The following is a 1153433-nucleotide window of genomic DNA, read 5'->3' on the forward strand; positions in this document are numbered from 1 at the left end:
CTTCTCACATGATTCCCACTCTCAGGCCTCCATGCAGGAAACACCCTGAACAGATCGCTTGATGACTCAAATGCCTGCTAAAAAAATTATTCTTTGCCTGACTTTTTTGATCATGTCAATAAAACATGCGCTTCTCTTCCCATTTTCCAGTGGATCCCAAAATAGCTCCATCACTAGACATGCAAAACAGAATAACAGCACGTTCCGGAGATCGAGTAGCGCTGTACTAGCAGCTACATGTCACGTTACTGTGCATTGAGCAAGGACAGATGACCCTCACGACGTGGGGAATGTGCTGTATGGAAACATGTCATAACTGCATCGCTGGTTCCTGAAGTGAAATTCGTTTTGTTCAAGGGCTCGTTAAGAGCGAGAAAATCTCTGTTCCCTGACCGGGAATCGAACCCGGGCCGCGGCGGTGAGAGCGCCGAATCCTAACCACTAGACCACCAGGGACTGCGATAACATCGTATATGATTTGTTCTAATCACACTGTGAATATGTGATAAATGATGCCCATCAATAAGATAAATAGGCGTGTATTTCAAAGTAAAGAGTTTTCATAACATTCCTGGTGACCTAGTTGTGAAAATCCTACCTAATATAAATATAATGACCGTTTAATCTTAAGTAATAATGATATGGATACTAAAAGACACACAAGTTACAAGTAAACATGAAAATATAATATAAGTAATGAAATTCATATTTGACTTTCAGTAAGTATTTGATTTGTGTTAGCCATTATTGTAAGTTTATTATAATTGTCACTAAAGCCAAAAGGCCTATGTACATGTTGAACAGCATTTAACGATGGATACAAAAGGCACACATAAGCCATGTGTGAGAGGAATGAATATCAGACACACACAGGGCGGAGGACAGGTAAACCCACACACACCTCCCAGCGGGAGGCCGTCATCTACACAGCTATTTTGTGCATCGTGTGCAAAAGTTATGAGAGGTCAGTGCTGGCCAGGAAATAGACCCGCCATTTTCCTCCAAAACCTTCGGTCCATTTAAACGATGATTTAAACCCAGCAGGGGGAGGCGCTGTAAAAAAACACTGGACGGAGTTCAGCGTGGGAACCAAAGAAAGCGAGAACGAGAGCCGCATCAAGATACCCACACTTAACCACAAAAATCCCGGAACTGACATATTGGACTCCAAAACAAAGGCTTGGATTTAATCATTAATGACATTAGCACACAATAGATATCTTCCTGAGTTGTTTGTATGTTTAAATGATTGACTGTTAGTTTCAGCAGGCATATATTTGTAGGCATGCACTATTTGCAGCTGCAACAACCCATTTTTGTCCATAGCTTCATTTGCAGGGAAGCGTTATTAGGGACTGAATTCTCAATACCCGGCAGTATCTTAATAAAGTATATTTTATCCTTTGTAGTGGTTGCTCCCCTTTATCTCAATCTAAAGTCGATGTTTACCTGCATTTAATTGAATGAAAATCCACTCCGATAATAACAATCGTACATCATGCGTCTCAGCACGGCTCACTAAGTATAGCTTTTATCGTGAAAACTCCTGTCCGGAAGTAGCTTCTATTTTTATTCTGTCTGTCTGCTCCGGTATGTGAGAAAGACTTGTAGGGGAAGAGGTGAGCAGACCGTAGACGTGTGGGATCGATTAAAAGACTGGGTTCGTATCCTACAGTCATAAACTATGTATAGTATTTACTGCAGTTTAATTGTCTTTAACTAAAGTCATGTGGGTGAATATATCTCATAAGTTAGCTCGCTAGCTAGCCTACAAGCGAAATATAACGCCTGCCGTCGTCTCATTATTCGTCTCTGTCTCTCTCTCTCTCTCTCTCTCTCTCTCTCTCTCTCTCTCTCTCTCTCTCTTGTCTCCACTGTTGTCAGGTGGCACAGAGCTTTTGAAGACCGACACCGTACACAAAAGCCAGGCTATTCCGCTGGATTTGGAAACGTTTCTGTAACGGTGACCGTTTATTTGAGCTGATAGAGGATGTCTGGACAGAGCATTACAGACAGGATAACCGCCGCTCAGCACAGTGTCACCGGGTCGGCGATTTCCAAAACTGTGTGCAAGGCGACCACACATGAAATAATGGGCCCAAAAAAGAAACATTTGGATTGTGAGTATCTTGATTTATTGGTTATTGACATGGCTGTATATCTCAATTCGCTCTCTTTTGAGTTAACGTCGGAATCTGAATGCTGTGTGTGGTTCTGAGGCCTGTAGAAGTGTAACGTTAGCCATACTGTGGTAGTCTATTATTGAATACAGATATACGACTTTCTACAGGCATTCATGTATATATATACGTATATATATAATTCATTAATCTCATCCTAGATAGTAAGGTAGTATGGGTAACATTAACCGTTTTGATATGACAAGCTGTTTGCTAATGAAATATATTCAGTGTTAGCAGCTTGGACCCTTGTTAATGCTAAATCGTTGTAACGCGAAGGCTTTAACTTTTTCTCTTTGAAATGATTAACCACATCCTCCAGACAGCCACTGTATGAACTTGAGCATTACTCATACCTAAATAGTTTTATCCAGGAAGGAAACAGAAATAAGTGAACTTGCGTAGTTGAAAAGGCTACCTTTTATAGTGCACGAAATAATACTCTAAGTCTGAATTGTTATGAGTCAACTCGACATTTAACTAACAAGGCACACTTTCCTACATAGAATGGCCTTTAAGTCCCACTATCATACAGTGCAACAGGTAAATGTACATTGAATTAGAAACAGTTGCTGCTTGATGCACGATGTAACTTTACCTTAATTGAGTTGACTATTATTGACTCCTAACATAAGACTTGAAGTTAAGTGTAACAACAGAAGCACTTCCAATGAGCTGAGTATTGTTAGACTTTGCTTTGTATTCCAGGATTGACATCAGCTGAATCTCAGAAGCATACAGTGTGTATGTGCCTGTTGAGTCCACTCCTGTTTGAGGAAGTGGTTTTAGGGTTGTGGACCTGATCATACAGATTTATCAAGAGCACACACGCAAATGAATGTTCAGCAGTGTCATGACCGGATCCCTTATGACTTTGTTTCAGAATAAGGTTATTTTAGTTGTTGAGCTGTTGTTAATAGGGAGATCCATCCAGCTTTCAGATGGATCATATTCCTATAGTGCCTTTGAAGAGGTTTGACTATGTTAACTATCCAGCTGACACAGCCTTTGCACTTTCTGACCTTTGGGTCATGTTTGAGTCTTAATCTTTTCCCAGACATCCATGCTGCTATCAGGGGCTTCCAAGTCAAACAGATCATATGTTGGCCTTTCCTTGTGTAGCCAAAACCAGCACAAATCTTTTTTTTTCCCTGTTTGAATATCTACTAACATTTATGATCTGACATCTTGTGTTTTATCTGTGATCTTAATCATTGTCTCAGGTAGTATATTAATTAACGTACACATTTTCCCTGAAGATAGACTTGTAAATGAGAGGTCTGTTGTTTTGCCTGGCTAGAAGTTGTAAAGACAAACAAAGTACAGCCTATTTGATATATTTGAGCTTTAACACCAAAAGAAATAAGTACTTTCAGTGCAGTGCAGGAAAAGAGTATGTAGCCAGACCACACAACAATAACTTGATATCTGTATACTCAATGCAACTTCCTTTTGGCTTGGGTGAATATGTTGAGGAAAGGACACTGTGTGCATTGACTGACTTTTTTTGCATAGATATAAAAGTAGTATGACAGGACAACACTCTCTCTCTCTCCTCTCACTAATCATGGTAAAGTTCTTTAAAATTAATATATGGTTTGAAAATGAAAGCACATTGACCAAAAGTAGCTTCAGCTGTATGCAGCTACATAGTTATGGTAATGGTTCAGTTGTGTTGTAGATAACTACAACGGATGGTCATCACTGCTAAGTTAACCCTGTGTCCAACGTAAAAATGTGTTCTTTCAGAGAACTGGACTAGTCAATATGCTGCTCTCTCCATGTGATAGAAACAAATGAAAAGTAGTCCACACCTACATGATGTTTTCAAATTGAGGCCATATGTTGACACTTAAGGTCTCAATGTCTTTAGTTGTGACAATTTTTAGCCCTGCAGGTATTTGCTAACTGTGTGTATTACTCATCTTTCAAACAAGTTTTTTTTGTTTCCATTCAGCTGTTTTTTTTCCCCCTTCAGGGACAGACTATATCAGATTTTGGCCTACTTCTATATGTCTTGCAAATGAAAAAAGCGCACCAGGCACCAGAACCTAGCAGCACTTTGGTCCACAGAGAGCAAACATGCAGTGCACCTACTATGCAAATTGGTCATTGCAGCTGAATTTGAATAGAAGTCATCAGTAAGCTTGTCAGGTACATGCTATGAGGTTCTCAATGACATGCCTGTCAGACACAAAGAAATATTTATATTCAAGTATTCTTATGGCAGTTGGCTGTAGTTTGAATGGTGGTATGATCAGTAAGCGTAAACAGTTATTATTGTGAGAAACTGAAAAATGGATCAGATGTGTTGCATCACACTTGTCTGTTCTGTTGTATTATTTGGCTCAGCTACAAGCAGTTTATTGCTTAGTGCAGAAAGCCCCTTGGCACGGTGTGGAATCCACTTCCGTTTACCTCCTATTTTTAGGATTGGCTTGAGCATGGAGCTCCATGTTTGATGTTGAAACACATGGGTTTACTTTGAATAACCTCAGCTTACAGCTGATGGAGTATGAAATGATGACGCCTTGTCCCAGTGACCTTCCGGATTCCAGACAACCAGGTAATATGTGTCTTCTCAGTGGAGCCGTTGAACTGAAGCTTCTCCTTACGGTAATCTAAAGACTGACTGACAAGCAGGAATCTCACTTAGGTTTGAGGTATTTAAAGAGGGCTGGAGGGTGCACTTGTGTTTGGAGTTTCCTGACTTAGCCTGATATAGCTCTGATGTGTCTAGCTACCATCCGTGTGTTCCCACTGTCTGGATTGCAGGTGAGATATGACCCTGTGCACAGTCTCCATGGAGTTTGCATTGGACCACAGTTCACATTCTTTAGCACTGGTACGCTAGATAAACTCAGTCACATAACTTTAAAGAGACTGCAGTTACCAGACAGAGAGACGTAAAGGCTGAACCAATCACCCTCTGCTGCCAGCGTCAGCTTATTTACTCGCATGTTTGTTTCAAGTAAGTGCAAAATGACTTTTGGGAAAATTTGCACTAAGTTGGTTTGAGTGCAGTTTACACTCCGGCAGTGTGTATGAGACCACTGACTTTTGGACATGTAGTCTTTCAAGCTCCACAGTTATGTAATGTACGGCATTTCCTCCGCTGAGAGTTGCTGTTGAAAATTGGGCAGCTCAAGTGCATGGCAGCATTTGTCCAGGTTAATTGCCATTATGTAAAGTCCATTGCACGCTGCTGTTTAACAGCTCAAAGGTCTGTCATGAGGTAATGAATATATGAAGTCAGCAGTGGCGGTGGACCTTTGCTTCTGACATAAACATCTTGAGAACGATGAAATTCTAGGAAGATTTTTTTTTTGGGTCTACATGAATGTGCTCTGTTATGTCATTTGGTGCAAGGTGCATAACTTAGAAGCTGCAGGTACCAGGTGTGTGTTGGCGTCACATGGTCTTCAATCTGGCATAAAGTCTTGGTGGATGCAGAGTCCACTGGATATTAAGAGTAGACATCCTGTATAGTTAATCATTTGATAGTGTTATTACTTTGCATCAGAGAAGTGGGTGAAACAGTGTTGTACGCAGCTCAACATGAACTTCTCATTTTGGGGAATTTTTGCAGGCAGATGTGAAATACAACGGGATATACCACTTCCTTTTGAATATTGTGATTAGTTGACACACAGAGGGAATGTGTTACAGCAGTAAGAGTGTTCTTGAGCTGTCCTGCTTATTCTGATAATGTGATGACTTTGTTTTACTCAAGAGACACAGCTCATACAGACACGATGCTTACCCAGGAGATTCTTCTCTGGGATTTTTGTCAAAGGCTGCATGTGTAGAAGCAGTTGGTGATTAGAGGTTTATCAGAGGTTAAACACCTCCAGCAAGACATTTACACCACTTCCTGTTACAGGGTGCAGAGGGCTAGCATACAATGTGCTCTGCTGATATGATGTGTGTATTTGATATGCTCATTGTTTATTTCCATTACTATGTCATGGCTCATTAATGATTGAGACTGTTATCAATCATCCAAACCCAAACAGGTGGCAATGTGTGCAACCTAATATGATCTGTTTTTGTGTAAAAACATCTCTATACTTTGACTGGCTAAACAGAGATCATGTCAAAGGCAAACAATGTTGAGAAAGTCTCCTCTCATCCATCTCTGGTTGACCCATTTGTTCACTGGTTGCTACAGTTTGTAGCCCATGAGGTTACTGGGTTCCAGTGACAGTCTTACACACACCTCTGGTCCACATGCATATCTATATGGAATGAAACTGTGAAGCTTTGAAAGTTCTCATTCATGTCTCACTTGTTTTGAGTTGGATGGCTGGATGGTGGTTTTGGTTTTTATCTGGTTCTCTGACACCATTTAACTGTTGACCAGTGGGATTGTGTGTGAGGCTGACTGTGGTTGGACTTCTTTGTCCTGTAAAACTGTTTATTATAAGACCCTGAGTTTATTGATGTGCATAAACTGTGGATGTTAAGTAGGTTTCTAAAAGAGATTCAGTGAAATGTGTTAATGAAAGGTGAAATGTTTAGAGCAGAGGATATAAAGGTCTTAGGAAACTGTATTTTAAAAATGTGTTACTCCATTAGTTAGTATTTACTGAAACAGGATTTTACGGTGAGACATATTCAGGCATCATGGTGATATGAGTGCTTTGCGATGAAGATGTTTCACCTGCTTGCGTATCTCTGGTCCTATAATATGTTGGGTGCTGCTTGTTGTCCATTCCCTGGAAGCTCAGCCGTGTCTGTCTGTACATCTGAGCTATAACAGCAGGCACACTCATGTACCTGTACATCTGCACCTTTGCACCCTCCCAGAGGCCCTGCCTTATAGCTTCACCCCCCCCCCCCCCCCTCCATGCAGAGTGCAGTGCCGCACAAGGAGCATGTGACTGCAGTGGCATCAAGTGACGGCCCTTAAAAAGCGCCCTGTCCACCAGCTGAGCTGAATGGAGCCCACTGTGGCTCTGAAAGGCCTGTGAGATTCAGTGGCACGTTCTGTAGTGGAAAAGTCTTTGTCAACAAGTGACACCTGTCTCTCAACTGATTCTTGGAAACTGCTGGTTAATCAGATCCGTGTTCAGCTTTTTCTCAGTTTTGTACATTATTTCTAAGGACACAAAATGTTTCATGACAGAAATATGACAAGAAGGGGTTCAGCACAGACCCTTACCCCATCATACACACCTCTAGCCTGTCTCCTGCAAGCTCTCCAATGAAACCTCAGGAAGCATCTGTGAGGTTTGCACTGGTGTTGGTGTACTTTCAGGGGTTCCATGCGTGCTTTAACCCTCATCATGTTCAGAGTAACTGGATTTTAAGGGGATAGACATTTCCTGAAGCAGGAAGTATTCCTGTAGCTCCTAAGGCAAGCCTTGGATTGCCAAGGGTAAACGGCTAACAGGAAGTCATTACATAACCCAACCCCTTCCCAGAGTACAAGGGAGCTGAGCTGATCAGATGTGAGATTGGCGGGGATACTTCTGATGCATTTCCTGGCAATTATACTGCTGATTACAAGTATACATGATCCCAGCAGCCACACTGGAATGCCCTCGACATCTCAGACATGTCATCATCATGTTGTCTTAAGATTCTGAGATTCATCTAACTGAGAATTGTTTGGGCGTTATCCAGACAAGGAAGTACACACATTTAGCAAAGCTGCCATAGTAAAAGCTTAAATTAAAGTGGGCACTACTATGTCATAAAGCAGCAATTTGCACCACAGATCACTAATTAAAAGTCAGTGAGTGCTTGTATAGTCTCTCCTCCCTGGTGGTCTGTATGTTTTGTCGCTCGGTATCTAGCGATCTTTTTGAACCAACTTTATTTGATGTGTTGTGGGCTCTGTTTCATGAAGCTTCTTATTTAGCAGATGCACTTGAATCACAAAACCTCTTAAACCTGACTCTTAACGCATTTATTGGGATTTGACTAATTCATTCAATAACTGTTTATTTGATTTAAAATGAAGGTATAACATCTGTTGTTTCACTTTGCCGTTAGAGATCAAGATCACAAGAGAATGATATTGGTTTTTACAACACTCAGATCAAAGATGCAGCTATTCCTTAAGATATAAAGCACCTCTTGAAGCCAGAAAAGCAAACTTATATTTAAATTTATTCATTCTCCTCACACTCACTCTCAAAGTTAGCCTGTTTGACCCTAGTGGCCATTAGGAGTCATGTTACATCACATTAGACGTTTTCTTTGTCGTGTTATTTCTGAAAGTGTTAATATATACTATAGTAATAACTATAATCTTCTAGGCTAGCAGCTTAAACACAAAGACTGCATGTCTACATTTGACAGCAAACTTGAGGTAATTGTGTGGTGCATTTTCCTTTATGGTTTTGCTAATAATTCATGTCAGACAGCTGTGTCATCCTTCATCATGGTGCTTTATACAAAATCAGATTTATTATTGAGACCTCTGCCCTAACACTTCAGCCACATATCCATTAAGGCATGTCATATGCGGTAAGGCAGAACAATACGTCTTTTTTCCAGTGTTAACTTAGACCACAATTACTGTGAATCCATTGCATAACAGCACTGCATACCTCATACTTCCTCTTTGCAAAATAGTTTACTCATCATTTCCTCTCTCATGTTCTCAGTTGACAGTCAGTCAGTTCCATCTGATAATGCAGCCGTCCTCGCTGAGCTACTTAAATCCTCCACCCTGTCATGTTACTCCACTTGGAAATCCTCCATGGACACAAGTCTTTCCAAAACCAGAGAATCTGGTGCTGCATCGTACAAATAAGCTCTTACCAGCTGCCTCGCTTTACTTCTGACTTCCTGTTGTACATCACGTTTTCTAGACCTTTCACATTTTGTGGTGACATAGCTGCCAAATAGCTGTTAAACGCTGAAAATGTTCACCAAGATGCAGACTATCCGATGAGCTTTCCTGCCATAAGGTGCTATATTAAATGTGTCGGCATCCTCTCTGCTCAGGGCTTTATTATCAGGTCCCTAATAAATGTTATCATGCTCCCCCTCTGCACTTTTCACTCTAGTTGAACTTGAAGAAAAGTCCCCACTTGTATCACTCTACCTCATAAGTCTCCAATATGCCTGTGTACCATATGAGTGAAATAATAGACTGATGTTAATTCACCATCATTTAGTAGCAAACCATTTATAAAACAGAAACACAACCCTAACCCTCTAACCTTAAGTTTATTTAGGACATTTTTAAATTCATTCCTTATTTATCTTCCTTTCCTCAGCATGATAGTGTAAATTATCCCAGACAAACAGGGGTGTGTGTGTGTGTGTGTGTGTGTGTGTGTGTGTGAGAGAGAGAGAGAGAGAGAGAAAGTGAGAGAGAGAGAGAAGACTTGCATCAGTTTAAATCTGGGTCACAAGTGAAAGTTGACATAAAAAAACCATGGAGTTGTGGGTTAATGCTTGTCTGCAGTTGTCCCATGCTCAGCACTGCCGTGTGTTTGATTTGTAATGCAGGCCTGTTGTGGTGAGGACTGCTGGCAGGCCTTAAAAAATGTACAGCTTAAATGAGCTTGCTGGCCAGCTAAAATGTATTCAGGCCATTCCAGCCCACAGATTGTGTGTGGGTTCATAAGCTTCTTGTTACAGTGCATTTAGTGACATTTTAATGTGTGCTTCTAGTGGCCTAGCCAACATCTGAAAGAGAGCAGGAAATAATGTCTTTTTGTCTTATCTGGCGTACTGTGTCTCAGGAATTTTGCTGACAGAAAACTTTAGAGGGAATTTCACCAAGAGCTGTGTTAATGTTTTCTTTGGAAATTATTGGGTAAGGGTGTTAATTTTTAGAATAGCTGCCTTCAAAGAAAAGACATCTTGCTGTAGCTTTTAACTATTTCAGTTCTGTTTCACAGCAGATTTTAAGGAACTGAGTAGGTTTCGAATACACACGTTTCACAAACAGTAAGTGTGACACGTTCTCTGGATACCACAAGGTAGCCCAACCCAGTCAGCAGCATTTAGCAGCAGAGACAGGGGAGGTAGAGGAAACAAGCAACAGGTCTCTGACCATGAGCAGCAATCCAAAGTGGAGCTCTTCATGTTCACCAGAACAAACAGAAACTTTTCATTCATATCATGTAATTCATGCACATGCATGCAGCAGATTTCATTCCTGATGAACCGGAGTCATGACTAGTTTGTTGTGTTATGTTTCACACACATTAGAGATTGTTGTGTTTCAGTTAGTAAGTCAAAGCAGTCGTCAGTAGAAATGACCAAACTCATGTCCAGACTTCTTCTTAGTTGAACTGATGACAATACATTGTTTTCTGTTCAGTCATGCTGTTTATTTGGATGCTGCTTTTTACCTGATGTCTTTTTTCACCACTTGGGTCATATTTTTGTGTGTCTTGAAAGAGGTTTATCCTTCATCTGAACCTTTTACAAACATACTGGTTACATGTCATTAGAGACCATTCCCACTCTTAACAACAGACTTGCCATAAACTATCTTACAGCAACTTCACCAGCCACTTGCTGTCAATCACTTCTTTCTTTTTCATGCATGAAACTTAATAATTTTAAAATGCACTGCAGCCTGTCTGTTCACTCATTTATTTTTATCATTATTAAAATACAAAGCATATGTTGTGCGTAATCTTAAACCTCCTGACCTCTAAACCCAGCAAATATAGCCACACTAGCAAATTTCTGAGGCAACCACAGAGAACAACATGGAATAATGAATGACACCTTCAAAGCCATTATATGGCCTGAGTGAGGGCAGCACTAGAGGAGAGGTCATATCTATCCAATCAAAAGGGCTTGTTTTCTGTACATGGGCCATTCAAGGACATCTCAGACTCAGCTTGTCAGGTTCAGCTCTACATTGTCAGGATGGACTCAACTGATCAGTCTAATACCACTTTCAGGCAACAGACTCTCTCTTCTCTCTCTCTCTCCCCCTTTTTTTCGGGAATTTGGTTAGATGACATGTAAAAGTCGGTATCATTGAATTTATTTCCATTCCTGGTAGCAACGCCAGGTCAGTTGAGTAGCTTCCAACCCGCATCCAACCCTGGTCATGAGGAGGGTGGGCTGATACACGTTGGCCCATACATATAGACCCCTAACCCACATCACTGTGTCCATCTGATGGGATATAAGCTGTACTGTGTGAGCCACAGTAGTGCTTTGAGCTAAATGCTAACATTAGTATACTGACGTGCTATACAGGCCATGATATATGCAAACATGGAATGAGAATCAGCCCACATGATACAGATTTTAACTGAACACCAATAACTGAAGGACACTTGCAGGAATTTTTGATAGATTCCATATCTTTACTTTCCTATTTGAACCTCTCATGTCAGTATCTGTGTGTGATGATGAGTTCAGTGGCTTCAGTCTAATATATATTAGAGTATTATAACTGGTCTATCCCCAGAGCGAGAGCTGCAGATTGTTATGATCCGTCTTTCAGCAACAGTGGAGAAAGTTGGTGGCGAGTCGCTACTCCCCACAGCCATTTCAGTCACGTCTGAAAAGGCTTTTGTTGTCACATGGGTGGCCTATTGTGTATGTCAAAAGCAAAAAGCCTTTTGTGTGGCTTTCAACAAACACTGAGGAAGATTCATAGACCACCCATGTAAACAGGCCTCAATGCTTTGCACCGCTGCCTCCTACACAACAGTTAATGTTAACTATTAACTTAAACATGATACTGATGTGGTTTGGAGAGTGAGACAGTTAGCAAGATGTTTGCTCAAGATCTGACAGTTATTCAGTTTATAGTATGTTACTTAAAAACCATACTGTTACTCTTAACACATTTTGGTCCTTTTTTCAATTGAATTTAATCCACAGTAGTCCCTCAGTCAATAAAAGGCATGTATGGAATGGGGATGTAAAATAAAAGGTTCATTTCACATCTCAAAGGATCAGTAAGGCCAGGAGAGGATCATTCATCACCCTTCAAATCTAAAATTCACTTAAATATTTATTTATATTGTCTGCCAAGCCTCTTTGGCATCTGATGGATATGAATATTGGATAACTGGGATCATTCTCAACATTTAGTCAGTCACATGATTTTCTGGAAGAGGACAAAATGAAGACATTCCTTGACACCTCATCAAAATATGATAATATGATCATATCTGATGGGTCAGTAGAATTCAGATGACATTGTTCAGTATTTGTCAGTTTACTGTTTAGGATTGAATTTGGCTTCATGTCAGAAGGATATGTCTCATTTTGTTTCTTGTTTGCCATTTCTGTCGTCTGTTTCCATTCTCACTTCAACATTCATTTGTGTCATTTTCATCACATCAAGGCTTCAAAAACTCAAATTCTGAGAAGATTGGCTCAATCTAGAATATCAAACATGATATAAAACGACCAGATTTCTACATAGTAGATTTTTTTAAATTAGGGTTTTCTCTTACCACTAAGTACAAAAGGTCACCATTGGTTACTATCAAGTGCAAGATGTGCAATGAATAATGGGCACACAGCAGTGAGAGTGTGTGTGTGTGTGTGAAGATATATGGGCGGTCTGATGAGGTCTGGCATCATTGATCAGTCCCATGGCCTTGATGGAAAGAGGAACCAGGAGGCATTTGCTTTCACTTCAGGCCAGATGGTCGTGGCGCGGTGCCATGGCAGCCACACTGAGGATGTATGCCCCGTCAGTCCTCATATCAGAGGCATGCCCTCTTGCGTGTGTGTGTGAATATTAATGAAATTTTACTTTTTGAAGTAAAGCTACACACCTCAGTGCCAAAAGACTTTTGTCACCCGCATCTCTAAATTTCTTACGTGTAATTAATCTCACCGGTATTTTCTGATCTGCTGAATTTGGTGTTATCTTTTTTAAAAGGCGAACACTGATCAGAGGTCAAAACGATGATAAGAACATCCGCAAAGTTTGTCACGTATTCCTGTACCGCCCCTTTCTAGAACTGTTTGTTTGTGCCAAAAGTCTCTGTTTACCTGAACTCTGAATCACCAGCAATCCATTGCCCTCCAGTATTTCATCAGTTGGGTCAACATGTTGTTATGAACAGATAAAAAAAAAAAATGAGGAAGCTGCATGGAGAAAATCTCTGCTACTGCTGAGTAGGAAACTTGTGTGCTTCCTCTGAGGTGCTGCGCATTGATTTCTTCAGTACTACATTGGCTCATCGATCCACCCCCCCCCCTCCTTCTCTCTCTCCTTCTCCCTCAGACTTGATTCAGTGCACAAATGAGATGAATGTGAACATCCCTCAGCTGGCTGACACACTGTTTGAGAGGACCACCAACACCAGCTGGGTGGTTGTCTTCAAGTCCCTCACCGCCACACACCATCTGATGGTCTACGGCAATGAGGTCAGGACTCAAATAACAGCTGCTCTCCACTTTGAGCTATAAATCCTGGAGATTGGATGGGAATAACATAAAGGATTAAGGAGATATTTGTTTAATTACCTAATAATAATCTGATAAAGTTTTCACCCCTTTCCATGCACGTTATAATACATACAACACACAGTATGTTGCATGAGATAGTTTGGTGTAGTAGTACACTAAATGTTACATGCTCACAAGTGAAGCTCTTCGTTGCACAACAGTTAGCTGGTTAGAAGCCTGACATGTGGTAAACACCACTTGTTGTGCAAGCATACATATGTCCTCATACACTGTTTCTCTTGCAGAGATTTATACAGTATCTGGCTTCAAGGAACACACTATTCAACCTCAGCAATTTTTTGGATAAAAGTGGCCTACAAGGTATATCGCCTACACTGTACACATGCAACTAATCCTCAAATAATATAAAAGTGTCATGACATTTACATGACCCCTCACTTCTTTTTTTTTTCAATGTAGGCTATGACATGTCAACGTTCATCAGGAGGTATAGCCGCTACCTGAATGAGAAGGCTGTGTCCTACAGACAAGTTGCTTTTGATTTCACTAAAGTGAAAAGAGGGTAAGGAGATTTCTTTTTTTTTTTTTTTTTTACTTGGAATTCCTTTTAACTGACTGGATATTAGTGTTGACTTGTACCTGAGCCACAAAGCTTGATGTTCTTTGCAGAAACTTGGTCTTGTTTGATACACATGCTCAGTGTCAACCACAGGAGTGAGTCATACTGGAAGGTAGCATTGCAATAGTTTGATTTCCTGCAAAATACATTGACTGTTTTGTTAAAAGTTGCGTAAGTTCAACAGATATATGCAATATTTAACTACCATTAGGAAAGAAAAGGTTCCTGTTTTTTTCTCACTTCATTTGACTTCACTTCACATCATCACTTCATCTTTTTTTAAAGACAAAATACTCCCAACATTTTTTTTGGGGGGGGGGGGGCGTTTCAGTTAAAATCTAGTTTTTGATGGATATTTTCATTCTCATTGTCATTTTAAAGTGGTGTACCTGGACATAGTGGGCCTAATCTGATAATAATAATTAGCATTTGGACATTATGCATTGCAGTGTTCATGTTGAAACAAAACATTGTGAAACTACTACTACATCTACTGCAAGATGTCTTACTGATACATACAGCACAAGTCAAAAGTTCAAAAGTTCAGACGCACTTTCTCATTCAAGTGAAAGGGAAAGTGTGTCTTTTGACTTGTACTGCATGTATATGGTGTTAACCACCAACCACGCCTGTTTAGAGTACAAAATCTTCAAATTGACAAATAAACAAGACTAGAAAGCCAATTTTCATTGGTGTCAGTATGCTCAAAGACATCTATGAAGTATATGGTGAATTAGTTAAAGCATTCTCTTTTCTTTCTACAGGTCTGATGGAGTGATGAGAACCATGAACACAGAGAAGCTCCTGAAGACCATCCCTATCATCCAAAATCAGATGGATGTGTTACTTGATTTCAATGTGAGTGTTCAGTATTAGCTGAGCTGGTTGGCATTTGAATCTATTGTTAGTCTCTGACTAATGGACTGTCCTCAACACCTCCACCTCTCTTCCAGGTCAATGCCAACGAACTGACAAACGGTGTGATCAACGCAGCCTTCATGCTTCTGTTCAAAGATGCCATCCGACTGTTCGCAGCCTACAATGAGGGCATCATCAACCTCCTGGGTAAAAACAAGCTTTTGTCTTGGTATAGCCTTGAAAATTCACTATTTGGGCTGTAGAGCTCCTTTCAGACACGCACCCCTTTATCTTAATCTGATGTCAGATTAATAGAAAGATTAACACAGCAGCACAACCAGCACTCTTAACCAGTATTTTCAATTTTCATTCCAAGTGCATGGATGAATAAATGAATATCCAGCAAAACACTTTACATACAGTATGTCAGCTAATAAGAATTAAACCAGAGTTCCAACATAACGTCCTGTCATTCAATTCAACAGTAAAAGAAGATGTAACATCTATCAGTGATGCAGCCTGTGAAAGAGCAACAAAAACTCTTCTTCCTGTTGATCATAACATCTTTAACTCACAGCTCTCTATCTCTCTTTCTCTCTCCGTTCCCTCTCACGCACCAGCAATTCAAGCATTGTGTCTCTTTCCATAAATATCATGTCTGAATGAAGCAATAAGGAACTTTACATCACTTTAACAGATAGATGAAGCGTGCAGTGTTATGTATTCCATGTCTTAAAGGGGCCTAGGATTATATCTTACTGTTCTGTGCATTATGATTGAAAAGGTCTTTGCAGATGGTGAGGGACGTTGACCAGGGGTGAAAGACTGAATGAATTACTGCAGGAATCCTTGCAATTATTTAATACTTTGTATTCAGTTTTGAAAGTAAGGATGTGCTTAGAGGATGTTCATTAGCATTCCTATCACTGCACAATTGATGTAAGCCATTAATTAACAGAAAAATGCAGACCTCTAACAAGCTTATTTCAAAGAAAGTTTACAGGGGACTGTCACAAACTATTTCTCCTGCAGACCTCATGAATTCTTTCCTGACCCTCACCTAAAATTAATATGCACCAAGCTTTGCTTTCTCCTGTTTTAGCATGATGAGCATGTATTGCTCCGCTTCTACAGGGCAAAGCTAACCAACTTGGTTTCACCTTCTCGTGACAAAAGATGATGTTCAGTAAGCCTTGTTTGAATGCTGTGAAACAGGAGAGACTGCAGGGATTGGGCAGATCTTAGTTAGCAGCAGTAGTAGTTGTAATCAGAACTGTATCTGTGCAAGAGACCCCAATACTCATGATCATATGATGGGAATTGGCCTTGAACTCTACATGCACATAGCAATGTCTGAGACTGTAAATTGTGTTTTAAAAAATATAAAATGAAGAGCTTCAAATTAACAGACAAAACCGAAAGACCTGAAAGGAGCATTCAGGTCCATGACAGTTTTGTAACCAAGAAGAAATTAATGATAATATTTGTCAGAATGTTTTAGTTGTGCTAATTTTTTTTTTTTTACATTTACAGAGAAATACTTTGACATGAAGAAAGTCCAGTGCAAAGAGGGCCTTGACATCTACAAGAAATTCCTTACACGAATGACAAGAATCTCAGAGTTCCTCAAAGTTGCAGAGGTAAGTCATGACCTCAGAGCAGCCAGTCCAGGATTACTTTCAGACAGCAGTGTTTGCTCAATGCACGTCGGACCCATTCATGAGACAGCTGTCACCCTGTAGACTGTAGAGACAGTAGTTCATACACATCACTGATAAAACTGAGGATTACACTGAATTACATCCAGTGATTACCAGATAAAAGTTCCATTTCAGTTCCACCTCTCTCTGCCTCTCTCTCAGTTTTTTCAGCAGGTTGGGTGAAAGACAATTAAAAGTTGGTATCATTAATTTTTTTTCCATTCCTTGTAGCAATGTCAGGTCCTCAAAACCAGGCAGCCTCTGACCCGTCAGAAGGAAGGTTGGCTGACCTGTACAGATAGACCCCCAGTATAAGAGGTCTGGGATCATTTTGTACTCTCCAAATTCTGATCATTCTGATGGTCTTTCTCTCTCTACAGCAAGTGGGAATTGATCGAGGGGACATCCCAGATCTGTCTCAGGTAAGCATTTCCTTTGTGCCTATATGCAAAATCTAAGATAACCATTTGGCAGTTTTGCAGTTATTTTAAATAACTTGCCTTAATTTCACACCTCTCACCTTTTTGCTGGCTTTGCTTTACTAAAAAGTGGAAAATGGCCAAATTTTGCAGGACTAATAATATATTTAACATTTCATACTTAATGTGGTTATATTTCAAGAATACAGTGCAACCTACATTAGCCTAGAAGAGCAGAGAAACTTAACATGACACTTTGATTCTCATTTGAGTGAACAGTAAATATCTACTGCCTTCCCACCATGTTATATGCTAGTATTAGTGTAATACTGTAGTTATGGCAATGGGTCAATTCACCAAATCACAGTTTGGCATTTAATCCCTCTGGTATATACTCATGCAGATAGTTTGTGTTTTATGTGCTGAGGTTTAAAGACAAAGGTTTCCAACCCTGGGCCTCGGAACATTTATTCCAAAAGTTAATTAGAGGATAAAACCCTTGAGATGCACCATCTTGTTTTCAAGGAGGTCCTCCACTTGCTACAGGGGTGGGAGGAAACTATATACTATACTGGTCTCTCTGTTCTATTATGTCTCTTATTTCCTATATTATCATTCCCTTATATTATCATTTATTTTCACCGTGTGCTGCTATTTTGCACAGAGGCACTATATAAAAATAAAGATTGATTGACATGATTTGGCAAAAAGCTGAATAATAGCTATATCACTGGCTGTGATGGGCTAGTTTTGCAGTAATTACTCTGAACTTGGCGCAGTCTGTGCTGCATTCTTCTTCATCACTCTGTGTCACGCCTCCAACAACAAGCTGACTTCTAATTAAAGTCAGCGAGGCAACCAGTCCATCATCACCGCCTTTTGTTTAGAGAAATAATGTGACAAAACAAAGAGTGTGTTGTGGCCACTATCTGATGCTGAGCCCGTCTGTATTTTTAACAATGATGTATCGATTACAATTGCGATGACATAGTGACTATAATAATATCTGCCGAGCACAACGTGTTGGGAACCTCTGTTTATAATATCTGCCACAGAGAATTCTTTTCCAACTCCCAACTCATAAGAATGCAATTTTATTTGTGCTGCATTTGTTGTAGAAAGATTATTGCTGTTGAGTTTATACACCACAAACAAAATTCCACTCACCTCCATTGTATTGGATGGCAGCAGCAGTCTCAACGAGGCAAATATCTCAAAACCTTTAGACTTCAAACTATCTGTATTCAAATCTGTGAGTTGGGTGAAACGACCCTTTTAAAGGTATGCAGAACTCAACAACTTCTTTTTTGTCACGTAACACAAATCTGTGTGGGCTTCACCGGGTAACTGAACAGTCCAGATGACCTAATGATTTCTTGGCCCAGTACTTAGATTTCTAAACCACTTATTGTAAGCAGTTAAGTAGAGTGGTGGTGAAATGTGTGGTTATTTTATTACGTGTGTTATTCTATCTGGCGTCACTACTAGGCCCACTGTTGGATGCATGTGTCCGTCAAGTGAGTCTCATTTCTGGAGAGATGTCACAGAAATGACAACAGAATTCTGCATTATTGTACAAACTCTTAGTAACTTAGTAAGATATAACTTGTGGTACTTTTTAACAATATACTGTAATGTTGTCACACTGTAATATCTCTAGGCATATTAGCAAGCTTTCAGTGCATATGCTGTGGGCCATGATCTGTGTTCTAATTGGTTTAGTGACCTCCATAATATGAACTTCCAAAATTTGGCTATTACTGTCCTTTCACAGGCTGCTAACCCCCTGTAGCTTTAGGCCTAACAAGTTTTAACACCAAGTGCTGTGCACGCTAGGCAGGCAATGCATGTGCCCACTAATGCACTTAGAAACACCTTCCAACTCACACTCACTCCTGACCTTGCACGTCGTACAGCAAATAAAGGTGTGAATCAAGAGTTTTAGTGTGGGATATGACAGGCCCATCTTCTATAGACCAGGGACCTGCTGAAGTGGTTCATTATATACAAAATAGACTTCTTTGGAGGTTCTGCTGTCCAGTGCGCCTTTAGAAGAACTTGGTAGCTGTATTAAATAAACCAGAAATAGACAGCTTTCTCCTAAAGGTTTTCTCAATGAAATCCTCACCATTACCACCTTTATTTTCTGTATTTTTCCCTTCCTTCTATCTCTCCATTTTCAGTTTACGGTTTGTGTAAGTATCTGAACCTTTTCTCTCTGTCTGTCTCTGTATTTGAGAGTACCTCTGTTTGTGGACTCTTGGCAATAACTTGGCATGCTTCAGTGTCTTTTTCTTTTCTTCAGAAGACCTCTTGTATTAGGCTTTCCTCAGCATTTGAAACTTAATGTGTGTCAATGACATTCACACTAGGCCCCCAGCAGCCTGCTGGATGCCCTGGAGCAGCACTTGGCCTCTTTAGAGGGAAAGAAAGTCAAAGACTCAACAGCGGCCAGCAGGTAGGCTTGCTCCATCCCTGTTCACTGGATCTGGCTGCCTGCCATCCAGGCTCAGAGTAGAGGCTCATGTTTGTTTCAGCAACTCATAGCATTGGACTAATTTGACTGTTTTTTCAGCATAGAAGATGCTAAAAATGAACCTAGTTTTACAAAGCAGTCAAAGGAATGCCTTTAATGTTGCATTCAGTATTAGAAAAATATCTGAGTAAAGCTGCCAGTCGACTTTGACACTACACTGTAGTAAAGCAATAAATATAACAAAGTCCAGTTGTAAAGTATGTAGTAATAAATTGCTGATATTTAACAGAGGTTTTCCGTAGCGCTGAAATGCTTGTTGGTTTGTCACCATTTTCTGTGTGTCCCTTTAGGGCTAGCACCCTCTCCAATGCTGTTTCCTCCCTGGCCAACACCGGCATATCTTTCACCAAAGTGGACGAGAGGGAAAAACAAGCAGCCCTGGAGGAAGAGCAGAGTCGCCTAAAAGCACTAAAAGTACATTTTCCTTACTCACCTACATTCCTTTCAGCTTAGTGCTCTTCAGGCCAGAGGGGCAATGTCCAGCAGCACATACTGCACAGCTCTTAAATGACGTTTATTCTGCTGCGGTATGAAGGGTGGGAGAAACTGGCTTTTGGGGAAGTCTGAAGAAGCCTTTTGTTGGAGTTTTCCCCAAACTGGCAACAGTGCTATCCTTTTGTGTCCTAGTATTCACTCCCAATCATGTTTTGCATGTGTTCTTCTGCATTCTGAAATGTTTCATTAGGGTGCTGATGTGGCCTTTAGGTCTAGACTCAATCCCAAATCCCAAATCCCCCCCCCCCCCCCCCCCAAAAAAAAAATCTTCAAAAGATAATATGCTGAGTAGTATTATACTGAGTAGTTGAACACAGCTTGGCTTCTGTGTTGCTAACTCTGACTTCTTAATTATTGTAGGAGCAGCGTCTGAAAGAGCTTCAGAAGAACCCTGCTGCAGCAACCACAGACTCCTCCCCCATCTCTACAATTGGGGGGACCATCAACTCGGCCCCTGCCATTGACCTCTTCTCCACCCCCAGCTCCACTAACAGGTGAGGTCACAGGACTTGCATCCAGTAATCACCATTCATGGCGTTTCATGGCTTCCTTAGATGTCTTGAAAGGGATGCCAGTGGGAGTTAATGCTGCTTATACATTCAGATGCAGACGAACATTCATTTAGATCAAACACTTTTTGGCAAATCTTTAATTCATTAGATCTTAGACTCTTTTGCAGATGTTTAAGAGTTTGAGATTAAAGCTGAAAGGAAAGCCATAATTTTATGTATTAAACAGAATAATTTGTAAAATAAACTTTGCAGTCCAAAAACAGATGTTTTATATCAGCTGCTTTTACAGCTAAAAGGTTTGTAGATTATTGAGTGAAGTGATTTGGAAGTACATCAATGGGTGGACTTTAGTAAATCTTGATCTCAGAGTATCCATTTTACAGTTAATTAATGTGGATATTGTTTCCCTAAATCAGACTCATGTTCAAGGGGAAAATGTCATTGAGTTGGAGGTGTATGTATGGTTTGGTTTAAAGGAAAATAGGAAAACGCAGATTAATGAAAGCATTACAGCGTCACAGGGAGTAGGGCTGTTAGTAAGGTCTTGTTTATTATAGTATAAGACTAAAATTACTGAAAAAGTTGATGGCATTATAGGCCTTTCATTTCAACATAAGATGTCTGGATATTGTTTTGTATTTCCAAGCTTCTTTACCTCTCTTGCCAAATTTTCGGGGATTTAAATGCTAGAATTGGAAATATGAAAGATTCTATCCCTTGGAGAGTTGCAATTGATGATTTTCATAATAAACATAGAGAAATCTTTCTTGAGTTTTTAAGAGATTCTTGAATGTGTGTAATTATTGGTAGGATCAATCCTTTATGTGATAATTTTACATACCAGCTGTGGTCCATTACATTGTAGCTCCATTTGAATATCTAGAAAACTGCTTAGAATTTAAGTTATTGCTTGTCTCACCGGTGGTAGACGATAGAGCTTTATTCAATTTGACCAGAGATCATTGTAGATTACTAGATCACTCATTGCTGTGGCTAAAGTTTAATGCTGGTTATAAAATGCCCCAGTCTCAAGAAGTATTTGCTACAGCTAAACAGATTTAAAAAGTGGGTGAAAGGAACTGTGCCAGATACTTTTTTAAACCCAGATATGGGACGTACAGCTATGTTTAAATCTTTTTTTTAAATGTGAAGATCATAGATTAAGAAAGCAGTGTAAAATAATTCACAAGCATAAACGGTATACTCTTGATAAAAAACTAAGGCTCTAAAAACAAAGATATCAGAGAGGACAAGTAATACATTTAGAGCAAATACCAGCAAAGAATCCCGAACATTTTTGGAGTGAGATAAATAATCTGAGCCCTAAATGCTTTAAAAAGATTGCTGTGCAGGTTTGGTGTGAAGGAGAAATATCATCGGATTTGGTTAAGGTATTAAATGAATGGGAGGGAACTTTCTCTGGTCTCTTCTCAAGACAGTATGAAAACTTTGACAAATTTTATGAATGTGTATGTTGTTTGAAGAGGGAACCTGTAAGGCACTACTCTCACAGTTATGAATTTTTAAACAGACATATAGGTAGAAGAAGTCCAAAAAGCTTTTTTGTTATAGGTGAGTTGCCTAATGAAGTGTTGAATCCCCCAAAATGATTCATTGTATTGTTTGCTGAAAACATGTTTTGATCATAGTATTGTACCCTTTATTTGGTTTCAGATCAATTATAACTCCTATTTCAAAATCCCCAAAAGATGACCCAAAGGTGCCATTAAATCATCGTGGCATTAGTCTGAGCACTGTATATAAATTGTATTCCTCCATCTTAAATAATTGATTAGTACAGTTTTTAGAGCAAAACAGTCTAGAAGAGGAGCAAAATGGTTTTCGATGGGGAAGAGCCTGTATAGATCATATTTATACAGTATCTATAGTGGTTAGAAACAGATTAAGATACATAAGCCCACATTTTCTTGTTTTATTGATTTTCAAAAGGCATTTGATTTTGTTGATCATGATCTCCTGAAATATAAGTGTTACAAAATAGGGGTTAATGGAAAATTCTATCAAGCTGTTAACTCCTTATATAGGGCACCCATTGCCTCTACAAAGGTGAGTGAATATTTTACAGAATGGTTCTCCACGCCCTCTGGTGTTAAGCAAAGTGATGTTCCATCACCAACATTATTTGCTGTTTTCATTAATGATTTGGCAAGAGAGGTAAAGCAGCTGGGGAAAGGGGTATGATGTGGCCATGTACTTGTAAACATTCTTCTCTATGCTGATGATATTATCTTGTTGTCGGTAAATTAGGAAGATTTCTAAGCAATGCTGACATGTGTTGCTAAATGTTGTGGAGGAAAAAAAGTGGAGACTAGAAGAGTGTGGACTTGAAGAAAATTATCTCTAAAAGGCAAATGTGGAGGTGGAGGAGTTTAAATACCAAGTCTGGGCTAAATGCACGCAATCATAGGCAGAAGAAATCTGGCAGAAGCTAAAATTGAGAACTTACTGTCTATTTAAGAAAGATTACAAATGTGAAAATGGTGGTATATTTCCTCTGCATATTGAAACTGGAAGATACAGAGGTGTGATTGAAGATGAAAGAATCTGAATACTGTGAGCTAAATGAGGTGGAGAACAAAATTCATTTCAGTCTATACTGTCCTTTATATCATGATTTATGACAAATATTGTTTGAAAAAGTTCATGTCCCTGATTTAGATCTGATAGGTATTGAGAATGGAGCTTTAATTGAATACTTTTTTGATAATGTTTTGCATAATTGATGTCTTGAATGCCTTTTCTAAAGCATAGCATAGGAGGAGAAAAACAACATATGATAGTTAAATTCCTCAGACTCTAATCTGTATGGACTGCAGATTATTGGTTTATGTATTGGATCCTGGAGCATTATTTATGGGTGGTTTATGTTTATATTTGAATGTAATGATAGCTTATAAATGAAGCTAAACTTGGTTAATCTCTTTGCTGTATTGTTGGATACACGAGGCTTACTTAATTTATGTAAGGGGCACGCTGTCAGTTTGTTTTTGTTGAAATAGTTTATAGGCTTATCCTTAAGAAACGTATGGTTGTGTGGTTACCCTTGCTATTAGAAAATCTGATGTGATGTAGTTGCATGTTGAATGCTGCAGATGTTCTGTGAGTATTGTAGTCACCACAGCTCCAGGTTTGTTGCTTTGATGCAACAGTTGTGTTATATTGTTATTGGGGAAATCACTGCAGCATTAAATGAAGAAATAATGTAGCTTACCTCTGCCACATTATTTCTTGAAACTATCATATGTTGCTGAGCAACAGTAAACAAAACCAATAGCCTGCTGTTGTTACAATGAATGGTAAGCAAATACTAATGACATCTTAAAACAAGTAAACAACTGTTCTTGTACACCGTATATCCCACAGACACACCTAAATGAATATTTCTGGCTGTGCTGCTGGCATGAAGGCTATATGTGATTTATAAAACATTTCAGAATAGATTCTTAGTTCTTTAAGATGAAACTTTGATCCTTGTGTAGAAACTAGAATGCTGCAGCAGCAGTACTGATAAGATTAGATGCAGCACAAGAAAATGCAACATAAGTGAAAATACTTATGCAAATGAGGGCAACGTAACGCATAAACACAACACTGTCCACTGTTTTATCACAAGAATGCATGCAGACAAACACGAATGAAGAAAGCAGTTTTCTAATGTACTTTTTTAAAAAGGTATAAATATCCAATGGTGCTATTGTAACATATTACCACTATCAGAAAATCTATTCAGGTTAATCTACTTTCCTGAGGACAAAACTGCAGCCATACTTTCCTCTTTTAGTCACAACCCTGGAACTGAGGAAGGTGATTAATGTTTTGTGAATGAGTGACTGATTTCTCCTCCGTGCCCTTGTTTTCCTGCTCCCTCTCCACAGCACCTCTAAGGCAGCCAACGACCTGCTGGACCTGCAGCCAGCTTTCCAGCAGCCACTGCCTCTCTCCACCACCAACACATGGGGAGGTGAGAGCTCTGTTCTTCTTGGCAACACTTCAGTCCATACTGCGATTTACAGACACACATCCACGTCACATACTCAATAGCACACACACACATCCCTGAAACTCTCACACATTCAGCTGTATGATTCCTGGGAATTTGTGTACCTCTGTAAAAAGGAAAGATTGAGGATTACAGTATGATTATTCAAATGAAATATATATATGCACACAGAATTAAAGAAAAACTGAGAACATAAAACATTAGTGTTACTGATGGGAACTATTTAAAACCCATTAATGCAACCTACTTAAAGGGAAACTGCAGATTTTCAACCTGCATTGTATCATCACAATGTGGACAGTATGAACAATGTTGAACCTCCCTCCATGCTGCCTGCACCCAGAGCTCCCTGCTCATTTGCCGGCACTACGTTTCCCTCCTTACTTTTCCTTTAAAGTAATTGATGTCTTTTTTATGAGTTGTTTGCCATAATGTTTTATTGTAGATTTACTGTTAAACATCAGCTAATGATGGCCCTACAACCACAGTTGTCTCCCTTACACATGCAAATGACAGCAGCTGTGATTTCTGTGTGAGGTGGACAGAAATTTCACAAACCCTGGCTACATCATTATTTATCAAGCTCCATAAATCATGAAAGGCAGTGCTATAAATCATGTCCCTGATCAATCTTCTCTGGTCATGTATATGTGAATGGGTTTTAAGTAGCATGGTACATGTTACAAGTGTTGCTGAGGCAACAATTTGCATGATTGGATTTGCATTTGATTTTTATTAGAATATTAAACACAAAAATAATTTTGGGTGACATGTTATTTACAATAATTTCTAAGGAAATAACCAATATGTAACTGTAAATTCAAAGGAAGGTTCCTGAAAAGAACTGCATCATTAGTAAGTTGGTAATAATAGGGGGAAAAGGAGAATGTATTCAGTCATTACACTTTCAGTTTATTTCTTCCAGTTGATACCTAGATTAACATATGTGCACAGCAGGTCTGAAGTTTATTTACAGGCAAGCACAAAGCTGATCATATATGAAGAATATGAAGGAAAGGAATAACTGTTTGAGTAGTAATAATATGATATAATTGGCATGAGTTTAAATGGAATGGTTCCTCCAGGGAAATTACTGCTTATCAACCCAACATAACTGTCTCTATAAGAAGTATCAGGTAACATAGTTCTTTCTAGGAAACTTTTGCTGTAGCTGTAAATTAAAGTGTTAGAATTTTGTTGTCACACATTAAACGTTCAGTGCCTGCAAAACACCTGCTTAACACTGTATACAATGTGTACAGTATTACTTGATGCATGCTTTGAATATGAAACTAACGGACGCTGCATTTGTTTTCTTATAAAGACATTAGAAGTATAATATGCATGATAAATAGTTGCAGTTGCAACCTTATCTCATATCTCTTTATAATTTTGTGTGCTTTTCACTTCAGTCTCATATCAAAAGGTATGTAAATAATGTGGTAGACACAGATACCAGCCGTGTTTGCCTGTAATCTAAGTTATTAGACGGCACACTTCAAGTATAGTTTTAGATTAGGCCACATAGTCTGTACTCATTCATATTTATTGTCGGAGGAAAGCTACAGTACCTGTAAGTCTAAGTGTTAAAGTTCACTGAACATGTTTGCACTCAGTGTATTTTGTCACACACAGGTTACGCAAGATTCCCCAAACTGACCCACATTCTGAACACAAACACCATACACAGTTGTTTTATTGTGAGCACAGATGTCTTTGGATGTCAGCTCCTGTGCTGGACTCTAACCCTTCTGATAATGGAGACTCTTAACCTCTGGACTGCTTGAAGCGCTAGTGATAAAGCTGCTAGCCTGGCCTAGAATTTGGGCCAATCAGAGCAGTGTAGCAGAGCGCACGGTATCAGCCTGTTGTTGTTTCTCTAACACTGTTTTAATCCTTCTCACCTACATTTCTGACATTTCCCCCCCTTCTACGTCATCTTGCATGCACTTTTTTAACTTCTCTTTTTAACTTTTCTCACCTTCCTCTCCACCATAATCTCTCTGTTCCCTCTCTCCTTTGTTTCTTGTCCTCCTCTTCTCCTCCCTCTGCCCACTCAGATCCTTTCACCTCTGCTGCAGAAGTTGTGGAGGATTCCATTCCAAACTCAAACCCTTTCCTCACACTACCTGTTGTCGATGCTGTCCACCTGCCCGCCGCGTCCTCTGACGCTGGCAGTCTGTCCTCTAGGACACCTAGCCATGAAGTGTTCGGTGGGATTGTTTTGCTGCATCCTCTCTTTTCTTTTACTGTCTACATTTCTTTTTGTTTCCACACAACATTTGAACGTGTCATACTGATGTCTCATAACTTCATCCTGGCTGATAGGATTTACTGTAGGTGATTTTTTTTTTTTTTTTTTTAGAGCAGTAGGGAAAGAAGTGGAGGAAATGCCTGAACTGGTTTAGGGTCACTGGGTAGAACATACTGTTTCTTGACACTTTTCTCACATTCATCAAAGATCTGGCATGCTGCCCTACTCTAAATATTTGTTTCCCTCCACAATCAGGCTAAGTTTCCTTGTGTTTATTTTCTCAGCTCTTAACATTCTTTGATTTAGGCTGTTTAATCTTTTATTTGCTTTCTGACTTTGTTTGTATTTCAAAGGCCAAAACTCTTTTGTTGCATGAATGTCCATCTTTTTCAGCAACATTTTTGTTTTTCTCCAGATCATTACAATCCATTTTTTGATTCAAGTTCTTCCCTGGCATCTGATCTTGATGCTACTGCACAGATAGAGACATTTATCACAGGTACTATGGTGTCTGGCTGATAGATTGCTGACATGAGTGAGATGCTGTGTAATATATGTGAACTGGATTTACACACTGTGTTCCCACTGAACATGCTGCCTTCCTCCTTCCTTGCTTCCTACAAGCTTATGGGTGTGAACCTGCATTGTTTTGTGGTTAGCCACTAGTTTTGCATTGCCCTTAATTTTGCCCTGTATTTAGTTTAGCCATGTAATGAGTGCCGGCTTCCTCCGCTTTTGTCCTGCAAATCCTGATTTTTGTTTCCCGCTTTGTTAAAAAGCCCTGCCCACAGCTGCTTGGCTTCCCCCTACTAGCTCTTTCACTGCTGTATTTTTTTTTTTTGGTCTCCTATCTTCATAATCTTCTCCCCTCTTCCTCCCTCCTTTCTCTCCATCTGGTTCTTTGCCTGTCTGCTGCTGTTGCTGCTGTGTGTCAGACTCCTTCTGTGGGCCAAGCCCTTACACCACCACTGCTCTCTTCCAATCTGAGCCCCCTGCTGTAGCTGGTCTATTCAGAGGTAGGTGCATCCGGCTGTATCGAGACGTTACATGTCCACACATAACCTAATACACCTGATGTGTAGAGGAAAGAGCACCTTCTAGACTCAACAATCTTCAACAAATATACACTGACCAATTCATTCTAGAGGAGACAGAGATGTGCTGTTCCCTCAGCGGACAGTAGTCTCAGTAGACCAAGCATTACAACCCCCACTAAAATAGATCTATCTGTGTAAAATGCAACAGTCACCAGTTGTGTAGCCCTGCATCATTCGTCACATGTATAGACAGGAGAAGTAGTTGGCTACAGTAGCTGGGATGTAGCAGTCTAGCTATGATGAAGCATTGATGGGTGCGGACGCTGGGAAATAGGACGATATCCTGACGCATCAACCTGTATCAAGACCCGTGCATCATATGCCTCCAGTGTTTGTTGCCTGCAAGAAATGATATTTTCCTTGAAAGACAGAGGTTACTGTATATGTGATACTCTCAGTCTTAACCTGTGGTGTTAGCCTTCAAAGTTCACAGGATCTTTATTTTGCCTTACAGGGAAATTGGTTTGCAGCCAGGATATACAAAAACACACAAATCATACAAAAATACACAATACACCAAAACACTGATGGACACCAACAAACAACAGGACGCAGTGGGCAGAGTGATACACCACACTGGTCAGGATAGTTGCCTCATGGTTGCGTTTTATTGCACATTTTTACAAACAAGTTTAGAATTGTAGACGGTTTATATCTACAAGGGTAAGAAGTTCTAAAAGCATGATGCTGCTCTCTGGTTTGACTGGTTTGTCATTATTGTAGATGTAAAAGTGTACTTAGGCATGAAGAAGATGGAGAAGTAGACGGTATAACATGGCATCATATGACCTCTTTATACAAAAACATCATTGTGTGTAAGGTAGAACAGCCTTTCTGGGGCAGCGGGGTTTAGAAGTATGTCACAGGTTGTACCGCTGCTTGTTGTGGTGTTTGGAGGAACAGAGGTATAGTTGTGTCAGATCTGGTTCCTGATTGTTGGTTATCTGTTTGTTTCAGCAGGGTTTACAGCCTCCCCAACGCCCCAGCAGCCACAGAACTCTCGAAGCCTTAACGTCGACTTTGACTCAGTGTTTGGCAACAACACCAATGCCAACAACCTGGATCCTACAGGTAAGTGTTGCATCTCCACAGACAGACATGCACGTCCATCATGTCAAGGCTATATAATCAAAGTGCTGGACTTTGATTTGTTTGTCAGTGTGTGTGGTTTATGTGGACTATGAATTCTTTGAGCAGTCATGCTTCAGCAGATTATGAAAGTGGCTTTCCTAAATATGACAAAAGGCAAATCTTTTTAGGAAAAGGAAATCATTTTTTTGGTTCCAGTGGCTCTTTTTATGAAGCGTTTGTCATGTGGACACACAAATAAAACATTCTTAACCACATTCTTAATTCTTAAACACAACAGTGCCAGAGCTCTGAATGCTGACAGGTTTCATTGGTACAGTTATACTTAACTAGCCAACTTTTTCTGTTTTGAACTTTGAAATCATCAAATCTATTTGACAATGTATGGAGACTATCCTAATTCAGATTTTATGGGCAACCATGCACTCTTATTTTGGCTGATCAGTGACATGATTGGCCAATCTTTGTGCTCAGAATAAAGTGGACTCTTGTAGATATTTTCACTACACTGTAAGCTGTCGTCAGCATCTTCATGCGGTTTGCACACTGTAATAATTGTAGCCCTGACTGATTAACCAAGATGGCATTTTACCCACTAAGATAGTTCAGTGAGAGCTTCCTTCATTTCAAAAGAGACATCTTCTGAAACATGAAATAGATTTTCGACCGTGCTCAGTGCATAACCATAAGCCAGTGACAGAGGTGGGAGAAATATCCTGCCGAGCACATCGTGAATAGCTGCTGTCGGTACTTCTCATCTTTGGATATCTACTCATGTGTCATGTGCTTCTGCCATCTCATCAGAATGTTTATTTTTAGCATGCACAGGTGCAGAAGATGACATTGTGTGTTGTGTGTGTTTTCTGTGGCCGTGGAAATCATTTCAGCCTGGAGGGACTCGCATAAAGACTATTTATATATATATATATATATGTATATATATACAAAAATCCCTACATATGATTATATTTATTATGCACTTAAGATTTGTTTTTTTCACCTGTGATTGAAATAAGTTCAAGGTTTTGCAGATATTATCAGTTGTATGTAGTGTTTTAAAATCCAAATCTCATTATTAATAGTGGTAGGTGTAATTACTAACAAATGAGCTCATTACTGGAAACATAAACATGTCTGACACTGAGACAGATTTGAGAGAAAAAACACAAAAATTGTGATTAATGGGAAATTGTTATTTTGATAAACACTGTCACTAACAGTGCCACTGGAGTGTGATTGAGGATAACAATGATTTCACACATTGCCTCATTAGTGTATGGTAATTATACCAACATATCATAATTAATTTGGCAAGAATAAATGAATGTTTGTAAAATGTAGCAACTTGAAGCTCTAACACACTCACTGTCTGTACACCCTCACTGGGTTCTAGGCTGCTCACGATCTCAACATTTTTTTTTTTCTCTTTTCCCTCGTCCTGGGGTTAAACACACTCCCTGGGGTCTTGGCTTTTTGCATGGCATATGCATGACTGGGTGAGTTGACTCGACACACATTCCTCTCACACAGTCTTGGCTTGATGAGTTTTTTTCTGTGATCACTGCTTTCTGCCTCATCCACGCTGAACATCCTCTCTTTGTCCATGTGTGTGCATTGTGTGTATTTGTCTTATGTGTGTGTGGATTTGTCGTCTTGTGTATCTGTTGTATATTGTGTCTTCACCTGTTCTGGGACCCCCAAACCTCTCACCCTCCCCTCCCTCCCCTTCCTGTCCCTTTGTCCTGCCCCCTTTGATTAAGATGTTTTAGGTGACATCCTCAAACCTACAGTGGCATCCTCACCCAATCAGAGCATGACTCCCAACGGCCAACAGTCTCACAAACTGGTGTCCAGCGACCTGGACTCCTCACTGGCCAACCTTGTTGGCAGTAAGTGCACTTAAAGATACTGTGACCATAACAGTTAATAAAAAGTACTAAGTAAAAAACTTAAAAGTAAAAACTTAAAAGTACTGTTTTAGAAGCAGATTATTATACAAGGTGATAATTGTGCCAAACAGTAGCAGCAAAGGAAAATATATATAGTATAGTTTACTAAATTAAAGCATGTAAATAAGAAAAAAAATACAAACATCAAATGTGTAAAATCTGAGAAGATAAAATATAGAGTAAATGAAAAAAACTGACTTTGTGTTACTTTGCTTCTGTCCATTCTAGATCTGGGCATTGGCAACGGCACAGCAAAGAAGTAAGTGCACTCAGCTAATATTTAACTCAACGTCTCTGATACAGCATACTAAACACAGCTAACATGTTTACTGGATCTCTGCAGTGATCTTCACTGGAGTCAGCCAGGTGAGAAGAAGCTGACAGGTGGAAACAACTGGCAACCCAAGACCACTCCTTCCACCACCTGGAACCCTGCCACCATGGTAGGACCTGTTTGCTGCTCTTATCCCCCCCAACCAGTTAAAACAGCCAGAAAACAGATCAGCTGGACGTGACTGCACTAGCACTGCTTCTCCTCCAGATGTTCACACATCCTCAGAATATGAGGGCTTCAGAATCTGTTGCTAACTGTTATTTATGTCACAGTTGTCAATAAATGTCTATAAAATGACAATAACTACAACAGCCAGTGACCTGTAACCTAAAGTTAAACCAACCAATTAGACAAATGTCCAGTATCTTTAACAAATTCTGCTGTAATTACAACATGATAATGGGAACACATGCACTGAGAGATTTTAGGTTATATATCTTCCAGCCTTTGATTTCCATCCAATTTCAACTTGACCAGCTGATTTTTACATTCAGCAAGGGAGAGCAGCAAGACTGTCAGTAAAGAGCTAGAATATATTACCTTGAGCCAACTGATGATAGAGCTTAAAGTTCCCCTCCACTCAAAGTGTGTTGGTCTCTGTGCTCACATGAAATCTGAGCTGAAGACATGTACTTCTGAGCATGATTTATGACATCACAACTAGTCTGGAGACAGTCATGGTCCGATATGCAACTAACACAAGTGTAAAATGAAAGATATTTGCTTATTTATTTAAAGCAGAATATTTTTAATATATCGTCAAACATGTCTGGAGGGGATCTTAAAGCTCAGCAGTATACTATACTACTATTCTATGTGTCTTATGTCTTGTCTGTTAATGTTAACATACCAATGTTTGCTCCAAATGATTCTTCTAATGTCTGTGTCTGTTACAATGTGTAATTGTTCTCCGGGGCCAAACATACAGAACGGCATGCATTTCCCACAATACGTAAGTCCATCCCTACTGTACATATGGTTTAATATCTCCCCCGCTCTCTGACCAACGCTGGCATGCACTGGTTGATATTAACTCTGCACCACTCTGTCCAGAGGCCATGCCACAGCTAACAGCCACAGCACACTGTCAGGACTCTTTAACACTGCAGCCACAGCATACAGCAGCCTGGGCTCAGCCCCATTATCAGCCCTGCTCCTGTGTGGACAGCCTAGACATGAGCAGAGGGGCTCAGTACTGGCTTGTTTGGAACTACTTTATTACAGCTTTTTAACCAATATCAAGTTACTGTTATTTAAAAATGAGTCTGTTTTCTGTCTGCCAAGAAATGTCCAGTCAAGCCTTCCCTGCCAGGTCTGCTCTGGCTGACTCACCAGTGTAAGGTATTGACTGACTGTGGGACTAAAGGCTTTTCTGGATGACTTTCAGGTTTTCCTGAATTGTGTATTTACTGTTCCTGATTGTCCTTTACTCTCTTCAACTGGTGTGCTACCAGTCACAGGCTCTTGTGTCTGTCTATGTTGTCCTATTGAACAGTTGTTGGGAGGACAGTTGTAGTGTTTCCTTCATTACCTGACTGTTACAGGACTGCAGACTGCATTCTCAGGGCTCGTACACTAGTTGATCAGTCTCCTGTAGTAGTTGTTTCTGTCAGTAATCCAGAGTACAATCACTGGTTTAGTGTACTGATGATTCAACCAGGATTGTTAATGGAGGAGAATGAAAAGGACTTACGTGACACCTTTTACCAACCAATGTGGAGCTGTAAAAACTCTTTAGAGCTCAACATGTGTAGCCATTGTTTGTCTGGTTTGTCTTGTCTGGCCGTGTTGGGTTATAGTATTGTAATGCAGGTTTGGATTAGTTTAAGGGTGAAATAAGAAGGGTCAGGTCATCTGATTCTTACTTAGAACCTTTTCTCATGTTACTCTCTGTACCTTCCATGCATCTGATTTGTGTTTTTGTGATTTTTGGATTCAATGTTTTGGTTTCAAATATCCAATCTGTCGTCTGACTTTGGTAAAAATGTTCATAACAAGCCTCTGACAATACTTGAATAGTCTAAGCTCCTACTAAACACTCAGTGCTTGTGATTATGTTGAAAGCCAAGAAGACACCAAGAAGCTTCACACAGCTCTCACCACTCCTTATTGAAGGATGATCAATAACATGATGCAAAAAAAACAAGTCTTATCATGTAATAATTGACGATCTAAGAGACGCTGAGTGAGGTGTCCCTGACACAAACCAAACATTGTAAGCGAGGAGGAATTCTGAAGGAGAGATCTCGGTGCAATGAAACAAGCACAGTCTGTGATGAAAGAACCAATTTTGGCAGCAGCGTCACGTCTGACTCACTTGCGCCTCCCTCGCCAACGACTGAATAGTTAATGAAACGTATCCTTCCCGAGAGGGCTGGGCATTAGACAAATCTGGGTTTGTTATCACTGCAGGGGCTGTTGGAGAAGCAAGGAGCGCTCAGAGAAACAGACTCTCTCTAATCTCTTTCCACAAGGAGCTCTGCACCTGCCAGTAACCAGCTTCTACTTCCAGGACTCCACACACTCTTCTTTTTTTTGCTTTCCTTTACCTCTGTCTGTCAATGGCATGTTTGAAAAAATCCATCTCTGATAAGATACAAAGTTTTGAAAGCAACATTTCACGCATTGATTCTCTGTGGAAGGTTTCACTATCTGGTGGCCTAAATGCTGTTTTTCAGCCACTTTCACAACTAGTCATTAACACTGAATATCAGCTGTTAGTAACCTTCAAATATCTTCATATTGTCTGAATCCTGCAGTCATTTTCTCACAGTCTGCGGTGTCCTGCAATCTTCACGCTTCCATTCAAGCTGCATTCTTGATTTACTATGAAAACTGTGCAGACACACAGTGCGCTGAGGTTTGAATGAAGCAGAGAAAAGCACCAGTGAGCTTAGCAAGTCAGAACAAGGTCAGCTTTATCATGTGACAGCTCTCTTAAGAGAAGACATTCTCCTGCTAAACACCCTTTTGAGTGTCGACAGAGTTGAATTTGAAATTAATTCAAATTGGTGTCAACTGAATTCTGTCTTCTTTCTTCATATAATAGGATTCTAAAGGTTCATTTTACTTCATGCAGTAAATACTGGAGTCTAACTTCAAGTTTCATGAATTGAATAAACAGTTTAGTGTTTGTAGAGTTGGGTAACACTGTGCCCTGATTCTGTAGAAGTGATCATCTTGTTTTTTTGTGTCACCTCAGGCACCATCTGTCATGGCCTTCCCTGCAACCACACCAACAGGCATGATGGCATATGCAATGGTAAGTCAGCTGGGACTGCCTTTCCAGCAGGGTTTCACTTCCTGTCACACACTCAGATTCTGCATGCATGCGAGGAGAGAGTCTTCTTATTTTATTTAGTTCAGAGTGCAGTAACCTCCTTTAGACTACAGATGGTATTCATCAACGTAAGAGGAATTATTTTATCATCTCACTGAAGATGAGCTCATCATTTTTCATGTGTTCAGTGGTTTACAGCCAGTCTTGTGATTATTATTTGCATCTAGAGTAAATAAATCAGTTTCTCAAATAGAAAAGGAGTCTGTTCCAAGAACTGGAGGTCAGTAAATGTGTCACCTTCAGTCAGCATGAATGTTTGGCCCTGGTTTCTTTTCTGCACCCACTCCAACCAGCTGAATCGAGTCCTTTGAAGACGACAGCGGCATGGTCATATTTGGGTGTTGAGTGACGATGCTCAGTCGTTTCACACTTCTCTCATTGGACAGGCTGGTTTTCCCTCTACTGCCACAGAGCTCTTTTTAGAGCACATGGAAACGGCTCAACACACATGACTTTGTAGCCAACTAACCCCAGAACCTCATTTTGAGAGATGTATGTTTAGTTTAGGCAGTATTATTATTCATCTATTGCCTGCTGTTTCTCTCTCCCATCAGCCCCCTAACATGGGCTCCATGATGATGACACAGCCCACTATGATGTACACCCAACCGGTGATGAGACCACCCAACCCCTTCGGCCCCAATCCAGGCGCACAGGTAACAGATGTCTACATCTACAGCATCCCACTCCTTCCATGTCTGTGTGTAATAACCTGTCAGCCTGAAACAGATAGACTTTGTGTTCAATTCTTCCAAAATACTGAGTCAGGAAATGTCTTTCCCGTACAGTTCTAACTTGTTTCACTGGCTGATGGTTCTCAGTTGTTTCTCTCCACAGCCAGTCGAGCGTTTCCCACAGGTTGTTAATGTATTTGTGGTGGTGAAAACTCTCAAATCCGACTCTGGAAGCAGCTGAAAAACATTACATTCACAAGCCAAGATCTAATTAGTGAATTCTTATTTCCAGTCTTTGTATATAGATTTCATAATGTACTTTCTTTCTCTTTAATCATCTATGAATGCGTTGCTGTGTTGCTAAATCTGCTTCTACCTCTCAGTCACTGTAAATCACACTCTAATATGAAGGCTTTGATGCTGTTTTCTGACATGCTATCATTATGTGCATTGCTGAAAATAGTGATGTCTACGTTTTATTTTCACTTGTAGCCTAGCCCTTCTTATGGAGTTTCCTTTCTTATCATTGGCTCTCTATTTCTTCTTCTATTTCTCTCCTGGTCTGTTTTCATCCTCTGTGACTCAGTCACCCACAACTTGTAGTCCCTCCAGTCTCAGCCCCCTCAGAGCACCAGGGAAGGACCCCTTTGCACAGCTCTTTCTGCAGAATTTCTTATAAAGCATCTTTAGGTACCGCTCGTCTTCTGTGTGTGCTTAATTACAACTAAGGATCCCGATTGAGTCAACAAACTGCATGTTTAACTCTCCTTTGTTTGAGCGCAGTTGGCCGTTAAATGACTGATTCTGGTGCCAGTCACAACACTCCCCTGTGAGATGCCACTGCGCTCCACTCCCCAGCTGGCTGCTTTGCACACTTTGCACTCTGCACACACACGTCTTGCCTCTTGTTGAATAAGGATTGATTTAGTCGAGGTTTCTTTGCTCTGCAGGAGACTGAAACCCCTATTTGCACAGGACTAGTCTCATGCTGATAATTAAACTTGTAGTTTCACACGGGCCTGAATTTTGACCCGTCCATGTAGGTTAAAGTAGTTCTAACATGCCTTGTTGAAATCAATACATAGCAATTGGACAAAATCTGAATATCTGATTCATTGTCTTAAACAAAAAAAAGGCATTGATGTGACTCATCAGATGAGATCACAGAATAATTGAATTTAAATGAGCAATGATACTGGTCTCTTGTGAATAGGACCTCAGCTCTTATTGTGCGATGCCAGCTTCACACACCTCTTTATTTTGCCTTGTTGCGAATGTATTTATGTACATAGTTAGAATGGAGAGACATCAGAAGTCTGGATACTGGGGTTGCAAAACTGCATCTACAACTTGTTCCCTTGTTCCAAAAATAAAGCACTGACTCCATTGTTCTTCATGTTCCCAGATGCAGTTTATGTAACCTGAGGGGGAGCATTGTTTCCCGTCTGAAGATGATACACGACAAAGTCAAATATCCAAGCAAACCTGCAGTTTGCTTCTAATGAACTCACCTCTCTCTGAGAATGAAAGGCCCAAATAAAGACTTGTTGAATAAAATCACGGTGACTCAGAGCGGCTCCGGCCATCTCAGAGAGGCATCACAGTGGACATTGTGCCCATCTAGTCATGTCTAAGTCATGGAAGGAGAAGAAGAGTACGTGCTGCCATTCAAAACCATGTGGACAGGGATCACTCAGCCCCTACTGTATCCTGGACGAAGAGAGAAACAGAACACCCAAAGGGAGAACTTTTTCACATCACTGTTTATGAACCTGGAAAAAAAAAAAACGAGAGTTGGGTTGTTGTCTCACATGCACACTGCTTGAGTTGTCTTTTTTTGTTCCTCTTTGTCCAGGTGAGGCTGGGAGTCACTTCTTTTGATTATCAATCATGATTACCTTCTTAAAGCATCCTCAGATTAGGAAACAGATTTCAAACTCCAACTGTTTATACCACACATTTTTTGTTTTCTTTCTTTTTTTATGTATTGTTTGCAGTAGACATTCCTTGTGTATTGTTTGTATTTATTTATGATTACCTAAAGAGAGGATGACATTTAAAAAAACAAAAAAAACAAAAAAAAAAGGAAATGTAACTAGTCATTGACCTTCTCCTTGTGGAAGGTCTTCAGGTTTATACATAGGTATGATTGATTGTAGAATTGGATTTTGAGTGATTGAGATGATTTTTAAAAAAAAAAGAAGTTAATATAAAGTTTAAAGAGATGACACATTTTGCTGTTGGGGCACTAAATATTCTCTGTACTCGCATGATGCCTTGTACAGTTATCTGTGACTCGAGGGGTCACACTAAGGGTGTGTATGGACGTCAAAATTCATTAACGCCGTCAATTCAGTGGGGTCGATTTCTATGAATTTGGCGAGGGAACATTTTTCACATCAGCAAAAGCACTACATTTTGTGATCGAGGCAGCATTGCATTGGAAAGGAATCTGCATTTATGCTTTTGATGCTTTTGGCATGCCGTTTATTCTTACATTTAACAAAGCTCCTGGCTGCCCTTTTTCAACCTGAATGTGCAGGGTCTCTTTCATGCTCAGATCATGTTTCCATAGGCGAGCACTGGAGCGTTTAGGACAATGTGGGGGCATGGTGAGGCATCGGGTGTAGGTTTGGGTCAAACTGGTAACAGAGGGGTGGGGTGGGTGTGGGGTGGGGGGCAGGAGCAGAGAGGTCCAGTTGTGCAGGAGAATAGAGCGCTGTTGATCGGTGCTTTGTGTATATAAAACTGATCCTGCCAGTCACAGGAATGGACGGGTGCAGGTATGAAAGATGACCTGAACATGAAAGTGGCCCTTAAATCCATTAACTGAGCATATTTGCTGCATTGTCCCTGCAGATTATATTTTTGTTTGTTTGATTTTTCCAATAAAGTGCAAGCTTCCACAGTTCTTTGGCTCTGTATTTATTCATCAAAACCAAATGTTCTGTGCACTGACTTTATGTCAGTGGTTGTGTAATGAGATCAGAGAAAGATTCCACCGATGTAGAGCATCTTAATTAAAGATTAAAGGACGGTTTAACTATTTTTCAAGTCTGTCTTTAAAACAACAGTCAGGAGCCCAAATGAACATTGGAACATGTTTTTCTTGTTGTAATCATTCCTCCTGTTCATACTGACCATTAGAAGATCCCTTCAAATCAAGTAGATATCTTTCAATGTTACCGTCTTTTTAGTGCCAAAGTCCCTCTTTTTGTTACTGTACTTCCACCACAGCTCAACAGGGAAACACTGTCTGAGGAAACACAAAGAGTGAATTTGATGCTAAAAAGACTGTAAATGTGTCAGATATCCACTTGATATGACTAACTCAGACTGCTGAAGACTCATATAAGCTTCACATCAACTTTTAAATGCATTTTTGTGGACACGCTGTGGATTTTGGCCACTGTGGATGCACTCATCACTTCCACTGAAACCACATTTGAAGGAGATCTTGCCGTTTTAAGACACACTTCAAAAATTGTGAACCTGTCCTTTAATCTAGCACAACACTGAAAAGCAGCACTGAAAGTTTAAAGTCTGTTGCACCTGTAACTACAGCCAATAGTGATGTCATGGGGTCTTGGACTACACGTGTACATTACTTCAGCAAGGTGAGAAGTTACACCACTGGAGATCAGCCAAGACTTGATTTTCAGGGGGGCGTTAAGTCACTCTGTAAGTGCAGGCCTGTGATCTCAGGAGATAGGACAGGATCCTAAGAAACTGGTGGTGGAGCAAAGCCAGCAGGTGGTTGATGGAAACTAATATGAATCACTCTGGAGGTCATGGTGATGATTGGATCTATATATATATATCTGTATCTATATATAAGTAGGAATGTAGACTGCCACTTTAGAGTAAAACCAAACCTAGTCTCTGCTATAGTGAAACAACTGATACATGTCAAGAGCATCAGATCTTTATTTGGAGACAGAATAATTTAACTTCTGTGTTTACTTTGCACTACATTACCATACATACTGTTATCTGTAATATAATGTGATCTTTACTCTGTGTTTTTTTAAAAAGGGTTATTCCAGTGATTTAGTGTTGCAATTCCATAAAGTTGGAGGACTTATAAGAGGCACAGAAAAAACAACAGTCAAAATTAAAGTAGCAGAGGCTGAGATATCCTGACTTTCAGTCCCCACTATGGGCCAAGTTCTAGAAATGCTTTCCCATAATGCAACTAATCACACCACACTCTAACTGCCTGGTAAATGTCTTTCGAACTTGACACCCCTAGTTTGCAACATACTTTCTCTTTTAAGTTTCTACTCTGCAAGCCCAAGCTGAGATCATGCTGATGACATCACTATGACATCATCCATTTGTTTTTTCACAGACTTGACAAAGCTCTTTTAGTGCCACAGAAGACATTATGCAACAGTTATTTAAGGAGTAGCTGTAGAGCACTACTACCCATGATGAGTACACGGACCTGTATGTGTAAAGTTGGAGGAGTTTCAGTTTACTGACAACATTCAGGACACACTGCTGATGATTTTTTGAAAACTGAGTCTCCCTGGGTTATCCAGGGTTCTTAGCCCCTGGGGAGGCTGGAGTCCCACCATCATCATTATGGAGTCTTCTGGTGCTGAACCTGCAGGTGCAGCAGCTCATCCACGTGCAACACACACACTAACACACACAGAGGGCCCTTGATATAAAAGCTACATCCTGCTTGGCAAAGCTGCTCCAACAGCAATAGGAAGATTCTTTGTTGTGCTGCCACTTCCCCTCAGTTTAGACGCAGAAGTAGAAAGATGCAAGTGTGTGTTTGTGTGAGACACTGACTTTCATGATAGAATTAATTGGCGAGTTAATAAAAGCCTTACTGTTGAAGTGAGGCCTTCCCTTTCACTGTGGTCTCTGGACAGTTAACCTTGTTTGACGATTCCTTCCCTTCCATAAATGAGTTGGATGGGAAAAAACAGCATTTCAGTCATTAGCAGAAATAGTCTCAGACTTCAACATAAGATATTTGCACTGTAAATCCAGACCAGGTGTAGAGGCATTCAACAATCTGAACATGCTAAACGTTCTATGTTTATAATGAAAAAATGAAAGCAATACATTTACAGTTTTTAAATTGTGAAGGAAATCTCTTTATTCTGCTGAACAGGAGGTGGATTAATATGCTGTGCAGTTCTTCCTTCCCTTATGGCCGACCCTGACTTGTGTTAAGCAGTGCTCAAAGGTCCTGAGGTACAGAGATATATTTTCAGTCTGGTTCAGCCCACTCCAGATGCTCTCTGTCACTGTGAACCATGGACACTACATGGAAAATGATTCCTGAAGATGAAGGTGTTGGAGAGTTTGCTTTGGTGTCATTTATAAAACCCTAACACAGTCACCACCTGAGGGAAGAATGTACGTCATCATGGTGCAGCCTGAGGCCAGACCAACTGTTCTGGCTTTCATCAGGAGGTAGTTAGACACTGGATACAGTCATGGTGGGATGGCGCTAACCACTTTGTTAAAAAAGGAAGCTGTGACTGAGTTCACTTCCTGTGCCCAAGTCTGTCAACACCACACTTGTTGGAAAACAAGGAACTTGACACAGAGTTGATTGCAAAATGATATTGAGAAATTATGTCTTTCTTAAAAAATGTTAACACAGCACAAACAGATGTGTCTTTAACATATGTGTTAATGTGCCTGCTGCAGTGTCAGTAAAACATCTTGAGATATGTTAACATGAGGTCTTTGTCTAACGTATGATTCTTTGTCTCTATCTGTGTGAACGTATGTATGTATTCAGTATATATAGAGAGTATTTTTGGATATAGGTTGATGGATTGCTTATGTTTATGTGAAATTCTTGAAATTACAATATATATGAACCAAAATGAATAACTGAGTTTCAGAAATCTGTGCTGGCTGGATTTGGCCAGTTTGCAGAATGGAGTTCTACTGCCACCTTCTGGTATAAAGGTGCAGCTGACGGAAGTGCTGCTTCTTAGCCCATTTTTCAGAGGAAATTGTTAGAAGCATATTCTTTTGGCTGATCTGAGTTTTGACTCTTAAGATACCTGCATTCTGAGTCCCTCGATACAGAACCCAGCAGAGGACAAACTACCTGTCAGAAGTAACTGTGCTTCAGTGGACCTCATTGAGCCTCTACTACACTTCTAATACAGTGACTTCTTAAAATGAATTCTTCACTGAACAACCTTTCCCAGCCAGCTGTATAAAGAAGATTCATCTTGCCGTTCTCATCTTACTGACTCTCTGATTGGCAGGATTTGCTTTTTTGATACAAGAAACATTTTCCTTTCCTTTGAAGATAATACAAAACATTTAGGACTTTTTGCTTCTATATTTAATTTATCAAAATGTCTTATTCACAAAATATAAGTTTACTGATAAAAAGAACATTTTTTGTCATGTATCTGAAGTAAATGGAACATTATATATTGCCACTATATATCACACCTTTACAGTCACACTCATTTTTCACCTTTTTAAATGTATTTATTACTGTATTTGTTATGTTTTCTTTGAATTCAATTATATTAGTTTATTTCACTTATGTATTCCTCCTTGGTCTTGAGTCTTAATTTATGGTTTTTAGTAAGTATTGCACTTTTCTTACACTGTCATGTGATGGCACTGTTGTCTAGTTTTCCTCATCAATTCCTTTTAACCACAACTGACCAGGTCTTTTTTCAATAACCTCACCATTATTATCTTATAGACTCACCCTATGTGGACTTCTGTTCAGTTATTTTAAACTATATTGTCATTTGGTCATTCAGCCTTTGATCTTTGAGAATTTGAGTGTGATAAAACTGGATTTAGTCTTATTATGTACATACATATGTGTATAGTCCATAGACTGTATAAAAGCTATAGTCAGAAAGTCATGGTGAAATTATTATCCATGGGAAATTGGGAGTCATAATTTCATTATACACATTGTATTTATGTTTAACCCAGCAACCCTGCATGTCCACTTCTTGGGGGGCATGGTAACAATAGTGTAGGTCCACAGTGGGCATACTGTGGGTGTGCTCTGGACACACATTGGACATTGTCCCCAGTGGGCAATGTTCTAGAGCCGATGTGGGCACAGAGTGGAGTGCACACTGTGCTCTACAGTTTCCCAGTGGGCCCTTAAGTTTAATACAAGTGATGCTGTGGGTCCAGTGATGGTCTATAACAAAATTAGTTTGGTCCTACTTTGTACCTGCAGTATAAACTTGCCAAAACTGAACTCACATAATTACAATTATTACACGTGCAATGGAGATAAATAAATAAAAAGCAGTAATAAACTGGTAAAAATAAGAGTCATGTTTTTCAATATTCACATTTACTGATGGATATGAAGAATTGAATGAAGATAATTTATTGAGAATATTACATTACATAGGAAAATCCAGTCCATCAACATACATGAGGGGAGCAAAATATTAGCAACATACATACACACACACACACACACACACACACACACACACACACACACACACACACATATATATATATATATATATATATATATTAGGGATGCACGATATTGGATTTTTTGCCAATATCCGATATGCCAATATTTCCAACTCATCGTGGCCGATTACCAATGCCGATACCGATATATGCACATGCAGAAGGTGGCGGTAATGCACCTAATACGCTTGTTGCCAGTCATTCTAAACCAAAAAGAAGAAGTCCCCCCCCCCCCCCCCCCCCCCAAACAGAGTGGTACATCCTGTCAGCCGACGTGTTTCCTATCTGTGCAACCGAACACAGCAGCTCCCCGACAGACTGTTTCCACTTCACTCAACTGCCCGTCAGACCCACTGCTTCTTCCCGCTCTAACCTGGATAACAAACCGGGGCTCGGCGCACCGGTTGGATTCTGCGGAGGAAGCACCGGGACCGTCGGGGTGAAACAGTCTGTCGAGGGAAGCACAGTCAGGCGGCGGAGGAGAAGGCGACATAACGGCCTCTCATAATCGGCAGAATTTGCCGATGCCGATATTTCATTTTAAAGCTTTTATCGGCCGATACCGATGACATGCTGATAATATCGTGCATCCCTAATTTTATTTTAGTGGTTGTTAGTAGTTGCCTGACATGGTGGAAATGTGGTGAAAGAGGCCTGCAGTGGTTGTGTTCAGGTGTTTGATTCAGTGATTCAATAGCTGACCATTTTCATGCCTTTCAGTGTTTTCTCTGGTTGCAGTTTGTTTTAATGAAACAATATTTTATCATGAGGTATCTACTGGCCATTTTACTAGACTGATGCTAGGGACTTTATTTATTTTAGTCTTGATTGTCCATCTAATGTAATATCTGATGATGAGGATAATGGAATAACGTTTTTCATTTTCAGTGCAGTTTCTTGTAGAGTTTCAGGAACTGTATTCAAGCAGAAAACTGCCTAAAACGCATCAAAATAAAACACAAGGCCTGTAAGACAGAGAAGGTCAAATGACAGCACAGTGTAACAGTGTATTCAACAAGTCTCAATAAAGCAGAGAGGTCATGGACTACTACAGTTATGTTATGCTGTGGGATTTTTTTTCCAGACTGCCGTAATATTCAGTAGAGCAGGCTGGTTATATAGACAGGTGTGCTCCTTTCCAATAAAGACGGTAGAAAAAAAGAGTAAGCAGGCTGGAAGCAGACCTCCCAGGTCTGAGCTGTGCTGCTGCCTCCTGCTGCCTGTGTGTCTGCAGCTCCTCCCACCTGCAGCAGCTCAAGATCCAGTTGTAAATCAGTTTTCATTCCAGAAGGAGCAACAGTGAGAGGTGAGCTGACTGCTTTTTGACTTTACACTACAATACTGACTTTTCTGTGAATGATATACACCACTTTCCTCTGTGTGTTGTTGTAATGATCTAAGATGTCATCGTAGTTGTTTGAAAGTGACACTCAGTAAAAGTTACAGCAAAAGGAGACACCATTACTCTCTGATCCAAATGTGCAGTGATTGTGATCAGAGCAGCCAAATGTTTCAGTTTACTACAAAACTATAAGTTCATGTTATTTTCATATTATACAGATACTATAGCAGATTCCAGGTAGGTCACAAGCTATAAATTCAGTTACCAAAGTCACATTAAAACCTTCTATGGGAAAATTGATGTGGATTTTAAACAGGAAGTTGTGTAGTCTCTGATCCATCTACTCCAACAGTTGGAACATACTCTGTAACCCCCAGTTTTCTATTTTCTGCGTAAGAATTCAAATAATTACTTAACAACTAATTATCAAATCCAAATCCATGTTATCCATTTTAATCCTGTTTAACTCTGATCCCCAGCCAGCCTCGCTGGGCTGCACTCGACTGCTTGGATAGAAACATGCTGTTTGATGTTTTGGCTCTACTAGTATCTAAACATGTAGATAGTCAGGTGTTGAGTATATAATACAACAAAATCATTTTTCTACTGTAGAAAAAACCCTTTAAGAGACATTACTTCTAAAAGTCTTCAGTGGAAAAATACGAACCAGACACCGTTATTTACTGTTATTTTCAACAATTCTTTACATTAAAATCATGCATATTCATACTTAACAAATGCACAGTAAAATAACAATCTCACAGTCCTCTTCAGAGACCACAGAGCAGCTCTGCTGAAGCTGCTGGAGATTAACTGGTTTGTTTAGAAGTGGTTAAGGTTTGGTAGAGTGTTTCAAACAAGTAATCTTGTGGTCACTTCTCTAATCTTTAGGTCACTGTTACTGTTTGCTTTTTAATACTTAATTTCCACTTAGTATTCAGTCAGTGTGAAGGATCTGTGTTATCACTCCAGCTTTGAATCTTTAAACTCTCAGAGCTTTAAGTCTTTCTATTCTATTTTAAAAAGATGTTCGAAGTCTGACAGTGATGAGGAAATGAGTCAAGTCACAGCTACCACAACAAGGAAATACGTTATATATCCTTCAGGTAGACTTTATAGAAAACAGGACATGCAACATTCTTCTTTGTAAAGAAAGTGAGTACTTTATTGTTTCCACAAACCTGGCAGACATAACACAAACAATATTACTCTGATTCTTACAGCTCTAGTTTTAATGCAGCCTTGTATTATAGTGTAAGAGGTGGTTATATCTTTGCTGACTTGTATAATGAATTAGCAATGGGAGCCAACAACAGGACAAGCATAAGTACCAGTCTACTGATTGTCTCCATGGCAATCTGGATGGCATTTCCTGTGTCTCATGTGTGCTCTCAATGAAGCACTTTTTGAAACTGAACATAAAAAATTGCGAGTCAAATTTCCACAGTACTCTTTGATGTAGACGGACATGGACTATTGTTGGAACATGCAGACATTCCTCAGAAAGATTTTGACTTCTCTTAAAGGGAAAGCGGCAGCTTGGCAGAGATAAAAACCTGAAGCTGTAATGTCTATTGCATGTCCATTTGTGCATCATGCATTCTTTCATTTTTCTTGTTCCACTGAAGGACTGACTGTAGTCTATACTTTCAAACTGCAGCTGTTGATCTGTGTCCACAGCCTTACTGCCTTCTCTAAGGTTTATCACGTAGACATGTATCATAACCATGCCATCTTTTTCCCACACTGGTTGTGGTCGTGTGGCAGACAGAAGAATGACTAGCAGATGTAGTCAGGGGGAGGAGTGTTTTTTTGTGAGAATAGTCAGCAATGCGTCAGCATAACATGTCAAGGCAAAGGAGTGTTCATGTTCTATCAAGCTGCTGTGGTGGCTTGAATATCGAGCCATAAACTGTTACTCTGAACTCTAATGAGATGCGCCTTCACATTCAGGTTTTTACTTTGAATGTGAACAGGACAATGTGATTTTTAAGGAATGTGAATGAAAATAAATTCCCCCCTGAATGTGAGCACAACAACTGTACCAATGACTATCAAGATGTATGTAAGGATTGACAAAGTGGTGGAGGAAGTGCATATGCAGCCAGGAATAATCTGAACCTGTTGTGTATGGATTATTTGCTCTCTTTACCAGAGAAAACAAAATGGTTCAGGCTTGGTGAGGTTCTGAAAAACTAAATTCAAAACTTCTTTTACAAGTGGCTTTTAAACAGGAAGTTCCTCATGTCAACCCAAGTTACATTATCAATAATGCAATACAAATTACTACATAAATAATTCTGGATTATAAATCTATTGCACTCACCCACTTCCTGTTAGACAGTCTGGACCTTTAACCTAGAGGTAACATGGAGGTGGAGCACTTGCAACATTTGGTAACAACCAGAAATCATTAAACTGCACTCTACTATTCACTATGTTAACATAACTTAGCCTCAGAGGCTTAGGTCGCACAATGCAATGGTCATGGCTTAACCAAACAACTAGAACAACAAACTCTTTTTTGCCAGTTTGATGGAGTAGAATTATAGAACTGGAGATACTGGTGTGTTGTGGCCAATGTGCAACCTACTCTGCAGAGGGCACGAGTTAGCACTGTGACAATACAACATTAAGATAATATGTTAACTTGGGAGAATTGCTACATCTGTGAATGCTGTCAACCTTGCATTATCATCTTCTAATGTCTGATAATGAAAGGCATATAGTTGTAGGTTATGTTTTTTCCAGGTTTACAGCAACCATCAAGTGCTGCAATTAAATATTTTTCATTACCAATTATTTTCCTAATTAATTGTTTTGTCTATAATATGTCAGCCCAAAGTGAAAAATGACCTTAACATTGTCCCCAGGTGACATGTTCAAATACCTTTTTTTTGTCCAGCCAACAGTCAAAAAGAAAGTTATTACATTTGCTATCATAGAAGACCAACAAATATTCACATTGGAGAAGATGGAACCAGTGAACTTTAGGGCATTTTTGCTTAAAAAAAAAAACTTTTAACAGAATTCACCCTCAATTTGTGCTATTTTCTTTCAGGTTCAAAGTTGTCTACAAAGGGTCAAACATGGCTGCAGAAAACATCGTCAGCTGAAGGAAAATATATCTAAAACCAGCAAAGCTCCAGGGGAGTAAATGAGAGAAAGCGCCTTAATCACAGTCTCAACATGATCATTTGGTGTGGATAAAGCACAGATCACCCAGCTTGCGTAAACCACTGACAGAACAAAACAAGACCTTTGGGAGCTTCAAGAAGAACCATATGAACTAGTGATGTTCTACCACTAGACACATATTCAAAGAGGCAGGAAGCAGCAGTAGTCACCATGATTGACCTGAGTTTCCTAACCGAGGAGGAGCAGGAGACCATCCGGGCTGTGCTAAGAAGAGATGCTGAGCTGAAGAAGTCTGAGGAGCAGCGTGTCCAGTGAGTTCCTGCTGCCATGTTAAAACAGAGAATTTAGAAATTAATGTTCTGAATAGTGAAGTAGTGTCTATACATCTTCCTCTGATGTGTGCATGCAGGAACCTACAGAGGACAGTGAGTGATAGGGGCCAGCTGAGGTACCTGACTGGAGAATGGTTCTACGAGACCAAGCAGCTTCGCCATCAGGATCGCATCCATGGCTCCGACATCATCAGGGCCTCCATGAAGCACACATATAAACCGCTGACTATATGTGAGTCCACTGTGTCTTGCATTATTTCTCTCTTTCATGAGCACTTTTCAAATGAACATAATGTCTTTAAAAGGAAGCTGTCTTTGAGAGAACTGTGTTTCCCAAAATTATTTTTTCTCCCTTTTAATTTTAATTTTAATTAGTTAATAACATGGGCTTTTAACTTTACATTTTTAGCCCACTAATCATAAGGAGGAACAGTAAGAACACCAAAGTTGTGTCTCCATTTTCCATCCATCCTGCTTTTCTGGTGTGTAATGAACATTATAGGCTGACAAAGTGGATACCGCAGCTTTAGATGTAGTCTCGTCTCTGTGTTCCTATATTGTGCTCACTTCAGTAAATGTAACAGAAACCAGTGTTTACATTGGTCAGTCATATGCTTTGGATTACTATTGGGAAACTTTCAAGTGAGTGGGCTCTTTAGTATCCTAGTAGAGATAGCTCTATTGTACAGTGATGCTGTGGGTCAGCTGTCATGACTTTTCATATCACTGGCTCTTTAAAACCCAGGATCCTCCATGTGATTTTCCTTTACTCACAGGTGGAACTCATCCCACTATGGCTAGCTTTTTAAACAGCTTTTTTTTAAAAAAAAAAAAATCACATCATAGTTCTTGTCTCATGTGACCCCAAAAGACCCTCTTCTTTTTAACACAACAAAACGTGTCAAACTGAGTGGAATCCTTGAAATCTCTTTTTTTCTCAAGTCACTGGGGTTCATGAGGCTGTGATAATCCTCAAGATCAACACAGGGCATTTTAAACAAAAGGTCGGAGCAAAGAAAAAATGGCGTTACAAAGACTTCTTAAATCATTACACATGAATGAACCTAGGCTCTGCAAAGGTTTGGCAGTCAAACATGTACTTTGTAATAAAAAAAAAATCATATGCACTGTGGAACTGAAATGACAAAATAGCATCTTTTTGCCGTATTTGTTGCATGATGAAATATTACAGTGATAGAAGCAAGTAAGCACCTATTTCAACCATACATTGAAAACATGTTTTTTCTCTAATGCTATCAGCAGATCAGCAGAGAACTAACTAGCTAGCTAGCAAACAAACTCCTGAGTTGTCTATTATAGTGGTTCCCTGGACAAATCCTGCTGCTCTGATCCTATTTTAAATCAGTTGTGGATTTCCACTCAAGAGACTGACTATTTGCACCAATATATTTGGATCAACACTATCAACATGCCATGTGAAGATTGCCAGCTCCTCCAGAGAGCCAACAGGGATATCACCAACGTCAAGGAAGATATCCATTGACACTCCAAAGAACTGCAAGAGAAGGGCTCTCTGTTGTCCAGCTTTATTGACATCACAGGTACACAGGCTAGAAAGATCACAGTCATGAATTTGGCTGTCTCGGACACTGTCCTCTAGGATCCGGTGTTGTGTCTGTGGCAGTCCTCCTGCTCAACTGCTAGACTATCATACTTTCTATCACATAGACTAAGAAACTCCCTGAGGAGACTGACACACAACACCAAGAGCTGCCATACAGAAGCGCTAAGTCTTGATGAGGCGTCTATTTACAAAAACTCTCGGTTCAAGTCAGGGCACTGTGTGCTCACATACTCAACTATACATGTCCTAGTCAGAAAGAGAACCAATATGCATTTTTCAGAGAACACTGGTGACGTTTTTAATTCAATGGGAAACTTTGTTATCTTTCAACCTGGACCCTATTTTCTCATCTTTTTCTGTCTAAGTGACTAATGAGGACAACAATTTTTGAAATTGGTCCAGTATTGAGCGAGAGCGCTTCAGCCTGCAGCCATGAAACGGGCTGCAATGTAATCCCTTGGGGCAATTGTGCACCGTCAATGACTTCTGTGCTAATCACAGCACTGACACAGTTCTCATTAAGGTTTTAAATGACATACGCCTTAATACCGATACACACAAAACATCAGCCCCAGTGTTATTGGGCCTTAGTGCAGCCTTTGAAGCTGTTGATCATAACATAATAATACACAGACTGGAACATTGGGTTGGATTTTCAGTTACGGTTATCAAGTGGCTAGATCATACTTACAAAACAGGAACTTTTTTGTTTCCATTGGAAACTATGCCTCAACACCAACATCTTTGACCAGTGGTGTCCCCCAGGGGTTGATCATAGGGCCTTTATTATTCAACCTTTATATGCGCCTGCTTGGACAAATCATTAAAGACAATAAGATTTCTTATCATAGCTACGCTGATGACACCCAAATTTACTTAGCCCTCTCACCTAACGACTTTGGTCTCTTTGCTTAACAGCTGGATGTCTCAAAGAATCTTATTTGGGAAAAATAAGGAGAAGCTCATTGTCACTCATCTTGACACAAAAGAACTTAAAGCGAGTTCCACTTCCACTTTTCATGTCGCACCACCGTGTTTCTTCTGTAATACAGAATGGACAAACCAAACACTGGCTCTAGAGAGGACCTTTCATGTTTTTCACAAGTTTTGTGGCCACCGTAGGTTCTCCTACACGTTTGGAAGGGGAGGGGGAGGGGGAGGGATATTCACCTTGTTCCAATCTGCAACCTCACCGCTTGATGCCACTAAATTCTACACACTGGACCTTTAATTGATTACAATCTCAGTTTTAAAAAGCATGTGAAAGCAATAACTAAATCAGCTTTTACCACCTCAAAAGCATAGCCAAACTTAGAGGCCTTATGTCAACACATGATTTAGAAAAACTCATTCATGCTTTTATGTCCAGTAGGGTTGACCACTGCAATGGTCTTTTCACAGGCCTTCCTATAAATTCAAAAAGCTTGTACAAAATGCAGCTGCGAGAGTTCTTACAAAAACCAAAAGAACCAACAACATTACTCTGATACTTAAGTCCTTACTATTGCTTCTGGTAAGTCGCAGAATTGACTTTAAAGCATTGCTGCTTGTTTATAAATCACTTAATGGAGCAGGACCAAAATATCTTTCAGATATGTTTTAGCAGTACATTCCTGCTAGACTTCTCAGATCACTGGATAGAGGTGAAGAGATCGAATGCACTCTTCCTTTTTAATCTTTCATGTGTTCTTTTAACAGTTTTAATGCACTTCACCTTTTTTTCTTTTATCTGCTCATTTGTAAAGCACTTTGAATTACCAATATGTATGATTTGTGCTTTGTAAATAAACTTGCCTTGCCTTGCCTACCTGTACAGTAACATGTGTTCTCTCTGTGAGCACCCCCCGCAAGTAGCTTAATTTACTCATGCAGGATAAATGAAGTGATGTGAAGATAAGGCTTAGAATCTTATTTCCTCACATTGAGTGACTCACTCAAACAGGCAAAAACATGTTGAAAATTGTTCTAAAGCTTCTCCTTTGGAAGAGCCTTTAGTGAGCGGTTGCATGGTGTCGGTACACAAACTTAAACAGAAAATTAGATCACACAAACTCATAGTGTTTATGCACCTCTGTAACCTCCATGTTAGCTGTATATGTCTACAAGTCAGGAGGATGATGATGTATAATTACTGAGTTGTGTTTACATGAATCTGTAAGGTAATTCTTAAGTTATGTCTTAATGGGTAGAGATAGTATGTGTTACAATGAATGGTGGACTTTCTTTAAAAGTAGTTGTGTGTTGTGTACTGCAGTGGAGCTCTCCCAGATACTGCCTGAGAAGCCCAGTTTTGTCAGCAGTGAAAATAAGGAGGTGTTCGTCCCACCTGTTCTCTGTGGACTCCTTCAGGAGCCTCACATGCAGCTGGGCCATGAAAGGTGAGTATAGAGAACCAAAGCAGGAAGTCATTCAAGTCTGCAGATTTTTCAGCCATGAATTCTGCAAGAAAACACTTTACACATATTAGGAGTGTTTATGAGTTTTGATGTTTTAATTTAATGTCCCCCCCCAATAGTATTAATTCTGCTGAAGTCAGGTTTCACTGTGTCTTTCACTATTAAGCATCACTCATCTTTACTTTGTCCATGTGTAGTGATTAATCCACAGAGAATTATCACCAATTCTGCAGTTTCCCTCAGCCAGATGGAGCTTTTAGTGTCTTTCAGCTCATCGTTTTAGTGTCTCACTCATCATGTTGTTTTAAAGGATAAGGCTGATGATATTCTATATTGTTGTTATTGTCAACAAATCACATGTGCAGACCCAAAGCCACAATCTCTTAATGCTGTGTGAATCACAAATGTATAATTTCTGTCTCCTTCATAAATGGCTCAGTAATTTCCTGAGATGATGAACAGATGGTCACTGTACTTTTGACACTGTACGTTTGAACAATAGGAAGTAGTGTGTCTGTTGGCGACTATTTTCAGTGGTGGATGAATCCACATTTGGTTCTCTCGTCAGTATTTCTGACAGCAGGAAGGTGTGTGTGGGACTGAGAGAAAAGAAACGACAGTGTAATGAAGGAACATGTCACACAGTGACAGCTCTGTGGCACACAGGAATAAGATATATCAGGCTTTTGATAGCCACACAATACTTGTTAGATCAGTTCATTGTTGGTTTGGCTCTGCACATGGAATGTGTTGATAATAAGAAAAATATAGAATATCAACAGACTTATGCTTTAAAAAGAAAAGTGCAATAACAGAGGAATTTTAAGAGGAAAGGAGATTTTACACAATATATGCTTTACAAACAATGCCTTTTATTGTAGCACTTCAGCATTGTTAGCAATTGAGATGGCTTCATTTTTGTGCATTATTTTTTTAAATTCTCCTGCTTGCTGTAGTTTTAAATAACCCCCAAAATAGAAATGTGAAAGCATGTACACATCTAGACCTCAAAACGTCCACACAGCATAAACAAAACATATGATCTGTGTTGTCTGTTATGAGCGGCATCACATGCTGAGCTAGTAGTGTCGAGTATTTGGGTGTGATCGCTGGCGAGTGGAGCCGTGCACACAGTAAATAGATACTTAGTAATTGGCCCCCGTAGTTCTCAGTAATCTTCTTATAAGGTCAGGTCTCACATGTTCATGTTTTCCACTGCTTCTGAGCAGCACTCATATTTATAAATATTATATACATTCTGTACTGTCTTTAGTTTCAAACTCCATGTTAGATTATGTGAGGACCTGCCTCATCTTATGTTTGTCTGTTTGCCTGTTACACGTTTACTGAAAGGTTTTGCTGCAGCTTGCGTAGGCATTTGCAGTGAAAATAACCAGACCACAGGAATTGTGTAGGTAATGAGATTATAATTCCACTGACCATTGACCAAAACGTGTCCGTTATATAGAAAGGAGTGTAATACACCTAAAATGAGCATGCAGATTTTCCAAATCAAGATTGAATTAATCAATGAAATCATGAAATACTCAGAAAGTTTGAGATTGCACATCCTATCTTCAGAAACTGTCAACACATAGTAGTGAAATATCTGTTTGTTCTACCAGGAATCAGAACCAGAACCCTTATGAAACGCCTCAAGAGACACCTAAACCAGTTTTACTGTCGCCCACAAAGGTAGGAGCCTGTCTAGAGAAACCAAAACATTGAAAAAATGTCCATGCCTCAGTGTGTTGCAGGTATTAAATGTTTCAATCTTCCTCTTTTATTGAAGCAGCGAAAAAATCCATTCAACAGTGAACTTGTTACACCTCACAATTTTGAAGAAAAGGACAATCAGTTATTGGACGGAGCAGTGGATCAAACCCAGACACCAAATGAGGGTGAGTATATGATATAATATAAACATTAGTTTGTGCTATTTCATACATATGGGTATGAGTGGATTACTTCATCCATTGTGTTCTAATGACAAATCCTGTGTTATGTTTTGAATTGAGTGGCCTGTTCGATGGACAAATCATGAAACCAATGTAAGTGTGGTTCTAGTGATCCAGGTGTGTGGGTTCTCTGCGCTTCACCTGTTTCAAACTTTCCTGTAAACAGCATGTTGGCATGAGCAGGTGTTGCATGGCAGTCAAAAGCATGTACTGGCTTATCATTTCTAACAATTTGATCATCAGAATTAATTTCATCCTGTTTTTGCTGCATTATTTTGAAAAGGCAGGAAAAACAAAAATACAAATAGCTCAAGAACCACAGCCAGGGAGTATATATTACAGTGATGACTCACTGAAGTCTTTATATTTCTTCCAATATTTGTCAGTGTGTTTTCTCACAATTACTGTGAAATGAGCCAGTGATCCGGGTCCAGAGATTTTCCCAAGGGTTGTCAAAGTGAAGGCAAGTCCAAATACACGAGGCTGCCAGACTAGCCAGGGGATTACACAGAAATACATTCCAAGGCTTTAATCTGCACTGCATGACTTGTGGCTGCTGGAAATATTTCACAGGAACTATGAAAACAATGTTTATGAGAGTGATATTATACCATAACAAGGAAAAAGCAGACACAAACTATGGCAGTTAAGACAAGGCAAAATAAATCAACTGGTTAGCTAACACCTATCTATACTGAAAAGTGTACCACTGTATTCATGTATGCACATGCATCTATGTGCCTGCTGTACACAATGAGATCTTGCAATACTGGGTAAACTTAAAGCTGCTATGATCATGATTCATATTAAGGCTATAATATGTAACTATTCTGCATTGAAAACAACTAGACCTATGTTATATATTTTGTTGAGTTGTGTACTTACATTATCTCAAATGTTTGCAACAATTTTCAAACACAGAGAAATCAGTAATTTTAATCTATAACAGTCTGTTTCATTTGGTCACCTGTCAATGGCGTCATACCCCCTCTACCAAAGAGTATATGTGCGCAAGTTGTATGCATCAGCGTTGTGGTTTTCCACAGAGTACACCAAAGAGTATACACATACGAGATCATATGTTGCCATTGTGGTTGCCCGCCAGAAACTGTCATAAATTGACTTTTATTAATTTTTAAGCCACATTTTTGTAATAAACGTTTTAGATCTTGGTCGTTTTTAACTGTATCTTTCAATCAGATGAAGGATTTTAGTCGTCGGACGTCTAGATCTTAAGTTATCAGAGAAACAAGCTGGACAACTCCCATGATCCTACGCTGCTTCACAACATCCCACTCCATCTTTTGTTATTGTTTTGATTGAGAGACCCTTAGTGGCAGAAATTGCACATTGTGTGTTTAACAATGGATGAAATGATATAAGTGATGTGAAAGGTATCACTGGTAGAGACGAACCCACAAACAATTATTACCACCTTTGCAGTTCCCCTCAGCTTTATGGAGGATTTTATTGTCTTTCAGCCCCTTGTTTTGTTTTTTTCTTCAACTTAATTGTCTTGATTAACTCTCAGTATTCTTATCAGTGTTATTTTCAGCAGCAGGCAGCTGTTTTCAGTAAAAAGCTCAGATAAACCTGTCAGCACCATTACTACTACCACTACTACCAGCACCAAAAGCTGACAGACACATGTAGCAACTAGCTGGTGAACATAGTATATGAACATAGCATTTAGCAGCTAAAGAGCCAGATATTTCCCTCAGGAGTTGGCAGAGACCAAATCAGAACTAGGTAGAGTGACTATTGTGCACCAGGTGGACACAAACACAACTCTAAATGAAAGCTAATGTATCTGCTGGATGTTACAGACAGCTGTTTGCTAACAGTTCCCCATGTAAACTTACAAGTTGATCAGTCAGTGTTGTGTTGTCAGCTTGCCACCACTGCCCCCTAATGGCCAAAAAACATCAATTAATGTAAGTTTGATATTTGCATAACTGGGGCAGATTTTGTTCCTCGATCATTGATGCAAGACATTCCAATCAGCACAGTAGACTGTTTCTGGAAATTGTGTAGCAATAATTTGACAGCTTGATTTTCAAATAAACAGTAATGAGATTTATAGGTAAAGTATATCCCAAAACACTCAACTCTTTAGGCATGAGGTGGTGCATGAATAAGGAGAGACTTGGATGGTTTTGAAGATGATTCTGTGTTTGATGTTTGATGTGAACTGGTGGTGTCGCTGAAGGACAGCAGTGATCAAATTGTCAGTATTTTTTAAAAACACTTATCCTCAAGAGAATAACAAAAAACACACAGCTGAAGTGCTGTTGGTTAATATAGTGTTCATTCTGTTTTCGTTTCTTTCAGAGCCTTTACCATCATCTGACAGCTGCGTTTCTCATGCAACTAACCTAAAACCAGACCCTAATGATAGCCCTGACACCCAGAATGCATCTGTTTCCATGCCAATGCCTGAAAACCAAGCAGTCTGTACCAGTTCTCAGGACTGTTTCCTTGAGGTAGATAGGTCAGCGGGCAGACAGATTATATCTGCTGCTCCACGGGGCATCCTCAAGCGCTTGTCCACCTCTAGCTCCACAGACTCCCTGCTCTCTCGCCTGGATCTGCAGAGTCCAGTTAGTCTGGATTCTCCCACTGAGACCTGGATAGACAGGAAGCAGGTGAGGTTCAGCTCCACAGTGAGTCGGAGTGGAGTGGAGTGGCAGGATGGGAAGGAGCTAGGTGAGCATAGTTTGCTGGACGTCGACTTGATCGTTTCTTCTGAGACGGAAAACAACAGTAACCTTGAGAATGATGGCAGAACTACTACTACTGGCACACATAGGCCTTTACTCACACAGAGTCAAGCGGATTTACAGGAAGGTGAGCTCAGTTGCAAAAACCTCCAAAAGCAAGATCCTGGCCAACACCAGGTCTTTGGTGGTAAGAGTTTTATTTAAAACCAGTATTTGAACTAAACTGCTAATCAATATGTCAAGTCAAACTAACAACCAATTACTTCATAGACATCAGACAAGCATATGCAAAAAAATATTTTCACATTCATCCTGCTTATGCATATTCTTGCATGCAGTAAAATTTTGTGTAATTATATATGACTGCTTATGGAGCTTGGTGGACAGCTAGGAAACATCTATTTTTATTTGGCTTTACTGCACCTTGCTTTGGCATTATAAGTAATATTATTTATATTATTTATGTCAACATTTATCTACAATTTTTCCATTAATATCTCATGTAATGTGTTGGACTTTTTTTTGCCTCAGTATATTACTGTGAAACTAAGTGTGACATTGCTGATCCCTGAGATATGAGAGAGGCCAAAGTGTTGCTTTAATAATCTACTAATTGAATTTGATCCACAATTGGAGTTCATTGGTTATTTCAGTATCATATGTTATACATTGTTATACTCATATTACAGTATAATGCAACCTCTGACATTGTTAAATTGTACATTTAGGTCAAGGGGGAATTCTTGAAGCCACTATGTGTAGATTTTCTGTGTTTGTACAGCATGTGTAAATTTATTCTGAAGGCATATAGATTTGCAATACAACTGGAAAACTAGTTTAGTATTGCTTTCTGCCACAGTGTGTTTTATACCACTGTACTAGTAGGGCCCACCAAAGTGGCACATTTTCAAATCTTTTGCATAATGGCCTTTGAAATGCTCTCAGAAATAACATATGGCATGTAATTATGATACTGAATGTCCCACTTCATTTGACACTGATATACCAAGACATACTGTACATGTAACCTTAATGACACTGTGTGGTGTTTAGCAGATGTAATATCCATGAATGCTCCAACGGGTGGTTGCTGTCTTTGCAGATCTCTCTGAGCACCTTGAGCTTACAGAGCTCCTGAGCCCTCCAGTGTCCAGCCTTGTTTCAGCTGAGCAGGAGTCAGGTAAGCCTGTTCACCTGGATACACAGCCTGAAGAAGACCGTCACTCTCAGGCTGAGGTTACAGACTGGCCCACTGGACACAGCATTCATCAACAAAAGCTGCCTGAACAAAGCACTGACATTTCTGCCGGGGCCACTTCAGAGACCAAGCCGTCAACTAATGGCAGCTCAAAGAGTTCATCTCATGCTGTTTCACCAAAGCCTAAACAAAGACTGCTTGGAATTTTTAGAAGAGAGAAAGAGAAAACTGCTCAAGTACAGGGTCCACAGAAGGAACAGGTGAACATATTTAAGAAGAAAGAACCAGAAAATCTCTCCAAAGATGCTGCAGATATGACCATGGACAAACTTGCAAGTGTCAAACAAGAAGATAAACCTCCTGAGATGACAGAGGTCAGAACACTACAACTTACAGCGCTGCAGAATACTCCATTTAAAGAAATAATGACTTCAGTAGATTCAGACACTCAGCAGGAGACACAAGAGGATAAAGTTGTTAAGTTTCCAGAAGGACTATCCAATTTGAAAGCATTCTGGGAGAGAGAAAACAGCAGTCCCAAAATAATATTTACCAGAGAGCAGGTGAGACATGAAGACATCACCAAAACAGGAATAGAAGCTTCACATGGCCCTCAAAATGTTCAGACTAACTCTGATGTTCAGACTGAATGTAGCATGTTAGTAGATTTATCAAAAGAAGACGGTACATACAGGGCCAATCCTGTCCTCATCTATGAGGAGACAGATGATTCTTTAACGGGTTCAATAACAGAGTCACCAATTCTTGAACCACAGGAAAACGTCACCACTCCTGTACCTTCTCTAGCTTGCAACAGTCAAAAGCAAGAGAGGGACATACCAGTTCCCCTTCACAGGCAGTCAATGTCCAGTCCTCAAGAGGAAGGGCCAGCCAACATCAGTGAGCTTAAGAATTTTTGGGAGAAGGAGTATACAGGACCCAGGATAATTGCTGCAAGAGTCAAGGAAACCTCAAGTAGTACAATACATAATAACAAAGTGGCTCCCCCTCAGTCTGACCTGTCCTTAGATAGCAGAGAGAAGTCTGAGGAAGATGCACAAACTTCTCCATACACAACCAAGTCCAATGTCTCTAAATCACTGAAAGTGACCGACAAGGGCTTTGTCAGTCAGAGTCCAGATAGATCACAGCTGAGGAGTTCTGTTACTGCTGGGGATGTACAGTCAACATGTCACCCACATCAAGTCATGGCTGAGTCTCAAGAAAGGCCCCTCAGTCCTAGCAAATCCCAAACTCCAAGATCCAAGGAGCAAGAGGATGAAGTCAGGAGGAGTCCGTCTAAAACCTGCCACCCGAGGGTCCTACCAAGAGAATCCTCAAGTCCCAAGAGATCCAGGCTGGAAAGCTCTCCCTTGAAAACTTTTCCAATAGACATTAACCCCCAAACCAAGGAAATTGAGGAACAACTAGGAAAGCCAACTCCAGCGCCAAGACAGAGGAAGAGTCCCTCACATGAAGCGAAGCAGACAGACACTAAACCTAACACAGAGCTCACCTCTCATCCTCTACCTTTAGATCGAGAATGCAAAGAAGTTTATTTTGGTAACTTTAAAACACAAGAAAGTAGTTTAGGCTCCTCCATGGCTTCACAATCCAGAAAAGCTTCAGAGAAGAAGTTGGGAACCTTTACACGTCTTGCTAGATCTTTCATCCCTCAAGATTTTCAGCACTACCTTGGGCCTCACGAGAAAGCCCACGTCCCTTCTTTTCACCAAGACAAAGCTGCTCAAGAGTCTCATGTAAACCCTTCAACTGCTGAGAGTGATGGAGTGCACAGACCACAGAGCGCTCTCAAAGACTATGTGGGAAACCAGAGCGACATTCCCACAGAGGGGAATTTGTCTAGAACCAGTTCTTGGATTGTGCAAAATAAAGACGGAAACTTCAGCCAAGACACAACAACTGGGGCCTGGTCTTTGTCTCGGGCAAGTTCAGGCAGTGAGCTTTTGAATTCTCTCTCTACTTACATTTCTTCAAGATGATGATTGAAAAATGGAATCCACAGTGATTTGTTTCTGAACAAATCATGTGAAATTATCACATTAACATTGCATTACAAATCATGTCAAATTAACACATTAACATTACAGTGAGTCTGATTTAATTGAGAATTTGTACTTGGAAATGCTCACCCTGACAAATCCTTCAAATTTCAAACTCTTTGCCATTCTTTTTCCTCTTCAAGTGTATCTTTAGCTGTCTTTTTAACCAGAGTAAATAACTCCACCTTTTGTGATTGACAAGCTGCTGATGCAGTAGTTTGTTTCAAACTGGTCGTAGTTGTCATCAGTATTCCTCTTAATTCACCACTCACAATAAAATAAAAACTCTGTAAAATCATGTTCCTATAGTGTGTACTCTGATGTTCTTTTCCATCTTTTCAACATCCTAAGCTGATTTACTGGGCATGATGCTTCTCTTAAGTGTCTGACCAAAAATACAAAAGCAATATTATACTTGGTTTCTACTTACTGAAGCAATATAGTTTCTACTACATATGCTTAGTAAATCAGAAACTCTGTGTTGAGAGTATTTTCCAGAGTTGATTTTGTCTCGTTTGTGGCAGGTTATGATGATAATTCTAGCCCTGCTATGTCAGCTCTGAAACGATTATCTTCAAGGACCACATCCTCATCCAAAAGTCTGGAAAACCTCATTTCACAAACAAGTAACAGAGCTTTTCTTCTTCAGATACTGCACCTTCAGACAGCTGATAAAACTCTGGTGTATTAGCAGTACATTATTTCTGCAAAAATCTGGATTTTTTTTTTAATACTTTACATGGTATATAACTTTTTATGGGAGTAGTATGTATAAAAACAGTCTCCTGGCTTTATTTCTTCTTAGGAGAAGAGAGGAACAACAATGCCTCCAGAGAACAAATGAATCTAAGTGTGGATGATGGTAAATATGTGGTCCTCTCTATATACACATACAGTATATCAGGACATACACAGGCTGAGTACAGATATAAACATGCAATGAGTACACTTCTGAGATACAGAAAAAGTTAATATATGTCACTGGAGGAGATTTAAAGTCATATCTTTCTTCCATTTTCTTCACATCCACCCTCAGCCTCTTCACTCTTCAACTCAAAGCAGATGAAAAGCAGCGTGTCGGTTCCTGTTCTTCAGCAGGATGAGGTAATAATTAACTGTTCAGTTGGTGAACTGATACATTAATCCTTTTTACTTCATACAAAAGAGCTAAATGTTCTTATGAACTTTTTATAATCTTTCTGTGACTAATTTTTTATGTTTCCGTTTGTCTTTTATCTGTTTCTCTCTGATATTATCAGACGGACAGTGACAGCACTTTTGAGAATACCTCAGGCTGGAGAAGAAACACAGGCAGCTCCACATCTAACATAAGTCTCTCCTCTGGGATGGCCTCCATGTCGTCTGTACGTACACATGCAGTTCATTAGATAATACATGTTTCTGATAAATATGCACAGGCACATTGCAGCTTGTGAGCCCCATCAGGGTAAAGATGTTAACTTCAAGATTGTTTTTTTATCTTTTTAGTTTGGTAAATTTAATCTCAGTCTTTAATTGATTTTTATGGATTTTCTCTACCTTTATGTATCTATTTTATATATTTGTATATCAGTGATTATATTGATTATTGTTCAAATTTTTAACAAGATTTATTTTTTAACTTAGCTCTTTTAGCATTTTCACTTTTCAAACATCAGTAGGCAAAACATTTTTCCTCTCCTTCGATTATAGAAAATAGTTGTAAAAAGTAGTAGAGCAAAATGTGACATAGTCATTGTAGTTATCGATGGGTGCTGTAAAGTTTGCTTAAGCAAGAAAAAGATGGTCAAGGTTTTTTTTTTTGCTACATGTCATCATGTTCACTTTTCATAAACAGTGAGTTCAAACCAAAGAGGATGGTGTTTTCTCTCTTCTGTTGTGTTGTGAATGAGCAGGTCAGCGGCAGCATCAGCAGCATTTACCCTGTTGACTTTGGTGACATTGAAGTCCAGGGAAGCATCCAGTTTGCTGTGAACTACATCCAGAAGCTTGGAGAGTTTCACATCTTTGTGGTGCACTGCAGGGATCTGGCTGTAGCCGACACCAAGAAGAACCGCTCTGACCCGTAAGTGCTTGCAACGTACTGTTTTATTATCAAAAAGGCAAAGGTGGAACAACTGTCACATCATTATCCAGTGATATTTGTACTTCAGAGGTTAGACTACAAATATCTATCTGTTATTTGAAGTTTCTAATATTTTACTCTGTGTTCTAGTCTGGAATAGGAACATAGCTATGCTTTTTTTGCAGGTATGTGAAATGTTACCTTCTTCCTGACAAAACAAAGCTAGGAAAGAGAAAAACCACCGTGAGAAAGAAGTCTTTAAACCCCAATTACAATGAAATCCTCAGGGTAAGAATGACATATTTAGTCTTTTACTAATTTCTTACCACTTGTATTACATATTTTACAAACATTTTTGTTGCCTATTTGTCTTTTCATAGTTTAAAATCATAATGGAGGTGTTGAAAACTCAGAGTTTGAACATTTCTGTGTGGCACAACGACACTTTTGGACGAAACAGCTTCCTGGGTGAGGTGGACCTGGATCTGTCAGAATGGGACTTCAGCAACACACAGATAAATGAATTTGCATTAAAACCCAGGGTAAATGATTCTTTTCTGTATGTAGTCTGTGTGTATTTTAGAAGTGATTTGATTGGACAGTTCCTTACCTCAGCTCGATCCTTTAGGTGTCAGCACAGATTTCAACACCTTCTCCTTCCTGTCTGATGGACAGCAGAGGACAGATGAGAGTAGCCCTGAGATTCCTGCCACAGACGTCTCACAGTAAGCTAATGACTCTGTTTTTATAAATTCTTTCCTTTCAGTTTCATCATTATGATCACTTATTGTGGTCTGACTGCATCCACAGGCAAGACAACATCTAGGATGGAGACTGGTGAGGTGCAGATTTGGGTGAAAGACTGCAAGAATCTTTCACCAGTCAGAGGAGTGATCATTGATCCATTTGTGAAATGGTAGGATGTCCTGTAAACTTTCAGCCACATTTAAATAAATAAATCAAACAATATGAAATAAATAATTATATGAAAAAATAGTGTGAGAAAAAGCAGGATGAAATGGCATTTCATAATAATGACCTGAGTTTTTTTTTTTTTTTAAATAAATTCAGACTTTTATGGTTATTATTTATTCATATGATTACTTATAGGGCTGCAACTAATGATTATTTTTATTAGCGACTCATCTGACAATAATTTTCCCTGTATTTTTAAATTAATAAATGATCTTTATTTCCTTCCCTCCACCGCAGTGGCGTACTTCCTGACACGAGCCGGAAAAGCCGACAAAAGACCCGGGTGGTGAAGAGGACGGCCAACCCCATGTTCAACCACACCATGGTGTATGATGGCTTCCGGCCGGAGGACCTCAGAGAGGCCTGTGTAGAGATCACAGTGTGGGATCACGACCGACTGAACAACCGTTACATCGGTGGTCTTAGACTTGGGCTAGGGACAGGTGAGATTCCACTTCACTGTCACTTCAACATGTTTACACCTGCAGTCTGGATGCTGTAGATATATGAGAAGTAATTTACAGCAGGTTTTAATGTGGGAATTTGGTTATACTAATTACAATCAGTGATGGCATAAGTGGCATACATTCATTCAGTCACTGGAACTGTGGTATAATATGAGATCTGGATGTGGATATGCTGTCCAGATAAAGAACAAACCTGTCATCTTCTCACATTAACACCACTGTTTACGCACTTGTGTCCTCTGGAGATTAACATTCTCATCACAGTGAGGGTTGTTTGCATTTATGCCTTGATTTTATACAGTATATATAACAGCTGCATAAGACATGCAAAACTCAGACAGCATCTAATGCCACATGACGTGCAAATGGAGTCTTTATTTCTGCCTTACATTCAAATATATGAGTTTCTAATGTTACCTTCATATCAATAAAATGACTTCTGTGCTTTCTGTGCAGGGAGGAGTTATGGGGTGGAAGTGGCTTGGATGGATTCGACGACAGATGAAGCAAATTTATGGCAGAGGATGTTGCAGTCTGATGGTGAATGGGTGGAGGATGTCTTACCTCTGAGAATGTTGGTGATGGCAAAAAGCATGTCAAAGTGAGAGTGTATAAAATGTACTGATAAACATTATGAGAACAAGCTGATTGGATCAACATACTATACACTACAATATCAATGCCTTAATGAGCAATGTGTATGTATAATTGATAATCATTGTGTAAGTTACTCACTCAAACTACTTTAGTGTGTATAGTCCAGACTACATCAAAAAAAGTTAATTATTTATGAATATGAAACAAACTAGGACAGAAGATCAAATCTAAGTTATAAAACATACAAATTGTTTTGATCTGAAAATAAGTTTGATCTGAGCACTGATGATTTGTATATAGTCCTGTTGTTCTATAATGTAATTACTGCAATAAGCAATTTTGTCTCAATAAACAGGATATTAATGCCACTTGTTTTTTGTTTGTTTGTTTGTTTTGGCAAAAATAATGGCGTCATTAGAGGTTCAGATTCATATTAGAAAAGTCAACACTTAGAGGTATTACTAGAGACAGTATAGTTGAGTTATAGATGGGGGCATATTAGCAGCAGATATGATAATAACTATCATCAATTGTTATTATATCTACCACATTCACCCATGAAGCAGCAGTCATCTTATCAGGTTTCCGGTAGTTTTCCAAGACATTCAGAGTTGTGTACAGAAGCTACAGAGTCAGATTATTACTTTACTACAGCAGGCTTTGATATGAGATTTTAAATTTTAAACAAGCCTACAGTTCTGCTGTGAAGTCTTCTACAGTCATCCTGCCTGGACATGTTCATTTGGGATTCTCTTCAGCAATAACTGCAAATTATAAGCATTATTCATCAAGAGGCCGTAGTGGCTCGTAAGTTCTTAACACAAACTTTCAGGCTTGTGGAAAGACAACAGTCAGTGGGAGAAACCGACCACGGCTGCAAGAGCCAGGAAGCACAGTGAATGCAGTATACAAGGCTGGCTCAGCGTGTTTTTATTTCTTTATGCTGTGTTTTATTATTTATTCTAAAATGTATTTATCTAAGTTCTGTTATATTCACTTTTTAAGTTATGGTCTTCTCCAGCAGCTGCTGCACTGACGGAAGATGCACTATGTCTGTTGACCGCCAGAGACCGCTGTTGAGTCATAAATGACAACAACTCTTGAGAGAAATATTTCTACACATTGCTGCGACTCTGCCATTTACTACCAGTTACAACCGTACAGGGTTGAGACTCATCACTGTCTTGCCCTATTTTAAAGGAAAATATGGCTCTCACTCTGTTCAACTTTTCTGAGAAGTCTTAGTAAAATCTGAAAATCTAACTTCAATAGAACAGGATAAAACGTGCAAACTATATTTATATTTGAAATTTTAATCTTCATTAGATGGTTTTCAGGTTTGTTGTTACTTGTTTCAGCAATAATAATAATGATAATGATAATGATAATGACAATAATATACATTTAATGCAGCAATATTTCAACACTTACCTTCGCACAGGTCTAAAGCATTTTTATTGGTTGATCCGCCCTGATGCGACAAGAAATCCCACTATATGATTGGTTGTCGTGACCTATCAATCGAGCCTGGAACCAGCTAACCAGCGAGCAGCCTCTGCGTTGCTAAGGTAAGTTAAACAGCTGCGTCAAGCTCAAAGCATCTGAGCCTGAAATCAGGCCTCATTGCCTTCAAAACAGAAGTGTAGATGCGGCGGTGTTATTCCCTGGTCAGAAGTCATATGCTGAACCATGTTAATTAAAGGAAAGCTTTTTTCACAGGTAATTGGAAGTCAGCATCCTGGAGGATTTGACTGCGCTTTGGGTTTTATTTGTACAATTAGGCTATTAAAATTACATTCCCGAACATTTGACTTTTTTGTTTGACTTTTTTAAATTTGTTTTGACTGTCCTATATCTTAAAAGATTTATTGTGTTAGTGATGACTGGTCCAGAAAACAGAACCAGTCTTAAGGAAAATGAAATGTGCACAAAGAGAGTTATAAACATAAAGAGCCGTCTACCTGGATGTCCTGTGGATAGGATTTTTTTAGGTTGTTTAAAAATGTTGGATTTACTGGCGATTAAACCACTTCCATAATTAACCTTACCTGTTAATACTTTACCAATTTGTTTCTTCATTGTGTTAAATTGCCTATAATAGAAACAAGTGTTCAGGGCTGCACTTCTGTTCGACAGAAGTTACATTAAAGTATTGCCAGTGAGCGTATTATATTGAAAGCTAGAGACGGAAGTGGCGCCGTGTGTTGCAGCTAGCTTGCTGCTGGCTCTATAGCTGCTGCTGATGCTGTCACTTCATATGGCTCACACTGCTGCACAGCACCTGCTTAAAGCATAAAGAGATGTGGCAGCTCGAGGATTCACGACAGTGCTGCTTTTTATCAGGAGGCATTTCTGACGAATGCACAGTCACCATGTTACGGAATATGACAATAGATGGAGTCATTTGAAAGCCATGCGTTTTCTCCCACTGTTGGCAGGCAGGTATTTTCCTACAGCCAGGCGTCGTACTGGGAAAGCATCATTTCATTTGGCACTGCCGCTGGCTGCTGATTTAGCATGAATGCTAGCTAACTAATAGACAACATGCATGTTTATTTTTATGCGTTGAAGCAACGTTAACCGGCAACGTTTGAGGGTTTTTTTTAATGTCATGAATTGTCATTACCCGCCTCATGGGGGGCACACACACATCCCTGCATAAGTCACAACCTCCAGACAGAAACTCTGAAGTGATTGTTTCTTGTTAGCTTACATTTCCTAAACCGTTGTGGAAAGAAGCCGCGAGGACAGCTGACATTCTGAGAAACTACAAATTCATTTGGCGTCTTTGAAGTGTGGTGCAGGTTTTGTCCCGCGTTTTGGCTTGTAGGCAGGTAAAAGAAACTTCAGGTATGGACTGTCAGGTAGGATAAATAATGTGGAGCAGCTCTTCAGGACTGCCACAGCACACCGGCTTCGTGTTAACCCAGGCCAGTCCTCAGACCTGTCCGCTGCTCTCCACCACGGGGCATTAAAGCAGCCTCCACACACCCTTCCTCTGACTATGAGGACTTCGCTGTCCACCTTTTTGTCTCCAGCTGTGTAGTGTAAGCCGCCTGTCTGTCTGTCTGTTGAGGCTTTTTGAAGCAGCAGTGAAGCAGTCATGACAAGGCAGTTCTCCGGTCTGCCAGCCTTTCAGACAGAGGATGGACACAGACAGAAGTAACGCACAGTCCCATGTGCAGGATGTGTTAAAACCAGGGGTTCCCACACGTTTTCACACCAATAACCCCTGAATTACTCTACACACTCAGCAGACAGGATTTGATGAGACATTGCAACAGGGGACCTCATCTGAGCTTCTTGTGGATTACTGTCGGTGCTGTCATCTGGGACAGAGACACCTGTGATCACATTGTTCAACTGTACTAAAATCTAGTCAGTGAAATCAATCATTTACACATTTTTCTGGTCACAGATCCCCCTGGACCCCCCCTCCCCACCTCTCCACCCTCCCCCTCCCCGGACTCCACCTTGGGAGCCACAAGTTAAAGTTCTCTTCTTAGAGTTCTTGAAGCAAAGCAAAGTTGATTAAAACCCTTCCTGTTTTCCTCTAAGAAAGAACTTTTCGACCATGCACTGAAGACTGAACCAGAAGCCTTAGTGAGAGTCAAGTTTACATGGACTCAGCCATGCCTGTCAGAAAAAAAGGTGAGTGACTGTATGTGCCATACGTAACGAGAATTCCTCCAGCTTTCAAAGCATGTGAATACTTCATGTGCATGATAAGGATGCTGTAACATCACCAACAATTTGTGTGTCTACTGTTCATAACAGTTTAAACTCAAGGCTTGGCTGTAAAGCCTTTGGGTTTCCTTCAGCCTCAGAATATATACATTCACTATATGGTCAAAAGTTGTATATAAAAGTTATCATAAGTGATAGTGTACTTTTGGTCTGGTGAGGTTATTCATAGTGCTAGGCCCCTCAGTTCCACTGAATAGAAAAAAAATCAATAATGGTCCTCCAACTTTGTGGCAACTGTTTGTGTTTGTTACCTTTACCTGTTTCAACATGACAATGCCTTGTGCACAAAGCCAGCTCCATAAAGAAATAGTTTTCCCAGTTTGTTGTGGAAGAACTTGACTGACCCACACACACACTCCATCCAACACCTTTGGGATGAACTGGAACACAGACTGTGAGCCAGACCTTATCACCCAACATCAGCGTTGGAGCCAGGTTCCTACACCTAAAACCAGGTGTGGTGTTATGGAAGCAGATTAATGCCCATGGTTTTGAGATGTGATGTTCAACAATATGAGTGTAATGCTTTGGTGTCTGCATATTTTGTCTTGGCCATATTTTGTATATTATCCTGCCCTTCCTGATAAGCTGTGAGCGGGCACAGCTGTAGAGGAGCTACTCATTTTACTCATGTCTATAGTTACATACTTGTATGTTCTTAGGGCTGATGCACTTTTTGTTACACATCATAGTGAATATTGTCAAATAGATACAGAACCAATCAAAAGTTTGGACACACTTTCTCATGCAAGTGAATGAAAATAACATTTGACTGGTACTGTTTGTGAGGCATACATATATTATGATATGAAAAAATAACCAAGGAAACACCAAAGCCTGTCTTATCTGCCCCCTCCTCTGCAGACACAGCTCGAGCCTTGGGGCTTTTGGAGGAGTACTGCACTAAACTGAGGACACCAGAGGAGCAGCAGCTCAAGACTGCCATTCAGAGAGTGATGGGGATTTTCAAAAGCAACCTGTTTGAAGCTCTTCTTGGTGAGTCTGTGAAGCACAATAATCCATCAAGCAATTGGTATTTTCTGTCAAGTTTGTGGTTTTTAGAAGAAAAAAAAAAATTCAAAGCTGAGTCAGTTGCATTTTTACTGTCAATGAACAGACTCACCCATATCCACAGTTTCTCCCTCTATGGTGCTGAATCCAGTATGCTTCCACATAGTGCTTTTCCAGTGATTTGGTGTCATGATGATCCAGTTAGCAAGACTCACTAGTGTCCTTTGTTTTACATGAATGAAGTGAACAACAGTAGGGTAACAGAGCAATTGTGCATTTTGCGCCCCCTGCTGCAGGTTATGGTAGGTTGTGTGTGCCCCACAAATGCCCAGCCCAATCAGAGTTTGTTTCTTCAAGTTTTGTTGTTTGTGTTTGGTCCAAAAAGGAAACAAATCGGGAGGTAGATGGCTTAACAGTTAGCAGCAGCAGTGCTGCTTAAAAAAAGAAAGAGAAGGAAATTGATAATGTGAGCCTCATCGCATGAGCCTACTGTACTGTAACTCTCTACATTTTTATGATCCTACATTAGAAACAGTATGTATAGGCTGCACAAAAGCATTCTGGATGTTAGTCCATAATGTGCTATATTGCAGGCCTGACTGTAGAGTGCACTTGTGTAGCAGACAGCGGTCAAGCTTTAGGCTTCTGTTCAAGCGCTGTGGGTCGACCTCATGACCTCCATGCCACTTAAAGGCTTTGACCACCTTCCTCTGCGAGGGTCTGGAATCGTCATTTCCGAAACCTAAACCAACAACCAGGCCACGGACAGATCCCATCATGTGCACTGGTGACAGAGATTAAAGGGAAGTCATAAAATAGTCCAACCTGGTATCAAAGCATGTAGACAAACCATACATTACTGTACATCAGATCTTTGCAAGGCTACTGTAGTCAAGCTGCTTCAAGTTGAAATAATTTTAATATACAGCCAAGCTTGGATTACACTACGGAAACACTGTGTCCATTGACCTTGTCCCTGTGCTAAAGAAGGTTTTCAGATTCATTCTGTGTGGAAGAAAGCAGTTAGAATGACTGAAAGTCCAATTTAAAAATGTTTGACTCCTATTTTAAAAGGCTACTAAAACTGTTGTAAACATTGGCCAGATATGAGTTGGTCTCTGGGTTCTGTCTCGACACACAAACCATTTGTTTATCAGCCTTTCAAATGAGAAATAAAGTAACATGCAAATCTGCATCTGCCCTGGTTTTTCCACCAGTTTGCAGGACAAAATGAGACTACTGTCCATTGTTCAACAGCATCAGTTCTCCACAACAACTACAACATTGAAGACCCACTTTGTACTCCACCCTTCAGTATGTTTGTCTGAAGCAATCCCTACATTGTCTGTCAGGAACCACAATCAGCATTACTATCAGTCAAACAGCAGTTGCATGGATCTGTATGTCTGAGGCACTGTCACGTTATCAGAGGCTGACCACTCAGCCTAAGAGTGATTTTAGGATTGACACACTGCAGCAAATATTGCAGCTGGGACTGAAGTAGCAGCTGAAATATTTGGCAGGAGTGAGACGTACAGTACAGTCCAGCAGTGGTCTGTCTGTGTAACCTAAGATGTAGACTGTGTCACTGTTTCAGTACTGTTTCAGTGAGGAAGTCTCTTTGTTCTCTGCTGGACTGTGCGCTGTGGTTAGACTGAGGATGACTGGAGATGATGAGGTTGTAACATGCACCAAATAGTGACAAGCAACATTCTAATTTACTTGTCAAAAAGACTGTGAACTCAGACAAGTCGTGAATTATAAATGAGCCATACTGGCCACACCAGCTGCCACATCTGGCACATCTGGCACATCTGTCACAGGGCGCTGCAAGGATCATTCAGATAGCTGAGCTCCACCCTGACTGGGTGACTCTACACTGTGGAGAGGCTGATGTTCCTCTACCATAGTCCTGGGCTCACCTCAGTAACAGTTCTCCATAGCCTTGCCCTTACATAACCCACAGCTTTCTATCATTTATATTACTCTAACTGCATTGTTTGTTTTATCATTACATAATCATATATGGCACGTGTTGTTTGATTTTGAAAAATTCTTGTTCACTTTGACTTGATTTTCATATGACTATAATATTGCCACTGGCTCTATTAAGGGCTGCTCTGTAGTGCAGAAAAACACAGATGAAGTGTGGAGTTGTTTTCCACTAGTTAAATGCAGCGAGACTTGCTGTGAGACAATAAACCTTATTTAGATCTTGTCATGCTGGTCCATATAGCATTATGTTGCAGAGTGACATCATTTCCTGTGACTTCAAGTTCACGTATTATGGTGTATGTGATGAAGCAGTGTGAGCTATGAATTGACTACAAAGTAAATGCAGGGAGGCAATCATTTTCTGCTTTTGGTTTAGACCAGGGAAACTAACCATACACTGTAAGAGCGAAAGCAGTCAGCCAGTACACCAGAGTAGATACTGTTATGTATCTATGAGTAGGAATTATTCCTTATAATTCTGTTCTGCTGTAGCACTAGGTCGGTGTCACAAAATACTATTGATAACAGTAAATGTAAAGGATAGGAACTGTCTGCTCGAATTGTTTCATGTCTTTAATAATTAAGTTTGCATGATGTTTTTGTCTTGCATGTAAGTACCACCAATGTATGTCAGCCCACAGGCAGAAACCTCCAGTTAGCTGTATGTTTTTCACTTGTTTCGTCTGTTTTACTGGTTGATGCACTGTGCAGAGTATATTTCTGGACTTAGCAGCAGTTAAGAACAAACCACTCTTGTGCCCTGCTTTCAGCAGACCTGGAGAATTTTCTCCACATGGGATTACAAAATGATTTCTAATTAAGACAGAAGTTGAAGTTGAACCTCTCAGCTGCGTTTGGCTTTAAACCATCTGTTTATCTTTGGCATCCTTGCACACTGTTGCATATCTGTGAGAAACCATTTGCATGAGTCTCTCCCTTCCCTGTAATGCTTTCTCAATTTGTGTGATTTGTGACAGTCAACTAACTGCCTTCTGAAGCAGCCATGTTGAACTATACTTGATCTATCTCTGTAGAAATTGCAGACCTTCATGGTTCTGGGCTAAGACTAGACCAGTACCTCCATGCTTGCTGGCTTTCCTGCATTCTCAAACAAATCCTTAGACCCTAATAACTCATTCAGAAGCCGACAGCCCAACTCTTCTGCAACCTCTTTAAATTCTTTCATGTAACTCATTACTTCTGCTCTCCACTAGCTTACCAGGCTGGTCAAATAAAATTCAAAACACTAGTGCTGAACAGACCATGATCCAATACTGGAATCTGGTTCCTGTATTTATAATTTTCCTGCAACAACCAGACTCTAGTTCAGCCTGACTCCCCTCCCTTCTGGTGTCCCAGTGGTGAAATGATCCTCACACCTCAGTCAGAACTGCTGGCTATGCTTGTTTTCTGAAAAACCGTGTCCTGACTCTGCCTGTACCCCCTGATTTCTCTTGACCCAACCCTAATGTGAATAAAAACTGAATCCTGCACTTCAAACCTCTGAATTGATCTCTTTTACATAACCAGGGTTTGTGTATCCTTAACACCTGCACTAGTCATCTCCTGATGGGAGGGACATTTTTAGTTTTCGTTTCTACACTTATTGCTTTTTTTAGCACTCCCAGTTATCTGACTGCTTACCACGTTGATGCTTGAGAAGTATTTTTAGTTTCATTTATTTTTTCACCATCTTACACTCAGCATAATGCACACTTCAGTGGATTTCAGGTGAGGGAAAATATGATTGTGCTTTTGCACACTATTAATTTGAACTCAGTCACCAGCTGTAAAGCTGTGCAGTAGCACACTAACAAAATGATCTACAATAACAGAAGTTGGCATCTTGGGTTTTTTGCATTGATTTTGTTTTTATTTCAGGATATTTTGAACATTTGTGCAGGCTTTGATATGCACTGTGCTGTATAGGACCTTTTCTTTACCTCAGCTCATCTATGTTGGTCAAATGTTCTGTAATATGTAATGCAACACTTGGGTGGCAATTATCAGTAGATGTAATATTTTATTTTGTATGTTGATTTGTTTTGCATTAAGTTGTTCTGTTTTAGTTCTACAGTTGTTTTAGCTTAACAGTGTAATTGTATTCTTGTATAAGTTGTTCCCCACCATGCATTCCTCTTTGATCTGTTTTTATCTGATAGGCTGTATCATCTCTGATGGGAAACTTATATATCTGCACAAGGAAAGATATTGGCACACAGCTTACATTAACACTAATCAAACCCCAAATAAACAAGGACCTGCATATATTAACAAATTGTTTCAAATTAGGTAATAATCCAAAATAAACATTTTCTCGATAGTAAATATTAACCATGTGGACAAACTCCATTAGGACATGTTTTTAATTTAATGTGTGGATTGCATTGTAATGTCTAATCTTTCTCTACGTGCACTTTGAATGCTTACATAATATCCTGCAACAGATGTTCTCCCTGAACACGCTCATATGTTGCACTCATAAAGCTATAGAGCACAAGCTGTCATTAGTAAAGTAATATTGATCAGTTTTCATGTCTGACCAAAACAGAGTGAGCAATTTGGTTAACTAGTTGTCAGTCAGTTAGAGTGTTGTTAAACATTACAAAGCTTTAGTGAGAATGGAGTGTTATACACACTCGTTGCCACTCACTAGGCAAAGATGGACACTGAACGTCTTACCAGTTCCTTTGGCAGTGATGAGGAACAATAGGTCTATGCAATGTAATCAAACACAGTTACAACTCTGCGATGGAATAAATGCCTCCTGAAATAGATGTAATCATCTTACAAAGCATTAGGTGCTGTCTAATCTGGCCAGTGGCATGGGCGCCCCAGCTAAACCCCATCACTGCAGAGTGGATCCATGTGTGGATTAACCCATTCATCATCCCCACTACTCCTCAGTCGCTCATCTGCACAGTTGAAGGACTTACTGATCTGCTTCCAGCTTCATACCTCCTCTGATTCAGAGGGAAATAACTGTTACTACAGCTGAGCCATACATTTCATCAGAATACTTTCAAATGTATTTTTTTATAAGAGAAGACCTGCAGACCTAATGACATTCCCAACAGCTTCAGCTGCACTTTCTGTTTAGTTCTAATCAGCTGTTAGCATGCTAACATGCTAAACTAAGATGATGAACATAGTAAACATTATAGTTAGTTAGTTAGTTAGTTAGTTATTGTGTCATGCACATACAAGTCCCCAGTACATGCTAAACATCAGCATGTCAGCATTGTCATTGTGAGCATGTTGGCGTGCTGATGTTAGCAGTTAGCGCAAAGCAATACATGAACTGAATTACAGCCACATATTGAATGAGATGTCATGATGGTTGTAACATTTGTCTGGGATGTATTGTGCTTTTCTAGCATTCATACTTGAGCTTAGTACAGTATATCTGCTCTAGTGCTTTCTTCTGGTAGCTTAATTCTTGATTCCAATAAGGATTTTTTAAAGCATCATTTTGCTATTATTTTGCAATTAAGAAATGTCATAAGTTCATGTGATGTTTATATCATGGACAGTTAACACTGACTCAATTAAAATGACAGAACAGTGATGTATGGAGAAAACAGTGGAAAGTAAATAAAGTCTTAGTTTGGGAATAGAAAGCTATGCTTGAGCATTGCTCAATAGTGAGATTAAAATACAAACAAATTCATCATACATTGATCTGCTTTGATTGGATTTAATCCCTGTTGATTGTTGCAGATACATTTGACAGTGCTAGTGTAATATGTGATGTAAAAAGATTGCATCTGTTGGAGGTACTATGGAGTTTTAGGGGTTAAGCAAAGGACTGGGATAGCAATACAGAGCATTCAAGAACATACTGCAGTCATGAAACTTTATTATTGTTCTTCCACGGTTTGATTCATCATGAGATGGAGCATTGTAGAGACCTTAATTCTTTCACAGTTGACTGTGCTACTTCTCAACTCATATTGATGTAGATGCTGTCCTTAAAGGTCAGAATCAAACTTTTGGCAGCTTTAACTAGATAATGTTATACTGAATCCATTCTTTTCTGTTTCTTGCAAGGAGTCAGGACACCTGCTTGACAGCTGATTTACAGTCCCTCAGAACTGGTTCTTACAACATGCTGTCTGAGCACATCGGAAATCAAATGTGGTTATAGTTGTCATGAATGGCTTCACTCAAAGGTGAACGTCACAGAGAGGGGAGGAGATGAGACATATAATCACTGAAGAAAGAGATGAGGTATTGTTTAAATATGCAGATAACAGCACATATTTTAACAATAATGACAGCAGCAACACTACACGACCATGGGATACCAGGGTAATCAGGGTAACTTGGCTAAGATGGCTAGCATACATCCATGAGCAGTCTACACTTAAGTGGTGCACTGTCAAAATGTTCCGGGTGGAACTCAAGCGCTAGAGTTATTGTTCCAAACATTAGTGTAAGTCAGTTATTCAACTATTTTGGCAGTAATTGTTTGGGTCACAGAGCATACATAACCAAAGAAAGTCGCGTACTGGACCGAACATCCTGAACCAAGCGGTTTTGGACGAAATACATGAACTGTTACACCCCTATCAAGTCCTATACTTATACACAATTTTGAGGTACTTGCACTTTACTTGAGTATTTCTATTTGATGCTACTTTATACTTCCACTCCACTACATTTCAGAGGGAAATATTGTACTTTCTACTCCACTACATTTCTTTGACAGCTTTATTAGAATATTAGAAACACCATTTCTATTTCTAAACTATTTATTTAGTTTACATTGCATTTTAATTAGTCTCATATACTCTCAAGGTAAAAAGCTAGAAATCTAAATTCTGTTAGCTTTCTAGATAGCATTAGTCAAGTTCTTGCCAACTACTAAAATGTAAACTAGGCTGCATGTTACATGATATCATGTATCTTTGCTAACTAACTTTTTGGCTTACCATTCGCTATCATCAATCATTATTTATCATCATTCATCATTGTCTGCTCCACTTACCGCTGACCTGCTTTCTTTTCTATTCCTCCCCTTCCTTTCTCTTTCTTTTTTCACTCCCAGACGGATAATTCCTTTCTATTTTGGATAGTCAATGCAAACAAACTTGAGCATCTGTGACCAGCTCCATGACTCACAGAGACACCAATGAGATGGGGCCCCTAGGGGAGTGGTGGTGGTGGTGGTGGTGGTGGGGGGTTCCTAGCACTGATTGTCACTGTAATGGTACCGCAGTTAAGGGGGATTCCCACATTTTGAGACAGTGGGAGTCAGCCCTCGGGGGGCCCAGTAGCTGGGGGCCCTACACAGGCGCTTAGTTTGCTTACGCTTTGGGCTTGCTCTGATTAAAACAGTGTTTTTTTGGCTTTGACGTCTTACAAAAAGCAGTGTTTAGTCAGGGTCACATTTCAGATGTCTATGAGTTGTTAACAGCTCCACCAAAAAGTGATTTTTCCCTCTAAACTTCTCACATGGTTTCATTTCAATAAATGTTCAAATGATCCAATATTTCACCAACAATCAAAGATTAGAAAAAAACTGAAAACAGATTCGTGTATCAGAACTTTGTTTTTTCTTCTTTTCTTTGATTTATCTGGTGACCCTTTGGAGGGGCCCGACCCCTAGATTGGGAACCACTGGACTAAACTAGCTAACTGTATATAAAGTAGTTCAAACTAGCTCCACCTCCAGCAGCTTCAATAGTAACATGCTGCTCTAACACTAATGCTTAGTATTGATAATTTAATGATATATATATATATATATGTATATTCAGTCAGAGGGACCAAACCACTACTTTTACTGCAATACTAACTGACTAACTACATCAAGCTGATAATACTTATGTTTTTTTATTGTAGGAGGATTTTTCATTTACTTTTACTTGTAATGGAGTATTTTTACATTGCTGTATTGGAACTTGTACTTAAATAAGGATCTGAGTACTTCGTCTACCACTGGACATCAATGCTTATACCTGTAGCTGTTATTATTTATTTTATTCACATTTTACTGGGCTGCTATGGAGAAATTCCTTTTTCTCTTCTTTTGCATGCACAGAAAATTGGCTGTGCTTATTTTGGCAGTAAATATTTAGCAGTATATTGACCTCACAGTGAAGCATATGTTCTCAAAGCTGTGCTGAAAGCTGTGTTTAATGATGAACACTCTGTGTGCAACCTGGTCTGCTTTTGTATAATTTTGCAATACATTTTTAGGAAATTATATATTTTATAATATGGTTGCTTTGCATTTGTTCACACTGTGGCCCGCATGTCTGAATTACTTCCCCTTGGCGTTGCATTGTTGGGAATTATGTGTGAAACAATGTTGTTACTTGCTGTGTCCCTCAAAAGATCTCCATCCCATGCATATAGTAATTTCAAACATATTTTTTACTGTAACATTCTGACAATTGCTATGTACTTAAGCAGAATGACTATATTTTGTCTGAACTGCACTAAGTTTGTTATTTTCCTGCAGTATAAATTAATATCTAATCTGCATCATAGTCAACCTGTAACACACTCCAATGGCATGTGCTCACCTGAATTGAAGGCTCAGGTGGGACTGAGAGGGTACTGATCTCAGAACTGTTGTCTGTCAATATGCCCCACAAAGATTTTTAATGAGCTCTCTCTGTCATTGTCTGATGAGCAAGGCTGGCCCGTCCTTTTAATAGGACATGATTCTCTCTCTGCTGTCTTAGAGGGAACCTTCCTAGGAGGCTTCATTTTCTTTAATCTACTCTCAGTGTTAATTGAATCTTTCCCAGGCAGACTGATAATACTAGTGGGAGTTTACATCGGGCTACAGTAATGCGTCTGAAAAAATGACAGTGTGTGCTTGTGTGTAGCCCTTAAGTTTGGTGTCTCCTGGTATATACTGTATTTACATAGTCTATATATGTTAGGTCCAAAAGTCTGAGTCTGCTAGTCAAGATACTTCTAATTTGCATTTGTTTCGAATGTAATGCTATTTTTTTCATTACAGATGACAATATCATTCATCATTTTTGATTTCCCAGGGGTGTTATTAACAGTCACTGACCAAAATGCCTCCGGACGCAATTGGATAGACCTATAACTAATCAGAGCAATGAAACATGTGACGTAGCGCTGAACAACAGAAAAATGGAAACAGACTTTCACTAAATCCTATTGAAACTTACTGTGTGTATTTTTACAGTAACTAACTGGCAGCAATTGACAAGTAACTTATTTTACAGTAACTTTTATTTTACAGTAACTTACTATAATTTATTTTACAGTAAGTTACTTGTCAATTCCTGCCCGTTAGTTACTGTAAAATATAAATAAAGTAAACTTTCTGTAAAATACATTACAGTAAGTTTACTGTGTTAATATTTACAGTAGCAATATTGTAACTGTCAAATGAAACACAGTGATTTAATGATACTGTTATTAAAAATCACAGTAAGGAAATTGTAACTGTAAAATGAAACACAGCAATATAATGATACTACAGAAGTGTAATGCATTCACTTGAAAAAAAGGCCTGCTCTGAGGCCTCACCTCTTGCATTGACATCAAAACATGACTTTGATCCACTTAGCTCCATTTTCCATTTGTGAATGATCAGAAATCAAGCAAAATCCATCCACACGCAGGTACCATAATTAGTTCACACAGCCTTTTTAACAGCATCACTTGACAAGAAAAATTGTGTTCACTTCAACAAGTTTAATAAAAATGATCAACCAACAGGCAAATAGGTCAAATTTATTCCCTCTAAACTACCTATGGAAAACTAAACTATCCAACTTACCCTGGTCTTCTTTGTATACTAGTGGTGGGTACTTATGTACCTGTATACCGTTAGTCTTGAACCAGACAGTTTGTCTTAAAACAAGAATTACAGCAGTACTCTTGAGCCAATGGCTCCACCCACTTGATGACAGGAAAACAACAAATAGCTTAAAACAAAAAATACAACCACCAAACATGAATATACTGCTAAAGCCTAACAGGGGAATAGATCAATTCAAAAAAAGACCTGTTATGTGTGTAGCCAACCTCAGTTCCAGTGGCTGTTATGAATGAACCATAGTTGCAAGCTGGGAATGAATGAATGTCATAGACTGGCGATGAATGAACTGTTGCACCCCAACAGTGTCAATCTGCGTGCTCCAATTTCCTTGTTTGAAGCATTTCAAAATGATCCCAGGAATCCAGCATCAATTAAACTTTTCTGTGGATCAACACTTCTGATACTTTTCTGTTGACGAATTGTTGGGGCTGACTGGCAAACAAAAAAAACCAAATAAGCTGCAGGAGGCTAAAAACGGATAAATGACGCACACACCAAAAGATTCAGTTCCACTTCTGAGGCTCTGTTTACCACTCTTTTATTTTCTATATTTCTATTCTACATTCTGTACACCATATTTATATCAGTTGAACACTGGCTGCAAGTTTAGTTACTTGAACAAGCCTCTGATGAGTAGATCAAACCCACCTGAGTATCATCTGAACGCATGCTTCAATGGAAGGGATACAACTTAAGGAAATCTGACATTTTGAACAAAGGAGTTAAGCTGGTCAATGCCACAAATTTGCTTAAATGTGATTGCTGACCTAGAAATAGTGCAGAATCTTGTGTTTTTAAATGTTTCTGAATCCTCCAACTTTCTGATTATTTCCAGGTTTATGTGATATAATATATATATATATATATATATATATATATATATATATATGTTTTTTTTTTCTTCATCCACTTACACCCCTTTATTGCACCAGTTTGTGTTGACTTCCTCAACTCCCAGCTCACAGTTTTGCCAACTGTGACCATTATGTAACAAGATTAGTAACAGTCTGGACATACAGTTTTTACAGTTCTACAGTCTCTAGGAATGATAATATCAGTCTGACGGTGAGTCCACCACTTTGGTCTAGACTGAAATATCTCAACAACTGTTTGATGGATATCTTTGAGGAAATTTTACATATATCCAGCTGTTTGAAGTTTTTGGCCTTTAGTTAAACATCTCACCAATATTGGATGGATTGCCATGAAATGTAGTACACATATCCATGGTTCCACTTTCACTTTGTCCATTACTTTTGTTTATGACTAAATAGAAGCAAAACTACAAACATTCTCATCAGCCTCAGCTGTACTTTGTGTTTATTGCCAGTTGGCAAATGTTAACATGCTAAACTAAGATGGTGAACATGGTAAATATTATCCCTTCCCTCAGCATATTAGCACTATCGTTGTGAACATATTTGCATGCTGACATTCATCTCAAAGCATCAGTATGCCTAAGTACAGAGCAGATAGCATTGCTGTAGACTCTAACTCCTCTTTAATTATGAGCCTAGCAAATGGCTGAGATGGCCATTTACAGCAACAGTGCACGTTCACTGTGCATAGATTTGTCTACATTAAATCTCTTTTATGGACAAAACCAGTGTGTAAAATTAGTAAAAAAACATTTTTCTTATAACATAATTATTATACATTTGTTATCAGTTTTGTCTGTGGTGGTGCAATGCTATACACAAAACCTCCTGTGGTATGAACCATTGTATTGACTTGTATTTAACTGCAAGAAAACTTAGTATTTCCTCCACAATTGGACACACGCTTTGAGCAGACGTTACATGGTTGTAAGTGATGAATGACTGCAACTGTTATTGGTATCAGCCAAGATTTACATAGTCACCATATTGTCATTATTGTCCTAATAATGTCTAAAGAATGTCCAAATCAATAAATCCTATATCGTACTGATAAAATAATTTCAACAAATACACACTATAATAACATTAGATTTATCTCTTTTTTGTATAAATATTTTTGTTAAATTTCATGCCTTATAGCACTGGGTTTTGCTTACAATCTCTTACTAACCAAAACAATTTCATATTACTATCATATATAGATAATATATACATATCATAGCTTGATGTCAGGCTAACATGAACATTACATACATTCACATACATAAAACATAAATGTACATTCACACTTACAAGTATCAATATCAGTATCACATTCTTAATCTTTCTTTTGTATTTCTATAACACTGACATATTCAAATACAGTTCAAGATTTGGAAGTTTAAGACCTCCTTCTGTACCAAACTGTGACCAACAGTTACCTATAGTAAATAGTGTAACTGGATACGCTGAGGCTACCAATCCTCCAGTCATACCTTATAATCATAATGAGGTGAACTCTGCTATGGCTGCTTAATTGGCACATTTTATGTATGATTTAGTGTGACTCTTACTGTTCTATGCCATGTCAAAGGTTACAAGAATCACTGGTAGGTTTTAAGGGTTTCATGTGTACTTAACGGATTACAGGACTTCTCTGGAGCTTTAGATCAGATAGATCATCTGTTTGAGATGAGTCAGGGCACATAAAAATAATTTACTTCAGTTTATATTTATTCCCTCATTCTATCAATGCAGGCTTCTGTGTTAGTGTCATTTTTAACAAGATCACTTTTATATTGCCTGTACTAATGTTATCCAGTATAAATATATTTTAAACATACAGAATAACCCTTTTTAATATGGCTCAGTTGGATTTTTACTTGAGCATTTGTGTTATATCAACAATTCTCGATTTTCCTGTAGCAGCTGTGTTGTTCAGTTACTCAGTGGCCATGAATGAAACAGAGGTTGTTACTGATACATAGAGAAATACATTGAGATACATAGATACACAAAGAAATATCCTTGCTCTGTCAAGAATTGATGTAGAAAAGTCTGCCATCTAGTGGAGGGAGAGAGACTTTGACTGAATTATGTTAATGCATCTAGTATTTATGTCCTACCACCAGTGAACATGGCTAACTGTACAGTGAATGAAACATTTTGTATTTCATCCTGTTCATACACTGATAGTAGAAAGGCTTTTATGTACGTTTAGAACACATTCGCTTTGAAATCTTAACAACAAGCATCTCAACACCCGAACACTACATAAATCATTGCAGGTGTCATAAATCATCACAATTCTAACACTATTCAGAATTTAATCAAGCATTCTGGAGCATATTAATGTTAAAATCTCCACTGAAGATTTACCAATGTGAAACAATTAAAAATGACGTAAAGACACACATTTTAAGATTTCGATGTTGGATGCTGTCACCAAAATTTCAAGTATTTTCCCACCTTGCGAGAATCAATTAACTTTGTGTTGATTAAATAATACGCAGGATAATTGTTGGGGTACACATACAAGGACTGGGTCATACTTCAATATTACTATTTATAGACTTGTAGTGGAATTTGTTGACTTTATGAAGCTTTTGTGTTACATGTGTGTTCCATTGAACAGCAGTTTGACTATTTTATATGTGATTCTGTGCATATTTGTGCAATGTTGCGATGTCTCAGTTACATGTATTTTTCAATACTGAGTTAACTCCTCACACAATGATTACAACAGCATTCAATATGGATCAAACTATGGATAACCTTTAATTGCTTTGCCACAAAATGCATTCAATTACCACATCTTTCAAATTACCTGAATTGTTTTCTCACTCACACTTATCCGTCACTAAAACTCTGTTTCTGTGTATTTACAGTCCATTTTGCGTGTTTACATACTGTTTTAAAAACTATTACATTTATGTTCAAAAAGTTACTGTAAATGGACTGCACTTTGCTCCAACACAACACTGAGTGTCTCATTTCTCTCCTGGATGACCTCTGTGAAAGACTTGTGCAGGGTGAGGAAAGAGAGTGAGAGAGGACATATGAAGGACATAATGTGTAAATGTGGATGAGAACTCATGGCCAAATGCAGAAGACAGGGTTGACTAGTGCTACATATCTATATCTGTAGCCAACACATGCAGTAAAGAGATGCCATTCTTTTTGTTGTGATGGCATTGTGGTTTATGCAAAAAAAGACAAGAGTGATACATATTGTAATGCTGTAGGTTGTCAGTGTTTTTAGGTCATTGTATTATGACTGACAAATTTTTTTGTTGGGAGTTTAATGGTGTCAGTGTTCTGGTACAGGAGTTGATCCTGAGATGTGTATGAAATGTTTTATCGATGGAGCATTTTGGATGTGAGTTAACTGTTGTGACATGTGTAACTCAATGTAATATCACAGTATTGCTTTGAACCATACCACTCAGCTCTAAAAGCTTAGAGCTTATGTGTACAACAATAATGTCACCCTGCCATCAAAGAAATGTTGCATCTATTCATTAAATGTGGCAGAATTGCCATGGTGACTACTGTATGAGGTCATATATTGCTGCAGAAACAAGTAACGTGCTAATGATGAAGACAGGTGTTGAAATGTCAAGCATTCCTACTTGTGCCCACACAACTCAATATCTCAGTGAAGTTTCAGGCTGCAGACAGATTTAAACACTAATCTACTATAAAACATCTGCACCTGAGTTTTATGTGCAGCCCTAAGGTAAGGTGGTGTCGGAGCTCCAGTAGAGGGAGCCAAAAGACTGGGTTTACTGTTGTTTACCTCCAGCTTCATTGCTTAGTCTTTTTTCCTTTTGTCAGGAGTAGTGACAAGTACCACCACGTAAAGACAGTTTTTGAATTGTTTTAGCTTTGAGCAGTGTCCAGATTAAACCTCAGTGAACTCCACAGCAGTTTTAATCATGATAGTGCAAGGCATAAATGTGATTTACCTGTGTAGCTGAATAATGTGTTACATAATACTGACTGGTGTGCATCTGGTGCACTGCATGATCGTCATAGCAAGAACTGATGCAGATCTCAGTACTTTATTATAGCACACTGTCAGCTAAGTTATTCCTCCCACACTTGTGAGGTCATTAACACACCCACACACTTAGCGGACCCTGCTGCAATGGACTGTGCCTTTCCTCAGCCTTGTGGCTGACCTCACAGGAAATTGCAGCAGCACACGCGTAAGAGCTGTATGTTACTGTTTTCAGACTCCCATCATGCTTGGGGCGGTGTGTAGGCATGGAATTAACATGAAGCTGTGGGTTACAATTAATCAATTACCGTATTCTCCTAATTTAATTTTGTACCAAATTATGCCATGATGTTTGGGGTTGTTTCTCAGTCAGGGATATCTGTGTGTAACTGCAGTGCATTTGTCATTACTAGATGTATGCAAGTAACATCAAAGTCAGTGCATGATAGAAATAAGGTTGTGAAGAACTAAACATGGACTAGATATGGGGTAGACCCATAAATTATCAGATTGCTGAAGATATTGGTACTGGTGCATATGTTGGAAAATAAATAAAAATAGATTGCATAACAGAAATGGCAAAGATATGTTTTTTGGAACAGTGTCACTGTATGTCTACCAGAGTACTGACAAGCTTATTTTTCACCTGTGAAATGTTCGGCTCAGAGCATTGGTCACAAATCTTTCTGTATTTTATGTGACACAAGTTTTTAAAACTCAAATATAGTATTTACCTCAAAAATCCATTATTGTTTAGGCTATAGGGTGGAGTGGTATCAAATGTTCTTGGTCAATCATCACTTTGATGAAAATGATATCTGTAATCAATATATTACAGCATATGGCAAACTTAATCTTACATCATAGAGTTTTGAAACATAGTAAAAATATCTGCAACACAGTTGCTGCAGTGACATCTAAAAGAGTACACCACTGATTTAACACTCAGCATGAAGGATCAAAGTTGATGCAGCAGAACCAGAAATACAGTTTTTTAAAAAGGTTCCATATATTCTTCCTCCTTGTCAGAACCCGGTGCCTACATTACCCACCAAGCAGCATGACTGTGGACAGTTGGGTTGGAGATTCAGGTGCATCTTAGTAGTCGCTAATGTAGCTGGCAGCTGCTAGCCTCCAGCAGAGATGAGGAGCAGGCTACAGATGCAGAAGCTCCTCAGAGCTTCTGCATCTGTAGCTCCTACAGAAACCTCTCTTCTTTCTAACTCCACATCCCGAGACTTTTTTCAATCTCAAACCTGTAGTCTTCAGCCCCAACCAATGCTGACTCAGGTGACATCGCTTGGGACAATTTATCAGATATCACACAGCTCCCTCTGCATCCACAAAAGGTGAAGGGGGTTAGCTCCAAAGTTAGAGACAATGGGTTAGCCTAACCTGCAGATGCTAAACAGAGAAATAGAGAATGGAAAAATGTGTGATTCACTCTGTCCCAGATCATCCAACAATTCAGATTTTGTGAACAGTTTTCTAACAATACCGCATCACATTGCAAGGAGGTGATACAGGCCAAAAGAAATTAATAATTATGCTAATTAGAAATTTGGACTCAGTACTGGAAGTCATTATTCTCCATTTTTATTAATCACACTGTGTTAATAATGGTGTATTCATACAGTACCAGGATTTTCAAGAAAGGCACAATGATCCCAGTAATTTATAACACAGTTGGTGACAGTTATATTTCATCTGTTGTTCTCATGAAATAATGTCATGTCAGCTTTTGTGTTTTGCCTGTATTGTCAGCCACTCCGTATTCCTATTACATTCCCTCTTTTTTTGTATTAATGTCACTCAGCTTTAAGTGGATTCTGTTTTTTTTTGTCTTGGTATTTAATATGCTAGTCTCAGATCAGTGGCCTTCAGATGCAGATGTCACTGGGTGTCTTTTGGGTCTGGGGAGCACTGGGAAGTGTTGCATGATACTAGTACCAGATTGCAGGAAGACTAACATGCTGTTGAAGGGTATTTTTTTATTACAACTTGGATCTTATTTTTTTTTAGTTTTGGCAATCATCCCTATCAGAAATTACAACATTGTACTCATAAAGTTAATAGTTGAGATCTGGGGATGTGGCAGTATCATTAAAAAGACATCAGACAGGACAAACACATGCGCAGTGGAAGCCCTGGTTTTATCACAGACATTATTTGTGTGCTCATGCTTTATAAATAAAGTGTTTCAGATAATCCGGAGAAACTATTGGCTTGTTTACAGCTGTTACCACTGGTTTCTTGCCCTGTAGCAATGTTGCTGTGTTCCCAAATTTCACTTTCTATGTCAGGGGTGCTGGGCAAATCAGTGTGTATGTATGTCCTGGACATGAGGCGGCTCTCTAATTAGGTGCTTCAGATTTCCCCACAGCTGTCTGCGCCCTGGACACTCCCATTTTTATTGGTAGCATATAACCTAGACAGAGTTTCCAAGCAATGTCAGTGAGATGAGTGTGCAGGTGGGGGTGGCAGAAAGCTAAGCACCATGACTGAGAATTTATGAGAAGATCAGCATGTTAAGTTGTTTTGTGCCTTCAACTGAACAAATTGCTGAAGGAATGGATGGAATACATTCATTATCTCAAGAAAGAAACCTCCCAGTTATTTCACCAGCCACATTTTTATGCCTCTGCACTGGCAACAGTTGTGGCCAGCAGCTTTATGTTTTTGGGTTGTCTGTCCGTCCGTCCATCCTATTCTCATTAACGTGATATCTCACAAATGCCTTGAGGGATTTTCCTCAAATTTGGCACAAATGTCCACTTGGACTCAAGGATGGACTGATTAGATTTTGGTGGTCAAAGGTCACTGTGACCTCATGTCTGTCCCATTCTCGTGAATGTAATATCTCAGGAACACCTGGAAAGAAATTCATTACATCTGGCACAAACGTCTACTTAGACTCAAAGATGAACTGATTAGAATTTACTGTGACCTCACAAAACACGTTTTTGGCCATAACTCAAGAATCCATGCGCTAATTATGAGATAGTTTCGCACAAATGTCTAATAGGATAAAATGATGAAGTGATGACATTTTATATCCAAAAGGTCAAGGGTAAACTTCACTGTGACATCATAATGTTCTGCAAAAACACTTTTCTGACCATTTTTCAACACCATAACTCAGGAACAGAAGGGGAGATTGTGACCATATTTCACATTTGGTCAGATACTGAATTGGTGACACTAATCTTGGTTCCCACCTTGAAACTGTGGTGATTGTATAGATATTCTGTGCTGCCGGGTTTAAGATGTGTGTGAAGCATCCATGTTTTAGAATTTGTAGCTTCTTCGCAGCAACTTCCGTATCTGAAGCATCGTCTACTGTCATGGCTACAACTTGTTCCTCTGTCAGAATCAGCTTTCTTGGCCAAGCATATGAACACATACAAGGAAAATACACTCAAAACCTTTTATTAAATTCCTTCAAAGTCTTGACAATGAATATTATATGAGTCAGGACAGACACATTTGTAAACTGCAACTTGACTGGTTGGTGGAGGCATTCAGCAGCAAGGCTGTGTTTCTTGTTTCAGCTGTCTTTCTGTGCTCCCCATCTTCTGTGACACCAGCAATTCTTGGCTGCTTGACCGATGATTCAGTCTGAAGCACATTGAGTTTACACCTGTCGTATGAAATGTGCTGTATAAATAATTTGACTTGACTTGACTTGGCGTCAGTGTGTTTTTGGGGTTGACGTTGGGAGATGCTTTCGACTTGATAAAGCCCCCAGAGCCACCAGAAAGTCCCGTAGGTGGAACTGGGCTTCCTTAACAGTTCTAGGGCTGAATCACTCTGAAAGACATGCAATAAACAGGCTTGAAGAAACTCAGTGCTACATACAAGGCTACAAACAACCCATAATGCATCACTCTGTAAGAGACACTCCATTTAAAAAGAAAGCATATCTGATGCTGTGAATAATACCTTATTCTCTAGTTCTCAAATATAATACAAACCCTGCTTTTTCAAACGTAATTTCAAGAAATTACATTTTAAGCTGAAATCTTAAGGTCTGTGTTATTCTGCATTGTCAGGAGAGAAGTGGATTTCAGTGTCGTCTCACTCCTGCGATGTGTCAGCGTCCAGAGTCTCACACTGTTATCTCAAAGTTTACATGTTAAAAAAAAACTCCACTGCACTTGTTTCCATGGAGATGCCATGAGTAAGGTACCTGAATGTGACTTAGAAAAAGTTCAGACATATTCACCCAAAATGTTTGTGACTCCACCCAAACTGACTTTCACAGAAATCATAGCTGGGTTATGTTTTAAAATAAAATGAAGAAAAAAGGGTGAATCAGAACTCAAATTAATACAGTCATTCATTTTAATCCTCCTCTCACTGTTCGCTCAGTTTGGTGGTAAACCTAAGTGGAGTTAACCACCCACTCTGCACTGTTCCTCTGCTAAATTCAGAAACTCCTTCCTTTTCAACATTCACATTTTTGTCTCCAGTGGTGATGCTGCTGCTCTGCAAGTGAAGCAAAGAGGACATGAACTCTACGCTTGATGGTTTGTGAAATAAAGGACACATAGGTTAGTGGGAGGTGGAACCCAACCACCACATTACTCACATCTCCAACAACATCCAGTAGACAGGAGCGCTCTACAGTTATTTGTCAAATATCTTAAACTGCTGCTTTGAGTTGCCTAAACCATCTTAAAATGTACACTGCAGTACTATAGTTATATAGATGTTATATGGAATATAATACATTTTATAAAATGTCATAATACTTAACTCACATACTCACATACTTACATACCACAGCATGTGCACAGACATGGTCTAACTTTCTTTCTGGCAGTATAAAACAGTGGAGAAATTTCCTGTACAGGTGGGAAGAATAGATTTTAAAATGACTATTTTGCTATTACCTCTTGCTGCCATGTCTGTCACCGCTAACTGTAAACTCTTCCTGAGCCAGGAAACATTAACAATCATTATTGATACAGTCTGAGTCTATGGGTGCATAATTCATTTCTATTTTCATTATCTAAAATTTGTCATTTTTTAAAATTAATGAATTAATCATTGTAGTTAGAAAATGCCAAAAGCAATCACAAATTGCTGTCACTAGTCACTGTAGGTTAATGTAATGTCTCGTTGTATGACTTAAAATGAAGAAAACAGTCAACACCTCACATCTGAGGAGCTCTAATCAGCTGATGTTTGGGGTTTTTACTGGGTAAATGATGATTTGATTCACCGTGGTAGCTGAATGGTTACTGCACATGTCACATATCCGTCCCTGGTTCAAGTCTGGCAAACGAAACTCTCTCCCCTTGTTTCCTGTTGGACTTTTCTCCAATGACTGACCAATAAAGGCAGAAAGGTGCCAAAAAAATGAGCTAGACTTGAATATTAGAAAACTGCATTCCTGCATGAATTCTTCCCATTTTAGCACTGCCAGTCTGACTATGTTATTTTGTTGAGGGAGGTGAGAGCCAGAGGAGTGAGCAGTTATGTATTACCAATAATTGGTAGCCTGTGTGTGTTGGGAGATAGAATGATTGATTGATGATAGAATGAGCACCTTAGTCACTGTGGAGGAGGCCTCACTGACGGGAGGGGATGCAGCTGGAATAAACGCTCCCCAACGAAGCACAGCTATACAGGAGCCATCACTGCAAGCCCCAGCCCACTCCACCCACCCGTTATGTAAGCATGAAGAAAGCAGATCTGCATTGTGACAGTGTATGTGTGTGTGTGTTCACTGTAAAAATGCTTTGTGTAAGTGGGATTTCATGCTCATTATAGGGAGCTACCAGGAAAGTCGCATGTGGAACATACAGTATGTGTCAATGAGGATGCAAATCTTCTCAGATCCACTGCAGGGTTGCCTAGGAAACCCAAAAGTGGTGAGAGCAGCATGCAAACAGTCACTGCACTTGAAAACCAAAAGAATGGATGTGACCAGAGAAAATAAAAGTACCTTAAAATGATAATGGCAGGAAATTTGCTATGCGGTGCACGATGAAGGTCCTCAGAAGAGGTGTTGTATATTGAGCTTTATCGCCAAACTCCTGAAACTGATTAAGATAGCTGTACTAATAAAGAAAAAATGACTTGATGTTCTGGTGTTACAGACAGTAGTGGAAAGTATACAACTAAGAATGCAGCAGTACTAGAAAAGTTGTTTGTAGTATAGTAACACCACCTTGACCAGCTACTTGATGCCTTTCTACATGACTATTTTTACTTTTGATACATATTTACTTTTTGCTGCTACTTCTTGGGTACTTTTCCTAAAGTATTATTTTTGTTTGTTTACAAGAAAACTCCACATGGTACCTTTAAGTAAAAGATTTGAATAAATCTTTCAACAATTTTAACAATATATGCAACAATACTGAAGTAATTACTGAGAAAATCACCTTTTATTTTCCCACTGACAAAAACTTAACCCACTCTAACAACGACAGCTCATACCACTGCCTCAGATTCTGCCAAACTGTCTGCAGTGACTCATGATAAATTAATTTGCAGTTCAGTTCTCATTTTTGTATGACATTTGTATGTCTTTATAGCTTAGCAAGCAGGCTACATGCTTTTAGCTGTTTGGCATGATTTTTAGGAAATCATATATGTGTCACATGTTTGACTGTTTTCGTGCTACTTTATGTTTAGGTTGTTTCTAAATAGGATTTAGTCTTAAAAAATCTTTTTCACTTGTTTAAACTCCATGTCACCCTGATTTTCCACCTGTCATTGAATTTAATCCTGGTACAGCTGTCAGATGCACAAATAGTAATAACTCTGTTCTGCAGCTGAGCACTAGTGCATGTCTGAGAGCAGAATTCATGTCATCACAATACATGTGGCCCTGCTAAAAAAAAAAATACTCACCAGATTGGGATTTTGTCATTGTTTTTTTTCTGATAAAGCCTATGGATTAACAGTTAATGCCAAGGGTTTAATATATAACTGTTAAAGTATAATTACATGATTAAAAATTTTAGCACAATTTATCCTGTTATATAAGCTGTTGGATTTCCTGTCTATACATCCATCAGTGGGATCCAGTGATTGGTTGCATTTTGACTTGTGTTTGAATTTTACCTGCTGGAAAAAACAAAACAAAAAAAAAACATGTCTGTAGCATCTGTGAACATTTGAACCAAAAGTTTGGAGGAATATACTTACATGCCAGTGTGTACCTGACAAAGCCTAACATTGCACATAGAGAAATTAGAATGTGAGCAGTGTTAACTATTGACTTCACTTGATGGCTATTGGCAAAACTGGATGCTGAGTGTTTGTTGTAGCTCAGTTATAATGCTGTCTTTGTGGTGGAAGATAGTCTCAGTAAGAGGACAGCAATCTTATGTGCACAGGCATCAACTGTCACTTACAGTATTACATCTTATCTACAAAAGTTGAATTTCCTTATTTGTATCTCAATCACCACTGAAACTAGCCAGGATAAAAAATATATACATATATATTGGAGATAAAATAATGTTTGTTTTTTTTCATTTTTCCTCATGGTTGTCTCAGAGTCTTGGGAAAAACAATGTCCCATTGTGGTTGGGCTAGAATTTTCCAATTCCTGCCTTGATTTCCTTTCATTTTACAGTGGGAGTCAAATGTCATATTTTCTGCAAAACACAAATCTAAACAGCTGTTTAGTCACTCAGTACGAATCAAGACACACAGAATGTTTTTTTTTTCTTTTCTTTATTTATCATATTAATAATTAGATTAATGTTGCTGTCTTGTTGATGTTGATGAATAGTGGTAAAACAATTAATTGATTAATCGATTAGTGGGAGAAATTTGCTGATTCGCTTTGTTTTTATTAATTGTGAATTTAATATTTTGGGATTTTTGAGGAAATCACTGGGGATTGTGGGTGTTCACTATTTTGTTTACGTTTTATAGACAAAACAATTAATCAGAGAATTTAAAAAAATCCACAGATGAAATAGATAATGAAAATAATTGTTAGTTGCAGTCCTGTTGATGGCCTTCTCATGTTCGCTACAATGTGAATACAGCATACAGCACATGTTGCACTAGATTTACAGTTAAAGTTCTTCTCTGCTGGGCTCGTGATAGCTTTCACACGCAAGCATGTGTCTTAAATACAGTACCAGCTGCCATCTTTAAAGCAGCTCAGCGGCACAAAGAGTGAATGACAAGGAGACCAGAATGGGCCATTCCAGTGCTGCTAGTTACTATCTTTATGTCGCTCTTAATGCCTGACACTAAACATGTACAACATGATGAAAACACTTCTCCGGTGTAAGAGAAAGGCTATGTAGATATTAAATTGCAGAGGGTGCAGAATTGGATATGTGGTTGTTGATGAGTTGTTGAAGCACTTCATCTGTTTTGAATTGGGGTTTTGCTCATTAAGGGGAGAGTTGGAAAGGACTGCTGGCGGTTTTAAGCACATTACCCAAGGGAGAGCTGAATTAGAAATCAGCTATGTGGGGTGTAAGGTCATTGTCTGCATTGAAGGGAACAGGCGGCCTCTATGTCTGAGGATTAGGCTCGCTGTTAGCTTGCCACTGGGCATCTGGTCCTCTCACAGCACACTGTTTCACAGGATATCAGCGCTGCAACATGACCGGAGAGAGCAGGGAGGTTTTACTGCACTGTGAGTTATGCATGACAACTATCTGACATTATGTTAGAGAAACTGAAACTTTTTTTCCATAGAACTCTGTTTATGAATAGCTATTGTTAGTTATGGTGGCTTTGGAGTGTAATGCAGTGAGGAGGTGGGGGTGTGGAGTGGTTTATTTCAGAGGAACTGAAATAGGGACAAGCTTAATTGCAAAGCATTAACATCATGTGCTGTACACAAAGTTTATGTATAATTCTACTGCATAACTTCATCCTGTCTTAATAATCAAATGAGTGACAACCGACAACAACTTGTTTTGTATCATGTAGAGTCTTACACATATACTCACCCTGTTATACACCAGCCATTCAAGAGCTTTTGGGGATTTGCATACATTTTGCTGCATTCATTTGCATCCCCAAATAGCCTGTTTTAATTTGAATTACAAAAAGATAGAATTGTGACTGGTTTTTGGTGTTTGTTTTATAAAAAACGACATCAATAAATCTTGCACCAAAGTTTACTCACTGTTTCTAAAAACAGAAACGTATGGGATCATTGGTGTACGATGGGGACAGAAACATGACCCTGTGTCTGGTGGTGAATGTTAATAGCTTGTTTTTATTGAGATCCATTTAAATGTAAATGTGTCTTTTATGTGCAGAGCCAAGGCATTGGACTGGCGTGGCAGATCACTTGTTATGAGTCTGGTTCTTTGGTAAAACATGGCTAGCCTTTCAAAAAATGTGTCTGCATTTCAAAAACAATAGCACTTGTATTGAATGCCAAACAAAAAGCTCACTTGAGTCAAACAATGCAGATGCTTTGTGGTAGATGTTGTAATGATGCATCAACAGATGTTGGGTCCATCGCTCCAGAAGATTCTAATGCAATGAGGCTGATGTCTCAGACTGACATTCAGTCAAACAGACTATCTAGAAATGTTTGCACCAACACAGTCACTAGTCTTGGCTGATTTAAAGATAGTCATTTTCAGTCTGTTTAACCAGTTTTGTACTGATGTTACAAACATTTGGATATGATGCATTGAGCATGCTTCTTACCCAGTCATGATGATGTGCTGTGAAGCTTCAGTCATGGTAGTGTCTAAGTATCTGTTTTGGTGTGTGCGCAGATGCATATGTGTGACTACAGTATGAATAATACATAATATGAACATCATTATGAAACTCTGTATAGAATACATTTTCAGATTTTTGCATAATTATGAGAATAAATTATGTTATGACTCTTTTGAATGACTAATCACTGTGTTCAATACCTTATTTTTCCTACATTATTTTATTCTTTTATTCACTGGTTATCCATTTGTTCTGTGTCAGCATACTGGTAATGCATTAATGTCTGCCTCAGCACCTGAAATAACTTCATATTTACATCATACAGTATATAGTCAACACAGGTCCCATTATACATCTTATGTTATAAAATTATAATGCAATATTCAATTAATTCATTTTTGATACAGTAACTAAAAATGTCAATTTTAACCAGCTTTTTCAAATTTCGACCCAGTTCCCTCTACCTGCTGAGGCAGAGGTAATTCAGTCTTTTGTTATAGTATGTAACAAGAAGGTGTGTCAGTGCAATATTAAGTTTGAAGTTTGTTTTCACTTCAAGAATTAAGAAAACAGAAAATGTACTTGGGGTGTGACTAATAATTGGAGCACAACAATCCCAACTTGTTATTTACTAGAAATTCCTTCAACATGTCATGGATATTTTTCTTCATTATTTTGAAACACTGTGAGCCAGCAGGCTTATCGTTGCTATGCTACATGAGCAATTAGTTAATCTAGTTAGTGCTCACTGAATGATTGTTAATATAACCATTGACCTGCCAATTACTTTGTCAATTTCAAGATTTCCCCGAACAATGTGACATCATATGATGTCATGGAATGCATGAGTGGAGGGTTTCTAATTAAATGCAGCACAAGACCTTTTATTGGTGTGGGACTGTCAGTGTTTCCTGTCTTTCTATTTGTGTGGCATTGTTTCTGCACACTAGATCCAAAAAGCTTGCCAAAAATAAAAGACATTTTTCAACAAAATATAAGAGAGACACTGACAGAAGATCCCCTAGTATCAGTCAACTATTTGTGTAATATTTCTCTTCTTAAAATTTGATGCATGTTTGTCCTCAAGGGTCATCATCACCATGACAAGGATTGGGTAAGCTGGACAGTGATGGAGAAAATATTGTTAGTGTATGCTTTTGAGACCTTTATTACAGCTGGATGGACATGACTGGTTAGTTGTCTAGTCAAAAATGCTTACCCTTTAAAAGTGACTATTAACCCAAGTCTTGAAAACATCACTGCTGCCTCACAGCAAGAATAGTGGGTGCGTCCCAACACCCACACTTGCAGTCTTAAACATTTAAGTGCACGTTCATGCACTGCCAGGTAGTAGGCAAGTGTGTCCCACATCCAAAATATACCAACACACAGACACTTAACTCACACTTCATGCACACTTCTCCTAATACCACTTCCAAGAGATATTCAGAGCCAAGTGTATCCCACAATTCACCACAGTATTGCACAACACCAGTCCAGTTGTAGGCGGTAGTGCGCGTATTGGCTGGTTTTAAGACTGACAATAAAGAAAGTTCAGTTTCTATATCATTATTAATATCCAAACACTAACTTATGGCAGTGTCAGAACCTTCTTATATGGTTATCACGTAACAATTAATCTGTTCTTCTTCATGTGACTGATATGAATAATATCACATATCTGTCACTGTCAAGATGAATAATATCATATTCATTATCAAAGATTTTGAGAAATAATAGCCCATTGAGCTCTGATGAACTTCCACACACTCTACTGGAAGTATGTCAAGTCAAGTCAAGTCAAATTTATTTATATAGCACAGTTCATACAGAAAGCAACACAATGTGCTTCACAAAGGCAAGAGTAATACAATTATAAAGACATTTAAAAAAGCATACATTTCACCATTTAAAAGCAAGTAAACATATGCTTGCATAAATGGATATGCATAATAATGCATAATATTTGAGTTAAAACCGGAGCAGACAGTGTATATAAATTATTCAGCTAAAAATGAAATAGGAGTGAACAGTTGTTCAACCTATTTCAACACAAGAGTACACAGAAATGTTTGAAGTCTACTTTTAAAGGAGCCAAGTGTTGGGGCATCTCTAATATCACTTGGAAGGGCATTCCATCTGTATGGACAGCTTCTCCTGCCTTAGAGCGCACACGGGAGACAACAAGGAGACCACTGGCTGATGATCTGAGGCTTCTTGTTGGTTCATAAGGCACAAGCAGTTCCTTAATATAACTTGGAGCAGGGCCATTCAGTGCCTTGTAGACGAGTAAGAGACTGTAAAATCAATTCTAGCATTTACTGGAAGCCAATGCAAGGATTTAAGAACAGGCTTGATGTGTTCATTTTTCTTAGTCCTGGTTAAAAAAACAATTGCATAACAGCATCACCAGTTGTAACACCAGGTGTAACATAACTTCTAAAAATAACCCTGATGTTTTTTGTTTAAAATAGCAGTATATTTGTATTATGTGTATGTAAGAACCTCAACCACATATTCAAGTTTGCTTTATTGTGATAAGCAGACTTGAATATGCACATTTTTTATGGTATGTGAACTGATGAATGCAAATAAAGAATTTAACCTTGGGCAGTGATAGTGGTACTGAACAGTGAGAATCAGTTTCACTGTTTCTAAAGGACATTGTAATTGCTGCAGCACAGATTTAGGTTAAACTGGTATCCACATCACTTGTTTCACTCAGACTCTTCAGTCTGTGGAGAAGTTAACCTGAGTCATGTAATATCTATATTTCCACAGATATCCAGGAGTTCTATGAAGTGACACTGCTTAACACACAAAAGAGCTGCGAGCAAAAGCTGGAGGAGGTCAACCACATGGCAGACAAGTGGGAGAAGAGTGTTTCTGTACCAAACTCTGAGCTTGCACACTCTGCCTGTCCAGTGGAGGAGGTGAGTCTCTGACACAGTCTATCAGCCCAGCAAAAACTGGACTCTCTATATGACTAGGCTGTCTGCTGAAGCCATTCAAAAAGTGCAGACGCAAAGCAGGTGGAGACATTTCATACAGACAGCAGACAGGTTGAGGGTCAAAGTCTTTAAATAGACCACCACATCACTGCATGGAGATGTGCTGGTTTACAGTTTACATTTAGTTTACGACATGTATTAACAAGTGTTACACTTTCTAATGAAGTGACAGAAGTAAAGTTCCATCAGTCAGGAAGATACATGAAGATGTGCATTAGCATATTAATAAGTCAAACTAATTCTGAAACTATTGTAGCTCTTCATTACTTTAAAGAGGCACTCCACTGATGTTGCACATGAAATTCAATTTACACAACCAAAACTACAGCCTGTGAAAATAGTTGTATAACGTCATGAGGGTGGATTGGGCTTGAAACTTTTCAACAGGAAGTTGAGGTTACAAACTGAAGGTGTGGGCTTTAAAAGAAGTAGGTATTTAGGAGGCAAGGAGGGTCAAATAGAGATGTGAAGTAGGGGCTGCTGCTTCCGGAAGTGTTCTGTATTCCAATATTTCTTTTATTCATATTGTTTAAAGAAGTCAATATTACTTAACATAGGAAGATAGAACTCTCCTGCATAATATTGCAGTCCTTCAGGTTTATGTTCTGACTACCAGTTTCAATTATTTCAACTTCATATCTAAGAAATCATACTACTACAATAAGGCACAAATCAGAGCAGTAGTGAATTCAAAAGCTTTGTTCTTGCAGTTGTAAACAAAAAGCGGTGCCATAGTTGCTGAATTTATTCAAAAGTTCACATATTTTAACAGATTTAATCTTCAGATTATAAAATCTGTTTTCTTAACAGTGTAATCTTCAGCTGGTGGCGCACGTGACCAAATTTTCTTCTACCGTGAAGTTCATATATGCACAGTCTTGTACCTTTTGGGATTGTGATTTATACTTTTGGAACCAGTGGCACCTGAAATAGCTCCTTCCACTTTGCAATTCTATAGAAGACATCATTGAGTTGCATTATGGGAAATGTAGGAGCCAGTGTTTTTTGAGCTTAGCCCATATTAGAGACTAAAAATACCTCTGTCTGTGCCATTCTTATTGTTTAATTGACCTGTGTGCTAACTGGTATTTGAATTGTCTTAAATTACCTTTGGTTTGATGTGATAATACTTATTGATGTTTGTTTTACTGTATATCATTAATACTATTAAATTGTACATTATATATTATTAATACATAAATAATATGTTTATGCATACATAGAGGGATTTTACCATTTCATTAGGAAATCTCAAACACCACGGTTACTTAATCTAACATAACATTTAAACCCAAGTAAGTATTGCTCGATCCTGTGTCAGCTTAGTACAGTGAAGAACTTCAAAAGTCTACTAGTTGTGCTTGGAAACATTTGTTTCAAAGGGTGCAGTTTTAGTTGAGAAGCAATAATTGGCTCCCTATAGGGCCAAAGCCTGTAAACAAACCAGCCTCATCTCTTCCAGGTTGATGAAAAACCCACTGAGGTTTGTTGAATCATGGTACAAGAGTTCTAAGAAAGCCAAACTGAAGTCATGAACAAGGATTTGATAAATAGGGTGTTATCAAGAAAGTGTTTCCGTATGATACTCACCCTCACACAATATTGTGGCCATATTGCCAATAGGAGATTTCTAGGCATTATAAGCCATTTCTAATAAGAGAAATAAGTGCACCTGCTATCTTGTTTCTTTCCCCCTCAGATCTCGATCTAATCGATATTGATTGATATTGATTATCTGCTCATACCAAGTCTGAATAATTATATTTTTTCACAGCAGTTTACGCTTTGCCTTAAAATGGGCCTACATTAAAAATAATAAAGCAGTTAAGATATGTTTGACAAGTGAATAGAGCTTTTCTTTAATAGTTTACTATATATAGTGTAATATATCTATGGGGAGAGGAGTAGTGCGGATCTGTTGTGGCCAGAAGATTAGCTTTATCTTCAGGATAAACAAAATCCTGAGGTAAAATTCAGTCCAAGAGCAGCAGTTTAGAGGTGAAGTTGACCTGCAAAGTATTACAAAAATAGAAATAAAACAGGTGTTCTTTTACCAAAACTGGCTTTGCTCTTATCACTCGCTGACATTTACAGTCCATGTTGTTTATTTGTTTGTGCCCTTTTGCAGTTCACTCATTTGCTGTGTGTTAGGGAATGGCTCTGGTGTATTTTAAGGGAGCCCAGTGAGGGGTTTGTGACACCTGACATACACAGAGCACAGTGGGTTAGATCAAACAAAGGAGGGTGGGTTGGCTCATATGATGTCGTTATCTACACAGATCATGGTTGGCATAGGACATTCTCAGTGTTCATTTGACTCTTTAAACATTACACCCCAAAAGCCTTCATCAACTAAATATAAACATGAGAGATCCCAAATTCACATGGCTTTCATCATATTTGCAGTTGTAATGCAGGGTAGACCAGGAGGGAGGACTGTGAATAACTGTGCAGGTCCTGTCATGTATCAGCTCAATGTATTTACAGTTGGAAAGAACAAAGGTGCTTTTTGTTTAAGTGGCTAAATTGAGAGAGACAGCATGTGTGTGTGTTTGTGTGTGTGTGTGTGTGTGTGTGTGTGTTTGTGTGAGTGAGAGAGGGAGAGACTTGATGTATGCGAACATGCTCACACTGTGACATTCTAATTAAGGGGAATGAATAGAGGGTGCTGAATGGTTGAGGGCCATGAAGGACTAAAAAAGCATGAAGTTGAATCAAAATGTACAGTAGCTTTGGCTACTTTACCAAGAAAAAATGACCAAGAATTACCAAGAAAAACTTTGCTCTGTCTATAATGTAGTTCTTTATGCCTCTTACAATATGATGATGAATTGGTCTTTATTTTGGTCTTGAAGTTAAAATAAATTGTTAGTATCATACTAGGGGTGCAATGGATCGTAGTTGATCCATGATCTGTATGGATCGCAAGTGAACCGCGGATTAATTACAAAATGTAATGTCTCATTTAAGACAAAGTAAACAAATACAACTGCTACAAATACAAGTCATGGACAGACAGCACATCGCTAACAGGGACCAAACCAGCATCTAACAGGTCCGTAGTGATATCTGCAGGTATGTTTACATGCTGTTTAATGTGCTGCAGCTGAGCAGCTAATTAACTATCTAGCTGCTAACTGATGCTAGCGGTGCACTTTTCCCATGTGAATGTTTGTTTTGTAGCTAAACTGCTAAACTAAACTGCAGGACAAAACGTGTGTTCATGTTTGTAAGTTATCATCAAGTTTTGATGATGTGGACAGAGGCTGTTGTTCCATTCACTACCATGTTTAAAGGAAGAAGGTATCGTGCTTCATATTGCAATTTCATTTAACAATTGAGCCTTAACAATTGAGGTTTTATTTAAACATTGGACATCTTGAATGTTGTTTTCATTTAAGACCATGGGCAAAAGTTCCATGCTGTAAGTGTTTTACAGAATAAATGGAAAACAAAGTTTTATTTGTCTCCCTCTTTTTTTTCGGCTGATCCGAACAATGATCCGATCATGATATGATCCGAACCGTGAGTTTTGTGATCCGTTGCACCTCTATATCATACACTACAGTAAGCTATTGGCATTAAGGATGATAGTCGGTTAGTGTTGCTGTTACTTATTGTTTGTAGTTTCTGAAGTAAAAATCAACAGATCACCATTTTAGAAATATTCTTCATCTTTCTGAGCAAGTCATGCTTTGGTGTCAGTCCCTACAAAATGAGAAAGCACTAAAATAGCCAAAATAAAATACAAGAACAAATAGATATGGTTGACTGATGGCTGTCAGCCACCTCATATTTTTCCCACTCTATTGCAGTAATTTTTCTGTGCCTGTGTGATCTCCTCAAGGGGTCAACCCTTCAAAATATCCATCAGCAAAAAGATGAAAGGTGTAGAAGTGTCCTCAATATGACAACCATCAAATTTACAGCATGTCGAATATGTTTCTCTCTATCTGTTTGGCATGTGCCTTTTCATCATACTAAACTAAATTTTGTTACAGACTCTGGTTAGGGTGAAGGCTGTGTCTGATTATTCTAACACACCAATCACTGCAACAGTAGGTGAAAGAGAAAAATCATGACATAAAAACATGTCAGTTGAAATGTAGGTCGGTACCTTGTGAGGTCTGCAGTTGTAATAAGATGTAATTCCTTGTATGATACAGTGTTTGTTTTTGCTTGTTGGATGAAGGAAACCCTCGGTCAGTGTGAGTATAGACCTGTGGGTCTGTGTACACCAGGCGTGTTGCTAATAGCATGTTTGACTTGGAATTGAACCAACCAGTTTGGTAATCCACTTGTAATCCTATTTGTCTACGCAGTCAAACCTTGTGCGTCATACCTGCCCCTTTCTGCAGTAACAGTAAAGAATTGATTATAAGGGACATGAATATGTATTTCCTAACATATAATGTGTACAAGGTCTTAAAAGCTTTCCAAATAACCCTTCTGTAACAGCAGGAGCTGCTAAACCACTTTGCTGAGGTCATCCAGTAGTACCAGGATAGGGATAAGTGAAGGGGATTAGAAGAGTCCTCAGAGACTGAAGACCCCGCCATGAGGTCATCAGTACACTGCTGTTATATCCCCTGTTGTCTTACCACAATCAGTCCTCTGAAGATTAGGCAAATGTCCTGTCAAATAATGAGATGGCAGATGCCCCCATCAAAATTAATTCACAGGGACGTGTTGGCAGTTTGAAGGGTTTTTGGTTGATTTTTCACTGGTCCACAACAGCAAAGCCAGCCCTACAAACTTGAATGTCTGTCCGTCACTGACTAACTGAGTGATGAAGTTACATCATTGACTGGCCAAAGGTGGCCGAAGCTATATATCCCAGAATGCGTTTCACACCAATTCAGAGGGAGTACAAAGAGTAGTAGTACAAAGAGATGTGGCTACGCAAACAGATACCTGACTTAAATGTGACTATCCCCGGATTCCACACGGTTTGTGTGGATAGAGACACCACCACGAGCTGTAAGAAGAAAGGAGGGGGACTTGTCGTGCTTTTTAACTCCAGATGGTGCAATCCGGGACATACTGTATCTCTCATTTCAGCAGCTAGCAGCCCAGGAGTTGGGCTGCTAGCGAGTGGATAGTGTCACGATTACCTATCGAAGGAGACTATCGTGTGACATTAACGTGAAAAAATCATACACATAAAACACACTGTATTGGGGTCATTTACACTTAGCTTTAATGATTAACTTGATATTAACTGCATTAAAAGGATTTGAGAGTTGTGGTAGGTAAGTGAAAAATATATAAAACATACCAAAAGTATCCTTAATCTTAACTCACCTCTTACAACAGCACCACATAGTCTGGAAGACCCCACACAGTGCGGGACAACAAAATACTGTGGGTGAGTTGCCTGTTGTAGTTGTCTGATGCGATTGCGGGCTGTATAGCTCCGGATGTTTGTCAACCTCAACAACTAATCTCTCCTAATCCATTTTTCTACACACACGAGAGACTGACAGCAAGAGGTGAGGAGAGGAAGTCGAGCTGCTACGGGAACAAAGAAGAAGAAGAGATGCTACGGGAGCCGTGATATACAAGCAGGGGGCCGAGTGGAGTTCTTTCTTTCTTTCTTTCTTTCTTTCTGTCTTTCTTTCTTTCTTTCTTTATTGTTTGCCTTTCACAAATGAAACAAATGAAAGGCACAAATGAAATAGTTAAATGCACAATATGTAATTTCTGCTGCTAGGGGTCTCTCAGTCAAAACAATAACAAAGGATGGAGTGTGATGACATTGTGAAGTAGCGTGGGATCATGGGAGTTTTTGTCTTCATTGTTAAACAACCAGCTTCTCTGGGATAGGATTACTTCAGTGGTCATCGTTCAGGATGTTTTTACCAGGAGCTGAATTATCTGTCTCCCCCTCCCAAAACAATCAGATCTGGTGATTTAAAACAGGTAAAAACACTGAATAAAGCAGTTTCACGTAAAAATTCAGTGTTTCTCCAACGTCGTCCGGTGGACACAGGACGTTTGGTAGGGGTTGCGAGCCGAGCTGCTGTAAACGTTTGCTCAGCTTGTTTCCCTGACAACTTAAGATACAGATGCTCAGCAGGTCTTTACCAGAAGCTGAATTATCCGCAGAGGTCTCCTCCTCTCCAAAACAAAGGCACACAGGGATTAAAACCAGTGAAAACACTAAATAAAGCAGTTTCACTTAAAAAATCAGTGTTTCTCCAACACTGTTTGGCAGAAAGAGGATGTCTGGGAGGAGCTGTTAGCTGAGCTGCTGCTAAAGTTTGCTCAGCTTGTTTCTTTGGTAACTTAAGATCCAGACATCCAATGACTAAAATCCTTCATCGCCTTCATTCAGGCGATGTACATGGAGATGACATGTGTATCACATGGTTTCAAACTGACATATCAAGTTCAAACGTACTTAGTAGACGTATTTTTATACAGCAAATTATGATATACGCGGCTGTCACGTCACCACCAGTAAACGTTCTTTCCACGCACTCACCTTAACGTTGCTGCCAGTCTCTCGTCTGCAGTTCCAATCAATCTTATTCAAAACTTCACACAGTCTGGCGGCGACAGAAGGTTAGACTGTTCCTTCTCCTTCTCCTATCAATCCTTAAAGTGGCACTATTCATCCGCTGTACTCCTGAGATGATCGGCCGGTCAGCGTCCGTCATCATCCCAGGAAGAACATGATCCGATGAACTGATCTGAAGCTCTTTAGTGATTCACTGTTGGCTCTAATATCTCATTGTAGCATTTTTATATATGATATAATTCCTTTTGGAAGATAATTGTTGGTCTCACAGATGAAATCTAGCTGCCGCATTAGTTTGTCTGAATGTAAAGTGAAGCTTCATGTTATTACTGGACAGAACAACAGCGCTGCCTCTGGGGCTCTCTATGTACAGATATCACATTTCAATTAATATAAATGTATTACAATAAACAAATCCGTTTATATTAAATTTTGTCTTATTTTATTAAGCTAACAGTTTGGAATTTTATTATAGCTACATTACAGACTGAACCACATAATTTACTGCATCTCTCTGTCAGTAAGGTTATTTTTTTGTGAGAAAAGTGTTAGTGGAGCTTTTAGTTGAGATTATTTTGTCACAGTACATTCAGGTAGTTGTGCTGAAGCTGAGCTGCTGCTGTTCTAGTTGCAGAATGATCATACTCTGTCCTCAGAAGTTTGTACTCCTGAGTCGAAATTTGAACTAGCACATATACAAGTCCAAACTAACCATACATGGTATTGAAAAGGCCCTATGTCAAATTGTCTTCAGTCAAAGCCAGGCACACTTCCTGGGGGCTTGGTCATAATGTGTCGCCACTTCCTGTATCCATCGTTTCAAAGTTTTCTAGTGTTTCATATGCGGTTCAGCCACATACTAGGTTGTGACCTAGTCTTGTTATACATGAAAGGTGAAAACAAAAGCACTGAAGTAATCAAATTAGCTGCGTTCAGTAAAGAAAAATTACATGAATATTGTCAGGACTTTGCAGAGACATGAAGTTTGATAGCTTTTGTTAAAGGACCAGTATGTAAGATTTAGTGGCATCTAGCAGTGAGTAGGGATGCCACGGTGAGAAAATTTTCCCTCCGATTAATAAACTCATGACAACACCGGTGTTACTGGTTACACTGGACATTTTACAAGATGAGATATTCGTCGATGATGCTCAATAATTGTAGAGCGCTTACTTTGATCTTTAACATTAGCTCTTTAGATCTTCCCCTTACTTATAAGTAAGTGCCGGCGGGCTTCAGGCTGCTGCCAGTGGGTCCTCCTCCATATACAGCCTATCTGTGGTGCACATAGATGTGGGGACAAGCCAGAGGATGACCTATGCTTAGAACAAAAAACACAGCAACCCACCTGCCATCCGGATAATGACACATTGCGAGCAGGCTGAGCAGACAGAGAGCGGGAGGGTTTCTGCCGAAACAAGGACCGAGACTCGCAGAGACATGACAGCAGCTGCTTGCTAACAGCTACGTGTGTTTACAGCAGAGAGCAGGAAGGACAGACATCTCACTCCGTTACACTATGCTGTAACCCTGCTGCTGCTGCCGTCACGGAGTAGACACTTTCAGTTTATACATGTAGTGTCTGTCGTCCGACTAAGTATTGATAAGATGCTTAGTATTTTACAAATTAAAGTTTTTTCTTCTGTGGAAGAGGACCCACCCCCTGTGTAGATATAAAGGGCTCATTCTAAGATAACGAAAACACAACATTTCTAGATTCTATTCAATTCTATTAGACACTACTTGAAATATGGAATATCATATTCCATTTCTGCCAAGTCCGTTCTGCTAGATACCACTAAATTCTACACACTGTACCTTTAACCAGTGCAATAATTATTTTACCCTTTCCGCTACGATTGACAGTCATTGCATAAGCATGTACAGTAATATACTGTAACACATAATAAGATCATAGATAATATAATTGTAAGTTAAAGTCAGTTCCTAAATATATTCTATGTTACAGTGACAAACAGCATGTGCTTCACAGGTGCTTGTAACACAGTATTTTATAGTAAGTAGTGTTACTGTTGTATAAAACAGCAGGTGATGAGGTGAGGTTATTTAATAAGATAAGTTTAAAGATAATTAGATTAGATGATTAGTACCTTATATATAAAAAAAAAGACAACAAATAATCTGAATTACGTGCTATCTCATTCTGTGAAATCTGCAGATTATGATGATTTTACTTGTCGTACTTGTGAATCAGCAGTACATTTAATTTAAAACACTACAATATTTCACGAACTGTAAAAATGTATACCTTTGCATGGCATTATTCCTCTTTTCTCCTCTAAAATCTTATTTATAATAGTAAATTCGCCCAACTTTTTCAGTAGTATCATACACGTGAGGCGCTGTGCGCTGAGGAAGCAACAGCATGATCTGAGGTGAACATGTTTGTGGACACTATTATGCCTTCTAATGGCCACGTGGGGGCAGATAGGCTAGCCATTAATGAACTGGAGGGGGTGCCCCGTGGCTTAGGGGTTCACTATCACTCCACAATCACTATATAAGAGAGGCAGTAAATGAGTGTGTAAAACTGAATGGGTGAATAAATGTGAAGGAGTTATTCTCTGGATTTGTGTAGTGCTTTTTATCTAAAAATGTAGTTTTATGTAATGTTAAGGTGTATATTAGATATTCTACCAGTTTAGTTTGGCTTTTTTATCTTGTCAGCAGATCATGGCAGTGTTTTAGGTTTATCAGCACTTAAACAGCAGTAGACATGTTAGAACACATTAATGGCTACAACACACACAGTATACAATATGAACAAGATTGATGCACATCATGTCATTATTTCGCTCCAGGCATGCACTAGGGCCTAGTTTTTATCTTAATATTATAAATTCTATATTTCTTGAATGGATTAAATCAACATAAAATAGTATTTTAAGTCAGAAGGGCTTGCTGTAAATGGAAGGAGGGATAAAGCAAGCCTGCGTGTACTAAGGGTTTGTAATATGTCTTAGTGTGCCAGGGATTTATTTTTGTTGCCACCGGCACATGTAGGCTTACGATACCGAGCTTCTAATTAAAGACTTACCAAAGCAACAGACAGACTGACCAGCCAATGATGACTCTATGTGTTATTGCCAGGTCTTGCATAACCCTTACAATTGCGTCCTGTTACTGCATTTAAAATAAATGTTACATACATTTTTATTTGCTGGTTAAAATTTAAAATTCCAAAAGTAACATTAGATTTATTTAACCAACGTACAATCAGAGCCTTTGACATGTCAGAGAATAGTGTCTTTTTGTATTTAATGTGGGCATTTGTAAGAATGCCCACATTAAAATGCTCACTGTCCCAACTCAAAATGAAGTGTTAAACCTCTCATACAGTACGCCAACTTTAGCTGGATGGTCTGGCATTCAAACTATAAGCTGGTTGTATCTGCAGGTACCTTGAGGTCCTTGTGTTACATTTTTAGTGTGGTTGTGTTGAGTAACTTGTGCACCTGTCTGTTGTTCCCAGCAGAGGGAGCAGAGCAGCTCAGAGCCCAGTGGGATGGAACAGGGAGAGAGCAGTGCCAAGACCTCTGAGGTGAGTTCTCTCTGGAAGCTCTACACTCTGTGTGTGTGTGTGGTGGTGTGTGCACAGTTGTATTAGGTTTTTGGGATATTTCTCCTAATTTGGGGCAATAAGTCACACCAAGCCACCCATTGTGTTTTCATCATCATTTTTGGTCCACTTCATTCTACAATCTGTTCTTTTCATCATCAGTCATGGCAGGATAGAACACTGCAGTGTAAGTCAGCCCAACACATCTTTTCCCAGTGTTATACTGTAACACCTCAAAGAAGCAACTTTTATATCCATAATCCCAACAACTATGAACCCACAAAAGTAAATAATATTATGTTCAAGCAAGGATCTTTGATTTTAGGGCTTGGGACTAGAATAAATATTGTAGTACCAATAATATCTCTGCCCTGTGGCCATCATTGATATGACATAAGCTAAACAATTTCTGTCAGTTCAAGTGCTTGAGAGCAGGGAATGACCAGTCTCAGTAAAGACGACAGTTTAATCTTTGCTCCTATTTGCTTGGGAGCAGTAAAGGATATAAAGTATTTAGGAACTGCAGAACTACTTTATTTAACATGTAAATTAAATATTTTCTGTGCAAATTAGGTTTGCTGACATTGGGAATCTTACGTGAATTGATTGCAAAGTAACATGAGCCAGAATGTGTTTTCTTAGTGTAGTTTCTTTTTTCTATACATTTGAAAATGTGCAAACTTCAAAAATGCATTCAGTTTTTTTTACAGAATTTGAAAAATGTATTTGAGTTCTGGGAATAAAGTCAGAATTCTGACTTTATATTCTGAGATTAAAGTCAGAAAACTCAGAACTCAAATTTTTCACGTGGACCTAATCCTCTTCATAGTTTTTTTTGTTAGAAAACAGATATTTATAAACCCTCACCTGTATTTTCTGTTAATAATACGCAGAATTTTCATTGATTCACTGATTTATTCACGATGAGATTTACAAGTACTTAACATTCCTGTCAGTCAATATGTTCATGTAATTAGCGTATGTATGTTTCCTGTTGGTCTGTGTGCGGTTCAGAAAAGCAGAGAGTGAGTGATGGATCTGTTGAAAAGATGACGATCTGTTGCATTTTTTATTATCCAAGTAAACAAACAACATAGCATTAAAATGTAAAGGAGCCAGTACAAACAGATGGCTGGAGTGAAATCAGATCTGATGATTTTTGGTCTCATTGTGAAAAAATAACAGAGGAGTGTGTTGGGGTCAGGTACAGGTCAGCCTCAAGGTGAAAGATTACACCAGGCTCTTGAGTAAATCCCCCCAGCAGGCTGTCTGAAATCTGCACCGTTGTTCATATATACAGGCGAATCCAAATTTGTCACACCTAGTCTGTAAATATGAGCAGCTGCTCTTACAAAGGAAGTTAAAGCATTCCTTCTCTCTAATGCAATAAGTCGAAGCTGCCTGAGCCGCATCACCTGAAAAGATTAGCTCTGTTGCTCTGGCAGGAGGAGTGTGAGAGAGTGAATGTGTTCAGTAAGAACGACGGGAGATTGGGAGTGTAGGGGCGCTGCTTCGTCCACAAATGAAAGCGGTTATCAAGGTCAAGTTCTGCAACACACCTCTTCACCAGGATTGCCGCAGCAAACAGGTACGAGAATGGTTTAAGCGGGGGAAATATGCTGAAGTTCAGAGGCTTATAGTCTCCAGAGGCACAAGGTTTTAACTTTGAAGTGGCTAACGTTACCTGGAAGTTGGAATCTCACTGGCTGACCTGACAGGTTATTGAATCTTAATATACTGCACTAATAGACTGAGCCAGACCTTTTCAAAATGCTTGTCATGCTGTATGCTGTATCTACTGTATTTACTTAAGCACATAAATGTAGTCTCACACTATACTATGTGTGCAGGATGGATACATGGTTGTTAAAATGCATCTAGGTGGCTACAAAAAGAAATCTGTTGGTTGTTTTGTAAGGTAATATAAGGACAGACATTAGTAAAGACATGAGACATTAGACTGTGTTAAATGCATCTGTGCTTTTACACTGCTCATTAATGACAAACTTAACAAAATATGCGGCTTGATTTCTAATGGATAGTAAAACTAGGCCTTGAAGGTTAGATTTTACTAATTTGAGTGGATATGTGAGTGGATATGTGAAACTGCTGTACTGTTTAATTAACCCTCACTTTTGAAAGGGCTTCTAATAAGTTACAATCAGTTTTGTTATCAAGTCGCTTTTTTTCAACTCAGAAAGGAAGAAATAAATTGCCAGATTAGTCCTACTCAGCTGTATATAAATGTTTTGATGTCTAATTAAAGGCTCTGCACATCCACACAGGTGTTTGAAATTGCTCTGATTTGATTAGACCTTGAATCAGGTTTAATTTTTGTGGAACTGTGTTGGGAATACACCCTTTTCACATTCTTATAATTTATAATTTATTATTACTTATAATATTGCAAATGTTGGATCATCTTTTAACAGCGCAGATCATTTCTCCTGCTTTGAAATAATCATTCTTGCTACTGTTATCATGTGTCTGTGAGCATTACTCTAGATTGTGCTGCATTTGTTTTTGGAGACTTCTGACACCAATTCCATGTGGTGTTTATGTGGTATTTTGCTGTTATATTCTAGTGTCTCATAAAATGATTGGTAATGAAAGCGGTGAGCAAGTCTTGTGGACTTGAAGTAGTTCTGTCACTGTGTGATGACAATAAACATCTGGAGGCAAGTAGTTGAAGCTGTGGCTTTGGACAGGAGTGAAATCCGCAGCTCTCACAGGTTGCTGCCAGGGTTACACAGCACTGATGTGTTGTGTCTTTTTTGGTGAACTGCACTTTCAAGTAATACACTTGTGGCCAAAGCTAAAAATTGTCAGATCATATCCAGTTATCCATCAATTGTCAAATTACAGCAAGCTTAAAGGCTCATTGAAATAGTACACTTTATATGCACTCACACGTGTCCAACCAACTGTTCAAAATGTTTGACACCTTTATTTTGTTTGAAGTTCTGAACCAAAATTAACTTTGCTGTCATTGTTGTTCATTTGCAACAATCACTATCACCACAGCGGCCTTTCACTGTTTTATAAGTAGCTGTTAAGAAAATATTAGTGTATATCTGACTCATATTTGATGCATCAATTTGATAAGAGGGGTATGATGATGCAGCATTGTTAAAAAGAGCCACTAGTAGAGTGATGGCACAGTCAGACCAGATCTCACTTCCCATTCATGTCTATGTGGAATGGAGTGAATTGACCCATACTGCTTCATACAGAATTCAATCTGATTGAACTTTGACATGAGTGATTGCAGGGCTTTCCAGCTGGTTTGAGGGAGGGGGTGGGATTGACCGCTCAACCAGGAAATGTTGTTTGTTGTTTATATTCTTGATTTATAACTGCACAGGCAAATACCAGTAGCAGAGAAGAAGAGATGCAATTTGACTGCAGTGAGTGCAAGAACAATTTTTATCAAACACTTGGTCAAGTTTGACCTCAGTGGTCACCGTTGCTCATTTTTCCAAAATTGAATGAACCTTTATGTAGACAGGGTTGGACTAATTGTACATGAGTGTTTATCATAAAAGTTTATCTAAATAAAGCTGCAGAATAAAGCAGAATATCAACATATAAACACTGTTTACTTGTGAAATGTATGCTTTTTTTGCTCCACCGTAAAACTGGTCATTATTGGAATCCATTATTAATTAATGCTTTCCTTTGAGAAAAAAACAAACTGCTAACTATTTACAGCCACCTTTAAGTCTAAAGATTTATGGCAAGTATTATAGTAACTTTAATTTTGGCAGCACAACAGAATGCTAAATATTAGAAAATGACTGTAAGAAGAGACTTTCTGTAAGTGTCCTTTTGTCCCTGTATGTTATTAATTTAATTGGAAGAAAACTTTGCCCTCTTGACTTTCTGCTCATGTAATAGTAACATTGTGCACTGCAAAATTCATCCATTCTGTAGTCTCACATGCAGCCCTTCAGGCATTTCTAGATATCTACCCCGGGGACATGCATTAGTATGGGCTTATCATTCTCCATTAAACCAGTAGGTATTTACTGGAAGCTAATGCTAGCTAAATGGTAAAGGGTAAGTGGACTGCACTTATATAGCGCCTTTCTAGTCTTCTGACCACTCAAAGTGCTTTTTACACCACATCGATGGCAGCAAGCTACCACACAGGGTGCTGGCGCAGCCATCGGGAGCAATTTTGGGTTCAGTGTCTTGCCCAAGGATACTTCGACATGCGGACCGGAGGAGCCGGGAATCGAACCGCTGATCTTCCGATCAGTGGACGACCCGCTCTACCTCCTGAGCCTCAGCCACTAGCAAACAGTAATTAGCATAGCTGTCAACACCAAGAATTCTGCTACGAAGATCCGTCTCGGTTCAGTTCAGTCTTTATTCCACATGGGAAACTTGGCTTGGAGCACGGCAAAAAGGGACACACTAGATCAGACTAATCCATCAGTAAAACATGAGAACCCATAGAACAGATAATAAGAACAAGTTTAAGCCACAGCAAACTTTTGTAATGTGAAAGGCTGTGTGTCATGGCTGCCATCAGTGACGATAAGCCTTGCCCATTGTTACACCCCCAAGCTGTGATTGGACAGTTGATTGTGGCATGGACTAGGTGGCTCCATCTCAAAAAAGAAAAAGAGCCATCCACCTCCTCGTAAAAACTGAATGTTATGACTATAACTTCTGTTCCCTGAAGGAGAAGAATGAGGTACAACACATATAGTATGGGATATCACGTCCCTGCATGACCTGACTGAAGACGCCTCTGTTCATGCCTTTAAGGCAGATGATCGGTGGTGATGTATGTGAGGCCCTGCCTGCACATATATACATCCGTCATGTATTCACACCCCACAGAGCAGCCACCGAACCAGAGTCAAACCTCCAGCACTCTAGTGCATCATAAACCCAGCAGAAAGGACAGGGTGAGCCACTGAAGGGGCTGTTACATCCAGACTATAAAACCGAACAAAAGTGTGTGGTGATGATCAATTGGCTACAGCACAGATATCACTCGCAGATACCCCTTTAAACAAAGCCCCTGGTCGAATGTGCCCTCACACCATGAGGCAAAGGAAGACCTTTGCTGTTGTAAGTTAAGGAGATAGCCTCCACAATCCAGTGAGAAAACCACTGTTTAGCCAGGCCCTTGCCCTTGGCCGGATTAGCAAAACAGACAAACAGTTGGTTACATAAATGCACACCCTGGGTGCGGTCTATGTAGGCACGTAACACATGCACAGAACACAGGGGATGCAACCTACTCTGCTCCTTGGATGCAAAAGGAGGGTGACAAAAGCTCGAGAGCTCAAAAGCTCTCATAGAGCTATAGGCTGTAGGGATACTCCTAGGTAAATAGACCGCATTCGGCCATAATGTAACCTTGGAACCATCTGAAGTGAAGTGGGTACAAGTGAGATTCACAGACAAAGCATGCTTTGTGAAGGTCAAATCAAGAAGCAGTGCAATTTTGTATGAAAGAAATTTAACATATCTGCAGAGTCAATGGTCTCAAATGGAGGCCCACAAAGAGCCTCAAGCAATAAAGCCAAATCCCATGAGGAGACGCTGGATTTAACCGCAGGCCTCAGCCAGCGGACTCCTCTTAAGAAACGCATGGCATGAGGATGAACACCTGGTGTTACTCCATCAAAGCCAATGTGCCAACAGACAGATATAGTTGCCAAATAGACCTTAATTGTGGAAAAAGAGAGACCCTTATCTAGTAGCTCCAGAAGGAATGTCGAAACATCCACAACACAGAGCACTGAAGTGGGAGTAAATTTCGGCCCTGACACCACTGCTCAAACACCTGCCATTTATAGGCATATAGGCTTCTAGTAGATGATGCCCTTGCACGTTGGATTGTTACCACCACACTCGAGGACAGATATTAAGTTGGACAACTCAACAGGTAGGCATGCAGACACCACAGTTCTGGGCACGGATGAATCACCTCTCTTCCTGCTTGGGAGAGGAGGTCCCCGTGGAGAGGAAGCTGACAGGGCCTTGCCGCCAGCAGACTGATTATCTCAAGCATACCACAGCTTCTCCAGCCACTGAGGGGTCACCGGGATCAGGGACAGACCCTGCTGGCGCACCCTCTCCAGAACAGGCAATATCATTTCCACTGGGGGAAATGCATAGAGGAGAATGTTGGGCCATGGGTGCGCTAGTGCATCCATTTCCAGAGGCTCATTGTGGTCCATAATGGAAAAGAACAGGAGGCAGTGGGTATTTGGTCTGGAGGCAAACAGGTCCACTTCCACCCTGCTGAAACAAATCCATATTTGATCCACCACCAATGGGTGCAACCTCCTCTCTCTCACAAGAGGTCCCCCTCATGTAACAGGAGCATGGGACATGCTCTGGGACATGGGGAGGTCCCCCCCCCTTGGGCTCAGTCAACGTTCTCCAGGCATGGACAATACCCAGACAGATGGGACATTCCTTGTGCTGTCTTTTTTGTGCAAAGAGAAGCCACACCCCTGAGGACAGGGGCGGACAGAAGACTTTGTCTTCACCTGTTTAGGCTTGGTGCTCATACCAGATAGCCAGTGACTAACATCAACATGGGCTGTTAAGCTAACTTCAAGCTGGCAGTAGCCTACTAAAGAAACTAACTAGCTGTAGCTAGCTTGCCTGACTCGGCAGAGGTGTTCTTAGCGAGGCGAAGAGTGTAAGAACTGATGGATTACTGTGGTGACAGATGTATATACAGTAGGGTCCAAAACTTTTTGACCCCACAGATTTTTTGGCCCCACATGTATGTGCAGGTGGGGCCTCACATACGTCACCACAGATCATCTGTCTTAAAGGCGTGAATAGAGGTGTCTTCAGTCAGGTCACGTGGGGGCGTGATATCCCATACTATATGTGTTGTACCAAGTGCATCGACTGAAAGGGAACTAACATGCTAAAGTGCTTTGTATTTCGATTGGCTGGTCTCAGCTGCCCTCTATAAAAAAATATAATTATAATAGTTAATGCATACATAAATATGTATGTTTCTTTCTTTCTTTCTTTCTTTCGTTCGTTCGTTCGTTCGTTCGTTCGTTCGTTCGTTCGTTCGTTCGTTCGTTCGTTCGTTCGTTCGTTCGTTCATTTTATTGTATTTAGCCATTTTGAACCTTCCATATGGCTGTTTGTGGTGAATAAACATGGACTGCACAAATGGTCCAGCTGTCAAACAGTCCACTTCTTGCTCGTTACTGTGTTTGTCAGTGCTTGCAAGCTAGCAAGTACCCTGATTGTTTGCAAACAAGTGCAAAAAGCAACCTAGAAGATTGTCCAGAAATGTATGTGGCTTTGTGCCAAGCAGCACTTTGTTTTTGATTGTATCTGTAATGTAGATGTGAGGGACTTATAAAAGAGGGATCTCTAGCTGGTCAGTCCTGTGTTGCCTGGAATTCCACAACACCTTTCAAAGCAAATTGCTCGCTTCTCATTGAAACTGAATAGGAGTGAACTTCAGTGGGTCATTACTGTTAGAGAGCTCAGGCAATATTGGCCTTTTATTCAGAAAATAATTTGGCCAATAGGTAGTTCAGCAGTTCATTTATGCAGTTCATTTATGCTAGAGATGTTTATTCATTTGAAAATGATGTTGTTATGGGGACAACATAATCACTGTTGTTGTTTGGAATCTAAAAAACGTTCTGCATCCTTGAATTGCCATACTGGTCAAACCTCACACACACACACACACACACACACATTCACACACACGCACACACAGAGGGCAGTGCCACCACTGCTCTGCAGATGAAATTAAAGCCAGTGTGTTATTATTAAGTTCCAGCAGTCTGCCACAGCGACTAATAGCCAGCGAGACAGAGAGCATGAGAATCTAATTCATTCCACCGAGCTGACGCGCTCGTCCTTCACTCTCTTCCCTCGCTCTCTCTCTCTCTCTCTCTCTCTCTCTCTCTCTCATCCCATAACGCTGCTTAGTCGCTCAGCCCGGAGACAGGAGAGAGAGAAAAGGAGAGGAGGAGATGATGAACAAGAAAACAAGAGACAGAAGATGAATGAAAGGGAGAAAAGCTAAGGATTGATTTCGGGTTGTTGGAGGAAGCCAGGCCAGCTGCTTAGCATCTTCAGTGTGTATGTGTGTTGGGTGATGACGTGCGCTCCGCTCTGAGATGGCGTTAGGAATCCTGATTGCCTTCAGTGCTGTGGAGGAGGCTTCCCAGTCTTCACAAGGGGCCCACATGCAGTAACGTCTGTCCGCCGTGGCTTCTCTCCCTCGCCAGCGTGTGTGAGTGTGTGTGAGTGTGTGTGTGTGTGCGCGTGCATGCGTGCGTGCGTGTTCTCTTCCTCTTCTCCTCCCCCTCTTTTTCTTCTTCTTCTTCTTCAGCAAACCCTACCTTTTTTAATCTTTCCTCTTGGCTTCTTCACACTGGTATCTTTTTCTCCATCTTTCTGCTTTTTTTTTACTCCAGTGGTGATATTAGTGGTGATGAATTTGAGCATAGGCTGAGAGCTCCTTTTTTGTCTGGCCAGCATGGATTGTCTTTGCATTGTCACCACCAAGGTAAGAGACACAGCACGAATGAATGATTCACTGGACCAGAGAGGGGATGACATGGACTGAGACAGAGAGAGTGAGCACTGTGGGAGAATGAGGCATGCAGTGAATCAGGAGGAAAGAAGCTCTGTCTACGTGTTGGTTATTTCTGAATGTTTCCATGTGCATGCATGTTTTTGACTTCATCATCACCTTGTTGCTTTGAGCTTTGAAGTAAAGAGTGGAATAGATATTTTTTTCCCTGTTGCCATAGGATGCTTTCACTTTATATATACTCTAGGTTATTATCTTCTGACAGAGTGACTTGTCATGTTTGGTCTGAGTGTGTTTGTGTGACAGTATGATTCACTTCTTGATGGTCAGCATCACTAGAAAGATCCCACCTGCCTGTCTGTTGAGATATGGCAGCAGAAGTTGGGTTAAACTTCTGTCAGCCGGCTCGCAGTTTTGCTGCAGCACTCGCTCACACAGCAAACCAGTACTTCTAAAAGCTGTGGAGTCCACGTGGCAGAGGCTTATTAGTGCATTATTATAATACAACACACAAATCCGGATGCTCAACTGCATTGTTTCATATGAGAAAATTACAGTAGAGTCACTCAGCTTACTATATGCTCTTCACTGTGCAAAATCAACATAGCATCACTGGGGAGAGGAGTCGTTCTGTAAAAACATCTCTCATGGCAATTCTTTACCCGAGGTAACAAGTATGTTCTTGTACAGGGACACTATCTTTCTCCACTTAACTAATATGAAAAAATAACATATGGTTTTTGTTCATGAGAATATGATGTTTTAATATTTTGTCTTAAATGATTATGGTTCCTTTTATACATATTATACTTTAATTTCTTACATTATTCTATATAATGTAGGATTATATATGGTAGTTAGGCTATTACATATAATATATATGCTATGAGCTTTGCATAAGCATTTTTTATTTGTACATCATCCACATTTAACTATACCAGCAAGCAACATGATGCATCCATTGTACTTAAGTGCAGTAGTAGTGTTGTTGGAAGCTGATTATGTTTTAGTTGTGATAGTTTTCCTTTAGGTATTTCAGTGGCAACTTTCCTTTGAACACTTATTAAAGCGCTAGTTACTGGCCCATACAGCGATATGACATAACATATAGCAAATGGCCAGTTGCACCAAACTAACTGTAGTTTCGGTGTAATTTTTTAAATCTCAGCTGGGTGTGCCATGCTAGTCTTTTGGCTCTTTACCTCTGGGTCTGTTGGTCACTCAGATGGTCCACCACTTTGGTGGAGACTGAAATATCTCAGCCTTATTGATGGATTGCTATGAAATCTGGTACAGATATCAATGGTGCCCAGAGGATAAATTTGTAATTGCTATCTAGCGCCATCATCAGTTCAAAATCTGTTCACTTTATGACCACATACCTCCATAACTAATGACATTCCCACCAGCCACAGCTGTACTTAACACTAACACTAATTAGTGTTAATTAGCAAATAATTAGCTAAACTGAGATGGTGAACATGGTAAACATTATTGGAGGAGGTTGCGCTTCAACAGTGGGATTCTCGGTGGAGTGCTAAACCTGAAATCCAGTGAGCATGTTCCAAAAATATCTCACACATCTCAAATTTAACAAGTAAACATTATACCTGCTGAACATCAGCATGTTAGCATGCTGATGTTAGTCATAATAACAGCTTTATCAAATATTTTTGCTGTCAGAATGCAGGTAGCAACAGTGAAAGCAACGGTGACCTGGTTGCTCGTTAAGAAACAACTTTCCTACCACTTACATCACAGAAAGGTCACAGTCTGACTCTTGCAGTCTACATCCAACAAGACATTTACAGCCCGTCCTGGCTGGAAATGCTAAAGATGGACCATCTACCTCTCTCTTCCTTGCATGTTGTAGAGCACACGTGGAAGGAGCAGAGACTTCTGTCGTCAATTAGGATGCCGATTCCCTGAAAGCCGTGGTGAAATATTCACGCTTGCTTTTGCATGAAAGCCATTATGGAGTCAGCCTTAGTGTGCTGCCCTTCACTCAGAGTGCTTCATACGGAGTGATCCCCTTCTCTGGGAAGAAAGTGTAACATGAAATGCATTTTGTTGATGGAGGTCGTGATTTTCTTTTTCAAAAATAGTAGCTGTGGGAACTAAACAAAATGGCGAGAAGTTGCAGTTTGTTTGGACAATCATTACTTTTTCAGTGCAGGATGAATGGATGACTGTTTGTGTTATGGCAGCAGTTATGTCTGCATGTGTGTGAGTTTGTCTGTCTTAGATGGACAGCAGGGGTTGGACAGGGGTTGTTTTGCTCTACATCACTACAACATAAGATACAAGCCTTCATGGCTGCCAATGTTTTTCTGGTTTATCTGACAGCTTTCAACACATTTTGTGGTCAACTGTGGCATACATGCACATACAAAAAGAGATGAGAAGGCAGTTGCTGTTAACTCTCCAGAAACATTCACAGTAGCTTGATGAGTAGCTCTGTGCTGACTTCTGACAGTAGGCTCTTTCACAGGAAGGTAACTTGGCAGCTAACTTTGAAAGCAATTAGAATAAATAAAGCTTTTGAACATTACTATGCTTTCAAAGAGAACTACGGAGTTTTGAATAGCTGTAATCAACATGTTGCTTACACAGTCAGGTGGAGCTAGTGTTCATGAAAGAAAAATCACAGGAATAGCTAAACAAGAGCATCCACATGACTTTCAATCAAATTAATAATCAATCTTTTAACAACATTTCCAACTAACATTGGTGAACACATCAGCTGAGTTTCCCTGGATGGTTCAGTCTGTAGTGTTTGAGTGGGTCAGGTGTCCAGTGTCTCCATTGTGCAGCTCAGTTAGATATTAAGAAACGGCCTGGAAGTCTAAATAATAATTGTCTACCTGCCAGCATGGCTGATAAAGTAAGCCTTTATTAGTCCCTCCAAGAGGTTTTTTTGTGATAATTGTGATCAAATATGCTTGATTTTGCAATGCAAGGTTAGTTCATTTGTATAGTATATTTCAACAACAAGGCAATTCAAAGTGCTTTACATAGAGCATAAAAGGCGTGTGTGTGTGTGTGTTGTTTTTTTTCTGGTAAAATTGCAAGTCGAGGAAAAAAAAAGTGTTTTGTTTTTTTTTAAAGCTCATGATAAGAACACATTTCTCATAAACCCTGTCACTTCCTGTTTTGCAGTTTTTTTGCTGTCTGATTGATCATGATTTCCCTGAGGGACTACTTTATCCAAACAACCCAATTTTACCACTCTGAGTGTTAGTATTATTGAACATTGGTTACAGTTTAGTAAATGTTATTCTGAGTTCTTTTTGCCTTGTATTGTCATCCTGTGAGTGTGGTATCCTTTGAGGTCCTGAAGGAAATGGTAGCTCATCCCTGCTTGTATCATTTGTCTTGAGGATATTGACCTACAGATAGATATTCCACAACAAACTGGAAAACAGGACATTTCACTGGTTTCACATCCATCCATTTGTTTTCTATACTGGTTGTTCCGTGTGAGTCACAAGGTGCTAAAGCCTTTCCTAACATGCAGTGGGGAGAGGCAGAGTACAGGTTACTGGTCTGCCGCAGGGCTGACACATAAGAACTGTGTCCCAGTCCATATACTGGATCTGGAAGGACATGGCCCCTGTAGGTGGGTCCTTATGTGGATCTAAGGGCCAGGCTAAAATCATGCTTCCTCCTCATAGAGACCAAAACTGATGTATTCTTGATCTCGTGCAGTGATACAGTGCATGTGACTGACACTTGGATCAAATATCTAATAAATAAATTGCGGTCATATAATATGTTGAGACAATGAGATGTCAAGGATGCAGATATAGTGGAAATACACATTAAAAACACTGCACATTATAGTAGCAGTCATTCATTTTGGGAATGACAATATTTTCTTTAATTCACTTAATTTCTGACCTTCTGATGGTTTTGAGGGGGACTATAGTGCCATGTGAAAGTTGCTACTGTACCTGCAAAAAGAAAAATCAAATGCAAAAAGTTCATCCATCAAAAAATAATGATGTGGTCTGATTTGTGCCAACTGAGATACATCACATTTTACTAAGCAGCTTCTCCAAACTGTGATTGGTTCATATTGCATATTGTACTGTGGGGTGGACCAGGAGGTGTGTATGAATGCACTGTTAGCATGATTTATGTAAGGTTTACATTATTATCAGCCCACACAATGCTAAACCGAAGATTAGATTTCCTCCTGTCTTTGAAACATCCACTCCTTATTGATACAGGTATCATGGGACAGGACTGCTGTGTGTCACACAGAAAAGCAGATCTGTAAAGGACTGTTGTGAGTGTTTGCCATAATGACCTGACAGTGTTGATATCAGCTCTGCTGTATATACTGTGGCCAGTTATGCTCTCTGTAAGTACCTTGATTCATAATGAAAACACTGTACAGCAGTCATACTGAACTCTTAAAAAGCCCCCCCCCCCCCTTTATTGCTCATGTCATGAGATCCCGTATGACACTATGAATATTATATTCAGCTCTACTACCTCAAGTATTCAGCTCTCTATAATGAATGTGCACAGCATAATGATATGCAGTTTTCACTCCATAGCCATGTTATGTAATGCTTCGGGGGCATGATGAGTACTGTGCTGCAGTTCAGCATGAGAGGAAAATAGAGGGGCGAAAAAAAAAACCACAGGAAGAAACCACTCCTACATGAGTGTGTTGATACTCTGCCATTGTTGCTGTTTTTAGTTCTCTCATCTGGATTCTGACACCCTTTTGGTGAGGTAATGCAGCAGAGGCTTCTCTTTCATGCTTTTGTTGAAAACTAACACACAGTAGACAGGTTCAGTATATGTGACAGACCACTGCATGGGTTAATGGTTGATGTGGTAGAAGCAAGAGCTTGTTATTTGTTATATCAATTAATCATTTGAGTCTTTTTTTTAAGAAAAAAAGAGTCAAAATTTTCTGATTTCAACTTCTCAAATGTAAAAAAATTCTGGTTTATTTAGTCTTCTATGATAGTAAACTGAATATCTTTGAGTTGTGGACTGTTGGTTGGGACAAAAGAAGACGTTTGAGGTTGTATCTTGGGCTTTCGGAAACAGTGATCGATATTTTTCAATTTTCTGACATTTTATAGACCAAACAACTAATTGATTAATCAAGGAAATAATCGTTCGATCAATAATGAAAATAACTTAATAAAAAGTTGTCCCAGTAGCCTTAGTATAATGGGAAGTGTAGGAGTACCTTTGTGAATTTGTTGGTAAATGGTAATGGGCTGCATTTATATAGTGCCTTTCTGTATAACCACCGACCACTCAAAACGCTCTACACTACATGTCACATCGACTCATTCACACTCACACTCATGGCAGAGACAGCCATACAAGGTGCCAACCTGCTCATTAGGAGGAGTTTTAATCATTCACACACACACTCACGCACGTATGGCACAGCACACACACTCACACACATATGGCACAGCCTTTGGGAGCACTTTGGGGTTCAGTATCTTGCCCAAGGACACTTCGACATGTGGACTGGAGGAGTCGGGAATCGAACCAGCGATCATCTGATTAGTGGACGACCCGCTCTACCTCCTGAGCCACAGTCACGGCTGATTTATAATTGAACGTATTCCATCTTACTGATGTTTGGAGCTTGGCAACTATCAAATTATGCCATTTTAAACGTAGCAGTATATATATAAACACCGCTGACATGCTGTACATCTCCATTAAATTTAGTCAGATCAGCACAAGTGTAGTTTGGCTGTGTGAAATGCCCTTGACCTCACCAGAGTCCTCTGTTAGCACTCACTTTTAGCCTTCACCCATTTAATCAGCCCCTAGAAACCTGATGAGTGGACTTTGTGGCGAGTCAATAACATTGATTCACCAATTACAACTCAGGAAACAGACAGAATGAGTGAACTAAGGTTGGAACAAGAAGTCTTTGTTGTCCTTTATGTACTCATGGATGCATGAATAACAGGTATGCACACATTTCTTTCTATACTAACAACTTGACAATAAATAACCTCACAATGAAGGTCTAAAATTGGAGTGGGCTTACAAAGGTATTTTAGTCAGGAGCCACACAGGAGATTCCACGTTACATGAGGAGTAGTTATCAGGAGAAGTGGAGAGTCTTGTGCTTCAGCCCATTGGCTCAGTCTGCCTGCTCTCCACTTTCTTCACCTTTTCTATTTTTTCTTGCATTCTTTGCTATTGCAGATAGTTGACTGTCAGTAAGCCCCTCTGGGTGTGAACAACACATTTTATTTACACCCCACAAGCTTGAAAAACACATTCCCGACTGTTTCTCGGTTTACTGTTTAAAAATATCACAGTTTGGGTTTAATCCTCAAGACTTCAAGTTGTTTTGAAGTGCTATGCTGATCTAAACCTCCTCACACTATGTAGGACACTGGACCGGTCAGCGGTGTGACCTCTGTTGAAAACACTGACCGCTAGCACCCTATAGAGAACAAAGCATCCCACTGTTGCCTCCCCTTTATCTCAAAATAGACATTGTCTTTCAAGGCAAATGGCTAAAATTGTGATCTTATTTTTGAAGCAGCTAGTAAAGTAATTCATTTCACCATTTAATGGAACAACATTGTCAGAATTTTTGTCAATTAATAGACTGATAAATAGACTTGGAAAACATTGTTGTATATTGCAGATTATGGTTATATAATGTATATGTTAGTAGAATAGAATAGTATACAGTGATGTAAGACTTGGGTGGTATCTATTTTTTCATACCTTTATACCCTCCTGACATTTCACCAGGGTACACGGCTGTATTTGTGTTTAAAAAAGAAAAGAAAAACGTAAAAGCTGAACTGCTGGTCAAAGTCATTGTAGCCTACAATGCTGTGTGTCTAATATGCAGTTAGCCCACTTAGACAAGTCTTGCTGGGTTTGAATACTTATGGCCCATAGCATAATGAATAGATAGGAAATAAGAGCCCTTCTTCCATAGATTCTTGCTGGAGGACTTGATGACACTTGTTGCTGTGGCAGATAGCGACACATCAGTGGGCTGGATGGAGATGATGTGTGGGTGGTGGTGGCAGACTGGCAATTGAATTAAAATCATGTAGCTAATAAACTGCTTTTGTAGTTGGAAGTAGTCATCTCAAGATGAATTTATATGTGGCAATATTTTAATGATTCCATATAGGGCTGTCACGGTGAGGGAATTCCTCCTGCGGTGATGTAGAGTGGCCCAACAGCACGGTATGTGGTGTTAGCGCCTTTTTTTTTTAGTGAAAATCAAAGTATGTTAGTCTGATTATGTGTCAGCCGAATGGAGCCGACACATTCCACACATTCTATGGAATAATGTTTTAAAGTGTGATAACACTTTAAAACGTGTTGTGTCAGGAAACAATGTTGGCCTACAGCCGAGTCCCCTTAAACCTGGGTGTTACGAATGAAGTCTGGCAGGATGCACCTTTAGATTGTATGATTGGTAGAAAACTACTTCACCTTGCAGGTTAAATGACAGCCCTCTTGTGGCTGTAGTATGACGGGAGCAAAGGAGGAAGCAGTGCGATGTTATTATAGAGCAACAAAGTCCATGTAGGGAGCAGGTAGGGGTAGATGGATGGGTCAATGAAACATCAGAATTTAACTCTGCAGATTGATGTTCATTTCTCATTTCCAACTGTGAGTCAACACTGATTTTTTAAAACCATGACCATGGTTATTATTGTAACCATGAGGACAAATAACCTAGAAGGAGTAATTTTAACCCAAACCACAGTGTTCTCCTAATCTTAACAAATCACCTATTTAAACACAACACATGATATTTCCCTAAACCTAATCAAACCTTAATCATAACGTTCATAAAACTGATTTATTTATTTTTATTTATCAGGAACTAAAATGTGTGCCAATAAGAACAGTGGGGACTCGTTTCTATGGATCTGTAAGGTGATATTGTTTATACAGTCTGTATTGTCATTCAGCCACACCTTTCAGTTGGATAAAATACAACCCATTAGTGCAAGGATCAGAAATAAGGTTCAACCATGGGCCAGTTTTTTCAGGATTTTTTGTTGGAGGGCCATTAACCAGTGCAGAGGAAACACGGGACGATATGTTCTGTTCATTTATTTTTATTTTTCCCATTAGTAAGTGAGGGCTTACTTTAATACTCATTTGGCTAAAAGTGGCCCTTATGTGAATATATGTTCTATGTTGCACTTGGAGACTAGAGACGCACATTATTGGTTATCCACACACAATAAACAGCAGCCTGCTTCTGTGGATGATTTTTAAAAAATGGCATCAACACACAACAACATTTCTGTTCAACTGCTACCTGTTTGTGTTTGTGAAGAAACAAACATTTGGGGGTTGTTGGATAATATGGAACAGAATGAACTCAGCAGCCACACATTTCTCTGTTCTGTATTTCTCTGTTTAGTGTCTGCAGGTTAGGCTAACCCATTGTTGCTAACTTTGGAGCTAAGCCCCTTCACTTTTCCAGCATTTGGGGAAACAACAGACATGATTTTTCTTGGTCTTGAGAAGTTTTTCATTTTTCTGCTGCTCGCTCTCTCACTCAACCACTCACTTGCTACGCACACACAGTATGAACTGCCCTATTCCTTAAAAGGAGCTATGCTACCAAGAGTTTGCCAGGCAACGACACAGAGGTTAACTCACGTTAAACGTACAGCACTGCACAGACTCCCAAACGCTATTCATTTCCGAATGAATGGGTATTTGGTAAAAGTAATTAATGCTTTTTTTCTCTGTCGCTGTACAGCCTTATGTTAGGATAAGTTTAATTTTGGTCAAAGTAAAAAACTGGCATGCCAAATTGTTCATAATTAATATAGTTACACATTTTATAAAAATGGCTACATTTCATATCGACCCAAAGGCTATTCTACTGTCAACAAACAAACAAACAAACAGATGGAGGAAGTCCTTATCTTTTTCATGGATTGCAAAGTTTGAAAGGCAAAACAGCCTTTGTGTTTCACTCCAAGCCATTTCCCTCACATCTTTCTGCATTCTGTTCCATATAACAGCCTCCTGATGTATCTAGAGGTCCGACTTCTCCGTTATGACCTGCAAATTAACTTTTACAGCCTCTGTAGTCAGGGACACAAGAAATAGCAAGTGAAGCTCTGACAGACTGCTCAACCTAACGCTTCTTTTCAACAACAGAGGAGCACGTCCTCCCAGAACATTTGGAAACACCACTGATCTCTGGCACCTTCACTATCTTTATTTTTTACCACACTTGACAGACCATCTCTGTGTTGTATGGACATTGTATTTCTACCCTCAAAGATATGTTGAAGCCTGCAAGGGCTGATTTAAAGAAATTGTTGATACAATTTGAAATTATTATAACGTTAAAGACCGTTTTTATACACGCACACACCAGATTCATGTACTAGTTTCTCAGAATTACCCAGAAAATATAGAGATGCATCACTCTATTAGTGTGTCTATCTCTGTCTATCTGTCTGCCTGTGAATTACACAGTTTAAGCTAATGATTTGTGTTAGAAACTGGCCATGATAGAAACCAAATCCCCTGCAACAATGATAAAACTTTCCTCCCACTACAGGGCAGCCTGCTGGGTAGATTTGTGATCGGTTGTGTTGCCTGGAAACAGCACTGCTTCTCTATAGGGGTGAGGAGGACTGACTTTCTCGAAAGGGCAAATACTCAGATGTCTAATGATTCTGTTTGCACCCAGTTCAGTGTCTTTAGTTACAAGTCAGATCATTGTCATGAGTGAGATCAATGAAGTGGATAAGTTGTCAGATGGTTAATTATTCAGACTCATTAGGAATTGTACAAACACTGATGTGAAATTAGGAAGAAGCACCATGCTCTTGACATTATAAGTGCTCTGAGAAGTGCTTTTTGCTCTCCCCCCATTGTCAGGCTTATGTTAAGGAAGATTATGTTAGTAGCGTGTGTACTGGGGGATCTTTTCGTCTCAGTCCCAGAGGTCAGTCTGCCAAGATCTTCAACCAGCCATTCCTCCTGCATCACTAGAGGATAAACAGAGTCTGCCATGTCTGCATGTGGATGGGAAGCTTAGATTACTGTAGCACTGAGAGTGAGGACTCTGAGTTTAATACATGTGGTAAATTACAAAGAGATGTAGAAATGAGAAATATGCCCCGAGTAAAACTTCCTTACATTAAGTGCTATCTATGTAATAATTCTCCATAAGCAAAGAAAGGAATATACAGTATGACAAATGGTGATAAAATTATGCCTACCACATGCAGGAAAACCCTTGAAAATGAAAAGAATAATCACATGCACACAAAAGACTGCAATCTGTCTGAACAAATGTCAGTGGCTTATGAAGGGAAACATGGAGGTCTATAAATTTTCTATAGATGGAAGACTAAGATTAGATGCAGTAGGTCAAAGTCTACATCGTGTTGTATAACAGAAAAGAATTACACTTCCCAGGATTATATTTCAGCAATTTATTGAGGAACCTTCCTGCAACTGCAGAGAAATAAACTCTTCACAGGGTTTCTCTTGTATACATGCTCACTGTGCCTCTGCAACACCACAAATAAAAGTCAAAAAATGCTCCACTGTCGCAGACATGGTCACAATCATTCTCTCTAGCATTTCAAGCTACATGGCAGCCCTGCTACAGCCTTGCCTCGAGAAACCTCTTATCTTATAAACAGAATAATGCATGATAATAAATAAAACTTAATTGAAAATAACAATACATTAATGTTATACTTGTTTAAAGTAACTGAACATAACATAATAGCAAAGATACTGAAAATAAATGGAGCAAAGCAAGTGCATGCCCTCCATGGGGAAAAGCCCTTAACAAAAAGAGGAAGTAAAACATTAAGTACAGTTTGAAAAGTAAAACTATTAAAATGCAGACTATTCCCCTTTATAGTGTACAAATTATACAGATACACATATTTACCCCATAAAGAATTGTTAGCAACATTTGAGAATTAAAAATTGAAATATAGAAAGAAAGTTTTAATCTGTAACCTTCAAAATCAAAGCTTCCCCTTAGTAACAAACATCATTTTACAGGAATGTATGATGTCCTGTTCATAATTCAGTCCAACAACATGCACACTACTACACATGAACTACAGACAGGTGACAAAATAAAGGAAATACTGGTCCAGGTCTGAATGCTTGACCCCTATAGTGAGGGGATCTGGGGGCTCTGTTATGCTGTGGGGGGCATTTTGCTGGCATGGTTTGGGTCCACTTGTCCCCTTAGAGGGAAGGATCACTGCAAATCAATACAAAGTTGTTCTGAGTCATCACCTTTATCCTATGATGAAACATTTCTATCCTGATGGGAGTGGCCTCTTCCAGGATGACAACGCCCCCATCCATAGGCAATGAGGGATCACTGAATGGTTTAATGAGTATGAAAATGATGTGAATCATATGCTACGGCCTTCACAGTCACCAGATCTCAACCCAATTGAACACCTATAGGAGACTTTGGACCAACATGTTAGACAGCGTTCTCCACCAACATCATCAAAACACCAATGAGGGAATATCTTTTGGAAGGATGGTGTTCATCCTTCCAGTAGAGTTCAGAGACTTGTAGAATCAACTCATTAGTACATTAAAGCTGTTCTGGCAGCACACGGTGGCCCAACACCTTACTAAGACACTTAATGTTGGTTTTTCCTTTAATTTGTCACCCGTGACACACCTGTATGTGTTATGTATATGACAACAATATCAGTCGACCAATATCAGGTTGTATAGTTTGCTGTTCAACGAATATACAATATGAATGTGGATAAGTGTTTTATCTGACAAAGAATAAAACGTTGTTATGTGATGATCAAAAAAAAACATTATATGGAGTTTTGTGTACCTCGTCTCTACTTCAGCCTGTCAGTTGAGGTCAGTAAAGTGACCCAGTGCTCTGCTGTATCCAACTCCAGCTGCTACATGATATTCACAAGCTGTGTGGTTTGAAAAACAAACCACGAAGACAACCTGACAGAAAAATCATGTTTTTCCCCTGTCTCGAACTACAAGGTTTACTGAGATTGAATTTAAATATCTGCATCAAGTTTTAAAAGGATTGATACTCAATAATGATAGAGTTGGAAAAAAATATAGTACTTGATGTGAAACTTTGAGTCAGAATCATTGTAGTTCGCCCCAAATGGATGAAAACAGAGTGTGCAGAGTGGTGGATCTGAGCTCACTCTGAGAGGTTTTGACTTGTAGTTTCACAGCCATCCGTATGACCCAGCTTGGATATTTTGCTGTGGAGTAGTTCAAAGATGATAGTCAGTGATAGTTAACTTAATATCTGACTCCTGTACTGTCTCTTCAGTAGCACCTCTTGCTGCCCTCTGCCTTTCCTACCTGTTTAGAGGTGTGAAATATGGGAGGGGGGAATTAAGATTTATACAAGTAGCTGTTGCACCTGATTTATCATTGTGGACTGACCACTGCAGAAGAGGACACTGTGTCTGAAATTGAACATCTGGGAAAGCAGGTGTAAAATCTGTGGCAAGCAATGGAGAGAAACATAAGACAAGAAAGCAGCAGTGCAATCTTGTTATTCTTCACACAGTGCTACATCTCCGTTTCCCACAGTGGCTTCCTTCTTACTTTTCTTGACATTTAATTGCGCATAGCAGCTCCAGTCCAGTGCCATATGATTGACACAGCCAGTAACACTTATAAAGCTGTTATATTATATTGTTATCACTGTTGTTTTTATTATTATTATTATTATTATTATTATTATTATTATTATTATTATTATTATTACTATTGCTTAAAGAAATGAGCTGATAACATCAGGCTATTTCATATTTCCTCACATAGGCCTATAGCTTTTCCTTTGCTGGATGAATATGCACTTGCAGTTCCAAAAGTGCCTCTTCAACTCATATTCCAAGTTCAGCAGCAGAAAACACTTTCTTTTGTGCTCCATTGCTTTCCAGACACATGCAACACGTCAAAATAGTCCAGCCTCAGATCTTCATTACCAGCACTTCATGCAAATCAAATGAACTGTTCTGTTTCTGCTCTCATCTACATCTGTAGTCTTATAAAAACACTAATTTGAAAAAATGAGGTGCAGCAAAATTTTGCGCACTTGATGGTAATTTACAACAAGCTTAGTAAATATCTTCCTCAGTCTTTTGTCTGAGATGCACAGATGAGTCTTTATTCCAGGTGTCAAAAGGGAATTTTATTCCAAATGTATTATGTGGGAAAGCAGAGCAAATTATGGTGGAGTGCATGCTGAAAATGTAGAATCATTTTAGAGTTTTTTCCATAAGTCTACTTGTCTTATTTATGATGGTGCAGACAGCAGTACAAACCTGCTCTGTTGTTGATCTGTTTTGTTGAAACATGCACAGAATATTTAATGTACAAATTTCAGAATACATGTAAAAAATGGATAATAGGATAATGACTGACTTTCAGTGATAAAGGAATAATGATAGCCTCATAGGGATCATTCTATAGTATTATGTAAATCATCTGAAGAGTACCGCTGGAGCTCTGAGGGATTTAGTGGCTTTGATCAATAGTTCTAGTGAGTTGTCCCTCCATACATCAGAAGGTCTGACATCTTATCAAATACAGCGTGTTGCCAGGTATCTCATACATTCAGCAGTGCCAAGTTACTGGCTGTATTCAGGATGCCAACTTCAGTCATTTCTGAATAGTTTTATCTTCATTTCAACTCATCCACCCCCAGATTTCCTCCTCCACCTTTCTTCCTCACTCCTTATTCGAACCCCCACTCTCCTCCTCTTCCTCCCTCAGCTCAACTTCACTCTCTCTGAGGAAGAAATAAATAAATAAGGAGTGTAGGGGGCGGGGGATCCATTTGCTTCTCCGTTCAGTAATGCTGCTGAATCGATGGACAGTTACCACGGTAACAGGAAGGCTTGCACCAAAAATATTCTATACAACATCTTTAATACCTCCCCCTACATTCAGCTTGCTGACTGGTGCATCTTCCCACATACACCACTATTAAACTCACTTCCCAAAGCAGGTGGCATGTTGGTGCTGTCTGCTGTAAACCCTGTGACTGCTAACGAGAAATTAAAAAATAAAAAGAAAGAAAAAAATAACTAAAAACACTACACTTTGTCTAAATGTGTAAAACCTGAATCTTATATATAGTATGAGCAGGAACATTATTCAGGAGTGTCTTGTTCACTCCTGCTGTAACAAAAAGCTCTTTTCTCATGACTTTGATCAGGTTGTTACTGTTGCTTGTACTGAACCTTTTTTGCGCAGTTTCTTTAAACATACAGTACACAGTATAGCCAACTGACTTTGTTGCCTAAAGGTATCTGAGGTAACCTCAGGTGTGAACTAGCTGCAAAGCTAATGCAGCATCGTGCCGCAGCTGCTACATGATACTGTAATAATTGGATATCTAGATCTACACTACTCACACTGGGACAAAATGCATATTAACTTAATAATAATAAACTTTATTTACATAGCACCTTTCCAAACCATCAAAATCAAAATGTTACATAGGTAAAAGAAAATTAAAACAATTCATCAGTACAACTGAATTAAATCCGACAAATAAAAGACATAGAATGAAATACAAGAAAATACCCCAAATACAATAAAAGAAGATAAAAACAGTGAAATCCACAGAATAAGTGAAACATATTGGAACTGGAAAAATCAAACTCTGAGCTAACATTCATAAAAGGCTGTTTTTAAAAACCGATTTTGAGAAGTGAATTAAAAGTTTGTACAAGCCTCATATCCTCAGGCAGAGTTCCAGAGCTGAGGAACTCTGACTGTATCTGGTCAACTTTAGCAGGAATTCAGACTGAAAACAGCTGTGCACTAAAAACAGTGCGGGCGGCTGCATTGTTGGGGGCGTGTTTTTTAAACTGAATCCATGTGATCAGTGAAATTTTCAGAGTAGCTGCTGATCCCAGTCTTTCCTGTTCTTCATGCCATTTAGTGCCTGTATTCGTGCACATATTGAGCATATTAAATTCTCTACACTATTGTTTCTGGCTGCAGGTTTGACATTTGCAGACAGAGAGCTAAGACTGTTCTATAAAGAGGTGATTACCAAATTATTTTCATTCAGCCGGAGAAAGTTGTGGGACATCCAGCACTTGATTTTTGAGAAACAAGATATTAGGTGATGTAAGTTGGCTTCTACATTAGTTTTGAATGTAACACAAATCTGAGGACCATCCACATCTCAGTGGGATTGGAGGATGTATTTGTGGATAATATGACCTACTGGACAACAGAGGACAAAACCAGTCAAAGGCAGTATTCCTGATGCCAGTCCATCTTTCAAGGACATAGCTCCTGTTAGTGTGTGTCAGCTCAGTATTGCATAAAGTTTTAGCATATAATTAATACTTTGTGTATTTTTCCAAATGGAGCAACAATACAGTATGTAGATAAACAAGATGTTTCTGTTTCTCTTCTTTCATGCACAGTCTTATCTTTCAGTTCAGAGTTTTGAGTTTTATGTTTTCTAGTTGTTGTAAGAAGCACTCTCCCTCTGTTGAAACCTTCACTGGTGAACTGGTGAGGTGCTGCTCTTTTGATTGTTCTTTTTTTTCTTCAGAGCACACTGTGGACAGTGTGGAGTACCGCTTGTTAAGTAATGCTGTGTGTGTGTTAGTGAGAAAGAGACGTTGAGTATGTATACGGTGAGAGAAGAAACATTTTATCCAAGATGGTGTGCAACATGCTGGAAATAAAAATAGTACTTAAAGTGCACATTTCTCTCGCTCTCTCTCTCTCTCTCTCTCTCTCTCTCTCTCTCTGTCTGTCTCTCTTGCTCACACTCATACACACACACACACACACTTCTACTGATACAGAATGCCAAGCGTCATTCAATTCACATTTGCACATCTTTGTGTATACACGCTACACGTTTGTCCTATTTTTTTCTGATCTTTTAATTCCCAGCGACTCCTGCACATGTTGATCTCATTCAGCCAGCACACTCTCCTCTGTTTGCTTTCTTCTTCGTATGAGATAGACATTTTCACGCCCCCCCCCAACCCCCCCCCCTTGACAGTTCAGTCCCGCCTGCTTGCCTGTGAGCTGCGATGGAGCTTTGCTCCAAGTGAAGGGTCTTTGGTGTTTTAAATTTCACCACAGAAAAAGTGGTCTTGCTGGCTCAGTGTGGTACAATCAGAGGAGTATTTCTCTCACTCAGGGATGCTACTGTACCACCTCCATCTCATCTGATGCCACAGCTCTTTTCTTTGCTTTTTGTTTCTAATCCTTGAAGAAGATTTTAGCAACTATCCTCCAGCTCCTCATGGTATTACAACACTGCCATGTTTTTTGCATGCTACTGTGCTCTGAGATCAGACATGCAGGTAAGGGACTTCCATGAGTGTGTGTTTGTAAGTGTGTATGAAGCAGGGTAGTGTAGTAGGGAGCATGTAATTCCAGGTGAAGCCCAATGAGGGAGCTCAATGTGGGGCTGTGGCACAGGTGTACAGGTGGTGTTTTATCTATTTGTTTATTTCTTTGTGCTTTTATCAGCTCTCTTGTCATATAATTATTTCTATATATGAAGGCTGTGTGAGTACAAATACCTAACAGCAGAGCTTGTACAATGACTATCCAAGTCATTTTTAATCATCTCTCCAAACTGCTGTGTTTACTACCAATGTTAATGTGATCATTTTTATTCAAGTTACAACAGTCATTCTTCAAAGCCATCAGCACAAAGCTCTGTCCTGTGGTCACCTCCACCTTCAACCTTGGCTGATACAGGAGTTAATGCAGCCTGCTAAGTAGGCTCAGTGTACGCTTTGATCACTCACCACTGCAAAAGCTCAATGGAATTAGCTGCAAGCCTAACAACGGCTAATGCATTACATTATACCATGGTAGCGGTGCACAGTTGCTGTCATAAAACAAATACTTCTTCATCAGAGTGAAATGAGTGAATGTAGTCAGAAATGCATTGAATAAGAGTGCATAGTAGTACACAGCATGTTATATATATTTGCATTCATGGTGTATTTCATATCAGCACTGGCATGACTCATATCTCTGCTTATCCAGCCCTCAAGACACCATCACAATTAATCAGATTTTTATCCTCTGGCACTGCACACTGATTAACCAAGGACTACTTTATGGAAAATGAACAAACAGACTTTATGTCATAAATTATATGGATGATATTTCCTGATTTTGTATTCTGAATCAAAACATCTGCACATGTTACAGTGGGAAAATAATCCTCTTCTGACTTTAATGCTCAGAGTTTAATGACACTTAGAGGGTGTGAACAAACACAGACCAACTTGTAATATATACTAAAAACCAAGTGTAAATAACCACATGAAGAAAGTAAAATTATAGCATCACATAAACATGATCTGAAATTGCCCACCTCTCCCACAGTCTTTACATATATGCCAATATGTAGCTTTACATGTTGTGAGCGGGTATTTATCAAACGTCTCAGAATTACACTGAAAATTAACCTTGAATTGATTAGAATTAGGTTTTCTGACAGCTGCAGTTTGGAGTTTTATACAAGGGTAAATATGCGGAAAATAGCACTGTCAATAGAAAAACAACATAGGTAACAAATTGAACCCATATACTTGCAAAAATATGATTCATAGCTTAAATCTCATAATAATTTCCAATTTTCCATTTGCATAGTAGGCAGTAAGTAAACACTGGCAAGCACTCATATGGCTTAAAAAAAAAATGTATATACAAATTGAAATGGTAGGTCCTTAAACTCAGTTGTGCAAAATAATAGTCAGTCCTTTCCAATCACATTGCTGTATAATACCTACAATGATGCCAAATTTTGCATAGAAAGAAATGATGTTGCACCGTGACACACCTCTCCATGGACAACTTGTCTTCTACAGTTAAATTCCCCTTTCATCTACACTGTTTACATACAGTATGTGCCCTTACAATCAGTCATCAGTGTTGGGAAGTACGGCATTTGACCTGGGAAGAGGGGTCATCAGCCATGGCTTTGCAGATATCCTTCATTACCATGAAATAGGTGACATCAGGGGGGATGTGACTGTGTTTAGTATACTCGTTGAGGATGCACAGGCCATGAGTATTAGTGAAACTGGATTTAATACTGTAGAAACTGTTACATGTCAGTTATGTCTTTTTTGTTACAATATCTTGTAAGAATATCTTTTAATAAGCTCATTGTCATCACGCCTTCCAAATGATATGCCCTCCTAGCAATTGGTTCTGCCTGAACACCTTTTCTTGACAGCTCCTGACACCTCTGGAGCTCTCCTAAATATAGAGGTAGATATAGAGATAAGAGCAATTTAAGAAAGTTGAGGAAACACTTTTACTCCTTGTCCTAAAAGTAGGACTAAATAACTTGTTAATATATTTGTTGGGCAGTGCATTCTTGTATTGAATACATATTGAAAATCATAATAAAATAAAACATAATTACCAAAAAAAAGTAGGACCAAATATACATCAGTCAGTAAAGACTGATTTCCTACTTGCAAGAGATGCTTGATAAACACAGGACATGGTGTGGTGTTTGAGTGCTGTTGTGTAGTTTTATGATTTGTAGCAAGGTACATATGCATTTGAAATAGGATGTTGGATAAGTGTAGCAGCCTGACTTTATGACTGAAAGAAGTTATTATATACAGTACTTAAATATATGATATTTTTTTTAAAAATGACAACCTGTAGAGAAGCGGTAATGACATTTATATAGGGATAGTTTCCAATAGCTGCTCTCTATTTTAGATTTGGTTCCAACCTACCTACCTAGATTCATTAAGCTTGGATGCTAATGGATGTATTATCAAACCTTTCAGCTCCACCCATTCTTTTTATTAGCAAAGAGCAATGTACAAAATATTCAGTAAGCAGTGTCCTCATTTTTAGCTGGCTCTGACCATCACTGTTAAAATGACATGCGGCAGCAGATTAGGTAATTAAAGCTAATTGTGTAACGGCTAAAATAGAAAGGTAAATGTAATAAAATTCGATAAGGAATTTCAAAGGATTTGAATTTGATACATAAATTTGATACTGCATTTGAATTTGATAAAATGCTATCAAACCTCATCCCCACATTTATATGGTGTACTTGTGTTATGTGAAGCAGACTGGTTTGGTTGTGGTGTGCAGACAGGAAATAGCTACCTTCCTGGCAGCCCGGCAAGACCTGACAAATGCAAGTATCAGTGTAGACCTTGAACCTAATTTGGTTTAATGCTGCAATGGTGGGTGATGAATCATCACATTTAACAAGTTCTCCCTTCCTTTTCCTTTGTTGTCTCCCTCCCTTCACAGCAGAGGGGCTAGACTCAGCAATGTTCCCATTCCTATTCCCTGCCTCCCTCTTCAGCTCCTAAACTGTCCCTCCATGAGCGTTCTCTGTGATCAATAATTGATTGATCCTTTGGCACTGTTTTGCAGCGATATATGCTCAGAACCACATAAAACAGTAATGTCATTCAAGATACAGATGTGATTCATTTGCTGGGCTAGTTATCTTACTATAATTCTGTTTTTTCCTCTCAGTTGAATGTGGTATCTGACCTGCGGCTAAAGGCCCTATCAGTCACGTTAACAGAGCTTTATTCAGAGACCCTAACATCTGATACATGTCTAAAGTAAACACTGTAGTATTTGTATATTAAAAACATTTCACATCCATACATAAAAAAAGGAAATTGAGTGCCCGGATGCATTAAGGTTAAGGTATCACTAGCTAGCATGCAGTCCCATAAAACATTTACTACTTGCTCTGTGCTGAAATAAAATCAGGTTACTGATTTCACAATAAACCATGGCAAAATTCCTGATGGTTAATATTACTGTTTCAAATTTTAATTATCATCAAAACCGTGTTTGATTACCACTAGGGATGTCAGTTTCGGTTAATTTTGCTTTTGATATCACCCATTAACCTGTAACTAACCGGTTAATTTTTAAGAAAAGTTGTGATGTAGCTTTGGTTTGTGAGAGCTGTCCAGCAGTAGGTGGTCAGAGCTAGCTTGTCTACCCTGGTTAGCATGGTTAGCTCATCCTTCTTCTCCTCAAAGTGTTTTTCAGTGCATTAATCACAGTAGCTCTTGATGGCATAACATACTCGAGTTTGAGATACCGAACTAGCTCTTTCAATCCCTCACCCTTTACCACACGCTTTTACACCAATACTTTATCTATTCAAAAAGAATATCTGATGTTATGGACACATAATTGCCTAGCCGTTAGCGGAGTGTGTATGCAAATTAGCCTATAAACTGGCATGTGTAAGCGGTCAAAAATATTCTTGGTGGTTAACTGATTAATGATTAACTGTCAACATCCCTAATTACTGCTCTTTGAAAAACTGATGGTAAATACTTTCCGGCATCAACCAAAGTTAACAACAGTCTCCCAGACACAGGCACGCAGGTGCAGCATGCAAAGTGGGTTTGTTTTGCATCAGTGAAAACATGGAGGAAGGCAGTGACAGCGCTCCAGAGATTTTTCAGCCTAGGAGGAGTAAAGGTCAATTCATGCTTTCTGCGTTCCGCATCTGTGGACAGCTGAGGTCTTGCGGATGCGCACATTCATACTTTTTTTCAGAGTGCCATGTTCCACATGTGCCCACTAGTTAACAGGGTTGCAGCGTGGTAACTTTCCAGAGTCTTAAAATCCACTCTGTGAGTCTTACAAATCGCAGTGTCAACCTTTAAATGCAATATTCTGTTATTCCAACCAGACTTGCTGGATTGTATTTTATTGTCTCACTGGTACTTTAGACAACACAACCACACCAACGCAGCCCCTTGTATTGTTTTACACAGGGCTGTTTTCAGTCTGAATACAGCTGAGGAGTTCCTGTATGTTGCATAACAACAAGAAAAAGTCAAAAAAAGAAAAGCAACAGCTTAATGAGAATAGGAATACAGTACATACATACAGTAGATGAGACAGGTGTTCCTGTTTGCTGCAGTGCAAAGTGCAGTTACTTCTAATGGCCACATGGTGCCATATTTAATGTAAATGCACATTTGATATGGTTTTCATATGTTTACATAAGGTGTTGGCTATGTTATTATTTTAATGTTTATGCAAACAAAAATTGCATAGTGCTGCTAGTCTTATTTTTGATTTTTAATATAAAACGGTTATAATTTTGTCACTATAATTGTGATATGAAATTTTCACACCATTTCATCTCTTATAGTAGCAATGTTTCTTTAAGTCCACTTCAAACATTACTTAGCACTTGACAGAGTTTCAACCACCAAAGAATCTAATTCTTACTCTTTAGAGAGATTTAGTGCAGAGGGATTGCTGCACAGCTGGATGGATCAGCGGTACATGTATTTCAACTCTTCTATGGCCAGACTGCAGGGCTCAGAGTCAACATAGTGATGCAAATACCCTAGTCAAGTAATGCATAAGTAGCAAAACGCAGCTCCATACCTAACATCACAGTAATCTTTAGGAGGAATTATTCCTCACTATAATACACATGTCAGAGTCATTGCAGGCAGGAGTACTTTGATCTAGCATATAAATACTGTATGTCACCAGTTTCACCAGTCTGCTTTTCATTCCATTTTAATAGATAAAAAATAAACACTGCAGCATTCATATTCAAACCGTGCCACAAATAAAAGACTGAACCAACACAATCTGAATATTCAGTAAATGAATATATAGCTAAATGTATTTGAAGGGAAACATAATACTGCTCAGGTTACATTAAGTGTATCTGAGTGATGTTCTTTAAAGATAAGTTGATGCTAAACATGTTTTCAAAAAGTTCAATGCCAACTCAGTGTTTTGTTTTCTATACAGTAGGGAAACTCTCTACTTGTGGAAACTGAATCACAATTAAGATACTCATGGTTATGTTCAGGTAATATGCAGCACTGTGTTGAGGTTAGGAATCATTATGAACATTGTACAGTAGTATTAAGGTATGGTTCAGCCAAAGCAACAGAACTTTGTTCGCTGAATCTGTGACACAGGATTGTTGAGTTGAAATATGTAATAGCAACACCCTCTCAGTTAACAGAGGCCTAAATTCTTTTCTATTCTCTTGATAAGAACTCATTCTAAATGGTGTTTTACATTTAATTGTATTGCTTTTAATTGTTAGTTGCTACTTGATAGGTTTGACTGGCTTGGCAGCAGTTTGATCCCGCAGCATTACTGTACGAAAGTAGGAAAAGGCCTTTTAATAAATGTCCAGGTTTAAGAATCACAATCCATATATGCAAACATGTGTTTCACTATTTGTTGGTTTTCACCAAACCTTTTCACCCACACTCTTATCTTGCCACAGCAGACCTGAGAAGGAGTGTGGTTTCTCAGGCTGTGGCAGGACAGTAACTCCATCTCTCTGAGGATCTGTGTCCTCTGTTGTTAAAAGAGGCAGAGAGAAGAGAAACACAAGCTGCTGTCTTGGAAAGTCTACCATTGTGGGGTTTTCCTCACAATATGAGGTTCATTAGGAAGTGACTAACTGTTACTGTTACTCTGCTAGGGATTCCCATGGTTTTGTTTTATGCCAGGGACCCCAAAATGCTACAACACCCTGCCGAGGCCCCCTTCTGACAAAGCTAAGGCTGTGATTTACCCATATACACAATCTGATTTGGCCAACATTTAATAAGCAAAGTATAATCTCATTTCCTTTTATCGTGTTCATTTGAGTATTCCATTCTTGTCCTGTATTCAACATTCTCAACATAGCTCAGACAGAAGAGTATTCAGATATTATTGATTTACTTACTTTCATTCCAGTCTAGTTCTTTTTTTTTCCAGATATGCAGTGTATGAAATCATCTTTGTAATATAATGTAATAGAACTAAAAGGAATTCTACTTTTTCAGCTAAGTGTATACTCCCCCACCCCCACCCCGTCCACCGAGTCCGCCACCCCAAACCAGTCAACCTAGGGGAAACACTGGCTATTACTATCTCCACCTCCATAAATGTCTCTAGCTGTCAGTAAACATGGCTGTTCAGTAGCATCTACAGTAGTGACAGCAGCAGGAAACTACACAGCAATGGAAAACACTCCTAAATGTTTTATTTTATATTGTGATAAATTCCAGGCTTATCAACTGTTAGGTAGTTCTTCACAGTTAAAACACAAGACTTCACACGTCTGTACAGACATGTGGTGCTATTGTAAAACCAAAGTTGATTTTTAGATTAAAGAATTGTCCACAATCTCTGGAAAAAAAATGTATTACAGTTCATTTAGCAGATGCTTTTATTCAAAGCAAATGATAATTCATAATTAAATTATTAAAGGTCACCTTTACTCTTTGAAAAAATACTTTTCATACAGTATCCGGAGAATGTGGATTGATGATGAATGTGGTGGACAATGTTATGGTCCTCTGCAGTTGCGGAACTCTTATTGTTATTTGCTGATCTTTTTCCTGTGAGAGATGTCTTTTAATTTGACATCGATGTACAAAAAACGAAAATATGATATGAACATGACAGTATGGGGAGCCTTCTGAAAAAAATTATATGTATTATTTTTTATGTTTTGACATATTATGGAAGGCCTAATTTTCATGTTGGACTATAATTTACCTACCTTTGATATCATCTCTTATATTGGATGTGAATTTATTTTACTTACATTCTCTCAGTGTTGGGTGTTTTTTGAAGATAGTAATAGAGATATTGCTGTAAAAAGTTAGCATGCCTCACATCTCCACTGTGTTTTTTATTCCTGAACTTACCACACTGCTGCACAAACACTGCACTGGTGTTAGTGCACTGTGGGTAGTTTAGGGGCCTGGGAGTTTAGAGCACTCCCAGCAAATACACAAAGGCTCTTCATGTTCAGAAAGCTCTGTGTATCTTTAGCCCTTGAGGTAAAACAGGAGTTACTGTTGTTATGGTTATTTTGTGAAAAGAGCCTAGAAAATACTACTGATCGTGTTATTTTACTCGACATTCACTGTATTTACTGTTTTCAACCAAATATCAATTTGAGTTGTGTGTGCATGTATGTGTATGTGCACACAGTTTGTATCTTTCTTACAAAGTGCTGCTCAGTTGTGCAGCTTTGGCAGTGTTTGTGCTTTCTTGCAGTGTGAAATGTGGTCTGGCTCTCACCTGCTTCAAAAGTTAAAACAACATGTCCTTGGCCGTTTTCCTCTATACTTACTGCGTTGTCAAAAACTGTGTGTTTGCTGAAGAATGTTGCCTACGGTATGGTAGATGTTCTCTGCATGAACAATGTGATACAAAGTTAAAAAGAACAGAGAAATATTTCGGGCTCAGCTGGAACAGAATGTTCACTTGCTGCTTGAATATATTGAGTTGATGTTTCGCCATTCTCACTTTTGTAGAATTCTCTTTGTGATGGCTTCAAATACTCATTTGAGATGCTGAACAATAATCTTGTGTTGTAAGACCAGTGTTCTGTTTGCATGCCTGTTTTACCTATTTATTAATTGTTTAATACTTTGAAATTGCTGAAATTGTTGTAATGTACTAGAGACCCTAGAAATTAAAATACATCATTAATAGTAATTATAATACCTTTATTTGTATAGCAACAAAATGCTTCACAGGATCAAAAATAAGAAAACAGTTTTCTTAAAATAAAAAAAATGACAATAAACTCATGACATCAATGCAGAGATAAAACATACTTCAAATAGCAAAGGGAAGAAAGGAAAAGGATGGGTGTCTAGATTTTTGCAGCAGGAAAAAAGAAGAATCACCTTCTGTTCTTTGAGTATAAAGTTTGTCTTCACTGCACAGAAATGCAAAAGGTAAGAAATTTCAACTTTTGCTGTCAGGTTTCATCTGCAAGCAGCACAGCTGGGATTTATATGACAGTTGACAGAGTTTACCATTCTCCCACTGAAAACAGTGAACATCATTTAAACAATGAACAACAATTTTTACCAGACTGATGCCATTAAGCAGACAATACAGCAACTGCACCGACATGACTTTGTATAAGATTTACCTTGGCCAGTTGGCAAGTTGTTACTCCTGCTTCCATTCAGAAACACAACATATGCATGCTTTGTTCCCATAGAAAAACATAGCTCTCCAAACTTATGCTCACAGTCCCTGATTTAATTGGTCAAAATACTTCTTTCAAGTTGTGGTCAAACGTGTGCTCTGGTGTGTGTGTGTGTGTCACCTCTTTCAGTGTCCGTGCTGCAGCAAAGCCTGTCCAGCCTATGGTTCCCTCTTGGCTGAGCTCCCTACAGTGGGGCGGGGTGTGGGAGGGAACTTGTTTGCCGCAGTTGCCGATGCAGCGATGGGGAAGCAATTCATTGCTGTCCCACAACACTGACAGCACTGGCACACACACACACACACACACACACACACACACATACCGGCACAATGAGCAGCCGGTCTGAGTGCTGCCAGAGAGCAGGCATTAGTTTGAAGAGAGCACTTCCCAGCTAGGGAGATAGCAGGTTGAATCTCCAAACACACACACAAATATACAGTCACATACACACAGGCATGCAGGAGGAGAAGGAAAAGAGCGAGGAGGTAAGAAAGACTTTAAGGACATTCACAGTTCACAGTAGAATTTACAGGTGATACGTAAGTGAGAGGGAGAAACTCTAGCTGTGTATATGTGTGTGTGTGTGTGTGTGTGTGTGCATTTGCTGCCGACTCACCCTGCAGTCTGGGGTGGTAAGGAGCCTGAACTCTATAGCAGAAAATTGCAGCAAAGTCTCTTTTTCTTCCAGTTCCTTCTTAACCTCAGCAGCCTCCCTCTCTGCTGTAGTTTCCTGCTCTCTCTCACTGACGTCTTACCACAGTGAGGTTCAACTATACAGGCCATGAAATCACTCATATATGTAAATCTTAGTGGTGAGGTACTGTAGGTTTGTTTGTGTGCTAAAATGTGCATTTTATTGATGCAGCTCAGTAGAAGCAGGAGATTGTCATCCTCTGAACACACAAAAAACAGCTGATGTTGATATTGAGATTGTGCTGACATCGTGATAAGAAGTGTTGTGCAGAAACAATTCATTCCTTAGTTGATTGACAGAAAATTAATCAATGACCAAAACAGAAAAAATAAATAAAAATTAGGTGGCTTCTCAAATATGAGTATATGTTTGCTTTCCTTCGTTTCATACCATTGTAAATCCAATAGAGTACTATAGTGTATAGGCGTCACATAGTATATGCTTTAGTAATTAGAAATGTTTGTATTTTTGAGAAGACAAATGATCAAGTGATTAATTTTTTAAATATATTTTATTTATGATTGTTTATGATGAACCTTTTCAACCTTTTTACAAACAAAAAATGAACAAATAGACATGACAAAGAATGATCAAGTGATTATTTGAGCCAATAATAGGTTGTTAATCAATTATGAAAATAATCATTAGTTGCTGCTCTGTGGTAATGTTCTATGTTTTTGGTGGGAGACTTTCTGTCAGATGAAGTAATGGCTGCAGTTTCTATATTGTTGTCACATGTGATTACTTTGATGGAGAGAAATTTTCCAACTCATACTGAATGGAGTTGTATGGCAGGTCCACACCTAAAAGTAAAGCATGACAGGCCAGCTCTAAAAGGAATCTTTTGGTTTATTACCAAGTTTATAGCTGATATCTTGAACATGGTGACATCACTAAAAAGAAGTCAGACAGGTCAACAAACAGACAGGCGATTAGACAAGTTGGTTAGCCAGAGGAGAAAATAAAGGTGAATGGTAAAATTATTACCCAAACTGTCCATTGTGAACACCTATCAGAGTTTACAGAATAACTGCCTGCTTCAGCTTTGACCTAATGTGCTTGCTGTATTTGTGCGCACACTATTTTCCTGTACAAGTGAGTCATTTTTGGCTCGCTTACTTTCAGTATTATCTCCCAGTAAAGAGAAGGTTTAGATCATCCGGTTAATCTGTTGGCTTGTTTACAACCTGTCTGATCGTCTAACTGCTCATGTGTCTTTCACCATCAGGCTTTGTTGGAGCGATGTTGCCAGATCACAGCAATTATTTTGAAGTGCACTGTGTTATCAGATGGAAATGATGGCCAAAACTACTTTATGAAGATAAGTTGGAGGCAAGCTGGTGAATTTAATGGTGAAGTTGGATTTTATTTTTGCATGGTAGTTGTAATTTATTATTTCATGCTTTTCTTTGCTTGTGTGTAATGTCTAGATATGTTGATGATGTGTGTAGTTATATATATGGTATAAAACATTATAAAGTTCTCTTTTCCTGAAAAGCACTGAGGCAATCCCTCATTAGTGTTTGATGTTGATGAGCAGCATCCTGCACTTTTGTTCTTGCTCAGATTTTACATCACTGCATAAAATCTCAGCTCAGCAGAATAACACACATTTTTGTTCATCATAAATCCTCCACTGAAGCCTTTGACAGCCTCATGAGCTGTCACTCAAAGGAAGATTAGGATGTGCTGTGTGGGGTCAGTCTCCACACGGACAGGTGTGTGTTTTATCCTGCTGGTAGTCTCCTTGTCCAGTGGCTTTATTTACATTGTTGTGTAACAGCAGAAGCTTTTTTGTTGTTTTTTTTCTATTCCTTTAGACTTGGTCCATTATGAATGCTATCCTGCCTTTTACTGTATATGCACTCTTCACTGAAACACCATCAATAAGCAGTCATTGTAGTTATATAACAAAACACTGGCTAGAGACATGTTTTTATCAGAATCAGAATCATTTAGTCTGTTTACATGTTATCTGGACCTGTCTAGTTTGTGCTCGGGAACTGTTTGTGATAATAAGTGAAAAGTATGTTGACTCCACTTGTTTTTGTCCCACAGCCTCCCTTTGTGAGAGCCAATAAAGTGGCCTCTACACCATTCATGCTCTCTCTCACTGTCCTCCTCTCTGGCTGCCTCTCTGTCTTCCCTCTCTCTCTCTCTCTCTCTCTCCACTCTGTCCTTTTTGTCAGAATGCAGGTATTGTTCAGAGGGGAAAGCCCCCTTGTTTTTTTGGACTGGACCTAGGGGAATATAAGAAGTGGAACTGTAAGAGAGGAGAAAGATAAGACAGTTCCAAATTGAAGGGAAGGAGAAAGAAACCATTCCTCAACCTTTTAACCGGCTCACTCAGTTAACATAAGGAGGAATCAAGTGTAGATGGAATCAATGTGGCTTTATACCCTTTGGATTAACTAACTAATCTTTAGTTGGTATTTAAAGAGACCCAAGCCTTTTTTCCTCATATTGATTTTAGTAATTGGAGTTCATTTTATAATATTGTGTGTAGTTTTGTTATATTGCAAACATAATGAATCCCACCATATTTTCACACCTCCCACATCTCCCATCCAGCACAGTGACATAAGAGAGAACAATATATAGCCTTTTTAAAAAGCAAATGTATGTTTCTTCAGTATTCATGAATGGTTTGGGGGCTGATTGCCACAGACAGGGTAGGTGAATACTGAGAGACAGACTAACAAATCATTTTTACTGACATTAGTTGACAATAAGAAAAACAGACTTTACCATTGCTATGTTGATGATACTCCGCTTTATCTTTCCTTCCTGCTACTGTCTCAGCACAGATCTCGGCCTACCTCATTTAATTCAATTTGCTCCAAAATAAAAGCCTTAGAAGGTATTAAAAGTAATTTACAAAAGTCTCAAATATTTTGTCTTGCTTGCTCTTCCTTAAACAAAGTCTGCAAAAAAATCTGGGCATCATGATCGATGACCAACTAACTTTCAGTGAGAATATTAGTAGCCTCTGCCACTGGGTCATATCAGGTCTCACCTGAGTATGCCACTCAGCTCCTTGTACAGGCACCGGTCATGTCATACCTTGAGTACTATAATGCCCCTCTGGCAGGGCTGCAAACATGAACAGTAAAACCTCTGAAAATCCTATTTAGGTTAGCAACCTTATTTTCAAGGGTCACTCTGCTTTTCATTACTCTCCACTGGCTTCCCATCACTGTTCGCATTAAGTTCAAGTCACTAGCCACTAGCACAGCGCCCACCTCACCCTCATTCAGATATTCTCATTCACTACAATCAGCCAATGAACTATGACTCGTCCTGCCATCACTGTGCTGCAGGAAAACTCTTCTCCTGAGTTACCTATCTCAAATCATTCAACAGAATCCCTCTCTGTCTTCAGAAATGACTAATGTAGCTCTTCAGAAAGCATCTACTCACTCATCTAACTCTCTCTTTCTCTCTCTGAATGTTCCTTCTCATTTCCTACTTATGTCTTACTTCATGCACCTGCAATTTGTGTGTTTGTTGCTTCAGATAGAATTTCAAATTTGATCTACTGAGGCTTGAGTTGTGTATCTCTTTAGTATCTGCTAAATAGATCAATGTAAATGTTACATTGTCCTTTAATCTTAACTTTTTGTGATCATTCATTCAAGATACAGGCAAATTAATTGTTGCAGATATTGCAGGTGTTTTTTTTTCACACAGTTAGTTTATCTATTTATATCCTTCAAATTTGCTCCAACTTATTACTATATTTAAATGTTGTAACACAGTCTTACAATGTGTAATTTCTATGGATTTACGTGCAGAGGACTAAAGAAATAGAGTGGTTTTAAGAGTATGATTCTGACAATGACCATGACTATACAGTAATGGCAATACTAATACTATTGGGTCATGGTTAAAAGTGTGACACCAGTTAATATGCAGTGATAATTTTGAGGGTTCCCAGAAATTGCTGCATTCTGCCTGTTCTTAAATACTGCTGTTGAAATGACACTATTAAGCAGTGTGTGCCTTCATATCAGACAGACAACAGGTCCTACATACTGTATATGTATTAAGTTTAACAAACTCTTGCAAGTAATTGTAACGGTGGACAACAAAAGCTGAACACATTCCTGATGTGTTCTGATTTACAACAAAAACAAAGCAGTGAGCATTGCCTTGTGTATGTTATCATGTTGACTTGTAATTGGTGTTTACATTAACATCCAAGTTGTAATTACAACTGGAAAACTCATATTTTTCTGAAAGCTTGGTTGTATCCGACTTGGCACTTAATAATACAGAAGGACCTGATAATCAAGCAAACATGGGCGCCTAACTTAAGCCAAAGTCCATTGTTCAGTCTACAACTAATTAAACCCATATTTAGTGGATATAATATCATTTTGTCAATGCATTGTATTTTAAACCTTCGCACAACCAACCCAGTTATCATACAACCTTCTTGAGCTGTCAGGTGATGTGAAAGCTGGCAAGTTGTAAACATGGGATTCTGTCTCATCCATCCCATGTGAACCTGCGATCATTACAGTCAATCCACTTGAATTTAATTGTTGTGATTTCATAGCATGTTCAGTGTAGAGGCTCAACTTTTCTTTCCTGACCTTTGCAACATTCATTCATTGTGTTTTAAAATGTAAAATGTAAAATATTCTGCATAACAACCATGGAGTGTAGAGAGTAAATCAACTTAGGTAACAACTGACTAATAGCCTAACTAATTGGCTTTGTAATGCTGTTATAATGTAAATTATTAGGATTTGTTATACATTAGGATTGCCTTGATTCCCTTTGTATCGTATGTATAGGCACATATTTCATCAACGTGACGCACAGTGTGACAGAACATGGCTGCCTTCTGTTGCAGTGTAAGCACAGCCACTTATGAGACAGTGTTTATATTCCTCTTGAATGGACATATTTATAATTGGATCATTAACCTAGTGTGGGGGAAGTGCTGTGTGTAAACATCATCCATCAGCTTCAGTGTGGGTTCAGTGTACTGTTTGGATTGCACATGCTATTTGTCACTGAGTCATGGGCTCTGTGGTGATGGTGGTTTCATCTGGAAATTTGCATCCAAGATTCTTTTCAATATGAAAATGTAAAATGTGATAGAGTTCTTGATATTCAAATAGGGACGAATAAATAAAAAATGTTTTATGTTAAATACTATGCATATACATTTGTGATCTAGACACATCATGCTGGCTTTGGACCTTCTTTTGCTAGTGTGTTATGTTTGTGCAGAAACATCACTGCTGTAGTGGTGAATGTGTAGCTGATGGCTGAAGCAGCTCAGTGACAGTCTAATCATTGCAGTGTGGGCATTAAAGCTCTCTGTTCCCAGGACACACAGGTGTATTATAAGGTGTATAGTGGCCAAATTAGTGATAAGAATCTTAGTGTCCTGGGTAATCAGATCTTCTAAAGTCTTACTTTCACATTGCTTGAGATACAGCCAAGACATCAACCTGCAAATCAGCTCAGCGGCAAACATGTGAAGAAGAGTTGCAGATTAAAATGCTTACCTTCAGCAAAAAGCCACAGAGTCATCAGTCACACTGTGTGGAGGAAAGTGCAGACAGAGAGACCTGAATTGGAGTTGACAGCCTTAAGGATGGAGAATGAAATTTGCTCTGCTTTTGTCCCTGTGAGGGGAGACCTTCTCTCAAGAAGTGCCCAGTTGCTGATTCCTTCATGGGGTTTTTTCCAAGTCTTGTAACTTTACCCAAGAAATGGGTGAAATCTCATTGCCTGCGGTCATGCTGGCGATGAGGTAGCCAGCATAGTTGCCCCAGTTCCACATGTGAATGACTGTGTGTAAAAAAGAACAAAGCAATCTTCTCAAAGCTTCTCACAAATTTTGATGAAATGTGTGGAATAGTTTCCCAGAGGCTCCCTGATTAATTAATTCTCATTGACCTCAGTCTCTGTTTATAAGAGTGGGCTGAAATGGAGTTTTTAGTTACTGTTGGCTTTTCCTGTTCCAGACTTGAACTGATACTTTAGCAGTGGAGCATTGTATTATCCTCAGTGTTACAGTTCCATCTAGTGGTTCAGTTGAAATAACACTGTACTGTACACTGTAGATGTATCCTGGTGAATCAGGATGCATCATTCACACAGTGCCTGCCAAGGTGTTTGTAAAGGACTTGATGCAACTACTGCAGCCGTGTCAGTCCTAATCTACTGCACAAGGACTCAACAACTCACAAAACTTTTAATGATCTCATCTTCTGCACTCCCCTGCAGACTGAAGACTAATGAATAGTCATGTGAGACAGGCAGTGAAAAGAAAAGACAGGGGTAGAAACTGCTTACATTTTGTTTTATGTATTGAGCCAACATGAGACACAGTAGGTCTGTATAGCACTGTACCTTGGCTGCAGAGAAAATGGGAAATTCAGTCAAGGCTCATGCAGCAGACAGTAGAGCAGAAGCCAAACAGCAGTATCAACTATCACATGTTTTAAGCTGCAGGCCCACAAATCTACATTTTTGTGGCAAGTGGGAATACATGATTTGTAGCTGATGGGCTGAAACATTAAAAACCACTGATATGTTACTGACACTGTAAGTATGGAAACACAGAGGTTCCACAGTCAGATTTGCTAGTTTGGACAAACTTTGTATGGGACACAGATTTCACTGTTACACTGAAATTTTATTTGCACAGATGATCATGTCAGTCTATTTTTTGTATTGGGAGTGAATATTTCCCTTCCCAGACTTTTAAAGAAAGTATTTTCTAAATAATTTTCATCAGAGAAGGTTGGTCAGAATTGAAAAATAACAGTTTTTAGTTGCCAAGTATTCCGTATGCTTAAATCACACACATGCAAACATAGAGGTCACTGTGTAATAATCATATAGCTTTATATTTTGACAGAGAGATGAGGTTAGCCCCTGCAGGGTGTGACTGTTGAAGATATTAACCTACTGGGGTGTTGTAATTTTCACCTGGTATGCACACATCAGCGCTTCATCCAGGGCTCTCATCTCTTATCTGGGCGCAGTGCCAGATGACGACGTGTGCAGTGTTCACCTCCGCACACTGTTTTGGGTTTGTCAGAGAGGCTCCCAGGCTAGTTTTGCCAGTGAGGGGGTGCATATGATAATCATCATTAGTTCATCATTAGCTATGATTAAAAGGTTTAATTGTATTGTACTGTGTGGAAGAAAACAAGTCATTTTAGTTTATAGAAGTTAGACAAGCAAGTTATAACATGGATATCCTACATATAGAGATTATACAATAATAAAAAGTTTATTTCATAAGAGCAGTGTTAAAGAAACAAACTGAAATAGTAGAATGACTCTTTCTTAAATGACATCATTACGCTATATTTGAACAAAATACAACTTCCAGGAGGAGATTGCATGATTGAAATATATATACAATAATCCTTTCCAAATCAGCCATGGCAGTAATTTAATTGGCTGTGTACCCCAGTGAAGATTTCAGCATCTTTTACCTCAGAGTAAATGCCTGCTAAAAATAACCTCAGGTTATAGCAGTCCCACATGAACTGAAGTCCTTGTTAAACTCTGGCCTTTTCCTCTTGGTATTGACCAGTGTTTCCTCTGTTTTTGTCCAGTGCATAAATAGTACTTACTTATTACTTATTAACACCAAAGTGTTAATTCTAGAGCACTACATGGCTATAGCCTGCAAACAGTACATGAAGCTTACAACTAACATTTGGACATTATGTGTATGTTGTTAGAACTGTTCAGTGTGGCAACACTATGAATCAAACAGCTATAGTTGTGAGGATAATAAAGAGACATTTATTTGTATGAATGGCTCATTAACACCACAGTTGTGGTATGGTTAGTTGGAGCGATGAAGCATCACAAATGCTGGTTAGGTTAATTTATGGTGTTAATTTATGTGTCTTATTGTCAACAAATCCCATGTAAACACCAAAACCATCAATGTGTTAGTCCATCCCTGTCTGTGGTGCTCAGCACCAAGTCCATTGCTTCCTACTGAAGACGTACATCTGTAGCAATTTTTAAAAAAGGTTCAGTCATTTGCTAGAACAGCAAGTCACGGTAGTTTTTATTGTACTGTATTTATTTATCAGGACAGTGTACAGATTTTAACATAAATGATGTACTGTACCAGATTTAGCTTCAAGCTAATTTTCATCTGCAGTCCCTTCCAATTAAAACATATAAAGAAAACGTCATTCAAACATGAGGAAATAGTGCATTTGTTGGGAACTATATTCTGCAGCGGATTAATACCTATTTGGTTCTCACATGAGTATTTCCGGCAGCAGGATGGTGTGTGTGGGGTTGAGTGAAAAAATAAACAACAGTGTGTGTGTGTGTTTATGGTAATGAAGGCTCACTGATGTGTTTTTAATAGCTTTTGGACTATAATGGAGCTCAAATGAATAAGATATATCAGAGTTTGAATACAAACACAGTGCTTGTCAGATCAGTTCATCATTGGTTTGGGTCTGTACATGAGATTTGTCCACATATGAAAAATATAAAATGTCACCAGACATATCCTTTAAGGAAATCCAATGAACTGTTTCCTTGAAAAGAATGTTCCATTCATGATTTGATTTCTGGTTAGACTATTGATACAATCACACATGCAGAAAGTGACACTTCACACACATGCATTTGAACACATGAAATAACAATACCTAAATACAAAAATCAAATAAGATCTTTCTGCGTGGTGATAAATCTGTTTAGATGAACCACTCAAATACATTCTGTAGGGGAAACGAAATGTGGCACTGTAGTTTGAATTTGACCAGCTGCCAGATGACTCTTTGGCCAGCTGGGGGCACCATAAAACATCCTGACTTAAAGAGGCTGCTTGGTTGACTGGCTGCTACATATATATAGTATAGTATACAGTATATTCAACTAAATCACTGACAATAATTTTTTTTTCCAAGCTCAATTTTGCAGCAGTTAAGGGCAAATGTTAAGGCAGATTATTCTGCTAATGAGTTAATCCTTCCTCAGTAATGAGGCTAATAGGAGGAGGAGGAGGATGGTTAAGATGGAAGGTAGAGTGGTAAGAGAGGGAAAGAGAGATAGAGACAGTGGACATTGGTGGCAGAGAGAGAGAGAGAGAGAGAGAGAGGGAACAAGAGTAAATGGTGGAGACACAGTAGTGTGTGTGTGTGTGTGCGCGTGTGTGTATGTGTGTGTGAGCAAGAGCCCGTATGCAAAACCTCGCTCTCATGAAGCGTGAACCCTCTTTCTAGCTTTCTAGTTTGGTCCTACTGTAGCTTATCTCCTCTCGTCTCTCTGCCTCGCAGCCCGTTGCTACAGCAGAGTGTGTCCCAGCAGCTTTCTTCTAGGAATGTCTCCCATTGTCAAAAGCCCAGATTGCACCCCGGTGCTGTGCCACTGCAAAGTTGCCTGCACCAACAACACTTTGTCGTTGATGTTTGGATGCAAGGTAGGTTACAGACCACTCTCTTTGCTTCAGAGGTACGGGGGGTGAGGGGGTGATGTTGACAGTGATAGTAGAGATCTTTCTATCAGTGGCTGACTTCAGAGTATTGTCCTGTATTGTTGTGTGATATACCTGATGGAAGTCTAGTACAGATCAGTGTGTTGGTTAACTCTTCTATAAACAGATTAGTGAGAAAACTCTTTTTTTTCCCGACAAGCAGTGCTAGCACAGTTTTTCCATCTGCAGTCCTTGAAGCTGTATTAATGCTTAGTGGTGCTTAATGAGGGCATATTTACAGCTACTATAATATTTTTGCATTCTTGTACTGTCACCCTTCATTTAGCGTAGTGACAAGTCAGAATTACTCCTTTGCTCTTAATGTGCTGTAAATGCAAGTTAAACGCTCCTTTCTTCTCTTCTGTCTTTTCTTTCGCTCTGATTTTTAATTCCATTTTTCTGAGTAACATTTTCTGGATTTTACCTTTTATTCTACTTAAATTTCAGGTCTTTCCTCACACAGGGAAGTATCTTTCCCAGTGTCAGTGATGAAGGTGTTGGTTGTAAAATGATTCAGATTTATCAGAAAGTGAATTATTTATCTAGCCCTTTCAGAGAAGCCAGTTTAGATTCAGAAACTGTCCGGACAACTCACAGGTTAAGAGGCAAATGCAAATCTACCTGAATTTTCTGTTCTTTGTTTATTTGTTGTGGTGAGTGAACATTGGTGCATTAATCTACTGCTGATGTTACGCCACTTCCTGCATGTGCTTCACAATGATGTGTAGGCACTTGTAGACCTGAATTGTGAAACTGGAAGCATCAGTGACTGGTTCATCAGTCATTTAGATGATGTTACCAAAAATGTATAAGTCCAGTATATTTAGACACATTCTGCAAAAAAAATGCATGAAACATTGCATGGACAAAATATATTTCATCACATTTAATGAAACTTTATAAGGAAGAATGGCTCAGAAAATGTGGACTGATGCACAGTTATTAAAGATGAACTTTTAGCAGCTGGAGTTAAAAACACTACTGAAGAAGTCAGGTTGTTTAGCAGCTCAGTTTTGGTTTGAGAAAAATTATAGAGGCATGCACAGGCGAGGGATGCCTTTTCTTTGACCTGTCAGGTCTGTATCTATACACAACAGCAGTAAACCTATAGCTGGAACTGTGTGTGTGTGTGTGTGTGTGTGTGTGTGTGTGTGTGTATTAGAATTGAAGTGGTGTTTGTCTGTCATTATGAGACTGATACATGAACAATGCAATTATCATAAACCTTCTAAACAATATAAATAAAATTTGCACAAGCCTAAAGATGATGTTGATGTCTGTGTATAACCGTCCTCACTTATAGTGTACAACTGATGTGTAGTTATACAAGAAATAATCAGTTCCACACAGTTTCTTTTCTTTTAATATGTTTTTGTGCAGCGATCTTGCATGATCATGTATTTAAGAGAGATATTTAGCTTTGCTTTAAAATCCTCAGCTTTTAGGTTTTCAGACAAACAACAGGTGATATTTAACAATAATTAGATAAATGACTACATGTAGTTCCTGTTAGAGCTTCATTTACTTTTACAATTACCTGCATATTCCTTAGACTCACTTGAAATGTGTGTGCATGTTCCTCTGACTGTAAAACAGCTTAAACAGTCAAATTGTTCACTGAGGTCACTCTGACCTCAACTATGTCCTCATCCCTCATCTTCTCTGTCACTGGAGAATTACTTAGCAGTGTCAAAATAAAATGCAAGGCTAAGAGGATCTATGTATCATCAGCATCGTCCCCCCAACTTCCCTCTTCTGGTTTTAAAATTAATGAATGGACGTGTTTTTCTGCATCACCCAGTTTGAGGGAGGTGATCGGAAGGTTTTTGTGTCATTGTTTCTGTTTTTGGTTCTGATGTGGATCTGTGCTGGGATTGGTTTTTGGGTCATTTCTCTCTCATTTACTTCTCTAAGCTCTTCACCACATGCAGACACTTATGGAATGTACATACACACACATTCTCTTTTGGACAGTGTCCAATAAAATTAGATATTAATTTGGAACACGCTAAATGCAACCAGTGGAAGCTGTTATCTTGCTTTCTCAACAGAATGACTGATGTACGGCACATAACTGTACATCACTGATGTTAACAGTCTGTTGGTAAATGTGTGTGTGAGTGAAAAAACAGAGAACGCCCTCAACTGTTCCTCAGTTTGTAGGTGTATATTCACTTTGATTTTTGGTACCATAAGATTATTCTATAAAATCCCACAAATAAGACTGAAACATATTCAACAGTGGCTGGATGAACACCCAGACAGTGTGGGTCCAAAATCTTTTGCTCACCTAAAAGAAGCATGACACAGTGAACCTAAAAATAACCCCTGAAAAACTAGATGACAGCAGAAAAGTGTATGTTTGACTGTAAAAGCAAGAAAAGCAGAGGGCAGGTGCTCTTTCTTTTTCCCATAGCTCAGCTCTCCCTCCTACTGTCTGTAGGAATTAGGGCTGTAGCAGATAACGGGGGAAGAGAGTCTAACTGTAGGTATATAAAGCCGTAGAAAGAGGTCAGTGCACACAACCGCTAGGAGATTCCACACTAAATCTGCACAGAGGCTCTGAATCTGCCCTCGGCCATGCCACCCCACATTTCCATCTCATCTTGATTCTGCTGGATAGGGCTGTAGTGAACGTCAGAGAGGAGGGATCCTCTCAGTGGAGCATGACAACACCACACGTGAGCGGTTACGCTTTGCACACAGCTCAGCCAGCCAGCCTGACAGCCACAGCATATTATAAACCCTCACGTTGAGGGTGCTGCTGCAGGAGGAGAATGTGCAGTGAAGTACAAAAATAGCAATGTTTAATTGAACACTCATCATTGCAACTCGATGCAGAAAACATGATGAATATTTCTTGAATGTAAATCAGCTTTTTTTCCCAAAAGAACAAAAGCAAACTCTGTGAACAGTGACTAATGTCAGATTTCCTCAAGCAGTATTTTCAAGTGTTCAGTTCAGCTTGGCACAGAACCGAACAGCTTGGTGTGGTCCAACTGTGTGAAATATGAATAATAGTCTCTATTTTACAACAGAGCATTGTTTGGAGTGGTTGCAAATGAATAAACACATAAGCGGCCTCAGAGATGAAGTCAATGAGAAGAGGAACGCCTGATAGACACTATGATGACAGGTGTGGTTAACCCATCTAACCAGCCCAGGATCATAAACACCTCAAAAACATTAATAATTCAATAAGTACCCAACAAAAACTCAATCAAAAGCACATCAATCCCAAAGAGCAGGCATACAGAGACAATAATACATCAAATATATCAAGTATACCATAAATATCCCAAAATGGTCTAAGTTAGATGAAAGGAAACATTAGACAAAAAACAGAAAATCTCCATGTAATATTTTTCCCTTAACATACAGTAACATAAATATGATATCATACAGCTATGGACCACTGTCCCCAAGAAGACGTGTAGTATATTTTAGCTTCTTGATGTACTTTTGATTGAGTTTTCGTCGTTTACTTTTTCAATTTTTAATGTTTTATGATGTTACTCATTGGTATTTATATGGGTGTTGTGACCATTTTAAAAGTTTTAACCTGATGAAGATGCGACTGGGAGCGAAATGTTTGGAGTCAGTATGGAGGTGTTACTCTTGTCATTGATAGCCTCGCTACATGCATGATGCATATATATAACTACACTCCCTCTGAGTTGGTAGCTGATTCATGCAACTGGCAGCCATGATAACTGAGTGATAAAGTTTGTAGTTTGACCCAAGGATTGATTTCTACTGCTGTATGAGATAGTTTGAATGTTTAAAACTAACCTAAACTTGTTCGGTGGAACTGGAAATAAATGGAAGTCTCTGCATGTCTGTGCATTGCTCTGATAAGTCTCATTGTTGCACCCGCCCTGCTTCTGCTTAGTTTCACATGCACATTTTCTAAGCCTTCATCCAGTGGTCAGATGCCCTCCTCCTCCATCTCTCCCTGTAGCATTAGTCACTCATCGTTAAAGTATACATCAGTTCTCGAAGCTGTGCTCCACTACATTCACATGGGATTCATCATGCCTCAGTGCCATGACTTAGTTTTACTGCTGTATACAACAAACTGTGAAAGTAGCTTGGGGGAGGCAGTGTGATGCACTCTTGTTTTGCACTGTCAGTTACACTTGTTTATACAGTAATTCTAGCTTTAGAAAGAGGATAAAAATGCTAAAATTTGCATTTGACATTTGCTGTCAGTTTGCTAACTGTGGTGAACACGCGGTGTTGGGACTCTGGTGGCATCCAAACTGAAATCCAGACCAATAAAAGTGTTTTTGTATGCAGAGTAACTGATCTTACTTCAGCTACACAGGTCAGGATCTATCAAAACAGGGTTCCAGAATCATATATATATACGTATATGTATATACTATTTACCAACTTCAATAGAAGAATCATGGACGTGAGGGAAATTTGATAAAATAACAAATGAGGTTGAAAGTTTTGAGTGCTAAAACAACTTATCTCAAAGTTGGTGCTTTCCCCTTGACTTGGCATTCCTTTTAACGCTAATTCTACTAAGGAGCTAATGTACGTTAGTCTAACCCAGTAATTCTGCTTACTGCCTCATTTAGCCTGCGTTTATGACAATGCTACCAGTTTAACCAGTTATGTTTGTACTGGAAGTTGTTTATGCTCCAGTTATTATGCTCTCTCTATAGTTTCCATGACTCCTCTTGTCATATAGATTATCCCCCTGATCTCACTTCTATCCAGTAAATGTCAGTAAATAATGTTATTTAAGTAACACAAATAGTTCACAGTGACCGTAGTAACTGCTGGTGAAAAGAAAATCCTTTCATTTTTTATTTCAGGCTTCATACACACCAAACAATGCTCTAGTGGTGCTCTACACTCATCTAATATGGTTGTGTAAGCACAGCATGAGTGATTTCACCCAGCACAGTAGTGCTTCTCATATATTGTAGGTCACTGGGCTTCTCTCAGGCTTCAGGTCAAATGGCCTTGGACTGGTACAGTAGATACGCTCTTTGACTTGGAGCCTCGCTGTATCCACCTGCTTAGCACAAACCTTTTACCTCATTATAGCAACTCCACTGCTGGCTGCTTATTGGTTTAGTTTGGTCTAATATGCCGTAAGCGTATTATTACCAGTACGCCACAGCTTCATTTTTGATGTTTATCATTACATCTTGAGACAACTTTGACACCTAAAATGTGATTGAGAAAGTTTATTCATGAAGAAAAAGGATAACAGGAAATTCATACAAAGCATCAAATAAAACGCACTAAAAAAAGAAAGCACTGCATCATACCACTGATTAAAAACTCTGGGCTTTGATTAAACTTCACAGGTTTTCAAAGCCATGAGGTAAGAACTGGTAACTGTATGTGCTCATGTGTGTATCCTCTCTGGCAGTCGTTGCTAGGTTACGGGTATAAAAGGTAAATAGTCAGACGGACCCTCTTATTAATCCACAGTGCAGTGTTGGGGGATAATGCTTCTCGTTAGATGCCAATGCAGACAGCCAATCACAATGCATGGACTAAAGTAATTCAGCTAACTATAGTATACAGTCTGTGGGAACATATACAGTATATGGTGTAATGAGGAGAGTAATGACAGGATGAGTCATATTTCTTGGACTTGTGACTATGTAAGAAGACTATCATTTCAGCCATGGTGTGCTTGTAGTTTCTATATTTAGATCCTCTACTCTCTCACATTAATTTTGCTATGGTAAGCCAAACAGCAGTAGTAGCTGTGGACACCTGCCTCCTTCCCCCTCTAGCAACCCCGCAGTGGAAACAGCATCTGTGTTTGGGAACTGCCTATACAGCCCTAAAGCAGACAGATATCGCTGCTGGTCTCCTCATGTCCTCGTCTGAGAGGGCGGCTCAGAACAAGTGAGTTCGCAATGTACTGTCTGAGTGTGTGGTTGTAGGTATGTTTGACTCATAGATGTTCAGACTTGAGACATTTTTCTTTTTTGAGACGTTCTTTCTTAGTTTGCTGCATCTCACATTGTGAGATGTTGCTTTAGAATTATGTTGCAGATGAAGGTTGGAATCAGGATTAGTTTAGCCTAAAGTTAAGCATGGAGCAGTGAGACTGGGCAGTAGTGTAGTGGCTACTGAACTCTTGTTATTGAATAGAAAGGTCAAACTACCAAATTTGTAGTTTGTATTGTGCAATATATGTATGCATGTTTGCATAAAAAGTGATATGCCTTAGACCTGCAACAATTAGTCAATCGACAGAAAATTGCCAACTGTCTTGATAAGTGATTAATTGTTTTGAGTAACTTTTTAAGAAAAAATGCCCAAATTCTCTGATTCTAGCTTCTTAAATATGAATATTTTCCAGTTTCTTTAGCCTTCTGTGATAGTAACATAAATATCTTTGGGTTGTGGACTGTTGGTCGGGACAGAAGACATTTTAGGTTGCATCTTGGGCTGTAGGTAAAGTGATCAAATGAATAATCGAGAAAATATTCAACAGATTAATCAATAATGAAAATAATCCTTAGTTGCAGCCCTAATGTGTTTATAGATGTAAGTCATAAGAGGAGAGCAGCATTGCAAACTTCCCTTCTACATCATAAAAAAATAACCATGGTAATACTAATCTGAAGTACATCACTGCAACATGAAACCACAGGAAACATACTACTTGAAATGAGGTGTTTCTAAACAAACTCATACTGTACATACTGGTAGTCAGAAGGTAACAGCTGAAGGAGATGGAGATGGATTTATTGATAAAAGAAAAGGGAACTCATCTTTCCTGCTGCATCCAATACAACCTTACATTGTCAGGCTGAAACACCGTGCAACACTCCATCTCTTGCTTTCTACTGATGAATGCTTTGGGAAAGCAGTAATTACAGAGTGCATTGAATAACTTGAGCTTGAATGAAACTCCTACCTTTAGCTTATTAGACCCCCAAAATAGCAGCAGCACAAAGACATTGAGTGCATGTGTACTGCACACACACAACGACACATGTGTCAGTTTCATCCATTCATCTTGACAAACACTGAATGGAGGTGTCAACACTAGAAGCAGAGTGTTCATTCTTTCTTTTTCTTTATTTTTGCATATTTAACAATGTTTGAATGAGCACTCTTGTGTTTTCACATGTTAGTCAATTTAATGCATTTGACTTGAAAGGTTTGTCTGTATGTGAGGTACTATGCTTTGACATCTGAGATGTGACAGTTGCCCTCCAAACAACCAAATCTATCAACATTTTCACACTGTATATGTTTGATGTTTTATAGGCAGGTTTTTGTGGGTGATGTCATCACGAGATGTGTGTACACACAGGTTTTAGAAAGCAAACCAGCATAAATGACATCTAATGAGGAAAGCATCACAAGGTGTTATTTTTGTACCATAAACTGCATAAATCACAAGGTGAGAGTACAGAAATAGCTGTTAGCATCAGAGCCCTTCATTTTGATTGATTGATTTTCATCACAGAAACTGGTGAGGAACAGCTCCCACTGTTACTGTGTGTTTATCGATGTTTAATGGAGAAATTTTTCAAAATCTCTGATCAATGTTGTGGTGATCAGTTTCATATGTGTTTAAAGAAAGATTAAAAAATAAACACCTGTTGCTGATATGTAATTGGCTACTTATTCAATCATAAATTGATGCAGTTTGTTGTGAATGAAGTTTTGCCTCTCTAGGCATCTGTTTTGTGTTTCTGCATGACCGTAAAACCACTGACATTTACGTAGTGCCTAGTATATTTTGATGGTAAGCAGCAGGAAATGCATACAGTACATGCTAACATTACTTGTGTGCTGCCTGTTGATGGTTTGGGACACAGTTAATTTCTTGTATAGTCTAGATTAGCGTTGTTACTGCTACCAGCTGCCATGTCTCCTGGGAATTTCATGTATCATGTTAGCTAGTTAGAGTGAAAAGATGTCTTGAGATGAGGTGTGAGATGCCAAAAAGTGCCACATACAAATTAACCTCTAAAAAGTCAGTTGCTCTATTTCTAACCAGTGAAAATGTGTAAATGACATTGTGGCAACGTGTTTTCAATCCCCCATTTGTGCACTCATCCTTGATTGTTTGTAAATGGGAAATCTGTTTATTATTTGTCTTCTGGGTTTGATATTTTGACAGCATACTGTAACTCAGTACTCTGTTAAACAGCTGATTGTGAAGTCTTGGATGGCAGAGCTACCCATCAGCACTTGAACACACCACAAGTGTCAGCCACACAGCTGCCTGGAGGAGGTTTTATTTCATGTCCATACCTGCTTGTTCTGTGCAGGGTCTCATTTCATTTAGAATGTTTACTTGTTGTGTTTGAAATAAAAAAGTAATATATTGACCAAATGATGACAACTTTCTCCTGAGAATCTAGCGCTTTTGTCATCTCACTGTTTTATTCCCCTCACATCTACAGGATTATACATGAGGAAAGTCATGCATGAGAATAGAGCTCAGGCAAAATTACAGAGTGCACTTCTATTTTTAGTTGCCCTGATAGGTGATATATCACTGGCCCAGAGCTGTGTCCTCAAAACATTAGAATGCATCTCTTTACATTGCTGCCTTCAGGCATGATCAAAAATAACTGTGATCACTGGAGCGTTGCAATTGGTTTGCTTCTCAGCGATGTTATGCAGCTAGCTCACTTCTGTTTGTGTAAGCCTTGTTCTCTGAGTCTGTTGTATCTACTAATTACTGTTCCATCATTTTCAGTGTAGAGAGATTGACCTCTTTTGTTTGATGTTTTGGTCGAATGTAGCTTTGACACCAGGGTCCATCTACAAATGAACATGCAAGTTAATGAACTAGCAAGTTAAGGCTGTGAGTGCTGCCTTCATGGTCAAATTGTAAATGCAGATATGACTATTTCTCCGTTGTCTTCCTATAGAGAAATAATAGATCCATTTCCTTTTTTACTAAGAATCATGTGATGCTTCAGTTCACTCTATATTGCAGGTTTATTAGCCAACAGTTCTATTTGTCTTAGGTGTTTAACCATGCCATGAAATCACATGATGATAGTTTCTCTTTCTGTCCTCATCTCTATCCATCTGTTACTACTGCTGTGTTTGTGTGTGTTTCAGTTTGTAGTCACCACCACTGCATGTCCCGACATCTGTGTTAATACAGAATAATATAGACACACACAGAATGTAGCAGTACCTGTGAATGAGCTTCTCAGCCTCCTGCTGTGTTTTGCTTCTGTATGGATGTGCTGGTTGTGTGCTTGTGATCTTGGACAGGACTGATTGTTTATGGACTTTCATTTCTGAGTCACACCTGCTCTGTTTGCTCTTGGTGGTTACATATGGTCCTGTTGTTCTCTCCAGAACAGGCCACCAGCAGTACAGGGGTCACCCCACAACGGCCAGCCCCCATCCTGCATGACCCCTGCCTTGATGAACGCTCCCTGGGTGAGAGAGGGGAGGAGGGGGCTCGTTTTTTTGTTTTTTTTTCACCCCATCCCAGTTGCAGAATCATCCTGTCGATCAACCACATGACAACATTCTCAAAGCTCATTGTATTTATGTCACCACAGTATTAATGACATGAAAGGTGAAGTTGTGATTCATTTCTCAGTTTTCACCACTCATGCAGTTAGAAGATAAAAGAAGAATTCACCATTGTGATACACTGTAATGAGGAATTTGACTTCTGATTCACCCTGTTTTGACTCCATCCTGTTTCAGCAGGTTACAACAGTGTTTAGAGCCATTACTGACCATCTCTACCACTATACTTATATTGTTCTCTGAAGATCATTATCAATAAAATAGTACCATTTTTACATAATCCATGTCAACAGTGGGTTTACTTGCCAAAAATAATTTGTTGTTAACTGTGAAGTTGGGCATTGGCAGGAATTTCACTGCACATATTCAAGAAAACTTACAATCTCATTGTTACTATGATTAAATTGTCAGTTTCTTGTACTGGAGAAATTAGTTGGGATAGTTATAAGGTACAACTCAGCAGGAAGCACTTAATCATCTGTTTGAATTAAAAGTGTCCCTCAAACCCAAACTGAGCAACAATGTCCTGTAACATCTGTCAAATGTAGAAGTCAGGTTTGATCTTCTATTATCAAGTGAAATTTCCTCTTTATATGAACTTTTGAATGACAGTTCATAATGGGTAATACATATTTTTTCATATGTACTGTACTGCTTGTGCATATTATATTAAATGTAAATTTACCAACCCAGTGTGCAGGGATAGACACAACATTAGAGACTACTTACAATCTGATTTAAACATAAAAGTTTATCATTGAAGACTTTGTTGATACTGTGTCAGTGTTCCTTCAGGCCACAGTTTGTGATGTTACATTACATTTGACCCAACCAGCAAACAAACAAAACAATAAACCCCATTTCCTTTAAAGTCTGAAATGCTGATTTAAAATGAAAGCAATAAAAACTAAGCTAGTAGAAATTTTAGTATTTATTGTCATGTAGAAAATACAGGCCAGCATCTTGTTACAAATACAGTATCTTTCAAAGAACCGAGTTGGTGTCTACCAAAGGTAATATAAAGGTATATACTTACTTGTTTTTTGTTTTTTTTTTACTTGATCTCATCTCTTCTGTCAATCTCTTCCCTTTTCTCTTTGTCCCTCTCTGTTTCTCTCTCCACTCTCAGCAGTACCACTACCAAGAGGATGACTCGCCACCTCTTGACCAGGGATTCCCGCGTCTCACCAACGAGGTGCGTGCCCCCGAGCTGGTGCACGTATCTGAGAAGAACCTGTCTGAGATCGAGAATGTGCACGGCTATGTGTCCCATTCCCACATCTCTCCTCTCAAGGTCAGCACCACAACCTCTCTCCCTCATTCCTAGTGTGGCATAGAAACCATGATCTTCATCCCAATTCAGCACCATCAATGACTGCCATCATGGCCTCCTCTCAGCCCGTCTCCCTTCTTTGTTTGTCTTTGTAGCTCAAATCTGATCGCAGACATTACTACTCAGTCTTATAGTACATTTTATGATAGATATTAGGAAAGTACTACAGTGACTTGTAGTGGTTGGAACATGATTGATGATTGGGTAATACAGAGAACCAGAAGCAACACCCAGACAATATATCATTCACTCTGTGTATGTAACACAAACAGGTAGGCAGTAGATTCAGGTTGAATTCAGACTTTCTTGATACAACAACATGTGAATTCTGCTGCTGTTAGATCTGAATTATACAAAGCAGTTTCCTCCTTTTCTACTTTGTTTCCCCTCATGTGATTTACTCTAATGTGCTGAACCACAGAAGCACAAATTGGTGGCAATAATTGGCTGTCACTTTGTACTTGTGTGTGATTAGAGAAGGAAATGTTTTAATACCTTCTTCACATCCCTCCCTCTCTCTGCCTTTACCATTCCTTACACACATTTCCCCCCCTGCATCGTCCTGATTCATGCAGTGCCAGTGTGTTTCCTGACCTGGACTAAAGCCTCTAACATCTCAGTGCCTTCTCTCTGCCCACTAAAGAACATGCCTCCATGTAGACTGCAAACTTTGAGAACAACACATTTTATCTGTGCTAAGAGGTCTCGGGTACATAGTACAGGCTACTTGGAATTCATTTTCACATGGTGAAATAACCCAAGTCAAAAATACATTCGCGTGAAAGCTCAGACGGCGTTTCAGCTGGCAGATCAAGTTGGTTGTAAAGCGAGTGTTTTCAGGTTTGAGCCAGCAGAGGGCAGTGTTGGAGATGAAGAGAAACTTTAGTGTAACAGCAGTTTACTTCAGGCAGTGTTTAAGAGCCTTGGCAAACCACTCGCTGTCTAACTGAACAGAGCATTTAAAGAATGATTTCAGTCTCAGTATTGTTGGTCATAGTTATTGTAGGTATGTGCTGTTCCATTAATTAATGCAAGTTTTATTAATCCAGTAAACCTTTTTAGTTTGACATTTTTTGCACTCATGACATTATTTGATATCAAATTCAGTGATGAGTTTAAAAAGTAAAGGTATATCATATTTAAGATATATATTCTGGAATACCATAAGATATTGTAGAGAGGAACTAACTTAAGGGTTTAATGCACCTGTTATGGTTGAAACTCTTTCTCCTTAAATAAAGAAAATGGAGAAATGATCTCAGTAACACTTTACTCAAAGTCCCCCTATTGAACATTTTTAAGCAATATATAAACAGTTAATAAATGGTTTATAACACACCGTAGCTGTAAGCAGATATATGTGTTTCATTAATGTGTTTGTCAACAACTATAACTATAAATAAATGACATTATAAACAACACAGCAAAAACACAGTTGTAATAATATAAAACATAAGAGAAGTCATAAATGTTGACAAGTACTGTACATTAATAAACACTAAAAAATGTCCTTAAATCTGCTTGCAATGCCATTATAGAGTGTTATAACTGCTAATATACTGCTTATAAATGCTAAATAGGGAGACTCACCATTATCTCAGAACCCTCATTAAAGGGTTATTTTCTCTATGGCTTTAGGCTAGATATTGGAAAAAAATCTTTTTACTTTTATTGGCTTTAATCTATGGCTGCAAGGCATCTAAAAATCATCTCTAAATACTACATGTGATATCAAATGAAGTTGTTGTATGGTAAATGACAGGTGATTTAGTGAGGACATTTGGCATGGCCTGCTGCATATGAACAGCACAATCCCAATATGAACCAATGTGATTGGACACAGTATTTCCCTTAATGTTGTAGTGCTGTTGTGTGATGATGATGTTCATTTTTTTAGATATGTCTTCTGAATATAAGTTCACACTGTTTCCTTTTGATATGTTGGATATTATATATTCACTCTCTACTGTCAGGAGCTGTTTACTCTGCTGCTCTTTCTGTTTTGTGTCATAAAGCGATACAGTATCTGTTGGCACCATGACGTAATCCTCCAGACTGTCCATGACATGTGACCCACTGTCACACATAATAAAATGGAGGTAATAAACCAGCAGAGGCATGCCAAACGTCTCACTGATGTCCTCCTTTGTGTATGATCTTCATACTAACATCTCAAAGTTAATGTGCTTATTATTTATGTAAATGTAACACACAGCAGAGATATGGCTCAAACAACCTCCAACCAACCTTTGGGTCAGTTGTGTTGCACTGTAGTTTTTCATCTTTAGGTTCCAGTGAGAAAAATGGGAACGAGCAGGTGGGGACAGATATGCTGTCTCTGCACCTGTATGACTGTTGATTGTCAGCAGGGATATTTTCAAGTAAGATTGCAAAGTTGCTGGAGTGTTGACAGTCGGGACTGATTCAGCAAATGTTGCTGTCACTTTATTGACAAGCTGTGAACACAAATAAAACTGTCGTTTCAAATGTTCTATTTTCTTCTTCCTTTCGCTGTACAAATCAGTGTGAGTCTCTGATTAGTGCACGTAAATGGTTTTGATTTTGCACATGTACAGCCGGTCTGTGATGGGAATAGCTCCCACTGGGTAAGAGGCTCTTCCTCATTGAAAGAATTAATGCAGGAAGCCAGAGTGATCCACTCCCCCCTCATCCTCATCCAATCTTTACTCCTTTGAACATTTTTTCCCTCCTCTCTCCACTCAACACATGACTGGGTAAACCATTACTAATGCTTTTTTTATCCTGATGCATTAGGCTCCCTTTCTCCCTCTCTCTCTCTCTCTCTCTTTCTCTCTCTCTCTCTCTTTCTCTCTCTCTCTCTCTCTCTCTCTCTCTCTCTCTCTCTATCTCTCTCTCTCTTTCTCTCTCTTTACTCAAGTATACTGGCTAGTGATCTTGTCTTTCGTTTCTTACCTGCAGCCTGCACTGGTTACCCGTTTTGATCTTGCATACCCGGGTGTGACCACAGCAAACTACATGGCAAGTTTTATTTTCTTTTATTTTGATTTTACCTCTGGGGGGGAAACTTAATCCCCTGTATTTTTGGTCTGATTTTTAAACTCTCCCCTAATTTCTGAGTCCTTGTACCTAGAAGATTGATGTCCCCTCGGTGCTGCATGGACTTTGTTTTGGTGTTGTCTTCAATCCATTGCCTGAAGAAGCAGTCTTTCTGTTTCTTGTTGGTCGCTGCCCTTTTTTTGTCATACCTGCACTTTGTTTAGAGTAACCCCATGTGTGTTTGTGACCCATTTGCTTGCCAGCGAATCCCATGTGCTTGTTGTGGTGTTACTGTGATCTGGTGTTAATCTGTCTCTGTTAATAATCATATATTTATTTGTTGAAGGGTTTACTGTACCCAGGTCATGTGATTAGTATCCCCTCATCTGATATAAGCTACACTGGAATAATGAAACATATAAGATTATATTCAGAAGAAAAGGTTCCTGTTACCAACATCATGCTCTTCTGTGTACTGTCTTCTCTGATGGTATGTTTTGATTGACTAAATGTGGTTTTTAATAATAAATCAGAAAAATGTTTAATTAAATATAGTGTAGGTGTAAAATGTCATTTTTTAAAGGAGAGCATGATGAATCTGGTGCTTTTATTTTGTCAAGGAATCTCAAGGTCGGTCACTAACTGTCAGCTTTTGGCTCTGAAAGAAAAGTGAGGCCCATCAGTTATTGGATTTAAAGAATTGCAAAAGCACAGACTGTGTTGAGTAAAGGACTGAAGTCATCACTGTAATAGTAAGGTGGAGAAATTGGCCAAAAACCTACATGAGATAGAAGATGCACTGACTGATTGTCTTTTCCTACTGTGGTTTAAGTAATAATGATGACACTTAAGTGTGTGTGTCTGATCCCTGTCCCTCTTGCAAAAACCAAAGGAAACTGTCCATCAGAAACACTCACACTGTGCAAAGTGAAATATCTGATCACTTGGTTATATTTAATGAAGAAGAGATCATTTTATTCCCCAGAACATAAACACTTAATTCAATGCTCCATAACCCATATTTATTCAGTTGATAATGCTCGGACATGCTCAGATTTTTTGATCAGTTTTAAAAGAACTTTACAGGAAAACCTTTGAAGAGGAGCCTTTAGAGGACAAATGTGTGAGCCAGACAGGACTGCAGTTTAGTTTTATAAATGAGGCTCATTGTTTCCAAAAGTCACCTGGATTTGTTTAAGATAAAAATTATCCATTTAAAACCGGGCAGATTATCCTGATTTTAAACCCAAAATGGTTGGTAATGACTAGTTTTAGGATCTGGGTGAATTTCTGCTCAATCAGTCGTCGTTTGAGCTCATGACACCTGATTAATCACCTGATGGATCAACAATCTAGCTGTCAGACGGTCGTTTGGATTTCTCGCAGGTCAGAAATTTTGGTCAGGTGTCTGCAGTTCAAGCAATTCCACGGTCCAATTTTCCACTTGGCTGCTGTCAAAAGATCCATTTAAAGTGTAGTGAGCTTGATTTAATATTATTGGAGTATATCTGACATGTTGTGGTTAAAACTGTAGTCTGACTGAGACCTGCTGTCATATAAACCTGAACTTCACAGCAGAGCAGACAGATGATATTTTCTGCATCTTCCAGCCGTCTGTAGTTCCAGATTTTTCTTTCTGTTCACAGTAGAACTGCATAAAGTAACGCTGCCTGCTCTCTCTTTTGTCAATATTGTTGAGGATGCAGTTGTCTCGTCTGAATAAACTTAACTGGAATTGTCACTGGACAAATGGATGGGGATTTAGTTATTATGTTCAGTGTAAGCTCCATGTTGTGGCTGGTCAGCTAATTCCAACAGTGTGAGAATAAAAGTTGCAGGTTCTGGTTGTGTGGAAAGGAAGATTAAAACATATAGAGCTAAAACAATGTACAAGATTCATAAAAATGCACTCTTTGGCTTTTGGTTTTAGTAATTTTAACAAATCAGTTTGTGCTCTTTTAACTTTTGATACACATTTGTTGTTATGCTTAACATCAGCTGAATAATGAAATGATAAATCACTTATGAAAATAAATGTAAAATACATCATTTTCACTTCTTCTCTGCGGTTTTACATCAACATTGTCACACCTTAACATCTGCTTAGATAACTCTAAACTCTCTCTGGGTGTAATTCCCTGATGGGTTGGTTCTCTGGTGGTGTAGAGGAGGACCTGACTCAACCCTTAATGTGAGTGTGGGAGAGGCAGAGTGAGAGGGACCAGTGTGTACAGGAGTCGTGAACAGGACTGTGAATTCTGTGCTCAGCCTATTTGTTTCCTCTCAGCCTTGGGACTTTTGAATGAAAAATTGCTTTAATACAGCCAGTGTAATTGTAAAGGCAGCAGGGAGGTAAGAGTTATGGTTTGTCTATGAGCAGAGGAAGTGTAACCCCTCCCTTGCTGGCCAAATCAAGCACCACAGATTGGAAAGTGACTCAGGGAAGACATTATTGATTCTAACTGCTGCGTTGTTTATCGATCGCCACTCTCTTTCCATGGTAATATCAGCTTGTAAAAACACATGCATTTTTTGGCAGCAATTACTTCTCTCAGGCAGGGTGAAGTTTGTGAGTAATAAACAGCAGTTTAATGAAAGTTGCAGCAGCAGTCATTGGTTTATGCTCGGCGAGGGGGATAGGGGAGGATCAACGATGCACTTTCTTAGTGCAAACTTTTATCCCATGGGGAAAAGATGGCTTCCTGTGATCCACTCCCTGTTGTCATAATTCCTTCTCTCTCTTCTCATCCACTCAATGGGAGGCCCTGATTGCCTGGTGAAAACTCTCAGATTGGCTTTTCAAGCCACTGTGTGTTGGTGCAGCTGTGTAAAACAACAGTGCCACCAACAGTGTAATAAAGAGGATGGGAGAATCATTTCCAGGCAAACCCTGCACAAATGCACCTCATGATGGGATTCTGTGGAGTTGTTTAAACTAAAGACTTTAAATTGAGAATCACATCCACTTTTTGGGACTGTTTTTTTTCTGCACTCAAGGCACGTTTATATGTATGTGTATACCTTTAAAACACAGAAGACATTCAAAGTGCTTCATCATATACTAGAGTAAGAGTTAGTAGTTCATTACTAGTATTATTAATAGTGCAGCACTTTACTGAATCACAAAGAGCTCACAAAGAAATAACTGATTATGAGCATTGTTTGTCACAACTGTTACTAGACCTCATTTTATATAGTGACGAGTCTTTTCTATTAGATGTCTTAGGAGTGGAGGTGCTCACTATGTTTCCCTCGTTTTTCAATGAGGATCTACCAAAATACACAGAGTAGGGCACAAGCACAACACACCTGTGTTTAAACTCTTCACTTTCTGATGGATCAGGAACAATCCCCTGTAACATACATGTTACCATGGTTACCAAATTATTTGCACACTTCAGGACCAGCAGATGTAATAGTAGTCTTGAATTCATCACATATCTACTATCATGCTGTGGTCTGTTTGTTTTCACTCCACAAAGCACCAGAGTTCAGTCAAACTCTGCTTGTTTAGTCCATACTGGAGTTTGATTGACAGCTTTCACACCAGTCCAAAGTAACTGCACTACACAGGCAAACACACCAAACAGGTCAGGAGCACCCTGAAACAGTGAAACTATTAGTACAAACTTTATAAATGATGTAAGGCTACACTGAAACAAAATATATGTGCATCTATCATTCTGTATTGTGGACTGTAATTTAAACGCAGTAAACGGATGTCAAATTTAAAGTTATACTACACTAATTCACCTGGACTTTTTTTTTGGAATAAAGCATATGGAGGTTCAGCAGATTTTGATGGCAGGACACTTTATTTTGTCAGAATGACAAGACATGTATTTCCTCCCAGTTGAAAATCATATCAGAGTGAAAAAGAAGGTGTCTAGGTGGTGAATGTTTTTGTTGGGCTGCATGGGGAAAACAAATTGATAAGTGACAGTGTCCTTGAAACTGGCTGATTATTATGAGGACAGAATGATGTGACAATAAAGCAACAGTTCCATCACTCTGAATCTATTCTCAGAAGGATTCCAGCTCTAGGAATATATGGAAGACATTTTCTATATGAGGGGGATAGATAGTGTTTTATCTTCCTGCTTCTTTATGGATTTATTTCTTGTTTGTTGACATTGAAACAGTGTTCCTGGCACTAAGTCAATAAAAGACGCTGCACTGCAGGTTGGCTTTTTGGGAGATGCCTTTGTTATTTTGTTTTTTTCTTCTTCTTCTTCCCAAAAATCAGGTTTAGTATCTGTACCTGTATAAAAGACAGCACTGCATGGCACAGGCAGATGTTAATTCAAATATTTGCCCTGAGCTCACTGCTACTCTGAGTCCAGACCCAGGGGAGCACACAGTGCAGTATAACAGCACTCTAACAACAGTGAACATACAAGCTGTCAGCTCAGACATGATTTGCAGCTTTATTGTTTATGATACACCCTCACCTTTTGTCTGATTCAGTCATCTGAGAAGAGATTTTACTAGTTTTGGGTAGATTTACTGTATTTCCAGGTTTGCTGAAGTAACTCTTTTGAAAGATTATATACAGTATACCATATACTATTTACAAATACTGTATATTGCCTGCGTTGATATTGATCTGTAATTGATTTGTTTTATGATGTGTGAGCAGCTGCATCTCAAAGGCAAAACAAAGTTTACACAGAAGTATGTTATGTAATTATTTCCCCATGGGTGGAATGAAGTAAGGACACACAGTCTGCCTCAAGATGATGTGTAATTTTCAGTGACAGACTACACTACAAAATGTGTTCTGGATTATATCTTCTTGGATTTTAACATTTAACCGTATGATGACTTAGTGTAAGATCTAATAGCAAAAACTACATTTCCTCTAATCCAAAATATCTGGATGACAAGATGACTACTCTTGCTCACTTTACAGGTGACTAAAGTCTTAACCTTGAAAGAACTTTTTGCCTTGTTGTCCAATTTGTGTGGGGCTGCTCAACAGAAATAATTACTGTATGTTGAAGTGAGGGTTGAAATGCAAACATCAGGGTCTTTTTTCAAGTAGCAATGGTAACTTTGTTGCAGAACCATAACATAGTCCACATCCTGCCTCCTATCAGTAGTCAACATTTTGCTTCTTAAAACCTAATTCTGCAGAATTGACCTTTGATGAAAATGCAACTAGCCGTTGCACGGAGCTACCAGTTAAACAGTACAGCTTATTTTAAACTGAGCTAGCATTAAGTCCTTTGCTTTCAATTATCAGTTCTTCAGATTACCTTGCATTAGCTGAGCTGAGATCATATTTTTTAAGTCTCATAATAAAATTTTCTTTTGGCCCTACCAGTTTCATTTATAGTGCTGTAATATTAAGGGGCAAGGCACTTTCCATTAGACAAACTTGCTCAGGGTTTTACAGACCCAAACATGGCTGACATGGGCAAGATTTGGATGAAAAAGCTTCACTCAGGCTACATTATAATCTATAGGTTACACAGAAAATTCCATTCACCATAGCAAATGCATGAATATTTATTACACAGTTGATAAAACAGCACTTTTCTGTCTCTTTAATTGGGTGGAAGGAACCGTCTAGACTTGTAGTCATCAAAGAGATTCTTTAAAATGTCTTCTCTTCTTCTGTGGATAGACTGTTATCAAAGTGCCCATCTGCTTCAGTCACATTTGGACAATTCTTGAAAATCTGCCTGGGCTTGTTGTCTCTTTGTCTTTTATTGGACAGAGGGGATAAAGGTTGAAACTTGAGTTTCTTCTTTATAATATTACTATCAAATACTAACAAATGCCTTCAGAACCATTTCATAGTCTTGTCTACCACAGATTTCTCTCTCAGTGGCAACCTGGGATGGGCAATGAAAGGTTTTGGGGGGACTAAATAATGTGATGCTGGAACCATATAGTTGTATGCAGTACAAGGCTTGGTAAGGCTTTATTTCTGTTGGATGAGGTTTTTCATACACACTTGACACGGTGTCTCGGCTTCTTCTGTGTTCATTCACAGATGGCCTATGTAATTGCGTGTGTGCGCTTCATGACCCTCTGTGAGTACTTCAGATGCCTTTCTCTTATCTCTTTATGCTGTCGGAGTAAAGATCATTTCAAGACAGCAAACTAACAAGTAAGAAAAGAAAGGGAGAGAGGAAACACAAGGAGTCAAAATGTCACAATAAGTGCGACTGACCTCTTCTGCTGATGGTCTGTTCACAAGGAGTTACTATCAGACCTAGATTGAACATAATGATGCACTGCAAATAACCCCAAAACCCATCTCGCCATCTCTGTGAAAGATTCGGTGCTTGTTGTCTACACTCAGACACACTGTGGAATCCTCCAAAATTGATTTGCTCTTAGTGGTTTTCTGTAAGAGGTCAATTTTGTGCACTTTAGCCATTTTATCTTAAAATCATTTTATTTTTTTTCCTTTGCTGATAGAAAAAGCATCGGTGAACATGAATTAAAGGTGGTGACAACACCCGAAGAATAAGAAGTAGGATATATTGAACAGTTCGTTTAATATTGTCATAAGAGAACATCTTAAAAAAAAAAAAAATAGGGCAGCATTTAAAAGAGGTCAGCTCTTAAACAGAGGAAACGGGAAATGGAAAGCCATTAAACAGAAACAGCCATTAGAATTTACAGAGTGCTGTTGTAGCTTCTCAAATCATGAGATGGAGCCTGACTGTAGCTGAAGGCTGGTTCTTAGCATCATGTGGGACATGCTGGATGTGTGCAGACCTATTTTATTCATTCAGACTTTCAAAGAAGACAATTTTTTGTGTAAGCAGTTGCATTTTACAAATCTGACATCCAGGTATGGCCTCAAAATAATCAACAATGACCTCCATGAATATTTAATTCCCTTAACAGTTGCATTTTTCACATTTGTATTGAAAATGAAAATGTAGATGTTTTTATTTTCACCAAGAAACATCAGCCAGATAACAGTTGCTCCTTTTGACTGCGACAGCTTGAATACATGGCTGCTCTAATTTTAATGTTGAACTGTCAAAATTCAGCCTGTGTTTTCACTGGTTAAAGCATCTTATGCAAATTTCAGGAATATATTTTGTGAAAGCGTTACAGGGCTGCTCATTAGATTTGAGGAGTGCTTGTTTCAGCTGAATTCCACATTGTCAGATTTGGAATTAAAATCACTGCAAATAAAAGCACTTAATGGTAAATGCTTGTACATCCAACATGTTGTTGCTGTACGTACAAAGTTGAATAAGATGTCTTTAAATCATACGTAATGTTAATGGAGTCAAAGCAAACACACACATTTTATCTGATAACTGTTCCAAATATTGAGATGTTTAACATCTGGAAAGAAACACCTTGCACAACAATATCTTTGATAGCTCATCCCAATTTTTTGCAAGAATTAAAATTTCAGTCTAGTAACACTTAAATTATCTTTAACTAATTATCATCCTAATTAAATTAGAGGATACAGTCATAACAGATCACATATGATTGTGATGAAAACTGTGCAGAGAGGCTGGCCAAATGTGCCACCCTATTTACTATGAAGCACTTGTGGTGACACGTGAAATCGGCTACTCCACCAATTTAATATCCAAGTCCATTTACTACACAGCCTGTGAATATAGTTTCATAATGTCCTCTGTGGCTCAGTTAGTCATATGACATCACTTCAGAGTAATAGCTCGGGCGTAGAGGGCTGTGTTACAAACGGTGGGTGTTTACCAGGCAGGGAGAGTCTCATGAAAGATGCTATTGAGTGGCGTAGTGGGAAGTGTAGGACCTACGGTTATTGGATCATCTATACTAGTAATAGGGACCTCTGGTCAGGATATCTCAGCCTGTGCTACATTGTGTCTCACAAGTAGTCCCAACATTATGAAAGTGCAAAACTGAGTGCCTGTGGAGTGGGTTACACCACTCTTATCTATGTAATAACCAAGTCAATTTCATGATTCATTTGGCAGTATATAAATATATCATGTCATAGATATATAAGAATAGGTATAGGGATACAGGCATATTTGGTAAACAAAGAAATGGTTGGATTAAAGGACTGTGACAGCTCTATTTCTGGAAAGGCATTGTGTTATATACAATAACTTGAAAGGCTGCATTGCTCGTGCTTTGCTTTACATCACAGCTGAGGGTGCTGCAGATAAAAGAGGTGACTATTAAGAAGCTGCCCCATAATTACCCCCCTCTGAAAACCCTCTGACCCTATACATCATCAAACAGCCCCATCAGACACGATCCACTCCACATCACAGATACACACTAAAGATTCAGGATAGCATTTATAGTATGCAAATTGGTATGCAGGTGTATCTATAAACCACTGTGTGTCACTACACAAACTCCAAATAAAAATGATATACCACATGTATCATATCTACATGCAGAAGCAGTCTCTCAGGGTGTGTCATGATCTAGTGTTCAGCTGCTTTGTTTATGATTTATGCATGGCTGTAAGAAGGGCTGATCTTTAATGAACGCTTTCTATGGAATAAGTATCTGGAACATTATGCAAACAAGGAATGTGCTGATATGAAAATGTAAATACATTGATCTTGACTAAAAGTACAATCAAAATATGAAAATCCTTTTCTTAAACATACATTAATGACTGAGAAATCTTCACTATATAAATGTAGATATGCTACTGTTTTTGACATTTTGCTGCCACTCTTGAAAGGTTTTCCTTTGATTACTTTTTGGAAATGATTGATACTGTAATCTAGAACTGTACTGCATAGTACCAAAGAATATGTATTTGGTAGTTATTGATCTGTGTGTGTGTGTGTGTTTTAATGTGCACTGGCCTATGGCGCATCATCATCCAGCCAGTCAAGGTCAATGGCCCGGTTCAACGGTTCAATATGTCAGTGTCAGGCAGCTCTGATAGTTCAACATTGTATGTGTATTTAATTAAGCGTTTGTCTGTTTGGAATCACATTTTGGGAGAATTAGACATGCAGCATACAGTATATCAAATGTTTTTGATTGAAATACTTGATAAATCTTTCTATTTACATGTTGTTATGACTAGACAGTGGCTATTTGAAAGGTAGTTTGTTGGTGTAAAAATAGATTTCGGACAACTTTTTGCATTCTGTCTCACTTTGCTTAGTTCTATTGTTTTTCTTTGTCTTTGTTACTATTATATCTGCCTCTCTCGTACAAAAAATCTGTGTTTTTGTCCCCCTCCTCACCATTTTGTCCTATTATAGCCACACAATGGGAAAAGTAAGAATAAGCCACTCATGAATATAAATATACCCACTCGTACCTGCTTTGAACAATGGAGTTATTTGTCACTTTGAATAGTTCAGCTGTAACATTTCCATAAGTTACATTAGAAGAGTAACTATATTGCAAGTCTTTTTAGGATCTGATTATGGTGACTGTCAATCTTATCCTCACTATAATTGTAAAGGCATGCATATATTGGAGGATATCCTTTTCTGAAGAATGTGAAAAGATAGTTTTTAAATTTACCTTTGTCAAAATAATGTTTTGGTACAGATGCAAATACTGTTTTTGTGTGCAACTTTCTATCAGCATTGATTTATTTCGCTCCTTTGCTGCTCTTTTGCAAACATTCATGATATCTAAAATCCAGATAATGCTGTGTATAAAATATGAAATGACAATTCTCAGTTTTCTACTAACCTACATAACCAATCCCTTGCCATAATATTCCCCATTAGTCCCTGGAAATTTCAACCTTTTGCAAGTGTTTTTAGAGAATAAGAGAATGCAAATGCAGGCGGCTGACCTCCTTTACAAGGCCAAGGATGGCTTGACGAGATCTGCCTCATCCCTGCTGAGTTCCCCTCCCCACCAAACAGACCTCTCACACACACATACACACCAGGCAGAAAGTTGTGTATCCTCCTGCACATGCACATAACTTGAGTGCGACCCTGGGGACATCAGGACCCTTCGCTCCAGATGGCCAAGGCCTCCTCCAGCCCTGCCTGACAGCCTATCACAATCAGCTGCACTTAGTGTGGATCCAGCCACCCTGGACTAACCAACCTTGACATGCCAAGCTCTCAGTAGCAGACACATAAAAATACAACACTATACCAAACCAAATATAAAAGAATACAAAAGTTCCTTCTGTGATTCCACCATATCATTGCATGTGTTTCCTATAGTGCAACAAAGGCTGGTACTATCATTAGTATGTATTTGTAGACTCACAAATATTGTTTCTTTAAATCAGCTAAAATCAGTGTTTTTATAATAACGATGTATGTGACTACAGTGTGTAATGTGTTGGGCGTGGCTCGTAGTGATGAACCTACAGAATTGTCAGTGATAATATCAGCTAAACTGAGATTTATAGCAAGTTTCAGCTCATTGTTCAACTATTCGGTTGCCACTTGATTTGCTGATCTACTTACAATATTTGTGTATGTATCCAAAGCCTGATATATCTTATACCTCTGTGCCATACCTCCATTGTTGTCCAAAAACTATTAAAAACATGTCAATGAGCCACACCGCTGCACTGGGTGACATGTTTCATCTCAGCAAAGAGTTTGGTCACATTAGCTTGTTTAGAAACAGCTCCAAAGACTAATGACAGCGATCACATTTTCAGTCTCCGGAGAGTAGTTCTGTGTAAGGCAGACGCCACTTAGAGGGAACACAGCTCCGTTTACAGAGCTTTACTAGCTTGTTGTGCCACATGTAACAACCTCTTGACTTTGTACTACATTGTTAATTTCTCAAAGAACTTCAGTACTACTTGTGAGATGTATCAGGTTTTGGATACACACACATTAAGTAGAATGTTGTTGGTTTGGCTCTGCACATGAGATTTGTTGACAATAAGAAGAATATAATAAATTGCCAGCCTCATTTTAATATTTTACTTAAGACGACTAAGAGAGAATATTACCGTTGGAACCCATGGCAAGAAATGTCGATTCAGCAGACATCAGCAAAATGTTTCTGCCCTCCTAGGCCAGCTGTCTATGGTTGGTGGACTTTACCAACATCATGTATAACTGAGTGTCATCTGTGAAGCTATGAAAAAACACGCGGTGGTGGTTTTGAGTGTGGCCGATAAGAAGTGTGGCCTCAGACTGAGGTTTGACACACATCATAAATAATCAATGAAGCAGAGGAAATGTAATCACTAATGCCACCTAAAATGTTCCGCTTTGCTGCGTAAATGTCAAATATAACAGCCTTTCCTCAGCACGTTCTAAAGCTATCAGTCCCATTTTACATTTCAATAATCAGCACAATCTTCTGATTGGAAATCTGCCCTTATATCAGGCAACATATATGCTGAAGTCTGAAATTACCATTCATCATAAGATAATTTGCGGTATTTATTTCCTTTACCACCAGGTGTTGCATGAATGCCATTTTTCAGGGAGCATGTTGATTCTCATTAAACAGTCTGGAAGATAGTGGAGACAGTAACAGTGATCAATGGATGTCCCCATGGCAACTTTGAGGATTTTGCTGTTAGTAATATCAAGGGGACTGACGGACATTAATATGCTGTGATATCCAGAGAGGCACAGTATTAGTAAGAGGCATAATTGTTGATCTAATACTGTTTGTCCTTGCAATTACAAAAGGTTTGGATTTTCTCACAACAACCACCAGTTTAATGTATCACAAACTGAGAATTGCAATATAATTGAATCTAGGCCTTGGCTTTGTGATATTTCTGTCCTGGTGAACCCCACCCTTATTTGTAGGGAGAAACAATAACTCGGTTCTGTGTGTGTATTCTGTTGCAGGTAGAAAAAGCTGAGACAAGTGCTGATTGAGCACTTTCTCTCTACCCATTTTATTTAAATTTTCAATTAAATACAATATAGTATGCAGACCAAAAAGTTAACTCATACTGTGAGATTCAGACAGAAGAAGATATGCAAAAGATGTGTGTATTGTAAAATGTTATCGATCACACCCATCTGCAGTGGTTACAAAGAGAAATCTCTGTTTTAGGACAAAGCAGGACAAGACGAGCCAGGCTGAGGCTCTTGAAACAGAGAAAAACACAGCCACGTCATCCTCCCCACCCTGTAGTTTATCATTGTTCAGCTGTGTGGTGTCATCTTTCCTGGCAATTAGCCTGCAGCGCTCCTACTCTTTAGTGATAGAAGGGCAGATGTGTTATTATGGGAGGTTGATCCAGAATACGCTGTCAAAACACACATCCTGATGTGGGAGGAACAGACCTCTTTGTGGTCTTCCTCGAGTTTCTTTTGCAGAATTATTTGAATGCAAAGCAAGTCGACCAATTGATTTGAGAGGTATGAATTGCAGCCCAGAGGTAAAATGCAGAATTGCGTGGGATCAGAATTGATAGATGGGAGGGAGGAAGAGGAAGTTGATGCATGGGACAGCAGTGTTAATATGGCTCATTTATGAGGTGTGATGTCAGTGCCTGGCACATTAATGAAACACATCTTTAACTCCTGATATTGGCAACTGACTAATGCTCAGATCCTCTCTCTCTGTTGTATTGTATTACTATAAGACTACAGCAATTTGTTCGCTGTCTTTTACTCATATCACTTACACTTTAAATGCCTTAAATGGCCTCTAGGAAGTATTACAGTTTCTACATCTTTAGTTTTATTCCAATTCATTCGAAATGCAACAGATGAGCAACTGGTCTATCAGTTTAGAGTGTAGCCAAACAAACAATGGCCTAAGAAATCATCACGTCATGTTTTAGAAGACATTTTACATACATGCATTTGATCCCAAGCAAGACAGGTGAATTATATGCCAGTGAGAACTACTGGCATACTACTACCCACAGAAATGTAACTGCATTTTCTTTATCTGCTACAGCATACATATGTGCTCTGTAAATCACTTTTCTAGTGGTCTCCTTTGAGAAAAAATCTGAAACCAATTTTATATTTTTTGGTTTCATGATGGTGCCACCTAGTTTTGTATTAATGTCATGGAATACCACTACATAGATGTTTTGATACAGCCAATCAGATCTTTGCATAAAGCAGTATTGTCAGTGTTCTGTTATCAGCAGATCAGACGGTCACACTGAGCCTGATAGCATCCTGCTACACAACACAAGAGCCACAGACTCTGAACAACAACCCACATTAGTTTTCCTGCTGTAGTCTCCTTCTTATCCAACTTACAAACATGAACACACATCTTGTCCTGCAGCTTAGCTTGTTGTACGAGCCACCAAACAAACATTCACCAGGGAAAAGGGCACCGCTAACGTCAGTTTGCATGCTAGATAGCTACAGTAATTAGCTGCTCAGCTACAGCACATTAAATAGCAAGTAAACATACCTGCAAATGTCACTTTGGTGCTGTCAGATGCTGGCGTGGTTCTTACTCCTCAATACCTCTACTAACAACACACAGTCTGCACATTACATGTAGCACAAGTTTGTTTACTTTGTCTCTTTTTCCCTTCGGTGTACCAGCATGCTGCAAACCTGCCAGCTGCTCTCAATCAAACACACACGCCTGAGACAAAACAGAGCATTTCTGATATTTCCCCAAATATTTTTTTTCTTCCTTTTAATAATAAAAACTATTAAAAAATACATTTAAACATGTTGACATTTTTTACTGTAAAAAGGGATGAGTAAAAGGGATTTCAGTTGGATTTTGAAAAAAGATATTTTCACTAGTGAAACACATCATTTAGCCCGCTAAACATGTGATGTTGCATTTAGTGTTTCTTGTTTGCTGTTTATGATTGGCTTTAGAATGATGAGTGGTGTTGGTATAGTGAGAGCAGAGCATCACCCACATCCTCCTCCCCCCTCCACCTCTGGAAAGAGGGAGCTGCTGACAGCCTCTCAGCAGGTTTCAATTGGTGCTGAAGATGCTGTTTCCACGTGGAAAGCAGTGGTCCCTCCTCCCTTTCTCTCCCTTAGCCTCTCTCTCCCTCCGTCTCTCTCTTTCTCCCTCCCTCCCCTTGCTTTTGTGGCTGACGGAGACCTGACTTTGCTGTGCAGACACTCTCCCTCTCTCAGCATCATCCCGTCTTTTCTCCCTCCCTCTCTTTTTTGCTCTCGCTTTGCACTACAGTCTGCTGAAAAGGAGCACTCAGTCCAGATGGGCAGCAGCTAGAGCCGTTTGGGCTGTCACCGCAGACCACAGAACATTATTATTTCACCTGTCGCTATGTTTGCCTCTATTTGGTATGCCAAGAAGCTAGGGAGACGACTTGTACAGAACAGCCGGAAAGCTAAAATGCTGAAAGACAAGGTAGGTCCACTGCTGTGCATGCTTTACTGATTCACTTTGGGTTGACAAAACAGGTAGAGAATACAGTTTCATGACAGATCTGTGTGAAAGACACTACTGCTGAACTCAAACACCAACACAGCCTTTGATAGTTTTTACATGGGAGGTGTTGCTCTATACAGCCAAAATGAACAGTTTAGGTAGTGCTGCAGCAAGAAGTGGTACTTCAATTCACCTGTTGATTAATAGTGCTGTTGACGTATGTCTTAGTGATTTGACTTTAGGTAAATTTGTTGACTTTGCTCGATTGCATCTTTTCTGCCTCATTTGGAAGGGAGAATGAGCAGGGAGGGATGCAGACCCTGCTGCCTAGAAAGCCAAATCTTGCATTTTGACCCTGCCCACGCACAGGGGAACTCAGAAGCTCACTCTATCTCAACTCATTAAGCAACAGCAGACTCGCCTATCTCAGTCATTCTGTCCCAGAACACTGGTTTTCTTCACTGACATCTTTTAAGTCATCTGCCTTCAGCACAGCCAAGTTTTGACACTGCAGACACTGCTCTCACAAGCAGATTCTCCCGCTGGAGTCATCTGATAGATGAGCCTGACTGCGAATATACTATACTGACAGGACAGAGAGCTTTCCTCCATTGCCTATGGATACTCATTTTTCCCACAATGTTGCTGTTTGGACTCATCTTCAAGAGAGTGAGATGTGTATTGCCTGGGGGGTACAAATACAGATGTGGCTGAATATAGGACTGAAAAATGAATCCACTTAATCAGACTTTTGCCCTGCTAGTGGCAGGGCCTCAGGCTGCTGCTGATGGCCCTGGACAAATTTTCTTGAAATTGAATGCAGATATTTAGCCGACTCCTTGACCTCCCATTTAGCACCACCATCAGATCAGAATTTCACACTGAAATAAACTTCTGGTGTGATTACCATGAAATCTGCTGTGGATATTCAATGGGAATAATCCTAATGTTTTTGGTGACCCACTGACTTTTTCCTTATGTGCCACCATGGGGCCAAAATGTCCACTAGTCTGCAAGGAATATTCAAACCTAATGGACAGACTGTCATGAAATTTACTGAAAACATTCAGGCTCCCCAAAGGATAAAGTCTTTTCATTTTGGACACCCCATGCTTTCCTCAGGGCTATGAGTATGTCAGCTTTGCACTGTAGCATCCCATAATATAAAGTGCAAATTGCCATGAAATTTTCTATGCACATGCATACTCCTTAGTGTATGAAACCTCTGGATTTTACTGAACCCATGCCCTTTCCTCTAGCACCACCCTCAGAACAAACTTTGAAAATTGGACTCGGTTTCTAGTCAGGCTGTAAGATTTCAGTATGTAGTTTGTTGGGTCCAACACTTTTGCGTTATGGATCATTTTGAGCTGTACAGCCTCTAGAGGTTGCTAGCGGGTCTTTAGACTATTTCTCTGCTCTCCAGATGTGGAAGAGCAACATTACACCATTAGTAAGACCATGATTTTAAATAGAGAGAGCAGCTGCACTCTCCTCTGATTTTCTGCCAGGTTTTGGCGCCAAAGTGCAACTATACTGAACTTTGAACTCCAAATATTCTGACTTCAACAACACGTATTCAAAGGCCTTCAGGCATTAACGTATAACATAACATTAACATATGAGAGCTGCCCAAGCAAGTACAGTCATCTGCTTTTGGTCCCTCGAGACTCCTGGATTGGCTGCTTTCTTCTATTGTCAGCCAGCAGCTGAACAGCACAACTTTAACTATTATCTAGTGCCTCTATCCTTGCTGAAAGGCACCACGATAGTAGCTCGTGAGTGGACAAAGTTTCTTGCTCTTGCTTCTTGCTCTTCCAGCTTTTGTGTTTTAACTAAATGAGAAACACTTCTGGCCACAAGCCCATTTTTTGACCTTTAAACCATCTGTGGGCCTCGGGTTCCTTCCGTTTGTCTTTTGTCACACTTTGACGCACTTCCCCCCCCACTATTTGTCATCACACTTGTGATACTTACAACTTCCACTGTCAACTGGCTCACCAATAATTGCAGCATCAGTCCTACTGATTATACTCTAGCTACGTACGTAATCTGTGATCCCTGCAGTGTGTGTGCCAAGGCCACATTCACATGAACAAAAAGCAGTGTGCTGCTTAGCAACGAATGTTTGTGTGTGTGTGTGTGTGTGTGTGTGTGTGTGTGTGTGTGTGTGTGTGTGTGTGTGTGTGGGGGGATGTGGAGGCTGATAGAACGCTGAAGTAGAGTGCTTGTATTTTACCTAAAGGGGTGAAGGGTGGAAGGGGCCAGTAATGGATATAATGCATTGAGATGATGCATTTGCCTATAGCACAAAAATAATATATAACTGCTGTGTATATCTAATGGTGAACCTGATAGAGGATCCATGTATAAAAGATCCAGAGTAGCCTATTCTGTTAAACTAAAGCTTGTGAGGTAACTAACAGAGAGTGTTGATACATTTCCATCCTTGTATGATGTTCTCAACACAACAATATTCTGTTTATGAGCAAAAACATACTCTTTTATGTGTGTGTGTATGAGTTACTATTCATTTGAGATAAATAGGTTTTGGAAATGTGAGATTTTTTGAATGTACTTGTGGAAAAAAGAGGTTCAGAATATGTATTTCCAGCACCGCTTGCAGTCCTTAGTAAGTGACCTGCTGGTTGGACTGTGGTGGCACAAGGTGATGGAGCTGTGTGGGTATGTGCATGTGAGTGTGTAAATACAGTACATGCACTGTATGTGTGTATGTGTAGCCATGCGTAAAGCACCGACAGAGGCACATGAGAGTCGACTTTCCTCCACACAGCTGGGAAGCAACTAATTGGAGCTCTGTGTCGCTTGTGATATTTTAAACCGACACATTTCTTTTTTCATTGGCAAGCTGCAGGATTTCACATTGGATGTTTGTTGAATTGACCATGTATAGAATATTTGAAAGTTTCACAGTTTTGAAGAATTCAGTTAGTCGAGTCTTAGTTTGAGAGTAATGAAATTGATTTGTTGTCTTGGCAATGGCTTTCCAAGAACTGCTCAGTAAAATGTTCCTCCCTTTCAAAAAGACAGAAATGTTCTTTTTTTTCCCAGCACTTCAGTGAAGGAAAACAATATTGACCTAAATCTTGCTATTGAATCTCAAGTTGATACAATTGAATGACACAGAAGTTAAAACTAAAACTCATGTTCAGTATCAGTAGTGTTGGATGTTGTATATCAGTCTTTTTCCTTTCTTTTTCTTTCCTTTCTCAGGATGAATGATTTTCTCCTCACTACTTATTATTCCGTTTCGATTAAAACAGACCTTACCTGTAGCAGAACAAGTCCGTGCAGCAGTGCTTTGAAATCAAATTGGAAAAGAACTCTTTTCAATTATTGGATCTGCACTATCCACACCGCATCTAAATTTACCCATGTGTCAAGTCCTCACAGAAAATTTCCTTTCTATAAATGATTTAAAGATTCTTATTTCCACTGTAGACCATTACTTTGGTATTGCTTTTGCTACAATAAAGGCACCCACAGAAAGGTATTCATTTTAAAGTTTCTCTCAAAAATGTTCTTTAAAATAATGTAATACTGTAGAGAAGCTTCATTAGTAGAACAGGCTTGATATGTGATTTTCTATCTTGTAATATATTTGTGATCTACTGTTTCACAACAATTCGCTGTATATTTATTATGTAGTGCTAGTATTTTGTTTACAAAAAGGCAACACAATGGCAAAAAAATGAGAATTGAAGGACCATGTCTAAAATTGGACCACAGATATCAGGTTATATTACAGTCAGTGAGATGAGCAAACCAGTGCTAGTGAGGTAAGGGTGAGTCACCAGCTGACATGAAAGGATAGGTTTTGCCTGACATGAAATGATTTTGATCAGGTTATATGATTTGGGCCATTTTTGTATCCTGGTTAAAATCATATTACAGGTACTGTCTGTGTTGCTGTTTCAGGATCAGAACTGGAGAGGAGCTGAGGAATAAATAGACATAACCGGAGAATAGCCAAATAATGTGACTCAGGGTAATTTGATATTGTTAATGATGTAATGAGTCATTATAACTGCCAGATGTTAGAATAGATATTTTCTGTACTCTTTATATTATTGTGATGCTTTCTTGTTATAAAATGATTTTACCACAGGAGCAAACATGATGTACATTAGGGAAGGTGTGTTTCTTTTATCTTATCATGTGCAACATTAAACTATCACATAACTAATCAGATTATAACATTATCGCTCATCTGAACTCATCATCAAATACTTTTTATAATAGTAATAATAACACCCTCCCAACCCCTTTAAATAAATATTGTTCTGTCTTTTGAGCTGCATATTCTAGAGTCAATGGAGGGTGTATTTCTCTATCAAAAATCTCTACAGTCCTTGAGGCCTGGTGGTTGAGATGCATACCATATGACCTCAACATGGCCTGTCTGATTCCAGTCTGGGACCTTTGTTGCATGCCCTCTCTCATCATCCTGAAGAGATATACAACAAACAAAACCTTTAACAGTTGAGTTGCTGAATTGTTGTATGGCACCCAGTCCCAGCAGAGCTGTAAATACTATATCTTTGTACTGTATGTGGTCGTGATGAGCACAACAGTCTCTCCCTTTCTCTCTGTCATTTTATCGCAGGGCAAGTGAGAGTCATTGAGGGCTACCTGGCTCTCCACTTCAAACGGTAGCTTGCTCTCCAAACACCTCAAATTAATCTGTCTCCACAGCTGTCCACAGCAAACTCTGCTTTATTTCAAAGGACTTAGCCTGGATCACAGAAACCCCCACAGCTGTTGAATCGCTGTCTGGGTTCAGAGATATCGTAATTACAAATTGAGCCCACATAAATAAGCCAACGATGTAGTACACAAATATGACAGGGGAGGGTTTTGTATAATACTGAAGTTGCAGAGATGTAACACTTGCAACATTTTTCAAATTAATTACTTAGAAATGTTTTTTACAGAAGTCCTTGAATGTCCCAAAAGTGAAAACTGAGGACTTCCAAAAAATCACAAGTCATAATTTATGATGAGCACTTGAAGGCAGCATATGCTGCATCATTAGCTGAGTAGAGAGAGGGGAGATTTAAAGACAGCAGAGAGCTGTTGTATACATACACTCATACAGTATGGTTGTTCTTTGAGTGAATCTGTAGTTAATCTGCTGTGAAAGGCTCTTGGTGTAAACAAACTGCTGATATTACCTGTGCAGCATGGCAAAATCTCATCTATGAACATGAATTGGAAATGCTGGTAGCCTTGGTTTAACTGTGGCGGTCTGAGTTTGATTTGAAGCAGCGATGTCTCACAGTAAATGGGTACGGGTCATGTTTGTACAGTGTTAACTGCCAGAATTACCTGAATGACATCTGTTTGCTAGAGCTTCTTCAAACACACTCTCACCTCTCATCACCATGAACCATCCTCACCCTTTCTGCTCTTTGTCAGCGTCCAGCAGCTGAACACTGATTGTTGCCTCCATCATTTCAGACTGGATTCACAGAAACCAGACAGTATTTCTTTTCTTTTTGCTTGCTTTTCATTGTCATTGTACATAAATATCTACCAATCACATGTTTGTATTAAGAGATTATCAAATAGGTGATAGGTGAATACTGAAATAATAAATTGATTGAGGAAAATTATTTTAATTTAAATATTTTTTTTAAATCTTCAAAATTATTGATCAGTTAAAATATTAACATTTACTAGTTGTTGCTTCACAAATGCTACTTATTAGCTTGCTTTTCTCTGTTTCAGATAAATATCAGACAAACTTTTGAGCACTAGTAACTGAATTTTGTCATTTTAGAGACTAGAATTGTAATTTATGTTTATTATTAGCCATTTATCTCTTTACTCTCTCTACTTCCTTTCTCATGGATTAACTCGCTCTATTCCAAATCAGTCTCTGCCTGTTTTTTATTCCCCTGTGGTTGTTCCTCTCATGATGTCCCAATGGCAAAGCAGCCATTTGCTGCGTGGGAACCAGCTTCTTTCGATAATGGATGTGCACTCCAGTAGTATGATAGGCGAGTGGGTTTTTTAGAGGGCCAATGTCAAGCATCTGGAGAAGCAAGTGACAGAGAAACATGGCAGTGTGATGAGGTTTTCTTTTTGGCTCGTTCTTATATTTTTTTAAGCCCGTCAAGCCTGCTGTGAGCAGAGTACAGTTTTCACATTCTGCTTTCCCTCTACCTTGTTCTATGTGTACCTGCAAGTTGTTATCAGTGTCACGCCAGGCGAGTCTAATCCTGTGGTCATCCAGCACTGAAGCGGAGAGCAGCGCAGCTTCCAGGCAGTCCGGGCCTGAGGCCTGAGTTGTTCCAACATCCACACATCCTCCTGCAGCCTGATCCACCGGAAGACAGGCAGGGAGAAAATGAGGAAGACACATGAGACTCCAGTGTGTGGGAGGGAGATGGTCGTGGGTTGCTAGAGAGAGAAGAGGTCATTGACAAACGAGCAAATGAAAAAGACAGAGAACACAAAGTGAGAGAAGGAAGAATAGGAGGAGACAGACAAGTAGATGAAACCGCTCATCTCTCTCCTTTCTGGCTGAACCTCTTCGCTCTGATTGCTCCAATCACAAAAGAGCGAGACAAAAGGTTAAAGCAGCTCTATTCTGAGAATTTTCAATTAGCCCCAAGCCAGCGTTCAGCATTGTATTTGATTTACCTACCACTGCAGTGACTAGGTTGTTGTTTCCATTTGTTTTTTTGCTCATTATGGTGTGTTTGTGTTTGGATGGGTGTATATTTGTCTGTGGCATGGGCCACTGATGCTCCACCTCTTTTCCTGACGTGCTCCATTGATCTGTCTCTAATCTAGTTTTGGCTTCCTGACAGAGCTGACTTCCCTCAGGCATTAATTATGCCTCCATGTGATTTATATCAGTGGGCTCCAGCACCCAGCACTCTTCCCTGCCTAATCCAATCGGATCCACATCTGTGGCCCAGCCGCTGCAGCTCTCACCCAATCAGATATATTGAGTATGTGTCGCAAGTGTTTCCCCTGGCTTACACCCCCCTAGAGCGATATCAACCATCTGTCCTCCACAGCTCCACTGCACCCATTGTTCTAAAGTCCCTCTATGCAAAGAATGCACCGTGTCACTCCAAAACACAGCTGTAAAGAGGACAGGTGTGTGCACTTCAACCTCTAATCCACCCAAACTCCTGCTCATGGATGAGAAGTTGATTTTAAATACAGTATAAGCTGGTATCTAGAGGTACAGCTGATCCATGGATTATTTTACTTGTGAAGATGTGGGAAATTACTGAGCTTTCTTTCTTCACTGGGATATATTTTACTAAAATAAACAGGATGCCTGGTTGTTTGTAGAAGCTGTCTGACCTGCTTGGTGATCTCTGCCAGTCAGAGCACATCTGGATGGACAAAACCAGGTTCAAGATGAGCTTTATGGGGAAGCGACAGTGGGACAGCATGATGAACAACTCATCCCTGGGCTACACTCTCCATGGAGGAAGTGTCCCCAACCTCCTGTCCCCTCCACGCTCCGAGGGCCTCGGCACCCTCAAGAAGAGACTGTCCATGGAAGTCCTGCGGGGCTGGGCTCCGGACCTGGGAAGCCTGAATAGGGGGCTCAATCTTAATTTGAGCCCAGGAAAATGGCCCTCGCTAGTTACTGTGTGCAAGTGGAAACAGACCCTGACAGAGAAGCTGAAGAAGAAACACTGTGACTCCGAAGAGGAATTACAGGTTAGAAAGGGTGCACCTGCCGGGAGACTGACTGACATCCCTGTGTGAAGGTCTTAATTATATATTTTTAGAATGGTCCAGACTTTTAGTGCACCTTTCTTTTAAGCACTTCAGCTAATCTATATGACAGATTTGTCATGCCTTGTATACAGCAGTGCACTGCAGCAGATATCGGCATACAAGTTGTACTTATTGAATTTCTATTTAATTGTTCGAATCCCTCTGAGATTAATACTCCTCTTCAAAGGCAACCTGGCCAGGAAAGCAGCATGGAGATAAACAGAAGACTCAGACAAACAACAAGTACAAAATAAAGTCACATAAAAAGAACAAAAGGCAGCAGTGCAATATCAAATCAGCAGGCTCACAGAGCAACACTATTTTAATCTTGACTAAACAAAGATAGCTCCTTAATGAGTCTGCCACAAATCCTTCATTGTAACTTTTAGATATAGAGAGTTTTAGAGATATTTAACAAGGATTTCTGCTCTTTTTTATGCGCTCACAGTCAAATTGTGTTTATTCTTTTTGACTAAAGGGCTGTTCTGAGGTTTTACACTGGTAAAATTTGTTTGGTCTGCATTTGGTCACAGCATCTGAAATTTAACATGTGAGAAAAGCAGGTGTAAAATCTGCAGGACTGTTTTATCAGACACATGAAGAGAGAGAGAGAGAGTACAGGCAGGTGGAAACAGTGAGTAAGAGAGAATTAATAGATGGATTAAGAAGTAGTGAATTTATAGTAGTAGCTTGTAACACAACACAAGTGAGCAGCAATGTAACAACTTATTATTTTTTCACACTGTTACTCCTCTGTTTCATGCAGTGGTCTCTTGCTTATTTTTCTTGACTTGCTTTGGGTCAGTGCCATATGATTGAAGCAGCCAGTAATAGCTACTGAGCTATTGTACATTTTTCATCCATTTGATGATCAAATCAAAGGAGTTTTAAAGTTTTACCAAAATTCATTCAATCACTGATCTTTTAGTTGAGTTGACATCCGGCTATTTATTTTCTCACATAGAGCTTTCCTCTTGAAGGATGAATCCATGCTTGTAGTTCCAAAAGTGTCTTCTCTTCAACAAATATTTCAAGTTCAGCAGCACAAAAATACTCTAGAAATATGCAATGTGCTTATGTAACAGCACTTTGTGCAAATGTGATTAACTGCAGCAGTGTACATCTGCAGTCTTAGTAAACACTCAGCTGAAACTGAACATTTGTGCAGATGCAAAATGTTGCAGCCCTGATGGTTATTTACAACAGACTCAGTAGATATCCCCCACTGACAGAGCAGCTACATACAGTATGCAACAATAATGAAACCATCCACTGCTGCTCTGATGTTACAGCCTTACCATTTCTTATATTCTTTGTAATTAGAAATATAGCTTTCCATCCAACAGGTTCTTTTAATGTATTGAATTAATTAAATGGAAGATATTTCCTATTAGACTTTCCTCGTAGTTAATGGAGTAGCTGGCTGGTGATCTGTCACATCAACAACCATTAGCCTTTTTTCAGGTTTTCCACTCAGTTTATTCCCACTGCTCTCTAGGTTGTGTCATTAATAGCATAATAAAAATGCATAAAATTGAATGTGTTCAGCATTTTCCACCTTACAGTGGAGCCCTGGGTTTAAAGTTGGGTTCATCTAGTTGCATAGAGGACTGCAGGGGAGAATAAGGAAATATTTCAAATATTTTCTTTTCAGTTTTTAATTGACTCTTTACTGTGCAGTTCATTATGGATGGAGATGTTTGGTTGTTTGGGTGGTTGAAACCATTGGTGTGACTGTTAATGGGGCATTTAGACTCTTGGTATTTAGTGTGTAGAATTTAGTGGCATCTAGTGGAACAGACTTGGCAGAAATGGAATATAATATTCATAAGTATGTTTTCATTAGTGTATAATCACCTGAAAATAAGAATCGTTGTGTTTTTGTTACCTTAGAATGAGCCCTTTATATCTACACAGGGAGTGGGTCCTCTTCCATGGAGCCATGTTGTACCGCCATATTTCTACAGTAGCCCAGAACAGACAAACTAAATACTGGCTCTAGATAGGGCCTTTTGCATTTTTCGCAGGTTTGACGGACTGCGTAGCTTCTCAGTCCGGAAGGAGAGCGATATTCAGTTAGATGCAATCTGCAACCTCAGCGCTAGATGCCACTAAATCCTACACACTAGTACTTTAATCTCTGTTTATAAGTCACCATGGTGATTGTTGTTTATGGCAGCACTCCTAAAAGCTTATATTCATACAGCAACATAAAGTAAGAAATTGTTGGATGTAGTAGTTGTTGTGGTTGTATTGTTTTGAAGGATTATTTTAAATCCATGATGTTAATTATGTATATCCTTACTATAGTAATGACATTGAATGAATGAATCCAGTACTAGGAATATGGAATGTTTTAACATGCCCACACTTAGATTTTTATGACCCATAACCTTTAACTAAGATGAGCTTTCCATTCAGACCATCTTAGTTTTAAATGTCTCTAAATATACATGTAAATCAGAAAACATAAAGGTCATGTCTCCACATGACTCAGGTTTACCTGTCAGCTGGAAGGTTTTTGATAAATGATTAATGTCACTGACAAGGCAGATGATGGCTTATGAATCTCATTCATTCAGTGTGACATGTTCCAAAAAGGTGATTAAAAGGATAATGATAATAATACATTTTATTTATAGAGCACTTTTCGAGATACTTATTTACGCCTTACATGACAAATTAAAATAATGTAAACTAAAACACATTACAGGTGCTAAGTAGCACAGGATATGAAATTAATATTAAAAGCAGTTTTAAAAGCTTTGAGTAACAAGCAAGATTGTAGCAGTCATGGATGTGTTTGGGAAGGGAGTTCTAGGGGGAAGGGGCAGCTATGGACAAGGTCCTGGAATTTTGGGAAAGGAGATTTGCATCAGAGGAGCAGAGGCTGCAAAAAGGAGTGTGGTGGTGGAGGAGGTAGGTGAGGAAGGAGAGTCTGGTTATAAAGGGCTTTAAGAGCAAGGAGAAGTTTGAAGTGAATTCAGTGTGGGACAGGAGCCATCGGAGGTGTTTCAGAATAAGAGTGATGTGGTCACAGGAGGAGCAGGCGAGTGCCAGAGTTGTGGATGTAGTTTATTAAGGACTTTGGAAGATGATATTACCATCTGTTGTAGTAGTGATGCCCAGCCTTTCACATATTTACCATGAAAAAGCTGCATTTCATACTGTACATGCTGTGTATTAATTACTGTGAACCCTGCATCTGTGGTGAAAACAGTCTGAGGAGCAGTCGGACGCTCTCTCAATATACAGTGCTGTTTGCAAGCATTTACAGCAGCACATGTTCTCGTGATATGGCTTCAGTGCATTGGCTGTGAAATGAAACAGTGTCTATGGGGTTAAAGTACTGACTTTCAGCTTTAATTAGAGGGTGTTTACATACATATTGTGGGGACACTAGAATTGGGTTGACCTTATACAAAGGGTGATCATTCTTGCGCAGTTCAGCCAATATGGATGGGAACACCCTCCAACATCCTTAAAGATGAAAGCCAGCTCTTTAACCTGAACCTCTGGAGTCATTGTTGCTTTTCAGATCCAATGTACTGGAGCACAGAGCCAGAACAATGAAAATGTATCACAGTCCAAATCCTTACACACAGCCCTGTAACACCATTGAATGGATGGTAGATAGATAAACTACTGGCCGCTGGTGTTTCCTTCATTCATGGCAGATTCTTTACTGCCTCTGAAACCAATATCACATAGGTGAGGTGTAAACAAGTTGCCTTGGTCTTATTTTTGGCTGGACCGCAGGGGCCAGCCCTATAAACACGAAAGTCCGTGACTGACTGACTGTTTCAAATTAAAAGCCCTTTAGCGTTTCATACACAGTCCAGCCATATATAAGGTTTTGACATAGTCTTGTTTGTTATTTGTGTGGTGTTGTTACCAGCTCAGCCTAGATGTTCAGAGTTGTGAGTGCATACATGTTAAACTGTGATGGGATATTTTAATCATATTTGCAATCATATTTGTCACCATACTTGAAACAGCACTAAGCTAGGGTCCAAATAGTTGCAATTAGCTCTCTACTCTTTTACATACATAATATTCAATATTGTACAAAAGTTCTTTTCGAATCATTCAAGTAGGATGGGTTAGTTTGAGAAATTGTACCAATGTTCAGGAATATTAATATAATAATAAAAACAATAATAATAATCTATCTTGCTCCTCCACAGGTGAAATAAAAGAAGCATATCTAAGCAGAGGATTCGATTTTAGTTTGAAGTGTACAACAGAAAAACATGGCTACATGAAACATGCCTTTTCTGCAGAATTTTCATGTGTCTAAATGTTGATTTAGTTCAGCTTCTAAGCTTGATTAAAACCTAACTGACATAAGCTACCATTAGTGGCTAAACAGCAACTGCAGCTTCACAGTAGCATTCTTTCTGTCTTTGCTGCCAGGCTTTTATTGTGAAGCAGCTGGAGGAGTTGTTCAGTTTGCATCATGCAAATATTGGATACATGTGTTGTTCAGCAGCAGTATTTATTAGGTCATTAAGCAAAGTTATGGCAGTGTCCTAGCTCTGTCTGATTGACTGCACTGCTGATCATTCTAATTCAAGATACTTTTTTTCTATTAGTAATAGTTCTATAGAGCTATGTGTGACAGGAGTTTGAAAGACTGATGACAGATGAGACAAAGAAATAAAATCGAGAAAAGAAGAGCAGAACATCCCAGAAGTGACAGTGTGTATCACAATCATCACTAGTGCTGCACTAGTGACTATCTTATTCAGCATTGCATTATCAATAAAAATGAGTTAAAGGGTTAAACGTCAGAACATGACAGTTTTGTGGCATTTTTGAGCTAACAGATCAAAGAGTTTCTGTCTTTGCCTTTGGGATCCCCTGTTCCAAATTCTGACTTGTGAGACACTGTTGTGTCAGTTCCAGCTTCACATCCTGGCACAAACTATCATCCATCATTCTTTCTCATATCTCATTTGGATGTAAAAATTTAAATAAGGTGTGTGTGTGTGTGTGTGTGTATCAGACTATGCAGCACAACTCAGCTGATGTTTGTTACTGTTATGTCACACATCTCACATAAACATACATGCTCTTGATCATTGAACATTTGGGAAATATGAATTATTATTTTGTGATTATATTTTTATATTAAAATTATTACATTTATCATATATTATTTATGTATTATTTTTATGTAGGGGAGGGGCAGATCATAGAGATCTTGGGAAAGAGATCATAGCACAGTAACATATCTGCCCTGATCTATGCTGAATGCAGCATAATGTCAGTTGAAGTTGACTCACTTACTGTTAATGTCCAATACAGTCATTGTCACATCGCCAAATCAAAGGCGGAATCTACCAAAGTAGAGCTGGATGGGGGATGAAGGATAGATACATTTATAACTCAGCCACACACACACACACACACACACACACACACGCAGGCGCGCGCGCTTGCTTGGAGTCAGCCGGCCAGTTTGATGCAGGATCCCAGAACATAGGGCAGTTTTCTGCCTTTTTATATCAGTGTCTCTCTCTCTGACAGACAGGTCGACTGGCCCACTGGGACAACTCTCAGTACTCCAGATGTCCCATCCATCCTTGAGTCAGATTTGACTTTGCTGAAATGTTTTGTTCTGAATGTCTTCAGAATTATAATTTGATTTGTTTGAATCTTTCTTAAAGCTGCAGATACACACTAGTCAAAGTGCAGTGACTGAGTGGAACATGCCTGCTCTGAGAACAAACACGGATCTATAAAAATGGAAAGGAAAACAATATTGACAAATATTTTAAGTTTGGATTAGGCCAGTAAGAAACCAGTAAGAAAACACTTCTGAATTTCTAAAACTATATATTGTCCTGCCACCTCTCTGAAAATACATTACTGTGTGACTTGTTTATGAATAGCAGCAAATATTCCTCAAGAATACTAGTTAAATGCTGCTAGTTAGTCAGGCCTACTGCTTGAAGCAGAACGGCCTGAGCTGAAGTGCCCCCATGTGGCAATTTAGATGCATTACATAAATTGCCCTGCATGAAAATTACATAGACAAGGTTTTAATTCATCTTCAGTTCACAGTTTCATTCTTTGTCAGATTCAAAGTGTACTTCAAGTTACAATTATTCATTGTGTTAACATTTTGTTGTTAATGTGGCCAAATACACTTGACTTTCTGACCAGAAACATTGTTTTGATTATTGTCTTTAAATGAGTGCTTTTACACTGGATATTCTATTATATTCTTTGTGATTTATCACACACATTCATACATGTCAGATAGAAAGGGGGTGTCTGTACTATGTGCCATCATTCTTCCAATAAATCAATGCCTCTGGCACCACTGCATGCACTTGCAATGTTGAGTTATACAATAAAGCATAACCATGCACATTGTGATTGAAAATGTCCTGTAGAAAATAATTTGCCAGGAGTGAGGCCCTAAGTGGTTAATTGTGCTTTGTAAATAGTAAATCAACATTTATATAGCACCTTTCTAGTCTTCCAACCAATCAAAGCACTTTTACACTACAAGCTACATTCACTTGTTTACACACACATTCATACACTGAATGGTACCTCCTAATCATTCACACAGTGTCAGTGTCTTGCCCAAGGACACTCTGACATGCGGACTGGAGGAGTCGGGAATCGAATCACCGATCTTCTGATTATCCCCTGAGCCACAAACACCCCATAGTCTTACTCCATGAATGAAAGCAGGCCACATGGTGATGGCAGGGGAGGGAAACTGGCCCATTAAAGCAACTCAACTTTCTTACCACGAGTTCTCCTCCTTGGTGCAGAGAAGATTGTGTTCCTCAGTGACAGAGGCCTGAGTGGGTGAGAGCTGTTCAATCAAGTGGCACCAACAGACTAAATGACCTGTCAGATTTTGATTGGCTCATCCCAAGTTTGTGTCAAGGGTCAAATGATCTCTGAGTGGAGTGACAATGAAAGACAAAAGCACAAAACAACACACACATTTGCTTGAGACTGCATGCATGCACACACACACACACACACACACACACACACACACATAACATAACATAGTTGATTGAACTGTGTAGCATAACATATTGGAGAAAGTATTACATGGTAAATCACAGAGAGCACATGTAATATTATGTAAATATATATGTATGTATGTATGTATGTATATATATATATTATATATAATGTATGCAACTTCACTGAGGTGATCATTTACAGAAGGTTGCTATTAGACTAAAAATGATCAGTTACTGGGAGAAATCTAGAACTCAGATATGAGTGATGAGGCCACATTTAACATTTCATCATTGTCTGATAGTAAATGCAATTACTCCAGTGTGTCTGATCTTACATTAAACTCTCGGAGGTATCCACTCCGACATTTACTGCACATGTGCCTACAGAATACCGTTTGTTCTGTTTGGCTGTTTGGTTGCTTGGTTTGTTTGGGTTATTCAGTGTAGACATCACAAGTTACATTGTTGTTGAAGATTGACACATTTTTTTGCCCCAGTGTTGTGCTGACTGAAAATAGTGATACATTATTAGGTACTCAGGAGGACCTGAGGAGAGCTCAGCTCTCAGTGATGGCCTCAAGACTGTATGCATAGGATTACCTACACTTCCACATAAAGGGGGATATTTACTAAGGATTTGTGGCCCATTTGTAGGTGCTAAACAGTGAAATTGCATTTGTCCTTATTAATAAAGGACTACACCAAGGTTTTGTGCAGGTTGTGCATGGAAAAAAATAACTGCGTGTTTTGTCTGCAATATGTGTTTTAAGGTTTTCCTGTTTAGAGGCAAAAAATCTGGGAGGAGGGAATGAAGATTTATATAAGTAGCTGTTGCACCTGATTTATCAACGCAGACTGACCACTGCAGCCAAAGACACTGTGTCTGAAATTTAACGTCTAGAAAATGCAGATGTACAATCTGCAGCACTGTTTTTTTTAATCACCAATGGTCCCTGACCTAGCCTAAGCTCTCCCAAGAAGTAAAAACACATTTAAGCACATTTAAACAGAGGAGTGGCTTCTCACAGAGCTGTGTCAGAGTTTATCACCCAGCTGGTGAATGTTTTAGTACTATCTTTGCTTGTACTAATTATATAAGGTTGAAATGTAATAAGTGACTGTACAAGTGATCATAGGTGTTAGAGGATTCTACACTGGCAGTACTTGCTTGCACACACAAACTGGATCTACAAGATGACACCTGTGAGATGACTTAATATACCGAACCAAACCTACAGAGTCAATAAGAGCAGGAAGATTAAGTGAAGGGATTTAACATCAAGATGGAAATTAGGTGGAAATCAGAGATTATTGTGTCAGTTTAAAGGGCTCTACATTAAGGGGAGGCATGGATTAAAATATGACAACATCATTGTAACCACTTGGTGTAGTTTTCCTTTAACAGGGTAACAGATTTCTGCATGACCGAAACACTGAAAATGTGCTTTAATCTACACTGGTATGTGTAGATACTGTGGACTTACATGGAAGCAAATAAGTTGATATACTTATGAATTTGTTTTATAGACTATAAATAGAAACACTCCATAACACATAGGGACTAACAAAAGCCTTCAGCCAAACATCCATCTGCTAATTATCTTTTCAGCCTACAACACCTAGCTGTGTTTCTTAGGAATAACTTTAATTGTAATAATGTCAGTTTGATATTTTAACCTGATTTGTTAGTGTATATGACAAAAGCAGGTAGTGTACTTGTTTCACATATCATGACTGCATTATATGCATTATTGCACCTGGTTTACATTTATTGTTGCAAACTGTAAATTGAAGTGGCAGTGAGGTAGATTTTACTCCCCTATCACACATCACAAACATACATCACAAAATTACCAAAAAGTACTATGGATTAACAGTAATGACTCAAATATTATTTTGACCAGTTTCTGAGACTCTGAAATACATTTCTTGCTGGGGGGTGGGGAGGAACATGATGATGTGTTTTCAGGTTTGAACATTGTTTCAGGGTGTACATGTTCATGATAAATGTCAATAAAGGTCATGGATCACACAGTGCCTCTAAACCCCAAATACCGTATGTTCCTTTAAAACCAAAAGGTCATGTTGTATCTTCTTGACAGTTGCTTGTGACTAATGATGACCATCCTCCATCTTTAAATGGGTATGTGATCAAGAGCACAGCAATGCAGGAAAGCATCAGCATCCCATCATAATGAGATTAAGCACGTGGGCAAACCTGAAAACACATGGAACAGTGAAGCAAGGGTGTCAGAGATGGCAACTGAACTGGGAGGTCTGTGTTTGTTGATTTGTGCATTTGTTTCTAACTGACCAACCATCCATCCAACCATGCCCCCATCCTGCCCACACACTCCTCATCACATACACACACATACACACACTCAGGCTGCCCACTGATGCTCTCTCTCCCACGGGGGCATGCTGTTTGCTGCCTCAGTCAGCTCTGACGAGGTATTATTCTCCATCACTGACTGTTGTGTGGCTGTCGCCTCTGGTAGATGGAATGGGTAATAATAACGCCCACACACATACTAAAGCATCACATAACACACCATGTGATGGCAGTATGGTGTGGCGTAGAAAAACTCTCCATTGCAAAAGCTTTTTTATATCACAGCGTGGAAAGCTGTCATGGTGACATCATCTGCACATGAGAATTCACAATCTATACTCTTATGTGTACGTTGTTGTGTTTCAGACACCGTGAGGCATATGGCTTTTCTTTCACATCACAGATGATGTTGATGCTAAAGCAGCCGGATGTTTTAGCATCATTTGCTTGCAACTAAAAGCCCTGTGACCCTGATTCCATGTGACTGAAGAAATGAGGGAGGTGGGAGTTCAGAAATGCGGTTTCTGATCACATTGAATTAGTATGCTTCCAGTAACGTTAATGCCTAAAAACACACGCTTCCTGTTCACCGTGCTCTTCAGCTGTGAGATTGGGTTTGGAAAGCTTGGATCAATGTGAGGATCAGTGGTCTGTGGGATTGATTGCATTTTTGTCTTCTACTTGTGTGGTTCTCTGAATCCTTGAAGAAATAGAAGATTTTAAAAAGAAAGAAAGAAAGAAAGAAAGAAAGGAAATAGTGTATCCACTGTGGCATGAAGTCTCGGCAGTCGTGTATGTAACGTAAAAAAGTATTTATTGGAGGTGGCTGACATTAAAAATATTTTCATCTATCAACCCATTCATTATTATGGTTCTTTAGGAACCCTTTCTCACACCCTGAAGAAGGCACAGGACCATACATGACGGTGTATTAATGTGTTAGCCCAACTCACTTAGTGGTTGTCTTTTTTGTTTTTTGGTGTCTTTATTACTCACTACTCACTCACTGCTTTTTCTTTTGTATATATAAAGCAATCCCAGATACTCTTCATTTCGAATCAAAGATTTATTTTTGATTTACCACTTGTCAATTATACTGTAATATATAGCTATTTTAAAGCTGCATTTACTCAATTTTTGGGAGCAGAAGAATTACAATATATATTATGTTATTGTCCTGCAAAGTTGTTATGTCAAATATATTAGCAACTTGTTCCTATTTTCACATCCAGATGGCACAGAGCAACAGTATCACTCATGAATATAAGTCTAATATTTACTCTGGTTTAGCTCTGCTTTGGTTTCCACCAACTCCTGATGAACATATCTGGCTTCTTTAGTTGCTAAATGCTCTGCTATGTTCACCAGCTAGTCTCTAACTTTGTGTCTGATGTTTGGTGCTGGGCATGTAATGTCCACTGGGTTGATCAGAGCTGATGAGAGTGGAGTTTGCAGGGCACAAAATTGAAAATTGTGAGCGAAAAAGCTCAGTGGAGCTGAGGGTTTTGGCATTATGAGCGACTCCTTTCTCATTACATAGAAGAAGATGTTTGTGATCCTTTGTTAATATAAAACATAAAGATTAGAGCAGCATTAGGTACAGAACTTAGACCTCTTAGATGCAGCCACTCCCACAATAGCAGTCAAGGGATTTGTAGTTCAAACCTCCATTGCCTCCGATTCCCAGCAGCACCGATCATCAATTGTTTCTGCCTGGAGGTGCGGATGCTGTCAAGCAGCTCTGCTAGTTGACTCGTTTATTGACAGAGGGCTGGCAGCCAACACACAGACAACTCTCTCTCTCTATCTCCTGCTGTTCTTATCTGTCTCTCTCCATCCCATCATTCTCTCTTATTTATCTCTCTCTCTCTCTCTCTCCCCCTTCTCTCACCCCCATTCCTTTCTCACTCAGCTCTCCCCCCTCCCAGTCAGTTTCACTCTCATCCAGTATCTCGCCCTATCCCTCTCTATCTCTCTCCCCTCTTCCTCCCTCCCCTTTCTCTCTCTCTCATTTATCGTTCTCCCACTCCAGAAGCTCTGACACACACACGGTCACACACACGCACACCCTCTCTAGCCCGTACAGTTAGCGCAGCCAGCCAGTCGGTTCATTCATCATTCATTTTGCCAGAGCGAGCAACTTATAGAACAGGCAGGACCGTGTCTCGTGTTTGATGACTGTACCAGTGAGCCTACAGAAGAGGAACAAAAAGAAGCAAAAGACAAATTGTTGAAGTAAGCAGAGGTTAGTGTTTTGTGGCAGCAGCATGACTGCTTACCTGAGCAAACAGCAGAGTTGCTTTGCAGACCTGGATGGAAGGGGGGACTGTGGGGAGGTGCCATGTTCCTTCAGCTGGCATCATCAGCACCCCAACAGTCACCACCACCATCACCCATCCCAGCGGTACCATTATGGATCTGTCCCTGGCGGTGCCACCCTCCCCCGAAGGGGGGCTCGGACGGCAGCCTGGCATTTGGACAGCACATCCTCTAGGAGCCCCAGCCGCTTGGCGGCAGTAAGAACCAAGGGGGGGAGCTGTGACCTGTGGCCCGCTGACTGTGGCTGCATCCAGAGCTGGCAGGAGCCCTATCAGGTAAACCCTGCTGCTATCAGAGAACATTAGCAGCTGTTTCATGAGGAGCAGCAAGCTGTTGGACAGATTTGCCTGTTTGTGACTTCTGTGGTTACTGTAGAATCAGGATACATTATAATTGAGGAGATTTTGTTGTTGTGCTTTTTGATGTAGAGAGCTAATGTTTGGCTGGTACATCACTTTGTCAATGGCAGTATTAACTTCTATCATTGAGATTCTTTCTTTTCTCACTCAGCAGCTTGAGAGGTGTCTATGTGTAATCCTCATGTAAGGAGCTGCTAACCAACCTAAACAAATTTCATTAGTTTCAGTGAAGAGTGTCACAAACTGCAGTTTCTAAGTTTCTTCCATCAACATATTATATATTTGTGCATCATTGCAGTTTAATGCCTCAAACCTTAGTCCAACCCTAGAGGAGAAATGCAGGCAGTGTAGTTTGGTTTTCTGTCAGGGAGGATCTGGAAGATGCCAGACCTTCCTGTTCAGGCTTGTTAAGATGCTACAGATCAGTTTTATTGATTTGATAACCCTGGTGATGGTCTCATCTTTTTCACCTTTAGCATCCAAGCAAGGCATCTATATGCTGTATGTCATATCATATCCAGAAATAAATTGTGAGAGCATTGTGTGTGGGGACTAGAAAGCACTTTTTGTGTTGTCTCTCAGTACTGTGACTTAAAGGATGGTATCAGTATTTGTGAGTCAGGTCAGAATTGCCTCATTTTATCTGTGAGGTTTGCTTTTGTGAAAGATGCCTCAAATTGTGCCTTTTATCATTAACTGACATTTTTGTTACCATGTGAAAAATGTAGCCAAGTCATATTTCCAACACAGACAGCTGTATCGAATGTGGTTAGCGACACATGTTAGTTTGAAGTGGTCAGGGACTGTCATGGGTGCATCAATCCCAAAACCTGCAATATTAAAGCTTGCAACGTGAACAATCTTAGCAACCAGACTACTCTGTGTGTGCCAAGCATGAAAAACTATAAGGCTTAATAGGGAAGTCAAAGCACAAGGACAAAAGGTGGCCTCCCCCTTTTTCAGCACTTGACACTCTTATTTTAGTTGTTTTTGTTTATTTTGGTCACAACCAGTAGTTTCCAAATAAAATAGGAAGAAAAATCGATGGCTCAGAAGAAATTGATTCTAAGGGTGACTGAATCAACCGTGTCTGCCATGAGTTAATCTAATCACAAATCAGAGTGATGAACCAGGCTGGTAATCTGCATCTGATTGCCAGAGCAGAATTATTTCTTGAGAAGACAGAGACGTTCGACTCTGAAGTACTGAGAAAAATGTGGGTGTGGCAAGACATTCACAAGCTGCCATTTAATGATTTGCTCAATGGGCTATCATTGGCCAGGTTTTCCTCTTGAAAACTATTATTTAAGGAACAAGCTTACTAAATGAGCAGTTGAGAAATACAGGTCTGTTTTGCTATGCTGCTTTGACGATAACAGTGACTGAATTTGTTATGAAAGCTTCATGAAATCTTTTACAGCCATGGTTTGAGGCATCTGTGGCCACTGTTTTCACTTCAAAAAGTATTCTGCCACAAAGGACTTATTCTAGATTACTTGGAATAAATGAAAGTAGAATTTGGTTATTAGCAAAAGCAGCAATGCATTTAAAATGAAAGAGAACTAGCATTGATCTCTTGGATGTGCAGTACAAAATTCATCATCATTGAATAATTCTATCCAGTCGCCTCTTCGTCAGCTCCGCAAATTTATGCTCTTTACCTTTATTTTTACAATATTAGTCGTACTTTTTGTGAATAATATTAGACAATGATAACATATGACTACGAGTCACTCATCAGGATAGGGAAAGAAATGGTCAACTCACAACTTTGTAAACTCTCCTCCTGCCAACTCTGTTGCCTGGCTGGTCAAGGTTTTCAAATGTTAACATCAGAATAAACATCAAGGAAAAAGTGGGGGGAGGATAAACACCAGCTACGATCCCAACCACATAGTCAAGCAAGACCATCTGCTGCAAACATGGACAAGTATAAAGCAGCAGCCTACAACGTAAGAAGACCAGTAAAGGAGGCAAAAAGGGACTACTGGAAGAAAGTGGAACTACAATGCCAGGATGGCAATCCCAGAGATATGTGGCAAGGTCTAACAACTATGACAGATTACAAACCCAGCTCAGTGGTGAGAAAGGCAAGGCAGAGAATGTTTAACCTCAGGTGATTGAGGAAATTCTGGGTATCCCCTCAAATATTGAGGAATTCCTACTCCTGCACCATCCAGAGTGTCCTGACAGGGAACATCACTGCCTGGTACGGAAACAGCACTGAACAAGACCAGGCCCTGCAAAGAGTGGTTAGTAAGACTGAACATACTATAGGTGGTGCTTTACCCTGCCTTAAAAATATTTACACCAGACCTGTGAGAATAAGGCTAGGAGAATCATTAAGGATCCAAATCACCTGGATAACTGTCTTTTTTCTCTGCTGCTATCAGGAAGGAAGTACCAGATACACCAGGCCAGCACTGAGAGGCTCAGAAAGAGTTTCCACCCTCAGGCCACTAGGATCTGAAATGAAAATTGAAGGAGCTGGCAGGATTACATTTCACTGTGATTGTACCTTATATGATTACATGTGACAATTAAACTTGATTGACTGATTGATTGATTGATTGATTGATTGGCATGGAGACACTTTCAGTTACACTTGATGCATGTGTGCCCTACATGTATGGATACATTTGAAGAAAAAAAATTATCATGTAGAAATGTTGCCCACAAAACAAATAAAAAATGATAAAGGACATAACATAAATGTCATATTGCCCTCTCAAATATTTTTTTGATTTTCTAAAGATTCGTCTGTATGCATAGGAGTGGGCAGCTCTAATGGTGATGCAGTGTTCCTCTCTACAATAACTGTGTGGATGCTTGGTATTAAATATTCTCTGTGACAGGCTCAATGAGCAGTCTGGAGGACTCACTTCATTACTGACATTATATGTTTTATGTTGTTGTATTGAGGACGCTGCTTTACTCTTTATTATCTTCATTATCTTTTAAGAACTTATCATGTAAGGTAGTTGTAAATGTGTAAAACTGTCTCTAAGCAGTGAAACATCTGTTCCCATTGAGGCTACTTTTTATTAGCAGAGCAAAATGGATCTGTATTTTCAGAGGAAATGACATTTGAAAATTAACAAGGGCTTAATGAGTGGTCAGCATGTGCTGTCCTTTAGAATTACACATATACAAAAGTGATGTGCTGCGAAAGCAAATCATTTGCAGTTGTGATTGTGGATTTAATTGTTGGGATGTGTGGTGTTTGTGCAACCATAGCACGAGTGAAATTACCTCAGCCAAGGCCAGTGGGAGGTAATGGGAGGCCATCCATCATGTAGCTGAGGGAGAGGGAAGGGTGCCAGGGGGAGGGGCGGCAGTCAGCAGTACCTGTTCTATAGCTATTGCACTGCCTTTGAAATATGGCAAGCTGGACAATAGTATAAGCTGGAACACAGGGATCCTGATAGAGGGAAATGCATTCATGCTGTGTTGCCTGTGAAAGCAGACATATGTCAGACAGATTGTAGTAGTGAGAGGCTATAAAGGCAGATTTTAATGGAAATGTCAAATTTGAAAGTTTTATTGTCAGAATCTCTTTACAATATTGAACCTGTTTTCATTCATTTTGTTCATTTATGTCACAACATTTTACTTTCCGTTGAAGAGATAAATGATGAGTCATTATTTGAAGATAAATTACCAGTATCCAATTAGACCCTGCGGAATCCATCAGTATTATCCCTGCTGACCAGGAGTATGCACAGATGACCCTCCTGTTTAAACTAGGGCATTCACAACTCTGCATCTTAAGGTCATCAGCTACTCACAAAAAGTAGTCGAGATTTGATTAATTGCAGAAGCTATATCATAGTTTTTTTCACCCAATAACAATGATCAACTCCCATCAAAAAGCTCTCAAATACAACCAGTAAAGGGTTAACTACTGTATGCGGGACTAACCTGGGGGTAGGTGAAATAGCAAAGTCCTTGATTGGCTCTGAGAGGCTGTTTAAGAATGAACTGCAATCTGATTGGACTAAACTCCCAGCAAGCTTGTCTGAGTAGGAGATACTGTTTGACTACAGTAACAACACAACTGCTTTCTTGCAGGGATATTGGGAGTCTTTCCTTCTCTAAATACCTTAAATTCTGTTTATTTAACTTGGCATAATGAAGAAAATTATTCTGCTAACAAATCTATGTTCAAAACAACCAAAGTTATGTCCAACTTCGGTCGTTAGATGGCCATCTCAAAAGCTCTGAATAGCCTATTTTGCATTATGATTACATGCTCAAACCGTTTGAAATACAAGATCAACTTTGGATTTAACTTTGTTGCAATCTCACCAATAAACACGTATGTCCACAGGTTGCGATAAGTTTACAAATGTAATGGTTGAGCTGTCAGATTATGAACATACATTTTACCCAAATGACTAGTGTAAAGAGAAAATACAATTGGCTAGTTAGGGTAGCCTCACGTACGTATATTGCAGCTGCTCTGGTAAAGTATTTCCACACTGTTGATTGTAGTCAAGCACTGGGATGTACAGCCATGTTTCTTTCTGCCTCTGGCTCTTGCTACATGTCTTCTGTTTTAGCACCCCACACTGTACAGTGTTAAAGCCACACATGACAACTATAACTACTCACAGCGCCCCCAACTACATATCTGCTCTAGATGCATTGCCACCATGCTAAAACCACAGATGAACCATTAGTCTAAAATAATGCACAATGTTGACTAGTGGTTTTGATAGTCGACTTGTCAACTACTCTGTGAAACCTCTAGTTTGAACATAGTTGCACTCTCTTTGTAGGCGTCTGTTGTCCTGTAGTTGAGCTTATCTGTCCATTTCCATGGCACTCCTCCATCCTCCTTCCCCTTCACTCTAACCATACTTCTAAAGCATCCACATCTCATATTGTGTTGTTGACTATTTTTACATGAGATGTCAGTGAATTATTGATACGCTCCCCTGTTTTCATGAGCCACTATACATAGTGTTGCCCCTGAATTATTGAGCAAAACTCAACAAGAGCTCAAGAGATTCAACTGAAGAGGTAAAAGCAACTCACTCTGTAACATCTGAAGCATCTGATGCTGCAGCGTTGCTCTCTGCAGCTCAATGACTATTTTCACAATAGGACACAGGGTTCTACACCCTCCTCATCATCCAGTTAGAGCTTTGTTATGTTCCAGTGGAAAATTTCTGTTCTCTCTAGCACAGAGTGAAAGTGTCTAGAAACTTAGAAGAGAAAACACAATATAAAACATTGTGACAACTTGTACTCATTAGATTCCAGTAAAACACAGTCCACATGTTTCAGTTGAGTGTTTGTTGAATGATATGCATGAGAAAGTAGGCATGTGGTAGGGCGAAGAAGAGCTCCTGGCCTGAACCCATCAGAAAGCTGCCCTCATTAATACAACACCATGCTCCAGCTTTTAGTTTGACTGTATGCCATTGAACTGTGCTGGCAGAATTCAGATTAATAATTCAATATTATTACACTATATTATATATACACTGTATACACAATATTATCCCTTCAGCTTCATGGAAGCCTCTTAACATATCATGCACAGTGTTGCCATGCTGCTGGACCGCTGGCTTAATGTGCTGTGCTTTTTGAGGCGTTTGATCACGTGGTGATGTTAGGAAGCATGAAGAAGAAGAGAAATGAGCCTAAGTGCAGTTAAGCATGCCATTTATGTGCTCAGTTGAGTGGCCATTACCTCTCGGGGGTCTGTGTGTGCATACATGTGTGTGTATTCATAGTGGCAGTGGTATCCATGTTATTTGCTACTGGGTAATGCAGGGCATAATAGTTCATAGAATTGAAAATGTGTGAAGTCTCTACGTTCTTATTGTAGTCTTTTGTGTTTGTGTGAGTCTTTTTGGCTTTTTTCAGCTTGCTGTGACTTTCCAAAGCTATGCTGTAGAATATTAAAGGCCACCTTTCTTCACTGCAGTGCAGGTCACAGTGCTTCCATGCATTTGCTGCTGGCGAACTGACAGGCACAGGTCAGCAGAAAGCATCCAGTGATAGGAATAAAATGAATGACAGATCCTTTTGATCTACAATTGGATTATTTTAGATTCCTGCTCTCTGGCATAATAGAAGGAGATTTGCTGTACAAGAGCCGATTTGTTTCTTTCCCTGTTTCTGTCCTCCTGTAATAGCTCCAGAGACCAGTGAGGCGACATCCTTCCTGGACACTACCTGCATTGCAGAGGAGTGTCTATGTGTTCTGTACTTTATGTGTATATGTATGTTATCTGCCTGTGTTTGAACAGACATGTACGGTACATAAATGAATGAATATTTCTGACAGTTAAAGACTGTTGTGGGCTGCACATGGTGTTGTTTTAAGTCAGAGTTGAGTTCACTGTTAATGTCCTCTCTCTCTCTCTCTCTCTCTCTCCCTCTCTCTCTCTAAGAGCGTCTGTGAATTCATTCATATGATTAGTGTCCGTGCACGGCAAGCAGAAGCATCTTAATCCTCCTCATCATTCCTCTCACAAACACCCTTTTCCTTCAATCAGTGATGGCTTCAAAATCCTGTGCAGCCAGCCAACTGTAATCTTTCTCTTTTTGTTAAATTCACTGACTCAGTCATTCTGTCTCTGTGATGCTCACACTAACACACAATTAAGACTCACATATTTGAATGAGCCACATTAAACTAATCATTCACATGAATGTAAATGCTTCAGGGTTAAGCCGGGGGACGCAGTGCATTAATGGGAAACATTGGTGTTAAATGTAGAATCTATAAGTCCTGTACAATTACTGCATCATATATATATGATGATGCTCAATAGAAAGTCATTTTCCAAGAAGGTAAATTGTCTTTAAATTGCTGTGGTGGAGAGAAATAACGGCGTCATTATTCAATTTAGGATAAGCCAGCTCCAATACTGTAATTGGATTTTCTGTTCTTATCTGTTCTAGGAGTAGAGGATATAGCAGAAAGTTACAGGACTACAGCAGACCTTAAACAAACCAGGATTAAAGATCACCAGGGAAATGTTAAGACCAAAGAGTTCACTCTGTCATCTCTCTCTTCCAATAAACAGTGATTTCTACTGTAAAATATCTGCTTTAAATCTCATTTGGATCCACTAATCTGCAAAAATGCTGATTAATTGATTTGAGCTCACTTGGACAGCAGAATCAGACCAAGCGTGAAAATATGTTGATGGAATAATTTTAGCGATCGGCACACTGCATCATTCATTCAACTTGAAAGTGATCATTTGTGCTAATTAACCTTCTGAGTGTGTGAGTAATTCTTGCTGGAGACACGGGTAAAGTCTTCCTCTGTTATCATTGTAACATTTTGCGTATTCAGTTTGGCTTTACTTGATGTAGCAGTCTGTGGGTTTCTTATGTGTTTTGTTTGTTCTTTCAGTTTTGGGGGTTCTGTCTACACCTACTGAGGTAAATGCTCATTACTGAGGTGTATCTGAACTACACGTCTCACAGTCAGCAGTCAGTCAAACAGCAGCTCCTCTCAGAGTTTTTTTGCCGGATTAATGTTGACAATACTGATGAACTAACCAGTTCTTCTTTATCAAAGCATACAGTTCATACAGTTTATATGGCCTGACGTTCAGCTCTGATTCAGCCTAGCCTTTACAGACACTGCACATAAATGCAATCGCTCAACAGCCTATTATTTACACAGTTATCAGATTATGGTTGTTTCTGAACAGTAGCTTTTGTGGCCTTTTAATAAGCTTTAACAAGGAGGTAACGTACTGTGAATCACAGCTGAGCTGACAACAGCGCTCAGTCACAGTGAGACACTACTAAAAGCTACTGATTCTGTCAGTGACAATGATGATTCAGTATAGCCACTTCACTGTGAAGATTTGTTCGTACATGTACTGAACACCTATAAATCTATCAGTTATGCTTACATGGTGACAGACTTGGTTTGTGTGTCTGTAATTTAGGACTTGTGTGTGTTGGTCAGGAGTGGTTCTGTGTGTGTGTGAACATTCTCAATCACAAGAAGAAATTGATAACAGGATTCTAAGTGTTAAAAAGTGCATATGTATGGCTGATGACTGATGCCCCAGAAAAGTAAATAAAATCACTTCCTGTTTACCCCGAGGAAATTCCACTATCCACTAATTGCAGCAAATCTAAAAGCTTTCATCCTCCTGCATTAATTCCATTTTATTTAGGTTGTATTAGCATAGTGTTAATCTACCAGTAATATAGAGGAGAATCTAGTCCTGCACAGAATGTTACCCACACTGCCTGGTCATGAAACCAGTTATCTAAGCTGTATGAAAGCTTTGATGGAGACATGAGTGGACAGCTGATGACATGTGCTGTTGCTGGACTGATGACCGAGCATACCGTCTCGTCTTTCACAGCATCATGTCAGTCAGGTTCACAGCAGGTACATGGACTGTAAGGTACTCTTACATTACACAGTAGCAGTGACATAAATCTGTGTGTGTGTGTGTGTAGAACATACAGTGTGGTAATCCTTTTAGTTCATGATATCGCCACATGTGAAATATGTTTACAGACTATGGCTTATAACAGGATTAGGTACAAAGATCTGCCATTATAGTGCTGCTCTCAGCTTTTACACACAATATGATATACTAATTGATATGCATTACATTCTTGTTTATTCTAATTATTCACGGGAGAATGATTAGCCCTTTCTTTTGTTATTGCCCTTGTTTGTTTGAGTTCTATTCATCTTGTGGGGACACAATCAAAGGCCGAATTTCAAAGGAATCTCAAAATGCATCCTTGAGCATCATCTTTTGAAGTGAGTCTCATACATCGGGCTTGTTGTTTAGGTACTGTAAACTGATGTACGCTCACCGCTCTTGTGTTGTGGCCAAAACACAGAGAGTTCCTCTCTCGGGAGTCCTGCCTTTAACCATCTGCTCAATTTCTACACGCAATCAGGAGAAAGCATTTTGTGTGCACTGTGTGACATTGGTTTCATTTCATTCTGCACAATTTATGACTGCAATATTATTACCCAACTGGAGGTCAGAATTCCAATATAGGATATAGACCAAAGAGCTGTGCAACAGAGCCATAACATGTGCAGAGGAAAGACATCTGGAACCTAGAAGCTGTTAGTTTAATACGTTTTAACAGTCTCACCATCGGTGTCTGTAAAATCTGACATTAACAAACATCCAGGCATTGATGGTGCATTTTAACAGAAGCCGGGGTCCTGTATGAATCACAATATTTGAGTGTCTTTGGTGTCAGTAAGGTGTTAGAATTGCGTAGGAGATGCATGATAAAAACATACTACATCCACTTGTTTAAGAGCCGTGTTCTCATCCCTCTCTCTTGTTAAAGTCATTCAGCTATAATAGCTGTATCAGAGTGTTGTGTACGAGAGAAGGATGTTTATAGTGCCATCCAGCAAATGGAAGTCTGTTAAATTGTTGATGATACAGAGATCCACAAGCCTGTCCCCTGGATACATTCATGGAAAGTAGGACAGTGGTGGGCCTTGGCATCTCTCTATTACTCAAGTCTCACCCTTTTCTTCCCCTTCTCTCTTTGTCTCTCCTACAGGCCAGCCCTGCCCCGATAATCGTCAACACAGACACTTTGGATTCAGTTCCTTATGTGAGTTTGAATTTTTGTGTCTTTTTTTAATGCACCTATTAGTCTTTTTCAGTAGAAGATCAATACTTCCAGCAGATTAAAGCACAGTTGAGTGGAAGCACATTAAAAGTAAGAATGGTTCTCTTCCTCTCTGCCCTGCTACTGAGTCTGAGGTGAGATAGCATGTGTGCTGTATTAGTACAGTTTGATGCCGTAACTTATCTTAGTAAAACAAATGAGGTCGCACTGCTGAATTATTGATGTTTGTCATGAATAAAAGACCAGCACAAGACTTTCTGAAGACCTTCATCTCAAGCACTTTTCACAGTATTTTACATCAAAACAAATAAATGAAGCTGCAGTGCAGAGCGGAAGCTGAATGAATAACAGAACCTGAATAGAGACCAGGCTGTTTTTCATGATAGAACTGTCACAGTTGGTGAACAGTTGGCAGTTATATTAACAGTTACAAACATTTTCAGATTTCTAAAGAAATGAGGACAGGAGAACATCTGCCGCAGCCAGTGACTAGTCATTTCTCCTGCCAGACAACATTACTCACTGTGTTCATGTTATTGAGATTGTCCATAAGCTGAAGAGTCCAGATGTGATTATGCACTGCAGTAACATCATATTTTACTCTCTGGCTGTTTCACTGCTGTTGCTAATTTAGTCTTCAGGTCTTGCTTGTTTCAACAATCATATGGAGTTCTTATAATAATATCTAATGTTACTCAAAAATGATGCCCCACTGGGAATATGATATGCAGCGTCTCATATACTTGTGTGCTATTCCTGTATGAATGTGTAATGACGGAAGCGCTCGCTGCTAATTAATCATCTCAGCGAGATACAGGATGAGACTGACTCCTCTGTAGCAAACCTCCATGTTGCAGAAATAGGTAATGTTGATTAACCATCGCCCTAAATTGTTTCCCTTGGGGTGGGGCCCATTTAGCACAGAAGGCACGAGTGGCCCGGGAAAACACCTGTCACCTCAGATTTAAGGATGTGGAGTTGGTGTAGAGCCAACACTTTGCATCATCCTCTGGCTCCATATATAATTATTCAGCAGCAGTACAAGCTACTGCTGAAAAACTAAAAAATGGAGGAGATGTCTTGGCTCACTCTTCTTGTTTCTTGTGTTTTCAGGTCAACGGCACAGAAATTGAATATGAGTTTGAGGAAATCACTCTAGAGCGGGTAGGTATCTCAGATCTCACAGCTTTAACCACAAAAAATCTATGAGAAGATTTCAGTATGGTGAAACGGTCTCCTGAAGGCTTTAAAATAGGACGCAAAGCTGTAATAGAGAGAAGTTAAGATGATCTCTACTCGGTGTGGGGGTCAGCAACTTATGTATATATCATGAACTAACACCCAAAATGGATGTGTGTGTGCCCAAACTAGAATTTAGCTATTCCCCCCCCCCCCTTACCAAGACAATAACAAGCATGAAACTGCATACATGTACTACCAGAAGTGACCAGAAATAGTTTATTGTATGTATAAACATAAAAGAATCTCCATGATCACAACACCTTGATTTAGCATGACTTATAAATAGTTCCAGAGTCTAATGTTGACTTCCTCACCTGATTTTATTTATGAGGTGAATGTAATGTTTTCGATATAAAGGCAGGCAGCATGAAGTTTATGCGTTACAACCCTATAAAACAATTTGTGTGCTGAAGCAGATGTGGCTCAGTTGGCATAATGAATCTCCAAGACACTGAGATGGAAATATCAGCAAAGTGGATACTAACTGGTGCAGAGAGGAAGCAGTTTTGACTTCTCTGATAGGATCAGGAGCAGAAGCAAAGCGAGACCAACAGCAAAGGTGAACGCCACCGAGGACAGAAGTGATTCAGGACAAGAGAGCCTGTACTGTGGCCTCAGAGAGATAAGATTTAATACAGACAGTAGTCAGCCTCCAGCCATACTCCAGAACCTCCACATTTATCATCATGGCCAAACTATCTTGTGTATTCTGACCACAGACAGGCCTGTGTCTAGTCCTCAAGCTGTTGCCCTGGAGAGCTGAACAATGTTTTTGATTTACCGTTCCAGGCAGCGAGACCCCACAGGGACGCTCACTGGGTTTTTTTGTAATCAAGAGAAGCTGCTATTCCCATCAGCTAACAACTTAATCAAAGCTTGACTTTCATTTTGTGAGTGGGCATGCAGGGGATTTTATTTACAGAGGCACCAAAGTGCAGCCCCTGCTGTGAAAGACATGGCCTTCAAGAGGTTTGATCCTGCTGCCTTATAAAAACAATATTTCATAGTAAAGTGCTGTTAATAATATAGAGCCACGGTTAAATTATCAGAAAAGCTGTGACCTGGTATTACAGCATGATGCCAGAACCATTTTGTAATGGCAAACTGAAGACCTCTGAGCACTTTATAATCATTCTAAGAGCAGTGACAATAAAAAGCCGTGCTGTTAGATCATGCATCAATATCATGATTGTCTTTTAAAGAAATTGTTACTTGTGCTTTTCAATAGAATTAAAGTTTAAGACTTAGAAAAGGATCAAATATAAAAGTGTACACTAAATGCATACTTTCAAGGCAAACTTGATAGTACACATGATGTAAACAGAGAACAAGCAGAAGAACTGGAGAGGCAGGAGCACTTTGACAGTTTTAGACTTTAGTCCATGAGCTGATGTTTTGGCACAAGCATGCCTTCTTCAGAGCTTAAAGACTAAATCAAATCACATCATATATATAAAGCTTCCAGGGCACCCAGATATACATGCCAGTCTGTGCAAAAAGGACAGTTACAATGAATACAGCAAACTGCGTTATATTGAAAAGTGTTCCTAATATTTTATCCACCCCATTAACTTACATAAGAGAGGCAAAATATTAGGAACACTTTTCAATACAATGCACTCCAGTAGACCACTGCCACCCACTATGACCTCAATAATAAACATAAAGTAGAATTATCATCTTTCTGAAAATGTCAACAAAAACTGAAAATGTAGAAGCTTGGTTGTGTTGGCATTATGGCACACTGCACACAGTGTACTGACTGTTTTCCATGACCGCAGGGTAACTCAGGATTGGGTTTTAGCATTGCTGGAGGGACAGATAACCCACACATCGGTGATGACCCTGGCATCTTCATCACCAAGATCATCCCTGGAGGTGCTGCAGCAGAGGATGGACGCCTGAGGTCAGTCATTTACACGTACCCTCACTGTTTGTTTTTTTATAAGAGCTAACTAGAAAAAGTTTTCAGACCTGACAGAAAAAAAAACTTTTGACAAACTTGCCTTAAAAAAGCGTCAGAAAAGAACTCTCCTTTAAGAGGATGACTTTCAGATAATCTCTCACCACTCACTGGAGGCCGCATATATCACTGCTCACTCCTCCACTCCTGTGCTGGATAATCTACCCACAGATATCTTTCATAGAAAACATATTTGAGAGATTATACAACAGTTTCATTTTTCTGTTGGTGTCTCATGCATTTTGAAGTGTATTAAGGACTAAATCCTGTGGCCTCTCCAGTACTTTTATAATAGTTCTCAGGGGAGCCATGTAGAAGCTCTTCTTGTCAGTTCATCTGCTGATGCCTCATATTTCTATAACTCCTGCAAACTCATTTGATCTATTTAAACAGGAAATAATTTCTTTTTCAACAAGTTTATCAAATAGTATATACATTATAGTCATTATAATCAGATATTACACAAATTAAACAGTTCATTTAATCTCAGGATTAACTAACCATGTGACATTTCTGCAGTTCTACTTGAGTCTTTTTTCTTTCCAATTAAAACCACAAGTGAACCTTCAGTACTCTGCAGCATCAGCACTTACTGAGCTCTGATAGTCCACACTGGAAAGCAATTGTCTATGTTGTTTAAGGGCGACCTGCCGTCTATAACAGCCTTACTAAATGAACAAAGGGAGTGTGGATACAGTCCATAAGATCTTTTGCTACAGTAGTTTATCACGGAAGCAAGGACACAACCTGAACTTGTTCATAAGTCAGCTGGAGTGAGAGAAACACTGTCCACACTGTACTCGACACCCGGGATCTCGGCTAGTTTAGTTATAAACATGAACACCTTAAGAATAAAAGTAGAGAGCCACAGCTTAAAGTAGTGACATAACTGAAGGACAGCATTGATTGGCCTCTTAGAATATTTGTTGGAGCTTTTTGGTTGTGGTACAATATTGAATGAGCCAGTAAATGTACTCTATTGCTTGTGTTAACAGGTCTCCCTGCTGTTGTCTATCAGAATGTGCCCCTGTTAATACAACTGTGAGAAATGAATCACTGAAACCTGTTGTTGATATTTTTTCCTGTGCATGCATCAGAATATATGCTAAATCATTGACTTTGTTATTACTAGACAAGACATTTAGAGTTCATATATTGAAATAATACATATGCTATTCACTGGATATCTACCTCTCTGTCAACTCCACCACAGTGGTCTATTGAGCTTTGTAATTCCCTAATAAGCTCAGTAATTGGAGGGTATGTACTTGTATTTGTTGTATGATTTGTCTAAAAAGAATGAGATAGTAGTTATTCTCTCTAAATGTTGTCTTAACACTATTGTCAGTATCATACAGTATCATAAGTACTGTGGGCCCCCCCTCTGCCTTTTAAAGTAGCAGTGATAGATAATGCTGGTTTTGGTTGCAGGCCAACCCCTGTTTTCCTTCCAAGCTGCAGCTCTGGAGCATTACTGTCAGATCACAGATGCTAGAGGCGAGCGTAATGCATGCACAGCGTCAATCTCCGGCAGATTGCAGAAGAAGTAGACTGGGCATAAATCACACTTAGCCTAATTGATGGTCACCCCACTCCAAGGTGGGCAGCAAGACTAATGCATTATGGATGGAGGGGAAGTCTAATCTCTGTGAGGAAGGAGGCATGATGGGGATTTGGTTTTCTATAACATTATAGAAACCAGACACACTTCCTGTTGCTGCTCTGGGACACTGTAGCAGAGCACTAAGCATACTTAATGCACCGACTCGGCTTAAGGGACTGCTTGGAGCATTTTAATTGTTTCTCATGGAGACTGTTGTTTCGTAGTGGTAAAAGCATAGATGCAGTCAAGACTAAACATTATAACTGAAAGATTTCTATAAACCTGTATGATACAAATTCACAATTTATAATTTTATTCTATGTCAGTACATCTTTACTCAGAAAGTAGAGCTTTTTATTATTATTGGTTGTTTTTCGATTGGTGATAACCAACAAAGCATCTTAGTTTACCTACTTAAACAACATTAACCACATAGCATAGGTATACTATACTACCTTAATGTATTGGTACTGTCTGATACTGGTTCTAATGAGAATTCTAATTTATCTGTATGCTTTTTACTTTTCAAACAGAGGAAAAATAAGTTTTAAAGATTAAATAACACTTTTGTTGATGTCAGAAGACATGATGTGTAAGTATTCAGATTTATTTGCTCTGCTTCCCGCTGTTGGAAGTGGGTGTGTATGTATGCGTTGGGTTTTGTGTGTGTGTGTGTGTGTGTGTGCGTGTGTGTGTTGGGTCCCAGCTGGTCCCTATGAGCACCCTAAGGAGAGTTGTGTCCTTGAGTGCCAGGGCATGGATGTTTTGGTCGACACCTCAGGGGGATTCAAACTGAGCTGCTCGCTGACTCTAATTTTTACACAGTTGTATGCTCGCCCCCACATTCTAACACATGCGTAGTCTAATCCTCACTGTCACACATCACACTGATACATATACATGAGTAAGTGTATAGGCACAACCTTGCCTGTAATTTAAACCTCATGTACAAACACGTGTCACCACTGTAAGTAAACATCAACTACCTGTACTGTACTGTACTAAAATCACACACAGTGCATGCGTGTGTCTACAGCCAGATGCCAAAAATAAAAGAAAAAAACTGTCACAACACATGTTGTGTGTATTCACAGAAGTCAACACGTATCCCATTTAACCTAATAAATGTGTATTTTGATGGAGCAAGTTGTTTTTTTATAAGTATAAAATTGTTCTTGTCAAACTGCTTAACACAATCTCATCCTAATTATAACAGCTCAGTTAAAATAGTAATAATAGGAATCATGTGATCCTTAAAAGCTGAAGTTTTCTCAACTTCATATAGAGCTTGACTCTTTAAAAAGGTGGCTGCTGTGCATCTGCCTTGCAAATGCTCCACACAGACTAAAACATGACAGCAGTTTGTGAAGAATAGAACAGCATGAGTGCATCATTATCATCACCCTCCATCAACATTGATTGGCGTTCTTTCTCTTCCAGAGTAAATGACTGCATCCTACGAGTCAACGATGCAGACGTGTCTGAGGTTTCCCACAGCAAGGCAGTAGAGGCCCTGAAGGTTGCAGGTTCTATTGTCCGGCTGTATGTGCGGCGCCGCAGGCCAATGTTAGAAACCATCATTGAGATTAAACTCATCAAAGGACCAAAAGGTGGGCTCACACACACACACACACACACACAAATCAAGACATACAGAGTCACATACAGACTGATTGTGACTAACAGTTGATTATATTCACTTCTATCCTGCAGTTGATACTCATGTAATTACGTCATCATAGGTACTGGTAATCAGATTAATTTATTTGGAAGGAACACAAACTGGTCACTGTAACTGCAGTGTTCTGTGTATGGCAAGATCTAATTAGATTAGATTCAACTGCTTGGACCATGCATCCCAGTTTAGCTGAACAGATTTCAAACAGTGTGTTCTCTGGCGGTTTATAAAGTTGAGAGGGGAACACAGTTACTACAGATGAAAAGGTGTTGCTTTCCTCTGTTATGTGTGTAGGAGATTAATGATTTACTCAAAATGCAACAAACACTCCAGTTTACTGTAAAACTGATCCAAAAAAGTGTCAGAACACAACTTCCAAATGTAGATTTAGATGAACTTCTCATCTTGGTCAAATCGTAACTAATCTTTCTTAGTCACTAGACTCACCATTTACAGCTTATTCAAGTTCTTTTAAGAAAGTACTAGAAAGTGTTGAGCATATCAGTGTGAAAACATTCTAGTTTTGTTTTTTTTTTAAATATTGGTTTATACTGTATATACTGCATATATATCATGATACACATCATCATATTGTGTCTCTAGTGTTGGCTAATATAAATCTGTCACACAACCCAAACCCCAAATTAACCAGCTTCTTACACACACACACACACACACACACACACACAGGGCTTGGCTTCAGTATTGCAGGTGGAGTTGGAAACCAGCACATCCCTGGTGACAACAGCATATACGTCACTAAAATTATTGACGGCGGGGCAGCACAGAAGGATGGCCGACTACAAGTGGGAGACAGGTTGTTAATGGTGAGTATTGCTGGCTCCCACCAAGGTCACAAATGAGTTGCAACACAAATGTTTTCTATCACTCCAGCTGATTAAACCCAAGATTAATTTAAATTTGGGTGGATTATGGGAATTATGTTATGTCAACAAACTTTATGCACTAGAATAATGATAACAATGTTAGTTTGCCTGCTCTAAAAAGTGCAACTAAAACATCAGGAGAGTGAGAGAGATGTGTTCACCCGCACAGTGCTGAGAAAAGGTCTAGACAGGCAACACAGGTGAAAACACCAGTGTGAGAATTGTGGGGGTGTTTAGGGCTTTGATGAACTTCAGTGGAAACATTGAGGTTCATTAAAGACATTGAGCGACTAGAAAGATAAACCTCTCTCCATTGTAATGCAATCCAGTACAACAGTCCTGTAATAACCACAAGGTCTGAGAAGCTCACAAGTGTTGCTGACACTGTGTCTGAGAGGAGTCTGACATGGTATATCTGATATTTAGCTCCTCTCTATGAACATGTGTACTCTACATCAGCTAGGACAGAACATTAGAAACAGCTTTTGATTGAATGTAATCTAAAACAACACCACCAGCACAAGATACAGCCTCCAAACAAGCTGAACCACAGAACTGAGTCACCACAAAAACAGCTTCGTCATTCAGGTTTCTATTTCTACTGATCCCTTACCGTAGATGAAAACATACAATATGAAATAAACTAACTGGTGCATTATCACTCTAACTGTATTCTCAGTGGTAACAAGATGACAAGTAGATAGAATAGATTTAGACTTACATGGGGTACAGTATGTATGGTGTACTTACAGCATTATCTTTAAAGAATATTTATATGTTGCTTTAAATATCATATTTTCACATAACATATTGCTTTTGATGTGCTTACTAATGATCACAATGGAATGGTAAATTTCAACCAGTAAGTAGTCAGACTCATTTAGCCCTATGACATCTCACTAATCCTGCTGGTGAGTTTTATGAATAACCTGTATAACATCTTCATCATGTTACAATTGTTGCTATTATACAGACAGACGTCCAAGAGACTAATGGTGATTCCATGAATCAGGTTACACTGTGTACAGTACATTAACCAGGCAATGTGCTTGCACATGACAACATTCTTCCTGCATCTTCAGTCTAAATGATAATGAAATGAGTCTCTGGACTACATTGTGAAAGCAACAAAGCAGCAGCCTACTGGCTCAGTGGTGTAACAGCAGCTTTCTATTGAAGAGGGAATCCCTCTTGCTTAACCAGCACTTAATTTAATTACCTCCCTACTGTCGTGTTCTCACCCGATGACCATCTGTCATAATCCAGTCTCCTGGAGGCAGGGAACACACTGGACTCATCTGAACCGAGCAGTAAGAAAACACAAGGCAGCTTCTAAAACTCCTCATTTGTGCACTGCAACTGTCTCTTTGTCTGGACAGGTGAACAACTACAGTCTGGAGGAAGTGTCTCATGAGGAAGCTGTGGCCATTCTGAAGAACACGTCGGACGTGGTCTACCTAAAGGTGGGGAAGCCCACCAATGTCTACCTATCAGATCCCTATGGGCCTCCTGATATCACACACTGTAAGTCCTCACCTCTTGTATTTGAAATGATTACTCATCTGTCTTTAGAAAAGTTTAACCAGACAGAAGATAGCATTATGTAGTAAATTTAAAAGATGAGTCTACAAGTTATTACACATGGAATTTGTGTGCCCTGAAGCCATATATGAGTGATGAATATGAATCTACTTCAATACATAAGCCTTCTACAAGTTAAAGCTGCATTAATCGATTTTTGGCCCCTTGAAGACTGAAAAACTTCAAAACAAGCTGTCAGACTCACAGCCCTGACATGCATCAACTTATAGTAATATATTAAGTTTTTATGCTTCACATATTAGCAGATAACGCCCTACTTTCAATGTGCATCTAGCAGACACGATGCAACATTAGCATTCATTTGGAGACATTTTCTGGCCAGATGATGAATCTGAGTCTCTCCTTTTATCTCTGTTTGTGGTCTCCACCAACTCCTGACGGAAATATGTGGCTTTTTAACTGCTATTTGGTGGGCAGGAAGCAGGCATAGGGTTTATCACTGCAAACACTTGCCTGCTGCTAAAAATGGGTTTGGTGATACCAGTGAGACTGAACAATACAGTGAATGTGTTGTTAAACCAAAACAATGAGCTAAAAGTGCCTAAAAGGCTTGGGTGATACTAATACTCTACACGCAACCTCCTTAATTCACCCTCTTGACTTGTTTTCCTGTGAACATATCAAATTCAAAAGTTATTTAATTTGCAACTTGAACTAATAGATACTCTTTCTTTTGTTTAAAAATTATATATTTATATAAGAGAAAACTTCTACTTTTATATTTAACATTTGAACCCCAAATCCACTCTGTTTTTACTCTCACTCTCACTCTTCCTCCGCAGCTTTCTCTCCAGCCATGGAAAATCATATCTCTTCCCCCATCAACAGTGGCACTCTGGAGTACAAGTCTGGTCTCACCCCCATCTCCCCTGGGAGTTATTCCCCCCTCCCTAAGCATTTAGTGGGGGAAGAGGATATAAACAGGTTGGATGGTTTTTCCTTCTTACGGTAATTACCTCCTTTTCTACCAGACTACTAGAACTACAGGTAGAAGATGTGTTCACCCCGCTCCTCCTGTCTGCCCCTTGTCTGGACTGTTTGTGTGGCAATCCAAAAAGCAATCAAAACTCCATGCTGAGTTATGATGCCATTTGAAAAGATCAGTTTCTCTGTGTTTGGATCATCAGGCTTTTTTTTTTGTTTGTGTGTTTGTTTGTTTGTTTTTTGTAAAACCCCATGGATCCTAAAGTCAGCTTCTAGTTTTCCCTGCAGTGTTTTTTCTAATATGGCCTCAAAAAAGGAGCTCTGGGACCTTAAAGAAGGGTCTTTTTAGCCCTGAGGGGATGCAACATAACATTCTGATCAAATTTACAAAAACACATATTTATAAAATAGAGGCCATTTGAAAACCACTGGTCTACTGTTGTCCTGTATCTCTGTTGTGTTGTGTAGTGTTGTGTCGTGTTGTGCTGTGTCGTGTTGTCTGGTGTTGTGTTGCTGAATGTCTCTTTTTATGATTTGTTTCTGGATAATATGTCATTTAGTGTGATTATGACGCACACCCGCAAACCACTGAAGCATCAAGTAATCAAACACAGCAGGGCCATAGTACTTTCATTGTGTTTTGCTGTTGCTGTTGGTACAAGCTGTTGTCTCAAAAGTCTTTGGTAATGTTGCTTATCATGGGAAATTATGTTGTTATAGCAAAGGTTACTTAAGGCCCAGCCGCAGTACCATGACAGTAAAATACATTTGCAGAATGACGAGGCTGAATTGTGACGTTCAGAGAAAGAGTGTATCCGTCTGTCTTGGCTGTTTCTGTGGTATAGATGTGGCATCAGCAGCAGAGACGGATGTTGTCATCCTGTTTCACTGGTGATTTGTTATTTATTTCTCTGGCATCTGTTAAGTTTTTGGGTTGTTAGAAACCAACCATAAAAAAACAGGATATGATTGTAGCTGACATATGGCACATACCCACTGTTGGAACTTAGCATGTCCAGGAGCTGATATTACACCTGACAAATCATTTGTCACGTCTCCATGTAAAGGCGATGTTCACTGCTACAACCATTATTTTTGTAAAGCAGTGCTGGAAAGTGACAGAAACTGCATGTTGAGCAAACCCAGAGGTTTATGTGTGTAGGTAGAAACTGTATTAACCAAAGGCATAAATTAAACAACGCCAGAAGGTTTCACAGCATTTGGGAGAGTTGTGCCCAGTAGTGCTGCAAAAACTTTTTGAATACTTTTTCATTTCGAGTGTTTTTTATTGACACATTCCCTCTCCTTTTTGGTTCTCTATTCTAGTCAATTGTTGTGTTTTCTCTCTGTCTTATTCCCTTTCCTCATATACATCTACCTGTTTGATTTTCAGTCACATCTCACTGAAAACTGCTCCCAGTCCAAACAGCAGAAAGCTTAAGATGTCTTACTGGAATGAGTCACAGCCAAACATTAGTAGTTCCCCACCTCAGCTGCCCTAACACGTAATCCCAGAGCAAGCTGCCAGAAGGCTCAGGACCAAGTGGGCCAAATTTCCTATCTAGTCAAATCTATAAAGCTTTTGTCTTCCTGCTCACCAAATGGTGAGCCCGAATGTAGATGTTCCCCCTGCTGCTCATCAAACAGGTTAGGTCTGAGTGGCAGTCTCACCTACAGTAGTCTTATTTATTGGTTATATGTCACAGTGTTTGAAGAATGACTGACCAAAGCAGATTTCTAGGCAGCACAACAACAAAAGTGTTATATATCACAGTGAAGAAATGAATTTATACACTCTATGACGCTTCTGTGTTAGATTAGATCATTGTTGCGTGCTGTAGCAAGAATTATTTTGTGTTGCCATATTGCATTTGCTGGTGGAGGAATATTGCAGTAGAGTGATAACAAAAGCTCATTTCAGAGGATAACTGAAGGACCCCTATGTTAAGCTTTGTTGAGTGAAGGATTAGTCCTCCATTCTCTTTGGAGTTAAGAGGTTTACTATTTGCTCTTGGCCAAGGTGCATCCCTAATAGCCTTTGAGATTACCATGCTGACTGTAAGTTTAGCACTGTGACAGTAACTCATGTCACTCTTGTTCATAGTGTTCTATACATACAGTCAGAAGACACAGTGTGGATACTAACAATCCTCATGGATCTCAGCCTTCTGTAATAACAGATAATGCATCTCCAGTAAGCTTCATATGTATGAAGATAACGTGTCATTTGTGGGTTTAGCTTCATTCATTTGATCACTTTACATGTGAAAAGTTGTTCTCACTTATGCTGTGTTTACCACTACTGCTTCTCATAGTCATTTGAAGCCAAGCATGTCATGTACGGAATGAAGTCCTCTACTACAAGGAAGACAAATAAACTAGATAGGAAGTAAAGAGTGGTAATGTGTATGGTTTGCAGATTTTCAGTAATGCTGACAATTAAAATACTCTTATGGCATACACCAGTTATCATTTATTTACTGGAACCTACTGAGCAAAAATTAGTTCTATCACTGATATAGTGTGAAGTTCAAATATTAGGTAGTGTATGGCTGTCCAGGTTCTTATGAGGTTCATTACATTGTTTTCAGTTATTTTCACCTTATTGCCTGACTTTTGAAACTTCCTCTTTTAATGGAAAAGCTGTGTCATCTGATGACGTTGAAAATCAGAAGTGTTTATGACTGTTTGAATGGCACATGAAAGCTACTGTAGTTTCAAACGTTTGAACGCATAAACTTGACTGAGTTATAGGCTAATAAATAAAAGAAAAAGAGTGATGAACCTTGCCCCCACAGGCCAGCTGTGCAGTCCTCTTCCAGACTCCAAATGGCACCTATGGGTCCTTACAAGGTCACTGAATTTTGGTCTGATCTGGACTGACTGGTTGCCTCAGCTCAGCTCACTGCAATATGAATGATTCAGCAAGAGAAACAAAGCCAAATGTCCAGACTCTCTGCCTTCTGCATCTCACCAGTTGACCATTATTGAGAGTACAAGCACACAGTCAGGAATCCAAAGTGAAATAACAGCTGGTACAAAAACGGTGGCATGTATTTGACCACATGCTCCAGTAAAATATGACATCATTGAAATTTCTCATCTCTGACCTTTAACATGCCTTAAGCTTCAACCCTGCAGCCTTCTCAGTCATCGCTTTCATGCTGTCTGAAGAAAACACTGTGCAAGCAGATGAAGTGACCTCATTTTGTTTAGTGTCCTAAGACATTCACACTCATTCTTTCTTTGATAGTACTGTCATGTTGATCAGTCATGTGGAAATATGATTAGTGAAACACCCTTGCCTGAAGGGCAGCTCATATCACCAGATGCAGTGGAGGGTAAACCCGCCCAAACTCTATTTAGCTCCTTCTTTCAGGCTTTATAAGTGCCATTTATTTCTTCAGATGGATAACAGTGTGGCTGTTATGATGATGATAGCAGATAGCTTTAGGTCTACATTTCCTTCCTCAGTGACAGTCAGCTGGTAGGGATGGAGCTGCTTGGTGAAGATGTTTTTATGTTTGCATCCTGTTCAAACAGTCGGTCAGAGAGATGGAAAGTAAAAGGAGGATGGAGAGGAGAGACTTGTAGGGGTGATGTTGTGCTGCAGTATGCTAAAGGCAGGCCAAACAGTGACATCACAAGTCTAGTACATCCAACACTGTGTATGTGCGTGACTATGAATGAGCTAGTGTATAGGCAAGACCTAGAGTACAGTATATCCATCTACTCCAATCTTGTCTGCAAAAGTATGATTACTAGCTTCACATCAGCACACACACACACACACACACTCACACACACACACAGATCAGTGTCACAAATACACACTTACGCATAAATAATTCCTTTCTAAACTCACATACTGTACTGCATGCTCCAGTTAACACACTTGAATTCAGCTCAGTTCACATGCACACACTCAAGAGTTCACTGAATATTTATCCAACAATATGAATTTGAGTGTTTGCAGCAGATGAGCACTTCCTCTCCATGCAGGCTGATCGTGTGTGAGCTTACACACTGATGTGTCGTGATCATGTTGTTGATGACTCTATAAATCCCTGACATGGGCAATTCACTTCAGTACTTTCAAGGACGTGGTTTGTCTGTTTTCAGTTGTTTTGTTCTCTGTAGCATGCCTCAACGTGATTCTTTGATCAGTGTTTTCATGTATAAATGTGAATTTAAATAGCAAAATTACAGCGTTTTATTTTATTACACAATGATGGTCATCAGAGGTTGGTTATCAAAGGTTTACTTTTTCCATCCCATTAGAAATCCCTCGCTAGATGATGGGGAGGGTCACAGATTTGAGTCCCAGCACTTCCAGTTGAGGTGAGAGATTTAGTGTCACCCACAGCACTGCATGCTTTTGCATGTCCGTCACCCCATATCGCATAGTTTGTGTCACAAGGAAATCACTGGACATAGAAATGAATCCATGACACTTTTTATTGCATGAGCCTCTTTATTTTGTTTTGGATGCCTGACCGAGAGTTATGAAGAATGTTTGTTCGTTGAATGTTTTGTGCCTATGTTGCCTTGTAAACCTTCTCCGCACAGATAATAATAAGTTCTCCATGATTGTGTTCAATACAGATTATTTCATGTTCACATAAGCTGATCACCAGATTTTTTAAAGTTTGTTCTTAAAGGAGTGTCTCCAATAGAGTGTGCTAACATGCTAACATACAGATAATCACAGTATATACTGAGTCATTATGGGCTCTTAACATTATCCATAGTATGGAGATAAATCTCCTTTTCTAACCTAAATGCTGTATCAACACTTACACTTATCTTATATGTACATTTATATTATTCAGTGGCACAATATTCCCTTAACCTGTGAAAGTACATGACTTTAAGAGCTATTGCAGTATCGAGCTGCATAAATGTTCATATCAGAAATTACATTACTTAAAAATCATCAAAGCTTTAGATGTGAATAAATGTTAATACCACTACCTCATGTGAAATGAGTTTAATGATGACCATGTGCTGAAACAATTACAGTATTCCAATAATCGCTTAATCAAAACCAAAACATGTATTGTCAACTATTTTTATAATGAATTAGTCATTGAAGTAATTTATCAAGCAACATTCTCTGGTTTCAGTTTCTCAGATGTGAAGGTTTGCTGCTTGTCTCATGGTAAAGGGATGATCTTCAGGTTTTAGACAATTAGTTAGTTGATTGATTTAGACAATCAATTAGTTGATCAAGAAAACAAAACAAACTGTTTTTTTAATATATTGATATATCATATTGACAATGAAAACAATTTAAGTGTCTTTTCTTTTTAAGATGTAAAGCATGCCAACCCTCTGACTTCTGTGTGTGTTTTGACCAGCGAGAACCATATATCATAGTAGCTCCTCCTGCTCTTTATACCATATCTCATACTGCTTTATCCCTATAATTCTTTCCTTCTTTCATCTGTGTGCCTCCATCATCTTTTTATTCCTTTCCCTTCATCTCTCCCCCCACCCCCCCTCTCTGGACACTAACCTCTCTGCTCTTGTCTCTCACTCCACTGTAGGCCTCCTGAGCCAGTTTACAGCACTGTGAACAAACTATGTGACAAAGCACCCTCCCCCCGACACTATTCCCCAGTGGAGTGCGACAAAAGCCTCCTCCACTCCATCCCCCTCCCAAACTATCACTTAGGCCTGTTCCCTGACTCGGACATCACCAGGTACTTTCCACCACCACCATCACTACGTCTCTGCACTCCACCACTGTGCCCCATCCCACCATATAAGTAGCTTGCTATGTTACCGTCTCGTCCTTAATTACCACCTGGCTTTCTCTCATGCATTCAGTCGCTTGCTTCCTCCTTTGAGCCCCCGGCAACCACGTCTTGGTCTTGATTTCTCAAACCAGCATGCCTTTCTTCCCTCTTTCCTCACTCTCTTCAGGGCTCTGAATTAGCAAGAGCATCCTTGCCTTATCTCCCACCAACACATTGACGGTTTTATCAAAGATTGGCTCACAATATAGACAGAGAAACTCACAAAAGACAAATGTGTTGGAATAAGGTGGGGCATGTAAGAATTAGAAACAACCTGAAACAAATTCAGCACTATACATTTTTAGCCACTGTGCTATATATCTGGCTGTAGGTCTAAATTAGGTCTACATCCTATCTACAGAAGGTAATCCACAGTACTTGAATTCTGGTATGTGGATAATGTGCTTCCTTGCAGGGAAAGTCTTTAGGTGCTTTCCATTCCGCTAATTATGCTACTTGCTTCTCCGTCTGCCAGCCTGTGACGGGAAATTCTTGATGATGGCTGATCGAGTACTACCATCATCAAGCATGTTCCAATCAATTAAATGTATCAAAGCTGAGAGAAGTCTTCCAGAGGAGCACAGAGGGAGGAGCCACAGGTGTTCCCTATGAGAACATTTTCTATCAGATGACAACACCCCTACAATCAGAAAGTTTAGTGATTGGTCAGCTGATCTAATGGGCCAATAAAGGAATGGCTAGGCTGCTGTGGAAAAAGAAGCTTTTCTGTAATGTTAATATTATTGCATGATTGCAATACTGTAGCTTGAGGAAACTACTTGTGGAAACAGGAATAACATTATTCATGTTTATGCATAAAGTAATTATCATCTTCTACTTTTCTTAGTTTCCGTTCCAAGAGTAACTTTGCTCTTTCAGGAAAAAATGAGAACCGAATATTTGTCCCCTACAGCTGCACAGTTGTGGTTATTATAAGTCCTATAACATCAGCTGGAGCCTGAAAAGAACAGATTTACTGTACCTGCAGCCTTTCACAGACACATTATAGATTTTTCATTTATAGCTGTTTTTATTGCTGCAGTAGATCTCTAATCAGTGTTAGAGCAGCAGTCATTAGGCTTCAGGTGTTTGTCTTTAACACTGTAACTTAATCATTTCTTAAGATTTTTGGATTTTTTCCTTTTTTATTTGATAGTTAGAACACTGAAAAATACAGGAAGCAGGGGGAGAGAGAGGAGTATGACATGCAATGAAGGTTGGTGGCTAGAATGGAATCATGGACGTTGTTGTTATGTGGTGTTAGGCTTAACCAGTAGGCTAGTGGGGCACTCCAACTTTATTTCTACATCATTTCTACACATTGTAGGACAGATGAGAAGCATCATGGGTGATGACGCTGGAGTGAGCAAGGATGTCCCATTTGGTGAATACAGTCCCTCCATCCTCACGAGTCTTCCTCACATCTCTCTCTCAACCCCTCATTGGTGGAGCTAAACATGAGAGGGAGGCAGGAAGCCATGTTAGTCAAATGGAAAGCACCCAAAATGATGGATTAATTTGGTCATAAGTTGAGGCTGTTGCATGCTGCCAGGGTGACATGTGACCTCTTCTGTTGTAGTTAGTTGCTTTTACTAACCCCATAATGTAACCTTTAACCAGTGCCTGACCCCAACAACCTCTCTGTATATATAAAAATGCCGTTATATATTTTATAAAATATAATGTAAAATATTAAATAGGGGAATTTGTGTGCCGGGGCTTGTTGCTGTCTGTCATTGTTCAAACAGACTTTTTTATTGCTCTGTTTGTGCTGAAAGAAACAAAAATACGTTTTACTGTTTAACCTTTGCTCAGCTGATAGGTTTCCTGGTTTGAATGCTGTTACCATGGTAGCGCAGTTCATTCACTGGTTCATTTTAGTCTCGAGTGAATAGGAGTAAGAATGAGTTATAAGTGCATATTCCCAAAGATTGATCCAGTATGCAGTGAATCATATCTCTGGGACTGTGGGCAACCAAAGGTGCACTGAAGGGTCGTGAAACAAGGAGCCTGTATTTACAACTTTAAAATTGAGTCATTCAGTAGCTGAGCTGATCTCTGAGTAAAGCCTAGTTGAGTTTACAATGAACTGTGGCGGTGAATTAGATGAGCAACCACCTTGTAAAGGTCTTCTTTTGTTAAAAGTGTTTTGCCATGGAGGCTAATTTTAGAAATAATGTATTCTTCTCTTTATCTCATCAATACTTGAAACTGATAGGATTATTATTAATGTATTGTAAATGTAATGTGACATGTAGAGCTGACGTCCTTAGCTCTAGTTTGATTTCATTCTGATTATTTTATATAACAACAGAATATTTTATGCAGGACTTTGGACCTCCCACGTTCACAAGTCTAAATCTGTTATCAAAGATTGACACATGGCAAACACACAGACCTGCTGATATCTGACATACTGTAGTTTTACTGCAGTGTGTTGGGAGGTGCATGTGTAGATGGTGAAATAAGTCATTCAGTAGTAGTAGAAATAATAGTAGTGTGCACAATTTTGGTTTTCATGAAAGATCAGTTTGATAGCAATGTAAAAAAGATGTTTTGGTGTACTTTTAAAACAAGAATTGATAGATTTCTAATGCTGTGGCTACATACAACCCCCTCAATCAATGATAGATGCTTGTTGTCTTTCTGAGTTTTTCCTTATTTGAATCGGTCCAGTGTTGTACAGATTGTAAACCTCTCTGAGGGAATTTTCTTTGTGATTTTAGACTATATAAATAAAACTGACTTAACCTCTCTTCTCTCACCTCAAACTGATTAAAACAAACAGTGAGAGTTTTGAGTGAGTGACTGGTTTTTCTATGTTGTGATGTGTGTGTTCATAGAGCAGCACACAGCTTATGTATTATTGTTCATATCTGGACTGGTTATATGAGCTGGAGATAGTTGAGCAGTTGTTACAGTTCTTTATGGCTTTGCCTGAGTATCTCTCACTGCGACAGTGCTGGAATTAGAGGATAATTATCCAAGTTGTGGATCAGAAGGTTTTAGTACCATGCTATTGTTCCAGAGTCTCACATCCTGGCTGCCTGGCTGTGTTTTAGTGGGGATGTAGTGTAGATATAAACAAGAAAAGTTAGTAGTTTTAAACATCAATTCACAAGAGTTCTTAAATTCTCAGATGACTTTGCTTCAACAAGCTGTAGAATATCATATCAGCCAGATTGTAATGGAACTCATCTGAGAGGTTGATTATGGGGAGACTGTGGCCTCATCGTAGACATGATGTCTCTATTCATTGAATTTCTATTATAAAACCACTTGGAACCCAATTTCCCCCCAGGGATCAATAACGTATTTCTAATTCCGATTCTGATTCTGTACTCCAAACACCAAACTCCTCAGAAGACACACTTTCAAACACACAGGATCAGGTTTTCTTTTTTCAGCAAAACAAATCCATTTAATCCAAAACAGCACAATACACAATCATCATCCAGTTGAAGCTAATGCTACAGTAACTCTGTACCTTAGATGTACAACTTCACCTGCACACATTAAGTCTCTCTGCAAATGCAATACACAGATTATTTTCCAGACTTTAAAAATGTCTGTAACATAATGAAGCTGTATAACTTTAAGTCTTGTTTTTCAATGATTTATGTTTCTAATGTTCCATGATTAATCATGCGTTTACAGCAGGGGGCTGATTGTGTGTCTTATGTGAACCATGCCACTATAATAAACAGTCCTTATAATCACAACAGCAGCAAACCAGTCTCAGAAGACTGGTTTTCAATTGAATCAGATCACAGACAATGTGTTAGACATGACATACATACGAACAAGAAACAATTCTCTCCACATTAAGTCTCTTCTTCTCTTTCATGAGAGATGTATTCTGCCCCACAGCAGCTTTCTACAAACTCTTATCTATTTATAACTTTGACAAAATGTCAATTCATTCTGCAGGGCATCCAAACAGCATTGCTGCGTGATCAGAAGATGTTATTTGTCAAAAACTTACATGGTTGCAAGGATGGTTGAAAATGACAGAGGGAAGATTGGAATCAGGGTGTCTCTGCTCTGTTAGAAATGCCTAAATGTATGCAAATCAGCAGTCAGCCTGGTGTTGGAGGCTGCTTTTATTATGCCTAACGTCAAGGTTAGAGTCCATAGAGAGGTTGCTGTCACTGACTACAAAATATATTACAGTTTAGCATAAAACATCATGTGTTTATACATAACACCAGCTTGTTTAGTCAACAATAACAATACAGTTAAATTAAGTCTGTGATGTGTCTTTAATGGACAGTGAACAGGAGGCTTACTCTGCTCACATTGTATGGTGTACTGACACCAGTAGTGTAGTTTTCCTGTGCCATATTTGAAAGATTTTAATCTTCATGTGTTTAACTTTGAAATAGGCAATAGATGGTCTACAGAGAACACACATCTGTACCTCTAAAACACCTCAATTAAAAAGACCTTTGGTGCCTAATGATATGCTTTGCTGCCTTATGAACTTGTAATTTATATATTGACCAGCAGGTGGCAGCATGCTGCTAACGTTCATGATGACATTAATGTGCTTGGTCATCCTCAGGAAGGATAATGTGTTGGTGCTCTTAGATATGTCACTAAATAGCAAATATTTTTGTGCAGAACTGCAAAATAGTTTAAATTCAGTGTTTAATTAACTAGATATTCCTTCTGTTGGACAGCGACAAAGAGTGACTACCGTCATCATACAGTAGGTTTCACCCATACCATTGCCTCTCCATGCACACTGTAAGTAGTTCTGACATTCAGCACCACACAACAAAAATGTGTTAATATTGAGGTGCCAGGAACACAAAATACTATAACCCTGTAGGGAGCTGGTGTCCTTTTGTTTATGTTTGTGCACATCGTATACATGTATCTGTGTGTGTGTGTGTGTGTGTGTGTGAGAGAGAGAGAGAGAGAGAGAGAAAGCAAACCAGTGTGTGTGTGTGTGTGTGTGTGTGTGTGTGTGTGTGTAAGCATGTGACGAGATTCCTTTTCCGTCAGAACTGAATTGGGGACAAGTGATCCTAAGTAGAGCACCATCCCCCTGTGGAGCTCCAGCAGTCTTTGAGCTCTGTTGCCTGAGCAAAAGCATCACTGAGGCTTTTGTCGAAGTACTGCGCGATTGTTGTCCACCTCTCTGTCCTCCACTATCCTGAGCTGAGGATGCTGAGACCCACTGACTCCCCCGAGCTGATGTACTATCTGAACTGTCTGTACAGGGAACCCAGGAAGGTCGTGCTCCACAAAGGCTCCACAGGCCTGGGTTTCAACATCGTAGGCGGTGAAGATGGCGAGGGCATCTTTGTCTCCTTCATCCTGGCTGGAGGGCCCGCTGATCTGAGTGGAGAGCTGCGGCGAGGCGACCAGATCTTATCGGTGAGTGCACGAGAGAAAGATGCAAGAAACACACCCATGTTGGAAACATGTAAAAGAGTTGTGAGATTAGAAATCATGATGTGTAAATTTGCATGTCATCATCTGGATTTTGAGTTTTTTCCTTGTGTGTTATAGAAATGTGTGGCCTAGAGATTTAATGCGTATTAATAGACTATAATAACTCCAAATACTTCAGCTTATTTTTGAATGTCTTCTTACCTGTTACATACTGCAAATCTTTATATCAAAAGTGATTTGAAAAAAGAAAGATGGAAACTAATTAAAGGAGGGCTATGCAGCCTCACTGCAGCTACAGATCTGATTTCAAAATGGTTGTCTTGTGTTAAACCTGTGTGTTCTCAGCATATTAATAGAGAGTGTAATAGTCCTACTGGCCTAGATTCATGTTCAGAGACAGATAGTAACAACCTGGTTGTGGTTTTTTCTGTTTTGGTTTTGGTTTTTGTTCTAGTAAAACATAACCGCTGCAGTATTTCTATAAATATACCTGCAGAGAGGTATGGTGTGTCTGTGGTAGTTAAGAGTGAGTTAACTTAACGCAGGTCTTGTTAAATGATAAGGTTTTCAGATCCAGTTTCTCACTGCATGCCATTAACTTTTAACATCACTGTACTTATGTATGAATTACAGATGACCTGTAGAGGAGATTTTTACACCTGCACATTCAGGTCCAGTATCTATATTAATAAAGTCGCCTGTGATATGTGTATCATAATGCTACATGTCCCTTCTATAAAGGGCCTGAAAATCCAGGTAAGATTTCCTCAAAGATTCTGACTGATGGCCAGACTCTGGTGGTCATCCAGTCTGTAAAGAGTATGGGTGTGATGTCAGCATGTGCAGATGTTGTTACACTCTCTTCCCTCTGAGTGGCAAACAGTCTGCATTTGCATTGTGTTTTCAAAGAGCAAAACAAATGGAAGATATATTAACTATGCTCCCCCAGGTCTCACAACACTGCAGAATGCTCCTACTAGATTTTTTAAAATTACATCTAGAAAAAAAAACACAACTTTTCAAGCCTGGATTGGCCCTTCATCAGATACAATGGTGTCAAAAATACCTCTGTGTGTTGTACTTTGCACAATTTTTGGACTCAGCACCTGAACAAGGTGTATGTTAACTAATCAGAGTTTTCTGACTTTTCATAAAGCACCCTCATAGTGAGTGTAGTTTTTCATCATGTAAAATGTAATTTAGAATTACTTAAAGTGATCACCTGACTCTCTATTCCTAGAATAATTGCAACATTAAGATAAATCCATATTACATATTACATATACATATATGTTCATTTTGATTGTTCAATTCAAATTTGATTGAAAGATTTCCAAAGGTTTCCAGTCTCCATCAGAGATGATTTTCTTTCTGATGTCTTTTTCCTCTGATTTATGCAGTTTGGGCATTCCACGCCACATTTAAGCTTCTTAAAAATGTTAGATTGGAAGATGATACCTAGTTGTGAATAAGTTTTGCATAAGTCCAGCCTCTTTAAAAACATATTCCATCTTGAGAAAAACTGCTCCCCTTGTTTAATGAACAAAGCAGCATTAACAAACAGGGAGGCTGTCACACCAATAAATAATAAATATCAACGTATGTATGATGATTGACTGAGATAATGAACAGATTACACAGTGGGAAGTAGCTGGGAGGAAGTCAAGTGTTCTGCCTCATTATAGCTAATTGTAATAGGTTGCCTCCCACACTAATACCACACTGTGCAACAGATTACACTGTCTCATTTAATTGTGGTGTTATGGTATTGTATAGCCTGCAGATTGTTGCAGTAAATCAACATGGCACTGTCTGCCACTTAATTTGTGTCCAATCAGCACATCAGTCTACCTTGATGAAAGCAGACAGTTAACATTCAAACAGTGGCCTGGTTTTAAGTCTAACAATAACTTCCTCTGTCTCTCCCCTCCTATTGAGTATATCTGCTCATATCCAGCATGGCTCTTTTTACACTCACACCTCGGGCTGTTTGGTCTGTTGCCATTGTTCAGGTTCCTGACACTGAAACAGCACACCAAATGTTAAGGAAGAGGTGTTTAAGAACTGAGCTGGAAAACTGTGTTTATCCTCTTTAGTGAAAAAACCTTCTTTTGATAATGTGAGAAGTTGGAACACTTGTATACTATTTTAATTTAAGTTGAAGAGGCAGAGAAAAATATTTGTAGTCAATGTCCTGAAAACATGAGAATTGAATTCATCGATGGAATCTTAACTGTGTCACAGGAAGCTCATGGTGTAACTGTCCTGCTCATAGACAGTTGCTTATTTATGAGAGTACTAAATTTGAGATGTTTTAAGATGTGAAAGATGTTCTTGCATATTTCTGGAAGCTAATGTTTGTGGTTGGCAACTTGTCTCAGCAAGAACATGGGAGACAGAGTGAGAGAGAGAGAGCTACAGTATTGATTTGCATGGAACATCATGTGAGGTAGTGATTTTTTTTTCAGTTAATCCCTAATCAGTCATTCTGACAAGAGGCCTCAGTGAAAATCCTTTATTTACATTGTCCTCAACCTCATTGTACTTTGTTCAGTACAACAGAAAAATAATCCTTTGTATTGCCTTGTTGTTCACACAGGTGAATGGCATTGACCTACGAGGAGCCACACATGAACAAGCAGCAGCAGCACTGAAAGGAGCAGGACAGGTGGTCACCATCATCGCCCAGTACAGACCAGAAGGTGAGTCAGCACAAACAAGCTACTGTACAAACACAAGAAGCTCATGGTGTAAACATCCTGTTCAACAGCTGGAACATTCACAGGACAGTGCTTAAGCAGGTCTTCTCTACCCACTGAGCAATTCCACTTTATGTTTCTTTTCATTAACTTTATTCACACATCACTATCAAACACGTGTTTAAGTTCTGTTGGAGAGTTACAATAAAAGCATCCCCACAGAAGTCTCCATTTGCATTCTGTATGGTGATAACTCAGAAGAGGAGAAAGCAAAACAGTCAGTTCTGTGGGCAGAACACAGAAAAAACAACAAACCTACAAATGAGTGACAGCTTCACCAGCCTGCCAGCCTCAGCAGTGGAGGTGGGGTTTCTATGTAGACTGAGAAGAGAGCAAGACAGGTCCTCACTTCACTGGTCGTCAAGTTAGATGATAGCTGGACAATTGTACCAACTCATAGTTGAGACAGGAAGATAATGCAAGCTCCCTTCTCATTTCATGTTTGGTTTGTCATTTTTAAATCCCAAGGCTTGTTTTTGTCCCTTCACCCCACCTGACTGCAAGAATTTAGACTCAGAGGATTCTAGCACTAAATTGACTGTTACACGATTCTCTTTTGATTGAGAAAAGTGCCTTTTGGAGTTTTTGACCACTAGTAGTGCTATAGAGTCATGTTTTTACATATGGAGCCCTGTTTTGTTAAATTGGGATGTATATGTATGTGCATGCAGGTGATGCAATACTCATCCCTGACAATAGTTTCACACTATTCCACTGATCTTCAGGTGGCGGTAATGCACCACAGCAATGCACCAACAAAGTGAGGAAGAAGACTGCTGGCTAGTAAACATGGATGTAAACAATGCAGGTTTCAAACATTTAAGAAAAATCCACTGTGCATATGTTTTATGGAGAATGCAATGCATTAGACACCTTTTAGACCTAAAGAATACACACAATTCATTTTGGTGATTAACACTGAATGTAAGCTCCACCAGGCACCTTTAGGGTCAAGGTGACACTTAAACTGAGCTTACAGTCGCAGCTGTTTTTCACATGGTTATACACAGAAAGTGTTCCCCTCAGCACAAAAAATCATCATGAATCATCAGTTATCTGCAAAAATTGTTTTGGTTCAGGCTGCCTCTTGGAATCTCCCCTGTTTACTTAATGGATGCTAATGTGGAACCGTTTTCCCAGACATCGATTCTAGCTTGAGAATGATAACTGTGAGAATTGTGAATGTTGAATAACTGGAAGTTTAATCTACTGACACAAAGTCTGATGCATAGTAATTGGTATTATCTGATTAAACAAACAACATTCTGCTTGTAAATGAGTGGTTTCTTTGTCCTGTTGCATCAGCCTGTACATTGTAACAACCCCCCATCAACCAAAGACTGTCTGACATGTTTCTGTCATTAACATGTAATGCATCAGACAGCTTTGACTGGTAACATGCCTCCTCTGATTAAGGTCAACAGCAGCGGTATCTACTTGAGGGCTGTGGAGGCAGTGACTCAGCCAAAGACCTCTCAATGTCTCAGAGGTGCCAAACTCACAAACTGTCCAGCCCCTTATACCAAGAGCTGTTTGTCACACAAGTATCTACATCATGGTTATTTTCTCTCAGATCTTCATCCAAACATTAAAGAAGGCAAAAGCTTTCTCTTTTGAGTCAAAGTTCTATTATACATGTCTTGATTTATGCTGAATAGTTGGCAACAAGTGACTCCAGAGACTGGTCACTTGAAAATTGGTGTTAGATTGCTTTTGCCTCTCAAACATGACCAGTTTTAAGAAATTTTAAGAGCTGATGCTGAAAGCAAAGTTTTCTATGCAGAGGTTTGGACTGACTTAGCTCTGTCTCACAAGAGACTGTTCAGTAGTGCAGCATAGATCAATAAAGAAGCAAATCAACTTGTCATCAAGTTCAATCTGAAGACCTCTTCAGAGTCTTCTAACTCATCTTTTCCACTTCATCTCCTTGTACCAGTCTGAGATGACATCTTACAGCGGTCTAACTGGACTCTAAACCCCTCTGAGACTAACTACTTTCTTTTCTTACCCATCAGAACTTGCTCTATGCTCACCGCGACGGGCTCCTTCTCCAGCACCAGGTTTGTGCCAATGGCACCTGTGGCTGCTCTGAGCATTAGCATCATTCACTGAGAGTCACTGAGTGAATGCGATCACAGACAGTCTCTTCACTCCTATTCACCAAGCATTTGACCCACTGAAGCACACCTGATCCTTACCTCTCCCAACCTGTTTGACTCTCAGTCCTCAACTGCACATGCACTGTTTCAACCCTCCTGACTTTGCCTTTTGTTCCTGTGCTCCCAGGTCGTGACCCTTCAAACACTGTCCTTTCTCCTTCCCCTTTGAGAATCTATTTGAAATGATGCTTTCTTTTTTTACATCTGGTGTGTTTTCCATCCCATAGTTAGCCATCACTCACTATTGTAGTGCAGCTCATTTAGTTTCAGTTTTGTGCATAATGTTTAGTTCAGCTGTCAACAGTTTTCATCGCAAGCTGTTCCAACAAAAGTAGATAAAACTAAAGTATCTTTGGATTATCCAGAGTAAGCAGGATGTTGTTTCTTGAAGAGGCATTGCTGTTGATTTTTGAAGTGAAATTTGTCATCGATGTGGACAAATGAAATCTCGTTCACCTCCACTGTACTGGTGTGGTGACAAAAATGTCATCAGTAAATATCTCAAAACCTCAAAATCTGTGAATTTTAAGAGTTTTATGTGCACTATGTTTAACTCTCTCAAGCATAGCATCACATGTAAATGTCAGCTGGCTACTGAATGTTAGTGAGTTTTAAAAAGTAGGCTACTTAAAGGCCCAATATGTAACTTTATGTGTTAAAATGTCTAATAACTACTAGACCTATGTTATATATTTTGTTGAGTTGTATACTTACATTATACATAATACATACACATACATAAATTGTTTTTTTATCCAGTTTTAAGCCACATTTTTCCAATACACTTTTAGATCTTAGTCGTTTTTAACTATATCTTTTAACCAGATGAAGAATTTTAGTCATTGGACATCTGGATCTTAAGTTATCAAGAAACAAGCTGAGCAAATATTTGTGGCAGCTCGGCTCACAGCCCCTCCTGATGTTCTTTTGATTTGAGGATTTTTAACGTGAAACTGCTTTATTCAGTGTTTTTAATCACCGGGTCTGTTTGTTTTGGAAAGGAGGAGACCTCTGCAGATAATTTGGGTCCCGGTAAAAACTTCCTGAACAATGAACACTTAAAGAATCCTAACCGTGAGCAGCTGGTTGTTTCACAATGAAGACAACAACTCTGGCAGAAAATGATATATTGTGTGTTTAAGGTATCTGAGTAAGAGATTTCTGTTTTCAGAAATACAGGAAGGGTCAGGCAGAGGCTTCTGTGGTGCCGTGATGCTTATGTCATATACATAGTGCTCCATGAACTTTGCAAATTCACATGCACAAATGCTTAGGAGGAATCAAGACATCTTTATTGATTTGTCATATTGCATAACAATAGAGGTCAACATTGAATCACAAAAGATTACTAAGTTACCTTTGTGGTTGATGCGTAGACAGGTTAACTGTATGTGGGATGGTGTACACAGTGAGTATTACAGCCCAAACAGGAGCTTTGTCTGTGTGAAGGTCAGGCAGAAATACCTTAGGCCAAACAAACAAATTAAAGAATACCTGTAAAAGCCAGTCGTCATCTAATGCCTGAAAATAACTGCAAAACTACAAGTTTTCTCTCTGAAGTGTTTCATAGCTCCAGATTTATAATGCAGTGGTCTATGATCAGACGTACTGTATGTGACAGGGAGAGGAGTTGTCTGGTATATCATTTACTGATAAAGCAATGCTTTATCAGTCTGGAGCAGTTATTCTGTTTGGCGCTTGTCTCCGCCCCTGTGCTGCTTATGAGCAGTCACAGGAGAGAGAGAGGTGTTTCCCTTTCTCTACTTAGTGCTGCTCTCAGCAGAGTCACAGTATTGGACTGTGTGTAGAGAACACAGGGCAGGAGCACTAGGGGAACACAATATAAGAAAGAGACGACAGCAGCAGAAGATACAGCATCAGAGTGAACATGCAGACAGGTATGTGAGAGCTAAGATGGGCAGCAAAAAGGAGAGGAAGATAAGTGAGAGAGTGAGTGTTTCTGTGATTTTTCCTTTTGTTGTAAAGATGATTACGGAGAATGAGAAGTTTCTTTTGCTCACATTTGAAAACTCAGTTTAATTATTTCTTTAATAGCCTATCTCATGGCGCGATGAAGAAGAGCATCAGTGTCAGAGAAAGCAAGGATGAGTTGGATGCCTGTTTGACAGCCTGTAGAAAATTACATCTAGTAGAAAACAGGCTTTCTCGGATAAAATTGAAGAAAAAACATTTTAAAATTACAACTCATTCATTCTTCTCAGGTATATCTACAGTATATTTGTCTTATTTTTCTTGCTCTTTCTTTTTCATTTCCACAGTGCAGTCAGTGGTCGGTTATGTCATGGCACAACATGTCATGTCCCCTTACTGCTTGATCTTCTGCGAGTGACAGATTAGTCAGCCATGCCTCAAGTTATCAGCTTTTTCATCCTCATAGTAACTGCACTGTCAGGAAAAGCATACTTGTCAACGGTGTGACTGGTTTTCACATCCTGACATCCTCTTTTGCTTTGCCAACAGCGATTCAGTTCATGGCTTCAGACGTCACTGACTGGAAATCCTAGTGGGTCATGCAAAGTGCATCTTTGTAAACAAAAGAAATCAATGATGTGTTTCTGTGTGTTTTCTGTGTAAAGCCAGCAACACAAAGAGTGACCCCCGGAATTTAAATAGCTCATTCAAATTACAAATTAGATAGCTCATATCTCTTTCCTCTACATGATTTAAATGGGTGCATTTTTATGTTAATTATAGAATTTTGCTTTGAATCTTAATGGATCAATTTAGTCACGAATGTCTGCTGCAAGAGGTTTAGCTTTTTGCATGGCTAAAAATGACCACAAATGACAGAAATATAGGAGATGTCAGCTGGAATTAATTTAGTCTAACTACAGTATAGTTACTGTAGTAGAGTATTGGTGACAAATTGGTAGCAAATGACATGTCACCAATTAAGAACACAGTATTTTAGAAGGTGTAAATGTAAAGAAAACCTCCTGTATATGTGTCCATTTACTTTAATAATGTACATGCAGTGCACTGCGTTAAGCTCACAATGAAAATAATATACAGTAGCATATGTCAAGTGCAAATTTCCCTTGAGCACACACCCTGACTTTGTCATCACCTCCTTTAATTTCACTTTAGTGAGAATAATCTCTTAAGAATTCAAGCAGATAGAGTTTAGCAGCATCGTTAGGTTGAATTCCTCTTTCCCAGGATGTACAGCACTGGAGTCTCAATGCAGACCTGGCTGTCAGTCTTCATCCATTCTAATCTTGTCTTGCAGAGTACGGGCGTTTTGAGGCCAAAATCCATGACCTGCGGGAACAGATGATGAACCACAGCATGAGCTCTGGGTCGGGATCTCTGCGAACCAATCAAAAGAGATCGCTCTATGTGAGGTTGGTCTGTTTTGGATTTTACCCTAGTTTTGGATGTTCAAGCTAAATTCAGAGAATTCAGAAAATCAAACATGTTCTCCATTTGATACAGTCTTTAAAAAGGCTTGTTTTATTTCCTTGTCATACAAATGAGTGAGAAACTCATGATGTTTCATTATGTAACATGGAGTGTACGCTGTTCATGTTAAGATTGCACTCATACATGTAAAAAACGGGTTTGAGATCTGTGACTGGAACAGGGTGTCAGAAGAACATTTCTTATTATAGCAACCCCCATGGAACAACAGTCACCATTCTCTGTGACCTGGTAAAGCTGTGCTTCAAGTTGCTCTATCAAATCAGGAAAGACCTCACATGGAGGAGTGGCAGTGACAAAATAGGAATTCGAAGTATTTGCAGTAATAATCCTGGTACGCATGATATCTTCCGCTGAACAGGGCACTGTTTGACTATGAGAAGTCAAAGGACAGCGGCCTCCCCAGCCAAGGACTCAGCTTCAGGTACGGGGACATCCTCCACGTCATCAACGCCTCAGATGATGAGTGGTGGCAGGCCCGCCGTGTGACCCCACATGGAGACAGTGAGGAAATGGGTGTCATCCCCAGCAAGAGACGGTGAGCGGTGCATAGAAATCTGTTTCTGGTTGTGAAAACTCTTGAAGCCAGTCAAAGATTTATCGATAAATATATTATATATTACTAAATATATCCTAAAAAAGAAGCAATCATTGCCTCTGTGACTAGTGACACACAGACAGCAACTTATTGATATTCTTCAATTTCCCTCATAGTTAATGACGAAAAGTGCTTCTGCTGTCCCCTACACCCACTGCTGCTCTTGGAAGGGAAACTAAATCATTTAAAAAAATGACAATATATGCTCTTATCCATGGGAAGGGTGTGGCATAAAGAATCTTAGTCCAGGAGCTCAGTGGATGGTTAAAAATGAAAAGCCTTTAGTGTACATACAATCTCTATAGTTAGCAGCAATGACTGAGGAAAATATAGATTTTAAGAAACTTAAAGTACAAATGTTTGAGACTTGTCCTCACCTCAAAGTTCCCAAAACTTTCTGTAGTTCAGCGTAGTGTCAGCGTGAGTCATTTCATTTCATCTCGAAGGTTAATGACTGAAATGGCTGTTTGCTTGGCAGGGTGGAAAGGAAAGAGCGGGCACGTCTGAAGACTGTGAAATTCAATGCCAAGCCAGGGTCATTTGACTCAAAAGGGGTAAGTGCCTTTATGAGAGCTGCAAAGTGACCATTTATATCACCACGATAATAATTTGATGAGTCATAGTGTGAAATCTTTCAATCTTTACGTGACTGTATGGCTTCCTGTGTAGCCACATTTAAATGCCTCATCATTTACATTGTCAGATGTTGGTTCTGCAGCTTTGTTATACTTCCTGCACTTTAATTTCCATTAACAATTAAAAACTTTCTTAGAATTCATTGATTCAGTAGAACACATTAGCCAGTTTCACTGTGTGTGTTTGTGTGTGTGTGTGTGTGTGTGTGTGTGTGTGTGTGTGTGTGTGTGTGTGTGTGTGTGTGTGTGCGTACGTGCGTGTTTGTTCATTTACATCAAAGACATCACAACTATGAGCCACAGCCCAAGTCATGTAATGACAAGAAATTAGCCAACTTCCTTTTAGTCTTGTCCTTAGTGGTAATATAGACTGATTTATGACAAGTGAGTCAGTTCTTTCATTGATTTTTGGTCAAACATTTTTTAACTACGCTTTTTACTTTGCACACATATATTTCATTTATACAGCTGTATCAAAAAGGTAATTACATTTTACCAAGTAAAACCATACTAGAAAGCAGGTGTAAATGTCCACCGTCTAACAGATCAATAACAAGGATAAACATGAACGTTTGGAAGAAATGACCATCTGACAATTTGGCTTTAAATACACTTGAGCATGACTCTGTACACACATCACACATCAGCAGCATCATTTTCTTTCTAAATCATGATACGGACACACTATTCATTATTTGAAGTCTCATCCTCTTGAGTTCCACCTTTTGTTTCAATCACTGCATGTGTTTTGTGTGTGCTTATCACAATCTTTTCTATGACTAAACCCTGGTTATCTTACTTTTTCTCATAGCATGATCTCTCTGACTCTTTCTCACCTTGCTTTTACTTTAAATGCCTCTGATGCAACTGTGGCACGTCAACAAGAAATGGACAGTTTTATTCCCCCAGATGGACAGAACCAGACTTCTACTGTTGTACTGAACTGTTTCTGATTCATCCACTTTGTAACTCTTAATCTGAAGCTTTCATAAGCTTCTTTATTAGCCATTTTCACAGCTGACATTTTGACACGTTAAAGCAGGAAAAGCACAGGTGGAATTAATAACATGAATGGTGGCTGAATCCTGGTATAGTGCTAATGGTTTACCTCTGTGGCTTCCTTGGACACTTTAATTGAATGGAACTATTGTTAACATTATCAGTTCCACGTGCGCTTTTCCTGCTCTGTCAAGTCCTATCAGTTCCTCATAATGAGCTCAATGACAACACACAACCTCCTGGTTTCAAATGATGAGTATGAACTCTCAAATAGAATTTACACATCTCCAGTGGCTTGGATATGCACTGAATACACAAGCGTCTGTAGCCAAGCTTGAGAAAATGTATCTCTTCAGCAATAAGAGATATGGACATAGAATGTAAAGTAGATGTAAGTCATTTTGTTTCATCAGCCACCAGTATTTTAGCAAATAAAATCTCAGCATGAAAAGATTTTCTCTTTCTTTCTTTTACCAGAATTTTTTTAAATGGTTTAAATGGAAGTTGAATACAATATTATTTAAATGAGCATCCAACTGTTCACAGTGACATGATGGGTAGATGTACGGATATTTTCACTGTATACACTTCTTGACGTCCCACTTTCTGCAAGCAGTTGTTTTGTCTGCATGATCGTGACAGATATACCTGTTTGCCCCATGCTCTCTCTCCCTTCACAGTCATTCAATGACAAACGTAAAAAGAATTTCATCTTCACACGAAAGTTCCCATTCTACAAGAACAAAGAGGGTGAGCAGGATGGCAGTGATTCAGACCGTAAGTAAGCTCACAGACACACATGTCCTTTACATGCAGGGTCAGTGTAGGTCTCATGGGCTGGTAGAGGTTTCACAGGTTTATATCAAGGGTAGGGGCTTCATGGAGGCTGTTCCTGCTCCCTCTCTTGATCATTGCCTCTTGTCTTTGTGTTCTTTCTTTCTTTTGGATCACAGTCAGAGATATGCTGGCTCAGATACTGATCAGTCAGGAGAGGAGCCAAGTCAATGTTGTTCATTTGCTATGATGTGTCCCCATATGGTGATATTGTACGACCCAGTTTCCCTACAGAGATCATTCAGGTTCAATCTCAACTAGCCTACTTGTCAACATGTAGTATTTCACTCCCCCTGCTGGCTGCTCAGTGTCTGGACAGAGACAGATGGGTTTTGATCCAGCCTGCAGGCCCACAGCTCCCTCCTTTCACTGCCTCTTACCTTCTGCTTATGTTGCGGCTCTCCTCCTTCTTCTCTTTCTCCTATTCCGGCTCTCTTTGGACGGCCAATAGGACATCCTGGGGATAGGTGATGATGGGTATGGGACAAAGACATTCAGTAAGTTGGTTCAGGAATGAGTCCTCATCTTTGTTTTCCCACAACAACAATAACGTCCTCGTTGCGTTTCCTGTCCAAATGTGTTTCTCTCGCTTGCACGGTTGCATGATCTGTTTGTTTGATGTGTCTTGCTTCTCAGTTTACAGTTTGTTAACCTCTGTCACACGGGGTGAAGCAGCTTCACTAAACTCCTGGTTCAGAGCGCGTTTAGGGATTCTCCATTTGGTCTATTTTATGGTAAAAAAAGTGCCACTGCCAATTGAGAGCAGCTTGTTATGAATCATAAGGGTTGACATGAATTCTTGCAAATATTGTTTTATATTTAATAGTAATTAATATGTAGTCAGAGCTTTGTAGACAATGAGATGTTGTTTTTTATATTAGCTTAGAAGGGGCTGATTCAGGTTAGCATATCCCAGCTCTGTTCAGTTGATCGGTTTTTGTTATTTTCAGTGGTGTCTGATAAAGGTTTCTGAATAATGTTGATTTATATTATTGCTGCTAGTGGGAGCTCAGGCCTGTAAAGATGACAGTGTCACCTGGTTCAAACCATTTTGGTCTGCTGGCTGCCAGCAGGGTTTACACACTCTTGTTAAGTTGAGTTATATTAGCAAACTTCTATCAACAGTCTTTTTACACTGTTTTAATTCCACCCCTGCCTGACATCTGTCTTCAGATGTTGATTATGGTTAATGCATGTTTGCATGACGCTGGCATTAAAACCTGAAATGTTTTGTCTTTGCTTGTGAGCATGTCAGTTTAAAATAGAATTTTTACATCTGTTTGTTTGTAAGTTATGTTGTAATGTGTGGTTTACTGTTGGAGTAAATGTTTCAGTCTATGGGATACAGGCATATACAGATGTCTTTATTTAAGTGAAAAACTGATTTGAAACCAAATGCCCATAACTACTAATCAGGGTCATTCAGGATTTTCTTGTGCAGATGGACTTCAGGGATTCCTTTTTTTTACGTGTACTAAGAAAAGTGTTTTTCAAATCTAAAACCAACATTTATCACTCAACCTTGTAGCACCAGATGCACTTAAAGGGATAGTTCACATTTTTTGAAATGTGGTTGTTTGAGGTACTTTTCCATAGTCATTGTATTACCTGCAGTAGATGGCGGTCTGCACTCCTCCTAGTTTGGACAAGCAGGCAGAAGTACTGGCACAGAAGCTAAGCTGCTGTGGACAGGGCCAGCAGCAAAATGTATTTTAGCTTCCTAAAAAAGGCCCACCTAAAAAAATCAAGATCAGTTTAAGTCTACGCTATATTTAGAATATTTTCACCACTTTACCTTGACATCAGACAGCCCTTTCCTTTGGCACTACATTTTTTTCAACCATAGATCTTCTGTACTCATATGCATGCACAATGCATTACACTGCAGATCAGCTCTTTGGGTCAGAAAGAGCTGTTACAGGTAATACAGTGCGTGCCCACAGCAGTACATTACTTAGCTTCCATGCCAGGACTTCTGCCTGCTTCTCTGAACTGAGGGAGTGCAGACATCTACTGCAGATAATACAATAACTATGGATAAGTACTTCATACAACCCCACTTCAAAAAACTGCAAACCATCCCTTTAATGACATCATGAGCTAAGACAGAACATCAAAGCATGTCCGACAAAATTCAAATTATTTGCTACATTTCTGTACAGTGAAGTTATAAAAACATCACATAACCATTTTAAGTGATGTGATGGTTTATCTTTTTCTGCCATGTAACTTTAAATCACATATGGAATTTTATGCCATATTGTATGAAGTTTCCTGATGTTCAGAATTAATTCTCTGGAAAAGCAGAAGATACTGAGCTCAAGGTCAAAATATCACTACATGATTACAGCTGAATAAAAGTTTGGTTAATTCTTTGGTTTGCCATACATCATTCTGATTGGACCAGGGAAGTTTTGTGTAGAACATGAGCACAAACTATTTGCTGCTGGAGTATTTATGATGGACCAAGAAACATGACATGCTGCCATGCATGTGGCCTTTAGCTAAATATGGCATGTTGTTTATGTCAGTAATGAGTATTTGTCCCAATAGCATAATAAGATTTTTCACCATGTATCCCACCAGGGAGTCAAGAGGACGTGATTCTCTCATATGAACCTGTGATGCGACAGGAAAGTAAGTCAACACTTCCCAGTGTATGAAAATGTGTCATCAACACTGTATCACAGTGTACTAATGATGCTCACATGTCCATTTGGATATTTCAAACATAAAGTATCAGTGTAATTGATGAAAGTTAAGTGGAGTCTTGGGCTCACTTATTCCTGGCAGGAAAAAAATCTAGCTGAACAAAGAACTACAGTGAAAGAAAATGAGAACATTTCAATCAACACAAGTAACTCTTCTAATGACAGAGACAGAACAAGTACATCGGAGCATTCCAATATTGATAATATATATATTATAAATGTAGTATTTATGCCATATTTTATTTGATTTGTATTCTATTTATATTCCATATACTCCATTAAATAAAAAAAACATTTTAGATCAGTAATTAAGTCTTTTTATACAGGCTATGCTTGTCATTTTGAAAGTAGCTGTGTCACTTTGTTAGACAAATGTAGAGTTTGGGTTCCAGCAGCTACTTTGGTTATTCAAACCTAAAACTTACTGTCTCTAGTTGTGTCTGCTCCCTCATATGTCACATCATTGTTTCATGGTAGGAACTCAAACGTCCCTCACTTTTCATGCTCAGAGCACATACTTTGTTTTTCCTTCCAGTTAATTATGCCAGACCCATCATCATCCTCGGACCGATGAAAGACAGAATCAATGATGATCTGATATCAGAGTTCCCAGACAAGTTTGGTTCTTGTGTTCCACGTAAGTACTTCATGGAAATGGAGCAGGAGTTTATTTTGATTTATCCAACAGTGAAACAAAAATGATCTGAAATGACAGGCAGTATTCATGGTGTTCAACAAGTGTTGTGTGGTTGCAAACTGTCAAGTATTACATGATAGTTTATAGCATGACATGATGTGATACTGACAAGGAGTAGACATGGTGACATCACTGCCTATGTTCATTGATCAGTGATGACCATGATCATATCATATCTACTGTACAGTCAAGTGTCATTCACACCAACATCACCCCCTCAGCCCACCAGTGTTCCCAAATGCAGTGATGGCTGTTTGCTATTGTTGCACCTACCATTCATCCAAGAATAAAACACATGTAAACTACAAAAGTGTTGAGAGATACAGGTCTTTAGTTTGACAGTGATGAACTGGCAGTAACACATGATAATGCTGTATGAATATTCCAGAGTTTTGACTTGTGCAGTAGCACCTGTGACAGACACCTGACGGTCAAATCTCTCCTCTGGTATCTGAGAGAACGCACAGTTACTATAATATTATACTGATATCATGTGAGAAAAATATCATAAGCTCAGGAACATTTCAGAAATATTATATTGATGTTAGAAATGACATACAAAAATATGAAGTACATCATACATTCAGCTTCATGTAATGCTTCTATAGTGACATAAATGGCAAGAACACTATCAGCTTAAGTTACTGTTCATCTGTTTGTGTTCTTCTGGTGTGTGTGTGTGTGTGTGTGTGTGTGTGTGTGTGTGTGTGTGTGTGTGTGTGTGTGTGTGTGTGTGTGTGTGTGTGTGTGTGTGTGCGTATGAGCACAGCACCTACTGTGACCCCATTTTGACTCATTCCTCTGTGCATTGTGTCCTTCATCAGCCAAAGCATGTTTTTATTTTGCATGTTTTTATTTACTCATCTCTTTTATTTCAATTTACCCTTAAACCATAAAAAGCTGCTAACAGTTCAGGGCATCAGGGTAAGTGAGCTGATAAGCTGAGTTGATTCTTTCATCCCTTTTATTAGAAAAATGTGTCTTGTAGTAGTTTGTCCCCGTACGTTTTCTCCTTTTATGTTTTATAACTAATAGTTTGTGTAGAATCTGACAGAATTAAAAAGCAAACATAAGTAAATGCAAGTATCTACTAGTCTTGTTATAAGTCTGGTCTTAAGTTATAAAGATTATATTCTCCTCTTTGCACCAAAGATACCACTCGGCCAAAGAGGGACTACGAGGTGGACGGACGAGACTACCACTTTGTGATGTCCAGGGAGCAGATGGAGAAAGACATCCAAGAGCACAAGTTCATTGAGGCGGGACAGTACAATGATAATCTGTATGGAACGAGTGTCCAGTCTGTGAAATATGTGGCTGAAAGGGTGAGACTCTTTACCTGTTAAAAGCTGCATGTTTGCTGCACCACATGGAAGCAAAAATTTGAAGTACTATTAGTTCTTGAAGTGTTGATCAGCCCGGCTGCTCTGGGATTTCTCTCTGGACGGAGCTTTTACTTGCTGTGGTTTAGAACATAGTTTAGATTTCAGGCTCCACTCTGTGATTTCAGTTTATTTTTAGATTTTATTGTGCAGCTTTAATATTATGACCTGAGAGATTAGACTTTGTGTAGTTCATTGTGGTACATCTTTTCTAAATTCCTGCGTGCCTCTGTCTCAGGGTAAACACTGCATTCTAGATGTGTCTGGAAATGCCATCAAACGACTACAAGTAGCACAACTCTATCCCATCGCCATCTTCATAAAACCTAAGTCTATTGATTCATTAATGTGAGTATTCATTTTGTCTTTTATTACAAACCACTTCTACCAGATTCCCTTCAATATTAACTCACATCTATAGACCACATGTTACATTTTGTTTCATGTTACTGAAGGACTTACTGGAATTGTGTTCAGTCGTCATTAAGAAATGAAATATGTTGAAATAAAACTGTTTTGTGTGCAGGGATATGAATAAGAGACTGACAGAGGAACAAGCCAAGAAGACGTTTGACAGGGCTATGAAGCTGGAGCAGGAGTTTGGTGAATTCTTCACAGGTATGATATTAATAAAAACAAAAATACAAAAGAAGACATCTATACACAGTATGTGAACACACAACTGCTGATTTAAAGGCTCTCCTTCCATCTTAAGACAGAACAGAAGGAGTGTGAGTGTTGTGTTCACGTGACCACATGCAGACACCGGAAATTTCAAGATTATTATAGAGAGATTTTCTCTGAACCCCATGCAGACTGGATATGTCTGCTGATGTTTAAGCTAACTTCTGCAGTTATGAAGGGTTGGTGTGAGATAATCAATAGTAGTGCATGGGAGGGTTTGAATTTGAAGTCATTCTAATCAGACATTTTGTTCAGAATCCAATGTGCATAAAAATGTTTATTATTAATGTGTCGCAGTAATGGTGATCCTCCATTTCTCCACTTTAACTTTAAATGTATATTAATGGTACTTAGTATTCCCTTTTGTCATCTTAAACTTAAACACTTAAAATCAAAATGTAGAACCATTTTATGTCAGAGTATAAGCAGAAGTTAAAGTGTCAAATTTTAATGTGATATTAACTACTTTCACATTTTTCTGATGGCATGGAGCTGGTCCACAGTGTCTTTTTTTATTCTACCACCACAACAATCCTACTAATAGGGTCTCTAAACATTTGACAGCCTCATGAGTGAAAGGGTGCATGTGTAACTGTAAGAAATGTAATGTACCTGTTCCATACACGTGTCCAGCATACATAAAAAGTTCCCTTTGCTTTGCAGCCCTGGTTCAAGGAGACACCTTAGAGGACATTTATAACCACTGCAAACAGGTCATAGAGGAACATTCAGGACCCTATATCTGGATCCCCTCAAAGGAGAAACTATAATAACTCATCACCCTGGAAGGGAGTCTGGACTGCTAGAAACTAGTAATAAGTTGTAACATATGATAACTGTATGGCGATGAATAGTCTTCATAAATACTTATTGTGAATATGTTTTGTTTTTGTTTTTTTTTATTTTCTCTTTTGTTTGGTTATTGCTTCATTTTTCACTCAACATGAATGTTCCTGAATGTATACCACAAAGTGTTAGAAAATTTTAGGTCTTGAAACATGAACCGTTTGTATATTTGTTGATTTTTATTTGGACAAAAAGGAAAAGACATGTAATGAAAAGTAAATAAATGTGGGGTATGTGTCCACATCAGCACTGTGTGGAATTTTAAACAGGAAATTGGAGGTGGTATATACAGTGCAGATGTCTTTGCTTTGCCAACATAGGAGGAAAAGTAGGTACTCCGACTCAGACACCCTCACCCTCCCCTCACACTGCAACAACTAGCAAATAATCATATGAAGTTCAATGTTTTGTCTGGATTTAGCATCTGTGCATCCCCTGAACACAGCTTTGCTTTTTGTTTGTTTACATCATCATTTCTTCTTTGAATTATTGTATTTATTTCTCTGACATGATGTTGAGGATGTGTGAGGAAAATGTTTTATTCACTGTATAATTTTCATGTTTTGTTTTGTTTTGTTTTTTTTACTTAAAAGCAGACATTACTCATCCAGCTGTTGCATTGACAATGATAAGTAAAGGGAGAAAGCTGCTATAGGCAACGGAGATGTAACACTATATTTTGCTACTTAAATTTCAAGAGGGCACAAAAGCACATAATTATTTATTACTGAAAATATAACTTTGATTAAAACGTCATTTACAGAGCATATTTTATTTGAGTGATGTATGTTGTTATTGTGTTAGGATGGGTGGGAACATAATGGTGAAAGATGCATTCGATGTTCACAGTATTTTGTAGATTTGCAGTAGAGAGGGTGCTCAAAGTAGATTCAATGTAATACTGAAACACATTTTTGTCTTTTACACTAATAGGACAGTGAAGTATAGGAATAACAATAAAAGACAGATACTTTTTGACCATAGAAAATATCTGACAGAAAAAAAAGCAAAGAAGGCAGAAGATGAAAGTGAAAGCATAAATTGGAGACGAAGTTAAGTATCAAATACTAATATTCTGTAGCAACATTACGGAGTCATTACAGACTTGAAAGACTAAAGAAGGTGAGTTTAACTGAAGATGATACTGATTCAGATGGCTTGTTCTCTTTTTGCAGTGTTCCACAGTCCTAATGATTTATAATCCACAGTCTGACCAGCGACCTGAGGCTGCTCTCCAGTTCACATACCATTCAAAATAACATGAAGCATTAAAACCAGTCAGAGCAAAGTTAAAAACCAATTGTAAAAACTCAAATGAGTTTTACAATGAGTTCTCCTCAGCCACAGCTGCACAAAAATAATCTGGAAAATGTCCAGTGACATTTGATTCAGCATGTTTATTTATTCTCTCAACTGTTGAGTAAAGCAGTTATTTATTCCAGAGTTCATGGTTCAGCCTGTGATGATCTGAATGCTGTTTCAGAGGCTTTTTCCACCCTGACATGAATCACTGAGGATTAGATTGTCTGGTATAAAAATGTAAACATCTAAAAAATACTAATTATGGACACAAAGTATTAGCCATTGGTGACTTCAGCCTAAAACATTGACCCTCAGATGGTTTATCAGTGATCCTTAGTGATTACATCTCCTACCTCTGGTTCAAACAGAAAGCTGTATCAGTAGCTACAAGGCCGACTTTCTCTCATGAGACAGTCTTACTTATAAGATGTTTCTGAGCTGGAGAAATCATGACTAAACATCCCTTTTAACTCATTCCCAAGTCAGATCTGGTTTGAAAACCACCTTTAAATTTCCAGCAGAACACCTGACAGAGTAAGAAGTACTATCCTGAATCCACTAAAGAGAGCAAGGAAAGATGAATAAAGCTGTTTCAGATTTATTGTTTGGTTGAGAAGTGGAGTCCTGATGTCCTGAGCAGACCCTTAATTGAGCCAGCACGATACAATATATTCACAATATAGTTTACTCAACAGTGCTTGCCTTGTTTGAAAGGGCATACGATATAGTACCTCGCTTTGTTGAAATTAAAGATAGAAATCCATTATCTACTTAAAGCACTTGGCATGACTAACGTATCTACCAGTGTGATAACCTTCCTGTTCAGTTGAACTGCAACACCATTGGCTGTTAATTCCCATAACAACAATTTGTGAGTGATATATATTCTAGTATTCCTGCTCTTTGATTTAGACAGCATGTTTCACCCAACCTGTTATCAAGTAAATATAGTAGTTCCATTAATTACAGGTGTGTTTCTAATCAATGGGACATTTCAAAAGTGCACTTATTCATTATTTTTAGTAAATCAAATAGACACTATGATAACGGTAATGATTACAACTTTTAAAGCAAATATAAATTAAATTGATTATTGTGTGAGATTGCACAGTGGAACCTGAGAAGACTGAATCCTGACCTGCTTGTATGGACCACATACTGTATCTGTAGAAGACTGATAAGAAGCACTTAAAACACGCCGCCATTTCTGAAACGAGTGTTTAACTTTGAAGATGAAAAAGATGTTTTTATGTACAGATAGGATCATTTTTCTCTTGTCCCTTGTTATAAATTGGTTGAGATTTGTGTCTGATAGTAAAACACGCATCAAAAATACTTTTCAGCGTTGATATTTGTAGATCAACACTAGTGTATCCTTTTATTTTTTGCAATATGTTTCTGGAAATCTGTCATCATTCTTTTGCAAATTTTCCATAACTTGTTGGTCACCACTTGCCTTAACAGAGTAGGTTTACGGTATATCAGAGATGAAAGCTTATAAATGTACTTTTCCTTTGAGAATAGAACATTTTATTTAATCCTCCTTCACATCTATACTCTAGTGAAAGAAGGCTGAATCAATTATATATACATCATTATGCTGAGGCTGTTGGAGCCTTGTTCTGATAAAGTTAAAGGCTGAAGAGATATTTTATATTTTGTAATTTTATCTTAAAGACAAGCATTTCTGTGGCAACAAGAAAAACATTTTAAAATGCAAATGGTGAATGATGAGACACCTTAATATTTTGACCCTTGTTTTTCAAAAGTGTTATTGGCCAGCAATATGACCACGTGTCAGAAAATATATCTTCATATACTGGCTTGATAATAATGCTAAACCTGATATAGTACTTCCAAAGTCATTGTGAACAGTGTAACACATGATATTTTACAGGCCAGTGGGGATTTTTGTGTGGAAATGTAAAGGATGTCTGACCTATGCATGTTGCAACAGTCTTCTGTTTCCTGTGGATGTGCAATATTCAACACAACTGAAGCGTTGAGGTACTTGATGTGTTTTGAGACATGATCAAACTGCAGATTTGAATCATTCAATCAGACTTGTGTCTATTTTAAACCCAAATAAAAAAACACTGTTGTAAGAGGGGGTGTCCAAGCAATATGTTTTGGTTAGCTTTTTAGTGTATTTCCTTTGCAGTAGTAAATCATGATTCACAATTTAGAATTCACAATTATAATTTTTGACCCTATAAAAATATGCATTTAACCAAAAGTATCAACTACATATTTAGCTTGCCAGTGTTCTGTACCCAAGTTAATATGCACTGACACTGCATCCATATTCAGAAACTGCATCTTTGGAAAGAAACAGACTATGAACGTGTGTCCTACAGAGGACTTTAAGGCTCAGATGAACCTGTATCTTCACTGATACACAAAGTTTGACATCAAACCGCAAACCAGTTCCATGATAACCTAGTTTACAGGATGACCTGAGACATTTCATTTCAACACAGTGCACTTGATGCTAAATTGGAATCCATTATTTTCACATTGCAGTCGCTTTTCATTGGTCCACTTCAAGTGATGTATTTACCAATGACTGATGGCCACCTAAATGCAAATAGCTGGTGAATACTGTATGAGGTCACATGATGTTTTCTGCTTCATGAGTTGGGCAAGATCACTAAACATTCCACTTAACAGCTGACCTGCATCAAGTAATGACATTTAGTTGAGTTTGCATAGGATACAGAGATTGTGTTGTCCAAATGCAGGGAAATAAAGCTGCATTTCTCAGCCACATGGGGAGGAGAAATAGGACCGGCCTTGTTGACTTTGACCTGTGTTTGTTTCAGAGATGCAGACTTTAAAGTAGGCAATTCTAGAGTTTGGACACAGCTAACATTTGAATTCTATGTTTCTGCAGGAGCGCTTTGTGCAGACATGAAGTCATGTCGGTGATGGTGTGGATGACAATGGGGTTTGCACTTCAAAATATGTACCAGGCAGTCATTGAATACTGAATACTGAATACTTTCAAGTATATTTGCTGTAATTATTTCTAAAAAAAAAAAAAAAAAAAAGATTTACAAAGGATATGTTTACAAATGATCAACAACAAAAACACAAGTTTTCATGTCTTCAATTTTCATTCTTCTTTGAAAGTTGACAGCACATAAGGATGAGCTGCTCTACATACATGTAAATCTTTTGTTCAGCGTTGTGTGTAAACCTTCATGTCTGTTCAATATCAAGATACCATGCACTTAACATTCAGCACATTTGCCATATCTGATTTACACTCTGATTGTAGGTGTTTTTTTGTTCACTGGAGGGACGGACATGCAGGATACACACTTACAGTATTTCTTGCAGAAACTGTACATGTACTTGTCAACAGTGTTGCTTCTTTTTTTTAATATTTAGATTTTTTTCAGACATTTTGCATTTATTTAAGCTTATGAACACAGAGAACATGGATGTTTTGTTTGCATTATGTTACTGTATGCACATCTGGTTGCTTAAATGAACTACTTAAAAAGTATTGCTGTACATACACGGTTGCTGTTGTCATTATATATATATATTATATATATATATATATATATATATAATAATATATATATATATGACAACAGCAGACATCTTTTCAAAAGGGAAATTAAAAATGATGATACTTTTAAAAATGACCCTGGATGTGTTTCTTGTGATGTGTTGTGCGTAACTTGTTTGATAAGTAAAGACACCACACATTTGGACAACACATTATCATCAGAGCCATGGTGCAGTGTTGATATGTGGGAATTTACTGTGTAGACTAGATAGAGTAATATCACCTAGGACAATGACTTACTTGTGTGTCAAAGGTCACAACAGCATGTAGGAGGAGCTGGAGGATTTAATCAAATATCACAAGTGTGGCAATCCAACTACTCCTTACATTAACAGTCATCCACAAATTGCAAAATGTAACAGTTTGCAACTTAAACAGCCTTTTCAGACTGACAGTTATGCATTTTTTTCAGTGACTTTATACTTTAAATGTGCTTCTTTGGTTTTAAATAAGTGAAAACTGTAAGTCATTCTCAGTTGTGCATTAGTTACCTCACAAAACTTATTGCAAGGTAACGCAAAAGTAGTTCAGAAAGAAAATCCCACCGTGACTTTTCAGGGCTTGTAGTGTTGGAACTGTAGTGTTGCTTTCCTCTGACCAATAGCTCTGTGTCACTGTCGACTCCAGTTCCCCCATGCTTTACTGGGCACCTTGATCCAATGGGATGCTTCCCATTGAAAAGCTTAGGGAAGCAGCTGTGCACTGCACTTGATTAGAGGTGATGAAGTTAACATTTGTGTGAACAATAAGCCATGCAAAGGAAAGATTTATGTCTTATCAGAAGTGTTTAGAGAGTTGTTGGTTTCAGTTTTCTAAGAGGGGAAGAGGCTTCAAAGATGAGGACTAGTTGTTGGTTTGGCAAATGTCCATGTTGTTACTGTAACTTCCCTACCTCTGGTAGCAGCCACTTCCCTAAACTTTGTCTCATACAGTTCCAAATAGGTTTAGGTGTCTGTCAGACGGTTGTGCCACTGTGTCGGTCTGAATGGGCTACTACAATATCAGCAGGGCAATAACGTAATGCACAGAATATTATTCACTTTGTGGTTTTTGTTTGTTCCATTTCTGGTTTTGTCTCCTACCTTAAGTTATTTCTAGCTACAGTAAATAACAAGTAAAAAGTTGCAGCTCTGGATAGTTCACACATCCTCATCTTCAGTACAGTTGCCATTGTTACAGGCACATTCATTTGGATCAGCAAACACCTCACCTGTGTGCTCCGCTGTGACCCATCAAATCAGAAGAGCCCTTGGATGATGTTCAAGGACTCTAGGTCAAATCTTTTGGGTCACTCCCTTCAGGTAGTTATGCCTTGAAAGCCTCAAGAACTTATTTAGATATCTAGTTAATTATATTCCTACAAATGAGTTATGATTTCTGTTGCCTCTGCAACAGAATCTGATTTCAATATGGTCCACTGTACAGCCATATGTTTCCAGGAACAGCTAGACCAGTGGACCAAGTGTCTCCGTTGTGATCAGTGGAAGAGCCTGATCTGAGCCATCATTTGGATTACTTGTCTACTTATGTTGTCCATAGTATTGGCTGTTTGTATGTCAGCTGCTGTACATGTCTCCTATGAAGGTCCATAGGCATAGATTTGGGTATGTCTCTACCAATGTCAGGGCTCTAGTGAATTGTCCCCACCAATATAACTCCTTAGTGTTACCAGTAAGGTTTAAGCAGAGTATATACCTGGTATATACTGTACATGTGTCGTATATATGTAGCAGGGCTATTCCCATATCTCTCCCACTTCTACCTGCCTATCCCCTGTCCAGTCACTTTTACTTGACTGGTCACTGCCACATTACGTCACTTCATCCCTTCCACTTAGCTTTTGCTTTCTATGCAAGGAAAACACCAACACTGCAACAACACAGTCTGTTCAACTGTCATATCTGGGCACATTTTAAATACCCTGCCGAACATACACAGGTAGAGCTGTCCTTGCCCAATTTTCCTGCTTCCAACATATAAACTTCAAGAACTGACTGTTCACCACTTGCTGCTTATATATCCCACCCCTTGACAGGTGTCATTGTAACAAGATAATCAGTTATTCACTCCGTTTGTCAGTGGTTTTAATGTTGTGGCTGATTGGTGTATTCTATAACAGCTCACATGGTAAAATTAGTTCAATCAGGAAAGACACAAGTTGACATGAATGCAGAAGCTTTACTTAATAAGACTTTGGCATTGATACCGTCGATTAGATGGAAGTGTAGGGATAGAGGCCTATAAATAGCAACCAATCAGAGATCCCCCTAGGCAACATGACATAGGGTCTTGACACTAGTGGCAGAGGGGTGGTGGAGGCAAGCCCCCAGGAACAGCACTGGGCTTTGAAGCCAATTTGACATAGTGGCCAAACCATGGAATTATGACTTCTGAGGCCCAAAAAGCATTTTTCCCGCACACAATCATGAGAAAAGGAGCGGCTGTAAAATGGTGGATACATTTTTTTGAGTGTCACAACCCCCGCGAAATGATTAATTTCACTATCAGAATTTGATCCATTTGGTCCCATCAAATTTCGAAAGTCTAGAAGAGCCACACAATTGAATTGTTTTATCCCCATACAAGTCAGCTGGAGGGCTAAACCAGAAGTTAGCTGTCTCAGCTGGCAGAAGTCTCTAGTGAGCATGCTCTATGGGCGCATGGGGCCCATAGTTGTGCCTATCCATTCTGTAGATCTTAAGATATATTACAGGATAAGTGACCTATCCTGCTGGTGGTGCTAGAGGAAATGTCAGAGGATCACCAAAGTCAGTAGGATTTATCCTCTGGGCATCATGAATGTCTGTACAAAATTTCACAGTAATCTGTCTTGGAGTTGTTTAAAAATTTCAGTCTGGACCAATGTGGTGGACCGACCAACAGACTGACATTTTCATCCATACGGCCATGGCTATTTTAGAGTAAGATTTTGTAAGACTGAAGTAAGAATAAGATTTTTCACAACAGACATGATAAATTATCATAGCAGAACAGCACAGCTGTTATTACTAACATCAGTGATGACTGTTAGATTTAAGTGTTCTTATAAGTCATAATCATGAGCAGACATATATATCCATCCATCCATTTTCTATACCGCTTATAACAATGAAATTGGGTGAGAGGCAAGGTACATGCTGGGCAGGTTGCCAGTTAATCACAGGGCTAACATGTAGAGACAGACAACCATTCACACTCACAGTTTAGATTCACCAATTAATCTAAACTGCATGTTTGAGAACATACACAGGCAGGGGGAGAACATGCAAACTCCACACAGAAAGGCAGGGTGGGCCCAGAACCCTCTTGCTGTGAGACAACAGTGCTAACCACTGCACCACCGTGTGCTGTGACTTATACACAATACCATTATTAATGCTATGAAATATCTGCTATGAAAGGCTTATTCTAGTTGCTGACATTAGCTTGATAACTGTTAGCTGTAGTTTTTTTTTTTTTTTTTGGATTCATGACTCTGTACAGGCGGGCTGGCATTTTCCTACTGAGGTAGATATCTTGGTGACTCACTCTACTGCCAATCCAGCACTGTCTGCCACCAGCCAGCTCAGAGCAGGACAACTGCTGAGTGCACTTGTGTCCCATAATATTTTGGTCACTTTATTTGCTGAAGTCACACAGAACCCTTCATTCATGCTTTGCTGGTCTTTTCACTTTCATTCTGTTCTTTAACCAGTTGACATGTGATCCCACAGAAAAAATACAGTATTCCAATAATGGCCGCAAAACAGACTAAAGATTGAATGAGTCAAACAAAAAAATTTGTTTAGTGGTCCTCTCAGGCTAAATTATTGTCTCTAAAAAGATAGAACCATGCAACTGACCTGAGTCAGTCAGTCATCATGAATCATTTTAAAACCAAAGTTTAAAATGTGGTGCAGACAATGCTCTTCAAAGCATTTTAACATAAAATGTTTTTCTCTTCACTTCACAGTCTCAGTTCTCAGCTTTGCAGGTATACCCAGCACAGGGCTGTGCTTATTGCTCTGTTCTCTGTTTTAAATTGGTTTCAGTGGATTCAATGGGTTATCCATTTAAATGCCTCAATAGCAAGACTGAGAGTGACACAGACACCCATTCACACATTTGGACCTCCAATCCAAATAGGAACTGCCTATATATATTTCCTCATATATCGTAAATGAGGAGATGGATGTATGGATGTATGGTGATGGAGAAATTAGAAGTTAAAATGTGATACATAGAAACATATAGGAGGGGACACTTTTCATCCTTTCTACCTAAGTGTAAGGAAAGGAGACAGGATATCACACAATCATTGTGGGCATCACTATTTATATGTGTGATCATGGTTCCATGTTTGCTTGGGGTTTGCAAAAGGTTTCTTTGTTTGAGCAGCATTCTTCTAAGGGAGACTTCAAAAAAAGTAATGGTAAGCTGCTGCATTTTACCTTTCCTTATTGATAGAAGGAATCATTTTTATAGTTGACTGTTTGGCTGGTTTGGCTGACCCAGCAATGAGTTTTAATGTTATGAAATAAAGCATGTTTCACAGCTTACTTCAATTTACCTACAAATGAAGCTAACATGGGTAACATCTGCAAACTGGTTCATGCAACTCTCAGCTGTGTTGTTCTGGTATATTTTCTAATCATAGATCTCTAGCTTTGTAGACTGATAATGAGACTCTAAAAGCTAGGTTGTGGATGGCTCTTGGTTAGAGTCTGTGATTACTAGGTGAATGTTTCACAGAATTGAATCAGTGTTTTCTTGTCTGCAACCCAGATCTAAAAGAAAATGACTCCAAGTCAAAGATGGCACCACTTCAGAATCTCACCTTAGTGGATTTGACCCCTCCTGAGGAGACTGGATGGTTTTACCTGACTGCACAGCTGCTTTGATGGAAGCAAAGACAGCAGGTTAGTTAATACCTGTAAAACAAAATATTTCTCAAAACATTTTACCCACATGATATTTTATATTTGTATGATTTTAAGATTTCCTCTGATGTGTAGGTGAAGCATTTTGGATGAACTTGGATGGATGATATGTTTGTGATGCTGTTGGATGGATGGAGTGATGCTCATGATCAGAAGCTGCCTTCAGAGTTCCAAATAAGGGGGGGTGTATTTTATATTTTGACATAAAAAACAATGCATACATAATTTTCTTTTGTCTGGTTAAATGTCAACAATTATTTGATATTTTTTTCTTTTTCTCGCTCCTGAAGCTAAATAAAATAATTAGGAAAAGTAAAAAGAGAATTCCTAAGGACAGTGCAGAGTTGGGAATTTATATTCCTTCAATATGACAGATCAGCATGATTTTGTCACTGTTATAGTTGATATTTAATCCCCTATAAATTCAGTCACAGAATGCAGATATGATCTCACTTTCCTCCTATTTAAATTTGGGTGAAAGCTTTGCTTCTGGAAATGTGAGCATTTTAATACAAATTATGAATATTTGATCATGAGAATCACACCATACAAACTCAATAACAGTGTATACTGTGTCATCATCAATCCACAAGAGGGCATAAATGTACCACTAGTGAAAAGTGCAGGCTTCCTTAACAAGAGCACTGAACATGTTTCATACCTTGTATCTTTTTATTCAAAGCCTTTATCTTTCATCTTTAATTAAATACTTATTCAAGCAAAAATGATCCATTCAAATATATCATGTCATGGTTTCTCTTTTTAATGCTTTTTTAAAAAACTTGCTTTTCCATTACAGAAAGATCACATACACACAAAAACACAAGAAAAAGAACCAACCAACCAACAACAACAACAAAAAAGGAGGGGGGTCTCCACAAAACCTTTTTATTCATGTGACATGTTCAATAATTAATTCACTTATCCTGTCGTTGATATGTAAACATCGTCCATTTCTCCCATAGGTATATCTTAGCCCAGAATTTTGATAATAGCCATATGAACATTTTCTCAAAGCTGTACAATTTCAGGACAAAACCAAAATACATATGAATGATCTACACTAATTGTAACCTGCCGCACAGGATGGTTTGTTACACAGAACCATCTGAGAAGTCGAAACTGTTTTGAAAAGGGCAGGCACTTTCAAAAAATACTTGGAAGGTGATTGGATAAACCTGTCTATCACTGTCTATCACCATCTTACCTTGCGAGGCAGCTTAATTCACAAGATCACGCGAGAATCCTCATAGGACGCTGACATAGGACACGAGCCTAACTTGAAGCCTGACGAGATGGATTCTCGCATGATCTCATGATGTCATGATCTCCTAAATCCAGCTGCCTCACAAGATAACATTTATTGCCCCACATTGTCTCCAACATGGTTGTGCTACAGACAAGCATTTGCGCTTAAGTTTGGCTGTAATAAAGCATCTAATTACATTCTCACAACAATGTTCTCTCCAAGTACGTGAGGACGTTGCAGACTGTTGTATTCTCTAAATATGCAACCAATCATCTTCTGCAATATTCACACCTAGTTCTTTTTCCCTTTTCAGCTTTACATAAAGTTGTGTTTCCTCTTCTTTCCATTAGTTGCTCATATAATATAGATATTATTCTATATTTCTTTGAATTGTAAACTCTAATTATGATTCTAGTTATTCCATTTTCATCTAACTATACATTGTGCTTTATTTCTCTGTCATATAAATCCCTTAATTGCAGATATCTGAAGAAGTAGTTTTGTTTCAGCTCCTGGAAACTCTTGACATTCCCATCATTTATTACTGTGCATAATGCTCTTATACCATTTGGAATCCATTGTTTGAACCTCTGATCAAGAGTGCCTAGGATAAATTGTCTGTCATGGGCTATCAATTGAAATAGTCTGAGCTCTATCTCTAATCTATATTTTTGTACTAGATTAACCACAATTCTAAGGTAAATTGAGTGAGAGTATCTAGCTGTTCAAGTAAATCCTTTGCTACCTCTCTGTCTCCAATGAGGCTTTGAATTTCCCTTCATTGTATATATCACTCTAGAGTTTTCCATTTTGCATGTCAAGGTTTCTTAAATACATTTTGTCTTATTCTGCTGGTGCTAGCAAGTGAAATCTGCTCATTTGTTAACAGTAACATTCTAAAGTGTGAGTTGTTTCAATATGATAAACAGTCTTATGAAGCTGATGATCAATTATCTTTGTATTCTTGAATTAAAATAGCCTTCAGTTTGTATACAGCCTGAAAAAAGTGGTTGCTTGTAGAGTAGAACATCTTCATATTTTCACCCCATGATACTGTCAGTTAATAAATCTGCTCATACCAATATATATATAATACCTATTTGCAGTCAAACTTAGTTGGTGCTTGCAAAGTTATGAGCATTAAAACTACACAATTTGTTTGGAATAGTATACCACCTTATCAGCCTTTTGTGTCTTTCATATTTATGTGTTAACTCCAGCCCTGAACTCCTCAATCCACTGCATCCAGATTGGTGCCCTTGCAAAGTTCAGCCTGATTGACCTATTGATTCACACAATGTGGTGAACCCATCACATGGAGTAAAGGAGGCAGCTGGTAAGGCAGGAAAAGTGAGACTGTGAGAATTCTACAGCATTTTTCTGAATTAGATCACAGATTTTGGTAAAGAAACTTGCTTCCGTTTGTATGTTTGTAACAATGTGGGCATAGACACACATTTGAAATGAGCAATCATTAGATCTTATCTAATGTTATATACAGGGAATGATGTAACAAGTGCACCATATACTATAATACAATATGACAACACCACGGCAGCCTGGAGAATGACTGCAGAGTTCATTCAAAACATCTGTGGCACAATGTCAACAATTACTGAACATTAGATACTTGAAAAAGGTCAAATGTATTGCAAGCACCATCATTATCTTCTTCAATCTGAAAGCAAGATTGTGTGTGCACACCTTGAAAGACACGCACATGAAACACTGGGTAGTTGTATCAGACCATATCAAGCAAAGTAGTATGACTCACATATTGTTAGTTCAATGGCTTAGTTTCCAGAGAATGAGTTAGTAGCTCACTTGCTGTCTTGGACTGAACAAAGGTAGCCTCTAACTGGCATGAACTTGAGCTTCATCAACTGAGTTTTCTTGCCATATTGCTTAATTAAAACTATTTATGCAAAATCCAAAATTATAATTCATAGATATTTTTGAAATAACAATTATAGTGTATTCAATGACATCTGATCTGACATACTGGAATAAATTTGCATGATTTACAGTTAAAAACTCCTTATTTATTCTTTTTTTTTTTTTTTGATGATGATCTTTTTGGCAATTTTTGCCTTTATTAGACGGTTACTGGTGAAGATGATGACAGGAAACCAGGGGTGAGAGAGATGGTATGGCATGCAACAAAGGTCTACTGCCAAATTAAAACCAAGGATATTGCGGATATAAGGCATGTGTAGTAACCATTCAGCTGCTCCAACACAGGCCCTTTACACAGCCCCTCTGTTTGGCCTTTGTCTGAAACAGGCTGTTTTGGCTCCTTTCTCTTTAAGGCCCGCCTCCCGATAAGCCCACTCTGTTCTGATTGGCCAGCCTCCGGAAGCTTCCCCTTGGCAGACTTACCTATGTAAATCATGGATGTTTTATAAGGTTTTATTATACATTCATGACGTAAACATATTGTAAGGTAGGATTTCACTTCTTTTTCCAATTTTTTACACAAAAGAGAAACTACCATCTGATGTCATCATGAGGAGGAAGTAGAGGTAACATTGCAAACGAAGTGTTACGAGCAGGATGAAGCCCTGGCTTTTGTCTTGCAGGAAGCAATTTCACATACGTTAACCTCAGGTTTTGGAACTTTGACCATGTTTTTTGACCATATTTAACATAGACATCCGACTTCATAGCAGTATGATAACATGCAGTATGTTAATATGATATGGTGGAAAACAAGACAAATGACCTTTGGGATGGATCATGTCGGGGGCCCTCCTGTGCTGTGAAATTACTCAATTCCCTGTCAAAACGTCGGCCAAGAGCTCTTTTCCTGGCACAAAAACTCTGTTGAATTTCGTCAACCCGATGAGGAGTCTCTGGCATCTTAGTGGTGTCCTCAACAGATCTTTGGAGTTACCAGCGGCTTGTGGTCTGTTATCAATTTGCAGGATGTCCACACAGGTAATTGTAGAAATACTCAGATGACCAAACACCTGTCAAGCTTTTCTTTTTGATCTGTGTGTTTTACTTTTCAGCAGCAGTCAACCTCCTTGAACAAAAGGCCACTAGCTTCAGCGATCCATCATGGTCTTGGAGCAATATTCCACCTAGGCCATAGTTGCTGACCAGGGAAGTGCAGAGGATGTTAAGAGGGGCAGGGACCCAAATTCATAAAAGGTGATTTTTGCAAATAATTAAATAAATATATGCCTGGAATGACAATTTTTGCAACATTGTTAAAGAGATATTAAAATGAATGTATTTAAAACAAACCCATAACTGAGGTTGGTTCAGACACTGCTACATGACAGTTAATTAATGACACATGCAAGGAAATGAAGTTTATTTCAGTAATTCTCCTCACATGTTAACCAGCCCAACTCTTACCTACTGTTGCCCTCTGACTGACACTCACTTGCAGAAGCTCAGCTCAATACTCCTGACAAAGACACACTTCCTGTGGTTGCATGGCTGCCTTCCTCGCCTCTCGCCTCCATATTCATCTCTTACCACTTCTCCTTAGCAAGCATAATTGCTTCAGTAATAATGGGCAATAAGAAGATGCTGATATTGTATGGCTAATATACTATTAATATATGCCAACAAATTAGTTTAATATAAGTCACATATCATATAATACTGAGGCTTGGAAGACATCATGCAGACAAAATGGTATCATCACTGCCTGGTTTCACGCTAAAGTCTCTCCACTGCCCCTGACTGTCAGTATGTAACACACACACACACACACACACACACACACACACACACACACACACACTATAACTATTAACTATAGAAAATGAGCTGATGGTGGCAAGGAATAAGATACACTGTTTTTTCATAACTATGTACCTGTTATGCCTTCCTGTCACAGTAGAGGGAGGTCAGGCTGTTTATAGGCTGTCATTGATGAAGATGATGAAGATGATGTGGTGCGATGGGACCGTCCTTTTACGTTCAGTGGATGGGAAACAGGAACTCGACCATATTCCATTGATTCCACATTACTTGCCAACAACACTAACAATAGCTAGTTGGCACATTTTGAGCTACTATATAGCTCAAGCATAGATAGACCCTACCTGCCAAATAGTGTCAAGCAATTCTTAAAGCGCATCAATATCAATATAAAATGAAAAGTATATTTATACTTTGTTTGGCCACATACCTGATGCTGCTTGAAGTAACTCATCACACTGAATCATGCATTCAATTCTGCATGCATGTGTTCTTTCACCATAGAAAGGCTTGGTGCTTTGTGGCCACACAGTGCTCGCCACTGCAGCAGGAAAGCAGGAGGGAGGTAGAGTAGAGGGCATCACCCAGAAGCACCAATCTCCCAACCTGATATTTTAATTCAGTCGATATATCTGTTTGGCAGGGCAGGCTATGCGCAAACAGGAATTTATTTATTTAAAAAAAAAAAAAAAAAAACAGAAAAAGGGCACTTTCTCTAGGAAGCCCAGCAGCAGGTGCTCAAGCCCCCTTTGAGGTCTATCTATGCATGTGCCTGCTGCTGACATCTGCACTGAAGACTGTTGGCTGCTTTGGATCCAAGTATCCAAGCACAGGATCAGAAGAGATCATCACCAGATCCATTCTCTATATGATAAAAGCTCATTCAAGGGCTGCTGGATGGTGGAGAGGTTTGGTAGGTATATCAGATAGTTGACCATTCCAAGCAGACATTTCAGCACTGTCATGCTAGTTGGTAGTTCAACATTGGTGATGGCTGCAACTCTAGTTGGAGTTGGAGATACACCTTCCTTACTTACATAGTGGAGCATTTAGCAGCTGACGAGCCAGATATTTTTCTCAGGAGTTGGCAGACACCAAACCAGAGCTAAGGATAGTGAGGACTTGCGCTCATCAGGTGGACAGAAGAATAACTCCAAATGAATGCTAATGTTGCTTTGTGTCTGCATGATGTGTAAAATAAGCAATTGTTTGGCATATCAACTCAAATGATAATAATGTCAGTGTTGTGTTTACAGCTATTACCTCTACTCCCATGTGGCAAAAAACTGCAAGTGTAATTACCAATAAACTTAATGTCATAACATTTTTCTGAGAAATACTAGCCCTTTCAATAATTGTATATTTATATTTATATAATATTTCAAGTCTCATCTACAAAATGTCTTTCTGTATTTGATAAAAAACTGAGATGGAAAAACCCCCAAACAATCTTAACAAATCCTTTGGTGTTATTAATAAAATAAATATCTTCATAGCTCATCACAAATGTTTGTTAACTCTTTATTAGTTATTTTACTCATCTCACATAATATAATGTTGTTTGGACTGCCACTGTGCTAAAATTAGTAGTCGGATCAAACACTCTTATGTGAAATCACTCTTGTGATTTAAATGTTATGTTATGTATATCTAACTTGCATTTTTATCTACAATGCATCAGCCTGATTTGAAATGTGTATAGCTCAATAGATTAATCAGACAAATTCAGTAATCCACACATATAACACTCGAGGTGACAATCACCTGAATCTTCAAAGATTTAAAATATTTCTCTGTCAGTTCACTGGTGGAATATGTACCATCATATTGAAACATAATCTTCCTCTCTCACAAATTTACGATTAATTTAATGAGCCAAACTACTGGATTTTTGTATACAGTACAGTCGTCCTTTTTCAGGCAGTTGTATGCCATGCTTGTTGGCAGCAATTTAAATATGTAGGCTATATATCTATGTTAATTTTATATTTGGCACTTAATTATTGGTTATTTTTTAGTCTATTTTCTTCTGTTTGTTGTGCTGTCTTTACAAATACATCTAGTTATTCTTTTTTACATTTATCTCACTCACACAATTCTTTAAGAACGTTTTAATTATATTGTTATATAAAATAATAATTTCATGTATAATGTGTTTTGTTGTGTGTTTCTGGACTACTGCATACTTTCCCCAGCAAGCAAACTTCACTTCTTCTGACCATTCTCGTCTTCATTGTGATCCTCTTTATCCATAGAGAGAATGTCCTTTCACAGAGTGAAAATGTGATTATTCTTCAGCTCTACGTTATGGACACCAACCAAATGCACATGGATGCCATGCAAAACTTTCTCCATTTACCAATGTAACAAAGGAGAAGGGTAAAAAAAACAATGTCACAATGTAACACATTGGTTTCAGCCAAATGTTGAACCAAGATATCACTCTGATCTCTATTGTAGAACCATACCCATCAGCCATACCACTTCTGAACCATAGCAGCGTTTTGTCTACTGTTTGCCAGTGTGATCGCCACCTCAAAGCAACTACAGCAAGAAAGGGCACTGCATCAGCATTTTCCACAGGAATTACAATTCATGCTTTTTATTTGGTTTGATATTGCAACAGTGTGATATTGTGAGATTTTCATTTCATGATCCTGAGATGCCAGCAAAAGCACTAAAACACGAGTCACATAGTATGGTATGGTTTCAGGACCACAATGCTGGAATAAAAAATCTAACCTGGCCTACCATTGAACACCAAGAAGCAAGCACAGAGTGTTCAGGCATTTTCTCCTTTTCATGAAACCTTAGAGGTGGAGAGAATAAGTCATCTGGGATGTACCCTTGTCCAGAAATTGGAGAAACTAAACTGTTCAGCATACAGTATGTTGGAGACATATAATACACATAAGTGGTTTCTACACTTACCACTGTTAGCAATGTTTATGGGTGGTGTAACCAAGCATGTATTGAGAACACAGAGGCCTGTGGACACAGTAGAGGCCTCTCATCCCTAATAATGGTAAATGCAAATGACTGTATCTTCTATCACCACCAGCCAACACAGGCGATGTCTAATTGCTTGCACACATTATCAGTTGACTGCATTCTATATGATACAGTTCCACTTGGACATGTATTATGTATTAGCTGAAGGGGGACAGTAATGATAATATGTTTGTCCCTTAAAAATCCTGAAAAAATGCTGCATGTTTTATTCAAAACCAGTGGTGGAAGAAGTGCTCATATCCTTTATTTAAGTAAAAGCACCAATATAACAAAGTAAAAATACTCCATTACAAGTGAAAGTTTTTCATTTAAAATTCTACTTAAGTAGAAGTACAGAAGTATTATCAACAAAATGTGCTTGTGACTGATATATTATTATATGTAACATCATTAGATTATTAATAATGAAGCATCAGTGTTAGAGCAGTATGTTACTGTTGTAGCTGCTGGAGGTGGAGCGAGTTGAACTGTTTGCAGTTTGGTAGTTTAGCCCAGTGGTTCCCTGCCAACGGCCACAAGATAAAACTGAGGGAAAGTGAGATGATTTATGTTAGGGTTGGAAGGAAGAAAAAAAACAAACTTGAAAAATTACCACTCTTCTTCACTTTTTGTGACTAGCCTAAAACACCTAATGCAATATGAATTTTTGAAGGCACTGGTTAAGAAAAAAGTCACAGATAACTTGACCTGTACATGAAAAGTTATTAAAAAAATCACATTTATAGTCCCTCACACACAAATAAATCAGTCACCACTGTGGCAAGCAAGGAGCTCCAGGTATGCCACCTTTTAAACCAGGCCAAACCACCAAGCTCAGGTTAGGGGAGGTGATAGACAGCAGATACTATGAAGGACATATGCTGCAGCCATTCAGCAACTTTACTGCAACACACCTGCACTCAATCGGGTAATCATCAGACCAAGTTAAATCACCCCGCTGCTCCTCTTAGGTTCGGCAGTAACCATGGTAAGGACATTATTGAACTGTGATCCCGCCATGTTGCTTTTAATATAGTTCAAAGTCTTAAATATGTTGGTTTATGTCTCTTTCTCTCCACCTAAGAGAGATTTTGAACAAACATCACTGAGGATAAGCCATGTCCTAAGAGACACATTTAAAGCTTTATGCTGTCTCTGCTTTTAACCAACAGGAGGATACAACCATGGCCTCTGAAAAATGTGAGAGCCTGTAGACTGACTTATGTGCTGTTGCAGCATTTCCTCTTTTCCAATAGCATATTAATGCAACTGCATATTTGTCAGTTGCCTATAGACAGTTCATATCTTTAACCATCTGTTGGTGATTATGAGCAAAGTCATCGGCAACATCTTGTAGCTATAATGTCAGAATGCATGTTGAATGCAAACCCCCTGAACTATCAATACCAAGCGTAAAATGTGTATCCTCCAGGTGAAAACTCTGATTCAGAAACAAATCAAATAGACTTTTTTCACAACAGACATTTTCACGTCATAGTAGGAAAAACACAGGTGTAATCAATAACACGAATAACAACTGCATTCCATTTAGATAAGACAGCTCCAGGGCCTTGCAATCGTAAATGCCGGTTCACTGGAACGGCTTACTTGGACACTCAAGCCCCATTTACACTTGATATTAATATGTGATCTGTATCTGAATAATGAATAATGACTGCATGAATGAATCCAATCCATGGGTCATTTACATCTGGTATTAAAATATGCTCTTATTTTCTCAGTTGCGCCTGCATTGAGATCAGATCTCAATATGCAAATTAGCTAGGTGGAACCAGCGGACTTGTCCACAAACATATTGCATCCATCCCAGATCAAGGAAACTACTGCAACAAATGAATGTCATTCATTTCTAAATCACACCTCTAGCTCCTGCTGCTACTTGTAGCTTTTATGGGACTTGCTTTAGCTGGCAGAAAGAGGTGGAGCTAGGTGACCTTTCAACTTACTGGGTAAAAATTTTTTTGAATGTGGTCATGCTGTACAGATTGCATTTACACCTGGCTGAGATCCAGTTACAATGAGTTCTGAGTGCATTTACACCTACATTAACTTGTTTTTCCTTATCCCGTTAACGTATCCACAAATACAGATTGCATTTTAATGCCAGGTGTAAATGGAGTATTGATGGAACAGAGTATCATTAGTTCCACCTATCCTTTTCCTGCTATGACAAGTCAAAATGTCTGCTGTGAAAAAGATACATATAGGACCCTGAAAATGAAGCAGCTAAATGAAATTCAACCATCATTCAATTAGATTTTATAATGTACACCTGTGCTTTTCATATGTCAGAATGTCTTTTGTGAAAAAGTGCCACCATGCAAACTGTTGCAATCATCAGATTATGCTAGCATAAACAAAGAGCCATATTCAGCCAATAGATCACCCTGAATTGAAAATGTGATAATGGATGTTTAAATCCACCCAAAAACATATAAAATACATCAACCTAAAAAATTGTAGAACCTTGAAAAACCATTAAACCTGTCTGTATCATTTTTCTACAACCAAAACACCATTTATTACATTCATGACTGCTTAATTTAGTGCTGAAGATACGTATATTACTATTGCAAGGAGAAGAGCAGAGTAACTGCCTTTCTCTTAATAATACAACATGAGTCCAGGCAAACCTCGCAGCATAGCAGCACAATTATAGTGTCAAGTTAGTGTTTGAGGTAAAATCATCCAAAAAGCTGTTCCTCAGATGTTCATGTTTTTTTTGTTTGGTTTTTGTTGTTTTTGCCAGGGAGCTGAAGACAACAGTAATGCACTGAAAAAAATGACGCTTGCATATTATTACCTCAGGTAACTAAGTAATTGAATGAATTGAATGTCATATGCCAACCAATGCCAGTGCTGTTACTGTTTATTTTATATATGTTCTGTATTTACAGCACTGGCAAACACAGTAGATTCTGTATTAAATGAAGTTCCTAAACCTATAGCCCAGGTGAATAGTCAATGCATATCATCTGATTGTGACTATCTAGTCCTTTTCAGTGTAAGGTAGTGTACTAGTCCCCTCCTCCTGATTGACTGATTCCATCAATCAACGAACAAAAAGACACTTTTACAAGATGTATCAAAGTTAGCTATCACACCTGGAAGTACAGCTGCAGTGAACATGTCCCCTTTACTTTCTCTTCTTTAGAAAACGCAGTGCTCATATGATTGGATTAGACATGCAGTCAGCATGCTTTAGGAGATTGAAAATACATGTACTTCCGCTGCTGAATACTACACACACACACACACACTGCGTTTATATTAGCCTTATGTTGTATTGTGTAGGCTAAATATACCACACGTGTCCTGAACAGTAAATTTGAGGACGTTACACTAATCTCAAAACACGGTAATATAACGCCGCTTTTCATTGGCTTAATCTCAGTGTCCATCAACACCAGCATCCACTCACACACAGCATTACATGACGGGGTGGATATTTTCAATGTGTACAGTATGCTGCAAAACTGTTGATAATTTTACGGCTAAAGCTTTAAAGCAGATTTATACAACAAAGTTAGCTAACGTCACTTGTTTACTTCGTTGCTACAGACAGGTATGTACTGTTGAGCTGCCGTTATACATTTCAGTAACATTTTTCTAACGTTACCAGTTATCACGCACACGAACACCCAGGAAGCTTATAACAAGTAGTCACCCAACTGAGATAAGCAGCGTTTAACGAGTCGTTATCGGGGTTTTCTGGTGCAGTCCGCAGGTTTTCACTGACCTTTGTCAAGCGGACAGTCCTAAAAGATAAAGTTAAGTCAGGGATGGTGTTAGCAAGGACAGGCCAGTGTGGGTTAGAGCACTTTGCAGACCGGGGGAGGGGAGGGATGTAGCTGAGAGGAGAATTTTCTCCCACCTCGAGGAAAACGAAAGTGATTTCTATTACATTATATGACTGAACAAGTTTGTATTTCTGTCAGAATTAACGCGTTTTGGTGTTATTTTTGTGGGTTGAGGTCGTTTTATGTCTCGCCTTCGCCGACGGTAACATTCATCATGTAGTGAAGTGCTGCGTTTCTCTGCTCTGTCAAGCACACACAATATTAACGACGACTTCCGGTGTAAATTATGAACACAAAAGTTTTGACGAACGTGTTTTTAGCTTTTTTTAAACTTAAACGAATTGTCCACTAAGTTCTAAATGATTAATGCAATTGATTTAGGCAAATCCATGAGTTTAAAGGGATGAAAAAAATCTCCAAAGTGTTATTATAATATTAGAACCACATCCAGTAATTAAAGTTTCAGTCACATTCAACACTTACTGGAACACCTGTAAGGACATTCATGTATTTTTTTGAATTGATACTGGATGCAGACAGTATTTCATGCAAATGTTTTATGCCTGTGTTTAATATATTCCTAAAATGTATTTTATTATATTATAGCTGTGGTTGGAATTTACCAATTACCAATAGTTACAAATTTGTTTCACTTCAGTACAATATCAATCAAGGCAGGCCAGATGGTACTCCAGCACAGTGGTACTAGTCCATGGTTTTTAGTTATATAATTAAGTTATGTATAATCTTGAACAGAGGTGTCTGGAGGGCCCTTACAGGTTTATTTGGCCATAATGACATTGTCATATTTTGTTATAGTTGCTACATGCTTTCTTGATACCATTAATGATCACAACACCTGGCTTACTTCCAACAATATTTGCTTTTGTTACACTACTGTAGTGCAGTGACAAAACTACCGTTTGGGATGTAATACAAATGCTGCATTAAAATAGCTTTTAGTTGACAGCTCCTGAGATAAGGTATTATGTCAAGTTCCACACACATCATTTAAGATTCAATATGTTTATTGTCACTCCGGTTTTACGAGTACAATTGTGTCAAACCATATATGTGTATATATATATATATATATATATACACACACACACACACACACACACACACATTAAGACAGAACACAGACAGATCTTTTAGTAAATGTATACTAATCCTCACATGAGAGCTGAGGGACACTTGTTTATGTGAAAGCTCATGTTTAATCTGAAGTGTAGGCTACTCGTTTTCTATTTTGGTGAAAAAATCGCTGCTTCCGGTTTATACTGGTCTTGTTATGTGTTAACTTGACGCAGCTGTGTTGAGTACAGCCAGTGCTGAACTGTTATGATGTGTCAATAAGTTAAAAAGGTGGACGGCACCAATGATGAGAGGCCCCCCTCGGTACTTGAGCAGGATATCAGAGGTATGTTGAGACATCAAGGAGACGTTCATGACAGAGGACTTGTGGTTTCATTGATTTTCCGTTAAAACCCAGTCGCTATTTTCTGAACCTCTCAGTCAGTCACTCTGAAAAATTGTTATTATCGCTGCCTTGGACATGATGTCCGCCTGCTGGCTTTCCCCCTTTGAATTGTTTCCCGTCGACATTTCATTGTAAACCAGTGTTGTCGACCATACATTCTTGTCACTGTGACTGTGTTGCTTAAATATTTCTTCACTCCTATTTGAAATCGCCGTGTAAAATAAATGTTTCTCAGTGAGGTGGTATGACTTGCCCCCCCTCTCTCTTCCTATCCGCATCAAACACAAACCTGCGTTGTATGTAAACGAACAGTTGCAAAGGCACAAACAAGTATTTTGACCACAGTTTAGTCAGTGAGTTATGCCTGTGGCTGTTCAATAAGCGTGTACCGTTTTGGAAACCATTGCATGTTAAAACCGTGACACGTCCAGTTAGCAGGCTGTAGAGCTAGCAAGCTAACTAGCTACTTTTATTCCTAGTAACACTGCTAGGAAATGGAGCTACTGCTCAGCAAAACATTGCCCATAGATGCATGTGCCTCGGCAGAAAATCCCCAGTTTAATTAATCATTGCGGATGTTTTTTCCTCGGAGTGGGAGACATTTCGACGACACTGTCGTCGGAGAGTTTGACAGGAGTGAAATATCCCCACTACTGTACTGTACTTGGGTTTTCTCCTCCAAACCAAAGCAAGATGGACTCTCATTCGGCTTGTCTGTCTTGTCAGAGCCCAGATCGACATTTTGCACGGAGATGAAAATGTGTACTTAGATGTTGGAGCACATTAGGTAGGCAAACAGATCGTTTATTCGCATACATGACAAATTTAGTGCTGTTATTGTGCGAGAAAAGCTCGATGCAGTAGCTCAAGACTTCACTCACAAGACAGACAGTCCGATCGGGCATCAGCAGTTTTACCTGAGCACACAGCTAAACCTCTGCGCAGCAAAATACTCACTGCAACTGTAACGTTACCTGCTTAATTCAGGCTGTATGATGTTGTATGAAATGCATCCAGTGGTCGCAGGGTTTTGGCCTACATGTTTTGATTTTGGCCACAAGGGCGGATCGACTTCGCGATTGAAGTGATCAGTAATCAGATCAGACAAAATGTCCCACCGTAGTTTGAAGCTGATGAGGTTTTGTGCTATGCAGTGTCACTCACTAATGCTCTATTAAAGTTGCTTTGCGCACATTTTTTCCTGCAGCCCAGCTCATGTTGTTGTAAAATTGTTGCAGAGATGACAGTGTAACGCATGACTGAGAGCAGTGTCTTGTATTTTATAGGTCATCGTCATTGCATGACAAAGGCTGTGGCAGATTCATCTTCATCACTCATACAGCATTTCCATAGTTTATTCTTCAGTAAGTATCCCTGTTTTACACTCAACACCATAAATACAAACACTGGCATCTAGTCTGGATGCTGTCCAGACGAAGACGGTCATTAAATCATTCATTCATTGATTGCTAATTTCATTTGTGTCATGTTTCTTAGACAATAACAAGTGCAAAAACACGTTGAGAGAATAAAAAAAATAATAAAAGGAAATATACATATGGATAATTATTAATGTTTGTAATGTAATTAAACTGATGTGTGGACACAATTTCTGTGTTCTGGTAGAGAGACCTTAAATTAAATGTTGTGCATCAAAGTGAGAAGAGGTTAGGTGCAATCTTACTATTCTTAACTTATTAGTGGTGTGACAATGTAATGCAGAATGACTTAGAATAAGCTTGAATCCATTACAAGAAACTTAAGAGTGCAAGGGTCAAAGATACAGCAAATCCACTTGTTGTGTTGTGGTGTCCCTGCATATTTACAAAGAAGATGTCAATTCTCCCAAAACTTAATGTAACCCTTTCCTTTCAAATCTGGTAACATGACAGGATGAAGGAAATATTTTACATATTATTCACTTTGCATAACTACAGAATTGATTGTCTGCAGCGGGTCTTGAGTTCTGGGGCTAACTGACCACTTTCTGTTGTGACTTTGTTCCTCTTATCTACCTCACAAAGACAGCTGGCCGAGGAAAGCTACAAGAAAGCACACAGTCCATTAATGATCTTGTGCAGCTCTATTTGGACCTGTTTGTGCTGGTGATGATGTACTTTGCTTTAAATTCAAGTAATGCAACAAGGAAGGAACTAATGATTTTCTTACTAACAGAACAAGGTGAACAAAGTTGTGGGATATGTCTGACATGACTATATAGTGCAGTGAGTATCTAATTCTGAGTGTGAAATTTCTCTACTATATTGTGCCCTCAAATATTCCCACAATGCAATGAAAGAAGTTGTGTCATTGTGAGGTACACTACTACTTTTTTGCTAGTGGTTCCACTGTGGTCTTTGGAAATTCTCATAGACATGGAAATTCCAACCACCATACCTGTCGGTGATGAGGCAAAATAAGTGTTTTGCAGTATAAGTGTTTGAAAACTCAGTTTCACTCTTTGTCACTCAGTGATGTCATATGGAAACCACCAGCTCCAAATACAGTAGGCCTCTCTCAGTCTGGGTTGTTGTCTGTACTGTCTGTGCTCTTTCCGATTTGTGAAACTTCATCAGTTACAGCCCAAGTACTGTTCCAATTCAAAGTCCACGGCTGTGTCCAGAATCACTCCCCCATTCACTCTTTCACTACTCAGACACTAACATCAACTCGTGTCGATGGAGGAGAATTTGAACCAGCCTCTCAACTGTTAGAATTTTCGTCCTACAGCTATTATCGTGTGACTAAATAAAGTTTTGATATTTTTTTCAGATGATGGAGTAACCCTTTAGATATCAAATATGTGGTTGAGTTATTAAAAATAATGACTATTTGAAAATGTGTTTTAAACAGGAAATATAATTCCATTCATAATATAAATTTTGGTCTCAGAGTTGAAATCTAATATTTGTTTCCGCCAATTTGCTTTGTCTGAAATTAAGCTGCAGTTTTTATCAGACTGTTTACACTTAGGATAATATGTACAGATACCACCACATTTCAATAAAGGCTGTAAGTATTAGAGTGAAGATAATGGTCGACTGCATCTCACAGGCAATATTTTTTTGCTTGTTAGTGTCAATTTGCATGGAGTTGTTTTGTCACAGCATAGTTGTACAGTTGTGTTGAAGTGTAGCCTAACCACCTAAATTCCTAAGTTTGGACTCTGGAGTTTAACTTGCTCAGTTCAAAACACCCAAGAGGTCCATTCTTGATGTAGTGGTATTGAGAAAGGCCTCATCTTGTTCTACTTTATAACAGTGTTTAAACATACATCTGTGGATGAATTTAAAGGTCAGTTTTTCCTGAAAATTCTGATTATAGTTCCATCAGGTGATGTCCTCAGTTGTTATTGATATGTTTATGATAATGTTAGCCAAAATCTTATGTGAAACATTGCAGTTTTAGGTTTTTGATTTGAAATAGCTTTAGTCTTATCAGCCTAACTGCAGAATGTCTTTCATTTAGATCTTTGTTTTGTTTTTTTTATATCAGCTGAGTTTAAAATCCAGTGACAAGCGTTTCAGAACTTTTCATCTAGTAGGGCCGTACTAGAATACAAGAACTAATGTTTATATACATGTTTGCTTGCACTTTGGGTGCTTTGCTGCTGCTTCAGTGTTTTATTTTGGTAAAACATTTTTGATTTGGTTCCAACATGATCAACACTTAAAAAATGATATTATCACAGTCCTTTCCGCTGGAAACATAGCCAAACTTAGCTCAAAAACAGTTGTTTCTCTTCATTACAAGTCAAATGAGAAGGATAGAATTACTGAAGGAAGAAAACCTCCAACACCAGAATTATCTTTGAAAAGAGTTTTCAACTGATGAAGCATCCTGTAGCATTGTCAGACTCACGATGGACAGTTTTTAAAAAAGAATCAAAATCAATGCAGCAGAAGCACAAATATCATCTTTTTTATTATTACTATCTTCTTCCTTTTCAAAACCCGAAGCCTATAATACCCACAATGCAGCTGGGCCACTGACAGTTTGATCAGAGAGTGGGGTGTATAATGCTAGTATGTAAATGTAGCCTCCAGTAGAGATGAGCAGTGGGCTATAGAGGTCTGGTAACCTCACTTCTTTTTAACTGCAACCCCCCCCCAGATTTTTTTCATTTTCAAACTTGTTCAGCCCCAAGTGACGCTGACTCAAGTGACATCACTTGAGGCGATTTAACAGATTTCACACAGCTTCCTCTGGAGACACAAAATCCTTAGCACAACTTTTTCCCCCCCACATATGCAGTAGTGTCTACACCTTTGAGAGTTTTAAGTTTTTAAAATGTTTGTTTGTGTGCCTTCATCAGGTCAAATAAATAGAGCAGCTATCATAGTAGGAGGTGCTTATTTGTGTAAATAAGGCCATAGTAGGAATGGTACAAGGCCTATAGCCATGGTCACATTACCATCGGTGCAAGCAGCTGTCTTACAGTAGGTGTTGATTCAACTTCAGTTCATCGTTCATGAACTATAAAGGAGGAATGCTTTTCAGCAATCAAAATATTCTTCAAATATCACAACTATGTGGAGAAATCTCTGGACAGTAGACACAATCCAAACCCACAGTGGAATTTCAAAAATTAGGTCACACAGACAAAGTTAATTTGCTGTCAAATTGTGATCGCTAATATTTCTATTAATTTCCATACCTGTGTTTCAACACTGCTTTGAGTCATTATATGTTCTGGCCAGGTCATGCATGCTTTCAGTAATTATTAGTATACATATACTTACAAACATATAACTAATGATACATGTTAGGATGCGTGTTTTCACTGTGCATCCTTTGTTTTGTATCAACATCTTATGGTGTACCTAATCTGTTTTTTAGGTGCGGTAGTACCATGAAAGGTGGAGGAAGGGGTAAGGAACCGTCTGTTGCAGGGGAGGTCACTGGCAAGCGCCCCAAACGCAAATGCCTGCAGTGGCACCCACTTCTCTCCAAAAAGGCTCTGGATTTCTCTGAGGAAGAAGAAGAGGAGGATGAAGAGGAGCTGGAGAAGGTGAGTTTGTCTGATGGTGAAAGGTCATCAAATCAACTCTGCCCATGAACTGAAAAACATGTCAGTTTATGAGACAAAACTCATGCTATAGCATTGCATCTGAGGATGTATGAATTTGTTATTAGCAGCCAGTGCTGTGTGACCGGGACCAGGGGTCGCAGGTGCAGTGTGGAAGCACAACAGAAGAAGTGGAGGAGGACTCCAACGAACAGCGGGCTCGACGGCCAATGAATGCCTTCCTCCTCTTCTGCAAACGCCACCGCTCCCTGGTGCGGCAGGAGCACCCTCGTCTGGACAACCGTGGGGCCACTAAGATCCTGGCTGACTGGTGGGCTGTGTTGGAGCCCAAGGAGAAGCAGAAATACACTGACATGGCTAAGGAGGTGAGCACTGCTTGCTGATTAACACTTGCACCTGTATTAACGTTATTTCCAGTTGTCTCTTACACTGGTCACAAAAGAGCTTGTAACTTTGCTACACTTTGGTTCACTATTTTTAAGTCTGGTGCAACTTGGTAGGTATCGTTCCTTCACTGTGATGTTTGTATGTGCAGAGGTTGTTTTCACATTCATCAGCTGAAGGAGGGAAGCTTCTCTGTGCTCTCTTTAACATGTAAATGTATGAGCATGACTTGTGACATCACAACTAGTTTGGAGTCAGTATGCAATTTACACAAGTGTGATGTGAAAGCTGGAGGCTTAGAGAATAACTAGATGTCATTTTAATGAGGTAATTGTACTTTTTAAAATGGAAAAAAAACATTAGACACAAATGATCATTCAAAGTAGATTTTTTTTATATTTCTAAAAACATGTCTGGAGGGATCTTTAAAAACTTTACTAGTATTCAAAGTCAAACGTTTCTTAAAGAGCTATTCCAGCTTGATATCATGTAAGTAGCAATTAAAAGGCAAAGCAAAAGGGAAATGGAGTCCTAATTTGTTGAGTCAGATGGAGATTTATAAACGAAGGTCTATTTTCTTGTTTACTTACTATAGGAAAAATAGATTTGATCGACCTACTGCAATATTTAGTTGCTTAGCGAGCATCTGATGAGGTACATGAGGTACAAATGTCAAAACAGCTTAGTTTTTCATGTGTCCCTAACCAGAACAAAGGTTCCTTCTGAGTGATGTATGATGAAATGTGTGTAAATTAGGTTTGACAGCATAGCAGACATCCTTAACATACAGATAAATGTGTTCTGCCTATTTTCTTTGGTATTATGCCTTTTGTTTTTTCTGCCATTATTTATGATAAAGAAACAGCTTTTAACAGTTCTTCCATGTGGATAGAGGCAATGTTGTATCAGAGATCCTTAAACAACAGTTATAGAGGCCTTTGAGACCTATTTTCCCATCAGCCTCTTACTATGAGTGTGGAGGTCCAATTTGGAAAAGTTATTTCACATTTTCTAAATGGTTTGAAGTGGGCGGGGCTCAGTTTGGAAAATGTGACATCACAAACATCCATGCACCAATCAGGAATTAGATAAAATCTCAATCAGAGGCTGCTTCCAAAATCTGACTGTCTTTTAATTAACTGTTGAAATTCTGAGTGCAACATTATAGCTGTAAGTGATGATAATTAGTAAGAGTCAGCAATCTCTATTTACTGCTCACTATAGAGTAAACTATAGTGGGGGTTGAGTGAGTGAACGAGTGAGTGATTTCAGACACTGCTAAAAATGTGATGACAGTTGTTTGCTTATTTTTTCAGGCCACTTACCTTCCAATCAGTTTAAACCCCACCCACACAGTCCTTATGAAGCATTAATAGATAATACCTAAGCATACATAACTTGAGTTGTTGCTTAGCCATTAATATTTAATGTAGATTTGAGACCATGTTAATGCTTTGCTTGTAACCAAATCAATTGTGGTTGTTTCTTCAGTACAAGGACGCCTTTATGAAGGCTAACCCGGGCTACAAGTGGTGTCCCACCACCAGCAAACCAGTGAAGAGCCCTTCATGTCAGCCAGTTGGCAACCCCCGCAAAAAAGTTTGGTCCTTCTCTTCCAACTCATCCAAGGACTCGACCACTGCCAAAAAAGTGCCCAAAACTGACAGCATGCCACAGTTAAACTTTGCCATGGCAGGTAAGTATGAAACAGTTACAGACTGTTAGTTCTCTGTGGAATACAGGATTGTTTTTGTAACTACTGTCATACATTGTCAGATCCTACAAAGATGGGAGGCCTTAGCATGCTGCTGTTAGCCGGGGAACATGCCCTCACAAATAGAGAGGTAGGTCACGGCAGGAAGCCACTCATGGGTGCATCCTTGTAATGCACCAGCTCTCCAATAGGTGGCCTCAAAGACTACTTACTGATATTAGTTTCATCTGTAGCACAAAATATTTGTGGTTTTTACATTTTTTGGGTGATTTTTATTTTTCAGATTAAACAGGTCAACTAACCCCAGTGTTTATTACCTCTCTAGATCCCTTCCAGCACTAAACCTAGTTTACCAGATACAGCCAGCGAAGGGAACTCCTTTCCAGAAGATAAGGAAGAGGTATGTTTTGAGACCTTACACTTACTTTATACTTTAGATCAGAGGGGTATTTCATGAAGGTGGCTCAGAAAAGCAGGGCTCATTGTGACAGCCTGCCTTGAATGAACTTAACAAACTGAAACAGGATTAATCTGTGTCACTAATGTGAGCAGACTAAGTCATGTCTGGTTTATTTCTAGACTGAAATACAGACATCAAGCACTAAAGAAAACTGACATTTAAAGACAAAGCTGTGAGGTTCATAACCTCACAGATGCACAATAAACAGAATATGAAGAGTGAAATATTAAAGCAAAAACAAACTACACCACTGCAAATAACTGAGACAAGAGAACTTTTGGTAGCATGTTGTAGATCTGCTGTGAGCTCAGGCTCTGACACAAGTTGATGTGTACTGGTCCTCTGTTAGCTAAGCTTGTTGCTCTGTTTGTAATGACGTACGTTGTTATGGGTTCAAGTCCTGTTAGAGTGATAGTAAGATGCAACTAACCATTAAACAACTGTCACGTGTCAAATAACACCCCAGACAATTTGGCAAATTTATGTTATAGCAAGAACAGAAAATAATGATCAGTTTTAGAAACCTTTCCTATCAGTTGGATTATGTAACAAGTGACATCACAGCCTCCATTTGGTGAAAATGCTGTTTAAATAACTTTCTGGGCATCTGTTTCTTTAACTTTATTTAAGAGCATTTAAAGAGAACAAATGATGAAAATACTTCTCACTACGAGGCTATAGGTATAGGGAAGTTGTTTATTAACTTGTTTAATTGCTGTGTGTTTAAAATAAGATATGTTGACTGGAATACTGTGCAGATAAAAATGCAATACATTTTTGCAAGTTGACTTGATAGACCGCAAACTGACTCATGTTCACAATGCAGTGGTAAAGAGGAACCTTCAACAAGGAACTTGGGGGGAAACCCTGTGTTTTAGCCTGACAGATTTATTGTAACACTGCTTAAGCCTGAGGTGGAGCTAAGCCTGAAAACTAGCCTAAACAGGACCAGACCGGTCTGGAGGAATAAATGTCTATGGTAACTTAGGATAGACTTATTTAAACCTCCTTTATGAAGCAGACTTTCCTGAAGATAAGCCAGACTTTCTGAAATAAGCCTGGTTGAAGTGTTCATCTTGTTTTATGAAACTCCCCCCTGATACTTGAGGTTGTGTTTCACTCATGTGGTCTGACCACAGACTGTATGAAATATATGGACGTAGCCACCGTGACGTCACCCATTGGTTTCTGAATAGCAGTTTTGAAGCTCAAAGTGGGCGGCTACGGCTGTCACCATCTTGACAGTGCCTGACTCTGCCTAACCCCCGGCTAATCCAAAATGGGCAAAGAGGTGGAGCTGAGGCGGGCTGAATGAAACCTGGTTGCTGAAACAAGCCATCTAGCAGCTAGCGACCTGTCACTCAAAGTGGCCATGTCCTTCATGATGCATAACTTTACAGCTTAATAAAATTTAAACGGGTCAAATATAAAAACAATTCACCCCTAGTACAGTTGTCATGAAAGGGGAAATTAGCTATAGAGAACCAGGCTGTAAAACATGTTTATTTAAGCTGTAAAGTTGGGCATTTTAACATGGAGGTCCATGGGGAATGACAGTCTCAAGTGACCATTTGAGGAACTGCAGTTTTTGGCACTTCCACATTGGCTTCATTTTTCAGCCCTGGAGGTTGCTGCTTGGGTCTGACTAGATGGGGATTCGTGCAAAGTTCAACAAAATCTAACAACATACAAAATGTTTTGTTTTCAAAAATTTTACTCTTGTGTGCTTTCATCAGTTTTCCCAAGATTGGTGGTTTGAATGTTGATTGTCTGACCCCACTTAGCACTGATTTGTTATTTAATAACTTACAGCAGAACTGAGTAGTTTTTGTTCACCCTTTTTCAATCTACAGATGTTGTCTGGGACAATACTGAACAGAGTGCCTGACATCACTGAAAGCAGGGTCACGTCTGCCCTTTCCCCATTGGCAGAGGTACGACTGAATTAAAATTCATGAATTATATACCAGTTGTCATAACTGAGTTGTTTATATTTCAAGATTATATGTACAACCTTTCTTGTTTACTTTGGTTCATGACAGAATTGTTAATATGCATATTGGACAAGTTAAAAACAGTTGCTGACATACAGACAAAGCTGCTCTTTTTGCTGAGATATTCAACACGAGTTCCTCCAGTCAAGTTTTACACAAGACTTTTTTTATTTTTCAGTCTTTTTTTGCACTCATTTTTATAGCAGCAGTAACCATTCTGAAACTGTGCATCAGTGTACCATCACAGATAGAAGTGTTGAACAAGCTTTTTTAATTTGTGTCTGCATGTAGTGGACGGTGGTACATTTTAACAATAACAACTGGGAGGGAGCGAAACACAGTCAAACTGTTTGTTAAACCATTATTATGATATGTTGCCCTATATCTATATATAAAAAAACTATTACAACTGTCATGTGCAATAAATAATCTGGATAACCATTGGGAGCGCCATCCTCAATACCAGCGTTCTCTTTATCCCAAATTTAAACTGTGTAAACCTTACTGTATAGATTTTTTTTTTTGCAAGGCAACATTAGACTAGAGATTTCTGTGGCACTAACAAATGAACTGGCACTGAGAGAGAGTGCAAACACTGAATTCTTATAACGACATTGACAAAGGAACATAATTTGATGTGAGTGGCTGATATTGATCAATGCCAATACCAACCCAGAGAAATGCATCAGTGCACTGCGACATACAATAAAAACAAACATGGTGACATTTTTTTTGTAGAAAGTAAATGTTATTGACTTTGCAGAAAGCAGCATCTGCAGAAAGCCAAGCAGTGGGATCTCATGAAAATCAAATGGTGACAAAGCATGTTATTGTATGTTCACAGTCATCTCTATCTGTGGCACCTGAAGGAAAACCATGCAGACAGTCTGCTCTCTTCCAGCTGGCTGAGGTGAGTCTGCACAGACTGCTCCTGATGTAAAATAACTGATTTATACAATTCACATTCAGCTAATAACTGGTGAGAAATGTCCATTTTACCTGACTGGACATTAACATCAGTTATCTGTAAAGTAATGAAACATTGTAATAATGTGACATAGCTCACACAAAGTTGCTGTGTGTGTGTGTGTGTGTGTGTGTGTGTGTGTGTGCGTGTTCATTGCAAGAAAGAGCTTAAACTAGGACAGTGTATGTTAGCTTAAAGGACTTAAAGGAAACATAAATGTTTTGTTACTACCAACTTTAAAGGACCAGATTGTAGGATTTAGTGGCATCTAGTGGTGAGGTTGCAGATTGCAACCACCTGAATACCCTTCCCCTTCCCCTCCCCTTCCAAGCATGTAGGAGAACCTATGGTGGCTGCAAAACTCACAAAAAACATAAAAAACCCTCTCTAGAGCCAGTGTTTGGTTTGTCCTTTCTGGGATTCTGTAGAAATATGGCTGGATCCATGGAAGAGGACCCGCATTCTATGTAGATATAAAGGGCTCATTCTCACGTAACAAAAATACAACGATTTTTATTTTCAGGTGATTTTACATTAATTAAAACATACTTATGAATATTATATTAATTTTCTGTCAAGTCTGTTCCACTAGATGCCACTAAATTCTACACACCGCACCTTTAAATGATGATTTTTATCTTCATGTATACTCAACAGTACATTTTATAGGTCAAAAAGTCAGGTGTGTACAGACCCTCACTGTGCTAAAATTTCTTCTAGGCCTGCAACGATATGTCGATTAATTGATTAGTTGCCAACTCTTAAATTAATCGCCAACTATTTTGATCATTGATTAACTGTTAAATTGTTCAATTCTCTGATTCCAGCTTCTCAAATATGAATATTTTCTGGTTTATTTAGTCCTCTATGATTGTAAACTAAATATCTTTGGGTTGTGGACTGTTGTTCAGGACAAAACAAAAGACATTTAAGGATGTCATCTTGGGCTTTGGGAAACAGTGATCGACATTTTTCACCATTATCTGACATTTTATGGACCAAACAAATAATTGAGAAGATAATCAACAGATTTATCGAGAATGAAAATAATCGTTAGTTGCAGCCTGAATTTCCTCTATAGTGTGTATTTAATTTATTTTGCACAGTCAAAAGTCTGTAGATCTGCATCTTTTAACTGTTGGCATAAACTGGTGCTATATCGCATAACTGTTATTAATGCATCTAAAAGGAAAGATACATGAGATGTGTGTTGTTTGTCTTTGATTCCGAGTGTAAAAGTTTTTGTGTTGTTTTTGAAGATGTGTTTAGCGTCTGAAGCTGGAAAGATGGACACAGTCGTATCTCAGCCAGAGGACAGCTCTTCTTCAGCCTCTCTCCAGCAAACTACAGTCAAGCCTGAGATCAAGGAGGAGAAAACAGAAACAGACAACTGTCCTCCCTCCTCTCACACTTCAGCCCTTTTACCTTCGCTCCCCTCTGTCACTTCTACCTCCACTGATGCCATTCCCCCACAACTCAGCAGCCAAAATGCACGTGTCAAAAAGAAGTGCAAGAAAAAAGAGGTGACCAAGTCAATTGATAATGATGAGATCCCTTGTTCAGCAAAGAAGATCATCAAGAAGTGTGACCATGCTGAATCAAATGTGGACAGTACAATTGAGGCGGTGGCCAAAGGGGTCTGGAAGGACCCAGAGGAGAAGCTCAAGAAGAAGATCCAGAGCAGTCCCAGTGGTGGAAACTCTGGTTTGCCTAAAAAGAAGAGCAAACCCAAAATCAAGACCTTTGTCAAAGAAAAAGAGGAGGAGATGGATGATGACAGTGGGCAGTGTGGGCAGTACAGCTCCTCTGAGGTGGAGATGAAGGAAGAGATAACTGATGTTAGTCCCAAGACAGAAGCAGAAGAAACAAGTATAGAAAGCACAGAACTTCAGGGCAGCATGGCAGAACCCCAAAACTCCCCCGGCAGCCCTTCACCTGCTAAGCTCAAAGAGGAGGAGAAGGGGAAGGAGAGGTCGAGTGAAGCAGAGTGCAACCCAGAGAGCCGCGGCTCCAGGAAGTCAGAGAGGAGCTGCAAAGGGGCCTTGTATAAGACCCTCGTCTCTGAGGGAATGCTGACATCACTGAGAGCCAATATCGACAGAGGTATCTGTCTTGAATCAAGGGCAAATTGAGAAATAAATGTCCAGTCTGTGAATGTTATGCAGTTGATTAATGTTTTTGAATGATGTCTCTGAAGGTAAAAGAGGTGCTCTCCGTGCTTCTGATCATGATGCAAACTGGAGTGATGACAGCTGGACAGTTTCTCAGATGGGACCTAATAACCCCAAGAAGCTGAAAAAGTCAAAGTCCAAAGATGAATCTTCACAGGGGTGAGTCATGACTCCTATTATTACTGTGTTGTACTTTTCTGTATAGCATAGAGTACCAACATTTTCCAGAGTAATGACAGAATGGATCATTTTTAGTTTAGCTTCTTTTTCTTCATGTTATTCTATATACTAGGGGTGTAACTTTACGTGTATTCGTCCCGAACCGTCACAGTACAGACATTATGACATTATGCATGCGGTCGTATGAAGTATACGCTCCGTGACCCAAACAATAATAATCCACTCACACAGACGTGCGGAACAATAATTCTAGAGTGCGAGTTTCACCCGGAACGTTTTGGCAGCGCATCACTTAGCTGTAGCATGGCTGCATCTGGATATACTTGTGCTCACGGATGTATGCTAGGTGGCTTAGCCAAGGTGTCCTGGTTACTCTGTAGTGTTGCTGCCATCAGAATGACACACGAGAGACCCATAACGCAGTGAAATGATATCATGTCTCCCCGTTCCTCTCCCCTCTCTGTGGCAGTCGGCTTTTCACTCCACCTTTGAGTGAAGCCGTTCAGGAAAAAGTTAAAAACATTTGGTTTCTGAAGTGGTCAGACAGCACGTCATAAGAATCAGTTCTGAGAGGAAAAAATCTAGTTAAAAAGTATGAAAGTAAAAGACTGATATTTGTTATTTAACTTTTATTTAACCAGGAAGTCCCTTGAGATTAAAATCTCTTTTCCGAGGGAGACCTGGCCAAGACAACACAGTTAGTTTAAGTAGAAATAAAACACAACAGATAAGACAGAGAATACAAACATCTAACACACAATGGAGATACTACATCCAACTCAAATAAGGCAGTTGCCATTCTTAGTTACATGGACTATTATTGGATTATATATATGTTATTATCATAAGATTATTAATGCCGAAGCATCAGTGTGTAAGCAGCATGTTGTAGCTGCTGGAGCTAGTTTCAGCTACTTCATATACAGTGAGACCATAAATCAGCATAAACCAGCTGTCAGCAGGTGTCCTGACTCCTTGTAAGAAACAGAAAGGTTGTTTTCCTTTTACACTACAGCAACTATACTGTATCAGTAATAGTTTCCCAATAATCACATTTCTTGGATTGATTTACACCGTTGTTCACATCATGTAAATGGTTATCATCATTTAGTTTGCCATGATTAAGTCCCAGGTCCAGGTCTTCATATAATTGTGGCTATTCAGACTATGGGTCATAATAACTTTGCACTCATCAGCTCCATTGTAGAGATTTGAGAACTGTAACTTTGGAAAAACAACATACCATACTGAACAGTTTTAGGCACTGAGGAGTGAGGATGCTTTTAAAAAATAATGTCATGAATAGTTTTTATTTATCTATGAACTTCATACAAAGTTGAGTAAACAGCAGAAACCTAAATGGAATCAATATTTGCTGTGAGCAGCTTTGCCTTTAAAACAGCAGCAGTTCTCCTCAATACACCTGCACACTCTTTTTCAAAGTACTGGACAGGCAGGTTGTTCCTGCATCTTGGAGAAGTTGCCACACTTCTGTGGATTTAGGCATCTCAGCTGCTTCTGTCTCTTCATGTAATCCCAGACTGACTCCATGATGTTGAGATCAGGGCTCTGTGGGGGCCAAACCATCTGTTGCTGGACTTGTTGTCTGGTTGTTGACATGCTGCAGAATAAATTTTGGTCCGATCAGACGCCTCCCTGATGGTGTTGCATTATAGATAAGAATCTAAACACCTAAAGGGCCTAAAACCTTCGCACAGTACTGCATATCAGTGCAAGCGGTGCAAGCCTACTGCAGCTTTTTAAATACACTTCAGTATTACAGAAATCATTTCTGTAATCATTTCTTTTAGTCCAAACAAAAGTAAACACACAGTGTAGCCCCCAGGACTACCTATTGGAGCTGACTGTGTAGGGATCTGCTGGAGAAAACAGCTGGATAACCAAACTCCCCGCCTATTCATCTGGCACAGTAAAACTGTTTATTTCTTTTTGTTTTATATATAGCAGGATCTGGCCCTGTTGTTTGTTTGTTGTTGCCGGAATCATGTTACCAGATGTTGTTTACACAAAGTTACTATAGCCAATAGTCAGAATGGCCAAAGTTCTAACAATAAGACTCAGGCTGAAAAGTATCAGAAATTCCTTTTTTAATATCACATGTGCTGGTCAGTGATTTTAATCCCATCTGCAGCACACATGTTTATACACATTCAAATATAATTACAGCCCAATAACCATCTTGTTTTCAGCTCACTCACTGGTCCTCCTGCAGTTGAAGACCCGTCTGGAGAGACACTTTGTATTTGAAGTGTTACTCTGACTCTTAATGTATAGAGCTGACTTTCCTCAGCTCAACTGAGGAAGTAAAAGATTTTGATAACCTGATGCAAGCTGAAGGATTTACAGTAACACTGTCACCTTGCAGACACCTGTTAATTTCTTACTGTAAAAGCATTACAGGTATTCAGAAAGGGCTGTTTGACTAGTTTGAAACTGACTGTGAAAATAAATCAATTACCAGTAAATATCCCTGTATACAGAATCAGCTCCAGTAGTTGACCAGTGGCTAACATGCTGTTTGGAAGGATGGATTTAATTACTGAGGAACATCTGTAATATCAGTCCTGTCTGAATTGCACTTTAAGCTGCTGTTGTCCAAATTTTTAATCATTACTGTTTGGAAAATCAGGTCAAATGACAAACAGACAAGTGAAATAGAAACTATGCTGCACACATTCAGTAATATTCTAACAGTAATAATGTCTGTCTCACTTTAGTTTGTGTTTAGTGAGGAGGAGGAAGATAGTTTTGGTTCCCTGCAGGACCGGACCATGTTACTTTACTGATGGATGTAGGGAAATGTCCAACTTCAGGGTTCAAGGTTAAGGGGGGTTTTTTCACTTGTCTGGTCAGGTGACTGGGTCAGGAATCTACTTGCCCCTATACAATTGTTTTATTTATTAGTGGTTATCATATAACAACAAATACTAAAGTTAATTGTCATGTTTAGTCTTTATTTAAGTCAATGAAGCAGAACAAGGACACAGTGTCATAGATGTGAAGCAACAAACATTCCTACATAATGGTAATGGTATGACTCATCCCCTATATTTCACTGAGCACTAAATTCTTTTGAGTCCAGTTTCTTTCATATAGGCTGATGGAATAGATTCCCTAACCCCATGGCAAATACATTTCAGAGTGATTTCTTCCACTCCAAGCTTCCTGATTTCCCTCTTTAATGTGTCTCATTCTCAAGAGTATTTATTGCTCACATAATCCTGAGGGATGTTTGTTTCATGCATCACACCACTAGCCTACTCAATTCTTGATTGGCCAACGGTGCGTGCCAATATTCAACCATGCGTTCAAGGTGAGGGGTCTATGCTGTATGCCAGAGAAAGAGGACATCATGTATGATTGAGACATTTTTTATTTTATTAATTTTTTATTTTTTAATTTTTTGTTACTTACACTGGGCAATCGGGCAAGTCTTATTGTTGAACAACGAACTTAGAGAATTATCTGCTTTGTTTTTTAAGGTTAGATGAATGTATGCTCAGTTCTATAAACTCTGAACTTCACTTATCAGCCTAGGGAAACTGGAGGAAGAGTTTGAAAAGAAGTTTAACAGCCTGCCACAGTATAGCCCAATGACATTTGATAAGAAGGGGACTGCTGTTGCAAAGAAGAAGAAGACGGACAGCTCCTCTGTTCAAGAGGAAGCCTCCAAAACCTGCAAAGGTGAGAACAAAACATAATGAGGATTTTTTCAGTGAATGAACACAATGACTGTTCTTTAATATCCTCTCATCTCATCCATGGCCCACTCTGCACCTGTTTGTAGAGGCATGTTGGCACTTTTGTTGTTCAGAATCAGTTTTCTCTTGTTAAAACAAAAAACATTTGGACTCCATAACATAGCATTTCCATGCTCTTTTTTTCTTTGTTTTTTTGCTATATCAGGGCCATCTCCATCTCAGAAAAAGACTTCATTCCACAAGATTGTTAGGAAGCACAAACACAAAAAGGAGAAACCAGGTGCAGTGGAAAAAGGTGAACTAGACTGTTGATGTTTCTGCATTATTTAGCAGGGATGCAAACATTTTCACATTACTATTAACACAACTATGTAACACATTCCTTCTAACTGGTACTGATTACACTGAGTGCTCTCAAGACCAACAAAATGTTGCAGTGAGAAATCTAAACAAATGAGATGAAAATGTTCACTTCAGGCACATTCTCTATAAGAGGCATTCACTCATTTTCAATTACAAAATTTACCTTCAACACATTACATTTTTAATGCCATTATTTATAATAAACATGGCTGAGCCACACAAAAGAACAGTCTTTATTGAAATAGTGAAAGTCTAATATATGGACTACACCCACATGTACACATCCAAAGGAAATGATTTATGCATAAGAAACATTCATTAACAATTAACTGTTCATGCCCATGTGCATATAATACACTTTCATCTGGTTAAATCATACATTAATACTAAACAAATGAATTAAGAACTGATGTTGTGCCATTAGTTTTCATTTCTGCCTTTGTGCTAAGCTCAAATCCACAACATATAGTTTACTCAACAGTGACTTGCCTTGTTTGAAATATCTTCTGATGAACCTTTTCTCCACAGCAGTGGGACAGAGTGATTCCACCATGCTGGACTCAGCTTCAAAAGCCAAATCATGTGCCCCCATTGCCATAATGTGCCCAGATGTCCAGGGCACCACTAGTATGGAGATGCTAGTTGGTAGCCAGAAGAGGAAGGCTAGGAAGACCAAGATCACACACTTGGTGCGCACAGCTGATGGCAGTGTGTCTCCAGCTGAGGGTGAGTGTAGCGGATTGTTGTATTTTATGAATGTTCATGTATTAAGGAAACTGGAACTGAGAGGTCACCAACCAGCAAACTGTCCAACAGCCCAGAGAGGAATTACCTGATCATAGAGAGTGACCTTTTCAAAATAAAAGCCATAGGTTCTGTTAATGTTACAAGACATTAGAATTTTGTTTAGAAAGTTGTTAATAAATGTGTAAACGTAAAAGGAGGAAAAAAAAGTAAAGTAACTCGTTACTTTGAAGAATAACTTCTTCCAGCATGACAGACATTGATGTTGTGTTGTTTTCAGTGAAATTAACATTTTAAGTTCACTTTTCATTGATCTGAAAAATAAAGGCAAATGAAATGCTCTATCAGAATTCTAATAATGTTGCTGTGACTTTTTTTATTTTTTTATTTTTTATTTTTACAGAGGACAAAATGAGGGACCTGAACCAGGAACAGGAGAAGAAGCCATTACCCCAACAGAATTTATGCAATGAAAAAGGGTGCTACAGTAATCCCAGACCCGAGGAGGCAGAGAGGAGCACCGTACCGCAAGAGCTACCTGCTTTCTTCAGCCTGGCAGCCCTCGCTGAGGTAGCAGCCATGGAAAACGCTCATAGGTAGAGACACAGTGTGACTTCTATACAACCTTTTAAATTGATTATACTATTATATTATAGTAAATATAATGTGCTATGATGTACTTTTCATTAATGGCATTAATGTGCCAATTTGCTATAATAATAGGTGGCTTGTAAGCAATAAATAGCTGGCTGATCATGGCTGTACATGTCATATTTTTCAAACTGTAATTATGAGCAGCTGAGTGGGAAAAGTTGTTCACATCAATTCAGAGTTGGAGATATCTGGAATTTTTCACAGCTATGATATCTGCCACTTGGCAGAAACACTAGAGAATCGTCAGCAAAACAGATGTCAAAATGGCTCCAAAACCACAAGTTAAACCTGATATTACACACAGATAATGGTTTTGATAGTGTGTTCACACCTGCTTGAAATATGGCAACACTGTCATTTCAACTGACAGTTCACACTTTGGGCAACACAAACCCCCAACTGTCAGCCAACTATCTGTAACTACACAATTTACACACTTATATGCTTGAATGCGTGAGAGTCATAAACATGGGAATCTTTCCCATCTTTCCCATATGAACATGGCATTAGATCTCCTATCAGGTCTTTGTGGGTTTGTACCAGGTGTATTTGATTGACATGTCCCTGACCTCATTCTTTTAGTCTTTTTGCTCCTGTAAGGTTGGGACAAATTACATCATTCTGATTAGGTCAAGAAGTTCAGTGAGCTCATGGACGTCCCTGAAAAGTTTTGCCCAACTTCAACCTGAGAAGAGGTCTAATCACCTCCACAGGTTTTTTCATCTATTCAGGCCTTTAAGTAAACACTCTGCACCTCAACTCTGACAAAACACACCAAGCACAGTCCCTCAAAACAAAGCCTTGTGCTGATCTCTTACATGCTTTGATTTGAGAAAGACACTGGCTGTTTGAAAAGAGCGAATGAACACAGTCTAAGTCTTATTTAATGTCCTGTTTCAGAGGGCAGAGAGGCCTGGCTGAGAGTCAGAAGAAAGAGCTTGCCCAGACTCCAGTCCTCATCTCCTGCGCTGATCAGTGAAACTCTGCTGCTGTTATGAGAAGCCACAACATGGACACTGGCAGTGGAGCTTTACTTTCCTCAGTGGGGACCCCACTCTGAAGGGAGACTTGATCAGGAAGCTTTGGACAGACTCCACCTTCCCCCTGTGTGGTGAATTATTTGCTTGAGCTCGGGTTCATGGTGGGGGAAAGAGACCCTCTCTCCTCCTCCTCCTCCTCCTCCCTGCTCTTTGCTATCTCAGTGTTTCCCCAGAAGCCTTCCTTTGGTTAGAGGGAGGATGCCTTTCTGAATTCCTCTCACCCCCCCTTAGATGCTCGGTTAGGGCCTGTGGAAGAACCACACTGTCCCCCAGTGCATGGGTTCCCTTGTAGAGATGATTGTCATGGGTTTCTCGTACACCATTCTGTCAAATAGAGGCCATTTTTAAGGTCAAGTCTTGCAACTTAAAAAATAGCATTTTAGGTAGGGAAGAACCCCAACACTGCATTCGTTTTCTAGACGAACACAGCTTTCTGTCACCTTTTTACCTCACACACACACCTACTGAAGAGTTCCCTCCACCTCTGGTAGAATACCTCTGTATTTGAATAGCTCTTATCCCTTCCACTCCTTCCAGCTTCAACCCAAAATGACTTTAACCAGGGTAAATGATCATGATGGATACTTCCATTACCAACTTATTGCTTAGTGTTTCCCTGTGGTACACTAATGTGGTGTACTCAGACTATGAAGAAACCATGGTTGAGTATTTGATATGTACGTTAAGATGATGCTACTGTTAAACAGTATGTGGTAGCTACAAATAATCATGTTAGATTGAATGTGTAAGAGTAGACCTGTGCATACCTTGCATCTGAACTAGAGTTGACTATAGCTGAGGGTGTTTGTCTGTCCTGTTCATCCTTTATTAGTAGGTTCAGAGTGTCCCTGTCAGGTTTATGAGACAGTAGGTCAGCTTAAAAACTGCTTCCTGTGATGGGGAGGTTGCGTGAAATTGATTCATATATAGCCTTAACCCTCCCACCCAGACCCTCTTTGCCACCACCAGCTTCTTGCTCAATGCCATCACAGTCCTGAAGTCAGTAAACATTTTTGAATAGTGAAATGCAGTTTTTGTCAATACTTGATCTTATTGCAGTTTGCGTAGCAATTAGGTTAATTCCTTGTGTGCAAATTATTTTATTGAATAGGTGTTTTTTTTAAATTTGTTTATTGCGTAAACACTGCACTAATTCATAGCTAAAGTGTGAGTTGCTCTTAGGAGAGTAAGGAAATGCCTCGTCTCCATCGGTCACAGTGTTTGTACACCATAGCTTGTCTCGATAGTGTCTTCAATGTCCTCAGGACCTGGCTAAAGTCAGCCACCAGCTCCAACATAAAGGATCAGGAGTTTGTCAGTCTAAATGGATTATTTGTTTTATGAAATGGCTTTATATATGTCTCATAAAATGAGAATTTGAAAAAAGAAAAGATCTTGATGAAATTAAATTTACTATTTTATCTGATTTCATACAGGAACAAAATGTTTGATTGAATGTGTCCAAATCAGAGCACGCGATGCTATGGTTCCTCTCAGAGCTAATGGAGACAAGGCATTTAATTATATTTTCCCCATTTATTCCTATCGGCCTTTTGAGATTTTATTGCCAAGTAATGGTCTACTCAGAGGTCACATGTAATCAATGTTTTGATTTTTTAGAAGTATTTATATTTAGTATTCTTTTTTTTTTTTATTTTGTTTTGTTGATGTTTGGTCAGAATCATTCCATTTCCATGCCTCTGTATCGGCCATACTTTTGTTTACAGTTAATCAGCTGTAGTAGTGAGGAAAAATAAGGAAGGATGCAGTTGAGCTGATTTGTTGTCTTCCCAAGAGTTGTTAGAACCTGGAAGAGCTGCCACAGGCTAATGGAGGTTAATTGAGAGCTACAGACTCCCCAGCAATACCCCCCACCTCTTTACCTACCAGCCTTTTGTTCCTCTGTGTAGACCAATACTTAATTTATCACATTTTCCATTCAGTCACGTCTATAACTTTTATAACTCTTTGTTTTCTATTTGATTGTTTTTTCTGTTAAAGTGTGTGTGTTTATGATGCTCTTTTAACTAAGTCCTCATTATGAACTTCAGTGGTTTTTCTTGAGGTCAAGTTTTCTGGATTAAGACTGTTGTCAAAAAAAGATCAAGCTCATAGACGATGAATGCATCTATGCTTACCTGCTAAGCAAACAAGCACTGAGGTAAAATGCACCGTCTGTAGATAATGAGCTTGTCTTTTCACCTCTGGAGGTGTGTGTGTCACTATTTCTTGGATATGTGGTAAGATGTGTTAAGAGTGCTTTCAGACACACAGGACAGAAAAATAAGAAATGAATGGGTCTTAAAGAACTCATGCGTCTTGAAATAGAGTATTTTTCCTAAATCACGGCATTGTTACATGGTAATAGTGTTTTGCTAATGGAGGCCCTTTGTGTGCAAAAAGTGCAGTACATGCAACAAATCTATGATTCCTCTAAATTGGTCCTTAAAATCTAACAAACTAACTGCAAACATTTCCCAGTTAAGCTTAAGGGAACCACAGTATGCTTTACGATAATCCTGATAATAAACGGTATTTATATATTTTTTCAGATATGAGAGAAAGTTACATAAAGGATGATATCATCCGAGCAGTAAACTGTATAGTTCTTCCACTGGTGGACATCAGTATAGTTCTTTGCAAAGACAAAGAAATTGTCTTCCCCCAAAATAGAGATATATTTGCTTATAGCAAGTGAGTTTATTGACATTTGCCAAAGAAAAGGGAAAGGTATATTCAAATGGAAATCCTGTTCAAAAAAAGAAAAAAAGAAGGCTAGCATAACAGTTGCACTGCATTTTTTAGGTGTGTAAATCTTCAGGTAACAATATCAGCACAATTCATCCTGTGTATCTAATGGGATTTCCTTGGTGTTTGAACCCAGAGTTGGAATGATGTGCAACAAAAGGGCACCACTCAATGCCTCTTTTAATATACAGTATTTGCACCTTATGACCCAAACCAAAATTATCATGGTCTTTGAAGAAAATATATAATTTTTACCCACTCTATGGAAATTATGCATTTTAACTATTATATATGCGAGAATCCAGTCAATAACAAATCCACACATCTATAAAACAGCCATAATACCGTCATTTCCCCATCCCCTCACTTTTTCTATCTAGAAAATGCTTCTATAAAGTTGAAATTCCTATATTAGTTACCTAAATGACTATAATACCCTTTTGTGCTAGTACTGTCTTCTTGAATGTAATCATTTTGTACCTGTATTTTTCTAATTCAGTCTTGATTGTACTGTATGTATGCTATGATGGTATACTGTTCCTTAGGTGCATAGTTCGTTAACAACCAACAGTTCTCATAACAAGATAGCTGCTGAGCTGCGAACTCAATGGAAATATATGTGGAGGTTTTAAGTCCAAAGGACTTGCTGTACCATATGAGCATCCATTAGACTGATAGCTGAGAGATTCTTGCATTCTGAGTGGTGGGACAATAGCTAACCCTGCTATTTCTTTTTCCTTTGCAGTAAAAGTGAAAGTCTGTTCAGGACAGTTTATAAAACAGGGACGCTCCTGCAATCAGATAGAACAATTGAATGCTTGAGTTTCAACTTATTTATTACCGTTCCTTTTTATAGGTTTAGTCAAATAAAAAACTGAATATACAACTGAATATGCATCCATTTATACATGAACATGTATAAGAATATCTACCCTTTACTGGAATGTAGATCATGGCTTCCTTTTGGGTTTTTTTGTGAAGAAGAGGTTATGCCAGATCTTTTAAGTCTCTTTCCTCTGATAGTTTGTACAACATGTGCTTAATCTAATTTATGTTAATGATGATCATCATGACAGATATGTTTTTGATTATTACAGCCCAGTTGTTAAAATGCAGCCTTGCCTTACTGGAACCCCTGCTTAGTGAGGGATCCCTCAGCCACCCCACCCTCCCCGCCCCATCCCTCCCACAACTCCTATGTCATAACACTGTTTGCTGATGCAACTATTATTCCTTTTACACTTTCTGCTGACGCAACTATTACTTCTTGAACACCTATTAAAATAACATCTATTACATCTGTGCATTTGTGTGAAAAGATTTTGTTGTTGATTTGTTAAACAGTGCTCCTATCATTGAACAGTTGTATGCACCTGCAGTTATACTCTACATGGGTTATTATTGCTAGAGATGCACCAATCAGACTTTTTCAGTGCCAATACCAATACCCAGGCTTTGGGTATTGGCTGATACCGAGTATCAATCCGATACCAGTGTTTAATTAATAAGCTGTATGCCTCACTGTGTGGAAGAGACTGGCATCATTCTTTCATGTGTAAGTAAACATCAGGCTTAACATAAGCATTGCTTTCCTAGCTTCATCAAACAAAATGTAACAAATAAATACACACGATACCTGAAACAGCTATTTGAGTCAGTATCAGACTGATATCAGTATCGTTATTGGTGCATCTCCAATTATTTCCTAGTTTTAGGTTGAACCCTCAAATGATATGACAAGCTCCCACAATAGACAGTCTTATGTAACATAAACAGTAAGTTATATTTTCATAATTTATATTACTGACACACAATACATAAATATATATTGAATAAGCTGTTGAAATAACCCAAACTCTCAGCTCATACCACTAGATCTCATCATTATGAAACAAATCTATCTCCATAGTATATGTACATTATTACATCTGGCTCTGATTTAACATTCATAGGTAGAATCAGAGTGAAAACTAATAAGAGGTCACCAAACAGTTAAAAAGAAATAATAAGTCTGTCAAAATAACTTAAATTAAATGTGATGGTATAACTATACAATATAATGTAATGTAATAAGCTTCCGGTTTGCTCACGTGACTTTAATGTCACATGACACCGACCTAGCTACTTGCTAGCGCTAATACAATGGCAGCGTTCCTACAGTGGAGGAAATTTGTCTTCTTTGATAAAGACACGGTGAAGGATCCTGTGGATAATGGGAAAAACTTTGCTCTTCCAAGCGGGATATCGGCTTGTGACTCCGGGCGGGGTCATATTGTTCTTGGAGATATCCTTTAACAGCATGGATGAGCTAGCTCGGCTATTGACAGCTGATGCTAGCCCCGACTCAGCAAAAGTGAAAACAAACGGTAAACCGGTTGAAAATACGTTTTTTTGTGGCCTGTCTTTGGAATGAATAGGTTTCATCTCAACAGTAAATGGGCAGCCAGAGCCAGGCTCTGCTCTGTTCTTTGGGATTGGAAAGACTGTTCAGAGATCTGCCACTTTACTGTGACTTGCTGGTGCAAGAAATGAGAGAAATGGCCTAACGTTAGACTTCTCGAGTCGTTAGTAGCAACCATTTGGGGCCACATTCAATAAACTGAACACCAGTTAGTTTAATGACTACCATTAATAACCCTACAGCCCCTCTCCTCCTTAATAACGCTAATCTAGAAAACGTGATGCTTCGCAGGCAGCGGGGCATCAGGTGACTTTTTATTGAAATAATATGCTGTCCTTTGGATCGTCTTTATGCTGAGACTTCCTGTGGATTATTTAAAAAAACCAAACAGCGGGTTTAAGTAATGTTGTGGGCGGTGTGCTTGACAAGTAAGCCATCATTAAACTAGCAAATATGTGATTAGAGTTTGTTTCAGCACCCCATCCAAAACAAACAGTTGAGAGTGATGTAGCACTGACTTGTTTGCATGCTTTTGTCATATCATAACTGTTTTTGAATTTTTCAATTAATACTTAGCATGGAGATTTATATTCACTGTAAGTTCCAATTTATCTACAGACAAACCTATTTCAGATTGGGACATGTTCTACTAAACTACTAATGGAATGACCACTCTTGAATTACCGCACATGGCGTAAATGTCCAGTTTACAGCATCTCTTACTCCCACTGTATATAACTGTCCTTAACTCCCATAATGTTACATATGGATGGCAAGATCTGGCTTTTGACACGCTCCCTGCAGTTGACATCTTTTCAGGCCTACAAGTTGCGGGTAACACACCTCTACCAGCTGAAGCAGCACAGCATCCTTGTATCAGTGGGGCAGGATGAACATGGAATAAACCCTCTAGTAAGTGCACAGTCCTCCAGAGAAACCTAAAACACAGAGCAATTGTGTCACCCCCACTAAACTGAATCTGTCTTTGTTATACAGGTGAAGGTCTGGAACTTGGACAAGAGAGACAGTGGAAATCCTCTCTGCACTAGGATTTTTCCAGCAATTCCTGGCAACAAACCGACTGAAGTGTCTTGCCTCAGTGTACATGAGAACCTCAACTTCATGGCCATTGGTAAGACACAAGGAAAGATGTGCTTTCTGCCTGTTGCTCCAGTGATCACTGTTATAATGGATGCTGTGTATCTTGACAGGCTTCACAGATGGCAGTGTGGTTTTGACCAAAGGTGACATCACCAGAGATCGTCACAGTAAAACTTTGACTCTGCACGAGGGGACCATCCCTGTCACAGGCCTCGCCTTCCGCCAAGTGGCAAAGGTCACACATCTGTTTGTTGCCACTCTGGAGAAAGTCCATGTAAGTCTGGAAGCTCCCAAAACACATGTGGTGCATGGAGAAGATGAGATCTTTCAACTATTCAGCAGCCTTACATTCAGCTTATCCAACATGTCAGTTTATTCAGCAATTTTTAAAGAGAGTGTAATGGTGGTATTGATCACCATACAGCACTACGACTGAAGTTCTGAGGTTTTTATGACTCCATTCTAGTGGCTGCAGTTTTCTGACCTTGCATCTATTGCCATGGTTCTCTCCTTGCTCAGTGCTACACCCTGTCCATCAAGGAGTATCCCAAAGTAGAGCTGGATACACACGGCTGTGCGCTGCGCTGCTCCTCCCTCGCAGATCCCTCCCAAGATTCCCAGTTCATTGTGGCTGGAGATGAATGTGTGTACCTGTACCAGCCTGATGAACGAGGGCCCTGCTTCGCCTTTGATGGAACAAAGCTTTTGGCCCACTGGCATCGCGGTTATCTGTTCTTACTGATTAATGATGCAAAGTCACCCAACAAGTAAGGACAACGCTGAATAAATTAGATGAAGGTGCAGCGATCATTGTAGGGATGACATGATGGCTGTGACAGATGTATGTTGACAGTGTTCATTTTCTGCTCAGGACAGCGTTTGGTAGCAGGGAGAGCTCTCCATCAGACAAACAGCTTCTGACCATCTATGACCTGGACAACAAGTTCATCGCCTACAGTGCCTCTTTTGATGATGTCATTGATGTGGTGGCAGAGTGGGGTTCCTTCTACATCCTGACCAGAGATGGGAAAATGTTTGTTCTTCAGGAGAAAGACACGCAGACCAAACTGGAGGTGAGTCCAGAGTGTTCCACCTTTGTATCTTAAAGGACAGGTTCACAATTGTTTAAGTCTGTCTTCAAACAACAGTCAGGTGACCGTATGAACAGTGAAAGAGTGTAATCATTCCTCCTGTTCATACTGGTTATTAAAAGATCCCCTTAAATGTGCTTTCAATGCAAATGATGGGGGACAAAATCCACAGTGTACACACAGTCATTTAAAAGTTGATGTGAAGCTTATATGAGTCTTCAGCAGTCTGAGTTAGTCATATCAAGTGGATATCTGACACATTTACAGTCTTTTTAGCATCAAATTCCCTCTTTGTGTTTCCTCAGTGTTTCCCTGTTGAGCTGTGGTGAAGTATAGTAACAAAAAGAGGGACTTTGTCACTAAAAAGACTGTAACGTTGAAAGATATCTACTTGATTTGACTCATCTTGGACGCTGAAGCTTCATATAAGCTTCAGATAAACTTTTACATATATTTTTGCACAGAAGCAGTACTTTGGATTTTGTCTCCTATCACTTACATTGTAAAGGCCAATTCATACATTCCACGTTGTAGTATGTATGGAACTGTGTCTGCAGTCTGTATGCAAGTCCCCGCGCACACTGTTCCATACATAATTCAATTGGGGATCCACAGACACAGACGCGCTTCACATGTGTGCGGATTCCAGCGTGATAACCTTCCAGAGTTGTAAAATCCACTCTATGAGTATTGCAAACCATTGTGCAGGTTTTTCTGATCAGCCTTTAAACGCAATAATCTGTTATTCAAACTGGATTTGCTGGATCGTATTTCATTGTCTCACTGGCACTTTAAACAACATGCGCACACCAGCACAGCTCATTGTATTGTTTGACACAGGGCTGTTTTCAGTCTGAATGCAGTGAGGAGTTCCTGTATGTTGCATAACAACATGAAAAAATGGAATTAGAAAAGCGACAGCCTAATGAGAATAGGAATACAGTACATGTATAAAGTAGATGAGCACATGCACAGTTGGCGCACTTACTATGTGTACAGTACACACCGGCACAAATTTTGGGCTGCATGTGAATGTCCATAGAGTGGTCCATGTGGACCCTTGCAAACATGGGTGGTTGATGACATTTACGTCACTAGGACCAACGTGGCCACACGGACACGGAAAGCATGATACGGCCTTAAGTGCATTATGAAGGAATTTTCTAATGGTCAGCGTGAACAATAGGAATGACCTGTTTCAATTCATTCATCTATTTCATTTGGGCAACTGACTTGTTTGAAGACAGACTTGAAGAATTGAGAACCCGTCATTTAGAATTATTATCAATCCAGATTGACTTGTGGTTACCTGTGGTTACTGGTGGTATCAGCAAGTGCAGTGTAATACTACAGGTCCCAGAATTTTGGGAACAGCACAGACTTTTTCAGCAGTATTTTATCAGAAATAAAACAAAAGAGCAACTAGTGTGTGGTGTATCTGTTTCTTTTGATAAAGAAGTCAGTCTATAATCAGTCTTTTTCCATCATTCCACATCTGAATTCATGCTGCACATGTGAGTAGTTTTCCTCACAACAGCAGGGCACAGTTAAGAGTTGGTAACCTTGCTGAGGAGTCAGAGGTGAGCAGCTTGTCACCTGCAGCTCTTCATCTATAATAACTTCTGACTGTTCCATTACTCCCTTGTAAAAATGAAGACTGAGTGGCTGATGAAAAAATGCAGAAAATGACTGTTTTCTTGTGTTGTAGACTCAAAAACAGGGTTTGATTTCATGAAACTCATAAGAATTTTGATGATGCATAACTTGACGATTAACCGTAATGAAGAGTTGGAGCCCTTCTAAATCAGCTTGGTGGCTGTTATTATTCTTGTGGGTCAAGTAACAGAGGTGTCGCCTCCTTGTTTGTCTTTTAAGATGCTGTTTAAGAAGAACCTGTTTGTGATGGCCATAAACCTGGCTAAGAGCCAGCACCTGGACAGTGACGGACTGTCGGAGATCTTCAGACAGTACGGTGATCACCTCTACCTTAAGGGAGACCATGACGGTGCCATCCAACAGTACATTCGGTAATTGCATCACTAGAAATTTGCCAGGGTTGAGATATGTGCAGTGTGTGACTCATCTTTGAGCATTTTATTTGTTTAAAGTATGCCAGAGGAAAGGGGCTGTGTTGATTCTGTGTTGGTTTTCAATGTAACACTTAAACCTAGTGCTTTCTAATTGCCCAGCAATTATTATTAATTCCAGAGACTGGACTGCTGACCAGTCTCCTATCAATGAACCAGTCTGAAAATGTAACATTATTGTCCCACAGCACCATTGGGAAACTGGAGCCATCTTACGTCATCAGGAAGTTTCTGGATGCGCAGAGGATCCACAACCTGACAGCGTATCTGCAAGCCCTGCACAGGCAGTCGCTGGCCAACGCAGACCACACCACACTGCTGCTGAACTGTTACACCAAGCTGAAGGACAGCTCCAAGCTGGAAGAGTTCATTAAGGTGACTGGTGAAAATGAGCGCTTAGGATATAGGTTTTGGTGGTAAATACACCTAAAAAAGTGAATTGACTCATACTGTAAAATCTCTGTTATGATGACAGTTATACAAAATACCAAGTGGGTTCCATCAGAGAACTGCTGGACCTAATTTAAAGCCTGCGTTCTTAATGAACAGATCACTAATGGCTGCCATACACTATTATAAGACCGTATAATGTTCTATATTTTCAACAGAGCAGTGAAAGTGAGGTCCACTTTGATGTTGAGATTGCCATCAAGGTTCTTCGGCAGGCAAGCTACCACAGCCACGCTGTCTTCCTGGCTGAGAAGCACATGCACCATGAGTGGTACCTGAAGATCCAACTGGAAGACCTCAAGGTAAAAACCATGCAAGCAGATGTACAAACCTATGTTGGGGAAATATATGTAGATCATCTGCTGGAGCTCTCCTAAGAATTCACCTGTCTGTGCTTGGATGCTTCTGTCCACACTGTGACAAGCTGAAATTACCTATGGTCACCTTTTTTTGGTGAGAAGTAAATCTTAACTATGTCTGATCCAGTGATGCTGAAGCTCTTGCGTGTTCCTCAGTGTGCTTTTTTTTTCCATTACCCTAAAAAAGAAATCATTATGAATACATTACTTCGGTATGAAGAGAAAATGTGCTTTGATCAGATACAACACCATCCAAATTTTTGTAGTAATATGTTTCTTCCTGTCACAGTTTGCCAGCACGCCACTTATTCTCAGTCAAATCAAATCACACAGACACTGCTACACTCAACAGTGTTCACTCTTTACAGTGTCGACAGGGTGTCTGATGCCCATCAGCCATGAATCCATTTAGAAATCATAGAAAAAAGGTGCTCGTTATAACTTTAGGGGCCGTATTTATCAAGTTTCTCAGAGTAGGAAATCACTCTTAGCTGGCCAGAAATTCTCAGTGACGCATTTTTGGTCCTACTTTTAGAACTAGGAGTAAAAGCATTTATCAACTTTATGAACTTAGGAAATCACTCTTTTCTCGGTGGATATTTAGGAGAGTTGTGGAGGTGTCCTGCCCTGTTAGGACTTTCCAGGAGACATCATTCAGGCACAGATCTATTGCGAGAGGAGAGATGTTTAATGAAAGCTTGATGAGAATAAATATATTGACAGATTGTTTTTTACAAAAAATTTGAGAGAAGGATTGAAGAGAAGATGCCATATAGTGGTGCACCACAGTGCGCAGTTTGCGACAATTGCCTGCGCAATTAATTTTAGGTTCAATATTCATATATTCAGCAATCTGATTATTGGGGGGGGGGGCATTCATGATGCCCAGAAGATGAATCCTACTGACTTTGTTGATCCTCTGACTTTTCCTCTAGTGCCACCATGAGGTTGACAGTTTTGGTTGCCATGACATTTGGTTCTCACATTCATGTCCCCTTCAGAATGAACTGTAATCTCTTTGGTGATCCCTTAGCTTTTCATCTAGCACCATAATCAGGTCAAGATTTAAAATTCTCCAATACTTTGGTTTATGTCAGCCCCGCTACACTTTACCGCCAGCACCTACAGCAGCATGTGATATGCACAGTAACTCACTTGTCTTACTGTTTCCCTCTAAAACTCAGAACTACCAGGAAGGGCTGCGTTACATTGGACGTCTGCCTTTTGAACAAGCTGAGAGCAACATGAAACGTTACGGCAAGACCCTGATGCACCACGTTCCTGAAGGTACCACACTGCTGCTGAAGGGCTTATGCACCAACTACCAACCCAGTGGAGACTCTGCTGAAAAAGACAGCCAGGAGAGGAGTCGGGTCAATAAGGTCTGTGTGCAGTAATGTTGTTCTCTGTCATTTTCACATGATGCTGTAATGGCCCTGTGGTCCTGAAATGACCATCCTAGAGTGATTATATACTCTATATAAGACATATATCTGAAACAGTTTTCTTTAAAGACTGTCAATAATTATTTTGTTTTCAGGCCAACTCTGAGGAATTCATCCCAATTTTTGCCAACAACCCTCGGGAGCTGAAAGCCTTCTTGGAGCACATGATCGAGGTAGACCCCCGTTCTCCACAGGGTGTTTATGACACACTACTGGAGCTCCGACTGCAAGACTGGGCACACGAACAGGACCCTGAGGTCAGTGCAACACACACAAACTAGTCGTGAGAAGCGAAAAGTTGCAGAAATGTTGTTTTACAGATGAGAGAAATCATTTAAACTTTTAAACGTAATTCAGTTGTTAATGGTCTCATTTTTTCTAATTTATGTTTGGCAGAGAAAAAAGATCCTGCAGGGGGAAGCTGTGTCGCTGTTGAGGAGTGACAACACTGTGTTTGATAAGGCCCTGGTCCTCTGCCAGATGCACAATTTCAAAGAAGGTGTTCTCTATCTTTATGAGAAGGGCAAACTGTAAGTACGGGAGACAGACCATCAACTGAATATATATGAACTGAAGCCCATTAATGTGATAGTCACTGCTTCCATGTGCCTAAAGGTGTGCCAGTAACAACACAAGCCAGTTTACAGCATAATGTCATATTTATTTATATATAACACGTGTTTGTTAGGTGTTTCCCTACCTGTTAAGCTAGGAGACTTGATCCAACATATGTATAACATTATTGATGACAAATTGGACCTAATTTGCATTCATGTGCAGGTACCAGCAGATTATGCACTACCACATGCAGAATGAGGAATACGGAAAAGTGGTAGAAGCCTGCAAGCGCTATGGGGATCAAGAGGGTTGCCTTTGGGAGCAGGCGCTGGGATACTTTGCCAGAAAAGAAGAAGACTGCAAGGCCTACATCAGTGAGGTCCTACATCACATTGACCAAAACAACCTGATGCCTCCATTACTTGGTGAGCTGATGGAAATTAGATTTCATATTTCATGCACACTCGTTTGTATTGTGATCAAAATGCCATATTAGATTCAGTTCAGGTTAAGATTAACAGCACTGATGTTCCTTCCTTTTGAAGACTCTTTGCATTAGGGCTGCAACTAACGATTTCATTATCGATTAATCTGTTAATTATTTTCTCAATTAATCGATCAGGTGTTTGGTCCATAAAACGTCAGAGAATTGTGAAAAATGTTGATCACTGTTTCCCAAAGCAAAAGATGACATTCTCAGATGTCTTGTTCTGTCTTATCCAACAGTCCACAACCCAAAGATAATTTGGTTTACTGTCATAGAGGACAAAAGATGGAATCAGAGAATTAAGAATTTTTGCTCTTAAAAATGACTCGAGCGATTAATTGATCATCAGAATAGTTGGAGATTAATTAAACGATTGGCAACTAATCGATCTTTGTACAGTCGAATTAGTGAAAAGAAGGTGTTTGCACAACATTAAATGCAAGATTTCTGTGCGCTGTAGTGGTGCAGACACTGGCACACAACTCGACGGCCACTCTCTCCGTCATCAAGGACTACCTCATCAACAAGTTGCAGAGGGAGAGCCAGCAGATCGAGGATGATGAACGCAAAATCCGCCAGTACCGCGAAGAAACCGCTCACCTCCGGTCCGAGATCCAAGAGCTTAAAACGAGGTGGGTCACACGAGGAATGGGATTTCCAGGAATATTTATCATCTATTCAAGTCTGTGATAAACGACACCATTTCTACCAGTTTCCTACTGAGCACTTCTGTTATCCTCACTGTAGTGACTGTACTGTTGTCAGTTACAGCCACTGTAGCTCAAGGGGGTGCTAGTGGTGGCAGGTGAGGGCTGCCAAACAACTTGTGCTGATGTCATCCACAAATGTCATGGATTGCCTAATACACCTGTAAATCTTAACCCCACTATTTCCACACAGTGCCAAGATATTCCAGAAGACCAAATGTAACATGTGCAACAGCCCCCTGGAGCTGCCATCTGTTCATTTCCTGTGCAGCCACTCCTTCCACCAACACTGCTTCGAAAGCTACGCTGAGAGTGAGGCTGAGTGCCCAACTTGCACTCCAGAGAACCGCAAAGTCATGGACATGTTGCGTGCGCAGGACCAGAAACGTGATCTGCATGACCACTTCAACAGACAGGTAACAATACTTGAGCTTTGACATGAACCATGAACCACAGACGTGTTCAGTCATTCTCCCCATTTCATTCATCGTGATTTTCTATCATCAGTTTTGGGCTGTATTTTTAGCAAACACATTCATCCGCAGGGGGAAATTAGTTTAGACGTTAATTATATTTTAGCTGTTGACTATATTGCAGTGTGCTTGTTGTCAAATTCAATGACCAAATGCAAGTTCTTGTTTCTTTTCTATGATTTTCAGTTACGGAGCTCTAATGATGGTTTCTCAGTTGTGGCCGACTATTTTGGTCGAGGAGTGTTTAACAAACTAACTCTGGTCACCGACCCACCTGGCAGCAAAACTGTTGGGAGTCTAGAAGTCAACCTGCAAAGAGACCTTCTCATCCACACCAAGAGGAACTGCTAGAAACGCCAGCTTGTGATTATGGTCTGAATCCTATGTGACAGGGCACTTTGTGTCCACTTTCACATCAGTGACCACATGCTTTGCTGCACGGGATGCCACTTTATTTAGCAGCCATCGCTGCTGCCCGCTTTTAGTACCTGTGATGGACTTATTTACATAAGTGCGTTCCTAGTCTGAGTCGTGATTTATTGAGGATGTGTAAGAAAAAAAAAAAAAAAAAAAAGTACTTTAGGTTAAAACATGTAATACTATGTCTTAACACCTTTCTGAATCACACCTTGGAGAGTTTTGCTTTGGTGTGTTTGCTTGTATTCTGTTGTAACCTTGCAAACAACATTCAAAAATGGTTCAGTTATGTCACTAATGAAATTATTTAATGTCTGTCAATCTAAATTGAGGAATAAAATTGTGAACAGTATCATCCTTTTGTGTATTTTCTTGATACAGCCTTGTCTCTAGGCTGGGCTTATGCGTTTTTCAGTTTGTGCCATCTGCCTCGAAAACACACATTTGTCATGATGACATCATTCAGTATATGACATCCATTATATGATTATCATATATCAGATCACATGACATGACACTACATTTATTTGTCATATGTGACATACAGTATACAATACTGTAGGGGACAGCTGTGGCTCAGGAGGTAGAGCGGGTCGTCCACTAATCGGATTGGCGTTTCAATTCTCAGCTCCTCCAGTCCGCATGTTGATGTGTCCTTGGGCAAGATACTTAACCCCAAATTGCTCCTGATGGCTGTGCCATCGGTGTGTGAATGATTAGATTTCCTCTGATGGGCAGGTTGGGACCTTGCATGGTAGCCCCTGTACCCATTCAGCGTATGAATGTGTGTGAATGGAAGAATGTGATTCGTAGTGTAAAAGAGCTTTGAGTGGTTGGAGGACCAGAAAGGCGCTATACAAGTACAGTCCATTTACCATTTGTATTTTAACTGAGTGTTATTGGCACCACTGATAGATAGGCATGGCATGCACAAACCACCTGATTAAACTCTGCTCTGTGATGCTCTGCTTCTGAATCACACTGGGTCCTCAGGTTCCCACTTGCATTGGATGCTTGGATCATGGGAAACCTGCCTGCAGGTCGAGTTAGCCCATTATCAGTCATATCCAAAAGGGCTTTTCATTGGAGGCTTTTCATGAGCTTCTCTCCATCAAATTTGATTCACAACTTGTCCTTTCATTCCCTTTTAAATATTATGGAAAGTCATAACTGTTACCTTATTGCTGCAAATAAGCTGTATTTTACTTTTTAAAGTGGATTTTTACAACTGTAAATTTACATAAACATACAGCTTTAACAAAGAGAATATGTGTCTGTCTGTTAATGCAGTTCTTTTTCTACATGTGTTGGAGAAAGATGAGATCAGATGATCAACCTTCTGCTCTGCTGCACCACACTTGTGCCTTCCTAACCATCTGAGGGCAGCACAGACCCTAGACTTAAAAACCTTTCTATTCAGGGAGGCTTTTTCATCTTAACCCTTCTTAGTATTTGTGTTTATGTTGTGGGTTCTATGTTATTAATACTGTAGCACTTTGAGTTTAACTATGAATGAAAAGTGTGGTACAAATTATTATTATTATTATTATTATTATTATTATTATTATTATCATCATTATTATTATTATTAATAATAATAATAATAATAATAATACCCATGTACAGGCCAGGTGTTTTCCTGAACAAGGCATTTTTATAATATTATTGTATAATTGTTAGTATAACAGTAAACGAGATACAGCATTTATTCAAGTTACCTTAAGTTCACTTAAAATAATGTTATAAAATAAACATTTAACTAAATCAGTTACTTATAAATAGGCATGTGGTTTCTTCAGCCTTATCTGGAAATGTCGTCATTCGGTTTACGCCTACCATCTGGACGTGGACCAATTGGATGCAGCCAAAAATCATTTCACGAAGTCACTCACCTCACGTGGACCAATCACGAGGCAGTGCGTGGAGCGTTGTGGGCGGGCTTTGTGTTTGACGGTCATTGCTAGTTGTTGCACGATTGACGGGCTTAGCTACCGGATGCAGGGGGTATTTCTTTCAAAACAAAATCGCTTAAATTGTCATCGCCAAAACAAGTAATCAAATGCTCAAATAACAAGTGTACTGTAATTATGAAATTACATTATTTTTAAATCTAAGACACTTGGTAGTTACTTACAACCCTGTGTTGAACATGTTTAACTGATTTAGCTGCTTTGTGTGTCTGTTCCAGATGCAAGATGTTTATTATCACTCTGGTTATACAAGTACAACTGTGTGAAATACTTTGGCTGCCAGGCTCCATTACAGTAAAAACAGTAAATAAATATAGAAGATGTATAAAATATAACAACAAAATATAAAAATATACATATATTAATTTGAAAAGTATATATGTATATATATAAATACTATCTAGTCTTAGTCATACTATGACTAAGACTATAAAAGCTCATTGGGCTGCAATATGATATATATATATATATATATATTGATATTTATAATCATTCCCTATTCACATTCTTATTAATTTCCAGCAGGGAATCCTTTGTTCCTCAAAGTAAATCTTAGTCGAAAACACCTACATGTTCACAGTGCATGTGTTCTGAAATGCTAACCGGAAACAGTATGTTGTATTGTGTTGACCTTGACGTCAGTTTTTGTCCCAGCAGCGGCTTCAGTGGATCCAATGAGGTGACGCCGCGTTCCGGGCCCGACTGCCGAGAGCAAGCCGGTGATAAGGGGAACTAAAAACTACCAAGTGTGACAACAAAGAGGCTCAGAATCAGCTCCAAAAGAGCGAAACTAATCTCAGAAGCCGCCCGGAGGAGTACACCCTGTTGGTAGCCCCTTCACAGTTTCATTTGTCCCGGCGGAGTGAAGGTAAGTTACTCCCACAGCATAGTGTGTCAATCATGCTTTCTTATTGATGGTGTCAGACATGCAGCTAGCTAACAGTAGCTGTCAATTTCTTCTTTGAGCTAATTTCCTCCTGCTTAACAGTGTTGGCTTTGTGTTTGCAAAGGTCCAGTGCTGGTCCACAGTATCCAGCTGCCTTTGAATTGAAAGGTTAATGGCTAATGGTGTAACGCTAAACAGTAATTGTTGTGTTTACCTGTATAATACACATCAGTAAGTTATCCTGTAGTTAACCTGTACATCCACTGGTTTCCAGAAACCAACACACTGCTCCTGGTGTTTTTTAATAATGAGGATTTGACTTATGCATCCATTTTGCATTCGTGCGTCACAGCCTCACCGGGGGCTAGAAGTTTCTGTGCAGATCGCCTGTTGTTCTCTCCTCAAAACACAAACACCAATTCAGTTTTTTGATGTACTCAACCCTAATGTTAAGCTCTGGCTATAGTATGTTTCTGCACCCTTGAAAACGAAGCACACACTCTCCTGTAAGTGCAGAGATTCTGTGGCTCCTTGTAGATATTAAAGCTTTAGCCAACATCAAAGCCTGACAATGGCATTAATGCCACGTGTTTTCAAATTGTCTACACCTCTGTGGGTGGGGTCAGGTTCATTGGATCCTTTGCATATCCTTGGGCAAAAGGCCATGGCACTACCTGGCAGTGGCACACTTGAAGTTAGCACCTGTGAGGAAACATAAACGGTGATTGGACATTGATCAGAGTAATGAGTGTGATGCAACTAGCCCTGTTTGTACTTGTGAAGAAACCAAGCTTGCATGTAAAAGCAGAAACAGGGAGAGCAGGTTTGGCTTTTCAAAATGAAGATCATCTTTTTACCACCAACTCACGGGACTGTAACTGCTCGCACATTATGAATGGAGCGACAGAGCTGGAGAGAAAGCGTCTCCACAGTGCAGGTGGATGGACAGAGAGAAGCAGGAGATGAAAGGTGTTTGGCTTTGATGGTGGTGTGTGATGAGGTTTCAGAGCTGAGGCTTTAGCACAATGGGCAAATATGGACAAGTAAGGATCTGCGGAAATCACCTGATTATATTGTTTTCACATTTGTTCATCTTCACAGCTCATCATGGGGGGGAGGAAGCTGGCATTGGTTGCTCTCTTCTGCCTTGTTCTGGCAATGTTGCCTTCTCACACAGGTAATATGATCCATCAACATACACTGACATGTTTCTCTAACATGAAGCACTGTTGGTAGATTTAACAGCTAAAAACATACCAGGCTGACTGTTTAGCTACAGCACAGTTTTACAAGATTGGCACACCAGTGAATATTTAAAGCTTTTATTTATTAGTGTTTGGAAATAGATAAGCTGAATCAATACTGCAACTCTGAACTCTGAGGATGTCTTACACATGTATTTGTCTTTGCAGCGACTGTAGCTGTCATGTCAGTTGACCTGGGCAGTGAGTGGATGAAAATGGCGATAGTGAAACCCGGTGTGCCGATGGAGATTGTTCTTAACAAGTGAGTATAACTGTGTGCTGCTTCACGTTGTTCAGCTGTCTTCATCACGGTACAGTGAGTTTGCACAAGTGGCTTAGTTGTTAGAGGAAATGTAACTGAAGGAAATGCCCTCACCGCATTTTCAATTTCCTTTTGAAATGCAAGTTAAATATGAAAAAATTAATGCGCAGACAAAGTACAAGAGTAAGTCAAATTAATACAGCAAAATTACATGTCAGGGTTGAACCATATGTCTGTTGTGTTTTTCTTCAGGGAGTCGAGGAGGAAAACACCCACTGCTGTGTGTCTGAAAGAAAATGAAAGACTTTTTGGAGACAGTGCATTAGGAGTGGTATGACATGTTCTCAAATTTCCCAACTTGTGTTGGAAAAAATATCCGGAAATATTATTTGTTCAGTCAAGTTCAAACACTCACCTCAAAATAATATCGATCTTCTTCTTGTATGCTATTAATTGTTGCGTGTGGCATGCATTTCAGTCTGTGAAGAACCCCAAAACTGTCTATAGACACCTGCAAAGCCTCCTGGGCAAGAAGCACGACAACCTCCAGGTGGCGCGCTACCAGAAACACTTCCCTGAGCACCAGCTGCAGGAGGACCCAGTCAGAGACACCGTTTACTTTAAAAACTCACAGTAAGTCTTATTATCTGTCTCCTGCTTTACCATCATACAATAAATGTATGAGGTGATGATGAACTTTTTCTCTATTCATAATGTTGAGTCTTAAAATCAGTTTGCATGAGATTCCCCTGACCTCACAACTCATGAGTGGTTTGTTTATCATGTCCATATTTGTAATGATTTCACCTCTGAAAACACTTTGACCATCACAGATGTTTTTAATAACATGACCGATCAGGGGGTACTGGTCAGAAGTTGTCATGGAAACATCAGTACCAAAGTTACTACCTGCAAAACAGTTATCCACACGTTATAGAAAGAAATATAGTCTTTCTGCTTTTTTCTTTCTTTCAGAGAACAGCAGTACACACCTGAGGAGCTCCTTGGGATGATGCTTAATTATTCTTGTGGATTGGCTCAGGACTTTGCAGGTCAGTTTGCTCATGGAGCAAGATGCATCATTGTATGAAATGATGTCAAGCATATTAATTTGTCTTTTTTCCCCCACTCCTCCTGACTCAAACTCACAGAGCAACCAATCAAAGATGCAGTAATCACCGTCCCAGCCTTCTTCAACCAGGCAGAGCGCAGGGCAGTCCTGCAGGCTGCACAGATGGCAGGTCTAAAGGTCCTTCAGCTCATCAACGACAACACAGCCGTGGCCTTGAACTATGGGGTCTTCAGGAGGAAAGATATCGACAACACAGTCAAGGTGCACATTCAGCGTTACGTCCAAATACACACTTTAGAGGATGAGTCTGGTCATATTCGGTATTTCTCTTAATGTCAACAAATCTCATGAAAAGACCAAAACCAGCAATGAACTGATCTATAAACAGGTATCGCTGTTATAGGAAATGATTAACTATACACTCACTGTGCAATCTAATGGAATACAACAGCTCTGCCATATATTCTACTTTTACGAAGCTTATACATTTTCAGTTTTTGCCCAATCCATTAACATACATGAGAGGGGCAAAATATTAGGAACACTTTTCAATATAATGCACTCCAGTGCACCACCACCACCCACTACCACCTCAAAAACCACCAGCAACCTCTTTTTCATCTAACTCTTAAAAGTAAAGTACAATTAAATGCACTATTATTATCATATATTATTATCACTTTTCTGACAATGTCAACAAAAAGTTAAAATGTATAAACTTCTTAAAAGTAGAAATTATGGCACAGCTGTTGTATTGGATTGCAGAGGTGTTCCTAATAAAGTGCATGGTGAATGTATACAGTACCAGTCAAAAATTGGACACACTTTGTCATTGAAGTGAATGGGAAGGGGTGTTTAAACTTTTGACTGGTACTGTACAGTGTATGTGAACAGTTTTATAAAATGTACATCTTCAGTAGGAACCAATGGGCTTGAGGCTGAGTGCCACAGACAGAGTAGAACACTTAGAAAGTATTGAAAGATGGACTAACACGTTGTTGGTTTTGGTCTTTTTGAAGGGATTTGATAACAAAATACCAAATTATAGAATCTCACAGGCTTTATCATTTACAAGATGACACTTGTATACTACTCAATAAGAATCTCGTAGGCTGTTCAAAGCAGCTTTATCATGAGGTCATGTTGACATGAATGTATCTGTCTTTAACTTTGTGGGAAATCAAGCTCCACTGAGAAGCGACAACAAATCGCTGACACTCTGATCTTGTTTCATTTCAGAATGTGATGTTTTATGATATGGGCTCAGGCAGCACAACTGCCACCATCGTCACATATCAGACAGTCAAAACCAAGGAGTTTGGCACCCAGCCCCAGCTGCAGATCCGAGGTGTCGGGTGAGTCCAGTGATCCGAGGAGTGGCATTACCACTGAGAACACTAATATAAGCAAAGTGCTGATTCTATCTAATGGACAGAGACCTGTCTCTCACTATCAGCCCTGTTGTTTGAAAGAGGTTTTGAAATATGGTGTGGTGATGTGGGCAGTTTTATATGTGCACATTGATATTTATTTAAAATCTTGCTTTGTCTTCTAGAGGGTTTGGCATCCTTTTTAAGCCAGGAGTACAGTTTTGTGTGAACATGGAGCACCGAAATGTTCAATATTAAATAAATAAATGTTCTTTCACAAATCTCGTGATACCAAACGTAGCTAGCTCCTGTTAGCTACATCAACAACAATGCAGAAGTAATTCGACCAACTTGAGGTTGCCTCAGATAAACACAGTACAGACATAACTAGCATCTGCTTTTATTTAGCTTAAAGATGCAGTGTGTAGAATTTAGTGGCAGCTAGCAGAACAGACTTGGCAGAAATGGAATATAATATTGATAAGTATGTTTTCATTAGTGTATAATCATCTGAAAATAAGAATCATTGTGTTTTTGTTGCCTTAGAATGAGCCCTTTATATCTACATAGGGAGTGGGTCCTCTTCCACGGAGCCCGCCATGTTGCACCGCCATGTTTCTATAGTAGCCTAGAACGGACAAACTAAACACTGGCTCTAGAGAGGGCCTTTTATGTTTTTCACAAGTTTCTCAGCCACTGTAGGTTTTCCTACATGCTTGGAAGTTGAGGGGGATGGGTATCCATTTGGTTGCAATGCCACTAAATGCTACACATGCTACTTACTGAGCCAGCTAGCTAGCTAGCTCAGTTTGCTTATAAACTTGGATTACAACTCAACATTTAAAGCAAAGAGCTGGTGTGAGCAGCATAAGCTAGCTGGTTAATTCAGAATTATTTAAGTAGCATTTTGATTCTAAAGATGTTGCTCAGAGAAGACACACAACACTGAGAAGCAAAACCATTTTCTCTGTGGTTGTCGGCGCTAACAGGAGCTAGTTGGAGCTAGACTGGGGCATGTGATTGGCTAAGAGATGAGGGGGTGGTGACTGGGGACGCCACTGTCATGAAAAGTGATTATGAAATTGTGTTTTTTAGGAAAAATGCCATGAATGAAAAGGGAAATATTACAATAAAATGCTTGTAATGAAATAAAAAGGAAGTATAATATAAGTCAGTTATTATGAAATTAGGAGGGTGAAAAACCATCTTATAATTATTTAAACTCAATTTCATGAAATGTTATACCATTATGATGAAATAACATTTCATAACAATGAACTGAGTTTTACTGAGTATGATTTTATCCTAATTTATTGGTTCTTACTTATATTGTATATTTTACTTTATTTATTCATGTGATTACTATATCCTATTATTATATTGAACACTTTGGGGCTCCATATGTGAAGATATGAAAAAACATTTTGGTGAATAGAGGGAGAGTAGAAGGAAAAGTAAAAAGGGGAAAAATGCAGTCAGTACTCCATCTCTACTGACATGACTTATAAACATGGAAAAACCTTTCATCAAAATGAGTCTAATTGTCAACATCAGTACAGAATGTTTTATGCATCTGTAACACAAACAGATCCACAATTTTTAACGTGTAAATTTCAACCCATTGTAAATTCTTAATCTACACAACTGCAGCGTGTGAGTTAGGAACTCATTTATTCTGGCTTTTGGAGACACTAACACACACTTCAAATCTGAGAACATTCTGTATTAAGTCTTTAAGATTTTAGTCTGAGCCATGTACATATTAGAAGATTCTCTGAAGACTGGCAACACTGCATCACACAGTATAATAACACTACAGGATGATTTTGAAGATTTTACTATCTCGGCTCTCTCTGTCCTTTCTGAAACTTAAAAAAACAGGAAGACACATCCAGATAACCGACCACAGACATGACATGCAGAGATATTGATCTCCAGCTGAAGTGTAGCTATAGAAAACACAGCAGATGTCCTCCAGGTGTAATACTGGCATCAACACGCTACAAGCCTTGTCTGTACTGTAGACAGCTCCGACTGAGTCTCACATTAGTTGGTGCTGCCTTACTGGGCCAGTTTGGTTGGATTTTTTTCTACACACCAGATGTTAACATGTGGTTTGTGGCAAACATGAAAATAAATGTGCCTTTTTTTTTTTAAAGGTTAAGACAGGAAGAACTTACAAGTGGTTCCAGATAAGAGGAAGGAGTACAAATCTGTTGTGCTGATGAAACCGCAGCTAGCCTGTTCTAGCCGAGTTCGGCTCTCTTTAGCTTACCTGCTTCACTGAGCTTGACATTGGTGATCCTGGATTATCAGTATAACGAAGCTGCTTATCAACCTGGCTCTATTAACTCTGGGTTTTCCAATCAGCTAGGTGCATGTTAATGTGGAAAAGGCAGAGTTCTTAATTACAACCAAGAACTCATCAGAACCGTGAGAGGAATACTTAACATGACGTGATTAAACAGTGATACCTGTGGGTTTAAAATCTCACATATAGTACGTGCTACACTTAAATACAGTTCAAAATTTGACTTCTCCTTCTCCAAAGTGGAGAGTAAATGTACAGTAAAGGTAAATTTAGTATACATGGTAAATTCATTTTGGGTACACTGAACATCTACCAGGAGCTGTGTGTGGTGTGGTAATATAAATCACTTGTAAAGGTGATTCAGTGCTTTGTTTGTGATTTCTTTATTTCCTGATACATGCCTGTCTGAGCCATTAAAGCTCTTAATATCTACAGATATGGGATTATTAGAGATGCTTCATGTGGGTGTTTGGTTATTCTGGAGCTTCTTCAAATATAAAGATTGCAAATGTTTCTCGCTTTTGATTATCTAACAATTTAAAACCTCCCAAACTACATTTCAAAATGGCAATTCAGTTCTCATAATAACTTCATAAGCATCCATGCAGACTTAAGTGTTCTCTTGTTCTGGCCCTAGGTTTGACCGTGGGTTGGGGGGCTTTGAGATGGACCTGAGACTCCGGGACCACTTGGCCAAACTGTTCAACGAGCAGAAGAAGAGTAAGAAGGATGTGAGGGAGAACCACCGGGCCATGGCCAAGCTCCTAAAAGAGGCTCAAAGGCTCAAGACAGTGCTAAGTGCAAATGTGGACTTCATGGGCCAGGTGAGTCCAGCAATGTGAGCTCTCCACCCTCAGTGTATCTTAATGGTTGTGCATCCCATCGTCATGTTGTCTGCAGCCCTGGAAAATGATTTAGACTACAGTTCTTAAAGTCACATTTAAGACTTGCATACATGTTAAGATTTTAAATCTGAAAATCACTTTTTGAAGAGCTGAAACATCACAGATTCTTAATGCACGCAGACTTACAACATCACCACTGACTAGATCATCTGAGCATTGTGATGCAGATCCATTGCAGTGAAAAAATAAATGTGTTTTCAGGTGGAAGGTTTGATGGATGACATTGACTTCAAAGCTAAAGTGACCAGAGCTGAGTTTGAAGCGCTGTGTGCTGATCTGTTTGAAAGAGTGCCTCGGCCGGTGCAGGACGCCCTGACTGCTGCAGAAATGAAGCTGGTCAGTATTCTCATTGCATGCAGGACAGTCTGTCTCTAACAGGTCGTCCCACATGGCAGGATAAGATGAAACTTTAATGATCCCTGCAGGGAGAACCGACTGTTGGTCTTTGCAGACACAAGATACAGAAAAGCTAGACGGAAAATATCAACATATAAACCCCTATATACTGTACATATGGAATGGTCCTGTGGTCCCACACTTATGACTTTTATTATAACAGTCTTGGGCAAATCTATCACAAAAGAATGATTGTCAGCCATTGGAAGCCCCCTCATTCCATTTCCTAACAAAATTAGGCTCAAGCATTTTAAAGATCAGCTCCAGGCATGTTTTAAGACTAATACTAATTAATAAAACTCCATACAACAAAAAACAGTTCATGGAAAAGTCCATTCTCAGTGTATGTGCACTGGAGTTTCCACATCACACTGGTGTAAGTTGCATACTGGACCACCACTGGCTCCAAACTAGTTATGTCCACATGTTAAAGTCAGATTTAGGGTGAACACATAACAAGCTGACAATAAGAAGAACACATAATGAGAAGGGGGGCTTTAAGAGAATCACTGTAACAGACATCACACTATTAAGAAAGTGCTATTTTTTATGTTGTTGGGGGGTATTTGGGTTTGGAGAGGGGGCAGCTATTTTGCCTACTCGTTTATGTTTATTTATTTATTTCAGAATTGAAATAGAGGATAAGCCCCTCCAGATGAACCATCTCATTTTCGAGGGGTCCTCAGAAAATAAGTTACAACATTTAAATAAAACAAACAACATTAGTGATAATAATGATAATAAATTAAACAATACAATAACATAAAACAGTCAACACATACAGATCAACATGGACATATACATAAGGGCTCTCCAGCCATCCAAACCCCACCTACTACATCTGTTACACAAATCATCTGTACAAAGAATGAACAGGAAATAAAATAACATGATGTCAAAGTCTACAGTCTACTTATGAACAAAAATGAAGGTACATAAAATTAAAAACAAGAACAAGTAGATTTAAGGTTTATTGACAACTCATATATTAAAGTACAACATATCAGACTTTATCAGGATAGAACGATAAAGTCCTGGATTTATTTCCATCATTGGTCCTGATGTTTTCATGAAAACATCCATTTGTCAATTTTTTATTTCTTTTATCTTGACTATATAATGCTCAGGGGCTTTAATGATGTACACTGTAATATACAGTTGTTACCTGTCTGGTGAGGATGGAATGTGCTGTCTGCTACTTTATTTCTATTATTAATTCTCCATTGGGCCTCTACTCTCATTGCTTGTTTTTGCTAACTTGTTATTTTTTCTTTGTTTAATTTAAATACTGGTCATGAAAAAAATCCTTTTACTTTTTGAAATAGTGAGTGAGCTTCAAGTAAAGGATGTAAAGTAATGTGAGCTCCTCTTTGTGCCAACAGGATGAAATTGAGCAGGTGATTTTAGTTGGTGGCTCCACTCGTGTCCCCAAAGTTCAGGAAGTGCTGCTTAAAGCTGTGGGGAAGTAAGTGTCAACCACAGAGGTGTTGCTCTCATTTGAGTAACTTACATTTTAAACCATGTCAATAAAGATTTCCATTCCTCCACATTGCTGTAGTTGTAATGGTTGGGTGTTTTTCCATGCAGAGAGGAGCTGGGGAAGAACATCAATGCAGATGAAGCAGCAGCCATGGGCGCCGTGTACCAGGCTGCTGCCCTCAGCAAGGCCTTCAAGGTCAAACCTTTCCTGGTCCGAGACGCAGCTGTCTTCCCCATTCAGGTCAGTGCAGGTTCACTGGTTCGTGATGAATTTGGTCATCATCAACATCATTTTAGAAAAATGTATTAGTCCCTGGTGGGTTAACTGGTGATCATCTGTATGTTAACAACACTCAGTGAGGAAGGTGACCACATCCGTTTTGGGACCATTAGTCTTTTTTTTTTTTAAGCAGGACAAAAATGAAAGTTCACTGTTGCAAAATTGGGTGTAAAAATACATCCTGAATGTTTTTTAATTCCATCAGGTGGAGTTCACCCGTGAGACGGAGGAAGAGGGGACCAAAACCGTAAAACACAACAAACGTATCCTCTTCCAGAGGATGGCGCCGTACCCCCAGCGCAAGGTCATTACATTCAACCGCTACACTGATGACTTTGCTTTCGACATCAACTATGGCGACCTCAGCTTCCTGTCACAGGAAGACCTCAGGTTGGATAGCTGCTTGCTTAAGCACTTTTTGCTTCCTGAATAAAAATCCTGCACAGAAATTGGATCATTTCAACCGTTTTCATGACATTTTGGACTAGAAAAGAAATAAAAAGCCAACTAGGAGAGTCCAAAGTTTACAGAAAACCTTGATCCATCAAGTCACACCTGTCACTTTTTTCCCTCCTGATTTGAATATATTTGATTGTTAGCCCCCTTGTTATCATGTGTTGCAGTGCATTTGGCTCTCTGAACCTGACCACAGTCAAGCTGTCTGGAGTGGGCACCAGCTTTCACAAGCACACAGATGCTGAGTCTAAAGGCATCAAAGCCCATTTCAACATGGATGAAAGTGGAGTACTCCTGCTGGACCGGGTCAGTTAGACTTTTTGATCAAATCAGCTTGTTGAACATTCACACAATCAAATTAGCCTTTTGAAAAATAGTCTGAGAGAAACAGTTGCAACATGCTCCACAGGAAAAAAAACATCAGCACATATAATCTGTAAAACAAGTATCACCTGCTACAGATATGAAAGGAACAACATTGTATGTGGATAATGGATTGAACTCCTTTTTGTTTAAGGACAGTGTCTGTACTCGCTCTTATGTCAGACGTATCGGCTTAGACTTGGACAGTGTCCAAGTCTCTCCTGGTTGCCATGGCGTTTGTGAGGCTTATCAAAGCCAAAAACACTTGACTCCAAGAAATGCGCTTAACGCTCAAAGGAGATTTAATAAAGAAAAAAACCAAACATTAGAGGATTTATTCGTACATAATCACATAATGCAACAAGGGAATAAACACAGGCAAACATGTACATGTCATGTACTATAAAGCCAGGCTTTGTCAGGATCTTCAGATACACACAGCAGAAAAAAATGACATCATCTTGTGGGCTGTAACATAAAAGGAGTTACTTCACAGAATCCAAACATTTTGAGTTTTACCAATCAGTCAAGTACTATTTTCATTGTTGTGATTTTCATCCACAGGTGGAGTCTGTCTTTGAAACTATTGTGGAGGAGAAAGAAGAGGAATCTACATTAACTAGTAGGTTTTGTAAAGTAATATCTGTAACCTCAGCTGTCCAAAATGATAATCAGTGTTAGAGAAGGGACGTGTCAGGCCCTATTTTCATGGCAGCACGACGACCAGCGCAAGCATTGCTCTGACAGTTGACTCCTGACTTTGAAACTCGCTTTGCCCGTCTGTGGCTAAAGCAGAGACCTCAGTAAATCAGTCTGTATTATCTATGAATGAATATGGTTGATTCTTACATTATCTTCACCTTCAGTTTATTAAATCTCTGCAGCATCTGAAGGCAGCAGGACAGATATGTTGATGAATCTGCACCCTTCTGCATTCTAACACAGTACCATTACACACAGCTGTCCACTCTGTTTGCCCTGATTAAATCTTATTCCAGTGACACCAGGCTGCTACAGAATAGCACACACACTTCTGCACACATCAGAGCAGTCAGTTATAATTTGCTTTTCTGCCTGGTTTTGTGGGAGATGTCAGAGTGCAGGCCTTCATTACTCCTGTGTCTCGTTGCTTCCTTTCCAACTTTTTAGCTAAAGTAGTGTTTCATGTGTTCTTGAAATGCATTACAGTGCTGCTGTGTCACTGATATGATTATGTAAACAGCTTCACCAAACTATTATCATTCCATTATTTAGTTTGAGTATCATTATACCATCTGCACTCAGCTGAACCATCAATTGAATGCAGTTCAGAACAGCCATTACATTACATTATTATATAGAGAACAGCTGTTGATCCACTGTGATGCATCAACAGTGTTCTTCTGTTACTCTCTATTAGTGAAGATACAGGAGCAGCAGTTAGATGATCAGCTGACTGACACATTGCACCAGTGTTTACAACAAGGTTCATCAGTAAAGCTGTGAAAGTACTGCATGTTTATCCTGTACTGATTTTAGCAGTACTACATCCTGTAGTACTGTGTGTGAGTCTTCATTCAGTAACCGAGCCAACACTTTGCTGTCTTTCAGAACTGGGAAACACCATCTCTACCTTGTTTGGAGGAGGATCCTCCGAACCCGCCTCGAATGGAACCGAACCTGTCCAGGTAACTGCTGCTCTGTAAATGACACAACACTGTTTTCTTAACAGCTTAACAGTGTCGGGCTGCATTGCTCCCGCCTGGCCTGAGATTGTAGCCAACATCTCTCCCTGATCATGTCCAGGATGAGGAGGAAGTGCCTCCAGAGTCTGGAAATGACGGCAAGGATGAAGACAGTAAGGACGAGGGCCAGAAGGACGAGGCTGCCAAGGAGAAGCAGGATGAACCGGAGAAAAGTGCAGGAGAGGAGAAAAGCCAGGAGAAGACAGAGGATGCAGGCAGCAAGACTGAAAACAAGGTAAGATCCTGTCACATGGAATCTCTCTGAGAAACACTGTACTATACACTGCAGGGTGTTAAGCTGTACCCTGATCAGGACTGTTATTAGGTCATACTTATATTTAAGAAAGAAAGACTTGGTATTGAAAGTAACCATTTATCTGGTCTGGTGAAGGAGGAAAAGGAAGGAGAGAAAGCAGAAACTGCCGAGGCAGAGAAGGAGGTGGAGAAGAAGGCAAAGCCTCAGAAGAAAAGCAAGATCTCTGAAGACATCACAGTGGAGCTCATCATCAATGACGTCCTTAACCCCTCTGCTGATGATCTCGCTTCCTCCAAAAAGAAGTAAAGCAGCTATTTTCATTTATTTACAGTTCTTGTCTCTTTTAGGTCTCTGTTTTATCAGCTGTAAACAAATCTTGGTATCTTTTCAGGCTGCAGGATTTGACAGACAGAGACTTGGCCAAACAGGAAAGAGAAAAGACACTCAACAGTCTGGAAGCTTTTATCTTTGAGACGCAGGTGAGCAACCAAAGCTATCTGAAACTTGTAGCTTTTCTGTTTGATCTCTGAATATTTTTCTGTTCTGTTTTGGAAGGAAGTTGCAGTGAAGCTTAAAGGGAATAGAAGGCATCATAAATCCTAGATATTAAAGACATGATATGATATGCAAGACAGAAGAGAACATGTGATACAATAGTGACATATCACCTCATCAAAGCCTCCTCCCAAAAACACACAATAACTCTTTTCTCCAGGACAAACTGTACCAGGATGAATACCAGCTGGTGGTGTCAGAGGAGGAGAAGGAGCAGATCTCCGCCAAGCTGAGTGAAGCATCGGCGTGGATGGATGAGGATGGCTATGCAGCCACCACCAAGCAGCTGAGAGAGAGGCTGTCTCAGCTGAAGAGCCTGTGCAAGGACATGTTTTTCAGGGTGGAGGAGCGACGCAAGTGGCCGGACCGCCTGGCCGCTCTGGACAGCATGCTTAACACCTCCAGCTTCTTCCTGAGGTGAGCAGGAGGTGTGAGGAAGGTGGACATATGGTGGAGGTTCAGTAGTTTTCTGTGGACTGATTTTTTTAATTTTTTTTTTCCTTTCTTTTTTCTTTCTAAGGAGTGCTAAACTGATTCCAGAGGATGACCAAATCTTCACAGAAGTTGAGCTGAATATGTTAGAAAAAGTGATCAATGAGACAACGGTAGGTGGTGAATACATTAATGTTTACATGCTGTCATCACACTACTGAGTCCAGCTGTGGATGATTCTTATTCATTCAGCATTTTTAAAGGGGTACTCCGGCAATTTTAGTATCTCTCTTACATGAAGTTGCATCACATGGTGACAGATTTTAAGCAGAAGCTGAGATATGCCACCTTTTAATATTTAAGATGGGTCAAGCTCCAAAAACACTGGATCCTACATTTCCCATAATGAAACTCAAAAGCGTCTTTCTTTACACCCTTTCTACCTGGTTAAAGACCTCCAGGTGACCTTGCAGGTTGTCTGTTGCAGATGACATCACTATGGCATCATCTGGGTTATTTGCTTAGTTTGGAAAGCTGCTCCAGAACCCCAGAAGATATCTTATGACAGACTGGGCAGTACTCCTTGTAACTGACCTGTAAAATTGGTAGAGTGCCCCTTTAAAACTATAAATGAATCCACACACTCCCTCACACACTCTGTCTGCTCCAGACATGGAAGAACGAGACCGTAGCCGAGCAGGAGAAACGCTCTCCAAAGGAGCGGCCAGTCCTGCTGTCCAAAGACATCGAGTCCAAGCTGGCTCTGCTGGATCGAGAGGTCAACTACTTGCTCAACAAGGCCAAGTTCGCCAAGCCGAAGGCTAAAGGGAAAGCCAAGAACAGCACCAGCTCTGATAAAAGCAGCAAGGCCAACAACACAGCCGAGGAGAAAGTCATCCCTCCCACAGAGGAGAGCACAGACAAAAAGAGTGGTGGGTCATCATGTGTGCCATTGAAAAGTTATTCTTCTCTTATGAATATGAAGAGTTAGAAGTGTAATAAGGCATAAAATCCCTTCTAATATATTCATTCAAATACAGAAAGTCCAGAGGAGGTGCAGCCGGGCGAAGCCCCACCCACTGAGGAGAGCACCACACACACAGACTCAGACAGCCAATCACAGCCCACAGAAGAAACAACAACTACAGGTCGGTCTGCCAAACCAGTAGCTGATGATGCTGGAGAACTTTAGGGTATGGACAAAATAATTGAAACACCTTAAATGTGACGCAATATTAAACTAAAGGCTCAGAACTCACAGAAATGAATGAACTCAACTGTTCCAGCAATAATGTAAAGACACAAATCAGTGAATAGCTATAAGCTTATTAACCCTCCAGGGTGCCAACTCATAAAGAATGTGGTTATTATAATAAACTACAGCTGCTACATTAAGCTTTAAAAGACTTTTGTCTGTTTGTTGAGGAAGATGTAATGTGTTGTTCGCTCACAGATTTAGTTAAAGTTATGTAGGAATACATAAATATGTTGATCTGTACACTTACTCTGGTAATTTGCACATGAAAATTGTTGATTTTCTCAAAGAAGGAACATAAAATTGTAATACACAAGTTACAATTTGTAATCAGAGTAGAAAGTGAAATTTGATGACTTCTGGATGATGAGCAGTAAAAAGAAAAACCAAAACATCATGGTATTAGAAGATTGTGATAGATTGTGTTTCTGTTGTTAAGCCTGTTCAAAAGTAATAAATAATGCACCGTAATATAATAGTATTGCATTACATTCACATCTGATCTAAAGGAGAGTTTTTAATTTTACATTTTGACAAGTTATTACATCAGTAGCCTACGGTGGGTAAATTCAGTCCCAGTAACAGAAGACAGCAGTCTTTGGTGCAGAAACTGATGAACACAAAGCTGAAGCCCATTTTTCTTCCACTGTCAGGACAGATGTGGAATGAGGTGCCCAGCCATGGCTTCACAGTAGAATTAATTTACTAGGTTACATTTCAAATATGATGCTAATGCCCTTGAAAGTATTTGTCACAGTCACAATGAGGCGTGACATGAAATGAGTGTTCTAACGTCAGCAAAGCAGGTAAGGCCTTTTACAAATGTCACACCGGTTCAGCCTCAGCTAACAGGCTTTACCATAGCAACAGCTTCTTGTATCGGCCTTATTAAATCAGTAAACATGGGCTTGAGTTACTCAGCAGAGCTTCTGCTTTTCTGTACTAATGAGCTGAGTTGATGTAATCTCACATCATATGAACACAATATTCATTTTTTTCCTTTCCTGTCCTCACTCCAGGACCAACGGAGAAGGCCCAACCTGAGAACCACATAGAGGATGAATTATAACAGCTGGAACTGAGAAAAAATCACTATATTTATTGACAGTGTATAAATGTTCAAGTTCCCCCTCGCTCTTTTTTCAGTTTTTTTTTTTTTTTTTTTAAATTTTGTTTTGTTTTTCTTTCATTTTTTTCTTTTTTGTCTTTATGTCCCTGTTTGTTGAACTGCTGGAAGCTGATTGGATAAGGATTGGAGACCACTCATCTTTTCCCCCCTTCACCTCCTGTGCTGTTCATCTCCTCTGTCTTTAATGGACTCTTATACACCGCAAAGAAGCAGTTTAACAAATAGAAATCCCAAGACTACATCTGTGCCATGACAGATGCTGGGTCAAGACAAAATAACTTTCCACGTACAACAAATGATGACATCGATGCTGATACAGAGAGGTGTAACCGTGTTTGGCCACTGAAATAACTAAATGAACATTTGACAAAGATGAGTGCTGTTATACTCTGATATGTCATTCATGAATGATTCATGTGTCTGTATCCTCAACCATGATGTGTTGTTTTGAGGTTAGTATTTGTCCTAACACCCGCATCCTTTACTGACTTCATAGCCGCTGAGTAAGTGCACAACTTGTTGGTGTTGATCACAACAGAGGATTAGGTGGCTTTGCAGCTGGTTTAGGGCCCTTTGGAGGATTCTCCCATAATAGATTTTTTTTTTTTCAATTGTGAATGAATTTGGCCTATAAATTGTAGACTAGTAGTGGTAGAAAACATGACAAACACACACATGTGGAATATTTAACACAAAAACAGAAATATTTGAATGGAAAGCATCTTTAATCTGGTAAATCATGGCATTCACTATAAATCTGTCTTCATCGTAACTGTTGATGGTGTGGCATGGCACAAGTGGGCTTTACTGAGTGGGCTTTTAGAAGCAGTAACTCAACAGTGGCTGTCAAATTAGAAAGACTAAAATCTACTAATACATGTCATTTATGGAGAATACATCTTATGTAACAGTATGAACGTGGAACTACCTATTTTGTAAGTGTAACTACTGAAGGTGTGTCCCTCAGTCAGAAGCCACTTTCACTTCATTTTCTGGTATGCTTACTTGATGACACTGATGAAGCCCCGACATTACAATCTTGCTGAAGTATATATAAACCACACCACCAGCATGTAGAGTTTTTTTTAATTTTATTATTGAATGAATAGAAGCAGAAGCATTGTTACTGCTCCTTACAGAGCTGCATCATGCAGCAGGTAGTGTTGGAGATGGACAGCTCAGGTGCTCCTGTATGTGTGGACTAGTTATAAAACCGAGCTGCCAAATAGGGATATTTAAACACTTAAACCATTGTCCACATTGCTACTTTCATCACTCTTCTGACCCAGCTGGATGAACTAGTATGACTTAGTTTTTCTACTGATGCCAATTCAATCTTTGAAAAGTGCTTGAATGTGTTCCGGTGACAGCGGACAAACTCCATGTTTTCAAAGTCTCATAAGCTGCTAAACGTCGTAGAAGAGGTGGTGTATTAGTGTTGTCACTGTTCTTTACCTCGACATACCCTGTGGTGCACATTCTTGCTCAGATGTTGGGGCTGTTTTTCCAACTGGGTTGGGAGGGAGGGGCTGGGGGGGATTTGAATCAGGACTTTGCGTCAGCTGTGTGCTTATATGTGTGCAGCACTCTGGATCATTTGGAGGGGGGAACTGAAGAAAACAAAAAGTCAGGAATGAGAGATGCAAACAATGTTGTGTTTCTAAACTGTTAATAAAAAACCTTTTTCGTTTTTAATTTGATGTATTAACATGATTACCTGATCGTTGTTGAATTGTCCTTGAGGAAAGTGCAGCTGTTCCTTAGACATACCTGACGCCTGACCTCGCTGTCACCAAGGCAACAGAGTGGTTAAATGAACTTGTCAGCTGCTCATCTTCATATGTATCATTTGAAATTTGTGGCTTCTCGATGGTTCACTTGAGAAATGACATTAGATATATTAGAGAGATTAGAGATGTCAGATAGACATTAGATAGATACAGTATATTTCACACACTTCAAAATATTCCTCAATTGCTATCCTAATATATGTTCTATCATAATTTATCCTTGGTTTTCACTAACATTTGTAAGATATGTTAACAGGAGGTTTGTGCCACCTTGTCAACACAAACTCTCACATGGAACATTCTGGTGGGGGCATACGTGGTGCTAAGTTTTGTACTATTATTTTGGTAAATCAATGTCTTATCTGTAGTTTTTACAAGGAGTTTTACTTTTTCATACATTATTTGTATCATCAAATCTTAAGTATGGGCAAGTTCTGTGTGTGAAAGTTTCTGGGTTTAAGTAATCATTTTGTAATTCACTGATTCATACCACTAATTTAAAATTCTGAGAAAAGTTGTTGTGAGCTTGACTGCGATTTGTTAGCTGGCTGGATGGAAAGTGTTTCTGTGATTCTCAACCATAGACTGTATATACATACAGTCTGTGTTCTCAATGGTAAAGTCAGTTTATGGATTTTATTCCCCCTATCGGGAGGTTATTACCTTACAATCTCTATTCCTTTGACAGCTATATTGTCCCAGTTTATGTTCATGTATCTTCCAGTATGTAAGAATTAGCCAGTAAGTGATGAATGTTCTGCTACTAGCATCAGAAGCTGAGAAGTGTGTCCTGAAACAAACAACAGAAAGTCTTCACAAAAGCTGAATAAATCTAGTTACACTGCCTTAGTTTCCAGTAGAGGCACACAAATGACATATTTTTCCCAGGAGAGTTCATGGCAAATTTCTTAAAAATAAAGTGAAGTCAAATGACTAAAAGGCTCTGTTAGGAAGATATTGGTAACAGTTTGAGCCTATTACATTCCTTTGCACCCAAATGACAAGCTAGGATTCAATTAATTCTAAAACTTTTAAAGAGACTGTGCAGGCAGTTGCAGTGGTAGAAGTATTCAAATCCTTTACTTAAGTAAAAGTACCAATAACCCAATGCAGAAATACTCCATTACAAGTATTGTTTTTAAAATTCTACTTAAGGAAAAGAACAGTATTATCAGCCAAATGTAGTAGGTATCAAAGTAAAAGTACTCGTTCTGCAGTAAAATGTCCCCTGCAGCTGATATATTATTATTATTATTTGTCACATTATTAGATTGTTAATTTAACTTTTCTAGTTAAATTGTCTAATTTAACTGAAAGAGTGAGCTCAATAAAGCACAGATCTCCGCCAGGTGTGTACAGTCAAGATGATGGTGAAGATAACAAACAGGGACATTAGTTAGTAGACACTGCTTTTTGAAAGAGGTCTGGGAACAGGAAAACTAGGAGAGGGTTGGGGACATCTGGTTTATTTTATGAATTGATCATGTTTTTTAAATGTAAAATCTTAATTTGGTAAGTTACCAGATACTACAGCAGCCATTACTTGTAGTGGAGTATATGTATTAAGCTGAAAAATGTAAATACTCAATTAAAGTACAAGGACCTCAATATTGTGCTTAGGTAAACTTATAGAAATGTACTTTCCACCAAGCCAGCTACCTGCAGCCCTGCCAGAAAATGAGGCTTGCCCTCATGCCTTGTCCAACAGTATGTACATAGTGCTCACTATGCCATGTACAAGCAGTAGAGGCTCAGAGGCCAGTAGTTCACAACCTGTGAATCATGGATTTGTAAACACATCCACTTCCAGATTTGGACTTCATGTGTGCTTTAGAGAGCTTAAGCACCTTGTACAGCAGGTTCTCTGCACTGAAGGACTGAAAAACTCTCCCAGATCATTATGTCAAATGCAACTGCAAGCATGAGATCCATTAATGCCTTCAAAAAAGTACGCTGACAAAATAATATACTTTTATTAAAAATAGCAATATAAAAGTACAGTATTGAAGGATTGTAAAAAACACACCCTGAAAATTCACCATTCATGTTAAAAGTTATTTTATTAGAAATAAAAGCAAAAACTTCTTTTTTTTTTTGAACTTTTAATAGATATAAAAGTATATAAAAAACTGGATGTGAGATACAATACATACCTATCTGCTCTAACAATACAAATAATCACAGCCCTTAATTCCAATACCCAATATTAGATTATAAAAATGAATCCAAATGCCTGGAGCAGTGTGCAAGGGCTAAATTATACAGTGCTGTTGTTTCTGTCTGACTGACCACTGGAGCGTGCCCACAACACTAAATATATTACTTCTGTTCTTCCTCCAGGCTAAATGAAAGCTTTATTGGAAACCAAAGATTTGAAGATACAACTTGCTGGTATATTTGTCTCCCTCTCTTATGTTTGTTTCAAGGAAACTGAATTATATATAACAACTGCAAAAATGAATGCTCTCTTTCATTTATCACAATGCTTCCATGGTATCATAAACCAGACTATGAGTGAATGAAACAGGACAGAATCCTTTGCAAGCTGTCTTGACCTTCTGTCACTCTTGTGTGTACAGACTTGTCTTGTTGGAACTGATATTGGAGTTGCGCATGTAAACAATGAAAGCCACCAGAGAAAAGCAGAGAGCTCCGACAATGGCTGCCACGACTGAAACAGCCAGCACAGTACTGTTCATGTTAGTCTGCTGAGCACCTGGAAAGAAAAAGAACATTAATTATTAGATCATGTAAACTAGAATTTATTATTTATTTATTTATTATTAGAATTTATAATTTTTGATGAGTAGAATGGAAATATTTATGTACAACATCTATGTTTTTAACTGTCAAGCCAACTGGATCTCTGGATCTCGACTGCTCAACATCAAGACCTCAGGAACAGCGCTGGGCTTTGCAGTTTGCAGCCAATTTGACATAGCAGCCAAACCGTGTAATTACAACATCACGTGATGCTATTGCTCCCAAAAAAAAACAAAAACTTGGCCCCTAGGCTTTAATGAAGCTGATGACGTTACAGATTTTTAAATCACTTTTCTCAGCTCGAGAAAAATTTTACAAATATAAAATCTCCATGGATCAAAAATTCATAATAGAAAGAGTCATAATTGACCTTGTTTGCAGTGTGAGGTGTCCTGTCAACAGTTTTATAGACATCTCAGCACCATCTCAACAATGGTGGTCTATGGGAAAATGCCTTTTGGGCCGCAGGTGGATTTTTCTTCTGCAATACCACAAGTGGCCACTGGGAAAAATTGGCTGCAAGGCTGAGCGACAGCACCCTATCCAGCTCCGCGAGGGCTTAGAGCTGTCCCACTGTCAGATCACCAAATGCATGAGGGCTTTACATGGCCATAACCAAAGAAATGGAGAGACATGTAATCATGCTGTGAATTTCTAGCAGCAAGGTTAGTGAAATCACCCTTTTTTTGTGTTTTCACAAATAGAATAAAGGTTTCACAAATCTGAAATGATGTTTTAATGACTCTCTGGAGTCTCCTTGGTAATCTAGTCCAGGTTTGACAGGTCTAAGTATAGTGGTTTTTGATTTAGACCTGGTCTAATGTGGTCCGGATGGAAAAATATCAGTGAAATTGCTCTTTTTTCTGTTTTCAAAAGCAAATTGAAGGTTTCACAAATCTGAAAGCGGGTTTAAACAATGTTAAGGCTTTTGCTATGATGTCTAACACTTTTTCATAAGTGTAAGTGGTAAAAAATGGAGAATCAGCTGCTAAATATCATTATTTATGTTTCAGTGATCAAACCAAACAACCAATCAAAGGCCATGGTCAGTATTCAATGTGACCAATCAAAGGAGCGGACTGTCAATGTCTCAAAAGTCGATTTGATGAGCGAGCGAGTGTTGAACAGTTGTGAGCACATAGGGAGGGACGAGCTTGGGCTCATCACAGCCCTGTGCTCATGGAACCACATTTTTGCATGCGGAGCAGAAATGTTCTCTTGCAAGGATGCTTTTCAACTCGTGGCTACTGTTCTGTGTGCTCGTATCACGTACATGTGCCTGGTTTTTATGTGCATGGGTTTTGAACCTAATTAAACGCCACAGATATATTTTCTGAACATGTAGTGAGTCATCTAGCCCACACAAGCGAATCCTTGGTCAGCTCCCATCTACTCATTGGCGCTAGCTGGGATTTACCATTGTCAGCACCTGAGGTCTTGGAGGGAGCACACCTGAGGATGGTTACTAATTAGCCAGCCAGGGGTGATTGTCTCCCTTAAAAAGGGCCAGTACTGAACAGACAGGGAGAAGGCTGGGTAGTGTGTTCTGGGTTGCAAGTGGTAAGTGACTGCTAGTTTTGAGGATACTGTGGTGCTGAAAAAACAGGAGGGAGTGGATTTGTTGCTGCCCCTCACACCTCCCCTTTCTATATGCCTGCAGGGAAGCATCATCCCTAAGACTATACTCAGGTTCAGCAGAAATTTCAGTTCTTTAAACCCCCCTTCATCACCTCCCCAGTAGTCAATAAAGTTCGTCAAAGTTAGTCAAAATTCCTGTGTCTGAGTAGTGACTCATTTGGTTTAAAGTCCCAGAATTACCACAACATCTTAAGGCAAAATATTTACAGCTGTTCAGAATGGACACCCTCAAAGGTGGGGTGAAAACCCTGGCCAATCACTGTGTAAAGTCAGCGTGCATGTCACATTGATGGTTTCACATCAATCCGACATGTCTGCAAGTGTGCTACGTCACTCCTTTCCATAACAGCAGGGTTTGAGTGTGGCCATTCAGAACAGGTATTAACAATTTTTTAGTAAGATGTGTTTGGACAACATTTAGTTGTGTTAAGAATGACAGAATGATTCACAGCTAAATTGGGAGTTTGGCCTTTGTGCTTAAGATCCTCTCTACCACAAAAGCCTGTATTTGTGTAGCCGCTATACAAATCCATCTTTTGACCTTGGGCTCCAGTGTACCTTCCCTTTGGGACAAGAACAATAACCAAACAAAGCCAGCCTGAACACATCAGTGGCAGAAAGCAGTGATGCAATCCTGGACAACAAACCGGACATTCTCGAATAATTGAAAGCACCAGGAAATCCTATCCACTAAATCACAAGCCTAAAAGCTGAAAAAGCTTAACCTTACCAAGCCCACTAAGAATGATGATCTTCTCAGTCCTCTTGCATGAAAGCTGGCCCACAAGGTTCTCACCTGTTACTTCCCTTCACAGGACAGGCTGCAGGAAAGGGTCCCAGTTTCTCTTTACCAGGTGAGGACTTTTTATCTGGCCCTTCATTTTGGACAAATTCACTACTACTACATGTATTCCCTGGAAACCTCAGTAACTCGTCTTTCTACATGTTCTACTTGTGTCTACAGTATATGATCAGAGAAATCAGCTGGCGTTATTGTCCAATGTTCTTGTCATCTGTTTTGCTTGATAAAAATACAGGAAAACAAGAAATGAACTCATGTTGTCATTATTATATGCTTACCTCCAGATGCCACCAGATACCCTGCGAGAGAACAAGAGAGACCCTTGGTTCAATCTTGACCAAAAGAAAGCTCCAGAAATCTCATGCCTGACTGATATGTGACAGGTATGATTTAGTAAATGTGAAACTGTGCCTTTGTTATTCTAATGCTGTGCCACCACTGAACGCTTGAGCATCTCTGAATGCTGGTTTTCTCACCATTGTGTAGCCGGATAGTGATGGGACCTGAGGTGACGGTGGCCATGTCACTCACTGTGGTGTCCTGGTCGTCTTTGACACTGCGGCGCCTCCTTGTTTTACTGTCGGCGGTGCAGTTCTGCAGGTGAATCAGATGATTGTCATTTTGGTTAGAGCAGTTTTCAAGCAGAAATACAGTAACCTAAACTGTTATGGTGTGATAGAGTATTTCAGAGATAGTTCTAGAGATGAAGAACACTTCTGATTGCCACTTTCCATGAAAATACACCAACTACTGTACATCAAAACTTTATATCTACATCCATAGCATGATGTTGTTTGTGCAACAGAGCATCCCTAAGAATTATGTCCACATTGGATGATTCCACACCTCACATTTACAGCTAACACCACTGCATGGAAGGAGGTAGTGTGCCCTATATGCGGGGAGTGTTTTAGTTGCCAAACCCTAACCATACCTTCACTATTGTTTATTGCCATGATCACAATCTCTCCCTAACTTTGACCATGCTGTAGCTGCCATGCCCAGATTTTGTAGTTAGTGAGAATTTTTAAAATGTTGTCATTGAACAGGGTTTTACAGAATTGTTCACTATCAGAGTTCTTTTCTGGCAAAAGAGCCGCATTTGTAATGTGTGGTGTTGCACCTGGAGGTGGAGTCTGACCTGAATGAGGCTGGGGCAGTAGGACTTCACACAGAGCCTGGTGGCACAGTGTACATAGTAGGTGGAGAGAGTTGAATCCATGTGGTGGACAAAGCGGAAAGCTTCGAAGGAGAAGCGAGCTTCCTGCTGCTCTCCGTTGATTCCCATTACTGTCTGGCCATCCCGGTTACACCTTGAAGAGAACAGATGATATTTTTTCCCCATTTTCTTCAGAAGTTTTGACCAGATTTCAGTCAAACACTAATTCAGAGATTCTGATCAACAGACAGGATACCCTTTGATTCAGAATAGGCCTGGTTCACAGATTAATAATGTGACTTTTAAAGGTTTTTATGAATAATCTAATTTACTCTGGGGAACTTCATCTGTACATTTACGATGAGAAAACTAAGAAGAGGACCAAAATATCAAGTGTTGATGGATGCAGAATACAGCTCTGGACCAATCACGCCTGGAAGAGCTTTATTTCTAAACATTATTCTGTGTGTCAAAAGTCTTTGTAGATTATAAAAGTATAGAAGTTGTCTCACTTTTCATGTCTGTAAGCTGATAACTCACCCAACAAAGAGATCATGAAATGTTGTGTTGGCGTGGAAAGGCGAGGTTGTAGCGTAACATCGGTCCAGGACCACATTGAATCTGCAAAGAGGAGTTTTGGCATCAGAGAGCCAATCCTATTTTCCCGTTTTCAGGTGAGATTTGATTTGTTGGGACTAAAGGATTTTTACTTTCAAATACTGTAATATTCAAGCAGGGATAAAAGACATTTAATATGTAAAATAAATAAAGATTATACAAGCAATATACTTCAACCTCAGTTGTTATAAGTGTGAAGTACCTGTTGGTGAGATTAGATGCCTTCACTTCCACAAAGATCCTGGTCTTTAGCTCCAGGCCTCCTGGAGGAATCTGCAGCATGGAGGAGTATCCATGATCCTTGAGGCAAAATAACAGAAGAGAGGAGAAGATGTTGCTTAAAGATGACACACTGCACCTGTATGTGTACTGTACATCAGAGGCCAGCAGGATATATGCAGACAAGGGAAGGCTACAGGAGGGGTCATGCTAAAATTGTTATCAGCAGAACCAAGCATTTCTGTATAATATCAGGGTCATCATTAGTCAGTTTCAAAAGAGACATAGGAGATAGAATATAACATGCATTGTCGTAAAGGTCCAAGTTTGAATCCGGCAAGTCAACATTCAAGGACTGTAGCTTTCAGACCTTCTCAGAATTTAGTCCAAAACACTGAATGTAGTTGAGATACAATGAAAAGTTTTACGTTTGTTTAGACCAAAATAACTTATCTTAGGCTTAAAGATAATGAAAATTAGTGCTAAGTCTTCTAAACTGCAAAATGTATTCTGAACAAAATCCTCTAAAGATGCCATTTTGACAGAAATAGTCATTAGGTATCAAGTATTACAACTTGTTTGTCTTTGTGTCATGCAGTCCAGATGACAATGTTTCATCGTCATACATTCATTATTTCATGTGGATTAACTGAAAGTGTCTCAGACTACCTTTGCAGGGTCAAGTTAACTCATGTCCAACAGACTAGAGCCAGTGTTGCTGACTTGTACTTGCTGTGGTTCAGTACCAGTGGGTAGCTGTTCCTTTAGATGAAATAATGTAAGTGACCTTTACACATGATAAGTAACCAGAGATATCTTATAGATGGTGATATGGGTACTTTTGTGGTGGTTTGTTGGTAAAGTAGTATGATATCACATAGTCACTGACTCCTTCATCTTTACTCTCTTCTTTACATCAAGGACCGCAATGGAAATAAGACTTGGATGGTCATATCCTTCTCCTGCTAATGTTAAACAAACTAAATGTGGTTCTGAGCTGAAATGGCAACAGTTTTATTTGTCTTTGAAAATGCTGTACCTGATTCAAAGAAATATGTTAAAACATCTGAGAGGTGAGATGGTGCCAGTTTGATCCTAAATACCACTGATCTTGTGCTGTGTACTTCCTTTCCTTTTCTTGACAATCAACACAAAATCAGCGTTCTCTTCTTACCGAGTAGAGGTGCATGCTCAGTGTGCTTATGAAACTGCCGTTATTATCTCTGACTGCCAGATTGACCCCAGACCTGTTGGGGAAAAAAATCAGCAGCAGCTGGAGATCATTACGGGAAAAACCCAAATCGTCAACAACCAGGTCATCATTCATTTGATACACCAGGGAACAACACACCAAGGTGAGATTCAAACCCTGCTGAAACTAGATACATCTGAGGACAATGACTGCACCATGAAGCATAACCAAATATGGTAACTTGATCCTTTCTTACATATAGTCAAGCTGAGGTTCATTCATCTACAGTTAACTGCTCAAAGTGCTTCACACAAACATGTTTCAATATGAGAAATCAAATCAGAAGCATGATGTAACCCACACTATCCAAAGCTGATTACATTTCAAATCTATTTCTGTTGATTTAATTTGTCACAAAGCTTTGTTTCATCATCATATTATGATTAGTTTAATTCATTTTTGAAATTTAGAATTCAAGCTGTCATCAGTGATTTGCAAACAGATTGTCCAGTGTAATAGGACTCCCATAAAGTTCCTGTTCCTCTTCAACTTTATTGTCCTCAAGGTGACATTTGTCTTGCAGTCAGGTGAAACACAGAACACACACAGACTTGTACATAAAACATAATAAAACACATAAAAAAATGTAATTAAAAAGAAATTAAACATATGCTAAAACCCACCATACCAGCTTAAAAAATCAAGTGACAGCATACCATAAAACCTAGTACATCCAACACATCATCATTAATGGTTAAATCAATATCTCCATACCATTACCCTTCAGCTTTACATGAAATACTGATTGTCAGCTGACTCATCCTGAGCATTTAACAGTTCGATGGGATCGGACTTGGCCTTTGGTAACCTGAATCTCCATCCAGAGTTGAAAAGTTTAAACTTGCTGTAGAGAGCATGAAGAGGACTCTAAAATGAATCGAGCCTTTGAAATAACAACAGACAGTATGTCACCAATGAATTTACTGGCTACTTTAACCATGAGACGCATCCTGCTCTTGGCACCTGTTGAGAGGTATGAATTCAAGGGGATTATTGAAAAGATAGTGATATAACCACAGTGGTTACCATTGTTCAAACTCTATTTATTCTAAAACTGGAAAGGTAAATAACATCACCCTCTATTTGACAGAATGTTTTGGCAGGAAAATCTGGCAGATTTAGAGCAGCATCAAAGAAGACTTATGCACAAACTCTCTAACTCTTGCCTTTTGTGTAATTGGAAGTAATATGGGAAAAAAGACAGATGGGGAAAAAATCTGTTTTTACTAATGACAACCACAGCACCAAAACATAAATAATCTTTGACTAGCATTGTGAGAGCACAGTGTAGAAGCATAACATTAGCAAACAACGAGTAGAAAAGTAGAATTTTTTTGCCTTGCATTTGCTGACAACAGCAACTGAAATTTTAAATGTACTTCTTGTGTGCACTTTTTATCTGTAAGGGCCACTTACACGCTCATCTCAGTATTGTTGATGAGGTACTGCAGTGGGTAGTTGCAGGAGAACCTGTACATCACCTCTTGGTGATAGGTGATGGCTCCTGTGCTGGGGTCCTCTGAGCAGATCATGCCTGAGATGTTGATGTACTGGACGTTGGAGAAGTCTGCAAACAGTCCAGTTCCCACCTCCTGAGTGACCTTTGAGGAAAAACAGATCAATTGCATCTTCAAATAAAGAGGTTAAGTGTGTTAAGTAAAGATCAATAGATTCCATTAGGAGAAATTTGACTCTGATTTCAGGTGAACCCCTCGTGTGAGTGACATCTACTGTGGGTGTGTCAGGCTTCAATAACTTACTGTCATCTTGCTGGAGCAGGCAGTGATGGCCTCCTCTGTGATGGAGAAGTTGAATTTGACAACAGGCGGGTTTGCTGTCCAGTCAGGAGTCCCTTTACATTGGTGTTTGGAGTGCTGTGAGTTGAGAGACAGCAGTGACTCGTTGTATCCATTGAAATAAATGGGACACAGGAGGATCTGCAGTTCCACCCTCTGAGAACCACAGAGGACTTCAATGTCTGAGTTTGCTGCAAAGCCAGGATGAGACAAGAATTAGGATTCTGAGCATGACTTCATTTGTTGCTGAGGAGCAGATTGCTCCGGTTCTGACTTGTTAAAGGGGCACAGATTTGAAACATATTCAGTTTATTTTCCATGAGATTAGAAATTAGACACATATCTCAGATTTTCCTTGAGACTTAATAGAAAGTCTGTGTTACAAACTGGAGATGTGGGGTTTAAAAAAACAAGTGGCCATTAAAGAGGCAGGAAGAGTCGAGTGAAAGACTATCACGTTGCATTGCAGGAAATGTTGGATCCGGCATTTTTGCAGCTTGACTCACACTAGTTACTACAAGTCAGGATATCTTGGCCTCTGCTGCTTCAGCTGGACCATTCTGTTTTATAATCTGTCTGATGTCAGTTCCCCAACTTAACAGACATGGAGGCGGAGTTCCTCATTAATGACATTTGTACTGTTATTTTTTAAAAGTCATTTCATGTGTACTTTAGATGTGAATATGTACTTGAATATTAGGCACTTATATTTGTATTCAGCTAATTATGTCACGATGTCAAACTTGTCAAAACATTTTTAAAGGAAAGGCTCATGATGAAGTCTTAAAACAATAGTCAAGTACGAACATTTAAACAGGTTTTATAATTATAATAATTAATGATAACAATGTTACAAAATGTTTTACAAACAATAGGAACAAATATAAAGGAATAAAATCAAAATGCAGAAACCAATAAAACCAGTGTTACAAAGTACTTTACATAAAGCAAATACAGCAAGAGAAGCCAGTGAACCTGGCAGTTTTGCTTCCTTTAATCATTCCTCCTGTTCATACTGGCCCTTCAAAGATCTCTTCCTAATGTGCTCCCAATGTAAGTGATGGAGGACAAAATCCACAGTCCTCACTCTGTGCAAAAATGTACTTCAAAATTTATCGGAAACTAAAATTAAATTTCAACAGTCTGAGTTAGTTTCTCTGGACAGTGTTTTCGTGCTGAGATGCATTGGACAGGGTGCAAATGAAAGACAGAATTTCATATGAAAAACAATAACATTTCCCCCGACAGCTGAATACTCATATTAGGAGTCAGTAGGCAGATGAAAAGGATGCAAGTGTGAGCACAGCTGGTTTCACTGACCTGGACTTCTGAATGTGGACTGTCCAATGCAGGCATTCTGAGCTTGGGCGAGAAGGAGCAAGGCAAGTTGATGCGTAAGAAGGGCCAGCCACATTGTCCTCAAACTGCTTGTGAAAAAAAGAAATGCAGAAAGGCATATGATCTCTTCTCTACGGCACACAATATCATGTTAAAGAGCGCAAAAAGACGAAGAAATTTGACCTCAAGCTCCATTATTGATAATGTCAGAATTGTAAAAATTGATTACAAACATGAGCAAGTCAAACTGATGTGCAGGAAATGTATACATTAACATTAAATTGTGAACATTTGCATATATCCTAAATCCAGTCCTCAGACACAGGATACTGAGGAGAGGCTCAGTCTGATGAGTAAATATAGCAGCTGCAATTATACCTGAATGACTCTCACAAGTGATTTAAAATTACCCAAATGTCTCAAAAGCCTGGAGCTTCCAATTTCTAAAGCGCACTCACATTCCTCAGCTGTAGATTATAATTAGCGATGATTTTCCCTCAGTCTGTACCATCATGAAGTGTAGCATACTGTACAGACTGGGACTAATCAATTCATTGCTCTGAAAGTGAGACACTAAACCAAACTGAAGGACATCCTGGTCTTCAGTGAAATCAATATTCTTTGTAGGTTCATTTCTGGTTAGAAGCCTTGCTCTAAGATGAGAAATTTAAGAAGGAAATAAAACCGGAATGTAGTGGTAGTAGTCGGCAGCAGGGCAGACTTTAGTGACATGGCTGTGCAATCCATCAAATTCCAATTACAGTTAGAGCTGGCAAACAAAACAAAACAATCATTTTATCTTGTAAACAATAAAAAAAAAACAATCTCGCACACTGTGAAATATCTCTTTGAGCCACAAGTTTAGAAAAGTTTTTACCTTGTGTAGATGGCCACAGAGTGTTGTGCCACCTCTCTCCCTCAGTGTGTCTTTTCTGCCTTTGCTCTTACCTTCATGACGAGTCAGCCATTTATACTGACCTCCTTTCCAGCTAAATAGGGTTCACAGGAAGCCCACTGAGAAGAAAGGGAAAGGTAAGGTCTGCTTTAAAGCCTGCAACCGGATCATCTGACAGACACGGAACAATAGGTGAACTTATATGGAGCATCCTTAGTGTGGTGGAACATTATGTCAAGTAGCTATAAATTTAACTTGTCATTTTAGCAATGACCTCAACTGACATCTTTTTTTTTTTTTTTTTTTTTAAAGTAAGTGTTCTGATGTGCACTCAATCACATCTCTACAGATGGATTCAACATCAAGAAAAACAGTTGAGTTTACACAGAATCATAATTTTTAAATTGCTCTTCTTTTATTTCTTCTTTTGGAATGATTATTACTTTACATTGATCAATAAAACAGAAAGAAGAGCATTATTTGTAGATTTTTTCCTGAACTGAATTGCTGAAAGGCAATAAAATATCATCATGTACAACATACAAAGCAGAACAAAAACCCCAAAACATAACCTACAAGCCAACCTCTCCTGAAGACGTTACATAACTAAAATATAAATACCTGCTGCATTGTTTCAGCCATATTTACGCAAGAGTATGTAAAAGGCTGCATTATGAATTCTGCTCCACTGAAGTGATGTTTTTGTTACATCCCCCCACTTCTGCCGAGGGCTAACACTCTTTGTCAAGAAATTGGGTCTCCGGCGCACTATGTCTGATTTGGAGAATGAGGCACACCCTGCCAAACAAAACCTCCTACAACTGTCACCTGAACCATGACTCCCCCCCAGATCCCCTCCAGGAACCCTGAGACCACAATAGACTGAAGATGAGCTTACATGGAGCTTAGCATTAAGTAGGTGTCCTGTCTGCCCTTTTTCCCATTCAGCCGCCATAAGTGTATCTGAGTGGGTTATTAGCCACAGGTAACCTCTTAGATCTACTTTTTCTTAATCCTGGCCGCTAAAGCTTAAGGGGAGGAAATCATGGTGAGGTATGGATGTTTCTATGTCACGTGAAATTCCTCACTCATGAATCATGTTTGGCTCATTCAAAACTGGAGCAGCTGCTGTATTCATATCTAATATCACCCTCAATATATGTGGTTTTTAGTGTGAAACAATCCAGGTTTTTGTGTTGCAACATTTTATCCATTTTTGAAAAGTGACAGTATTGTAATGTAGAAAAGAGCTCACAGCAGATTTCTTCAGCATACTGAACCTGCTTCAGTATGTGTTTTTCATTGACTGTATGGATGGAAGAAGTTAAAGTTATATTCCTCGCCCAACATCCTTTCTTTTTGGTGTCTTTTTCCATCACCTGAGGGCACAACAACCTTAATATTCAGTTAATTCCTGATTGAAGCTGCTCATTTCATTGTACACTACAGTAACAAGACCTGCATGATATCGCAAAGATCCTGCTCTGCTTTTGTTGAATATTAGCCACCAATATATGCCACCCATGTCCTTAATCACATGGCCTGCTCTATTAACAATACTTGGAATAAAATCCCATCACTGTCTGTGAACCTCAGATCATACCACAGGGTCTGATGTGGCTACAGCATTGGGTTTAAAGTACTGAGCTCATAAGTCCAAGTCCTCCATCAAGCCTCATCTCTAAAATTTACAATTATATGGATTTTTCATTTATTCAATTAGTTGTGTGCAAATTTCCTTTGGAAATGAATAACTACTTATAACTAACTAAGCTCTAAATGAAATAATGGTCTCAGAACTTTGTTGGACCTGTAAATAAAGCATCACCATTTTCTAAATACTAGTTTAATAGCCTGAATACTATTTCGAAGCCTGGCCTACACGGGAATTACGTTTTGAATAAGAAATACAGAATCTGTTATTTATTTATTGTGTTGGCCTAACTGCTGAATTTAAATATAGCCTAAAAAAGATTTTAACTGTAGAATGTAAACCAAGTTGCTAAAACCCACAGATTCCCATAAAAACTACAGAGGACATGACCTCAGTGTTGACACCATGTAAAAAACAAAACAAAAAATAGAATCTGCTTATGATTTTGGATTTATTGGCTACTTAACTGAATTGCATCATTGTTAAGGTGTTCCTGTTTTTGTGTCCACCCCTTTGACAATGACACATTCAGTATAGCAATGGCTATGTCATATGGGCAATTATTGTTTGGTTTGCCGTGTCATTAGTTTCAAGTGTGCTGTAACGTGTTGTTACTGACAGCTTAGTTTGTGACATCATCAACCTAATTGATGGAACTGAGCAATCAGCTGGCACACCTGGTATTTATTACCTGATGATGGTTTTAAAGTCAAACTGCCTCCATGCCTTTGTTCTTTTATGGAGTAATTTCACTCTTCTGTGTGCCTAATATCAGTGGATTTCCTGGTTTCTGTATTGATTTATTCTCTTTTTTGATGATATGTTGTATTTATGGAGCTTCCTGTGTATCTGGACCTTGGACTAACATCTGCAGATCCTTCTTGTTCATGCTTGATGTTTTAGAACTTCTTGGTGTTGTGTTGTGAGTTCAATGATATTCATAATTTGTATACATACAAAACTTAAAGTCATATTATGCAGGAGTTGTGGGTTGTTGTTTGTAAATACACCATTCAAAGTTGGCCCCTCCTCCTCGGCTCAATGACACCAGAGCGAGCTGAGAGAGCAGCGGTTGAGCGAGCTAGAGAGTGAATGAAGAGAGCAAGCAGTGCTGTTTAGAACAAAGCTGTGAGTCAGATAAATAAACATTATTTCCTGATTGTTTCATGGAGGTTACGTTCTAAAGCACAAATAAACACACCCACAGCTCTGCACAACTCTGTGGGAAGGTGCCGCATCGCCAGATTCGTTGTGAATTCAGAGCTTCATCCTGTTCGCTGTGGCCTCTCTGCTCTGCGTGTGTGTAGCTCAGCCCTGCCCTCGTTCAAACAGACACACAGCCCTGCAGCTCTTTATACATCCATGACACAGAGACAGAGAGCAGAGTGGAGCAGAGGAGAGAGACGGAGACAGTGATGTAACCTGGTTGCTACGCTACGAGTCCCAACCTCACACCCTGCATGCTGTTATTGGCTGGGGGCTACACACCCACTGCCCAAAGGTTGACACCCATAAGTGTCCCGAACACAGCAAAATAATAAGAAACTAAGCAAATACAGGCAGAAGGCAGGGTCTCTGCAGATACATATACCACCACACACTTCTAATGTGTCATACGTGATGATTTAGAGGCATTATTTTTGTATGAGTCTATACATTGTTTTTTTAGGAAAATCCTGCATAGTATACCTTTAACACACCTCCTCACCAGTCAATCACTGAATCTTAAAAGTATCACAGTTCTTTATTACACACAAGATTATAACAAAAGCAGCTTTGTTATAGCTACATAGCTACTTAGCCAGTACTTTGATTTCTCACTGAGACAATTAGACTTTTGTCATGGCAGACATTTTGACTTGTTAAAGTAGGAAAAGCACAGAGACCATTGACATTAAGGGTGCTTCTGTTCTGTTCAAGTGTCCCAGTCAACCATGCCAGTGAGCCAGCATGCTTATTAATTCCACACCTGTGCTTTTCCTGCTGTGACGTGTCAAAATATCTGCTGTGCAGTGGTGGAATGTAACTAAATGAATTTACTCTAGTATTTTTTTTTTTATAAGGGACTGTACTTGAATACTATTTAATTCTTTTATTTTATCAGAGGGAAATATTATAGGTAACACTTTACAATACCTAATTCCCAATTGAAGAAAACCCTGATTAGTTACTATAGAACAGACTGGGAGATACTATATTAGTAAATCAGGTCATGTAATAGTAATAATTAGTTCATAATTATCCGTAAATCGGTCATACTCCCCACTTTCTTCATGTCCTTCCTGATTAACTCTGATCCAGACACTGAGTGACACAAAACAGTACCTATTTACACTACTCATTAATTACTCATTACTTAAACATTAGTATTTTTATGCACCTTCAATTAATCATACATCATACCAGTAGTAGTTACTAAGTAGCCCCTCTACTTCATGATTACATCACCATTATCTCCCCTTACCACCATTACCTACTGTTTGTGTCCCTGTGATGTAGTCTGTAAATTCCAGAGAGCAAGTTGTTATGCTTAATGAAAGGCACCAGATCAAGAGTGTTCCCACTGACTTACTGCGCAAAGTTAAAAGTCAAATTAATAAAAACGTTGGCAAGAGGAGAAGAAGTGGGACAGAAAACATGGATATTAAAATCACCGAAGATTAAAACTCTGTCATATCTGGATACAATTAGAGATAAAGGTTATGAACATCCTTTAATAACATCTGGATTCAATTTAGGAGGTCAAAGAGGTCAGAATCTTAAAAGTGATACAATTGACAAGAAATAATGCTGAAATTCTGTATACTCAAGACGCTGTTTAGAATTTTTTTTCACATATATCAGAAGATATACAAATCTTTTTGAAGTAGTCTAATGTTTCCTCCCCTCCTAGCCTGTGGTTTGGTCACAAAGCAGCACACTGTAGCTGTCAGGAGTCATGAGATCTGCAGGAATTACAGCACATTAACTTGTACTATGTTAGTCAGTGACTCATGGTGTGTGAATGAACATGATGACCATGACCAACATAACATCAGTGCTTTTTCAATCCAACATGAACTGAATAATGATCAGTGTCACCCTGATTCAATGAGCACATTGCATGTACAATGTAAAAGATGTTGCGATGTAAAATAAAATTCCTAAAAAATGTTTTCACTTTGCTCATTTTCAGATTGTGAGCAAAAATGTCCAAAAATGTCCTGTTCTATAAAATTCAATGAATCCAACTCCTACCTCCTGTTTGATGATGTCTTCATCTTATGTTGCCTTAGCTCACAATAAGTGAATCTGATTGCAATACAACAGAGAATGTACTATACTGAACAGAAACATTAACAATATCCACCCTTCATCCTCATTTTGGCCTGGACTGGTCAGAGATGATGGAGGAGGTGAGACAGCAGCAGAATCTGGTTCTAGGCGATGAGCTGGCTGCTCTGCTGGTTCATCCTGGCTGATGATAAAACACTCCTGGACAGCAGTGATGACAGGAGGTTCATCAGCAGGGGTATACAGGGGTGAATCATATGCTATGGCCTTTGCAGTCACCAGATCTCAACCCAATTGAACATCTATGGGAGATTTGGACTGATGTGTTACACAGCGTTCTCCACCACCAGCATCAAAACACCAAATGAGGGAATATCTTTTTGAAGATTAACTTACTCCCTGACATTAAATAACTACTCAGTATGATGTACCACTTAACTTGGGGTGCACAAAAACAGTAACTAATGTTTAATTAATTAGTAATGAATGAGTAGTTACTGGTTTTGTGCTGCTCAGCAGCTGGTTCAAAGTTAATCAGGAACGACCCATGAAGAAAGTGGTCAGTATGATGATTCACAGATATTCATAAACATATCATGACCTAATGATTCATTAATATAGGATCTCCCAGTCTGTTCTCTAGTAACTCATCTTCTACTATATAGTTCTCCATTAGGAATTATTAGGGAAGTACTCATTAATGATTCATCAATTACCAGGTCGTTCCTGATTCGTTCCTCACTTGTTCCTTAGTAACTACACACATTTTTGTGTACATTATTGTAAAGTATTAAGCTAACGTATTTTATAATATAAATATTTAATACATATCACTTTTCCCTCTGCTTTATTTATGTGACAGCTATAGTAACTTTGCGTATTTAGATTTTAAGAACAAAACATATGATCAAGTTCTAAAATAAAATGCATTGAACAGTAATAATATTCAAATTACATTTTTACATACAGTTTTTACATTTAGATTTGTATGTGTAACCCAGTAAAGGTCAGTATGTTGGAACAGGCATTAAACTCCACAACTCATTCAGTTAATTGTCACTTTTATTCCTAGTGTTTAGTTTGAAAGATATTTGAAGAAAATAGCAGAACCTTCAGCTCCCATTCAACAGGAGTCTGTTGAGGCTATCTGAGTCCACACCAGATCGACTGCTGGGATTTGAGTTTAATTGGCAGAGTACTAGCTCTGCACTAGCGGAGTGAACGCCTGCACTCTAACCATCAACTGGACTCTCCAACTACCGTTTGGTGTCGCCCTATTCCAGTTCTTCCAAACATGTTTTCCACCTACTGTCACTAATTGATGAAAAAATGATCCATCATCAGACCACAGGTAAAAACAAACTACTCACTGATAGTAAGTCACAGCTTTAATCTCACAATGTTGGCTTCGACTGTGCCATTACATACAATAGGTTCTTTTGTTGATATTTTTAAGGTGCATGTATACAAATCTGTATTAAAAATGGTGCAAAGCAAAGCACACGTCCACAGTTTAAGAACACCGACTTACATTCGTTCTGAATTTATTAAATTATTTTTTTTAAAAACGTCACACAGCTGAGAAATAACGAAACACTGAGTTAAAACAAAATGGCAGGCTACAGTTCCAATGAATCTCGAGACATTCAACATAAGTCCTGGGTTAAATTGGCATTCACTCTCCTCGAAAACCGGCAATGGTGCAAAAACACAAACAGCCGACACAGTGGAGGGGGTTTAAGAATCGGCTTGGTGGTGATTTGGTGACTGTTGTTCCCCTGTGTCGAGCCTCTGTCCGCCTCTATTTGGAGCTGGTGTACTTGGTGACGGCCTTGGTGCCCTCGGACACGGCGTGCTTGGCCAGCTCGCCAGGCAGCAGAAGGCGGACAGCGGTCTGGATCTCCCTGGAGGTGATGGTGGAGCGTTTGTTGTAGTGCGCCAGGCGCGACGCTTCTCCTGCGATGCGCTCGAAGATGTCGTTGACAAACGAGTTCATGATGCCCATGGCCTTGGAGGAGATCCCCGTGTCTGGGTGCACCTGCTTCAGCACCTTGTACACATAAATGGCGTAGCTCTCTTTCCTGGTCTTGCGACGCTTTTTGTCTCCTTTCTTCTGGGTTTTGGTCACGGCCTTTTTGGAGCCCTTCTTAGGCGCAGGGGCTGATTTCGCAGGATCAGGCATTTTCGCTTTCGTGCAAACGTCAGGAGGAGAGCAACAAGACACACAGCTCAGGATACCGCCCCATCACCAGTCCCGTACTTATAACGTGGCTGTGTAAATGAGAGTGTGCCATTCCTTCTCTGCGATTGGAGCATCCTTCCCCAGAGGACAGGCATTACCGGAGGACGCGCTGCGCCATTGGCTCGTGCGTTTCAGTTTCACCCGACCAATCGGAGAAGCCTGTGTGGTTTATATTCCTTCATGCACACATACATTACGTAAAGGTCCAAGCTCGTACGTCCGCCGTGTCTGCACCGTTCCCTCTCGATCACAAACAATTTTTTAACGATCATGTCTGGCAGAGGGAAAACCGGAGGCAAAGCCCGAGCTAAGGCCAAGTCCCGCTCCTCCCGGGCCGGACTCCAGTTCCCGGTGGGTCGAGTCCACAGGCTACTGCGCAAGGGCAACTATGCGGAGCGCGTCGGCGCCGGGGCCCCGGTGTATCTGGCGGCCGTGCTGGAGTATCTGACCGCTGAGATCCTGGAGCTGGCAGGCAACGCGGCCAGAGACAACAAGAAGACCAGGATCATCCCCCGGCACCTCCAGCTGGCTGTGCGCAACGACGAGGAGCTGAACAAGCTGTTGGGAGGTGTAACCATCGCGCAGGGAGGAGTGCTGCCCAACATCCAGGCTGTCCTCCTCCCCAAGAAGACGGAGAAACCGGCCAAGAGCAAGTAAAAAGACTGCAGGCCCGGAAACAGCCGGGACAAGAGGCTTACCTCAGAGCCAGCCACTTTTTCATATCAGTATTCGTTTTTGGATAAACAAATAGGGGACCGTGTTTGGTGTTGCTGTTTCTACAATGAAAACATACACTCGCTTCTCATCGGGACTATTCATAGACTGCTCCGTCGCCAGTGTTGTGTTCTTGGCTCTGGAAAATGGAGGCGCTTTCTGAAGGCTCGGGATGATGAAGGCTATGGGAAAAGAGCAGTTCTTAATATGGACCAATTCTGAAGGGAGGGGAGGGGGTGTTTTATTTTCGCAGTGCTGCTACAAAACGTGCAAAATTTGTGTATTGTTTATGTCATGTTTCAATAAATGTGCTGTTGCCTTTTGGCACAGGGCGAATACATTCAGTCTGTATTTCTGTTGTTGACATCCGGGGACTTTGCAGTGGGTCTTTGTCAGAGCACTAATGGCACAGAGGCGCATAACGGCCTGCAGCCTGTCTGGGATTTGGAGTGGTGCTGTTTAGCATTTGAATAAGAAATATTCTTATTCTTGCACTTTATACCTAAGGTTCAGTTAATGTGCTTCAGGAAGGTTTACTCTCACAGTTCCTTCTTTCATAATGTGTTAGGAATTAATGTTTAGCTCAAGATTTAGGTCCATAATGGTAGTTAAAATTCAGTTTTACTGCTACAGCAGATGTTAGGAGCCCTTTGGAGGTTGTTAGAGCTAGTTTTGAAAATATATTTCCACCACATTTCATCTAATTGGTGGATAATTATTCTGTAGTTGATAGAGGGTATTTATTTTTATTTTACCTCATTGAAATGTGAGGTCAAACATGACTTGGAATGTCAATCCAAACAAGCCATTGATTCTGTCTGGATGTTGGATTGCTCTCCAATGAAATTAGTGAACATTTTATTGTCTTGGAACAATTATTCTTTAGCTCCTCTCTGTCTGAGGATGATGATTTGGGTTTAATGGTCTCAATGCTGTTATTTTCTACATATTCATGCACCTTTTAACTTTGTTTTACCTTTTTAAATTTTGAGATGAACCAAAATCTCTAGACAAGGAGATGAAAATGCTAAGACTAAGAGCTTTTCAGTGGGTACTGTATAAATGATAATAGTGTGATACTGAAAGGAAAACACAAGAAATATTCACACTTCACAGCTCAGAGAGCACAGCCCTCAGAGTTGATGGGAAACTCAATGCTGGAAAACACTTTTCACCTTTGTTGCAGCAAAATTCCTCTTTGCTGACCTCTGCAGTGAAGAAAACTCATCCACATATCTACTAATTTATCAAGATATTAACCTCAATTTCAAATTATATCATAGAAAAGAAGAAATACATTTAAGTTATTAGGAGATACACTGGCTATAGACAGAGATGCAGTAATGGTAATGTTATGGTTAATTATGTAATTTATTTATTAATAGGTTATTTGCTAATATGTTGTTGCTAAAAACCTCAAAGTCATGTGATACTGCAGCAAAATTTAAACTTCATTTTCATTGCAGGAGGGCTCATTGATACTAAAGTAAAAATATTCCCATTTCTAGATCCAAATTCACAACATTTATCTCCTCAAAATGTTCCTTACTGGTGCAAAGATGTTCACAGTGAATTCAAATCCACCTGACAAATATGTGTGTTATACAAGCAAGCAATAAGCAAGATACAAGGTACATGGCTTAGGCATCATTTATTATTCTGGGTTCAAAAGTGACTTAAAATGCACAGACAGTATTTATATTAAATGTTAGGTCTCTGGGAATGTTCATGCTGGGTTATTATTCAGGGATATGAAGGGGACACAGACAAAGTGATTAATCAACTTCCTCAATGGTTGGTCCGGAGGATCCTCCGCCGGTAGGAGCTCCACCAGCTCCGGGGAAGCTGCCTGGCATCCCACCAGGCATCCCACCTGGCACGCCACCAGCACTCTGGTACAGCTTGGTGATGATGGGGTTGCACACCTTCTCCAGCTCCTGTTGCTGATGCTCATATTCATCCTTCTCTGCAGTCTAGTACAAGGAAATGAAATCATGTTTTTTCATATTCTGTAGGAATTACTTGACAGTTTAAATGTTAAATAAATTCATTTTTAACTCGGTTAGTGTTGCAACACTGGTGACGATAATACAGCCTGACGAAACACTAGTGTACTTCTCAGCATGACATCACCATTCTGTGATGACATGAATGAAATATCTATGTTGTTAGTCCCGGACCCACTCATATTTGGAGTTACAAATCAATCTGTATCTAATGTAAATAAGGAAAGGTATTTATGTGTAGTGTGATAACACACACCTTTGCATTGCAGTCTGAATGTGATCACATCTGCTGGATCATCTCTGGATGTGGTCTTACTTGTACTGTGATCAGATCTCAAGTCACAGACAGCCAGATACAATCTGTCTGCTTACGTCCTACTAAATTATCCACTCACAACTTCAGAATAGCAGAGTTAACCCTTGATTGATCCTTGATTGAAGAAATTAAGTTAAGTATTAAAGCAAATATTGTGTATATGTGGCAACAAATCAACAAAATCTTTTTTCACAAAAACGTATTAATTTATGGACCATTAATATGTATAATAACAGGAAAGTGGAGAGGAAAAACATGTTAATCATGTTGTTTTCCATAAATGAATTGCTTTCATAGGTCAACATCAATTCTTACCTGGTTCTTGTCAAGCCAGCTGATAACCTCGTTGCACTTGTCCAGAATCTTCTGCTTGTCGTCGTCACTGATTTTGCCAGCAAGCTTCTCATCCTCCACTGTGGACTTCATGTTGAAAGCATAAGACTCCAGGCCGTTCTTAGCAGACACCTTGTCACGCTGGACGTCATCCTCTGCCTTGTACTTCTCAGCTTCCTGAACCATGCGTTCAATATCCTCCTTGCTGAGACGACCTATCGTAAAACAGACAAGATAAGCATTTAATCATCCATTGTTTGAATAACACTATTGCTGTATTTGAGTTGAGCAGTGTTTTTATTCGTTTTTATACCCTTGTCATTGGTGATGGTGATCTTGTTCTCCTTGCCAGTGCTCTTATCCACTGCAGAGACATTGAGGATTCCATTGGCGTCAATATCAAACGTCACCTCGATCTGGGGAACACCACGAGGAGCAGGAGGGATGCCTGTCAGCTCAAACTTGCCCAGAAGGTTGTTGTCCTTCGTCATGGCACGCTCACCTTCATAAACCTGTGGGGTATTAAGTATGCAATGTCACTTCAGCTACTCAAACATCCCAGAAATGCACTGGATAATGACGTGACCTCTGCTAGAACAGTGAATTGCACAAAAATTGAATCATATCCTCTAGTGTCCTCACCTGGATAAGCACACCAGGCTGGTTGTCAGAGTAGGTGGTGAAGGTCTGGGTCTGCTTGGTAGGAATGGTGGTGTTACGCTTGATCAGAACAGTCATGACACCTCCAGCTGTCTCAATACCCAGTGACAGAGGGGTGACATCCAGAAGCAGCAAGTCCTGGACATTCTCAGACTTGTCACCGCACAGAATGGCAGCCTGCACAGCTGTAAATACAATACTAGTCAAAAGTCTGGACACACTTTCTCATTCAAGTGAATAGGAAGGTGTGTCCAAACTTCTGACTGGTACTGGAAGTGTGACTTTGAGTGTTAGACTTTGAATGGGACAGGCAGTGCACATTTTTCATTTTAGCCATTGGACAAAAAAACATTCTCAGTCAAAAATTATATCTAGTAGGTGGATATGCTTGGTTGAGAAGCTAGACACCTACCAGCTCCATAGGCAACAGCTTCATCGGGGTTGATGCTCTTGTTAAGCTCCTTGCCATTGAAGAAATCCTGCAGCAGCTTTTGGATCTTTGGGATACGGGTGGAGCCGCCGACCAAGACGATGTCATGGATCTGCCCTTTGTCCATCTTGGCATCACGGAGTGACTTCTCCACAGGGTCCAGGGTGCCACGGAAGAGGTCAGCGTTGAGCTCCTCAAAGCGAGCCCTGGTGATGGAGGTGTAGAAGTCAACTCCCTCATACAGAGAGTCGATTTCGATGCTGGCCTGGGTGCTGGAAGACAGGGTACGCTTTGCCCTTTCACAGGCGGTACGGAGACGACGGACAGCTCTCTTGTTGTCGCTGATGTCCTTCTTGTACTTGCGCTTGAACTCTGCGATGAAGTGGTTGACCATGCGGTTGTCGAAGTCTTCCCCACCAAGATGAGTATCACCAGCAGTTGACTTGACCTCGAAGATACCATCCTCAATGGTCAAAATGGACACATCGAAGGTGCCACCACCGAGATCAAAGATGAGTACGTTCCTCTCAGACCCAACCTGGAAACAAGAAAAGTTTGAGCACAGTTTTACTGGTGGATTTAAAACATGATACAACCACAACTGACTTAAATCTTACCTTCTTGTCCAAGCCATAAGCAATAGCTGCTGCAGTGGGCTCATTAATGATTCTCAACACATTTAGACCAGAGATCGTTCCAGCATCCTTGGTTGCTTGACGTTGCGAGTCATTGAAGTATGCAGGTACAGTGATAACGGCATTTGACACAGACTAAAAAACATGAAAAGAGGAGTTTTAAGTACATTGTATTGTATATAATGTAGTTATATTATGTGAACTTACCTTCCCGAGGTAGGCTTCAGCAATCTCCTTCATCTTCGTCAGCACCATAGAGGAGATCTCCTCTGGGTAGAAGGTTTTGGTTTCGCCTTTGTATTCGACCTCCACTTTGGGGCGTCCACTATCACTGATTACATTGAATGGCCAGTGCTTCATATCAGACTGAACTACTGTGTCTTCAAATCGTCTGCCAATCAAACGTTTAGCATCTGCAATCCCCAGGAAAGAATAAAAAAAATATTTGTATCTGCTGCTTGTTCAGATCCGAGTTCATTTTCCCATCATATTGCAGTGTTGTGCGGTCACTGCCAGTGTTCTAGCAGTGACAGCACAACACTGCACACTGCACAAGACCATGTGGATAAATTAATATTTCATGACACATATCACTTCACTTTGCTGTAACCTTACCAAAGACTGTGTTGGTGGGGTTCATGGCAACCTGGTTCTTGGCTGCATCTCCGATCAGCCTCTCAGAATCTGTGAAGGCCACATAGCTGGGTGTGGTCCTGTTGCCCTGGTCGTTGGCAATAATTTCAACTTTGCCATGCTGGAACACACCAACACAGGAGTAGGTGGTCCCAAGATCGATACCAACTGCTGCCCCTTTGGACATGATTTCTCTGAGAAAGTAAAACTATTCTGTAAAAGTAAAACAATTAATAGTTAATGTTATTCCAGCAGGGGGCAATGACACCAAAATAAACAAGCCTGTAAAGTCTGCATATGTTAATCAACTAGTTTTAGGTTTAATCATATCTTACAATATGTCAAATTTTTAATGAGATATCCTCTCCTTCTAAAAAAAAAATCAATTCAAATAAATTTCAGTTTGAACAGAATTATTATTGTAGGAATGTCATTGTTTAAAACTTTGTACTTTATTATTTTAGAGAGCACAACATCTGCCTGAATTTTCTTCACATCTAATTGTGATGGCTCGTGTCATCTTTCAGGTGTAGACTGTCACAGGATTAACACACTGCCACAGATCAGATGTCAGTGGACAGCAGCCAAGTTAAGCTGTACAAACACTCTATAGTCTGAACAGAAAAAGTATAGAGTGGGTCTAGGCAACTGTTTAAAAAGTCCATTTGTAAAAGTCTTAAGTCACATAGATCATTCAGTCTCCCTGCATTACATATTCTACATTTGTTCGCTTAATACTTTGAATAAAATGTGTTTGTTGTGCAGTGCAGGATTGCGCAGCCTGCAGGATCCAGCACCACACCACGTTCTGCAGCATCAGGCTGAAAAGTGCTATTCAAGCTGCTGATCTCAGGACCATCTGGGTGAGACAGGCGCTCACACCTCCCTCCCCCCACCGCCTGTGACTGACAGACATATATGCGCAAAGTTACATGCTTTGGTAAGACTGACACCCTGAGCCAAGTATTCTCAAAAGTAACATCACTGCAGCTGTGAATATCTACAAAAGATCTACTTTTTAATTCAGTATTTTCTGTGATAAGAGTATGAAGATAAACATATAGCCTACATAAGAAATACCAAGAAATATAGACCAAATGAATACTGTAGTGATATGATAGAAATAAAAACATTACTAGTGTCACCATCAATTTATTATTTGGTACCACATACCACCCATAGAACAGAAAACGTGTTGTCAGTGATAGGGTATTTGGCACATAGAAGGGTTAACTGGCAACAATGCATAAGCCGTGTGAGAGATATCCTCGTCCTACCTGGTGATGATGCTGTGACCTATGGGGCTGCTGCAGGCTGACTCTCTCCTCCAACAATTACATACAGGCAGAAGATGCCGGCCGCACTGTTTCTGTACAAGCCTGTCAACGACATATGAGCCAATCAGCTTGCAGAACAGCAGTGAGCTTCCAGCACATTCTGGATCAGTATGCGCGTGCCCTTAAAGCTCCTCTGATTGGCTAAAACTTGACAACTGTTTAAAAAAAAATCTCTTAGAATAAAAGAGATCAGAGTCGGACATAGCTGGAGAAAGTTCTAGGGCTTTACACAATGTATAGGTGGGGCTTGGATAAGTGGAGGCAACTCTTTCACAGAGCAAATAATTCTCATTGTTTCTTGAATAATTCATTAGAGATGAAAACATGGTTGCTTTTTTTTTTTTTTTTTTTTTTTTAATCAAATTGACTGTAAGAGAGTGATGCAGCCTACCAGGACTGGTAAACTCAATATGAGCATTATCATTTTAGCAGTGTTGGATAACGCTACTTTTTAAAGTAACTCGTTACATTACAACATTATTGCCATTGAAAAGTAACTCGTTACGTTGCAGCGTTACCTACTCTTAAAAGTAACTCGTTAGACTACTTTTGAATTACTTGAATTTACCAACAATGAAAACCCCTTTGCGTTTCCTTGCGTATTAATGCAAATACTTCCACATACAGGTTGTCCTCTCTGTCATCTCGCTAGTTGAGACGCACACGCGCACTGATACAACTGCAGGACACCTTCCACTAGCTCGCAGTTTACCCGCCAACCAGCAGGATTAGGTGCAGAAACAGAAAAGAAACAGTGCGCATGCGTCAGAGATTTTCTCCTTTTTTTTGACATGCAGCGACAATAGAAAGGAAATATGTTAAGCGTGTTGAGGCGATGTGTTTATGGACATATATCTAAGTTGTGTTCTTCACATAGTTTACAGTTTACTGTTGTGAAATAATGCATTTTGTACCATGACTGAGGTTCTGTGTATGGTTAGTAGATTCCCTCCAGTGCAGGGGCTAGAGGGCGCTGTAGTGGTGGTAACATACTTTTGTCTATCCCTTTGTACAAACTTTATTTAGTAAACATTAAAATACACAAAACAGTACGACATTTACTCAACGTAATGGTGCACAAAGAAAAAAGAATATAAAATGAAATAAAGTGAATAAATGAATAACTAAATATACTTTAAGAAGAAGCTGGGATAAATACACTTGTCATCACATACATTCACATACAAATCCAGTAAAATTGGGGGAAACCTTTTGTTTTTCATTTATGTATGTGACATTTACCATGTAGAATCAATAAGTTTACTATGAATTCAATGTTACATTTATCATGTTCAAAATGTGTAATGACATTTCACATTCAATTTTAATATTATGATTAGTTTTACACATTATATAATCTTCCATTCAAGACCAAACAGTAACTGAATGTATACTGAATGTAAGATAAAAGATTCTGGTTCATTGTTGTAAAAATTATATTTGTTTTCAGTATCTAAAAAATTGTAGAAATATAGATTTGTTTATATATATTGTGTAAAATGCTGACGTGTACTTCTTTAATCGTATTGTTAATCCAGAATTTATATAGTAATAATAGCCATGCTCTCTGCCACTCAGTACCCATAAAAATGTTGTTCCAAAAAAGCTTTTCCTCTGGGAGTAATTTTCCTTCTTTCATAGAATGTGCTACACATATGTTCATTGTTGCATCCAGTATTCATAATTTCAATACCATTTATCATCAAAGGGTTTCTATCCTCAGTGTTTCTTGATATTGAACATGACTTTTCATTAGATGTAATAGACCATTAGGAATCACTTTCATTACATAATTAAATTCTCTTCTTGTTACAGGAAAGGTTTTAATAAGAGGGCATCACTCATAACTGAACAATAAACCGCTGGTATCAAAGAGATCACTTACATAAATAGTAGCTTTATCAACCCAATTTTGCTTAAAGATAGATTTTTTTCATCAGTAATGTCTCCACTATTCCATATGATAGTTTTGTGAGGGGAAAAGTTATGTATGTAACATAAATTCCAAGCTAGGAGGGCCTGTTGATAAAGTTTAGATATTTTAAAGGCAATTTGGTGATATATCAAATAAAGACTACCCAGTTTTCTAAAGATATTGTTTGGAATAAGATACAAAATAGAATTTGGGGCCCTTTAATCCATCCAAATCCACCTTCTTTTCAAATACCTGCCATGAAATGCCTGTTTCTCGTGACATCATCTTTCTGCTTGAGTTCCAGCCACAGTGAACATCAAGCAATACGGTAAGGTAACAGATTGCTTATTTGAAAATGTAACCAAATAACTGATTACTTGAATTGCAAAACTAGTGTGTTATGTTACTCATTACAGAAAAAAAGTAATCCGAGTGCTCTAATGCATCACCCCCAACACTGATCATTGGCATAGTTTGACCAATATAGACAAACATCAATCATATAGTCAAAAACTCATTATTGACCATGTGCTTTTAAAGTTGATATCATGTGATATAATGATAACATTAGCATAAAAGTGGTCAAAGTAAAGAGGTGGTAGACTGAATTTAGAAGATTCCATTGCATCGCTGCTCATGTAGGAAAATACAGTTACACTACATCTACAGCATTGCAGTGAAACCACTACAGTATTTTGCTACAAGGTTTATTTACACGTCATTTGATAATTCTGGTAAAGTCTTTTACCACAAGAGCTTTTTAGCCACTGTCAGTCAGGTTACTGTATGCTCTTTTCATGAGTGTGAGTCATTTAACCTGCCTCCACCTTCACAAGTGAAACTACACCTGCACAGTGCTGCTGCATTATTATCTTTGCATGATATGTCGCAGTCTTTTTCAAACATATATCACAAACATATTATTTGATCTGATGACAAAACACTGAATTTAAACTGACAGAGAAAGAGAGATGTTTAGAGGGTCATATTTTATTTAGCATAAAATTGAACGCCTACATTGGTTTAAGAAACCTTAATATGCAATATGATAATACCAAAGTTCATACAAAAAATGTTGTTTTCAAGGTTTTCTTCTGTTATTTTGCCAACCAAAATACAACCTAAATCTAACACTTGTACAGAAAAATCAAAGAGAGCTAGCGATAGAGCCTGCTGTTCAGCTTAAAGAAGTACAGACTGCGTTAAGTATGTACACTACTAATGATTTAATCATGTGAATATAATGATTTGTGTTTTTGATATCTGTCTGAATATCTGTCTCTGTTCCAATGTTGAGATAAAAAAGCATGTTTCATTTACTTTAAGTTAAAGAGTCAACACACATTTGTATAAGTTAGGATACACTTTGATATGTTTGAGGAAATTGTATTTTTAGTCACCTTCAAGTCATGGTACAAAATGCATTATTTCACAACAGTAAACTGTAAACTGGGTTTGAACTCTGGCTGTCCCAGGTCCTGTCCAGGTCTGCCAGGTGCTCCGGTGTCTTCCCACCATCAAAGAGATGCGTGTTAGGGTCGATACTTCCATCTCAGTACTTCTCCTTCTCCCTCTTTCATTATAGGAACCACTCAGGGATGATGAAGCTCATTGAGACGTGTCTCCACCCTGAATCTCGACCCCCCCCCCCCCCTTTCATCCCTCCCCTCATTCCCTATCATCCCATCGTACCTGACCTTGACCAGCCTTCGGTTCCTGTTTGTCCCCTGGCGGTTGACCCTCTTTGTCCCTCTCCTCTACCCCAATCATCCCATCGCAATTGACACTTATTTAATTCTTCCCAAATCTTCTTGCCAATCCCAATAAACTATTCTTTTAAATACTGCACAAATGGCGTGGTCTTTGTTGAGGAAATGCTATTTAGCATCACCATTATTCTGTTTTTTGTTGTTTTATGTTCTCCAGTTTGATTGTGTGTTCTGCTGTTGGTGTGTGTGTGTGTGTGTGTGTGTGTGTGTTTTACTGTTCCGGGTCTAGTGTGTTTCGATGCTTATGTCTTTATAAAAACACGGGTCTTGATGGAACATTAGAAATGGCAATTGTATTTGTTTTTGATACAAATGTATAATTCCGCAAAACCCAATAAAAAGGTTTTAAAAAAATAGACAAGAAAAAAGAATTTTGTCTTGTCACAGTGTAAAACAAAACAAAACAAAACAAAAAACCCTGCTAAATAGATAAATCAAAATATTGGCAAGATTGACATTTTGATCTGATGGTAATGAAATTTCAGAGGATTATTAAAATCAGTATGATTCGTCCTGTGGGGAACATGAATGTGTGTACCAAATTTCACAACAATCCATCCAATAGTTGTTGAAAGATTTCACTAAAAAACAGAAATGTCAACCTGATGGTGACACCAGAGGTAAAGCCAAGAGGTAAAGCCAGGGGATCACCAAAGTCATTAGGATTCATGCTCTGGGGACCATGAATGTCTGCAAAATGTCATGACAACATCCAATAGGCTATTTGTTGAGATAACAAATAGCCTATATTCATAACCGAAGTGATGGCACTGACTTCGTCATCCCTACCAGAAGGTTGAATCTTTGTCCACTCTCCCTTTTCTAGCTCACCTTTTTATCCCTTATTCAGTGTGTGCACATGACACATTATATCATCCTGCTCAGCTATTTGTGTGAATGTGAATGAATTACCCCACCTCTCACCCCACCTCCCCCAATGGGATAGGCTCCAGTCCCCCTCTAAAGGATAAACGTCCATAACTGATGGATGGATGGAAAATCTGGAAGAGCTCCAATTTATTTTTGAGTCATTACTGTCTGAAAGAGGTCTGTCCCTTTTCATTTCTGCCTTCACAACTCTCTGCTTTCACAAGACTTTCTAGCTCACACAGGTGGTGTTTTGCTGAACAGATCTCCCCTCAGGAAACTTGAGACCTGTGTAAAGTAGTTCATCTCGGTGATGGTGGTTTGGTGGTTAGAATTGCAGGCCTCCAACCTGAAGTTCAAGAAATCAAACCCCACTCTGACAAACTTATAGTACCAGCTGGTTGACTAAGTTTCTCAACTGACCTGTACCATAAACTCTTTAAACAGTTGGAGTTGATTTAATTGACACCTTTAGTCTCCCTGATATGCAATGAAGCATTGTCTTTTTTTTTCTTCTTTTTTTTTTTTACTATATCACTTATGAGACCTTTCTCGCAAAAAACATTTTGATGAAAAAGCACAGATGTAACTAAAGATAATGATGACTTTGCTCTCTATAAAGTTACATTTTAGGGGAATTACAGTCTTGTATATGTGTTTTTGGGGATTTTTTTCTTGAAAATCGTTAAGCTGTTTTTATTAAATCACTAGAAATTATTGTTGGGTAGTAATTAGTGACACAAAATACTTTCATTTCAGAAACAGGAGCCAATAATTATAAATCCTGAACTATTAATCTTGTACTTTTAGAGTGTCACATGATAACTCGAATCAAAAAGTCTATGGAAACCACAGAGCTGTGATGTCATGGAAGGTCCCTCAGCAGTGTACAAATAGATCTGACAATGAGGAAATGCAGCAGAGACGAAGTGCTGTGTGACTGTTAGTGAGAGACAAAGATGGAACTGAAGCTGCAGCTCGGTATCTTCATGTTATTCATACAAGGTGAGTACATACCTTCAATACTTGTTGACTGACATACTTTGTTATGACAAGTAGATGATGCTGAGATGGTAAACTGAATGAAACTTATGAAAAACACAGATATTCCTACTGGTAGTGATGACTTTGATTATGAATTCTTAACATATGACACTGTTACCATGTTGGTCTTCGTATGGCAGTGTGTGATGTTTTGAAATCTGATGCTTTATTTGAGAAATTGAATGGAAATTACAAACCCAGATGCTTCTGACAAATCAGATGAGTTTATACTTTTTTTAGGCATTAGATTGTGGTAGGTGAGATTAGGTGTGTATGTGTAAAGCTTTTGATTTAGCCATGATGAACTGTGTCCCCATTTGGATTCTTATATTTTATTTCATTTTATGATATTTTATTCAATAATTTTGCTTAAACGCTAATATCATTTAATGCACACGGATACAGTATGTTCCCTTTACGCTGTGCATTTGATTACATTTGATTTCTTTGTGGCTGTTTTTTCATTACAAGTTTAATTAGATATACTGTACATTATGTACAAAATGTATGTGTGTACAATAGTATGTAGGCTTATAAATTCATATTTACTGTATTTACATTGACTTTGCTTTTGTTTGATGCATATTCTACATTGCATATAGAATTTTCTGTGGATTGAAATGTGCTTAATAAGTCATAATTTAAAAATAAAAAATGTCTCAAACCCTATTGTTAACGTCTAGAGAAAACTGCCAGGCTCAAAAGCATGTTGCCATACAGTAAAAAGTTATTTTCTGTCATTTACATTTGTTCTGAAGTTAAATATAAGTAATGTCATATTGAACACACAACCCACGCGTGTGAAAAAGGCTTGTTGACCTCTGTTCCTTCAAGCCCACTGCCCTCACTGCTTGCGACAATATGCCCCCACAAATGTGTTTTCCAAACACCTCATCATTCTCACCCCATAGGAAAGAAAAAGCCCCCAATGCCCCCATATGCAACCCACCACAAATGTATATTTTCTCTTACTTTCTCTTTCACCATGAAAGGACTGACCACATCCTGTCAGATCAGAAATGCATTAGATGTGTACCAGGGGGGTGCTTTTGTAGCTGCAGTACAGTGAAGAACTGTTTTTTTCCCTCTCACAACACCTCCACGCACACACACACAGTCTCAAAACAGAAGCACTGACAAGAACAGATGAGACTGTGAGAAACAGGCTTTCACCTTTGGACACCTCTGTATACGAGGGAGGGAGACATACTTTCAGTGCACTTGACCTTTTATACCAATACATGGTTGCTCATATGTTTGTGAAGAGTAGTGAGGGTGTATTTTTATGAAAAATACATGTATTATCAAAATGTATAGCATGGGAATGACATTGTGTTCTCAGTGTGAATTTCCAAGGAAAACAATGTTCCTATTTATGTGATTGCAGTTTCACTTGCGGTGTGGCAGCGTAAGACTGTGATGAAAGGTCAGACACTCGAGTTACACTGCCCCATTACAGACGCTCATAAGACCAATGTGGAATGGAAGAACCCTGATGGACATTTAATGTTCTTCAATCATGATAAAGGTGAAGGTGAATGACATATCTTGCGTTTTAATCACACAAACAAATGTATAAGCAGCAACACAGTCTCTCAGACCTTCAAATCAGGGATATTTAACATCATTGTTTTATTTGTCCTCACTCATTTCCAGTTTTGAAGGACAAGCGCTACAGCATCATCAAACTGTCGGAGTCAGAATTCAACATCGCTATTTCCGATGTCACCTTCAAAGATGGAGGCAACTACACATGCACTCAGTATGACACCCACGCAAAAGAGAAGAAGGTGGAGGTGACAGTGTTAGGTGAGTATAATTAAACTAGCAACTATTTTTGCATTGCATTGGGTCAAACAATGGTAGTCTACAGATTATAAAACATGACTTTGACAATGATTTAGTAATTTAACAGCATGACTGGCCATGATCATGACATTGCTGTTTGGATGATTATGTCATAATACTATAATAACATTTGCTCTGGTGTTGATTCTTTTAAAGGTCGTCCCATAATGACAGAAACAGAGGATGCAGGGAAGTGTGTCGTAAAATGCACTGCTGAGGGGAACCACTATCTTCCCCAGATATCCTGGAAATTGGATAACGGGCCTGAATTTCTTACTCATGGTGAGTTAGTTATGAATGCAGAAGTTAGTACTTAGAATAAATAGCAAACTACATTCTAATTAAGAAGTGAACCAAAGTGAGCCATAAATGATAACATAACATGAATTTGAGTAACAAAGGCACATCACCTTTAGCTGCATATTTGTGGTGATGCATCCACTGCTATTCTGAACCTCAAAATGGCAAAAATCTTCCCACTTACAGAAGCTGGAATGCACTTTGCTCTTTATTTGGTGATAGCTTTTTGTCATGTAGCACTGTGACTGGCATCGCTGTTTAGAGAGATGAAATAAGCAGTGTGACCCTGCAAATTATATTTCATTTCACCCAATTGTTTGTGCCAAGTATGATGCACATCTATGAACAGAATAGCAGTTACGCTTGGACACTCGTCATTTCTTTGGAATATCCAGCACTTTGAACAGTATTATTGCAATTGCTCCTTTGTCGGTGAGTCAAAATTAGATTCAGAGACCACTGAGTGGGCTCATCTCTTGATGACAGTACATGCCACAGTTACGTTAATCTTAACCCACATTTGGTGGGTTTACTGACAGCCATAACCTTTAAAATTCCATGTTCCATTAAAGAAAGTGCTCATCATTTCTACAAACATGTCAACCTACTCAACTCAGATAAGCTCATACTCATACTAACTCATAGATTAGTAGTTGGTAGCTGGTACACCTGATTATAAATAGAAACTGATGATATCTGTCCCCTTCCACAGGTTCCCAAATCCTACTTGAAGATAGAAAATATGTCTCCTCAGATACGTTATATTTTCTCTCAGTGGACACCAGAGTCACCGTGAAATGCCTTGTTCGGCATCCATCTTGGGACTCACAACCTCTGATGAACTTTGTCAAAATTGGACGAGACTGTGAGTATAATTCATTTCATCTGAAGTTTGTACTCACAGTATACCTGCTTATATTTTAGTGAGTATAATATAAACACTGCCTACAAAACATTCAGCAGCAGAGAAAATAAGTAAAAAATTATCTTTATATTTACCAGAACGTGTTTCCTTTAAAGTACTTCTGCTTAAAGGGTGATGTTTGAGGAACAGTGAAAGCGTACTTGTGTCGTCACAAAACAGGGAAAGCACTGGAAAGGGTTTTTTCTCATGAGTTGCTCCATGACACTGTTCACAGGACCACTGTGAAACTTGACCAGCCAAACAGCACGATGTCATTTCCTCTTTTTGTATGTTGTAAATAGTCTGGTTTCCTGTATTCTAGTTGGAAAAAAACAGATGTGAGATTTGCAGATTTTTCAAATGTCAGCATGAATTTTCACTTCGATTGTCCATAAATTGAAGGCAGTTTCCGTCTATAAATAATGTAAAACCCCTCTCTGTCACAGCAACAAAGTCCACAACCATGATTAGTCCACCCACATCTCAGCCTCAAGGGTCAACAGAGGTGCTGAAGACAACAACCCGCTGGTTCAGACATGGAAACACAACAGGGTACTTCACCACCAGAGATGTGCCTGGGCCTTCACCAGAGAGCTTCTCAGGCTCACATCTCAGCACTAGTGGTGAGTGACAACTTTTTCCTTTGTAAGATATTCAGGGTGCACAGGCTTTAAATGAATGATTAATGTCACATGGCAGTATAAATGTCACATTAGTTCAAATACTAAATTATGACATCTCAAAGACTCAACATTTAGACCACATCCTGCATATAACAATGTTTACAATTAATTTAAAAAGATGTACAGTATCTTAAATGGGAGAGTTAACTTTGTAATATATCACACAAACTGTCAGCCTGTGGGATGGAAACAAGAGACATCTCACCTTTCACAACACATTTATAACACTCGCATTGTTTAACCACCACTATAGTGTGATACCACTAGATCTGTTTCCTGTGACGGAAATCCCACAGCATAGTGTGAAAGTCAACTAAGTGAGATGTATTCATAAATTCTGAGGATGGCACTGTGATGCTCCATGTGGGTGAAGAGCAGTTCTGAGATAAAGAGCATCATCAAAGATCTTCTATTCCAGCTTGAAAAACTGCTGTGTAGTTTTTGAACCCAAAGGTTTTAACTTTAAACGCCAAAGAAGAGTTTGTCAAAGAAAATCAATATATGGATAAATCAATTTTGACATTTAAAGTCATGCTGTTTTCTATTTTCTTATTGATCACAATGTCTTTATTTTTTGTAGAGGCCCCAAGAACCTCTGTGATATCAGACTCAACCAGGACTTGGAATGAAAGCATCAGTTATGCAACAAGCACAACAGGTACTGAATCAGGACATACGCAAAACTATTCTTTTCTGTTTGATGCCATCTAGTGGTGATTTTGAACAACTACAATTGAGTTTTTCCATTTAGACTGGAGCTGCAGTAGCTTATCTGTCTATAAGTCTTTTAATTATTGTATCTTCCTTCTCCATAATTCCTCAAAGACTGGACATCTGTCTCTGAAACAACAAATGAGACCACATTCTATAACCATACGGAGGGAAACAGAACAGGTAAATTCACACTTTTAACAGCACTTGTGTCTGCATGGTTCAGACTCCAAAAATGATACTTTGAAAATGATGATGAGATAAATGTTTTGTCTCTGAAAGTGATTGAGATTTTGCTGAACTAACCAACAGCATTCTGTCCATTCCCAGTGAGCTCTAATGACCAAGAGATGCGGATAGCAAAGAGAGGAAGTTCCTCATTACTGGTCTTCCTGGTGACATGCCTGATCTTTGCTCTTCTGGTAGTGGTCCTTTTTTTTGCCATCAAGCTAAGAAGAGCACACATCACCTGGAAGAAAGGTAAGCAATCCACATTCCCATTTCCTGCATGGCATCTAATAGCATCAAGGCTGCAGCTGTTGTTAGTTTGAACTTCAGTCAGGGCCATAAATTTATGAAGCAACTCCTTTGTGCTAGTTTTGTTCTGACTTCTGCTTGATGAGTGTCCAGAAATATCATCCCGCTTATGTCTGCTTCAAAGCTGGAAAATGCTGCAATGAGACAAATACATAGCATACCTAATTGTGGGCTTGCGGTTTAAAAAAAGTCAAGTACTTTCTTTTTGATAAATAAATTTAAAAACAAAATATATGACAGTTTTTATTGTTACAGAAAATGAAGACTCTGATCCGTCAGAGGAGAGCAGTAAATCAAAATCAAGCCAGGAAGAGAAAAACGCCCAAGGACAAAGGCGAAGAGGTATGTAGATGATTCAGCACTCCTTTCATGGCTTCTACCCAAAAGAAATGTGGAAATGCATTGAAATTACTTGTGCCAGCAGAGACTGTTTTCCAACTGCAGAGACTTGATTTGCTCCTGCTTTCATGACATGCTTCGTTAATTAAAACAAGAATCATTTACAAATTCACATGTATATTTTTCAGGAACAACTTGAAATGTTGTGCCATGGTTTGAAATTTAATGTGATTCTTGTTGAATGTAACTTTTAGCTTCAGGAAGTGAATGAAGCTCAGTAACACATAAGTGGATAGTGTTCACTGACTGATGGCATCGCTGGGAATCAGGGAAAAAAATTGTCAGAAATTATTTTTAATTTTTAGTTTAATTCAACACTTGCAGTAATTGAGTAATTGCCTAAATAATATTTAAAAGGTTCAAACTTTTAATTATATTTAAAAAAAATGAATTTGGGGCCTAATTAATTCCATTTCTGTATCAGTTTCTTCAACAAATTTCCTCTTTTATTTCATTGCAACATCAACATGACAAATTGAATTGTATGCAGTTCATCACAGACTCTGGTGCCACACCTCTTATTCCACAGAAACAGAACTAATGTGTCATTACTGATTGCCAAATGTTCTCTCTCACACAGGACTCTTCAACACGGCATTCACACAGTACGTTGTTGAAGAACCAACAGGGATAACTTCAGTTATAAACACAGGTGCGACGACAGCAACACAGAGTACAAATAAAGAGCAGACTTCTCAACCTCAAACCCAGGCACAAACTTCAGCCAAACATGACATAAAGGAGACAGAACTGTAACAGTCACATACAGAATCTCTAATGTCAGCAACACAATCAGCACCATGTTCTCAGAATATGCTGATTAGCTGTTTTATTGGACTTGTTACATAGAGTGTATGTTTAGACAGAAAAGAATGTGGTAACACATTGGTTATAACTGTAGTACTGTACTGTATAAATACTGTATAAATTGTGTTTAAATGTGAGAATAAAGTATATTTTGCTATAACATGATGGCATACTTTATTTGAATGTGATGCAAGATGATTTAAGGGAAGTAAAAGTGATGTTTTTGCATTATCTGTATCTTTTGTGACTTTTTTAATAATTGCACCATGTCAACATCATATGTAATATCACATTTCAAGTATCATCCTCATATGGTAGCCCACAACAGTGATTCCAAACCAGGGGCACTTGTGCCCCAAGGGGAAGTTATGCAGGGGATATGTGGAAAGACTGTGGCGTAGTTTAACTAATTGAAAAAATATAAATGATTAATTCATTTAAAAAATGACTCATTCACAATTTTTCAAGTCTGTTGTAACACAGCAGACAGGAACCCAAATGAACATTGAAACTTGTTTTTCTTGCTGTAATCATTTCTCCTGTTCATACTGACCATTAGAAGATCCCTTCATAATGCACTTACAATGGAAGTGATGGAGGCCAAAATCCACAGTCCTCCTTCTGTGCTAAAATGTATTTAAAAGTTTATCTGAAACTAATATGAAGCTTCAGTGTCCAAATGAGTCAAATCAAGTAGATATCTTTCAACGTTACAGTCTTTTTAGTGCCAAAGTCCCTCTTTTTGTTACTATACTTCCACCACAGCTCAACAGGGAAACACTGTCCGAGGAAACACAAAGAGGGAATTTGGTGCTAAAAAGACGGTAAATGTGGCAGATATCCACTTGATATGACTAACTCAGACTGCTGAAGACTCATATTCATTTAGTTTCAATAAAACCTTTAAATGCTTTTTTGCACAAAATGACTGTGTGGACACACTGTGGATTTTGGTCACCATCACCTACATTGAAAGCACATTTGAAGGAGATCTTTTAATAGCCAATATGAACAAGAATATATATAAATATATATAATAATTACAGCGAGGAAAACCTCTTTCACTGTTCATATGATTCAGAAAAATTGTGAACCTATCCTTTAAGGCAAAAGCAACCATCCAAATGGGATTACAAATTGATGTGATGCAGATGGTTAGTAAATTTATTGTCACAATAACCAGGAAGCTACCAGCTACAACAGGCTGACTGTACAGTACACACACGGATGTATTATAAGATCTTATTATACATCCATGAGTACACACCTCCAACCATCAGGGAATATCTATTTAAAATGACTGGCCAACAGTAATGGATACACATTCATATAATGAACTGTAACATAATCGCCAGATGTATCCGTACAACACTAGGCTATAACCTTTTGGTTACTAATATTATCGTTTTGACAATCATCAACAAGACGAAACTACTTGACCCAGACTGGGAACAAAAGCGTTGAAAACTACAGTATAGAACAGGAGGAACAAGGAAATTGTGCTTCGGACTTTGTGACCACTGCACATTGTGTTCATTAATTCAGTAGCATAGCTCTGTTAGCTCCTTTTTATCCTCGCCGGGGCCATACTATAACTTCCTTGCTTTCGAAGGTCAGTATAATAAGAGTATAAGCTCATTCTACTGTCTAATTATACGACTCGATGTTTCGTATACATACAGTGTGCATCTTGTATCTCCAGACAAGGTTAACGTCTGAAGCCATGCGGTCATTCAAAGGAATTATGAAATACAGATAATAGAACAGGAAGTTGGCTTGACCGTTGTTAGCGTCATCAGAGATACTAACCGTCATTGGCGGACCGTTAAGGAAACGTCAAAGACTCGAGGCCTGATTGGCTGCTTTGCCGGTTATATATAAGGTTCCGTTGTCGAATCGCCTTCCTTTCCCTTCTCACACCGGCAAGGACAAGCCTGCCCTACATCCAAAGTCATCCTCGGTTCAACAATTCGGTAAGTTATTCTTGTTGAAGTCACACATAAACACATTTTTAAAAAAAATATAAAACTCTCTACATCCCTTGTAGTTTGCTACAATGGCGGGAATAGCCTCCAGTATTTTGCTCACTCATGGTCGTGATTCGCAAACGATAACAATGTATTCTTGGTTTTACAGTGTTTGTGCTGAATGTAAACGATGATTTATTTGTATGGTTGTAATTGTGCTGCAATCGCGAACCCAGTGGACGCATTGGCTAACGTTAGCCATCGAGCTAGCAGAGTGGAGCGGGTGGGGGATGGGAGCCCGAGAATGTTCGAGAATGTTCTCAGCTCTTATTCTGAACAGACTTCCTGTTTCAGAATAAAAGCTTTCTTGTCGCCATGCGCTGTCGTGTACACTGCTGCTGTCTGACGTTCGTGTTACCTTCGGTATGATCGAGCGCTTCAGGGTAGTCTTTTAATGAGTATAGCGCTTTTATGGTTTAAAAAAAAAAAGTTGCCTTTGTCAGTTTCCGGTCTTATTTCTGTATCGCGGTAAACTTGCAGTCTCATAGTCACATGCTTCTAACAAAGAAGTCAATTTTATTTTTAAAGCTCAATGTCACAAATCACGTATTTTTCTTAGGGGGCTTTACAGTACAGCAATACAACATCCTGTGTTCTGAGACCCTTGATTTGAGTAAGGAAAAACTCCCCAAAAATCCTAACGGGACAAAATATAAGAAAGCCCAGGAAGAGCAACAGAGGAGGATCCCTCTCCTAGGACAGATAGATAGATGTATGTACAGAATAGAACAAGAGACAAATCACAGAAATGTAACATGGAACAAGGTGACAAATTATAATGGATTCATATTTTATGAATGACTCATGGTTCTTCCATAAATTACTAGGGAGTCAAGATTATTGCCAAGGTTTTTGCTGACATTCTCCAAATCATTTTGGCTGATAGCCACATTTTCCACCTAAATGCAGAGAATATTAAGTCTCATTATTATTATTATTATTATTATTATTATTATTATTATTATTATTATTATTATTATTATTATTATTATTATTCCTCCTACTCTTATTGTGGTGGCCCACTGGCAGATGCAGACATAAAATACAATACTCTTCAAAATGTACACATTCAGTGGGCAAAACAAGAACTACTTCAAGTTAGGTTACATATAAAACGTGTCTTTTTTTTAATTTTTTTTTTTTTTTTTTAATGAAACGTTTCCATACAAAATGAAGATTAATCCTGCTTTCACAGGCTTGGATGATGCTCTCCTTGAGACAGTCCTAACAATGGCCACAACCAGGGCAAATTTGACTTATTTCACAAGTTGCAAAACAAGTAAATGTAATCTGTCTGCAGGATTAATGTGACAGTGCATTGTACAACTGTAAAGCAATTAAAGCAAAGTGAAAGCACATAAAATGGACATGGTGTTCTTTAATGATGTCATATAAATAAATTCATTAATTAAAAAATCAGAGGGACCAAAACACTACTTCTACTTTCATTACATCAAGCTCATCAATACTTATGTACTTTTATGTACTTTTTCTTGAATACTTTTACTTCAATAAAGGATCCAACTACTTCCTTCTACACTAAAGTTGGATAAGATCCAGAGACAGTCAGTGATGCAGCTCCTCCACACTGCACCAGTTTGTGGTGCTGCCTTCTCTTTCTAGCAGAGGATAACTAAAGCTGCTTATATTGACAAACCATGACAAAATAAATTAATTTGGCATCTATACTGTTTATTATTATTATTATTATTATTATTATTATTATTATTATTATTATTATTATTATTATTATTATTATTATTATTATTATTTTTCAACTTTCATGGTGGTTATAATAAAGCTAGCTACTGAAGCTATTACTACTACAATAACACTGAGCATGGAGTTAGTACCGAACTAACACAAACATCATTCTCGGGACGTTATGCATGGACGAATGTAAGCCTTAAAGGTTAATCTTGCAGTTAACTTAATCCATTAAACCTTTTTCCTCTTCACCTTGCAGCTGCATCACCAAACATGTGTCAAGCAGCATGAAGCTAGCCAGCTAAACAGAACAGCACTACTACAGCACTGGTTATGCACACAAACAAGACGGGAGTGAAAATCCTCCGGGTGCCTTCATTTCACTGCTTTTTAAATACCTGACATGGTATAACATCACCATGTTGGGTATTTAAAAAGCATTGTTGCATGAAGCCTGTTAACCAGACAAACAGTTAAACAATTTGAACATTTAGGCAATGTGTCACATGCACATAATTAAAGCGTCACCTTATTGGCCTGTCATATTGGCAGAAATGTTCATTTTGCTCAACTTTATTGGCTGATACGATAACATGCCAATATCATGCATCCCTAATTAATTAGTGCAACAACTCGCTTGCTATTGAAGTGTGGTTGTCAAAATGACATAATTCTGTGTATCACATTTATCATAAGTGACTTAAAATCAAAGTTCAGAAGAATTGTGTCCCCTATGTAAATTAGAGTTTTTTATTTGATCAATTTATATTGCTGAACTATGGCTCTGCTGTCACCTCTTTCAACTTTTAATGGTTCCTTTACTAAGAATATAGATAAAATTGCTATGGCTGGCACAAGCTTTAGACTTAAATGAAGTCGCACTTAACAAAAAAAGAGTAGCACTCATTTCTCCCCCTTTTTACTTCTCCAGGAAACATGTCAAAGGGACCAGCAGTTGGTATCGATCTTGGGACCACCTACTCCTGTGTTGGTGTGTTCCAGCATGGCAAAGTTGAAATTATTGCCAACGACCAGGGCAACAGGACCACACCCAGCTATGTGGCCTTCACAGATTCTGAGAGGCTGATCGGAGATGCAGCCAAGAACCAGGTTGCCATGAACCCCACCAACACAGTCTTTGGTAAGAATTGACTTTTCAGCTTGGAACAATAGTGATACTATGGTCATGTCATTCTTGTCACACTAATTGCTGAAAATCAGCAACATGTTTATTTACTAAGATTTTATCACAATTAAGCACCTCAAAGTGCAACTAAACCATACCGGTTTTCTAAATTGACTGGCACCACTGTCAATAAACATTAAGGTCTGTCTTTAAATCTCCATTTGAACTTGCAGCAAGAATGACGTTAGACTGACACAATATTAAATGGTCCTAAGTGACCCTTTGAAAGCTCACTGTGATGACGATTTTCCTGCCATTCGTAGTTTCCACCAGAGGTCGAAAGACCAAAGATGGTCCAAATCCTTCCTTGGATGTCTGAGTGATTTTTTTTTTAAAATTTTTTTTATTTTATTTTTTTTTTCTTAATGGAAACCCACAATGGAGTAGGTTTCGGTTGGCTAAAAAACAAATGTCTCTTGCAGATGCCAAGCGATTGATTGGCCGCAGGTTTGACGACACAGTTGTGCAGTCGGATATGAAGCACTGGCCATTTAATGTCATCAACGACAACACTCGCCCCAAGGTTCAAGTTGAGTACAAGGGTGAGTCCAAGTCCTTCTACCCAGAAGAGGTCTCTTCCATGGTGCTGACAAAGATGAAGGAGATTGCTGAAGCCTACCTCGGAAAAGTAAGGTTTTCCATCACAAAGCTCTAGACATAAAAGGCAGCTTTTGAGATGAATTGATGCTAATGTTTGGCTCGTTCTTCCTTACAGACTGTCAACAATGCTGTAATTACGGTACCCGCCTACTTCAACGACTCCCAGCGCCAGGCCACTAAGGATGCTGGCACCATCTCGGGCCTCAATGTTCTGCGTATCATCAATGAACCAACCGCCGCTGCCATCGCATATGGGTTGGACAAGAAGGCAAGTAAAATTTGGAACAATTCTAATTATACTTGTATGATGTCCAAAGGGTTGTAAGTGTGTGCTTAGACTGACTAAAATTAGATAGTGAATTATACTTCAGTAGTGTTGAAAATGTCTAACAGAAATTTCATTTCAGGTTGGGTCTGAGAGGAACGTACTTATCTTTGATCTTGGTGGTGGCACCTTCGATGTGTCCATTTTGACCATTGAGGATGGTATCTTCGAGGTCAAGTCAACTGCTGGTGATACTCATCTTGGTGGGGAAGACTTCGACAACCGCATGGTCAACCACTTCATCGCAGAGTTCAAGCGCAAGTACAAGAAGGACATCAGCGACAACAAGAGAGCTGTCCGTCGTCTCCGTACTGCCTGTGAGAGGGCAAAGCGTACCCTGTCTTCCAGCACCCAGGCCAGCATCGAAATCGACTCTCTGTATGAGGGAGTTGACTTCTACACCTCCATCACCAGGGCTCGCTTTGAGGAGCTCAACGCTGACCTCTTCCGTGGCACCCTGGACCCTGTGGAGAAGTCACTCCGTGATGCCAAGATGGACAAAGGGCAGATCCATGACATCGTCTTGGTCGGCGGCTCCACTCGTATCCCAAAGATCCAGAAGCTGCTGCAGGATTTCTTCAATGGCAAGGAGCTTAACAAGAGCATCAACCCCGATGAAGCTGTTGCCTATGGAGCTGGTAGGTGTCTTCACAAGATGTACAGATCAGTTCATTTCTTTGTCCTCTTAATTGTTTGCATAGTAAAGGAAGTCAAAGTCTAATCAGTTGCTCATATTTACAGCTGTGCAGGCTGCTATCCTCTCTGGTGACAAGTCTGAGAATGTCCAGGACCTGCTGCTTCTGGATGTCACCCCTCTGTCACTGGGTATTGAGACAGCTGGAGGTGTCATGACTGTTCTGATCAAGCGTAACACCACCATTCCTACCAAGCAGACCCAGACCTTCACCACCTACTCTGACAACCAGCCTGGTGTGCTTATCCAGGTAAGCACGACATCATTATACCTAGCTCTGTGTTTCGCAGTGATGACGTTTATTCCTGCCATTCGTAGTTTCCACCAGAGGTCGCAAGACCAAAGATGGCCCTGACCTTCCTTGGATGTCTGAGCGAAATAAAGTTTACAGACCTGTAGATGCATTGTGTAAAAATGGTCTAATTGTGCGTACTTCCAACAGGTTTACGAAGGTGAGCGTGCTATGACCAGGGACAACAACCTGCTGGGCAAGTTTGAGCTGACAGGCATCCCTCCTGCTCCTCGTGGTGTTCCCCAGATTGAGGTGACATTTGACATTGATGCCAACGGCATCATGAATGTCTCTGCAGTCGATAAGAGCACTGGCAAGGAGAACAAGATCACCATTACCAACGACAAGGGTGAGTTCAGTAGAATTTGAACACCTTCTCAGATGCAGTTATGATACAGTTTCTGACAGTGCAATGTGCTGGCAGGTCGTCTCAGCAAGGAGGATATTGAACGCATGGTTCAGGAAGCTGAGAAGTACAAGGCAGAGGATGACGTCCAGCGTGACAAGGTGTCTGCTAAGAACGGCCTGGAGTCTTATGCTTTCAACATGAAGTCCACAGTGGAGGATGAGAAGCTTGCTGGCAAAATCAGTGACGACGACAAGCAGAAGATTCTGGACAAGTGCAACGAGGTTATCAGCTGGCTTGACAAGAACCAGGTAAATATATTCTAGATTCTTTGTGTGTCTCATTGACATGAATTTGCCAGAACACTAAAATTTTCTTGTTATGCAGACTGCCGAGAAGGATGAGTATGAACATCAACAGAAAGAGCTTGAGAAGGTGTGCAACCCCATCATCACAAAGCTGTACCAGAGTGCTGGTGGCATGCCAGGTGGTATGCCAGAGGGCATGCCTGGTGGTTTCCCTGGAGCTGGTGGTGCTGCTCCCGGTGGTGGATCCTCCGGCCCAACCATCGAGGAGGTCGACTAAACATTCCATCTTCTCAGCCACTACCTCCAAGAGATGTTTTCAAAGAAAGAAACCCTCTTATAGCACAAGTAACAACAAGCTAAAGAGTGTAATTTAAAATAAAAACTGGGTTCAGGGATCACCTCTATTGTATTGTTTGCGACAACTGGGAACAACTTGGTAGTTGGCACAACTGAGCTGTCAGTTATGTTAAAGTATTTTGTATACTGAGATGTCACATCCTTGACAATAAAAAATCTTGTGACCCTCTGATTGTCAGTAGTTTGAGTGTTTTTTTTTTTTTTTTTTTTTTTTTTGTTGTTTGTTTTTTTTGTTTTTTTTCCCTCTGCAGAACTCTTTGACTTTAGCTGAAAATGGTTCACTTGGTTGCTGTGGAATTGGATAAAGTTATTTAGGTTGCTATTGTTGCTTATTGGCTTTTAGTAACGTTGTATTGTATGTATTGGGACAATGTACAGTTTTAAACAAACGTTAGCATTTGATGCACTGCACCAGAGTTGGCTTGAAGCTAATTTTCATCTGCAGTCACAGTACAAAGCAAAAAACACACAGGACACATACAAAATACAAAGCTATACATGATAGTGTGTCACATACACCCACAATGTCAACTAGAAATTAATAATGTAAGCATGTCAAATTAAAAGTTAGATTATTTGAGAAGACCATCAGATTAAAATTAGATTCAGTGATCACAGAGCTGAACTTGAATATTGTGTTCATGAACTCTTTTGAATACTTCAGATAAAGGAACTGAATCGGAAAGAGAAGCCTTGTACAAGTCTGATTTACAGAAAGGGGATTAAAATAAGTGACAGGAGTTAACATGGAATGTGTGATTTTTAAGACAGTCCTGCAATGCAAGTACAACAACTGGGGGACATGAACTGCCAAGTGTGTCTTTACCATGGATATATAATAAGAGCTCTTATAACTCATCCATGGTCTTTACTAGTATTTTCGAATATGAGGCAATAGTATTGTGTGGCGTGGTGAAGGTGACTTAAGATTATGGCCGGGATATTCAAACACAAAACATTCAGCATCAACAAATATCACACGAATGCACTTTTAGCAGGAAAAGCATAACACAAATGGTGGCCTTATCCCATTTGGGTGCTCATTTCCAGAGCCTTGCTTCTGGTATTGAGTGTGTGCTTGCTGGAACAATTCCGCGGAGCCATTATTGTTAGTTTCACCTACAGTACCAACTTTTGACTGCTACTGTATGTCTTTATATAAGATAAAATGTCTGCCGCGACCTCAATAGTTGAAAGTCGGAGCTTTTGTGAGGAACAGTGAAGGCAGCATGTGTGCGTCGCGGTTTCCATGGTTGCAGTGCAGAACATTACTGACAGGAAAACAGGTGAGTATCTGACCGAGTTCACTTAGCGGTATCATACTATCTGATGAATCTACACGACAGAGGCATATGTTTTATCGTCACTGTAAATACAAGACATGCAGTAGATATTTCCATGTGGTTTGAATAGTGTTTATCTTTACCTCTTGGCAAACGTCGTTTGGCTGAAAACATGATAGCTGCAAAGCTAGCTGACAGCTTTTAAACTAACGTTACCGGTAATTAAGCGATAGGAAAATATACAAGACACAACTATTTACCGGTATAAAACTGCTTTTCTGAAGTTTTCTTCAATTTGGAAATCTTAACTTGATTAAAAATGCAACTATATTTGTCTATTTGATTTGGCTGCCAGGCCAGTGGAGTGTTTTGCAAATGGATTAACGCTTTCATTTCCCTTAAATTTAGTCCACTAGAAATTAATCTATAATAATTACGTTCATAATCAGTTTTACTCACTGTTATCCCCCAACATCCAATTCGTGTATATAATTTATTTCTACAAGTATGTGATGGAATGAAAGAAAAGTACTGTAATATGTATTTCTTGAGAACATCTTGTTTTTATTAAAGGGAAATACGTTTCCTCAAACGTCTTTTAGCTAATAGACCTTGTGAAATGCAGGTGCAACTAATAACATTAATGATGGCTGCAGTCCATTGAGGTGTGTCATTCAGTTACCTGGCTGCATGCTGCCTCGCTGGTCTGACATTAGCCTAAATGAAAGTCAGCCATCATTGTTATTGGTTCCACCTGTGTACATGTCCACATGTCTGCTGTGATAAAAGGTCTCTTCATGCCTCCACTCATTCACTCACTGAGTTTCTCCAACTGGGTTGCTAAATTTGAATTGGCCAAGCAAGCGTTTGCATCATCCAAGCATTTCCTCTGTGATCTTCCAGTCTCATTATAGAATAATTTGTCAGAATGCCAACTAACATTTAGAGGCCAGGGTAAGAGGTGACTATAGGACCAATACTTCATACTTCATAATTCTGACACAGCTGCAGAAATTAAGCTGAATCTGAGGCAGGTTAAACGACTAACCTGGACATTATACTGTGTATAGTGGATAAATCTATAGGACTGATGGTATTCTTCAACTTTTTTTACTTTTCAGAAGCACCTTTTTAGGGGTCTAGGATTTAAAGCATATCAAAGTATGTAAAGTAGCAGATTTGATGCTCCTTGTCTTTGTCTACTCATTGACCACACAGATATATGTAGTTCAAAATGATACATGAATCTTAAATTGTATTTACTTTTACATCCTGCTGTCTATCTTGTACTATAAAGCAATCCTTTTCTGTTTGTTGATTAGTATTTGTAAATTACCACCCTGCTGTAACCCTCTCCTCTTATTATTCAACACCCGCATAGATGGTCAGATCTTTGTGAAGCAGACTGTCCACCTACAACATAAACATGGATAAAGAACTCAAACATGCAAAAATGTATCGAGTGTTGAAGATTGAGCAAGAGAAGCCTCCTTTTCAGAGACGAGCAGTCATGGCACCCCAGTGGGACGCTGTGGAGTCCGACACGGAGAGCTTGGCCCAGGAGAGAGCCTACCAACAGCAGCTACAAATACGTGTTGGCCGTCAGGATCTAAACAAATACATACTCCCTCACAGGAAGAATACTGACATCTTACAGCAGGGAGATGGGGAGGATGAAGATGTAAGTGATGATGAAACTGAGGATTGTTTAGTTTATGATAGCTTGGAAGTAGCAGCACACCCCCACATCGAGAGAAACGCTACCCTTTTACAGACTGAATATCTGGATACACAAAGAGATGAAAGAGAGGGGATGAGGTAAGTAGCACAATTTCAATTTTATAGCAATTTATTGTTGAAATTGAGTAATGTTGTCCAGAGGAACATCAGGGCCAACCTGTAAAATCATTGCAGATATTGTACACATTCAGCCTCAGTTAGCTGTGGTCAGAGATGTGTTCTGTTGCACACTAAAGTACAACTAACAGTGATTTCAGGCTGTAATGAACACACCCTGAGTACACTTCTATATAATGTGGCAAAGTTAAAACTTCATTATTAAAGGGGTGCAATTATATGCACATTGCAAGGCTATTAAAAACAGCACCAATAGGAAAGGAGTAACCTCTATACACTTACTCCAAAGCCACAATCTTAGTTCAAATAGACAATGTTTCGATTCAAATCGTCAGGTCAAAAATGTTAAACAGTTAAAAACTTCAACCAGACCAGCAAAACAAGGATCTGGGCTAGTGTTAAAAGATAAAGCTGGTCATATTATGTATATTTCTCAAGCCCACTGGTCCCTTCGAGATGTAAATCCTTAAAAACGGCTTACAAATATATACTTTCAGTTTTGAAAAAGGCTCAGTACTTTACTAAAACAGCTGGATACTGTGGTTTCAGCAGCAGATTTGGTCAACTCGTTGTTGGTTTGGTTCATTGTTTGGCTTTTTATGGGATTTGTATTTGTTGTTAATAAGAGAAATAGAATATCGCCAAACTTATACTTTAACTGACTCTAGAGTACATTTGACTAGAAGATCTTTCTCACTGAAGACATAATATTATACATGCTGGCTCACTGTCACACTGTCATGGCTTACTGGGACACTTGAACAGAGCGGTCTTTACTGTTCTTAGTAACACCTGTGCTTTTTCTCGTGTGATAAATCAAAATGACTGCTGGGAAATAGGACCATTCTGATCTAGAGTTATGCAGTCTGGCCAGTAGATGGCAGTCATTGATGATTGCTAATGACTGTTAAAACTGAACCTGCAGGCTTTAGGTCATAGTAAAAATAGTATTACAAACAACTATTTGTTACATTTTGATAAAAACAAAATTTAACATTGGGTGTTTATAGAGATATATAATGGTATAGATGTATCATTGGTATCATTGGTTATGTAGCCTTGTGTATCACAATAATTCTACTAACGTGCCATTATATAAGCTTTTGAGATTTGTTCCTGACCTTGTTCAATTTGCCTATTGAACTGAACTGTCACTTTAACAGTCTGTGAAAAATTAATTAAAATTAAGCAGATAATAGTACTGATTAGATAGAATCTAACAGGGAGAATTGCAGCAACAATCAAACCTTTTACTTTTAAACAGCACATTGATGATAAAAGATAAATAGCCTTCATTCATCACTCAACAATGAAACAGTGTCAGTTATTTAATGAGATGCAGGCATTGATGGTACATTGCAGCAAGAATGGCCTAATTCAGGTGCTTCCAGAATAACAGCTTTCATTTGAGGGAAATTAGATTTTTGTTTTGTTTGGGTGGATCACAATAAGTGGTCACTCGTGGTCCATTAACAAGGATCATTGTTGCTGTAAAGGAGATCTCTCTTTCTGTCCTTTGAGCGAGCAGAGGTAGGCGTCTATGGTGAGGACAACACCACATCTGTTTTTGCACTCTTGTCGACTCATACTGTTGTTTCCTTCAGACACTGCCTGATAGTAATTTCCCTCCAAAATAGAAAGGAGGCATTGTTCATTTTCCTGTCATTAACCTGTGGAGATTGATGCCCACCAAGTGTGGGTCCGCTTCCAAAGTACATTGTTTCAGAGGAAAATGACCATGACATATTCTCACAAAAGGCTCTATTTCATAGAGCTGAGGCAGTGGACACAGTCCCAATTCCCATCATCATGTTCTCATAGTCCTCTCCACTGCCTCCTCAAAGTAGGTAAGCCTTTTCACACAATGCCATTGCATAGTTTACAAACCCAATGAGCATTCCTCATTCAAGCAAAAGATTCCTATTTAGGCAACTCCATTCATCCCCCTGCACTATATTTTATACCTATCTCACTCGAAATATTGCCAAAGCGTATTTGAGTACAGTCCGTATGTCCAGTTTTTTCATTTTCCCAGTTAGTGTTTGTCACAGTATTTCACTGGCTTTTGTATTTAGGGGTCTGTATCTCGGGCAGGAAATAATAGGCTGTGGTGTTTTGCCAGTGTTGGAGGCATCACGCCCAGCTGCATGTTGTCTATAATGCATTCTCTAACTTGTTTGAGTCTGAGTCATTAGAGAGACATCCCTTACCCTTTTGGCCTCATTGAAGTGAAGGGCCCTACACCTAGGCAACCCTCCCCCCGGACGCACAACATCACGGCAGGAGAATTAGGCTCCCCTCGTCCTCCCAGTAAGCACAACAAAGAGGCACTCTGCTATTTATTTTAATGAGATCTTTTCATCACCATCAGAAAGAGCATTTTAGCCTGCAATTTTCAAGCCATTTCATAAGCTGAAAATTGCCGTTTGTGAACCATTCCCCCGCTAGTAGCTCTCAAATACACTCTCATTAGTGAGCCTGGAGGTGAAAATATGAAAATTATCTGTAAATACAGGCTCATAATCCCCCTCATCTGTTTCAATTTCAAAAGTCTCTGATAAGGCCTAGCTGTCTTTGTTTGAGGACATCATCATTCTAATAACAGTGTAATGCCTCTTGTTCCTTTGACCTCTCAGCACAGGCCCATGTGGTGTCTGTAAGACTTTGAATATATAAATATCATTTAAAAAGTTGCTTACCAACAATTACATCTAATTTGACTAATAATATAATTAAAAACATATGTTTCTTATCTGAACAATAAAGCTATAATTTATTGATGCAAATATTAGTATCAGGCTAGTTGTACTTAACATATGAGATTAATTGCTGTTGTCTGTCTTTAACCTCACAGCCAGCTGCTCTCTGATGACGCCTATTCAGACCTGCGCTATGACCCTAACTGGAGGACCAATCTGAAGGGAGCTGACTGCTTTAATGAGAGTCCACGGAGCTCTGTCAAGGAATATTACCAAATCCCTAAAGACAACCAAAGCCAGTTAAGTGGTGACAGACAGGAACTGGTCATAAGAGGAGGATACAGATACATCTCCGACACAAGTCCAGATGTTTTGGTGACTCCTCAAACGGCTGGCAATGAGTGTGACCAGCTGTACCGCCTACACCCACAAGACGGTCAGAATAGCCATCACAACCATGCTGTACAGCTTAAATCACCAGAAGCTGACCTTTTAGGGCCATCCAGCATTTTTACTAAAAATGAAAACCAAAACACTTTACAGGGGGGATTCAAAGAGAAGCATCAAAATAGCTGTGACGAAGCTGGCGAAGATATTAGCAGATCTGTTGAGCTGACAGAGCACTTAGAGAATGTACATACAATGTACATCCAAGAATTTCAGACCTACTACGAGCATGAACTGAGACGCACACAAGGAGGACCCATTCAAACACAGCAAATGAGCACATCCACACTGAAGAGTCCTAAGATTTTATCGAACAAAAAGCCAGAAAGACTGAAAGAGGACATAGTGGAACGCAACAAATTAACCCTGGGGCGCCACACATCCAAACGTGGCTCCTATGTGAGGGTGCATGCACTTAAACAGGAGATGCCTCAGAATTTGAATAAGGTGTGTATAGCAACCTATAACTTCTGCTTATGATGAACATCAGCTCTGTACACTCAGGCAAGCCCTCTCTTTAAAAGAAACAGGCTGCAGTTACAGAAACAGACACCAGGAGCTGCACTAGCACTGATTATGACTCTTGGGCTGCTCAGCTATTGTTACACACTGTTTTGGATTGGCATTATATGGCATGATCTACAAAAATTTCAGATTAGGTTATGTAGGTTTGACTGGGCCAGACAAGTGTGAATATTAAAATAAAACATAGGATATAATTTTTTAAAATTCCAGTTTAAACTTTGTCAGTTTACTTTTTTTGTGAATCGTTTGGTAACACCCTGTGGCCTTACTTACATTGTTTGGTGATGGACAGATTTTCTATATCAACTGAATCCACTGGCCTCTATGAATGATCCCTTATTGTATAGTTGAGGTTATTTATTTTGAAAATTGAACAAAGTGGTGTAGATTCTGGTTGTAGTTATGATTGAGAGGTATTACTGAGCAGCTACTTGCAGCTTATTGGTGTTATGTATTTAGGTATGTAAGTATAGCTTTTGTAGTATTAGTATGTGATAATAATAGTAATGGCAGTGCTGTGGTATGTTTTGCAATGGCTGAATTGAGTGAACCTTGAATATATTCACTAACAGTATTAAGATGTTTCAAACACAGGTCAGTTCTGGGGCACAACATGTGATACTCTTGTTTGTTTATATTTTTAAGAGATCTGTATTTGCTGTGCACTCAGGTGACAAGAAAAGTAGCCAAGTGTCAGTATATTTACTTTTGAAGGCTTAGTCTAATCTTGGAGTGACTATTAATGTGCAGTAGCTTGAATGCAGCTTTTCTCATGAGGCCAAGATTATTTGTGTCTTTTTTCCCCTCTGCATCAGCCAAGCTTATGCTCATTTAGTAGTATTATTGGTATCTATATGCCTCTTATTGTCATCTCAGACAACTACCAAGAGAATATCCTATGATGCTTGCTCTGACCCAGTCTGGGAAATTAATTTGGCAGAGGAGCATAGCTGTTTTCATCTGCCTTCTCCTCCATCATATGAAAAGAGCCATGTCTGGCTATGCAGTGCTTATTATGACTTGATGTGTACAACAAGAACATCAGAGACGCATGGTTACCAATAGGCTCTTAGACATCCCTGCACCTGGCACAGTGGCATAATTGGTCGGGATGGCCCGCATTCCCCATTTGTTGGGCCACAAGACTGTTTGCTGGCTATAATACCCCCAACCTTGTTCACCCATCTGAGCCCCAGCCCTCTACAATGTCTCATATCATCACCATTTACATAGTCAAGAGCCGTTAGCTTTGTGCAATGGTAAACAGAGCCAGAGCCTTTCCCTCTCCTGAACCCTTGTGTTTTGTCATTTTCCCTCTGAATTCGCTTATTAGTTTTCCATTGCCCTGTCTCCCCAAAGACGTGTCTTACTTAATGGGGGACATAGGGCATAAAAGAAGGGGGCACCAATTTGCATGTAGTCTATTTCCTGTCTCATCATAGGATTAATCTATGAATTGGGTGTGTTATGGAAACATTATAACATATCAAAAAAAGCCATTCAGAGACAAGCTTAAAGCAAAGTCATTTTAAACCAAATTTTAGAAATAGGTTCAATGTAAATTGTAAACTGTAGTTCATTGCAGCATTGTTATCAACATGCTTACACACTAAAACAGAATGAACATATGAAATTTGTACAAAGTGGGATGGTTCATTCTTCATTTGCTGACATGTGAACATGAGCAGCGTTCTCAGAAACAAAAGATCCAGGACTCTTTAGAAGCCATCTCCACAACATCTAATGTTTGACTTGCATCATTGAATAATTATTGAATAAGAGACTGAGTTAAGTGATTCTGTGGCAAATGCTCTAAGTAAATTTTATTTAATCATTAAATGCACATTGAAATCAAATGCACAAACTGGGTCTACAGAGTCTCAGTTTGTAGTTATGTTAAGACAACATCCTCTGGTTATGTTCCCTACCCAGACCGGAGTTTTGTTCTGTGACCTCTTGTTTTGGAATAGAGTTCTTTATTTTCACAAACACTAAATGAAATATTGAAGATGAAAGAAGTAACATATGAGAATTTTGTTAACTTCTACCTTCAGTATTAGATTTTTGCAAAACGTAATATTGAAGGTCACAGAGAGAGGCATCTTAAAAAGCCAAAAGCAACTTTTCATAATTAGAATGACCACACATCTTTTATCACATAGCTTGCTCTGCTCCTTCCCACGCCTCCTGATCCGTAGCTCCTTGAAGAAGATAGCAACACTCCTTGTACAAAACGCATCAGTTTCACCAATCAATATGAACCCAGACAAGCCAGTTGTTACAGGGCTCTTTTAAAAGACCCTATTTGGTCTTTTGAAGAAAACGGCCATCTGAAGGCAACTTGTCATAATTAGACGTGTTATTAAATGTACACAATTTCCTAATGCAGCAAATGTTTAGCCCGGCCAAGTGGCAGAGTGGCGGTAGCAATGATTGGCTTCATTGGGCTTTGGGCCTCCTTTGATAAAGACAGAAGTAGCAGATCAATCTTCTGCTATTGCACTCAGCCCTCAGAGTCCCTTCTCCTCTTGCAGGCCCTCACTTCAAAGCCAGGGGAACATAATGTACAATCTTTTAATAGCTTTAGACCAAAGCTCTGGGGAGCTCTCTGCCACTGTATACCCTGCCTCAGTCTAAACACCTAATCAAGATTACCTGGGCTGGCCACAATAGCAGCTAAATGCAATTCAAGATCCACAGCCCCTTTGAAGTCTTCATTGCGAAAAGCAGATGTTTCCCGGGTACAGGAGGTAATACAGCTAGCTGCAATTGCCAGACTTTGTTGTGACATCGTCTTGCAGAGAAGCAATTACGGGCCTCCCAATTTAGTAGAAAAGATATTACACAGCTTACCATGCTCAAAATGCAATACAGGCTTGATCATTTGCTCCAACTGATTGGGATTTTTATAATGGGTGACAAAAGGCAGGGGGAATGGGTAAAGGTGAGAGGCGCAAAGCGTTTGTGTGTGTGTGTGAGTGAGTGTGTATACTGCCAGACAGTAGTCACTCACACCTGCTCCTGATCTTCAAACAACTGCTGTGGCAGCGCTGTCCTCGTTGATCATCTGTAACAGCACCCAAATGTCTAAAAGTCTCTGTCGTTTCAAAACGATTCCCCTAATCGGTTCCTGAGTTCATGTAGGTGTTGGTTCAGTTAATTACCAAAAGTATAAAAATCAGCTTGAGACAAGCTTTCACATGGTAAGAGCATAAGATCTGGGACAGTGTTCTCTCAGCATCACGGCAGCTTCTCAGCCTATTAGATGCAATCACAAACACACTTATTGATGGATATGTTACAACTGGATCCACTCATTCCTTGTGACCTTCACCTATTCAAGCCCACAGAATTAGTGGCATTCAGCAAACAAGTCTTCAGCCTGTCAATACCATCGATCCACTCAGATGGTCCTCTGCCGCTGAGGGGAGTCCTGAAGTTAACCAAATGATTTTCATTACAGCATTAACAGAACATAGTTCCATGCCACAAATGGGTGCATTAGGAACAACTGAAACAGTAAATTCATGTAATATGACATGGTCAAAGAAGACAGACATTGATAGTAACGGATGCAGTATTGATATACTTGAGTAGGTGTACGTGTGTTGGTTTTAATGAGCTTTAGTAAAGATGTAAAGGCAGAAAAACTATAAAGGACCTTTGTTTCAACAATCTTCTGCTTTCTCATGCTCATTCTAAAGGTGCATGAAACTCTTGAGGAGACAGCTACTGCGGAGGGTCAAGAGGACAGTTCAGACCCAGAGCTGAGGTGGCTCCAGAAAACACAACAGCTGAGGGTAGGACCCCCCTATTCTTTTCACTTGGTTGACTCTGTCAGCCCAAACAATAGATTGTAAATATCCAGTAAAATCTAGTTTGTTTTGTAGTACTATATGTACGGAAGCTCCATTTCCCAAATTCCTGCAAGGGCCACCTATCAGCTGCACAGTAAGGACACTATCACCCTGGCTTTTAATAGTCTGTTGGGAATGTGGACACAATCACTGATGGCGTTGTTGCAGCAGCGCTCACCAGAGAGTGAGTGTTGGAGTGAAAAAAGGACAGGATTGGAGAAGCATTATTATTTTGAGCACTTGAGCGACCACCTTAACGCTGCCAAGCAGGGGAGTATAAATATTTTCCCAGTGGAATGAGCAAAGCTGGTGTATTCTAAATCAGCGGCATTAGATGCATGAGACACATGCTCATAGGCCTCCCGCTAAATAATTCGGTCAGATCATACAAAGAAGAGCGCCAGCCCTTCTTACACTTGGGAAAGAATTGTGTCTCTTATTCAGAGCTCATGTTCATCTGTTGTTTTTGTGGAGTAAATGGGAATATTTAGAGGTGATGCTTTGTGCTCCATACCACCATCAGATATAGGCCAAGCTATAATTTGCAAGTTAGAATATCTCACAGTAATACAGAGTTAAAAATATAAACATGCACAGAAGCAGTCTTTGAATATGATAGTGGAAAAAAAATCAGTGGTGGAAGAAATACCCAGATCATTTACTTAAGTAAAAATACCAATACAGCAATGTAGAAATACTCCATTACAAGTAAAAGTCCTGCATGAAAAATCCCTCTAGGGAAAGTATGCAAGTATAAGCAGTAAAATGTAGCTAAAGTATTGCAGTAAAAGTAGTGATTTGGTCCCTCTGAGTGATATATTATTATATATGACATCATTAGATTATTAATAGTGAAGCATCAGTGTTAGAGCAGCATGTTACTGTTGTAGATGCTGGAGATGTTTGAACTACTTTATATACAGTTAGCTAGTTCAGTCCAGTGGTTCCCAATCTAGGGGTCGGGCCCCTCCAAAGTGACAGCAGATAAATCTCCCATGAATGGTGAAAAGAAAGAAGAAAAAACAAAGTTCTGATACACAAATCTGTTTTCAGTTTTTCTCTAATCTTTGATTTTTGGTGCAATATTGGCTCATTTGAGCTTAAATTAAACCAATGAAATGAAATTAAACCACATGAGAAGTTTAGAGGGAAAAATCACTATTTGGTGGAGCTGTTAACAACTCATAGACATGTGAAATGTGACCCCGACTACACACTGCTTTTTGTAAGACGTCAAAATCCAAAAAGGTTGGAAACCACTGGTTTCATCTTTAACAATGTGTTGTATTTTAAAAGCTTGTTATATTATCCATTGTGTCAAATCTTCATCTGAAAAGTAACTAAAGCTGTCAAATAAATGTAGTGGAGTAGAAAGTACAATATTTCCCTCTGAAATGTAGTGAAAGTATAAAGTAGCATCAAATGGAAATACTCAAGTAAAGTGCAAGTACCTCAAAATTGTACTTCAGTACATTGCTTGAGTAAATGTACTTAGTTACTTTTCATTTAGACCCATATTTAGAGGTTGTTTGCTGGCATTAAAACACAGTATTTCATTTGAGTATGATTCTGACCAATTATAAGGCCTTGTCAGTCAACTGTACTTTGTGTGTACTTTGCACCTGGTGTTTTTTTTTTAGGTATGGAGGTTTTTGTGGAAAATGATTTTATATGCTCAGATTTTGCTGCATGTTTGGATTTTGTGAATTAACACTCCTGCACACTGAGTAGATTTCCTTTAAATCGACCCTGTCTATATCAGTACCCCTTATTGCTTTGACATCCCTCATCAGTGAAAAAATGTTATCCTCAAACTGTTAATCCGACTGTCACCCCAGGTCACCCAGATCAGTAAAGGAAAGAAAGCCCAGCGGAAGGAAAACCCCAGCCCCTCTCAACAGCAGTGGCCCCATGCCCCAGGGGTTAAAGCTGAGAGGAGAGACTGTCTGAGCTCCCCATTAGCAAGACCAGCCGCTGTAACACAGCCAAAACCTCAGAAGACAACCTCATCACAGCCTTTGCCTCCCACTATCCACCTCAACATCAACCTGAACACTTTATCCCAGCTCCGTCCATTACTCCAACAGAAGGCCCATGATGCCATCATGAATTTAGCATCTCTTCATGGGCGTCCCCATTGGAGCCCCGGATCTGAAGTTCAGTTTGGCACCCACATGTGCCAGGAAGGACTACATACAGAACTTTACCACAGAAACCAGGAGAATAGCCCTGAACAATGGCAAAGGTGAACCATTTATCCAGTTTTTTTACTGACCAAAGAGGAGAAAGATATTACATTTTAAGGATCTCATTGCAAAAATTGGATCACTGCAGCAGTATTATAATAATACTAGCAGTCAGAAAGAAAAAAATAGAGCAAATAGAATTAGAGAAAAACAAAATACTGGACACTCTAGAGCAATCGAACACAACAGCGAAATAATATGACTGCATATTTTTGGTCTGTGTAAAATGATAGCAGTAGGATAAGAGACAAAAAAACTGTCTGATACAGAATATAAATATTAATGAACATATAGTCATATGTAATATGTAAAAAAAATAATATGATTTTTTTCTTTTAATCTATCATCATGGACCCTCTCATTATTTATCCACCAATAATTCTGTGTTTCAGTACAACTGCATTAAAGTGGCCATTATCCTGTGAAGGAGAGGACCAGAAGTGGAGCTCAAATAAGCCATTTCCACAAAACCTCCCCAGGGCACCCACCAGCACTTGGTCACAGGGTTCAGGCTCCTACACAGTGCTGCCCCCCATAGGAAAGCAAGTAATGGAAAAAGAGCATGAGATGTGCCCTGATCAGAGTGCGAACACAACCTATCCCATCCATACAAGCAGCTCTGATGGCTACCTGGTGCAGATGGAGAAACAGAAGCAGCTGAGGGCGAGAGTCACATACAAGGTTGGTGGGCCTGTAAGCTTAATGTGTGTCCCTGAAAGGAGGGATACTGAGTGTTGACATGGTTTTGTTCTGCTGTAGTACAATTACATTTGTGCTTCATCAGCGTAGTATTGTATTTCTGAAAAAATGTATATGTCTGCAGTGCCATCTAATCTAGGATGCCACACAGATAAAAAAACTCCACTCAGTATTTGTTTGGAATAATATACACTGTGAGCACACCTGGTGTCATTCATGCATTAGATGTGCTCACAATTATTGTACATGTCATACAATGTCTATAGAGTGGCTGGCACTGATCTTAATGAAAAGATGTGGTCCCAAATCACCATTAAAACATGTTCTGTATTTCATCTAATAGTGGCCGGTTGTCAATTAAAAGCCAGGTCTCTGATAATGGCCAGGGGTGTGGTTGACACAAACAAATAAAAGCTGGCCCCATAAAACAGGCTGGGTAAACAATAATAAGTCATTGTTGGATGTTTACATTTTTCAAAATAAAGGACCAAAGTATTATTTTTTACCTTTCTTTTTTTCTGCTCTACCTAAAATGTACCAAACTGTGACCCCAAAGCCGAACTGTGAATTTTGTGTACTGTTACACCTAATAGAAGCCTGCTTATAATGAAAGCCTGGTATTCAGTTGAGGTAAAGAAAGGCCCTGGCCATTATTTGAGGAAATACAGTACTCCCATCATGAACAAATACTGCCATTATGCAGCCCCTCTTGGTGGTTGTAGCCCTAAATGGTGACAGATATTTTAATGTCACGTCATGATATATTAATGTCATGTCACACAGAAAAGTTCAATAATTTCGTTTTGCATGATAACCATGTATACATAAAAACTTCAACTGTTTAAACAGGGTTCAAGGGTCACAAAACTCACTTAACACATACTAAAGGATCACTTTCAAGTTAGTAAAATAAGAACACATTATGCAGTTTCACCCAACAAAAGTGACACATGAATTCTTAAATTGAGTGGCATTCCCCTTTAATCCCCACGTACACGAGAGGTTACACAAATAAATGCCCCTTTGAAGTCCTAAATAATCCCCTCAGCTGTCTCCATGCAGGGCCTGCTTAATCCAGCAGGAGTGTTCTGGTGACTAAGGGCACAAAACATCAGGTTAATTGTCTAGCTCCGCTAAGATACACTTAATTGCTATAAGATGATGACTATATAAATCACAGAGCTGCAGGCTCTGAAAAGCCATTTGAAGATGTGTTAGAGGATAAGGTGATTAGATGGGAGAGAGTCTGTGAAGCGCAGGGCCACTAAAGATGCATTTGCATTTAATGATTTGGCTGTTGTTTCTTTCTCCCTCTCCTTAGCTGTGCAGGTGGGTCCTGAGTAGAAAGTGACTCAACCAACAAGTTTAAATGGAGTACAAACAAACTTAAAAATATTGATATTTTTAACATAGCATTTTTGTGGCCTTGCTATATGATGTGATGTCTGTGTGTTGAGACTCCTAGCCTCACCTGATAGTAACAACTCTGCACACAGCAGCAAATGATGCACTGCACACCTAAAACATCACCAACATCATTAGGAAACCAACTGTAGGCGAACAGGGAAATTCAGGCATGAACACAGATTGATTAAATGTATAATATATCCTATTTATTGTTACATCAATGTGAAAAATAAAAACAGTACAGTACACTTTTAATACCAACTAACAATTGAGTTAGGTGGACCCAAGAAAGGCTAGAAAGTATGATTAAGTGCTTAGGGTTGTACTCATATGGGAGCCCTCACATAGTCCTCCTGTGGTGCCCACCATTCCTCACCCCTTGACCTCACATCTTTCCCACCATGTTAGCCATCATGTCTGACGAGATTACAGGCTCAATTTGTAAAGCAGTCTGGCTGCAGTGCCTGGGCATGAAAGCAGATGAGTGTGACTTCGGGGTTGGGGAGAGAAGGCTTGAAAAGAAAAGTACCCTGTTGTGTTCATGCGTGATGGCTAAAGCAAACTGAAATCCTCCTTCCAAAAAGCAGCCAGTACAATCTGGAATGATTAGCTCCCTTTTGTCTGAGGCATCTTGTGGATTGTATGCACCCATGTACACATGGTCTCACACACGCGCACACGCATACACACACACACATACACACACACACAGGTTTACCTAAGTCACTTTTGGGGTATTTACATAGACTTGCATCAATTTCCTGGAGACTTACCCAAACCATAACCATTAATTGTCTAACCATAACCCTAACCTTAACCACTGACCCAAAAATCAGTGACTCAGCCTGTCCCTACACACACACACACACACCATCATCATCATAGTCATCATCATCATCACCAGCATCTGCGAAGGAACAGGTATACATCTCTCTCTGTCTTTGCCCGTATCACTTGTGTCACTTCAACTTCAGCTCACCATCAATGTCCCTATGAAGAGCACTTAATAAGGAAACTATGTATGTCATGCACTATATGGTGCCAGCTTACATACTGTTTGTACTGTATATACAGTTACTGTCGTGTTACTGAATCTTCCTAGGAAAAAATGTACGCACAAAGTATGCACAAACTAATGTAAAGTAGTATAAAGTTTCTGGTTCATTTGGAATAACCTGGGTAATTAGCATGACCATTGACAGCCACTATGGCATAGCAGACAAAAAGAGCACCACACCACAGAGACACACATTTATCAAAATCTACAAGGAAAAATGTCATCATACTGAACATGTTTGACAGAGAGATGATCTATGAAACTGCAGTGCACAACTAAGGATCATGCATATTATCACTACAGCCATGCTATGTCTCTGTGGGCACTGTGGTGCTTTGAGTTAAATAACCAACATGCTCATAGTGACAATGTTAACATGCAGTTTAGCAGGTTTACTGTGTTCACCATCTTAGTTTAGCCTATTAGCATTAAGATTAGCTAATTAGCACCAAATAGTACAGCTGATTGTCCAACATTGCCACACTGCTAGCATGGCTAAAAACATGAACAGTCACCGAGTGTGTCTTTGTGTGTCTCTGAGCATGAAAAAGAATCAAGTTTTATCATGTCAAGAACTCTCAAGTAGATGCACATTAGGTCACTGTGCCCAGTATGATCTATGTATTTTTTCCCAAATGAATGCCATCCAAGACTTTTAATTTTGTTAGATATTATCCCATACACAGTTACATACACAGTATGTCCTAACATATCAGCAAATCTTTGAATTGTTTAGCACTTTCTGCTACCTTCTTAGTGCAGTGGCGTCCACTAAATATGTTTCATTTATGAGTTTTTGTATGTTTCTGCAAACTAGTGAGAGGGCCAAACAAGAAGGAAAGAGTGTTACAAAAAGTTTGTATCTCTCAACAGATGTACTGTGTGTTATGCATGATTTGAATGCAATTTAATGAGAGACAAAATGGATCAAAATTGCAGTTTGGAATTTATTGTTTTGCCATTGTGCTATTTCAACATCCATCAAAACAGATTGAGTTCAGTTTAACAGAAGTCCATTTCAAATTAAGTAATCAAAAGTGTCACTTGATGTTTGAATGCACAAATAGGATCCAGCTATTGCAACTTTCAAAATATCAACCCCCCCCCCCTCTCCCTCTCCCTCTCAGGCATACAGTGTAAAAGACTACAAGCAGCTGATGCCAGTCGTGACTCTGCAAGGCCTGGGTCCCGACTACACAGCCCTTGAAAAGACAGTAAGTATCAACCTACTGACCCTTAGATCTACACCACCAGTTATTTATCCAGAAACTAGATGGATTCACTTGTTGGATAACGCACCAGCAGGCCAGTCATTTTCTTCTTTACTGAGCTAACCAATACGGCTGTGAATTGTGAATGTTTTTCAAGATCAAATATATTTATTACTTTATTTTTCCCCAAATTTGTTTTGGACTCCATACTGTAGTTCCACAATAGATTAACAAATATATTGTACTGGTGAATACAACTCGGTTATACTGCTCTTGGAGGATGATACCATATCCTTCAGTGTAATTACTGATAGCTCAGACTTGTTGTGTTTTCCCTCAAATTGTATTCTTGTTGTTCACCTCACACTGGGATCCTAAATATCCAGTACAAACTCAAAGGGGACCATAATGACCAGTTGATCAGATATGTGGAATATGATCAGACAGCAATATTATCCCAGGGTTTCCCATAGTTGTCAAGTGTATAAATAATTGCATTCAATAAATATAGATCCAATTAAACTGCAACATCTTGAAGATGGATGATGCTGAGTGGCTTTTTATCATAAAAAGGTCAATATTGGGCCAATATGTTGACAAACTGAAAAATCATGTAATTAACCCTTTTCCTAAGTGATAAACAGAGATTAAAAATGGTAAATTGGTAATGCTAAGCCACATCGACATGTACACACACAAATAGACACATAGCCAGTATTGCATTTTGCTCTAATGGGTATTTGGGTATTTCTTCACTTGGCAGCCCATCTTATACTTTCCAAACTCTCCTCTTATTCCTAACGTGTAGAAAGGTGTAGATCAATTTTCCCCTCAGAAATGTTTCTCTTGACAAACATTAAATAAGATCAAAACAGAATGCTCAAACAAACTGTAGTATTGATTAAGAGGGAGAGCGAGATAGAACAAAGTGGAGTCACTCTCCATTCCCACTGAGCAGAGAGAAGCTAACAAGGCACACATCTGCGCCTGTAGCTTCCATGTCGGCTGTCTGCTGATTTTCCATGCATTTATCTTATGATGAATTACAGAGCTTTTTACCAATATGAGGCAGAAATCAATCTGTCGACTACAGTATGTAGCATCCCGATTTTTCTGCTTTCTATATTTGAGAGCCTCCCTGGCCTTTAATTTTTTTTCCAGCAAAAAGAGAGATGATGATTTAGAACGCAATACAAAAGCTGCCCTATATACCAGGATGTTATATTAATTTGCTGATGGGCAATAACAGTTATAAGGAGTGACTCATACAGGCAAAGAATGTCATTATTATTAGTTTTGGCAAACATTATTAGCTGTCTTTCAGTCGGTCTCCTGTGCCTAAATCCTGATGTCCACTAGTGTCATTGCATATCCACTGACCCTTTTCCAGTTGTCCAAGTTCAAAGGCTCCCATGCTGTTCCACAGATAAAATTACATTTACAAAGCAAATGAAAGTACCCCTAAGAAGTTAAGTGCTCTTTGTACTTTGATATATCTTTTGTTAATCTCCCCGTTGTAAAAAGTGAGCATGTTTGGCCAATTTACCCTAGATTGAGCCCTGTGCATCTCCAAGGCCAAGCCTATTAGTGAATGATATGTGTAAATGTTGATAGGCCCGCTGAATGGCTCGCTGTGTTTGGTTTTGTTGGGCTGCGTGGAGAGGCTCGGCCGAGGGGATACACAAAGAGAAGGGCCTTAAGGGAGAAATGGCTCAGTTAATTAAACCCCCTTTTATAATCTGCCTCTGTTTCTCTCTCTCTCTCTCTCTCCTTCTCTTCTCTCTCACTCCCTCTTTCACTCTTTCACCATCATCATGCTGAGAAAATGAAACAACAGAAGCTGTATTCAAATGTGATCCGCGAGCAGAACAAAAAGATAAGTAGGATTCCCTTTCTACCGGCCAAGGACCCGGAAGGCAATGACAAGAAAGTTCCCAGGATGAAGGTGTGTGTGTGTGTGTGTGTCCTTTGTGTGTGTGTGTACATGTGTGAACCCTAACACATGTCTCTTTTAGAACAGCCATTTGTGATTGTGGTTGTTTGACAGAGACAAGTTGTGACCAAACAAACTGACAAAGAAAGAGTATGAGATTAGGGAGACTACATGGTTCCAGCCTGGTACCTGTGACACACTGTCTTTACAAGGGCAGTCTGTTTGTGAGTCATCTGCATTCACTAAGCAGAACATTGTTGATCCTGGATAACTGGTTTCACACGGCTGGTAAGAAAAACATGATATTTAATTGGGGTAAAATATGTGGACAAAGCAAAAATATTATTGCCAACATTTTTTAACTGCTAGCTTAGATTATTAGATTGTTAATGGCAAGAAAAGGTATAATTTAACAATTATGCTCTTGCTGTATGTGTATTTTATAATAAACTAGTATTATGGATTAATTTGAGCAACGTAAAGCATTACAACAATTTGAAGTAAGTAATCTGTTTATTCTGCAGAGACAGAAAGGAGTACTGCAGAAAAAGTGCTGTGCCTAATAAACCTAAACGTCCAAAAACCTAAAGCCTTGAAGAAAATAGTGCTCGATAAAAATCTATGTGACTGAAACAGAATATTCTTTTTTTTTTTACTTATCATTTTTCATCAATAGGACACCGAGTGCATATTTTTATTTATACAGTCATTTTTTATTCATAAGGTCGCCTCATGCTTTGATTGAATTCAGTAGCAATACACTTAACAGTCACTGTCAGGAATACAATGAAATAATTTCACCAACATTAAAATGAAACATAATTTTCATTACCAATAACTATATCAGCCGTGGTCAGCTGCGGTCAACTTGCCACCTGCTACTTGTTAGAATTTTATTTTATGTTCATGTCAGGATCATGTGGAAGTGATGTCATCTTTCAAGACAGTTGATTGGTTAGAAGGTCGACTGTTTACACATTTGATTCAATCTTCTGAACTTCAGCAGCTTCAGTGCAGGTTCAGCCAGGCAGTGTAGGTTACCATGGTGACCTACCTTATTTTAAACAGAGCCAGTGTTCTGAGACCAAAAAGCTATGAATCCTGTTCCTTTGGTAGTCCACTAATCTCACTTTGTGAGACAGCACCAGTGTTTCAAGTCATGTTTTTAAATGTATCACAAAATGAAAGTTATGCTGTCAGCAATTTATTCTTTATTGTTTTTGAATGCAGCTTGTACACAGTAATTAGTAAGTACATCAACATACATTGATCTCTCTCGCTCTCCTTCAATTTTAGGCCTTGGAATATGCCAAGACTATAGCCAAACCGCCTCAACCAAAGCTGAGACAGAAACACCAGTCTGAAGGCTTCACTGAGCACACTCCTTGCTTGGAGGGCTTGGACGTGGCCCAGCTGGCCAGGCTGGAACTCCTTGGAAAACGGCATGAAGAAGAAAAGCAGGCTGTGGCACTCTTCAGAAAAATGCACGCTGTCTGAGGCAAGATGCAATTCACAGAAGCAGTCCATGTAACCCATGATGTTCTAGATATCTGTTCTCCAAGATGTGGGACACAACATGCTGCCTCATTAAATTTGCTATGCTTATTATCACATCAAAAAATCCTTATGATATACGAGAAGATTGGCGTTCTCAAACAGTGACTGCTTTGCTTTTTGTGTGTCATCGGGTATGATTTCATAAGAAATTAATTTGATTCCTTTTCTGATGCTCACTGCTACTGTTCACTCAGCACATACAGAACTAAAACTTGCAAACCTTCTGGACTTGGCACATGGTGGAAAGAGTGAAAGCCTTTTTTCCAAAAACACAAAGGTATACTCTATAACAGGAAGTTATAGTAACATTGTTTAAAGGAAATTTGGTTTTAGCTTTGAACACCAGCAGTAACTCTGCTGCTGAGTTGAGATAGGGACCACTAATCACTCTGGATTTATGTGGTGGTTAGGGTAACTGTATCAAGACAATATTAACATTTGATATAATATATTTTGATCTTAAAAAACTATACAAATGCCACTTATTGCAAAATATAAACTGTAATTATACACACTGTTTCCTTGTATGGGGGTTAGAGATATTAGCTTGTGAGCACTTCTGTAAATCAAAGAAAACATTCTGGCTGCCTCTTTTATGCTGGTCAGGGTATTTTCAGTGCCTAAGCATAATATGGTAAGCCAAGTGCATATCTGATGTTGCACTGTAACAAAACTCAGGTTAGCCACTGGACAATGATTCCTTGTTTCTGTAAATGTTTGGTTTGGACCACATGAGTGTTTTTTTATCCACAGATGTCTGATAGAAATCAGTGTACCCTCTGTGATGTCACCAGTAGGTTTACAAGGGTCTTTTGATGCTTGGATTTGGGATTGGTGTTCACTGAAATCTTGGCAGCTACTGGACCTTCGTTTGAGGCTTCCCTCAAATCAAAATCTGGATTTTGGTTTGGAATTTTGGAATGGAACTAAGTCTAAAAAAAAAAAGTAAGACTTCTTGGAACCAGCATCTATTGACTGTTAAAGGACTGCATCACAGGGCACTTATTCATTGGTTTCACCACTCAGCTGTAGTTTAGAGCTCAATAGAGCTATAGATAATTGTAGCAGCATGGTATCACTAACAGATATGCTATGCATGATCAAATCAAAGTCAAGTCAAGTCACATTTATTTATATAGCACATTTCATTCATACATCAGGCGTAAACTCAGACAGTGTTGCGCTTTTACTCCGTAAGTAATCATGTTGACATTCTCTCACTCACTGTGAGTCTTAGTGAAACCCTCATCTCTGTGGATGTTGTCCGGCCTCGTCTATTACATCCAACTTATCATTTTTAACAAAAAACAACATGAATGTTGACGTGAAGCTCTAAATTGCAGGTCAGTCTTAATTGTTGTAATGATATATTTAGCCCATGGTAATCTTTTTTTTTTTTTTTTTTAAATATATATTTTCATTGTGTTGAGCACACACTCTTTGCTGCTGGTTTCATTTTTTTCATTCCTCCGTTTCTCTGGTTTACAGTGTAGAAAATCCTGCTCGGATACAGGATGACACTTTGAAGCTCACCTGATCTGGTCCCAGTCCTACTTTTTGTAGTCATGTTCTAAATAGTAACTCCTCCCTAACACGAAACACTCTCAAGCAGCTCATTTTACTAATTGAACCCTCAGATCATTATCAAAGCACTATTTACCTCTGTGCAATATTTTAATTAGATTATAGTCTCTATTTAACCCATCATGGACTCTTTGAAGCTCTGTGTTTTTAGTGTTAAGTCCTCAGATGCGCGGCTGGAAACAAATGACGGAGCCCTTTTTAATTTAATGAGAAACGCTGCCTATCCACACTGAGTCTCTTTGCATCTTTTTTTTGGTCCCACCTACTCGTTTTTTGCCATTGAAATCCAGTTAATTGAAGGAGTCTTTCACCGCTATACATGAAGGGGGCCAAATTAGCATCCCTTTCTGCCCATTGGGAAGCTAAGGCAGACGTGGATGCTTTGATGTGAGAAGCACGCTTTCAGTAGGCGGCAGGCTTCCTGCAAATGAGCTGATGGCCCTGCTATTAGGCCCAAATGCAGATGCGTCCATGTGTTGCAAAACGCTTAATCTTTTAATTGATCACCTTCTGCATGGCCTATTCTCCACATAGTTTTTTTCCCTGCTGCCTGTTAATCAGAATCACATTTTGAAGATGACATGAATTGCTTTTTAAAAGGCAGGATAGCATGAAGGACAAGAGAGGATTGCATGTTCTTTTGCAAATACACACTGAGAGATGCTGCTTGTGGTAAAAAAAAAAATAAAAAATGATAATTAGACAACAAATAGTTTACTAACCTATCACCATATTGTTGTTCTGTATTAGAAAATAAATAATTACTATGTAAATAAATAATAATTATTACTATGAATCTGCTTCCTACAGTCTTTACATGGCAACTTTGTCTGCAGACCAGAGGACATACACTGAAGTATGGCAAAGTGTAGTTTATGTTAGTTGTGAGACACTGTATGCTGCAGCATGGACTATAATATTAAAATACACTTCATCAGTGAAACAATGAAATGACACTTAAATATCACAAAGGGTTTTTTTTTAATGTTTTTTTACACTCATCATATTGATTAAGAAACAAGTAATACTGCTGCTGTAAACTCCAGCTCCAAGTGATAAACTTGTCAAATTATACAAACATGTACAGGAAAAACCCCTGGAGAAAGAGATGATTGGCTAAATTCAATCAAGTGTTCGTTGAGGATGAAAATGCCAAAATGTGCTGTAAAAATCATGTTGAATCTTTTTCCTGAATTGATTTTTGTGTGTGTGTTTTGCTCCTTGCTTTCCCACAACAATGCTCAAAAAGCTGTCTCTTAACAGTAGCAGAATCAATGTGTAATAAATATGTGCTCATTCCTGCAACACCAAATTGAGACTACTGCCGATTTTGTTTTAAATACTCAATATTTCCATGGTGATACTCTGCCCTGAGCACAGTGGATATAATAATGTTGGCACATAAGAGTCTAAAATACATTTGATTTTATTTCTTGGCATGTTAAATTCTCATGATTTTTGATGAAAATAATATTTTAGGTTAAATAGATATGATCATATAAATTCATTCACAGTGGTATTCACCATACTGACTCAAAACAAATGATGACACATTTTCACGATTGAGATGGAATCAGAGTTATCGTTCTCATGTCAGTGTGAGCCTGCAGGACCAAAATGTTTTACACACTTGGAGTCATTCTCTGAATTTTCAGACAATTTAGTGGCAGAAACACATGACTACCATGAGCAGAGGTGTGCCATTTAGAATTCTGCTTTAGTCGATTTATTCTGAAACATTCCTTTTTTTTTTTTTATGGTCAGAACATACTGTAGATATTTTCATCTGTTGTCATGAGCAGTTTATCCATCAAGCCTTTTACCACAGTGAAGAATTGCTCTATTAATTCATGAGCCATAAATAGGATTCATTGTGCCACACTCTTATTCACACATATTCTTAGCAATGCACTGACACAAACATATGCAACAAAATGTATTCACCTTTCCTCTGTCTTCATGCTCTGCATAGAATTCATTTGCTCCAGATACAATCTGCATTTTTTGTAATGAATCATCGTCATTTAAAAAATGAGTTTGGAAATGAACATAGACCATTGAAGCTACGTGACTTTTGGAGGTTAATATTTAGAGGAGAATACATAAAATACTTTTCTGACATGAGTAAGCATTTGTACTCTGAGGAGCTGCTGACTCTTTGTAATTTCTTGCTGTCAGTCTTTTGCGTTTCTGTTTGTTGGCTTAAAGCACAGCAGGCTGCAGGCCACCATGCGGGAAGCCCAGTAAAGAACAAGCTGCCCCCCCCCCCCCCGCCCTCATTCAAAACTGAGCTCCATGCTGTGGAGACTGGTTCCTAATACAAGCGCATACAACAGCACAGGAGAGAGCCGTTTGAACTCACTTGAACACCTGACCACATACGCATGTGCAGCTTAAATAATAATACTACATTAACGTCCATGTATGTGGTTATTTTATTCTCTAAATCATTGCTGCTCAGCTGGAAACGTCAACGACAAAATCAAACTGGCGTTTCGGTAGGAATAAAATATAAAAGGTGAAACAGAATAAACGGAGCCGAGTTCCGATTCATTATTTATATAACATATATATATATTCACAGACAAAAAAAAAACAAATGCCAGCCACTGAAGAACAGTGTATTAGACCAAAAAAAAAAAGATTTATAAAACTTCCAACAACATGGACAAACTGCAGATAAAATATCAAAAGTAGGCAAATTGAAAAAAAGATAAAAAAGAGTAGCATGGAAAATTTCGATTGAGATAAAAGTGCAAAAGGATGGGGTAGCATGCGTCTATAATACATATGCTTATTAATCATCATCTGTACTGTACAGGCTGTCCGTCAGGAAAGACAAGACATAAGAGGAACATTTCAAAATAAACTAATGTCTTGACTTTTTAAAGCAATAATGATAATAATAGCAATATTAGACTAATAATAATAATAATAATAATAATAATAATAATAATAATAATAATAGTGTGATATATGTTTCGTCTGACACGAAAATGTTCATAGATGATAAGGGGCAATTGTAAAAAAAAAAAAAAACAACCCAATAGGCCCACTTTGCATGTTTGAATAAATATCAACATTGTATTTTTTAAAACAGTAACTTATATATCTGTAATGGAAGGAGAGAAAGTGTTATCTACAGTACATTTACAGTGCGTAAGTCGCTGCTTATAAAACAGCTCTGCAGCCTACTATAGTAGATGATCCGGGGAGCAAATGTCATCCTCGATATCCACGTCGTCGTCGTTTTCCTCCAGCAGGTACGAGTCAGGCTGCAGCGCGTGTTTCAGCTCCTCCGCGCTCTTGTCGTTCAGTTCGCTCTCGCTCGAGTTGTCCGCGGATCTCTCCAACTCCCCGGGTGTCTTCCGCTCGTCCTGCGCTTTCCTCAGCTGCTTCTTATGCTTCATCCGCCGGTTCTGAAACCACGTTTTCACCTGCACAGTGGTGCATGAGGCAAGGTAAGAAAGATGTGGATTACAAAGAGGCCTGCAATCTAAAGGAATCACTTAATCTATACATGTAAAGCCAAAAAAATATATGTTTTAAATTATTTTGGCCATTTATATATGGTGCAGTAAGAGTTTAGATTTATTATAGATTTAGTACTCTACAAGAACGATTTGTATATTTTGAAATGCAAATTATTCCCTTAAAGTTTATTTTGAATTAAAGAAGGCTTTCAGCTCAGAGTAAGGCTACACATAAATTCTTCAGTTGTGAATTACATATAGACTATACACTTATTGGATTGCGCGATAATTGGGAGATTTATTTATTTTTGTGAATGGGTTTGTTTGTTTCCGATGTTTAATCACCAGTCTGTAGATGATAAATAAATACACCACCTCCAGGCCCTTGAGCAGACTGCCTTGCACTCCTACAGTTCCTGCTCTAACTGTAGTGTGTGTGTGTGTGTGTGTGTGTGTGTGTGTGTGTGTGTGTGTGTGTGTGTGTGTGTACCTGCGTCTCGGACAGGCTGAGCGCTGTAGCCAGCTCCACTCTCTCCGGCGTGGAGAGGTACCTCTGGATTTCAAACCTCTTTTCCAGGCCGGATAATTGCGAGTCAGAGAAAACAGTCCGGGCCTTCCTGCGTCTGCAGTGCTTCCCCGGTAACTCTGCGTGGTGCTGGAACAAGGCCGGCATCTGCATCCCTACAGGTGAGAGGAAACCGTCAAAAATCTCCAAATACAAGTTCAACCAAGTGATGATTTCTATTTTGATAAGTTGTAATTAACATGATGCTTATGTAAAAAAAAAAGGACTCATTTTTACAGGATAATCCAAAAAATATTGCTTTTCTTTTTTCTTTTTTTTTTTTAAGGCGGACAAATAATATAATGATAGATAATAAAAATGTAATGAAGTAAAAGATAAATTGATACAGTCCTGAAAAAATAAGCCCATAAATAAATAACAACTATAACTTGTTATGATTTCCTGAGATGCTCAACACATTTTCATTACGCATTTTGTATGTAATAAGATTTATTTCAACCCGTCCGCTACTGTAAATGACTATATGTCCCCAAACTCATGAACATAAATCCATAGATACTAAGTATTGACAATGGTCTTTCAATTTAAATAGCCTGAGCGTGTATTTTTCAAATAAAGCGCTTACAGCTTCTGACATAATGCCTGACTGTATGAAGGCTCCAGCATCATCATCAGATACATTATTTCTGTCCAGTTATCAGCTCTGACAGAAGTTTCCTTGACAATGAAGGCCTCCTCCTCCTCTGCCTCACTGGTTCTCTTGTGCTTACCAGATGTGAAGAAGTACTGGTGATGCTCTGGCTTGTGGAGAGGATGGTGCGGATGTGGCGCCAGTATTGGCGTTGGCATCAGTGGGTATCCATACTCCAGGATGGGCATCCGGGAGGCCAGCGAGCTGCAGAACGGCGATGGAATGACCTCTCTCAGCGGCTTAGGTTTGTGCAATAAGATGTCCTCAATAAAAAACGACGTCGACCTCTGCGTGGGAGCCGCAGACGCGTAGTTGTTCATACTCATGATGTTAGTTAGTTTGGGTGTTATTTTCCTGCCTTAAACCTGCACCAGCATCTGCTCCTTCCCACAAGTCTCCCAGGCTTAAATGCAGCCCCTGTGTGTGATCCGTGAATGGCACTACGTCGAGCATCACATTCATGTCAGTGGGAGGGCAGATTCCCAACAAGTATTTATTCGGACAGAGTAGCGGATTGGGGAAATTGATTTGCGCATCAGCCAATTAGAGCGCTGGCTGGGCGGGGGGGAGATGTGAGGGGCCAGTTATCCATTCTGATTGGCTTAGACGCGTTCGAAGCTGGTGAAAAAAGCAGATTCCAGATAAGCAGCGCACCTGCGACCGCATCACGGTTCATTAGAATAGCAACCCAAAACCCAACCGAGTATCATCATAGAGGTGCTTATGTGGTCGCCTAGCAACCACGCAGCTTTAGCCAGGTTCACGAGCACTAAGGCCTCGTGGAGAATTGTTCTTTATTTAGTCTAAATATGACTATAGTTTGTAAAACAAAACAAACAAAAAAGTTTTCTAAATGTAAAATGTTAAATGTAATGAATTGGGATTACAGAGGATATGCTATGCTATGATGGAATCTATGGTCCTATCAAGTATTTAGAGTGAGATCCGTTAGTATCTAGTAGTCAGTGGTCAGGTGGTGCAGGCGGGCGCTCGCCATGGTGCTGAAAAATTCTGCTTCAATCTCTGTGGTATTTTTTCTGTTTACTTTATTGGAAGGGACATCTAAGATGTATGCGCACTGGTAACTTAAACACAATATTTGAAAATTGATATTAATGCCAGAGGATTTATAGTATCCCCATCTGAAACATTGAAATATTTCTACAGTAGTTTATAGGTCGTCTTTACCCTATTACAACCCTGTCTCCTAGAAATGATCTTTATATACTACTAAACTCTTTTCCCTATTACGTTGTGCTGGCAAACGTAAAACGCTGCCTTGGTTACCTGTTCAGTAGTGAGATAAAAGTGACTTTGTCCTACAGAAAAATATATCTTTTATATGTGTCGGTGGGGAAATGAACTGTGAGTTGCTGGTAGAACACATATGTGCACATATGTATGTCATACATGGTTTATAGCCTAAAACTATGCTTTATTTCTTTTGGCATGACTGTGATATTTCTATAATAATTTGATGCATGAAATTCAGTGATTGTATGATTATTTCTGTGATAATTGGTATGTTTCTATAATGACTTTCAATAAGTCATCCGTGCCGATAAGAGACTTTGATACCTAGAACTTTAGATTGGCTTGGCATGGAACTTGAACATGCGACCACATTCACTGTTTTTAATTGTTCGGGAAATTCACTTGAATAACTTCTGCACTTCCTTCATGTTAGTAGTTTTTGAATCAAGTGATGTAGCCTGTGTCACAGGAGGATTAGGCTGCTACAGGTCTGTCAAGTAATTCCGCCCAAATTGGCTGTAATTGTCGGTATTAAAATCTGGGAGAGTACAAGTGCCGCTCCTGTGCCCATTTGCGAAAGAAAGCGGTGCGCTATAATTTGTTGATATGGTGTTGTCATCACATTTCCAATCAGGCCGGTTAATGTGAAAGTGTCTTAATGTAGGCAGAATTCACGCTGCAATGCTATTAGGCAATTAAGGGAGATGTTAGAGCGGAAGTTGTAATCCTTGGGCTGGAGGACAGGATTTCCATTTGATCACATGGAGAAAGAACAAATTAATTACTGGGAATCAGTTACGCTGGAAAAGCGCCGTTCTGCTACATTAGTTTGCATAGGTTTTTTTTTTTTGCTAAATGGACCTGTGTGCTGAAAATGTAAATTAGCATAGTTGGATTGTTACAAATCATAAGACATATGATAAGTCATCATAATATGTCTCAATAATAACTTCCATCCATGTCTGAAGCTGCTGCAAAAAGTGCTCCTAATAAGTCATTACATATACATGTTCTGTCTGTCATTTTCCACCAAGTATTCATCGGAAAAGCAATTGTGGAACCAAATGAAATTATTTTTCTGGAAAGTTATTAAGAAAAACAAGATTCCAGTAGTCGACACAACACTGAAAAACTCTCGGACGTTATTTAAAAAAAATATATAAGGTGAAGTTAAAGAATAGCAGCAGAAAAGAAAAGAGCCTTTAAAGACATGGCCAAAGCAGATGGAGGTAACCCTGCTGCACCTGGCTCTGCGTCAATCCCTTTTATGGAGCGCTCCAGGATAACAAGTTGCTTTTAGGGGAAAATTAGAAAGTAAATGAAACAAATGGTGATGAAATCGCCTTTAGAGTCCGTTCTTAAGGCGCGGTTAAGCAGCTTTCTGTGGCCATTTCATTAAGTAAAAATTTTGAGCAGGCAGTGCGTCACTCCGTTAAGTGGCACGTTTGGATAAGAGGTTTGCAGCAGGGTAGTACATGGCTTATAGTCAAAGCAGTCGCGCTGGTGATCAACAGAGCGAAGGAATAAAGGGATGTAGAGAAGGAAAACTCATCTAAATGTATTTGCAGAAAAAAAGTGTATCAACATTTTTTGGGTTACATAAATAATAATGTAAATCCATGGTACATATATACCTACCACATCATAGGTCTTTTGTAGTCCTGTTTAGTATTTCTATAATATCATAGAAATTCTAGATAGATAGAAGATAGAAATACTGTCTTTGTTGGGGTTAAAGCTTGCCTATGGTACTTAAAATTAATTGCTTTTTAGTAACATAATCATTATGGTATTTTTTATTTATAATATACATTTTTTTCAATAAAATGTATCCATATCAATTTTAAACACATCTTTTTCAATAGACTCTCGAATGGCGAGAAAAAACATTTTACAATGTGTAATAATAGGTGATTATTGTTTTCAAGTAAGCATATTGCATATGTCTTCTGCTTTGTGCCCAAAACCTTGCATTTGTTTGTATTTTTCCACACAGATTGGATTTACAAGCCTTCATGAGTTATTATCTTGTAATCTGAACTTTTCTATGCAGACAGGTCTCAGTTTAATTTTGTAGGATATATTGATAACTCTCTACAGCTATGGACAGACACTATGCTTTCTAATGACAGTGTCATAAAGCTAAGGAGGAGGCTGACTATCACTCAGCTGATACACTGTATGGGTCACCCATCTATAGTGACAGAAAAACAGCTGTACACAACTGCAATTGAGCACAATAACTGCAATAAATAACTTTATTAAATCAAGCAACCTTAAAGAAACAAAAAAATTGAGAAAAATATGTTTGTGGATGAAAACAAAGAGTCACATTTTCCCCAATCTTTTTATTGAAATCATTTCAACTTTGATCCTCATGTTCCAGAGGTAAACTCTAAGTCCATGTTGGTGGTGAAAATCTACACACAGCTCTTATGATCATAATCCATGGCTTATTTATTGAAGTCTTCTAATGAGAGTTAGTGCTCCTGGGGCATTCATGCATCCGATAGGCACACAGATAGAATATACCTGAAAAGACAGAGAAGTTATGTTTGTTATCATATTTGTTATTCATTATTATAATGATCATACATCATAAAATTAATTATTTACATTTGTAAATATTTGAAAACTTGTATGCTTATGTTTAAACTCACAATATGTGCAGTTTTACATTTGTTGTTTATAATGTGACTTGACACAGTATACACTCTATGTGTGATTTGTGTCATTTAATTCAACAGCTTTAAATGAAAATGATAATGAATTGCTATTTTGGGGTCTTTTTGTTCCCCTCCGATGTCCAGTGAGGATTACTAATATTTTTCATGCATAAGCAAGAAAATCAAATTGGGGAACTGACTTATTTGAGACATTAAAAAATTGCGTTGAATTGAGTTCTTAATATTCTTTGCATGTGAGACTACGGAGCATCCGCTTTCTATTTGTCTCAGTCCAGTGCAGCTCTGTTTTCAAGCCACCACATTTACTGACACATATGTGAGGTCCTCTGCCATGTCAAAAAATGTTTTTATACTAATCCATACAATACTTACTTCACATAATACTTATGTATCCCATTAACGTAGGCAAATTATGAAAAATACCTTTGAAATGAATGTGTATCATGTTAATGTTGTTTTTCCATCTCTCTACTTTGTAATCTTCAGTTTTAGTAAACAGTTCAACATCATGGTATTTTCAGCATATGGATGCTTTTTCCCATGAAACCATTTTCATATTCAGTATAGTGAAAAGCCTGCTGATCAGCAGGTACTGCACAGCATGGTGGAGGATTCAGAGATGAGCACTTACTAAAAGCATCACTTACTGATAATGTCACATTATTGATTCAGCGGCTTGACTATGGGTTGACCCATGTATGGTTTGACTGTTTTCTGCAAAGGGAAGTGAGTCTTTGCATTGTGTAATATTACATATGCTCTGTAGTTTTTGTTTTTTTAGTACATGCAGTATAAATAACATTAGCTAGGCATGCATTTGACAATATGTGCAGGTGAATACAATTTTACTTGTTATACAACATTTTCAAAAGGTGTTACATGATAAATTGTTAATGTAATCATAAATATAAGAAGTACTTTGAGCCTTTTGTTAGCCATGACATCTCCAAGCAGAGATTAATGTACACTTCACTGAGTGCATCATAATGTGGCTGATCCATGTACTCGCTCCCAGTGTTGTAGCATGAAAATGAGTCCGCATTTAGCAGAAAATGATCACAGCCAAATGTCACAGAATTTCAAACTGAGCATACTTAAGCTTTTTGAGTTACAGAATTTCCTGTTAGGGTTGGGTTTGTTTGGTTGCATGATTACCTGAAAAGAAGGTGAGCACCACTGAAACCCAGCCAATGATATAGGACCAGGAGAACCTCCAGTTTCCAAAGCGTTTCCCATAGTAGTTGATGGTCACACCGGTGTACACCGCCATTGCTAGAAACACTAAAAAGCCTGGATAGAAGAAAAGGAAAAGGAACATGTAGGAAAGTGTTTATGAAAGACTGTACAAATGGCCAGCATTACTACTGGCTGCTCATGGGAGCTGTCAGTTACAAGAGAAATGAGGTTGTGCTTTTTTAGGCATTTCATTTGTGACCATGGATTCACTTTTTGTTACAGAATAACACCTAATTATCTCACTTCACTGAATAAAGGCCACTACAAATTATGCAAAACAAAGCATTTAAAACAGGAGAATAATAAACCCTCTCTGTCATGAAAGAGGCCTTTTATAGAAATAACAAGCAGCTGGGCTTTGTTGTGAAATTGTGCTGATAATGGAATAATTAAAAAGTCATTAGTTCATGATGAGTACATTATTATTATTATATGTTAAAAACCTGCCTTGAGTCTAAATCTTTAGTGGTTACAATCAATTAAGGTCAAAACAAATGCAAATTCACTAGTACAAAACAATAGAGTTGAACTTACATGAGATGAAAAACAGTATGCCTGCAGCAAAGGTCTTGTCAAACCTGTCGAAGGAGGAGTAATGGATGAAGGCCATAATGCCGATGATGATGCCAATGAAACAAGCCAAAAGAGAGAGGATCATGAGGGCACGGGTGGCGTCTAAGTGGGCTGTGGACAAGATCAAAGGTCAATAGAAGTCACTGGTGGGGTCAGTGCAAGTCAGCAGAGGTGAATGATCTGAGACGTGACCCTGTGCAGGCCATGTTAACAAGCCAGTATGATGAAGGATAGTAAATAGAAAGTATGTTTGAGAAAAGGAAAAAAAAAACTAAATAGCTAATGTCATCAAACAGATCAAAATCCTAAATCTAGCAACCAAAGCTGTCGAACACATAACACACTCTCATACAGATTAAAGTTAACATGTGCTGTTCAGGAGGCAGAGACAATCCCAAAGGTTGAGTTAAAACTCAATCAGAGGAGCCAAAAAACATTTTCTGTACCTAAGTAAGTCTTCAAGAAATGTATAAATAAGTTGTCTTTCTTCTAATAGGGATGAAAAGGATGCTACTGCATCTTGTAATACTACTCATACTGCCTGCAGTTCTTCCTAACTATATGGATAGCAAGTTAGTTCAGCTGCCCTTCCAAGTTCAGACTAGCCATAAAAACATACATTGAATTACCATATGTAAATATGGTTTAATTATTTGCAATCCAAATTTTATTGTTAGTTTAAACTGCTTGTTGAGTCTTTTACCTCAACCAATGAAATCATTTCTGCATCTGAGATAGCTCCGCCTGTTTGTAGAACTAACAAAAAAATAAGCAAGTAAATGCGTTCAAATCCCGTTCATCTACATGAACTCTCATTGGCTGGTTTCACTTACCAATGCTGACGTTGTGTGGGAAGCATTTCCCCGGCATACAGTAGCGCCACAGGCCCTGGTGCATGTAGTTGCCGGACTGCCGATACTGCATCCAGTAATCGGTTGCTGTGGAAACGATCAAGAGGATGTTCCCCACGCCTGCACAGAACAGCCCTCCACCCATAAAGCTGTACATCCTGCACCTGCAGACACACACACACACACACATAGAGGAACATAAGGTCACTTAGCATCAGTGGTCAGTGGCCCCCCTCCTTTCCACCTCACACACACACACACACTTCAGGCAGAGAGGGTCTAAGTGTCAGTAATTGCGTTGTAATGAACATATTATTTCCACTGGATTGAGCTGCGGGGTCGCCTGTGTGTATATGAACCACTTTGTTCTCTAGGAGATCAGTCCCTGAAGATGGGCTTTGCATATACCCCCCTCCACCCCCAACACACACACACACACACACATACACCCAGCCTCTGTTGAGTCCAGCGATGCTTTGATACTTGATACATCTATTGCTCATTGTTCCACCTGGATGCAATATCCTGCAGCCACCCTCTCTTTCTCATGGAGAGTTTTCAGGGTTTTTTAGGGGGAAAGGATGCTAGATAGATATATCTTGTTATGTCTGAAACCTCAACGGGATGCTCATTGAAGAGCTCTGTATATTCATTGAAGAGCTCTGTATTTCCGCTGAATCACATTTCCGCCTGAGCATCCTCTCTGGCAAGTTCCAGCAGCTGTTTCAATCAAAACCAAAACACTTTTTAAATCCATTTGATGCCCAGTATGTAAAACAAATGAAAGCTTTCTCAGAATGTCAGCGTTATGTGCCACATAGAAAATTGTAATAATCTTATTTCAGATGGATTTAATATTTTTCTATTTAGTCATTTTCTTCCAAGCCAGGATAGAAACCCCTGAAACAATCAGTTAAGTTCATTTTCTTTTCCTCCAGACAGGCCTTGGTTGAGGCTCGCACTGACCTTGGGGCTGAGTGTTTCCTCTCCATCACACAATCACATCACTCAACGTTTTTTCCCAGAAATTCTTCAACTCTCAAAGAAATACTGTGTATATTTGCTGTCAATTATTTAATCAATGACACAAATCCTTGTCCCTTGTACTACAGAACATCTGTGGTGATCAGTTTAGAATTAGGCTTACAGCCCTCCATCTCTATCTTTCATTCTTTGTTAGGCAGAGGGAGGAAACCTCTAGAGGAGAGGAGATTTTATCTCTTTTTATTCACTGCACTGCAGTGACATTGACACATACTCATATCTGTACATTTGTACCTAACTGGCTACAGAGTAAAAACGTTTGTCCCTCTTGAAATGAATAAGACAGCTATATACGAAGATTTTCTAAAAGACAATAAACTGAGGTAAAAGCATGTGTGTACATTTTCTGATAAATTGAGGGCTAATATTTGCAAAATTCCCTGCAGAGCTGTGACTCTACATGGGGGAAAAAATCACAAAGAAATAAAAAACAAATCAAAACCCAAATAACTAAATGAACACCAACAGTTATTGCACAAAATTCAATATTATCTTACCTTAATCAACCCCTTTTTTGAAGTCGTTTATGAAGACAGGCTTGCCTGACAAAATACAACAAGATCCTATAATGCCAAGACAGGCAGATTTCCAGCAGGCTAATAGCACTAGCGTTTGACGGGGTGAATAGGGGGAAACTGGGGCTACAACAAACACAGCACTGAGACAATAGGCCAGGCCGACTGCCGGCCAATCAGCACCCACCAGTTTTGTGGTTTGGGAATCTGCTGAAAAAACAGAAATGGCGAAAGCTTGGCAAGCTGAAGTAATAGTGATGACTGCATGGTTTTGATTGAAAGTAGAGGGCTGAACTGGCTTTAGTGAAGGGCAAGCCAGGCATTAAATCAGAGTCTTTAGCTGCACCGCTTCTGATTTTTGTCTCATTTTAAAAGCAAACATTGTCACACTGTTTTAAAATTCTTATATACTTATTTAGTTTCACATTTTGCAAATTTATTTCAGTGGATTTACATTATATTTGCAGTAAATATGAAATGATATCACCTCATACACTGTGTGCACAAATGTTTAGGTACACTGACTGAGGTGAAAGCTATAAACTTATGGGGCTGGAACAGTGACAGTTAAAATTTGGCATTGAAAATAAAATTTGGCATTGAAAACAAAACCTGAACTGAAAAAGGAAACACTGTCATTAAAACACTTCAAATAAAATTTGATATAGACTGATCTGTTCATTTTAATATATTTATATCTATTGGAATGTGGTGATATCTGTTCATATAGAGCCCAGAGGCATTGTTGTTGTTTTGTCCAGTAATAACATTCAGACAAACTAATGTGGCAGCTACAATTGTTAGATTTCAACTGTGAGACCAACATTTATCTTCCAAAAGGAATTATATCATATATCAAAACACTACAATGAGACATTAGAGCCAACGGTGAATTACTAAAGAGCTGCAGATCAGTTCATAGGATCATTTTCTCCTCAGGATGAGATAAACTGTTGGGATAAATTGACCCCATATTGGGAATCTACATGATCACTTTCCTGCCTGATAAAATATTAACTAGTCACTTCATTACCTTTTAGCAGTCCTAGAGTGGAAATTACAACAGTCTGGCTCAAAATCTCCACCATAATACCATCGTCCTTGAATATCTTCGTCAGACATTAGGGCATACTGGGTAATGTAGGCCCAGCAAGGGCCCTCTTCTCCACGCCAAAACGCTGACAGAAAGTTGAAACTGGAAAAACAGAAAGTTGAAACTGAAAACCAGTGACATTGAAAAAAAACTGACAGTCTAAAAAAAGAGTCACTGAAAAAAGACATGAAGAAAAAAAGAAGATTGACATTGAAAAACACATCATAATGCAAAAATATCAAAATAAAATAAGATAATAAGATTGTAAGATCATTTTTTTAATGCCCGTGTTTTATTTTTCAGTGGAACTTGTTTCAGTGCCAATACAACTTTTTCCAATACAAATGTTATAATGCCAGTGTTTCCTTTTTCTGTTCAGGTTTTGTTTTCAATGCCAAATTTTATTTTCGATGCCAAAATTGAACTGTCTCTGTTTCAGCCCCATAAAAACTTCAATTTATACTAATCACAAAGGAGGAGATACAGATAAAGAAAATTAAACAAGTTGGAGAAGCAATTTTAAACTCTGTGTGTCATGTATCAGCAAGATGTCACTGATATTTAATATAATCTGCACAGTGGAAATTCAAGTGTTTTGACCAGAGTCTACTAGTGAGGTGTATACATGTGCAAGATGATTTATACTGAGAACAACTACAGGCTCTAGTCACAGTTTTTCTTGTGACTATTTGCTGTAATTTTTATTTTTAACAAACATCTCCTGCTTTCCTGCTTTGAATTGAACACTTTTTTTCTCTTGACATCTAAATAGTCTGCATTTATCACAATTGTAACATGGCAGTAGATCTTGAGTCTTAAAATTGGGAAAGATTGTGTTACTGTGCAGGTGCAGGAGTTATATCTGCATTTCCTAAACTATCATTTACTTGTCTTATTTTCTCTGCATGTATGCATACCATAAAGTACTGTATGTTTAAGAGTCTGTATAGTGAGTTTGTGCTTTCAGTCAGTGGAAAGGTGTGGAACAAGTATTAAGACACTGACTAAAGGTAAATATAATTCATTTAGGTTCATATAAACTGTGATGATGGGGTAATCATGTTCAATATTTGGTGATCAATTAGTGGCTGCAGTCTAAGAACCACAGACATCACCAGACGTCAGGTATCTTCCCTGGGGATGCTTTGCCAGGTCTGTGTCGGGGCTTTTTGACTTTTTCAGCAAGTTAAACACATACTCAGTTGGATTTAGGTCATGTGACTGACTAGACCAGTCAAGAACATTAAAAAAACAGCATTGTTTAGGATCATCATCATCTGGTGAACATAGTGGAGCATTTAGCAGCTAAAGAGACTCAGATATTTCCCTCAGGAGTTTATGGAAACCAAAACAGAGCTATGAGAGAGAATATTGGACTTACATTCATCAGGTGGCCAGAATTACTCCAAATGAATGAAATGTTGCTCCCTAACTGCTGGATGTGTAGCACATTTGCCATAAAAACAAGTCAAATGTAATGTGTGGTGTAGTTTTGTGTGCTTTTATGTAGGACGTATGCCATGTCTGCTGCTGGTTGTTTCTCTTTGTTTCATCGTGTGTTTTTATTGTGCATAGTGTTCGTGGCAGTTCTTTGTTTTGGTGAGGACAAGAGAAATTCTATTTCATTATGTATACTAGGGACATATAACTATTAAAGCTTCTTTTTTTTGTTGCTCAGATTGAATGTTCATAAGCACTGCAGGATGGTGTTTATGAATATTCAATGTGAGCAATGTGTGGTGTAGTTTTATGTACTTTTATGTAGGACGTATGCCATGTGTGGTTTATGTTTTGACTGCTGCTGGTTGTTTCTCTTTGTTTCATAGTGTGTTTTTATTGTGCATGTTAAATTTTGTGCACACACTGCAAACCAGATTCCCTCTGGAGTAATAATAAAATGACTCTAACTAGACAGAATCTGGATATAGGATGCCTGTCAGGTGTAAAGGATGATTCTTTTTCAGTGATAACTACTTAAATATAGACCATTCATCCTCATTCATTTGTTACAATGCTGTGTATACAACAACATTCTCCTGAAAATCCACTTTCAGAATGGGTGGTGCTGAAGGTAAATGGAGTGGGCAGATGTTTGAAGGAGCAGCTCACACCAGTACAGATCCCTTCACTGTGCTCTGACTTGATGTTTCCTTCATTCTGACCATCATCTGGCTATATTTCCTCCTGTTGTGTCTCTTTCCCATATCCAGCCAGGCCTCCCTTTGCTTTGACACACACACACACACGCACAAACCCCGAAGATGAAAGGAGAAGAGTAGCTCCATTACCTGCATTACAGCAAGTTGCTCAGACCAATTGACAACAACAAAATGCCCAGAAAAAGCATTTTTTCTCCCCGAGATTTGAGTGCTGTACTTACATCTAACTTCATTTTTATAGACCACAGCCTATTTTCTTCCATCTGGAGTGTGGCAGCCAGGAGGGCATTTGATATCCTCCCATGCACCATCAAAGTGGACAATATGCCTCTGTGACAGAAGAGCAAATCCATGTTTTCTTGAATTCATCCAGCTTTGTAGAGATTAATTTTGTTATGGAAAGTCTACATTTATGTGGTATCATCGGTGGGTAAGGAGCTCATGCAGCACTTGTTAAGGTAATGTGACAAGAGTAATTACAAAGAGTGTGTGGCCAGAGTGCTTTCATTGTTGTGGTAAAGTCACTAAGCTTAGGCATGTCTGAAATCCTCCTGCACATGGTCTTGCTCATGTACACCTGCTTTCCAAGCAAGATGATCCACACACTGTTATGCCACGTTTTGTGTTCATATAGCAAGCTGATTTTATAGTTACATGATTACAGGCTTTATTGGTTAAGGAAAAACAACCGTTGGGTTTATAAAAGCCTTTCAGAAAAAAATGAATAAACTCAGAAATTAATGTTGATTGAGCAAAAATGATTGTTTAGTTCAATTTTATTGGTATAAATATATCTGTTTTCTGTGTTCACTGATTTTATTGACTTTTCATAGATGTTGGGGTCATTCTGGGCCGTAATGCAGTTGCTGTGAATGTGGTTGGATGCAGACTGTTTGTGGTTACTGAACTCTTGCATGAATTCATAGCAACAGGAACAACAAGGGATGCAAGCTGAAAGGAAGAAAGCACAGTGAAGCTGCAGAGACATAGATGCAAGGACATGATGCTTCTTATTTTTTAATTGCAGATTGAAGGAGACAAATGGTACACCGCAGCTTTAAAGCTGATATAGGTTTCATAGGGAAAGATTTGACTAAATATCACAATAACTACCATTTCACTGAGAGTGAATTGAGTATAATTGTAACGCTTTCATGAATTGGCTGCAGGTTGATTGAATGTTGTTCTATCAGCAAGTGAGAGATTAGCAAAATGTGTGTTCATGAAGAGTCATGTTCCAACATTAACTGGCTTATCAAGTCATAGTCATCGCTGCAAACACAACGTTATTAGGATTTGTGACTGTAATGATTTGGTAAATACTATCTATTGTGTTTTTCTTTTTTCATTCCAAGATGTTTTCAGTATTTCCAAATTTCCTATATCATTATATAATTTTCTATATTATCTATTTTCAAAATGTGTGTTGAGTTTATCAAATTCACAACTGAAACAACCTAAAAATGTCCTTACATTTACAGTCATAGTAAATGAAAAACCTGCATTGAGAGCTCATTATCAGATGTTTTGTTTATCGTGTAGCCAGATTTTTTGAGTTCAATCCTCAAGTCCTTGAATTTTTCTTGAACATCTATTCTTATTTTTTATTTATTTTACTCTCTACATTCACTAAATTCAATGCTGCACTCCATTTCTCCTCATATACGGCTCCTGTCAAATATACCCCACTAACAGATCCTATCACATCAGAAGCTTCGATCCATCTCCGTGCTAATGGAACAAGTGACTGGGCATCAGATGACCTTTCATTACAGGCAGAATGTCCAAATGACAACAACAACAACAAAGCTTTGAAGGAAAACAGCCTATACATCATGTAAAAATAAAGGTGTGAAGGTGACGGAAACGAGCCAAAAAGTGAGAAATGCTGATATTTTCCAGCTGTGCCGTTCACAAGGCACAAGGCCACAAAAACCTATAATGGCCCCTAAAAGTTATTGACATTAGTGGGCAAAATGCTTCTAAATCTTTACGTTCCAGCCACGCTTTGCCTAAATGCTTAAATCAACTCCTCGGAATTGAATTTTCAAGCCTTCAAATGGCTAATTTGTGCAGCAAGTGCTTTCAGCGTTTTCTCAGCAAATGAACGGCGGCTCTAATCATAAGAGCATGTGGATGGCGCTGCCTCTCCACACCCACCCATGAGACAGCCGCGTGGACGGGGAGAGAAACCTTTCCACTTAACCACTTAAATGAATATATCAAGAAACTAATTTGCCATTTTAATTGCGTGATTTAGGAAGACGCTACTTCACTTGCCCCTCTTCCATCTTGGTTGATTTCCAATGTGAGCGCACATTAGATTGATCTATGAAAGACTGCAGAAATCACAACACTTAAGTCTTTTCATTTTCCCTCCCTAATTAAATAATTGAAATTCCTGTCAGTGTCTGCACTTAAGCCACAGACAAACATTGCAGGCATGCTATGTGGCTGAATGAATTGTGAAAGGCTTGTTTTTACCTTTTCTTGTTTGTAGCTTGTTTTTTTCTTCGCCTGCTACCTTTTTTTCTTTTTTGTCTTCCAAGAGCCACAGATTCATTCCATCTGTAAAGCCCAGAAATAGATCAGTACATCCATTTTGTTGAGATTTGCCCGTCCCATTAAGTGATTGCTTGCAGAAATGGCAGGGGACATTTCTTCTGATACGTTCCCTGAAACAGCGCTGGCAGACATTAAGGACACATTATTGAGTCCCATTTTCTCCCAGCCACAAGGATATCCATTAGAGTGGCACACAGCCCTAAATTTTTCCATTTTCTCCCTCACCAAACTTGACTTTACACATTATTCCTGCCTCTGTTTTGTAATTTGCAGCCACAAATTATATCAGGGAAAAGCCATCTCGTAGCATGTGGCTCCTCTTCCTAGGGCTATTTGCCAAGACTTTATTCTGAAGTGTCAAAATGGGCCCATCGTTATGGCTAATCATGACTGACAGCAGGGTGCTTTAAAGTCCATACAAGTTGGCCCAACTGGAAACTTTTTCCTGTGTATGTGTGTGCGTGTGACACCTGCAGATTTTTTTTTTTTATTCCTGTGGACAAAGCCTGTCATGTGTGTCTTATACACACTGATGCTGTCTTTGTGTCTGTATTTTCTGAAGCACAATCCTGCTGTTTCACCTAAATACGGATCCAAATAATAGTCGAGAAGATGGTCAAATTTATCCTCTATTCCTTATAAACTGAATATAAAGATTAAAGATCTAAAGAAAGATAAAAACTAACAAAAACATTTGTCTTGATTTGTGCTAGCTAGACTCCAGTCAGGGAACATGTAAATGAAAATGTTATCTAATCAATGAAGTAAGCAATAGCAAAGCCAGTAATTGAGGCAATATCCAGTGGGGCTACAAGTGGGGCTGTGCTGTGTCTAGTGTTTGAAGATTAGATTATTTGAATTTTCCCAAATCATCCTACCGTTAGCTTTAAATTACTGTGGTATTGTTAATACAGTCTGTATTAAATGTCTCTGCCTTCTCAACATTTTGAATCTCTTAGAACATACAATCTTTGAATAATCTGACATCTACAGATACATCACACATCTTAAACTACTGTCAAATCAGTCTCCTTATTATTTGGATGCTGCACCACTACTGATTTTCCAGTATATTTGTGAAGGTGTGTTTTAGAAAAGAGTGCACATTGGCTTTGTTGTTGCTGTCTGATTTAGTTGAACCCTTCACATGGTGTCAGTGTGTGCAACTTGGAAAAGCATTTTCAGCTCTTTGTTAGGTTATCGCCTCATTGTTTGAGGAAATTGACACTCAACTGGAGTTTCTACAATGTTCAGACTTTTTTTTTTAGGTTTGACTTTTTTTTAGAGCCTATGTCTTCATTCATGTCTTGAATTGTATGCCATTGTCTGACAGTTGTGTATGTATGCGTTAGCGAAATGATGTCCACTTGATTGTGACCTCATTGCGTTGCTCACTCATTCAGAGACAACTCCAGGGTATTGCACATTGATAAGCATAATAGCATGTAAAAAATGCATTTAAGACCAGATCCACCAACAAACAGGTCGAGCCTTTTCACAGTGTTGTGGGGAGCACAATCACAGAGGTGTCAGAAGGCAGCTCAAAGGCCACAGTAGCCCCCTGCTGAGCTGACATTCTCATCGTGCCTTGGCCATTAATTCTGTCATTGTTGCTGCCCTGGCCTCCTGGAGTCCTATCAAAGACTCAATAACCACTGCTTAACCAAAGTCCATTGCCAATTCCCCCCATCTCTCTCTCTCTCACTCCTCTCTCTCTCTCTGCTATAAACCATCTGACAGCATGCGGGTGCGTGGAGCAACTGCCTTTCACTTCGACGTGGCCGGGTTGAAAAGACCATTATTACCCTGTAATTGTGGGAGTCAAACCCAATTAAGCAAATCTGTATGGGGGCAGATGCCGCCCCCCCCCCCCCCCCCCCCCCCCCCCCTCCCCACTTCGTTTACCCTTTTCTCTTTCTTGCTGTCACTTCACTCAGGCTGGCTTGATCTCTGATGCGGGCTGAACAAGTGGTGGCTCGGACCCCCAACTGGAAGGGACATGTTGCTAATTGAGTTCTTGCTGGTCATTTGCTCCTTCCAAGTGAGCAAGAAGAAAAACAGAAAACTGCTGCCTCATCTGCTGAGGCCATGGGAAGAAGAAGTAAAATGCCACTCCTGTTGGCAGCAAGCAAAGGAAAAAGAGGCGAACGAAAGCCATTTAATCCACAGGGAAGGAAGCGAGAAAAGAGCGGCTTAGGCCTGCTCGGCTGCTTCAGCAGGGATCCACGCAGCAGCGAGGGACTCTCACTCCGAGAGCAAACGCTCCCATTCAAGCAGCACGCCACCCCCTGAGTCTTACACTTCCGGTCTCTTGGAGGGTTGGCTCTGAAATTAGGGGAGTAGAACTAAGGCAATGTTCACGCTTACATGGGTAAATCTGAAAATGCATCTTGTTCTCTGTGCTTTTTTTTTTTTTTTTTTGCCTCTCTGCTCACTCAGCAGGAGCTTTTCACAACTGACCCTGTACCATTTTCAAAAGAATTCGCAAAGTGGATGAAAACAGCTTTGTCTAGTTGTAGGGAAATAGCCTGATAATCATATTGAATTGCCTCTTCACTTTGCATTATTCTATGTATAGCATAATATAAATGATTTATAATTATTATTGTGTAACTTTATGTTATGAATCACTGGACAAATCTGAGGTATGGGCAGTGATTCAGAGGTCTAGCACCAGGCTGATCTTTTTTAAGAATCTTGACTTGTTGGTGTGCTTTGTTCTCTTAAAAAGAAACAATTCTTCAAAAATGGCAGAAAGACACTTAGAGACATGGTGTAAAGATGATCAAGTGACCCCAGTTTGCCCAATAAATGTTTTGGTGTTTCAGTATGGATGACAAATGAAACGGGGGGGGCAACAGCAAAGGCAGATTTAAGCTTATCACTAAAAGTACACTTAGACACACTGGTAATTAATATCCTCATTCTAGCCATTAAAAGAACAATAACACAATGTGTTATTTAAAATTCTTCTTTTTTATAGTATTAAAATGTCAGATTTGAGGAAAAATGCAAGTCAGATAAAATGCAATAAAACCATGGATCTTGTGAGTGTTTTCCTGCAGCTAAAGGAAAAATGAAGTCATAGTCATGTGTAATAACTACAAGATATTGTATTAATTGTTTTAACACACAGGGCAAAACTATACTAAATGAAGTCCTGCAGTCAACTTACATCTCCATCCCTTAAATCTGTTCATATTTGTACCTCCTCTACAATAACCAAAAGATACAAAATGCTAAATTATAGTGGACGGTGGACAGTTTGAAGGTTGGGACTGTCACACTGATCTAGTAATCGATTAGTCAGTTGTTGCAGTCTAGACAACAACTGGTATTGAGCTAATTATACAGTGAGACTGTGCCTGTTGTAAAAACAATGATTTAATTTAATGACTGGTGTGGCCGTTACTGCAGCCACTTCAGCTTGTCCTGGACTAATATGGAGCCAGTGAACAAGCAGGACATTGTCAGCGTTCACCCCAGTGGGTATCGCATGAATAAGAGCACTCATCCAGTTGATTTAAATGTGTGTGATCTCACGCCTCTTTCACACCCACCTTTGTTGCCTTCAGAAAGGACAGGTCATAACGGGTCAGTGGACACACACACCCGTTTAACAGGCTGCGTATGTGTGTGTGTTGTTCACTGGTAGCACTGGATTGAATGGGGTGTGGTGGTGGGGATGGGGGGTGGGGGGGGGGGGGGGGGGGGTGGTTGGCTGTTTTTGAGTTCCACCCCTGTGGAGTGTACACATGGTCTTTTGCCTGGACCTGGACTCCGGACGTGTAGGGACTTATGTGGTTCTGAATAACCCTGGCACCCCTCTACATCTCAAACACACACACACACACACACACACACACACACACACACTAACCTGGGAGTGGTTCCCCTCCTTGACTCTCACATGTTTTAACCCCTTTAACCCTCTGACAAGTCTTACTACTTGTTTTCCATCCTTCCTGGGTATTAAGCAAATGATCAGCAAGACAATTGTGTGTGTGTGTGTGTGTATGTGTATGTGTGTGTGCTAAGTACCTTTGATTCTGCCATTTTAATTGTCAAGAGTCAAAGTCAAAAAAAGTCACAAAAAAAACCCCAATGAATATTAGTTTCTTATGTGACACATTGAAACGTGAGACAATAAAAATAAGAAGTATGCCAGACGATATGCTACACAGCAGTCATACTAACTAAATGATTGTAATTTTGCATGCGTACAGTGTCTTAATGCATCCATCCCTGCATTTAAATGCAAATAGTCATTTTGTGTAAAACACAATATCATATCTATCTAAACAGCTGTAGCATGGAATGCCTCACCTTTTGGACACTGACTGTCTGCACAACATATTTATGCTGCAAAGCTTACTCACTGCAGCCTGACCTCTCCTCGTCAGACATATTAATCACTGGTCACAGTAATTGCCAGCCTGGTTTCCATGTATAAATAGCTAATTAATATACCCTCAGATGTCTTGATTCACTCCCTTGGTTGCCACCTCTGTCAATCAGGGCATAATGGCAACTAGGGAACAAATGCAGCACTTGGAGGGACAATTGAGGAGGCCAACAGTCAGTAATTAAGCAGTTCATAAGGCAATCTCATTAATTATCCCCTTCGCTGGTTGCTACATTCTCTGGACATCCTGATTACATGCTTATTGACTCTGAATCCTATGACGAAATGTTCCTCTCTCCACGTCCAAATGGAGTCTAAAAGAGGAGTCATTTACAAATGGCTTTATTAGGCAGAGTGCCCACATGGACCTTTAAAATGTTACTTGAAAATGCAATTTCACCTGTCGTTTGCAGGAGGCTTTCATGCACTTAAGCAGAGGTCATACAAATAGCAATGTAATTAGTGGTCTCCCTTTTACAGAGTCTGCTTGATTTGAAAAGCGTTACACACCTTTTCTCCTCCATTCAGCATTAATCATTCGTTTTCAGGGGGAAATTGCCAGGCTTATAAAAGACAGAATGTCATTCTGACTGGCCGCTGCATGAGGCTCCTTCTTGAAGCGGATTTGTTTGACATATTGTACACGGGGAGGGTTGAAAAGCTTTGTGTCATGTGTTAACCTACTGTAGGAGAGGGCAGACTTTTTATTTTCTGAATTGAGGGGGGTCAAGCAACACTTTAAAAGTCACAGTTGTCATTTATGTTATTTAGGTTTGAACTTGATGTACACAGAACTTTCACCTGTTGAAACCTCATTCTGTGGTTTACAGCATAGGCAGAGAAAAAGGAACAAAATTTAAAAGGTAATATCTGTCTTTTTCCTTTGTCCAATCAAGAACCACAGCATCACCTATAAGCATACATACAAAAAAGCAAACAAAGTATTAGGAAATCTCTAGTACCATGGAAGAACCACTTAAATGCATGGAAATACTGAAATTTGCCAAACCTTCTCAAAGCCCATCCCAGCTCACGTCGAGCCTCTCAGTGCTAAATGCAGATAACGAAGAAATGGAAAATGGAGGCCAAATTGACCCTTTCACAGCGTGTTAAGTCAGTTTGTATGGGTACCTGGAGTGGCTGTCCCCCTCCCATCAATAAAATAATTTAAAAACACATTATACTCCTTTAAAAGGGCCCATTTGTCAGACCAGGTGACTCTTAAAAGACCCTGCGGATTAGAGACACCCTGCATCAGGTACTTTTAATTCAGCCATAATCGATATGACTTAGGCTGCCGTTGTGTTGGGAGTGAATATTAAAAAAGGGTATTTCAGTTAAAATGTCTCTTGTGCATAAAGTCAATAAAAATGGATGGGGGGTAGACACAGAACACACTGTGCTTCACTTACACATGTCATTTGCAGAATCTGCATGGGTTTTCTTGAAAATAGTCATAATAATCATAATGGTGTGGTATGAATAATGACAGCCATGGAACAAAAGGAAAACTGTTTCCATGATATACTGTCAACGTGCTGGGACATGACTCCCCTCGACCCCCACAACCTTTTCTGCTTTCAAAAACACACTGATTTGATGATTCATGCAGAAAAAGCAGAATCACTAAATTTACCACATAACATTTAAAATGTAGTAATGACTGTGACAGATCTACCGCACCAGTGCTCTATTTTACTGTACGTTATTGACTTGGTATTAACTAGGTGAATAAGAGGTCATTATTAGAAGTAGTATCATTAAATATAGGATATTTAAATTATATAATAATAAATGATACTAAAGGAATGTGTTTACCTTTTTATACACACAAATACTATATAATCATCCAGTACATAAAGTATTTACAAGTAAATACAGTGAATTATTACTGCACCTATTAATTGTTTCCTGTCAGTCATTAAATGTAATAATGTTACTGTGCTGTTTCATGGCAGTCACTGCAGGTAATTCAATGTCCTATACAAATGTGTACATTGTAATTATGAGCACATTTAATATTTAAATGTATGTACAGTGATGACATTGTTCTCTGCTGCAACAACAATCCATATAAATAAAATAAATAAAAACCCATTATATTGTATATTTCTTGTAACTTACTAAAGGTATGTCTTGCACCAAAAAAATACCAGTACTACCTTACTGTATTCTGACTACCTCAGATATACTTAGTAAATAGCATGTAATATCTCTAAAAATACATTTCTACAAATATAGAGATCTCACTGGACAGTATGCATTAAAACTTTATGAGACCTAGTTGAACAAAATGTAATCATGTTTACTGTCTCATCCTCACAGTAATGAATCTACTGATGTACTCAGCAAATTGCAAAAGACAGAACATTGTTTTAGTGATACTAATAGTAATAGATAGTGATAGTAATAATTCAGAATCATTACATAATTATATTCATGTTAATGGTGTATTGTCATTTCTGTTGCTGAAGGCATCATCAGTTATGTAGTAATACAAGGCATAAGACTAGATAACGCAAAAGAACTTAACTTCTCTGCTCTGCTGTTTAGTGACATCAGTATTCTAAACCCTGTTGCAATTCTCTTAAATGGGACCAAAGTGCATAAAGCATAGGATCAGTATACTGTAATGTTGACTTATGTGAGTATTCATGAATCAAAACTAGAGGAGCAGATAAACTAACTAAATCTGGCCAACAGTGGTTGTTAGTGGATGTATAACACAGAGTATATGCAGTTTATAATAATGAAGTATATTGTGTCAAACTATGAGTCTGGCACAGCTCCACTCTGGATAGTGGTCATGGCACATGTGGACTGGACACCTGTCAATTACACAAAATCATTTCCATTTTTCAGAAAACTATCTTACATTTAACTTGCATCAGTTTGATAGTTTAGGTGGGTTTTTACTGCGTGACATCCCTGAGTGCCAAGTTTTCAGAAAAGAAGTAGTTCATCCTTTTTCATAAAGACTCAAACCAGACATTATCCTGACAGATAAAAGGCACAGCTGTTAGATTCTGTATGACAATGTCTTAATATGTTGTTTTGCTTTCAAATGAGTTCACTGCCAATTATATCCCAAATGTATCTGTTTTTTGTCCTCTTCCAGACATTTGGTCTGGAACAAAACAACTTCATTTTGCTTTCTGCATTTAAGTAAACACATTTGTCACCCACACTGCTGTCTATCTACCTTGGCGTTGCCGTTTTCTCCGTCTGTTTGTCAGTGAGTGGAGGTTCGCAGTGGCCGAGCGAAACAGTGATTTGGCATGTTAGTGAGTGTGTTGGGGCTAATCAGACAGAGGGGCCACTGTAATGGACAGAATCTGGGCAGAATCACAGCTAGACCTGCCGCGATAGGGAGCGAGTAATACAACTAATTTCTCCACTGTCTCAGCCACCGCACAGACGGAAATGGGGTCAACAAAGGTGCAGGCGGCTTCAAATGAACAGCTGTTGCCTTTCTCAGTGCTGAGCAGCCAAAGAGGAGGATCTTAGCAAAGCCCAACCCGCAGCCCCCCACTTCCTTTTTGTGTAAATGTAGAAGAATGTATGTACAAATTAAGGGCAGGACCTGTGCATATTACTTTCATTCTTCATCTCTGAAGCCTGCCTATCAGTGACGGTATACTGTGGGAACACTCAGAGCAGGTGCGTGATGAAATGTGCATAGGGTTACTCATAGATTCCTTTATTGGCTGAGGTTTGTGTGTTTGTTGTGATGGAGAAACAATTGGCTATTATAAAGACGCCTCTCGTAGGGAAATAAGGTGCTACTGTTTACATTGAAAAGGCTGGAGGTAGCTGTATGAAGTGTGGGTCTTTGTGATAAGAAGCTGTGTATGTATTAATGCAGATATTAAGGTCCAATCGCTGGATTCTCTGAGAGTTTGTTGTCCCATTTCTCTGTGATTGGACTTGTCCAATTCTAATCACAAAGAACAGATGTACGATACTTCATTTCATCAGGATGTTGGCAGCTATGTAAAGTATTTTGAACCATGAGAGCTGAAGAATACAGACCCCAGTACTCAGTAAACTCAGATCATATTCTATCATATAGTACAAAGCCAGCTCTATGAATGTGCCTTCATTTGTTTTTTTTTTCTACTCTAGCAGGCAATTGTTTTTGTTGTTTTGACTGCTTTTGTTCTCAGCTTGCTTTGTGTTTGAAGTATGAAGTATGTATATGTTCCGTATGAGAAGATGTCCATGACTTCTTATCTGCACAAGACAAATATATAAAACCTTACAACATGTGATGCAACATACCAAGATCCAGGACATGCTGGTGTGAGAAAGGCATGAAAAAAAACCCCTCAAAACCCTTACTAAAGTAAAAGTAGCGATACCACAATGTAAAAATGAATTCACAATTATTATTTAAATTCAATTAAACAAGTATTAGCAATAAGTTAGCAGTAAAATGTATTAAAGAATATGTAAAGAATGATTCATGACAGAGTGCTAAATCATTGATGTATTAACATTATGCTAAATTTGAAGATACTGCTTACTCTAGTTTTGGGGATATCACTGTCTTCAAATAAATTGAAGGATTACATGTAAGTTGAGAAAACTAGTAACAACAGCTGTCACATAAATGTAGTGGACTAAAAGCATAAAGACTCCCATAATGTAATACTTATGTAAATACTAATTCTTGTAACTTTCCCAAACGTACCAAAGACACATTTAACCATTAAAACAGATTACAAAATTAATGCTGATGCCAGTATAATAAATTCCCAGATAATGTATTGCAATATGCATTAATTGAGTTGATCACATTTTCAACGCATTTAAAGGATTCATTTTGTTCCTTTTTGACAAATATTACAATGTCTGGCTGTCAGACTTTATTCTGCATTTTTTAGATGTTGAACAGTGAGAAGACCTAAACCAACATTCTGTCTCTCAATACCCTCTGACCTCCAAACCCTGTGTGGCTCTCAGCTCTGAGCCCATTGATTCCTGCTGAAGACGTACATCTTGAAAACATGTCACAAATATGTAGTTCAATTTTCCTAAAACAGCTGATGAAATACTTGCTAGATGAATCCTTTCATTGTTGGTTTTGGTCTTTTCATGGCAATTGTTGAAAATCTAGAATATCACCAGACTTATCCTGTAAGTAAGTAAGTAGCAAGTAGATCATGTGTTTTGTATGTAAAATCTTAATCTGCAAAGTAACAAGGAACTATAGCTGTAAAATAAATGTAGTGGAGTAGAGTATAATATTTCCCTCTGAACTGTATTAAAGTAGATGTATGTCATAGTGGTATGTGTTTGGGCCAGAGGCAGACTACAACATTGACTTGAGACAAGGACAATAGCTTGTGTGTCTTACTGTGGAAAAATGTGTACACGTGTATCCATGCACCAATGTGTATCTGCTTTGTGATGACCCAGCTGGGAGGTGAATACACTGAGCAGACAGATGGCAGCTGCTCCAGCAGTTATGATAAAAACACCATTGAGGGTGTTTGGGTGGCTGGCAGATAAGGAGCCTTTGGAGAGGTATGAATCACTTAAAATGATATACTGCCCACACAACAAAACACAGCCACCAAATGCATAGTGTATCCTGGAGCTGAAAAGATCCTGGCCTGAGTCAGTCTTGGTGAGATATAAGACATCTCTTTTCATAGATCTAGTTATTATTTACACTGTATAAGGAGAAGCTCAGCTCTTGAGTGGATTGTTGTAGACCAACAGGGCCAGACTGGGACAAAAGTTCAGTTTTGGAATTTCACACTTACCCAGGCAACCTCATACACCAAGGGTACTCAATAGGCAGACTCTGGTCCGGATCTGGATCCAAACACAAATGAATCCGGACTGAGACATAAATCTACATAATTATTATTTATCTCACATATGTAAGATACTTTTTAAATAAGCACACACATTTAAGTTTCTGCACAGCCAAATCTTCAAAGCATCACAAATGTGCTCTTATTTCATCTCCCAGTCACAGCAGTGTAACAACACAACTACAAAATGAAACTGACTGAAATCATCATATTAAGCTACAAGCAGAATAATAGTCAGCAACACAGCAAGAGCAGGCAGAAAAAATGTTATGTTATTACAATATTTAATTTTAAAAAATCAAAAATAAATATAAAAAATAAGATGAAGGAAAAAAAAAAAAAAAATAAAATATATTTTATGGCACACTGTGCGCCTGACACCCATAGTCAGAGTGAAGCCACTAACCAGCTGTAGGGATGGGTATGGTTAGAATTTATCTTTATCTTATCAATACTCTTATCAGACCAGTTCTTTATCAATACTCTTATTACTTCTTTTTCATTACTAAAGAACTGCATTTTTTCAATTATCATTTTAGAAAAAGAATATATTCAGAACAGGATGTAGAGTTTACAAGAATGTGCCAAATTTTAATATAACGCTATGTTACAACCTAAGCTAAACAGTTAGGCTACATACAGACAGCTTTTGTTTTAGCTTTTTCGTAACAATTCGCTGTTAGCCTGACCAGCACACTGTGGTATAAAACATCCTGGCAGTTGATGGGACATTGAGGGCAAAGCAGTTGAAAATATCACTTTTCTACATGTTTATACTTGTTGAACAGGTGCTTTGATAAATTACTTATTGGCTTTTTACTCATGAAGGTTTTATTGCGCTTACAGCAATGAGTGTAGTTGTCATCAACTCAAGTAAAATGTCATCTTTACTTCACCTGATTCACTCTCCCCACCGGTCTCTCTGCTGTCCACTCTGTGCCACTCTGTTTGTGTGTGTGTGTGTGTGTGTGTGTGTGAGCCCCGCCCTTGTTCAAACACAGAGAGCAGAGGAGAGGACAGAGAAGCTAGCATGACTATAAATGACACCAAAACATAGTCATGAACTCTCAGCATGGCTTTTGTCTGTAAAAAAAAAACATATATTATAATGGTAGGGACCACCCTGCATCACTGTGTCTTGTGCACAGACTGGGAGATTTCCAGGCGATGATGTTGTTGATGCAGGGGGCTATGTGCATTGGACCAATCAGGTGTCACGATAGGCATGGACTTACCATCAGGTCAAAAGCAACGAAAGGGAGGGGGGTCTGAATAGATGTGGCTGTCCTGTGTTGTTTTAGCCTTAATAATTTATAATAATAATGTTTTGACACTGGCCTGACACCCCAGGCCAATCAACAGACAAATCAGGCAGGCCACCAGGAATTGTCTTGGTGTTCCTGATGTTCAGTCCGGGCCTGTAGACCAAAAGGGAGAACAATGCGTTGTTTGTCAGAACATTGTACAAGTGGTAAACACTGTGTGGAACACTGCAGCCAATATGGAAGTGTTCCTCTAATGGCCTCCAAAACCTCAAAATCCATACATTTTTCCTGCAAGTCAAAGACATAGTTTTTCATTTCACATCTCTTCTTATGTGTGTTTAGGTGGCAATTTGTAAGTCCAACTGAAATTAAATTGTTTCTGTTACAGCATATCTGCTCTGTAAATGATTTGTCTTGTGTTCTTTGAGAAAAAATCAGAGACCAAAAGGGAGAAATATATATATTTTTATATATTTTATCTTGGTTTCATGATGGTTTTCATGATTGAGAACTTGTTTCCATACATCCAATCAGCAGCAACATGTTGTTCTATAATGAGCAGAGCAGACAGTCAACCGGGCCTGATAGCATCCTGCTACACAAACAAGACTCTGAACAACCCACATTAGCTTTCCTGCTAAAGTTTCCTTCTTATCTAACTTACAAACACGAACACACGTCTTGTCTTACATTTCTGATATTTCCCCAAAGATCCTTTTTTTTCCTTTTTAATAAATAAAAAACAATACATTTAAAATACACACTATTTTTGACTGCTAGAAGGGATGAAGAAATTTCTTCAGTTTAACTTTCAATAAGTTCAATAAGTATTTACTGTATTAAATTTCAGGCTTAGAGAAACATATTTGAGGATATTTCTACCTTGGTTAGCATTATAGTTCAGCCACTTAATTCACACTGAAGGTCACACTGTTGCATAAATATGTATTTTCTGGCTGCAGTATCTAAAAGATATCAGCTCAGTGATAAACCTCAGTATTGGCTTAAAATGTCACTTCAGAAACACAATTATCAGAGTTTAGTAAGATGATGTCCTTGAGACATGAGAGCCAGCTATCATTCTAATATATTGCACCAGATCAATACTATTATCACTGGTATTGACTGATTTATTGGCAATGTTGATCCAATTTGGGCCAAGAACAGGTAGCAAATCTGTGGGTTTAGTTATGAGGATGAAACATATCTATCAATTTGATCTTTCTTGTATGGAGATTACATTTGCTGATTTTTTTTTAGTAAACCTGGCAAAGGTTTAATTGCAGTTTCATTAGATATATTTTAAACAGCCCCAGCTATATTTAGATGTTATCTTTGATCAGGATATGTCCTTTAACTCCCACATAAATCAAATTTCAAGGACTGCCTTTTTTCACTTACATAATATTGCAAAAATCAGGCTCATCCTGTCTCAAAAAGATGCAGAAAAACTAGTCCACGCATTTGTCACTTCTAGGCTGGATTATTGCAATTCCTTATTATCAGGCTGCTCTAACAAGTCTCTAAAGACTCTTCAGCTGGTCCAGAATGTAGTTGCATGTGTACTGAATAAAACTAGAAAAAGAGATCATATTTCTCCCATTTTAGCTTTGTTGCATTGGCTTCCTGTATAATCTAGAATAGAAATTAAAATCCTTCTCCTAATTTACAAAGCCCCTAATGGTCAGGCACCATCATATCTTAAAGATCTCATAGTACCCTATTACCTCACTAGAACACTGCCCTTCCAGAATGCAGGCTTACTGGTGGTTCCTACAGTCTTTAAAAGTAGAATGGGAGGCAGAGCCTTCAGCTATCAGGCTCCTCTCCTGTGGAACCATCTTCCAGATTCGATCCGGGGTGCAGACTCTATATTTAAGAAGCCAGGCTCACCTTGGATCAGCCTTTAGTTATGCTGCTATAGGCCTGGACTGCCGGGGGACTTCCCATGATGCACTGAGCTCCTCTCTCCTCCTCCTCCTCTCCATCTGTGTGCATTCATGTAACATCAATGCATGTCACTAACTTGGCTTCTTCCCCGGAGTTTTTTGTGCTTCCTCATCTCGCAGGAAACCCTGGGTTGCAGGCCGAGCCTTTGCGGTCCTTCGCAGTCCTGTTGGTGTCCTTCCCCGGCTATTGCTGCTGTTATGTTACTCTGTCCCCCCCTCCACTGTTCCTGAAGTTGCCTTGTACCTACATTAATCTTGTTTAGGTTTTTCTAATCTACGGAAATGCTTTTGAGTAAGACTTAAGTGTTTTCCAGTATAGTACATCTTCAATATGTTCATCCAGCCCTGTTAGAGATTTCTAAACTTCTCCAAGAAAGGCAAATGAACAAGACAAGAATGAATTAAGATCATTTAGCCTGGATACTACACATCAAACCCCACACTCTCATAGTAACTGACAGCTCAGCCAGAGAGGGAGAAAGCAAGAGAAAGAGAGACTGAAATGCACATGCCATCTACGGCTGAGATGCATTAAACCTTCCCCATCAGGAGAAGTAATGGATTAAAGGCCGCTGTGGCTCTGCAGTTTGCCAGTCAATGTTCTTTCACTCTCCTCCAACCTGAGCCCCCCGCCCTCCTCTGTTCCTTTCCCGCTGGAAGAAGTTGATTTGCCATCAATTGCCATCTTGGCTGGCGCCATTAATGCACGCCCACAAAAGGATGACACATCGCATTATCACCTCACTCCCTTTCAAATTAGAGCTGAGCGATGCCTCGGCGCAGCTTGTGACTGGTTAACACTATCAGCTATTTGTAGGGATTGTTCCCTAATACGCAGCGTCTAAAGATTTCATCAGGCATTTGATGACGGAAATAAACCACTGCCCACAGGGAAATTGGACTGATTAATGGAATTATGCGTTGGAGGGGAGTCGATACAGGCAGCAGACACTCACATGGGGATGAGCAGAGCTGTCTGTCATGGACCAGACTGGAGTAGCTGACCAAGACGCATCGACTGGCAAACACACTCACCTCAAGCAGGGCCTGTGTTATATGTGTGTCCACTGGAAAAGCCAGGGATTAAGACCTGTGCTGCTAACTGTGGCTGTATGCAGCCTGCCTCCACTCTACATACCCACGACCATATGGGTCCTGTTGGATGCAGATCACTGTATGTCCTCCTCCTCACAGAAAAAGCACTATAAATCTTACCATGTAGGATACAAACAGCACTGAAACGCCACTTCTTCTGCTTTTGTGCTCTTATTCTGAGACAGTTTTGCACCCTCACTTAGACTGGCCCCCCTCAGCATTGTTAAGTGCTCTCTTAGTCCACCCTAATGCACCTTTACGCTGCCACCGAAACTGTAGACGACCCCCTTCCACCACCATACAGCAGCCCAGTCTGCCTCTCCTTCATATCACAGCCACCTTTTGCATGAATATTTGGCTCTTAAGGAGGATGAAGATAGGTTTCAGTCCTTTGACGATCAGCCATACAATTGGGAAGTAAGCAGTGGGCCAATTGAAACCTTCACTCTCTCTTAGAGTATGTAAAAACTACTTGAGTGAAAATACAGTTTTTACATACACTTGGTCATCAGCCACTTTACATGAGCAATAACAATAATGGGGTTCTCTTTTATTGCTCCACAGCTTACCAATCCAACTAAGGCTAGTAAAAAAGAGGTGTTGTATACATGTTTACGCACTTTCTAGGTTTTTTGTCATTTAGAAGTTTGAACTGAAATCAGACCCAATTGTCATCAGTGATGGTGGAGCTGCTGAAAAAGGTGGTTAACTTATGATCATCATTCTCCAGTGGACTAATAACATATCTGATATATTTTTGATTTTTGAATAACACCCATTTGTGTGCTGCTGTTTTAAAGAACTGTTTTAGGTTTAATATTAAACATCTACAGTGATGCATATCTCAGAATTGTATTTATTTATTGGGACAGTGTGCAGTTGTTAACATGAAAGATGCACTACACCGGAGTTAGCTCAAAGCTAATTTACATCCGCAGTCCCCCACAATCAAAACATACAACAGCACAACAACAAACAGTACAAAGCAAGAAACACTCAAAACACACCATACAAAATACAAAACTACGCACATATCAGTTCACACACATAGAGCCTTGATTTGTTTTAACCTCAAGGCTTGAGTGAATTAAACTTTATGTAACAACTACCAATATTTCATATTTCTGAACTGATTAGAACTAATGGTTTTATAAAGAGTCCCTACTCTCAGTGTACAGAACTGTCTGAGGTAATTCTGTTGCTACTGCATTGTTACTGACTTAGCAATTGTAGTGTTAGCTATCCTCATCTGTTTAATTTTCATCTGTCCTTTCTGCCAAAACTCCAGACAAAAATGTAAATAAGTAAAATTACTTTCTTTTTTTAACAGCTCATAACAAAATATTTAAAGTCAGATGCAAAGTTAGATTAAATTTAATTTAAGAAACTAAGCAACAATTATCAAAATGCCCCCTAGTTAAAGAGCTGGGATAGAAATACTTTTTTAAAATTAGTATTATGAGATATTTGATTTTTTTAGATGATGCCCCCTGCACACAGGATGAAACTAACTTACACTCCATCTGCTGTGAATTTTTAGCACATACAACACTTTTAACATTATAGTCCTGGTCAGCCTCTTGAGTCACACCAGACAAATCAGATGAACTTGAGATAATTGGATTTATTTGTTGACCAGTGATACCAAAATAATGCTTTTTCCCTCACATGACCTGTCAGTCTGGCCTCTGGATCACTTTCTTACCAAATGATGAGCTTGGACCAAGATTTGTCTGTGCAAGGCTGACAGAACTGATGGATAAAGATTTGAGACAGGGAAGGACGTAAATAAGTTATTTTATGAAAGGTTCAAGAATGACAATGCAAACACAAAGTAAATTTTGTTTAAAATCTTAGAAGAAAGTTCTAAAATTAAATTTAAATAGAACTGATTTTAAATATAATTTCAGGACTCTTCTGAACCTCCACTATGTAAGAAAAAGATACACAGTAGTACTCTTCCATTACATTTTATATATAACATTATATTATATTGTTATTTAGCATATGAGTGAATTGTAATGCATCAATGTAAAACATCCTAAAGATGCTTTACCAGAGCCTGCTGGTCCTCTCTTGCCTCCATCATATGTTGTTGAGCCCTTCGTCAAAAGGATGTTGACTATAACCAGCTGTTATTATCAGTTTCTTAGGAGTAATTCAATAAATGAATATTTTTGCTCATATAAATGGGGACGATTTAATGTTAAGTCCAGTCTATCTTTATTTTTAATTAATATTTTGAAAATCAGGTTTTTGCATCTGTCAAATAGATAACATATGTTTGATAAAGGCTTGCTCTTATACAAACTGACATACATGCACCTTCCAGTCCAAACCTCATATCTCATCTCATCTAACTTGTGCTTATAGTAGCGAAGGAAATGACAAGTGTGAACATTGTATTCCAGATGCTGTGTGGGTGGATCCAGTGGAGAAAATACTCGCTGTCTTTAAGACAACAATAAGGTGAGTAGCATGATCTCTTCACTGTTGTGACTTCTGGATGTAGCATATGCGTGTATGCTCAGGTCTTCTATTCCAAATTAAAAGACTTCTGAAGTCATGTTTTTTTTAAAATCTCAAATCAATTCTTTATCTCTCTAATAGTAATATGTCCATGCTGGCCATAATGATGATATGACAGGAAGTGTGAGACTATCAAGGCTTTAAAGAGCTCACTGTCAGTTTTAACTTTCACATTACCAAAGGAGAAAAAAAGAATAAAAAGGTTCATGGCTCAATAACACTTTCTCTGTTACCTCAATAACTCAAATGTCTAATGATTTCTATGGCCATTCATCACTTCACCTGTCAGGTAAAAGGCACATGTGGCTTGAGGGCTGGACAGGGTGTTTTGTCTGATAATGTTTGATTAGTTTTGTTATTCTGTCTTGAAAAAAGCATATATGTGTAAAAGAATGCGGATCAAACATGAGTACTTTTATAGAGAACACACAGAATGATCTGGTCACATGAAATGAAACCAAGAGTTAAGCAGCAAAGTGTAAACTTGATCTAGCCATCTTCAAAGCTTTAGCAGGAGTGCCCTCTAGTGTACAAATAGTCAAACTGCAGCAAGTCAAATCCACAGTCACTGGAAAGCTGAGATGGAAAAATATAAATTGTCCTCAGTTTAAACATTCCTAAGACATATATATATATATATATATATATATATATAAAAATAAAAAATCATAATAATGTCAAGCCTAACTTAAATATTTAACCCTCTTACATATTTCCAGAAGTTTTTCATCCTGAAGGTTTTGTAAAGCCCGGAATAAAAACAAAGGTAGTATAGGTGAGGTACCAGTGATCTTTCAATACATACACAGTACATGACATCTTTTGAATTACATACAATTTATTTCATTAAACATTATGAATACCTACCGAAAGCATGTTAAACTTTATTTACTCTTAAAAATCATAAAAAACAACAACTACATCTCATTGCCCTGATGAATGATAATGATGAATATTAAAAGTATACTTTTAGATAATATCATTTAGACAATATTTCTCATATACGACTGCTGATCCATCAGCAAAGATGACCTAATAAAGATGGAAATGGTTCGGGATGTCCGGCATTTTTCTGGACCAGATGTAACATTGTTTAAAGTTGCTTTCAGTTGCATTATTCTGTCAGACCGTCTTGTACTGACAGTAGAACTGCAAATGGAATAAATCTATGATTTTTTTAAACCTTCTTTTTTAGGAAGTCCAGTTTTTTTCTAAATGCTTTCTTCTGGTAGCCTCACATGACATATGCACATTAAAACATAACTAATGCAAAACTAATGCAATTCCAAAGTAAGGAATTAGGGACAAAATCCTTGTTCTAAACATCAGCCAAAGCTAATATGAGGCTAAGTCTGAAAAAGTGAAAATCTTCCAAAGTCACAGTCTTGTTGTGTTTCCACATAAAGTGTTTCCTTGCTGAACTGCAGTGGAAACGGTAACACGATGAGGGAGTTTTGTACTAAAAACGCAGAAACTTAAGTGGGAGATACAAAATCAATTTGTTTAGCTCACACTGCTGAAGCCAAGTGAACTGCAGCTGAACTTTGGACTGAATGTTTGCACAGACGCTGTGGATTTTGTCCCCAATCTCTTACACTGGTATCATGTCAGAAAGGGCTCTCTAAACTGCCACTATGGAGAGGAGGAACAATAACAGTGAACAAAAACAGTTTCAATGTACAGTACATATAGGTATATGAATATTGTCTTAAGACAAACTTGAAAAAATGTGAATCTATCCTTTAAAGTGCAGATGCCATTTTAATGTCAAAAAAGTGCATATAGAGGGTTTGCCCTTCATATTCATATAAAGTTCTCAAAACATCATAAAGATGTTTTATGACTGTGCTGCTGCAGTGAAGCAATTTCTACAGATGCCATGTCATGAAAAATGTCTTTTACGTCAGACTAGAGTGTGAAGAATGAATGAGGAATCTTTAAAGGCGTCATTAAAGGCAGCAGTGCAGATTGCAGAGGAGCTATTTCTCTGTACAGTTTATTGTTATCAACAGCTGGTAATTATCTTTTTTCTTGGTAACAAAATCATTCATAACCCACCGGTGGGTCATGACCCAGATGACAACATATAATTCACGAACATAAAAGTTTAACCTCTGTAGTTTCAAGTTTCTTTGAAATACTGTAGAAAATGTATTTTTATTCAGAGTGTGTTCTTGAAAATGTAATTTAACATTGTAACAGTGACTATTAGATGTCCTTGTGGAATAAAGACCAAGAACACAAGAAGAATACTTCTGTAATAACTCTATTAAAGTGCATTCATTCAGACACTCACGTCTGGAAATACCATTCAGAGTGGTCTTTTATTTTTTTGATTTCATCTTAAATGCTAAGCACCTGTCAGTCAAAGACCACTGTGGTATCTGCTTCTACTGATTTTCTTTCTTGTTCTGTCTGGCCACTATCACTGCTCATACTGTATATCCACTTCTTCTGCTGGGAGTTTCTTCATCAAAGTGCAACCAGCTATTTAACCACTGATTATATCCTACATTCCTATGACCCGATCTGAGAAAATGTTGTTACTTCCAAAAAAATAGTTCACATTTAAACAAACTCTAACAACATGGCAAATCCACAAATGCATGTTTGAAAACACAGACAGGCCAATTAGGCATCCAGTTTTAAAGCAGAGGGATAAGATATCCATGAAGTGCTTCTTTCAAATCCCCTTAGTCAAGGCTTCTCTGCAATGATCTGCTTTGCTGCAGATCCGGCTGAGACTGGAGTCTAACGCTCACGTCTGGAAACAACCAGACCTTTCACCCATTAACCCCTAACTATCCAGCGTACACACATTTAAACACACACACACACTCTCTCTCTCTATCTGAACTTTCAGTTTATCTTGTACCCACAACTAACCTGCCCATGATGTGGTGGAAGGGCTTATGTGGAGGGATGTGTGTCATTTCATTCCCCTAATGTGAAATGAATACTAAAAACCATTGAGGAGAGCAGACAGCAGCATTATGAGAGTTGTTGGCAGCTTCTCCGCATCGACTGGAAGGGAATAAAGTGTCTGGGAGTTAATCACTTCATATTTTTTTCCTCCAGGTTTCATCCTTCTCCCTGTGATGACTTGCTGCTGGCAGCCGCAGAGGTATCAGATCTGAAGGTGATGGGAGTCAAACAGACTTTGCTTTTGGCTTGAAATAGTTTAGCAAAACAATGCAAAAAAAACAGACATCACCCTGAACCCCCGGAGACAGTGTTTTTAAGCTTCTGGTGGTTTGTTCCTCAAATACATTAAATAAATCCCTTTTCCACTGGTAAGTTCGATAATGAGATTACACTCAGGGGCTGTGTGGAAAGTGGGCCGAGGAGAACAACAGGGCTGAGTCAGGCTGGAGAGATGAGAGATGGAGGATGGTATAAATGAAGAGAGGGTAGAGGAAGGGGCAGAATGCAGAAATAAACTGAAAAGTTTACATAATCCTGCCTTGGTACAGTGAAAGATGAGCTTTTTGATGAGATGAAGATGAGACATTTTTTACTTGTCAAATGCAGGTATATGACTAATAACATCATTAATTGCTTCATTGATTTGCAATAAAAACGGTGGCTCCTTTCCAAAGCCATCATTAATGTTATTAGTTCCACCTGTGAGAAGTCAAAATGTCTGCTGTGAATCTGATTCATGTGTAAAACGATAAAGAAGCAAGATTGCTCTGGTGCTAGCACAGTTATCAGAATTCAGCTTAGAGTTCAGAAAGCAAAATGAAATGTAAAGTACAAGATAAGACAGATTTTGATATCACTGTTCTATGAGATAAAACCCCCTCAGCTCTGGGACTCGGTTGCAGATCTTAGTAATGCAAAGTCTGTTTTTTCTTTAAAAGCCCTCCTTAAAATGATTGTTCATGCAAAAACCTTAATATGACTTTTATTAGTCTGCTAATTGTATTTAAAGAAACATTTGTCATTTTAGGAAATAAGCTTACATTATTTGCTTTCTTGCCAAGAGTTACAAGAGAAAATCAATAACACTCTAATTTTTCATTTTTGCTTAATATGGGGTTAGAGCCAGCAGCTGGTCAGCTTAGCTTAGCATAGACTCTGGGAACAGGGAGAAAGTGGAAAGCCTCGCTCTGTCCAAAGCTAAAATAAAAAACAGTCTACATTTTATTATATAGCGCTTTATATCTTGTTTGTCTAATCAGTTCATAAACAGAAATGCTGATTATCAGGCAAACTCATGTTGATGACAAGACTCCTGGAAGTCACTGTGGCTCGACAGAATTTTTTTTCCGGAATGTAACTCCCCCGAAAACCACTATTGTTGTTTTGTACATTTTCTGTTTGTGTACAGATTAAACAAACACAATGTTACATGTTAATGTGATGTTAATTAGTGAGCCTTAGAGGTGCTGTAGGTGGATTTTTAATTTGTTGTGTTGGAGTGTTTTCCCCTGTTCCCAGTCTTTATGATGAGATAAGCTAACTGCTTGCTGACCTATTTAGTGTACTGACGTAAAAGTGGTATCAGTCTTCTAAGCTAACTCTCTGCAGGAAAGTGAATATTTCTCAAAATGTCAAAATATTCCTTTAACAAACTGTATGTGTTATTCCTTTATTTTTTCACTAGATTTTTATTGTTTTATTGGCTCTTATTGCTCTCTTTGCTCTTACCCTTCACACATTTTGTGTTGTTTGTTCTAGTGTCTTATGTTTGTTGGTTGTAAAAGGTTGTAAAACAACAACTGCATGCTGTGATTTTCTTACTATTCTCATTCCTTTTTTTACTTCTACCCCTCCCTCTTATCAGTATTATTCATGGACTTCGCCTATTTTTTGAGAAGCTGGTATTCAATAGCAGAAGTACTTTCCTAGCCTTCATTTGCACCAAAAGTATATTTCACCAGAACTGCTTCACATGTATGTATGCATGTTCACGAGAGCAGTTTAGAGATAACTTGAATTTGTTCGCATACTTTCTCTGCAACTGTGTATTTTATTAAATGCTTATTTTTTTCTATTTTTTGTCTAAGTTTGGTTACACACTATGTGTACAGTTCATAGTTCTCTAAATGTTTTATAATTGGCCTGGAACCTTTGTGGGTTGTCACATCCATCTATCTCCTGCCTGTTCAGTATTTTATTTTTCCTCTGTGAAGTGTTAATAAAAGAGAAAGGCCATAAAAATGATCTTTTAAAGGGCACTTCACCAGAAATGCCAGGAGCATTATGATTCATAGGAGAAAAGTTTTCAAATTGTTTTTAAAAATGGATTTTTGGAGAGGTTTTACCCAGTTACATGTCCAATCATCTCATGGGAGAGAATGTAATATCTTTGCACTGCTGAGCCCAACTCAAGAGCAAGTCACCCATTCCAGTTGTGGAAGAAGTATTGAGATGTGTTACTTAAGTAGAAGAGATTGTAACAAAGTATAAAAAAAATACTCCATTACAAGTAAAAGTCCTGCATTCAAAATTTTACTTAAAAAAGTACAAAAGTATTACAGGACAATGTTACAATGTTATTATAATATCAAAAGTTGAAGTACTCATTATGTAAAATGGCATTATATAGAGTTTTATATTTATCATTTAAACATTATTTGACTATTTTTACTAATGTGTGTAAACATTATTTAATGTTGTCAAGGAGGAGCAAATTTGAACAGCTTATATATACTGTTGAGTACTTTAATCATTTTATGCCTCTGCACTGGTGACAGCCATGGCCAGAGGCATTATGTTTCCAGGTTGTCCATCCGTCCCATTCTCTTGTGATGTCTGGAGTGAATTTCATTACATCTGGCATTAACATCCATTTGGAGTGAAAGATGAATTTAGAATTTGGTGGTCAAAGGTCAAGGTCACTGTGACCTCACAAAACATGTTTTTGGCCATAACTCAAGAATTCATATGCTAATGATGGCCAAGTTTTACAGTCTCCATAACTTCCATTTCACCAAAAAATACACTCAATACCTTTCACAAAATTCCTTCAAAGTCTTAACTGCAAATATTATATGAGTCTGGACAGACATGAATGTAAACTGCAACTTGACTGGTTGCTGGAGGCTGTATTTATAGTTTATTTATTAAACTTAATTTAACGAGAAAGTTTCTTGCAATACATTATGTTTCTTACAAGGGAAATCTCACCAAAATGGCAGCATAAAATAGATATCAGAACATATCATCACAACACAGTAAGGACATATATCTAGTTTACAGCAGATCACATTCCTCACAAAACATTTTTTGACTCTCTCTGACATGTGATGCTTGAATGTCTGATGGCAATGAAGGCAACTTTTCTAGATGAACTTTATCTTGTAAAATTGTAAAAATCTACTCTTACAACCCCTGGCGACTGGTCATTAGGGGCAGGTGGCACAGCCCCACCTGTTGTCACCAGAAAGAACTGTTCAAACAAATGATGTTATTATCAATTTTCAAATTTTAATCTGCTATAATTTATTATCTATGAATATAACATCTTATGAATTGCATTATATAATTTGTGTTAGGATTTTAGTTCATTTTTAATTGTTCCCTGCCTTGCTGCTTCAGACTGCGTTTTCCTAATTCATGTCCGCAGCGGGCCTACGGTGGCCGGCGTGAATGTGGGGCTATCCCATGGATGTATAATAAGAGCTGGAGAGGGTGCCGCTGCTCTGCCTTGCAGCCAATTTTTCTCAGTGGCCACTCGCGGTATTGCAGCAAAGACCACCATTGTAAAAGAGACGCCTGTAAAACTGTTGACAGGACGCCTCGAACGGCAAACAATGTCAATTATGACTCTTTCTATTATGAACTTTTGATCCATGGAGGTTTTATGTTTGTAAAACTTTCCTCGAGCCGAGAAAAGCGATTTGAAAATCCGTGACGTCATCACTATGTAAAGTCTATGGGTCGAGCGGGAGCTCGCGGGCGGGGCCAGCGGGGGAAACACTACTGCGCGTATTCAGTGGGCCGCACAACGAGGAAGCAAACTCGGAAGCTAGAAACTAGCGTATGCGCCAGGCGAGCAATTCCTATAGGACTGAATGGGCGCCATTTTTAGTCCGGTATCCAGCTCTCATAATACATCCATGGGCTAGTGTCTTTCTCATAATGCAATGTGTATTGTACGTGGGGAAAATCCGAATACGCATGCTCAGAGTGTTGGTGTATTCAATGTAGATCACACGAAATTAATGACAAGTGGGACAGACAGCCCGTAGCCCCACTAAAGCGTCATTTTATATTTCACAGTTGATTGGCTATCTGTTAGACAGAGAGGTTTCAAATGACGCTGCAGTGCGGCTACAGCGCGAGTTTGGTACAGTCGGCAAAAAAGAGGGGAGACTTTCTTAGCTAACGCCAGCTAACTTGAAGAAAATAAATTGGATTTCATACTCGAGCACAGGGTATAAACCCTTTATTTGGAAGAGAAATTGGAGAAGCAGAAGCAGACACCTCGGAGCCCACCAGCCACAGAATACTGTCATCAGTCAAACTGCTGGTAAAATGAACCGCGGGTTTAACGTGTTGAAGTTTGCCGGGAGGAAAAACCGCCATGCTGCCCTTTCCTGAGCCGTCAGCAGGTCAGTGAACGCATATTTTATCATCCTTCCTTTGTTGTTCTGGTCCGTGCATTGACCATATTGTTGTGCTTGATCGATTGCTATAGATGGTGACGAGTGTCAGTGTGTCCATGCTTATCTATTGAGGTTGTTGTCATAAAGTTGTCACAGAATGGGTTAGTATCCCTAAAAAGTTGTCTTTGCGCTTCGTTGTGGTGTTGAGCTCTTTGCTGTTCGCTTATTTATGGCCATCTAGGCTCATTTGTTCTGAGCTTGGTTGTGTCGACTTTACAAAGAGGATGTGCTTCAGTGATGCGGTCAAGCGCCTCGTTCCTGACCGCATCACTGTCGTGAGTCAACCAGCCAACTTGTAACATTAATGCTTTCTAGAGATCGTGGCATTTCCCAAACTGAATAAATACCACACATATAAACACAAAACTGCTTTGCTAGCTCAATCTTGTTGTAACTAAGATATCTATTGAATTTTTTTTCCATGGACAGATTTAGCTACTACGTCCGCAAACTTCACATATATTTTTAAGCTAGTAGCGCTGTGTCACCAGCACAGCTGATGGAGGATGCCGGTGTTACAAATCAACTGGTTTTCCTGTTAACTGGTTACCTTTGTTTATAAACGTCGGGAGTTTCTCATGGCAACAGCAGATGTTAAAATCACGGAGAGGAAACGTAGCTGACCTTGCAAATGCCTGATTATGATTTTATATCACTCACAATTTCATAGACTAGACTATCCATCTGATTCATTCAGCTTATGGTTTATGGTGTTCAATCAAACTTTGGGATCAAAAATATTCTTAACCATATTTTGATGTATTTTCTTCTTTGTGCTGCTTCCATATCGCTGTGTACTTGAGGGACACATTTCTGGACAATAATGTTCCTGCATCTGTTTGATGTATTTTCTTCTAAATAAAAACTCGCCACCAGGGTTTCGACACCAGGTATTGAATCTAAAGGAAAACTTACGGTACATTGTGCTACATTACTGAGCGATGAGCCCCCCCCCCCCCCCCCCCCCCACACACACACACACACACAGTGCATATAATAAAGCCAACAGAAACGTCAGTTAGGTCGGACCACCGTGTTTAACTATAAATCTTTAAACGTTACAGTTACGGCTGAAAATGACAACAGAAAAAAAAAACAAGTTTGCCAAGTTCACATATCTCCGCAGTTCAAATCAACCACCTAAATGTCTAGTTGACCAATCAGATTGCTTGGTCGGAATTACGTGTTGACAGTGGTAATGTCAATTGTGTAATTTCTCTCTCTCTCTCACTCACTCACTCTCTCACTCCCTGACACACACTCTCTCTCTCTCTCTCTCTCTCTCTCTCTCTCTCTCTCTCTCTCTGTCTGACCCACTCACTCTCTCTCTGACTCACTCCCTCTCTCTGACTCTCTCACTCACTCACTGTCTGACTCACTCACACACACTCTCACTCACTCTCTCTCTCTCTCTTCCTCTGTATATGTGTAGCAGACCTGCTAGAAGCAGCCACTTTGTTGTTAAAAGTGTTTTGTGGAGCCATAACATGTTAAAAATCCATCAGTAGCAGAGCAAGTACTGTAGTTTTCCTGGTATGCAGCTTATCTATTGAAGTAGTTGAAGTAGTGCTCCACCAATTTTTTACATCTAAAAACACCACTGCTGTCAGCAATGCATCATAGTTTTTAAGATCATGGAAAATCTTAATCTGAAAAGCAACTAAATCTCCTGAATAAATGTGGCGGAGAAGAAAGTAGTAGAAGTAAAAAGTAGCATACAATACATGCAAATACTCAAGTAAAGCACAAATACCTCAAAACTGCACTCAAGCACAGTACTTCAGTTAGTTTCAATGTGAAACTAACAGGAAATCATGTTTTGAAGTGCATCAGATCAGACAGCACCGATGTTTAGTTTCCTTGTTTGTTTAGAAAATAGTTAACTAATATTTCTAGATAATATTACTTGCTTTATCCAAATAACCGCACACTTATATTCAGTAGTTACATTTCCATTTTCATCTACAGCTTGCCCAAAATATTGCCCATACTCATACACATTTACTATTTATGGTGTGAAGTAAACTCTCCCTCTCTCCCTCTCTCTCTACAGACTAGCTGTCTCTCATATTTTGACAGTTTTTAAATCTAAAAAAGCTGCAGATGTTCTGCCTTCATAGATTAGAAAAGTGTTTCATGACTTTATGGTGCAGATGAAAACATTCATGTAGCTTTAAAAGCTGACTGCAGACCAGTGTGAGTTGTTTATGTCGCCTGTATACAGTAAAATGACTGAAAAAACCCCAACAAAAACCTGTTTTTATTGCTGTTAGCTGCTCGGATGATCAGTGCAACATCCTTGCTGGTGTTGTATGAAAAGGACAAAAGGGCGCCTTTTTCTTTTGACAATTAGTCTGACTTCCCTCTGCTCCGCCTGCACATTCCTGCTCAGTTTTCCCTTCACGTGACCCACACACACTCCTACTATATACTAGATGTCTTTGTATCTGAGCTGTTGAATGCTCCGGCTTTGTGCTGCTTCCATATCTCTGTGTACTTGAGGGACACATTTCTGGACAATAATGTTCCTGCATCTGTATGTGGGTGATAATGTGATAACTGCTACCACCGCATTCCCTCCCATCCTCTACAGCTTACAACATTGACTGTGATGATGGATAACCTTAATATCTAATAAGTATGTTTGCTTCATGTAATTATTGTTTTAATCTTTCTCAGTAGTTTTGTGCTTTTCTTATTCTTACCAATTCTTTGCTGCTTTAGTCATTTTTTTCCTCTAGGTAGTCATTAAAGTTACATTCATTCATTTACTCTAATCCCTCCCTTTCTCCTATAGTTTATCCTAATATTGGCTGGAGGGTTGAAAAGAAGAGAGCGATGAGATGGTGAAGAAATCATTTTTTAAAATGGGGAAGCATCTGATTTCTTCAGAGTAGAGTTAAGTCTACAGAAACCTCTGAATAAGTTTGTCAGTGAGGATCAGGACTGCATATGTGTAAAAAGCAAAACCACCTGACAGAATGAGAAATATTCCTCTTTACAGATTTAAAAAAAAAACTTTTTTCATTTCATATTTACTTTTTCCCCTTTTTAACAGAGAAGCTAGTGTAAACTGCCAACCACAGCCAAAACATACAAACAAACACATAAGTTCAGCTGGAGTTTGGAGGACATTTCACTGGTAATTTCCTCTGGGAATCAGAGAGCATTATTCTGTTGTTACAAAGGTTTTACCTCATCTCCTCATGTCACCCTGTCTCCTTTTATTTGATATACTGTTTACCATTTCAGCCCATTTGCAAGTCATTATTCTAGATAATGCCTGCCTCACAGCCCCCATTAACTCCAAGCTGCTCCTAAAGTGCATGAAAAATACCCAGGAGAGAGTCTGACTAATGTATGCACGGCTATTCCACCTTCACAACCACTTGCTGCTGTTGTTAAATATCTTTCACATCAGATTTGAACAGGAGTGGCATCAGAGGAAAGGTTAGCAGCAGTGAAGATCAGCCTGCACAGATCATGTGACATGACAAAACTCCATTTTAAGTGCAAATATTGACACAGGATTCACCAGCAGATTTGACAATTTAGCAGCATGCACAACATGCACATTACAAGCAAATCAGTGGAACCATTATGCTGAATCGGTGGGGTGGGTGGGGGGGGCGGAGGGCAATTGATTCCTGCCAGTTGAAACAGACACAGGTGTGTTTTCTGTCTCCTAATCCCATAGCTGCACACAGACTCATTTTGATTTGGCTGCTGATGGATGAGGATGATCATATTTATAGAGAGGTTGTTGTTATTTCAGGAGGAAGCAGCAGAGGGCGCACAGCTCCAATATTTGAAAATGTTGCCGTGTGTGTGCTGTCTCCCTCCTCTGAATAAAATGGGTGACAACAGCTTCAGCAAAAGAACTACTTCTTCTTTTACGGTTTTATAGAAATTCTTTCCTCTCAGCTGTGAAATTCCACATGAGTGTAACAGAGACAAATAAAGATACAGCAGAGAAGCAAAAATAGTGTAAAAACACATGATCTAATTCAAATATAGCTGCAACAGTAATGATCATTACATCATCAGAGTTAACATCAACCTTATTGTTTCATGTAAATATGCTTTAAATGACTGAGAGAGCTGATATGTTCCTATAAAACTAATCCTGCACAGACCTTCACATACTCAAACCTGTGAGATTTAAAGAGGCTATAGGTAAGAACTGTGAAGTCATTTACATGCATTCATCATTTTTTTTATTGCCAATGAGTGAATGGGTTGTAACATAACTTACAAAAATGAGACCTTCCTTGACTTTCTCAGTTGCTTATATCTGTTTTCTATGTGAAAGACTCGGGCTGTTTTTCCAGTGAAAATCCAATGGATGTGACATTTTTGGGTGCTCCTGATTGCCTTGCCTCTCACCTGCCAACATCAACAAACGACAGGCACCCACCACAACAAAAACTGTGATAACTTATCTGACAAAAAACACCCTGCAGATATGAACTCTCTAGCTCTGTTACCCACCAGCTGCCTAACCATGCCAGCTATCACCGTTTCTGGCTACAGTCCTTTGTTTTTTGGGGGGTTGAGATGATTCGCTGCCTCCGTCGACCACCACACATTTCACAACAGAACCGCAGCATATTGCTCCCCGGCCACAGCTGGCTGAGCCTGCAGGCGTTTAATAAACACGGTTTGCGGGTCGGGTTGGGTCCGGACGGTTTATTAATGCATATTTTTGCGGGTTGAGCGGCACAGATTGGCTCTCATAATGGGTCGAGTGGGTGTGGGTATTAAAGAACCCTTACCCGAGCATCACTACCGGCCAGTGGTGTCTGGGTCTATGTGTTTGTGTATTTGTGTGTGAACGTGCACACGTACAGCAGGGGAGGGGTCTGACTGAGTGGGAGTGAGAGATGCTTTGCTGAAACATGATGCAAAACACAACATTAGTGATCCTTTATGTTATTATAAAAAGTGGAAGTGAGGAAAAACACATTACCTGCAATACTCGCACTGACAGTGCAAGCAGGTGCACGAGCACAAGCAACAGGATGCTGACTGCGGCTCACTTAATGGCCATCGGTGTCACTAATGAGAGAGAATTTCTGATTCTTACATGTAGAACCTTTAAATAAAGAAATACATAAACACATATACTGGGCTTGTTGTGCTAATGGAAGAGAAAAGATTAAATTTGCAGTCAGAAGATCACATTCCACTCCTTCCAGACACAGAGAGTTAAATGAGGCATCTCATTAGGCTCTTTAAATGTGTTTCAAACATTACAAGACAACAACCTTGGCAGTGCTTCAGCAGAACACAACAGAAATCTAGAGTGAGAAAAACGAGTAGAGAGAAATGTACCTCTTGTTTACCAACAGCCCCCCCCCCATGCATACCTTGTTGCATGAAAATAGATTTATCAATAATAGAACAAGACAAAAGAGAGTAAACACCTATAGCAGAGAAAGACCCATCATCTCCAGCCAAACAGGTCTGGAGATGAATGCAGTCACAGCAGCCTCACCTTGCAGTGGATGTTCACATCCAGGAAAGTGGATGAAATGTATAACACAGGGATGCCAGTTGTGAACAATGTTCTGTACCGTAGGGTTGTTTGTATTGCTCTTTCAGGCTAGTAAATGTATCCATTAATTTACCTGCTTCTTGTTTCTTTTATGCAGAGAACACTTTGGACTGTCCACTACAGCGAGAATACCAACAAGTCCTACTGATGAGTTATGATGTGACAACACTGTGGTTAAGGTCTGCTTAGGTTTAGGCACAAAAACCATCTGGTTAGTTTTAGAGAAAGATGTGGTTTGTGGTGAGATTATAGAAAATGTGGTGGTGGGTTCAAGTTACTACTTCCTTAAAGTTAGGCCACCTTCATCATTATGGCTACAATAATAACCACAGGATTAAGTTTAGGGGATGATCGTAGTTACAGTTTTTACACTGTCTCCTGTGGCAAAGTCCACTGTTGGGCTAATGCCTCCATCCACCCCTCCTCTTCTGAATGATACCACATCTGAACGGGTCATAATTACTACTGCTGCTCAAATGTAACTGTATGTTGTTTTTGAGAAAGTGACATTACAATCTGTTGTGTAGTTTTTCTTGGGAGGACAGTCTCAAGAACACACATAGACACCCATGTGGTGGTTGGTTTTCCTCTTTACTAAGATTTGTTTGAGCAGATCTGAACACAGCAATCATACTTGGGTGATGACCAAAACAGCTGTACAGAGACCCTTTAGAGTGAGTGGTCTCTGTCTGGTCCCAAACTTATTCTGGACGGTTTCTTTGTGGTGGGAACATGTTCTGACCTTTTATCTGACTGACTACAAGGCTGCAAGTTTGGGGGGCTATGGGGGCTGTTTAGCCCAGAGTTGCTAGCAGCTAGTCGGAGAATGAATCGAGGTCCAACCTAGACTAACAACAAAGTATTTTGGCTTCTTCAGGACCTTCTTCCTGTGTTTATGTTGTCTCCCGCCTCAGACACATCTGACCAATGAGAGGAGAGAATGTTCTCTCTTGTGTCGAAGTGTCCTTGTCCAAATTGCTCCCGATGGAGTGTGTGTGTGTGTATGAATGAGTGGCAAACTGTAAAGTACTTTGGATAAATCATCATATAAATGCAGAAATTTATGCATTTATATGATATTATGCATTTTGGTTGGCTTGAATTTTTTTTCTGTGTAAAAATACACCAAGTTTACCAACTCATCCACTGATTCAAACCAAAACGAACCAACTATAGGTTTGAAAATGCCCTCACCTGACCTGCATGTCTCAGTACTCTGGAACAAATTGTATGAACATATATATATATATATATATATATATATATATATTAAGACTCCGCTGTAGAAACGACTGAAGCTGGAGATCAAATCCAGGATCAGTCACAGATGAAGCAGTTTAGTCCCAAGCTGCTTCACATAACTGTGAGCTCACGTACATCATGGATATGTGTGCGCCCCAAGACCGCCCCCCCCCCCCCGCCTGTGCCACCTTATACATCAATGCCTGTATCACCTGCCAGCTGTCCATCAAACTACAAGTTTGTGGATAATAGCGCCCTGGAGGTCTCGTCGCCAAAGATGATAAGCTCATGTAGAAGACAGGCTGCAGCTGGAGATCAATATATAACCAAACTGTGGTGTGTGGGGCTGTCTACTGCACAAACTCATTTGCTCATCCTCCCATAGAGCTTAGATCTGATTAAATATGGACTAGATTTTTTTTGAAAGTTGAATACACTTCTCTTGTCAGTCTAAATTTACAAGGTAGGGTTTCAACAGTTTTCCCAAGTCTACTAAATGAGTTGCCAGATTTGCTATCCTTGCCCAAATTACATTTTAGAGTTGAATGATGTTCTCCAGCCACAGGGGACAAAGAATGAAAATTTAAAAGCAAAAAAAAATAATTTTCTCATCAGCAGCACTGTGAGAGCTTTCCTCACATATGATTTTTGAGTTTTTAAGTCTGTGGAAAGGTGCTTTGTACAGCTGAAATTGCTCAGCTGTGATTTTAGCAGAGTCATCCAGTTTTTAACACTTACAACATCGCCAACACCCTTAAATGAGAACATCATCTGTTTAATCAAGAAAATCCAATAAAGGATTTCTTCCTGCGGCAATCAAGTAAACTCAATGACTCACAGCTGATCTGGATCCAATTCTACCTCACGTCTTCCTTACATCATCCATCTTTAAGTCGAGTTCTTCTTTAGCTCCTCCCACCCCAAGGCAAAGCTGCGGCTTATTTTCTACAGTGGTGGAAAGGTCACTGAAAGCTCCTACATTTCATGAAGGAGAAGAAGTAAGTAAGTTGAAGCTAGTCTATGCAGTTCATTGAAAAATGAAGCCAATGCAGAAGTGCCAAAAACTGCAGTTCATCAAATGGTCACTTGAGGCTCCAAAAGCGAGTCAATCTCCATAGACCTCCATGTTAAAATGCCCAACTTTACAGCTCAAATAAACATGTTTGAAGCCTGAAACAAAAACTGACCGCTAGTGACGCAGCACTGAGGAGCGCCATGCAGCATGCTGTTTTGAGCTGAACTTTTGTCAGACGTCCTGTTTCTATGTACTTTCTGTCGCTCATGTTGAAAGCGTATCATGGACAAGGAACAGCTGATTCATTTAGTTGAAATGAGGAGTTATCTCTATGATACCTCCTCATTTCACTACAGAAACCTAAATAAGGTAGCAGCTGGCTGGAGGGAGTTGCTGTTGGATATATTGCATGTCATTTCCAGTAAAGAAACATGTAAATATCACAATATAAAATGAATGTTTCCTGTTTAAAAAGTACAAACATAGAATAGCAAGTACTCACCCATCTTGTACCTGAGTGGTTACATCTCCAGCCTGATCTGAGTGCACAGCTGATAGATACCTGGTTTGTTTACATGATGTAACAAGTGCATATTTAATTCATTGTGGACAGAGAGCGTCTGGTGTTACACGATGCAGCCTGATAGTCAGACGTTGGCTTGCTGTTAGGACACGGTGTAACATGTATTTAAAAATGCTTGAGTAAACGAATCCAAAAAGATTCTTGAGAAATGGAAATGGTTGTATCTATTGTTGTCATTATGATAACACTAGAGCAGCAAAAAACCAAAAACACTGCACCAGACTGCTACAGTTCATTGGTTCACTTTAAGCATCAAATGTAAGAACAGAGCAAAACCAAGAATTGAAAGGTTTCTGATCTCCTTGAAATTTGGACACGCAGCGCAATTAATATTAATAAACTGAAACTGTGAATAAACAAGCTATCAGCTGATTCGCTCTGCAGCAGTGGGGCGGGGCTTCTGGACTCTGCCTGCATGTCATGATCAGAGCTTTACAGCCCTGCCATGAGAGAGACGAGGGGATGATAATGTTAAAAGTTAGGCTTTGTTGTGGGTTTCCTGACTCCTCTTAAAAAAGACAAGACAAAAAGAGAGAGAGAGAGAGGGCGAGTGAGCTGGGAGCACGAGCAAGCGACAGAGAGACAGGCTTGAAAGTTTTCTCTGAGAGAGAGAAAGCATGTGATGTTATTGTCATTTAATGTTATTTTCTGATTGTTTCACAGTGGTTAGGTTCAAAATCACAAATAAACAAACATCAAACACTCAACAAGTGATTTACTGTGGAGACAGACGCTCTTTTGGTGCAATTTGGACATGTGACACATAAACAGCTCTGTGTCTGAGTGCAGCAGGGGCTGTTTGATATAAACATGGTCACATCACAGCGGGGTGGGGCTTCTGGGCTCTGACTTACTGAGTGGGACAAAGGCACGCACCCTGCTCAGAGAGAGAAGAACAAGCACACGCGGGAGAAAACAACAGAGTTAGAGGCAGTAAAACTAGCAGTCACCTTTGATTGACAGCAAAATCAACCAATGGAAAGCCGTGAACTGCTTCTACGGTTCAACCTCAGTTTGGTCTCACTGGTGAATTCTCTGTCTGGATGTAAACCATTTAATTGTAAACCATTTAAGTTTTAATTGATACATATATATGTGGTTCTTGAGAAAAGGATCTAGGGATGGCTATGTCGGTCAATCGAGCCCCCTCTGTTGTCAAGAAATAGCTCAACAGCTACACCGAGAGTTGCCATGCCTCATGGTGCCAAGTGGATGAATACCGATGACTTCTAGTGACACCAGCAGGTAACAGTTTTGACTTATAAAGTGAAATATCTCAACATTTGTCAGACAAATTGGCAAAGAATTTGGTTCAGATATGAATTGTTAGCAGATGTAGGGAAGCCTAACCAGAGTGTCTAGGAAGGTGTTAGGAGTCAGCCACAAATTGACATTGTCAAAGACTAAAATATTATTACTACAATTACTACAAATTAAAAAAGCAACAATGAAATAATTACTTGGCTTAAATGGCAACAACTCATATTACAACTCTAAGCAACATCACATGCAAACAACTACAAGGACATCCTTTCTTTCGGCTGACAAAACACAATTCCCTTAAATCGGCCCTTCACTCTACCGACCAATCAGCTCAGGCAGGAACCATACTTAATCAGATCAGATGTCTCGGTCCCTCTCTCACCTCAAGTGTCACAGGTTGGCATTTGTCATTTCAAGATCTGAGCTGGACTGAGGGCAGAGGCCAAGAGAGAACGCTAGAGTGGAGATATGGACGCAAGCGTGCCAGAGCTTTTCTTTGAGACTGTGAATAATGAATGATAAGACTCATCCCTGAAGTATTTAGGTTAAGTTTCTGTTTTTGTCTGTTTGTTAACCTAAATGAACTGAAACCAATACTGAGCTCTGTGCCTAGTTGCTGAGATGTGAAGAGGACCGGAGTGTGCTGGCCCATCACACAGTCTCATGTACGACACTGCAGGGAACAGGTGGGGCAACAGCAGGAAGCTATAGTCAAGCTCACCAGGGCACAGGTAAGGCCTGCTTCCTTTTCTTGTTGATTGCCAACCAAAGTTTATGTTGTGGCCTGCTAGTGGCTGGTACAGCCAGAGGGCTCAGTAGTAATTATATCCCCTAGACCTAAAACAAATAATTGTATCAATACTACCTGTGCAATCACTGCAATACTTAAATATTCCTCACCATATTACAAAGAAAACGTCACATCTTCACTTAAAACACAAATACAAATCAACACAACAATTTCACCCCAATTCAACTCCCTACACATGGTACAACCCGTGACATCATTAATGACATTAGAAAAAACATAAAACAGGAAGTGTCCTCTCAAGAAAAATGACAAAATGGGTCGTAATGTCAGTCGCCATCTAGTGGCCATAGTAATCATGACTCGGAGAAGTGGCGCAGTCCAGATGACATACAGTACATACAAGGTGACAAATTGCCATATTCAGACATGGTAGTTTGGGTGGCTGGTTAGACTTGCAAAAAGTGGACTTAGTGGACTTTTCTGCAGGAGACTGCTGTTCACTTCCTGCTTCCTAATGCGTGTCACATTTCCAATCACAAGTTTTTTGAAAACCTAACTAGGAAGTAGTATCTTTAACCCACACCACATTTCAAATGATCATTTAAACCCAAACCATGATCTTTCCCTAAACCTGCATAAATTATGACAACCTCAGTCAGGATTTTTTTCCTGAGTGTTTTTATTCTCCTTTAGCCATGATAAAAAATATTTGAACTTCACTTTCTTGTAAACAAGCATTTTCAAGTGTCTTTCTTATATCCACTCAGGTGAACAGCATGCGTTTGACTTTTCAACTGTAGAAATATGTATTTAACAAACCAATTAATAAAATGATATATTATGTGAAAACTATAAAATAATATATTTTTGTAAAGCTGTCAAACTGATGTTTTCACCTATTTTAACATATTCTAAACTGTTCAATGCAATGCAAATCGTTGAACCTTGCTCCTGACTCCTCAGCCTCTCCCCTCTCTCTCTCACTGCATTTATTAGAACATGAGCTACAGATGCCTTGAAATGCAGAAGATGCTTCTTTTCTAATCCAGACATTCTGAAGAGGTTCCAGGCATCCCTCAGCATCCTCAGCACCCTCACCTCTCTCAGCATCCTCGGCTTCCTCGCCTCTCTCAGCATCCTCAGCTCCCTCACCTCTCTCAGCATCCTCAGCTCCCTCACCTCTCTCAGCATCCTCAGCTCTCTCACCTCTCTCAGCATCCTCAGCTCTCTCACCTCTCTCAGCATCCTCAGCTCTCTCAGCATCCTCAGCTCTCTCAGCATCCTCAGCTCTCTCAGCATCCTCAGCTCCCTCAGCATCCTCAGCTCCCTCAGCATCCTCAGCTCTCTCAGCATCCTCAGCTCTCTCAGCATCCTCAGCTCCCTCACCTCTCTCAGCGTCCTCAGCTCTCTCAGCATCCTCAGCTCTCTCAGCATCCTCAGCTCTCTCAGCATCCTCGACTCTCTCAGCATCCTCAGCTCTCTCAGCATCCTCAGCTCTCTCAGCATCCTCAGCTCTCTCAGCATCCTCACCTCTCTCAGCATCCTCAGCTCTCTCAGCATCCTCGACTCTCTCAGCATCCTCGACTCTCTCAGCATCCTCAGCTCTCTCAGCATCCTCAGCTCTCTCAGCATCCTCAGCTCTCTCAGCATCCTCAGCTCTCTCAGCATCCTCAGCTCTCTCAGCATCCTCAGCTCTCTCAGCATCCTCAGCTCTCTCAGCATCCTCAGCTCTCTCAGCATCCTCAGCTCTCTCACCTCTCTCAGCATCCTCAGCTCTCTCACCTCTCTCAGCATCCTCAGCTCTCTCAGCATCCTCAGCTCCCTCACCTCTCTCAGCATCCTCAGCTCCCTCACCTCTCTCAGCATCCTCAGCTCTCTCAGCATCCTCAGCTCTCTCAGCATCCCCGACTCTCTCAGCATCCTCAGCTCTCTCAGCATCCACGGCTCCCTTAGCATCCTCAGCTCCACTGGCATTTGCTAATCCTTCTTTTTCTGGCAGCCATTCATCATTACTACCACTAGCATCATCTTCACTTGACTCAGATGGTATTTGCTCCACTATCCTGTAGGTTTTTCTATCATGCAATGTGCTTGAGCTCTACAAAATATAAAGATACTAACTGTTACTCACCTAATGGAACTAATCTGCACAAAATATTGTTTTTGTTACAAAAAACAAGTTACATTCTAATAACATAAATCACATTTTTGATTTAAAGCCAAAAAAGTTACTGCAGATGAAATATATAGCCAGCAATGCATGATGTCCAATTTATTGGACAGATGATTAATTGTCAATTTTAACAACTGTATTACTCCTTAGTTGTTACTTGATGTTACTAAAATTTTATTGACCTGCAAGGGCCTCCTACTGTAGAAGGATTGGCAAGATATTCCTGAGCTGCTGAGCATTCCTGGCCGTCTGTCAGCCACCTTGGTTTTGAGAAACTTGTCTTGCACTTACAATGGCTGGCCAATGGATGGCAGTGTACGGGATAATAGCTGTCCACTTTAATAACCACTATGCATGATTGTCACATTATAAGACATTGTTATTTTTAACAGATGTGTAATGGTTTTGGAAAGCACAGACAATGATGTTGCTCTGCCAATTACTGCTGATAAAGGTGCCTGATTAGAAAATGCTTCTATGAGTCGTTCTGGTGTGCATGGTGAAACGACCTATTTGGTTGTTTAATTTGGGGAACTTGTTGTGTATTAGGCTGCATTCAGACCAAAATCAGCCCTGTGTTAAAACAATGCAAGGGGCTGCATTGGTGGGGCCGTGTTGTTTAAGGTCCGAGTGAGATAATGAAATACAATCCAAGAAGTCATGATGGACATATTGAAGGCTTATCAGATGCCAAACTTTAGTAATACTCACAGACAGGATTTCACAACTCTGGAAAGTTATCACAGCGGCAACTATTTCATCTTATCTTTAACAATCAAATATAGTGTGCAGGAATGTGTGCTTGTGTGTATGTGTTTATGCAGCAACTTGCCGGGCAACCCTAAGTTGTTTTGCCAGAGCTCTCTGCGTTCGCACCCCTGCTGCATCAACACACTGCCTGCATTCAAATGAATGAGAGGGTTGCATTTTTTCACACAAAGCTAATGTCTGTCTGAACACCACCTTAGAACAAGTAAACCTAATACTTAACTCAAGAGAACTAAATATTAAATCAATAAACATTGAAAATAAAGATGGTATTCTGGAAAACAAATAAATGACCAGTACGGTTAGAAACACATCTCACCCTCTTTGTCACACCAGACTTATTGTAATAATTTTGAAGATATCCTGAATTTTTCTCTGGCGCCACCATCAGGTCAAATTTTCCATTTGTTCATACTTGGGATGGAAGCTCCAGTCATCATAGTGGCTAAGAAGAATAGGCACATGGCCCAATACATGAGCAGGGCCCAGAAAGGAATTGGTAGTAATACCAGGGGAGCCAAGCAGCCAATCACCCAAGACTGCAAGACCAGACAGACCAACCTGTGCACCGCTTGGATTGACAACAAGAAAGCCTATGACTCAATGCCACACACATGAATACTGGAATGCTTTGAAATGTGCATCAACGGGATACTAAGAGCCTTTATCAAGAGCTCAATGGGGCTGTGGAAAACAACTCTGGAGGCCAACTCAAAGCCGATTGCACAAGTTACCATCAAGTGCGGAATATACCAAAGTGATGCACTATTCCCGTTGCTGTTCTGCATAGGCCTGAACCCCCTCAGCCAGATCATCAAAAAGAGTGGCTACGGATACCGGTTCCGAAGTGGAACAACCATCAGTCACCTCCTCTACATGGATGTCATCAAGCTGTATGCCAGGAATGAGTGAGACATCGACTCACTGATCCACATCATCAGGATCTACAGCAACAATATCAGAATGTCATTCGGACAAGATAAGTGTGGTTGGATGGTATCAAAGAGCTATTCAAGACAGCTACAAATACCCTGGGATCCTGCAGGCAAATGGGAACCATGAGGAGGCCGCGAGGAAGTCAGCCGCAGCCAAATACCTACACAGAGTAAGGTAGGTCCTCAAAAGTCAGCTAAACAAGATATGAGCTCAACACATACGCCCTGCCAGTCATCAGATATCCCGCTGGTATAATAAGCTGGCCAAAGGAGGAGATAGAGGCCACTGATATCAAGACAAGGAAGCTCCTCACAATGTATGGAGGGTTTCCCCCAAGTCCAGCACCCTGAGACTGTACACTAAGCGGAACGAGGGAGGCCGAGGACTGGTGAGTGTCAGAGCCACTATTCAGGATGAAACAACCAAGATCCAGGAATACATCAGGAAGATGGCCCCCAAAGATGAGCTGCTGAGTGAATACCTCAGGCTGTCGAAACCCGATGATGCAGAGGAGGAGGAACCATCATGGAGGGTCAAGCCCCTACAAGGCATGTACCACCAACAGATAGAGGTGGCTGATATCAAGAAATCCTACCAGTGGCTGGAAAAGGCTGGAGTGAAAGACAGGCACTTAGTACAAGATCTATATATATATATATATATATATATATATATATATATATATATATATATATATATATATATATATATATATATATACACACATTCCCATTCCCTCAGCTGTACATGTATGTGTTACCATTGTCATCTGAAAATTAAAATAAATAAAATCTTAAAAATAGCCTCTACGTTGTCTTTCTTGGAATAACAAAAGCTGTTGAGCTCATTCAGGGCAGTTTTCTGTGTGAAATCCTACTTGACACCTTGGTTTATAGAGATAAACAGCCCCCCTCCCAATGTGGTGTGGCTCATCAGTAGTCAAATAAGGAGAGATTATCACCGCAGGTCCTTCTCTTAAATTATTTTCACAAATGGCTTGGCACAGAAAAGACAGATTACCACAATGCTCTCTCTGCATTGTCTCATTCAGCGGGCTAAATTGGAAATTATCTCAGTCCTCCGGATGGCCAAGTCACCACTGTTATACTAAATGCTCTGTTGGCTGTTGTATAGTCTATTCTCACTCTGTGGCATGCAGCATTCAGACATGAAACACTGCTCAATTTTATGGTAGTTATGTTACAGATAAATAAAAATGGCAGCCATTTAGTTTTATGACAGGAGAATAGGATTCAGTAAAGAGGGCTTTACATTATTTTATAACTCTGAGCACTGCTTTATGGGATTACAAACTGTAAACAGACTGCAAAAGGTTGACAGAGAACATTTTTAATATCCTTTTTCATAATCAGCAAAAATTAAACAGGAGGGATTCTGACATTATCGGTCACATCTCCTGAGGAGGAGAAGGAAGAGGAGGAGGAGGAGGAAGAGCAGGGAACACTTGGTTCATGTATTCAATATGAAAGCCAAACATTGAGGATTGAGCTTTCTGCTTGGTCAGGATGACTTCTGTGGCTTCTGTCACAGTAAGTGCACTGCTTACTTTTTCCTCAACAATGGATACAATGGAAACTAGCTGCTGTGGGAAAAGAGAACCCCACTTACACATTTTCCTCACCCACATTCTTCCAGCTTGTCTGTTTGAACCAAATTCTGGTCATTTACATTACTCTGTGCTGCAGAGAGCTGCCCCATTAGCCCACACACATGTTAATAACCTTCTTAAAGCTATAATATGTAACTATTCTGCATTCAAATGTCTAAAACAACTAGACCTATGTTATATATTTTGTTGAGTTGTGTACTTACATTATCCCAAATGTTTCCAACAATTTTCAAACCCAGAGAGATCCGTAATTTTAATTTTACCAAAGAGTATGTGCGCACAAGATGTATGCGTCGTAACTTTTTTAGATCTTGGACGTTTTTAACTGTATCTTTCAACGAAGGATTGGAGGGATGAAGGATTTCAGTCACTGGATGTCTGGATCTTGGGTTATCAGAGAAACAAGCTGAGCAAATATTAGCAGTGCGGCAAACAGCCCCTCCCAGACATCCCCTTTCCGCCAAACAGTGTCAGAGAAACACTGATTTTTTTAAGTGAAACTGCTTTATTTAGTGTTTTTACTGCTTTTAATCCCTGTGTGCATTTGTTTTGGAGAGGAAGCGACCTCTGCAGATAATTCGGCTCCTGGTAAAAACATGTTGACCGTCTGTGTCTTAAGTTAGAGAAACAAGTTGAGCAAATGTTAGCAGCAGTTTGGCTAACAGCCCCTCCTTACGTCCTGTGACCACACAGGGGTCAGATGATTGGGTGGTCAGTTTTGGTTACACATATTTTTTGGAGGCAGAGCTGCTGTGATTATCACACCAAGCCAAAGAACAGAGTTTCAATAACAAATCAGAAAAATGAAAGAATAAAAATAAATTCTGATAATTATTTTTCCATCAAAGCCCTTTTAATATAACTTCTCTCTGCCTTAGAGTGCCTGAAGAATTTTTTCTTTTCTGTGACAAAACACATATGTTGTTTGTGTATCACCCTGCTACATTTTGTTCACATATTGTTTTGACATGTATTTCAGTTAACAAATGTACAGTATATCTCGCAATATGGGCTGGCTCAATGATCTTTGTTGTTTATAACTTCTGTTTTGGTTTAATATGGAGAAATTAATAGTTTTGTGAGCAACTAAAATATCCTCTGTTTTGAGTAGTTTTTGAACCAGCAGGGATCAAAAATACCAGGGAAGTAACACACTAGAAAAAAGGCTGGAACGCTAGTCACGGAGAGAGAGGTGAACACAGACTAAATACACTAGGTAGGGAGAGATGATGTGGAACAACTAATCAGGGCAGAGTAGGCAATCACACAAGGGCAGGAAGTGAAGTATCTGAAACGAGAGGAGAGGTGAGTATTTCAAAATAAAACAGGAAATGATGAATGAATGACAAAAAGTCATAAAAATATAACCTAGGAAGCGGGTGGAGGCATAACAACCAGGCCTCTCTGCACCCTAGTCAGTCATATGCTCAAAATGTGTTAGTGACTGTTGACACAACCTAATTGTAAAATTTAATAGACCCACACCAATTCACCTCCCATGCAAAGGTGTTATCAGATGTTAAGAGGTATGTCAAAAGCAGGGCCGTCACAGGGAGGGTGCGACGCCCTGTGCGAGGTCCTGCTTATTGACATGCATGCGCATGAATCACAGTCACACGCACATAGCTATTCTAGTTCTACTGCACACAAAATCTCAGTGCAATACATTTCTAACAAGCAGAAGAATACAGCATCATCATGCACACAGTCTCAGCTATGACTTCTTATTATTATAGTCTCAAAAAGGAAAAAAAATCATCCACATCATCATCGAGTCAGCTCAGCTGTCAATTTATTTTGGCATGTTGAAGTATGACAGTATGTTAAAATTCAATATTTCAGGTCTGTATTCTACATTTCATTCAGATTTTAGATCATTTTTCAGACCAGTTATTTTGGTCAGACCTCGCTCTTCTAGATCTATTGCAGGCTGTATAATACGGGAATATATAGGCAATACATTTTGAACAAGTAGGCTAGAATAATACAGCATCATGTGCACATTGTCTAAGCTCATCACTTGTTGCTATAGTCTTTCAAAGGAAAAAAATCAACACCCACTGATGACAGTCATCTCATCTGTCCCTATTTTGACATGACATTAAAGCTGAAATGTTTCAATTCAGTATTTCAGGTCCATACATTTCATTATGGTGTAGGATTATTTTTTCATACTGGTCAGGTCATACATGGCCTAGCCTACTGTAGTGTGCACTGTACTGTAACTCAAACAAATGAGATGGACTCAGTCCAACTCACCATACACATAAATGGATTAAGTGAAAGTCACTTTCCTTGACTTCTTGGCTGCAAACTCAACGATAAAATCCTTGTAGTCCAACTTGGATGGAACATCCTTTTCAACTGATAGAAGGGCGAGCCTACATAGTCTGTCCTGCAACATGGAGGAGCGCAAATAGTTTTTGATTAGTTTCAACTTTAAAAAGCTTCGCTCACCCAATGCCACTGTTACTGGGATAGTCAACAGGATCCTGAGTGCAATCTTACAGTTGGAAGATTCCTTTTAATCCTTTTGAGAAAGCAAAGTGTTTGATGTGCTGTAGTTGTTCACTTTGGAAGTATCTCTCCAAGTATCCTCAACTCATGGTAGAGGTCAGGTGCGTTTATGTCCTGAGATTCAGACGTGCTCAGAGCATCATTCAGTCTTGTGTCTTTGCAGGCCAGTCTCCTCCATTTCACACAGTTTGGTCAGATCAAAAAGAAATCCAAACATGTTGCCAAACTCCTGCATTTTTTAAAATGGGTACAGAGAACAGTGAGAGCCTGGTCCATTATCACAATAAAGTAGTCTGTTATATATGCTTGCTCTGTGTCTGGGGTATATTCATTTTGATTTTCATCCCATTTGTGTTTCATCATGTTGCTTTGATTACAGGTTCAGTGTCCATATCAGAGGCAGTCTCTGTTGCAGGGGATTTTGCAGACACAGATCTGTTGTCTCTGTATTTTCGCATGAAGTCAATTAGTCCATTTAGCTGAGACAAGGCCACATCCAGCTGCATGTCCCTGGACTGGAGTGTCTTACTGACAGTGTTCACGGCAAATAGAATATCATACCATATGACCATAGACATAATGAATTCAAAGCTTTGCTTTTCATTTTGGGGTTGCTACAGTCCTCTGCCTCTTCAAGCAGAGCATCCCTAATATCACTTGTTTGATAGTGTGTTGCTTTTGCACTCTCTAGCCAACATTCCCACCTTGTTCAGATAGTTAGGGACAGCATTGCCTGCTCACTCTCTGAATCATAGGGCCCTATTTTTTCTTGACCTTGACCTGACCTTGAAACTGGCTTTGCCCGTCTCTGTGGTCAGGGACATCATAGACATCATAGAAATACTCAGTGATGATGGGATTTGAAAAATATGCACTTACCTAAAACTTTATTTAAAGGGAAAGTCCATACCGTGGATGCAGTCATATAAACATCTGACCATTTTATTTATTTCTTTTTTAATTTATGTCGTTATTGTTGTATTATTGTATTGCTTAGTATTGTTGTAGTATTGCTTTTAATTTGCTGAGCTGTTGTTATCATGTTTAACTGTTATCATGCTATGAGAGCAGTGATGTGACTGGCTGAGAGAGTGTTTAATAATCACTACACCCACTGATCTATATCCGCCTTCACCCAGCCCTTTTGTGCTTTGTGCTGCTGCACATACATGAACTAATATAGCAGGTGTACACGGAGACGCCCACACAGTCTGTTTGCCAAAGACTCTTGTCGCTGCACTCGCACAGCTAAAACCGGGTCCACAGATGTTAACATCAAAGTCAAGTTGTCTTTCTTCATGTTGTTAAGTCTAAAATCAAAATCAACATTTTTTTTAAAAATACAAATTTGACTTGAGTGCAAGTCATGTGACCGGAGCCCACACACCTCTGCCTCCTCCTCTTGACCCTTCCCACCCTTTCAACTAATGCTCCTCAGTCAGAATCACCTGGCATTTTAGCTGTGCTGACTGCACTTGATCTCACACTGTGAGATTATTTCTTGTTCCAGAGCAGATTTTCCTCTGAGAAATGTTTTTGAACTTCAAAAAAGGAGAAAAAAGATGAACCTCTCCTCTCTTCTTGATTGTTTGGAAACTCTTTTTGCCCACTACATTATTGCTTAGTCAGAAATTGTAGTTATCCATGCAGGAATAGCCACAAACATTCATGCCCTCGAATTGAAAACAGCGTCAAGAGTCTCCTCTCCTGTGCTGAGAAAGCAGACTCACTCAGATGATCTTATTGTTGCAATTGATTGAGTTTGTTTATGAAGCTCAGTGGATTCGTCTGCAGGCTCTATCCATATGATGGAGGTCTAGGCTCATCCTTCACCCTCATCAGACAGTTTTCTAATCAGCTCCATCGACTGCTGCTGTGGGCGTATGGCAGCAAACATGTTATAGAGGGATCAGAGAACAGCATTGAACTGGATTTTGTCTTGGTGGAAACACTGGCACATCCTCTGACACTCTAATTTAATAAAAGTGGCTCTGAAGTGGATTTCTTTGTACACCAGATACAGTACACAGACCTGCTTAGTGTTAAGGAAGAAAAGCAATTCATCATGTGTGGTGTGTGTCTTTAATGACATTGCAACTGGCAATGATGAACAAGAAAACATTTAAATGGGAACTTAATCAGAAAGTAATACAGTAGTGCAGTAGCAGGTTGGAGTTGGAGTTTATATTATAGCACTCTTAGCTTTTAATCAGTGAAAAATGACAACTCAGATATTTGCCACACAGAAAATGTTCCCAACATAAGCAGAGATTTAAGCCAGGAAACTGTTTTTGTTCTTGTGGGGAATATTAGTTTGGTTCTAAAATCATTCCCAGTTTTGGCCATAGCTTGGCTCCACTTGTTGCTTAGCTTGTTGGTAAAAGCTGTTATAGACAGAGCAGGAACATGGCTACAGGTTAACTTCAAATATGACAAAGGAAAATTTGTAGCAGCACCATTAGCTTCTGGTTCCTTGTACTGAATGTTCAGTTTGAAACACAACCACTGCTTGCATTATCCTTCTTATGGAGGAGGGTTTTCTTACGTCATGCCCATCTTTCATTTGATGCATGTAGATCTGAGTTGTTCCTGCATTAGGATTCAGCAGGACCATTATGCACACCGTAATACTCTGCTCTGAATAGAAAAGCCTTTGTTAATGGCCCTATTGAGTGGTACAGTATGTGACTTGCAGGGACAGCTTAATCATTGATTACAAAGAAGTACAGTATAACTGTGGGCAAAATTTAATAAGTATGAATACCGCCAAGCTTATATGGAATTTGGGCACAACTTTTATTTGACCCGATGCTCCAGAGTGGCTGTGAACTCACCATGGTTAGTTAAATGGTCCTGGAATAGATCCACCCAGCCATTACATGTGCATCAGATCCATCAATGTTTCATTTGATCCCCAACTGACCATTTCTTCTTCCCAGTCAAAACACTTCCTTAGCCAACATTTAATCTTATCCATGCTCCTATAAATAATCATCTATATGCTTCTCATTTCCATCCAATTTTCAGATTCTTCGTTCTGCCCAGATTTTCTTCCTACCATCAGTTCACTGACAGTGACCACACTATTTTTAATCTTTCTCAGCTTGAGCTCACTGTGACTGATGTAAAGGCTCGGCTCTAACTGTAACTTTGTTCTCAGTTTATAAATGACTGCTTCTTCAGACAAGCTATAGCTGTCGTTTCATTAGCTTGATCACACATAGGTATATTAGCATGGAAAATACAGAGATAACCAAAAAAAGCGTTCCCACTGTATTGTCTTGCATTGCATGTGTGACACTTTGTAACTTCTTCTTATTAAAAGTGAGGCAGGGGTAGATAATAATAGAAATATGAATCATAGTCTGTCATTGTTCAGTCACCCAAACCCCTCACAACCTAACTAAGCTGAAAATCATGTACAGTATGCTGCCTGCTGGGAATTCTGTTAAATGTTAGCAATTTTTGTAATTGACATCTCAAAGGATTAAACATCTCTTCCAGACATGTTTTAAGGCAAATAAAAAAATACTCTGCGTTGAATAATAATTTGGGTTTGATGTGTTCTTTTCATAAAATAGTTCAATTACCTGTTAGAACTCAGATTTAAGTTGAACATGGAGAAACTTTCCTCCTTTAGCAAATGAATGTGGAAAAAAAACTGTGCAGTGAAGCTCAAGTATTTAAGTGAAGTTTCAATAAGCAAAATACATTTTTGAGTGGAAGTGGACTTTTAGAATATTACTGAATACAGAAGATAAGATTGTTATCAGTATGTCCAACCCTGACATACTGATATTTAGAAAACTGTCAATTTCAGACACACATTGTATGGACTGATTCACACGTTTTAGTGCTTCCTCTCTCTTTGTGCAAAGTTCTATTAGTACTAATAATCTACTTCTAATTGTTCTAATCTATCTTCTAATCACAGGGTAGCCTGATGGTGATGCTGTTAAGCATGACACATGTTATGAGGTTCCATTAGTCTTGCAAGAAAAAAAGTAAGGTTTCATCCAATAAAACATGATGAAAATCAAAAGAGGGAACAGCAGATGTGTCCTTGTCTCCCTGCCTTTGTATGAATGTACTGTATCCATCAGTCTGTCGAGAGGAGGCTCAGGTCCTACCTGTTTTGGTGGCAACTGGAATTTGCTCAACATCTTCCTAAAATATATTCTTCATATTTCTTTATAAGAGCTACCTAATGTTGTTAGTCTGTTCTCCATTCTGTACCATTTGTTATTTCTGTTGTATATGTCATCTGTTGCATGTCTGTCCTTCCTGGAAGAGGAATCCCTCCTCTGTTGCTCTTACTGAGATTTATTCCTTTTTTCTTTGTTAAAGGGGTTTAATGGGGATTTTTTTCATTTCTGAGTCGAGGGTATAAGGATAGAGGGTGTCATATGCTATACAGATTGTAAAGTCTTTTAAGGAAATTAAACTGAACAAGAGTTTCAGTTAAAGGGACAAAACTGAAGTTATTGTAAACTCCATCATCTATCTTCGTTTACTGTCACTCTGTTCATCCTCATTTCTTGTCTGCAACCCCTTTAGAATGGAGCAGTAAATGATTATAAATGATCATTATTATATTTTTAAACTTTCAAGTAGGATGTGGATTGGCCTGAATCTATACTACTTCTCTTTTTAGCTGCTTTTGAAAAGAATAAAGGTTTCTCGCCCTGGGCTCTACAAGCAAAGCTCTAGTTTGAAGATCCATTTGATTGTCTATTAGTCATTTGTGCACTGAACCTCTCAGGCAAGCTGATGCCTGAGGACATAAGAGAGGCAACATTTATAGCCTCTTTTAAGCACATTATTATTACCTTTTCATTTATGAGTTTGAGCTGTCCTCAGTACAACAAAATGACTAACACATCTACTAAGTCATCAGAATGAGTTCCACTGACCGTCGTCCCTTACTCCCTGTGTTGATCTGCTCAGATGAACAAAGCCAGTGTTGTTGAGTAATCTCTTGCTTGTGCTTACTAAAAGTTGAACATTCTGTTGAGCTGTCTGTGACCTTACCATCAGCGCTTGAAATCCCATTATTTACCAGCTAATTGGACATGAAGCTGAAGCTTTGAGCAGAACACGATTGAGCACAATGATAGATGAAATCCCTCCTAACTTGACCTCGCTGTTAGTGAGGTCTGATTTGATAGCTAGCCTATCAGATGGCCAGTGGTGATTATCATGCCAAACAGCAACACAAATAAATGTCAGAAAAAGTCAGGCCTTTCATCCATCTCTCTCGGGTGGAAGCGTCATGTACCATGAAAAAGATTAACTATGACTGGAGAACGTTCAAGCACATGGACGCAGCAGCCGTCAACTCATCAAACGGAATTCAGGGTTTCATTATCAGGCAGAGAGCCTTCCTCTGCTCTGCTCTGCAGCACTAACACAGCCTCCTTCCCAATGCCATCCCATATCTCCATCCCCACCTTCCATCTCAGGTGCATCGTACATCCTAAACTGTACAATTTACACATTGCTATCCAACTCCACGTTGTGGGATTTCCCTTTTTTTTTAAGCTTCAGCGCACACACAGACACATTTTTACAGTTCCCTACCTTCACATCTGCCATTCTCTTCTTGGAGTCATTGCAAATCCCTGCGCAGTCCCTATGAAAGAGAACTGACACTGAAATTTACATGTGGATTAATATGACTGGGGGGTCGCTTTTGTATGCAATACAAGAGATGCTGGTGGTGAATAAAAATGCATGAAAATGCTGGCATTAAATATGCCATCCTCTTCCCCGTGGTCCCTGGAGTTGGAGCCCCTGGCATATTCTTCTTTCTCTCTCTTTCTCACTGCTCAAAATAAAAAACGAGTCTGTTGAAAATCATCCAGCTAGATTTCAGTAGTTACCAAAATGCTGAAATATTGTAACAATTGTTCTTTCTCTAGCAATGCTACTGGAAGAATTGCTAGAATAGATAGCTGGTTGCTATTTTCTGGCATACAAGCAAATAATTTGACACAGTGCAATTTACTCTCTGGGAGGCCCACAGCATGAATCATAAGAAGTGCTGGAGCGACTTTATTTTTCAGTTTTCAATGCTGCTGCGTGAAATATCTGCCTCTGTCTGTTATGTGACTGTCATGGCAGATGAGCTTGAATTACTGTTAGGAATGCAGCATCATTGAAGACAGCTGAAATACTTTGCATGTCAGCGTAGTAGTCCAGCGGATCTTCACACAGAGGGGGCAAACGAGCAGAGTTAAAAATGAAAACGATGGTTCACTGAGCAGAGAGGTCGACTCTTGAGGCCCCAACCTCACACCTTTCACTTCGCTTCTGGAGCTAACGATCACATTCAACCTACTCGGCCTCTACTCCACATCTCATCGGTTACCTCCTGGAGTGCAGGGAGCAGCAACACTGATGGTGTTAAGGGTCTTGTAAGCAAGACAACAGCAAAAACCTGTTTGAGTTTCAAACCAGGGACTATAAATTTTGCATGTGTGCAACATTGGGTGACTTCTGTTATAGCCAGTACATATAAATCAACAAGTCTTCTAAATTAAATTGGATTTTCCTCCAGACTGACACATATAACCATTTTTTGATTTGTGCCTTCCAAAACTGTTATGTAAAAGCAGAATAAGTCAAATACCTAGTTTTAACATGAATTCAATTTTGTCACAGAGAGGCCTCTTGTTATTCTTTTAGGAGCCCTTGGGAGCTATTTTGTCTCGTGCCCAAAAAAGGTAACATGTTGGATTTTAGCTATATTTGGGGCCTATGTTTTAAGAATGTAAAATTCCATATATGTGACATGCATGAGATGAATACGTGATCATACATGTAGCATCTCATGGCCTTATGTCAATTGATTGAATATATGTAACCTTAGAATGTTATCAAATCAGATGTTGTCTCATTGTCTTTGGAAAACTATATAAGGTGTATTTCATTTTCCTTTCTTTGAGACCGCCTGCTGTTTTCTTCCTTTGACTTCTGTGTTGAGGTTCGTCTCCTTACAGCTGTGTTTTGTGTATTTTTTCATATGTGTGTTTAGACAATTTCCATCACAGTTGCACATCACTGTTGTAAAAATCAAACCATGTTCTGATTGGACATTCCTTTGGCTAAGGGAACTTGGTTAGGGTTAGAGAGAGACATCAGATTGGTTCAAATACCTACAGTACTTGGTTTAAGAATAACTGTGGCTAAAATGAAAGGAAATTGTTCAAACTGTTTTGAATGTGCTCTGTGTGTTTGAGATGCTGATAGGAGGATGATATTGTGGATTAAACTGGTTGTTGGTGATTAATTCCACATGTCAAGATCAGATTGTTGGCCACCAGTCATCCAGTGCAGCTGTTTTTATGTGCTGTGCTAGACATAACTGTTACTGATCCTTAGCCTGGCCAGCACACTATTTGTGTGAGTGATTGTCCATGAGTGTAATGATAATCCATAAGACTTGGCTTGACGTGTGGAGTTAAGCAGGATTGTCAAATAATCAATTTCGCCCCAGTGACTTACTTTTTGCCAAACAGCCGTGCTGTTCCTATTGGGATTTGTCTCTGATTTCTTCAATTGATCCAGGGGATTTTATAGACACATGGGCTTGACTGCTGTTGCACTTCGCTGAACTTTGTGGCAGTTAAGCTTGGCCAGGCTGCTTAATGATTTCTTTCGTTGCATATTTATCTACTGCGATGGCTGTGTTTTTCAAAGCAGAGTGGTACTAATAGTACATCAATAATGTATCTGGTGGCCTCACAAATGAACTGTTTGATAGACACCAGCACACAGTGAGTGGGAGAGTGTGGAGGGAATGCAAGGGCCCAATTAAAACTAATAATTCATAATATTTTCATATAAATAAACATCTGTTTTGCTACTATTATCAATTTATGTGAATCTGTCTATACTGTATTCATTTAAAGCTTTTACATTCGACGTTCTAATGGTGTCTGACAATTTCACATATGATAATGTGTCATTCACTCATATGATGATCTTGTTTATTCATTTATTAAAATCCAGATGAAAGAATCACTCTAGTTATCAAGGCAGAAAGGCCTCTGCTGCTATCCAACAACTTAAAGTAACATGCTGGTGGTTCCCCATGTTTCAGTCAGCAATTTGTTTAAAAACGCTTAATACTTTGTCGATGTCATGTTATCGTCATGTGTTGCTGCACTCGCAAGCAAGCAACCAAAACTTTTACTCCATGATGCATTCATGGACACTGACATCCTTAAACTGACTATTAGCTACCACAAAGCAATGCAACGATGAGCCATAGTATGTTGTGAAGTCATCCAACAAATGTGAATATTCTGAAAAGGCGAACGTTAATCTGATTGTTTCTTGCATTTCAGAGATTATTATTCAGCAGCCCTCTCTCCAATCTCAGATGTCTAAGTGTGCATGAGAGCACCAACAGGAAGACGTTTCAAAAGAGCACCTGCCTGCAACACTATGTGACAACAAGGTAACTTTGACAAAACACAAAGGATGTGAAATGTTCACTGTGATTGATTTACAAACACAAGGAAGTTTAAAGCAACACAATGTAACTTATAAATGTAGGAGAAGTAATTTTTTTCTCTAAACAATAAAAAAATGTAGCCGCTGCTACTCTGCCTCTGATTGGCTCTGACTCTGATATTTTACCCAAACCATCTCACTCCTCATGCCTAAACCTAACCAACCTAAGCAACGAGGGCAACGACTACTAGCCAATCAGAGGTGGAGTAGGGTGGGTCTTTGCGACATGTGGCACGTATCCTCACTCATGGCTCCTCAGAGATCCCTCCTTGCTTCTCAGAGCAGAAATAAGTGCTTTGGGACGGCCTTCATGATGGTGGAATGGAACAATTTCCAATTCAAGTGAAAAGTGAGGAACAATCAAATTAGGGACTTGAGATGTACCTTAAGAGAACAACTGGCTGAGAGTGCCATCATAGCTGTGTCCCCAAGCAACAAGGTGTGAACAAAGGTTCCTACGTAAAAGCAAAGACACCAATGACACACTCCATGGCAATTGGAAATTGCTATATTAAACAAAATTTAATATAGACCCGATCTGTTCATTTTAATACATTTCTGTTTATTGAAATGTGGTGATATCTGTTCATGTAGAGCCCCAGAGGCAGCGCTGTTGTTCTGTCCAGTAAAAACATGAAGCTTCACTTTACATATCATATATCAAAATGCTGCAAAGACATTAACACCAGCATGAAATCACTAAAGAGCTGCAGATCAGTTCATAGGATCATGTTCTTCCTGGGATGATGACACAGGACTGGACTGCTGCTGTGAGATGACCAGCTTGTCTCACTCAGCCAGTGGGTCCAAGAACATTGCAGCAGATTTACAAACAGGTGTTATTCTGATAATTTGATAAAGTGACATATTAACAGTCCTAGAGCAAAAATTACAAATGTCTGGCTCAAAATGTCCACCATAATGCCACCGCCCTTGGATATCTTTGTCAGACCGCAAGGCATACTGGGTAATGTATGCCCAGCAAGGGCCTCCTCTCTACACCAAAACAGTGACAGAAAGTTTAAATTGAAAAACCAGTGATACTGAAAACAAACTGACAGCATAAAAGAAAACTGTCACTAAAAAAGACATGACGAAAAACTCTGAAGATTGACATTGAAAAACACATCATGATGCAAAAATATCAAAATAAAGTAAGATTGTAATTTTTAAATTTTATTTCTCAGTGGAACTTGCTTTAGCACCAATACAACTTTTCCAATAGGCTACAAGTGTTTCAACGCCAATGTTTCCTTTTTCAGTTTAGGTTTTGTTTTCAATGCCAGATTTTATTTTCACTGCCAAAATGTAACTGTCACTGCTCTGAAACCATATGCAACCACACCATTTGTCCCTGTTACACATACTTGTCAGTTGTTTGTTTAGCCAGTTTAACATCGATATTTGTAGCGTTGTTTTTGCATACTATCTTGGGATTTGTTTGTGTTTAGCATTGTTTTGTTATATTTACATTTGCATTTATGGTTTAATGAAGACAGTATTTAAGTATTTAAGTTCAGACAGCTGCTCTGATGACTTCCATCTGTCATGTGCATGATTATGATGTTGTTAAAGGTGTCTTAAAAGTAGCCAAATCTAGCGAGAAAGTTGCTAAGTTAGCAACACTGGGTATTTATACACCAGATGACATAATCAGTGTTGTCAAGGGTTAGACCAAGTATGGGTGGGGGGATTTATTGTATTTGGTTAAATGTTTGATTTTGAATTTATGGTATTTGTACTTATTTAGGCTTGTGATGAAGACTATGTTGTGGATGGTGTATGTAAACAATGTTAACTGATGCAAGTGATATTTTGGTACTCCAGCTGTATAAGGAAAGGAACACCCCTGTGAGAAATATGGTTCTGCCTAGATGGATGGAAGGGCCTATATAAAGGGAGAGTTAAACCAGGAGCCTGTACTACGAAGTAGGATTTGGGGTTGGCATTGTAACTTGAGGTTTAAGTCTGGGTTTCCCGGATTACAACAGTGGTTCACATCTCACCAAGGTACATCACCATGGTAACTTATTCTGAACAGCTAATCTGCTCCGGAGCAGGTTAACTTCACAGGATCAAATCACAACCTGTCAACACCCCGACCACTGACTAATCAGATCACTGGAGGAAAATGAGTCATTATTCCCACAGGATCCTAACACGGACAAAACACCTGACAATAAACACATAACGATGATTTTAGCTGCACTTTATTTGTTTAAGTTGATTTTCTCACAAGAGTGACAGCTGACAGTGTGGATGATTTTACACTCCATTCCATCACTGCAGCTCACAATAACATGAGACAACTGTGTGATGATAACTGGAAATAAAAACGAAAGATTGTCTTTTTTAGAAAAATAATCCACTCTGTTAATTGGCCTCCATGATTATAAATGCAACATTTGATACATTTGCAAAACATATCCTGGGTATGTTGATCTTGGTTTGGAGTACTGGCTCCTGATTAAGCCTGTCAAGTCATTCGTTTGTTTTTTTGTGTTTGTTTTTTCTTTTCATTTTTTGAGACACTTGTTTTTTGGTTACACAGGTAACTGTGTGAATAAATGACTTTTTTTTAGTCATTCAACAAGTCTCTGAGTCTGAGTCACCTTTCTTGACACTCTGGCGTAGCTCCCTCACGCTGTTTGTGCCATTGCATTTCACTCAGATATTGAGGTATTTAGCAACATTTTTGTGCATGGTTGTTTGGCCATTTGTTTTCTAAGGAAGAGGAACTTCACATTAAACATGATCATTAAAGGTAAGACAACATACCAGCCTGTGTGTTTGTTGGTTATTTTCTACAGTAACTGTCATCCTTAACCTGTTTTATTTCAGCAGTTATGGGTAAAGTGCCTCAGCCACAACCATAATGCAGTGGTTACACAGAAGAGAATGCCAGACTTCTGTGTGCTGTTTGGATGTTATCACTTTGGAAGATGAGTTTGATCTTGGTGAATATATTGTGGAATCTCTCTCTATGTTTAAGAGTAGGCGTACAACTTTCCTTTTTGATTAAGCTTATAGTTGGGGCTGACCAAGTTCACCTTCGACCAGCCCTTAGTTATGCTGCTATAGGCCTAGACTGCCAGGGGACTTCCCTTGATGCACTGAGCTCCTCTCTCCTCCTCCTCCTCTCCATCTGTATTCATATACCATTACTGCATGTTACTAACTTGACTTCTTCCCCAGAGTTCTTTGTGCTTTCTCATCTGCAGGAAACCCTAGTGAACAGGCTCTGGCCCGTGGCCGTGGGGATGTCCTTCTCCTGCTGCTACTGCTGTTTGTTGTTGCTAGTCATGTATGTTGTTGTTGTTCTATTTCTCTGTCCCCCCTCTCTTCTCTTTCTCTTTCAACCCAACCGGTCAAAGCAAATGGCCGCCCACTGAGAGCCGGGCTCTTCTTGAGGTTTCTACCTATTAAAGTGGAGTTTTTTGTTGCCAAGTGCTTGCTCATGGGAGAATTGTTGTGTCTCTGTAAGTTAAAGAGTATGGTCTAGACCTGCTCTATGTGAAAAGTGCCCTGAGATGACTTTTGTTGTGATTTGGCGCTATATAAATAAAATTGAATTGAATTGAACTCAAATGAATCTCAGGATGGCTTTAACAACCATCACTTCAGCCTCATATGTTTGATTGTGAGACAACACCACACTGCAAAAATCCAAACTCTACAGCTGTAGAGTGGTAGTTTAAGAAAACAGATCTATAATGTTCTAGGGTTAGTAATATATGTGGTAGACTTTCCTATCATTTGTGAGTAAAGTAATCTTGTAGCTTCCATAATGACAGCAAACTTGGATACAACTATATGCAGACATAGGAACCAACAGAGACAAGCACCTACCTGATCATCTCCCTCTAATACTCAAAGAATAAACAATTTTTACATCTCTCTCATACACAAACATGCAGCCCACAACTTCATTTTACATTTTATACATAATGTGAGAAACGTCAGTGTATGAAAATATGAAAGAAACTGGATTGTGAAGCATGTCCATTATAATATATTGACACATCGATATAATCATAACCAGCGAGATTCAGTCTCTATTTTTTCCATGTGATGCGTGTGGTTCTCAGCAAAAATAGACAGTGAAAATCTGTTGATAGTCATATTGACATCATACCAGCGACATTACACCTTTCACTATAGTTTTGCATGCATGTTGAGTTTTGCCAAGTGGTAATGCAGTTAGTTATGCAGGATTTGGAAGCAAAGGCTACATTAATTGGCACTGAATTCATTAACTAGATCATTTTAACTACAAGATCATGGATACACATTGATTTGATTGATTTATTTTAATGTGCAATGTAAAAAAAACACAAGGTTGTACTACTGTGTTTCATTGCCTCTGGTACAATGAGGTATTTAATTTAATCATTTTTAAATGGATTGTACTTGTTTTTCATGCAGTTCTATGTAGTTTTTGCCTGTTGGAGGGCTGCGTAGCTGCACGTAGAGAAAAAAAAAATTGACCAGCCGTGTAAAAATACAGATGAGCAGCGTGCCTTCGTCAGTGTAGCAGCTTCAGTTGATTATAATGGACGCACATGCGACTTGTTTGTACAAACAAGTATGTAGTTGGTGTCTTAGATTATCTTCTCGACAGTTTTCGCCAGGATACTGATTGTACAGACGAACAGATGAAGACATTTCTACTCAAAGTGTGTTGTTCAGTTGTTCATATCTATATATTGGCTCATTAGCCAATGTGTGTATATTAGCTCATTAGTCAACTGAGGGGCAAATTCACTAAGAATGGATTGCAGCTGATGATGGCACCATGAATTGGCCATCATTTGCAAGAACAATCTGCCCAATCTCAAGGACCTATTCACAAAAGATTTTGTGCTAATGATATGCCGGTGCAAACACGCCCATAAAGTTTTACAGCTGAGTGCAATTTGCCTTTGTTTTGTGTCTGATTGAGAGAGCGGAGTGGTTTCCAGTGTTGCTGGCTTTTCTCCAAATTTCAGCGCAGATTGGTCCATAATGAAAACTGCAGAGAACACAAAAGCCTCAAATTGCATGTCTTTAATTAGCAGAGATGCACACACACAGAGCTCTCCACAATCACAAACCAACTTTCATGTATTTTGCTTCTTTTACTTCTCTAGTATTTGACATCTGTAACATAATCTACTGAAATGTCAAATGTCAAAATGCAGCTATTAATGTGAGATTAATGTCTGAATCTTACAATAATGTCGTTCAGGTGTCACTAAATGTATCTGAAATTTCGCAGAAACATCAGTACTGATGTTCTGTTTGTTGCCCACAGCTGGCTGTGTGTCACAGCTGGCTAAAACATCACACAGCAGCTGAAACGATGAGTGCGTCTCCATACTGATGAAGAGGCTGTGCACATTTACGCGCACGGCACAGCAGCAGTAACTTCATTAACACCAGATCGGTCAGGATCTGATGGTAATTAATGTTCTGTGTTCTGCTACACATCTACACAGGTCAGCTGTTACACATAGATTCAGGTTTATATGGTGGAATTGTCATAATATAATTGTAATAAAGCAGACCTTATGGATGAATCCAGAGCTCATCAGACCTGTCAGGACATTTAAGTAGCTGAAAGTCCGTGTGTGTGAGAGAGAGAGAGAGAGAGAGAGAGAGAGAGAGTGTGTGTGTGTGTGTGTGCTTGATGAGTGTGGGCCCACTGACTTTTATTGTGAATTTAAATGTGACGTAATCTGAATTTCATTTTGTTTGTACTGTTTCCAGTTGAAGAGAATTATTGCTGTAACCCACAAGTTATTGAAAGGAAAGAAAAGTGAAATTTCAAGGAGACTAAATTCTATTTCATTTGTTTGTTTTGATAAATTTTACAAAGGTAAATAATAGAAATTCATTCATTCTAAAACTAGAGGTTTTACCTTGTTCAAGGACAAAACCAGAAGGCATTGTCAGTGTATGGCAGTGGTGATACACTGACTCTTCTCCTCTCCTCTCTACGCCTGGTCAGACCAGAGAAAAAGTCCTGACCAGGCAAGGAGAGAGGAAGAGTGAAGACTTAAGACTGGAAGCTGCAGTATTATTCATACAGGCTTTAGAGTTTACTTCTTTTTTTTTTACCAGCATCATCTTTTGTGGGTTACTGTCTCTTTCATGCAAGGACTAAACAAAAAAAAGCACTGTCTGTGTGTTGTTAATACACCGTGTTGTGTGGCTGAGTAGGTGTTCATTAAGCAAAACTAATCCCTGTGTATAAATTAGGGGTTTCCTCTCACTAGCATGTTTCTCATTAAGTTTACACTGTCAGAATGTAAATGAGACATTTAATGTGTATTTTGTTTCAAGATGTAGCTTTGAATATTGTGTGTTTATGGATGGATTTTTGGAGTGGAAATAAATAATTCTATTCCATCATGCTTTTTGCCCAACACACTGTTCTGCTGCAAATTAATTTGAATTGTATGACTAATGACTAATTACTGAGGTTACACTTTACAAGTGACATTGATTAATTATGATTTTTTTTTCCAGTTTTTGTTGTCGAGGACAGCATATTGAAGCATTGTGTTTGTTATTTGTTAACTGGTTGGGGTGGAGGCTCCTGTCAAAGGGTTGAGTGCTCATTTTTCTATAATGCTAGACACGTCCCTGTTTAGAAATAAATACAAGGGGCAATAATAACTACATTCAAGAAAAAAAGATATTGTAGCACTGGACACACTGAGATTGACAGATCTCTAAGAATTAGAGTGCAAAGCAAATAAAAATGAATATTGCTAAAATAAAAACAAATGCAGGATCTCACAGAATAGATAAAGCAGAGTCATTTTAACAGTAAGATAAGATATAAAACAAAAAAAAGAAATAATTCTATTTTTTAACTTGATGGGTGTGGTGTCAACACTAAAGACTTGATAACTGACAGATTTTTCAGAAACCCCGCTGCCTTCCGTTGAACAAGTAGGGAACAGTTATGCATGTAAATTACAAAACCGCTCGGAGGTTTCAGGGCTGACAGTGATACCCACTGTTATTCAAATTAACACCGCAGATTACAAAAGTAAAAGTGGCAGGCACAGAGCAAATCAGAGTATGAGAACCGGTTTAAAATTAATGAAAAATTGGTATTAATGAAAAAAAAAAAATTCTACTGCTTTCAAGATTATTTGCTACACTGGAGTAGTTGTGTATGCATTTTTAATAATTTATTAATGTGTATTTACTGAATTGCAGGTTATTGCATCCACTTTAGGTGCTGAAGCTTCTCTACATACTAATTTTGTCACTGAATTCCGTGGGGAAGTTTGCAGGCGATAAACCATCAAAGTTCTGCATATCAATCTCTAAGCTCCTTCGCATTAGGCCTGACATTTTAAAACTTGATTAGTATCCTACATTCATGCAGAGTGCAGCAGTAGGTATTTTACCAGCACAGAGGAGACTGAAGAAAGACTCAGACTACTTTCAGTTTTGTAAGTGGATCTCTTTGTTTGATTTTGAACTTACAGCTTTCTGTGACTTATTAAAGGTAAATGTTTGGGCAGTTGGTCTTCTGTTCATTGTAGCCACAAGGTATTTGGAAAATCTCTGCTGTTGACTCTTATAACCCTCCTTCTACAGACTGAACCAAACACAAGCAATCAGATCAATGGTGTCTGTATAAAAATGCAGTAAAAGCGCTGGTCTTCTGAACAGGGTACCTGAACTTGAAGGACACATTCATAATTTCTACAAGATTCAGGAAAGTGAGCATTTTATTGACTCTTTCCTGCAGCTCCAGTAATTGAAGCAAGTGATAGCAGGGGAGGTTGCCATCCATAACATATTGAGGAGCCCTTCGGTATCTCTACCAGGGCATTTTACCGTCTCATCAAAAGGCGCTTGGAAGCTATTTATCAACGGCAAGATCACCGAGGAGGCGCTTCAACTTGAGCGATCGAGAGTTGCAGACATCCAAGGCAAATAGAGGGAGGAGATCGAACAAAATGAAATCTTTTATTGGTCTGAGTCTTCTTGTGAGGAGCGAGTAAAAACTTTGAAACGGTGGCTCCTGAACAAATTAATGTTCTTCCACAATCCAGTGTGTACAGCCTCCATGGCCATTGAGAGCCATGACAAATCTACCATCCAAGAGGACAGGAAACATTTGGGAGAGAGAGTTATTATATGGCAGCATCCTCCTCTTTTTTTTTTTTGGTGGGAGCTCTTTCTTTTCAAGGACCAGCATAATTCATCTCCTGGAGAAGGCCAGTTGGGATGCAATGGATTTGATTTCTTGCATACATCTGAGCATCATAATTCTTCACAGTTGAAAGACTTTTTCCTGGCTCTGTACTATCATAAGGAGGAACATGCATCTTCACCCAAGTTTAGACCAGTAGTCTGTGTGATACTGTTCATCAAAGTTCCTAAATTTTCCTGCAGTGAGAGATCAACTGAAGGACTGGTTCATGTGAGAATGTGACCAGTGCTTATAACAGATGCTTAAGACTCTTTTGTAAGAGCTCTGGGACCAAAGCAGACAAGTATACAAATGAAAGCTGTTTGTGAAGGAGCTGACTTAAGAGCTGGAAAGTCATGGTTGGTCATGTTACCAATGCATGGATGTGATGTCAGTATGTGGAACACTGGAGTAGGATGTTCTTCAAACAGCTGATGGGTGGTATGATATCTGACCAGGCTGTAGAGCGTTGTAATACCCAAGCAGTTATCTAACAGTTTTTAAGCACCAATATCTGTCCTAGGGTGCTCCCTGGACACCTTTGAGGTAGTGAGTGGGATGAGGATGATGGCTAAACTCTGGGCCATCTTGGACAACGCCTCCCACCCCCTGTATGAGTACCTGTGTGCCCTGGGCAGCTCCCTCAGCAACAGACTGCTCCACCCACGCTGCTCTAAGGAGCGGTTCTGCAGATCTTTTCTCCCTGAAGCAATCACACTCTACAACAGCAGTCATCACTGCTCACAGCGGTCACAGCAGTATCATTAGTATTAGTAGTAGTAGTAGTGTTGTATAATTAGTATTACCACTGATATGTGTCATATCTCCTCACAATGAACCACCCAATCCCAGGGTCTGTGCTGACATATCCTTGCATTTGTCATCTATACAGTTTCTTGCACTTGTCACTTTGAAGCAGTTACATCTCAGGTCTTACACTTTTGGCTGCTATTTGCTTGTTGTTTGTGTACATTGTGTGTATAGACATTCATATGTTGTGCTCTTGTCCGATTCTTGTGGCTTGCTGCTGTAACACCTAAAGTTCCCTTCGTGGGATCAATAAAGCTTTATCTTATCCTATCTCTTATATTATAAGAATACTTTTTTTGTATGAGAGTTCAGTATAGACTGATGATGGAAATATGCACAACCCTAATTACAACAATGACTCAGTGTGTGATTCATAGAATTTTAATGTGCAGGTGGGAATCATGTAATAAACAGAATAATCAACAATACTCAGCAGAAATGAGCATGTAAATGTTGGCACAGAAGTAGCTAATGACTACACATTGAATTAATAAAAGGATTGTCAGCTACTCTCTGGATTTCATCTTGCAGAGATTGGCTTGGCCTCCGTTTTATTTTACAGGCAGGACATTCTGTGCAGGGAAGCACACAGAAAAGCATTCATCATCTTGATGGATTCAGTTTTAATGTTAATTTGACAAACACAGGGCAGGTGCAGAACCAGAAAATGGACCCATACAGTACTGTACATTCAGGTTGGGTTTATTTGCATTTACGTTTTGTAATCTTTAAAAATTCCTGTTGACTCTTGGATAGAAATCCCTATACATTCAGGAAACATGTGACAACCTTGGCTCGATTGACATTTATATATATATAAATTGCTCTCTTGTCATTTATTTATCTCTATTTCTATCAAAAACATAGCTAATGTCATGAAAACAATTATCTCTGATCACGTTTAAATCATTCAGTCATTACTGGGTTTACTTTCACCAGGGGAGATGGCTTTAAATGATATTTTGAGCCTGCTGAATCTATGGAAACTCGTAACTTTCAATACTGAATGTCCTGCACTGCTAAGTTAACATTACAACAAGGGGGTTTTGCACCAGCTCAGAGCTAATTTGTTTGAACAGTGGGTATGCCAGCCTCTTAATCCCCCTCAAAATGCCCTGGATTTACTCCATGCCCCAGTTTTATCAGTGGAGTGCAGTCCATACAACCATCTTCCTCCTTTGTAGTATTACAGTGTATGGAGGAAAGGGGCTACCTTTCATGGACTACTATGTTAGCTATGTTCCGGATGTGGAATGAACTGGGATCAAGTGTGGCTGGTGTTAAGATGAAGTTCAGCATTTTGTTTTGAGTAAAATTATTTGTGGCAGTAAAAAGTGGAAATCAAAAAGTAATCATCAAAGGAGCACTAAGTAAGGATTTTACTGCCTCAAGCGTGACCATAATGTATCTGCCAGAGGTTAATGGGATTGTTTAGCAGTGTCTGTGACTCAATGGTTACTCTGTGAGGTGCAGCCACTTCGGGACTTGTATGTGGAACAAACCTTACCTGAACACTGGCATTTAAAGACAATACGAGTCGACACTCTCCTCACAAGAAAAACAACAGAATCGGTAGTCGTTCAGACTGAAACCAGCCATGCGTTAAATGCAAGGAGCTGTGTTGGTGGACACAAGTACAGGTGAGACAAAGAAATATGGTGAAGGAAGTCCAGTTTGAGTAACATATCCAAAGCCAAAACACTGCACAGAGATTTATGATATTAAGAGACAGGGTTTTACAACTATTTTGTTGAAAGGTAAATAGAAATATGGCATTCATGTCATAAAGTAATCTTACAGGAATGCAGCACCTTCCCGGATGATGATGCATTGCGCTGTGGCAAAAGTAAATCTAGGTTCAGCATTTTTGCCAGAGCCCTTTGTGTTAGCACCACCACTGCATTAACGGAGGAGACTGTCCTCCCAAGAAGATTGACACAATCAGTCGTAATGTCAGTCGCTCATCAACGACTTACATTGAGTGACAGATGCCATCTAGCGATTCTAGTAATTATGACCAGGAGCAGTGGTGCAGTTTAGATGACTTTATAAAAGTTTACAATTTTCCACTTTCAGAAGAGAAGAGGTGGATGAGGACATTAACCCAAAAGTGGACTTTGCCACAGGAAATGAGTCGGGACAGTTTTTAAAGAAATGTAACTACAATCGTCCCCTAACCTTAACCCCATGGTTATTATTGTTGCCATGGCGACAAAGGTGGCGTAACTTTAAGGAAGCAGTAACTTTAACCCACACACACCATGTTCCTCTAATCTTAACAGAGTGATCATTTAAACCTAACCAAGTGGTTTTTGTGCCTAAACCTAGTGAACAATGACTTGTAAGGGTTTTGGAAATGATGATGTCCTGCTGATTACTGTTGATATGCTCCAATGTGTCCTTCTGGAGTCACATGGTCAAACAACTTATTTGGTTGTTTAATTTGGAGAACAAATTAATTAATCTGACCACAACTTTAGTCATTTATTCAAATGTCTAAAACAACCATTTGTTTGTTTATGTTTACCCGACACAGACCTCTCACGGCCATTTGAATTAGTAAGACTCTTTATCTGCAGCAAAGGCAATGAGCCTCATGCAAAAACCATTCGGATGAACAGAGTTGTTCGTAAGATGCACGTAGGAGTGATTTAAGAACATTTGTGGCATTCATCAATTTTCTCATACTTAGAATTTAGTGGTCCAGACCTGATGTTCAAGTCATGAACAGTCTGCCGTTCTTCACAGGGAAGAAACACTTGTTTGATTTATAATTATAATGCCCTAATCTGGAGTTTAAATCACAAAATCCCATCATGGAGCGCTGTGCTTTAGAGAGATGTTTTTTAGCATCTAACTTCACAACAAAGCATTATCTCTTTATTTCTGTCACAGTGCAAAGCTGTTGTGATGATACGTGGTTGGCAGCTGGATTCATATTTTCATATTGGGTCTCCTACTGACACTCCTAAATTTGTGTTTGTCTTCTGATTTCTGAAAGCAGGACTTGAAGCTGCGCAATGTTTTTACTCTTTGGTAACTTCTTGTGAATGAAACTCGCCCACAAACAGAGCGGAACATAGAGCCTAATATGACAGTTTCAGGGGCGTGGGTTACGCTAATGAACATTCATCAGGCTGAAATAAGCAATCTATGACAAGTTCAGGCAGTTAGGAGAATTTGTTGAATTTGTTGAATCTGACTTGGAACACTTGTATGAACAAACCTCAGAGAAAAGTCAGAGCTCCAGAATACTAATAAGAAAATGTTCTTGCATGAGGCCCATTGTTGTATGGGTGAAGCGTGTCTCACATCTTGATTCCTACCAACAATCAATATTGTTTTCTTTTAAACAACCTCTCCCTAACCTTAACCAGGTCCTGTAGTTTTTGTGCCTAAACCTTAACAATAGAGGTGGCGGCTAAGGAAATGGTCATATGAATTACATTTGTAACAGTCACTTGTAACAGTTTGGGATGTCACTGGCAAACAATGTCATACTGCTGATAGTGGTGTCAGAAATTACTTGTGTTGTTTTGGAAGGCAGTAACAATGATGTATTTTGTAATTAAAGATTCCAGACATGTTTAAGATAGTATATGAAAACACCCTACTGAATAATAATTTTCTCTATGTTGGTTTTGCTGCTGGATGAAACATGTCTCCTTTTCAAAACATTTCTATTCCCTTGCCCAATTATGGGAGAAGGTGCAATGAATGGATCAGACATTTAAGCTAGGAATAGTAAAAACATACAATTTTGAAAACCAAAAAGCAAAAGGTTTGTCCTTTATTGTCTGTGGAAAGAAAACTAAAAAAAAAGATACGGTAGCCCTGAAAGCTCAATGCACTGCATCTTCAAAAAACACAATAAAAAGACAAAACAAAAGTAAATTATCAATGAAGAAGACATATGCAAAGCAAAGTAAGAAAACAAACACAAATACGGAAACTTCCTGCAAACAGAAAACAACCAAGAAGAGCAAACACATCCAAATACACAAAACACACAGCAAATACAGAAGAAAAAACAGTCAAATACACACATTCTGTATTTGCAGCATGTTTGTATATTTGGTTGTGTTTTCCTCACATGCACATGTTATCAGATTGATGAAGATTTTTTTCTTTGTTTACTTGTGTTTGTTTCTTTGCATGTGTTTTCTTAAGGTTCCGTGTGTTGAGCTTTCAGAGCCACTGTAGGTTAGTGAAATTATAATTCTTTTGTGTTATTCACCCTCTGGTTGCTCCTGTAAAACTCACATGTTCATTTCTCACACCCCATTGTCACTAAGGTAGCCATGTTCCTTTTTTCCAAGTTCAAAAGTAATGCAAAAACAACCCCATGCATAAGATGTTAACCTAAGACTCATGATGTAGTACCAGGGCTTTTCAACTGATTGTCACCCAGAGACCACCATTCTGACTAAGAAGCAACCTGGGGACCACTGTTGTGGGGTGTGAGGACATGGGTTGAGATTAGGTTTTTTTCTTACCTGTTAGTGTGATTTCTTGGTGTGGTGAATTGCACACAGTCTGTCTATTCTTGGCAATATAGTAGTGGATCATATCATTCTCTGGCTCCAACTTTGCCCTGCACTTATTCTCCAGGTATGCCTGTGTGGAAAAAACACTCACACAGAGATATGTAGTTGCAAAAGCACTTTACTGTTTTTGCTGTGAGCTCTGGAAATTCTGCCTGAGAACTTATCCAGAACTTCACAAGGGGTTGTGTATCATACATGTGCCTCTCGACAGAGCATGTGGACAATGAGCTGATCCTCTACTGCTTGACCCTGCTGCTGCATCATCACAGAATGGGAGCAGGATCCATTTGCTGTCACAAGGCCACTCGTCAGAGTCAGAGCAGTACTTTCAGAATGGAAGCACAAGCTTCCTCAAATGGCCACAGATAATGTCTTTAATGTCAGTGCTGTCAGGATATTCTTCAACTGATGGAAACATAGCCAGGTAACAACCCTCTACTCGCTCTATCCACCTTTTCATTTATTTAACAAATGCCTCCAATTTTTCAAACAGCTGTAAGACGTTTGCATCTCTCCCTTGCGTGGTTCTATTCAACTTGTTAAGCTCTACAAAAACATCAGTGAGATAGGCCAATGTTATATCCTGAACAGTTTCCTGTTACCTGTATATCTGGACTCCAACTGAACGTTAATCATTTATTATGCAACTGCAGCACATTCATAGCAGCATGGCTAACAACAAACAGAACAGAGCAATTCCCTATTGTGCTCCTCACTAGGGGAGTCATGCTAGCCCAAAATACACAACAGCCAGCTTACTTAACCAGTGTCTGCCAGTGAAGTTAGAAGCCAGTTCAATGCTCGTATCATGGATAGCACCAAGCAGTTCAAACACTGCACCACAGGACCGCCATCTTACCTCTGAGGGGTTAAGGAGAGAGGTGTGTTCACTTCCTAAGCCTTCAGAAAGGGATGCAAACAGACGTGTATTTCATGCATTTTGCTTTATGAGGTTTACAGTCTTTACAAGAGCATCAAACACATTGCTGAGCTCAACGCTTAGTGCTTTGGAGGCCAGGGACTCACAATGAATCATGCAATGTTTCCAAATTATTATTTGCATGCACAAACAATCTAGTCTAGCTGCCACTCATAGCTGAGGCTCCATCATTACATAATGCCACACACTTCATCAAGGGCTTTAAAGATCTCTGCACCTGTCATTTGCCCTGGTGGTGGTTTGCAAAATCCTCATATCGCACAATTGCCAACAGTTGCGCATCATTGGTGATATCTGTCGACTCATCAATTTGAATTGAGAATCTTTGAACTGATCTAAGTTTCTCTATCAGCTGCTCTTTCACATCATTGGCCATTTCCACAATTCGTCATATCATGGTTTTACACGTCCGTAGCTGCTGGTAAACAGAGGTGGCTCATCCATAGAGGCAGAGGAGGTTGCTCCTCCTCTATTTTTGAGAGGCAAGAGGGAGATGATAAAATATAAGAAAGAGCAACTGTTTGAAATAAACCATTATCAAATCTCAGTATCATTTATACAATATTTTTTCTGTCTTCTTTGGAAAAAAAATCCATTATTGAATTTCTGATCAAAATGCTTCAACAGGGACACCTGCAGGGCAGGAGGAGGAGAAAGGGCAGTGTGTGTAAGTGGTGGTTGGGGGGCAGAGGAGGACGGGCTCCGGCTGGCCTCCTCAGGTCAGGACCTCTTATGTCAATTTAATTTACCGTATTTTCTGATGTGAACCCACACTTTTAGATCTGTGAATGTTTTTAGTGTTCAATCTTTATAGTGTTCATCACTGATCTGTACCTGTATCACATTATAAGCGTTGTGGTATTTTATATATTTCTGTATACTAAGAAAATACACAGGAAACACATATAAATGTAAATCATGTGATATATTGTCTGTTTTTGATGAGAACATAAATCTGTTGTCACAATAGAACAATACTATAAATTTGAATGTAACTTTGTTGGTAAAATGACACATTGTGAACCACGCTACGGCTAAAACGAGCACCTCTTTGTGTAGAAACAATATGTATATGCTAAATGTCTTGAAGAAGCAGCCTTTTCACCACTCAGGGTTTTTTATTGGCATATAAAATTGCCCCCCACCCCTCTGATTTCATCAGGTAGAGACAATGATATAGTTTGATGTGGTGTGTTGTAAGACTCCATGTTGGTTTTCCTACTGTCCTCCCCAAGTTCTTGAGTCACCAGCCGCCACTGCTGGTAAAATGAGTTGCTTTGTGATTGTTTGGGGTTTTTTTGCATTGTGCAACTCTAAGCACCACCTGATATGATGCTTTCAGTGCATTTTCACTCACTTTTGCACTCTTTCTCATGAGCATCTGCTGTCTTTGAAATTATGCAACATCTCTTGCATATACTCAATAGGCCTGGCCTTCAAGAAACTGGGATTTATCGCCATATGCCGCAATAGTTTTGATGGCTTCATTTGAAAGATGCATCTAGATACGAAACAGAACGGCACCTCGTCTCCTGCTTTGTCAGTAGTTAATATAAATCCATATTTAATGTAATCCTCACTGTATTTTCTTCTTGACGTTTCCCTCTTTCCTCTGAAGTGGAAGCTTTGTCTGTCAGCATGCAGCAGAAGCCTGGTCCACTTCCACCTCTGTCACTGGCTATTTCCTTACTACCAACCGTTCCATGGTGGTGCTGGCTAGTTAACTAGCTAACAGCATAGCAGTAGCCCACTCCGAATTTAAGTTCACCCCTCAGACATTAACTCTGTTACTTCTTACTGTAACTTGCATAAAGGCTTTTTCACTGGCAAAAAATAAATGAACTCTTTTTAGATGCTGGTCAGTGAACTAATATTTTTGGGCGTGAATCTGTATGCATAGATAAGCCAAGAATGCATGGGGTGTTAGGGACGCATTCCAACATTAGCAGAGTACAGCCTACATAGAATGGATAGGCAGTATTTTAATCCTAAAAGAAGTCACCTTGGCTTTTCTAAATTTTATATATATTTGCATGAATTTGATTATTCAGAAACGATAATTAATACATGAAAATGTATATAAAAATAGTGATTCCCACACTGAAACTACATTATTAAATGCATGGTCAGGAACCATGCCTTCACGGACCACCAGGGGGCCGCACACCGCCAGTTGGAAACCCCTGATGTAGACCCCTACTGTGACTGCACAGCACTGTACACTCTTGAAAAGAGAGGCAGAAGAGCTTGGAAGCATTCATTAATTATGCCCATTCTATTGTAACAAGCTCCTCAATCTGTTTTTAAAAACGTGTCCAATTTAACAACCCAGCTTCAAATCTAATTTGTGTGTGCACGTGGGTGTGTGCAAACAAAGGTTAAAACATTGTGAATTACAGGAAAATTAAAGGTTCTACTGAGAAACGTGTTATTAAATGGGAGCAAATTTTAAAGTGCAGGCTCATAAAATGTGAATGTAAAATGTTTTAAAAATAGCCTCCAATATGAACTTGAATATAAGTGTTGCAAAAAAAAAGGGAAAAGGAATAGCTGTTACTGATGGACAATTTTTCATTGAGACTTTTTGAATGACAAAGTTCCCCAAAAATCTGGTGCATCAGGCTGTATGAATGAGAGGCTTGAGGACATTTTTAAGACTGGTTTGGCCTTGGCACTGCAGCTGCAGATGGATACTATAAAAAGGGCTTATGAATAGGCAGCAAAAGTAATAACGTTTTGCTGAGACAACATGCTGGAGTTCTTAATCAGTGCAAAACAAGTCACAGAGTTCTAGATCATGACTCTTCAGTGGTGGTGGCAGCTCCTCCGCTGCGTTAGTGCCTGCTCTGTCTGTGAGTGAGTGACTGGAAAAAAAGTGTTGTGACAAAAAAAAAAAAGTAAATACACCTGTGTTAAAATGTTACAATAAGTGCTCATGAATAAACTACCTTATGAAGGAGGTCCCCAACATCGGGTCTTGAACTGGAGTCTCTTAGATCATAGACGACTGCGCTGATTACTGAGCTAAAACTTGACTCATCGCCTCACTGCAGACAGACCTCTGACTATTTATGCACCCATAACACAGAGACAGCACAGCGTGTAACATGTAGGGAGGAACTTCAAAGGCAATTATTGCTTTGCACTTTTCATTTATTGCCTATTTTTTATAACCTAACTTTGTGGAAAGGAGAAGGAGAAACACAGGTTATAGAGAGTCCCTTGGGAGCACTTTGCTTGTGTCAGTAGCTCAGCTTTATCTCTGGGGAACACCCCCAACAAATGATTTTTTAAATATTTGTATGAAACAAATATTTGTATAAAACCCACTATTTGTGCTTTGCCGAATAATATATTTGCATTCTGGTGCACCCCTACTACATACAGTACAAACTCTATTCAAATATCACAATGCTCAGTATTGCACAGTGATCACTTCTGAATAAACTCATTGTTATGATATGTACAATACCTTTTATGAGTATACTATATACTATATTATATACTTTAAAGGACCAGTGTGTAGGATTTAGTGGCATCTAGCAGTGAGGTTGCAGATTGCAACCAACTGAATACCCCTGCCCTCAACCCCTCCCTTTCAAGTGTTTAGAAGAACCTACGTTGGCCACGAAACTCGTGAGAAACACCAAAAGCCCTTATTTGGAATTTGAGAGTTTGATTTGTATGTTCTGGGCTACTGTAGAAACATGACGGTGCAACATGGCAGCCTCTGTGGAAGAGGATCCGCTCCCTAAATAGATATAAAGGGTTAATTCTAAGATAACGAAAACACAACAATTCTTATCAATAGATCCCCATAAATCTTACACACTGGTCCTTTAATGCATTCAAGACTCATGTAGAAGACTTTCTCATTATTGGTATCTATGTACAGGTTTTTAAATATTCATCAGTTTCTGCCGTGACCTTAATACAACAGAAGTGAATGAAGATTTATTTGTGATGCTCATAACAATGAAAAATTACATTTAAAAAAAATCCAATAGCTTCAGAGAACAATGTGGCTCCGCTGGTGGAGGAGGAAATCTCAGAGAGAAACCCGGCTAGAAGGCTAGTCTGGGCTGTGCCTAAAAATTGTTGGTTGGACTGACGTTTTGAGTATCAAACTCTCACAGCCTGTGTTCTTGATAAGTGGGTGCATCAAATATGTCATTTGCTCCATCATAAAGAACAGTGTCTGCAGTCACCTTGGATTCACAACAGTTGTATTCCAAAAGGTTTTCACAGCAGAAAACAGCAACAACACATCCATAGAAACTTCTCAAATCACTCCTGCAGCACAACACTTCATACTGTCTGTCTGTATGGTCAGTACGGTCCACACACATATTGTTTAACCAAAATATTGCTAAATAAATGGCTTCCCTGCATGCTATTATCCTCCTCAGTGCTCTAAAGCCCTGTAGGAATTAGCAGCAGTAGAATCATGACATTGTACTCCTCTACCACCTTTTAACCTGGAGCTGTTGTTGAGATGTGCTTAATTACTTACTATCCTCACTGAAAATTAGGTGGCAGTATGGTACAAATGACATTCATTAATACAATAAAAAAATGATTGTGAATGAGCTTCCCTCTGGAGTGACCTACACCTTGTGCTAAGGAAGCCTGACTTGGCTATAGCCTATATATATCACTGCAGGAAACATTGTGGCCCCGCTGGCCCTGGCTTTAGATTCTGAGAGTGTGTGTGCTGTTGTATGTTGTTGTGGGAAATGTAAAATGCATGGACACTAAACTTGAGTCTGCTCCTGTAACCCCCTGAGAGGATTTGCTTTAGAGTACATTTAAACTGATGGAAAGAGTTGATGGACATGATGCACACGTCAATACAGAACCTCCCTGTAGCTGTTTTTCAAAGCACTGTAGATAACTGTGCAGTTCAGCTTGATTTATTTCGACCATCACTAAAGCATGTCTCTAAGGATTTTACAAAACTTTTTCTAGATTGAACCAATGAGTAAACAGAAAGGAAGACATAATACAGTGTAGGTATAAACACTGAGGAAGAAAAGTCAAGCAGAAGACTACAGGAGGACCTGTAACTACTCAGCAGCACCAAAGATGCAAAAAACCTTCCCTAGATAATCTTCCAAGACAAATTCAAAAAACTAAATGTGCAATTTGTGCCACAAACTAATGAACAGTAATGTGTAATTACATATAATCATAGCATATGATACAGAGAAAACATGAAAGAACTTCTCAGAAAGATCATGGAATGACCTTTCTGTCTCACAGTTAGAAGTTGTGTATTTTTTATCCTAAATAAAATTCAAAGATGAAGACAGAATAAACATATAGGCTAACACAGCGGGAGATAAGATAATGATTCCATTTAAGAGAGAGGATGAGTGCTGATACAGTCACTCCATCCTAGTGATCCTGCCGTGAAATCCTCTCAGACACTCCAACCATAGAGGTATTCATGTTATCTGTTAACTTCTACAGCGTCCAGTATAGTTCATTTCCTGCTCTCATTGGGTCATAAACATGAAATATCATTCAAAAACAAAATAAATATTGAACCAAGATGTGAACCCAGGGCTGCAAAGAGTTTGTTTCAAGTTTGTTTGTTATTTGAACTTTTGATTCATTGCAAATGTTGTTTCTCTCTGTAGCTTTTATCAAACCAGTGAACAGTATGTGTGATTTACTCTGAAACATTCTACTATAGATGGCCTACATTTAAACTGGGACTCCTCCTTAGATTAATTGTTTTTTTAAAAGTCTAAACCCACCTTAACATTTGGTCGTTGGTTGGTAGAGGGAGATAATAACCAATTTATCAGATCCAACCTCTGATTCTGATCAATCATTGCTACAGTAAGAGGACATGCTACTATCATGTCAATGAAATGACCAGCAAATGAAATTTATTACTTTCACCTAAATATAATAATTTCAAGGACTTTTGCCACAGCTGTCTGTAAATATTATTGAAAACTACTTATGACATGAGGCAATGTGGTGTCATGGAGACCCATCCAATAGCTTTGCTGATGTATGTTTTCTTTCATGCATTTCAGTATCATGCAGCGATTTGAATGCATCAAAAAACCTGCTCAACAGTTGGTTATACAGTACTTAAAAAAAATGACGCAACACAAGTTATACGTATTCCATAAGAGCATTTACATATTATTTATTAAACTACTGGCTTAAATGCCACAAAATCCATGTAAATTAGGTATTTTAACAATAAATGAAATTATTTGAATTATATCAAAATAATTTTTTGACTCAAAATTGCAGCTTGCTGACGGCCTGTTTTTGCCATTAAACAAATGGCTGAACAACATTAATCACATGCTATATGCTGGGCAGAGACCCCAGTGAATCAATGTGTAGGAAAATGATGTAGGAACTATGCTGTCAAGTTGAATGAGAATGGAATGGATGTCAGGGCTGGCTTTGACACTGAAGAGGTTGTAAATGTTTATTCATGTGCATATGACGGACTACAAACACATAATTTTGATCCTGCTAAGTGTCCAAAGGATCAGAAACCAACGAGGATTAGGAGAAATAATGGTCATTGGACAGAAATTCAGTTATACCATAACTTCCAGCATGAGAACCAGCAGACACTGATGCACAAAGATCAGATTGTTAGGTCACGTCTGTGTCACGGTGATTTAACTCCTCACTTCGTTTACGGCGCAACCGCACAGGAGAGAGAGAGAGACACGGATAAAGAGAGAGATACGTTTCTAATCAAAGTTTTTAATGGAACGACAAAAGACGTTACAAAAGGTTTCAGTGACCTCATTTAGGTGACAATAAAAGTTATCACAAGAACAACCAAGTGTTTGGATGTATTTAAACATTTTATGCAGTTAAGAGCAGCTTCATGTGTTACTAACAGATGCTGCATTACTGGCTAGGTCTGCAGACACCAGCAGCTAATACTAATAAATCTATATAAATAAAAACTACTCGTGCATTCTAATATTCTCCAACTGCATCAACTAAAACAAAACGCGTATGTATGTAATACAAATGTAAAGCAAGGCTTAATCCCACCACCCAAATTCAAAAATGTTACTATCACCATCAAACTGATCAATAACAGCATGTAACCACTAACCTATAAAACACTGGTACAAAATATACTATATCTAATTTTGACTAGAATCAGGTAGGACACATAAACATACATGTAAGTTTTTAAATGATGTATCTTGATGTATCTCAAACATATATGGTCAAATGAAAAAATACTAATTTACCCTTAAAACAACTAGAAAGCACAGCATGGATACCACCAAAGCTGCACAATGCTTAATTAGTTACTTCAAAATGTTTCAGTCTGTGTCTGGCTCTACATCAAAATTCATAGAGATACACAATCATGAGACATGTTTTTTTATTTAATAAGCATGAGTAAATAGTGAAAATGTTCAAAAATACCCCATCACTCAATCATTCATGATCCAAAAATTTCCCCCAAATTTCATATAAATCTTTTACCAGGTTTCAATGAATAAACAACAAAACAATCAGTCATTGTAGAATTAATCTGACTTGTTATAATGTCAAACTGAAAACCACGACATCCGTGCCAGGTTTCACACTAAAGTCCTGTGTTAAACCGTCAAGGCTGTGCAGGTTACAGGCTGACTGCCTCATGTTTGCTGATCTGCTGGTGGGATCTGGAGAGGGACTCTGGTGCAGTGGAGGACAGGGTAGCGCTTCTCTCTCGTAGAGTCTTTGATGACCTGAAGTAGTCCTCCCTCAGAGACTCCATCAGGGCTGATGCATATGCTGGGGGAGATAAGAATATTTAGATCACATTCAGTGATATAATATTAAATACATTCACTGACCCAAATTATAAATTAGATTAAATGACTGAAATTGCTAACTGTACGCTAGCTTCTCCTTGATGGGGCAAACTGTCTGGGAACCAATGCCCGCTTCCCGTTTCAACCGACAAAAGCGGGTGTTTCTGATGATCTGATGATCTTTCTCTAACCCTAACCAAGTGGTCTTTGTGCCTAAACCTAACCAGACTTTAACCACAACGTTGTCACACCATAAAACATCATTATTCAACGGGTAGAAATGTTAATATGCTACATTTGTAGAAATGATGATATGATACGTATTACAGGTGTTGAAACGTATATATTCAACATTTCTGTGGTTTGCAGAAACGTTCAATGCCAACGTTTTCTTCTGGTGATTGTGTTGCTGTAGAAGAAGCAGTTGATGCGGGTCATAAGTTTTTTATATATATAGTAAAACATCATTTTTCACATGATGTGTAAAGTCATACTGTCACTAAAGGGTGCATTTTGGACATAGTCAAAAAGGAATAGCCTGTATCAATACACTCAGTTTATTAGTTACACCTAGCCGAAGCTAATGCAGTCTCATCCAACAGACCTGCAATAAATCCTATGTTCATGAGGGTTCTAATGTTAAGTTTTTACTTGAACTGTTTTAGATTCAGCTTTATGGTCATTTAAAGGCTGCAGTTTGTGGTGCTTTTGAATATTAGCTAATGCTTTATACTGAGAGGTGTTTCCAATATTTTGTCCATCCCATGTATATCAATGAGGGCAGGGTTGCTTTGTTAGACTGGATTAGTTTTAGTGGCACTAATTCTTAAAAAGATCACACAACGGTCACCTGCTGTACATCTCAAGGAAGGAGAAGCCAGTGTACTCTGGTACAGAGTGGAGGACGAGGGAGTGGAAGGCCTCCAGTGAGAGGCTCTGACGCTCTGAAGACAACAGCTGAACATCTTTCACCGGTGCTGTTGTAGTAGCTGTGTTCTCCGGTTTAAAGGCTCCCGTACACCCTGCATAAACAAATATTTAGTAAGATTTATGTACAAATATTTATTCATACATTATGGAGCTGCAGAGTGTGATGTACTTCAACATCAACTTTGGTGTGTTATCTTTACAAAATAACAAAAAGTGATTCATTGCACTTTCTGAGTTGTATATTTATAAGTAAGAATATTCTCCAGCAGATTATTTTCTAACTGGAGCATATTGGAATAAGTACACATAAAGCATGAACCAGCAGCACTGAACATTAGACCTCTGATCAGCCATCTAATTTGTTTGTTGTGTAGCAACTAAAAGGGCTGTGGCTCTCAATAGCTCTTACCAAATGAACATAAACTAGATTACACAGATCTCTCCTCAGCAGATTTATATCATACTGGTTTAGCTACATGATGGGATGTAGTGAGTGCTGTTTATTCACTATGGTTAGCTAGTCCAGTGAATGCATGAGCCTCTGGGTAGACAGCTGCCATATTAAATTATTAAGGGCAATTATCAGAGAATTGATTCATCATTGACTTCCCTAAATAAATTGAAATAAATAATTATGAACACTCTAGTCACAAATGTATTATCAGCTCAGAAATGTATGTTAGACAATGTATGTTCTACATTTGAAATGGAAGCGTGATGTACAGTACACCCTCACATGTATGTTTATTACTAATGGAAAATAGAAAAACAATTCAACTTGATGCTATTCTCTTTTCTTTGGGACGCTCCCTGCTGTGGCAATACAGAATAGCAGCATGTCATACATAGCAACATGGTAAGTAACATGCAGGGAGCATTGCAAATAATCTCCCCAATGGGAATTAAGTCAGAATTAAAGAGCTCCAGGGTGCAGACACACATAGTAGAATCAAAGCTCTTACAGATAGCAGCAGTAGTAACAGCAGAGGAGCGACTCTAAGCTCACACTCATTCAAACAGGCCGCCACTGCAAGCACATACAGTGACATGCAGAGAAGGGTGTTTTTGCTTTCAGCTGACACAGCATAGCATGACTTGGAGTGTCCTGTCACGACAAGGTCGGCAGGATAAACACTGTGTAAGGATGCCCTAACATGCAACCAAGACACTCACAATCAATACTGTGAAACAGTCATGATGGTGTTTACATCAACTGATAATATACTTCAACAACACTGATAGAGCCGTAAATGAGGAGTGTGCTGATTTAAAAAACAAAACAAAAACAAAAAAAACAAAGAAAATATGAATATGGATGAATGCATATAGATTGTATGTTTAAATGAGGAATTGAAGTCAGTCACTCGTCTGAAGCTGGACTAAACTCTATTATTGCAGAATGGAACAACTTTTGATAAAACTGCCACTGCAGTGATTGTGGCTGAACAGTTATATTGGTAAGAAAACAAAATGCAAATTCAATGCACTTATTTTAAATGATGGATTGCATTTGTCAAACAGTGTCTCTGAAGTGTTTGTACTGTATTACAGACAGAAATAGCTTCTGATTGGTAAATTCATGGATGACTTTAGAATTGATGGCAACAGAACAACAAATAGTTATTCTGCTGGTATCCTTTAAAGCTGTCAGAAGTTGTTTTACTTGTGATTAATATTTTCTTGGAAGTCAGCAAAAATTGAGCTTAAATTAAGAATATATCAAATCAGATTTTTTCATGCATTTATAGTATATAGTTGAGACTGGTGCATGTAATCAGTAGAAGTAACTATGAAGTGCAGGAGGATGGTACAGAGATGCAGAATTGTATTATTTGTATTATTATTATTATTATTATTATTATTATTATTATTATTATTATTATTATTATTTTGCCTTTCTCACATGTTCTGTTCTGCATGCTTGGCTGTTATTGTTTACAACATGATTTGTGAGAAAAGATTTTGAATGTCTTTAATAGAAGGTGGAGGGTGACTTTTTAAAGCCAACAAGCCATGAAAAGTTATTATTATTGAGTCACTGAGCATCAAACAGACAGCAGACTGCTGGAATCAGCTGCTCTCTGACCCCTGTGGCCTGTGTGACCATCTAAAGTAAATGTCAAGCATCTCAAGCAAAGACTGATGTTCCCCTCTCAGTTTGTATTTATTCAGATAGTTCTTAGAGGTCTGAAGATGTAAAATTACCCAGTGTTCACAAAAAAGTAAAAGAAACATCCGAACAAAAAATCACAACATAAAAATATGTTTTTACTCATTTTGATCCTGTGGCCCTCTAGATTTATCGTGTGCCCTTTAGGGGGTCCCGACCCCCATGTTGGGAACCACTGGTTTATATGATGGGCTGTAAAATCTTGTTGAACATTTATAATAAATTAGGTGACTACTTTATGGGTAGGCCTACCGCAGGGAACTGAAACTGAAAAATCCTGATATGAAACCTATATTAAATATCTTAAATTCTACACAAATTGTTCTGTTTTTGCTCGCAGGTAATATTTTGTTTTAATTTATATACCGCAAGATAAATAAGTTAATTTAATTAGCATGTTTTATGAGTAAAATAACGTAATTAGGAAAACAGCGGACTGTTGGACGGTCGCCGCTAATAGCCACTTCAAGCTAGCTACAAACAACCGGGTCAGGACAGGAAGTGGGTCGACTTTTTCTTCAAATTAAAGATGTCGCCACTGCTAAGTGACTACCGAAACGGCAGAACACCAGCGAGTGTGTTTTACTTGAAAAACCAGACCGGAAATGATTGTGTTGATTGCCGCTAGCTTGTGTGTAGCAGCGCTGCCAATAACCTCACAGCTGAAGGAGGGACTCTGCTGAGCGCTGCGTTGGTGGATGCTTTACAGTCAGACAGGAGGACCGGGGACTTGAAGAAAAGCACTTTTCAGGATTTTCAGAGACTCACAGGCTATTTTTCCCCGACGACATCGCACAGAAGACAAACAACAGATCGATAAACATGAAAAATCCTCTGTACTGGGCTATGCTGGTCGGGATGAGCATCCTGCTGATGGAGCAAGGTAAGTGATGGATTTTGTCATCTTTTGAGCACTTGTTCTCGTTGTCTCCGGCTATGTTTGGATGGGACTGTTAGTCAGTTTGTTCTCACCCAAGTGCCTTATGCATGTCGCGGCAGTGTTCGCCCGCACGTCTGACATCAGGATGCTTGTCATCTAAGCTGCAGCTTAAATAAAGCGATTAGTGAAGTGCAGTTGAGCTGTCTTGGTGCCAGTGGCTTGACTCTCTAAGTATCTTTAAGTGGTTGCTTTGAATTTATTTTTACACCGGTTATATTAAGCTGTAGTCATGCTCTTCTTTTCTGTGAAAGTTTAATCCTGTCAAAATAATTCTCAGCAGTATTAGTTTTGCTTTGGTTGTGCATTTTTGAATCCGGAAAAACAAACAAAAAAACAAACAAAAACCAAAAACCGAAGAGGAGCAACTAATATGCTGCTCATCATATGCTGGCTGAATAGCCTTCAGTCACATAGGTCTTTTAATGCACCTTCACTGTGCAATTGTCCTTTTTTGCGCTTGCGGCTCTTGCTGCCTGAGGATCATCTTGACGCGCGGTAAATCTCCCGGACGGGAGGTCTTTGCTGCAAAGTTGATTAAGTATTAGTTCTTAATCCACATTGACTGCGTGGTCAGGTCATCCAAGTTAAGCCATATTCTCCGGGCAGGCAAGAGGGCTTTGCTGCTGGAAGGGAGAGCAGTGAAGCAACTCAGTCTTTTCTGACCTTGTTTACACCTGACATTAACATTCCGTCCAGTTACTAGATTGTGGCCGGATCGAGGTGCGCTGAAAAAGACGCAAATAAAGGTCGCCTGCGGGAAATGAACTGCACCTTTATCAGCCCTAATCAACCTATTGTGGTTTTACCTTTTGTTTTTTCCTTAAGCTCCATCATGAATCTACAATAAGATAGGGACTCGAGGAAAGATTAATGCTGTTAAATCCTCTTTGTCCTTTTGATGATGACCCTTTAAGTCAAAAGTGAACAAATAAATAAATAAAGGGGTGAATGGATAAATGAATGAAGTGGATAAATCCATTGATTTAGGAAGGAAGGGAGGGTGTTTTTGCTCATCATCTGCAAACCAAAACCTTACTATATTTTATTTGGCCAGCAGCCCCTTTGCTTTTTCCAGATGTCTTGGACTGCACAAAATGCAGCCCTCCACAACCAAAGTCCTGCCCAGTATGTGATAAGTAACGCTCCTGCACAGAAAAATAAAGCAGCACATGACTCTTACATAAAAAGCTGATCAAAAGTAGATTTTTTTTGCCTAATGACTTATGCCAACAAATTTAATGTTACTGTTTTTATTCCTCTTATCAAGTACCATCTTGAATGAGGGTTGCTACTCTGCTAGACTGAAACTGATGTTATGTGGGACACAGTTTTAGCATATAAAGCTCTGAAATAAACTGTGGCACAGACTCTTTGCACTTTTCAACCTAATTATGTACTTTTGAAATGTGTCAGTGGTAAGAAAAAGATGGAATTAATCAAGTGACTCACTCAGTGTGTTTTTAGTAGACCAGAGAGAGCTTGTTTTAACCCCCGACTTAATAAAATTCAGCAGATACTGTCACTGTTAATACCACATATCATTACTTATGTTGCAAGGTAGTATAGTCATTATTTAGCAGGCAGGAAATGGTGTCAAGTGAAAAGAAAACCTCTGCATACTTAGACAACATTTTTGAAAAATACACAAATTACCGCTGGAACAGGCAGCCAGGGAGGAAGCGTTTTGTTTTGTGTCACATCGTTGCGCTATTAAAAATGTCTGCTTTTTAATACACCGGCAAAAAATGTTCTTTCCACCCCATTTCAAGTCCAATCCATTCTCCAGACAGCACCGAAATTGTGCAGAATTCATTTGCATATCGGCAGATCTCTTGCAGAATCAGAGATGTGTTAGATTAGATTAGATGAAACTTAAATGGTCCCCATGGGGAAATTGGGTCATTGCAGCAACAGAATAGGGCACTGATAGGAGTGAGGCAAATATTATAACAAATAAAAAGATTAAAAAGAACATATGGAGGATAATGAATGAATGAATAAAGGTGGGCAGATTTACAGGTGAGCAGAGGTCTGCAGGTTAGTGCATCACAAGCTCTCATGATAATAGGCTACAGTATATTTTATTACTTTTAAAACAGTCGTGTTTAGGTTGCATAGCATTTTGTTGAATCTGTATTCTTTCTAACACCTTATTGAAATTAATTAGCTTCATTTTGAAAAAATTGCAGGTAACTCAAGTTATAAATAACTAAAAGTTAAAGGTTCAATTGAGGTCTGTAATCAGCTTTTGTTGGCTCAGACAGCTGAAACTTTGCAGTTTTTATGGTATTCTAATTGGGTCGAGATGAGTCATCTAGAGTGATGTTTTATTCTCTAACAATCTTTGGACGAGTACAGACACGGGCTTACAGAGAGTACATTAACCACACAACAGCCAAAAGTTTCATCTTAAATACATTTTTAATGAATAAATCTGTAATTAATGTAATTTCTTACAGAATGACATTAATTAGCTACAGCTGATGTAATCTGGTCCTGGTGATGTTTTGTCATTTCATCTGTTGATGGTCAACAGTGGCTAAAAATGAGTAGCCTGCTAACGTTACCTGAATGTTTTGTACATTTGTAGATTATTTAGTGTTGTAACTCTGGATCCAGGTCACGCACGAATCTCCTCCGAAATGGAACCGGCTATCGGAACCAATTCCCAGTCATACATAAAGTTAAGATTCCTAGAAGTAATTATTAGTAAAAGTAATTACCTTTGCATTACCCATTTCAAACCCCTTTGTATCAATATGGGTTTAGCTGCAAAATATGCTGTCATCATGGTTTTAACATTTAAGACTGTGGATCTATTTTTAAAACATAAAGGAGCTGTTACAGTAGCTCCTCTCACAGTCTGATCTGATTATAATAACAAATGGAAGCAGCTCGCGCACGTTGTGATTGTTCATGAGAGAAACTGTGATATTTTGGCTTGTATACAGATGTGTACAGAAGTATGGAGAGGACTCGGTCAGAACCAGGCGGGCAGGGTGGATGTAGAGAGCAGGGCAGATCACAGGACCAGAGAAAAACAATTAGGAGCAAATTGATAGAGACGGTGTTAGGCACCTGGGCTGAAGAGCTCTGCTACTTGGCTGGCTGAGGCTGAAGCCACTGTGGCAGGAAACACTGTACATCTGGATGGCAGTCGACACGAATAAGTGCTTGAAGCGCTTCTCGGCACACCTCGAGGGGATGAGCCGCAGGCTAAAATTGCTGTGGGGCTGCGTCAGCTCAATGGAGAGGGAAAGAGTAGGAAGCTTCTTCCAAAATGAAGATCAGTTTCCTGTTGATGCATTTTGAGCCACTCTTCTTTTTTCTGTCTTTCTTTTATGTTTGATATAGAAATTGAGAGACAGTTGTACATCAAGGACAATATATCACAGTGTCACGCTGTGCTTTGGCACACGTCCTGATTTTGCCAAGTGGTTGTTGTCCTGAGACCAACATTTTGTATGATAGACCTGGGACAACAAATGCCTCAGCCAATCAACATTTGTGATGTCATCACAGAGAGCCCTGCTGCCAATGCCTTATTTATATGGCCATTTCTTGTTGCACAGATACATTATATGGTAGGCTATATATCTTCCCTACAACTCACTTCAGTTCCTGTTACCAGGTATGTTGTCATGTTGCCCAAAAAGTTACCTAACATATGTTCTCACATCAACATTGCTTTATTTTCTGGTATATGATGTTTTTTTCAGAGCATCATACAGTATGAATGTTGACCTCAAGTCTTTTTTGATTTATTTTTTGTTATACGTTGTTGTCTTCAGACCATCATACAGTATGAATGTTGACCTCAACGTGCAACATGAAAGTTTTAAATTTTACTTGTTAGTTTACACTAGTCTGCTCCTACAGCTTTATTTTTGTGATGGTATTGAAATATATCTGCTTTTGCAATATTGCCCAAAAATTGCTCAGAGTATCCTTAACCCATGGATAGAAGTAGACAAAGCAATATTATGGGCAACCTCTGATATTCAACAGTGCCCTAGGAGTTGCCTCAGCATATTGGATAGATTTTTAGCCCTCACTGTTGTGTTGCTTGTTGCCTGCAGCATTGCCCATAAAATTGCTGAATGTATCACTAAGTTACCCTAAGCTCAACCAACATCAATAATGAAGGGTGGTTTATGCTTTGTTAGCTAAAGCTAGATATTTTGCCACTGTCCTTAAATATGAAAATAAATCAAATGTCCTTTTTAGTCAAATATTATTTACATTTAGAGTCCACGTTAAAAGTTTGGTTAGTATTGGCTTTGTGGCTTGCTAGCTTGCTCATGTTTGCTAGCTAGCTAAGTTTGAGCTTTTTTAGCTAGGTACGCTATAAAAATTTCAACATCTAAATATTACTTTCAGATTGTTTCAATTTGAGCCAGAAATATAGCAATACTAATCAGTCTTGGCATAGCAACTTTGCTCAACTTTGCAAGCTAATGTTAGCTTACTTGTATAATGGCAAAATGCTAATCTAAAAAGCAAACATGCATTTTAATATCCTCATGATCATAAAGCTGTAGTAGCAGATTAGTGTAAAGTAAATTTGAAAACTTTCATGTTGGTCTCACCTTGTAATTTGTGCATCTTTGCACAGCCATTTTTACCTCCTGTTTTTCACATCACAAACATTGATTGGCTGAAGCAGTTGTTGTCCCAGGGCTATCATACAAAATGTTGGTCCCAGGACAACAACCACTTTGAAAAATCAAGGGCGTGCATCCTTTTGGCTTTCCCATGTGCAGTGGGAAAATATGTGTGGATATGACAAGGTCAGCTTCACAGTGCACCTCGTGTGGTCTTGCATTTTTTCCCTCCATCTATTATGTTTGGCATAGTTGCATTCACTAGGAGTGGGAATCTTGGGGAATCTCACAATGTGATTCTTTGGTGTCTGATTCGATTCAGAATCGATTCTGGACTGAATGAATAGAAAAGGGGGCCTGTTTTCAGTCTCTTGCTCCAGTACACTGTGTGCCGAACCATTCACTGTTGTCCTTATTTCACTGAAATACAATATGAAACATAAGTAGCAGATAAAATAAATAGTCTGCAGCCTTTTTATTTTAAAAAGTTAACTGCATTAATGAATGAATTAATTAATGTGACAGCATCTTACAATCTTCTGCCTGTATGAGAATAACAAAATGAGGCAAGGCAGGGTGCTCCGCTGTGTTGTTGTTAATGTTATGTCTCCAGCAGTGGAGAGCAGCCTCTCTGGTGCACCGTTAGCTCCGCGGAAAGACATCGCTGTCCAAGGCACAACGGGCCAGACTGAGCATGGAGTTATTTTCTTCACCTCAGAGTTGGTTGAAGTTATTTGTGCTGCAGCGTGTAGGTCAGCCGGTCTCATTTGTTACTGTTGAAGTTTGATGCTCTGCTCCGCTAACGTTAGTCTCTGAGTGACGGCGTAGAAAGTTCACAATATACTCCACGTTCATCTTGCAAAGGTGATTATTTACTCATTAAATCAAAAAATGCTTTAGTGAAGATGAACTCTAGTGCGTGCGCCCTGTAGACTGTCCGGGTGCTGCAGCTGCACCGCCTTCGCACTCGAGTTCTGCCTTTTTAGTTCTGTCAGCGTCACGTTATTTACTAACATTTAGAAAATTGATTTTTGACATCTGTGAATTGATGCAGAATCATCCATGTCCGCATCGGGATGCAACTTACAATCGATTTTTTTTCCCCCCACCCCTAGCATTTACCATGACGAAACTGATTCACACTTGACTCTGGAGTCACACTTGAATAAAAGCTGTAGTTAAAAGTATGTGTGCCTGGAATGAGCTTTTCATGTTTTCTGTAAAGTGAGGCTGTAAAGTTCATACAGCTCAAACAAATAGTACCTCTGGCATATTCTGCAGCTGGTCCTAGTGTTTTTATCTTTGAAGTGAATCTGAATGTAACTTTCAGAATGTTTCATGAAACCTGGAAGGATCTGAACCCCACTGGTTGATTATCTTCCACATAACTGAACAAACAGACTCTGACATGTGAAGGGTAAGTGGGAAGCAATCAAACGCTGACATCAGTGGGTGTTGTGGGTTTTTTTTTTTTTTTTTGCAAGAAGGAAAAAAGTTGCAAATAAACCAAACAACAACAAAAAGCCTAAAACACGGTGAAACATCCCAATATCAGACTGCCCAAGAAGAAGCAGCACATATTCTTTTACTCCCAAACAAAAGAAGAGCATTTCTTTCTGTAGTATTAATCCAGCTTAAGATAAACACTGGTAATGAGGCAGTCTCATTGTTTAAGCGGGCTGCCTCCCTCCCTCGTTCTCTGTATGTGGCTGGGAGAAGACGGTGTTGGCTGGTGTTGCCAGGATGCAGCACAAACTCTTGCGATTTTTTTTTGGCCAAGACCCTTGCAGGCCTGTGTTTTGTGCCCTTGTCCTTCCTCCATCGGCCCGTGTCAGCCAAAGATGAGAATTATAGCCGCTTAGATCGGAATTTGGAGCAACAGCTGTTATTGGATGACCAGCTGAGAGAGCAGAGATGGATAGGGGTGGTGGTACGGGAGCCATGGTGTGCTCACTGTATGCAGTCTTTTGTTAAAGACATTGAGATCATTGTTGATGGGTAGAGTGTGTTCTCTTCTTATCGCAGGGCTACAGCTACTCAGTAGGGATCTCAAGGCAAAAGAGGCAGAGCTGTTGTTGCAAAAAAAAAAATGTCTGTGTCTGTCTCCCGGTGCACAGTCCACATAAAGCCTTGCAGCAGAATGTACAGGCAGAGCAGGCAGATGGCCGACAATGGCAGGTAGATATCGCCACCTGTGTGCAGTTGCGTGATATCAAAATGTGATAAATGGACCTCATGTAAACTGGCTATGAGACGCTATTAAAGCCAGGAGGCTTCTTGACTGGAGAGCATGAGTTCACCCTCAGACACTCTTACACTGTTATAAGATGTATTGATGTGTGTATTTCGACATAAAGCATTGGAATCTGTTGGGAGCACTGTCCCTGAACCTTCCTCATCCACCTCTACTCCAGATATGGATTTCCTACACTTCCCAGAGCGCCCCAGAGAACTCGAATGAACCTGTTACAAACAGCTGTGAATTACTGTATGCATAAAGAAGGGCTGTCACTTTAAAAAAAAAAAAAGAATCTAGTTTGAATGAATGAGAACTAACATGTAATTCATTCACACTAATTCAGATGCAATGCAAGAAGCAAAAACAGCACCGTTCTTTATGAATTGTTGCCTACTTTCCATTTACAATTTTATGTAAAAAATTAAATACAAATAACTTACATTTCTGTCCACTGAACAGATCAATAATTTTGTTATATGTCTGATATCAGTGAGCCTGATAAAAACACTGTGGTCAGCGATGACTGCTGCCTTTCTAGCTGCTGAAGCGAGGCTTGATGTATCGATGTGGACTGATGGATGCTTCAGTAGCTCTGCTTATGTCTGATGAAAATTTGGGGTTAGGCAATTGCATTTTACAAAACCAGAAAGCAGCTTCACATTTGTGATTTTGCCATCCGTGCTGTTGCATTCAATAATGGTTCCACATATTAGTTTTCAGATGGTTTAGTGTCATGATTGCCCGTTGATTGTCCGTTGGCTTGGTAGCTTTCTCCATTCCAAAAAAGCAAGCAACAATCAAGTAACTTCAAAGTCTGATACTGTGCCCCATGGATGTACAGACAACTATCACTGGATTGCTGTGATACTGAAGAAAACTTCAAAACGTGATGATATAGGCAGCATCTTTTTCTACGATGATGATACGATGATATTCACGGGAAATGTACATCACACTGAATCTAAATATGTGTATCATTTCTGATGTGACATATGACTGAGTTATAATGACTAAAAGAAGGAGAATGAATTTCAGTGCAAATGGTGGCTCACGCCTCATGTCTCTTCTGCCTCACAGTTTGAAGTGAATGGCATGATAGTGAAAATGATTTACTGAAATGGCTCTTTGGGACTTTCCAAATTTTATTAGACCTAACAAATAAAGGGGGGTTTGTGACAATATTGTTTTTCAGCCGTTCCTTTTGTAATGATTTTGTATGAAAAAAAAACATCTATTTGGGCCAGTGGGTGTCATGTGATCCTGCAATACTGAGAGTGGCCACTACACCAAAACCACCTCATAGTTCAGCACTGCTCCTGGAAGATTGGTGACAGGGAAAGCAGTAAGTGTGACTTTATGTTGTTTTTTTTTTTTACTAGCACTCCCCACTGGAACACAAGAAACAACTTGTTCCTCTTATTATACACTGTGAAGTTTGAATTCAGACTGATAATTACAGATCTTATTTTTTTCCCACGATTAAATGGCAGTTTGAATCTCGAAAAAAAAGTGACAGCCCTAATACACAGGCAAGACAGAGCAATAAGAAGAGAATGGAGAAGAGACTGTCCTCACATGACATACCACCTGCCTCATGGCTGCATTGCATTCTAGTCTATTGAGTCTGCTGTTACAGGAAAAATTTGTATCTCAGCCTCTTCTATACAAGTTGGAAATATATGGACGTGACATCCATGAAATAAGAAAAACACAGGAGTGAGCAACAAAATGGACCCAGAAATGAAAGATTGATCACTGAGAGCTATTTTTACACCTCTATAGTATATTTTTTTCTTATTCTTGCTCCATAGCTTGACTCAAGAGGTTACCGTGGATATGGAACTTTTTTTTTTTCAATTAAACTTCACGTTGCTTCCCTTCATGGTACAATATTAAGGAAATTAGACACGTTATGAGATGATGAGTGTCTGTAAATGACAATTGTTATTCCACAGATGTGAAATTGCCACTTTGCATATTTCATGGAAACAACAAGAGGGTCTATTTGTTTTCTGAAAAGGCAAATTGCAAATTGGAGGTAATTGTTATCCAGTTGTCTTTCCCATTCCTGTGGTGGGGAGCAATTTCTGTGTTGCAGTCTGTTTCTGTATTAAGTGCTGCTTTTTAGGGTTTTTCTTGTGTTTGTTTGGTGTTTTCACAGGTTCATCACAAATGATCATTTCTGGATTGTGGAAAGTTTGTTGTAAGAGTTTAATGGAAGCGTGATTGATTTGTTCACACTCAGTTTGGGTCAACAATCAATTTGCAGTGCTGGAATTTCACTGAAGGCTCTCAATACTGTGGCTGCATTGTGTATGGCATTGACAATTCAGCAGACAAAGAAAAAAAACAACAAATCTCAGGAGATGTTGAAAGAAAAACTTTTTCTTGAATATAATTATTACTACTCTAACTTACACTCTAAATGTGTGACATGACAAGACTCCCATAGGTTGAAGAAAACAGACAGATTCACAGACTTTATCCCAGAGGAAACTTCTGAAACGTTGGTATTTGAAATGCAGATAAACATTTCCGGGTAAATCCATCATGGGCAGAAAATGCAGCTGGAATCAGTTTTTTGTTTTTTTTGTTTATTTTTCCTGTGCTGAATAAAGTCCTTAGTTTGCACATGCATGGCTTCAATTTCACTTCCTGGATATCAAATAATGCACTGTCATCACGCAGTGGCATTTCCTACAGTCGCACAAAAGTAAAGGCTAAGCTTATTGAGAAGCCTTTCCTCCCCCACATAGTTTGCCAAGTTCCAGTGAAGTGGTCATGTGACTCGGTGGCCAGAAGGGACATTGCCAGGGAGAGCTGATTAATAAGCAGCAGGGATAGTGACTTCAGACTGTGTCCATTCACCAAGTTGTTGTGTCGGAGGAATGCTGCCTCCTTGAGAAACTCGCAGCTCGACCTCAGTACTGTTTGTCTCTATGTACGCAGCTTTAGAGAAACACTGCTGGATGTATATGTGTCCTCTGGGGTAAGGGAATGCCAAAGGCTGTTTAGCAGAGTTACATGAAGCACACAGAGTTTCAAATTCTTCCGATGTTTTTTGACTTTTGACACAAAGGATGAGATTTTCTGAGGAGTTAAGACGAGCTAAAGTAATCGCTGAGAGGCAAAGATTCTAAGTTGCCAGGCATTTCACAAGTTATTCTTGTTTGTTAGGAGCATTATTTATGAAGCAGTTACAGTATATGCAGCTGCGAGTAAGGGATTTTATTGCCACTTTCTGCATTTTTATTTGCATAATCTAACATTACATATGTTATGTTCAATTATCTATGTTTTGGTAAAGCTTAAAACAGCAGATATAACCACAATGATAAAAGAACAAACCTTTTGCAAGAGAAGTCAATGCTGTGACCTCTAAAAAGATTAAAATAACAAACAGAATTATTATGTCAAATGCAAACATTACTAGAGTAGCAGTAATCTGCCATTTTATACCAATTGTGTCCTAAATGATGGTACGTTTGAAGCATTTATACCAAAACCAAATTTAATTTACTCAAGTGCAACATTAGAAGGTTTTTGCCAACATATTCTGGACATGGCTTCATGAAAACAGTTTTACTCCAGCTATTTGTATTTTTTAAGAGGTCCTTTGTGTCTTTTTATGTGAGTGAAGGGTAAATTATTACAGAATTTTGCACTGGGACAGTGTTTTGTTTTTGTGTTATTTTGGTAAAGAGTTGCTTCAGTCACTAGAGGACACACTTGTTGGAGCAGCTGGGAGTAGCCCAGGAGATCAAGCCACAGGGCCGCAGTGTCAGCCACTCCACACTGGAACCACTACACTTGTATTTTCGATTGAAGCCATAGCTGATGCTTGCACAGTGAAAGTTTTTTGTAGCTGCTCATGAAAAACTAGGTTCTCGTGCCAAAAATGGTACTTTGAAGGCATATTTCAGGATCCCTAAAATCAAGAAGAAGGGAGAAGCATCCAAAGCCAACTAGACTGAGTCACCAGAGGATAATGAAATAAGTTAAAACAAGTTTATCTATCAAGAAACAAAAGGAGAACAGTATAAATAATGAATGACATCCCCAACATTAACCATGTGATGAACAAAAGCAGCTTTCTGTCTTGCTACCTAGCTGTAATTAGGCCTTTTGTTTCCTTTTTTTTGTTTTTTCCAGCTCCGAGTGACCTTGTCATGATATGTGACTTTCATTGTCTGTATTATAATCGGCTTACCTGTAGTTCTTGTGTCTAGAATGGGTAATAACAGCCTCTTATTGTTCACCAAACATCCCTCTCCTGCCTGAACTGCTGATACCATCAACCTGTTTCTGCTGCTATTCTTCATCCGCTTGATTGTGAAGACTTCCCAGCCTTGCAGAAGCGTTTGCAGCCTGCGATGGTTTCCTAAATCTTCCATATGTTCCTTTTTTATCTGATTTGAAATCTCAAGGGAGGGAAACAGATATATAATTTACGTGGGCAGGCAGTATACCCACATCAATCATATACCATCACCTGCCCAGATCCTTAACATCGACTCAGTGATAAGGAGGTCACTCGAGACTGGGCCTGCCCTCATGCATTAATAGCAGGGAGGCATCTCACAGTTGGGGAGCTGCTGTGTTCTGAGGGTATTTAACTAGTGCAGCGGTATGGTTGTAATTTTGGAGCAGATGGCAGAGTTAGTGGTTAGCAAGCACATGGTCTGTGGAATAATCTGTGTGCAATTATTGGGGGCTTGCCTGGGCATTTGTGTGAAGCACGAGAGATAATATTTCAATTAGTGCTATCATTGATTGTACTGGAAGCCCCTTGGCAAAGGCCTTTGTTGTGGCAGTCTGGGAGAGTGTTAATAGGAAACAGTTGAGCCTCCTGAGAGCAGGAATCTTCATTAAATATATAGTTGTTTTTTTTTTTTCCTCTTTTCAAAAACCTTCAAAAAACTGAGCAGCTGATATACTGACATGATATGTAACTATACCTGTAAACAAAGGTGACACAGTCTTCTCCACAGAAGAGGATGCACTGGCACGTAGGGGTATTAATTACAAATTTCCCGCTGGGGGGAGGATGGAGTGTGCTGATTTTATCTGAATCATTGCCCTAACCTTGTGATTGATGAATGCAAAGTTAACAGATCGATATGGCTGATATAACTTAAAGCGCCCCCAGAAAAGGACCTACAGGCTCTCACAGCGTCACAAAGAGCTGATAAGAAAGACAGCAGAGTGGAGTTATGAGCCTTAGGAAGCTTTGTATTTCTGTTTGTTGTTCACAAGAAGCATGAATTTGCAGGTCCACGTTCAGGATATGTGAACTCATGAATATTTAAGCAGGATTTTCCACATTATTGATGTTATGACAGTCATGTTCTAGTCCTGAGTGATTCAGTGGAAGAGACAAAGCACATGGCACCAATAGACCCACCCTGTATTCATGAATATTGATGAAATATCGGTTGGCCAAGGAGACTTGCTGTATTACAGAGTAGACTGAGTGACTTGATGAGCTTACATCCCCCATCTCATATCTGGGAAATGTTGCTTCTTGGCATCTGGGCTGGTATGTTGTGGTTGTGAGTATGCACTGAAGTAGCTTTTTTAATTGCAATCACATCAGCAGCAGATGTCTAAGATGAACCCTGATGCCGTTTAACAGGTTGATTAGAGCCAACGCATGGAGCGAATGCATGAATGCACTGCTTAAGTCTGTTTGGGCTTCCTGGTGGTAAAGCTTCACTGATGACCAACAGCAGGGTTGATGTACATGACTGTGCTGCAACTGCTCTCATTCACTTCTCTTAATCATTTTGACAAGTTTTTTTTTTTAATTCAGTTTTTTTTAAAAATGCCACAAACTGCTGTTTACAATCTTGTCTTGGAGAAGGTGTAATTATTAAAAAGAAATGTGTTTTATTTGTCATAATGGCAGGTTAGGATTGATGATAATTATTAGTTGTCATGTAAGTATCATATCTGTTTGCTCAGATTTTCTTTGTCAGTTTTTCCAAATATTTCTTAATATACTGTGAGCAATTAAGTGTGTGTGTGAATAACAAGCATTTTTTTCTCAGGGGAAAAAAATAGAACAAGGTATCATTAGTGTGTGCGCTGAAAACAAACTTGGCAGGAAAAGTTTAATATGACTGTTGTTTAAGGACTTCATTTACAACCTAATTCTCTACAAAGCTCTTTGCATTATTTCAGACATTACAGTGCTCATTAAATTTCATGGAAGCTTATGTAGGCCTGCCTTATAATTAATGCTCAACGCTTGAGTGGCAATCTTAATAGTCTTTTAAATGGTCAATACAAAAATGAATGTTTCTCATTAATCAAAATCCCATTGCTGTGATTTCTGCTAAGCCATTTTCTTGCCTTGCTAATACGCGATTCATTAAGGCCAAAAAGCTATTGTCCTAAATTGAAAAAAATCACACACATCCTCATAAAAAAAACAACGTTATAGGTCTAAAATTCAGCCCGGCGAAAACAACGTATAGTTTGTTTACACCATTACCTTATACTGATGTCATCTGACCTGCGTCACTTCCATAGTTACTATGGCCACTAGATGGCATATGTAACTGTAGGTCATTTTTGCCGGCCTGAATTTTAGACCTATACTAAAATTCCTTGAGAGGACGGGCTGAAAAATCACTTTTGTTTTCCCCTATCATAAATCTTTTGGAAATCTTTTGGGGGTTAGAAACTACAGTATATTTTCCTGAAAACCCAAAGCCTGCTTTCAGTGTGAAAAAAGCTTTAACGATCAAGCCCTGCTTAAACACAGAGTTCCTGGTTGCTTTCCAAATCTGCAGCAATCCTTCAATTCCAAATGGGGAGCACAATTACAACAGTCATAAAATCAGTGGCTACTTTGTGATGCTGCCCTGAACCAAGGCCAACACAGTCAATAAATTTTAGGGTGGTACTGTATGCGTAAACTGCCAATTATTCCACCTGATATTAGAAAAAGAGTTATAAACGACAACCCAACCTGTGAAAAAGGACAGCTGAAAGGTTTTTACACATGCCATTGCCCATGTTAATTGGGAAAGATATGTAGCCAGTTTTGAAAAGGGGCAAACCTCATAGACAGTGTTGTTATTTTGGTGGCTTTTAGAAAAAAACAGAAGCAGCCTGGTACACACAATGCATTAATAGCTATTAGCCTAAAATGTAACCAAGCCGTTCTTAGCGTGATGTAGTCATTATTCTATTGTGTTGTAAACTTCTGAACCTGTAGCAGCTGCCATTTGAACAACACACACAATGTGTTGCTCCTAGGGTCAGTAATAGGGTTTCCCCATTAACAATGGTTCCAATCATCAGTCAAGCAGTCGCCGTCAGTCCAAGCATCATACTTTTTTTCTCCACTGTTGCATCATGTACACTGAACAACCCCGGAAAACAGCATGGCAGGTTACAAAGCTTTGTCTCAAAATGACCTGACTGCAAACCTAACACCCCCTCTCCAATATTTGAAGCATCGGCCCAAAGCGGCTCTACTCGGAAAACTCCTTAGTCAGTAATGAGTATAGTCACTGTAAGTCTCTGTGTATGTTTTCAACCAGTAAGTAATTTAGAAGTTGCAGCACAGAAATACCAAACTAGGTTTGAGGTCATTTAGAAACAGTGTCACTATTAGTTTGTCCACCAGAGTGCTGACAAGTTGCTTTTTCAACTGTAAAATGTCTCCAAAAAAATACAGCCTATGTATCATTATCAGATGTTTTTTAAATTCCCAAATATTTAGAATATATCATTATTGGTGTCAAACATCCAGTATTGGTCAGACTATAACCCAAATATTGTTCATCTAAAAGACGTCTTCTACCTCAGTGAAAAGTTCATTCTCAGCGTATGTACACTGGAGGCTTCCAGTTTCTACATCACACTTGTGTAAGTTGCACACCAGGATTGACTTCCAGACTAGCTGTGATGTCAGAAAATCTGCTGGTAAGTACACATGATAAACTGAGATTTAAGGTGAGCATAGAGAAAGATTTCAATTAGTAAAACTAAAGAAGATTGAAGATTAAGTAATTTTATATTTATAATATATTTTCTAATGATCCTATCCTCCCAAGAAAAACGACCCTATAGGTTGTTCATTCAGTCACCAAAAACAACCTACAGTTACGTTTCACTGACAGACGCCATCTAGTGGCTGTAGTAATTATGACCCGGAGAAGTGACGCAGCTCAACGTCTATATAAGGTGAATTTCTTATTAGGAGGTGGCGAGTTGGGTTGATGGATAGATAATTAGTTAGATGGCAAAAAGTGGACATCCTGTTTCAACAGTGAGTCAGGACATTTTTTTAAAAACCGTAATGTGGTGTTTACTTTTGCCATGAGGATTTTAACTTTGCAAAATGGACTTGTAATAGTTTTAGAAGAATGAGCCATTGGATTTATTGTAGAGTGAAGACAGCTATTTGCACTGGAATGTGAAAAATCCATTTTAATTTCACATCTACAACATCTCAGTTTGATGACGCGAAATCATTCTTGATTTACCTCCAGGTTGTTAGATAATAGCAGAGACTCGAGTACCTGCAAGATAGTTTTTGTTAGCATGATTTTAGATGGTCTCCAGTCATGAAAGACTGAAGGCCACTGCATGATGTATCAGGATGCAATTTTGAACTCCATTCAATGGAGCTGAAATCAGAATATTCTTTCCTGCCATATCAACACTGTGTTACAGATTGTCTCACATAAAGTAAATGTTTCCTAATAATGTGCAACATGTCCAAGTGAAAACAATTTTTTTTCTGTGTCATATCATCAGTTCTGATGTGTGTTTGCAAGCCTGCACTGCTATATTAAATGTAAAACTGAGTTTTGGGTGGCAGAGCCTGCAGAGATGAAAGCAGCGCAGAGCACACAATTGCTTTCATCCACTTTATTGGAATGCACCACCATTTGAGCTTGTTTTGGTGAGAAAGAACGTCCAATTTACATAAATGTCAGGTCCGTGGTGATGGAACAAACAGACTGACTCTACTGTGTGTTTATAGTAGCACTGGGATGTTGCACTTGAGTCATACAATATATAATATAATGTGGCAATTATCTATCTGTTGGCTGGTCTGTAAGTGATGTAAAAAGTCAACATACCTGAGGAATGATGTGACATGTAGGCAGCTTTCATTGTGGTTTATACTAGATCCACTCATCCACTCGTTTTCTAGCTGATAATGCAAACATTTCAGCAGTGGCAAGATCATGGCAGTGTGATATTCAAAGTGAAAGCTCAGGCAGAAACAAAAAGGATGTGTGCTACTTTATTTGGTAAGACTTTAACTTTGAGGCCAGTTTATAATTTATATATGTGCACAGAACATCCAAAATACAGTTTTGAATCACTGTTTATTTTCATGAATGGATAAAAAAAATGCCCCGATGAGAAATTTGTTATAATATTGTTCAGACTTTTGATTTTGCTGTTTACCATATGAGCTCAAACTAATATAATATGCTGCGATGGTGCGGTTTGCTCTCCTGCACAGTAATTGGTAGCGCCGGTCTAGTCATCTTCTCATGCAGTATCCTTTTGTCAGTGAACCTGAAGTGAGGCCTTTGATGCAAGATGTTTTAAGTCAAGACTGCTAAAAACAAACCTGCCACAGAGAAAGCGAGTAAGTCTTCAGCTGAACTCTGGTCTTCAGCTGAACTCTGCTTTGTGACTCACATGCAAATCAGTAACTGTTAGATGGCACACATATATTTAACTATGAAGCTCTGCAGATATTATGAAGATGTGTTTATTTGTGTTAACACAAATAGTAGACTATGCTACAGGGAATACATTCTGTTGATGACACTTGTTCATGCTGTTAGACTGTATGAAACTGTGTGTAGAGCTGAAACATGTGGTCTGTTAACTCTTAAGATTGATTGAAAGAAAATTAATTACCAACAATTTTGATAGTTGATGAATCAGTTATGTATTATGCAAAAATGCCAAACATTCTCACCATATATACTATTTTTATAAAATGATTGTGATTGATGATCATAGAAATTTACAACAGAAATAAATTAAGACGTTGATATTAGGGCCCGACCAATACTGGATTTTTGGGGCCGATGTCGATACCGATTCTTTCTATCAGTTGAATCTTTCGCTAACAGGAAGTGACGGGATGCTCATATGCTTTTATGTGTGTTAGGCTTGGGTGATTGGATGAATATATTGGCTATCAATGACTGGCTGAGTCCATTGCTGGATGTTATTTATTTATTTATTTATTTTTTTGTGTGATTTTAACTAACCTACTATAGTGATATACAAGTAGCATAGCTCCTTTTAAGGGATAGCTCAGTGGTTGTGTTCATAGCAAGTGTGCAGTTGAGAGAGAGAGAGAGAGAGAGAGCGGGTGTGTGACAGTGAGGCTGGTGACTGAAGCAGAGAGTATGAAGTTATAGCTGAGAATCAATGGAGCAGTGCATTGTGTGTACAGTTTAGGCTATTTGTAAGTGAACAAATGCTACAACTCCTCGAGACCCAAGCCAAGTTCCAGCGTCCTGCTCTCCACCTGTGTTAGGTGCGGCACCTCTCAGAGGCTGCGGATTTATCAACATATCAGTCCTGCATGAACTGTAGGAGAAGCTTTTCATACATTATAAACATCAGATACTGTAAGAATCACCCACATTTACAAATCAGTACTGATACTTTAACCACATTAAACCTTATTTTCTGTGCCGATTTAGGTTGGAGTGTTTAATTGAAAAATCTTATTTATATTTCAAGCATTTATCTGTTATTGCAGCACATTTACAGCAAGTATTGAGTTTGCTCTTGTTGATAAAATCAGCAAGTGGTAGCGGAGTTACTTTACTCCAGAAACAGACGTGGTTCTGAGACCTCTAAGATCCATTTTCCACAAAAACACCAACAGCTCTCTTTGCCTCCTTCTCCTCCCAGCAGTTCACCGTGCATGCACCGCTGCACACCACAATACCACAAAGATGGGAAAGCAAGGAAGGGAAATTACCAAACTGTCCATGTGCTGCTTGCGCTGGTCGTTGCACTATCATGAAAAATAGGGCCTAATGTTGTATTTGGTGATCAAATTATTTATTTACTAGTCTGAACTGCTTTAATAGGCTACTCATGGTGCCCTGTGTTCTGATTAGGATTGGATTTAAATGGTCCATAGAGGCAGAGGAGGTTGCTCCCCCTTTACTTTAGAAAGGCAAGAGGGAGATCAAAGTATAAAAAAGTAGTAATTGGTTGAAGTAAACCATTATCAAATCTCAGGATCATTTATAAAAGAATCTTTCTCTCTTCTTTGGAAAAAATCAATGAAAAGTGAGATTCATACAGTAGCATATTAGAAAAGAAAGTATAACATGCAAATTGTGAAGTAATTTTAAACACATCACTAAAAAAATTACATTTTATTTAGGCCTTTTCAACAGAGTCCAAATTTCCTTTTTTCAGATGCAGTGGTTACATTTCCCTTTTTTTTTTATCAAGCAGATGCAACAGTTAGCTTGTTATGGCAGCCCTGAAGGACTGTTGAGGACTGTTGTTAAGTTAATGGCCAGAATGGATCTGGACTGGAGGGCACGGCAGCAGCAGGGCGCTGCTGGGGAATGGATGGAGAGCTCCGCTCTGCTGGCGCAGCCTCAGGCCTTGCTGCCTCAGCTGTCTGGGTTGGACGCCTGGCATTCAATGAATGGGATATAAAATTGTCCCCCTCTCCCATTTCATCGGGTGGGGGACAATGATATAGTATGATGCAGTTTGATTCCATGTTACATTCTGTTTGAATATGGGTTGCTATAATTCAAGGGTTTATGCTATAAATGATGTTGGTGTATGGTGTTTTAACTCCCCTCCAAAGGTCTCTGCACAGCTTTGCATTTGAACATAAGAACATAACATAACTTGAACAAAAGAAAGTAGACATAAGTAGCCAACTAGTGTACAATAACACGACGCCGTGGGTTGATTTTCCTCTTGTTCTGCCCAATTTTTTTAGTCACCAGCCGCCACTGTGCTGACCCATAACCTGTACTTCTCAGTCACATAGTGTGGGCTCTCAGCTCTATCAGCCAGATTTCAAGTATGCTGTTAAAAAAAAAAAAAAACCCAAAAAACAAAACAAAGCAATATACACCCATCCAATGTCTGAAAATAAGAAAGCTTTGCAATGAAGAATGTTAAGAGCAAAAGCAGGCTGGCATTAGTTGTCTTTCACTGACCAGCCAATTCTTCCCTTTTCCCTCTGTAGAGTATGTCTGTTTCACAGTACAAGCCAATATGTTTATTATTTCATGCCTGCTTCCTTTACTCTTTTTGCAATGAATTTATTTAATAGAATGTTGAAGCTAAATATATCTTATTTTAGTCTTCTTTCAATAACTGAATCCTTGTCTCAAAGTCACATGAAGGACTTGTGAGAGCTGTGCCGTCTCCCTTTAAATGGGTGACTTGGATTATTTGGCCATGTAGCAGATGCGATCTAAAATCCAACCTCAAATATTGGCCTCCAACTGCTCCACCTACTCCTCTGGCTTACCTGAAGCCATCTGTCGAGAGGCAGCAAAAGACCAATAAGAGACTCTTGCTTGCAGCCTGCCTTCTCTTTCATCTCTTTGTTTTGGAGTATATTAATTGCACACTGCGCTCACATACCCAGTGTGATGCAGATACTTCGTTTTCCCAAATCTCCAATCTCTTCTCCATTTCTTAACTACTTAATTAAGTTTTTTCACCAGCTAAGAATGAAAGCAGGAGGTTTTTGGGAGCAGCGTGAATGTAGACAGATTAATGCTGAGAGAGTTCTGCGTGTATTCTGCTCATGGCATCGTTTTTGATGTACATGGATATTTCTGTAGGTGAAATACTGCCGACAGTAATGAAATCAGCAACAGGATCTTCACATCTGACCTTCAGGGTTTTTCTATCTTTTTTATTGGGATGAAGTAAAATCTCATTTAGCAGGTTAATACAGTACAGCATATGGTGGCTGTAAAGTGTCCCTCTTGGTTAAAAAAAAGTTAGAGATGCAACTAACAGTTATTGTAATTATTAGTCATGAGTTTTATTGTTCATTCAATGAAAAATGGCCCACAGCCTGTGGTGATGTCTTAAGATTTATGTTTTGCTCAACCAACAGTCCAAATGATTAATTTACAGTGAAATAAAACATAGAAAATAAGCAAAACTTGACGCCGGAGAAGCTGGATCCAGCGAATAATTTGAGAAGTATTTTTATTGGTTTTCTTGCCAAGATGTGGAGATTGATACCACTCTCATTTCTGTGCATTAAATATAGTATGAAGCTACAGCCAGCTAAGTTATTAGTTGAGAAACATCATCTTAAAACTGTATAAAGTTGTATAAATTGTATGATCCTTATAATGTACAATAAAACAGACTAGTTGATGCTCAGCTTGTCTCATATCCTCAGTAACATCAGATGGTGATGATGCAGCTGTGGCTGTTTCTCAAACTGAGGCCCATGTTGCTTCATTTAACAGCAATATAACTATCATATTAGCTAGCTAACCACATTACATACCAGTGTTAAACCATTCTGAAACACTGCCTGCAAGCTGTGTTTGATTGTTTACTTTCACGCTCCTGTCTGTCCTTTAATTTTTTTTCAAAATTCAGCTGAACTCCACAGCATCAGCACAATTACTGCATTTGGAGACATTTTTGAATTTGTATTTTAAGGACTCTTCCTGTGCTGGTGTACTTAATTCCACTTTTCCCCTCACTTTCCCTGCACATGAAGACGAAAAGTAGCAAATCCTCCCATTTTAGAAGCTTAAACCAGAAAATATTTGGCTTTTTTGCTTGAAAAACGTCAATCGACCAATCAATGAATCGACTGATGGGTGCGGCTCTGTTCTTTTGGTTGTTGTCTGCTGCTGCTGTTTTTCTTCAAATTGTGATCGTCTGGAGGCCTGTCAAGCTCCCGTTTAATGAGCGATGATGTCATTGTATCCAGTGCCAGCAGAGTCGAGAGGGAACACAACACTTTTTTTTCCCCACCTTTCCACCCTCTTTTCTTTCATTGTTATTCCTCATCATAATGGAGGTGATTTGCTTAGTGGAGCAGTTATAGTTGATTAGCACATTTGCCTGAAACAAAAGCAATTCTGTATGTCTGTTTTGTTCTTAATTTGTTCCTATTAGTCAGATAATCACCGCTGAAGGCTGTGTGTGTATTTTAAGGTCAGCGTGTGATGACTGTTGCAGCCTGAATGTGTCCTAAGATTTTGGGGCAGTTTTCTTCTTCTGTAGTATTCATGGCTGCACTAAACTGTTCAACACTACTTTCATAAGATTGCAAACATAACAGTAACAATAGACATCATGTTCATAGTTGCTTAGTGCTGTTATTGTCGACTGTGTGTTTAGTGAAGGTTAATGTAGCTTTACAAATGAAGCTTCATATTGAGTGTTGCACATTGTTTACAGCCAGCTCCATCTAAAGAGCAGAGACAGACACAGAGAGAGAGAGAGAGAGAAAGAGCGGGAGGGGGAGGCAGCTAAAGGAAGTCTTTCAAAAAGCTGCTTTCAAAGATGCAGCCGGCCGACAGCTGACTGAAATATCCAGCAGCCAGTTTTACACATATTATCTCCACTGAGGAGTTTTGTCTTTGTGTTTGCATGTGTGTATTCCCCATGCATTAACAGGTGTGTGTACGAGGGGAGGACAAGAAGCACATACATACAACTTGTGTGATTATTTACTAAAAGTCCCAAAAAGTTAATATGTAGGCTATGTGTGTCTGTGTGTAATTAGTACAACTCAGTATAAGGTGACTCACTAAAATGATTTTGCCTTGTTAGGAGGAAGCAGCTTGGGTGGATGGCTAGATAGTTTTAAAAAAAAGAGCAAGAGGTGGACTTCGCTGCAGTGGACCACTGTTTGCTTCCCATTTCTTCCCATTGTCATGTTTTTTTGAAAAAACAAAACAAAACAACTGTAACATTGTTGTGTTTACTGTTGCCATGATGATGAAGGTTGTGTAGTTTTAAGGAAGTATAAACCATGTATCAAGTGATCATTTTAACTCAAAACCAAGTGGTTTTTGTGCATAAACCTAACCAGACCTTAACCACAGTGATGTCACACCATAAATCATAATTATTTTTTAACAGCGGTTTGAAACGGTTTTGGACAGCTGGAGTGTATTACTATGGCTGCTAGATGGCGTAAATGTAACTACAGGTCATTTTTGTGTTGTATGACTGCTCAAACTCTTTGGGATTTATGGGACTGACTGTACAGTAGATTATTCTGGGATTATTTCAGAGATGTACAATAAAGGATTTCCGTACTAGTGTGATGGCTACGAGGGACTGAGCACATACAAAGCAAAAGCTCTCATCTCTCTCCTCGTCACTCTCTTGAGGAATCCCCGGATTTCATACTGAAAGTGGGGGAAAAAAAATGATAAAGCTGATCCAGTAATTTATTCACAAGGATATTTAAAGTAACTTACAAAAATGGCTGATGCAGAAATCCGATTTGAACTTTCTCAGGTTGGGACAGTCATATCCTTGAGGCTAGCCTGCGGCTATTCGGATGGCCATGAATTGGTAATGCCCTCTGGGAAGCTGGACACCAGCCGGTACAATAATTTTTCCATAATTTTTTTTTCTGCCTGTGTCCCATACAGCAAGGGAAAAAAAAATGCTTAGGCTCTCGCCGTTTGTGTGTTCATCTAACTCAATATTGGAGACTGACAGAGGCCTATTTGCTCTCATGGTAATAACTGTGGTGCTTGTTGTTGTATTAAGGCTGATTGGCTAAAGGTTTCAGCGTGTCTGATTTCCTCCCACAATATGCTTGCACTCCTATGTCTCCCTATCAGCAACTGTCAGCTGAACCCATTCAGAGAGGCACATAGTCTTATCATAAATGGTGTAATGCATCCTCATGGTGCATGCTTTTTGTGCTGCTTTCTTCCCGCTCGGTGTATGCACTCCCACGAAGAGCAGATACGGTGGACAAGTTCATTGGTATGTACACAGTGTTCTAAAATAAGGCAGGCCCACACTGGGATCATCAATAGGCTGACACAGTGTTGTGGTGGTGGAACGGAGAGGTTAAAATAATATCTAAATCAGGAAATTCTGGGAAGTGTGAGAAATGAATCACTCTTGTCTCATAGCATTTTCTACAGCACCTCTTTGAAAATCCTAACACGCTGTATCTTTCTCGCCAGATGGTGGGCCTCTTGGAAGTTGTTTTCACAGGGGTTCTTTTTGCTCTACAACTAGGTACCACAAGCACTGGGAAATAATATTGCCATTAGTATGCAAAGGGATGCTAAGGCCTTCTTTTTTTTTCATAAACCTTGGGCTCGTTTACTCTGACTCATTGTCAGATTTCTCCCTTACCGAGGTGGGTAATTCAAATGAGGCCTTCTTGTGGGGCAAAAAACAGCAACATTAAAATCAATACTGTATAATATCTGCAGATATTGTGGTCCTAGTGTTTGTATTGTATCTAGCATCCCAGGAGACTTATATATTCAATGTGAAATATGCAGTGTGTGACAGTGTCATCTATACAAAATTACTGGAATTAGGAGGCAAGAAGCGACGCTCGATATCAATTTCTAACACATTGTATATGGAAATGTATTTCTTGTACCAAGTCCAGGGATAGACATTTTTATGTAGAAGAAAAAGAGGAAAAAAAAGAATCTCAATACTATTATCTTATTTTTCTAGTAACATGACTCAATGTCAAGTCAGTCAAAAACTGCAGAAACAAGGTTACACAGGAAGAGAGGAGGACAGGGACAAAGGCAAAGTGGGTAAGTGGGAGATTACACCAAGAAAACCAATATCATGGTCAACAAACATTAAACCATTATGTGGAGGTCTGTATTATATTGCCATGGTTTAGGTCATCTCTACCCCTCAGAGGGCAAGTAAACACCAATAAATGCTATATACCATTTCTGAGTCAATGCTTGTATCTCATCTTGAGGATTTTCTATAAACTCAATAGTCTTTCTTCTGCACAAAGAAAAGAGTTGATGTGTAAATGTTTTAATGAGCATGAAAATACACCAGATGCCTCAGCAAGTTTTCAACCTGACATATACTGTACCTTATAGGCAAAAGATTCTGATTCAGTTTTGGCAGCACAACCCGCATGGAAACTGTGCAAAGCAATTTCGGCAAACGTATTGATGGAACCTCTATTTGTCAGCATTTGGCTACACGGTCCATGCACTGAGACTGGATTGGGGACAAGAATTCTCTGCCAGTGTATTTACACATGATATAATCCATGGTTCCATCACTTCAATTTAATTACAGATTGTTGAGACACCTTGGTAGATCAGTGGTCTAAGAAGCACACGGTGCACAGTGTCCCTCGTCCTATCATCTTCCCCATGTTTTCTGTCACAGTCTACTCTCAGATATCAAATAAAGCCAAAATTGCCAGAAGAAATGTTCCAAATGCATCACAGTCCCTCCTGTTAGTCATTGTGTGACAGAGAATGGCATGAAGTGATAGAACAATGAGATGTGTTGTAGCACTTCCTGACATGAGACAACAAATGAACAAAGTGGCTTTTCCAGCTTTCTTTTTTTACCCAACTCCGTATCTTAGCATATATATATAGTATATATATTTACTTCACAATGAATATCATGCAGCATATCAATATCCCATTTCTTCTTGGTCAACAGTACAATTTGTAGTAATATAATGGTGGTCTCATTTTGTACATGCAGGTGTAAACAGCCTTTATATGATTTGTGTATTTAGTCCCATGAAAATATTATATTTTTTTTAAACTGGAAACACATCTAAATTTAATTTTATTGTGGTCCTATGCATCTCCTTACACCTACAGTAGATTTTAGTGTACAAATACCCTGTTGTTGAACTCATCTAGCTTTGGCTCAGTAAATTGATGGGAATAATCACAGCCATTGCCCTTGGCCAGAGGAGACTGGTCCAGTGCTTGAAGATCCCTCAGACAGGCTTATTATTAGGCCCAGACGTGGACATGTTTGACCTTTATACTCTCCAACCTGAGCAAAAGGACGATGTCATTAGGAAACTCAAGGTCAGAACAGGTAGACTACAATCAGGTAATGATAGGGAGGCCTTCATGCTTGTCTTCCGAAGAGTTGGTCTTGAAAGGTGTTTAATGCGCTCTATTTATTTGAGAATACTTTTCCTGTGCCAGGCAATTTCATTGTCCCTCATTGCTCAGACAGCTGCTGTAGCCCTACATATTGTCTAGTCTATTAAACAGAAGCCAAATGAATTGCGCTCTAACCATTGATTTCACTTGTACTTTTTGATGGCTTAGTATAACTAGCAACAATTAGGCATGCCAATATGAAGGCATAGGGGAATAAATATGGATTATATGCTATATGCATTAACCAGTGATTGCCTTGTGATTTTATAGCCTTTGATTATACATTGTGCAGATGAGAATAAAAAACAAATATACATCAATGTATCAATTTATTTGAATTGGAAAAACCAAACCTGACAGTAAAATTACATTTAAATTCAGTTATGATAACACCTGTTTTAAGGCATTGCATTCAATTTGAAATTGTGCCAAATTTCCATTTAGATTTAATTTATTCAGCAAATAAAACACATACAAAAAATTATTCAGTGTGAGACATCATCAGCATGACAAATTTAAATTTATGCAACTCAAATACAGTCTCCCTTGGCTTTAATTTCTCTTTTTGTAGGCTGTCTCACCATGCAAACTGAGCATTTAGCTCCTGCCTGGACTGCTACCACTCATTGTGTCTATTTCACATTTTCTATTTGTAAAAAAAAGCATGGGGCACTTGTGAAATTATGGCTACAATTGTGATACTTTAGTTTTGTGGGGTTTTTGTGTGGGTTGTGCGCGGGATTGGGGTGTTTGCATGTGTTTAACTAAGCCAAGCAAGTTAGTTGTTAAGTTAATTAACAGTAACTCCTAAGTGGTTGTGATTTTAAATCCCCCACAAACCCCCTGCAGCAAGCTGGAGGGGAGGCTTGTGATTAGGATTTCTCTTAAGTGGCTCACCCGCCTATGTGCTCACATGAATCACTGCATCATTTTGGCTTTCACATCAAATCCTACACAGGCAAAACGACGCAGGGGCAAATCTGCCTTACTGAAATCACATTTTAAGCTCAGGAAAGTCTATCCTCCTCCCAGATACGATGTGGTCCTCCAGCACAGACAGTGCATGATATTGGTGCTGCTGGACCCTTTCGCAGTGAATTTGTAAAGTCATGTCACAGGCTTCCATCAAGGGGATAAAGTAGAAGTGGCTTTAGTGTAGTGCCTGGCAACCAATCACTCGTCTGTCTGTTTTCCAGCTCAAGCCAGAGGTGGAAGCTTGGCCATCAATATTCTCTCTCCCCTCTGTGCCTTCCCTCCCCCTTTCAGTCTTGTCCCAGACAGACAATTGCTTTATTAGATAAGGAGCAGTGGACCCACCAGTTCTAATGCTGCACCTTGTTCAGAGTAGGAAATCGCATATTCCCAAGTCTACAGTTACAGGTCACCATGCTTTGGAAACCTGTAAAAAAAAAATGCTGTGCTGTATGCAGCTTTACGTTTCAATAAAAACAATTGAAGTTTTAGTTCTGATATAGTTGTCTCAAAAATGGTTTGATAACAATGGGTACCTTTTGCATTTGATATAGAATAGAAGTTATTTATTCAGCTGGGGAGTGTGGAGCACTGTTCCAAATTTGTTTTGCAGGAGTATCATCGTAACTTTCTGTCACAATGCACACAACATATTTACAGATGTACAAGAAGAATTTGGGTCCATATTAACGCATATCCTCTAATAGTGGCCGGTAGTCAATTAAAAGCCGGGTCTCAGATAATGGTTGGGGGTGTGGTCGAAGCGAACAAATAAAGGTGGGCCCCAAAAACAGGCCAGGGAAAAAACAAGCGTGGATAAATTGGTTTCAGCACCACACAACCCTTGCGAAATGACTCATTTCACTATCAAAATTTGATTCATTTGGTCCAATAACATTTGGAAAGACTAGAAAAGCTGCACAATTAAATTATTTTATCCCCATTCAAGTTTGCAAAGGGTTAACCGGAAGTTAGCCAGCCCAGCCGGTGGAAGTCTCTGGTGCGGATTACTGTAATTACAAGTAAGGCAGTAACAGAAATTGAACAGACTAAATGGAAGCACATCAGAAAACAAGGAGGCTTCTTACTAAAAGATGAGTAAATATACTTATCAAATAGAGGGAATTAGAAATAAAGGCCTTGCTCTGATATAAGCCTGCTTCCAATAAAGGCTTAGCACCCTCTACAGTTGACGTAGCTAAATAAAGGCCCTGGCCACTATTTTAGGAAGTACAATAGTCCATGTGAGAAATGCACCGTTAAATTGTTGAACCTCATTGGGGTGTTTAGGTCAGATAGTCAGAAGTCATTAGAACATAAACGACTAAAATGTTGTCTAGAAACTGAACTAAAACTCTACACACACTAACTCTTAATATATACATGATAATATTCTGCACAGTGTTAGTACAAGTCCAGTAAAGAATTGATTTTTATTGGTGTGTCAGATATTTTTTGGCTGAAACTTAATTGTGTTTGTGTAAAGTTTATTTAAAGAGTGGAACTGATTGATTGAAACCTTTGACAGACTTATTTTGGCCAAAACACTTTTGACAAATAATTGTCACCTTTTTAATTATTTGATTCTCTAATTTTATGACCTTTTACTCTCTGCATTTGTAAACGGTTAATTCTGTTGGTTTCTGACTTTTATTGTGAGCAATGTTTTTAAAAATCTAAAAAAAAACCACTTGCATGCTTAACTACTCACTTGCAGTGAGTGCGTGTTGAGAATTCAAAAGATATTAAAATAAAAGCTCTGTTGTGTTCACAATATTGTTGTGAAGTTAGATAATTGCATAATTGTAAGTCAATGTACTATTGAATTTTCCTGAATTTTCTCAATCCCTGCATGAATGACACTTCCATTGCATGTTCCTATACCGTCAGAATATTCTCTTTCCACCATGTATGACACACAACATTTATCTTTATGAGTGCAGAGATGGAGGTGATGGGAGGAGAAAAGATGGAGAAATAAAGGGCAGGTGAGCCGGCGGGGGTCATTTTCAGGAGCTCTCAGCCATCTTGAGCTGTATTTTAAGTCTAAAAGTGTTATGAGATGTCACTGAAGGATCTGCACAGGCTGTGGTAATGTCATGTTAGAAACAAAAGATTATCTTGTTTAGATACAGGCGGGAGAATACAAGGGAAAGAAAGCGAGCTTGTTTTTCTGTTGGTAATTACTATCTCAGCATCAGATCAATCCTGCTATCTCACGCACTCTGCTGAAAATGTCTCTGAAATAGGTCTCCCAGTCCTGAAAATGAGACACTAGAGATTCTTGCATCGGTGTTGATATTTTGTTTAGCAAGTACTATACAACAAATTTTAAATAATGATATAATAAACCATAATAAGCAGGAATTGCTTGCTTTCTGAATTCCCAGACTGAGATTGTTGTATGTGAAAAGCGATTGAAGTATGGAGTAGAATAACATAACAACCTCTTTGTCATCTTTGAAATACCAGCTCTTATTTCTTAATGCCAAATACTGATGCAAAGTGCATAATATGATCAATATATTTCCATTGTGCTCCAAAATACACATCCTGTCTTTGTCAAGCTTGAATAGAAACCTGCTGTTCTCTTTTTCTTCTTCTTGAGCTTGGAGAGCTTTGTTATGCTTGTTTTTCCCAAATGTTGCTGTGTGTTCCTTTCCCTTCCACACATACACTGACCAAACTCAACACACACACACACACACACACACACACACACACACTGCTCTTTTCAGGTCGGATGAGAGCTGAACAGCATGTTGCCTAATCAGGTGTTAAGTTACACTGTCTCTGCTTGTCGAGGAGAAGGCTTAAAATATGGGTTTATAATAGGATGTTGCTGCCATGCATATCCATAGTGGACAAAGCTGGTCAGTGAAGCGATGGTTTAGGTCACATACACAAGCCGTGAATACATTGGGCAATTAAAAAAAATTGGGGTGGCAGTCGGACATAAGGCATAAGGAAGGAGTTTTTCATGCGTCTCCTGCTAATCCAGTGTTTTCCACTCTCGCCAAGACAAAACAGCCTCAGAAAGCAGTGCAACATTCCAAGGATCAACAATAAAACTGTCAAACGTGCAGAATGGTAAACACAGTCCTCATCAGGGCTGGATGCTGAAGGTTGGTACTTTTTCATTGCTGAGGGTACCAGATCGATATCACCAATTATCAGACCATGTTGAGGTAAATGGTGCCAGCAACATCCCAGAGTTTCTCCATTTCCAACACCAGCTCAAAGTAACTCAGTAAGCACTTGCTCTTCAGGAGAGGTATTTTGTCATTTAGCCAAGGTGTAGACTTCATTTTTCTCCTGGATTTTCTTTCTTAGAATTTTACCCTTTTGTGAAGGGGGGTTTTAAAATAATGAAATAAGGACATCTCATTCTCTCCTAGAGTCACCTATGATGATTGCTGTACTTTGCAAACACCATCTTGATACAGGAAATGAAACATTTCAAATGATGCAGGCCTCTGTAGAAGCAGGAAAAGGCATGGGTGAGTATTGAAAGAAATGTGAAGGACACTTCCTCTAATTCCATTCAGTGGTCAGCTGTAGAACCAAACCCACCCACCTCTGCTTGGATCAGTATTTCCACAAATCAAAAAAACTGTATAAAGCTAGTACTTTGTCTCTTCTTTGGCAAACATTTATTTTATTTAAAAAAAGAAGCTTCATAGTGGTAGTTAATGCTGTGATAAATAAAAACATTCTTTTGTCAGTCTCTGTTGTCTTAAAGGAATGTATGTCTTAAGCCCAAGGAGAAAAGACACAGGTAATTATGTGAATTTTCTGAGTTAAAAAAAAGAAGAAATAAAAGCATTCCTAGATATAACAAAGTAGTAAAAAATCACAAGGTTGGGGGACTGGAAGTCTTATTTAGTTTTGGTTAACATGACCACTTAATATAATCTGGACATAGTTGAAGCAGGTTCCCTACAGCTACATATTTCCAATCTAAGACACAAACATCTTCTATTCTACACAGTGGCACAGGCAGGTTAAAGCTCCATATCTTCTTCAACTGTAGCTATTCAACTTAAGTAAATTCTACCAGATGATTAGGATCATTTAAGAGCAAAACACACAAATGATTCAGACTACACTACTGAAATCTAGATTTTACTTTTTTTCGGTGCAGCTGTACGGTCGACCACTGAAAAATATGTAAAGCGGCATTAATTGATTCTTTCAGCCACTTGGCAGCAGCAGAGCAAGCTTTAAAAGCAACATTGACCTAGAGTTGTTAAGTTGAACATGCTAGCAAACTCTTTACACATCCAGCAAGCACAGAGCAACATTAGCATTCATTTGGAGTCATGATGACCATTCAGATGACCTGACGGATGTAAGTCCAATATTCACTCTCCTTTTAGCTCTGTTTTAGTTTCCACCAACCCATGACAACGATATCTGGCTGTTTAGCTGCTAGATGGGCCACTTCTTTCACCAGCAGCAGCTGTTTGGTGCAGGGCAGGTAATGTACAGTGGGTGAACCTAAACAGTAAAGTTTCAGCTGTAAAACCAAATCAATGAGCTGAAAGATGCTAAAATGCTCCATAGATCTGAGGGAAACTGCAGAATCGCTGATGACTTGGTGGGTTTATTACTATTAAAAAATATTTAAAAGAAAGATTTTGTGCAGCTTTAAATCTATCATGAACAAAATACTTCTAACTAACTTCTTTAGTATGAGTATAGACTTTTGTTTTTATCTTAGGAAACGTTTACTGTAGTGAACTTGTTGGTGAATATCAGAATCTGTTAGAGTGAGATAACTTTTTGTCTTTTTGGCAAATGCTCTGGATTTCTTTTTTTTTTTTTTTTTTTTTTTTCAAAAGTCGTAGATCAGCGTTTAATTGATGTGATGTTTTTCTCTCTCTTCTGCTCCATCATATCTTGCAGTCTAACATGTGGTGCCTGTACTGGAGTCGGTCATATCTCAGTGGTCGATCTCATTTTCTTAAAAGGGTCTGACTTGTCTGTTTACTGACATAATAAGCATCCTGATATCACTCCTTACTGGTGACTGTTCCATCAAATACAACAAAAATATGAAAGATAATATTGGAATTAGCAGTGTACAAACCAAGGGAGCATCTGTCTGCAGCAGGTAGCAGGTAGCGTTGTAATCCTATTATATATACAGTAGATGAGCAGACATCAGCCTGTAAATCTAATAGAGGCCCACTCTGTTTGGAAAGTAAGCACCCCCACCAAACCAAACACCACAGTGCTTGCTGGATGACTGCATTTTCCCCTCACTGCCCCATATCCTGTTGAAAAAATTCACACGATGTACCTGGCTCTCTCTGTCAGTTATTTTATGTGAGATTGAGGCACTTGCTAGATGCTTGATACTACGGCTGCCAAATAGCCTGCAATGTAAAATATGAGTCCAAAGGCTTTTTTAATCTATAAAAAGCTTTGTCTGCCCTGAGTTAAGTCAACAGCTTTTACATTTTCTTCAATTATGTCCTTCCAACAGTCTGATGAAACTGCTGGCAAGTAGCAGTGTATTTGCATAGGGGTACTCCTTAGTGTAATTTTATGTCCTTTCTCCTATGAACATCAATGCCTATGAAGAGTCAAAAGCCACAGAATTACCATATTATTATTATTTAAATTGGTAAACTAATCTTCCAGATCTTTGTGTGTTACAAGGAGGGATTTTCTCCTTATTTTCTTCTTTACTACTGGACGGATTGAGATGAAATTTGGTACAGATATCCATGGTGCCCAGAGGATGTACTCTAATGACTGATGATTCTCTGACTCTTACTGTAACTCCTCCATCTAACTTGTAATTCCTTAGCTTCTGCTCTACCACCATCATCTGGTTTCATTTATCAAATACTTTGGTTTGTGATAAAATACCTTCACTATTGACATTCCTGTCAACCTCAGTTGTAGTTTGGGTTTAGTGCTCATTAGCAAATGTTTTCATGCAAACATACTTTTAGCTCAAAGCATCACTGTACCAGACTCACAAAGCCGCTAGCATGACTGTAGACTCTTAGTCTTGTTTTACCAGGCAGAGTTGAGGGATTAGCTGATTTGTACAACAATTTTCCTAAATAGTAGCTTAAAACTTCAGGTGTTTATTTTTTCATAAATGAAATTGCTGTGATGGTGTCTAGCAAATACAACATAATGCGCTTGTTACATAGTTTATAACTGTCTATAACTAGATTGTTGTTTAAAAGTGCATTTGCATGGAATCATCGCAAGGCCTTTTTCCTAAACATATGTGAAATTCTTTGGTGTGGAATTACTATTTGAATCTAGGGTCTAGAGATACATGCAGTCAAGTAGATAATATATTCTTGCTGACCATGAGAAGATGTCTACTGGATATTCCATATTAAGTAAGGTTAACATTCAGTTTTGCTTGACCGTAATGAACTGTACCTGCAGTGACTCAAGGTCTTGTGCTCCAGGACTATTAATATGACAAGATTATGCACATATGTAATTCCATTTGCCATTTCATTGTCAGCCACACCCATGTGAATCACATGTTTCTATCCTCTCTTCATGTTTACCAAGAATACAATAATTCATCACTTTATCTCAAGTCCATTTCCTACTTTTCTGACCAAAATGAGCCGTGTCCATTACCCTCACATTTCAATAGAGCAGTATGAATGATGAGCCAGCCTTTGCATTGTTCTGCACAGTGCCACTGCACAGTGGCACTTGACCCGGGCTGATTTGCCAGTGTGAAGAAGAATATAGAGCGAAATCCCCTCCATCAAAAATACAATCTCTTGTCATTATCTTGGAAAGCCCTTTAATTACAGTTTTTGCTCAGAAGGTTGGCTATCGCCTCACCGCACAGAGGCATAAAGGGGGATTAGCTGGACAAATTGAAAATGGAGTTGTGTAATTTCATACTCCAAAGACAGAGAAAAAGAAGGAAAACAGAAGGAAAAGATTACCGGGATGTCTGCATATGATCACCATGATCTTTAGTTGTACACCGTGATGTTGTTAAAGAAATTCAAACTCCATAGAAACTTATTTTGAGGAGCCTAATGAATACAATATTTGTCATTTGCCCTTCTTATACTTAAGGAAATGGATTACTGGCAGTGGACTGAGGGCATCTGTATGCAACAAGCAGAGACGATGCACATAGCAACAGTAGCTCTACCGGTGTGTCCTTAAATTATCCCCACTGCCACACACACACACACAACCACACAAACAAACACATATCCACCCAAGTTCAGCAGGTGAGTTAAGGTCATGGATCTTTGTGTGCTCCTCTGGTGCCTGTCAGAAGAAAGAAAAATTAAAGCCATTCAGAGAACGCTGCAGAGAGGTGCTTACTGCATGATGCTGATAACGTCCTCTCACCCAGCACTACCTGCTACCTCCCACTGCTCCTTTGTTGAGACATATAAGATATTGCTTGATTGGCTCGTGGTGGGGGGGGCAATGACACATTGCAGATGTGGTTCCTGTTAGCATGTTTATGTAACGATGTGAGATGGGTTAAAGGCCTTTTATTACGATTAAATCAACATGTTGAAAGGTGTTGAGAAGCTGATTCAGAGCTCAATCCCTGTTTGCACGGGGTTGATATCGATGCAGTCTGGACGAGGGTTAGCCTGGATGTGGTCTCGGGAAGAAATGAGAGGAGCTCGGACGTTTGCGGCATATTAAATAGTTTCTACAGCATGTGCTGGTAATGTCATGGGACTGAGGGTAGATCAGGTATAGAAATGTAGGAAGGGTTGTGTCTGCTTATTCTACTTCACTGCAACCAGCACTTATTCAACAGGATTTACCTGACCATTCGTCTGAGAGCAGTACACTACACAGTTGTTCAGAAGGTCCCCTGTCAGGTTATCTTTTCTGTCTACATTTAATTCATGTTGTGAATGTTTAGTTGAGACAAAGGAGAAAGCAGCAACCAGGTCAGGTAAAAAAAGAGAGCTTCTTTTGAGTAATTTATGCCAATTGAAGCTGAGAAAAATGAAGATATTCATAAAAATTCTGAAATATCACACTCCAGTGTTTGTGAGTCATAAAATTCAGATTTTCACATAACATAACACAAGTATAAATATGGATATTGCAATAGTTGTGAATTCCCTACCGTCGTATCAGCAGCAAAGTCATTTAACATGCCATTCCTGAGCACATAAATGCATATTTTTTATGTGTGTCAGTGTACATTGTCGTTTTGTGCTCATGTGTGTTCTTAACCTTCTGCTTGACATGTGTTTGCATTTTGTATACATATGTGTATGTGTTAGTGCATTGGTAAAACTGATGGACACAGATAGCTGTCCATCAGCAGAAGCTTCCACATGCTGAGCTGATTCACAGTAAGTGGGCAGAGGGATCGGAGCACACGTTTAACACTTGACGGACTTGTAAATAGTGTTCACCGTGCTCTTGGCAAGCTCACCGATTTCTTGTGCTCAGGAGAGAGGTGAGAAGGGTCAGTGATAGAAAGCTTGGAAGAAAAAGCAGCCGTGCGACTGGCTGTGTGAAAAGTGGCTGTGTTTAATAGAAAAAAATGACTCATCTTTTTACTTTAACATCTTTTACTGGAATATGCTTTCTCTAATTTGATCCGATTTTGATCAAAATCAAAAGAGAAATGAAACCTTGACTGTTTGATAGCAAGGTGCTTTTCATCAATAAAAGACAACATGGCTTCTTTCTCTCCTTGCTCCTCTTGCTCATCACATATAATAACCAATATCCAATCAAAAATGGCAATATACATTTCATTAAAGGCATACATAGATATTACACTGTATCACGGAGGACTCATTCGTTGCCTGCATTCTTCAAAGTCATTTATTTAGCCTGTGATAGAACTCACTACCCATACAATACAGAATGGTAATGACTCAAAGGTCAGAACCAGAAGTCCTGGTGGAGGTGCCATTTGTTTCTTAATACCCAGAGAAACTAACATTATTGATCTCCCGCACTGCCTGACTTTGAAAAGTAATTACTAGGTTATATATGATGAGATTTTCCCCCTCAAGGGATAACTTTATTACTACAATATAACATCTCTCCACCCCTAAAGAAATACAAGGTAGTCGATAGAGCATGCCAGTTGTTTGCATAGAGAAAGGATGGGCACTTTCAATGACAGGACCAATTTATTTATCACAGCTATGGAAGTAAACAGTGAAGCGGGTGCAAAAGAGGTAAAAAAGAATCTTTATCCTCACAAGCCCACAAACATCATATTCTTTCCTATAATATGGGGGGCCCATCTGCCTTTCACACTGATTTGTTTGTCTCTCACAGGGGACCCAACCTGTTTACTCCTAAGAAAAATAAAGTTGCTTTTTTATATGGCTGCCGTCATAGGAAAAAGGTAAAGAGCAGCTTGCGAGGTGCTTGTAAGGACCGCTCTACAGGGAGACAGGTGAGAGACGGAGGCAGCGAAGAAGAAGGAGAAGCAGCATGGGGTGAGGGAGATTAAGAATCTGGGAATATGGACGAGGAGCGGTAAGGAAACAGGGGGGGGGAAGTAAGGGAGCGATGAGAGAATGAAAAGGGAAAATGGGATGGAGCAAGGCAGGAGAGAGCGGGAGAGTTATGATTACTATGCTCCATGCTGTTTCGCATGGCTCCTCTTCCCAATAGCCCGAAGCGACCAGGGCTCAGATTTGGGCTGCCAACCAAAAGGTGGATATCAGCATTCCTTTGAGCCTTCCTGCCTCCTTCCCCCCAAACCAGACTTCACACACGCTGCTTCTATCAACTTAGTCCGTGTGTGCTGGTCTTTGAAGTGGGGGGCTACGTGACTCTTTCAAGCAGTTTTAAATTCCCTTTTGCAGGTTATGGCAGTGGTATTAATTGTCAGTTAGTACAAGGTCCTACAAAGCCAGCTGAGCTGATGAGCATATGGCCATCACAAACCGCTTCAAATTGGGCATGCAGTATGAAAATTGATATGAAAATTATAAATAGATTGCAAGGGGTAATTTAGAATTCTGCTCAGTAAATGTTACAATTTTAAACATTTTTTATTATTTACAATTACAATATTATTTACATTGATTGAAGTGCTAAATGAGATGTTCGCAGTCTTTATCTCACAACACTGGCATTGTGTTTCTCTAAATGGAGACATTTTCCATACGCCCTTCATTTCTTGCTTGCAGTGTGATTACTGCTATTTAACCCTTGTCTTTAATGGTGCTGCTCAGTGTGGATTTGTTTTACCTTTTAGTTTTAACTGAAGCAGGTAGACTGAGGCTTTCGCCTCCATTTATGCAAGTGAACCACTGCCAAATCAATCTCCCTTTGTTCCTTAAACTTAAGCTGTATAAAAATAATGGATGTAGCCACCATGACATCACCCATTGGTTTGTGGACTCCCATTTTGTGGAGCTGAGGAGGAGTTCCCCAGGGTCCAACTACAGCACCTCATGCACCACCGTGGTAGCGACTTGTCAATCACACGGTAGCTACGCCCTAAAGCATACCCTTATTTTACTCTAAATGGGGCAATAAGTGATTGAGACCATAAACTCATTAGGAAACTGTTTGCTGAGGTAATAAATCAAATGAGAAGTAGGGTCATTTTTCTCATGGACTTCTATAGAAAAAGACTTCTTTTTGGAGCCAGTGGAGTCGCCCCCTGCTGACCGTTAGAGGGAATGCAGTTTTGAGGCATTGGCTTCACTTTTCAGACCTGGAGCTACCTGCTTGACCATAAATCAACACATCAGATTTCCCTCCAAATCCAACTCGATTGCACATAAAGGGAAATACTTCATAAACCAACCCTGTCAACTAGAAAATATGTTATGAAACTACTAATTTGCAACAGCAAATATATTTTGAGAGAAACGTAATGAGACCTGAATTATGCTTTTTTCTCAACATAATAAGGTATGTGTTTGATTTAAAGATGTAGCAAAATGTTCATAGAGAATGTATCTGCAAAATGTTGACTGAAAAAGTATTTTGTTTAATTTTTTACATCCATCATCCACCCTGATTACCTCCTCATCTTCAGTGGAAGGAAGAATATTATATATTATTAAAGAAATGTAGTTTCTAGTATGGTTGCATGAAAGACAGAATAGGCTGGAAGTCTTTTAGGTAATGGTATTGTTTTCATAATTCTCAAAATGAAAGTGGGTACTCATTTATCGACATTACATCCTTTTATATCCTTTTAACAGTCAGCTGGATAAACAGACAGCCTATCTTGATCTTGAAAAATTCAATAATGTAATTCCTGCAAAAGTAGTGCAAGTACAGGAAAGCTCAGCTGGGATGTTACAGTTCATATATTTCATTTTAAAAAGCCTATGCAAGAAGCAGTATAAAGTATTTCTTTGAAATGTTTCGCTTGAGTGTGATTGCAGCTACTCAAAATGTTCTCTTTAATGATTCTGATGATTGTTTTACCATTAGCATGATTTTCGCCCCTGACTTGTAACATGTTCCTGGTAACATGTTCCTGGTTTGTGCTGTAAATCAAGATCCCTTTTTAACATAGATCAATATCAGATTCCCTTCCAAATCTAACTTGAATGCACAAAATGGAAAATGCTTCATAAACACAGACTGTGTCCCCAGTAATGGCATTGTTTTGACCATTCCCAAAATTAATGTGCTAATGATTTATTGGTACTGTTGTATTGCTTTTATTATCTTGGAATCATCTTGATCGACACAATAATTTAAGCCCTTTAAAGGAGGTGCAAGGACAAGAAAGGACAACTGAGGTGTTTCAGTGTAGAGATTCACTATTACTATTACTTGCCTATGCAAGAAGCAATGTATACTGGGAGTTGTTCAGTTGAAGATGAAATAATGTCATCATGTACCCATACAGTTAACTCACTAGCCCTCACTGGCACTCTGAGAATGAGCTCTACCTTTGTGAGCAATTACCTATATTCATCATTCACATATACACTTTGGATAAACACTCATAATGATAAGGTCTGTGTTCTGCCTCATAAAATCTCAGCACTGGTTTGCTTTTCCTACACACTGCTCTCTCTCTCTCTGTGCTCACATTATAGGCTTACATCCCTAGAGAATTCCAATTTTCCACTGAAAAACTTTGTTCTTCACCGTTAATTACAGTAGGCCAATGTTTTCTCTCACCCTATAATTACAATTCAGAAAACAATTACATATCATTCAGGCAGCATGATTACCTCCTGTCACTCCAGCCTTCCATGCCATAATTTAATATTTTGCTCAATGATCACTCAGAGGATTCATAAAGGCAAAAGAGGCTCCCACTTACAGTGCGTTTCCTAGTCATCAGCCACTCTGCTTGTTCGTCTGATAAATGCCGGGTAGAGGGAGGCACTCTGGTTTGACAATGTGCCATTAAGCCATCCACAGACCCACTCTTGCAGACGCTGGGTGATTAATGTCTTCTCCTTCTCCCCATTTAGCCCTTCAATAATGAACCTGAATTAACAAGCCCTTGCTCCTGGTGACGAGAGCTGCAAACACTAGCACGCAAACCCTGCCACAAAAAATTGAAGTACCTCTTTCTAAGGACGTTAGAAGTGATGTTAGATGAAAACGTTGGACACAGCATTCAGTATTTGTTTCCAGCTTTGATTTGAGGTATAACATATGGTGAGAAAAATAATACTGAACATATATAAGACCTTGAATGTTGGAAAGGGGGAAAATCTCAAGGGATATGAGCCTGATGAATGAAGTTTTTCTTTTCAAGTGCATCAAACTGTCACCATATTGAGAAGATCATGTTTTCTGATCTCTTTACTAAATAAATAGTTTAAAAAGTAAGCATCCAGGTGAATTATAGCTTATTCCATATAAGTGCAGGAAAATTGAAACCACCTTGGGCCTAATTACCACAGAAAAACAACAAGAGGCTTCAGCTGTAATGCAATAAAGGCATACTGTAGGTGGAATCAGTGGAAATGGTAACCCAAACAAAGCGAGCTGCCTTGTCAGCGTGTATGTACCTGGGCATTCGGAGGTTAATATCATGCATAGCGCAGGTGGAAATTTACATTTTATACACAAAATGGCCTTCTATTGTGAGAAGTCAGGGAACAAGGTTTTACATGCTGTGGCATTTATGGTTCTACCTCCATCATTTTTCAATTTTGGCAGCACTTTGATGCTGCTGTCAGGATGTTTGGGGATGCGGCATGTGTTGAATGTCATGTCACGCATAAAATTGGATTACATTTGGCCAACAGGAATAAGTTAGATATTAAAGTTCCACTGCTCAAAAGGAGTACCCTATAAGACAAACAAGCATGATTGCTGTTGCTCTGCAGTATTGTCTTATCACAGCTGAGTCGATGTTTGATACTGTGACCTCAGGTTTATAAAGCATCCTATTCGTTACTCACAATCTTTGAATGTAATAAACAAAGTTCGAAGTGAAAAAAAAGTTTTCCTAAGCAAAGAAACAACAACACTAAGTGGGGAAAAGGGTGATGTACCAGGGTGATGCTGATTTCAAGATTGAGCAGCACTGTTTTTCACTGACAAAATAGGTTCTACTTGTTATTCATTTTATCAAATATATGGAATGCGGCTATGTACTGGTTTCATAACAACTTAAATCCCCAATAGTTACATACTGAAGCTAATATGATTGACTCAATGTTGAAATCTAGGGCTGCAATGTAAGATTTTCATTGCTGATTAATCTAACAATTATTTTTTCAATCGATTAATCATTTGGTCTATAAAATATCAGAAAATTCTAAAAAAAAAAATGCCCATTACAATTTCCCAACATGCAAGTTGATGCATTCAAACAACGAAAAGCTGCAAACCACCACATTTGTTTCATTTGCGTCATTGCAATTTTGTCGAAAAATTACTTCAACAATGAATCAGTTATCAAAATTGTTAATTATAAAGTTTTTGGCAGTTGACTAATAATTGTCTAATTGTTCTAGCTTTTATTAGCTTGGATTTCAGCTAACAGCAAAGATATGGATTTCAGCTTTTACTGAAATCCATAACTTTGCGTACAGATGTCACTCGATCAATTGACGTGATTACTGCGATGCTGCGATGGCAGTGAAGGGAGATGAAATAATTTATCCAAGAATAGCTGCGGTGTTCACCAACAACCACTAGGTGGCACATGTCTCTCTACTGTAGGGTAGTCAATACCATCTGCAACCATACAATACATCCATCTGTCAACACAGTTTTAATAATCAATAATCTTCAATATTCAATATTTCTTAGGGCGAACTTTTCAGTGCTCTTTGTCGATGTGTTTTTAAGCATAGGATTTTCAGTTGTACAGTTGATAAAACTATTTGATTCCTATCAAACTCTGATTTGAAATGTTAATACTGAGTCTGAAGGGGTGCATGCATTATTAAGCAGAACTGATTGTTGTTGCTGAGTAATGCGTCTCCTATTATTTCAGTTTAGGTCATTATTAAATGTATGAAATTGACAATGTCGAGCCAAAACAGCCCAAAATATGTGCTGGTAAAACCATTTCAATGTAAACACGTGGGGTTGTTATTCTGTCTGGTTCGTGGAGCCATGAATTCATCTGGTAAAACAGTAACGAGGAAGACGAAGTCAAGTGATGTAATTCCTGTCCTACATGAAAAGAATTAGGCTTGTTCGTGATGAGCTGCACCTCGCCTGGAAAGCTGACGAGATTGGGCGGCGGCAGCACGAGGAAGTGACAAAAAGCTGCAGTCAAGTCGGACAGTTTCCAGCCAGCCAGTCAAAGACTATACAGGAAGTCACAGAAATAGATACATCCTGTTAGATCCGATCCCAATTTAATAAAATGTTATCAGATCAATCTACTCGAGCTTGTATCCACTCAGTCACTGTTTTAATGGTGTTCTGTATGATAGGGTATTGTGACATCCGTATTCAATCCAAACATTAATCTTTGAAATTAGAGGAGAAATATTTACTATTTAATGCCATCTCTCCCCTTTTCCATGAGTGGGTTTAGGGGGTCAGGTTGAATAGTTGAATGAAAATTTCGCACATCCCCCGTGTGTGGCCATGTGTTACTGGTCACATCTTTTGTTTTGTTAATGGCCCTCCTTCTGCTGTCTGGTTCAAGTAGGAAGCCAAAAGCTTATATAAAGACTTCTCTCAAAAACTCAAAACAAGATAAATTACAGAAAAAATAATTTAGTTTTATTTGAGTTTCTTTATTTTCGGGAATGAGATGTGAATGAGTTTGAAAAGTTTTATTTAACCTGGAAAGCCCCAATAAGTCATCAATACAGACTACTATGTTGATGATTTATTTGGTTTTAATTGGTTTTAATTGGTTTGAAAATCTGATACTGGAGCTTAAATTTCATCATTTTGTGTCAGCCCAGTGCGGCATGGATTTGCAACTCCACTACAACAAGGCTACCTGCTTGAAGGTGTGACAATTAAATTGAATCTAATCTAATCTAATCTAAAATAAAGGAAAGGCCAAACAGGCATCAGCAGCCATTAATCACAGAATATAGGCGGGAGTGAGCATTCAAGATCTGTGGCAGACAGCCTGTTTCTAGCCATCATGTACATGGTGATACAAATGAGTGGTTAATTTACATGAAACATTATCATTCTCTCTTGGGAGCTTGGATTTGTATCACAACATACCTGATGGCCGCCTCCATTTATTTCCATAGCATATTGATGGTGGACAATTCCAGAGGGAAAGCAGGAAACCCTTAGCCTCTTTCACACATAGTTCCTGGTAAATTACTGGAACAACCTTTCAGGCACTGCTAGTGATTTTCACTATTCACACATGCAGCTACATTCCGGAACATTTCCGTTTTGCGCCTTCTCACGTATACAATGGCATGAAGTTAGCTTTATAACATTAGCTGTGAACATCAGTGCAATGTGTGTACGGTTAAGCTATTTGTCAGTGAATAAATGCGTCTACTGTGCATTTAGAGATGTTTCTGTTGGAGCGGCATGTCGGCCTGCTGAGCCCCGTTAATCAGCATGAGGGATGAGTGAATGTAAAAACCTTAATTACAAACCAATTTGTCGTCTCTTTTCCATGGATCTGACACCCTGCATGTCCATTCTCCATCTCCATTTAATGCTTCCTACATGGGCCTATCATAGCTTAATTAGACAACACGATATTAAATGATATATAACCAAGCACACAGCATACGCATTAAGTATCTTAGTTAAGACATATGCATTCATTTTTACAGAAACACAGCGAGCCAGTATTAATGTGTGTTATGACCTGGCTCAAGTGGCCACAACAAAAGGGAGACACACCATGTCAAAGTTTAACAAAGTTAATTTATTTAAACAAATTAAACCAAATTAAAGGAGATAACTGAAAGCTTAAGTTATGAGGCGTGAAAGTCAGTGGGATCAGTCGTGTATATGAGGCATAGAGGGTGTGTGTGTGTAGGTGTTGGAAAGTGCCTGAAAGCAAAGGAAATAACTAAGACAACATAACTCAACCCAAACCCAAATGGGTATGTGGAGGGGAGAGCAGAGAGCTGCAAACAACAGCAGCAGCAGCAACAAACAGTCAGAGGAGAGTGAGAGAAGCTGCTAGCTGCCGCAAGGCTTTAGTTGGGCTAACGAGCCACCTGTGAGGCAGAGCAGACAGACAGGTGAATAAACAGCAAACCCAAGATGACAGGGGTCATCCCCCTTAAGACAGAGTCCCAATGGGATCACTAAAATGACAATAACTAAAACAAAACAAATCACAAAACAAACAGAAACAATTAACAAAAAAAAAAAAAATCCCATATTAACCCACTTGGGCTGACTAATCTACTCCAGTTGGAACAAAAAGCTTGTGGAGTAGCTGGAGGACCTGAGACTTTAGCAGCCGGTGACAGATCCTACCAGAGGTAAATGAAGAGGCGTGTGGACAGTACAGTACCAAGACTCAGGGTTTTTTTAGCCTACCACATACGACAGGATCAGGGGTCTGTACTACAAAGCAAGTTCAACATACCCAGGATATCTTTTCTCTAGCTGGCTTCACTGAGCCTAACATTGGCCGTCCAGATAACTAGAACTATGAAGCTGCTATCAACCAGCTCAGTCAACAGCTGCGAGCATGTTCATGTGAAAGAGCGGGGTTGTTCATCATGAGCAACATCATCAGAACCATGAATGAAGTACTTCATATAATATGAGATGAAATGACGATACCAAGTACCTGCAGAAAACTTCTGTTTTAGGACTGGCAAAAAGTCATATTCAACAAAGTGAATTTTAAATGAGCCTGTAATCATACAACAGAATAAGATGTAGAAACACTAGAAATCATTTCCAAATAATAAAAGCAGGCTAAGGCTTAAAATACATGTAGGAATTATTATTCATGATTATTATTCATATTTAGTTGGATTATAAAGAAACCATCTGAATATGTCACATAAAAAACTTAAAAGTAATGTCAGACTGTTTCTGCTACCGAAGCAAAGAGTGGAAAAGTAGTTAATGACTGATGAGGTCTGTCTGACCCAAATGTTGCATTTATAATCACGAGAACCAATTAACAGTGAATGGATTATTTTTCTAATAAAAGACAATCTTTCATTTTTATTTCCAGTTATCATCACACAGCTCATGTTATTGTGAGCTGCAGTGATGGAATCAGAGTGTAAAATTATCCACACTGTCAGCTGTCACTCCAGAGAGAAAATCAACTTAAACAATTAAAATGCAGATAAAATCATCATTATGTGTTTATTGTCATAAACGATCTCTCTGTTCGTTAGAAGCTCTGTTTTAAAACCAGAGTGGAAATAGAAAGTCTGGAACAATAAAATGTTTCTAATGAACTATAAAAATATATATTGCTCTTTTTTACTGGTCACTTTATTCCAAACTCAGGACTTTTGTCTTGTAGAAATGAGGGCTCCTTTTTTTTTTTTTTTTTTTTTTTTTACAGTGATCTGATTGGTCAGTGGTGGAGGTGTTGACAGGTTGTGATCCAATCCTCTGAAGTTAACCTGCTCTGCAAATCCTGCTTCGTAATATAGGTGTCAGGATCAGGAGCCTTGAGGTTCCTATCACTGTCCAAACTCACAGCAGGAACCTCAGGCTCTGAAAGTACATAAGCAATCACAAGTCCTGAGCTACTGAGTCACTTTACAGGTTAGAGCTAGAATTTGATCTCAGTATTTTAACAGTATTTTATTTGGATTAAAAAAACACAGAAAAGGATGATCATCAAAGTACAGCTGTGTGCTATACTGCCCTGCTGTGCCATCACATCACTCTCTCGATTTGAAGATGCACTTATCGTTTCAGCTGCTGTATGATGTATGCAGGTGTTTAATAAACCATAAGGAAATCTGACACACAGCCAGCTGTGGGCAACAAACAGAACATTGGTACTGATGTTTCTGAGAAATCTCGGATATATTTATTGACATCTGAACAACATTATTGTAAGATTTAGAACATTATTGTAAGTTTGGAAGTTGGGGAATCCATATGTACGCCCCTCATGGGGCCTTACCATTACGCATGATGTCACTTGGGAATTCCCATTGACACAAGTATGGGATTTCTTTCTTTTTTCAGTTGTATACAGTAGTTTATTAGCCATATGGTGTTTTGATAGCCCTTTAGTCTGATGGCCTGTTATCCCGAAAACAAAAGCTCACTCCTCCAAAGGCTCATTGCTCCAAAAATACACACTCTCCCTGGCTTTTTGGTGTGCCCATTGGCTAAAAATGGAAAGTCTTTAAAAATAGATAAATTAGGCAGTCCCAATACACACAGGTACACATAAATAAACATAAATACACACAGGTACACACAGATACACATCATCTCTTCTTACCGTTCATCTGGTTACCACAGCGGAGAAACAGCTGAATAAATGTCAGGAACAAACTTATTGAAGAAAGAGAAGTCATAGGAGTTTCATTTACTACAAACATAACAAGACACGAATATCTCATATTTTGGCTAAAGTCAGTTCAGCAAAGTTACTGTAAGTCATAAACTTTAAAATGTTGCTTCTGAGTCAACGAGAGGAAATACGGATAGTGCCACAATGTGGTTGGAGTTGGTATTATTAAAATATCTTCCAACAGGATTCAAGCACTGTGTTGCCACCTAGCATCAGCATACAGTTATCAAGTGCAGCCCACACTTAACCCCCCTTTTACTGGTGGAATATTACTTCGGTAAATGGTAAATTGACTGTACTTGTATAGCGCCTTTCTAGTCTTCCGACCACTCAAAGCGCTTTTACACTACGAATCACATTCACCCATTCACACACATTCATACAATGGGTGCAGGGGCTACCATGCGAGGTCCCAACCTGCCCATCAGAGGAAATCTAATCATTCACACACTGATGGCACAGCCATCAGGAGCAATTTGGGGTTAAGTATCTTGCCCAAGGACACATCGACATGCGGACTAGAGGAGCCGAGAATCGAGCTGCCGATCATCCGATTAGTGGAGGACCAGTTCTACCTCCTGAACCACATCCACCGTGGTAATGCGGCAGGAAGTGCGTCAACTGAATGTACCGACATCTGTACGTTGTCACCCTTACAGCTGACAAAGGTCAATTGAATTTTGTTATGACTATAAGAAAGATGGCCGTGCGTCAAGAGTTGCTACAGTTTAGCAGGTTTAAACTTGTGTTACTGATGCAACCACAAGACTAGCCCAAATGACTTTATTCTTTTACACAACGTGAAAAATAGTTTAACTGGTAAAAGGTCTGCAGTATATACAGAGGTCAACTTCATTCATCCCTTTATCCTAGGAATTAACATCAATATGAATGATTCTGCACCTCATGTTTTACACCCAATGCTAACATTGCGTGTCAGCATGGGATGTCGTGTGTCCTGTGGAAAGTTAGAGTAGTTGGAGGGACGTGTAGTGACTTTAGCTTTCATGAAGGAGGCCAGAGTTCACCATCTGCTACGCTTGCATTTTTATGAACTGTAACCACTATCTTTACCTGTAGTTGCCTTGCCCTAACCATACCTTAACCATATTTTATTTGCCATATTCATGATCTTTCCCTGACCACAATACCATAGATATTGCAGAAAGAAACATAAAAAAATGTTATTGAATGTAAGACATCCAATCTCAACACTTTTTGTAGGTTTGCTTTATCATAGGACCACTGCTGTTAAATGATCTTATGTGAATTTGTTTTGTTAAATAACACTATATGACCAGCAGACCTGATTTATATCTAAATAAAATATTTGCACAGCCACAGGACTAGTGGGGTGTTTTTCTGCTGGAAGAGGATTATTTATCTGAAAAGTTGGCTGTTGGAGTTTTTTAAGCTAGTAACCTGTCCAAAAGAAGCTGCATTGTCTTCAAATCTCTCCCTCTACTTGTTCCTGACATACAGAGCCCTCTAAACCAATATTTATTCTCATCTTTGAAGAATAAGTGTGTCTCATCCTTTTGGCTTTGCTTGCCTCAGATGAGTTTTTCTTCTTCTTTATGTCTGGTGCAGAAGCCTGCTGTTTATTCCAATCAGACATGGTAAAAGTAAACCTTTCACTATACACTGTTCACATTTTGTTTAAATTTCAATGTGTGCAAAATTGTGGAAAGTTGCAGTGGTATTGGTTTGAACAGACTGTCATTGCTACATCAGCCAGCAGCTACACAGCACACAGACAGCAAGTTTAGTCACTGTTAATGTGCAAACGTATGTGTCATAATGTCTAACCCTCAATCATAGATGACATAGAGTAAAATTCCTATTTGTTAGCTAGTCTTAGTGTCTGCTTTAACTAAAACTCCAAAGTATTTCAGTAAATGTAATCCATTCGAAGCTGGCAGGACTACAATTCCTACTGGATTGTATCTCTGGGACTCCTCTTTCACCTGCAACCCTCATGTCTGTGTTGAGGACTGCTGGGCTTTGGAGAAATAGGACAAGAAGAAGCAAATTTTCCCACTCGAGCCAATCTCTCTGAAGCATTGGCCAAAGCCCTTTGCTGAACACTGTTCGGAGGAGCCTTCCAGATTGCACAGTGCAAGCCCTCACTGAAAGCCTGTTATTAATTGAAAGGTCAAAGCAGGGTGGGTGGTTAGATAGTAGCACAGAGATACTGTCAGTTCTCTCCCCTTCACTGTCTGTGGTTAGGGGAAGTGAAGAATAAAGAGGAAAGCTCATAAGGTATTATAGCACGGTATACCTTTTAACTGTGTGTAAAGTTGGTGTGCTTCAAAGGGACTGAATTTCCATACAAGCTGGATTGTCTAAAAACCTCTTCAGCTGCCATTCATTGCCCTGGACATGCACTCATCTACTCCTCACTGGCAAATTGATAGTTCCCATATATGACTAATGCTGCTTATTTCTTCACTTGCTTCAGTGCTGCTTATTTAGTACACTCAATACTAATATATTTGAGTTGCTGTATTCCTTCAAATAAAAGACAGTATTCAATTAAAAGCAAGGTCTCTGGTAATGGCTGTGGTCGCAGGTGGATACACTCTTGGTGCCTGTTATGTAATGTGCATGCCAATTAAGCATACATAGTAGCTACCTGGATGTAACTCTATGAGTGCATATGTAGCCCTCACAGAGAGGGGAGGGGGATGGAGGAGACATCACATTAAATACAGGGATAATGGCACATATTTTAATAATAATGACCGCAGTGACCAGAACGTTACAGGTGGAACTCAGGCGCTAGAATTATCGTCACGCATGTCGGAGTAAGTAGATTATCGGTAATGCGGTAACTGTAAAACTGTAACTGTAAAATTTTACAGAGAAAACGGAAGCAGATCAGAAAACAAGGAGGCTTTGTACTAAAATATGAGCAAATATACTTATCAAAGTGAGGGAATTAGAAATTAAGGCCTCTCTCTAATATAAGCCTGCTACCAATAAAGGCCTGGTACCCTCTGCAGTTGAGTTAAATAAAGGCCCCAGCCACTATTAGAGGAAATACGGTAGTTTATGTAGTTATTGTTTATAATTTAGGTTTTTCTTGCAGTTGTCTGTTTTACCTTTTTGTACCTCATTGTTAGCTATCTATCTATCTATCTATCTATCTATCTAATTTTTGTTTTCAAGAGTGCTCTCCAGTGTTGTCCATCAATATTAAGCTGCCTTTGAAGCTAATAATTACTTCCTGGGTTTAATATTTAATTTTTTAATAAGAATAAATGGACAGGTCCTTGTGGTCCGTGTCTATACCCTTTATCATTGCTCATTATTTGCTCCAATAATTAAACTACAGATGTCAGCAGTTATTCTGCACAAGAATTAGATAAGGACGTCCCACCCTCTCCTCAAAAAGACACCATAAGTGTAATGATTTCTGTATAGTTCATCTGTTCTACTCAAACTCAAGGAGGTACTCAAATGATTCACTGATTGCTTCGCCAAGAAGGCATATTGACATTCACAGGAAATGAGAGCATGAGATAATGGTTGTTTTGGGAAACACGGCAGCCATGGAAACTAGGAGGTATAATTGCTCAAAACAATATACTGTCTCATATACGCTACTGAGTATTATCGCACCTGTACTCTTAATACCCTGAGAGGAAAACGGTAGATGCTTATCCGCTGCAGATTCATCAGCCAACCTGTTAGTTTGGATATATTTGTCCAACAGTGTTAGTTGTCCGATATGTCATGAGATACCACTGGGGAGTATCAAAAAATGCCTCCATCATGACAGGATATGACCTGAGCACTTTTATGAATGTCATCTAAACTTTCAAAAGTTGTCTTCTTCCCTTTTGTAAACATCCAGCTGCCAGCACACATTTATCTTTGTTTGTCGAGCATCTTTCCTTACTGCCTCGCTCCTTTCAGGCATTTCAGACATCCTCCTCATTTTATGTACCGCCATCTGTTTTAACTGTCTTGACAAGGTTAATGGTCTCATAAATGTCTGTGCCTGAGAAATCCTGTGGGCAAGATTTCTTCACTGGAGGAGTTTTCAGTTTTGTTTGGCATTGACTGGTGCAGGAGGGTCTCTCTGCTTTGATCTCAGTGGTTCGGTTAACTGGATGCTAAAGGCATGACACAGGGGATGGCGGTGCTCCACTCGAGTCAGAGCTGTTTGTGTCAAGGTGTTTGAGTCACAGCGCACCATGGGAACAACCGTGTTTCCCCCCTCAGTTGTCTGCAAAAACTGTAGTGACTGAGCAGCAGCTTTACATATGCTGTCTCCTAAAAAAAAATCTATTTAGCAGGTGGATATGCATGAAGCGTATGAAGTGTGAAGTGTCAATATGTTTGTTATATGCAACCTCCAAGCTCTGGGGAAGAAGTGAATTATACAAATAGGGTGCATTGCAGTAAATCGTTCTCAACTGTGTCTTCTGTCATTGGTAAATGGATAAATGGATATGAATAGGTTCCCACTTTGGTGGTGCATTAATCGTGTTAGAGATGCAGATTACATCTCTGCATGTTTGCATAAATTATTCATGACATTGTAATATATGGTGTGCAAATAGAGGTAAACCATTGTTCTGTAAAAATGATGTAATTGGGTCAAAAGGGTTTTCACAGAGAGGAAAATAAACTGCCCTCATGGTGTCATATTTACCTATGTTTTAATATATAGGAGGTGCTGGCACTTGTGTATTAAAATATTAGATATGTCTGCAGAGATAACACTATACTGCTATACCTCTGCAGGCTTGTAGCTTGTTGAAGATGATTAGGAAAAGCCTGCAGCTTTTAGATTTTCCCTTTAATCAAGTGTTCCAGTCAAGGAGGTGCCGTGCGCCTGTTAAGAAATACACACACATACACACACACACACACACACACACAGGTTGCTAGTGATGGTTTGCACAACTACCTTCTTGGCACACTGAGCTTCCAGACTCCCTCTGGCCCTCTCACACTGTGAATTGCTTCACCATCAGGCCACTTTGAGGGAGAGTGACCAGAGTACAGGGAATACAGATGCAGCACTTCAAGAAGTATCACCTTGGATTCAACCTTGCAGCTGCCGTTTGAAAAAAAAAACAACCTATCATCAGATGACGAAATGGGACAAATCGGCAGGAGTTTTGGGGGGGAAACATCAGCTGTCATTGACTGTGAGGATGTGGAGCACGGATGAGAAGATAAAGAAGAATTAATGGTTGCTCACATGAATTTCATCTTGAGCCATTCCCCAACTGATATTTAACTCTATATTTTCATTGTCTGTCAGCTGTTTCTGTAAAAACAAGAGCTGTATGAAACCAAAAATAATTCTCCCACCCCTTGTTAGGCCTTATAAGAGCTGTTCTCTTTTTCAAGTGACTTTTCAGTGACTTGCTGTGGTAAATGTGAGATTTAAGACATAATACAAAACCAAATCTTCTCTACCACTCAACAACTGCATTGCACAGCTGCATGCATTCAGACTGTCATGTGAGAGATTACTGTACTGTGTGTGGAACAGCCCTTATCTTCATTTAAACTCCGTAGTGATGAATGTAATTGAATATTACCAAGAGTATAAAACATTTCCATTATATTGTAAACCATATATAACACAATAAGAATAATGTTCTTCTGAACAAATCTTGATTTGTTCATAAGCTCAAAACCCTGTTAAAGATGAATAATTACAATAAACAGCAAGACACTTATCTGACTTTGCTTCAATAGCAATTATTAGGGCGACATACAGCAGTTACAAGGGGATTTAAAAACATATTAGCCACCTAATGTTTTGTCTGATTACCTTTAAGGCAGCTCTGGCTTTAAAGAGTTCATCAGAGTGGAGAGTCAATGATGACCAGCAGGTGTAAGTCAAGTTGATTAGCAACAAGACAAACATTTGTTTGCATGTTCATGTGTGTATGTGCAAACATGTGCATTAATGTCTACCTCAATGAGAATGTGACTCCAGCAATTGTAGTGATGGGATAAGAAAATAAACTAATCAAGTCTGAAAGGTGTGCAGCTTGAAATTACAAAAACAATGAAAAATGCCAAAGACAGCACAATAAGAGTAATAAACATTCAAAGTTTAATCGAATAAACACAATTACAAAAGACAGGTCCTATTTAGAGACTCACCTGATGAGCGTCTTCCAATTATTTTACTCCCCAGGCAGCACTCTGGATGTTGTGTCAGAGCCATAAGCTTGTTGGAAATGAATGTGCTTTTTCAAGTAAAGAGTACATCTCTGCTTAAATGGTTTTACATGAGCACATTTAAATCTAGATGTTGTTTGTGTGGCTTATTGTATAGTTTTAAGGTAGTATTTTTTAAAAAAAACCTTTTTAAAGGAAGTTTTTGACCTTCTCTGATAAAAAAATATCACAACTGTCCTGAACAGCTCTCATCACATTTAAAGTGGAGCGCCTCCACTTACTGGGTCCAAGGATCGTTATTCAATTAATTTTACTGAAATAATTTAACCCTATTTCAAATGAGGAATATTGATGTTCATCGTCATGAGCAAAAATTATCTTAAGCAATGGAACAAAAAACAGATCAAATCTATAAAACATGTTGCCTGTGTAGGGAAAAAAAAAGCTCAGCTGATGGGTTTCATTTTGAAATAATTTTAATGATAATAAATAATTTTTTCTAAGTGATAGCAGTGTTATTATGAGTGTATGTAAATGTTAGAAATGATAATGTCAGTAAAGTCCTCCCTTTAATGTTAAAATAGTTTTATTTTCACCACCTAGTTTCGATAATGAGAGCTGAAGACAAAGGGGAACAATAAAATTACAGCAACACAAAGAAGCTGATGGCAAAAATAGCAGGGATCCCTGGGTATTCCATTAGGATGTGGTTACTAAGTTCAATATCCTCATTTACAAATACTCCCAACACCCACTATTGAAATCTGTGGTAACAGATGACCTCTAATCCCCGCTGGGATGTAAGACCCAGCACAGTCAATTGTAATTTTGTGGTGCTACAGGAAAAAATAAAGCTTCTTTTGTTAGTCTTAGCAGGCTTTATCTATCAGTTTCCAATTACAGTCCATGAGCCCTGGGCTGACATGCCCATAAGACAATCCTTTGCCAAGTTCAGTGCCTTCATTAAATGTATTAATGCTGTTGCTTTCCTGCTAATCAAGCAAATGCCTGCATGTACAACCTTTGGCCCAAAATCATCACATTTTAATAATTCTGATGAAATCATCTGTTATTGTTGCATATATGCAACCTAGTTTTTAGTTTAAGCAGGGCGATGCAGGATTTATACTCAAAACATTTGCTGTTCAACAAAATATTAATCAGTCATTCATGTGTTGTCAGCACAGTTTTCTTGTGGTCTTTTTCTAACAAGATTTATAACAAGACTCTACAGCTATGCAGCTTAGTGGTGGGTGGTGGAAAGTACATTTACTCAAGTACTGTACTTAAGTATAATTTTGCTACTTTATACCTCCACTCCACTACATTTCAGAGAGAAATATTGTACTTTCTACTCCACTACATTTATTTGACAGCTTTAGGTACTTTTCAGATGAAGATTTGACACAATGGATAATATAACAAGATTTTAAAATACACAATTAAAGATTAAAACCTTTTAACAGTCTAAATACACAAACTATGTTATGAACACAACTCCTATGTTTAAGTGAATACTCATGAGACACATCTTTGGAAAGCTAAGATTCTTGTGATTCAATTGATGCAAACCATCTCAAGATACAGTCACAACTGCAGGTACAATCAACACCTCTATCAGACCACCAACAAACAAACAAACAATTACAAAATTCAGGCAACTCATCTATAAAGCCTCATATTATTCCACTGATACATTAAACTCTGACAAAAACGGCCTTGTTACATTGGCAAAGATCCAGTTGATTCAATCCAGTAAAATTTTTAGTCCAAAACATGTTATTATATCAATAAAAGCTCATGGACCGCTGCTGCAACATTTCAAATTAGCTGGCAGATGTGCCTAATTTTCCACATATTCTCCGTCATAACTTGAGTTAGCAGGTAAACATTAGCGATATCTTGGTATCACAATGGCGGCTGCACTCTAACCTTTCGATTTACACCTCACTTGACCCAATAAGAGTCCACAGCCTACAATAGCCAACGAGAGTCTGTGTTGAGAGGAAGTGCCTGCCCCTCTCCTTTCATGCAAAGACTGAACCAATTGGATCAGATTTCGCTGATGACTGACGCTTCGTATAGCCAATGAAATTCCAAAAATGAGCATCTGCGGTTTTAATGGGTTCTATAAAGCCACAACAAAGTAATTATGTTAATTCAAACAGTGTGCTGTGTGTTGCTTTTTATATAAATTGCTTTTCCACCATAGCACTTGTTTGGTCTAGTTTCAAGGAGGGGAAAAAAGCACTATAATGTGTTTATGCTTCAGTTACTCTGAAGCAGGGAGTCTCCAAAAGGCCTTCTTTTGGAAAACGCCTAGACATACCCCTAGAAAAATGTGTAAAATGTCATTTTCTGTGATATTGTTATCCAATTTGAACTTGGACTAGGTAAGGCTAGATGCTGTGGTCCCACTGTGTTTTCCAGCTACTAAGCCCCAGCTATAGGTCGTCTATAGGCATCTGTTTCCAAAAAAATATTGAGGCGGAAATAAAAACCTTCTACTTCAGTGTGTTCAAACTTCTATTACTCAGTGCCAGTAGCACTTACTGTGGGTACATCTCAAGTCTCTTATTTGATTTTTCCTTGCTCCTCGATCCTCACTTGAACCGGAAGCTGTTCTGGTCCGCCATCATGAAAGCTGTCTCAAATCTCTTATTTCTTCTCTAAGGAACAAAGACGGACCTCTGAGGAGCTATGAGCGAGGATAAATGAGAGCAGCCTTCACAGAAGTCTTTTACCGGACAACACACCCCCTTATTGGCTATCAGTTATTGATTGGACACTGCAGCTGATCTGATATATCACAACATCAGTGCAATTTCATAATGGAGGGAAGACAGATAACATATTAAACTCAAGTGTATCACTCCCATGTTTTATATTTTATTTTTTTCTGATTCGCCGTCTAGTTAAACATCTGTTCAACCATAAACAACTTTCTTCATTTATTAGAAAGATTTTTCTTTTCATATTTCCCTCATTAACTTTTATTTAAATAATGAATTCAGAATCAGATTATCAATAAATACAGATGCAAATAATGAATAAAAAATACTAATGCATTCTGCCAGTTGAAATGGTTCAATGCAGGTTTTTATTCATGTGCAGGTGTTTGTCAAACAGGTAACAGGCTACAGAGAGAAAACAGCTGCTGGCAGTGATAACTGTGCACCTTTATTAGTATTAGCACAGTGCACATGTGTGCAGACACAAACTCCATCAGAAGTTGCTCCAGTTGTTAAAACCGACTGGCAGCTGATCCAGCTGTGATCAGCTGCCGCAGTCATCAGAAACGGACCTTGCATCACGTGACAGGAAAGGACGTCTCATTTCTCTAAAAACATATTTCCTTGTTTCTTCTCTCCTCACATGGTTTCCTTGTGTCTCTCCATGCATTGTCGGTGGGAGGGACAAAGATTCAAGGAAAGACACAAGCGAATGAAACATGGATGCAATGAAGAGACTTGAGATGTTCCCAGTTATTCTGACTGTTGGGAAAAAACAGAGTTACCTTTTCAAAAGAGACCAAAACATGCATGTACATGTAGAATATGCATGGAGGAGCTTTCACTACTTTGGGTATGCCTGAGATAGATGTTTTAGACTCATTTCACAGGAATTTACAGGAATGGTAAGGGGTTAAACCAGTGGCTCTGACTCTTCTAATGTATAAGGTGGGCTGGAGCAAAGAAGAAAGATAGGTGACGGTATTATGTAGGGACAAATTCCACAGAGGAGGTTGTGGTTGAGATGGGTCAACAAAATGTCAGCCTTTAACATGGGAGACCACTGTTTGTTTCCCATATTCTACAATAGGTGCAGTGAAATGCAGAGGTAACATACTCTAGAGGATGTATTTCTTTTTCAACAGTGATCATTAATGGTTTTGGAAGCACAAACAAATCATATCATCCTGCTGATAGGGGCATCAGATCAGGAAATACTTGTATGTGATATTTTAGAGGGCACGTACAAACAACACATTTTGTAGGTTAATTTGGAGGACTTGTACTTAACATTTGGACCATGTTTCATTGGCTGATAGAGGAAATGAGAGAGGTAATTAGGATGCAGATTTTAGCTAAACATCAAGATGTAATGGTACTGTAGATGCTACCAAAGACCAGTAAAGGTAGGGAAGGTGGTGTTAAGTGCTCTGCAAGTTATCCTCGTAATATGAAGAGAATTTGACATATACCAGCTGTTATTTAGCTCTTTTTTTCTACTCTTATTTCAGATATAACATGTGTACGTATATGCAGAGGACCCTCAAAGGCTATTCTTCTTCCGCAATCTGCTTCACCTCCTGCAATATACGTGCTCTTGATCTGTTGCTGCATTCTCCATCTGCTGAAATTAGTATTTTTGTAGGTAATATAAATCTTGCCTAGGGTAGCAAAACTGTTGGAGCCCACTTGAGGTTCATTGTATACATAAATGACTAGCTCCTGTAGCACCTTAATTGAGCTGTTATCTAAATTTGCATCAATTACAAACTTTAACAAATGAACAGTGCTTGCTAATCTATAAGGTGCCTAAATCCACTCTGTCTTACTGGAGGGAATGAGAATGACAAATGAGGATGAATGAATGCCGGCATGAAAATGCATGTTTGCAATTCTAATGTCAAAGGATATCACAATGGCCTCACTGTATGTTGCCAACATAAACATGTGAACAAAATACTTCACAGCTTAGTGGGATGCAGTGTGCTGTGGCTGCAGTAGTAGTAGAAATGAGATGGGGTAGCTTCTGTTGTACTGCCACAGCCTCGCTAACTTCGAGAGTACACAGAAAACTCTAGGTAATGCAGAGAACTGATGCTGTCTAGCACCGAGGTGAAGGATCAAAATAAGCAGCTGTGGTGATATTTTCTTATTGTAGGTTCAGGCTGCTGTGCCTGGCGGCTGAGTACCACATCAATTTATCATGCAGAAAGTCTCAGCTGCCTCGCTCGCCTCTCTGCTTCCTTTTGCTCAAAAAGAGTGTTTGAGAACAGGCTGCAGGAGCTGATGGACCTGGCCTGGATTCCGAGCTGAAGTTTGCTTTACATTGCCACAACAAAGGAAGACCTAGGACACCTTGATATATGTAACCTTTCAAAAGTTGGAAAATGTTTTATGTGGAGGATCACAGCTTTAGCAGACAAGGACATCTCTCATAAGATCATACGTAAAGCGCTTTACGACTCATGATATTTGAGTGAGATAATCGCTGGAAGGACATCTGAGTGATAGAGATATCTCAACAGCTCCCCCACTAAGAGGCCGTGTTGACCTTTCAGTAATGGTTGCTGCACGCTCAGCACAAAATAGATGCCCTTCAAGAGCAGCACAGAGGGTGCATTGTCATAGCCCGGAGAGATGCATTGCTTCCTTGCAGAACACAACACAGTGTTTGCAGGTAGTGTACAGTAGGCTACTGAAGATTGCCTCCTGCAGCCATGTTGGCAACTTTCATCTCTTAGACTATGAAAACTGATAGTGTATATTCTTACAAACTTTCTATATAAACAGAGAAGAACAGATATGCTTCAATTCTACTCTGTTTTTGATTCTTACCAGCATCTGTCATCCACAACAGCTAGCATCCTATATTGACAACCTTTCCTTTATTCTGGTGACTCTCTTTTCAAACATTTGAAGATGGCATGTATCTGTTCCATCTGCAGTCTCTATTTGAAATGATGTCGCACATTTTCAAGGCACAATTATGCTTGGCAAATCCACTGGTTAAATTTTGTGCAACCAGCAGCAGACTATTGCAAAATAACCACAGAAACCTCCATGCTTATGTGCACATCAAACTTGTCAGTTAGGATGAATTCTGTACAGTTTCAAATGCACATCAACAGGTATGTTGGATACTGACACAATGAAAAGAATTCACACAATCCCATGACAAGTTGTAGATAAATTAAAACTTCTCTTTCCACTAATAACTCCATCAGGACATCCATTCAAACCAATTCTCTCCTGGTGTCTCTCCTCAAAAGCACTGGGTAAGCGGGGCAACGACTTCACAAGTCACCATTTTAGGAGACTCGCCAAAATACCATCTGGAGCCTCACATTTTTTAATTACAATACAAGTAGACTGTAGACATGTGGCTGTGATGAGCAATATGATGTGAGAGAGATTGTTTGGATTAAATCGTTAAGTCGTGTTCCCAGAAACAAAGCTGTTATTTTAATTTAATTACTGATTTATTTGTTCATTATTACCAGGAGGTATATCCATTTTATGCCGCAATAAGTTAAGTGTAGTTTTTCTGTATCTTTTTGAGACAGGATTTACCTAACATTTGCAATATTATGTAGGTGAAAAAGGCAGTCCTTGAAACATGTTTTATGTGGTAGTTGAAGGACATATCACAATCAAAGATAATTCCTAGATCCCTTACATCGGTGCTGGAGGCACAATAACTTCAGTTTTGTCTGAGTTTAGTAGCAGAAAATTGCAGGTCCCTTTTATGTCCTTAAGGCATGCTTGGAGTTCAGTTAAATGATTGGTTTCATCTGGCTTCATTGATAAATATAATAGGGTATCATCTGCATAACAATGAAAATTTATGTGTGTTTCTGAATAAAATTACCTAAAGGAAGGATATATAAGGTGAATAGTATTGATCCAAGCACAGAGCCTTGCGGAACACCATGTCTAGCTTTTGCGTGCATGGAGGATTCATCATTAATGCGTACAAACTGAAATCGATCTGATGAATAGGACTTAAACCAGCTTAAAGCAGTTCCTTTAATGCCAATTAAATGTTCCAGTCTCTGTAATACAATGTGATGGTCAATGGTGTCAAATCCGGCAGTAAGATCTAACAAGATAAATACGAGAGAAGTCCTTTGTGCTATTGGGAGATCATTTGTAACTTTCACCGGTGCTGTCTATAGTTTACCAAAATGCCTGAATCAAGAGTAGGCTTTTTAAGAAAAGGTTTAATTTTAGCTACTTTAAAGGACTGTGGTAAATAACCTGTTAATAAAGACAGACTGAGTTTGGAGATTAATCGGTGCCTGTCGAGGGCAGTACGTAGGTGATGAATATTGTCTTTAATATAGTGGAAACCACTTATAGTGATCACGTCCGGGTCAAATTGATCACCATAAGTGGATCATTGTTAAGATATTTTTTTTCTTTTTCTTAATTTCTCATGCAGATTACCATCTAACTGACATTTGTATATTTATTATATGAATATAGTATTCAAGTACTCAAACGGGCAGCTTTGCTATTTACTGAATTTTATCGACTGCTTGTTATAAGCTTCAAGGAGAAAACATTTTTCATTGAGAGAAAATTGTTTTCTTTTTCCCGTCATGATTTCAGTGTGCACACAGCACCAGCCTCAGGTAACCAGCTGGAGGTAGAAGGGTTGTGCTTTTAGGCTGTGGGGGTGCAGGGCTGCAGTGGCCTGCAGCGAGAAAGTTGAACCAGAATCAACTTTTGGAGAAACGCAACCCGTAATGCTGTACAACCCTGCCATGAGGGAAGAGAAAACATTACTAGAAAGAAGGAAGGACGTTTCTTTTTCGTTTGATAACGTTAAAAGTAAAGTTAGGCTTTGCTGACGGCTTCCTGACTCATTTTAAAAAAGATGAGAAAAAAGGGAGAGAGAGAGAGAAGCAGTGGTCGAGCAAGCTAGAGAGTGCATGAGGAGAGAGATTGATTGTTTCATGGCGGTTACAAATAAACACGCCCATGCACTTGATAATGGTGCCGCAGTTGCTAAGTACATATCATGTGTATCATGGAAGTAAAGTAAAAAAAAAAAAAGAAATTACCATCATTTTAAAAAAAAAATTCCATATGTTGTCATGTTTGAAAAGACCCAAAATGAACACTGTAAGCGGACTACTTGATTATTATAAGCAAATTATTTAAACAGCATTTGTATAGGAATGATTCTGTCCTGCTTTTTGATCCATATAAGTGGTTGATCACTGTAACCGTGATCACTATAAGCGATTTCCACTGTAGTTTGAATTTTAAAGAAGGTCATGAGAGCTATAGGAATACATAGATCAATTAGAGTTATGACTCTTTGTCAGGATGGCCAAAGTGCTGAAAAGGAACCTAGAGCTGTTTTTATTCTCCTAGAGTAATAGGCAACTCTGGCATTACAGAGGACCTTCCTATGTGTTTTAAGACTATCTTGCCAGACAAAGTGAGATTCTTCCAGTTTGGTTGAATGCCATATCCTTTCAAATTTTTGCGCTTTTTGCTTTAATTTGCGGGGTTTGGGAGTTATACCATGGAGCTAACCTCTTTAAATTCTACTTTCATTTTATATATGGCACTATAGTGGTATTTAACTGCAGATGGTTATTGTATGGATCAACTAAACAAATGGTGACTGTCAGATCTTCATTATATTCAGGGAAGGGAATTAAACTTTCAACAGAGACATCTGCTCATGTCAGCATATTTGAGCTGCTGTATTCATATTGGAAAGTCTGCACATTCCAGACAGTAATAAGCTTCCTCTGAGGTAAACTCCATGGGATTCCCAAACTGTCAGTGTGTCATGCAGTCCTGTCTTTAAAGGGGATGAAAGTAGTGAATGTGATTGGCCACGATTGTCACAGCCTCTAACATGCTCACCTATAATGAAAGTGTCTTTGTAATCCCAACTAATATCCAAGTGCACTATGCGGGGGCCCGATGAGCCTTGCCACGAAATAAGCATAAGTAACCGTGGCGCACTTGACTGCGAGTTGCTCTGTTCTGCTTGTGTTCATGAACATAGAGCCCTGAATCCCTGTTGCGATAATGTTAGATAATATGTTGGTGTCACTATCTAATCAGCTGATCATCACTCCCTTGTCTAATCTTCTATTTATCATCTTCTAACCTGATTGCTATACAGTATATGCCAGCTAATTATACATTCAAGACACAGCTGATAGTATTGATAAGATTTGGGGCCCTCAGCCTTTTATATTACAAAACAGAAATTGAAACATTATTCATTCTGCATGTATTAACCTTTTCAGGCACAAGCTCTGATGTCTGAACTGTGCACTCAGCATGTCTGTTCATACACGCAGACTGTAACAGGCTGTCTCTTTATTATAATAGTCTTGGACAGGAAAATTCTTGACAATTTTCAAATTACATAATATTGGGGCATTAAGCTGTTAAAGCGTCACAGGAAGTGGTCTTAAATGTATCCTAAGGATTTATTATGTGTCAGACTGGTGAAATACAGATGAGACTAAAAATTGCGGAGGAGAAAAACAAAACATAATCATGCACATGTTTGGATACTGCTGAAAAGAGCTCAGAGCTGACACTCAGTGGAAGAAAGAGTGATGCACTGACAGCTGTAAAAGACAGGATACATGTCAGGTAGTGAAATATATATAAGGTGGTTATTTCCACTAAATTACCATCTTAAAAAGAAAGCCAAGAGCATCGGTGTGTTATGTAACAAATGTAGGCCGAACACTATCAAACGAGTGCTTGATCTCCCCCAGGGCTCACAGCCATGTCAGTCAGGGTCAAACTGCTGTAAAGGATGTGTCAAGGCTTAGCATGAAGACGGGCAGGGCCATGCTTCTACAGATCCTTACCAATGGTGAAAGTCAGGCAATCCAATTCACAATGAGATCCCACCGGAGCCTGGACTCTCAGCAATTCGCCTCAGCCAAGCCTGTAATTGATATTTGTCAGAGGAAAGGGTGGTCCATGTCAGCTCCAAAGCTGCAGGGAGATGGAGAAAGGCAGAAGGGCGCGCTTGAAGCCGAAGATAGCGGAGGAATATGCCTGTGAGGCATCTTATGACAAGCACGCTGATATTTGTAGCAGTCTGATTCATCATTAATGTATTTATCTCTGATTTTATTGCCATGGAATGTTTTGATAACATTTTAAACCTTATTTTACAGCTTTTTCATGCTCTGTTCAGCAGTTGTAGTATTGTCAGTAGATTGTGAAGCACTATTATTATTATTAGTCATATATGCAGAAGAAAGATGCTTGACCTCTCATTCAAAAGGCTTCCTCGAAACATCTTCAAGAAACATCTTAAAGCAGGTCGAGTTGCCCTTGACTCAGCCCTTCTGGATATACCTATGAATTGTGAGGAATCTTCTCAGACATCAAAAATGGCACTATTTATAATAATAGTAGAAATAACAGTAGCATTTGTAGCAGTGTTCCTCCCACACATCAAGGAAGCACATTTATTCCCTTTCAAAGCATTTGCTGTTGAAATAAACATGACTGACATAAAAGTGATATTTTAAACAAGAATTTGCTCTTATGTGGGTGAAGATAAGGCTCGTTGGCAGTAGCATTAAAAGTGGAAAAGTTAAAGTCAGCTGCAAAAGAAACAAAATAGCTGTTGATTACAGAGCTAATTGTACTGTTAGTCAAGATCTGAGAGGATTCTCTGAATGTAAATGAAGTGGAAAGTCTTGCCTGCAACTTCAGCTAATTCTAAAAAGAAGTGGAAACCGTCTGTTTACGTGAATGACTGGTATCCCATAGAAATCCCATTGGAGCTGTCTACTACTGCTGGATGAATGTTATGGAAAGACTTAATATTAGAAGCAGCAATACTCATAATAGTCAGACTAGGACCAGTAGTATTAGCAGTAGCAGTAGTAGACCCAGTGGTAACAGTTATACTTGATAATCAATAGTAGCAATCTGCAGCTCAACATTATAACTCATTTGAGGAACTGACTAATACTACTGTTTTAAGAATGCAATCATTTGAACGACCCTGAGAGGTCACTTGTCATATAAACTTGTTCTAAACACACGACTAATGTTCTCATTTTTTCTGGTGAGGGGCATTTTCTGTACTATTACCTTACAGCTAGTGACAGTATCATCTGAGAGAAAAGATGACAAGCTGTGTTCTCCACCTCAGTGTGAAAGTCACTGCAGTTTTCAATTCTCTGAACATCAACCTGTTCCATCACAAGCCCGTTTCAAACACTATGCTCTCCAGAGGTCGTATGTTGTCCTTTTGCTTCCCCCCTCCTGTCATTCTCAATTGAAAAACGCAATGAAAGGCATGCTAGTGATTGACAAGCCAGTGGGAAAATGGCTTTGGAAAGACAGCCGGTTGAATGTTGAGCACTTGTTCTGCCTTTTGCTCTGTGTTGGTCGTCCTAGTTATTTCTTTAACTGTTGACCTTGTAAAAAATTGCTGGTTGCTCCCTGGGGCCTCAGTGGTCTGGGTCACAGCAGACTGCATCTCATCTGCTGAAAGCTGGCTCTCAATGGATGCTACATTAAGTGCTGCCAGTACTCGAGAGACCACTCACTGCAGGGACCTAAGATCAGCAAGTGCTTCATAGGTTGGTGCTTACAGTATATGCATCACACTAGGAAACGAAGCAGTTGGGCATGAATGAGCCACAGCGGTTCATGTTCTGACAGTAAAAGGCAGAAAACGGTTTCACAGAATAGAGCTCTACTTACGCATAATTTTTACTTCTACAGTCAAAATTATGTTTCAGCTTTTACGTCCACTAAAGCATTTGTTGCTGTTTGATGAAGTAGCATCTAATTGACTTTTTAAAAAAAGTTTTCCCCATTTCTCATCTTCAGAAATCCTGCCACTTGTCAACCCCTGGAGGAAGGTTTAGTGGTGGAGATTAATTGATGTCATAATAGAGGAGGAAACTATCAAGAAAAAGTGAGATTGTGATCGCCTGGATTATGAATAGGCTCATCTGTGAGGGGAGCCTCCAAGATGGCAGAGGAAAGGTGATCTCAGTGGCAATCTCCCCCCGTCTTCTTGTTGTCCCTGTCATAATTAGAGCAGAGCAGATAGCATCAGAGAGGTTAGTGCAGATAGAAGCTCATCTTTTTATTTTTTTCTCTTCCTTATTACTAATGGCTGCCTTTGATACATATTGAAACAATGCACTCAGCACTTGAAAACCATTCTGAATAATTCATGCAGTTGCATCACAGAGTGCCAGCGCTATACTGGTCCTACAAGGATCATTGATATCTCATACAATTCACAGTGTTCATTCTCAAAGAGAACATTGTGAATGAGCCTCATATTTTCGAGTTAAACAAACTGTGGGTTCTTTTTGCAAAGATGTTGAGTGTGCAAACCTCAGCAGAGGTACAATGCTTTTGTCTTGAAAAGCCCTGCAGTATTTGCACTGGATGAGTAATTGTGGAAATCATTGGTAATTGTATTTCATGTGTAAATTTGCTGTCTATCCTTTGCAGACTACAAATTTTAGTGCAAATTGTAATTTGTAGAGGACACAGTTAAAAATATGAACCCCATGTGAATTATAGTTGTATTAAGGATTACATATTTTTGGCACACTTCCTCTTTCTTCCTCCTCATATGAGTTTCATATTCCTACAAAAATACAGAGGTGGCAGTGAAACGTCACCGCAGGTTGGATTATTGTTCATTATGTTTTTGGGGAAAGTTGGAATAGAAGAATTTCCAATACTCTCTACTAGTACTCTAGAGGTGCCTTCACTTACCCCCCTTCCTCTAGCATGAAAGTTAGGTTTCTTCGTAGGTGTTCACCAGCACAAAAGATTCTTCTATGAGATGCTGTTTTATAAAATAGGAGCACTATCTCTTATCAGTGGTCCAGTACTTGGGTGGCTCACTAAACGCATTAGGATGAGGTTCATGTTATTTTATCCGTGAACTCTGAAAACTTAACCAAAACAGAGGTGTTGAAAAGTTCCCACTGCAGTCAATTTCTTAATCTAATCCTGGGCTGGTTTTGAACAGACTCGAGCAGCGACTTACTGGGGAGAATACAAATTGCTTGATGAAATGAAATTAATTTCTTGATGCCAGGTTATCTTCAACAGATAATTGCTAAATCCTTTGGCTGCCTCGATCAGCAGAAGGTAGCAGAGGATGGATATAACTGGCATTAAGACCACAGCGCCTGTGTCAGTTGTGTTTCTCTCAGTGGAGAATTCAAATGGCTTTCATATTTGTACACGACTGTCGCTCATAAAGTAATTTCATCTCTGTGATTTTTTAGCTTGTATTGGTAGCAGTGGGGAAACAATCCAGTGCTGATATCAAATAAATGCTGCATGATTTGGCTGTGCATACTAACTGCATATGAAAGTATAAAAAAAAACTATTCTCCAAAGGAATGATGGAGCCTTGTCAGTGTCCACTGCTTCTGGGCCACTATATGCCTTATAATACCAGACCCATTAACTAAACCCAAAACCCAACAAATTAGGAACAGTGTTGAACCCCCGAGAGTACAATTTATTCCAATCAATCTAATCACAAGTTAGATGTTTTTTCTCATTGAGAAAGAAAGATTTCTGGACTCCCCCAATTTATATAGTTTGAAAATTCCATTAGTTTAGAAAATTGAAAATTTGTTCAAGAACATTGAGACACACTGTGGGACTTTGCACTTACCTCTAGGTTAAAAACAGAGTTTGAAAAGTTTTATGCAGAATTTCTTCTTATTTCCTGTCATATTCTGATTTTCTTTTTATTAATCTATAACTAGATACAATAATTTGCCAGTTTGTGTAACTATTACCTTTCTGAATCTTAGTACTTTCAGTTGTCATTGACATCTGAGGTATTTACTTAAATCTAAGGTCATTTTGGAGGCTTTATTGTAGTTGGTGGTGCTGTTGTATGCCAACGTTAATGTGACTGAACATTATAGATATTAAATGGAAGGAGATGAAAGAGATGACCTTCTTTTACATTAGTATTTAGTTCTTTTCATTTTCACTGCCCAGTACTACATGTGCCTTCTCGCTCATAAGCATTCACCACAGAACCTCCATACAGACCATAAGGTTAGGAGCATTGTGGCATATTACAGACATTAATCTCACGAGAAAATGATGTATTGATCTTTGGTGCACCACAGGTGGATCATGAAATGACCGTTGATGCATAATTTAGCAAAGTCCTTCCAGACTTTTGCAATAGGAGAATGAAAGGTACGGCTTTACAGGTGGCTCATTGTGTAGAGCTAAACCAAAACAAATGGCACTTCCTGTGAATCACAGTGACATTAAAGATATCAACCAGCATCCGCAGCATGTAAAAGCAATTATCAGTAATTGTGCAGGTTTTAGCCCATTTTCCAAAGGGTGCCATAGCTTTTTAGATTCAGGAAAGCAATGGTACCACCTCCCAGCCAATCCCAAACAATAACAAGCATAGACATCTTGAACAGCATAATGAGTAGTGGTAGATAGATTAAAAACCTTACTGTTCACTTGTTGCCATAGTTTCCAGACAGGTCATGGATGCAGCACACTGGCAGACAAATCAAATCAATACTAATATTGGTTTATATATATTTACAATGATTAATATATGATGACTATATCAAAATTCAAAGTAAAACAGAGGCAATGTTTAAAATTTAAAGCCAGACAGGACAGTATTATAAATAAAGGATGAAAGTACTTTGAAGGCAATTTAAATGAGTCTTTTCTTATGGAAGTGACAAATAAGCAACTCTGGCCCTTGTACAGTGTTTTAGAAAGGATTAAACACTGTTCTGTGTTGCAGCCACACATTATGATTCTGGATGATAATGCATATTTTACATAAAGACCTTGCATAATGCAGCTTGAAAGGATTTTAGCATAGACAATTTGTGATGGCATAGGTTTCTATGGTATCAGCCGTATCTGGACTCATCCTACCCAGCAGTGCTAGCCAGATAAATGAATGCCACAGTGACCTCTGGACTCAGGTTTCCACTCTGCTCCCTTTTCACGGGGGAAGTCTCTGCTTTTCCTATTCAAAGATAAAAAAAAAGAAGGGTACATCAGTGCCCTAGAAAAATTGTAATTATTTCAGTGGGTGGAGAATCCCAGTGAGGAAAAAAATCTCATTTCACCAGGATAGCAGAACTCCTGTAAAATATGCCTCTCCCTTTCAAAAGCCTGGCAAATTGGGACAGTGAAGACCAGGTGCCACATGGGGAAAACATTGTAATCAGACACTCGCTTATGATTGCAGCAACAAACATCCACCATGTGACTTCTGAATGGTGGTTTTTGGAACCGGAGGATCCATCATTTTGTCTTTCATTTCTCCGTTTATTCAAAGCTTTGAAAGGCATGCAACATATGGCCTGTGTTGACTATCAATTTCCTATTGAATGAGATGTGTTGAAATCTGCTGCCGTTGTCACATTCAAGGACCTATGGCACCAGCCCTTCATATGTATACACACATGCAGTCATAAAATCTCACTCATGAATGCCTTCAAAGTAAAGCCTGTATATGAAATCACTTTGAAAGATCTCTGAGTATTTGAGAATTTCAGAAAAAAAGGATCCTGAAACTTTTTTTTCCATCAAAGAGTGGCCATCGGTTCACTCAAAGCAGAGCTTAAGTGAACAAAGAGGAGTATAATGGTCTTCCTTGGTGGAATCCAGCAGCGAAGGACATTGGACTTTAAAATTTTAGTTGAGGATTAGAGTGGGATTAATACAAGCATGGCAGATATAAAAAGAAGGAATGTGTGATCCAAGATGCCTCTGTTGTACAGTGTTGATATTCAAGAGATGTTCTTAACACCTCCTGTAAATCACAGATGCAAGGATTTGAATCTCTGCCTCCTATGAACAGATTTAGAGCCCACCGTTTTATTAATACGCTGATTAAAAACATGTTGCCAAATGATGATTATGAATTTCAGTGAAGCACAGTGGTGCCTCTCTGCGGTACCTAAATTCCTGTTTTACTTTATTTGTAGCTGAGGTGTTGAACGGGTAGTCTGACAGGATTTATTGTTAGACTTGTTCTGTTAATTTACTTTAATATTGCTCACTGCTGCGTTATTGAGAAGCAGTCAAACTTTATTTCCTCTTTATCTAATTCTTTTAGAGGCCTCGATCCTACTAAATTTGCACATTTGAAACAGTACAATTAGTCCTCAGTTTCAATTGACATTTTAGTTGACACTGAACCTTATGAAACGTGATGACAAAAGTTAATTAAGCAGCAAAGTTTGCATCTCTTACCACAAATTTGCCACACAAATGTTTTTTTGGTAAATAAATCGCTGACGATTAGCTGGAAAATAATTAGCTTTAATGCTGCTCTCCTCCGAGGTCTGGAGGACAAGCTGTGTGTTAGGTAATTCTGGTCTTGTTCACCTTCCCCTGCATATCAAGTGTCACCTTTAGGCCCTTTCCCCATTATGGAGATGGAAGAAGAACAGTCCTCAGTATGGCAGGCAACACACTTTAGCAACATTAAAATCACCCACTTCAGGCTTGCTGATGCTTGGCAGTGTTTCATGTGTGATATTTTTCATTTGCTCAGTGAAATTTGGTTTGTTTGCTGGGCTGTTACAGCAGTCTGTCCTTTTTACTGTATATGTCCAAGACCCTGCGTGTCTTGTTGGTTATGACAGGTTGAATGTGATTGTTTCTGACATTTATGGGCCAGATGGTTGTTTTTTAGGCAGCTGTTGTAAACTCTTAGTAGTTTGTTCTTTATTTTCTTTCTTCATTTTGTCAGTGGAAAACAGCACAACATTTGAACTGACTTTGGTGTTTATGTATTATATAAAAGCCCCGGATAGCCTTGCTACTACTTTCTATACTTTCATATTTTAAAGCAGGTTCGATGCTATCTTTTCTTGCTTTCAGTGATATGACATCATTGCTGTTGTTTTAAGAGATTATATTTCCCAACTTTTTCCAGTTTTAATGTTTCAGTGAGTACATTGAAATAGGACATTTCCCTCGTAAGAAGCATCTCTAAACCGGGGGAAAATCATAATAAAAATCAGCCATGCTCTCACAGAAAGAATCATGAACTGTTAAATAAGATCAAATAAATTCAGTCTGCCTCAAAGAGATTGTGTAAAGTTTATCTGTTCATATATATCAGCCTGAGAACAAAGCCCGCACAGAATGAGAAAAGAGACAGTTTTGTTCTCTGGAGGGGGCCAGCACTAAACTGTGATATGGATTAGAAAAATATTCCCGCAACAAAGATGATTATCGTGGCAATATTAACTGGCTAATGACTTTTTGTCTTTCTGGATGTTTGCTTTCCACAGTCCTGTTTCAGGGTGGCACTTCATTGAACAAATAAATGTAACTGCATATGCCTCCTGCTTTATCCATTGGGCTTTGGCTGAGGGAATTGTCTGAGCATATTGAATTCATAGATCATTGTTGCTAGCTGGGGGCTTCAAAGTATCATTAATATTCTGATTCTGGAGATCTGTGAACTGCTCTCTCGTTCCCTCTCTATTATTACAGCCTCATTCCCAGGTTGAAAAGCGACTGCTGGAGATTTCAAACAACTTTTTGTGTGCTGACTTTGAAATGTGCCACAGATAGAAACAGCAAACAATGTCTTCTTTTGTCTTGTAAGAATGCAACTCATTGAAATGCAGTTATTTCCAAAGCTGTGGCTTTGTGTTGCTTGGTATGTAATCATTTCATTGATCAAGGGTGTCCAAGTCCTGTTATGTCTTGATGGATAAAGTTAGGTCGACTTAGGAAAGATCTACTTAGGATCAGTGGCTGTTAGTGGGGTTTGTCAGATTTATGCAGACAGGATTTACCCCTGTGCTTTTGCAGGGATTTGAATTGATTAACAGTTGGAGTTTTCAGACTTCAGTTTTTGGTTTAAACGTTTTTTTTGTGGAATGAATATTTAGTCTCCCCTGAAAGACGTTGTGTGTTTTGAACAAAAAAATATGTAATGATGTGGAGTTTTCAATACTGTTGTGCCATGTGAGAAAGTTAACTTATGGCTAACACATCTGGCTCATGTTAAGAGTAATGTTACAGAACTAATAACTGGATTTGAGTCAACATTAGTTTGTCTCTTTATTCTTACATATTTTGTAAATATGACTTTCTAACTTTTTGTGCACCGAGTCTGTATTTGCATCTTTAGACTTCATCCACATTTAAGAGGATGTCAGGAGTTATTTAAGGTTTCATTCACAGGTCAGATAAAGTGTTTGTGTTAAGACTGGGGGCAAAATCACCCCCCTCAAAGAGTAACAGAAATGAATAAAAAGAAAGGATTGTTAGAGATTTTCCTTTCAAACAGAATATAAATGGGATGAAAGATGGAGAGCTTGTTGGAAATTATATATTCCTTTTAGTGTTTCTTTGTAGAACTTTTGTCTTGCTCATAATGACAGCTTCAAACTGTCATTAAGAGACAAGACAAAGACTAGTTGAGTCCAGATCCCACTGTGTGCTGGTACCAGGTGCTGTTATGTCTACAATCAACATGATGAAACCCCACCAACATCCTGTCTGAAGTTTTCACTGTTGGCCTTTTTGCAGACTAATGACAATGTTTTTTATTTGTTTTATTTGTGGGCTGTTGCAGCTCACTGTTAATACCTTGATAATGATGATAAACACTTTGTTAGGTCACTAAAGAAACATCTTTTGGTGTTTAGTTTGCTCCCACCTCAGACAGACTGACTGACAGACTGACACTTACTTACTTTTTGGCTTTACTAAAAATACTAAATAAATAGGAAGGAAAAGTTTAGACCATCCTGACATGTCTGCATTGTGTGTTATTATACATTATCATACATTATCCCATTTATACTATAGCCACTTGCCATGGTATAAAAATGCTAGAATTTGAATTACCATTTTGGGGTAATATGCACTTGAAATGCATTTTTTATCAACCTCAGAATAAATGATACTTTTCTACTTCTACAAATCAAGTATTAATTTAGGATATAAATTATGGTGGTAAGATGCTGCATCAGAGCTGTACAGATATCAGAAATGAATGCACATATCCTGTAACTCAGAATCAAATTCTGATCAGGTCAATCAAGTCCTGTAATTTGCAAACATTTTCTTTTTGTTTATTTGCGTTTATTATTTTACACACATATATACATATAAAAAAGGAGCACTATATAAATAAATTGTTACAAATAAACAAATGTAATTTGCAAACATAAAACCGATCTCAATTTCTCACACAGTATTTCTCCCCAAAAAGCACAACAGAAAGTAACAAGTGAGGGAGTGGTACCGTAGCATGTAGCGTTTATGTTGGGAGCGGTATGCAGCTGACATTAGCTAACATTGATGTAATGTAAGTTTATAACTTACATTAGCTACATCTCTCAATATATGTTAATTGATTTCGGTAGCTTGCACATCTAGCTAGGTGGCAAATAGCTAGCAAGCAACTGAATCTAGTGCCCCTAAACATACAGTATATAATGTTGTGTAGGAAGCTAATATATATAGCTAATATTCACTAAATCTCTACTTTGGGTGAGGGGTGAGGAGATTTCTGAAGAGTTTTGGTACAGAGGCAGATTGCTAACATTAGCTAGCTAGCTTTGCTCGCGTCACTTACACTTAGCTTACTTACCTTACTTTATGTGCCAATAAAAGGTTGACCTAGTCCCAGCTGTCTAAGTAAGCGTTGCATCGCAGAATTTACATACTACTGTGTGTTTTCTTTTGGATGTTATTTTGCAGATGAACTCTGTGGTTTAGGTAGCCAAATTTTATTACAGAAGATTTGGCCGACATCTCCTCCCAGACAGCCGCAGCAGCTTCTTCTTCTGTCTTCTGCATTCACTTTCTTGAAGTCTGTGTGAAGGGGGTAAAAAAAAACTGTAACAAAAGTTTTACATCCAATCACAGTAATGATGTTAAAAAATAAATCAGACAATGCACAAGCAATTTAGTGATACTCCCTCAGTTGTGGTCTTGACCGATCTTTGAATAAAATCTTGAGTCCTTTTTGTCTGAGACCGAGACAAGACTGAGTAAAAATGTTGTTTATTCCGAGATGAGACTGAGACCTTCAAAAAGTGGTCTCGAGAGACCGATCTCAAGTACCACAAGACTAGTAGATATTTAAAACAAACCAACAAAAGCAAAACACTGAATAACAAAAAAGAACTATTGAAAAATACCAAAATACTGCACAGTATAAGCTTGACTGCAACTCTACAAAACAAACTGTAACATATCCTAGCCCCACAAAAAAAGTGTGCTATGGACTGGGGATGTGACATGATAGGTGGTGATCCAATTGAAATGTCAGTTTTCATTCCATTGAGTGCAACTTCAGCTATTATGCTGAAGATCACGCTGAACTTTGATTCAGTCCATGTCAAAGATGGCTCTTCCTCTTTCTTAATCTTCAGACATTCCATGACACTTCTGATTCACTTTGAAATGCCATTAACATAGATGTGAGCTCAACCCCTGGCTTTGAATCCTAAGGCTCTTAAATTTGGGAATGGTGGAGTGATGCTGAGGAGGATTGGTTGGGAGGGATTCACTTTCACTTTCATCACATTTTCTGGCTTTGCTTCTTTTCCATTAATCTTTCAAAAGGAGAGAAAAGACACTTCTACATGCAACAAGCTTCCATCTTTCAATATGTTGATGATGGCTCCCTTGTACTGTGGTATTTTGTTACCAGACGCTGGATTAAGTCAAGTGGCAGGTTACATGTCCATCGCTTTGCGCTGCTACTCAGATGCTCTTTTACAAAGGCCACTTCTCTTGGAAGATTAAGAACGGGATGTCTCCAAAGTTCCTCACTCACATACGTTTATGTGTTGTTTTGTGATATTTGATAAATGCACATGCGTTGCACGTCATGCATGTTTATTTTTGTTTTTCTCTCTTTTTTTTAATTTAGGAGAGTTATAATCAACAAATATAAAATATATATTAAATATTCACACACAATTTGTGAAATACAAGGATCTCAGATTCGTAATTTTTTTGCATTTAACCTTTATTTCCATATACAATCATATAGAAGTGAATATACTAACATAATACATAAATCATGTAACAAGTGTAATCATTGCATCTACCTATCTTCCTCAGGTTCTGTTCAAGAGGCATCATAGACATAGGCACCCAAACAACCTCACTCTAACCAATATGCAGTCACCCACATATTTAACCCTACACTTCTTCATATGCCCGTTGGGAAACTCTGGAGCTTAAAGGAGAGAGGGTCAGGAGAAATCTCAATTAGTTGGTCACTGTACCATCACTTTACATGCACTTATATACAATCAAAGTCACATCCGTATACATGACTCCAATTACATGTAGACTGCACCAGTTGAACTCCTCCCCTCCACTGAGATTACAGAGAAGTTGTGTTCTTAATCAGTCTCGGTAGCTGTAGTGTTACTGGTGTCCACTTAATGTTGAAAACATCTGTCTTTAGCTGGAGTTTGGCTGTAATGCTTTCCATCAAACATACACTTTTTAACCTTTCTCTCCATTGTTGGACAGTTGGACATTTCTCCATAACACTATTATAATGTCAGATTTTTGGTATCCAATATAAAGAATGCTGGCTCTAGAGGTCGGTCTATCCCCATGATTTGCTTGATCTCTGCCTGAATGTCTCTCCAATATTGATACTGTTTGGGTCAATCCCAAAATATATGGGCATGGGCGCCAATCTTCCCATATTTTCTCCTGCATAATTGTGAGGTGTTGCTGTATCTCGCTAACACAAAGGGAGTCTAATATACTCTCATTCCAGTTTTCCTTTCATACTTCCTCCAGCTAGGACTGCTGGTCAGCTTGTGACCATCAAGGCATGTCTTTTCCCACATTTCATCCGTGATACTAATTTCTAATTCCCATTTCTGTTTCATTTTTGTAGTGTTTCCTGTTATTGTTATCCCGTTATCTTGAAGACATCTGTAGAAGTGGGTTCTTTTCTATCACTTCCTCCATGGTCAACATGAAAATCTCTTCTAAATTAGATGGTAGTTTACAGAAGAAGTGTCAAACTTGAAGAAATCTGAAAAAAAATCCATCCCTGACAGACTTAATTCTTTCTGAATATGTTCATATGATTTCAAAGTTTCCCCACAAAAATGCTCATCCACAATAAATATCCCTTTATCTGCCCATTTTCTGAAGCCGTTATCTGTTTTGTTAGGTGGATATTCTGGAATAGCTGCTATATTTAATGCATTTTTAATCCATTCATTATCTATTTTTAATTTCTTCCAATAATCTTGGCTTAGGAATGGTAGCCCTTCCAGGGAAATACAGGGGCATGAATTTTGCTCTATACTCACCCATCCTATTTACATATCATTTGTTATCCATGCTATCAAGGTCCTCAGCTGTGCTCCCAAATAGTAGCATTTAATGTTGGGCAAATAAGGCCCCCTTTTTGCTTTGGAAGTAACAAAATATTGAGTCTAACTCTAGGTTTTTTATTTTGCCATACAAATTGAATCAATTTGTCAAGAGTGTTGAATGCTACCATAGGGACTCCTACCAGCAAAGATTGAAATAGAAAAAGCAGTCTAGGCAAAACATTCATTCATACAGTTTCAATTCTACGAATTAGTGATAAGGGGAGAATCTCCCATCTGAGCATATCTGCCTTTATCTCCTTCAGTAACTTTCCATAGTTGGCTTCATACAGTTTTTAGGTGGAGGCAGTAATGACAATGCCTAGGTATCTGAAAGCCTCCCTAGACCAATGAAGCCTGGCCTGGTTATCTAGTTTTGATGACCTGACAGCATCACTGCTTCTGATTTTGAGTTTTATAACCAGATATTACTCCATACTCATTTAAAACTTATATCATTCGAGGCATTGAGAACATAGGATCGCTCACATACAGCATGACATCATCCACAAATAGGGTATTTTTATGTTCCACCACTAGCTTAGCCTCTACACTTCTGTGTAGCAGGTAATTCATAGCCCTCTGTCTTCTGTTGAGCTTACTTCCCTCCATTTCCTTCGATTTCCCCTCCAGCTTTTCAATTCAAGCAGTTAAATCTTTCATATTATTCTCCACACTCACTAGCCTCTGTTTAGTATCTTCTAAGGCCTCTCTGTGTTCTTTTCTCAGTTCTCTGATCTCTGTGAGAATTAGCGATTCTTCCTTTTCAGACTCACAATGTCAGCTCATTGTGTTCTGTTAATTGTTAATACTTGGATAGTAGCATATGCCTCAATATTTATTTTAAATATGGCTGCTTTAAAAAGGGTTTCTCAGAGAGCGAGTTGGCTACACACCTACTGCTATCATAGCTCACCAGAAATCTCCAGATCCCTTAATTAAAAACCTCAAAATGAAAATCTCACATATTGTGGCAATTGTTTGGATGTTCACATGAAGAAGGATAAGGAACTGAATGTGATATACTTTAGGTGCTTCAGCTGCAGGCATACTGCTGCTACTGGTTACAGTTTTGCAAGCTATAAATGTAGGCAAATTAATACATTTAAAATCTGCTGTTCTGCTCGTCTCTACATATTTGTAAAGCCTCATTTATGTCTCTCAACACCAATAAACAAATGAGTCCATATGCAAAACATCACTCCTTACTTATCCATTGGAAAATGTTTTTTAACAGTCTTTAAATCACTCAACAAACAAACAAAAAACAGGGTTTGGAGATTTGTTAGATAACATGTAGAAAAGCACACAAAGTGTGGTTCCGGAAGATTTAAATAATTCAGATTTAATTAATTCATTTAAATAATTCATGAATGTATTCACTGGCACACCAGCTGTGCGTAAAGTGTGCAGGATTTTGGGGAGGTCAGAGTGTGATCTTCTGCCATCAATTTAGTCTAAGCAGCAGGAAGTGAACATACTGTAAAACTTCAATTAAAAGCCACGCCCCAATTAAACACTGAGTCCCTTTTACTGGCAGGGTGTGGCTACACGTTTTGACAAATAAACACAGGTCTCAATTAGATGCTAGGTCTCATTTTTATAGAAGTCTTTTGGATGTATTTTAACAAGATTTATTGTCTGATCCATACTCCAGAGCAGAAGGTGGCAGTAATGCACCAATAAGCTGGATGCCAACCACTGTAAAACAAGAAGATGATCGTAGCAACAGTGAATGAGTCACGTTTAAGTACAATGGCGCCAAAGAGGTATGACCTGAAATTCAATCTGTCAGTTGTCAAATTTGCTGATTAAAACTCAGGAGAAGCAGCAAGACATTTCTTCATTGATTCAAAGAGAGTGAGAGAATGGCGAAAAAATAAAGTTTAACTTCAACGCCTGTCTGAGGAAGACGGTAAAAGGGCCAGACTGCATGGCGGGTGGAGGAAGAAGGCTAGCAATGAGCTAGAGCTAAAAATGTGCGAATGGATCCACAGCATGAGGCACGACATCTCAGAGTCTCCTGCAAGATGATCAGGATGAAGGATAAAGAAATCTATGCCACTGTGAGTGACAAGAGGGATGTGGAGGACTTTGCTGCTAGTGCTGGTTGGCTTTACAGATTCCTTAACTGCAATAAGTTTTCTAGATGAGGAAGATGGTGATGAGAAGTAAGAGGAGGACATTTGGACTTGATCATTTATCTTACAGTATACCGGCAGGCCACATGCCTGTGCAGTTGTTTTACTGGTAGCCTTCATTCATGTTTTTTTATAATTTGTTTTATATTCATGTGTTTCAGCCAATAAGTTCCGGACTACCATATAGCTATGATTTGGTTATCATTGTTCAGCCTTTGGCCTACAGTATTACCTGCCTAGTAGTAGTATCTGCCTACCTACCAATAGGCTTTGTGTTCTTTTAGTTCCCTTATCTGTTAGGAAGGCTATATGGTATGCAGTTTGTTAAACAATGCAAACACGGTACATTAGGCATTCTGTAATTTATTAACATACCCCAATGATTTAAGAGGCAATGTGGTCTACCTGATTTTTTTTTTTGTTATATGCAGAACTGATTTGTTAAAATATTTTTTACACTCCAAGTACAAATAAAGGTTGAATTAACTACAATAACGGCTCTCATCTTTTCTAAGGTAGGCTTCTGGTATTTTGATACAGGGCTCGCTCTGTCTCTGTCTCTCTCCCTCTCTCTCTCTCTTTCTCTCCTAGAATGAATTATTCATAATTGATATGTTATTCAATAGCCTGGTAATTTTTATACAAGTAATATTCAAAGTGGTTTAAATAATCAATTTGATGGTATTTCCTATCTTTGCTGAGCAAGAGTTGTGTATGAAAGGAATTAAAGGCCTGCCCTACATAGAATCCATTAAACACATGGAGGGTGCTTCTGCCTCCGCAATCTGCAGGTAGCCTATCAGTGCATTAAATTAATTTATTATAATTATTATTTTATCATTTATTTATTTCTCCTGGTACAGTTGCTCCTACAGTATCCTGCACCCTGAGCTTGTGCCTTCACTGCCCAGCAGCAGCTCTGAGTTTATATGACAGGTCAGGTCAGGTCCTACACTAATGAGCAGAGTCCAGATTTGATTTAGAAATATTTGTGGGTAACAAATCAGTTCACATTGAGCTTTGTGGGTGACTGGCAGGTACAATTTTGCAAACTGGACCCATCCAAGACTCTTCTTGTGAGATTAAAAAAATGTACTCGTGTTTTAACTTATTATTATTTAACTTATATTTTTCACTGCATATAGGATGGATAAATGTGTCTTGTTAGCTACTTAGAGTATGTGGCTGATGTAGGCCAACTCATACATGGCACAGGACCCCTTGACTGTCACAAGGTTTTTAGCAAAACTGTGCACATGTGCATGTTGTTTAGAAAACAGTGGGCTTCATTATTACAGTATGGTTAATGTGATTAGTTATACTGTGTGTCCTAAAATGAAAATGCAGCAGCTACAGCTCTAGAACTACATTGAAGCTGATTGGATGTCTTGTTTTCTCGGTCGTCATGCTTGTGGATTTTGCACCACAAATACACACTTTACATTCGTGGAAAATGAATAGCAGTTAAGGCACCACTTCCATTGTGACATACTTTTTCATGGCGGTGTTTTGCAACAATTTATTGCTGGCATATTTCAAAAATATGCATGTGAATTGATAGTTGAATACATGAAAAGATTGCAGAAAATGCTCCCTTATGTTTCTTTGAATATGTTTTGAGGCCAAGCTGTGAGTTTGTGGTGATTCAGATCTATATAGCTGAATTCAATAAGAAGGAATGCAGAAAGTTGTTGTAAGCTTTGCAACTCATTTCTCATTTATCCTCTCCAATCTTGACTCAGACAATCTATAAAACATAAAAGTTCAGCTTTAAAGACTCTTTGCGACTAAAATATCGCCATAAATAAAGACAATAAAAATTCCCAAGTCTTACACCATGATGACTGTGGTAACAAATGAACAATACAACATCTGGTGCCATGGAAAGTCAGTCTGTTCTTGTTAAATCACCTGAACATACCAACATTGTTGCTATGAGGAGGATCAGCTGAGCATTCCTCTCACAGTCGCCCTTCTCACAGAGCCCTACAAGCCAGAAAGACAGAAAACTGCATGATCTTGTTTAATATCTTACTGTGCATGACAGGATTTATAAGAAATTAGGCCATCTACATAATCAATCATTCACATGTTGACTCCTACCCTTTACTGATTCCTATTTTAAATTATTATAATAATCAAAAATTAAAAGCAGAGATCAAACTCTTAAAGATGTAGGTCAGGCCCTGGCACATTGAAGCTTTACACAACACAGAGGCTATCTCAGTTGTGTCTTCACTATCAGGACACATATATCACATTATTGCCACTGGATCAAAGTCTTTTAAGAATATGCAAGTAGGCATTAGAATAAACTTTTCTGATCTTGAACACATGGTGGTGACACACACAGTCTAATGAAGGCTACAGGGGGAACGTCTCATTGAATGTCACTAACCCGTGAGATGTTTTGGGAGAAAGTTTCTCAAAGATTTAAAAGGGTTTGAAAGTCAGCCACTGTCAGTTCATCACTGCTGTACTCAATGTTGAATATCGCCTGGTACAAATATTAAATATTAACAATTACATCAAATAACAAGAACATGACTTTCTCACTCTTTCATGACTTGTCAGTCTGGCTATGTTTCCATCCTAGAACGTTCCTCTTTGTATTAAACAAGCTAAGCCTTCCCTCTTTCTATTCAACTGCGAGATGGATCATTTCCACATTTCCTCTTCCAAAAAAATACAATAACAGATATTGATAACATATTTGTAGGGATGGCAACTCCAACAACATCCACCTGAGACTGAAGGGTTTTTACTGTGCAGGCTTTTTAGTTAACTCACTCACTGTGACCATTTCCTTCATAGAAAATACTGAAATATGTCTCGACATCGCATTTTGTTTTCACGTGGTGACGTGCTACAAGTCACATGTCAACAGACTTCACACATAATGATAAACTTCAAAGTCAAATAAGTTGAAAGCCTGCTGCTGCTGCTATTTGCCTCCTTTGTTCTCTTGTCAGTAATTAATGACTTTAAAAAAGTCTAGGAAGAAACAAGAGAAAACAGCCAATTGTGGTCGCTTTAACTATTTTTTTTTTAGTTCGTTCAATATAATGGGAAGCGGTTTGGACATGTGAGTCATGCATGCTGAACTCCTCGAAGTTTCTTATTATTAATGGGAAACTTCTGTAACAGTGTGGTTGAGGCCATAGAGGCAACTACTCACGATACATTCACAATAATGAAAGGACTTTAGAGAACAAGACTTGCTGCGAGGGGGGAAACTTTTTTACACTGTGCCCTTACTGTTACTTCCACAGCCTGACTTGAATTTGAAATGCTATCACAGCAATTATGAAGAGAAAAAGAAACAGAAAAAAACAAGAAAAATATATTGTTGAGCACAGAGTAGAGCTCTCAGGAACCGTAGGATAAGGCACCGAAGACAGAAGCGTGAATATTCCTACCACTAAGTTACATCTACACAGACATTTTTCGCATTAGTTGTTCTGTTTGTTGTTCTAATTCACTGAAATTATAGCTCAGGAACACACTCATATATTTATTTAATTAGAATACACACTTCGCTGAGGTTTCTGCTCGTTCATTTTGCTGTCATTATGTACTGCTTTATATGTTAAAGTGATATACTCAAACAGTATCAGGCCGCACAGAAAGGCAAAGACGAATAAAAGGAAAAATGCTCAGTATTTAAATCTTAGTTATTTTATGATGCATTTTACAAGCCAGCATTATATGTATATACTACTGCCCCATAATACATATACCATAAGAAAATATTTACATACTAACCCATTAATCAGTCTACTAATTCTCCACCACTGCATGAATCTCCTCATTTTCACCTTGCTGCTTGTCAGTTACTGCGCTGAGGTCACACTGCACACAGCATATGGATGCGTGTCGGCACAGGTCACTGCTCCAGATGTGCATGAATTTCAAATTTTTCCCAGAAGTAAATATTAGTAATTAGTGCCTCACTCCCATTGTGTTATTTGATGCCGTCATTTGGGACATATTAAGCATTCTTCACCATCAAACTCTGCTTTTTACTCTCCTGTCACACGTGAGACTTAAATGATTTGACCTGAAACACATGCTCTCATAAAAGAGCACATTGCTTGATTAAACTAAAGATTATTCTAATGTAGCAAACCACAGTTAATTAGTACACCAATAAATGATAAAAGAAGTTATTAAATGAGGTACAGTAGCCAATAGATGTGTTTCTTTTTTGTCTTGTAGTGTAAATTGTCAAATGTCAAAATAAAGGTTTGGTGCAGGGTTCCTCTTGATTAAAAAACAACTCCTCAGTTATAAAAACAGCATTAATTTGACAACCATGCATAGGAATGGAAATGAGATGTTTTAAGGAGTATTATTGTTCATCCAGCCCTTCCTCACAAGAAAAACAACAGTATAGATCTAAAATTCAGCCCAACAAAAAGACCTATAGCTATGTTTAAGGCCATAGTAATTATGACCCGGGGAATTGACGTAGTAACGTCAGTATGGGGTGACTTGATGAGGTGATTTGTTAGGAGGAGGCAGGTTGGATGGATGGCTAGATGATTAGAGGAGAGTGGACTTTCCTGCAGGAGACCACCGTTCACTTCCTGTTTCCAGCCGCAAGTATCATATTTCCAACCGCAAGTCAGGACATTTTTAAAAAAAAAAACGTAACGTTGTGGTGTTTACTGTTGCCATGACAACAAAGGTTATGTAATTTTAAGGAAGTATAAACCATGTTTCAAGTGATCATTTTAACCCAAACCATGATCTTTCCCTAACTCTAACGAAGTGGTTTCTGTGCCTAAACCTAAGCAGACTTTAACCACAGTGTCGTCACACCATAAAACCTCATTATGTTTTAACAGTGATTTATTTGTTAAGCGGTATATTACAGTCCTGTGGGTAGGCCTTGTTTAATTATGAGGATGTGTTGTGTTCATCATCAAGTGTGGAATGTGTTATAGTGCAGCTGGGTTGTGTGAGATTTCATTTGAATGCACTGGAACCCCCTTCTGATATTCTTACATTATCACTTGAGCGTACTATATGCACATAGTGATCAGGTAGTTTTAGTATTTCAGTGCAGATCTATCTGTCTTCAGTGTTCCAAACCTTTTCTGGAGGTCACTACCAAACTAAGATGAGAAGAAAAAAGGAAACAGGAGAACAAATGTCATTAGCTTTAAAATGCCTTGGTAGTAGATGTGTCAAATGAACACACAGGTGTGTTCAGGTCATAGCGTATACACCATCTCTCAGCAAATTACTCCTGTAGTCTGAGTTGCTTAATTGTATTGATCCAGCTGTCTTTTTCTTCTTGGGTGTCGATTATTTTGGCCCAACCTAAGAGCAAAACAAGTTAGGGGGAATTTACAACAAATTCAAAAAACCATGAAGGGATTTTTTTGTCTGCACTCACAAGCAAAGTAAACCTTTGTGAGCAGAACTGCATTGAGATTACACTGACTCCTCATTTAACGGCTCAAATGCCCTCTAAAATCCAGCAACACCTCAGTATCACTTCAAATGCTGGGCTTGTGTGTTGCATGAACACCCAGTATAGAAGTCAAACTCATATGCAAGTACAAGTACGACTTCTATACTGGATGTTCATTTGTGTGCTTTTACTCTACTAGCAATTGGGCTGAAAGATGGAAATACTGGTCTCTCAGAAAGCTCATAAACTATTGACCAGATTGCCATGAATTTCAGCATAGATATTCATGATCCATGCAGTATGATACCTAATGATTCTGCTGAGCCCTTGACTTTTCCTCTGGCCACAATGTCAGGCCAACATTTGCAATTGCACAAAAAATGACGGACTCATTTCTAGGGCTGCAACTAACAATTATTTCCAGTATCGATTCATCTGTCGATTATTTTCTTGATGAATTGATTAGCTGTTTGGTCTATAAAATGTCAGAAAATGATGAAAAATGTCGACCAACGTTTCTAAAAGCCTAAAGATGACGTCTTCAAATGTCTTGTTTTGTCCTGACCAACAGTCCATATCCTAAAGATATTCAGTTTACTGTCATAAGTTGTTTTCACATATGAACCCCAGACAAGGTCCATCTGTGTTGTCACCTACTAGAAATACTCTGTTTGGTTTAGGCAAGGGCTGGTGCCTGGAGGAGGCAGGACATGATGCAAAAAGTAGAAGAAAGTAGAAACGGCTTTTATTTTACTCAAGAAGTCTCTCCCATTAGCACTACTTTCACAGCGGAGCATTCAGGCTCAGTCAAGACAGTGCAGCCTAGCTGGCTTGCTGCATTTGTTCAGCTCCAGCCACATGATAGAAACATCATCAACACGCCCACTTGCTCGCTGTGACTTTGCACCCGGGAGCTGGCAGGGTAAAGTCTGTTCAATGTCCAGTCCGGCTGATTCGGACATTAGCATTCACACATACAGCTCCTCTGGATAATGTCTGGAAAATTTGAGGGATTGCAGTGCATGTGTGAAATGGGCTATGGGGCTATAGAGGACCACTTGTGCTGGAAGTAGGCCCCTATATTGCAACACTCTCAAAATTCTTGTCAAGTCTGGTTTGTGTTCATGTTAACAGCAACAGTGAAGACAGGAGCTGTGAGCACGGTGCCAAAGCTTTGGGTCTGTCCTGTTGGGGGCTATTAATGTGACTCAGGCAGGTCTGAAACGTGTTATATTAATGTCTGAATTTTATATCAGTGTAGTCCAGATGTCACTGACTGTATCCAGGATTTCACAGAAACATCAGTATTGATGTTGTGTTTGTTGCCCACAGCTGGCTGAGTGTCAGATTCTTTCCTTTGACTTTATTCAATACCTGCAGCATCACACAGCAGCACAAATAATAAGCATTTGGGCGCACGGCACAGCAGTGGTAACTTCATTTACACTGGATTGGCCAGGATCTGATGGTAATTAATATTCTGTGTTCTGCTACCCATCTACTCCAATGACTGTATATAAAGATGTTGACTGTTACACACAGATTCAGGTTTATACGATGGGATTGTTTGTAATAAAGCAGCCTTTATGGATGAATCCTGAGCTCAATCAAAGCTGTCAGGACATTTTTATTTTAAGTAAGTAAAAGTCCAAGATAAGCCTAAAACCCGATACCCACTTGTCCCCCCCCATCACCCTCCTCATCCCTCCCCCCACCCACCATCTGGCTGAAGATTTCGCCCTTGCTGAAAACAGTCCTGTGTAAAACAATACAAGGGCTGTGTTGATGTGGGCGTGTTGTTGAAAGTGCCAGTGAGACAGTGAAACAATCCAGCAAGTCAGGTTCTTGTAACAGATTATTACATTTAAAGGCTGATCAGAAAAGCAAAGCACAGCAGTTTTTAATACTCACAACTCTGGAAAGTTGTCACACGGCAACCCTGTTTATTAGTGTGCACATGTGGAATGAGTCTGTATCCGCAGACCCCTGAAAAGTATGAACTGAACTGTGTGCTCATCCACATTCAAATCCGCAGCTGTCCGCAGACATGGAACATGGGAAGTATGAAAGGGCCACACACACTTTTTGGCCCCCGCACTTCTGAAATGAATCCGACACCCATGTAGAAGACTAAAGAAACCGGAAAAATATTCATTCAAATTATATATTCCTTTGAGAGGCTGGAACTTGCTGCACACTCTGCCTCCATATGTATTTTGTCTTTTATTCAGATGACATTTTGGCCCTCAGGCCTTCTTCAAGATCAACAATCAATGATTGATCGAATGATTGATCTTGAAGAAGGCCTGAGGGCTGAAACGTCATTATGGATTAATGGATTATGGTCAGAGGCAATGTTTTCTTGAGTGAATGAAGGTCTACATTTATCAGACACACCGAACTTGCAGGGAGTTGGTCGAGGTGGACGGCAAGCATGCAAAGCACAGGACTTTGACACCAGAGACCGGGAGTCTCATCCGTGGTTAGGTTTGGTTAAGGTTAGTGAAACATTGTGGTTTGGTTAAATGTTAATAAATACCTGGTATTAGGGTGTTATGGTGGAATTTTTCTGTCTTAAACCAAACCATAATCTTATCCAGACCTATAAACAAGTGCATTGAGTGCTTAAACATAACCACAAATGTGTAATCATGCTGTAGACACTACGCAGGGATATTATACTGCAAGATAAGACACTCTCACTGAACATTTTACTCATACATTCAGTATCAACACTTTTTCAATAGGTACTAGCCACTATTGAGGCTCCAGACTCCAGTACCAACTTTTATTCATGCAGTAACAAAGAGGGATCTGATTGTGCATACCATTGATTTAACAGATTCAGTTTTTGAAGAAAAAAAAACGTCTGAAAATGTTATGTTATTGTATGAATAACCTTGCTTTCAGAAAAGATGGAGAACTGAGATTTTATCAAGATTTTGACTGAATTGTGATTTGAAATGTTGAAATGAATGAGCTAATGATTTGTCAGTATGTTCATACCACCTTTAATCATAATACATATTTACAAACAGACATATCTACATATGAGGCTTTAAAAATGAGAACAAAATGATCATATTTTGATTGGATTTTACAGCTCACAATGAATGACAGGTATTGATGTGGATAGTTTTGACTGCAGGATTCTCTTGAAGATTTCCAGAACTATGCAAGCATTCAGCTATGATCTTGATTATTATGCTGTATCTTCCACTTCTCAGTCTCTTCCTATCTAATACACCCACTCACAGGCTTTGTGTGCACCACTGACTATTAATCTAACATACATTATCGTCAGCAAGTGAACAAAGCTAATTATTCAGATAAATTAATAGATAGAATGGAGTGTTTTATCACCCCTGACTGTGTAGGTGTAGATTCACATGTTGGGATCATTTGAAACAAATGGTCTGCTGAAAACCTTTACAGCAGAGCCATATTCACTCAGTATAAACCAGCACCGCTTTGTAACAATAGTTTGTTTGTTTGTTACAGTACTAGATCCATTTGGAGATCTAGTACTGTATATTGGCATGATGCAGTGTCGTTGTAGAGCTTTTCTATCTTTCATTTTGAGCAAACAGAATCATGGAGCAACAGCCACAAAATAAAGCACCAGGAAAGCGAATTAAAGAAGTAGCATATGGGATAAAAGTGTGTCACATCACAAAGTGTTTAGAGAGATAGAGGGAGGTTTGAAGTGTTGCAGAAACATCAAGCTGCACATTTAGTCTGCTTTCAACAAAGTTACAATGAATGAACGTATAGCCGTCAGATGACATGGAATCCTTATTTAACAGTAAGATGTATGTCTGTGTGATCACACCTTAGATGATGTGCCATAATTTAAATAATCATAAATCCTGGGCTGCATCTCGGAGCTTGTGATTTCTGACTCGTCTTGCCTTGAATTTGGGCTGTCAAATTGAACTTTCTCAGATTTTCTTTTGAATTTTTGAACTAAAGTTTGCGACAGATGATTTGAAAGTTGTACATGTTGAAAGTCACTCTCAGTTTTTTTGAACCTCTTATCAAAGCAACAGGAGAAAAAAAAAACAGGCTCTTGATTTCTGGGGAATTCCGAAACGTCAAAATATTTTCAAATAGGAATTTGATGTTGATGATTTTTTTTTTTACCCCTGTTTCCCTTTCCTGGTAACCATTTGGAAAAACTGAGATGTAAAAAAAAAAAAAAAAAAGATCCTGTAAGTAATAATTCCTGTACCTCCTGGAACCTCTTGAGCCTAATTAGGACCCAAAAATAGAGGAGGGTAAAACACAGCACAAAGAAAAAGAGATGAGATGCTGAATTCAAAGAGCGAATCACTTCTATAGCCACAGGCTTTTTTTTTGCATTTGGGGTAACAGCATGATTCATTTGCAACACCCAAGGGATCTTTCAGTGGATTGCCAAGTCTCAGGAGAAGAGATGGGAGGCTTTTCAGAGGGGGGGGGGTGGCAGTGTGAGTGGCAGATCTGTAGCTTTGCTCTCAAAAACCAATGATTAGAGGAAATTGTAGATACAAATATTGTGCTTCCGACCCTGCCACAAGGGCTCAGTGATTCAGTGTCAGTGGTAAGTATAGATCAATGCACTGCAGAAAATAGGCCTTTGGTGTAACCGTAAAGGCTTATTTCTGAATTGAGTGTATCTTCTGTTGCAGAAAGACACACAAACATTTAGCTGCAAACTGTCATCTAGGTGCATGCTGCAGCAGAACAGCCGCACTAATTAGATCAAACCGGAGTAATAATCAATGCTCACCGTTAATAGCATTATTTGTTCTACTTGTTTACTTCATGACTAAGCCAGATGCACTGACCTATGTGATGGAATCCACAAAAATGAGAAGACCTCTGAGCAGCTGTTACCATTAATTATTATTCTAATCCTTCTCTGCTCTAACCAATTTGTGAATCTGCATTTTTATTAATTTATCAAGATCGCATGTGAAAACAAATTGAAAAAGGGCTGAAATGTTTAATATGAAAATACTGAATCAATTTAAATATTAGTATTTTTGTCAGATGTTGGTGTTATGTGTAATAGAGAGCTTATTCATTAGAATGAGCAATGCTAGATTCCAAAAAAGATGTGTAATGTAAATGATTTGTAATGCAGTTTATCTAAACACACACATGAAGATGAAATCACACAGTTTTTTTTTAATCTTTTGCTGTCATTTATAGACTGACAGAGCTAGACATTAATGTGTCACACATCACCTGGCATGCTTTTAACACAGTCCTCAGAGTGGTGATAACATACGCTCGATGACTCTTGACATCGCAGACTGAATGACCACACACACACACACACACACACACACACACACACACACACACACACAAAAATAAAAGGAAAAAATCACTAGTGGTCTCTCTTTGCCTCTGCCTTCTCTACCTCTCGGCTCCCAGGTACTTCTTGTTAAATCTCGTGACCTTTTGACCCACCTCACCGCCTCCACATCCAGCACTCTTACCTTAGCAGCTTTGCACAGGCACTAAGCCAGACCAACAGGGATCTGTGATGGATGTGGCTCGACAGGAGTCAGGAGTTTTGATGAGTTTTCAGCAACTTGTCAAGAGAGGGTTGGGGGGGAAAAAATGCGAGACGGTGAATGAAAAATGAGTCTCGGAGAAGTACAATCAAGATAAATGAAGGAAGAAACGTCAGAAACCTTATGTGCTTGCAGACGACTCATATGGTCATTAAAGCCTTATTTCCATATGATGTACTGCAGAGTCTTGTCTTTATGCATTCATATACAGTTATGTTATGCAATCTGGGCTCTGCTGGAGAGCTGAACAGTGCTTTACTGAGGATTATCTCGCCCCAATGAACCGAGATGATCACGTCTGAAGCTTTGACTTTGACTGAAGTCATAACTGTAAATCCGTTTGCAATCATTTGCAAAATTTACCTCCATGTATCTATGACAAACTGAATTTCTACAGCATGGTGATCAACTGTGAAAGCAATCGTTGGGGCATATTTGGAAGACATGTTTGTGAGTGCTCAGCACTATCTTAATATTTGTTGTAGCTATTAAAGTGGTGTAGGTCCAGATCAGCATTTGTAGGATTGTTTTTCATTTATTTTAGGGGAACTGCCAATTTAATCAGATTTTATTAAGTTGAAATATCAGTATTTTATCACTATATGCAATTTTCATTACTAATGTAGACTCAGAAGCAAATTATATAGGCCATGAAATAAGGGTGGTACATATGGTTGTTCAGGAGAATGAATTGGACAAAGATGACTGTCAATATGATGGTAACCAGATAGATTTTACAATTTCTGGTCCAGAAATAATCTCTTCTATGAAATAAGAGCTCATTAAGATGTAAAATCTCAAATAAGCATCTTCATAGTTTCTTATTTATTATCAATGATTTGACTACAGGCTTTTAACTGATGACATCACAGATCAAAGACTTTCTGATGTCTGTCTGAGTGTAGGCTAAATTCACAAATGATAATTGAATTGTCACAGGGAAAGACACAGGGATATTAATTTTAGAAATATTCATCTGAGTGATATTTCTCTTTACACTGAGGGATAGTTGTCGAAACAGTAGTTTGAATTAGGCTTCGGATGGATGTTTTATATTGTATGTAATATAGAATAAAGAAATGCCATCGCCCCGTAATTATTATACATTGTGTGCTGTTGTCTTCAATACTAGTGGCCATATGGTAGAAGGATGATCATTAAATGTCATTGCCCAAATGAAGCATAAATCAATATGATATTCATAGAGGGTATAGGAGTCAAAGCGACTGTGAAAGAATGGATGCCATTTTTGCTGGTCGCCATTGATTCTGTGTTATGTGGCACATTTGACAGCATCCTATGTCATCCATTCATATTTTATTACCAATACCTGAAATACATGTTACCATTTATTCAGCACTATCAATTGAGAATCCATTCAAGCGTCTGTTATTGTGAAATCTAAACTCAAATGAATGGATTAGTTTTTCCATTTAATTATTTCACCAGATGGAATACTTTTGGGATTTAAGCTGAGAGACTCATCAAACCCCTCCAACAAACATTTTAATACTTTTACATTTTTAATTCCTACATTCTGGTGCATAAATGGTTGCAAGATTCACCTTTGAGCCTTCTAAAACAGCTGTAAATAAAAATGATTTTTTTTCACATTGGTATTCAAAAGCACCAATAAAAAAAAAAATCCCTGAAAACTGGGAAAAGTCATTAGTGCTCACAGTGAACTCATCCCAAAACATGAAAATTAAGTTTTGCCTGTTTGCTTTCACATGCTTGTCTTATTTTCAAAGTAATTTTGAATTTTCTTATGTAGATATATTTCTGAAGCACTCACACCTGATAAGGACAGGATCTTCAGTGGCGTCATCCAATTATGATGTTTGACTTGACGATGTGAGCATCCACACATTCCTCTGCTCTCACAGTAATTAGAGTATAATTTGTCTCAAAACCAGCAGAGTGAATTACATGTAATTACATAAGACAGCTATATTACAGCTATCTTGCTGCATGTTTTGATTGTGAAAATAGTGTGTGCTGCCCACTCTGTGGGATGTGAAAATGACAATTCAACACTCTCACAGCAGTAAAGGCTACAGCAGGGCTTTTATTACTGTACCTCTGCCAAGGAGGTGATGATTTCGATGATTGTTTGTTAGCAGGATGTCTCACTGTAGAGATGTTTTAAGGGTTTTGTTGCATGACAGATCTTTCTTTTCTTTTTTTTTTTACGTTTTCTTTTTTTTTTATAAAAAACTACTCCGACTTAGCACCACCCTGTTTAAATGTGGAAAAATCCCAACCCCCCTCGGTGGCAGTATTCTTGATGATAGGCTTGTGAAATAATATTCTTTGTGTTAAAGGACAGGTTCACAGTTTTTCAAGTCTGTCTTAAAACAACAGTCAGGAGCCCAAATGAACATTGAAACATGTTTTTCTTGCTGTAATCATTTCTCCTGTTCATACTGACCATTAGAAGATCCCTTCATAATAAACTTACAATGTAAGTGATGGGGGACAAAATCCACAGTCCTCCTTCTGTGCTAAAATGTATTTAAAAGTTTATATGAAGCTAATATGAAGTCAGATCAAGTAGATATCTTTCAACGTTACAGTCTTTTTAGTGCCAAAATCTCTCTTTTTGTTACTATACTTCCACCACAGCTCAACAGGGAAACACTGTCTGAGGAAACACAAAGAGGGAATTTGATGCTGAAAAGACTGTAAATGTGTCAGATATCCACTTGATATGACTAACTCAGACTGCTGAAGACTCATATAAGCTTCAATAAAACTTTTAAATGCTCTTTAAATCCACACTGTGGATTTTGGCCTCCATCACTTACATTGAAAGCACATTTGAAGGGGATCTTTTAATGGTCAGTATGAACAGGAGGAATGATTACAGTGAGGAAAACCTCTTTCACTGTTCATATGGACACCTGACTGTTGTTTTAAGACAGACATGAAAAATTGTGAACCCATCAATCTGTGTACCTTTGTCTCAATCGATTTCCTATTCTGAAACGAGAATCTGAAAATGACAAACAGGGCTTTTTCTATGTTATCAATGTTTGCAACCATGTTTTAGAAATGGAAATAGAGCTGTTTTCCATTTGATTTTGTCCTCAAAATAGAATGTTGTGTTGTTTACTTGTTACGGATTTTCATATAGTGAGTCAAACATGAAAAATCCAGTTTCAGTTACTACAAAATGCAAAATTGGGGCAATTTTAAATTATTTTTGTTATCAGAAGGTGAACTGGAACTTCATTGTCGGCATTTTTAGCTATGATTTTTAGGCAGAGTAGCAGCAGGTCGGGGCAAGAAAATCTGTGTATGTTTCATAATTGTTTGGCTCATTAGTGTATAACCAGGTAGTGATACTGGTGATACAACAATTATAGCAATGAAATTTATAAGAAAAAAAAAAGCTTTAGGTCTGAGGGTGATTCAATAAATTATGCATTCATGTGTGGTTTGCACTTAACAGTTGTGCTCATTGTGTAAGTGCCTATAGACATTTGTGTATATGTTTAGTAAATTGGCATTTTCCTCTTCTCATGAAGGATGAGGAGCAGGGAGGAGAGTCTGGAAGTGGAGGTTAAGTGGGCTGTTGAGCGGGCTGAATCAACTATTTGAGAAGAGGTTGAGGAAAAGAGAAGTAAACTTGCCTATTTCATGAATCAGCTGAAGGTGTGAAACAACAAACGACAGCTGTCTTTTGTGTAGGGATGGGTATCGTTAGGATTTTATCAATACTGATATCAATACCGATACTTATCAATACTCCTATTGATACTACTCTCCATAATTTGATACAAAAAAGTAAAGACATGACATGAAAAGTTGTGAAAATATTCAACAGTTATTTATTTATGAATATAACAGTTAAATTAGAAGTGCTTAAACCCAATGCTAACTGTGTCTTGAGTGAATAACTACAGATTTATTTTTATAACGATTAGGGCTGTAGTCAACCAAAGAAAATCTTGGTCGACTGAAATTCTACCTACTCTCCTATCAATCGATTGGTCACAGGCTAATGCATGTAACTATGTTACGTCGTTAGCAGGTGATATCTAGTGTCGGCAACATTTTTTGCCAACGCTAGATTTCAAACAAAAGCCAGAGACTATATCGTGTTAAGTTACCGTGAGCTATGAATTCACCACTTCTGAGCAGATGGCAGAAGATAATGTTATCTGGGAGTCTGACAAGCCCAGGCAGGGCCTTTCTTCCTGCGGGCAGCTCTCCTGCTCCTGCCTCTGTCTCAGACTGTCTCCTAGGCCTGCTGGTTGCCTGCTGCTGGCTGTGCAGTGCTTTCTTATTTTTTTCTGTTTTATGGTGTGTGGCAACCAGCATTAAGGTGCATCACTGCCATCTATGCCAGCTATATCAGAATGAATTAACGTTACATAGATAGCGATAGCAGCAGCGTTTGTCTAGGACCTTATCGATATTTCAGTACTGACTAGTCAGGAACCAGTACTGATTTAGTACGGTTCTCAATACCCATCCCTATTTTTGTGCAAGGCCAGTTTCTTCAGAACTTAACTGGTTTTCTTAAGAGCGATGAATGAGGTTCTCGCTAAACCTTCCTGAAGTGACAACTCACCTAGTGTCCTATTGCTAAATCTGTTCCAACATAAGAAAGTTATGAGATTAGATTTGTTTCATAATTGAACAAAATCACCCAAGAATCAAACAAAATACATTTAATTGGAAGTGAATGAAAATAATTTGAAACAAAAAAAGAGCCCAAAGGCAAAACTTACAATAAAACTATACACTTGATTACAAAATTCTTAATTATTATGAATCAAATCTAATCCCATAAAATGTTAAGCTCTTTTTTGTTACACATTTTTGAGTCACTGTGTTCATTGTTGTTTGTTAAAATGACAATGATAACCCTTACTGTAAGCTGTTGCAGTTGTTAATTACTTGAATATGCTGTTGAACATAAGTTTAGATATTTAAGAGGATTATTGCCTCAGATTGTTTAGAATTAAATATATTTACTGCAAGTCATGCCCTTTGTGTGTGACACAAAAATATTTGCGACATTAATGCCTTCTGGACTGGGCTTCATTTCCCGAAATCATCACGCTAAAATGATCTTAGTCCATGGAGTTACAATGGGACTAAGATCGGCTTTGGTCTGCAACAACACTCTGAAGAACTATGTTGCCAGTAACACTCACCCAAAAAGTGGGAATATCAGTCATACACGTTTGTTTTTTCTAATTTAACTTTTCACAAATGGATAAAAAACAGCTGATTTTGATCTAGGCTCAGAATAGGATGAAAGAAAAGGCATGAGACTGGGGACATCATTCCATTTATTTTTATTGGGCAAAAACTTGTATAAAATCAAAGGCTGTGTCTGCCTGAGCAAATTGGGACAAATCTAACATTTGGACTGAAGTGTCTTGAGCAAACTGTTTTCAGTAACCACCTCATTAAAAAAAATACAAAGGACAAAGGATGGGTCACCTTTGCGTGGATACAATACATTGGTTGCCGGCTAAATGATGGACAAACTTGTATTGAAACATGTTTAGAAAGACAGATGTAAATGCTGAATGTTTATTGCAGAGGAGAGCTGAAGGAATGTCCTGAGTTGGGATGAGAGGATCAGGGTTCAGCTCCACAGCCTTTGAGCAGGATGACCACAGCATCACTACAGGACACATGTTCAATTCAATTCAATTCAGTTTTATTTATATAGCGCCAAAGCATAATGAAAGTTATCTCAGGGCACTTTTCACATAGAGCAGGTCAAGACCGTGCTCTTTAATTTACAGAGACCCAACAATTCCCCTATGATCAAGCACTTGTGAGGGAAAAGAGGGATTTTAATACAACAGCTTAGGTCATACATCAATAAGCTGCTGGAGCATCTACACAGACACATTTAGACATGTATAGCACCAATTCCTCCTGTTTTTATTATTCAATTCCATTTTAAATTCAGTTTTATTTCAATCTGTGCAGCAGCTGCATCTGCAAGTGTTTATGAAGCATGGACACACTGCTTAGCAAGGCTAACGTTAGCTACATAGGCAACTGTATTTAGCTTTTTCGTCCCGGGCGATATGGGAAAATCACTATATATGACTCTCAAGCTATATGCTGTATATTTACATAAACACAGAATCAAATCAACCGACAAGACTCACCTACAACAGCGGGATCTGTATGTGGCCATGACCAGATATAATCCTTGAATACAGGCGTGACGATAGGCGAGACAAGTGGCCCCCACCAGCCAATCAGAAATAAGTTGAGTCGGGTGCTTAGACCCCACCCTCTCAGGCAGCCCAATAGAAATGAAAACAGGTTCCTTAGCCCCATTTTTCATATTCCGATTTTGTTTTCAGAATAGGAAATCAATGGAGACCAAGATATATGGATTCCTATTCTTTAATGGATGTCCAAATGCATTGAGTCTTAAATGTTTTATTGGTTAATTGTTGTTTCATCTTGATACTGTCGTAATGTCTTGGGATTCTTGATGTAACTATATTATGAATGTAATACAAGAACAAGTATGTGTACAGTGTACTGTGTTCTTGTTGAGTTGCATTGTGGGAAATTCAGGATCCGGCCTTTCTGCACTTGTACTAGGGACCAAAATTCGACTGTCAAGGAACTGCTGGAGCTGGTTAACCCAAAGTGAAGAACGTGTCAGGAGACCGGGATGTCTTACGCAGGAACATTTATTGAAGCTTGATTGATCAAGGAGAACAGAGTTACAGTACAAGTGAAACACTATGCAATGCCACTCAATTCTACCGTCTACCTCTGGGCATGAATATTTAAACACTTCACCAAATCCTTACCCTTACTACATCCAAATAACCAAAATAACTGAAGTCTATACACAGGTTACCTTGAGACAAATCTGACCATCTGCACAAAGCCCCACATATCTCTGCCCGACCTTGGTTCCCATAGGAGACAGTCAGTCACATCAGCCTCTGTTGCTTCAATTTTGACCGTTCTTTTTTCCTTTTGGGGTGTCTCTTGCAAGCCAGCTTTGTAAAAGTGCAGTATTAGATCACTAGAGTACCCCTTTAAAAACCGCTGGTGCTCCAGATAAACAATAGGAGATAAACTGTAGGAATTCAGACATCTCATCTAAGGTTTCCTTCACAGTATGGTGTTATGGACGAACACCTTTTTACAGGAACACAGTCTTAGAAGAAGATGGAGTTATTTCCCCCTCCGACACGGATCTAGCTCACATAAAGTCACACTTGGTGCACTGGATTCATGCTGACAATCTATAAAAGTTTTGGTTGTAGTCAAGACCACTTTTTGCAGTTCAAGGCATTCAATCAATTTGGAGTTAAGATCAAGTCCAATCGGGGTTGAGACCAGATGAGCTTGAAGCCAGAAAAAGTACTCTAATACCAAACCAATGCATATCTTTCCAAATGTGAGAATTATGATTCAGGAGTTTCTTAACTGAACGGAGATGTAGATGTATGTGAAACAGTTCTACACCTATTGGAGGGCCAGTTCAACCTATAGACTTAGCGCCTTTGCAGCAAAAAGGTACATCATGTCAAAGATGTAAGAAAAAACTGTGCTCAGGTTGAACTCACCTGTAGGCCAATGACTCCCAAAGAAATTGTATAAAATTCTAATCCATTTTCTAAACGGCCAGGAGTTCTTGTGATGGCCTATGCACCACATTTTCAACTGCAGGATTGTTTTTCTCCCCTCCCACAGATTTGTGCAGTGGTGTTGATTAAAATCTTTCCAAACTCATAATGGAGATAAATGCATATGGCTGAACCGAGATTATGAGTATTTAACAAGTGGCAAGGACTTAGGCAACAGCCGGTTTACAGGATGTGAAATTCTGTGTTTCCTCATAAGCCAGCTGCATTTTTTTTATCCAGGGTTTGTGTCTGTTGAGGTGAAGTTTATTCTGCCTGAGAACCTAACTGTGCTTTTCAAAAGTTAGTGTTTGCAGGAGTAGCTTTGCAGTGTTGATTCTGCTGTTCCCAGCTCTAACACCCCGCCCAATTAGGCTCTAGGGGAAATAGTAAGGAAAAACGTATTGTAGTGAAAGTGAAACTGTTAAAAATAATTTTGCAAGTTATTTCTTGTTCCAGTTTTATGATAACAACAAGGAAAAACTAAGCAAGATTACATAAATCTTTAATGACCACATGAGGAAGCTGGATAAGCATTACAGAAGATGTTTCGATCCATTGACCCAAGGGTTGTGGGACCAGCATGCACCACTGCACTGCACGTGGTCCCAATGCAATATCCAGGAGCAACATTAATGCAACACAGTGTAGCAATCCAACTCAAGGTCTGTTTGCCCATAATGCCTTTATTCTGTGTGTGTATCATATATATATATATATATATATATATATATATATATATATATATATATATATATATATATATATATATACACACACATTAACTGCTCACAACATCCTCTTACAATACTACATGTGATGTGCACAATATTATAATGCTCTCTATAAAATAAAAGTCACACCTCACAGAAGTGGTTTTAGGTCCCATTGCTTGTAAAATCCTGAATTTATGAATTCACAAGCATGTGCTCTAGATTTAATCTCTCATTTCTGTGCCCACATTATTCTAACATAATGCCCTACTTGAGAGAAGTGCCTAATACAAATAGTTTTGCAGGTGTTAAAATGTAAGGGGTGGCTCTATTCTGCTCTGCACAGGGAACCTCACCTCTCTTGGCGATTCAGCAAGCAAATGTGATTGCAGAATTACGCTTGTTTCACAAGTTGCATACTTATTAGTCAATTCTTACGAAAGGGAGAATGTCAGAGCCCATGTGGTGGAAGCCCGACTCCGCCAGGTGATTCAGGACATGTTGTGGGTCTGCCTCTTTAGACAGTCATTTTCCACTAATGTCTCCCACCTTTGCCTCAGGGGAATTTACTGACAAGGTCTCCTCCACCCTAAAAGATGGAACCTGTGTTCTTTGGCAAAAGAATGAGAATTGTTCTGCAGCTCTCATATAATGGGCCGTTTGCATCAAGTCACTAGAGTGTCCTGACACCTACGATCTGGGGAAATCTCCACAAAACATAGCTGGTAATGATGAATTTAAATGCAAATGGCAACTTGACGGGGGAAACAAATTACACCCATCACTTGGCTAAATTGCTCCAAATTGAGGACAAGTCCCCAAACCTGAGCATATTGCACCACTGGTTTATGAAAAAATAGAATATGGAAAACAAGGTAATAGCTAATTTTACCTCCTCCAGTTATCATGCCCTAGGGAAATAAATGGAAGGCACTGATTTTGATGTATGATTACAGATCATACATACAAATTTGAATTGTTGTAATGTGAGAAGCAATGCCCATTTCCTGTTTGCCAGCACAGGGGGATCCTACATTTGTGTTGTCTTCTGTCTGAGTGAATAACAACAGGAAAAACATTTACAGGCTCTTGTCGACATTGTTTCCTCTCCTGTGGAAGACGGCGCCTCATCAAAGTGCCTCAGCAGAGTAATGGGGAATCATGGCCAATGTTTACAGTCACATTCCTTCTGTCTCTACAAATTCAGCAGCTGTTGCAATGTGGGATTGAACAAGTAGCTCGGGTTTGCCTGATAGATTGACTGTGTGACACATTGTTGACCTTTCTCCATCCCATTCCAGCTGCCAGCCATTTATTTCCTGCACAAATCCAACAGACTTAATGTGCGGTTCATTGAGAAGAGCTAACATGGGAGGGGAATATTGTCTCTTTTTCCCCATTAAGCCACAGAGGATAAAAGAACACTCTCCTCCTTTTCACCCCTCCCACCTCCTCCACTCACTCCATGTTATCCTCAGAGCGGGGAATGCAGGGAGACTTCGAGATCAGCGGCAGAGTCAGGCGCGGAATACAGATCAGCAGCAGGGAGAACTGATGCCCAGACTATTTAGCATACCTAATTGACCTCTAGCTCAAAAACCCCTGCGCTGTGACTAACCCCACCTCCTGCCTCCGCCACCCCCGATCCTCCATAATATTATTTTCTGACTCAGTGCTTACAGCCATTTTTAGTGATGAGTGAGCTTAATCATGGTTCAATCCGTCAGTATGTTTGTCTGCTGTGCACTTTGCAACAAAATGAAACCCTTGTGCGCCACTGTTTTGTTTGTTCTTTCCCACTCCTTCTCACACCCTCCCTGCTTTCAACGAGAGAAAAGAATCAGGTTCACTGAGCCTTGACAAGAGAGACAGTGATACTCACCTTACATGTTTCAAAGGTATGGTTTGTCAAAAATTACCCAAAGCAAGAACTAAATCACATCAGTGTAGTTAGTCCAGTTTGAGCCCTTATTAATCCTTTGAAACCATAACGTGCTTCCATGTTTAATATTCCAGCCTGTATCGTATCGACGTTTAAATTCAAACTCGGGCTGGAGCGAGAGTAGTTAGTTTTATGCTTAATGAGGAGATTAAAGACTTCACAGTGTTTCAACAGAGTTATCAGCAACAGTATTGCACTGTCTCAAATAGCTCTGCCACCGCAGTAGGATATCCCAGGAGGCCTCTAAAAATATGCAGTAATTAAGTGCTCACCTCATTCTAATGGGATTATTAGCGTAAAAATATCCAAAGACGTATTTTTAATCTGAAGAAGCAAAGGAGGAGGAGAGGAGCTGTGCCAGATATTTCACTAAAGAGGAGATACACATATTTCTCTCCAACAGTGCTGTATGTCATGTGAAATAATTATATGATGAGGTGAGGAGGCTGAATTACTTAATATCTCTCACCACCCACAAGGACTTGAAAACTTACATTTACTGTTAAAAAATTTAAGCTAACCTATGGCTGTCTTTTTGATCACGACATGTAGTATAATATATACATTTCATCGTGCAATCCTGTGGTGTATAATTACAGTAAAACCAAACATAGTAGTTTACACTGAGTTTTCCTTTGTAATGAATAATTTGGGGTTTGCTCCCTTTCAGTTTGACCTCCAAGTGGTTTGGATAATCTGGATAAACATTGGCTTGTTTACAACCTGTATAAATGTCAGACTGCTCATTTCTGGCCTTGTTGGGGTCCATTAAGCAATGTTGGATCAGCAATAACAATACATTAGTGAATACAATATTATCCTAACCAATAGAAATGATGACCAAAACTGTGACCAAGCTGTAGTAAACATTCATTTCCCTTTAATTTCATTTTCTAAAAGATTTACCCAAGTTATCACCAGCATCCACCAGACATTCTTTCTGAGTCATGTTTGAAAGCAAATAAAGAAGGTGTCTTTATTTGATACCAAACTTCAAGTTTAGGTCTTTATCATGAACCTTCTCCTGCACTACCAGGGATTAGACTCTTGGCTGAGGTTAGTGAACCAGCATGGTTGAAATGCTTCTTAATAATAGCAGAGAGAAACAGAAAGACCCAAGACAGCATCTACAGTAAACAATCCTAAACTTCCTCTCCAGAACTCTGAATGAATGTGTGCGTGGTGCAGTGGCATGTCCAGTAAGGGCTGTCAACTCCTTTTATGTGGTTTTGTGACACAACTCTCTACAATTAAGAGATATGAAAAAACACAGCTAAGGGTGGAATTAGAAGCCATGCAGTGGTGTGTACACAGTAATTTGCAGAAAGTGGTTGAGCCACAAACATGCTGTGATCACTTGGGATTTATAGACTGCCACTGGTTCAATATCTAGCAATACAAAGCAGGACCTCATTAAGACAACTTGTTGAAAACACTGAATCCAAGCCACTGTTCCTTTCCTCTCACCACAAAAGTCATGAATCTGTCCATGTAGGGTGCAGTCATGACAATGAACTGCCAGTGAAATGGACAGTGAAGCCACAGTTTGATGGACCCTGGGCTGTAAATCTTTCACCAGGAACCCTCCCAGTAGGCGCTCTCACCTAGGAAGATCTTACACAGTACATCGTTTCCGGGGCAAATTTGTGCACAGCTTCAGCAGTAAATGCATGACACTGGTAGCTGAATCATCATGTATCACTCCAGGCTCCATAACTGTTACTTTATGGACTAATTTGAACCTTTTAAGGATAATTGTCATAATGGAGGTGCTCTCTATCACAAATGCAATGCACCATACTGCAAACAGAAAGCAAAAGAGAAAGCTAATTCAGGCTTAAATTCTATGACTGCAGAACAGGATAATCTGATACAGGGGCTTCAAAACTTGTTGCTATAGTATATTTGGGGATTTAAGGTGTTAACAGGCAATACTCTATACCTATATTTAATATGTTTGCTATGATGATTTCCACACCAATCAAAATCTAAATTCTGAAACACAGAAACATATTAGCATCTTTATTTTTTAGGTTGGTAGGAAGCTCCTCAATACAGAGAAAGGCAATCTTCACTGCTGATTGACATCTCTGAGGCTGTTGAGTAGAGGTTGGAGGAACCTAAATATTCTAAATGGCCAGAATAAGTACTTAGATGTCATTAACTGTCTTGTCTGTGGAAACATATTTAATGTTACAGAATAGCAACCAGAATCACTTAAAACAACCACAAGGTAGATGAAATGGAACCACTTCAGATTAAAAAATAGTGACGCCATCTAGAGTTCCAGACCATTTAGTATGGATAAGACTAGTTTATAATCTCTCCTAATCATGTTGTAAAGCATGATGTATTTTTACTTTGCTTTAACACTAAAACTTTATGATGTAAAACCTAGCTTGAAATGAACAAGTAACCAAGATACCCTGAACGAGAAGACATGAATGTGACAATAAAGACTGTAAGGCGACAGGTTTTTGAGGGATTATTTCCTAGAGAAGATTTTTATTTCTTCCTGTAGGTGTCAGGTGATTGACAGTAAGCAGCGTGTAACGTGATGTGCGTGCTGATTTGAGAACGCCTGACTTGAGCCTAACTAATTTACAGTACAACTTTGAGAATCCCAAACAGTAAAGCTTCATGTTTTCTGTGGTAGATTATCTACTGTAGTTTGGATAATTTTCAGGTCTGTGAAAGGTACGTTTGCTTTCCTTTTGAACGAGAATTAACTGTGGAAAATGGCTTCTACTGAAAGGATGAAAATGAGCCATGGTGTCCTCAATTAGACTGAATATTGTAAAGAAGAGGGGAAATTTATGCTACTAAAATACTGGTATTATGTTAAGCTGGTTAAACTAAATTAAGGCCCTTGAAAATTAAATATATTTTGTGAATTGACCTTGTCATATGAAATACCACACATTAGCTGCAATTAAGCCAGTGAGTCGCATGTGCTGATTCACTGTTTGCTTTGATTATAAGGCTCATGAGCAAAGGTGTGTGTCTGTTTATGTGCGTCTTAACTATCCTATCACCAGGGGTCCGCTGAAAACAGATGTGGTTATTCATAAACGCCTCATCTCCATCGTTGTTCCTTCAGGGGTATTACATTTAGAACAATGGAATTCAAGTTGCCTCAGCTATTTCTCTGCATCAATATGCTCACCTCGCTTGTGCTTTTTTCATACTGGACAGGGGATTGAGGGAGATTTCTAAGTTTTTCACGATACACTGCTGGTGAGAGCATCCATGTTATGATTGTAAATTAGGCTCTTTAAGAGTATGCTTGATGTTTTCAGCCCAGTGGTGAGAAGCCATCATGTTATTTTAAGCCCTCTAGATATAATTACTGCACTTTCGCAGCAGTCAGTAGGTTTACATTGATATATTGAATTGATTGTGTATGGCCCTAATATTAAAACCAAATATCAACCTGTCAGTCCTTTATCTCTGATATGGTGTGGTATGTTTAATACTAACTGTTCACTACTGTGGCAGCTACAAGTGGGGGGATCATATCTTGAATTATAATTCTGGAGCAATGTTGTTATCACGGCTTCATTGTAGTAAACATGTACATATTAATATTAGTCTAGGTATTCCAGCACACAGTGACATCTTACATCTTTTGTGACATCTTTTGCAATGCTGATATTGATATGATACCTGAGTTTCAGTACCAATACTGAACAATACTTTTTTGATTAGTTTAAGGAATATAGTTAAAGTGTTGTTTTTCAAAGTCACATTCAAGAAACAAAGGTGCTCTTCACCTTACAAATGCAAACAAAGAAAATATCTAAGGTGCCCTGAGTCCTGAGTATATTAGAAATGCCTTTGATATTGCATGGCTCACACCAATGTATTTTGTCTAAAAGCCTGTAACATCACATTATGTAATAACACCCACATTTTGTAATATATTATTACATATTGCGGTGGTTACACAATGCAGGAGTTGCACTTTTTTATGATGACAATGTAATAATACAGCGCATTATGTAATAACCAACCAAAATGGATGTCTTTATCTGTACATGTTATATTTTTAACAATTAAAATAGCTAAAAAAGCTAAATTAAACTTCCCAATTATTGAATTAGACTGGCGTTATAGTTGACTCTGATCTTAGTCTGAACAGCCACATAAAAGTAGTAACAAGATCAGCTTTTTATCATCTTATAAAATACAGTCAAACTCAGGGACTCAGGGACAGTCACACTCATTGATGTTTTTATTTCAAGCAGGGTTGACTACTGCAATGATCTTTTGACAGGGCTCCCCAAAAAGACCATCAAAAAGGTTCAGCTTATTCAAAATGCAGCTGCTAGAGTTCTTAGAAGGACCAAAAGGTCAGACCACATCACTCCAGTTCTTAAGTCACCATACTGGCTTCCTGTCAGCCACAGAATTGAATATAAGGCAATGCTGTTTGTTCACAAATCAATACATGGAGTGGGACCAAATACATTACAGACATGTTTAAGGAGTACACTCCCTCTCTGGTCAAGTGGCAGTGGACTCCTAGTAGGACCCAGTGCCAGAACTAAACTTGTTGAAGCAACCTTTAATCACGATGCTGCACATTTCTGGAACGCACTCCCTTTCTTTTTCAGGGTGTTGATGCAACACCTTGCCATGTAAAAATAAAAGAGTTTAATTATACCCAGGAGTAAGAGTGCCTTCAACTTTTTTCTTGTTTCCAGCTTTTTGTTCATTTAGCAAAAGAAGCCAGAAAACACCAAAGGAGGTGTCCTGACACAAATGGCTGACTAAAGAAGTATAAAACTGGCAAAACTGCTTAAATGAGGAAATATCTAATTAAACAATAACAAGATCTGAAGAAACATTTGATGATCACGTCTATACTTGACAGTGACACACGGTGCCACAGACACATTTCAGTCGGGCCCTAAAAAATATTGAGACTTGATACCCAGTTCTCTGAAAGACTGGAGCTTGGCTTCCCCTTTGATTATCAGATCTTCATTTTCTTCAATAAAAATGACACTTGCACAGGTTGATTATGTCATAGTTAAAATATGACCAGTATTAGTCAGCCCTGATAGTTGTCATTATATCACTGGATTGCCCAATATGACATGTTTTATTCAGAAAACCAAATGTGTTGTATTTGAGTGTCTGGTGGGGAAAGGGTGTAGTGCTGCTGATAGAAGCTACTTGTGAGTTGTCGTCATAAGATAATCCAGTAATATGAATGTGATGGCTTTAAACTTTAGTCATTCTGAGATACACCCAAGGGTGCACTGAGACATCATCGGTTGATCAGACCCTGACTTGTGTCCCAGCAGGTCTACTCCACGGATCACTCCCTCTGATCCATAGCCATCTGGAGGCTCTTTCAGCCGCCTCTATAATGCCCAGAACTGTGAGTGCTCCACCGAGCATGCAGCCAGCAAAGCCTCTACATCCAGCCTCTATAGGTACACAGTGAGCCCTCCATTCCCGCCTGTGACACTGCTCTACCAGATCCTGATATTTCTCCCTCTTCCTCTATGGGCCCCCTCAATCAGATCTTACTTTGACACAGTCAGCTCAAACATGACCACCTGCTTTGAGGCTTTGAACCTAGGATCACATCAGTCCTCAGTAATGTTCGTGTAATGGTGTCAGGAATTTGCCCACATCCACAAGTAGCTGCTAGTCAGTCCCTGTAGTGAGTAGGTCTGTTCACATCCAGAACTGATGCTGGGGCTGCTCTTGTGAAAGTACTATGCTTTCAAGATGGGCAAAGGTGCTTGCTGCTTTTGATGGTTGATGTGATGTGCTCTGCGACTGCGTCAGCATCTGGTCATGGCACTAGAAAATAGCTGAATTCTTTCAAGGCTTTTGGGCAGCTGCACAGGTCACACTCCAAGGTCCCTCAAGCGGGACAAAGGGGACAGATGGTGCCTCGCTGTTGCCCCAGCTGTGGGGGCTGTATGGACTGACAGGAACATCGTGCACAGCCTGGATCACAAACTCGATATGCTGGTGCTCCAACTTACAGATATCAGACTACGAGAGCTTGCACTCAAGTACATTTCACCTCTTCCATGCTTCCTACTGCTGCATACTCACCATCCTGGTGTTGTGTGCCCTCTCAACTCAATTAAACTATGTTTAGTTGGTTTGGAATACTCCATTTCATCTGTCATCTTTGCTAGGAGAATGAAAACATCCTGCCATCTGCCTACATAAGGAAGTGGCAAGTGGTTTTCAAGTCGGTAAAAACTTTACATTTCTGGAGATCACAAACTTAAACAGGATCTTTGCTTTGTATTGTTCTGTGGTCTGGTGTACCTTGAAGACTGAGACAAAGACGTTCTCAAAAATAGGAATGTTTACATATGTTTTCATGAGCACAATGAAAGGATCATGAATCTGAGAGACCTAGAAAACATAGCATTGCCAGCACTCACTTTATCACCAGTAAAGCTACAGAAAAGAGAATAAATGTGGTAGAGTCAGTGCACAGTACCTTGTTCCAGCCACAGTTTGCTTTCTAATTTTATAATAGTGTGGGTTTTTTTGTATCACGATTGACAAAATGTCAAAAAGCTGATGTACCACACACACAGACACACATTTTGGCTGCTGACTTGCATCAGTCAGCTAGCAGATCAGTCAGCTGCAGTTCAAGTGTTGAGGAGTAGAGCAGGGATGATAAGTTGTGAAGGCTGGCAGGGTGTCTGGTGATTAGCCTGGCATCGGTTAGCGCCATGCCGTCAGAGGCTTTTCTCTCGTGCCAAAGCTAGCATCACATAAACGAGAGAGCAAGGGGAGCTAGAGATGGCAGCGACTGGGAGATGGGAATCTGCCGAGCGACGCAGACACAACAGCAAAACAAACAGAGGGCCAGGAGGCTACCTATCAATCAATGCTGTGTCATGAATGGGATAGGCTCAAGTGTCACATAGCTGAATATGAACTGACAGGCGTGTATGTGTGTATATGTGCCTGTGTGGGGGGTACGGCTGCACTGCTTTCTGCAAAGGTGTACCCTGCCTGTCACTGTCAGATTGATTGTATCATAATCGACATGTGAAAGATGAAAGATGACCTCGCACCAGGCGGGCATGCAGGCAGAAAATAACAAAGGCAACAGTCAAATAGCGCTCAGCACATCTCCTCATACAAAAACACACATAGCACACACACACAAATTTCCTTTTAGCATACCTTTATTCATTGATAAAATTTTGACCAAGTTTCAGTGTCTTTTTAAGAAATAATCAAAAGCCAGGACAGACAAAAACTTCTTGCTGTCATTATGCCTTCCCTTTTCTTCCCTCTCTCACTTTTGTCCTGGGATATAGTGTCAAAGATTGATCCTCAAACAGAACTCAGTGCTGATCACACAGACACCTTTGAGTTGCCTGTGTTTTCCAGTGTGTGGCCTGCAGAATGTAAAATAAAGGTGAAGGAGTGAATGTGACAAGAGATGAGTGGACACAGCATTGGCCAGTGCTTTTGTGACACATCAGTCACCTCAGACTCAATAGCAGGTAGTCTATTATCTGAACAATACCAAAAGGAGAGCACACATTATACAGGTTTCAAAGTCCCATTGCTAGTTGCCTTGTAGTTTATAGAATGGATTTTAAGTGAAGAAAACTTTCCCAATGACTTATTATTCTCTCACAATTGTCTTATTACTCTGTCAGTACTTGTTACTCTCTAATGAGATTCCTTTTCTTATTACTTATGAGGAAACTAATCAATACTCAGTACTTTCTAATAATGATACTATTCTTGACTGATCATTGGTATCTTTTTCAGAATATCTATGAACAATGCTGATTCTACTAGACACCTTGCCTGGGTCCAGACCTTTGAATCCGCCCACTACACCAAGTTGATTGATTCTGGTCTGCCATCATGACATGAGACAGCGGTTTCTCGGTTGAAAAAGCGATCAATCCAGTGAGCGCTATGGGGGGACTAACAATTAGCCAATCAGCACCATAGGTGTGACTAACACCATTGTCAAGCTGTTGTCAAGCGTTGTCAGGCTGTGTGCCAACCAAGGAGGAGTAAAACTAGGCAGTGCTGATCAAATATGTGTCAAGATTCTGTTACTGCATTGCCTATTTCTCGTCTCAAATGTTTTCAGAAACATATTTTATTGTACTGTTTAGCTGTAATATGAGAACATTTGTGACCCGGCTGCCATGTTGAAAACAGACAAGCCAAAACCAAAGCACCACCTGATTCGCACTACATCACCCACCACGTCACCACCAGCTGGAGCGTTTAGTGGTGATCGAATGTGTGATCAGCAGTTAACATTTTTAAGACTGTCTTTTCAAGCTCCTCATCGGTGACAGCAGTTATTATTGATTGCTAGGTAGATATTATTGTACTGTTGTTATTATCGTTTCTGCAGTAAATATTTTGGGAGATGCCACTCATTTTCACCTGTCATTAATTTATTTCCTCCAGGGTCAAAGTATGAAACATTTTCAGGGCTCTAAAAAACTAGCCTGGAAATATTAAAGCCACAAAAAACCCATATTGGAACACATTCCATTCAAAAAGAATATCTGATGTTGTGAACATGAAATTGTCTAGTCTTACTAAATGGCGACTCCCAGTTTTTCCCCACAGGTATTTTTTTTTTCAAAATAAAATATCGTCTTACATTCTGGTCAATGCGGTACTTTCCTGCAGGTAGCGCAGTGTGTAGAACCAGCTTGACTGTAGCTGGGTTTCCATCCAAATGTATCACAAACTTTAACCAAATCTTCAGAAAACTGGCAAAAGAAAATGCGAATTTATGCATCTCCATCCACTACTGTTATGCAAATATTAGGACATTCATCAAAATAAGCAGCAGGTGGCACTAATTCTCCAGTCAGTTGCCATTATACCACTGCAGAAGAAGAGGGAGCAGCAACATAGCCAAGCACCAGTTAAACCTTAAACAGTGAATAACATAGATAACATGATGGAAATATGATATTTCTGTTTGTTTTGTTTCTAGTAATTTGGAGAGTGTTAGTCTCCTCATCGCTCCTCACTGATCTGTTTTCATCAGTTCATTGTCGTTATTTTTTGCCTCTTCAGTGGAGCAAAACACAGTATCAAAAGAAAACATCAGAATCACGCTTATACAGATGAAACATCAGTCTTGTGAGTTAAATGTTCGATATGTCAGAACCTATTCAGCACAGGTGTTTTCTTCTGCCATTTAGCACATTAACTTTTTTTTTTTTACAAAGGCAAAAACCACCTCAAGCGAGCATAAAAACATTTTTGCAGAATTGAGGAAGTTGTTCTCCAATTTTGCCATTTCCAGCAACTTTTTCTAATGCGATACTTCAAAATGCGCATAAAAGCACGTTGATGGAAACACGGCTAACGACAACAGCTCTTATTTGTGGAGGATATGCAGCCTGAATGTGAATGATTGAGTTTATGAGTTACAAGCCAGTTCCATGAGGTGCTTTGCAAATGCTCAACAGTTTGAATTTGAACATAAAAGGTTAATATGTGTGTGATCATTTTAACCCAAACCATGATCTTTCCCTAAACCTAACCAAGTGGTTTTTGTGCCTAAACCTAACCAGACCTTAAGCACTGTGTTGTCACAGCATAAAATATCATCATTTCTTAACAGTGATTCGTAACGGATTTGCTGCCAATAGAGGCTGCATATTATAAAATGCTCCTATGGATCATTCTGGAGTGCATGGTACAACCTATTTGGTTGTTTAATTATGAGGATGTGTTGTTCATAAAGGGTATTTGCGACCATGACACAGGGCAATCTGTATTGCAATCATGCACAAGAGGTGCTGTACAAGTGTAGCTATGCAAATTGATTGCTATTTTCCTCATGCACATTACCATAGGTCCTCCCACACACACACACACACACACACACACACACACACACACACACATACACACACACACACACACACACATACATATATTTATACACACAATGTAGCCCTTTGTTCAGTTCTTCTCATAATCCTTGACATACTAACAATCTTACAATTCTTTTTTTTCCATTTCAATTCCCATGCCTCGTTTTCAACCTTCTTGAACGTTTCTCTCATTCTTGCCTTCTGCTGCTTTTCATTTGTAATAACCCGCTGTATCTGTGTGAGTGTGTGGGAACTGCTGCAGGCCGCCTACTGATAACCCTGTCAAACAACCCAGCACCCCCAACTGTCAGCTCTCCCAGGGGCTCTGCTCCTCTGCTAATGGAGACCAACTCCAGCTCCGCCAGAGGAAGAGGTGTGTCAAAACACCCATTATCTTCTTACGAGAAAACACTGGCACTGTACAGAAACCCTTCAAAAACACAGTTTGAATGGGTTCAGAAGTAAGCAATAATTTATGTACAGTATGGGGAAGTGTTTCAGAGTGGTGTCCAATATGGCCTGCTCAAGCCTTTACAATTTGTATTTCTTCTAATAGTAGTTTGAGAAATTTTCTCTTCGCTGACTCAGATATTGAATTATGCATAAGAAAAAAAGAAAGAAAAAAAAAGGACAGTATTACAATATTTCAAATAAATTGGATGATGTATCACACTTAGATTTAGATACAGTATATAGAATACAGTGCACTGTATATTTATGCCTGATATGAATCTAATTACTGATGCCAGTGTTACATTTCACTATCAAATCAATGCACAACCAAAGATTTCTGTTAGTATAGGTGGGATGAGTTCTGCATTTCAAAGAAAGGATGATGCTCCAACTTTTTAAGAAGTGAAAACAGTAAATTATCTTACAATACCAGACCTTTGTCTACTTCACTACTTCAGTACTACTTCAGAAAACTAGATGAAAGAACAAAGTAGGCAGGAGTTGAGATTCAAGAGGAAATTTGCATATTCCTTTTGTGGTTTAATTGCCAGCTCTCCATCAGGTTTTGGAGTCAGATCTTGACATGATAAGAATGACTATGCTGCTTAGCCTCACAATGACGTTATAGTGAAAAAGGATGTGCCTTCCTAGTGCCTTTGCCAGTGCTAAACCTTAGTCCTGTGCGCAAAATGCCAAAAGATTCACACGCAGATCATCTTTTCAGTTTCATTATCTTTTCAATTTCATTATTGTTCAAAAGGTATTAGGAAAAAAAAGAGTAAATGAAAAACATTAAATGCAAGGCTGTTTCTAGTACATGAAAAGATTAGAAATATCAGCTTTTCATCTGACACCACTGATAGTGCATAGACAGTACAACAAAAGTGGATTTCAAAGTGCTGCCTGTGTCGGTGCACCATCACCCTGACCATCTCCTCTCCACTAAACACTGCACTCCTCAATTCAATTCCATCGGTACATGTGAATTAAAATACAACAGCAACCTTATAATACATCAGATGATCTGCGCGACATAGTTTGCAGATGTCCCTCTAACCTTGTAACTTGGTCAGCTCCCTTCTGAAAATACAGTCTGTAATAAAGTATTAAAGCAATTCTTTATCCTCTGCAGGAGACTGTCCCAGGAGTACACTCCACCCACATGCTTTTCATGTGCCAAGCAGGCTTGATCTAGCCTGCAGTATGTCCTTGACAATGACATTCATAGCACTAATAATGGTGGCAATTCATGCAGATTGACAAGAATGAAGAGGTCTTTCATACCTGTTAACATCAGACCAAAGCATGCATATCAAGGCTGTTTCAAATCAGTCAAAGCTGCCTTAATCGTGATTAATATCTGCTTCTGTATTAGTTTTGAGGTATTTTTGCATGTACTTGTGCTATTATTACAGCATATGGCTTCATACTTAAGGATAAAATTACCAAACCTCACGAATCAGGAATTTTAGGAAGCCTAGTAATCTTAAACACATTTACAATACTCTAGTTTAAAATGTGACACTGTATAGTTTAGTTTAGATTAGATTAGATTAGATTTAGTATATATTTAGTATATAGTATATATTATTAGTATATATTATTTAGTATATTTAGTAGATTTGTAGAATTTCCATCACTCCTACTTTGTCGCTGTACTGGCTTCTCATTATCAAAGGGGTGTCATGGCAAATCAGAAAGCAATTCCACGATGTCTGCTGTGCCATGAGTGGATCCCTATCTGCCCTGCTGTACATCATCCATCCCAACTTTTCTCTCTCAACTTCCCCTTTTTTTTTGCTCTTGTTCACTCTCACATAAAGCAAAATCATCAGCAGTCATTTCCACCTCTGCAGAGGTCCTGAACCCCAAACCTGGTCCTCTACAGCAAAATAAAAAATCACATTTAAGTTGAATCATTATTACCAACACCAACAACCCTGCTTCCACAGCTGCAGACACCGAAGCAGATCATGGAGACAAGAGTGATGTTACCAGCAGCAAAGTCATTCAAAAGACTCCAGCCTAAGTTAAGCCTAGCTGTCTCAAATCTAGCACTTACCACCAGCTCACTTCCACTTCCTGACTCACCCCAAGCCCTTGGTCTGCAACTAGATCACCTCGATAAAGGAGAGCCTGTGCAGGTGTGTCTAAATAAATACCCAACTCGTCTGTACAGTGGGGTAAGGCGTTTGTTTGTGTTTGTTTGTGTTCTTGCATAGTTGGTCACTTCAGTAATGTAGTTTAACATATGTTCTATTACCTTTAATGTAATTTTAGTATGGCCCAAATAATATTTGATACACAGTTAATGAAGAGAGCAAGTGAATTCAGAACAACTATGGGTTAAATAATTTTGGGCCACTGAATAATCTACTGATATACTTTCAATTCTAATGCCGCTTGCTGAAAGGTTCATGCATCAGCAGTCATTTAGTAACATGCTTTGGGCCTTATATACTATCATAGCCTATGTGACACTCACAAAACCAAAGGGATTTTATGAGTTAAATAATTCATAAACAAATAATTTATTTTCTGTTTGTCTTAAAAGGAGAACAAAAACAAATTTGGGACCACCACAGTAGTATTGCTCAGGTTGTCCATTTTATGTCCTGTTATGCTCTTTTATGTCAGTAGGTGGTAGTATTTAGCCACGATTCCTCTGGGGAGTGGCGTTTGAGGGTACGGGTGTAGTTCTCACTCATAAAGCAAACTGTTGCTGAAAAGGAATGACGTGCTGTATTCACTTACTATTGTTTACATCTTTGTCCATCTGTTCATTGGGGACGACGCTCGGTACACGTAACACCACGATTTTTCATTGCTGTTTCCAGCGTGCACTGTAGCTGCAAGTACACCTCTGTTAATTTCATATGCATCCTAAGTCATTTTGTTCTGGAACCTTGCCTGTACACCAGCATGACAATGTTCTCCCAAAAATCAGGTTGACTTGTCAGAATTCTTGGAGGCATGGTCAATATGTAGCTAGTTGGGTTTTTTTTTTTTCTTTTTTTATTGTTAGTTTGACAAATGACATTACTGCTCCTTTTTTGGTTTCACACAGCTCAGGGCCCCTAGGAATAACATCCATAATGGATGATTCTTTACCTTAGAATTTACGTTCAGTGGCACTACAGGAAACAATGTACCCTTTATGTAGAGAAGAGGAGAGTGAAGCTGCAGTCAGACCAAAATCCACCTGGTGAAATTTATGTGTAGTGTGGTTAAGAGCTAGGTGGACAGGAAATGGTATAGGTAGGATTGTAAACATTAAATATGAGCTAACAATAGCTGTCCACAAAGTTGTAAAATACAACATATAATTTTATCAAACATTTTACTCATTATCCTCTGTCACTCTCCTTGCACTACTACATCCCTCCTTCTCTAACTGTATTATTTCGGCCTGCAGTTATACAATAGGAATATAAACAAACAATATTTCCTGAATAATAGGTAAATCCCTCCCTCTCTCTCAAACTGGCTTTCATCTTATAAATGTTGTTTCACCTTTATAATTATTAATTGTAAGCAAATCTTTCCCTGACCTTAACCATAGGATTATGCACAGAAAATAAGAAGGAGAGGATTTTTAAAATGTTGCCATTAGACATAAAAAAATAATAATAACTATGCCATTGGACATAATCTGTTTTTGTTTTGAGTTTTGCAGAATGGTCTGATTTCAACAATAGGTTTATATTCTACATGTCCAGTTTGTCTTACCCATGGTCTGACACTAGTGTTAAATGAACAGGAACTTGAGTTACCTTGATTATCAACTGACCTATGTGTATCATTGTCAAAGTACTTGTGATATGTCGACATAATTAATTTAAAAAAAATAATGAAATGGAGTAGGGTGATGGGAGAGCACCACAGCCATTTGTTTAAAATGAAGGCCTTGCTTGTTAACAAATCATGCAAGTTAATTCTAACTACTGAGTCAGTGCCCATATAGCTTTCTGTTGTCAGGCCCCAAAACATTTCAGTTCTCAAAAGTTTCTCTCACCATTCACACTTCCCTGGTTTGGTCACACCCTGTCTGCACTATATCCCACCACTTCGCAATGAAGATAAACATGCTGGAAATGATTTTAACATCGCTCTTTCACTTGCTCCACCATTTACCCTTAGAAATTATGCTGAAACTAAAGTTATCCATCTGATTTCCCACCAATTCAGACCCCATGGTGCGTCATCTTCGAAGCTGTGCAAAGCTGCAAATCTTCTCAGCAATTTTAACAGAATAATGCACTCTCAGAATGAATATGGACATTATTTCCTGAAGTTTAAATGCTGGTAAAATATGTAGGTAGCACCACTGACACTGTGTGTCTCTCCCAGCTTGACACCTCCATCACCTTGCAGCCAGCAATGGATACATTCACCTTTGAAAGTCCACTCATATCACAATCGAAACAGACAACATCTGACCAAAGGGAGAATGAGAAACTCACAATTACCCTCAAAACACTTTGTCATGTGATCACATGGAGAAATTGAAATGGCATCCATGTGGTGCCAATATTGGACCAGGTAATGTGTCATTATGAGAGACGGCCCTCCAGGTATTCACAACATTTATTGGAGTAGGGGAAGTGGGAAGGGAAAACACTTACCTTCTCCAACCAATACCATCAGTCTTCCTTAACATAGTATATTACACAGATTGAACAATCCATCATCACATCTTTACTCTATTCTCATAAAGTAAATGAATAAGTGCCTTTCCTCATTCTAAAGGTGAGTGTCTTTGACCATGTTTTCTGGTGCTGTTCTTGTTGGTTTTACTCATGTATGGTGTTGTATCTGTCATTATACATTATGCAGCTATTTTCTGTTGTTTAGATGGGTGTGATAAGGCGGGAAAAATGGATTGGTGTTTGTCTGTGGGCTAGTTACACAGTCACACAGGGTGTTTCTGAAAGTATTGATCCAGCTGAGACAATACCTGGATAAATGATGTGTCTTGTTGTTGGAGGCAGTTCGACATTTTGTGTAATTCATTCAGTGACAACTGGGCAATAATGTCAGGACAGTTGCTAGTGGAGAACCACCATTCTGTGCTTCATACGAATGAATAAATAAATAAATAATCTAATTTTGACAAAACCTTAAAGATCCCCTCCAGTCATCTTTGAAGATCTCATCTTTTTTTAAATTAAAAAATCATTGAAAAATCCAGAATCTATGAAAATGCAAAAAATGTTTTATTTCAAAAGTTGAACTGCTAGACACAACATGTCTCCTACTTCACTGTAAAGTCCATTCTGCGCATTGAAGAGACCAACATCCAAGTGAAGTAACAATAAGTAAAACACATTTTGAGTGGAGGGGGACTTTAACCACAGCGTTGTCACATCATAAAACTGATTCATTTTTCAACAGTGATTTGTAACAATTTTGCAAGGCACAGGCAAATTATGTTATGTCTTGTTCTAAATGACAGTGATGAATGATGTATTTTGTCATTTGATGTTGAAGATCGACAACAGATGTGTATGTGCAGTGTTGTGCCTTTTTCAACGGAAGTACAGAGCAAACTAGCTCCAAATCCTGGACTGTATTTGGTAATTTTGTGGTTGTACAAGACTTCATATGAAATGATTGGTTTACAGAGAAACTAAACAAAAACAAACAAAAAACACATTTTCTTACTTCTATCTACCCATGCCAGTAGGTTTGGTTGTCTTTGCTCAGGTTTAAAAATTCAACAGGAAAATTTCTTTCCAGAAACAATGTCCTAGTTACTCAGAATAATCCACAGACCTCACTGTGGGCAGTCTTCATATGAACTATGTTAAGTCTCATGAAAATTCCATTCACCTCCAGTGTACTGAGGCAGAGACAGAAATCTCCTAGACAGATATCAAAATCTGCAAATAAAACCAAACAATCTGTATGACTGGATACTACACTACTTACCATGGTTCATGGATGCCTGCAATCCATAATGACCATGATCCATAGAAACCTGCAAGATGAGAGAGCACAAAAACTCCAGGGAAGAAGCCAAGTTAGTAACATATATTAATGGTACATGAATGCATACAGATGGAGAGGAGGAGGAGAAGAGAGGAACTCAGTGCATCATGGGAAGTACCTCGACAGTCTAGACCTGTAGCAGCATCCAAGGCGAGCCTGGTCGGCCCTACCTATAAGATTTATCAAAAAGGAAAGTTTTAAGCCTACTCTTGAATATCGAGAGGGTGTCTGCACCCCGGACTGAATCTGGAAGATGGATCCACAGGAGAGGAGCCTGATAGCTGAAGGCTCTGCCTCCCATTCTACTTTTAAAGACTGTAGGAACCACCAGTAAGCCTGCATTCTGGGAGCACAGTGTTCTAGTGGGATAATAGGGTACTATGAGCTCTATAAGATATGATGGTGCCTGACCATTAAGGGCTTTGTAGGTGAGGAGAAGGATTTTAAATTCTATTCTGGATTTTACAGGGATTTTATATGATCTCTTTTCCTAGTTTTAGTCAGTACACATGCAGCTGCATTCTGGACCAGCTGAAGAGTCTTTAGAGACTTGTTAGAGCAGCCTGATAATAAGGAATTGCAATAATCCAGCCTAGAAGTAACAAATGCGTGGACTAGTTTTTCTGCATCTTTTTGAGACAGGATGAGCCTGATTTTTGCAATATTACGTAAGTGACAAAAGGCAGTCCTTGAAATATGTTTTATGTGGGAGTTGAAGGACATATCCTGATCAAAGGTAACTCCAAGATTCCTTACAGTGGTGCTGGAGGCCAGGATAATGCCATCTAGAGTAGCTATGTCATTAGATGATGTGTTTCTAAGGAGTTTAGGGCCAAGCACAATAACTTTAGTTTTGTCTGAGTTTAGTAGCAGAAAATTGCAGGTCATCCAGATCTTTATGTCCTTAAGGAATGCTTAGAGTTTAGTTGGTTGTGTGTTTTGTTTTGTAATTTGGTTGAATTTGGGCCTGTACTACTAGTTCAACTTAATCTGCCTCTCTTTGGGTGAGCTGGCTTCACTAACATTGGCTGTCCTGGATAACTGTTACGATGAAGCTGGTTATCAATCAGCTCAGTCAACTCTGGGTTTTCCAGCTACGAGCACGTTCATGTGAAAGAGGTGGGGTTGTTAATTATGAGCAACATCATCAGGACCATGAATGAAGTACTTCATATGATATGAGATGATAAGACGATACCAAGTACCTTTCATTCCACTTGCAGAAAACAGAAGTTTTCTGCAAGTGGAATGAAATGAGCCTGTAATCATACAACAGAATAAGAAGATGTAGAAACACTAGAAATCATTTCCAAATAATAAAAGCAGGCTATGGCTTAAATTATATGTAGGTATTATTATTCATGACTAAAGTATAGAGTGAATATTTTTCTCTATTTAGTTGGATTATAAAGAAACCATCTGAATATGTCACATAAAAAACGTAAAAGTAATGTCAGACTGTTTCTGCTACCGAAGCAAAGAGTGGAAAAGTAGTTAATGACTGATGAGGTCTGTCTGACCCAAATGTTGCATTTATAATCATGCGAACCAATTAACAGTGAATGGATTATTTTTCTAAAAAAGACAATCTTTCATTTTTATTTCCAGTTATCATCACACAGTTGTCTCATGTTATTGTGAGCTGCAGTGATGGAATCAGAGTGTAAAATCATCCACACTGTCAGCTGTCACTCCAGAGAGAAAATCAACTTAAACAATTAAAATGCAGCTAAAATCATCATTATGTGTTTATTGTCATAAACGATCTCTCTGTTCGTTAGAAGCTCTGTTTTCAAACCAGAGTGGAAATAGAAAGTATGGAACAATAAAATGTTTCTAATGAACTATAAAAATATATATTGCTCTTTTATTCACTTTATTCCAAACTCAGGACTTTTGTCTATGTCGGGATCCTGTAGGAATGAGGACTCCTTTTTTCCAGTGATCTGATTGGTCTGTGGTCGAGGTGTTGAAAGGCTGTGAGCTGATCCTGGGAAGTTAACCTGCTCTGGAGCAGGTTAGCTGTCCAGCATAAGTTGCCATGGTGGTTTATCCCAGGTAAAAGTGAGTTAGCTTTATGATACCGGAAAACCTACTACTACTAATCCTGCTTCATAGTGGTCCCTGAGCCTTTAACAGCTACCATTAGTGGCTCATAGTTGGGTACACACTTGAACATGTACAGCAAAGGCTTGAATTGCCTAATGGAAATAAGCTTTGATTACTTTGTTTTTCATCCTTCGTCCTCAAATGACCATCCACTTATTATGGAGGCCATTCACTGCATCTAACTGTATGTCTGTGTTGTGATTTCTGGCAGACAGTTCAAATACTGATTCTGTTCTATCAAAATGTGTGTTCAATATTACCTGCATCTGTGCCCTTCACTGAAAAATGGAGGGAGTGTATTTGTTTGTGTGTGGGCAGAGAGTAAGAGGTAATCTAAGGCAACCTCAGGTAATCTACAGTAAGACCTGCCTTCTTTACTCTCTCTGCATATTTTCTCTCTTTTTTGTGTTGTTTTCTTACACTTTCAACAAGCACATTCTGCCTTGGTTCTGCATGTTTCATCAGTCTTCCTGCACTGTGTTTGTGGAGGCTGAAAAACCCACTCACCTGTCAGGGTTGTGGCCTCACAATTCAACTAACCTGACTGGAAATCTACTCTGTAAATCAACCTTTAAATCTCTGATGCATCTGCCTCAATGATAATGTGTACCCTTTCCTCTAACAAACCATTCTTCTAATTCCGCACACCTCTCAGCATTTCACCTGTGCATAAGTGTGTATTTGTTTGGTGTATGCCATTTACTGTGTCCCTGCTGGAACATTTCACCCCAGGTTTCTTCTATAAAAGCATGACCCTCACAATGTTTTGTTTTTTCCAGTTTAATGTAACACATTTAGCTGGAAACACATTTGCCAGATTTACCAAATGGGCCTTTGTCCTGCATTCAGAGAGCAGTTGTTTAAAGAAGAGTGTTGTTTTCCTTGAATAAATACTCTTCACTTTTTTTTTGTTTGTTTTGGATGAAATTGAGTCTGTGGTAGGAGACCTTTCATCATCAAGAATTAATTCTTGCACATTTCATGCTTGTAGGGCTGTCAACACACACTTAGACAGTAAACACAAAAAACATGGTTAAAAAAAACATCTGTAAATACACATATATACTGTTAAACACCCTAAAAGGAGCACTGGTTTGATAGTCAGCAAACTAATAAAGCTGCAATTACAAGGTGCGATGTATATATGATTTTTTTTTTCATGCTTTTTTTTTTTTTTATTCCACAAGAGTCTAAATTCAGTGAATCTTTTTGAATGTTTCAATTAATGAAACAGTTAAAAACAAACATCCTAGTGTGAAGTGACAGGACTTTGACTGAGATACAAATAATAAATAAAAAATGAAAGGGTTTTAAGCCAACATAACCACAGGAGATGGTGCTTGCAGTCGTGTGTGTGTGTGTGTGTGTGTGTGTGTGTGTGTGTGTGTGTGTGTGTGTGTGTGTGTGTGTGTTAGGGGTGTGCCCGAATACAAAGACGATATTCGGCAAAGCACAAATAGTGTTTTTTTTTACAAACATTTACTTCGTGCAAATATTTGAAAAATTACGTGTTTTTGGGAAGATAAAGAGAAACCTGTGAAATACCAGCGTGCAGGTCGTCTATCAGTAGGTCTCAATGAGGGGAGTCACATCCCCCTGCTACATGATGCACATTTCTTAATTTGGACATCACTCCCGGAGTTGGGGGTGTTCCTCAGAGATAAAGCTGAGATACTGACACGTGCAAAGTGCTCCCAAGGGACTCTCTATAACCTGTTGTTCCCCTTCTCCTTTCCACAAAGTTAGGTTGTAAAAAAAATAGGCAGTAAATGAAAAGTGCAAAGCAACAATTGCCAGTGAAGTTCTTCCCTATACGTTACACACTGTGCTGTCTCTGTGTTATGGGTGTATAAATAAGTACAAGTCTGATCAGAACAAAGTGGGCTCATCAGGAGGGGGGGCTTAAAAAGACAGGAGCTAAGACTGCCTGTTAGAGGCAGAGGTTGAACTGAGCTGCATAAAGGGCCAGAATAAGATAAATAAGGAGTTCTTCGAACTGTGAATCATGCAAAGGTGCTCTTGTGGAGTCCCAGAAGAAAAACAAGGAGCTAGAAATGAGCCTAATAGGTCCCCTTTAAGGTTAGGGTAAGGGTTAGTGTTAGGCAAGTAGTGGTTAAGTCTCCAGGAAATGAATGTAAGTCTATGTAAATACCCCAAAAGTGACTTAAGCAAACCTGTGTGGATTTTTTTAATAGATTTTTTCCTCTCATGTACTCATGTTTGTATAACTTTTGGCTTACACATACTGTATGTGATGATCAGGTTTGGAACTAAGTCTCAGTAGGATTGCTTCATGCAAACAAACAAAACATAAATGGAATTATTAAATAACAAAACAAGACATTGCTATTTGGTTTTTTTAATATTTTTTCTTTATGAATTACACTAATTTTATATATTCTTCTGGGAATTCAACTCAGACAATCTTATATATAAAGCCCTTTATCTTTCCTTGTTCATTGTTCCATATCTCAGTGGTATTGCTTGGCCATTCACTCCATATTCTATTACCTCTTCAAAGATCTTTCTTCCACTGAGACATGTGCAAGGCTGTTCATTATCTAAATAATCAACTGGTGTGTATCTGGGGCCCAGAGCCTCTAGGGAGGCACGTGGGTGATTTCATGCCTCAAATGAAATGGTTATGTAATTTCATGAGCATGATTAAGACTGCTTGAACTCTTAGCACCAGATTAGGACATCTCCATAGTGGCAAAGAAGCCCCCAAAAGCCTCATGTACTGTGAAAGCCCAAAGGGGAAGATAAATTGACTCCATACAGAAACTCAGAAGGAACACTGGTTTAACATTTCAGTTGGAGAGACAAATTATTTGCCCCATAGAGTACCCAACATTTTGACTGACTGTGAGGCCACTGAGACGTGCACCAATAGTATCTGTAGAATATGGATGGGTGCAGATCCAACTCCTAAGTACTTGTTTTAGGATGGGAATATGAAGCTGTCCCAGTACTGATGCTTTAATGACATACATCTTGGCACGGCATGGAACTTTTCTGGCAGAAGGACAAAAGTGTCCAGATGTGAAATGCTGCTATTAGCTAAGTTTTATAGACAGAACAGCTTTGATTTAAAAGAGGAGACTTGGCTCTGCACAGTAACTGTCATTCTGTTTTATTAAACCTACACTGCAGCACTGTTCTAACTTTTTCTCAATCAGCTGATTTTATCTTTTAACCTATTATAAATCAAGCATCTTTATCTTTTAACCCACTCTGAATGAGGTGTTTTTATCTCTTAACCTACTCTGAACCTTGAGAACTATACCTGTCTAATATATTACATAAAAAAACCCATCAACAAGCTGGTGGTCTAGAGTTCAATAGGTTGTGTGTTGTGCAGAAAAAAACAAAATATGACAATTCAATGCCAACAAAGTTATCATAAGTATCAGTTAAAGTCAGTGTTTAAGCTAGCTTTTCAAGAGTTTGACTCAAGAGATGATGTCAATGAGAAACATTAAAGATAAGCAGTTGAGTAAGCTAACAAGCTTCATGCCAATGATAATTTTTTTTTTTTAAACAAAAGTTTAACCCAAAAAATGTTCCACCCAGAACTAAATCTAATACCAGCACCATTGAGTTTGGTCCAGTAAACATACATACATTTCAAAATTACAGATTTTACTTCTGTTCTGGCACAGCATTAACATAGTATGGGGATGGACATATGTGAGCAAGGAGTCTATTAGCCTACTTTTATGAATTCAGCCAAATAAAGCAATGTAAGTACATGCCAACAAGCACTGAACTAACAGGCAGATACTGTAGCTCCATTGGAACAAGGCTACAACATAATTTTCTCACATAGCAATTTGCAACAAAAGAAGAAGAATAAATGAATGAAATTTCATATTGTATATTTGTTGCAGGTGAATCAGATCTAAAGCTATAGTTCTTCAGTATTTTAGTGTCCATTCGGGTGACTCAATTGTTACAATTAGCATCTGTCAGCACTATGGACAGGGTCATAACACTGCAGAGAAGAGAGGACTATTAAATCATCTTTAATGCAATGAGAACATACAGCAGAGAGCTATAAGAGCATATGATATAGGAATGGAAACAGACGAAAACTTTGACCAGTTGATAAAACAGTATGGCTCCTCTCTCATTTTAGTTATAAGATTCCAGCAAGGAACCCAGTCTCCCAGTCATAAAGAATGAGTGCCTGAAGTAGTAGTGTCTAAGCAAAGCGATATTTCTCTGTATTTTCAATTTTCATTCATCCCAACTGATTGATAAATGCATATTATATATATTCAGCTTTACATATAACATGTGAGACATTATAAAAGAGCCAGCCGAATTCACTACACGATTCACACACCCTCCAACTCTGAACTAAACCAGTGTCAGCTGACTCCTGAATGTAGGTGAACCCGTGGCTAAAGTTAGCATGCCAGTTAAGAACACACAACATGTGAATAAGACAACATTTCTTCTCCTCCGGAGCTTCTGTCAACTGATTGCAGAGACCACATTTATATCAACCCTCCATTAATCCCAGTAAGACAGCGAGAACGCCGACCCCCAAGTGTAAAAGTAATGGAGCGTTACTGGGATTAGTAAGTGTTATGTGAATGTAAATTAATGTTCTGAATTTCAAACTGTAATCCTTAACACTACTCATTACTGAAAAGTAATAATATTACTGTAACGCTTTACAAAGTAATGTGTTACTGCCCAACACTGATTAGTAGATTCACTAGGAGGAACGATGGTAAGCAACCCTGGCAGTGGTCATTAATAAAGACATCGACCGCAAAATACGTTTTAATATCCATCGGTGCATCACTGATAGAGAGAGTGAGAGAGAAAAGAGAACAGCCTTCATCCTGGCTATCATAATATTTTTAACTCACCGCTGCTCTCTCATCAGGTGCCAGATATCACACAAGCATGCAGCTCTTCCCAAAATATCTGAATAAAGCTGTTAGGAACATAAATGTAAAAGACACCTCTGTCTGAATGACAAAAAATGTCACTTTAACAGATAGATGAAGCCAGGGATGTTGTGTATTCCATGTCTGAAAAGAACTTTTGTGTCACTTGGATATTAACTTCATATTAATTGAAAGGGAAGCCTGAGTTTCTCAGTTTCTCACTCATGGTGAAATAGTGCATTACAGGCCTTCTGACCACCTGCTTTGTCCCTGCTGTTTTCAGCATGCCAAGAAAACATCCATAACTATTTATAGAGTTTTGAGATCTGGCACCAACAAACTGGGATGCCTGGTTAGCTCAGAGGAAAGCTGGTTGTTATAACATTTGGTGTGCAGAGGCTTCCATGCCTGTGGGGCGTAACCAGAACAAAATATGGTGTGAACCAGCTTCAGCTGGTCAGCCAGCAGGGGGGAAGAGCTCAGGTGTTTTGGCTGGCTGGTTAGCCACCACATGGGGTCACTAGATCAAAGAAAGCAGTCTGACTGGTTGATCAAACAAAAGGGGGAGAAAAATACAAGTACCATACTAGTATCCTGGAGCAAGTATTGCTGGGTCTCACCAGGGGGTGAGGCTCAGTTACACTGTTTTGTTGCTGATTTTCAGAATGGTTTGCCTTTAAATCACAAATGTTGATCTCTTTGATGGCAGATTGTTGTACAAAAATTCTTCCCTGATATGATCAAACTGAAATAATTCAATACTTAGAAAATCTTAGTAATTACTTTTACTTCAAGACTATGTAGCAAAAATTAGACCATAGACCAGCCAGTCTACCTAAACAGCATGTCTGTAATTCTGAGAAGCAACAGCCTCTGTGCTAATTTTTTGACCCAGCACAGGAGAGAGCTTAGTGCAGCATGTTAGACACAGACTAGCCTTTCCCCAACTGGAGGCGCTTATCTGAAGCACCCCATGGGAATTCATTGTGATCCCCATCAATGTCATGTCCTGCATTACCAACATGTTACCCCATGTTACCAGTTTTACACAGAAATCAATGAAATAGACAGCTTTTATGTCATAAAAGAATAGCTGTTCATCATGTTTCACTTTTATGGTAAAAATAAATATTTTTCCTAGACAAATGATCTCAGACATGTTTGAGTATTTAAAAAAATCTAAATCATATTTAAAAATCATATGTGGGACTCATAGACTGTAAAAAAAATACAGTGGGTGCCGTGGAGTCACCGTGATGTCACCCACTGGTTTGTGGACTGGTTTGAAGCCTTGCGTTTAGCGATTTGACCATTGACATCTTTGATTTTTGGAGCCAGAAGTGAACATATTTGGACGACAGGGTGGAGATGACTTTAGCGCTAGTTGCTAGCTTGGTTAGCACTGTGCATTAACAGTCAATAGTTAACTGTGATAATGCTAATGCTGATGCTAATTTTCACTAGCAAAAAACAGGCCTAAAACCATTAAAACATTAAGACGTGCTTCCCTGAAAAACAGACAACCAAAATGCTACAATTAACTTTCATAAACTGACACACTGAAATATCGGCAGCTACACATATACTCTGTGAATCTGGGATTATGCCATGGTTACGTTACGTAATCAACATTGTCACTGTGGTAGTGACTTGTCAATCACAAGGACATTGTGTTGTATTGGAGAAGACTTGAAACTAGTGATTGAGACCATTTTAGGAAAGTGCTAGGTAATAAATCAAGAAAGAAGTAGGGTCATTTTCTCATAGACTTCTACACAGTCTGTCTTCTTTTTTTCTTTCCCCTGCTGGCCATTAGAAAGAATGCAAGTTTAAGGTACTTCCGCATTGGCTTCACTTTTCAGACTGGGAGCTACCTGCTTGGTAGGAGTCTATAGCTGTATTAAATACTGTGTGTTATTTTGTGTATTAAATGCAAAGACAGAGATGAAACACAATGTGTTCCCATTTTTCTTGGATTGTTTAGGGTCTTTCAAATAGATTTTTTGGTAAATAGACCGCTTTGGTAATAACGATATATTTATTTGTATGTTTTTTATTCTCACAGCAATTATAATTTTTAATGGAAAGAGTTTAAAAAAACTTCTCCAGTGATGCATTGGACTAGCCTGCCCGTACCCTGAAGGTTATTTGAAATGACATTAGCTTCCCTTCTTTATTAGAAATATTACCATTATCATTAAAAAACAAAATGCATTACCCTGGTATTATAGAAACATGATAACATCTTTCTTAGACAACTTTTTCAGTCACTCAATATTCTAATGCAGTATAAGTATTTTCATTCTTACCATGCATTCAACTCCGACCCACACATTCAACCGAAGCACAAAGCACAAAATCGGAAGGGCACATTTGCATGGAGGTTACTGTTTACCCAAATTACAGTGGCCTCTTAATGACTTGCCACAAGATCTGAAAATATGATATCAGAGCACTTCTACCAAAAGAAAACAAGGCATTGAGAACACTCTAAGGACATCTACTTTTAATCATTTGCTTAGATTAAATTGAGAGATTAAAATGGAAACCTTGTGCATGTCCCCGCCCATGTCAGCCTGTCCTCTTTGTACCTAGCATTGGCCCATTGGTTTAAACAGCCTCTGCATGTATTGCCTGAGGATGTAACTCACTCCTCCTCCTCCCCCTCCTCCTCCTCTTCCTCCTCCCTTTCATCCTATTCACTTGGCTTGGGGACAAAAGGGACAATGTCACAGGCTGTGTCCCCCCTGGATAGCACTGTCACCTGTCATTTGAGAGAGAGGCTCCAGAACACCTTTATTTGCTCAGCAAGAGATGTAGCCTGTGTGTGTGTGTGTGTTTGTATATACTGTATATATATGTGTGTGTTCACCCTCTCTCGGGCCTGCAATGTTCCCAGGAGTCTGACCGGTGCATCGACATTAAGTATTAAGAGCCCTGCTGGGCAAAATAACAGTAGAGGTGGAAGGGTTGCACAGGATGGGGGAGGAGAGGGGAGGCTAGGAAGTTGGTGTGTGGGGAACCCAAAGGCAGAAAGAGAGCAGCAGGCTGCAGCCTCATGAGGTTTTCAGGACTTCTACATTGCAGCCATAACTTTCTAAAAGTGTCCTGCCACACACTCTCACCAGAGATGAAATCAGCACTTGCCAAATGTTGACAAAATTTGTATTTGGCAGATAAATCAATAGTGTCACCTGCTACACTTGTAAATGTTTCTGCTGTTTTTTCAAACTTTTTTTTTTCATTAGAATGCCTCAGTGATTTTATGTTTTTGGCCTTAGGGCTCTTGGTCTTGTTCTTAAACTTTCTCCCTGCTGACCACTGCTACAGCCTCTGATTGTGAGCCAGTCACAGCAAAACAAAACTATGGCTCCGAGTCAGAAAGGCTCTTGATTGGCTGCCTATTCTGCTGGCTGCCAACAAAGTGATATTGTGTTTCTGCATTGATAATTGATATCAAAATGAGAAACATTTTACTTTAAATAGACTTTTGTGTGTGTGTGTGTGAGTGTGAGTGTGAGTGTGGTCGTGCCTGAAAATGCTGTGATGAAAATGAATTAAATGTCAAATGTGTTTCACTACTGAATTACTAGATTCAGTGGAGAGATGATTAAAGAAGTTTAAATTAAACTTAATTTGCTCTTGTCTCTTAATTACATATTTCACCCATAAGTATAACAGTGATTCTTAGCAGGGTTATTTTTAGTTACAAGTCCCTGGAAGGTGAGCCCAAAAACCTACCCGCTGCCCTCCAACACCAATAGACACCTCCTATCTGTCACTGCCATATGCTGACTTGTCTGTTATGGTATCTGTCCCCAAATTACAAAAATAAGGTTTAACATTTAACAGGTTTAAAATGTCCTTTTAAGCAGGAATAATAACATTTCCAGCGGTGGAGGGTGTAAAGATACATCTTAGCTGCTGCAAGTCGTTCAGTCTCATTGATAGAAACTCTAATAGCGCTCATAGGCTGCCATCGATCAGACACTTTCTTCCTATTTTTTCTTTCATTCGATCTTTTGTCCCTCACTTTGTCTCCATCACTTTTGCGCTCACGTGTCTCCTCCCTCCCTCCTCCTCCTCCTCAACCATCACTTGTTCTAACCAAAAGTGCATTGGTTACATCTGTCTACATTCACTTGCAATAGCTCAGCTTTGAAATTGGTCTAAGTGCCACAGTAATGCACCATTTGCAACCCCGCCTGGTAGAACTGACTCAAAGATCTACAGCTCTGCATTTTTCTCGTCTTTTGACAGGGAATGTAGTGAGATTATATTTACAGTAGATCTGTTGAAATGGAATGCATTACTAGAAGTGACAGTCTTTCTACGCAGTATTTTTACATTTGTCCATAAAATGGATATTTATGTGGTATGTCTGCCAATCTTTCTCTTCTCCTCCCTTTTTGAATATTTTATCATGATGCTTCTTAAGATCTTGTGATTTTACATTCAAACCATTGTTTTTAAGCTGAACACATATAAAAGATAAACTAGCATTTTCTTTGTTGCAAGACTGCAGACAAGACTGCAACCCTCTGGCAGCCTTTTTTTCCCTTTATCTTCCTTTGCCAAACCTTCACATACAAACAGTTTAATCTTTGTGAAAAGTTGGCTTGTAGAGACACTTAACCACATTCAGAAGCCACGACACGGCACAAATACATCCATTTCATAAAGGAAGAATTACTATGATGGGAACTCAATATATCCTAGGGGAAATCAGTTTTAGTCCTGTTTGGTTGTCCACCATTTGTTTTTGTCTATTTTTTATGTAAGGGTCAGTCAACATGATACTGTACCTGTTAATTTCCTCTCTATATGAAAATACTGTACTTGAAAAGCAAAAGTGTACATTGTCATCTGGTTCCCTCACATTGCTGAGAGTTGTTCCGCAGTGTGAGCTGTGTACTGAATAGTCACAAATGCTTGGCTAAAGGGTCCCTGAAGGTGCCGCACCAAATCAATGTCAACATATCAACACGTCCTTCAAAGTAAACGACCACATAGGTCGTTTGACCATGCACTTTAGAAGAACCCATAGGAGCATTTTCAGAACAAGCCATAAGAGTGTTTTCTAAAATAAAATCTAAAAGTAATGATGTTTTATGGTGTGACAACACTGTGGTTAAGGTCTAGTTAGGTTTAGGCACAAAAACTATTTTGTTACGTTAGGGAAAGATCATGGTTTGGGTTAAAATGATCACTTGAAACATGAAGTGGGTTAAAGTTACTTCTTCCTTAAAGTTATGCAATCTTTGTCGTCATGGCAACAGTGAACACCATGACAATCGTGTATCATTACAGTTTAAAAAAAACTGTCCTGACTGTCCCACTAAGTCCACCAGCCAACCAACCGTCCACCTCCAAATATGGATATTTGTCACCTTATATAGATGTTATCTGAACTGCATATCATAATTATATCATAATTACTACAGCCCCTACATAGCGTCTGTCACTCAAATGTAACCATTGGTTGTTTTTGGCGACTGACATTATGAACTATCGTGTCATTTTTTTCTTGGGAGTACAAGCTTCAGCATATCTACTGGGGGGTTTCAGCAACCACCAAAGTACTCGTTTAACACAATAGACTGTTATTTGCCCAGCTGGGACTCTCTCAAGCACATATTATATTTTCCTGCTGCTTTTCACAAATACCCCTGCCCTGGTGAGACACAGTGCGGTTATTTCCTTTCTCAGGCCAGAATGGATGATTATTGCATTTTCCCAGCATGTCATCAAAGTAACTTGTTTGACTGTCGGCTGTAATGTCAGACATACCTCTCCTGAGGTCCTGGTGATATTGCTCTAACATTAGCACCATTGCCATGTAGCACACATTGACAAATGCGCAGAGGGAGTGGTTTTTACTTTGAAAGTAAGTTCTAAGCATGTGAAGGCATACACAGAGTTAGCAATTAGAATGTAAAGGATGAGGAAAAAAATGTTGTTGCTTTGTGAAACGAGCTCTTTCAAAAAAACAAACAAAAAAAACATCACAATTCACGTTATCAATAATTCATGCAACTTTCTTGATCTAGCTTAGTGTCTCTCAATGTAATTATGTAAATACTCTATCCAAATGCAAACTGCTGAAGGATTTAGGTGAGCAGAGCTCAGAAGGTGTCTCTACACTTAAAGAAAAGAAAGTGCAGAAAGTTTGTTGTGGCAGATATTATTGAAAGCCTTAACAATCCAAACTCACCCAGACTCATCACATGCAAGAAGATGCATGAAAGAAGAGTGGGGAAATGTTTAAAATGATGCATATATCCATAGCATTCCAGGCGAGGTACAATACATGACTCAGAGCATTTTCAAACTTTATACCCTCCAGAAAAAAAAAATCAATGTTTTTCCATATGAAACAACTTCTCTCGGGCACATCTGCAGCCTTGCCATCAGAGAATTCCATCATCGTGTGAAACTCTGAGAAATTGCCTTCAAAAATGAACCTATACTTGGAATTTCAATGTCTATAAATCAAAAATACACCGAGGGCCATCTATGTCTAAATGGATTTGTATTGCTTCTCTGTACTTGCAATAATTGCTGCGCTTGTGAATTTATCAGTGCACTATATTTGATTTGACCTTTAAAACTCTTCACTCAAACATTCACTCTTAGGAATTAAGAATCTAATTTTACCACATATTTAAACTGGATTCTGATAGTCCTAAGCAAAAAAAAGGGGGTGAAAGTTTGTTCAAACTCAGGTTTGGTGTTTGCCATGTCTGCTTTCTGATCATCAAATTTTTGATGTGTCATCTAAACCACAGGTTCCTAATGTTTTTTAAATTATGGCACCCTTTCATAGGACTTTTCCTCTTCATGTCAATTTATTGCGTAGCGAGATGTGGTATAGAGGTGGTGTTATTGCTTATTTCCTTTATTTTGCTGTTCGAAAACATAACATAAAATGTAGTTAATGTAAATGGCCAGACCAGTGACTTGCATGGCAGTTCTGCCAACACTGGTGTGTGAGTGTGAACGGGTAAATGAGAAACAAATTGTGGAGCACTATTCAAGTGCTGTCTATTTACTGTGATATAATTGCTACCAAAAGCAGGGCAGAGAGGATAAGCAAATAGCTGACAGTCCAAGTCATCCAAATTAGACATGACATGACCAAATGTTTCCATTGATTTCACCCTTCTCATCCTCAACAAAATCTTCTATTTCAATATATGTATATTTTTTCATCTAAGTAACGCTAGTGACTTTTCTCAGTTGACCTGCAGCTGCCATTATTATTATGTTTCAGAAGAGGAGTTCAACCAATCAATCAATTTTATTTGTCACATGTAATCATATAAGGTATAGTTCTTTCAATTTGTGCATGTATAAGAGTTTAAGTGGAATAGGAATAGTAATATAATAAATATATGTGTATGATGGGAGGGGGGGGGTGGTCTTAGGCAGTGACCTCATTCGGGATCCTAGTGACCTGAGGGTAGAAGCTCCTCCTGAGCCGCTCAATGCTGGCCTGGTGTATCTGGTACCTTATCTCTGACTGCAGCAGGGAATCTTAATGATTCTCCTAGCCTTATTCTTGTAGCACCTGGTGTAAATATCCTTTAGGCAGGGTAAAGCACTGCCTATAGTATGTTCAGTCTTACTAACCACTCTTTGCAGGGCCTCGTGGTCCTATTTGGTGCTGTTTCCGTACCAGGCAGTGATGTTCCCTGTCAGGACACTCTGGATGGTGCAGGACTAGGAATTCCTCAGTATTTGAAGGGATACCCAGAATTTCCTCAAGCCTCTGAGGTGAAACATTCTCTGCCTTGCCTTTCCCATCACTGAGTCAGTATGCAGCGCCCAGGTCAGGCCCTTGGTGATGTGGACACCAAGGTACTTGAAGCCGCCCACCCTCTCCACCGAGGACCCGTTTATATTAAGGGGGGTGTAGTTCCTTTCCTGCTTCTTCCCAAACTCCAATATCAGCTCCTTAGTCTTCCTGATATTCAGGAGTAGGTTGTTGTCCTGACACCAGTGGGTCAGGTCCTCTACTTCCTTCAGGTAGGCCTTTTCATTGTTATCTGTGATCAGGCACCACAACTGTGTCATCAGTAAATCTGATGATGGTGTTGGTGTTGAAAGAGGCTACGCAGTTTTGTGTATACAGGGAGTACAGCAGAGGGCTCAAAACGCAGCAATGGGGTGCTCTGCTGTTAAGAATGAGGGTAGAAGAGGTGTGTCTGCCTACCCTCATCACCCGGAGTCTGCTCATCAGGAAGTCAAGGATGCACATGCACAGTGAGGTCCTAGAGCTTTGTGACAAGCTTGGAGGGAACTATGGTGTTAAACGCTAAACTGCAGTCAATGAACAGTAATCTCACATAGCTCCCTTTCTTGTCCAGGTTAGATAGGGTGGTGTGGAAGATGTGTGGTATGGTGTCTTCCGTTGACTGGTTGGGATGGTAGGCAAACTGTATAGGGTCCAGTGTGCTGGGTAGTGAGGAGCAGATGTAATCCTTGACCAGCTGTTCAAAGCACTTCATCACTACAGAGGTGAGTGCTACTGGGCGGTAGTCTTTCAGACAGGCTGGTCTTGTTTTCTTGGGCACAGGAAAACTGGTGGACTTTGAATTGAATATCATTGTGAACTCCAGCACTAGTTGGTCAGGAGGAGGACCTGCCCACTCATACCCACTGCTTTCTTAGCATTCACACGCTTTAAAGCCCTCCTGATGTCATGCTCAGAGAGGGTGAAAGTCTTGCCACAGCCTTCTGGGATTGCCTTCCTGGAATTGTAGTGTCACTTTCTTCCTCTTGTCCCTTTTTGCCTCCTTAACTGCTCTTCTTAGATTGTAGGTTGGTGCTTTATAAAATATAAACATATAAAAAGTTGCAGACTGCAGTGCATGTGTTGATGGCATCAAGGATGGTTCTGGTTGTGGAATGATTTAACAGTTTAATTTAATTTAAGCTTGGACTTAAGCTTAGTTGAAACAGTAGCTGCAATAAAAATTACTCTGCAGCCCCCAGGAATGAATGTGAATTATTAATACACAAACACATTAGTGGAGGATTATTAGCTGTGCATTGTGCTGTCAACTGGCTGCAACTGTGATTGGCAGATTAGTGCCCATTTGCCTGTGTAGGGATTATAATATTAGCTGGGCTGCCAGGCAGTGAATGCTGCTCTTGGCAGACACATGGATCTCTATGGTATGTTTGCATTTGGCTTTTCATGCTTGCCTGTGTATGAATTACAGTTTCAACTTGTGTAATTCGTCTTCGAGTTTGCTCAATCTGTGTGCGGGGAGAGAATCCGTCTGTGTGTTTGTTGTTATGTAGATTCCACGTTACTTGCTGGTCCTTTCACAGACCCAAATCTCCCAGGACAATGCTCACTCTCTGTTTCTGTGTTAGATACCTCCTCCGCTATTCCTGCTTCAGCCACATGCTTTGAATTATCTGCAACACGGGGCATCAGGGCACACAGGCTTGCCAGCAGTCTCCTCGGTGTGATACATTTTCTACTGCTACAAAGGTGTACTCTCATTTCATACACCTCTAGAGTTTTACCAGCTCTACTCCTGCAGCAGTCAAAATAAATACACCGGATCTAATGCAATCTGATACCAGTTTTATCCCGGATTCATATCTATCCATAGGTACACACATCTGTGATGTCTCTACTTGAGCAAATATCACAGAATTGCTGATAGAATGCCAGCGACCGTCCAGAAAAAAAAAATCCTCGCTCCTCCACAAAGGGGTGAAGCAGAGGATCAGATACAGTCTGCCTGTGTCGTTCTAGTCAGCATGTCTTGTTATCGCTCTCAGTTTGGGCTGTCTCCCTTTCTGTCACCACGCACACACACCCTCCACTCCCATCCCACCCCACTCCATCAGACATGGAAACAGCATCCTGCGACAGCACACTTCACAAGCTGAGAGGCATGCTCATCCGTCCCCAGCATGCAACAGTGTCAACACGGGCTCCGTTCACAGGCCATTTTTCATGGCTCCTCAAATCTTTAACCTCTCGTCCCTTCACTTCCCACGAGGTCACTGACATCCACTTTATGGAAGGCATGTAAACTCTCACTCATGGAACTCTCTGAGTATCTTTTTCCATCTGCCCTTCCTGTTTTCCTTCTCCTTCACCATGTTTGTTCTGCTACAGTATGGTGCAGTATTTTCAGAAATGGATCCGAGGAAGGGTGGAGAGGTAGGGGTTGTGGGGGGGCTTGTGCAGGGTGGAGGGTGAAGGGAGGGGCAGGTTGCCGGAAGGCTCCGCTCTGTGGCTGGCCTTGTCAAATTGATTGATGAGAAAGGCAAGCTTGTGTTCTTGGCAGGCTGGGGATTCATCCTCCTGGCTGCGCTGATACACTTATCTAGGTTTAAAGTGGCGGCGGAGGTGGTGGCGGGAGGGGTTGCCATCACACTGCAAGGGTGTTAAGAAGGAGATTAGGCTGCTGCACATCATGCCAAATGAGATCGGGCACCGGCTGATGCACATGCTACAATGTCATGCGAATACACGCACATGGTTCTATTGAACACACACCCAATCAAATGGGTGAAAGTGTCTGTGGCAGGGCTGAGTGACAGAGAGCCTAGAGGAGAGATGAGGGAGCACATGTTGGAAGTCCATGTTGTCTGTCTCTCTGACAATGGGGTTTGAAAGGAACACAGCATCACTGGCTAAATGGAAGACAACAAAAATGGGGGGGGGGGGGGTGAACAGCAAAGGAAGGCTCATATTCTGACGAATGATGTTCCACCTCAGAGGCTTCATAGTACTCCAGGTCCCCTTCAGGTTCATTTCTTTGCTCGTTTTTGCAGAATGACCCTGAGGTCTCTCGGTATCATAGAGTGACTCACAAAACACTGGTGGCCTCTCTCTCTCTAGTGTGCTGTTGATAAATGCAGCGTGAGATCTGTGGGACACATTGGAAATTCAATGCAGCTGAATTTATGGTATCAGTCCGTGCAGAAAATAAACCAAGCTCATTCAGTTTATCCAAAGCTTAACCTTCTAATGTCAAGACCAAAAAATGCAAAAAAAAACAAAAAACTTTTTTTGTGACAGACATCGTTTCACAGAAGAAAATTAGATTTCTCTTTCTTTTGGTTTATTTTTATGGTTTACAGTGCATCTTGGTTATTTCTGTATTCCACTGTGGCTGCCCTTAAAAAAAGCTTTGTATCACACTAAGAAAGCTTTGATATTCTGCATGCAAACAATGGAAATTTGGAAGTCCTTAGTATACATGATCACAGGAACTCTGCTCAGTGCAATGATGGCAACACACTCACAAGAACACAAATAGACACTCACAGACACACACACAGACACCCTTAGTCAATTTTAAAGACATCAACAGTTCTGAAAGTCATACTGAACTCAACACCTTTGTTCTAGAAACACTAATAGATTCAATTATGGATACAGTGGTATTTTGGAAGCAGAGAGCACTGAATATCAGATTTCAGTCTCTTTCTTTTTGAGTTTTACAAAGTAGATTTTGTAGCATTTGGAAATGAAAAGTTTCATCTCTGCATCGACAATTGCTCTGTTCCCAGAACAGCGCTTGAGGGAGGGGAAAATGTTCTTTTACCATTAAAGAAAGTTCAAATTGCATTGCAATGCCACAGCACTGAGGAGGAAGGGATTTGTCTTATAGATGTGACATTATCTTAATCCACTGTCCAGATCCAAGTGCAGGGAAAAAGATGTCAGTTATATTTTCATTCTTGTCATATTCTTATGCCCTCCCACAACATGTGGCACTATTAAAGTCCTGTCTGAGAGGGTTTGAGGAATAGCAGCTGCAGTTGACTTCATTAAGCGGTGTGACTTGCATCATGCTGAATAGCCAGAACTACCTTGAACAAAACTTCTCTGTCCAAACAATAATTCTCTGTTGATGGAGATTTGAAATCGCGTCTTTCACGGGTGCTTTTATCAAACTGCAGAAATCAGAGCAGATGTTGAAATTGATTTGGACCAAACCAAAAACTGCACTGAGTGAAATCTGCATCAATGCTTCCATTCGACTAGGTCCACACCCCAGAGCCCCCAGAGAAAAGCAAAGAGGTCAATCTTCTCACCAGTGATAAATGAATGAATGAGATCTTTATTGCTTCCCATTACTTCCTACCCCGAGAGAGCAGCAAATAAATGCATACAGCAATTTCTTTTTCAGCTTTATTTATCCAGGGAACGCTGAGCAGAGGTTTTAGAGTGGACTAGGCTCTTTTTCAACATCGCCCTGCTTCGCACTTTCACACAGGGCTGTAGAAAGGAATTATGGACCCTGTTTGACTCTAGACCCTCTCTCACTTAACTCTCCTCCCTAGCAGCACCACTCCTGGAAAACATCAGTGTCAACAGAGCCACATCTTGTTTACTAATCAGTTACCATTACAGGATTAAATGTATATCATAATCATATTCAAAAGTCATCAGTTGTTTCATGCTTCTTTTAGCTTGCACAGAAATAAATGAACCAATTGTATTCCTACGTATTCTAGATGTTCTCAGATATGACAACAGCTGAAAAGTATTGTTTATATATTATATTTTTAATAAACACACATTTTAGGATGAATATTCATTACCACTATGTGTATGCCCAGTTAAACTCATAGGCTGTTGGGAGTTGTTGTATGAAACAGGCTTCTACTGTTGGCACTGAACATCTCAGTAAAAGTAGTTCTATACGGCATACAACATTAATACTATATAAATAATTGAAGCTTTACATTATGATGTAACTTTTGCCCACAGCAACAGTCAGGAAAATGTAGGTGGGAGGAATAAGTCAGTAAGTGCCTTCAAGCATTTAACCCACAAATTCAAAGAATGTGTATACTGTATATCGAGCAGCTCCAAACAAAACTTTGGTTCAGAAAAGACATAAATAATAAAATACATTTTTTTTGTCAAGGAAGCCCCCAGAACAAGTGTAAGATTGTATATATATATGTGTATATATATATATATATATATATATATATATATATATATATATATATATATATATATATATATATATATATATATATATATATATATGTATATAACCTTTGCAGAACTGATTAGCACTTGCCAAAGATGCCTGTATAATCACTTCTCACCAAGAGGCTGCAAGTGGCTGTAAATCAAATCAGCAACATGCAACTTGTCAGGAAATGAAATGATACTAGTATTTAATGTTGTTTTCAGTGACAACACTAGATGATATTTTACTCACAGAAACATTTGGTGACAAGAGCATAAATGGTTACTGCGAATGCCACGTAATCGCAGCATCTCCAGCCAGGAACTTTGTTGCATGTCATACTCTCTCCCTTGTTTCCTGTCTGTCTCTTTGTTGCCCACTGTCCAACAAAAAAATGACATCATCAGTGCCATCAATCTTCCATTTGTGCATCTTGACAACAGGAAATTGGTTACATCATAATTTTGCTTAGTGGCTCATCTTTATTGAATTTACAGCATTTTTTTTTCAAATGTAAGATTCTGAAAGTAATTTAGCTTTGTTTTATAAATGAACTCACTGTATTATTATTAAATCTTAGAGTTTGGGTAAAATGTATAATGTACTGCTTCCATATTAATCACATACCCTCATCATATTATTATTTACTGTTTCTCACAATCTATTATCAATGAATACTTTCTATTTTCTCTATGGATGAATGAATGAATACTACACACTAAAATTCACTGGGTTAAATTTTTACCCAGTTTGGGTCAGTATAGCACAAATACAACATTGGGTTAACTTTACCCAGTAGCAATCTGTTATTTTAATCTAGTGTTACACACAAGCTTAAACTACTGTTTCTTTTACAGAACTATGTGCATATGACTTTCAAAAGATACACAAGTTATTAACAATCAATAACAAACCGTGACATGTAAGTTTAAAAAGAGTAGAGTCTATTATAGCAAGCTTTAGTTTGGGTAAATAACCCAACAGTAAAATAAAAAATAACAGTAAAACTGGGTCAAAACAACCTCTTGTCTTGAGTGACTTTCTGGGTAACATTAACTCAGTATTTTGTTGGTGCTATATTGACCCAAACTGGGTAAAATATTAACCCATTCATTATTTTTGGTGTGTATCTATTTTCTCAGTTATGATCAATGAACAAATTAGAGGCTTGCAGTTTGTACGGACTGCCTGAGGGGCAGCAGGGCGGTCCATAGTAGTAACAGTACAACAGTAAACCACTACGTGTATATGGAGTCCTTCCATCCTCAGAAGAAGATGGAAATAGACTGAAAGCATTAGATAAAAACTAAAATAGATAAAAAAATAGATCAAAAGCCTGTGAATTCCCGTAGTTTGGTTTCTACCAATAGTTACATTTCTCATACACATAATTGTAAATGTAGAGTTATTGCTCTATATGTATGATTTCATTTGATTGGCCCTCACTTACTGGCAGCAATAATAAAAGTCCACCCAAAGGGAAATCAGACTGGTTTTCTCAATTGGTCCAATGTACATTTTACTACAAATCTGTGCATATGCAATGAATCAAATATGCACCCCACACTGCTCATGTATCTTCTCAGACTTAGAAACTATTATATGTACTTTTTTGTAATTATTCAAACTGTGAACATTGAAAGGAATATTCACTCCCTAACAGCTAGTAAAATTAGTGATGATTAGCTGTTGAAATGTCCTGTATTAACCTGATAATGATTTCTGTTCTCATTCATCTCACTTACTCTTGCTAGAAAGGGATCAGTGAAACAGCAAACCTGGTCTCGGGCCACGTCTTTATTCTAATATAACATAACCTTTGATTCATGACCAGTGTGGCATATGACGTAATTGGTTATAACTTAAGGCAAATTTGCTGAACATTATAAAACCAAATTTAATGCAAATCTAATCAAGGGAGTCCAAAGTTTGGCAAAGATTTGATTGGAGACCGGTGTTTTACTCATAAAAATGATTTATCCTGGGCAGAGCTTCCCTCGTGGCAGAAATAATCTTATTGGTTGAGTTAAATGTCAATTGGCAGAGGCAGAGAAATACATGCCAAATATACCGTACATTCCAAGATTGCTGTTTTATGATGAGCTATGTGCTTGAAGTAGCATGTGATCAATTAAGACTCACAGCTGTTTATATTCCCATCTGTTTTGGATGGATGGCTCCGTGCTATAGACTGTAACCTAGTTTAGCTGTAATGTATTTTTCTTGGATTGAATGCCGCGGCTTCTCATGGGGCTTCCCATGTGTTCATGTTGGCCAAGTCAACGTTTGATGTATCTGCAGCAATCCCTGCAGGTATACTTCTGACATTTGTATCTGTTCTCCATCTTTGCATTCTTTTGTTTTGGATTGTGCTTGAGCAATGAGATGTTGCATCATGCAGGACACAGAATGCAAACAAACAAAACAATTTCAGTGGTAGAAGTTGTATAGTATGGGTAACTTGAAGGCTCATGCCAGACACAGTATTTCCTCCATTTATACTGAACATTGAACACTGAATGTATATCATGAGGTGTGGAACTGTCCAATATGAAAGTGATTCCCAGAACATTCAGCTGCTTGTATTGTTTCCAGTCAGCAGCAGGTACATTTCATTCTATAGTAAGTGAACTATTGTTAATTATATATTTTCTAAATGATTTGAAGAAAATAGGTAAGGCACAGATAATGGGATCAATAGCAACACACACCGGTAGCGCATGACATGCATCAAAACACTCAACCGTTTCTTTTCAGTATAAGCCTACACGCTGGTGCAAAAGCAGCAATATCATCACATTTGCTACCAGTATTGGCTACATCTTCTGCATCAGGTGTTTGGTGCGGGTGTCAGCATCACATGACTTTCCCCAATGAGTATTAGAGCTATCAAAGTTAGGGAGAGTACGATTCATCCACACTTAACCATGTGCCACTGTGTGTATAGTTAGGAAGACCAGGAGTAACTGATGTGTGCTCCTTAACTGAGTCTATATTCTAGACTTGTTTCCTCACTGGATAGACAGTGCAATTTGAATTTTCATATCTGCTTATTATGCTGATGCTCGTAAAATCACTCACATCACAGGACCTCCAATTGTTTTCTTCCTTTCATGAAACCTATTATGTTAAATAAGAGAGCCAAAAGCATTCTTAGTAATAGAAGAAACTGTTTTTTTTTTTTTCTTGCTTGGGAAGATCTTCTGTCTTTCGCATTGCAGGGGCCAATGGCAATCAAATTAACATAATTATTCATTAATATGCAAATGGTCCCAGATGTTCAACAAGCAACAGATGTGCTTTTCTTGTACACAACAGCTCAATATGAAAAGCTGCACAGAGATGACGACACAGAATAGGATGGAGAGCATGGGTAATTTATCATAATGCATTTAATCCTCACTTATTTTATTTTTTTTTCAAAAGAGCATTAATATTGGAAATCTATACAAGATTAAATTTCTCTTTCAGCACCAAGCCAAAAAGCTCATTGTCATAAACAGCCAAAACATTTTCCAAATGGATGAGGATGAAGGTAATAAACAAACACAAGTTTAAAAAAAGTCAACAAACAAACACATGGGTTTTAGATTTATTGGTAGTTTGAAAATGATGTCTTTACAGGTGCTGCATAATACAGTAAGGCAATTTTGTTCAGCACAATACATAACTGCTATATGAAATAATCTGCAGTTATGAGAGAAGTCAATTTCAAAGGGCTGTAATTATGCATATCATAAAAAATACATTCAAATTCAAATACATTATTTCTATTGCTTTACAAAGCTATAAAGAAGAAAAAACATTGCTATTGTTGAGATGTATGAGATTATTTATAGTACTGCACACACACTGGAGCTACTGCACTTACTGGACCCTGACTGTCCAGCCCTTCTTATGGAGCCATCTCTGGTTCAGCACAATGATATAAAGTTCCTTGGATGTACTAGTCCTTAAAATTACTCCTGTATTTATTTCCTATAGTGCTGATTCAGGTTTGTAATCATTTGCCTGTAATAATGAAAGCAAACATTATGAGTGTGCTTCCAATTAATCGCCTGTGGAGGAGTTCCAGGTTTTCTCATGCAGATAAAAGTCTTTGACGCAATCTTCAGGGTGAAGAATGAAAAGAGATGCTTGTAATTGAAGAATCAGTGTATGTATCAAACTAACATTTTATTGCGTATTATAATTATACAAGAATTAATGTTGTATATTATTAATATTCAATTAATATAGAACCAAAGCTGGATTACAAAGCAGACAAAGCAGGCAAAGAAGGCGACCCCAGCTCTGCAGACCCTCAGGAGCCCTAAAAAATTCACATTTACTGTCTGACAATAACTTGCAATACATCTATTGAAAATCCCAACTTAAACTAAAATGTTAAAAAGATTTGGTCCAATTTATTAAGATTTTTTTTCCTTTTAATTTGTACCAAATCTAATCAAACCTTTCTATAATATGTCCTAAAAATTAACCATTAAATTCCTGCAAATAACTCAGAAAATTTCCAGGAAATTAGTATAAAATTAAAGGACCTGTAAAATAAAGCGTTGCCAAATGAAACTTTATATTTGTTAGCTGTTTTTAAAGATTTAAAGACTTTAGTCTTTTCATTTGTTGAAAATTGTTGAGCCCTGTGTCAAAACCATGTTTTCAAAACATTTAATATTTCAGTTCATATGCTTACATAAAGTTCGGAGTCAGAAACAGGCTTATTGCCAAGTGGGTTTGCACATACAGATGTCATCATTTTGTCTGCTTTACTATGGTGCTGCCGTGGCGGTAAAAGAGAGGGCTGCACTAGATAATTGTAGACACTAGGTGGCAGCAGAGTGCTTGAATCCCCCCTCCGACCACAATGTAGTTACAATGGCAGAGTGGTGTTGTCTGTATTTCCGCACGTTGACTCCACCGGAAGTGAAGCAACTGCAGAACCGACTGACTGCAGTGAGCTATCTTGCTTGTAGCTTAGCACCACACACGCTGTAGTTGTATGTGTGGCACTTTATGTTTGTCATGTCTTCATTCAAGGCTCCCTTGTCATGTAGTTTATTTGGAAATTCTCCTGTTACATCTTAAAAGTTCTTATGGGTTGATAAAGACCATTTTGTGTACACATCTAGTTATTGTCTTAATTTAAATAGCGTAACGCCCACTTTGCTAGCTTTGCCATTTTTATATGGCAGTTCCCATTGTATTAATAGGTTGTTAGCATCATGCTAAATGTCCTGTTAGCCAGTTCAGTTTGTGACATTAAGTGTCATGTTGTGAAATTTTATTAAAGTAAAAGTCCTGCATTCAAAACATATGTAACAGTAAACATTTCTATTGGTTAAATGTATTTTAAAGTCATCAGATAAAGTCATCAACTGTTTCCTATTGTAGGACGAAAACCTCCATTAACATATTGTTAAATTTAACGGAGTTGAGCTTACCGGTAAACATCTGCTCCTTCTAAAAGATCATTTATGATTTCTTACGACTCATAAACAGACACTTACTCATTCTGCGAACATTTAACAAAATTTGTATTAATTTTACCTCCATGTAGGCGAAAGTGAATAAATGTGATGTTTCCCAGATAATACATGTCCGCCTTAATGAAGCACATTTTTATAACTACTGATTTATTAAATCAGAGGTCTACTGAGTGAAAGATGATGCCAAATTTAGCAGAAGACCTCAGTAATATATTAAAAGTTGGTTTTGTCAAGTAATAAACATTATCAGTGTCTGACAATGATAATAATAACCAAATTAAACTGGTAAACTTGACTTCTGGTTTTCCACATTTGAAATATTTGGAGCTCTTATATTTAGAACAGGAATCACAGTTCCCCTACTACTTTAATTGGCTGGTTTGCATTTGTATAGCTTACAGCATTATCATTTTCCTTTGAAAGCTGACTTCTCTAGCTGTGATAGTGGGGGGTAATGGGGGGCTTATATTCTAGAGGAGAAATATATGTGAGCATAGAGAAATTACAAGAAAAATAGACCACAGTGAGTGCACAATGATATCCATCCATTCCACATTCCGCAAGCAGCCAAAACTTGTCCGTTAAGCAGCTGAGTAGTTTTCTCAGTCAGCTGTGTTGAGATGTTTCAGCATTTATTTGAGATGTTTACCATCCAAAATCTTTCCATCGCTGCTCTGACACTCACTTTTTTTCTGACTGCTGAGCTCCTACAGAACTCCCAAGCTGGAAAGCTTCGTGTGTTACTATGACAACCTGCAACTGTGAGTTGTAGTAGTAGTTACTTAAAAAAAAATGTCCTGACAGCTCTGATGGAGCTGAGAATTTATCCATAATGCTGCTTTATTACAAACAGTTCCACTGTATAAAGCTGGAATCTGTGTGTAACAGCTGACCTGTGTAGATGTGTAGCAGAACACAGATTAATTACCTTCACATCCTGACTGATCTTGTGTTAATGAAGTTGCTGCTGCTGTGCCACATGCGTAAATGTGCACATCACTCTCAATTTAAAGATGCACTTATAGTTGTAAACACTGGAGACAGGTGCAGAAACCGCTCCACTTACTGTAAAAATAACTTTACTGATCTTATAATACATCCACTGCCTGTATGCATCTTGTTGAGTGCAGCATCATATTTCTCCCCTTTCCTCTGAAACTCAACATCAAGTTCCACTCCGTTACATTAAAATACCACTTTTGAGGAGCAGAAATATGCAGGGTTATGTTCAAAACATTTAGGGCTGAAGCAGTGGCAGCACACAGGACCTACAGAACCGTTGCTGGACATGAACACAAACAAAATTCTGAATATTAAGGAAAACAAATCAGCTTTCTTTCAGCTTCTGGGGGAATCTGATGCCTAGTCAATTACAAATTGACTAGGCATTGGGGGGAAAAATTTCCATGTTTCATATGTTGAGGTCTAAACTGTGTTGACGGGTAGTTGGTTTAAATATTATAACACAAATATCCATTATGAAACTAAGACTGTGTAACACAAGTATACTGTACAGGCCCGGCAGAAAATATAACAGTGCTGTGACTCATTCCCAAACAGTTTCACAACACGTCTCTGTTCCCCCGTCGCGTCTGCTTGCTGAGCAGGGTCGCCATTTTGTTTCGACTACCCTACAGAGACACAGACAGACACTGCATCTGGACTGCTCACATGCGCCACCTGGTGGTTGTTGGTGCTGCAGCAAATTGTCAGTAATCACGTCAGTTGAAATAAGTGACATCTGTGGTGTTGTGATGCATAAAAATAAAAAATAGAAAGTAAGACAAGTACATTACTTTGTATAGGTACGTTCTTACTCTTATACAGTATTTGTTAATCACAGACCATCAAAAAATCACAAACTAAGCGAGACAGAAAACCTGGAGCAACGTGGTATTCACGTGTAATAAACTGGTTGGTATTTGAGGCAGAATGGGCTGGAGGAGGGGACTGAGATTTTCCATGTTATTCATTTTAGGACAACATTTTTGAAACCTAGATTTTACCATGTTGAATACCACACGTCTCAATAAGAGTTACAAAAACTATCTTACAGAAAAATTAGACCCATTTATCATCACTTTCTTGCGTTTTGACCCTGGCCTAGCATACAGGAATGTGGAACATGCTCCAAATGTAGCTGTGCTAGTTTTGTAGCTGGTGTTGTGACAGTGCTGCAGTGGTGAATTTAAAAGGTAGGGATCATCGGATCCTTGTGCCTCCACTTGTGTTCAAATTAACCATTCATTGACTCAGTCACTTTTATTTGTAATTAATAAATGTTCTCTTGACCTCTGAGATTAAAGCAAAAAACCTAAAGAAACCAGCGTATTGTTGCTCCAAACTGGGCCAGTGCCTCTGTCACTGGGACAGTGGCATAGATAATATGGCTCATAGCTTATGTACACAGCCTGGCTGAGCTTCCAGCAGATGAAAGACTCCTCCTATTTTCTCGTCTGCCATTCTGTTTGAAAGTGATGTTAATATGCATTGTGTTGGGCCTACTGGGATATTGCAGGGCATAACAAACAATGTGACTTCCCCTCAGGATTTTTTCATCTTTACAGAATAGAACTCATAGGGATTTCAAATAACCACTGTAATACACTGTTCCTATTACACTCTTTTTCTGCCTTCACTCTCTTCCCCTCTTCCACTCAAGCATCACCAATTATTTGACTGGCATTGAGCAAGCCGCTCCGTGAACCACCTGATCGTTATTCATTGTTACCCCACTGCATCTCTCGAGTGTCTGGTCCCCTCTCGAAGAATTTCCAAGACCTCAGTCTCAATCAATGAGCTTTAGTGGCGAGAGGATGCATCAAGAAAACAATACAGCATGCGCAGTGGCACACTTATTTTACAAGTAAACAGTGTCTGGATGAAAGGATCCCTGCTGCCTTAAATCATTTGCATACGATAAGAAAACACAAAGTGAAAGTTGAAGCTTCACTTGAAACCCCGTCTTGCAGATGGGGATTTTCTATAGCTGAAAATTATGCAGCCAATGTTTTCTCAACGGCAGGGGACGAAGCACTTTTCAGAGGAATTATCTCGGCTCCAGACATAAGCATTTGAGAAATAACAGAGTGCTGGCTAATTTGTCTTAATCCGCATGGTAGATATCACTCCCTGCATGAGGTACATATGCGCACATATTGACAGAGGTGATTCCTGTGGTGTGTGATCACACCTCTTAATGGATGTCAGGTTGAGTTTGGAGTCTAAGTGGATTATACTCACTTTTGGCAGATGTGTACGTGCCAATATCAAAGATGAACAAATACCTGCTTTGAGAAAAACAGTGCAAAAATAATTCTGCTGTGGTTCGTTTGTGTTGCTGCTCACCACCTTATTGAATATCTTCAAATGTAAATCACTAATCTGTTGTTATTCAAATAGTCAGCTGTCCAAATATTATGTTTCTGAGCAGGTGCATGTACAGAACAGCTTATATTGTCACACAGAGGTCATAGCAGGGATGTGCAGGCATGTTACACAAATTTCCTTAAGAATGGGGCTCTGCGAGATTTGTTCATTTCAGTTTTTAAAATACATTTTGAATATAAATGTACTGTTTTTCAACATTTCACCATATACTAAGTGACTCTAACAATAACTACATGTTTTATTATTTTCAAAAATAATAAGCCTATTGGTAAAGACACATACCACATAACCACAACATCCATGGTTCAGTTCCAGCCATGGGACTTTGTTGCATGTCCCCCTTCCTGTCTATCTGCACTCTCATCTGTCAATTAAAGGCAAAAATACCTCAAAATAGAAAAAAAAAATCAATAATCACTTATTAAACTTACTTAAACTTAAAACTGTTGCTGGTTTGCTATAATAAATTCTTATAATTGACATTCCTGGTGTAATTATTGGTGGAAAAGGGTGCAAGTGTATGCTTGTTATTTGGGCTGGCATGTTTGGTGCCATGAAAAAAAAAATGTTAAAGGTGTGTTGTAGTTCAGAAACATTTGGGAACCAATAGTTGAAGCTGCTGTGCATGGAACATGAGAAACTTGTCTTTCATGCTCCCTTATAACTGTATCCCAGTTTTTGATCATCTGCATTAATGCATGCAGCGTCTTTGACTCTTCCACATTCAGCCACTCTTTGTCATTTCTGATTGAATCACCTCTACAGTTTAGGATGAATACATTCTGATTTCTGGCTGCCTGGACACTTCTGTGTCTACCACTTGACTAGTCTTGGCTCATGCCTCTGATTACCAGTAAAACAAGTGCTTCCTCGGCATTACTGTTCTACAGAGTTCCACTTTCATTTCAACATACAGATCATCATTGCATTGCATCGTTTTTCATCATACTTTTATGTTTTGCTGACTGCTACTTACTAGGGTTGATGAGGCACTTGCTCAGATAGCAGACAGTGATACATATCCTGGGTATGGTCTTCACATGCAACAAGATCCTGGGTTGTGCTCCAGCATTAAGTTTACTCAAGTCTGGGACAAGAGCTTATCCACATTTCTGAATGTTTTGGGGGTTTTTTTGCTGCTGTTATAATTGCAACTGTATTTTTACTACTTTTACTTAAGTAACGGATCAAACTGTTCTTCTACCACTGGCCTTTAGGTTTCAGTGAACTAACATGCACAGTAGAAATCATACTACACATACCTATTGCTTTGGATGTTTACAGTATGAAAGTAGCAATGGATTCCAAAGAGTCTAAACCCATTGAACCAATTCTGGAAACATATGAAAGTAGTCTGGAAACATAGGTTACCTTGTGCACTTGTGCCTTTCAGGCAGATTTGAAAGGAAAGGACTGAAAAGCACATTGACCAAGAATGCAACAGCAATCACGATCCCCTCTCATTTTCTATTGTGTGCAGCTGTGTGGGAAGTGGAAAAGGAACAGTTCAAGCATGACCGGCAGTGGATCTATCAGGACACTGTTTGTAAAATTAACTTGACCTTTTTACGTGTAAGGACAAATGCTTGTGTTCATGTAGGCGGGCACACAAAATGCAGAAAACCGTCCTGAAGATCGGTTATTGTGACCTGTACAAGGAGACTCACTCCCACATCTCCACTACGTATTGTATAAAGGGCACATTTTTTTTCTTTTTCTTTAGGATCTTGTACATTTAGGGTCAGGCTGGCCTCATTTCTCAATGGGGTTTCTCTCCCACAGCAGTGAGAAACATTTTGTAGCATATAGATCACACCGTGTCTCCATTTTCATGATTGAATTGCCATTAGCGTTGTGCAGATTACTTTCTCTTCCCATGTTAATGATCCAACTGAGAATTGACCTGCTAGAATGAATTAGGTGAACACGTCAATGAACTACAGTAACACCACAACAAAACTGTTTCAAAGAACAAACTCTAGCTCTCAGTTCTGCTGATTATGCAAAAAAGCCTGAAGAGCTTCTTTTATGAGAACTTTATACCTGATGCGAATGGTGTTTGACATCCTTCATTAGCTATTCTAATCCCTAGTGTAAGCCACAGCATGTATTTGGGAGGAAAGTAGAAAGTAAAAAAAACTTCTGACTTCTGTAAGAGATGTAATATGCGTGATTGTTAGGGTCAGATGAAAATCACTACCACAGCATCACCAAATATTATGACTTTTTGCAAGGAATATTAAATATTCTGGATGTTAAGTATTCAGGATGAGCAGGTCACTCGGGCAATGCAAGGATTATCATTTTTAATAAATCCTTCCTGTGTTGCCAGAGGGAAATTCACACTGTCGAGATTTCAAGCTCGGTAAGCCAAACTTTGTTCTGTCTGAACACGACTGATGCTAAGAAGTTACTCAGTTGAATATATTTTAAGGATCTTAGCTAAAGTACGCTTTTGCTCTGCCCTTTTGAAACTTTTCCAGGTACAAGGCAATTATAAACTAATCGTTAGTCATTTGCTAGCTGATAGCAAGGACCTTATTCCTTTTGTCAATGTGCCTCAGGCCTTATTATTATGCTGGACAGCTTACATTCCCTATTTGATGTGGAACGGGTATTTGCCATTCTGAAGACTCTCCCAGTAAATGAGGTCGATGCATGGTCCTCACCTGGAAATGGATTAAATTGCAGCCATATATTACAAATTACTTGTCCGCTGCCTTGTAACGTATGACCCTGGGTGACACAGCTCTGCTCTCTGGTCAATAACACTTGAAGATTGTTGTCGTCTGCTGACATGCAGAGGTTTGCTCCCAAAATAACAGTGGAACGCACTGCCAGCGCTGATTAGATTGTAAAATCTCATCTTGGAAGCAGGTGTGAGGTGCGGCCTGGAGCTCTCTTATATGAGTTTGTCAATGCAGTAGTGGTTGTTCTTTAACTGCAAGCTTGACCCTGAAGTGAGCTCTAGAGAATATGTTATCGAGTTTGTCTTATTTTTAGTTGCCTGTGATGCATTTAGCTCATAGGTGAAACATTTGCATGAGATTACATGTCTTTAGGGTAGGGAAATGCTGGTATGGAGTTATAAAAAAAATGCCAAACAAAATGGCTTATTTGTCATTGCATGCTTCCCATCTTTGAGTGTTTTGATAAAGAAGCTATATAGAAAACCCAAATAGCAAGCATGGTGACCACTGCTGGTAACTAGGCTGACAAACACATACACACACAACAATATGCCAGAGTTTCATATTCCAAGTTTTGAAAAGAAAAATATAGATAACGATTGCTGTAAACACACACAGACACACACACATACACAGAGAACACTGCAATAGCATTCCATCCACAGAGAAAGGAGTGAGGCCAGAAGACATCCACCAATATGGAAACCCAAATAAAACCATGCGAAATCACAAAACCTGCTCTATCAGCAAACAGGGAGACTCCTGTTAAACAAACATTTCCAGGGCAGTTTGAACTGCACACAAATGTGGAATGGAAAAATCAATTTTCCAGTGGAATGGCACTGATAGCTGCTGCAGGAGTAGCTGCGACCATCAGCTGGAATAAAAAGGTTACCACCACAGGCTTCACAGACACACAATGGTTAATGGTGTCGCCTACTGTCATTTCATGACTTTTCAGTTGAAGATGTGGAAACATTCTATGGTAATTGTTCCACCTGCAGCACCAAATATTAAACATTTATCAGCACATGAATTAATATCAGGCTGTGTTCAGGTTTATTATGAATACTAAAGTAACATTCAAACTAATGAGAATTATACAAAGGTCAAATATTTCAAACCTAAATTACTGACAATGAGAAGCTCATCTGAGGAGGAAAGTGTTGTGTATTAAGACAACACTAAGTTATTTTCCAAAATGTTTTATCCTCCTTAAATAATTTTTCTTTCCCAAAACATTGGATGGTTTTTCCCCCTAATCATTCATCTTGCATTCAGATCATACTGAATTGTACAGTCTTTTCTTTCATTTTTTGAGACATTTTAGACAGATTTTAGAATAAATCTCTCATCTTCCAGGTTCTGTCTGTCTCCGGGTGATTGACTCAGCTGCTGACTGTTTGTGGAGGCGGTTTGAGGCCAACTATTGGCTGTTTCTTATGGAAATGTGATAAATGTGTCTCTTTGGTTTCAGACTGTATTCAGTGTTTAAACTGTAGTGGTTTATAGAGCTGTAGCAAAGCCTTGGCCATGTTAGCCATAGAGTACCACACATCCTTTATCTATGACATCACCATAATATTTAGACAACCAGCAGGGATAGGGTTAACCCCAGTGCTCACCTCCAGGAAATCATATTGGAGTGCTAAAATGTTACTTTTGTGGTTGTGACAATGACACTTTGGTCATGTGATTACATCATTGCCTCACTGTGGAAATATAATTTAATTGGTTTGCTGGGATGGCAAATCAACCACTACCCAATAAAAACTTTGCAGTCCCTCCGTGGCATTAATACATGGAGATTATTGCCCATATGGCGAGCATTAAACCACACACTGTCAAACGTGTTAGCTGTTTATTTGTTCAATTTATAACCCAATTAGCTCTCTGACTTTCCCAATGTAGGTTTGGGATTTACTGAAAAACCAAATAGTGAGATGAGAATGAGAAAGAACTTCACTGTGAATAAATGACAGTAAATGCAGCATTTCTGTAATATGGACAACGTGACGGTATAGAAAACATTGAAGTGGTCTCATTATGCGACCCTGAGCATCCTCCAACCTGTTTGGAATCTGTTTTTAATTCTTTGAAATGAAGCCATCTCTTGTCTCACAGGTCTCAGATTCACAATATTTTTAGTCTGAGATTGTCAGAGGAAATCTAACACACAGCTGTAAGAAATTAACTCATCTGAAAAAGGGCGAGCTCATATACCTCATATGCTCCATCTTGAAGTTGAATATTAGGTTTTTGCAGCATTTCATAAACCAGAGTTTGTGATGATTTCTTTTTTTTCCCTCTTCTTTTTGTTTGCTTTGCTGGAAGCCTGAAATCACAACCCTCCTAGTCAAATTATTATCCAGTGTCTTGATGGATTGACAGGCAAGAATGGAGATGTACATTCTCAGAGTCTCAAGGAAAGTACATTTTCTCAGGCTTTAAAATGCTATATATAGCGCTGTCTGCGAAAGAACAGATCTGTGATTTCCATCTTGCATTTTTACATCAATCCTCTAAGTTTTGTTAGAGCGAGGTGAATTTAGTCTCATTTGGAAAGTTTCAAGTGAGATATCATGCCTTTACATTTCGCCCAGAGGGTGAAACACACTCTCTACATTGCTTTGTGTGAATTCCTCACACTGTTAAATACAATTTAGTTGTAACTCCGCCACCAACCACCTTGTGCAGTGCTGCCAAGTCATCTTTACTGCTCCTCTATCCCCAGTCACCTCCTATCTGGAATGTATTTAGCCTCACTTTGCCATGTGAGTAGTCAGATGTACAGCTCCACACCTTGGTTTCCCAGAGGCTATGATTCCACTAAGACTAAATTCAGAGCAGTCCGGGTTGGTTATAGGTGAAGCACTGGTTCCATGAGAGCGTGCCTTCCTCACCTCAAGGCTTTTAATGTTCTGGTTTTTGAAGATTCCGCAACACACAGATTGTAGATTTTCAGCGTAACCACAGGAGCATGAACGTGCATTACATACAAGTGGGCAGCCTTTTTTTATACCTTCTCTTTCAGCCTGTTCACAGCTCAAGTCTTTCATGGTCTTTTAGCTGCTCTTTACTATTTGTTTTTTGACATTTCAAATTCAAAGCCTGCTTCTCAGTTTATTCTCATTCACTTTACCTTTGCTGCTGAAAAATGCTTATAGCTGAACGCCTTTGACGCAGGATCTCAGGAACCATCTACCAGTTTCAACACTACCCAACTAATTTTCTTTTTCTTTGTGTCTTGGCATTATTAATGGAAAACTTTCAATTAAATACGTTTTTTTTTATTTCTTGAAACGGAATATTTGGCAAACATTCCCACTGATGCAGGGAATGAAGATCAAACATTTCCAATGAAGACTCCTCATGTTTCCAAAAATGACAGAAAGCTGGGGAATCCATAATGGATTAATACCTAAGAGAATGGACTGAACGCCTCCCCATGAAAATTGGTCGAATTTAGTGCTATGGAATGGAAAATAAGTAATTTTCAGTAGTTACACTTCAGAAATTCAGCGTCTAAAGGAAAGGACGCAAAGCCCCTTTTTATAATTGCCCTCGCCTTGTCTCATTTTCCTGTTTAGAAAGGTCCACATTTTGTATTATACCATGAGAGAAATCATAAAAATCATAGCTTTTCTTTGGCTGTCCTTCCTCCATTTAATTTTTAGTTTGGCATTAGTTTGTCATGTTTAATACATTCTAGCCTTACAATAACAATTTGCAGTCATAGAGGAGTTTGGTCTTTTATTATATTGATTTTAAGAAGTCTAAAAGGGTCCAAAGCAGTTTGGCTTCCAGCTCTTTATGTGTTATATCTTCCCCTTGTCAATAGTTTCAGAATGCAGTTTTTTGTTATTTGTGTTATTTTTCCAATCGCCTTAGGGAGACGCACATACTATACAGCTTTAGGCAAGATTTTCTTGTTCTTTGATTTCTATTAGAGTTTAGTGACTGCGTGTTCAAAGCCTTCAAAGTGCACAGATCCTGCCGCCTTCTCACTTTCTCAGTGCTTTATCGAGAATTTTTACTTGCAGTCCTTCAAGTTGTGTAATGTTATTTATTTATTGATCTATTTCTTTCTCTCACGCAGTCACAACAAATAACAGCGTCTGCACAAGTATTGATCCCCCCCCCCCACCCACCCCAAGCCACACACACACACATATACACATATACACGTCAATAGCCAGTAGTATCTTTTTTTGTATGCAACAAAGCACTTTATTAAATAACTTCAAAACATCTCCTTCCTAATCGGGATGAAAATACTTGAGCTTGACTTTCTGTTGACTTTTTCGTGCATTGCATTATTAATTAGCACAATATTTCTAAACACTACACAGAGAAACAATGTGTCATCCTTAGAGACACACAGTATCTCAAACCTATTGCATCTGAGTGAATATCAAGCTTTGATGAAGTCTCATTGTGTTGTCATTTCTTTAATTCATTTTTCATAACACTGAAATTAATTATAATGTATATAATATTGTAGTACAAATCCTGACAACACATGTAGGAAACAACAAAACATAGCTTGTACATGTGTTTTTATATCTGGGGAGTGATGGGGAGTATTACAATGTTTAGAACTAAACAGAACTGGAACTGCTTTCCGATCAATGTTGTCATTTCAAGGAATGTCAGAGTGGAATTATGGTAAATCCCTTTTGATCATTCCTTTTCACTTAACATTCTTTGAGTCAGAATTCCTCTTTCTCATTTTAGTTCAGCTGTTTCAAAACCCTCAGCTCCAAAACCTTAAGGCTGATACTGATTCTTTAGGACCCACTCAAGCATATGTAATACTTATCCTCTCAAATGAATTTCATAGGGTGGAAAGTTGAAAATAAGTGTTCATCTGCAGGTTAAACTGTATGTGGGAAAAGATGTATGGTGAAAGTTTAACAAAAAGAGAAACTTTGGAGTTTAGAGGCACAGAATGCTTTCATCCGCTGCATCGATTTCAGCTGAGAGGAGACCAGATGGTGTGACACATTACCGTGCCCCATGTGTAGCTGGGCATAGCTTGAGCAAACTCACATCTCACAATTTGTTAAAATTAAAATGTAAATATTCACAGGCACAAGCTGTGCCGTGGTACAGCCTTGTCATTTTTTTTACACTTGCAAACAAACTTGAAGGCTCCTCCTACAAGCTAGAGGAGACGCAAAGTGGTGAGAGGTGGTTGTATCACTATAAAAACTTCAGAAAGGTGTTCTGTCATTTGTTTAGACTGTATGTATATATGATGCTGGCGTAATGTCTATTCTGTATACTGTTCTACAGAGGTCATCAGATTTTTGTGATGAAGGTGAAACAGTAGTGTTTGTACGGTAGTTCTAAGCTTTTATGTTGAGCAAAATGTACAGTATCTCTCCCCCAGTCTTTCAGTTTACCACCTATGTTGGTTTGTCTACATGTTTCTAAGCTGAGACCAGTGACTGTATATAAAGATGGACGATGTGTCTCCACTTCCTGCCGCTATGCAAAAGTGAAGCCAAAATATCTCCTTTCCGGGAGCTCACATCTTGCTTGTGTGACATCATTTGCAGCCAGAGTCTGTGCAGTAGAGTTGGGCGGTGGGATGATGGCCTACAGGACTGTAAAGTTTTTTTGTTTTTTTTTAGCTATAGTCTTTATTAAGACTGAGAGTAATTTCTGCACACTGTATCATCACCTAGTTAACAGGCTCCCAGTGTGTTTTGGTGATTGGCAGGTCAGTATGTTTAGACGATCCCCACTGCCAGACAAGAACACTGATATTGATTCATTCTGCTAAAATCCTGGGTTGCATTCAGTGGTTATTTTTCTGAGAGTGTCTGGTAAGATTAGTCTACATGGTTAAGTTTAGGGAAAGATTGTGAAAACTAGTAATTAAAGGTCTGTGACATGACACAAAGACGTGTCATGAAAGTCAGACCAGCTATACACCCCTTTGTGTCTTGCTACATGTAGGACACACTACTTCCTGCATTCACACTGAATGTTGGCATTGGTGGTGAAGTGAGGAATCGTCCCATTTCGGGCTGGTTTAGGCATCTAGGTGACAACTAGACTAGATTCGGTTAATGTGTTACATTTAATTTAGTTAAATGTAACTATTTCCACATTTCAAAGTCTGTATTTGATTATGTAGTATGGACTTGCTTCATACTCAAATGTATGTATTTAAATGCTGAATGTTGAAATAATGGTTACATGTGATCTATACATCTAAAAAAAACCTTCACACTCTCTCACAAGAAAATATTAAAGGTGAATTCCACTGACTTTCCACATCAAAGTAAGTTTCCTGATGTCGGGGAGTGCTTCTGCATATTTGAAACAAGTAGTAAATGCTTTTGTTCCTCCAGAAGGAGCATAAATTACCTGTGATATCACTTTCAGCGTCAGCGTCAGTTGGGGCTGAAGAATACAAGTTCGGAAATGAAAAAAAAAAAAAAAATATATATATATATATGGTTGAGGGCTCTGTTGACCTCTTTGCTGAGGGCTACATTAGTCATTACTACCATAACACATCACAATTTCTTACCGACTGACGGTGGTTAAGTTACATCGTGGGTAATGTAAGTACCACTGTGGAATAAAAAAGATGATATTGGTTTTGCAGCATTCATTTTAACCCTACAAAAGAAAATGAACAAAAAAAAAACCTGTCCATTATGAGTCCGAAAATGTTCTAGGAGTGCAGTGCTAAATCGACTCTTTTGATTACTCTTAATGACTGAGGCAGGAGGGTGTTTGTTTACAGTCACTGACATTGTGGAAACAGCATTTGACTTCATCTTTTCCCTGTTATGATTTCACAAAGTAGTAAAATCAAAGGAAATAATAAGAATGGCCACATCTTCACCCCTCTAAATGAAAATACAAGTGAAAGGCTTGTTGTGGTCACTTCATGTTGGAGTCAAAGGGTTTGTGTTGGGTTCACACTCTGACTACTGGGAGATGATTTCAGTTTGTGAAGACACAGCCTCTATTCATATTCAAGAAGCATTATGTTGTGTTGTTTGTTGTGAATACATTGAAGGTCATCCTTTGGAGTTACTGTTATGTGTCAGAGGGGTTGAACAGAATATGTAGCCAGTCATGTCTGCTGTGTCTCAGCGGGTATTGTTGCAGTGTGTCACATAGATGGAAGTCGAAACCCAACTTCTGTGTTCAGGGTCATGTGAAACACATTCCAAGCTCAACGCCGGTCGCAGTTTAGCCAGGGTTTACTGGGCCTGCCAAGAGGCATCTCTGTCCAAATCCCCACTGAAAGATGGCTTTAAGTGATGAGCAAGAAGCGGAAGGCGCTCTCACAGAAAAGTCAGAAAAGCCGGAATTAAAAAGCTCTGCAGCCCTCCGGAAATAGGTTCCCTCACCCCTCCTCATCCTCCTTTTCTTTATCCCGTCTGTCTATCTGTCCATCTAGCCATCCAGCTATAATATCTCTCTCTGTCTCTCACCTCCCACACTCAAATCTCCTCAGCTCCTCAGGATTTATATTTGGTCCTGTCCGAGGATTATTTTGCATACCAACTTCCTGAGTGGCTTGCCAGTTACTGTCCCTGCATCTCTCCGGGTGCAGCCCCAACAGCGCTGAGGCCCTTGTTTTTTCGCCTCTCTCTCACATTTCTGAGTTGCTAACAATGCGTTAGAGTTAGAGTGGTTTCGTTGCGGCCAAGTTTTTAGTAGGAAATCCTTCCAATCAGCTGCACTGGGAACAAGAGGCATAGAGTGGCACTTTGTTTGGGCCGTGCTCCAGTGTTAGTATAGTGTAGTATACTTATTTCACTTGTACAGGCTGAGCGAGAGGGGTCATTACACACTAGATGAATATGGTTATGTTCAGACATGCCCGAGTGAAAATTTTGTTCATCACTTGCTAAATTAGGGCTTTTATTTTTATAAGTTATGTCAGTGCGTATAGATCAGTCAGTATATGAGCTCCATATTAAAAACTTTATCATTTAGGAGTTTGGTTTAAAAGTGTAATTTGTCTTATCATGACATGAATCACTGATAAAATCTTATGACGTTAGGGTTTAAAAGCAGTTCATAAGGATAAGCCTTCTGGTTAGTGTTGCAGTGTGCTATGAAGTCATTATCTTGTGGTTAATTTCTCTTGCTATACATAAGTTGAATGAATCATTGCTGAACACAAATATATATGAACAGTTACAGTGAGATCCAAACATTTTGTTTTGGCTCACTAGTTTTATTTCAGTGTGAAAGGATGCATTAGCCATTCTATGTCAAACTGTAAATCATTTTTTGGCAGAATAAAGATTTGAAACTGAAACAATAACTTTTTAATAATTCTTATCTGACCAGCAATGTTGTTCATAAAGCGAAAGTTGAGGCTGAGCTGAATTCTGCTAAAGCTGCATTGAAATGCATAAAGCCAGAATGGAGAGCTGGACCAGGAGAGAGCACTAGATGAGGAGTGTGTCGAGGTTTATCGTGTGCAGCTGACTGGCTACACATACAATTGTTTTATTACATATAACCTTTCACTTATAGCTTTGATATTAGTGAAACCACATTCAGGTTAGAGCTATCAGTCAGTATGATTTTGCATCTAAATGAGTTCACAGTGAAGCCAAAACAAGGCACCTGTATTCTCCATGCATGTGAGGGCATTCTAGCAGGTAATGCAGTGTTATGTGATAACAAGCTGTTCACACAGACATTTCTCCTCAACTAATAAACTTTAAAAGGTGCACAATTTTTTTTTCCTTTTTTGCACATCGAGTCTGCTGGCATTTGTTGATTACTTTCATTTTCCGCACAATAAATCCCTTAGGGGCGAATTCACAAAAGGATTGCACAGCTTTTGCAGCCATTAAAACTGCGCAAATGAGACAAAAAGAACCCATGTAATTCACAAAGCACCCCCAAAAGGTGAAATGCACCTCAAACTGCGCCACCAAGCAAATGGCATCTCGGTGCTCCTTTGCTATTTGCACATATGTGATTGAGATAATATGCATACTTTTGGCGCATAATTGGCCCCTTTCTATGCAAATGAGCCTTGTTACAAAAACATTGCAATTCACAAAAAAACAGTGCTAATAGCCAGTTAGAGTGAAATTATTAGGGCCAGAATGGATTGTGCCCAATAATAGCACCATGAATTGCGCAGCATTTACACCCGTTTGAGGTCATATCCATGATATGCTGGCGCAAACATGCCCATGAAGTTTTGCAGCTTAGTGCAATTTGAATGTCTTTAATTAACACAGAGCTCTCCACAGTCACAAACCAACTTTCATGTGTTTTGCTTCTTTCATTTCTCTAGTATTTGGCATCTATAACATAATCTACTGGAATGTCAAATGTCAAAATGCAGCTATTAATGTGACTCAGGCAGCTCTGAAACATGTTTAATGTCTGAATCTTACAATAATGTTGTTCAGGTGTCACTAAATGTATCTGAGATTTCACAGAAACATCAGTACTGATGTTCTGTTTGTTGCCCACAGCTGGCTGTGTGTCACAGCTGGCTGTAGCATCACACAGCAGCTGAAACGATGAGTGCGTCTCCATACTGATAAAGAGGCTGTGCACATTTACGCGCACGGCACAGCAGCAGTAACTTCATTAACACCAGATCGGTCAGGATCTGATGGTAATTAATGTTCTGTGTTCTGCTACACATCTACATAGTTCAGCTGTTACACACAGAATCAAGTTTAAACAGTGCAATTATTTGTAATAAAGCAGCTGTTATGGATGAATCCTGAGCTCCATCAGAGCTGTCAGGACATTTTTATTTTTAAGTAGCTGAAAGTCTGAGATAAGCCCCCCCCCCCCACCAATGTCTGACTGAAGATTTTGCCCTTGATATCATTCAATATCTATTCAGTATCATTCAATGCCCCACAAGCTTGAAGATTTGGAGAGAGAGTGTATAAAATACAGTGAAGTGACTACTGATGCTACAGGAGTATGCCGCATTGACATGATTCAGATAAGTCTTTATAATATGAGGTTGAGGTATTTCTAGTATTTAAAAGCCTTGGTTGCTGTTTTTAGTGGACAGCAACAAGTCCTGCTGTAGTGAGTGCATGACAACAGATGGGTGATATACTGGAGGACATGCAGATGTGCTTATCAGCAGTAAAGCTCTCTGCTCTGGCACCACACTCATTAAAGCCAGAGGCACTAAACACAAACAAACTGTAACAACACATTTCTTCTCACTCACATAGTAACCACCGCTCTGAGTGGAAGGTGTCGGAATAAAAAATAAAGCCTTACATGTATAAGAAACATTAAATATTCATGTTTTTTAAAATACTAAAAATGCAGGTCAGTTAGCGTATCTGCTTGGCTGCTTCAAAGGTAGTTTTAATTCATATTGGAATTGTTCACGCCTGCTGAAAACTTTCTGTGACCTAATCGCTGATGTGTTTAAACTGTCAAAAATCTTTGCTGTTAACAAACAAAAGCCACAAGCTACAAAATCAGTTTTATTATTCTACCCGTCTCATCCCGAAGCTCAAGGTGGAAAAGGTTGTCTTTATCTGTGATGTTGTAGGTTTGTAATGACTTCATTACACATGTTCTGCTTTTATTTAAAGGAAACGATTTTCAAAGAGTTGATTTTTGACACTTTTGATTCCGTTTTTTATTTAAATGTATGATGTAATAGCCCCTCAGGCATCAACAATCCACATTTAAGTACTTTGTTTCTTCATCTCATGTTCTGCCAATCTTGTGATGTAGGCTTTAGTCAGAAGTTTTCATAGCACTCACAAGTACACAACACATACACTCAGTACAGTGCTCTGGACAGCAGCTGAAGTCCAAGTGGGCCAAAGTTCCTTGGCAAAGTGCATGTGTAGTACCCGGGTACACCACCGTCAGCTCCACGTGTAGAATTGACAGCACGTTCAAAGGCATTCAGTGATGAACAATGCATCTGTCTCATCCATTTCCTCTGGGGTTTACTGGCCTCTGCATTTGGGCCAAAGCAGTTCTTAAAGGGATCTCTGTCAAAAGGGTTCAGTGGCTGCAGGCTGGTTCTCAAATGTAACCAACCATGCCAGCCTGAGTGTATATGATAGAAATTGCATTTGAGGAAAAATTCATGGGAGACAGAGCTCATGCTGTGCCTTCTTTAGAAATTGTCAGGAAACTGGGTCAGGGGGAATGTACAATCGCATGGCTTCTATTAAAGGGAAAATGATTACAGAGTACTGGTTTGTAATGGAATAGAACAAGATGAACAGGAGGAGTATGAAAGGGATTTTGTAAAGTTCAACAAGTTAAGCAACAAGTAGGTCTGCTTTTCATAACTCAGGTTTTACATTAACTAATTTTCTCCCTCCCGTCATCCCAAACCTGATGCATTCATTTTAGGATAATCACTGAGAGGACACCTACTTTTGCTGTCATGAAAAAAGTAGATCCAAGAAAGTCCAATCGCTGCATTTTAAAGTTTACATGCATCCCGGAAATCTGAGCAACTATGTCCATACTGGATGCTTCTGCACCTCATGATTTGTGTCCAGTGTTAACTTTCACTGCCGATGCAGGAGGTAATTTGTCCTTTATATAGCAAGACAGTAAGTAAGGGTGTGGAGGTCAGGTTGGATTGTCATGTAATGCCCATATAATGTAATAATAATAATAATAATAATAATAATAATAATAATAATAATAATAATAATAATAGTAATAATAGTAATAATAGAATAAAAAAGAAAGAAAAAGAAAATAGTATAATAAGTATAATAAGTATAATAAATTAACCCGTGTTTACTTATTTATCAGGATTTTCAGAATTTATCAGCACCTAGGACCACACCATGTCCAGAACAACCAGTTGCCAGTAAAAACACGTAGTTGCCACCAATGTAGTTGCCTAATTCTCATCATACCTTAAACCTGCACTGACTGACTTTTTGGCCACTGGTTGGCAGCAGAAACAAGCTTAAACTCTGACATATTATCATGTTATTATGGCTGCAGCGCCTGATTTGGTCTGAATACAGCCAAAGTTGCTATGGCAACCTGTTAGCAGACAGTTGCTCTGAGACATGGAGCAGCATTAGCATTCCTTTGGAGTCGTGTTTCTGGCCACCTGATGAATGTAATCCACCTCATGAAGTCCTGCATCCATTCTCCTTTTAACTTTGCTTTACTTTTCATCAACTGCGGGGAAATATCTGACTCTTAAGCTGCTAAATGCTCCACTATGTTCACCAGCTAGTCGCTTACTTTGTCTATATGGTGTTTGGTGCTAGGCATGTAGTGTAGAGTGACTATTTAGTGCCTTTTGTGCATAAATAGTCTGAAATAAGTGAACCAATACAGTAAAAATGTTAGCTGCAAAACCAAAACAATGAGCTGAAAGACACTGTAATGCATTAGAACTGCAGAGTCTACAAGTCACATCTTTCACACACATAGCCATCTGTCACTTTGCTACAATAATATCAAAATATTGATTAAAGAATAATTTAACTGCAATAACCACAATCTTTCCCCAACCTTAACAATAATGTAGATGCCATGCACAAATATTGTAGTGCAAGAGTTTTTAAACATTTGAATTGGACAGTAAATTGTTCAAATGACAGTGACATATTTTCAGTACCCACATTAACAAATTAAGAGCTACAACAAATACATTGTTTTATTAAATGAAATGTTTACATCGTTTTAAGTCTATGTTTAAACAATACTCACATTGGAAATATTATTGGTTGCTGTAATTGTTCTTCCTGTCCATAGTGGTTGTAAAGAAATTCTTTCCTTTCACAATGTCAGTGCAAGTGATGAGCAGTCCTTGTTCTGTGCAAAAAATGATCACTCTAAAGTTCAGCTGAAGCTAATAGTAGGCATCAGCAGGCTGACTTAGTTAAATCAAGTCAGCTCTGTGTTACAATCCCTATGCAGTCGGCCCAGAGAGGAAACACTGTTCACGGCAGCACAAAGATGTAATTTCACTTATCAGTGTTGTTTAACGATACACATGAAAAAATATGAATGTATCCTTCAGTTTAGAGTCTTCAGTGTGATCTCCCTGACACTGTATGACTATGATATATGATCTCATATATACTGAGGGATTTTAGTGGAGATGTGTACTTGAATAAACTATAAGGTATTGTTAAGTGAATGAATAATGTATCTTTGAAGCCCTGACATGGTTAGATCATTTTGATTCTCATTCATAAAGCAGGCCTCATAGTGTTAGTGTTTACTGAGGCAAAAAGCTTGTTCAGTCTTCAATTGTTGTCAAACCTAGATTTCCGTGTTATATGAAATGGCTAGGCTGTTTCAGGCTTTTGTGTTGGCTGCTGTATGCCTGCATGTCGGAATAGTGTGAGACCACACCAAAATAATGGAAGGGACATTTTTTGCATCAAATATTAAAGAACCATCATGTTAGTTAAAAAAAAAAAAAGATATTATCCTCTGCTTTTGGCTTGGTTATCTCTGCTATTTTGTGAGTCATAATGTGTGTAATATTCTTCTGTTACTCTTATTATCTGGACATCTTTGAGGCTATGAATTGCTCTTTAAGTAAGTGTGTCAACTCATTATGAAAAGCCAAAAAGAAAGAAAGAGAAAAGAATAGATTCAATGTTCAACTGAACTCATTTTGTCAATAATAGAGTTAAGTTATAATTTTAGGGAAATGGAAATGAATACATAAACGACTATATATGTATGTATATATGTGTATATTAAGAGCTTCATCGGTGCGAACAAAAAGCAGCCATTTCTTTGGAAAACATGGTGAATACTGGTAAACACACCATGCTAACATTACCTTGTAAGCCTTATACAACCATTACAACCATAATGGCTCTCAGTTGACTGCAGTGTTCAAAAGGAAAATCACAATGCACCTGTAGGAAAAAAAAAGTGTCCAATGGATATTCATGCCCACGTCTCTGTAACACCCCAGACCAGACCACACTGGATTTCACTCTTCAAGATGAAATGATAGACGCGTTCCCATTGAACCACACATAAATATTAAATGCATGAACAAAGACAAGCAGCACTTGTGCACAGCGCTCCAAAGTGCAAAACACTCTTGGGGATGCCTTACCTTTTCTGTGTTGTTCTTTCCTTTGTAAACCTTTGGTTTGAAGGCCACCATGGGCTCCCCGGTGCCAGCTGAATAAAGGGAAATCACTTGCCCTGTCATCTAGATTCACCTTGCAGCCCGGCAGCTGGAAGACGGGGGAATTAAACTACAGTGTGTTTGCTGCTGTGTTTATGTTTTTCTTCCACAGCAGCAATACAAGCCTCATAGAAAATCTAGTCTCTTGAGTTCCTACACTTACCATTGATAGAGTAAAGCCACACTTTGCAACTGAAACACACACTCTATAGTTTGTCAGTTCACATGTTTGTTTATGCATCCCTTTCACACAAGCTTGCAAATCAGCTACTCACACTTGCCACATCTCTTCTACTGGTTTCTCCATTATCAAGTTACTTATCCCAGTCAATGTTGCAATGGCAAAAGGACAAGCAGCATAGGCCAAGTGTTCTTGCCCTAGCACTGTCCTCTAGCTCTCCATTCAGTATTTGAAGAGGAGACAGTGAGAACAGAGAAATGTTTAATTAAGAGGAATTCTGCTGCCGTTGCTGTGCTTGTTAGCCACAACAGAGCTCACAGCTGGCCACTTCCAGCGCAAGTGATATCCCAGGAATCAATGAAAACACAATTTCAGGCAAACAGGGGATGTGCACACAGGGTCACTCAGAGGCACAGGCTGATAATATACAACATAGCCCATTATTCATATATATATATATATATATATATATATATATATATATATATATATATATATATATATATATATATATATATATATATATATATATGAAAGATGCTCCTGAGACAGTTCAGCACATAATAGCAGGGTGTAAGATGCAGGCAGGAACAGCGTACATGGAACGCCATAACCATGTGGTTGGCATAGTGTAAAGGAACATCTGCACTGAGTATGGGCTGGAAGTCCCAAGGTCAGAATGGAAGACACCTCCTAAGGTGGTTGAGAATGACCAAGCTAAGATCCTGTGGGACTTCCAGATCCAGACTGACAAGCTGGTGATGGCTAACCAACCGGACATCGTGTTGATCGACAAACAACAGAAGGCAGTGGTGATTGATGTAGCAATCCCAAGCAACAGCAACATCAGGAAGAAGGAACACGAGAAGATCAAAAAATACCAAGGGCTGAAAGAGGAGCTAGAAAAGCTGTGGAGAGTAAAGGCAACAGTGGTGCCAGTGGTAATCAGAGCATTAGGGGCTGTGACCCACAAACTGGGAGTGTGGTGGGGGGGATTTTTTTTGCAATATTATATTGCTTTTGTTGTTTTTTCAGTGTGGTTTTAGTGTATTTCTTGTGATGGACTGGCAGCTTGTCGACAAGATGTCTGCCTGCCTACCGTGCACTGTATGCAGTGATGGGCTCCAGTCCCTGATGAGAGGGAATATGCAGGTAAAGACAATAAGTGGATGTTTCCCTGTTTACTAGGAAGCAGCTGCTTATTTTCCACCTACATTCTCTTTGAAAGGTTTTCATCTGAGAGACGGTCTAGGAACGCTTCATAAATAACATTAAGGGATGAGGCTGTTTTTGATGACCTTTACACAATATGCAGCCTCCTTCACCTATTATGATAATGTCAGTGAATACTGTTGACCTGTTAACCCTGATGAAGGTGACATCTGCAGAGAAAACCACTACATACATAAAGGTTTAGTCAGCATCACTGCAGTATGAGTATACAGCAGTAGCTTCGAGCCTTATATAGTTAATGGAGTCATACACTTCCATTTCTGCACTCACATATTAGCTGAGCTGAGCATACATTTGGTTTCAGATGCAGATTTATATATTTATTTTTGGTTGGACCGGCAACGGACTGAATGTCTGTCCGTCACTGACTAACTGAGTAATGAAGTTACACCATTGGTGCAGCCGGCCCAGTGTTGGAATTTTCCCATTGGCCGTTGCTCTTTCAAAATGAATTGGCGAGAACAGTTTCAGTTATGTCCTTGGGGGGCGTTTACAGCGAAGCCCTGAGCACAGCTCACTCTCAGCAGGACTAAAAGTGAGTGCAATCCAAAAATAGAGTTTATATAAGACTTTTTTTTGATGGCCAATATGGGTGTTAATGTTCCAGAATTCCAGCCATATAGAACATGTACCGGACATATGTTTTAATGAGCCTTATAATAGCCTACATTTAAACAACAATAAAACACAAAAAAACACAAACACTATCCAAAAAATATATTCAAAAGTAGTCAGCAGAATGAGCTCTACACAAACTTTGCAAACTGGGCATATAGCAATAAAATAAAACAAATAGCCTTGCTGTTGTTAATTAAATGCAGCCATGTGAGCAGCCTGCAGCTGCAGCTCCACCACCACATCCACCTGCCCTGGTCTCCCCGAACCCGCCTCTCACCGGGGTCGGGGAAAAGTTAAACTTCCTACTGATCAATCACACAGCAGGGTTTCTGCCAGTGTATTGCAAGCCTGGCAGCCTGCCATCCGACCCCCCACCGGGCCAAAGCATCTGGGATTTAAAAAAAAAAAAGTATTTTGAGATGTTTTCTAAACTAAAATGTGTTACACAAGTAGCGCAGTGTAATGGTGAGGCTAACGGAGAGCTACTGGAGCAACCCGCCTACCATCCAAGAGCAGGCCGAGAGCGGGAGAGTTTCTGCCAAAAACAAACACAGAGACCCGGGGAGACATGCCCCCCTCCTTGGCAACATATTATAGGTCACACAATATTAGGCCATTTAATATGCTAGTAATAAATATATTTATTTATTTGGCAATCGTCATATTTCCCACTGGACATTTTGGCCGTTGATATTTTTATCTGCAGGACAACTACCTAACCCTAACCCTAACCCAACCAAGGCATCTCACATGGAGGCTCTGACATTAACAGGGCCACTAAGACACAGATACAAAGAGACGCAACAGATCCATTTTACCAGCCTGCATGGTGGCTAGCAGCTAGTTAGCATGACTAGCGTCGTTAGCATAGCCATGCTCTGTGTATCCCATAGACTGTGTAATGTAATGCTAAGGTGTAGCTGCAGTGTTTCCAGTTTAGCAGCACCATGCTGAGTAGGTGACAGGTATGTTTACGGTGTTTGTGTCTGAAAGATCTTTTAAATCTTGACCTCTGTAGGTAAGAGGAGCTGAGTTTGCCTGCTGACAGAAAATGAAAAGGAAGGACTAAAAAGCTCTATGTATGAGGAAGAGCTGGAAAAGGAGAGCAGACAACAAACTCATAGAAGAGATCAGGAAATGAGAGAAAGAGAATAGTGATATATAGAAGAACTGAATGAGAAAGATAAGAGTTCAAAGAGAAGGACAGACACCAAAACTGATGCAAAGAGATACATAGATATAGTCATGTCCCAAGGTCTGCCACACTTCCATCTGGATCTCATGGTATGTTTGCTCTCTGTTCATATTAAATTATAGAATTGTAATTCCACAACATGCATTAGTCACTGGCTCTTTTAAGTTGTCACACCTGCAGAAATGGTTTGTATTTTCATCATTTCAGTTCTCTAGATCCTTTTGAGCAGAACATGTGATGGGTAATTTTCGATTAAGTACAGCAAGTAAAGTGACTCTGACATCCATCAGTGATGTGGGTTGCTCTTCAGTAAAATTTAATAATAAAAAAGGGATAATTATGTTTAAATAAAGGAGGTGAGGGGAAAAAAATATGTCTAACAAAGTAACCGATAGAGACACGGCAGAGTGAGAGAGGCAGAGTGAAAAATGCATTTTACTGGCTTAAGGCAAGCAGACATTACAGTGATTGCTCTATTATTAGACTACTGAGTAAATAAGGGCTAACATGTCGGCCTGCAGCTTTGATCAAGTCGTCGAACAAACATTATGTTGTTTATTGCTTTATTCATGGCATATTTGTGTAGCTTATTTCCAGGCTTTCAGCTGTCTACATTTCAGCAGCACACTCACACCATGTTTCACCACATCTGCGGTTCATCATCAATCTTCCAAGTTGCACTGATCTTGCATGTGTAAATTCTCTCTTCACCTGTCATAAATTAACACAGACTTTTCCGTGGAGGCTGCTTTGCAGAGCTTTTTCTCACGTTTGAGTTAACGGGAGTGTTCTTTTTTCTTGGAGAGGATTAATATGGTTGAAGTTTCTGTCTGTTTAATCTGACTTAACTGCTCAGGCAGGAGTTTTTTGTGACACTATGAGTGACGCTGAAGTGTCGTGTAACAACTCAGTATAACGGTGGTTCATGAAATAGTCATGAAATTTAATCTATAGATTCGTGTACATGGACATGAATTTTCCATTTTTTTTCATGACAGTCAGCACAACTTTCAAATTAATGTATTTCAACTGGAAGTATCTTTCATGTCAGTCGGGACTCCTGAGCACAAAATTTTCCTCACTTCCGATTTTAATATCCTCAACATTTCCCAACACAAAAATACCAAAGTGTCCTTGACTCAACAGTACAATAAGTTAATGTTAGGGCCATTAGTTTTAATTATTTAATCTTTGATTCTGAGAAATCAAGTTTTTGATATCAGAAGCTGCTACATTATCCATGAGCCTCATTGATCGTTACTATGGAGATGAAGACAGTCCGCTTTGCATTATGTTACAAAGCTTTTATTTACTATTATGTCAGCTATTTTCTTTTAATTACTGGATTTATTTCAAATTCACTTTTTGTACAATTGATTCGTTCAGTCACACACACACACACACACACACACACAAACACACACAAACACAACGGTGGAGTGCTTTATTAGATGACATAGCTCAAAGGGAAGGAAGGATGTGTTTGACTGCTGTTTTGGGTTGTCTGCTGTCAGTGGGCTTCATTCCATTTCAAATTGCCGCTGGTTGGCCGCAACCTGAATCCAAATGCCACCATCTCTGTTAAGAAAAGGTGTTTTATAGTCTGTGATTGTAAAATGTGAAGTTGCTCATTTAAATGTATATTTCCAATAATATGTGGCTGAGGATATTTAAAATGAAATCATCTTTCTTAAAACAGTCTTCCTCTATTAATATTGAGCCATGTCATCCAATAAAGCACTCCAACGTTTGTGTATGTGCGTGTGTGTGTGTGTGTGTGAAGGGGAAAGACTAAATAAACCAGCTGCACACAAAAAACCTTAAGTTTGGAATATATTATGAATTTATATATATATATATATATATATATATATACATATATATATATATATATATATATATACATATATATATATATATATATATATATATATATATATATATATATATATATATATATATATATATATATATAAATAAATCATGGGCACTAACCCTAACTTGCATTTGCACTACATTGCATCAAAAATATCTTGTCACTTGTCACTTTCATATATTTCATCAAACTGGACTTGATTGTGAATTGCATTCAACCTCCGCTGTTACATAAATGAATTATTTATACATGTGTCACATTTACTTTTTGCTCCTGTCACCTTCATATATTTCATACTCTTCATTTCTTTCTCCACAGCACAGTCCATATTTCCTTCATATGGTCAATATTTCATTTCAAGACAAAATTTTAATATTACTTTGTTTATTTCATTATAATTTTATTATTATTACCTTACTTTTGTCTGTTTTTATTAGGCCTGGGATGACTTGTGTCCATGAAATGAGAAAATTAAAACCTTGTTGTAGAGCTTAACCAAATACATTGTTGGAAAGGTCTCGGCCTGGAGAGTAACATATGTCAGTGTGAAGATTCTACATGGCTCCTGCTTTGAAATACTGACCTTTGAACCTTGACCTCTGTGCATATTTGAAGGCTTATAATTCAGCAACAAAAAGGGCTGTAGACATGGGACCAACTGTTATAGAGAGCTCTTGACTTCAGTTATCATATGAGTATAGTCAACAGCTGGGGTCGCTGTCAGATATGGGTAAAATATGGTTAAAATTAATTTTCACCCATTTAACAGTTAGATCATTAAAATCTGATTACACAAATGTGTTTTCCATCCCCTTAAACTCCTCAGTGTACTCCCAATTCAGTATTTACAACTTCAATTCTAGGATAAACACTAAGATTTTCTAAAAACTACAATTCCACAGAGCCGCACCAAGCAGCTTGATACAAATCAGCACCACCGACTAGTCCAGCCAAACTAGTAATTACACTGCACTGTTAAGAAAAAGTATAGATGTTGGTTTATTTCAGATATTTTAGCTAGTGTTCTACAAATGGGCTTTTGGGTTGGTGATCAGTGTCAGTTGTGCTTCAAACTGTGTTCAAGCAGCTTGTTTGTGTTTGTGTGTGAGAGACTAATTCTGAACCAGCTGCTCACAAAAAACTTAATCTGTTTGGAATAAATTCAGTAATTAAAAGTAAATAGCAGATATAATAGTAAATAAACGTTTTGTAACATAAAGTGAAGCAGACTGTCTCTGTCTCCATAGTAACGGTCGATGAGGCTCATGGGTAATGTAGCTGCTTCCGCTATCAAAAACTGACAGAAGAAAAATTGATTTCTCAGAATTGAAGGTGAAATAATTAAAACTGATGGTCTTAACATTAACCAAACGTGTTGTTGAGTTGTCAAGGATACTTTTGTGTTTTTGTGTTGAGAAATGTTGAGGATGTCATTAAAGTCAACAGTGAGGGAAATACTTCCCGGCATGCCAACCATTGACTGTACTTAGAGATAAAGAAATAAAAACAAGGATAAAATCTTGTGACTAAATGTTGAGTAATGTAGTGCTTATAGTTAATGAGAATAAAACAAGTCCCAAATGACACAAAAGATACTTCCAACTGAAATACAGTAGATTGAAATTTTGCGAGTGACGACAAAACTGTAAAATCAGCATCCACGTACACAAGTCTATAGTTAAATTTCATGACCCTTTCATGAACTGCGGTGATACTGGGTTTCATATAAATGCTGTTGTAATTGTGCTGTGGTTGCTCCTCTCTAGTTGTTGGTGTGTCTTTTTATTTTATTTTGCCACAGGGTTTATGATTAAAGCTGAAATGATAAGCTAACATATCTTTCTCTGGTTCATCTGGACTGCCAGAAAAACAAGGACAGACTGTCCAGTCCACCTGTAACAATTCACAGTTCTGAATTTGTGCTCCATAATGATGTGATTTCTCTCAAGTGCTCTACACAGTAATGATCTTTAGCAGCACACAGACACCGAGGAGTGAAGAGTCTCACCTCTGACTAACCAACCTGAGTTTGTTTTTTGATGGACATGGTGCTGCAGGCTAATGTTTCTGCTCTGTTCCTAAACTCTGACAGTCCATACAAATTATTCAAAATCAATAAGATAAAAAATGACAAAAAACACAATCTTTTACTGTTTTAACCTCTGTCCATTTGTTTATCTAATCTCTTCTGTGTAAAACCGAAAACCCTATCCACTGTGATATTAACACATAATATATTAATGTGTGATTCATGCAGCTTAGTACAGTCATACCACGCATGCTGATTAGTTTTATGTTCGCTACATGCACATAGCTGACAAGCATTTAAGTGTTTATTTGGTGTCTCTTATGAGAGATGGAAAAAAGAACATCTACAGTATTTGGCAAACACTTTCATTTGCTTTGAAATATATTTAGTCATATGGGATTTGTTTGTGTGGCTTACACTCTAAGACTGTTTGTGACAGCAGCTTGTCTAGCAAACAGTTGATGTAGACTTTTTACAAAAGGAAGCTGCTACAAGATTATCTGAGGATACCTTTCACATTCTAAATCAAGAGAAAACAGTGAAAAAGGAACCTTTTCATTTTAAAAACATGGCTCTTTTCCAAACATAGACTTAGAAGTCATGTATTGACATGATGCACTTTGATTACCAATAAGTTTTTAGTCCTTTTCATTTTGGAACAAAACAAGAAATTGCTATTTGCAGGCATAATTAGTGAAGTAAGGAATTTTTCCTCAATGCAAACTATAAGGGCAGAGATCTCAACAAACTTTTTCTTTGTCTAGTTCACCTCATCCTGCAGGGAAAACGCCTCTACATCCTGCTAGTGTCCGCCGTCACTTTGAGATACTCCACTCGCTCTCCTACGGGAGCAGCAATCACTCCACATGTCAATACTGTTGGATGTGTATTTCCAGTCTCATTAAAGACATTAACGAACTTTTGCTGCTGTAAGTTGGCAACTGCTCAGAGCTTAATGAAGTCATTCTATACATGGCTTGCCATCCATAGCAGGGCACTATTCTGTCAGCCCCCTCCCCATTAAAGCAAGCTGCTCATTAAAACCTCCAGTGCCACAGCTGAATTGTTATTGATGTGGTAAATACATTTCCAAGCAAAAGCAGGAAACCAGACCAAAAAAAAAGAAAATCAAACAAAAAAAAAACCCGAAACAAAAAAAAACATGAAAACATTAAACAGGCAATGTGTAAATAGTGTTTGTGTATTGAGTTGAGGTGAGAGACTAATAGTAGCAGTTCTCCTACTCTATGCTCAGGATGAATTTTTTATTTATTAATTTTCTTTTATTCTATTGATTCAAGGTCAGTCCTGCTGGGGTTTGTGCTTCTCTTGATTCAGTCCCCAGATACTAACACAGAAGTTTAGATCAATGCATTTGTTTTTATTTTTGAGGTGTTTAAAGCACTTTGTAACATCGGTTTTGAACGGATCTATACAAACAAACTTTCTTCTTTGTAACAATTACATAAAACCATTACTCAAATTTGATTAAAAATTATATTGCATCCACCAGTCTGCATCACCCACATCTAATATGATGGATATTATGCAGTTAAATTGATTTCATTTTTATCTATCCATCTATCCATCCCTCCAGTAAACACACGTCAATGAAGTAATCAATCAAAGATAGCGGTAATGGGGATAGTTAATGGGGAACAACAGGGAGAAGGATTGAAGGAGGGATTAGCAGAAGAGGCCAGATGGCGGAGGGAGGGAGTTCAGATGGAGTCCTGGGCAGCCAGAGCTGTAGAGGAGAGCAGAGCAGATGGGAGGATGAGAGGCCTCATAAAACCATATTACCACCGGCATTATCATTGTCATGATCACAGGAACCATACCAGCGATGAAGCTTATTATGTCAAACGTTAGATGCTGAATGGCCCTGGGCTGACTGATGGCGGAGTGCTCTGGGCGGGGAGGAGCGAGAGAGAGAGAGAGAGCCTCGGAATGAGAATATTTACTCGTTTGATCTAGTTGATGGGGAGCACTGAGACAAGGATCTCCTCAGTTGGCAATCAGTGGCTTGAGTAAACGTAGGCTGCTTCAGATAGAGTGTCTTCCTGCTCTGAGAAGTCTGTGTGAGGAAGCCAGAGTGCTGCATGAGAGGGGAATGTGAGGAGAAGATGTCTTACACTCATGGTCTTCCTACAGGCCTGTCACATGCTCACCGTAGTCAATAGTACTTCTCTGGTTACATTTTGACCAAAAGCAGAATAACTTGAATAAAGCAAACATGTATTTTATTTCTACATAGAGGTCTTAAAGTGTTTTTTTCCTCATTTAAAAATCTCTTTTGCTAGCCTTTAATGGCTGTGACAAACCAGTGTCTCCTACTGTATAGCTAGGTCATCAAAGCTATTAAATATTGTCTTCAGAGCACCTTGGGCTCCATTTTTGTGAAACTGGGGGCCCATGATGGAGGTGAAATTTTGGTGACCAGAGATGTAAACAAAATCCTAGTGCATGAGGCTTTTGTTTTGGAATGCATATTTCCTTCCTGTTTATGTAAATGACTCATAGGAAATGACCATATATATTCCTCAAGCAGTTGTGGATCCCCTCCCAGTTGTGGATTCCAGATGTTTAACTGTTAGACATAAGATGTGTCCTACTTTATTATAAAGCCCATTCTCAGTGTACAGTATGTGCACTGGAGGCCTCACATTTCCACATCACACTTGTGTAAGTTGCATACTACCCTGATTTGCTCAAAACTAGTTGTGATGTCACAAATCATGCTCATAGGTACATGCCCACAACTCAGATTTAATGAGAGCACAGAGAAACTTCCCTCCTTCAGTAGATGAATGTGAAAACAAACTCTGCACAGTGAAGAGAACAATATTTAAGTAAAATAGCAATAAGCAAAACACATTTTTGAGTGGAGGGTGACTTTAGGAGTTACCCACTCCAGTTTTCCTCAGTTGTTTGGCACAGTTGTTGAAATCTAAATTACTGCGTGAAATTCTCAAGTCGGCACTTACTCACAACAGTATATGAATTTGTTATTTCTTTCACAAAGAATCCAAATACATACAGTGATGCTTGAAAGTTTGTGAACCCTTTAGATTTGCTCTATTTCTGCATAAATATGACCTAAAACATGATCAGATTTCCATGCAAGTCCTAAAACTAGATAAAGAGACATCATTTAAACAAATGAGACCAAAATCTTTGTTTATTTATTGAGGAAAATGATCCAATGTTACATATTTGTGTTTGGCAAAAGTATGTGAACCTCTAGGATTATCAGTTAATTTGAAGGGGAAATTAGAGTTGGGTGTTTCAATCAATGGGATGACAATCAAGTGTGAGTCTGGGAGGCCCTGCCTTATTTAAAGAAGAGAAATCTGGGTCTTCACTGTCAAACTCTGAGCTTCACAACACAGGTCTGTGGAAGTGTGTCATGGCTCAAACAAAGGAGATTTCTGAGGACCTTAGAAGAAGAGTTGTTGATGCTCATCAGGTTGGAAAGGGTTGAAAAAAACATTTCTAAAGAGTTTGGACTCCACCAGTCGACTGTCAGGCAGATCGTGTACAAATTGAAGACATCCAACACCATTATCGTCCCCCCCAGGAGTGGTCGAACAACAAAGATCACACCAAGAGCAGGCGTGTAATAGTCCAGGAGGCCACAGGGGACCCCAGGGTAACATCAAGGAAACTAAAGGTCTCTCTTGCAGTGGCTACAGTCGATGTTCATGAGTCCATCATCAAGAGAACATTGAACATCAATGGTGTGCATGGCAGAGTTGCAAGGAAAAAGCCACTACTTTCCAAAAAGAACATTTCTGCTGTTTATGGCTTATTCGCTCAAGATCATGTGGATAAGCCAGGAGGTGATTGGAAAAATATTGTGGATGGATGAGACCAAAATCAAACTTTTTGGTTTGAATGAGAAGCGTTCTGTTTGGTGATGACAAACACTGCATTCCAGTATAAGAACCTTATTCTATCTGTGAAACAAGGTGGTGGTAGTATCATGGTTTGGGCTGCTTTGCTGCCTCTGGACCAGGACAACTTGCAATCATTGATTGAGCTATGAGTTCTGAGTTGTACCAGCAAATTCTACAGGAAAATGTCAAGGTATTTGTCTGTGATTTGAAGCTCAACAGAAAGTGGGTCATGCAGTAAGACAACGACACTAAACGACAAGTCGTTCTACCAAAGAATGGTTAAAGCAGACGAAATTTAATGATTTGGAATGGCCGAGTCAAACTCCTGACCTTAATCCTGAAGAAATGCTGTAGAAGGACCTGAAGCATGTAGTTCATGCAAAGAAGCCCACAGCATCCCTGAGTTGAGACTGTTCTGTAAGGAGGAATGGGCTAAAATTCCTCCAAGCCGATGTGCAGAGCTGTCTGGTTGAAGTTATTGCTGCAAAAGGGGGTCACACCAATTACTGAAAGCAAGGGTTCACATACTTTTGCCTCCCACAAATAAGTAAGACAAATTTCCTCAATAAATAAATACCTTTAATATTTTTGTCTCCTTTGTTTAATTGGGTTCCCTTTATCTAGCTTTAGGACTTGTGTAAAAATCTGATCATGTTTTAGGTCATATTTATGCAGAAATAGAGCAAATTCTAAAGGGTTCACAAACTTTCAAGCAGCACTGTATCTTTAACTGACCCAGTGATGCATTGAGTTGGTCTTGGTCATCGAAATGATTTAGACTATTTCTCTAATGAACTGTATTAGCCTTCAAATGTTTTCGCCAGTATGCTGATTGTGTAAATCCTCACATGCAAAATATAGAGCAGGGACAAGTCTCACATAGGGAAAAGAAAGTACACTGTATATGTAGTTTGGTCAGAGGGAGAGGTGGAGATAGCTGAATAGACAGAGAGGACAGAGCCAACATGCTGCTGTGACGACGTTGCAGCAGAGACTTGTAAGGGACAGCTGCAGCATGCCAAAAGATTTTGGTTATTGCAAATATCATATGTGAGATAGATGACACATGAGCAGTTCTGGATTTGTTATATGGGGACATTTGCCTTTATTGTACAATGTTAGTCTACACAAGTAGCACATCAGTTTTTCAGTCGTCTGTCTCACACACGTCTCACAGAACAGATACGCTTCTATTTGACTCAATACAGCTACACAAGCTGCGTGACGGCGCGTGTTTCACTCGCTAGTCATGCTTTTTAGTGTATTTCTATGCTTCAAGTCTATTTTCTTCAATTTTTTTACACATGCTGTAGTGATTGTAAGGTGCTTTATAAGTGCTGCTAAAACATGGGTGACATACACACAGTACTGTCCCTGAACGCATCCTGTGTAGACACTGACAGAGGACTAATGCTGCTGCTCTCATTATGTTAACTATCATGTGGCCACATGAGAAAGCCAAGATCCTGTGTGATAGTGGGATATGAGGATGTGATGTGTTTGACAAGTCTTCTACTGATAGCCTGTATGTATGTACAGACTGGCCACATGCTCTCACAAGTCAATAGTACTTCAATCTGTTTTGTGAGCCTCTATTTAATGGATATGATAAAATTGTGATTCCTACTGTATAGCCAGGTCATCAAAACTATTAAATATTTTCTTCAAAACACTATTTTTGTGAAACTGGGGGCACACAAGGACATGCCCTACTAGGTTTTTACTGTAAAACACCATCCTAGTGCAGCGTGGTGCTAGGGCTGCTCCATTATGGCAAAAATCATAATCACGATTATTTTGGTCAATATTGAGATCACGATTATTTAACAAGATAGCTTTTTGATTCTCATTTTTGCTGATTGCTAATGCCGATATATGCACATATTTTTTTCCACGTGGCTGAGGAGACTATTACACATATAATCATAGATTGTACTAATGATATAAAAAGAAAGACAATATATGAGGGAAGAACTGAGGAAGACTGGAGTTCAGGGGCTCAGCATTAAAACTTTAATGAACCTGCCAAGTGGGTGGAGCAGTAGTTTTCTTTGAGTTCATTAGACAGACAGGATTAATGTGTAGGATTTAATCTTTGGTCCACAGTCCGAAGCAGAGGGTGGCAGTAATGCACCTAATACGCTGGTTGCCAACCACTGTTATAAACCAAAAAGAAGAACACTGCTGCACCTCCACAGATTATCACATCCTGATGGTCCCGGTGTTTCCTCCGCAGGCTGGTGAAAAGTGAAACCTTGCACTCTTGAAATCAGTGTCTGAAGAGTATTCACTTTGATACACAATAGCAGTCAGTTAGCTTAAGAAAAACAACAGTCTGGTGCAGTAGGCATTCAGTGTCAGTGAAAACAGGTAGGACAAGACTGTTTAGAAATTACAGTAGGACATGAGGAACACACTTCCAGAGTCCACTGTGGTTCTGACAAAACAGCTAAACATTTTGACCACCTTGGTTTTACACAGTGTCAAAGGATTTGAAACATGAATGAAAGGATTTGGGGGCGTTACAGCCTTTTGCAGGTTAACTATAGTGTTTTGCTGTACTTATGAGCTGTTAAGGGAAATGCATCTTCAGTGCTGAGAACTTTAAAAATGTTTAGAGAAATGTGCCAAAGCAATTGAGAAAAACTGTAATCAGCTGAAAGAAAATGAGCCTATACATCCCTCAAGCAGCTGGGGATGACATTATTTGTAATATTCACCCACTAATCTACCAGTGCAACCTCTGCATTAATCACATTTCAAAATTAAACTCTTATGGGCATTTCAATTTTTCTACTAGATTTTTTTTTTTTTTTTTAAATCAAAGTGAAAGACGCAAAAGCTAAAGTGATCTTTGGTGTGTGTGTGCTGACTTCAAGGTTATTCTTTGTGCTTGTGTTTGTATTTAGATGTGACACAGTGTCATGCTACAGTGAGATGAATACCAAAGTACCTTTGCTACCTGATTTGAACAAAACATCATCAGTGCCACCCCACCAATCATGGTGCAGGCCAGTTTGTTCCTGTGAGTGACAACATACGCAAGGGAACAATTTGAAATATCGTAAATTGAAGAAGAACTGTGTGGTTAGCATGTTCAGCAATATTAATAAGAATTGAGATGAATAAGAAATGAAAGAAAATCCAAGAAATAATCCAAAAGTTACATCAGCTGGATGAGCTCTTGGAAGTGCAACACAAAAACACCGCAGTGATGGCAGCTTACCATCAAATATGGTGACAGCTTAAAAGAAACAAGGATATTGCTTGTCTGTGATGGCTTTATATCTGCTAGAGAATGACAATAAATTTCCCAAAGCTCAAGGTAAGCTTGAAATGAAAATCAGCAGAGGAAACTGAAGAGGTGGCAACTGCAATGTGACTGTATGACGGTGTAGCACTGTGTATTCAAGATGAAGAAATATTTGCATGCATGTGTCTCTTTGTATAGCCGTGCCCTTGCAGTTTCACAAGGGTTGTCAAAGCATAATAGCTCTATATTTCCCTGAAGGGTTGCATAAAGCATGTGTGTGTTGTACATGCCTAACAGTTACGTATGCATATGATTATGTGTGTGTGTGTGTGTGTGTGTGTGTCAGAGAGAGCAAATGTGCACACATCTGGGCATGTAGTCTGTGCTATGCCAAGTACATATTAAGATATTTGTCATGTAATTGCACTGGGGCTGCGTTCAGCAGCATTAGAATGTGGATGGGGACACCCTCTGATGAATAATACAACGAGTTCATAAAAGGGGCTTCCAATAAGCTTAGCTACCTAGCACCAACAGAGCTGGTGAAGGAAATGTTTGAGAGCAAAGTGTCATGAATAATTGAAGCAGTTTTTGAAAAATTCAGTATTATCTCACTGGCTTGAAGGTCACATCCCTGTCGTGATGTTTGTGCCCCTTCAAAGGGGAGATTGAGTTATCATTCATTGCTTGGCTATGATCTGTTACTACTAAGGTCAGTGATAGCTTGCCAGACAATAACTGGGCTAGTAGTGAAGATGGGTCAGTGCTCAGTGAATGTCTACTACACAGAGACCCTGGTGTAAATCTCAACTTTATTTAAACACTTTAAGCCTGTAGCCAGGCGGTCTCAGACATGGCCTTTGCATGGCCTTTTTGAAATGAGTCCAAATTTAACAAAAGCCGAGTCACAATTTCAAGTTTGCAGGAAACAATAATTTTATATATGTTGAAAAGCCACCTGTATCCTCAATCCTGAATAAGGCAGGGGCTTGTACCTGGCTAAAATCCTGTTGTTTTTAACTCAACTGGTCTTATCTAGTCTGATACCTCACCTCAAAGGCTTAAACCTCTAGACGGAGACATAGTGAAAAGTGTTTCTTGCCCTTCTGGGACTGCCTTGCAGTTGGTTGTTTCTGTCATGTAATACACTCAATCTTTTTTTTTTTTTTTGGAATCATGGAAATAACAAAATAATGATGAATGTAAGAGCCGTTCCTCTTTTAAAAGGCTGATAATTAAGCCTGTGCAATTATGCATTTGTGCTTTTCATCATTTCAGCATGAACCTCAAGATGTCTTCTGGCAAATATCTTACAAGATAATTACTAGGTTTGGAATATGATCAATAAAGAGCAATTAGTAAGGGATTTTAGTTCTATTTAATTATTGATCAGGCTATTCCAGAGTCTGGATTTGTGCCACAAATTAAAAAAGAATTTTGCTCACCAAACATTGTCATGCTGAGCTGGGTCTCTTAAAAATTCATTAGATTTGGTCAGGCTACGTGCTACTCTGAGCCTCTTTTTAATTGAATCATCAGTGTTATGTTCAGACTTCTCTCAACCGAGGTGGACTGTTAAGATCAGTAACAGTGAAGTTAGAATAAGGTGGCTTTCAGCACGAGATGAGCACAGGTCAAAGCTGCAATCATCATGAATAATAGGAGAAGCCTCACGCGTGGTCTGATTTGCAGAGGGTTTTCATCTTGCTGCTGCTTTTAGATTTGTTATAGAGGAAGAGGTGTGATATTTTACAGGCAGGGACACAGGGGATGTTAAACAACTTACAAACTGTCATTTATATATAGTCTCTATTGTTATCGTCGGAGCACAGAGCCTGAGGATTTAAAATAAATTGCACTCACACTCTATGCATTATTTCTTTAAAGCGTAGTGCAAAATGTGAAGCTTTTTCTTGCTCCACTAACTTTGATTGCTTTTCTTTGGCCAGCTGTTATGGCCGCTCAGTATCAGTTTTAATGATGCTGGGATGGGACTAGAGGTTGACCACGCTGTGGAGTCAGTCAACCGAAAACGTGGTACACCATTGAAGGTCTGAATTGAATCCCAAAGGAATGTTTTCAAAGCCGTCAGCCCACAACACCATGTTTCTTACCCTGCACAAGAGCAATTAATTCACTGTATTGTGGTCCAAAACGTATGGTCTTGAAAACTATAAGTGTCCCCTCAGTGTCACAGTGGGATTAACAATAATCCTACTTTATTCACAAATTTAAGTTAAAGGAATAGTTTGTGTTAGAGTTTATCTTAGCTTAGCATAAAGACCGGAAGCTACCCTGGCTCATTCCAAAATTCAAAAGTACACCTACAAACACCTCTAAAGCTCACTTATTAACACGTTTGTTATCTGGTACAACAGCAGAGATTTAAAAATGATTATTTGTGGTTTTAGGGAAAGTTTCTGGAACTATTTTTGTGATAAACAACACCCAGACACAGTGACTGATTGCAGCTTCTTGAAGTCTTGTGGTGAGGTTGCCAGGTTTTGATAAAGTGTTGTGTCCTAACAAACACATAACCCCTGTGAAAACATCCTTTAGTGTCAAACTCTGCACATGCATCATTCTGCACAGTGAAGGTCAAACATCCAAGTGTAGTAACAATAAGTTTTAAGTGGAGGGGAACTTTAATAAATATGGGACTTTAAAGTATATTACTAGTTTGCGATGTGTAATTAGTGTCTATGTCAAATCTTAATTCCCACTGGGAAACTCAAATCTGATATTCCGATGTTGAGCTTAATAATATAGGACTGCCTTAAAACCAAACAAACATGGACAGCTCACATCAGTCTAAGTTCATTGTTCAGGTTAATTAATCCCAAATTTAATGGACACATTGCTTTATTGTCAGTGTACAATATTTTCAGCCCCCACACGACCAACTCTACAGTCATACAACCATCTTCAGTCTTTAATATGGAACTATTTCCCATCAGTGCCTTCCATACCTTATAACAAGAATGCACTGAGAAATATGAAATTACCTAATCTGAACATGTTTAGGATTAGACAAAAAAATGTTCTGGTGTTCTGCATATTTCTAGAAGTTTGCTTTTTTCAGTTAAACACTGTCCTCTTCACCTGAAAACAAATCCTTATGGCACAAATAATAGTTAAGCAGCACATCTCTCATTTGTTTCCAGTGTTATGACACAGAAATTCTAAATTTGAGGAGATGGAGCTGTTTAGAAAACAACTGAATACTAATGTGACTAATGTGAGGGAGCTGAAGACTCAGATAATATGGATACATAAATGTCAAGTTGTTTTTCCAACCTACCCTGGCTAATAATAGATCGACCTCCCCACCCCCTATTGGCTGCTCAATTATATTTTATACATGGATTTACAAACAACAGTTGTGGCTAGTTGCATGCTGGGTACAAAAACTGCACAGCATTCAGTGCATTTTACATTTGGCACATCCCTTACCCAACTTACTGTTGCAGAAAGCTCTTTAACTTTCACTTTGTCACAATTCTCTCCTTGCAATAATATCTATGCGCATGAAGGATTCAGGAAATTGGATAGGAGTATTTATGCATTTTAACTGTGAGAGGAAGCTCATTCATTTTACACTCATTGTCAGTGCTCCATAAGGTACTGTGGAGATATACAGTACCTGAGATAAAGAGTAGTCTCTAAAGGTGAATGCACCACCTACATGAAGCCTTGAAACTTTTCATACACCTACTATATGTGGTACAGTGCACCTTGCACTCACACTTGCAAGGTGTGACAAAGGCTTAATCAATGGGACATGTGCGACCACAGCTCACAGGAAAGAAAGACTGTACGTGCTGATTGGTCAATGATATCAGTCTTGTAGGTGTGGAGACATAGCAGCACCAATTCTCTTCCCCCTGGGGTGTGGATTTGCAATGCTGGGGAGACAGATTACCACAGCAGGTTCTGAAAAAGAGCAGTCATTTTTTTCTTCCTGGGGGCGATGTCACCTTTCTGTTTAGCTGTTAGTTGGTGGTGGCTGTACACCGAGGCTTATTTAGTGTGAGGCAAGGAGGTGAGTATCCTCTGGGGTATGTGATTAAGGTGCTCTGAATGAATGCAATCACCCAGGAGCCAGCTGGGCCACAATTGCCATCGGGCATTAGAGCAGAGATACTTCAACTTTTTTGTCCCAGCAACCACAAAGCATTAATTTAGCTCCCAGGCTCGTTAAAACCAGCTGAGAATGTCCTTATGCGTGGATGAACAGTGAACAGATCAGGCACTATTTTGAGTGCTGACCTATAGTTGAAGAGATGCTGCAGCATTTTCTGTAAAGGTTGGGTTTGAAAAAAATAAATGTGAAGTACTTACAGTATGTAACAGCAGTATTATTTATAGTGCAAAGGATGCAATCAAGTCTACCTTTGCGAAGGCCATACTGTACCATTTTGTTGAGACCATGTGAGAGATTAATTCAGTGACGTGGTATTGACGCTGTAGTGAAGCACAATGAGCTGTAAAGTGTCCTTCAATCAGTGTTGGTGAGGGTTTACTTGTGACCACTGCTTTCCTGCAATTTGTGCTTTGCATCACGTTGTCGTGAGTTTTGAGGATTCATTTGTGTAACATGCTTTTGTAGCTGTGATGTATAGTGCCGCTGCTGAGCTGAGCCATGAGCAACTGCGTCCATTCAAGTTGTGCTTACATGGTGTGAGTGTTTTTCACTCGCACCACCATCTGCAGCTGTTCATCTAACAGCACACTGCGGCTGTTAGACTGTACTGCCCGTCCCTGCAATATTTAAAACTGATCCGCTGCTGTGAAGAAGTATTTTTATTGAAAAATTCCACCACTAATGACGTTCTAATTCAGTGATCAACACATGGCATTTCTTATAGCTGCTTCACAATAAAAGCTGATGGTTCACTGGTGGAAAGGTTTTAATGTGAAGCAGCAGCAGTAGGAAGTGTTTATTTGCATCAGCAGTAATTTAGCACAGCTCTGATATGGCTGAAAGCAATCAGTTAACAGAACAAACAAGAACAAAGGAGTGAAGCTAAACTCAAAACCATAGGATTCAGGTAGAAGCTACAGAGGAACAGAAAGATGAACACAGAAAGACTTTTACAACAGTTCTGTTCCCCGTAGTCTAGTAAGTCCACACCTGTTCAGTAGAAGACTGTGGGGGGGGGGGGGGGGGGGGGGGGGGTGTGACTGCCACAGGCCTGAAAGCCTGGCTTAGCAATATGAAGTTAATTACCAGTAAATTCATTCATTCATTTAATTCATTCATTCATTAACGGTGTCCATTGTTAGGGTGACATAAAGAAACAAACAGATGTACAGAATGGCCAGCGAGCCTTTCCTAATGCTGGTGCATCAGTTGCAAACACATCAACAATGTCCCACAAATCATGTCAAACACAGCTGGTGTGACCAACATAGGCAAAGACTACAAGTAGCCCCTCACCAACACTAAGGTTTACACACAGAGCTGAATCTACACCTGTCCATAAATTGTATATATGATGAGTAGTTGAGGAAGGGGTAGGAATAAATATATTTAATTTGTTTTCTTTATGAGAATTTGTTTATTGAGTTTGTTGTATAGGTTTATTTTTAATGTAATTTTATTGTTATTCTTGATTTGTTTTTATCTTTTTTTTAATTATTTTTACATGTTCAAAATACAAATTAACTAACTCACAGTCTTATTTAGAGGTTATCAGTGGGATACATTACAGAGCTATTACGTTGAATTGCATCACACAATATTGCAAGGTGTTTGTGATATTCTCTTGACCCCCTGTATGTGGAAATGTGTTTCCTTGGATGACAAGAGAATAATGATGCCATCGTCTGAAGCTGATTAGCGTAACAACACAGACTCTGTTGCTTTTAATCTTACAGCACTGGAACAGTTGTATGAGATATGGGATAAGAAATTAGCTGTAATGAACCCAGGTAATTTTCTGTGGGCTTGGGAAATAAATGGAGATGTGTGATAAGATCCACAAGCTTGCAATCAAGCCTTAATTAAGTATAATAATTAATATTAGACTTTCTGAATAGTATGTGTGAAAAACATTTTCAAATATTTATGATACAGTTTGTGCTGTCATGTATGTCATATACTGGATACTTATGTTTATTGTTCATATATTGAATGAAATACTTCCGAACAGACTAATGTGTGGTATGTTTGGATTTGCATACGTTCTTTTCTTTTCTTTTCTATGCATATTCATGACTTAGATTTGATACATATTACATTAAAGGTGTCATTAATATTCATATAATATACCTCTGCCAAACCACAAAGAGCTGGGGTGTTTCATAAAGCAAGATTACCAGTTCAACCAGGCTTATTTAAGTAAATCAGGCTTATTTTCAGGAAATTCAGTGTCATAATGGACGTTGAAATTAGTCTGATTTAGTCACCATGGAAACGTATCCCTCCACATAGGCCTGGTCCTGGTCAGGCTTAGCTTCACTTCATGCTGGACCAAAGTTTCAATCAGTCTGTCTGATTGAAGTTCAGTGTTTTCTCCAGAATTCCTCCCCTACATTTTCTCTTAAAGTACATGTAGAGCAATAATAAATATGTGTTCTGAGTTTGTCACATCACAGAAAAATGTGTTATTAGTCACCCAGCCAAATTTGAATGATAAATTTGCCAAGTATATAGAATTAGGTTTAGGTAGGTCGAAAAATGAGTTAACAACGTTCATACCAAACTCCTGTATAAAGATACACAATTTAAAATAGGCTTGTTTGTGGGTCTAAGGCAAGCAAGTTAAGAGCCACTGTTTAATTTGGCACATATTTTGTTGGTAAATGTGGACTTGTTGCAGTAAAAATGCAGTAAAAAATCCATCACCAATCATCATTTTTTTTCAATGGAATTTGGTGCACTTAACGTTTTCTCTGCTAAAAAAGTGGCTTCATTATGGCCATCACCCTTGGAGCAACTGCCTCTCATGCCGTGCTTTTTTGTGAAGTGCTGCTTGGTAAATACTCTCCTTCTGACCAGGGACCTCTTAACCGCACAGCCGACCTGAAGCTGAAGCTGCTGACGGCTCCATCCGTCAACGAACGCTTCAGCTGGGTTTAAAATAACTCCTTGAGCGCTGACGTTGACTGAAAAGGGCCCCATTCACCAGTAACAGCAGATTATCTGAAGTGAATCCCAGTTATCTTCGATGAAAATTTTTAAGCGTTTATATAGTTGGGGAGGGGTCATGCTAGTAACACCTCTACATCATAGAACCACCATTTCAGGCCCACCCAAAAAATCCTGAACACAGAAATGGTGAAAAACAGTTTAACGCTCTAACTCCGCAATTCAGTACAACATAGTTCACATTCTTTTCACGTTTTCAGCAATTATTTCTTCCCATGTGTAATGTGTTAAATGTGTTAAAATCTTTTTTTCTAGTAGCTTGAAAAATGTGCTTTTTAATGCACTGCACTTAAAAAAAACTAACTTTGATTCATGGCTGTCGCCTCATGAGAAGCATTTTCACCATTTCTTCTCTCTTTGAATTCCACTAATATAAAATATAAGAAATAGACACAATTAGACACAGGCAGACAGTCTGTCTCAAGGATTTTTTATAGTTTATTCATACCCAGTAGCAAACTGCAACTGAGCTTTAGTTTCAAGGAAATGCAAATTATCTCGTTTTCTTGCTGATGAGGCTGGAGTTGTATTCGATTCCTCAAAAGTGTTTCTGTCTCGTTACATCCTCTACATATTGTAAATTAAGTTTCAGCCCTCACGATACAAAGAAAGTTCACATTACTTGCACTGGACTTGAACCTACATGACTTGATACATACAATCATAAAAAACATTTATTTTTGCAACTTTGTCTACTTTTTCCTTATTTTTCTTCTATAACATTGATAATCTTTTGGATAGTTGACACATTGTCTGTCATGTGATTATAGAAATATAATAATATTCCTTCTTGTTTGTTAGGCTCATTTGAAACTGTCTTTTCACAATAAGCACTGTTTTTCTGAGCCAGGCCTCAGCTAAAGCAGTTAAACCTTCCAGATAAGAAAACAATGATAATGTACAGTAACATGAAAGTGAGGATATGTGTCCAGTTCAAATAAACTAAATGATCTGACTGTGTGTCTTATAACCTGGGCTTCAGGTCAGAGCAGTGCTAATGTGTCTGGTTCCACTTCATTGTTTTCCAACCTGGCATGCAGGGTGATTGTGAAAACATCAAGAGTGTCATTGCCTCACTTTCTCCACGTCCATTCTCCTTTTTGCCTTTTCACAGTGAAATGAAGAGAACTCATATGAGAGGCGCTCTCCTTGAAAAAAAAAAAGATGGGGTCAACAAGGCTGTCTTTGTGTGCGACAGGAAATGACACGCAACACTTCTTGTGCACTTTAAAGATGCATTAAGTAATGCATGACTTCTATCGACCTCTGTCAGCAAACAGTAGGAACTGCAGCCGCTCTGATGGGTCTCTGGTGCACAAACCACCACTCCCAAGCAGCTGAAAATGCAGGAGCTGTTTTTTCTTTCTTTTTGCACTCAAAGCAGAGCACAGGCTGGAAAGTCAGTTTAGAAAGGCGGAGATCTCTGGATATGTAATAGATGAATCAGTGGTAGAAGGGGAACAACAGGTTATGGAGAGCACTTTGCTTGTGTCAGTAGCTCAACTTTATCTCTGGGGAACACTCCCAACTCCCGGAGTGATGTCCAAATAAGGAAATGTGCGTCATGTAGCGGGTGGATGTGACTCCCCTCGTTGAGACCTGCTGATAGACGTAATAACGGAGCAGAAGAGAGACACTGAGAGAGCGATGTAACCGACCTGCATGCTGGTATATAACATGTTTTTGTTTTCCTTCCCGAAAACAAATAATTTAAAAAGTATTTGTACAAAATAAATGTTCCCACTATTTGTGCTTTGCGAATAACGTCTTTGTATTGGGGCGCACCCCTAGTTGATGTGTTAGCATAGACCGTAGCTTGTTGAATATGTTCTGGTAGTGATTCTGAGGCTTATTCAAGCCTCTTCAAAAGAAATTCAAAGTAGTTGGCTAAATTATGCCTTGGCAGTTAGTGTAAGTATTTCTGCTACGGGGGACTGGTCACAAAGTAACCTAATGCAGCACTGTGTGCAGAGAATAAGAATATGTGAGTGTGTCACCCTGAGTCTTTACTGTTCTTGTTTGTTTGTTTTTTTTACTGCAGATCAAATGAATGTCAGCAGTAAAAAAAAATTTGTTCTCAAGCAAGCCAGCATGAAATACAGATATAACTAAACCCCACTCCATGCAGATAAGTGATGTGAAGCAACCCTGCCTGCAATTATGACCCTCAAAGTTTAGCTCTCTGTGGCGCAAAGTTGACTGAATTCCAATGAATCATGCAGCTAATGTGTGTGAAAGCAGGATAATTAGGAGAGTCCGGGCAGTAGTGAGTTAGCAAATCTGTCTCTTTTGACTTATTAAGCCAGGTCAGTGCATCAATTGACTGAAAATGAGCTTTTCATCCATGCCATAACGTGACAAGGACGTGATAAGGTGCTCTAATTTCAGGGCAGAAATGCAGGAAGCTTTTTTTTTTTTTTTTTACCTGTATTTGCATGGGGGCCAGGTTGTCAGAATGTAGTATACTGGGTACTGCTATTGGCTGAAAAAGTTAATTTGGAGTTTGAAATGGAAGATTATACTCTTATGTTTATTGTTTTAAGATTATGTTAATCTGTCTTATGTTTTACTGTCAACAATATATTACTTTGTCTTCTCTGCCTCTCGTGTGAGCATGTTCCACTGCTGGTTCCTGACAAATGTGGATAAGTTAACAAAAGCGAGCTGTGGGATTTGGCTTCAACTTTTGCTTCTCAGTAGACAGAGGCAGAGAAGGAAACCCCCTAAGGAAGGAAGATAGATAAAGCTATGAATAAATAGAAGGAACAATGTGCAATGATTATAAGGCACTTATTAGGATGACAAATATGAGATGTTCTGTGACACATGCTTGTGTGTGTTGAACCACATGACAGATCTCTTAGCCCAATGAACTCAGAGGTCCATTTGCAAATGATTGACTAAATATTGCAATAAAACTCTGAAAGACAACTTCTTGTCTGTGAATTCATCTCTAAATTTCTGTGAGAGGTATTTTGTAGTTTTGTCAAAAGCTTGTTGTAACGTTAATGAATGGTTTTGACTGAAAATATAGGATGTATTAGAGTGTATCAGCATGATTCACATTGCACTGAAAGCCAGATAATCCTTGACGAATGTTTGCAAGGTATTTGTCTAAAGGCTGCAACTGTGGAGTCATTGACAAATACTGCTTACTAAGTCAGATTTGAAACCAGTTGTAACTTTCATTTCAATCATCTACCAATTAACACTGCTCAATATCAATGTGCAATGTTGTGTAAGTTTTCAATTAATATCAGAAGCACAACATTTCCCCGACTGTATAATTACCAGTGAAATTAGCCTGACAATATGTAGCTATGACATACTGTAAAGAGGTTTGTGCTAACCATTTTGAAAGTGTTCACTCCATAATAGAAGATGATGAAAAACCCACTATGAACACCTTTGCCTTACACCATATGTACCACTGAACAAAATTAGTACATTTTAGACTGTGCTGTGCAGTCTTTTTGTATTTGTGCTAAACTAAAGCCCCTGTCCATTAAACCAAATCAACCAAGAAAGGAGAAAAAACAAACTTCATTCTGTCCTTGAATTGACCCTGTGACAATTTTGTCCTGCTAGATTCACTCTCTGAGTAGTTTTTATTAAAAAAGTAAGTTGCTTTTTGAGCTTTTAATTTACAAAGATAAACAAAGATCTCAAAGTGCTGTGTGACCTTGTTGGAATGGTTAAATTCAAAAGATCAATTTAGCTGCAGGGCTATGACTTGAAAAAGCCCACATTTGCCCGACTGAGATGGGAGAACAGCACACTGAGCAGTTAAAGCTCTGAATATACGGAAGCACAGATTGCAGGCATGTTGGTACCCTCTTTGTGAAATTGACTTTTAATTCGTAATGAGCAATTGCATATTAAAGCACTAATAGCCTCTAATAGAAGTTAATTTTTTTTCCCCTGGGGACATGATATTAAGCAGCATCAAATATTATGGTGGAACAGGATTGAAAGGATAATATCAAAAGATTCTTGAACGTTCTAATTGTTTGATTTAATCTGCCACTGCAGTAGCGAGATGCTTTTGACTTAAAGGATTATGGGTAGCTGTGACTTCACTTTGAGACACCCACAGACGACAGCTTAAGACAATTCACTGCAGGATCTGAAAGGCTGGTATGAGGTCAAATTTAGACTGCTAGGGTGTTGGCTAATTGAATGCACTCAATTACAATAGTAGTATAATTGCCTGAAAAAAGTACAGTAGATCTAGCATGAATAAAAAATTTGCCAGAGGGAAGCAGAATGAACTGTGTCTGAGCTAAAGGAAGATATTCTCCAGCAGTCTGAGCACTGTCTCATTCTGCCTGTACATCACAATAAACACAGACAATGCTGCAGCTTCCTGCCTTTGTACATCAATAGCGTTTTAGTCTAATGCGACTTGTCATCGGCATTTCTCAGCGTCTGTGTTTCTCTCAATGAGGGAAATAACTCAAATATGATAGGCTTATTCAGTTACTTGATTGTCAAAGTCACCTTGTGCATTGGTCTTTCTGAAGGGAAATGATATTGTATTATTTTATCAAATAAAATATGAGTTGACGTTAAAGTTGCGGATCAGGAGATTAAACAACGACGTCCTGGGTTGCAGTGTTTTTACTGTAATGTAATGGATGCCATGAGGTACTTATTTGTTACACTGTAAACTATAAAATCATTTTTGTGCTTAAAACACATCACTTGTTCACACATACAGAAGGAAATTAAAAAAAAAAAAGTTTACTCCCATGAATTTTTCTTCAACAGTCAGTGGTACGGAGCTCATACACTAGCCACTATCAGCTGAATGGACTCATCCTTCATATTAAAGGTTCGTATTATTCCCTAACTGGCTAATAAGTTAGCTTGACATTTATTCCGTGCATTAATCACCTGCAGTGGATGTTCCAGTCAGTTTAACCTTGGCTGTGAGGAGAACAGAGGGAACTCTTGTGTGTAGTTCACTTACGTTCCTGAACAAATGATGTGATTGGCAAAAGGCTGCTCACTGGATGCTCACTCGAGGATCGGTGGGTGTGTTCTCACTGGGTTATTTGCTGATTTCAGTTTGTACTATGTGATTATTCAAAATGCAGCCTAGACAAAAGACACAACAAACATGACCCCCCCCCCCCCCCCAGATAGTTATCAAATTAAGCAAAAACATACAGTCTTGCTTTGCTCTTCTTGGATGGAATGCCTGGATTTCAAATTTTACTTGAAAGCTGATTGGAACTGAATACTGAACTGGGTGAATATTAACATGGATTTTGTGACATAAGAGAATGGAAAAGGTATTCTGTTGAGTAGCCAATAAGTCCTGCTTTTCTATCAGTTCATGAACATGAACATGTTTATGCTACAGAAAATGTTAATCATCACATGACAGCGACTTAATGACAAACTTGTTTTGGTGATGCTCATCATAGATCAATTTCAGCAATTTCTGGTCTGTTCAACAAACAGACCAGAAGGTGTAAAAAAATTCTAGGTCCTGTAAGTTTGAAGGACATAGAAAGGCACGTAGAGATAAAAGCCCAGATATTTAGTATCTAAGGGAAAAGTAATTGTGAACATTGCATGTATATAACCCTGTATTCTACTCTCAAGCCCTAAAGTTGATAAAAAAAACCATTATTTTAATCATCTTGCCCCAAAATCTGCCCTGGATATACCTGAAACTGATAAGCTCAAAGCAAATTCCTAATCTGAATTCACGCAGAAGACCTTTATACTTCTTCTACTGACTGGAGCTATAAGGAATCAAAGCGGGAAAGATACCTGTCATCATTTAACCTTTCATCTAGAGATTTGCTTGACTGACTGCAAATGGTTTGTGAAACTCAACCTGAGTCTGTTATGAACTGCTTTGAATTCCCATGAGACTGAACACTTTTATTTATAGCTCAGATCCCCCTAATTCAGGGAATGATATACTTTCATTTGAATTTCAATGTGTAAACTCTAAGAATGATATAGTGACAAAAAGCTAACGCAGCTCTGGAAATTCAAACATCATCTGACACGAATATTAGAAGTATAAAGCATATGCATATTGCTCCATTTCTCACTTAAAACCTAAGCTTTCTTTTTATGCACATAGTTTAAACTGAAAAGGTGGCTTTTTCTCATGGTGTCTTTTTTAAATACCATTAATATGCAGAAAAGAAATTCCAGCTTGCTCCAAAAAGATCTGAAGGTGCGATTGAAAGTATCAGCTAAAAATTGTACCTTACACATGTACATTTTTATTCTGGTTGGTTATTTTGGCAAATCCTTGTAAAGTTGCACCTTCCAACTAACATTAAACATTGTTGTGTTTTCCTGTCCGTTCACACACACCCATCAATTTTCAGTGTCCCCAATAAAGGGAGCCCGAGCATTTAATGTCTTTTCATTAAAAAGATGGAAGCCAAGCCGTTGACCTTTAACAAGACAAATATTCCATCCCCAATTACACAAATATGAAAATGGCCAAGTGGTCCAGTGCCCATTTTCAACACACTACCCACCCACCCAAAAGAGAAAATAAAGCAAAAAAAAAGAAAATAAATGCTCACTGATGACGTACTCGGGAAGCCTCATGTCCCGTTATGACAAATTACCGTGCAAGAAAAGGCTCATGAGGCTGAACCCGCCACTCGGTTAAGCATGTGACTCCCTGTCACCTTAAGAAAAAACTGTTATTTCCTCTTTCACATTGTGAGACTCAGTGCGAGATGAAGTGGTTCGGATGTTGATGATATCAGCCATAGGTGCATTCAAGCGCCAACATGTACTAAATCAGGCATAAAATTAATTTCCAGACTGTGTTTCAACAGGGGCCTGTGTAATAAAGCCAATACTCATTGTAGTCGGGATCTGTCATCTGCTGCGGGGATCTGTCACTTGATTTGTCTTTCAGAATCGGCTGCCGTTGTTGTACATCTCCATCAGAGAGGTTCTCCTTTTGATGCACACGTGTGGTTGTAACGACGAGGTGTGTGTGTGTGTGTGTGTGTGTGTGTGTGTGTGTTGCACTGCAGGTCGGCCAGATTGCTGCAGGACTATGTCTCAGCATCCATATGCTCCTTTATTTGTTCCTGCATCCAGTATCACATACACTGCTGATCAGATTCCAGCATTTCAATCAGTGTAAAATGCATTAATGCTAAAGATTATTATGGCAGCTATTTTACATTTAGTTCTTTGAGTTTTGGCCTAGAGCCACAACTGACTTCATGACTTCAATAAAAAATCTATTATTAAGACAGTTAGAAATCAGTTTTCTGTTTGATTTCTAAAGAATGAATCCTTTGCATATTTATTTGCATACATTTTTAGTAGCAGTTGGCAAAACATTTTAATCTACACAGTAAAAATCACTGGGTCAAAATGTACCCAATTTTGGTCATTATAGCACCAACACAATACTGGGTAGCTATGAATAGAAAACCACCCAGACAAAGGCTTGTTTTGACCCAGTTTAGCATCATTTTGTAATATTCAGTGTCTAACACTGGCTCATAATCAACATATTTTAGTTTAGATAAATAACCCAACAATGAAATAAAACACTGACACTGGGTCAAAACAACAGCTTTGTATTTAGTTAACTCAGTATTGTGTCTGTGCTATATTAAGCTAAACTGAGTCAAAATGTTCCGGTGATTTTTAGTGTGCAGCTTTAGTTACTGATGTATTAATTCAGATGCTCAAACTACAATTTGGATTGGCGACACATAGAGACATTGTATGATCTCAGAAATTGGTCACAGCACAGGAAATTTGTTTGCAGCAGCGGCAGAGAGCTCTCGTAAGTGATGAAAGAACGAGCGAGACTGAAAGTGCTGTGTCCTCCCAGCAGAACGTCTTCAGTTTGCTGTGATGGGAGAGGTCAAGATAAAGATGGGAAACGATGTATGTATTTTCATCTCATCTTTTTATTTTATTTTATTTTTTTTTTTGTACTAACATAATATGATGAGATTTTGTCAGCTTGTATTTCCACACATCCATTGTTGTCTCATCTTTATCAACAACGCTGACATTGAGATGGAGTCGCAGTTTTTCATTTTCTAACATCCATTTCATCTTGTCAGTGTCTCATTTTAGTCAAAGAGAAATGCTTGATGCACATAATGTGTCACAATAAATGTCAGAGAAATGAACACTGGTGTAAGGAGGCCACTGCAGTTTAGGCTTTAAAGAAGCTGTCTGTTACTCATTGAGAGCTACATCGTTCACACGAGGGCCGACTAATTTGCTGTTGTTTTCTTTAAGTGGCTGTAATTACAAGGATTTGATGGAGAACAAATTGGCCGAGTGCAATTCACTTAAACCAACCAAATTGTTCAGATTCATATTTTTATGAAGTAATTTTATTTAATGGTTAGAATAGCTCCCCCAATCATTCAAGAATGGTTGTTTTTAGCAGGCCTGAACATTTAACTGCAACTGCCAGAGCTCTCTGTCACTCTCATCACTCATCTCTTTCCCCTCTCTGCTGTTTATCCTCCCTCCTTCTCCTCATCCATTCCTCCATCTAAACTGTCTCTCAACCTACAGTACCTGCCTTCTCCCTGTCTCAAAGTCTAATATTTCACAGCTGTCAAAGCCCTTTTAGACTGAGCCTGAATAGCATGAGTAATTAGCAGACCTTATTAGAAGTCCTTATCTCTACTCTTTCTGCCCTTTTTGGGCCCTTAAGTGGCATTTGTTAATGGGCACACTCCCCAGAACTACCAACAACAACCATCTTTAATTCGACAGCTACACCTTTGTAGCAAAATGTGTTGCTCATACACACGTGTTCATACACTTGCAAAGAGGGGCATTGTGACAGGGATTCAAAACTCAGATTCATGTTTGCTTAGCATTGCTCCTATGTGTAACAGTGTTAGTCCAAAGTGTTTTGGTGTGCAGTATTTTAAAGTGGAGTCTCCTCACCTGAAATAAAGAGCACCTCTGCTAACATCAGAAGGAATTAATACATTTTTATGAAATATAAAATAAGCCTCGTTAACCCTCAGGAAAAATGAGCAGTGGCGCTTCAGCACACAGAGGACCATGTGTTTAAAGAGTGAGGAGACTGTTTAAACTGTCATCTAATGATTGCATTGATGATGAGATGAGGTGCATCAGGATCTGTCTGATTCAGCTCAGCAAGTGACTGATTGATCACATCATATGTTCACTTTGCTGTAATTAATCAGAGCAGCATGTTGCAATGTTGAGGAAATGAAAACCTTTTTTTAATGTGACAAGTAGATCCATAGACCTTTCTTACATTTTGTCTAGCAGGACTGGCACGGGTGTAACTCATGACATTAAAGGTAGAGTCAGTCATTCTGTAGAAAGACTGTTGATATCTGAACTAGACACCTAAACAAATACACCCCTCCCTTCATGCTCCTTCAGAAGCTCCACCCCCCGAATTCATGGGCGTTCATGGCCATGGCAACGACCAAAAGAGAAATATGTCGGGATACAAAGCGATACATGAGCTTTAGAGTCGCTTCTGTTCCTCTCACACATTATCACGAGCGGAAAAAAAATTTAATCTCATGTGAGCACAACAGTCCATCCACACTCTCCGCCTCTCTGCAGCCTCCACACTTCTCATTGGACCTGCATTCAGCGTCTCTATCTGCCGGAGCTGTCTTCTGTCAGCTGCAGCTCCTGGAGAGCTGAGAGGACAGCGGCCGGACAAACTGCCTTCACCAGGCTGACTGACAGCAGAAATTTACTGAACCAAAATAGTTTGCATGTTGGCTCCACAGGAAGGATTGATACATTTACTAAAATGAAAGTGTATCTGTTCCATGAGGAAACACTTTCTGTGAATTGGCCACAGTCTTTCTCTCTCCTGTTTGCCAGCCCATCCCCACCATTCAACTTCCCTCTGTCCTGTGCACGAGTATGAACACCCCCTGCTGCTGATTGTCTGGTATGGTTTGTTTACAACGGACAGCTAGCAGACCATGAGGAGATATTCTCTGAATTTGACAGAAAGTGTATTGGAGTAGAATTGCTGACTCTGCTTTTAATGATGGTTCTGCTCCATTTACTGTGAGTGTGCCAGCAAGCACAATACCAAGACCTGGCACCGACACACTGAAATTGGGTCTAGCCATTATGATAAAGTGTCCAGCATGAGAAAGGTCTGCTGAAAACTTAAATCACCTAACATCACAATCTTTGCACCACAAGCTTCATCTGTTTCTTTTTTTTCCAGGTCAAAATCATAACGGCTTTTAGACAAAGTGATCAGATGCTGCTCCTTCACACAGCTGGTGATAATGTGATCATCCATGTCTTGAATTTTAAAGTGTGTAGAAAGACTGGTACAATGTCCTACCTGATGCAAACAGCAGCACCAACTGTCTGCTCTACACTCTCAGCATCTAGCTGCACTCTCTGCTTTATAAGCAGCTGCCACTGTTATGTTTCCATTCCCTCACCTTAGAGCTGCAGAGCAAGTGTAATGCAGCTACACTACAATGTCTAGCCATTGTAATTTCATCCTGGTAATTATTTTATATGCCTGAATTACTTGAAGTGTTTAGGATGAGATCTGTAACACATGTTATTATAGTCTGTAGACTGTCTACACATTTACCCATAGCTTTATAGAGACATATGGTCCAAGCATGAACAATATTTACTCTAGTGGGTTAATGTCAACAAAGAGCAGATGGGGGAATTTAAAACGCTGGTTCAATGCACATGATATAGCATCCACTCATGGGCTACCATACCATGTGTGTGGGAATGTCATATCCTAAGCTGCCATTGTCATTATCTTATGTGCATTGTTGTGACCCACAACATTTCTTTAACTGAGCAGTAAGGGTTTTTTCTGACCCTACAAATTTCCTCTCTGCAAACTGTATCACCTTTATGACTGTAATGCATTCAGACAGTTAGAGAATATAATTTGTTATGTAATCATCAACAGGTGACCTCGGCGATATGAACAGTAAAAAATGCACTCGAGACTCGTTGGTAACAATAGAATCAGCTATGGCAAATACATATATAAATAAATATAATAATCAAACACTGTAATTATGTGACAGAGCTGCATTTGTTAATATTGTCTGCATGATAATACCTTTACATCTGACTCACCTCATCACAGTCCGCTCCCCACTGATTAAGTGAAACAGCAGAAGGTGGGAAGGTTTTTTTTCCCCTGTACACATTCGACAAAACCGTCAAGTAGTCGAGGAGTGCTTCTATAATCTGGCAATTTCAAGGACCCAGCCAACAGTGTATTTGACTTTTGAGTCCTTATATCAGGATGATTTCCAGTTTCCATCACAACAATGCAGGTTGAATTGGAGAGTTTGATTTAATCTCAAAGAGCAAAAAAATCAAGCCGACTAAAGATAAGAAATGAGTGTTGTTCATTCTTTCAGCTCTGTCTCCACCAAATCAATGGATCAGTGATTGACTGTAGATGTGATAATTTATGCTCGAGTGTGGCTCGATCCAAAGCAGGCACTACTTTCCAAGCGTGCAATCTGAATTTTTATTAATTTAATTTATTGTGCTCATCATGATTTTTGTTCAGACAACAGTGTCGCCACAGCCTTTTGTAGACAGAAATGAACCTGTAGTTTTAAAGCAGTGCCACATTGGTTTCAAAAGTCACCTGTGCAGTGTGACTGAGGAAAACTGTTTATTGCAGCACATTGAAGCTGCACCACTATAAATGTTAAAAATAGCAATACACACACACACACACGCACACACACAACACTACAAAGCTGCAGGGTTGCCTGGAGCATGACCCCATGACGGATTAGGTAACCATTACAATTCTAGCTAGTGTGAGTGTATGTGTATACCACAGACAGGCTTGTGCAGACATTGCTCAGGCAAATACACAAAACTCTAAAAAAAAAAAAAAAAAAAAAGATAAAATAAGAGCTCATGCTGAGAACAGATAAAGTCAAGGGGGTGAATAACATTTCAATCTATTGTGAAATCAACTTATCCTCATGGCAAAGTCTTAGCCTCACAAAGCCGAAGAATATATCTCAGAAGCTCGGATAAGATTAAGTCAGAAATAAGGAAGCCTATAGGGGACTATATTAAAATGATAATGTAAACTTGAAAATGAAAATGTAATTCCACAATAGCATTATAATTTTCCACATAGGTATGTGTTATTTGAGTAAAAATGAAAATGAAATAATCCAATTTGCATTTTCATTTTCACATACCATATTAAAATGAAAATGGAAAAGCTGTTTGACATGTAATTTTCAAAGTCATACCCTGCTGTACTGTGGACAATATTCAAATGCAATAAGCGAAACAGCGCCCCCAGTTTATTGCATTTACATTTACATGTTACTTTGCTCTTTTGGGGTCAAAATGAAAATGATAATGCAATCTGTCAGTCCTCTCATCAAGGTGGGTCTTCAGTTATGATGTCAGTCATTCTCTGTTGGTGGGACACTATAATGCAACTCCAAACAGCCTGCAGCCTTGGAGATGGGTCCAACTGCAGCCAGTTAAACTTTCACTTATTCCACCTTAGCATTCTACCAAAATCTGTCTCTGAACAAATCTGAGTTGAGAAATAAGCAATCCGCTGGCTGAATCTTCACTCATATCAGATCTACCAGGCCTAATTTAAAAGTTTGTTCCGACTTTCGTAAGGCAAGGGCACTACTGTCAAGCTGCACAGAGCAGATCAAGCCAGGCAAGAAGTCAGACACAAGAACAACCGCTACAGACTGAAAGACAGAGTGGTCGGCCAAGGATGCCAGTGTCCTTGGGGAGTTTAAGAGGTTAAAGAGAGAGTTGTTGCTTTGAGGGAGGAGAAAGGAAAGAGGATGTCTGTGTAGCTGTGTGCATGTGATCATGCCTCGATTTGTTGTGTTGAGACTTCTTGAGTTAAAGCAGATTAAGCTATGTTTGATTGTTTTTATATATGTATTTATTTATGTATTTATTGAAGCACCTGTTTTGGTTTCACTATTTTGGAATTGAATAAATCAAGTCATTGAACAAGTGTGAGTCTGCCTCCTAACACCTTCTTTAACACTCTGGCTAAGCTTCCCCACCTGGAAAAGTCCCAAACTCCCTAAAAAGGGTTAGTACTGCAAATCTATAGCATGTGATGCCTGATTCTAAAACATTCTGCCGGATCTATTTTCTTCAAAAAACTAATTTTGTTGGATAGTTAAGGAGAAATATGTAAATGTTTAAATCAAGCATTAAGTTGTAAACACTCACATGTTATCACCTTTTGAGCTGTTATGACAAGCTTGTTAGCAAAGTTGCTTATTCCCCATCCAACCACTAGGAAACAACATTGGCATTCACTGGAAGTCATGTGTCTGGCAACCTGACATCCAGTATTCACATCAGTACAGTTGAGGGGTGTGAAACCAAAACAATAAACTAAAAGACACTGAAATGCTCTAAAATACTGAGGGTTGAGTAATAGCAACCTCTTTCACATTTGATCCATTGTTTATATAAAAATATGGATTAAAGCAGCTAATTTTTGGAAGCAGCCTAGCAAGGGGTGCATGATCTAATCAGGTGCAGAAAGAATTCCTGTCGATATCTGAGTGAACAATTAAACAGCATTGCTGGTGGAATTTTGTATTGGTACAGTATTTCATCAGTATCATTACATGGACACAAGTGCACAAGGATGGAGGATACAAGTCGCATTCAAATATCCAACAACATATCAATACACACAGCACAGCATTTACCACATAGTGCAAATGACTCAGGGGCAACAGATGGCTACTACGTGGTACCGGCTCGGCTTGATTTAACTTGCTTTTGGATTTCTGGATTTCGTTTTCCACTGCAGATCCCTCAATGAGGGTGGGGTTTGCAGGGATTACCATCGCTGATCGGTCAAACACAAATAGGGCGGCTGCTTCAACTTGTGTATAACTTAATTCATAAAACAAGGAAGTACTCTAGTATCGATGTGGTTCAGGACAAGGAGAGGACATTTCTCTGGGCCTGTTAACTAAACACCCCAAACCATAATGCCATCTACCAAAAGACAAACCCATTTCTCAAAACACTATTCCCCTGTTTTCACTCATGTGCTCATGTAGAAAGCACTGGCATTCAATATCATTAACTCAAGTCATCACAGCTGGAACCCAATTAACACGCAATTCCCCAGGTAGAAACGCTAAGAGTCAAAATTGTTCACAAACCAATCAGAACCTCAGGATAGATAACAGGGCCTTGAGTCAGTTCACTTGTTTTGGATCAATGGATCCACAAAGACCTGAAGCAGAATAAATGTGATTTATTTCTTAATGTACAAATTGTTTTTTTCATTGGTAAATACATGGAAATTATTTTACTGTATTCTATTTTCTTTATCAGTTGCATAATTTTAAAGTACATTTTATTTTACTACAGTACATTGAGGAATTAAACATTTTGAAAATGTGTACATGTGTGGTGTATTTATATTGTGTTCATCATGTAAAGAGGTTGTTCTGGGGGAAACGCATAAGCACCATTATTCATTGCAGTATCAGGTTTTTACAGTAGTGTTTTGAATGTATCTCACCAGTGTGTGATGGCTGTTTTGTGGTGTTGGTGTATTTGATGGCTTTTGTGTGATGACCGAAGGCAAACTCACTCAAAATGATTTTGAGTGAGTGGAGAGTTTGGTTTTGACATGGAAGTTTGTGAAGATGCATTTGTGTTTAGAGTTTTGGGAAATAGAGCATCATTTCAAGAAATTTGTCTTAGTAATCGAGAAAAACTGTAAAAGTAAAGTTAGGCTTTGTTGTCAGCTTCCTGACTCATTTTATAAAAAGATGAGAGAAAAAGAGAGAGATACCTATCTGGAACATTTATAAAAAAGAAAGTAAAAGCCAAAGTAGATTAGAATGTTATCTGGCCCTGAAAAGAGATTATAAATTGGCAGAATATCTCTTGACTGTCAGAGATAGAAAGCAGAGACAGATCCTAACCAAGTACAGGTTCAGTGAACACAAATTGGCAATCAAAAAGGACAACACGAAAAATCACAGCAACCGAAAGAAAACAGAATATGTGGTCACTGTTTGACAGGTGAAATTGAGACAGAGATGCACTTCCTCCTACAAACCATTCAATAAAATAAAGAACATTTACTTTAACAAGTTCAACTCTAACATTTTAGATTTCAAAGAGCTGAATGACCTTTCAAAATTAAAATTACTCCTAGGAGGAGGAGACAGGGCATATCTTCCTGTCCAATATGTATTAACATACCACAACCTGAGGGACAGTGCATGACCTAGACACACACACAATACATGCATAGGATATACTATATATATATATACACACACACATATACATATACATGTACACACACACGTATATATCTCAATCTTATGTTAACATCATTTTGTTTCATTGACTCCTGATGCTTTTGCAGTATTGTTGTTGTGACATTCATGCCAATAAAGCAAAATTGAATTTGAATTTGAATATAGCACGAGCAAGCTGAGAGCACGAGTGAGCGAGCACGAGAGAGCAGCGGTGGTCGAGCGAGCTAGAGAGTGTATAAAGAGAGGGCAGTAGTAAGAGCAAAGCCAGTGAATGAGAGAAAAAAAAACAACATTATTTTCTGATGGTTTCATGGCGGTTACATTCTAAAACACAAATAAATAACCGTCAAACACTCAACAGATGATTTACTGTGGAAACAAATGCTCTTATGGCAGGTTTGTGCAGGATGTCCTGTGTTGCACAAGTGATGATTCTAGTGATGATGATTTTCTCTGACCAGTCAGTGCTCTGCAGTGTTTTCACATCACCTTTTAGTATTGTTTCAGCTTGCTTGGAACCACAACGGAGGTGATACCAAAAAAAGTACCAGATACCATCCACAACTTTTGCTCGATGGCAAACCAAAAAATAGAGGAATAGAGTGGAGTTGAGTCAAGCCATACCAAGCGGTGGAAAAGCAGCTTAAGGAGCTCAGGAGTTCAGGGTCCATTTTGCAGTGGGGGGAAAAAAATTGGTGGAACAGTGGGGGGAAAAAAATGGTGGAATGTGATTTATAGCCTCCTAGAAGGTAATGGCTGGAACAGGTGGTGAGCTGAGTGAAAGGGATTCGAGATAATGTTCTTTGCTTTTTCTTTTTTTTTCACAGTTTTTCTTTGGGAGAGGGATTTTATAGATGGAAGGGAGGTGCCAATGATTTTGGATGACTTGTGTATTGACAATCTGCTGAAGTCTTTTGTGGGTTGATTGTCTGAACTGTTGTACCAGACTGTGGATGATGTCAGAATGATCTTGCACTATTTTGCTGTGTACAACAAGAAAACTGTCAGTCATCTGTTGTACAAAAAAAAAAAAAAAAAAGAGGCAAAGTCTGGGTCCCATCGTTAATCTCTGGCTGCTAAATGCAGGAAAATAAGGACAGCTGCATTCTGATCTGTGAAGCACAATCAAACATGTGTTGCATCCAGCACCTGCTTCATCCTGCTTATCTACTGTAATCCCTTTAATGCAACAGCAATAAAGAATTTCAATAGCTTGAAATGAAATGATTAACTTTACCTATGATATTATTGCCAATAAATGAATTCATGACCTTGACTGAAGTGTGGAGGACACATGGGATATTGCAACCTCCTGCTTGCTGCGTTGCATTTTAAACAAGCAAGCCACCACCTACAGTGCAGTTTATTCAGGCTCAAATAGCTGTGTCACATACCATCACATCCTGAATGATATTTCAATTTAATCAAATTGTGAGTCCCTTTTGGCCAGTCAGTGCCAAAGCGGCGCACAATGAACGAACGAATGAATCTGCTCCTCGTGCTAATGCAGCACACACTCTGAATCCGTGATGTAATTGTTTGTTTTTTTTTCTCTTTTCTCCCTCTCTCTCTAGGTAAGTGAAACAAATTGCTCAGACTGATTGAAAGTGGACTGCCTTGAGGTATCACATTCAACAGCACACCAAGCTCTGGTACAGTACCCAGCCTTCACACTGATGGAGCCTTTGCTTTTCTTAATTAGCACACACACACACACACTGACTGAAAATCAACTGGCTGAATGTTACACGGCTTTTTTTTGTATCGTCAAATCTTGATTACAATAGTAGGGTGGCTGTGAAAGTACTCCAGTGTTTGGAGAGGTTTTTGATGGGAGATTGCGCTATGAAGTGTGTTGCATTTGTCCTTTGTTGAAGTATTGATGCTTAAACAGTTTTCAGTAAATGACATAGGCTACATGTATGGAGTGCTTGGATTGGAACAAAATAGGTGCCAGCAGATTGAATCAATAGTTGCATGGAATTTAACTTTTATAGTATAGAAATTTTCTGGTACAACTACTACTATAGGTAAATTAATAAGAAGCATAAAGCAAGTGATTACTGGTAAAATAATAAAAAAAATCACAATTAGTATAAATATAAATAGCTACCACTTGTGTTTCACTATAAAACAACCGATCATATTTTTAATTTAATTTAACTCTAACTCTTAACATCTAATTAATGTATATATTTTTATTTACTCTTTCTCTTTTCCATAACATACACACATAGCAATCATGTCATATAAACACACACACACACAATGAGGGACATTGCATGTACAGTGAAACTTATTTCAACATAACAGATAATTAAGATCAGCCTATAACCCCTCTGACAACTTGCTGTTTAATTGTTCACTCTGACAACAATCTTTTTACGTGCTGTTTGTCCTCTAGGCACCTTTACGCCACTTTTTATTTTATCAGTGTAAAAAAAAAAATTTTTAAAGTAAAATTAATTGTTAAAATATATAATTTTGAATGCATTTGTTCAGGGAGTTTGCATAGATATGTTTTTGCAAAGAGGCTTCAACAAAAACAATTCAGAATATGTCATACATATGTGGCCTAAACAGTGATTAAAATGCCATTAAAGACAAGGTCAGAATGTTTGGGACTTTGTTTCCGACTGTGAAGGCAAATGAATTGTCATTGTCATAGTGTGCGACCATGAGGGAGGGGTGTGGCTCTGTCTTACCACTAGTGGTGCCGCCTATAGCCTCTGTATGATTTGCATTGTAACGAACAATTGAAGTCACAGCAGCCACTGAATTCAGTTAAGTTTATTTATTAGGTGACAGAGTTTTCTTGAAGTCAGAGTTGTCTGTGTTTTTTGCCATAGGCGCTGTTATATTTTTAGTCAGGAAGTTGTGCATACCTGGAGGGAGAGGCACACAATAAGATGTAGTGCTACTTATTTGTGCAAAAACAAGAAGTGATATGCAGGTGTGTGCACTTTTGAAAGCCTAATTTAGTTTTTCTAGAGTGTGAGACAAACAACATGAGACAGATAACACAAGATATGCCACAAAAATCAGAATTAAACAGAAATGCAATTATAAAATCATAAATCAAATTTGTAATACAATCGTGTAAAAGATTTCATTCAAGACACAACGTTAATGGCACCTTAAAACAACCTAAGAGCTGCTCAAAACCATAAAAATAACTAAGACTCATTCAAAACAACAACTTAATGAGACAAACACATCTAGATTCTAAAATACCCCAAAACATGGACAGCCAGAAGAAAGCTCACAGTTTCTGAAGCAATGAATTCACAGAGAGAGAGAACAAATTCAGTGTAAGGGCCAGTTTCACAAGATAGAATCACCCTCACAATTTGAACTGCATATGAACACTTACATTTTCATCTGTGTAATAATCATCTCAAATTGGGCCATTCTCTAATGGTTGAGACGCACTTTGCCAAAACATTTAGCAGCGCAAGTTGCCATAATCGTTTAATAATTTATCTTGTGATGGACAAAGTGTCACTTGAACTTCCTGCAGTAATGCTGAACCTCTTCATTATGATCAGGCTCTCTTCTTTTGTAGCCTTCTAACTGCTTTGCTTCAAATGACAACTGATTACTGCGTGTGTCTTCGCCACATCAACACAGTCATCTTTCAGTCGGCGTTGCAGCCGCTGGCTCTGAGGTGAAGTCCCCGCATTTGTGTTTGACTCCTTCTGGCTGCGTGTCATGCAGCATAATTGAGTTCAAATTGAATTTGAGCTACCAATCAGTGCAATTAATGAAGGATTGGAGTGTGTCTTGTGAGGGCACGGAGTAGACAAATCTTCCCAGTCCTCAGACATTAATACCTAAGCACCCATACAGTCACATGATGACTCTCCTCAGATTGGTCATGCTCATACTGATAGAGGAATGACTTGCTGTAGATCTGCTCATTATTTTCCACCAAATTGATTGCAGTCAATGCGTCTGCATCCTCTTTATTGTATTTGTTCAAAAAAAGCATTATTTTATTATTTAATGGTACTTCTATTTATATCTTGTAATTCTAGGAGGAAAAAAATAAGTAAATAATGAGTTTCAAAATGCTATAATGTAACTATGTGTAGATACAATGGAAACAATATTGTTACTTAAGGAACGATATTTGATAAGTTAAGCTGTTGAGGATTCATGTGTACTGTATTTGCATATTGACAGCAGTGGTGGTACAGTATGTGTGTGACAACCTGAAATAACTTATTTTTGTTCTAGTGAACAGTAATCAAGACTATAGTACTGGTTAACTAGTGATCAGTCAGCAACAGCTCTGTATCCAGCACTGACTGTGCTGCCACCTGGCCTGGTGCAGTATTTTCCTGAAATCTTTGTGTTTTTAATCCAGAAGGATATGATTTGAATATTCTGATGACATTTCATGCACTCCCGAGGCAGTATTTTCGTGGAGGCACAACGACTAGCACGAGCGGTGCTCTAACTGTTTGGTACTTTCCTGACCTTGAAACTCGCTTTGCTCGTCTGTGTGGTGTTTTGGTGATCAGTGCAAAGCGCACGGTGCACAGGTGGGAGAAGAAGTGCAGACAGATGGGAGGTTCATTCAAATGAAGCAGCACAAAGACAGTTATATTCTGGTTGAAATTTGGTCGTAGACGTTGCCCTGAGAACAGATGTCTCAGAACCACATTTATTTGTGGCGCAACATCAATCTGCTGCTGCTTTGGTGATTTTATCAACAGGATCAAACTAAATACTTGCTGCAGACATGCTGCAACAACATATTAATGATTAAAATATAAATAGTTTATTTCAATTAAACACTCTGCAACCAAAATTGGCACAGAAAATAATGTTAAATGTGGTTAAAGCAGGAAAGTCAGTAAATCAGTCTGCATTGATCTATAAATGAATGTAGGTGATCCGTAGAGTATCTGTTGTCCACAGCTGCTTTATATGGTATGAAAAGCTTCTCCTTCAGTTCATTAAATCCCTGCAGCATCTGAAGGCAGCAGGACAGATGTGTTGATAAATCTGCAGCCTCTGAGAAGTGCATTGAGGGTGTGTCCAAATCCACTTTTGCTATTTTAATGGCGGAAAAAATGGTCGATGCGCCAGGCGCGTGGTTCAAAGTAGTTGTCCTGTCTCTTAATTAGTCATGGGTGTCTTTTTGGCGTAACATGCAATAAACCAATCACAGTGTCATCTCCCATTCCCTTTAAGAGCCAGGTGTGCTGGCACCTTGGTGGATTGCTATTATGATAGTGCATTTGTCAGAAGGACGCTTCTCTGCAGAGGCAACAGATCTGCTCATGCGCGAAGTGAAAGCCCACGATCCATAACGAGCACACTGGCCCCTGCTGCTCCTGAACCCTCCCGTGGTCACCCCCAGACCACCAGTTTAAGATCTTGTTCATTAATTTGTTGCGAATGTATTTTTTTAATTACAGCTTTGGTTTCTTTAAAATTGTTTTGTTCAGTCATGGAGTAACAGGTCAAATCAGTTGGGTTTTAATTGCTGATAGTATGGAAACCTGATGACTGTACTCTCAAAAATGTTAAAGAATATTTGTTAAATATTGTTCACAAATTAAATCATTAATTTTAATCATGTAAAGAATCATTAACACAGTTATCAGGAGCTCTCCAAGGTGCTGATCCTGCTGCTGGCAGCAGATAAAAGTTGTGCAGATTTATTTCCTTCGTTAGTTTAATCATTGTTTTCACCTCATTTATTTCCTCATGTGTTCTTCATGTCATCATGTATTGATGCAGCAGGAAAGTCGATCTGTGTCTGATCCGTTGTTGTCCATCTGTTTAAATATCTACATGTTTTGCCACGATTTGGTCAAATAATTAAACAATTTTATCCGTCATTACTGTGATTAGTTAATTTTGATAAATATTATGCCCAACCATGATGACATGTATTTTTTAAAATATGCTGATATACACAATAATAATCTTTTCACATTGTAATCCTGGCGCACATCTGTGTGTGTGTAACAAGCAGAGTGTATATATCATATTACTATCTTGATAACGCGTCCTTAAAATAACAGTGAAACACTGCGCCATTGGCTTCAGACCAGGTTTTTGTTGGTCAAAGCACAATCGCTCTCTGCTGCCTCAAGGTGCCTCGTGGGCGCTGGATGGGAAAATGACAACTGCGTCAGGCTTAAACTAACAAAGACACTTAGGGCCCATGTATTTATGTTGAAGTGAGAGAAGCTCTCAAGTGGTAACAGTAATTATGACACAAAGCAGGAAAGGAGGACATGTTATTATTTAGTGATAAGGTCCTCTGAGAGAGGAGGATGGGGTGGATAGGTGGCTCAACAAAACATTGGACTTTCCAAGGGAGATCACTGTTTGTCAGCACTGTTTTTTAAACCATTGCCATAATTGTCCCCTTATTGGTACTACAAAGGTCTCTTAACCCAAACTATTACCCTTTCTAAACCTCACCAAGTGGTTTTTGTGCCTAAACCAAGCCAGACCTCAACCATAGCATTGTAACATCATAAAACATCATCATTTTTTAGCAGTGTTTTAGAAGGCACAGACCAACAACATATTTTGTTATTTGATTTGGCAGACTTTAAAGAATAGGTGGGGGCAGTGGTGTGTCAATGAGGTACTATTCATAGATGTATCATGGCAAAATACACACTTTACAGCCCACTAGTTCAAGCTCATGGACAAGGGAACATGTGACAAAGGCCTCTCAGCTAAAGCACAGTTAGCTTAGGTAGCCGTATCTCACAATCATCACTGGTCATGGATGAAGCACAGCTGAAAAAGATGTAGTAATGGCATTGGGCAGCACATGAACAGGACTGCACAGCTTCCACTGGGTCACTGCTGTCTGCTGTCATTGTTTTAGCTTGTTGAATAGCAGATTCCTCTTGTGTTCCAGTTGTAACTGATTCATCCAGTGTCAAAAGCTGTTTTCTAATGCTGGGCTTGGTCACATGTTCAGTTAGCTGGTCATGGATTGTTTTATCCGTTTTATCATCAAATCCACATTTAGCAAAGTCACGTAAGCCAGAAAACTGTGCAATAGTCTCATTGGATGCATATGTTCCCTGTCTGAACTTTGGATGTGAAATGTTTTTCTACAGCAGCAACAGCAGCTCTGTATCTGGCAGTGAGTAGTAGATCTGTTGTCCCTCGGCTCCCAGGAAATGGAGTGAAGTAGCTTTTTTGGGACCTTGAAGCCAAGCATTTGCATTAATCACCAGCAGCGGTAGTTGTCAAACATCGGCATCCACATGTCAAAAAGCATCAGCGGCTCTCCCGGGCAAGGCAAAAACATCAGAGGTTTAAGTGCGTTGGCAGTCATGTTGAGTCAGTAGAAAATGATCAGGCAAAAACAGGCAGGTCAGCCATGGCCAAAATGTAGTGTAGACTGAATAAGAAATGTTTAAAAAAAAGTGTTTACTTCAGCAGGCTAAATGGAAAATGATAAAGCTTGTCATAGTAGCATTATATTGTCTACATTCAGTGGTTGAATCTCTAGTTCAATTCTTTACTCTCTATTAAGCTTTTAAGTCTAATTTTACATTGGATTCTGGCCCACTATTTTTTGGAAATACCAACACTGGTTCCATTACAATAATTGCTCTGATTTGTAGCGACAATGGACAATTTTTAAAACATGAGAGATAAAAGTGTTAAATATGTTATATTAACACAGACTACTGAACATGAAAACATGACAGCCAGGGAGAATTACAATGTGTTGTGTTGGAAAACATTTCAGCATTTCACTTTTCCTCATTCTTCTGTCTTTTATCAGCTCCGTACTGTTTTTGGGCTTCTGTTTTCTCTCAGGCATTATGACCTCCTCCGTCAAAGAGGCTGCGTTGGCTCTGCTTCTGGCCATATAATAAGGGCACTTTGTTTTGCATCAGAATATGATTGAGCCATGAGTCAGACGCCTCTGCTGCAGAGCACAAAGGAAGCATTGTAACCCCTGCTTTATTGTTCTTACCGGAGCGGTAAATATTGTGTCTGGGGGTCTTGCGCTGAAAATCCTTCCATGCTGATTCAATGTGGATTTAAATGTGGATTTAAAAAAAAAAAAAAAACAAGAAGCAGGTATTTGAGTGCACAAAGACATTCTTTCCATTCTAATACAGTATGCTCCATTGGCACTGCCATTATGCTAATGCGCAAGGCGATGCTGTTGAAATGATTCGTTAGCGTAATGGGAAGAAGCTAATTGAGTGAATTCTTGCCAAATTACCAGACGTGGTTAATCGTCCGCCATAAACCTCAGTCGGTTGTGAACATACATACGCAGGTACAAATGTACTCACAAACACACACTCACTTGCACAAATGCACGCAAAGGTGTCTACAAGAAGGGTGACTGCACTTCACCTATGACAGGCACTCCATTTAGAGCCGCAACGCTACACAGGTGCTCACTGCTCTGAGACAGACAAGATCTTAGAGTGGAATTGACTGGGAGGTGACAAAAAAAAAAAGAGACATGAATACTGAGCAGCTCTCTGAACAGCAATACAGCCCAACAGTTAAAATCTAGTGAGTCTTTTACTTGAGTCACTCACACACAGAAAGTGGTAGATCCTTAAGGAATACTACCCAAGCCAATGGCATTTGCAAAGATAGAACGACGACGGATGATACAGATGATTTTTTGCTTCGAGAGGATACGCGGCGTGTCAAGCAAATGCCACAGACTTTACTGAAATAAGTTACTCATTTACACAGGAGCCTTCATGCTTGTTGCAACAGAGCAGTGTTGATTTATCAGTAACAGTTACCTGCTTTCTCTAGATGTGTGTGTGTGTGTATGTGTGTGGGTGTGTTGAGAGAGAGTACACCCTGGATAATGTCACATTAGCATACTTCTATCCCTGCGCTGTCACTCAGTGTAAAATAGAAGACATAAAGTCAGCCCTATACTGACTCCACAAATATGTCTCTAATGTAATCAGGAGTCAGCCATGTGTTTCACCACAGCGGCTGACACAACAGGCTGTGTAACTCACTGGGGTCTGAGCAGGGGGGAATGGATACATTAGCTTCAGTGGAATGCAATAGGTAAGGCTCAGCCAAGTAAAACACAATGCAGCGAAAGTTCACATTTTCTGCTGAAATCACACAAAATGTTAGGCGTGAGAGGTGTGAATACAGCGATATCAAAGTCTGACAGCCAAGAGGACTGCTGCCATCACAGTTGAAACACACAGGTAAAAGCTGAAAATTCCCACACTGATATATTTCATCTGGTTGTCACAAGACTCCACACTGAAAGACTGGAATGTTGAAACACCCCTCATATCATCTGGTTAAGGCACACACACACTATTCCCAGATGTGCATATTAATATAAAATGATGAGCGTTATTCAGATTTGAAAGGTTTATAACTTGATGTAACTGCTCTGATTCATCTCTGCAATTGTCAGCTTCTCGTCTATTGCGATAGATTACTGACCGAATTACTAGTCTCGAGGGTTGTTATCTATGCTGTCTGGAACTGAATGGGAGTGAATGAACCAGAGGCGCTTAGCAAACCTGAATATTTGTAATAATTATGCATGTAAAAACTGTCACAAGTAAGAAAAGACTCAAGCCATGCTGGAATTGTACTTATCATCCCAGCAGCTCCTGGGGCATGTGTCCTGTTGCCCTCGTACAAATATCCTAGCAGGTAATGTAAATGTATGAGTGGTCCCATATTCTCATATTCAAATCCCACTGAGATTTGCTCAGCAATCCTGATATTGTATAGTATGCTGTGGCAAAAAAAGGAAAAAGCTTCCAGCTATATCAGGCAAGATTTGTATGTAAAAATCTAGCCATCTTTTCCAGTCTAATTCTCAGTGAAGCTGTAATAACAACAGAGGAGAACAGTGTCCCTTCCTTATTAAAAGAGACCATGTATAATCAACCTGTTTGCCCCAGTGAAATTCTCTTGTTAGGTACAGGCACTTTATCCCTCACAGGAAGTGACAAGTTGACATTTAAATACTGTATTAACTCTCCTGAAGAGCAGCGGACAAGAATTCCAACATGAGAACAGCTGGACTCACCAGATCTTTGGCCTCTCTTCTCCCTTTGGTGTAAAGTATCACAGACTGGCCAGGCTGGTAAACATGAGCTCCTTGTTTGCAGTTTACAGACTTTAACTTCAAACAGTTGGTAATCCATCACTATGAAAGTGAAGCTGTCAGATACATTTTACGGAGTTGCTTCAGGAGGTTAATATCAGGCTATAAAGGCGAGTTTAAAGGCGCAGCAAAAATGACAGAAATGTATACAATGATAGAGGAAGTACTGAATGTATTTTATTCTGATTAATAACAACATATATTTAAACCACTGAACAGATTTTTGGCTCAACATCTCCCAAATGGAGAGGTTTTATCCTACTGACTTGGATGATCCCCTAACTTCACCTCTAGCACCACCACAAAGATGGCATTTGTGGTTTTGCTAAACATCGGCATGTTAGCGTTTTAGCATGCTGATGTTAGCATTTAGCTCAAAGCACTTGTCTGCCTCAGCACAGCCTTGCAGATTGTCCAGCATTGCTGTAGATTGTTAGTTTTATCATGTGTTTTTTTTCATGCTCTTTGCAAAAGAACTTGCCTCGCTGTCACTAAGTGACACACCATTAATTAACACTTCTGAATGACCTTCTTCACTTCTGCATTTCTTCCCTTTATGCTCTCCCTTGAGGTTCCCTTCTGTTCGCTCTTTCACATGATGTTCTTATTCAAAACTTAACCTTGTAAAGTGACGGTTTAAATCTCCCTGTCTCAACTCAACACATGATCTTCAACAGTTGAGGGCAACCGATACAACCTTGGTCATTTTGCAGTCATAAGATGAACACTAGAAAATGCACTGCAATTAAACAACACAAGACAGTGGAGACAAATGATGGCTCTCCACATCTTCATGGTATGTACAGTGGACCTCATGCTTAAGCACTTGTACAAACAGATTCATTATTCAAATGCATGTACAAGTGATTTAAGAACATTTGTGGCATTCATCAATTTTTTTCATACTTAGAATTTTCTCATAGGTACGAACAGAATTTACTAGAGGTCCAGACCTGACTTAGACTGACTCTAGACTTACAATTATAATTTCCTAATGTGAATTAATTTTGAGATTAAATATGATACTGAAATGAACAACAACGACAAAAACAAACAATATAATTTATGACAAGTTCAGACAGTTAAGAGAGTTTGTTGAATCCCAAGTAGGATTTTCTTATTTTCCTCTTATTGCTTTATGCAAGAACAAATATAAGAGAAAAATAAGACAACACATTCATGCAAGAAGCCCATTGGTCTCTTGTCTGCTTTCTGCTTTAACTTTCTCTGTTTCTGCACTTGAGCTCAACTCTTGGATTTGTGGGAGCTTATCTTAAGGCAAAGTACAGTCTGTGTGGCCTTATTCAGCTGGATATACTGTTTACTACTATATGTGGAGGTTGTCTGTGCAGCGGCTGTTCATCAGTTATACTCATTCAATATCTCTTGAGCAGAGGATCATTGAGTGTGAGCTTTTTGTGTGCAGGGAGTGTTGAGGTGCTAGGGGTCATCTCGTGTGTTGACAGGAAGGTTAAAGAGGCAGAGCGCTGTCGTACACCTTCTGCCCACTTTGTAATGTGTTGTGGTGAGGCAGGTTGTTACTGGCTGACCTGTTGCACCATGGTCTCTACAGTTCATCCGGTTTTTAATGTGGTTTATTGTCATGGCAGTGTCATGGCAGGAGGTGAAGAAGTCAAGCCCTATGGTTTCTAAGCATAATTACAAATATGTAGCCTAGTCTAAGTTGTATTCCCAGGAGTTATTTAGAGACTGTTACTCATACTGCTGTTACATATCATAATATATAAAGCTCTCACACTATACCAATAATTTAAATTTATTATTACCTTTAACTTTGAGCATATCTGCAGACTACAGGATGTAGTGGCATTTTTCAAACGATTCCCCAGATACCCTTTTAACCCTCTGGGGTTGATGATGTCATATACAACATAAAGGTACTCTAATTACTATTTTTAGAATATCTCTGGAACACTGCATGCTAGAGACTTTACATTCAGCCGTTGCAATGAGCTGTCACTTGTTCTTGTTCATCCAGGGTCTTAATAATACATTAAGGAACCACTGTGTTATTTTTAGACACTTTCAAAAAAGTATAAAAGCAATAATTCGCAAAGAGCTGAACCAATGATGATTGCAAAATGGCGTATAGCCGATTTACAAACGTGATTGGAGATCTATGCTGTGTCCTGAGCTTTTAGAAATGTACTGAAACTCAGAGGCAAGCTTCAGAGAGTAAATAATGTGTCAGGATAGTTATCTGAAGTGTACTGAGATATGTAAAGAAATGTTCCTACCTCCACGCACACTTGGACGATTGGAGCATGTGTTTATTTATTCTGATTGGTGTTTTATTGTGTTTGCAAACATTTTATTACTCAACAGAAATTGAGGAACAGCAAGATCAGCTCGGTAGAATTGGTGTGGCGGCAAAAATGCCGTTTTCCATTAAAAAATAAAACACCATAAAAATACACCAAGAAACAAATATGGGCAGTTTTGATAAAAATGTAAAAAAAACTTCTATTTTTCAGTGCAATAGAGACTTTATGAATAGAAATTTTATTTATTTTTTGTTTGTCTTTCATCTGAGGCCTTGGTCTACAGATGTGAAGGCAGTAAATATTTGCACATAGTTGTTTTGTTGAATGAATATGTGATACAAATGTAGTAATAGTGATAGTAATAGTTATGTTTCTCTGTGCAATTGAGACTTCTTTTTTCTTTTTTTACCTAAGGCCTTGGGCTACACATGTGAAGATTGTAATCATTTCCACATAGTTTGTTTTTTTTTGGAAAATGGATAAAATGGTTAAAAAATTCAAATTCCGTTTTACTTTTTCATTTCTCTTCTTGGTCTTTTAATTTTTTATTATGTGGTAATATCACTGCAGCATACATATTCAAATAGCCCATGTTGTGCTGAAAAAAATGATATCAATGACTTGCTTGTAACAAGTACTGAATTTATACAAATGTTTATATATTAAGAGAGTCAAGGCACTAATAATAGGAAAAAAAATGTCTCAGACCCCAGAGGGTTAAAAAGCAGCAGATGAGACAGCTGTGCGACCTGACATGAGAGCAAGAGAATCAGTACAGGCTGCTCTCTTTGTGACAGCAGAGCTAAGCGCTTCCATTTGTGAGGACTCCTGTGTTAAAGACACTGTTGTTAAATCATCTTTTCAATCACTGTCTATTCAAACCCGTATTCCAGTGTGCAGCTGAGAGGGCAGAGTGCACAGGCACATCAAATTAGAATGGAGAGAGAGAGAGAAAAAAAAGATTTGCTTGAGATGTCTGTTTATATGAGAATAAAGGATAACCTCCAGTCAAGCAGAGCTGAGTATTAACCCATATTATTGGATTGTTGACCCATCAGATTTTCAGCATGCATTCAATATCAAACCAGTTTAACAATGAGCAAAAAGACAGACCAAACATATTGATTGCAATAGTGAGTTCATTATGAAAAACATTTTAATTAACATTTGATATTTGAGCAACATGGTTATATTTAGCTTTTTGGCAAACACCTGGGGCCAGATGCATAAACGATGCACAGAAACCATGCATGTGATTCCTGCACATATAAACACAGAATGTACAGTGTACACATCACACACACTTCTAAAGCCATCTGACGGTGACGTGATGAGATGGAGATGAAATATAAGTTGAGAAATGGAATTGTTTATGTTGATAACCATTTGCACTGGTTCTGTGATTTTTTTATTTATTTTTTTATTTTTTTGTGTTTAATGCCAAACAGACGGCTATTTATAAACGTAATCAATTACCTTAGTGTGATTAATTTTATCATTATTTTAATTTGCACAGGAGTCAACATTTTCTTTTGCTGTTAATATTCTTTTTATTTTGTCCTTAGTTGTATAGTGGGTTTAGATATGAGCTATAAACTGCTCATTGGTTACATTTCTGAGATATGACTGCTGATGATGGTTCACAGGTCCATGTGATGAATTAATGATAAGGACGCCATAAAGTGCCGCACAGCTGTGCGTAATGGTTGTGCATAATGACAACTGTTCTGCTGTCGGAGAACCTTGCTGGTGCAGCACAATCGGTGAAACTGCACTGCTTCTATCCTGTTTGTTTCATTGACTGATGTACAGACTGGTGAAGCAGGCAGCATGTTGATATAAAAACAGCTGCTTCAGGGTGTGTCTTTATCCAGTTATGGCTCATTGTGGGAGTGGAAATGAAGTTTGTGCTCGTGTGCCCAGTTCCTCAATGACAGAGATTGATAAAATGCATATACACAGTTTTAGTCATGAATCTACACAGAGTTTTTCCGACCCCTGGCATGTAAATAAAGAACATTGTCACTTAAACATGTTAACATATACCACAGCTACCTGCTGACCTGTGTAGCGGCATGCTGTGTAATTCTCCAGATACTAAATTGATTTACACTAGCTTTAATCCTTCCAAAATAAGATCAGGCATAATTGCATTTGGTAACCAGATCAAATTATGCTTAGTCCTCTCTGAAGGCAAGCTGGCAGTCAGCAAATAGCATCTGTCCTTATAAAACATCCCAAACTGTGTTACTGCAAGTACATCAGTACTGAGCAAAAAGAAAAGAAAAAAAAAACATAGAAAAAAGACGTTTTAATCAAAGAATGTTTCACTGAACAACCAAACGCCTAAACAGCAACTTAAGCAATTTTAAAGAAGACATTTCTAAATTGAGATGTGATTTTTTTTCTCCCTACTGTGTTTCCACAATACAAACACAGAAGCAAGAGAAAAGTGAGGCAGTCCTGAGGTAACTGAGTATACAGTACCAGGTGAACTAGGTTCCTTGTGTGCCAGTATAACAGATCATACCCTATAGTGTACCCATCAAACATTTAGACTTTGACCAGTTGATATATCAGCCAACACCAACACAGGAAATCTGTGTAAATACAGCTACAAAATGAAATGTGAGATGTCTTCTGCAGTCGGCTGTGGCTGCTATCTGAATCATTCTGTTATATTTCTAATGTCAATATTTTTTAAATGATGTGCTCTTAGCTTTGACTGAATTTATCCACAATTTCCTTCATAGGCAGAACATCTTTTCTGGATAAACAGTCTATTAGCCGTTTTCATTATAATGTAGATCATCTCTGATACATCCATGGACTGACCTTGTGTCTCAAGAGGCTGCAGCTGCCTCAGTGTGTCTTAGCTGGGTGAGTGGAAGCAGTGCTGGCCAGATAATTATGATTTTTATTCAATTTATTACAAATCTGGACATGAGAGCAAACATGGCTTATTGACAACAACGCAGATTTTGTCATTTAAATCATAGCAACAACCTTTTCCATATTGAAACACAGCCAACCATATGCCTCTGTACTGTAATGCTGTGGCTTTTTATTCCTGAAACCACTTTGATATTTTTACTCTGTTTCCTGTCATTTTATCAGTAAGAGTGGTGCATTAGCAGGGCCCGAACCATCATGTGCTACTTTAACCCTGTCTCCTAGAAATGATGTTTATATATTACTTAATGACATAAGGTAAGGTTTTTGAGTGAAGGAAGTGCTATGTTGATGTACTGCAGCAGAGTCACAGGGAGGATGGTGGGCATACAGAGCGGAGGACTTTGACACCAGAGATTGCTGTTTCAAATTAGATGTCTATAAATGTCATTTCTAGGAGACAAGTTTGACTATGTGGACGGATTTATAAGATTAAAAAATATAGATTATTGTCCTCATGATGACAACTGTCCTTTTGAATTTGCTACATGAACACCAGCTAGTTTCATTATTCCTCTTGACTATAATTTTCCTTGTGTGTCTTCCCATTAATGTGCAGGAAGTGGCCATATGATTTTGATTAATTTTGGACAATCATAATTTCTACAGTTTAAACTCCTCCAGCTCTTTGTGAACTCATTACATAAATACATTATCAGTTCCTCTTTCACAGCATCATGCAGGCAACAGCTACAGAGACCTTCTCCGCTTTCATTTTCATGCTTTATTTACACAGTATTTCAACGCTGGTGCGAGCCGTCACATCTGTTCAATGTCAAAATCTTTACTGGGCTTTGATTCTACCTGTCTTGCCATAATAAAAGCTGTCACATTCCAACTATTATCAAGGGGAGCACAAAATAAGATTTTTTTTTTTCTTCTTTGTGAGTTGCTATGTCTACCTTACACAAGAATAGGTATGAGCGGAGACTCTTTCACTGTGGAATCAGTGTTGCAGTTTGATCACAAATTCATTTTCAGCTTAGATGTTAATGAAATGCAACATTGCAAAGTCTGCTTCATGAATATGGATGATCTTCCTGCACTTCATGTTCATTTGTTTTGTTTTCACTGCTTATATTCTCCATGTTGTTCTTCTCATTCCTCCCTGCTCCTATTTTACTAAAGTCCTTGACTACAAATCAAATGACAGTTCACTTATTTAAACACTGATCTACCCTATTTCTGTATTTCCTGCTTTTATGACTTTGTCAAATACTTCTCACAGTCTCTAGTTTTGTATGCCAGAAAAATCATTTTATCTTTTTAGGTCAAATTCAAAGTTTATGAGGTCAAAAACACTTGGTGAAGGAGTTACTGAGCTTTAACTGAAAATTGTGGCCTTCATGTTCTGCAGTTTAGTCACCCTGTCACAAGCTGCTCTGAGCTGTTCCCTACTCTTCTCCAGTGATGTATTATGCTGGATATTAAGCTACTATCATGCATCGCCAGAGGAAAGTGCTTTGTAGCTCACAGGACCCAATTCAAGGGTATGTGCCTTCAATTCTGACCAGATACACTCGACAGAATTCGGTGCAGTTCGTATGCAAGACAAAATACAAGATGCCAGAGTGAGTTAATGTGGTCTGTAGAGTGTGGAGTGATGTTTATTCCGTTACCTTTTCCCACTCCTTGAAACAGTAACTGCTGCAGACCAGAAAAATGAATGAGTGCCCTCTCTGAACAATTGGTTACAATAATGGATCAATTTAGCTACGAGGAGAAGTGAAAAACAAGCCACAGTTGATACAGGTTTGCTGCAGAAGTGCAGTGATCACAGTATAGCAAGAATGAGCTTCTCTCTAACTCTACAGTGGCTTTAATGAGTATAAGCTGTGTATGTGTGTGCAGCAGTTGTCCATCTGCATGCCAACAAAACAACATATAGGCATCACAGCTTACCTTTTTCTTACTTGTTACATTTTAATGCTTGCTTTCAATATCAGTAATTTCAATCTCTCGTATACTGTATTCCTTGCATGGCTGTCCGTGGGTTAGCTGCCAGCAGAGACAGGAATTAAGCCCTTTCTGCACTGGAGCACATTTGGGAATTCAGTCCCCCGTGTTGTTTGGTATATTTGCTCAGTATTAGAGTTAACACAATGTGCTCCCAAAATGCTCTCATTAATAATTTCCACTGCAGCTTTTGTAACTCTCAACCTAAAACCAAAAAAAGAAAAAAGAAGAAGTAATCCTTGAAAATAAAAGATACAGGGTTGCAGACATGACAGATACACAGGGAATTAAGAACACAGAGGAGCTCTGCACTCAACACTTAAGTCTGACCTTTAATAATGACTCTAAGTACAGAAGAAGTTCCTCCCGGTTGACTAGTTGTTTAAGATGCATACCATGTAATTACAATGTTCCAATTACAAACAGACACTCACATTTCTCTATTTCTCTGAAATTAAAATCTCAAATCTGTCCATTTTTAAGAAGAAAAACACATGACGTAGTCGTATGGCATCTAGTAAAGTGTGCTTCATTTTTTCACTAGCATACACAGCTTACAGTCGCTCCTTTATTTTATATTAGTGCAGGAAAGTAAAATGTGTCCTATCAACTCAGCCTTTAATATGATGCAAGTTCAGCATCACCGTTTTCCACTAATCAGTGAAATTATACATGCTGACTGAGACTGTTTACAGCGTCACTAATATGATCAGTTCTGCAAATCATCTGAGTGCATACACTTTATTGTTGCTTCTTCCACAGACAAACTGTAACCAAGACACTGAAAGCTTTGTTTCAATATATCACTTTACACGTAAAATCAAATCAACTCCACTGTTGCGATCAATAATTTGGTAATTGCTAATTTTACTTGTCATGGGCACATTGTTGGTGTATTGGAAAAATGTACAAAAATTCTTTATGCTTTGCGTCTTTACGTTATTGGTTAGTTGTAGCAATACTGTTTTATTATTTTGAGATACGGCTGGGGAGGGTCTTGCTTTATTAAAAAGTGAAACATAAGGCTCAGCCTCCCTCCAGACGTTAATAGGTTTTTTACAGTTCCTAAGTGGCAATTTGTACTTTATTATCTATATACTGTAGATAGTTAATGCCTTGATTTGATCTAATTTATTCATCTATTGGATGGTGTTGACAGTACGAGTACTGCATAGGCGGAAAAGCAAGTCAGTCTATTCATAATGACAGAATAATGGAATGTCATGTGGATTTCCATCATACCACACACTTGTTCTTCAGACTGTCTGTGCTCCATCTACATGCATGTATGCCGTTTTTGTATTCATAGCTTGGTGGGAGTGATGGCTGCTGAGTAACAAGCTCTTGGGTTTTTTTTTTGGCCTTTGACCCATGTGAGGCTCTGAATCAGCCGCTTGTGCTCAGCAACAAAGCACAGTGCACTGTAGGAAGGCCACTCATTTATGTAACACACAAACATAACAGAAGTCATCCATGTACTCTACTCATTTCTTATATGGATTTCTTTATCTCTTGATGAATAGATCCTCCTGTGAAAAAAAGTCCAAGTAAAAGAAAATACAAAAGACAGCAGTTGACAGGTTTTTTTTTATCTTAATATAATGAAGGATTATTTTTTGACTGTATCATAGTTTTGAATCAAATGACTCCTTTATCTGGTCTTGACTACGTGCAGACAGGTGGGCCATGTTTGACAGGCATTAGGTGGGAGATCCAGCACATTTTGCACATCAGCATTGATAAGTCTAATTATTAAGTTGTGTCAAGAAAGCTTTTAGTTTAATGCCAAATGCAGGTCAACCAAATCAATAGGAATGGACAGTAAATGGCCACTGAATGAAGAACATTATATTCTATATTGTTTCTATGTTTTCAGAATTACTTTTTGATAGTATTACATGTTCTAATATATTATCTAATTATAATCTAATTGTATGATAATTATCTAATTATACTGTACATACATGCATAACCTCTATACTAATGTAATGCAGAGAGGAATATCGTGTATCTTTAATCTCTTTACCAGCCATCTCTCAGCTGTTGGTCTTTTTCAAATCTATAACATACAGCAGTGATAAATTGCTGCTTGACTCGACTCAAATGCAAAATATTATGTGGTTATTTCTCAGTCAGATTTATTTTATTTTTTATGTCAAAAGTTCTATTAAAATGACCTTTGTTAACCTTTATTATTTTATATGTAAAGTCTATACTATTGCAATGGATTTTTGAATGCAATTTTGTGGGTAGTACATCATTTTAATTTAAGTATTTCACAAAATTCAGATCCAATTTCATAACTGATGGTCTTTTTCCTCTACTCATTCCTCACCCATTACATGTAATGATATGTTTGTCACTGCCCGACATAATGACAGGCATGAAAGAAGTACTTGGCAGCACAAGATGACATTAAAAATAATGAGTACAGCGTCAAAATGTAACATATCACGTATTTTGTGGATTTAGCCTAAAGGTTATTGAAGCCTGCTAATGGTTCCAAAAAGGCTCATCTAAGCAGGAAATAATCACTGTAAAGAAGGCGAGTGAGAAGTGAAAGAAATGCTCTGCTTTTATTTACCAGCTGCTGCCACTGTGTCCTTGAGCAAAGCATCACTATAGCAACAATAGGGAGCTGTAGCTGTGCAGGACAACTTCTACTGCCTCAACCCCCCCTTCTAAATCTCCCTAAATCAATAAAAAGCAATATGTTCAGCAAATATTTGATCGATTAAATATTGATTCTGGCTTTTGTGCAGTCACCACCCAAATAACTCTAAGTGGTTTGTCATTAGCAGTATTGTTCTGTTTAAAATTTCACAAGAAAAAAATTTTTTTGCTTGGGTTAGTTTTTCAGATTTCAATCCAGCCTCTTTTCCAAACCAGCTATGCTGACAAAATAAATGTATCCAGACTTGTGTGGCTCTTCTACTCATGCAGTTACGGGCAGAAGGGACAGCAGTTGCCAATATCCACATGTACACAATAATCCAGCTGTTAATGGTGATTCTAAACAATGAAACCAAGCTGTTTACATGATTCCTTAAGCCTACATATCTTCTTAAAAACCCTGTTTACACAAGGAAAGTAGCTATTTCACTTACCCACAATCCAGAGAATTATGGTAATTTAAGTCTCCACTAAAAAAAGGATCAAGATAAGGAATATTATTTAATGATTTTAATAATAATGATTTTCATGGTTAAAGTTTCTCTGTGGGGGTTTTGACCTCTAGTAGTGCTGTGGAGCAGTTTTTTGTGAGTGGGTGCACATGAAGATGCACTTGCACGCGCAGGTGCAGGTGCACGCGCACATGGATGACGTGATACAGTCCTAACACTTGTTTCACACTATTTCACTGCTCTACAGATGGCTGTAAGAAACACAGCAAGTGTGTGTGTTCATGCAGAGAGCGAGCTGTGTTTCCTGGGAAAGATCAGGTGTTCTGAGTAAGGTTTTCTGAACAGTACCTGGATAATTAAAGGTGAGAAAGGAGTGAAAATAATGTAAGTCCACATCCTGCAGTGAGGGTACTGCTGACATTTTCTCAGCTGGCTTGTCAGAAGTTTTTGGGGTTGTCGGACTCTCTTTGTGGCCTTTAGAATCAGTTCACAATGGTCTCATACTGATAATGGTTCATTTTCCTCCAAATTGCACATTTCTTACATTTTTAGCAACCGACTAAATGGAAATTCAGATTGCTCCTCCTTTTCTGTTGAAAAATCCGGGCAGTGGAAGGCATTGATAAATCACAAGCAATCCATTAACTTAATTTTAATAAGATATCCAATCAACAGGGCATGAGAGTGCGGTGTTGCTAATGAAAATGATTGGTAGTTTGCATTGGCCCAGACTGAGTCTGGTGGAAAACAAAATAAATCTTAGCAATTGCATTCTGCTGGGGGAGAGAATGGCTCTTACTGTAAATGCAAGATTAATTTGGGTGTGGATCTCTGCAGCACTAATCACTCAGAGTGGAAACACAGTTAAATTATAAGAAAAGAAAAGGTACATAAACCGCACCTAGTCAACACAAATCAATAACAGTTAATTAAATGGGGAAATGGGGTAAACAGCATATTGAAACACCTTTTAATTGGCAGCCCACGCAGATTTTACCATCCAGGCTGACAGTTGTAAATAAAGATTCACAAGCACTACAGTTAAGCCTCACCTCCAAGCAATGTCAGGCCACTGTGTTTTATTGTTTACCATGATTTATAATTCTTATCTTGAGCCGCAAATCCCAGGTATTGTGGTAGAAGACAATAAAGTCAATAAGTTTTATAAATTGAACTGGATTCAGAGTTTGCTGAGCATGGAAGGTAAACACTGTTTTCAGCAGCGTATCTACAGGGTTTAATGGTTTTACAGTCAGTTCTAAAGGAAGAACAATGGGTTCAAATGAGAAAACGACCTAACACCTTATACTCTCTTTAATGCACTAACGCTATCTCACTCCTTAAGAATGCCTCCAGTCAATAGTATGCCTTCCCAACAGTAGCTCATAAATGCTAATGGATCACTGAATACATAAATGAGCTGAGTAAGAAGGAAACAGCATCTGATTACCCTGAAACAATTAAGCTAACTGCTACTGTCCCAAACACTTTCAACAACTTGTTAGCATTTTTCAAATGATCACCTGGAAAAATACAGGCAGTGCCACTCATGCTGTTTTATGCATTAACCTCCAGGGTTTCTACTGTAAATTGGATAGAAGGTAACATTTCATAACATAACATCATCCATTGATTTTAAGGTTACCATTTTCTATTTTTCCCACAAAAAAATGATGAGATTTGGGAATTTCCTGGAGTTAAAACTATAAGTAATTGATGGCCTCTACTGTCATAATATAGAACAAGATTTCTGTGTCTCAGTTAGTATACATACTTAACCATGTTATACTAACAGGAAATGATCAAATATATGTGCTGATGCATGTCAATCAGACTGTGACTTTGGGAATGCCACTGCAAATTCAACTTCACATAGAAATAGCAACATGTGCTACCAAAGATTTAATTGTTGTTTTTTTGTTGTTGTAGTTGTTGTTTTTTTTGTTTTTTTGCCTGGAGTGTTCACAAAGCTGTTTTACCGCTTCTCAAAAGTAGTACTCCTCTGTTTCCTTTGTGTAACATTGACCATCAACAACACGCTCAGCATTTTAGTATGTATGATGACTTTATTTTGTCAATGCACTACATTCTCAAAACCTGCTTAGACTTAGTGTGTAGTGTTGAATTGTGACACAGTTTGTGTCCATACATTGCACACTATGGACTTCAAATGCTACATGGACTGCAATTATATAGCTTTACAATTAGCCTCTCATTCACACACACACATACACACGCACTTGCTGGTCAGGCGATGCAAGATGCTAACCACCTCCACGTGTGGACAGGTGCTATGATATATTACTATACTTTGTCATTATTACATTATTTCTAATGTTGACAATGAGTTTTATACGTATAGTGAATTATAAGAGCACTACTCTGAAGGACATAATACAACTGCAACACTGGAGCATTGCTGTCTATTTCCATTTTCCACACTTTATTAATATTTTTTCAGAGATGTATTGGTTTATTTTTGTCTGAGATGTTTTTGGAGCTTTTCTACATCTGTCATTGTCCGCCATGTTTTTGTTTTTGTTCTTTTACAGATTTGAGTAAGCACACACACAGCTGTTTAAAAATAAGAACCACAGTATTTTGCACTGTGGGACAATAGTAGCTATTACGCGCACCTTAGTCAAAAATCAAGCAGTTTTAATCTGCAAGTATGTTCATGTTTTTTCATTTTCCAACCATTACAATATATTCTTCAGCTGGATATATCTCATGATTCTGGTGAACTTCTCTCACTCCTCCCATTCATTTGAGCTACAGCGGCCTGAAAAGTGGCAACACAGCCAGCTATGCGCATATATGATAGAAAGCAAGAATTATAAAAAGTTTTACACTGACTGTTTGAAGTGGTTTTGCAGAATCATCTATTACGTTAATTTTCTGGCGATGGAGTTGTTACAACAACATTTCTCATTTCTGTTCCAAGTTAGAAAGAGTAGAAACTGACTTTTAAAAGACAGAAATTTCAGCACATTAATGATTCAGATATGAGTATTCACCTACTTTTTTTTCTTTAGGGCAGTACAAATCTTCCTTTTTAGCCATTTCAATGATTTTGTCACAACAATCACAAGATAAAAGACGGTGATGATATTTATGGGCGTGGTCTTCGTTTTACTCTGTATAAGCAGATGCTTGTATGGAAACTGAACTGCCTGGCTGCATTCTTCCACAACTGTTCTACATCAGTGTTTCTCAACAGCTTCATCCAGAACAAGGCTTGCTCTTATCACAGTGGAGCTTGAAGTGCTCTCCATGTGGCGGAGTGAAACTTTGGATAAGATGACTTGCTGCAGTTGATGATACAATTACACCCAGCCCCTTTGGAAGCGGCCCTGATGAAGCACTGGCATAACTTTGATTAGAATTACTGTAGCAGATTTTATAATGAAGTCCGGGAATATGCAATTAGCATATGCTATTTGATGATGTGATATCAACATATTGTTTTATCAGCTGCAGCTTAATTAATATTTTGCTTAGCGTACACTTGAAGCTTGGTGTTCATTGGGGGAAAGAAAGACAACAAAGTTCTTTTTTTCAGGAAGTGTGCTATTAGCTCTGAAAACAGGGAATTCTTAAGAGGGAAAAGTGAAGGAAAATGTCATTTTTAGCCATTTTACCCTCTGTAGTTATTACCCTAGGGGTGATCATCGAATTATGTCAGTCATCTATAATAAACAGAGTGCTTAGCCCCACTCAAATTCATGAATTGCACTTTTTGGAGTCTCATTATTCAGAACAACCATGGAAACATGTGATTAATTACCGTCTTCTAATGAGACTTGCATTTTGGAACGCTTTAGATGATTTCATCTCCAGGAATATTTATCACGTTTCCATACTGCTATTCAGATCATTCTCTCTCTCCGTCTGCTTGCGTGCAGCAGGCACACACACATATAACACACACATGCCCAAAAATCTATTGAATGGAAAATAGAAGTGCCACAGGCAAGAAGCAAATCCATTTTTCCTCTGGCGTGAAGTGGGCTCGATACCGGCTGAGGAGGGACATTAGAGTTTATGAGACATCCTCACATCTACAATAAGTCAATAACCTTACCAAAGCTGTGGGGCTGAAGGTTAGGGTCATAAATGTTCCCAAATATACGTGCCATAAAAATGAGGTGACCCCCTTTAGGGTTCCTAAATGTGCCATTTTAAAGTGAAACACAGTGGAGCAAGAGGCATTGAATTCTCAGCAGGTGTGTCCTTCACTTAGCTTTGTGTTGACATTGGCTGCTTTATTGGAGGAGATGGAGTGATTGCGGAGTGGTGCGCGCTGCCATTTTATGATCTCGCTCCAGCAAACATTATTTTCATAGCACCTCTTGTGGTCTGTGAGCAAAGCCTTTAATGCAGTGTGGACATCTGAATCCATTTCTAAATACATTTTGGCTGTTAGCGACGATGTTATAAATACTTGTCGCTTTGGCAGAGCTCAGCCCCACCAGAGCTATCACATTTATCTTTCTCAAACGTTACTGACAAGGGCTATTTCAAAGGCTATTTCCTGGGATACAAGGCTCAAATGTATTTCGTTCTCATTTCGTGTCAGATAATGAGGAGCTTTAGGTGGGCTGCTCGGTGTCATGAGCACAGATAGATTAAAAAGTGTTCTGTTGTTTTTTTGCTGCATCTGTAAAAACACAACAACATCATAATAACACAGATGAAATCCAGAGCTGAGGATGTATTTAAAGGTTACCACCCATGTAATGAGGAGCACTGTGTCCAACCCCACCTCAGATCATTACATGAATCCAGCACATCATTCTCACACGCAAAACTGCACAATGAGAGCGATTTTTTCAAATATGTGATCTCCTAATTCGTGATGTAGGCACGCTGTTGCAGAGATGCAGTGCCAGGAAAAGGTGTGTGCAGACAGCTATTAATTAAAGGTGTTGAAATTTGTTCCAACACAGAATTCAATCGATGCATGCAAGCTATAATTTGGTCCCGAGTGAATGGCTCTCAGGTATAATGCTGAGGTGTTGCGTGATTATCTGCAGTAGGTATGGCAGGTAGTCTTTTTGAAGTGGAAACAAACAACACTCATTGTAAAACCCCACTCTGTAGTTGATTAAGGATTAAAATGGTGTGAAAATACTACAGTGCAGTGGGAGTATTGAACATGGGCCCTGGGTGTTTGGGTGTTTTCTTTCTTTCTTTTTTTTTTTAAATATGAGTAATTAGAATGTGACACAGACTGTGGATGCTGTCAGTTGCAGATACCCTCAATGATTCCTCAGTGTCCAGGTGCTTATTTTCTCATTTTTTAAGATGACACGCCAGCAGCTCAACTATATTAATTGCTGTACAGTGGCATTTTAATCATGTAATATTTATTTATATTTTTGAGGGTGGTTCTTGATGAAAACGTGAAGAGACAAACGTGTACATTTTCGTCTCCATTGCAGCTTTATTCTCACAGTTTTTGTTCTACCACAGACGTTCCTTAAGCTTCTTTATTGTCTGAGTTTACTTTGTCCCAGATATGATTGTTCTATAGCCGAGATCACCTAAATTAAAGCTGACTGTTTCTGGAAAAACATATCGATTTTTATTGACAGCACAGCAATCCTTCCTGTGTAATTTTCAGTTTGCAGTCTTTGTTGTGCGTGTGGTCTTGTTTTAACAAAGATTTGAAAGCAAAGTGAGTTTCTTTGCTGGAAGCTATGATTGCTTTGTTTTTTTTTTTCTGCTGTTTGGGCCGGGCTGTATATCCAGAGAGCACTGCTGGAGAGCTGCCTCACATCACCATCACAGGTACAGATTTGAAAGATGCACAATGGTTATTTGGCATCTGTGTCTGCATGACCTTTCTGTTGGCTGAGCTTCCATGCCCTTGAACCTGACACTTGTGAATTAAAGTAATTCTAGCTCATGCCACAAATGTCCTGATGATGGCCTTTAAACCCCAGGCTGGTTATAACTCCTTTATTTACAGGCTAATACATGTCTAGACAGGCCACATATTTTTATTGTCAGGATAAGACAGCATTTTTACCTGCATATCCATGATTTCAACAGACTGCAGACTGTTTATAGATGTAAATGTCAATGTTCCAGGGCTATAAGAACCATGGTGATGGGACATTCTGATGCCTGAGTGCGTTCAACATGTACATTGACAGTGCAAAGCAAAAATGTTTTTAAAAAAGTAATTTTAATGGATTTTGTCACTCGTGTTGTTTTATTTCCATTTGGAATATATGTTGTGAGTTTTGACACTGCAGTTGGAGGAACAGTTTTTTTTTTTATTTTTTGTAATTTCTATGTCTAGATCTATATCTAACAGATCTAAAAGATAACACGACAATTACTCATCACATATGTTAAGACGCATCCTTAACTGACAAATGAGCAGTCAAGCTGTCATTTTTTTTTCAAATAGCTAGCATTTGGCATACGGAGCAGTTTGTATCATTCTCAGCATGGCTGTTGAATAAATTTGGCTTTGTTTTTTTTCTCAGCAAGGGGACATCTCTGGCCTCAACATGACATGAACCTGAGCTCCTCTAATGACGGTGTTAATAGGCTTCACACTTGCAGGTGAAGTGCTGCGGAGTGCTAATGACATGCACAGCACAAGCCAGACTGCTCAGCTCAGGGCCCTGTTGGCTGGGAGGGTGAGGAGGAAGTCTGCTTCCTGACACAACAATTCATTCCCCTTTACCATAGCTCCAGAATGAGGAGCCCCGGCAATAGTGGAGGCATAAATCCAGCCTGAAATCCCTCAGATTGCATCCGAATGGCCCTTTAAACAACCGGCACGGCTGCCACCGTGACTCCATCGGTGCAATCTATCGTCTTACGGGCACCGCGTGAGCCTCCTTTCCAATCACAGATAACAACCAAAGCAGGTACTCCTGGCAAATTATGTGAGGGGCTCTTTTCCTCTTTTGCCTTAGCACTTATGGGCATAAATTTTCACACACACACACACACACATACACACACACTCCAGCTCATTTGCTTGTCATCTCTCTGAGTGGTAGATTTGTCAAGGTCAAAGCTAAAGAGAAAGTGAGTGGGCGTGTCTCATGTAGGCAATAGTGAATCAAAGGAGATGACAAAATCCGTTAATGTTCTGCATCTCATCCTCTTGAACGCAGTCACATATGCATCCAGGGCTCACTGACTCTCAGCCTCCTCAGTCTATTTCATGCAGCGCACACTTGTCTGAGTGTGTGAGATGTCAGAGTGTTAGAGAAGTTCAACAGAAAAGCAGTGTTTTCCTGTTTTCGCAGGATTTCTGCTGAAGCACATAACACTTTATTAGGCATTCTCAAGCAGGCATTTGCTGACTTAACAGCAAAAGGTATGAAAGTGCAATTTTTGAGAATATCTTGTATTGCAATTGAGAAGGCACTAATTGAAATTTGAAAAGAGGTGATAAACTGAATTAAATATGTCTGTATTTGGTGTATTGGAATTAAAAAGGAATCTATTAAAGGAAGGTAAATTGCAAGCAGACAGTTTTCTCAGGAAAGAACTCCAGATGCCACAATCAATCATGCAAGCGTAAACTAAAAGCACAATTGCTGACAGCTTGGCTGTTCTGTCATTATAACCAACCTTAAGAAAATAAATGACCAGATCACCAACAACTTATTTTGTGTTATGTTACACTGGAAGAGGTGTCCCTGTGATGTTTTGCTTAGAATGTGGAGTAGATTTAATGTTGAATGAATATATTTCACACAGGAACATTCCTGACTGGCTGCCCACATCTCAGTCAGTCTGTCAGGTCTGGTTTTGTGTTCACTGACAGCTGGGTCCCTGGTTGGCAAACAACCGAGCCAATCAGAGCTTTGTAGGCGGGATTGAGAAGAATGGCTATTACCATGAAAAATAGAAGCAGAAAAAAAGTGACACACGCAGAGGAGATCACAGCTGCACAGGATCCTGTAACTCGACCCACAGAAATAAAAATCTGCAATCTGCACATTTCTTTGATTGTCGTGGAAAATGTTATTCGGTCCTATTGCAGCAACTGCTACCACAGTATCAGCAAGATGGATACGTAATACTAGTAACAGAATAACCCCTGCTTTCAAACACAAATCAGCTAAGATGAAGCCAAAGTCAGGCTTAATGAGTGAAGTGAAACAAAATGGCAATTCAGTCTTATTACTTGATTCATCATGATTAAGCAAATTTATTCAGAGCTCAAAATGACATGTAAAGTACAAGATGAAAAGATTTTTGCCACAGAAATTCATTAAGCAAACTAAAGTCAAGAAAATGTCAAAAAAGTCCTAAAAGCTTTTTTGTTAATACAGAGTGAGAGCCTTTTATTATGTGTGTGTGTGTGTGTGTTAAAGCCCGAGCATTAGTCTGATCTTGATAATAGTATTTCAATAAAATCACATTCAGCTTCACTATTTTTATATATTTATTAATAAATATATAATGATAATAATAAATACAATCATTAATAATTAAATAGAGGAGTTGGGTATTCATTTTTTATACTTCCGAAGGGGGGCATAAAATTGCATTTTAATTTGAAAATTACCATATTCATGTAAACTGAGGCTATGACTGTCATCTATTTGATAGCCTATAAATAAGTACAAGTCTAGGCCAACAGGCAATAATGGAATGAATAATAAAATATGTTCATTTTCCCAAACATAACACACAGTTAGAATTAACAAATAGTATTACTAATTTTTACCCTAAAAAACAGATAATGGTGCACATCCACAAATCTAGACACACTTAAACCTCTGAAATACAACATCTCACATACTGAACACACAAATATCTGAACACACCCAAACAAACTTAACACACCCAAACATTTGAAAGGCACCCAAACATCTGAACACACCCAAATATCTGCGACACACCCAGTGCACACACTTGCATTTTAAGACAAATGGAACGCACACATGTAGCCATTAGGGGAAAGCAGCCAGGTATCCGTCTGCTTTACTTGAACAGCTGTGTGCTTACTGCGGCTGTGTGCTTCATGTCACAATATACCCAACCATATGGCACAGACACCGCCCCCCCCACTGTAGAGCACATTTAATAGGAATAAATTGGACTCATTTGTCTGTCCAGTCGGCGTGGTCCAAATCGGAGTATACGTTCTTTAGCCGAAGATTAATTAAGGAGAAATTGTTGCTCATTTTTCCTGTTCAGTGATAAATCTGGCTGCTGTAGGTGACGCTAATGGATGAGGCAGCACCTTCTCTAATGAGGTACACCTCACCTCATCCTTTAGGGGTTGCTTTTGTCTTGCACAAATTGTGGGTAATTGCAAAGCATGAAGTTGGTTGTACATGTGATTTGGATCTATGAAGTGTATGAAATGATCACTGAGGTAAATGAATGCTTGTGTTTTGCTAATTTTTGTGAAACAAATGGGCTGTTGCCTGTTCTCACCTTCAAATGTTCATTAGCATGTGAGGTATTCATGGTGGACTTAAATCTGTCTTATTTGTTTTGGCTTCTGCTAAGAGGTTAGCTCATATAATTTTCAGTGTCTAGTAATCAATAAAGATGAGCAGCGTGTCTAAAAGATAGAGCTGTTTATCTTTAAAGGTCAAACCAATTCCTACTGCAAAACTAATATCAATATAATGGCTAACACATAACGGCAACATGTGCACCCTGTTCTTTTTCACCTTCTTTATCATTAGCTTAAGAAGGCTATTTTCACTTTATTAACCTTTATCCAACTACTCGAAGGAAGCCTGCTTGAGTCCTTCATCTAACTATAAGGACATAGCAATAAATAGAACATAAGAAGAAGCTAGGGAGTTGAGAGGAGCAATGGTTGCCTAGCAGGACAATATGGATTGTGGATGATCGATGTGAAGAAGTCTCCAATAGGAATCAAATTCTCACTAATGCTGTTGGCTCCAGCACGCTCCATTATGCGCCGATTGCTTTATTCTGATGGTGGGGGGGGGGGGGGGGGGGGGCAGAGTGGTATTGTAGCAGTGGGAGATTATATTCCATTAGTTCTTATGTTTTATCTAGCTCGCTTCTGCACGCATCAAAGTAACTTAATTCCAGCATGATGCATGTCAACCTGAATAAACCATGAATAGCCAGCATTGTGGAAAATCTCATCAAGCTCATGTACCATTTAAGTTTTGTTTTAATGATCGAGCCAACCCAAAATATGCCTGCTGATGATGTGAGGGTGTGCACGCTATCATTTCTTTTTCTCGCTGATACCTTGGATGGATTTTCCAATAGCTTTCACAGGGCAAATAGCATTTCTCTACTCATGCTCCCAATTTCATCTGCTTGACAAGGACATACAGTATTGATCTATGTTTCTAAATCTAGCACAAGAAAAGTATTACAGTTGAATATATTCAGCTGCCATGCAACAGCACAGGATGCACAGTGGGTAGCTTCAAAAGCACAGTTGTTATTTTGGGATAAACTGCTGGCAATTGTTGGGAAAAAAAAGAGGGCGCTGTCACTCTACCATCACTTTGAAATTTTGGCATGCCAAAAAAAAAAAAAAAAAGTAAAACTGTCAAAGAGACTATTTGAAAAAGCATGTGTATTTCCTTCTGCTGCTCATACCCCACCTACATTACCTGAGGGTAGCAGTTAAAGCTCTGCTCATGACAGGTTGTGGATAAAGCGGCTCTGTGTGTCTTTATTGCTGTGTGCCCTGTATGTGTGTTACTCAGCAGCAGCTGGCCAGTCGGCCCTCTAAAGAGCATCTCCCTCCGCCCCGATTAGGTTCAATAGAGTCATCAGAGCACTGTGCTTCCACAGCTCGCTTCCCAAGGTCAGCAAGCCCTCAGGCACTCAGACACTCACCATGTGATTTTCCTGAATATCACACGCACTGTTATCCAGGGCAGACAGAAAACTTGCCATCAACAGGCAAGGAATGTACAGTATATCAATTGCTGTGTGCTTGTCTTAGGTTTAAACCCACATGGGTAACAGATACCAATTTTTTGGATTATAGATGCAGATGTTTTACTGCTGTGTGTTATCTTTACAAAGCAAAGTGTTTCATCTAGAATTTAACATTTGACAGGATGAAAAATACATTTGATCAGCTTTTATGGAGAACCAAAACTCCTCCCTGAGGCCCAGATATGTGTGAGTTCCATGAAATATAGGAAGAGAGTGATTGGCTTTGCAAGGCATTATGGGATTCCAGGCAATGTGAGACTGATCAGTGAAGTAAAAAACATAATTTGCATAAAGGTGAAAATGTTGATCCTTATGCAAATGAGGGCGACATTTGCTGTGATTTGCAGAAAAAAAGGAAATTGTGGCAAAAAGTCACAATATTTGTCACACAATGTAACAATTATTTCATCATGAACTGAATTAAATATTAAAATAAATGAAAAAAGTAATGATTTTGATGCAAATATTCTGGGTTTTTTTTATTGTGTCTTTTCCTAAATGATGATCAGTTTTACTGCTTCAGGATATGTTCAGCATAAACATTTCATCATGATATTGATTTAAAAAAAAAAAAAAAAAGAATCTGGGATGCATTAATTTTCCTACAAAACATTAGCCAAGTGAAATCAGTCAGTATGAGTATGTCATTTTTATGGGAGACATGGTTGGATAAGAACATTGACAATAAAATCATCCGTGCATCCCCATGAGATCATTTGCTCTGATGCCCCATGAATATACTCACATACAATCTTCCTTTGTATTCCCGTAAGGCAGGAAGAGACATGTTTCATGGAGAGCTGTACAGACGGCCACCGCCTCAGAGATGGATGGTATTGACTGGCTAGTATTGGATTTTTAATAAACAGGCAAAATCAGCCCAGTTTATAACCTTATCCCCAGTGTTTACTGTACATGTGATTGAGTGTATACATTCCCCTGTGTGTCCGTGCAGGGTTTTATGTGGCTGTGCATGATTGCACGAGCCACCCAGCTGCACCTTGGTCAACTTGGAAGAAAACAGATACCAAGTAGAGAGTATATTAAAAGATAAACATTTTACCTGAAAATAAAATAAGATGTTAATCACCATGAATAAGGTACTGACCTTATCCTTGATGCTTTAATTCTTCTTCATGAGAAAATGTTTCTGCTGTATATGTTCTCAGTCCTCTATTTATCTTGCAATTATGTGTATATTTCTTTCTTCCCTTCTTCCCCACCTACACAGTATCAAAGTTTTTCAGCTTGATTTCACCGGGCGCTTCTGCGTCATGTTCCCGCTCTGACGCGGCCGCGGAGCTGATCACAGCAACTCTAGTCAATGCTTGTGATCCCACCAGACACACGGCAGCACATTTCTGAAGCGTCCCAGAAGCAGCTCTCCGCTCCGCTCTGCTGAACATACGTGCCTAGTCTATTTTTGATGGAAGCCACATCAAGCTGCACAGAGCAGATCGAGCCGGGCAGGAAGTCAGACACAGGAACAGCATAGGGCATCCGGTCAATTTTCAAAATAAAACACCCTGTACAGACTCCTGATCGTATATATAACATCACTACATCAGCGTTACATTATAACTGCTGACACCAGGCCAGAAGTCAACCGGTCAGAGGATATTTGTCACCATGGACGACGCGAGGTTCATCTTGGAAGTGGAAAATCACAAGATTTCATGACACCACTGCTGCCACGACTGCCCTGGCCCCTGTCTTCCTCTCCAGGTAGAGGGGTGGCTCTCTTCTCTCTGGCGGTGCTGGTGTGGTATCCGGTGGGATATGATGGCATGTGGAGGACAGAACAGAATGGCCTCACAGCCAGAACGTGATGCAGGCGTGCTGATGGAATCAAGGCGTTACTGTAACAGAGAACCATGCAGCCTTGTTTGACAGGAACACAGTCTCATCAATGATGCAACTCTTTGGGTGCTCTGATTACCTTAACTGTTCTAGATCACTGTGTCTTTTTCTCTCTGGTTTTTGTTTGTCTCCTTTGTCCTTTGATTACTTTACAGGCTATGAAATCCGCAGCTAGTTGTGATTTGGTATCTTCCCTCTTTAAAAGTTCTCATAACTGAGAAACTTTTATTTTCCGTTGATGAAACATGCCTTGGCATCTATGACTGCTCATTACAGAGTAAAGCAACAATGACATTTTCTTTCCATCTTGCCTAATTCCCATTTAGTTCTTCATGTGCCACCCAAATTGTACTGGTATTAAAATTAGCCCTGGACCCTTGACCAGCCCACCCAAACCCACTTTGAGATATCCCCCCTATCCCCCTATCCATACAGCCCATTGACATACATACATAAACTCGGGGACAAGATCATATAAAGTCCTGTACATTGTTATATAATTATAGAATTAATATGAGTGATGATAATTATATTGCTAACTATAATGTCATTTACACTACGTCAGATCAGATTCTCTAATATTACCATATGATTGAGTCAACACATATACAACTAAAGGAGTAGCATCAACTACAACTGAACATTGTTTGTTTTGCATTATAATACATTGTACAGGTAACATAACTATTTTTATGCTGCAGGGATATATCAACTACAAGTATCAGTATAATATTTGAATTTAAACAAGAAAGTACAGCAGCAAAACAGAACAGAATGCATTTCAGCAGCTTTTCTTTCTTCACTGAATCCTCATGTCGCAAAGAAATATAAAAGACTTGAGTAGTGTACTATGCTGAATAGTAGAATTCCTCATGAAGCCAGAACAGAAAACAGAGCTATTTAATTGTAAACAAAAATATTTACAATGTGCAAATATTTTTTCATTGCACTGGCCCAATTTGTCCAGTGGCTCACAGGGAAACCTCTTGGTAAACCAGACGTCCCGTCCATGCCCTGGCTGGTTCCCCTGGTCTTTTGTTACATATTGTATTACAGAGGATTCACCCAAAAAACCTGAGCATAGCTCTATGTAGGGAAAACATGTTTAAGAATAATTTTGCTGATTCTTTATTGATCCTCCAAAATCTGTGCTGATCTTCTAGTATAGCAGGTATTAAAACGCATGTATAAATGTGATAATACACTCTGAGGTGTCCTGATAAATGACAATATCAGAGGAGGTGCTTGTCTACTGCTGATGTGTCACCAATCCAGTGTCAGCCTCCGCTGCTCCAAAGCAAGTCACTGCATCACCTCCTGTCCTATACCTTACACTTCAACCCATGTATACAGTATAACTTAATATGAAGTACAGCAGAATCGCCATGGGAGAATGTACATACCTATTTCTAAGATGTGTGTGTGTGTGTGTGTGTGTGTGTGTGTGTGTGTGTTGGTTAGTGAACACACACATCACACAGCCTTTGACAATATTTATCTGAAAACACACATCTCACAATGTTACAGATAGTATAACTGAGAGGAGAATATAATGTGATTTGCTTCCTAGGGTCTTGAATCTGTGCATGATAGGCAAAAAAAAAGCACTGCCACGTGGTGGAATGTTCATTACTTATCAAAGGACCTCATTTAACTTATCAGTTCTACTGAAAAAGCATTTCTAGGTTGCTTGTACTTAAAGACTGCCTTGCATATGAAAAATTAAACATACCCCTGAAACTGACTAGTTTCAGCTTCCCCCGCCTGCAGAATATCTGGACGGAAAAGGGAGGGGGAAAAAAAAGGAAAAGAAAATCTCCAACCAAAAATCAATTGATGTTTAACCCACCTGAGCGATGGATGTGGAACTGATCGAAGGTGCATCACTGGGGATGGCCATCTCGCTGCAGATACGTTTGGCCATAGCAGCAGCTCTATCGGAGGTGACTCTGTACACCCCAAGAGGGAACAACACAAATAAATAGATTTTTGCCTCTCGCTCCAGGTTCCCATGGCTGGCTTGGCCAGGGCTGAGGTGTTCCCTGACGCACTCTGACAGATTTCCACTGCTGTCACCAACGATCTGTCTTCCCACAGATTTGGATTGATGTAATGATCCCTCTCTGTTTCCTTGCAGGAGGATGCTGCAGCTCTTGAGTTATTTCATTTGCCATGCACTGAGTGGGTGTTATACAACTCTTAGCATTCATTATCTTATATAACATGACAAGACATATTGTTGCAGAGGAGTCTTGTACATTTGCTCCATTTAAACAGGTTTATGTTACTGGCAGCTCCCAGAAGGACATAGATTGACAAAGAGGTCCACTAATCCCACAGTGAAACAAGGAGCTTCTCATAGGAATTAACTTAGTAAAAAAGACAAAACTGTCTTGTTGTAGATACTTCAGCACATACCGAAGGCAACCTAAATGGGTTTTTCAATATTTAGTGAGAAAGGGGCTGTAAATTTGTCATTTCTGTAATAGGCTGATGCTAATATGGCCCATCCGAATTACTTAGAAACATCTGTGCTGTTGCGATGCTGTGAATAAATATTCACTGGCTTCCAGTCCCTTTAGAAATGCCAAATGTCTCTCCTCCTGCTCTCGGCTTCTCACTTATCTAGCAGTGCTGGAATCAGTTGAATACTCCCTTTCATTCTCTATATACTGTTAAGAAGTCAGAGGTCTGTCTACTGTGTGACCGTTTTAGGAGACAGTGGACAGCTTCTCTTTCAAATGTGTTTTTGTTAACCTCTAGGGAAGTTTACTTAGACCTCTTCGGTTAATGGATTTCTAACTGTTAGACATCTGGTATGTCAATGTACACTAAAGTAATTAACAGAAATTAAATGCAGGAACTAGTCTTAATAGAAACTTGATTGAGAAATAAAGAATAAACCGCATGTGACAGATCAATCACAGTCACAGGTAGTCATTATGACAGCATTTGAAGTGTTATAAATATACATTGTAATTAATCAGCAGCTTTGTTCTTTCATTATCTGACTGGCTCAGTGTTAATATAAGACATCTGCAGTTGATCATGATGATAACTGTTTTATTACCTGTGTGAAAGACTGTCATGTCTTTCAGTGGGCACATACAGCTGCTTCAGAAACATTCTTTCTCGTTGTTTTAATTAAAAATGATTGGTGCCACATTACCGTCATTGCACTGTAACCCGTTACAATGGTCAAGGGTTTTATTTATTTTATCTGCAAGATTTATCCAAAACTAGTCATATCAAGTGGGGCTCACTATGGCAACGTCTGTGGTCTGTGATTTACTAAAATGCATAGAGATCAATGGGCTTCATTGACTTTCATTATACTTATAGCTTATTCAATGTTTAGATGAGTACCAACTTTCATCTGAGTGAGCTGATTTTTGCTTTTTGGCCTCAGGATGCAGTGTTCTCACTCTCAGATCTATAACATGCTTTGCAGCCAACTGTCTCCACTCCCTTCCATTGTACTTGAAATTCAGTAAGTGTTTACACCAGACACTCCATTTCAATTGCACAGTGCTTAGCATAATAAGCTAATTAAAGGTACTTCACTCGTGATAACATTTTTAGATTAAGGCACAATAAAATGCACTGTAGTCAATCTTCTTTATAGACTTGCATCATATTTATAACTTGCTTGGTGCTTACATAAACTGCAATTCCTTTTAGTTCCATTATATTAATAAGGTTGAAGTACTGTAGGCCTATATTGGAGTGTCGCAGTCCTCCACTCTCCATCTACATACACAACACAGACACAATGAGATTAATTTATCAAACACAAACTTTTATACAGGAAACATTGTGAATGTGTTCAATCAAACATGTTTCAATTGCAAAGCAGCTTGTATTCTGATTAAATAAACATTTGGCATTTACATTATGCCCACATTATAGCACACCTTTGTTTGACTGAGTGTTCAATTGCTTTCACATGACTGAAATATTCAGCATCACCTGGTCGCCCTATGGAATATCTGATGCATTCACGTCTCTGTTTATTCCATGTAAGCTGCAAACACTTGAGAAAGTCACCTTAGAGATTCAAGGATGAGGCTGACATTGTGTTGTATGTTTTTTTTATTGTCAACAAATCCCATACAAGGACCTAAACCAACAATATGTCCATCTCTCAGCACTTTCTTGACCTCCCTACTCTGTCTATGGCTCTCAGCCCCAAGCCCATTGGTTCTGGTGAATCTTTAAAAAGGCCTCACAAATATGTAGTTTTCTTTTTAAAAAAGGCTGAGTAAGATCTTAAAACAGCTGGACACCGTTGTTGGCAAACGTTACTCAAACAGGAGGAGATAGTGCATTTGTTAGGGACTATTTTCAGTGGCAGAGGAATCCACATTTGGTGCTCTAGTGAGTATTTCTGGCAGACAGTGTGTGTGTGGATTTGAGTCAAAATAAACTAAACTACAGTGTGTGTTCATAGTAGTGAAGGAGCGTGTCACTCAGCGCAGCGGTGTGCCTCATTAATGTGTTTTTAATAGTTTTTCGTACATCAGTGGAGCACTATGACACAGAGGAATAAGAGATATCAGACTTTGGATACACACGATACTTGTTAGTAGATCAACTCATTGTTGGTTTGTCTTTTCATGAGACTTATTCTGTATTTTCCACCATGCTTTTTTCTACTTTATGTTGATGGACTGGGGTTAGGGTTATTAGGAATGAACAGCCAGGTACATATCATTAATTAACTTGTCTATACTCATCTACACTCACTAACTATATGCTTAACGAGTAATCCACCTGCTCTCAAAATGTCTGTGTACTCCTTCAATTGCCAACAAGCATCCTTACTTTCCTTTATGTCTCATACTTGCAAATCTGCACATTATGTTCTACGCTTAATTAAATCATGTGGTGCTACTGGATAATCCACTGGGACAGGAAGCAGAGTGCAGGTCTCAGAACACTTGTGAAATCGCTGTTTAACATGAGGGCATCAGACACAGATAATCTTCATGCTGGTGTGCCATGTCAGAGATTAGAGTCTCAGAGCCTGCGCCTCGTGCCAGTGCATAGACAGGACAGTGTTATTTTTGAGACAACACTATGCTTGTGCTGCTGCAGAAGTAGAAAAGGGAGATGTTAGTTTGCATTTATGGATCTGAAGTAAATTGACGAGTAAGTAATTGTGTGAAAGTAGCCATATGTAGTGTAGGCATGCATGATGTTTTGAACAAATCTCTAGTAACAGATTAAATTAACTTCACTACAAGAGTGTGAAGTGGTTTACCTACCCATTACACGATTGTCCAGTTGAATTAGTTGGCAACTTTTTTCCTAAATAGGCTGTTAGCAGTCTATCGGCATAACGCAGAGAGGGAATAGGCAGATATACACGAGGAGAGAAAAGCATTGGCCTGAAAAGAGCTCAAAAAATGTAAGATTCTCCTTCCGGCTGCGTCCAGCACAAATTAAGCCCTGCTTCTGCTTTTGTGGTGAATATACTTAAGCCACCACCATCCCTTCCATCTAGCCCTCTTTCAAATAGTAAAATACAGCTATTCCGCCCTTCCACTCTACCAATCTTTCTGCATTTAGCTTTGGGACACCACACAAGCCCTTGGGGAGAAAATTGATCCCCTTGCCTGGCAGCGTCTTCTTGTCTCTCTCCACTGTCACTGAACAAATGCATCCTTTGAGCTTTTCCATTTTCTTGTCTTTAAAGGAATAAAACTGACTGGCAGACTTTTTTTTTTTTTTCTTTCTATTTCGTCCTTCTGTGTTGTCACCTTTTTCTGTGGTTTGGTGTTGAGTGAACCTTTGCCGAGCACTGCATTAATCCTCTCAGTTTGTAGAGGGCAGAGGCTCAGAATCAGGAAGAATTAAGACTGGCGCCCTTGCCCTCCTATTGTGGGGTGGATTAATAGAAAACTGGTAGCACAACATCAGCAGCCAGCCTAATGCTGTCGAGTATGTTGCCATGAATAGGAAATGACACAGACTCTCAGAAGCTGTTGTGAAAATGAGTCATTCTCCGTCTTCTTCTTCGTTTCTTTTGATCTTCTCACACACTCAGCCAGCATGACTCGGGGTTGTGGAATTAGCCGCTTCGTGGGTGGGCCGATTTCTCATGCACGCTCAATGTCAATGAAGAAGGATTGACAGAAAGATTCAAATAAATACAGAAAGAAATATGCAAGCTCAATCTTCCTGATGGACAATTTGGAAGGCAAATTCTAATATGGGTAAATGTGCCATGTGGGGATGAGGAAACAAAGGAAGAGAGGAGCGATTGCCACTTGATAGCACACTCTTGAGCTCAACAGTCTTAGCCACTGAATTATTTGCAGCTATACTGTCCTCTAGAGGAAAATAAAACACATCACAGCTCACCTCCTCCGCAGTGTCTGCAAAAGCAGAACTGTATGACAGCTCAAGGACGTTCACAGAGGAGATGAGGAGGGACAGAATGACTACACACAGAAAACTCACTCCTTCCCTTTCCTTTTTTTCAAAGTTTTCGTTTCACCTCCAATTCACCCCCCCTTTATTCCCTTTTTTTAGGCATTTCTGTCCAACAGACGGCACAATGCAGGGTAAGATTTGTTGATACAAATTTTACAGGATATGTACAACATGACTCATTGATCACCTCAGGCCCTCTGCACACACTGAGGCTTGAAGTTTTGATATATCTGCTCCATCCATCTGTATTTTATCATGTCTGAATGTTCAGGCTATTTCATGACTGTGTTTACCTGAGCAGAAAGCAGAACTCACTGACCTTTTGGAGAAGCTCTATTATGATAGATGTAGGGTGGCAACCACTTTCCTGTGCATTTTTGTGGAGGTAATACAGTATTTGTTAATACTGTGTTTGCTGTCTATGCAAGCCGCTGTGTAAATTTAAGATGCCTGCAACCACTCCCGCCTATTTTGATGCCTAAAGCACACAGATTAAAATTAATACAATTCATGTGGTTTGACCTTGATGCTGACACCACAGACTGTACACCAGTGAAAACACATTGAAATGCAGGGTGAGAACAGCTGACATCCATAGTTGTTTGAAGTTGTTCCCTGAACCCTTTTTTTTTTTTTTTAAATGGCAGCTAAATCTATTTCCAAACATTAATTTAAATGAACTGTAAGCCTACTGTATGTAGAATGAATTACTGTCAGGACTGGTTGGTTCCAGCATGTTGCTTTGTACAAAATGCTAGCTGGGTATTTCTTGCCTGGAGTGTTGATGTGGACAAGCTTCACAGTGTTGTTCAACCGCTGGAGAATCTAAAAAAAAAAAAAAAAAAAAAGTTAGATACTTGGACAACTCAAACATTTTGATGCCACGGGCCTAAATTAAAGTGTTTTTCCCTCCCCTGAAGGATCCCAGTATAGTGAGGCTTTTTTCAGCAGTCTAGACCAAAGAGATGCATGTACCAGTCACAACGGTGACAGTGATATCTGTGATTCCAAATGTCATAGCACAAAATGACTATGTCATTGATCATCTTGTACATCTTCAAGTTACAGTGGAGGTAGAAGATGTTAGCCTGTGGTTTGTGGAGCCATGGAGGTAAGAATATATGTTTGTTATTGTGTCTAACCAAGTCTTCCTCAAGGAGAAGTCTCGCTCCGAAACCTTAGAAGAGTTTAGTTGTTGCAGGAAGACAGCTAAATAATCAGCTAAATATTCAGCCATGACAGTGAAAATATTTTAGATAGCACTAAGCTATGTGGTTCTGTACTCCAACACAACAACTCCTCCCGGCACTGAGCATGACTTGGTGAAACACAATAACAAAAGAGACCAGATTAAGCTCAAGGTAAAGAAAAAAAGCTTTATTTCTCTGTATGATTCTTTCAATAATGTTGTCAGACACTTATAATAATAATCTGAGCCTGTCAAACAAGCACTTTTAGTGGACATACATTGATGGTGCACTATTGCCCCCGAGGTTTACATTGCAATTGAATGCTTATAGGAAGAACAGCTACACACTAATAGAATTAAACTACATTACTGTGAGCATGTCCAACCTGCTTTCAATGTACAAAAATGGAAACAGAAAGTCTGCCTATAATGAAATGTGATGTGGATTTGATGCGGTGTCGCCGTGGAAAATGAGTATAGACAGCTGAGAAAATCCACATGTAAATTAATAAGTCTACTTATTTCTTTTAAAGGATAGTGGTATAAAGAGGCAGTCACAACGTTTTATATTTGGAGCTGTCATAAATATGAGATGCAACATTTCAGATTACAAAGCACTGTAACTCAGTCGTCTGCAGTTGAGGCCGCAGGTCATTGCAAAGACAGTGTGTGATGGATGAAGCAGTAGATGTGCTGTAGATAAATGGAGCAGTAAACAAGTACTGTTGGGACCGTGAGCTTTATTGTCAGTTTTACTGAGTATACATACATTAATTTGAAATTTTTGCTGTAAAAGTACATTTGCATGAACATTCATTCCGTAATGAAAAGTTTTTTTGGGGGGGCCAGGATTCAGGGATTGTGTTTATGTAAAGCTTATCCCTATTGTTGTGTAGACACATTGTAACTCTAGTTTTGTTGACTTCACTTAACCAGTGGAGTATCTACCATTATGATTTGAGGAAACATGACCCTTTGAGGGTAGTGACTGTTCAAAAAAGTCTAAACTCCTGAAAAACAAAATAGCAGAAACTATGAATTATTATTGGGTATTGGGTATTTCCTGCAGTCAAGAGTGTTTTATAAGACTCAGTCAGACCTGTTTGGATTGTAGACTTTCATTGATGATGTTTTCATGTTTTGGCACTTTAATCAACATTTTAGTGTTTTGAGCAGACTGCAGTCCTGGTGGTTAGGGATCAAGAGGATTCAAGTGTAATTCACTCGGTATAATCCTACACTTCTCATCACAGTCTTGCTCTTGACTCTGAGCTCGGCTGAATTCTCATCGGCAGGGGTCGACACAATACCCGATACCTGGCAAGGAGTCATTTTTTCAAAGAACTTAATGCAAGTGTTATGAATCTCATTAAATATGTACAATATCTTCGGCAGTAGCCTGGTGAAAAATGTCCCTGAAATCATACCTCGCAGGTCCTGTTCCTTATTTTGCTTTTTTGCATCTAAGAATTATTTTTTTTCCACTTCCTGCTTCAAAAATCAGCTCCATGGCTCAGTAAAACTTTCATGTTTCCACAGCTTTGCCATAATACAAATTATATATATAGTATGTACAGTATATTTTAAAAATTCCTCGACAGATCAATGGATAACAATTTACAGAACAATGCTCCTTACTGCCTCTGCCACAAAGACTCCTCTCCTCTGGTAGCCTTTGTAGCTTAGCAACAGAGTGGGTAAGTGGCGCGGAGCTGCAGGATAGAGGAGGGAGGGTTAATGGACCAGCATGTAAGTCTCTTGCTCCCACGTGCCTCCCATTGTTATTGTCTCTCTAATTTGACACAGTTTAATTGTGTAGTTCTGTCTTAATGACACATACATCATCCTGTCAGTGAGCAAATACAAATATGAGCATGGCCTTTAGTACTGCTGACAGTTTATTGTTGGAGAGGAGAGCTTTTGTTTAGCAATTGGGAAAGAAAAGTTGACTTTTCATACCACAGAGGTGCAACCTGTAATTTCCCTGCGGCCTATTTAAATTTAGCCCACATCTCATTGCCCCTGCTGCTAAATGGCACATGTCATTTGGGAGATTGGAACGCAAATAAAGTTGTTATATTCATAGTGTTAACAAACACCTACTGCTGCAATTTCAGGCAGACAAAGACTACAGCTTTTTTTTTTAACTCCTTAACTGTCAGACTGTTAAGAGGCGTAGGAGTTGTGTACATAGCATACACAAACTATGCTATGTACATAACTCCTATGTTTAAGTGGATACTCATGAGACACATCTTTGGAAAGCTAAGATACTTATGATTCGATATATGTTAACTATTTCAAGATACAGTCACAACAGCAGGTACAACCAATACTTCTGTCAGACCACCACACAACAAAAAAACAAAATTCAAGCAACTCACCTATAAAGCCTCATATTATTCCACTGATCAATAAAACGGCCTTGTTACATTGGCAAAGGTCCAGTCGATCCAATCCCATGGACCGCTGTTGCATTATTTCGAATTAGCTGACAGATGTCCTAAACTCCCACATATTTTCCCTCATAACTCGAGTTAGCATAAATATTAGCCACATCTCTGTATCAAAATGGCGGCTGCACTCTGACCTTTCGATTGACACTAGATGCTGTGGTCCCATTGTGTCTTCCAGCTAATATGTCCCAGCTATAGGTCATCTATAGGCATGGAAATAAAAACCTTCTACTTCAGTGTGTTCAGTGGCACTTACAGTGATTCTGACTGTTGGGGAAAAAACTTACAAAAGAGACCAAAATCATGTATGTACTCCAAATGGTTCAATAGCTTTCAGTTTACTTTAGATATGTTTTGGATAGGTGTTTTAGGCTAATTTTACAAGACACAGTTTTGTCCTGTCAAAGCCACCAGTAGGGTATCAGCCACTGTGATATCTATGTTTGGTGATTTACTGCACGAGGAGGGAGCGGTCTCCTAGTGTCAAAATGACTTCTCTTAAGGTGTTTGGAGAAGGAAAAGCAATAACTCACCCCTGCAGAGGTTCTCAGCAGTGGTACATCTGGCAATTTGTTGTGTTTGCAGGTGAGAAGTTGGTGTGAGACCTTGTTCCTGATGCTGCAGTAGGAGCTGCTGCCGTTTGGTCAGGGTTCCTGCTTAGTTGGGGGAACCTCTGCATGTATTACGCTCTACCAGCAGCTACATGTGTATCAGGGGGTACATAGTGATCTACATTATCCACAGGACATGGCTGAGGTCTACAGGCCAACAGTGGGGTTGGACACGACAGTGACTGTGGCTCACACTGGGAGTCTGCAATAACCAAATTGGTAAGAAAATTGGGCCAAAAAGAAAAAAAAAAAAAACACAAAACTTTTTTATTTTTTTCTATTATTTCCTGTCATCTGTGTGTTTTCAGGGTCATAGATCAGCCAATGTTTTCTGTGTAGCCTTTTACTGTAAAACATTTTAATGATTATTGATTATATATAACATTTCAACAACAAATAATAAACAGTAATAAGTTACTGTTGATAGATATATTCAAATCTCCAGAGGAAATGGTTTTGCTTTTGAACAAGTAAATTATGTTAAAGATGCTAGTGTGTGTGAGCACAGGATATTGTCTATACATAATATAATACATAATACCTTATTATTATTTTAATGTTTTCAAACTTGACCAAGCTCAAGACAGCTGAAAGCTTCTGTTTCATGCCAGCACTATTGTTAATATCAGTGTTTATCCAAATATAAACCATTTTCCCCATGAATATTTCTCATTCATTCAGTGTGACTTACACTTCCCAAGGTTATCATTATCTCTGATGTCCATCATGAATAAACCATAAATCTGCTTAGAAATAATTGAAAAAAACAAAACAAAAAAAGTAAAGTAAAAATAGCAAATTACAGCTGTAATTATTAGTGAGGTGGGGGTGAAAAATAACCCACATATGAGCTCCAGACCAGATTCAAATCATTGACCAGGACAGGTAATGTTAAAATCACCCCACCTTTCCAGGAGATATATCTCCAGTCTGAATGGAAGAAGATAAACATGTTGGAAATTATTTTCCATCTGGCCTTTCATTCCCTCCCCCCTCCAACAAGAAACTGTGGCAACTGCAGCTCTGTTTGTACAAGAAAAACAATGTCCTCTTCCTATTTTGATTCAGTAAAGCAATCACACTTTGTGCCATAAATCAATACATCAGATTTCCAGGAAGACACAGTGGGTCAATATGGAATACAATTTTTAGGCCGGTGAATGTTGCAGCAACATGGTGATTTATTTACTGATATTACTGAGGTTAAATTTCACAATTTCAGTGGTGGAACAATATTTTTGGATTATTCTTACTGACACATTAATGTGTAAGTAGCTTTTTATTGTTGTATTGGTCGCGGTGGACATAACCTCTCTACATACTGTTGCAGTTTCATTTGTAAAACCCCCAATCTCATGAAAACATATCCTAAAAATCTTTTATTAAAAAAATGCCTAAATCTGTCAGCGCAGTAAGAATATTTCAACCAGAAACAAAAAACAATAAAGCAGATTGCTGCACTAGATTTATGAAGAAATTGAACTAAATTATAAATACCTGAAATAAATTGATTTGTATCAAAAATAAGTCGGAATATTGTTCCTGCATGCAGAAGTTTTCACCTTTTCAAAAACTTTAAAGACTAAATTATAGACTTAAATTATAGACTTGTTTAGTATGAAAAATCTTAACTTGCAGTCAGTGGGTTGGACTAACTGGACGCTGCAGTGACTCTCTATCGCCCCTGTGGTACAAAGTGGTATTACGAGAGAGTATGGGCTGAAGCTAGCTGGTTAGCATGCTAACTTCAGTAGATATCTCTGCAACACTATACATAAAGGTCTTTGGCATGACGTCAAAACTTAGGTTGATAGTTTTAATTAAAATTCTGGCTAATTCTTACACACTGTACCTTTAAGCACAGTACTTGAGGTACTTCATTCATTCTACTACATTCCACCACTGCTCAGCTGTAAAATGTATGTATATATCTGAGAGGATACTATTGTTCTGCACCAATCAATAAAGACCACTTCCCTAGTGGAGTCTTTGTTCCTCTTCCTGATGCTGTTTTTCTCTTTGTGTCTGGCAGTGATTCTTCTATCTGCAAATGAGACATAAAAATAATGTTGTGATGTCCATTGAGTGGTAATTTCATTTCTTTTACAAGAGAGAACACAAGATAGAAATACACAATATGACTATTGTATTTAACAAAACCACAACCTGATTCACATGGTGTTACATTCATAGTGGACAAAATCTTTGTTTTTGCCCTCTATTATCACTTCTTAAGTAGTGTGTGATTTAATTTAAGAAAATATTGATAATGTGTTTTGCAATTGCATTCAGCTCCACTACATTTGCTCAACACAGCACAAACCAGGTCACTGAGCCAGAGCACGGCCTTCGATCCTGTGGAAGGCAGCAATGTGCCTCTTGAAATTATTCAGTAAATCTTGAATATGTTGATAAGCTGTGAGATCAGCAGGAGATTAATCAAAGGCAGCAGCTCTGTAGCTGTGTGTGAATACGGGCAGAAATGCGGCTGAGCGGGAAAGGCGTGTAGAAGCAATGCCAGAATGATCACATAATGAATGACACATAAATCCATTTTACTCTTCTCAGCAATTGTGAAAAGAAGATATTAAGCTTTTGGTTTAAATTGTTTATAAGCCTGGTGGCACTTAATGTAACATCAAAAGACTCAATGCTGTGTAGTCCTGTAAATCCAAAGCGCGACTTATTTGTACCTCCAGCAGTAGACTTTCGATAAGACTGGAACATCATTTTGCTGGGCAGTGAATGCAGAGCACACACTTCCTGTTCATTTATATGTATCAGGTCCAGCAGGTAATCTAGACTGGCTTTGCCTACTTCCTGGAGTAAATCACATCCTTACTTCCAGATTCCATAATTGTCTGATTTTGACTTTTTAAAAATCCATCATCCTCTTGTACCATCATCTGCTTTGGAGACATGAGAGTGTGAGGAAAAGGCTAAAAGTGTGACAAGCAAGATGCATTAGTGTTAGAAACCCTGTATTACTTTAGAAAGGTGAACATCTTTCCGAAGCAATCCATCATGATGACGTTTGAAAGATGCAAGTGAGGATGCACAGCATGCAGTGTTTGGTATGGCAGAAGCTCCCACCAGAGAAGCAGGCCTTTGTGAACTGAGAATAATCGGTTTGACTTGTGAACAAAAGTACCGAAACCGCCCTGTTGTGTGGTGTATTGTTTTTGTCCGAAAATTTACATTTTATCCTTCTGGATTGCACAGTAATCTGTCATACTGAAAACATTTCTCTGCTCCCAATGGGTTTATCCACTGACAGGGACACAAAGGGTGACATGCAAATTTTAGTACAAATGTTGGAGTAAAGTTAATTTGCACTGCAGTAATTTACACTCACCAGAGCTTTTATTGCCACCGGGTGTAAATTTTTCCATGGGCCACATTCGTAGGAATGGTAATGAGGTCAGTCTCACAGTGCAGTCCAAGGTGCACAAGGTATTTTTCAGTCATGTTGATACAACTCCATGTATAAAGATATACATGCCCTCAAATGGCTGCCAAAGGGCTGTTCTGACTGACCGGCGTGCAGGTAATAAAAGACAATAGAGAGCACAGCTAGTTTTGCCAGAGGCATCAATAAATTTTTTTTTAAAGCCATTTCCATCACCGCTTTTCACTCTGCTCAATGGTGCAGCAAAAACATTTATATCCATTCGAATAACTCAGAACCATTAAAGGAAAAAAAGGGAGGTTTTGGATGCGGCCCTGTAGCTGGGCTAAAGGGGATGGATTGGGATTGGAGGTGGATTTGTAGTGAATGCTTGGATTACTTTTGGCAGACTTTCTGTTGAATTGGATTTCACTTCAATAAACAAATCATTCACACAGTTGCATATAGTTGTGAGCGTCATCAGTATAAAATTGTGTAATGTTACGTTACATTACATAGTAAAAAAAGTACAATAATGGACATTAAATGGTTTTTTGTCAGTGTATGAAAAAAACTTCCTCACAGTGCTGAAGGCTTTCATTTCAGATCTGTAGACTTGAGACTGACTCAAGTCACAAAATTAGAATTTGAGACTTGACCCGGACTGGATACCTGAAAGCAAATACATTTGAGTTTTGACTTGGTCAAATCACAGTACAATAAAAAAATAAGACAGAACACCATGACAGCTGTGAAAGGAACATGTTCAAATGTCATGTCTTATAAAGACTTGTCCTAAAAACAGACCTGATTTGATACTTCAGACTTCAGACCCGAATTGAACTTGAGACTTATTCTTACAACATTGCAGACTTGACTTAAACTAGTCTCTAATGACTTGAGACCTGATCTGGACTTGTCCTTAACAATTTGAGACTTTTTATTACAACACTTGAGGTTTTACTTGAACTTGACTGTAATGACTTGAGACCTCATTTGGACTTCGTGAGACTTATAGCAAAAGTTACTCAAGACTTGACTTGAACTAGTCTAAAATGACTCAAGACTTGCCCTGAAAGACTTCACCCAGACTTGTCCTTTAGGACCTAAGACTCAACTTGAAACTGGCTATTATAAGACTTGAGGCTTGACCTGGACCTGTCCCCAAAGACTTAGAACAGCTCTGTAGATTTCTGTCAGTGATCAGGAAGGCTTTGAGTGGCATTAGCAATACACATGAGAATGAAGCACCTGAGGAGCAGGTGCATTTGTTTTTAATACATAATTTGAAGAAATGACACCTGCAGTTGTTGTTCTCCCTGTATGTTTTATTTGAACGTACCATGCTGGGCGCACATTTGATGCCCCGTGTTTGAAAAATACAATTCAATACTAAGCCTCCATCCTCTCTCTCTTGGAGCACACCCTGCATTTCTCCACATGTTCAGAACTTCAAAGTGTCTGTTTATTGGTATATTTACTTACCACTTCCTCCAGGGCACAGTTTTGTAAGTTGAATTTTATGTTAATAAATGCTGTTTGTCTTCCTTCGCCCAATAAAAAGATGTGCATGCACCCTTTCTTTTATTCATAATGTCCATACAGGGAGGATGCTTGCTGTTGGATTAGACAGCATTCTCTGGTCCCCTGCAGCTATCTGACACCACCGAATAAATGCTGTTTTTCCAAGTCTAGTTATCATGCGATAGGGAGATCCAGCCATCCTTTTTTTGCGAAAACAAGCCTGAATGTGGCCGTCAGTTATAGTGTGTAGACTCTTATTGCCTGTCAGAGTGTCTGATAGGCTTTGATTGAATGCTATGGCCAAAAAAAAAACAACAAAAAAAAACTATTACATACTACTGTAAACTTCACAGGAAAGCAGGGCGAAGCATTCTCTTCAAACCGGAGGATATTTCTTGTAGAGCACCAGCCCCATCTTCTGTCTCTGCCAGGCAAAGACAGTGATATTTATCTTCATCACATGAACACAAACAGGACTGTCTGGGAATGAAGCACGAAAGATGAGAGTTATTTTGGTGTCAGTTTGGTTTGCATATTCCATTAATCAATGACTGATCATTACAGTATCATGTCATCCAGGCTCTATGACATGATTGTGGATCATATGTTTGCAGGTGTTTGTGTGGATATGGAAAATATCAGCTCGATGTGAGCTCTGTCAGCCTCAGAATTAATGTAGCATTACCTGAACGTGCTGTGGCATGATTTGGTGTGCTGTTTTGTTGATATGAAGGTTTTCTGTGAGGACAGTTCCAGTGTCCCCAGTAATTCTCATGATTACTGAACAGTTAAGCCAGGCCTGCATGTTGTATGAAGACTTGATTATAATGATTGGTTTGAATTCCTGAGCTGATTTTGTCACTCCATGAAAGAGTTATTTATTCAAATTGGATTTTCATTCATTTTACAGCTGCTGTCATTCTCTATTTTATTTCATGTACATTATCACTACCTACTCTTATTAGTTATTTTTGGAAGGTGACACAATACAAGAGGCTAATATTAGTACTATTAATTTTATTGGTAACAATGACACACTATAATGTAATTTTAAGTAGATATAAGGACATTTTTAAGTGTACCATGAATGTAAATGTACCATATTTGTAAACAATTATAATTTCTCCTGTGAAGACATATTTTACAGTATTACAACTGTGTTTTACTATATTGTCATTCATTATCTGTTTATACAGCACTGTCCACTTATGGATGCCAACCGGAAGAGTTAGTCATTAGTAAAACACTACTATTATATTGTGTTATAAGCCATTTATTAACTGCAACCGCTTTCCAGTGCTCTTTCAGAACCTCTAGTTTCAAGATGGTCAGTTCATGTAAGATATCCTTATGGAAATGATTTGGAAATAAGTGGAATCTTCACCAGAATGAGTTTCCACAATGAAAAAGCGAAAGGCTAAAAAAGAAAATGAAGTGTTCTGATTGATATTTTCTGCAGCATGAGTGGGATAAGCTGAATACATGATGTACTTACCTTGCTTTCCACTCACTAAATTAACTGCTTGTTCATGTGAGCAACCAAAGCCTGAAAGAAGAGCTTATGGTTATAGAGATGTATGGTGCTTTGACATTGTAGGAGGCATTAAAAATTTTGCAACACTTGAAACTCCCCATTATCACAATGAATAGTACTGAAACTATTTAAGTTTTCCCAAAATACCAGCTATACTTTTCTGCAGAAAGAAACTACTGGAGGCCCAGTTAGTTAGTTAGCATCCATCAGGCCTGGGACTAGCTAATACATCATCAAAGCCTTCTCTCTCTACAAAGTCTTAGCCAGATTCTCTCTCTCTCTCTTTGGGATCTAGGAGACATTTTCATATTTAATGATTGGCAGAATAGCGACAGACACGGTAAAAAAAATCCCTTTTATGTCAGGCTTTCTGTTGTAGCATTTGGATATTGATATGGTTATTCTAATTCAAACATCTAATTTAAATTTTAATCACTCAGCTGCCACCATGTGATTAAGCCAGCCTCCAAAAAGAACCAAATCAAATCATTTTTAGTGCTCACTCGCTCTCTCTCTCTTTTTTTTTCAAATGTAGAAAGGACCGATCATATTCACATTAATTGAGATGGAGCACTCAGTTTATCCTCCGCCAGCATAGCACTTAGTCCCAGTTTCAGCATCAGCTAATCAGACCCTGTGGATCCATCTTCAGCTCCTTCCAGTGGCCTGTAAGCTCACAGTAATGGGAATTTCTTTGCTCTTTCTCTAGCTCAAAGCCTTGTTTACTGTGCCTGTGTCCTCCTCTGCTAACCTCCTGCTTTTTTTAACAAGCACAACAACCATCTTAGTGATAGTAGCTGAGCATACAGTGAGTGTGAACAGTTCTGGGTAGCAGCACACCAACCAAGTCATTAGCATTCTCCAGTGATTAATATGTAAAACAATGACAAGAGATGCTGTGGAAAAAGTTGATTTCTGAGTTTTTAGTTTTTTGGTTGTTCCTTGATTTGAATGGTTGCAATATGTGTGTTTGTATGGCAGTCAGCACATAATTATCAACTGCTTTGTTAAAAGACTTGTTTACAATGCTCAGCAGATGCACATGGAGGAAAATAAGTCAGATGTACTTGAGTTTTGTGAAATATTTGAAGCCCCTGAAGAAGAAGGGAGATGCACATGCAACCAAAGCGAATCATTTCCTACACTTGGTATCAACCTGCATCCAAGTGTAAAGGGTCTGTGTCTGAAGGGCACAAAGGATGTGTTTAACCAAGGTCTTCCTCCAGATGTGGTCAAACATGCACACATTTAAAGGATATGTCTGGCAATATTCCATATTTTTTTTATCGTCAACAAATCCCATGAAATAAAGAATAATTCCAGCCTTATTCTTGATCAGCAAAGTACACTATGTGTCCTCTCCACACACCGCAAAACAAACATAATTAATCTTGAATAGAAATCTATCCAGGAAGCACCTGCAGACATCAGGAAGGCGGTGCTGAGCTTGGCTAGTACTGAAGCACCATCATCAAAAATGGATCGGCAGGCTATTTGTGGAGAGGGAACAAGCCAGTGATGTGTTTACTGTCAATTTGAAGAAGTAATGTACACATCCTTTCAGTGATAGAGCCTAGAGCCTTATAATGTTCTAAATGCTGTTTCAGAAGCTGTTCCGCCTTAATAAGAAGACAATGCTGGAGGAAATATGTACCTTCTGTCTTGAAAATGCACACATGTAAAGATGATGTCCATTGGTTCAAAGGAGGAGCTGTCTGCAAAAGTAAAAGTATATGTACCTGGCTTCAAAAAGCCTTATTGGTCGGACCCCAGTCTGCTGTACTGTATCCAGAAATACAACAGCGATCTTCATTTCCACAAGAGGAAATGGTGTTTGGTGTTTATGCTTGTCAACATCAATAGCATTCCTGCAGAGGCTGCAGTTTTGAAATTGTAACCTGCCAGACAAAGAAGAGGTTTATGTCTGTTTAACCCATTGTTTGAGTGAGAAATGTCAGTGTTGCAGGTCAGGTGGTTAGCTGAACCTATTCTTTTAAAGGGGGGGGGGGGGGGGAATGCAGTCTATATCATAATTGTATAAAATTGTTCACCATTATGTGGTAAGCGAGGGCAAAGAGTTTCCACCCACACATGTACTGTATGTGATGACAGACAGCTTGGGTACTTTTATTTCAGAGAGCAGTTCTAAGTGAAATAAGCTAGACATTGTAAAGAATGATTTATTTGATCCAACTACTAAACCCCTTAATCATAGATGCTTTATTTTTTAAATCACTGGCTCATTGATTTGATGGACTATACCTGTAGTTGGTGTGAAAGCTGCAGTTTGTTAGCTTCTAGCAGAGTGCTGGCCCTGAAAGCATGCTTTATCCAAAATAACAGGATGGTCTTGTTTCATAGTTTGCCCAAATAATGTGTTTTATTTAATTTTACTTTTTAAGCATTCTGATATTATTTCAAATAAAGTCATTCAGTTTGAAATCCAACCCCAGAAGATTTGCCAATTGCGGGCCCACACTAGAGAGGCTGCCCCTGTTTGTATTTCTCACACAAGAAATACAATTATTCAATAATATCAATAATAGTATCTTATTGTCAGAGAGGCAGAGACTTTTAGCCACTTGGTTCCACTTTTTTTTTTTAGGAAATACAGTGTTATAATATAGCCACAAGCAGGACTTGGCCACCTGGGAATTCAGACCGTGGACCTTTGTTTCCCCAGAGAAGGGGATTGACTGAGCCACTGGAGACATGGTTTCCACACACCTTCTCACAAGTTGAGGTAATTATATCACATGTGCAAAACTGGGGTATTTTTGTCTAGTTAAACTTAAAATACTGATAAAATACTGAAACAAAATCACACATCATTCTGCTGGTGTGTCAAATGGTAAAATTCGATCAAACATTTGACAATATAGAAAATGTTGTGCACACAGTACTAATTACAGTAAGACGCCGAATGTGACTGTGGACTCATCTTTTGACATATCTGAGCACTATTTGAAACTTGTGATATCTAGTATCCAATGAATGTCTGTAGCATTTGAATGAAGACTTTTGGAGATATACTGTTCTATAATTTTGAAAATTAGAGAGTGACGGACTTCTGAATTGACCACAGGTTGCAGTGAGATAAACTTTTGTCACACATCAGTGGATGTGCTGAAAAAATTTCAGCTCTGTAGTTTTTTTGTCTAGAAATTAAGATTTTTTGTAATAAACCATGCCAATTTTAGATCAGCAAAGTCCATAGATGATCATGACTATGTTTTGGGACGATTGCCACAACGGTTTTTGATGAGTTGTCGAAAATAGGATTTTGAGAAAATTGAGAAAAAGTCACAAAATTTGTCACTTTTAGAGCAGAAGACCATTGGAGCGAAAATTCAGATGAATGAAGAGATTAAAATGATGAAAGAATTTTGACTCTAAGCCAAGCCATTTTCGAGATAGTTGCAAAAATGTAAACTTGATTATTACAGGGCCACTCAGAGGTCAATGAGTGCCATTTTATGTGCCTGACGCCTGGATCTCACTGGGCGCGTCTGCGTTGCGCTCCGGCTCTGACGTGGTTTTGTTCCGTCCTCTACACGGTGTCCTATCCCTCCGAGAGTGTTTCAGGAGCAGAGCGTTTGACTGTGATTGAGCCATCTGCCTTATAAATTCAGTTGCACTGCTACTACAGTAATTATGGCACTTGCCAATTTTGGTGAGTTTTGGTCCTGCTGTTTTTGCTGCTAGAACAGAAACAATAAGGCTCCTGCAGCAAGCTTCACTGCTTGGACCCCTAATTAGGTGTAATATTTGTGTTAGAAGCACACATTGCAGTCGTTTGGACTGATTCAACTTTTTTGTGTTGCCTGTGTAGGATAAACTTACAGACATTACCACAATATTAGCCATTGCCAGCTCCCTCAGTCTAACAGCAAAGGGCAGCAGCACAACAAAAAAAGAAGCAGTCAATAGCAAGATATCATGGTAGTCTAAACTTTAGGCTGTTGCCACTTTTTATATGAACTTATTACATATTTACATTGTCATGGAAGCAGTAAGCCTTACAGGATGTGGCTGGCGATTTTCTATATTTTTCCTATTGTCAACATATCTCATGTACTGAAGTTCTTTGATTAATGTATGATATAGTACAAAGTAAAGAGATTGTGATATGTAGCACAACAAGCTAGTGAAGCTCTGTAAACGGAACCAAGTTCCATCCATTATCTCTGTTTTTACTCTTGTTTTTACTCTGGAGCCGCTTCCAAACAAGATGCTGTAGCCATCGTCTTCAGGGACGAGGGAACATGTCACCCAGTGCAGCGATGTGGCTCACTGATGTGTTTTTTGGACAGCAACTAAGGTCTATGACACAAGATACATCAGGCTTTGGATACACACACATAATACTTGTAAGTAGGATGAGTTCATTGTTGGTTTGGCTCTGCACTTGAAATTTGTTGACAGTGAGAAAAATATAGAAAATCGCCAGCTGTATCCTTTGAAGCAAGTCAAGACAATATTTTTATAATGCGTATTAAAAAAAAAGGAATTAATGTACATTCAGCATTTATATTTTTATTGTTTTTAAATATCCGATTCAGTAGTTGAAATGTAACCGTCCTCTGTTAGACAACAACATTGTGAGTGTTTAAAGTAGAAGCCCTCGGTGCCTGTAACCTGTATTGTAGTGTTGTTGTTCAGTAAGGTTCACTCAGTTTCAAGCCCCTGATTTTGGCCTTAAAGCTTCTCAGAGAAATAAGTATTAAGTGCAGCTTTAATTAAATCTGTATTTAGTTTTGAAGCAGTCCGATAAATTAGCGAGGTGAGTCTCAAGGTCATAGTGTAGATGTACTCCTCCCAGATTACATGACAACAACATACAGAGACAGAAAAAAAAATTAAATTCAGCAAACACTACAGATGGGTTTATAATATTCAAGGAAACATACTATAATATAATATGATATAATATTATATATTTTAAATTTTTTCTTATATATTTTAATTAATTGACTGCTACTCTAAATCATGTTGCTTTAACTAATCATTTGTGAGATGTTTGTCAGAACCAAAGAATACAGCCACGCATTTCAAAATGTATCTTTCACTCAGACTATTCATAGGTCAGAGAACAATCAGATAAAGAAGATATTGTTCTATTCATTATGATCCTGATTTTCTCAAAGCGTGTTCTAGTTCTTTCATCGTTGTTATCAGTGACACAGCATTCACAGCGTCTGAAAATGAACGGTCATAAATTGAATTGTTGCTGTGAAGGCAACTTTTGAAGACTTAAGTTCTTACCTTGACTCGGAAATAAAGGAGGTCACGCAGAGACTGTTTAGTGTAACAAAAGTTCAAACATCTGTGATATATTAGTCAGACCTTCACAGCACAGAGATCCACTCTTTAAATCTCAAATTCTAAGCATGAGCCACAGGCACCAAATGGCCTCCCCACCACGTCAGCCCTGAGGCAGAACCCTCCCACCCTAGATTGCCTCTCCTCCATCCCTGAAAGCACCCATTCACTTCAAGTCCCATTCATTAAAGCAGATCATACCACCCCGCAAGCCAGCCAGCCAGGTCTCTGAAAGGCCAAGGGAGCGATCCTCAGCATCCCCTCCTTCAGTTATTAGAACAAGACCTCACTCTGCAAAAGAGCAGAGCAGAGTGAGGGAAGGAAAACCCATTACTCTTCCTCACCTAATCTTCATCAGGATTTTCCCCCCCACACCTCCCCATTCTTCTGACAGTGTGACTATCTGTGTGTGGTGTTTGGCCGGGGGATTAAAACCCTCTGAGTGCACCTTTAGGGGGCGGGGGGGGGGGAGGAATTGGAATTAACTGAGGTTCAGTATTATCAGCCTACATGCCATAGGTGGCTGCGAGTCTATCAGCCCAGAGGAAGACGACTTAATAACAGCCTCATTAAGAGCATAGTCCATTACTGATAAGGGTACCCCTGAGACGCGCTAATTAAAAGCAAAGGGGGGTGTCAGAGTGGGCAAATTGGACACAGCCAGTGAAACTTTAAGTTTTCATGGTGAAACAAAAGCCTGGCTAATCTGACTCCCTTCTGTGTAAGGCTTTGTGTCTGCCCTGATGCACCTTACCAGGGTACTGCAGGTGTTTCTTACCACTGGCCATATTAAGACTTAAAAAGGGTGACTTTGCACAATGATCCTGCCAAATGAGATTTTACCATGTGTATGTATCAAAGGCACGTGTGTGTGAATGTGCATTTTGAGTCGCCCACTTGGTGGCAGAAGAGTTCTACTGTATACAGCACATACCTCTCCCTTTTCCCTCCTTGTGCAGAGGGAAAAAAACAGCTTCTGCCACGGTGAAGTATGAAGACACAGGAAATCAGTTGCAGATGTCACGAGTATCATACTGGTTCTGTACAGATTGACGTGCCCACTCTGCTGTTTTCTGTATGTCAAGTAAGTTGATGATGTATTACGGAGGAAGACAATGGAATGTTCCTATTGGGACTTCATGACAAGAGAAAATAGAAAACCATAGAGCCAACGCTACCTTGAATGACGTCTTCTTTACAGGTGAACTGAGAGATATTCTGTATACAGTAATGTGGCTGCTGCTATCTGGATCATTGTTAATATTAGTTCTTAATATAATACTTTAAGCACTGCAGCTAATTCTACTGTTTACCTTTGAAGTGAATGGAATAGCAAATAAATAAAGGACTTGAAGACCACAAGACTCCAGCTACAGCATGATTGCAGCAATGGTGCCCAGCAGGGTTAAAAGTATCCCTGTGTCATACGTTAAAAGCATTTTGATCATAAAGCAGAGCCATTTAGGCCACAGTGAAAAGGCAGAAGGAAATTATTAGGCTTATAGAAACCATGTCGCCCATCAAAATTCCACATCTCCTGGTGTCATATTGTTGAGGCACTTCAAAGTTATTCTTTGTTGTTCCGCAAACAAAAAAAAGCCCTACCTCAGTGGATTTCATGTTGGGGGGATACAATGTTTCTGAAATTACTTTCATCCTTGAAAAGGGGAAGAATAAGTGACTGTCAGGAAATATTGTGTTTGGCGGCCCACGTGTATTTGGCAAGCCCTCCTATTTGCAGACAAACATGCATGCCTAATAGAATGTCTCGCAAGCAGAAAATAAATGTCCTGCTCCATGCACTCCAGTTGTCTCTGGTTTCATCCTTATCCATTTCAATGCTGCTGCTGCTGCTAGTGCTGTCATTGATAGTAAGGGCAAGGACTGTTCATACACAAACCATTTCTCTTCTGGGAAGAATTGATTTAATGACAACATCCAGTGGCCGCAATCGATGGGGCAGAGGGAAAGGTACATTATGAGGAAAGGAAGACAGATAATGGAGGATCACAGAGTCATTTCCATCACTCTAACTAGCATCCTTGAACACTCCTCCCCTCCTTATTTCAAAAGTACCCAGTGGAACAGGCCAGTGTCTGAACTCGTCTCATTCCCTTCCCACAGTATATTATCGTCACACCCCCTTACCTTTGACCCACTTGCTCATCGCCACCCAGCAGAGTCACATCTGGGATCATAGTGTCGCGCATTACTGGATGATGATCATTTCAGTTTACAGCCCCATGTGGCTACTCAGCTAACTTCTGTAACCGTGGCAGCAGATAGACATTAAGAGATGCTATTGTACTCGCCTCGTCACGGTTTTACAATCAAGCATGCACAATTTGTTTTAGATCCCGCTGCTTGTTTAAAATCTTCTCAACTTAAGAATTGAAGAGTCTCTCTCTCTTATCTGCATCTGAGGACTGCATCCACTCTAAGCACATTTGATGAGTTGTCTCATCAAACTGAGGAGGCTTAATTCTTCTCGTAGTGTAAAGATGCATTGTGGGTCCCACTCCCAAACAGATTTTTTTTTTTCACTTGTCCTAGATATTATGACTTCTATTTTTAAATCCTTTATGGTGTTTCATATTTTTACAAGAACATTATTTGATTTTTTTTCTGTATCCTCAGCTCACTTATGAGTGAAATATATTCCTTGTACCAAAAAGTGATAACACTGGTCCAGGATTTCTCACCTCAGGCAGGTTGTTCTGGAGCCTTGGGGCCCTCACAGCTGAGGCCACATCACCTATTGTCTTTAGTCTCTACTTCTGAGCAGCCAACAGGACACTGCCTGAAGATCTGAGGCTGTGCTCTGGCTCCCAATGGGTTAAAAGGTCTGAGATCTACAGTAGCTCGGAGAGACAGAGTTATCAGTGTAATCTTGGCATCAACTCTAAATCTGACAGGCAGTCCATGTAATGGCAGGACAATCTTTTAACACTTTCCTATATCAGACCTAATTTTTGATACTAATTGTAGCCAACAGCCAGTCAATGTATATGTATTCCTGAATCGCCTTAGTTATCATTGTACATGTGGAGTCCACCTTTCCCATACTATATACAGTTTTTCAAAATACACAATTCGATTTCACTTTCAATTTTAAGGTCACGATTCAGTTCGATTTAAACATTTTTCTTCCAGCACTGACAGCTATGCCATTGTTAGACTGTCGAGTCTCGATTTGTAAAGATCAACAGATCATTGGTTTTATGCCCTGACAACTGTCATTTACATTCTCAAATTCTTCTTTATAAAGATAGGTTACATGGTATCAAGTGTGATATAACACATTAAGGCCATATGGTCAAATTTAAATCATTTATTTAAAATGTAACAATGATAACTTATTGCACCAGTCAGTTGGGAACAAACTGTTAAACACAAAAACAAAAAGAAGAGCCACTAGGTGGCAGAAGGGTACTACATTTAACCTTGTAGCTCGTCGTCTACCTTACTACGGTAGGAAAGAGGCGTCATTTGTGTTTTAACGTTTCACTTATGAGTTGTTGATCTGGAAAGTTCGAATCTGTCAATATATTTCTAACTTTACTGAAGTATGTAGCAAAGCCTACAAACTGTAGTTTTTCTGTCAACGATGCGTTCGTTGTTTACACAACTCACGAGGAAAACAAAATGTTCCCACACTGGTGACTTCAGGGAAGCAGGAGGATTTTCCAGTTCTGTTGTTTCTCCATCATGTCCGACTCTGGCAGTCACCACGGTGTCTGGAAAAGTAATGCTGCAGGCTACCGGTAAGCTATGCTGTGTCGTCTTTGAATTTATTTTTTTCCTTAGGATGCGTACAAGTAGACAGGAGTGAAGAGAAAAATACAATACTTGGAGAATTGCTGATTCTACTTTTGATTTCGAAGGTCGTAATCGAACGCTCATTTCGATCGATTTTCGATTTAGAATGGAAGTTGTGACACCCCTACTATATACTACACATTTAACCTGGCTAAATGCATCAACTCACTTACCTTTCAACACAACTGCTTTCCCCTAAAATTCAGTGTCAGTGCTACAATTCACAGAAACCACACAGCAAGATTCCACTTTTCCCCCACACCTGAAAAGTCACAGCTGTCATTTTTAGCAGAGTCCTTTATAATAACTGCACAGTGTGACTATTTCTGTTTGATGAGAAAGCCCCTCTCTGACTACCTGACTACCTGCAGCTTTTTGCCTGCCTGTTCATTTCTTGTTGAAAATTAATGACTTCCGGGTGACAATCACTTACTGCGTGTAATGGCCCTTAAGGTGAGCCATCACACTCACTCTCTGTGAGGCCATGAGGTATAGGAAGAGTTGATAGTGCCATGGTGATGGTTTTTTTTTACATTTATTAAAAGAACAAGCTCTGTATCTCAGCACGCACTCTGGTCTTGATTAAGATATTTTGAGATAAGTTTTTTTCTTCAAAGTAAAAATTGCATTGAACATAGAGAGGGGTCATTGGAGCACCAGCAGACTTCCTAATACGTAATTACATTTGAGTGCTTATCAGTATGCGCATAATCCATCATTTGTCTGACCTTTCAGCCTTAATAACCCCTAACAAAGTCACACACTTCATTCTTTGTCACATAGCAGCTGACCTTCAGTTGTGCTTCAGTGGACAATACAGAGCAGTATTCCAAACTTTTCTCAAGTCCACTTGGCTAGTTGAAACCTTCCATTGGCTGCTGCAGTTGTGTTTATCTTCCCTTTATTCCCTGTGCACTGAGGAGCCCAGGTGTTGGCAGTGAGCAGCTTGCGTGGCAGCAAAGTGATATTTTGATGAGATGACAGTCAGCTCGCTTTGCAGTTCTGTTGTGCGGAATAGCATTGTGGCCCGGTGCTCCGTTGGGACAGGCAGATCCTTGGGTCTACACAGCTGGCAGCAGCTCCTGCCAACTGCGGCAGCGCCCCATCACAGATGTTCCTGCAGCCGCCACATTGGCAGCATCTAGCGCTTTGTGTTGACCTTACAGTATTCATGAGCACAGCCAGCCATGGGTGGAAAGTGGAATGTTGCAGCCATCAGTGAACCTGTTAAAGGGATATGCTGAGTTTTCAGGAGATTAGATTGTTGGGCTTGGGGAAGTGAAGAAAACACAGACACCAAAATGATCCATGTGTTCGCTCTATTGCTCAATTCTAACACATTAGCATATGTCAGGTGATAGTAGCCATGGCAACTGACAGGTGCATGACCTTTTTCTAGTAAAGTCGTTAGTGCTTTTTATTATATGGTCCTTTCAACTGATCTGCAAGGGATTGGGATCATTGTGTTCTCTGTGGCTAAGCTGACAAACTGTCCTACATCTCAAACTGCATGAATTAGCAATTCACCTCACATGGTTGATGCATAAATTATTATGTACAAAGTATGTGATAGAGTTGCAGTTAATTATGTATGTTATGTTTAGTAAATAATTAAAGTCAGAAAATATAGAAAAATGTCCATAATAACATCCCATAGCCCAATGTTTTTAAATTGCTTGTTTTATCCAACTAACAGTCAAAAATGTCTGACATAAAACAGAGAAAAGCAAATGTTTGACATGTTTTCCTGATGAAAAATAGATCAAAATTTAATATTTTTTGTCAGCCCTAAACTTTTCACAGACACCTCATCATAAGTTGTATATCTATAAGTTGTGAGTGATTCAATCAAAAAACGATTAGGCCTGAAAAGGTAAAACAGCAAAGTTTAGAGAAAAGTTAAAAAAAAAAAAAAAAAAAAAAGTCCTAGGCAACAACCCCATCCAGGATCCCAATGGCCCGAGGCTAGAAGCTCCTCCTGAGCCCCTCAGGCCCGGTACACCCAGCACTTCCTCTCAACTGCAGCGGGGAGAGAAGGCCGCCATCCGGGCAGTTGGGATCCCCAGAAGATCTGTGTGGCAGGGACCAGAGATGGTGTTTGATCCCTCCTCATTTACCCCGGTGTTTCCTTCTAATGTTAAGATGGATATTGAGATGGTCTTGCTTGTGTGTGTGGTTGGGATCGCAGCTGGTGTTTATCCTCTCTGGTCATATGTTATCATTGTCCAATATTATTCACAAAAAGTTCACAAAAGTGCTCAAATTTAGTTGAGCTGACAGAGAGATGTCTGGAAAGGTCTGCACCCTCTAGAGTCCAGGGTGTGAAGAGAGGCTCCAGCATGCGTGTGTTACATTCATGGATGTATAAAGAGAACTGGATACAGCGTCAGAGGCGGGGCCCTGTTCATTCCTATGAGAGTTGCTCAGCGGTGCATGAAACCAAAAAAGTTTGACTTCTTCCGCAGAGCTTCCACATATGAGGGACTCATAGATCAAATACACTAGTGACTTCTGCCAGCAGAGCCGGCTACTTCCAGTTTAGCCCTCCGGCTAACTTGTATATAAGACAGTTCAATCGTGCAGCTCTTCTGGACTTTCAAAATGTGATCAGACCAAATGGATCAAATTCTGTGTGAAATTCTTAGTGAAACGCATCATTTCGCGGGGGTTATAAAAAATGTATTGGCTGATTTACAGACATCTCCTTCACAATGTAAGTGTACGGGAAAAATGTTTTTTGGCCATTAGCATCACATGACGTTGTAATTACACGGTTTGGCCACTATTTCAAATTGGCTTCAAAGTCCAGCACTGCTCCTGAGGGCTTGGTTACATTGCCAACAAGAATCCTTTAATTTTCCTCCTTGTCTTCTTCTTTAGTGCTGTTTCTCCTTTGGTAACAGTGGCAGTTAACAGTTGACAGCTAGCTAAATGTTTTGATTTGAAAAATATATCCAAATATGATAGGTATTTTCTCTTCTGTTCCTGCTGATCAATGTTATTACCTCTTCTTACCTTCTGAAGATTATTTGAAGGTTATTTTTAAAATGTCCCACTTTTTTAGGTCCAAGTTTGAGATGTATTCAACTCTCTCTCCCTCTCTTTTTTTTTCTTTTGACCCCATGTGGGAGCCTGGACCCCCAGGTTGGAAAACACTGAAGTAATTGTTTGAGCACTACATGTGACTACCAGACTGGTGCAGCAAGACAGTATTCCACCGTCTTTGCAATCACATCTCAGTCAATAATTTGTAAATAAGTCTCTTAATACAACATCATATGTGCAAATACAGCATATGTCTTACAGTAACAGCAGAGGGTCCTTGTGTTGTATCCTCACACAGTCTGCACCGCATGTGAGCTTGAAAATCTGTTTTTCACAGCATTATCCCCGTGATAAACACTTGACAATGAGCTGAGATAATTTTTAAAAATGTATTTAATGATGGCAAGGTTAGAGGATGTGGTATCATTTAAACAGCTGTCATTCTCATATAGTTGTTGTTTGCTTAAAATGCTTACTGTTTGCTGAAGGAGATTTTAGGGGATACACGTACACCATAACTACCCCAACAGACAACACTACAATCCCCCTTGCCACTTTCAACGCCTCCAATCTCATATGCACAAAGGCAGACGCAATTATTTTCACAGAGATAGAGGGAAATGTCATCAGGACTCTCCAAAAGCCTCCACATTCTGTTACCTTCTTTTCTGATTTTTTTTTTTTTTTCATTTCCATGATTCCCTTTATCAGTTAAGTCTGCTCTCAAGATTGTCTCCAGCAATTTCATTACAGTCAATTAGCCTGGGGAGAGAGAGTGAAACAGAGAGCTTTCCAGTCAGTGAGGGAGCATCAGACGAACAACATGCATCTCAACCCGTGCATACCAAACAGTGACAGCAGGAGTCTGTTGGCCAAAAGGCCCTCAGACTAGCAGAGGACATTTACCTCTCTCAAGCCTAATAATGTTTCTGAGACACTCAGTGGGGACTGTGCAGGCACACTACTGGGTCTTTGTGCCTACATGCATTTATATAAAAAAGCTTGTGATGGACATGTTGCTGACCACAATGGTAGCAGCTAAATCCCCTCCTCTGCTGGATGGTGTAACACAAGCCCAGATCAGCATTTAAATGTGCAGTGAGCAGCAACACAACTTTTTTTTTTTTCTACATTAACTTGACTGCTGAGATCAAGAGGCAATTAATAACTTGAAACAATGAGAGTCAGATTTTGAAAAAGAATATGCTGTAGATGTTGACTACAGTATGCTACTGTATCTGAAGGGACTAACTGTTCCAACTGAATTCAAAGCAGAACTTTGTTTTGTTCTTTGTGCAAATTTGACATATATGCATTTCCATTCACAAGATCAATCAAATCTGATTGCAATCCTTCTTGGTTTTGTTTGGACTTAGTTAGGCTATCAGCAATAATTACTGATTATCAAAGATAATTATTAAATATTGAAATCAATAAAAAATATTCATAAGAATCCCCTGGCAGGGAAAAAGATAGCCAATTAATTGATTCAGTCTCATAAAATGTACTAAGCTATCAATTTGTAACTGATTAATAATTAACTTAATAACTACAACCAAAATTATCATATCAATAGCAAGTAAAGGCAAAATTCACTTTTGTGCAACATTAAACAGCCAAAAAGCATATCCAAATATATCCAAAAGCATTTATTTAAAAAGGTAACAAAAGTAAAAGCACACTGTAATCCAGCTAATGAGGCTATACACTGGATTTGCTGGCAAACAAAATGGCTGACGGCATTCAAAATGGCAATGGTGACCACATGTTCCTTTGCTCTGTGAACAATGCAGGACATGGGCAAAACATCAGACCATGTGGTGCTTTGAGAGCACATGTGCTAGGCTAGAGGCAAAGGAGTATGTAAAATGCGACTTTAAACCTTCTCTTAACTGTGTGTGGTTATGTTGAGGAAAGCATGTAAAAGGATGCTAACATCAACTTAGCAGTGTGGCTATACAATAACCTGACTATAAAAAGACATCACAATAGAGCTCAGTGAACAACCTTATATCAAAATTAATACATGCACATTTACATTGATTAAATTAAGCAGCCCTGTGCTTTAGCTGTGTGCCATTCTATGCTATGCTATGCTAGGCTAGGCTAAGCTATGCCCAGTTGTTACCAGTTTTTGGAGGGAGAGAGGTTCCTGTTGCTTTGTTTAGTCCAGCGAGTGAACCAGGCTGGGGAAGAGCTGTGAGCCTGAGACTGAAATGCAGTCTTGCAGTGCAGGTCGGCTCCTGTGTGGTCACTCCTTAGTTCATTCCAGCAAGCTGCAGGTTTGCACGGCTTCCCAGCAAGATGCACGTCAGTCTTGCGGCTTGCGTCTGTGTCGTGGAGGAGTTCATCTGTGCTTGTGGTAGATAAACTTGTTTGCTGAATCTTAATCTTAGTTGATCTTAAGCAGGCCCTTGTGTTGCTGCTTTTAAGAAAAGTTTGATGTGTCTGCTCTGTTAGAAGGCCACACTGAGACAGAGAGCTTCACAGCAGGGGGAAGTGCAGCTGCATGCTTCAAAGACCCTGCAGGCAGTGTCCAGGAGAAAAAGAGCAATTCCTGCTGCTCCCTGCAGCAGCAATGGTGAGAAAGAGGAAGTGGAGCAAGGGAGCTCTGATTTTGTTGACCTGAAAACATCATGAGTCACATGGCACGGTGGCCAATGGTAGCTCAAAGCTGGGTCCATGGGCAGAGTTAATGTCCAGGTGTGAAGTACCTGGATTCTGGGAGCCTGAGTCTCGTAAGGACTCCCTTTGAGTGAGAAACATACAGTCTGGCCTGTGAGGCCCCCACTGTGTTGGCCCACACATGAAAATCAGCATAAGCCCCACTCCAGTCCAGAGGGTGGTGCTAATGCTCCAGAAATTGCTTTTAACAGCTAAAAAAGAATAACTTTATCAGTTAACACAATAACACCAAACAACAAGAGGCTGAAAACAAGACATAGTTGACTTGCATTGATGAGGTTGCATTGATCGGGGATCAGATAAATTCTAGAAAGCAATGTCACACTCTCTGTATGACTGTTGAAAGCTTTGAGCAGCTTTTGTCCTCTTGTTTAATGTCACAGACAAAAAGATGGCCAATTTCAGTATAATGTCAGTGTCACTTCAGCTGCCATTATCACAGGGGACAGACAGGACAGATCCAGGGTTTTTCCAGATTGTTTACTTGCATAGTAACACATGGCAGGAGTAAAGATTAAGTCTTGGAGAGATGGATGCATTTACACCTTAACAACATCTGGCTAGAATGAGCCTCAGATCACCTCCTGAGGTTGTTTGGACAGATTTCAACTGTTTTGAATGCTTCTTGGATGCAGTTACACTTAGCGGTTTTAAGAGCGGATAGCTAGCTGAGCTGCCCAAGACACATGAAGTGACTAAGTGTAAAATAAGTATAAATAATCTCAGAACTCAGGACCTCCAGTTCTTTCTGTTATATTCTTCCAGTTTCTCCTTTTTCCTCTCGCCAGTCATACAGACTTTAACTTTCATTGGCACATCTTCATCTAAGAAATATTGTCTGTTCATGTCCATTTGCATTTTTCAATTGACTTTGTGTGCAATCGCCTCACCTCTAACATTTGATCTGTAGTCTGAGCACATCTTTATAGCAAGTTTTATCTTCTCAAGACATCATGATGTGTTGCATGTTATAGTCCCCCAAGACACGCTAATGTTGGGATGAAATGATTCTGCTGGTTTGTGCCATCTCTGTGTAGTAAATCAGGTATAACCAGGGCATTCCCTTTGATGACATCAACACATAGGGCTAAGCCTCAGCTGGTTACGCTTGTACAGAAGATCAGCCTGACACAACTCCTGGGAATCCACTGGGTTCTTGGGGGGATATGGGGGTTCATATGCCTGAACATGCAGTTTACTGTAACATTACCTGTATTCTGTGTTTGTATCATTCTGCCCATGCACTGGTGAACAAAAACAGAATCAAGCTGAAAAGTAAGCAATGACTGGATTCTAGGCAGGGCCGGATTGAGATGAAAAGATCTTAACAAGGCAGTCATTTCTGGAAATAAGAAAAAATATTGTTTGTGGTCAGGATCAATGGAAGTCTTTTAAAGGCTTTGTTTATAATGAACATTTCTGGCAATGTTTGAGCTTTCTAGTTTAGTTATTAAGAGCCACATCACAGGAAGCAAAGCATAAAGGTAGGCGACACAGTTTTCCTTTGGTTTGACTGATTTTCAGGTTGTTATTTTGGCCAATTTAACTTGCTCCTTATATTGTAATTAATTAAAACAAAACCATAATTTTAAAACTTGTACATGTTGCTAATAAGATCACTTTACAATTATTTTGTTACATCCATGCCTTTGTCGACACATTCATTTGCAGAATGATGATAAGGTACAGTGCACATATATAACAAGTTTCTTTCATTTGCCCTATTTTGCCATGCTTTCTGTTAATAGCATATTTCTCATATTTTTAAAGGAAAATGTGGGCGGCAGACTGTGCTGCCTCGTGCTGCTTCTCACCCACACAGCAATAACAGGAGTAACATATGGCTATATTGAAAGGTATATTAAACCAAGATTTGGGCATGAGTGTTATCATGACAACATGGTGCATTGTATGTAACTGAAGTGAGTCTGCTTATATGAATACAATAGCTCAGATGTCTCTCAGGTTCCTCCTACATAGATGATCTCATTATTTTAAGCACCTTCTGCATTAGTTAGCATTTAATTTTGAAAAAAATATACTTTCATTAAATCATCAACCATATCTACATGATGTTTAAAGATATGACATTTATATTAATACCCCACATAAGAAGACAGGGGTGCTGGCACATAAATATATGTTAATTAATGCACTAATCAGGTTAATGGCATGCTATGTTTTATTTACTATAACTATTTGGAGGATGATGGGTGTGCAGTTTAAAGACTTGAGCTTGAGGAGACCTGGAGAGCTGAGAATGTAGTATTTAGTGTTTATGACAAGTATAAAAAGGCACACGTTTGAGACATCTTAAAGGTGTTGGCAACCTATTTTCAATCAGCTTCTTGTGCTGAATGCATGATGGGAACAATACAAAACAATCTGCCAACATTCAAATAACAGTTTTAGTTATTTAACATGAGAGATTTCTGGGAACAATGTGTACCAAACAGAATTTAGCAACACTGGAATCAGAATCTAGTGGCAGCTGTTTTGTGGTTTCCTCATGTTGCCAGGCTGCTGTCAATCAAACCAGATCAAAGTACAACTGACACAGTCCTGATGAGATAGATGAGCTGAGTTTCTGACAGTTAAACTCCTGATGAATTATACTTGAAGGTGTTTTTGTCAAAACTTAAACTTTGATTGTTGCATATTTGGACATCAATATTTATTATAATTGAGAAAAAAACTTTTTCAGGGCTTTTAATCTCTTTGTGATGCTTGTCCCGTTTGACGTAGCTTTCCTTGCACAAGGCACAGGATTTGGTTTGTCTTCTGTTTGGTTAAAACCAGGAAACCAGCCAAGAAACTAGCAATTTGCCACAATACAAAGAAGTGATGAGAAATGACATCTTCACTTGCCTACATGTCCGGAGGCCAAGCTGACATGCTGACTGTTATTTTATTGCAAAGTTCAGAGTGTTGAATTGGAGCAACTGATTGTATAATCCACAAGTCCACCTGCTCATGTCTCAATCCTTCTGGATGTACAATGACCTGGATGACTGAGAATCTTCACAGACATATTGAATTGGAGTGTTTTTCTCTGACCACTAGCATCGTCTGCATCCACTCAAAATGAAAACTGATTCATCAGAGCAGGTGCTTGACCGTAGCACTCTCTCTCTCTCTTCTGGAAATGTCCACTCTGGGCTCACTGTTTGTCCGGATATGCCACGCTCAGCAGGTTTTATTTCTGAAATGAGTCACACCTCTGCATTGTGTTATTGTTTGCTAGAGGCAAATTTGTCTTGAAAGGGCCTGCAAACAGACCAACTGCAACATCACCAAACAGTGTGCAAGGTGAGATAGTTTGTATGGATTTCCGCTCGCTTATCTGTAAAAACTGTGAAATCACAAAAGCTGCTCATGTGTTGCATCCATCACTGCTATTGAATGCAGATAGCCGTTTCTTTCATAAGGAATGCAGTACTAAGCGAATCCTTCAGAGCCTTCAGTTTGATAGTAGCAACTGCTTCAAATGATTGCCAAAAGTTTTCATGGATATGCTTCCTGGACTGAGACAAGCTAATAAACCAAGGTGATAGTGTTTGAGGTCTTTTCAAAGGGTCAACCCATAGAGTGCAACTAAAAAGAAGCTAGCTATGCAAGTTGGAATGTCAGGCTATCAGTGCTTCCAATGTGTTGTCACAATTTGGCATGGAGCTTCCCTGTGTAGGACAAATGGAACAAGCCCATTTTAAGGAATGGTAACAGTGTGTTTACATCAGTCAGCAGTGTTGTTTTGTGCTCCTTTGTCCCCACTTAGCATTTCTGTAAAAGGTACCATTTCATTGGGTCTCAATAAGACACAGAGAGAGGCAAAAGAGACATGACAAGCTTTCGTCACCCCGCTACCACCCACCATCATCACTGTCAACACCGCCACCCACTCGAGCTCTCCTCATGAATATCCAGAATGTTCTGTGTTTCTTTTTCTATGCTCAGACAGATTATGCATCAAGTTTTTAATTGATCCCTCTGGGGTAGGATTTTCACAGTAGGGGTAGACTACTAGGGGGGAGGTACACAATGGTATGAACCTCGATCCTGCAATTTCTAAGCAAACACAGTGTTTTGAATACCTAGCTCCAGGCGGCATTAATTGGTTTTGGATGTTGGTGCCTTCCATGCTGCAGAGGATGGGATGTTTTTACAGTTATTTGAGTAGTGTAAGTGCAGGAGATGAGGGAAGGACATAGAGTTTGTTTACATGCATGGTAGTATCCTGTGTACAAAGGGCCTTTTGGAGTATCCCTGTTATCATTTGCACATAAACTAAAACAAATACCGTACATTATTCAGATATGAACAGATAATGAGCTCTGAACAAATTTGACTTTCAGTAATATTTTCAGTTAAAAAAAAACACACACACACACACACATACTACTGCATTCAGCAGAAAGCACTCTCTACAGTGGTGGCACTGTAAATCTCTACATAAATCCATTTAGAAATCATATACAAAACTCCAATTTTGGCTCATACTTATCAGATTCTGACTTTTTCTAAATCAAAAGTATCAAGGTAATCCAGGTGAGTGTTAGTACAGTGTGAACTGCCACGAGGCAAAGCAGCGTGCCGTTCGATGGTGTAGATTTGCTGAAATGTAAACAAACAGGCTACAGGCTATAGTTCAAGTTCAGTATTCAGCCAGCCAGTTTCATCTTTATCTTCTCATCAGTTTTCACCAGATTGCTTGTTCAGTGCAGGCTAAAACTTGAAAAATTGTGAACGTATCCGATAATGCAAGAAACGAAACAGACTAGACGATTCTGGCAACCCCTGGTCAGAGCCATGTCCAGCTTTTTCGGTATAAGGCAATTTGTGGGAAAAGACTCAGAGCTCTGAATCATTTTCTCATGTTATGTGATCTGTCTACAGCGTGTGCAGAAGGGTATTTGTTCGTGGGTGAGAGTGCATGTGCGTGTGCGCCCTCTTTCCCCAGCATGACTCAACATCGGAGCCTTTAAACTCTTCATATCCTTCTGGGGTATTAAATGTCCTCATCCTTGTCCCTGGACTCTTGGAAAACTGATGATCCTCATTAATGGTGTCCGGATAGAGGGCATGTGTCTTTGCAGCCTCTCTTGTCCTTTCCTCGCACTGAGAAACCCAATCTGACAAATCCTCTTATAAATATATCATTCTCCCAGCATCCCAACCGGGGCCCTGTCCGCATCAGACATCAATGCCTGATTTGTCCTTCCTTATTTGTACACGGCATTGATCAGGTGCTGCTGCCGCCGCTGCCGCTGCCATGAAACTAGGACAGGCGCCGTGGATGAGTTGTAATAAATGATGAATATCCTTCGCTGAGCATTTTTGCCGGGACCTGGCACATGAAGTATGGCGATCACAGTTAATATCGTCTCGCCGGCATGCAGATGAGGGGTCAGGTTGCCATCCCATCAACTACAATAATTGAACTGTCGTCCAAAACTGCTGTATTCCCCAGCTCTCTCCTAGTATTCCCTTCTCTTATATATTTCATGAAATTTTCATCAGCTCAAGCAGGGAGTTATTTCCTGTCTTCATTTACTCAGCTAACTTGAATGGTGCTGAAGACTTCGCTGACAGCGAACAAGATCTACAGCCATGTTTTATCAGATGAAAGCTGCACGTTGATGAAAAAGCAGTTCAAGAGAGATCAAGGCACTCAACCTTTAAATGCAGGCAAATGACAGCCCACCTGTTTTTTAGGCACTTCCTGCCGTTTAAACCCAATTCTGCTACTCGGTTACTGATGCCTCACACAGATCACAGCTGTTCTATATTGTGGGATCTGAGCATGGATGACACCTCAAGGTAACAGATTCACTAGCTGCTGCTGTGGTAGATCAATTTAGTGTGATAACATCATGATGCGAAGGCAGAATGTGAATTCCCCTAGAAAATATTCAAGGAATATGTCAAGGAATTGTATTTCTGTTCAGCTAAGAGGAAGTCAGTGTAGCAGCACTATCCTCCTGTCTGTACTACATCCTGTACCCTGGAATAAACACATTCCTAATGGTGTGGTTGTTAAACTGTAGATTAATGTGCTCCTGTGAGCTCATCAGTCTCAAAAATGAGTACGCCTTCTGGTGGGCTTTTGCTTAGTGGCTTCACTGTTAAGCCATTTCCTTAAAATAAAAGAACATAGTGACTTTTGATAGTTTATGTTGCAATGTACACTGAGGTCAGAGGTCAATGTTGCTGCAACTTGTTTCCATTTCCCAACTGTGTGTGAAATCTTACAATATGTGGTCTTTGATTGGAAAGAAAGCTAACCTACAAAAAAACTCCTCTTTCAGGCGACCAGAGTCTCAAAAACCAATAAAGCATAAACAGAGCATAAGAACATAATAGCTCTTTGTTTACTGTCTTTTCTTAAAGACACTAACAGTCCAGGAGGCATTGTTAAGGCCCAAACAACTTCTAAAGCTGCTGAAAGTTGCTGAAAATGAATATATTTATGTATTGTATTGTGCACAAACAATGCTTTGCTCAAAGTTTGCATCAGACCCTTAATGCCTGAGTCTGTTGCAGGTTGCTTAGGCAGATTGAAGATGCAGTCCTTTTATATCTCACATTCTTATAATATTACAAAGTGGCTTAAGTGACATAAAAACACAGAGCTTTCAGCAACAAACAAAATCTGTTTATTTAACTTAAACACATCTACTCATGCACATATATGAACCATTGTGTAACTTAATGACAAAACACTTGAATGCATATGAATGACATGCTGTTTATGCAACTCATAACTCAACTCAATAGACAGAAGAAAAAGATCTTTCACCAGTGATTTGACTTTTCATACATAAGTGATGCCAAATGTTTCAGCACAAAATGAAGTTCAGTTCAAATTTAAAATGACTTTATTTCATCACAGCTCACATTCACTTGAGACTGTAGGGAGAAAAAAAAAAAGCAAAATCAAGGTGAACTTTAAAACATGTATTCTTCCCTGATGTTCCGTAATGAGAAATAACCTTGGGATATCACTTTATGAAAAAGCTTTATCAAACTTCGAAGGTAGGCTATGTTTGAGTGCTCCTATTCATCTTGTAACTGTTTACTTATAACTCTGTGCTCTTTGATATCAACCTCTCTAGTGGGTAATAAACAACTGGATCATTATCATAGTCTCTTAGAAATCACGCAAATGAGAAGAGTGATTATGTGGATAAATCAAACAACGGAAAATTAGATCAGAGATGCGAACTGAAACATCGGCTAGGAGAAAAACTCCGGGAGTCCAAATAAATGCCACATGTGACACATGGATTACCAGGCAGAGGAGCACAAGGTAAACACTCAGAGGGAGAGCTCTTCACATCGGGAGTGTGTTTGAGAGGTGTAGTATCCACTGAGTCTCTCACTGAACTTGACCACAATTACAGGTCATGTAATCACCCTAAGGTGGCAGTGGGCAGATATCTGTAGAGAGGCGAAGGAAGGGAGAGAGAGAGCGGTGATTAAATAGAAAGAAATATGCCTTCACATAAACATGTAATAAGTCATTTTAATGTCCACAGGCAGCAGTTTTCTTGACATCCCCCAGCTCTCTGCTTATTTCCATTAATCCTCGGCCCTCAGCCTGAAAAAACATCCAGGATGCTTCAACTGCCATCTGCTCAGATTGGCTAATAAAAGCAACACCATCAAACTGTTAAATTATGCCTTTTTATGATTATGGTGGGGAGACTCTAATTATTGCTGTAGACAGACCTCTGGTTGACTCACTCTCTGCCTTTCTTTTTTTTTTTTTTTCTTAATGACTATTATTTTTCAGCCATATTCATTTCCTTGTCTACCATTTTCTTTAACATTCTCTAATGTTTTCAACGGGAGAGACCAGTTTCCCTGTTTTGAAATTTAGGCTTTGTAAATTTCATTACTTAGCACTTTAGTTGGTCATCATCCCTCGCAATGACAACACTCATCTAAAACGCCATTTCCTATAATTATTGTAGATCAACTAAATAGACTTAATCTGAAGTCAATTTACCTCACCCCCTGATGCTGATGCAAATGTGAAGTAGCTAATACCTTCCTGTCAGAAGTTTCTTTAAGTGGATATAGTGCAAGGACTACATTCAGGAGAAATGTCACCATGATAGATGTCCTCAGTCTGTCATTAAAAGACTTCAAAACTTCTCTGGGTCCCAAGGCTGGGTGATGTGTCTCCATGGCGCCCAGCAGAGCCACCCACATTACCCCAGCAACCAGTCAGGGTGGAAGATGGATGCGAGCATTGTACAGAGCATACCAGTTGAACAGAGAGGAATGTGTGTGTGTGTGTGTGTGAGGGGGGTGGTCAGTCCAGGTCTGGGCTGCCCACAGCTTTTGTATGTCTGTCTCATTTCACAATTCATCAGCCGAGCATGACTGTCAGGCGAGCCTTCAGCTCCAGCGATCCATCAGGGCCTGTCACCCAGCCATCACAACTGAGAGATGAGGCCCCGGTATTCGAATTCCATTAGCCCCATCAGCTCGGCTATACCGCCAGGCAGCCCAGCCAGCCAGCCAGCACCTTGTTCGGGACTCAAAGAGATAATAAAACCGTATCAACGAATCAAAAACAGGTCCCATCTCCCTCCAACCGCTGTCACTCCCTCCAACTTCCCATGGGATATGCTGCTGTATTAAAGCCGCATTGACTGACATTACTTTTCTTTTCTGTGCTTTCACATTTTCTTCCCCAAATGAAATATTTCTGCTTTTTCCAACTCCTTTCCCCCCTCACATCAGCCTATTTTCTTTGAGTCCGTTGAAAGAAATAAAAAATTTAAAAAAAGGAAAGGAAAAGACATGAGCTTTAGATTTGTAATCACTGAGGTTGCACAGACATCAACAGATAACTGCCAGCTGCACTGTGACACCAGCACTGTGATGATGGGTTTCCTCTTCATTCCAGGATGTAATGAACACAATTTCTGTAACCATGAGCACATATGAGTGCTTTGAGTCCTGTGGAAGGTACTGGCTGACACTATTTTGTAAGGGCAGATATGAATGTTTAATAGCTCATGCTTAAACATGTACATAATCTGCTATAAATGTTAAAATGTTGTTATAAAATAAAGGCTTTATTTAAACCAGTATCACAATATTAATATGAATATTTTTCCAATAGCAACATACATTACATTATGTCAAAGTAGGCAAAAATGAAATGATCAGATGTTTTATGTAATTAACTGCATGTGTTCCACTGCTATGCATTACATTATGCAAATCTATTCATATGCAAAACAAAAACTTAGATGATTCATGTTTTTAGTTTTTAATTACAATTTTTTTTCATAATCTTTAATTTGTATGGCAGAATATATTAATAGCATACAAATATAAAAAAATAAGATCATAGATATTATTTTTCGCATATTAGAAAAAAATATATTAATTCTTATGCCAGGTTTGCCAGCCCTGTGAGGCAGGATGATCCATCACTACCATTTAATTGCAGGGAAATGGATTAACAGATTTAATGAAGGGGGGGAAATTAAGTTTAAAAAAAATCTAAAAATAACTAAAGAAATAAATTCAGTATACAAAGAAAATGAACTGTATTAGCTGTGGTCATACAAATAACTGGCCAACATCTCATCTGTAACCTCTGGTAACTGTTTGAAAGTGTTCAAGAAGTCTTTCTTTATATTCGGAGGTTTGTGTATAGCAGAAATCCCCTCTAGAAATAAGTTATTTGCATTCACATATAAGCTTTATTCTGAAATGTTGGAAGTCACACCCAGTTTCTCATCAAATGTAAAATATGGAGTATTATACTGCATTACTTGTAAACTGTGCTTGTAATAACTGTAAAGTTATTGAAGACCCTTGGAAGTTCTGCATTAATTTTTAATCAGAGGAAATATAAAAATGTGCAGTAGGGTTTACAGAATAACGTATTCCCAAGAAAAATAAAACAGTTTACCAGAAATGATCTTGCTGGGGACAGTCAACACTTCAAAAAGTAACTTTGTCTAATATGTGACTTTGACCCATATAGTACTTTGCTCTGCTTTCCATTGTGACCCTGTACATTGACAGAACATTGATCCAAGTAAGTATATGCCCTCCCATTTTACCAACAATACCCAGAGTGACAGGATTATGTGCTGTCACGCTGCCTTCTCTTTCTTTAGCAGAGCTCCAGTATTTTCAGAGCACCCCAGGTTTTTTAGTAGGTAGAGAAGATGAGCAATGTTGTCTCATCTCCAGCATTGGCATCATTGCCTTTCTCCTTAATCCTTCAGGCAGTCAATTTGCAGCCAGTGAAGTGTGAAGCTCTATAATGATGGGTTATTGACCCGTTTGCTGTTTGGCAACGAGGACAGAGGCAAACTGAAAGGATAGTTCCTGTTTTTCCATGTGATATTTAGATGGCACTTTGGCGCGGAGGATAATGTAACTGAAATTGATAGTTTGGTTGTCTGATAATGGCCATACACATATCAGCAAACGTCTGCCAGCAGAAAGGCTTAATGAATTGAGTGTATTGATGTGCAATTCTATCATCTTCTCTTAAATTTTGGGTTAAAACATATTCTCCCAGCAGTGGAGAACCATGTTGTTGATTTAGGTAATTTAAAAAAGAATTATGGATTAGTTCCCTTGTCTATTCACCCTGTAGCGTCAAGCTGACTTTACAAGTTAAACACATAAAAAAAAACCAAGGCAGTAATTTACCCTAGTTTTGTGCATGAAATCATGCTGTAATCAAATTTGCAGATCATAAATAAAGATACATTTGTAGAGTAGTTTGGAAATCTGAAAATGCCTAATCAAAAAGCATTCCATTCCAATATAAGAAAAAACTAAACAAAACAAAAAAAGGTTTGAGGCAGAGTGATACAATGTGTTTTTTTACACATTGAATCACTACTATTACTGTGTTTCCTTCCATTAGACTTTCTCATTCACTTAAAATATTATAGCTTTCATTTATATGGCTGGGGACATAATTCTAAATACACATTGACAGATATTAAAAAAAAAACTACTAGCAACACAAAGTACAAATTCAATGCTCATATCTCCATAATTTCCATTGTCAGTCCTCTCCAATAAAATCCAACCTATTTTTTGTGCATTTTTGCCCCCCCCCCCCCCCCCCCCCCCCCAAAAAAAAAGACATTTGGCATAATTCATCTAGACGAAATGACATAATCTAGCCTTCCTAGAAAGCAAGTTTTGTGTGTGTGTGTGTGGCACTTTTTTGTCCGTCTCTGTTTTTCTCTCTCTTTGTGTCTTTCTTTCCATCTTTCTCTGCTTCCCATGAGGTTCTAGTGGTTATCTATCTTGACATGAGGGAGGGGAAGCCTCAGGGTAACGCTTGACAGGGATTCCTCTCCATGATTCCTGGCTGCTCTCTCCATTCCCCCGCTGTCACTGTAGGGGAATATAAGGGAGTCATAAAAGAATGCTGTCATGTCACTGTCACAAACACTATATGGAACCGAGACGTCCGGCACCAATGCTGACTGTGAGCTGCAGAAATGTGTGTATGTGAGCTGTATGACTTTGTGTGTTGTGGTTCAGGCAAAGAGAAACTGTATTTCTGTGTTTACCTGTCAGGTTGAGTTTTCATATGAATGCAAGTTCTGAGATAAACTCCCCACATATCCACATAGTACCTTATCAAAATGTCTAATATTTTCATAAATAAATGTATGTCATGTTAATTTTAAAGGATACTTTAGATTTGCTACAGCTCTGGTCTTACTGGGCTGCCAGTTTTATGAGGTTATGATAATATGATTTATGATAATATCACCAGACAAATCGTTGCCATCTGGGAAAACGTCTACACTGTGCCAACAAAGTTCTATATGGCAAGAAATACAAGCAGTCAGACAATCAGACGTGTTGTAAACAGACAACCTTAGTGCCAGATGAAGTTTTCAGATAAGGCTGAGAGGAGTTTGTAGTTATGATTAATAAGAAGGCAAATGTTAATTGCAGGTCTGTGATGGGATGCTAACTCTGCTCTACTGCATGAATATCTGACAAGATACACACCTATCCACCCCCCTGACCTCCACACCCTTACTTTCCACTTCGCTACATACAGTATAGTGTTACATATACAGTGCACACTACTTACTGCATTGAATCTGAACACTGGCACTGGATATGGCTTGAATGTTGGGCTAAAATAAGCCAGAATTTCTAAACCACTTTATTTGGTGAGCATATCTGAAAAATCTCTCATTACACTGAAAAACTACAGTATGTATCAATAGAGCAGCTCAAAGCTGAACTAGTAGGTCTGTCTGTTAACTGTGATGGATGTTGTGCTTTGTACTCAGTTTGACTTTTTAACAATGCTGCCATGTTTCAAGATCTCAGCAGTGAAGTTGGTGAGTTCAGTGTTAACAGTGCCAACACAAATGATACCCAAGATGTAATCAACCAGAAAGACACTTTAATACTGAGTCTTTAGCCATGAAACAACTTCAGACTGGTTAGTGTCTGTTGAAGATCTTTGGTAACAGCTTGAGCCGTTGTTGGTAAATCCAGGTTTCTGTGTACAAAGAAATTGGTTCACTGCTAAAATAAATCTGCTTGTCAAGACCAGTTAAACATATCAGGATCATGCCAACAACACAAGAAACTCTCAAGAAAACCAGTTCAATGGTCAATCACTGTTTGACCTATTCATATTTGAGGGGTTAACCTTAGCTACTCTTTAGTTTAGAGTCGCCCAAGTGTCCCATAGTGAGCCAATGGACCTTGAGGATTCATGAATAAAACATGGTGTACATGGTGATCATAGGCAAAAATGTCATGGGGCAGACAGTCCACATCCCACTGTGCCATATGGCGTTTCTCATTCCATAATTGAATATTTGTTTGAAATCAAGATTCTAAGCACAACAAGCTACAGGGTATTGATGGATTCTGCAGTAGCTGTGGTCTGTGTAGACATGAGGAATTTCTGATTTAAAGTCGGAGATTGTAATGAGGAGCTGTTATGTAAATGTTGAACAAAGGCACCATGCCTCAGGGCTCTTTCTTTCATGTAACAGAATGGTTTTACAGTAATTACGGTTGAATAGTGGAACAAAGTGATCTGCTATTGGCAAAACAGGAAAAGAGCAAATGTCATGGAGTATTAATATGTTAATCTAGCGTTTTTTTGGAACAGAGAAGTGAGACATCATCTTGATTCCAAAGCCAAAAGTGAAATCATTCAACACATGAAGAGCTCACAGTACACTGTGTACTGTATTATACCAACATTTCCAGCAGCATTTAACATTCTGAAAGACGTATTACAGAGGGCAGACCTCTACTTCAGGAAATTGTATGAGATCTTCACGTTTCACTCCGTCTACACTCATTACTGAGTGTCGTAATTAAACCTTTTTAACTGCTGCCTTTTTCCAACGGTATACTTCTTTTTTCTTCAGGCCCAACACTCGGTTTAATGATAAGGTAATAAACCTCAGCATTACATCCATCTTTCCTTACCCGTGTGCACTTAGTCCCACTGACCTTTGCAGCTCCAGGAGTTGTTACTTAGTGCAGGTGACTTTCCTCTGCATGGCTGCACTCAGCCATCCATCGCTGCAGCAGCAGCAACAGCCCCTGATGACTTTCTGACATACAAGAAGTTCTTCATCTGCGAAATGGCCGCCTGTGTTGCTATGCACCTTGAATTTATAATTCTCTCTGTGTCACCTTGACTTAGCCACCTCCATTCTGCAGATCGTCTAATAACCACGTTCAGGGGGAACTGTTTCATGTAAATGTGCTCCCGCTCTGAGCTTAGATGACAGAGGAAGAGGCAGGACTGGTATCTATCAGCGGCAGGAAACCTTTACCAAGGAAGGAACATCAAATTCAATTAGTGCGGCAGTGGCAGTGGTGTTGGGATGTGTCTTGAGGGGACAAACGCTCACCTCGGCCCCTCTGATCCATCAGGGATCCAAGGCTTACCATGCTCAACCACCTTGTAACTTGTACTGGGCCACATCTCTCATGCTGATGACATATTTTTCTTTGATCTCTTCAAAGAAACTCTCAACACACCCCACTATGCAACAGATTCAAATGGTTTTCAGTAATGTAGAGCAAAAAAAGTACAAGTGCAGGCCTGCGAAACATTTTATAAAATAGCAAAAACGATCAAAAGATGTTTAAAAAAAACATAAAGGTTAAATGGGTTCTCACTAAACAGAGTATAAGATATTAAATTGTTTAACAATTGCCATCAAGGGATACCCCCGCCCCTCCCACCTCATTGACAGTGCTGTCAGGGGTCATGCCACCTCACTGACTTGGAAGGAGCTGTGATCAGATCAGAAAACTCCAGCCTGATTATGATACACAACTGCAGGGTGTCAGACGTCACCTTGAGCTGACTTTGTTTTTGGATCCATTGCAGAGATTGAACACTACTTCATATTTTTAATTGAGCACCACCATGACCTCACTCACCCTGCTGGAAATGCCAGGAGCCAGCAAAGCAGGAGAGAGAAATAAATTGGGCCAAGGTTATGGGAAAAGGGCCATGTATTTAGCGTTTTTGAGAATGTGGAGAAAAGAAAAAGGTTTCAGAAGAAGTGTCTTTCCTTGCAACTGCAAGTAATAAAAGATAGATATTATGTGTGCTGTGCCATTGAGCTTTGACAGCCAAAGCTAGTTTCCTTGTCAAACACAGATTGTGGTGTCTTTTTCTCCTTTAAAGCTGGAAATAAAAAGCCCAGTGTCGGGTATCAGTTGCAGTACCCAGAGGTAGACGCACTGTGGTTTATGCATTATTACTGCCGGGGACAGCGAGGAGAGCTTGTTATCTCTGCAACATGTGTGACCTCCCCCAGGAAATTCACCCTGTAATGACTACTGATGATGTGTACGTATGGGGTATTGAAATGCATCCTTGATAGTCCAGCACATGTATGCCATATTATGGGCTGACTCAATCCCTTTCCCCCCTTCTTTCTCTCCCTCATTTAATACATAATGGGTTGAGCTTATTGTTTTTCGGAGGAATTTTAAGTCCTTGGTAATGAGTAATTTAGTGAGTGTATGTTAGTGAGTTTTAAATAACATCTTGTGGAAGGATGTTTGGAGCAGGAGGATGGCTCAAATTCCCCTACATACTTCTTATTCCTGTGTTCTTTTAACAAATTCTTTGCAGAATTATATTTGCATACTATATGCTTGCTCAAACATGACATAGATACCTGTAACTCTTTATAATGTCATTTTAATTGCACTGCCCTCGGACTGTGTCATTAGTCCTTGTCAAGCAGATAATCTCGGCAGTCATGATGTTGATATGCTCATGGTTACAACCATTATGAAGTATAATGGCTCATTTGGCTCTCATCATTTCCCATCTACTGAGATTAAGTGGTTACCCCATGCAGTGAAATTCATGGGCTACTACAGTAGTAAAGAAACCTGGCATGCTGTGTGCCATGCTGAATTCTGAAGAGAATATGGTTTAGAATTAAATATTACATTTGTTTTTGACTCTTCCTGTTGTGCCTATATGTGCTAAGGTTGTTATTATTCTCAGCCCATAAGTAATGTGGGAGTATCATTTTTTACTCCACAAAGACTGTGTATATATCTTCATGAATTTTCCGACTGTGCTTACAGTAGATCTCATGTGATGAACTCTTCAAGTCTGCTGAATATTCTAATTTTCCACGTCTGAACTCTCTAGTAACCTTTTAAAAAATCATTCTCAAGGCCATTCCCATATGGCATATCCAGTTCCAGTGGGTTATTAAAAGTTGTTAATTCATTGCACCATTATCGGGCTTTCTCACAGCTTTAATTATAGGTACAGGTCTGCAGAATAATACTCTACCAGACAAAGAATAGGGTCTATTCAGCAACTGAATGTGGCAACGTGGTAAGCTGAGTGAATGAGAACTGAAAGGCCCACATTGAAATTAACCAAAGTAGGCATTCTACATTTTCACATTTTTGTGAAAGTGAAATGAAATTAACAAAGGACAATCAAATGCTAGGCTCAAATAGAAGCAGAGTTTAAAGGCTCAATTGTTCATGTGCAGCCGTACTTCAGTGTAGACTCTACATGACAGACACCTACATGACTTGAACTCTTCTAATGTAATGTAACGCTGAATGCTAAATATCATTCAATTGTGAGCATCATTCAATTGTGAGCAGCAGCATTTTCTATTATTCTTATGGAATAAACAGCTATATCAGCCACTGTTAGACCCATGTCTCATGCTACTATACAGTATGTTGGTTGTAGGCTCCATGCTGTATAATAGAAACTCCATTTGTGACCTCAGCACTCAATATGTTCAACTGTGATTTTTTTTCACATAGCATTCCATATGTTAACTCCAGAGAAAAAGTCAAAATGTTATTTTTTACTAGCGATATAGCAATAAAAATGTGTGCCTGGGGCAAAACTGCTGTTTAAATCTAACATTTGCACAGACTGTGCTGACCATTGGCTTGACCTGCAATAGCAAGCATGGCACAGCAGTGAAGAGAAGCAGAGCACAGCAACGCAGTCTATGGAGATGTTGGATTTAAACACTGGTCGGGCATCAGGCAAATATTTTATCATTCTGTGCAGACAGTAGACATCTGTGAGATCATTAAAATGCCTTTTGAAGATGCAACCCACTGCTGGATAACAGGTAAAAAAATAATGCTTTGATTGTCCTCCCAAGGTTTGTGTGCAGAGCTTAAATAAGCCTAGCTTTAATTCAAACATGAGAATCTGAGAACTTGTAGCACTTCTAACACAAAATTATATAACATGGTACTGTATGTGGCTAAGTCTATTAGTTTTGTGTTAGCGATCAATCAAAATGTTATAAAAAGAAAGTATTATTCAATGTAGTGTGTGATAAAATGCTATCCCAGATTGTTGAGCCATCCAGATGATGTTGGTGTCTATGGTCTCTTAGATTATAGTTATTCAATAACATTACTTCTGTAAAACGTGATTTGCTGTAAGCAGCTTTTGCGCTGTGAAAGATGGATTTTCTCCATCTGTTGGGGCTCTGAGCCCCTCCACCCTTTGTGCATCTTGGGCCAGCATCAGACATATTGTCAAAACAAGAATGGCTGTGCACCAGGCTCTGCTGGCCATGCCTTGCCTCTGTGTACATATCTGAGGGCAGATAGCTGGAAGAACACTCTGGAATTGTTGTCCTTGCTGTGTGGCCACCTCTTTCTCTCTTGTGTGAGTGTATGTGTGTCAAAAATTTCCACTAAATCGGGCTTGCTTCAAAGAGAAACCAATGTGTTTATTTGCCAAATACTTGAGAAATATTCCTTTTCAAGAAGGGCAATTATATAGCAAGTGTATTTACAGTGCAGCTTCGGCCTTCCGGCTCAAAAAGTGAACAGAATATTTTTTTCTCCAAATAGTCAGTGGAGAATATTGAGCAAGACAGCTTTCCTATGCAGCATTTCTTAAACGACATAATGTCTTGTTTCTCCAAGTAGTACAGTGGTGCTACTGGTCTGGCAAATGTTGCACTTAAATAAGTGAAAGTCTTGGTGAGGTTTTTATTGCAGAGAGAATTAGCTTTAGTATCCTTGTTGGGAGATAGCAGACAAGTATAGACCACACAGTTAATGTTAGCAATAACAGCAGGAGGAGAAATAATGGATGTTGCCTTGTTGAGCGGGAGTACCTGCAGACAAGCTCTCTCCTTTAAATCGAGTTCAGCGAGTCTTACCGAGGATGCTGGAGACCTGTGACCTGTAGTATAGCCTGGTATTAATCTTGTATTAATCCCCCCTCCCCTCCACATTTCTGTTTCTCTTTTAACCCTTTAGAGTTTCTGGGGAAACAAATGTAGATAGAGCAGAAGATAACATTCAGTAGTGCAGGATATTATGCCACCACTTCATGTTAAAGGTGTCTCTTTAAATGAGTCTGTTCTCCCTGCAGGACTTTTGCATATTTTCTCATGCAAAAACTGACCTTTTCCAAGTGTACAATATATGTCTTAAGGTGCAGAGCTCAATTTTCTCTGCTCCACACAAAATATGGAATGAATACCCACTCCTTGTCCCGGTTGCCTTTGAGAAAAGATGTCCTGGCTGTTGTAGCAGGAACAAGCACAGCTCCTTCAGAGAGCACAGGTGTCATGCAATGGGAAACCACACAGATGCCCCCAGGGCAGCCACGACTTTCTCCTATCTGACACACTCAGACCTAATTCTTCTTCTGCTTAACGAGCCAGTTGATCATCCTGCCAACTTGTGCCGCCAGATCAATTCGAGCAGAAGCAGAAAAAAGCAAGGGTAACATTTCTCCCTGCTAGAGATATTTGAAACTGCTTATCAACAACGGGCAATAGAGCAAGACAGGCACTGCTGACCCCAGTGGCCCCTGTGTAATACGGTGGACTCTGGTATGAAATGAGAGCTTGTTACTGCTGGAATTGGGGAGGAGGAAGGGGTGGGGGAGGGGTGGGGGGCTCTGTTGCTGAGGAGGTTGTCATAAGCCATCTTGCTTTCATTCATGAACAATAGTAAATCTGCAGCAGCTGCAATTTATCTTATCCTATAATAAATATTCAACAGAGTATAAAAATCCTCACAGTATTGGTTTTAGCAAACATTTCTTTGCATTGCTGTATGCTTAGAAGCATACAGCCATTCATGCTGTCGTTGGTAGGTCACACCTTTTTGACACAATATAATGCTGCAGTGTTGTGCCAGTGTTTCTGCTTTTAGTGTTGAGGCCTTGAATGCTCTCATACTCAGTGAGTAGCCATTCTGCTACTCAGTGAAAATGCCTAGCCTTGACCCGAGCTTTGCAATAAGTACACCGGCGGAACTCGCACATCAGCATTTACCTTCTGTTCTACAAAACCAAGGTTAGCATCTCATTGTGAAGCTCTGTGATTCATCAGAATATAGTGGAATCCAGTGGGAGGTCAGGGGGACTCAGATGCTTTGTTTGAACTTTAAACACAGAGATATGCATTAAGGTTTACCTGCTCTCGCTGGCTCGCTGGGATCTAAAGATGGTCTCCTGAGATGCCACTTTTGGCACAAAACCTGAAAAGGCATTTTTAATGAGGATTGATTTGGTGTGCTCTTACATCCAACACTTTGCTTCACTTTACAAGGCTGACATTGTGCATGTGTGCAAGTCTCTGGTATTAGTCATTTAACTAAGATGCCTGTGTGTGTTTGTCTAGTCAATTCTTGTTTGCTCAGTTAATTACTATGAAGGAGGTAGAGGAGCAGGAAGAGAGGCACAGGGATTATTCGGGATATATTTAACATTTCAAAACAGAAACAATATCTATAGACAGTCTCTGTAGCACAACAGATCTTTCTTTCACTTTCATTATTTCAATACAAATGTTCAATCTAGCCTTTATTATACTTAATTATAAGTATATTATGTAACCTATACAAAAACAATTCCTGGACAGTAAATTTGTGGGATTAACTTTACCTCAGGCATTTTTGTCATTGCAGATTTTAAGTCTTTGAGGACATAAGTCTGTTTCATTGTATAAATACAGGTAAATCCTGCCCTTCAATTAACTTATAGGGCCCTATCTTACGCCTGGTGCAGAGCGGCGCTAAGCGCAGCGCAAGTGTCTTTGCTATTTGAAGACCGACGCAGTTGTCATTTTCCCGTCCAGCACTCACATTGTTAAAATAGCAATGGCACTTGTGCGTGTTTTTCTAAAAATGAGGTGTGGTCAGGCGCATTATTGCTGCATTGCTGTCTTGAGGCATCAGAGAGCGATTGCGCTATTGACCAACAAAAACCTGGTCTGAAGTCAATGGCGCAATGTTTCACTATTATTTTAAGGGCGCATTATCAAGATAATAATATATGCCTACACAGGCAGGTGAACAACATACACTCTGCTTGTTACACACACAGACGCACAGCAGCGCACAAACATGCAAAAGGTAACAAATAAAAGGATTACAATGTGAAAGAATATTATTGTGTATATTAATATATTTTAAAAAATACATGTCATAATGCTTAGTCTTTATATTTATCAGATTTAACTATTCGCAGTAATGATGGATTACACTGAGTAATTATTTGACCAAATCGTGGCAATACACAGAGGTATTTAAACAGGCGGACAACAACGAATCAGACACAGATCGACTTTCCTGCTGCATCAATACATGATGACATGAAGAACACATGAGGAAATAAATGAGGTGAAAACAATGATTAAACTAACGAAGGAAATAAATCTGCACAGCTTCTATCTGCTGCCAGCAGCAGGATCAGCACCTTGGAGAGCTCCTGATAACTGTGTTGATGATTCTTTACATGATTAAAATGAATGATTTAATTTATGAACAATATTTAACAAATATTCTTTAACATTTTTGAGAGTACAGTGATCAGGTTTCCATACTTTCAGCAATTAAAACCCTGCTGATTTGACCTGTTACTCCATGACTGAACAAAATGATTTTAAAGAAATTTAAAAAATAAGTCTTTTCAAAAACCAAACGAAAATACATTTGCAACAAATTAATGAACAGGATCTTAAACTGGTGGTCTGGGGGTGACCACGGGAGGGTCCAGTGTGCTCGTTATGGATCGTGAGCTTTCCCTTTGCACACGAGCAGATCCATTTCTGCTGCAGAGAAGCGCTCCCTCTTACTATTGGTAAATGTGCCATCATAATAGCAATCCGCCAAGGTGCAAGCACACCTGGCTCTTAAAGGGAATGGGAGATGACACTCTGATTGGTTTATTGCATGTTACGCCAAAAACACACCCACGATTAATTAGGAGACTATGGATAACCCCTTTGAATCATGTGCCTGGTACATCGACCATTTTTCCACCATTAAAATAGCAAAAGTGGATTTGGACACACCCCCAATGCAATTGCGCCATGCGCTCCAGACCATGTGCTTTAGATCGTTAAAATAGGGCCCCTTCTAAAGAGATAGAGAATTTTTTTTTTTTAAATGTTTGGATATCTAAAATTAGTACAGTGGTACATTGTAGTTTTGGTTTTAATCACATTACATAAATTAAAAACTGCCACTGTGTTGTGATTAAGGGTTCATGTTACAACCAAGCAGCAACCTCCTGTGCTGAAAAATGAAGCCAAGGCGGAAGTGCCAAAAACTGCAGTTCCTTGAATGGCCACTTAAGGCTGGGTCCAAAAGCAAGTCAATTCCAATAGACCCCCATGTTTTACAGCCTGGTACAAAAAATGGTTTTGTTCTCCATAGCTAATTTAACCTTTCATGACAGCTGTACGGGGGGTGAATTTTGTTTATAATTCACCTCATGTAAAGTTATGCAAAATTAAGGACATGGCCACTTTGAGTGACAGGTCGCTATCCGCTAGATGGCTTGTTTCAGCAACCAGGTTTCATTCAGCCGCCTCAGCTTCACCTCTTTGCCCATTTTGGATTAACAGGGAGTTAGGCGGAGTCAGGCACTGCCAAGATGACGACAGCCAGAGTCGCCCACTTTGAGCTTCAAAACTGCTCTTCAGAAACCAATGGGTGACGTCACGGTGGCTACATCCATATTTTTTACAGTGTATGGTAGGAACAGGGCTGGATTAGGACAAAAAATCGGCCCTGGCATTTTTGGCCAGGCCAGCCCCCCCACACAAACACCACCCACCAGTACACCATCCTTGTTTTCCCCTTAAATATGCGTACTGTACTATTCCCCTAAACCACTACAAAGCTGAGTAGTAAGTGCCATGAATAGTGCCATGAATAATGTATCACGTAATAATAATATAAGTAACATGTAACATAGTAAAACTTTATATAAGACAAGTAAAACTTTAAATGCTGGACTTTGGCTTGTCATGGAATATTTCTATATTGCAGTATTGTTGCTTTAAGTATCTGGGAGCAGCATGTTGCTGCACATTGTCTTCCTCTCTCCCTCTGTCCTGAAAGCAGTTTACTTTTCATATATTTCACATTTGCTGACCTTTGCCTAGTGGTAAGTCCGCCTGTGCTCTGCTCTGAGCCACAGCATCTGACATAAGAAACAGAGAGGACAGAGGGGGAGGGGTGGGGCTGGCCCAGGAAGAGATGTGATTGGGGCCAGCCTAGTGTCATTATAGAAAATGAACCAATGGGCCGCCGCCCCCTTTATGGACAGGCCAGACAGTGTTGCAGTGTCCTCTCTGCAGGTTAAAATGAGTTTGTGATTCATGTTTAAGCTGGCCTTATTCATCCCACTGATGGCAACCTCATTTTACATCTCCACATATATATTTGACAGAAATATCCCAAAGGACCATTGCACTTTCAAACTTTCATACCAAGGTCTTTTATTGGGGACTCAGTGATATTTGACTAGTTCTCATTAGCTTGGCCTTATTTCTGAGACTAATGCCCCTTTAGTGCTTTTTTTCCTTCAACACTGAAAGGACCATTTCTTTGGGGAAACTGCTGCTATCTGCACTTAATAATTGAGTATATGAATGGTGTGACAACGTTTCCTTTTTCTTTTTCTTTCTCAAGTGTTAGACCCACTTAAATGAGTGTTACAACAGACCACAATACTCAGGCTGCAGCTGCTTTGCTATTCTGTGTGCCAAAAACGACTTAACTGCCACCGTCACAAACATTTGAGCGTAGCGTTTGTTTGTGTCTTTGTTGCAGTCACTCATGTTAGCTACGACTATAGTTCTCTGTCGGGGTAAGTCTCTCTCTCTTTTCTCCAATCCTGTGTGCACGATCAACATCCTCTTTACTGCCAGAGTCGATTCAAAAGACTGCGTGTCTATCTGAGCAGCGACAGTTGCATCATTTAAATGGTTAAATCCCATCATGAAATGTAGTTGTATACACAAGTTCTAATATTTCTTAGCAAGAATCAATATTATCACTGTGGGAGTGCAACATATACCTCCACCTACCTTGATTGCTGTCTGAAAGCTCAGTGTTCATTTCCCTTGTCAGTGCAAACCTTGTAATTATCGAGCATCTGCTTATTTTACTCAAAGCATTCAGTTTAAAAAAGGTTAGATTAGTCTTTAATACTTACTGCTATTCTTTAGCAATCATCAGTCCCATTATCATGGGGGAGATGTGTTTATATTGCTGATGTGAAAATGTCTACAAATGAGAGGTGATTGCCAACAGCTGCCGTCTAGGTGGTTCAAATCAATGGAATGCAGGTAAAATGTTAGGTTCATGTTCAGCTAGAGAGCCCTGGATCAATGAAGTAATGACAGTAAAAAAAAATGTAGCAGCTCTGTTAACATATCAGACTAGTAATTATGTGTTTGTTTAACTGCAGTAAAGTAATTAAGCAGCACTCTACTGAAAGCACTGATAGGTGTTTTTGTGCTATTGTTTAGTGTCTGCTGATAAGAGCAAACCTGAATGTCTTTTAACCTATGTGAACACAAAACCTTCCTCTATTATTGCTTCATGAAAAATATCCAATTATGACACAATTTTGTAGTTCCTGAGAGCTATTTATTACTTAAAGTGGCTACTTGTGGCATTTTAAAAATCACTAACTCATTGTTCATATGATCATTATAAACAAGCAAAGATGATTGCCGAGATTAGCGGCCTATTCAGCCTCTACAAAGCTTTTTTGTTGTGTCCCGCTTGGTTAAATGTCAGAAATTTGCTTAATGGCACTAAACCTGAAAACAGTGCTGTTCTTGTACTGTAAATGGAGCCAAATCTGTCAAAATTTATGGAACTGGCAGCTGGTTGAAGGACTGAAAATTGCTTGCAACATGAGCAAAGCAACTTCTACAACAACAACCTCTTCTTCAGAAAAGCCAAGGATAAAACCTTTGACCTCAGAAAAAAAAATCCTTTTTGAGACAGGAAGAAAAGCTCTTAGTTGGTGCAGAATGGTTAAGGGCATGTGAAGGAAGAAAAAACAGAAAACAAATGCAGAAAAGACACACTGCCACATTAGATGACACTATGAAAATGTAAACTTGGCTGCCCTCACTATTTTCAGGCAGTGATGTGAAGACTATTAAGAGACTGCAGAAGAGAGGAGCAACGGCTCTAGCGTGAACTGTAACAGCTTGAGCAAACTCTCTACAGAGAAAACTAGTCTAACCATTACTGTGTTTCTCTCACCACTTTGATTCTTTATACCAAAGGAAAGCAGAAGCCGGCCAGGCCTGAGTGAAACATATTTTTAAAAAACCCTTACAGTATCTCTGTTTTTTGGAATTGACACTGCAAAAGTACACAATTTATGTGTACTTATGTGTACAAGTAAGGTTTGAACCACAAACTCTAGCTGAGAGTGTTGACCACTGAGCCACCATGCCAACTGGCTTTTGGTGATATGGCTCTTTGGTCTTGGCAGTGTTGCTTGGTCAGTGCACCACTTTGATCCAGACTGCCATAACAACTAATGGATATGTTGACATGAAAATTTGCACAGACATTCATAAAAACTTTCCTCCTGACTTTTCCTCTAGCGCCCCCATGAGATCGACATTTAAGGTTTTGATTTATATTTAGTACATATATTTATTGTCCCCAGAGGATGAATTTTAATGACTTTGGTTACCCACTGACTTCATCATCAGGTCAAAATTTCAATTTGTCCAATCAGAATCAGAACATGTAACGTGTTATGTTAGATCTAAAATCAGAGATGTGCAAATAAAAGATTATGAATTTTTATGTTACGTGTAGTGTCCATTGGGGGACATCAAGCCCCTTGCCACAGGGGAGCGTTTCGGAAAGTTTATGTCTGGGATGGGAGGGCATGATTTTACCTGCTCGCCTGAGTGTCCTGGAGGTGTGTAGGTCAGGACGCCGATCACCTGTTAAACACAGTGGATGATACCCTGCAGTCTGCCATTGTCCTTGGGAGTTGCAGTTGTGTACCAGATGGTGATGGAGGAGGTGCGGATGGACTCAATAATGGAGGTGTAGAAGTGCACCATCACTGACTTTGGCAGGTTGAACTTCTTCAGCTGCCGCAGGAAGTATATCTTCTGCTGAGCTGATGTTCTTCTCCCACTTGAGGTCCTGGCTGATGATGGTTCCCAGGAAGCGGAAGGACTCCACAGTATTGACCAGGGAGTCACACAGGGTGATGAGGGCAGGTGGGGCTGCGTTCCTTCTAAAATCCACAACCATCTCCACTGTCTTTAGAGCACTGAGCTCCAAGTTGTTTTGACTGCACCGAGTCACCAGGTAGTCAACCTCCCACCAGTAGGCAGTCTCATCCCCATCAGAGACAAGCCCAATGTGCATGGTATCATCTGTGAACTTCAGAAGCTTGAGCAACTGATGACTGGAAGTGCAGCTGTTGGTGTCAGGGAGTCAGAGACGTGCTTCCCCAGCTTCATGTGCTGCTTCCTGTCAGACAGGAAGTCTGTGATCCACTTGAAGGTAGAGTCAGGTACATTAAGCTGGGAGAGCTGGTCTTGCAGGTGGAGTCAGATACATTCAACTGGGAATGCTTGTCCTACAGGAGAACTGGGATGATCATGTTGAAGGCGGTGCTGAAGTCCACAAACGGGATCCTGGCATAGGTCCCTGAAGATTCCAGGTGCTGGAGGATGTAGTGGAGGGCTTTGTTGATTGCATCATCTACAGACCTGTTGGCTCTGTAGGTGAACTGCAGGGGGTCCAGGACTGGGTCTGTGATGGCTTTGAGGTGGGACAGTACATGGTGCTCAAAGGACTTCATGACCACAGAGGTCAGGGGGACGGGTCTGTTGTCGTCAAATCCTGTGGTCCTTGTTTTTGGGGGGGGGACAGGGATGATGGTGGAGGATTTGAAGCAGGCTGGCACGCAGTATGTCTCCAGTGAGGCGTTAGATGTCTGTGAACACCGGAAATGGCTGGTCAGCACAATGCTTCAGGGTGGGGGGAGCGACAGAGTCTGGACTGGCTGCTTTGTGGGGTTCTATCGCTTGAACAGCCTATTAAGGTCTCTAACCAGAATGGTGATACTTTGGTTTATCACCAAATGCTGTTTGATCCAAAGATTGTTCTGAGACTGTAGAGTTTTGTTCTTTGTATAACTGAATGGGATGCACACCATCTGAAGCACAGTTGTTATTAAATGTGACAGATAAAACAAACACCGTGTGCAAAACTAGTTAAGGCTAAACCTTGAAATGAGATATTTCCACTCAACAGCAAGTTGATAGTATCTTGAAACTTCAAGACATCAAATAGGTGTTACATCAGTATGTGTAACAGACATCATTTTGTATCCATCTAAAAAGATAACCCTAAATAAAATGAATTGCTGATCAAAACAATGTCTATCAAAGTTACATAAACAGTCTTTCTTAGTCAGCACTAGATAATTCAATTCATACTCAAAACAGAATCTAGATTATCACACGTGTGTACAAATATTGCTTTTGCAGTAAACGTGTTTGAGCTGCCAGCCTGTAAAGTTTCCAGTTGCAGCTTTTAATTAGTTGACTGTATTCCATGAATTACAAAAAGGTTGTTCTTTCACATTTGAAATTTGTTTAGGCAAGACAACATTTCAAAAAGCATGTGGCCCTTTGTTGAAAATCTCCTGAATCAAGGGTATTTGATTGGAATATAATTGTAATGAGCATATGCATATGAATTATGCATTTTGTGAATTTTAATGAATTCCATAGTCATTGACAATGACAACAATCTGTCATTGTTTTGTTGATTACTGCTGCTGCTTCCTCTGTGTTCTACCTTTTATTTTTCCTGTATTTTTGATGAAAAACTTCACACTCATTTAAGCATTCAGTTTGGTTGAACAAACTGAAGCAAAACATTTTTTAATCAATGTCATGAATAATACACTCAGGGATGACTCCTGGATGCTTTGTGATAGAGTTTCTTTCACTTTTTGTTCAATTAATTTAGCTAATATAACTATTTTTTCCTTTTATCAAATGATCAATGTAATAAACATTCTTCATGCTGCTGTTAATAGTTTGTGAATGTAGTAATAATCAAGGTAACATAAGTTTGAGATCAGTAGTTTTCTTCCAGTCAGCTAGTTCTTATGTGTAGAGCAGACCTCAAAGACATATTATACCGTAACCACAAATCTACTACTATACAACATCTTGACTTTTTATGATCTGCACTGACTGGGCTGTGAATGCAGCTGAAATCATTTGTGTGGAGTTCACTGCTGAGGGAGAATTGGAATATTTCAGTTCTGCCTGGCTGGGGTGTTGAGAAGATTTTGGGTGCGTGAGCTCAGCGTCTTCTTCACACAGACACAGTAGATGGTTTTAATATACAGACTCTGCTTGTGTGTATCAATATAATGTAGATCAAGGTGATGGATTGACTGTAACATGAGCTGAGAGACGGTTAAATATTTAATATACTTTCTTTATAGTTTGTCTCACATTTCCAAAAATGGAGTGAAGACACTTTTATTGTGGAATCGACTGTGCAGCTATATTTGACCTCCACATGTTATTGCTCAGGGACTGAGAGACGCCAGTGGACTTAGATGCTCATATTCAGATTGTATCTGTTTGGCCAAAAGAGAAATCGATGGTCTTACAAGTCTTGGAATGTACTGTTATTAATGTAGTGTGGAATTATTCTATTGTAAGCAGCTAATAGATCAAAAGGCCAAGGACAGCTCAGTGCAGCTGATGAAATGATGAGATCCCTGAATCAGAGCCGGAGCAACACACTGCCACCCATGCACGGTTCCAGGAAGATGGGTGGGGAGCTAAGGGTGAGTGGGTGAAGGGCTGGGGGTGCAGGTAAATCAAAAGAAGCTGGTGTGTGGATTTCCTAAACCAAACAAGTTGTTCCAAGCCGTGTGTAATTCACCCCACAGATGATGGGTTTTACAGCCTTTTTGCCTGTATTCTATCCAGTAGAGATCTGTAAATCTGTCAAGGAGAGAGTCAATTCCATTCCCCCTGCTGTAATCTCATTTGCCTCTGGTGCCAATGGTGCATCAAATATTGTTGCTGGCTCCTGTGGTTGGGTGCAGTGCCTCCCTGCCTGCATGCCGCACTGCCGAGTCGAGCCTGGGAGTAAATCCCACCTGTCCCACATGAGGTGCTCCATCAACCACAAAAATCCATTATCCCAGAATGTTTTAAGGGGCTAATGGAATCCTTATCTTTATTTTGCACTGGAAGAATTTAATTACATGCTGTAGTAAAAGTCCCCCCAGTTCATCAGCCCTACATGCATATCTGTCCCTTTTTCAGGTCTCAGACTGTTTGTAAGGATGTTCCAGGGTGGATGTCTGTGTTTTACAGTAGTGCCTGCCAATCACATGATTAAATCATTATACTGTTTCACATAGGTTAGCCCAGTTTCTATATATAGCTTATACCAGTGAGATAAGATGAAATTACAGTAGTTAGGAATGTCCTCTTCCTCCTCCTACGCATCCTTAGTGAACAACATTTGGCATTTCCCTGCAAATCTGCTGTGTGTTATCAAAAAGAAAAGAAGAGCTGGTGCTGTACATGCATCACAATAATGTGTACAGTAGAAATTTGATCAAACTGGCTGCTTTTACTTTGTTTTCCTTCCAGCACGACAAATTTATAACGAGCATTTCAAAACTCTCTCAGTAGGAATTGTTTAGGATTGTATGAGTGTATGTGTGTGTGTGTGTGTGGTGTGTATGTGTGTGTGTGAATAGAGGGGGCTGCATGTCAAAAGCAATCCGTAAAGGGTAAAAGAAAGCCAGAAAGGCAATGCAAATGAAACAGGATAATTACTGTCATCACATTTTGTTTAGGGAGCGATAATGCTGAGATATGTTTAGTTTCCAAATTGTCTGGGAGAATATCTTTGATGACAAGCCTGTATAAGTGGAGGCTGCAAATGTTACAGTGGTAGCTCGTTAAAGTCGAGCATTTCTATGCTCCACTGTTGAGGGTCTCGCTGATTAGGTAGAGAGCTAAAGAGGAGGCGTTGCTGTGGCCTTTTCCTGGGCAACATTTCCTACCACATAATTTAGGGCCGCCAAGTCACCTTCAAATAGGCAGAAACTTCCTGCAAGGTAATAATTACACATTATTTCACCAAATTCCAATGACATAAATAAATAAAAGCTTGTAAGTGACAAAGGTTGTGTGAGTTATTCGAAAAATACCACACATTTTTTGTTATTGTTGATTTATTTTTGTCTTCTCCACAATAAAATTAGTAACTGCCAATCTTTTGCCATGTGTGCTGTGGATTCTCTATTTTCAACACTTTGCTTGTTACTTATTACTATAAAACATACAGTATATGAACATTATATTTACATCATAATCACATCAGAAAATGTCATAGTCACATAACAAAATACAATAACAAACTTAATGTATATAGCACTTTTGTTAACAAAGTTACAAAGTGTTTAACAGAGAGAAAAAAGGAATTAGTAAAGCAATTAAAAACAAAAGAAAAAAAACAGATCATGAAACAGAGTGGAATAAAATGAAGTTACACAGAAATATAAACTGTCAGAAGAGGGATAATAAAATAGCAACGCATAGAACATTTATAAAAGCTTTCAGATAAAAGAATGTTTTAAGAGGAGATTCAAAAGGCACTAAAGATGTTGCTTGTCTGATCTCAATAGGCAGACTGTTCCACAGTTTGGGTGCTCTAACAACAAAGGTGCAGTCACCTTTGGTCACTAGTCAAGACCTAGGAATAACCAGCAGAGCCCCATCCACCTATCTAAGTGAACGCCCAGGCACATAGGGGGTCAATAAGTCCTTGATGTAATTTGGAGCAAGGCCATTTAATGCTTTAAAAGTGATAAGTAGAATTTTAAAATCAATGTGTAATGTAACAGGCAGCCAGTGTAAGTTGGCAAGTACCGAAGTAAATGGCAAATGGTTAATGGTAAATGCACTTATATAGCACCTTTCGAGTCTTCCAATCACTGAAGGCAGTTTTACACTACAAGCCACATTCACCCATTCACACACATTCATATGCAGATGGAAGGGGCTACCATACAAGGTGCCAACCTGCTGATCAGTAGGATCTAATCATTCACACACACACACATTCACACACCAATGGCACAGCCATTAGGAGCAATTTGGGGTTCAGTATCTTGCCCAAGGACACTTTGACTTGTGGACTGGAGGAGCTGGGAATCAAACCGCCAATCTTCCAATTAGTGGATGACCTGCTCTACCTTCGGAGTCACAGCCATCCCAATAATATGTTTATATCTTTTAGTGCCAGTTAAAATCCAGGCAGCGGCGTTCTATACCAGTTGGAGTCAGCGAAGGGAGCTGTGACTGATGCTGGCATAAAATGCATTGCAGTAGTCGAGGCGGGAGAAAATAAATGCATGTATGACCTTATGTTAATCAGTAGGAGACAGGAATTATGTGATTTTTGAGATTTATTTTGAGTTGAGAAAAGCATGACTGGACATTTTTCACTTGAACATCATAACTCCAAGATTTCTAGCAGATTGCTTAGTGTTTTTGGTCAAGAGACCAAGCCTACTGTAAAGAAGGCTGGTAGAATTTGTGGGACCAACGACTATGACCTCAGACTTATCGTTGTTCAATTTTTAAAAGTTTTGGGACAGTCAACATTTAACATCACTGAGGCAGGCAAACAGATCATCAAGGTTGCTGGGGTTGTTGGTTTGAAGAGGGACATATAACTGCATGTCATCTGTGGAACAGTGGTGGGAGATACTATGGTTCTGAATGATCTGGCCAAGGATAGAGCCTTGAGGAACACCACAATTAAAATGGGCAACAGAGGAACAGGCATTTGCTATGACAAAAGAGAAGGTTCTACTGGAGAGATATGAACGGACTAGTTGTAGTGCAGTTCCCTTAAGACCAACTACACTGCTAGTTTTACGTGATGTTAATTAACTGACCTTTTAAATATGAACTACATATTTGTAAGTGAGGGATCACTCATTGCAAAATGATACTGCTTTCAATAGGACATGTAAAACATTTGCAGTATGAAAATATTTAAACAGATAAGTTTAGTTTCAGCAGCTCTATTATTTACTGTCTTCATCTGAGAACTGATATAACTCCACTGAAGCTTAAAAATGATCTTTTGAGCAGTCCTCCCAGATATAGGATATTACATATATTGCATGCATTGCACTGATGGTAGGGCTTACACCAGCTAGATGCAGAGCAATTTCAATTGGGTCGCAACTCTCCACATTGTCTGTAGTAACCAGGGCAGACTGAGAGAGGTATGTGAAAAGGAGAGTGGAATTGCTGGTGCATGAATCATTAGAATTTTAAACAATGTATCTTCTCTGGTTCTGGTTTCTACTTCAGGCACTACAGTATGAGTTGGATTTTGAGAAATGTCTGCTTGCACAGGCATGTATCCTGTTGAGGAGCCAATACAAGGATTTTGGTTAGTTTATTCAGTTAGAGCGGAATTAATGCTGCTTTTATGTAGATGGTTTTTTTTCATTTGTCCATCCTTACCCACATAGTATCTCTTAGCTTGATAATTCCATTTTAACAAAGCTAAGGGGAATAATGCATAACATTTCTGTAATATGACATTTTCAAAATTAGAAAATACAGGTGGAACTACAGTGTTCCTTTATTTGTTCATTCATTCTTATATTCACATGTCAAGAACAATATCTTGGCAATCCAAAACATTACACAGATTGATCTGATGGGGGCACAAAAATTATGGGTTAAAGACAACAGTTGTTACCAAGGGAGACAGCATCATTTTCAAGGTATGGCATGTTTACTGCTGCCTTGTTAAGGAAATAAATTTAAACTGTGAAGATGTAGAAGTGGATAAGCTGGTGTTGATTTCTTTTTTTTCACTTGAAGTGCTCACACTATGTTATTCCACACAGATGGCATATGAACACCCAAGGACACCATACAGCACAGATAAATTTAGAGTCCATTAAAGATGACTAAAGAGAATACATTTAAAGGGGCCGAAAGCATTGAGATAGCTGCCACAGCTAAGCATAAACCACTATGGTGTGTCAAAAGTAGAGAAGTCAATAAGCAGTGGCAGTGAATCAGGCAATTACTGTAGCCTATTGTTTTGTTTATCTCTCCAATAAAATCCTTCTGTCTATTTTTAATCTCTGCTTGGTTCTTATTTATTTCCTTCCACGTATCTAAGTGTGCTGAATACAGGAATATTGTCTGGGTACTGTGGCTCCCACCCTTGACCTCTTCACTGGTAGTTGTTTATAAAGTTGCTTATCTACAAATTGAAGATTTTCCATTGGAGCATTGCACAAGCACCAAAATCATAGAATCTATCCATCTTTAAATAACCTCTGCAGCTTGTTATGTCTCTATGGTGCTGTATTTGTAATTGTAGAGAGGATAGTGTTTCCTTTCATTTGTAAATGGTCAGTATTGCCCTTAAAAGAAGAATAATAAAATTGAGAATATGAACTTGTATTGCAATCATTTGTATGCAGTATAGAAAAAGCTTTATGTGTGACAGAAAACATAAAACAGATTGCTTTTCTGGGGGCTAATTCAATTACATAGAGCGCATTGCTTGTATATTTTTAACAACAGTGCTATCAGCAGGAACTGGGCCCTTCTTTAATCAACTTTGGCGAGTTTGAAAGAAAATGTCACCAATCCAGGCACTGTTCTTTCTCTTGTTTTGGCTCCACTGATAATGTCTGGTAGCAATAAAACTGCACTTTCAATTCATAATCTAAATGTCACAGAAGCTGGGGAGTCATATATCCATGTGCAAATAATATTGTAGGTTTTAATTTGAAGCTTATTGTTTTCAACTAAAACATAACCCTCTTTTTGAACATTCTGGCAATGGAACATCATATGAACATAATGTTGCTTTGCATTATGCTTTAGAAATATGCATGCAGTGGTCAGTCTGTATAAATACAGCTTTAAAATAATATTATTTCCATACATCCATTCATATGTGTACACATTCCAGGACAGGAAGTTAAAGCTTGAGGTTGCAACTGATTGAATGAAATGATGGCATTGCCAATGCAAGCATGGGAAATGAACCTATATCAGACAATTAATAGTATTATGGATGACAATGATGGTCTGTCGGTCCACACAGAAATATCTCAACCACTACTGAATGGATTACCGTGTATCTTTATACAGACGTGCATGTCCCCTAGCAATTGATGCCTGACTTTCCCTCTACCTCCACCATCTGGTCAAAATTTCGATTTGCCCAATATTTTGCAGTATGACTAAATCTCTGAAAACCTAATGACATTCAACTTTACTTTGTGTTTAGTGCTACTTAGCAAATATTAGCATGGTAACAGGTTACACTTAGATGCTGACCCTGATTAATGTTACATGCTAAACATCAGCGTGTTAGCAGTGTTACAAAGTACAGCCTCACATAACGACTATGGTTGTAGACACTTGTGATCATGACATGACCATGACATTTTCACTTCCTTTCCTAGGAAATGCAGTGCCTTGAAGTTTATACCTCTTGGTATTATCCTTCTCCTGATGGGGTAAACTTTTTTCTGCAGGGTAGGGAAGGTCAAATGCACATTTCTCTGGACACTCACATAAGTAATGCACTACATATGTGCATCCTGACTTGACTGTCTGGGAGGTGTCCAGATGCCCTTCATTGCTTGACTGAGCAAGAGGATTATTTCCGGGGGTGTTCAGGGGGAGTTATATGGTGACAGCTGGCTGACACAGCAAAAAGTGGGGTAGGAATGACAATCTTTAAATATTGTGGAGGGAGCATGACTGTCTCAACGTATAAAGGAACTGCGCCCCAGATTTAAACATGTAATCAATCTTATCTCACTGCTGAATTGAGGTATTTTAGGTGAGCAATAAGAATGTTTTCACCATTCCATACTGTAATTGTCCATTTAAATCTATGAGGATACCTTGAGGGGGCCTGAGACCTGCAAGATACCATTTGAAATTAGTATTATAATAAATAAATGCCCATTGTCAGTCAGTATACTTTATATACTGATTTGTGCACATGGTACACTCAATTTTACCTAAACCTTAGCTGTCCAAAACGAAGGTTACGATATTGTAACCCTGGTTCCATAAGCACAGGCAGGGCTCTGTATTGCACTCTGCTGGACTCCATGGGTAATACTCTCCTCCAATCACACACACGCAATTGCCCACTGAAATTTGCATGTACGTAGCCAGCCAATCAGGACGTGCCTACTGATTATATGTGTCTCGCACACTATATAAACAGTATCTCACTGCTGCTCACCATCCAGAACCACTTCAGCGGATGGCGTAGGAGTGGCATGGTCCACCAGTAGAGGGCTCAGCCTGTGCTTACAGAAGTAGGGTTACAATATCGTAACCTTCGTTCTCTCTCACATAGGTGATGAATGTTTGCCCTGCCTGGACATGTCATCAGACTGCCTCACTGAGCTGTTATAGGTTAGTCACAGCGGCCCTCTTACTACTTTATAATCCTAGCCACTTAAGCAGAGCAGTAGGGGGCCCAACCCAGTCCAGTTAACATGAGCTGGACCTGAGCTGGGTGAAAACATGGCCTAACCTTGCGGGAGTCATAGGTCATACACCAAACACCCTGCAAGCCCCATTTCCCAAGTCATCTTGGATCATGGGAGAATGCAGGCATATAATTGCCCAGGGGGAGTCAAGTGTACCACAGCTGACACTCACGCTACCCTTCTCACAAGTCCTGAGAGCACGGACCTTGAAAAGGAGCCCGTCATGCCTAAGAGATAGAACCATATTAACATACAAGGCATAGACCAAGACGCTGCATATGTCCTCAACACTCACCCAACTGAACAACGCCGGAGACGCTGACACACCACATGTGTGAGATGCTGCTTATAGAGTGTGTGAGATACTTGTAATCTGTAGGCATGTCCTGATTGGCTGGCTACGTACATGCAAATTTCAGTAGGCGATTGTTTGTGTGTGATTGGAGGACAGTATTACTCATAGAATCCAGTAGAGTCCAGTAGAGGGTGGAGCCTGTTTGAGATAAAACTGTAACTCTAATTGAAGTTGTAGGAGCAGTTTGTTATTTACCACAAAGAAAAAAGATGACATATTTAGTATTATCATATAAAACAATGCTGCCACTTTTCACTGCAGAATTACAATTTGTGGGTACAAATCAGAGCTGAGAATATATAGGATTTTGATTAAAGATACTTGCTGATTTAAAGCCCCTCACCCACAATACGTCCAATTTAAATAACCACTTAATCCTACTGAGTACCTCTGTCCAGCATGCTGCAAAGCCCAGTGTGCTGGAGCAACAAATGCCCTGACTCCACACTACAAAGCCATAGTATTTGTTGGCAGGCTGAGGGGATCTGACACACTTGTGCTCCTATTTCAGTACAATCCCTCACTCTCCCACTGCCTTGACAGGCCTCATCAACTAAGAGACAGGTCTGAGGTTGGCATTTAATCTCAATGACCCCTCTGCCATGGCACAAGATGCAAGTAACACAGCAGCTGAATCATCTTTAGATAGGAAAGCAGAATTGATGGGTAACCTAGAAGTGTCCAGATTGTGTGTGTATATGTGTGTGTGGTCTAGTGCTGCTGCCATGCTCCTACTATCATCTCGTTCCCAGTTTCTCACTTGGCACGTCTTTTTCTTTTTACATCCAGTGTACACAGTGGTTTGTAGAGTTTGTTGCTGCTGTTTGGGCACATGTGTTCATGTTTTGTCCAGCTGTCACTAGTCTACCAAAACGTATCTGCAACTGTTCAAGCTAGAGCAGAAAAGACAGTTCAGAGTGCTAATCCAAGTCATGAGGCACAATCAATCCATGACCTTGACCTAGAAGTATGAAGGTAATATAATAATAATAATAATAATAATAATAATAATAATAATAATAATAAACTTTATTTGTATAGCATCTTTCATACATAAAATGCAGCTCAAAGTGCTTTACATTTTAAGCATTAAAACAAGAGCAAATAAATTTAGCAAAAACAAATGAATACAACAGCATAGATGAAAACATTTTAAACAAATTAGTAGAAATAGATTTAATAAAATAAAAACATTTTTAGGGGATAAAGCACAATATAAAAATGGGTTAACTTAAAAGCCTTCCAGTAAAGGTATGTTTTAAGTTCTTTTTTAAAATTGTCCAACAGAGCTTGCCTGTTTTATATACATGGGCAGGGCATTCCACAGTTTTGGTTCATAGTACATAAAAGCAGCTTCCCAGCTTTGAGGTTTGGAGGATCTCAGTGCTTTTTTTGTTTTATAGGATATTAAAAAGTTAGAGATGCATGAAGGTGCTGTGTCATTGAGAGCTTTGTAGGTAATTAAAATTACCTTAAAATCAATTCTAAAAGAAAAAGGGAGCCAGTGCAGTTCAGCTTAAACAAGAGTGATGTGCTCTCTCTTATAAAAGTCTAGTGGCAGAATTCTGTATGAGTTGCAATTTCTTTATAGACTTTTTTGGGAGACCAGTAAAAAGTGCATTGCAGTAGTCTGACCTAGTAGTGATAAAAGCATGAATTAGTTTCTCAGCATCCTGCTGTATTAAAATGGCCGTACAGCTTTCTTCTACTTCTCAGGTAGAAGAAAGCTGTCTGGGTCATTTTACTAATAGGGTGCTCAAAACTTATATCTGAATCTAAAATGACACCTAGAACTTATGACTTAGTCTGGTGAGCCAGGCTCCCGAGCTTAGTAAAAAGGGTGTCTCTCTTTGATTTTGGTCCAAGTAAAAGTATCTCTGTTTTATCCTCATTCAGCTTTAAAAAGTTGTCACTCATCCACTGATTTATTGAGGCCAAACAGGCAGTCATGGAACAAAGGCTGTCTGGGTTTGTTGGCTCAACAGAAATGTATAGTTGGGTATCATCTGCATAGCTGTGGAAATTAACATTATGTAGACTAATTATGTTACCTAATGGCAGCATATACAGGTAAAATAGCACGGGACAAAGACATCTTGGGCTACACTGAAAGGTAGGTCATGTATTACAGACACATCATCCCTTAGGCTAACATAAAATTCTCTCCACCTGCATCTTCCAGCAAAATGCAGCTGAATCAGTTCGAGGACAACAGACTTCCAGAGAACAAAAGGGACTGGAGCACATCAGTTAATTCACAGCCTTTAATTGTGCAAACAATTAAAGCAATTAAAACAATTAGTGTCCAAACATTAGTCTGTTTGCACCCTTATAGAGGTGACTTTAAAGAAGCTTGGAAATTCTTCATTTCAAAGTAGATACTTGAGTGAGTTTTCAAAGGTAGTTGGATTTAGTAGTCTATCAATGGTAGAGAACAAAACCCTAGAGTTTCCACTATTCTCTGTAATAATTTTAGAATTGCATGGTGAACTTATAGCTTAGTTTCCTCCATGTTTTTTCAGCATTCCTATAGGATCTTTTTTAGGTCACCAACATTTTTGTTCATCCAAGGCATCACTTTGCTACAAGACCTTTTTCAAATCATTATAGGAACTACTCTTTCAAGCATGACACCCACTTCAATATTGAAGCATCCACCATTTCATTAATAGAATACTTAAAAATGTTTGGATCTATGGAATCTGCTAGATCAGCAAACTGTTGCTCCGCTCTAGTGTCAAGGTGATGTGTTTAATTGTAGTTTCATGATAATTTGTTAAGGCATTTAATAGGACATAAAAAAATGCACAATAATGATGAGACACATTCATATTGTTCACCAGTAGATCAGTGACATTTATCCTCTGGAGATGAATAGATCAAGAGTGTTACCAAGGTCGTGGGTAGATTCAGTAACATGTTGCTTTAGCTGTAGGCTGTCTAAAATATGAAGAAGCTTTATGGCTTTGACATAAGTCTTATTATTCATGTGGATATTGAAATTGCCATTAACAAGTATCTGATCATAACTAGTGATGATGAGTGACATAAGTTCAGAAAACTGGTCAAGAAAATCTGCCCATAGTTTAGGAGGGCGGTATAATGTTAGTAGGAGTATAGCTGGTTCAGCCTTCAGAGTGAAGGCAATGTACTCAAATGAGGAGAAATCACCAAAGCTGACAAAAATCACCAAAGTTGATAAATTGTAATTTGGGGGGCAGGTTTCAACAAAGACAGCCACACCGTCCGAGCTGAGCCAGGTGTTGTAGCGCTCAGGCTGCCTGTTATTGTTCTTGTGAAGAAAGATGAGAGGGATCAAGCAGAGCTAGTCACTGATCTGATTTTTTTCTTCTGTGCATTTAGTTAAATTGACAGATAACATAAACTTGAAAGTGCAGGTTCAGCACATGGATGGTGTTGCCTTTTTTATATATGATATAAAATGCTATGATATAATTATATGAAAGAAAAACTGTAGGTGATTTATCCTTCTCTTCTTATTTTCCTCAGTTTCACTGCAGTTCCATGCAGTCTCTGCATATGTGTTATTTGCTCATGCAGTTTGACAAAGCAAAGGTGACTATGAGACTACCTGAGCTGAGCATCTTATAGTAAACAATGTAGCTAAGGTAGCTGTTTCCATGAAGCATAACCCACTCTGTATTGGATCCAGAGGCAGTTAAGGTCTATTTATTTTGTTTTGTTTTGATGGCACATTGCATTTGCAGTTCATCATTTCTGCTGCAACTGGGCAGCAGGTTCCAGGGACGCTGACCCAGTCCTCAGTGTGATGCTGCAGAAGATAAACAATCAAATATATCATGTTAGAGGCCAACATTAATAGTACACAGTGTGTTATATGAACTGTAGTCAAGGTCACTGGCATCTTGGCAGTATTTGATCAATCTCAGCTAAAGTTGGTGCAAAATAATCACTTAAATCTATTCATCAACAATTATAACTCCCCCTATGAAGCAAATGTCAGTGGTGTGTAAATAGTTAATGTATGCTTGATAGTGTGGCACAATGTGGTGTAATCATACATACACTGTAAAATTGTTAAATTAAAAATGTTAATTTAACTATTTATGAACAACTCAAATCATGTGTGTGTGGCATTTAAGTTTTTTTGTTTTGTTTTGTTTTAATTTATGAATAACCAGTTATAAGATATTTATACAGTGTCTTGGCTGATAATAACAAAAACAGTGTGCTATAAAGTATAAGTTTGTATGCACATGTACAGCAGGTTTAAAGCTACTGAAGACATCTGATTATGTATGATTAAAACTCTTCTGTTGTTCAGCAGAAATCTGACAGGGCTAGAAAACAGAGCAGTCTTTAAACAAACCGTCAGGCTAGGGAAACCGAATTTAAAGAGAAAACAAAGGCTAACTGTAAATTTGAATCTAAATTGTCTATCATAGTTTATAGACCTGGTTGAACTTACCATACCTTACTTGAGCTACTATAGTCATGTGCACACAGTTTTCCTGTGCAATGAATTCTTATTACCAACATTTTAGGTGCGTTCACTATTGGTTTTGCCCCAAAGTAAAGTGGTTTAACTATCCCATCATAACAGCTAGGAATTAAGGAGCAAAACTATGAAAATAAGACCCAATTTGTAATAAACCAGAATTATCCTTTAAGCACATCCACATCCACAAAACTAATAACAGAATATCTGCAGACTGTAATAAACCATGTCATTGATTAATCCTGCACTTCTGGCTCTATATGCTAACAGCGTACAGAGCCTTATTATATTATAACCAAAAGCATGCAATATTTTAAAGTCACAGCTCCTACAGTAATTTTCACACACATTTCAATAACATTTTCTTCTTGAATATGCATGAAAACCCTCTGCTTAAAAAAGTCACCAAGTTTGGGTGGCCGAGAGGCTTTGCATATTTCTTTGGCTAATGTATTATTAGTCACAGTAAGCTCCTTTTTCCATTCCTGTAGGAGAGCTAGTAGAGGCTTGATTTTGTCAACAAAAAGAATATAACCACATAATAATTACATGTGCGCACATTCCCGCCTTAAGCTGACACTTTAATAAAGCTTTACTGAAAAAGCTCCATAGAGCAGCAAAAAAATGTGTTTATTAAAGTGCCTCTAATCAAGGGAAAATAAGTGTGTGTGTGTGTGGTGTGGGGGGAGGGGGGAGGCAGCTCTTTTAAAACAGCTGTTGTATCAGTATGTGTGTGTGCAAAAAAAAAACTGCTGAGATGAATAAACAAACAAGCCCATACCACTGTCATCAATAATTACTGAGCTGCTCCCCAGCTCCCCAGATTATTAAGACATCTGAGGATGAAGTGCTTTTTTTCCATATTGTGCGTTAATGCCTTACATTGCTTTGACCTGTGTGAATTAGTAAGTCCATCGCCTGAAGTGAGATTTTTTAACTTTACTCTGGGTGACCACATCTAGTTGTTTACGTGAATATGCTGCTTTATGATATATGGCCTCAAATTCATTTCCCTTCGCCACACAGTTCCCATACGGGGACAAACGACAAAATGAGATGCTTGTGAAAATGCTGCTGCCACTGTGGCGAGGCATCGCTGAATGGAATGTGTTTTTCCGCCTTCAGATGGGGGAAGCCGGGAAAGATAGCTGAGGATGTGTCACTGCAAAGTGCACTCAACATGCCTTGCAGTCTAGAAGCCATTGCTGAGGGGTGATGAAGATGACTTTGCTGGCATCAATCTCTTTATTAGAAAGTAATGGTCACTTCCACTCTGGGATGTCTAACACCTAAGGGCCACTTTGGTATTGATTGCTTGAGCCCACCATGATTAAGATCTTGGCAAATGCTTGCTCTTGGTGAGTGTTGGGAATGAGGGGTGGAGCAGAGCACGAGCCCCAGGCGCGATTGTCCTCTCACTCTCATTTGGTGCGAATTGGAAGCCTTTCCCTAGACCACAACCACCCGTCCTCACAGCCACTCTACCACAGTTGCTGTCCCACAGCTGTTATCACCACTGTTTGTTCACTCTTAATTATTGTTTTTCTCCAAGAGCCCAAACCCCAAGTCAAGTGCTTCCTGTCTGTGCATCTGCAAGTGCTCCAGCACAATTACTTGGACATGCAATCACTTGCATACAATTGGGAAATCTCACAAAAACACATTCAATTTTTTTTTCACCAGGCTCCCTTGAGATCCAATTATATTGTGAGTTTAATTCTACACTGGGCAAAATGTGTGTGATTAATGTGTGAAAGATTTACCATGAGCTTTAAATCATTTTGATTTTCCAGAGGTATTTTCTGTGTTTCAGCACAGTAGGTCAGGATGTCCAGCTGACTTCCTCACTGCATTGCTCCCTCCAATCTGCAAGGTGATATTTCATTAATGCCGATGGCTAAGACCTCATTACCCAAGGTTTCCTTGTGGACAAAGAGAGTCTTAAAGATGGAGGATGACCATCTGGAAGTCATCAAGAGGTATCACAGTGCAGTGCAGCAGAGATAACTGTTTAACTCACTGTCCAGACCACCAACATGATCCATTTCATGCACATCTGGCCAGTGGCTCCCAAATAAAAATGACACATTGGAGACACAGTGCAGTTGGTATTGCCAATTGCAGCTGAATGGGGGCTGCTGCACTGTGTCGTGTGATGCTTTGTTGACTTTGTTCCTGTCATTTTGCCAGCATCAACTCCATGTGGACTTTATTCTAGACAATCTAACAACTTCCTCCACTTAAGGCATCCAATGACAATGTCCTCTATGGGGTGTTCAGCCAGTTTAGGTCTCTATGGTAATATGCTATTTGAAAAGAGGCAGACCTGTTACTTAACAACAGTATGTGTGTGAATCACTGTTATGATGTCAGACTGGCAGTGAAAATAAAGAGGATATTTGTTATATAAAATCCTAATTGATAGGTTTGTAGGGGGGAAATGGTTATAACATAAAAAAAGAAAGCATCCTGCTGTCTGTGAGGCATCATAGGCTAATTAAGCCAACATTTATGGCAAATATCCACTGTTTTCTCAGGAGGAGGCATATCTGAAGGTAGAGAGAAGGCAGAACACACTTAATTGTCAGTCTGCCATACACAAAAGCTGCTGTTACACTGTAGTGTCATCCAATAGAGAAGCAATCTTTATTTTAACTCACTTTAATGTCCACCTTATCATTCCTGTACATTCTCATCCCTCATCCTCCCGCCCCACATCTAAATCACGTAATCTAGTTATCACAATATAATCAACTATGCTACATCTTTCCCCTTGTTCAAATTAGTTATCGTTACTTTAACGTCAATATAATAATGACTTTTTTAGTTCAGACGTAAATCCTTCAACAGTATGACATTAAATGTTTTGATTCTTTTTCACATTCTCAAACATAAATATATTTGAACATTTTGTTTCAACTATTTTCCATATTCTTAAATCAATGTTTCAAAATCAATCTGGAATATCAATATTCAATGAATCAATATTTTCTTTTACTTTAAAGCTAACCTGAACAGATTCAGTTTCTTTTTCCTATTTATCTCAATTAAGTGTCTTTGTATCAGGCTGGCTTCTTGAAAATTCTGCCACTTCTGGTAAATCTTATTGTCAGGAATGGATACAGCTTCCTGTGGACACTCTACTCTCAGCATCTTATATGTTCAAAACTCCAGTGACCTCAGGTGCTTCTGCCGGCACATCAACATCAAGGTCCATTACCACAGTGTGGCACAGATGTTTAACATTACATAACAAAGTGCTTTTATTTTTGGGGGGTCTGGTTTTATTCCTTCAGCTGAGATCACATGTCCTAGCATCTCTATGTGTTGTAACCCAAAAACACATCTCTCTGTCTCTGTTCCGTCTCTGTTCCAGTACTTCTTCATTTTCAGCATGTACTATCACGTCATCCGTTTAGCAAACGACACCTGACATCCCTGCTAGCATCGAGTCAATAGCCTTCTGATAGGCCTCAGGTGTGCTTGACAGTCCAAAGGGAACCTGCAATAGTAGCACCCTCTGTGTGTGATGAAAGTAGTCAGTCTTGACTGTGGGGCTAACTCTACTTGCCAGAAACTTTTTCTTGCATCCAGTTTAGCAAATATTTTGGCTCTTGCACAGCTTGCAGCATACTGTCTACAGTTGGTACTGGATGTCTCTCTTGGATTACAGCTTGGTTTACTTCACTGAGATCTCCTCTCTCTTCTTTTGTGTCTTTCTTTTGTGTAAGTAGAATGTTAGAAATCGGCTCAGATCCTTCATCACCCTCTTTGATGATATCATCATCAAGCATTTTATCCAGTTCTTGGTTTACAGCTTCTATCATTGGATAAAGGACTCTTCTCAGACTCTGAGCTACTGGTGGAACTTTCTCATCGACTGTTACTCTCTGACTGCAACAATTAATCTGTCCTAGACCTTTAAAGAGTGACTTATTCTTGTGTTGACTGACTCAATCTATCTGCCTGATCTACTGCCTTTACATTTACATTTCCTCCAGAACGATCTGTCTGATCCACTGCTTTTACATTTACATTTTCTCCAGGAATGCTTTAATGCAAAGCTTGACTTTCTGCCCATCAGTGCTTCCACATTTCCTTTAATAACATAAACTTTTCCTGTTATGGCATTGTCTTGCCATGTCAGTTGTGCTTTAAAGTAACCAGTAAAAACCATCTGGCCATAAGGATAGAATTTCTTCTTAGTCTGTTTCAGTTCAGCTGACACTTTCTTATATAGATGCTCTCCTATGAAGTTTCTTCCACTTCCTGTATCTATCACCATCTTGAGCTTTTGACCAATTATTCTTATTGTTTCTTTACCTCGTGGATCTACTCATTGGAATCTGAGTCTGATCTTACTTGTTTATACTTTCTGTCATGTCTCTTTTCTTTTTGTAAGCTGTTTTTCTTTCTGCATACTCGTGCATAATATCTAGTACAGGCAGTACAGTACAGGCATTTCGCTATTTTGGCTCCACATACAGTTGCTATTCCACATCTGTAACACATGGTGTTGCTGTTGCTGGTCTTCGTCCATGCTTCTACTTCCAGATCTGCCTCTTTCTGCGTGAACAGAAGTTGCATTTCTAGTGAAGTTGACATGACTGTCTCTAGTCTTGCTGTTACCATTTTTTTCTGAAAAAATTTTAGACTTGGCGTGTGCAGCTTCAAAAAGTCTAGCAATTCTTTCTAAAGTTAGTCCTAGATCACTATTTGATCTCTCAGCATGTCGTCTTCTAGTTTGCCAAATTCAAATGATTTTGCCAGCTCTCTCAAAACATTAACAGAAGCATTGACAGATAACTCAGGGCACTGAGTTCTCTGTCTAAACCCGTGGCATGAAATACGTGTCAAGGGCAGCTACCGCCTCAGCAAATGTACCTTTTTCTCCTGGAAAATTGGCAAAAATCCTCTGAGTGGGTGCTCCGATAGTGTAGCTCTCCTTACCGCATCTTGTAAATGGTAAATGGTAAATGGACTGTACTTGTATAGCGCCTTTCTAGTCTTTCAACCACTCAAAGCGCTTTTGCACTATGAGTCACATTCACCCATTCACACACACTCATACGCTGAATGGATACAGGGGCTACCATGCAAGGTCCCAACCTGCCCATCAGAGGAAATCTAATCATTCACACATTCACACACTGATGGCACAGCCATCAGGAGCAATTCGGGGTTAAGTGTCTTGCCCAAGGACACATCGGACTGGAGGAGCCTGGAATCGAACCACCGATCTTCGGATTAGTGGATGACCGGCTCTACCTCCTGAGCCACAGCTCGTCGCTATAAATGTAGTTTTATCTAATAAAGTAGCAATATTTATTTCAACTCACTTTATTGTGCTTTATCATTGCTGTATACTCTCATCTCTCATTCTCCTCCCTCACATCTAAATCACATGATCCAGTTATCAGGATATAATCAACTATACTGCATACACTATGTGCCATCCCCCCCAGAAATTACTCATACATATACTACCAACAACAACAGCATATGAGAGAAATGTAATGTTTTGCAGATAACTTTTTTTTTACCATCAACATAATGAGGAAAGATTGTTTCTAAATGTCTCTGGCAATTTTCAAAATGTTCACAGACAACACATTTCATTCAGACTATAATATCCACTTGTAGCAACTAAAGCATGATTAATGTTTTTATGCTTACGTTTAGGCACTCAAAGCATTTCGTTAAGGCTCAGGAAAAATTATGGTCTGTGTTTGATATTGAAAAATTGACTTGAAGCGTGAGACAGGACATGTGAATTAACATTCAACTGAAACCAGGATCTTTCCCTAACCTTAACCAAAGTGCATTTGTTGCCTAAATCTAAGCGCACTAGACTCCTGATGTAAACCCTGATCTCCAGTGACAAAGTCCTGTGTAGACACTTGTGGCTGAAACACACAGCTAACTGCAAATAAAAGTGTTCAACCTATACAGTATTTTACTTTTTCAAAAATTAATCTTAATTTAAGCCTCAGCTGTTTGTTATCACCAGACCAAAACATCATCAACATGGAAGGGGTCAAAATCATCAAACAGGAATCAATGGAAGGTCAGAGAAAGATCACTAAGGACATCTTTGACCATCTTTGAACGTGATCACGACTGAGCCGTCTCCATGACAACTGCATGAACGCCATCTGCTGATAAAGACAGTGAGATGCTTTTAAAAGCATCCCTGGGTTAAGACTATTTTGTAAAACCAATATTCTCAAATTCAAGAATGAACTGTCACCCTGTTTCAGAGAGGGTTGTTGTGATTGACTAGTCACATGGAAAAACAGACGGAAAAAAAAAAAATAGGACATGGTTCAGCATGATTGTGTTGACTGTTACGTTGTAGCACCACATTGTGTTTTGTTGTAACCACGTCACTGCAGAGTAATTTTATTCATCAAATAAAATCAATTAATCTAAGGATATGAACCAGCAACATTTTAGCCTCAGGTGTACTTCCACACAAGTATTTTCCAGTCATAAATATATCAGGCAACATTTAAAAAACACCAGCTCCAGCATTAATGTGTCATGTCCTTTAATCTCTCAGGCAGAGACTGACAACCATTTTGATTTGAAAGCATACTTGAAATACAGTATGGTCACTTACAGTATGTCTACCGTACAGATAAGTGCTGTTAAATGCTGAAAAGTGGCCTTCACTTTGTGGTCAGTCTGGCCAATTTCCATGATTTTCACTAATGGATTTGATTGCTGTGTAGTATCATGCTGAACTCCTCACTTGTCCTCTGCAGAGAATTCTCTTTTATTTATCATCATAGTTTGATTGACACGTGTGGAGGATTGCCTAATATTGGTCATTAAACTGATTACGATGATTAGCGAGTCAGTCTTATAGAGAACTGATGAGTAGTGACATCATGACACACTATGTATCCATGACATTCATCTGTCAGTCTTCCTCACTTATGTTCCTCATGTCAGTCTTTTTCACTGTCATTTATTCCAATTAACATATAAAACGCCTTTGTTGCCTTCAGGCACATCAGGGAATCTTGTCTTTTTTAAAGATGTGAAATATGCTTCACCAAAGAAATGTCAGTTTACTGTACCTCCAGGTAGAGAAGTGAGGCTGTGTTGAGTGAATACATTTTTCCAGTCATGCCAGGAAGCTGTCCACTCTGCTCAAGTGGTGTAGTTGGAGGTTAAGTACTTTAGTCAGTAACATCTTGACAGTATTTGAAGCAAGAGTGTCACTGACTGTCTTCACCCAGCTTCTCCCTGTGGTCCTCTGATTCAAACCACCCAATTAGGCCTGCATGATTACCATTAGTTTAGCTAGACATCATCATCAAGTAGATGCAGTCTTGTTTTCTCTTGCATTGTCTTTCTCTCCTTGTGTCCTTTGTTTACTGCACAATTAGCACTTCATTACTTTTTGGCACAGCTACCACAGACACACTTCTCACAGAATCTATTTATTTGTCATGGTCAGCTTTAAAATCACTTAAAAATAAAACTTTCTTGTTATTTTTTTTCCTCTTACAAAATATGTTTAAATATTACTCATTTATTTTGCCATTCATTGGCAACTTTTCTGTTGAAGCCAGACATGTGTATGGTGCCGGCAGTCATACAGGCTTGCATGGTTGGGAGTACAAAGCACATGACACCAAATACTGGGGTTTGCATTCTGTGTCATCATCTCAATATGAGACAAACAACCACAGCCCACTCATAAAAAAACTGCTCAATAACACTACTAGAAGTCTGGAACTCAACCTTTAAATACCTTTAAATATTGAATAAGTCTATGCATCCCATCTCCATTTTCAAGTTCAGCATTCACAGGTTGTAATTGGTAATTAAAAGCAAAGGTAATATCAGACATTCAAAGGAAATCGAAAAAAAAATGCAGTCATTTGATCCATTGTTAACATTAAAATATTGATCAATGCAGCTATAATATCACCAATACATATGATTATTTATAAAGTAAACACAACTATGCTGTATGAATGATTTTTGCAGCCCTACAGTATCCTTAACAGCAGCCTTTTTTAGTTGGAATCAAAAAATTGTAGACAATAAAACCTATTTAATTGCTCTCCACCTTTTCTTTCATTTGTTTAGGTGACATGTCATCTCTAGTTTACTGACTTAGCATTGTTGACCCAAATGGTGATGGTGAGTGACTAAACAGGTGTTCCTATCAGACAGAGGCTTTACTTCGCTCATTCATTTACTAGACAGCTTCCTTCAGGTGAGATGGAGGATGCTGCAGAGCAGTGGCATTTATAGTCTGTGTGGAGGTGGAGCCTCGATTATGAGCTGCAGCGCTTCAAGCAAGTCGAGTGACATGACTGTATAGCTTCCTGGGAATGTGCTGCCCAGAGGCTCATTGTTCTGGATGGTGACATCTCATTCTCTCCCCTTCAAGATCTGGACTATAAAATAGCTTTGCTGCTGTCAAGCCTGAAGCAAACCAACTTCCTCTAGCCTCATAACATACTGCTTAGAGCTGGTGGGGGAGGCAATTGATACAGTATCCATATAATATTACTGCAAACTAAGTGCAACATATTTTTGTTCACATTTCACATCTGCAATTGAGAGAACACATGGTAGTTTTCTGCTAAATAATGCTCTGCAGATTGAGAGAAGGACTCAATGTGCTTTGAAGTCCATCCAGTAATGATTGCAGGTTGTCATTTTCAGATGTATAATGAATTCTGTCATTGGCTCAGCAGAGCTTCTCAAGGCCCTTCAGGCACAGACACCGATGACTAACTTGCACCTTGGTCAAACTAATTAAAACTTATTATCATTCCTCTGTGTGAACACCTCAACCCAAAGACTAGGAACCCTGGACATGAAGTAGATCATTTCAGATTTTAATGGCGGTCAAATTGAAGAAAAAAAAATTGCAAATCTTAAAAATAATATAGCATAAAAAGACAAATTGTATATTCACCAGTAATATGTTTTCAATTGCAGCTCTTGTGATTCACGTTTTATGACTTCATTACCTGCACTCTACAGTGTGACAAATTGAGGTAAAAGTGCCGAGAGGCAAAATATCAGGTGTTGAAAAGCACTGGTGAATGATGGTATTAAATGAGTGAGAGCAGTTGTGAGCACAGGACTGATTAATTCTAATAATAATTAGAATGTTGACTTTTTTTGTTTTTTCAGAGATGTAGTTTATATCATGCTATGAATGGAAATAGGCAGAGGAGACTGCTATGAGGCTGCTGACAGACAGAGAACCTATAGTAATTAGGCTAAACCAAGTAAGCATGAATTTTAATGATTATTATAGAAGCAGCCTTAATCCATCAGACATTGTGCGTTTGGATCAACTAAAGTAAAATCACCTCTGTCACAATGTGACACATGTTTTTTGATCAAAAAGTAACAAAGTTTCAATAACTAAAAGTAGTTATTGAAGGTCTACTATCAGGTGCTCCCTATGTAGTTTTTTCTTGTAAATACTATAGTTTTTATTAGTCTTAAATGAGCAAAAAGCAGCGATTAGATACATCATGACAAGGGGGCTTAGGTTAAGTGTGTACATGTCCATTGGGTACCATGAAGTCAAGTATACAGTAGTGACTCTTGTCTTAAGATAGCTCTGTCCAGTGTGCACTGATGCTTAAGCATAGTGGCAATAAACGTAGTATGAGGATAAACTTTCATTATAATCCAAAGTTAGTTCTGATATTTATTCCATTGGCAGTGAATTCATATCTTTTGAAAACAAATCTCAGTCTTCTGAACATCATTATGACTCAGCAGTGCAAACACTTTAGATGTGTGATAAAACAGCACAAGAAAAAAAGCTCAAATCATGCAGGTATGAGACTCTCTCTACTGTTTAAAGAGACTGATGAAACCAGTCGTCTTAACCTTGTCATCTGAACATACTAAACATTATGTTATGGTTGTTATACACAAATGCAATATAGATAGATAGATAGATAGATAGATAGATAGATAGATAGATAGATAGATAGATAGATAGATAGATAGACAGATAGATAGATAGATAGATAGTTAGATAGATAGATCTTTATCTATCCTGAGGAAAATGTATGTTGTAGCACCTTAAAACCAAGAGATCATAACCAACATGTAATAAAGCAATGTTAGAGAAAACTAGATCAAAGGAAATACAAACCAAGTAGCTGTTAGTGTAAAACTGTCGATGCCAGTCAGCTGACTGGATGTGCCTCCATAAATTATGTACAGTAAGTACAGTTTATTTATTAAAAAAAACACAAAAAAACAAGATAAATAACCTGAGAGGTATGAAAAAATGTGCAGATTTACAAAAACTGTGAAAAATAGGCTGATGCAGATAAACAATATGGATAGACAGACACTGCAGTTATGAACATTTGATCTGACAAGAACTATGAAACATATAAATGTGTATATATATATATATATATATATAGACACACAAATTGGAGTTTTGGAGTGTTGTGAACCTTACAACCATCTTCTCACAGTATTCTGTAAAAAGTGTACACTTTCATCTTGGACCATCAATGAGTAAAAAAGTTAAATATCCATCTTTCAGTTAAGGAAAACAAACCATAGCATTCAGGCCAAATTTTCAAAACAAAGTATATTTGCATTATTACCATTATTTAGTGTTTATGAATAGCTCCAACCAATTCCAAAGTCCCTCTGCATATTGAACTCAATATATCCATCTATGAACAAAATTTTACAGTTGTTCCCAAAAATCATTTTATTCCTTTTATTTGAGAACACATATTATCCAGTAAACTCTATAAAAATGGCTTCAAGTCTAATTCCTCATTTAACCCTCTCAGGCTTAAAGTGCCCAGCTTAGAAATCCAGAGTGCCTCCCTCTTAAGAAGTAATTTCTCCAAATCTCCCCCTCTCTTTGACAAACATACCCTCTCAATTCACACATATTTGACGGAGGAGACTTGATGACTCATTTCCATAAAATGTGCTGTGACTGGATTGACTGGACTAGATCTCTCTTTTTTTTTTTTTTTGCATCTTATGGTATTTTTATGTTCCTCTGTGTTTTTCCTACATATCCCTTTCCTCAGTTAATAAATAAATGACACCTTTTGTGTTGCATGAAATCACTCTGATTTATGTTTTTATTACTTGTATGTGGATGGTTGAACTAAATTTGGCTTTAAAAAATACTATTTACATGACAGTTAATGGCCAGACAGTGCTTTTGTCGCCAGACTTGATTAAATAATGCACATCTGGCTACTGTTAAGGCCACTTCATACTTTGAGGCATGAGGGTCTATGTGATGTAAATTTGTCATCCTCCCAAAATTTGTGATCATGCAGACTATACACACTATAAGTGTGCCCACTCTCTTGTTGCTCTGCCAAATACAACAAACAAATGTAACTTTTTCTCTTGTTTTCTAGTGTGTATGTGTGAAATGTGTAGTGCTGAAACTATACATTAGCCTTTAGCCTTCAGGCTGGTGTAGTTACTTGTGGCTGAAACTGGCATTGAAGCAAACTATGCTTCTGAACTCTGCATTATTACCTATGACAATTACCACGTACTTCACAATCACTATAGAGGCTGGTTACTAAACTGAGATAATGTATAATTACTCTAAGTACATCACCTCACTTCTCTTGTACAAATCCCAGGTGCTGCCATGACAACCATTTTGTCTCTCTCTCCCTTTTCGCACCATCATCGTGATGTATGGCTTATAACTGTTCAGAGTATGCTTTTATTCCATTGGTAAATGTATCCAGGTGCTTTTATTTTTCAAAGAGAAATCAGAGCTGGTGCTGATGTTGTTCTGTTGCAATAATGTTTGAGCTGTGAGCAGACCAGAGATGTGTGTTCTTGAGCATTGTGAGTTATTGTAGAATGAACGCAGGTCACAGAGGTCATGAGCATGAACCTCTGTTCTTCCATTGCCTGGTTTCATGCCAAAATATTGTCCTCCTGGGTCCTATGTCATCCACTTTGACATCCACAACCATACTAAAAATGGTATTATGATCCAGTTGTTTCAAGGTTCGCTTGTGTTTTTCACTTCATTTTACCAGAGTCAGTGGAATTAGTTTAGTTTTCAGTTTTGTAACTCCTTTCAAACCATCAATGTTTTTTCTTTTCTTACTTCATGCACTGTATATGACAGACTCCTCAGAGGTTGTTCAAATGAAATCAGAATAATCAAGCATTGATTGTGCATAGAGAGCCAGAGTGGGCCTGATGCACAATACACACTGCAAACACCCAATAGATATAAAAGGAGGCGCATCACAACATGAATCTGTAAAGGTTAAGCAAAGGCATACAAATGCTGAAATACTCAGTTAACATTTGCACATATTCATTTCAGGCTAGCAGCTGCTTCTATTACAAGCAGCATGGCTTCAGATTGAAAATAAATTGAATAGGAATTGGAGATGAATAGTGAGAATTATAAAACATAATATGCATGGTGTGCGTTGAATGAGACAAAGCTACAGAATTGCAGCCACTCAACATCTGTACACATATTTTCTATTGCATTGTAATTTGTCGCTCAGTATGAAAAATGACATTTGATTTAACAGTATGGATATTTAATGACAGCATTTAATGACAGCGTTGTCTGCAACAATGGTGCTTGGGTCATGGAGTTTACTTGACAGAGCTCTCTGACTTATATAGTATCTTTGATTGAATTACCACTCATGTTAAAGTAGCTGATAGACATGATTTTATGCTTTATCTAAAGGACACATTTATGCAGCGCTGACATTAAGTTGTCTTGCTATTGTGGTATCACACTACTACTTGTCCTACATTCTTAAGACACTTTATTCTTTCAGTCATTGTCTGTGATGTAACATTTAGCAACCCAAAATATGCCGTGCCTTCAGGAAACTTGTTTGTCTGGTCACATGGTTTGATGAGGTTGGTTTGTGTCATTCCCAAATCTCACCATAGATTAACACTGTCACATGCTTAGTTTTTATGTAGGCTGCCTTTAAAACGACAGACCTTAAATTAAGACTGTATCTATTAGTGAACAGCCACTGTGTCTGTTCTTGGTAAATGCTAAAAACACAGCAGCCACAGCCGGTGGAGTAAAGTCATCAACTCAGAAAACTGGTAACTGGTAATGACAGTTAAAGGTCCCCTGTGGATTTTTTGACCCCTAGTGGCATCATGGAGCACTTTTTTTTTTTAAATGAGTGGGTCACTGTTTTGTCTCATACACATGCATGACACAATATACAGTCCTGCCAGTGGTTTCACACTATCCCACTGATCTACAGCTAATAAACACAGCTATGTGTTGGCAAAGCCAGGGAATTGGATGACTGAAAGCTAGTAAACATGGATGTGGATAACGCTTAAAATAAACTTTAAACTTGGCTTTGCAAATGTCATAAGGGAAAGAAAATGCGTTCAACAAAAGAGAACCAAAAACATAACTTTTGTTTGTTTACAAGTTTAAAAGAGTACTTTTAACAATACAAAACTGATATGCGCTTATAGGTGTTTATAGTTTGTGTGGTCAAAAAATATTATGTCGAGCAACAGTGTGTTCTATTGCTTATGAATGCAAATTTGTAAGAGAAACTTGCAGAAGTCACATAGTCTTGCTTTAGTCAGTGTTTGCTCTGGTTTTCACATCAGGTTGCACATTAGCCATAAGAAAATAATTCCACAGTGTTTGTGTATTTGCAGCTTGCATATTGCATTTGTGGAGTGTGTTATTCATTCTTAGGTCATTTATTTTATTCCCTGCTTTTAAGCACTTAAAACTACAACTTTTAATCAACAACTATTCTAATAATTGATTAAGTGTCTAAGTCATGTTTTAAGCCAAAATGTCAAAAATTCTCTGGTTCTAGGTTCTCTAGTGTGAATATGTTCTGGTTTTCTTGGTCTAAGATATTAAACTAAATATTTTTGGACTGTTTGTCAGTAAAAACAAGCTCCATATATCTACATGACCTTTTGGAAATGGTGATGGACAGTTTTGTCTGACATTTAAATGATAAATCAAGAATAATCAACCGAATAATCATAATGAAAATAAACCAAAATTGTTAGATGCAACTCTGCTATAGATGCTGCTCAGCCATTTTCTGTAGGCTTTTGCATTTGTTTACGGTTATTTTTTTATGATAAAGAAATGTAGATACAGTGGATCTGTATTTGCAGCATCCTTGATTGAGTATATAATTGGTACAGCCTACCATAAGAGATAAAAATGACTGATAATAATGAATAATGAACAATAACTAAACTCACTGTTTAAATACCTAATAATCCACGAAATCACTGTAAACACTAAACTCTAGCTAGCACCCTGCAGGATTTTTACTATGTTGTTTTTCTCATGAGAACATACTTGATGTCAATCCATGTTGCTTTCACGATCACCCCAACTGTCCGTCTCTGACGTAGCTAGACAGTAAGGACTCATAATACAGAGCATCGACACAGACACAACTCGTTGACAGCCGATGCAAATCTCAAACTTGGCATCTCTCTTTTCTAAAGAATATGAGTCGCGTGACTTGTTCGCCTACTATTTCTAGGCATTTTTAGGCGTTGTTTTAATACTTACAAACGTGTTTTGCTATTTTTTATTACTTATTATGTAAAAAAAAAAAGACTCGGTAAAGGAATAGGGACACCAGCACAGACTGTCAGAGAGGAGGGATTCTTTTTTCTTTTCCTGTTTGAAAACAATAAACAGTGGATGTTTTACAGTGCAGCCAGACAGGGTCGAGTGTCTCCTCCACGGCACACCGCGACTACCTGGCTAGAAGATTTGGATTAAGACTAATGAACTGGGGGTAAATAATCTCCACGGGACCGTTTACACGGCGAAAACCGACTCATTTTCTCGCTGTTTTTTTTTTCTTTTTCTTTTTTTTTTTTTTTTTAACACCACTGAAGGCTGAAGACGATGTCTGTCCGGGGATACTTTGTCTCTTTTTCCAAATGCACAGTTCTTCTCTCTCTGAGGATTTTGCTTCTTGTGCCTGCAGGGTTGCCAGTCCGCAGCCAAGGGGATTCTCAATCCGACAACAAAGTGATGGACAATATCACCGTCCGACAAGGAGAAACGGTCCTTCTCAGGTGAGTCAACACATTTCTCTTTTTTTCCCGTTCCTCCTGCGCTGCTTCTTCTCAACTGTATCCCCAAAGCTGAGCGCTGCCTGCAGGCTGTTTAGTGAGGGGGACAGACAGAAACATGACTGAAGTGTTGTCTGTTTTATCATGTTCCCGCCGTTGAAAAAAAGAGGAGGGGGGATTTTGAAGGATTAGTCTCTGGAAAACACTCAATTCAGAAACGATACTCTGCTAATCTTTAGCAGCTGTTAACCAGAGACTTAGCCTAGCGCTTTTAATTGTTGTGTGACGGTGCAGAACTAAAGGTGGAGGGGGAAAAGTGTGTTTCAGGAAGGAGAGGAAAAAGCTAAAAAGAGTCGTCAAGTCTCTGCTGAGGAATGAAGGAGAATGTTGCAGGTGAAAAAGGAAAGAAGACATACAACAAGCTAAACACTGGGCAGAGGAACGGGTTGACCAGCTCCCTCAAGATGGGAGCTTGTCTGTGGTGACCTTTCCCCTCCTCTGCGCCCTCAGAGGCTTACTGGACATAGAGGGATTTATGATGCTTTCAAGTGCTGTCGGGAATGTCCATGTGATCCTAACATGAGTAATAATCACAGTGGCCAAAGTGTTACCAGAGTTGTACTGGTGCTATGTGGAGACATTGATAACAGATGATGCCCTAAAGTGTTGTTGCACTACATTCAAACTGTATGGATAGAACTGGAATGTATTACAGAGAAGTGTCTTTGAGGCTGAGGCTAAATGAGTACCTCACTAGTTATCAGCATTCATTTCCTCGCTTGTGATGTCTAAATGTAGCACATCGGCCAAACTGATGAAAAAAATATGATTTCCTGAACAGCTTTTGTATCTTGGAAGCAGCTTGGTGTTTTTTTTTATGTGTAGGTGGTTTTACAATGCATCTGTCTGTCCCTCACAAAATTAGTGCAGCATCATACAGAGTTAGGGCCTATTCTTTACACAAGGTCTTTCTTTTCATTTCGGTCCAAATGCACTTTATTGTTCAACAAGTTCATATCTAAAAGCTCCACATTTAGAATTTTTTTCACCTCACACTGATTCACTAACTTGCCTCCACGGAGCCCCGGGGGTCCTTTGGGTTCCAGCACTTCATCAGTAATGTGAGGCTGTTTCTTCATTTTCTGTAAGCTCAAGCTGTGAGGGGATGAGATAGGAGGACTGTTTAGGATTACAACTACAGCAAGACTAAATAAACCCCCGAGACAGGTGATACAAGCAAAAACTTTATCAGACTGGGATCAGTTGTGTGCTGATCTGGGGTTTGTGAGGTTGACAGGGGCTGATTTGTTGTATAAATGCAATGTATTGAATTGGTTTTCATTTTTTTCATTGTTAAAGGCCTAATGAGTCTCTCTCATGGGTGAGTTAAAATCAATTAAAATATCCAGTGGTTATAAAGACCTGAACTGATAATTTCACAAGTATTTTGAAGTAGCCCCAAAAGCCCTGCAGAGGGTGTGTGAGAGGAAGGAGAAAGAAGGTGACAGAGTGAAGCTGCATTTGAATGAATATGTGTAATTTATTCTCACCTCTCTTAATGAGGCTTTTTTTTAAATAACATGTCAAATTATTTAAAAAAAAATTGAGATTTTTAATAAGCACATTTCTAATTCAGTGCACATTATGAACCACTCTTGTTGAAGTGCTTGACATCTCCACTCAGGTACTGCTTTACTGGCCTGACTTCCAGCCTTCACTGCTGACCTCATTCAGCACCACGGACAGCTCACTGCCATGTCTTTAATTGCAGGCTGCAAGTGTTAACAGTCAGAGAACTAGTTAGTAACAATGTCATGTTTCTGCTCTGTGTTGCACTGTCAAAGCTCATTATTTTTTCTGATCAAGTATGTAAATCTCTTCTTGTATTGTAGATGGGAAATACTTTGCAGTTTTACTTCTATCCTTCTTGAAAGTGTAATGCAGTGCCGTTATTACTCCGGCGCTCAGTCCTGCACAGGTCAATGTGACTGGCAAGTCTGAGCTTGCCATGATGTACATCAATCCTCCAGGCTGAGCAGTAATGGCTGTTTCACTCTTAAATTGATTCACACATTCTGTGGCTGTACTTTGCTTTCATCTCGGTGCTGAGTGCCCTCTTGCACGTAGTCACATGAGTTGAAATGGCATTGGAATCTAAAGCACATGCTGTTGTGAGCCTGCATGCTCAACTTATAATGTTGTCCAGCTGTCTTTAGTAACTGCTTCTAAATAAATAAAAAAAAATTGCAGCTCATGATTTGCCATTGAAGTCAGGCTCTTTTATTTTCAAAGATGGAAGGGATCTCAACAGTGGATAACAACTGCAGTTATTGAGTAAGCTGGGGATTGTAATGCCTGATGTGTGCAGTGTATTAACATACTTTTTTTAGTTTAGGGGTGTGTCTGATTTTGATGTCAATAATAGTATAGATCATTTATGCATGGCATTTGACTGCAGGGCACGAAGACTGATGGCATTTACAACAGCACTGATAGGTTGAGAATTTAAAAGTTTGATAAAAAATAAATGGCTGTTAAAAGATTTGCTTTTGTTTTCCCCTCATTATTCCATATACCCCTGAGACGTGCTGAAGCCAGCATTTTAAGTGGGGCAGTGGACTATCCAGTAGGTGCGATCAGGCTGCATGCCAGCCAGTCAAGACTGGGTTCTTTTCCAGCTCCCACCCAGGGCAGCTTCTAATAAGCTTTACTTTACAATTCAGTGTCAACTTCTTTTCACCCTGGTAATATATAATCAACTATATCCTTGGTGACAACTACAGTGACCTTTAAGTCAGCCTTCTTTATGTAGCGCTATAAAACAAAAATGTGATCACTGTAGATAAACAGTCACAGGGTAGCGAGGTTACAAAACAGCAAAAAAAACAAAAACAAATCAGAGGACAGAGCATGGAAATTCAATAGCACATGTAAGGCACATGGGAAATAAGAGCGAGTTAAAAGCACAATGTATTAGCAGTAGCATATGTGATACAGGTAGGCCAACCTCTCCATCAAGTAGCTGAGCCAATTTGTATTACCTTTATAGTCCCTCGGAAATTTGGATGTACTGTGTTTCTCTGGCACAAATGATGTTATAGACATGCGATGCACCACCCATGCTGTGCTCTGTGCTAACAAGCTCCCCATTGCCCTTTTTGACAACTGCCAAAACTGAGGGTGGTATCACATTTAAATTAGAGTCAGATCTGACATTTTCCTTTGTGTTTGCGTTTGTTTTTAGCACTGTGGCCTGATTTGTGGAGATGATGTATAAATAATGCTAATTATCACAATTTGATCTGAGATCTGACTCCCCACTGCTAAAACCTCCTGTGGAGAGTACAGTAACATCAAAACAGCAGTATTCCAGCCAGACATAACATAGGCACATACTGTATAAAACCAATTATTATACAATAATGTGAATTATGTGAAATATTCTAAAAAAAATAAATGATAAATATAAGGCATCCAAGGCATTAGGAAGAAGAAGATTTCTCATTGAATTTTCTGACAAAACGCGCAAAAATGCAACTGTATCAACTTTTATTGATTTTGCATAACCAGAAGCAGACTGTGTCTGGAGATGACTTTTACCAAACTGTGATGCAGTTTGATTGCACCCAGAACTAGACGAGGGAAGTGTTTATGTCTGATTCACTGCAAAAATTATTAATCATTTCCCTTTAGCTACTGCTCTCCATTGTGTACTGTAAATATGCTTTGTGAAATTTAGTGCAAAACATTCAATATAAACCTGGCTGAAATGGCGACCTGTGTTGTACTTCTAGATTTTTCTACCATTAAAAGATATGTTGGAAATGGAATGAGTCATTATCTATTCATACAGCCTTTCAAAACAGAACAATAAAGAGAAATATGAAACCACATATGGATGAGGCTTAAACTACATTCTGTGTTGTCATTATATTGGAAGGCTATACTTTCTTTGTCTCCTACGTTCTTGGCTTTCTGTTGATCAGCCATTCTTTGGCTGAAAAGATTTTCTGATTGTCCTTATGTGCAATAGGCTTTTATATCTCTCCATGAAATGTAAGGACGACAGTAAGATGCACTGATACTGAGTATAATCAGAGTTTTCTCTACAAGCCAGATCAAGCAGCATTTATATTGCTAGCACAGCAACATTAAGTTCTGAACAGTGGAAGGTTGAACCACGCTTCTTGTCAAACTCTGTTAACATGTACTGTATGTCGGCCTATTGGTAGCGCTGTGCTTTACATAAATCAGACCATCACTGGACTAAATAAGAAGCACATTAATTTCCCAAGGCGCTGCCCACTCAAGTGGACTTAAAAAGAGACAAGCTGCCTCCTGAGACTGCGATTAATGAATGTCACCGCAGTGGCCAACGTGGGCCGACAAGCTCGTGAGACACTTATCTACCTGCACACACCACGCCGGTCTCAGAGCCAGATCATGTTAACATTTATTCCTTTCTCTCCTAGCTGCCTAATAGCGGCATTCAAGATTCAGGTTAAATGTTTCAGGGAAGAGATTGGATTCCAAACAGAGAGAGAAGCTTTTAATTGCTTTGATATTTAGCTCGCATGCTCGACACATGTATGAATACATATTCTTTACATGTGGCTTTCAGCTCATTTCGTGCATCAGTGTTATGAATGGAACCAAGCAAGGATTTAAAGCAGGTCTCTTTTTAAAGGGACATTCATTTCATTCCTCACATGCCAAGGGCCAAGATTGGAAAGCTGATAATTTGATTTCACAGAGGGATGCTAACGATTCCCTCTGTAATTCCATTTTCTTTCACCTTGCATCGTCTAGCCAGACATTCATCCATCAGTCCCACGTTTTCACTTATTGTCTTCAGCGTCACTGTGCCAGAAAGGGGTTTTCACCGGCAAAATAAAAAGGCTTGCATAGCGAGAATGGCAGCAGAATAGGATCACTATACAATTTCATCAGTTAACAAGATTTTATAAAGTCCTTTCTAATAGAGTTGTAATATAGCCAAAAGCATTTTTTCTCATTTAGTTAAGCACTTGTAGATAGATTTCATTTTCTTTTTCTCTTTCTAGTTTTTATCACTTAGCCTAAGTGGCAAAGACTGGCTGAAGTTAGTATGTGTTGTCATGTAGGAGGAGCAGTGGAATGAGCATAAACATGCACACATAAATCATCAATGTCTTCCCTGTTATTTCTGTCATTCAGTGTGAGGGGATGATAGCAGAGAGCACTATGTTTTTTCTGACTGTGTGTAGCTTGTGGATTTCACCACAACATACTGCAGATGTGTGGTGCAGCTTTGTAATCTTCCTGAGATATTTGGATAGTTCTGACTTCTCTCACAGTATGTTCTCAGCTGAATGGCACAAATCAATTTCGACACACAGACGACGTGCAGATACAGAACAGACAAATCTGAATAAATTAGTTTAGATTTATTTATTCAAAATCTCTTTTTTATAAGAGAAACCTGGAAGTAAAATCCTAGAGGTGGGTGATACAATTGATTCACATCAGAATCGCGATTCTTATCTTCTGTAATTCTGAGTCGATTCACAAAAAATCTTTTAAAAGTTAGTTAATAATGTGATGTTAACAGAATGAAAAGGGCAGAACTCAACTGCGAGGGCAGTGCAGCACCCACACAGTTTACAGCACACACATGCTAGAGTTAACTTGTAGTGAATAATCACCTTTGCAAGATGAAGTATATTGTGAATACTTTCTATGCCGTCACTCAGAGACTAACATTAGAGGAGCGGAGCAGCAAACTCCAGCAGTAATAAACGAGAGCAGCTGTCCAACACACGGCAGCACTTAAACAACTTCAACCAACTCTTCGGTGAAGAAAATAACTTGGTTTTCTACCTCAAAAATCCCTGTGCCCGTTCAGCATCTTGGACAATGAAGGCTTTCCCCGAGGCTACTCACTGGAGACATGATGTGTTAATAACACAGCAGAGCACTCTGCCTCGCCCTCCACTTACTGCAGAGCGAACACACCAGCCTCTGTTTTCACATTTAGACATTTAACCAGTGATGTCGGTCAGTAAATTACACTTTCATTTCCTTATTCTCATAAGATGCTTCCAAAATTCATGCAGATAACTTTTTAAATTCATAAAGCTGTGTACTCTGCTGACAGTGACCTTCATCAAGAGCCAGTTATGTTTCATATTGCATTTCAGTGGACGAAGGACACCAGTGAATGGTTTGGCACACAGTGTACTGCAGTAAGAGACAAACCATGGTGCCCTCTTTTCTATTCATTCAATTGAGAATCGCGCTGGAATTGAGAATTGATTCTGAATCGATTCGTGACAACAAGAATCTAAATCGAATGAACTGTGAGATTCTCAAAGATTCTCACTCCACAAAATCTGTTTATATGTAATGATTATTTATTTATTTTATTTTTCTCAATTAATTGATTAATTGTTTGTTTGTTTGTTTTTTAAATTCAGTTCACTGTCATAGAAGACAAAGCAGAAAGAAGAAAGCAGAAAACATTCACATTTAAGAAGCTGGAATCAGAGAATTTGGATATTTCTTTCCAACTGACTGATGACTTGAAATGATTAACCAATTATCAAAATACTTGACAGTTAATTTAATAGTTGGCAACTAATTGATAAATGACTAATCACTGCAGTTCTACTTATATGCATCATCACAAAAAGACAATTCGGTAACAGAAAGGCGACATCACACACATACTCACACAACGTTATCACATTAATTAAAACTTTTGTAAGTTATGAAAAATGCAAAAGTGAAGTGAAACTCTAAAGTGTGTCAGGGAAATAAATTCTATTATCTAACCAAGTAACTCATAATGCTCTACTGTATCTATTAGATTTCTATCATTAGCACAGATTGGAGTAGGAATATTAAAGTTATAATCATTTATACTTTCATTAAATCAAACCTCATTTTTGATTCTATTTATGGTCAGCATTTTTTCTGCAATACTCATTCAGTGTATTTACTTAGAATAATTACCTCTCTATATTGTAGTTTCTATTGCATGTGGTGGAGTTCACCATTCCCACACTGCATTCAGATTGTCCATTTAAGCAGGAGGGATCTACAGGAAAACAATGCAGCAAGTAATCCAGGACAATTTGATCTCATTGATAACAGCCTCATTGTTTGCTGTTGACTGTCTTTACACTGTAGCGGTTACTGCTAATGCAAATAGAACATCCTACTGGCGCTGCTTCACATTAATAACAGTAAACAAGCAAAACACAGGGTGGCTTTTATTGTCTTTTTATTGTATTTACAGAAAACGCAATGTAATATCATCAGTTATCAAAAGCACTTCTATAAAACAAGACAACAGTCATTTTCTGACAGCAGATATTGCAAGTAGTAATGGAAGAAGAAGCAGCAGCCACAGGGAGCTGTTAGATGAAGAGCTGCAGATGACGGGCTGCACTCCTCCAACTCCTCAGCGTGATTACCAACTCTTTACTGTATCCTGCTGTGTGTGACAAAATACATGCACTATGTGCAGCGTGAAATCAGACTGTAGTTGCAGGTATTACTGACCGATTTCTTTTTTTAAAGTAATGTGAGTTTGTTCGGCTGCGCTGTAAACACATACACCAGTTGATCTTCTGTTGCAGCAGTAACAGATCAATGAGAATTTGCTTTGGTATTAAAACCAGCATTGGTTTCCAAATCAGCCAGGACTGAAATCTGAAGGATTACAACTTTAAAGCTCTGTGTTCATGTGCAGACATTTTTTCTTTTTCTTTGTTGAGTTTAGAACAAGGTTTAAATGAATATGTGAGGTCTGGATCAGTGTTCAAATTACAAGGGAGCCAGGGGATGGGGCTTAGCTCCCTCAAAAGATACCTGAGCTTCCCTGGAAGCCACAAAAATTTGAGTTTTGGGCCGTCTCAAAAAAAAAAGACCTTATTAATTAATACCTTACCTTTAATTACTTGTATTTCAGCTACAGTATATGGGTCTATCAGCTATGTATGTAGGCTATGCCCAACCCATAGGTGTTCAGTTTTGGAGCAACTTGTTCTCACCATTGTCATCATCAAAACACCAAATGATGGAATATCTTTTGGAAGAAATGACAGCGTGAAGTCTAGTTGATGATTTATTGTCAAGAAAGCCATTCATGGAACTCGTCTTCTGTTGTTCAGGACCCCAATCAAATGGCATTGTGGTATCATCTTGCTTCTTTAATTTGATAGATTTGAATTTGAATGAAACAAGATTATGACGATAGCACAGCATACATATGAAACCAGTAGCACATTGATTAGAGAGAGAAATGAGTTTCATTTGATGGGGAAAGGCAAGATTGTTCCAGAGTGTGTGATGGTATACTTAATTGGAGCTGGATCATGTTGCGGTCATCATTAAATGTACTGTTTTTCAACTTAAAGCAATTTGAAGAAAGTTGAAAAGGTCATTAATTTCAATGTGATTTGAAGTACCAAATTAGCCTCGTATAATTAGATATCCAACAGCTAAAAGGCAGCAAGCTGGAAGGTCATATCAGGTGCTGCAATCATACATTTCATCCAGAAATCTTAAACGGATAAAACCAAGAAGTAGTTGTCTGGTGTTGAATTTCATGACAGTAACTCATGCAGATGCTCTGGGAAACAGCTTGGCCTACATTTACAGGCTCTCTGTATTGTTGATGAGAATAATCTCATATCTCCAGTGGATTACAGAGTGAGGACTTGCTGAACTGTTGAACAGCGGCAGTTCATCGTCAGTAATTTCTGGAAGATATCTTTTTTTTTTTCTCTCCCTCTCTCCCCTCTCATACTTGTCTTGCTTTGAAGTGATTTAATTCCGCCTTGAATGCTGTCCAGGAAATTACAAAGCCACTGTAATGAAGTGTGGCTGATTGGACAAGTGCCCTTCTGTGAACATTAATTTTTCGGCTATCCAGGAATGTTGAAATGAGTACCGGGCAGGTTGGATTGCTCAGATTGCTTTTTATAGCCTTAACCCCCAGCAATTTGAAGCTTTCTAGTCCCAATAAAGTTGATAATCTTCTGATATGGCTGTTGCCCAAATATCCAATCTGAAGCTGATGTTTTAGTCATTTCAAACAACTCAAGTACAAAATTGTGGTGCAAATAAACTGTTCAGCTTCAAAAACGAGTTACTGCTGTAATTTTCAAGCTTTTTCTGAAATAGAGCATGTGCCTACATACTGTCTGCCCGTATGGAGTTAAATTAATCAGCCAATTAATTGTGAAGTGCCCCCCTCACCTTTCACCAATGTGCCCTCAGCCTCCCAACAGGCTCAACAACTGCTACTAAAATCTAGGCAGCTATTTCCAGCTAGCTACAGTGAATCAACCAACTTGAAGAAGCTGCAAATAAACAGTGAACTGACTCAACGAACCTCTCTGTTTATGTAGCCTAATGATGCTTCACATGCTAAATACTGAGACAGTTTAAAAGCTGGGTTGGCTGGTGAGATGAAGAGTAAGTGTTAGCAGCAGCTGCTAGTTGGTTGACCCTGATTGGACTCAGCATTGTTTGAATGTTGAACACTCCATGGGCCTGTGCCACCAGCACGGGTTTAAACTGAGACTGACTTTGGTGTGTGATTGCAGTAAGCAGTGTGAGAGTTGGACTGACCCATGGGCGGCACGAGTGGAGTTTTGCTGCAGAGTCTAGTAAACTTCAGCAGGGCTCCAGTCCTGTCTGGGTATTAGATGAGGAGATGGGCGGGGGGGGGAGTGCTAAGGATTATGTGCTTATAAAGATTCTCAGCTCCACCTCTCCTTTAGCACCAAGATATCAATACTGCAGGGCATGGTGCTCATGCGCACACACATGCTGTTTACCAACACAAGGATTAGTTATGGATATACCTCACCATTGCCTGGGTGGACTAGGCACAGTGCAATATACAGAGCTCCCGCAGAGGTTGTAAAATTTGCAAAGGTATGAAACATGATTGGAAGAAAAAGTTAATGGTACTTTTGGGAAAAGCTAGTGCAGAGTTTGAGCAATAGTGTGGAAAGGCTGGACCACAATCCACATTAATGACACCAGAGCATAAAGTTAAGTAATTCCACACAGTACACACACCAAACATATGAATGATCAGGTATGATGTGAATCCAGATGAAAGCCATCACCCCCCACTGAATTTTCACAAGTATATAGTATGTTATACTAATCACTAACAGAGCTTGATGTTGCATTTTTTATATCAACTGAAAAAGAGAATTGAAAGCTGTCCAGATAATGAAAGCTGGGATTTTTCTCTCGGTCAGATTCTTAGTCTTGTGCAATTATTTCCTGATTTAAATCACAATTTAGCTCATTTTAGATTGTATTTTATCATCTTTTTGGCTTGGGGGCGTGTTTATAATCCTCAATGTATGTAATGTATCAAAAAAAGTAGAAGAAGACCTGCTATCAGCACTGAAACTCAGGTGTCACATTGGAACTCTGTGGCTCTGTGAGGTTGTTCTAAATACTAACATGCTCACAATGACAGTGCTGACATGTGCCATCTTAGTTTTCAAATGTTAGCATGCTAACATCTGCTGATAACGTTTACTAAAAGTATTGTGTCGCAGTGGAAACTATTACTGATACAGTTTAGTTGCTGCAGTGTAAAAGGAAAACAACCTTTCTGTTTCTTACAAGGAGTCAGGACACCTGCTGACAGCTGGTTTATGCTGATTTATGGTCTCACTGTATATGAAGTAGCTGAAACTAGCTCCAGCAGCTACAACATGCTGCTTACACACTGATGCTTCGGCATTAATAATCTTATGATAATAACATATATATAATCCAATAATAGTCCATGTAACTAAGAATGGCAACTGCCTTATTTGAGTTGGATGTAGTGTCTTCATTGTGTGTTAGATTTTTGTATTCTCTGTCTTATCTGTTGTGTTTTATTTCTACTTAAACTAACTGTGTTGTCTTGGCCAAGTCTCCCTCGGAAAAGAGATTTTAATCTCAAGGGACTTCCTGGTTAAATAAAGGTTAAATAACAAATATCAGTCAGTGGGACCAAAACACTACTTTTACTTTCATACTTTTTAACTACATTTTCCCTCTTAGAACTGGTTCTTACAAGGTGCTGTCTGACCACTTCAGAAATGTTTTTGTCATTGTTCTGAACGGCTTCACTCAAAGGTGGAGTGAAAAGCCGACTGCCACAGAGAGGAGAGAGGAACGGGAAGACAAGATATTGTTTCACTACAGAGATAACAGAGCATGTTTTAATAATACCGTTGCACTCGGTCAGTCTTATGGCTCTCTAGTTTGTCATTCTGATGGCAGCGACACTACAGGGTAACCAGGCAACCTAGGCTACAACCAGCTAGCATACACCCATTAGCATGCTACAGCCAAAGGTGCTCTATAACAACAATAACTCTCTGAACTAAGCCAAAATGTTTGTTTGCTGTTCCAGATGCATATGTCCTTGCATCTGTGAAGGCCTCCATAAAATGTGTCATCAGATGATAAACTGCTGCATCAGTAATAAACATACAGTGTAGCTGCAGGATCTGGCATCTCCCTCCCATGAGTGATTGGTGAGAACAAATGAGTGATCGAATGAGCGCATCCGATCGATGTACCTTACCTCTGCTTTCGCTCCAGGCCAGCTGGCATTTAGGTGGAAAACAAACAGCTTTATTTATTTTCAGCTGTAATTGTGCCCAACAAACTTCTCCTCTGGCTGAAGTAAGTTTTTACTGACTTTACACTTCAAAGTGGAGAGACGGGGAGAGTGAAGTGAGAACAGGCAGGGCTCCGGGCTAAAGCTCCAACACACCCTTCATGGCTGATCAGAAACTGTCTGCCTGTGTCTGTGTGTGTGTGTGTGTGTGTGTGTGCATGCTGGCGCTGTTTCTGTCTCTATGCTTATGTAGATGTTTGTCCTCAAAAAGATACACAGGTACTGCAAATCCAGTAGAGTGATTTTGCATGTCCTCATTTCTACATGGGGTTGGTTTAAATGTGGTATTAATATTTGGTTCAAATTTGATTAGAATTAGGTTAACCTTTATGCTGGATTTGTAGGCAAAGTCAAAATATTTTAGCTTTTAGACTTGTATTCAGGATTATACGGATTACTTAACATTAGTGGCCAGAACTGTAATAACTATAATAATTGGTGATGACAGTTAAACTACACCACATGCTTTGGCAAAATTACAGTGTACTGGTTGCTCCCTGACCTTCCCTTGTATTTCTGTGTGCAGTAAAATAATCATTTATTCTCAAAAACATTAAATCTTTTTATACATCAAAAACAAAAGAGTTTTCTTTAAGGTGTGGTGTCAATTTATAAGTTTTCAATGAAAACATTGCTGCATGTGGACACAATCTCATGCAGTGAGCACTTCCTGTTTAATTTTACTGCGGAGGTCAAGGGAGAGATTGGATGTGATGAAGTCATTGCACAGGGTTATGGGTGATAGGAAGAGTGGATAGGAGTGAGTGTGTTGAGGGGAGGAGGGGCAAGGTCAACAACAGGTACCAAGTGTTATATACCATCATAAAACAGCTTGATTTATTTGACAGGCAATTCAACTATGGATGCATAAACATGTAATACGCTCAGTGTACTAAATCACACTTATTCAGGTGTGGGAGGGAAGCTGGAGAACATGGTTGGGTGTGGGTGGGGGGTTACTTCTATGTGGACGTCTCCAACACTTTGGTTTTGAGATATCTTGACATATCCTGGCCACCAGCATAAAACTAAAAGAAAACTACAGATCTCTCAGAACAAGTTAGTCAGAGTTTTGTTTGAACCCAGGGGCAACTCGTGCTTGGGGAACTCATGCCCATCAGAATTGAGCAAGTCTTGCTGACTTGAGCTTGCAGAGGTTTACTACCTACATGAGTATTTCTTTCTTTAGACTCTTTTAGTGGTGCAAGAAATTGGAAAAATGTCCTAGTGCATCAATGCATCGATGCTGTCTTTACATCAAGGATCACAGTGGAAATACGTCTTTGACTTCCTTGTGTTATTATTGACATTATGCAGATATGTGGCTAAACTAAGCTAAATTTAAATAATCTCTATGTCTCTTTATAGTCTCTTTAGGATGATTACTTTTGAATTCAGTGGCCATTTAGCCTAGCGCCACGATCAGCTCAAAATCTGCTTTGGACCAACACTTTGGGTTAATAAAAAGATACCTTATGGGGCACATCTCAGTTCTCTTAATTGAATCCACATTTCCAAGGAAAGAGGAATCAAGGAAACATGATTTTGGTGAAATGAGACGTCTCTTCCTCAAGCGTCATCTGAACCTGTCAGTTTCTGATGGCAGCAACAATGGTGTTTTTCACTGGTGAATCAGAAAACAAACCAACAAAAAAAATGTATTTCAAAAGAAGCAGCGGTCTAAAATTACACGTAAATTGGCAATATTATTTGTGTTTGTATAAAACTGCACTGATGCAGTGATGCTGTTTCAAAGCAGCCTGATCAGCTGCAGTGTCAAATCACTATCAGGTTTCTAATAAACAGATGTGTCGGTCTGTTGAAAGACTTCAGTGAAGGTTGGATTTGTGTATCCTCGCTCAAGCCTCCCCAAGGATCCCACCTCACTCCTCTAAAAAAGAAATAAGAGCATTGGAACGTCCTTCATGATGGCGGACTTCATTATAATTTTCCAGGTCAGGTGAGGAGCGATGAGCGAGGGACCATCAAAAGGGGAAGTGGGATGTAACCATGGATACTCATGATTATCCTTAAGTTTTGGTGACCTGTTACCTTTTCTCTAGTGCTGTCATCAAGCTAATACAACTCCGAATTTAGTAAACAGAAATTGCCATGAAATTTACTGAGCACAAAATACTTCCCAGAACCCTTTCAGTCCTGGATACTTCACGTGCTGTCTTCTCACATGATGCACTGTTCAAAATGTCAACTTTGCACAGGAAATATCTCATACACAATAAATATAGATAGCCACAAATGTGACATTTAGATTTTAGCTCGTTTCATTTGGATTATCTTTCCTCTAGCACCAACTCGAGGACATAACTGATGATCTATGAATGAAAGGCTCTTAGAATAAATCAGCCACATGTTGTTTCCATTCAACACTTAGTTGTAGTTTATAATCAAGCAATATTACAAGAGAGGGTGTGCTTTACCGTCGTTGTCGGCACGACAGTGATGCGGTCAGGAATGAGTCCTGTAAGCATCATTGAAATGTAATAACTATAATAATTGGTGATGACAGTTAAATTACACCACATGCTTTGGCAAAATTACAGTGTATTGGTTGCTCCCTGACCTTTCCTTGTATTTCTGTTTGCAGTAAAATAATCATTTATTTTCAGAAACATTAAATCTTTTTATACATCAAAAACAAAAGCCCTCTCAAATTATCAGCCTCTCAGCGTATTTTTTTTTTTTTTTAAGGTGTGATGTCAATTTATAAGTTTTCAATGAAAACGTTGCTGCATGTGGACACATTCAGTAATCAGATTGCTACCTGTTGTATAATTAACTTTGTACAAACAAGGTTTTAGACTTTAAATGAAATGAATTAATAAATGAAATATATTCTGTCTACACTTAGAAAGAGTGTTAATAACATTAACCTGAATTATGTTGTCTCGTGCATTCCTTGAGTTTTTACTTATAGGTCAAAAATGTCTCTTCTCAGGTTTGTTTTAATTCTTTCTGTTTTGCTACAAATATGAGCAGTTGTGTCCTCTATCAATATTAATTAGATAACAGTAAGTGAGGATGAACATTAAGTGTAATGGGAGGTGTGAGTGCAGTACAGTATGTGCTGTGTGTTGCTCAATGCTCAGTGAATAATAACCTAAAAATATTTATTTTCCATGATTTTTTTTCCTCCTTTTTGAATTGATTGTTCCCAAATGCCAAGCTTGTCCGAGATGCATCTCGTATATACAGACATACCATTTATGTACAATGTCCCAGGTGCCTCATTATATTTAGGGCAGTTCATAAGTCAATGATTTCTTTCCAAGCTGCAAGTCAGTCTGCAACACGAATACTTTCCATTTCTCCTGGGCATCCCTGCTCCATTAACCAAATAGAGAGGCAATGCTAGGTATCTTCCTAAGGATAAAGGCAAATCAGGTGGTATTCAAAGCAGATTATCTTCCCCTGAACAGCGGTTCACCTCACTTACCTAAAGCGCTCAGATGTCTGATTCTATAGTGGGAGCAGAGATCTAGTGTACTAGAGATTAAGGAATTCTTCATTGTTAATGCACCGGGGAGCTTTAAACAGGAGGCAAGGCAGGGATGTTCTTGCTCACCACTACTTTTGTTCATAGACTCTTCCCTCATGTCTAAGAGGCTCTGTATCAGTGTAACACAATATACTGGTGCAAGTATAGAGCTGCAGCAGCTTTCTTTTCATTCAGAGAGAGATTCAGTCCTGGTGTTTCTATTCATCCCTGTAATATAGTATGAAATGAAATCCAGAGTCCTAGAGTGCAGCATTTAGTTCAGCTTGATTCCTTGAAAAATATCTATCTTCATGTTTTTTGATTTTTTTTTTTTATTTGTTTGTTTTTTTGGAAAACAGCCAAAGTGACACATACGGCAGCAATGAACAGGTTACCACAGCGTGACGAAGAACACAGTGAGCTCTCTGATTGATGAGCAAGGTGTGATGTTGGTTGTCTTGTTTTTGTCAAGCACAACAGAATTTAAACTGAATTCTTTTTATACAAATATTAAATATGCTGAGATGAAGACAAATCAATCTTATGAAATCCAAGTTTCACCTCTGTATGAGTTTAGACATCACAGGAGTTTGCATTGCATTTATTATTGGCTTATTATAGTGCCCACAGTGAGAGAATCAGGGCTTTCTTTTGTGTCTTGGTTATAACTGTGTCCCATTTCAGGCTATGTTTCCTTTAAATTCCCTCCAAAACCAAATATGTCATGATGGGTCAAAAAAGCTTCAAAAACTCCTTCAAATGCAGCAGAGAAACGCAGCCTCCTTTTTCCTAATTTTACAGGATACAGTCCATCATTTGTGGTTTACAGTATTTGTGAATCCTGTGTATAGTTTTCTGTCTGTGAGGCTATGGGCGGGAACATACAATGATGGTATGGTGAACCCCCTGTAGCCTTTCTAGCATATCTTTGATGATAATTTAATACCACTCATTATATTTTATATTTAGACACTGTATGTCCCAGCACCATTATATCATCATGATGGCACATATTGTAGATCACAGACTTACACACGTTCCTCCTATAGTGTAGATAATCTCATTAGGGTTCTGACACGTATGGGGTCAGTTTTATGATAATTTATGTGCATAAATTAGTCGTTTATACACTGGGAAAAATGTCCCTCAAATAACAATCTGTGCAAATGAAGAACAGAACAAAAACAAGCCTGTTATAAACCCCAGTGGCTCATTCAGATTGTCTTTAACCAGGCAGTTTATTTTGAACTGCAGCACTCAGCTGGTTGTGTGCACTTAGTAACCGAAACTGATCTGCAAAGAGTAAAAAAGCACTGAAACTATGTTCAGTGTAGCATCAGAACTATGAGAAAGAGAGTTTAGAGGGACAAGATCAACATCAAATTGAGGGAACAAATTAAGGAATTCGTAGGCATGAGTTGTAAATTTGAGGGCAGAATCTGCTGATTCCTAATCACAAATTATCTAATTTGTGATTATCAGGGGTATCTTACTTGATACCTTTGTAGCTTTGATAGATTCATCAAAACATACTGTATTTGACACTTTTGATTCAGTGGTACAAAAGGCAGATATGATTCAGTGCTTCACACTAGAAAGACATGAAATGCAAAGTGTTGATAGAAGCACTGCGGCATGCAGTTCTTTATATTTATAATTAATATATTAATAACTGATATAGTCCGCAGGGTATATCAGGGATCAGCTCAGTGTCTGTGTCAGTGCTATCTCCCATAATGCATTCTGATTCACCACTTTTGCATGCTGTGCTGATTGCAAGGTGTGTCCTCTCAGACCCTGGTCCACATTTTGACAAGCTGTCAATGTCAATAGAGTGGAGGCATGTCTCTGATGGCTGTACCTGTCTGTCAGTGTGTGTGTGTGTGTGTGTGTGTGTGTGTTTGATAGAGAGAGACACAGACAGCCAGAGAAAAGGTAACTTTGAATTGTTTTGTTTTGTTTTTTGAGAAGGTTGGAATAATATTTTTTTCTCGAAGGTGAATCATTTTGCACTTATGTTAGCTTCTGCAATTACCCTAGCACAAGGTTTTTATAGTACGTAAAATGGAAATTATGAAACTAATTTTAGATCAAACAGAAGATGAATATGATGTTTGAGAGGATGATTTTTACAGCTTACAGTTTATTGCAGCATACTTGACTGCAACATATCCAGTTAACTGTGACATGATTTTAAATGAATTCTTATAATCTATTTTGATCAGTGGTGGATCTGAAGGTAGATGAGTTACTTGCTTTATAAAAAAAGTGTTGAAGCTTGAGTTATTCCCAAGAACAGTTTACAGGGATTCAACCAAATCCTGACTATTTCACCAGTAATAAAACCTATTTCAGAAGCACTGTGTTAAATATGCCACTGCTGCCAACTGTAGTTCAAGTGGAATCACTACAGGGGCTGAGAGGTAAAAAGACAACATTATGCATTATGCAACTATAGCTAGCTTAGCTCAAGCAGTTAAAAGAATCACTGATAATAGGGGTCCAAGTAACTATTGTTTTTATTGTTGATTAATCAGTCGTTTACTATTATAGAGGACCTATAGAAGATTTTTCTTAAAAAATGACTCAAAACGGTTAATCAATTATCAAAATATTTGGCGATTAATTCTGTTGATGCTAAACGATTAACTGACTAATCGTTGCAGCTTTACTGATATTACAAAGAAGATGTTATAAATGTGTCTCATCCAACTAAACTGCAGGAGGAAGAGTTGGCTATGAAGAGTCAGAGTACACAATTAGTTCCCCTGGTTAATTTGCCCTAAATGTGTTGGTGGTTTCATGTAGGGATGGTGGGTGTTTGGCAGCAGAAAGAGAGTTTTGCATTTGAGAAAATTTGTTTTACAAATAATCCAGCTATATCAAATTGTGACCACGCAGATCATTTTAGGACTCTTAGCACTTTTTTAAATGTTTTTTTTATATGTTTTGCCCACAATAGACAATTCCTACTTTGCTGTATTTGTTTGAAGTAGATTTTGTAGATACTGCAGGTGTAAATGAACCCAGCCACAAGTGATTTGCATAAAGTGCCACTGAACCAGATCTGATGGCAGACTGTTTTGACACATGTTCAGCATGTCTGGAAAGTAGAGTGCCGAACTTAGAGTGTTGGTTGAAGAGAAGACATTTTGGGAACTGCAAACATGTATTCATTTTTGTAAGAGGAGTATGTGAGGAAATATTAATGGAATAGCTTAATGTTGTCAGCTCTACAAACATATCAGTGATTTCAGTTCTGAAAAATCAATGTGACAAATTAACTGTAAGACCTATTACTGGCTGCTTCAATCAATCTCATCAGACTGGACCTGCTCCCTGCTTAGACCTAGCTACATCCTCTCCTTCTCTCTGTGTCTGATAAAGATATTGGACACATATTTTTCACCTCAGAAGAGGAACGCCCTAAAATACATATTGCATAAACACAAACATGTAATTTTCAGAGGAGCCACTTTCCTTCCATTTTACCCTGGTGCGGTCATTTAGTCAGCAATGACAAACACAATTTGACTGTAAGCACATAAAAAGAGCCAGAAATCATTTGTAAATATCACCTATAAGAATTAAAAGATTAACTAAGTCATATCCTCTGCTTAACGTCAGAGACAGGCCTTATAGCAATTATAGATATTTCTTCCTGAGCTACTGTACCACCTGTTGAATGTCTCTGAGGTCTCACCCACTCTTCATTATATATATATGTATAGTTTTTGCTGTGAGTAAACCATCGTGCTTTAACTGTAATGATGTATAAATGACAATCAAATTAGTGTAAGATAGCTGTGGAATTTTCACATTCCATATGGCAAAACTAATCCACCACCCAAACAGCCGTAGTAATTTACATATCATGTGCTTACCATCAACTTTGATCGTATACATGTAAAATGTACTGTACAGTTTCATTAAGTTCATGAAAGTCAGTAAAGTTTGTCAAGAGCGCAGGCACCTCAGATTAACTTAATGATTCCCAACACGATTGGTTAAGTGCGTCTTTATTGACACTCTGTGCAAATGAGGTCCTCAGATCTAACTATCATGCAAGTCTTTTGTTGAGTCAAGCATCTTTCAAGGAGGTGGCAGTAAAAAGGGAGAGTTGACAAGCTAAAAAATCAATCTTGGAATTTCCACATCACAGAAGCTCTTGAAACAGCAGCTAAACACACAGAGCGTCTGATGAAGATGATGATGAGGGCCCAGATGCCCCAGCAGAATGCTTCCTATAATTGATGGGCTGACTAGTGAAGGGCTGACTAGTCTGTCCTTATTACCTTGCAGTAAAAGGCCATCCTTGTTCTTGCATCACTGTCAGAACATTTCACCTCTGCAAAGTTTCACCTCCTACATACCTCTTCTTGGGAGATTCATCAGAAACAATCAACCTGCTGACCTTGCAGTATTTCACATGCATCCAGTTGAGTTGGATATCACAGAAGCAGTGAAGGAAAATTCAAAAACAAATCAGAAAATAAAAGATCTGTGGAAAGAACTGAGACTAGCTGATGTGGTCCACCAGGGACGGATTGGAATATGACAGGAGATTTAATAAAACAGCTCATTGCTCCTCAGGGAGTAACCACCACTAATCTAAGACTTAATCATGTGTAGTGGTCAGAAACACTGCGTGTTGTGTGTTTTGTGGAGCTGTCATACCACTAAAGGATGGGTGGAAGTGGCCTATAAGAGGAAGCAGTGGGCAGCAGAGGAGCGGGTTTGGAAACGTAAGGTCTGCTCAGTAGAGGTTGGCTGTAGGGGTTTTGGTGGCAGAGTTTTGTCCCTGTTAAGAACTGGGTGTAAGAGGATGAAGCCTAAAGCAGACAGTGAAAAACATAGAAGACAACCAGTTTCAGTGAGTGGCTGTGGGTTAGAAGACATGTGAGTGTAGGGTTGGTGATTAATCCTTTTTTTTTTTTTTCAATTATGACTTTGGTTTCCAATGACTATGGGAACAAGATTATCGAGATAGAACAATTATTGTGCTGCATTCCGTTTTGCAATGATGCTCTCATTTTGTCTTGTGTTATAAATCATCAATTATCATTATATATTATTATTATCATTATAAGAAATATGTTTTTATTTGTTTTTCAGTTGAATTATATTTAAAGTTCAAGCCAAGTTTTTTAAAAAAGTTTGATAAAAGCATGATGTTTCCAAAGTCAATGAGTAATCGCGTTAAATAACCTCAATATATGATCTCAATATCATGAGTAAAGCCTGACTAACATAGGCTTGTTGATGTTCGCTGTGTCTCCATCATTTGAGAGTAGGAGTGGTTAGACGACTGGCAACGAAAGGCTTTTTGCTTGCTCAGTTGTCAGAGACTGATGTTAGCCAAGTGTTAGCTTGCTTCAGAGGACTGTGTTGAGTGTGTGGGTGCAGGGAAAGAGGAGAACACATTATTGAGCCTTCTCAGAGTCGTGGGCCCAACTCAACCAATGATCAGTTATTGAGTTGCTGGCCACCTGACTAGACTTGCCTGCGCTCTTATGCTCATACTGTAGCTTTTTATTGAAACCATTCTTTTTTGTTTCTTAAGACAGGTCAAGGGAACAATGCTGGAATGTAACTAGGTACATTTATTCAAGTACTGTAGCGTACAAATTTCTGGCACTTGTACTTTACTGGACTATTTCCATTTCATGCCACAATTCTACTCCACTACTATTCAGAGGGAAATATTGCACTGTTTACTACACTACATTTATCTGATGGCTATGGTTACTTGTTACTTTACCACGATGTTTCATGATATGATAAGCTTATAGAATATAATTTACCACTATCTTTAAGGTACACCCCAGTGTTCTGGTCCTGTTTACTAAGTTTTGCTCTTTGATTTATTTTAATTTTAAATTTTTTAATTTCATTTTCTTTATACTAAATTGTTTTTGTAAAATTCATCATTACTCAGTACAATTATCCTTTCTTGCAACAATTTTTAAAAAAGACATGTACTGTCAAGGCCTCTAATGGTGTTTTTTCTATCGTTTTTTGGGGTAGTCACGCAGAGCCATGCCAGGAGCACTTGAGCTGAGCTTACATGCTGTGAGTGTTTTTCCATTACACAGCACAGCAAGGTAAAAGAAGTTGTTTACCTGTTGGAAGTGTACTGTTTGCAGAAAATGTATTAAGAGCCTGTTGTCTACAGCTCTTCATCTAACATCTCACTGTGGCTGTTGTTGCTTGTACCTACTAGCATGATTTATAACTGATTTACTGAGCAAATAGCTCCAAATATCTCCACATCTTGTTGTGGAGACATGTTTTATTTATCCACTAATTCATTTTCTATAAATTCTTCACAGTAAAAGTTTCCTGTTATTTTGTCATTTAAAAGCTTTTAATATGAAGCACCAAAAGCAGGAAATGTTTGGTTTTCATCAGCGGTAAGTTAACACTGCTCCAATGAGGCTGAAAGCAATCAGGAAACATTAAATAAACACCTGAAAGTACAAACAGGAATACAAAAGCACTGAGAGCTGAACACAGAGACTTTTAAAAATGGGTCAATAGTGACTCTGAAGTGTGAAAAGTATCAGACACACCTTAAACAAAGAAAATAAATATTCATCGGAACTTTGGCGTGAAAACGTTTAACACAGCCAAAAGTCTGCCTGTCTTGTCCAAACTGATAAAAACAAATCTCAGATGGATCTCCATCTCCCTGAGCTTGTGTCCAGAAACTCATGAGCCAAGACATGATTCTTCTAATAAGACGTCTCTTTTCTTTCTTTTTCAACTAAGTATGCACATATTTTAATCTTTTATTGAAACAAGTTCAGTTTGTTTTTGTTTTATTTGTCTCATTTTTTCACCTATAGTATTTCATTTTTTTAGTCACACAGACCCTTAAGTTTTATTCAATCCCAAATAGAGAAAAAGATTAAATTTATTTCAAACTGAAATATCACTCTGAAGAAGACACTGAGGTTTGAACTGGATCTCTGCCTGCTTGCTGATAGCAGCACAGCCAAAATGACCGGCTATCATGCCGCCTGGAGAAGCCGATACAAAGACTCTTCCCCGGTCAGTCAGAAACAAGGCTGACCCGCTTCACCGGTGATTCGTCACCACTGCATCCACAAAGACTTGCCTACAGCCCATGGCTTGATGTGGCTGTGCGCCAACTAATCCTTGCTGGTGGCTCAACACTGCAGCTAACTACAGCTCAACCAACACAAACAGTAAGGCATAATATGGCTTTGTGATCAAGGGTTGATGTCGAATAACGTTAAAATGAAGAAGATAATTTCTTTACAGAAGTTGAGTTAGCTTTCCCTTAGCATTCCCCATTACAATCTGTAGCCTCGAATCACACACTTCAAGCCACTATTTTGAAACGATTTTTCAATTTTTACTTCTATTATCATTTAAAAGCCTTATTATTCTTTTTCTTTATTATCTTATGCTTTTCATGTATCTTCAAGGCGTTTAGCTATTAATAGATGTCTTCATTTGTCCTAAGAAGTTGTTTTTTCTTTGGGAGAGCAGTAGACAGAGGTCACTGTTTTGAAAAGAACTTACAGTTATGAGCCTGATTAATTGATCAAATTGAATTCAGGGTTCATTGTGTCTTCCAAACATTAAAGCTGGCCCTTCAAGTAGGTCATTCCCAAACAAGGATTTTATATTAATAAATGTATTTATTCTCCTACATTATCAAGCCAGTGATGCAGTTCAAAGTTACAATAGGTCAGTGCTAGACGATGGTGTCACCTGTCAGAGGGCTATGCTGTAGATAGCATTGAGTTGTGAAAGTCTGCTCAATCACAGACTCTGCAGTTAGTATTCCTGTTTTCTTTCTTTCAGCTGTAACTGCTCATCCATCCTCCTGCATGTTTCATTATCTAAATATTTTCTGAGCAAGCTTATATTAGTTGGTATAATTTGGGATCCACCGGAGGGTTAGCTCTACCTGTATTTAAATATGGATGAGGCATCTGTCTTTGTGGGGGAAGCATTTTTCCCTCTGCTTCACCAAGGTGCAGTTTGCAGTTCTTCACATTGGAGCCATTTATCAGTTGGAAAGTGTAATTCAGGCAGGAAAGCTCAAAGTGTACATCTGGATCCCCGGTGGGAATTATTCATCGTCAGCAGGAGTGGTTGGCAGGCAACGAAGTCAAGCATGTTGGCATTTTCATGTGAGCAATACCTGATCTCATCCATAAGGTCAAATACTAGCTTCATGCTAATATCTGTTTTTCAGTGGGATGTGCTCTTGTGATATTTCTATTATTTCTCACATTGTTCTATCACACAAAAACTAATAATATGTTGGTTTGTTTTTTTTAATACAGGAAATATAGTTTAGTGTAGTAGCTTAGTAGTTGAAAAATGAAAAGGTGTTTATTAAACACTGCTTTTTACATGTGTAATGCTTTCTTACAGTTTGACTAGATGTACAGAATTAGGGAATTTCCTCACTCTTCTTGTTTGTAGCATACATATCACACAAACCTGCTGAGCTACTTCACTCTAGATTTTAATTTACACCTATCTGTTAATTACTTTAGTGTTAAGTATGTGTATATCTGTCGATTAAACATATACAAAACTTAACTTAATGCTTGCCACAAACACACCTGCTGTTGGTGTTTCACTTCTGCTTGGTTGAGGTGAGGAAAATCAGGATCTTCAAGAGGAATCAGGGAATTGCTTATCGGTGATGGTAAACCCTTCCTGATTTTATGAGAATAACTTATAAACATGATTTTATAGTGATGACATTTTATAGAAAATGACTTCTTACTTCTGTTAGGGGCCTCTTAGACTCCAGCTGTAAAGCAGGGTTAAATATATTGGTGGTCTGTATATGACTAATGTTGACACTACTTTTACACAGTGCCACACCTCCCAAATCCAAGAGAAGTCCAATCGGATTTCTGTTATTGGAGTTTTATGACAGGTTGTTCATAAGAGGTCTAACAGGGACAGAGGTCTAACAGAGAGTTTATAATTGACCCCAAACTAACATCACTATGTCAGATGAAATACTTTACATTTATTTGTCTGTGAATGATTTTTTACATATAAAACATAAACACATAAATAACAAACTATTTCTTTATTTGGTGTAATAACTTGATAATTTCTGTATTTTGTTATTTTCATCAAATGTATGGCAAAGGAGAGGGTAACCCCTTCTAATACTTTTCTACATATAGGGTTTTAATAAGATCTGAAAGAAAAAAGTAGATTTTGTAATTGATGTTATTATTTTTATATGCACAGCAGTGGGGTTTTTAATAAGTCTAATATTATATTTGTGAAAAAACGTATTTATTTCTGACATTTGCGGAGGAGCCCTTTATTTTAGGTGAGTGGGGGGGCCTTCACTGTCACATGCTGCAGAAAACCCTGAACTTGATCAAATCTATTTGTATTAACCTACATTATACAGTAAATGTGCCTGTAGTTTCTTCTCTCTTGTAACTGACTGAATGATGAACAATGTAGGATACAGAGGAAAACAAACTTTACTCTGTGTTAGGAGTTTTGAGTTCACTTTTTACCATCACAACAATCTTGTCAAAGCTATTAAAGCCTTAATACATGCATATAATGATAATATATATAATGACTGAAAACCAAGTATCTGTAATTGCTAGCATGTTTTATAATTTGATGAGTGACATGACAAATCATGTACTGTATGCAATAGTACAGCTCATCCAGGCTGCAGCACACTCTGGTGTAGTAGAGTCAAATATTTGCAATGAAGCTGCTTTGACATGGCAAATGTTTCTCCTCTCAGCACCTCCCTAAGATGAATTTATTAATAGTTCCATCAGTGTCCACTGGCAGCGTGTCTCCATGGATGTGAATGGCAACAGTGTTGTTCAGCTATACTTTGAACTGCTGGTTCCAGATGTCAATTCCAGAAAAAGACCACCCACTAGTGAATGTGGTTAGCAGCATAGTTGAGAACAGTATGAATTTAGTGAAGGGATTGGAAAGCATTGTTGTCATTTGTGAAGGCTGTGGGTTGCTCATTGTGACATTTTTAGCATGTAAACTCTCCGGCATGGTATCAGGCCATGTCACACAAGGCACTACTTCTCTGTAAATCCTCTGCCACAGACCTTAGGTTTGCTGTAGGGTCCATGTTGTGAACCAACTTCCTCCTCCCTAAGAAAATTTTCAAGTTTTATAATGTAACATTACTTCTGCCGTAGGTCGTAGGTCATGCAAGGTGTTTTAAACAATTGACTAATGTTGTAATTTTAAGCCTTAACACACCACAATCATACAATGCCTCGGTGATACTGAAACAGGCTAACAGCTCCTTTTACGACTGTTTGGTGACATAAACATTAGCTGTTGGTGTTATTCTATGTTCTTATCGTGTTCCTATTGTCAACAAATGCCATGAACAGACCAAAACCAACAGTTAGTTTGTCTCTCAGTACTGTCTGACTTTCCTTTACTGTCTGTAGCTCTCAGCCCCCAGTCCGCTGGCTCATGGATATATGTTTTTATTTTATAAAAAGGCTCAGTAATTTCCTACAGTGGTTGGGCGACGTAGCTTTTTCAGACGTTACTCAAACTGGAGGAAATAGTGCAGTGGATTAATACACATTTGGTGCTCTAGTGAGTATTTCTAGAAGCAGGACGGTGTGTCTCAAAATAAAGTGCAGTGGCTCGGTTCATGGTAATGAAGGGACATGTCACCCAATAACATGGTAATAGTTTAATGGAGCTCTATGGCACATATGAAAAAGATGCATCAGACATTACTTGTTAGCTGGGTCAATTTATTGTTGGTGTATTTTTTATTACACTATGAAAAACATAGAATATCACCAGGCTTTACTTCAAGCTGCATTAATATTTTTTTGGTCACAAGAGGGCAGGAAAACTGCAGACAGACTCACAGTCACCACCATATATCTTAACACTGATGTGCTGATCCAAATATGGTGAAGCTGTTTCAAACCTTATTATTCTGCCACTGCTGCATGAATTCAGGGTAGGATTTTTTGTTCCTTTAGTCTCAACGACTTTGGTAAAAACCTTCAAATGATGCTCTCGTCTGAAATGCGTATGACAAATTAAGTCGCCTTGGCTTTTCTCACCTGCCATCTGTGAGGAGACACGGGTGCGTTTGAGTCCGCACCACCGGGCTCAAGACCATCTTTCTTCCCCAGAGTCATCGTCCAGCTGAACTTTTCACACATTTATACTCACATACTCCTACATAACCCATGCATACTTCACTCCACCTCAGTTTTCCAGCATCCCTCCTTCTTATCTGTAATAAACATGTATTCTGTTCCTTGTGCTATCTTTTTGTACTTCCATTATACATGTTTACTACTCAGAGTATATATGCATACTGCTGATATTTTTTTATATTCTGTACCCAGAGTATTGACATTGCTTCTGTATTATTGTACAATTGCTCAGGTTGACTGACTGACATGTTTAATTGTGTACAGTAGAGGGCAAAAATATGCGTGTTTCCCTTCAAACTATTAATGAAGGAGAACCTGCATACTCTTAGAAATCCTATGTCTGCTTAATATCATTACAAAGTCTTTCCGGAGGCCAAAACATTAATGAAAGCGAAAAGCTGTCCATCATGTTCTTAAAAAAAAAAAATGATGGAGAATTCTTGTAAAGCCAAATTTAATTGCTTTTTAAAAAAACTGCCTGAAATCTGTTCATAAATGTTCATCTATGAATGGTGCAAAGTTTTTTGTTTGTCAAACATTCATAAGGACATAGATCATTGAGGTTTGAGGCATGGATGTGACAAAAAAAGAAATAATTTTTCTGACATTCCCTCAATATCTTTGTTTGTGAGTGTAAAAATTAAGACTGCTGGCTCAGATTCTCAAATTCTGATTTTCTTTCGTTCTTTCTTTGGGAAGTCATTTCAGCTGACATAGTGAGTGCTTTATTGCTCTGGATGTCTCATGAGAGTTTTTGTTAGTCGAAGCAGACGTTGACTAAATTGAGGAATTAACCTAGTGTTCTCTGCGAAGTTATTTAGGGCCTCTGCAGCTGTATATTTTCAGGTTGAGGGATTTTTCTCACATTGTCTTCACAGTAGCATTTCTCTAGAACAGTCTTTGAATTGATTTTCCATAAAAACCCCAACTATATAGTGATAGATCATTGTATTATTGATATCATGGTGTAAAATTATGTGCACTGTGATAGAGAATTTGATCCATATCACCCACTCTTACCATGTCCTAATTGTAAGCTTATATTTTGTTTTCAATGTGAGGTTAGAGAGATCTCACAATGCCTTTAATGTCACTGATCATTCATTGTAATTGCACTTTTGCAATTCCAAAATCTTACAGTGGTAATCACTGACTAACCACTACAAGTGAGAGCATCAGTGCATCCCACTGTATGGCTGACTCACTTTTTATATCACATGGATAGTAAGCAAAGACAGATGTGTTCTTGTGGTTTTCCTCCTAATCGTACTTTAAAACAGCAAGGCAAGATGTGAGCATGAGAGAAAGATTGCCCATGTATGCTCTTTGCAACTGCCTTTCAAACCTGCCAAGTGCTGCTAATTTGGTGCCCAAACTTTCCACACCTCGGATCAAATGTGTCCTAGTTTACAAAATCTCTTCAAAACCAAATCTGAAGGTGTTCATTAATTTGTGATTGCCTGCCTCCCTTTTCCCTCCTTTTATCTGATTGTTGTTGAATACACTGGGCTACACACACAAACACACACACATTCACATCTTCACACACATGACTCACATTTTGATGTACATTTCTGTGTGACTCAAAAAGAAGGTTTAATTGGGTCAGGTTCAACTTGAGGTTTCTATGCACATCCAGTACTACAAAACAAGATTGCTCTGCAAAGTTTAAACAGTAAAACATATGCTCCTAAAACAGCAATCAATTCAGATTGAAGAGAAATGCAGAATTGCAGAGCTGTCTGACTTTAAATTAAGATATTATTATATTTATACTTCATAGAGGTATATGTTGGAGGACTGCGGTAGGAGTAATTCATTTTCAGAAACTGAAAATGTGACAATCCTTTGCTTTTTTAATTAAAGTTATATATTATAATGAAAGCATATTATACCAGACTTATTATACTGCACATACTATCCTTAAAATAGGCCAATTAATAAGCACTGAATCTGCCAGTGTCGTCAGTGTCAAATGAAACAAACACCAGACAAGACAGCAGCTATAGAACACCTATATGCCTCAACAGGTGTTAGCTGTCAGCAATCAATATAGAACCTTCATGTTTTTCAGTTACTTCACCTAATTCAAGTAAAAAGTGTAGCTGTCAACATATTAAAGAATCTGTATTTGAATGAACATTTAAATAGGCTGCATGCTTTTCTAGTCTACCAACCACTCAACACATGCCAACATTCACCCATTCACACACATTCATACAGTGATGGCAGAGGCTGCCATGCAAGGTGCCAACCTGCTCATCAGATGCAATGTAGCACTTTTTTTTACCCATATATTTTATCCATATACTGTATTATTTAAGGAGTTAAACTTAATAAAAATGCTTATTCAGAGCAGTTGGCTTTCTTAATGGGGTTGACTGCTACAACAGGCAAGCAGATGTCAAAGCAATTTTCCAAACAGACTCAGATGATTTTTCCAGATGGTATTTTAGACAGCACCCCATTCAAAGCACTTGATTACTCTCCACTGGACAGGTTAAATCAGAGGTGTGTTTGTTATTTTAGGAAACTCTGTGCTTCGGAGTCATGTGCGTTTGGAGTAATGCATGCTTTTAAGCCTGTGCTTTTTTTCTCACACTCCTTGTTTCTTCTTCATCAGGAGTCTGGATGCATTTGGAGTGTACTGTAGCCTAAAAAGACTGGCTTATTTGGAGGTTTGGCAACAGCAGCTCCTCTGTTCCCTTCAATGAGTCAGCCTCAGAGCCAGTTTTAGAACCACATTCCCCGGGTGACTTTTTAGACACTAACAGACAAGGTGATGATTTCTCAGCCGCACAACACAATTGAAATAAATCTCTATTGATCTTGTTATCGAACTTCAACGGTGTCTGGTTACATCTGAAGAACTATTGAATCACAGTATTTTCAGAGGAATATCATTAATTGCACCTATCTGAATTCCAGCATTTTCTGCCGTAGCAGCTGTGTAAGAGCCCAGTGGTGCATAACACCGATGAAGCAGCCAGAGAGATAATCAAATAATTATAAATGAGAAATGTTATACTTCGTTATGCCTCTCTTTGATAAATGCACTGCCTCATTTTTCCATGACAAATGTAGATTACATTCTATCCAAGGCTACAGGTTGTTTCATGTATATTTAGCTTTGATTAAGACTATGCTGGGAACAGGACATGCACTTACAATTTAATTTCCTGCCCAGACTTGAGACACTATTTTGACTTCTGTTCGGACACTTATTGTGTAGGGATGACAAAAAAAGGTCTTTCTAAATCGTGTGTCCACGTTTGACATTTACTACTAACAAAAGAAAGAACACTGAAGACAGATGAATATCTCAGAAGTTTTCTCACCAACTGAGGATGGGGGCTGCAGAGCTTTCCACAAGTACCGGCTGCCAGCAAAACTGCCGACTGCTCATTTAAGTCCAGCCTGGCTACTTTATTATATATATTTTTGATTCTACTAAAATAGTTTTAATTAACAAGTTACAATTCACTTTGTGTGTACATTTACAGCCACTAACCTCCACTTCAAAACAATGTGAGCATGATGATAGAGAAACATGCTCTATATGAATGTGTGAGAGGTTGCGTCCTGCTGAGTAGAGAGCGGAGAGTCATCTTCAGTGTTTGACGAATATTAGCAAAATAACTGATGACAAAACACATTAAGAATTGCATTGATTGCACAGACAGGGGACATCCTCATTTGGAAAACACCAGTGGCATTAACTTGATGATTGTGCAGTAAGTATTAAAAAAGTCTATTGAAAGCGCTGCATTTTCCATATACACCACACAGACATTAATGGGCTTAATGAATGAATAAATGAATGAAAAATCTTTATTTTAATTGCTTTAACGACAGAGCCATCTCTAAGACACATTGCAAACTGGTGTAAAACAGGCAATGTTGTCAAAGTAACAAAAATATGAATCACATGATTTGAGTCAAGTGATTCACGTGTTTGTTATTTTTGGCATACATTTATTTTATAAATAATTTTAAACCACTACATAGGCTAGACAAGACATGGGATTAAAAACATGTTTCCATGTAAAATAACCTTGTTTATTTCAGTTAAATAAGTTTTGTGCATTTATGTTTCTAGTAAAACAATACATTAACCATCATTGTGGCACATCTTGATAAAACTTACAGTGAAAGTGGCAATAAATAAGTAAAAAAATAAATAAGGTGTAATAATACTTAATTACAAAAGTTCTGATCAGTCAGGAATAGGCGTGGTTTTTAATATTAATATCTATTTAAAGACTGTGTAGGCTAAAAGAAGCCTACTTCTCCTTTACAATAATGCACTAGATGTTTATAATCAGATAGTCAATCTCAAACTAAAATATGCAATAATTAAGATCAGTGTATATGAGGAATAGTGGCATTAGAACGTGCCAGAGGCCATGGCCTAGTTTGCTACTTTTTCGCGCTAGCTGGCTACTCCATACTTTATGGAAAGCCCTGGACTGAGAGAACAAATGAGAGCATGTTAAAATAGCATGAAGCTTTATGGAGTTACCATTTTTAATTCTGCTGTGATTTCTGTACTGTGAAAGACTACATGACATGTATGCTGGACTTTTATTTCATGCTGCCATGTGTAAAGAGAACACCGACCTAGGGACAAGGTTAGGAGTAAGCAAAAGAGCTGATTCTGTGGTATATGCTGTTCTCTGATAGGTTCATTGTGAAAAACATGATGTTGAACTATGTCACATGAAGTAAAGTATAAAATAACTGTAGATTAATCTAGATTTATTAATATAACACCTCGATTGATGGGTAGCACCTCCTATAAGGAACCTTTAATGTCCGGAGGAAGCATTAAAGCTTTGATTAAATTCTCAGTTTGATCAATTAATCAGTCTCGTAACCATAAGTTCTTTTCAAAACAGTGACCTCTGTGTGCTGTGCACAAAGACACAACAACAACGACTTCTTAGGATAAATGAAGACATTTATTTATAACTAAATGTCTTAAAAGTACATGATAAAGCATAGAATATGTCCGGCATTGTTTTAGGTTGAGTCACAGCGAGGTTTAGGCAGTTGCACAGCCAGGGGCAGGCTAAGGGCTGTGGGTAAGTCTTTGTGGGTGCAATATCATTTTACATTACTATTCCTTCAGTAGCTTTATTCTTTCATTGTGACTGCTTATGTAATTTAACTGTCTATAAGGTTATTATAGCAAAAGTTAAATGTGATTTTAAAAACCATTACCATATAAACACTCATTAACGCTTATGACATTTAAAATTTCAACATGAAGTTCTAACCTTATCAATAGAGGACAGTATTGTCACATGTAATAAAATATAGACGATCGCACAGCTATCAAAGTTATATCATTCCTCATGTATTTCTATGACAAACATTATGTGATTTACATAATAATTAGACATTTAATTCACACAAATTCAGATTCCAATGAATGTCCACCAGGAATGTGAGAGTTTTCTGACTCTGGTCTGGGGAGATAAGAAAAGGGCTTTTCTGTTCATGTTTTCTGAGTTGTCGGTCCTTTCTCCTGGTTGATGCTTTTAGTTCAGGCCATGATTTAGTTATTGGCCAGAAATGTGTCATGCTGGCAAAGAGGTCAGTTCAGGGAGGGCCAGTGCACATCTTTGGATGTCTGCACTCACCTCCATGTCTCTGAATCGAAGAAAGGTTGTTTTATCCCATGGAATTAAAGAAAAAAGGGTTTGGTGTCCTACAAGACCTTATGTAATGATGAATGCCATACATATGTGCTAAATCCGTGTAGGCCGGTGGCTTGGGTGGACAGTATCATGCTATCTTAAAACAATCAATGGATCTGTAACCAGACAAGAGAGAGAAGGTAATCTCAAGTAATGCTCTCTCCAAATGTAATGTGCATTGCATTTTGTAATTATACTTCACTTCCTGTGAAAAGTGTTCTGTGTGTGTCTGTGTGTTTCATTCCTGAGTCTAGAGTGCTTTCAGGCAAAATTTCCCACAACAAACACAATGCCAATGCAATCCTCTCTGGGCTTATTTGCTATTTATTGGTGGTGGAGTGTTGGACATTTTATTTAGTCTCTTGATAAAGTACTTTTTTGAAAGCATCCCAGAACATTTAAAGGCATTTCTGAGGAGCCTAACATGTCAGAATAATAAGTTTTGTCTGGAACATGTAGTGATGATGCCATAACTATAGGGAAATGGTAGTGGAAAAAAACTCAGTGAAAGAATTTAAATGTCAAACTATAAATATACATTCTTCCAGCATATTACCACTTACCGAACTACACCTGCCAACCATCCCGCTGTGCAGAAGGAATTGTGCATCTACTTATGGTTGACAGCTGTACTTTAGTAGAGAGAAACTAGATTCCTACATAAAACTGCTCACCACAAGGTCTGTAGATTATCTTGAGTAACCGGGTCATGATTTCTTGAAAGATACAACACATTTTTTTGGCACTTTGAGCACCACCATCCAGTTCCATTGTATTAGGGAGAAGGCAGACATCTCTACAGCAGATATCTCCAAAACTCAGCAACTCACACCAAAATGATCTAGATGGATAAATAGCACTATGAGTAAGAGGAAAAATATGTATTTTTGATTTTTCAGGTGAACTTTCCTTTTAATGGTGGTTGGCAAACAGGTTTAAGGTGCATTACCGCCACCTTCTGGACTGGAGTGTGGATCAGTTACTATTCATTAAAGTCTCCTATTAATTCCTGTGTTTTCTCAAAATCTGAAAATATCCCTGTACCCTACATCACCACTGCAACATTTCTCTAATACCTAGTGTCATGTGATTCCTTTGGAGTGTTATTTTAAGTATCTGTCTCTCTTGTTGATATCTAGGACATTGTAAAAATACCTGCTCTGCCATTTCCTGTAGTCCGAATGTTCACATCTACCCGTAGCTTATTCATGATGTTTAATGTACTGTTCAGACTTGTGTGACCAAACCTCATCCTTGATATAATGTCCTCCCCCTTTCTATTTCTATTGCTTCCTCTCATTTCTCCTACTTTTATTTGAATACTGTAGTAGTATCGGCCCTTATTTCCTCTATCCCACTCTTCCAGCCATTTATTTTTCATGTCTGATTTGATTATACTTTTAACCTCAGTCTTGCAATATTTTACGACCGTAGTGATTTCTCTCTTTCCTGTTGCTCCTATTGCATATTTATTTGCCAGTTCATTTCAATCCACACCAATATGTGCAGCAAAGAATTTAATTTCTATTCCTGCTCTCTTAATTCTGAATATTGTTTGAGCTATGTCAATTACTAAGTCTTGCCTTACATCTGATTGCATGTATTTAATACTTGTTAGTGCACTGCTGGAATCATAACTTATCAAAACTTTGATTGGTTTGACTTCCTCTATCCAGCTTAGAGCTAAAATGGTTGTTCTCTCTGGCAACTACCTGTCATTGTCAGTATTCAAAGTGACCAATCAAAGGAGTAGAGACATCAGCCACTGTCTATTCTATCCCTGCCTCCAAAGTCTCAAAAGTCAACTTGACAAGCGAGTGAGTGTTGAGCAGTTGTGAGCGCGTAGGGAGGGTCGAGCTTGTGCTCGAGGATGCTTTGGATACTGTTCTGTATCATGTGCACGCACCTGGTTTTTAGGTGTGCGGGTTTTGAGACCAATTTAACACCATAATCACGTCTTATGACTGCAGAGAAAGTGAGGAAGAGTTGTTTCATAAAGTCAGCAGTATATTTCAGGGCTTTTCCATGTAGTGCCCTGTTGTAATCATTTTAAAGTAAATTCTCAAACAAACAGGGATCAGTACAGTGAAACTAAAATTAGAGTAATGTGAAGCGTACACTTTCTGTCATCAGATTGGCTTGTTCTTTTCTTGTTTTTTCTTTCACAAGGACAACTTGGCATTACTGCATGCAAAGCCTCATAGTCTGAACCTGATGAGTCTGATTATTGTAAGTCTGATGGCACCTCAAGTTCAAGAGGTGAAGGCAGGGTACTGGAATATGAAGGATGGCATACAAAGAGTATTAACATTTTAATTTCTTGGGAGTTCATGGCAGTAATAAACAACGCAGCCTGGGGTGGATCACATATTTCTCAGGCAGTGACAGTCTGCTGCTGACAGGCTGTGGAGAGAGGTGCAGGGTAGAGCTGCTCTCGCTGGTGCACAAATGTTGTAACCTTAACCACAGTGCAGATGATAAAAAAACAGAGTGGTAAGAACATCATCTGGGACTCAGCTGCATGTCTAGTTCTCCATTATCATACTTTATTAGAAGTGATACCTTCCGCTCTTTCAATTATATAGGGAAAAGATTAGGAGTTTTTCATTAACCTCCTGTCTCTCTTACATAGAAAAGAAGCTTTGGAGCGGTCACACAAAATTACAAAAATTATCCCTGATAGCCGTCTTGCACAGTTTTTTCCTCAGAGCTGCAAATCCTGTTTTCAGCTGCTGCTTATTACGGCGCTGGATTGCCTCTGCCAATCATCACACCCTGACCATCCCTTCAGCATTCAGAAAGTGATCAGTCGTGATTTGGAAACTAGTCCTCACTACAGTGTGGCCTGTAGTGTCACATCTTAAATACACATCACTGAGCTGCTTTATCCTTAAAATGCTATGCATGAAATGCACACCCATCCATTACAAATAATGTTTTAGCAGCTTCCTGTGCTACTCGTCACTCTTTGTTTGCCTATTTTGTACCTTAGTAATTTTTCCCTAACACAGCTTTTACAGCAGGCTGGAGGCCAAATTTTTAGTTTTATTCAGTTTGTCTAATTTATTCAATCTCATCTTGGTGCTTCAAATTAATGTCACAGCACTCTAAATAATTGATTGCTTATGGTAATACACGGTACATGGAATCATCAAGCACCACTCAAGGTCACCAAGGCTAATACACCTTCTGGTCGTGTTAATATAGATTTAGTAAAATATTCTTTTATCTTAAGAAACATTTCAAGGTTTACCTGAGCTCCACAACACAACTCCATCCTAGCATGTTTATACCTTTACAACAGTATCCAATATTGTCTTATTCCATAGTAGTAATGATATGCCATTATTAGCAGTTTAGTGGATGACAACATTGTGATAAGAGTCCACACATGGCCTGATAGCCTGTGCACAGTGGGTTGTATGAGAACTGCAGTGGGAGTGAAAACAACTTTACAATGATATCAAATTGTTTTATCACTGTTATCATAATTTGCAGAGTTCTGTGGTCAAACTAATTCGTCAGAGAAGCCTCAAAATGAATAACAAGTGGGCTAGAGTCAAAAGTTGAAATAAAGAATTTTTCTAAAACTTGAAATAAACTCGAGCACCACACAAAAAAAGTCTGAATAGCCTCAGAAAACAAGGCTGTGAAGTCACTTTGGCGCATTATCGCAATTTACACAGAACACTCAAGTCGAACAAAATTATCTGTAATGGAACAATAGCAGCTTTTTTCAAATGTCAAGCTACAGAACTTGATAAACATAATGGGAAACAAAATAGCTGTATTTTTACTATAAATGATAAGAATATAGAAAAGTTTTCTGCAGATAATTGTATATTTACCATGTTGATTGCCAGCTCTCAGTCTATAGGTCTTCTGTAGACAGCTGTTTATATGCTCATTCATTATTTTCCTTGGTGTGAGGATATACCATAAAGTCAAAACAACTGACATAGCAGTGTCTTGAACCTTTGTAGTGAAGTTCTGTAATTGTAATATTTAATAAGTAAGTTCAGGTTTGAAAATGTGATGGTGTGAATCTGTAGACCTCAAGGTAAATGTGTCTCTTTTGTCCAGAATAATTGTACAGCGAGAGCCTAACTGGGCTGATACAGCTTTACCTGCTATATGTTCAGTGTGTATGTGTTATTTAGCTCATGTAGACTTGACTAAAGGACTCCTCTGGTTATAAATATTGCACTCCCACTGCTGGTACACGTCCAGACTGTGCAGCTTTTAAAAAATGAATGCGAGTCCTGGGCAGTGTGCTGGTATACTGTATAAGATTCTGTGCCACGGTGAAACATAAATGCAATGAAACAATGATTTGGACCAGGGAATGATGAAATCAGCATCTCGTTAACCTCTGGTTCAGTCCTCACACCCACAGTATATGCCTTTATACCTTCTGCTTTGATACGCCTGTTGTTTGATGTAACCCCCTGACTCGCTTTTCTCTGCATTGTTGGGCCTTATCATTTCTCCTGTAAAATGGGCCAGCATGTGCTGCCGTTTTAATTTCAAGCTTATTAAAAAGAAGGATGAAACTGAGGGAGAAGTATTAAAGGGTAGGATTAGCATGTGGAGACAATCCTCTATGAAATTACTGCAGACGAGGGCAGCTGAAGTTACCTACCAACACGCACTGTGTCAAGCACATTCACTCTGTTTACCCCTTTCCCCAGAGCCTCAATTAACCAATCCCTCACTTTTGAACCCCTTGTAATCATCGCAAAATCAGACAAGCTATCATTTCTCATGTGTAATTGTGAAAAATCATTTAATTTAGGATAGTTGATTATTCTCAAAAGAGTCGCAAGGCCAACGTGAGCACTAAATCTACCATATAATATTTCTAAATAAAGTGATTTGTATAATTTAGAGATGGAGGGAAATCTATTCCTCTCCCCAGCTCACAGGCAGAAAACATCACACTACCAGCTGTGCTTGCTAATGCACTTGGCAAGCCGCTTTCAGAAGAGCTGTGTTTTTAGTGTATGGGCTCTGCTTTCAGGATGGTGAGTGGAGAGACTTTGCTAGCCTGAGGCCATGTTGTACACAGTTTTGTATTATTCTTCTTTGTGTTTGATGTTTTAATAACTCTTTAAATTTCACTTTGCTAAAGTGATTTGTTATGTGATGTGCACATGATATGATCATATTCAGCTTGCCAAACCACATTGTGGATGATATGTCAGCTAATTAATCTTTGATATGAATCCCTTAAGCAAGAAAAAAAAAATACACAGTTTTTCATTCAAACTAAAATAGTGGCAGGCCTGTTGTCAACCAGCATAGAACCTTCAGTATGAGCTGGATGTGTTTAAAGATGGACTGACTGCTGATGCTCTCCTCTCATAATCAAACTCTTCCAGCGCTCTGCTGCTGGTTCTGTCTGGTTCCTCTGACACACTGGGCCTTGGGTAAGCTAGGACCAGTGCTGGTATGTATAACATGTCTAAGAAATTGTCTTAAGAATGGTCCTAAATTTATTTTGACTTATGAGTCGAAACATTCTTAACAAGGGCATAGCGTTTAATATGCAAGAAGACGGTTGATAGAAGATCTTTCCCTCTATAGTTCCAGTACGTTGACAATATCAGTTATAGATTTAGGATATTATTCATATAAATCATAAAAAAGTAAAAGAGACATGGTTAAATGACACATTCAGCTGAAGGAGAGGTGGAACAGGTGGTAGAATTTCATCAAGTGTTGGCAAAGACACTACAGTAGCTTTCCTAATCAGATTCAAGCTGTGCGAGACATGCTTTTTATTAGTCTATAACATTTACAATGCTGTTGGCACAGGTGCTATTTTGTTTATTTGCTGAACAGAGCTGTTGACAACCAGCACAAACCACCACTGTGCTGGTCAGGTTTTGGAGCGCTGCCTTCTCACCTGTAACCACGCCCAACAGTGATGTCACGGTGTCCTGGTGTGCACCTGTGCATCACAGCAGCAAGGTGAGAAGTTAAAACACTGAAGGTCAGCAAAAGGATGTGTTAAATTACTCTTTAAACAAGGATATATGAACTACTTGGTGTGAGAAGCAAATCAATGAGTTTGTAATCCAGAATTAGTCCATAAAATGTCCGTTTGTTAATCAAGTACATGTATAAGTGTAGTTTAATGTAGTTTAATATTTGTTTAATTAAGAATGCAGGAGTCCATCTATAAGTGAAATACATCAGACAGGCATTTTTTTTTAAAATTAAGAATCAGTTTAATTTGTCATTTATATTGTTTTGTTACTCATCGCCCTTCAGACTCACCAGGATCATTGTATTTCACAGCTAATACAAATTACATTCACAATAATTGATTTAATTAGGGTATATATGAACATTAGATAGTGTGCAAATTTGGTCAGATCTTGTATCAACTTAACATTTCGAACACATATGTCTGATGTATGTCAGTAGCAGCTTATACACGGTGACTCAGATCAAGGTGTTAACTTGATATAGTACATTATCACCTCTGCATTATTTTCTCCATCATACACCTACTTGGTGCAGAGCACATTGATGGGGGCAGCATTTGCCATAACTACTTACTCCACCTTAAAAAAAAAACGTTAAATATAGTTTTTCACATTTGCTGTGTTGAGCAAATTATGTGTCAAGCTATACTGCTGATACTGTGCTGCTTCTCACACATGCTTTGTGAATGAAGGCAGTGATAGATCTTTACTGTCAAACTACAATTTTTGACATTCATGATAAGTTCACCTTACCAAAAACTGGCTGAATGCAGTTTTTCTAAAACTATATTTTGGCATTTTCTGCACATTTGGGCAAAAGATCAGTTTGAACCCTAACCCTAACCCTAACCCTAACCCTAACCCTAACCCTAGTCTACAAAACTACTACTTTTTCATGAATGCATGAGATTCATGATGTTTATTATATCATAATCTCAATATAAACAATACTAATCTACTATATTAAGATCCCTTGCAGGTTCAAGATGTTATTACATCTGAAAACATGGCTTGAGTTCGAAACTTTGCTTTGTATTCATTTAGGCTCTTTGCCAGAAACAATCAGTCAGAATGTTCCAGGCTTTATATCAGCTTGTAAATGTCTAATCTGATAAAGGTATTAGGCACTTTTATTATCAGCAGCCAAAAATAATAACAGTTAGAGTAATAAAACCGTGGAGCAGGGTAATTTAATCATAGCACAGGAAAGCTCTGATTTGTGACAATTAGACTGATATTGTTTGTGATAGAAGGGTTTATTCATGTGTTTAAAACTTACACTATAATAAGATCCACATAGAGTTAAAGCAGAAGCATTTTAAATTTGCATTGTCCAGCATAACATATTTTTCATTTTAACAGAAGTGAATCCTGTTAGATTTTATAACTGTCTCCATCCCTGAATGAATTTAGACAAAACAACAAAAAGACTCAGACACTGAATTTTATGTTATATTCAGCTACACATGAGAAATGACTATTTCATTGAAGGTGATATTAATCTTTTAAAGTACTTTGGAGAATCCCTGAGGGACGATGAGCAAATTGCTCTGTAGTTGTGTTCATCCTTTGTGCGTGTAAAGATCATCAAATGAAAGCTGACAGCCTGCACTCGTCATCACCTCTCTGTGACTGTTACTCCTCTCAGCCATAATGTTATGGAAGCAGAATATCAAACCCCAAAATAGATATGGTCTTTGCATTAAAAATGTGAGGTGCGTTTAAAGCCTGAGGCGGTCAGGTCAATTACACAACTCGAAAAATGATCCTAAGATCACATCGAAAGTAGTATCCAGTTTACAAATGAAGCCAGAGGACATCACAGGAAGTCTCTAATGTAAATGAGAGAGTGAGGTTGTTGTTGATAATGTTGGGCTTTGTGTCACCTTCATTGATGACTGTTACCCTGTCACATGTTCTGCTTGTCATCATGACAGCACCTCTGGTTGATGACAGTATTTTAGAAATATGTTAAAAGTCTTGCGTTGGCAGCTTGGGTATAGTGAATATGATATTTAAATGAAATGTGTTTAGTTGTTGTAATGTATTCTGCTTCTGTATAGTCAGTGATTAAATGCCATTAAGGCTACACATTGCATTGGATTTTGTCTTTTTTTCTGTGAAGTGCAGCACACTCTGGTGGCTTTAGCATCAAAACATCTATTGTTTTCTAGGTAAGCCCACACAATGGTGGTGACTTATGGATGCATCAGGAGAGGCCACTGTCTTATTTGCCAACACCAACATGCATCAGTATTGATAAAAGTATTTACCACTTATTACCAATAAGAGACAGAATACAAGGCATAACAGATGTCAGTCACACTGACTCTGCCATTTTCAGGTTTAACAATGTTTTTCCTCAGACATTAAAGGGTAATTCTGGTATATTTCAACCCTATTTTCCCATCAGTGAGATCACTTCAGCCAGCAGCCGTGAAATGGGCTGCAATGTAATCCTTGGGAGCAATTGTGCCTGTTAAAGTACCTCCGTTAAAAGTACTTGTTTTTGCCACCGACAGGCTCAGATTGTTATTATAAGTGTCTGACAATGGAAGTAAACACAGGAACCAGCCGCCTGTAGCAGCATGCGACTGGAACACATTTTAAAAATGTCTACTAAAGTTTTCCCCAACCACAAATCAGAATTGACAGCGATATTAAGATGGGTTTACATTGCGATGTAAGTGGAATGCACATCCTGCTTGCACTTGTGCTGCCACTTGAGCTGAATGTTCAGCCCACAGTTTGCATGCTAGATTGCGTGTGTGGGATTGGAGAAGAAATCAAAGCGCTATTCAGGACCTCTCAAGAAGCTTTAATTTGTCAGGCAGCTTTTGATTACTGCCGGAGATTCGTTTGCTGTAGGTGTATGACATGATTTTTTGCCTCTTTTAAGCTGAGTCAAATCATGTTCTCTCAATCGAAAACATCAATATTGCGATGGCATATTTAATTTACCATACATAATTTGAAGCCTGTCACTGACTTTGGGTAGGGGGAAATAACAGCGGTGGTAAAAGCTTTGGAAATGGATGGAACTTTGTAACTGTAAGACTTACAACTGTAGAGTCAGGAGAGGAGTGACACTGCTTGCTGCTTTAACTATCAGACTATAAGAATGATGAAACATTAGTGGTGCTTGACTGGACTGGAACTGCTGGGACACAGAGCACTGCACCGTGGAGTTGAGCAGCAGGAAAAGATGACACCTTGGCTTTGCTCTGCAGAGTGCATAAATCACAAGCTGTGAACTGTGCTTAATATGATTGAAGCAGCAAACATGCAAATGTTAAAATCACCTATCATCATCAATGTGGCTATCCTTAACACCGTAATATCTACAGTCAGAGCTACCTGACTGAATATAGACGACTTGCCACATGGCTCACTGTAATGCCACTTGAAAGCTGGAGACATTATTTCAGGGTTGGACTGGCAACAAAAAGCAGCCCAGGGATTTGCCATCTAGCAGCCTTAGTTTGATACACCAAACTGACACGTTTGTCCATCAATGAATCATGAATCGGTTATTTTGTATTGTTTGTGTTTGGCTAATATGTAAAATGATGAAACTAATTTTCCAAGGTTTTCCTCCCCATGTTTGTGTGCACAGAAAGCAAAAAATCAAAGTTGAATCAATGTTATGATCACCTGACACCTAATTTGACTTAATAGCCTGCTTTTATTATCAGAGTTATGAGCAGTAATTAGTTGTATTCAATCAGTAAGAACACATAAGAGTGTAAAATATATCTATGCTTCAATTACTTTGAAACTACTACTAATGTAGTGGCACCGGCTGGTGGTCACACATACCTGTTTCCATAGAGATCCCTGCAAAGACTTCCTCGGAACTTTCCCTGTCTGACTCAGGTTTATCTGTTTGTTAAAAATGCATAAAGCAGACATCATATGAACTGTCTGACATGAGCATTAAATATTGTTGTATATATTAAATTAATGATGAATAGTCCAACCTTGACAAATACATATGTGATGTATTATGCAACATACTTGCCATTCATTCTATTTCTTGTAATACAACAATAAAATAACTTGAATGAAGTAGTCCAACCTGTGCTCTCATTTACTTCACAGTCACACAATAACATTCAATAGTGCACACACACCTCTAACTGGATCTGTGCTGGTTCCTGCTCCCTCCTCCTTCATCATTTCCTTTGCTTGTTCAAAGCCATGTTCACCTGATTGTTTGGAGTAGTTGTTTGTAGAGTGTTTAACCGATAATTTTCATTGCTGGGCTGGCTATCAAATATTATGTGCCTTATAGGCTATAGTGGGAAAAAGAATTGATGAATAGTCTAGAAGACAATGATCAAATTTGCATGTTTATTTTACCCATTAACCGTGGACTCTTTAGAGATATTTAGTGTAAACTTCTCTAAATGTTTGTGCCCTGAGTGACTAGTTAAACCTTGGAAACACTGCAGCAAGACTCTAGCATCAAAACCCCAAGGTTAACAACAACATTTTGTTCTTTAGTTAATTCATTTAGCTTTAGTCCACAGCACATAGCATAGAAGCATGACAAAGCACCTGCTCCCTGCTCACTCCTCTTTGTTGTTTCTGCCTCTTCGCCACTGGCCTCATCATCACCCGCTGACTGCTTAGATAAATCCGTTATCTTAGCACACTTTGCGGCATCAGCCAGCAAAGCCTTTTTTTCTTTGTTTGGTGCACCTTCTCTGCACCGCCGGCCGTGGGTTTTCTCTTTCTATCCATGCTTCAAGTGCTAGATACTTTTAACGAGTTCCAGATACTAACTGTCAAAGTGCTAGATTCTTTCACTTTCAGTTGTGATGGCAACTGCTACCTGCTATTATGGATTGCACCTAATAAGCAACCTAATGCAATCCAATACAACAGCTCTGCCATAAATCTACATTTATGAAGCTTATACATTTTCAGTTTTGATTGATATTGTCAGAAAGGTGATAATTCTACTTCATGTTTATTACTGAGGTCATAGTGTGAGCTTCTCCATGGCCAATCAGCGCCTGCATCATTTTTAAGTGTTCCTAAAAAAAAAAAATCTTAATTGCAGACAAGTGAAATGCATGAAATGAAATGATACCTTCCCCTGTGTCTGTGTGAGAAATGTTTTGCTGAGGTTTGTGAGTTTAGTACACCGGCAATCATAATTTAATTATGTCTTAATTTAATCCCACAATCAGACAATGGCAAGTGGATGTAGCGAAATGGATGTCAGAGCTGCATTTCCCCACAGGCATATGGACCATACACATGACAAAAGGGTAGCGATTCAATTACGGCCATGGCAGGGGAGCTCCTGAATGATAAAAGCCATTCAGGAGCTCATAAACACGACAATTTACAAGCATCGCTTCTATCTTCCTTAATCTTAAACCATTGCCAGGGAAACAGAAAAGCCTGCACAGCTCGTACATCAATGTGTGACAACTGTCTCGTTTTGCATCACACCGTGCCTGAATCCAGCAGCAGATAGCTACATGCACTAAGTAACAGGAAAAATCATGCAGTTTTAGGTGGTGATGTTTCTGAGAGATAAATATGTGGCTGGCAGTGCTAGGTCAAAGAGAGGAAGAGTTAACACACTCTCTGCCATTACATTACACAGCACCAAAACTCCTTGATGGGAGAATGTCGGAGACTCAGTCTTGCACATCAATAAGAACATCAGTAATGCAATATCTTAAGTGCAGGTTGTAAAATGTCTTTCTTGGCTGTCTCTACCCACAAGTTTTCCCCTCTCTCTTTATCTTATTTTACAGCTGCTGTCAGCTGTCTTGCTGTAGTTACACAACCACCTCATAAAAAATAAAGCAGGGTTTTCTCATATAACCAGACTAGCATAGAAATATCAGTGCCAGCTGAGTTCTTGTTGGCGTCCGAGTTACACACTCTATTTTCTCTACAGTGAGATGTTGCAGTCTACATGACGTCTCACTAAATCATTTGATATCAGGGAGATGACGGTGGAAATTTTTAAAGGTTATATGGGGAAACAGTATTTTTTCAGTCCGAAAAGATAATGGTCAAGAGGAAAATCTTAAGATACACACAAGACAAAGAAAATCACACATTACAGAAAACATTTACAAAGAAGTAAACTTAAGGCACTCATGCATATTGACCTTATGCAGCCTAGCCACTTGCGCTTTGTCTCTTAAAGGACAGGTTCATCATTTTCCAAGTCTGTCCTAAAACAGCAGTGAAGTGCCCTTATGAATGCTGAAAGAGTTGTAATAATTTCTCTTCTTCATACTGGCTATTAAAAGATGGCTTTCAATGCTTTCAATGTAAGTGATGGGGGCCAAAATCCACAGTGTGTCCAAACAGTCATTTTGTGCAAATATTTGACTGAAGCTTATATGAAGCCTCAGCAGTCTGAGTTAGTCATATCAAATGGATATCTGCCACATTTACAATCTTTTTAGCATCAATCTCTCTTTGTGTTTCCTCGGACAGCGTTTCCCTGTTGAGCTGCTGCTGTATTCCTCTATGCAGTAAGGTTAAAGAATAGTGCATTGTTGCTGTCAGCAGAAAACATGACTCACACTTCCAAGATTGCAGGCTCTCTTAGGGTTCAGAAAGTTCCCCAACCTCAGGGTCTATAAAAACCTTCAAAAACCCAGTGGACTGACTGAAAAATGGTTGTCAAGTTGTAAAGACTGTTTTTTACTAGTTCTGGAAAAATTGACATTTGTGGAGGATTTCTTTCCGCAGCAGTGAATGTAAATTTGTTTGTAGAGTTTACTGTCAGCAGAGAGCATTTAATAACAGTAATTTCAGTGACAGGGGCGGTTGTGTATTATGTATAATGTTGACATTCAGGATTTTTCAAAGAGCCTCCCAGACAGCATTCAAACTTTGATCAGTGTGATGTGGGCTAATATAAAATGGAAATAAAACAAGACATCACCTCCTGTGTTTTGACCTCTAGTTTAATTTGTGCTTGTTGTGAACATCCATTCATTCAGATGTGCCCAGCTGCTCTAAGACCTTGCCAGAGGAGATGAGAAAGTTATCAAATTTGACATCTTCATGTTCATATTAGTTAATAAATCAAAACACTCTAACAACAGTGTTTAGTAGCAGCTCTAAATTGTGAAATGCTTTTTTTTTTTTTTTTTGCCTTTTTAAATTGCACTGAGGTAGATTCTGTTTCATGAAAGGGCTGGAGAGTCACTGTACCTATTTTATATTTCTGTCATAAGAAAATATGTTCCCAATAAAATAAATCAATCAATCAAAATCCCTGATCTGATCTACACAAAATTAAGATCTACAGTAAATTATTCTTATCATTATTCTTATTCTTATTTTACAATATGGAGACAAATTTGTAGGGTGCATGGAAGAGGGAAACTAAGGGAAGGTGGAGCTGAAATAATGGCCCTGTGGAATATATGTAGAGATTTAGTTGCATGTAATTCTGAATTAGAGCAAAACCCGATATTAGTCAGAACTGTGCGGAGTCTGGTAGGTTAAAGATCTGGCATTATGGTTGGAATCGGAATATGACCAAATGAGTAATGCAAATTCCCTCACGCCACATCTTTACCTGGAATAATGTCTGCAGCTAGAGGCTTAAGACAATATACAGTATAGCGGTCTATGAAGTGGAGTCTGATCCTTTATGAAGGGAAGAACCTGCTGTTGCATAGTTTCAACAGGATGTTTCAGAACAGTAAGATTGTGTCTAAGTTTCCGCACAAAGTAAAAGTATTTTTTACCAAATGTAGCCGGAGGTTGCTAGCTTAGATTTAGCACAGATATATTATATTCCTTTAGCTGAGGAACAGTGAGAAACAATGTTTAAAACTTCATCTAAAGATTGAAGATGAAAAAGTTGAAAATCCTGCAGAGTACTGAGTCTTGTTAAGCAGACACACACACACAACCGCTCACTGATAATGGAGGAAGGATTGTCTCCAACAATGTATTTAAACCATTCCTGATATAAATTTCCATCCTCTGGAAGGCTGTAAAGACTTTTTAGCTGCTGAACAACCAGCAACACTTCCAGTGTCCTGCTTTGCTCGTCGAAATGCAAACTCCGACTACAGAAGTTATGGCAGGGGTGGGCTCATAATGAAGCTGGATAAAGCAATGCATACCACCTCAGCGCTCTTGAGAAATTTCAAAATTTCAAATAGTTAAAAAGCCAAACTTTAAAGGACTTCTTGTCAGCCACTCTGCGGTCAGCTGACGTTCCATCTGAAAATGGAGCAGAGTGAAGAGAGGAGTGCTTTATTACTCACTGCACGATGTGACTCAAGCTCAGGACGAGTAAGTGTATGATGAGCATGTCTGAATGATGCTCTTAGGTCCAAAATCGTGTCTTTCATTGATTACAAAGCACAGACATAATTAGACAGACCAGAAATGTTAATAAAAGCAACAGTATGACTAACCAGTATATAATTAAAGTGTGTCCAGTCTAAAGCCCTGGCACCTTGGGGAGAAGGTGAGTGAAATGTCAACTGGGAGCAAATGCAGATGAAGAATAGCTGTTACAGATAAACAGATGCCATGTCAGTTGAGTGGCCACACTTTGACTTGAGTAAATATGTGGCAGATGCAGCAGTAATACTTTGATAAAGTCACTAGGTTCCCTAAAACACCCTGCAGATGGAATAAGATAACAAAAGCCATGAAGGTGTGACTGACATCTATTTGTAATAAGACCTATTTTAACAGTCAAGAGATGGAGAATGCATGTGTTAAATAAATGGTACTCAGAGTTATAATGCCAACTTCTTTTTATTGTTTAGTAGAAAGAATTAAAAAGAGGTCCAGGTGTACTTTAAAAGATATAAGGGAAGTAGGGACATCCTGTGTGTGACGGTGTTCAACAAGGTTTATGGGAAATGTAGTCTTGTTTTTCAGAAGCATTACTGTTATAATAGTTGAGTGAGCTATCAGATACAGTATGTCAATCCTTATATCATTTGTGCAAAATAAAATGTATACTATTGTGTTAGACTTTGTTGATAACATATTTTGTTTTGGATGTTGTGGAGGATTTAGTCCATTGATGACATTGCTTTTTTGTTTTTGTTTGTTTGCTTGTTTCCATCCTCACTCTGGTGCACACTATCAGTTGTCTGCACACTTTAGCCCTCTAGACCTTCCCAGTCCCAATCTCAATGTCCAGAACAACAGCTTTCTCTTCATGGGTGGATCCAATGACCCTGAGGCACCGAGTGCAACTCGCCGCCATATCATAATCAATCCTTCACGGTGATAGCAGTGCCCTAAGACACTTGGGATATGGAGTTCAGATAAATGTTGGCTTTTACTTAGCGGACAACACACAATAACAAATTGTTCACCTCTCAAAGGGCAAAGCTTTGGCATATTGAAAACAGATCAAGAAATTAGTCATGTTTACAATATAAATGGTCCTGCCAATTGTCAAGCTTCTGCTTGCCAAAGTGATTCATGAAGGAGCAGCTGGTACTCTGTTGCACTGGTTAAATGAGTAACACCAGCAGCTAGCAATCAAACAACCGCTATGGATTGTATTTACTGAATGTTGCAGTGGTGCATGCGTCAAATTGTATGTTTCGATAAACTACATCACTCGTGTGTCTTCAGTTATTTCTCACAAATTGGGTTAACAATGTTTGTGTATCCATTTTATGAATATATATCACGAAGAGTGGCATTAGGAAATAGAAATAGAGGAGGAAATGACTAAATGTTTTAAATTGCTAGTGATGTAAGTAACTGCTCACCCCCCCCCAAAAAAGAAAGAATAGATTTAGAGGGCATTAGTGGAGTGGGCATTAGTGGTATGTAGTGAGCAAGTAAGTGTGTAGGGATGGAGAATATTGGATAGGTAGGGGAGGTGCAAAGCCATGGGGAGATGTGCAAACAAAGAGAAGTACTTTAAAACAAATGTATTTAACTGGGAGCCAGTGTAATTACTGAAGGGTGATGTGCCCCCAGTGAACTGTGGCAGAGAACTCTTGCAGCTGAATTCCGGACATACTGTAGTCTATTTATCCCCCGAGTGGGTACACCCACGAAGATGGCATTACAGTAATCGAGATGTAATAAAGTCATGAATGAGAGTCTCTGCAACAGAGTGGGAAAGAGACGGATGTAGTCTGGAGATATTCTTCAGATGGAAGAAGTTTTTGATATGTGTGTCAAAACAGAGGTGTACAAACATTTTGATCAAATTAATTCAAATGTTTGAATGTGTAAAAAAATTCTGTATCTGAACAAATAGATTTAATTTTTGAATCCGTAAGGAGATCTGTAGCTGTGCATGACATTTTGTGAAAAAAATGAAAAAGATTTACACAAATAATTTCCAGTGTATGAGTGCATTACAGAAAGGTTTGCAGTTACTTTTGAAACCAGAGTTACAAGGTGCTTCACAAAATATGAAACCATACAATATAGGTTTAATAGAGGCTTTTCTAGAGTGGAGGTTAGTTGTTAGCTCTCTTGTTAGCCGATAGCTCCAGTAGCCATTAACTTAGCCATTAGTTCCGCTAGTATTGGAGATCATATGGAATATACACTGTTTGTGAGAGTCAGAGCTCCAGTCAAGCACTTAACTATTCTGTGAACAATTTTTTTTACTTAACTAATTCTAGTGATTCAGTACACAGAAAAGAACTGCTTTGCACATCACTAGCGATCTACCTCTTGGCAGACTGCAGGAAAAAACTGCTAGAAAGGCTTGTCCCCCTGGCTCTGTGATTGCATAGTGAAATGATATTGATAGTCAAATGATATGTTAATCTGATCATCACCATCGGCTATTTGGGAAGTGTCAAATGTGGGACAAAAGTACCCGTAGATTTGATTTGTACTCAGATTTGATCTGTAGCTGTAAACTTGGGATTCACACATACAATTGAGTTTTGTGTGAACTTTTCACCCCCACAAACAGATAGATGTGTAACTGCAAACCATTTTTGTAACTGCAAACATTGGTGCAAATCTTCTTTATGCCCTCACACACTGAAAATTATATTTGTAAATCTTTTTTCATTTGGTCACAAACTGTCAAGCAAAGCAGCAGATCTCTTCACAGATTCAAAAATTAAATCTATTTGTTCAGATTTTTTTGAACATCTGAATTCATTTGATCAAAACGTTTGTACACATTCACACATTTGAATGTATTCAAACAAAATGTTTAAATGTTTTCATACATTCAGATATGGTGATACTCAATTGTATTCCATACAAATTTAGATGGGAGACTTTGCAAAGTGTGGCTGGGGAGGCAATGAGGATAGCCTCAGATTTATCCTGGTTAAGTCTGAGATAATTGAAGGTCATCCAAGCATTAATATCATTTGTCTGAGAGGGCTTGGTGTGTATGTAAAGTTGTGTGTTGTCAGCATAGCAGTGAAAACTGACGCCATGTCAACAAATTATATGTTCAAGAGGGAGAATGAAAATAATGAATAGTAATGGTCTAAGAACTGAGCCCTGGGGGACACCATGGGAAGGGGAACTGACACTCTTCTCATAAATTGCTGTTGGATGTGTTGATGAGGAGTCAAACTCACTAGGGCCTTCACTGTACCCCCGCTGATGAGTGACTGTGCCTCTGCTGGGACATGACGAGTGGCCATGGCTTTGGGCTTTGCTCCATGGATCTTCAGGCCAGGCTGAAACAGCCTCAGGCTCTGGAACTCCTGTGGTGATGGAACCGGGCCACAGAAGAGTGAGATTATTGTCTGTTACTGGAGTAGGACAGTCGGAGGAGTGAGATGTGCTGGTCACGTTCTGGTTACCACAACCAGAGGAGCCCAGGACTGTGAGGTGTTTTGCCCGAGCCGTGGTGACAGATGAAAAATTCCAGGATGAACTTGTCTTTCTCTTTGAGCTCAGCTTCCAGTCAACCGATATTTTTCTTCAACTTTGAGATGGTTGGATGGCAAGATCCACACTCAGCCATCACACCTGCAGTTAGTGTACCACATAGGCTCAGTCACTCCAGTGGACAAACACGACCGAGATAAGTGTTACGGTACACCACTGCCTGTAGATTAGAGTCACTTAAGATCCCATAGGAAGCCACAAGAGCCAAGGTCAGTTCAGTTGGCTATATCTAGCTGACAGCCAATTTAAGATTACTTATGTTTATGTGCATGATTTTGTGTTACATAAAACAATTAAAAATTGTAATTATTTTCATGTTTCACATATGATTTACTTGAAGAATTGTATCTAATTTGATTTGAACTACCTAAATTCCCAAACATCCACACTTTGGCAGTTGCTAGGTGGTACCTGAAAGACTCTGGAGTAGCTGAGATAATATGGTAAAAAAAATCATGATTTCAAAATAATATACTATTTATATGAAAACCACTACTATATATATTTTCATTTGTATCTGAGATTTCCTCCTCCACCCCAGTACAAATGGATTCATGTGTTGTGCTCACAGCATTGAAAAAAAAAGAATTAAAAATTCAATAGCAACCTTTCTTTCCAGAAATACTGTCCCAGATACTCCACAGAATGGCATGTAAACTGTTTTCACAGGGACTGTGTCTTCCTCAGAAAGTAGTTCCAATGAAAATGATCACAGTGAGGTCTATGGATTATAACAGGGACATGGTTTCTGAAAGATGTAGTATATTTATGATTCTTTCAATACTGTGAGCACCACCACCATTATATTGGGGTGAAGGTAGAAATCTCAGTCACAGGTATCTCTAAACCTGGACAAATAAAATACAAACTATTTACATGGCTAGATAGCAGAACATATGCATTTGTTTTTCATGTGGTTTGGGTGAGCCAATGCTTTAATAATAAAGGCCCTAAAACATTTTTTGGTAGTATTAGCCTCTTCATTAATGTGGCCTTCAGAGAAGAAATGTTCAGTGGCACATGGACAGCCCTCAGCTCTGTTATACTCATACTCATACTTACATCTGTTGTATATCTCCCATTTCATTCTGGCTATCACCACTGACATGCACCAATTGCCACTGCATCTGTATCCATCTTTGCCAGATAAGGTAACAAATAAACTGAAATTATAAAAACACTAAACAAAGGCACCCACTTCTTTTGTGTCTCTGCTGTGGCCTAGAAAGCTGCCTCCTGCCCATCCCTGCAGCTGTCTGCTTCCCTTTGATTCTTGTAATAATGGAACATGCTGGTGTAAGACAGATAAATACACCGACTCTTCCCCATCCTGCCATGTTTATTCTGGGAGTTTTGTTTACCCACCCCAGATACCATTGCTCTTCTTCCCTGGCTTTTAGGTCCACTTAAGTCTGAATCGATGTTCATCAGTCGGGGCCAGAGGTGACTAAAGGCCTGACAACTGTGCACTATTGATTAGCATCCACCCAGACTAATTTAAACTGCATATGGCATTATCAATACCTGGTACTGACGCAGATTCAGTATTACTATTCAGCAAGCATTCGTCAGGGCAACAGATAGGCGGGACAGCGCGTGAGAGGCAGCTGAACGCTGGGTAATTACAACAGGGAGTTGTGGAATCCCTGACGATGCGATTTGCCAGTAGCTCTTTTGTTTGTTCACTTGCTTGTTTGTTTGAACTCTTCCTCCATAATGGACTGTTGGGTAATGAGGTCAGGATGTAAAATATAAAGATGAATGAAGACCAGCAGCATTATTGTGTGTGTGTCATCCCCAGGCTTCTTATGATAGGGTGGACAATATTTTGGCCTTTTTGAAAATTGGAGACATTTTTGAGATTTTTTTTTTCCAATTCTAGATCATTTTTGTTGTTACTCAAAACAGCTTGACAAACTGAGAGGAGGGGGAGGAACTACATGTTTCCCTTAATGACATTTAGTCAATGGAGTTGTTGGTAGGCTTGTTGCAACACTTGCTTTTTGGAAAAGAACATCACTCGTGTACATTTTAGATTGACTGCAGAGCTACAGTTTCTCTCCTAAATGTGTTAGAGCAGAATGCTTGATGGCAAGTACCAGACCAAATGAGGCTGCAATTTTAGATTCAAAGGCTCTACATTGTGCATAATCCTTTTTAAACCTTCCACTACCACTTATCCACTGGCCTATTGTATTACCTTTAATGCCTCTTTCATCTTTTTTTGTCTGCCAAGTTTTTCCTGTCTGATTTATAGTTGGAAAGGTGAAACAAATTATCACGAGGTCACAGAACTGATAAGTGAATGATAATGATTTCTAAAGAGATGCCACCTACTGTAACAATACCTTTTATTCTACATTGCACACGTGATTTGGCAAATTCTTGTATCTTCCATAAGCAATCTGGTATGAGAAGATCTCATATTTTTAACTGCAAGCTGTTATATATTTCTTCAACATTTATAGTTTAATAGTATGAATGCTTGACATCTCAACACCAACATTATTGTAAGTCACTTGCCCTTTACACTTGTTAAATTTCCAGACACCCAAAGCGCATGCAACTCAGGAAGCAGGAGTTATCACTGTAATGTCATGAGAGGTCACCAGGGCAGGCAAGGTTGGGGCAGTGCAATATAACTGAAAAAACAGGCACAGATAGAAGGTTCAAAAAGAAGTTGAAGTTTTATTTTCCAGCAAGCATTTTATTAACAGGTACCTCAGGTAATTTCTTCAATAAAAATCAAAGTCCAAGAGCCAACTTAAAACATCCCAGAGGAGAAAAAATATGCAAAAACATAAAGTGTCAGTTTTTACCCGCTCATCATATTTTCGCTCCTACATTTTCAGCTATTAAGTGGTCTTCTTCTATTTGAATAGTTCGTAGTCATTAAGGTACTTTCATGAATGTAGGTGGTCTTTTCAAAGTGTTTGCCCAGCTACTTCCAGCCATGTGCTATCTGTTCCACTGCTCCCCTTGTTCTGCCTCTGTCAAGTCTCCAAGTCCTGCTTAAGCACCTACACCTGTCTGAGTGGTGAGGCATTCTGGGAGATGTAGTGTGTGCAACAGCAGCAATTTTGTGGTGTGGCAACCGCTCCTGTATGGGTATCTAGCACTACATGTCCCCTTGTGATGCCAGATATCCCTCTCCCCAGGCCTGTCCTCAGCAGGGTGAACAAGGCCCAGAAGGCATAATGGCGAAACAGGGCTTCTGTGTTTCCATGGTACCATCCCGGCCTGTGAATGACAGAGAAGTTAAAAGGTTGGAGGCTTAAGAACCACCTAGTTACCCTGCTGTTTGTCTCTTTGTTTTTAGCCATTGCAATGGCAATGCATTGATCCATCACTAGAGTGAACCTCCTTCCAAGCAAGTAGTATTTGAGTGTTTCCAGGGCCCGTTTTATGGCTAGGCACTCTTTCTCTTCTGTGGCATAGTTCTTCTTCTTGGCAACAACTTCCAACTTAAAGAAAGAACTGGGTGTTCCTCACCTTCATTGATCTGGGATAGCACAGCACCCAGACCCACTTCGGAGGCATCTGCCTGGACCACAAACTCCTTACTGAAGTCTGGGGTAGTATGGACTGGTTTTGAACACAAGGCCCTCCTCAGGTTGCCAAACGCTTCTTCAGCAGCCAGGGTCCATTTCACCATCTGGGAATGTTTCTTTGTTGTCACTTCTGTGAGAGGGGCAGCTACCATAGCAAAGTCAGGGATGAATTGTCTGTAATAATTCGCAAACCCCCAAAAGGATCTTACCTACTTTGTCAATGGTTTTGTCCAGTCCTGGGTGGCACAGAGATTTGGCTCCTGGGCATACATTTCATGAAATTCGCTGTCAAGCCTGCTTGTTGGAGGGACTGCAGAACCCTCTGCATACAAGGTAAGTGGCTTTCCTAATCTCTGAATCACAACATCATCTAAATAGGTAGATGCATATTCTCCATGGGGTTTAAGTACTTGATCCATCAAGCGCTGGAAGGTGGCGGGAGCTCCAAACAGACCAAAGTTATCACCCAGTATTGCCAAAGGCCTCCAGGAGTGGCAGAGGCAGTCTTCTCCTTTGATTCTGCAGACAAGGGAACCTTTGTGAGATCAAGGGTGGTTATGAATTGTGCATTGCCAAGGGTTTCAATTAACTCACTGACCCTGAGGCATGGGATATGCATCAAATCAGACACTTCATTTACTTTTCTGAAATTTTTACAGAAACGTACTGTGTTGTCAGGTTTGTCTGCTAGGATGATGGGACTTGACCAGGCACTCTTGGACTTTTCAGTTACATTCAACTCCAACATCTACCTTACCTCCTCATCAATCAGTTTAATGTGGGCCTCCGGTACCCAATACGGCTCCTGGCTGGGTACGTATTTCATGTTCGGGTTGCACCCACATATTTCATGTTCCACATGAAATACATGGGTGCAGCCTGGGAGGAATGAAAAGACATCCTGATTACCATCCACTAGCTCTAGATGTCTGGGCCAAACCGCACGTCCCGGGCTAGTTGTTTTGGCTGTCTGGGGCAAAGACAATTGAACAATTCTTCTCAATCATGCCATTTCTTAAGGAGGTTCTCTTCTTGAGTTGCCGTACTTTGTAACTGACTTCCCCAATCTTTTCAGTTACTTCAAATGGTCCCTGCCGAGTAGTCAAGAACTTGCATTCCACTGTGGGGACCAGAGCTAGGACTCCCGGTTTGGGCTGCTCTCTTATAAGCTGCACTCTGATCTCTCTGCACTTTCTCCACGTGCACCTTCACAATGGGAACCACAGCTGCCATCCTGTCTGGCATCACCCCCACATATTCAATCATGGTACGATGTGGGCAGGGTTTCTCCTCCCAAGTCTCCTTGGCTATGTGTAGAAGACCCCTAAGTTTGTGGGAATACAACAAGTCAAAGGATGAGAACCAGTGTAAGACTAAGGGACTTTTCTTACCGCAGATAGAAGGTAGGGGAGAAGATGGTCCCAATTTCTTCCGTCCTTGTTGATGGCCTTCCTCAGCATGGCTTTGAGAGTCTTATTAAACCTCTCCACTAACACACAGTATATAAACACAGTAGAAAATATAAAAAAATATAAAAAATATAAAATCAAAGCACTAAAAAGGGGGGCTTCAAGTAAAGTGTTATCAAATTGGCACGTTTGTTATTGAGGCACTGCTTTTAATGTAAACAGCACAGCACATTTATTAGATATAGCAGCTTTATTTAAAAATGCACATTAAAGTGTATTCGGCTTCCTTTTCTAAATCTGACCGTACCCTTGACTTCAACAAACACCTTTTCTTTCAAGCAGCTTTGAAAATTCTTTTGGGATTATAAAGCCAGGACTCTCTCTGATGTCCTCTTCCAGTGTTTTCTTGTCAGGCTAAAATAGGTAAGGGAACATGGACATGGTAAACCATCTTTTCTTGTTGTCTTTTGATATTATACACACACAATTTAGACTCACTTCCTTCCATGACTGCCTGCTACAACAGCAGCATGTTACAAAAATGACTTAGCATGGAAAGCAAATAAAAAGCAGTTATTTATCAAAACTGTCTTTCACTCTCATCTATTGTTTGTGAGCTGTATAATGTTAAAGTCCTAAGAATGCCCTCTGGGGAAGAATAATATTACAGTGAGTCTCATATTTGGTGAAACATTTTGTTTTTAAACTGCCTCCCTTATAAACAGTACTGTAGGTGAAAGCAAAGCCTATGCATATCACTGATGAATCTGCAAGAAGCCCTGTTTTCTTATAATTCTCATAAAATGACTCTGCTGCTTTTCTGACTGCTTTTATATTCAACTGTGCCTTCACTGAAATCTTTTGGTCACAATACTTACATTAAGATTCTCCTCACATGGAGGGGAGCAGATGCCCTCCAAAGGTCACTAATTACAGATTTTCATATCTCCGCATTTCAACTTTTAACTTCAAATTTTAAATCGGAAACCTGCCTGGTAAACAGAACCCCGCCTCTCGTGACACGGTAGTTGGTACCTTCCAGCTAGAGAACTACAGTCATGTACAGTCAGTGTGCAGCAGGCAGATTGTGAGGTGTGAAAAACACATCAAATCGGCATGAAAACAGTTTAACTTTAATTTGACTGAATCTGTAAATTAGCTAGAGCTTCAGAAATAATGTCTCATAGAGATGTTAGCGTCACTGTGAGTGACTTCATCATCAGTAGGTTTAATTAGTTATAATCCACATCTAATCAGTGTTACCTTGTGGTCCCTCGTCCTTATTATCAACCTACAATTTCACAGAACTGAAATGCCCCCTAAACAGAGGAAGGTGGACATTTGGAGCTTTTTCCTAAAAGAGAAAAGTTACATAATATAAGTACTGCAAGAACTGTAGTTTCGTGTTGAATGTGAGTTTTCTATATTAAATAACATTGTTAGTTGACAGCCTTGCATATTCATTCAGTATTGCTGTTGATTAAACTGTCATTGATTTATGACTGTAGGGGTGGAGTTTGATGTTTAATACAGCCACCAAAACAGTTCATTACTGGTTACATGTTGTCTTGTTGTGAACATCAACATACGTGCAAAGTAGCCAGATTTACGTGACTGATTTGTCTCTGAATGCCATGTTCAGGGTATCTGCATGTCTTGAAAAGTCTTAGTATAGCTAAGAAGCTCATCCACTCAGGATGAGCAAGTGTCAATTTTAGCAAAAACTTAATTGAATTAATTATTTTGTAATTGTTTAATCCATCTCTCAATTTTCTGCCACTTATCCGGGTCCAGGTCACATTAATTGTTAATTTTAATATTAATTATATTACTAGGAATTATTGTTGTATACGGCGTAGAAATAATGATAAAAATGTGATATAAATATCAATACATTGATGTCCTCAATAATTATAGGCCTTATTGTCTGACTGGTTTTACCATCATAACTATTACGACCGTGAAAAAGGTATGATATTGCGTTATTTGTGCAAAAAGTCTTGATTTTAATTTGTTGAACACTGCAGAAACCCTGCATGTTTCACTTGAATATGAGCATCCAGATGGTGCTAATTCCAATTTTACTTCAGGTTGATTTTTTCTCCTGCCAGAAACTTTACTGTTTATGTCTTCTAAAATGAGTAGCAAGGTTTGTGGTACCACCAACATATTTTGCAAAACAGCATTTTGCAGACTGCACAGAATGTAAAGATTTCAGGCATTGTTGGACACTGCAGAGTCTGACTTTTCATAGCTCAAAGTAGATATGATCTAGGAACCTAACTAGCATGCAGGAGAGAGGGGGGTCACACACTTTGACACACACATGCACAATATTAGAGGAATGAGAGCACTGGGAGAGATAGTTATATCCCTTTTTGATTTAATTCACACAGAATTTGATTTGAATCTGTGGTTGTGTGGCGATGTATAGCTTTATTTCTGATTATTGTACATGTTTTATGTATCAGTTCCTCTTTTCGACCTTAAATTAAATTTAGAATGAGCTGGTGCCTGTTTTCCCAACTACATAGTTTAGCTTTCACACACAGGAAGACTGATTTATTGTGCTATGAAAAATCACTGCTTTTACAGCTGTGAGAAAGAAGGCAAAGGAAAATATACTGTACAAACACTAAGAAAATAATTGAAATAAACACAACTGGATCCTCCAACTACTTACTGTATGCAACAGAAGAATCTCAATGGATGACCAAGCATAAAAAAATATATATATATATTTTAAGTCAAAACTTACCTTCCGCTGTGATGTGTGACACAGAAAAGCAGATAAATCATATTAATATTCCACTTTCTTTCAGTGTGAAATCTTCTCCGCAGTCATGCCCTGATAGTTTCTCCCCACTGTGAGACACACACTGGATCTTAAGACGACTATGCGGTCTATGCACTTCTGTCTCTTCTATCCTGGTAATTTTAAAATGGAAATCAGCAGACCTCAGATTGATCCGTGCGAGGGCCTCTGACCCTGACACCTGACCTCTGTGAGCAAATTAAGATGTCAGATCTGCAAAAAAAAACCCCACTAAAGCTACCTCTAATGAACAAATCATCTATCCAGTTAAATGAGCACCAGTTAGTAATGATCTGAGGGGCTTTTTTTGTTGCTCCAAATGTATCAAGCCTCAACTTCTCATGTTTAAACCTTCACTCTGGAATACACTTTGCTCACAAATTATGGTCTTTTTTTAAAGCCAAGAAACTTTTCAAGGCCAGTGATTTAGCTTTGGAGTTAGTTAACCTTGTCCAGAGTCAGTCCTTTCCCCTACTTCCACGCTAGCCTTAAGTGATGGGCCTCTCATAGCAGCCAATTAGGCAGTGTCATTTCTCGAGGTGTACAGGCCCCCAGTTTGATAGATCATGCACCAGAAGCATGTGGAGGGAAAGGCAGCCAAGCATGCTCTTAGGTCAGCTCCATCCAACATACACCAACCCCCAGTATCAGTCAGCCAAGGCTCTGTGATCAATGGGGAGGAAACAGTGTAGCTATTATTTATAGGATCACCAGGCCATTAGACCCAACTACCCACTTAGCCTTTGCCACTGACTGTTTCTGTGTGCCAGACTAGAGAGAATTGGAGATTGAGGATGGCTAGCCAGCCCATATTGTAGGAATCATTCTTTTCATTTATCTCCATCCACACTAAATTTACTCTGGGCTCCAGCGCCTACGATCACACAGCAAACCCACCTGACTTTTGCGGCAGGCAATTGCATACCATTTGCAAACCACACGCAGTGATGTAAAACCAACATTTATTGTACCGAAAATGTTGCAGATATGTATACCATGCTTGCAAATTGGGGTTTTTGCATAAAGGTTTGTTGAGGTACAGTCAAAAAAGGTGGCTGAGCCAAGATGCAATGTGGTCAGAAATAAAATGAAAAAACGTTTAATAGATGTGAGTATTTGGTTACTCCTGCAAAAGAGTGTAGACTTACAGTACAATACAAATTAAATATACCATCCCATTTTCAGAGGCATTTGTTGACATGCACACTAATGTACTGTTGTGATGACCTCCATTAAGATATTGCATAAGGTCTTTATGAATGACCTGCTAATATGCTCTCTTCTCATTCAATGTTTTTTCCTTTTTTCATGAAATTGAAAAAGGTCTGTTTAGGTTTATTTAGAGTCAAAGGATGATAATTTTACAGAATTATTTTTATTATTTTTTTCCTCCCTGGTGCACCTCTTGTCGGAATTGAGATCTATCTCCTGGGAAATACAGCCTTGTGGGAAAAATATCTGCAGGAATGCCAGGATTTTTGGCATGTGTGCGTCTGTGTGGCTCTTTGTGTTTACATACTGACATACTATCATTTGTATCAATTATTTTTCATGCTGAAATGGCAAAAACTACGCAAACAGTTCCACTGTCCTAAACATACATGTAGGGTGTAGGCTCCATCCCCACGGATAATAATAATAATAATAATAATAATATGAAATAAAATGCCAGTCCAGTGTAATTATCAGTATAACTCCATGCAGTAATAACCTCAAGTCAGCCCTATAAAGATTGTAATCACAATGGAATCACTTTATTAAAACTAATAAAGTTAAGAAGATATGCAGGGAAAAAGGAGGATCAGGATTTCTGAATAGTTGTCAGTGTGAGGACTTGTTCTACTACCACATACAGTAAATTGAAGAATAAAGTCAGAAAATTTAAATAACAATCATTTTATGATGAATTCTGCAGTTCTGTGTTTAAAATCCAACCTCATGTATGGCAAGTAATTTTAAAAATTGCTGGTGATTGAATCCCTGCAGGCTCAACTAAAGCTCATATCCAGCTATTTCTTTGATAGAGATGATCTTTGCTGACCTGACCAACAGAGAAGATCAATATTAGGGATGCACGACATTATCGGCACGTCATCGGTATCGGCCGATAAAAGCTCTAAAATGAAATATCGACTGTGCTTCCCTCCACGGACTGTTTCACCCTGATGGTCCCGGTGCTTCCTCTGCAGGCTCCACTTCACTCCAGCTTCCCGTCAGACCCGCTGCTTCTTTCCACTTTAACTTGAATAACAAACTCAGTGCTCTGGTTGGATCCACATGCAGAACCGAAAGTCCAGAAGTATTGGAAAAATAATTTATCCAGGTCTTCAGGACTTTTGCTAAATGCACATGGAGCTGAGGACAACAGTATGTAGTACAGTCATCAGCAGTCACAGTTGAGCTAAATGATGTTTGACATGTAGAGCATAACATACTGTATGACCCCGTCTATAAGGGAACTTTGAAGGTCTCCAATACAAGAGCATGACAAGTGAGCTGCACTATGCTTCATTTTGTTTCTTTTTTTATACTAGCCCCACAACTGTCCTTGAACTCTGTGACTTAATTGGTTGTTGAAGAACCGGTGGGTGTTATTTGCAAAAGGCACCTTCATTTGTATGTGTCATTGCAGCTGTCCACAGATGATTTTGAGTTGCAGCATTAATCTGACAGTGGCTTTCCTCTGGTGATGTCATACTGTGTTCAAATTCAGACCATAGCAGTTTATTTTGTACAGCTTTCAGGTCAGTTGATGATTTCGATTCATTCAAGGTTTTTAATGAATATACGTAGCTAAATGACATTTGGCTAAGCAGAAAAAGAGACAGCCAAGACATTATTTTGACAAGTAATGACACTAAAGCAAACATTCTCCTGCTGGGAGTAGTTACAGCATGGTAGGAATATATCTCAAAGCTATTTGCACTGCATGTGTGAACTTACCCTCCTGTGTGACTCATTGTATAGCCTCTGTGTTGTTAGTTGCCAACATGGCACATAGCTCATATGGATAACTGGATCAGTAGCGTCTTATATAAGACAAAGATAAATACATTACGGCTTCAGATATGTACATACATTCCTAGCACGAACCACAAATATATTGTCAACTGAAATTTTGAGTATTGGATTTAAAAGGACAGGGAACTCAAAATGGTTCATTTGTAGTTGAATATGTGCTCATTATGTATGTTGTCTTTCCATCAGCTCTTCAAAATGCCATCAGTCACTCTTAATTGCTGCTATATTGTTTCTTTACTTACATTTTATGATCTTCATTTCCTTGTTTGGGCTCTGGGTTTTAACATAGTTTGCATCTTTTTTGTCACACAAAAAAGAAGGTCCATATGGGAAACACTGCTCTCACTTTGGCATCTCCTTTCATTAGTCTAATTAGTGTTGATAGAAGGTGACATCCAACTTCTGTGAAGTGCCAGACAGCACTGGACTATTACAGGTGAAGCATGTACTGTACGTTTGGTGGATTTTTCACCGTAACACTTCCACAAAGTCACTCCAGGTGACAATGAAAAAAGGATATTTGTGTACAGCATGAATTTCAAGCAGAACTGTGTGTGTGGCAGCTCTGTTGTTGGGACTTTGTGGGTGTCAGCAACAGATGAGTTTTTTTTTACATATACTGTAACAGCTGTAACAGCAAATTACAGTTGTTGCATTGTTGATGCATGAGTAGGAGCTGGTCTCAGGTGGATAGATACCCCCCCCCCCCCAAAAAAAAAAAAGTAAGTATTCAAATATCTACAACCAAGTCCAGTTGCACTTGACTCAACCCTCCTTGGATAAATATTCACGTTCTATGTGCTCTTTCTCACACAGGCTCCAACCTCTACTGGACTCTATGGGTTATACTGTCCTCCAATCACGTGTACATAATCGCCTACTGAAATTTGTATGTATGTAGCCGGCGAATCAGGATGTGCCGCTCCAGCAAGCTTGTTCCTGCGTGCCGCCGTGGTGCATCTTTTCTGCTTTGAGTGCCTCAGACGGGACCATGCAGAGAACGGTATGATGCAGACACTTCCCTGCGTTCACTGTCAAGGATTCAACGCTGGCAATGGTGAGACTGTTTTCAGCTGTGTGATGTCTCGTTCCACTATGCGGAGAGCGACCCAGAGCTCAAGATAGATGCCCACATCAGTGATGAGTCCCCTACTTTGTCCAGTGCTCCACTGCCGCAGCCACCGTCAGACACGCTGTCACCGTTTGCTGATGCACAATAATAACAACCTCTCGTCTGTGTCTGCATCACTGCTGACCTTCAGAAATCCACCTCCGACTTCAGTTCGCCTGAGGGTTATGGACATGGTGGCAGGACAGTCCAGTTAGCCGGCTTTGCGAAGGCTCTTACGGCCTGGCTCATCTGGCTCAACCTGTCTTTGTTTCGCCTCCTCTCCCGGACATTTGGTAGTGTTGAAGAGTTCTGGAAGGAGCCACTGAAAACGCCTCCACTGGTGCAGGATAGGGACACATTGGAATATTTCGAGAAAATAATACGGCTGGGCATGCTGCTGGCCGTGGCAGCTACCAACCTGGAAGTGTTTGGCATCGCTAGACGCCCCCCACGCCCCACACCCACCCCCCATGGTGGAACAGGTTGAATTTCTGGGCCACACCATTGGCCAGATACATAACCTGATTCTGGGTGTTGCTACTGCCTGGGACTGGGCTGGAACTCACTGCCCTACAGAGAAAGGACAGAGAAGACCTCTCATTGGTCAGGCATAGACAGGCTTTCCAGGTCCTTTCCTCTGTCACTCAGTGCTTCAAGAGGCTGGAAGAAGAAAGGCACAACTGAGTAGCCACCTGCCACTCGCTCCTTCTTGTAGACACTGCAGTGAGGAGGAAAGCATGTAGGCAGGGCAGAGCACTGCCAGGCCCCTGCCACGTCAGTCTCTTCCCAGACCACCTTGACAAAGACACCACAGTATGGGCCTCCCACGACTGTAGAGTGGCCCATGCTGAATTGAAAAACTCACTGTGTTGAAAATGTTTTAGTAAAAACAAATTACATTTTCCACCAAAGAGCAAAAAATCCTCCACCTTCCCCTTTTCCACCTCTCCAGCCCTCCATGATGCTATGATGATAGCAGCCCAGCCTGCTTCATCCAGCTGCTCACAGAGGTTTTGTGTGCTGAAAACACTCACTCAGGCCGTCTCAATCATTCCCACTCACCATAGACAGAGTGGGTTTTACTCCACTTACTTCCAGGTTCCCAAGAAGACAGGAGGTTTCAGATCCATTTTAGATCTCTGCATCCTGAACAAGCGCATTGCCTGAAAGATGTTACACTAACCATCAGGAGGTTGCTGGAACTTGCTCAACCAAGTGACTGGTTCACAACCATCAACCTGAAGATGCACACCTTCATGTTGAGGTGGCGCCGAAACACAGGAAGTTCCTGCATTTTACCTTTAAGGGGATAGCCTATGAGTAGAACAGACTACCGTTTGGCTCCTCCCTGGCTCCCTACATATTCAGCAAGTGTGTGGACATGGTGCTGCAGCTGCTTTGTGACCAGGGCATGAGGGTCTTCTTCTACTTAGACAACCTCATTGTCATGTCTAGATCCAAGGATTCGGCCATTTTTCACACAGCCAAGTTGATGCTCCACCTAACCTGGTTAGGTTTCGCCATCAATTGGAAGAAGAGTGCATCCCAGCCACAGCAGCAGACGGAGTATCTGGGAGTCATGCTCGACTTGGTCAGTCTGCTGGCCGTTCTGTCAGAACCCTGATGGACGGCCCTGTAGCAGGCAGTTCTTAGACTGTGGCGTGGAGCAGTGGTGATAGCTTTGGCTGTCAAGCATGTGGCAGTGGGCCATCCAGTGGTTCCACTGGGGCTCCTACACATGCATTGCCTGCAAAGGTGGTTCACCAGCCTGGTGAATGTTTCCCCTTCAATGAAAGAGGACTTGCATTATTGGGGGTCCCCAGCTGGGTCCTACATACCGGTGTTCACAGATGCTTCCCTGTTGGGGTTAGGGGTTCTTCAGGGGAAAACCGACACATCAACCTCCTTGAACTTCAGGCAGTGCTCTTGCTTCTCCAACACTCCCTGACTCTAGTTCAGGGGAGACATGCGTTGGTGAGCAGCTGTTTGCTGCTTCGTCGTGACCATAGTGGTGTTACTCTCAGACCGAATCCTTCCTTTGTTCCCAAGAACATAAGGAGTTCATTCAGGTCAAGAACTATTCAGCTAGAGGCATTTTGTCCTCCATCCCACGGGGATGCCATGGAGGCAAAACTGCATCTATTGTGCCCAGTACGTGCATTGGCATGTTATGTTGAAGGCATAGCCCCCTTTCGGCGCACTAAACAGCTGTTCGTGTGCTATGGAGAGGGAGTGACTGGTAAAGCCCTATCCAAGAAGCGCCTAGCTAGTTGGCTTTGTGAGTGCATCTCCCAAGCCTACAGACAGGTGGGTAAGGACCTCCCCACTGTTGTCCGAATGCATTCCACATGTAGCAGCATCGACGGCCTTATTCAGTGGGGCAAGTGTCAAGGACATATGCACGGCAACATCTTGGTTTACATAAGACTCTATCCCTTGGACATGACGGGCGCCTTTTCAGGGTCTGTGCTTGTAGGGGCGATTTAGGACTTGTGAAAAGGGTGGTGTGTCAGCTGTGGTGCACACACGTAATTGGTGGACGTGTCCTGATTGGCCGACTATGTACATGCAAATTTCAGTGGGCGATTGCATGCATGTAATTGGAGGAGAGTATCACCCATAGAGTCCACTAGAGGGCTCCCCCGTGCTTATAAATCTAGGGTTACAATATTGTAACCTTCATTATTCCTCTGATCATAGTGTAGGCACTTCAGTCAATATATGTGAACATGACTTTGTTTCCTGAAGCTATAAACCAAAGAACAAAGATTCTGTGATATTATCAAAAGACAAAAGTTACTCTCCTGATACTTCTGAGTCAGAGTTGTGAACTCTAGAATGCATGAAAGTTCTTTCAGAAGTTATCAAATCCTATTGGGTATTGTCTACTGTAAATTCAATTAAATGCCTTTGCAGCAGGAGGATGTTTTTCTTGATGACATTGTGAGACTCTTGTCTCACGTCTCACATTTTTGAAACTTTTGTTCATTTTCATCAGACAAGACCAAGCTATCAGAGAGATAAGCATCACGGCCTTTAATGAATTTCGGCCAGAGCGGGCTGATAAATGAACCGAATGATTCCTGCAAATGGGCCGGCTACTTGCTGAATCTCCCGAGACTGAAAAATGTCTGACATGTCCAAGCCATTAGCGAACTTAATACTAAATTAGCCCCTTTAATTTCCTATAGTTTTGTTGCTGGGGGGAATGGAAACGCAGGACTCCTCTGGTCTGTGGCATTTGATTTATTGCGTTTACTATATGCTGCGCGACAACATTTATACCAGAAAAGTGAGTGGAAGTGAGTGCTCCAGCAAATTTGGCCTGATGTGAAGAGATGTGAAAGCGTTAATATTATTCACAGGGGTACTTTTATCCCTGGCTTAGCTTTGTGTCCAGCTCAATTAAGCAAAGCTCATACACTTTCTCAGACACTGAGCCTCGATTATCATCAGAGGAGCTTCTGGCTACGTCCCACCAGCTTGTGTCCTCTCTCTCATTTAGCTCTTTGAAAACAGAGGGTGGGGAGGGGGTGGAGGTGGTGGGGGTCTAACTGGCCTATTTTCATGTGTCAGTTTGGGACACAGCAGGAAACACTGGGTGCCTGTGTGTGGATATTTCTTGGCCATGTCAATTGCTCTGAGCCTGCTCAAATTCCTTCTGGGACAAATATTGTACTCCCCAAACAAGTGTTTCCTTGTCTTATTTAAGGGTCCCCCAGAGGAAAAGAACAAGCAAAATCTGACTCTGCCACATGACCCGTGAGTGACCTCTCCAAGCTTGGGGGAGATAAACCGGCAACTATGTGGTCATGGACGAATTATCAGACAATGGGCCCCTGGGCATGGATGGATGCCTAAAAGGCACCTCCTACCCTTATTTTTTCCTACATTTTGGTTCGTTATAAATCATCTACTGTAGGTCAATATTAAAGTTCAAGACCTTTATGTCTTTGTTTGTTGTCAAGATCATGAAAGCTCCACCCCATGCACTTTCTCTTCTCATTTTTTTCACTACAATGATGCAAATATGAGTGAATATCTATTTATATTTAAGTTATATTGCATTTTATTTTAATTTGTGATCATCTTTATGACGTTTACTTTGCCTACATTTAATTTATCCCTCATGAATCTTGTGAATTAGTTCATTATAATAATATTTTTTATTATATTTAAAGTGTGCATGTAATTAAAACTACATTGCATTAAATTACACTATTTATTACACCTACAAATGCTTCAATATAGAATGTTAGGGCAGATAATTAAAACTGATAACCGATAACTATCTGTTTCTTGTTGCCAATATTGATACAATAAGCGATAATATTACTATTACAAATGCAAAAATGTGAAATTATGTGAAAATATGTGTTATTACATATATTATATATTATATTATATTTTGTCTTGTTCTGTCCTGACCAACAGTCCACATCCCAAAGATATTCAGTTTACTGTCATAGAAACCAAAAAATATTCACATTTGAGAAACTGGAATCAGAGAATTTTGATTTTTTTAAAAAAAAAAAAAAAAAAAAGAATCATAATGATTAATTGATTATCAAAATAGTTGTTGATTAATATTTGGCAACTAATCGATTAATCAACTAAATGTTCTAAACAAGTTTATTTTCGTACTAGCAACACCAATGCATAGAGAGCATTCACCATCCCTACAGTAATAAATAGATTGAATCATTGTGAACTTGTGTGGAACAATATAACCTTAGTTTATTTTATGAACATATAACCTACACAGTCATAATGGCAGATGTTCTGTCAAAACTGACAAGCATTTATGAGACACAGAAATAATAGAATAACCTTATTTAGTTTTACACTGGTTAATCTTTACCTCAAGCCCACTGTTAAGAAAGGCTGCAAGCTTTAATAAACTGGGTCCTGTTACATCATTCATTCTATCTTTCACTGCCCCTTTTATCTATATTAGTGTCTGTTTTTTCAGAGGAACTGTAAATTGGGCGTTACTGTAAAAGAGCATACTGAGCCAACTGTACTGTATAAACAGAAATGGAAATGAGCTCACACAAGCTTCATTTACAAGAAAATGGTAATTGGCTTGCTAAGCAGTGTCATCTGCAATTAAAAAGTGCATGTCTTTATTTGTGCAGAATCAAAATATTTACATACTATCTGAGAGATTTTACTTGTACAGTGTGAATGTGCAAGTGACACAGTACAACACAATATAGGTTATTATCTCACATGTTGCACATGTGTTGTATTTGAACGGGCAAACCTTTTTAGTAAAGTCTTGACACTTTCATTGTTCTTTAAGCAGAGCCCATATTGCATAGTGTCATTAAAAGGAAAGGCCACTAGATTTCGGCTGTAATAATCACTAAATAACATGACTGTGATGATTGAAAACCCTTGAACTCAGTGGAGTCCGAAGGCTACTTACATGATGAGAGAAAAAAAGATGATTCATCATGATTTTAACACAATACAGTATCCAGGTCCACCACAACAAATCTGGCAAGTGTTTAATTTATGTTGAAAGTGGGCGGAGGCCGGTAAGAACAGTTTGTTTTGTTTTTCTGTTTTCCAGTATTCATAAATTTGTCACTGCATCACCAAATTATAATTGTTCATCCTTCGGGGGACATGAACGTGTGTACCATGTTGTCTCTCAGTCCATGTTTCTAATGCCTGTATGCTGGAAAAATCATGATAGAGACCACAATAAACAATGCAAACAAAGTCTATTCAACTCGTAGCCTTGTTCAACACAGCAGTAGCTTATCACTGCTTTTAGCTGAACCGACAAAGGTAACAAACTACAAAACTGTGGTAACTGGCAATACAGGGCAGCGCAGCAGTCATACAGATGGCACAGCAGTTATAGTACAAGGATGCAATACAGTGATGAGCTGACTGTTTGAAAGAGTGATGTTCCCTGGAAGAAATCCAAGCTTATATATTACAACTATGAATTGCTCTCAAGTGTTGCAGCTCTTAAATCACTCCTGACTAGACTAAATAAATATATAAAAGAGTAGACTTCCTGCTTGCAAGGCAGCCGCTGCTGCTTTTAAAGTGAAATTACCACTCAGTTTAAGAGTTCACATATGTTATTCCTGTGGGCCAGGACAGTAAAAATATTGTTTCCGACACATTAAGATGCCATTATATCATGGCAATGCAAAGTGTGAAGCTGCTCTTGAATGTGAGGAGGAGGCCGTTGGCTTTGAATCTTGAAACAGTCTATTCAAGTAGTAATATATGATTTTCTTTTTTTTGTCTATTTGTGTCTACCGCATTGCTGTGGTGTTTGTAGACTTCACCTGCCAGATTCATTCATAAATCAAACTGTGTCCAGTACATTCCCTTTCCTTTGTTTTAAAAAGTCTCAAATGGCACTCCTCTTTGTTTATTCAGCCATGGAGCCATGGTGACTACTACTGCTTATACTAACTGCCAAGATCCTCTTATAATTTTTAAAACAAAACCACTAGTGGTGCTGCCAGAAATATAACATTTCACATCGGCATGGGTTTTCAATGTCCGATTCTGAGCATCAGTAAAAATATTAACAGCACAACATGATAATAGGTCATATTAATCGATTTGTTGCTCCTGTTATTCTGTGCTCCTCATCATACTTTGATTTGGAGGATATACATGCCCTCAATTTTGGAAAATTGGCACCATCAAAAGTCATGCCCATGGATGTACAGAAAATTATCACTGGGTTACTGTGATCCTGAAGAAAACCTAAAAAGGGTGATGATTCTCAGCAAGTTTGGATGTTGGAGTAAGGGTTTAGAAGCAAATTGTGGCTCAGGCCTCATGTTTCTCTCTCTGCGCCCTCCCTTCAATTTCCTTGCACCGCCTTGGGAAGGCGTGCCTCATAGTTCAAGCATGTCTCTTACAAATTATGTTTAATTACTGCTAAATTGTTTTCCCAATCACGTTGCATCATCAAACATAATCACTGGCTGGATTATGTCATTTATTTAGATAAACTCAAAGACTGAAATAAAGATCAAGAAGACAAAGGGAAGATGTTCTTTACATGCAAATAGTGTCAGAATATTGCTTATGAAATAGGGGCATGACTAAACACTTTATACACTTGGAGACTTCTAGTCTGACAGAGAGAAAAGATTGCCAATGGCTGTCATTTGTCCTTCCCTCCATCTACACCATGACTTAGCTCTTCTGCCATTTGGACAGCGGTTCAGATGCCTGCAGTCTAAAACAAACGCATCATCGTTCATTCAGTGAGCCACAGCTCAGCTAAAGAGAATGGCGATAAGCCAGGGACAATTTAAGCAATCTTTTTAATGTATCTCACACTGCATGACCTTCACAGAGTGCTATGATATAATTCACTTTAGCTCCTCTGCTTTATACTGTACAACATAAGACCTTATCTTATTACTGTAAGTGATGCTTTGTTTATGTGATGTAACTGCAGGTTGAGAGAAATGGAATATGACTACTACTGTCCTTTAGTTAGGCTACCATTCAGTGGCTTTGTCACACGCTCATATAATCTGTGTAGTGAAATAGAAATTTTGAATAAGAGTTCATATAAGAATTAGAAAAATAAATATAAAGGATAAAAATTCAATGATAAAAACAACGATTATATCAGCAGGTTGGAGCTGTGACTGCCCACCTGAGTTCTGGCAGTCAGGAAGGAGTTCACTGAGGGGGGGCCAAGGGTGGTTGAGACTGTGCTGAGATGCTGAAGGCTCCAGACGTTTTGGGATTGAGCAATGCAGATTTCGATGGATTTGGAGAAACCTTATCTTCCCCCACATTATGTTGTAGGAGATGTTGTGGGAGTATGGGGAACCAGGATTGTCTTTGTATAACCTGAGTGAGAGCTGTGTCCACACTCCTTGACAGGAAGTCAAGTGCATTCTCAGTATTGGGCATTGGGCTATGTCAGGATTGTGCCTCGTCACCGATTCTGTTTGTGATTTTCATGGACACAATTACGAGACACAGCAGAGGTGTGGAGAGTGTCTGCTCTGGGGACCTGAGGATTGCATCTCTGCTGTTTGCAGATGACATGGTTCTGCTTGCTTCTTGAGACCTTTACCTCCAGCGCACACTGGGACGGTGTGCAGCAGAAGTGTGAAGCAACAGGGATAAGAATCAGCATCTCCACATCTACGATGAAACTCTGCTGGAAAACAGTGGATTTCTCCCCTCTGGTCGGTAGTGAGTCACTGCCCTAAGTGACAGAGTTCAAGCATCTTAGGGTCTTGTTCACGAATAGGGGTAAAATGAAGCATGGATCAATCAGTGGATTTTAGCCATACCAGACTGCTATAGTGAAGAGGGAGCTAAGCCTGATGGTGAAGCTCCTGATTAGACCAGTTGATGTATGTTCCAACCCTCACCTGTGGTCATGAGCTCTGGGTAAGGAACAAGATCCCAGATACATGGGGTGGATGTGGCTCAGGAGGTAGAGCGGGTCGTCCACTAATCGGAAGATCGACAGTTCAATTCCCGGTTCCTCCAGTCCGCATGTCGATGGGTCCTTGGGCAAGATACTTAACCCCAGATTGCTCCTGATGGCTGTACCATCAGTGTGCGAATATGGTTTGAATGATTAGATTTCCTCTGATGAGATTTCCTCTGATGGGCCTGTACCCATTCAGCGTAATGTGTGTAAATGGGTGAATTTGATTCGTAGTGTAAAAGCGCTTTGAGTGGTCGGAAAACTAGAAAAGCGCTATACAGTCCATTTACCATTTACCATACAGGCAGCCAAAATGAGTTCCCCTCACAGGGTGGCCTTAGAAATAGGGTGGGGGGCTCAGACATCTGGAGGGACTTTAGAGCAGAACAACAGCTCCTTCACATTTAGAGGTGTCAGCTGAGGTTGTTCTGATTAGAACACATAACCTCGTTTAGCCTGGGAATGCCTTGGGATCTCCCAGGAGGAGCTGGACTTAGCTAGGACATATGCTTGGATAGCTTGCTTTCACCATGGCCCAAACCCAGATAAGTGGCAGAAAATAGATGTATGGATGGATATTGTGATCAGATTCTGCCTTAAGAACAATAAAAAGTATAAAATAATCACCAGCCCTGCTTCCCAGATAGTCTTGTATATGTACGATTTTCAGTTTACCTTGGGATAGTCACTAACCTTAACTGTATCAATTTGGCTAATGGTTCAGTGATAGGTTTTCATTTTAACTTTTCTACTTATCTGTCCACTCACCATCATACTCTCTGCAATGCATATCATTATGGTGTCATGGTGGCAGCTCTGTCTCTATATTGTAATGTCAACATAATAACTCAAATAGTGCATGATAGACTTCCTAGTGCTTGAAGATGCAAAGTGCTGATTTATTCCGCCCACATGTTAAAACAAGTATGTTGACACAGAAATGTTTCCTAATGAATGCATGGTTTGGGTTAATTAATGGCCCCATCAGCATAACTGGTGGTGCTTAATATATCATTGTGATTATGGTTGGACATTATGCAGCTCAAGTGCTTCTTTTTACATCAGGTTGTGACAGCTCTTGTTTATCTGTTTTGTTCAGCGCAGGGATAGAAAACATTAATACTAAGTCATAGCACAGGGACATACACTTACAGCTTTCACAGATATTATAGTTGTAAAAGACAAAGACAAACATGAAGCAGGTTATTTCCTGCTATAACCACAAGCAGAATACCAGCACTGTATTCATTTCTGATATAAATGTTAGTCTCACGTCTGTGTTCTAATATTTGTACTTATTAGTTTGTAAAATTAGTGACTTGGGGTCAGAACAGTTTTACTAATTCTGTTGCCTATGAACAATACAATATGTTATCTTTTCACAACAAAAAAAGTCATTAATCTGGCAAAGTGGTGGCTGTTGGTTTACATGTTTATATGTCTGTTATTTTGCAATGATTTGAATTTGTTCACTAGGGGCTACACAAGCCATGTTGTCATTCACTTGAGAGGTAACTGTTAATAGGTTGATTTCTTATTTCATTAATGTAGGACTTGAGTTTAATTTGGTCTCAATTTTAGACCAGCTCTTCACTGACATGTTCCTTTCATGAGGAAAGACATGAGGAATTGCTTAAACAAAGGATTTTCTGTCACAAGTAGATTTTTATTAAGGAGGTAATGATGTTATTCAGGGATTATAGTACACTGGTCAGAAAAATTCAAAGTTCTGTAGTAATGATAATTTATGAAGCTTGATTCAAGGTTTTAAGGCTGCAGGATTCATTTGCACTCATCATGTGGAACTTAAGCAATGAGAAGAACAGTTGTGGGTTGGTCAGTGTCTGCATGATAGATGAATTTTAGCACAATTTTATTTGTGCTTTTTTTTATGTGTTTTTTTATGTGTTTTGAGATTCACACAGATACACATTGGTGATGAGTAACTTTTTAATTAATTTTGTGCACAATACCCAGTCTGAAAAAAGATAGTGGAGGTCACTTATTATCATTTTCTTTCTGTATTCAGTCTAGTATTCAGATCAAAATTTCACCTTTCACATTTATAAAAATATTAAGGGCAGAGTAATTGCAGTTGCTCGTCTGGAAAAAAAAAAAAAAAAAAAAAAAAACATATGCTAGAAAATTACACCAAAATACTGTTGAAAATCTGACCAAACTTTGCATTCTTCAACAGCATTGCAACACTTAACACACCTGTATTCCTCATTTATTCTAATTGCACTACAAGATATTGTGACTGAGGTTTCTGTTGCATAAAAAAAGAGATAAATCCTTACTAGCTGCTGCCACAATAATTTAGCGAGGATTCTTTCTTATATTTAAGTCTCTACTTTATCTGCTTACATACATTGTGTCCTGGATGAGGTTGATTTACAAAACAGACGATAAACAAAAGCAGATATCATCCCATCACATTTCATTCTTCAACACTTTATATCCAAAACACGTTCTGATATGGAAACAGACTATGAAGCATTTGACATTTTTATGACACCAAGCACCGAAGCTTTGGCTCAAGTTGCAAACAGTAACCTTGATGTGTTGTTCAGCTGTTGATCTCAGTCCTGTTCCTCACTTCCAGAGTACGACCACGTCTCTAACCTACCACAGGGTTAATTTCATTGCCCTCATAGTCAGGCTATAAAACTCTTCCTGATTAGATGGACTGAATGAAACCTGCAGGACTCTCAGACACAGTGGCTGGGATTGAGAACTGCTTCTGTCATATAATATCTATAAAGTTTTCGAAATAGGCATATATGTATGTTTAAATTGGGTTTCTAAGTACCTGGTTAAGTACTAATTGAGTTATTGGTACTAATCAACAAATAAATAATATTTTATTTGTCAACAAAATATTTTATGCATACGGCTGTGGCTCAGGAGGTAGAGACACTTAACCCCCAATTGCTCCTGATGGCTGTGCCATCAGTGTATGAATGTGTGTGAATGGTTAGTTTCCTCTGATGGGCAAGTTGGGATCTTGCATGGTAGCCCCTGTACCCATTCAGCATATGAATGTGTGTGAATGGGTGAATGTGATTCGTAGTGTAAAAAGCACTTTGAGTGGTCGCAAGACTAGAAAGGTGCTATACAAGTACAGTCCATTTACCGTTTACATTTGTGGTGGTGGTGTTGAATTTCTGGACATGGCTATAAACAAAGTTCATGGTTTATACTCATATGCATGATATCAGTCAGCAAGACACTAAAAAGCTGTGTGCAAACTATATGATGTCAATGGAAGGTCCCTGTGCTCCAGTCTCAAGCCAATGCCAATACACTATCATGCTAACTACTCTACTGCATGTGCTGAGAGACCTGAGTAGAGCACCTAAATTAACCCTTTTCAGGAATACATAATATTGGCATTATACAAGTGATGGCTTTTATATTAATATTTCTTTAATCATGACAGGACATTTATGGATAATCCATAGTGCCTGTGCTGCCTTTTGCTTGAAAGAGCACAGTGTTATATATAAAAAGTCACTATTTTAGGGGAGAAGGGTGATGGATTTTAAACATTTTTTCTTATTTTTTTGAGCCCTAGCTAATGACCATCATCAGTGTGAGAGATGCTTGTCCTCTCTGGTCATAGTGAATCCCCCCAGCACATTTTCTCATCAATGTCACTGTTTCTTAGATACAGAATTCTGCTGCCTGTTTAATTGTATCTGACAGTACACATGCAGAAAACAGCAAGATGTTAGGTTGGGGCTCACAGCAATTCACAGCAATTCTTATTTAGATTTTCATAATTGGCATGAATGAAAGTTTAAAATATGAGAAGATGATTGGTCTGATTGTTATTGTGATTGTATTCAGTTCTGCTTAACAACTTAAAAAGGGCCCATTGTTTGTGGTTTATAAAAGTCATTTTCTTGTCTTTCTGCAAATGTGATGATAATTGAGTGTTCTTAATTAGATGAACACGTGCCTTTAATTTAAACCTTGTGCAGCTGTTGCCTTTGTTAATCTGATAGCAATCAATTCAAATGTGTTCATTGTTAAGATTGTTGTTGTGACTTTTACATAAAACTGACAGTTATTCAGACGTGAGACCAGCATGTTAATGGCCATCACATTTATGTAACGGGGGGTGTGTCTGAAATGGTCTATAGTTTTCTATAGAAATCTCTGACAATGAAAGAGAGCAAAACTGTGCTGATGAACTGTTATAGTATATAATTATGAACTTGACAGTGCTAATTAGTCTGTAGTGTTGGATTTTTTTTTACCCATATAATAGAATGTTTATGCTCTATCCAAGACCAGTGATCATGTGTTTTGGTTTAGGTTTATTTACAGACATGACCATGATGTGGTTCACCAGCTTTTTGTAATTGTTTCTTTAAAAAAAACAGAGAAATATAACATTTAGCATATTTTGGTGAGTTCAGTGAAATGAATAAAAGAAATACAGTGTATGACGAGTAGAGAAATGGTTTTCTGACTAAACAGACATTTTCGTGTGCGTTAAAGTTGTAAGATCATTTATCAGCAATTAGAGCTTCTTGACCTACATGATCTATTTTGTTACCGTCAGGCACCAAAGTTTAATTTCATTGTATCTAACCTGTTTCTCTTTTCCCAAACGCTACACATTTTTCCAATGGTGCACTGCATGTAGTTACAGCTATGTCGATGTAAAGTGAAAATCATACACAAACCTGTAGTTGAGGCAGTTGACAACACTTTCAGATAATCAGGTAGTAGCGCAACTTGAGGTAAGCCTTTCTGTTTTCAGTGCTGCTACTGTAAGTGTTGCTGTTAAACTGATGTACAGTAATGTTTCCTTGTCAAAGTGAGATAACTTAGCTGATGTACACCTGAACGCTGTGTGACTCAAAGTAAAATTTGCCCCTATTCATTCTCAATGGGACGTTTCTCAAGACATTGCAGCTTTCCATAGTGTGTCATATGCATCAAAACACCCATGGCCATTGTTTTTTGAGTACAATTTCACACGTCAGCAGTCCTGATGCATGTCAACTCTTCAGAAGTACAGCAACTTTATCACATTCAGTGCCCAGATGAGCACTACAGTACAAAGACTACTAGTTCTGCACGGTGTAGCCAGTGTGTGCTCCAGACATTGTTAAATGACATAATGCAGTCAGTGGGTGTTCAAAGGATAAGAGAGAGAAAGAGAGTTCCACGGGCAGTGATGCTCAAGTGCAACAAGGAGCAGGAGAGAAGTGGTCGGAAAAAGTGACAAGAAAGAGGGACATGAATAAACAACAACAATGAGCACTTTAAATCTAAGTACAAGCCAAAGCACTGCTCAGACTGAAAAATTATCAGAAATCAGCATTTACAGTTGTCATCCCACTTGAGTTTGCAGGCCTGATCTGTATAGCACCATAGAGCGAGTTCAAACTAAGCATATTTGGAATGGGTTTATTCAAACTTTATAGGGATCAACTACAGGGAAAGACTCCACAACACAAGTGTCTTTGTGTATGAGCAGATGGATGATGACGTCTGATGGCCACCTGTCATCTTTGGAAAATGTAGCAGAATAAAATCATCTAAGATGAATGAGGTGATGGTGGCTCCCTGTGTTCTGAGTGAAAGAAAAACACATCTATACTTAATAATCATCACATTAAATCAGCCTAAACCTAGGGAGACTGGGATGGCAGGTTAACAAAACTCTGCCCAAGAAAATAACCAATTGTGAGCCCATGTTACATTTGTTCACAAGCCTTTATTCATCAACAATCTGATTAGTTTAACACTGAATATACTTACATTGTAATTAACTTTCAGATTATGAACCTCTTGAAAACACAGCTACAGTTTCCAGTCACTGAGCCAAGCCTAAAGCCCATTAAGAAATGCATTAAATAGGAATTATGGAGAACAGTTTTTCTTTTTCTTTTGTTGCACTGTTTAAAAAGCAGACTTTTACAAATATCTTCAGTTAATCTCTTAAGTTACAGCATGTTGAAAGACACGAGGGCTGTATTCTTCTAAGCAAAGCTACTGATGACACAGCATTAAACATTGACGCAATTGATCCAGAGTGTAAACAAAGTCTACTGGCGACATCTAATTGTGGAGCAACAAGTGTCATGTATTTTTAATGATCCACACGTTACTGTCAGAAAGCACACGAGGCAAGTGGAGAAGCTGTTTGCTTACGGTCACAGTTTCACCTCACCATCTCATGTCTCCCCTTCCCTTCCTCCTTTCATGGTTTTGAGAGGATTGACAATTTATTTGGATTAAATTTTGTTTGCCATCTGTGCAGAAGCGATAAGGAGAGAATATATGGTATGTAAAATATTTATCCCTACATTTTCTCTTCTTGTTGCTATCTAGGCGGATTTAGCTGGTGAGGCATATAGTTTTTATTACAATAACATCCTAAGTCAAACCAGATTTTCTTTTCAATAAGTGTCTAAAAATATATATTAAAGAGGATCATTCCAATTAGCCTCTGAGCATTTTGACTTGAATATAAAATATCTGGTGTCAAGGATGTAACACCAGGTGATTTAGGTATACTGTTAAAAAAAAAAAATAGTATTGGCATTCATGCAGACATTTGAATGAGAATTTGTACACATGTACAATGAGAAACTTTGCTAATGCAGTATGAACTGTGATACTCAACAAACTTTTACTCACTCTTTCCTCCGGAGTGCATTAAATAAGTATCTAAAGACCAGCAACTGTAATCTCATATCTTACGACTTATTTTTCTACTCTTTCATCGCACTCAAAGAGGCAGTACTCCCACTCACACAACATGACTGCACAGAGTTTCTCATGAATTGGATATCGGAGGGCAGTGTAAATACTGCGCCAGGATACCTTCAACTGTGCCACTGACCCTCGCAAATTAAACGAAAACCACTGAAAGCTCTGTTTCCACAGGAGGCACAGGATATAGCCCTGACCTGAAGACTGATAAGTAAACAGAGGATTACTGAGTTCTTTAAAATTCATGTCATCATATTTTGTTACATATCATGCAAAAATTTAGTCCTGCTTTCTGTTGCACTGTAGCCCACATCAGAAGTCTATCTGTCTCAGTGCTCAATAGTGATGCACGGTGACTTCAGAACACAGTAAACCACCCCACACTTTTGTATTTTTTAAAGATCTTTTCAAGCATTTAATGTATTTTTAAAAGGATAAAAAAATATGTGACACTTCTTTTGTATTTTGTACTGTTACCATGGTTAAACTCAGCACTTACCTCCTTCCTTAAAAACTAAGACTATTTAAAACAAACATGGGGGAGGTAGAGGACAGGCTGTAAGTAGTAAAAAAAAACAAACTATAAAGATAATAATGAATCTATGAAAGAAACTGCCAGGGATTGTAATGTGAACACCAAAATAACAAAGCTCAGCTTATATGTTAGTTTGTCATAGCATTTTCAGGATGTTCTCTGTTTCAGCTATTTCATATCTTCAGACCATGAGAAGGAACCTGACATAGCCCATCACCATTTCAATAAGGACAATAAGGAGAGATCAACAGGAATTGTGAAGTGTGAAAATGTATTGATAACATAGAATGATTTTCGCAATTAGACTCCATCAATGTGAAGCATCTTCATAAAGCGTAGGCCCATATGAAGGGAGGAGACAGGACCGAATACTACCAGAGTATAGATGCTGGTGGTGGTGGTGGAGTAAAGCCAGCAGTTCTTTCTGTTGAGTCTCCCTGAACATGAACGTGGTGGTGATGGGGAGAAGACGAGTTGTGCAATAGTAGGTCTGAAAGACAGAATGATAGAGTTGCAATGACATTTAAAGAGCAACGTCAAGGGATTGATTGACTCAACAAACTCAGGCAGAAAGATTATTGGTCAGATATGGTGACACCGGAATTGTGAATGTAGGGATTTAGACAGCCGTCAAAAACATCAACAACAACAACTTCAATGGCATGTTCATATGTTGAATATGAATTTTCGGTGAGGTTTTTGTTAGCCTGCTCACAGCCTTACGGTACCCTCACAATACATCTCCTTCACACCTAATTTTTTTTTATATGTTAGCCTATATGTTTTGGAGGTACGTAAGCAACTACATTAAGGTAGCCTTACACGCAAGACCATTTTTGCATCCCCACTTTTTATACATTAGTGACCAGAATGAGAAGAGTGTATACTGTTACTTGGCCTGTGAAGGATGTAGACAGACCAATCATGATCCCTTACCAGCTTCCCACCCTTGAAAACTGCAATTCGTGCTGTTGACTTCAAAGTATTTAATTTAGTTTTGTGCTTCCATAAAGTTGGGGGAATCACAAGTTACATATTTGAAAACAGAATGGTAAAATGTATTCTGACTTTTAGTCCCTAGTATAAGTCAAGCTCCATCCTACAATTCCCATAATCCAACCTGATATCTAGCTATCATCTTTCATTAGATCTCCACACCTCCAATCTGTAATGCAGGCTTTCTGTGTTGAGTCTGTGTCACGGTGTGTAAAAGGAGTGTCTCTTTAATTTTTTGAATTTGTACAAATATGTATAATAAGGTATCTAGAACTATTTTGTTCCTTTATTGTAGATCAGGAGGTGCTCTTCTGGGGCTCATTACAGTATATGTCTGCACTGATGCTTCTGTGAAAAATGTACTTTTCCGTATGAGAATGGACTTCTTCCTCTACCTCTATTTTTGAAAATGTTCAGGGAGTTGAGGCAAGGGCTCTCCATGGAAGCTTTTTGGTTTAAGCTACCATGGGATTTTATTCATCTAAGTGCAAAGTATTGAGAGTACATTTCCTATTCAAACAGTGTATCTAGACATGAAATCATGAAAAAGTATCTGTGTAATAAATGAAAGATATTTCACTACTTTATTTGTGGATGTCCACATGGTACATCAAAACCTATGACCATGAAGTAATGTAACTTCAGGTACCATCAATGAATTGGTCAAATGTTCATCAAGGAAATAATGAAAAAAGCATAACTGCTGGAGAAAAAAAAGAACAAACAAATAGTTTGTACTGATTCTTTTTCAAGTTAAGCATATATCAGGTCTGCATTAGGCTTGGCATGGTAGTTGGTGTTACTGGTGTTACACGGTGTTCGAGCACCAATTACATGACTTCCCACCTACCCGCCCACCATTGTTTTTCTTTTTCTTCTTTTTTTATAGGAATAAAACCCATTTAGTTCACTTTTGTTTATCGGTGCCAACATTTATCAAATAAGAAAACTCTCATTTGTAAAATACTAAGTGTGTTATCAATACACTACAGTTATAAACTGAAAGTGTCTGTGTAGCTGGTGGGGTTATGCAAATTATGTTCTGCATTTTGTTCTTGGCACTTTCAATTAAGAGGCAGGAGGCAGCACTGGGTTTCAGGTCTGGAGTAGCATTCTGGTAAAATATATACAAAGTAACAAAAACATCAGCTGGTGGTCTGTGTTTGTCTGTTTGGCTCCCCTCTCTGTCAGTTGGAAAGAGTTTGTTTTTTTTCTCTCTCTTTTGCCAAGTTACAGTTACAAAATAAATAACAACTATTAGATACAATGAAGTTCAATTTCATGGACATATATAGACATAGCAGCATAAATCAATAAAAAAAAACCTAATAAGCATGACTATGAATAGCAGCGTGACATTACTATATTGATATTACTGTCATATAAATAATCGAATAATCGATTATAATTAGACACATAGTGCAGAACAGCAACCAAGACCAAGACCCATATCTCATTACCGTAACAATTCTAAACATAGAAAATCACAATATTGATCCACATTGAAGTCTGATTACCTTACAACTATATAACATTACCATAGCAACCACACCAGCTAGACTCAGCTTATATAGCTAGACTGGTATGAATTAAACTCAGCTACAAAACTGATTCAGAAACAAAGAAAAACATCTGTAAAAACATCAGGATATCTGGTACCCTGACAGAAAGAAGAAAACGTATACAATTAACATAGAAGCACCGCAAATACAGCAGAGTTGTCAAGCTAACTTGGCAACAAACTCAGCACTCTAACAATCGCCTGATTTCTTTAAATGTACGTTAATTAAAAACTGTGGTTAGTGATCTGAAATATTGATTTACATGGAATGGAACTGATATGGCATAGAACAAGATACAATCATTAGATCATGTTAGTATCACATCTAATGCATGCACACACCTACATAGCTAGGCTGAACACACACACACACACAAACCCCAATGACACACAAGTAGGAGATGCAGACACAACAGAACAAAAATAATAAATGGGAAAGATTTGATGAAATTTATAAGCTGCGTCTACATTAATCAGTTACATCTGCACCGTGACCGTCCGCAGCAGCAACAGAGTCACAGCAGAGAGTAGCAGAGTGAGAGGTCTGTCCTCCCTCCTGCGCTCTGCTGTAAACACACCGTTAGTGAGCAGCTGCTCTCATGTCTCCCCAGGTTTCGGTGCTGGTTTTCAGCAGAAACTCTCCCGCTCTCTGCCTGCTCAGCCTGCTCTCGCTGTGTCTCTCTCCCACTGAAGCCTGCTGTCAGTAACTCATAAGTAAGGAGAGGATCTAAAGAGCTAATGTTAAAGTTCAAAGTAACCGCTCTACAGATATTGAGCATCATTGACAAATACCTTGTAAAATGTCCAGGGTATCTAATAACACCAGTGTCTTCACAAGTTTATTAACCGGTGGGAAAATTTCCTCACTGTGGCATCCTTAGTCTGAACTGGCACTGCTTTGGTGAATAGCCATATGTCCCTACTTGGCTTTTATGTATTACCAAACTCACTGCTAGTAATAAAAAAGCATTACAACTTAAAAATATTAAAAGCTAACTTGAGTTCTGTGTTTTCCCCTCGGGGCTTACTATTACTATGCACTGCTGAGATTGTTCAGTTCTACAAACCCATATACTGCTACTGATACCAGTTCACGCAGACATCCATCTGTTAGTTTTAGTAATTGTTTTGCATATCGATTTAAATACTTGTTGTGTGTCTACTTCTTTTCTTGTTTCAGCTACTGTCATATTAAAACATACATATGAGTTGGTATTTTATTGTTTGTGTACTGCATGAATAATACAGTTTAAATTTCTTGTTTTCAACTTCCATGTCTGTCTTTTGGTAGATTGACAACATACATATAGAGCTTTTATCCAAAGTGCTTTAGTCTTTCATCCATTCATACACACACTCACACACCAATGCAATGGGAGCAAGCTACCATACAAGACAGTGGCCCCCAGCAACTGGGGTTTAGTATATTTGATAAGACAGAGTAGGGAATCGAACCAACAACCCTGTGATTAATGGTGCTACCTCCTTCCCAAAATTAACAACCAAAACTTTTTTTTTTTTTTCATTTTGTTTGTTTGAAAAAGAACAATTTGAAGTATTTATGAGTGAATATACCCCCTTTCTTCCTTTCTTGTCCTTTAACAGTGTGGAAAAAGGACATGTTGCTTCATTAACAATCAAAAATAGTTTCCCCTTCTGTGTACCTAGAGGGGAGAACATGTCTCACAAGGTAATGGTCTAGCAAGGACATTGAGGCTTACAAAGTACAGTAGATACGCCACCCACCGGAGAGGCTGTGTGTTGGATCACCTCCAAGAAGAGTTCAGCCTTCAGTTTTTACACTTGAGTGAGCATCCATGTTCATGCAAGCATGTGTCCTTGTAAGTCTTCAGGTGACCTATAAATTCTCTACAAACCATTACTGTTTTCAAGCCTACCAGAGGAATTACTTTCATTTTAGAGGATAGTTACGGGACTTCTACCTTTTTATTTATAAAGGTTAATATATAGCAGTGTGTCTGCACTGTGAAATATATTCACAGATGAGCCAAATGAATTTACTGTAGCCGTTATAAATGAAAACCCTACTTTGAATCCACTTTGTCATCGTAAACGTATAACCACACCATCTCATATACACTGCAATCTGTTATGTTTGAAAGCCATTTCTACTGTGTATTGATTCCACACAAACACACACACACACACACCAATGTTTTTTGTCTTCTTTCCCCACCATAATACCACAAATGCCCCAAGGATGCCATTGACCCTACTGCTGCCACTGAAGTGGAAGTGACTGATGCCGTAACAAAAGCTGTGACAGCGTAAATGGAGCTGAGAGTCTTTTAGCTGCAAAGTGTTGCACTCTTGTTATATTGCCACCATTTTAAACCGTTAATGTTTAAATCCCCTACTCTTGTGTACATCGGCAGGAAAATTAGGCCACTGAAAGTTAAAACAAACCCAGATGATAAACAGGCATTTGGCAGTCAAAAGCAGTTTTATACAAAGTATGAATTTCTGCTTCCATTGGCTTGTAAGTTATACTTTTTTTTCCTGCAGCTTTGGCAGTACTTTCTCAGTGGGTTCCAAAGATTTGTCATGAAAATACAGCAGATGTGTTGCTCGGTGGAAACGGTTAAGGTTCAGTGACCCAGCTCCTGTATCAAAGCAACATTTTGTGACTGGTGAAACCAATCTGTTGTAATTGCAACGGCTCACAGCAGTGTGGTTTCGGCTCATTGTCTCAATCAGTTTTGAATGTCACGAACCAAGTGCGTGGGCAGATTAACAAAAGAAACCTGATGTCTGCTCAAGAGCTGCATTTGCATATGTACAATGTGTCTAGTTACCAAACTTATTGAAAAATTGTCAATATTCCAAGCAAGCTGTTAACATGATTGCTAATAGCTCAAATCCCATTAATATTTCCATTTCTATGCTGTAAATCAGAGTATGAGTATACATTTCAATGTCCTCCTTTTAATAAGGCAACTGGGAATTGCAATTATTCTGCCATTATTGTATAATGACCCTTATTACTGCTTTTCAAAATTAACAAATTTCCAATAAATTTAAAAAACGCTTATGGGAAATGTATTTGTCATTTTAACAAGCCAATTAACATCTGTTTTATGTTGAGTATGCTTACTCAGAATACACCTGCTGACCCAGGCCCTATTCTCTGCACTGTGTCCCTGTTCAGTTTCAGCCTTTCTAAGTTTCAGTGAGCTTTTACAGCAGCAGTGAAAGCCATGTGCAATGGAGAGTGTCTGCATATTTTCATCTCACCCAAACACCACACCAGCTGGTTTCACTGATTAGTTCCTCCTCTCTGGTTGAAGGTTTGCTAATCAGTGGGATGATTGTCCAGCTCAGCTAGACAGAAAAACATTTTCAAATGTTCAATGAATAATGAAGTGTCCTTATGTAAAGGAGAGGAGGGTTTGTTGTGTATGACAAACATGGCATTTTAATTATTTCCTTTGCTTGATTGCATACATTTCCCTCAAGTAAGAATACCAGATATAAGTTTTGCAGATTTGTCAACCTGACAAGTTCTATGTGTTGTTTATGTAATCTGAAAATAACTACCCGACCACTTTGGTAAAAGCCCTATGTTCAACACTATTTTTTTATTCCTTCACAGGTGTGCACAGGGGGACGTTGTCACACACACAGCATGGCTAAACCGGTCAAGTATACTGTATGCCGGAGAAGACAAATGGTCGGTGGATCGCAGAGTGAGTTTGGTGACCCTTAATCAAGAGGAGTTTACCATCAAGATTGAAAACGTGGACATGACAGATGAGGGGCAGTATGTGTGTGCAGTCCAGACAAGCAGTCGACCGAGAACCACCGTGGTGCACATCCTCGTCCAAGGTAAAAACGATCTCTAGATAATAATGAAAAACTAGTAAAACTACTGCTACATACCAATATACTACTAAATAATAATAGCAATTAAAAGAAGCTTGAGTACATTTCTGAGTCACTTTCTATAAAAGTGCTATTTCTTTGGTAGGTGTTTCATCTAAAATTGTAAAAGACTACATATTGCCTATATATGCTCCTTTTTATATAATTTTGATTTGTTTATTTATATTTGTTCTGGTCTACACACATGATAGATGGCTGTGTTATTCCTTAGCATAGCACATGAGGGCATAAGTGAACAGAACAAACCAGGGAGAAAAAAAACAGACGTGTGCTCTCTTTCTTGAATCTCATTTCCTCATTCATTGCTCCACTGGAGCAATTAGGGGCTAAGTGCCTTGCTCAAGGAGAGGGAGGAGAGAGTGTTCCTCATTCACTACGTTAGATGAGGTTAATGGGGAATACCAGATGTTAAGATCCTTTGCCTAAAATGATGGTGGGGACTTGTGATAGTGTCCTCATAGAGATGCCGTGAACAGTGAGGTGCACTGTGCTGTATACACATACTGTAGCATAATGGGGCAGTTTAATGCTACCAATTTGATATGCAAACGATCCGTGTAGCATAAAGTGCTGCGCATAAGATGCCACTCTCAAGTTCATAACAGAGGAAGAACCGGATCATATTGGCCAGCTCTGGATTTCTTATGCTCTCACATTTGATTATTAGTCTTTAGCTTCCATTTAATTCTAACTCATTCAGAATATATTTTGAAGAATTTTCTTGAAATAAATGAAGTGCTATTTGTACTTGTGTAGTTAGTAGTAAAACTAATTACTTTTATTTTAATAAAAGCTGCCAGCATTGTGTCATGTGGTGATTGTTTTTATTCCCATGACAACCATGAACATAGACAGCACCTCTAATTGTAAACACATTTAAATTAGACAACAGAGAAGGATTTACATGTTAATTGTAGCTTTTTTCATACACCTGCACAGGTCTGTATCTTTTGAAAAAAACTGATAAGTAGATCAAGCTCTTCTATTCTACTGTATATCATCTTAAAAAAATCTAACGACCATCTCTCTAAAGTAAAACAAATGTCACACATGAAAATGAAATGACAAACTTGTATTGTCAATAAATTATCAATAAAATATCTGCACACATGAATCAGAGACAGGTGCATCGGAGGAAAGCACAACTTAATAAAAATTCTAAAATCTTGCAATCTCCACTACACTCATCAGGTATGGGCAAGCATTACAACAGTTCCATACATACGGTATATACAGTCATAGGTGCTGGGTAAAATATACAATCAGAGGACCACAAAAATTTGACTGATTTTTCTTGGTTTTTAAACAATTTTTTATTTTATTTTTTTTATTCTCATATCTATTTTGAATGTAATGCTCTCATTCTTTTGATGTGTGTTTTTTGGGTAAAAAAAAAATTAACAGCAGTGGTCCCAGTTGGAAGTGTGTGTGTGTGTTTGCTCAGTGTGTTTCATTCAACAGTGTATCTAATTAAGGTCTTGGATAATTTAGCCAATATCTGTTATATATATATATATATATATATATGGAAGTCTTGTTATGCTTGGCCATATACCTGATGAATGTTGAGCAGACCAAAACCTAAATAAATGCAATAGCAGTGTGCAGGAGATTTTATTTAACTTTTTAAGAACTTTATTTGAATTCAAAGACACCACCATCAACACACACTAGATAGGATTCTTCAAACTGGGCTTCCATCACAGGATCTTTGGAAAAGGGTTTCAATGAAGCAGTAGCTCACATAAGCACTTGTAAAAACTCCCCAAAATAGGGTTTTTAGTGCACTATTACAGCTGAACAGTGTACAATAAACGATCATTTTTTTCATCATCATTTTTCCCAGACTTAGCTAGATAGCTACATTTCATCAGCGATATGTGGTGTGTGCAGGTGACTTTATCTTCTATCAGTGAGGTGTACCATTTATCTAGACATTGGCAGGATGTCTTTTCCTGCATGATGGCTGTGTGATGCCTAATTATGATGTTTGGTTTTGGTCAGATTAGATTAGTGATAATTAAATACTGGACTGCGATGTGGTACTGAACTTTGCAGAAATGTATGGTGAAAACAGGCCTAAATTTCTCACTAAGTGGTGAGAATTAGTTTTCTATTTTTACTAATTAGTAGTTTGTTGTAACCTTCTCTCTTGACTCTGTCCACGGTTCACACGCTCATCATCGCAGGTGTATGACCTCAGGTGACCAGTTTGCTTCTGACATTGAATGAATTTATTTTTAATCAAAGGTGAACTCATTTTTACATGTCTTGAGGCATGTCTACATGTCAATTTCATGTATAGCAGTGTACTTCCAAACAACATAATCCAAATAAATAAGTTAATCACACGTTCTGTTCAGTTTCTGTGCTTTAAACAGAAAAGAGAATACCACTAAACAAATTTATCAAGAGTCAAAGAGTAATGACATATTATCTACATCTTAATTTCAGTGCAGTTTACTCTGTTTTTCTGTTTATTTATTCATTTACTCATTTAATTCATGCAAATTCTGTGCATATGCAGTGTAGTAAGCAGGTCAGGTCACAGGAGCAGGAGTGAACAGATGCACATGTCCTCAGGATTCGAGTGTCTTGCTAAAGAGCACTTTAACTGGTGTGGACACAGCGGTCATACAGTTCAAAATGAAAGTATCCTGGAGCGTCTCTTTAACCACCAGCTCACCCCTCATCTACATTAGAGAGGGTGACTTACGTTATGTTAAAGCTAAAGACAGCCTGAAAACTATTACTCAGATCCCCAATGTCTCGAAAGATTATATCTTCTTTTTATTATCTTAAAATATATCTCTCAGGCCCTCAGGGGTTTCATACGACTCCCCCCTGAAAGCACACATTTTTTAGAAAGCTTAAGTTGGAAACTGAAGAAACTGTTATCTTCATCACTATTGCCATAGTAACATATAACAAAGCCTTGAGATGCTCTGCTGATTATGATTGGAAGACTACTGTATAAATGATGGAATTTGAAGTGCATGTATTCAATCATTGTTTATGTGACATTAATCATCCAGCTGGCATTCTATCCAATAAAATAACACCTTCCTTCCAACTATGAGGGAATAAATTCAAGTTTTCTGCTGCAATATTCTTTAGAGGGTTATTTATATGAGCACCTGAGAAGTTGAGAATTCATTTGGTGATGTAACTGACACTGTGGTGTCATTACCAGATTGTCATCACAAACATATAATTTCCACATGGTAATTTATTCAGAATTCACAAGAACAAACCTGTCACAGTCATTTGGACCTTTTTATAATATATATGCAGCATGGTTTAATTGTCTTGAAACTGAGACTCTAACTAGATTACTGTATTTATGTATGCATAGTCGGTGAAACCCACAAGGCTATCAGTGCTCTATGCAAAGAGATTGTTTTGCTGTTCCAAAGTATAAATTAACAAGCACTGGCATGTATCTAATGACATGATCAGTAAAAGCGGCTTCATAAGCAAAGTGATGTCAGGTTTTGTGAAGGAGATAAGCACTTGTTTGTGTTTTTTTAAAAGAGCTCATTATATATAGAACTGAGCTCTCCTCCCTCTCCTTTAGGAGAATTGATCAGAGAGTCTTGATGGTTCTCCAGCATGAGCAGTCAGTCTCTGGAACCATGCCCGATCACAATAACTCATCTGATGTCAAATGTCCATGTTTGATTCACATGACTTCATAGATTATTTATAAGACTTAAGATCCCAGTAGAGAGTAACCCACAATAGTGCAGAGAAACTTGACTGGAGTGTTTAAAGCCTGATTACATCATTCCCCCAAAATGTTGTTCAAGACAATAAACATGCATCAGTTTAACCCACAAAAGTCCCTTTATCCTGCATAATAATGGACTTCATTTATTAGTGTTTTCTTTTTTTCTCTCTCTTAAATATATTCGGAAACAGAATAAGAGAAAAACAAGAAAACTGACTTGCAAACCTTTGTTCTCAAATTGAATGCACATTCAAGGCAATCAGTCATTAGCATTAGCAGGGAAAAACACAATAAGTAAGTAAACAAATAAGTCAAGTTCATTTATAGAGCAGACATCATGAAAAGATTCATTGTAGAGGAAAAAAGACATAAACAGAGACACAATATAAAAGTAGTTAATAAAACAAAGATAGATCTAAAGTTTAGGAACCATGACAGCAAAGTCACAGTCTCATTTAGTTTTGAGGCTGAAGCGAGGAACAACCAATAAGTCCTGATCAGAAGAACTCAGAGACCTGCTGGTGATGTAAGGCTGCAGTAGATCTCCCATACAGGCAGGTGCCTGACCCTGCAGAGCTCTAAAATTAACCTCAAGAATCTTAAATTATGTTCTGAATTCGATGCAGAACCAGTGTAATGACTTACATGAGACCTTTTTAAAGAGCTGGTGAAAAGCTTTGCAGCAGCATTCTGGACTGCTTGTAAACTATGCAGGGATGTCTTGCACAGTCCCTATCAAGCTTTTTTTTTCACAATCCCAATCCAAGTCCTTTAATATTGAGTATCTCCACTGAGTGTATTTGCCTAAATAACACAGCAGCCCAGTGCACAGTCTATACAGCGACCTGAAAATGAGATAAGATAGAACTTGATTCATCCTGAAATAAATGTTTGTGCCAAAGATGCTCAGTACACAAAGTAAACATAATTATATACATAACACGTGTTATTTGGAAATTTTTTTATTTTTATTTTTTGCTACAGAAGGCTTATCATGCTTATTTTCTGGAGCACTTGTGACTAAATGACTTACTCAATGACACCTTCAGGGTTGACTCTTTCGCACTCCGCCCTTAGATTTTAAAAAACGGTTACCAAAACTGGTGATGACATGCTCACTTCTCAGACTGTGAAGTATCAGGATGCACTGAAGAAGACGACAGGTTGCTTTATTCTATCTGCACGTGTAAACATCCTCCCACTATATACCACACAATGAATTAACTTCAACTTTGTTTAGGAACCCAAACATGAGTAGTCTTAACTCACTGTTGCCTTGGTGTCAGCAGAAGCAGGAAAATAGCAGGTTCACTGAGGCTGCAAAGAAATACTTGAGCAGTAAAGGTCAGGCACAATACGATGTGAGGGGTATATGTTGCTGGTGCTACTCTCTGCCAAACAACACAGGGAATGAAAGAATGTCCCACCTGACTGAAGCCTATCTTTCAGTCTTAGAGAGCTTGTAGAGCTTGTAGCAGATGGTGTAGAAAGAAAGCCTTCTAGGATAATCTATTACAAGTTTTATTTTTCCCCCCTTTGTTACAACCCACACAGGAAGCTTGTTCATCAAAACTCTTTACTTTTTTATTTTTTACTGTATTCCTACAAAGAATATGAGCATTCATAAATTAGTTTTTGCCACACTTGAGGCCCAAAGATGTCAGTCTGTTTGTTCATCCAACACATTGGACTACAGCAAGATATCAACTATCAACTACTGGACACATATATTCACACTATGAAGATAAACTCTACTGCCATGTATAACTCAAAATGCATACATGATAATGTGATAATGATAATGTCTTTATTTTATCTGAGCACATTCATGTTCCAGAGGCTTAATGACCTGGTAGCATGTCACAACAAGCTCAACATTTTTAACCCCAAAACTGATCCAGCTAGAAGAATAGAAAAATTGTAGAATATGTGATGTTCCATCTAAGCCCTTCATATTGTGACAGATAATTAATCCTTATCTTTTTGTTCTCATCTTCACTGAATAACACTGAGGTTTTTTATAAGCACATTAGTTACAACAACTCTTACCAGGATTTTATGTCTCTATGCGATGTTTTGCAATTCAGAAAATGCTTTCATGAAAGCTGCTTCCACTGATGAAAACTATGTGATGTGGTTAAAAACTCAGAAAAAACTGGGATAGTAGGTGGACCTTTAGATGAGATTATTCTTATTTTCCCCATAAAAATAAACACATTCTTCTTTTTTCATTCAGATTCAGATATTTGGTTATATTAGTTCATCCTCACACAGTATATTCAGTTCATTCATTCAAGTGTATTCTTTATTGTGTTTGGTGGTCATTGTTTTTGCCTCAGAGACAGGATAACACTGAGGTCATTTTCATTTTCAGGCTCTGTTACCGTTGTTGCAGATCATCTTTTCAGATTGCGCTGACTTTGCTGAGCACTTGTACTCTTTGCCTGCAGGTTTACTATCTTTAAAAGCCAATATGTTGTAGCTGTATCCCCAATTCTCTCACATTGTCTTACATAATGTATATCCATGCAACCCACCAAATGCCTATCAAACTAAATATCTAGAGATTACTGGAAATGTATTTTCAGTGGAGCACATGTACGTATGTGAATGAGAACAAGTAGATGGTAAATCACCAAAGAAAAGTCAAAACTAATAACATGCCTTTTATAACATCAGTGTTTAGGTTTATATGATTTGTTCATTGTTAAATTAGCTTATACTACTTAAAAACTAAATCCAGTTTTGTATGTGTTTCCTTAAAGAAGGGCTAGCTTGTTTTCTGACCTAATGAATGTTTGCATGTAATGGAATTATGTGTGCTAATGAAACGCATTCTAGAAAAATAATTACGGTATTTTACAATCACCCATCTCCACATTTGTAGCACACTAGTCAGGGATCATAGCTGTAATTCTAAGTTAAGCAAAAGAATTAATATTGTTTACTTTTGCTGAAATTCCAATATTATTTCAGTGCTGAATGTAAAACTCTCTCAACAGCTTCATTAAAATCAATAGTGACATGATTGAGGGACGCTGTGCAATTTTGTCTGCAGAGCCAGCCTTTGTTGAAAGTGACAGAACACAATAAATTGTGTCCAGTTAGAAATTCTGCTTTGGGTGTACAGTGAAATAATGAGAGAGGTGTTTGTCCAGTGCAGTGATGAATCCTCATTTCATCCAGGCTACTCATTAATCCTGCTGCCTAAAAATCACAGCAAAGTGTCCATGCTGTGCTGTTTGGATGATCCCTGATCCATGTGGACAGTGTCCGCTTCAATCCCTACTCTTAATATGTTATGCTCAGTCCATCCCTGTAGGGAAATTCTCTTTTAGCTCACCCCATCTATGAGTGGTCAGAGGTCAGGGTCAGCAACAGAGCAGCAGCCCTGCAGCTGATAGGGATTTATAGTACACTTCAGCGATGTGCTTGGTGTGACATCGATTTGAACTCTGGGAGATGAGTTCCCTAACGGCTACACTAGTGATAAAACTCTGACGCCCCTCGTTCACCTCCTTTCATGGATGTCGATGGGTAGCTGTCATGTAAAACACGGTAGCTGTTTCTCTGTTTATCTTACATGATGGTGAAAATGTGTCCTTGTGTTTATTCTATGAATATTTAAGATTAAACACTCAAGAGAAATATGTATAGTCTGCAACGAGTTGACCTTTGCTAAGCTAAGGGAATTGAGCTAATGAACTGTAATGTAATGCTCCAGCTCTTGCCAGTAGAAATGCTGTCATGTGACAAGCACAGTAATTACTAACTAGTGCTAATAAATAAAATACTCATCGTACAGCAAAATCAAAATTCAGTGATCATTTCACCTTGAAGCAAAATAGAAAAAAATGTCCTCCAAATGAAATGACAAAATATGATGTTCCATGAACTCAAGAATGACAGACACAAGTGTTTTCTGATCTGACCTTGCTATCAGCAGGATGACATCGTTTCTCCGTGCCTTCCAAAACTGTTACTGTTGGATAATAAATATTTTTTATGATGTGACAACGCTACAAAAACTACTTAGTCAGGTTTAGGGAGAGATAAAGGCTCAGGTTAGAATGACCTCCCTGGTGATGGCTTTAAAAAAAAAGAAACAATGTTGACTTGTGATTTGGGAACAGTGACTGAGAAGTAATCTCTCATGTTTAAGGCTGATGTTTTGCGGACCCACGCACCACCCCGATCTCCTTCCTACACGGACTTTGTTGCTCTGTAGTAACATCAACTGATTTCTGCCTTTGCTCCTGTCATAATTACTTAAGCTGCTTCAGTATATGTTGTTTTCAAGCACTTTCAATAACGACTTTTGTTTTTCTCAGGACAGTCGAAACTTAAAATCCAAAGAAGTAGACAGATATCCACATTATGCACAGATTATAAAGAAAACTTACCAGAAGCTCAACTATAGCATGACCATTAGTGCACAAATTTGAATGCACTCAGAGGCCAAAACACCTTGCCTGGTACAATATGATCATACCACTGAAACATAAAACCAGAAGCAGAACAAAGGCAAAGCAGAACAAAGGGGCATTTCTTGTGTTATGTTTATTTTTATGAGTGGTATTTTTTGTTAAATGCTACAAAATGAAAATCACTTCTATCCAAGAGTTTACAGATTAAAAAGAAGTTTATTACACAAGTTCTATATACATCACTGCCTGACAAAATGCCGAACATTGTTTAGTTTTCATTGCATTATTGCATTGCAGATTATCATATATTTCTTTTGACAAAATTCTGCAGGATTGAACAGCCCACATGGTGGATGATATATTTTATTACAATGGCCTGCTAGTTGACTTGGGTCAGTCTTTGAAGCACTGCAATATTCTTGCAAAGATGATGTGAGGTTACACCTCTATTAAAAAGACATTTTACATGCTTTATATGAAATTGAGGCCACAGAATACCAATGTGATGCTTAATACACACATACATATTCAGACAAACAGTTCTATTAGCACTTTTTATATTATTGGCAAAGTAAAAAAAAATAACACACAATGCCCAACTGGGAATTTGTTGGCTTTAAACATACCTTGTTGCAAACTGGTTTTCATTGAGTTGCAAAGGAGCACGCATAACCATTGTTGCATTTATAATTCTTCACTTCTTCTGGTTTTTCAGTAGACACATTTTACTTAAAACCATCACACTCTCACTTCCACTTTTTCAACAGTGCCTGTGTCAGAATTAGCAAGATCGACACAGAAATGTTCAGGAACTCTATAACCTGACAGCTATTGAATTCATCTGAAAAACCTTTTGTTTTTATTCCACAAACAGAGCTCCAGCCTTGGCCTCTTGCACCACAGCTAAATTGAAGCAACACTTAAATGCTTGCTGTATGCTTTTGTTATTCAAGAAGCGTAAACTGGGATTAAGCTGACATCCAATAAATTATTCATAGAGATTTTGTCTTACAAACAAGTCTGATGTGACTAAAACATGTGAAAGCACCGGTGACACTCTGTTCATACACCTTTAGTTGATGATCCTCAAATGTTAAAATAGAGATGTGTCTTTGTTACTTTGAAATGGAAATGGCTGCTTGGGACAGATCTGTCAGGAAAAAAAGACACACAAAAACAACATGTATTCATAAAAAAAACCCCAGTAAGTGTGAGGCATCCAGAAGAAATTATTACTGTCATACGCAGCCATCAAGCAAGTCTTCAGATGTCCTGAGACATGTTTATATGTCTTGAGACATTCAGAGACATCTTCAGATGTTTTTATGATAGTAGTGTCTGAATATGAGTGTTACAGAATGTACAAAGGCAGCTGTCATCTGAATGTTCCAAGTAGTAGTCTTCAGACAAGTAGCCTTCAGGCATTTAATAGCTACAGCAGACTTACTGCATGTGTACATGTTAAATATGTTAATTTGATCAGCAATTCATCAAGTAATTAATAGAATACACAAATAATTTGAGACATAATTATGTGAAAGTGTAAAATAACACTCACATGTTTGTACATGAAATAAGGAATACTAATCAAACATATTTGTGCATGTGCTCATGTAAAAGACTTTGTAACTCTCAGATATTGAGGGACAAAATTCACAGTCTTGGCTTTAGTCATATGAATTCAACAAATCATGTGCATATTATCCAACGTTAGTTATAAAATTCACTCTAGTGTTTCTCCAGACACAGTGTCCTTGCTGAGCTGCAGTAAAAGGATAGCAGCTTCAGCTCAACTTTCAAATGTATTTTTGTCCAAAATGAGGACAGTAGATTTTGTCCCTGTTGTTTTCACTGGAGTCACTCCAAGATTGAATCTCTCCAATAACTTGTCCAATAACTCTTTAAATATATACATACAGTACGGACATGTGTGTGTTGTATTAAGATAGGAAAAAGCACAACCTGTCCTTTTAAATAGGATTTATTTTCCTCCTTTTCACAGCTACGGACTAATTTATTTTAACCTCCAAATGCAGCATTTAAAATTTTGTGCGATCTTGGCTCATCTGTGTTACACTATACTTTAATGTCCTTGGAATGCATGGAGGTGAATTTTTCTCTGAGCAATGTAGTCACAACTGACATTAATCACAAGTAGTGCGGTGTCCATTCAAAACGTGCCTGTTTGGAACGGGCCAATTGCTCGGCCTCTGGCCGCTGCTTCAACACATAGAAAAATTAATACTGTTGATGTGAACATGAAAGAAACTAACATTCTATTATACACAGATGTTTTAAATAATAAGTACTGCAATAGTAAATAAATGTTCTTTTCTCATTTCAAGTAAAATAAGGACTGCATTTAAAAATAAAATACATAACAGAGAGCCTCTGATAAAATGTGCATCTTAAAATAAAGTGGATTGATCCTATTGGGCTCTTAGATTATTGATTTTCTCTGCCCTCGGTTCAGATTTGAGTGGGTATGTTTGCTCAAAAGATTTGTGCTTTCTCTCATAGTGGTGCTTCACAATCTCTATGGTCTCGGAACATATGAGACACATTGGTTTTGAAGTGCCTGTGGGAGGAAGGAACATGTAAGAGTCTATGTATTCTTGATTAAAAGCTCTGTTCTTGCTGTCTACTTTTTGCATTTTAGAGCACATGTGAATCGCTTATTTCTCCAACTGACAGTCTCTCATCTCGTCTCTCCCATATGTACTTATTGGAATGCACGGATTTGATTGGCTGAGTAGCATCACGTGAGATGTTTTATAACGCGATTGGTCTGTGACTTTCCTGGGCTTCTGAACCAGTACCGTAAAGGCTAGAAAAGCTGCACCAGTTAAAATAGAAACATCCTGTAAAAATGTAATAATTCTCAATAATTTCTCGGTTATAATGAGTACAATGAACTCGTACTCAACCCTGTACTTGCATGGGTCTTCAGCAATACACCTGCCAAGTGTGAAGTAGATTGGATGGACAGTTCTCAAGATAAGGACAGACAGACAGAGAGTCTTTACTTTATAGTTAGAGAGAGGACATCATGTCTCATTTCAGAATAACCAGGATTAATCAGGAACTGGGGAAAGGTGTATTAGACAAAAACATAATTAATATATTGAAGAGAAAGTAAAGGATGACATTCCTTTATTTACATAATGAAGTTAAAATATAGTCATTTTATGCTTACTGTGTTGAAGAGAGTAAGCTGCAGTGTTGAGTCACCAGCGAGGTTTAGGTAGTTGCACAACCCGGGGCAGGCTATGGGCTGTGGGTAAGTCTGTCTGGGTGCAGCTGTGTTTGCCCACTGGTGATGGGATTCAGCCTTGATCCAAGCTGCGCCGTGAAAGAGCCTTTCTGTCGGCTTAACTCTCAGTTTGGCCGTACTGCTGTCAGCAAGCAGCCGGGTATCTGGTTCAAGTGTCGCTGTCTTCTTCGGAGCGATGTGCTAGTTTGAGTTGAGGATTCAGGCTTTCGCTGGTTTATTGTAATCTTAGTTTAATGCCAAATAAAGTTTAATCTGACTACACAATGTTTATCTAGGCTCGGGTAAGGCTTCACATGGGTTGGCGTAACTTCAAAAACGAAATACTAAATGTGGAAACACAAGACTTAATGTTACAAATAAAACAAAATAAACTGACTTGTTTCAATAAAAGATTTAAATATGCGCAAACTTGGTTGAAAAGAAAGAAAAGAGACATCTTAATAGAAGAATTGTCTTAGCTCATGAGTAATTGGAGACCAGCCCATAGAAAGATTCCTCTGAAGTTTGCTTTTATCAGTTTGGACAAGACAGGCAGAGGGAAATAAATTTTGGGAAAATTTGGCTGATACTTTTGGCTTTAGAGTGGCAAATTACTTCTCTATGCTTCTCATGATGTTTGGACATTCAACCTTCATTGATTCAACCTTCTCAAACCATCTACACATCTAGTAGTGAAATAAACGTTTAAAGCAACAAATATGTGACTAGGTTAAATTTTCAGAAACATAATTTCAAATATAAATTCAACATAACTTCATAATGTATAAAAACATTCAACCTGAAATTCTTCAAACATTATCTTTTACATTCCTATTACTTCAGTAACTTCAGTCTTTCAATATGACATCTGATCTAATTTAACTATTAAAATACAATTGTCTATAAGGTTATTAGAGTAAAAGTTAAACACTTAGGTAATTTAGTTATTGGCCACAAATGGTCTCTCAGGAGGTCTGTTCAACATCATTTTGTCACAGTGTTTAACTTTGGACATACTGTCAGACTCCCACTTGGGTAAAGAGGTCAGCTCAGGCTAGCATGCTAATCCTACAGTCTACCTGTAATAACAACGTAGGTATGACTTTTTTATTAGGCCATCACACAGGTGGTGTGCCAAATGAATGAGACCGTTATGCTACCAACCAGTGTGGTAGAGGGCGAGGGACTGAAAGAGCTAGTTCGGTACCTCAAGCCCCAGTACATTATGCCATTGAGGGCTACTGTGACTGTGACATATTGTGAGGAGGATGAGCTAAAAGTCAAGTTAACCAGGGCAGACAAGCTAGCTCTGACCACTGACTGCTGGACAGCTCTCACAAACGAAAGCTACATCACAACTTTTCTTAAAAGTTCACCGGTTAGTTACTGGTCAATGGGTGCCGGTCTATCAAAGGCAAAATGAACTGAAACTGACATCCCAAGCATGAACATATGCATTTCATTGTGGTACCAAAATATTCATCAATGAATAAAGAGTCAAATCAATTAGAGGTAATGACAATATGTAACTAGTTTAGCATTATAATTATTATTCTTAGTTACAGCTACAATCTTGTGGAATCAACTGTTCTACACTGTAAGCTACCTCTACAGATGTACTATGGGCTTCTATCCATGTTATTGTTCCTGACAAGATGTAGGTGCCATCTCTGTGGGGTTTTTTTCCATTTAAAACAACTATGTCTTTGATATTTGATTATCAGAGCATTTCTGTGGTACTTTTGAGTGATCTATAAAGATGGCAAGGATAATAAAGGCTGTGATCCACACATGCATGTTTACACTCTGCATTTTAACCATTTGTCTTCACCTTGGAAAAGCACTCCCAATGGGCTTGGTAATATCTCTTCTGTCTGGATCGATCCTTTAAGATTGCTGTGCAGCACTAAGCACTGTTGGAGATTCTTTGAAAAATAGTTTGACGCCACCTACAGTACTTGAAATAACTCTGATTATCTTGCTTACTTTGCTTACTTTTATTTATGTGAAATGCTTTAGATTGGTTCAATTTTTGCTGGATTAGTGCTGCATGTGGACATTATGAAGCTGGAAAGCAAACTCTCAGTTTATTTACAGAATATTTCAAGGAAATCGGCTGCTGTATGAATGCATCTGTTAACCACCTGCTGTATAGTTCTTTAAAGTACCAGGCCTACTGTGCTGTGGATAGTTCAGATTGTTGCCTGAGAGGATCTTTGTCCAATAGTTCATTTAGAAGACAGCTTGATTAAGTAGTCTGCCTTGAGAAAAAGACTGGTAGCCATAAAATTGTCTGGTTGCTAAGAAATCAATACATATTTGCAGCCCCGGTTTATACAGCAGAAAGTGCAAGTACAATACAACTCAACTTGCTTTAAGAATTTATTTTGAATCAATGGATTGCAGTAATCCTCAGGAGTTCTGAACAAGTGAAACTGCACTGGAAACATCTGAAATTATATCACCCTATTCAGAGATTCTTTGTTTGAAGGAAAACAAGTTTTTAAGACTTACAGATTTACGTTCCAGTTATCAGAACTTTATGAGATGTGCTGTGCTGTGTTCGCAGGTTCTGAACATCTTCCACGGGTGTCAGAGTGGCTCTGGATTTACTTATCAGAGCCTCATTTTGGCTGTGTACCAGAGTGATATTAAATTTAGGAACCTTCAGGCAGAGCTAGAAGTGTTGTCAATCATGCTTGTTTAAGCTAAAAAGAAGTAACACCCATAAACAAAAGCTTTCCTTAAGAATCGATATAGCTACAGCCACTATTCTGCTGTAAAATCACACTTTTTAAAAACTGCTGAGGCAAAATGAGAAACAGCAGCTCTCACCAGTTTTTAGAAGGCGATGGTAAAAGTCTCTTACAATCCCAAATGAGCTTCTAACTCTCAGCTCTTGGCTCCCCCTCGCCTTTTTCACAGCTTCTAGTTCACCTCACTCACCTGTATCTTTACCTGAATGTGAGTAGATTGATACCACTCTCATACTGTATGTGTCCATTATGTGTGAGTCTCTGGACTCGCCACTTGTTGCTTGGCAACCTCACAGCAATAACAAGACTCCAGGAAGTCACTCCTCTCTCAGCAAAAAAAAAAAAAAAAAAAGTCTGACTCATAACCCTCCTGTTCTTACACTTCGGTTTTTGCACATACACAGATCCAGGCTAGCTTCTTTCGCCGGTTTCCAGTCTTTATGCTAAGCTAAGCTAACCGCCTCTTGGCTGTAGCTTCATATTTACCAGACAGATATGAGAGTGGATTATCTCTCAACCCTCAGCAAGAAAAGAAATATGCATATTTCCACAAAATGTCAAACTACTCCTTTGACAGATAGACAGGCATGGATAGCTCATGGTCATCACATCATGTTTCCTAATCTTCATTGTTCTGGAGACAAGATGGAAAATGTCATGTCTCTTCTGGTTCTTATATGACAAGTTTGAGGTTACCATGTAGTCAAAAAACACCACATTATTAGCTACCAGATTTACTTTGTAGGCTACCAAGTGACAAACTGTTCACATTTTAACATGTCATCTAAGTGAGTTTGAGTTTTTGGATTTAATACACGTATACCAGTTAAGATAATAATTGTGCAATCTGTTTACTACCTAGCAAAGTGACTGTAGGTGAAGTCATGGCTCAAACTTCATTTTCACTGGAGTAAGGCAGGGAAGTAAATATCTCACTCTCTCTGCATGTTGGATTCAAAGCTCAGTGATAAAAAGCTTTACTTGTCCATGGGGAATTAAACATTTCTTACACAAAGCAGGCTGAATTAAACATGACAGTGATTCCATTTTCATATAAACATAATTTCCCTTTAATGATTGTTCTGCAAAAGAGGATCTAAAGGAAATGTGTTTTGTTGTAGGGTGTAATTCATATCTTTATGTTCAAAAACAACCGCCGTGGTGAAGTGCTTGCATTATTCATCAGAAACTGTTCTGCATGTGTCAGTGGGAAAAGGAGTAGGGGCTGTGTCATAAATGAATGCAACTGACATTTTCTCCTGGTACCTAACTTTAACTGCACTACCAAGATGTGAATCACTCCACCTCTACACACACACAGGCATAAGGCTTTTAACCTGTGCAGAATATAAGCAAAAATTGAGCTTGTGCTGCAAAACAGTTCCCAGAGGAGCTAGAGTAGAAGTTTTAAAAAATGAACTAACATCCCCAAATGCTACCAGTGGCAATTAAATAAAACTATGGTTCACCATCCAGCGCGGACTGTTCAGCAAGAGAGCTGCTGCTGTCTTGCAAAAATGGGCAGGAAACATAATTATCTCTTTTTCTCAACTCATGAAAATGTCACAAGACAAAACAATGAAACACCATTTTTGGGAAAGTATTTAAACTTAATATACTATATATGACCTTTTCTAAATCACAAGCAGCATTCTAGTCATAGCTATGCATATTTTATAGGTTTTTTTATGGACTTTCTTAAAGTAGGGAGACTTGGAAGTGACAGGTTTAAAAAAAAAAGAAAATGCATAATACAACTGTTTTCACAAGCTGAGTACTGCTTCTCATGACAAGTAAACCCTTTAAATCAGTCACACCCTTGATTGAAATTACACATTTTTCATTTTCCTTCACAGTACCACCAAAAATCATCAACTTGTCAAGAGATATTGTGGTAAACGAAGGCTCCAATGTCACCCTGATGTGCCAAGCCAACGGTAAACCAGAGCCTTCCATCAGCTGGAAACTCATCTCCCCTTCAGGTAAATTGTTTGTCTGTAAATAAAAACATGAGCTACAGACCAGTTTTCTGCTATATTGATATTTTCCTCTTAAATCTATCACTTGTCTTCCTGTGCCTCCTACTGCATTTTTCTCACTGTACCTCCCTGTGCCTTTCTCTCTTCCCCTCACTCCTCTGTGTTTATCACACCATCTTTGACTTTGTTTGACCCCTGGTGGATTTCTCGCTTCACTTATTACCCATCATTACCTGCTTCTAGATCATCATTACAATGTAATTGTTCGCAGGAAAATAAACTGGCCTTGTTGTAATTGGACTAATTAATTAGGATAATTGGATGGATGTAAATGTTGTGGAGGCACTTTGAATGACAGGATTAATGCAGAGAACATTAACACAGTGTGAAGCTTTATGCATATACGAGCGTGCCACATCAAGTATGTCCAAAATCGTGTTAGTTTTATTGTACACGTTCAATGGCATTTATTCCGCTTTTCTCAGTCAAGACTGAAGGAAACCAAATGCTAGTTGCTATTTTTGTACACAAATGTGTCCATGCAAGATGCTTGCATTCATAATGAATTACATTTAAAAGCCAGAGCTTTTGTGCTTTCATCTGCGCTGTCCTTTGTATTGAAGCAGGGATCTGGGAATTGAAATGTTAATATGACACAAGTGTGACTGACCTGTGTAAGGAGATAAGCAGGGAGAGGGGACACTCATTGGCTCCTATTTGTAAAATACGACATGCTTGTGCATACATTATCATGCAGACTGTGTTAAAGAGACAAGCGAGGATGGGTGTTGTTGGACTTCTTTGTTAGAGGTGCAAGCAGCGAAGCTCGCTGCTGGAGCCCTATTGTTTTTGTTCTCATTATTCTTCTTTCTTTCTTCTTCTTTTTCTTCTTCTTCTTCTTTTTCTCCACTTAAAGTGTTTGTGCAGCAAAAACAGAAAGACTAGAAGTCACCAAAATTGGCAGGTGGATTTGCAAATTCCACTCATTACTCAGGCACATAAAATGATACTCATTGACCTCAAGGTGGCGCTGTAACAATCAAGTTTACATTTTCGCAATTATCTCGAAAATGGCTTGTCTTAGAGTGAAAATTTGTTCATAATTTTAATCTCTCAATTCATCTGCATCTTTGCTCCAATGGTCTTCTGCTCTAAAATATCAAATTTTACAATTTTTTTTCAATTTTCTTAGAAACCTGTTTTCAAGAACTCGTTAGAAACTGTTGGGCCAATTGTCCTAGAACATTGTCAGTTTTATCTACGATCAAGGAAATTTCAATATGTGAATCCGATTTGAAATTATACATTTTTAGACCTTACTTCAAGGCAGTACTTTACTGTACGCAGAACTAAGTTAATGTTTAGTGTCAACAGCTGTCAGAGATAAATGTGCTCTCCTGATGGTCTAGCTGTCTAAACATGAGCCTTATAACTGTAAGGGCACTGGTTCAAATCCTTTTTGCAATTTTTCACAATCTGTTTGGACCCCAATTATTGCCGCTTGTGGCTATATTTTTCTTTGTTTTTGGTTTTAAGGAGAGAAGGCAGATCCCTGCTACCAGTCAGGCTCTTTGGGTCAAAGTGTCAAAAGTATGGGGACTTTGATATCAGCAACCAGTATGACATTGTTTATGTGGCTGTTGTAGAGATTGGAGTATCTTCTTGTTGTCTCGTATTGTCATTCTGTGGTTTTGGTCCCGCGAGCTTCTCAGTCATCTGTGCAGCATTTATCAGTAACAGAGCCTCGCAGCTTCTGTATGAACAACAGAAGAGTGAGTCAGACCTCCCATCCTGCTGTAACTTGCTTTCGGCTGGATTCACTGCTTGATCCACAAGATGAGCATTAATATTTATGCTGCCCATGTTGTTGTACATCATAAATTCTCTGTGTTAAACAAGTTAATGACATTGCCCACTCTGGTTTGAGTGACACAGTGTCTAGCATCCAATAAAACTTTATGTTTAATGAGTGAGTGTTGGGGCATATTGTTCAGGTCTGGCTCAGGCCTCTAGACTGCTGCTGTATGCTTAGCATACTAAGCCAAGAATGCAATACACATCCTGTGGTATGGTACCTTTCAACAGCAGGAAAACTTGCTGGACTGAGGTGCAAAGTTCTAACAGAGAGGGTTCTTGCAGTATACAAACAAACAGCAGCTTAATACTCCTGACTCCTGACACAAGCTGGAGTCTTAACCACAAAATAAGTTGTTGCCCTCAGAAGTAATGCAATATAAACACCACAACTGTTAAAATGTAGAAGAGGAAAAAAAAAAAATCTATTTCTAGTTTTGGTCCAGGGTATGAACTACAGGGGAGCCAGGGGGAGTTGGCTCCTCTAGTAAGATGTGAACTCCCCTGAAAACATAATTTTTGAAATCATGGGGGGTTTCTAAAACATTGACAATATGCTATTTTTGTCATTCATTTCTATTTTTCTGTATCTTCATCATCATGGATCATGCGTAAAATTAGGCTATTATTGATGTATGATTCATGCATGAGGGTGATTCATCAGTAATTCCCTTTAATAAAGATACTGGCAACTTAACCCTCTTTCACTCAAAGATGAGTAAAAAACAAATTTTCTTAGCTCCACTCAGTCAGCACATTACTCCACATTTCTTCAAATCACCATTACTCATTTCTCTCTTTTGTAGTCAGCATACAGATATGTCAAAAAGAAAACAAGGAAGTTTACTTGCAAATTTCCCCCAAACCCTCCCACTCATCCGCCAATAAAAAAAAGTAAGTTTCCCTCAAAGCCATGGCATAGTTCACACCCTGTTTTGGTCCACTGGTACGTATAAATAAGTCGAGCCTGTCAGTTTCAAAGCATCTTCAGTGAATGCAATACATGTATCTAATCTTCATTTGTAAGAAATTTGTTTCAATATACAGTATAATAAATATTTGGCTACAAATGTACTTTACTGCAACCCCAGCATTATTCCCACTTCTTTTCCATCATATTCTATCACATATCAATGACATATATCAGCTGTCATCCATACACCTGTGGTTAAACCTTTGTTAGAGCGTTTAACTTTCACTCTTTGGTTTTCTCACTTTTGCTTAATTCTCAAAGGACTGATGGCAGAAAACAGCACTTAGGACTCTTTAAAAAGCTTCCAGATATAGTGGAAATGTAAACTTTGTCCAAAGGTGCACTGCTTGACTGGCCCTCAAGAAAGCATATCTGAAGAAATTTCATAGAATGGGCCATAGTTGGAGATGGTCTTGAGATTGTCAGTTTGCATTGTAGCAGATTTACTCCTCTTTTAAGCTTGGCCCTGGATGGAGAAGCTAATGTTTGTGAAGTCCAGTTTTAAACAGGGGTGAGATGAGATTACAGCAGGGATTGGATCTTTTCAACATACTGTACCTATAGTTAATGATTGCAGTTGTTTATTTTTTTTTTGTTTTTGCAACTGACTGATGAATAAATGCAGGTTGCATTAATTGATTTAGTACAGACTTTAATCTGAATATGTTTGCATTCAATGAAAATGAGTGAAACAATGCGGTCAGGAGTTGGAATGTTCTGGTCCAATTCAAGTTCATATTTCTGAAGATCTTAAAAAGAGGCTTTTTTGTGCTTTGTTATCTGAGCCAGGGATAGACCGCTAACCACTGCATCTCCCTTGAGACTGTGGATCCTCTGACCTGCGCTTACAGCACAAAAAGATGCTGAAGACAAATGTTCATTGTCCCATCACTTCATGAGAACAATGCAACCTTATAGGCATTGTTTTATGGGTTATCCATAAAAATACATCCATTAGTTGAAGGTCCATCCTCAAAAGGAAAGATTCATTGTTCAAGTCCAAGAAGACAGTCCAAGATGAGTTCAATGAGAGTTTAGAGGAAATGAGGCCATTGGCATCAGCAGATCACAGATTCAAATCTGCAAAGTCTGCCATCCATGGTCCAAACTGAATTACACTAAATGGATCATGATAGTTGTTGCCATGAGCAAAAGTTGACTTTTCCACTGCATCAAATGCATCTGTTTTCTTCTGGCCAACTGTACTGGATTTGAGAAAATCTGTTGGAACAATAAGCCACAGAGTCGAGGCAATCATGCCTTCACTCTCATTTCTTAAGGAGCAAGATCTTTAAGAGATAACCCCACTGCCTTTACTGTCCTCCAGCAGAGCAGCAATCACAACTCACACTGGGAATGTGGCAACTTAATGGTGGTGTTGGCCATGGCATCTGGGCCTATGGTGACTTATGGTAGACGTCACTATTGTTAGTCAATATATGTGAGCATGGTAGACAGTCGTATCACTTCCAGGTGTTGACAGTTCTTGTGAAAGGATACAATAACCTCATAAACTACTGCTGTACTTTGGCAGAAAGGTTCATATATTATTGATTTTTACTGTGCGATACTGATTTGGCATCTCATTATCGCGTTCTGTTGTATCCTCACACAGCAGCTGTAAGAATTAACAGGGAGGTAAGGGAGTGATATCCGCTGACTCGTTGAAAGGCGGTGATGCATTGCGTCTCTGGAGGATTTTGGCTTGGTGCTTTATGTGGGTAAACATAACATTAGTTTATTCATTAGCAACCATCAACTCCCACTGGAGCTATGATTGTTGTTGTGAATTCCAGAGTTTTGTTCTTGTTTTTCCGGAGACAAAGGCTCAAAAGTTTTATGAGTCACTGTCAAACACATAGCATGTGCTGGCACTGTGAATTAGTCTGACCAAGGACTTTTAGGTCATTCAGTTCTGGTCCTTGGCCTGATTATGGTGTGAAGCATTGGATGGAGCTCACTAAGCCCGCAGTTTACGGCCCTCTGCAGAAAGGGATGGGGGCTGGTCAATCTGTGGAAGTATAGGTAAGTATAAGTGTCAGTGCAGCGCTCTTCTTTTGGTGCATATTCCCTAAACATTTATCTACCTCATGTTGCACTGGCTATACAGTCATTGATAAGCTGGTGCCAGACACTATGCACTGTGGATACTCCTGCAAGGCCATGAAGGTGTCAGTATGCTCCAACCCAAGTGCTTGTCAGATGGTCTAACAGCATCTCTCCTTACATCTTCACAACATCAGAACTAGCAGGCTGCATCTGACAATTTCTGTAACTTTCTGAAACTGGCAATGCAACACACTTGCCCACTTCACATAGCAACTGGCCAGCTGCACAGAGGTGCAAAAAGAAACCATGATTTGAATTTCTCTCTATTTGTATTTCCATTTCTGTCACTTACTGAATGTATAGACAAGTGGCACGCTATGAATGCCTTCCAGGAAAAACAGTTGGTAGATATGCACCTATGGTTATAGCGTTTGGACCCTCTCTATGATGCCTAGATTTTCACTCCACCTTCGAATGTGGCCATTTGGCTCCAGCAACACTTTTAGGATAAAGAGCAACTTTATTATTAGACCAACACTTTTTGGCTCATGGTCTTCCTAATTGTCACTATAAACATATTACAATGTGGCCATGAACACCTTTGCCTTTGGACATAGTCGGACAACATGCATACCTCTGCCTTAATTTTCCTGCCACATCATAGTTGTGGTCATTGTTTGAAAGTTGATTATCATTACCTTATACATCCATGGGCAGTAAGGCAGAGATCACATCACTCTCCATGCCTCAAAACATTCATGTGATGAGTGTGGCAAAGGAACAGTGAGAGAAAATTGTGAGTGGTTCATATTTACCAAGAAAAAAAAAACGATGATCTATTTGATGGCACCACAGTCTAGTGAAACTGACACATAAATGGCAGCATGAAGTTTAAGTGGTCCTGTTTTTCCATTTCAGTGCTCAGATGTTCTAGCTGAGAGTATAAGGAAGTACATATAATGCCTAATTAGGAAAAAAAACCTGCTCATTTGCCTTTTCTCTTGAACAGCCCAATCAATAGCCTATGAAATGAACTGAGGATGTTTATCCTATTTCAATATGATCATGGACCGGATTGGACAATTGCACCTGAAAGAGGTTTTACAGGAGAATGAGCAGTCTCCTCACCCTTTTGTAATTTTTAGTCCTAATTAGACAAATAGTAAATTAGTGACTTGTAAAGGTCTGACAGAATTGACTGCTGGGCCAGAGGGGGTGACCCGAGTGTTTCCGAGGCATGAGACTGAACCACTTAGCTATCTGGGAACCATCGCTGTGAAATCTCATTAACTGGATCCAACAGCTGGGTTTGTAAGCTGCCTTTACTTCCTGGCTCTGATGTGAACAACAGAGCTGTTTTCTCCTCAGACCTCCTAAAGGTGCAATCTATTATAATTGTCTGTAAATACATACTCAGCTGGGAGGAGTTTGAGAAAGCTGAGTCATCCAGTCAGTCAGTTATTACTGTGCACAACACTTGGCTGAAAACTAGACTTTCGATATATCTTTATATATTTGCTGTATGTAACATTAATATATTTACATAACTTTCATATCTTCATTGTGTTGAGCATTTTGTTTGAGTTGAAGACATCTGTATTTCAAAAAAAACAAAACAAAACTTTTTTATACTACTTTTATGAAAATGTCATTTAATAGTGTCTTGATGGAGAATTTATTTTTCTCCTCTTTCATTTTTTTTTCCTGGTGGAATATTTATGTTGGTGCCCAATGTAATAATTGCCTCTTGTAGTAGGAGTGACATTCTAAAAGAGACAAAAAATGTACTGACTACAGACGATATTTCTGTTTTATGTAGGAGAGGTGTCAATATGGCATAGACCCTCTCTTGTTTATAACGCTTGATAAATGTGGACTACAAGCTGCAATTATAGAGGGTAGAGGGTGCCTTGGTGACTTATCACCCTAGGGTGCAAGCATTTGTTACATCGACGGTTCAAATCAGGTTTCTTTGCATCTCTCCGGCATCTTTCATGTTTTTCAATGGTGTGTTTTCCAATAAAGCAAAGACCTTAAAACTAATCTTTTATAGAGACAGTTCAGATCACAAATTCTGATCTCTGCTGTGCATCTGTGCCCTGCAAGATAGCTGCGGAAGTGTGTGTGTGTATGTGTATGTGTGTGTGTATGTGTGCCGCATGTGGCTACACTTCCTCTAAGTCTGAATTTTTAGAGCAACACCAAACTGATTGAGAATCTTTATATAAAACAAGCCATTTCTCTGACAGCCTGGCAGCCTCATTCAGAGGCATTCTTTATTCCATGCTCATTTCAGCACTCTTCATGATCAAAATAGATGCAGTGATGGGCTTCTTATATTTATTTATCTGTTTAAAATCCATATCTGAGAAAGTACATTGAAATTCATAGTGAAGATCTTTTTTTTGTTGTTGTTGTTGTTGTTTTGTTTTTTTTAGCAGGCACCAACAAAACTACAATTCAGGAATGTCTATTGGCTTTTAGTTTAGTTTGGGATAAAAATGTAAATAGACTAGCTTCAGCTTGAAGAACTGCCGTTTTGATTTTCCTCATGCAAGATAAAAGGCAAGTGACTTTTTTTGTTTTGTTTTCTGTGTTTCGGTTGTGTTTTTCTCTCAGATGGTTGACTTTCAATGTGCTGATTTACGCTATTTTTTTAGTTACCTTTCTCTTAACAGTTTCATCTCCAGGATTCAACTGAGGGCTTGATAAGAAAGCCTGGTAAGAATACACAGAGGCACACTGCACAGTTGTCACCCTGACTCAGAGAGAGAGAAAACAGCAGATCAGAGCAGAAAATGTCCCAGTACTTGTAGTCCAAACTTCTGTTCCAGTATCTCCCAGCTGCAGAACAACTCTGCTCCAGCCCGGGGCCATTCAGTGTGTGCCCAGCTATTGCAAGCACTCCAGGGTGTTAAAAAGAGTGAATTAAATAAATAAAGATCCTGTGTGTGTTTGTGTGTGCGTATTTGTGTGTGTGTGTGCATAAAGATTGATGATTTCAGGCTGAGGCCGGGGCTCTCACACAGCCATGACCCAGCTCCCCCTCACCTTTGATAGATAGATGGCTTTAGGGGCTTGTGGCGGATCAGAAGTGATCCTCGGTATCTCCCACAGACCGCACAACCTGACTGCAAAGTTTGTCAACCCAGGCGGCCGGCTGACGCCCTGGTGCATTAAGACGGCCAGAATGAACATGCACATGATTGAATTTGGCCTAGGAGCAATAAAAGTTTTCCAGATTTGCACTGGCCTGGTAGCTTGGAAATATTCATTTGAAGTTGGAATTGATGGAGTTGGTATTTGTAGATTGGTGCCTTTTTGACCCTGTTAAAGGTGAAAGACAGAAAGCTGTAATTTCATCCCATATCAATGTAATTTCAGATGTTCTCGTGTTGCACCTGATTTAGCTTTAGTCTCAGTCATTTGATGAAAATGTGTGTTTGTTTCATTTTAGTCATTTGATTATATTTAATTTTAATTTTTTTAATTATTTTGTCTTCTATGCATTCTCAGGCTGCATCTGTCGCCCTCTTTGATGTGTACAGTTACCATGGTTACAAGTGCAGTTCTCGTCTATTGCAGCGTTAGCAGAAAAGACACTGTTTACCTTTTTATAGCAGACTGCAATGATTCACACACATACACACCCATGTCCATGTCACTGTGCTCTACAGTTATACAACAAACAGACTCTCGTTACTCGTTGTCTTTCTCAAACAGTGTCTGAATAGAGCACACTGTTGTTTTTTTTCACTTGTCATTATTGCAGCTGCTTGTGCTTTCCTCTTCAGAGCAGCTGATTGGTCATTTACTCACTGCTTCAGCAAAATACTGTTCACTGTCTGTTGGATAACATTAACACAGTAGCTGATATTCTTTTAGTGACCATCTAGACCTTCCTACTACCTATAAACATAAAAGATAGCCGACTGTTAGTAACATTAACGTTACATCCACTGCCCATGATGATGTTCTGCTAAAATTAGCTTTACTTTCTTTTATAAATCTTGTGTGTTGCTCCGCTCTTTTATGTAGGTTGATGGAACTGTTGCTGTTTTGTCTCATTTTCAGTGGGACATTAGTTGAATTTAGTCCATGAATCTTTTTAGTCCTGAATCTTTTTCCTTTCAAGAACTCAGTAGCTAGCTGGTTACATTAATATTAGCTAACATTAGTGACAGAGACATACTAACGTTATGAAATGCAAGATACCGCTTATTAGTGCATTAAATGCGATTCCTCAGATGCACGCATGTTGTTTAGTAAGACTTTTCATTAAGACAGTAATTTATTCATTCGTTCACCTTTCACGTTATTGTTCGGTTAATTTGTTGCCGAAGATAGTAATATCTTTCCTCATAATTTGTGTTGATTAAATTGACACTGGTTCATTGTTCTTACAGGATGACCCTTAATTATTTTGGTAACCCCCTGTTCTTTCATGTATCTCCACCGACTAGTCAAAATCATCTTCATCATTACTTTCATGCACCAAAATGTACCAGGATTTCCCTAAACTTTGCTGTGGATATTCATGCTCCCTAGAGAATGAATCCTACCAGTAGGACTTTGAGAATAGCAACATTATTAATATGTTGTTCCCCTTGTTGAATTTAACTCCCTTGTTAATTCTTGTTAAAACTTGGTTTTGTCATTTGCCTGTATAAAAGACTACAAGGCAAACTGAATATGTCTATGAATTTTATGTAAATCTGCAAAGTGTACTGAATAATGTTGCCGTCATTTTCTGCATTGATAATCATCAATACCTACATTACAAGTTGATTCAAAGATTTTATCGAGCACAGATGAAAAGATGCCAACTAAGAATCACTGAAAATCCCTTACCAACTGATGTTACGTGCTCAAATATAAGATGCTACTTAAATGCATACAGTGTGGGGATGTCCTTTTGGGTTCAAGTTGCCTTCATCCACTGCCTCCATGTCAAGCTATATAAAATAGCATTTGAACTGTCAAAATTGGCTAAACATTGGAAGCTGGAGGGAGAAAAGGCAAAATGGGTGCAACTAAAAATGACTATGACAGCACTATTTAAACCATTGCAGGTCTTATCTAAAAAATTAGACAAAATTTCAGGGATGCAGGACATCAATCCTACATTCGACCACTCCAGTAATGTATGGCATATCAACCTGTTCGCACCCCAGATTGTCAAATACCGACACTTTGTCACTTCCGTCTGGCCTCTCATGCAGATGCACAAGGCACCCTTTGACGTCTGTATAGCAACGTACCAGCTTTTCAACTAAATCCAATGTAGATCCATCTGCAGCAATATTACACACTCAGAGCAACTGGTGTGGTCTGGCTAGGTTTAGGCACAAAAACCACTTGGTTAGGTTTAGGGAAAGATCATGGCTTGGGTAAAAACGATTGTCATAGCAACAGTAAACACCATGACAAAAAGGTGTCCTGAATCACGGTTGGAGGGTGGAATGGAGACTTTAAGGGGTATATATATGCTGATTTAATCGCAAACAATCACATATATAAATATTTGCTTGGAAAAGCCACCAGTGAAGATATTTTAACTCAAAAACATTACATTATTTTGGCACATGAGTAAAGCAATATCTACAGGTGGCATTAGTAATCAATATTGTTTTATTTCCAAATACATAATATAAGCCCATCAGCTAGCCTAAAATGTGGCCAGAACAGTTTTTTAAAATAATTAAACATATGCCTATCACTTAGCCTGTGTTGCCAACGATCCATGATATCCAGTGTTATGCAGCAATGCTGATTATATGGCAAAAGTCGTTTTCTCTGAGCTTCAGTTTGAAAATATGGTGAAAGTGCAAACTCAGCTCTCAGGTACCAAGCTTTTTAATGAACTGTCACGACATTGCTGACTAATGTGGCTTTTTGTTTGGGACTTGGAGGGAGTGATTTTAGAGCTTTTTAAACTGTGTGCTTTTGTTTGTTGCACTTGCTTGATTGATCTGAAATTTGGACATGTTCGTCTGCCAAATGAGCAGTTTCAGAGATGTTGGTCGCTGCAGGCAATCCAGGGTTTAGTCAGGTTTAATCCATCCCTCACACAATCAAACACGAGTTACTATTACCAAACAAAACATGCTTCAACAAAACAACCCCACCACTATCCATCTGCTGCCGTTCTGTGTTTCTACTAGTGGAAGATGGCAGCCTTACACACATATTTAGCAGGAAAAAAGCCATCAGCAGTTGTTATGTGCAGCAGGGACCAGGAGAGGCGGCACAGAAAGCTGCTGGGGCCGGGAGAAAACGGAGCTGCTGCCTGCTGCAGGGACGGCTAGTGGCAGCTGGCTTCATCTCTTGCTGCATTCACTTGCACTCGGACATCAGTTTCACATTTTTCAAATTTTCCGACCAGCCACAAGTTTTCATATATATATTTTTGTATTAGATTGTCCAAAACCAGGGTGGCAGCTGGGTTGCAAGGCATTTTTAGGGGTGGCAGCTGCCACCCCATTACACCCCATGCCACCCCTGTTGAAAGTCTCACACAGATGCTAAAAGGTGCCTTGTGCGTTGTTATCAGATGCTGAAGGGCGTATCAAAGCACTGGTATGTGATGCTCTAGGAATGAGAACAAGCTGGGCATATGGCACACAAAAAATGACGAAGGAATCTCCCTATATGCAGAGATATGCGTCTGTATGGAATAATCCTGAGATTTGTGTGGGAAAGAAGTCTATTTATTAGGAAAAATGGGTAAGAGAGGGAATGCATACTTTGGGAGATCTTGATGAATTATATCTTTTATTTGATGAGATGTGTGCTCAGTATAATTTGAATTGTAAGGATGTTTGGTGATACATGTAAACATATACACATCTAAAGCTGTGTAACCAAAGTGTATGGCATTGAGATGCACAAAGGAACAAATGCGACTGAGGAGCTTTTTCCAGACCCTAACATCAAGCAAACAGCTTCAGTATGTTGTAAAATGTGATGCAAAGTGAATAGTGTTATTTGTGACAGCTTGAGAATTGTATGGCAAAATGACTTGAAATGTGAAAGAGATAAGGAGACACGATCACATATTGTATTAAATAATGGGAGGAATGTAACATAAGCTAGGGGAAGAGGTATCCTATTTAAAGTTTTGTACAGAGTTTACTACACACAGATGGGACTGAGCCAGGAGAAGATGTGCTGGAGGTGTAGAGGGGAACAAGGCTCCCTTCTTCATGCACTGTGGGACCTTCCTGTCATACAGCCATTGTGGGGCAGGGCCCTTCAGTGTATAGAGGATAGTCAGGAATCCAATATCAAGGACTCTAAGACTACGCCTGATATGTGACAGATCACAGGCAGCAGGGTTGAACAATTTAATTAGAATTAGAATTTAAAATTGTATGCATGGGAATTGTTTCAATGCTGAGATTAACCCTCAAATGATTCAGAGCAGCTTGATTCTCTAATAAAGATTACATCCTATGAAATAATGCTGGTAAAAAGACATATAAAGATATAATCAGTAGGGTGACAGTTTTATAAAACAATCTCATGATACACACATAATGAATTGGGTTTTGCTGCTTTTTGCATCTTAAATTTGTGTTTCCTTGTGTTACATTGGCTATTATGTGTATTTCTTACAATGTTCACTGTAAATATAGAGTATACAAACATAATGTATGAGTGCATGTATAAGTGTATGTCTATGTCAGTATATGGGTATGCATATGATATGTACATATACTTTCTGTTCTTTTCCTGTGCTATTTTTTAGAGGGTAACACAAGTACAGTATGTTATATCATCCACGCGTACATTTATTATTATTATTGTTGTCAAGGTTATTAAGTATAATTATTAAATTATTGAATAATTAATCATTTGTACTTATTCTTGTCACTTAAGCTTTGTATATATATTTTTTTGTTTTTAGAAAGTAGGATGTATAATGGAAATAGTGAGTAACTTGACAATAAAGATTGGTCAGTGCTATTCCATCTGGTAATTTACATGCAACACTGTAAATTAATTATTAAATACTGAAATATGGGTTTAATGAAAATATGGGTAATGGGATTAATGTTTTTTTCTTATTGACGTTGTTTTTTGTTTGTTTTTTTCTTTTTAAAAAGGGGTTTTTCTAATTCTTATTCAAAATCTTGTTAAAGAGATGCTTTATACCATTTAGGTACCAGCTAATTTCCTTCTGCTGTCCGTGGGCGGATCGACACAAACACTTAAAAATATAATTTTTAATAAGTTTAAATAGTTTATATAATAGAATCCTCATCAGTGTTTTACAGACCAAGCCTATGCTATTTAACCAGATCAACTAATTGGATTTTGTTGTCAACTGTTCTTTTTATTGGATTTGTCCAGCACTCAAAGGGAGTGTATTCCTTTTTTTTCTTCTTCTCTCTTTTTTTCTGTAGTGTGCAGTAGCAGAAACACAAGCATGATTCATCTTTTCACATTCGCTCACATATAATACATCCTCTATAGCTTTAACTCACATACTGTATCCTTCACTTACACGGTTGCTTCTCCTATAGTACGAACAGAGATACAAAAGGACTTGTGGCCTGAGAGATTAGTAGCAGCCATGGTTTTCGTTTTTTCTTTGTATGCTCAAAAATATGCATGCTATTGACGGGTCAAATCTAAACCGTACTGTCACAACAGATTCTCTTCGCTGGCAAACCTCTTCAATAGAAATAAAGCTGCCTTATTGCAGTGCCGTAATACATAGAACCTAGAGGTACTGTATTTCTATGATTCTTTTTTCTGCTCACCCCTTTTATGTTTGTTTCCTTCAAAGAGGATGATGGATCAAAGGAGGCCTGGCACATTAAGAAATTCCTTATGCCGAAGGCTGATAATCAGTGGAAAATAACTATCTATATATTTACCTCACACAGCGGCACTAACAGAGGCACAGTGTAAGAGTCAAGCTGCAGTGCAGCAGCAGTCAGCTGCCCTCCTTCATTGTCTTCTCGGACATCTTTTAAATAGGGTTTCTTCTCAATATTTGTAACAACAGCTTTGTTACTTCTTTTTTTAAAATATTTCAGTCTGAAAACCTTTCCTTCAAGACAACATTGGTAACAGCAACCACATCTCCATCTGCACTTCCACTCTCTCTTTGGTTATGTGTTCTTTTCTGTCTGTTTACAGCTCCTATCTGCCATTCCGCTTCTAACCCCCCTCCTCCCCCCAATTCTCGGACTCATCAATTTAAATCCAACCTCACCACATCCCTTTGCTCCCTCTCCTTAAATGCCTATATCCCTCAAGCATCTGCTCTCCTGTCTTTTTCCCCCCCTCCTAAGTTGTTCCTCTTGCCCTGCACACAAATATATTTCTCTCTTCCCATTTTCTACCCCATTTTCTTTGCCCTTGAGTTTGAGGATGGCATTTCGGGGACACAGAAAGGGTACATTATCTGCTGCCGGCCTCTCCTGAGACTTCCTGGCTCTCTTTGCTTTCTTCTCCTGATTCTTCTCCTGTGTGGTCTCCCAGATGTCCTGCCATGTCACTTTGATGGCAGTGCAGGACACAGTACTATCTCAGCAACGACCCGGTCACAAACCCAGCAGTCCTCTTTAAAAAAGACGCAAAAATTAGAAAAGCAACTCACTTGTTGAACTTGAAGAAATACATTTGTACATGATTTATGTGTGAACACATGCCCATTAAAATGAAGGAATGCTATAATAAGGTGTTCTTTGGGTATTTTCTGGAGCTTGGGTAGTGCTGCATAGTTTGCACTGAAGTGTCCTGTGAACTCTTTGTTTCTACTGAGACAACATTTGTTCTCTCTTTAGTACACATAAAGAGGAACTTCATTCTATGGACACAGTGTGTGCTGTTTTCAGTGGCTTCACTTGCACACTTGGCTGACTGGTGGTGAAAATGATGGGATGAGTACAGGAAAGCAGCAGTAACACATGAAGAGGCTCAGTAGTGGACAGTCCAGCATCATAAGACTGATTAATTACTTGGTAATGCTATATTTTACAGGTCCCTTAATTTTATACTGATTTCCTTGAAGTTATTTGAGTAATTTGCAGGTATTTAACAGCTAATTTTTAGGACATTTGTTACAAATTATAAGAAAAAAAATGAAAAGTTGGTGAGTACCCACTCATTATAGGTTATCTGGTTTCATAAGTAGATGTTATTTTTCTATTTTTTTTTTTAATAACAACAGAAAATTTTCAGTGTGTAGTTTTATGTGCTAAACCTAACATTAGCATATTACGTTTTTTAAATAATGTTCTAAAAGTAACTGCTGTGTAACTGTTAATCCTTATGACATTATTTTGAAAGGGATATGTCATTTGGTAGTATGTGAGAAATGTGCTCCTTATACAGGTTTTAAGAAACAACTTAATATGCTAATATGTAGTTTGACACACAAAACAACACACTGGAAACTAAGTATTTTCTTTCAGTTATTTACCAAGTAAGCGAACTTAACAAATGTTGTTTCTTATTGTTTTATGTTTATGCTTATTGTTTCTTTTGTTCTTCTTGTACAAAATTGCACCACGTTCTCTGTGAAATAACTGTTGAATACCTGCAAATTACACAGAATTTCCAGGAAATTGGTATAAAATGAAAGGACCTGTAAAATAAAGCGTTGCCATTTAGTTTATATATAAGGCAGGGTAATTTGCCTAAAAACCCTGGCACTGGCTGCAACATACATTTAAATGAATGATGGTGCAGGTGAGCTTATTTAAATGAGAGCAGGGAGTCCCTGGTGGCCCTGGTGGTGCGGTGGTGGTGAAGCGGAGGTGGAGGAGGATTGTGTGCACTGAAAGACAACAATAGGATGTTGATGGGGTGTATTTTTGACAAAGAGGTCATGAGATATTTTTCTTGAGTGGCCTCAGGAAAAAATGCAAATGAGATTGGTTAAATGATTTGGGTGTAACCATGGTGAGAGAATTCTATTGACTGGTTTGGGACTGCATGCAGGAGTGTACTGGGTTATTAACGGTTATGGAGACATAATAGCTTGGTGATGTAAAACAAGGCCACCTTGAAACACAGAGGATTTTCAGACAGTTTGGTTGAAAATAATAATTAAAAATTAATAATTTCTCCAGGCTTCAAATGAACACTGGGGTCACCAGCTTATTAAAATAATCTTCAAGTGTCATGTAGATGAAGATAGTGTACAGTCATGTGTATTTAACCGATGATGAAACACTGAATAATAATAATTTAATTGTCATTTTTCACTATTTATGGCTATTATATTGTAAACTGTAAACACGAAGGTGAACTGAAAAAATCTGGTTGTGACATTATTGTTCCTGAGCTGTAGCTCACATTAGCTTCTTAAAATCCCATGTTTTCTTCTGTTGGCAGAATCAATCTTGGGTATGCTGTCTCATTAATATTATTACTACCTCCTGAGGTAATGCATCTGTGTATACTGTATATTTGTCAATAGTACTGTTCATATAACTCTTTTTTCAAAAATGGAAGTAAAACTTACAAGGTATGGTGGTTGGGTTTGGGTCCAATAGCATTATAGCACTGAATCCAAATCTTTTCAAATCCCTAACTGAATCTATTCAGGTTAAGCTTTCAATTTGTGCAGCAAAAGTTATAAATGACTAAAACTCTAAGATTCAAAGATTCAAGATCTGTAGTCATCACTTGTTGGCTGAGAAGTCTGGTATTCATTATGTTCACAACCTGTTGCTACAACCTCAAAATGCAGCATAAAATATGAAAGGTTGATAAAAACATCTATCTGCACGATTTTTAATTGAGACATTTCAACTGAAATTAAGATGACTTGATTAGTTTGATGATTTCAGAAGAGAAGACTCACCATGCTCTCTGTTAGTATTGCTGGATTGCAAAAGCCCAGCAATGGTGTTTCACACACTGGCTTAAAGAGAGTCATTTTGGCCTTTGGGCACATTACTCACAGAATAACTGTTAATCAGCCACAGCTGATATAATGTGCTGCAAGTTATGTTTATCATGTCATCCAACAAAATTAACAGACAGTTACAGAAAAAAAAAGAGAAGCCTAGAACCTGAATGTTTTGTAAATTGTGCTTTGCCAATAGAAATGCAGAAGAGATAGGGTTTTGTTAAGAGACTGGTCTGCCATGGAACCGTAGCCTGTATGAAGGATTGATGTAGCGAAGTGTGACGTCACCCGTTGGTTTTCATTGGAGCTGGTTTGAAGCTTTTGGTTGGTGCCATCTTTTCTGTTTGAAGCCAGGAGCTTCCAAATAAGACGTGCAGGGTGTTGCCTCTCACGCTCTGGAAACGCACCTTGCTACCTCATAACCAACTAATGCTAGCTTACTGGGAACACTGAGTGCTGCACACTTGTGCTAACGTTAGCTACTTTAGCTAAATTGTGCTAACATGGCAGGTATCATAATCAAGTAACATTAAACTTAGTGAAATATTGCAACAATAGTCTGACTCAGCGCAAGTCCCGGGGAGAACAGCAGGTGAGCCAACTGTCAATCACAGCTGTCAATCAACGCCCACATGGCAGACATCAAAGCTACGATAAGTCTTCAAAACTTATTAACAAAATGACCACCAGCACATTAGAGGGCCTGACTTTAGAGATTGAGACTATAATAACTCTGAAAAACTTAATGACTTAGTATTTCTAGAGAAAAGTTGAGGCTTTTTGAATGGGAGTCAGTTGGAGCATCTAGTGGCCGTCGGTGTTATTACACTTAAATGTACTTTGTATTAGCTTCAACTTCAAGCCATTTGTGTGGAATTTAGTGAATTAGGGTATTTTGCCAACCTGGCATTGGATGTACCATGAACCATGTTACATATTCTCACCTGACAATCCTGACATATATTCTATCTTAAACAATTTAGTTACTAGATGACAGGTTAAACAAACACTTCACTCATTAAATATGTAGCATTTGATATTTTACAGTGTAGCAGATCTGCACATTTTCCTCAAGGCTTCATATTATGTTTCAGAAAAGTGTAATAAATTATTCGGATGTTAGCAGAGATGCAGTGCTGCGCCTCAACTATAAAACACTGCAGGTATACTTAAGCAATATTACACGAAAGGGTGTGCTTTACCATCAGTGTTGGCACAACAGTGATGCGGTCAGGAATGAGGTGCTTGCGCTGAGTTCCGTAAGCATCACTGAAATGCCAACAATAAAGGTAAAGCACACCCTTGAGTGTAATATTGCAATTGTACAACATTTACCAACAAAATAAAAGATATAAACAAAATGTATTCATATTGTGAGGCAGTTTGCTCGAAAAATAAAAAAAACTTCTTGCTTGTTATCGCCGTTTCCATGGAAATACATGGGGTCTGACTAAAACCAGGAAAACAATCACTCATGTCAGTAGAATCCTATGTAATGAAACATATGTTTACTACTCCAGGAAGTAGGTCGAACCTTAGTAACGACCTAGCAACAGAGACGATTTCTAGTCCCTGCTGACTCAGCCAGCCAAGTTGATGCTAATGCTTCCTGGAGATCGCAGCATTTCCCAAACTGAATAAATACCTCACATATAAACACAAAACTGCTTTGCTAGCTCAATCTCATTGTAACTAAGATGTTCACTGAAAAAAAAATAATTTTTTTTCAAATCAACCACCAGTCGTCTGCCTGTAGTTCTTAGCGTGACGTCATGGTCTGTAGTTCTAATGCATGGTGGAGTGATATTTTTAGTGATGAGGCTTTTTTTATTTGAGCACAGCTAGATGTGCTGTCATGCTGATTTGAGCACATTATAAATGTCTAGTTGACCAATCAGATTGCTTTGTCGGAACTACGTGTTGTATAATAAAATATAACAATTCTTTGAATATCAGCAATGACATGATTACCTATACAGGCATCCACACGTGCATGTATCAGACACAACCTCATTAATTATTAATTGTAGGCATGTTTCTGGTGTCCTTTGTTACAGCTATTATTGTCATTTTATTTTCTTTTTATTTATGTTTTTAATTTTGGGACCATTAACTATAGAGAATCATTGATTTCATACATCAGTCTGGAGGACAACTGCTCACACTAATGTGAAGCTACCTGCCATAAAACTGATGCTTGATGTGAGTGCTTTGAGATTGTGCGTCAGCTGGCAGCCTTGTCTTGATTAACTCTCCTCAGAGGATTACAGTACTGGTATAACTGACACTACAGTCTCTATTGGTGGAATGTAGTATCCTCCTCAGAGAGAGAGCAAAGCAGAAAAAGAACAAGAGGCACAGAAATGGAACAGACTGGAACCTGCATACCTATAGTATATGAGTTCTCCTGATAGTCCTCATCAGGTGATCATTGTGTCAGTGAGGACTCCTCTCCATAACAACTGTCCCAGGTGCAATTCAGTAATGTACCCGAATCCAGTAAAGTGAATCCATGTGTAATTTATTACTGTCACCTTGCAACATCTTGGGAGGAGGCTTGAAGTCAATTATGTCTTTTGTTCTTTATGTTGAGTGCTGTATTAAGTGTCTCTGTCAAGCGTGTCAAATTGATACAAGAAAAAGTACCGGTGCTGGTATTTTCCCCCATACATATTCTCATATCTCAAATGTAGTCCTGGTGTGCTCACAGGCTTGAGAGAAACACAAAAAAACAAAGCAGAATATGAAAGTTCTGACAGACAAGAGATAATGAGCTAAAGAAAGCACTGATCACAAGTATTCTAACATCCTCAGAAAAATGTCAGTAAGCTCGAGAACCGGTGTTTGTAAGTGCTAAAAGAAACAATAGATAAGTGTCAGAGAAAGACACAGAAGTGGGCACATGTCATGATATTTACATGAATTTTGCCTGTTATACCAGATGAGGTTGCTTCAAGAATTAACAGGATTTGTCTCCATTCCTGCTGCTGCTGAACTTTGATGTTTAATTTCTGTTTTGATGTTTATTATTGTTCTTTAGTTAATACTTCTTTTTTTCAAATACTGTATCTGAATAATTTTGACTGCAATGCAAAAGCAAACATAAATGTGAATACCTTGATGACTTATAATTTAAGCAAATCTGCAAAAGTTTGTATCTGCCACTGCAATTAACACCTCAGTGCACTAGTGTGAATATTACTTCCCCACAGTCAATGCAAGGGACAGAGTGCGGAAATGAGAGTTGAGGCCACAGCTGTTAACTCATCGCATTTACTCTGAATGACCATCTCCACTTTCTCCCACTTGTTGTATGTGTGATCTTTCACAGGGGACCTGGCATCAGATGATGAGTACCTGGAAATCCCATCTATCTCCAGACAGAGAGCAGGGACTTACGAATGCACAGCTGTCAACGATATCGACACAGATGTCCAGACCATAGACATCACCGTCAACTGTGAGTCCACTGCTTTGGCTGAAGAATTTAAACATTTAGTTTACTATTAAATAGTGCTGAAATGTTTAGCCAATTAATTAGGGGTGCAATGGATCACAAAACTTATGGTTCAGATAAGATTATTCGATCATTTATCGGATCAGCAAAGAAAAACCAACAACAACAAAATATATATATATATATATATATATATATATATATATATATAACTTTACTTTCCATTTATCCTGTAAAACACTTACAGCATGAAACTTTTGTCCATGGTCTTAAATGAAAGCAACATTCAAGATGTCCAATGTTTAAATAAAATCTTAAATATATAAAATATTCAATACTTAATTGTTAAATTAAAGTGCAAAATGAGGCCTGATACCTTCTTCCTTTAAACATAGTAGTCAATGAAACAACAGCCTGTGTCCACGTCATCAAAACTTGATGATAACTTGTGAACACAGGTCGTGTCCTGCAGCTTAATTTGTTGAACAAGCCATTAAACAAACATTCACAGAGGAAAAGTGCACCGCTAACGTCAGTTAGCAGCTAGATAGTTAATTAGCTGCTCAGCTGCAGCACATTAAACATCATGTAAACATACCTGCAGGTGTCACTACGGACCCGTTAAATGCTGGTTTGGTCGTTGCTCTTCAAAATCCCTGTTAGCGACATGCTGTCTGTCCATGACTTGTACTTACAGCAGTTTGTTTACTTTGTCTCCAATGAGACATTGAATTTTGCAGTTAATCTGCGATTCACATGCCTGCCGAACCATGGGGGGCGATCCGTACAGATCACGGATCAACTATGTTGCATTACACCTTTACAATTAATCAATCAATCAACTGACAGAAGAAATGCATCAACAATATATATCAAGCAAAAGTGCCAAATATTTGCTGTATGCAGTGAGTTTTTGTGCTTTGCTTTGTTTTATATAAATAGAAACTTTTTTCATTATGATCTGACATTTCAGTGATTAATTTAAAAAATGGGGATTAATCAGTATTTAAAGTAATATTTACTTGCAGTCTTACTAATAAATAAAATATCCATATTATCAATGGTACATTCATCAATGGACATCCAAATGTCTACCATAGAAAGGCTAACATACCCTCACTAAGCTGCTGATTTTTAGAATTGAAATATTGCAGCCTCAAAATGTGTTTCCTTGTATTTCCTTGATTCAATTAGTTTTAATTTAGGTTAAACATTTTTTTAAGTGCAGTGAAATGAGATAGCTGTTTACAAAGATTTTACTATTTCAGTATACATAATATAATAACTGAGCATCATCTACTTTTGTAATTGTGTAATCTGCCTGTCAAGGAGGAGTACAGAATGAAATTACACTGAAAAAATATATGTTTAGTATGAGCAATAGTTCTTTTAATGTAATATGACACCAAGTTTACTAATCTGAAACAATTTTGATATTCAATTTATCATTTAACTAATTTTTCAGTGCTGAACATTAGTTAACTAGCCTCTCAATTGTAATAATGTGGTGCTTTTCTATTCTGTCTTATAAGATAGTAGATTATTATTATTTCATTATTATATTATATTATTATTATTATTTGATAGTTGATGAGACTGCTGCTCAGACAAAAGAAGACATTATGAAGACGTCACACCGGGTTTTAGGAAATTGCGATGTGATGTCCAAGCAATGAATTAATCAAGAAAATATTCTGATGATAAAAATAATTATTAGTGGAGATATAGTACTAGTAAAAATGTTTATGGCTCAAAGGTCATTTTCCAAGTCCTGCAGAGCTCTGAGCAAAATGTTAGAATTTGGGAACCATGAAGAATGACTGAATAGTTGATTTACATTTAAAAGCTTTGTTCAGACAGCTAAAATCTATTTAATAAGATGCAGCTTTTTTGCTGCAGGCGAAGGAGAATGTTGTATCAAATTAAAACCTGAGCAGTTAATTCCCTTTCACAGTATCCGGACACCATGCAGTTTCACCAGTGTAATAAATATTGTACATCATTTGAACTCATAATATCCGTTCACTTCTGGTCAATGTGTAGATCACAGCTATGCTTGAAAATCATGGACGAAGAGGAGAGAATGCAGTGACCTCTCTCCTCATATCCTTGACTTGTGCTGCCTTGTATTCCTGATCACAGTGCTCTTGTGTGTTGCTGCCTGCTTGTAGATGCTCCAACTGTGTCAGAGGGCAGAGATGTTGGTGTGACCCTGGGCCAAAGAGGAGTGCTGGAGTGTGAGGCTGATGCAGTGCCTGAGGCAGACTTTGAGTGGTATAAAGATGACAGAAGGTAATGGGTTTTACATTTGCACTTTAAGTAGGCAAATGGAAGAAGTGTGTGTGTGTGTGTGTGTGTGTGTGTGTGTGTGGGTGTTTACTGCCATCAGTTCTCATAATTATCGATCAGTTGACAGTCATACAAGCAATATGATTTGTTAATCTATACATACCGCAAATTATTCCTAATAAATCATTAATTAATTATTATGGTTGCTCAAGCCTTATAGGAAATTTTGCAAGTGGCTTTGAAAAAAAAAAAAAAACAACACATAATTGACATGAACCATGTATATATTTTTTTTTCCCATCTAGGATCTTCAATGGCTTTGATGGCATGGAGATTGTGAATACTGGATCACTGTCCAAACTGACATTTTTTAATGTGTCTGACGGAGATTACGGCAACTACACCTGTGTCGCCATCAACAAACTCGGGAGCTCAAACACAAGCTTCCTTCTGTATGGTGAGTACAGGAATCTGTTACATTTATAGTAACATAGGATGCAATAGTCTATCTGCTAGTTATATGTTTTAATAAAAGTAACAATCTGCAACTTTGGAAATTAGTTACCTTCCAATATGTTTTATGTGATTGAATCTTTATTCATTTACTGAAAACTTTTACATTTAAACATGCTAGTATGCCCTACTTCTGACTCCAAATCTTGTAAAAGTGGTACTTACACTTTTTTTGTATGAGACACACAATATTATTATAAACAGTATTTTTGTATTTCTTCAAACATGTCTGGAGGGGATCTTCATGATTAGAATAGACTGGAAACAGGGGGAAACAGCTAGCCTGGCTCTGTCCAAAGGTAACAAAATCTTCAGACAGAGCCTGAGGCCTGTTTCCAGTCTTTATGCCAAGCTAAGCTAACCAGTTGCTGTAGCTTCATATTTACAGTACAGACATGAGTGACATCGATCGATCACCATTTTGGAGCAAAATATCCATTTTGCTCCAAAATGGTGCCTCATTAATTCGAATGAAAGTTGCTCAAAAAAGACTTTCAGGCTCTCTCAGGCTTCCATGCTTTTGGCCTGTAGAGAATGAGCATTAGAGTCTGACTTCCTGCTGACTTCCTGCTGGCTCCCTGCACATATAAATGGTATAAAAATAGTTTACTGATACAGCTCTTTGAGATTTTTAAATTTTCATTGGAGCTAATGACTGAAATTCTGCTAATATAAACAGTGAATTTAAGTGTTTGTGAAGCTCAGAAAATGTATTCATTGATTTACAGTTGTTTCCTTTGCAGTGAGACCTGCAATGTATATACCGATGTAAATACCAAAGAAATGTCCACTTATCACCAAAGGTGTTCAATAATCAATAATCTTGCGGATTATCACTTTACCAGCACTGAGTGGTAGTCAGAATTCAAATACTGTATTGTTTCAGATTTGAACTGGACACCACTTATGTTTTGATGAATGGCTTTTGGCACTATGATTAGTTTGAACTCTCAGCTGTGTAACTGTGCAGCCACAATGCAAAAGTCCATTCAGCAACTTTTCATGCCCTTCACAAGTGTTGTCAATGTTGCTGTTCTGTTTCCGATTTGTTGCTCTGTTCCATTTGTTCCTCTGGTGTAGTGGTAATCGAGCCCACTAGCTCAACGCTATTGCAAGGTTAGTACTCTACACAGGCATGCACTTCAACTGTCATGGATGGAAAGTTTAACTGCATGCTGAGACATGACAAACATTGCCATTTTCACAAATTGTTATGTCACCGGAGCCATACAGAGTGTTTCTGCCGTATTTGACAAAAACCTCTTGGCACTTCAGGAAATTTCAATTTCTTTATGAATTGACATGTTTGAGCTGTTTTGTTGCAAGCAGCACCTGTGATGAAGAGGAATGGCAAAGCCAAGGGTCATCCAAATGTCATGTGAATCTTTGTGAAAATGGTCAATGCGTCCCGTTTTGCTAACCATGTTTCATCTTTCTCCTTTGCAAACTTAACCGCCTTTCTGTGTGACATGGCCTCATTTTGATTTTTGCATGCTCTCTTTCCAATGTAAGTATTCATCATCTTTCATATTCATCATTTGTGCTTGTGTGATTGTCTGTAGCTCTAGTTTTGCAGCATCCTACAAAATAGTGAAAGCAAACAGAACCCCACTGCAGGCTGGAATGTTTCTTCTGACTCTGCAAATAGTGATTGTAGATTGTAGATTTCTGTTGTAGATGATCCCTGTTAATGTTTTTAGATCTGGCTCTTATACAAGTGATAAACACCTCACCTATCTTGTCTTTTAATGTGTCCTTGTGACTGGTGGTTGCAGCATCTTGTAAGCAAACCCACTCCATTAACACAACAGAATTGGATTTGATTTTGACTATGAGTGAACGTCATTATTCTAATTAGCCATATGCAGGATTAGGGATAATCCACTGTGGCAGGGTAATTGGAGAGATGCCCCAAAGGAAACTATGGTGAACTCATAGAAATCCAAGGGAAATGAGTAGTCATTGTGTTACAGGCTTCAAAGTAAAAAGTTCAAATTTGTCCTCAATCCTCATACAATACGTCCATTTAGATGGAACTTGCCTCATCCCTTAAAAGACTATGATGAAAATATTATGCGTTTTAGTTGCATCATAAAACTGTATTTTATTTTAGTAGTCGTATCCTGGGGATTTCATACAGTGCTCCTGAAAACTGTGCAAACGCTTAGTAATTGAAGAATACCACAGGTGCATAACACAGTAAAAGATAAAGCTGACATTTGGATGTGAATTACTGAGACACTGGCTTGAATTAGAACTGGCTTAAGGGAAATAATTTGTGTCCCCTCTAGTGCATTTTAATGTACCAAGGTTATAGCTTGATGAATAAGAATCTGGTGAACCAGTTTTATTTGGAAAATGAAACTATAAAGATTGAGTTAACCACATAAGATACTCCGTGGCTCCTCATTAAGAACTTTCTTCTCACACTTAAAATGCTGAAAAATATACATCCAACTAGTGTGCTTTCACACTGTAGGTACTTTAAATATTACACTATGTGTATATTATTTTTAACATTAACAACCCTGGAAATCATCACAAAGCATCCTTTTGACACAATTCTGAAGGTTTTTAGGGCAGTTCTCAATACTAAGAATGCCCTTGTCAAAGACAGGTTGACCTTCTTTAAGCAATAGATGCTGAGCAACATTCAGTTTTAATCCTTTTAAACCTTAGTGCAGCATTTGATGCTGCAGACCATGCCATTTTGACCATCACACTCAAAAACAGGTTCTATCTGCAACATTAAATATAGTTCACCTCCTGCCTCACTAATGGATGCTTTCACAGTATATATCATGGTGAATTTATGTGCTGTTTAATTATACAGTAGTTTACAAAAAAGTTTGCTTCTGGCCTCTGGTTTCCTGATTCCATCTGCCATTATCAATTAAATAATACAGTCCTTCATTTTTTACACATCCATATTCAGCAATGTCTGCATGAAAAAATGATTCACAATATGATGCTTGTCAATTACTGACTTTATCACAAATGTCTTTACTTTACCAAGACTAAATCTTTGTAGTGATTCAGACTGTTACAAAACCATAGCCATGATTCATTTCTGACTGAAGATATAAACTATATTACAGATAAAGGCATTTTGGCCACACAGAACTGCAAGCTAATATTAGGGATATAACGATTGCAAACACAGCAATACTCAGGATAGAACCTTGAGTTACTCCATATAGCCCTAATGTAGTCTCTATCTGGCATCTGCATTGGTTTAATTAAAAATCAACCAACTTCACCCTGAAAAAATCAAAATTTTCTATCACTACATTGTTGCTGTGCAAGGTAGCTGAATGTTCTCATCCCAACTCCTACTACTAATTTGTTTTATCACATCCATTTTTTGGGAAATATAGTTGCTTGATGGATTATGTTGTACGCAGGCAGTTGGGAATGGATGATGGGCCCATAAAGTTCAGGACTTTGACACCAGAGACTGGAGTCCAGCTCTGGATTGCTTAAGTTGAAGCAGAAAAGGCACTTTGGTTGAGGTTAGGAAAAAACGGTCCATCTGGGCAACCGTACATTTCCCTCAAAATGTGTGTGCTGTATCAAATGGATAGTATATACATTGAATTTCTAGGAGACAGGGTTGCTTCATCCACATTCAGTAACAGCTTTCATAGGTCATAGTACTAGATGCCATGAAGGTGGACAAAATGAGCTCTGTGGTGACAGACAGTTTGGCATCACAGCAGCAGAGCAGGAAGGAAAGGAAGGAAAGCTGCTTAGATATTTTGTCATATAATCCAATCCAATGTGACTAATAAATCTATGTAATCCAAAACCTCCTAATCTCCTATAATTCTAAACAGTGAAGTGTTATCACTGTTTTAACTGTAATCACTAATTATGTACACTGGTTTGCATGTAGAAAGAGTAGAGTGAAGTAGTCACCCTGTGTTTTCATAAAAAAAACAAAAGCTTTGCACTGTACAAGTCAGTAATCACAAAGTCACACATTTAGGATCATGCTGGAAGGGTATTAAGCTACTGAATTGTTATCAGCAGATGGGAAGTTAATTTATTCCTGTAGTGCTAACAAAAAGGAAAGAGACATCTTCAGTGGGGAAACTTACCCAGGTGTTTTGTTGTTTCTTCCTTTATTTTTCCTCCTGTCAGGACCGAGAGCAGTTCAGGACGGCAGCGGTGGCGCGATGGGAGTGCACTCACACAACTGTCTCCTCTTCATAGTGTTTCTGCCATTTCTGCTCAGATTTTGAAGAGGAATGGATTTGAACAAGAGTATCGTGTGTGTGTGTGTGTGTGTGTGTATGTGTGTGTGTGTGTGTGCGCGTGCGTGTGTGTGTTTTTTTTTCAACTGGAAACATAAACTGATGCACAGCAAGTGCATGAAGTATCCTGCTATGTAATGATGTTGACCCACTTAATAAGTACGTAACAAAAGTTTCTGTTGGTTTTTTTTTTTTTTTTTAGATTTCAAGGATGTAACAAATGTTTCACATTTAATTGAATTTTGTCGGATAATTTTCTCTAAATTATATTATTCTGGATTGTCTCTTTTTATGTATGTTTCAGGAAAAATGATTTTTTAAATGTAGTGTCTATTATTCAAATGGGTTTGTCTTAATTTTTAACCACATTTCATATTCATGTCAACTCCAGGAAAAGGCAAATTTACAGCAAGTATGTGAGGTGAATGTTAAATACCTCAAAGTCAAACTGAGACAGTGAAGTGGAAGGAATTTAGGCTACCCTGAGGCTGAAAGCCTGGTATTATCATATTTTAATGTATAATAATTATCATTCAGTCTGGTTGTTGAAAGCAGAATTGTTTTTGACCTTCAAGTATTTTTGTTCTCAGCATTATAGTGATGTATACTTGCAGTTGTGTTATGCTAATCTTTTAATTTTATTTTTTCAACTCTGTTCAGTTTTAAATATTTTTAGAAGGGAAAATATGAAGTTGTAATTATTTAGGACAAATATCCTCATTTTATGTCTTTGTTGTGTTTTGTTTTGTTTTTTTTTTCTTTACCAACACACTTGTACACAAAAATGGTGTCAAGAATAATTATGCTATAATGAAGTAGTTTGAACTGGAGAGAGAGTTTCCTCCACTTGTGTGGAGTCAACATCTTACTTAAGTAATGCAAATTTATTAATGCTGTTGCTACTTGTTTGAATCATGCCATTTATACACAACACTTATTTGAGAAAATGTCCCTGTTCATGTTCCAAACCAGCACCGGAAGGGTTAGAGACCACTCATGTTAACAGAAAATAAACACTTTTTGCATGTATTTAGATACCAATAACCCAAAGAGTCACAAACAGCATACAAAGAGAGTAAACATGTTGTGTTTTAACATAGGTAGGGATAAACTGGGAGAAAAAAAAAACCTAAAATCATACTGTAGATACCTTTAAACCAAAATGTACACGTGTATGTGGGTCCTGACAGTGAAATGCTGATGTAAACATGACATTTTCAGCTCTGATGGAAAGAAAAGAATTGCAGGATTATTGTGCAGTATGAAAGCCAATTCCAAAAATCAAAATTGAACAGAGGTCTGAGCAAAAAGGCCTCAACTGCTGTTATCACACGACATATACTGTAGCTTGCATTATCACAAACGACAGGACATATGAGAAAACAAGATACTCATATCTCTGTGTGCTACGCTGGAGAAAGATCAGTGCAGACGGTACCACTGGCGTTTTGAGCAGCAGCAGCGTTCCCTGATTTTGTTGTGAGCGTGAGGGTTTTATGCAACAATCAGAAACCTCTTAGAACTCGGCAGCAAGAATTAAAGCCGGTCATTTATCTTTTTCATGTGTCTTTTGTTGGTGAGCAATTCACACCAACTGCCAGACCGCACTCAGGTTCCCCTCCAGTAGTGGAAAAGAGCTGAGTGACAATGACTAAAAGTAAGATTTGGTGTTTGGCTACTGGTTTTCTGATGCAGAAAGAATTTTATTGGAGGACATCGTGCATTTCTTGCGAAATGCATCAGTTTGTGTCTGTGGACGTACCTCAAACACAACCATATATATTGACTGTTGGTCTCTATGAGAGCTGCACTTGACATCAGTGGCTTGTGTGCAGCACAAAAGCATTTGTAAGATTCCATTAACAAGACATCAAACAGGAACAGAGAATTAAAACAAATTAATGCGTGTGTATGTTTTAGTGGTGGGGCAACGATGCACGTCTTGTGATTTCACTGCTCCGATTGAGTGTGTTTCACATATGATTATTTGTATATTAATGACAGCTCAGACAGAAAAGGAGAAGACTGAGACTGAACGAATGATCTCTGCTCTGTTCTCACCCACCTTTTCCTCTCCTAAAAGAAATTTTAGCTCTGTTTCCAGGCTTGCCTCGGCTCTGGTGAGGTCCTAGTCCATCATCCGTGCGCACCTCAATTTTTCTTTTGAACTCAGCCCCTTTGTGGCTCTTGGGGATAACAAGGTTTGTGCTCCTTGATGTGAAGAAAAAGAGCTAATATCCAAATTAAAAAGGCATGAAACAGATAGGCCATTATTGAAATTGATCAGGGTAATCATCAGCTGAATCTGACAGGCCAATCAAGGTTTGTTTTCACACAAGACAAAAGAGAGAGAGACAGACACTGAAGACTATTATTCATCTCCAGCACAGTGATGTTTGGAAATGACACGATAATTATTCCATCCTGGCTTGAAGGATGGCTCTACTGATCTCACGTCCACTTTGCACAGTCATTTTGCTACAAGATTAACCACATTTAAGATGAACTGAAGTCAGATCGCCTCCCGAGGAGGTCTGTACTGGGATCGCTTCAGAAGGGTTTGCGTGAAGTGGTTGCTGTCAATTTGCACAAACAATCACAGCCTAATCGCTTTGAGTTCACTTGAAAGGTTGAGATGGAGCTGGATGTGAAAACACCTCGCTTAACAGTTTGCCTGGAGATACTAATTAACAAAACCACACACTCTATCTCTTTTTCTCACACGCAAACACACACACCTGCCACATAGAGGGAAGAAGTTGAGTGTATATTTACATGCCTACGTTTCTTTTGTAGAACAGCCAAGCACACATTGTAAAAACTGGGTCCTTTATTTTATTTTATTTTATTTTTTTACTACCTCTGAGCAATTTGCCCAATTATTTAATGGCACAGCATTATTACCACCTTAAAGTAATATTTGATCTGATCATGAATGTGCAACCGAGGCTCATTCACAGAAAGCCTTGCTGTACCACACTGCTGCATTGTCATTATTTTTTTCTCCAGGAATATCACAGATTTTTTTACCGACAGCATAGACACCAGGGTTATTGCAGTTTATTGCTTAATAATTGTAATATTGTTTGTTTTGATGTCATATCAAATGCAATACAGTATAATTTTTCAAGCCAAGCACACTATTACTGAGTACAAACCCATGTTAGCACGTACCTTTACAGCAGATCTGCACCAATGAGCAGAACTGCTATCAAAATATAACATCTCTTGATGAAATGAAAACATGCTGGTTGTATAGCTGACAACCTAATAATCCACCTAATAATAGAAATGCCATATGGTCACTATGGCAGCGATTCAGAGTTCAGCCTGCACTGAGCATCTCAGACTTCAACTGTGCACATTAATATTCCGACTTTACATGAATCATTAAGAGGAACCCCGCTAATTGTCAAACAATTGCACTGTTTAATAACTCTGATGAGATCTGTGGTCATCAACATAATGTCGATAAAAACTGTGAAGCACCGAGTTGAAGACGCAGCATTGAGAGAAAGAGCAATCCAATCTGAGATCTGAAGAGTTATTCTGCCGTTTCAGTGAAGGTGGAAAACAGTCAGCGGCTGTCAGATCACTGCTGGAAATCCCACTAGATCACATTTCTTAAAGTTTCGGCCTTGGTCTGAGCCATGTGCGGCTTAAAGAAAAGAATCATTTTCATTTCCGTGTTTTCAAATCCCTGTTGTTTCAAACATGTGAAAAGAGAAGGCATGTGAAGAAAACCTGTACAGACTTCTTCTTTAAAGGCTTAATTTGGATTGTTTTCTGACCTGAGGCCTTTTGTATTACTCAGCACCAGTGTTATCGATGCATTATGAGCACTGGTAGCCTCAAGGTTAAACAAGCTGGCTTGCAGAGCAGTTAAATAAACACAATCACATTACATTTAGTATGATAGTGTGATGTTTTGTGTTGCACAGCACAGCTATTTGCCATGTTATGGCTCATTTAATTGAGAAAACTCTAATAAGTTCTCAGTTGGGCCTCATATTGTCCTGTTGTTAACTGGACCCATATCCTCCATTGTAAAAGAGGATGTAAGTCTCACACAGTGTGATGATTACAGCTTTTTGCTAAATACAGTAACAGCCTGTTTATGCAAGCAGTCTCATCAGGAGTTAAATAAAGTTAAAAAGTGAACATTGATTGTTTCTCCCCATGCTGTATATACTCCCCACAGCTGCATATAACATGCATCACCGTCAGGCAAACTGAACACAGCAGGTGATGACATACTATTTCAATGGGAAATAAGCCACTTCAGTAATTGAAAGTAATTCATCATCTCTCAGAGGAGCAGTAGGCCATTGTACTGCAGTTATTTTCTGCATGGCATTAACGAAGTCAGCCTCTGCGCTGTCATATTAGTGCAAATGCAAATGTTCCAAACTCCCACCAAGCATGACTTTTAAAAAGGATGTGCAAGACACACTGTAAGTCCCATTCAAGCCAAACTTATAATGATAAAACCTAGCAACCCAGGGAGAGGATCTTGGAAATACACTAGTAAAATATTTCTCATCCACCCCCAAAGTTCAGCTTGGAAACTGCACCGAGCAGGCCTGAATACAACTTTTCCTGGTTCTGTCTGACTTCAGTCAGCCAATTCTGAATCACAGCCCATGAAGGCTTATATTTTGGCAGTAGCGCTGCATATTTATGTTGATATGACCAATTCCATTGTCTGTTTGAAGACTGCAAAGTGATTGCAGGACTCATTCTATCTCTCAGCCCGAGCAAACACACAGCACATGTTGGAACATGGGCTGAGTTGGAAAAAAAAATAAAAAGAAGCTATGGGTATGTTTCTTTTCTTTGTCTCCATATGTGCAAGGCAAGAGAACAGTCTTTAAAGAAGATTTAAGACAAATGACTGAGCTTGTATTGCACCTACCAGGTAGTTCTATTCATTTTAGGTGTTTTGTGACATTTGTGTGATTTGCATTGGAGTCTGGAAGAGATCATTTTTTGAATGTGAACTTTGGTTAGACATGAAATATCAAACCTTTGTCTCGGCTGCCAGGAGATTATCATAGCAGACGCATGAAGTAGTCTCATGATCTACTGCGATTTATTTTGGATGATTCACATAAAATTCTGCCCTTTGCCTGGCTACAAGTTCACAGGGCTCTCTTCAGATTGGAAATGTTCCCAAGTGGAGGGGAACATCATGCTATTTTACTCCCTGCATTGTAAAGGATTGTTGGTTCATATGTATTTTCTTGATGAAAAGTGTGTGCTCATATTTAAGACTGACAATAATAAAATGTTGTATCTTAAAACTCTGTGTTTTGAATATATATTTGATGTTGTTTTCTTTCAGAAATGATTCAGATGATTAGGTTTAATATCTATAATATTTTGAAGACAAATCAAATTGTTTGCCATACTGTACTGCCAATAGACTCTTCCAAGGTGCACAAACAGCAGAGTTTCCTCCAGTGGCATCTATCCAGAAACAAGACAAACCTATTGATTTTTGTATCCCTCAGAAGTCCTGACCTTGGACTGAGCTCATTGTGGTCTGTCCGCTACATTACCAACAACTGCTAACTGCAGTTCTCTAAATGACACGAGTGTGTCTTCGAGTCTGAACACAGTGTATTTTAAGGGTTCTGCTACATCAATTATGTACAACCACAGCAGGAAGTCTGCCGTAACACTCTGAATCTGTTTCTCTCCTGCACTATGAATGTTAATTGCACACTGTAGCTGCATGCAAAAGTAATTTCCTATTCTCATTCATTTGCTGTATGGATGATACATGCCACAAGAAGGTGGTGTTTTCCGCTGTGGATTGTCACTGGCAGTGACGCTTGTGACCTGGAGCAATGCTTTCCTGTGCGATAAATAATGTAAAGCATGTCCATGATATGTATTTTAGCTTTTGTGCTTTTCATTGAATTTTTTTAAATGGTGACAGAAATGATACCCCACTGTTCTACTTCAGCCTCAACAAATATTTAATTCATGCAAACATCTGCTCTCTGCAGCTGAGAGTTGCACCATGCACCAGAGACTGAATACAGAGACGCTGTTAGACAGATAAAAGATTTTCTTTGCTTTATTTTAAAGGCTAGTGTCCCTAAAATCAAAGTTACACAGAAATGCACAATTTCAGGCTACATGATGAACTGCATTGTTGAGGCTGTATTGTTCTATTACACTTTGTTTCACTTAAGATCAATTAAACTGATGAAGCATTGAACAGAGACACTTGAGCGTAAAAACACTCAAAACTGCAGAGCCATCTGCTTAGAAATAGGGCTGGTGATGCAGCAAGACAGAATGTATTCACACCAAGAGTGTTTGGATCTGGATTATCTGGATGCTGAAACCTTAGTGTCAGATCACACCAGAAAGCACAGAGAAGTTTAGTCATACCTCACTGTTAAATAGGTGTTGCTGCAAGCTTGATGACTGCTTGCAGTGCGTGAAGGAGCTACTGTTGGTTAGACACAGTCAGGGTTACATAAATTGGATGGTGCAACACAGCTAATGTGATAGCTTCCTCCATTTTGTACTCTCTGCTCTGTCAAAGGTCAAACTGTCAGTGGGATTTGCAATTGGTCATCAGCTCAAAATTCATGTGTTGAAGTTCACCAAAATCGAGCTGAAAGCACTGTCAACATTTGCTTAGTTCTGCAAGCTTATCCACTAAATACCACTGAAATACATTGTTTGCAGTCCAAAATCTGTTGCGGCCAAGGCTTGACTCCATTTGTTCCCATCAGGTGAGAATGAGTGAACAAGAATGTCACCAGATAAGTGCACTAAGACACCTAAGACAGAGAGTTCAGTCCTCCTTCAAATGCAGTTTGTTAGGAGTGAAAATATACTTAGATAAACTAGAGGGAACAATGCCAGAAAAGGCTAATGCTCAGAATGACAGTGCTAGCAGGCATGTTTACCATTTTCATCACCTTAGTTTAGTGCATTAGTATGCTGATATTTGCTTATTAACACTAGACACAAAGTTATTCTAAGGCTAATGGGAATGTCATTCATTTTGCAGGTATTAAGTCATAAACTACAGCATAATAAAATTAGAATTTTACTGATCGTAAAGTAAAAGTGAGCAGACCAAGGTGATTAAAATTAATCTTAAAGGGAGACATGAATGTGTGCACTGAATTTCATGGCCCATCCAATATTTGTTGAGACTTTTCACTACAAGTGAATCTGGAGCAGACGAACATGCCTAGAGCCACGCAGCTAGCATGGCTAAAAACAGAGAGGTTTTATCTGTATACCAAGACCAGACTGAGAGAAAAGCAAATCACAGTCTGGATTGATGCCTATATTCAGCTATTTCTCTAAAAACAGAATGGCAAAGTGTACTGAAACATCCATAATGCTTGGGTAAAGTTACAAAAAATGGAGAGTGATTGGATTTTTCACTCTCTTGCCAAAACTCTCTGTCCAACAAGTAACTTCTTGTGAGATTTAAGTAAACTTTTAAAGCATAGTTCAGACCAAAGTCAACAAGGCGTAGATATCTAACCTTGTACTCTAATTCCATGAGCACCTTCCTCAGTTTTGACCACATAAATATTTTTATTCCATTTAAAAACTCCTCTGTGTACCTTGCTATCTGATTCTCAACCTCTGATCTCTGGATATATTGTGTGGATGTTGTAAAATCCAGGGTCAGCATGTGTGTGAGACAGCACTCCTCTAGCTCGTAAGGAAGGGTGTACAGTACTAGCCAGAGGTCGTCTTGGTTAGTTGGCTCTCTCAAGCTTAAGAACACTCTCTCTCTTCTATTCTGCTCATGTTTTTGTTCTGAAAGTTTTTCATGACTTCTTTGTTTTACTGTACTCATGATGCTTTCAGTTATAAATATTTCACATAGCCATAGGACTTTTGAATGTCTTGCTCTATTCTCCAGAGGCCAAACAGAAAACATATCTTTTTGCATGAGTCTTTTGGGAAAATAATAATAAGAAACAGAAAAATCAATACTTTGGTTGTGTTTCATTGGATGTTCATGAGTATGGGGAGCATGGGGATTTGTTTTTATCGCTCACAAATTTTTATGCTCAGTTAGTCATTGAGTCCAGTCAATTACTCAATCACTCTTATTGAACTTTATTGTTTCAGGAAGATTGATCTGATTGATTGCTCTCTGCAGTTTATGGTGGTCTGGACCAAAGCCTGAGGCTGAGGTGTTCTGTTGAGACATGGAGAAGAATCTCAGTCTCTACTATGATGAATATTTCTCTGTGTGGTTGCTTAACATTGCTGTTGATGTCAACATCATGATACCATCAGTGGTGTACATAGCTGAAATCTTCTCTGCTTTTAAAACCCAATGCATAGGAAAATAGCAGGACCTGAAAACACATCATTGAGATTTTAACCAATTATCAGTGGAAATGCAAAGAAAGTACTAACAGGAATCCAGAAAGGCAGAATACTGTATACTGTACGTCACCAATCAAATCAAAAAAGTCTATGGCTGTGTCAATTGGATAGTCCACCACGTTGGTCCAAGCTAAAATTTTGACAAATATTGGATGGATTGCCATGAAATTGGATCAAACATTCATGGTCCTGAGAAGAAAATTGTTATTATTTAGGTAGGGTCATAAATTACTCCTTGTCTTTTTTCAATACTTTGTACACTATGCTAATTCTTAGTTGTTGTTGTCTTTTTGGTTGTTCAAGGTTGTCAGGGAATGACATGCAACAAAGGTCCGCTGTTGGAATCAAACAGCAACAAATGTGGTATGCATCTTAACCAGTAGGCTTCCAGGGCGTGCCAACACTATACTAATTCTAAGGTCCTATGTTCAGATTTTATAGTGCAAAACAGTAGACTCCAATGTGACGGCTGATTTACAAAAGTCTAAAGTTGCACTATCAGCAGCTAAATGCCACAACAGTGATTACATCCAGCAGTACAACTACAGTGTTGGACAGTGTCTTTGTTATGAGCTTAAAATTACTTTTCTTGTTATTACATTCATTCTTAAGTATCTTAATACCAAAGAGTTTATGTTCATGGCAATCTGTCCTTATAGATTTTGATATTTCTTGTGTAAAAGAGGATGGTGGTGGTAGATGAAAGGTCATCAGGTCACCAAAATTAGTAGGAACCCTGCAGTGGAGACCATGAATAATCATAACTCATTTCATGGCAGTCTAACTGGTTGTTGTTGAGATAAACAGTAGAAATTATGTTCATATACAACTAACACATGTCCTGAATTGAAAAGCAATGCTGCCAGTAAATGCAGTCCAGACAGCAATTATGTTTATTCCAAAATGTATTTGGCAAAGCAAATATGAATGTATTTTGTTGGATATGGGCATGCTGACAGTCATTACCATGCTTAGGTATAGAACAACGAGGCTCATCCTGCCAGCAGATATACTGTAAATGCTAATTGTCAGACAGTACAGTGGGTTTTTGTGTTGCAGAGCGCCCACTTAGAGGCCCATGATAGACATATAAGCACTGGAGAAAAGTCTTGCTGTCTACCTTCTAAATCCCAGTTGGAGCCATCTCTTCCCTCATGCTCTCCCCACTATATTTCAACCTGATTAATGTCAAAATGGAGTAAAAATAATTAAGGATCTGTCTCCAAAAGTTGTTGATTTCTCTTTCCACTCTCCTCATTTCCTCTCTCATCGAGGCGAGCAGATGATCTTAATGGCTGGTAAACATCTTTTGATTGGCCTGATTGTCTCACAGGACTGCAAACGTACTGTAGCAGAGCAGAGAGGAGAAGAACTGAGGAGGAATAGCACGGTGCTTATCAAAACCAAAGAGAATAACATCTGTGCTGAAAAGAGCCAGGCTGCTGCTTCCTCCGCACAAATTCACATGAAATAGCATCTTCCAGATTCACAATTAGTTGTTATTACATTTCCACATTACACTCACTGAGACAACATTGCTTACTGTGTTGTCAAGCACTAATGATGATAAGGCATCTGCCATAGATTGAGCCGACAATCCTCTGCTAAAAGTGAAACAGACTGGATGGATCATGCTGACTAAGTCAAATAACAAAAATAAGACACTTAGGTGGAGCTGTTTACAAAACTCATTGGTTTTGTTTTGACTGTGGATCGGTTATTAACTGTATTCATTGCTATATCTGTTGTTAAAGAGCACGATTTCACACATCTATCTTTTTAATTAAAGGAGTATTTAGCCTGTGATAAGGTTTAACTGTGTTAACTGTATAAAGGTTCTTTATTTGTGAAATCATCTCTGTCTTTACATCTCTGAAAGTTTGATATTATCCTCATAATTAAACAACCACAGAGGTCGATTGTGCAGTGCACTCCAGAATGACTCATAGCAGCGTTTTCTAATATGCTGCCTCTATCGGTGCTTTCCAAAACTGTTACAAATCACTGTTAAAAAATAATGTTTTATGAAGTAACAACGCTGTGGTTAAGGTCTAGTTAGGTTTAGGCACAAAAACTACTCGGTTAGGGAAAGATCACAGTTTGGGTTAAAATGATCACTTGAAACATGATGTGGGTTAAAGTTACTACTTCTTTAAAGTTATGCAACCTCTGTTGTCATGGCAACAGTAAACACCATGACAATCATAGTTACAGTATTTAAAAAGTGTCCGAACTCACAGTTGGAAACAGGAGGTGAAAAGTGGTCTCCTGCAGCTGTCCACTTTTTGCCATCTATCTATCTAGCCATCCACCCAACCTGCCTTCTCCTAATATGGAAATTTGTCACCAAATATAGACGTCATCTGAACTGCATCACTTCTCCGAGTCATAATTACTACAGTCGCTAGATGGCGTCTGTCACTCAAATGTAACTATAGGTAATTTTTGAGTTTTCAATCAATACTGTCGTTTTTCTTTTTGAGAACAGGCTGCCGGTTTTCAAGAGGAACCATGGGTGTCTAATTTAGAAGGCATAATTAATGTCACTGATTAGGCTAAATGACACCTTCCACTGAAATTTAAATTACTACAAGCGAGAGTGGTAGCAGTCTGAAAGAAGTTTTATGTGGGAATTAGAACTCATAATGAGATAACTGCTGCTGGGCTTTTAGTAACTTTATGATTTACTAAAGGAAATTGCATTGCCACTGCTACAGGCTATGTGTATCTCATGTTGAGACATATACTCCATTATTATTGTCATTTCATATTTACAAATGGATGATTATTTGCTGTGTCATCACAGCATCGCTTTTTTGGTGTCAGGAAAGAGAAAAAGACACAGTGAGGAAGAATATATAAGCATAGCTACAGTATGTTCACACTGCAGACAAACAGCTTCTTACAATTTATCTTAATGCCTCTTGTATTATCCATACCTTGGTTTTGGCTCAACATTTATGTTTTCATTACAGTGTACCCTTATTGGAAGCCAACACCTTAATATATATGACAGGATGTGACATGAAATTAAAAAAAAAAAAAAACATGATTTAGTAAGTAAAAAATATTGTAAAAAATATACACTGACCTTTGCACTGGAATAATATTTATTTCTAAGACTATATCAAATTTTAAAATGAGTTTTTTGTTTATGTGAATGATGTTCTTGGATTATCATTTGCAACACACAATACTTGTTGCAAAGTGCGATGCAAGTGTCTTTGCTAGTTTAAGATTGATGTAGTTGTCATTTTCCTGTCCAGCAGCTACGTTGTTAAATGCTAAACATTGTTGTTTTAATGCACCCCAATGTGAGAGCCCATGGGCGTGTTGGTCTTAAAATGAGGCGTGGTCAGGCGCATTATTGGTGCATTGCTATCTTGAGGCGGCGGAAAGTGATTGCGCTTTGACCAACAAAAACCAGTCTGAAACAGTCACTGGATGTTGTAGAGAAAATAGGAAGAGGCCAGGTCACTCAGCGAGTGGCCTGGTGAGTGGATGACTTCATCTCATGATCTACATGACAAAACATTCGGATCATAGGTGTTCAAGAAGGTATGGAAACCAACCCTACAGAATTTGTTTTGAAATGTATACCAACACTGCTGGGAGAAGAAAACTTTGACAACAAACCTGTTAAGGTGGACAGTGCACACAGGGTCTGTATGCGGGCAGTTGCAACAGATGGTCCTCCTTGTCAGTTTATCGCACGGATCCATCATGACTCAGTAAAGGAACGTATACTGAGACTTTCCTCACAGAGGTTCCCTTTACAATATGAGGGAGCATGTATCTTTATTTTCCCAGACCTGGATCCAGCAGTGATGAAACACTGGCAGCAGTGGCAACATCAGGACCAGGGTTTATATTAGCTGGTATATGCCTGCTTTTGCTGGTATCACGTGTAGTTGTCTGGCAGATGAAAATATCAATGGTCAAAATATCTGTTGGGGAATATGCTGATTGCCAAATAAATATATTCATTAATAGCATATTAAATAGTCTAATATTGTGTGTGTAATGGGTTGGAAATGCCACATGTTAAATTTTTTATGTAAACAGACACCCCCTAATTTTTTGTTAATTATTTGAACTAATCTAACTCTGTTTATACAGTTTTGACATCAGGTCAATACTCAAAGATGTCAGTAGACGGCGCTCTAATGCTACTGTGGATCATGGATGTATAAAGAGAACTGGATACAGGAAGAGCGCCAGGCTTTGAAGCAAATTTGACATAGCAGCCAACCCGTGTACTTACAACGTCACGTGATGCACACTGGCCCAAAAAGAATTTTCCCCATACACTTACATCGTGAAAGAGACGTCTGTAAATCAGCGGATAAATTTTTCTGAGCGTCACAACCCCCGTGAAATGACTCACTATCAGAATTAAATCCGTTCGGTCCGATCACATTTCAAAAGCGGAAGATCCGGGTACTTTCATACCGGGAAGTCGATTTTTTTGCTTCATGCGCCACTGAGCCGTTCTCTTTATACATCCATGCACTAAGCAACTTTCATAGGGATGAATCCGACGCTGTATCCAGTTCTCTTTATACATCCATGCTGTGGATACCTGAGGGAGATCACTCGTACCTGCTCTGCTCAAGCACAGCTCAATATTAAATGAGCATCGGCTAGAGGATGACGCTATCTTTGGCTCTCTCCCTTATTAATCCACAGGTATGTTAAAACTTGCTTTTCTATGATTAGCTCTGTTTAATATCTAATGTAAATGCATTGCAAATCGTTCTGTGAGGTTGTGACATGTTTTTGAGAAGTATTTTTTTTGCTGTGTGTCTTCGTGGGCCATTGAGAATGTTTACCTCCGTGAATTTCGGTTTTCTACTGTTTGTCAGTGCAAGGTACAGACATTTGCATGTGGTAACAAGATTGTTTTAGAGTATAAGCCAGTCAGCCATGAGTCAATTATTCGGAGAGATGCTATATTTACATCGGTTTCACTTCCGGTTGCTCGTTAACAGGGCATAGTCGCGCCATTTTGTTAAGAGGTTAAGTGCAAGTCTATGAGAGTGTTATGCTGATGTTGCAGAAAGGTTCCGTGTACGTTGTATCAGTGTAGGATGAGGGTAAATGTGGTGTATGTGTTAAAATAGGAGTGATTGTAGTAGTTGTTGTAAATTGTTGTTGTAAATTATATTTTATATAGGGTAAACGTCCCTATTAAGCCCACCAAATCCGCTTTTCAGACATTTTTCATATATAATGCCCCAATTTAAGTGAGAACATTTTTGTTAAAATGAAAGTCTAATCTCTCATTTGAAGTGTCAACAATTCATTTATTCCAATTTCTAATGTTTTTAATGTTTAATTTGTCAAAATATGGCAAAAGTCCGGTATGGGCTTAATGGGTACCTAACGTACCCTTTAAGCCCATGGGTGTTCCAAATAAGCCCACTTCATGATTTGTTGATAAATAAATACATATATTAAAAAATCTTAAGAATACAAACTTGTTCTATTCAAATCTGTAAACTCTTAGCTCTCAATAGCTATTTTCATTTTGTCTCCACTTCATTCCTATGGCCTGTAAATGGCATTTGAAATGGGCGTGACCAGCCGTTTTGCTATGTTGTCAACACAGAAAAAGCTAAACTTACAACAAGTCCTCTTTGGAATGTAGCCAAAAAACTATTCATGAACAAAATTAAAACTATAGTGGAAATTATTCTCAAATACTTCATCTTTCAATATGTGTTGTCATTTTGTCTGTATCTCTATCCTATGGTGTGCTGTTGGCTTTTGAAATTGGCCAAAATTTCTGGTTCAGCCAGCTGGTTGAAAGTACAACGATGTTTTTATGAAGATTTCTGAACACCAACTGACTGGAAAAACAGCTTGCAGATTCAACACTAATGTTCTAGGGATGGTAATTTACAATTAAACAATAAATTTAACTGATTTTCGAATGTTAATCACATTTAGGCTAATAGTTTGAAAACCTTGTAAGAACACATTTTAAAACCATTCAGTTCATTGTGGAGTAACATTATAACATACAGTTCATTGTGAGGAGACATCGATCATAACATCTTGAAGCTCATTATCTCATCTTAAACTAAAACTTATCTGAAAAGTAAAGATTAGAAAAATATTGCTTATGTTAGGATAGAATATAGGGCTGTCCAGAATGAATTGACCTATTTAATAGCAGTGATATTTAAATATGGATATTAATTATCTAATTTATTGAGCTGATTCATGAGGTGAGGTTAAAATTAGGAGGGGAAATGGTTCAAAAGTCAAAAGGGACAAAATCCCCATTGAAACACAGTCAAGTGGGCTTAATAGGAGCAGGTGGGCTTAAAGGGAAAATCAGTGACTTTATGGTTAAAAGACAGAATATTTTTATTCTATGCACATGACATTAAAAAAAACTATATGAAATAAATCTATACATGGTGTGCTAACATAACATGAAGAGTATTAATTGATCATGCTGAGAAATAATTAGTTATACTCATTTATATCCACCCCAAACAGTGTGATTTTTTTTGGTAGCATACCCTTTAAGCCCATCAGATAAAAATGTTAATTAAAAAATAAATAAAGATAAACATACACATTTATTATCTATTTAACAGTATAATAATATGAACTGCATACAAAAATGTAAACTATACATACTTATCATGCTTTATGTCATTGCAACGAACCATACTATGCAGCTACTCTATTGATGCAGCATGTGGTCTGTTTGCTCACATGCTAAAACTCATATTTTGATTTCAAAAGAAACAATATTTCTGATTCAAGTAATATTCTAACATATGTCTTATTCAAATCACTAATCTCTTAAATTTTGATAACAATTGAGTATTTACCAAAAATAGGAGTAGAAATATGCAAAAAATGTTATTTTCTGAGGGTACCAAAATCACCAAAGTTTTCTTGCAACTTCTTTTGGGATCAGCAGGCACATGTCACACATGTGCTTCGATAACTCAATATTGACAAATCTGATTGACTTACAATAAAAAGTGTCATTTATGTAACAAGCAGCTTCATGGGAAGAAACATCAAACAGAAAAAAATTATGATGTGTTTTTTTTAAATTCGACTCAGAAGTTGCAAGTGGGCTTATATGGTACGTGGGCTTAATAGGGACGTTTACCCCATACTATATTGTATTTTAGTTAAGCCTAGTTTTATTTGTTTAGGAATATAAGTCTTATTTTATAATTGGCATGAAGTTATTTTTCTTTAGACAGAATATTTTATATTGTTTATTTTCAATTTGGTTTCAACATTTATTTTATTTCTGTAACATGTTTTGGTGTGAATGTGAAATATGAACTTTGAAGCAGCAGGTTTCAGAAAACTGATGTAACTGAGAAATATGTACAGTTTTATATTGTAGTGTTAAATATTAAATGAGCATCGGCTAGAGCAAGACGCTTACTTTGGCTCTCTCCTTTATTAATCCACAGACTATGTTTTTATCGGCTACACAGTGCATCCTTGCCTGTGTAACGTTTGCTGCTAGTCCAGAGTTCCCCTAGGTCTGGCAAGGGTAACATGTGACCTATAAGATATGTTACCAAGACAACTTAAATATAAACTTCTATTGTGCAAAAGTTTGGTTTTGCGTTTAGAGATTCACTGAGTGTTTGGTCATGTAAGCATGGCATGAGATTCAAAAGCCAGCACACACTCTAGCAACAGCCCTGCACTTTGGCTCGACAGCACTTAACACGACTCTGAAAAGTATCACCTTTTCCTCTTATGTAATGTTACATCCAGCATTGGCACAGTGAATTCTGGAATATTAACGGCCATATTGGTCATCAAAAATTTTAGCATGCTCTTATCAGGAGTGGATGCAGGGCTGCGGAGGTAAGATGTGGGTTCTGTCACACAGCGACATTCTTTGTGTCAGTCAGCACAGACTAGTACACGTTTAACAACCCAAAGAATGCTGAGAAGTTGCTGGATGACAAACAAAGATGCAGACGACATTCATGTTAGGCTAACATGAGCAAAACCAATTGCAGCCAATTGTTTCAATTTGCCCAGCTTGTTTACTTCTCATGTTCTGCAGGACAATTCCACTTCTTAAAAATAATCACCTTTAATCACCTTATTGTGACGTGCATTCAGTAATACTGCAAACACTGATTGGATTAGATTCTCTCTGTATCACATGTGAGGGGGAAAAATCTGATTTTAGACACCTTTCATTGCAGTGTTGTGGTCAAACTGCTGAGCAGCAGCGACACCAAGAGTCACCTATATCGTTTCAATCCATGAGAGCCCGGGAGAAAAATAATCTCAATCGATTTATTTAGATTGGTTCTCCATCCACACAATCTCAGGCAGTGCATTTGCTTTGTGGAAAGACATGCCAGAACAGTGAAGCATCTTCCAGGACTCTCCCCCTGAAAATATGATTAATGAGCTGACAGCCATCAACCTTCACAGTCCTCACTGCTTTCATCCAAGGCCAAGAAATGTGCTTTGAACAACAAAATATAAAGTCTTAGAAATGGTGACACTTCCCAATGTAAATATGAAAAGAAATTCCAACAGCTGTCTTTTGTGCTTATATGTATTTATATAATATCAAAGGGAACTACCCTCTGGGCCAGATATGCTGCAGTGACACAATTACAAAGCGAAACACATGTATACAGGAATACACAAATGTAAATAAAGCTTTTTGAGGGGTGGTTTAAATTTCATTGGTTGGGTGGGAGAAATAAAGATGACATAGGGGATAATAGCAAAGATTAACTATTTTAAACCATCTCTGAATGCATGGAGCTAAGCATGATCCAGAGCTGTTTCATAGGTGATATATTATTCAATGAGCTGTTAAAGAAAATTAGATGTTATTTGATCAAGCTGAGTCTTGATTTAACCATGACTCTCAGAGCTAGTCATCACAATACAAAATCAAAATACCCCACTGTCTCTTGTAACACCCGAGCCTCTTTGTCATTTCTCCTGTTCTCTAAATTTATTTCACTCTGTGTTAATTGATCATTTAGCCAAGACCATTACCGATACAAGGCCCACATCTTGTTCTCTTGATATCCTTCCCACCCACTTCCTTTAAGAAGTCCTGCAGTTAGTTTGTCCTTTTATTTCTATCATAATTGATTCCTCTCTCACATGTGACACTGTCCCTGATCATTTTAGTTCCGCAATAGTTCAACCATCTCCCAATATCCTGAACAACTTTCCCATTTCCAAACTTCCCTTCCTGGCCGAGGTTCTAGAAAAAATAGTTGCAGAGCAGGTCATTTCATTTATGACTGGAAATGGTCTCTTTTGAAAAAAATCAGTCAGGTTTTAGAGTGGGCCAAAGCACAGAGACTGCTCTCCTCAAAGTGCTCAATGATCTTCTTTTAGCAGCTGACTCTGGCAACTCATATATTTCAATCCTTTTGGATCTCACCACAGCCTTTGATTCCGTAGATCTTTCAATTTTAATTGAGCATCTCAAAAAGTGTTTCTCTAGTATCGCTGGCACTGCGTTAGACTGGTTTTGCTCATATCTCTGAAATAATACTTTTAATGTTGCTATTGGTGATTGTAGATCTTCCACAAAATCTTACCTCTAGGACAAATAATCTGCAGACATAGTATTAATTTCCACTTTTATGCAGATGACATACAGCTTTATTTCTCTTTTGACCCCACCAGTAGTTCAAACCTGGCTATTGAATAATTTCCTTTAACTGAATACAGATAAATCTGAGGTCATTATCACAGGCCCAGACACCACATGTAATCACATCTCACCATGCCTCGGTTCATGCTCCACCAGTTTCACCTCTAGTTGCAGAACTCTTTGTGTCACTTTTGATAATAACCTTAATTTTAATCAGCATGTTAAAATAATTGTCCAGTCTTGTTATACCCAGTTATGCAGAATCTCTAAGATCTGGTCCTTTTTGTCCCCAAGGAACATGACATTAACATTTTATTGGATTCTGCCCTTTATTTTGGTGTTGTGAAGCACTTGATAACTATGTTTCAAAAGGTGCTATACAAATAAAGTTTATTATTATTTTAAGTTTTAAGACAGGAACCTCAACGCTTTAATGTAAATCAAGTTCTTAAAATGGACTGGACCCTCATTAAATCACACAATAAGAAATGGTTAATTACTCAATAAGCACAACTAAGAATTAAAGGGCAGGTTCACAAATTTTCAAGTGTGTCTTAAAACAGCATTCAAGTGTCCATATGAACAGTAAAAGAGGTTTTCCTCGCTGTAATCATTCTTCCTGTTCATACTGACTATTAAAAGATCCCCTTCAAATGTGCTTTCAATGTAAATGATGGGGGACAAAATCCACAGTGTTTCCACACAAGTTGATGTGAAGCTTATATGAGGCTTCAGCAATCTGAGTTAGTCATATCAAGTGGATATCTGCCACATTTACAGTCTCTAGGCATCAAATTCCCTCTTTGTGTTTCTTTGCACAGTGTTTCCCTGTTGAGCTGTGGTGGAAGTATAGTAACAAAAAGAGAGACTTTGTTACTAAAAAGATTCACATTGAAAGATATCTACTTGATTTGACTCATTTTGGCCGAGCTGCATATTAGCGAATTGCTTTAGATAAACATTACATTACGTTACATTTTAAGTAACGTTTTGGCACAGAAGGAGGACTGTGGATTTTGTTTCCCATCACTTACAATGTAAGTGCAAGGGATCTTTGGCCAGTATGAACAGGAGAAATGCTTATGACAAGAAAAAACTATTTCAGTGTTCATTTGGGCTCCTGACTGTTGTTTGAAGATAGACTTGAATAATTGTGAATCTGTCCTTTAACTCCTAACATGGACTGGAATTCAACTAGAAGAACATCTTGTCTTAAACATGTAGATGAAGTTCACAGCAACAGTCTGTGTTTCTTGTCAGTCCATAATTTAACACTGCTCGCATAAAATGCAAGACTAGTCTTCTCTATAACCAGAGAGATGTTGCATATACCGTACCTAGTCATGTGTGTCATTGCTGATAGTGTACCTGGAATGTAAGTACACATACATACTGCGCCAGGCCTGCAGTGCATCTGTGATTCATATGTGAATTCATGAGTGCATACCCTCTCGTTCCTGTTGGCCAATATGACATCTAATCAATTTTGAGGAGGAGTGGAAAAGGAGGTGTTATCGTCACAGGAATGGAACGTTGGGAATACAACACCTCTGCAACGGGAGGAGTGTTAAGTTCAGCAAACACAGTGCAGATGTGTGAAAAATCGCAGTATGCATGCATCAAACCCCTGAGTCTGCCTCATCACATCCCTCTGCTCACACTTCAAATATTTTAGAAGCAAACAGAGTTTAAGATAATGATCACACTGAAGAAATACGGGTCCAATCAAGTGAATATTCATGAAAGTAAAGGTGAGAAATGAGAAAATGGGAGGAAACTATACTTTGTTTGTATGTAGCCATGCAGATGGTTTTGGTTTTATTTGTCCAGGTTTTGGGATATCTTAGATTTTTTACTCCAACTCAATACAATCCAATTCAGACTTTTTTAAAGACGCAGCTCATTTTTTTCTGAACTTACCCTTTAAATAAATGAAATAAATTCAGCTTTAACTCAATAAATTTTAACCTGATTTGACCAACCAGCTATGTTTAACACTTTAAAGCAGCTATAATCAATATTCATGACTTTACATAGCTTTAAAGTGAGTTTCAGCTCATTGTTTAGCTGTCTGCCTGCAACTTTACTGTTCTGGTTCACTCTCAGCGCTCTCATAGCATCATTTCAGCCGCAGCAGGCAGCTGTTTTCAGAGAAAAAGCTCTAAAAAGCTACTCTACACTACCTGCTCAGCATCAAACGGCAATCAGACACAGTTAGCTGTAGACTATCTGGTGAACATAGTGGAGCATTTAGCAGCTAAAGAGCCAGATATTTCCCTCAGGAGTTGGTAGAGAGCAAAAACAGAGCTAAAACAGAGTGAATATTGGACTTAACATTCACCAAGCGGACAGAAACACGACTCCAAATGAATGATAATGTTGCTCCGTAACTGCTAAATGTGGAAATAAGAAGAATCTCATGTAACATGGTTAATAACATTACTGAGTTACAGTAGGCCTTCAGTGTTTGTGAGCTGCATTGGAAAACCTTCAACCAATCACTGTCCCTCATCCCTAATGTTATCCTCCAATCGCATTCCTCTTGCTGAAGTATTTAATCTGCACCATGCCTGCCTTGTGTCAGTCAGCTACTTCTCTTATATGGCTTCTGCTCACCGTCCCTGTTTGACTGCTGTAAAGCCTCCAAGAGTGTCCCACCATCGATGTCTGCTGCCAGGACGAGTCCAGCTCCTCAGCAGATGCCTGCTCCAGAGAGTGTCCATTCCCCATAATCTCTCACACCAAGCCCGGATGTCAGCTACCAGTTTGGCTCTTCCCCCTGCCACACGCTCACACACTCACACACACACACTCCTCCCCTCCTCCAGCACCTCCTTTGCGGCACACATGAAGGCTCTCCTATGCCTTTCTGGCTTTCTCTCTCCTCCTCCTCTCTCTGTTCTTCACAGCCTGGTTATTCGAGCGGCTCCTTGGCAACACATTCACAGCTTCACAGCACTGTCTCCCCTGCCTTCTCTGTTGGACAAGCAGCCCATCCCTGCTGCCCACCTCTGCATGAGACAAGCACACAGACTCACCACCTTGCCAGCACCTCGCCTCGCCTTTTTGCCCTCTTCAATACCATTTCTCTACACCCTCTGCATCCCTGTTAAGAAATTGTGTACTTTTATGCACCTACAAACATTATATATACCCAAATAAAGCTTTAAATGTAGGTTTCTAGAGCTAGGTGATCGGCGTAGAAAAAAAACAGCTAATTCCTCGCTTTCATCTTGAAACCAAAGTGAGACATAGCTGTCAAAGCGAATATTCACAGTTTGCAGGATATGCAGTTCTCCTGACCTGTTACATCTATTTAACAGGAGTCGCCTGTTACAAATGGCTCAGTGGGCAAAAAAAAATCAGCATGAATATAAAATAATTAAGAAACCACCCAACACAGTCTGAGGTACAGTAAATTTAATCTACAGTCCTTGTACCAACATGATTGCCTCCGTAGGCAGGCATGAACATCTGGGCTGCCAAATGGCTTTGCTGCTTTTTAAAATTTATTACGGTGATAATCATCTGTCTTTAAAGAGCCATGCTCATGTTTTTGTAAGTGTTAGGTCTTTAACTACACATTATGTATAGCTGACATTTCTGTTGGCTATTTGTTCTTCACCGTATTCACCGTTCAGATCCACCAGCTTGGGTTTTTCAGTTATAGCTGTTCTGAAGTCCAGGTTATGATAATTGTGCTTTTGCTGTACTGGATCCTCTGTTCTGGTACAACCTTCCACTCAGCATCAGGTCAGCTAACACTGTCTCTGTATTTAAATATCATGGAATAGCCTATTTTTCAGACTGTTTTGTTATGATTGTACTTTTCTTCCGTACTATGTTGCATCAAAGCTTGTCAGGTTATTTCTCTCGTATCTGGTCTTTCTGCCTCTGGAAAACACTTCCTGCATATAGCAGTTTTTTTATAGGAGTTTTGAAAATCTTTATTTTCATTTTCAAATGCGTGCTATAGAGTTATATTTCTATATTTTTCCCACATTTCCCCATAGGGTGAAAGTCAAATGGCAGACTTGAAACTTACTTGAGTTGTGTAATTTTTCATGAGCCTGCATTGTTGTGTCTGAGCTACAGTATCATTGCAGGTTAATCCAGGGTTTTGTCAAAACAATCTGTGATTATGCTTTGAGTTCCATTTATTTAGTCTGCTAATAGGAATCATAAGGAAAAGAATAAAATGGCAGAAAAAATACATCCAAAAATCTAAAACACAACAGCATAATCTGTAAAATAGTTAGCTGTAATTTAAAGTAAGTGTGATTTGTAGTAGTAACGGTCTGAAACATGAAAAACCATGGCAACGGTCCTTTTAAAATGAAATCTGTACCTTACACATCACCAAGTGTGTTTACATGCACACGATTATCCTGGTTTTGAGTCATATTATGGATGTGCCATTCACATGGAAGATGAAAAACCCGGTTATTTATGTCCTTGTATACATGACTCCAGGTTTCTGAGCAGCTGTGTCCGGTTGTGTCTTGGTTCCTCAACATCACAGCCTCTCATACCTCTACCAACAAAGAATGTTCAGAAACCTGGGTAAGGTGTTTACATGCCACAGTATCCTGCTTTCTTCTGGAGCACAAAACCAGGGTAAGGCCATATCCAGGTTTCTGAAACCAGGATATAGTCAGGGTTATAATAACAACCATGACTATGACTATGTTGAAATTATGACTGTTAACCCAACCTTAATCTACACATTCAGATCCAGATGTATTCTCTGACCAGATATCTGCCTTTTATGTCTAGCCTTTACTATAGAATACTAGTATATCAGCAACCTGAACATGCTACATATGAAGCCCATATGTAGATTCTGATTTGACTTAAGTGAAATAGTTACTTACAGGAAATCCAGCATTCCTGTATTTTGTTCTGCTAACGCTGAAATCAAAACAGAAAGAATTTTTTTCGTCACAGATCTACAGTCCACATTTTTTTCCCAGAAATTAATTAAAAATGAAAGGCTCAAAGTGGTTCAGTCTGCAAGTATTTGGCTTCTCTGCAGTGTCACTCCTAATTGCATCCAAAATCTTTTGAATGTCCTTGAGATGGCTGACTCACATTCAAATGACTGAGCCTGAATTAGAAGGAAATATATACAGTCAGAGATAGGATTGTGGAGACACACAGACACACATCTGGGTGAGGCTGTAAAACAGAAGACTGACCCCAAGCCAAATTAAAACTGGAAGGCCTTCAGACAATAGTGTGTTTCTGAGAAGCCCTGGTCAAAGCCCAGACTTCCTATTGAGAATTTGTGGAATGACTTGAAGATAACTGCTCACAAATGCCCCCCCAGTCCAGCTCGATCGAGGTTGAAAGAATCTGTGAGGGAGAATGGGAGAAAATCCCAAATCAAGATGTGCTGTGCTGTAGCACATATTTCCAAGAGGCCTTGAAGCTGAACTAGCTGCCAAAAAATGCTTCCATAAAGTAATGAGTCAGGGGATTGGATTTTTTTTTAAATGAAATACTTCTGGATTTCAGTTTCAATAATTTAACAAAAACTGTCTAAATACAGGTTTCCACCTTTTGAATTTGTGTAGATTGCTGACAAATTCATCTAGAATGAATCCATCCAGAGGGTTAAAAACTTTCTGAGAGCACTGTAAATGAACACCGTGCAGGCTGTGGGTACCCACAACTCCCCAGGGGCAGAGCAACATAGATCTACCCCGATGCTCAAAGCACACAGGCATAAATCAATGATCAATCAAAAGCAGAGAATAGTATGACATTGTGACTTTAATAGTAGACTGACACTGGAGGAGATTCTGCTCATTTTTAATTCATTATACAGGAGAAATCTGGATTTACATGAACTCTAACATTGAATAGAACCATCATAGATGATTTATTCTGTCAAGTTGAATAGTGACTTACATAAATACATATAATATGTGATGTTAATATTTGGAAAGTTCCATATTATAATTGTGAAAGAGTGGATCAATTCTCTTTCATATGTGATGAAAACTGGTTTGATTTTCTTTTTTACCTTAAAAGATCATAAAACTGCTGAAACAAAATAATTATCAACAATTATCAATCAACATTATTTCTCTGTTCAAACCCGCCATAGTCATATTTCTCATTTGTAGAGCCTCACCTCAAATGACTGGGCTAGGACCTCTCAGATCCGCCTACTGTGTTTATCCTGTTTATGAAACTGCAGCGTCCGGTTAGATCACAGCAGACGGCGACCTCCCCTCTCGCAGCCTCGGAGGATGGAGGTGATCCCTCTTTCCCTGCAGGTATCAAGGGATACTCTGCTCAAAACCCAGAGAAATGAATGTGCCAGCAAGCTGCTGGCATTGACTGATATTGTTGTTCCACCTGAAGATGAGAGCACAGTCAAGGGCAGGGATCCGAGTGTATTTATATGACATCTCTGAGCAGGGAGGGTTTAAGGGGGCGCTGACCGAGAATGACATCTGTTCTTCACCAGACAGTAGAATGAGCCTCAAAGTGTCCGACACGCTCATTTAAACATTCAATCAGAAAAAAAGTATGATGTGATGTGACTGATGTCTATATTCAAAATGCCAAATTTGTTTTTTTTTAAGCTAACACAGGACTTTTATTTATGCATTGAGGCTGTTGAAAGTTTGTTCTATACATCTTTTTCTGATATTTTAATGCAAGAAAAACTTCAAAAGCTTCCAAGAAAAAAATTGAATGTTTTCCTCACAAATTATTTTTTGTTAGAGTGAAGAAGCCTCTAAGAATAAGTATTAAGACCCATATCAGACATGAAAACCCACTCAAAATAATTTCTTAGATTGGTTAGCACCTCCTTAAAAAATAACATTGATGTTACTTTCTTTTTTTTCATCCATCACCAATGAAGAACCAGAAGTATAATGTTTTTAAAAGCTTCTTAATAACAGTACGCACAGATAAACTTTTAACTTTGTAATCCATCACTTTAAATGAGACAACTATGGTGATTTTCCCTAACATGACTTCACCATGAGTCTAATCGAGGCATTTAATTTGAAATATTTTAATTTCTCTACACACTGTCCCATACTTGTGTTGGCAGTGTAGAGGAAAAATGAAATGGACAGACGGTGTAAGGTGTTTAGCTGGTGAAGCCAAAAAAATGTGGCGTGAATAAACTAAATTTTGATGGAGTTACCATGACAGTGTATAAAGTCACATTAGGAGAAACTCCCAGTTGTCTCATTCAGTGGATAATTTTTGTTAGCACTGTACTGTATCTCTTCAAGCTGTTTGAGTTTTTAAAAACAGTAGGAGCCTATGACTCCCAAGAGAACAGTTGGAGGAGAATCTCATGAGTGTGGATGTCTTCATGGTAATACAAGGCAGAAAAAACACTCATATTACTTTCTTTAAAGCAGGATGAGGCAGGTTTTACAGACTGACAACCTGAAGCTGGTCACATCTTCATATCAGAGACAGCAATGTCTGATTTTTTTATTGAAAAGCCAATGTTGGTGATCTGGGAAAACTGGGAGATGTTGGTGTGAGCAAAACAAGAGTAAAAGTACATCGTGGGGAGATCAATTGGACCTAATCTTTCTGTCCTCAGGCGTGGGTGAAGGACTTTCGGATGGAGCGGTCCGGTGCCCATTCTGGCCTGCATGACTTCACATAATGCCCTGCTCATGTGAGTGTAAGAAAATAGACAAAGACAATATCATGAGCTCATGTAGGTGATGGAACAGAATGTATATCACTGCAGCTATGTGTACACTTTCCCTGATATGGAGATGATTTAGTCTCCTACAGGCAGAGATTAGCCATACAGTTGACTGGGGACCTCAGCAGTTGTATGTGCCTCTGATCCATCCCCTCCTCTCCCCTCCCCTCCCCTCCAGCTCTGGCCTTGACCTGTCTTTGCATTTAGCCAGCTGCGCCCACACACACACACACTTGAAATTATGCCCATAAGTGCTTCATCACAAAGCCAAGAAACACATCATCATATTCTTGTTTTCTTCACAAATAAAGTCCTGCAATTCACTGGCTCATCTTCAAAGTGCAAACATGGTTTCATCTCATTTGAAAGCAGCCCTGTGAAACCAAATAACAAGTAACAAAAATGCATTCATTTGATTTGACAGGGTGAATGCATGTTTGTACGTTGAAATACAGGCAGATGAATGTGAAGTGCTTTATTTTGATGGTGACTATGGCTTATTAGAATAATAACTACCTTTATGTATGCAAGATGTCTTGTTGATCATATATGTTGGAGAATATTTGGTTACGAAAAATAGAAGAAAAATGCAAGGTTAGAAAATAATGAAAAAGCAGATAAACTTTTTTTTTAAGAGCAAGTTGTAAAGGAAGGCAGAGTGGCTGCCAAAAATATTTTTATACTACTTAAAAGTAGAGAAAAGTACAAGTGGGTAAGAACTCAGATACTCAGTTTTGTTTGAACAAAGAAAGACAAGAAGGACGGCTATGCTATTCACCAGCCTTCCTTTCACCTTTATTACAGACAGTGGCTGATTTCTTCATTTTACTGGTGGTGCTTTTTCTTGTTTGCAAAGTGTTTTGTTGTAATGATTTTCATAAATGAAAAAAACAACAACTGACTTTTAACATTAGGATATTTAGCATCAAATGTTCCTTCAGCACTGTGTGTGAAGTCTAATGCTGGGGTACCTTCAGCAGCCCTGTTGTCTTTGTAGCAATCAGTGATTGAACACTTGGCTTCTTTTGTCTAAATATGATGGGAAAAAAGATTGGTATATGGTGGTACTTTCTACTGATGATAACATGTTTTCATGGAATGGAATAGTCATGTGTAGAACCAGACTGTGAGTAACGTGATCATCATGCCTCTGAGTCATCAGGGAAAGTTACAGGAAGGCAGACTGCTGGTATGTTTTTTTTAATAGCTGTTAGCCCTAATCACTGCCATTTATAGCTTCTCTCCTCTCTTGAATTTTAATTTGAAGACCAAAAGGAATAAATGTCTCTTGACTGATGCGAGGAGAACATTTGTATCAATCACTGAGGTAATTTTGAAGTCGTTTTGTAATGTAAAGCATATTTATTCCTACAAGCAAGTACTTCACCTTATTTTAAACCAGTCTACACAAAACAGTCCTGATTGTATTTGTTTTATCTGAAAGATTCTTTTACCTGAGGTGTAATGTCATGTAACAAAGGTAAATGGAGATTGTGAGAGATGAAACAGCATTCTAATGCAGTTATTTCTTTTTTTTTTTTTTAAAAAAAAAGTATAAACAAAGTTAAATATTACTGCATGCTGCCAGAAAATACACTGATATCATCAACCCTCATGAGAACATTTTTACAAGACTTGGACTGAATATAAAGGCTACTCAAAAGGATGTTATTTTATTATATTGGACTGGTTATCTCCAAAAGCAAAATCACTTTTGTTCCTTCTTCCCTGCTGACTTTGGTCTGAGCTAAAGACAAAAAAAGAGACTTTGATTCCCTCTTCAGAGAAGCAATAGAGTTATCTCTTGTAATTGGAACACTGTTGGTGTTCATCATGCTGTGAGACCACTGGCAGGTTAGCACTTCAGGCTCATCATGCTGTCATAAAGTTTAAAAAGCTTTCCTGGCAAGAACATTCTCAGAAGACAAGTTGGTTTAACTTTGCCTGAACGGAAAGAATCGTCTTGAAACTCAGAATTTAGATTTCATTTCGCTGTTGCTCGTACTGTACAACGACCGGCTATGTTCCTCATTTCATTACGGTAATATAACAAAACATCCTTATTATGGTGGGAAGGCCCAGCAATGTCATCACATTAGTGGCTTATAATAAACAAAGCTGTAAGAAAGGTATTCTCACACTCGCAACCTTGAAGCATGAATTTGCATGAATATCTCACAGATCTGTCAGCAGAGTGCATCTCCTGTCATTCATCTAAAGACACAGAGAGGTAACAGGCAGCTTGACTGACACCACAGTTACCAAACTCGTGCTGCATTTTTGTAGCTTTGCTCTGATAACGAGGTTATACTGGAAGGAGCCCAGGATCTAACACAGGCAGATATTGATGTTATTGTGCTAAGACTGTATGAATCTCTATCAGTGCTGACAGCAGTGACACTGAATATCGCTATTTATTAAGAATAGGGGGAGTAGAGAGGTAACTCTGGTGCTACTGGTGTGCAGAGGTAGTGCAGAGAGGAATTCAGAGAATAGAAATAGTTGCCTTTTATGGCTAGACTTAATGTAGATCTACAAAGTTCATTTACTTTTACAGATAAATGCTCTAAAGGATTTAATTTGCATTATAATGGACTGGTTAAGACTAATGCACATTGTTACAGATTTGAACACAGCTCGTGTCTGTTAGCAAAATGTCTTTGTCTTTATATCATACCTGTCAATTATCAACACTTTCAAATAATCTTTTCTTTAAAATATCAGTTTGCTTTACTGCTCACACAACAACAGTGACATATTGTAGAGGTCCAAACTGGCTCCCTTTGTTATCTCTCCTTTGGAGGGAGGACGGGAGGACAAGCTGAGCTGAATCAGCCGAGGACACACGGAGCCATCATCAGGCTCAGTTGAGGACATTGCGCCATTGTCACAATAAAATAGACTAAGAATACCTTTCTGCTGGTCATACGCTTCTGATGATCAAGAGCTTGGTGTCATATTCTCTGACTCTTACTTTAGACCTCGGGAAAATTGATTAGTTTTATCTTAGGTTTCAACTAATCTTCTAGAAGTAAAATCATCACACATTGCCATTTTTCACCATCGTTACGTAGTCCATTCAACTTGCCATAATACCTTTCATTGCAATTTTCCAAATAAAACTACAACTCCTATAGTATAACATTAAGTTGTTAAGGCAAATGTGTATTTTTCATGGAGTAATCCAAGGTTCCATTTTTGGCCCAAATTTATTTGCTCTATATGGTCCCACAGGGATCTGTTTAGAGAATACAACATCCCTTATCTTTGCTATGCTGCTGACATGCCTCTGTAGATTCCCATGAATCTTGGTAAAGCACATGATCTTCAGTCTCTTTCAATTGTCTGGAGGATGTCAAATACTGGGTGGTCAAAATTTTCTCCAGCTTAATGAGAGTAAGGGAGAGATTGTCTTTATTTGCCCCACAAATTCTACTAGTGGTGTAGAAATTGTATTGGTCATCTATCTCCAAATATCCATTTGAAGATGTCACTTTTAATTCTGCTCCAAAATTTGACAAAGGAAGAAACTCAGTCTCTAGTAGTAGAATTTGTAGTAGAAAAAAATAATACTTCCTCTCTCTTTTGGAGATCAGGAGACTGTCTTACATGCTTTTATTTTGCCACATGTTGACAACTGTAAATCTCTTTATGTGGGGGTAAGTCATCCCAGTCTCACCTAGTGGTGAAGAGGTGAGAGCAGGTTTCCTTTGTACAGTCCTCCTTTCACTGGTTAACAGTCAAATATAGAATTGATTTTGGTATTCTTTTATTTTTCCTTTTAAATCACTATGTGGACTGGCACAAGTTTACCTACTTACTTAATTCTCCTTGTCTGTCTTAGTCCCTATTCTGTCCAGACCCCTCAGAAGTGCTGATTGATTACTCCTCACTGATTGTCTTTTCCACTGTGTTCTCCCAGACTGTGGAACAGTTTGCCATTACTGTCAGGTCTCCCCATCTATTACCTGAGATCCATTTTTATAACTGTGTTTGAGTCCCCTTAATTATTAGTTTGACTTAGCTGCTTTAATGTGTTCTGTTACAGTTATTTACCCCATCTTTCCTTGCAATTCATTGATTGTAAATGCACTTTTCTCAAAACCTGTTTTGTTGTCAGCAGTGGTATTGAAGAGTAAGAACCACACCAGCATTTATCGGGTCCAAACTGCAAACTGATGTCAGTGGTGCACTTTTCCTTGGTGAGTATTTGTTTGGTGGCTCATTCAACAAACTAAGATGCAGGACAAGATGTGTGTACATGTTTGTAAGTTAGATAAGAAGGAGATTTTAGCAGGAAAGCTAATGTAGGTTGTTGTTCATAGCCTGTGGCTCTTGTGTTGTGTTGCAGGATGTGATCAGGCTCAGTATGATCGTCTGATCTACTGATGATAGAATGCCACATTATTGCTTTATGCAAGGATTTGATTGATTGACAAGTTTTCAATCTACATAGACTGATACCTGACAGTATTCTGTCAAATTAATGCAAAACCAGGAGATGCCATCATGAAACTCTCCCTGTTGGTTTCTGATTTTTTTCTCAATGGAGAACACTGGACAACTAATTTACAGAGCAGATATGTATGTAGCAGTTGACAATCAAAGCCAATTTAATTTCAGGTGGACTTTAAATGTGCTCTATAAATAGATTGACTAAACAATTTACACATCAAGCAGACACAGAGCAATATTATCTTTCATTTTCGTTGTGTTTGTGTCCACCTGATGAAAGTCCAATAATCACCCTCTTTGTAGCTCAGTTTTGGTCTCCACCGACTCCAGTGCTCATCAGCTAGAGGCTAACTTTATCTGTCTGCTGTTTGGTGCTGGGCATGCCATGCAGTGGTTTCAATAAAACTTTGAAGTAAAAACAATTAACTCAAAGATACTAAAACTCTATAGAGCTGAGAGTCTGTGATAACTCATCCCCACAAGGTACACCTTTTGCATTTGACAAAGTCATCTGATCCAATGTTAATAGTAAAATATAGATCTTAAGGATGACAGTGATGTACGGTGTCATATTCAGAAGAAATGACTGGCAACTTGATTTCACATTTAACCAGTTTATGGACAATTTTGCAATCTCTCAATCAAATGATACGATGACTATATACCACAATAGTGACTACTGTATGCTTAACCTCCAGTAAGGTCAGAAAACATATCAAACAAGTCAACAATGCAGCCGTCAATGGGATCATACATAGTAAAATCAACAGTTCAAAAAAAAAAAAATTAAACATTGTAATTGACAAGTGAATTGTGAATACTGCAAACTTTAAAATGCCCAGAGAATGATGCCTTAAAGAGGATTATAGATCATGTGGAATACATATAACTAAAATCCTTAAATCATTAAAAAAAAGTAAAAAATAAAAATAATAAAAATAATACTCTACAACTTTTTGTTCATGGTGGCATATGCAAAAATACACCTTACTGTAAGTAAATTCTAGTACCAGTTCTCTTTTAATAGGGATTTGAAACAAATTAATTCAAGCTCATTGACATCAATATTTTTCATGTTCATCTATCTGGGATGAGAAGGGTGACAATAACCCTTAACTTTAGTTTGCAGGCATCTGAATTTCACCTGTCTGTATTTTTTGCAGCCCCCCTCCCCCCCAAAAAAGTGAAATCACATCCTGTGACATAGTCTGCAGCTCACTGGTTCACCATCGTCACAAGCACATTACTTAACATGTGAGTACAACAAAAGCATTCCCACGTACATCAATCTCATCCCCGTTGTTTTGTCGTCAACACGCTTCTTACTCATAGGTATGCACAGGAGTGTACTGGACAATAGCAGAACATCACATTATCAATCACTTGTGCTGTAAATATATTTTCCTTACTGGAAATTTCTGTCCAATGCAGACTAAAAAATTTCCCTTGAAAATGCATCCACCAACCACAGAACACAGCAAACACTCCTGTAGTCTTGAGAACAGTGTCTGCCGTTTATCTCAGGGGCAAACCAGGTTAAAAGCGTGCTTTCATAACACCTGAAAAAAGCTTCATAGCAGCTTCACAGAGCATTCATTCAAGTTGATTTGACTATCCTTTTATGAAATATTCTCGCTCGTGTCATCTGTGGCTTGCATGTGGACTGGAGCTGCGTGCCAGAATTTTCAGTAGAAAACATCAAAATGGGTGATCGAACACATTTTCTGGTTGACTGGTAGAGTATGTTTGAGTGTAAACCTTGATCCTAATATCAGTTTATTAATTGAATATGTGAAGAAGCTAATTGAAGGAACATGCCACTGTTTTTGCACATCTAAACCCATTACAACTCTAAAACAAACTTAAAATAAAGAAAGTAAGCCTTTACAATGAACATGCTGTTATTGTTGCTAGAGTTACGCTGTTGAAGCATGGTAGTGGTAGTGCAGTGTATACTTTTCATTTGCATTACCACACAAAGATTACTTAACTTTAACAACAATAAAGTTAATAGACAAAAACAAATCAATAAATATGAATGGAATTCAATAATTGCCTGTACAGTACTTACCACAAGTTTCTGGAATGATTCTAGTACATAAGATAAAATCTGTAAAAAAACAAAAAAAAACAAACAAAAAACACCAGCATGGTCCTTTAACTAGCTTTACCTATAGGCTATGCAAGTTCTCACTTATTGGTAGAGAATACTTAGTAGTGGCTTTAGGCATTTTCATAGATATTTTATATAAGCTTACCATTTATTATTAAGTACTGGAGCATCTATTTTACAATTGCAGATCAATAGAAAACAAACAAACAAACAAATATGATTTGTGATAAGCTGCAAGCTGTTTGTCTCTGTGAGTCCAGATATTGCATAAAGGTCCACTGCTGGACCAGGGGAAATTGAGGATCACGGTGGCTGCCTGAGAAACTAACATCAAATATGTTTACATTTTTGGGACTACTTGATAATTTACCATCAGCGTTATACTCCAAGCGAGTTATACTAGTTGCAACAGTGAAACAAGGCAAGCCCAAAATGCCATCAGATGTTTGTGGAAAATGTTTTACAAATTAAAATTTACTTTCCCCAATTAACAGCAGCACGTAGTAAGACGTCAGTCCAGCGTCATGTTGCTCATCAGACCACACACTAACCAATGCTTTAATGATTTCCAGATTCTCGGTATCCAGTATGAATATGCCATGAAGCTGCTATGACACTGTGATTAGGAGTTTCAAAAATGCCATTTGATAAGTGTATGCATTCTGAAAAACAACAGTGCAGGAATAGTCTGTACACATTTGTACATTTTCTACACACACTACGATGGAAATAAAAATTTGGATGCACTATGCTGTAGGACTTTGCCTGAGAAATCATGGTGTACTATTTATTATTCTGAACTGTTTCTCGTGAAGGATCTGTTATTCTGTTTTGCATACAACTGTAAAAATACAGTAAAATTCAACAATCACATTGCATTTTTTCCTTTTTTGTCATTTACTTAAAAAAGCGTAATGGTATTGTACAGATATTGAACAGGACGTGACACAATAATAATAATCTGAATGTACACTTCAATATTGGGCAATAAACAGTCAACTATCAACAGTTACATTTATTTTTTCTTTTTCCCTTTTCACATACAAAAAGGTTTGGGGAGACACAAACTCAGTAGTTCTACCATCATCAATTTAGTGCATGATTCAAATTTTTCCCTTTCTCGGATTGATGCCTCTTACTCTTGGCGAGCCAACAGAGAACAGACTCCAACGCAAAGCCAGAAAGAAAAAGAAAGAAAACGAAGGGTGAACCACTGGCGCTCTTGGATTTCCATTCTTCTCATAGACTAATAGTCTGTTCTTGCTGTTCAATGCTGAGAGAAGCTCGAAGGTTGTCACATTTCACATCAGAACTTCAGCAGGTAGAGTAAGGTGACCGTCAGCAGGAGGCATACAGAGCAACGAGGCAATACAGCTGCCCCATTGACATTGTGCATCGCACCAGGACCTGCAGGAGAACCGTGCAAAACACACTCCATCATCTGGTTAGCATGGGTTATGGTTGAAATCAATGCTGGAACCATTGCTGTAATTCAAAATGAACAGTGATTAGCTGGAATCCAAATGCTCATGTGGCTTATTTCATGAGCCAAACAGGAGCTTTACAGTGCTGCAATCGCCATGGAAACTAGCGACTGTTAGAAATGAAAAGGTTAATCAGTGAATATCATATAGTGGGTGACCTCCATGTCAGTATTGATTTTTTTTAATGTGTGTAGCTGCTAGCATGCAATGAACTAGCCACTAAAAATAGTGTATTTGGAAATAAATTACAATAATTTAAACATAATTATCACTTTAATTCTCATCAGTGTGAATTAAGCGCTTCAGTTCTTACCATAAAGGATTATGCTGGCATTAGTGATTCCCATGGTGTTCATGGCAACACACGTGTAGTTCCCATAGTCTTCTTCCGAGACGTTGAAAAAGACGAGCATTGACTGTTTACCTTGATTCTCTATCTTAACCCCATTTATTCCATTGAAGAGCCTGTAACAAAGAAGGGAGTAGCTTTCAATGCTTTTCCCAGTGAGCAGCGAGGAAAAGCAACTGTGCTTTTCTTGAATCCTTTGAGAGGCCATACGTCTGTTTGTTTAGACCTTTTATCAAATCTAGCACTCATTCTTAAAGTTTATATCTGCATGAAGTAAGAAATACATTTTATACCTGCAGGCTATAAAAATAAAAGCCAAAACACTCTAAATACAGCTTTGCGTTATTCAAATACATGTATTTGTGCACTGCATCCCTCAGCGCACAGCAACCTGAGAATGTAACACTCATCTGTTTCACTCATTGCATTCCATATTCCTCTGCCACTTTTTCATTGCCTTATTTCACATCTGTGGATGTTAGTCATTTATTTTATCAGCGTCCTCCATCTTTTTTGTTCTTGAGGACTGATTTTGTCTTTTGGGGACTGATGAGCAATGCTGCTGTCACCCTCAGGGACCATTTAACAGTGCAACATAGCCTATGTTTATATCAGCTTACCAGCTTTGGGGCTGCTTATAAACATCTTTCCATTCTGCAGCCTTCAGTTGGAAAGTACTGCATTATGCCATAATATCCTCTAAACCTCCAACACCCTGCACCCCACTGACATAAACCAATTACAGTGTAAAAATAATAATAGTTGCCTTTGGTGACCAGGCCTGCTTTGCAAATGATCTGAAAGACGTTTTTTTTTTTTTTTTCCCCTCCATAATGCTATTAAAACTGGATACTTTGCCCATGGAGAGAAGAAAAATGCAGGGGCTTGAAGAATTATCTCATTACATCAAAAGCACAACCTTACTTTAAACAAGGATATGTGTAAAAAGCCATTGCTTATTAACACAGATGATCCAGTCCGGCTTATTTCAAATAAAGTAAGTCCACACCCTACAGCAGAATGGATGTCTGTAATAGTGACTTCAAACAAACCCAGGCCTGTAAAATCACAGCACTCTGAGGAGAAACTTGCCTGCGGTCTTCTTTGTACCACTCAAAATCTGCCCTCGGGACAGCAGAGGCTTCGCATTGCAGGACTCCTTTTTGTCCAACTGCAGTACCCGTACTCCTCGCCTTAGAAATGAAGGGAGGATCTATAAAACACATGACAAAATGAAACATTTAGCATCATATTCCGACAGTATATGTGAAGTGACACAATATTGAGGTTAAGCTTCACATGGTCGGGGTTTATTTGAGGATATATCCAAGAAACGGCTATTGGCTTTTTTTATGTCCTCTATAAGTCTTGGTCATTATGCCCCCCCCCCCACATGGTTCAGCTGTGAATGTGATAGTATTGGCTCTTACAGTTGATGGTGACTTGCACTGTCCTGACATCAGGGGTTGAGATGTCATTAGAAGCAATGCACTCATACGATCCTGACTGCTCTTTGGTGACGGCTGTCAGCTCAAGATGCTCCCCCTCCGTCATAAATTTATGGGTGCCTGTGGAAAAAGAAAAGAGAGGAAGAAATGTACAAGTAAATAAGTCTGACCCGTACTGACCTAGATAAAACTCATCATCTCCCTAATGAGACTGAATTACAGCAAACTGTAATTGACATTGTTAACATAAAGTATGCTCAGCAGACCAGCCATCACTCTGAAGGAGTTTGTTTAGCCTGACTACTATGTGATATTCAGGTCAGTTAGTAGTTTTTCTATTTTTATACTAAAAATGATTGATTCTTCATTATGAAGGTCAATGTCCTTGACTTATTTCCTATAAAGAACATGAATCACAAGATATTTTCTCTGAATGGACATGATATACCACCTACAAATGTACAGCATGTCCTCACTCACAATCTCTCCTAATTCGTAAAGTAACACACCCACACACAAACACACACCAGTCAGGTGGTGTTGGACCTGATGTAGGGCCTCTGTGGCTACAACATCACCTGTAATTATTTCTTTTTAATATCATACGGCCTGAGACAAGACAATGGTGGGAACATCATTGTGGTGCTCCTAACGTTACACAGGGATGAAAGGATCAGAGACCAGGAACTTTGAACTGTATACATGTTAGTGATCCCCTGACTTTTCATCTTGCACAATCATTAGGTCAAATTTCACTTTGTCTAATATCAAGGTTTATAACTAAATACCTGCAAAAACTCATGGCATTCTCATCAGCATCAGTTGTACATTGTGTTCCATCCTACTAAGTAAACTTTGGTGTAAGAATTTGACGAGTGGTGGAGGAAGGACAAGTAGAGCCAGGAATAATCTTTACCTGATGTATGCTTACTTTTAGAAGACACCACATAAACAAAAGCAGTTCAAGCTGGTTTTGGTATGTGGTGGTGAAAAAAACTATAAAATCAAAACAAAACAAAACAAAAAAAACTTGTCAAAAAACATAAAGAGACTGATCAGTAAACCAAAAGAAAACCTAAGCTAGGCTCATGGCTAGGGGCAGCTAGCAAATGCTGCTTGCAGCAGGTCTGCACCAGAACTGAGCAAACTTAAAAAAAAAAAAAAAAACAACAACTTGTGGAGCTTCTATCCCTGCCTTTTATACAGGGAGCACTTCCTCTCCAGACAAAGCAAAGTTAGATGACAATCAAATAATCTCAATAACATTTCTAATTAAAAACTAAACAGACAATGTCTATCTGTTATTCAAAGTATCCTAACATAGGAAACATTGACTAACTTATTATTTGGGGTACATTAAAAAACTAATCTCCAAAACCATGAATACAGTATTTCCTCAAATAAAAGACGGTAGTCAGTTAAAAGGGGCGTGGTCGACGCAAACAAATAAGGGCTGGCCCCAAAAACAGGCCGGGGAAAAACAAGGGTGGATAAACTCCTCGTGCTTGTTATATAAGGTGCCTGCCAGTTCAGCATAAATAGTAGTTACCTGGATGCAACTTCAGCTCATACTTGCCAACATTTAGGTTTCAAAATATGGGAATTTTTTTTTTTTTTTGTGGGGCGGGGCTGGGGGTGAAGTGAAAGATAACGTCTTACTTGACAAATGTTGTTACTCTAAGTTCAACAAAACCATTGTGAGTAAAAAGCCAATAAGCACTTTATCAAACCACCTGTTCAACTATCATAAACATGTAGAAATGCGATATTTTCAACACTTTGCCCACAGTGTCTCATCCACAGCGTGCTGGTTAAGCTAATTAAACAAAAGCTGTCTGGATGTAGCCTAACTATCTGAGTTTGCCATGTATCTTGAAATTTGGCAAATACTTGTGACTTAGCTGCTGGCTACCAGCAGTACCTGCAGGCAGTGAATCACATCAGCAGCAGAGGGAGGAGGACAGAGGACAGGAGGAAAGACTGCCTGCGCAGAGAACAGCTGTGCACATGCCCCTTGAATCGGGTTGTGGTGACAGATGGGTTGAAATTGTATGTTCTGTGTGGATTGTGCGTGTAGATTGTGTTTAATAGTGGAACTGGCAACTTGGGTAATGTCAGACAAATCCACAAAACTTATGGATCTGTGTGTATGATGATTATTCATAATAAAGGTTGACAGCCATGCAAATTACGGGAGTTACCCGGGAGAAACAACAAAATGGGAGCACAGCAGAAGACGGGAGTGTTGGCAGGTCTGCTCCAGCTCTATGAGTACATGCGAAGCCTTCTAGCCAACCATCACAGAGAGGGGAGGGGGACAGAGGAGATGCGATATTGTTTAAATACGGGGAAAACAGTGCATTTTTAATAATAATGACTGCAGCGACGCTACATGAGCATGGGTAACCGAGGTAACTTGGCTAAGCTGGCTAGCACACATCCATGAGCACGCTACCTGCATGCTACAGCTAAGTGGTGAACTGCCAAATAATCTGGGTGGAACTCAGGCACTAGAAATATTGTTCTGCATGTCAGAGTAAGTAGATTACCAGTAATGCAGTAATAAAAATTTAACAGAGAAACCGGAATCTGATAAGGAAACAAGCAGGCTTCATACTAAAGTATGAGCAAATATACTTATCAAACAGAGGGTATTAGAAATAAAGGCCTCTCTCTAATGTAAGCCTGCTTCTAATAAAGGCCTGGTACCCTCTGCAGTTGAGGTAAATAAAGGCTAACATGCTACTGGACCCACACTCAGAGCTCCGCTGGCCGTGACCAAGTTGAGTCCTGCACTTAACTTGCTAATTAACAGGCTGAAAGAAAGCGAATAAGCTAGTGCAGTATTGAAACTTCATAACCATTCAACTTGATCAATGTTACTGAAATTAGTGTTGTCTCTGCCATTCCTAGAGAAGACCTTTCATATGGAACGCTGGTAATTGCCATTATTGAGGGCACAAAATGTAATGGAGTGAGATTTGGAGGGGAAAAAAGCTAGACAATAGACTGTAACTGATGAAAGTTGTGCCTGAGCTAAGCTATGAATGCAATGAAAGATATGAATAATGAAAGCTATGTGCAAGGAGGAAAAAAGTTGGACTTGAGGAATTCTAATTGACTTTATTAACATGCTTCTATAATAAGTATCATTTACTATATCACTTTATCACTCATCATGAACCCTTAAGTTTCTGACAGCAGCAAAAGAGAAGCATAAAGTGCCCCCTCCAAATGTTGATACTGATAACTGTGAGTTCAATAAATTTCACTTTAATTCATAACATATGCCATGCCCTCTAAAGATTCTTTGTTTTTTTGTCTTGTCAGTTCTGTCAACATCCACCTCCAGCAAGACAGCAACACCTGCCCATCATGAAGATGACATGTCACCCCCTACCTCATGCAGCAGTATCACCACCACTACAAAAGGTTTGACCACATTAGAAGACCCTACACAATGGCCAAGTGTCCTAGGCCATACTGAACAGTGTGCAATAACAAGAGGACCTATACAGGTCAAAGATATTGTTTCCCCCCAGAATTCAGAGAAAAATCCACATAGATTCACAAAGGAAAACTATGAAATGGTCATGAAAAATGAGGAAAAGATATAGCAGACATAGCTTTTGTATTCAGTTAACACAGACTCAGTCTTCAATTTTACACACAAACTTTTTGGAAAACTGGACAATGCACTTACCAAAGGGGGATTTAGAAATTGTAAGAACCTAGCTAGTTATTTAAGGGAACATGAATATTCAAAGACACACATTACCAATATGACAAGTTGGCATGAACTCCAGACAAGGCTCAAAACTAAGATAGCCATTGATCAGATCAACCAGAATTTGATGCACCTTGAGGTGCAGGACTGGAGAGGGGTAATACTATAATATGTCACCTAGCTGAAAGGAGCCATGCTTTGAGGGGGCATACAAATGTCCTATAAGCCCCACATAATCGCAATTTCCTATCACAGATGAACTGATGGCATCATTTGATCCAGCCATGAGGAGGATTCAAAACAAAGAAACAAAGGTGCACTACCTCAGCAGTAAAATTCAAAAATGAAACCATAGCACTAATTGGAGACAAAACAATTGAAGATGACAGTCAGAAAGGTGTAAAAAGCAAAGTACTTTTCCATCATAATGGACTGTACTCCCGCCATTAGCCACATATTAGAGTGATGAACTGCAAGCCATCAGTTGGTGCATCTATCTCTAAACATTTCATAGGATTTGTTGATATTCAAGACACCACTAGAAAAGTGTGACACACTTCTGGAGAAGTTGGACAAGCTCAACTTGAACATTGTAGACTGCCGTGGACAATCCTACGATAATGGGAGCAACATGATGGGACATAGACGAGTGGTTCAAGCAAGAATAAGGCCATGTGTATCCCATGCAGCACACTCACACTCTTAATCTGGTTGTAGCAGATGCAGCCAAATCTTCAGTAGTCTCCATCTCCTTTGGTGTTCTCCAGAGATTGTACAATCTTTTTAGCTCCTCTGTGCAACGCTGGGCAGTTTTACAAGAAAATGTTAAGCACTTAACAGTAAAATCTTTGTCAGTGACCAGATGGGAGGTCAGGATTGACAGGATTGAACTACCTGCCAAAGATCATACAATCATTGTCTGCTCTCCAAACCCTCTCAGTGCAAAAGAAGGACTCAGAGACAATGTCCACAGCAACTAGCATAAAGGGTGAACTCATGGCATGGAGTTTTGTACTGTGCACTGCAATCTGGTGCAACATATTGTATCAGATCATCGTGTCAGCAAGATCTCCAGAGCCCCAGTATTTCTCTTGAAACACTTACAAGAGAAAGAAGCCGAGTGACAGTATATCTGGACAATTTCAAAGAAAATGGATTTGTTGCTGCTCAGACTGATGTTAGAGAGATAGCAGGAAACCTAGAGATTGACAGGACATTTCTGAAAAAAAGACAGCAGGAAACAATCGGGCAGTTCCTGTATGAGGGCAGAGAAGAAACGCAATCCACTCCAGATGAGCACTTAAACAGAGTTTTTTCTGCCCCTAGTGGACACAGCCCTCAACAACTTGAATGACAGATTTTAAAAACTGGAAGATGTTTATGTGCTATATGCTATGCTATATGGTTTTCTGTTCTCAAAAGAAAATATGTGTCAGGCTATTCAGAGTGGCAAACTTCCATACAACTGAAAGAAACTGGAGAAAACACTACACAACGTAGATTCTGGATGTGGTTGTGGAGATCAAGGCTGCTGTCCATGCCTTTCCTGATCACGTATCTTCCTCCCCAAGAGAAATGCTTGATTACATTTACAAGGACCAGCTTCTGGATCTCTATGGGAACGTCAGCAATGCCCTTCATCTGCTATCAACTCTTTCAGCCACTGTTGTCTCTGGAGAGGGAAGCTTCTCAGCTTTAAACTCATCAAAACCTATCTCAGGTCAACCTCATCCCAGGAGACATTTTCATGAGTGCAATGTGTGATGGTATTTGGATGTGGAGGACATAGTGGCACCATTTACACTAGCCAAGACCCGTAAGTAGCATTTGTAGAATCAGTGCTTAAAAGGTGTTGATGAGCCCTGGCCTTATAATGTGGGTTTAGTTCCCTAAGAAAACTATACAATTTTAAGATATATATTTTGTACTATGTTTAAATTGCTTTTTATTTAAAGATATTTACAATATTTTATTGTTCTATATATTTATATTGTGCCGAGTTATTAAATTCTAGTAATGTGAACACTAGCTCTTTTACAATAGAGTGTAATTTTCAAAGGTCTTTTGATGTGAGGTCATAGTGGCAGCATTTGCACTAGCCAAGGCCCATAAGCAGCATTTATAGGGTTAGTGCTTTATGTGTTGATGAGCACTGCCCTTATTATGTAGGTTATTTACAATGTGACAACGTTGAAGTTATTTAGTTATTTATTTAGGTTTTTATTGTTCTGGTTTTGAAAATTACAAGGTTTTTCATATTCTTTATATTTGTATTTTCAAAATTCTACTAATGTGAACATTTGAAATTTTAAAAAAATTAAATAGATTTTGTACATTTTTCATTGGTGTCTGATTTTTTTATAACACTAGTACAGTGCCCATCCAAATTATGCCTGTTCGGAACAGGCCGATTGCTTATTATTTCTCAAGAACCGCGTATATATGTATCAATTGACAAACGTATCAATTAAAACAGGAATTATTTACAACTTTGCACTTGACACTGCACTTCCTTGGGTCCTTAGCAATACACCTGCCAAATGTGAATTTGATTGGATGAACTTTGTCGAGATAAGCAAAGGACATACATACATACAGATTCCTTCCTTTACAGTTAGATAATGGTGATGAATGCTGGTTGGAGGGGCCTCCTGGGAATTTCTGCCTAGGGCCCCAACAGATTTTAGAATCTCCTGTGTGTACTCCCAACACACCTGGTACTGTCTGGGTTCCCCCTACCATAAAGCCCTCTGGAGTCTCCCACTTCCTGTTTGGCAGTTGGGATATGAAGTGGAGCACATGGACAGCAAACATTTGTGTAACTGAACACACTTGAATGTAGCATAAAGACTTGACTACGGTGCCAATAAGAGCGGTGTGAAGGTAAGTTAGCCTAACTAAACACTTAAAGCAAACACCATAGTAAATGCTTGATGGCATAAACTAAAGAATTTGACAATGTTGTGTATGTTTGTTCAAAGTTCAACCTACTCTCTCAAGGGCATGGGCCTGCACTGTGACACTTAGCATGCTAACACACTAAACCAAGACAAACCAAGATTAGTACATTTAGTACTTGGAATGTAGGGAAGTAAAATACTGACCCTTCATCCTGTGCTGATATTGTATGGTACTTTTATATAGTTGTACTTTTATGTTTATGTTTATGTTAAGAAAGTTACTCAGTGTCTCTTTAAATAATAACAACACAAATCTAAAGCAGCAGAGTAGAAACTGGCAGATCAAATAACACAATCAGACATGAATACATTATTTGTTAATAATGAAAGCAAGTGATATTTCACAAACTAGTGAATGCAAAGATATCTTAATACGTGAACTGTTAGAAGCCTCTCCTTTTTATGTGATATGTGTAAACTTTACAATCTTGTGATTATCCTAGTCACAGATCTTAATTTAAAAAGAAGAAAAAAATCTAATCAACAGACCAAAGAAGCTGTCTGTCCCTGAATTTGGGAATTGCCATGTTTCCAACTGTCTGCAGAAGGAAGACAGCTCAGGGCATGCACTCATTACACAAAGAAAATAAACTAATTGCATTGAAACAAGCCCACTTGAGTAACACCACAAATTACCCCTGACACCAGCAATCTTAAAAGCATGTTCTGGTGACAGAGAGACCTTCAACTATTGCTGTATGGGTGGGGATATGGATAGGAGCACTAATCCCAATCAGTAGAAATGTCAATCCAGCAATATCTCTACATTAGCATAATATCATTATGTTTTCCAAATCCTCAGCTGCAGACACTGTTGCAGCTGGCTGGGGATTCACTGAAAATGTTGTGGGCTAGGGATAATCAGCTTGTTGCATATAACCAGGGGAACTGCTAGCACAGGTAATTGAACATTTTCATCATGGATAACTATATTAGGCAGACTGTGGGTGACAAAATGCTTTTGAATTACTAGCTGGTACTGTGTGACTGCTTTAAAGATGGCCAGGGGTGGAAAGAAGTTTACTGTCAAATTATAATCAAATTAACCATTACCTCATTGGCTTTATAGTTCACTGGATTATTACTTTCTAGCTTGTGTATATATTACATTATGCCTTGAAAACCCACAATTAAAAAGCTATTTCTGCTTGTTGTGTAAAATATAAGTTAATGGTATAATAAACTCCAACTTCTCAGTAATTTCTGGGCATATTTTTTCTTTGATGCTGAAGTGAACATAATTGACTTGATTAAGACTCAGCTTGGAAAGTTTATTTAAACATTCTCAAATAAAGTGATACAGTATTTTTGAATCCGTCCACCAACAGATGCTTCGATTAGAAATATGATACTACAACATTAAAATACTACTTTTTTCTCTTTCTTTTAAATCAAATTACTACTTTTTCTTAAAATTACAGCTGATAAGAAAAAAAAACAACTAATGTTGGTTTAAAATGTTTATCTTGGTTTCCTGATCCAAAGGCCTGTTTTTCTAATAAAACAATTGTCTCTTTTTTTGCTATTTCAAACTGTAAAATCAGAGTGTACTGGCAGCCTGAAACTCTGCTTCTTTTGTCACAACAAATGAAGGCAACTACTGGTGTGTGGGTTTTTATCAACTTTCTGCTGATTCCCACTCAACCCACTTCTCAGACTGTGTGTGTCTGTGTGTGTGCTCATTACAGCATTGTTAACAGTAATGTGTCAGCATCCAAAGAACAATTTGAGAACAGAGCAGAAGTGAATAAAAAAAATCAATACTATATAGATTCCTGGTGAGAAACTTGATCATTACACAGCCAGTACAGAATACACAGCGGATTTAACAAAATGTAGACATTTACACAAAGTGTAAGATAATAACCCGACATGGTTACAATCTATATATTATAATGTCAATCTAAATTACCCAAATGAGTGATTATAAAGAAGTCATAATCATCACAAATTACTCTAGATAAATGAAAAACAATCACTATCATCATCAACACCCGCCATCAGTGGTCTGAGGCGGTGGCCATAAATCCAGCACAGCATCAGTCAAAGTATAGCGTCACTGGAGGACTAATAAGAGAGCCATTAAAGTACCGGGTGGCAGCCGGCACAAATGACCGTCTAAAAGCACTCGGCGGAGCACCTCGGCTATATTAGCCATTAGCTTAAGGAGGTCTGATGCCTAGTAGGCACACTGTGCAGCTTTTGCAGAAAGATTACTGCTGTCCAATTACAAGCAGTACAATAGAAATGACCAAAGATTGCAGGAAACCACTTGACAGAAAGCAAGCAACAGGTTCTCTTTAGAACAGATTGTGAAAAAAAACCCATTAAAACCAAACAGGGCAATTTTTAGAAAGATAGAAAGTTGAGCTCACTCTGACAGAGGCTGACAGGCACCAATTTTAATTTCACAGTAGAAGTAAATTAATAGTGGTTATTGATAGGCTGTGCTAAAAAGTAGCCTTTGGTAGGGAAAATAATAAGTATCTGCTCCATGTTTGGCTTCTAAGTTAGTGCAAAGGAGCAGTGACTATTGAGATACTCATACTGAAATTGTACCTGTAATCAGAGATTACATTTATACAGTACAATATAGTAGTTTATACAGTAATTTATCTTGTCAAATATGTTGTGTGAGAAATGCAATTGCTGCATTATATTAATAGGCAAGGAGTGACAGAACTGTGCTAGTGTTTGTTTCTCAAAGGAGTCATAGGGAGGGGTGGGTTGTGACCATTCAAAGTGCAGAATTTGGGATTGACATTATGAATCCTGTGTGTGGTTAGATTTATGTGTAAAAACACTTTGGGCAAGGTTAGGGAGAAACTGGTTTTGGTTAAAGGTCAGTTCAGTAAACGTGTCATGTTCATGTTTCTGTCAACTTTTAACTATATTTAACTATACTTTTAAACTATAAAAAATGTCTATAAAAAATGTTTATAATCCTGTAGTCACAATGAGTGGATATTGTGTTGCCATTGTCGACATTTTGCTGATATGTTTTGCATCAACATTTTGTGAATTGATGCTGTAATACATCACATTTCTTCATTACACTGACAGGGTTGACTGTACAAACATGCCCCAACAAAGAAGAGAAGAGGATATTATACACATATAAAATTGTTTAGGTAAAGTGGTTAATGTTGTGTTACAGCAAAAAGATTTTGGTTAGAATCTACTGAACTAGCATATGTATGGATTTTTTCCTCCAGGTGATCCAGTTTGTTTAATAGGAGCAAATAGTTCTAAACTGCCCATCAGAGATGAGATAAGATGTCTGTCTGTATGTGTCAGCCCTATGATAGACTGGCAACCTGTCGAAGGTGTACCCACCTCTCACTGAAGGATAAGTGGATATATAGATAATGGATAATAGATGGATAAATGTGTCAATTTTTCTTTTTTTTCTCTGTTATCTAACATAGCTGAAGGCCAGATTTACTTACAGATGTACAGTGGAATTTGCCTGAAATCATCAAGCTCAGAAAATAAGTGATATTGCAGTAATCTTTTAAACATTTATTTTAAGTGCAACTGAGGAAATCATGAACGACAATAACATCTCTAGGTTTAATTCTATTGTTAGTGCAATAAGAGTAAAATTAACTTCATGGAAAGCAATAAGCAGACACGGCCAAAAATAAATATAAGCCACCGTAACCAGTGGAGAGAGCGAGAGGTGTCTAGCAGCTCTGAATGCAGCAGATTGTGTAGAGCAGGCAGAGGTGGAGATGGCGTTAATATGGCCGATTGCTCTTTAAAATACTGAGATACATGCAGCTTTCTTTCTTCTTTTTTCTTATCAAAAGAGAGTGCAGCCTGTGGTGATTTTCACCGTTTCACAGTAAAGTTCAAATTCAAGTTTAATGAGCACAAAACCACACGGTGTCCCCTGTCCCTGTGCTGTTACAAAATAACCAGATATTGTCTTCATTGATAATTATTGCTCTATTTCTACATTCTAGTGGGCATTTCTGCAGCATTTTTTCAGTCGTCTATCTCATGACAGAACAGATATGCTTCTATTATAAGTAATGCAGCTGTTTACACAGGGGTGACATTTTACTCATGCTTTACCCACATAACTGTGACCCAAAAGTGTATTTTTACACTTTACACACATAATACAGTGATGTTGTTTTGGACTCTGAGCATGCAGGTTTCACCGCACAGCCTGTGTAGACATTGTGTTAGAATGGATTTGTAGTTATATATAGGTCTGTATTTTTTTAAGCCATGCTTGCATAGCTCTATGGATGGCAATGTTGGTCTGTCATTCAGTCGGTCGACTTGGTCAGTCAGTCTACCACTTCAGTTCAGATTAAATATCTCAACAACTCTTGGATTGATTGCACTGGAATTGTATACAGACATTCGTGGTCCTCAGAGGATGAATTCTTTTTAATGAAATATCTTGACAATTATTGGATAGATTGCTCTTAAATTTCTTACAGAAGGTCCCTAGAGGATATTCTGCTGACTTTGGATGTTCTTTGACTTCGTTGATATGCATGCTGACAGGCTAAACTACATGGTGAGCATGGTAAACATTACTTGAATCCCACAACTCTTGTGTTTTAATTGACATGGACAGCTCACACTCATGTCTGCACCTCGCTGTGAGTAATTTTCCCCTGCAAAACTGACCGCCGTAAATCGAGTGGAATACATATTCATCCTGCTAACCTGTCTCCACCTATTATTTGCGCTGTCCTTCCTTAAATGCATATGCAATAAGTAGAGAGACACACCTCGCAAACACACTAAAATGACTGCAACTACAGGCTGATGCACTTGTTTGATAAATACACTGCATGTGTCTGGAGAAGAGTGCAACACATCTAAGAAACAGGCGCAAAAGCCTGACTAATTGTGACCCTGTATATTCTGCATATAGCATTGTGCTTCTGCAGGGAAATTCTGCTGGCACAAGCAGGAAAAAGGAAAAAAGCCAGCCTAGCACAGTGATGCTAGCTGTGATCTGGGAATGGTGGCACATGTTATTTTATATGTCTGTTCGCTTACTGATCAAACCCCATGAGCATGTTTATGTGTGTGGATGTGGATGCTTCTCTATTAGGAGGCTACTGGGTAAAGACAGAAACTCTGGAAAAAAAAAGAAAAACCTGTAATTACTCCTAACTTCTGTGTGATATTGCACTGGCCCCTATTTTCATGCTTGTTTGAGAATTGTTTTAGTGGGATGCATACTAAGGTGTGACTGCAATTGTCAATCTTCATATAAAGAATGAGATTAATTACTGTTTAAACCCAAGTCTCTTCTAACAGCAAGCAAGTCTTTTGTAGAACAAGCTATTTGTTCAGAAAGGTAACAAAATAATTGGTGTAATGAACCACTTCAAAATAAAGTATTCAGTCAGAGTCAGTATTCAGTTATGGACATACAGCATAAATATCTTCCACAGTTCAGATGTCATTTGGACTGTACTCAACAACAGATGTACAGTAAGAATGTGAGTGAGCCCCTGTAAATTCTCTACCATTCCCATTAAAGCTTTCATCCAATGCTCTGTTCTTCATGGAAAGGGAGGTAAAGCTTTGAAAAGCTATGGCTGGTGGGGAAAAAAAACAAACACTCAAACATACACTGCCTCTCCCTGTAGTCCATTAATTACACCATGTAATTGTCAGCATCAATATGTAGCAGCTGCTTCCTCAAACACAGAAACAGGCAGATAAATCTAAAGTGTCATTCCTGCATAAATAATTGTCCAACTATTTCAATACAAGAAACAAAGCTGAATACAGAATGTGTATGTGTCCTTGTCAGGGACCAGGCATGTGGGACAAAAAGTCACTTGCCTGGAAAAGACACTTGAGGACACTTGATGGGAAGCAGTATGGCTGTGCTGACAGCAACCAGCAGGTAATTCTAGAGTTTCATGGTTTCTAACCATTGTAGAGCCCTGTGGTCATTCTCTAAGCTGAATTCTGTACCCAGCAGACGGTACTTGAAACGGTCTATGGTCCATTTGATGGCTAGACATTCCAGCTGCCCCGCCGAGCACGGTGTCTCCCCCAGGACTAGTTTCCTGCTGACAGCGGCCACTGGCCTTTTCTCTTCTCCCTCACCTCGCCGTCACGTTCCACCAGTACCTCTGCCTGAGGCATCGGTCTGGGTGTTGAAGGGCACACTAAAGTTTAGTTGCATCTGTCATCGTCTTTATCTTTTTTTGATGACCTTCTTGGACCACCTTCACTCTCCTTTCACTGCTTCCCCTAGGAGTGAAAACACTGCTATGGAGGCCAGTGCGACCATATCCTCTGGCACGGTTTGGTCTCAGAGGAGGCGGCTGGGTACAGGCAATCCTCTTACAGCCCCTTCCTCCTGAACCAGCGCTGAAAGCACTTTGCCCAGATTACACAGTAGTTACGTTTTTTTTTTTTTCTTTCTCCGAGAGTGGCTGTGTCTAGCAAATTTCTCACACCATATATAGAGATATAGCATGAGAATGGTCATGGCAGTGTTAGGAGAAAAGGCTTTTCAGAGTTCTTCTATACTTACAAAGAAAGACACTCAGTCAGGTGCTTAAGACCTTCGGTCAGCAACAAAAAGTGTTCAAAAATAGTCTTTGAAAACAACTCAAAAATAACTTAAATGAAAATCTTTATCTCCAAGGAGATAAACACCCCTTTTCTTGTCCACTGACACAGCCCCATAATTGTCAACGCTGATGTGTTGACAACAGTAGCTTGTGCTGAGGCGGTGTATGTGAGGGGTCCAGGAGGTGGTGACTTAATTAAATGGCAAAACAGTGTAAACTGTACAGATGCTTTATTAAGTCTGTGCATTATGTAAAAGCCATTTACTGTTGTTACTGGGTGACTTCTCCTCTTTCGTACTCCTCTCCTCTGCATGTAGCACTTCAATGTTACTAATACAGTGCAAGGACTATAGGACTGGGAACTACATCCCCGCCCCATGTCCCACGAGACTCTAACAATTACCACATTGCTGCAGTGCCACTGTGATAGCACTGATCCCATGAGGTTGAGTGGATTACTGCTGTAGCCACAGTTTTCTACTTTTTAATTGTTTTATCCATTTGTCGCAGGTGAATATTTCTGCAAGCCGGCAGTCTTGTGCAAATTAAACTCTACATCAAACTCCAAAAAACAAAAGTAATGTTTCTCCCTGTTTTGCTGTCATGCTTTATTGGTTCTTTAACACCTGCCAACTTGAAATGTTTTGTGTAACTTCTGGACAGAATAGTGGAGAGAACTATGGTAAATGCCTGAATTTGTTCAGATCAAGAAGGGCTATACTGTCAGCTCAGCTCAGAATCCTCCGCATGTTCATACTGGATAATTTTTCACCTTGCCATTTATGTGCAATGCCAACGTTCAGTGCCAGTGCAGGAAGTAATGTGCCATTTATGTGCTCACAATGACAATGCTAACATGCTAATAATTAGTACACATTGTTTACAACGTTCATCATCTTAATTTAGTGTATCAGCATGCTTACATTGCTAAGCAGCACTTAACACAAAAGACAGCTGAGGCCAAGGACGTCACTACTTTTGCAGGCTTTTGGTAATAAACAAAAGGATTGGACAAATTAATTTTTTGACCTGATGATGGTGCTCAAGGATGAATTCAGAAATCACCAAAGTTATTACAATTTATCCTGAGAGGGACATGGAGGTATAGACTCAGATTTCATGGCAATTCATCCAATAGTTAATGAGACATTTCACTTAAAAGTTAAAGTTAAGTCAGGAGGTCACCAAAGTCATTAGGATACATCATCTGGGAACAATGAATGTCTGTAGCAAATTTCATGGCAATCCAACCAATAGTTGTCAGGACATTTTACTGAAAGCCAAAAGTGTCAACCTGCTGCTCGTGCTAGAGGTGAAGTCAGGGGATCATCAGAGTCAGTAGGATGCATCATCTGATGACCATGAATCTGTATATTTCATGGCAATCCATCCAATAGATGTTGAAATATTTCAGTCTGGATCCAAGTGGTGGACTGGCATCAACAGAACTATGCAGCTACCATGGCTAATAAAAACATTGTCACTGAACATAATCTGGTGTTTTACAGAATCATCCAGTATTGACATATGGCTATATAATTGGTCAGCTAAAGGTTTCTGAATTAAGAAAACAGAACAATATACAGCTGATGTCTGAGTCGTGTTTAAGAAGTAACACTTAACATGACTACTATTTGTAACAATCCCATAGTAGTATAGCATAGCATAGTTGTATTTTTAAGAGCAAGATTTGAAATACAGGATATGTATGTAACAATCATGGAATGTTTACCAAACTATCTTATTCTGTTTGGATTTTCAATTAATTTTACTTTTTATTATTTTATGTTAGACAGATTTGTTTATATGTTAAAGACTTGGAGTATGGAAGTTTCTTCATGGATTTGTTCAAATTTTGTATAGTATCAGGAATTGATATTTTGGGTAAACTAGTAGTGTCTGGGTCACTGGGTTATTCTAACTTTAAGTCCATCCATATTAAAAATAATATTTTTAATCAATTTAATTATGCAAAACACAAATCGTAATTGAGCCCAGTACAATTTAATTGTATTAAAATATGAAAAAAGTACATGTTGTGAGCAATGAGAAAGAGGACCATCACTGTGTATTCATAAAATAAAAAATATATATTTTTACAAAAGATGTGCTGTCAGAAGCACTTTTTCTGCCTTGTGCCCTGCTCTAATTTTTTGTTCTTATTACATCCAAGAGCCATTTGCAAACAAAAGCGCAGATATCTTTGGAGTAAAATGTCTCAACAGGAAGCGTAATTAAAATAAATAATGGTTACAAAAGCTGTCTAGTTGTCTTAGAAACCAATGGCAACCAACTGCAACAAAAGCTTACAGCTTCAACAGGAGAGATGCAATATAATAACAGCTGCCAAACCATCACCGCTAAATGCTCACTCCTATCACTCCTGCAGGTAGGGAATAAAAGGCAGGGTAGCACTGTTATTCAAATGGAGGAAAACTGTTGTGTGTATTAAGGGAAACATATAAAATTGCCTTTAATATGTGACCTGTGCAAACAACAACAACAAAATATATATATATATACATTTTTTTTTAAATCTCAAGATAAATACATGTTAGATAATTTAAAAATGTATTCCATTTTTTTTTTCTTTTGAAAAATCTTACATTCTGCTACAAGTGCTATATATATTTTTGTGTGTGAATTTGCTCATGCTTTGTGATACATTAGGAGATTGTGGAAACTTTCCTTTGCTCTAAATTGTACACAATGATTAGTATTTGTCCTTTACCAAGACTTCATGCTGCTTTTTTAGCAAACTCGTTTTTATGAATGGGTGTATTTAATTTGATAACAAAAGTGACTGTAAAGCTGTAGATATGCATAGATTCAGAATGCTCATTTGCATAAGCCATTGTAAGGGGCATTGACCACTGACAACAAGAAATTGACCTGATGCTATCAGGAAATCAATTCACCCATGAAACTGTATCAGCACTGCTTCCATAATCAAATAAAGGCAACACATTACAGTCAGGACTTGTTTGTTTGGGTTTGGGCTGAAGTCTTCAAGACGAAGAAATTCACACATGAATGTCTTTTGAGAAATATTACAGTATTTCAGTACAAAATACAATGTGGTACAGTTTGTCTACTGTATGCACCGTATGTATTGTTCCTCCTGAAAGACAAAACGGAGCAGTGAACTGTGTTTCTATCTTTGCTGCTCGACAGATATTTTCGATGATAAACGTGTCCTTGACTGAAAATCAAAAAAAAAAAAAAAAAAATCCTCTGATGCATGCAAAATGACACACAGTGCTTCCTAATCCACAAGGAGGAAAGCCAGTTTTTGTTCATACACACACATCTTATGTTCATTCATAAGTAGTTAACTGTCCTTTGGCACATTTACAGTATAGATACGTGTGAAACACAATCAAATGAAAAACAGAATATACATTAGCAGCATGCACATGTTCATTATAATAAAACAAATACCTGCATGAGAGTGATAAGATGAACCATTGGTTGCCATTTCTCCAAGGTAAAGACTCACATCACAATACATTTGGCACAGAAGGAGAACCCTGACAAATGTCATGTAAAACATGAAAACAGAACAGACACTATTTTTCACCACACTAGCAGGACAGCAGTTCATTGGGATAATTTTTCTGATTTTTTTTTTTTTGTCCACATAGTGATCTCATTGACGGAACCTCTTGTGGTATGAGCAGTAAGCGTGTGCAGAAGTTACATTTAAACTTTGTCTGAGTCCTGCAGTCTGACTGTACACAGCAGCTGTAGTGTTGTGAGTTCAGCGAAAGTGGGGCATCGAATAAAGTAGAACAAAATTTAGGTTTCCTCTTATATCTTACATAACATATCTACATACTGATACCAACCAATCGCAGTGAAGCCATTTGATCCAAATCACATTTGTGCAAAGTAATCATCAGAGAGGTTTTTGATGTTAAGGCATATACTGTATATATATACTTTTACTGTTACGTCAATTTATCTTGTGTATGCATGCTTTGTGTAAATGAAAGGCAAACTAGGTTCATGTTTTCGTGCATTTGTGAGGGTAAATGATGGTCTCTATCAGTACATTCTGTTTTAATTAATGTACATGACTTTGATCATTATTTAATCTGGATTTTCACATACAGTGTGTGTGAGGATGCACAATAATAAAGGGATATACATTGAAATACACATAAGTAACAGAACAGTTAATGAAATGCTAAGAATGTACATTTACTGACAGTATATCTGGAGATACTATTCCTGTTAACTGACCTAGGAACTGACTCTAGGATGCCGTGACATCACCAGAGTGTGGTTGCAGGTGCAACAAAGCAAACTTCTAACCACACCCAACCACATCCATCATTGATCCTGGCTGTGGTCAGAAGTGAAACAGACACTGCATCCATTTTCACTCTACATGTCACAGTCCCAAAACTAGGATTTATATCAATGCATATATTTTTTTAAATTCTGTAGTAACATAATATATTGAGAAAGAATTGAACTAAAGACAAATGTAGCTCAATACATACTTTTTGTTAATGGAGAATGGTTCTCTTCAACCTGAGTCTTATTCTTACAATTCTAACTTCAGGTAATAATAACTTTGCATTCACCACCTCAGTTATAAAGATTTGGGGAAATGTGACCTCGGCAAAACAACGTATTTTGGGGAAAGCAGCACATGCCTCCTATAGCTCTTCAAATAAACTTTAATTTTACATAAATCATTTCAAATGCTTGTCTCTGAGTCCAAACAAAATTATTCCTCAGGGTTATCTATGGTAGCTAACTGCATATGGATTTACTTCCAGAGCAACTTGCCTGCTAACACTGGTTTGTTTACATATATGAGACTCAGGGTTACTGTCGTTTTAGGGTGTGAACACGCTAGAGAGGAAAGAGCAAATGACAGAAGATTTATATTATTGTCTCCTAAGGAGATTCAAGAAAACTGAATGTTATCCAGTGGACTATTATGATAACAGTCGTAGATCATTTCGCCTGGATGGACAACCGTATTTCTTCAAAACAGAGTGCACAGATGAGCTATGAGTAGATGGATGAAACTGATCCCAATGCAGTTATTATAAATAGCTAACCCTGGAGGCTATTTTCTGTGTTTACTTTTGTGATTTATTTATAATTGAAGGTTATTTGAAAAGCTTTAGCGGGCTCACACTGCTTGCCCCAAAACATGTTATTTTGCCTGAATCTCTACAATCAAGGTGGCAAGTGCAAAGTTAATAGAACCCATTAGTCAAAATGGCCACAATTATGAGAATAAGACCCAGGTTGACAAATTTAACTAACATGGTCCACAAAGTTAATATTGCTTGGAGTGCTCCTCAAAACATCAGACTGAGGGTTTGTTTTGTCTATTTGATCCTTCTCTGAGCCACAGATTGAATCTTTGGCTCACTTTGCTCTCTAATCTTCTGCTCTGTCATATCCTGAACTCTTTATACTATTACATTACAGAGTTATCTTATTTTCATAGTGAGCAGCAGCTGGCTTCAGAATATTTATATCAGCGAGCATATGTCACATTTAGCAGGGAGCGGCATAAAGTGTGCAGCTCTTTTATAAGCAATACATGAGCATGTCATTTTAAAATTATGCAATCTCCTTTGACATCCATCATAATTACTGGATTGAAATGTGTAACTGCAGGCATTAACTACACTCTGAACCAGCTTGAGAACCTCCCACTGGGCAAACTAATAGTCAGCAAAGTTGTCACCTTTCCACCAGAACAATGTGCATTGTAATATATTATGCAAAGGCTGTTTTGTCAGCTTAAAAGGTGAAGAAGATATTGGCCTTCTGTTCCCGCCAGCCATTTAATTCCTGTATGACTTGTGCCATATGCCCTTTAAAGCTCCACTGGTCGTTTAGCATGCACCCTAAATATTAACCATCACAGCTTCACTCAATTACCATCTGTCTATGTGGAGAGGGACTGGCTCAGTTTCACCTGACTTTGGAAACAAAAAGTTATGTGATAGATAGTTGGGACTGTTATTCAAACACCTTTCACTGTCAACAGAGGAACATTAATTTCAGTTAGTCATGATATGTAGTTAACTGTATTTCACACTGTTTTTCTTTTAATAAAGATGATTCTTATGTAGATAAATAATAAAGGAAAATACATACAGAGAGAAACACTAATAAACAATTAAAACACTGAATTCAATTACTGAAACCTAGTTATTGATACTATTACTAAAAATGAATAGTAATAACAATGTGCCTTTCTTCTGCAAGTATAAGTCATTTAATTTACTTTTTCATCAGTCTTGTTTGTTATTTGCTGGTTGGATTACTTATTCATGTTCTGTGAGAAAACTGGATTGATTGAGAGGATAAAAACTAATTTAATTTTCATGTCTATGCCAAGTGGTGATTTATTATCAAAAGGCATCAGCAATAACATGCTAATGGACATGTTGACTCTGCTGTTTTGGAACGGTCCAGGCAAAACTGCAGAAAACAATAAAGCTGAGGGGTGTATGTAAGATCTGCTCAGTTTTGCTACTTTTGCCACAACATCATATGACACTTGAACCTCTTCTCTCAGTGTTTAGATGGGTTTCTATACTGCTGACCCCATCTGGTGTTTGGTTTTAGTTTCAGAAAGTGCCGGTGTGTCCTCACCTGGCCCTGACTGCACTCAGTGAGTAAACCGGTGGTGAACGTGGCTACAAATCTGTGGCACTTGACCACAGGGTGCACTGTCACACACTCAGCTCCTCAGTCAGTGTGTTTCACTTTCTTTCTCTCCTGTGTCTTCAACCACTGTGTTCTGTTATTGCAGCGTAAGCTCGGCAAAGTAAACAGACCACAGACTACTGCTGTTCTACTGTCTCTTTTTATCCATTTTTGTCTTGTTTTTTTTTTTTTTTTGCTTTGTAGTCATATTTCCTAGTTGCCCCACCTGTGTGGAATCTACACAGCAAAAGATCAACCCTGTTTCCTAGAAATTACATTAATATATCACCAATTTGCAGCAGCAAATATGTTTTAGGTGTAATGTTGCCCAAAATATGTTTTTTGACACATTTTTAATTAACATCACTGCAAAGTTGCTAAACGTTGCTACTGAATATATCTGGAAAACATTAAGTGACAGTGTATTTCATTTGTTTTCCTCCAATGATCACTCTAACAGCACAATATCTGCATGATAAGGCTAGATTCATGTTTTCATGGTTCGGTTCAGGTACTCACAGAATTAGCTAAAGGTCATGGTCTTGGTTAAATGCTGAAAAAGTCAACAGCATGAGACAGGGGACATGAGTCCCTGTTTCTGGTGTCAAAGTGCTTTTTGTATTATAGGCAACGTCTCCCTCCAGTGTATACAACGGACTATCATTTCAGTCTTATGTCGAATGCCTGCTGTCATTAGCAAAGTGAAGCATTTGCTGCGCTCAGAGATTTGATATTTGAGCTGTTGCGAAAGGAACTCAGGTAACATAAACATGAGTTGTGAACAGGTAGCAAAACACTCACTCACCACCTCAGAGACTGGGATATAAACCTCCTTGCAGCTGTAACTCCTGCTTTGTCATGCATTCTAGCAATGTGTGTTTTTGGGTGGGAAGCCAGTGAGGGATCATGTCCTTCTGACTGCAATAGTGACTCCTACTTGTCGGGAAGGGAACTGGCACGGACAGATTGGGATCTGGAGGGAACAATGTGAACCTCTGTTACCTCTGAGCCTCTGTCTGATTGAATAATGATAAATTAGCTTGGCTCTATTGTGCTACTGTCCTCTTTACAATACTAACTGAAATTTGTGTCGTCTTCATTCACCTTGAGGTAACTTTTTCCATATTTTCTATCAGATTGTGAGTGCAATCTGTGATTTAAATAATTCTGAAGCTAAACTGCAGGGTGAGTCAGGCCTTTATTTGAAACATTTTCATCATATTTTGGTAAAGAGCTTCCTGTTTTCTGATCTGCTTCTGTTTTAATTTGCTGTAGATGCTGTTAGGTGTCAATGCAACTTCAAAATGTCCTACCTGTTTGTCTTTAAAAGGAAGTGTTGAGTTTCACAGAATAACTTAAGAGTGCTCAAAAAACAGCACAGTAGAAGCACTTAGAATTAATTAGTGATTGAAAACAATATTTCCATCAAGCAGCAGAGAGTTGAGTATGACATGATTGTCATTGTATCGATGGAATCAGTACTTGACATGCTGGCAACCTGCTCAAATGAAAGCAGCTATTCAAATAGCCTAATCTACAGTGCAGAAAGCATTCTCTAATTCTCAGATGATTGTTAGTTTGAAGGTTTAAGCGTATTTCTCAAAAAAATCTTCTACATTTTTAGTCCATAAAAATGCAGCCATCATGACCTGAATACAATTTTACTTTTCATGTACATAATATGGAACGAAAGCTCTAGCTGTCAAATCATCCCACTCTCCCCTAGAGTCTGTAAAATAATCACCTTAAGTTTATCTTCCAGTTTCACATCAATAAAACTGTAATAATGAGGGAAGTGTTGTATCTCCTGTGTGGATTGCATTCGTGCAATTCATCACAAAAAAACAAAACATGAAAGATTTCCAGGACTGTTTTGTAATCTGAGGTCATATCTGTGCTCAATGTCACATTCTGCCTTCATCACTGTCCTCTGCTCCTGTTCTAAGCTGCTGCGTTTGTTCAGTTTTTGTTGTTCAGGATTTTGTCTGCTTCCTCTACCTCACACAGCCCTGCAGTTTATTGTTAATGAATGCTGACATGCTACAGGGTAACATTCAAGCAATTATTAGATTCCCTGGTGCAAATGATTTCATAATAAACCACTGACCATCATTGTTGGCAACACCTCTAATTGCGATATGAAATCATGCCTGGATGAGATGCCCAGAATAGGCTTTCCTAAGACAAGTGTGACTCCTCTGTAAGCAGACTAATTAAGAGACTGCTGACATTTGATAAGAAACTATAGTGAAAATAATGGGGAGTGCATGAGGGATGCTTACTGTCCTTCAGAGCTGCAGAGGAACTAAACATCATCATTGCTGAATAGAAACAACATCCAAATATAGTTTTATACCTTATTCAACATACTTATCAAGATATGAATTGTTTGCAGTCAGAATGTTTAATATAGTGTTTAATTAAAATACTTCACTTTAATCAAACTATTTAATGCAGAAATAATTAATAAGGGTTAATACTCAAAAATACATAATTTTGTTGTAGCAATTTGAAATTCCAGATGGTCTTTGCGTTCAGAAGGTTGAAATAAATAAACAGAATATGTCATACTAAACTTTTAGGCAATAACTAATAGTGGAATATAATTTTCACTGGTAATACAAAGACATTTGCATCAAAATAATACAGTTTCTGAGAAAATTATTATTTGTTACGAAATGTGAGGGATGACCAGATCTTTTTCCAAAATAATTATTAGACATTTTGGATTGAGGGCCTTATGTTAGTTATGCATTACTCCATCATGAAGGTTCATGCAGTGCATTCAAACAACTAGGTGGTCTCATTATTTTCACAGTATGCTGCTGTAAATCTAATGAGATCATTTATTTTGTGAGGGGGGCATGTAGTGTAAAGATGATGTTTCTATGTTTTGTTTTTTTTTTCAATAGACAAAAACAAAATTAAGATAAAAACAATACACACATATTTTGTACATATATTCGACTGTAATAATGTTGCTAAGTGAATCAATTAAAAGAAGGTCATTATACTGAACAATTCTAGACATGATTGTGTGTGTAAAAACTCCAACACACATGACAAGACTCCCCACTTTCCCTACAAAAAGAAGAGCTTGTACATCGTTATTTGAAAACATTAGAGCATTAGCAACCTAGCACCAGGAGCACTACACATCAAATGCAACATAAAAGAGCAGTTTCCCAATTGATTTTCTTAACAACCAGGGGGCAAGATTCATTACAAGTACCATCAGTAACACCTCTAAAGAGTACTGACTTTATTTTGCTCATTCAAGCCAACAATACAGCCCCAACAGCCTTTATACTTTAATCAGGGGATATGGCTGTGTGCAGGCCAAATGCAAACACAGATTCTGTATAATCCCACGGCACATTTGAGGCAGTCACATACAGTATATCCCTCTAATCAGTGTGTGAGCTCAGGGCTGTGACTCACCATCAGCTGCCTAAAGAAAATAGCACCATTAGATTACTTGACCTGCTTAGATAGCATTAGCAATTGAGCCAATGGTAAGCATTGCTTACAGCAAATGGCATGCTTTCATAGGAAGACCACTCACAATGTGATTTATTATGCAGTATGTCATTAAATGTCACCATCTCAGAAGCATCATTGTAAGACTGAACACTGGGGTATTAACACTGCATACAAAAAACTTAGCAGCATATTAATACATCTACACATCCACTGAACAAATAGATACTAATCTTTTCAATATTTATCAAACTGGGAACACATAAGCATTTGAATCACTCAGTTTGCCAATTATTAACCAAATAATAAAGCAGTTTCTGTGTGGGATGAACACATTGTGAAGTGGGTGATGTGTGTTGTCAAGGATTGCCTGAAATTCAGACATTGCCATCCTCTTCCACAATACATTTAAATGATTCCATATCAGTTGAACCAGCTTATTTTACCAGCATTTTCCCTCTGATGTTGCTGTGTTTTCACTGGTTTAATTTCTAACAAATAAGGGGAAATACTTACCAGCAAAATAAGATAACAAATCAAAAGCCTGACAAAGCTTGTCTCAGACATTAAAAGCACATTATTAAAATACCATCTGCACTGCAAACATTCTCTCATTATTTTTTAAATTATAAACAAATGAACCTGACTGTTCGTGGTTGGTTTTTTCACATTTTTCACTGTATTTTTCTCTTCACTTTCTATTAATGGAAGTATATTTTGCAACCTGAATTTTGAATTGTGTTCATGTACACTAACTGCTTTGTTTAATGTGTTATGGAGAAAACATTATTGTTATGAGTTGTGTGTTTTATGATTAAGATAAGGTACCTGAAGCATTTGCTTGAGGTTAGGGGAAAGATCGAGGTCTTAGTGAAATATTGAAAAAGCCAATTCCAACCTGAAACTTGAGACAGGTAAACCCCTGTCTCCTGTATAAAAGCTTTTAGTACACCTGACCATTTACTCATACGTCTTATATATGGCTCTACCCTAAAATGTGGCAGTCTCACCTTTTATCCAAAGTGCTTTACAATTTGCCCCTCTTTTGTCCATGCACACACCCTAACTAGCTCACCATCCAGGGATTATTTGGGGTTCAGTGTCTTGCTCAAGGACACTATGACATCTGGAAAGGAGGATCGAATTACCAACCCTTCCATTACATTACATTAGACAACTACTGCCCCTGAGCCAGTGAATATAATCATGACTGTTTCCTCAAAAATATATCAGCCAGATAAATTAGATGTATCTGAATAATTTGCAAAAGACAGGTAGATGTACATGTGTCAGCAAGAGGACTGAGGTCCTCAGCAGAAAACAAACCAAACAAAGATGTTGAAAGATGACAAAAATGATCTAATCTAACATTATCTGGGTATTCTTCTGTGAAAAACTAATTAATTTGCCCTTTTTCACTTAGTTCAAGTGAATTTGATATACCCAATAGCTCCTCCAAATCCCTAAATTTTCTCCCAGCTCACTGTAGGTGTTTTAAAATTCAACATCTTATCAACACTGGTTTAAGAGAAAATGTTGGGGTTTGGCAGCATATTAGCAACACAACAAACATCAGTGAACCTTTTTTTTTTTTTACAAAGTTACATTTTCACTTAATTTTGTTCATCTCCCAGCATCTACTAGACTTAATGTGAACAAAATGCATTTTGACAAGACAGTGACAGTCTTGTATAGCTGAGTTATTGGACTAAGTGAAAGGTCTATCTCCCAATTTAGCTCTTGAAGCCCATGGTGCAATGGAAACTGTGGCATGGTACAAACAGTCTGTCACTGTAACTGACATATAACAACCTGCAGAGGATGTGAATACAGGTCACATCTGCGTAAAGTATTCAACTGCAAACATGTATTATTCCACTGAGTGACAGAATCAGGAAAAACTCTGGAAAGGGGCCCCTGTCATGAAAATCACAAAGCTTGTTTGAGTGCAGAGACAATTTTGAGCTGACCTACTATATTTAAGGTAGTGTGGTGTTGCTTTGTCACATGCTACAGTCTTGGAGCATCATTCTGTCAGAAATCTGCCTGCCCTTATCAACTGCTAGCACAGAGTGCTAAAATCTCAAGAAATTCAGCGTGGCGGTGGGGTGTGAAATTCCCAGGCCTGTGTTGCATCAGCCTGATAATTCTACCTGATGATAATTAATAATGATCCACCAGTGAGGCATTCATGCACACCATCTCAGTTGCACCCCTGTGGCATTTGACAAAGCCAGTGCGGAGACAGTGGTTACACTTGTGAGATGAAAGGAAACCTGACGTGAGCTGGGAATACGCGTTGCATTCAAGCTTCATCAGGTGTGCGACTGGCTCCATAATATGTAAAAAAAGACTGACTGCGCGCAAAATGCAGCAGAGGGTGGCTCGGTAATGATCTGATATAGGAGCTTTAGTTGAAAAGGTTTTAGGGAGCTCTCAGGAGAGATCACAAGCCATTAGCCGTTGCTTTAGGGACCAAAAAGCCTGAGTTTATTGAACAGTTCATTAATATTTTTGCACCTTTGAAACCTACAGGAAGAGTAGCGGAAATATGCCCAGGGGCATTACTGTGCAGGTGAGTTGAATTAGAACAAAGGCCATTTAGGCAAAAATCGAGCAAGACAAGTGAGAGGGCTGCAGGATGGAAAGCACACATCCATTACTTTAGATATCTATGTATTTATGCAAACCGCTGCAGATCTGATGATGAATTGCTCTCAGGACGCAACACCACTATGTTCATTTTGAACCAAAGATTAACCTCTTTGTCAAGGCACTGATGTCACACAGCTTTAACCCGTTTAATCCCAAATTTTTCCTTGAGTGCATGCATTTCACTCCTTAGACCTCCCTAACCTCCCTAACTTTAACTTTCCCAAACTTTATGTCCTTTTTGTTGTTTTTTTATGTTGGTTAAGTTGGTGAAATATTAGGTTTTCACAATAGTGACCGGTGGGAAACAGCATAGTCATAACTCATACAAATTCTTCAATTAGACCCATTTAAACATTTAAAATCTTAACAGTAATATAAGATAAAAACATATAAGAATGAGATCTGATAAGAATTTACTTCATATAACTTTATTACTATTGTTCATGTAACACAATGTGTGAACTTACAATAATAAAAACACTGCTGTTGGCAAACTCATCTGAGGTAGGCTCATTCATTTATGAAAAACAGAAGCCAGGAAATGGAACAATACACCATGTAGAATCCAACACTTTAAATTAACATTAAGTAAAATAAAATATAATATCATCTCTGAACATTCTATAACAAGAAGACAATCATTTTGTATTATCAATAATGTTACATTTTATCAGTATAAAAGGGAAACATTTTTCTTTTAATCCATCTGGTGGATAATTCGTAGCTTCTAAAATATCACAACGTTTCAGAGCAAACAGAGTCATTTTGTCTGCCTCCCCCCTACATTCCATTGTATTGTCAATAGGTTAACATTTAACAATGTTTTCCTTTTAATATAGCTAAAAAGTGGCTAGTCATTTACAAAATCATCAACTTGTAGAAGTAACTGAGTCAGACTGACCCAATAGTGACTAACATCATTGCCAGAAGTCAAGTATATCATCCAGCAAGTTCAAGCAAAACAAATAAACAACCCCCCCCCAAGAAAACACATTTTCATTTCAAAAACATACAGCATGTCAGAGCAGGCAGACATAAACTTGCCTTAAAACATTGTGAAAAATGTATTAATGCAGTGCATAGGGTACTATCACTGACAACAATGTACTTATTTCACAAAACAATTACTAAACAGATGACCACAACTCATCGGTTAGACTTAACTCTTCATGAAGATGCTTGAAGCTCTCAGTGTAGAGATGTGCATTGTACTTCTCACATGCATATACAGTGCGCTTGTTACATCATCTGCATCTGTGGAAATGGTTCCCTGTGTTCACAGGCCAGTGAGATTTTCCTCTTTTTACACCTCTCGCAGAATCCTGAGTGACAGTTGTTGCAATCAAAGATCTTCTGCCATGGCCAATAAGTAGTTTCCCATATCTTTTTGGGAGACCCAGGGACACAGATTGCTGAAAGGCCAGGAGGTCATATTCACTACCAACAACATCTCTGAAGCTATTCACCAACGCACTGTGAAGGGACCAAGAAAAGACCCCCCCCCCCATGTTTTGGTGGTATGTGAGGATCTACACAGGCTTTGGAACTTTGCCATCAGCTTTTTCCTCTTTGTTCCACCTGTTTACAGGCACCTCAGTATACTTCTCAGAAGCACTGGTTGCCATAGTTACGACACTGTTATCCTTGCACCATACCAGTACCTTTTACCCCTGTGTAAGGACCTCAAAGATTCTGTGATCCATTTTTTGAAAATTCTTCACATCTGTGAAAGGGATATCATGCAGGTGGCACTATCTCAGAGTACCAAGACATCCATAACGTTGTTTTGTCATTTCATCAAGGAGGCTAAGGGAGGTGAAAAGGTTGTCATGTACAAAGTTATATCCTGGAGGAACTTTCACTTTGTCAGCTAGACCAAGGACCACACTTGGGCCCTGTCCTAGGCCAGTTTCAGGGAGATGTGTGTGCACTCCGCAATAGGGCTCCATATGATACATGTACCCTGTAGATGATGCAAGGCTCCATAATTTATACCTAAACTGGATTGGTTTGCCCCTGATGAATTGCTTGCAACCATGCCTGTCATAATAAGGTATCATGCTTTCGTCAACCAATAACCATTTTGGGTATGGCATCATTTTGTAAAGCTCATTCAGTGCACTGCAGATGGGTTGTACTTTGTAGAAAGTGTCATTTGTGGCCTTATCAACCAGATGGATTGAGGCCATTATCTCATCAAAGCAATGCCTTCTCATTGCATTTGGGATGGCTTCCTAGTAGACATCAGGGTCAAAACGTGTCTCCGCAGCACAGAACTGTAGCCAGATGTGAGAAGAACCCCATAGAAAGTCAGCAACTCACCCAAGTTCAGATCAAAATATTCCCTTTGGTTTGCATTGACAGTGAGCTCCTATAGAGTAGGAGCGTACATCAACAGGAACAAATCGACTGGATCAGGTTTAGTTTGCTTTATGCACTCGGACGCGGCCTGTCCGCTGGCCTGTGAGATATTTTCTGTTTTTTGTGGCATCGTGGGGTCTTGTTTTGCTCAGGGTATCTCCTTTTTTAGCTGGTCACTGTAGGAGATTTGGCAAGATATGGCATTTTTGGTGAGTTTGCTTCAATACTGACTGCTGCAGGAGTGGGAGGTGGGGAGGTGGGACACACCAATAGGTTCTCATGAACATCTGCCTCATCCTCCAGATAGGTAACTTCTGCATCGCCATTCAGTAGTCTGCCTGGCAAAATGGCCCCCTTTTCACCCTGGTACTCCGTGTCCGAGCCATTACTATCAGAGTCACTTTCAATTGCCTTTTTTTCAAGTGTAGGAATGACGGTGATGCTTTACACAGCACTTGGGTTGTAACATATGTCTAGGAGGTCCAACACATCTGATAGTTTTAAACTGTGTAAAAAAAATAAATGATAACTAGGATTAACAGCCAAAACCCATTATACTATCGGTCACAACTGTGACCATGAACAAATTTACACCTCTTATGAGCAAAATATACATATATGCAGAAGAATAATTCTCAAAATATATCAGTAGTAGACCCTTTTAAAGAAAATATGTACAAAATATGATAATTCTATCTGTTAATTAAGGTCTTTCACTTATTTTTGTAGAAGTTTGAGGAAGACATCTTCTTCCAGAGGTGTAAGCAGGAAGTAAAGTGATCTGGTCATATGACCTTTCACACTAGTCACATGACATTGATAAATTGATAAAATTCAAGACAATCTATTTTTCATTTAAAAGTTGAATTTCTTACCCAAAGCCAACAACACCACTTTTAGAGCTACCAGAAATAAAAAAAACAAAAAAACAACATGCGGTCACATGATAGGCAATTCTTGGCTTCACTCGCTACAATTCCAGTTATGTTTACTTGGACATAGACTGATTCCTCTGTAATAACCCTTATGGCTTAATTGAACCTAGCTTAATTAAACAAAATCATTGGGATAACATCGCCCATGATGCCAATAGGCAGCAGGATTCCTCTCCAAAGGCCTGTAGAGGGACAGTAATACTTAATCACAACTTACCTTCTCAGCTGAGCTCCTGACAGCCATGTCCACCTACGTGGATAAGTACCTGTCATCTGTTCTCTTGCAACCCAACGCGTGACAGCCACTTAGCATGTAGCATTTCTCACCTCTCTACAGATGCCCTGTCATCCCTGTAGGGTTATAACAGCAATACCTGTCAGAAGGTCTGTCATAAAAGCTTCAGCTTTACAGTGGCAGAAATCCTGTGTTAAAACACAGAATTAGCCACTTGATCAAGAAATGGGAACCCACTGTCGGAGTGCTGGCATTTAATTGAGTTAAAAAAGCAAAAGCTTCTCTGTGGAAATTTGCTAATGGCTCTTAAGACACATTTTATGCTTCAAATCATCCAATATATATCCGTACAAGAGCGTTTTCACATTCAAAAAGAGTCATGGGCTCACATATTTATCCATTCCCTCACAGCTGACCTCTAAGCAGCTGATGCAATGTCAATGAAATGTTAGCTTCATGTCAGTGACGAGTTTGCTCTGTGAGCTATATTTTTGATTGTGATATGTGGAACCATATCTCCTCGAAATTACATATATATACTGTACATAGGATGTCCTACATTTTTATACTGCATGTAAGTCGTAAGGGGGTGGTCTGGGTGGATGGTGAGCCTACAAAGTGCAGGATTTTGGCACTGGAAACCAGGGCTTCATGCCCTCTTTCTCTTCCTCCCACATCCTAGCCACCTTGTCCACTTTAAAAACACATCTGCCCAACACTTCTTTTAATTTCTTTGTATTGATAATTTGTAAGTACTGGCAACAATTATTTAACCACTTCATTCTCTCTTTGTTTTTCCATTTTAATATATTTTTATTGTACATTCATACTTTCCTCTCTTTAAAAGGAAATCTGCATCAGCCTCATAGGCGCACACACACACACACACACACACACACACATCTGTGCCCCTAAAAAATCACACACATCCCAAATAGCAAAATTGCTGTGGCCCAGATCCGGCCCCACACCCGACACTTACGGCACTTTTATCCGGCCCACATACCATGTGGAATGATAGCACTTGGTCAGTCTGCTCCTGTTTCCCAGATCTGGGCCACAAGCAAGCCATAGCAATGCCGAATGCCAACCAAGAATAAACCTGATAAACCAGAACTGGCCCACATCCAGAACAGAGAGCACCACATCTTTACCAAAAAAGGCCCAGATTTGATTTGGGATATTTGGGCCACATTTCTTATTTTACATGTGGACCATTTTAGGCTCATATCCGTTTTGTCCAGGCCAGAAGGAGGCCAGCAGTGCTGCATCATTGCCTGAAGTGGCCCAGTTCCGTATGCTATCTGGGATACACCACATCCATACATTTATTTCAGTAGCATATCAACACCCATTTTACACTTCTGCTTACTTTGTAATGTAAAGCTTGTCTCACTGTATGTATGTCACTTTTTTTAAAAAATCTACATTATATCACCTTTAATGTTTGGTCTTGCTAGCCACCAAACCTAACCTAACCTATATTGTACATTGTATTGCAAGAGCAATTTATGTTGATAAAAAAACTTAGTTCAAGTGGCATTACATTCCCTTCAAAATGCATTTGCTGTTTCATTAGTGATATATAAATGTAATTTCCAGTAGACAGGGTACTATTTGTTAAATAAATAACCAAGTCAGACCCCCTCACCCCACTGCCCCCCCCCCCCCCCCCCCCCCCCCCCCCCCCCAGAGAAAAATGGTGGTGCAACATGGAAGACGACTTGCTCCCTAAGTAGATATAAAGGGCTCATTCTAAGGTAATGAAAACACAATGATTCTTATCTTACTTATGAATACTGTATTCCATTTCTGCCAATATTTCTCCCAAAGATCCCCCTAAATCTTACAGAATGGTCCTTTTAAGGTAACTGGAATTTAATCCTTACTATGACCAACAATAGATGTGTGAGGCATGCCTTTCTGTTTCTCTATGATTTCATCGTCTGTACTTTGAAAATAAAGCCACCAGATACTTCTTTCGACTTTCCCTCCTAGTTTTCATCATGTAAGAGAAGATTAATCAACATCATCACAGTAACAGCATGGCATTGATCACTATCACATGTCGGACATGGTTCTGACATAAAGACTTCCCTCTACTCCTCAAGCAGACAGCAGTGTTGAGGGTGTATTAAGTTTATTCAGTCCTGAGACACAGCTTCAGATCAGCATACATGGATTTACTTTACAACAGATAAGCCTAACAAAGTCATGTACTCATTACAATTCCCATATGCCTCATTAAACACGTCCTATACTTCCCACATTCAACAGTCTGTGTAAAATAATCATTTATTTCTGGAACGTGTATTGGAGAAGGATGACCTTACTCTACTGTACATGTGTTTAAAGAATAGCAAGGCAGCCATTTTGACTGGAAATGCTTAATTGCATATATGCAGGTATCAGTCACCAGAAACCCAAAATACAAATCCACTGGCATCATGTATTGAAAATGCCCAAGCCTAGAGCAAATGAGAGATATTAATCATATCAGTTCATTCCAACGCCTTTGATTTAAAGTCATGTGGATGGGCTCTCACTTGCTTGTGACCCACATTCTGCCTAAGCAAAAAAAAAAAAGAAAGAGAAAAATCCATTCACAGCCAAGAAACTACTTCCACTTTCTTGGCTCTGTTTCTCACGTCTTGACAGAATGGGGACAGTCTAATTTGATATATGGCGATAAAAATTTTGCTTTCTCAGCAGAGCATAACAAATTATATATTGAAAAATGGTTACACTTTATTTCACAATGTCTTAATTATGGAAAGATAACGGCTTAATTATGGAAAAAGTGGCTTTGCTTTGCCAGTATGCAGGTTGTTTAAATGTGTGACAAATAATGAAGAGAGAGACAAAAGTTGTGGACACAACAGACAAGACACCCAGAGTGCCCCACAAATACACTTGCAAACTTGCGAACTTGTGAATCAGCTTTGTGTTTATTTTTGTGTGTAATATTCTACCATATTATTGAACATACAGGAAAAATGTTTTGCATATGACTCAGCATCCACTAAACTCCTCAGGTTTTCATGACTAAAATAGACAAAAATGAAATTCCAACTGTCTCAGCCTTGGGTCTCATTGAGATTATGTATGTAATAAATGTGTGACTGCTCAGGATATGTGGTAATATTAAAAATCTCTGCACTCGTTGGGTCCTCGTTAACATATAGCAAAGACGGATTTAGACTTACAGGCCACATGGTTCATCCTGCTGGAATGATTTACCTGTAAATCAATATCTGACTGACATGAGGCAGCCTAATGAGTGCAATCATTACCATATTTATGAGTGACCACGGTGCATCTTGATATAATAGAAAACGCTGTATTTCAAAAGAGCAACCTTGCATTAAGTGTCTCACTGCCTCCCCCATTTCTCATTTGAACAAAAGGTTGCCATAACTACCATTGGTCTGCAACAAGATAATATCCCTTCATAGTTACAGTATCCACTCTTCCCATGTTTGACTTTTCTGACACATCCAATAAGTTGCTTGAAAAATTAGTCCTTCTGCTGTTGTGAGCGTGAGCATGCTCTACACAAATTGTAAAAAGCAGTCAAGCCCCAGTGCGCCTCTCTGTGTACTTTTACGTGCAGGCTTTTGTTTGTTCTATGTGCTCCGTGTGTGTGTGTTTGTTTGTCTATTTTCTCTATCTGTGCTATTAGGGGAGGTATAACAGCAGCCTGGAGTCATGATGCCCTCCCTTTCTCCCTCCATTCCACGCCGGCTTCTCTGACAGCAGAATCATTTTTCCTTTTCTTCCACGTGCCTTTTGATGATAGGTCACGTTAACTCCCCCAAACGCACTGTTTTTTCCACTTGAAGCCTCCGCAGCCCCACCTCCCGCTGCACATCATAATTTAATTGCTGAGCATTCTCCCACCCCCCTCACCTTTCCATTTGCCCCATTCATTTCAAATGCATGACCTTTCCTGAGAACAATGATCAATCAATAGGTGTTTTCCCTCATCAGGCCCTTTCAAATTAAAACCGCTGAGTGAATGGAAAGCCTTTCGGAGCTGAAGTTATGAAGTGCAAGTGCTGTAACGCAGGCTGGGAAAAAGGCCAATCACCACCTGCCTTTATAGTAGATGAGAAGAGAGAAGATTTTTGCACTGAAGATTCAAACAAGCCACAAAGAATTCATTAGCACTGATTGCACGTTCTAGGTCGTAGGTCAGCTGCTGTATGCACTACACACAACCACCAGCCTTACACTGTTGTAGAGGATTTCAAAAGAAACCACATTGCAACAAAAGTTGATCAGCATGTTGAGTTTGTCTCCATCATTTTTCCCAAACTTACATTTACCAGCAGACACTAAAAGACACCCTCCAGCTGGGCTGGGAGAGGATCCTCCAAGGAACTGCTGCATTATTGATTAGATCTGATAAAACACCTGCTTCTGCATCTGGGAACAGTTAAAGTTCCTGTAAGGTATGGCTAAAGTCTACTAACTGTTCAACCTTGCCTTCTGCAACCAGGTAGGCAATCTGCAGTCCATCAACAGAACAGTATGTGCAAGCATGTGTCCTGCCAAATTATCCAGTTTCAGAACTTTGAAACTCAACTTTACTTTCTGACTGTAAGCCACATTTTCCTTGTCCTACATTACTTATAGGTTCTCCACTTCTTGTTGTGCAGGGTTCCATTGTTGTGGAAAGTGTGACAATATAAGGTTATTAAGACATTTACATTGTCACCTGAGGTTTTAGATAGTCTTTTCAAGACAGTAATGAGTTAGGAAATTAAGCAATACCACCAACACTAATACAATGTCTCATCATGTACATTAAAGGGATGCTCAGGTATATAATATTGGTAGATTAACTCTTTAACCAACAATGCAAGAAAAATGAGTGATACAGGCCTCATGACATCAGTTTATATCACTATGATTTGTTTGTTTTTAAAAGGAGATGGGTTGTTTTGATCACTTCACACTCTCCACCAATCCCTTGTCTCCTCTGATGATGAGGAAATGTCTGCCATCCAACATAAATGAATGACTAAAAAGTCAATTACGGCAAAGATTTTGTGATCAAGGCTGAATGTCAATGATGTTAGATGATGAATGGATAATGGCATTCTTTTCAGTTCCTTGCAAAATGAGCTTCTATTCTCTTGTCAGTGCGGTAGGTTTGCATGGGAATATTTCATGTTTTAGTTGAAGTACAAGCCTGGTGTCATGAAGACAGAGCAGCATTAGCAGATCTCTCTGAGGATCAAGGACCAAACTTTTTTCTGACAAAAACTTAAGGAAAGTGCAACACATTGAGTAAGCTGAGAATCACTGATGCATTTTGTGGAGAAATATCCACTTTGATTTGTCATGCTTCGCCAGAGGAAGACAAAGCATTAGTGAAGTGAAACAAGCTGTTGTATGGGGAGAAAGCAGGGCACAAACGGCAGGGTATCCTCTGAATTCTAAAGTAGTGGAGAATCCTAAGAGTATGTGGGGCAACAACGCTTGATTAAAAACACACCTCAGGCACTGTAGAAGGTTTAGGTTTCATAGAGAATCTTGTGTCCTTCATGCCTAAATTACTTGTTGTCTCTACCCGGTTTTTGTTATTTCTCATATGCCTTCAGTTCAGTAAGCATGAGGGGACAACCTCTAGTGATTCTGGTTGCTCAATGGTGGGAAGATTCCCAGTGAAGGGTTAAACTATTATCTGGAGTCATATCCTTAGCAACCTCATGGTGAGCCAAGGCTAGCAGTCTTCTTCACATTCAAGTTAAAAATCATTTCTTGTTAAAAAAAACATATTATGTAGTTCTACTCGTTTAAAAAAAATGGTTTGGTTTAGAGCAAAATTTGGCATATCATCACTATTGGTGTCTCTCTTTCTTTTTTGACCTCCTTGAGAGTCTGTTTGCAGCTGTATGTGAGAGTTGGAGAATGTATTGCATTCGATTGATAAAAATACAGGAGCCTTAAAAAGCACATTGAAAAGCTGCTACTGCCAAGCTTCTTACTGAAATGCTCTTCAAACAACCAAGCATCTCATTTACATGAATTAAACCAGAGTCCCCCTCCCTCTGGATAAAAGCCCTCTACGATATAGGTATTTTAACAACTCATTATGTTGATATATAGCAATTAATTAGAAAACATTATTCCTCCTAACCTTCAGTGACAAGATAAGACGGTGCAACCAACCCCTCCCCTCTGCTGCTCTAGAAAAGGGAAACAGGTGTGATCGCAAATGTCCACCTACTATGTGTTATTAATGATTTAGTTTCAAGGGGAAATTACTCGCATTGGTTTTGTGATTAATGACTGAAGACGGGAGAGCAGGAGCCAGTCACTCAGAACAGTCTGCACCTGTCGGAAGCTTTCTGATGGCTTTTACCTGCAAAATGCTTTGGACTAGACATCTCTAAGAGCAAATTGGGAGTTCTCGGTGCACTAATCTTTCCTTTAGCCCCCTCTGACCCTGTTACACCTCAGTGTCCCCCGCCCCCCCCCCCCCAATCTCTGTGTCACTCACAGACTCGGTGCACTCAGACCCTCCCCCTTTTACTAACCCTCATCTGTACTTTTCTGAATGCTTTGCACTTCTTTCTCACAGTCTGTTGTGCTTTGTGTGGGTGGTGGGGTGAAACAGAAAGTTTGAGTGAGCCCTCCAGGTCTCCTGCAAAGCACACATGCACACACCTACATCTGCACGCCGCACACACATAACCGCATACTACTTTGCCTCCTCTAACAGCCAAACAACACCCCACACTCCCACGCCATGATTTTAGAAGTGCATTTGGCCAATAAATTTGTAAAGAAAGCTTGCTTGGAGACTTCCCAAGAGTACACAGGCCACAGAACAGGTTATTGCGAAGTGCTTCTTTTAATGTTATATGCTTTATTTTCACTGGCCTGCGATATGTTTTGACCTGGCTGGCCAACAATCAGCATCTCTAGACATATTCCCAAAGCTGGGCCCTGTCTTATTTATGGTAATTGGCTTAAATATACAATACCAAAGTGAGCCTTCGACAGACATGGCACCCTTCTATATACTAACTCTATGCTACTGTGGGTTTAACTGTGGAGATTGAAAATGACTAATAATCCTTTTTTTTATGTTATTGCCAATTGTTCTAAAATAAGTTTCAAGGGGAGATTCAGACACAAGGCGGGAGCTTGTTTTTCACTCCTCTTGGCCTCTAGGACATGCTGTATACATATTAATGCTCAGGATGCTGTCTGCCACAGAGCCACTGCTGTCTAAACTAAAGGCAGAATTTAAAAAGAAAGAAAAAAACATCCTCAGCACTCAAAATGGGTCACAAACTGTATTGTATTTCACCTTGTTTTTGAACATTTAATCCCTGGTGCCAAGGTATAGTAACACACACTGTTTCTATATATATAAACACATTCCACTCTGGTCACAAACTTTCTCTTGGAATTAAAATGTCCATCAAATGTGTTGTACAATATGCATTTGTCTTCTTGTGTGTATTTTTGGGGGTGGTGTTAAGATGAGAAGAAGGACCTTTCTTCAAACAGGGAACCTGATTCTAGCAGTCATGTTGGCCAGTGATCTGAATCCGTATACCGACTCCACAGAGACTGTGCTTTTCTGCTGATGATGACCCTACAATGTGACCTCAGTGAGGAGATGGCAGGCAAATGAGAATATCTTATTGTTAGTAACAGGAGTATAATTCAGGGACATGTTAACACATTTAAATTGACTAAAGCTCACAGCAATCATAGCTATTACTGTCATGGAGATTCCCTGGAGGTTTTGTGTCTGCATTGAAGGTTTGCATTTGATGTTACATTGTAGGGTAGTTGGGTGATTTCTCCTGCTGTGTCCCAGTTCCAATTGTGCACAGTATAAATTATACACAATTTTTTACAGGTATACATTTATTTCCAGTTAGTATACAAGGACATACATACTATATACTATATACATTCTTTTATACTAGCAGGACATGATGCAATACGTGCAATGTGATAAGGCAATCAAACTGCGACTTCAGAATGCCACTGCCAGTTAAACCCTAACAAACAGACAGCAAAATAGTTCTTTTTTGGTGCTCCTGGAACTGTTTCACTATCATCCATCATCCATCCATCATTTTACTTTGGCATCTTGGCATGACTGGTGGCCGCCTCCCTGGGACTGCAGATGGAAATGAGCTTTTAGCTATATCTGGTAAAATAAATGCATTGTGCATTGTCCCTGTTAAATAAACAATAACATCAGTCCACTACTATTTTTGATTTTGTAAAGCTCTTATTTATTTTTATTTATATATGTATATGTATGTATATATATATATATATGTATGTATATGTATGTATGTATGTGTGTATATATATATATATATATATATATATATATATCTCAATTTCCTCTGTGCATTGCATTGTGGGAGAACCAACAGCACACAGCACATTCAAAAATCTAGGCCTTATCAGTCTGTATAGACACTGTTTTGAGTATACTTTGGCACTTTTTCAGTGTGAACACACTACAAACCTGCCTAGTATTAGTGTGTGGGAAGGATTTGTGATGCAGTTTGATTCTTCCTCCACACTCTGTTGTGTCTGATTCCACAGCATGATATTCGGTCGCATATCATTAAACTAGTTTTCTTCCAAAAATATTGACATTTTGAAGTGTTTAGTAGTATGATATTTTAGTGTCCGCTTTTCCCTATCGCTGGTGTAACATGGCAGACGGAGTGTTTTGACTGCCCTTGAAGGCACCACTACAGACAATGAGGAAACGTAGTTTGTAGTCTAAGGCAAATCTAATTTGTAGTCTGCCAGGTGATGCAAAACACATCACCTGGCAGACTTTTGCATCTGGATGAAGAGTGATATTTTATTACAGAGAAAACAGCAGAAAGCTTAATGTCATTCCTATATACAGTATGTACTTCCCACATTAGAAACACAGGAATCACCTTGAAAATTGGTGAAGCCGTCCTTTATTATTTGGTGTAAAGGGTTAGGCATTCTTTATTAAGATTAGTGAGAGATCACTGTCATGGTAAAATTACTGAAACATCATGATCATAGTTAAAAGAAGCCAGTGTTGACAGTTTGTAGAGAACAGGATGTGAACTGTTGTCTCTCATGTGTAAGACATTCATCAACTGTGACCTTTTATAACGCCAGTCCTCCCATTCATTTGAATGAGGGTAGTGCGTTCCAGTTGTGGGCGTTGTGGCCGCAGCGGTGCGGCACCGGCCTGTGGCCAGAAAGTTGAGCCAAGAGGTTTCTCGCCACTGTAACTGTCACGCTACTTCCACTTTTGCCTCTCAGAGACATCAGTCATTCTTCAAACATTATAATTTCAATAAATTACTAATGCTGTTGTTTTTCCGGTCTGGACACTCTGCTGCAAACTCTAATAAAGGCTTTAGTCAAAAGTTATTTTATCCTGAACTACAGAGAAAATATTTTAGGTATGCTATCAATAATTCATTTCACTTCTAGTAATATTTTCTCTTGAGATTTATTATTAGGTTAAAGACATATTAATACTTAAAGAGAAGTATGATTTGGGATGTGTCTCCTTGATTGGCAGGTAGCCACTCACATTGTGCCCTGTTGCCACTTTCTGGCAACCTCAGGCCCAACCACTTTGACCAGTTTGGATTAAGTAACTGTAAAGTAAAAGTAACTGTCAGATGCAGTGAGCAGTGAACCCAGAGAAGCTATGAAATGTGTGCTGGTGACATCACAGAAGCTATGTTTACAACATGTTTTTCTACATTTTTCATTATGTAGATGAATCACAGTGCATTCTATCTGTGACATTTGATGTCTTTTTTTCACAAAAATTATCCATATCTGTATGTCTCCATATTATAGTATGTTGACCAGATGTCTCCAGTTTGCTGCTCAGCTTGCACTTTAAGTGGAAATGTTCCTGGATTTCCCTCCTTTCCAGATAGCATTAGGGTTTATCATAGAACTAAAAGACGTGTATTCCACATTAGCAGAGGTCTGATAACTGCAGCAGTATTAATGACTGTTTTTCAGTGAACTTCCCAGTAAGTGAGTCTGTTGGATTGATGTGTGTATTCATAAGTTGAAAATAATATTTTGCATGATAGACATATTCCCATTTACCAGTATGCAAGCACAATGACATGCGGTTCCACTATAACTGTATTTCAAAGCAAACAAAAGCAATGTTTTGTGTACACTAAAGAAATGCAGAAAAAAGCATTTTGTATTCTACTGCTGCTGCTCTAATTTACATTTACATTCATCTATACAGCTTCTCTTATCGTGAATTTCAAATACATCACTTGCACAAACTGCATCTTTTATTCTATTCTGAAACAGCTCTGCAGTACAATTTCCTTAGTTTAAACGTTATCACATCTTCTTATTACACCAATTAAATGCATTTGAATTAATCAAATTTTGAGGGTACTATAAGCCCTCTGCACTTCATTTCCCTGTTACTATACTATGTGTGCTTTAGGATTACCTTAAGAATTAATTATTAACGGTGAAACACTTAACATGCAACTTTGAATTCCAGCAAACATTTTTTCACAATGTTTCTCTCATGCCTGTTTAGTAGCAAGTTAAATGCTGTCTTAATTAAGTCACAACATGCCCGGCAAACTAGCAAAGCAAGTGCTTTTTCCCCAGTATTATTGTTGAAATTACTCTTAACATAAATAGTGCAAGTAGGTCTGAGACACTGAGGACTAAGCAATTACTGTAAAATAGGTCGACTCAGATTTGACATACAGTAAATATAAGCAGCCCCAGTAATTAGTCCAGCTCTCACAGTATAGGCCATTCAAATGAATAATCAATATTACAGACTCAAGACCAATAACTGTCTTTATTAGTAGTATTTTTTAACTTAAAGATCTATGCTACTGGTTAAAATACTACCACTAAAAGGGGGGTAATATTATTCTAACATAATGAAGGTTTAATGATATTGAGAAGTGGTTCTGAACGCCTAATGCAATGACTGCAGCTAATGTCATAGAACATGAGGTGATGATTTATTGTGTTTATGAAAGGTCAGTCTTCAACAGTGAGTCAGCACAGTCAGATGATGACCTTTCATCACTTGATATCCTTTGTAGTATTCTATGTTTTTACTGTTTTGCGACTGTTTCAGTGTTAATCAGACTTCCTGCTCAGATATCAGTGACTTGACAGTTCAGATTTTTTTCTACTGTTAAAGGACAAAAAAAGAGGATTATCAGAGGACTGGCAAAAAAGAAAAAGAAAAAAAAGAACATATTTACCTTACTGCCTGGAGGGATTTGACTTTAGGATCACACATTTAGAACACCACAGACATGGCCTCCTACCACTAAAAGAGCTTCTCAAGGGCTTCTCAAGGTCAGTCTATTTCTCTCACAGGACAACAGTGAAAAACTTATCCATGTCTTGGTTTACAATGACTTGACTCAAGAGTACAAATTACCCCTAAATATAATCTCTTCACTGGCTGCCTGAGAGCTCTACAATTGATTTTAAAGTCACACTCCTCTCAAAGTTGATCTTATTTGAGTACAGTTGTAGTTTTGTCTTTCATAGAAATCAGAATCCACCTCTCCACTCTCCACTCAAATGCTCTCCCTGTTCCACTCATATTTTCACCAAAAATAAAGCAAAAGAAAACTCAATCCTCTTGCACAACCATGCCAGCTTATCAGTGGGCTTGTGCCATTGTTTGCACATATTAGAACACTTGACTCTGGCTTTCGTCTTGAGTCTGGGGTTTTATTCAAGAAGTCACTCAATGATGTGCTCAATGATTGGCCACGTTACTGTGTACATGCATTCAATAGTTCTGTCACATTTTTATACTATATTACAACCTGGTCTCAGACAAATGTTTCATCAATGCAACCACTTCAGAGTCTGTATAAGCAAGCACTGAAAATCATGGATAAAAAACCTGTATCTCATCATTATTGCAAGATAATTAAAAAGTATAATCTTATGACATTTGAAAATTTTCTGTTAATGGCAAATGTTGGTTTATTATATAAGATCATTCACAATCTAGCATCACCACCTCTTGAACAGTTTGTTACAATATGTAGTGCCAGCTCAAGGTTAACAAGAGCTTCCACTAGAGGGGACTGTTATGTAAAATTTTGGTCTACAACATTTGAGCAAAACTGCTTCTCAGTTAAAGCAGCTGGGATGTGGAATTCTTTACCTCTGAGTATCAGAGAGTGCAATACCTTTAAACTTTTTAAACTTAGTTTGAAAACATGATTAAAAGACACTCAGGTCTGTAGACATTGAGCTAAGAGACATTGGCCAGCATTGGTACTCAGAGTCTGGTTAGATCTTTCTTGTATTGATGAACTGTCTGTCTTTAATGGTATTGGGATTGCTGATAGTGTGCTTCCTAGTGGGAATCTAGTATTGTTTTTCCTTTGGTTGTTTTGGGGTAGTTGTTATTTTTTGTTTGGTTCTTAGTTTTTGTGAGGTGTTTTTTTTTTTTTTTTACAAAGTGTAAGTTTATGATTTATTATAATTGATCTTGGATCTTTGTAACCTGCAAATCACTGGTGGCCTCTGAAAATGAGCTTTTAACTCTGGTGCAATATATGTATTGTGTATTGTCCCTGCTAAATAAACAATAAACAATCAGCATACTACAACAAGAATTCAAACCAGTGAATTCTGAGTTCTTATTTCTTATCTGTTTCCTTGTTTCCTGCACAGTGGTAACATTAGAATTTCCCCTCTGGGGATCAATGAAGTCTTATCTTGAATAATTTACAACTAACATGTAACTATATTTTGGTAGGAAAAAAAAGAGCATCCAAATAGACTGCAAAGAAGTGGATTATACTGCAGAGGAGTGTTGAAAAAAAAAAAAAAAAAAAAAAAAAAAATATATATATATATATATATATATATATATATATATATATATATATATATATATATATATATAATTTATTTATTTATTTATTTATTTTTCTAGTAATCCAGTGTAACTGACATGAATCCATGCTGACCACAGCTGCTGTGCTCCACGAATGACACATCACCTAACTCTGTACAGCCACCTCTCAAGCCTGCAGGTAAGTGCTTGATATGACAAAAAAAAAGACGCCAGTTTTGGCGATGTAGGCCTTTAGGATGCTTGTCACAGCTTCTCCTGTGAGAAGGTCACTGCATTCTGGTGACTCTCGTATGCTAATTCTAACAGGACTAGAGCCTATATTGATGCTATATTTAACCCTTTCAGGTCAAAAACTGTATTTAAGTCCTATTTCCATTTATCAGCATCCATTTATCCAGAGTCTCTTATCAGCTTTGGATATACTGCATATTTTCCTTTTCACAGTAAAAAGAGATATTTGAATATTAACAATTATTTTATGTGAACAATTGCATTCAAGATTTGTTACAAAATGCATTTTGTAGTGTCAGATTACAACCGTAATGCAACTAATAGGTGAAATTTGAGAGGGTTTTGGTGAAACTGACAGCAAGTATGGACTTATAACAGCCTCATAAAAGAACATAAGTGAAAATTGATAATATGCAACAGAAAACATTAACTCAAAACCTTTACTCAAGTGAAACCATGTGACCATGTGGTGGTCAAGGGCCAACACCAACAATATGAATAATTTACAAAAGCCTCATGACAAATAAATAACAGAGGACAATATTTAGAGGGGATTTGGGGGAAAATGGCACACCACCAAACTTTCAAGCACACACGTTGTTTGGATCTATATCAACACACAAGAAAGGGTTATGGCCAATTATGATAGCTCATTTTTGCTGTTTGTAATGTTTAGATTTTAGAATCTATGTATTTAAATTAGACACACCATACTGCAACCATACATATCAAAAATGCCGTAAGATTAAATTTGAGTTATTACTTTTAGGATGCTCTTAAATATCACCTTGTTATAAGCATTAAAGCATTAAAAGTAAAATGCTACAGAGGTCTCTCCAAGTCCTCCCTTTAAAGTAAAATGTCATGAATATGCAAGAGGCAGAGAAAAATTTTAATCATTACAAGATTGATGTAGCTCTGTTGTGTGAAGCAGTCTCTGTGCCAGTGAATTCTTTATTGTGTGGCAATCAGGCGCCAATTAGTTTGACCCAGTTTCAAATGAGAGAAGCAAGAGTAGCTGCATTCTGTTATTTTATTTTACTTCCATTTTTGAACTAAATAAATGCATTATTCTACACAGATGAATACATTTAAAGAGGGACACTGTTTGCATCTGACTGTCATGCTGTCTTGATCTTTGGGTCTAACACATTTGTCTTTCAGTAATGGCTATGTTAAACTCAGTTCTCTGACACTGGCAGACATTGTGATGATAAATATCATAGTTTTGATTGCAAGAAATGAATAATTCTGCCAAAAGGCTTGAACACATAAACTGACTCAACCTAAGAGTTCTTGCTAGCATTCATGATACCTGTAAAAATATGCAATCGCATTTCATTACAGCTATTTAGCTGGGGGATGCCAACCTGCGAAATTATTTAAGAAAATGTGTTTTAATCCTTTGAGAGTGCCTTTACAGCAGCAGGGTGCATAATAATGGATAGAATGAACTTGTAAGAAGAGCTTATTCTTTAATGTCATACCAGGCACTTTCAATTAATATTTTGTATGGTCAGTTCAGAAATGTCAACCCAAGGCTGTCGATAACTTATAGTGAAAACAAATATTTCTATGCAGGCATTCATGTTTAAAATGCCTAATTCTTGGAACCTTAAGGTAAAAATGTAGAAAATCAAAAGTATGTGTGCAAGGCTGCAAAAAATAAAAACATAACACACTCTCGAGCAGTCACTGAAGTCATTAAGGTCACCAAACAAAGATATTTAAATCACAAATGATCCGATTCTCTTTGCCAAGGACTGTACGTGTTCCAGTGTAATATCACCTTCGACCAGGTTTTATTATTCTGGTACATTCACGTCTCATGTCTGGTTGACTCTGTCCTCCCACCTTGTAATGAAATAAAGTGGTGTATATGTATTTTTTTTATCTTTTGTTCATTCCACTTTCATTTCTCAACACTCACTAACGAATGAAAACAAGCTGTAGAGTTTCTGAACACCTCCACAGAGGCTTTTGTTATGAATTTGGTGAAGTAAGCCATCATGAGATTTAAAGAATTTGCTCCACAGGGAACAAACACATGAGGGTTTTCCTCCAGCACTCTGGCTGCCTTTATTTTTGCCTTTCATCTTTGTTCTCTTATTTTATGATTGTCCTGAAAGGGTACGTCAAGCCTCCCCCACCTCTTATGGATAATGGTTGGCACCTTGAACCCTATTGACTCGGGGAGTACTACAGCCCAGAAACTGCTCCCTGTGATTCGGGAGTTTGTCCTTGGTGACATTTCATATGATAGCTGGCATTTGATCTTGATAGCTGCTGACATCTTGTTTGCTGCTCAAAAGCACAGCAAAATACCTGTCTCTATTTTGTATGGAATTGCTTTATAGTTTTCTTTTAAAGTTTTTTTGAAATTACATTTAGTTGAAGGTGAAAATCATCTTCAGTACTGTTTCATGTGTACCGTAGCTCTATTCTGCCTTGATAACAACAGCTTTCCCCTGCACAGTGTCATGACTGGAGGATGAGTGGTAAATCCTTTTAATTCAGTTTTTTTCCCCCACTGTTAGTAAAACATATCTGGCATTAACACTGACCAGGATCAACATTGCCTAAATGCTTAGGCTGGAAACAATGGACAAACTAACAGAATAGGCACTGCTGGCTTTGCACCTTGGATCACAAAATTGGACATAGCCCATTTATATACCATATGCCCCCGAGGAAAGCTGATGGGAAACCTTCATGATTATGGTAGATAATGAAACAATATGTAGCAACAATTGTAAAATTTAGAAATAGAAAATAGTCTAACACAAATAAGCTGTTGCACACCAAAATGTATCCAAATCCTTCCCAATATTCCAAAAGTTAACTCAGTATGAACCTCATCCTCCCTATGTTTTCTGCAGTGGTATGAGAGCTTCAGTTTTTCACTGACAATCATTATTTGCATGATTTCAAGAAGTCACTTGCCAGGATCATAAACATATGTAGGTTGTTTTAGGTGTCTTAACAACCAATCAATGTCTCGAAATTCAATATATGCCGTTATCATGTGATCACCACTTCTGACCACAGTGGCCACTGTTTAGCAAAAGCTACATAGGCTCCTTTAAATGTTGTATTGTGTTAATACATGAATGTACCATCAATGCTGTCTAGTTCCATGGCTATGATACATAGTGTGGTGGTTCCTATTTATGCAGTCTACATGATAGTACTTTAAATAATGATCAAGTCATAAGCTGCTTGTCCATAATGGTAACACACTGACCTCTTTATGACAACCTAGTTCCCCAAACATTGAACATTATAATAAGACCAAGAGTCTAAAGCCATGCTGACATGCTTATAATTACAATACTAACACATTGATGTTTAGCACTTAGCACTTAACACAAAGTACATCTGAGCCTGTCATAAATTTTGCAAGTATGTAGCCATGAACAAAAGTTAAGCAATCACCAAAGTGATTACAATTCATCTTGTATGGCTGCACCACATTTCTTGGCAATCTATCCAACAGTGAGACATCTCACTTAAAACCAAAAAGAATTCAACTACATGATGGTGATTGAAAAGTCAGGGGATCACCAAAGTACCTAGGATTCATCTCTTCATCTCTAGGCACCCTAGATATCTCTACAAAATTACATGTGGAATCCATTTGATAGTGGAACCATAAGTATTTCTACAATATTTCATGTGGAATCCATCTACTTGTCGAGATACTGAAATATTTCAGTCATGACCAAAGTGGTGGACCGACACTGCCCAACAGACTGACATTGCCATTCCTAGAGTCAAGCCACTAGCATGGCTAAAAAGCTTTATGTAGAAACTGCCCATATACACTTATATAAAAAAGCAAAAAATACAAAATAAAAAAAGTTTTTAATTTGAGTGCTGGATGTTCAACTCATACATGTGATTAGAATCTTTTGTATCCTCTGGGCTTTCTCAAATGTCATAAATTGTTGAGTGTATGTTCTATATAGCAGCAATTTGTTCAATTTCAAAGTAAAGAGAGAAACTAAATCCTGTTCTGTATGTTTTGGATGAAGGCTCTGGCAAATTACAACATCTGGCTTCTTGAAAAATATGGTTTTACTATCATGGATCTAAATAAATTAGATTTTAACCAATTATCTGATAATTATGGACAGTACGCCTGTAATGAAGTGCTTGCAGAATCAATTCTTTTCCCATACATGTATGAAATGTATAATTTATTGTTCTTTTCCACACAGGCTTTACCATTTAACAAGGCTGTACTGGCTTTGCCACTCACTGTAATTTGAATGCACATACTCAACCAATTAGGATGAGACTATTCAATTCTATGGCCTTCCACCCATGTTCTCACAAGTTGACAATCTTCTTGTTGGGGTGGTGGCTGATGAAGGGCATCGAATAGAGAACAGTGGGTGGGGAGGTGAGGGCATGACTTAATTTCAATATCACAGTCTGTCTTTGCTTCAGAATTAATTACTTGTCCTCACCTTCTGTACAGTGAGAGTGGTGAATGGAATTAAATATCTAATCACATCCAATACATGCGAATCTAAATTATGTTTTCAATTTTGAGTTTAATTTTCTGGACTGTGCATGCAAATATTTTTTTCTAATACAGTACTAATGTTAGGTCATATTAGTAGATTAACATTAAACAAAGGCAAAAGAAAAAAAAAAGGCATTTTCTGGAATTCAGCAGTCTGCCCCATACTAGTAACAGTTATCTATCGCTACAGTGTATTGATTGTTAGAGATGCACCAATCTGACTTTTTCTCACCCGATATCGCCCAATATTATACATACCAAAGATTCCTATATTTAAACCTCAGGGTACCTGCAGATACTAAATACCGATCCAAAACATTGCCATCTTTTCCGAAATTTAAAATCTGTATAAGATAAACAAAACAATATTATGCATCTAGGATAGCTCTGGCACTAAAAAAATTGAGCCTGTTAGGACGGGATTAAGGTGACTTTTATGAGAATAAGTGAATTTTATCACAATATTGAAAAGGACAGTGTATATAATGTGGACCTGGAAAGTCTCGTTGATACCATGTAATACATGTAATAAGGTCAGTTGGGATGATACCCATCTGGCATATTGGATCGATGCATCCTAACTGATTACCAGGTAAAGATGTCACTTGCTTCATTTGTCTGCTTTATCGCCATGTTACTACGGTGTTGTTGCGGGGGTAAACATAGGGGCTACACTTGAATTGTGTAGACCTAGGTGGCAGTAGAGTGCTTGCATCCTGTTGACATGATTTTCAAATAATCCCCCCTGTGACCACAATGTAGTTACAATGGCAGAGTGGTGTTGTCCGTATTTCTGCATGTTGACTCCCCTGGAAGTGAAGCAACTGCAGAACCAACTGACTGACTGCAGTGAGCTATCTTGCTTGTAGCTTAGCACCACACATGCTGTAGTTGTGGGTGGCACTTTATGTTTGTCATGTCTTCATTCAAGGCTCCCTTGTCATGTAGTTTATTTGGAAATTCTCCTGTTACATCTTAAAAGTTATTATGGGTTAAGGGTATCGGTAAAGACCGTTTTGTGTACATGTCTAGTAATTGTTTTAACTCTGCTAGCTTTGCCATTTTTCTATGGGATTTCCCATTGTATCATGTTGTTTGCATCATGCTAAGCGAGGAGTGTCCAGTCAGCCAGTCCACCTGGAAACCTATTTGCAAATAGTAGTACATTTATTAAAGCTCTAAGCAGCAGACCAAATAAGTTTGGAGACAAATGTATTTTTCTTTAATTTGTACATGAATAATAACAGCGCACATGACTTTGTAGTTTTATTTGTTTGAGAAAGCTGCAAGCCACAGACAGCTGTTTCTACTCACCTCCCTTTTCTGATTTTGAGAGATTTTTTGTGATTTTTCTGATTAATAAATGTATTCTTTAATGAAACAGTAGCTTTATGCTGTTGTTATTTAGCCTCTCTGAGGCTACTGCATGTTAAATCAATGAATTTTATTTTCAGATAAAAAATTGCCCCTTTGCAATTTTTAACAGAAAAAAGTCATAATATGTGATTTCATTAAATCAGAGTCTTGTTTTGTGAAACATGACACTGAATTTATCAGAAGAACTGAGTGAATTGTGAAAAGTCTGTTAGATAAGTTAATTTATATTGTAAATGACTGACGATGAGGCAGCAACAAAAACATGCCAGTTTTTAATATGTTTGTAACATGTACAGTCACCTGTGTACTAACGACTGATTGGAAACAGTATTTTAATTATTGTTGTTATGTATATATTATGTTGTTGAATATTAAAGTAAAAATCTTGCATTCAAAACATATGTAACAGTTAACATTTTTATTAGTTAAATGTAGTTTAAAATCATCAGATTAAGTCCTCAACTGTTTCCTACTATAGGACGAAAACCTCCATTAACATATTGTTAAATTGAATGGAGCCAAGCTTACCGGTAAACATCTGCTCCTTCTAAAAGATCATTTATAATTTCTTACGACTCATAAACAGACACTAACTCATTCAGCGAACATTTAACATAATTCGGTATCAATTGTAGCTCCAAAAGCAAATGACTTTTGGGTGTGATTTTAACCAAAAATCCAAAATAAATGACACAAAATGGCAACAGTAAATCACATTTCGTTGAATGGATTCCGATTGTATCTCCTAATTGCAGCAATCCATTTGCTTCTCTTTTCTTTAGCTTTTGGCATTCTGTAAAAAGATAGCTCACATTTCTTGTTGAATCTATTTGTACAGTTAATTACACAACAGCTCTTTCCCATTTTAAATGTGTTTCTTTGTGTTTTTGCGGTATTTAGGCTGAACACTTTCGCTGCCACTCAGTCTTTCTGCCACTCAGTAGGTGTAACCACAGTGACTTCCACCTGGAGAGACCACATTTGGACTGCACACATGTGCCACCTGGTGGTTCTTAGTGAGCACTGCAGCTAGAGCTGAAATCAGCTGGATAAAATATAAGTCCCTCCTCCCTATTTGTGCTGTGTGGCAGCTTTACTGCTGCGGTAACCGCAACAAATGAAACGAGTGACATCTGTATTTACAAGGCACCAGTCCTCAAACTCGAACGGATTTGGTGTCTATTACTGCTCATGCTGTCTTGACACTTGCATGGTCAGACGGCCCAACACTTGTGACTGGACATGACTGTTCATTATATAAAAAAGTAAAAATCCTTCAATATTCATATATATCACACTGAGCTGACTATGCATCAATGAAGCTCAGGATAGCTTTCACATCCAGAGACTCCCCTCCACTGCTTAGTGCTCAGGAGTGCAGTAAGTTCACCAGTGAATTCATCAAGTTCATAGGAAACATCCTCACTGCCTACTTGGTGAACATGGGGATGGGTCAGCTAGTTCAATAACAAAATCAAGAAAGGCAATAGATTTTTCCCTGAATGGTTACTTTTTTTCTGAATTTCCATTCTCGTGGTGTTGTCAGGCCTGTCATCCACTTTAGATTGATGAACAGCAGGCTAACTGACCTGGGGCTCTATAGATGGTTGAATGTAACCTAAGATTGTTACAGCCAAAAGCTGTTGAAATGAGCCTTGTTTTCTACCCAGCCAGTTTCCACTGTTGATATCAGCACTTAACCAAGGTGTTGTAATGTTATTATTGTGGACATGGAAGACACAGTAGAAGCCTCCTCCACTGCTGCCATTGACTGTTCTCCTTCTCTATGGACATCTGTGAGGTGCTAATCCAGACAAGTGGCAAGGATTGTGGAGGAGGAGAGGGTCATACAAAAGAGGTTGTCATAGTTGCAAGAAAGGCAGAAGAGGTTGCAGTGGTCACAAATGAGAGTTTGGAGGCGCCCAGCCAGAAAGGCATTGGAGATGGTTACAAAGAAGTGGTTAGATGGCTGAACAAAACCAACAAAAATAGCTGCACTCAAGGGATTGGAAAGAAGAGGCAAAAGTGACTGAAGTAAATTGTGACATGTAATATGTTTTTTGTTTTTATTTTAAGACTCAAAATTGTCAATGAAAATCAATACTTTTACTTGTGATTTGTAATGCATTTCAGTCTGTATGTACAATAATCCCATAATCTGTTGGCCAGAGTTCATCACTGACACAAAGCACAATATGGAATGTCAGTGATAACCAGCTGCCTTATTTGTCCAGTGCTGACCTCAGATGTTTGGCTAAAAACCTAAAGCTGTAACAAAGCTATTTTTTAAGTGAGCTTTGCTAGCTTTCACTGTCAGATGTGAGATCTCTAGAGGATCTCAATCCCTGCAACCATTCTGTGTGTAAAACGGACATGAAGACATGAAAAATGTCTGCTTACAAAGTACAGCCTTCATGGCTACTTTGTGGCCACTTCAACTCAGAATAGTATCAACTTCAACTCAGTGTGTGTGTACATGAGCTGATTCCAAAGGCCCACTGTAGAGAGCAGGTCACAGAGAAGAAATGGTACCATAGGTTACCCAGTGTACAGTATGTCATGTTTGTGCTATAATATTGTACAATCTTTTGAGTAAATAATGATACAATATAAACTATAAATATTGTGTAATACTCTAAGCAACAATGCTCCCCAAATGCTTAAGCAAATGAAACAGCAGTCATCTATCTGGAAGTACAAATGCTACAATATCACCTTTAGACAATGGTGGAGTGACCATCTGGAGTACTGGGATGATGTATCAAAACACCAGAGACAGAGTGAGAGAGAGAGGGAGGGAGGGAGAGAGAGAGAGGTGTGCTGTAGTGATCAGCCCAGATGATTGGGCTGTGTCACCTCCTTCACGTCTGTCTCTCTGCCCACTTCAAGTCCTGTGGCTCCACCTGCCCCTTTACAGTTTCTGTGGAAGTATTTTTCAACACATTTAAAAATGCTGGAGAAGCCAGCAGTGGACTGCTGCTGACTCGCTTTACATGAATGACAAAGCTAAAAAATGAAAAGTTGGGGATGAAAAAATCCCCAAAATTAGAAGCATCCAAATGCTTCAAATAGTTCTGCATTTAGCAGCAGCAGCTCTGCATCCAGCTGCCAAAAAGGAGGACCAGAGCAGGAGCTGGATTCAAGACTACAGCCGACTGTGTCCAGTGAAGACACCAGTCAGGGCTTTACAACATAATAGTAGGCAGACAACAACAGGAGGCTAGTCTGGGTTTAGTTTAGCTTAGTTTTCTGCCCTGGTTTCATTAGAAATTCACATATGCTAATCAAAGTACTCAGAGTCTGTGTGATTTAAGTCAGACCTCACAGAAGGTTATTACAGAAGGACACAATGAAGGAAGAAAATCCACTAAAAGTAAAATATATTTAGTGTTGTATTTAGTGCTGTACCGGTTTAGAATTCTAATCCCACAGTGTGGAACATGAAAAATAGAAATAAAGAGTAAAACAATGCAAACTGAGCAGTTATACATACCTTATTTACTCATGTTTTTGTTGATGCTACTTGTTTGTGTGTCATCTCAGTTATATATCATTTTTGAGAATGTAGCCTACTTGTTGTAGTTGTGGACTGTAATATGAGAGGTGTTCCTCATACAGTTGATCTTCACAAACTGCATTGATAAAATCACCAATGGAATCTGATCTGACACTGTGTAAAAAACAATTATAACATTACATTATAACATTTCATGTATTGTTCAACAATCATCATGATATTTAATTTAGTCTCTTTGTTTCTTGTAATGTGAGGTAGGACATATAGTGTGTGTGATGGTGCATTTCCAGGTTGGCTTTGGTGGGCCAGTTGGACTGAAAAGTTGACTTGCTGCCAACTGCACATCACCCCTTGCATGTGCACATGTCAACAATGGGGAGTAACACATTTATTATTTCCTGTGCACACCCTGCACTATAGGCTATGCCTGTTATTTTATCTAACTCTATTTCTATTGGATGGGTCTTGTCATTGTAATGAGCTGTTTTGTAGGTAACCATGCCATGAGATGATTATCTCCTTTTAAGTAGTGTTTCTGCCATCTCCACATAATCTCATTAGAGACTTGTATTTATATACTAATATTGGGATATGGAAGGTGTCACTTTGAAGCAAACAAGAAATCATAACTCCTCCAATTTTGATGAATATTGGAACTTGCAATCAAACTAGCCTGTGTCTTCTTTTCCCCATCTAAGAAGACCAAACACATGTGAGGCTTTCTTTCCAGTGTCATGAGGGAGGCAAGCGTTGTGAAATGCAATTTTTCTGAGGATCATTTCTCTTCCACACTTTGTACAAAACACCTGCACACATGCTATTTTTTCTACTCCAAGTGATAACTGCTTCACCAGTGTCAGCAGGCACCGCTGTAGTATTGTTGTTATTGGAGGGCACATCACTGCAAATAGCGTGCCATTCATTTCTGATGTATAACACTGTGAATGGCGCTCATCAGGAGACTAATCACAAATTGACAACATCTGTCTGTGCTGCTGTGGCTCTGTCAATCAAACTCAACACTGCCAATTTCTCAAACGATTGGCCTTCAGATGTCATGAAGGCTTTCTTCCTCACAATTTACTTGTCAGGACTCAAAATCTGAAACTCTGAAAAATATTGATAAAAATAAATAGATAAATAAAACCATCTTTGTAGGAACAGAAATTCATTTACTATCAATTTGTTTTCCCAAATACATTTCACAGGAAACATGCTGCTACCAGGGTTATGTTCACTGTTTCTTTGTTTTTCCAGTGAAGGTAGTGCTAGATTTTTGTGCCACAAAGGGAGGCAGCTGTGGTGGATGTTGGATCAGAAAAGCATAATGTTTCAAGTCACTGTGCTGAGTGCCTAAACATAACCAAAAACATCAATCATGCTTTAGTTATCACAGGTGGATATTGTAGGGAAACAAATTAAATACATGTGCATTCAGTGTGAGCATTTTGCGATGATGATGGCGCCACATGATCCTGATCCTGAGCCCTGTTCATCCTGAGGATGACATGGATATGTGTACCAAATTTCATGGCAATCCATCCAATAACTGTTGAGACATTTTACTCAAAACTACAAATGTCAACCTCACAGTGGTGCTAGAGGACAAGTCAGGGGATCACCAAAGTGTTAGGATTCATCCTCTGGGGACCATAAATGTATGTACAAACATCCATGGCAATCCATCCAATAAGTGACAAGACACTTTACTCAAAACCACAAATAATTAAAAAACAGATATTTCAGCTTGGACCAAAGTGGTGGACCAACATGGCTGAAAAAGCATAATCTGGTGACATTTCTTTTACTTTTCTCTGTAAACATACTTGCCGTTACAAATCGGCAGTATATAAATGCAATTTCTCATATACAGGGTTTGAAAGATGAGCACGTATTCATCTGATATGAAACCATGAGCATCACTAAAACTTAAGTTACATGGTTGTCACATAAAAACTGAATCTTTGCTGCTGCTGTCACTTACACTGTAACTGATAGCCAATAAGAATAACACGAGCTCAGTCACAACACGTCTAGAGGAGAGTACAATTCACACCTTCCAATGCGCAGTAATTTGAAAAGGAGAAGCACAAACTGACATTTGAGAGAGTGTACATTCACAACCTATTCACTTTAATGAGTCTTAATAGGTTGAAGGAATCCATACTACACTGTCCCCTGAATAAACTGTTTTCTCCCAACCATATATCTTTTAATCCTTTTAGTGGCCAGCAGCCAAAGATTCAGTGGACACTGCTGAATAATTTATGTTGTCCCCACAAAGATGAAGTGGAGCCTGAGTCTTGCAGTGCACAAAATAAAGGTGAGACTTCAATTGACAGGGTACATATATTAAGTAAACGACCAAAGAGGCTACGCTTTATGGGCTGCTACTCTCGGCACTACTCTTACTCATGTCACCATCTCTATTGGAAGATTTATTGATATGCAGAGGCTTCACTCTCCCTTCATTCAATGCTGTGACGAGAACATATTATTCCGATTGGTATATCTTATTGGCTATTCTTATTGGCTATCAGTTACAGTGTATGTTCTTATATGGAGTGTCACAACAGCAATAGCAAAGACTCATATTAAATGGTGGTGGAGAATCAGACAATAACTCGGTTTACATTTTGTTAACAATCTTCAAACGTTTCAAATTAAGCAGTGCATCTCTGATATTGTTCCCATATTTCCATTTTCCTCTATGTTTGCCAGAGACAATTTTCTCATGTCACTTGTCATTTCATAGTGAAAGGTGAGGCATCTCTCTGCATCATCAGCCGCTACAGTACATTTGCTCATGCTCCTGACACCAGTGAGTGTGAAAATTTGAAATGATATGCCAGAGAAAAACAACTATCAAATGGCAAGGCGGCTACATCGCAGATTTGAGACTTTCTAGAAATACGGTTTAACTGAGGGAGAAGGCTGCTCACTTTACTGCTGTACTAACAGACACAAACACTATCCTCTGAGGGAACAGTCCATTATCGCCGGTGACAAACATGAAAAGCAAACGGTGAGGAGCTAGTCGGGAAAATGCCACTCTGCAGGAAAACATTTAAGATTCTTGCTGCCAGCCTGAATTTCTTTAGCTGCCCAAACATCTCCCCATATAGTCTCTCTTTTCATTAGTGCGACTCAGAGAAATGTCAAGTAAGATAACCCATTATCTTCCCTGTTGACAATAACACAACCACACACACACGCACACACAAAGAGAAACACCATGTACCAGGCTCCCTGGCTATGGATGCCTGTATATTACTTTTCACGTGAGATCCTATTGCGTCATTTGCGTCTACTGCTGTTGCTGTGCATCAGCTCAGGGTTGCTACTGAGGAGTGACTTCCTTTTTTCCAGCACTGCTTCAATTTCAAACCACATGACAACCTATTTACATATTTCTTATAATTTTCTTCTCGTAAAACAGAAAAAAAGGTGGTTGATAGTGTCTATAATGAAATCCAGTATGTTTGTGTCTCTTCTTTTTTTTCAGAGAGTCTGTCCTCTAGTTTCATCCTTTTCTTACTTTGAGACTTTTTGACATTATAAGCATACTGTTTTCTGAGTTAAGCTGAGCTTGCATTGAATAAGAGGACATCAGCATTAAAGGGGCATTGTGTAATGTGACTTTTATCAGCCTCTATTGGTGACACATTAACTGTAGCATCATCAGGTCTCTGGAAGAGCTTGCGACAGCTTGTATTGGACAGAACTATAACCCCCTTTAATAATTTGAAAGTGGGTAATATTAATTTTTACATGCTAAACAAGTGCCAAATTCTATGTATAGTAAAAACAAAATTGGGCCCAGACCCCAGAAGGGTGTTACCATGTATACAGTCACTGTAAATGGCACCATCTGGCTTGTGATTCTGTGTCAGCCATTAAAGTTCTCCTCTTTGAATGTGATTACAGTGCATACTTCAAACAAACAGGTTGAGATCATGATATTGGGAGTAAATACTGGGGAAACAGTAAATGAAGGGATAGAAATAATGTGGATGGCTGGTGGTGGTGGAGAGCTACTGAGCTGTGAGAACCAGATTCTGCTGGCTTTAGATAATGGGGAGGGAGAGAGGAACAGCTGGGCTGTAAGCATTCATGTCATGTTGGAGGCTGAACATCTGATCCTATAGAGAAGCAGTGCATGACTCACACTGCTGAATGCTCAGTGGGAAGTGCGGAGCTGACACAATTAGAACACAGAACACACATGCGTGCACACACATACACATAGGCGCACAGGGCTTCTTGGCTCTCCTTCAGGAGTTGAGGTGCCAACACAACAGACCTGACCAAACCACCTGTGGCCCTCAGCCAAATCATGGTTGATAGGAGTTTGGTCCTGTCAGGCCACAGGTTGTGCATCTTCAACCCCTCAAATCCACCAAGTTGAAAAGAAAACAAGGCCTTAGTCAATAGATTAAAGTCTGGCATTATTCATCATAAAACCTCTAGTGGCTATGTTAGCACAAAACCTACAGATTCATATCCCACTGGTTGTAAATGGCTGCTCTGCACTTAGGCGAATATTCATGTGAAGCTGTTGGAGATGTGTGTTGTGTGGGAATGTCGACATCTGGCCGTGTGCGTAGGAGGTTTGGATCAGTCACCTTTACACTGAGGTAATGCTGCTGCACCTTTGCTTGACACTTTTGTTTTGTGAAATTTCTAAATCACCTTTGACAGTTGGAAAAGAATATTATGAAAACTTTCTCAAAAACCCTTACTACAGAGTTGAGGCAGTTTGGGCAGTAACCACTAGCAAACAGGCTAAGCCTCCTCTAAATTTACTGCTGGCTATTGTGCACCCTACACTGCATACTGGTAAAGTTAAAATAATGAAAACACCTGTGTGAGAAATCCATGAGCCTTTGTCTCAATCGATTTCCTATTCTGAAACAAAAAAAAATCGGAAAATGAAGAATGTGGCTTTTTTTTTAAATTATCAATGTTTGTAACAATGTTTTAAAAACGGAAAAAAGCCATTTTCCATTTAAATTTGTCCTCATAATAGAATTTTATTTGTTTCCTTATTACAGATTTTCATATAGTGAGTCAAACACAAAAAATCCAGTTTCCAATACTAAAAAATGCAAAACTGGGGGATTTTAGCCTATTGCTAATATCCCTGGAATATCAATGGAATTTGCCCTTTAATGCTTTCATTGCTATGTATGAGCATTTATTTCCCACTGTCAAGATGACTAAAGGCGACTGCAGACTGCAATAGAAACACCAGCAACTGACAGCGCTCAGTGGCTTTGGTGTTTCATTGCGCACACTTGAAGCGTCTGACAGGTGAGATCCAAGCATTCTTCTCTGCTCCATTTGCTTGTAAACTAGCTATTGTATTGTCAACATGGCTGTAATTGCTTAGCCTATTTATAATTTTGTCCAATAGTTGTCAGGGATTGATATTTTTAATGGTTGGACCTTTCCATTTTGGCAGATATGTATGTCTGATGATATATAATTAACTATGATCATAGTGCGGATAGGCTATTGTAGGCAACTACTGGCTGACGATAGAGTCTGTTAATATGTAGGCTAGCCTACAAGGTCTTCACTTTTTGCAACTGGGAAATTTTTCCACCTGAGAGGATAATTAATCTTAGCAGCTTTTATCAGTAGCCATATTTTCAACCAAATAATCAATAACAGACAGTGCATTGCCAGACCTATTCCACACTTCTATTAGTGTAACAGTGAAAGAAAACTCTCATATGGAATTTGAAGCCAATAACACGCCACCATCAACTTTTATTATAGGCAGGTAGAGTCCTCGGTATGTGCTGTTGTAGGCCTAAGTGCCGAAAAACTTTTTATTATTCATTTAGCCACAGAATTAGGCTTGACAGATTAGTGGATGTGATATATTAACAGAGGATGTCTGATCATTTTTCAGCCAATTCATGTTGAAGTTGGAAAAATTTTGAGTTTGAGAAATTACATGGGCGTGGATAGGCTATTAAAGTCTGTGTAAAGGAAAATCAAAGATTTCTTTTTAAACACATTATACTTGTTAGAAAATAATTGCTGAAAACACATGAAAAGACTGTGATCTATGTTGTACTGAATTGTGGAGTTAGAGCATTAAACTATTTTTCACCAATTCTGTGTTCAGGATTTTGTGCAAGGGCCTGAAATTGTGGCTCTATGATGTAGAGGTGTTACCAGCATGACCCCTCCCCCACTATATAAACACTAGAGTACACGTACTCATAGTTTCCATTTCTACACCGAGTAGTTCTACAAACTTTCATCAGAGATAACTGGGATTCACTTCAGATAATCTGCTGTTACTGGTGCATGGGTCCATTTTCAGTCAACATAAGTGCTCAAAGAGTTAATTTAAACCCAGCTGAAGTGTCTGTTGATGGTGGAGACGCCAGCGGCTTCAGCTTCAGCACTGGCTGTGCGGTTGAGAGGTCCCTGGCCAGAGGGAGAGTATTTACCAGGCAGCACCTCACCAAAAAGCACGGTGTGAGAGGCAGTTGCTCCAAGGGTGACGGTCACAATGAATCCGCCAAGGACTTTTCAGCAGAGAAGTGAGTAATGTTAAGTGCACCAAATTCCATTAAAAAATGATGACTGATGATAGATCGCTCGTTAACTAGTCATTTAACCCTCTAATTTTAAAATCATTCCCAGTGTATCAAAAATGGAAAATAAAGTCATGAGCTTGGGTTTCCAGCGTCCTCGTCTTTATAAAGTTATAGATGTAAGATTGTGTTGTGAAAGTGATCCCGACCCATCATGGAAAGCGACAAAGACATTGTGAGTTCAAGTTTTTTGCTCAAAATCACATAATCATGGTCAGTAAGCAGCGGGACCTACCTGGCTGTCACTGCCGGAGACAGATGCTGTTTTCTGGTGGGAAGTGCACCACAGAGTCAGTAGGGAGGACTAACTGGGTTGCAGTGACTTTTCCCCATATATATCTGCTGATTTTTTTTCTCATATAAGTTGCCAAAGATACTACCTACTACCACGTTACTGTTGTCTGTTCTTATAACGGTGCTGTGTGGGTTGAAGTGTGGGACATTTTTTTCTTGTATTTTGAAAGCCAGTGAAGGATCTGTTCTGTTGTCATACTCTGAATGTTGACTCAGACAGAGAGAAATGTCGTGGATTACATATTCATCATAAAATTGAAGTTACTTTCTCTTCTTTTAGGTAGACTGAGATGCATTTTTCATTGAATATTTTGATTGTTGCACATAATTACATATAGATTTCATGTACACCTAAGTAAAAATAGGGTGTGATTATAAGCTATGATTTGTTTACATTAGGAAGCAGATGGAGAAAAATACTGTGGATCACATTCTTGTAAAATTGATTTAGAGTTACTTTATCTTCTTTTAGAATCCAATGCATGTCTCACTGAGCATTTTGATTGTTTGGCATCATCACAGTTATTCATTTCATATTATGTACACCTAGGTAAAAATAAATAGGATGTTATTATAAGGCTATTCTTGGCTCAACGAGATTTTACTCTTCGTAAATGCATGTAGAGTTTGTTGTGAATTTTGCAGTTTTGATAATTAAGTTTCTTCCAAAGGAAAAAAAGCATTTTATGTGTGTGAGGAAGGGGAGTGGGGTTAGGTTTATAATGATAATTACTTAATTTTCCTGCTACATCTGCCACATATTGGTACCAAATTAAAGAGGAAGCTATGATTTTTAAAATGAAAACAACTTTTGATAGTCAATTTTTTTTCTGTTTTTCAGATAGAGCTGTTTGTTTGGATTGAGCAGGAAAATGCTAATTTAAGTGAGTGCTGCAGCAACATTCTAGAATTCTACTGAGGTCTAGACTCTAGAGGGTTAAGTTACATTTTTACTGAAACAAGTCCACTTTTACCTTTCAATCTAAAAAGCCCCATTTGGAAATACTTCAGATTTTGGTAACCAGTATGAATATTACCTTTACCTGTATAAAAATGAGGATATTGAATAACATATCAATTATGAATCATTCATTGGATCTTGCTCTAAAAGACATGTTTACGTTGAAATAATCATAACTATACAAGTAGTTATGTCTCTCATAGTATTGGTTTGCCCTCTTATGGACATAATTCGCAAAAAGAGATATTTGAATGGTTTGAATCCATGTGTTGTTTTTTAGAAAGAATAATCAAATGTCTTTTTTGGCCAATGTTGACAGCACTACCCCATTCTAGGATTTTTACACACAAGTCAGCTTTATGAGAAAAACAAAACCTTGTGGCTTACCTCTTGGCGAATGATGCTTCCATATGATGTTAGCCTCAGGTCGACCAACTGCCAGACACATAAGATTGACGTTGCTGCCCTCGTTCACTGTGATGTCCTTCGATATGTTAGTGATCCTAGCGGGTACTGAGGGGAAAAAAGAAAATCATGATTGATGATTTTTGCTTAATTAATGACACGTGAGCAAAGGGCTCACTATTCCACGTGATCGGACCAGTAATGAGGTTAAAAATAACCCAGGGTTGGGGACTCAATTAGCATGAAATTAGCTGACAAATCTGACAATTCTCTGGCTCGCTGTGGTGTTATACATGATTGATTTTCTTCATCATGTATCGTTGCCACACTGCTCATTAGACAAGCATCAGACTGATTTGGAGTAAGACATGATTTCATCTCTCTGACCGGACCAGCTTGATCTATCTATGTGTGTGTGTGTGTGTGTGTGTGTGTGTCTGGGTTCTTGATTAAGTGTACCCTGTGAGATTTGTAGCTTCAAACCAAGGGTCAGAAGTTACCTACCTTCACTGTGGTTTAACTCACTGATGGCGACTTAAACTTTAAGATCATTAGTGAAAAGGACAAGAGGAGAAAAGTCACATATTATTTTTCAAAATATAATTTAATGTCATATTTTACTTTATATTTACTATTATGTAACAGTTACAGTAAAGTAAGGGACAGTTTCACTTTTTTTGCAGTAAAAACAATTTTATTTTGACACTGAGGAATGGTAGGGGTGTTACAACCAACCACTGATAAGCATATTAGTTGAATTTACATGTATAAGAAATTTAGGCAACTAGACTACAACACTGGCCACATTATTTTATTTTCTACCACATGCTGTTCTATAAGATACTGCTCTCCATTGTTTTAATCAGAAAAAATAAACCGAAAAAAACCCCCAAAAACAAAACACTATATTTTTGGTTAGTCATTTCCATATTAAAAAAAATCATAAATATATTACTGGACCTAATTTGTGTCATAATTAGGACTTGATTTCTCTCTGTAAAATTTCGAGCAGTTGTCATGGTGCCCCAACAGGCCTAATACACTAGCGTTAACTTGCCCTCTATTGGTCAAACAATCTGCTTTTAAATATTTTAAAGCATACTAATACATAGTAATATATTCAAATTAATACAACCAATACAATTAAACAATGATAGAAAATGGTACCATGGAAAATTATGTTTTTCACATTTTCCACACAAATAAAAAGTAATGAATAATGTGGCTATAATGTGCGGTGTTTGCCAGGGGATCAGAGCTGTAGTGATATGCTACTCTGCATCTCATTGACCTTTGAATTTACTGATTCAATTAGCATGCATTGCTAAACCCAGCTCAATTGGTTCATTTCGGACACTGTCTGCAGCCCGGTTCTCTAAATGCCACCCGAAATCTTTCAGTTGATGTTGACATGGAACCCTCTCAAAACTCATGATTCAGGTAAACAAATGAAACCCAAATCAAACTTCCAAAATGACATGAAATATGTAGCCTGCCTTAAGGTAATTACTTGTAACTACCGCTCCATTTCTCTTCAGATATATAAACATTATGGATGCACCTATTCACAAAACAGGATTATACAAGCAGAACTGATGACAAAATGAATTGTATTATGAGAAGGACAATTACACGCAACATTCATTCCATAAAATTACCAAGATCAGTGATGAGTTCAGCCATATAATATTAACCCCTTAATGTTGGCTGGCTGTTTTATTACAATTGCCCTTATCCCAATGGAATGCTAAGCTAGGTGAGACTACCTTATTTTTTTAATACAACTTCAGAACCTAGTTAGATATTAGTGATTAATATAGTTTTAGGGATACAGTTAATATCCCTATTAACTTTCATATTCGATTTTACGGAGGCAAGATTTTGAATTACTATTGGCTGTGAACTGATGCTGAGTTTAAGAGGGGAAAAATATATTTTATGAACTAAAAATACATTCTTAACTTAACCCCAGGCTGAAAAGCAGAGTTTCACTGATTTCTCTCTCAATTCTGACCACACCCAGCATTGTGGACCTGATGCACCTGTAACCACACCCACCAATGATGTCATGGTGTACTGACACGTCCTGGAGTACCCTTCTACATCACTGCTGCGAGGTGAGAGGAAAAAGCAGTGGAGGTCAGCAAAAACAATATTTTCAGGTGGTGTTACTCTTGAGGGATTTGCTTCCCCTGCCTTCCTCCTTCTATTTAGTTGTTACATTTTATTACCTGGAGACTCCTTGGCTATGTTTAGTTTACCAAAGTATCTGCAAGAAACAGGCAAGTCATCACAAAGCAAGCTCAGGAAGTGGGTACAAAATGTTAACTTTGGAAAAGAGATGTGCAGTGCTTTTTTTGAAGAAGTGTGGTGAAAGTTGACAAAAGTTCAATAATTTAGCAAACTGCCCCACAAAGTGAGACAGATGCTACACAGCCATCTGACGCTTTCTTTTGCATCCATCATTTTCTCATTGCTGCATGGAAATGCAAGCTGGTGGAACATTGGTCGATTTACCAAGCATACAATTTCTGTATTTATTTGTGTACAGCATGTAAGATAGAAGTGTGTCTTGTGTTGCAGGTGATCTGAACTGCATTTTTAATATCATCAAATACGGCTGGAACAGTACAAGAGCTGATATGATACATTACAACATTATGCTTAAGAGAGCTGACAAATGAGATCTTTCAATACAAAAATACCATGCTGACAGACACATCCAAAAAAGAAATATGGTTCTTGTTCAAGTCTCTTTTATATTGATAATTGTCTTTCTTTTTCTCTTCTATGATCAACAAAGCCAAGTCAGTATGTGTTGAAAATGGCTTTTCAACTTGATCCTGTATTGTATCACCCAGACCAAAGAGATATTTCTTAATTTGTAATCAGTAGTCATTACATGATCATACTGTATATCTTAATGTGGTTCTTTGAACAATTGATAGTCTGGTCCACAACAAGAAAAGATGCTTCTAAAGCTCCTACAACTGATCTAATGCCACCACCCAAAACAGGAGAGCAGTTAATGCTGTGGATGCTTGTGGTTACATGGTTAATGAAAGTAGCTAGTGTAAAGTTAGGTACTAACAGTTGTTGTGTATGCCTGAGTGTTGGATTCCAACAGTGACAATATATCACATAGAGCATTTCGTCGATATCCTGTGGTATATCTGCCATCGTCTTCCAGCTATACACAGCTTACACCACTAGCAAGCTACATGGATAGCAGAATAACTTTGGATATTGGAAGCGCCTGGCCCCTCACTTGGATGTAAGCCTGTAAAAGATGAGGAAATGTAGAGTGTAGTGTTTTGTGTTTCTCAAAACGAGGACCGCATTTAACACATTTGTTGCACAAAAGCAAACAACAGTCCCTTAACAGCCAAAATGTCACCGTATGTGAATTTAAAACTACACTGAATTCTGTAACCGGAGTAATGTAGTGTATTGTGCGCAAAGCAGAACCAGATTCTAATGTGTCCCAAGCCCCTTAGGATTGCTGTAAAGTGATCCAATAGATTTCCTGCCAAACCTGCATAGTGGCAAAATGCAGTGAAGAGGCTATCCCGCAATCGTCTTCTGTTTACAGCAATTAGACTAACGCCACTGAACTAATGTGGTAATGATTCGTTGAGGGTAAAATGCAACATCTGTCGCCTTTAAGAGGCTCTAAATAGAGGAGGGGTGAAGAGCGGTGGAGTGAGGACGCAGCAGGCACCACTTTCTCAGCCACACTGACCTCCGGCAGAGATGAATGAACAAGCATCTGTGTGCAGAGCAGGTGACAGGTCCTCCAGCTTGATAATGCCAGTGGCCAGGTGATTAAAAACACAGCTCCCCTGCCACCAGGGCTGCTGGTGGATGTGACTGGGGGCCCGGGGACACGTCACTCTTCATGTTGGCACAGCCAAGGTGCTGCAGCCAGTAATTAATTAGAAAATGGAATCAAGAAGCTGCCCAAAGAGGAAAAGGATGCTTTCTCTGGGTGTTTATTTAACATTGGAGCTTGACTGATGTGATTGTATTTAATTGTAATTTTTTTTCTAATGGCAACTGTCGATCTGCTGGTAAATGTGCTTCATTCACAGAGAATGGAGCCGATACAAGGCAGAAATGCAACAATGTGTCGTTATCTGCAGAGCACAAGAACACGATGGTATAGTCAGCACTGTTACCATACTGTACATTGTTGTCTGTCAGAATATGAATTATACATTTATGGCCATTCTGCAGTCAGACAATGCAATAGTGAAATGTCTGGGGGATCTTTTAACTCCAACTTTTCTGCATGACAATGAGAAACTGCATTTGAAGGGTCAGGACAATTCAAAACAAGAAATACTCAAAGTAGGCTGAACAACAGCATCGAGCTTTTCTCCTGGGAGCCCCCAACCCACAGCCTCTGGTAAAACAGGTACTCAGATCCTAACTTAAGCAAAGATATGGTGGTAATACAGTTTTAAAAAAATCTGCATTACAAGTCCTGCTGTCAAAAGTCAAAGTAGTAGATAGTAGTGTACATATATACACACACACACACACACACACACACACATAATGTGTGTGTGAATTCTTTTTTCAGCAAATTTTTGGCATTGACCAACTTAACTCCTTTGTACAATAGGACAGATTTCCTTGAGTTGTATCTCTTCTACTGAAACATTCAGATGACACTGATTTGATATAGTCAGCAGAGGCTCGCTCAGGTAACTCAACTTGAAGCCAGTTATAAATATGGCTGTGCCTAAATTGAAAGTGTTAGAAGTCAAATTGTTCTTCTAAGCAAAGAGGGGCTTTTTTCAGCATCAAATCATGGCTAGACAAAAGGTTTCTACAGGGGCAGAGCATGGAGCTCTAAAACGCTTTGCAGAAACTGGATCAGTTGTATCCAAAGCACGATCTGGCAGACCAAAAGTGACCACACCATCAGAAGATCAATACATCAAGTTAAGCTCCCTGAGAGATAGAAAAGCAACTTCAGCACAAATACAGAATTTTCTAAATAAAGAATGCAAGACTCCAATCAGCAAAAGTACTGTCAAAAGAGGGCTGTGTTGTAGTGTTTCAGAGGACAAGCAGCAGTTTCTAAACCACCTCTCAGGAGGGGAGACAAGGCCAAACGCTTGTGGTGGGCTAAGAAATACCAGCATTTCACAGTGGATAGCTGGAAAAAAGTCCTATTTACTGATGAATCCAAGGATGTATGTAAGGACACGCAGTGTATCAAACCCACAGTGAAACATGGTGGTGGGAATATTCAAGTCTGTGGGTGACTGCCATGGACTTTCCTCCACAGTCACCTGACCTCAACCCCATTGAATATTTATGGGGGCACTTGAAGACTGAGAAAGCCAATCATTCTGTGACATTACAAGAAGCTCTTTTGAACATTGTCAAGTCATGCTGGGATAACATGGCTTCATTGTTAAGCTGATATCATAATTTGTAATGAAAAAAAATAGTATTACATTCAAAACAAATGCAAAATAGAAGTATCTTGACTAGTGGTCTAAGACTTTTGGACCCCACTGTATATAGAGACGGGTGACAAATTAAAGGAAAAACTGGTACAGGTCTGAATGTTTGACCCCTACAGTGAGGGGAACTGGTGGCTCTGTTATGCTGTGGGGGGCCTTTTGCTGGCATGGTTTGGGTCCACTTGTCCCTTTAAAGGGAAGGGTCACTACAAATCAATACAAAGTTGTTCTGAGTGATCAGCTTTATCCTATGATGAAACATTTCTATCCTGATGGGAGTGGTCTCTTCCAGGATGACAATGCCCCAATTCATAGGGCACGAGGGGTCACTGAATGGTTTGATGAGTATGAAAATGATGTGAATCATAAGCTATGACCTTCACAGTGACCAGATCTCATCACAATTGAATATCTATGGGAGATTTTGGATTGATGTGTTAGACAGCACTCAACACCACCATCATCAAAACACTAGATGAGGGAATATCTTTTTGGACAATGGTGTTCCTCAGCTGTGACACTGATTCTACAAGTCTCTGGAACTCCTCTGGAGGGATGAACACCATTCTGTGGGTGTATGTGCAGGTGAGACAGAAGGGTACCAGAGGGAAACAGCAGCCAAAATCTGGAATGAGACCATTATATGTAAAAAACAAAATAAAAATAGCTGGGGGAACCATGACAGATAATAACAGTTTGGAAAGGGCATATTGCAAAAAGAGCCATGAAATATGCTGTCAAAATTTCAGTGGGTAGAAAAAATGTGTTTTACATGTAACCTGCACAGGCTGTGTACATTATTTTAGGTACATGTTAAATTGTATAAATGGACAGACGGTTGTTACTTTGTATCAAGTGATCTACTAATTATAGGTGGAGTAATTTATTGTATATGTTGCTTTTTGTTCGTGTGTTGAAGACCATGAACGTTGCATTGTTACATTTTTGGGAGCTTGAAATATTCAGTATGCAAGCTTCTGTTCCCTCAGATTGGGGATTTGCAAGGTAACAAATTCCCATACTCAGCCATTTTCCTACTTATTCTACATGCATCTAAACAGATAGACTCTAGGCTGATTTTGTAACAACTTTAACAGTATTCAGCAGAGCAGTGTTCACTCTGAAACACAGTATCATTGTGGCTTTTGCTTTTATGAAATATTGAAAATGCCACAAAAAAACAAAACAAAAACTGTTCAATTAAACCAAAAACGCTCATTAGATATGAATGAAAAGAATGTGAAGAAAAGAAAAGAACCTTCGTTTTAGGGAGAGCCTGAACCTTTGACATCATCAACATCAAAGCTTCTGCTCCTGTGCCAACATTCACCAAATCTATAATAGATGCTAACTCTTCTTTCATAACAAATTACTATGCAACTGAAACATCAAAGGAATCACTGTCAGCGAGGTTTCCAATCTGCCATCTCATCTCAGAACAATAGACATCCATGACAGATATCTTGGTTACATTCAGTGTTCTTGTCAGTGGTTATTGTTAATTCAGAGGCACACCCAACTCCAAGAGCAGGAACAAGAAAGAGATTCAAACATTCCAGCCTGGGAAGTGTGATAAAACACTTCGGGGTGGCTGCTCATGCTTTAGTGAGGTGGAAATAAACTAGGTTAGTTTTCCCACTGGCTGGTAGAAGGCACAAGCGGTGACACCTGCCTTCAAACTGCCAAGCTTTCTCAGTTCAAAGGCAGCTCTTCATATGGGACCCATTGCATCTTATGTTCCAGGATCCAGTTCAAAGTAATGACAGCAGCACTGAAGTGAAACCAAATGGCAGAGTACAATGTGCTGCGTAAATATATTACCTTGTGATCAGCATGAGAAAAGCTCCACACATGTTAGCTGAGATAGTTGGGTCTTTAATTCTTTGTATTCACAAGTCCAGACTTTGAGCCGTGTGTTCATAGCATTGATGAGCTGACTAGCGATTGTTTGCAGCGCTGGCCTCTTGTACCTTTTTCATTATTTTCTGGCTTTTGCATGTGCAACCTGCAAGTATATATGTGTAAATCTATCTTTCTTTTCTCCTACACAACCCTTAGCTGATATTTAATTGAGCATAAAAAGGCTATACATTTTATTTCGAGAAATAACATGCATCCATTCAGACGCAGAGTTTGAGAGCTGACAACATCTTGGTAGGAAAGTCTTCCAGCATATTCTACCTTTCTCTATCTTCCTCCATAGAGCATTCATACCAACCCAGCCCACATGCTAAAGTGTCTGAAAGCATTTGAAAATGTTTCTGTAGCCAGTCTTTGTGTGTGTCAGCTGAATCAGTAAGCTGAAAGCAGTCTACAGAGGAGGAAACTGAACAAGAAAATCTACCATTTAGCAAAAATTATGACTGACTAAATTCCATTTCAAATGAATGAATAAATGAGCTGCGATTAACTTATCAGAAGTTTGCTAATTAATATTTTCAAAATGTGACGGTAAATGCTCCACAGTGTCAGAAGCTCTCACGTAGACTAACCTGTTCCATCTCTAGCCTACACAGATATTCATTGGGATTATGTGTGTCTTATAAAGTGTAATATTTTGTACAACATTTCGATGATGGTTTTAGTTTGGTTTCATACCAGGAAACAATAATAATCATAAACTTTGTTTATATAACACCTTTCAAAGAAATATTACAATGCACTTCAGAACAAACTGAAGCAACACAACTCAGAAAGGTCAAACCAGTGAATTTAAGATGAAGAATGGACACACTAGATTTCCCTGGTCTTCTCCTACTTCTCTGTAAAATGACAGCAGCCATCATTAATTTGAGAAAAAAAAAAATCATAACATTTTACACATCAATAATTTCTGTCACACATTCTTGATTAATGGTTTAATCAAATCATCACTCAATGCTAAGTGCAGGGCAGAGCAACATGGCAACATATTCTTAGCTTAATTCATCTATGGTTCCATTTTCACTAATTCTGTTCTCTTTAGATATTAGTTTGCTTTTGGTTGTTTTTTTTGTGTGTATCAGCTCTGGATTTTATTCTCCAGCACACTAGAAAACCCTGTCTCCTATAAAATATGTTTATATACTTAATTGTTTTCCCAACTATGTGCCAACAAATGTGATCGCTGGCTGAATTATGTTCGCTGGCAACATTTTTTTTAAATCAAAGAAGCAATATATTTTTGTACTGCAAACAAGTTGTAGGGAGATGGTCGGGGTGCATGGCATGCGTTTAAAAAGCAGGACTTAAAGACCAGAGACCGGAGTTCACATCCTGAGTCCTATGTGTGGTTAGGTTTAGGCAACAAAAGCACTTTGTCAAAGTCACCGCAGACTTTTTTTTTTTATATTAAACCAAGACCATGATTTTTCCCTAGCCTTAATCAAGTGCTGCCAGTATCTAAACATAACTGTGAAAAAGTAATTATGCAGTTAAAAATACTTGAGTTAATACAAGCACACACTGTACTGCTAGGGCAGATATTTTTCACTGATACATTTTATTATCAATATTTTTGTGACCTGCAAGATATGATAACATTTTCTCATCATGTTGATAGAAAACATAATTCAGGGCATTACATATCCTTCAGGATGTATTGGTTTATTTTAGTGGTATATAATACGTGTGTATAATTTAGTATGGTATAGAGTGGTATATAATTTAGTGGTATATAAGGTAAATGTAATATCTAGGAGACAGGGTTGCTGTTTCACAGAGATCACACTGTTTCAAAAGGAAGGAAGAGGTGATTTCATTATTAATGACTGAGCACACCTATTGATGAAGTTTTCCTCCTAATTTCACTCATCCCCAACTGTGCAGCAGTTAGGTTGCATGTTTTATACTAAAAGTAAGACGTCACACCCTGTCTCACAGTGCTATGTGACTGCTCTAGGTGCTGTGCACCACTGATTCACAAAAACAGAGCCCAGGGGGTCATATCCTTTTGAAAATAAAAAATAAAACAGCTCAGGGAAAGATGTTCGAATGTCAGAATTACTGCTCATGGCCGTACTGTCATGCAAAAAACTTCTACACAAAAACATCTGTTGAAGATAATGCAGGGCCACAAAATAAAAGATACGCTGTTTTTTCTTAATAAACTTATTATAATTAGAATTTACAGACCCTCTTACCAAGCTAATGTTTTGAAGTGGAATAGAAAATACTAAATCCATCTAGATTTTGAGACATTCTTAATTTTAGAGTTCTAAAGAAGCAATGAAGTTTGTGTTTTACTTCAGACATTGTGGTCATACAAACAGTATTTAGTGTATTATTTATATGACATACTGCATGACAACATATGCCAAACATGAACTCATCAGTAATAAACTGGTTTGGAGCAGTATCTGACAGGGCACCTAACACTACAAAACCGTTTGCTGCTTCATTTTTGTCTGTTTATGTAAAATAATCCATCAGGAGAGACATTAATGGTTGGAAGTTCCAAAGTCATTTTATTGCTGTCATGTTGTAGTCAAATGATAAATCAAAAGTGTTTTAATATGACACAAAAGCTGATGTTTTCTTGATATTTGAAAAGCAGAAAGTGCAAAAGGTGCTTTACAGCTGGGACTATCTGGGAAATGTATTGCTCAGTGTGTTTCTGGATGCACTGATAAAATTGTGTGTTTTGTCATACTTTAAAATTCCATCTCTAATCATGACATGTAACTGGTGACTGTTGAAAGTAATATCAAGTTGATTTCATTTGGAGAAGAGTGCATCATTTAAATCCCACGCAGCATGGCTTATATTCACAACATATCCAGTGAGCCAACAAATTAAATGACAGCGTGACATGAATGTGCTCTTTAGAAATGAAAAGAGGCAAAGTAACAGCTATTGAGAAAACATGTTCTTGCAATTTCTCATAGACCTTCACAGGGTTTTTTTTCTCCTACTTTCCATGTCCACAGTCTCTTCCACTCCACATCCTTGTCTGCTATCTTTTCATGCCTGCCGTCATGTTTTCACACAACAGATTTTTAGGTTTTTGCAAAATTAAAATGTAATGCATCCTGCAGTTCACCAAGAGACTATCTTGCTGAACATTTTAAATGCATTCTCTTTATTCCCAAGCAGGTAGAGGCATGTTGCTGCAACAAAAATGAAACAAAAACTATTGAGCTGTTTAAATCTGTATCCTGTATTTTAACCATAACCTTGAAATTTGCATTAACAGACCATATGGATTATTGAGTTGACTGTTGTGTACAATATTTTATATAAGTTAGCTCATTATTTAGTCTGTGCTACAAAGTGAAGTATGTGCCGGTGGTCGTTTATTTTTGGGAACCAAATTTCAGTCCAAAAAATGTATTCTGAATCTGACCCGTGTGCCTTGATTGCACAATGTGCCAGCAGGACTGCTAATGACCTCTACTTCATGGAATTCAGTACAGCAGGTATAATTATAACACCGCGTAGCTATATAATTGCCAAGGAATGTAAGAACATTTTTAGCACTGCAATATACCATAAGGTGCAAACACTGTTCAAATATGATAATGCTGAAACCACACACTGTTAAAGAAATTCAAACTAACAAAACACATTTCTTGCCTCACTAATTACCAGATGCGTACTGCAGGCTACTTGGAAAAAAAAAGGGTTACATATCCTGCTCCACACTGTTCAGAACTTGTCAGGTAGCATGTCAACAAGAACAGAAGAAATTATAAAGACAAAAGGAAACAATTCCCTTGTTCTGTTTGATACTATCACAGTGTTAGGTGATGCCCTTACTTTGTTCACTTCCTGTTCGTCTGGGCCAAGAAACAAAAAAAGGTCACCAGAGTGATCAACTCATAATCTCCCATGTAGACAATGTCACTGACAGGTCACAGAAGAAGGAAGACCAGCAAACTACATCCATCCAACACAATAAGACTTTCAAAGAACATCAGTGTATTTCCAGTATCAGCTTTATTTCCCTACAAGGGATGAGTTTGGATTCAATGAGGAGTTGTTTGCTCTTGTTACGTCTCATAAAGGTCATGCAAATGATCTTCTATGTAATCCAAGACTCAAAAATTACAAATGTACACTTTTCAGACTGTAATAGAATCTCTACTCTTGGCATGTTAAGTACAACTGAGGGCCCAAAAATGGCATAAATCAATATGGGAGAGGGATATATCATCTGATATTACTTTAATATTCAGAGCTCTTATCAAGAGAGGCTTACAGTCCAATGAGTACAACCAAAGATTTGTAACAAGTGCAATTTCTACAATGGATCAACATGCCAAGTAACCCAAAATAAGAATTACAAATGCCAGGGCCTTCATATTAAACTCGTAAAATAAAGTGTCAGATTCTGGCTTCAAAAAGCATTTTTCTCAATGGCTACAGGCTAAATTGAGCCATTAAATGATGTGTCTAATGTGGCTCCCAGCTTCAGGTCACAACTCTATTCAGTCTCAGAGCACCGATGCTGTGAGAATGCAGACCACATAAATACAGTCTCTTGATGAAAAGGAAGGATATCTGAGGTGAATTTCACCACTTTGCCTGTGGTGCAACTTGTGTATAGAGATACAAAATTATAACGCTCCCTAATTGTAAAAAGCTTTGCAATTTTTTGTGAATTGTTTCGAAAAATCTTCCGGTTTTAATGTGTTTAATGCAGACAGTAAGTTTCAACAACTAGAAATGGTAGAAAACAAGCACACAGAGTCTCCACTATCTTGAGTTTAAAACTGGTAGATATTTGCAAGATTGACCCCAAGTGTTTCCCTAAGACTACAGACACCCTGCTACAGTATTTGTTCAAGACTCCAAAGGTATTACATTTGGTTTTAAATAGGTCTACTAGGGTAAAATCTTACACTGTATCTTACCCTTGAATCCCGAGCACACCATCTTTGCTTCTGCTCCATGCTGCAATATGCGTATCACTGATTTCACAGCAGGGTGGAAAAAGTTCCATCATGTTTGGTTTGATCTGATGATCTGTTCCATGGCACTGACTTCGCTCTGAATCCACACATACCTTACTACTTTTTAGGGTTTTAATCTAACAGAACTTTCTGTTGAATGTGTCTTTTGAGATTGAATTGAAGAGACTGTACGCACAACACTAATGTTTAGAAAGTTCCTTCTCATCCTCCTGACTGATCCTGTTGCCACGCTAGATGATTTAAAGGTGCAGTGTGTAGAATTTAGTGGCATCTCATGGAACGGACTTGGCAGAAATGGAATATAACCATGAGTATGTTTTAATTAGTGTATAATCACCTGAAAATTAAATGATAGGGAGCAGGTCCTCTTCCACGGAGCCCACCATGTTGCACTGCCATGTTTCTACAGTAGCCCTGAACAGACAAACCAAACACTGGCTCTAGAGAGAGCCTTTCACATTTTTCATGAGTTTCGCAGCCACCGTGGATTCTCCTACACACTCGGAGGGGGTCATTCAGTTGTGTATAAAATGATGCACAGTCTCTCTCTAAAATCAGAAACTGTAGATGAAACACATGAATCATTCTTGTCGCTGTGTGATGACTACAGCTGTTTGATAAACATGGAAAAGATCCAATATTCACAAGTTGTTGTGGGAAATGGAATCCAATGAAACATATTTCTGAGCTCCGGGTCACCGGATTACGCTCATGTGGATGATATTATTGGATATTATTGGTAAGAATCCTCTTTAAAAATAAAATTGTATTTTGATTCTCATTTCAATCTGTAGTAAATGAAAAAACATGTTGCAAACTGAGAGGGGCTAAACTTAACATGCATGAAAGGTGTTTTGTGATTTTGGATATATTTAGGTGAAGCCACGAAAATTGCCCTGCGTCTGCATGTGCGATAAGAGGTGAGCTGAGCTGGTTTTATAACAAATGCAATTTGGTGCCAAAATGAGCACCAAAATTGCACTGCGCTGCCTAATAAACACAACCTCAGCTGCGCCTCACCTCCCATGTTGGCGCAAGTGTGCTCCTTTAATGCCCAGAAATTAACAAACAGGCATAGATGCACAAAAAGTACTTTTGCCTCGGGAAAATTGCATAAAGGCTGCATTTGGACCAGCGTGGGCCTGCCACCTGCAGGAAAACTCTCTGTCTTAAGTGTATGTTGCATAGTAGGAAAGGGCAACCACTTATTTCCACATTCAGCAAAAGGTTTATTATTCAGCTGATAAGGTTAAATAAATACAAGTAGTGTTCTTCTTTCTTAGACTCACTTACATAGAAAAAGACAAAATCACAAAATGTCATCCTAGCGGAGATGGTAGCTCCGGGTGGAAGACAGAGCCAGAGACTCTTCTTTGATCTATGTCAGCACAGACATGACAATTAGGCGGCTTTGCCAATTTAGAATCAATGATTACTGTATATCCTAGTTTTCACGTCAACAAAATGTGTCTCAATTGTCTCAAGCATGTGCACTGGCAGTTGCTGTGTTCTTGGTAGGGTTGGTGTGACATTAAAGAGCAACTTGCAGGTTGAATTTTTTTTACTGGATTTACAGTACAGATTTACTGGTTTATGTGTCATGTGCCTTTGAAAGGTTAATGTATGATTTTATTAGTTTAACGAGACATAAAGGCAGAAATTAAGGCGGAAAAGTGACCATTTTTAGCAGCTTTTTTTCATCAACATGTCATATTACTTCACATAAGAGAGTCACACTCCCCATCCCAGCTGCAGTACACTGTACGGTAATAGGTACTAATGAGTCTGAGCAGTCGTCATTTAGTGAATTTATATTTTTTCTTCACATTGTTTTGCATTTTATCTTTTTTCATCATCGTGAATAATTGTGTTTGTGCAGGCTATACAGATTCCAGCCTGTCAGGACCTGAAGTTCACTTTCTTAGCAGGAGAAGCAGCAGCTAGTTTTCGTGCAGGTGAAGAGATGGACTTCACTGCTACCTCTGTAATGGAAGGACATGGTTGTGTGTGGGCTCATTTGAGACGGGAGGGTTATGTTATTTGCGATATGAGGAAGTTCAGGATGGGATGTTGAAGCTTCATCAGCTCTGCCTTCAGCAGCAGCTCTGCGTTGACTGGAGAGATTTCGGAGATTCAGTTTCACAAAGACATGAACTGCTCTGGTAAGTCCTTGTTTCTAAGGTTTTTACCTTCCAAATCAGTCAGCATGCTGGCTTGAACTGAAAAGTAAGGTCTGATGTGTGATTACTGTTGTTAGGCAGTGTAACTAAACTGTAAAACCACCAGCTGATGAGGGATAATGCTAATGTTAGTTAGCTAACACTGTTATCATTAGTTTGGTGACTTTTCGTTTGCTCAGCTGTAATTTTTATTCTCAGGTGGTGTTATGTAGCTGTGATATATGGTTATGAGAGATGCTACAGTAATGAGTGGTGGTGTCTCTGAGGTCCTCTTACGTTAGCTGCATTTGTTCTATATCACACAATGATTAATGATTGATCTTCACCATATTCTCCAGCAGAATAGTGTATATATGACGTTGCACTGTTAATGTAAAATAAGAGTTACTCTCAAAAAAGACTCATATTTGCAGTTTCAAGCTCTCTTTGTAACTCTGAAACCATCTTCAGGAGCAGGTAGAGGTGTCAGGAAACAGCTAATAAATAGCAGGTGTGCCAGCTGATTGCTCAGCAGCATCTGATGATGTCTCAACATCATGTAAACACCTTCAGTTCCTTTGATAACCAACATGGAAGGAACTAGCATATTTCTTTAATGCCTGGCATGTTGGTAAAAATTGCATCCTGATGTTTGTAGTTTAGTTTAAGTTGGCTGTTTTTTATGTCTAACATTTTATTTTCAACATATTGTTTCTGCTCTGACACCAGTCCAGGGAGGCTTTGGATGCAGGCATGAAGAAGAGGGAGTGGAGGACCTGAAGCTGTGGACGCCAGCCATCATCAACCAGTTAGCAATTTTAGTCAGTCATTTAATCTAATTTATAATTTGAGTCAGTGAATGTATTTAATATTATATCACTGAATGTGATCTAAATATTCTTATCTCCCCCAGCATATGCATCAGCCCTGATGGAGTATCTGAGGGAGGACTACTTCAGGTCATCAAAGACTCTACGAGAGAGAAGCGCTACCCTGTCCTCCACTGCACCAGAGTCCCTCTCCAGATCCCACCAGCAGATCAGCAAACATGAGGCAGTCAGCCTGTAACCTGCACAGCCTTGACGGTTTAACACAGGACTTTAGCGTGAAACCTGGCACAGATGTCGTGGTTTTCAGTTTGACATTATAACAAGTCAGATTAATTCTTCAATGACTGATTGTTTTGTTGTTTATTCATTGAAACCTGGTAAAAGATTTATATGAAATTTGGGGGAAAATTTTGGATCATGAATGATTGAGTGATGGGGTATTTTTGAACATTTTCACTATTTACTCATGCTTATTAAATAAAAAAACATGTCTCATGATTGTGTATCTCTATGAATTTTGATGTAGAGCCAGACACAGACTGAAACATTTTGAAGTAACTAATTAAGCATTGTGCAGCTTTGGTGGTATCCATGCTGTGCTTTCTAGTTGTTTTAAGGGTAAATTAGTATTTTTTCATTTGACCATATATGTTTGAGATACATCAAGATACATCATTTAAAAACTTACATGTATGTTTATGTGTCCTACCTGATTCTAGTCAAAATTAGATATAGTATATTTTGTACCAGTGTTTTATAGGTTAGTGGTTACATGCTGTTACTTTATGTGTTAAAACACTTATTGATCAGTTTGATGGTGAAGGTAACTTCCAAGTTTGTGTTTTGAATTTGGGTGGTGGGATTAAGCCTAGGTTTGCATGTGTATTACATAATGTGGTTTATTTTACTCAATGCAGTTGGAGAATATTAGAATGCACTTATATTTTTTATTAATATAGATTTATTTGTATAAGCTACTGATGTCTGTAGACCTAGCCAGTAATGCAGCATCTGTTTGATAAATATGAAGCTGCCGTTATGAACCAAAAAGATTTTTTTTTCCAAACAGACTGGTACATTCTGTCAGCTGAGGAGTTTCCTATCTGTGCAGCCGAACTTAGCAGCTCCTCGACAGACTGTTTCTCCCTGACAGTCCCGGTGCTTCCTCCGTAGGCTCCACTTCACTCAAGTTGCCCGTAAGACTTGCTGCTTCTTCCCACTTTAACCTGAATAACAAACTGGGGCTCGGTGCTCTGGTTGGATCCACATGGAGAGCCGGGGCTAACGTTAGCTAAGAGGCGCAGCACGGCCAGAGGGAAGCACAGCCAGCTGGCCTCTGTTAGCCTCCCAGCTAACGTTAGCCCCGGTTCTGCATGTAGGCCTGACAGGCAGCTTGAGTGAAGTGGAGCCTGCGGAGGAAGCACCGGGACCGTCAGGGTGAAACAGTCCTTGGCGGAAAGCACAGTCAGACGGCGAAGGAGATGGCAACAGATCGGCCTCTCATAATCAGCAGAAATGGCTGATGTCGATATTTCATTTTAGAGCTTTTATCGGCTGATACCGATGACGTGCAGATTATATTGTGCATCCCTAGTTTGTAGTCCGTTATATATGTATAAACATTTACAACCTCTTCAATGTCAAAACTAGTGTTGAGATCTATTCATTTCTTCAACTTCAACTTGACAGCTCTCCCTTTTGTTACATCATTTCCAGTTTGGCTTTTTTAGATGTGGAAGTAAAATTATCTTTCAAAAATGACTCCAGAAGTCACTGTAGTGTATATGTAAGTTTTTAAAAAAAATTTTTTATGAAAATCTAGATGCTACATCTTTTTCCTACACATTGATTCACTGGGGTCTCTGACCTGCAAGTTGCTCTTTAAGTGAGGGGTCATTATTTGTTCTGTCTCAAATACGGCATTTAACATTTAATATGATATAAGTCTAAGAAACAAGCAAATATTTATATTTTGTGAAGCTGGAACCAGAGAATGTTTGGGCATTTTTGTTTGACAATATGACTTTAACGATTAATCACTTATTTCAAGAGTTCAACATTAATTATTACCTAATCCATTAATTGAGCAAGTGTTTCAGCTCCAGTCTTAAATATTACAGCTGCAGCTCACACTATACATAACCAGACTAATTAGCAAAGGGATGGGGTCCATGTTGCCAATGAACTCACATTAGCAGGTGCAATGTCTTTCAGAAAAGATCCATGTGTCTACAGAGGAGGTGTTTCAGGCGCATTTTTCAGTTATTTGTCTCACACTCTTCTGACAGAACAGACGCGCTTCTATTTTAATCAATAGAGCTGTGTACATGGACATGTAACAGCTTGTGTTTCACTTGTGACTATCCACCACAAAGCTTCTTTCTAGGGTTTGAGTCGATTTTCTTCAGTTTTATATATATTTCTTCCTATTCTTATTTTGTTACTTGTTACTTCCACTTTGCCAAGCTGTCCAATAATCCCTCTGCCTTTATAATGCTTTTATCCTCTACTACATTGCAACAGCAAATACAATTATCAGGTATAATGAGAAAATGTTATTAATTATTGTATCTGGAAAGTCGCAAGAAGGTTAATATTGAACATATGGGTAAAATGTTCAAAATATCCAACCCTGGAGTACAGTATCCGCTGGTAGTAAGTACAGCGTTATTAAACCTTTTAAAGGGGACCTATTACGTTCATTTCCAACTCTATATTTTTATTTTGGGAGTCCAGCTTTGCATGATTCACAATTCAGAAAACTCTTTATTTCTCTTATACTGGCCCTTTATGCAGCCCCTCAGTTCAGCCTCTGTCTCTAACAGTCAGTCTTAGCTCCTATCTCTTTAAGGCCCCCCTCCCAATGAGCCCACTCTTTTCTGATTGGCCAGCTTTCCAGAAGCCTGCCAAGGGGCAGCCGTATCAGAGTTGTGTTAAGTTACCAACGATGCAAACCCAACATTTCCTGCTTTACTGCTTGAAATTACAAGCTTTAAAATGACTAAATAACAGAGACTTTTATTGTGAATAATTAACAGGAAATTAAACATATTCCTCACCGAATTAGCAGAGCTTTGTTATCAGCGCTAAAAACCAGTCAACACAACAAATTTTGAGCTCTTTGTTCAGTCTATCAGTTAGAAATAATGCAGGAACAAGCAGAAACAGCCACAGTGATGATGATGTTTGATGAAGAGCTGCAGACAACCAGCACACTTCCAAACTACTTATTTTACTTTGCAGTGCTGTTTAATGGAAAAACACTCACAGCACGCCAGTTTAACTCCAGTCATGGCTCGGCAATGGAAAACTGCCATAATGTTAGCGGAGCAGAGCAGTGAAATCGCGCATTGTGCGTGGAGCAGCTGACCATAGAGAAATCCATCATGAGCCAACGTTGGCTCGGGCTGAAAGTAGATTAAAAAAAAGAAGTAATCCCTGTGCTTTTGCCCACAGGTAGAACTGCTACATACATTTACCTCATTATTTGACACTTTGGCCACATTTAATATGAACCTCCGACATTGTAACATTGTTCAGCAAAAGCATAATAGGTCCCCTTTAAGGTTATGTTTGGCACTGGCAGCGCATGGTTAAGGTTAGGGTAAGGTTGTGGTCCTGGGTTTATATGGAAACCTGTCACCTATCTGTAGAGAATATATTCATTATTATACCATTAAAGTGTACCAGCAGAAGATGTAGTCTGTACAGAACACTGCCTTTTCAAACCCACAACAGAAAGATTTGGTTCCTGGCCCAAATTTGAACAGATGACTGTCCTCATACTAGGATTCTGGGTGTTCAATCATACTGAAAAAAATAAAAATAAAGGGAACCAATGCTTCCCTGCTTGACAGTTGCTGTTTAAAAGATAGATGTGGGTTGAGCCCCTGCAATGGACTGGCTTCCTGTCCAGAGGGGTGTATGGCTAAGCTGCTTCACGCCTCAAAAACAGGAGATAATCTCCTTAGCAATGGGCCCCATCAGCTCAAACAGGGCTTACTTTTAACACTAAACAGACTGACTACCCATCAGATCAGTGTATCATTGTATCACAGTGTATCACAGCAGCTTTGGTGCACTTTCATCTAATGAAAACATCTCAGTAAAATCAGGTGGACTGATCAGGATGCTAACACATCCCAAAATTAGGCCTATGGGTAGCACAAACTGCAGGATGAGATGTAAAAATGTCTCAGAGCAAATAATTAATAGTACACAGTGTTGTTGAATATTAAACATCAAAGATTTTATTTGAATGAAAGCCAAGGAAGCTAGTTTAACATATCTGCATGTGCTCATCATGTGAGCATGGCCAAAACATGAACATGAAAACAGTGTAGTTCATTCCAAATAGCGATCGAGCTCAGTAGGTGATAAATTGAAAGTGAAATCCCCACCAGCCTCAGGAAAGAACGAGCACTTTTAAATGTGTTACACAAGCAAAGCTTATAAGGCTTACTCTCCAATTTCAGTTATCCTAATGTTGTGGAATATTTCAAATGCCTCATTACTTGCATTTTGCGAGAAAGGGAGAAGCCTCTCTCTACTCTATAATGAGCCCTGAAGCTTATTAGACCAGTGTGCATTGAATTGAAAGGACCGATGCTTTCTCTTTTTCTTCTCCTCTTTATGGGAGAGAAAGGCTTGGGCCCTAATCAGAAAAACACAGAGCCACATCATTACACTTGACGAAACTAAAGAGGATAATCCTGTAGTCCATTTAGGGTATTTTATAATTGAATTGAATTACTCTTGCCTTCTAACATATCATGGTGAACTGATATTCAGTTCAAGAGGTGCAAGATGTTGTCAAACTTTCTCTCAAATGTATGCCCTCAAATGGACATATGAAGCAAAGGGATCCCCACAGCTGCAAATGTGTGAAGCATCAGACATGTAGAGGCTCCCCACGGTCCTAACCCATGTTGGCAATGTGTTGCAGTACTGCTGAGAAGGCTAAACCGATTAACACAGTCTCATTCACTGCCTTCTTCATCTTAACTTGCACTGGAAGCTATAAACAGTTTTATTTTAGTCAATAGAATGTAGGTGTAGAATAATAACAGAGCTCTAGCATTTGTGTGAAGAGAACTCCTCTTTTATCAAAAGTTGTGACAAGTTCCTCAAGCAAGCAGCCTTTGTTTCTTTGAGCACTGTATCCAGCAACAGTTCATCCCATGAATGCTGATTAGAATTCAGGCCATTAGGACCGTAAAAAGGCATTAAACTGTACAACCATTGTACTGTACATGTCATGCATAATAGATTGCTAGGACTCCTCTCTTTGCACTCAAACTTTACACGAACAAGGCCAGTGCTGACACTGAAACTAGAGTCTGAGTCATACATTCTGAATGCAGAATCAGATTCTTTTTCAGTCCTGAAAGAATGAGTCCTGAATGAATCTTCCTTCTCAGTTTCACAGCTTTTTCTATGGTAACAAGTGTGTATCAGGGCATGTTTTTCTGGGTCCCAGGATGTCACATGACCTGCAGCGGCAAGTGCACAGGTTTTCACATGATGCAAGTGGGTTGGTAAATGACCCCACTCAATTCCACTGGAATCCTGTAGTTTTACTGGTAGATGTTACGACAGGTTATTTGAAGTGACAATGGTAAAGATCAGTCAAAATGAATTTCTGTGCTAGAGCTCAAGGAGCTAGTTAACTTAGCTTGGCATGAAAACTGGAACAGGGGGAGAAACAGCTTTCCTGGCTCTGTCCAAAGGTAACATCCACCTAAATACACCTTTAAAGCTCCCAAATTAACATGTTCTCATTCGTTAGATCCATGAAGAAAACAGGTTGTGTCGTCACTGTGAGGTTGAAGTCAATCCAAGAAGTAATCAACTGAAATATTACTGAAATATTTTTTAATGTGTAACTCTGTCCATATACCTTATTGAGAATCAATGTGTTTCCTTCAGAATCACTTCACAAGAGAGAATCCACTTCACTACTAAGAGATCTACCATTTAATGTGCTCCTGGTTTCTTTGGAATTCATCTTACATCAGTTAAAATGGTGACAACCAGTTCTTTACCAGAACCTACCAGTTCAACATGCTACAAATGGATTTCACCCCAATAAACAATATAGTGGAATTATGTATATCGTGCATCAGAGCAGTATGTCAGTTCAATGTATTTATGTCATCAACTGACTCTCTGTGGGTTTGAATTGCTTTTACCTGAGATATCCAAATTCATTTTTAAAGTAGGCCTTTTCAGCTGTGCATCAGAAAATGTCCCCATATAAATCACAGCAGGTGTTGTCATAGTATTGTAGGAGTTATTCCATCATCAACTGACAATTTAGCAGCAACACAATTTATTCCATTGTTCAGTTGGAAAGACTGGTTCAAATTTGCAAATTAAAATTGATCTCTTCATTATTCTCTCCATTGTTGTTATTATTCAATATTGTAGAAGTAGCATGAGTCTATAAAGAAGAAAGTAACATGCATTACCATTGTCACGGCAAATAATCTCTACAGACATGTACCAATAAAACTACAGCAATCCAGTGGAATTGAGTGGGGTCATTTACCAACCCACATGCATCATGTGAAAACCAATGCCCTTGCCACTGCAGCTCATGTGACATCCTGGGAACCAGAAAAACAAGCCCTAATACACACCTGTCACCAAAGAAAAAGCTGTGAAACTGAGAAAGAAGATTCATTCAACATTTTACTCTTTCAGGACTCAAAAAGATTCTGATTGTGCATTCAGATTGTAACACTCCAAAAGAGACCGGAAAGAGAGTGCATAATAGATTGCTAGAGTCCTAGCAATCTATTATGCATGACATGTACAGTACAATGGTTGTACAGTTTAATGCCCTCTTAGTGTCCTAATGGCCTGAATTCTAATCAGTATTCATGGGATGAACTGCTTATATTGCATAGACCCTGTCCTCTTTGTTGTTGACAAGGACCCGGCCAAGTTCAGTGCATAATGAAATAAATAAATGCAATAAAAACTGATAATGTAATAATCTGCCAATAATATATAAAAATGGTAAGCGTAAAATGTAATTATTTTTGTGCATTATGTAATAAGTTATTACACTTTGTGCAAATTATTACATTTATTTATTACATTATGCATAGTTATGGTATGAGTTTCTACAGATGTTGCAGTTACACACATGTATATTATGTGGTTTGTATATCTGACAACTAGGTCACAAGAATAGTCAATATCAGTAGCCATGTAGACATCAAACCACAAACAGGCCTTTTCCACCCCAGAAATGTAACCAAGCAGCAACTACCACGGCTTGAGGCTGAAGCCAATGAGGAATAGATGCTGGTTCCAACTGACTCCCATTGTGACCCATATCAATAAGTCTTTTAAATGTGGCCTGTTACCTTCCGACGATCTCTCTAGTTTTGAGGCCCTTGTCCTAAAAACTTACTGCATAGATCCTGTCCTCTTTGTTGTTATCTATTGTCCTCCAAAATCAAAGTTTTGATTGATAGTGACTTTAACATCTGCATTGATATTTCTGATGGCTTTGCTACTGAATTTTTAAATTTCTTTTAATTTCACTAAACATGTGTCAGGCCCTACTCATAAATGTGGCCATGCATTGGATTTACTTTTTGCTTTTTTACTTTTTACTTTTCAGGGACATTGTTTTATCTCTGATCATCTATGTCTTGTTTTTAACTCTTAGTTTTCTGTGAACAGGAATCCTCATAAGCAAGAAATCTGTTCACACATCTTTAATGACACTAGTGCTTCAAGATTTTCCTCATTAATTGTGGTGTCTGGGGAATCCTTACATTTGCTTTCAAACACAAATGACTTTGTGAACTGCCTCAATCATATGTGGACAACTGCTTTGGATAATGTTGCTCCATTAAAACATTTATTTAAATCCATTTCATCTACTGTGTCACCTTGGATTACTGAAAGAATCTGTGGCATGTAAAGGGTGTGTAGAAAGACTGGGAGACAGTGGAAGAAATCAAAGCTCTCAGTGCACTGTGAGCAAATGAAATTTTTAATATAATCTTATAACAGTAAAATTAAAAATGCAAGAGCAAAATATTTTTCAGTGCTCATCACCTCCAACCAGCACAAACCTATTGACCATTGATCGATTAGTCAACCCTGGTTCTCCTGGTGTCCCCATCACTTTAAATGCAGACTGTGAAAGGTTTTTAACCTTTTTCATGAACAAGATTAAGGACATTTGATCAAAGATTGCCCTCCCCTACCACACACACACACACACACACACACACACTTCTTTGTCTGATGGATACTGGATACTTTATGTGTTATTAAGGAAATTACCACCAACATTATCAACTCCACTGGACATAATACCTTCCAAATTCTTATTAGATGTTCTAGATGGTGTAGCCCCTTTCCTGCTTTCAATCATCAACAGTTCTTTTATCTTCTGGATGTGCCCCAATTATTTTAACACTGCTGGTGTCCGGCCATTTCTCAAAAAACCTGGTTCTGATCCCTCCAACCAGAGCAACTATAGACCAATTTTTAAGCTTCCCTTTCTATCAAAAATCCTAGAGAACGTTGTCTCAAATCAATCGTTGGAAGTCTTGATCAGTAATAATATTTTTGAGAAATTTCAATCAGGTTTCAGACAGCAACACAGCATAGAGACCACCCTTGTAGGAGTTGTCAGTGATGCGTTGATGAAGACAGGGTGAATGCTCAGTACTGGTTCTGCTTGATCTTAGTGCCACTTTTAACAAGGTGCATCATGGCATTATTATTAAAAGGTTGAGAGCATGGGTTGGTATCTCTGGGACTGCCCTCCAGTGGTTCTCTTCATACTTTTCTAAAATTCATTCATTCATTCAAGAAAATTCATAGCGTCTGTTGATGTCTGTACCTCCTCTCAAGCATTGTATGGGGTGCTGCAGGGCCCCATTCTAGAATCAATTTTAATTTCTCTTTATTTACTCCCTTTGGGCCACATGATCAAACAGCATGATATTTCATTTCATTACTATGTAGATGATACTCAGTTGTACTTGTCCTGCAAACCATCTGAATTAGCTAAGTTATCTTCCCTGCAAAATTCCCTTGCTGTGGTTGAGGATTGGATAGCAGAGAATTTTCTTGAGCTTAACTCCTCCAAAACAGAAATCCTTATTATAGGCTCTGAGCACACTTATGGCCAAGTTCTGTGTGCTCTTGGCTCTCTAGCACAGCATGTGGTACCCACTGTTAAAAACCTTGGAGTTACAGCATTTTAGATCAGAACCTCACTTTCATATTAAAAGGCTAGCTCAGTCATGCTTTTTCCTCTTGAAAAATACCCCTAGAATTAATCTTCTATGTCTTTTAATGATCTTAAAGAGTGATTCATGCTTTTATCACTTCTTGTCCGGATTATTGTAATGCAGTGTTTACATGTCTTTGCAAAAAAACATGCTTTCACAGCTCCAGGGTGTCCAAAACACAGCCGCCAGACATTTAACCAAATCACAAAGGCATGATCATATTTTCCCTATTTTAGCTTCCCCTTACTGGCTGCCTGTCCATTTTAGAATTGATTTTTAAAATTTTACTTGACTTGTAAGGCCCTGCATAGTATGGCACCGAGCTACCTGGCTGAGCTTCTAAATCATTACTCACCAGCCTGTAGCTTAAGATCCTGTGATAAGGTTGGTGCTTAATGAGTTACACTAACAGGACCCTCACAGGATTCTCTCACACAATATTAAGATGAGAAATATGGCAGGGTGTGTTTCCAGAACATGAAAAGCAACTCCCTGCATTGTCACAGGTTTTGTTTTCACTGTACTATGTAAGTTCCAGGTGCTCTTAGGAGGTTGGGATACACCTGCTCGTTTGAAAAGGCAGCACAGCCTCAACATTGCAGGACTTTCTGTTAGCCAAGAGCTGCAAGTGTGTTTCAATATCCAGGCAATTTCTAATTCATATAATTAGATGTGTGACTGTGGATTGTGTGCACAGTGTTGGGAGCACAGTAACATGAGGTATTTTGTAACATAAGTATTTTTTACAGTTTGACATAATGGTTCATATCCCTCCTGAAATAATGATACTTTGACTCTTCTACACCATAACTACAGGACACTGCAAGACTAGATAAAATATGGCAATGTGACTGTCAATACAAAAGCTGTTTGCAGGCTGAAGAATAGCAATAGGAGGAGGAAGGGAGTGGCATTTGTTAGGGAACACATGTTTTAAGTAAATGCAAGAGGAAGGAGACACCCCCATTAGTAAAGGCAAATAAGTATCTCACTATTCAGACGATTAAACAGTTCAGCAGCAGTGAGTTTTGCACCAAGCCTTTGATTCACAATAAAATCCAGCTATGACCATTAGAAAAATGACCTGATGGAATCACATTACATACATACCATGCTTTAACAGCAAGATAAACTAAAATTCTTTCACTCATCAATTCAAAGCTCACTTGAAAAGAAAGAAGGCAGGGTGGTTCTTCCTCTGGGCAAACTTTTCAATGACTCTGGTGTTAAAATCCTGTAGCGGCTGTTTGTATGAGCTGTCAATTTGGGAAACGTTAGCTGCGTTTGCTCGGCCAAGCAAGCCCAACTTTACTGCGCTGTCTATATGACTCCCACTGATTTCATGTTGGGTAATCCTCTCAGAAAGATGAAATCCTGAAAACTGCTCTTGACCAGATGCCATCTCCTCCATTTAACACACATGGGAAGCAAAAAAGCACCTTTCTTGACAAGCTAGTTAGCCATTTCTTTCCAGAGAACCATTCCACATTAAATCTGTGATTATTTTTGCCTGTGGTTTGGTTTATAACAATGTTTGCAGCTGGTGGCGTTTAATCTCACGCATTTCTTCAAAAGTCAGACTTTCAAATTTGTGTTCTAGAAGATAATCCACTTTGTTCATGATGGCAGTTGCTTTCCAGGTGAAATACAACTTCTGTTAACTGCTAACTATAAGCGAATGACAACAAGTTACTAAGCAAAAATAGCCAATCACATAGCAGCGGGGCAACAGGCAATCAGCCCCACTTGGCATCAAGTTTATGCCCTCTGCTTTTATTGCCATAAACCTTGGACATGAGTATTGTTTTCCTGTTCTCAGCGCATTTGATGTTATAAGAGTAGGGCTATCCCCACATAGCTACTTCTGGAGTCAAACACAGTTAAAAACACCCTTTTAAAACTATTGTATCAAGTCACTGACTTCAAATTTTATGATAATAATAAAAAGCAACAGCAACCGAGTATTTTTATGTCATTCATTAATTTCAAATAATAAGTAATACATTTCTAAATTACTCGGTGCCAGTTCTTCCATTGCTGTCTGTCTCACAACTGCACTTCCCTACCAAACTGTGCTTAAAAATTATATTTTTCATTATCACGTTTTCAACATTCCAGTTTTTAAAACACAAAATCAAGGCAGGACCTGATACAGTTCTTAAAAGTTCAGGTCATGAAAAGCTCCAGGTTACAGGTTGGTAGGTAAAAATGCCTTAAAACACCCGAAACATGTATTGATTTCACCAACAGTGAACCAGTAGGAATTATCAATGGTCTTACTAGTTATAAAATGCAAGATTCTCTACTGAAATCATCAAATAGAAGGATTTATGTACTGGGAATTCCCTCAGGGAAATTTGGCAGGTCTTGCAGGGCTACCCACAGGCAAATATTCCAAGTAGTTAAGCTTTGCAGAGACGGATACAAAGGATGCCTCCCCTGGTGTGTCTCAGTGTGGTACACACAAAGCTGCCTTCACTGGCCCACTGACGTGCACTGTCACCAGCTAACAGTCCACCCTGTAATGGCATTTCTGGTGAAAGTAGCAGCTGACTCTGCTAAGCCTGATGACACACTTTTCTCTAAAGCTAAAGCATCAAAAGATTCTGAGCCCAACAAAGTATTTGAAACGAGTCCACCTTTCAGACTCCAAAGTGATTCATCCCTGTAAGCTGCTGGAGCCCAGACCTCACACACCTCTGTCACTGCTACTGTTGGGGTTGTATGCCGTCTGTTCTTCCTTCAGTGGGATTTCATAGAACTATCATGTGTTAACCATGAGCCTGAGGAACATACAGTATAGGAAATTGGCAGTGAGTTGGACACAGTCTATTTATTGTGAACTATTATCTATTACTGTGACCTATTACTGTGACCTGCTGTGTATTTTTTAACCTTTTTTCTTTGTCGTTGAGCCAGAAATGTGATTTATTTCTCACAATTTTTCCATGCAATATAGCCCCAATTGTGGCAGTACAATGGCTTACAGAGCAGTGGTATACAGCTTATAAATGTCTCTCTCTTCTTCTATACCTTTTTTCAAACTGATCGAGTGAATGCCAATGAGACTCCAACTTCATACATACAGTACCTCACATGCTGTATCTATAGAATAATGTGCGCACAGTTTCCAGATAAGGGTTGCATTTTGTTGTTGCGTAGAATATACAAACATGGTCAGGAATGTTTGAACAGACTTTACTTTTTGTTCCTTTTTTTTCCCCCTGACAAACCAATCCAGAGGAACCGCTTCAGAGAAATCCTGACTGTGTGTCAGAAGATGAGAGGAGACGAGACAGGAAATGATTGTGTAAAATCACATCCCAAGAAGGAATTAATGAGCACATTGTGTGTGTATACCTACAGCACTTAAATCAAGAAAATTGTCAGGCTGTTTTATTTTACTATCACTGTACTGTATGTGATTACATATTACAGCTGTCAAAAAGATGGAGTGTGCGATAAGTGCGTGTGTAAAAAAAAAAAAAAAAAAAATGCATTCCATAAATTTAGTTGAGTGAAACCATGATTGAAGAAATTAGTAGTTTTATTTCATCACCATTTAAGTACTAAAGTGCTTCTGCTGATGTTACTGTAAAATGCTACGTAGTCGAGTAATTGATATGCTTTTTGAAATCAATACTTTTTTTCCTTCATCTCTTGAATGTGCTCATACAGGTAACTGTAAGAGCATGCATTAGTTTGAATCTTTGCTCAGCTGATGGTCTTCCATGTGTGTAGTATTATAAGTATTGGTTTCCTGTCATTACTTATTTTTTTTGCTTTCAATTGTAAATATACATTGTGTGTAGATCATAGCAAATTCAGAATTCAAACTCTGGTGCTGATGAGACCTTCACAGATCACGCTCTGTCAACCCTATCTCCTAGAAATTACGTTAATAGACTACTAAATTGTAACAGTAAATATCTTTTGCAGGAAACATAATGCAGGCTGAATTTAAACTGAAAGTTTGATCTCAACATAATGAGAAAAGTTGTAAGTTGCAAAAATGTTAATGCTGAAAATATGACTGAAACGTTCAGTGAAAATTATTTCTTTTTTTCTCTTTTAAAATACCTTGTCAGTAGTGAATACAGCAATATCAAACTTCTTTGTGGCAAATCTGCAATGACTTGAAGCACATGGTTATTAACATTTAAGCAAAATCACAATTTTTCACTAACCTCCCTAACCTGCGTCTTCTACACCCCTAATCCACCCCGACCACTTCCCTATGGCTTCAGTGCAATATTCAAAGGTTCTATATGTAGGAATCAGAAATTCCCTCTCATTAGTGACAGCTATAGTCAACATCCTGGTGCTTGCGCTGATGTTCCCGTGCTGTGAGACTACTGCAGGTGATGTATTTTTCCTCACTTACACTTCTCCTAATTACATAAACGATCTCTAACGTTGTGTTTTGCACCGTGTTTCAGCAAAGTATCTCTCACTCCCAGTCAGTCAGAAACCGGTAGGCTCAATGAGCTGTGGTCGGGGAGCAACGCACTGCGGTTTTGTTGTGAAATGTGTGCTTATTATGACCTTTGGACTACCAACAGGAATAAACAAAAGGGGTAAGCTATGTTCTGCTATCGCTCTGGAGCTTGTTTTCTGCTCCTTTGTTGAGGAAATAATGTGTTTTAGCTGTTTGTGTGCTCGGGAGTGGGCGACTTGTCATTGCGGGGGTGTTTTGTTGTGCAATGTGTAGTGGTTGGTTTCATTAGCTGGACAGCTAATATCTGCAGGGTGTTTCTAGTTGGATAGCACCATTTTTGTTGTGTTGTGTTATTATGCTGGTCATTTGTTGACGTTAGTGGAAGAGAGGCAAGGCAAGGATGTGCAAAAACGTCACTTCCGTTGGATTTTCACGGAAAATCAGTTCAGAAATCAGTCCAAAGGTTGTGACAGACAACCGAGAAAGTCGGGGAAGGTCTCTTTTTTTTACATTACATTACTATCCGTTCACTCAATTGGCAAAAAAAAACGATCAATACATGTAAATTGCTTCACAGTTCAACTTATAGAACCTTTAAATGTATCGCTTCATTCACTCTAAAAAAAAAAACATCGATTGGGATCATAATCCAGGCAGCTCATGCAACTTAATTGGGAAATCCATTTAGTGATATATAAGCATACTTTCTAGGAGACAGGGTTGCAGGAATTTCATCTCTGTGTGGTTTGTCTGAATGTGTTTTAGAATGCAGCATCTTCTTTGCCTCAGATTCACCTGAGATTTATACTTCATCAGAAGTGTTTTCAACACTGGTTGGTTTGGCAAATGTACTTCATGTTAACAAAGAGCAGCCCACAGTCACTTCCCTCAACTTCTCTATGGGAACCTCCTGTGGATAAGACAGTCCCATATGGGGCTAATGTAACAGATGAGAGTGTGGAGAGATCATTTCTAACACTGGTTAGTGTCAATGAGTGTTGAATTAGGCCCTAAATACACTGAGAGTCAGTAGCAACTCCATTATGGTGTCAAAATACCAACACAAAGTCAGTTAAATTAACACTGTGGTGTGAATCCATACAGATACTTTTAAAGCGATGACATTAACTCTGATTTGTGTTCCGATCTTGCTGTGATGAGTAAACAATGACTATGTTTACATGCACACTAATATTCTACTATTATTCCAAATATGACAATATTCTGAATTTGATATGGGTCATGAAAACAGCATATTCTGTTTGGATATTCTGAATTAGGCTTTATTCCAAATGTAGCATTTTCAGATTAAGACATGTGGGATATGCTGATATTATTCAGGTTTTAGGAGCATTCTTTGGACATGTATGGAGTGCATTCGGAACATCTCAACTGGGGTTTTTACCAGGTTCCAAATCAAAAATTTGTGTGTTTTAAAAAAAAAAAAAAAAAAAAAGTTTCCATTTGTCTCAGAGCTGCATTATTCACATTATTGCACAAGGCAGCCAGTAAAGTGTTTGTATGCCATTTTAATTTCAAAAGATACTGGATTAAAAACATGAGTAGCTCAAACACACTGCAGTCAAGAGTCTGAAAATTGAGATTACTGAATCAGAAATGCATCCAAACATTTGCTTTCACTGGAGATGGAGCCGTGTTGAGCTACACATGACTATGCTGTGCACTCACAAAGTTCTGTATGTTCCATTTTTACAACACACAGTGTAATACAGGCAAGGAGAGACAACTAACATAAAAAGGATCAATGTTTGGTTAGAATTAGAACCTTTTGTGGGAATCTATTTTTCCCCACAACCAATGATAATATATAGTACATCTACATTATGTACATCCATATGTATCTACATTTGGCAAACAAAAAAAAAAGTAAAGAAAGCTTCATTACTTGTAACAAAGTTTATCAGTTTCTTTGTGGGTATTCTGAGGCCTTGTACTTGGTTCATGCTCCTCTGTGTGGCTCAAACTAAACTTCTAAAAATGGAAAGTGTTGTTGACACAGATGGAAGATGTGTTGCTAATGTGCTGCTGGCGTGATGCTCACACAACATGAGTGGTACTCTGCGCTACAAAGCCTTTGCAGTAATTATGCAAAAGGTAAAACTGAGAAAAAATAGCTTTAAAGTATTTTAACTGGCAGTAATTGTACATGTATTCATGAGGTAAAGTTGCCTAATCCTGTAATCCTTGTCTACTATTTAACACAATAGCTACACTGAATCATAGTAAAATTTGTTGATTTTATTACATGTTTTTAACTTGTTTCAATAATAGCTACATTTAATTTAGATATTTTCATTAAAACAGATTAAATTCTTAAAAAGGGAAATACAGTGACATTTCATATCAGATTGTAATTACATATTTTAAATTTTATTTCAATAACATTGAAGTTTTATTAAAATATGTGACTTTAATGAAAAGAAGAATAATTTCTTTAAAAAGGAAAGATATACAGTCCCATTTCATGTCAGATTGTTTGACTGACGTTCAGCTCATTCTTCATCTGCGACACTTTAGGCAAGACTTTCCCAAAACACCCGGCGGTTTGGTGGCATCAGAGGGCAGAGTTTTGTCAGGATGTCTGCTTTTCTTCTGCCTCCCAACCCCCTTCATTGCAGGCCTGGGTTGCTCAGGGATGTCAAGAGTGGTCTTCTTCATGAGGATGTCCAGTGGTGTGAATTTCTCCTGATTGTGGGAGAGTTTCACCCACATGCTCTTTAATCCTCTCCTGAATTGGCCATGTCTGCCAGATGAGGCGCATTCTTCAGGTTCGTCAAGGAGTGCCCTCCTTCCCATGCCTGGATATCCTCATTTTGCGGTTCCACCACATCCACTTTTCCAGAGTTAGAGGATGCAATTACACTGCTGAAGTCCTGGAAATCAAGGACAACACTCCCAGGCCACCTCTTCATCTCTCGCTCCACCCCATGATGAAAACTGTCAGCATTCATGAGGGTGTGCCCTCATCCAAAATATTTAAGTGTGGTGTCTTCAGTGGAGTTGGAGTTGTGGGTCACCACAACGACCATCGTCAGGAGGCACTAATTCTTGTTCTGTGCTGTGCAATTGTCCATCCACAGGACAAAATGAGGGACGTCACACTCCCTTTGCAGAGTACAAAAATAGGCAGACTACATCTTCTCTGCCTTCCTTCCAGCTATCCCCTCATGCCAGATCACAGAGATACTCTTTCTTTGATCCTGTCTTCTTGCCAACTGTGACAAAGCGTCCCCTTAGAATTATAAGGTTCTATCTGCAGGTTGTTAGTGGTTTAAAGTTTTGACATTCTTGTTAACAAAACTGCTGTATAGTACAGTTCTCTTTTATTTGTCAAAATGACACCCTTAATGTACTCTACAAATATAATATAATTCAAGATAAAAAAGGGCCTCATGGAAAATGGAGATCCCTTTGGTGAGGACTGCTATCTTCACCCCCTGGCATTCGGGGCAGCATGATTACTTTCTGTAGGTTCACATTGCGGATGGACAGGTTGTCACTTTTGTTGTTTTTCTGCATCAAGCTTGTAGTGCCTCATCAATACCTCCCTTGCTCTCTCCTTGTGATCCTCCCACTTTTTACAAGTGGAGTAGACGGGAGTGGGGTCCTGGTTGGCAGCCTGGTGTTTGGCCTTCATATGGAGCTCATGCTGGAGACACTGCTTGCACTGCTCCTCTCTCAGTTTGGTGAAGCTGATGTTTCTGTTCTTTCCTGCTTTCCAGTATGTTTCGTATGAACAGTGGTTTGCAGCAAACTCCTTCTACATCAGCTGAACAGTTATATCACTTGGGAGGTATCCTCATTTGGGGGCATGTTCTCTTCTATAATGGCTAACGGATTAAATGATTCAACATGTTTGTAAACTGGGGTGAAATTTATTTTATTAGCTGGAGAATGTATTTCACGCTCTTTGGGGGGTGTCAAGCTTGATGGGGAGCTGTAATGAGCCTGTCATTTTTTCGGATGGTATCCAGAGTTGTGAGAAAGAAGGTCTTACATACCTCTTGTGACTGACCCTTGTTATTTATAAGATGGTAAGATAATGACTTCCTAAGTCTGATGGGACCAGCAGATGTGAGGCAAGCAATCTGGCGTTGAGAGACCCTGTTGAAAATGAATGCCTTCTTGATGGCATTGTTGTGTGAGGTTAGATGGTTAGAGCGAAATCTGCCAATAGGACCCCAAAGTAGACCGCAGTAACTTACTGCTTGAGTTAGTTTTGATTCAGATTTTCTAATTCCTGCAATTTTTAGTAGTAGTAGTAGTAATAGTTTTTTTTTCTCTTAAACAAAACTAAATTGAACTCTGAAACTTTGTCACAACATAAAACAGATAAGTTCATTTTTAACTATACCTCAATTTCAACCAACCAAAAATGTAGTTACTGTAGTTAGCTTAGGACGGCAGTATAGACTGTTGTCACAAACCGGCTCAATGCATGTGACAAAGAGGAGAGACAAGTCAGATTAAAGTACCAATTGAATATTTTATTGGAAATAAAACAACATTACTATTTACAAAAGGCATGAGGTATGGAGAGTAACTGTATCAGTAGCGAATGGAATATATGGATGAGTAAGGAATGCGTATGCTACTGTTGAATACAGGAAAAAAATGTCAAAAAAACCCCCAAAACCTGGAGAAATGTGGAGCCTAGGAGAGAGAGAGAGAACACGAGACCAGACTGCTAGATATAGCCTTGGTGGAGGCCCACCCAGGTGTCACCACATTACCATAACGACCCTCCCTAACTGCCAGCTCCTGCAGGAAGTGGCCAATTGAACCACTGCAGGCAGAAAGGGAGGAGATCTAACACTATGTATGAAGACCAATGTCCACTAGACACCACATTGATTGTATATTTAGACATTTATATCAGAACCTCACAGAGCCTCTATATTCAATGTGCTTCATACAGGTATGGTGTGGGAGCCGGACTGTATCTCCTGCCAGTCTATTATTTTACCACAAGACTGTGTATGTACAATACTGAGTAAATTCTGTGTCTATTAAGCAACACATATGGAAACATCTTTATTTTGGTAAGAGCGCAGTTTTCTGATTGATGGCACGAGTCTGTGGGAGACTAATTAAAATTTTGAAACAAAACCTACGTTCCAGTTGATGTATTGTTTGTCAATAACTGAAGTAAACTTGGTGAATGGAGGCAGGCTTAACTGTTGTTTCAGTTGCTGTAAACTCCTCATCCTGCTGATCAAATTTAAAGGTCCCATCCAGACATGTTTTAAGACATAAAAATACTTCACTGTCTGATGTGTTTTTTCCATAAAAAAGTTCAATTGCCTTGTCAGACATTCTTAAAATGGCATATACTCCAAATACCTCATTAAAAAAATCCAGAATCTATGAATATGCAAATATTGTTCATTTCCAAATTTGAACTGCTGGACAAAAGATGTCTCCTACTTCACTTAAAAGTCCATCCCCAGTGTATGTGCACCATGATTGGCTCCAAATTAGTTGTGAAGTCACAAATCATGCTCTTAGGTCCGCCCCATGAACTAAAAAAGATTTAAAGTGAGCACAGAGAAACTTTCCACTTTCAGCAGATGAATGTGAAAACAAACTCTGGACATACATTCTGCACAGTGAAGCATCCAAGTAAAGTAACAATGAGCAGCACATTTTTGAGTGGAGGGAAGTAAAATTATGTTCTCTGTGTCATGACTTCTTCAAATTTCAACTCATTAAGTATGCTGTGTTAACATTTATGTTTTTAATTTGGACCTCAGTTGCTTTTCCATGCTTTGTCAATTTATTAGGATGGAAAGATATTACCACAGAAACTAGGCTACATAAACAGAATTATCAAATAATGGATGTTTTACTGTAAATAATTCCTTAAAAAAGGATTTTGGGTGCATTTCTCCTTTAAAGGCCCAACCCACCCTATATGAACAGCACTGTTTACAACCAAACAAAACATCATGGTAGAACTTAAAAGAAAATGTCTGAATCTGATGATTATGAACCAAGATCTGAAGGCTTGAAACTAAACACATAACAATATACACACAATATTTGAGACTAACCCAATAACAGACATTCTAGCACTACCACTACTATACTACTTAAGTGGAGAATTTCCTGATCTCATTTTTTCAGTGTTATGAAGAGGAATGAATTGAAATGGACACATGACTTAGCCCCCTCTTGAGCATAATGCCTGCTAAATTAAAACCATTTACAATTCAACTCTACTTTCACATGTTGGAGGTTGTTAAAATGAGAGTGGATTCCAAGTTAAATAGATGGATGAGGATACTTCCTTTACATTTACTGATATGTTCATTAATGGACACTCATACTGGCAACACTATAGACCAGTTGCTATAGACACCGACTTGCCTTTGTTTCAAAGAAATAACAGTCTAAGATACAAATGCTGCCAATAACATCCAGACTGTGTCCAGGGCCAAATTGCTCAAGAACTAATTTTACCTGTCTCTACTGATTGATACTGACTGACGAGAAGATAAAGATTGGCACCAGTGACATTGTTTTCCCAGAGCAGGTTGTTCCTTTATAGTATAACCATGTTCCTAACAATAAAGGTGTTACACCTAAGGGATATTTCTCTAACAGATCCTTAACTTCACTATTATAATCATCACTTCTATCAATTATTTGATTGTCAGTTTGTGATTCAGAATAATTACATCTGTCTGCCTGCCAATCAGTCATTATTATTCATAAAAATCTAATCAGCTCCTTCAAGTCATACTAAAACAGCAGTTTTCATTTTCCAGAAGTTGGCATAGTTCTGCTGAATGAGCAGTTCAAAATTAGCCATATCAATAACTTTGCCTAACAAATCCCATTTGTGTTCACTGAATTAATGATCCAGCTTCTGACAGCAATTCAATGTTAAAACTAGACTTGCTTAGATCAAATTACCCCACTACAATAGTTACAGAGGATAATGACTTTTCTCCTGCGTTCTAAGGCACCAAATTACATGTAACACTAAGATGGCTGAGAATAAAAATGAAAAGTTATGGGCACACAATTTCCCGGTCGGGACCACTTGCTGTTGTTAGGCAACTAGTCTTGACCAAGAAAAACGTCAAGATTGTCATTCAAAAAATGTCATTTTTTTTCCTGTAAAAGCAAACACATGCTGCATTTTACTGGTTGCTTTTAGTGTTTCAGATCTGGCTGCATTAACGTGCAGCAGTAATGCCATTGTTGCAAATGACAAAAAACTGCCAATGTGCATTTCGATGTCAAAAAAATACTAAACATAGACTGTTTGCACTTGTCATTATGCTACAACAAAAAGAGTCCGTACAAACAGGGAGGGACACACAGAGCACAATGGATACTTTAGAAAGTGTGGTAGTGCCATTGATTCAGACTACTTAGCCAAGAATATTTCATTGTTTATAATAATTTTCCTGAAATAGGGCACAGGCAAGTCTTAATTCCTGGTGTGTGGCGCGCGTGGGTGTTGCCAACACTTTTTGCAATTTTCCAGACCATCAGCACTGGCACACTTTGGGCACAGCCAGGTACAAGGTGGAAGAGAGACTGAATACATTTTTAGTGGGAGGAATGCATTACGCGCAGGTGGAGTCGGGGCGGGCTTCAATAATGACCAATCACATGGGCTCCTCTCATCCTCTTTAAACGCGGGTGAGAGAGGCTGAATGAGAGAGAGAAATGAGTTCATCTCTGTGAAGCCTGTGAAGTTCCAAAATATATATTCAGGATACCCCAAATATTAATATACCTCAATCCAAATATGCTGACAATGGTAGAATGAAAATGAAGCTGATGTGTTCTCATGTGTGCAGCTGCTGGCATACTGCTGCTGCCGCTTATTTTGTGCAAACAATTAATATAGGATAATAAAACATTTAATTCTGCAGTTCTCTACATATTTGAAAGTCCTCATGTATGCTTTTAAGTACATATCCATAAATAAACAGATACAAAATCGGGTTTGGAAATATGCTGGTTAGTGTGTGAAAAGCACACAGTCACTGTTTTGTCCAAATATTTAAATGATGAATGACGGTATCAACGCTGTGCCGGCTGTGCGTAAAGTAAGCAGGACTGTGTTTGAACCTGTTTTTAAATGTTTCACGAACATATTTTATTTGTTCACGACAAATAGGATATTGATGCCTACTCTGTTAAGTTGTCAGAGGCTATTTTACACACTGATTATATAGATACAAGTCCACGCACAGAAATGTTTACTGCAAATATTTTGAGACTTGACTGTAAGTGGCATTAATGAAAAACTCACTGTAATGATCCTCATGACTTTACAGAAAAAATGTTTTGATTCCTTAACCTGAGTTCAAAGTTTTATTTAATAAAACTGTCTGGACAGATTTGATGGAGCTCATGACGCATCCTGAGTACCGCTGCGTTACTTCAAACTGTTTTATTGTTAAACTTGTGAGTAACAGCTTTCCAGTGTGATATTTAGAAAATGCAGAACATTAATTATCGTAGATTCTGACTGATTCTGTCGCCACGTTGGAAGATTTAAATAATGAAGTTTCCTCTGGAGTGCCATCTGTATGTAAAATGATGCACAGTCTCTCTCTCAAATCAGAGTCTGTAGATGAGACACACATCATTCCTGTTGCTGTGTGCTGACTACAGCTGTTAGGTCACACACCACCTATCGCTCTCCCCAGACAGTTGTCCCCCCCCCCCATCTGTGAACACGTAGGAGGTCACTCAACCCAGCTTTGTTCCCATCAACAGATGTTGTGGGGACCCCCAGTAACGCAGGTCCTCCTGCATTGATGGGGAAATGTTCACCAAGTGGTGCTTGCGCCTCTTGGGATCCAAGTGCACAATGACAAACCACCAGTGGAACAACTGGATGGCCCGCTGCCATGAGCCTCAGTACCTGCATGACAGTCAAAGCCGCAGTCTGAGGACTGCCTGCTGCAGGGCTGTCCATCTGGCTTCCAAAAGAACAGCCCACAGACTGACCGAGTTGAGCACGACTCCCAGATACTCAACCTGCTGCCGTGGCTGTGGGACGCTCTTCTGCCAGTTGATGGCAAAGCCTAACCGGGTTAGGTGCAGCACCAACGTGGCTTTGTGGAAAATGGCCTATACTGCATGTACACACACTTCACACACAGTGAACTTATGTTGAGAGAGTGAGCAGGAATGGTCTTTACGCACTATGGCAGGCCAAAGCAAGTTTTTCTTTAAAAACACACTGAGCAGAAGACACATTTTTGATGCTAAAAATCTCACAGCTGAAAATGGTCACACCATTGCCGGTGTTGAGTTGGACAAAGTTCCCGACAGTGCCCACATGGCGGTGGCTGCATTATGCTGCTCTCTACGTGGTCTCGTCTGAGGCATTTGAAGCGGAAGAGATGCCCCATGGCAGCTACGACAATACTGGGGCTCGATGGACAGGAACAAACTTGGAGCTGCGACTCCATCACCAGAGAAGTAAGATCAGTGAGCTGATTTCACCGTCACTGAGGAAAAGAGGATGGGAACTGCAGCAAGGCACTGCCTTTTATACTGTATGGGACACACGGAATCAGTGGGCACATCCTGATTGGCCAGCTACGTACATGCAAATGTTAGTGGGTGATTGCGTACGTGTGATTGGAGAAGAGTATTACCCATAGAGTCCAGTAGAGGGTGGAGCCTGTGTAAGATAGAACATCTGTGTTTTCAAGTATCCCAACATAAGATGCAGTTACACAGAGGACTCTCCTGGTGTGTTCCAGGGAGAGTCAATAAGAGGGAAACAGCAGGGCTCTTTTCTCATTGAACAAACAGAAATGAAGTCCTTAAAGTTGGGATCACAGAGTAAATATCACTTGATGTTGAGTCCTTTGCTCCTTTTCTGCCAGTTCTAGTCCTTGGAATACATGCGCTATGCATTACAAAGCACTCCAAGATATTATTCTTTCTAGTAATGTGGCTTAACTGCAGTCAGTCCACTCCCTGTGTGCAGTCACCATGGAAGCAGATGTCCTATATTCCTGAGGGTATCAGCTGACAAGGTCACTGGACTGATTGATGTTAGCCTCCAGAGTCCTTCTCTGTGTACAGGTTCAACACCAATCTCCATTTCTGAGGTGCTAGAGAGGAGAGCGCCTGTGGGGACGAATGGCCCCACTAACATCCCCCATGGACTTCCTGATCTTTCTTTGCCATAAAGGTGGCAGTGTGTACTCTATTCATTTCATGTAATTTCTATTCAGTTGTAACTCCAGGGTGTTTCAGTGTGACATAAATATGGGCTTCTTCTCATGAAATGTTCCCGTAACACCAAAGTCTCACAAAGTTTAACAAGTTGCAGCAATTGTATATTAAAGCACTCATCATGTTGGGTACTGGCATGTGTGTAATCAGGCCAAAGCAGCACCACTGTTGGACCTAAAACTAGTGCCAGCATGGAAGAAATATTAGGCCATGCTATTTGACAGCATGTCTGTCCCTCTACCCTAATAAACAACATAATTAACAACACTACATAAATATTTCTAAATCTACATCACTACTGCCACGGCACCCACCATTTTGCATTACACTCCTATACTGTACAGAAGCCGTACAGAAATATGGAAGAACAGGCAGTATAAAATAATTATTATTCTCTTTTTTTGCTTCTTGGCCTCTCTCCCTTCAACCATCCCTCCCCTCTCCACCAGAGGAAAGCCAGAAAAACAAGTGTGTAATAAGAATTCATGGGGAGATCAGTGACAGAGTCTTCACTTGCACTGTAAAAAAGCAATTCTTATATCTTCAAATTAAAGCGTCAGAGTGTTTCCTGCCTGAGGACAGTCAATCTCCAACTCCCTCTGAAGGAGATTTTAATCCAAAACATGCGAGAGCAGAGAAATTGATTGTACAGGCTTTTTCATTTGTATTAGCAAAATCCGTTGGTTTTCATTGGAGCTGGTTTGAAGGCCAGAGTTGCTGCTTATGGCTGGTGCCATCTTTTCCGTTTGGAGCCAGGACCTTCCACATAAGGAGTACATGGTGTTGTCTTTCTCACTCTGGAAACATGCCCTACAACCTTGGACCCAAGCTAACGCTAGCTTAATGGGAACTCCGAGTGCTGCTCTTTTGGGCTAATCTTAGCTACTTTATCTAAATTGTGCTAACAGGTACTAAAATACCATTAAACATATCAAAATATTGCAACCACAGTCCAACTCAGTGCAAGTCCCAGAGCTGAGGAGAGCAGCAGGTGAGCTTCAAATCTTATTAATGGAACAATAATTTCCAAAATGACCACCAGCACACTTGAGGACTGACTTTTGCAATTACCCATTAAAAAAATAGCATTACTTAGTATTTCTAGAGAGAAGTTGACATTTTTTTTAATGGGAGTCAGTTGGAGCATCTAGCAGCTGTTGGTGGCACTTTAAAGGAAAACTTCGGTAATTTTCAACAAACTTCAAAAATTGTTGTCCCCATTAGACACCTGCACACAAACGATGGGGAAATAGGGTCCAGCTTGAAAAATACCAAAGTTTCCCAATAAGGTACTTTGCATTGGCTTCAGCCTCAAGCTGTGGTAGTTGCCACTTGTTGTGAACATAGTAAACATTACATCTGTTAAACAGTAGCATGTCAGCATTGTAGCTGTGAGCATGGTAGCATGCTGCCATTAACATTTAGCTCAAAGGACCAGCTGTGCCTAAGCACAGTCTCAAAGAGCCACTAACATGGCTGTAGACTCTTAGACTTGTTACTTTTTTACAGCCAAACTAGTGGTAAATACAGAACATATATGTACACATATATACATTAATGTAGGACAAAATCCTTGATATTTTGTCACCATATTCTACGACCAAGCATACGTAAAAACTATTTGCTGTAGTACTGTAATACTATTAAGACTTGGCATAAAGAGTTGTGGCAGCAGCTGGTTTATAACTTGCTGCCCTCATACCACTGACAGACACTGTTGCTCACATGCACACTGATAGTTGGAGCAGGTGCATCCCTCCTTTGGTGTGAACAACACAGAGCACCAGCAGTGTTTTGTTGGCGTATCAAAGCCTAGCCTTACCCATTCTGTGGATCGCGTGGCTGCTTTTAGTTTCAAGTATGAGCTTGCAGCATCCAGATGGTTGGGTTATTCAAGGTAAGGAGAAAGGAAAGATAAAATCCATGAGAAAGTATAATTGGAGATGTGCTTTCTTGTCTGTGCAAGAATATGCTTGTCTATTGTTTGATTTAAACCATGGCCTGACGCTTCTCAGCATCAATTAAGAGTTAATGAGATATCATCATGAATTATAAAGTGTGAAAAATACTCAATGTTAATTATCATTTCATGAAAGTGAACATCATCAAATTGAACACTTTTTGTAAGGATCGTGTCAATTTTTTTTTCATAAGACATGCTACAGTAGTCGCAATGTGTCCCAGAACAATTATTAGAATTTATTCTCAAAGAAGCAAAGAAATTATTCTTTTTTCTCTTCTGATATTACAATCTGAAATGCAATATGCGCCTTCTCAGGGGTTGCCAGTAGGTTTTTTCTTGATCTCTTTTGTATCTCTTCTTCTCTTCTCTCTTTGTGATTCAATATGAGGTATCTCATACCTCTACTTAATCTAATTTTTAATTATATGTCAATTTAGTGCAGCTCCATGATCTAGACCTCAAATGCAGACTCAGGGCGGTGCTGCTAATTGTTTGTGGAAACTAACCATGAAGGAAATTGATTTCATCATAAAAGATAACAAAAGTCTCAGCGCTGACAGTTGATTTAGTAGGACTTTCCAATGAACTGAGCCAGGACATTTTTCAACGTATGTGCCCTAAATCAATATCTATCAGCAATCTCAAATTAAATCGAGATTGAATCCCGGTTTCATCACCAGGTCTAATGCTTTGTGAATTCCATCTGATCACACCATCCTAAAACAGACTCGCACTGGTCCCATCCATATCAACAATTTGAGTTTACAATGCTGCACCTGTAAAAAATGAATACGCACACTGCAAAATTATGGCTCTAAACAAACAACACACAGCATTGTTCCAGCATTGTTCTTGTTTGACACCTTCAGTAATTTACTGGAGCTGAATACAATCACTGTCAGGGCTGTTGACGTAGCAGTGTTTTACCTTGAACAATGAGATGCACTTTTGTGGATTTTGGTTTCTTGTTTGTGAGGATGGAGCAGACGTAGGGCCCCTCATCATGGACGTCAACATTTTGGATCTTGATGCTGTACTCTGTGACCGCTGTGTTTTCCATCAGGATGACACGAGGGTCTAGAGACCACTTCTCACTTCCTGCGAATAGAATGGTGGTGCGATTGAGCCACGCCACTCGCGATACTTTGCTGTCCACATTGCATCTGATTGGAAGAAAGAGAGAAAATATAAAAACACATTAGATATTCAGGTGTAAGGGTTTGTCTTTATAAGCTCAATGAAACCTTGAACAAACATGCCACTCAAAAACAATAATTAGAAATGAAGTGATTTTAACATCCAGCTATGTTTTAATGAGGTGCTGTGAGAGGTGAAAGTGATCTCTGGAAGGTACTATTGTGATTGTGCTTGTAGAATTTTGAAGAGAAGGCAGTTTTAGTTAATAAGTTAATACAGTGAACACAGTAACAGTAACACAGTGAAAATGCCAATGTAATGTGTATTATTTGGCTAAACCCTTTCATGCATGAATTATGATAACCTCAGTCAGGATTTTCTTCCTAAGTGCTTTTATTCCTTAGGCATGAGAAAAAATATTTGAACATTTTTTTTAAACACGCATTTTTCAAGGAGTTTGTCCAACTTAGTGGACAGATGATTAATTGTCATTTTCTCCCAACATAAAATCAATACTTGGAAATTTTAACAATTGTATTACTTGATGCTGTTGTTATTTGATGTTACAGAATTTTATTTTCCTGTAAGTGTCTATTACTATAGAAGGACTGGCAAGATATTCCTGAGTCACTGAGTATTTCTGGCTGGCAGGCGGCCATCTTGAATTTGAGCTTTTACAGTCTATGGTTTTGAGAAATTTGTGTTGCACTTATGAGGACTGGCCAATGGATGGCAGTGTATGGGATGACACACTAGAGTCCACTGTGTTGGCTGATGTGCAACTATACCATTAAAACCCATGCATATATAAGAAAATGGCTTTTGAATAGCTGTCCACTGTAGTGACAACTATGCATGAAAGGGTTAAATGGCATACTAGCTGTAGGATTTAAGATCTTAGAATCTTCAACTGTGGTTCATAACAAAGAAAGATAGTTCTGTTCATTTATTTCTTTAGTTGTGTAATGGTAGAAAAACAACTTTCACAGCTCACTACACATTACATACAACTATAAATTGTAAATTCTCATAATTTGTTTCAAGTCAGGTCAACTGAAAGTATGTCCACACTATGGCACACATCTTTTTTGTGGACACAAATTGTTTTCATAAACTGTGTAAATTATAAAACAGTGTTTTTAAAATTTAGCCGGCTTTATGTAGATGTAATCTTAAATTGTCTGATCATGACTTTCAAAGCTTATAATCATGAGTTCGGTCTTGTAACCTGAAATGAGTTGGCAAATGTCCAGCTGATTGTTGGATGATTGTTGTTAAACATTCTTAACTTATTAACATACTTCCCAGCACGCATTGTATTTGGGTTGAAATTCTCCAGAAAGCTTTTGTTCTTACTTTGATTGTTCTTAGAAGTGGGAAATTGGTCAAAGTATGAGCACAATTTAAAGGACCAGTGTGTAGGATTTAGTGGCATCTAGCAGTGAGGTTGTAGATTACAACAAAATTAATACCCTTCCCTCCTCCCCCTCCACCTCCAAGCATGTAGGAGAAGCAATGGTGTCTGTAAAACTCTTGAAAAACGTGAAAGGCCCTCCCTGGAGCCAGTGTTTGGTTTGTCTGTTCTGGGCTACTGTAGAAACATGGTGGTGTAACATCACGGGCTCAATGGAGGAGGACCCACTCCCTAGGTAGATATAAAGGGCTCATTCTAAGGTAATGAAAACACAACGATTCTTATTTTCAGGTGATTGTACACTAATTAAAACATACTTGTGAATATTATATTCCATTTCTGCCAATAGATCCCCCTAAATCTTACACATTGGTCCTTTAAGAAATTGAGTTACATTAATTAATTGAAAATTTTGAGTTTTCTAAATTAGTGTGATATATATTTGTGAGTTTTACATTTATGAGTTTTACAAGCAAAAAATGTGAGCTGCAAGTGAAGATCAGGTCAAACCAATGTTAAATTCAAAAATAAAACCAAATGTCAGTGGGGAAAAGATGCATCCTCTGTGTGCTCTTCATGAAGTCGTTACCTGAGAAATTCATCACTGACTTAAGGATAACACACAACTCATTGTTTAGATCACATAAGTCAAGACACGTGAGATCTCTTTCATGACTAGCAAATATATGCACTGCACAAGCACTACACATAACTTACCATCAGAATGTGACATGCAGTATACTAATCATCCAACCAACACACATAAGGTGCACACTGACATTGCCACACACTTCTGATCCCAAAAAAGATCAAGAGGCAAACAGGTTAGAAAGCTAACAACTTCGCACTGACATGCTCCTGTGCTTCATCTTCTATCAAAAGGACACATGCGTTCTTCAAACTCAAAAAAGTGATGTCCTCTATATCTGCAAGTGCAAACTTACTCAGCTCATTTATACTCTTAATGTATACTTAACGCTGACTAAATTAACATACAGTATACAAACACAAATTAACAATAGAGAATGGTGCTCAACATTTCTACTATTATAAAGTTAGATGCTACCTGTTGAAGAGAAATTTGTTCCATATGTTGAGGATCTTCCAAACAATCCTCACTTTGCCAGTGTTGCTAAACTACATCCCGAGGAGCTTTGGAGATATTCGGAGGCAGTTGTGAGACATGCAAGAAGGGTTGGGGTTCCATAGCATTTTATCTAATCTGAATCCTGTTTCAAAGCCGCTCATTGAATCTGATTTTTTAAGTATCCCCTATAGAATCTCATTTAGGTTTCAACATGTGCAAGTAACTACAGTTATATAAAAATCACTGAGTTAAAAATTGGGTCAATATAGTACCGACAATAAACACAGTAGCCATGGGTAAATACTTGAGGTTGTTTTGCAGAGTGTTAGTGTTATTTTTTATATTTCCTGTTTGGTTACTAGATATTAACCCTTGTCTTGGGTGGTTTATTACTCATGTAATACTGGGTTAACTTTATCCACTACTCAATTGCGCTGTATTGACCCACATGGGTCAATTGTGTGCATCAATGGTAGAAGAAACTCCTTTACTGAAGTAAAAGTAACAGTACCAGACTGTAGAAATGACAATGTCATCAGAAGAGAAGTTGTTTCGACTCAATCAGAAATCTTGTTGCGACCAATTCCAAAGTCATCTCAAGAAGATAACACGTGATTTGAGGGATGTGCTTGAAACAGCAACAGAGGATCGCCCAAGCCTCAATTTAAGGTCAGGAATTTTTTTTTTTTTTTGTGAATAAAATATGCTCACAAATAGAGCAGAACATGGAGCCTTATATGGCAATTTAAAGGAAAGGGAGCGTGGATTATGCCAATCATCAAATCTCATGAACATGCACCTCGTCACGTGGCATTCATCAGGCTGAAACGAGCCATCTATGACAAGGAAGTTAAGAGAGTTCCCTGAATCTGACTTGGAACACTTGTATGAGCAAACCTCACAAAAAGTCAGTTTTATGATAATAATAATAAGAAGAAGAAGAAGAAAATGTTCTTGCAAAAGGCCCAATGTTTCTCACCAAAAAGCATTGTGTGTATCCCCAACACCTAACAAATACATCAAATGCATTTCCTTCCTCATAAAACATGTGCAAAGCATCTTTCTTGAAAATTTAAACCTGAATTGCTTACATCTTTGTTTGCTAGCTCAGTCTTTTTCGCTGCCTTTCCTGGGAGTTGCTACTTTTCTTGGCACATTACCACCACCAACAGTTAATCAGTGGAATAGCATGAAACTGGTAGCAGGAGTATGTGTCATGTCACCCACGGTCTTGTGTTTGTGTGTGTGAATGGCGTGGCATGTGTGTTTGAGCTTAGCTACTGTGGGTTGCCATTGGGATGCAATATTAAAAATCTTTATCCTTGGGATGCCTCATTAGCCTACTGGTTAAGATGCATTGTCATACCCTTCTCTCTACCCATGTTTCCTGTCTCTCTGCACTTTCAGATGTCCAATAAAGTAACAAAAAAGTCTGTTCTAATAGTGATATAAATACATTTACATATAGTAGGTAAGTCCAGGTCAATTCATCACACTTTTGGTCCGCATCATTATAGATATTAATGAAACATGGCATGCTGATTTAGTCATATAAGGAACCTGTGGAACTGAAACTGCATGTGATGCCACTTCAGAGTAATGACATCTCTGCAACTACTCAAAAACCAAAGACCAAACTTTCTGGAGGTGTTGATGACATTATAACTTTGGTGAAAATTTCCATGGGTTTTTTATATGGCCAAATCAGTATGCCAAGTTTCATTAATATCTATGATGATGCAGTCCAAAAGTGTGATGAATTGACCCGGACTTACCCTAGTACATGAAAATAGTAATACAGTATTGTACATAAAGGTCTTTACAACAGTAAAAGATCATTCTCATACTATCTTGGGTGTTCCTACAATGATTCCTGCATATCCACTGTAAACGCCAACTACCACATTAATAATTCTGATCTGATTCATTCAGCCAGGTTTAAACAATGACATTCTTTGGACCAATATTTTGACCATTTTAAGTCCAAATAAAAGTTAAGTCTTTGAGGGTATTGTACCTGTGGAATTACAAAATCAGTAGAAAATCCCCCGTCTCTGTAGCAGGTGAAAAAGACAGCACCGACTCCACAATAAATTAGTGTTTAGCGTCTGTGTCAAGCAACAGCTTAATTGATACACTCTCCTTACTACCAACCAAGGGCACAAAAGTATCAGCGATGAACGTCTTAAAACCTGAACCAGTTCTGGGCATCAGGCCTGAACCAGAAATCAAAACGCACAGTGGTCCCTGCTCAGAAACTGTAGAGCATGGCATAGCTGGAACATACTACGGTGAACGATGCGAAGGTGAATGAGACAGAGAAGACAGTAAATGACGCTTAGCTTTCGACTTAAACAGCGGACATTTGTCCTTCCATTGACCTTTCCCATGGCAGCAATTACACACTCTAGTACCCTCAGGCCACCTCATAAATGCAGGCTTACAAGAGGAACCAGAACTCCTGTGGAGGAACCAAAATTTTGCACCACCACAGGAGTTACCACAATTGTCATCCCCCTTTTCCTATCACCCCAGGAGTGTGTCTCTGAAAAACTACCCTTATGCGTCAACACAAAATCAGCCAATTCAGCTACTTTGAGCGCAGTAGAGGGCCTCTGCTCATTCACATAAGTAGCAATGTGTGGAGGGATAGCATTTTTAAACTGTTCAAACACAATAAGCTCACACAGACTGTCTAAAAAGTATCAACTTTTGCAGCTGAGCACCAACAGTGAAAATCTTATCACCCTTTACCCAATTTATTAATTTGTGACGATAGGCTTCAAAGATCAACTCCTATACTTTTAATGCAGCAGACTTCACCATATCATAATTCAAATCATGTGCCCCACTGCTACCTGAGGCACAAACAAACTGTCTAACAAAACAACTTAAATGGACAAGCCCCCATTTGTTATGGCCACAACTGAAGGAAGACACACCATGTCAAAGTTTAACAACATAATTACATAACATAATTTATTAAATCAAATTAAACAAATTAAATATTCACAATATTGAGTGTGGATGTCAGTATAATCGGTTGTGTAATGTGTTTAAGTGGTAGATGTGTGTGTAAATGTTTTATGGTGCATAAAAGAAAACTAAGGTAGCATAACTAAACCAAACCAAAATGTCAATTAGATAGTAATCTGCATGAAAAAACTGCATTCCACTTTCCCCACCCAGGTTGAGCCTGCCGGTCTGGCGAACTGAACCAGCAACCCTCTGGTTACAAGCTTGCTTCTCTAACCACTAGGCCACCATTGCCAGTTTATGTAAACTTGTATAATTTATGCATTTAACCTGTCAGCATTTTTTTTGCCAAGCCACTTCCTTCACCTTGTTAATGGCGACAGTATTGCCCTTATCGGTGATGACTCCTTTATATTCTTCTTATAGTTTCAACAGCCGGGTTCTAGTTTTTAGGGCTGTAGTCAACCAAGAAAATCTCGGTTGACCGAAATTGTACATAATCTTCAACTAACCAATTAGTCACGGGGGGGGGATTAAAAATTGTTACAGGACAGTGTGAGCTCAGCAGCCACACAGTTCTCCGTTCTCTATTTCTCCATTTTCATCTTCAAGTTAGGCTAACCCATTGTTGCTAACTTTTGAGCTAACCCCCTTTACTTTTCCAGCACTTGGGGAAACAACAGACGTGACTTTTCTTGGTCTTGGCTGTTGATTTCTGAATGAATGGATATTTGGTTATTTTTGGCATTCATTCTTTTTCTTTTTGGCCTGGCGGGTGTTCTTGTTGTTATAATTATAGGAGAAACACTGATTCAGTAATCGTTCAGTACGTCCAGTAAATGCTCAGTAAACGTTGAGTAAAGTTAAACCTAGCAGTTTATTAGGTTGGGCAAGTTCAAAGTTGTGAAAACAACAGGGGTGTTTTGAATATGCCCCCATTTTCACAGGTAATTTGTTAGTCTGTCCCTCCCGCCACAGCAAATGGATTAATCCTAGAAGGCTATTGATGTAGCACTTTTCTCCTTATGAAATTAACATGGAGATTATTTGACCAATGAGAATTTGGTCGGACGAGAGCATATCAACCAACTAATCAACCAGTCGACAAAGAGACTACAGCCCTACTAGTTTTCCCTTCATTTTGTACATAGTATCGCCTTTTTGACAATTAACTGTTCCGGGCTGCTAATGTACTCCATGTACACACAATGCAAGCTTTTTCAAGCCTGGTTAGAGTTAAAGTTGACTAGACACGGCTAAATTGTATTAGTGGAATGGCTTGAGCCTTAAGTGAAAGCTGGCGTTAATTCAGGCCAAGCTATTTCAAGTAAGTGCAGCTTTCATTAGCTGCATTGATGGAATACCCCTCTGGTTGGGTGATGCATTTGCATTGTTGTTTGGGTTGATGTGTGCATTGCATTTGGACTACCCCAGGAAACTCGTTCACACATTTATCTTCATCCATAAAGTACTGATGAGTCTTGATGATGGTAAACCACTAGAACCCTGCCTACTCAATCTCAAAAATGACCTGTTACTGAAAGAGCAGTAGGGCCCTATTTTAACGATCTAAAGCGCACGGTCTGAAGCGCATGGTGCAATTGCATTGAGGGTGTGTCCAAATCCACTTTTGCTATTTTAACGGCGGAAAAATGGTCGATGCACCAGGCGCATGGTTCAAAGGGGTTGTCCATAGTCTCCTAATTAATCATGGGTGTGTTTTTGGCATAACATGCAATAAACCAATCACAGTGTCATCTCCCATTCCCTTTAAGAGCCAGGTGTGCTTGCACCTTGGCGGATTGCTATTATGACGGCACCTTTGCCAAGTAGTAAGAAGGAGCACTTCTCTGCAGAGGAAACAGATCTGCTCGTGTGCAAAGGTCCATAATCGCGCACACTGGCCTCTGCTGCTCCTGGACCCTCCCGTGGTCACCCCCAGACCACCAGTTTAAGATCCTGTTCATTAATTTGTTGCAAATTTATCTTCATTTGGTTTTTGAAAAGGTTTATTTTTTTAATTAGAGCATTGGTTTATTTAAAATCATTTTGTTCAGTCATGGAGTAACAGGTCAAATCAGCAGGGTTTTAATTGCTGAAAGTATGAAAACCTAGAAGCTGTGCAGATTTATTTCCTTCGTTAGCTTAATCATTGTTTTCACCTCATTTATTTCCTCATGTGTTCCTCATGTCATCATGTATTGATGCAGCAGGAAAGTCGATCTGTGTCTGATCCATTGTTGTCCGTCTGTTTAAATACCACTGTGTATTGCCACGATTTGGTCAAATAATTAAACAATTTAATTCATCATTATTGCGGTTAGTTAATTCTGATAAATATTATGACTAAGCATTATGACATGTATTTTTAAAAATATATTAATATTAATATATTAACACAATAATAATCTTTCACATTGTAATCCTTTTATTTGTTACCTTTTGCATGTTTGTGCGCTGCTGTGCGTCCTGTGTGTGTAACAAGCAGAGTGTATGTTGTGCACCCGCCTGTGTAGATGCATGTTACTGTCTGCGCCCTTAAAATAACAGTGAAACATTGCGCCATTGACTTTAGACCAGGTTTTTGTTGGTCAATAGCGCAATCACTCTCTGCTGCTTTTAGACCAACATGCCCATGGGCGCTCTGATGGGCGCAAGTGCCATTGCTATTTTAACAACGTGAGTGCTGGACGGGAAAATGACAACTGCGTCGGTCTTAAAATAGCAAGCGCCGCTCTGCGCCGGGCGTAAGATAGGGCCCTTAGTTACAAGTTGTGTGTTTGTTGTGCCCAGTATCACAACTTGACAGTATGTTGTTGAACACATTGTTGCTTAAAGCATTTAAATGAAACAGTTTACATTTGGTAAATTATGTCTTGCCCACCAAATCTACCTCTGTTGCTCATGTTTGCACTTTGTAAAATAACTTGATCTGAATCCTGAAATAATGTGAGATGTGTCTTTTACAATGAGTAACTTATTACTTATTTTATTAGGTTTTGTTTTTGTAGGTCTTTACAAACAGGACAGACTTGGATTTCTTGTTTTAATAACTTAATTTTTTTTTATTGATTCATTCATTTATTCACTTTTTATTTATTATTTTTTATGTTTTTAATCTCATTTGCAGTTTGATGGCCATGGTAAGTAAGGTCATTTTAATTGCTGTTTTAAGAAAGTTCATAAGCATTAAGCATTTTAAGATGCTCAGTTCCTGGTTCTCTTGTTCCTGTGTGTTTGACATGTAGAGATACACACTTTCACACACAGTCACACTCATATACAGCCACATACATACTTGCACAGAAATATACACACACACAACCACCCACATTCACCCACAACCATACACAAAAGGAGATGACTGAGATGCTTTATGTTTACATTTCCATTTGCAGCTAGAGTAGGGGTGTCCAATTGTGCTATGCCTGTGCAGGTTTTCCTTCCAACCAAACACTTCACCAGGTGATTTCACTGATTAACACACTTTCAGCCACAGAGGAGGAACTTATTAGAAAATCTCTTGAGTCTTTGGTTGGAAAGAAAACCTGCATACACTTGGCTCCCCATGGCACATGGTTAGACACCACTGAGCTAGAGCAGGGTTTAAAAAAATATTGCTGATAAAACAATTTAAAGACTGAATAAAAAAAATTGTACAGCTAAAGTTGTGTGTGTGTGTGTGTGTGTGTGTGTGTGTTGTGATTGAGTTCATTAGCCTATGAGTTGCACACAAGTATATTTTTTGGCAGAACATTTGTTGAGTATCAGTAAAAGAATGGAAAGACATTTCAGTTTTGTTTGCCAGTTCTTTTTTTTTTAATTAATGGATGTTTTAAATTTGGCACAGGTTTACACACTCTGTGAAAACAGTCTTTTAAATCCGAAATACCCTGAAGCTTAAGTGAACTCATAGATGTGAGGAGATGAATTCAGTGAGAAAAGCATCAGCGTCTGGCTGATTAGTCGGCAGGTCTCAGCACAAGTTATCACACACAGTCCATATAGCACATCAACCAGGGAGCTTCACACACCCAGCAGTGTTTGCTGGCCCCAGAGTCACACACAGCATTCACCGCAAATAGAGCAAAACAAGAAATTTCAGGTGCACAGATTAAAACTAATGCATGCAATGTGTGTGTGGTGCTGAATGCGGGGGAAATGGAAGTATGAAGGGAATTAGGAGGAATAAGACTGGAATGAGACTTGCTATCAGCAAGCAGACTGACAGTAAAGAAAGCTAAAATGAGCTTGTATGTGATGGGAGGAGGCCAGGTGAATCAAACAGGACACAGTATGAATCAGAAAATACCATGAAGCTGAAAAGAAGAAAATAAACCAAACATAGGGGCATGTTAAAGGTGTTGGTTGTATTTGGGTAATTACCATATTTCTAGTATTTGAAATTTGTAATTTAGAATAATCAGAGTAATCATTTTGCACCACTATGTTTCTACTAGTTACCAAATTGTGCTGGTAATATGTCACGTAACCTGAAACAGGAAACACTGTGTGACTGTAAACGAGGTTCCCAGTGGTAACACATCTGATTCTTGAAAAATTTACATTCACCCTCCCATTTCTGTAAAATGTTGTCTTTAACCCAAGAACTGTGGGAGAAACAGTCAATTTAGTTGAAGCCATAGACATGAGAGGAGACAATGCATGTCAGAAAATCCAGCAAGTCAAAGCGTGTCTTTGAACAGCTCCATTATTTGCTGAACTAACAAATCAAGCCGCATCGCTTCGACTACTTCACAACAAATATGGGACAAAGCATTTCTTTTCCAAAGGAATACTATGTTCCTTCATATTTGCTTTGTTAGATGTACACAATCCAAAAAACACGGCACAGAAGGTTGCCCTCAACTTGAAAAGGAGCATTTACAGTTGCGAATTGTGGAAAGAAATGAAAACTTTTGGTCAGCATCCCCAAAAGTAAGTTTGCACAAACATGTCTTCTTGAGGAACCCTAATGGTCTTAAAAGGGGAAGTAAAACATTAAAGGTCTAAAGGTCAGCTACGTCCATTAAACAGTGGCCTTTATACTTAAGCCTGGGAAAGATGCATTTTATGTGGAATAAATTGAGCTTTATTTAGAAAACCTGGAAGCCATACCACACCTCTATTTCACAGGCAGTTATATATATATATTGTCAATGTCTTTTTTTGTATTCTTAAGTGTGATTTTACACTTATACAGTCTCTACTCAGGTTGCACAGTGAAAAAACAAAAGCCGATATACAGCTTGTGTAGACAGCTGGACTGATTAAAATAGAATCGCATGTGTTCCATCAGATGAGCGTCACAGATGAGAGAAAAACGTGTTTGTGAAATTGTTTAAAATACTGTACCTTTAAAATAGATGTACTTACTTGAACATGAATTTGCATTTGTAGAAGTCAAACAATCTTGTCATGTTATTCACACAACTGCTACTGTAAACAGAGTTATGGAAGTTATAGAATGGTAAATGGACTGCATTTATATTGTACTTTTCTAGTCTACTGACCACTCGAAGAGCTCTACAATGAGGGATGTAACGATACACAAAATTTACAGTTCAATACGTGCCTGGGTCTTGGGGTCACGGTTCGGTATGATTTTGGTACAGCAGACAAAAAAAAAAGAAAAGTAACTATTACTGAAACAGTTTAGTTGCTGCAGTGAGAAAGGAAAACAACCTGTCTGTTTCTTACAAGGAGGCAGGACACCTGCTGACAGCTGTTTTATGCTGATTTACGGTCTCACTGTATATAAAGTAATTGAAACTAGCTCCAGCAGCTACGACATGCTACGACAGTAACATGCTGCTTATACTCTGATGCTTCACTATTAATAATCTAATGATGTCATATATAATAATATATCAGTCAGAGGTACCAAACCATTACTTTTACTTTCATGTTTTTGACTAGATTTTTCCCTCTCAGAACTGGTTCTTACAGTGTGCTGTCTCACCATGTCAGAAATCAGATGTGTTCATAGTTGTTCTGAACGACTTCACTCAAAGGCAATTCGTGGGTTTATTCATTAATTACACATAAAAATGACACACAAAATGCAGTGCTTATACAGGCAGTGTAAAACTATGTGATTGGATAGGGCTGACTGATCCAACCACATCCAATTACTGTCAGACAGCTGAATCAATCTAAAACTTTAAATTGTCAATAGACTTTTTGTTTATGTGAGCGGCATGCAGTGTATACTTAGTATATAGCCAACTAGAAATGTCCTTATTGGTAATTTAAGCTATTTATTGATTTTGGTGTCATTGTATAAATAAGCTAGATAGTTCAGTTATGTATTCATGTCTATAGGCCTACACACATAAAGTGGTGATTATCTGTGTAATCTGTTGTAGTTCTGTCACAGAAATAAAACACCTCATAATTTTGATTTTGGGATTGAAAGTGACACAAAATAGCACTCTCCTGGGAGTAGACCTTTCTTAAATGAAGTGCAGGTCGCTTCATCGTCCTCATGTCCTACTCTGAGGTTGGAGTGTTTGTAGTCTATGTTCACTTTCAGTATAATATCTACAGTAGGAGTGATTCTGATAAATATAGGCCCAGAAGTTTTTTTTAAGAAGAACTGAATTGTAAGTAACAGGTTAGCTAATAAGAATGGTCTAGACAGACTAATAAAAAACTACATAACAAGTATAATCTTTGACATCAGTGTAGCCTTAATGTTTAGTGACTAAGCCCCCATGTAACATTACCCTAATATTTATTTAGAAAACCTATTGGCTGTAAATGTTAAACTTGCAGTGTGGAACTTTTACATATAAATGAATGTCCGAAACATTGAAGCCCTTGCCAAACGAGTTCACACAATGCTGGTTAAGTCTATCTCCGCCAGATAAATATCTCTGTATTTCACATTATACAGAGTTCTTAAATTTCATGTCGGGAGGGACATCCTCGTGCTGGCTGTTTGAATGTGCACCCAAAGACTTCTGCCAGCCAAGCCAGCTAACTTCTGGACTGAATGGATCAAATTCTGATAGTGAAACAAGTCATTTTGCGGGAGTTGTGTGATGCTCAAAACAATTTATCCACAGTATTACAGCCGCAACAATAGCGACAGAGTAGGCTACGGCAGAGCCTATGATGTAAGCATGTGTTGACAGTGTTTTTGTAACTACTCTCACTGCCAGAAGGGGGAGACAAAAGTCCTGTGCTCCAGCTTTAAACATTAATTTTAGTCTCAGATGATATTGTTATTTTAAGAGGGAAAATACAAGTACTGGGCAAGTTATAGGGGCAAATTCATATTAAATAAAACAACTGTTTTGCAGAGTCATCTCTATATGTGTGTATGTGCTTAACTATTAGGCATTGAAAAAGAGTGAAGACGCATACACACCAATGTGCACACTGGTCTTTTAACTGGCTTTACAATGTTAAAACCAAATCTGCGTCCTTGTACAAGATCTTCCTATATTATTTATATAGTCTGTCTCCACGACCCAGTTTTTCACTGGGGTTTTTTCGCATTTTGAAGAGAAATGCTCCAGTAGCAAATCCTGGCCACAAACAGATAAAAATATGAAGTTAATACAAGAGCTGGCACAACATACTTAAAAACCCCTGCATGCACCTTGGCTGAAAAAAGCACTCACCTAAGTATTTCCTTAGTACATGAATATATTGGGTCATAAAATGTAAATATAAAAGGTTATCTCCCTCTCCTGCTATTTTCCTGGCAGATGCAGAGGTGCTACTGTAGGATTACCTGAATGCATGCCAAGTTGCTGCAAAGGAGAAAAGGCTGCAGGTGAAGGTGCAACGGGAGGAAGCTTTGTTTTTTTTACCATTTATTTATTTTCTTAGTCTTGCTCTGTAGTTACCCTGTGAACATGGTGAGGGAAAGTATAGTTGAGAGTCCATGCTGCATTCAGCATCGCTCTGCTTCATATTCATAATGGTGTACACTTTTCAGTTCAGTTCAGTTCAGTCCTCCTCTGCTAGCTACTGAGTCACTCCTGTGGAGCTACCAGAGGTTAAGTGCTCAAGGGCACCTTGTCAGTAGCTACTCTGGAAAAAAGAGCATTAATAACCTTTTTTATTTTTTTTTTTCCTGTAAAATACTATAATTCCCAGCTGGTCCTGGGATTCAAACCACTGACTTTCCAGCGGGTGTCTGTGACCTTTAAAGGAGAAATTCACCTGGAATACCACTTACCCCAAGTTATTTCTCTTTATCCAGATAGCTTTAGTATGATTTGCCAAATTTTAGGGATGACTCTGTTGACCCCAACAACGGAGCTTGTTTGTGTTGCTCACAAGCTGCAAAAATACATCTGAAAGACCCAACAGCAATGTATATTCCCACAGCCTGTAACATGGTTATATCACTTGCTTTCTTCTGTGCAGAAATGCACAGTTTGTGGGCGCACTTTAGCAGAAAAATATAGTTCTCAGCAAAATTGTTCAAAGCAAGGTCTGTAGATCACAGTGATGTAACTATGTGAAGACTTCTGAAACAAGAAAGAAACGTTGCTGTTGAGGTTTTCAAATGTAACGCCACAAAATATGACTGAGTGAGAGCAAACATTTCTATGGCAGACATCTCTAGACATTAGTGAATAACACTGAGTTTCTGGATGGACGTACAGTTTATGTACTTTGGCGAAAGTGTCCTTTAAAAAAGCACACAAAAGTAACAGTATCCTAAATCACTTTCCACTACTGGGTCTATTTTGTTGTTTGTTTGAATAAAAGGAACACGGATAGTGCCACATCCAGATATTTCCTGTTCAGCTACAATAGCAGCACTGTTCAACAGGCATACTGGGAGAAATCAATCATAGAAAAGGAAGAGATACCAATTTCTCTACTGACAGGAGACTCAGTAGACCAGAATGTGATACAGACACAATACCTGACTGGAAATCTGGTCTATTTCTGCTGCTAATGCTGTCACTTTGCTTTTTGCTCCGTCTTTCTATATATAAATAACTTGTTGAAGTTCAGGCACTTTCTTTGTGTGAGAAAAAGAATTCTTGAAATGTACGAGGTCAAAACCTTGAAATAAAGTACTCAAACAAAAGAAGGTACACAAAAGGAGTCAGTTTAGCTTTTCATCACAAAGTGTATGAATGTGTAGGCTACATGGCTAGGGAATTAAATATTTCTGCCTTCACAATTATAATAGTTACAATTCACTCAAGGTTACAGCACAAAGCACTGATCCTAACAAGCACCTTCATGTGGGGTATTTAGTTCATAGTTTTGAAAAGGTTTTGCCCACCTAAGACACATTGCTGACAGGATGACACATTAGGTGTCAAACCTTTACATCAGACAGCAGCAGACAGCTTTCATATTGGCATTTTGCACTTTTGAGATTCAATGAATGAATGAATGAATATCTTATTTTTGTGTCGGTCATTTACATGACCTGTCCCTCATGGAATTATTCAGACACATTGACTAACAACGAACCAAACGTTCTGGCATGTTAACCCACCATCATCTAACACAATACATAAATATCATCCAAATAGTACTTGGAGAGAGGCCAACAATTGGTGGCACTGTCAGAAGCTGTCCTGCCGTAACACTTAGCTGACAGCCAGTATATTTTTCTCAAATGCACTTCATGCCAAAATGGTGTGTGCTTGGTGTCTGTTGTGCTGCACTTCAAGCAGTGTTTCAAATGAAATCCTCCATGCTCTCTTTAGAGCTCAACTGCATCAGTGTGGCGAGACAAAGTTGCTGCTGATTAAAGGATCATTTCAGTGTTTTTCATGGTCGCCTTCTCTTTTGCTATTAGGCATGCTAGTGGCAACATGGTTCTGGAAATGGCAATGTTGGTCCGTCCACCACTTTGTTGCAAACTGAAATATCTCAACAATTTGATGGAATGCCATGAAATATGGTACATTTCCCCCCTGAGAATGGCTTCACGTTTAATCCAACCCCGTCATCAGGTTTAATGTGTATAATACTTTGGTTTACCTGCAAAACTAATGACATTCCCAGTAGTCGCATTTGTTCCATCTACTCAGTTCTAACTGGCACGGGGACCAAATCATTACACATTAGTAAAGGTTATTCACTTACTGATTTACATCTTAAAAAATATGTTCACAGTTTCCATGTAATGTGCGCTCCCCCTTTCTACTCGTCGACAAACACACTGCTTCAGTGTGTCAGATTACCACATTCCCCTCTGCAAAATTATTTTTAACTCAATAGCTGATGTTCTCTGCTGTTACTTTGCATTCTAATAATACACTCTGCAGGGGATTTCATAAACTGTGGGTGACTTAAAAATATCTCTGGAATTTGATTTATTGAGCAAAGCTTCAACAGCAGCAGCTGGCCTAAGAAATGAATTCCTTTAATTAAGTAAACTACAGACATTTGTCCAGTGTATATTTTCATTGTGTAATCACACAAATTCCTTTCTAAACAAGACCATCTCTCAGGATGCACTCCTGTCATCTGTTTGCTTCTGTCCTCCTAAAAACTCTATTTGTCGGTTTAATTTTGTGTTATTCCATTGCACGTTGACACTGCATGAATCCTGTCAAGGTGTCCAAACACATTTACTCAAATTTGTTTGCACTCCACCAAATAGCCCACAACTGGCATTGTTCTCAGATGGGTTTACACTGTCCTTGTTTATCAGGTTAAAAGTAGCAGCGACAGGTGACTGGAGGAGTCAAACAGTAGTTTATGTCTTCAACAGTCTAACACAGTTGTTAACAGCAACGCAGACCATAATTCACACTGAGAACTGGAGATGACTACTGGAAACTAGGACAAAAATGTCACAGAATAATAGAAAACATATTCACCTCATGTGGAAATGTTTTGAAAACCTGATTTTCTCAGTCAAACTTTAGAAGCATGTTCTCCACAAGAATATGAGAATCAACTGCTAGCTCTTGATATACAGCAAAATCCCCAGAATGACAATCACATGAGGACTGTCAACATTCTGCTCATTCACCCAAAAGGCGCTTTCTACTAATATTTTCCAAACCTAGAATCTACTCTTTTATTTGATATGTGGCACACCACTGTCACATTAATATTTCAGGTGCCAGACTCGAAAATGTAAGTGTACCCAAGAAGCAGTTGCTTTCTCAGCAGCATTCCATGAAATAATGAAATAAATGTCTACAGTATACCATGCCCAATGCTGCTATGAGGACTGTGTACTGAAAAAGACATTGACACAGATACATCTGTGAGTCACCCCCCCCCCACTGGTAGAGTTACACCAGCTCTCATTATAGTACTGGATGAAAACGCTCAATACAGCTGGTATGCTACTTGGCACTTGCAGACCTACAAAACCCAAGTGGTCACAAGAAGGTGAAATGTATTGTTCTGTGAAGTGCTGTGTGTTTGTGTGAGATGAGGATTAAATAGAATACTTGACTTCACAGTTTGCAAAATGATGCTTAACAGCGATAGAAGAGCCAACAACTGCCAAACATGAAGTGAAAGTACTCCGTAATTATCATCATGCTACACTGCCCTAAATGTCAACACCTGTGAAAATTTCCATTTACCATGAATCTAAGCCAGGTCCCAGATTTGCATATCTTCTGCATTCGTTGCAAAGCACTTTGGAAAATGTTTCTGAAAGGAGGAGGTTACGACACGGCGTGCTCTCACCCTGCAGCGTCCCTGGGACAGAGCGGGTGACAGAGGATTCATATTAAAGACAGATTATTGTTTTCTCACCACACAATGCCTAGCCTTCAATCCAATGGACCACACTGGATGAATAGCATTACTCATACTGTCATTTCCTACTGCCACTGCAGGGTCAGAGGAGACGGCCATATGGGAATCCTGTTCTATCACAGTGCTCCATCAAAGTCGAGACGTGAATCAGAAATACTGGAGAAATGCTCCCCACAGGACAGTGTGACAGACATTTTAAATACTGAATATGTTAGTCACTGTCGAGCCACTGTTGACCTAGTGGCTCTGTTCACAGCTAATTATTTCTTTAGGTATTGCACACAAATTGGGTTTGACGGCTAAACAGATTTTTTTAAAAATATATTTATAATAGTAGATGGTTCATTTGCATGTAAATTGGCTGTAAACAAGATAGTTCAACTTTTAGATACCACAAGGTATTTTGAGTTACAGCAGGATGTAAACATTGGAAAAATGATGTACTTTATAAAGCCACAGTAAATACTGAATTGCTGGCAAAGTCTGTTAAAATCATGTGGACAGCTCAAATGAAGGTACAGTCAAAAATGCTAAGCTTGTTCTAAATCAGAGTGCAAATTAAATTAAACTGATAAAACACATCTTCACGCTTCATTTCCAGTCGACTCTATATCCTCTCCTATATGCAGGTAGACTGCAGTAGTGGTTTACATTAACTGATCGGGTTGTACATCCTGTCTTAAACTGGAGTTTTGTAAAATTATATCATGACCTCAGTCTTTTCCAACTTTTTCCAAGTGGTTTCAGTCAATAAACCTAGCATTAATAGAAGCATTAATATTTTTCTCACCTGTTAGTGTGCGCAAACCGTGCTCCCTCACAGTTTCTTCTGCAAATTCAACAATTGCTCGTTTTGTTCTGTGCTGGAACATTGTATCCTCATGTCACCACCGTTGTATCCTGTTAACAAGCTAACATCAACCCACCACCGCATCGTATGACGTGGGAGTTACAACAAACGAACCCTCTGTGCTGCAGGCAAAAACAGACAGGAGCTGCTTTTGAGGAGGGCAGACTGATGTGTCAGAGTTCAGAGGATGAAATATATCAGTATCTGAAACATGCTGCATCAAATAATAACTTGTCAGATCACAAAGTAAGTATCACAAAGTTATGACCTCTTCAGTGAGCCAAAAGTTGTTTGTGCATTAGGGTTGTTTTAACTGTCCAGTTTGTCTAGGTGCTTGCTGCTTTGCTGAGAATCATTTGAACTATTAAGAGATGGAAGGCAAGCAATGGTGCATTCTCCTATAACAAGTCAACACATCCCTGCGTGTGGTGTGAGCCATCTTTCTATTAAGTGTAATAACACATGGCTATTTTTTTTGCTTCATAAATCTGTTTAGTTTAGTTTCTGCTCAGCCTGGGCTACACACACTGCAGCACACTGTGTGACAAAATGTTTTAAATTAGTTAAAACAAGTGAACTATACTGCTGTCATGTCATGTTTATTTGCATAGATCACAACTGACCTTTTGAATCTTCCTTCCCCTTCCTGGAAAACTTTGTCCGATTAAACTACTAACCTGAACCACCAGGAAGGTTACATATGGCAGAAACACTTAAAGTGCTAATGCTCTATGAACACAAGGCATTCAATAATACAACAAATTATTACCATAAATTATTCATAATTATTCACTCAGTATTCATCTATTCAAGGTCATCGGCACTGGCTGGTATATACTACCAAATGTATGCAACTGCTTTGTCACAATTAATCATAAGAAACAGATAACTGTTGGGCAGCCTCGAAGCTCATGTCAAGTATTCTTCGTTACAATAGTGGGTGTGAGCGCAGACAGCTTTAAGTGCATGGTGGCAGTTTGATAATGGCCAGCACATGCAATCTTTACACCATTAGTGTCGTCTCTGCTGAAAAACACCTTGAAATGAAAAAAAAACCCCAACTAATCAGGTTTATAAGTGATGCCAGTTAGAAACAAACAGATTGAACACACACTGAAAGTAGTCAAATGTCACAGATGCTCGAGGTCTTTACACTAACAAAGAATTTCTATCACTGTGTCTCCAGCAGCAAATGCAATTCAAGCTGATTCATAAGCAAGTAACTGAGCGTAAGGGATAACATCCATTGACATGGGAGTGAATGACTCCTTCATTACCATGTTGTATAAACAGATGATGCAGAAACAGCTATTTGTAAGCAGAAACAGGAAGTGTTTCATCAGCCAGGTTCAGAATGAGGTTAACACCTGAAATTGCAGGTAAATATCTGAACAATAGATGGTAAGCAGCGTTTTCACACATTTCTAAATTCATAAAACCTTCTTACTGAGATATTTAGCAGTAGTAGCATGTTGACAGTGAGACAAAACAGACCAGCGCTGCACCGGTGGGCAGCATGCCTAAATCTGAAGCTTATCTAGGTGCCAAATGAATCAAATATGCAACAGAAATATGAATAAATTTACCAAAACAACCAGATGTCATACACCATTGGATGGATGAATGAAAACAAATCCTATGTGGCATTGCACATCAGTTTGTTTTTATTTATTTATTTATTTTGGCAAATTAGGAAAAACACAGCTACAAGACAGTCATATTTTTTAACTAGCTAGTAACAGATTTGTCAAATCTTTTACAATTTTGTTTTATAATGGCCGAATATCGTCATTCTATTGTTGACACAAGTTTATCAGAATTGATCATTTTTACTTCCATATTTTTCAGTTGTGCAATTTACATTGTTTTTTTTTTAATAATATTTAACAAGCCACTTCATTTTCACAGTATTTCATGTATTTCATCAAGGTGTTTAGAGAAATCAGTGCATACTAAGGAACTTTAGCCCTACTATATATTATTATATTATGTTATGACTCCCATCGCTACATCTCAAGTAACTGACTTTTCCATAACCTCCTCTAACAGTTCTATAGTGATGATTAACATGTCTAATGTTTTTTTTTAAACTTCCATCAGGAATATTGTCAAACCAGACCTGGAGCTGCCTTTTAATGATTCATCTCTTCACAAAGAAGAGAGGAAAAAATACTGAATACGTTTTGTTCTGGATACAGGTGGACAATTATTTTCAGTCCCTGTACAAAACGGCAGCTATGCCATACACAATGCCATTACATGTCATAAATGAGACATAAGCTGCTCACTCTGTACTCTGCTTGTCATCGGAGACCTTCAAGGACACTGGACTACAGAGTCAAAGCCATTTTTCAAAGAACAAAATCCAAAGAGAAAACAAAAAAAAACATTGACATATATAAACTGGCAATATTTCTCTTATGCATTTACTTACTATATGATGTTGAGAGTGTTGAGATAATTGAGTTTTAGAAGATAAAATACTTCTGTGTGTACATCAAGGCAGCAGACGGAGTAAGAAGCATGACTCACATGGAAACTCTGTTGCTCCTATACTGTGTCACACAATCAGTCAATATTGCTGAAAGACATTGGTAGAAATCTAGAAACATAAGAACTGAAGGAGAAGCTGAAGTGATGGGTAAAGTACAAACTTTATTGAAATAAATAAATAAATAAATTTCAGTGAATACAAATCAATGATGTGCCGCTACTTCCTTTGATTAAATTATGTCAAAACAATAAACAAAGATAATAATGTCCAGGAAGCTCCAGTTCATTAACAACATTACTGTAGAAACAAGAATTTTAACAGGTACTGTACGTTAATAGAGGTCTGTTTTAGAGTCAGAAAGCTGAAAACATTACAGCATTTCTGTGCACAGGCTTCAAGTGTGTTGTAGGATCAATTTTGAAGGACTGTTGCCTTCTTGCCTATAAATTAGTCTATGGTTCCAGGGCAAAATACATCTCTGACTTGCTCTAACAATATAAACCCTCAAGACCTCTGAGATCATCTGGGGCCAGTCTGCTAACTGTTCCAGACTTAAAACAAAACAGGGTGAAGCAGGGTTTAGTTTTATGCTGCATGTATAATGAGAAGAACCTTCCAGAGGATCTGAGACTTGCCCTGACTTTTTTTTTTTTAAAAAAATGAGTCTAAAATCTTTTATCTTCCCCTCTGAGTGTTATTAAAATTTCAGTCTACTTAAGATTGCACTTTGCCCCTTTTCTTCCATTTTTTGATATTTCAATTCAACTTTTTATCTTGTTTTCTTTAAGTCTTATTAAATGCCTTTTTATGCCTTAAAGCACTTTGAATTAAATGGAATGTATGAATGTGTTGTGTCTTTCACTGTCTTTTACTTGCAGTTAGTTGCACTGAATGTGTAAGTTTGCCACACAGAGTTGATGGCCCTGACATTACTCAAATAGATTTACAGTCCATGCTACAAATTGTATATAGATGTTAATTGGATATCCTGCTAAATGTAATGTCATGGCTGCATACATATTTATGTTTCAGATTGAAATTGTTGTTTATATCCCCCTTCATTTTTCACTCTGTTAAGGTTAAGCTTTTAATGTTTGACTAAATAAATGAGGTGAAATAAATGTGCCTGGCTGTGCAGCTGATCCTAATGACATCCTGAGAGCTGCTTGCGTATACAGTGCATTGGATAGTCTTCCATCAGTCCATCATGCCATAAAAAGGTCAAAAGACCACAACATTCAACAAGTTTTTATTCTCATTAAGTGCTTCCCAGTGGTTAGATTAGATTTGATGGAATTTTAATGATCCCCATGAGGGAAATTGATGGGATGTCACTCTGCAATTTTAAGAGAGTTGAACGGTTTCATACCTTGGGGCACTTGATAAGAACCGTCAGAGAACAGCAGGTCAGAAAAATGAATCTACACATTTGCAAATTCATATATTTAACAATCATAATTCCCTTAAACTCTGGCACGGGTGAGGGTTACAGGTTATGACGGGATGTATATATTGATGAATATATTATGTATACTGAAACTGTACATGTTGGATTTAGGATGTCAGTATGAAGTCAACTGGGTCAAAACTGACCAGATGGAACCAGGTGTGAAAAAGAGGTCAAGCCAGGGATGCAGGAAGTGAGGGGGCTGATGTTGCAGCAGTAATTCCACTTCCTGCATCAATCAGGTATTAAAGAAATCATCAGTGGTTAATAAAAAACTGGAGTGTTTATGTGTGGTACATCTGTGTTTGTGGTAGCAGAGATATTTTTCATCTGTATTATCAAAATGTGTATTAGCCTATAAGTTTCACTCTTGTAAAGTGATTCACACACAACAGATTGTTCTATAGCATATATAAAGGTTTTGGAGGAGGTTTTCAAGTTTTCCACTGACAAAAACAAAGAAGATAAGACACCGATCATCCTGTCAGGCAGGCCCCTGGAGACAGTTAAATTCAGCCAGCTAACATTAATTACTGCCACTGTGCAGGGATAAGTCGTTTGTACAATAGGCTATATCTCATTTAAATGTAGAGATTTGATTGATTATAAAATAGATCCAGTAACTTGAGTGTCCTGTGACGTCTCTTTGCCTTTTGCTTAAGAGGTTGCTTTGTCTTCTAGTGGGCGGGGTTGGAGAGGACTTCAGGAAACTATCTGCACCTTAAAGCTGCAGTCTATTTAGATGGCTTCTTTGTTAACCTGTCTCTCTTGTCTTCCTCCCAGGCCTCTATCAGCCAGATGGGTTTTGTTTTGTTTTCACACATCACATACTTCACTCATCCACACATTGCATTCATTACTGACTTAGCTGACTAACATTATTATATTTTATCTTAAGTTGACAAAAAATATCATTTTAGAAGCTTTATTCATGTGTGATTCCCTTTTTTTGTTGCTGACTCTGAACAAGTTCGTGACAGTTCCCCTAAAGATCTAACAATACTATGTTTAAACCTCATCCAACCGACTCCCTGATGAGAGGTTAATAGAGAGAGACAGAAAGTGTCCACGTCCAGGCGAGTGAGAGAGAAGGGGGTGTGTATGGTCAGCAGTGGAAAGTTAGTTTGATCATATGTCATTCAGGGTAATTCTCTGGTTTGCAAGTGGAGTGTTTGGACTACAATACTACATCTGTGCTAACAACCAGAGATCAACCTGTGCCAGATGTTGTATATTAATGTGTCCACCGCAGGTTGAACGTACATTCAGTAGATCAATGTCATACGCTTGTCTCTTTATGAAATAGTTATATAATAACTGCTCTGCATTTTTATAAACTATGATAATCCGGTCATTTCATTTATGTATAACACATATTAATCAAAATTTCTGTTAATGTGCCAGCTGGCAAATTTTCAACCACAGTCCTTTGGTGTGATGTAATTTCTCTCTCTCACACATGTGCCATGCTGTCTTCTCCTTACAGTTTTCATGCTTAAAGAGTAATTTAACAGTAGGCTGAAAAGCTGTGTTTTGCTCTCCTCTCCGACCACACCCAGTATCACAGAAGGGTGTGGTTAGATGTGGTCAGAAATGTGCTCTGTTGCATCTGTTAAACCACTGGAGGTCAGCAAATACAAGTTTTTCAAGGTGTCTTAAGTTACTCTTTTAAGTTCAGCATTCTTGCCTGTGTAGTTTCTGATGCTCCTTTGACAGATAGCATATTGGTTTTGTTGTCTGTTGCACTGTTATGTAGAATGTTTTAAAATTAGTGTAAATTATTCTAGTCTAGTCTATTCAAATCAATACAAAAACATGAATTCTTTGCAGCATTTAGTAGGACACATAGAGTAACTTTATCTCCACACACCCAACTCTGATCATCTTCCAGCATCACTAGGCCAAGCACACTCAAAAATAATAATGTTGGTACTCTCATCTCATCACAATAGAACCATCTATTACCATACTATCATTACCATGTAACTTACCTAGTGCTTACAAAACACCTTGTATCACAAGCCTTCATGACTCACAGAATCCAGGGAATTATTTAATCATGTCTGTGTTATATAATATACAATATGTCGTGCGTTTCATTTTCTTCCCTGATGTTGCTTGCTACTTGACTAAAATACTGTAGGGCATCCACAACACATTCTCTGTAGCTGTAATCAGACTGTTAGCCGCTGCTTGAATGCAAATAGATTGTGAGTGCTTAGTGTGTGCAGTTCTATAGTGGTAAATAAACAACAAAGCAGTGGTGTAGCTTGTAATAGCTAGCTGGCATATAAACAGTTCCACTTCAAGTGACATGCATTGTTGCCACAGAAGGCTCATTCACGATGTAATTTCCATTACCCGTGGGCTGTGTCAATGTGATTGGCTGCTTTTTTAAGGAGAGCTCATGTTGTGGACCAAATATATGTTTTTATTTTAGAGTAAAATTGTTTTCCAAGTGCTTCTGTGTTGCTCACTGACATTGCAGTGTTTTGCTTCTGGCCACACCCCAATGAGTGATGTCACAACAGGTGTTTAGCCTCTTGTAGGTAGTCCCAGCTTTGATTATTACCTTTAATGCATTCAGTATACACCAAAACAATTATTTTTTGAAACACTAATCAAGGGTCAATACAGGCCAGTTTTCCCTTTTCTACATAATGGCACTACATGTAGAGAATGTTTTTCTGTTTTTCTGCTCTGTCCGTTGGGTGGAACAGAGCAGGTGGACCCAAATGCAGGAGACTGCAGGCTGAGCGAGGCTGAAGAAACTTCTTTATTAATGGCTTGCGCAGGCAAAAACAAACCTTGCAGGTCAGGTCGAAACAAAAAACAGAATACAGAACAAAGCAGAGCAAACTGAACAAAGAATACAACAAGACTGAACTGAAACCAGGACTTAAATACAAACTAAACTAATGAAACAACAAGGAACAGGTGGCAAGACACAAGGGCGGGCTGGGAGCTGATTGACTGGGGAAGACACAGAGAGCAGGGCAGGGCTAACATGACTGATACAGAAGTGGTGTGTAGATGAGCAAGAGAGGGAAAAGGAAGCACAAGAACACAGGAGGGAAACACAGAGCAAATAGAAAACCAAAAACCCAGAAAACACAATAAGTAGGTTCAAGAAGGCCTGAAATGTCAGCAGGCCAAATGCAAATAAAAAGCACTGTGCTACAGAGCTAAGTGGGCTGCAAGATAATCTGAAGGACATGTTAACTCAAAGTCCAAAACACAGATCTGTTCCATTGTCCAAGAACTGATACATAACCACTTGGAATGTGAATTGCTTGACAGCACCTGGCAGCTCAGTGAAACCAGCCTGAAACACATTCATAAAACAATCTGGTCATTTAACCAACCAAGTGAAAGTATTTCAGCTTTCACTTCTGTTTGCTCTTCCAATAGCATATGTATTACAAACTAAGCAGTTAAATGACTGGACAAAGGTTCAATGCAAAGACCTATCTAAAGATCTGTATCTCAAGTTGTCCTTAAATATAATCTGGAACTTATCTGTCCTTCTCCCACTCAGTCCAGTTCAACAAACTAGGAAAAAGTCTGAGGGCATCTGGTGAACTGGTGGAGGGACATAGAGCGAGACTGGGACAGAACCATAACACTGTCATTGCTGCTGTCCTCGCACCATAGGGCTGTACTACGAGGCAAGTTCAACATATCCAGGATTTCTTTGTGTGAGCTGGCTCGACAAACCCTAAACTCGCAATCAGAGATAAGTGGTATCACGACGGTTGATGTGAAGTTTCTTTGTTAACCCAGGCTTTCTGCCTCAGGCTCTGTACGCGTCCCCATAAAAGGGGGCGTTTGGCGTGTCATTTGACTCTTTTTCTGCACAAAATGGACCAATTGCGTGTCGCCTGCTTCTGTCAGGAGGAACGGGGAGCTATGAATAATATAAATACATTATCACAGCAAAAAGCAACGCTGTTGCTGCAAATAAAGTGAGAGAGGAATGCTGACAGAAAATTGCTGATCTTGTAAATTTGTTGATTAAAAAACTAATTCATTCATTTATTAATTATGTAATTAGTTTATACACTTATTTTACCACTCATTGCACTCTCTGTGCCTCCCACATCCAGAGCTCTTAAACTTTAAACTTGATGCAGCAGTTTTAAACATTGTACTCAAGAGGTGCATTTAGGTCTGACTCTGTCCCATAATGAATGAAAAGTGGAAATCACTTTAGATTCTGGCCAAATCAGTGAAAGTGAAATTAATATTATAGATTGAATATTATCTGCAATAAATATCAATAGATTTTTTTTTTTTTGTTCAAAGTATTTCTTTATAAGTTTTTTATTTTTTTTTTATATATTGTAACAAAATCCCATCCCGCAAGTAACCCTAACCATTACAAATTTACAATATGAAATATCAAATCAATGGTAAGTATGATAAAAGACTAATCAATTTTCTAATCAGTGTTCTAATAGACGCAGTAGCAGCAGTGTTAAACAGACTTTGCAGCAAATCAGATAGATAGTGAAAGGGCGACACTTTTTATTGCCAATTTAAGCCGAAACTCGGAACATAACCTGCTCCGGACCAGGTTTAGTTTGCAGTATAAATTACCATGGTGATGTAGCCAGGTTAAAAGAGAGCCACCTTCGTGACATTGAAAACCCTGCTTTAGGCTCAACATACCTTGCTAACCCACTAATCTCGCTTCGTAGTACACCCCTCAGGTCTCCTTAACTTGATACTCTTCACAAACAAACTGAGTCTGAAATAAATCTGTTTCATGATTCACATCTCCTAATGTCACCACATTTTACTTGGTAAATACTGTTCTTACAATGAAAACAAGATACCCTAAACCCCAGTTGCTTTCCCATTCCAATATCATTATACTATCTGTGTTAAATTGCTAAGCAGGAGTGACAGAGGCATCCATTTTTGTTCAATCACATCATCATAGTCACTGGAAACTAATTTTAAACTGATTTGGTCATTTTTGAATTGATTTCACCATGCCAGCTTTAGACGTTCCCCAAGCCATATGCTACTGTCACCTTTACAAATGTTGTGCACACGCAACAGTTGATTACTCTGGTGGGAAAAATAAAATGATACAGATAGGAATAAAATGAACAAATAGAATGGTAATTTGTTCTGTATCAATTTGTGATATCATGGATTCTAAATTAAATAAAGCACCAGTGATGCAATAGCTCACTCTGTGTTATTAAAGGTAAATATGCACTCAGCATTGTTTAAGCTCAAACTGACATTATATATATATATATATATATATATATATATATATATATATATATATATATATATATATATATACATATATAAAGCTAGACCTTAATGATGTGAAAATAGGGAACAAAGAAAGTTGCTCACAAGCAATCTTAATTTATGTCTTTTGGGTAATAGAAATGTACATATTAAGTCAGCACTGTTGTGTTTATTCTAAGGATAATTTCTCACTTTGATGCAAAAGCACAGAAACATTTATTTTATTTAAAGTCAATTCAGACAAACATATCAATGGAAATTCTATAGACACTAGTGAAGTCCTCTATACACTTGACTGCTCATTGTCATAGTACTAGGGTTACAATAAGCAATCATTATACGGTTTGGCCCCGCTAACAGGCTCTTCACACCACATGGGTGAAACCCAAAAATTGCACCCCAAACCCACCAACAGAGAAAACTGTCATTACTCACAACAAGAATAGAACCTCCAATTAAGTGACCAAACACACCATCAATACAGTGCAACATCACAGCATGAGAGAACACCTCCTAGTACCCACAGGTCTCTTCTCGGTGTTAGAGTTGGACTTAAAAAGAGTAAACCATAGGCACCAATGGCAAACTTGCCATTTTCAAATCAAACTGCTCCAATGTTGTTGTTATGCAGAAAGGAGACCAGACTGCATCCATTGTAGCAGCATGTCATGTTCAAGTGGTTAAAACCACTAACAGTCCTGTGAAGACCCAGACACATTCAGCAGATGGTTCAGAGTGTTAACCAAGTTTCAGTGTGTGTATTTTTAATAGATATTCAAGTTACACTGCAAAAAAAAAAAAAAGAAAATGAAAAAGGCCACAAATAAAAGGACAGATTCACAATTTTTCAAGTCTGTCTTCAAACAATACTCAGGTACCAAAATGAACATTGAAATAGGTTTTTGTAGCCAATATCATTCCTTCTGTTCATACTAACCATTAGAAGATGGTTAGAGGACGGCTGTGTTGTGAATGAAAGCTTTAACATTGCAGGGACAAGCACGTAAACGGTTATGTAAGTCTGACGAAAGACGCTTTCATGTGGAGTGAGCAAACCAATCACAAGACTACGGTGAATAGAGGAGACATCGCTATTTTTTGAATGTTTAAATACTTTAAGTAAAATGTTTACTCTTTCGTACATGTTTATTCATGTAACTTTAATGGTATTGCTTTCATAAAGCCATACTGATTATTCAAAGCTCCTTCAGACGCTGAGCCACGCTTAAGGTGATTATTCAAAATCTTCAATCTGACGGAGCTTTGAATAATCGATATGGCTTTATGAAAGCAATACAGTTAGTTACGTGAATGAACATTTATAAAAGAGTGTGAACATTTTATTTAAAATATTTAAACACAACACAAAAAATAGCAATGTCTCCTCTAGTCATGCAACGGCTCTTTTTGTGAGTCCATGTGTCTGTGCTTGGTGCGACAATATCACAGCAGCATGTTCTGTTCAACATTGTTATCTTATCTTAAATATCACAGTCCAAATCATATCCATGACGTTAACAACTCTTATGGAGCGCACAGCAAAGTTTTGGTGGGCAGGCGTGTGGAGAATGGAGATGTGGGGTGTCAGATCCATGGAAAAGAGATGGCAAACTGGTTTGTAATTAAGGATTTAAAATTCACTCGTCATACTGCTGATGAATGGGGCTCAGCAGGCGGACATACCGCTACACCAGAAACATCTCTAAATGCACAGTAGGAGCATTTATTCACTGACAAATAGCTTAACTGTACACACATTGCACTGATGTTCACAGCTATACTGCTAACTTCATACTCTCTGCTCCGGTCTGGCAGCCACTGTCACACTTACACTCTTTGTCTCTCAACCACACTTGATACGCACACAACCTAAACCTAATTTTGATTTTGGCCCCAATCACTTACATTGAAAGCACATTTGAAGGGGATCTTTTAATAGCCAGTATGAACAGGAGGAATGATTAAGACAGACTTGAAAAACTATGAACCTATCAATGTCATTGTGATGAAGTATCTCCAGGATAAAAGTCAACAGAACATTGTGTTCATAGTCCTTTGTATTTTATAGAAAAAGAAATGTAGTGTATGTATGTACCATATAGAGTGAATATAAAATGTTCATCCTACGCATTGAAATTCAAACAATGCACCTGTTAAGGTCAAACAAAACTGCCTTAACAATGTTAAAGTAAATTCTGGTTTCCTTTGTATCCAATAACAAATCGAATCTATGAGACCAGTATTTCTTGAAATTGCATCTTCTCTGACATGCTGTATTACAATTTTTTAAAATGTTAAAAGTGTATGTTTGAGCTTTAAAGGAGCACTCCACAAACTGCAGCCCGACAAAACAGTTGTATGTCTTCTGTGGCTCCAAAGTCTGTTTTCAGACTGTAGGCTTTGAGCCCTGTCTGTTCATCTATTGGAGGTTTGAAAGAAGTGGGCATGCAGAAGACCAGAGGGGGTCAAATGAAAGATGCAATTAAGTTACATTATATTTTTTTGGATTATGGTAAAATTTGACCCAATGTCAGGATATCTCAGCCTCTGCTGCTTTTTTAAAAAATGTCTTTTGTTAGTCCCCCAACTTTATAGAAGTATAATACTAAATTGCTAAAAAAAAACGCCTGTAAAAACTTTGAGGTGACTATATTGCTCATCACACTCTTTAACAGTTACATATTCTGCAATGTTTTCTGATGTGACGACAATGTAGCTCTTATTTGCTTTTAATACAGCTTATAATAGTGCTGATACAAACTATAACTGTGTGTTTAAGGGATGGTGATAGCAGATACTGTGGAGACAAGGCATAGTGACAATGCCCTTATAAAATCACTTTGTGGAAATGTATTTTCTCCTCAGAACATTGAATATTGGAAAACAATGTAATGCCTTACATCACAACCCAGAGCAGCAAAATCAAAGTGAGGCTTTGTTTTCCATTACTGGCCAGCCAAGGAACATAAACAATAGTGCTCTGTTGCAATATTAAAGGGGACCTATTATGCTAAGGGAGATTTCCATTTCTTTTTTGATTATAAAGCAGGTCTAGATGTCACTCGTTTCAATTGACGTGATTACTGCAGTTATACCGCGGTAATACCATGACAATGCTGCAGCGGCAGTGAAGGGGGTGAAAAAATGTATCCAGGAATAGCTGCAGTGCACACCAACAACCACCAGATGGCACATGTGAGCATTCCAGCAGTCTCTCTGTCTCTCCAATGTAATGTAGTCAATACAAAATGGTGACCACGCTCGGCAAAACAGACGACGAGAGGAACAGAGAAACACCATGAAACCATTTCTTTCCTATCAAACTGATTTGAAGTTTCATTACTGAGTGTTAGGGGGTGCATGTTTTATTTGGCAGGACTGATCTGATTGTTGCTGCCAAGTAATGCATCTCCTATTATTTCAGCTTAGGTCATTATTAGATGTATGAAATTCACAGTGGAGCCAAAACGAAGGTACGATATTGTAACCCTAGTTCTATAAGCACAGGCTCCGCCCTCTACTGGACACTCTGGGTAATACTCTCCTCCAATCAGGACATGTGAGTATTACCCATAGAGTCCAGTAGAGGGCGGAGCCTGTGTGAAATGAAACAGCCCAAAATATGTGCTGGTAAAACCATTTGATTCATAGAAGTTAAGTGTGGATGCATTACTCTCTAGACAAGTGAATTTTACAGTATTTTTAGAAGATAAGACTGACACCTTACAACCTAGGGTTTCAAAAATGAAGTTGTGGTTTCGATGTAGAAATACATGGGGTCGCTATTCTGTCTGGTTCATGAAGCCATACATTGTCTGGTAAAAGAGTGACGACGAAGTCAAGTGATGTAATTCCTGTCTTACAGTACGACTGAATGTGATATAATGAACATTAACTGTCTCTTTATGGACCAAGTTTCATTCCTCACCATGTTGCACTGATGCGCTGAAGGACTGATGATGAGACCAGTTCAGGCCGTGTGTAATGGCACTGCGCTCTGGTGCGGTACTTCTCAGAGGCTGTGGATGTAGCAACATATCAGTCCTGCTGTCTTCAGATGCTGCAGGGATTTAATGAATTTAAGAAGCTTTTCCTACAGTATAAAGCAGCTGGCGACAGCAAATCAAAATCAATCAATACAGAATACTGTATTGATTGATTTATTTGAATGTTAGAGACTAACATTTATTAATTGGTTTGAAAATCTGATATTGGAGCTTAAATTTCATCATTTTGTGTCAGCCCAGCACGGCAAGTATTTGCAACTCCACTACAACAAGGCTACCTGCTTGAAGGTGTGACAATTAAATTGAATCTCATCTAATCTAATCTAAAATAAAGGAAAGGCCAAACAGGCATCAGCAGCCATTAATCACAGAATGTAGGCGGGAGTGAGCATTCAAGATCTGTGGCAGACAGCCTGTTTCTAGCCATCATGTACATGGTGATACAAATGTTTAAGAGTGGTTAATTTACATGAAACATTATCATTCTCGCTTGGGAGCTTGTATGACAGTGTACATGATGGCTGGAAACAGGCTGTCTGCAAGAACGGCCATCAGGTGCATTGTGTCACAAATGTCCAAGGGAGGTTAATTTACACGAAACATTATCATTCTCTCTAGGATGTTTTATCAAAATATATTTGATGACCACCTCCATTTATTTCCTTGGCATATGGTGGACACTTCCAGAGAGAAAGCATAAACCCTCTTCTTATACTGTATAACCATCACATTAATGTGTTTGTGTGTGTGTGTGTAAAAATAGGTGCTGTGTGTAAAAATGCTGATGTGAAAATCTTGCTATACTGTGTGCCCTTGTTTGAGTAATCTGCTTCATCCAGTTCAGTTTTTGCAAATTATATGCATATATAAAATATATACTGCATGCCTAAAGTATATTGCTAATATGTATAATGTACATTAAAGGTCAGTGGTAAATAGTAAACAGAGTCATAAACATGGCCACAGCTCTTCATGACGAAGCAAACTAAAGGCAGTTTCAACCAATTCAATGGCTACATGAGAATCTCTCATACTCTAATCTGATTTTCGCTTATCACTTTAACGATGATTGCCAAATAATGTACATGAATGATAACCTCTTCCACCTGCATCTCTGTTACTCAACATCAGTAAATAATAGTGTGTCATAAAACAAATCTCACTGCATTAACCATCACCAGAACTCAACAATGAAATATTCAATGGTTTTATTAAGTATTAAGTATAGTAATAACAGTCCTACAGTACAGCAAAATTTATAGCAGCTTTTGGCCTGGCTAGGGTTAGGGCAGTCGGCAGCAGCAGCAGCAGCAGGGCCATTAAATCAATTACTGTACATTTTATTTTATATTTATATATTTTATTTTATTTATTTCACCAGTGGCCACCACAATTTAACGGTGAGTTTTACCCAGAGCCCTAGTTTTACCTAGCTACAGTAGGCTACAATCCATTACCTGTGGTTGGCCTGGGCATGCATCACTTAGAAAACAGTCAACCAATCAGAAGAGAGGGGCACTGAGCAGACACAAAACAGCCCGTTTCAGGCTGAGTGAAACAGAGGGGCTGCATCCATGGCTTGTAATAAAAACATATAATTGTTTGTATATGGACCACGCAAATTAAAATATTAAAAAAGGGGCATAATATGATCTCTTTAAGTGGCCACTTTCCTTTAAATGTGCTCTAGTCATGCATTGCAGGGCAGCTGCCCTGTCAAGCTGAGAGTAAACTGGTATGTCACTTGTTGGAAAACAAATGCTTTCCAATCGCAAGCACACATTATGGTGTTTGTATCTTGTCTGATTAGAGTATAATGTCCTGTGTGAGATACTGTGATATAATTACATTATTCAACATCTTACATGTAAAAAGATTCAATAAGTAACTATTACTTCTGCCACAGACACAAGTGGTAAAAGCAATGTAAAATACATACTTACAATGCATTTCATTTTCCATGTCTCTTTTCCTACAAATGGTTTTGCCCATAAAATATATTTCATATGTTTGATGTAAATATCACCCTGCAGCATACATGTTGTGTTTAATGGAATGTGGAGCTGAAAAACGTCACTGAAAAGACAGCTGACCGGTAAAATAATTAACATCAAAGGGCTTGCAGGAAAGGGAATAGAAACTAAATCTTTGTTATAGTGTGTATTTTTATTTAAATTATTTTTTTCCTTGTCACATTACCAAATACTCTATCTCTCTCTGGGTTTTTGAATCTTCATTTTGCAGGGAGTTACTGCATTAAACATGTATCGGTGATTTCCTTTTGTAATAGTATTTACAGCCTTAATATTTGTCAAGCAGTCTGGGTTTCACAGCAAGTCTGAGGATTCAAAGTGCAATTAACTCAGCTCAACCTCAGTTCATAACAAGGCTACACCACATGAAAACAGTTTTCATGTGAACTGAAATGCAAGTTTTTATGCATAATTCATGTATTTCTTCCTTTTTTGTAAGACTCTTATCATTCATTATTCTTGTACATTCTTGCTGATATAATGAAGGACAGGATAACAATACATAACCAGAACCTCTTCTTAAAACTTAATGAAATGACATTAAGAGGGCCTAAAAACAGAGTTCCTGTCAGGAGGTCAGAAATGTTTTCTAAAAACCCACTTAATATCACAGAACATTATATTTACATGGCTGCCTGTACAGTCAAGAGTAAACACATGCTACTGTTATAGGATTTTTAAATCCACTTTACAGTGTACATGTTTTTCCATCTTGCAAGCACTGAACTCACTAATGATACATTTCCCACTTTAAATTTCTCATACCCAACCATAAACAACACAGCATGTAAACAGCAACAATAAAATCACTGGAAACTTATTGGCAGGTAGCATCTCCTATGATTCAAATGCTCCTGTGTTTGACCCTCATCTCTCACTTGTCCAATAGCCGCCCACCTTCAATCATGACCTGAGCCAGCCTACTATTATATTCATATTGGATGATCCTGCACCTCATGATTTGTCTTCAATGTCAACACTTTGCAAAGTAGTGTGCCCGAGCAAGGTGGAAAGTAAGGTTGTGTTAATAATGGGTGTAGATGAATGTTTATTGGGTCTGAATTTCTTGCAGGAGACCAGAGTTCGCATCCTGTCACAGACAAGTATGTCCACATTTTAAGTTACTGCAACCACAATCTTTCCCTGACCTTAACCAAGTGATTCTGTTGCCTAACCCTAAAGCTGGGTGGTATGCTTAAAAACAATAAGTTTATGATGTGCTATCCGACCATGTCTGAAGTAAAAAGTCTTTACATATGTTGGGGTGAATAGCAGTCATAGCGAGGGGTAAGATGTGGTAATCCTTTAAATGGGTGTACACGTTGGAACAATCATTCCTTGAAAGATTTATAGTGTTGCACTGTTTTGGACTCATAAAGTGTGAGAGGAATAAAAGAAGAGAGCTTAAGAGAGAAGTGAAACGAACTGGTTAGCGGAGTGCATTTATGTAACGCATTACAATTACCTCTTATTCACACACACACACACTATCACCAACGATCTACCATGCAAAGCACTGGCCTAACTGTCGGGAGCAAGTGGGGTTCAAATTTTTGCTCAAGGACAGTGGAATCAAACTACCAACCACACAGTTTTATCTCACACAGGCTCTGCCCTCTACTGGACTCTAAGGGTAATAATCCAGTCACACGCACACAGTCACCCACTGAAATTTGTATGTACATAGCTGACCAATCAGGACGCGCCTACTGATTACTTGTGTCTCACACAGTATATAAGGCAGCGTCTCTGCTGCTCACAAGCCATCTCACTTCAGTGATGGCGAATCTGCTCACTGATCTTACCCCTCCATGAGATGGAGTCGCCGCTCCAGGAAACTTGTTCCTGCCTGTTGCGCCCCAGCTTCTTCACTGCTACCACCACACACCTCTTCTGCTACGCCTCAGTCTGGACCACACAGAGAGCGCCATGGTGCAGCTACCGCCCTGGGTTTACTTCCTCCTTTTCAATGCCAGCAATGGTGGGACCATTTTTGTGTGATGTCCCGCTCCACTGCTTTAAGAGCAACCTGGAGGTCGAGAGAGATGTCTGTGACGCCTCGGCTGAGACTGTCCCAGCAACCTCGCAGAAAGACGATGAGGTCATCCTCTCAGCTGTGTTGGCAGCATTGCTGACCTTCGGAAATCCACCTCTAACTTTAGTTTGCCATGATTTCCCAAAGGTTATGGCCATGGTGATGGAGCAAGTAGGGTTCTCACTGCCCCCACCTGTCCCGCCCAAACTGATTAGCTGGCTACGTGAAGGCTTTTACGGCCCGGCTCGTCCAGCTCAACCCGTCTTTCTTTCGCCTCCTCTCTCCGATACTTGGCAGTGTGTCAGAGTGTCCTTGAAGGAGCAGCTGAAAAAGAAGAGTAACCAGTCGTAGTTCCTGAGAGTGCAGTGCCACACAGAGACAGGCTGTCCCAGTGTGCCCCCGCTGGAAGAGGCCCTCGCAGCCTTCCTGATTCCTCACTCAGCTGGCTGGTCAGCAAGCAGGAAGCTATAGCCTCCGCTGGTGCAGGATAGGGACACGCTGTAATATTTTGAGAAAATATTCCGGCTAGGTGCACAGCTGGCTGCAGTAGCTAACGACCTGGGAGGCGTCGCTGTGGCTGATACATCGCTAGATGCAGAGTTTTCTGGCTGTCACCCTCCAGCTAGCTACCTGCCTTCTGGCACCGTTTTATGAGGAATGGCATCACAGCTGTGAGTTAATGGAATGGATGGACAAAACACTGAGACTGGGTTATTCACTCAAGTTCTGTTGTGTTCCTCCTCCGTTCTTGGGCATCAAGGAGATAAATCTATCCTCCAAGAGGAGATGGATTCTCTCATTGTCATGGCCAGGCCCAGGAAACAGGCAGTTCTTCCACATAGTCAAGTTGGTGCTGCACCTAACCCGGTTAGGTCTTACCATCAACTGGAGAAGCGAGACTGATGTCACCAATCTCCATCTCCCCAAAAAGAAGCTGAAATCAGCAGCATGGGAATATTTTGGATATCACAAAAACAAACACAGGGTTGTCCTTGAGGACAGGTATCCAATTTGTAAAAAACGTGGATGCAAAGCAGCTGCCAAAGGAGGGAACACTTCCCTCCATGCAGATCAAAGTAAGTGTCCCATTAATTTAACTTTAATCCCTAACAAAAAAAACATGGACATTTAAATGTAGATCATAAAATGCGCTATTGAAGTAATTTCCCACATCCAGGTTCCCAGTTACATCTGCGTTGTCTGCACGTTCGGTAACCTCTGACTTACAAACAAACACACACTAACCCCGATCTGACATCATAAGAAAACACACAAACTTTCCCAACTCGGGGGGCTGACATAAGTGAGTGTGTGTGAGAGTTAAAGGTACAGACAGGATCAGTCTGGCTGTGCTGTCACACACCTACAGTAAATTAGCAATCGTTTAGACCATTTGTGACGGCATTTCTCACTATTTTGTGAATTTTTCCCTATTTTGTGAATTTTTCCTTGTCTATTCATAAGGTTTTTCCCTAAACCCATAAACAATCGATTAATGGAGAAAATAATCAGCAGATTAATCCATAATGAAAATAATCATCAGTTGCGGTTGGATACAAAATGGTTCTAAAGAGCTCTACCTCAATCAACTACAACAGTAAAATCCTGCTTTTACATTAATGCATTAGTGATAATAATCTATTGATATTATATATATTAATATAACAGTCACAGTGGGACATTTTTCTGAATTGAGTGCTTTTATTTTTAATACTTTAACTACATTTCCATGATAGTACTTATATACTTTTACTTTTACAGTGTGGTATTAGTACTTTTACTTAAGTAAAGGATGTGAATACTTCCTCTACCACTGGTGCTACCATGCAAACCAAGTTTTTATACATACTAACATTAAAAAATATTCCAAGTTTCAACTATAATAAGGTGTTTCTTCAACCAAGAAAAAATCTTTCTGTTTTCATTCCTTTAAGGGTCATGGTAACTGATAATAATAATAATGATAATAATAATAATAATAATAATAATAATAATTGTGAAATACTGTATATCATGATACCGTGATATCCGTATTTGAAACCATGATATTTTCTAAGACCTTTATCATACTGTGAAAATCTCATACTTTTGCAAACCTAGACCACAGTGGTGATACTCCCAGACCGAACCCCTCCTTTGTTCCCAAGAACGTAAGGAATTCATTTAGGTTGAGAACTCCTCAGCTAGAGGCATTTTGTCCTCCACCCCCTGGGGATGTCAGGGAGGCAAAATTGTATGTATTGTGCCCAGTACATGCCATGTGTTGGATGTTATGTTGAATGGAAGGCCCCCTTTCAGCATACTTAACAGCTGTTCATTTGCTATGAAGAGGGAGAAGCTGGTACCCAAGAAGCACCTAGTTGGTGGGCTTTGTCAGTGCATCCCCCCACCCACCCACCCACACACAAACACACACACACACACCACCACCACCACCACCACCACGGTCCTAGTGCATTCCAGTTGTGGTGTAGCAGCGTCTACAGCATTGTTCAGTGGGGTGAGACATATATGCACTGCAGAGTTTTGGTCTACACTTTGTCTATTCATAAAGTTCTATCTAACAGACTCCTTTTCAAGGGCTGCACTCACAGGGGCGACTCAGGACTTGTGAAAAAGGTACACTTTCAGTTGATGCATACTGATGCCTTTACCATAGTTTTGCCATAAACACAATCTTTCCCTAACCTTAGCTATACCATTGTTGCCATGCACAGATATTGTAGAAAGTGAGAATTTTAAAAATTGGATGGCATTGGATGTAAAAAAATAAATAAATATACGAAAGGTTGACAACCTTTTGACACCTGCCTGAAGCCTTTATCAAAAAAAAGTGTACATGGTAAGTCCCGTAGACTGCATGAGAGAGACTGCTCAAATGCAGTTTGTCTCAGAACTAGACAGTGTCTCTTGATCTGTTCCAAATACATTTTTGATGAGATTTGTTAACTATTCAGTCCCAAGTGCAGTGGTTCCTACTGAAGATGTAAATGTTTAAAAACAGGTTACAGATACATTGTGTTAGTCTTTTTTAAAAAGGGCTATGTGATTTTCTAAATCAGCAGACCATTGTAGCTTTTAGCAAAAGTTACTCAAGCAGGAGGAAATAATGCATTTGTTGGTTGCTGTTATGACAGCTATACTATTTGGTGTTGTAATGAGTATTTCTGGCAGCAGGGATTGAGTCTAAATAAACTACAATGTGTGTACGTGGTATTGAACAAACATGTCACTCAGTGCAACAGTGTGGCTCATTGATGTGTTTTTAATGGTTTTTGGACAACAATGGAGCACAGAGGAATAAGATATATCAGGATTTGGATATACACACAATACTTGTTAGTAGGATTAAGTCATTGTTTGTTTTAGTCTTTTCATGGGATTTGATGACAGAAAAGAAAAATATAGAATTTTACAAGACATCCTTTAACCACATCCTTGGTAAATATAGCAAGATGTGAGAGCTTGTTCAATGTAATGCAAAATTGCAGGAAAAATGCAAATGAAAGAAAAGCACTGTTTCCTTCCTCCTGTTAAGACCAACATCTTTCTATTGTAATTGTTTGATGGACTGATGGAGGTGTGCTTGAATCTGCCTTTTCCCATCATTGGCATCTACCAATTTTGTAATAGATAGTGTGACTATATCATATCTGCAAAGCAAAGGAAAAAATGAGTGCTTTCAGTAGCACCTTCAATATCAGCATCAACATTTGCTGGAGTAAAACTATAGACTCTCACAGGGTGAGCTCATTTGCATAAATGGATGGATAAAGCACATATCTGAATGGCTATTGCAGAGTTAATATTATACTTTCATATTTTTTTCACATAGTCTATGGTTTAATCAGCACCATGAGAGGATACACCTGCATCTTCCATCTTTTACATACAGTAGTAAACACAGATGCTACAGTCGTAAAATGGAAGTGTTAATCAGCTCAAGACCGAGGCTACAATTAAACCCACTGTCGGATAAACACTTCCTTCTTCAGTAGTCCATGAGAATATGTGATTATGCATCTCTATTTACAAATATGATACCTGCAAGTGAGAGTTATTGCTGTGTATACTTGTTCACTGATATACGTAGTACTGGCACAGAGCAGCAAGTGAGAAGCATGTTTAATTTGTGTTGTGGGACAGATAAGTTCTGGAGAAGCAGCGGATCAAAAGGAATTGACAGCCCATAAAACTGATCTGTGGGCTGTCTGAAAGTTTACAGGTGCCAGATCTGGCTCTGGAACTCCATGTCCTTCATGTGGTTGGAACCAAAAGCCCTGTCAGATCAAGAGTTCAATTTAGCAGAACATCATTTCGAAAAAAAAAATTGCCATCTCTCACGGTTCTATCATTGCAGTAGTCTGCTGTTAGTCCTGCCAGTAATCATAGCCAAGCCTCCGCAGAGAAGTGCAGAGTTCCTGGCAAGTTTCATGAAAATAGCCCAGGACCATTCTGTTATCACTTGGAATTCTGCTGATTTGAGCTGTTCTGCACCCACGTATGCCGGAGGAGATTATCTTGTACAAAGTCGACTACCTTTCCCCTGGATGTTACACCACACAAATCGTTCAAAAAGGTCACTGATACCCACTTCAGCTGTCATCAGTATACTAGTCACATTGGTTTTTACTAATTATACTGTAAATGTGACTTGAAGACTTGAATGATAAGTGTAAAAGTCTATCGTTAAGTGATATTTCTCAGAGGACAATCCTTAAAATATTGTTTTGCATCTTTTAATCTGTTTAATTAATTCACTAAATAGTTTCAATCCCATTAATCTCCCCAGCAACCATTCTCACATGGGCTTTTAAAAACATTCATATTTTAGAGCATGTAATAACAAAGCTGCCCTTCAATATTCATAAAATATAATGCTATTTATTAAAAGCTGCAAGATCACCTTCCAGTTCCATTAATGCTTCTATTTTTAGCATAGTTGGCATTGATGATAATTAAAATCCCTGAATATGGCACTGTACTGAAGGTGTTTAGCTCCACCCATTGAGCCATTTATACCAGGTATAAATGAAGAGACCACTGACTTTTAAAATCTTCTCTTTTAGCACTGTACCACACAACTGGCTGTGCTCAACACCAAAGATTATGACATTTGACTTTTTGGCATATTGCCATTGACTTAAAAGCCATTAAAATAAAAGAGTTTCATCATACTTTCCAAAATTTCTTTTCCTTCATTTCTGCATTAATATCTTCAATCAATATCTGTCATGAAAAGATGGTTCACAGATGTCTTATTGGGTAATCTTTTTTATCCCATAAACACAGTTATTACTCCTCACAACAATGTAGGTCAGTGTAGACCAGTTCAGTTCTACTTGGAAAACGGCTTTTAAAGTCCAACTGAAATTGCATTTAGTCATCCCTTTCTGATCTCTAAAATAATGTCACTGTGTCTTTAAATGTATTAAAGGCGAAATATCATGCTTTTTGCGATTTTTTATTTTTTATTTATTTTTATACTGTTATGATATTGGATATCTATGTTTAACATGATCAAAGGTCCAAAACCTTAGGGTAAATTTATGTAAAAATGTTCCCTGCAAGTCAAAAGTCAGGGCTTCAGCCTGTTCTTAAAGCTTCATTTCTAATGTTATCTCTACTTCCTTTCACACATGCCCACAAACAGCTGTCCATTTCATTGCCTTTGTTGCTAAAGTTGTTGCAAAGATTTTTCCCTGGGCTGTTCACATTGTCCATTCACATTTCAGATTGAATTCCGGTTCAAACATGTACGGATGTATTTGAGAAGTTTCCGTTTCGAGTAAAGAACAAAAATAAGTAGTGAAACCCTACGTCTACAGTTTGTTTCATGCTTTGTTGATGTAGCCTCCAAAACCGCCGGAAGTCTGCAGAGGGGCAGCTTCCGTAAGTTGGCCGATCAGAACAGAATGGGCTCATCAGGAGTGGAGCCCAAACAGCCTGTTTCAGAGGCTGAACTGAGGGGCTACATAAAGCATCATATATAAGATAAATAAGGAATGATATACCCCCTTTAATAGTTTTGTATCAAGAAAAAGGGTTTGGAGGAAATGTCAGAAATGCTCCTTTTCCTCTTAGCAGCTGGAAGGGTGTGTCAGTGTTTGTGTTTGATTGACAGCAGCTGGCAGGCTACCAGAGTGTCGTTGTTACATCGTACGGAATGATAGACAAAGTAAACAAACTTTCTCTTTAGCTACAATGGGCAGACTGTGTGTTGTTAGCAGTGGTATTGAAGATAAGAACCACACCAGGATCTAACCAGACTGAAGTGACATTTGTAGGTAGGTTTACATGCTGTTTAATGTGCTGCAGCTGAGCATCTTCTACCCTGCAAACTGATGTTAGCAGCACACTTTTCCCCCGTGAATATTTGTTTGATGGCCCGTTCAACAAGGACAAGATGTGTTAATGTTTAAAAGTTAGATAAGAAGGAGGTTTTAGCAGGAAAGCTAATGTGGGTTGTTGTCTGTAGTCTGTGGCTCTTGTGTTGTGTAGCAGGATGCTATCAGGCTCAGTGTGACAGTGTGTACTGCTCTATGCAAGGATTTGATTGGCTGTATCAAAAAAAGGTCTCCAACTACATAGACGGTGAACTAATAGTATTCCGCCTACTTCATGCAAAAGCAAAATGCAAAATATTGATTTCTCCATTTTGGTCTCTGATTTTTTTCTCAAAGAGCACAGAACGTGATTTACAGAGTAGATATGTATGCTGAAATAGACACAGAAAATGAAAGTCAGTTTCAATTGAACTTTAAATATATAGTTATTATATAGCGCAGTTATTATCAGCTAACATTAGCCCTGGCTCTCCATGTGGATCCAACCAGAGCACTGAGCCCCAGTTTGTTATTCAGGTTAAAGTGGGAAGAAGCAGCAGGTCTGACAGGCAGCTTGAGTGAAGTGGAGACTGCGGAGGAAGCACTGGGACCGTCAGGGAGAAACAGTCCATCGAAGAGCTGCTAAGTTCGGCTGCACAGATAGGAAACACCTTGGCTGACAGGATGTTCCACTCTGTTTGGAAAAAAAAAATCTTTTTGGTTTATAACGGCAGTTGGCAACCAGTGTATTAGGTGCATTACCACCACCTTCTGCTGAGTGTGGACTGGAGATTAAATCCTACACATTAATCCCGTCTGTCTAATAAACTCAATGAAAACTCTGCTCCACCCACTTGGCAGGTTCATTTATGTTTTAAGGCTCCCTAAATTCTTCCTTCATATATTGTCTTTCTTGATCATACTTAGCATAATCTATGCTTGCATGCATAATAGTCTCCTCAGCCATCTGGAAAAAATATGTGCATATATCGGTATCGGCATCGGCAATCGGCCACAGTGAGTTGGAAATATCAGCATATCAGATATCGCCAAAAAATCTAATATTGTGCATCCCTATTAATGGCCTGTAATTGTGATTTAATGTTTCGACATTTTAGTCTTTGTAAATTCGCGACCAGTTTGTGGCACAGCTAAAGTTATTTTTATGTTATAGCCTATAAAGCTAAAAACTGCTAAAAGAGAGTGAATATTGGACTTACATTCACCAGGTGGAGAGAAACACGACTCCCAATAAATGATAATGTTGCACTGTAACTGGGGGATGTGGAATAACAACTATAATCTAACAAGTTCAACAACTTAAAAAGGGGATAATATGTCAGTGTTGTGTTCACAACTTGTTTCTGCTGACCCCAAGTGGCCCCAAAAATCAGCTATTGCAGGTTTAAATTCTCTTTGTACCAAATATTAAAAATTTGGTTTTACAAGTAGCTGCCCTACTGTGCCTATGTACTTTTGATGATTGCCATGCTATAAGTGATGTTTCATAATGTGTTTTGTTTGTGCTTTGCCTTGACGTTTGTTGCAAGGAATGTTGAATGGGTGTAAGTGCTGTATTAACAGCATACCATTTCTATCACACATTACTCGCCACAATAGATTCAGCTGAGCCTTCCAGCCTGGTATGACAGCACACACGTGGATGATTGACTTGTGGGGTGGGTGTAGGATAGAGATAAACTACCACATCTTCCTTTCATTCATTCTGTCAATGATGAGAACAAGAGAGAGCCTTTCACTGAAAACGTGCACATGTCGACAAATGATTATAATGCTTCCTTTGTGAAACAGGATGATTTGCCACATCGTAGAACATCTAGCATTTTGATACAGACCTCTGCAAGATTTTATTTGTCTGTACAGAGCACAAATACCTGCCAGTCAAAGCAACTCAGGGAAAATGCAGGTGGGTAGGAATGTGAAACAGCTGGTCCCTTATTCTACGGCACATGGAGGTATGTGCACTATGTCAGTTAGTGGATGATGATGTGTTCTGAAGAAAAAGAAAACAGTGTCCTTTTCAGCACCCCAGCACAGTGTTTGAAATGCAGATGACAGTAGCATAGTGAAAAATTGTGGTCTGCTGGGAGTACTGGGCATCAGAGGAGCTCAAACCATGTTTCAGAAAACTTTTGCATTATGCATTCCGAAAAATCATTATGCAGCATTTGAATATTTTCTCCTTATATAGGACCAAGAAAACCATATTTCTCTTTTTCAGTTCGTGTCTGCTTTCCAGATGCTGGCATCTCTTTGTGTTGTATATGTTGTTCCTTAGTGTACATTATCGCTCACTTCACAATTTTCATATTTTCTGTTTCATATTTTGGAGGTCATTGTCACTTTCACAACCACTGCCTGCAGTGCCCATCCATGATTCTTTTCATCCTGAGAGATTCTGCTGAAAACAAATGTGGCACGTATGCCTCTGATCCAATTTCACAGAGGAGACAAAACCCTTTGTTTTCATTTTGGCTGATCACTTGTACAGTGACCGTTTCTCTTTGCTGCGTTTAGCTTAAATATGGTTTTAGGTTATTATCTGGTTTGTTGGTTTGGTGAAGGAATGCTGTTAATAATTCAACATGATTCTGTATCTATTCCCTAGTGGCATCCATCCAGCCAGGGAAACACTTACAGTCTGCCTTGTCCAGTCTACATGGAGAAAAATGTTGCATCAATAGACATACATTGTAGATTAAAGAGAATACTTTGGTACATTAAGTCTACACAGCTGTGTTAAAGCTGCAGTCTTCAAAGTTATCTTTTCTGTGGCTTACAGTAAGCTCCAGCTGAGTGATATGAATGACCACTCAGATCATCGTTTATTCAACATAAAGTTTGATCAGTAATCCATACAGTATCATCTTAAAATCTTGCAGCACGAGGTGTGAACTATACTATCAAACTACATGTTGATTCAGATGTAACACATCAATAAATAAAGACTTCTGCAGCATGTTGAACCACTTAACAGCAACTTTAAAACATCTAGCTGTAGATGTGTTTGTAATAGTGTTTGCTTCAGACTCAAAATTCTGGATTGAATTTGTGATAGTCTGGTCTTGGCGCATTATGAAGGTATGGCGCTTGAGGTAGATAATAACACGTTCCTCAGGGTGGTGGAGCGGATGAGATGGGATACAACTGCACACCACAGGGTGCTGTCACAGAATATAATCTGCCATATACACTGCCGCTGCAATCTGAATCACCCCAGAGACCTTCTCAGCAAGGTTTAGTTCGACTCAAGCCTCGCTAAGGTGCAAGGGAAAAGAGGGCGACAGAGGTCTGAAAGCATTGTCACTTGCCATCACAGCTTACCCAAATTGATGAGAATATTGCACCAAGGTTTCAAAAGAAAATAAATGATGGATTATAAAGAGATGAAGAAATAGGCATGGTATTATGGCTGAAAGGCTTCATGACCCTTTCTGCCCCATTAGAAAAGTGGAAAAATATCTCCACAAGTGTAGATTACTCACTTTTTACTCAACACTAACACACAAATGACCCCAGCAATGACTCATGACATGACTCATATGACCAGATCCTGCAAGTTTTTCCTTTCTTTTTTAGATTTTGAAATATGTTTATAACACTGTGGTAGTGTGAGGTGGGAGTGTTGATTCTCACCACCCATGATACCAAACATATATTAGAGCTTCAGCTGTGAAGAGGATTTACTTGTTTGTACTGTATAGCACATTGCAGCTGGCATGTCCTCTATATGTACAGATTGACGATATCCTTTGTTTGTGGTAAGTACTCCATGAATTGTCAACATCTTTTTGAGCAGTAGCGAGCGCTTTTCCATAAATGCTATTTTGCTGGACTCCATCTCAGTCAGTACAGTAAGTGCTGTAAATAATGTGTTGCGATAATAATATTGGGATGATTATAGTCAGGATTTGCATTTGACTTCATGATAAACACAATTACTGGCTTCAGCCTTGTTGACTGGGCTGTTGGCAGCAAGTGGGTCATCCACACATGAGTGCCAGCTACTTATTATTCATGACTCCTTTCAGCCAATGAGCTCAGATTAGCTCCAATGGACATACTGTAGAAGCATTTCTTAGATAAACAGTGAAATGTCCTCACCATGCAAAACGTGTATACAGTATCTTAATATGTATACACAATGAATTCATTATGTAACAATGACTACAACTATGTAATGATACAATGGACACTATTATCTGTCAAACAATGCTGCTATTTAAAGGGCACTCCATGTTCCAATGGAAAAACAAACAAACATTGAAATAAGAAAAACGTGTGGGTGTGTCAAGCTGTCGTTTTAGTCATTATAAATCAGAGACTATATAAAGTCTTACTGGAGGCATGTAACTGAATATTATGGATCAATATTCTCAAAACCCATGTTTCTACATGTAATTTAAAAGATAAAACTGGTACTATTTTATCTTTGTATTTGTATCAACTAATTTCCCCAAAGAGACCAAAATAAACCAATAACAAATTTATCTAACTAACAGTATTGTATTGTACGCAGCCACAGCCTTATGTCTCTGTGACACAGCTCTATTATTGCCCAGAAACTATTAAAAACCCATAAAAGAATCGTACTGTTGCACTGGGTGATATATCCCTTCATTACAATGAACACGACCAGTGTAGTTTATTCTGAAACAACTGCAGTTTTGATCTCTGGAGAGTAGCTCGCTGTCAGGTAGACATCGCTGAACATGCCCGTAGGTGCTGGTTTCACCAGTCTGATGAATGAATATGTTACCCTGTGGTGTCATATTGGCTCTTTTATGTATTTTGAATAGTTTTTGGATGACAATAATGCTTAAGTATAAGCTATATTATAATGTGGCTGGACAGACAGTACTTACAATGGGGTAAATTCATTGTTGGTTTTGGGCATTTCATGGAAATTGTTGTTTAAATAAAATCTGGAAAAAATATCAGCCTTATTTTTGAAGTCCCATTGCAAGCTTGACATCTCTACTTGTATTTTGTACTATATATTGGAAATTGTAAAACTATCATTCCTCATTATGCTAATTCAGTTTCATAATAGGGTTCCTAACCTACAGTAATACTGACTATTTGTATGTAATTGCTAACGCTTTTCCCTTCCCTCTTTAAGAAAATGGCCCAATGGGTTGAGCTGGTTTGTTTGGGTATCGCTGGTCCTTTCCTGGTCTGCTAATGCATACATTAGTAGGTCACTGGTGGTAGAAGAGCAGTCAAGATGAACATATGCTCCAAAAAGTAAAACTATCATACCTGATCAAGCTCCTGCAGTTTGCATGTCTGAGTGTGCATGTGTTTACATGCATGTATTACAGCTACTACCTCAAATTTGCTGCAAACAGGCAAATAATATAATTATCAATGTGTCTTGCTGTTTTGCAGTCATTTTGAGAAATACATGAGTTTGCTGTTGTAAGAGCAGGTGTCGTAATGTTGCTCTAATTCTATGGTTAATAATAATAATAGTTTTATTTGTATAGCACCTTTCATACAGAAAAATTCAGCTCAAAGTGCTTTACAGCAAAAGAAATTACATGCACCAAGTGCTTCACATCAAAAAAGACATCAAATGAACATAAAACCTTTAAATGTACATAAGATGGAAAATAAAACCCACTCGATAATATTAATAAACATAAGATAAAATAAAGTTAAAATACAAGACATATTGTTCTTCATATTGTTCAACTTGAAAGTTGAGTCAAATGCTTGTGTCAAATTGCAGATGTTGATATAGCCTGTACGCATGCAGGTCTAAATAAAAAGATCTGTTTCATCCTCACTCTGTGCCTGTAAAACAAAACAAAAAAAAACAACAGAGCAGATAATTATGCTTGTGCTCGATTAAAGATATATTAATTCAGCAGACATCCTTACTGAATATATTAAATTCAAAACTATTTATGTCAGATAAAAGCATATTGAGGTCAAAAATGCCTCAAGAAATGGGTACTGGGAATAAAAACAAATACTCATAATTCTAAATATGACCAAAAGACTAAAACTGTTTGGAAATAATCAAGTTATGCACAGCTTGCCTTTGATCTGATATATAATGCATCATTGAAAATTCTGCTTTAGAGCTATTGCAGTGGTTTTGCAGGCATATTCATAAGATGGAGCAGACCTCCTTGCTTTTCAGACTCGTATCAATTTTGTTATTTGGTCTGGAAATTTTCACATCATTTCACACATATCCTTGTTTGCACGGCGGAGCACTGGGAGTTTCAGCTCTCAGTTGACATCTCACTAACATGCGTGACGGAGGCAGAATAACTACCAGAGTCTGAAATAGAAGCCGCTCTGCACTTACAATTGTCAATTCGGCTGGGTCGCAGATAGCCAGATTTATCTTTGATACAGCTGTCCATCATCCCATACAATCAGTTTTCCTTATCTTTCATCAATCTGAATTACAGACAGAGTCTGATAACTTGCAGCAAATCCCAGCCCCAGGGCGCCAGGGGCCCGGGCTCCAGGCTGGTGCCACAGTTTTCATTTCCACAATCACTGGGAGAAAGTGACGGTAAGAGTGATATGTTCTGCAGGTGGATCCATCGACTACAGGATAGCCATGATCTATCATGTGAAAGTTTGTCTGTTCATCTTGCCACATCTTGGACTGTTTACCAGATCCAGCATGCACTGTACAGTATTTCTCTCCCATGCACTGCTATCTGCATATTGCAGTGGCCCTGAACATATTAATCAGGTAAGAGCCAATACACCTACATGTCTCACCAACACAGTGGAGAGTGCACCTTCAGAGGTGATAATGAAAAAACACTCTATCACCATATGCCATGAGTATGAGTAATTAATTTGAAATTAACAGGAGAGGGAGTAGAGCAGGCAGGTCTAGAAGGGGGGGGGTATGCAAACTGTCTGGTTAGACGTTGGCAGCCTCCACTCAGTTGGATGGTTTCTTGTCTGATTCATCTGCTTTCTTGTGCTGTTTAAAGTCCAACGTTTCACCAGATGCTTGTTTCATAAAGAAACGGCGGCTGCTGCCAATCAGGGTCTTAACACTTCACTAATTTCTCCACTCTCCATCTGAAGCCACAAACAACAGAGAGTAGCTCGCTTTGCCCCATAATCTGTTGTGTCGCTTGTCTTTAAAATGGCAATTAAGAAGACACTGAAAAGTTGACAGTGGCAGGATTCATGATGATTTTACAACAGATAATGGTAGATCTAATACTTCAAATCTTAAAAATTGTATTAAAGCAAGCATATTTTCATTCACAAAGATGACACTCCTTAGACTCCTAAGATAAGTATCATGTTAATCTTTTCATTTTATTTTAAGAATATCAAACTGTGTCACTCTCCTTTTAAAAGAATACAATTTGTGTTGCATCTTAAAAATATAATGACATTTAACAGTAGATTGGTGGCAGGAGATTAGAAATACACCACACACCATGGAAAGAAGCTTCCATTTTTCTTTTTCCTGTACATCAAGCAGCTACATTTGTGTTTTGGTGCAACAAGGGGAAATGGGAAGTAACAAGATATTTCAGACGTGTGCATGCAGACACATACACACCAGGGGATGAGAGGCAGACAGCTAATAACCCATCAAAAGAATAACTGTGTCTGCCAAAGCATATGAGTTCAAGCAGAGACGACGAACACCAGAAGACCACGGTATCTGCCCTGGGCTCCAGGCTCTGGGCCGAGACGTCCCGACGCCTCACAACATGACCTCCATTTTACAGACAAATCAATCTATGAACGACGGGCTAATTGCCAGGAAACTCGCAGCGTGACCCATTAGGCACCCCGCTCCACCCACGCACACACAAAGTGACATGACAAGCCGGCAAATGATGTGGATAAGCTTGCATTTGCAAAAAATAAAATAAAATTACTTGTATCTTTAATTGGTGCAGCCATATTGCACACAGATTTGTAGTTTCACTCTTTGCTGGGAAAAACATCACACCCTAATTGAGGACTTCAGACAAGACAAGTCAGTTTTTTTGAAAGTTTTCAGATGAGTGATGTTTCCAAGTCTCATTATCTGAAACTGCACTGAGTTTTGTGTGTACAGTCTCGGTTGAAGTCAACAGAGGCTGTGTCCAAATGACCTTGGGTGAACTAACTTTAATTGACATTTGTTGTTTAAAAGTATGTCAAAACTGGTTTTAATGGTCTTTTGGGGTGGGGGGGTTCAGTAAATGTCTTTCCTCTAATAACACTGAAATGTTCTATTTAATTTTAGTTGAGATTGTGACTGTGGCAGCAAGAAAAGCAAACAATTTCCTGGTGTCAATTACCAATAAGTTTGAAGCAAACTAAACTGGTAGGACATTGTATCTGTTATCTCGTTGGAAACAGGATGTCCAGTTAGTGTACACCCAGTGTCCGCTCAATAATCAAGCCCAGACCTCAAGCGTAACAGCTAACCATACGTTTCACTCCTTTCAAAATGTTTTTCAACCACTGGGCAATAAGCTCATAGATGTCAGTTCATATCCAATGTTGTGTTATGCGTACAAAGGCAATTTCTAAGTCGTGCCAGAAACTTGACAATGCTCCGTTTTACAGTGTAAAACAAATAAGCACAAGACAGCTGCATACTCCCGCATTGAGCAAGCTCCCTGTCAAAGCACCCCTCTCATTTTCCATACCCTTATCTTTCTTCCTTTACACACACACACACAGACACTTGTGTCGTAAAAAGCAAAGTACAAGCCACCCCCTCCGCATGCAGCGAGACAGTTTCCAAACACTTGCTGAGTAGCTATCAAACACTTCCTTGATCAAGGACAGCTCTGTGCAAAACAGGCCTTCCAGCTGTGGATTGGCAAGTGTGAATCCACTCACTGAACAAAACAAGAGTACCCTGATAGCAATCAATAAAGCCTTCCCTTCTTCACTTTACCCACACTGCTTGCATTTTGCTATAGGAGCTGCCGCACAAAGACCTCACTGATACCCTACATGAACACCTACACCTTTGTTTTGGTACCAAATGTACAATTAGAGATGACATACAGTATAAAGCAAATGCAAATCACATACTGTGTCATGGCTTCCTAGAGATCTCCTCACTAGCTAACAGGATCAGGTGCAGTCCATGAAGGCATAACTCAATTAAAAATGTTGTTATATATAGTTCAAACAAGCAAGCTCTTGTTTGACTGTGTAGACAACACACAACGGTGTAAACCATCCGGTCCCCACAAACCAAGATCCCATAATTCCATCATATTTATTCAGAAGAAAGCCTGTTGTCTGGAGAGGAAGAAATTCCACCTTGACAGGGAAAAAATTGCAGCATGTTAGTCCTCCAACAAGAAAGCCAGACTCTCAAACAATGACAGAACTTGCTGCAAAAATGCCTTTTTCACAATCTCCACTCCTACCACCAACAAAGATGGAGTTACATGATTTTGGGGGGAATTCAAATCCAAACATTTGGCTCCATTTACAGCTGGCAAAGTGCAAAGTGGCCAAGTGCAGCTTTAACATTGATTTTGCATTCTGGGGCTAACAGAAGGAAAACATTTATTCTGAGAAAATCCAAAAGCAGACCCATCTGCAGCAGCAAATTACTGATGCCTGTTGATCCGGATACACTTTGTCAGACACAAAGAAACATGGTGCTCCATTTGCAAATGCTCTCAGAAAGTTGGCAGTGGTCAGTCATGTGATGGATTCAAGTCCTTTCAGACTCTTTACTATAGTTGGCTGCTAAGTGAATTTTAATATTCTAAAAGCCCTGACACATCAAGCATACAGTAGGGCTGCGCGTGGCTGACCCTCCACTTGTAGTTTCTTCCTCCAGTCAGTGACCCCATCATCAAGCATTTGGCCATTTCAGAATATTGAAACAGTGTTCAGCTCATGAATAAGTGATTTCATGGTGATGTTTCTTCTTAAACAATGTCTATATAGGCTGCATACTTAAAGCAGCACGTTAACAGGCATTACCAGCTTCAGTCCTCCATCTGTGTCTACACAGGACGCATTGCAGTCTATGTCACCTGCATTTTGACAGCGCTCAGTCTGATACACAATCAAAGTAGTTGTGTGCGTTAAACAGAAGAAAATAGACTTAAAGCATAAAAACAATATACCCATGAGATGGACAACTGAAAAACGTGTCTGAAATATCTCCTGTGAAGAGGAGCCTTTATTTTTCACCTCTGTCTTTTGTTTTCCTTTTCCACGAGCAGATGAACACAGGCTAACACCTGCACACCTGAGTAAAGCAGACATTTCATATCATATATATTCTCAATTTGTATTCCAAGTGCATGAGCAGACTGAACCAGATTCAGTGGTGTTAAAATGGTTGACTTTTGTTTGTGTCATGACAATGTTTTTTTTTATTTTTCTTAATAGTATTTTTTTTTCTTAAAATACAATATTAATATAATCTAATATATATACCATACAGTAAAATAGTCTGGCGTCACATGTACATTCAGCTCATACCAGAAGATGTGTGGCCACGCAGCTGTCAGTTAGTTTTTGTCAGTGCTGGCTCTTTTAAGTGGGCTCGGTGTGCCAGGGCTCTAAAGGGCAAAGCAGTGAGTAAACCTAATGACATTAGGGGAGGATGTGAAACATTCAGCGCACTGATGACTGAGAGTTGACCTTTTAATGTGATGCAATGCAATGTCAGAGTCAACCACAGCGTGGATAGTCTAGATTAGTATTACAGATGCTTCACCGGCATGATACTGCAATAAAGTATTTATCAACTTCAACACATTTGCATCACAGGGTCCTCTGTAATTTTAACAATGTCACTGTTCTGACTGAAGCTGGACTGAAGATTGGCACAAGGACTGTGAACAAAATAATATTCAGATTTAAGCAGCCTTCAAATGCAAGATGCAGTTAATTTTACAGCCCCGAGTGGTCTGGAACAAATGTCCTGATTTCATTGCTGCTGATTTCCAGAGCTGAAAAACAAGAATCTGTTTTGAACTGAAAAGTCTCATCTTCTCTTTTGTTCCAGTATTCTTGTTTATATAACCAGGACATTTAGCATGTTTGATCCTTACAGCTCGAAGCTCCAGGGCCATCAACCAAGGCTAAAATGTTCAATGCTGCTATGTGGGGAAAAACTGTTGTGAAAAGATATGCACAATGGAGAATGTATTTCTAATGTGTTTTTGTGAGAGCCTGTCTGCATGTCATCTCTATTTGCATTGCTTCCCAGCACCACAGAAAAAAGCCTTTCTCTGTTTGGCTATTGGAGTAAAACTGGCAGATTCTCTGCACAGTCAAAAACGAACACATTGGCTTTATAGTAGAATTTTCTCCAAAGCAGAACGACTTTGTAATTGTCAGCAATATGGAGCCAAAGACATAATCAACTTTTGAATACACCCTGGCACAGGCGAGCTCTCCCAGCACACAATGGTTTCTTCCCCACAGACTGGACGCAAACATGTGCATACAGAAATCCTTTAAACCACAGGCGTAAACATGCAGACACACACATGCATTCACTAGTCTCCCCTTTGCTCTAGCTCTCTGTCTGTCACACACACACACTCACACACACACACACACGCTCACAGACACTGACAGCACCTGCAAATGTGCATTTAGGAGGATTTTGGGCAGCCTGAGTCTGCAAACCAGCATCCGGTTTTCCTTTAATTACAAGCCAGGCCATAATAGGGGATAGAGTGACTATTTCCTGTTCCCAATGGGCAATCTGGGAGGCTACAAATTGAAGATGATTCCTACACATGGCCTACATTCCGCCTGAAGTCAAATTCCCCCTCTGCCCTGTGTAACAGCTTATCATTGTGCAATAACAATGTCAGAGAAAATAGTGCACCTGACGCTCACCCCACCCTCCCTCCAGATTCTTGTTATCTATCATCATGTTGTGCTCACTCTCTCTCACAGAGAAGGCAAACACCTGGATTGGCGGGGTATGATTGAAATTCCTAGCCTTGTATTAGATGGGAAATGTTGCTCACAACCTAAAATTCTACACTGACATGTACAATGGTGGCTTGATAAAAGGATGTACTTAACCCCTTTAAATGGAATAATAAGAAATCTGCAGCAGCCATTCGCTTCTCAGCAATGTCTATTCAGCTCTGCTGTGGGATTTCGGGACCAGCTCCTCCTCTGGGCTTGGTTAAGGTTTGGATTAGGGGCTGCTGCTGAGTTCACCATGTGTGAGGCTCAGTCTGTTCAGCATCTGGCTGGAGACTTGTCAGTCGCTTTATTTTTTTATACCCATTTCCCTTCGCTGAGAGTAAGAGAAATATTGATTTGTAATGCTGCATGTAGCATGTTGGTATCTTTCCAAGATTGTAGAGATTACCATGATATGTCAGTATCCTTGCATGCCTTGCTCCCTGAAACAATTATAGCTATGGCAGCATTCCTGAAGTACTTTTAAGTATCATAAATTATCCACACCTCTCTACTGTGAAAGGTTCCTGCTGAACTTAAAGAAAGAAAAATCATTAGTCTGCTGATGAGCTGTTGACCCTATGCTTGATCTCTGACGCAGACACAAGGAAGAATAAAAAAAGCTCTTAGCTACACAGACTAGTAAGCTGTCAACACATCCAGAGCAAAACAGCATCAAAGAAAAGCGACAGAGGAGGAGAGAGAAACTGCAAAATCTGGCAGGGCGCTGGAGCTGAAGGCAAAAAGCCATCATTCCCCTCGCCTGTGTATCCTGCCAGCCCGCCTCTGCCACCTCCCTGAGAATTTATCCTCTGGTCAATCAAAGACCCATTCAACCTTGGAGTATAAGTTAATACCAGGCCTGACACGTCAGCTTTTGCAGTTGCACAGGTAAGACTGAGAAGCGTCTTTTCGCGGCTTGTCGGTGGGGCCTGAAAATGCTGTTTATTCTGTCACCAAGTGGACATCATGCCTGCTGTTCTATTTAAGCTGTCAAGCATCACAGCCTCAAAACAGGCCCAGCTGGCTCCCTACGAGCCTTCCACAGTAAGATTGATGAGGGGAAGCCTGGCAGAGTGAGGGCAATACAGGCGAGCCTTTGTGTCGTTCTGTATGTACACATCATTTTCTCTCATTCCACTGGAGGATCAGCAACAGCAGATTAAATGACAGAATGAATTTCCATCAGACCATACATATCCGTTCAAGTGAATTTGTGTAACCATTCAATGTAACCTGGAACTAATTATGCACGCTTGTATTCCATCGCTGTAATGCCATCGTGGTATTGGAGACTAAAACATAATTGATATCTTCATGCATTGAAATCATATTTTATCATAATGTCAGATAGCGAGCTATGTTTACTGTTGTGATTTAACATATACTGTAAATTAGATTTGATATGAAAAGACAAATAAAATGCTTTTTAAAGTGTCAATAATTAAATATACATATATACACTATATAAACTAGTGGAACTGACAGTGATGCTTATCAATACTAAAGCTCCCCTTCTGCTAGCTTTACAAGATACCCCCAACCAGCCCCACCACCACCATCATCGCCACCACCATCATCGCCAGCTGCTCAGTGACGGAGGAGGACGCTTAAAAGAGAGTGTTGCAAACAATATTAGATATGAAGGTTAAAATGACTTGTTCTCAGGGAAAAAAATCTAACTGAAATGCATATTTCATGTGTTAAGTTATTTTAAGCTTCTTCTTTTTATTTTGTTTTTTGGTCATATGCAATAGTAGAGAGATAATAGGAAATGAGGGAAAGAGAGATGCACCGAAGATCCCTGACTGGATTCTAATCAGGGATGTTGTGACAGTAACTTAATCTCCTAAGCAATGTGGACGCCTCTTAGGCTCCTTCCAACACCTCATTTCAACTTTTTTAGCAGCCGGTCACGTAAGCATCAGTTTTTTCTCAGAAGTTTAAATTTTCAATCAATACAGCTACCTACACAGGCTGCACAATAGCTAACATTTTATTCACACTTTACACACAGCACCGCAACTCAAAATGCCTCTTTACATTCAAGCCTATTTTGTTCTGGCTTCCTCATGTAACTGCTGTCAGCAGCCTACTTTAGCTCCTTGAATCAAAGTGATGGTTGAATATAGCGCGTATCCAGCCTTTTGATCTGCACAGGTTTGTACACCCGAGTACTATTTCTCCATTGTGCATAACCGGACATTTTATTGTTGGTAGGCCTGAAAAAATAATTCTAGCAGAATATACTGCACTTATTCTATGATCTAAAATATAAAATCAATCATCAATCCATAACTTTATAATACTGACTATTTTCCATCTAGTATGATTACCCACCAACTGAGTGCTTGCAATTCATTACAGCATCCTGTAGACACACTTGTGTCTGGCACCATCAGACACATCAGTGTGCTCAGAATCACAAAGCTGAGAAATACTGTATTACAATAACAAAATATCCCCCATGACTTCATTAGTAATCTCCCAGACTTGTGTCATACATGGCCTCTTTTCCAAATTAAGAAATCACCACTTGAGTGTCAGCAGTTACACTGTTAATTGAGCTGAAAACTATTATGACGGGTCAGCTGATGGATGACGAAAAAGTCCAGTCCTTGACATTTTCATTTTTGTTTTTTGACAAGTAAGAAGGCACTTCTCAACAAGATATCAACATTTAAATTTAATTTTATTTTCATTTCATTTTAATTGAGATTTACCGACAGGTAAGAAAAACAAGTGCATCCATTATTGAGTTATGCTATGAAAGAGGTCATATTATGCCCCTTTTCCAGTTTATTATTTTCATTTTTGTGGTCTTTTTACAAACATTTGCATGTTTTTATGATGCAGTCCCTTTGTCTCATTCGGCATGAAACAGGCTGTTTTCTGAGTGGCGCACGCCCAGGCAAACTACAGATAACACATTGTAGCACAAAAAGAGCAGCGCAGAGAAACTAGCGTGACCATAAATGACAGCAAAACACAGTAGAGACTCTCATATTGAGCTGAGATGAAATGAAGGCACATAAATTAGGTAAACAACAAAAATAAACATATTTTGTTTCTTTCAGATGGGGCGGGGGGTCCCACTGGAGGGGTAATGGTATGGGAAATGCTGAGCATATAGTTGTGACATCACAACCATATGGAAGTCCAAATGGCTTGTTTAAAGGCAAAGTTTCTGAATACGGGCTGTGTGCATTTCTCCGTGGACTGAGCATTTTGATACTTTGCTTTCTAATCACAAAAGAAATAGAAATCTGCCTTTCTACAATATGTACCCTTTAAAATTGAAAAATTAAACTTCTTCTTTTTACATTTCTTGCTTACTAAAAAGATGTATGTGTGAGTGAGTGAAATGTCAATATAACTATAATAACAATTTAGACAGGGGAATGTCAAATAGAGAAAACAAATCTTCAAAAAACAAACAGACAGGATTAACTGAATGTGATAAAAAAAAAAAAAAAGATCAGTTAAATTGAACAATTGTGTTTTCCTGTAGACACAGTTAAGTGACCATTAATTTGACAGTTTCTAATACCTATACTGGAAATAAAGAATAACTACATTTTTAGTGACTGTTTTCATTGCATGTTAGACTATTAATACTTAAAATTAACTACAATTATTACAGTAATGCTTTACAACATTTGCATATTGATTTATTTTCAGCTGATGTAGCATTATGATTCAACCTACACATATATCCAGTTCATGAGAGCTTTTAAGCTCTGTGTATGCTGTTCTACACAGCCAGTGTCTGGTAGGTCTCTGTCATGTTACATCTGTTGTTTGTTTGAAGAAAAGAATGACATCATTAGCACGGGCAGTGATAGTCACATAACAGAACAGAAAAAGCAAAGACTGCCTATAGACACTCATTAACAGAAGAGCAAGAAAAAAAAATGTCAGTCTGACTGACAAGTAATAGCTGCAGAAAGCAGTTCAAACACACAACAACACGGAATGTTTTCCATTTAAAAGACACTGAAACAACTAAAAAGGGGGAAAAAAAGGATTCTGTCACTCCAATTATAAGCAGCCACATGGCTATTTTTAAGTGACATATAGATTAGCACTGAAAGGTCTTGGTGTACATGTAATGTTCAGATACATAACTGCAACAGATGGAAGCATTAAGACTTCGGTGTTGTAGTTGACATCTCACAGCTATTACTCAGATGTGTGTCATGGCACACATGGTGAGAGTATGGAGGTGGTCAGCACATTCTGTTGGGAGAGACATACTGCAGTGGTGTGAAACATTTGTCCTGATGGATATTTGCTCTTTAAAGTTTAACTCATAAAGGTCAACATGCTACTTTCAGTGTACTTTTATCAGATGATCATGTAAATAAGCAATTAATGTAAAAGATACAAAATGAATAACCTTTTTTCCCCTCATCTTATATCACTTGCATCGCTTCTGCTAATCCATTGTTTCTTCTAAAACAAACAGTTGGAGGTGGGAGGACTGATGGTGTGTGTGCAATAACAGCTTACTGCCTCCCACCAATCCAGCCTACAGTGAGTGTCGTTCAACGTAACCTCTCGGTTTGACATATTGATTCTTAGTGTATGTCTATCTTTTTCTTCAATTTTAATCTAATTTATTTCTTTCACGGCATAACTTGCTTTAGTATTGCTTTACAGGCACTCACATATTCTCTGTAATGTGTGTCTTAAAATGATAAGCTCAAAGACACTGGGAGAAAAGTAGCTCAACATCAACAGAGCATCCCAGAAAAGTGTAGATGGACTGCATTTATATAGTGCTTTGATCCAAAGCACTTTACAGTTTGCCTCTCATTCACACACACACACACACGTGCATGCACAATTTGGGGTTCAGTGTCTTACACGTTGACACTTAAATGTTATAGACAGGAGAAGCTGGGGATCAAACCAGCAACACTGCAGTTAATCGACAACCCACTCTACCTTCGGAGCCACAGCTGTAAGTGCAATTGCATAATTAAGTAACTGCAGCTGGCACGTGTAAATATAAAAAGTTTTAACATCGTATTCTCATGATTGGCCCATTGGTCTGTGACCCAGTCACTTCCTCTTCAAATCAAAGAGCCAACATACTTTGTGCAGAGCAATGGTGACCTGCAGCCACTTTTAAAGTTATACTGTAACAGTGATGTCCTGCAGCTTTTTCTGCGATGGTTGATTTCATCAGTGCTCTTCCTGTGTGCTGTAGATTTGTTGACAGCTCCCACTACAGTGTCAGAGAGCAATGACAACACATTAGGAGATTAGGAGGACATGACTTGCTGATAGGTGCGGGAACCATGCTGAACCCTTAAGCTGGATGCTTCTCCAAAGATGCACATAAACATATCTGCGAACCCACGCAGAGTAGGATGTTATAGGCAGCTGTAGGCATCGACGCCCTTATGCACTAAACATGAGCTTAAAAAAAAACAAACAAAAAAAACCCACAGTAAACGCAATGTAGGAGAGTACCGTGATGTGGGGGCGAACATGATGAGGAGTGAATCATCTAGCTGTGCTTCAGCACTCTTTGTAACAACATGATTTACGTCATTACGTCGATTTGAACATGGCAGCGCAGTACCAAGCAGCAAAGGTTTTCATTGTCGAAGTAAAGACATCAAAAAGGACAACAAAAATTTCACATGGACTTGGAAGAGGAATTTGTGGCAGAAGTGATTGAATTTCGGGAGTTTGTGCACAATGAGGTGAACACATCGGCAGTTGAACTTCACAAACTCTTGAGGCGAAGAAAATTGCAGATGTTCCCTAATACAGACATAGCTCTACACCTTTCCCTTGCCATTCCAGTCACCAACGCAAGCAGAGAGCAATCTTTCTCTAAACTTTCCTTTGTTAAAAGTAGACTGTGTGACTGCATGACATTCTCCAGCCTGTGGATTTTAAAGACACAATCAAGGAGTTTGCAGCGAAGAAGACTGGAAGAAAGCACTTCTGAAGGTAAGACAATATGCTCCTTTTATACCGGTTCTTTGCTTGTGATGTTTGTAGATTTTTAATTGAAAAGACTGATCTTCTCGTGCTGCCGCTGTGCACACTTCTTGGCTGATTACCTAGCTTTGTCTTGACTTACTGTTGACATATTGTCTTATATCGATGAGTTTCATATTCTGTTAACTGATTAGGCTGGCACTCAATTTATTATTTGTCACTCTCATTGACCCAGGGTGCTGCATTAATGTTGCAGTGGCATACTGTGAAGGGGGGAAGCTAGGCACCCCTGGCTGTCTGAATGTGTCTAAGCAATCCACGTTTGCCTATGTGCAGCCCAGAGAAGAGTGTAAACACACACACTCTGACTTCACTTCCAAACCACTGCTGAAATGTAAAAATGTCAAGCAATAGAGGTCAGAAAAACAAGATTTTCAGCTAGTGTGAAGTTCAAAGAGAATAACAGAACTGTTGCACCTGTAACCACACCCATCAGTGTACTGATACACCCTGGGGTACACTTCTACATCACTCCACTCTTTGACTTTGTGTATACTCAAAATGTATTTTGCTCACATCACAACTAAGAGACACACATCGAGATGCCTACAATAATTAATGTAATTTTACATAGCTAATATTGTGTAAAGATTGGCCAGTTTACTCAATAAATCAGATGTATTGGAGCACTGTACTTGTTGGTTTGGATCCCATATTGACTGTATGTAGTGGTTTAAAAAGTTATGATTTAATAATACTTTTCAGTGTTACTTTGACTCGCTAAGTTGTATGTGAGTGTTGTTGTTCAGTCCCATCTGAGTACTTGACATACAAGTATACTAATAAAAAGTACAACTGCAACAACAATATAATACCATAAGTTGTGGTATTTAAAACCTGTTACCATTCCTGTAGATTTCCTGTACAATTAGCCTAAAACACCTATCCCAGGCATACCCAATTAAAAGCTGTTCCTGAACTATTTGGAGCATATGCATGGTTTTGGTCTATTTGTAACATTACACTCTGAAGTCAGGATCACTGTCAGTACTACTGCCATTGAGAAATAGTGAACACACTGAAGTAGAGGGATTTTATTTATGCTTCAATATTTTTTTGCAAACAGATGCCTATAGATGACCTATAGCTGGGACTTATTAGCTGGAAAACACATTGAGACCACAGTATCTAGCCTTACCTAGTCCAAGTTCAAGTTTGATTAACAATACCACAGAAAAAGATATTTTACACATGTTTTTCCTAAGGGTATGTCTGTGTTTTCCAAAAAAAAGGCCATTTGGTGACTCCAAAGGACCCCTGCTTCAGAGGAACTGAAGCATAAACACATTATAGTGCTTTGTTCCCTTCTTGAAACAAACTTTGTGCATATAAAAGAGTCAAAACAAGTGCTATGGTGGAAAAGCAGTTTATATAAAAAGCACCACACAGGACACTGTTTAAATTAACATAATTTCTTTGTTGTGGCTTTATAGAACCCATTAAAACTGCAGATGCTCATTTTCGGAGTTTCATTGGCTATATGAAGTGCTAGTCATCAGCACAATCTGTTCCAATTGGCTAAGTCTTCACATGAAAGGAGAGGGGCAGGCACTTCCTTTCAACGCAAACTCTTGTTGGCTATTGTAGGCTGTGGACAGGACATAGAAGCTCCTATTGGGTTCAACTGAGGTGTCAGTCGAAAGGTCAGACTGCAAATAGCCCCTTGAAAATGTTAGTTTTTATGAGATGGCCATGACATTTGAGCATTGTCACAAGGTGTTCCCATATATATGTATGTGATCAGAAGAAAATAAAATTAAAACATGTTAAAGTTTAAAGGCCCAGGACAAGCTTTAAAAGACCCCTGGACTCCTTTTCATCACTTGCGGAAAAAATGAATGCTCAGGAAGGAGCTTTTAGGTTTTTATACCTGCAACATCCTGCGTGATGATCTGAGTAAATAAGATGTCACTGTTTTAATGTAGTTTACAATTCAACAGTCCAATAAACTACAATATATCTCCATTTTAATTACACATCACATAATATTACATTACTATGCAGTCATTGTCACCTAATATTCATTCCATTAGGTTAATGAAAAACATTACCTTTATTATGTAGTGCTGTAATGGTATCCTGATACCATGATTAATACAAGCAAATTGTATTTTTAACTCTCATTTCAGACATTTCAGGGACTGTTCTAGAAGAAGAAGATTACTAAGTAGTATTATTTATTATTTATTATAGTAAGTATTTATTTGAGCAAAATCTTAGTGGGTGGAGCTGCATAATTTATCATGGAGCATCATAGCAATTTTTGATTTGTCCAATACTTTGGTTTATGTCCAAATACCTGCAAAACTAATGACATTCCCATCAGACTCAGCTTAACTTTGTGTTAACTGCTAATTGTCAGATTTTAGCATGCTAACACACTAAACTAAGATGGTTAACATGGTAAACACAGGTAAGCTACTTAAAATTTAGCTCTAAACACTGCTGTGTCTAAGTGCAGCCTCAAAGAGCCACTAACATGGTTGTACACTCCCAGTCTGCATGAACAGGGGCCATATAAGCTATAAAGTCTCTGTGAAATCAGGTACAAAAGCTTTAAAACCATCTGTGTGGCCTTATACATACGCTGTCAGGAGGCTACAAAGCCACAAAATGTGTTTCATGCAGTTTAATTTTTACTGGCAGACTATCTGACTAAACCTTTTTCTCCTACTTTTGGAATTTTTAAATGTCCGTATCTCCAACCTCAACTTAAAAATCATTACTTGTGTAAGAACTTTTCTGTACTTCTAAACCTTCTTTATCCAGAATCTTCTGTGTCCATTCCTCCCCTAACAGACCTCTTATCTAATAACCAAGCATCCCACGCTTGTGGGTAGGCAGACAATATTGTAACATTTAGTCTGTAAAAGTTAGATTATTCTGTTGGCATGAGACCAATCCCTAATCCTGTAAATGTTTCTTTTTGACAAATGGCTGTACTTACAGAGCTGGGTTTTATATGATAAGAAGTAGCCTTTAGAGATCAATCATGCATTTCACAACCACAATTTCAACACAGGAAATGCTGATAAACAAAAGTACTAATCAAACTATGCAAACCGCCCTATATTTTAATATTATGTAAATAGAAAATGTGCTTGGATGATGTTTAGACTAACAGGTGCACTAAATTGACTTTAACAGCATGAACTCACACCACAGTAGGCCAAAGTAGCATAAGCACCATTACATGTGGTATATTGGACCATTGAGTCCCAATTGATTAAAGGGCTATGAACCATCTGCCACCTTCTGAAGGCTGTACAAAAAGATTGATGATGTTTATCATCTTTCTATAAAACTCCAGAGGTGGCTTCAGAGCCAGCTCATAACTGGCCTGTAAATCGATATCTGTACGACAGACAAGGCAAAGCTGATGGAGGCATGATTTCAGTACAGCATGTGTGTGTGTGCATGTGTGTTTGTGTGCTGGTGCTACGGTCTGAAATTGAAGCATCTGCTACCAAGCACACCCATTCCAAGTGTGGAAATGGGTTTCAAACAAACCAATAAGTTAGCTGAAAATGAACTAGCCCAACTGCAGGAACATTCAAAATAAATAAATATGGTGAAATTCACATGTGGTTTGCACACCCAACAGCTTAATTCCAGTCACGGAAGGTATCACAAATGCGTAGAACTTCTGCATGGTAAAGACTGGCAAAACGTATAGTGCATACACATCGGACTCACTGAACACCTGACTGTCGAGTGCTTTCATCCTGAATTCATTTTGACTAATTCTAATCACTTACTGAACTGTTCTCACCTCATCAGCACGCCATTTATCCCCATTAAATCTGCACCATTTCATGCAGATAAATCCCTTTAATTTTACTTGCAGTGAATCATTGTTGATTACTTTAAAACCCTGCGTTGCCTAGATAAGAACCACGCTACATACTATAAATCTTGCTCTTATCCATTGCTCTTATCTCTTATTTATCAAATCTTTATCTATCTTTATCTCCTTTATCCTTGCCTTTTATAAACTACCACTAATGCACTAATTAATTGAATTTTCTGAGCAGCTACTAGTGTGCAGGAAGTATTAGAAAGTGACTACAGACAAAGGACAAACCAAAGCAACGCTTTACTACCAGGCTGCACTTGCCTCATCACAAATGTTATCTCAAAACATCTTAATCGATGCTCTGATTGGAAACTGTTTTGCAGAAATACCAATTTGTTTTTAATTAAAATATCAGATGATAGCAATATAGTATGTCAATTTGGAATTGTTTATCATTTGTTGGTGCTTACCTTTTTACGTCATCAGGTAGAAAATTAAAGATTCAAAACATTGTGCTCCCACTTATTCCAAGTTCTAGGCTTTTAAGTTTGCAATTAAGCAAGATGTGACTTGTTTTACTTCTTAAAATCTTCAATGTTACTTGTTCTAGTGAGAAAAATGTCTGTATATTTCATTGTAAATATACAAAGTTTTATGATGTGATGCACCTCGATTCAGGCTGACAAGTTTAGTGGTCCGCATATTTCAATAAAAAACATTTCAAAGTGCGGCTTTGAATGGAATGTTGTATGCGAGTGATTAGATTCTACCTCAGACTGCTCCGCCTTGAGATTTCCAGACCAATCTCAGGCTTTACCTTTATGAAACTGACCCCTCCTCTGTGGAATGAAATCCATTCTTTTGATAAAGAGATTATGTATATGGCATCAGATTTTCTGCCTCTCAAACACAAAAAGTAATCTCTTGTAGCTTCCACTCCAATCCCTACTTAGACTGAACATCTCGGTGAACCAATCAATCAGAGCAAGCAAGGATTTGGATATGCATCCCACCAGGAACTACTGAGGCCGCATTCTTTAAAAATGGTGACCTTTCTGCAATCTGTTAATACAGTCTGAAGTTAGCTACAGCGACGTTAAAAGAATGTCACAGAGAGAATAATCAGTAAGTTAAGGTTTCCTCCGCTATGCCACATTAATCCACTCTGTCTGGCAATTTAATAGAAAAAAGGCCTCAGTTTTTAAATCTGTTGTTCAAAGACAAAGATATGATTACTTTCTATCATCTAATGTCTAATGACATTTTTTTTTCTTTTTTCCAGTATAAGGTAAGCACTGACTTGCAGAGCAGCATGATCAGAGGTTAGTCTCATGTATGAAGAAAAAAAAAACAAAAACATAACTCTCTGTACTTCTAGTCTCAAGATGAAACATCAAAGTTTGGAAGTACTACTTTCTGAAGTAGTATGTGGCTGTTTTCTAACTATAGGCTGATAGCGCTGCACCGATCCAAAGTGATGCGGCTCATTTCACTCAAGACAAGCGTATGGATTTAGAGCAGTGCACCGAGTGTCCCAAAAAGTTTGAAAGTGCAACAGAAAGACAGACTAGGCTACTATCAAGGCTTACGAAGGTGGCACTGCCCTTGTTCCTGAGCTAATTTTATCAGATGTACTACCATGGTCAGGAAGCATTCTATTTTATTTGCTGGGCAAATGTGCCACCAGTGAGGCAGACAAATGAGTGCAATGCACTCTGTGGAGAACAACATCATTGACTCGGTGCTCCCTCACAGCTATAGATTTTCCTCCGATGGTAGCTCCATATCCACGAGGGCACAAACAAGGCCTACACAATGATTATTTTAAGCACTTTTGGTACCCGTTTAGGTATTAATCTATTGGGGCACCTTGCCAGAGTATTTCATATGTCAGAAAATTACCATACTATTTGTGTTTCCTTATGAAAATTGAGATGCTATCTATCATTTATAACACCCAACAGTGCTTTTTTTCCCCTGTGTGGCTACAGTGTGCAAGACAGAAATATTTCTGAGCAGAGCCTGCTTTCTCACTGTTTATGTGTTCTTTCACTATGTCTTTGGGATGGATTTTTGCAAGACAGGAACACCATCAGGTGAAGAAATAAAACTCAGAAGCTACACTGTGTAATATAAAGGCAGCACACAGAGGGGCTGGCTCTAGTAATGGTTCATGCTGACACATACAAGCAGGGGATGGTCACTTAAAAGTTCAGCCCTGTGGCAGTTTACAAAAAAATGATGTTGGACTGCTTGGTTATGAAGTTGCTCATTGCTGCTCTCAGGTTCAATAAAACTGAAAACTGCTGCAGCAAAATATAGTTTTTTTTCCTGCCCACATTCATGCAAGCTTAGCAGGTTTAGAACAAGGTCTATTACTGTACATATATATTATGTATCCATTCATAATATATGTGGTATGGCATGCTATGGTACATGTTGTATGATATGATATTGTTAAAGACATTAAAGAAGAAGTTGATGAGCTAATCTTACTGTCAGTTGTATACACACTCTGATGCAAAGGAACTTTCTTTGTATCCCAAGCTTGTGGATTGATTGGACTAATCCATTAAGTGCAGTGTAATGATTCATCTAGTTTAGAAACATCTTAAAGCAATAAACAGAATCGCAAAGCATGAAGCACATTATGTAGTACGAACATCAAGGTAACCTTGTCTTGGCCCCACATCACTTGTACCTCTATAAAATAAGGAAGATGTTTACTGAAAGCCCAACACGTAGCCACAAACCTCAGAATAATTTTCTCCTGACACTAGCTTAAGTGTTTTTCTCTTCGCTGTCCAACCTCATTTCAAATCTTGTGCTCTTGACACAATTGCAACTAATTCTCATTTTTGCTAATCTTAACAAATGCAGCATATACACACAAATAGGCCTATATCAGCAGAAAATCAATGTAGGGTCCCAGAATTGTAGAGAAAATGTTTTGACCCAGCAGATGAACAGCCTGCGGTAGCTGGGAAATGCTTTAAAATTATAATGTTAGGTAGCACATGGCTGTCTCAGTGCAAAACACTTGATTTTCCATGAGATGTGGAGCATGACCTCTAAGTCAGCAACATTTTATAATGGTTTCAAGAGTCAAATTAGCAGGAATAACTAAGAGAAATTGCCAGTTTTCTATGCAACCTGTGTGTTAAAACGGTAGACCTTTCACCAGTGCAGCACTGTAAGAGGCCTTTATTCTTTATTTCTATTATTATTTATTTATTTATTTATTCGGCATTCATTCTAGCTTGTAGCATGAATAGGAAGGAAGCATGTTGTTACTGTAGGTCATTTAGGAGTCAAAGGTAAATTGGGGAAATAGGAGTTGTTAAATCGTAAACAATAATATGACACGCTAACACGTTGCTCAAGATCAAAACGGTGATGTAGAGCAGAAACGATTAGTCTATTAATTACTTAGTCCATCGACAGAAAATTCATCTGATCTATTTTGATAATCGAATTATCATTTTAGTATTTTTCTTTTATTAAAAATCTCAAACATTTGCTGATTTCAGCTTCCCAAATGTAAAGATATGATGCTTTTTTGTCATGCATAACAGTAAACTGAATATTTTTGAGTTTTAAACTAACAAAATGATTCACTGATTAATCAAGAAAATATTTGCAGGTTAATCAATAATGAAAATAACCATTAGTTGCAGCCCTATTTTGATGTACTTCACTGTAACTTGTCCATATATACTGTATGCAACATATTACAAAGTGCACTCTGTATATGTACAGGAGCTGTGCCTGTGTATGACGATTCATGACAGCGTGCACTTACTAGTTCCCAGCCCTGTAATTAAACCTTTATGGCCATGATAGCGTTGACCCCCACAGAAAGCAGGAGTGCCATCTCTACTTGACAGCTACAAATTTAGTGTAGTGTCAAAGGGGTCACTGTCAACAGTCTGCTTTTCATGGTTCTCATTATTCTCAATGCCAAGTAAGGGACATTGGACAGCCAGTAGAAGGTTAAATGTCTGAAGCCTCAGTATTCATGCTATGAAGCCCTACGTTGAGATCAGACTCATCCAGTACAAGTAATGCTGCTATATTTTTTGCAAGATTGAGGAGGCTGCCATTCAGCCGCTGCTGCAGAAATATCCTACAGTTTCATTTTGAATGTTTAACACAATGCTGTCTGAGATAAGTGGGCCATGTGTCATTATTATCCCCTTCCCGTTGAGTATACTATTAGAGGCATACGTGTTGGTTCTTGTCCTGAAAGGAACAAATAATAATGATAGAGTAATGGTTTTCAAGTTCAATGCTTAATTTTACTCTGTCTTTCTGAAAGTCTGGAGGCCCATTAAGTGCTTGGCGGAATCGGCCTATTTCTCAGATGAAAAGCTAGGTTAAAAGTGGGGCATGCTTAGTTTACTTAAACATTTGTATCATAGCCAAATATGTTTGTTTGATTTAGCTCCTCTTCTTTAAACATGTACAGAAAGGCTGTTTCCTCAAGTGATGTGACAGATGGAAATTGCTAATTACTGCACTTTTATCTGTGTTTCTTTACTGCTGGATTACATCAAAGGCTGCATGCAGAACTTGCATACATACAGTATGCTCATATACAGTTTAACTCAGTTGATAACATTAACTGACATTAACAATGGTAAAATGTCAGTATGGAGATAAAGAATGTCAATATTAGGTGCATAGATTGTAAACTTATGAAGAATATGGATTCAGAAAGACATTTGTGGATTTAAATGATATGAATATTTCATTCAGTGAAGAAGCACAAATAAGCAATTTCATTAATGAAGGAAAAGGTGAGAGAGAAGTATTTGCAAGGTTTACAGACTATGTTCTTGTGTGTAGACAGGGACTTACAGACAGGATCACACTAGCAGTGAACAATATTGATTGGCCAACTAGGAAGAACTATTGGGTTTTGAATCTAGGAAACCAGCAAAGATGTTTTCCAAAGCATGCCATGGGTTTTTAGATTGATTGCTGTTGGTGCATTCATGTGCTCATGGGAGGGTAGAAAAAAGCCCCTGATCTACAACAGAAATAATAGAATATATGCTGCTCACTGAGATGAAGTCTCTTGAGTTCATTTTCATACTGTTGTGAAATGAATGATAGTACAACATGTTGCCAGCTTGACCGTTTATTGACCTGTGTTGTTCTGTGAACACTAATGCAGTGGAATAAAATAAAATGGTTCTTAAAACAACTGTGAAACTGGCAATTTAACCTGAGCCCTCTGACAAATGATTTAAATCACTTTATTTCAAAGCACAGCCATAGTTGTGTTTTTCTTTTATAATACAGCAAAAACCTCATGCTACAAAGTGTGGTACATGATAATACGCCATTTACTTTGTCTCCGTTTACTTAGTGAAGTTCTGCAACCTTTTCACTGCTCCATCTGCCGTCTCAGTTGAATACCGACAGGTGCTAATTAGATGTTGACAAATAATGTCATACACATACACTCACGCTATATGCAAATAGATTTACATGCCGACAGATGCACGCTGAGGCATAAAGCCTAGCTTTGGGAAGACACGGTGCAACATGTAGGCTGAAAAGCGATTACCTGCACTTGGGCTCAAGATTTATTAGACCCAAGTAAACGTCAGCATGACCTTTTTGAGTTGGCCCAACCTAAGGTCCAAATCAAATTTGGAAGGCAGGTAAAATTGTGTCTTGAAATAAAATGACATCAATGCAATCCGCTCGCTGTTCAACAAGCCTGCGGACAAGTCAAGATGTGTAGACATACACAATCTGTGATGCACCAGAAAACAAGAAAACAGGAAATTCTGGAATTAGATAGAAGATTGAACTTAAACTAATCATTCTCTGGAGAAGCTGCTAATTTCTGGTTGGGAGCCACTTGGCAACAGTAAATCATTTCAGGAGCCACCCGTAATTGTCTCGCCTGAAGTGTGATATTTTCCCATATCCAATATTATTTGCCCCATGCACTTCCACACCTGTCAATTACAATTTGAAAAGAATATTTCCCACAAATTGTGCTCCGATTTAGTCACTGAGTATCATCTGTCACCTGCCACACCTATTCAGATCCTCTTTCTCCCATTTATTAGGTGAATGAAAAACTCATTTGGAATAAACTGAGACATTGGCATGGCTCAATTGGTATATTTAATGGGTCAAAAATAGTCCTAATAGAGGCATATATTGGGACTATATTTGCGCACACACACACACGGAGGTATCCTTGTCTTGCACTTCTTGTTTTCCTCTGTTGGGGTTTTGGTCAGTGATGCTGACAGTGGCCCTGTCTCACCTTCCTCTTGGTGGGGCTATGTTTCCCCCTGTTTCTGTGTTCAGTTTTTTATTTTTCATTAGCTGTTGTTCTCGACAGAATCACCCAGTTGCCCTCCATGTGCCTTCATCTTGGTGAGGTTGTCAAATGACCTTTAATCGGTTCTGAGGGTGTATCCCGTATTTTTTTATGTCTCTAGTTCTGAGGGAGTTGAGAGTTTTTGTCAGTATCATCGATGCCTGCTATGGTTAGAAGTAGCCTTTAAGAACCCCCTGAAAAGCCGCAACTGGGTATGTTTAGAGGCTTTGTTAAAGAATCCTGCTGGGAAGGTGAGAGGGATAACACAAGTGCAGTTACAAGAGTATAGAATCCAGATGTTGTATACCTGACTGAAACAAGCAATTAAAATCTCCCGTGTGTCTATCAATAGAGAAAGACTCCCATCCCGAGCAGCCTTAGACAGCCCCTACAAGTAGCCTGATCCACCCCAAAGTGGCGAGACAGCTCATTTAAAGAGCTAATGTGAGTCATATTGCTAAACCTGCAACTGAAACTAATGATTAAAAGTGTTTCACAAAGAAAAGGTCATAAAAGATAAAGGTTGCTTTAAAAGAAAAGAACCCTTGAAAGACAGAAAATACTGTCGGAACTACTGAAGACAGTGAGTCATTTGATTAAAAATGATCCCTCTGGAGTCGTCAGCGAGAGGCTGATCAGCTGGAAGGTACTGGCACATCAGAAAAGCATTTGTTGCTTTGGCTTCCTGATTTCATGTCCAAGAACAAGCTTTTTATACTTAAGGGAGTTTTATCTGATTGTATGCTCAGAGGCTTTTGTAAATATGGACCAAATGTGTACAAGCAGAACAAATATTACACCATACACCCTGCACATGTCAGGAAACAAGCAAACATAGATGAGAGATTTTATTTATTTATTTATTTATTTATTTATTGCTTAAGACTTGGCGCCCGAGGGCAGCAATTTGCATCATAATCTGTACCCCTTAATCTCAACAGCCTAACTCTGTCAAACCAGAACACACAGACAGCATACACACACTGTAAAAATCAGAAGATTTACAAATCTTTACAAAGATGTCCATTTCTCTGTGATCTCTTAAGGATAAGCGTCAGGAAATCTACTTTAAAATCATAGAAAAAAGGCCTTATGATTTGAGATATGTCTCCATATTCATGAAATTTCTGACTTTTTCTCCAGCGAAAGTCTTTAAAGCTACATCCATACCTGTGTGTAAACCCTTAATGTTGAAAAGCAAACACAACGTGTATCCCAGGCATAGATTCACCGTAATGTAAAAAAAAAAAAAGTGACAATACAGCTTGATATCAGCCAGAATGAAAACGTATTGATCCTTGCTGTCTGTTACAGAACAATTACAATCAGTAAAACAATCAGTGTTTGTATTGCACTATCAATAAATTGTTTGACATTACTAAGGCTCACAATGTCCCATCAACATGGTTATTGTATCTTTGGAGCCCTGGCAATCTCCTCCATCCATTTACATATGGGTATTTGAGCTGTATTGAAAACAAAGGACTAAAAATTACTAAATTTGTATTTACATTTTTTACATGAAAAGTATCCTAAGGATGTATCATACTATACTCACTGACATGCAAAATGATGGCACTTCGCAAAACTCCTAAAAGAACAATTATGGCATGCCAGGGTGACATATATAGTGATTATGCCATAAACCTATAAATGAAGGAAATAAAAAATGAGCACAAACAGGGTCCACAACTGTCTACACTGTATTTAATGATCAATTTTTGAGATTCATAAACAGCCATATGCTGTTGGGCAGCCACAGGGATAAGAAAACCAACAAACAAAAAAACAAAAGGCAGCTTTAATCTTATAATAGACATTTGATAGGTGTATAATACCTATGAAAGACGGCTTGGTTTCTGCCATTTCATTCATACATCGTTCTTTCTGAGATTCTACACGTTAAATACCTTTTTTTCTATAAGCTTGATCAATGTAACCTTTCTGCTTTTATCACATCAGGGTGAAAAGTGTACTTTTTATAGCTTGTCATTAACCCTCTACTTCATATTTTCTACCACTTTTAACAGTGATCATTATAGTCAGTATCTTCCTTATGGCTCACTGCACTTCAAGCCAACCATTAGGCTTTGGTCTGAGTGCCAATGAGAGTGAGAGTGTGAATAGTAAATGTTATAAAGTAGTCTACATATAGAAATTAATTATATCCTGTCAGACTTATGGGCTTGTTATGTAGACCAGGTTATCATCCTCCCACACACTGAAAAACTACAAAAGGTTAATCACCTTGAGATGCATCAGGATGTGTTGGTAGGTAGAAGGAAAATAACAGCAAGAAGGATAACAACCGGAAGTATCAGCACCCTGGAGAGAAGTGTCTCAATTCAAGGATTCAGATAATACGGTTCACCAATCTTCAGATTTGGTTTTTTTTCTTTAGTAAAATGGTAGTTTGAACATACTTTGTTAGACATTCATTAAAATATAGCAAACACATTTGATTGGAGAAAGTCTTGATGACCTTTATTTCACCTTTTAGAATAGCCTCAGTAGTATTCAGCAACATGATGACAATGATTAACCATAATCAGGGAAGACCAGACTGACACAAGCAACAAAGGGCAGTTAGTACACTCTTTAAAGGTATTTTCACCCAGTTTTGACTTAAAAATAAAGAAATAAAAAATAATATCCCTGTTAAGGCATCTCTGTTCGGTTTTACGGCGAGTGATAAAACTGCTTATTACTGGTGCCTACTCTAGTAGGGAATCACATGCCTCTATAAATGTATTCTATAAAATCTGGTTCTGACTGATTCTCTACAAAGACTCTGATTTCCCTCTACAAAGGAATCCAGAGACAGGAATCAAAATATGTGGGTCAAACTCAACACTGACCTCCTCAATTATACATCATCTTCTCTGTTGAGTAGTGTGGAGCGGGTACTTCAGCTCCTCTCACATACAACACTCTCTGTGAATAGTGTGAATATACTGCATAGCAGTACTGCTCATTAGAGAGACACAATGGTTTGTAATAACTGCCTTGTAGTAACTTGTGTCCCTTATAGTGTACATGTGCTGATGTACACTGTACAGTAGTATCAGTTTTCTAATAGCACAATAACTAACAGTCACTACAGTGAGTATTTAAGGGTTGTTAAAATATTAAAACACATTATATACTGTATATATGTAAGTATAATTCTAAATATTTAGGGGCAAAAATGTTTTTTGGAGATTTAATTGGTGCTACAAAGTTGACCCCTGCCCATTTGATGATATACAGTAGATTTTGTATATAACCTGACTTGCTGTAAGTGGGCAAAAAATATTTCGAGCCCCAACTTCTGGAAAGGATGCACTGAGGTAGGTTCTGCAGAGCCACCTCTTAAAAACAGTTAAATAACAATCAATGAATAAACCTTGGGCTAATTCATGATTTTAATCATTTTTTGTTTGTTTGCAAAATGCAGGATTGAAACATCATAATTTATTAGACAGATGAGCAAAAATAATAGAAGATGCACCACCTGCAAGGCTGTCATCATTGCACAAAATACAGGTTATCCCTGACTGTCAATACCAGATGCTTCAACTAAGTAGTGTATTGACATCCAGTTTAATAATCAGTTTCAGCACAGACAGACAGACTCATTCACCTGCTGCTGTTTGTGTTTCTTGACAAAACCTTAATCTGATATCTGCAGACTGCTACTAGCTAGCGTTAGCCCAGAGAGACAAACTGAGCAAGTAGAATCTGGAAACTGTTCAGTTGACTCCCGGCGCTTCAACTCTGTAACTAGAGAGGATATATCGTCAACAAATACAAACCGAGAGCACAAATCAGCGTGCAGAATCTTTCTTCTTCCTCCAAAGTCCGTCCAGTCGGTCCCTCTTGTAGATGCCACTATTAAATTCACTACCAAATAGTCAGGGACAACTGTGGCAGGTACACATGTTGTGCATATTATGCATATTGTAAAAACTCAATTTTCACGATTTAGACTTTTTACACATTATGCAAAATCAAAAATTCTTGCATGTGCTTTAATGCTTTAATTGTGAAGGCAGTAGTAGGCTTCTTGCTTCTAGTAGGCTGCACTTTTTGCCTTAAAGTTATTTTGACACACTGCATGAACAAAATAGATTTTATTACATGTTTAACAAAGCTTGATAAAAGAGAGTGGGTCAGAAAACAAGGACTACTTCATTAATGAAACTGTTAGACCTCCGCTGACAATTGCCTGTTAATGTAATATATGATTTTGTTGCTTTATCTGATTATCAGTGTAATAGATTAACTGTCTTTATTACACTGTGTACTCATTTGGAAAAAGACACAGTTTGATTTTTTAAAGTTAATACATCATACAGCAGCTAAAAAAGTATCAGCAGCTTCATGGAATGATACTACTGATACAGTAACATCTTGAGTTGTTGATCATTGTGCAGTATCAATACTTTGCATTAGAATTCTCTAAGACTGTGAAACAACGTCCCAGTGTGTCAGTCAAAGGAAGTTGTTTTTTTTTTAATGCAGACAATGGTGAGTACCCAGGGAAAGGTCATAGCTTTTACTATTATGGGATAATATTCTTCAAAAAGAGAGACAGAGAAAGAAAGAAAAAAGGACTGGTTCAGGTGGACCATTTCTGATACACAAGAAAAGCCTTCTGCTAAATCGCCTTTATTGATTTTCCAAAGTTAAATAGTGTATGTCAGAAATGTTTTACAATACTTTCTTGGTTTTTCCTGCTGTCAGACCTCCATGTATTATCTAAGCAATAGCTCCAGAGAATTTCTCTGGGTGACAAGGTGGTAACTCCAGAGGTTAGAGGCTTTATGACTAGGCAGTTGCACACTGATTGGAACAGCTGTACAGGATGCTGTGTGAGGACCATTCAGCAGCTGTCACTTAAATAGACTGTTTACTTTGAAAACAAGTAAGTTGGATTGTTGCAGAGCAATTGTAGTGTTCTGCTACATTTCAACTGGCTGATTTAGTCTTTAGACCAATAACAATTACTTGCACCCTGTCAGAAACTTGTCCAAAGGACTGCTCTGTGTTTTCTTTGCTCTGCACTCCAACATGTCATCTTTTCACACACAGGTCTCATTAAAATAGTTGAGATATTGTCTATGATTTGATGTATCACATAAGCTTCTGCAAAATCTGCATTACACTTTACCCCAACAATTACCGTTAATATGACCTTGACCGAGGAAGTGAACTCCCACCTGCTCCACTGGAGCTGCTCAGTGGCCAGCGGTAAGAGATTGCGACTTCACAGAGCAGCTCCCCAGAGTGAATGTGTTTGACTGTGTGAATGTGAAGCGGGGTGATATAAAAGTTGTTGTGCTGTTGGAAAATTGAAATGATTCTCAGTTGGCTTTTTCCTTTGGATAAGGATGAAAAACATACCAGATTACGCTGCTGGTCCTTTGGTATGTGACTTCTGAAAATTCATAGTATTCAGAAATATCGATCGGAGTGCCTGAGAATACATTTTCATTTTCCATTTAGCGAACTGGTAGATATTCTATTTTTACTAAATTTGTTCCAACATAAAACAAATACACTAAATGAAGCTAAAGTAAAATGTGGAATGAAGCCCTGTTCACTTAGAATATTTAATATTTCACAATTGCACAAATTCAGAACATGAACATGATTCCCAAATGTGATTAACAGTGGGAAAAGGAGGGGGGGGGGGATCAATTCATTACAACCGGTGGTTTCAGCCACTTATTTGTCTAATGTGGTATGACATTCTTCCCAGATGACTCCTAGTCAGTTTTATCCATATTAATGAGCACCATCAGCTGGCAGACTGAGACGAATTCCCTCTTTCCTTCCATGTCCTCAGACAGTGAAATCTGGTTGCAATAATAAATCAAGGGCACTTATCGATTGTGACGTGCCCAAATCAGCCACACCAAAACTATATGCATTAAAATGCGATATCAATCAGAAAGGCAGGGAGCATGGAGCAAAGTTGCACAGGGATGATTCCCAAGATGGATGCCTTTGCTTTGAAGGCTGTCACCTCCTTTAAATGATTTTTAAGCTGTTTTAGGCTTCTGCATATAATAGACATCTGTCAGTCTCTGTATTGAAAGACCAATCAGAAAGCCTTTAACATGTTGCATGCTATGACACTGGAAACTAACCTGTCCTGCTTCCATTATGCCTGTCAATAAATCTAAAGAGTCATTTTCATTCGGTTTTCAGAGGTTGCTTCCTAGTATGAAGGCAGATGGGGGTACTGCAAATGGTCTCACATAGCAATAAACAAGTTGCTAATCTGAACATAATCACTGTAATGCACTGTCTGGTACATGATAGACATGTTCATGGGAAGGCTTTAACACAGCGATCAGCTCGTAAGCTAAGGCTGGCAGCCAAGTCCCATTTAACGGCCATATTTACTGCATTCTGCTGCTAATTGACTACTGTAGCTGCTTGGTTTATGTTGAAATTGGTCCGTCAGGATTAGTTAGGTCTCATCCCCGTGCTGCCCTCACTGAACAGTTTGAACACAATAAAAAGAACAAAATTATTACGTCAACCCCATCCTTGATTCTAAGTATAGCTCAGCTGCACTATCCTTGAGGCGGCATTGGCCAGGGAACAGAATCAATGGGAGGCACTTTTCTCTGCCATATTCCTCCATTAGGGGGATCTGTTTCGTTAGAGGACCGAAGGCTGGGATCCAGGACCCAAGGAGAGGCGGGAGAATTAGGAATGATTTGCCTGGTCACGGGAGGCCAGTACTTTGTGTTGACAGATGGTCGGAGACATCTCATTTCTGAAATGAGGGAGATCTCGAGTGGAACGGACAAAGAGCCTAGCATACGAGATTTCAAGTGCTGCTTTAATACCCACCAAGAGCGCATCAACTCATATGTCTGTACTTAAATGTGAAAGCCTGCAGGGATCTAAGTTCTGCTCTCTCACTGCCAAGGTTCTGCAACAAGTAACAGTGCCCTTAAATGTGGGGAAAACTGCAATACTCTAGTGACTCCAGTTAGTAGTTATTTTCTGTATTTTGGTTTCCATTTGAGCCGCGACTCTGATGTGCCCCTGACATCTGTGACCTAAAAGTTTCTAGTTGTGCTGCAGACTGATTCTTGCAACTTAAAGTACATGCCCTCTCATGGTAGCAAGCTAAGAGAGTGCGCTGACACAAAATGTACAACCTTCCTATGAGTACCTTGAGCACCCCTGGAAAGGATGCCCTACTTTCTACGCATCACATTCTTGAAGGAGAAAGAACTGACTGTAAATGGACAAATAACAGCCATTAGTAAAGAAACAAGAGCCCACAAGCTCCCTAATGTCCCCCTATAATCACTATGACATATTAAACAAAACCATTTATGCCAGGGATGTCACTAATTAAGCCAAGTTATTCATTAATTAACAGATCTCAAAATACTTATCTTTACATATCACATGGGAAATATTAAAATTAACTTTCAATCCCAACACCTTAAGGAGGTAAAAAGCTGAGCAGAATCACTTTTCATTCATTATTTTGGAAAAACACACACCTTGGTCCTCCAAAGTCCGTCCAGATCTTCTCTATGGGGGGGGGGGGCTGCACAGGCAGTCAGCCAGATTCAACAATGAGGACATGTTAATGCATTTTACCATTGAAAGTTGAAATTTCACCTTTAATATTTTACAGTAGCTATAGTTTGATTGTAGAAACGTTCAGCAATTCAAGGTTTTGGAGGTCATTGCATCATAACTCTGCAATATTGATATCAACTCAGTGTCACCTCTGCAGTTGATAAGGGGCCATTTGTGCTATGGGTATGTATTATGTATATGTTACCTGTATTTTTTAGCTTATTAGCAAAAACATTAGGGCTACTTTGTGTCCACACAAAGATTTCTTTTGTTATTATCTATGGTTATTTAGACCATAAGATACTTGAAACCTACAGAAACTAGACACCTTACACATATAAATTCTATACTATATATCTGTAATTCTTAAGTGCACCTGCTTCTTTTTCAAGATATTAGACTTTGTTGCCTATTGTTCATCAGGATGTCTAGTGGTTTGAGCGAATAGAAAAAAACATTAAAGTTGCATCACCCCCAGAATCTGACAAGAATTCTTACTTGTTCTTATACCAAAACACAAACGGATATCTATCAAAAAAAAAAAATGGATGTGCTGCAGTTTGTGTGAAAGAGGCAAAGAAAATTAGGAAAAACATAACATTCTGATGAGCAGTGAGAACTGTAAGCTCTACAGAAACGTCTGGAGGTGATTCATAAGAGTGAAGTGAATTTCAGCTTAATTGTGCTTCTACACTGAAACCTGATGATCAGGATTATGCAATAACAGCCCCTCATTCATGACACACCACACTATTTTACAGTTTTCACACTCTTTTCTTTCATTAATAGTATCTACTACATGACACTGACATTGATTTCAGTCATAAAAATCAAACACGCTAATGACAATTGGCAGCCACTTGATCCAATCATACACAAAGTATTATTTCATCCCTTATCTACACCAACTTGGCCAGACTAAAACAATCAATCAATCAATCAACAATCGTCTCAACAATCATTTGGGCTCCCGGCTTTAGGAAAACATTTGAACTACTCTTTGTCCGTACAGAATAAGTGCTGGGCTATATGTGTAGAGGTAGATGAGTAAGAGGGATGAGAATGTGCTAAAATGAGGAAGGAGAAAAGTAGGTAGGAGAGTGAAAGTAGTAGAGCGTAAATTGCCTGGCAGAATGTGGCATGAATGGAAGGTGCTGCTGATGAGTATTAATGATATCAGAAAAGTGCAGCCAAACATGCACAGAGAAGGGACAGCAAAGTCAGGCTGTAATGGATGCGGCTGACTCTCAGAATTGGAGGATCTAGGTGGACTGCAGCACGCCGCATAGGTTTCTGGATATTAAAAATTAATGACTATCTCAGTGATTTACGACAACACAAAGATGCTGAAACCCAGCCTGTGTAAGATGGATGTCTGGGGAATGCTGGAGGAAGACTGATGCAACCCTTGTGGACTACTGAAGAACAGGACATGGGAACCCAACCTCCATCTTCAGGTGTATCCAGTTGGTCTAGCTGATGGAGTAAGCATACATTATTGCTTTCATATTATTGAGATTCCTAAGTAATTTGATCATACTGTGATCATTAGGCTGGACAGACCTGAAAGACTCTTTTCAGAAAGTTTGAACTCGGCTTTACTGTGTTACATTACCCTCATTCAGTCTTGTATCGTATTTAACCACCGCACTCAACACTGGGCTGGTAAAAGTAAGGTGATAGAAAAAGGCTTTCCACTTGCACTCCACCTTTGCTGAATACACTGGAGTGTGGCAATTCCATAGTGGTAAAAAGACTAGAGTTTGCTGGCAATGACACTTTTTCTTTCACCGCTATATTGAAGAATAATATATTAGTTTGTGGTCTTGGAAATAAACTATATAGACAGTGGTGAGGCAGACCGGGAGGTTTCTGTCCAACTACTCTTGAGAACAAAAAGACCAAACCTAGCAGTTGCTGCACTGAATGAAAAAAAAAAAACGGGGGTTTTGACGTTACAATAAATAAATAAATGGAGCTATTGAACGATTTTTATGGTGGATTCAGGTTGTGTTGGCAGTCCTGAAAACATCCAAGGCCTTTTAATTATAAGTAATATATATATATATATATATATATATATATATATATATATATATATATACATATACATATATATATATATACATATACATATAGCCATAGGATTTCCTTTTTTTAAAATCCTGGATTACTTTTGATTTTATTTTTATTAGGCTGGATAAAAACTGCCTTGAGCAGAGAAGGAAAATCTGGGCTCCTTTTGTCATGACTGGGTGGGTTTCTGAAAAGTATTGGTTAAAATGAAACATCACTGTAAGATCATGAACAAAGAAAGTACACTCACATTGTCCGTTCCCATCATCCTCCCTGCAAGGCTTCCCCTTGCAAGATGCCCTTGTCTGTCCACGATCCTGATATCATCTTTAGTGGTGACTACCTACCAATTACTGTTGTGTGGGTGCATGGCACTGATTTAGGTCAATGAAGCACAATTAAACAGAGCGACAGGAGCTAGTTAGTTGCAACTTGCAGTATTTATAAAGTTTACACAGAGATTATTATTATTTTTCTCTATAAACCTGCTGCAAATCTGCATAGTTAAGCTGTTTCACTTTTTGTTTTTGGACAAATCTATTGAGTGTTACAGAGTGGTCATGCCTGTTTGAAGCCTAGCACTCTAAACTCTGAAACTCTAGTCTAGATACACAAACCCATGGAGTAGTTTGCGTTGTTACTGAATTATTTAGTGGCTCATATACTCTAAAACCTTCATCTTTCCAACAAAAATGCTGGCATTGTGTGTGTGAGTGCTGATCTGAGAGAAAAGAAAGCAAGAGGGAGAGAACATAGGAGTATCACCCTGCAGTTACTTTGTATTTTAAAGGTATACTATGGAGGATTTGTCAGTTGGTGTTTGTAAACACACAGCATTCAAAGTTGGCCCCTCCTCCCCGGATCAACTAGCCAACAGAGGGAGAGAGAGAGGGAGGGAGAGAGTGAATGACGAGAGCGAGCAGTGCTGGCGAGAACAAAGCTGTGAACCAGATAAATAATACAGCTACTTTCTGATTGTTTCATGACGGTTATGTTCTAAAGTACAAATAATCAGCCCACACTACCCTTTGGGCTTCCGGCAATGTGGCACCAGGCAGAGGGCAGGGTCTCTGTAGATACATATGCTGCCACACACTTCTAGTGGGTCATAAGTGATAATTGAGATGGATTACTTTTGTATGAGTCTATACATTGTTTTTTGTATACCTTTAAAGGTAGAGTCAGTCATTCTGGAGAAAGACTGTTGATATCTGAACTAAACACCTAAACAAATACACCCCTCCTTTCATGCTCCTTCTGAAGCTCCGCCCCCCCAAATTCATGGATGCGAATTGCCATGGCAACGACTAAAAGAGAAATATGTCAGAATACAAAGTGATGCGTCAGCTGTAGACTCGCTTCTGTTCCTCTCACACATTATCACGACCAGAAAAAAAATTCATCTCATGTGAGCACAACAGTCCATCCACACTCTCCGCCTCTCTGCAGCCTCCACACTTCTCATTGGACCTACATTCAGCATCTCTATCTGCAGGAGCAGTCTTCTGTCAGCTGCAGCTCCTGGATGTGGCTCACCCATTTACAGAGCCATGGCTGTGTATGAACACCGGATTTTTTTTCAGCACACACACAGAACAGACAGCTAGCTGACAATGAGGAGATGTTCACTAAATTTGACAAAAAGTGTATTGGATTAGAATTGCTGACTGTACCTTTAATGCCCCTTGTGGATGACATATGTATTGCTTCTAACTGTAGTGAGGACAACTTTGTTTTGTTTTTGAATTCCACTGGAAAACCAGAGGACATGGAGGAGACTGTTTTCCAGACTTTCGGATCTGCAGAACTGGCCTTTCATCTCTCACAGTGGGGGTGAAAGAATTGATGCTGGCCAGACCAGGCACAGTGTTCTCAACCTCCTGAGAGACCGAGGACTGACAAGATAATGAAATTAACAGCAGGATGTTAAGACATTTAAATGACCCCTTGGGTCAGTTTAGCTGCGGAACACCTGAAAGAAAACAAGCCAAGAGGGTTCCAACCCCACTTGAGTTATGACACTGAAATGCATTTTCACATCAGAACAAAGAATAATTACCAGGATTAAACAAGGAACAACTCTCTCTCATTCTCTTCCTCTCTCTCTCTCTGTGTCTCACAACACACACACACACACACACACACACACAGACACATACACATACACACCCTCTCTTTCTTTCTCTCTCTCACCTGAGATAAGACAGCTGCCAGACCCCTTACATAAATAACACATTCCTGGAGTGATTTCACACTGTATTTTCTCTTTGCTTAAGCCCAAGTCTGAGTTAATGTGAGGTAGCTGTCGAACTGCCCAGTAACCCCGCTAGTATTACTCAGCAAATATTTTCCTGAAATATGGTCCGACTCCCATGTCCGTACGATATAAAATAAATTAATTATCCATTCATAGATTTAACACATTAGTTACTATATGGCCACACTGCCATCTAATGACCTTAGATAGTTTAGTTCTCTGTAATACTAAGTATAAGATAAGTGTCAAATTAGTGTTGTCCAACTTCTGTGCATCCATTTGCAGTGTTGGGAGTCTTTTTTTTACAGTTAATTAATCACAAAATTCTTCTTTGGCAACTCTTAATCATATACTTCATTTCACTATAGACAACTAAGTGATCAGGTTATCTTACCATTTCAAAGATTTATTTTTCATCCGTTTGATTCTTTTCTTCCATTATGTACTCCTTATGAATGACTCATTTATTCAATTATTGATATAGCTGTAAATAAATGTCTTAATTTATGGGCGAGTCATTGTCAATGTGTGTTTTTTAATGCAGAAGATAAAGGTCACTGTATCAAAAAGAATCACAACATCCGGTTATGATTTATTTTCCTGCAATTGAAGGGTGGGGTAAAAGTAGTCATATTGCTCCAAAGCTGATAGTTTCCAGACCATCAGCAAGGGATGTACAGTATGTGGTGAAGGCATACTTGTGTCAAAATGAAACACTTGTCATTGGTCTCTTGTTGGGAATTAGTGAGAGTCTCATAGATTTTATGACATTCTCTTGTGAATAACGGACAGTGTTTTGCTTTCACATAGCTTTCTGAAAAGGCAACAATGTAGGGTAAGCCTTTGTTTCATTTCTTTTTTACTCCAAACCAGCAATTCTATCAGAAAACCCTGCATTTCTCCACCTGATATTTCAAGGAACAGTGTGTAATAAGTACTGTTTAACGATACAATAAAATGGTAGCTGGGAATAATGCCCACCTGCTCATTAGAGGTAAGTACTTCTCATCCCCTCTGAGTGAGACATGACTATCACTAGCCTAAGATTCATGAAACGAAGTGACATGAGCATTGTGGCCTCAAACATAGATACATATTCATTTGGTATTTTAATATAAATATGCTTGACTATTGCATATTAGAGATTAAAACAGTGTTCCAATAAAACCACTATATTAATAAAAGTCAAACTACTAGTATAAAAATAAGGAGAGAAATCAATTATATTGCATATTTTGTCTTCAGTTTAAGTAATGTGGACTCGTGTTCATAAGGGAAAAGTTCTGATGTCTTTGAGTAGGACTGGAGGTAGTTCTGAGGAAGAATATTTTGTTAGGGAATAATAATCGTATGGAGTGTAACGTGAAAGTCACAATATTGTGACTTCTTCAAAGGCAATTATTCAGATATGTTTGTGGAGAAAATATATCAGAAAAAAGACTACTATTGACTGATGGAGTATATGAAGACTTTGCATTTTTTGCTTTTGACTGTCCAAATCTGTTCTTGCCTTTCTAAGAATATGATGCTTTATACAATTAATGTTTTTATCAATACTACTGTTCATTAAAAGATGCAGGTACCATGATGCACTACTCAGATGATTGGTAAGATTGGTAATTATCACTAGGCCTCTGACTGGCCTATAACTGCAGTAAACATACTGTAATAAGATGGTACAGTGTATAGTGTTAACTGAAGCATACTGCATGTTGGAGAACAGTCAAATCTCATCTACTGAGGCCTAAAGAGGACCAGAGAACTTGTTATAATTTGACATTCATTTTGGTTCATTCATTCATTCATTTTATTTGATTTCCCTTTCCCTCAAATTTGAGCAATGGGGTTGTTTGTAGTGAAACGTGAATAAGGTGGACTGGATTCAAAGGGCTGCAATGAATGCCATTCAGGCCTCACTTCCACCTTTATTAGGTGTCCCTGAATGTGTCCAATCTCCACTTCAGTGTGAAACTGACAGGGTTAAGAGAAGGCGCTGACCTTGAATTTGCTGGATCAGCCTGTCCTTAAACATGTCAGCTCGCCAAACTGAGTGAACACAGACCTGGATGATTACATGATGAGAAAACACCTTCCTCCCCATTTCCTACAGCAAGTAGGAGTTCTGTTGGCACAGAAAGCAATTCAACTCACACCCTCCTGGAAGAAAGGGGTGTCAAATCTGGTGTGATGTGGGATGGGCATGCCACCAGCTGCCACTCGGCTCTGTGCATTCTGGCTCATGAGGCTAAGACAGGGACTGTGCCAAAGGTCAGCGCGAACCACCCTGTGTGTCATGCCCTCCCAGTGACGCTCATCACCTGCAGGTGAAAATAAATGGTTGGTGACACCATGTGTCACAGAGGTGTTTGTCTGTAGCCCTCTACAGGTCAACCAAAGAGTAACACTGACAAAGACTGCAGTGTGGAAAAGAATGGTAGATAATGGGGGCAGAAAAATCTGAAACAAGACTAGGTCAAAACCTAGTGTATGGCTGGACCGTTTATGGTCAATGTGTGAAACTAAGGCCAGTTTGTTACAGGGATAGTCAGTGGTAGTGTCTATAATGTGAAGTCCTGGATATCAAATGTTCATAAGCAAT

General features: G+C 38.9%; 17 protein-coding genes, 3 long non-coding RNA genes and 3 other non-coding genes across 80 annotated transcripts in view; 15 read left to right on the forward strand and 8 right to left on the reverse strand.

Moving 5' to 3' along the window:
- Positions 1-384: 384 nt before the first annotated feature.
- On the reverse strand, positions 385-456 carry trnae-cuc (transfer RNA glutamic acid (anticodon CUC)). The gene has a single exon. It is a non-coding gene; the product is annotated as a tRNA-Glu (tRNA).
- A 1091-nt stretch (positions 457-1547) lies between these two features.
- On the forward strand, positions 1548-38358 carry picalma (phosphatidylinositol binding clathrin assembly protein a). Of its 18 annotated transcripts, none has more exons than XM_067607214.1 (25): positions 1548-1660; positions 1885-2120; positions 13366-13508; positions 13835-13910; positions 14010-14112; positions 14934-15027; positions 15123-15234; positions 16561-16667; positions 17108-17149; positions 19519-19604; positions 19973-20096; positions 20538-20671; positions 24586-24671; positions 26771-26923; positions 27380-27463; positions 27900-27980; positions 29019-29132; positions 30911-31039; positions 31328-31358; positions 31443-31542; positions 32362-32385; positions 34636-34695; positions 35328-35429; positions 36034-36137; positions 36853-38358. In XM_067607214.1, the coding sequence occupies exons 2-24, from the start codon at positions 1991-1993 to the stop codon at positions 36124-36126; spliced, it is 2208 nt and encodes a 735-aa protein (XP_067463315.1). In that variant the 5' UTR covers positions 1548-1660; positions 1885-1990; the 3' UTR covers positions 36127-36137; positions 36853-38358. The 18 variants fall into 18 exon arrangements, with proteins under 18 accessions (XP_067463315.1, XP_067463318.1, XP_067463317.1 ...); XM_067607217.1 differs by having other exon boundaries at positions 30920-31039; XM_067607216.1 differs by having other exon boundaries at positions 29022-29132.
- A 4826-nt stretch (positions 38359-43184) lies between these two features.
- On the forward strand, positions 43185-64110 carry sytl2a (synaptotagmin-like 2a). Of its 6 annotated transcripts, none has more exons than XM_067607233.1 (19): positions 43185-44211; positions 47309-47696; positions 47795-47949; positions 51557-51680; positions 53324-53393; positions 53491-53599; positions 55988-56563; positions 57479-59533; positions 60162-60263; positions 60443-60499; positions 60674-60741; positions 60897-61001; positions 61533-61702; positions 61888-61990; positions 62083-62244; positions 62331-62427; positions 62513-62618; positions 62915-63120; positions 63601-64110. In XM_067607233.1, the coding sequence occupies exons 2-19, from the start codon at positions 47596-47598 to the stop codon at positions 63747-63749; spliced, it is 4515 nt and encodes a 1504-aa protein (XP_067463334.1). In that variant the 5' UTR covers positions 43185-44211; positions 47309-47595; the 3' UTR covers positions 63750-64110. The 6 variants fall into 6 exon arrangements, with proteins under 6 accessions (XP_067463334.1, XP_067463337.1, XP_067463336.1 ...); XM_067607236.1 differs by having other exon boundaries at positions 57479-57556; XM_067607235.1 differs by having other exon boundaries at positions 55988-56503.
- Positions 64111-65960: 1850 nt separating this feature from the next.
- dlg2 (discs, large homolog 2 (Drosophila)) lies at positions 65961-249485 on the forward strand. Of its 20 annotated transcripts, XM_067607239.1 has the most exons (29): positions 65961-66183; positions 67304-67392; positions 68353-68484; positions 95627-95778; positions 105873-105941; positions 159052-159135; positions 160364-160528; positions 207157-207210; positions 208342-208392; positions 210252-210376; positions 213477-213646; positions 214405-214541; positions 215981-216125; positions 216986-217151; positions 221409-221468; positions 222677-222832; positions 228157-228313; positions 230931-231033; positions 233106-233150; positions 236500-236614; positions 237052-237228; positions 237767-237842; positions 239603-239699; positions 242343-242393; positions 243003-243104; positions 244317-244489; positions 244785-244894; positions 245073-245164; positions 245894-249485. In XM_067607239.1, the coding sequence occupies exons 2-29, from the start codon at positions 67362-67364 to the stop codon at positions 245998-246000; spliced, it is 3102 nt and encodes a 1033-aa protein (XP_067463340.1). In that variant the 5' UTR covers positions 65961-66183; positions 67304-67361; the 3' UTR covers positions 246001-249485. The 20 variants fall into 20 exon arrangements, with proteins under 20 accessions (XP_067463340.1, XP_067463346.1, XP_067463344.1 ...); XM_067607245.1 differs by lacking the exons at positions 65961-66183; positions 239603-239699 and adding an exon at positions 240208-240253 and having other exon boundaries at positions 67197-67392; XM_067607243.1 differs by lacking the exon at positions 65961-66183 and having other exon boundaries at positions 67197-67392; positions 216986-217127.
- A 17792-nt stretch (positions 249486-267277) lies between these two features.
- On the forward strand, positions 267278-292612 carry LOC137195133 (HMG box transcription factor BBX). Of its 5 annotated transcripts, none has more exons than XM_067607262.1 (16): positions 267278-267420; positions 270425-270502; positions 273978-274149; positions 274275-274532; positions 276043-276247; positions 276328-276395; positions 276591-276665; positions 278579-278659; positions 279564-279629; positions 280946-281789; positions 281884-282016; positions 285591-285742; positions 285965-286054; positions 286651-286848; positions 287270-287462; positions 288421-292612. In XM_067607262.1, exons 3-16 carry the CDS (start codon positions 273991-273993, stop codon positions 288497-288499), a joined length of 2601 nt encoding a protein of 866 aa, XP_067463363.1. In that variant the 5' UTR covers positions 267278-267420; positions 270425-270502; positions 273978-273990; the 3' UTR covers positions 288500-292612. The 5 variants fall into 5 exon arrangements, with proteins under 5 accessions (XP_067463363.1, XP_067463362.1, XP_067463366.1 ...); XM_067607261.1 differs by lacking the exon at positions 267278-267420 and adding an exon at positions 268940-269078; XM_067607265.1 differs by lacking the exon at positions 267278-267420 and adding an exon at positions 268940-269078 and having other exon boundaries at positions 286654-286848.
- Positions 292613-293397: 785 nt separating this feature from the next.
- On the forward strand, positions 293398-303236 carry vps11 (VPS11 core subunit of CORVET and HOPS complexes). Its single transcript, XM_067607266.1, has 16 exons — positions 293398-293592; positions 294473-294621; positions 294706-294841; positions 294921-295084; positions 295330-295577; positions 295682-295883; positions 297777-297928; positions 298177-298363; positions 298597-298740; positions 299982-300179; positions 300338-300499; positions 300639-300772; positions 301023-301225; positions 301748-301919; positions 302188-302410; positions 302654-303236. The coding sequence occupies exons 1-16, from the start codon at positions 293451-293453 to the stop codon at positions 302816-302818; spliced, it is 2781 nt and encodes a 926-aa protein (XP_067463367.1). The 5' UTR covers positions 293398-293450; the 3' UTR covers positions 302819-303236.
- Positions 303237-305507: 2271 nt separating this feature from the next.
- On the forward strand, positions 305508-604466 carry hyou1 (hypoxia up-regulated 1). 3 transcript variants are annotated; one of them, XR_010931076.1, is made up of 25 exons: positions 305508-305722; positions 306842-306917; positions 307153-307246; positions 307499-307577; positions 307725-307879; positions 308222-308298; positions 308398-308579; positions 309558-309673; positions 312637-312823; positions 313106-313240; positions 314683-314765; positions 314888-315020; positions 315265-315449; positions 315683-315821; positions 316443-316500; positions 317469-317545; positions 317664-317837; positions 317994-318160; positions 318250-318337; positions 318574-318830; positions 318934-319018; positions 319516-319777; positions 319886-319993; positions 321120-322040; positions 604457-604466. XR_010931076.1 is itself a non-coding variant. In XM_067607281.1 (24 exons), exons 2-23 carry the CDS (start codon positions 306848-306850, stop codon positions 320035-320037), a joined length of 2955 nt encoding a protein of 984 aa, XP_067463382.1. In that variant the 5' UTR covers positions 305508-305722; positions 306842-306847; the 3' UTR covers position 320038; positions 321120-322924. The 3 variants fall into 3 exon arrangements, 2 of the variants coding, with proteins under 2 accessions (XP_067463382.1, XP_067463381.1); XM_067607281.1 differs by lacking the exon at positions 604457-604466 and having other exon boundaries at positions 319886-320038; positions 321120-322924; XM_067607280.1 differs by lacking the exon at positions 604457-604466 and having other exon boundaries at positions 321120-322924.
- Positions 326924-349536, forward strand: LOC137195139 (uncharacterized). Its single transcript, XR_010931073.1, has 4 exons — positions 326924-327342; positions 328236-328274; positions 328507-328605; positions 349161-349536. It is a non-coding gene; the product is annotated as an uncharacterized lncRNA (long non-coding RNA).
- Positions 328613-338042, reverse strand: si:ch73-261i21.5 (zona pellucida-like domain-containing protein 1). The gene is made up of 9 exons (XM_067607168.1): positions 338020-338042; positions 334587-334690; positions 333231-333457; positions 332887-333071; positions 331393-331465; positions 330202-330299; positions 329922-330002; positions 329364-329535; positions 328613-328816 (listed from the first exon to the last, which is right to left on the reverse strand). The coding sequence occupies exons 1-9, from the start codon at positions 338040-338042 to the stop codon at positions 328613-328615; spliced, it is 1167 nt and encodes a 388-aa protein (XP_067463269.1).
- hist2h2l (histone 2, H2, like) lies at positions 341797-342676 on the reverse strand. Its single transcript, XM_067607269.1, has one exon. It carries the CDS (start codon positions 342606-342608, stop codon positions 342228-342230), a length of 381 nt encoding a protein of 126 aa, XP_067463370.1. The 5' UTR covers positions 342609-342676; the 3' UTR covers positions 341797-342227.
- On the forward strand, positions 342847-343722 carry h2ax1 (H2A.X variant histone family member 1). The gene has a single exon (XM_067607267.1). The coding sequence runs from the start codon at positions 342939-342941 to the stop codon at positions 343323-343325; it is 387 nt and encodes a 128-aa protein (XP_067463368.1). The 5' UTR covers positions 342847-342938; the 3' UTR covers positions 343326-343722.
- Positions 345981-348137, reverse strand: LOC137195138 (heat shock cognate 71 kDa protein-like). The gene is made up of 6 exons (XM_067607270.1): positions 347970-348137; positions 347745-347897; positions 347110-347665; positions 346680-346882; positions 346351-346549; positions 345981-346252 (listed from the first exon to the last, which is right to left on the reverse strand). The coding sequence occupies exons 1-6, from the start codon at positions 348120-348122 to the stop codon at positions 345996-345998; spliced, it is 1521 nt and encodes a 506-aa protein (XP_067463371.1). The 5' UTR covers positions 348123-348137; the 3' UTR covers positions 345981-345995.
- Positions 348479-353000, reverse strand: LOC137195140 (uncharacterized). Its single transcript, XR_010931074.1, has 2 exons — positions 349673-353000; positions 348479-348608 (listed from the first exon to the last, which is right to left on the reverse strand). It is a non-coding gene; the product is annotated as an uncharacterized lncRNA (long non-coding RNA).
- LOC137195141 (cytotoxic and regulatory T-cell molecule) lies at positions 355189-361728 on the forward strand. 4 transcript variants are annotated; one of them, XM_067607271.1, is made up of 11 exons: positions 355189-355288; positions 356715-356861; positions 356984-357136; positions 357332-357457; positions 358188-358340; positions 358826-359002; positions 359643-359720; positions 359888-359956; positions 360104-360253; positions 360551-360652; positions 361290-361728. In XM_067607271.1, exons 1-11 carry the CDS (start codon positions 355243-355245, stop codon positions 361463-361465), a joined length of 1377 nt encoding a protein of 458 aa, XP_067463372.1. In that variant the 5' UTR covers positions 355189-355242; the 3' UTR covers positions 361466-361728. The 4 variants fall into 4 exon arrangements, with proteins under 4 accessions (XP_067463372.1, XP_067463373.1, XP_067463374.1 ...); XM_067607272.1 differs by having other exon boundaries at positions 356715-356855; XM_067607273.1 differs by having other exon boundaries at positions 360566-360652; positions 361290-361727.
- Positions 363339-369530, forward strand: LOC137195142 (heat shock cognate 71 kDa protein). The gene is made up of 9 exons (XM_067607276.1): positions 363339-363489; positions 366182-366391; positions 366859-367064; positions 367152-367304; positions 367444-367999; positions 368103-368305; positions 368498-368696; positions 368772-369004; positions 369081-369530. Exons 2-9 carry the CDS (start codon positions 366187-366189, stop codon positions 369276-369278), a joined length of 1953 nt encoding a protein of 650 aa, XP_067463377.1. The 5' UTR covers positions 363339-363489; positions 366182-366186; the 3' UTR covers positions 369279-369530.
- On the forward strand, positions 366667-366759 carry LOC137196332 (small nucleolar RNA SNORD14). Its single transcript, XR_010931246.1, has one exon. It is a non-coding gene; the product is annotated as a small nucleolar RNA SNORD14 (small nucleolar RNA).
- LOC137196320 (small nucleolar RNA SNORD14) lies at positions 368340-368432 on the forward strand. The gene has a single exon (XR_010931236.1). It is a non-coding gene; the product is annotated as a small nucleolar RNA SNORD14 (small nucleolar RNA).
- jhy (junctional cadherin complex regulator) lies at positions 370565-392516 on the forward strand. 3 transcript variants are annotated; one of them, XM_067607278.1, is made up of 9 exons: positions 370565-370644; positions 372023-372459; positions 375353-376091; positions 379874-379969; positions 381865-382271; positions 382665-382953; positions 386563-386649; positions 388469-388591; positions 389876-392516. In XM_067607278.1, the coding sequence occupies exons 2-9, from the start codon at positions 372068-372070 to the stop codon at positions 390074-390076; spliced, it is 2334 nt and encodes a 777-aa protein (XP_067463379.1). In that variant the 5' UTR covers positions 370565-370644; positions 372023-372067; the 3' UTR covers positions 390077-392516. The 3 variants fall into 3 exon arrangements, with proteins under 3 accessions (XP_067463379.1, XP_067463378.1, XP_067463380.1); XM_067607277.1 differs by lacking the exon at positions 370565-370644 and adding an exon at positions 370698-371602; XM_067607279.1 differs by lacking the exon at positions 370565-370644 and adding an exon at positions 370699-371602 and having other exon boundaries at positions 388484-388591.
- Positions 394700-396855, reverse strand: bsx (brain-specific homeobox). Its single transcript, XM_067607073.1, has 3 exons — positions 396490-396855; positions 395684-395874; positions 394700-395157 (listed from the first exon to the last, which is right to left on the reverse strand). The coding sequence occupies exons 1-3, from the start codon at positions 396734-396736 to the stop codon at positions 394915-394917; spliced, it is 681 nt and encodes a 226-aa protein (XP_067463174.1). The 5' UTR covers positions 396737-396855; the 3' UTR covers positions 394700-394914.
- On the reverse strand, positions 399909-404691 carry lim2.1 (lens intrinsic membrane protein 2.1). The gene is made up of 5 exons (XM_067607074.1): positions 404553-404691; positions 402994-403175; positions 402122-402271; positions 401507-401641; positions 399909-400196 (listed from the first exon to the last, which is right to left on the reverse strand). The coding sequence occupies exons 2-5, from the start codon at positions 403166-403168 to the stop codon at positions 400135-400137; spliced, it is 522 nt and encodes a 173-aa protein (XP_067463175.1). The 5' UTR covers positions 403169-403175; positions 404553-404691; the 3' UTR covers positions 399909-400134.
- LOC137195144 (uncharacterized) lies at positions 434456-463794 on the forward strand. Its single transcript, XR_010931075.1, has 3 exons — positions 434456-435017; positions 445345-445462; positions 461858-463794. It is a non-coding gene; the product is annotated as an uncharacterized lncRNA (long non-coding RNA).
- On the forward strand, positions 488082-936014 carry ntm (neurotrimin). 5 transcript variants are annotated; one of them, XM_067607284.1, is made up of 9 exons: positions 488082-488314; positions 803172-803262; positions 887011-887243; positions 903323-903448; positions 923528-923656; positions 925825-925945; positions 926248-926399; positions 927536-927571; positions 930599-936014. In XM_067607284.1, the coding sequence occupies exons 1-9, from the start codon at positions 488254-488256 to the stop codon at positions 930697-930699; spliced, it is 1050 nt and encodes a 349-aa protein (XP_067463385.1). In that variant the 5' UTR covers positions 488082-488253; the 3' UTR covers positions 930700-936014. The 5 variants fall into 5 exon arrangements, with proteins under 5 accessions (XP_067463385.1, XP_067463388.1, XP_067463386.1 ...); XM_067607287.1 differs by lacking the exon at positions 488082-488314 and adding an exon at positions 685229-685325; XM_067607282.1 differs by lacking the exon at positions 488082-488314 and having other exon boundaries at positions 802631-803262.
- A 25477-nt stretch (positions 936015-961491) lies between these two features.
- The window catches only part of opcml (opioid binding protein/cell adhesion molecule-like), a 348322-nt gene continuing 156380 nt past the window's right edge, over positions 961492-1153433 (reverse strand). For both annotated transcript variants that reach the window (XM_067607289.1, XM_067607288.1), the window contains 6 exons: positions 1068935-1069170; positions 1026713-1026838; positions 966270-966407; positions 965932-966052; positions 964804-964955; positions 961492-964413 (listed from right to left, as the gene is read on the reverse strand). In XM_067607289.1, coding sequence (XP_067463390.1) covers positions 964313-964413; positions 964804-964955; positions 965932-966052; positions 966270-966407; positions 1026713-1026838; positions 1068935-1069170 — 874 coding nt within the window. In that variant the 3' untranslated portion in view covers positions 961492-964312. The remainder of the gene's footprint in view (positions 964414-964803; positions 964956-965931; positions 966053-966269; positions 966408-1026712; positions 1026839-1068934; positions 1069171-1153433) is intronic.

This window comes from Thunnus thynnus, chromosome 13, assembly GCF_963924715.1.
Source record: "Thunnus thynnus chromosome 13, fThuThy2.1, whole genome shotgun sequence".
NCBI classification, from domain to species: domain Eukaryota; kingdom Metazoa; phylum Chordata; class Actinopteri; order Scombriformes; family Scombridae; genus Thunnus; species Thunnus thynnus.

Excerpts from the sequence above, each read along its gene's own strand:
- hyou1 (XM_067607280.1), top strand. The coding sequence starts at position 306,848 with ATGGGGGGGAGGAAGCTGGCATTGGTTGCTCTCTTCTGCCTTGTTCTG. Across the intron at positions 309,674-312,636 it reads CTGCAGATCCGAGGTGTCGG|GTTTGACCGTGGGTTGGGGG; the intron begins GTGAGTCCAGTG and ends TTCTGGCCCTAG. Across the intron at positions 315,021-315,264 it reads CAGCTGTCTTCCCCATTCAG|GTGGAGTTCACCCGTGAGAC; the intron begins GTCAGTGCAGGT and ends TAATTCCATCAG.
- si:ch73-261i21.5 (XM_067607168.1), bottom strand. The coding sequence starts at position 338,042 with ATGAACAAGAAGGATCTGCAGAT. Across the intron at positions 334,691-338,019 it reads AACAAGAAGGATCTGCAGAT|TTTGAGGACAATGTGGCTGG; the intron begins GTTAGTCCAAGG and ends TTTCACAAGCAG. Across the intron at positions 330,300-331,392 it reads TGAGCATGCACCTCTACTCG|GATCATGGATACTCCTCCAT; the intron begins GTAAGAAGAGAA and ends TTTTGCCTCAAG.
- h2ax1 (XM_067607267.1), top strand. The coding sequence starts at position 342,939 with ATGTCTGGCAGAGGGAAAACCGGAGGCAAAGCCCGAGCTAAGGCCAAG.
- bsx (XM_067607073.1), bottom strand. The coding sequence starts at position 396,736 with ATGAGTATGAACAACTACGCGTCTGCGGCTCCCACGCAGAGGTCGACG. Across the intron at positions 395,875-396,489 it reads CCAGTACTTCTTCACATCTG|GGATGCAGATGCCGGCCTTG; the intron begins GTAAGCACAAGA and ends TCTCACCTGTAG. Across the intron at positions 395,158-395,683 it reads TCAGCCTGTCCGAGACGCAG|GTGAAAACGTGGTTTCAGAA; the intron begins GTACACACACAC and ends ACCACTGTGCAG.
- lim2.1 (XM_067607074.1), bottom strand. The coding sequence starts at position 403,168 with ATGTACAGCTTTATGGGTGGAGGGCTGTTCTGTGCAGGCGTGGGGAAC. Across the intron at positions 401,642-402,121 it reads CATACTGTTTTTCATCTCAT|GCTTTTTAGTGTTTCTAGCA; the intron begins GTAAGTTCAACT and ends TCTTCTATCCAG. Across the intron at positions 400,197-401,506 it reads GGTGCTCACCTTCTTTTCAG|GTATATTCTATCTGTGTGCC; the intron begins GTAATCATGCAA and ends CTGTCTTTTCAG.
- dlg2 (XM_067607239.1), top strand. The coding sequence starts at position 67,362 with ATGGACTCAGCCATGCCTGTCAGAAAAAAAG. Across the intron at positions 208,393-210,251 it reads AGGAAATCACTCTAGAGCGG|GGTAACTCAGGATTGGGTTT; the intron begins GTAGGTATCTCA and ends CCATGACCGCAG. Across the intron at positions 245,165-245,893 it reads GTTTGGTGAATTCTTCACAG|CCCTGGTTCAAGGAGACACC; the intron begins GTATGATATTAA and ends TTTGCTTTGCAG.
- LOC137195133 (XM_067607262.1), top strand. The coding sequence starts at position 273,991 with ATGAAAGGTGGAGGAAGGGGTAAGGAACCGTCTGTTGCAGGGGAGGTC. Across the intron at positions 274,533-276,042 it reads ACACTGACATGGCTAAGGAG|TACAAGGACGCCTTTATGAA; the intron begins GTGAGCACTGCT and ends TTGTTTCTTCAG. Across the intron at positions 278,660-279,563 it reads CCCTTTCCCCATTGGCAGAG|TCATCTCTATCTGTGGCACC; the intron begins GTACGACTGAAT and ends GTATGTTCACAG.
- LOC137195141 (XM_067607271.1), top strand. The coding sequence starts at position 355,243 with ATGGAACTGAAGCTGCAGCTCGGTATCTTCATGTTATTCATACAAG. Across the intron at positions 356,862-356,983 it reads CAATCATGATAAAGGTGAAG|TTTTGAAGGACAAGCGCTAC; the intron begins GTGAATGACATA and ends ACTCATTTCCAG. Across the intron at positions 358,341-358,825 it reads TGTCAAAATTGGACGAGACT|CAACAAAGTCCACAACCATG; the intron begins GTGAGTATAATT and ends TCTCTGTCACAG.
- sytl2a (XM_067607233.1), top strand. The coding sequence starts at position 47,596 with ATGATTGACCTGAGTTTCCTAACCGAGGAGGAGCAGGAGACCATCCGG. Across the intron at positions 51,681-53,323 it reads ATGCAGCTGGGCCATGAAAG|GAATCAGAACCAGAACCCTT; the intron begins GTGAGTATAGAG and ends TTGTTCTACCAG. Across the intron at positions 60,264-60,442 it reads AAACCTCATTTCACAAACAA|GAGAAGAGAGGAACAACAAT; the intron begins GTAACAGAGCTT and ends ATTTCTTCTTAG.
- picalma (XM_067607214.1), top strand. The coding sequence starts at position 1,991 with ATGTCTGGACAGAGCATTACAGACAGGATAACCGCCGCTCAGCACAGT. Across the intron at positions 2,121-13,365 it reads AAAAAAGAAACATTTGGATT|ACTTGATTCAGTGCACAAAT; the intron begins GTGAGTATCTTG and ends CTTCTCCCTCAG. Across the intron at positions 27,464-27,899 it reads GATAGAGACATTTATCACAG|ACTCCTTCTGTGGGCCAAGC; the intron begins GTACTATGGTGT and ends GCTGTGTGTCAG.
- hist2h2l (XM_067607269.1), bottom strand. The coding sequence starts at position 342,608 with ATGCCTGATCCTGCGAAATCAGCCCCTGCGCCTAAGAAGGGCTCCAAA.
- LOC137195138 (XM_067607270.1), bottom strand. The coding sequence starts at position 348,122 with ATGAAGCACTGGCCATTCAATGTAATCAGTGATAGTGGACGCCCCAAA. Across the intron at positions 347,666-347,744 it reads CTTATGGCTTGGACAAGAAG|GTTGGGTCTGAGAGGAACGT; the intron begins GTAAGATTTAAG and ends TCTTGTTTCCAG. Across the intron at positions 346,883-347,109 it reads AGCTGTTGCCTATGGAGCTG|CTGTGCAGGCTGCCATTCTG; the intron begins GTAGGTGTCTAG and ends TTGTATTTACAG.
- ntm (XM_067607282.1), top strand. The coding sequence starts at position 803,090 with ATGTCTGTCCGGGGATACTTTGTCTCTTTTTCCAAATGCACAGTTCTT. Across the intron at positions 803,263-887,010 it reads GGAGAAACGGTCCTTCTCAG|GTGTGCACAGGGGGACGTTG; the intron begins GTGAGTCAACAC and ends ATTCCTTCACAG. Across the intron at positions 923,657-925,824 it reads CATAGACATCACCGTCAACT|ATGCTCCAACTGTGTCAGAG; the intron begins GTGAGTCCACTG and ends GCCTGCTTGTAG.
- jhy (XM_067607278.1), top strand. The coding sequence starts at position 372,068 with ATGGATAAAGAACTCAAACATGCAAAAATGTATCGAGTGTTGAAGATT. Across the intron at positions 372,460-375,352 it reads GATGAAAGAGAGGGGATGAG|CCAGCTGCTCTCTGATGACG; the intron begins GTAAGTAGCACA and ends TTAACCTCACAG. Across the intron at positions 382,954-386,562 it reads GGGCGAGAGTCACATACAAG|GCATACAGTGTAAAAGACTA; the intron begins GTTGGTGGGCCT and ends TCTCCCTCTCAG.
- LOC137195142 (XM_067607276.1), top strand. The coding sequence starts at position 366,187 with ATGTCAAAGGGACCAGCAGTTGGTATCGATCTTGGGACCACCTACTCC. Across the intron at positions 368,697-368,771 it reads CACCATTACCAACGACAAGG|GTCGTCTCAGCAAGGAGGAT; the intron begins GTGAGTTCAGTA and ends ATGTGCTGGCAG. Across the intron at positions 369,005-369,080 it reads GCTGGCTTGACAAGAACCAG|ACTGCCGAGAAGGATGAGTA; the intron begins GTAAATATATTC and ends CTTGTTATGCAG.
- vps11 (XM_067607266.1), top strand. The coding sequence starts at position 293,451 with ATGGCAGCGTTCCTACAGTGGAGGAAATTTGTCTTCTTTGATAAAGAC. Across the intron at positions 293,593-294,472 it reads GGGTCATATTGTTCTTGGAG|ATATGGATGGCAAGATCTGG; the intron begins ATATCCTTTAAC and ends CCATAATGTTAC. Across the intron at positions 298,364-298,596 it reads AGCTGGAAGAGTTCATTAAG|AGCAGTGAAAGTGAGGTCCA; the intron begins GTGACTGGTGAA and ends TATTTTCAACAG.